This window comes from Sus scrofa, chromosome 14 (assembly GCF_054392235.1).
Source record: "Sus scrofa isolate SSC_HxYL_T2T_F1_AM1 chromosome 14, Sscrofa_HxYL_maternal_Yorkshire_Landrace_v2.0, whole genome shotgun sequence".
Classification (NCBI taxonomy): Eukaryota; Metazoa; Chordata; class Mammalia; order Artiodactyla; family Suidae; genus Sus; species Sus scrofa.
Genome location: NC_139396.1, coordinates 101,390,565 through 102,466,936, shown reverse-complemented (window position 1 = coordinate 102,466,936; position 1,076,372 = coordinate 101,390,565). Strand labels below are relative to the sequence as shown.

The 1,076,372-nt window shown below is 43.8% G+C and overlaps 2 protein-coding genes and 4 long non-coding RNA genes across 43 annotated transcripts; 3 read left to right on the top strand and 3 right to left on the bottom strand.

The window, feature by feature from the left end:
• The first annotated feature begins 137,328 nt into the window (after positions 1 to 137,328).
• Positions 137,329 to 890,822, top strand: KCNMA1 (potassium calcium-activated channel subfamily M alpha 1). 38 transcript variants are annotated; one of them, XM_021072123.2, is made up of 32 exons: positions 137,329 to 137,866; positions 368,212 to 368,373; positions 525,267 to 525,328; positions 587,901 to 587,994; positions 589,110 to 589,221; positions 647,645 to 647,720; positions 657,559 to 657,634; positions 660,151 to 660,321; positions 661,913 to 662,004; positions 680,699 to 680,809; positions 683,419 to 683,524; positions 685,227 to 685,309; positions 688,938 to 689,007; positions 695,098 to 695,253; positions 727,818 to 727,927; positions 743,624 to 743,692; positions 746,051 to 746,062; positions 753,389 to 753,475; positions 759,854 to 759,930; positions 770,637 to 770,810; positions 801,243 to 801,336; positions 814,522 to 814,645; positions 819,187 to 819,411; positions 822,990 to 823,182; positions 854,277 to 854,390; positions 855,166 to 855,246; positions 859,379 to 859,509; positions 876,698 to 876,892; positions 878,621 to 878,739; positions 880,475 to 880,699; positions 883,055 to 883,083; positions 890,061 to 890,822. In XM_021072123.2, the coding sequence occupies exons 1-32, from the start codon at positions 137,489 to 137,491 to the stop codon at positions 890,210 to 890,212; spliced, it is 3,960 nt and encodes a 1,319-aa protein (XP_020927782.1). In that variant the 5' UTR covers positions 137,329 to 137,488; the 3' UTR covers positions 890,213 to 890,822.
• On the top strand, positions 575,702 to 581,033 carry LOC146396901 (uncharacterized). Its single transcript, XR_014828182.1, has 2 exons — positions 575,702 to 575,931; positions 578,392 to 581,033. It is a non-coding gene; the product is annotated as an uncharacterized LOC146396901 (long non-coding RNA).
• Positions 687,945 to 695,301, bottom strand: LOC146396900 (uncharacterized). The gene is made up of 2 exons (XR_014828181.1): positions 695,080 to 695,301; positions 687,945 to 690,247 (listed from the first exon to the last, which is right to left on the bottom strand). It is a non-coding gene; the product is annotated as an uncharacterized LOC146396900 (long non-coding RNA).
• Positions 805,369 to 810,726, top strand: LOC146396899 (uncharacterized). Its single transcript, XR_014828183.1, has 2 exons — positions 805,369 to 807,487; positions 807,742 to 810,726. It is a non-coding gene; the product is annotated as an uncharacterized LOC146396899 (long non-coding RNA).
• A 54,408-nt stretch (positions 890,823 to 945,230) lies between the features above and the next one.
• LOC146396898 (uncharacterized) lies at positions 945,231 to 1,003,414 on the bottom strand. Its single transcript, XM_084997400.1, has 4 exons — positions 1,003,213 to 1,003,414; positions 999,679 to 999,736; positions 950,655 to 950,905; positions 945,231 to 947,248 (listed from the first exon to the last, which is right to left on the bottom strand). The coding sequence occupies exons 1-4, from the start codon at positions 1,003,322 to 1,003,324 to the stop codon at positions 947,172 to 947,174; spliced, it is 498 nt and encodes a 165-aa protein (XP_084853526.1). The 5' UTR covers positions 1,003,325 to 1,003,414; the 3' UTR covers positions 945,231 to 947,171.
• A 20,631-nt stretch (positions 1,003,415 to 1,024,045) lies between these two features.
• LOC106506047 (uncharacterized) lies at positions 1,024,046 to 1,076,073 on the bottom strand. The gene is made up of 3 exons (XR_002338517.2): positions 1,075,942 to 1,076,073; positions 1,049,355 to 1,049,431; positions 1,024,046 to 1,024,082 (listed from the first exon to the last, which is right to left on the bottom strand). It is a non-coding gene; the product is annotated as an uncharacterized LOC106506047 (long non-coding RNA).
• Positions 1,076,074 to 1,076,372: the final 299 nt, after the last annotated feature.

Here is a 1,076,372-nt window from a genome sequence, read left to right as displayed (position 1 = left end):
CTTTCTGAAGGGTTTTTATCAGAAATGGGTGTTGGATTTTGTCAAAGGCTTTTTCTGCGTCTATTGGAGGATCATATGGTTTTTATTCTTCCATTTGTTAATGTGGTGTATCACACTGATGGAGCAGATAATGAAGAACCCTTACATCCCTGGGATAAATCCCACTTGATCATGATGTACAATCCTTTTAATGGATTGTTGGATGCATTTTGCTAGTATTTTGTTGAGGATTTTTGCATCCATGTTCAGTGAAATTGGCCTGTAGTTTTCTTTTTTTTGTGGTATCTTTGTTTGGTTTTGGTACTAGGGTGATGGTGGCCTCATAGAATGAGTTTGGGGGTATCCCTTCCTCTGCAATTTTTTGAAATAGTTTCAGAAGGATAGTTGTTAGCTCTTCTCTAAATGTTTGATAGAATTAGCCTGTGAAGCTATCTGGTCCTGGGCTTTTGTTGGAAGTTTTTTAATCACAGTTTCAATTTCAGTTCTTATGATGGGTCCATTCATCTTTTCTATTTCATCTTGGTTTAGTCTTGGAAGATTGTACTTTTCTAAGAAGTTGTCCATTTCTTCTAGGTTTTCCGTTTATTGGCATGTAGTTGCATATAGTAGTCTCTTATGATCCTTTGTATTTCTGTGATGTCCGTTGTTACTTCTCCTTTTTCATTTCTATTTTTATTGATTTGAGTCCTCTCTCTTTTTTTCTTGATAAGTCTGGCTAGGGGTTTATCAATTTTTTTGATCTTTTCAAAGAACCAGCTTTTCGTTTCATTGATCTTTTCTATGGTTTTCTTTGTTTCTATTTCATTGATTTCTGCTCTGATCTTTATGATTTCTTTCCTTCTACTAACTTTAGGTCTTGTCTGTTCTTCTCTCTCGAGCTGCTTTAGATGTAAAGTTAGATTGTTTATTTGAGCTTTTTCTTGTTTCCTGAGGTGGGCTTGTATTGGTATAAACTTTCCTCTTAGAATGGATTTTTCTGCATCCCATAGGTTTTGGAGTGTCGTATCTTTGTTGTCATTTGCTGCTAAGTATTTTTTAATTTCCTCTTTGATTTCTTCAGTGATCCATTGGTTGTTTAGGAGCATGTTGTTTAGTCTCCACATGTTTGTGTTTTTTGCAGTTTTTTTCTTGTTGTTGATTTCCAGTCATATAGCGTTGTGGTCGGAAATGATGCTTGATGTGATTTAAATTTTCTTAGTTACTGAGGTTTGATTGTAGCCCAGGATATGATCAGTCTTAGAGGATGTTCCATGTGCACTTGAGAAGAATGTGTATTCTGTTGCTTTTGCTATAAATATCTATTAAATCCATCTGGTTTAATGCATCATTCAGGGCCCGTGTTTCCTTATTGCTTTTCTGTCTGGTTGATCTGTCCATTGCTGTAAGTGGGGTGTTAAAGTCCCCGACTGTGATTGTGTTATTGTTGATTTGTCCTCTTAAGGTTGTTAGCAGTTGCCTTATACATTGTGGTGAACCTCTGCTGAGTGCGTAGATATTTAAAATTGTTATATCTTCTTCTTGGATTGATCCTTTGATCATTATGTAATGTCCTTCCTTGTCCCTTAAAATATTCTTCATTTTAAAGTCTATTTTATCTGTTAAGAGTTTTGCTACTCCAGCTTTCTTTTGATCCCCGTTTGCGTGAAGTATTTTCTTCCATCCTCTCACTTGCAATTTTTATGTGTCCCTAGAAGTGAAGTGGGTCTCTTGAAGACAGCATATATATGGGTCTTGTTTTTGTATCCATTCAGCTAGTCTATGTCTTTTGGTTGGGGCATTTAATCCATTCACATTTAAGGTAATTATTGATATGTATGTTCTCATTGCCATTTTATTAATTGCTTTGGATTTGCTTTTGCTGCTCTTTTTTCTTTCCTTCTCTGTTCTTTTCTGCCTATAGAAGTTCCTTTAGTATTTGTTGTAAGGCTGGTTTATTGTTGCTGAATTCTCTTAGCTTTTGCTTATCTGTGAAACTTTTGATTTCTCCTTCAAATCTGAATGAGAGCCTTGCTGGGTAGAGTAATCTTGGTTGGAGGTTCTTTCCTTTCATCATGTTAAGTATATCATGCCACTCCCTTCTGGCCTGCAGAGTTTCTGTTGAAAAATCTGCCGATAACCTTATTGGGGTTCCCTTGTATGTTATTTGTTTCTTTTCCCTAGCTGCTTTCAAGATTTTCTCTTTGTCTTTAATTTTGGTCAGTTTGATTAATATGTGCCTCTGGGTGTTCCTCCTTGGGTTTATTTTATATGGTACTCATTGTGCTTCCTGGATTTGAGTGAGTGGTTCCTTCCCCATGTTAGGGAAGTTTTCGGCTATTATCTCTTCAAGTATTTTTTCTGTCTCCTTCTCTCTCTCTTCTCCCTCTGGCACCCCTATAATACGGATGTTGGTGTGTTTAATGTTGTCCCAGAGTTCTCTGAGACTCTTTTCATTTCTTTTCAGTCTTTTTTCTCTTTTCTGTTCTGCATCCGTAATTTCCACTAATCTGTCCTCCACCTCGCTTATTCGTTCTTCTGCCTCCTCTATTCTGCTGTTGGCTGCTTCTGATTAATTTTTTATTTCAGTTATTGTATTTTGCATTTCTACTTGCTTAAGTTTTAAATCTTGTATTTCTTTGTTCAGTGTTTCCTGTAAATTTTCAGTCTTTGCCTCCAGTTTGTTTCCAATGTCTGGCATCATCTTCAGCATTGACAGTCTGCAGTCTTTTTCCTGGAGGCTGATGATGTCCAGATCGCTTAGCTATTTTTCTGGAGTTTTTTCTTTCTCCCTCATCTGAGTTATAGTTCTGTGTCTTTTCATTTTTATAGGTTTTTGGTGTGGTGAACTTTTTGCAGACAATAGAGTTGTAGCCTCTCTTAATTCTGGTGTCTTGTCTTCCCCCCTTGTGACTGAAGTTGGTATGGGGGCTTGCTGTAGGCTTCCTGATGTGAGGGGCTGATGCCTGCCCACTGGCAGGTGGAGCTGATTCTAATCCCTCTGGTGGGTGGCGCTTAGTCTCTGGATGGGATTAGAGGCAGCTGTGTGCCTGAGGGGTCTTTAGGTAGCCTGTTTACTGAGGGGTGGGGCTGTGATCCCACCTGGGTTGTTGTTTGCCCTGGAGCTTCTCAGCTGGGACTGAAAGGTGTGGTCAGATTTTCCCAAAATGGCCATCTCCAGAGAAAGGCATGGCTGCTGAGTATTCCTGAGAGCTTTGCTTTCAATGTCCTTCCCTCACAACAAGCCACGTTCACCCCTGTTTTCCCAGGATGTCCTCCAAGAACTGTGGTCAGGTTTGACCCAGATTCCCATGGAGACCTTACTCTGCCCTGGGACCAGTGCACATGAAAGTCTGTGTGTGCCTTTCAAGAATGGGGTCTCAGTTTCCCCCAGTCCTGTGGATCTCCTGCACACAAGCGCCACTGGCCTTCAATGCCAGATGCCCTGGGGGCTCTTTCTCCCAGTGCCAGATCCCCACACGTGAGAGTTTGATGTGTGGCTCAGAGCTCTCACTCCTGTAGGTGAGTCTCTGTGAACCAGTTAGTTTTCAGTCTGTGGAGCTTCCCACCCAGGAGGTATGGGTTTGTTTATATGGTGAAATTGCCCCTCCTACCTCTTGATGTGGCCTCCTCTTTTTCTTCTGGAGTAGGATATCTTTTTTAAGGTTTCCGATCCATTTGGGTGAAGAGTGCTCAGTCTTTAGTTGTGAATTTTATTGTTTTTAAGAGAGAAGTTGAGCTCCAGTCCTTCTATTCCACCTTTTTAATCCCTATGTCCTAACATTTTGTAATTTCTAAACAACTCATTTGTTCTTAAAAACCAGTATACTTTTAGAGTTAGCTTTCCTGACATTCTAAGTCATCTACTCTTTCTACATGTTTCAGGGTCTAGACTAAGCAGGTGATTCTCTGGGACGCTGCTGCTTGAAGTCAGCTTCATTTATGGAAAATACAATTGTTTGTTTAAAACCAAAAATCTCAGAGTTGAATCTGAAAGGTGCATGTACATATCCTGGAAGATTGGAAGGTAGATTCCTTGTTTTGGGTCAAAGCTCAGTTAATTGGCCCTTAAAAATTCAGCAATGGGCAGTGTCTCCAAATATGGAAGAACATGGGAGGGAGGCCCACCAGAAGAACTTCTCTGGGCCCCTCCTAGGCTGCGTACTTATTTCCCTGATGGTCCAAGGTCACAGGGCCAGGGGTTGGGGAACAGACAACTGGCTTCTGTGCCAGAGCATTGTTTCATCCTTCTCTCCTGTAAGAGCAGGCTTGATCTGCACTGTGTGGTAGATGGGTTATATGGCGCCCTTGACACCACTGGTATTCCCAAGAAGTCAGGTTACTGCTTACCATCCAACTACCCAGTCAGCAGAAGGTGGTGCAATAGCCACTCTGCGTAAAATGGGAGCTCAGCATGACAGGCACTCAAGGTTGCATCACTGTGTCCACGTGTTCCTGATATGCTCTTCGGCATCATTGTCAGGTCTGCAGAGGAGGTAATTTCCAGTACTGATCACCTTCTAAGAGGTTGAAGGCCTTTACTGTGTCTGTCCACAAGCAGCACTATTGACTGAGTCAGCAATCTGGTGACTTAGCTCTGCCCCCATTTGTTGACTGGGTCAGTGTGGAGCCCTGTGTCATCCTTGTAGTGGCTGCCATCACGAAGTCATTCCAGTCCCTGGGGAGGTTTACTAGCTAGGCAAGTTGAGATATGGCTGTGTTACCCAGCTGACAGCAGCTAACACAGGGGGTCCCAAAACCACTATAGGTTTGGGACAATTGCAGCCCCCCGAGTGGCAGTGGTGATCAAGCCATTCTTGGCTGCAGAAGACGTAAGCAGGCCCATGAGCAGATAGTATCAGGAGCCCTGCGGGGTTTAAACTCTCATCCAAGAGGCTTCTGATCTCTCCATGGCAGCCAATGGGTGAGACTAGAAGCACCATCTCATGCCAAATTCACAGCCTTGGAAGAGACACCAGAAGCTAGAGTCATGACACCCAGGCTTGTCACTGCATCAGCTGCAGGATCGAGCATGTGGGCTCTGAGGGTGAAGACACCTCACCTCCCACCACCCCGAGAGGCACTCAGTGCCTCAAGCTGGTTGAGATAGTAGGTTAGGACAACTGAACCAATCTGGGGGGGTGGGGGGGGAATGCACAGATGAAAAGAAGCTGGAGACCCACAGTGGGGAAGGTATGTGTCCCCTTGCCCTGAGCACCTCCTATCCAAGACTTCTCTATTGTGGTTTTGCCCCTGCAGGCTTCAGATGACCCTGAAGGACCAGGTAGAGGCCTGTCTTCCCTATGGCATGAAAGGGCATGGCATGAAACACCTGGGGGATGGGTGGATAAAGGATTTCAGGATTCCAGTGGGTGGGACTGAAAGTGCCTCCTTGGCTTAGAAGACCTCTCTCTGGAAGGATTTGGTGATAAGATCTTCCTGGAATTTTTGTTTTTTGTTTTCTCTTTTTATTCCAGAAGTAGAAAAGTTATAAAAGTGTATACACTGAGATGTCTCATTCCACTCATCATTCCAGGAAGAGAACACATTTTTATCAGTTTCTCTACTGCTTCTTGATGTAGATGGCAGCTAAATCAAATATGAACTCTCCCCTTTCTCACCCTGGAGGAGTGTACAGTGCTATCTTGTCTTCACGTAACCCAGAGTGCCAGTGGAGCCTTTTGCCTGCTATTGCAGTCACTACTGTGGTGCCAAATGGAGCTTTTATAGTTGTGACCAGAAATTCAGAGAGCCACCAGGTGATGAGCCTAGAAATAGGGCACAAGGAATCAGTCCCATCACATGGAGCCTGTTAATGTGACAAAGGAGGTGCTGCTGAAATGCTCTACAGCTCTTCAGAGAAGGCCAGGGATTGGGATATGTGGGGTTTTTTTTGCGGGGGGTGGGGGAGTGAAGGTGGGTATGGAGGGAGGGAGCACCACTGGGTCTATGTGAGTTGCTATGATTTTCTGTTTTTCTTAGGCAGTTGAAAACAGAGAATGTAGTTTTTAAAAAAGGAAACTTTTTTTTTTTTTAAAAAGATTTTTATGGGAGTTCCTGTTGTGGTGCAGTGGAAACGAATCTGACTAGTGTCCATCAGGATGCAGGTTCGATCCCTGACCTTGCTCAGCGGGTTAAGGATCCGTCGTTGCCATGACCTGTGGTGTAGGTTGCAGACGTGGTCTCAGATCTGCTATTGCTGTGGCTTTGGTGTAGGCCAGCAGCTGATTCAGCCTCTAGCCTGGGAATTTCCATATGCTGCAGATGCAGTCCTAAAAAGCAAAAAAATAAATATAAATTTTTTTTATGTTGAGCCATCCTGGAAGCCTGGCTTTGTGCTTACTCTGTGGGGTGAGGGGCAAAAAAGACTCAGCCCTGCTTTAGAGTTAGTGGGCAGTAATTTCTGTGTATACCCTGGAGATTTTGCCTCACCCCCTTGATCCTCACATAATTACCTAAGCTTCGTGTGTTGGCTGGAATCTTGAGGCATGAAGGGAGGAGCTTGGAGAAACCAAGTGTTATTCTTCAGGGGTCTTGAGAAGCTTGGGGAGAGGGTGTAATGACTGCCCACATGGAAAGTGGTGGTGCACTTTCCTCTAGGCACTACAAGAGGTCGTTGGTCCTCTGGCAATGCCACTGTGTATGGGCGTGGCAAGGCTGTTACTAGGATGTGCTGCTGATCATGACTGAACACAACCTGAAGGGAAGAAAGGTGTCTTCCAGTGGTCTTGAACCCTCTGCTGCCATGCAAATGGGCCCTGATGTTTTGCACAACACCCTCTATGTGCCATATGTTATACTGGCTGACTTTCACGTGCTCTATACTTTACATTTTCCTAGAGTTAAAATTCTTATTATTTTTAATGATCAGTATTGGATTGTAGCATTCTTTTATTCAAATAAAATTCATTTTTATGAGATCAATTTAAAACTAGATGTCTGATGAAAAGAGAGCCAAACCCTGGCATCTTAAAACAACAAAATGTTATTTTGTTCTATTGAGCCAGAAATGCAAAGCTTGACTAAAAATTGCATACTTGGAAGCATTTATTTGAGATCAAAACAAATTTTAGGTGAAAAATCAAACCATCTTTTCCTTGCAAATATTATAGTAGACACGTGGATATACTGGCAAATGTTATAGCAAAGTATGAATTGAAAGTCAGATTCTGTTCTCTCTTGACAATGTGACAGGTCTGGCTGCCACTTTAACTGTGATCACAAGGCGCTGATAATAATTGTGGAGATAAATAGAGAACGTGCAGAAGGGAACAAGCAAAGGCCATTTATCCCCAGCTTGTTATAACAAGGGAGTCAGTCACCATTGCTTGCCTTTGGCAGACACTCAAGAGGTTGGCAAGGGAGTGAGAAAGCTTTCTAGTAGAAAAAGAAAAGCTTCAGGTCTGCCCTGACCAGGGTCTGATAGCCTAGGGGGGCTGTGGGCAGGCTGACCAACAGTGGGGCATCCTACGTGATTGGATAGGAGTGGATGTAGGCTTTCTCTGGTGTATCCTACTAAACTGGAAGCTGGGGCAAAAATTAGGGAAGCTGGCAGCTATTAATCAAGTCTTGGCCATTTAGGGCCATGTGTTACAGGGGTTGTTTGTCTTCTTGAACTAGCCATTTTATCCAGCTGCTGGTTTAGAGGATGTTTAGGGAATGAAGAAGCAATCAGGGAGATCTACACTGAGAAATATTCTTTAAGGCCCCAATGTCTTCAATCCTATATATGAAAAAAAGGTATGTGTTAGAATAGATGGGTGGGGTTGGGGGGCGGCTGCTGTAGATTAAAGGAATCTTAAAGAGACTTCATAACCAAATGCAAGAAAAAAACTGTAAGAGACAATTTGGAAACACTTGAGATTTGAATATGGATTCAGAATTAAATGCTCTTGGGGAATTGTGTATAATGTTAAGGTGCAATGGCATTGTGTAGGGGCTGTGTGTGACAGTGCAAGCTTAACTCTTTGGAGATGCAGTGTCTCATTTCCTTTGAAATGGTTCAGCAAAATGTAGATGCAATATGGCAAAATGTGATTTTAGATCTGGACGGTGAGTAAATACATGGGTCTTCATCATGGAAAAGCAGACTAGTTTGTTTCTTAATGCTTAGAAAGGAGTCTGTTTTGATTTAGCCTCAGTTCTTTGCTTAAAGTAACCACCATTACAATTTATGCCAACATGAGCAAAAAATAGACTTGTGTTTCCTTTCATATTTTTACCTAGACAAAATCATAACCTGACTACTGGGTTTTTCCCCCACCAAATGCCATGCAGTTTTCCCCCTATCAGAGCATGTGGATCTGCCTTTCTTTTTATAACTATGCACAGAGTGTGTATTTATTTGGTTGAGTACACCATTTTAAAAACACACTTAGATAAGAAGCAGACTTAGTCTTTGTAGTTTTTCTGTTAAAAGCATTATAGATCTAATTCTACTCTCAAAGAAACTGTGAAGGAGCCGTTAATGGAAACAGGCTGGTTACTTGACCAAGTAAGAGAGAACCAGGCTCTGAAGCCAAGTTTGTGTCATTTCCAGAGCCCTAGGAATGGGTCTCATAAAACCAGGGCTTCTTCTAACACCCCCCTTTTGGGACTGATCTATCTTTGGCCTCTCAGTGACTGACCTGTCACCTGGTACGTAATTTGGGGGCACTTACAAGAGTTAAAATACCTCAACTACTGTTTTGGATCTAACAATGGATGGGTCACTTTAAACAAGTATCTCTGATTTTTAGTTTCCTTTTCTATAAATGGGGCTGCTGCTTCCTTACAGCCACTAAGAGAATGTCTTTCAAGGATGAAGAACAACCAGAAACCACTGCCACCAGTAGAAACCATGTCCCGCACAGTGCACGGCTCTCGTCTGACTCAAGTTTCCTGCAAGTGTGTCTGGCAGAGGCATCTGTCTGCACCCTGGCTTCAGGAGTGCATGAGGAAGCAAATTTTGGTGTCTAGCTTGGGGAGGCAGGACCCACTAATGTGGGGAATTTCCCAAATGGAGGAAGAATATTCAAAAGACGTGGACCAGCTTCAAACACAACAAATGTACACCGTGAATCTAAATGTCTTCAAATAAATAATGGTGCATTCATACCAGAGTATCGTGCAGCCATTTTATAAATCTGATTTAAAGAACATTTAACAGCATGGAAAATGGTCAAAATATATTATAAGAAAAGATATGCAAAGCCATGCATTAAGGATGGTTTCAATTTTTAAAAGGATGCATAAGGGAAAGTCTTATAACACAGGTTTCTATTTGCGTCCCCTGAGAAGCAGATGCCAACGTGGGATTAGATATTTGTAAACATGGGATTAGGCTTATGGCATGGGGGGCACCTGTGAGGATGAGGGGAAGGGAGGTGGGTGTGCAGAAAAGCCTTCAACTAGAGGTAGGTCTGACTCCCATGAAAGGAAAGGGAAGGAAGGGCTGAGTAGGAAGAGCTTCAAACCACAGTGCAGTTCTGAGAGAATTTCCGCCAGGCCAAAGGCCTTTAACAAAAGCCGCTGGTAGAAGCATCCCGCCTTTGGAAGGAGTGAGCCAGCACTTGAACCTCTGCCTGCTGTCCCTGCCTGGGAGTCGCCCTGGGGAAGCGTGGCCTCGAGGCCCTGGGGCCAGAGGTTGAAAAATGTCAGTCTGGGGAACTCTGTACATGGCAGGATCTTTTGAAGGAGATTGAGAGGCTCACCTCCCTGGCTACCGTGACATGTTGATAAAGTGAGAGTGACTCTTGAGCTGTGCTGCTTTGCACAAGAGAGGCCTCGTATAGCAAACGACAGTTACTAAAACTGCCCTGAGTAACCCATTTGCTACTCTTTTGAATCCCTTCTTGCTGGGAAATATCACACATGTACACAATGTACATAGATTATAAGTATGTGGACAACAGTCACCCAACAAGCATGCGTGTAACCAGCATCAAGTGGAGAGCAGAGCACTGCCAGCCTTGTGCCTGGGGCCCACGCTCTCCCCTTCTGTGGTGACCTCCAGCCTGACTTTAGAACAGTTGCTTCTGTGCTTTCCTTAATAGCTTTACCACCTGAGTTTCCTCTCTTCCTTCATGTACCACTTTTTAAAATTCAGTTTGTAATTTGGTTTTTCTGAAAATTTGCCTTAAAAGAGAATTAGAAGATTTCTGAAAACGCTAAATATTAGCCTTTCTACCGTTTTGCAGCTTTGAGCTTTAGAAAGGTGAGGGTAAGTCACCTGGAAAACCAGAGCATTTGTTTGGAGCACATCATTTGATGACTCTGACTTTAATCAGTTCAGATTTCAAATCCTCATATCTGCTGAGGGTTTCTTCTTCTTTCAGGCAGATTCCACCATCCCTAAGTTCAGGTTCTGTGGACTCTAAAGATCCACAGGTGACTCAGGGACCTTTTAGAATAAGCCAGATCCTAAAATGTATGTATTTAAAGGAAACTGGAGATTACCTAGTCCCACATCCTTACAAATCAGAAATAAGGAAGCAGAGTTAGGGAGAGACTTGTGGACTTGCCCAAGGTCTCACAGCCCCCAACAGCATCTGCAGCTGCTCTGAGGCGTGACTCCCTGACATCAGTGTCAGGGGTTAGCAGGGTTGACCGGGCTGCCTTTGAGGGCAGGTGCAGGTTCCCCATCCCTTGTCAGTGCCTCTACCCTGAGACAGGAAGAAGTGTTTAAGAGAGGCGATGTCCTTGGTAAGGGCAGGTGAGTGCCTCTGTTCTCTAGAGGTCCAATCAGAGATTCTCATAGCTGTGTGGCACAGCCGTGGGCAACTAGAGGGGCAAAAGGCTAGGATGTCCTGAGGAAGTGGTAATAATAGCAATGATGGCAGTTATGTGGCCCTGTGCCAGGTGCTTCCTCCCTAAATAGTTCATTTATATTAACTTGTGACCCTATTTGGTAGGTACTATTATCCCCATTTACAGATGAGGAAACTGAGGCACAGAGAAGCTGAGAAACTTCCTTAAGTTCATTCAGCTAATCAGTGGCAATGCCAGAGCCTGCTCTCCACTACTTAGCGTGCCTGTCAGGCAGTTTAGAAGGTGTCATCCCCAATCCAGCCTTTGACAAATGGACCAAGGCTGGGAGGAGGTCTGGAGAAGTGGGTGGTCATGCTAATGCAGTGAAAGATAAAGCTTTGCCAATGTAAGTGCAAACCAGCAGAAAGGGGAACCAAGCAGGAGTTGGAGCCTGTCCTCAAACTCAGCTAGTCCTGCTGAGGACTGTGGACTCTGAAGTCATGCTTAGCAGTGGGGCATGTGAGCCCTTGGGGAAGTTCTCTACTGGCTGGCAGATGCCATGGCTGGAGGCCTGCAAGAGCCAGCCCTGCAGGCATCCACAAACAACATGGAGACAGGGTTGGCATCAGTCATTTGGAAAGGGCTGGAGAGTAAATGTGGAACACTTTACCATACTGTGACCTTGTGCACTGGTGTTCCCTTCCACTCCTCTGGCCCTTGCCCACCATGGGTGTTTAGGAGGTGGAGATGATCCATTTTCAGAGTGGACACCATTGACTCTGAGAGAGGTAGGCTCCTTAAAAATCCTTTTAAGGAATTATTTTTCAAGAGAATTTTAAAAAATTAATTTAACTGTAAGTGACTGCTAGAAATATATAGGCAATTGCCTAGTGGGGTAGATGTATTTTTAAAATATTTTTTACCAACAATGCTGCAATTTTCAAGTGTCCTGCTACTGCTGTGTAGAGATGGGAGCCCAGGTCAGGAACTTTGCTAACTTCCTGAGAGGCCCCTCTTAACTGTATCTATGTGAGATGAGTGGCAGCCTTGCCTGTGTGGGTAAAAGTCTAGAACAAAACTCTAAGCTTCTAGGGCTGGAAAAGAAAGATACCTTGAATTTGCTCTTAGCCTTTGGCCTCTGCGGCAGAAAGCCACTGTGAAGATAGGCTCTCCAGGGAGATGTCATAGTGAGGGTTCTGGCTGGTCCCATGTCGTGGTGTGAGCCCTGCAGACAAGTCAGAGTAGCTGAGGGTAACATGGTATCCTGTGACCTTGGTGGGGATCTGAACCATCAAGAACACCATCCTATTTGTGGGCAACAGTGTGTCTTACTATTCGGGGTCAGTGGTCAATGACAATACTGCATAGAAGCAGAAATCATGGAAGCTAAAAACTGCAGCTGGTTCCTGATTCTTGTGCTGGGAGGCCTGGGCAAATAGACGGAGCAACCTCTGAGGGTGCTGGGGCAACTTAAGGGCAATAGTTGAGAGAGATCCTGGGCTGGCCTACTAATATGGAAAGCAGAAGGTCAGGCATGAAAATGCTACAATGCAATGCATTTGTACCCTGACTCATAGAGCAGGCCATGTGCTTACACAGATGTAGGGGGTGGACAGTCAGGTTCCCCAAATCCCTGGGCTATCCTCTGAAGACCCAGAGGACACACAGTTCAGCCCTATAGCAAATGATGATGATTACTCCAGGACTTTTTAGGGGGATATGATGCTGGGCTTCAACTATCACAAGGACCATCAGAACCAGGCCCAAGGGGAGAAGTTCCCAGAGGGAGATTTCCGCTCAATATGGAGAAGAGCTTCTCAGCCACTGAACCTGTTTCACCATGTGACTAAGTGCTGAGACCCCACGCAGGGTGATGGCTGGCCCATGAATCAGCTAGGCCACATGTCCCCAGTACTACCTTCCTCACCCCAGGGCCAATTCCTGGCTGGGTTTTCAGGTTGCTGCTCCCAACCTACACGTAGAACTAGTCTGGGGAATCACAAAATGTCCCTGGATCCCTTCCCCACATGTTCTTCCTTGGCTCTTTTCAAGTGTAAGGGCCCCTTGTCCAGGATGACATAGGACCCCTTCTGTCTGCTCTCTGGGCTTCCCAGTCCCCAGGGCAAGGACTGCTTCCATCAGAGTGAACCCAAGATGAATGAGGCAGTGTTCGAGTTCTAACCTACACTGACTCTTGGGAATGTATGTTGGGTCCCTGAAGATGAGCCCTGTTGGGAGCATTGTGAGAACACAGCCTAAAGATGACCAATTAAAGCCTACTTCTTAAAACTGACAACTAAGATGACTTCTTAAGTCTTAATGGCATTACTCGAAGTAGGAGAAACCACAGCAAAAGGGATTGTTGGTGCCTTTCCATCTGAGGCTGTGTTCTTGAGAGACTCATGGAATGGCACCTGCTGTCCTGGCTTCCCTAATAAGCCTGACTAAACTATTTATATGAATTAGTGGGAATTTTGACCTCACTTAGGGGATGTGTATTGAGTAAACGATTTGGATTTTCAGTTTTGTAGGAATCATTGAAGTATTGCTGAATACAGAAATCCCTCCCAGATGCCAGAATTTATTCTTTCAAGCCGGGGGAGTTGGTATTAAAATTGAGCTCTGCCTTTGAATCAATGTGACCTTGAAAAAAGTTACCCAAGTTCTTTGGGTCTCAGTGTTTCCATCTGTAAAAATAGGATTTGGACAAAGGAAATATGGAAGACTTCCCCTAGGTCAGCAGTCAGCCTCGTGAGGAATTCTTGACCAAACTGATACAAATGGCCCACCAGGTCGGGGCTGCTCATCCTTTGGATAGGGTGGCTGGCACTCTAGGTGATGGTAGTAATGCCTCCTGGCCTGACCTGGGATGGGTTGAGTTGGAATCATAGGGAATGTTGCTCAGGGGTTGAGCTGGGTCTCAGAGTGGGGCCTGCCTGCAGCAGCTGCACTCTGACTGGGGCTGGGCCTCCCTCCTGCATCCCTATATTTGGCTCCAGAGCTTTAGAGCAGGGCCAACAGTCCACTTCCCACCTCTTGAGACCTTATGGTGGTAGGGGCGAGTCTTCTACTTCATTGGCCTAGTTTTCTCCTAAGGTCCAATAGGCTGAATGACAGTCTGATTATGACTCCTATACTTTTTTATGACTTAAGACAAAACTTCGTAAATACTAAAGCATTCCCCTGCCCAAATTATACCAGTTGGTAGAAAATCATTTCTATTCCATGATACATCTTACCTTAAACATCTCTCTCTGGACTTATAACAGTATGGCCTTAGTGAGCTTCAACTTCTGTTTCTTTTTTTGAAATCGAATTTTTAAATCATAGAGATAATATAGACTTATTGTGGAGCATTCAAATAACATAGAATATAGTGTGAAGAAGGAAAGGCCATTTTGTTTTCAGAACCTTCCACACACTCCTTTCCTAGTATGATTGCTGTGAGAGTTTGGTGGGTACCTGCACAGATTTTCCCAATGCTTTTACAGGTATATAGTCTTTTTACACATATGTGGGATCATACGTTAGATTACTTGCTCTTTTAAAGAAATGATAAAGCAAACTAAGTTTATGTGAACTCACTGCAGTAAGAGAGACCATCACTTGGACAGTCTTAGCAGTGTCTCAGAAGGGGAAAATCAGTAGCTGGATAATTGTAAACCTTTGGCTCTAGGCTTAAGTGGTTTCAGGCAGACAGGCACAGATCGTGGTACAATAGTTTAGGATTGGTAACAGTGAGGAGAGAATCTTGGAGTGAGTCTTGACAAATTGTAAATTAGTTTGCAACTGACTTGAATAAATAAAATAATAGTAGGAATTTCCTTCATTTTCACCATTTTTAGCACTTTTTGTTTCTTTGTGTAGATCCAAGTTTCCATCTGGTATCATACTCCTTCTGCCTGAAGAATTGCCTTTCTATTTCTTGTAGTCTAGGTCTAATGACAGTAACTTTTCTCAGATTTTTGGTGGTATAAAAAAAGTTTTAATCTTTTTCAAAAAACACATTCAAGTGAATTTTATTGTCAGCCACTGTGTGGTAATTTTAAAGTCAGCCACTGTTTATGAAGCTACTTCTGAGTGTAACTTATCTGTTAATGACCTAGCTATATCTTTAAACAGTATTCCACACCATACAGCTTAAGTAACTGCATAGTTATTTTAAAGCAAGGAATTATTTTTTATCTGTGATTTTCTTTCTTTTTAAAAAATTACTCAATAAATTTATTACATTTATAGTCGTGCAATGATGATCACAACCCAATTTTTAGCATTTCCATTCCAACCCCCCAGCCCATCCCCCACCCCCTAACCTGTCTCCTTTGGAAACCATAAGCTTTTCAAAGTCTGCAAATCAGTATCTGTTCTGCAAAGAATTCATTGTGTCCTTTTTTTAGATTCCACGTGTAAGTGATAGCATATGATGTTGGTGTCTCACTGTCTGACTGACTTGACTTCACATGATAATTTCTAGGTCCATCATGTTGCTGCAAATGCCATAATTTCTTCCTTTTAATGGCTGAGTAATATTCCGTTGTGTATATGTACTACATCTTCTTTAACCACTCACTCCTCTGTTGATGGACATTTAGGTTGTTTCCATGTCTTGGCTATTGTATATAGCGCTGCAATGAACATTGGAGTACATGTATCTTTTCAAATCATGGTTTTCTCTGGATAGGTGCCCAGGAGTGGGATTGCTGGATCAAATGGTAGTTCTATTTTTAGTTTTTTGAGGAATTTCCATACTGTTTTCCATAGTGGTTGCACCAATTTACATTCCCACTGCCAGTGTAATAGGGTTCCCTTTTCTTCCTACCCTCTCCAGCACTATTGTTTGTGGACTTTTGGGTGAGGATGGCTGTTATGGTTGGTGTAAGGTGGTACTTCAGAGTGGTTTTGATTTGAATTTTTCTAATTAGTGATGCTGAATATCTTTCTATGTGTTTTTTGGCCATCTGTATGTCTTCTTTGGAGAATTGTCTGTTTAGATCTTCTGCCCATTTTTTGATGGGATTGTTTGTTTTTTTGATATTGAGCTGCAGGCAGTGTTTATAAATTTTGGAGATTAATCACTTGTCAGTCACCTCATTTGCAAATGTTTTCTCCCATTCTGTGGGTTGTCTTTGTTTTGTTTAGGATTTCCTTTGCTGTGCAAAGACTTAAATTTAATTAAGTACCATTTGTTTATTTTTGTTTTATTATCATTATTCTGGGTGGTGGATCTGAGAAGATATTGCTATGGTTTATGTTGGAGAGTGTTTGGGCTGTTTTCCTCTAAGACTTTTATAGTATCTGGTCTTATATTTATGTCTTTCATCCATTTGGAGTTTATTTTTGTGTATGGTGTTAGGAAGTGTTCTAATATCATTCTTTTGCATGTGGCTGACCAGTTTTCCCAGCACCACTTATTGAACAAGCTGTCCTTTCTCCATTGTATATTCTTGCCTCCTTTGTCATAGATGAGTTGGCTGTAGGTGCGTGGGTTTAATTCTGGGCTTTCTATCCTGTTCCACTGATCTATATTTCTGTCTTTGTGCCAGTACAATATGGTTTTGATGACTGTAGGTTTATAGTATAGTCTGAAGTCCAGGAGCCTGATTCCTCCAGCTCCATTTGTCTTTCTCAGGATGGCTTTGGCTATTCTGGGTCTTTTTTGCTTCCAAACAAACTTTTTTTTTTTTTTTTAATCTTTTTGTCTTTTTAGGGCCGCACCTGCAGCATATGGAGGTTCCCAAGTTAGGGGTCTAATCAGAACTGTAACCGCCGGCCTACACCACAGCCACAGCAACACAGAATCTGAGCTGCGTCTTTGACCTACACCACAGCTCATGGCAACACTGGATCCTTAATCCATTGAGTGAGGCCAGGGATCGAACCCACAACCTCTTGGTTCCTAGTTGGATTCGTTAACCACTGAGCCACAATGGGAACTCCCCAAACAAATTTTTAAGATTTTTTTTCTAGTTCTGTGAAAAATGTCCTTGGTACTTTGATAGGGATTGCATTGAATCTGTAGATTGCCTTGGGTAGTATAGTTGTCTGTTATTTTCTGTGTCTTTTATTTTTTTTAATTTAATGATTTTTTTCATTATAGCTGTTTTACAGTGTTCTGTCAGTTTTCTACTGTACAGAGAGTTGACCCAGTCACACATACATGTATACATTTTTTTTCTCACATTATCATGCTCCATCATAAGTGACTAGATAGAGTTCTTGGTGCCATATGGCAGGATCTCATTGCCTATCCAGTTTTTCTATGTCTTTTAAAAAATGGAGTTGAAATTCACCTAACATAAAACTTAACCATTTAGAGTTGCAATTCAGTGACATTTTGCATATTTATAATGTGTACCTCTGTCTAGTTCCAAAACATTTTCATCATCCCCAGACAGTCATTCCCCATCCTCCCCACCCTCCAGCCCCTAGCAACCACTAATCTGCTTTATATCTCTATGGATTTACCTAATTGGGATATTTCATATAAATGGAACCACACAACATATGGCATTTCTGATTTCTTTCATTTACCATAATGTTTTTGAGGTTCATCCACATTGTAGCGTCTATCATACCTCATTCCTTTTATAGCTGAATAATATCTATTGTATGGATGGACCAGGTTTTATTTACCCATTCATCTGTTGGTGGACATTTGGGTTGTTTCCACTTTTTGGCTAGTCTGAATAGTGCTGCTTTGAATATTCTTTTACAGGAATTTTTTGAATACCAGTTTTCCATTCTTTTGGGTATATAAGAGTGAAATTTCTGATCATGTGATAATTCTGTGTTTAACTTTTTGATGAACCTCAGCTTCATTTTTTTTAAATAAAACAAAAAATTTTATTTGAGCCAAATTGAGGATTTATAACCACAGAACCACATCTCAGAAAGCCCTGAGAACTGTTCCGCCTGTTAGAAGTCAAGGTACCATTATGTAAGTTTTTTGATGCATTATTTATAGTTTACACAATCCAGATCTAAGCATTGTCATGGCCCTTGCAAGATCAAGAAGGAATGTTATCTTTGAAGGAGCAGCGTTGTTGATGCTGGGAGAATGTTGCTCTTCATGGTTAAGCAGGTCCTCACCTTCATTTCTGAAAGCTATTTTCATTGTTATAAAATTCTGGGTTGATAGTTTGGGAATTTTTTTCCCTTTTTACTTTAAAGATACCATTCTATTGTCTTCTGAGTTCTGGGTTTCTCAGGTGTATGGTGTGTTGCCTTTTAGAACATTTTTGACTATTTCAAATATTTCTTATGTTCTTTTCCTTTTTTTTTTTTTTTTTTTTTTGTCTTTTTGCTATTTATTGGGCCGTTCCCAGGCTAGGGGTCCAATTGAAGCTGTAGCTGCCAGCCTACGCCAGAGCCACAGCAACCCTGGATCCAAGCCGCGTCTGCAACCCAAACCACAACTCACTGCAACGCTGGATCGTTAACCCACTGAGCAAGGGCAGGGACCGAACCTGCAACCTCATGGTTCCTAGTCGGATTGGTTAACCACTGCGCTACAACGGGAACTCCTCTTTTCCTTTTATAACTCTGATTATGCTAGACTAACATGATCCCACAATTTTTTTTTTTCTTTTTACAGTTGCACCTGCAGCATATGGAAGTTCCCCAACTAGGAATCAGATCAGAGCTTCAGCCTCCAGCTTATGCCACAGCCATGGCAACACTGGATCTGAGCTGCATCTGTGAACTACTCTGAAGCTTGTGGCAACGCCAGATCCTTAACCCACTGAGTGAGGCCAGGGATTGAACCTGCATCCTATAGATACTATGTCAGATTCTTAACCTGCTGAGCCACAATAGGAACTCCCTGACCCCACAACATTTTTTTTTTTTTTTTTGGTCTTTTTAGGGCCGCACCTGTGGCATATACAAGTTCCCAGGCTAGGGGTTGAATCAGAGCAGCAGCTGCTGGCCTACACCACAGCCACAGCAAGGTAGGATCCAAGCCACATCTGCGACCTACACCACAGTTCACGGCAGTGCCGGATTGTTAACCCACTGAATGAGGCCAGGGATTGAACCTGCATCCTCACGGATACTAGTCAGATTCATTTCGGCTGAGCCATTACGGAAACTTCTGATTCCACAACTTTTGAGTATTCTTTTCTGGGTATTATTTTTTCTCGTTCTCTTTTTTCTGTGTTTCAATTTAGATCATTTTTATTGACCTATTCTTTGAGTACAGTGATTCTTTCTTTTCTCAACTGTGTTTACTTTGCTGATGAGCCTGTCAAAAATAATTCTTCACTTCTGACATTGTTTCTTATATCTAGCATTTCCATTTGACTATTTTATAATTTAATATCTCTGATAAAATACCCATCTGTTCATGCGGGTTTTCTACCTTTTCCACTGGATTATTTAACACATTAATCATAAGTTATTTTAAATTCTCTGATAGTTCTAAGGTGCAGGTAATTTCTGAGTACAGTTCTGGTAATTGCTTTATTTTTGATAAGTTGTTTTATCTTCCTTTTAAAATGTATCTTGACATTTTAAATTTAATGCTAAACGTCATTTTAAAAGAATAGGAGAGACTAGATAAATAGTGCTTGTGCTCAGAAATGGGCATGCCTCTTCTGTCAGGTTGTTAGTATGGAGGATAGGGTCAGTCTAATCATGAGGTGAGCTAGGTGTTCATTTCTTTGGTGATGTCATTTACCCTGGTGTATCAGAATTCGGATTCCTTTAGCAGTGGGTTCTCTCAACTCCTGCTTAGAGTTGTGTCTGGAGTTGCCAGAGGGCTTTTCTGAGAGTTCCTGCTGTACCATCAGCTTTCAGATGTCCCCCAACATCCATGCCATGGAGAGGCTCTTTCTCCACGCGTTGCCTCTCCTGCAGCAGTAGACTGCTGTTACTTATTACTTGGTGCCGGATTCATGTTGGAAGTGTTAGGGGGATTTCTGTTGCCCTTAGTCTTATGTAGGGTCTGAGTGTGTGGATTTGAGGACTGGGTTTTTTCAGCATAGGAATGCCTCTTCATGGCAGCCAAACCCTTCTTTGTATCCGCCGTCAGTCATAGGTGGAAAAGAGTTTCCTGCTGTTCTCCAAGTGGGAACAGATCTGTGCTTGCTATAAGCATACGATCTGGAGTTCAAAAGGTTTTGCTTTTTCATTGCTGCTAGTGTTCTAATAGTTTGGATGTGTCCTAATCTGGGTAATTATTTCCCTACCATTATAGACATTTTTGTCATAAAATTCCATTAAAATGATGCGAGTTACTTTATCTACTGTGAGTGTTTCCCTAGAATAGATGCCCAGAAGTGGAATTCCCAGGTTGAATGGTACACAGTTTAAAATACTGATAAAAAGTGAATTCTTTGATTTTTTTTTCACTTACAATATTTTTCAAATTAGTTAAGAAAAGCATTTGTTGTGAAGGGTTCAAACAACAAAATGAACTCTGGTTAAAAAAAATGATAGGTGCCTCTGATGTAGAAAATAGAAGAAACTGTCATTTAATGGATTTTTTTTTTTTTTTTTTTTTTTTTTTTTTTGGTGACATTGCCATTCCATGTCATAAAGCACTAAGTGATGTTCTTACCATCCCTCGTGAAGTGCCATCCTGATGTCTCCTCTATATACCTTCCTGGTCTAGTACAGAGCCTTCAGGTGGTGTTCTCTGATGGCCTCCACCCTTACTGAGAGCACCCACCCTTCATACTGTTTCCAGAGCACTCCCTTTGTCTCTGTGATGGTTAGTGACAAGTTCAGATCTGTCCAAAAATTTCTACACCATCATTTTAGTTTAAGTAAGCTTAGAATCCCTAACTTACAGTTGAGAACATTTAGCAACACTTCATTTGTGTGAAGATTTTACTTAGTAACTTCAGTTGTCTGAAACAGGCAAAAAGGAAAAGGAGAGTAATACATTACAACAGTGACAACAGATGCCCCAAAGCATATGCGCTAAACTTCATGACACTGCATTAAAAAAACCAAACCCTTCCAGGCAAAGGTGCATTTGAAAGAGGCCTTGACCTATGGACATAGCCTCTAGTAAGAGGACGGGAAGTGAGGCCAGTCTCTGGCGTGGCGCTCAAAAGCCCCATTCTCTGCTGAGTCTCTTAGCGAGCTGTCTTCGTGCTGGGCTGGGTGCACCGGGTGGTTATTAATCGGCTAACCCCCTTTGCCTCTTCAGTCCAGAGACCCAGCTGAGTCCTGGTTGACAGTGGAGGCTTGGATTAGAGGATGCTCCCTTCTCCTGTCCTGCCGTGCCTGGTTCCTAACTGGCCCTTCCACGTGCCAGAACGTTGCTCTTATTCATTGAACACCTGCATGTGCTGGGCACAGGGGAACAAAGGTGAATAAGACATGGTCCCTGTGCTGAGGAGCTCACAGTCCTGTGGGAGACGGGTGTGCCACGTGGCTATGCATGGATGCCTGGGCACTGTGGTAGAGCTCTGTTGAGGCAACACCCTGCCCTGTGCCTTCTCCATGTGACAGGGTCCTGGTGTGTGGCCACCACTCCCTGGGTTGAGAAGGCTTTTCCCCTATCCTCTGCTGATCATGGAGGATCCTTCTAATTCCGGGATTTCCCTGCTGTCCTGCTTATGCTGGACTTGGGACAAGGACCCCAGGGCAGTGGTGGCTCAGAAGTCAGGATCCCTGAGTGCTTCAGGGCAAAAGTTCTGTCACAAGATGAGCTGACAAGCAGGAGATGGGGTGGGCAGCCCTGGAACTGGGGGCCTGTGAGCCAGTGGGCAAGTGTTTAGGCCATCTCTGCAGAGAGAGCCCCTCCTTGTCAGCATCCTTTGAAGTGGGGGAACTATGGTAATTGAAGTAGGCAGGTATGGTAGTTGAAGGACACAGACTTGGGGCAAGGTGGTAAATTGCTTGGCTGGGGAAAGGGAGCCCTGTGACTTAGGTGAGTTTTGGTTAAATGTAATCAGCCATCCTTAACATGAATCACTTAAATATGTATTTAATACAGTGTCTTTTCTTTAAGGTAAGAAAAGTAAGAACTCAAGAGCTGAAAAGCCCAAGGGCCCATACTTAACTCCAACAGACATTCTCTACAGAAAGATGAGGTCATATTTCTTCCTCAAAATGTACTGGTGAATTTTCAGAGATCATCTGTGAGCTTTGGAACACAAAGCCACATGCATACCACCTCCCCACAAAGCAGGAAGCTAGTTTAGATGCCAACATTTGGGGTTGACTCTTTGTTTTGTTTTGTTGGTTTTTTTTTTTTTTTTTTTTTTGGTTGGCAAACAGTATTCTAAGGACAAAAAATTGGATTGGCTGTAAAGAAAAGGTTTCTAAGAGAAATGTTTGAAAATGGGGCAGGATTGCTTGAGAGGTATTGAATTTTCTATCCCTGTAGGGATTTAGATGGAGTTCAAACACCAGATGGGAAGAATAGGGCAGTTAATAAGTTTGAGCTTCCCCACCAAACTTAGATCTAAAACTAAAATATGATATACAGACTCAAGAGGACAATCTAATTTCCTCACTATTTAAAAGGGTTCCTTTTCAGGATTATCCATTGGAAGCCAACACATCAATGGCTGTCCATAGAGGTAGTAAAGTGTTCTCTGACACACAGGAGTGTTCTTGTTCTAGGAGTTACTTCCTAAAGTAACCAACCTGGAATGTTTGTCCGTCCAGTAAAGTGTTATCTTTAGCAAATAATATTTGTAAATAAAAAGTGCTACACTTATTGTTGTACAGAAAGGAAGATTTGCCTTCTAGAAGCTTGTGCTTTAAAACAAACTCTTTTGGAGACTGTAAAAGTTTTTTCCTCACATTAAAATATATACCAGAAAACTAATTTTGGACTCAGTCTTCTGAAAGATTGAGCATTCTCTGGTGGCTGTGGGTGGAGGGTTCAGAGCCTCCCCCATCTCAGGTCTCTCTCTTCTTCTCCCACCTGCCTTGAACATGGACTTGCAGAGTTGGGGAACTGAAGCTTATACTGGACCAGGGGAATGGGTGTTTCTCCATTGCCTCTGGTTGACCCTGCTGTGTTGCCTGTGTAACACATGCTTCAGCTGACCCTTTAATAGAATGCTGACAGTGTGCCAGGCTCTCTTTTGAATGCTCAGGAGGCAAGGGTCCTGCCTTTAACATCCTGACAGCTAACTGGGGCTGGTGATGCTGGGAGGATCTGTCACCACACACAGCATCATAGGGGACACTCAGCCAGTCCATGGCATTTTTCTCTTGACGCTGGGGAAGAGTAGCTTCAGATAAACTTCAGTTTAGGTTGTCCAATCAGGAGATTGGGAGAAATGTAAGAGAACAACCAGATGCATAGTTGGCTGCATCAGCTTTTTTCCTCTAGGTCTGAGACATGCATCAGGAACTAACTGGGTCCTTGGTCCAGATCTAAGTCCTGGGGCAGGATACAGAGCCACTGAATTTGTGTAAAAGGAGCTGAGATCCTATCTGGGCAAGATCCATCAAGGAGGAGGAGAATTGTAAGGGCAAGGGGTCGTCTTTCATGGATATCCATGGCAGTGGCCTGGACCCTAAAGAGTGAGTGGCACATACATCAATCAGCAAAGGTGTTGTTGGGTACCACTGTGAATAGCAATGTCTGTGAAACTGAGATCCATGGATGGAAGAGACTCTACGACAGGTAGAGCGTCTTGGGGGCAGAGGGGCGATTAGCTCTCTTTTGCTTTCTATAAAAATACCACTTGAGGCACTCAATGAACCTTCACTGAGGGGAGTCCAGGCAGCAGGCTCTGTGCTGGGAGTGGGAGGAGCTAGGATACAAAGATGAACAAGGCAAAGGCCCCTGGTGAGGCAGGCATTACAGAACTTGTAAAAATGGCTACACTAGAGCCCTGTGAGAGAGAAACTTCCAGAGAGAGTCTAGCAAAGCTTCACAAAGTAACACGTGAGCTCAAACTTAAAGATGATCAAACAGGCCAAGCACAGAGTGGGATGTGCTAGTGGAACAACTGTTCTGCAGATCTGTTGGTTGGAGAAGCTGGGAGCTTTGAAGAATTTTGTTTAGAGAGCTGGAATCAAGGGCCCAGGAGAAGGTGAGAGAAGAGGAGACACAGGATGAGATTCACAAGTGCATTCCACAGGCTACCATTTGGAAAACGAAGGCAGCTTTTAAATTAGCATGGCAGGATCAGATTTTGGGGGTAATTCCCAATGGGTTGGAGGAGAGTGACACTGGGTCAGAAAAAGGAATCAGTTAGAAAGCTCCTGGCAAGACAAGAATAAATTAAGTATTTCTAATGATGACACTTCTGAGATGAATTTTAGAAATAAAACTTCTGGTGAATGCAGGGTGGCTGGCAAATTTTTCCTCCCTCCCTATATAGTTTCCTGGCCATTTTTCTTTTTTAATTTTCTCTTAGAATTTCTTGCTACGTAATTATTAAAAACCACTTTTTCTCTGAGAAATTCTGCTTTCAACCCATTTAAACATTGTGGTTTTACTTTCAAAATCATTGCTCATTATAGTCTGGGTCTCGTTTGTTGCTTTAGGAGAGACTTTTAGACTTCTAACGTCCTTTATCATGTTTTGGTATTGTTGAAACTTCACTTATTTATGACTAGGTCTGTGACTACGGCCTGGAAAAATTGCTGCATTTTGGAATAAGCAAATTTCTGTTATTAATACTCAGTTTTTGAGTCTTCGCATGCATATGGTTAAAACCCAAATACTGAAGAACATCCAGTTGGGCTTCCCTCACTTGGGACTTAGCGCCCCATCCTAGCCCCTTCCCCAGAGACAATCATGGCTCAGTGGGAGCTGATTATGTTTCCAGGGAATCCTTCAAGAGAGCATGCATACAAAGAGCAACAAGCAGTCCTGTGACCAGACTGATTCCCTGGTTACTTGTTACTGCTTTTGTTTTGTTTCCTGACATCTGTCCTGTCCTCAGACCTGAGTGGTTTCATCTGGAGTGTAGGGCTCCAGGAGGTCAGACAAAGGCAAGCTCCTTCTGAGAGGTAGAGAGTGGTGGTCAGAGAAGCTCAAGTGGACTTCCCATCCAAAGGTGCATTTGAAAGAGGCCTTGACCTATGGACATAGCCTCTAGTAAGAGGACGGGAAGTGAGGCCAGTCTCTGGCGTGGCGCTCAAAAGCCCCATTCTCTGCTGAGTCTCTTAGCGAGCTGTCTTCGTGCTGGGCTGGGTGCACCGGGTGGTTATTAATCGGCTAACCCCCTTTGCCTCTTCAGTCCAGAGACCCAGCTGAGTCCTGGTTGACAGTGGAGGCTTGGATTAGAGGATGCTCCCTTCTCCTGTCCTGCCGTGCCTGGTTCCTAACTGGCCCTTCCACGTGCCAGAACGTTGCTCTTATTCATTGAACACCTGCATGTGCTGGGCACAGGGGAACAAAGGTGAATAAGACATGGTCCCTGTGCTGAGGAGCTCACAGTCCTGTGGGAGACGGGTGTGCCACGTGGCTATGCATGGATGCCTGGGCACTGTGGTAGAGCTCTGTTGAGGCAACACCCTGCCCTGTGCCTTCTCCATGTGACAGGGTCCTGGTGTGTGGCCACCACTCCCTGGGTTGAGAAGGCTTTTCCCCTATCCTCTGCTGATCATGGAGGATCCTTCTAATTCCGGGATTTCCCTGCTGTCCTGCTTATGCTGGACTTGGGACAAGGACCCCAGGGCAGTGGTGGCTCAGAAGTCAGGATCCCTGAGTGCTTCAGGGCAAAAGTTCTGTCACAAGATGAGCTGACAAGCAGGAGATGGGGTGGGCAGCCCTGGAACTGGGGGCCTGTGAGCCAGTGGGCAAGTGTTTAGGCCATCTCTGCAGAGAGAGCCCCTCCTTGTCAGCATCCTTTGAAGTGGAGGGACTATGGTAATTGAAAGAAGACAGAAACAGAGCAATGCTTTGAATTGATTGGCTGAGGAAAGAGGGTCCTGTGAGCTGCATGTGTTTTGGTCAAAGGCACCCCTCTGACACAGGTCTGTCTGCTTTGATGCCCTAGTGGGTGGGTGGGTGGGTGTCTCCCAAGAGCTCACAAGCCTTATTAGTTTGTGTCTTTTCTTTTTTTTAAAGTCACTTTTGAGACCCCAATGGACAAGGGCCATCAAAAGGGGATGCTGATTGTGGTGACAGAAAATTACCTCTGTCTGTCTGAACCAATTTTAGAAGTTTTCACAAGGAAGCACAACTTCCTGGCTGACAAATGGGACAGATGAGAAGGGTTTGCTGCACACACAAGGGAGACTGCCTGATTAGGGGAGGGCTGAGGGGAGGGCAGTGTGCTAGAAAGGCCAGGAGGCCAGGACATGGATGGAGCCAGGAAGGAGCCCAACTCTTAGGGATGGTGAACAAGATGAACTGACAAGCAGGAGATGGGGTGGGGAGCCCTGGAACCAGGGGCCTGTGAGCCAGTGGCTGTAGAAGGGAGAAAGTGAGAGGGGAAATGTGGCTTTTTCCCTAGAAGTGAGTCTAAGGGTTTCAGAGTGATGGAGGGACTTATATGATCAAATTTGTGTTTCAGAAGAGCTCCTTCCAGGTTAGAGCTAATGCTTATCTATTTTGAAACTCAGAACACCCCTTCTCCCCTCCTACATTCCTCCCTTCTCTCTCTGGCCTCCACATCAGTAAACATTGTTTTGAAAAGCCACACATAGAGTGTGGTTCGGGGTCAAGGGGCCTAGTCCAACGGCAGAAGAATCACCTTAGAGAGACCCATTAGTAGAAAAGCTATGATGATAGCAAAAGAGATGGAGTTGGTGGTGCCTCCCCCATGTTGGGGCAGCAGCCAGGACAGCCACTTTGCTATTAGCATTTAGAGTAGGAAGAGGCCTTGTACCCAAGGCCATACTGCCTAACTGCATTTCAGTTCCTAGAGGCCTTCATCTTCCAGAGACCCTGTGCTCTGGGCTCTGCTTTCCAAGCACATAGCATCATCAGCTCAGTCATGGCAAAAACCTTCATGGAAACCACAGTAGATCAGGGTGGGCAAAAATGCTGCCTGAGAAGAGCAGTTGGGATCCTCCAGCAGGGGTCACTTGTAACTGACAAGCGTGAGGAGAAAACATAAGCCGAGGGGTAGCAGGGTGTGAGCCACCAGAAGGAGCACTGCCATCAGTGCCCATTCCAGGGTCCCCACTTGGACTACCAGCCCTGGTGGATATGGGTGGAGGGTTTAGAGCCTCTCCCATCTTAGGCCTCTCCTTTCTCCTTTTCCTATCTGTCTGCCTTGAACATGGACTTGCAGAGTTGGGGATTTGTAGGTTATACTGGGCTGAGAGAACAGGTGTCACTCCATTGCCTCTGGACAGACCCTGCCGTGTTGCCCAGGTAATGCATCCTCCAGTTGGCCTTTTGATGGAGCACTGACAGTGTGCCAGGCTCTTTTCTTAGTGCTCATAATACGAGGGGATTGAATCAGACATGAGCCCTGCCCTTAAGATGCTGACAGCTACCTGATGATCCTGATGCTAGGACAATTCATCACCTTCACAAGAGAGTCATGGAGAACACTCAGCCTCTGCCAAGACTGTGGAATGTGCACTTCTAAGATGAGTTCCCAGCAAAAACAGACTTTGTACTGAGCATCATTTTCGTTTTCCATAGGCTTGAGATTGCAAACAAATGTGTATGCTATTTCTGGAATCGCTCAGTACAGTTTAAAACCATGCATGGAAATTAGCCTGGATTTAGTGGTTGTGTCTAGGGGAGGGAAGGAATAGGGGAATGGCATACAGTTCTTAGGGCCTAATTCTGCTCTATGACAGGAGCAGTTGGTGTCACACAGAGGGGTATCTTGTAGCTGGAAAGAGTGAGGGGAAATATAAGCCAGGGTGTGGATGGTTGACGTCTGTGGCCCCCGCGGATTTCATCTGCGGAAGCCTCAGGAGGCTTGGCCTGTGGGTGAGTCCTGTACAGAGATATTTCATTTGCTTCTGCCAGGCAACCTAGGGATATCATCAGTTCAGTGTCAATTTTTTGAGTTCCCCAAATATGAGGAGAGTATGTAAACTCCATAGCCTCTGAATCCCAGACCTTGGTTAAGAATTCTCTGGGACTGTCTTCCTGTGTGAACTTTTCTAATTTTATCTGGGAGTGAGTATAGCTTTTAGAGAGTCCCAGTTTTATGTGTCTGTGTGAGGAGTGTCTTGGTTCCAACTCCCCAGCAAGGCCAGAGGCCCTGTCTCCTGTCTCTGTTTGGGCACTGAAGGCCAAGTTCCTAAAACATAGCCCTTCCTCCAACACTCTCCAGCCTTAGGCAGCTACAGCAGCTACTTAGGCTCAGAGCTCTGGACTTCTTTGTTCCCTTCATGTTCCAGCCCCTGGGGGTTCCCCTTAATTTCTTGCAAGCTCCACTATGCATTAAAATTATGTTTTATAAGTTGTGCCCAACACTTTCAGGGTGTCTTGTTGCAGGAAGCTCTTCTGGCTATCCTGCTTGCCCACATGCCAGAACAGAAGCTTCGTGGGCACCAGCAGTATTTTACTTAAAAAAAAGATCTGAACCCCAAGAGTAAAATAATTGGGTCTGCTAGAGTTAGGGAGGGGTGTGTGGGCATTCATCCTAATTTTTTTTCAGTTTGTTGAAATATTTCCTAAACTATAAACGGAGGGATTCTGCTTCATAAAGGAGCCCTCATATGTTTCCAATCAGGAGCAGCTTTGTGTGAGCAAGTTTCTCTGCAGCAGGAAGGTCAGGATTCTTTGGTGGGAGAACTTTTCAGGGGTCAGGACAAGAAGCCTGGCTTTGTGGATAGTGGGCACCAGAAGTTCCAGGCAAAGCTCCTGGAGCCTTAGCCCCTCATCTCGGGCTGAATGAGTAGGAGCTGATTCAGCACTTGGCATGGGGCGTCCCATTCCATTGACCAAGAAGTAACCAGCTCTTCCTGTCAGACGGGCTATATCTGTCACTGTGGGGTGTGACTCTTTAGGGAAAGGGCTGCAACCCTCATCCTACTTGCAGCCTCAGCATCATACTGAACCCTGGTGGCCGGGTGGGAAAAAGTGGCAAAATTAGTTTGCTACTTTTTCTACTAATCCTTCTTGTCTTCACTTTAGTCATGGTAGGTAAGTAAAACTCCTAAAGAGACAAAAGGCAGCCAAGGAGACACTAAGAGTCAGGATAATTAGACGCAGCATCTATGGGAATGCATTCAAGGATTTAGAAGGTCTGCAGTGAATCGCTTTTTTTCTTAAAAGTGTGAGGACACCTGCTTGATTGGCAATTAAGAGGAAAATCAAGCCAGAGGGATTTCAGATTGCCCTCTGGATTGGATATTTTTAAATGTCTGTATTTTACACATTCACATAAAAAGTTCAGGAAAAGGTATTATGAACCACATAATTGTTCACACACTTTGAACAAATTGAAACACACACTTTAGCGACAGATGTTAAAAAAACACCTGGCGCGTGAGATCACCTCTGTTCATTTTAAGGTGCTGCAAGAACAGCTCTACTCAGCTCGCTGCTAAGAAAACGTCTTCACAGTTGGATTTGGGAGTTATCCAAATTCACTGGATTATCTTGGAAGTGTTGCCCATTCTTCCCTTGACCCTGTTGTTCCTATCTGCCCACCTCTGCTCAACCTCGTTCCCTTGCCTGTTCTTGCTTCTTGGTGAAGCCCTTTCAGACAGAGGGAGCCGCAAGAGGAAAGTCGGGGAGCTTCCCCATGGCCTCATGTCACCTTCCCTGGGGACAACCTCCCTGTTTTAACACAGCTGCCACTGGGAAGGCTGCTTCCTCCTCCTGGTAGCTGAGATCTCCACGTTGAAGAGGATTTGCTTTCTAGGAGATGACGTTCGGCTCTTGTCTCTCAGGACCAAGCCTGCCCTCCCTTCCCATTCCCCCTCAGCTGACTCCTCGGTTATTTAGGATTCAGGTCCAGTGCCACCTCCTCCAAGGGTCTGCAAGCATCACCCCACCTGCCCCTCCTCTCATTCTGAGAAGGGGCATTGCTTATTGTCTGTACCACTCATTTTATTCAAAGACCCTTTACTAGAGGAGAGTTGTGGCCTCTGGGAACACTGTTCTCTTCAGACAAACCTGCTGTGCGGGGAGGAACGTGAGCGGGGTGGGGGAGAAGTAAAGGGATAGCCACATGAAGGCGAGGCATGTAAGTGGAGTACTTTCTGGAGAACAACACAGGTGACAAATGTCATGGCGACACCACCATCTCTGGGTTGCTCATCCGTTGACCCAGCAGACCCTGCCTTACTCAACTGGTTTCATCTCTGTCTCTTCTCTTTTGAGATCCTAAATTTCCTGAGAGGGCGGAAACACTTCATCTTTTACCTTCCTTTGACATCAACACAGGGCTGGGTGTGCCAGAGGTTACCAACAAATGCGTGTTGAACGAATGAATGAATGAATGCTCTGGGCACCAAATAAGACTTCTCTGTTCCTAAATTCCCAGGCATCAGATGACCATCTCAACAATGATAGTTTTATTTATTTATTTTTAAATCACCTCAAATCCAAAATATCTAGAATTATTTTCTCTTTGAAATCTGCCCTCCTTCCTGAACTTCCCAGCAGAAATCTCAGTAGTTTTGGAATCCTTCCTCTCTCATTACCTAAATCACCAAAGCCCATTGAGTTGGTTACTGTCTGTTACTTCTACCCAGCTACAAGCTAGGTTCAGGATCTTATCATCTAAGCCTGGGCTCTTGTAAAAAAAACTTCTGCTTCATTGCCTTGTCCAATACAACTGGGCTAATCTTCCTAAAACATTTCTTTATTCAAGTCACTCAGCCACATTTAAAAAATAAAAATATCCATGGCTCCTATAACCAGCAAAATACCATTCAGATGCCTTAGCCTGCATTCAAGTCTCCTCCACCTGACTGGTTCCTAGCCTGCCTCTCTCCACCTATACTTTGTGAAGTTCCTATCCAGCTGGACTGGTTTGCTCCCTGGCTCCCTGGCAGGTCTCTGGCATTCTTACATCTCTTTCTAACTTCTCATCCTGCCACATAGCCCTTTTTGTTGGATCTTTCTAAATTCTGCCTGGTCAAGGCCCAACAAATTCAGGTTCCATCGCTTTAACCCCTTTAGTGCCAGCCATTTGCAAAGACCACAGGCTATTTGCCCTTGAAGTTCTTGAAGCTTAACCTTCAGGGCCCCACACTCCCAAGCTGTGGGGCTTATTTAATATTCGTAATCTTGCGTTATTTTTCTTAGAGAAGATCTTCCAATTTTGAAAACTTCCGACTCACATAAAACCTGCCCTGGTCTCTGCTTCTAAGCATTGGTAACTAGTTTGCCATTTAACTGATCTGTGGGGCTGAATTTGCTTACAAGTGTCTTGGTACAATAGAACTGGAACTTCTGGAAGCTCAGAGCTCACACTCAGTTTCCTACTTCTGTTTGGATCAAATTCCCAAGAATGTGTTAACATGTATTTTGTGCAAAATTTAAGAGTTCCTGGATAGTGCAGAGAAGATTTTTGCCTTTCACATTAAGGGACATACTGTTGGGACTAAGCACAAATGGCTGTGAAAAGAGGAGGGTAAGTACCATAGGAGAAATACAAACAGTATGCTCCTGGGCCTGATGTGGTACCCACACTATCCCCACATCCCAGCAGGGCATCCTGGATGTGCTGAGAGAGGACGGATCAGCTGCCAGGCCTCAAGACTGAAAGTGGGGTGGCGCGGGGGTGGCTGAACTTCTTCCTGGTGCTGAGCTCACCACCCACAGCAGCTGAGGAGGCCCTGGTCGCCATCCAGCTCTTTCCTGGCTTCCCTAGCAACTCATGGTCTGAAAAGAGGTTGAAGTTCTTCCCAGGCTAACTTTCCAATGAGTGAGGCTTTTAGGAGAGTGCTCTTGCTTTTGCTTTTTTTTCTGGATCCCTTTCTGTGCCCATGAATCAATTTGAGTTTATAAAATCAATGAAAGCAAAAAAACCGAATCTATACAATTTGTGTTGGATAGGCAAAAAAGGGAAAATAAACTCAGGGAAAGGTCCTCTGTGTGTGGGGTCTTAAAGTTAAGCTTCATTAACTTCAAGGCAATAGCCTCTGGTCAACCTCGTGGTTCCTTTTGAGCTAAACTATTCCTCATTTTCCTTGGTTTGGAACTCCTCCCGCTCATCTTTGAAGAGTTCCCTTTGTTACAGATACTGAATCCCTCTTTCAAGTGTAAAGAAATAGGAGAAGCTGTGCCTTGCTGTCTTGCTTGGGAGTCAGGAAATTGATTTCCTTTCCTGAAAAATTGGTACTGATGCTTCCTTCTACTAGGCAAAGAGTCTAATGTCACCCATCTGTTCTTTCTCTGCTTTCACTGCCAAGAAGCCCAGAGCTACTTGTACAAGTTAGTGACTCCTGCCTCCTGAGACTAATTCTTTGGGATTTTATTTCTCTACTTCCCCTCTCCACTATCTGTCTCCCCCCCCCCGCCCCTTTTTGTTAGCAAGCTTTGGTCCTATTATATTTTAATAGATTTATATAGGTCAGTTGGAAGCTTTTGCTGAACTCTCATTTCATATTTCCCATGCCTTTCAGTCTACTGCCTTCATGAGAAAGCTAGACCCACCCCCAGCCGGGGGCCCATGGTGGCATAGGTTTCTTCCCTTCACGACTTAGCAGAAGGGTTTTCTCCTCCACAGAGGGCTCTGACGGTGGCTCCTCCCAGGCCCAGTAACAGCTCTGAGGCCTCCTAGGCTTGTGGAAAACAGCGTTAAGAGGCTTTTGCGTTTATGGGACCCTTGTTAGGTCCTGGCACCCTACACCCTTGAAAGGACTAGCAGTTTCCCTTTCTTCCCATCTCCCAGCGTCTTTCCTGCCTCAGGGAGGGGACAAGCGCGCCTGCGGGCTTCTTTGTAAGCTCTCCCTCCTTGCCTCCTCTCCCTACTGGACCCACTGGGCTTGGAAGGCGGGGCCAGTCTCAGCAGACCTGGTTGCCCCGGCAACATGGGTGTGGCTAAACCCACCAACGGATGGCCGTTATTCAAGAATTTTCAGATTGGTTCTCACCTGCTAGAAAGGTTAACAGGGCAGCAACTCCTTAAGTGCATTTCAGAAGTGAGGGGCGTGGCTTGATTAGATTCAAACCCAGGTCTCCTCTTTCTGCCACGATAGCTCCAGTGTCACCTTGTGTTGTAAATTGGAAATACTGGGCCTGAGTGCTTACAAGATGTCCAAACATGACCTGATTCTGATTCAGGAGAAAAATCTAATGCCACAGTTCACTTAGGACATATTTTTCAAGGTGTGGCCTGAGGATGCCTGATTCAGAATTGTCTAGTATGCTTGTTTCAAAAGTCAAGTCCAGGCCCACTTACCTATTCCTGGGGATGGATCTGGGAAGATGAGTTTTTTTAAACAAGCCTCCCAGTGACTGATGTTTTAAGGACCACAGATGTGGAGGAATGATATACCTGCATGTTTAGATATGCAGGAATATGCAGGAAGTTGTAATATTTAGTTTTTAAATCAACTTTATTGAAGTATAATTTAATACAATAAAAATGCCTATTTAAAATGCACAGTTTGAAGGGCTTTGACATATGTTTATGCTTTTGTAACCATCATCACAATCTAGATAAAGAACGTTTTCTTCATGCAGTCCATCTCCACCATTCACCCCAGCCCCACAACCACTAATCTGCTTTCTGGTACAACAAATTATCTTTACCCTTTTCTAGAGCTTCATATAAATAGAATTATGCAGTGTGTTCTTATTTGTGTCTGACTTTTTTGCTTAGCATGATTTTTTTTTTTTTAGCTTTTTAAGGCCACACCTGCGGCACATGGAAGTTCCCATGCTAGGGGTTGAATTGGAGCTACAACCACTGGCCTACGCCACAGCCATAGCAGGGATGGATCCGAGCTGTGTCTACAACATACGCTGTGGCCCACAGCATCGCCAGATCCCCAACCCCACTGAGTGAGGCCAGGGATTGAACTCACATCCTCACGGATATCCTAGTCAGTCTTATTAACCCCTGAGCTACAAAGGGAACTCCCAGCATGATGTTTTTGAGTCATACATGTTGCTGAATTTATCAACAGTTCATTTCTTTTTAAGACTCAGTGATAGTCTATTATTTGAATATGTAAGACTTTTTTTATCCATTCATTTGATTTGGTTTGGGTTGTTTCCAAATTTTGACTGTTTTGCATAAAGTTTTTATAAATGTTCTGCAATCCATCCGAAGTTAACTCTTGTATAGCATCAGATAAGGGTTGAACCCACTCCCCCACTCCCCAGCTATAAAGGTATATAGTTGTTCCAACACCATTTATTGAAAAGGTTCTCCTTTCCTCCATTGAAAAGCAACTGACCATATTTGTTTGGAGTCCATTTCTGAACTTTATGTTCCATCAATCTACATGGATTACTCTTTTTTTTTTTAATTTTTTTTTTTTTTTTTTTTTTTTTTTTTGTCTTTTTGCTATTTCTTTGGGCCGATCCCGCGGCATATGGAGGTTCCCAGGCTAGGGGTCCAATCAGAGCTGTAGCCACTGGCCTACATCAGAGCCACAGCAACGCGGGATCCGAGCCACGTCTGCAACCTACACCACAGCTCACGGCAACGCCGGATCGTTAACCCACTGAGCAAGGGCAGGGACCGAACCCGCAACCTCATGGTTCCTAGTTGGATTCGTTAACCACTGCGCCATGACGGGAACTCCTACATGGATTACTCTTAAGCTAATTTTCCACACTGCTAATTACTACAGCTTTATAATAAAACAAAATCAGGTAGTGTGAGTCCTTAAAATTCTCTTATAGTTTCTTTACATTTCCATGTAAATTTTAGGGAGTTCCCATCGTGACTCAGTGGTTAGTGAACCCAACTATCATCCATGAGAACATGGGTTCGATCCCAGTCCTTGCACAGTGGGTTAAGGATCCAAGATCTGTACACTGAAAACCGAAAGAGCATTCCTAAAATTTAAAAAAGACTTGAATAAATAGGTATTCACTTTTATTGACTGAAAGACTTGGTATTGTCAAATGTCAATTTTCCCCAAATTGATTGACAAATTCAATGTAATCCTTATCAATATCCCAGTAGCCTTTCTGTAGAAATTGATAAACTGACTCTAAAATTTACAGGGACTTTTTGCCTTTTTTGGGCTGCACCCTTGGCATATGGAGGTTTCTGGGTTAGGGGTCCAATCGGAGCTGCAGCTGCCGGCCTATGCCACAGCCACAGCAATGCAGGATCCATGCGGCATCTGTGACCTACACTACAGCTCATGGCTATGCTGGATCCTTAATCCATTGAGTGAGGCCAGGGATGGAACCCCCAACCTCATGGTTCTAAGTCAGATCCATTGCCATTGTACCATGACAGGAATTCCAATAAGGAGAATTTTATTCTTCCTTTCCAATCTGTGTATCTTTTTATTTCTCTTTTCTTGCCTTATTGTAATGGATGGGGTCCTCAGTAAAATACTAAATGAAACTGGTAAGGGTATTCTCCCAATCTTAGGGGAGGAAGCATTTGATCTTTCATCATTCTGTGTGATGGTGGCTGTGGGATTTTTGTAACATCTCCCATAACCACAGTACAATGATCCGAACCAGGAAATTGACATACATTCAATGTTAGTGAATCTATGTACTTTGAGTTTCACCAACTGCTCCTTTAATGTTTTTCTGGCCCAAATCCAATCCAGGACCCCACTTTGCATTTCATTGTCATGTTTCCTTGGTCTCCTCCAGTTTGAGAGAGCTCATGACTTTGGCACTTTTGCAAAGTGTTATTTTGCCCAGTGTTCCTCAGTTTGGCTTTGTCTGATATCTTTTCATGATCAGCTTGAGGTTATGCAATTTTGGTAAGAACACTGCAGAAGTCATGTTGTGCCTCTCAGTGCATTTTATCAAGAGGAACAAGATGTCAGTATGTCCTATTACTTGTGTTGCTAAATTTTAGCATTTGCTTTACCTTGTTGTCTGCCAGGTTTGCCCTTAGAAAAGTTACTATTTCCCTTTTATAATAAGTATATGCTGGGGACATATTTTGAGATCAGTCAATTATCTCCTTTTTATCATACATTTTGCCCACTAATTTTAGCCTCCAGTGAAGTCCTTTGCCAGTGATAATTTATCACTATGATTTTTCCCAAATGACTTTCTGTTTTTATTTCTTTTTCATATTTAAACTGAAATTTTGCTGAGAGGAAGAAGATATCCCTTTTCCTCTATTTATTCATTATATATAACAGTATGTACTCATGCATATTTATTCTATGGGTTATAATCCATTACTGTTACTATGTTTTCTTTTTTAAATTGTTCTTGATGTGGCCTTTGGGTGTTCCTTTAAGTTGGCTCCTGACAGCTTGACATCTTCCCATGTATATATGATTCGGAATTTTTTTTATTAACTGATCTCCCATCTGGTTATGGGTAGCACTTTCTTCTTCATATGCCTATTTTTTTTTTTAAATTGTGCATGGCATTTTAAATCTTGTGTTTAGTAGTGCCGTATTGTGTGGAATTACTTTAAAGAATGATTTTGTTGTAGCAGGCAGTTAAGATACTCACGATCCATCTCAACCTTTTCAAGCTTATTTTTAGGTTTTAAAGGGCAGGTCTAGATTATCTTGTAGTCTAGGGTTTTTCCAGCCATGCTATTAAGACATGACACTTTGGATTCTCCACCTGGCTTGTAGGAACTAAGTGATTTTCAGCGCTTCTGTGAGCTCTAAGAATCTCCCTGGATAATTTTCTTTCCCTGTTAGTTGTTCCTGACCAGCCTCATTGAGTTTTACCCTGCACATGCTTAGAGTTATATTCAGCCAAAGCTTCAGACCCCTATGCAGATTTTTGGAGCTCTTTCTCTGCAAAGCTCCTTCCTCTCTGGTACTCTGACTTGCAAATTCTAACAGCTTCAGCCTTTGAATGTAGTAAAAGGTTATCATGGTCTTAATTTGCATTTCTTTGATGGCTACTGATGTTGAACATCTTTTCATGTGCTTTTTTGTCATCTTTATATACTCTTTTCTACAACATGTCTTCATGTCTCTTGCTCATTTTCTCATGGGATTATTTGGATTTTTTTAAATTGTCGAATTTGAACATTCTGTATGTATTCTAGAGGTGAGTCCTTTGTCAGATATGTGATTTGCAAAAATTTCTCCTGGTCTGTGGCTTGCCTTTTCATTCCTTTAACTAGGTCTTTTGCAGAGCAAAAGTTTTTCATTTTAATGAAATCTTTTTATTTTTGTTTGTTTGTTTTTTGTCTTTTTAGGGATGCACCCACAGCATATGGAGATTCTCAGGCTAGGAGTTGAATTGGAGCTGTAGCCCCTGGCCTATGTCACAGCCACAGCCACAGCCATGCAGGATCTGAGCTGCATCTGTGACCTACACGACAGCTCACAGCAATGTTGGATCCTTAATCCACTGAGCAAGGCCAGGGATTGAACCTGTGTTGTCATGGATGCTAGTCAGATTCTTTTCCACTGAGCCATGACAGAAACTTATTTTAATGAAATCTTATCATTTTATTTTCTTTTGTGTATTGTTATGTCTAAGGACTCTTCACAAGCCCCAAGTGCTGAAGATTTTCTCCTGTTTTCTTCTAGAAGTCTTATACTTGTTTTACATTTAAATCTATGACCCACTTGCGTTAATTTTCATATAAAGTGTGAGGTTTAGGTCAAGATTCATTCCCCACTCCCCCCCCGCCATGGATGTCATAGTTGCTCAAGCACTATTTGTTGAAAATTCCATCCTTCCTGCATTGGATTGCTTTTGAACATTGAAAAAATCATTTGGCTATACTTGTATGGGGCTATTTCTGGGTGTTCCATTCTGTTTCATTGATCTATGTGTCTTTTACTTCTTCATTATCACGCAGTCTTGATTATTGTAGGTATGTAGTAGTCAGTCTTGAAATTGGTTAGAGTTATTTCTCCCACTTTATTCCTTATTTCCACACACACATATATATACTCTACTAACCCATCAACATGCTATGTCTATTTATTTAGAACTTAGTTTTTATTTTTTTAGGGTTGCACCTGTAACGTATGGAAATTCCCAGGCTAGGGGTTGAATTGGAGCTACAGCCACAGGCCTGCGACCTACACCGTAGCTCAGGATAATGCCCAATCCTTAACCCACTGAGTGAGGCCAGGGATCAAAGCTGCGTCCTCATGGAAAATAGATTTGTTCCACTGAGCCACAATGGGAACTCCCTAGAACATTCTTAAATTTTTTTTTTTTTTTGTCTTTTTGCCATTTCTTAGGCCGCTTCCCAGGCATATGGAGGTTCCCAGGCTAGGGGTCGAATCAGACCTGTAGCCACTGGCCTACATCAGAGCCACAGCAACGCGGGATCCGAGCCGAGTCTGCAACCTACACCACAGCTCATGGCAACGCCGGATCCCCAACCCACTAAGCAAGGCCAGGGATCGAACCCTCAACCTCACGGTTCCTAGTTGGATTTGTTAACCACTGAGCCACGACGGGGACTCCAGAACATTCTTAATTTTTTCATCAACATTTTTCTAATGTTTTACATTCGATTTACACCTAAGTATTTTAAAAATTTTTTAGCAACTAGGAGTTCCCGTCGTGGCGCAGTGGTTAACGAATCCGACTAGGAACCATGAGGTTGCGGGTTCGGTCCCTGCCCTTGCTCAGTGGGTTAACGATCCGGCGTTGCCGTGAGCTGTGGTGTAGGTTGCAGACGTGGCTCGGATCCCGCGTTGCTGTGGCTCTGGCGTAGGCCGGTGGCTACAGCTCCGATTGGACCCCTAGCCTGGGAACCTCCATATGCCGCGGGAACGGCCCAAGAAATAGCAACAACAACAACAACAACAACAAAAAAAAAAAAAAAAAAATTTTAGCAACTATAAATCGTATGATTTTTTTTTAATCTCAGCTTCCATGGCTGAATAATAATATAATTGACTTTTGTATCTTGAACTTGTATCTTACAAGCTTATTATTAGCTTTAAGAGCTGGGTGTTATTTTTTGTTTATTTTGTTTTATTTCCTAGGTTTTCTATGTAGATTATTATGCCATCTTCAAATGGCACAATCTTATGTCTTCCTTTTTTATCTTGATTCCTTTTATTTCCTTTTCTTGTGTCATTGCAATGGCTAGCACTTTTAGCATCATGTTACTACCATCCTTGTCTTATAACTGATATTGGGGGGAAATATTCTGTCACCATTAAGTATGATGTTAGCTATAGAGTTTTTTGGTAGATGTTCTTTTCTTTCAGCTTTATTGAGGTATAACTGACAAATAAAATCACGTTTTTGAAAAGTGTATGATGTGACAAATTTGACATACTTTGTGGAGTGATTATCACAGTGATTCATTGGTTATTTAGTAGCATGTTGTTTAGTCTCCATGTGTTTGTGTTTTTTGCAGTTTTTTTTTTTTTGACTTTTTTTTTTTTTTTTTGCTATTTCTTGGGCCACTCCTGCGGCATATGGAGGTTCCCAGGCTAGGGGTCGAATCAGAGCTGTAGCCACCAGCCTAGGCCAGAGCCACAGCAACACTGGATCCGAGCCACGTCTGCAACCTACACCACAGCTCACGGCAACGCCGAATCGTTAACCCACTGAGCAAGGGCAGGGACCGAACCCGCAACCTCATGGTTCCTAGTCGGATTCGTTAACCACTGCGCCATGACGGGAACTCCTGCAGTTTTTTTCTTGTTGATTTCGAGTCGTGTAGCATTGTGGTCAGAAAAGATGCTTGATATGATTTCAATTTTTTTAAAGTTACCGAGGCTTGATTTGTAGCCCAGGATGTGATCAATCTTAGAGAATGTACTGTGTGCACTTGAGAAGATTGTGTATTCTGTTGCTTTTTGGATGAAATGTCCTATAAATATCTATTAAGTCCATCTGGTCTAATGCTTCATTCAGGGCTTGTGTTTTCTTATTGATTTTCTCTCTGGATGATCTGTCCAGGCTGTAAGTGGGGTGTTAAAGTCCCCCACTATTATTGTGTTATCATTGATTTCTCCTTTTAAGTTTGTTAGCAGTTGCCTTATATATTGTGGTGATCCTATGTTGGGTGCATAAATATTTAAAATTGTTGTATCTTCTTCTTGGATTGATCCTTTGATCATTATGTAATGTCCTACCTTGTCTCTTAAAATATTCTTCATTTTAAGGTTGATTTTGTCTGATATGAGTATTGCTACTCCAGCTTTCTTTTGATGCCTGTTTTCTTCCATCCTCTCACTTTCAATTTGTAAGTGCCCCTAGAAGTGAAGTGGGTCTCCCGAAGACAGCATATACATGGGTCTTGTTTTTGTATCCATTCAGCCAGGCTATGTCTTTTGTTTGGGGCATTTAGTCCATTAACATTTAAGGTAATTATTCATATGCATGTTCTTATTGCCATTTTATTAACTGTTTTGGATTTGTTTTTGTTGCTTCTTTTTTCCCCTTCTTCTCTTGGTCTCTCCTCTCATGGTTTGATGACTATCTTTAGTGTTGTATTTGAGTTGATTTTTCTTATTTGTTTGTGTACCAATTATAGATTTTTGGTTTGCAGTCATCCTGAAATTTTAATATAGGAGGCTATATATATATATGAGATTGTTTTAAGTTGTTGGTCTCTTAACTGCAATGCATCTCCTGTGTCCTGCATTACTACCCTCCTCTTCTCACGATTTCTGATTTTCGTGGCATAATTGTGTGTGGATGATTTCATATCTTTACTGTATATACACCATTTCTGGTGAACCTTGTCATTTGTGGTATTTTTGTTTCTGGTTGCAGCCTTTTCTTTTCTGCCTAGAGAAGTTCCTTTAATATTTGTTGTAAGGCTGGTTTATTGTTGCTGAATTCTCTTAGCTTTTGCTTATCTGTGAAACTTTTGATTTCTCCTTCAAATCTGAATGAGAGCCTTGCTGGGTAGAGTAATCTTGGTTGGAGGTTCTTTCCTTTCATCATGTTAAGTATATCATGCCACTCCCTTCTGGCCTGCAGAGTTTCTGTTGAAAAATCTGCCGATAACCTTATTGGGGTTCCCTTGTATGTTATTTGTTTCTTTTCCCTAGCTGCTTTCAAGATTTTCTCTTTGTCTTTAATTTTGGTCAGTTTGATTAATATGTGCCTCTGGGTATTCCTCCTTGGGTTTATTTTATATGGTACTCATTGTGCTTCCTGGATTTGAGTGAGTGGTTCCTTCCCCATGTTAGGGAAGTTTTCGGCTATTATCTCTTCAAGTATTTTTTCTGTCTCCTTCTCTCTCTCTTCTCCCTCTGGCACCCCTGTAATATGGATGTTGATATGTTTAATGTTGTCCCAGAGTTCTCTGAGACTCTCTTCATTTCTTTTCAGTCTTTTTTCTCTTTTCTGTTCTGCATCCGTAATTTCCACTAATCTGTCCTCCACCTTGCTTATTTGTTCTTCTGCCTCCTCTATTCTGCTGTTGGCTGCTTCTGATTAATTTTTTATTTCAGTTATTGTATTTTGCATTTCTACTTGCTTAAGTTTTAAATCTTGTATTTCTTTGTTCAGTGTTTCCTGTAAATTTTCAGTCTTTGCCTCCAGTTTGTTTCCAATGTCTGGCATCATCTTCAGCATTGACAGTCTGCAGTCTTTTTCCTGGAGGCTGATGATGTCCAGATCACTTAGCTATTTTTCTGGAGTTTTTTCTTTCTCCCTCATCTGAGTTATAGTTCTGTGTCTTTTCATTTTTATAGGTTTTTGGTGTGGTGAACTTTTTGCAGACAATAGAGTTGTAGCCTCTCTTAATTCTGGTGTCTTCCCCCCTTGTGGCTGAAGTTGGTATGGGGGCTTGCTGTAGGCTTCCTGATGAGAGGGGCTGATGCCTGCCCACTGGCAGGTGGAGCTGATTCTAATCCCTCTGGTGGGTGGCGCTTAGTCTCTGGATGGGATTAGAGGCAGCTGTGTGCCTGAGGGGTCTTTAGGTAGCCTGTTTACTGAGGGGTGGGGCTGTGATCCCACCTGGGTTGTTGTTTGCCCTGGAGCTTCTCAGCTGGAACTGAAAGGTGTGGTCAGATTTTCCCAAAATGGCCACCTCCAGAGAAAGGCATGGCTGCTGAGTATTCCTGAGAGCTTTGCTTTCAATGTCCTTCCCTCACAACAAGCCACGTTCACCCCTGTTTTCCCAGGATGTCCTCCAAGAACTGTAGTCAGGTTTGACCCAGATTCCCATGGAGACCTTACTCTGCCCTGGGGCCCAGTGCACATGAAAGTCTGTGTGTGCCTTTTAAGAATGGGGTCTCAGTTTCCCCCAGTCCTGTGGATCTCCTGCACACAAGCGCCACTGGCCTTCAATGCCAGATGCTCTGGGGGCTCTTTCTCCTGATGCCAGATCCTAGGCATGGGGCTTTGAAGTGGGGCTCAGAGCTCTCACTCCTGTAGGTGAGTCTTTGTGATACAGTTGCTTTCTAGTCTGTGGGCTTCCCTGGGAGGTATGGGGCTGCTTATGTCATGTCATCACCCCTCCTACCTCTTGGTGTGGCCTCCTCTTTGTGTTGGGGAGTAGAATATCTTTTTGAAAGTTTCCAGTCCATTTGGTTGAAGGTTGTTCCTGGAATGAACAATCAAGTTAACACAACCATTACCTCATTTATTTACCTTTGTTGTTGTGAGAATGCTAAAAGTTCACTCTCAGCAAATTTTAAGTATACAACACAGTATTGTTAAGTCACCATGCTATACACTAGATCCCTAGAGCTTGTTCATCAAAGGCTTGTATCCTTTGAGTGGCATTTCCCCTTCTGCTCCACTCCCTAGTTCTTTGTAACCACCATTCTACTCTATGAGAGCAACTTTTTTTTTAAGATTCCACATATAAGAGAAATCATATGGTATTTGTCTTTATCTTATTTCATGTAGCATAATGCCATTGCAGTTCATCCATGTTGTCTAAAATATATTTCATTTTTTATGGCTGAGTAATATTCCATTGTATATGTATACCACAGTTTTTAAATTCATTTGTCCATTGATATAGACACTTAATGTTGTTTGCATGCCTTAGCTATTATAAATAATGCTTCAATGAACATGGGGGTACATGTATCTTTTCAAATTAGCGATTTTGTATTTGGACACATACTCAGAAGTGGAATTGCTGGATTATATGGTAGTTCTATTTTAAATTTTTTGAGAATGTTCCCTACTGGTTTTTGTAGTGGCTGTACCAGTTTACTTTCCCACCAACAGTGCACAAGTTTTCCCTTTTCTCCACTTCCTCACCAACTCTTATTTCATGTCTTTTTGATGAGAGTTGTCCTAACAGGTGTGAAACAATATCTCATTGTGGTTTTGATTTGCATTTCCCCATGATTAATGATGTTGAGAATCTTTTCATGTACTTGTTGGCCATCTTAAGTTTTTTATTTTTGGAAAAATGCCTATTCATATCTTCTGCCCATTTTAAAATTGGTTTATTTGGTTTTTTATTATTGAATTGTAAGAGCTCTTTATATATTTTAGATATTAGCCTCTTACTGGATATATGATTTTCCCCCATATTTTCTCCCATTCAGTAGGTTGCCTTTTCACTTTGTTAATGATTTCCTTTGCTGTGCAGAAGCTTTTTAGCTTGATGTAGTCCACTTGTTTATTTTTGCTTTAATTGCTCATGCTTTTGGTATGATATCCAAAATCCATTGCCAAACTGATGTCAAGAAGTTTTCTTATGCTTTGGTTTCAGTCTTAACGTTTAAATATTTAATTGATTTTGAATTAACTTTTGTGAGTGATGCAAGAAAGGGGTCCAGTTTCAATCTTCTGCATGGGGTTATCTAGTTTTCTCAATACCATTGATTGAAGAGAGTCTCCTTTCCCCATTGAGTGTTCTTGGCTCCTTTGTCAAATATTAATTGACCATATATGCAAGACTTTATTTCTGGGCTCTTGATTTTGTTGCATTTGTCTGTGTATCTATTGCAATGCCAGTGCCACACTGTTTTGGTTACTATAGCTATGTAATATAGTTTGAAATTAGAAAGTATGCTGCCTCCAGGTTTGTTCTTTTTTTATCAAGATTATTTTGGATATTTGGGGTCTCTCATGATCCCACACAAATTTTTTGATTTTTTTTTCCATTTCTGTGAAAAATGCCATTGAAATTTTGATAGGGATAGCATTGAATCTATTATAGATAACTTTGTGTAGCTGGGACATTTTAAGAGTATTAATTCTTCTGATTAATAGACATGGGATATCTTTCTTTTTTTTTTTCTTTCTGCTTTTAGGACTACACCCATGGCATATGGAAATTCCCAGGCTTGGGGTTGAATTGGAGCTGTAGCTGCTCACCTATCCACAGCCACAGCAAAGCAGGATCTGAGCTATGTCTGCACCACAGCTCATGGCAATGCCAGATTCCCAACCCATTGAATGAGACCAGGGATCGAACCTGTATCCTCATGGATACTAGTCAGATTAATTTCTGCTGAGCCACAATGGGAACTCATGTTGTTTTCCATGTAGAGGTCTTTTACCTCCTTGGTTTAATTTATTCCTAAGTATTTTATTGATTTCGATGCTAGTTTGAAAGGGATTATTTTCTTTGTTCTTTCTCAGATATTTAATTGTTAGCGTACAGAAATGATGTTAATTTCTATATGCTGCTTTTGTATTTTTCAATTTTACTGAATTCACATATCAGTTCTGAGAGTTTTTTGGTGGCATCTTTTGGGTTTTTTTACATATAAAATTATATCACCTGTAAACAGAAACAATTTTACCTCCTCATTTACAATTTGGATATATTTTATTTCTTTTTCTTGCCTAATTGTTCTGACTCAGACTTCCCCTACTATTTTGAATAGGAGTGGTGATAGGGGGTATCCTTATTGTGTTCCTGATCTTGAAGGAAAATCAGTTTTTCACCATTTGATGTTAGATGTGGACTTGTGATATATGGCCTTCCTTATAGTGAGGTATGTTCTTTCTGTATCCAATTTGTTGAAGTTTTTTTTTTTTAACCTTGAAAAGATATTGAATTTTGTCAAATATTTTTTCTGTATCTGTTGAGATGATCATATGGTTTCACATGTCGTTCTATTAATTGGTGTATCACATTTATTGATTTACATATGTTGAACTATATTTGCATCCTAGGGATAAATCTAGCTTTATCATAGTGTATGGTCCTTTTTAATGTGCTATTGAATTTGATTTATCAATATTTTGTTGAGAACTTTTGCTCCTATATCTATCAGGGATGTTGATCTATGGTTTTTGTTGTTTTTTTTTTTTCTTTTTTCATCATACTATCCTTATCTGGCTTTGGTATTGGATTAATTTTGGTTTCATAAAATGAGTTTGGGAGTGTTCCATCCTCTTCAATTTTCTTGGAAGTGTTTGAGAAGGATTGGCATTATTTCATCTTTAAATGTTTGGTAGAGGAATTCCTGTTATGGTGCAATGGGATCAGCAGTGTCTTTGCAGTTCCAGGATGAAGGTTCCATCCCCAGCCCAGAATAATGGGTTAAATGATCCTATGTTGCTGCAGCTGCAGTGTAGGTCACAACTGTGGCTTGGGTCTGATCCCTTGTCCAGGAACTCAGTGAGCTGTGGGGCAACCAAAAAATAAAAAATAAAATAAAATAAATAGTTGGTAGAATTCACCAGTGAAACCATCTGGTCGTGGGCTTTTTTTGGTTACCGATTCAATCTCCTTACTCATTAATGGTCTGTTCACATACTCAACAAACACTTGGTTTCACATGTCATTCTACTAATTGGTGTATCACATTTATTGATTTACATATGTTGAACTATATTTGCATCCTAGGGATAAATCTAGCTTTATCATAGTGTATGATCCTTTTTATAATTTAGTCTTACAAGTTGCATATTTTTCTGGAAATTGTTTCATTTTTCTAGGCTTTCCAATTTATTGGTATATAATTGTCCATAGTAGTCTTAGAAAAATTTGCATTTGCATGGTATCAGTTGTAATGATTTATTTATGTGTATCTTTTCTCATTTTTTTTTAGTCTAGCTAAACATTTGTCAATTTTACAATTTCTCCCCCAAAAACCTTGTTCTTTATTAAGCTGAATAAGCTCTCCTCTGTTTTGAGCATTCTGAGAATTTTTAAAATCATGAGTAGATGTTAAATTTTGTCAAATGCTTTTTCTGCATCAATAGGTATGATCATGTAATTTTTCTTCTTTCACCTGTCAATATGATAGAGTACACTGACTTTCAAATATTGAGCCAGCTTTGCATCCCTTGAATAAACCCTACTTGGTCTTGGTATATAGTTCTTTTATAATATTATTGAATTCTCTTTGTAAATATTTTGATAAGGTGTTTTGAAGGATATTGGGGTTTTTTTTGGTAATATACTTGTTTGGTTTTGGCAACAGAGTAATACTGGCTTTGCAAAATGATTTGGATTGTGAAGACCTACACACACCCCTCTGTTCACTGCAGTATTAATCACAATAACCAAGATATGGAAACATATTGTCCATTGATGGATGAATGGATAAAAATTCTATTATATACATACAATGGAATGTTATTTGGCTATAAAAAAAGAAAGACATCCTGCTATTTGCAACAACATGGATCGAACTGGAAGACATTATGCTAAGTGAAATTATCTAGACACAAAAAGACAAATACTGCATGATCTTATTTATATGTGGTAGAACTCATAAAATCTGAGTGCGTACTGATAGTTGCCATGGGTGGAGGGCTGAAGGAAATGGGGAAATGCTGGTCAAATGGTACAAACTTTCAGTTATTAGATGAGATAGGTTTTGGGGATATAATATACAACATGGTTGCTGTAGTTAATAATACTGTATTTTATACTTGAAATATACTAAGAGAATGGATTTTATCTGTTCTTACCACACACACACAAAGGGTAACTATGTAAATTGGTGCATTTGTTAATTGATTGTTGTAATCATCTCATAGTGTGTGCATTTATCAAGTTATCACATTGTGCACTTTGAATATATACAATTTTCATTTGTCAACTATACCTTAGTAAAGCTGGAAAAAATGAATTGGCAAGTTACCCTCATCTTCTCTTTTCTAGAAGAGGTTGTGCAGAAATCTTGTTAATTCTCAAGTGTTTGGTAGAATTCAGTGGTGAAGCCATCTGTGCCTGAAAGTTTCTTTTCTTTTTTTTTTTTTTGAGTTTTAAAATTATGAGTTCAATTTCCTTAATAGTTATAGGGCTATTCAAATTACCTATACTGTACTGGATGACTTGTGGTATGTTGTGCTTTTCAAGGAATTGGCTCATTTCATCTTAGTTGTCAAAGTCATGTGTGTGGAGTAGTTCGTAGTGTTCTCTCATTATCTTGATGTCTGCTAGGTCTGTAGTGATATTGTCTGTATCATTTCTGATATTGACAATATGTACCTTCTTTCTTTTTCTCTTTGTGAGTATTGCTAGACTTTTTTCTTTTTGAAGAGCCAGTTTTTATTTCATCGATTTCCTATATTTTTCTGTTTCAAATTTCATTTATTTCTGCTATTATCATTATTATTTTCTTCCTTCTGCCTGCTTTTGGTTTAGTTTGCTCTTCTTTTCTAATTTCTTGTTATGGAACATCAGACTATTAATTTGAGGGTTTTCCTAAATGTAAACATTTTCTTTAGTGCTATTCTTATCAGCACTACTTTAGCTGTGTTACACAAATTTGGTTAAAGTATTTCCACTGTCATTTGGTCTAGTGCTCATCCTTTAGACCAAGTGTCAGTGAACCTCAGTATTGGGACAGATGGCAAATACCTTAGGCTTTGTGGGACTATGATCTATGTCACTCCTCCACTCCTCCTCTTCTTTTTTTTTTCCTTCCTTATAACATTAAAATAAACTTACTCTTTAGAGGAGTTGTAGGATCACAGCAAAGTTAAGAGGAAGGTACAGAGATTTCCCATATATTTCCTGCCCACATTATCAACATCCTCAGCCAGAGTGGCACATTTGCTACAACTGATGAACCCACATTGACACATCATTATCATCCAGAGTTCATAGTTTACATGAGAGTTCAGTCTTGGTTTTGTACATTCTATGGGCTTGGACAAATGTATAAGGACATGCATTACAGTATCATACAGAGTAGTTTCACTGCCCTGGAAATCCCCTGTGCTCTACCTACTCTTCCATCTCTCCCCCAACCCTGGCAACAATGGATACTTTCATTGTCTCCAGAGCATTTCTTCTTCTGGAATATTACATAGTTAGGGCCATAGAGTATATAACTTTTTCAGATTGGCTTCTTTCATGTAGCAATATGTATTTAAGATTCCTCTTTTTTTTTTTTTTTTTACAGCTTGATAGTTCATGTCTTTTGGGCACAGACTAACATTCTGATTCTCTGGATGTACGACCAGTTTATCTATTCACCTACTCAGGGACATTTTGTTTGCTTCTAGGTTTTAGCAATTATGAACAAAGCTTCTATAAACATCTGTGTGCAGGTTTCTATGTGGATATAAGTTTCCCAGTCCTTTAAGTAGGAACATGGTTGTTGGATCACATGGTAAATGTATAATTAGTTTTATTAGAAACTGCCAAACTGTCTTCCAAAGTGACTGTACCATCCTACATTCCCAGCAGTGAATGAGAGTTCCTGTCGCTCCACATCCTCCAGCATTTGGTGTTGTCAAAGCTCTTAATTCTGGCCATTCTAATAGGGTATATAACATTTTACACATGTAAAACTATTCTTAGCTTGCATGCTACACAAAACTAACTTGTGGATCTATGGTTTACTAACCCCTCCTTTACTCCCATCTCCCGCTGTTCACCTTTTTTTTTTTGTTACATTTGGAATATATTTTTTATGATTTTTATTTTTTCCATTATAGTTGATTTATAGTTTCTATTATAGTTGATACTGTACAGCAAAGTGACCCAGTCATATGTATAAATCATTCTTTTTCTCACATTATCGTCCATCATGTTCCATCACAAGTGACTGGATATAGTTCTCAGTGCTATACAGGAGGATCTCACTTCTTACCCACTCCAAATGCAAGAGTGCATCTATTAACCCTAGACTCCCAGTCCATCCCACTCCTTCCCCCTCCTCCTTGGCAACCGCAAATCTCTTCTCCAAGTCCATGAGTTTTTTTCCTGTGGAAAGTTTCATTTGTGCCATATATTAGATTCTAGATATCATATGGTATTTGTCTTTGTCTTTCTGACTTAATAAATCTCTAATTCCATCCATGTTGCTGCAAATGGTATTATTTGGTTCTTTCTTATGGCTGAGTAGTATTCCACTGTGTATATATACCACATCTTCTTAATCCATTCATCTGTTGATGGACATTTAGGTTGTTTCCATGTCTTGGCTATTGTGTATAGTGCTGCAGTAAACATATGGGTACATGTATCTTTTTCAAGGAAAGTTTTGTCTGGATATATGCCCAAGAATGGGATTGCTGGGTCATATGGTAGTTCTATATTTAGTTTTCTGAGGTACCTCCATACTGTTTTCCATAGTGGTTGTGCCACACTGTTCACTTCTGAGTTTGAGTCTATAGCCCAGAATGGTACATGTCCTGGTTGAGCTTTTGTTTGACACACACACACACACACACACACACACACACACACACACACAATGCCTTACTTCCTCCAAGTTCTCTACAACCTTCTCTTTTTCCTGAACTCATTTCAACTCTTCCCATGACTTCAATGAAATTTGTTCTACCAGATTCATTCTCCACATGACTCTTTCAGAAAACTTACTGCATGATAATTTTGCTAACACTATTTTATGCTAAGTGTACACTGCTGTGATTTAGCACTTTACTCTTCCAGGTATTGGAATTTATTTCTGCAACTAGATTGAAGGTCCCTGGAGAGCTAAGATTTATCTTAACAACTACAATGATAAAAATGCTTTGTTTTAAAACAACCCTTTCTGGTTCTTAAAGTGTTCTCATGGTCTTTTTAGTTCTTCAGGAGAAACTTGTAAAGAAGTCTGGGCAAAGAATTTTATCTTTAGTTGACAAATGAGCAAACCGAGGCTCAGCCAGATGACAGACGAAGACTCATGACTACTAACTGAGAGATCAGAACTAGACCCCCCAGTGCTGGCCATTTGCTGCATTGGCATCCTGACCCCCCAACAGTGGATGGGCACCCTGAAGGCCCTTGGCCCAGCCAGTGGAATGAATGCCTAATGCCATGTTCTTGTCCTTGGCCATGTTGCCCACCCCTCGATGTCATTATTTCTACTTTCTCCTCCTTCCCTTGCTCTGTTTTCTGTTGCATGCTACTGTCATTTTAGGGAGAACCTAGGTTGTCATTCTCTAGGAACCTCGATCTTTTCATATTTGAAAAATCTTTCTCCAGAGAAAGAGGACTCTGCCTGAAACATGCTCATTACCTGGAGAGGTTCTTGGCCAGGAGGGCCACATTCCAGGTGAGTTTTACAGCTGTCCCAAGGAGAGACCTTCCCCACCATTACCAGGTCCTCCACGGGAGTGTGCTGAGAGTGGGGGGCCTGGGCCCATTGGAGTCTGGCACAGGAAACTGCCTCTTTTTCAGAGTGGTCTCTGCATTAGCAGAGGAAATGTTGATGGAAAAACTAGGAATGGAGTTTTCATAGCCTCAACAAGTGACTGGCAAACATGGGAGTGAACGTAGGCCCTCTCAACTCTGCTATGCAGCAAAGACCCTGCACCTCTCCCCACAGTGAACCCAGTGCCTTACACTTAGAGGAGGGTCTTCAGCCTGCACTTGGGATTTCAGAATGACCACTGCCCCTCTGCACACCCTGAGCCCCAGCCTGGATCTGCCCCGTGTGGGGCCAGTGGCTTTACTCTCTCCATGTAGGTGTAGCTCCCACAGGCTTGCCCATCTCTACTCCTATTCTAGAGCTGGAGGGCAATCTGGGCAAGATACCAGGCCATGCTGGCCACAAGTCAGCTCCCAAAGATGGGACTTGAAAAGGAGAGGCTTCTTTGGACTCAGGAGAGGAAGCTCCCTGAAGCGTGGGACAGACATACTCAGGTCCCAGAGGGCCCTTTCTGTGGGTCTCAACTCAGCACTTATTAATTCAAAGATAACATAGCATCCTGCCTGGTGAAACTTATTTTCCTTTAGAGTCCATTTCTCTCTTTAATTAAAAACATTTTAAAGTATAGTCAATTTACACTGCTGTAAATTTCTGGTGATTAGCAAAGTTATTTGGTTATATATCTGTACATACATATATAGATATAATCTTTTATATATACTCTTTTTCATATTCTTTTCCATTGTGGTTTATTATAAGATATTGAATATAGTTCCCTGTGCTACACAGTAGAGCCTTGTTGTTTATTAATTTTGTATGTAATAATATGATCTGCTAATCCCAAACTCTCAATTCACCCCCGCCCCCCGTGTCTGTCTCCGGCTTTGCAACCACAAGTCTGTTATCTGTGTCTGTAAGTCTGTTTCTGTTTTGTAGATAGGTTCATTTTTGTGTTATATTTTAGATTCTACATATAAGCGATATATGGTATTTGTCTTTCTGACTTACTTTGCTTAGTATGATAATTTCAAGGTGAATACATGTCGTTACTAAGGACACTATTCAATTCTTTATTATGATTAATATTCCATTGTGTACATATATGTACACACACACACACACACACACACACACACACATATATACCACATCTTTATCCATTCATCTGTCGATGGACATTTAGGTTGTTTGCATGTCTTGGCTACTGTAAACGGTGCTGCTGTGAACTTAAGGGTGCATGCTTCTTTTCAAATAGGGTTTTCGTCTTTTTTAACATATGCCCAGGAGTGGGATTGCTGGGTCATATGGAAACTCTATTTTTAGTTTTTTGAGGAACTTCCATGCTGTTCTCCATAGTGGTTCTGCCAATTTACATTCTCACCAACAATGTCAGAGGGTTCTAAGGACCTTTTTTTTTGTTCAGCACTCCACAATCCATTTTCTCACTCAAGCTTTCCTGAGTACCTCCACCTGGATGTCTCTGAGGGTGGGAGACTTTGGGGAGAGTACCAGATAACACTATTGAGTGCTGAGTGCAGGTCGGGCACTGTTCTAGGCACCTACCTCACATTAACTTACATAACTCTCACAACAACTTCCTGAGGTAGATGTCCATTTAAATCTGGGATTTTTGGAGGAGTCCTGATTGCTTCCCAAAGCACACAGTGGGGCAAGAGCCTGGAGTGGGGCCCAGGTCTGTGCTCTTTCCCCTACATTCTACTGTGTCTCCAAGTGGCATATCAATCAGGGAGGTTAGGTGCAGGTCTAGAAACCAACTCTGGCTGGGATAATCATAAAATGGATTTTTGAGGGGTCAAAGGGGTGGATTCTGGCTGGATGTTCCCATCCCGGTTCTGTCCCTAAACACTCAATAAGACCGTTTCTTAGCCTAGCTTTCAGCTGGCCAGTGGAACATGGTGGAAAATGATGTATAGCACTTCCAAGCCTGGCCCTGAAAGTTCTCCCTGATCCTTGGCTTTCACTGTCCTGTGAGAGGGCGTCTGGGAAGTGGAGCCACACAACTGGAGCAGCCGGTCTGAGTCACCACCTGGAGGAATGCCACTCCACCCAACTGCCCAACATGCCTGGACCTGCATGGGGTTGGAAAATAAACCTCGCTTTGTGAGTTGCTGAGACGTCAGGGTTTGTGTGTTTTGTGGACTGGCCAAGCCTATTCTGACCAGGAAAGCCAGCAAACTAAGTTTGGTTGCATCACACTCAGGCCCAAAGCATGAAATCACATTCCCAAACTGCTTCCATGGAGAAGTGTGTTGCTACCACTGACAGTATAGATGCAGCTACTTAACACGACCATCACTGCGATGCAGACAGCTGTGGATGGAGCCTCTGCTGGGCGGCATCTGGAGGGTGGGAGCTGGCCCACCCCTACTCAAGGAGTGGAGTCTGTACAGCCTAGATGACTAAGGTGTCCAGTTGGAGGAATGAAAACTGGTAAAAGACCACTGTAAGGGAAGAAAAGGCGGTGAGTCTGTGAGAGAAGAAAGATGCTGGACTCTGATTCCTGGAAGGGGAGAGTCTTTTAGGCCAGGACAAGCAGGCATGTGGGTTCCTGGGTTTCTGTGATATTGTCTACATCTGTGTCAAATTAATCACTATCTTTTGCAATTCAAGAACCTAAGTAAAATTATTGAAGATAAAAATGGGCACAGAATTTATATTTATTAATAACAATAAAAAAACCCTCCAACCCCAAACCCAGTGTATGTATAAAGATATACATAGTTGTACCCCACTCTCTACCATTAGTTCATAGTTATTTTTCACCCCTTCCAAAAGGCCTTATTTAGCGGTGTGAAGGGAAAGGTGGCTTTTTGTTTGTTTGTTTGGACTCTTACATTTCCAGGTCTTTTATTAATTAACCTGAAGTCCTACTCTTTTTTAGTCAGTACTTTCATTAATGACACAGCAATAACAGCATCATCAATGGCTGTACTACTACTCTTGATCATTGCTTATTGAGTTCAGTATCTGAAAGAGTTCTGAAAAAAAATCCAATTGTGTTAAAATGATTTTTCAGACGGGTTTAATGGTTAAGACAGAGAAGGCTGTTAACCTTGACCTCCTCACACACATTCCTGTTTTTTCATACCCACCAATCATTTATTCTCAAGTCTGTTTTCCTGGTTAATTAAAAACAACCATTTAATTCATTAGTAACCATTTAAAATATAATCCCTAACAAAATTATCACCACATTAATATCATACTTTTGTTATATACTTGTGTTCCCAAATCCTCCTGGGTCCCTTGAAGGTTGCTATTCTGAAGATCTTAATAAAGGGTGGCAAAAGATTGGAAATGAGCCAAATATCCATAAATGTAACCTAAATACATTATGGTACATCTCCTAGTGGAATACTGCCCAGTTGAAAATACTAATGAGAAGGTTCATGTGCTGTTAGGGAATGATCTTCAAGACATATTAAGAAAGAGCCAAGTACAGAACAGGGTGTAGAGAATATTCTCATTTTTTGGTATAAAGGAGATGTTAGAACATGAATTAGCTTACAAAAGCATGAAATACCTCTGGGTAGATATATGCAAGAATGAGAACATTTGTTGCCTGTTGGGGCAGGGGGAAATTGTATGACTGAGTTGAGGGAGAAATTTTCAAGGTATGTGCTTTATTTTTTATTTTTGTCTTTTTGCCTTTTTTGGGGCCGCTCCCACGGCATATGGAGGTTCCCAGGCTAGGGGTCGAATCGGAGCTGTAGCCACCGGCCTACGCCAGAGCCACAGCAACGCGGGATCCAAGCCATGTCTGCAACCTACACTACAGCTCACGGCAACACCGGATCCCTAACCCACTGAGCAGGGCCAGGGATCAAACCCGCAACCTCATGGTTCCTAGTCGGATTCGTTAACCACTGAGCCACGATGGGAACTCCCGGTATATGCTTTATTTTTATACCCTAAGTACTTTATTTTGTATTTCCTAAGTTTGAGGACCTTCTCCTATGTAACCACCATGCAATGATAAAAATTTGGAAATTTAACATTAATATACAATCAGCTAATCCACAGAGTCCATATTGTAATTCAGCTGTCTCAGTAATGATTTAGTCTACAACCCAACTCAAGAGCACATGTTGCATTTCATTGTCATATATTTTTGTTTCCTTGAGTTTGGAATGCTTCCCATGCCTTTGTTTTTGTCAATAGCAGCAGAGATTAAGCCTCTTTTTTTTTTAATAATAATTTTTATTTTTTCCATTATAGCTGGTTTACAGTGTTCTGTCAATTTTCTACTGTACAGCAAATTTACCCAGTCACACATACATATATACATTCTTTTTCTCACTTTATCCTCCATCGTGCTCCATCATAAGTGACAGGATACAATTCCCAGTGCTCTACAGCAGGATTTCATTGCTTATCCATTCCAAAGGCAATAGTTTGCCTCTATTAACCCCAGACTCCCAGTCCATCCCGTTCCCTCCCCCTCCTCCTTGGCAACCACAAGTCTCTTCTCCAAGTCCATGACTTCCTTTTCTGTGGAAAGTTTCATTTGTGCCATATATTAGATTCCAGATATAAGTGATATCATATGGTATTTTTCTCTTTCTGACTTACTTCACTTAGTATGAGAGTCTCTAGTTCCATCCATGTTGCTGCAAATGGCATTATTTTGTTCTTTTTTATGGCTGAGTAGTATTCCATTGTGTATATGTACCACATCTTCTTAAACCATTCATCTGTCGATGGATATTTAGGTTGTTTCCATGTTTTGGCTACTGTGAATAATGCTTAAATGAACATATGGGTTACATGTGTCTTTTTTTAAGGAAAGTTTTGTCCAGATATATGCCTAAAAGTGGGATTGCTGGGTCATATGATAGTTCTATAGTTTTCTGAGGTATCTCCATACTGTTTCCCATAGTGGTTGTACCAATTTACATTCCCACCAATAGTGCAGGAGGGTTCCCCTTTCTACATACCCTCTCCAGCATTTGTTATTTGTGGACTTATTAATGATGGCCATTCTGACTGGTGTGAGGTGGTCCCTCATAGTAGTTTTGGTTTGCTTTTATCTAATAATCAGTGATGTTGAGCATTTTTTCATGTGCTTGTTGGCCATCTGTATATCTTCTTTGGAGAAATGTCTATTCAGTCTTTTGTCCATTTTTCAATTGGGTTGTTGGCTTTTTTTTTTTGCTGTTAGAGATTAAGCCTCTTTAAGCTGCTTCTTAGGCAGTAGATGCAGGCAAGTGGGAACTAGAAGAGCCTGAGTATGGGAGGCTCAGGATGGCTCTAGGCTTTAGCCTAGTTTGGGGTCTAATATGTGGAAGTTATTAGTCTTTTGAGGACTTCTTGGAATAATGGAGTTCTTCTGGAGAGGGTGAGAATATGTTCCTGGGGCACTGGGAAGGGTGAGTGGGCTTACTGTCATCATAATTTGGACCCAAATAGAAATTTGACCTTATTTTGAGGGTACAGACTGGTGAGGATAGGTGACATTTAAATTACATTCTTGGGCACATTTGTAAGGGGAGGTTGTCTATAGCTTTCAGAGGATTTTTTTTAAGGCTCTTTATTATGTGATGTTTTAAACATGTGTAAAAGCAGAGAAAAGAGTTTCACAAATCCTCATGTACTCTTTACCCACCTTCAACAATTATTGTTCTTCCATTGAGCTATCCTTCTAATTTTTTCCCATGAAAAATTTTAAGTAAAATCCCCCATGCATTTCACCTTTTTTTTTTTTTTTTTTTGTCTTTTTAGGGCCGCACCCGTGGCATATGTAGACTCCCAGTCTAGGGGTCTAATCGGAGCTGTACCTGCCGGCCTATGCCATAGCCACAGTAATGGCAGATCCGAGCCACATCTGTGACCTACACTATAGCTCACAGCAATACCCAACTCACTGAGCAAGGCCAGGGATTGAACCCGCTACCTCATGATTCCTAGTCAGATTCATTTCCGCTGTGCCATGATGGGAACTCCCATTTTACCGTTTTACTTTCAAATACTTCAGAATGTATTTCCAACAGATAAGAATTTTTTATAAAAAACAAGACATGCAGACCTCCCACTGTGGTTCAGTGGTAATGAACCCGACTAGGATCCATGATGATGTGGGTTCGATCCCTGGCCTCATTCAGTGGGTGAAGGATCCAGCGTTGCTGTGAGCTGTGGCATAGGTCACAGATATGGCTTGGGTTTTGCTTTGCTGTGGCTGTGGTGTAGGCTGGCAGCTGTAGCTCCAATTTGACCCCAAGCCTGGGAAATTCCATATACTGTGTGTGAGGCCCTAAAAAGCAAAAATAAATAAATAAAAATGAGACATGCTACCACTTCATTATCACATCTAATGAATTAATAACAACTTAATACAATCTAGTATCAATACACATTCCATTTACAATCTCTCATGAATGTCTTTTTGCAGTTGGTTTACTTATAAGGAGATCTGAACAAGAAGCCATTCTGGTGTGGTCCTGAAGGACAGTAGTGGAAGAAAATATTCCCACTGGGCAGAGCTTCACACAGGGCAACTGACTGTTCATTTGCCCAAAGTTAGAGATGACCAGAGGTATGGATCTACATTGATTTGTGGGCCGTGGCTGATGTTTGGCTGGCTGGAAAGGTCACAATTAAATGATCACAGTAGGAAGGTTCTGGGAAAGAGCTGTGTGGATTGATCTCTTTGAATGACCATAGAATGTGAAGATCTGTATCCCAATAGACACTTAAGAGTAATTATACCAGAGAACTATTTTGATAATCAGATGGATAAAATGATCGGTTCTCTGGATGACAGTTACTTTCCCCGGCTACCTCTGTCCTTGCCCAAAGCCCTCATGATCCAAGAGGCCAAGACAGCAGTGATGAAGACTATGCATAGGTTCAACAACATGTACTGTCCACCTCCTAAAGCCTCTTTGTCTCTAGTCACTGCTGAGTGGCCATCCTGCCCACAGCAGAGACCAGTACTGTGTTCCTAACAGAGCACCATTCTTTGGGAGAATCGGTGAGACTACCTCCAACATGTAAAGGGTCCTATTTAGATTTCACAGACACAGACGCTTACTCTTGACATGGATTTGCTTTTCCTGCCTGTGGCACTTTCCCCCCCAAACTAGAATCCATACACTGACAGAAGATGTTATTCTACCTTGCATTACTTCTGACCAAGGAACTTATTTTATAGCAAATGGAGTACAGCAGTGAGCTCGCGCTCATGGGAATCACATCATCTTGATTACTGCAGCTTTCTTGGAAGTCTTGAAATCAGGTAAAGTCCTCCTGCTTTGTTCCTCTCTTAAAATTTTTTCTGGCTACTCTAGATTCTTTGCGTTTTCTTACAACTTTTAAAATAAGCTTGTCAATTTCTATTAAAATACCTGTGGGGATTTGAATGGGATCATTTTGAATCTGCAGATGAATTTAAAGCAAACTGATATCTTAACAATATTGAGTTTTTCAACCCGTGCACATGGCATATCCCTCCGTTTATTTAAGCCTTCTTTACTTTTTCTTAGCAATGGCTTGCTGTTTTTTGGGTATACCGGTCTTGTGAACCTGTTTTGTTAAGCACATTCCTAATTATGATGTGGTTTGTGATTCTGTTGCTACTGCGGCTTTAGACTTGACTTCCACAAGGGCTATGACTTCCATTTGGACTGACATTGGTGTTGCTTTGGCTCTGGCTCCTGCTAAACCTCTCTGGCTGACTGTGCTGTGTCCTGCTCTTTTGCTTCTTCCATCACTTTATTGTTCGGTTCTTTAGATATTTTTCCTGAAATTTCCCCTTTTCTTACAGATGTGTTACTTTCACTATCAACTTCATTGTAGTCTGGTTCAAAAGCAGCTTCATCAGTCTCTCTAGTTAAGTAGGAGAAAGGTTAAGAGGAGTGGCTTATCTACAGTTTAGGCTGGATAGTATTCCTGCCCATTTGCCCATTAATCTGCACTTTTTCAGTGTGTGTGTGTCTGGTGAGTTAAGATTATGTGTCATGTAATTTATTGCCACTTGATTCTTTGCTGTTCTTTGCTTCTTAGGTGCTCTTCTTATGGTCCTTACAAGGTTTTTTTTTTTTTTGTCTTTTGTCTGTTGTTGTTGCTATTTCTTGGGCCGCTCCCGCGGCATATGGAGATTCCCAGGCTAGGGGTTGAATCGGAGCTGTAGCCACCGGCCTACGCCAGAGCCATAGCAACTTGGGATCCGAGCCGCGTCTGCAACCTACACCACAGCTCACGGCAACGCCGGATCGTTAACCCACTGAGCAAGGGCAGGGACCGAACCCGCAACCTTATGGTTCCTAGTCGGATTCGTTAACCACTGCGCCACGAGGGGAACTCCAAGGTTTTTTTTTTTTTAATCTAGAAATTTTATCTCTTCACTTGAGCATTTAGTGTCATAAGTGGCTTGGAGATCATATTTTTTTTGTGTGTGTCTCCTGTGGGACTAGAATTACTTTTTTTGGAATATACTTTTTTTTTTTTTTTTTTATGGCAACTCTCCTCCCTCACTTTGTTTTTCCCATGAAGAAGCTACAGGATTTTTTTTTTTTTTCTTTCTAGTTCCCTTTTATTAGGTTGAGAAAGTCTCCTTCTATTCCAGTATTTTGCTGAGAGCATTGTCTTTGTTTTGGCCATGCCTATAGCATGCGGAAGTTCCTGGGCCATAGCAGCAACCCTAGTGGCTGCAATGGCAACACCAGATCCTCAACCTGCTGCACCACAAGGGAGTTCCTGTAGTATTCTTTTTATATTTTGCTAGATTCAATTTGCTAATGTTTTGTTAAGGATTTATGTTCATGAGAGATATTGGCCTGTAGTTTATTTTTCTTATGGTAACTTTTTTCTTATCAGGATAAAGTTTGCCTCACAAGATGATGTGGGAAGTGCTCCCTTTACCTCTATGATGAAAGTGTTAGTATAAGATTGGTGTTATTTCCTCAAATGTTTGATAGATTTCACTAGTGAAGCCACTTGGACTATTGATTTCTCTCTCTCTCTTTTTTAGCAAAAGAATTCATTTTTTTCATAGGTATAGTACTATCTAGATATCTCTCATATCAATTTTTATAATTTACCCCTTTTAAGGAGTAGTTAATTTCATTATGTTGATGAATTTGGAAGCATAAATTTATTTGTATTATTCCTTTTTCATGGTAAAGGAAAATATCATGTTATATATATATACCATTATCATGTTAACGTTCGTAGAACCTGTAGTTATGACTCCTCTTTAGTTTCTGATTTTGGTAGTATGTGTTTTGCTTGGTGAGTCTAGAGGTTTATCAATTTTATCACTTTCTAAAAAGACTGTTTTTGGTTTATTTGGTTTATTGCTACTGATTGTCCATTTTATATTTAATTATTATTTTTTCAATAAATTTTATTGGTGTATAGTTGACTTACAAAGTTTTGTTACCTTCAGGTATAAAGCAAAGTAAATCACATATACATATTTATATGTGTGTTCCTTTTCAGATTCTTTTCCTATGTAAGTTATTACACAGTATTGAGTAGATTACCCTGAGCTGTACAGTAGGTCTTTGTTAATTATTCTTATTCTTGCCTTCATTTTTCACTTTCCTCTATTTATTTTGGATTTAAGTTACTCTTTTCTTTTTACTTTCTTACTTTGGAAGCTTAGATAATTGCTTTTAGACCTTCTTCCTTTGAAGCACTGCTTCACCTATTCCACCTTAAAAAAAAAAAAACAAAACCAAACAATTCTAATTGTGTCTGTTCCTAGAGGGCACTGGGGAATTTCTAAACCAAATCAGCTGTTAGCCCCCTCCATCGTGCCTGCTTATTAGATTTTTTAAAAAATGATTTGTATTTTTTCCATTATAGTTGGTTTACAGTGTTCTGTCAAACATCAGATATTTAAAACTGTTTTGTGACATAAAGTTATGGAATAGTTAAATCCAATTAAATGTGGGTTTTTAGGTGATTTCTTACTGAATCTACAAATTGCATCCTTCTATGTGATGAGACCTAGAGCAGTTGATTGAGTGTTCTGAGTGGAAGAAAGTTTGTGCTTCAGATTTTGTATTCTCTCTCCTGCTTCAGAGAAGTTGTTACTACAAATGGCCTCTCATGTCAGTCTCATTTTTCTCTTCTGTTTTTCTTCATGTGAAATAGCATAAACTCTAATTATACCCAAGTTTTTTGGTGTGCATTAAGTTAAATTATCTCTTCATACTCAGCAGGTTTGTTAGAGAAAAGGGCCCCTGGATTTGGTCCCAACTCAGCAGGATTAAGTGGAAATGTACTGAAATGAGGTAAAGGGCATTTTAAATGGTATAAAAATTATATTTGGTGAAATAAAAGCAAATTAGTTTTTACTCCACTTCCCTCACATTCCATTTTAAAACAGGTGGCCTTGTTAAAACTCCAGATGTTTTTGGAGTTCACTGGTGGCCTCATGGGTTAAAGATCTGGCATTGCCATTGCTATGACTTAGGGTCTATGCCTGGCCCAGGAATGTCTGCATGCCATGGGTGTGGCCAAAAAACAAAAAAAAAACCATAAAATGAAGACAGATGTTTTCGTGGCAGTGGGCACTGGGTAGATTAGCCCTCCTGGGCTTTCTCAGCAGGGATATAGACCTGGCAACAGGACTTGGGGGTGCTTTCCCTGAATCAATTTAGCAATTTAACATGGAGAGGAAATGGATAATCTTACAGTCTACAGATGTCAGAGGCTCCTTTCTCATCCTTTCTCTCTAAATTTTCAATTTATAAGTCTTTTTGAAAATGTTTGGACTTCTACTTCCAGGATACAGAAATTTGCAAGAGATCATTACCCTCATTGTAGCAATGCAAGTACGCTAGATGAACTACAAAATCATAGTCATTAAAAACTCCATCAGAATTTAAAAAGAACTAAATTCCAGAGTAGAAAGAGCCCTTACTAGGAGAGTAAGACATAAGGTTACTTTCACCAAAGGGATAGAAGAGCAGACCCATCATAGAAGGTATTTTTGAAGATGCATTGAGAAACTAGCTGAACAAGCTAAAACTTCCATGATTTGGCACGATGTATTAAAATCCACCCCCAAACTTAAATGCTAAGTGGCACCTACCTGCCAGTTCTTATCTCTAGGACTTCACCAACTGCATGACCCTGTCCTGGTGAAGGTGAAGGGTGGGGGATGAGGGTGGAGAGAGATTTCCCTTGGAACCCTCACCCATCATTTCCTTCTAAGTCTTTACTGAGTACCTAACAGAAGCAGGGACAGGAAGGAGGAGAGAGAGAGGACCCCTTAAGGCACACATGCCCATCAATTCTTTACCAATGAGCACACAGTGAAAGGTAGATGGAGTGTCAAAAAGCAGAAGGATGTGACCGATGCTCAAGGAGAAAAAACAGGCAATAGAAACAGAACCAGGAGTGACTGAGATGTTGGAATGAGCAGACAAAAACTTTAAGTATTAGAACTCTGTTAAAGTGTTCAGTGGAAAAAATGGGCAACATGAATGAAAAGATGGGAAATTTCTGCAGAGAATCTGAAACTTGATAAAAGAAGAAAATGAAAATTCTAGAACTGAAATGAAAATTTTATTTAAAAGATTTAACAGTAAATACAACAGAGAAAAAACATGTTAATAAAATGTATCCAAACTAATGCATAAGGAGAGAAAATCAAACTGAATTTAAATTTTAAAAGTTACAACAGAGTTTCAGAGAACTGTAGTACAATATAAAACACTGTAGTATATACATATCGAAGTCCCTTGAAGAGAGGAGAGAGAAGACAGGGCAGAGGGAAGATCTGAGGGACTGTGAGAATTTTCCAAAATTAATGAAGAATACTAATATATTATTTTGCAGATCCTAGCAGCTCAGGAAAACCCAAGTAGAATGAATATAAGGAAAAACATACCGAGGTCCATCCTAGTCAAATTGCCAAAAACCAAAATTAAAGAGAATATCCTAAACATTGTGAGAAAGTATATATACATTTAATAATACAATAATAAGAACCATGACTAATAGCTAATCAAAAATAGTAGAATCCAGAACACATTGGAATGGCTTCTTTAAAATGCTGAAAGAAAAAAAAATCATTCAAAATACATACTTCAAAAATGAAAAAAAAAAAAAAAAGGATTTCCTGTTATAACACAGTGGGTTAAGAATCTGACTGCAGTGGCTCAGCTTGCTTAGGAAGCTCAGGTTCCATCCGTGGCCCAGTGCAGTAGATTAAAAAGATCAAGCATCGAAAGCCTTCCCACTAAGATCTGGAACAAGACAAGGATGCCCACTCTCACCACTGTTATTCAACATAGTACTAGAAGTCCTAGCCACAGCAATCAGACAAACAAAAGAAATAAAAGGCATCAAAATAGGAAGAGAAGAGGTAAAACTGTCACTGTGTGCAGACTACATGATACTATATATAGAAAACCCCAAGGACTCAACCCAAAAACTACTTGAACTGATCAACAAATTCAGCAAAGTAGCAGGATATAAGATTAACATTCAGAAATCAGTCACATTTCTGTATACTAACAATGAAATATTAGAAAAGGAATACACAAATACAATACCTTTTAAAATTGCACCCCCCAAAAATAAAATACTTGGGAATACACCTGAGATTTATATGCTGAGAACTATAGAATATTAATCAAGGAAATTAAAGAATACGTAAAGAAATGGAAAGTTATTTCATGCTCCTGGACTGGAAAAATTAATATTTTAAAAATGGCCATACTACCCAGAACAATCTACAAATTCAATACGATCCCTATCCAATTACCCATGACATTTTTCACAGAACTAAAACAAACAATCCAAAAATTTATATGGAACCACAAAAGACAAAAGCAATCCTGAGAAACAAAAACCAAGCAGGAGGCATCACTCTTCCAGATTTCAGGCAATATTACAAAGCCACAGTAATCAAGACAGTGTAGAAGTGGTACCAAAACAGACATACAGACCAGTGGAACAGAATAGAGAACCCAGAAATAAACCCAGACACCTATGGTCAATTAATCTCTGACAAAGAAGGCAAGAACATAAAATGGGAATGACAGTCTTTTCAGCAAGTATTGCTGGGAAACCTGGACAACTACATGCAAATCGATGAAACTAGAACACACCCTTACACCATGCACCAAAATAAACTCAAAATGGCTGAAAGACATAAATATAAGACAAGACACCATCAAACTCCTAGAAGAGAACATAGGCAAAACATTCTCTGACATAAACCTTATGAATATTTTCTCAGTCTCCCAAAGCAACAGAAATAAAAGCAAAAAGAAACCAATGGGACCTAATCAAACTGACAAGATATTGCACAGCAAGGGAAACCAAAAAGACAACAAAAAGACAACTTACAGAATGGGAGAAAATAGTTTCAAATGATGCAACTGACAAGGGCTTAATCTCTAGAATATACAAGCAATTTATACAACTCAACAGCAAAAAAGCCAACAACCCAATTGAAAAATGGGCAAAAGACCTGAATAGACATTTCTCCAAGGAAGATGAACAGATGGCTAACAAGCACATGAAAAAATGCTCAACATCCCTGATTATCAAAAAAATGCACATCAAAACTACCACAAGATACCACCTCACACTAGTCAGAATGGCCATCATTAATAAGTCCACAAATAACAAATGCTGGAGAGGGTGTGGAGAAAAGGGAGCCCTTTTGCTCTATTGGTGGGAATGTAAGCTGATACCACTATGGAGAATAGTATGGAGGTACCTTAGAAATATATACATAGAACTACCATATGACCCCACAATCCCACTCTTGGGCATATATCCGGACAAAACTTTCCTTAAAATAGATACATGCACCTACATGTTCATGGCAGCACTATTCACAATAGCCAAGACAAGGAAACAACCTAATGTCCATCGACAAATGATTGGATTAGGATGATGTGGTATATATAGACCATGGAATACTACTCAGCCATAAAAAAGAATGAAATAATGCCACTTGCAGCAACATGGATGGAACTAGAGGCTCTCATGCTGAGTGAAGTAAGTCAGAAAGAAAAAGACAAATACCATATGATATCACATATCTGGAATCTAATATATGGCACAAATGAACCTTTCCACAGAAAAGAAAATCATGGACTTGGAGAATAGTCTTGTGGTTGCCAAGGGGGAGGGGCAGGGAGTGGGGTGGGTTGGGAGCTTGGGGTTAATGGATGCAAACTCTTGCCTTTGGAATGGATTAGCAATAAGATCCTGCTGTGTAGCACTGGGAACTATGTCTGGTAACTTACAACAGAGCATGATAATGTGAGAAAATAGAATGTAACTGGGTCACAATGCTGTACAGTCAAAAAAAAAATTGTATTGGGGAAATAACAATAAAAAAAAAAAAAAAGATCCAGCATCGCCACAGCTGCAGCGTAGTTCTCAGCTGTGGCTCAGATTCATTCCCTGGCCCAGGGACTTCCATATGCCATGGATTCAGCTATAAAATTTTAAAAAAGGAAAACAAAATTAAAGATATTTTCCTACAGAAAAAAGCTGAGAGAACTTGACTCTAGTAGACTTTCATTGCGAGAAATCATAAAAGAAGTTCTCAGGCTAAAGGGAAATGATTTTACAGGAAGCACAATTTTTCCAATTATAGTATGGTTAGCATCTTTGCATATAATTATTTGTCTGGACTTTTGACAAATAATTTTTGTCTTTCCCTAGGATTTATTCTCTAAAGTAGAATTTCTAGGACAAAGAACATGGTTAGAAGTGCTTATTATAGCAACAGGAAGTAACAGTAAGCTGATGTATCTCTGCCAATTTTTCCTCAGTAAATTCAGAGCTGTTGTTAGTGTTAACCCACTGTAGGTTTTGAGTTTAAGGAAGTTTATATTTGCGAATTAAGTGCATCAGTCTTATTTCCTTCACTTCAGAAAAGTGTCCTGCTCAGTAGGCAGGTACAATCAACACTTCACCTGAAGGCATTCATCCTTAACTACCTTTGCATTTCTTTTTCATAGGAATGTTATTAATTCTTAAAATATGAATTATTAATTTTTTATGCAAATTAACATGAATTCAGCTTAATATGAATTCTCAAGGACAGACACAGGCATCTATATCTGTATTTAAAAAAATTCTCAGCTAATTCCAATGTGTAGCCATCTTTTTTTTTTTTTTTTAATGGCAGCACCCTTGGCATATGGAGATTCCCAGGGTAGCGGCTGAATCGGAGCTACACCTGCTGGCCTTCACCATAGCCACAGCAACACCAGATTTGAGCCACATCTGCAGCTTACGCCACAGCTCACAGCAATGCTGGATCCTTAACCCACTAAGCGAGGCCAGGGTTTGAACTTACAACCTCATGGTTCCTAGTTGGATTCATTTCTGCTGCACTATTATGGGAACTTCCAATGTGTAGCCAGCTTAAAGAACCACTGTTTTAAAAATTTTTAAAGTTTGTCAGCATTTAGTAGCCAAATGAATTTTAAATGTTGACCTGTTAAGCACTTTTGCCTTTGCTTTCTTAGGACTTGGATTTACTCCTGATCATGGTTATACCTCAGAGCTAGGTTTGATGGATGAAGTATAAGATGCTCAGTTGAATTTGAATTTCAGATAAACAACCAATAATTTCTTTTAGAGAAAATGTGTCCCAATTATTGCAGGCACACACTTATCCTAAAAATTATTGGTTGTTTTTTTCTGAAATTCAAATTTAATTGGTATTTTATGTTTTTAATTTGCTAAATCTGGCTGCACTCATCATGGCTGTACCTCCTGATATTTCTGATTTTCTGTGGTATTCCCTTGCTCTTGCTGAGGATTGGTGTTGGGACTTTCTGTTTTATGGAAGGGTTTGTAGTTATAACAGATTTCAGCCTCAGGCTCTCTCTGCCTAGGACAGAAAGCTACCTTCTGAAATCAGTCCACAAAAAACTTTTCAACACACTCCATAAGGTCTTGGAGGCCCCTTGGCTCATCCTGTTGTGGGAAGATTTTACATGGTATAGGAGAGGGTTTCTAACAGCCATAAAGTACGTAATCTCCTCTTTAGACATAGAGAAGGAATCTTCTAGCACTTCTGCCTGTCTGGGAACAGAACATATGGAGTGGGGTTTTATTCCGACAGAACTCCCTGGATGAGAACTACAGAAGTGAATTCTCAGAGCCCAAGCACCAGCATTGGACCCAGCATTGGACCCAGTGTAGCTTGAGCCAGAGAAGCACGCCTTCAACACATCACCTGATCGGCCTGATAGGATCGGCTTTCAATCGCGCCACCTGGTGGTGGCATCTAGAAATGGCAGCGGAGGGCTGAGCTTTTTCTTTGTCCACCTGGTGCAGGAAGCAGGATTCAAAGAGTAGGATTCTTAGACAGTTCAGGAGAGGAGGGAGGGCTGCAGAGGGAGAGCCTGGAATTCCTGTACAGAAGGGTAGTTGGATAGCTAGTAAGTTATGGCAAGTGTCTCTTGTTCTGCCACTATGAGGAGTTGGCAAGTTACTGCATCTCTTTCTGCCTCAGTTTCTTTATCTGGAGGATGATAATAGTAGTACCTGTCTCCTGAGGTTGTTATGAGGATTAAATGAGTTAATGCATGCTTTAATAGTGCCTGGAACAAGTGGGTGCTCAGGAAATTGTGCAGGCTGCTGTTATTGCTGGTAAGAAAGGTAAAAAGAGATGAGACAGTTTGGTGCCCAAGTGAGCTGATGCTATAACAAACTAGAGTCAGAAGCCTTGATTCTCACTTTGCAAATGATGTGACTGAGTTTCAGAGAATGAAAGTGACTTGCTCAAGAGCATGTGACATGACTTGATGGACAAGAATTGAACTCTGGTCCTCTGATCTGACTTGTATTTCCCAGAAGCTTGAAATTATCTAACCAAATACCCAGGTGTCTGTGATTCTTCAGCCATAACCAAAATAGAATCCAAAGTTATTTTTATGGTAAATGAACTTGAGGCTGAAGTTAATCCCCCAGGAGAAAGAGCCCTATTTTTATCACCTCTGACTTTTCTCCTTGATCCATTGTTTCTTTTCCACCTTCAGTGCCTCTGCCTTAGTGTAACCCTCATCACTCACCTGAATTCTGCAGTCATCTCCAAAATGGTTTTCCTCCTCCTGGCCTTCTCACTCTGGTCCCCTCCATGCATCTAGAAGGGTGGTCTTTCTAAACTGTACCCTCATCTCAAGCCTTCCAGTGTCTCCTCACCTCCTATGAGACTGTCCAGACTGTTTAGCTGTGTACAGTCAAATCCGAGTCTCCTCAGATTTATTTTCCTGCTACTCTCCCAACAGTGAGGTTCGTTTCCCTTCTGTAACCAGAGCAGTTGGACCCTTCTACAGAACCCTTCACTGTGTTGTTTTGTACCTGTTGTTTGCACTCAGTGGTTCGAGGAGACTGCAAATTCATTGAAGGTAGACATCTTATCTGACCTGCTGGTGACTGGCACAGCACAAGGAAATGTTGATGAATCGGATACACATCATCCTCTGGGCTCATTTAGGAGACAGAGGTGGCTACTCCTTGGTGGATTCAACTGCAGCTCCTTGGTGGATCATGGGTAGTATGAAATGGATGGGAAGAAAATAAATGGCCCCTATACACTGTATACTGTATTGATGTGCCAGTTCTGTATCTTTTAAGAAATGTAAAACATTACAGTTTGGCTGTAAATAAGAGCTCTCTAATCAATAAGCAAAACAAACAAACAAATTATTATTGCCAGAATTTATTGGGGTGTTTTGTGGTGACATTAGCAACAGTTCAACTTGCAAAGCTTAGGTAAGTCTCAAATGGCAGTGAGAAGCCAGAGCCCTGCAGAATTTCTAGGGGCATGCTGGGGCCTCTGCCGTAACTCTCCATTGCTGCTCCTGACCAGACTTCCTGGTGTCAGTCCCAGCTTAGTTTCTCTGGCTTTGTGACCTTGGACAACCTCCTCAGCTTCTCTGTGACTGTGTACTCAACTGTACAATGCGGATAGTTGGAGTTCCCTTCATGGCACAGCAGAAACAAATCTGACTAGGGACCATGAAGTAGCGGGTTCAACCCCTGGCCCCACTCAGTGGGTTGGGATCCCGAGTTGCAGTGAGCTGTGGTGTGGGTCGCAGACATAGCTTGGATCCAGCATGTCTGTGGTGTAGGCCAGCAGCTGTAGTTCCAATTAGAATCCCGGCCTAGGAACCTCCATATGCCACAGGTGTGGCCCTAAAAAAAAAAAAAAAAAAAAGACAAAAGACCAAAAAATGGGGATAGTCACGGCACCCCTCATGGTGCTACTTTGAGGCCTTGCTATCTAGTGCTCAGAACAATGGCTGGCAAGTAGTAACACACGTTACCTCTTATTGTTACCAGCCCAGAGAGCTCAGTGCTGTCCTTCTGAAAACTGGGCATAATAAGATCAGGTGCTCAGGAGCCAAAGTGTCATCCACCCTTCCATTCACCCCAATGCTCCACACGCGTGCACACACTATCTCTATACTCCTTTGTGCTTTAGATGGAGCTCTCCCTTGGAAAAAGTCTGTTCCTATTTCCTTTCTCACACAGACCTGGTTAACGAGCCTCCTTCCCTCCCAGATTAACTGCGTCGGGACCACTGGACCGATGGATCACCTTAATGCATTTGGCTCCAGTGCCTGGTCTCTCTAAAAATTGCTCCCTGTCTCACTCCCTTGGCATTGCAAGTTTAAAAACAAAAGCTTTCTGAGCTTTGAGTTATGTTTGCCCACTATTTTTGTTGCCTGACCATTTGGACAAATGCTTTCTTAGGCTCTTCCATTATGGGCACTGAAGGTTTCCTCCTGATATATTGCTTAATTGCATCTATTGCTTAATGATATATAGAGTGCATTTTCTAGCACTTTTCCATTCCCATCTTGTGAGTGGACCAGTTCATGAGTAGATGTGTCCCCTTTGTTTCTGTCTTTCCCTAGCTTCACCACCTCTGCTTCTCATGGGGTAGCAGAGAGAGCATTGGATTGATTTTTTTTTTTTTTTTTTTTTGGCCATGCCTGCAGCATGTGAAAGTCCTGGGGCCAGGGATGGAACCTTCACCACAGCAGTAACAATCCTTAACTGCTAGACCACCAGGGAACCCCTGAGCATTGAATTTTAAAGCAGGAGGTCCTGAATTTTATATCAGGACCTGGGTTCTGGATTCTGGATCCTGATTGTCCTCTATTAACTGTGTGAACTTGAGCCACCCTGTCACCTTGTGGGGCCAGGGTCTTCTGTTCACTGAGATAGTTGGATGAAGGTGACTGCTAAGGCTCTCCAACTCAGCATTCTTTGATGCTTCAGCTCTCCCCGCTCCCCACTCCTGATTCAGAGCTGACTATCCATAAACCTCTTAAAGAGAGTATCAGGGGGAGCTCCATCTGCTGTGGTTGATCGAGACTCAGGAGCGCCAGGCTCCATAAACACCATAGAGACAAGATGCTAGATTGCTCAGCCTGTAGGTCCTGTCTCCCAGCCTGAGCTCTGTTGATGCAAAGGGTCTAAATGTTCCTAGAGGGATAAGTGATGATCACTGCTTGGGTGTCCAGTTTGGGATCTGGGAATCTTGTCTGGTTGCCAGTTAATCAACATTTCAGTGAGACTAATGGCATCCCATAAGAGACTGGCCTCTTGCTTCTCTTGTACTTCTCTTGCTCGGGGCTGGATGCACTGTCAATGTTCACTAAATATTTTTGAATTATGGTAATAAGTCAGTGGTAGGATGTGGCTGCTGAGAAACCTAATGACATATCAGGCTGTATTAATAGAAGCATGTTTAGTAGAACAAGGGAGGTGATGACCTCACTGTTGCGTGCTGTAGAGACCTTATCAGCAGAACTAAGTTTCATTTTGATTACCCACTAAATCTCTGTGAGAGCTGGCATTTGACTTTTTGCTACTGCATTGTCAACAAAAACATTGGGCCTGTTAGATACAGGCTTGAAATAAACCTGTTGCCTGCCTGACAGGAGATCTTGTTCTTCAGACTTGCAAGGAAGAGGTAGTTCCCTTGTGACTCAGCGCATTAAGAATCCAGCATTGTCACCGCTGTGGCTCTCATTGCCGCCATGGTATGGCTTTGACCCCTGATCTAGGAGCTTTTGCATGCTGCAGGTGCAGCCAAAAAAGAAAAAAGATTGTTAAGGAGGGTCATCAACCTCATGAACAGCAGCAGAAGTAATTGGTGGATACTTAACCTGCCAAGGAGCAGAGCCTGAGAGTCTTCCCCAAGTATTTGAATAATGCATGTCTGTGTTTTCTCCTGCCTAGCCAACACCCATTCCCTGCTTAGTCACAGTATCCAGGCTTTATTTTAGAAATCCTATTGAGCACAGCCTTAGTGGGACTATTTCTCAAGGAGCCCTGAGCTCCCTCTCTCAAAGTGACACGCCACTCAGGCTAGGTTTCCCTAGGGCAGTGGCTCTCACAGGATGGTCTCCAAACTAGTAGCACAAGCCTTGTCTAGGAGCCTGTTGGAAACACAAGATCCTGCAGTCCTACCTCAGAATCAGAAACTTTGGTGGAGGGCCCAGCCATCTGTGTTTTAGCAAGCCCTACAGGGCATTCTGATGCCCAGGTAGGGTCTCAGCATTATTTTAGGGTTGACTCCTCATTTCACCAAAAACACTGACAACAATCAGCACCTAATTTTCCACCGGGGAGAATGGAGTGCAGGGATGGGATGCTGGACCCTCAGGACACTGCCCAGGAGCTCCTGCTCCTAAGGTCCCTGGAACCTGTCCTCTCAGGGACATAAGTCTTCAGCTCTTTTTCAATTCTGTGAGCTTCCCTATCTCCAAATAAGTTCGTTCGTTCTTTTTTCTTTCTTTTTCTTTTTTCTTTTTTTTGCTTCAGTTAGCTAGAGTCAATTTCGTTTCCTAGAATCAAAGAGCTCATGGATGCTGGATAGGAGGATTTGGTCAGATGACCCAGTGCTCCCTTCCAGCCCAGTACACCTTGAATGAATGAGTCAGTCAATGACAGATTGATGGAATTAAACCACATCTCTAGTTTGACCTCTGAAAGGAAACTTAGGGTTGGTGGGGGGAGGGTTGGAAAAAGGTGGGGAGTGTGACTCGGTTCTGATCCCAGCCAAAAATGACAAAAGTGCTGCTTGGACTGGAATCAGCAGGAGCCCCAGGAAGCCTGCCCCAGTGAGCGCTTCTTTGTTGACAGGCCAGGGACCTTAGGGAAGTTGTGTGACTTCCCTAGGTCCCATTTTTCTCTCTCTAAGGGAGAGGATTACTCGGCACTCTTTGCTCATCCCTCTTCTGTAGCTAAATTAAAATGCATGCGTGACTAACAGCAGCTTTGGGCGGGCTGCGTGGAGTGCCGCCTGTTGGATCGTGAGCGATGCCATGGACCCATCTCCATCTTGGTAATCTGGGCCGGCTGCGTCAGCACACACCCTGCTGGCTCATCAACAGCCCTGCCTTCCCAAGGGCTGGGCTGGGGTCAGCTCTGAGCTAGGACCATCTGCCTTCCCAGAAGCCCCTGCCGGGCTGGTGCAGCAGAGAGCGGGGCAAGAGGAACGATATTTAGGGAGAGCACACAGGGGTTCTGAAGGATGCAGGGGGGGAGGTTTCTCTCTAGTGTGAAGATTTATTGGAAGTATGCCTCTTCTAAGGGGAAATTGAATAAGTGAATGTCTACACATAGAATTCAGAAAGGCTGTGAAGCTCACATACATTTGGAACAGGAACTCTTCAAAAGCTCCAGTTCACGATGTTTTCATGGCTGTTTCGGGCAGTCTGGGGGCTGAAGAATCCAGCTCGGGAACCGGACAGCAGTGGGGTTTGGGAAGATGGGCTAACGGCCCTTCTGGCTTTGTGCTCTTTGGTGCTCTGACTGCCTCTTTTGTGTTCTCTATGCCTCTGTCATTCGTCCTGGTCCCCCAGTCTTCTGGTTTCGGCCTCTTGTTTCTGCATTCTGCCTTTTCTGCCAGAACCCACTTTGGTTGCAAATGACTGACACCCAGCTTATAACAACCTGGAGACACAGAGAAGCTTTATTGGCTCTTGGAATCAAGTCCTAAATTTGAACAACCAAATCTTCGAAATGGGGAGGGTGCAGCTGGATTTTAGGAATGGCTGGAACAAGGGCTTCAATCTGCTGGCAGAGTCTCATCTTTGCTTCTGTCTATGTGGTGCTTTCACTGTCTCTCACCATAGACCAGCTTCTGCCACATCGTGCATAGGAAATGTGGCTGCTAACAGGGCCCTCAGCTCACCTTTTACAGTTCCTATTACTGGAGAGGGGCTGGCTTTTGCTTTCTGGATCCCAAGTTGAATTAAATAGGAAACTTAGAGTTTCTGCCATGGCTCAGCAGGTTAAGAATCTGACTGCAGCATCTTGGATTGTTGCAGAGGTGTGGGTTCAATCCACAGTCCAGCACAGTGGGTTAAAGGATCTGGCACTGCAGGAGTTCCCATAGTGGCACTGCAGAAAGGAATCCGACTAGGAACCATGAGGTTGCGGGTTCCATCCCTGGCCTTGCTCAGTAGGTTAAGGATCCGGCGTTGCGGTGAACTTTGGTGTAGGTCGCAGATGCATCTCTGATCTGGCATTGCTGTGGCTCTGGTGTAGGTCATTGGCTACAGCTCTGATTCAACTCCTACCCTGGGAACCTCCATATGCCTTGGGTGTGACCCTAAAAAGACAAAAGGCAAAAAAATAATTAAAAAATAGGATCCGGCATTGCCACAGCTGCAGCTTGGATTGCAGTTGCAGCTTGGATTCATTCCCTGGCCCAGAAACTTTTGTATGCCTCAGGTGCATCCATTAAAAAAAAAAAGAATTAAATAGGAAACTCAATTGACTAAAAATCACAGCTAAAACCATGACCATCCTAGCTCTGCCAATGACTACTGTGTGACCTTGCAAAAGCCCTCAATGTCTCTGAACAGCAGTTTTCTTATTTGAGGAATGGGGATCAACATAGTTCCCAGATCATAGGCAGCTCGTGGCTAGTGGTTGGGAGTAGAGAGGTTCTGGGGCCAGAGTGCCCGGCTGCAGTCCCAGGTTGGCTACATAGAAGCAGTGTAAGCTTGGGCTGGCCCCCCAACTTCTGGGTGCCCTCTCTTCCTCATCTCTAAGATAGGGACAATTATAGCACCTGCTCATGGGGGGTGCTGTGAGGATTAAGGAGTTAGAGCACCTGAAGAACATAGAACAGTGAGTGCATCTCCCAAGCCATCAGCACTAACATCTATTCCTTGCTGCCTCTGCAGCTCCTGAGGACATTTTGCAGGGTCTCTCCATGGCTGAAGCTTAAGTAAAATCAATGGTGAAAGACACTGAGTCTCCTCCTCAGCTGGTGGCCACTCTACTCTTTTCTCCACTACTCAAGAAAATGAGTAAGAACCCAAGAGGGATGTTCTTATTGGATAAACTTGAATCTGTTCTAACTTATATTTTTTAAAGTAATCACTCTTGAACCTTGGTTTCCTATTATTAACAGATTGCTTCTCAAGACAGATTCTAGTCTGAGCACTGTGTCAGGCGCTCCACATCCATTATTTAGTTTAATTGTAATAACAGCAGAGCAGTGCAAGTGTTCTTAACCCTCTTTTGCAGATTTAGGAATTGCACTCAGAGAAGAACAGTAACTTGCCAGAGGTCACTTGCCTGGCTTATGGAGAAGCTGAGATTCAGACCTAGCTTGTCCAGCCCCCGAAGCCCATGCATACACTAACCTCCTGTCTTAGAGGCACCCTTCTGCTGGAGGCTGAGCCAGGCCCTCCCATCTGCCTCTCCCTGCCTCCTCCCTGGGTCAGCAAGCTAGTTTGCACATAAGCTGATCCTTTGCTGGCTGGTGTTTCATCTTGTTCACCTTTGTGCTCCTTTGCCTGACAGCTTTCCCCAACTACTAGGTGATAGATTCTGTGGTGGACATTGTGCCTCAAATCTCTGTCACTCTCACATCCCTCCCAGAGGTCAGGGAACACCGCAAGGGCTCTGGAGACTTGGGTGGAGGAGGCAGATGGAAAGGAGCATGCCAGTCCTGCTCCCCACCAGGTGGTGGCGCCAGTCTGCTGGCCAGGCCAGGGTCCTCGAGCAGCCATCTGGTTTAGAGTTGGCAGCTCAGCCTCAGCCCTCCTCACGGCCCCCATCTGGAGAAGCACCACTTATTGGCATTATTCATGGAGTGAGTGGCGAGGAGGGAAACCCAGAAGCAGCAAGGGAGTGTGGCCACTTTTTGGCATTATTCATGGAGTGAGTGGCGAGGAGGGAAACCCAGAGGCAGCAAGGGAGTGTGGCCACTCTTGAGCCCCACACTAAAGTGCCCTGTGGGCTCAGGTACCTGCTTTCCTTGGGGTAGCCAGTTGGCCATGCAGCCTCAGCCCTGCAGTCCTCAGGAAGCTGGGCCACCTCGAGCTAGGCGTCAGAACTCTTCTGAGCTTGAGATGCTCTGAGCACGGCCTGCACCTTGCACGTGGATGGTAAAAAGGAATAACCCAGCAGTATCCCAGCTCGGGGCTGGTGATGATGTGCAGGGCATGTATGGAGAAGGTCGTAGGCCCCAGGTCCCAAATCACAAAGGGCCACACATTTAGACTTTGGACATAACCTCCAAATCAGATCACATGTACAATGAGGGAGTCTCCCTGACAAGGTACATGACAGACCCAGACACCTCTGGTTATTAAAGGTGGGTGTTTAGGATGGACCATCATTTTTGTAAGGCCATTGTCACATTTCTTCATTTCTGTGCATGCCAGGGGCCTCAGAAAACAGAAGAGTCCTGGGCCTCCCTCCACCTCTCAGAGCCCCTTGTGGTCATTGTCCCCTGCCCTTTCTTTATTCTGCAGAAGGAATCTCGAGGTCCTGGGCCCTTGCCCTGTTTGTTTCCCCTGGGGATTCTGGCTTCTTCCCTCACCTTGCTGGAGGGAACATGTAACTCCAAGTTTCCTTCTATCTCTGGTTCCTTAAAAAATAAAATGTAGAACCTCCTCAGATGTGGGCCTTTTGAGAGCCACCTAATTTAGGACTATGATTATCCTTTCAATCATTCACTCATTTGGGAACGACTGGTTGCCACCATGTGCCAGGTCCCCGGCAAGGGGCTGAACCTGACAGATAGAGCCCATTGCTTCAGTGGGATCTGAGGTCTAGTGGGGGAAACAGACAATTGAGAAGGCAACTGCTACACAGTGTGACTCAATGGGGGGAAGTACTCATGGAGAGCTTCCTGGAGAAAGAGGCACCCAAGATGAGGAGGAGTTAGACAGGCTTGAGAAGTAAGAAGTGGACATGGACATAGGCCTTTGGAGCCTCCTTATTTATCGGGGGCAAAGCCTAGCTCTCTCTCCTCCCTCCATTCTCATCACAGGGACGCGGGACCTGGGAAGGCATGGAAAGAGTTCCATGTGTCCATGTCATTGCCGTATCGTGGGCCGAGGAATAAGAATATTGTAAAAGCTAGCAACTCTCTCCACAGGAAAAATACAGCCATATGAGTCCACCCCCAAATCTGCCCACATTGCAGGGCTCTGGGGGTGCATGAGGAGCCTGGGTGAGAACCCACAGAAAGATGCAGAAGAGATGGTGCCTCTTTACTTTGGGAAGTGCTTCTCTTCCTGAGCTGCCCACCCACCAGCTCTGGCGCCTTGGACCCCGAGGGTCCTTTCTGCTGCCTCCCATGTCTGGACAGGTAGGGAGGGGGTGGAGGTGCCTGGCTTCTTTCCTTGCTGCCCTGCAGAGGCTCTGTTGGACGGGCTCCTCCACAGGGATACCCTTGTTTTTGGTGCAGACAGGCCCCCTTCTTGGCCCCCAGTAAGCACCCAGGATGCCTGGCGAAACACTATTTGCAAAATGCAGTGGCCCCTCCCGTGATGGCATGACTGATTTTCCCTGCTAGCTGGGGTGAGCTGGGCCTGGCTGGGCCGCCTCCCTGCCTCTTCATTTGGGGACCCAACAGAACAGGTTCTGCACGCACATCTCCAGGCCACCACTGGACAGGGCTTGCTCTCTTTGTCCTGCTGTCCGTTTAAGGGCTTGGCAGTAGGTTTTGGCAGAGTGCTGAGGATGATGACAGGTCTTAGCAAAGATTCACAATCATCACTGCCAGGCCAGCATCTCATGTTCTGAGACTCTGTGTCAGAGGGCGGTGGGAGGCGGCACCTTGGAGAGGGACTTTCAGAGTGCAGAGAAGGTGCAGTGCTATGGTGCTGGTCTTTCTGTGCTGCTACTATCTGCAGGATTTGGAAAAAATCCTTTAAGCACCATATGAGTTTTATTTTCCCATTGTAAACAAAATGCTGATACCTACCATGACTAGGGGATGGGATGGATAGGAGATATGACCACAGTAATGGTAATAACAATAGCTACCACTTATTAATTCTTGCCACGCCAGTTTCTGTGCTCCAGACTTTACATAAGAACCATACACGTGCAGTTCCCGTTGTGGCGCAGTGGTTAACGAATCCGACTAGGAACCATGAGGTTGTGGGTTCGGTCCCTGCCCTTGCTCAGTGGGTTAACGATCCGGCGTTGCCGTGAGCTGTGGTGTAGGTTGCAGACGCGGCTCGGATCCTGCATTGCTGTGGCTCTGTCGTAGGCCGGTGGCTACAGCTCTGATTCAACCCCTAGCCTGGGAACCTCCATATGCCGCGGGAGCGGCCCAAGAAATAGCAACAACAACAACAACAACAAAAGACAAAAAGACAAAAGACAAAAAAAAAAAAAAAAAAAAGAACCATACACGTACATTATATGTGTGAGCCTTTGTGAGTCATCTACATGTGAAGGAACATGTGGTCACTGAGGGGAGGGGACAAATGCTGTTCTGGGCTCCCCAGACCTGGGTGGGCCCCAAAGCGACCCTTGTGCAAACCTGGACAGACTCCGTGTATTCTCTGGTCCTCAGTGTTAGTCAGGGAGGAGGTTGGGCCAGACCATCCCCAACAGTCCATCTAATGAAGCAGTCTGCAGAGATGCAGAGGGCAGACCAAAAAAAGAGGAGAGCAAGGTTAGGGATGAGGGGGAAGATGGGGACCCGGTGGGACCAAGATCTGAGTCCCTAAGGGGCTCAAATCCCACTGATCCTCTTCAGCAGTGATTCTCAGCCCCAAGGAGAATGTGGTCCTTAGCGGTGGTGACTCAGAATCACCGAGGGGCTTCTGCAAATGCACCCACTCTCCCCCACTCTATGGTGGGGATGCTCTCCTCTGGGAAATCAGACACAGGTATCAGAAACAGTAAAGGTAGACTCTGGCCCCAGGCTCTGTGAAAGTCCTGGAAGGACTCTTAGGTTCAATTGGAAAGCCTTATTAAACACCTCGCCTGCCTAAACCTAGCTCAGCATGTGCCATGTTATTAATGTCCACCAAAGACCTATGGCATCCTCCCCAACCACAGTGCTGTCTTCCTTCTCTTTATGGTTTTTCTTGTCTCCCACCCTTCTCCCCAACCCAAGACAAGTAAAAATAAGGGCTGCCATTTAAGGAGCATCCACTGTGTGCCAGGGGCTGTGTTAGGTGCTTTATGCGCATCAGCTCATTGAACAACTCTGAGGGGCAGTGTTGTCATCAGCACCTCTTCTCTGTAGAGGAGGAGTCTGAAACACAGGAAGTTTTAATAACTGGTCTGAGGTCACACTTAGGGAGCGGTGGAGCCTGGATGCAAAGCCAGGACTGTAAGACACTACCGGAGAGATTTTTTCAGTTTTTCGGTCTCTTGTATTGATCTTACATGGCCAGTATTCTGCACCCAGCTTCAGGTTGACAGTGATGTTCCCCCCTCAAGTGTCCCCAAGTGGGCTACAGGCAAGTCAACTGCCAGTGGCCTCCTTCTTTGGCTCAGGGCCAGCCCCTCCCAGTCACAGCAGGACTCAGACTTTGGAATGAAAGAGCCTAAGAACCGTGGGTGGCAATAGACACATTTCTTCCTGTTGGCATTTTTCCTGGGTGGTGGGGGAGGACTGCAGACAAGGTGGGAGAAAGGAGTGGGTCCTGTGAGCATTGGCTTAGCTCAGCTAGCTTGTCTGCTGTTTCTCCAGGCCCGTGGTGATGACCCTGGACCAGTCAGACAGGGAGGAGGCCCAGGGAGACCTAGAGAGCAGGTGTTCCTAGGGCAGTGGGGACATTCCCCTTTGGGAATCTTTCCCGTCTTGCCCAAGACTCACCCTGCCTGTCTTTCAGGAAAGGAGTGACAACCCAGTCACAATACAGAACAAATAATGGTCAATGCGTAACAGCTCACTGCTTGCCAGGGGTGGTGAGGGGCCAGGTGGGAGCCACCTTCAACTCTAAAGTTAAGGGAATTACCTCCATGGGTGGAATTTCCAAATGTCAGCAAGTGACTTGCGGGGTGGTTATTCTGAAACTGAATGCTGATGCTGCTGGCATTCTCTCTCTCTCTCTTTTTTTTTTTTTTTTTTTTTTTTTTTTTTGCTTTTTAGGGCCGCACCCATGGCATATGGAGGTTCCCAGGTTACAGGTCGAATTACAGCTGCTGGCCTATGCCACAGTCACAGCAATGCCAGATCCAAGCCGTGTCTGTGACCTACACCATAGCTCGCAGCAACACCAGATCCTTAGCCCACTGAGCGAGGCCAGGGATCGAACCTGTGTCCTCATGGATGCTAGTCAGATTCATTTCCAATGAGCCATGATGGCATTCTCTAAATATGTTTATTTAGCTTTTAGGTTTAATTTACAAATGCCTATTTTCAAGATCATACTCAATGGATTCTCACAAGACTCTCCCAGTTTCCTTTATCTCTGTCCTCTCAGATCCCTGTGCTCCAGAAACACCTCCTTAGCTCCTCCAGGGGTCTCTCCATTAGCAAGTAGGTGCCCCATCCAAATCCCCACTGGTGGGGGCTTAGTTCTAAGGCCACCCTGTCTGAGATCCCAGACCTGATGGAGGCAGGGTGGGGTGGCTTGGGGTGACCCTGGCCACTGGCCTCTTCAATGTCAGCCCCAAAGCCTTGGCTGAATCCCTGGTGTGTCATCTATGGTGTAGACCACCCCTCTGAGTCATCAGAACACCTTCTGCTTGGCAGTCCACACAGGCAGTGTGCTCCAGCGGGAAAAGCACTGAATTTGGAGTAAATAAGGGAACCTGGCTTTGAGTCCCCTGTCCAACATCTTTCCATCATGCGACCTGGAGCAAGTCATTTTACATTCCCTGCTCTCAATTTCCTCACTTACCACTTTGAGAGGATCAAATGAGATAATGAAAGTAAAAGTACTTTCTAACTGTGTAAGGGTTGTATCAGCTAGGATGCTTTCAGTGACCAAGTCAAAGAAAGTAACATTCACACTGGCTTAAATATGAAAGAAGATACATTGGCTTCTATAATTGGAAAGTCCAAAGTCTGGGCAGGCACTGGCACTATGGCTTCTGTGGGCTTCTCTAAGTTCTGCCCTCTTTCCGGAGCTGGCTTCATTCTGAGGCTTGGGCTGAGGTGGCTGCAGGATGTCCTGTCCTCATGACAACCATAGAAAAAGAGAGATCCTTGAGGAGGGAAAAGTTTCCCTAAACCATCCACCACCTGCCCTGGTATGTCCCAGGTCTGAATTGTCTGGTGTATCTGTAATGGTCTCTGAGAAGGCCCCCCAGAAAGTAGCAGGCCTTGTTTCTACCTGAGTCATACAAATTTTGATATAAAACAAAAGATTGAAATATTACCCTTAGTCCTGTATTGGAGGTCGGAGGCGATAACCAAGTATAAGAACATAGGGGACCTGCTTCTTGAACCTTCAAATTAGGCCAACCTACTCACCCAACTGAGGTCTCCAATATGGGAAACCTGGCCCGTAAGTCAGTCTCCCGGCATGGAGAAACAGAGCGGACCATGTACAGTCCTTGGGCAGCTCACTCCAAAGAGGAAGAGGAGATCAGCTGGGTGGTGGGTGAGCATGCCAGGTATAATTTCCCCTGGTTTCCATTTTTTTAAATTTATTTTTATTTTTATTTTTGTCTTTTGTCCTTTTAGGGCTGCACCCGAGGCATATGGAGGTTTCCAGGCTAGGGGTCTAATCGGAACTTCTACCGCTGGCCTACGCCAGAGCCACAGCAACGCCAGATCCAAGCCACATCTGTGACCTACACCACAGCTCACAGCAACGCCAGATCCTTAACCCAATAAGTGAGGCCAGGGAACAAACCTGCAACCTCATGATTCTTACTCACATTCATTTCTGTTGCGCCATGATGGGAACTCCTGGTTTCCATTTAGATAGGTTACTTTGCCTCTCCTGGAGCAAAATGAGTAAAGGGATAGAGAGAGGTCAGAAACCACATTAATGGATTTTTCTTCAAGGGAGGGAAACATTAGGAGAGGGGAAGATATGTTTCCCTCCTCCTTCCCCCCTGGAAATTCCCATTCCAGAGCCACAGGGCCAGGAGAATATCATGCATTAATTAGCTTAGGTCTGGTTTAACTGAGCTAATCACAGTCAGTATGGCAAAGGAGATGACATCACAGCAACTGGACTAGAACACTATGGGGCCAGACTGAAGCTGTAATTGAGATAACTTCTTCCTTCCACTCAATTCTGTGACTACTCGACAACGGGGGGATGGTAGGAGAGATACTGAAGAGATAACTACATTGTCCCCTTTAGTAACGTATAAAAAAGTAAGCTAGTAACAAATGTGATTTGTTCAGAGTTTGTTATAGCCAAGCACCATGACAAGCTGGTTTAATCTCAAAAATTAAATAAATCAAGTTTCCCACTTTTGGCCATGATGGAATAATCACAAAACTGGAAAAGATATATGAAACAAAACTGGAAAAGATATATGAAACAAGTGTTTTCAGACATTGGACAACAGACCATGGAGGACTGTGATCCCTCAGAGAGGAGCTGTGATAGCCTGGCTCTCTGCCTGGAGGCATTTGCCAGAACCCAGCAAAGGCAAAGCGGTCCACGCAGAGCACAGCTGTGGAAACAGTTTTGAACTCAAGGAGGCTGAAGTGTCTGCAATTTGGGGGGCAGGATATTGGAGAGGAGAGAGCTCTGTAGAGCTCCAGAAATCTGCTGTCAGATCCCCTTGAGCTGATGAAAATGTTCTGGAATTGGATAGGGATGATGGGTGCACAACCTTGTGAGTATATTAGAAAATACTGAATTATACTTTTTTTTCCCCCTTTTTCAGGACCACACCTGTGGCATATGGAAGTTCCCAGGCTAGGGGTAGAATTGGAGCTGCAGCTGCTGGCCTAGGCCATAGCCACAGCAATGTGGGATCTGAGCCACATCTGTGACCTACCCTATAGTTCATGGCAATGCCAGATCCTTGACTCACTGAGCAAGGCCAGGAATCGAACACTCACCCTCATGGATACGAGTTGGGTTCATAACCCACTGAGCCACAATGGGAGCTACCTGAATTGTACAATTTTAAAGGGTGGATTTAGTCTCTTGGGATACACCATAATAGAAGATAACATAAGAAAGGGAATGTATATGTATGTATGACTGGGTCACTTTGCTCTACAGCAGAAATTGACACAACATTGTAAATCAACTATACACTAATAAAAAAATTAAAAAAAAGAAATCACCATTAAAAAAGAAGACAAGAAAGCACTAGAGTCTGTTGACATGGGTAATCACACTAATTAAGCTGGTGGAAATTTCCTTGCCTGAGAGATAAGATTTATATATCTAAGGAAGCTACATTAAATCTTCACTTAAAGTGGATTTTACAGAATGTGAATTACACATCAATAAAAAATAAGCGGGGTAGGGGAGGAGTTCCCATCATGATGCAGCAGAAACGAATCCAACCAGGAACTATGAGGTTAAGAGTTCGATCCCTGACCTTGCTCAGTGGGTTAAGGATCTGGCATTGCTGTCAGCTGTGATGTAGGTCGCAGGATCTGGCTTGGATCTGGTGTTGCTGTGGCTCTAGTGTAGGCTGTCAGCTGTAGCTCTGATTCAACCCCTAGCCTGGGAACCTCCATATGCCATGGGTACAGCCCTGAAAAGACAAAAGACAAAAAAAAAAAAAAAAAAAAAAAAAAAAGCGGGCAACAAAAAGGATCTCCTTACATCTTTGGTAGAACACTAAATTGCACATATGCAGGGTTAGGCCCCAGAAGGCCAGACAAATAAATGCTGGGAAATGAACAACAAACAGAGGACTGAATAGCCACCAGAGCACTTACACAGCTGGAGGATTGTTGGGTTCTGACCAACCAAAGTAGTGAACACTGGGAGCATTTAGTAGTGACTTCAGAAAGACCATATCTTAGAAGAGGGAGTAAACTATCTCCATAGTAAAGGCTCTTCTACATATACTTTAGCAAAACTTACAAAGCAATTTCCTTGGAAGTAGCAGGCAGATCCACAAGTAATTTAACTGTCTGGCAGAACAAAATAATATTTTCAAAGGAAGGCAAAAAATTCCAATACTCAAAAACATATCATTCACAGTGCTCAGCATGTAATAATTTTTTTAAATAAAAAAGAAAAAAATCAGGTAGTAGAAATAGACCTAGAAATGTCAGAGATAATAGAATCAGCAGACAGAGACTTTGCAATAGCTTTAAAAAAATGTGTTCAAGGACTTAAAGGAAAACATGAACATGATAGGAAGACAAACTATAAAAACAACAAAGATAAAAGTTGTAGAGTGAAAAATAGAATATCTGAAATGAGAATTTTCTTGGATAGACTAACAGTAGATTGATTGGAATAGAAATTGTAGAAGGAAAGATCAGTGACTTTTAAGACAGAGAATATCAACCACACAAATGGAAGCATAGAGTGAAAAAACTTTGAAAAACTTGGCAGAGCCTTACTTACCCATGGAACAGTATCATCTTGTCTAACACATATGTACTTAGTTTACCAGAAAGATTATGGGGGGGCAGAAAAAACATTTGAAGAAATCATGACTGACTTTTTTCTAAATGAAAAACATAAATACACAGCTTTTAGAATCTTAACAAACTACACACAGAATAAACAAAGAAAACCACACTAGATACATCAGAGAATTGTTGAAAATGGAAGATAAAGAGGAAAATCTTAAAGCAGCCAGAGCAAAAGAAATTATATACAGCAAATGAAAATGAGAATGATCATGGACTTCTCATCAGAAACAATGCAAGCCAGAAGACGATGGAAAAATTTAAGCATTCTTCCTTTTGTAGACAAGGAAATTTTAGCTCATAGAGACTAAGATATATGCCTGAGTCATACTGCAGAGTGGAATTTGAACTCAGATCTATTGGATCTAAAGTCTCTGATTTTATTTCTTTCTTCCATTTTGCCCCCTTTTAACATGAGAATATATGTAGTGTTTTTGTAAGCATTGCAATATTTATTGTAAAAATTGAGTGTATGAAAATGCTGAGAAGTAAGCAAAAATAACCTTGAAATCCCACCATGTAGTGAAGGCCATTGATATACTGGTTAATACCCTTCCAGTCAGAAAATGCATAAATACACATGTGTATGTAGAATTTAATGGGTATAGGGTCAGACTCCACATAACTAAGACAGCTAAATTGCCTGCCAACCATGTATTCTTATCTTCTCCCTTTGTAACTGGACTCTGGGCAATATGCCCAGATGAAAAATTCCTGAATTTCCAGGATGCCTGGTGGATAGGGAGCATCTATGGCCAGTGGATGTGGCTTGGTAGGGCTCCTGGGAAGGCTGCTGTGGCTCTTCCCTGGGATTCCCAGGTCATGGATGAAGCTCCAGTAGCTTGGGAGGAGAAGCCACCTTTCAAGGACAGCAGAGCAGAAGGACCAAAGGATCCTGAGCCTCTGATGATTTCAAGGAACTGCCACATTAGCTTGGGCTGTCTGTCTCTAACTGCTTTAATAAGAGAGTAAATCATTAGTCTGTTTAAACCATTGGGCTTAAAAAAACTATGTACCCCTGTGCACATGTTTAAGTAAACATCTAAAATTTTTGATCAGTTTAAATATTTGCAAAGGATGTAATTCTGACTTATTGAAACATTAGCATTCTAAAACTGTCACATCACTTTAAAATATATTTAAAGAAATTAAATTTCATAGTAGTCTGACACCATCATGTATTTAAAAATATATGAACATGGAGTTCCTGTTGTGGCTCAGCAGTTAATGAACCTGACTAGTATCCATGAGGACAAGGGTTTGATCTCTGGCCTTGTTCAGTGGGTTAAGGATCCAGTGTTGCTATGAGCTGAGGTGTAGGTAGCAGATGCGGCTTGGATCCTGAGTTGCTGTGGCTGTGGTGTAGGCTGGTGGCTATAGCTCCAATTCAACCCCTAGCCGTGGAGGCTCCATATGCTGCGGGTGTGGCCCTAAAAAAAATGTGTATGTATGTATATATATATGAAATCTTTAGCAATCTATTCTATGCATCTTACAGAATTTCATTCTAACATACTTTTTTTATGCTTGGAAAGTCTTTTATAGTTACTTTATCTTGTGTTTCTGCAATAAAATTAAACATATACAAATTAAATTTTTTTTATTTCTTGTGAACATATATCTCCAAAGATTTGATATGAGTCCTGAATTGAGCTATATTTCAATTTTAATGAATATACAATTGAACAAAAATAAATTAAAATTTTATAAATAATAAGAATAAAAGTAAAAAATGGAAATTCATTTCTTAATAATATGAACTGAGCATTTAAAAATTAATTGGCTCATTTATCCTTAGTTGACTACTAGTAATAGCTAGAATGAGACAGAGTTCAGCTAATTTCTCTTCCTATTGATTATTTTTACAGAGCTAAGCACTAGGAAACTTTGCATAAAAAAGTAAATAGGAATAGACTTATTAAAACGTTGTCATATAATTCTTTTGAACTTTTTATGAGTTACATGCTTAACAATCAATCACATAATGATATATCACCAAAACCCATTTTTAGCATTATATGAACTAATAGTTTAAGTCCTTCAGTTTTTTTGAAAGCAAAGAATTAGAAATCATAGATTGGCAGAGGATTTGCAACCCAATCATTAGAGTAATTCACGTTCTCAGTTTCTGGGAAGTATATCAAACCTACCAAAGGGTTATTAATTGCCCTCTATTCCTTTACAGAGGGACATTCATTTAAATTGATATTTAGCCAAAAAAAAGCTGGGGAAAATGCAAACAAATTTCACTTTACCCTTTTCTTTTACTTTTTCTTTTTCTTTTTTTTTGTCTATCTTTTTATGGCCACACCCGTGGCATATAGAGGTTCCCAGGCTGGGGGTTGAATTGGAGCTGTAGCTACCAGCCTACATCACAGTCACATCAACACCAGATCTGAGCTGCGTCTGAGACTTATATCACAGCTCGTGGCAAAGCTGGATCCTTAACCTAGTGAGTGAGGCCAGGGATGGACCCCACGTCCTCATGGATACTAGTTGGGTTCGCTATAACCACAGAGCCATGACGGGAACTCCTTGCTTTACCCTTATTGACATATTTTTGATGAAAAGCTTTCATCTCAGTGAAAGCTTTTCATCTAAACTTTGGCAAGTGTCCACCAAATATCCTAGGTAGCAAAGCTAGTTCTCATTACCAAACCACTTAACCAAGTCAAGTTTACTTATTTTGAAATATGACACACATTCAGAAAATTTCACTGTGTAAAACTTTGTGGGTCAGTAAATAACAAAAAGCAAGCACACATATAATGATTGCTTTTTGCTCGTATCCCAGAAGCCCCACTTCCTACTTCTCCCCACTCACACCACCCTCCTTTGTCTTAGAGGATACCACTCTCCTCACATCACGGTAATCATGCTTTTATTCTATATATTTTTGCCATATATGTGCTCACTCCTGAATAATACATTATTTCTTAACTCTGACATTTTGAAAATAGAAATTTACCGGGTATGTGTTTTTAAAATGTGTGTCTTAACATTTCGTTTGAGGAATTCATGCATATATTTTTATGCACCAGTGGGTCTTCTACATTTTCATTTTGGTATAGTTGTCCACTGTATAAAGCTACCACAATATATTTATTCATTCTGCTATTAACAGACATTTGAATAATTTACATTTTTGAACTATACCATTCATGTTTCTGTGAATATACATTTTGTTCCACTTAGAAGTGGAATTGCTGAATTTTAGGGTATGTCTAGCTTCAATTTTAGTATGTAGGGCCAACCTGTTTTCCAAAGTGGTCATTCCAAAGTTAAACTCCACTCTCAGTATGAGCGTTCCTACTGTGTCACATCCTCACCCACACTTGGGTTCATCAGTTCATCAGTATACATTTGTACACTTTTGTTAACTCCTGCATATCTGTCATTTTCTGTACTTTTGTACTTTTTGCACATTCTGGTGGCTATATAATGATATCTCACAGTGATTTAAATTTGAATTTCTCAGATACTGAATGGGGCTGAGCTCCTCCTGTGAATTGCTTGTTCAAGACTCTTGCCATTTTTCTATTGGAAAGCTTGTTTCCTGCTGTTTTGTAGGAGTTCTCTTTATGATTTGGATATGATCCCATCATCAGTTATATGTGTTGCAAAGGTCTCTTTCTCTGTGGTTTGCCTTTCTAACCTTTAAATGCTTGTTTTTGATGAAAATGTCCTTAATTTAATGGGGTTGGGTCCAAATAGCAGTATTTTTTCTTATTGGTTAGTGCTTTTTTTGAGTTGGGACTCAAAAAAGGAAATTTTTTCCTATTGTGGAGCTATGAAGATAGTTTCCCATATTATCTTCTAGAAGATTTATTGTGTTTTATTCAGGTTTAGAATACACCTGGGGTTGATTTTTGTACAAAGTGTGAAGTGGGTGTTGTTTCTCCACCCACCCCCCCGCCACTGCCCCAGTACAGATATCCAATATCCTAGTTTTATTTATTAAAATACTGTCTCTTTCCCACTCTCTTGTAGAGCCAAATTTGTTAAATTATATGTGTGTGTGTGTGTATGTGCGTTGCAAATTTTCTTAACTGTGTGTCAAAACATGGTGTCAAATCACTGTTTTAATTACTGTGCTTTTGTAACAAATTTTGATATTAAGTTGAAAGTGTTCTCCCAACTTCCTCTTGAACATCTTGGCTATTGTTTTAGTCTGAGTCCTCCGAGCAGACACCAAGATGGCATTAAAAATTAATAAATACATTTTATTAAGGGAAATGCTTATATGATAGAAAAAGGGAGGAGGCTTGCTAAGGCCGCAAGAAATGTCAGTCTATAACAAAAGTCTGATTCCAAGTAAAGGGGAGAAGAGAAGATTGGGTGGAATCTTTCTATGCTACTGTGCAGTCAAAGAAAAATTTGACAAAATTACTGGGAATTCCTAGAGTCAAAGCTAGCCATCAGAAGAGTCTTGTGTCTCCCTAGAACAGGTCTGCTTCAGCATTCCTCAATGCATTCAGTCATTGGCTGAGAGCAGCCCATTTGAGGTGTGGCCTCAGCTCAAATTTGGTGATGAATTTCAAAGCAGTAGCTGGGACCCTTTGTTAATTACTCTCCCTACAGTTGGAGGTCTGCAGGATACACTCATGGCTAGGACAATTTACCTTTGGGGTGGACATATCTGCTTCTCCACACAGATTTGGGAAAAAACTCCTATAAGTTTCCCTAGTAGGATTTTATCAAGATAACATAAATCCACAGATCAGTTCAGGAAGAAATAATGTTAAAATATATCTCCTAAATCATAAACCTGATATATAGCTTTGCTTATTTATAAGCATCTTCTTTTATTTATCTTTATAGTGTTTCGCTGTTTTCTGCAAGGTCTTATAGTTTGTTAGATTAATTCCTAGATATTTGATATTTTTTCTCTTTGTTGCTAGTATATACAAATTGAATTGATTCTTATTAAATCAATTCTTATTAAATTGATTCTTGCTAAACATTATTAATTCTGACAATTTATATGCGCATTACTTTGTATTTTCTCTGTATACAATCAAATAGCCTGTTCCTGATTGTTTTATTTCTTCCCTTTTGATCCTTATGCCTTTTATTTCTTCTTCTTGCCTTATTGCACTGGCTACTTCTGGTATGATGTTGAAGAGAAGTGGACATACTTCTCTTGTTCCAAATAGCAAAAGGCACAGTTTTTATATTTTACTAGCAAATTACATTATGCCTTATACCTTTTTGTTTACTTCCCCCGGTTCGTTCTCCACACATTTCCATCTGCACTGTGCTCCTGGAAGCAACTTGCAGAGAATCAATAAGCTTCATTGCCTTTTTGCTTTAGATTGGTTGTGGCAAACTAAAGACACTAATGTGAGGAGTTCTTTTGTGGCTCAGTGGGTTAAGGATCTGGTGTTGTGATGGCAGCAGCTTGGGTCACAGCCGTGGTGTGGGTTTGATCCCTGGCCTGGGAACTTCTACATGCCTCAAGCACAGCCAAAAAAAAAAAAAAAAAATAACCACATTGATGTGATATAAGGGAGGGAGAGAGACTAAACTGTGGTGCTTATGTCCTATAGCCTCTATGTACACCCACTCTTTCCATTTTATAGACATTGTTCTCTTCTCTTGCCTCTTCAGGTCCCTTCTCCCTGGATTACCTAGCCCAGAGAACTACATTATCTACTGTTAGTTTTTTAACTTCTACCCCACTTTTGTAAACAGTTGCTGTATAAAACTCTCTTCATATCATCCCATTTGAGAATGCTGTTTGCTTTCTGCTGGGTTTTTAGGACAACTGAAGTTTACTGTACATTTTTATGTAGGGTGCTTTAATTAGATAAGGAAGTTTCCTTCTTTCTGGCCAAGTTTTTTTAAAAAGTGTAACTTGATGTTGAATTTTCTTAAATGCTTCTTATGAATCATTGAGAGGATAACATGATTTTTATCCTTCATTTTCTTAATGGAGTATGTGGTGCAATATTAAATCATCTTTGAATTCTTGGAATAAACTCAATGTAGTTATGGTATATTATCCTCTTTATAGACTGTTGAAATTAACTTGCTAATATTTTATTAATGCATTTTACATTAATAAAATATTAAATCTCAAGAACAAGATTTGGCCTGTAGTTTTCCTTTCTCATACTATTTTCTGGTTAGTTTTGGTATCATTTTGTAGGCCTCATAATCTGAGTTGGATTATGTTTCTTTTTTTCTAATATTTGGAAAAATTGGTAGAGATCAGTGTTCTTTCTTGCTTGCTTTTTTTTTTTTTTGCTAGTTAGGGCCACACTTGTGGCATATGGAAGTTCCCAAGCTAGGGGTCAAATCAGAGCTGCAGCTGAAGGCCTATTACACAGCCACAGCAATGCCAGATACAAGCCATGTCTGCAATCTACACCACAGCTCACAGCAACACCAGACCCTTAACCCACTGAGTGAGGCCAAGGATGGAACCTGTGTCCTTATGGATACTAGCCAGGTTTGTTTTCACTGAGGCACAATGCAATGGGAACACCTATTTCTTTTCTTTTCTTTTCTTTTCTTTCTTTCTTTCTTTTTTTTTTTTTTTTTTGCTTTTTAGGGCTACACCTGTGGCATATGGAAGTTTCCAACCTAGGGGTCAAATTGGAGCTATAGCTGCCAGCCTACACCACAGCCACAGCAACACGGGATTCAAGATGCCTCTGCAACTTACACCACAGTGCGTGGCAACCGTGGATCCTTAACCCACTGAGCAAGGTCAGGGATTGAATCCTCATCTTCTTGGATCCTAGCTGGGTTCATAAGCCACTGAGTCATGAGGGGAACTCTCCCTACTTCTTCTTAAATGTTTAGTTAAACTCCCATGTAGAAGGCAAACGAGCCAGAAAACTGAAGCAGTTTAAATTTATATGCACTTAACAACATAGCCTCAAATATATAAAATAAAAACAGACAATTCAAAGACATTACTATATTTCTGTAGTAGATTATAGACTTTTTAAAAAAAGCATAGCCATGAAATCATCATACCCATCTATATTAACACTAATTCCTTAATGTCATCTATGTAAAGACCTTGTCCAATTCAAGCTAAATGTGGTTTGTTTTGGTTTTATCATCATCTGTCTGAAGTTTTCACTGGGTTGGTGGACTCAGTAAGAAAGTGAACATGAAATCTTACTCTGAAATGCTGCAGTGTGTGCAAAGGACCCCTACGGTTCCATCTTAATACCAATTGGCTAAATCGGCTAAGATGCCCCTTCACAGTCTGGTCTCAACCCCTTTTCTTGCCTCTAGACTGTTCACGTGATCAACACTCCCCCACAAAACACAGCTCTCATTAGACATAGTAATTGTCCCTGGGGGAAGACAAGCATGGCCTAAAAGGGGTAGGGGTGGAGGGGAAGCTGGAAGAATCTGCAAGCCTCTCTGCTAGAGCCAGGTGCCTCCCCCACTCCCACCCCCAGGAAAGACCATGTGACCCAGCCTTTATCAGAGTGAGGGCTGAGTGACACAGAGTACACAGGATGGCTCTAGATGGGACCCAGAAATGGCTGTGATAACAGTGTCTCAGGGAGACAGTTATAACCCTTTCAATTCTCCTCCTTACTTGTGACCACATTAAAAAGAAAGGCTCCTTTGGTGTTGATAAGTTTTCAAAACATCTCTAACCTTTGTTCATCTGTATCTTTGACCAAGAGAAAACTAGGCTTCAGGCAGTGTCTGGTTAATATTTAATAAATTGTTTGCTTTCCTTCGTGTTTGTTTTTGCAGTGATCTCCTAAGTAGTAGCTAACACTTACCAAGTTCCAAGAATTAGTTCTCATCAACATCCCTATGAGAGAAGTCCTAGAACCCTCATTTTTTAGATACAGAAACTGAGGTTCAGGGAATTTTAGTAAATACCCAGAGAGTCACAGGGAGGAAAGGGCCAAGCTTGGATTCAATCCAGAGCCTATTTTCTTAGCAGCTACTCCATACTGTCCCCTTTAAAAATTATTTAAATTAAAGGGAATGAATTTAAATATAATTTTTAAGTAAAGAATTAAACAGAGGTACTAGGCAAGTGAGGTGGAAATTGAGACAGTCATTCTCAGAAGACCCAGTTTGGGAAGCTTAGTCTGGGTGCACCATCCTGCCCTCAGGACTGCAAGTCTCCAGCTCTGGCCTGGGCCACTGCCCAGAGTCAGTGCAGAGCTGGCCTGGCTGCAGGAAGAAAGCAGGGGCCCATTCTGGTTCCCATTTAAAAGCCGTAGCAGAGTAGCTCATCTTGGATATGGGCTGTTGACTTACCTCCTCTTATCTCTTTTGTATTTTTTACCATGCAGTTGTTTTACCGACTCTATAACATGATGGGCTGTATGATTGTATGTTAATATACATGTCATATTGTGATAATATAAACTAGGGTTTTTCCAAGCTAACCTATCAGAGTGGTCAAGTGTAGTTGTGAGGATGAATGAGTAAATGTATGTCAAGTGTTTAGAACAGGGCCTGGCACTACATACATGTGCTTACAAGGCTGTTTGGGGTGAGGATGCCTAAAGGAGGCTGAGAATGGGCCGAGAGCTAAGGAGAGGGGGCTCTCCAAGTTGTGGAGGAAGCAAATCCTTAAGGAGCTCCTATCAGCAGCAGCTCAACAATCAATCTGTCTGATATATTTCGGGACATGCTTGGTTTTGGGCCTGCCAGAGCCAGCTGGGGAATGCCCAAACATTCTGCTGTGGTGCCTGGAGAAGCAGTGTCTGATGGGGCTGCCAGCACCACCAGTGGTTGGATTCCACCGCCACAGGAGGGGCACATCAATGGGTCCCATATTAATATTCTTCAGACACCTACCCTTTGAGGACTGCACAAAGCTGGCTGCCGAATTGGGGAGTATGCATGTTTCCAGAGATGGGTACCATCAGGCAGAAGTGGGCTCTCAAAGCTGGAAGAGATGGATTCTTCTATATTCTGGAGTAGTCAGCCTAAGATCAAGAGGACAGGATTAGGCAGGAACCCAGGCTGCCCAATGAGACCAGGTGCTGGGAGCTGGGACATGTTTCCATTCGCCTACTGGGCCTTTACCTTCTGCAGAGCTTGCAGGACGCCCGTAGAATGGACATGGGCATGCCACTTGCTACTTATTTCTATGTCTGCACAATCATCTCTTCCTCTGGGCCTCAGCTTCCTCAACTGTAAAATGCAGTTTGTGATAGTACCTGCCTTCCAGGGTTGTTGTGTGGATCAATTTAGATAAGGCAGGAAGTACCTGGCACTTAGCGGGTGATCAGTCGATGATAGTGTTATCTGTTATCAGATCAATGTTATCAGCAGTGGCATCTCTGCTGCACTGAGGGCAGGGCAGGTTCTAGAGTTTATCTGACAGATGAGCCCAGGCTGCAGGAAGGTGAAGTGATTACCAGAAGACACAGGTTGCTAAAGGAAAAAGTCCTATTTTCAAGCCCTAGTGTCCCCTTTACACCAGGTAATGTGTTCAGGACATGGCATGATGTCTAGCCTAGAGGACCTCTGAGATGGCCATGAAATGGAACAATGACATTAAGGACCCAGAGGGCAGCCTGGGACCCCTGTATGCTCAGATAGGAAAGGATTTGTTTTGTTTGATTTATGTCATCCCTAGGGACAAAATGTGGCCAAAATGTTCATGTGGGCACTGGCAGAGAATTAGCACACTAATGATGTTGAACTTCATTTACACCTGTGTGGCTAAAGCAAGTCATATAATTTACATGAGATGTTCCTTGAATTTCTATATGCCTGTCAGATGTGTACAGGCCCACAGAAATGTCTTTTATACTGTGAGGTCTACACTGACAGTTCCATGTGTGAGGCTCTGGAATCGCACTGCTTGGGTTCCAACCCCGGCTCCACCTCTGAGCTGAGCAGGGCGGCTTTCTGGCAGGCATCAGCTTCCCCATGTGTAAGATGGTGATAATAGCGGTGTCTGTTTCACAGGGTTCTGTCAATTTAGATGAGGCTTAATTGAGGCTGTGCTATATAAAGCCCTTAGCACAGGGTCTGGCAAACAGGAGGTGCTCCATAATGATAGCTGTTACCATAATTAAGACACAAGCTCTCACTGAAACTTACAAAGCAGTCTGAATATCAACAAATTGTTCTCCCCAGTTGTGGACATGAATGATAACTCAGTCTGGAGCCCTGGTGTCTGAGCTCCTAGATGCCTATTATCTTCTGGAAGCCAGCCCCTGCATCAGGTGCATCTTTATACCCACATCCCCACCCCCTCCCACTCTGCCCCCAGCGCAGGGCTTAGCGCAGTGGGGGGCTCTCCAGAACATCGCCCCACCCCCCTCCGGCTCCGGCTGTTGACTGGGGGCATTGTTCCAGAGGAAGGGTGCAACGGCAGTGCCTTGGTCTGGAGCCAAGGAAAATGAAGCCAGGAGGACCCTGTGGACAGACACCTGGCGGTGACTTTAGCTATGCCCTTTCTGATTAAAAGTGTACTTCCAGAGACCTTTCCAGGCATGTCCTAATTGATGGGATGCTAATAGCACACAGCAAGATTTAATACAGCTGATCCTAGGTAAGTCATTTACCCCTTCTGACTCAATTCTCATCTCAAAAATACCCACCCTTTTAGGGTTTTATAAGGATTGGATTAGCTCTTAAGTATGATATAAAGACTTTCGCTCTCCCTCTCCCTCTCCCTCTCCCTCTCCCTCTCCCTCTCCCTCCCCCGCTCCCGCTCCCGCTCCCGCGCTCGCTCGCGCTCTCGCGCTCTCTCTCTCTCTCTCTCTCTCTCTCTCGCTCTCTCTCTCACACACACACACACACACACACACACACACACACACACAGAACAGTTTACTAGGGATTGTTTTTTGATCTTCCCACTCTGACAGGCTGGTGGAAGGTAGGAGGGGCTTTGCATTAATTCCATCCTGTAATATTCCCATCTTGACTGCAGCCTCCAGAAAGAAGGGGCTGGAGTGCTGCTTGCTGGGCAGCAGGAGATGGATCATTAAATACAATGGTGATGATCCCAGTGATTCATCATCCCAGTCAGCTCAGGAAGGAGACCTTCAGGTGAGGGATTCATGAGCTCAAGGTAATCCCAATCTAAGGGCAGACACTTGAGGGACGAGTGCAGACCGAAGCCCTTGCTCTGAGAGGGAAGAGCCCACTGACAAGTCCATCCTGCCTGTCCTATGGAGTCTGGGCAGCTCTGGGAGCTCTGATTCCCAAGACTCTGCCATCCTCCAGGCTTCTGAACTGGCCATGGCCAAACTCCAGTTCCAGCATTGTCATTTACAAAGCTGTGTCACGGAGTCATATGCTCGATAAATCAGAATCCAACGCTGGCAATCTGACTCCAGAGTCTACATCTTATTTGCTGTCACCACTTGGTTGGAGGGAGGGAGGAAAGGATGGAAGGGAAGGAGGGAGGGAAGAAGGAAGGATGGCTATCTTCCAGCTTATGAGGCTGGAATGAGAGACCGATGCGTGAAAACCCTTTTATACATTTAAAGTGTCAGAATGAACGACACTATCGTTAGACCAAAGATTGTCCGCTTCAGAAAGAAGGGTGTCCTCTCTAAGCTGGGCCTTCTGCACATCTAACATCTTACAGAGACTCCCAGAGCTTTTCTATTCCCAAGGTCTGTCCTTACCTCCAGCTTTCAGGCTTTTCTCTCCCTCTGGGATGTGAGGGTAACAGGCGTACACTTCAGAATCAGCAGATTTCAGAGCTTTCTGCCCTTGGCTGCCTCACTGACCTGTGTGACGTTGGGTGAATCCCTTAACCACTCTATATCCACAGCAATCTTTGTCTCTGGTGAGAATGTTGCCCTGCCCCGCCTGCCACAGGGCTGGGAGGATCTGCGAGAGCCTGTGTGTCACAGCACCTAATTCAGTCGCCCAAGGTCAGGGGCTCCATAACCACGCTCACTGATGAGGGTCGTACACAGATGCAGAATGTTCTGCGAATCCTTCACCTAGAATATTCTGCTGGGCAGTGCTGCTTCAGGGCTTAGTATTTCTTGACAGTTTACTTTTTCTTTTGAGCTAAAACACGTACAATGACTCTTAGTACTCCAGAAAGTTCCCTCATGCCCCATGTGACCCCACCTGCAACCCCAGAGGTCTTCGCTGTTTTGATCGCATATTTTAACCATAAGTTAGTCTTGCCTGTTTATGAAAGACTTAGATTGGTATTTCCGAGGGTCTCCTGAAAGGTTGCACTATTTTTGAATCCCCCTCAGGAGAACGAGAGGGTCTTGGGGCTAAAGATTTCCGCTTTCTCTCCTCACTTCTCAGCTCTGCCTACATCTGACAAGCAGCACAGACTAGAGCAGGTCTTGGGAATTTGAAGATGGCCTCCCTTTAGGGGGCCTGGACCATTCTGCTTGCCTCTGAGACTGGGCTGAACCTAGTTCCTGCTGGGCCCCTTTCTAGGAGTGTCTGATTGGCATCCCAAGGACAAGCTTTCTGGCACCACTGGTGGGACTGCCAGGTAGATGGGAGTGGGCAAGGAGGGCAGTGACTGTCACCTTCTAAGAACTGTCGGACAGGTTAGGGTTCCAGGTCCCATCAGCTTGTTGGTCACAAGTGGCTCTGATGCTATAGTGGAGGGTACAAGAAATTTGAATCAAGTTTGAGATGGAAAGTGGGAGCTATTAATTACTTTTGGCTTAAAGTTCTGCACAGGAGCCACATTTTGCCTTTTTGCTTTAGGTCAGTTGAAAAAAGCTCAAGAAGGAAAAAATATATCTCTTTGCATGGATGGTATCCCCAAGGCATGGAAAATTACCAGGTGTTTGTAGTGTGCCATGCCAGCTCTCCAGGTGTCTACCATCTCCGAGGGTGGCCTGAGAAGGTGACCATATGCTGAAAGCCAGCTGGGAGGAAAGGAACTGTGATTCCAGGGACTCCTGAGCTGCGCAGAATAACATGACTTATCTTAATTGACTTTTCCTTGGTGAGGGAAAGGACCCAGCAGGAGGTGAGAGGCGAGTGCAGGGGTGAATGTCACAGCATGGTGCTGTAGAGATCTGGAGCCATCAGAGAGGATGAGGGATGGCTCCAGCACCCAGCAAGCAGGACCTCGATGCAACGCCTGGAAATGATCACTTCCTGCTGTCTGCTGGTTGCACTCTCTTGGGTGTATGCTTATTGGCAGCTAGGTCAGGATGAAAGAAAACAGCCTTGTGAGCGGGATCACAGGAGGGGAAGAGAGGGCAGCTGAGGACGCTGGGGCCAGGGAGGAAGTCAGGAAGTTTGCATCTGGGAGCTGCCCTGAGGAGTTCCTGGAGTTGGCAGATCCCTGAAGCTGATGGGAAAGAAGCAGGCTTAGGATGGGGAGGGGCCTAGGGACTCACAGGGCAGAGGGAAGATCACAGGTTATCCCTGAAAAGGCATGGGGCTAGGCTAGAAAATGATGCGCCAGGAGTTAGATGTGGAAATAGAGAACTTTTTGTTCCTGCGTTGGGCCCCATGAGTGAATATGACTCTCTCTCTCTCTCTCTCTCTCTCTCTCTCTCTCTCTGTGTGTCAGGGGTGGGGGGAGGGGTGTGCGCATTGAGAACTCTGGTGGCCAACCCAAGAGCTTTAAGCTTCCTCTGTATCAGAGGCTTCCACAGAAATTTAGGAGGTTCTAGAAGTGTGTGCTCAGGATGGTCACAGCCCCTCTGCAGCCCCAGAACTCATAGCACACAGTCAAATTGCCACCTGTGAGGTCGGCCTATGCATGAGGCCACCTGGCCTGCCTGACTTTTCCCCTCCCCCACCCAATCAGAAACTCAGAGAGAGAAACCTCTTTTCCTCCAGCTTGCACCTCACAGTTATTATCAAGCACCTGTCACCCAACTCAGGTTGCCCTGTTTGGGGTACCAGTGACCTACAGAGCTCGGCCCTAGACATGCCGGGCAGATGGCCAAATCTTATCCATTTAACAAGGGGTGGAATAGGGCCACTGAGGGGGAGGGATTGTTGTTGCTGAGAAGCATTAAATAAACACTTTATTTTGAATAGCTGGAGCTCTCCAACCATAGATTTTAGAAACTCATTAAAAAGCCAGTAAACACTCTGTCACTGGAGATAGCCAAGCTGAGACTGGATAAACACCTGGCAGGGATCGCGTGTGTGTGTGTGTGTGTGTGTGTGTGTGTGTTTCAGAGGAGGAATGCTGTTCACACAACAATGTAGGTTTGCCCTAGATTAATGTTTCCCATCCATGTGTCATCTTCTGGATTTGTGACTTATCTGAGACATATTTCAATAGTTATATATTACCTTTTCTTTAAATAATTCACTCTTTTGGATATATATATATATATATATATATATATATATATATTTATTTATTTATATATTTAAAGATGATTTGAAATCAGTTACCATAAAAGAAAGCCAGAATCATGTGGTATAAATAGAGAAAAGCACTTATAATCACCACCACCACAAGCTAAAACAGTATCAAATCCTAGCTGTGTACTGTCGCCTGCCTGGTTGTCCAGGTCAGAATGGAGATAGCAAGTTAGAGAAATGCTAAAGAGAGATCCACTCCCCAAGAAGACTTCTTAGGATCATTAGGATTGTCGGGGTTCCCGATGTGGCATAGCGGGATAAAAATCTGACTGCAGCAGTTCCGGTCACTGCGGTGGCTCGGGGTCAATCCCTGGCCCAGCACAGCGGGTTAAAGGACCCAGTGTTGCTGCAGCTGCTGTGTAAGTCCCAGCTGCAGCTCAGATTCAATCCCAGACCTGGACACTTCCATATGCTATGTGTGTGGCCATTAAAAAAAAAAGATCATTAGGATTGGGGATGAACTGAAAAGTGAATGGGCTACTCCGAGTGGTTCTATCCAGTGCCCACTTGCTGGAGCCTCATTCCAAGTCACCCTGCAGTCACCATTCCTCCACCTCACATGGCCGGGGGCCAATGCCACATGAGGTGCAACGAGGTTCTTGGCTGGAGAACCATTGCTAGGGTCTTTATAGTTCTAACCTTCCTACCACCCTCACTTGTACAGGATTCTTCAAATCCTGTATGATTTCTCGGGGACAAGGACTTTCAACAGCCATTGTCCAGGGAAAGAGATGGGTTCCACTGTCAGCACCTGCTGGCCCTGCAGGAAAAGCCTGCTCTGCTCTTGGGCATCCGTCTTGTCTCCAAACTCCCAAGCCTCCCCTTACCCCACCCCCATATCCTCCGCACTTCTGAGTCTGGTTTCACATAAGCTAAATGTCGGTTTGAAAAATAGGATTCCATTAAAAGATTATTGTCTGCCTCCTTACTCAGGCCTCTGAGATGGAGCCTGTCCTTATGTGATTTCGTCCTTATGTGATTTGGTCCAGAGATGATGGTGGGGAGTGGGTGGGGGCAGCCAATTTATCATGTGGAGTGAGACAGTCAGAGAAGCAGATTTCACTGGGGACTTTGTTTATAACTTGGAAAAGTGCTTTGAAATATTTTCACCAGCACATGGTTGGCAGGGGGATGCCCTGTTAAGGATAGCGCCTATGCCAGAGTACAGTGGGCACCTGGCTTGAAGCAAGTTCACGATGTGAAAACTTGGCCAGAGGAAGGCAAGATAAATTAGTAGGCAATTATGCACTTTATGCAGGAAGGATTTCTATAGGGAATCTTTAAAACAGGCAATCCCTGGTGACTTTCAAGTAAAATTTTCGTTCTTTCCAATGTGTGGCAAGGACTTAATAAGATGACCGTGTTTCAACCAGATGCATTTCAGGGGTGGATTTCCTCCTGGAAACCACTAATCTCCTTTCTGTCTCTATGGATTTGCCCATTCTGAGCATGTCACAGAAATGGAACCATATGCTATGTGGTCTTCTAAGTCTGGCTTCTTTAATTTGGCATCATGTTTTCAAGGGCTATCTATATTGTAGCATGTATCCGCACTTCATTCCTTTCTATGGCTGAATAATAATACTCCGTGGTATTCATCCATTCATGAATTGATCAGTATTTGGATGGTTTCTGCTTTTTGGGTATTGTGAACAATGCTGCTTTGGACATTTGTGTATGAGTTTCTGCGTGGACATATGTTTTCATTTCCCTTACACACCTAGGAGTGGAATTGCCGAGTCATATGATAAGTCTGTGTTTAACTTTTTGAGGAGTGGGGAGACTGTTTTCCACAGCAACTTCACTGTTTTATATTCCCATGAACAATGTATGAGTGCCAGCTTCCCAATATCCTTGCCAACACTTATCATTGTTTGTCTTTTTATTTTGATTTCGGAGAGACAGCAGTGAGTGATGGCTTGAATTGAGATCTTAATTCGCTGTTCAGGAATAGAACCTGACAGCCTGGATGAAAACCAGGAATCCTAGCCACTAGAGTAGCTAGAGGCTGAAAGCAGAATTGCCCTGAGTCTTGCCCCCTGTTGAAAGCAAGAATGTTTCAAGGAGGCAAAGACTTTAAAAATAGGTATAAATTTTATTGTTAGAAACATAGTGCAACAAGTGGTAGAGCACAGAAATAGAGTATTGGTCTGTTTATCTAAGGCAGAAGTAAAGCAGTAATACATACCCAAAGGAGAAGTGAGGGTGTGGGTGTCCCCCTGAATGAGGAGTGTGCCAGAGAGGTGATTTAAATTACTTATATAGGAGTTCCCGTCGTGGCGCAGTGGTTAACGAATCCGACTAGGAACCATGAGGTTGCGGGTTCGGTCCCTGCCCTTGCTCAGTGGGTTAACGATCCGGCGTTGCCGTGAGTTGTGGTGTAGTTTGCAGACACGGCTTGGATCCCGCGTTGCTGTGGCTCTGGTGTAGGCTGGTGGCTACAGCTCTGATTCGACCCCTAGCCTGGGAACCTCCATATGGCACGGGAGCGGCCCAAGAAATAGCAAAAAAAAAGACCAAAAAAAATTACTTATATAGGACGGTTCTTTTGGATCTTTGTCTTCCTTTGGCCAAGCATCTTATTTTATCTTCCACACCTGACCAGATCTAGGACACTCCCCTGATTTGCATGCACATCTTTTGGCCAAGATGAATTCCAAAGCAAAGCATGGCAGGAAATTTGTCCAGACTTACCAGCACCCCCTCCATTCCTGACCCAGAGGGGTCTAGAGTGAGCACATGTTTGCTTGGGTCTCCCTGATCCTGAGGATGGGGAGTATCTGACCTCTGTTTTCTCCAAGCAGGGCTCAGCCCCTCTTTTGATCCTGTCATTACAATTGCTTAACAAGTTCACAGCAGACAAGTACCAGTTATTTGCCTTGTGTCTGTTATTTCTATCTCGTAGCACAGATAGGTGGCTGGTTGTAAATGTTTATCCTGGAGCCCACCTATCTCCTTCCTCAGGAAGTGCAACTAAGAGAATAGTTGTACCTATCTTCTGCTTCAAGAAGTGCAAATAAGAGGCTAGTTGCAAATGTCTATCCTGGAGCCCATCTCCCTCCTGCCTCAGTTTTAGTTATCATGGTGAGCGGGAAGTGGTATCTCCTTGTGGCTTTGATTTGTAGTTCCCTAATGCACACCTGGGATTTAACCTCATGTTTCTTAGTTCCCAAATTGCTGCTTTATCCACAATACCAAGGACAGAGATGAGGAGTGATGACTTGCAGGGAGAAAGGCACCTTCTTCCACCATTCCCTCCTACTGTGTCTAAGGGAAGTGGATTTGTTCAGCCCGCTCTATGAAAACTACATTGAACATATCAAGAAGGGGGGAGAGGAGCTCCCATTGTGGCTCAGTGGATTAAGAACCTAACTAGTATCCCTGATGGTGCAGGTTTGATGCTGGGCCTTGTTCAGTGGGTTAAGGATCTGGCTTTGCCACAAGCTGCAGTGTAGGTCATAGATGCAGCTCAGATCTGGCTTTGCTGTGGCTGTGGTGTAGGCCTGCAGCTGCAGCTCTGATTTGACCCTTAGCTGGGGAATATCCATATGCCCTAAGTGTGGCCCTAAAAAGAAAATCCTAAAAAGAAAAAAAAAGGTAGGAGACAGTCTGTTTTATTTTTTTTATTATTTTTATTTAATGGCCACCCCCGTGGCACATGGAAGTTCCCAGACTAGGGGTTGAATCAGGGCTGCAGCTCAGGCCTGCACCACAGCTACAGCAATGCTGGATCTGAGTCACATTTGTGACCTATGCTGCAGCTTATGGCAATGCCAGATCCTTAAGCCAATGAGCAAGTTCAGGTATTGAACCTGCGTCCTCACAAACCAAAATAAACCTAAGAAAGCAAAGACGGAGAGAACTGCATGGAAATGTGGAACCAGGTCATTTAAGACATAATAGTAAAAACACAAAGCCACAATAGTACCCAATAGAAGTAGACATTTATGTTGCCAGCAGAGTAACTGGGCACAGTGTATGCCAACCACCCCCTCCCCTCAACCCTTTCCCGGAGGCTCCTGAGCTGTAGAGCCATTATCTCTGTTTGGGATGGATCTGGTCCCTCAAGGATGCTGGAGCAAAATCAGCCCTGGGGACCACCTCACAAGGCTAATATTCATAGAGTCATGCATTCCACCACTTTACAAGTGAATTACCAATTTAAGCCTTTTTCAAAAGGCCATAAAACCATAGTTTTAGCCTTTGAATCCTCAGTGCCTGGCATATAATAGACTTTCGAGAAATGTTTATTGAGCTCATCCATTCATTCAGCAAATATTTATTCAGCCTCTACCTTGGGTCAGGCACTGTTCTAGTCTTCGAGGATACAGCAATGAATAAAACAATCAAAAATCCCCCACATCTCAGTGGATGAATGAATATTTACAAATTTGGGTTTGAGAAAATGACTATGAATGGAATTTATAAGATTTAAGTGTCACATAAAGGATTATATTTACAAAGAAATAATAACAGTACTAGCAATATGTGGTGGAATGACTATGTTCCAGTCACTGTTGTAAATGATACAATATGAGGAATATATATACATACATACATATTCTCATGTAATTATCTAATATATTGTATATTGGATGATTATGAGAATTAAATGGAATTTTACACACATACACACACACAATGTAGACATCTATTTTGTCCTCACAACAACCTTATGAAATGGAAGTTACTACCATCTCCACTTTATGGATGAGAAAACTGAAGCACAGAAAGGTCAAGTAACTTGCCCAAGATCACACAGCAAGTAGGTAGCAAAGCCAGAATATGAGCCCAGGCCTGTGGCTGCAGAGCTTGTGTGCTTTCCCACTATGCCATGGCCCCTCTCAGTGGTCAAGAAGAAGACATGCATTTGGCTTGAGCTAGCTTCCTGTGCTTTGAGGTCTGGCTGCCACAGTTTTCACTCATTAGGTCTACTATGCTTGGAGTAGGCCTGGGATATTTGCAGTGGCAGCAAGCTAGCTCAGCCATTAGTGCAGAGGCAAGAATGGACCCACTCTATCATCTCTCTATCCCCAAGGGCTGTACTTAGTTTGCATGGCCTGTGACCTTGTGCCCTTGGAGTTGACTTTCCCAGAGGATGCTCCTTCCTGCCCTCTTGCTGCCCTTTTTCTAGGTGACTGTGGGAGCTCGCATCCTTTCCTGGAAGCTAGTGAGTAACCTCACGGCTGTGGCGAGGGCTTGGGAGCCAAGAAACTTGCTATGTGTGCCTGGCCCAGTCAGCATCGCCAGGCAGGGCCGAGAGCTTCCAGAAGCTGCAAAAGGGAGGCAGGTAGGAAGCTGGGTACTAAGCGGGGTCTGGTCCCACTTTCTCCCAGAACAGGGTGAGATGTGAGTTCCCTCTGGGTTTCTCCCTGTAGAGTGTGGGTGGCCAGTCAACAGGTGTCTCAGCACCTTTCATTCTTCCATTTAAGAACAGACGCTGGGAGCTCCCATTGTGGTGCAGTGGTTAATGAATCCAACTAGGAACCATGAGGTTGTGGGTTTGATCCCTGGCCTTGCTCAGTGGGTTAAGGATCTGGCGTTGCCATGAGCTGTGGTGTAGGTCACAGATGTGGCTCGGATCCCGCGTTGCTGTGGCTGTGGCTGTGGCTGGCAGCTACAACTCCAATTAGACCCCTAGCCTGGGAACCTCCATATGCCATGGGTGCAGCCCTAGAAAAGGCAAGAAGACAAAAAAAAAAAAAAAAAAAAAAGAACAGACGCTAAAGATGCTTCTGGGCAGGAGTCAGGGGACGGAGCCTCCCCTGGACCCTCAGACATGCCAAGGACCCTCACACTCCAGGAACCCGGATGCTAGATCTTCCCGCTAAGCAGCCATCATACTGCCTGCTGGGTCTTGTTCATGCTGTGCCCCACTGCCTAGGCGGGGCTGGCATACAGTAGGCATTCAGGGAATACCTCTTGAAGGAAAAGCCTAAAAAGGAAAGTAAATGCTATCTAGTCCAATTCTTTTATTTTATAGATAGGAAACTGAGTCCTACCTAAGCCAAGATTTTTGGCTTAACAAATGAGAGAAGCAGAGATGCCGGCCAGGCCTCTGGCTGTGCCCTTGAGAAGAGGTGTTTTTACCATAGCCCCAGGTGGCTGGGGCCTGCGGGCCGCATCTCCTGGAGGAAGTCCCTGCCTCCTCTCTCTCCCATCTCTCTGATCTCCAAGAACATCTGCTCATTAGCAGCCCAAATTGGATAGCTGAGAGGCAGGAGGAGCCAGTTAACCTTTGCAGTTTGATATACTTTCATGGGAGGAGGGGAAGAGAGAGGAGTGGGAAAAAAGGGAATAATGACAATTATGTTAATAGCCCTGACTTATTAAAGATGTACAAAGGGCCAGGCACTGTGAATGGGCCTCTTTACATATTTTATTTTTACTTCAACATTCCTAAAATATATCATTGCCCCCCAGTTAGATGGTCCTGGTTGCTGCTTCAAACAAAGCAGACGATGGAAACTTTCTAAATAGAAACTGAAAAAAATATATAGGTGGGCCCAGGTACCCCAGACAGTTGCTCAGCCCAGCAGAGGGGCCGGCAAAACTCCCACTGCCTGAACTGTGGGCTGCCCGCCGTCCTGGGCACCTACAAGGTCTTGGGTCCCCAACTGAGCCCCACCACATGCAACCACATACAACCCTTTCACATCTATAAGTAAGTGGGTAAGAATACCTCCCTCCCACCTCAAAGAGAGGATGAAATATTTGTGATGAAAAGGATCTCAAGTCCACAGCAGGGCACATAGTAGGTGTTTGGCAACTGTTAGTTGTCTTTCTTCTCCCACCTGCAAACCAATGTCTACTTCCAATAAAGATGATGGCCTCACATCCTCTTCCCCCAAGAAAGCAGCCTTTTAACCAACGACCCCTAGAAATCAGTCTGGAGCTTCAAAAAGTGCATTTCAAAAGGTAATAGGAACCCAATAAAAACCACCGACCTGTCTTAAGAAAAATGGAAATGCCCTGCCATGTTTCAGCTCATAAAGGAAAGAACCTTGATAGAGGATTTCCCAAAGTTGGTAACTATTCTAAAGATGTATATGACATTACCAGTAATAAATTGAGAAGTTGAAAGGAATTTTCTAAACTATCAATGATAAAAAAACAAAATTTGGTGAAAAAAAAAGTAATTGGGAGAGACAGGTAGGGGCAGAGGGGCCTCCCCCAGATGGACCCCGAAGGGCCTTCCAGACCAGTTGAAGACCCGGACGTTTGTAATTGCTGCATCTTTTTCTTGGCTGCCTCTCTCAGTCGCCTGAGCAGGGAGAGCGAGGTCTGGGACACATCTATGCAGCAGCTGAACAGGAAGTTCGTCAACCTGCCAGGGCTCAGGACATCCCTGCAGGTGCTCTGCATGAAGGTGGGGGACAGGCAAAGTGGGCAGTGGAGGTTGCTATTTGGGGGTTTGAATTGAGGAAAGACGCTGGTGATCTCAGGCACTGGGAGAAACAGGTGGGGTCTGCTGCTGTGAGGGTGCTGCGGTGTCTTATCACCATGTGGATGACATGTGGAGGGGAGAGCAATGATGATTTCCTTCACTGCAAGTCCACCAGATGGGCGAGAAGTCCCAGAATGCCTGAGATTTACCTTCTCACCCTTGCTGCATGGGCACTCAGAACAGATTAAATTTTGTTTCAGAATAGTACTAAAGCAATGTTTCTTGTGCCTGAGGGTTGGGGTAAAATTTAAATATACCATAGATGTGTATTCCTAGCATATTAGGCGCAATATAATAATACTGGATTTGGAGTTCCCATCATGGCTCATCAGGTTAAGGACCTGACGATGTCTCTGTGAAGACGCAGGTCCGATCCCTGGCCTCGCTCTGTGGGTTAAGAATCTGGTATTGCTGCAAGCTGTGGTGTAGGCAGCAGATCTGGCATTGCTGTGGCTGTGGCATAGGCTGGCAGCTGCAGCTCTGATTCGACCTCTAGCCTGGGAACTTCCATATGCCACAGGTTTGCCAGTTAAAACAAAAAAGATAGAAAAAGAAAAAGAAAATAATACTGGATCTATATCCTTTTATTTTTCCTTTAATGATGTAACTGTTCCTGGCTAAAGAGAAAGTTAGGAGGGCCATTATAAAAATTTTATATACATACTTTAAATGTTTTATTAATTTATAATACATGAACATATATTAACTTGGCCTTTTAAAAAAACTTTTCATTTAAACAGAAAAATTTAAACATATACAAAATGGGTAGAATGGTAAAGTGAACCCTCACATGTCCATCATCCAGTTCCAAAAATTATCAAATCATAGCCAGGATTGTTCCTTTTGTATCTGTCCCCCCAAACCTGCTATTATTTTGAAGCAAATCCCAGATGTGGTTTTACTTAATCCCTAATATTTCAGTCTACATCTCTGCTATGGACTGAGCTGAGTTCTTCCAAAATTCATATGGTGAAGCCTTAGTCCCATTGTGGTGGCTTTTGGAGATGAGTCCTTTGGGAGTAGTTGGGGAAGATGAGGTCATGAGGGTGGGACTCTCATGATGGGATTAGCACCCTTATAAGAAGGGACACCAAAGAGCTTGCTTCTCTCTCCATTGATAATAGGCAAGGAAGGAAAGGCCACGTGAGGACACTGAGAAGGTGGCCATCTGTAACCCAAGGTGAGAGCTCTCACCAGGCACTGACCTTGCTAGCACCTTGATCTCTCAAACTTCCAGTCTCTCAAATGATGAGAGATGACTTCCTGCTCTTTAAGCTATCCAGTCCATAGCATTTTGGTTATGTCAGCCCATGCTAACTAATACTGCATCTCTAAACGGTAATTGTTCTTTAAAACAAACATAACAACAGTAATGTTATCATACTTACCAAATGTATCATTGAATCCTTCATTTCATCAGATATCAGCAGATGGACTTAGGGTGGAGGGCTAAGGCTCTTCCCTTGAACGTGCATTGGCTAATTGGAGTCCTATATCAACTTTCAGCAAAAACCAAATCCATAACACATGATCTACAATTTGCAGTTTCAGTTTTTTAAAGCAGAAGGAAAATGTAAAGATATTTTGAAAGAGGTGATGGCAGAATCTTCCCAGGTAGTTATTACTCTCCCCCACCATCTTCTAGCAATTTTCTCACTCACACCTATTTTGACATAATTTTTTTTGAGACTCATTTTTATTGAGCATTTCCAAAGCATTCACTTTCATAGAAATGACTCTCTCTTTTTTAAACTCATACTTAATTAGTATTGTGTAGTACATAGTTATGAATGAACAAGTACAATTAGTAACAAGTACAGCTGGCATACATAAGTATGGGAACAAACACAAGTGATTCCTTCTAAGCATCTTATTCAATTTGTTGGGGAAGAGCCTTGGAATATGGGACAGTGGGCTGTGGTCATCATAAGATGGGTTTACAGAGGAACTAAGAACATCAGGAGATTTGTTAAGTTTGTTAGGAAAACACTGATTGTGTATCCTCTGGGCGCTTTTTTATATTAGCACAAATCATTCTACATCATTTTTTTTACATACTGTATAGTATCCATTGTACAGTATGTCTTAACCCATGTATTTCTTACTGGCAGCCATAGAAATTGCTTCTGGCTTTTGTCTGTTCATTTTTCTTTTTTGCTAATATACAAAGTGTTTCCATGAGCCTCCTAACTCACGTACCTTGATATACTTTAATCATTATATCTACAGGATACATGTCTTAGTTTGGAATTTTCGGGTCAAACAAAAGATAGATGTATTTACAATTTTTATTGATATTGCAAATTGTTCTCCAAAATTTTGCACTAATTTATACTTCTATCAACAGTATCTAAGAGTGTGTATTGCAGACCCACTATTACCAAACTTTTTCATCATTCCTAGTCTGATAAATAAAAAATGGTATCTTATTTTTATTTCAATTTCTTTCATATTGAGTGAACTTTAGCATTTTTCATGTGTCTAATGATTATTGGCACTTATTTTTCGATGAACAGTTAGTCCAAACCCTTGCTTGCCTTTTAAAATAGCTTTATAAAATTATTTAAGTAAACAGTTAAATTTAATTGTTCAAAGCAGTTACCTTTGCTTTTCTATGTGTGACATTAATTCGCAGTGAGGCTAAGATGGTTGGGTGTTCATCAAAGAAAAGTGTGCTCTTGGAGTTCCCATCCTGGCTCAGTGGAAACGAACCTGATTAGCATCCATGAAGATGCAGGTATGATCCCTGACTTCACTCAGTGGGTTAAGAGTCTGGGTTTCTGTGAGCTGTGGTAATGGTTGCAGACACAGCCTGGATCCCGAGTTGCTGTGTCTGTGGCATAGGCCAGCGGCTACAGCTCCTATTTGACCCCTAGCCTGGGAACCTCCATATGCTACGAGAGTGGCCCAAGAAATGCCAAAAAGACAAAAAAAAAAAAAAAAAGAAAAGAAAAAGAAAAAAGAAAAAAGAAAAAGAAATTATGTTGTTACTTTAATTGGAATTGTGTTGAATGAGGAAAATTGAAATTTTTACAACACTGAGATTCTGTATTTAAGAATATGTGTCTTTCAATTTATTCTAATATTATTAAAATTCCTCAGTGGAGGGTGAAAGTTTTTTTGAATAAGTCCTGCACTGTTCTTATGAAATTTATTCCTAAGTGGTTTTTTTTTTTAAATCATTTTTTCTTCTTATTATAAATGGGATTTCTTCTCCCAGTATATTCTCTAACTGGCTATTGTTTTTTAAGAAGACACCACCCAGCTCAATTCTCCTTTTGGTTCTAAAGTTTTTCAGTTGATTAGATATATAATCATATCATCTGCAAATCGTATTACATCTGCTTCCTCCTTTTTAATATATTTACCTCCCATTTTTCTTCTTATCTAATCGCTCTGGCTTGTACATCATGAATGACGTTCAACAGTGATGTTGGTGGTGAGAATCTGCCAACCAGTAGGAGGGGGTCTTTTGTCCTCTGTCCTCCATTGGGTGCCATCAGACTCACTCAGATAAGGGAGAGGGGTTTGCTATGGGAGGCGTCTGAGGACAAGCAGTTCTGCTGGAAGGGCCCTCCCTGACCACACTCTATGCAACGACAATGCCAGTCTCCTCAGCAAACTAACCCCTCACAGCACTGATGGCAGAGGATATATTCATTATCCATCTCCTCCAAAAGAATGGAAGCTCTTCCAGGGTAGAAACAGGTGCTTCTGTTTTTCTCCAACCTGAGGCCCTGCCTGTCACCTAGGAAACACACAATCAATAAGTGGTCATTGAAATGACAACATGGCAGAGAACCTTAGGCTGTCTCCTATAAAACACATCCTTCTTAACAACCACTTTTTACAGCCCTTTTTTTACAGCCCTTTCTGGTTTCAAAGCCCTTTCATATACACTATCTTGCTTTATCCTCTCACTGAAAACTCTGCCAATTTTTCCTTCTCTCTCTCTTTTTTTTTTTAAATGACTGCACTTAAGGGGTATGGACGTTCCCTGGCCAGGGATTGAATCTGAGCCTCAGCTGTGATCTACACCACAGCCATGGCAACACCAAATCCTCTAACCCACTGTGCTGGGCTGGGGATCGAACCCATTCCTCCGCAGTGATCCGAGCTGCTACAGTTGGGTTCTTGACCAATTGTGCTGTGGCCAAACTCCTACATTTTCCTTCTTCCTTCTCTTTTTGCAGATGTGGAAAAAGAGGCTCAGAGAAGTTAAGCAACTGGCTCAAGATTGCTCAGCTCATAAACAGCCGAGTGGGATTTCATCATAGCCTTCTGGTTCTTTCCATTGAGCTGTGCTGCTTAGTTAGCCATTCCTTGGAAAGCAGCTCTGGAGATTTTCCATCTTGATAATTAAAAGAGACTTGGAAGAAAGCCCTCAGTGAGGGGAACGAAAGGGGGTAAGTGAGGGAAGTTGTGTCCCCAGAATAAGCTGCTGCTGATCTTGCCCATGACAGTGAAGGTAGGTCTGTGTGAGGGCCTGGCAATGCGGGGTAGGGCTGGAGGTGGTGGGTGTGGCGGGTGAGAGGGGTGGCAGCCTGGACAGTTCTCAACTCATTATCCAGATGAATGGGCCTGACCTGCCATGTCTTGGAGCCTGGACAGTGAAGGCAACTGGGCCCCCTGGGTTGGCCGTTGTGTGGAGGGTCATGCAGACATTTGGGCACTGGCCACCGACCCTCCCTGGACACACAGTCCTGTTCTAGCCACTTTGGGTGGTGCAAAGGAGAGAGGAAGAGTACTCCATCCTTACCCACATTCTGAAGGGTGAGGAAGAATTTAGCACCTACTGTGTGCCAGGCCAGAGGCTGGCCACCTCGCATATATCAAATTTCACCTAGTCTTCATCACAACTCAGGAGTGAGCTATGAAGATGTCCACAAAGAGTCTCAGAGCGCGAGGGTCACAAGGTCCCCCTGCTCACCAGTGTCAGAGCTGGAACTCCAGCCCAGGGCTGTGGCGTCTATGCTCTTTCAATGCACCTTGCTGCGTGGTCTAATGCAAACGGTGAATCCATGGTGGCAGCACTAGGTCCCGCCAGGGGACAGAAGCAGGGAGGCTGCCCAGAAGGCAAGTTGGAGGAGTGTGTGTGGCCCGGAGGGAGACAGAAAGGAGGCCACACAGGGTCTGAACAAGCTCTGAGCGAGATGGGTAAGCAGTTTGGTCTGGCAAGTAAAGAGAGCCCAGAGGAATTAAACCCAGGCTCTGTGTTCGAGCCTGAGTCAGCAATCCTGAAGGCCACATGCCCCGAATGCTGACCTTGGCGACAGTGATAAAGTTTAGCTACTTTTTTATCCCCCTCCTGAGCCTACATGGGCTTCTGATCCCACAAGGATTTTCAATCAACCACGAGTCACCTCTGCTTCCCACCACCCCCATGTCAAGCTCCCTTCCTGGGCCTCTGTGGATATTCACAACACTGAAGGGGCCTCAGAGGCTGAAAACCTTCCAGGTTGTTTGTGGAGAAGGAATTGCTCATGTGGGTGTCCAGGTGGTGGACAAGCTGGCAGGAGGGTCTCCCGGCACCCCTTACTGTCTACTCCACCAGGAGTCCACAGACTCAGGAAGTTGCGGAGCTCAGTGGATGACTTCCTTTCCCACACTGAGACACTGCTGTTGATGGCCCTTCCCTTCACTGGCCCTAGCACAAGGCCTTCTGGTGTCATTGACTCCCCTCTAACTAAGCAGGAGATCCCAAGCGGTGGCCTGCCGCTGGGCGACTCGATTTCACTCTCAGAATGGAAAAATCTTCTGGGGTTATTATTTTCCAAAGGGCTGGCCACCTCCCATCCCCAGCTCCATTAGTGGCTCCTTAAAACGCAATCCAATATCCTGGTGAAGATTGCTTTGAAACCAAATCTGGTACCCACTGTCTTGCCTTAATCCCTGTAAGCCTCCTGCCCATCCCTGAGAGCTGACCCAGCACTGGCCCCCTGGGGCTTGATCCCAAAATGATGTGCCTGGGGAGGTGGGGTGGAGTGAAAATGGAGGCTCCTACTTGCTGGACAGACCGAGGGACAAAATCTGAGGCCCCTGCCCTTAGGAATTTGGCCCCTTTAGGCAGTAGGTAACATGTGATCCCCAAATGCGCACACCCATAGCAAGCATGACAAATCCCTAGTCGAGGATAGTGTTGACATGGAAAGATCCTGCCAAATCGGAAGATGGGGTCCTATGTGATAAAACAAGATTGTGGGAGCCAGTTCCCCCTAAACTTTCCTGAGGCCAAAGGCATCATTATCTTCCTAACCCATGTTTCTCCCCCAGCTCTTTAATCCACCCCAAAGAAGAATATCAGACTGGCACTGGGAAGACCTATCACATTTCTCACCAGGATTTACACTCACGTCCTCTCCCTTTCCCTCTCCCTCTCTCTCTCTCTCTCTGTCATCCCTTCACTTTTCTTCTGCTCGGAGAAGACCAGCCTCTGCTTCTGCCCCTGCCTGTGCAATCTGACCTGATCCTCCAGGATAAACCCAATTTCTACTTCTCCCCTGGGCCTCTCTCCTATTGGTTTAGGATACAATTATACCCTCCTTCCCTGCTGCTGCCACACTTTTTGTTCCTTGTTCTGTGGGCACTGAGCCCATCTCGCTAACTAGATTACAGTCTCCATGAGGCCACGTGTTCCTCTTCTCTGTTTACCCCTGTGCCATGACAGACTTGGCATGCAGTAGGCCCTCAGAAAATATTGAGTACTTGATTGAGAATTTTGGTTTCCAGAATTCCCGTCGTGGATCAGTGGAAATGAATCTGACTAGCATCCATAAGGACCACAGCTTCGATCCCTGGCTTGGCTCAGTGGGTTAAGGATCTGGCGTTGCCTTGAGCTGTGGTGTAGGTTGAAGACGTGGCTTGGATCCTGCTTTGCTGTGGCTGTGGAGTAGGCCAATGGCTACAGCTCCGATTCAACTCCTAGGCTAAAAACCCTGGAAATGCAATGGTTGCGGCCCTAAAAAGGTAAAGGAAAAAAAAAAAGAATTTTGGTTTTCTATCTCAAGGAATCATGGCTAGTTTCTTAAAAAAAAAAATTAAAGAAAGTGATTTTTTTTTAGGGCCGCATTCGTAGCATATGGAGGTTCCCAGGCTAGGGGTCGAATCGGAGCTGCCGCTGCTGGCCTATGCCACAGCCACTGCAACTCAGGATCTGAACCGCGTCTGTGACCTACACCACAGCTCACGGCAATGCTGTATCCCTGACCCACTGAGCGAGGCCAGGGATCAAACCTGCATGTTCATGGATACGAGTCAGGTTCGTTTCCGTTTCGCCACAACGGGGACTCCCACAAGATGTTCTAAGAATGCCTGCCTCTACGTGTGTGTGGGCATGCTTGCCATCATAGGTATACATGTGGTCCTGTGGATCCAAGGAAAAATTGGGCTCATTAAGAAGATGCTTTCTGACCACCTATGACTATGTCCTCACAATCCTGAAATTGTCCTTCTTTGAGACACCTTTTTCTTTGCGCATTGTAATAAGCCTGCAGTAAGGACAGGGAGCTGAGGCTAGAATGCCTAATGAGCTGTGGATTAAGAAATGATGTGATAGCATCTCACAGATTGTAATTAACACGCAGCTTCTATTATGTTCTATCAGAGCTGTGTCTATGGGTCTATGTTCTGTCAGAGCTGACAAATAATTCCCCCCAATAATCACTTGTCTTTCAACATCTTGATGCGGGGACTAGTTGTGAAGAGCTCCTGCCTAGAAAGACCACTGGAGCCATGTGGGGACAATTACACAGGATCCTGTGGTGGCTGGGCGCAATTACCTGGACTTGAGTATGTGGTGAGTGAGACCAGGTGAGGGGAACGAGGCCTTGGCCAGGCATTTAGATGGCACCTGCCCACAGCTGCTGGCTTCCTAGGGGGTTTTCTACAGAACTAACGTGTTGCCCTAGAGTAGAATAGAACCCTCATCAGGAGTGTTTAAAAGGACTTGAATCATTTTCTTCCTTAAATGATACTAGTCGTGCTTATCTGTAGAGAAATTTGAAAATGCAGATAAACAACAAATCCACTACCAATATCCTCATTAGTATAATCACTATCATCACCGATACCACCACCATCCTCTTCGTCGTCCTCAGAATTGTTACTGCCTAGGAGCTAATACTCCATTCCACATACTTTGAGAGCCACTTCCAGTATGTTATCTCTAGGTCCAACAAAAATCTTGCAAGATGGGTAGTTACATTCCCATTTTATAGATGGGAAAACTGAGACGCCCACTTGTCCCAGCTCACACAAAGCAATAGCTCTCAGAGGTGAAATTTCAGCTTGTCTAAAATGTGTGTTGCCGTGCCTATTTCTGTCCTCATCTCTAAGGTGGGGCAATGACCCTGTCTCTCCTGGCTTCTACAAATAGCTGTGAGCATTGAAGAAGATACTGGATGTGAAAGCTTTGCGAACTGGAAGGTTTTGATTTAGGGCTCGTTAGGCAGTGCCTGGCATCCATCCAGGTACCATACTCAGCTGCCAAGTAAATGACCAATAGGCATGGAGTGGTGTTTAATTGGGTCTCATTAAGAAGCTGAGCCTGGGAAGGTCTGTGCAGTGTTCTTCCGGGGAAGGAAAGGAGTGAAGTTAGGTATGTGGTATGGACATCATGAGTTGATTAGGAAAAGAGAATGACTCAACCAATTGGAGTGGAGATGGCTGGGCAGTGGGAATACCCTCATCATGCCCACCAGTCACCCCAAAGAAGCGTTTATTCAAAATCAAAATAGTGTGCAACTGTAGCCTCAAAATAGGTTCCCTAGTCCTTCTTCCAACCAGCATGTCAGCTTCTTATATAAAAATTATAGCTCCACCATGGGTGCTGAGGAACAGGAAGGGCATGTGTTTGAAGATGTGGGGTGAGCAAAGTTAAGGTCTAAGTGGAAGAGATGGACCAGAGCCAGACTTGAAGTGAGGTTTTCTCTGCCCCTACATTTGGCTTTGCCCAGCTTTCTCTCTGCTTCTGTCCCTGCCTTCCTCACTGCCTCTCTTGCTTTCCTTTCATTCTGCCTCTTGACTTTAGGAAATTTGTGGAATTCAAAGGCTTTGTCCCCCTTGTGTGTGTGTGTGTGCATGCTGGACTCAGGAATCGGCTCTCACATAGAAAGGGCAGGGGTAAGGAGGTCCCGATATCCTAAATGTCTACCCAGGTCGCCAGCCAAGTGCCCAGACAGGGTTGGACACTGAGTTCTGCTCCCATGTTGGAGGTCCTGATGGCAACTCGAGAAATTAATTGAAGTTCTGTTGGGCAGTTCTGCACAGGGGCATCTCTCCAGCCTCCTGTGGCTTCTGCATTTGTCTTGGAAGATCACCAAGTCAGGAGTGGAGTTTGACCAAAAGTAGGTGGAATTGACTCATAAGAGCCAACTCAGGCATCCGCTACCAACCAAAAAAGAAAAGAGAAGGTGGATGGGAAGAAAAATTGAGCAGCATCAATAAAGACGGTATTCTTCTGGGAAGAACTTGACAGCTACAGACTGGGAGGGGGCAAGGCTGGCTATATGCAGCCACACATACCCTCCATGTGGGGACATGGTGAGGAACAGAACCTGAAGTGACTTCCACATTCATACACTGTGAAGGAAAATCTTCCTTGGCTCCAGTGCCGATCCTCTTCCTGGATCTGTCCTGGCATGCAGAAGTAACCAGGCTGGTGATATTCTACTGATGTTCACACTCACCAGGCATCTTGCAACTGGCTGCATGACCCTGTGGTCAGTGAACTGGAGGAAGCAGAGAGTCAGTGATGGCCATTCTGCTCACGGTTGTGTGGTTCATATCCTTAGAGGGGTCTCTAGTGGCCATGAATGTCCTTTCTTGGTGCTATATTCTGTATATCAAAGGCCACTTCTGTCTTCATTCTTGAAATTGTTGCCAGGCTTAATAGAGAAGAGGGTGATTATGTGGTGTTTGCTCTGGGGAGGTTTTGAGAAGTAAAGAGCGATGTGAGGAGGGAGGCTAATGGATGGAGGAGATTTTTCTGCATGGAAAGGAGTGAAGGAAGGTTTAGGGAGTTAAGCTGCTGAATTGCAGCAGTGAACACACACTAGGATAAATTGAACTGAAAAGTCACGTAGGACTGAAAAAAACGTGCATAGACATATATTCTCATTGGAGTTCAGTGCCAGGGATCTGCTAACCTATTAACCACAATTGATCTTGGTGCTGGGCTGTCACTGGCCCACCAGCTGTGGGGTCTACAGGGATTTCCTGTGAAAGAGAGGAAAGCTGTAGTCATGGTTCCTCCCTGCTCTAGGGCACATTCCTCCTCTCCTCTGTCCTGTCCTGGAACCCGGTTATCATAGGGAGGCAAGAGAGCACTCTTCTGGCCAGCTGGGACTTGGTCCTGGAACGTGGAGTTCCAAGTTGTCATATTCCAGCTGAGTTCTCTACCTAAAGAAAGAGAAGGTGACTTTGAGAGGGTATCGTGTGCCTCCCTAAGATCCTACTTAGATGGGCTCGCAAGTGGTGAGCCTCAGAAGTAACTTACTTCAATAACACAATCTCCAGGGATTCAGCCATGGAACCCTAGCACATCTGGCAACCCTTGGTCCAGGGCTGACCCAGCCAAGAGTCCAGTATTGGTGCCATCATAGATCTCCACTCTGGAGCCAGATTTGAGAACTATTTTTTGAACCTCTGACTGAAGGGGTCCCTCACGTTTCATCCCATTCTCTCAGTCTCTGGGGCGGTCAAGTTCTACCCCTTAGCTTCGTTCCATCTATTTGTTTCACAAGACAGCACCATTCTCTCTTTGCCTTCCTTCTTTCAGTCTCTCGAAATACTTGATGAGGCTGTAAAAACAAAGTTTTATGAAAGTTTGAAGAATGGTGGGATGTTCCACTTGGAGAAGAGGAGATGCCAGAGAGAACTGTCATCACTCTTCAGCCCACTGATAGGTAGTGTGTTTATCTGGAAGGATAATCAGTTTGGGGTGGCCCAAGAGGTAGAACTAGGGTCCATGGGTAGAAGCTGGAGGGGGACAGGATCCAGGTCAGAATAAGGAAGTTGGCATCTGCAATAGTTAGAAGCTGAGCCACCATTCAAGCAGCTGATTCTAGAGGAAGCTTGTCTATTATTTACACTATTATTCATTTGTGGCATCATCATCACCTTTTACTGGGCGCTTACTGGGCACCAAAGCCCTCTGCTAAGCCCTTCACCTGCATGATCTCACTTAGTGCCCCTTCTCCTTACTGTCACCTCCCTTTATCCCCCTATTTCTTAGGCCCTCTGGCTTGTGGTTCGGGGGAGGTTTGGAGCTTGGAACAAGGAATCTTGACGAGGCTGGAGAGTCAGGGGAGAAAAAAGTCTCTGTAGGCAGGTGCCTGCAGAATTGCAGGGCTTAGGAAACAAAGTACTTTCCAATGCAGACGTAAACTCTGCTTCTGTATCTCATTGTATCTGAGCCTTGTAGCTCCACATGCCATGAGATAAAACATTACACTCCCTTTTCCAGCATCCTCCCCACCCCCCAACCCCTGCCAACCTGCATGGAAAGCTGCATATAGAAATGATTTATGCATAAGTTTATGTGTAATTTTAAGATTTGGATTTCTTCTTTCAGGGCAATTTTTTCTACCAGGTTGATTTCTCATAGTACAATGAAAGTCTTTGTTCCCTTGTTATTGAAGGAATGTTATGGTTTTGAGAGCAAGTGGGAGTATTTGCTCTCAAAGGGGGCTTGGTTCCCTTCAAACCACAATATGTGGGTAAGTGGCAGGATGGATGAGGATGGATAGAAAGAGGAATGGGGAGTCATTGCTTAGTGGGTACAGAGCTTCAGTGTGTGATGATGAAAGAATTCTGGAGATGGATAGTGATCATTGCACGACATTGTGAATGTACTTAATGCTACTGAATTGTATATTTAAAAGTGGTTAAAATAGAACACTGTAAACCAGCTATAATGAAAAAAAATAAAAACACTATATATTTTTAAAAAGTGGTTAAAATGGTAAAAGTAGCAGTTTCCATCATGATGTAGGGGAAACGAATCCGACTCAGAACCATGAGGTTATGGGTTTGATCCTTGGCCTTGCTCAGTGGATTAAGGGTCTGGCATTGCCATGAGCTGTGGTGTCGGTTGCAGACATGGCTCAGATCCCGTGTTGCTGTGCCTGTGATGTAGGCCAGCAGCTGTAGCTCCAATACGACCCCCTAGTCTGGGAATCTCCATCTCCATATGCCAGGGATGCAGCCCTAAAAAGCAAAAAAAAAAAAAAAAAAAAAAAAAAAACAAAAAAAACAGTGGCTAGATAACATTTCGAGCCACGGGAGAGGGTAGCTAGCAGAAGAAACTGTGGAAAGTATTCAAAGGGATTGTCCCTTTGTCAAAACCTTGTCCACTCTCAGAGGGGGTGCAAAATGGTACAGTCCTAATGGGAAGCCATTGGCAGCCTTGATCAGAATCACAGATGCTCTTGCCCGTTGATCTCACTGCTATTTATTCTATTCATTCTAAGAGTGTGCCTGCTCCTGTACAAAATGACCACGGACAAGGGTCTTCACTGCAGTGGTGTAAGGAATAATGGAATGCTGGCCTTGGGAACAGCCCAAGTGTCCACCCGGAGGGGGCTGGTTAAAGAAACTAGGAGCAAGCCACATCATGGAATGCAGGCCAATTGTAGGATCTGTCCATAGTGAAGATTTATTATTAGGTGAAAACACCAAAGAATAGAATAGTGTAAATAGAATGCGGCCCTTGGGTAAGAGAAGGGGAAACATCTGAAAACATGCACATTGTATGTGCATAAAGGAACACTGGAGGGTAGGTAAGAAGCCAAAGAAAGTGGTTGCATGGGAGTTCTCATTGTGCTGCGGCAGAAACTAATCTGACTAATAACCATGAGGTTGTGGGTTCAATTCCAGCCCTCGCTCAGTGGGTTAAGGGTCTGGTGTTGCCATGAGCTGTGGTGTAGGTCACAAACTTGGCTCAGATCCCATGTTGCTGTGGCTGTAGCATAGGCCAGTGGCTACAGCTTCTCTTCGACCCCTAGCCTGAAAACCTCCATATGCCGCAGGTGCGGCCCTAAAAAAAATAAAAAATAAAAAATAGAAGAAAGGAAAAAAGTGGTTGCCTGAAGGGGGAGCAGTAAGGTAGGGAGTGGGTGAACAGATGCAGAGATGGGTGCTGGACTATTATTGTATATTTGTATGGGTTTTGGTTTTTTTTTTTTTGATTTTTCGATTGCAAGAAAAAAGAATAAATTATGTAATTAGCTTTTCTTTAAAAAAAAAAAGATGATTAAGAAGGCCCTTTGCAAACTCTGAAACACTCTACAGATATAAGGAGTTCATAATGAGAAAACAATTATGATAATAATGCTTTAACTGCTACCATTTCTCAAGTGTTTATACCTGCTATGCTAAATACTTTATATCTACAATCATCTTTGTTCCTTACACAATGATCCTCATTTTTATAGATGGGAAAACTGGCAATCAGGGAAGTTAAATAGATTGTCCCAGGCTGCACGTCTAGAAAAGCACGGGACTGGGGTTTGAACCCAGATCTCTCTGGAGCCACACATGGCTCTTGACTCTGCCACCCATCACTCCATTGCCCCATGGGAGGGCTTTATTCTCCACCTTGCCAGTGCTTCTCCTGGCATTGGCAGGGCCATTTTCCAAGAAAAGCTCAATCCTTAGAGTTTTCTTCCCTGTGCCATTCTTGGAAAAACCCAACACCTTGACACCGCCAGTCGGCCCCAGGCCGTGCGGTCATTCTGTCTTCAGGAGGTATTTTTGGTCGCAATTTTCCTGTAATATCCGGACGAGTGCCATGATTAGGCACAACGGTTCTTTGCGGTTGCTCCTTGCCTTCCTGAAATATCCATCCAGGACCATGCTGGCTCCACTGTCTTGGATGGAGACCAGAAGAAGGTTTTTATGGAACACGTCTTTACAGTGGTTAACGATTTAGGAATGACTTGGCAATGGAGGCATTATGCACACGTACGCACAACAAGACCGTTTCCTGTGTTCAGACGACCTTGGAGCCAAGCACTTAACCCTGCAAATAGGGCCAGGTAATTACATAGTCCCAGAGGAGGCCCAACAGTCAAAATGAAAATTTGGTTGTAAAAATAATTAGATCACAGTATATTTAAAAATAGGGTCCAGAGGTAGAACTGCAAGGCTCCATCCTCAAATGACTTCATGGAAGGGACCCCAAGTCGAGAGTAAGTTGAGATGCAAAAGCACTGGTTTTTGGCAGATGGAAATTCCAGGCTCCGTTTCCCAGGGCACATGTCTGCTGCTGGTGGGATTGCCAGATGGAAGGAGAAGCCTTTTCAAAAGATTCCACTGGGGAGGTTGACAGCCTGCAAGTGCCTGGTGTGTTTCCATAAATGGAGCCCAAACCACCCTTTCCCCGGCACCATGCTTGATGACCTGTCTCTGCCGCAACAGTTTATACATTTTTTAAGTTAATGGTGCTCTGTGCCCAGAGAGCGAGGCAACTGACGTGCAAGTGCTTCCCCGGAGGGGTGAGTGATGGGATGTCTTGTAGAAACTGAAGGACCCGTTTGTTTCAGGATAAATGGCCTTATTCTGTTTTCTTTTTCTTATCTCAGCTGGTTTACCACAGCCAACATAGCACATCTGGCTGTAGCATTGGGGTAGGGAGAAGAAAGAGTAGTGGGTTTGTGTGTGTATGTGTGTGTGTGTGTGTGTGTGTGTGTGTGTGTGTGTGTGTGTGTTTTAATTTTATGGCTGCACTAGCGGCATATGGAAGTTTCTGGGCCAGGGATTGAATCCAAGCCACAGCTATGACCTACATCATAGCTGCGGCAATGTTGGATCCTTTAACCCACTGCACTGGGCCAGGGATCGAACCTGCACCTCTGCAGTGACCCAAGCTGCTATAGTCAGATTTTAACCTACTGCACCAGGACCAAAGTATCTCAGAATATCATCTCCCCTCAGGCCATCCCTTCCACCCAGATTCCCAGCACCAGCTGACAGTTCAAGTCTCCCTGGCTAAACCAGAGTTTCTAGACCTCTTCCTGGGAAAGTTTGTTAGTGGAAATGTGGCTTTTTCTTTCAGTGATGGGTGTATTGAGAACCCATGACACTTTCTACAAAGGTGTCTAGGGTGGCCGGTGCCAGGATGGGGAGAGAGAACTCTGTTGAACAAGTCCCTGAAAGCAGATACTCTGACCATCTCAGTGGTTGGCAGGGGTGGAGGTCGGAGGTCGGAGGCAGGGCGTGTTTACATCAGGAGCTTGGGAAGCACTGGCTCCTGTGTTGCTCTCGGCCACAGCTGTGGGCTGTCAGGCCCATGAAGTCTTTTCTGGTTGATGACATTTGGCAAGGGTGGCTCCCACTGGCCTCTGCTGGGGTAGTTTCTCTTCACGTAGCCACTGTCAGTAAACCCCTCAGTAAGATGCTACTCCTGCGATTTTGTGGATTTTGTGAAGCTTTCTTAGTTCCTAGCTTGTTTCCTGGCAGCTCTCCTTTTTTTTTTTTTTTAATTGAAGTATAGTTGATTTACAACATTGTGTTAGTTCCAGGTGTCCAACATAGTGATTCAGTTATTTTTTTCAGATTATATTCCATTATATTTTATCATGAGATATCGAGTATAATTCCCTGTGCTATACAGTAAATCCTCTCTGTGTATCTGTTTTATGTATAATAGTTTGTATCTGTTAATCTCATACTCCTAATTTGTCCCTTCCCTTCCCCTCTTCCCTTCGGCAACCATAAGTTTGTTTTATATGTCTGTGAGTCTGTTTCTGTTTTATATATAGATTCGTTTGTATTATTTTTTAGATTCCACATATAAGTGAAATCATATAGTGTGATTTCTCTGACTTACTTTGCTTAGTATGGCAATCTCTAGGCCCATCCATGCTGTTGCAAATGGCATTATGTCATTCTTTTTCATGGCTGAGTAATAGTCATTGTATGTATGTACCACATCTTCTTTGTTCATTCTTCTGTTGATGGGCATTTAGGTTGCTTCCATGTCTTGGCTACTATAAATAGTGCTGCTATGAACATTGGGGTGCATGTATATTTTTGAATTACAGGTTTAGTTTTTTTTTTTCTTCCAGATAGATGCCCAGGAGTTGTCATACGGCAACTCTATTTTTAGTTTTTTAGGGAACTTCCATACTGTTTCCATAGTGGCTCCAATTTACATTCCCACCACCTGAAAACAAGGGTTCCCTTTTCTCCACACCCTCTCCAGCATTTATTGTTTGTAGGTTATTTGATGATGGCCATTCCGACCTGTGTGAGGTGATGCCTCACTATGGTTTTGATTTTTATTTCCTGGCAGCTCTTTAGGGAACGTGTTCCCATGTTCCTAGAGTTGGGAACTCACTGTGGAGATAGCTACACCTGGAGATTCTTATTCCCCAAGGAAAGAATTTAGAAGGAAAGTAAGAGCTTCTTATGCCCTTGGGGTTGCAGAGAGGGTTTTCCAGTCCTTGGTAATCATGTCTGATCCCAGGTGGCCCTTGGGAACAGCTCCACTTCTCCTTCCTCTGCCCACTGTAGACTGACCCTGGCGAACCAAATCCAAATTCCACGGATAAACTGGGGGACCTGCAGCTCCCTGAGATGGGCATACCAATCCTCGCCAGCATAACCCCCAGGGTACTCTCCGATGGTCCAGCAGAGTCTTGTCCAACAAACACAACTGAGGTATGAGTCCAAACGTCAAGCTGGCTCCAAGAATTCACTTTTACCATCACTCTTCGGAATAGACGTCTCCTACTCTTCCTCCACTGAAGCAGTGCAGGTCTCATATGCCTGCTTTAGGGAAGGCAGGGCCTGATGACAGCAGCTCTCCACATGGTTTCCCACAGAGGTGACCATGCCTCCTTTCACACTCCATCCTCCCAGGCAGGCTTCTCAACACCGTTGACATTGTGGACCAGATAATCCTCTGTTGTTCTGTGCATCGAAGTATGCTGAGCAGCTGTCCTGGGTTCTGCCTGCTAGAGGCCAGTAGCAACATGCCTCCCCACCAGATGTGACAACCAGAAATGTCTCCAGACATTGCCAGATGTCCCTAGTAGGGGGTGGGGAGTGGAGTGGCAAAATCACCCTAGTTGAACCACTGCTCTAATGATGCCAGGCTGCTCAGAGTTGCTGGCACCTGTCACTCTGTCTTTGCTCGATCCTCTCATCTGGGATGCTTCTCTCCTCCCTGGAGAAGACATGTGATCCTCTTTCTACTGAAACTTTTCTCCCAGGAATCCTCCCCTGACTTCACCCTCCTGCCAATGTTCCCATAGGACCTCTGCACGGTTCTACTGTAGCTTTGGCCATGTTAGAGTGGTTACTGTTTAAGCATCTGTCTTGAGCTCCTGGGGATCCAGGATGGGGCTCCTAGTCTAGTTTGAGGCTGCCACGGCCAATGGAGGACCTGGCACATGGCAGGCACCTGGCAAGCAGGAGCCATGGAGCTGACGGCAGACTGTGGGGTGTCCCCCTCACTTGAGGGATGGCACATTCTGGCCACTTTAGATGGTCACACATGAATTGACCCCAGTCTTTGCAAGTTGATTAAGTAGCATGCAGTACTATTTCTTAGGGGTAGTAAAGTTCTCTTCTACTCTCGCTTGAGGCAATTCTTAACCCCCTTAATTCATGAAGTGCATTCTTCATGAATGCATTTTAGCAGAACTGCGGCGTTGCTGAAAGTTTTGTGTATATGTGCAAACAGGCATTGATTTTTTTTTCCTCCCCTAGGGGGTGGGATCCCATTGGTTTCATCAATTTTCCAGATGTATCCATGAGTTAAAAACTGTTAAGAGGGAGTTCCCATTGTGGCTCAGTGGTTAACGAATCCAACTAGGAACCATGAGGCTGTGGGTTCGATCCCTGGCCTTGCTCAGTGGGTTAAGGATCTGGTGTTGCCGTGAGCTGTGGTGTAGGTCACAGATGCAGCTTGGATCCCACGTTGCTGTGGCTCTGGCGTAAGCCAGCAGCTACAGCTCCGATTCGACCCCTAGCCTGGGAACCTCCATATGCCACGGAAGTGGCAGTAGAAAAATACGGAAACAAAACAAAGCAAAAAAGCCGTTAAGAACAATGGCTTTAGCTGAATAACCCAGAGCTAAGAGTCTAAATACTTACTACTGGCTCAGCTGAGTGCTGTGGGGGACACAGGGAGGTACCTGACTCCGACTAGCTATGGAACAAAGATGACTTCAGGGCTGAACTGCACATTACAAGTGACCAGTGCACAGGGGTTCTAGACAGGAGCATCAGTTATGATGCCAAGTTCACTGGTATCTGTGGAAGATCCTGCATAAAGTGATGACCATAAAATCTACTCCTGTGGCGCCCATCCTTTCGTCAGTCCTCTTCTGTTGGCGAGACACTCCTTTCCTACATCAGTCATGAGGTTTTAAACTGAGGGTTTGATTGTAATACCCCTGCCCCTGGCTAGGCAGACACGAGACCCATGCTTGTCCAACCACAGCGGCCTGTCCTCCTGAGCGCACTGGTGGGCTGGGAGTGGGGCTGTGACTCAAACTTAGCCAGTCCCAGTCCTTCCATGGGGTTTTTCCAATGGGAGATCCATCTCTGTCCTTACTTTCCACTTAGACTGACTTAAATTGAGGTTGTTTTCCGTGACCCAAATGGTACTAGCAAAGACCTACATTGTGCGATTTATCGAAGAAGTAGACATAATGTATATAGACTAGTAAGGTGCCTGGCACCTAGATACTAAAAATATCTATTAAAAAATAACAGAGTATAATGTTACAATTAGGAAGGATCTCTGTTTACACACCCTGTTTGATTTTGGGCACCTGAGATTTGTTAGGCATGCCCTTGCTTTGTGGTTTGGTTCATGCAGTTTTCTCTGCTTGCAAGGCTCCCCCTCTTTTCTCACTCTTACACTTATGTCAGTTCTACTTATTCTTATCTTAAAGTCTATTTTGTTTGGTAATGAAAGAGCTACACTGTTTTCTTTCAGTTAGACTTTGCCTGCTGCATCTTTCCCCAGTCCTTTACTTTCATCTTTTCTGGATCTTCAAATTACACGTGTTTCTTGGAAATAGCACATTTCTAAATAACTGAAATCAGGTGCTTATTTAATTTAATTGTTAAGCCCAGTCTATTTACACTTACTGTAATTTTAGATCTGTTTGAACACATGCTAGCATTTTCTTTTATTATTTCCGTTTACGATGCTTCATGCTGTTCCCCCCTCCCCCTCACCCCCCCAGCCCCGCCTGACACCTCGCCTCTCCTTTGGGTTTGTTTTCCCCTTCAGCCCTGTTTGATTCAGGAGCTAGCCATTCCATTTTTATTCTTTCAGTGTTTACTTCTAAAATTTCAACATGTTCACTTGACTTAATCTCAAGTAAGTTCACACCTCTAACCCTTTTACAAGCAATCTAAAAATCTTGATATGCCTTTTCTTTTTTTCTTTGTTTTTCCTTGGTTTCTTTTTAGGGCTGCACCTGCGGCATATGGAGATTCCCAGCCTAGGGGTCTAATCGGAGCTGTAGCTGCCGGCCTACACCACAGCCACAGCAACACCAGATCCTTAACCCACTGATCAAGGCCAGGGATCGAACCCACAACCTCATGGTTCCTAGTCAGATTCGTTCTGCTGCGCCAGGATTGGGAACACCTATTTTCTTTTTGTTTCCATAGGTATGCAATTTATTTTTGTTTTATAACTAGATAAAATGTACTTTAAAAATCCTCTATCAATTTCACTGATGATGATATAGGTTTAACATATTTTCCTGGCTTCTGCCATGGATGATGAAAGTCATTTTGTAACTAAAATAAAGTACACTGCAATATATCTAGTTACAAGTTGTTGCAAGTCCTCCCAGATCTATTTTTATTTGCCTAATTCTTATAGCCCAGCTAAATCTAATCTGCTTTTTGTCCTCATGGAGTTTTAAAATTTTAGTGACTATTAAATTTTTTTCCATAGTTTATTTTTGGTTCTTTTCCAAACCTACTTTGTTGTTGTTGTTGTTCATTGTGTCCCCCCCATTTTTCTATTTTCTTCCTTTATATTGTTAATAGTTTAATGTTATTAACTTTATATTCTCTCTCCTATTATTCATTTACCAGAAGTTCTTGGCAGACTGAGCCCATCTCTCTTTCCTTTTATCTATTGACATTTGTTCCTGATGTGATTGTTTCTTCATGGGTTTTGAAATTTTAGATTGTGAGTTCCTATTTAGGAAAGCTTTATTTTGGGAGGGCTTCCCTTCTTGAGTCGAGGGTGTTTATCTTCTTTTACAAATTTTTAAAATTTTTGTCAGCCAATATGCTTTAATGTGCCTATTAGATGCCCAACAAACTCTTGTCTTTTGGATGATATGGACAGTTTGCAAAAAGATAATGAAATCTCCTTGCCCCCCTTTGATTGGAAGGGGACCTGTTTCTCTATCACATTCCCTCTGAGCAATTTTGCTTGTGAGTCTGAGATTGTCACTATCGTTGAGACATACATTCTTGGGGCAACAGGATGTAGCTGGCCTCAGGAGAAGAGAAACAAGCAAAGGTTCTGGAAAGGGGGGAAGAGATGGAGCCGTCCTTCAATCACAGGAGGAGAGACAACAACGAGCAGTAAACAGAAAGGAGTAAACAAGACCCGCATCACTCGTGGGCTGAGCGAGGGGCCAAAGACAAGAGTAACATGGCCAGGAACCCAAGGCGTTGGGGGGTTATCCCAGTGTGTGGTGGATGGTGACTTGGAGAAAGTGAGGAGAGGTGTATAGACGCACCGTGCTGCTTTTGTTAATGATGACAGAGGACAGGGAAGGACAAGACTCCGCTAGGAGCATTATCTGGATTCTTGCCTTGATCCTCAGAATACGTCTTCTAGGAGGCACTTTTATTCTCAACAATATACAGATGAGGAAATTAAGACAAGAAGCTAGGAAATATGACTCACACCCCATGGCCAGAGAGAGGAGCAGAGCTGAACTTTGAACCCAGCTCCGTCCAACTCCAGAGCAGGAGCATGTAAGCGTGTCAGGGCTGAATTAGCGCTTCCACTGGGTTATGAGGGGAAGCACTTTACTGTGTGCGGTATTCTTCCAGGGACCCGGCACACAGTGGTGGGGAGAGCTGCTGAGGATGAGGAGTCCCCTTTATGAACCTTGTTAATAACATAAAGCATATGGTACATGGTGGGGGCTTAATAAATATTTGCCTAGTATACAATGCTTTTTCCTTTGTAGAGTTGAGGAGCTGAGCCCAGGGGCAATGGAATAGGACATATTGGTTGAGATGCTCTCCCTCCAGGCCTCTTTGCTTGGTTTCAGAGTCTTCTGTGGTCAGCTGGAGAGACCGTGTCCTGGTCACTTTTCCTGGCAAGGAAGCTGGGCTGGGTGGGATTTTCGAGAAGCATGCCCTGCTTTAGGCTGATACGGTGACAGGGAGTTTCTCCCTGACTGTTTGGACACTTCCCTGGCTGGGTGACAATTTCTGGATATTGATCCAATTTCTGGATATTGATCCTATTATCATCAGCGCCCATCTTGGTGATGAGAAGAGACCACATAATGAAGAGACTCCTCCCTTGTCCCCTTCTCCTGCACACACAGCCATGGCTCACCCCAATCAGTGCAGATCTGAGACTTTATAGGGTTGGAATGTCCATGCTGTAGGGTCTCCCCAGATCTGTGCTCTACAGGTAGACCCAGCATCTCAAGCATTTATTCTCCTGGGAAAGGAGAAAACCCAGAATGATGGGAATTGGGAGGGTGGGGAGGTTCACCTGCCAGGAATGTGCCACCATTTCTGTTTCCTTCATAACAGAAATGACTTATTTCATAGTATGGAAGCTTTGGAGCTCCTCGTTCTGCAGCCGCAAGCCATCTGTGCTCTGCCAGGAAACTGGAGCACCCAGAAGAGGCCACCAACTGGGTGGTTCTGTGTCCCTTTATCTTCCTTATGTCTCTGGTCTCCTTATCTTCCTCCCTCTGCTCTCCTCCTCTCCCTCCCTCCCATCTTTCCTTCCTCGCTCCCTCCCTCTCTCTCTGTTCCTGTCTCTGTCCTTCTCCTTCCTTTAACTTTTCACGTCTCTTCTCCTCTCCCCTTCTCTGAGTTCGCAATCCCTGTCCCAGGCCACACACTTGGCTTTCTGTGAACTTTTCCATAGCTCCATCCACATCCCAACACCTTCTTTCTCTCCAAAAGCAGAGCGCGTCACCCAGCCCTGCCTCTGCCCTCACCCCTGCATTCCCTGAGAAGGTCCTAGCTTGCCAGCAGCTCCAGAGCTCATCCCACAGATGTTCTTCAAAGCTCCCATGTTGGCTTCAGGCTGCATCCGGGTTCCAGGGAAAGGCCGAGGTACTGGGCTGCCAGATGCACCTGCTGAGTTTAAAGTCCCCACCTGGGAGCAGTTCCTGGGCTACCAGGGATTCTGGCCCCTGCAGGGTGCGCAGAGGCCCTGAAGCAGTGGAGCTGAACTCCCTGGGTGCCTGGCAGCAACCCAGGGGACTTCTGAGGTCCTCTGTGCTGACCCACTGCAGGGGCTTTCCTGGCAGAGGGTTTGCAGTGGAACAAAAGACTCCATGGGGCTCAGAGACCCAGATCAGCATTTTAAAGAAAGGTCAGCCAGAAGGGATGTCTGAGACCTGCTGGGAGCTGAGGGGATGGTGGCCAGAGAAGTTTACCACCCCCCAGCCCCCAGCAGGCCCATCTGCTGCCCAGGTGGCATTTAAGAGGTCAGGAAAGGCACAGATAGGAATGGGGGAGAGCTAGTAAGTGAAGATTTGGGCAAGTTACATAATATTTCCAAGCCTCACTTTCCTCCCTTTCAAAAGGAAAAGACAAAATAATCTCAGAGTTCCCTGGTCACCTAGCAGTTAGAGATTTGGTGTTGTCGCTGCTGTAGCTTGGGTTTGATCCCTGGCCTGGGAAATTCTGCATTCTGTGGGCCATGGCCAAAAAAAAAAATACAGGTATTACAAAATGGGGGGGGTGGGGAGAAAAGAATTTCCAAACTCCTTCTAGCTCTAGAGTTATGACAGTCCAAGGAAGGGGCTGAGGGCTGGTGACCACTGAGGTTGCTGTTATCCACTGACTTCAGGAAGGCCTCAGGACAAACACCAGCTCTCAGTGTGACTTCGCATGAAGCAGGCATATAACCTATGTGAGCCTCAGTTTCTCCACCTGTTAGTGAGGTAATACCTACTTATGGGATCCTGTAAGGGTTAAACTGAGAAGCAAAGCATAGCCCTTCTCAAAGGATGAGCTGTGTGGCCCTAGGTGGTGCATTGCCTGACTTTAGTTCATCCTCATCCTGCATTCAATGAGAAAGCCAGGCCCTGTTCAATCTTTTCTCAAACCCAGGTGCCATGGAGACAGCAGGCGTGACCTGCGGCACCTTTTTTATTTATTTAATAATGATTTTTATTTTTTCCATCATAGCTGGTTTACAATGTTCTGTCAATTTTCTACTATACGGCAAGGTGATCCAGTCACACATACATGTACAGATTCTTTGTTCTCACATTATCATGCTCCATCATAAGTGACTAGACATAGTTCCCTGTGCTACACAGCAGGATCTCATTGCTCATCCGTTCCTGTAGCATCTTTATAACATTCATCAATTTTTCCTGTTAGCAAAAGGAGTCCAGGCCTCAGGGTGAGGACTGTCCTTTGACAATATCAAGTTCTGATTTAGTAACATTGTTACTTATTATGTCTATTTTTATACTCACTTTTTAGTTATTATTTCTATGTTTGTATGTTATTTATTTTAAATGAATTTCTTATCATTTATTTGCCTCCTATGCATAGCAATCCTGGTTTTCCATGAAGGTCATGCTATGGAATACCACCTTGATATAAATTTGAGTAAGTAAAAGGAATCAGTTGGAGACAAATGTTAAGTAACAGTAAAGGTAGCATGATGATGGAGTTCCCGTCATGGCCCAGTGGTTAACGAATCCGACTAGGAACCATGAGGTTTTGAGTTTGATCCCTGGCCTTGCTCAGTGGGTTAAGGATCTGGCATTGCCGTGAGTTGTGGTGTAGGTTGCAGACTCGGCTCGGATCCCACGTTGCTGTGGCTATGGTGTAGGCCGGCGGCTACAGCTCCAATTTGACCCCTAGCCTGGGAACCTCCATATGCCATGGGAGTGGCCCAAGAAATGGCAAAAAAGACAAAACAAAACAAAACAAAACAAAACAAAAGATATCATGATGATATGGTAAACATTGTGAAGGCAGTCTAAGAACTGGGGGAAATGATTGCATTAAATCTGTGGACAGGTAAAGTGCCCCGTATGGTCCCTGACCTCTTCAGTGGGTAGTCATGACTATTACTGCCCTTAGAGGCAGGACGTGTACTGCCACATGGCTGTCACCTCAGCTCCCCGGTAGGGCTGATGACACCAGCCTCCTGGGAAGACCCATGGATGGGAGCAGAGCAAGCTCTCTGGGTGGTGCAATGTGCAGATACATTCTGTTCCATCTTTAGATTGGTTCTGACTCAAATGGTCTCTCCCATTGAGTTTAATGGAAAGTCATTTCAATGGGCCACCGGATTATGAACAATTGAATTTCTACACTAAAGATAAAGGGGCTAGAATTCCCATCTGAGCTATTGTACTTTAAACAGAATACTTTAAACATATTACCTTCTGAAATAAAAGCCACTTATGAATACCAACCAGGGTGTTTCACCAAGACAGATCTTGACAGAAAAGTCAAGAGCAGGTGAAATAAAAGCAGTTTAGGTCCATGACTATTGGTTACCCATAGAGTTCCCAGGATGGTTAGGGCAGCTTGTGCATTACTTTGTTCAATTCAACAGCTTTCAATTTTGTTACTAGGAGGGATAATCAAAATGAGAGATATAGGTAAGCAAAGGGCTGTTTCTGTAAGCCTCCAATCCAGCACAGTGCCTTGCAGAAAATGCATTGAACCCATCGTCCAGGGCCTCCCCAGGGCTTTCTGAAAGCCAAGACTCAGCCATGCGCCCAGCACTCTCTGCCTCCAACAGCCTGCTCTGTCCCAGCTGCATAGCGCAAGATGTCTTCCTAGGAGAATCTAAAATAACCCCCCACACACCAAAAAAGGAGTTCCCACTGTGGCTCAGTGGTAACAAACCTGACTAGGATCCATGAGGACATGGGTTCAATCCCCAGCCCCGCTCAGTGGGTTAAGAAGCTGGCACTGCCTGGCTGGGGCACAGGCTGGAGGCTACCGCTCCCTAGCCCGGGAACTTCCATATGCCACGGGTGTGGCCTAAAAAGGTAAAAAGACCAAAAAAAAGTAAAGTATCCCAAGTTTGTGCTCATGTCAGCCCATGTCAGAGGTCCCCAGGGAGGAAAAACTGGTGAGGCGCTCAGTGGAGGGTCCCCAGCAGCTTTAGCACCTGGAGAAACCAGAGGTTACATCTCTCTGTGTTTGGACCTGTAGGCAATTGGCTCAGCTCTCTTTCTGGATTAGTAGGACAACTGTGCAGAATTCCCCTTGGTGGCAGAGTCAAGGACTCAGATCCTGGTCAATGGTGGGGTTCTACCTCTCCTCATCCTCAGGAACTATTCCTAGGACAGTGTTTCATATACTCTGGAAATCTCACAGTGTTCTGTGGAATCACGGCAAGCTCCTTCCATAAAGCCTTTTTTTTCCCCTCTGTTTTTCAGGGCCGCACCCTTGGCATATGGAAGATCCCAAGCTAGGGGTTGAACTGGAGCTGCAGCTGCTGGCTTATGCCACAGCCACGGCAATGCAGGATCAGAGCCAATTCTGTGACCTACACCACAGCTCATGGCAACACCGGATTCCCAACCCACTGAGTGAGGCCAGGGAGCGGAACCCCCCCCCCCATAGTTACTAGTCGGATTTGTTTCCACTTCACCACAACAGAACCCCCCATAAAGACTTTTAATGAATTTTCCTCTTGACCTTGGTAGTTTATTGAGCTGTGTTTCCTTGATGGCTTGTTCTTCTGCAACTCCCAGAATGTTGCTGGGTTGGGTTTTTGTCTTATTTTGTTTGTTTTTGCAAAAATATTGCCAAAGCAGAATTTCTTGGTTTCACACAGATAGCCCTACCTCTCATTAAAATACCATGGTTTATAATTTGTTAAGCCATTAAATTATTATCTCATCTCTGGGAAGCAGGAAGCTTGGCAACTGTGGGGTAAGATGCTAAAGTTGATGAAGGGATGTGACTTCAAGTGAGGGGGTAACTGTCAGTGTGAGACAAAGGAATCTTGCTTTGGATAATGTTATGCCAAAAGCAGACACCAACCATGTAAGTCAAAATTAGAAGTCGATGAAACCCACAGATATGTCTGACTTTTGACTCATCTCTCCTTATTCTAAAGAGGGTTTATAAGTGGGAAGGTTGGTCTCAGCATTGTCTCTTTTGCAAAAGTGGGAAGAACTCCTGGGCAGAGGCAGGATTAAGCCCATTGACTCATCCACACTATCCCTCCCTCCCCCCTTTTTGGGGGCTTTTCAGGGCTGCATCCATGGCATATGGAAGTTCCCAGGCCAGGGGTCAAATTGGAGCTGCAGCTGAGGGCCTGTACCACAGCAATACCAGATCTGCGCTTTGTCTTGGACTTACGCCACAACTCACAGCTATGCTGGATCCTTAACCCACTGAGCAAGGCCAGGGATCCAACCTGCACCCTCATGGATACTAGTTGGGTTCATCACCACTGAGCCACAACGGGAACTCCCATCCATCTCTTTTTTTGATGGGAGCACGTTGGAGCCCAAGAAATGAGGAGTTGAGTCCTAGGCTGCCCAGATCTTGAACCAGGGCTTTTGCAAAGATTGAATCAGAGACCCTCTAAGAAAAGGGTGAGAAGGTCTACTGGTATGGGAGTCAGAAGAACAAGTAGGGAGCACTGGGAACTTGTTTCTTTTGGTGACTTCTTTTCCAACTGTGAAAATGGGTGGATGAATTTTGGCCTTGCCTTCCTCCTAGAGCCAAGGTCCATGGTGGTGGTGTTCCGGTGGGGTGACATTGCTCAGAGAGGTGAAATAGAGGTAGGGATTTGCAGAAGTCTAGTGGGTTGGAAGCGGAAGACGGATTCCAAGCAGGGCATGGTCCATGAGGGTGGCCTACTTTGACCCATTAAGGCAATGAAGGCTCCATCCTTTCAGTTTATATCTTGGCTGGCACAGCAGACAATGACTGGGGAAAATGTGGGGGGACCACAGACAATATTTTCCCCAGAGGCATTGGCTTGGATGTGTTAGAAAAGGGGAGAATATTTTTGTATGGGTGCGATGTCTCTTGACCCCCAGATTCTTCATTTGGAACTGGTTGATATGAGGCCCCTGATGTGGGCAGGGCTGGGAAGTAGCCCACAGGCAGGTTGGCTTGGACATGCACCCTCTCTGGAAGACAGGCACTAGGGCTAGGATGTAAGAATATATGTGGAAATCTTCAAGGCATCTTTTTGATTAGAAGGAATCACTGACACATGTTTAAGACTTATTTAAAAAGATGTTAAATTTTGGAAAGACCTAAATGTTAGCAGTATGCCATCTAGTAGAACAGTATTCAATTATTTTTTTTAAAAAGTGTTTTCTCTGATATTTAATGACTTGGAGAAAAATGCTTGCAATTTAAAGTTAAGGGAAAATAGAATAAAAACTAAATGTTCAATCTAACCTTAATTTTGCAAAAATACACAATCTAAGAAAACATGTGAAACAAATATATAAAAATATTAATAATGGTTATCTGTTGATTGTGAGATTCTAGGTGATTTCTGTATTCTTTCATGAAACTTTATGAGTCTGAATTATTCTTATAAGTAGAAAAAGATATTTATAAACTTGCTCTCTGTGTCCATCTCTCCATTCTGGGAACAAGAGCTTCCTTCTGGTACTCAGAGGCCCTTGAACATGGTTTCAAGGGATATGCTTCAATGGTCTTCTTCCTTTGTTGTAAATCACCAAGAGGTAAACTTCTGCAAAGGTACATGCTCTCTTGTGATTAACAGATCTAAGCCTCAGAAACTCAGAAACTTGGCTGTAAAATGGGAAAATAGCTACCACTCTTTATTTCACTACAAAGAGAGGGAGTTCCCGTCGTGGCTCAGTGGTTAACAAATCCGAGTAGGAACCATGAGGTTGTGGGTTCGATCCCTGGCCTTGCTCAGTGGGTTGGGGATCCGGGATTGCCGTGAGCTGTGGTGTAGGTCACAGACATAGCTTGGATCTGGCATTGCTGTGGCTGTGGTGTAGGCCAGAGGCTACAGCTCTGATTAGACCCCTAGCCTGGGAACCTCCATATGCCCCAGGTGTGGCCCTAAAGGGACAAAAGACAAAACAAACAAACAAACAAAAAAACAAAGATAGTGTAAAGACTAACATAAGGAAGGTAAGAATCCTATTAGCCATTTAGAAGGTAACACAATGGCAATTTAAGGAGTGGTAGGTTAGCAATACTGGTTATAGCTTAGAAGATATGACATCAAATCATGGAAGCAATGGGAACCCTTTATCACAATGTCAGTGCATTTATCACAGCAGTGTATATGCTAGGGGACTGATAACTGGATAATTACTGTGGTTGTATATTTTTACAGCAAAACTTTTCTCTTTGGAATTTTCACACCTCAAATTTCTGTTTTAATAAATAACCAAATAATATCATATGCCAGGAAGAGCCACCAGAGGGCGCTAAATCACTTACAGAGTCCACTTGGCTTCTCTAGCAGACTCACCCAGATTTATGACCAGTGTATCTGGAGGTGGGTCCAGACCTGAAATCTGGGATGTATTTATTATGACGTTGTGCCAATATTTAAGTAAAGAAGCTTCTTTGTTCTCCTTGGCTATTACTTTAGTGGCTCTGCTTTTTTAGTTTGCATGTTAATACACTTTTATTTATTTCTTTTAAATCAGTTGAGATAGATTAGAATATTTTGGAAACTTGAAACCCTGGTTTGCTATGAAAGCTGCCATAGACACATGTTCACATGATAAAGACGCTGCCATCCTCAATGAGGAGCTTATAAATGTGATTAGCAATAAATAAATGGCTTGTGTTGTTTTCAGAACAGAGAAATTTGAAATTTCTACTTTTGTGGAGGCTTTCAGCTCTTGTGCAATAGCCCGCAATTCCCAGCCTGCAGAGACACTTACAAGAGGTGAAATGCACTGGGACTATTTGTGGATACTTCTCCATGCCTATCACATTCCCAAGGCTCTACCAGAGAGTGGGAAGGCAAGGAGTGGGCATGCATGTCAGAGTGCAGAGGGTCCACTCAGCATGGATCTGTCCATGCCCGGCTATCTGTGGAGCCCAATGAGCTACTGTGTAATGGCCGCAGCAGAGAGCAAAGGCACTGCACCTCAGTTCCCATCCCAACAGAGATGCCTTGTGGGGTGCAGAACAGCAAAGTGGGTCAGGGAGCAACAATCCTGCCTGCACACATTTCCCCCATGGTACACACACACACACACACACACACACACACACTGGGTATGGCTTGGGGGTCAGAAGCTCTAGTCTGAGTTTGGCTCTTTTGGGGTCATGGTAGCTACAAACAAGATCTATATGTTTTCTTTTTCATCCTTCCAAAAATCCTTTGTGGAGTTCCTGTTGTGGTGCAGCGGGTTTAATCCTTGGCCTTGCTCAGTGGGTTAAGGATCGGCGCTGCAGCGAGCTATGGTGTACGTCACAGATGCGGCTCTGATCCTGTGTTGCTGTGGTTGAGGCTTATGCCAGCCGCTGTAGCTGTAATTCGACACCTAGCCTGGGAACCTCCATGTGCCACAAGTGTGGCCCTAAAAAGCAAAAACAAAAAACAAAAAACCCCAAAATCCTTTGAGATGGGCAGAGCAGTTCCTGTTTTTATTCTAATTTACAAATAAGTTCCTAAATTGGTGAGGCTAAGTTTTCTGGAGTTTGTGCTTGGTAAGGAAGGAGCAGAGAGCTGGACCATGGCCTGCTGAGTTCTGTGTCTGGTGGCTGGCAGCACTCTCGTTTATTTCATGCCTACCAGTCAGGAGGTGGTGAGGACTAGGGATTGCAGCAGTGGTATGATCTTGACTTTGATGGTGAGGGTCTCTGAGAATCTGACTAAGCCTAGGTTTTGCATAGCCCAGAAGCTGCCAAAAGCTTCAACCAGTAGAGGGATGAGTGATGAAGAGAGCAGAAGAGAGGCTGTCTCAGGGGCTCCAGCCCTCTCTGGAAGGATGAAGAGATGATGGTGATAATGGAGGAGAAACACAGCTGGTGATTCCACAGATGAGGCAACAGAAGTCACAGCAACCAGTGGCCCCCTGCAACTAGACCTCGGCTGCTGTCTGAAGGGAACCCAGGCTGTGGGGAAAGTCCAGGAAGGCCTGGAGGGGATTCCTTGGTTTGTGGAAGTTTAGTTATGTAGAGGATGGAATGTACTCAGGGGGTTTCATATTCCACCGGGGAGACACTTCTAGGCTCTTCTGCTCTTTTCATGTTATGAGTGTTTTGTTTTTAAATTTCAAATCTTGGACTTGATTGAAGGAAAGTCCTTAACTTTCCTGGCACATGCTGAGGCCCAAAGACAGCAAAGTATAGCCATTCTTCAGAAGGGTAATAAATCAAGGAACCTTGGGGCCGCAGCCAACCTTCTTGCACATCCCAACAGCACTTCTAGGGCTGACCCCTCTCCCCACCAACCAAGTGCTGTAAAGGACCCAAGGCCTCTGTACACACGGGACTGATGTGGCAGTGATGTGTTCAGAGTGGTCTCTGAACATGGAGGACCAGGCTGTAGGTACCATGTAGGTGACAGACAACTTCACTGTCCAGAGAGTACTGTCTGGAACTCCCTTTTACATACTGCTTTTGAGGACCAAACACTCAAGCACTCTTACTTCATTTCATTACCCCTTAAACCTTGGCCTTGGCTCTGCTAATGGATGTGTATCCTGAGCTCAAGGAATGTACTCTGAATCAAGCAGGACAAGGAGTGTCAAACATCCCCTTGAGCTGCTCTGCCCAGTTTGGCTTCCTTGCCCCATCCTCCTCTGCATCCTAGGGCCTCCAAGGGCAAGGGGAGGGGCTGAAGTCTGGTTCAGACAGAAGCAGCACAGGCTTCTACAGTGATGGATGCTAACTTGGCCTTCACCACAGGAAGAGCTGAAAGGAACCTGAGAATTCCAATTAGGCTTAAACTAATGAGCTGGAAACTTTGGGGAAACCACTGTGGGCAAGGAGGGGAGAGTGTGATGCTCTTCCTTTTAATTAGTGCTGGAAAAAACTTGTGGTCCAACTGGTAGCACGGGGAAGGATAGTGTCCAGAGGGAGCAAAGTTTGAGATAATCAGAAGGAGGATTCCCCTGGTGGTGAGGGACAGAAGCTGCTGAACAAACTCAGGCTCCTCATTCTCCTCTAAGTGGGGAGGAGGGAAGACCTTAAACGGGGAAAGATGGGCTTGAGTGGAACCTGGAACTGCCTTCCCAACACGATGGAGTCTGAGGCTGAATAAGTTGGGGGGTGACTTTAAGGAACCCTTGTCTATAGGATAGGAGCTTGCATGGTCCCTGAGGCTACTCCCCTTGCCCATCTCTGTATACGTTCTTAGGCAGCTTCTGTCACTTAATAAGGAAAAGACAGAAAACAAACAAACAAACAAACAAAACACCTGCTGCTGTCAAAGGCCACAGACCACCCAGATGGCCCTGCCTTCCAGCACGCACGGGGTACTGGGGAACCTAGTAAGGCGACAGAGAAGAGGGAACCTAGTAGGGGTCGAAGGAGGGTGCGTATCCTGGAGAAGGGTCCTCCTTACTCCTGAAGCCCGAAGGTTTTGGGGTGTCAGACTTGTGCAATCAACAGCTGGTCACTCTTCCCTTTTTCACTGGGGACTACTTTGGAAAAAAACGGCCTGCCAAGGGCGCCCGGCCATCCTGGGGTCCCCCAGGGCTCTCGACTGGGGCAGCACCTTGGAGAGAGGTGTCGGGTCCCGCGCCAGGATTCGGGGCTCTCTATCTTGCGCCCAGGGGCTTAGGGGTGCGTGACAGGCTGCCGCCAAGGGGTCTGCGGGTCCCCCGCCTAGCCCGAAGCCGAGGCGAACCAGTGCAGCGAGCCTCCTCCCCTCCCGCCTCGGGGGCCTGAGCCCGAGCCCGCTCCAGTTGCTGCAGCTGCTGTTGCTGGCGGCTGCGGGGAGCGCGCAGAAGAGGCTCGGGTGGCGAGGACGGGGACGAGGAGGAGCCTGAGGAAGCGGGAGGAAGATTGAGGGAAGGCCAAGGTGGCTCAGTGGCGTGGCGACGCGGCCTCAGGATCCCGGGAGCATGGGCTAGCGGCGGCGGCAGCCGGTCGGGCGCGGTGAACCTGCGGCGGCCCGGCGCATACCCGGGCGGCAAGCGGGAGCCGAGCGCAGCCGGGAGAGGAGAGCTGGCGCGGGGGCGCCCGGGAAGGGGCTGATGAGACATTATTGAGTTGCCACCTAATAAGCCCAGAGCGGCGGGCCAGCGGCACGGGCGGCGCGTGCGGCGCGCGGGGAGGGGTCCCGGTCCGGAGCGCTGCGCACACGAGTGGCGCACGGCGGGTGGCGCGGCGCCGAGGGCAGCCGGGCCGGCGCGCAAAGCCTGGGCGGGCCGGGGGGCTACGCAGACCCCGGAGCGTGGGCGGCCGGCGGCGCCCCCTTGCTCTCCACGCTTCGGGCCGGCGTAGCGGGGGTTGAGCCGAGAGCGGGCCGGGGAGGGGAGCTGCCCGCGCACTCCGTCCCCCTCCCCCCAAGGCGGGCGGGCCGGCGGCCGGGGGGAGGGCGGGCGGCGGCGGCCCGCTGTATATATCTCCGCGCACCCCGCCAGGTCGCGCACAGCGCCCCGAGCCCAGGCACTTCCCCGCCCCCTCCTCGCGCTCCGCGGCGGCGGCGGCAGCAGTAGCGGCAATATGGCTGTTGATGGGTGTTCGGGGTGGCGCTGGCGGCGGGAGGAGCTCCCCCGAGCCCCTGCGCCGGCTGCCCGTTGCTAGCTATGGCAAATGGTGGCGGCGGCGGCGGCGGCAGCAGCAGCGGCGGCGGCGGCGGCGGCGGCGGAGGCAGCAGTCTTAGAATGAGTAGCAATATCCACGCGAACCATCTCAGCCTAGACGCGTCCTCCTCCTCCTCTTCCTCCTCTTCTTCTTCCTCCTCCTCCTCTTCCTCCTCGTCCTCGGTCCACGAGCCCAAGATGGATGCGCTCATCATCCCGGTGACCATGGAGGTGCCGTGCGACAGCCGGGGCCAACGCATGTGGTGGGCTTTCCTGGCCTCCTCCATGGTGACTTTCTTCGGGGGCCTCTTCATCATCCTGCTCTGGCGGACGCTCAAGTACCTGTGGACCGTTTGCTGCCACTGCGGGGGCAAGACGAAGGTAAAGCGCGCCCCGGGCGCCTCCCCCCTGCGCCAGCCCCGCCGCTCCTCGGCGTCCCCTGCAGCCCACCTTCTCGCTCCTCATAGAGCCGTGCCCCCCTCCATCCCTGCCTGCCTTCCTTTCGCCGCCTTTCCTTCCCTCCGCTGTCCCGACGCCCTCCGATTAGGGCAGCGGGCAGCGCTCCGGGGGTGAGGGGTTGCCCCCAGCCAGTGCGCTCCGGGGCGCGGACGCCCAGTCCCGTCCCCTTGTTTATTGTTGGGTTGTTTGCGGCTGTGGCTGAGGCCGGGGCGGGGGTACGCGCTCTGCTCGGGGACCGTGGTGGGGGGTAGGGAGAGCCCACCCCGCGGGCACCTAGCAAGCTGGGGGCCTCTGGGTGCGCATTCCGTGAGATTCACCTGCTGGACTCGGCTCCTTGTGGTGGGCAAGAGAGAGCACGTCAGCCCGCACTTTAGAAACCTGTTGGGGAGATGTGTTCGTGGAATCAAAAAGAAAGGGAAATTTCTTGGGGGGACAAGGGAGAACATCTTTTGGACTAGGGACTCCCGAGGGAGGAACATGTCCTTAAGTTGGGGGAGATCTGGAGGGGCAGGAGAAAGTTGGGGAGATGTATCCCAGTTTTGGAGGTAACCCATGAAGGCTGCCACTTTAGGAATGTGGCGAGGTCGCAAACCTGATGTCCCCTCCCTCTCCGACTCTTAGATATTTTCGTGGAACCCACTTCCCCCACCCCATGTTCTTCAGCATATGTATTCTCGCCCCCACGCCACCGCCTTTAGGTCCCCAGAAATGCCGCGGGCAGCGTGGAGTTGGAGCAGGAGGTCGGCCTGAGAGCCAGGAGCGGGCCGAGGACGCGGTTTTCCCGCGAGCCTCCTCCCCGACGCTTTTGAGGTGGCTGGATGTTGGCTTAAGCTATTCCTGGCTCAGAGACGCCCACCAGCACCGAGGCTCACTACACCTTGCTAGGCTGACTGCCTGGTCTGTCGCCGCCGTGTCCCTAGAGATGTCCTATTTCCCCCCCCCCCCCCCACTGGCTGAAGGTGACACTTGGGGGGCAGTTTTTCATAGAAAATTGTGGAATAAAAAAGAAAGAACTGGAAAAAAAGAGTGACCGAGTTACTTCCTGTGCTTGACTAATTTTTAACGTAGGGGACTTCTCAGCCCCAGCATTTTCAGAGGGAGGGGAGATCAAGGGGAATAGGGACCAGTGGGAGGTAGAGGCAGACATCCCTGGGAAAGCTCACATCTTTTCTAATAAAGTTAATCCCAGGACCCTTCAAACTTCCACAGGGCACAGCAACTTGTAGCAGCCTCCTTAATTGCTCCAGAGAAGGAGTGGGTAACAGGGGCTGTGGGTGACACACAAGGGTGAACCGAAGCACACACTCTCTCTTGATCATTAATTATACATCGTGTTGGGTGCCGGAGCTCAGCTGTGTTTTGTGGTAGCACATTTGTGTTTTGGAAAATACTGATGTGTTGGAAATAAGGGAGAAAAATAAAAGCCATCATTCTCTTCTTCCTCCGCCTCCTTCCCTGGAGGCCTCCAGGTGTTAGCCAGCCAGCTTCCTCTGAAGTTACCTTCTTGGCCATAGAGGTTTCTCCTTACTTGTCAAAGTGGAAAACCTCCCGCATTCCAGAGAAGCCTCAGGTTAAGCAAAGTCCTAACCCTGAGACCCCACCCAGGCACAGACCCTGCGCCCTAGCCAAACCCTCCTTCCTACAAGCACTTATTCATAGAAGCTTCTTATTCGCACATTCCCTCTCCTCCGCTGCCCCCCCATTTAGTCCTGGAGTTTTTTCTTCCCTTTACTGAGATTCAGAGACTATCCTTAGGGGAAAGAGCTCACAGTTGTACCCATCTCAAATGCTCTCTAGACTGAGAGATTTTGGTGAACTTTTAAACAACCTCCTCATCCTTCAGGAACTGGGCAGTCTTGATCCTAATGAAAATTTTTTTTTCAATGACTCAAAATAAGTTTTGGTGTTTTTTGTGATCCTGGGGTTTTAAACACAGCTTCTGAAGTCTTTTTACTGTGCATTGGCGATGTATCAGTGCAGCGCAGTGCCTGTGCTGACATGCTGATTGGAGTGTTCACATAAAGAATCTCTTTCCTAAATGATGACCAAGCATAACTTCTATAAGTTTTCTCAAGAAAATAGGATTTTTTGTTTGTTTGCTTTTGTTTTTGGCAACGATCATTAGAAAAAACAATCTGTATATATTAGGCTGTTTTGTAGCTCTGAGACATGCTGAGTAGACATAACTGGAAGTTTCTACAAAGAATCAACCTTGAACAAGAAGATGCTTGCAGTTGGTTGGGAAGATGTGAGGCTGGTATAGAATGAGATCAGGTCGTTTTGATATCATTAGAGTCCTTTTTAAAACATGCCCCAAATCTCTTAATACCTGCCCCTTGGTTTGTTCCTTTAAATCAGGTGTAGCCAGGTCATTATGCCCAGTAATAGTAACTTAGGCCTTTTATAAGCTTTTCTTTCTGCCCTTGAGGTCTGTGTTTTTACTGCATTCATTTTTTCTTTTTTCTTTTTCTTTTTTTTTTTTTTTTTTTTGCTTTCCAAGTATTTGGTAGCTGTGGAGACAGTGTTCAGAAGAATGCATTTGGCTTGTTTGGAATAATTTTTTTTTTAGTGCTGGGTTTCCCAAGCAAACTGAGGCTGCTTTTCTTCACAATTCTACCACTCCTCAGATATGTTCACCCTCATCCTTATTTGGCCCCAGGATGGTTTGAACAGGAGCTAGGGTCCAGAGGAAGTCTAGATTTTTTAACATCTGTGATTCCAGGGAAGGTAAGTTTCAGCAAAAGCTCTGGAATCACAAGCATTTGGTCCCTGGGACTGCACCATCCTTTTAGATTAAAGGAACCCAAACTAGATGTGCATCGGGAGGCATCGCATCTTAGTCCCGCTGGCCTCCAAATCTCAAGTCGTGAATGACTTTACTGTTTTGAAAAGAATGGTATCCACATACCATTTCTTTAGGAAATGAAGGAAAAGTGTCACATTTTCCCTCTGTGGGGAACTTGGTGACAGTCATTCCGCTACTCTGTTCTTTGCTGTTCTTTTCCCACTTTTTTTTTTCTTCTCTGTTGGGTTTCATCAGAGCCCCCTCTTCACTCGGCTGTGGTGTTTTGAGGTCCAAGCCAGTCACAGGCTGGAGTGAATATAAAAAGCTGCTCTGGCAGCCTGACTAAGGTCATGACCTTGAAGAAGTCTTTGAACCTCTCTGGTCCCTTGCCTGGTATATAAAAGGTGGGGATTGAATTCCGTGAACGCTAATGCCTCGTCCTGCACTGGGACTTGGAGGACAGTGGAAAGAGTTGGTGAACGATGGGTAAAATTTCCAGCTCAGAATGTGTCTTGTAATTCTCCAGGCTCAGAGCACTTGTGTGTTTTCATTCCCATCTTCCTTCAGCACACAGTCTGCTTCTCTTTCAATGTCTTGGGAAACTGAGGCCCACTTCCTAGGGAGCTGTGGTTTGCTGGGGGGTCTGATGGGCTGGGCTTAGTCTTTCGGTTTGAGCTGTCCTCCCTGCAGAAGTTTGGCCTTGATCAAGGCTGGTCTGCATGTAATGAATTTTGGAGGGATTGTCTCCATAGCTCTGTCGGAGAAAACAACGCATTTTCCCTGTCAGGCTCGTGACTGATATAAATATCAGATCCCATTATGGCTTGGTAATTACCCAGGGTCTGGCCTGACGCATCCAGTGAGGGCTGGAGCTTCAGGGCCTCAGAATTCTTGATTCCAGATTGGCCTTGGTGCCTCGTTTCATTCTGGAGATCGGCTACATCGGATGACCTTCAGATGCTCCTTTTTGTTCAGATCACTTAGGTGCCCTTGGAGAAATGCTCAGGTCCCTGTCACAGGGGTGCTCTGGGTGACCTTGGACAGCCACACCTGCCCACCAAACCTTCCACTTCTGCTAGGGCTGTGGCCAGTGCTTTGACGGTGGGGTGGTCCGTGGATGAGCACCGTCTAAGAAGTTCCTGGCTCTCTCTGTGGAAATGCACACGTCCATAGAGGCTCTGCAGTCAGACCCAAGGGTACATCATGGATCCCATACTTGTTAGACTGACATCTGTGGCTGGCAGCCATGTTGAGCTCGGTTTCTTCACCTGTAAGCAGAGTGTCATGATGCTTGCTTTGTTGGATTCTTGTAAGGAATGACCATACTGAGTATGCAGTGCCCAGAACATGCCTGGTACTGAGCAGGCCTGTAAATGGGAGCTATCTTAGCTCCACAAAGTGGCAAGTTTAAAATTTTCTCTTTGATTCCTTGAACTTTTGGTCCTGGAAGAGCACAGACTACAACAAATAGAACTTTTGAACCAAAAGGGACCTTAGATCCTGAGGTCGGTTGTCTTTGGGTCAACTCATCAGTTGGGGTCAGGTTGAGATTTGGGTTCAGGGCTCTTGGCTATTGCAAGGCTGGCAGGTGGGGGAGAGGCAGCCTAGGAAGGCTCCATGGATGCGGCTTGGCAGGATAGCTAGTGCTTTGGTGGCAGGGAAGTCAGTGGATGAGCATTGCCGTCATGGAGCTCCAGACCTGGCAGACCTGGCAGAAGTGGAAGGTTGGGTGGGCAGGTGTAGCTGTCCAGTGTCCCTTGAGAAGGGATGAATTCCACCCCTGTTATCCCCAGTCCCAAGCTCACAGTCCTTCCCCTGACAATGTAACAGTTCCCCAGCTGGGGTGCTCTCTACCCACACCAGCTCTGCCCTGATGGCCTCCCGAGCAATGTTTCTCCAAGTGTGTTCTGTGGAGTACCTGCCCTTGAAGTTACCTTGTGAAGCAAAATTGTGAGTCAGAGCATACCTGCACTCTGCAGGCTCTGGGAAGTCTCGCAGTAGAGGCATTGGCTAAACTGCTCTTGACCCTGCTTGCTTTGAGCCCAAGATGTCAAGTCCGCCGCCATGTAGTACCCAAGAGTCAGCCTGTGACCTTGAGTGAGGAATTCACTGCTTTATGCTTCAGTCTCCTCATCTGTAAATTGGGGATTGCAGCAGAGCACAGCCCTTTGGGTACGGACTTTCATGGACCCCACTTTATGGCCTTTCCTAGGAGGATATTGGTGACTAAGAGCTATGTGTTGGCACTGCTTCCAGGTCCCCAGGGACCTTGCGCAAACAGGTATCATGAAGAAAGCAAGAGCTGCCCTGGGGTTTGGGCTGGTGGAAAAAAGGATTCAAAGGGCCAGGCCACGTGGAGCTCCTCTTTGGCTCACCATTGTCTTCTTCCCTGGATGGGGACATGCACTGTGTGCCTGGTACAGGGAGTGCTAGCTTGGATCCCCCCCTCTCTCTCTGACCAGGGCAACAGGAGCCTGGTGCCGAAGCAGTCAGGTTGGCATCGGATTGCAGTGCCAGGACCTCCTTCCCACTGTGGACAGCAGAGGTGTCCCAGCTCACAGTGGCAGTGGCCCTGCTAGCCTGAAAATTGCAGCAGCCAGTACCACCTTTCTGGGACTTCAGAGCTGTGGAGCCCCTGGAGGGATAGCTCTGTGGTTGTGGTGAAAAGGGCTGTCTGTGCCATGATGCCACAGCTTCCAGAGCCCTGCCTGGGGTCAGGCAAGGTCAGCCCCCCATAGCACCTCTGAAATTGCACTGCCTCTCTGTGCTGGGAGCAGATGGAGTGAATCCCCATTTTTGAAAAGCTGCTGAGCAGGTGGAATGCTGGCCCTTAGCACACAGAGCAGGGAACTCGGGGCCCCACTGTGAGAGGCAGGGGTGTTCTAACACTCTGGGTAGAAGGCTCAAAGGATGTTCGTTTGGGGTATCAGATCTCCACCTCCAGTAGCTGGAGGGAGCATCGAGTCCATACTCCTGGGGCTTTCCCCGCCTTAATACATCTGTCCACAGATCACCTGGGGAAGCTATTAAAATGCAGATTCTGGACTTCCTGTTGTGGCCCAGCAGGTTAAGAACCTGACTAGTATCATGAGGATGCTGGTTTGATCCCTGGCCTCACTCAGTCAGTTAAGGATCTGGCGTTGCCATGAGCTGTGGTGTAGGTCACAGAAGTGGCTTGGATCCCGAGTTGCTCTACCTGTGGTGTAGGCTGGAAGCTATAGCCCCGATTCCACCCCTAGCCTGGGAACTTCCATATGCCACACCTGAGGCCATAATAAGAGAAAAAACTTTAAAGACTGTTAATAAAACGCAGGTTCAGATCCAGAGGGTTCAGGGTGGAGCCTCAGAATCTGCATTTCTGCCAAGACACAGGTGATGCCCATGCTGGGCAGACCATGCTTTGAGAAGCAAGGATCTGGTCCATTCCCCAGTGCCCAGGCAGTCCCTCTCTGAAGACATGCCTACTTTTAAATATGGAAATTCCCAGCTCTTCGGAAGTGGGAAGGGATGAGAAGAGGGAGGTTCAGTGTGCCAGGACAGCCAGGTCGAGAATACTCAGAGTTGCTCAGGTTCAGTCTGGGTTCTCGTTGCTCAAGCTGATTGATTGTTCTGGTGTCTGCTCCCCAGGAACCCACAAGTGCTGTTGGTTTGGGGTGGGGATGTGGCGGCCAGAGCAGCGTCGTCCTGCCGATGTATGGGGTATGGTCTGTGTGTTGCCCGCCAGCGTGTGGGCTGGCCCTCAAGCCAGTCAGTCACGCCGTACGGGGTGAGGCTTTCCGGAGTCCAGGATGGCAACTCAGCCAAACCGCCTTCTTGCAAAATTAGAGGCTCGTGGTGGAGCCAGGGCTGCACTGTGGTGATGCTCCAGGAAGCAGGCTGCTGGCTCCTCCCTCCTGACTGTTTGAAGTCAGCAGGCAGCAAAACTGCCAGCCTGACTTTCCATAGAGAGCTGGGTGGGCCTTCCCCAGAGGAGGGTGCAGCTTCAGAGGGTTGGATTCAAGATCCGATCACTGAGTCTGGAGAGACGTGTGTCACTGCGCTACCCTCCAGTGGTCCTTCTCAAGAATTCCAGCTGATGAAATAGGAAGTAGCTCCTTTTCTCGCCCTACTGTCAGGTTTTTCACAGTTCAGACTGTCCAGAACTTTTTTCTTGCGATGTGCTTTTTGTCTTCTTCCATCGTCAAAGGGGAGAGTCAGGAATAAACATTTATCATGAGCATCTTCAGCCTAAATGAAGGGCTTCCCATGCTGCCCAGCACACAGTAGGACCTCAAATATGTCTTCTGGTTATTATTGTTGTTGTTTTCACTTTTATTGCATAGTAAGTGCATCCTATGTTCCAGGAACCAAGTTAGGTGCTAGGGGAAAATTAAGACCCAGTTTGTCTGATGGAGGGGAGAGAAAAATTCAGTTATCTTCTCATAGGGCACACACATGTCGGTCTCTGATGGCGTTGCCTGCAAACCCCCTGAGGGCAGGAACCAAGTCATATAAAAACAGGCGCGTGCGCGCGCGCGCACGCACACACACACACACACACACACACACACACACACACACTTTGGGAGCATGCTTTCCATGGTAGTTTTCAGGGGGCAGGGTGCTGCGTAGGAATGTTGTAGGTGTAAGTACATTTTGCTGCGTTTCGGGGGCAATTTGTTAGAAGCTATGGAGAAACTCTGGGGGAAGGGGTGGGTTTGATTTGGTGACAAAAGGACATTTGAGTCATCTCTGGATTTTAATTATTTATGCCACCCCGCTCTCCCCTGACCAGTGGATAACAAGAATTTGTTCATGATGAGCATTTGTTTTCGAGATGGATGAGTCAGGCAGGAGATAGAAGGACAGCTTCGAAAGAATGGCCGTTTAAAGATGGAACATGCTTTGTTTTTGGCATTTTTTGGTGATTGTCTTTGGGGCATTATGTCTAATTGCCAGTTTGGAAATGTAATTGGCACTCCAGGTCCAGAATGGCAGTACTTAACGTCGTCAAGCCAAGCCTCCGGATTGTCCCTCTATAAGATCTCATTACTTGTATGACTAATGCTTCTTTACATGGCCCAGAGCGAAATTATTTAAAACATCTCATTTACTTTGTATTCTTTATGCTGTTTCATTGGCCTCCCTACCAGGTTTTACTGGGACCAGATCCGGTTGATGCTGGGCAGAGATGCCCGTATTCCTTCCTTGTCCCCTTCTGGTCTCCATTCTTTCCTCAACCTCCCTTCTTGCCTAGTGATTCCTGCCGAGTCCAAGAGCAGGAGGACTGAAATTTGCAGGTTAGTGGACAACACACAGGGGCTTGATCTTGCAAGTCTAGAAGGGCATGGAATGGCAGAGTCATAGTGGTGGAAAGGTGCTTTGGGGCTGGAATCCTATTTCCTCCCCAGTGCCGTCTGCCCTTTCTCCAGAGGGGACAGGGGTGTTCATGATTGTCTGAGGTCACCATTCCATGGGGTTTAACCCATCTTCGAAGAAACAGAGAGGGATTTCTCCTCACACTAGGCCCTCCTTACTTCTGGGCTGTTTCTGGGACACACAGAGCATGCCTTGGGGGGTGAGAGACTTCAAATTCTAAATCCTGCTGAGAAGGCTCAGAGCTGGGTGGGGTTGAGTGTCAGCAGTGTTCTTGAGGCTGCCCTTAACTTGGGTCTCTCCCATGCAAGCCACCTTCTTTGTCTCTCTCGTGACTCCCTATTGTCCTTCTTCCCCAGAGGCGGTGAGGTTTCCCCGTCCCCCAGAATTTGCACAATGGCCCATCCTGGCTCTTGGTTCTGGTGGTCTGCCCTCTGTGATGTGTTGGGTCTTGTTAGAAGCTGCAGATGAGGGTGTGGCTGTCTGAGCTGTCAGGGACGTGTGTGCAGTATTTCCAAAGATTAGCTTCTTTCAGAGTTTAGTGCTTGGCTTGGCTGAGAGCAGATGTGATTTTGGGGCCATGCCAGGGATCCAGATGTAGAGTGAGGATGCTTTGTTAAGAAGCCCAAGTGGGACTCTGCTTTCTAGGTTTTGGCTCTCCCCAAAGGAGAGAGATCAGACAGTGATTCCTGAGCATCTTTTTGGATCATGGAAATACACCTGCTCCTAGAATCGAAGATTATTCCTCTCCAACTGCTCATCTTCTCTCTTTTCCTCTGCCTTCTGGAAACTACTGCTGCCATTTCCCCTCTTTTGCTGAGCAGAAAGAAACCCAAAAGGAGAACATACAAGAAGGGAGAGTGGTGAGGAGAGGGAGATGTTCCCACAAAGAAGAGTAGAATTTCTCTGCAGGGAGCCAGAGGTTGGATACATATATAATTGGATGGGGTTTGTTTTCAGTCCCTTCACTTTTGTCTTAATGAATAAATCATGACAAGTGACCTCACCCCAAAGGAGGGCAGCGTTATATAAAGACCAGTGGAAAGAGTGATTTCCCTTTTGGAAGATGTAAGCTTTTCAAGCGAGAAGTTCCCCCTCATTAACGGCTAGCGTGGGACCTGTGGACCCGTGGCTGGGTGCCAGGGGTTATAAGGTTTCTTGGGGCTCTTCTATGTGTGTCTGTCCTGCAGGAGTGGGATTCTCCTGTTTGGGAGAACTTGCTGCATGAACTTATTTTCCCTTTACATGACTTCAGAAGATTTTTTATGGCTCTGGAAAGGGAAAAAGTGGACGTACAATGATTAGCAAATGGAGAACTCGGAGATAAGAGCCCCAAGGCCCAGAGGAAAGATTTGGAAGGTGAAGGGGTTTATACAAGTGCTAGGGATTTTCATGACCGACATCAACTGGCAGCTGCTTAGGACATTACTTTTTTTCGTTGTGCATTTGGGAGCGCCTTCCTCCCAGAGCTTAGAGGAATTGCTTTAGCTACCCTTGAATTATGGCCATTTCTCCCATAGATTGTGGCAGTCACAGGTGACCAGGTGGTAAGATGCTTGAAGACTTAGGAATGATGTCTTGAGCTGAACCCGTAAGAGAAGTCAGTAATTTTCCTGTCTTAAAAAAGAAATCCATCTCTTATGTTCGCGTGCAACTTTATTTTCCCCATAAGATTTCTCTTTCAATTTGTATTTTACACTTCTGTCCTTAATCCTAAATGTATATATATCCATTGTAGAAAATGTAGGCAGGACAGAGAGGCATTTTAAAAAAGAAGAAAAAAAAAAAGGACACCTCACACCCACCAGGATGACTATTATATAAAAAAACCCCAGAAAACAGCAAGTGTTGGTGAGGATGTGGAGACATTGGAACCTGGTGCGCCGTGTGTGGGAATGCAGAATGATGCAGCTACTAGGGAAGATGGTATGGAGGTTCCTCCAAAAAACTAAAAATAGAACTGCCATATGATCCAATAATTCCACTTCTGGGTACATTTCCAAAAGAAGATATTTGCACATCCATGTTCGTAGAAGCATTATTCATAATAGACAAAACGTGGAAGCAACCCAAATGTCTATGGATGGATACATGGATAAACAAATGTGGTGTATATATGCTATGGACTAGTATTCAGCTTGAAAAAGGAAGAAAATTCTAATGCATGCGACAGCATGGCTGAGCCTCGAGGACATTATGCTAGGTGAAATAAGCTAGTCACAGAAGGACAAATACTGTGTGATTCTGCTTATGGGAGGCACCTGGGTTCACAGAGACAGAAGTAGAATGGTGGTTATCAGGGACTGGGGTGGAGGGAGTCATCGTTTAATGGACATAGAATTTCAGTTTTGCAGGATGGAAAGGCTCTGTATGATGATGCGGATGTACTTAGTACTAGTGAACTGTATGCTTAAAGATGGTTAAGATGGTAAGTTTTGTGTTATGTATCTTTTACCACAATATAAATTTTTTAAAAGAGGAAAAAATTTCCCTCCAAAGCCCATTTCCCAGAGATGACCAGCATTGTCTTTGGGAACATTTGTCACCATAGCCCTCATGTTTGTTGGTGGGGTAGCTGATACTCTTCCTCTGCGGACTGATAAATGGCAGTCCCAGGAGAAGTGCCGTGGCTGGCCTTGTTTGGTTGTTTGATTGATTGATTGATTGATTTTTGTCTTTTTAGAGTTGCACCTGTGGCATATGGAGGTTCCCAGTCTAGGGGTTTTATTGGAGCTACTGGCCTACACCACACAGGATCTGAGCTGCGTCTGTGACCTACACTGCAGCTCATAGCAACGCCAGATCCCCAACCCACTGAGTGAGGCCAGGGATCAAACCTGCATCCTCATGGATACTAGTCGGATTCATTTCCACTGCACCACAACGGGAACTCCTGGGCTTGCTTGCTTTAGATGGTGCCCACAGGGAGAGCATAAGAACAGACCGAACAACCCTCCTTCTGCCAATTGAGTCTGATGGCAGATAAAGTTAAAGGACCACTATATTTTTGATTGTGACATATGAGTAGCTGTGGTATCTTCAGCAAGTCATTGTCTCTGAGCCCCAGTTTTCTTCCATGTAACATGCTTTGTGATTCAGTGGTTTCCTTTTCTTTTTTATTTTATTGGAATACTGTTAGCAATGCTGTGTTTGTTTCAGGTGTACAGCAAAGTGAATCAGTTATACATATATCTATATCCATTCTTCCTCAGATTATTTTCCCATTTAGGTTATTACAGAATACTGAGTAGAGTTCTCTGTGCTCTATAGTAGGTCCTTGTTGGTTATCTGTTTTATTTATTTTTTATTTATTTGTTTTTGTCTTTTTAGGGCCGCACCCAGGGCATATGGAGTTCCCAGGCTAGGGGTCTAATCGGAGCTTCAGCTGCTGGCCTACACCACAGCCACAGCAACGCAGGATCCAAGCTGTGCCCGTGACCTACACCATAGTTCACAGTGACGCCGGATGCTTAACCCACTGAGTGGGGCCAAGGATCAACCTTGTCCTTGTGGATACTAGTCGGGTTTGTTACCACTGAGTCATGACAGGAGCTCCCGTATTTTATATACAGTAGTGTGTATATGTTAATCCCAAACTCCTAATTTTCCCCTCGCCTCTGTGTTTCTCCTTTGGTAACCATACGTTTGATTTCAAAATCTGAGTCTGTTTCTGTTTTGTAAATAAGTTCATTAGTATCATTTTAAAATTAGATTCCACATCTAAGGATATCATATGATATTTGTCCTTGTCTGACTTACTTCATTTAGTATGATAATCTCTAGGTCCTTTTATGTTGCTGCAAATAGCATTATTTCATTCTTTTTTAAAGCTGAGTAACAGTCCATTGTGTATATGTATCACATCTTCTTTATTCATTCCTCTGTTGATAGACATTTGGCTATTGTAAATAGTGCTGTACTGAACATTGGGTGCATATATTTTTTCAAGTTAAGGTTTCTCAAGTTATATGCATAGGAATGGGATTGTTGGATCATTCAGCAGTTTCAGTATACAGTCATTTCTCAAATCAGATTTCAAAGCTATCATTTTAACCTGTTGGTAAAGAACCCAAGACTAACTTATCCAAGGCAGTGGACACAGGGTTCTGGTTCCTCTGTGAATCCTGAGAGTGAAATTTGATTGACATGTCCCCAGAAGTTCAATATTAACTTGGATGAAGTGTTGCAGTTAAGAATTACAGTGTGGAGACACAAGCCCCATTGGAAATACCATCAAACTTGTCATTAAAAAAAGTCTCAGAAATAGGTTTTTTGTGACTGTGCTATTACTTCTAATGACACAACCGCACCACTGTTGAGGTTTTCATTTTAATTTCTGATGTGGGGAAAGGTTCAGACCATCTTAGATTATAGACTAGACTATAAACAGTGCACTATGATGGGCTGGCTCTATTGAGATTGGGAATAAAAAGAAACATCTGATTAAAGAGGAGGTCATGCAAATCTACTTACTTTCGTGTTTTTCCTTAACTCGCCCCAGAAGGCAGCCCAGGAGTGAGAAATGGTCATCCCAGCCCTGTTCCAGGGAGCATTCCAGATGCCAAAAGCAGGAATAAGATGACCATAACCTCTGTGGCAAAGGAGAGAGTGTCTGATGGGGTCAATAACTTCTGAAGTAAAACCCCCCTCACTCCCAGATCATAAGCAGCCAGTACATCAGAACCAGCTGAATAGTCTCTTAGATTATATAACATCAATCAGATTATGCCACTGGGGTCATGTATTAAATTTTAACTTGTCACAGATATGTTACATTAACATTCACAGATCCACAGAGTGCAGGGTAGCTTTGGGGTGTTCTTGAGTGAGTTGGTGATTGTGTAGGACTTGACAAAGCCCAGGCAAAAATACTTCCTTAGATTTTCTATATTGTAGTTGAACTCTTACCGGAGGTTGCAGATATCCTGCAAGTACTTCTTAGAAAATAAACGAAAAATTTAGACCCTGGTTTTGTATCTGCAGTACAGAAGTTGATTTATGGCCATGAACCAGATAGGAAAGAGATTTTGAAAACTCTGAGAAGCTTTTCATCTTCCAGTGACAGACAGTGCGAGCACTATATTTTTAATTGGTTTCTTCTTTAAGTCAGGAGCTGAAATGTTATCATGCAGATCTCTCCTGAGTTGCATGGAAACTAATAAAATCACGAAGGTTTCTATTTGGATGCTGTGAACACAGACTGTAATGAAACTGAAACAGCTATCTCCGGGGATGATGCTATTTCAATGCTAGGCAAGGCTTTACAACGATTTTAATGGTGAGAAGAGAGGCCAGCAGGTGCGACGTTCCGTTTTTTCCTCCCTGCCTGACCAGTGCCTGTTCACCTCTGCTCTCCTTTACTTTCCCACCTCAAAGAATTTACTTAAAACAGAGACCTGTAGTCGCTAACCTGTCCTGTCTACCGCCTATTTTAGAAAACAACACTCGATCCTCAGACCTTCTGTCTTAACCTTTTTCTCTTCCTCCTCAGACACTGCATTGTCCCACACTTTTGTTTTGGGAAGTCCTTCTTTTTTTTAAAAAAAATTTATTTATTTATTTATTTTGCTTTTTAGGGCTGCACCCTCGGCATGTGGATGATCCCAGGCTAGGGGTCTAATTGGAGCTACAGCTGCTGCCCTATGCCACAGCCATAGCAATGCAGGATCCAAGCCTCATCTTCAGCCTATACCGCAGCTCACGGCAATGCCGGATCCTTGATCCACTGAGCGAGGCCAGGGATCGAACCCGAAACCTCCTGGTTCCTAGTCAGATTTGTTTCCGCTGCACCACGACGGGAACTCCTGTTCGGTAAGTCTTTCTTTGTGACCTGGAGTAGTTGGCTTTTTAGGGAAAAAATTAAGAACAAACTTTTCCCAGGAGTTAGTATGCATCAAGCACTCTTTTAAACTCCTTCTGTCTATTATGTTATTTCAACCTCAAAGCAGTCCTGCGGAATAAACACTTTTAAAATTTCCAGTTTACAGATCAGAGGACTGAAGCAAACAGAATAATTTTTATTTTGGGGGGGAGTAACAAACTTCGAGTGTTCACTGTGTGTCTGGTAGTTTCTGAGCTCTTTATCTATGTCATTTAATCCTCACAACAATCCAGAGATATAGGAGCTGTATCACTCTCCCTTTACAGGTTAGGAAACGGAGGCAGGACAAGTTGAGTGATGTGCTCGGGAGGGGAACCCATATATCTAGCCCCTGCACTATCCACCTGCAGTCAGACCTCCCGTGGTGGTAGGTTGGCTCTGCTTAGCTCATCCCTGCCATGGGGTGAAGGAAACTGTGAAGATGTAGGACTGAGAAGAGGTGCCAGTGTCTGGAGACTCTGGCATCCCCTAGGTGAGGTCCCTTGGATGGGTTCAAAGACCTCTCTGCTTTAGAAATGGACCTTAAGTCTTATCTAGTCCTTTTATTCTAAGTCTTAGTTTTCCTTGCCAGAAAATGGGTTAATCAACTTTATCTGGTAGGCAGGTGTGCTTTGTGCAGTTGTGCAGGTTGTTCACTGCATCACTGTAGGGCTGCAGTGAGAGTCACATCAAATCATATGTAATTGTACTTTATGAACTAGGGGACATGTACCATTTCTTGTGCTGGGGGTTATATGGAGAATACATATCAGGACATTTTTCTGAGTATTGGTCTTCAAGTTTTGGATAAAAACACTTGTTTTAACACTAAAACATACATGAAAGATATTAGAAATAGGATACAGAATTCAAGCATATTTTTAAAAACATGAGGGGTGTTTTGGGGGGGCACTCACATGAAGAAGAGCCGAGAGGTGTGAAAAAGTTTGACACCCACCAGGGAAGGCTTATCGTTAAGCTCTGGACTTGAGCATCTTGATGTGGGATGATGCCTTATTCTTCCCACATGCTATTTGCTCATATCTCAGACTCTGAAACTGTGTTATTAAAAGAATGGAAATTCTATGAAAAGCAAATAAATATCTTTGAATTCCCTGGTTTGCTATAAATAACGTTCATTTCCAATGTTGGCGGGACAGAGAATTTAATCTGCACACTCAGAAGGAGGTAGTGGTAACTTCTTCAATGGTTATGAATCTTCTCCTTACCTTAGAAGGATTGATTCCTTGCCCCCCTCCACCTCCATGGCCTGGAAATACGTTATTGTATCATGTTATGGATTGCTTTCTAGACCATTGGGCATTGCGGCCTTGTTCCTGCCAAACCCGACACACAGAATATTTGTAAATAGAGACGAATCTTTATTAGTGTGGCTGTTCTTTCTCCAGGAACATAGGCTTGTATAAGACATCATTTCCTCCCTGGTAATGCTGGTAGCCATATTGCATGATTTCCAGGGGTACCATTCACATCACAGTCATGAAGGATGCCCCTGGAATTGTGCAGTGCACAGCCCACATGTCCATACATGTGACTTTTCTAGGCATCTGGCTCGGTTGTAATATACTCACATGAGAAATTATAAATATAGTGGAAGACCCATTGTTCTCAATGGCCAGTCAAGTAAGAGACACATCAAGGACCTGCGATTCAGAAGAGGTGGAGAACGCAGAATTGGTCAGACTAGGGGTGCCCAGAGAGCACCCACTGTGGATGTAGGGGTTTGAAAATGGACCCAGGGTGGCCATCCCTAGGCCCAGTCCCCAGGGCAGTCTGTTTCTGTGACTTCTGGCCACTGTGACACAGGAAGCCTCCCAGGCCCCATGCTTCTTTTTAGCATGAGCCTTTGGGAAAGGTGAAAGCTCAGGTGCCAGTCTGTATGTGTCACTGAGGCCCTTGGTGGCTGAGGGCCCCCTGGAACTTGGAAGAGTCCTCCATTGTTAGCTGTGCTATTTTTAGGTCCCTCCCAGGGTCCCTGCTGTCTCCAGGTGTTTTTCAGCAGAGCATCCTATGACTGTAGGGAACATGGGCGCCTGTTAGGCCGCAGCCGTCCCACTCCCAGGCCTGGCTGTCCGGCTGGGTCTCGAGGCTGGCAGACTGCTATGAGGGTGGTTGCATAACTGGCCTTTCTGCTGGTCGTGGTGCCTGCTGGTTCTGGGTGAGGAGCTTGAGCCAGAGTAAACAGGTCCACAGTCCACTGTTCCTCCCCGAGCCCTGGCGTGCTGGACAGGCTCATGGGCCTGGTGACAAGCTGGCACAGGCAGGAGCTGATTTTGCTCTAGAGTTGCCTGACCGTGGCTGCAGAGTGCTCAGGCCTGAGCAGCATGCCTCTACTGGGAGACCTGGAAATGTCTGGGCCTGGTCCTCGGCTGGTCCAGATGTGATAGAAGGCTGGGCAGTGACCTCAGGGATGGCCTGCTTCTTACTTTACAACCTCCTTCCCCACTCTGCCCCCTGCATCCTTTAAGGTCACCTTCCTGGGAAGCTTTCTCTGCTCACCTAAGTCAGGTCTCGTTCTCTCCTCTGATGCCCCCACCCTGTCCTCTCCATGCTGGGTGAGCATCACTTATCCAATGCTGCTTGTGGGAGGGGCATCATTTATCCAATGCTCCTTGTGGGCAGGGCTGGTGCTTTTCCTTTTTTGAGCCCTTGTGCCTCCTCTAGGTGGTCCCGGGCAGTGGGCAGTGGATATTGGCTGATTAGTAACAGTGTGGCAGCTTGTCTTAGAGAGGTCCCCCAGTGAACCATGGGTCCTGGCATTGCTGCTCTTGGGTAGTGCCCTCCTTCTGAATCAGAACTGGCTCCTGGTTACTTGCTTGTAACCATTAGAATGTGGGGACAATGACCCGGCCACTTCCAAGACTAGGTCAGAAGAACACTTGCAGCTTCCCTCTCGGCCTCTGGGAGCACTGGCTTGGGAGAAGCCAGTCACCATGTACAGAAGTCTGATTGCCCTGAGAGCATGTGCTGTGGGAAGTCCGGGTCACATGGCAAGGCCTGAAGGGTGAGTTGCCACTTTGGGAAGAGCGAGACGGATTCTGCAAGGAGCACCAAAGCCTGGACATGGTGGGAAGAATCCATGCTGGAGGTGGCTCGCCCAGCCCCTGCTGATATGAATCAGAGATGAACCAGCTTGCTTGTCCCTCCCTGAATTCCTGACTTAACATTCTGAACAAAATAAAATGATCGTTTAAGCCACTGGATCTTGAGGTGATTTGTTATGCAGCAATGGAGACTTGAACAAATAACTGCTCATAAAGGCTGGTCCTTCCACAAGATCTGGCTCTGACCCCCTCTCTGGGTCCCTTTTAGACTTTCTTCCAGGCTTTCTGCACCCATCCATGTAGGACTTTCTTCACGACATTAAACTTTCTTCCGTATTTATATCTCTGGGCCTTCCCAGATGCCATCCACTCTACCTGCAATTCTTTTTCCTTGTCCCCCCTCTTCTGTTCACTTAGCTGACTCCTGTTTATCTGGTGATGTTCTGGTAAGTGTTTAATCTCTCGGAGAGAAGCCCCTAGTTGTAGCATTTGTAAATTCCTGTGGTGTAAATACTCCCTCCATGGCTGATGTCAGGATACCACCAGGATGTCACAAAACACAGCAGGTGATGTCCACATTATGTGGAAAGTGAAGCTCAGAGAGGTTTACTTTCCTTGGTAAATCACAGACAGGTATGGATTCTGGTCTACTTGGCTTCAAAGTATACCATGCTCTTCCCACTGCCCTCCACTGATTTTGTGGAGAACCTGGAGCCCACTGAAAGCACAGGTGACACTGCGGGACTGTCCTGTTTTTTGTAGACTGGTGGTCCTTCCATTGCTTCATTTGAGTAGCTACTGGCTCTTCCTCATGCTTTCCACGTAACCAGTCACAGCTGCTTATTTCTCTTTTGGACCGTGTTATGGTAACTAGATCTGTGGGGCATGCAGTGGTCGTGGAAGCAGTGAGCTAGGAGGGGCTTGTGAGTCTCTTGAGTATTGAGTGTGTGTATTCTTCAGGCTAGCTCAGCTGCTGTAACAAGCAATTCCAGCATGCCAAGGACCAATACAGAAGTTTATGTGTTGCTCATGTAAAATAATGTTAGTGCTGTGTGTAGGGTAGGGGGTGGGATGGGCACTTGCTTCATGCAGTCATTCAGGGTTGGCTCCTTACACCTGTGGACCTGCCATTTCCAGGGGGCCCTGAAGGTCTGGGCTGAATCCTCTGCATCCATCTGACAGATGCAGAATGAGAAGTAACGATCACGGGGTGTGGTTTTGTGAAAGTAGTCCTGGAAATCACTTTTGCCTGCACAGCCCGTTGGCCAGAACTGTCACATGGTACCTTAACTGCAAAGCACTGGGAGATGTGATAGTGTACCCAGGAGAGGTAGGAAGTAGATGTGGAGAACACTCAGATGGCAGGAGGGTCTGCAGAGTGCCGCACTGGTGGGGAACTGGGGTGAAGGTCTTTGCCATCCATACATAGCTGGTCCTGCCATACTTAGTGATGACCATGATCCAGTAATAACACTGGATGTTCACACTGAATATTAATATTCAGTGTTCAGATCGAACATTCAGGATGTCATAATATTAACATGGGGTGCTACGAGGCATCACCCATGCTATTAAGCACTCTGCATGCTTTATCTCACTTAATCCTCTCGAAAAGCCTACTTGTAGGTATTATTAGCATTATCCTCATTGTATAGCTGAGCAAACGCACACTGTGGCCTGCGGTGGATATAGCTGGATATAGCATTTGCCCAACAGGCGTCACTTAGTAAGTGGCAGAACTCATTCAAACTCAGAGTTTCTGGCTTCAGAGTGTTAAAGCTTAGCCACTTCTGCTGCTCTGGGGTTCCCTCAGCTTTCCCCATTCTTGTCCCTGCCTTCTACTTGTTAAGTCATTCCGCTTCTTCCACACCTTCGGGAACAATAGGACCAAGGGGCTGAACTGCCTCCTCCCTTTGCATTCCAAAGAGAACAAATAGAAAAGCATCTTGGCTGTCATCAGATGATGTTGCCTCTCCTCCGTGGTAAGGGGTGGTGAATTGAGGGCGGGGTTGCCTGCATTCCTCCCCATAGTGCTAAACCATCATCTTCCCCTTGCTGTCTCCCCGCTTAAAGGATTACCTTGAGTGGCTCTTTGCCTGCACCTTTAAAAGCAGAAGGGGGATGGATGGCAGAGGCTGATTCCCAGGTCCCTTGCCTTCCCCCCTCTTCCACTCCCTGTGCTGAAGTGCTTTGCCCTTGGAAATGTTACTTCCTTTTAGCCCATTCCATCCAGTTCAGATGTCATGTTTTAGCAGAGTGAGTTCAAGAGTTCACTGTTGAGACAACAAGGGATAGAACATGAGTAATTATGTGAGTGATGTGGCTGTTCTTTTGAAACCCAGTGGAGCAGAACGTGCGTGTCCAAATGAGCATCTCCCATTCCAGCGAGTGTGGTGTGGTTAGCAAGAGCGTGCCCTCTGGAGCCAGACCTCATGGGCTCAAGTATGTTCTCCACTTGCTGACTTTTAGATCTTTGATAAATCGCTTAAACTCTCAGTGCCTCAGTTACTTACCTGGAAAGTGGGACTAGTAGTAAGAGTCACTTCATGGAGTTGTTGGGAGGGAGTCACATGTGTTAATGACTTAGAGTAGCATTAGTACATCACAGATGGTGTGTAATTTAGAATGGATAAGCAACGAGGTCCTGCTGTATAGCACAGGGCACTGTATCTGGTCACTTGTGATAGAATATGATAGGAGATAATATGAGAAAAAGAATGCATATATTTGTATGAATGGGTCACTGTGCTGTACAACAGAAATTGACATGCATTGTAAATCAACTGAAATAAAAAAATGCAAAAACCTTTTAAAATATTCATTCAATAAATAAATGTAATCTTGATGATTAAAAAAAAATAGGTGCTATGTAAGTGTTCGTTATTATGGTTATTTCACTTTGGTTGCCTTTGGGAGACTGAATCTTCCTAATAACATGGACCATGACAGTCCCCTCCTAGGTGGTCACTCTGTCCCCCTGCTTGGCTGTTATCTTCTTGGAGTCTGAGACCATTTGCTGTCCATCTTTGCACCTGTAGTGCTTGGGGCTGCAGATCGTGTGCAGAAGTTGCCTGAAATATCATTACCATGTTGAGGGCTCCAAGAGGACCAGGACCTTTTTATGTTTATCTCTGTTTTCTTAGCAATCTACAACAGTGTCCAGCCTCACAGAATTCTTCTCAAATAAATGCAGGATGAAAGAATCAATGGTTTCATCCTTACCTGGAAAATGAAGGTTTTTCTTTGGGGATGGCCTTGTGATAGCATCAGTGCATTCTCTTGAATGTTGCTGGGGTGGCATCTCTCAGCATGTGAAAGTCAGTGTGATTTTAAACAAATGTCCGAGGGAGTTTGCAGGCAAGTATAATGAAAAGAGAGGAAGCCACAGTGGGTAAGGTATTTCTGGTCCCCCAATTGTATAATTATGATGACACATAAGAATCTGAAAGTTCTGGATGGCGGGCAGATTACCTCTGTAGGTGATTTCCAAAGAAAAGTTCTTGAAATGCTTTGAGTTTTGGCAGTGTTGGAGCAAATGTGTCATTTCCCCCTCCCCATCCCCACCGCAGAGGGGCAGCAGTTTTGAATGTTTACCTAGGTCTCTTAAATTCAGGATTGTGAACTTTGTAGCCTAGCCTTGGTCTTGGACAAAGGTAGGCTGGAAGCACTACCTAGTATTAGCTCGGTAGCTGTGGACAAGTCATTGAACCTCGGCAAGCTCACTTTCTTCATTGGGTAAATGCAAATACTGAAAATACCTGCCACATAGCATTTTTTTTTCCTTCCCATTTTTGACCACATCCGTGGGATGCAGAAATTTCCCAGTCAGGGATTGAACCCTTGTGAGAGCAGTGACCTGAGCTGCAGCAGTGACAATGCCAGATCCTTAATCGCTAGGGCTCCAGGGAACTCCCACATGGGATTTTTGTGCAGGTTAAATGAGACGATCACCTTGAGCGCTTCGCACCTCTTAGGTGCTTAATGGATGGCTCCTGTTATGATGAGGCTGAGTGTTATTTTGACCCCTCTCCTCCATCAATAGCTGTGGGTGAGGATGCAGCTGAGAGGAGGAGAAGAGGCCACTTAAGAGAGCGTGGTAGCCAGGGGCCAGTGTTGAGTACCGAATGAGGTTTGGATGCGACAGTTCCAAGGGTCCCCAGTGTTTTTGTAAGAATTTTGACGTTGCTTCTGTGTGTTCTGTCCTGCACCTCCTCCCCCGCCCCCCCCCAAAACCTCAGGCAGATGGAGACAACAGCAGAGCAGATAAAAGGGATGGGCAGTCTGGTGGACCCATCTGTCTTCTGTCCTGGGCAGCCTTCCCATCCTGTGAACACCCACAGGGACCTGGTGAGCTCTGAATGGACCAGGGGACCTTCTGAGCTGTAGGGCCAAGAAGATGGCCCTTCTCGAGCCTTAGCTTTTCCACCTGGGTCACTTCTCATTGGAGTTTCCCCCATGTAGGAGCTCTTGCTACTCTGATACACAGAGATGGGCCAGGTCCCTGTTTAAAGGTTTACATGATATCTAGTATTTGTCCCCAGACTTTTTCCTCCACTGGGGATTATGTGTTCTGAGGCACCAAAAACATCTTTCTGTACATGGAGTGCTCCAGGAAGACTTCCGGATTGTCATTCTCTACCCCACCCCTCTTCTTATCTTAAGTTTATTCTGCCACAATCACTCAGTTACGCAAACATTTTGCTTTTTGGCAACTTGTCCCACATGGGGCTGGGCTATCGGGAGGGCCCAAGGGCATCGATTATAGTGGTGCTTCCTGGGGGGACCCCGCAGCTGATTTGGGGCTGAGAGAGGGACGGTCACGGTGCTCTTTCCTCCACTTGTGTGTGGAGGTGGGAAGGGTGTGGGGCTTGGGCACCAGGACCTCAGCTCAGCATTTGCCTTCTCCACTGATGGGCTGTGTGGTCCTTTTGTTGTTGTCGTTGTTGTCTTTTTAGGGCTGCACTCACAGCATATGGAGGTTCCCAGGCTAGGGGTCCAATCGGAGCTACAGCCTATGCCAGAGCCACAGCAACACCAGATCTGAGCAGCATCTGTGACCTACACCACAGCTCATGGCAGTGCCTGATCCTTAACCCACTGAGCAAGGCCAGGGATTGAACCTGTGTCCTCATGGATACTAGTCAGATTCGTTTTCGCTGAGCCACAAGGAGAACTCCGGATTTGCGGTCTTGTGTTGCCTTGTAAGATGAAGCCCACAGACAGAGTTCTACCTAGCGCATGAGAAATTGTCAGTAGATAGTGGCCACCATGTTTATTATGGATTCAGGTGGGGTGATGTCATTTAGTATAAGCAGAAGTGTTCAACCCACTGTCGAGTCACCATCCTCCAAGCACTGCAAGAGGTGTGTGGGGGGTGACAGCCCTGGAAAATTCCACATTGTTTCACTTGCACAGCTCTCTGGCTAGATTGTAAGCTCCTAACTCTGGATCCTTGGGGATTTGGCGCATGCCGGGCTGTGGGCTTCATTTACCTGTGTATCCCCAGAACCAAGCGTGCAGCCTGATGCAAAGTGGGCCCTTGGCGAATGAATGAACAGATGGGCATTCAACAAGCTCTTGCTGATGAATTGACTAATAGCCCACACTGGTTACAGCTGTATTTTGGGCACTGAGTCTCTTTCTTGTCTGTGGCTTCTTGAGCACTGAGGGTATTTAATTACCTCTTGAAGCTGAGGTTGACCTTTCAGGACACCTTCACCAGGACGAGACAGATGCCCATCCAGGTCTGGGCGGGGCAGGGTGTGAGTGCCCGGGGGGGCCTGCGGAGGTGGCCTCTCCCCTCTCCACTGGCCTGTGGCTTGGCCCGGGGTCCCGAAGTGTCTCATGCCCAGCTTCCCCAAAAGAAAGGATGTTTTGTGTGCTCTGTATGTCAGTGTCAGAAAGCAGTGTCTCTCCCAGTCTTTGCCTGTGTTTGATAGAGTGACAAATTTGTCATTTTCTCCCCCCTTCTCACTGCCCCCCCATCTCCTTCTTTCATTCCTTGTGTGAAGGGGCCTCTGTCAGGCCAACCACAGCTATGGTGAGAGAAGCCAAGTTCCTCATCACACTTGCTGAACAGAATTACCGCAAATTTGGACAGAGAAGACAATTTTAGCTCATATGCAAACATCCTGTCAGGGAACAGAGGGATGACAGTTTTTGTTGCACACGGAGAGTGAGGGCACAGAGATGAATTGAGGCATCTGTTTAGGCCAGTGAACCTGTAAGTGTGCACTTCGGTTGCTGCATGAGCTGGCTTGCGGCCTCCTCCCCTAAAGAAGGCCCCTTGGAACCCAAACTCAGTTGGCCCAAATGCCTCCGTGGGCCTCTGGATTTACTTGTTACCTCCATTGGGTCTGATTGTATTGTTTTGCATTGTATTATATTTTTTGCCTTTTTGTATTTTCTAGGGCTGCACCTGCGGCATGTGGAGATTCCCAGGCTAGGGGTCTGATTGGAGCTGTAGCCGCTGGCCTACACCACAGCCACAGCCACGCTGGATCTGAGCCGCATCTGTGACCTACATACACCACAGCTCAGGGCAATACTGGATCCTTAACCCACTGAGCGAGGCCAGGGATCGAACCCGAAACCTCAAGGTTCCTAGTCGGATTCATTAACCACTGAGCCACGACGGCAACTCCATGTATTGTATTTTTATTTAATTTAAGTTTTGGCTGCCCTGCGGCATATGGAGTCCAGGGATCAGTTGTAGTTGCGTCCTAAGCTGCAGCTGCAGCAACACCAGATCCTTAACCTTCTGCACTGGGCTGGGGATTGAACCTGCATCTTGGTGCTCCAAGGACACTGCTGATTCTGTTGTGCCACAGTGGGAACTATAGGATCAATTTTAGACAAAAGCAGCAATTGGGGGTCTGATCGGCTCTGAGTTCTTTGAGGAGGCACCGGTCAGTTCCAATCAACCAGAATTTATTGGGCACCTGGGAAGTTTTAAACCCTGTCCTGTGACGGGGAAAGGTTGGGGCAGGGGTGTTGCCATTTCTTGAGCTGGCCGCCTTGCATCTGGTAAAATTCTCACAGTGACCCTGAAGGACAGGTGCTGTTCAGGAGCTGAGACTCAGAGAGGATCAGTCATCACGCTAGGATCCCACAGACATCTCAGGAGGTAGAAGACACAGACCTTGCGAACTTCTAGTCCTACCATGAGGGAGAGAGTTCCAGAGCCTTTGTAATTTATTCCCACAATAAATGATTATTGTATGCCTCTGCCTGGCACAGGGGATTCCGAAATGAATCAGCCCCAGCTCTACCTTCCTGGGACCAAACAGTCTCTAGAGAACTCTTGACTTTTGGTATTTTGTTTGGGGCTGGGAGCTGTGGCAGGAAAGTGTGTCAGGCATGGCGAGGGGTTAGGGCTTCCCAAGATTGTCACATTTGATGCATGCCTCGAAGGATGAGAAGGAGCCTGTCCATCTGCTATTTTTAAAATTAAGGTTTCAGGAGTTCCCTGGTGGCCTAGTGGTTAAGGATCCCGTGTTGTCACTGTGGTGGCTTGGGTCACTCATGAGGTGTGGGTTTGATTCCTGGCCTGGAAACTTTTGCATTCTATATGTGCAGCAAAAAAAAAAAAAAAAAAAAAAAAAATGCGGTCTAAATACACACAGGGCATGCACGCATCTTAAATATCGAGGTGGATGAATTTTCAGGTATATGTGAACCTGTGTAGCTACCAATTCTTAGAGGCAAGAACCCCACATTGTGTTCTGTGTTCAGGCGGCATGATGAATGCCACCATGAATTCCTCTGAGGAATTCAGGGAAATGGAGCTCTTTGATCCTCCACAAATCTGGTTTCCATCATAGGGAAAGGAAGATGAATATTCATGGCTCTTGATCTCTTTTTTGCATCATTTACATTTTGCTTTCTCTGGATTCGAGGTTCCCCACCTGCTCCTGGGTTCTGAAGAAGAATTGTCTCATGCATCACATTCTTACTGCACTGGGAGGAAAAGAGAAGAGAAGAAAAGAAATTAGGGGGAGGAGAAATGGACTGGACTCCTTAGAGAGTTGAGCCAGCTTTGTGCATGTCTTAGGATGTGCTGGGTCTCTGGCCACATACATGGAGTGTGTACATTGTCTTTGGGGTTTGTGAGGGCAAGGCCTGGTGCTGGTCCCTGACGTGCTGTTTCCTCCATATGTTCTTGGATGGGAGTGTTTGCATCTGGCCCTTATGTGGGAGCAGAGGGAGCCAAGAGAAACCAGAAAGCCACCAGCCCTGTCATTTTTTCCTTTCTTTTAGCGTTCACTGCAGAATTGCTTAAATCATGTCAGAGGCAAGTATAGGCTTGACTATTTTGCAGACTTTGATCTCCTCCATCGCATGCCTTGTTCTTCTCTTACCCTCCTCTCCCTGCTCACCTGATCCTGTCTGAGCACGTGGTACGTCACCCCAGGAGTGCTTGTTGCATGCACTGAATTTAGTGTCTTTGGTGAAGTTGTCTTTGGCTTGCCATCACAGGGGCGTGGAATTGGATTATAAGGTAGTAAGCCGATATGTAGTTATAAGCCAGTCATATTCATTTCTAGACATCTGGGTGAACAGAGACCCTGGTGAATAGCATAGGATAAGTTTGGGGGGAAAAAATCACAATAGCTTACACTTTTGAGAACTCATTCTGTACCAAGCCCAGAGTAAAGGCATTTATGTAGCTGAATCAGTTATGATGCCTTCGAATGCTGACTTTAATTGGATTAAATATTTAAGGGACTTCATTGGTTCATATAATTAAAAAGGTGCTGACTTCAGGTGAACTTGAGCCAATGGCTCAATGATGTCTCCGAGGACCCTGTTTCTTTCTGTCTCTCCCATCTATGTTCCTTCCAGGGAGCCTCATCACGAGGCTGCTTTGCCTCTGGGTTCCAAAACGGCTGCCACAGCTCTGGGGGGCACATGCTGTTATGTTTCCATGGGGCAGGAAATAAAACTCTTTTGTTCCAGGGTACTTTACACAGGTCCTGAGGGTGACTCTAATTGGATAGGCTGAGGCTAGGGGGTATGGTCAGAGTCCTCAGAACTTCAAAGATCCCTGAATGGAAAACAGAGTTTGCAAGGACGGGGGAAGATAGACATTTGGAAAGCAGTCAACAAAGTCACCTAGACATCATGGTTAAATTTAATCTTCACAGCCCTCGAGGTTGGCGTAGTTATTACCCTCATTTACAGGTAGCGAAACTGAGGTACAGAGAGGCCAAGTAATTTGCCTGGGTTTATACAGCTTGTGGCTCAAGCCAGGAATTGAGCCTGGACAGTCTGACTCCAAGCCTGCAATTCTAATGACTCCATGGTATTATACAATGAGGCTTTTCTTTTTTTTTTTTTTTTAACTGAGATAAAATTTAGCCTTTTAAAGGGTGCAATTCAGTTGTTCTTAGTATGTTTACAAAGTTGTGCAACCATCACTACCATCTAATTCCAGAACATGTTCATCACTCTGAAAGGAAGCCTCGTACCCATTAGGCAGTCAGTCCCCATTCCGCCTCCTCCCAGCCTCTGGCTCATCTACTTTCTGTCTCTGTGGATGGGCCTAATCTGGACTTTCATAGAAATGGAATCATATAATACGTGGCCTTTTGGGTCTGGCTTCTTTCACTTAACCACTGAGCTGGGGTTGTTTGTTTGTTTTTTAATTTTATTGGAGTATAGTTGACTTAGAATGTTGTGTTAGTTGCAGGTATATAGCAGAGTGAACCAGTGAATGAGTATCTATATCTATATCTGTATCTATATTTGTGTCTCTCCACACACACATGTGTATACACATATGCAGATATATGTATGTCCATTCTTTTTCAGATTCTTTCCTCATATAGGCTATCACAGCGTATGGAATAGATCTCCCTGTGTTATACAGTAGGTCCCTGCTACTTGATATCGGTTTTGTATATCTTAGTGTGTATATGCCAGTCCCAACCTCCCCGTTTATCCCTCCCCGCAACGTTTAGCCAGTGAGCTCTTTTCAACTGGGATCTGTTGGCCTTGACCTCAAGATTCCCCATTCCCCTCCTACTCATCATGAAATGGACAGTGCTGCTGGCCATCTGGGGGGGAAAGAGATTCTATGCTAGTGAGAGAGAGGGGCTCCACCGATGCGTTCTGTATTTACTTTTTTGGGGAGCCACCGCCGGGGTCTGTGAGAACAGGGGTCTCTGTTCCCCAGTGTCTTCCAGATGTACACAGTGTGGGGTCGTTTTGCATTCTCCAGCTCCCCCGTGTACCAGGCACTGTTTGAAGCCCTGGCAGAATGGGAAGGAAAAGGGCTGGGGTGGAGGTAGGGAATGGGGTAGATCATCAACAAGCAATACGTGAGTAATTTCCATTTGCACAGTGGAGAAAATGGATGAGATAGAGGGTGCTTGAGGGGCCCCCCTTGGTGGGTGACCCGAAAAGGCCTTCTGAGGAGGTGACATTGAGCTGAGACCTGCTTGAGGAGAGAGGTGGCTGGGCAGAATGGGGGGCCGACATGCTCCAGGCTGAGGAGCGGCCAGTGTGGGGCCTGAGGCTGGGGACTGGGTGGCGTCCGCTGATGGGAGGTGATGGTGACTGTCACCTTCCTTCTGCTTTTCCCAAGTGGTTCCTCCCTCACCTGGACCTTCTTTCACCTGCATCCTGTGCTCTGAAGGCTTTGACCACTGCCTGAAGGGTGTGATGAGATTCCTCTGTTTGGAGTCTGTCTGGGGCTTTATCTCCTTCTGTGACCTGAAACTCGATTTCCTTGTGTTTCTGATGCAGGCCTGAGGATGCCATTTGGTGTGGCTCTAAAAAGACACAAAGAAAAATTTATTATTTAAGCTCTTTCTCTTTGAATGTGTTGTCAGCCAAATTCCAGGGACCGTTGGGCTCGTCTAGATGACACCCCATGTCACTTGCCCCTGGGAGCTCCGTAGGCGGGTCTTAAGTCTGCTTGGTGGGTGGGTGCCGATGGAGAGGAAGATGAGGTTCCGACCTTCAGCCCATCTGTCTGGTCGAGAGGAAAGACCTCAACATAGCGTAGAATCCACAGCATAGCAGCCCTGGAGTGGCTTGTGCTGGCAGAGATGAGAGAGAAAGCGGTTCTGGGCAGCCGGCACCCAGAATGCACCTACCTCGGGTGGGGGTGGATTCAGGAGTGAACAGACATCCACCATCCCTCAGTCAGGCCCTGATGGAACAGATAATATCCCTGTTGCACACACTCATGTGCACACGCATACACGGATGTCTAGGGTGGGATGAAGGACCGTGGAGTATGGCTGGGGTCCATCCTCATCTGCTGCAGGGCTCCAGGGCTGCTTCTCTGCAGAAGTGAGTCCTAAGAAGAGGGGGTGTTGCCCCAGCTAGGTGGGCAAAGAACATGCAGAGGGAGGGGCGCCTTTGACGTCTCCAAGGTCCCAGTGATGCTTGATGGAGGGAGTGGGCTGGAAGCTGCGAGGATGGGGAGGGCTTAGGGAGGCAGATGGCAGCACATTCCAGGGCCTAGGGACCCAGGAGAGGGGATGGAGGAGCAGTGAGGACAACCAGAAGCTCTAGGAGTGGAATGCAAGGATGGGTCTCTCTTGCTCAACCTCTTGTGGCTAACACGGTGCTGAGCCTGGAGAAGGCGCCTTCACTCAGGTGGACCGAGTGTGTGTGATTAGTTTCCTGTCACTGCTGTGACAAACTACCATCACCGTGAATTATTCTCATGCAGTTCTGAGGATCAGAAGTCTAATTGGTTTCTCTGGGCTGCAATCAAAGCATCTGCAGGGCTGGTTCCTCCTGGAGGCTCCAGGGTGGTGGTGGTAGTGGTGGGTGGTGGCAGCGGCAGTGGTGGGGAGAATCCTTCCTTTGCCTTTTGCAGCTGCCGGCAGCCACCTGTGGTCCTTGTCCTGTGGCCTCAGCTCCCAAGTGCATCACTTCGGTCTCTCTCCACCGTCACAGCTCGCATGCTCTCTACTATAGTCAGCTCGCCCTCTGCCTCCCTCTTATCGGGACCCTTGGGAGCACATTTAGGGATAATCCCGGGTACTCTCCCCATCCCAGCTGCCTTTGCTTTGTCACATGGCAGAGCCCCCTTTGCCATGTAAGAAACTTTGCAGATTCTGGGGATTAGGACGTGGACATGGCGGGGAGGGGGGTGTCATGCCAACCACAGCATGATGTAAAGGAACAATGTTTTAAGGGGGAGGGGAGTCTAGGAAGTGCATGCAGCAGGGGAACAGCACCTTGAAGACAGAGGTAAGAGGAGCAGCCCTCCCCTCTGCAGCAGCATGGTCTTTCTCTCCCGTAGCTGCCCCTCCTCTCCCCCTTCTCACTGCTGAGGGAGACCAGGTCGCTTCCTCAACCTTGGAAGCATCCTGCTCACACCCTTTCCTGATATATTCAGCTCCTCCCCTAACCCACAGCTCTTCCCATCATGTTTACCTTTCTAACTGATAAATCCCTGTAAATATTTGCTGAAAGTTTGCCCAAAGATCCTGCCCTGGAGGCATCCCAAGTCCAGGGTCATGTGCGCTGTTAGGTCAGGTGAGTCACACTCCAAGCTGGCCAGGGTGATTTATTAGAGACAAACAGTCATGAGGAGGGAGAAGGGAGCAAGGCCACTGCCATCCGTGCCTGCAGGCGGGGGCGAGCGTCTTTGGGAAAGTCAGCTTTCCCAAAGTTCTCGTAGGGTCTTTGTAGGGTCAAGGTGTCCAAGATGGCACTGGGACCACCAGGATGGCTCTTAGCAAGAGTTGCTTGGCTGAACTTGGTAAATCCAGATGGCTCTGCCTGCTTCAGGAAGGGAAAGCTCCAGGTCACCAAGCGGGGCCCAGTGATGGAGTGGTAGGACCCAGATAGGACTTAGGGAGAAGGGAACTGCCAGTTGCAAACTTGTCTTTCTTTTTTTTTTTTTTTTTTTTTTTTTTTTTGTCTTTTTGCTGTTTCTTTGGGCCGCTCCCATGGCATGTGGAGGTTCCCAGGCTAGGGGTCCAATCGGAGCTGTAGCCACTGGCCTACACCACAGCCACAGCAACGCAGAATCCGAGTCGCGTCTGCAACCTACACCACAGCTCTTGGCAACGCCGGATCATTAACCCACTGAGCAAGGGCAGGGACCGAACCAGCAACCTCATGGTTCCTAGTCGGATTCGTTAACCACTGCGCCACGACGGGAACTCCACAAACTTGTCTTTCTTGACGCTAAGGAGCGGAAGCCGTGTCAAGGACCTTTGGGGTCTGGGTGTTTCTCTGGAGGAGGCTCTGGTATCTGACTGTCCTATTCTCTTTCCTGACTGTGGGAGTGGGACATGGGGCAGGCTGGGTGACCCTAAACTTAGAGTCAGCCTGGCTCTTTTTTAAGCAGTTTCAGCTGCAAAGGGATGAAGGCAGAGGGGCTGGGGAGGCCAGGGGGTCTGGCGAAGGGTGGAAGGTGGGTTGTGAGGAGGAGACCCAGGCTGCAACCAGTACAGTGCGGCCAGAAGATGGTTCAAGTGGACACATCTGTGGCTGTGTCCCCAGAGGTGGGGTGGGGTTGCAGGGAGCATGGATTCAGCCCTGACTCTACCACTTACAGCTGCATGACCTCGGACAAGCTGCATACCCATCCGTCTCAGTTCTCTGTAAAATGGGCCTCTCCCTCCTAGTGTGCGCCCCTGCAGTGAGCTAATATGGGTTAAATGAGAGACATTTAAGAAGCACCCTAAGTACAAGCTGTTTTTGTTAACATTGCCACGTATTGGCGGTCCCAGGGCCCTGTGGAGCCTGGCGTGGGATGCGAAAGTGGAGCGGTATAGAGTTCCCATTGTGGCTCAGTGGGTTAAGAACTGGACATGGTGCCAGTGAGGATACGGGTTTGATCCCTGGCCTCCTCAGTGTGGGTTAAGGATCTGTAGGTTGCGGATATAGCTTGGATCCCACATTGCCATGGCAACTTCAACTCTGATTCGACCTCTAGCCTGGGAACTTCCAGATGCTGCAAGTACAGCACCAAAAAGCAAGCAAGCAAGCCAGCAAAGGGTGTGGGAGTTGGTGCCCAGCTCCTTCCCCAGCCATGACAGTGTGGGGGAGCTGCCTGGGGCTCCCTCTCCTGAGACAATGCTGGGGACTCTTCCAGCAAAATCCACATGTTGCCCCAGAAGCCTTATGTGTGCCACTTAGCAGAGGGCTGCCAGGCAGCTGGACCCTGTCACTGGGCCTCTCCAGGGGCATTCAAGGAAGAAGGAAGTGGGCAAAGCCTATTTGGAGACAGACAGGTCTGGCTCGAAGCCCATTGCAGTCTCTTCCTAGATGTGTAACTTCCCAGGGCCTCGGTTTTCCCATCTGGAAAGTAGGAATCCCGCCCAACTTGCTGGGGCGCTTTTAGGCTTAGGAGAGCTGAGGCTGCCATTCATGGAGTTCTTCCCGGCTGTGGCAGGTGCCAGCTCTTTGCTGCGTTTTCTGCTTGACCTTCCAGGAAGGCCTCCGGTGCAGCCCTGGTAGCTAGTGAGCACTCGGCGAAGAGCTTCTCCTTCCAGGTGGCCTCAGAGGACCTTGCAGTCCCATGTCCCCGGGCTGTGGCTGGGTGGGGTCCTGGTGAGGGAACATCCCTCTGCGGCTTCTTTGCTCCAGACGCTGGGGTAGCTGCTGTTAGAACTGCCTGTTTTTTATGGCTCTTCCCTTGTGCTCAGCCTCCAGGCTGTTTTATGGGTCACTGTGTTCTTGGAGCCACACCTTGGATGGGGCCAGGCCTCTGGGATGTTCCAGAGTCTCTATGGGCCACAGTGATACTTGGTGGCCACCCTGAGTGCCTGAGAAAGGAAGGGGCTGGGGAAGGACCAAGGCAGTCAAGCCAGGACCTAGGGTTTCCAGTGACCCTGAGCCCCTCAGAAAAAAGCATTGGGTTTCCAGGTGCCCACCTCTATTGAGAGCTGTCTGTGAATCTTTAGGAAGGGCGTGGCAGCCCACTTTCTTTGCTCCTACATCCAGTAATCTCAAAGGATTGGAAAAGGAGAATTTGATACCTTTTACAAACTAATAAATGCCATGCCTGCCAATTGTTTTTTTGAAGAGGCTAATTTTATTTTCAGTTTCTATTTCTCTGTTCCTCACTGTCTTTGATAAGAAAGGCTGTGTGTGTGTGTGTGTGTGTGTGTGTGTGTGTGTGTGTGTATCCACTAGGTTTTTTACAGGAGGCCGTTTGGAGGAGGTGGTTGAAGGCATGGGCTTAGGGTCAGACAAAAATCTTGGTTTGAATCCTGTCCCCCCACTCAGCTGTTTTGACGGTCACGTGGCCTAAATTAAACTGTGAGTGTTCACTTCCCAGGGGCCAGGGAGAGCCAGCATCCTGCCACGTAGCAGGGCAGCCCTGACAAACACTTCCTTAAGAGACATTGTTAGTGGGTCCCCATAACATCTGGCATTTATGGCACACTTTTATGTGTCAGGTGCTTTTGTAAGGGCTTCAGGTTAACCCTGTGAGGTAGGAAGCATTTTTATCCTCCTTTTGGAGATGAAGAGCTGAGGTTCAGTGACTCGTCCAAGGTCACAGCGCTGGGAAGTGGTAGAGGTGAGACTGGAAGCCAGGCAGTCTGATGCAAGTTTTATGCTCACAGTCAGCAAGCTGTGTTGCTCTGAGGCGGTGCAGAAGATCACAGCTCTGCAGCCCCTGCGGTGGGGGGTCTGTGGAAGGGGCAAGAGGTGGCACTTCCTGCTTTTCGACCGGAGCAGGTGGGTATGATGCTGTCCCAGCTGTTCTCCCCCCACCCACTTTTCTTTTTTCTTTTTTGCCACATCTGTGGCATGCAGAAGTTCCCAGGCCAGGTATCAAACCCTTGCCATAGCAATGACCTGAGCCACTGCAGTGACAATACCAGACCCTTAACCCCCTGAGCCACTAGGGAACTCCCCCACTTTTGACTCCTTCTCCTAAACAGTGGCTTGGACCCCGAAGGTTAGGGATGGGGTGTCCAGTCACTGAATGGCTCTGCATCCCCCATTCCTGCTAATGTAGATGCTTAATTGCCTGCATGTTAGGTTCTCAAGCTCTGGACCACATCCTTGCAGGGGGACACCAGAAGGACAGCTGTCCCGGCCTCATGATCAGTGGTAATGTTTTTCTCAGTCCTGGCCGCCCAGCTGCCTGCCTTGTGCTGTGGAAATCCATGCTGAAGTGGTGGAGAAAGGGAGTCCTGGACGATGGGAGGAAGCCCAGGGGAGGCTGGCCCTGCAGGGACTCCTGAGAACTCGGGCAACACCAATACCAGGGCCCGTTGCTTTATTTTTAGCCATATGAGGGGCCCCGAGGGCAACGGGGGGATGTGGGAAGCCTATTTTTTGCTCTGTCTTGCTAATGGAACCTCTAGCGTTTTTATGCCCGATTTGCTGGCTTCTGAAGTCTGTCAGGCCTGCAGCCCCATGCTGTCCTTTTCCTTCGACGCAGCTCAGAGGAACATGGATATTGGCGTCAGCTGTCACGTTCGCTGTCTCCTTCTAGGAGGAGGGTGGCTGGCTGTCTAGTTTCATCCTCTCCCCCATCCTGGGCTTGGGGAAAAGCAGCCAGCTGTTCTGCCAGATGAATGAATATTCCCAGAGGTGTTTCCTGGAACTGTTTGAGAATGTTCCCATGCGTGCCTTGCTTGCTTAGAACTCTTGAGTCCACGGGAGGGATGAGAAGGGGTTGCCTGGCAGGCGGTGCCTGCCGAGGGCTGGACGAGTGGAGGTCAGCTGCAGGATGCTGATCCCACAGCTATAGGGGTTCACAGAGTGCTGAGGAGATGGGGACCCGGTGCAACTCTAAAATGTGAGGCTGGGAAGCACTTCCTGGCTTGGTAAACTTATTTTTTTCCCTCTCCACCATCAACATAAAAACAAACCCAAACAGCGGCTTTATTGAAACATCGCTTTTATCCCATAAAGTTTACCCATTAAAATGATTTTTAGGAAGTTCCCATTGTGGCTTAATAGGTTAAGAACCTGACTAGTATCCATGAGGATGCGGGTTCGATCTCTGGCCTCACTCAGTGGATTAAGGATGTGGGCTCAGATGCGGCTCAGATCTGGCATCGCTGTGGCTGTGGCGTAGGCTGTCAGCTGCAGCGATGATTTGACCCCCAGCCTGGGAACTTCCATGTGCCACAGGTGTGGCCCTAAACAAACAAAAAAACCAGCAAAAAGAAAAAACAAACTTTTTTTTTTTTTTTTTTTTTTTTAGTATGTTTACAGAGTTATGCAACCATCGCCACTGTGTAATTCCAAACCATTTTTATCACTCCTAAAAGAAACCCCTGGGCACTCAGTCCCCATTACCTGCATTTGCCCAGCCTGGCAGCCACCAGACTGCTTTTGGTCCCTATGATTTGCCTGTTCTGGCCATTTCACATGAGTGGGGTCGTGTAGTGTGTGACCTCTCTGACCTCCATGTCATGCTCCAAGAATGAGCCTCTGTCCATTTCTCTGTGCACGTCTGCCTACCACAGACACAAGAGTCATCAGAACCTGGAAAGTTCCTATCACAGGGCATTTTTCTCTCCTAATCCAGGCTGTAGTGCCCTGGTGGTGATGGGAGATGCCATCAGATTTTGCTGTAAGCGTTGGTGGGTTTCACGTGCCTCTCTAGTTGGAGTCAATTCACAAGGCCACTCCTCGGTGTGGTGAAATGTATCAAGGATGGTCCCAGTCTCTCAGAGCTCCTTAGCATGGTATCGTTTTGGTGAAAAGCAGTGTTAGCTTTGGAAATAAAGGAACAAGGGCTGGGCATCTCCTATTCCTTGTGCAGAATTCAGCACTGCCTGGACATCAACATTAGTCTTGTCTGTGCCATGTGCTTTGGTTCTTGGTCCAAATAATTTGCCACAATCCTTGACCAGCTTGGTTTTGGCCATGTCCATGAGGGCCGAGGGGATTCCTTGAGGTCCATATGGTTGCTGGTTGAGCCACTAGCAAATAAAGTGGCCTTGATACTTAGCATGGTCTGTGGGGAGGGGAGGCACCATGGTGATGACCTTTGACAATAAATAGACCTTTGGAACTAGACTGTGGCCTCCAGATGCAGGAGCGGCTTCATCCTGGGGCTGGTGGGAATGAGCTACCAATAGATACTTTGGTTCCTGGATTATGAAGCAGGTGCAATTGTGTACTCCAAGGGTTTAAAGGTTATAGGATCCAAGTTTAAGGTGATGGCATTATTTGTGCTTGATTGACCCAGTCACAGGGAACTGTTTCCTCATCCATGTCACCAGACAGTTATGGAGTGTATATCACCTACCAGTCAACAGCACATATTTGACTTTGGCCATAGGTTTAATTGTAGCTGCTTTGATGAAATTTGGGAGAGGGTCCTTTCTTTTCACCCGTGTAGCCTTGGTTGGGAAGCAGATCATGATGGTCGTGGTGTCGGGGGATGGGAACATGTTGGTGTAGCCGTGGGACCCTTCACATGTGGCTTGGTGACCCTTGCTGTCATGTCCTTGCCTCTCAGAGGTGTGAAGCTCAGGTGAGATCCCGTTTCTGGATGTATTTTGGAACGGCGGGGAGGGCTGGCCACAAAATCCACAGGGTCAGACCCTCCTGTGCATGAAGGGCCAGGACGAAGTCTCTCCTTTGCCTGGCAAGTAAGAAAATTGCCTTTGCTCAGCGGGAGGGACCTTTAACCATCTCAGTTTGGGAAGAGTCATTAAGTGCCCATTAGGTGGCTGTCACTGTGTTAGGCAGCTTAACAAGAGGTTTTCTGCCCTGTAGCGGGAGTCAGGCAGAGTGACGGAGTGGACGGGGTGTAGGGACCAGAACATAGGCCCTTGGTGCATACTTTGGTTCTTGGTCTAAACCTAGAACAAGGGGTGTGTGTGTGTGTGGGGGTGTGTGTGTGTGTGTGTGTGGGTGTGGGTGTGTGTGGGTGTGTGTATCGTAGTAACTTCTTTCTGTATCCTAATGCCTAAGAGGGCGTTTGTCAGGACCAAGTGAGGAAATGTGCATAAAGTACTTGGCAATGCTCCATAAATCCTACCAACTGTGCCTCCTTTTCCTTTTGATTCATCTGTTACTCTCACTTCACAGGTGGGGAGACCCTGGGCCACTCTTCATGTCATGTAACAATGCCATGAGGGCCTTGTCCCCTCTGTCCACATACCTCTGGGAGTGGGGAGCTTACTACACCCCCTGCCCCCCAGGTGTCGTGTTCCACTTTGGAATAGCTCTACATGACTCTTGGAATATGTCCAGGTGGATGGTGAGGCCCGCTTCCCAAAAAGTACAGGCGTGGGGTGATTTTTCATGCCGTGGAGATGGGCTGGCTGTCCACTTGGCCTTGGCCTAATATCCCCTTCATACAGATGAAGGAAGGCCCATGGCATTTTAAGGACTGGTAAGCCTTTGGGATGGAGGTGGAGGAGCTTAGCTTAGGGAGTCATAGGGTCAAGGATAGAAGGCGGCCATCAGGAGAGCCCAGGAGCTGAGGTAGGATGTCATCATGCCCAGGGTCACAGGCCTTGTTGCACCTGACCGTGAAAGTCATCGTTGGGTTGGGTTGGGTGTCCAGGGCTATACAGTCCTCTGTTAAAACACACTAAGTAGGACACTACCATGTGATGATCTCTTTATTTGCTGAAAAAGCCTTTGGTATAATCCACTTTGCACTTCAGGAGTAAACATCTCTAACTCGGCACAGAGGGGAGCTTTCTTAATTTGGTGACTTAATTCATAGAATCTCTAGCCAGTGTTGTTATTCTTAATAGATGAGCATGGGATACATTCCCCTTAAGTTAAGAATAAGACAGGGATGCCCCTGTTACCTCTCTTGTTCAGCATTGAACTGTAGTTCCAAACCGGTGCAGTAAGACGAGAGAATGAAGAGAGAGACATGAGCAATGGACAGGAGGAGATGGCAGGGTCATTGTTTGCTGGTGATCTGACCGTCTGGCTAGAGGAAATCCTAGATTCTGAATCTATAACATGTGAGAAGCAATGGAGGAGGCCGAAGGTCAAGTACAAAAATGCATGGCTTTCTAATAGACCAATGACAGATAACTGCAAAACGAAGTTGAGAAAACCAGGGCTCTGTGTGGTGAGGGGTTTTGACATTGTCCACCTGGCATCCATGGTGGTGATTGTCCACTTGTATGTTTACAGTGTGATAAAGGACAGATATCTTTTTTCTTTTTTTCTTTTTCCACCGCCCAAAGCATATGGAAGTTCCTGAACCAGGGATTGAATCCAAGCCTGAGCTGCGACCTCCACCACAGCTGTGGCCATGCCGGATCCTTTACCCACTGTCCCGGGCTGGGGAGCCAACCCGCACCGCTGAAAAGACAACACTGGATCTTTAACCTGCTGTGCCTCAGGGGGAGCTCCAAGGACAGATATCTTTATTTTGATTTTCACAGAGCAGGAAGCTTTGGCTCAGAGAGGTCAAAGTGACCTTGCTGAAGGTCACACTGTGCACGGGAGGCAGAAGTGGGACCAGGTCTCCAGGGTAGAACAGTGCTCCTTTCTCGTGGCTACTCTCCACTGCCCTCTTCAGACCTCACCGTCCCGACCAGGTGGTCTCGTCCTCTGTCACCCATCTCCAGTAGAGGCGAGCTGGTGGGAGCGATGGTTTGGAAGCACTTCTATCTGGGTTAGAATGTTCTTCTTTGCTTCCTTTATGAGCAACAGCTTGTCCTTTCTAATTCTCTTGTGTGTGAGATGCTGGGTGGGGTTAGCTTTCTTCTGAGGGTACCTGGCCTGAGCTGGGAGGAGGGAGGGGAGAGGCAAGGGTTGTTGGGTGTGCTCTGGTTCTCTCCCACCCCTTCCTCTTAGTCTGATTCACATTTTTGCCTCTTTATTTTGTTAAATGCCTCTTCAACAATTATAACAATAACGTACTTCACTGCAACTTGTGGAATAATAACACAGAAGAAAAGGTGGTCTTATTTCTTCTTTGACAGCTGTCTGCTGCCCCACACATCTCTCCTGCAGCTTCACCGAACCGGTGATGAGAGCCTCGTATAGATTTTCCCAGTCATTTCTCCAGGTACTAACAGGTTTTCCATTGGTTTAGTGGGAATCATGCTGGATGATGGAGATACTGCAGTGAGCAAGAGACAAAAATCCCTGCCTGGACAGTTCCTTTGTGGCTCAGTGGTAACGAACCCAACTAGAGTCCATGAGGTTGCAGGTTGGATCCCTGACCTTGCTCAGGGGGTTCAGGATCCAGCATTGCTGTGAGCTGTGGTGTACTTTGCAGACATGGCTTGGATCTGGTGCTGCTGTGGCTGTGGCATAGGCCAGCAGCTGCAGCTCCAATTTGACCTCTAGCCTGGGCATTTCTGTATGCAGTGGGTATGGCCCTAAAAAGATAAGGAAAAAAAAAAAAAAATCCCTGCCCTCATGGAGCTTACCATCTAGAAGGTGGGAATATCTAATAGTGAAGTGTCTAAAGGCCCAGCCAATGACAAATTCTATGGAGAAAAAATAAAGCAGGAAAAAGTCCCCCACTCCTCTTTTGTCACTTGGGATGAGGGGGTCAGGCTAGAATTTACTGAGAAGGCAGTTTTTATAAGAGACCTAAAGGATGTGTAGGAGACTGGAAGATCTCTGGGGAGGAGCATCGAGGCTGAGGGTGAGTGCGAAGGCCCTGTGGTAGGATTGTGCTGTGTCAGTGGGAGCAGAGTTGTGACAGGAAGGAGGTAGGCAGTGAAGTTAAGGGGTGTTGGGGGGGTGGGGAGGAGAGGAATCAGGGGACAGAAAGATTGTGCAGGGCCTTATGTGCAAAAAGGGCATCTGATCACACTTTTCCCTCATAACTTGCTTTTCTTATTTAATAATGTCTCATAGACATCCCTCCAGGTCCACAGAATAAAGATCTCATTTTTAAAAACAATTGATGGCATTCCCGTCGTGGCTCAGTGGTTAACGAATCCGACTAGGAACCATAAGGTTGCGGGTTCGATCCCTGGCCTTGCTCAGTGGGTTAAGGATCCGGTGTTGCCGTGAGCTGTGGTGTAGGTTGAAGACGCGCTCGGATCCAGCATTGCTGTGGCTGTGGTGTAGGCCAGCGGCTACAGCTCCAATTAGACCCCTAGCCTGGGAACCTCCATATGCCACAGAACAACCCTAGAAAGGCAAAAAGACAAAAAAAGACAAAAAAAAAAAAAACTGTCAAATATTCATGTGCCATAATTGATTTAGCCAGTATCTTTAAAATTTTTTATTAATGTTAATTTTTTAAAATGTTATCTTATTTTTTATTGAGGTGTAGTTGATTGATGATATATTAGATTCAGGCGTACAACATAGTGATTCAAAACTTTTGTTGCTGATACTCCATTTAAATTTATTATAAATTGTTGGCTACATTCCCTGTGCTGTACAGTATATCCTTGTAGCTAATTTATTTTATACCCAGTATTTTGTAATTCCCCTCCCCCGTCTCGCCCTCCTCCTAATTTACCCCTCCCCCTCTTTTGTCCCTCCCCCCTTCCCTCTCCCTGCTGTTGGCAGTTCTCTTCTGATGAATTTTCAGGTTGTTTCTTTCCTGTTAGGGCGGTGCTGTAATATTCTTGTACATGTTGCTTTCCCTTCTGATACTTTTATCACTCTACATGTTGGAGTGTGGGATTTCTAGGTCAGGGGGCACATGTACATTTAACTTTAATAGATAGTGTTAGATTTCTCTCCATTCAGGTTGTGGCTGCCTTCTCCGACCGAACTGTGCCTAAGTCTCAGACGGCTGGCTTTGTATGCAAATCACTAAATAGCTAGGCTGAAAAGAGGAGAAATCACACCTACAAAAAAAGGACAGCTCCGGAATCCTTCCTCTGGTGGGAAGGTGTGTGGCCTTTTGGAGTGCGCTACTGGGAACACTGTCATTTGCTCTTTTGGGGAGCTTGTATTTGATGGTTGTGACGTCAAGATACAAAGAAGATGGAAACACAGCTGTTGCTGTGTTGTTTGCATTATGGCTTATTTTCCACATCCTGAAAATAAGCACCAAAGTGAGGAGCAGCACGGACTGAGATTCACACCTTGTCAGATACCAGCCCACGTTCCCGTAGCGTCTTGAGGACAAGGCTTCATCCTCGTGTCCCATCTTGAGTGCTGGTAGAGCGGTGGTGGGCGTATGCTTGCTTGCCCCCCATCCCCTCCCCCATCCCCCTTGACGTTCTCACTGGGATCTGGGATCTTGTAATCTTTGAGGCCAACTTGTCATCTGGTTTATAGCCTTATGTACTTGGGTGATTTGTACTGTTGGACGTGTAGGCCTGTTTCCTTTCTATTGCAATTCAAACAAAGAATAATTCTGTGTATGTTTTTTTGGCACCTGTCTCAGGATACCTGTTGGGTAGGTTTCTGGAACCAGAACCTCTGAATCGAAAGGGATTTGCCACTTACGTGTTGATAGATGTTATGAAATTGACTTTCGTCTGAAGAGGGACAGTGTCCCCATCCACTGGCCCTGCAGGAGAGGCCCTTCTCCCCAAGCCATCTGCCGCACAGGGTCTTGTCACGTGTCTTGATTTTTGGCCCATCTGATGGGTCAGATGTTGTCTCTCACTGCTTTTTATTTTGTATCTTTATTTTGTATCTATGTCTCAGGAGTCAGGACAAACACCTTATCAGATGGCAAAGAACTCTTTGTTTCTTATTTGTCTTTTAGATGCTTTGCTCCTTTTTATTTTCCTGGTGGACTATTTTTATTTCCCCCCGGCCCCTTCCAGCATGGTGTGTCCACATTATAAGGACATTCGACACTGTGATTAGATAACTAGTCTGTCTAACTAGTTAGAGGTTGATCCACGTCACCTTTATTGCCGGGAGTGAAAATCTAGGCTTTGGAGAAAAGGAAGTATGTCTCAACAACAAAGTTGATCACGGTTGCATTTGGACAAGTGTGTTGTACTGACTGTTCCTGGAACGGCTTAAATTGCAGCCATAACAGAGAACTGTTGGACTCTGGTGTCCATCAGCCTGGCAACATCTTTTATACAGTCTCATTTTTATCCCATCACGGGTTTGAGGGAATATGAGGAAACTTGGCTGTTTGCTACTATAGTTTTTTTTCCTCCACTTGCTTGAATTTACAACTAACTCTGTTGCTGGGCTAGCGCCCTCCACTAGTCCAGATGGCGTGCTATGCAAACGATCCTCAATTTCAGTAACTTAACACAATCAAGGGCGTTTCCCACCTCCATGGCATTTATTGTTAACACGTACATGGGTGTTCCTGGTGGGGCAGCCCTCCAAAAGCATCTGGTCACAGATCCAGGCTCCTTCCGCCTGTGGCTGTCCTGTTCTAGGCCACCTCTGGGTCCCCAGCTGCCAGAGGGGACAACAGAGAAGAGGATGGTGAGAGGGAAGGTCTCATGGACCAGATGCTCTGCCCGCACTCCACTGGCCAGAACTCAGTCTTGTCTCCCGACTAACTGGAGGGAGGCTGGACAGTGGAGGCCAGCGCCTGTCCCACCCAGGTGGTTGATCCTGACTCCAGGTGCCTGGTGTGCCCTGATATCTGGGCGCCACGTAGACTTGTAAGTTTCCTAAGTGTCTTCTCAGGTGTGATCACACTCTGTCCTTAGATGGCTGTGCAAAGGAGAGGTAAGGTGAATGTTTTTAACCCCTATTTGGAACCAAGGAGGTAGGCCCAGGGAGGTAAATATCCTATGCAGGGTGAGGCACTTAGGTTTGGACGGGTGCGGAGAGAGTGGGCTCGAGGACAAAGCTTCCATCTGCCTGGCCCTTTCTGACATGACATAGAGCATCATCCATTCCAGGCAGGCCTGGGCCAGCCTCTGTGCATAGGAGAACGGGCCTTGGGGTAAGAAGACAGTGGAGGCTGGCCTGGTGCATCCTCCACCCTGGTGTGTGGCAAGAAGGCAAGGTGTCTTTTCCCCTCTGAACATACCAGCCACACAGTGAGGGGGACAGCACTGCTGCTGGTGAGAAGGCTTGGCCAGAACTGCAGTGAACCCGGCACCAGCATGGGAGCCGTCCCTCACCTTGGCCCATCGCCCCTTTCTCCCTGTTGGCCTGGGATGGTATCACGGAAATTGGGGCTTTCTTCTTCTCACTCCCGTTTCCCTTTATTTAATTATTTTGAAACATCTGCTGCTGCAGTGAGATCAGCATGTGAGCCGTGATATCTCGTCTGTTCTATTTCGAGCAGCAGGGAACCAAATGTGGGATGGTGCTGTCACCTCCTCTCTGGGTAAGGACTGTGTCTCCAAGAACCCACTGGGCCGACTGAGCCAAGTGGCTTTGGGCACACTCGGGATATTTTCTTCTCCAGGGTGGATGCCTGGGTTTCTTTGTAGGGTGAGTGCCTTGAACCAACCTGGTCAAAGCTTGTGGGGAAGCCTGACAGAATCCTAAGTGGATGCATGGATGGTCAAGGTTGCAAAGACAGCACCAAGCTGCAGAAGGAAGACAAGGCAGGGCTCAGAGGGACATGTGAGTCCATCTTGAGGCTTAATTAATTATGCGTATAAGGCTGGACCAACTGCTGCAACAAGTAAGTGCAGGGCTTGACACTGTCACTCCTAGTTGAATGGCCATTGAACTTGATGTTCTCATCTGTGCCAAAGAAATAATAGCTTCCTCATCGTTCTCATCACTCTCTGGGTTCCTATGAGGATCACGCGGGATAATGTGTATAAAAGTGCTTTGTAAATGGAAAAGCATGCTGCAATATAAGGTATTATATTAATAGTAACAACTGTCGTTTCTGATCCCGATGATTCATTTGGGGTCGGAGCTCTCAGCGCTGCTACCGTTACTGCCCCACGTCGTGCTTCAAAGCTGCAATTACCATGTGCAGTTTCATTTGATACTTAATGATCATGGAATGTTAGTGCTGGAAAGAATCTTGGAGGTGAACTAATCCAGCCTAGTCACTTGGTATGTGGTGAGACACCCATGGAGAGGGGAGGCTGGATCTGAGGTTCCCTGGGGCCTGAGACTTTAGCCCTTCAGTGCTCCAGAGTGGGCTGTTTGACTTTTTGGATTAGGATGCCCTGTACTTTCTGAAAAGTCTAGAGACCAGGAAGTTTGGGTGGGACACTTACCCTTAGTCATTAGGTGGAGTTGCCACTCTGACTCACGTCTGCTTGCTCACGCCGACCCCACTCGGAGCTCCACTGCTTGAGGTTCTGGGCAGATTTGGACAGTGCTCAGGGGTAGGTCAGATGTTCAGAGGGTTGGGCATAGGGTCCAGGAAAGAAGGGAGTGGGAACTGAAGTGTGCGGCCAACAAGGAAAGGAGACCAGAGCAATTTCAGAACAAAGCAGGCCGAGCTACCTCTATTTCTGACCTCGGTCCTTGTCAGACCCACCCTCCTTGGACTCTCTTGATCTGTCCAAGACGCCAGCCACCAGGACACTCTCAGAAGGTACAGCTAGAGGACAGGGGGGGGGCCCCTTCTGTAGAGAAGACTGAGGGAACCAGAGATGCTTTAAGATTCAGAGGGCAGTCAGGCTTACTCTAGATAGAAGAGTAAGGACCACTGGGAGGACGTTCTGGCAAAACTGACTCTGGCCTTCTGTTCACTTTTCATTCATGCTGTGATTGAACCCTTTACTGCCTCCAGGTCTTGCTTATGTGTCCCCTTATAGATGAGGCCTAGGAACCCCTCTATTTCAACATGCGCTTGCACCCCCCACACTTTGACTACTCTGTCTGAACTGGATTCACCATCCTAAACATACTGAAGAATTGCTCGTTAGCATGGAGAGTGTCTGTCTACCCTCCACCCAACTTCGCCTGACATTCACATCTGAATAACCATACAGTGGAGCAAAGCTGGAGCCCAAGCATTGAACATTGGTGTGAAGCTGCTCCCTAAACCATAGCGCTCTGTTGAAGGTCACTGGTTTTTCTACTCACGCCTTTTTCCTTTGCAGAGTCTAATCCAGGATCCCACCTGTCACATCTCCTTAGTCTCCTCCAACCTGTGACAAGACTTTGTCTTTCGTGACTTAGACATTGGGAAGAGCCCTGCTTGGTTATTCGGGTAGAACGTCCCCCAATTTGGGTTTGTCTGGTGTTTTCTTATGTTTAATATATCATGATTTTATTTACTCTTTATTGGGTCTCTCCCTGAACTGGATGGTCAGCTCCCCCTGAATAAGCTTTCTGGTCACTGATGTACCCCAGCCCCCAGTGGAGCTCCTGGCCCATGTGTTTCGTTGATACTTGCTGAGTGACGGAGGAGGTGGTGAACTCCCCAGCATCAGCTGAGCATCTGACCGGGAGTGAGAGAAACCCAGTGCAGCTGGGTGCTGGCAGAGCCTTGGTGGGCGAATGGGTTGGCTGGGCCTTGAGGCCTCTTTCAGCATTCAGATTCTGTGATTTATAATCTGATGGTGATGTGTGGGTTCAAGTTCACTGAATTCCACAGGTGTGAGCTGGCCATGTGCTGGCTGTGGAACCCTGTGTTGGGCACCTAGGATCCACACCCTAAAGTGAATTTATATGCCTTGTGGGCCAAGGACCCAGGGAAATGCATGAGAGGGGCCCTTGGTGATGCTGCAGGCAGCTGGTGGTCTAGAGCCTGGACTTTACGTCAGTGGTTCCCAAGGTCCAGCCTGCTTCAGAATCACCCAGAAGACTCTGTTAAAACTCAAATGGCTGGGTCTCACCCCCAGAGGTTTTAGTTTGCTTGGTCTTGGGGGGGGCCTGAGAACTTGCATTTCTGACAGGTCCCCAGGTGATGCTATTGTTGCTGGTCCAGGGAAACCCCCGCTTTGAGAACCACTGCTCTAGATGTTCAGAGGATAAATAGATCACTGCCAACGAGCAGGAACCAGGAAGGCTTCATGGAGGAGGAGGTCAGGTTTGAGTGGGTGGGATTTATACCTGTGAGAGTGGGGCTTGAGTCACACATAGCTGCCACATGCAGTCTGCAGGTGCCTTTTGTCTGCCTTTGCCCTGTTGGCCTCTGGCCTCATCGTGGCCTTGCCTGGCCTTCTCGGTACCATGAGCAGTCTTGGCCGGGGCAGTCTAAGCCCCCAGAAGGGGAGTCTGACTAAGCCTTTGACAAGAGTTGACCTTGGCTGGCTTGGATGGAGTCACTCTGAGGCCTGGACACAGCCCGTATTGCACAGGCTGTCTGGATGTGTTTATTTGCCTGGGCCGTGCCCGCTGCCTCCTGGCACTGTTGGAGGTGTTGCTGTTGGGCTCCAAGGCTCTATTTCTGTTTTCCCGTCTGGCACCAGCTCAGCGGAGGCAGATGAGGTGTGTGGCCACCCTTGCTTTCTTCCTGGCTCCATGTTCTTCTTGAGGCTGGTACTTGATCAGGTAGAACATTTTAATCTCACTAGATTTTCTGTTCTGGAAGCAGACGGCTTCTTTCTGGGGGAAGAGAGATGCTGAAGGAGGAAGAAAGCTTTTAGGGAGGCAAATAATTAAATTATGTTTGGATTTAACACACAGTGATGGTAAGAATGTTTACATACACGTGTGTGTGTGGGGGGGGTTGTTTGTTTGTCTTTTGTCTTTTCTAGGGCTGCAGCCGTGACATATGGAGGTTCCCAGGCTAGGGGTCTAATCAGAGCTATCGCCTCTGGCCTACATCAGAGCCACAGCAACGCCAGATCTGAGCCGTGTCTGTGATCTACACCACAGCTCACGGCAACGCTGGATCCTTAACCCATCGAGCGAGGCCAGGGATGGAACCCGAAACCTCATGGTTCCTCAGTCAGATTTGTTTCTGCTGTGCCACAACGGGAACTACAACATGTGTGTGTTTGAAGTTCCAGAATCACTTAGGGATTTTAATTCCTTTAAGTGACATTCAGAAATTGATGTTAGAGGTGACAGCAAGCATCAGGAAGCTTGGGAGAGGCCATATCGCTTGTGCAGTCGGAGCCCGCTGGGCAGGAAGGCGGTGTGTCATCCAAATCACAGAACCACAGTTGGGACAAGAGGAACCTCAGGGTGCTTCTGGTCCTACCCCATCGTTTTAATCAGGACCTCACAAGGCTAATGCCGCTCAAATGTTACCTCCTCAACTATCCCTGGGCAGACCAAACAGCTCCCTCTTTCCTCTGTGCACCAAAGTTGCTTTATAACAGACCTCTCTTGTGAGTAGTCATGTGTGGGATCAGGGATCAGCAAGTGACAGCCTGCAAGTCCACTGCCTGTTTTGGTCAGTAAAGTTTTATTGAAACACAGGTGTGCCCATTTGTTCCTTGACACTGTAGTGGCAGAGGTGAGTAGTTGCTGCAGAGACTCAGTAGCTTGCACAGCCCAAAGCAGACTATCTGGCCCTTTATAGAGAACGTTTGCCAGCTCTGACACTAGAAAGTGAAGGCAGGACTGGAGTTTCATTGACCTTGGGGTCTTCCATGCCTCGCTCATGGTAGACACTCAATGAATATATGTTGACTAGGCTTGAAAGGCAGTGGATCCCTTTGTCAAAGGCTGAGTGTGCAGTGCTGGAGACACCACCAGGCTGTCCTGGCTTCCCAAGCTTTCACTCTGTCGGACCAGTCTGTGCCCCAGTTTTTTCTCTGTGGAAAAAAGATAATATTGTTTTCCTTGCTGAGTTCATCAATTTATAGTGAGGATAGAGCAGGATATAGAAATCTTACTAGAACCATGGGTCTTGCCCCTGGTCTCTCTGACGAGTCTGCCCTCGCTCAGCACTGGATTTCTCTTTCTTAAAGTCTTGCTCCCCTGGTACCACCGTCTCAGCAGCTCCCTTTGCTTATAGGCCAAAGGACGCACTGGGCCTTTCATTCATGACCCTCCTTATTTTGGCCCTGACCTACCTGCCTGTCTTGATCTGTCATTCCTCCAGTGCTGTCTGGTGCATGTTGATTGCACCTTTGCTTGAGACCCTGTCCCCCTCTTCCTGCTTCTCTGCTCTCTGCTCTTGCAGGTCCCCCTTGTGCTGGCCCTGCTGGCATCCTTGACCTGGACCAGCATGAATGACTCTCATTTGCTACCTGGTGGAGTATCTTTCATTGCCATTTTTTAATCCTTGTGGACGATTGTTAAAAAAACAGAAGCCCATACCCCACACCCATGGAGGTCAATCTCTAAGGGTGGGATCCAGGCCTCTGTTTTTAATGAGCTCCTAGTATGATTATGATGGTGACCACAGTCTGAGGACCACTGAGTGAACAGTGAGTACTTTCCAGTAGCATTTATCTCGTTGTTGGGATCTTTGTTGTCTCTTCAAGGAAGCTGGAAACATCTTGAGGGCAGAGCTGGGTCTTATTTTTTTTCAGAGCAGTATATTTATAGGAAGATTGGAGCTGGGAGATTTGTTCATGAGATTATCTCCTGCATCAGGCCCTCTGTCAGGGAGACGCTCTGTAAATGTTTGCTTGTTGATCGATACAAGGTATGAAAGTGCTCGGGAAAGCAAAACAGGCTCTGCAGCGCGGAGATTAGCTTTGAGAGCAGGCCTGATGTATGCCTTCTACTGGTTCTGCAAAAGACGACCTCAGAGCCCTGGATGCTTGGTGGCCCAGATGCAGAAACTCAGCCCCCTGAGAACGCTCACCCAGCAGAATCCTGTCTGTCTCCCTAGCTCTGTCTTGGCTTTGATCTCCCCTGGTTGATGTGGAAAGGCTCCTTTTCCCCCTCCCCTTTGACTTAGCCTTATAATGCAAAGCCATAGAAATGCATGCTGCAAGGGAGAAGTTTGGACACCTAGGAATGTAGAAGAGGGTTTAGCTTGTGTAATGAGTTTTCTTTCTCATTTAAAATGCTCAGAGAGAAGTGCAGATGTTTCATCTCTGCTCAGCGAGTTCCACCACCTGTTTACACAAGCCTGTCCTCTGCAGCCTCAGAAAGGGCTTCTTGCCTTCTTCAGAGTGTGACGGCACAACCTTGGCGCTGGCTTTCCAAGCAGACACAGTGTTCAGGCCTCATGCCTCCTTTCCACTTATGTGGCAGGAGGGTGATAGTTCAGAACAAATAATTTCAGACAATGCTTTGCTTAGAACCATTGCGTGAGGCTGTTTAGAACACCAACATGCCATCACACTCTGAAAAGATAGTGGTGCAGAGGCCACCCATCGGGGTTGTAAACCTGGTCCCTGTCAGGGCTCTCTTTCACTGGAGTAAACAATTCCTTTTCTTTTCTTTTCTTTTTTAATGGCTGCAGCCTCAGCATGTGGAAGTTCCTGGGCCAGGGATTGAATCTGAGCTGCAGCTGTGACCTGTGCCACAGCTGCGGCAACGCTGGATCCTTAACCCACTGCACCTGGCTGGGGATCCATCTCACGCCTTCCCAGCAACCCAAGCTGCTGAAGTTGGATTATCAACCCACTGCACCTCAGTGGACCTCCTGGAGTAGATAATTCTTAGTCTGCGGAAAGAGATAAAACAATGAAAGCCAGTAAAAGGAAAACAGAACCAGGAGTCAACAGTTAACCAGAGGGCCGATTTAGGAGAATTCTCTGTATTTCCTTAGACTTTTACAGCCATCTAAGCATATATGTGAACCTTGGCTTTGGCCAGTAAGTGTTCCAATGGCATGTGAATAAAAACTTCTTTCTCCTGTTGTTTCACTATCAGCGTGTTTTATGTGGGGAAAAATGTATGTTCTAGAACTTGCTCCCCTCCTCACTTACGATCTCACTCCATTAATATTAAGCTTCATTATTCCCATTTATTATATTAGAGGCTTATTGCTTAATTAAAAAAACTGAATTGTATTTGAACTTTAATTGGACTATTAGCTTTTTTTTTTTTTTTTTTTTTTTTGGTCTTTTTGCCTTTTCTAGGGCCATTTCCCGCAGCATATGGAGGTTCCCAGGCTTGGGGTCTAATCGGAGCTGTAGCTGCCGGCCAGAGCCACAGCCACAGCAACGCAGGATCCTTAACCCACTGAGCAAGGCCAGAGATCGAACCCGAAACCTCATGGTTCCTAGTCAGATTCATTAACCACTGCACCACGATGGCAGCAGCTCCATGGACTATTAGCTTTTTAATAAGTTACATTTAGGAGTTCTCCTGTGGCTCAGCAGGTTAAGGATCAGGCATTGTCACTGCAGTGGTTTAGGTCACTGCTGTGGTGTAGGTTCGATCCCTGGCCTAGGAACTTCTGCATGCCAAGAATGCCACCAAAAAAAAAAAAAAAAAAAAAAAAAAGAGAGAGAGAGAGAAAATAAACAATACCATTTACTGTCTACTGGTGAGGGCTCAAACCGTTTAATTTATTACTGCATCTGTTTGTCCATTGAAAGGAACAAAAAACTGACCCAGCAGAGACTGAACTTGGTGGCTATGCTCTTCTGAGTGTGGGTGGGGGGATGGCCCCGTGGGATCCAAGGTATGTTTCATGGGGAGCACAGGAAGAGACCATCAAACATGGGACACTACAGTCTGTGTCTAAATGCTAGAATCGGTTTTCCTCCATGGTCCCTGGAACCGGCAGCATGGGTGGGAATAGCTTAGCGACCACGTGGTCCTGTGTTGCAGCGAAAGCAGGTCTGGCATGGATTTTCTCCGGTGATGCCTGTGAACCGGCCGGTGAAGACTTCCAAGTGGAGAACATTACATACTGATTCAGAGAAATGTTGCATATGAAAATTAGGGCCCTTTCCTATATGGAGGGGGCAGAAAGTGTGTGTTGATAAACAGTGTGTTTGATGTGGATGACACTTGGTTTCCTGGTGATAATAAAGTGTGCTTGGTCAAATTGGCTTCTGTTTTTGATAAAAATGAGCTTCCAAAAGGCCATTCTGGCTCATGCGCCATGGGAAAGAGGTTTCAGCAAGGAGTTTCTGTGTGTTTCCCCACAGCACTAGCTCTGCTCTGGTCATTCCATCCCTGGGGGCTTGGCACTGAAGAATGAAAGCGTGAGTGAACTCAGTCTTTGTCCTCAAGGAGCGTGTGGTCTGACGGGACATCCAGGACAGCTGCTTAGAAGGGTGGGACTAAAGGTGGTGGGGACCTCTGGTCTTGGAGCCAAAGACCTCAGAAAACAGGGCAGGAAAACCATTCATCTGGGGACTCACGAACATGTGAGCTGACTTACGTAGGTGGCATCTGAGCTCATCCCTGAAGAATACATATTTTATAAACAGAGATGGAAGAGGTAGAGGGTACAAGAAAAGTGATGATGTGCAGAGCATGTTCAAGGCAGGTTAATGAATGTTTTTGGAGAGCCTGGTCTGTGCACGGAGCTCCATTTGAGTGAAAGGAATGAGGTTGGAGCTTGGTACAGCACCAGGCAGCATTCCCAGTACTAGTCTTCACTCCTTACGAAATTATGGCAAATAATAAACCTTGTTTTTAATTGCGTTACTTTATTTGATCAGGACAACAACCCGATGAAGTAAGAATCATTATTGTTCTCAAGTTACAGAAGAGGAAACCGAGATGCTTGCAGTGAAGTGACTTGCTTAGATTTACACAGCAGGTGTGTCAGACTCTGGAGCTTGTGTTTGTCGCTGGGCCTACGTGCTGCCACTTCTCACCCTGAGGTGCAGTGGTTCACCTGTCTGCTCATCTCTCCAGTAGGGTGTGAGCAGCTTGTGAGCAGGGATGTGGCTTAGTCCTCTTGGTCCCCCTGTCATCGAGCAAACTGTCCCGCATGTGGTCTGAGGTCGGTAAATATAGGCTGAGTCCAAATATGTGCTATGGAGATTGGAAGGAGGGAGTGAGCACATCTTCTGGGTTTAGAGGGACAGCTCAGGGAAGGTTAGGGAGGGCACTTCTGGGTGAGAGAAGAACACAAGATGGCCGGAGTGGGTCCGAGCGAGGGCTGTGCAGGGAATGAAGGATGCCACCATCCCTTGGGCACGAGCGTGGGATGTGGATAGGGATCTGGAGGTGATGCTGAGGAGATAGGTGTGGCCAGTGGTCACGGATCCTTAACCCACTGAGAGAGGCCATGAATCCTCATGGGTACTAGTTAGGTTTGTTACCACTGAGCCATGATGGGAACTCCTACCAACATTTATTGAGCAACTTAAGTGTACCACATTCTGTAGCTAGAGAGGCAAATAAGGATTGCTCACAGACTAATGCTCTCATCTGTATGTTGCGTTGTTGGTGTCCATTGCTGGGGGAAGACTCACGGGGTGATGGGGACCCAGGCCAGCCCTTGGCATTCAGGGGCTATGCAAGGACCAGCCCATGGACTGACAGTGATTCTCTGATCCCGAGTTGCTGACTGGTATGGTACCAAAGATCTGCTCTCTGGGTGTTTGCAACTGAGCTAAGCAACTGAAAAATCCAGTTTTTTGGTAAAGGTAAAGGAAGATAAAGCATGACAGACAGAAGAGGAAACAGGTTAATCATCCTATAAATCAAACCCCTGCCATCTGTGTCATTTGTGAATGTGACCTAACTTTTCAGAAATGGAAAATTTGGGAGTTCCCATTGTGGCTCAGCAGGTTAAGAACCAGACATAGTCTCCATGGGGATGCTGTTTGATCCCTGGCCTTGCTCAATGGGTTAAGGATCTGGTGTTGCCACATGCTGCATGTAGGTCACAGATGTGGCTCGGATCTGGTGTTGCTGTGGCTGGGGAGTAGATTGGCAGCTGCAGCTCTGCTTCGACCCCTAGCCTGAGAACTTCCATATGCTGCAGGAAATGGAATGGAAAAAAGAAATGGAAAATTCCTTCTAAATCTTCATAGGATTACACCTCCTCAATGTCTCCTACCTGGGCATGGTCAGGAGTGAGGTCTGGAGACCAGGCGTTTAGGAGGTGGGCTTGGATGTATTGGCCTTTCCTGTTCAGCCAGTGCTGAGGCTGAGCTTTGAAGGTAGGTGTTAGGATGGGCCGTCTCTGAGAGGACCCCAGAGAATAAAGAGGCAACACCACTTTCTTTCGCACAGAGTCAAGAAGGTTACCCTAAAACTCAGGACTCACCTTGACCCTGCTCTGCCTATGTGAAAAGTTGTCATTGATCAGAGAATGGTGGACCAGTTTCCCTCAGAGATGGGCTTTTGTCATGAAGCTGATTATTATTGTTGTATTACTCAGAGTTCAGCTCTTAGAAAATTAGAGCAAGTGGGCTCCAAGGCCAAACCTTTGCTAATCATTTCTTTTTGGGATTAGACTCTCTAGGTGTTAACCAGTCCCCAGGGAACCTGCCTTCTGCACTGGCATCCCTGTGTGAGGAATGGTACCCACCCAGGCTCTGTTAAGCCTGAGTTTGCCAGGATCTGGATTCCAGGGGCCATTTGTGTCCCCATTCATCTTTCTGTGAGACTTGGCCAGTGATACACTGACCTGATTTCTGATGATCTTCAGCTGCTCAGAGTGGAATCCGTTGTGGTCAGGCAAGGATGGAGCTGACAGGAAGAAACCCAGCCTGGGCATCCAGGGAGCAGAAGTAAAGGGTCAGGACCAAGGAGGAGTGGGCAGAACCATGAAGGCCAGGCTCTGAGTGGTCCTAGGTCCGCACACACGGCCCTGCTCATGAGTCTGGCACAGAGATGCCTATTAACCATGACAGTCCTGGAGCCATATTGGAAGCCAAAGGAAGGTTGGAGGCCCACCCTGCTGCTGACTGGAGCAGAGGATACTGGAGATGCTGGAATTATCTGACCTTGTGAGAATCAACTTTGTCCTGAAAATTGGCAGATGGGGCTGGTGGCCAGGCCTGGGTGCAGACAAAACACACAAAGTGGGGTCTCCCAGGTTGGCTGCCTGCCCCATGCTTTGGGGCCATGCCTAAAGCTAAGTAGTCACAGCTCTGTTAAATGAAGTCGGCTGAACGTCTTGTCTTAGCCAGATGGAACCGAACACCTGGGTGTCTGCCAAGACCTCACCTGCTCAGGTCAAGAAGCTCCCCCCAACCCCCCAAGGGGCATGGCTCTGTGAGATGCCCCCATGGGTGTCCTGATGGGGGTAGGCGCTTCCTTGCATTTGGTCGAGAGAGGGCAGTTCTGCTTGTTGGTCCTCAGGATTCCAGATAGGAGCGATTCAGGGTATGGCAAAGCAAAGGCTGCTTTCTGGTGTGTTTGCATTACTTCCAGTTTCTAAATTTCAGCTTGAAGATAATGATATTAATACTCACCACTAGCAAATGTTAGGCTCTTATTCCCTGTATATTTACACGTTTATGCTTCCTAACAACTTGTGTGGCGGACCTGGTCGGTTGTTTTGGCAGAGAAAGGAAGAGGAGGAAGCTGAAGTACCAGGAGGCAAAGTGACTTGCTAAGGACAATCGGTTAGTGAGTGTCCAGGCCAGGATTCACCCCCAGGCCCACTAGCTCCAGAGCTGAACCCCAGCTCAATGTCACCAATGGTGTCAACCACCTTGAGGATGGGGCTGGGTTGACACCTGTTGATTTTGCTGGTGAAATTGCCAACCTTCTCAACCCTTGAAAAGTCTGAGAAGTGCAACCTTATCCCAAGGGCATGTCTTCTAGTTTGCTGAATTTTTAAGAGGAGGTTGTACTTTCTCTTTTACAACAGGCTTTCTTGCCTGGATGTGGGAGACGGTGAGGGCTCGTAGAACTGGTCTCTCTCCCAAACCCTCCTGAGACTCAGATGCTCTGCCATGTTCCCCCTTCACCTGTCAAGCGGTGTGTGTCTCTGTAGCCAGAGCCAGAGAGCAGGGCCAGACTGGACAGGGCAGGTGGTTGTTCTGAGGCCACTCCCCAGGTGGCCCCCATGCAGCCTTCCCAGTCACCAGCCCAAGGTCACTGTGGAGATGGCCATGTGAGGAGGGAAGGAGAAAGTAGGGGAGGAGGTGATGTGGGCTCAGGGCTGACTGGCCCAGGCCGCCAAGCCTTCGTCCTGCTTGGTTTAAAAGTCTAGACTTGGGTGTCACATGGATCCTGGTGTCCATCTTGGCTTTGCCTTTTAGAAGCCTGGGATCAAGTAGATCCTTCACAAATGTAGTTTCTAACTGTGTCGTGGTCAGGCAGGCAGATGTTAGGGTCCGATGCCTGGGGTCACTAGTGAGCCATGTCGCCTGAGACACTTGCCTCTCAGCAGGACCAGCTGTATAACTTGCAAGGGCCAGTGCAAAGTGAAAATGCAAGCCCCTTGTTCAAAAACTAAGAATTTTAAAATGGTGACTTAAACCAAGTGTAGGGCCTTTCTGAGTGCAGGGACTATGCAGATGGTACTCAGGTTTCTTCATCTATAAAAGGGGATCATTGTATATTCCTCACAGGTTGTTGTGAGGTTTAAAAAAGATAATAGAGGAGTTCCCATTGTGGCACAGCAGTAATGAATCTGACTAGTAACCATGAGGTTGCGGGTTTGATCCCTGGCCTCGCTTAGTGGGTTAAGGATCCAGTGTTGCTGCGAGCTGTGGTGTGGGTCACAGATTTGGCTTGGATCCTGAGTTGCTGTGGCTCTGGTGTAGGCCGGCAGCTACAGCTCTAATTTGACCCCTAGCCTGGGAACCTCCATATGCTGCAGGTATGGTCCTAAAAGAAAAAAAAAAAGATAATAGAGCATGAAAAACATTAGGCTGCAGGTAAAGGGCTGGGTAGGTGTTAGTGTACTTTAATCTGTGCAGTATCAGAAATGCACAGCCTCTTTTTGAGCCATTGGCAAAGGACTGTGGACAGAGAAGGGAGCCTTAGTAATGACACCTGAAAATTATGAGAAATTTGAATTTTAGTGTCTATGAAGTTTTATTGGAGCAGAGCCATGCACACTCATTTCTGTAGCTTCTATGGCAGAGTTGAGTAATCGCATATATGGTTACAAAAAAGTTTGCTGACCTCTAAGCTGTAGAATAAAATTAGGCTTCTGGGCATGGCAGCTAAGGCCCCTATCCCCGTCGTCAGCCTGCCTCCCTGCCCCCTTCACTTCTTCTCCCTTTATGCTCTTAAGAACCCACAACTGCTTCAAGGTCCCCTGCACAGACAGTTTTCACCTCCGTGCTGATCCCTTCTCTTTATCTTTTTCCTTTCCTTGGCTGGACATCACTGACCCAACCCTGCAGAAATCACCTCCTCCAGGAGGCCTTGCCAACCTATGTCTCTGGTTTAGAAGCTCTCCTCTCTGGGACTTAACTGTTTCAATAGGAAAAATACAGAGAAGCTCAACAGCTTGGGGGCAGGGAGCTCAGCACAAGGGAAGCAGGGCCTGGGGCGGCAGTGGCTCACCCAGTCAGCAGATGTGGATGGGGTGGCTGGGACTCACCACGCACTCTGGATGTGGAGACGCAGACTCACAGACATGGGTTCTGTCCCCAGGGGCTTCCATTCCAGCGGAGGAGGCAATGAACACGTGCACGAACACACATATGAAAAAGAGTGTCCAGCCCTCGTTAGTGCTCTGCTAAAGGGGTAGGATTGGTGAAGGGGAGGGGTGGGTGATCTGGATGAAGAGGCCAGGAGGGCCTCCAGGAGGTGGCATCTAAGTCCTGAATGAGGCAGAGCTCGGCAGAGCCAGACGCTCTGGAGCAAGAAGGGAAGAGAAGTTCTCTTCTAATGCTATCTCTGCATTTGTGCTCTTCAGCCGCAGGAGATGGGGAGAGGGAACAGGTGCTTCTTCCCAGAAGCCCTGAAAGTCACACCAGGCTCTCAAGTCAGGGCCCTCCCTTGTGGCCGGGCTGCACCTTCCTTTAGGCCCCTCTCTAGAGCCTCCTGGCATTTATTTCAGCCACAGCACTTAAGCAGCAGCCCCTTCTGAGATCCGTGAAATGGCTGGAGGGACTTCAGCTGCAGATTTGGTACCTCTCCATTTTGAGAGGCCAAACTGAAACCCAGAGAAGTCGGGTCCCTTGGTTACTGGGCTCATCAAGGGGCAGAGCCAGGACCAGAATCCTGGTCTCCTGACTCCCAGAGATCCCTCATCTTTTGACTTTGCTGGGAGATACCAGGAGAAACCAGTCCTCAGGATTGAGATAAGGCCAGTAGAGGCCATTGGGAAACCTTTGGGTCCACACACCACCCAAGAGAAAGGCTCTCTGGCCAAGACGGGCTTCTTCCTTGAAGAGGGTCCTCCTGTGTATCACCGTGCTCTTTCCAGAGGAGGCCAGAGGCACTGTCCGGAGCTGCTGGCCCCTCATCCCACCAGTTTAATTTAGCTCCAGTCCTTCTGGAGGCTGTGCTAATTATAGCCCACTGGCCATGCTGGGAGCTATAAATAGGGTGGGAAGCACCTGTTTGGTTATTAGTAGGCATTTATCAAGGTACCTACAAAGGATTTGGCCTTTAGGGTGTGCCTCCGGTGGGCATAGAAAGCACCTAGAAACCTTGAACTTCCCTCTTCATTAATAGGTTAGAGAAAGCCAGCCTGAATGGTGGAGGGCAGGGTCAAGAGCATGATTTGGGAAATAGGCTGTGAAAGTTCAAATCTTGGCTTTCACAACTGTGAGACCTTGCAAACGCTACTCAAACTCTCTGTCCTTCAGTTTTTCTTCTTTATAAATCAAGGTCTCAGTAATATGTATATAATGAGGATGTTATACTATTAAGTGAGTGTATACGTAATATATTAAATGTATGCAGATTCATATAAGCATAGAATCATCATAACACATTCTATTATATAATTATATATTTATATGTAAATAATCTGCCTATAATGGATATATTATGTGTGTGTGTGTATATATATATTTCTTATACCTGGTATCTTAGGTGTAAGAAAATTATTTATTGTTTATTATTGTATGAAATGGCATGAGGGCAGTCCGTACACCATCTGCCCAGGAGTGACGGTCTTTTGTGGAAACCTTGATCTTGGACGAGCACTGAGCCTAGGGCCCTCCCAGCCTTTGTTGACACAGTGCTGTGTGGCAGTTGAGTGGAGGTTAAATTTCACTTCTGATACGTCCCATCTATAATTCATCTGTGATTCTCCATTCTTTATCAGTAAAGGGGGCACCAGAATAAGGAGCATTTCATGTGGCTTTGGCAGGCTTCAATGAGCTAATGCCTGTAGAGCGCTTAACACAGTCTCTATTAACGGAATTAGTCATTGTTAATACTCCTCTTCTCAGATGACTTTGGCTATGAGGCAGCATCTCCAGGCTAATGTAGTTATGTCCCCTGGGGAATGGGGCTGGTGCCTTAGTGGGCAGAGGGCAGCCGTCCCGAGACGCCCCAGCCTGAAGCTGGGAGGCCAGTTGTCTTCCTTGGCTGGCCTCTGGTCCAGCTGTTAGCACCCTCCTTCTGGGCCCCAGGGTTCCTTCTCTTAACAATGCTGTTTGCTTCCTGTGTCTCTGTCCTTGTGTCCCAGCTGAGTTCTGAGTGTCTAACCCTGGGCATAGCACTTAGTGGGCCCCCGGGAGGGAGGACAAGATACCTGGGAGCTTTCCCAGAGAGGAGCTATATTTGCTTTATCCTATGCCGCAAAGCAAGGAGGTCAGTGGGAGTGTCAAGGAGGCTGATCTCTGTTAGGGAAAGGGTGAGTTGCCTGTCCCTGAGCCTGCTTGAAGGGAGAGGCTTGGGCAGAACGCTGGCCTGGGAGTTAGGCATGCTAGTCCAGACCTGCAGCATGGGTGCCCGTTCAGACCTACTGAATTCCTGTCTGATTTTAGCAAGACGCCCTGCTGTGCACGTGGAAGTCGGAGGAGCCCTCTGTAGACCAGTGAGTGGTCCTTAAGCCAGGCATCACTCTTCCCAATCCCCAACTGAGAAAACTCAGGCTATTATGGGCTTTGAGCCTTGGTTTTCAAAGTTCTGCTTCTCTCCCTGGGTCACCGGGCAGCACTGATATTTTCCTGGACCAGCAGCATCGTCCTCACCTGTTAGAAATGGAAATCCTCAGGCCCCGCCCCAGAGCCAGGGAATGAGAACCTCTGGGATGGAACCAGGGTGCCGGGTTAACCAACCCTTTAGGCTGCTTGGAAGCCCTAACTAGATTGATAGCCAGGAATACTGGCTGTCAGCCCCGACTACACTCTGGAATCACTTGGGAAGATAAACCAAGGAAATGCCTAGGTCATGAAGAGCATTGTGACAGGGTGTGACAAGGATGTTGGGAAAGTCAGAGACACAGTGATTCTCCTGTGCAGCCAGGATTGAGACCAGTTCTTTAGGCCCATGGGATGAGCCTCAGTTTTCTCTGCTGTAAATTGGGTAGAATCGGGTAGACTAACCTGTTTGCCTGGGACAAACAGGGAAGCTGAAAGGGCCAGGGACCTGGAAAAGCACATGGGAGACAGGCTTCCGTCTGTCAGGAAGGGTGCACCTGGGATTCCGGTGCTGAGCGAGGCTGGATTGGGTGCCCACTCATGACTTCAGGGGTAGAAGAGTAACGTGGTGCCTGGCTGATCCAAGTACTAAGTGCTATAAAGAGGGTACCCTGCTTGCTGCAGTATCTCTGCTTGGGGAGTGAGATTGCTGGTTAATTGGGAGCCCAGTGCAAGCTGCCCACTGGCTGCCCCCAGTGCCTAATCCTGGAGCTCGCTTTTGGTGGAGTCCTTTGCACAGTTTTGGGGAGACGATGGGCTGCTCCATCCCAGGTTCCCTTGGATTAGAATGGTGGGGCTGTTGGGGAACTGGGCCCCCTTGCTCTGAGCATTGGTGGTGGCAAGAATGAGGTTTAGAGAAATATTTACCCAAAGTAATCCCTCTGCTATGCCACTGCCCGTCTCCCAGGAAGCTGGGTAACAAACACAGAGTTCTGGTCTAATTTATGAAGGGAATGAGCTGGGTCTTCCAAGGTCTGGGACGAGGCAGGGAAAAGGGTGGTGGTTATTGGCCCTGAAGCGGCCAGCATCTCAGGCTCATGAGAAAATAGCCCTTAGTTCCAACTACAAAAGCTGCATGTATACCACACACTGCATTCAAAAGCATCCTGAAACACCAGACGTGGGATTCGATCATAATCTAATGTTAAAACCGGGGTTCATGACGCTCCATGTGCTTGGAGGGGCTGCTCTAAGGGGTACCTTGTGGGATCTTCAGTGACCCCCCCCCCCCCATGAGCCATGTGTCATGATCCCTCCTGTTTAACATGAGCAGTTGCTTCTCAGGGGTCTGTGAGGGTCAACCTTTGCATCTCATGATGGGAAAACCAAGACCCAGAGGTTAGGTCTGTACCCAGGGGTCTTAGTGTGAAAGCTGCCGAGACCAAATTAGAAGCCAGGTCCTAATCGTTAACGCACATTTTGAAAAACAAAGGGTTTTTAGCAAAACCCCTTGATTCCCAGTTGGGAATGACTTAAGACAGAGTGCCTGGATTATATAACACCGGAAAGATAATTCACAGGGCATTTGTTCTGAAAAGTTTGACAGGAAATCATCTAACAGCATATGCTTAGGCTTCCAGGAGAGCTGTTCTCTGGCTCTCTCTGCCTCACTTGCGTCATCAGGGCCTGCTTCACCTCCATGGCACTCACCTGACTGGCCTTCCTATGTGCTTGACCCAGGCCCAGCTAATAATTGTTCTAACTTTAGCTACCATGGTACTTTATCAAAGGGGTGTGGCTCTCACTGGTTTCCCTGGTAACTGATGAGCCAACCTGATGTCAGTTCCCCATATAAGGGGCAGTTCTCCCCGTCCGTGGGAGTGAAGACTGCCGCCATGTTCTGTCTCCACCCTTTGTCGCAGGTGTTGCGCTGCGCCCTTGCTTCAGACGTGTAAGCTTCCCTATTCACGAAACCGTTGATGTCTCTGTCGCTGACTCTGGGGTCTTTAGTCTTAAAGCTGGACAAGTACAGACCTTGCAGACCTGCAGCAGTTTGGGGAGCGCCACGATGTTGGGAAATACAGGGTGGGGAATGGAAAGTTTTGGAGGCTGTCCATTGGCATGTGGGGCCCAAAAGTTGTGGGGGTAACCTAGGGGTGGCTGTCCACTGACACGTGGGGCCCAAAAGTTGGAGGAGAAATCCTCTGGTGGCTGCCTTGATGAATGGGGGCCGCCAAGAGATCTGGAGAACAGTGGCCCTTGATGGCTCTGCTATTGTGTCCAGGTGAACCTAAGTTGGTTAAGCGAACTTGCTAGAAGGAATTGGTATTTCTCTTCTTGCGCCTTTGAGATGTAAATGATTCACCTGGGCTCTAAAATCATTTGTGATCTCTAAGAATGGAGGGAAAAAAGGGAGGCCTTTTAAAACTCTAGGAATAATCAGGTTTTGCAAATGTCTATTTATAATCTCCAGATTTCACTAATCTGAAGCTAAACTAAATGAAATGAATTCTGTGACTATCTGGTCGTTTCAAATGATAAAATAGTACAACATTAATTGTTGGGTGGGTCTGAGTTTACCTACCTTTGCCCTCAAAGGAGAAGACGACTGAAGTGCGAGTTTTTCAACAGGACATGCTGGTGTGACAAACATTTCACAGTTACCGGCTCCTGGGTTTTTGCCAGAGATTAAGGTTTCTAATCAGCCATAATTCCAAGGTGTTGGGTTTTTTTTTTTTTTTTTTTTTTAAATGACTTGTGGTCAGGTGTTGATGCTTTGAAGACTTTTGTTATTTATGGATAGTTACTGTTGTACTCTGATGCTTTTGCAAAAGTGCTTCATCTTGAATAAGATTGTTAAGACGGACTTTTTGATAAATACAGATCTCTGATAAATTTCAGGTTTTACTGCTAAACAGGGTAAGAAATTAAAGACTCTTAATGGAAAATGTGATGGCCTCCTAAAAAGTTAACCAAAGGATTGGTTACTGAATAAACTGGTGAATGTGCTTATAGCTTTTATGTTTTTTTTTCCTGGAATATTACCGGTTTTGATCTCTGTTTTCTAGATTTAAGGAAGGCTTTCCCCTTAAGTTAGTTAAGATTTACATAATTGGGTAAATGACACCTGTGGGTAGAATTGAAACACTTTTTTCTCTCTGCCTGGTCCCGGCAGAAATTGGAAACTCCTGGGTTCCAAACAGCCTCATCAAGTGAATAGGAAAGACTGTCTCCTGGCCTGTGCAGGAATCTTGATATTTTGGGGGAGCCTCAAATCCATTGAGGCAGAGTCTGATGGCAGGCCTTTGGAATGGCTTTTCCTGCCTTGAGTGGCCCTTTGGGAATGTAGCCTGGCCTCCTCCTGAGGCATTCCACCACAGCTGGTTTGGAGGAGACTCTGATCAATTGACCAGACTTAATTTACAGACAAATTAGTCTTGATTTGGCTGTGTTTGGTGAAGAGGAGGGTACTTGGTAGAAAAAGCCTGTGTTTCAGTGGACATTAAATTCTAGGTTTGCTACTTGAGGGCTGTATTCATGAAAGTTCCTATGCTGGCCATACTTGTTCCCTGATGTTCGGGAGGGACGAAGTCTCTAGTGAAGTTGTCATTGAATATGCATGATCTCTAACACTGCTTTAAGTCTGTTTTCACATCAGCATACCTCTGAGCTTGCTCATGATCATGGATCCGTTTCCCCACCCGTACCCCCATGGATAACTAGGCAAATATAAAGGAGGCCTTGCAGTGAGGGACAGGATCTGGACCCGGGACAGGCAGGCAGCCTTCACCCTCACTTCCAGGGACATATACTTGGTCTGTCAAAAGATTTGCACTCAAAAGGGGAAGTAATGGAAAAATCTTCACAAGTGGAGGTATGAGGAAGTCGTTCTGGCTTATAGATGGTTTAACTTAAACTTTACTGACCACAGTCAGTACTATGGTTTAACTTAAACTTGACTGGCCTGTGTTGTGGCCCGTTGAACACGTGTTTGACATCTGCTTGGCATGGAGCAAGGGAACGCATTGGAAAGTCAGAATGGAGTAGCTAAGGTTCAGATGTCCAAGGTAAAACTAGGAGGCCATTGTGGATGTGATTATAGACTCATTCCTCTATTCCTGAAAACTTATTTTCTGAACTGTATTGCAGGCCAGGACAAAAACTGCAGGTAGATGTGGCATTATCTCAGAATGTGGTTGCTGCTTGTATTTGGCTTAATGGTCATGGTCTCCTCTGTGTCGTGCCTGTCAGAGGTCTTAAACTTCGTCCCTAGTCTGAGCCGAGGCTTGGGAAGCAACCATGGCCTCACTGTGACAGGAGTCTAATTGCTGGTTCTACAGAGAGATGCTGTTGTCATCCTCCTCTGGACTGCCATGAAAAATTGACCTGGCTGCTGTGATTGTGTGGGGATGATTGACAGGGTGGGGGAAAGACTATCTTCCTGTCCCACATGCCCTTATATAAGAAGGACCCCCATTGGAAAATGTACAACAGGCTGCCGAAGAGCCCCGGGGCTATGCTGTGTGGAATAGAACAGGCTGGCTTCTGCACACACCTGTCCAGGTAGTGGGATTCACTGTTTTTTGTTTGTAAAGACCTAATGAAGCCATGCTTAATGGCGCCGAACATAACATGGAGTGGATACTTAGCAATGCGATCAGATTTTTAATGTGACCGTTGATGCCTGGCTAGGCCACCAGAATGTTTGAGAGCCAGGGCCTTTCCCTCCCCATGGGGGAGTCTCTGGGTTTGTGTAGCCTTACCTTCCTTATACCTGGATGGGAAAGTATTGCTCTTGACTCCCTCTCCATTGACCCGGTAAGCCCTTGGCTCCAAAATTTGCCCACATCCTGGTGAAGGACTGTTTAGCAGCCCACCAGGTAGCTGGCTCTTAATACTCTTGGGCTGCTGTTGCCCATACTGCACATGTGGTGTCTGGCTGCAGTGCCCTTCTACACATCTGATCCTAGGGCCCTTACAGAAGAGAGGTGCATTAAGATGATCAGGGTTGTGCAGGGTGTGTAGAGGTGGAAGGTGTGCTCAGGCCCCCCGGGATGGTCATTCCTCTCTGCATCCCTGGCTTGACAAGTGCCTCTTTCACCTCCATCCTACTCACTTGACTGACCTTCCTACGTGCTTGACCCAGCTAATAATTGTTCTAACTTTATCTGCCATGGTAGGTTAGTAAAGAGATGGTGAGAGATGTGGCTCTCACTGGTTTCCCTGGTAACTGATGAGCCAACCTGATGTCAATTCCCCTTAAAATGGGCAATTTCCCCCTCTCCCTGGGAGTGAAGATGCCACTGCATCCTGCCCATGGTGTGGGCCACAGACAGTGTGGTGTTGCTCCAGGACCTTGCTTCAGACATGCAAGCTCCCTCATCCATTAAAACACTGAAATGACTCTGTCTCTGTCTTTCTTGGGTCTTGATGCTGGGCTGGTACAGACCTTACAGGCCTGCAGGGTGCAAGCCCACAGACAGTAAATTGGAAAAATTTTAGACTATGTCCCAGAGTAGAAAATAGATTTTTTGTGTGTAATGTGTGTATCCTATACGTATGTATATACTGAGATTGTGTTTATGTGTGTATGTATATATCCATATCTGTACATAATGTCTTTCTACCTGTTTATATTTCTCTCAGAAAGAAAAGGGAATAATGACTGTTCTTACCACCTGGACCACCTTCATTCTATTCCAAAAGACAGTGCTCACAATCCATTTAAGTAGATTTCATGATCAACCAGTGGGCTAAGTCCTGCCATTTGGGAATGACTGGTGTGGCCCAGCTCCCACCTTGAACCAGAGGAGGCCAAACCTGCTTCAACATCACATATTGCTTCTTCACAAATCTGAGATGAGGATCCAGCTTTACTGAGAGCCAGCCTGTGCCGGGCCTGCCGTCGTACCTGAGAGAGACTCTGTTAGGAACCTTCTGGAGCCACTGGTGGACTTGTTCTGTGGTTTTATGCCCACTCCTTCCCTCCTTGTATGGACACACTGCAAACCTGAGGCTCCCAGGTCTGGCCAGGCTCTCTCTCGCCATCGCCTGTCCCAGTGCTTTTGTGCCTCTCTGGTCAATGTTCTTTTCTGCCCCTCTGAGAACCAGATCACAGATGTTGAAACAGTCCTGAGGATTTCGGGGATGGTCGATCTCGGTGGTATTAGGAAAGAGAACTCCTTGATCTGGGTCTACAACTCCTCACTCACCCCTCACTCACAATTCCAAAATCTCCAAAGCTCTGAAAAGTCGGGGTTTCCATAATTCACATGGAGGCAAACCTGCCCTGAACCGATGTAGGGCTGGTAATGGTCCTTGTTCATCCCAATTCAGTCTGGAGAGCCACATGTCTCCCTGCAGAAATGGGAGCATGTGGGCCACAGGTACACCTGGTTAATTTTCTAAAACCTGAAATAGTCAGAATTGTAAAACATATCGGGCCTTGGGTTTGGGTAAGGGATGGTGGACCTGTAGATGTATTCAGTGTGTGTGAGTGTTACTGATTAATCAGTAAATGTTAATGGAAAGGAAGTGGTAGATGATTGAAAGTGCAGAGGCCCAGTTATCAGAAAGCTGCCTGTTAATAGCTGTGCAGTGAATGTCGGAGGGTTTTGTGGGGGTGAAGAGTGACGGCTCTCAAAGCGCTTGGGAAACTAGACTGGTCTATAACATACTGTATAAGATGTTTGGTGTGGTCTGGGTTCTTCAGGAAACTGAATTGTAATCTCCAACCAGGCACTTATTTCCAGCTTTAACAAAGGCTCACATTATATGTGTGTGTTTGTGTAGGCTAAAAGCCTTTATTTTGCTGTGCCACAGATGAGGATTAACCAAACAAAAAGACAAAGGAATGTCTTTGCATTTGTTGTAGATTCTTCTCATATTTACTCTGCGCTGTTTTACTACTTCCTTTGTTCTTCCCTCTCGATAATATTCAGAGGCCCATTAATAGAAACTGCTGACTACAGACTGGAATGCACTTGACTTCCTTACTATTAGTCTTGTAGGTCAGTAAAACCTCACTGCTACTGCCTTTTTTTTTTTCTTTGCCAGGAAAGGCTTCAAAACTTCTAAGTTTGGGGAGTTCCCACTGTTGCACAGTAAGTTAAGACTGACTACAGCAGCTCTGGTCACTGCAGAAGTATGGGTGTGATCCCCAGTGCAGTGGGTTAAACAGTCTGTCATTACCACAACTGCAGCATGGGTTGCAGTTGCTGCTCAGATTCAATCCCAGGCAGGAAACTTCCATGTGTCATGGGTACAGCAAACCGCCCCCCCCCCCCAAAAAAAACAACTTTAAAGCTTCTGCCTTAGAGGGTCCCAGTAACTCTGGGCTCCTGAGACCAGAGGATGTTGTATCCAGTGTTCAGTTAGCCACAGGAAGGGGCACAGATGCAGGCTCTGAGAAGTACTTGGATATGTCTAAAAGAAGTCAGGCTGAGCATGCATCAGACTTTGAGCCAGGATTGAAAGTGTGGCCTTTATGATGGCCCAGGAGATCAAACTTAGGGCTCTTGCCAGGTGGGAAGTTAGAACTGAGACTCCTGCATGAAACCAGCCCCTCTGGAGGGAGGGGGGTTCATCCTCAGGAGCAGGTAGTCAGCTAACACCTGTGGAGGACAAAGGGCATGGACACGGGGACTTATTTTCTGGGTTGCTGGTGGTAGGATGAAAAGTCTTCCTGTGAGAATTTGTAATCATAGGTCTCGCTCCATCCAGTTCAGGTTTGAATTGGTATTACATGTGTGGACCAGGAAACCCCAAGCTGCCAAATTCACCTGATATAATTTGGGTTTGTTAGCCCCCCCATCGTAGTTGTCAAAACCAAGTGAGAATGATCTCTGGAGGGCTATATTCATAGCTCAAGCACTGAAAGATTCCTGTAAGTAAAACCCAGACATTCCCACACAAGTTTTTACCCGTAGTTACAGAACAGATGAAGCAAGTCACCATGAATGAAGGTCAGCAGAAACAACAAATAGAAGAATCAAACCCCAGGGTTTCAGATATAAGACAAATTGGGTGTATAATGTCTTTAGAATGTTAATAAAGTAAAACAAATTGTTAAAAAAAATGAGCAAGAAACACTAGTTTATAAACTATATAGATATTTGGAGTTCTCATTGTGGCTCAGAGGTCATGAACCCGACTAGAATCCATGAGGATGTGGGTTTGATCCTTGGCCTTGCTCAGTGGGTTAAGGATCTGGTATTGCTGTGAACTGTGGTGTAGGTCACAGAACACAGCTTGGATCTGGCATTGCTGTGGCTCCCAATTCGACCCCTAGCCAGGGAACTTCCATGTGCCATAGCTGTGGCCCTGAAAAGCAGCGTGCAAAACAAAAATAAAAAACAAAAACAAAAACAAAAAAAATGTCCAGACATGTATAATAATTGAAAGTGAACAGACCGTATTTAGCATTGGGCATGTGCTTTCACAGCTTCTTTTTATCAAAAATCTCAAGGTAGCCGTTCTGAGTAAGGATACATCAAAGACAACATTATAAAAGAGGATTGAATGCACTATAATGTATTAGAAAACAGATGTGGGACCCAGGCAGGCTTTCATTTCCTGGCTATGTGACCTTGGGTTACTTTTCAACCTCTCGGATTCTTGGTTTCCTCTTGTGTACTCTGACCCCACAGGTTTGTACTGAGGGTTCAGTTAGTTTTTGTAAGGGTCTTGATTGCCCTTTTCCTTAGGCCTCCCTTGATTCTGGAGACTACCTCATCTCCCCCACCTCCTTCTCCCTGGGGAAGGGTCCTGCAGTTTCCTGTTTAATTACATTAGCTCCTCAGCTGACTGAGGGCGCTGTGTTCATAATTGCTAAGAGTTTCTCCTGGGACTTGAATGTGTTGAGCCAAATACATTCATCTGGAATCCAGTGGTGGAGCCTGGAGCCTCTGGGAGGAGGGGGCTGGGGTGGCTGAAAGGCAGGGCGCCAGCCAGAGGGGTCAGTTTCAGGTAGTGAGGCTCGGGCCGGGCCTCCCATCCACGGATGGTGATGGATGGCAGGGTGACTTTGTGAAGCCTGAGTGTGGTTAATATGGTGACAGATATGGATTTTGGTCAGATACAGCCTGCAAATCCTATCCCCAATTAACCTAATCCCAGCCCTTGGGAAATCTGAATTTTGCCTTGAACTTGAACTCTACTTCAGGGCTCAGGCCCAATCTGTTACAGTGGCCTGCAGGCATCCTGTGTCCTGTCCTCTTGGTCAGCTCTCCCAGAGGACAGGACCTGCCAGGACTGTCCCAGGGCCTGCGGGCCTCAAACTGTGGGGAAGGAGGATGGGAGGCACCTGGGTGGCGGGGTCCAGCTCTTCTTCCTTCCTTTTCTTTCTTGCCCTTTCCCTGCTGTCTCCTCTTTCACTTTGTTCTCCTCCATTCTTCTTCTACTTTCTTTATCCCCTCCCCCGCCCCCCGCTGCTTTTTTTTGGTCTTTTTCTAGGGCTGTACTCGCGGCGTATAGAGGTTCCCAGGCTAGGGGTTGAATCAGACCTGTAGCCTCTGTCCTACACCACAGCAATACTGGATCCAAGCCACGTCTGTGACCTACACCACAGCTCACGGCAATGCCAGATCCTTAACCCACTGAGGGAGGCCAGGGATCGAACCCGCAACCTTATGGTTCCTAGTTGGATTTGTTAACCACTGAACCGCAACGGGAACTCCTCTTTCCCCCTTATCTCCTTTTTCTTCTCTTTCTGATTGGCAGAGGAATACAGGAATATTTATATAATTTTTTTTTTCTGGGAAATGAGTATAGGGAGAATTTGGGGTTAGGTCTCATCTGGGCTTGCTTGGACCCAGGACAATGCTTGGCACACAGTAAGATTTTCAAAGCTGTCAAATGGGGTTGTCCTGGGCCTTGGAAAAGCTGCTGGATCTTCCCTGGTAGGAGTCCAAGTCATGACAAAGGAATTCTACCCAGGAAAGGCAGCAACAGTGAACCTGAGCAGCACTGGTTCTGGGAGGAAATGGCAGGTCCCCCCTCCCCAGTGACATGGGCCCAGCCCAACCTTGGAACTCGGCATGGTCAGGCCTGTGGATGATGTCACCTGCCTTCTGTGGGACAGCTGCAGCCAGCAGCAGGACACTCCAGAAATGCCAGCTGTAACTGGAAACTTAATTCTCAAATGCTTCCTATAGCATTCATGCGTGGCGAAAAATGCTTCTGCTGTGGGGCTTTTCAGGGGCTGCCCTGAATACTGGAGGACGTGAAGCCCCCATCTTCCCTGGGACAGGGCTTCTGGGGGTGGGATGCACGAACATTACCCAGGGGGCTTCAGCTTTGTGTCTGTGGGATTCCACTTCAACAAGCCTTCAGAACCCATGGGACCATTCGTAGGTAATACTTTTCAAGGCTTTTTTTTTTTTTTTTTTTTTTTTTTTGCTATTCCATAAAAAAAAATATTTCCTTACTTATCTGCCTCTGCTGCCTAATCTTCTCTGGGCAGCAGGTGAACATAAGAGAAACAACACAAGAGAGGAAACAGACTTTAGAGAAGAGACTATTTTGTGGAGACACAGCAGCAGCCTTGCTCTATATGAGAAGGTCCGAAGTGGGGATGAGGCATCAGCTAGTTCTGTGTGTCCCCTGAGAAGAGAATGAGGGCTGGGAGGAGACCATGTCATCTTGAGATTCCAGTGGGGTTGGGGGCTCACATCTTCGCAGTTGCTGTGGCATAGCTGTGGTGCAGGGGACTTGCTCATAGCCCTCAGGTGTTAGAGTTTAGGTTCCAGCAGATGACTGTTAGCACGGTACCCCGAGAGTCACCTGTTACTGGCCCCGTGTCAGTCAAGCCCATTGCTAAATGCTCAACCAGTCAGCTCATGTCATTCTCACCACTGTTCCGCTGGGTGGGAATGCTGATGGTTTAACATCACTTTATAGGTGGGGGGAGATTGACTCACAAAGTGTCCAGTGACCCAAGTGTACAGATTGGTAAGGGGGGTGCTGAATGGCACCAAGGTTTTGTGACATCTGAGCCCCCACCCCCAGCCCTTAGCCACCAGGATTTACTTACCTGCATGGTTTTAGTGTTTCTTGAACCCACTGGCCCCTCTTCCACACTTTTTTTTTTACCTTCTTTTTATTGTAGTCTTCACTGTCACATTAACCTATTAGCTTATTTAATTGTTGGGAAGATAACACTTTGGGAAAACGTGCTCAGCAGGGAGATCTGTCCCTGCCTCCTCAGTGTTGATGTCCTTTAAGGGAGAGCCCACTGTGGGACTTGTCATCTAAAAATGGACTGGCTCAGCACTGCAGGGATTCAGGGGGGAGGAGACCACGTGCAGGAAGCTGGTGCCGCGGGTAGGGCAGGAGAACTAGAGGACATCTGAGGTCCTGTCCAGTGAGGATAGTCACTGAGTGTGGCCCTCGATGGAGTCCCACTGTTGTAGCGACAGAGCTGCCAGAAGCGTGACTCGTCTGGGGAGGTGGTGGCATCCTGGCCCCTCTCGCCACCTGCCTGAGTTACTGCCGTTGCCTCCTGGCTGCTCTGCCGGGTTTGCTTCACCCCCTTCCCTGGGCCGCCCTGTGCACAGCTGCCAAATTAGTCTCCGAATGCTGATTTCATGATGTCACTCTGAACTCCCTCCCCTCCCCTCTGTGCTCAGAAGCCACAACTCCCCTGATCCAAAAATCAAGGCCTTGCCTTTTCAACCTCCCCTTCCTCCTCTGTCCCCCGCAAACCCCACTCCGGCCTCGTCTACAGCATGCCCTGAGCAAGCCCTCACAGCATCCTTGCTCTTCTCTGGGGTTCCCTCCTCCTTCCCCAGGCATCCAAGTTCCTGTTCATTTGTTCTTTCACTCACTCAACTCTCCTGTGGTATGAGGTGGCGTGGTGCCAGGAAGAGGCTGGGAAAAGAGAGACATACAAGACTGCTCTCCTGCCCTTGAAGAGCTCTTGGTCTAGGGTCGGGGCATGTATGAAGGCGCCTTTGATCACTGTGGTAAGAGCTATTCCAGGCTGTACACAAAGCCTTCTCTTCCAGGAAGCCTTCACTGATTGGTCTGGCACAGTGAGCTTGTCCTTATTGGAGCACTAGGGATCCTAGTCTCTGTTGTTTGTCAGTGCCTTGTTTTGTGCCCTGAAGAATTCACTTTCTCTTATTGCCAGTACGTCTTGGACTTGATCTTAAAGGAAGAGACCACATTGTGCTGCGCACCATGTGCCTATTAAGAGGAGTGTGTGTGTGTTTATACTGGGATTCAATTACGAAGCACTTTCAAATTTGTGATACCTCCTGATTCTCATAATAACTGTATGTGGAAGGCAGGACGGATGTGATCAGCCTGGGTGTGCAGCATGGTAAGCTACTTGCTCACAGGCACACAGCTCATAAGTGGCAGAGCCAGGACAAAGGCCTGGGGTCTTAGCAGATATGTGCCACACAGCCCCACAAAGGATGGATGGATGGAGGGAGGGAGGGAGGGAGGGAGTGGACTCTCCCCTGGGCCTGCAGTGGGGTGTGGTTAGGGTAGGATGAGAGAGGGGAAAGGAGAGTTTTGCAGCTGAAATCCACGGCATCCATTAAGGAGTAGGGAGGTATGTGGGGTGAGTGGGGCTGGTCAGAGAAAGGGTGTTCTCCTAATTCTTAACCAGGCACTCCACTTTTTCTCTTTCACCATGGAGACTGAGAATAGCTGATAGAGCTGGAGTAGAAGGATTAGAAGGCTAGGGGGTGGGACTAAGTTTGGATTGGATGGGTGAGCAAAGAGCCGGTGAGCAAGGCCTGGGGACAGAGGCAGTCAGGGGACCTGTTGCCTTTCCCTGGAGTTGGATGAGTCCTTGGGTTTCCTTAGCACCCAAGGAGGAGGAAAAGCTTCAGGCCCAACCACCCAGCTTAAAATTTTCAGAATTCTGAGACTTCCCATTGGGGCTCAGTGATTAACTCAACTAGTATCCATGAGGATGCGAATTCAATCCTTGGCCTTGCTCAGTGGGTTAAGGATCCAGTGTTGGATGAGCTGTGGTGTAGGTTGCAGACACAGCTCAGAATCCATGTGGTGTAGGCCGGCATCTGCAGCTCCGTTGTGACCCCTAACCTGGGAACTTGCATATGCTGTGGGTGTGGCCCTAAAAAACAAAGCAGACAAACAAAAAATTCAGAATTCCATGCTGTTCTTTGTGGAACTGGAGATAGGTGTATAGAAAATGGAATCCCAGCTCCTTCTCACCTTGGCTATTGACTTTTGATTTTGCAGTTAGATCAGAGGTGCTGCGGCTGTGAACACTAGCTAGTTGGGATGCTTGGGCTTTTGAAGCTCAGCTGTTTGAGCTACCTACGTGTTAAAAAAAAAATTCTTACCTCGCTTTAACAAGAACAAAGTGTGTTTCTTTAGCCTAGGCTTGAATCAAAAATAGTTGAATTTTTTTTTTTCTTTTTTTGCTCAAGTTTAAAAATAAAAAAGTCACCTCTGGGCTGAGATCAAGAATGGAAATTTTCAGTGCATAGGAGTAATTTTTTTTCCATCTGTTCTGGCAAGGGATGATAAGGCATTTTAATGGAAGGCTATGTGTAAACGTCAATTGTGAGTCCTGCTCTGTTACTGTTTTGCAGTGTCTGCTTGGTTAAGCTGTCTTCAACGAAAGCCCCCTCCCTTCCTCCCGCTACAACTGACTTTCAGAGTGTAGCGGAGACATGCGTAATTGAATATATAAGCAACTAATTGGAACAGGTAAAGGAGGTGGTGATTAAAATTAATAGAAACTTCAGCTTCTACAAAGGTGGTTTTACCCCATCAAGTGGAGGTTGGTACCCTAAAAGATGTGTGACTAAAAGCTTTAGATTGGGTAGTGACAAGTGTCTCATGTTAACTGCTAGGTCCAGGGAGTTGGCACTGGCAAGTGAGAATAAGGATGGGGACATTTCTGAGTTTTCATTATAAAAAAAAAAAACCAAAACCTGGATAGTCCATGCCTACTGTGATTAATTTTGTAGCGTATTACACTTAAAGCTTTGTTTGCTTGAAAGGCTGTTTCTACAGTTCATATTAATAAGGTATGAAGAAACTCTTTTATGTATGTCAACTTTACCGTTCGTGACATCTCCTGAGGAAGTAGACTTTTGTGCAACAGACTGCCTTGGATGTTAATTCTAAATTTAGAAGCCTCCTCCAATGGATGCTGAAATCAGTCACACAAAATTCAGGTGCTTATTTAAAAAATCTGAATACCCAGGAGGCTGGCACAGTCTCCGGTGGAAACTTGGGCAGCTGAGCCTCTTAGGATCTCAGGATTGTGAGGGTGTGGCATATCAGCTGTGGACCAGACTCTAGACATACACATCAACACATACTAACTTTGCAGAATCGGCACAGATGGAGAAAAGACAGATCAAGATGGGCAGACCGTGAAAGCACCACTGCAGACCTTCTGGGTTTTCATCTAAACTGTCACTCAACTGGTGTGGGACCTGGGGCGTGATGATTCACACAGCAGCCTTGGTTTCCTCATCCGTACAATGAGGGCATTGGCTTTGGTGTCCTTTCTAGATCCCCAACTCTGTAATTAAGCCCAAACTCAAAAGATTCAAGTCAGAGCTTTAGTTTGTTCTTTTCTGGGCTGTTTGTAGTGGTAAAAATGGATAACCCATTAAGAATTCCCGGAGTTCCCTGGTGGCCTAGGACTCAGCATTGTCACTGCTGTGGCTTGGGTTACTGATGTGGCTTTGGTTTGATCCCTGGCCTGGGAACTTCCACAAGCTCAGCCAACATCTGCCGCCCCCCCAAAAAACCCCAAAACAAAAACTCTCCTTTGGGTTAAAAATAGCCATAGCCCTAAGCTCTGTGAATGCCTTCATCCCTCTGGCTCCTTCTGACTGCCTGTAGACTTACCCATAGAGCAGACACTATAGGCTCAAGGTCTGGCACTGCAGGGGGTCTTCAGCCTAGGCTTGTGTCCACCCTGATTGTCGTGGCCTTGCCTCACCCAGTGTTAAGTGTGTTGACCATCCCCCTGGTTTACAAGTACAGTCTCTGGGTGGACTCAGCACAAAAGGATTGGACGTTTCTGGGTCTTTGTTTCTGCACCTGAACATGGAGCCAACCACAAGCAGTAGAGTGGAGGGAGTTGGGAGGGTGGGTTCTGAGGTGGGACCATCTGGGGTTCACATCTTGGCCTCACCACCTATTAGCTGTGTGACCTGGGGCAAGTCATATAACCTTTCTTACCTCCATTCACAGACAAAGGGTGAGACAGGCAGGTTGGCTCAAGAGCTCTAGTTCCTTTACTGGAGCCCCTGCCTTGAGAAAGGCCCTGGGCCCACCAGCCCATGGTTTGCTGGTGTCTTTAGGGACTTTGGAAGTGCAGTGGTAGGTGCTCAACGTGGAGGTGGGGATGATACTGCACCACTGTCAGCCCGACTGTGGGCATGGAGGCCCTAAGTACATCTTTCTCAGTCTCCTGGTCAAGGTCAGAAGGGGTTCTAAGGTCTAGTCTGCTGGTGAAAGTCATAACTGCACTAGAGACCACTTGAGTGCAGCTCTTGGGGACTGAAGAGCCAGCTGATTAGCCTCCAGGAAACCTGATGCCTGTGTCCAGACCGCTTAGAAGAGAAGTGAGGTCCGCAGGCCACATGGACCAGAAGCCACCTCCATGTGCCATGTTTTCATGTGACCTGATTCAGGTCAGGCTGCTTCTCTGGTCTGGGTTTCCTCAGCCTTGATAGGGTGGGATTAGCTTGATTAGGGGCTTCTAACTCCCCCCCTTGGGATCCACAAGGAGAGATCCATTTCATGTTTCAACCCAACAACCCATCTGTGCATATGAGTTTCCTGCAGCAGCGCTTTCTATATGTTGTACTTTCTGTTTCCTATGCTGCTGGGTGGTTTTCTGTTTCAGCTGAAAAATGCTGATTGTGAACTGTTAAACTGATGCTGTGACCTGCTCATGGGTTATAACCTGCAGGTTGAAAATAGGAGACTAAATGAGAATTGAGGGCCCTTGAGCGCTCGCTGTGTGCTGTGGTTCTGCTGGGACCTCAGTGGAAGGAGCAGTGGCTTCTCGCTGTTGGGCCACAAACTCTGTGAAATGTCTGATAGATCTGATACAAACCAGAGTTTTTAAAAAATTGAGGTATGGTTGATGTACAATGTTGGGTTTTAGGTGTATAGCATAGTAATTGAAATATGTGTACTTTTTTGCTTTCTTTTCCATTATGGGTTATTACAAGATACTGGGTGTAGTTCCCTGTACTATACAGTAGGTCTCTGTTCATCTATTTTATATACATTGTTATGTATTTGGATACCAACAAGATATTTAATTCCATATGTATAGCCAGGAGCTACTGCTTCTGTTTTGAGCCTTTCCTTGAAAACAAGTATGTAGTTACACAGACTCCAGGGTAGGGTTACAATACATGTAGTGTCATAGTTCCTTCTCCAGTATTCCCAGTCTCAGTGGGAAAGACGGGAAGATGCCTGGGTGAAGAGGGGAGCTGGGGGTGACCCCCCTCCCCTCTAGTAGATAATGTGGTCCCAAGTAGCTCTCAGCAAAGCAGGGGCCTCTGGCCTTTCCACTTGGAGAGCTGTGTGGGTCCAGCTGCAGCACCGTGGACGAGCCCAGGCAGGGAGGGGATTCTCATCCTTTCTCAGCTACACAGCCTGGGCACAGTTCCATCTTGGAGCAGCAACCACCTACCCCACCAGGTGCTGACTCTTAAGTTGGTGGATCTCTGGGAGGTCTGGAATTGCAGGGGAGGGGTCAGGGTGATGGTGGTGGGCATGTTTTTGGGACAGGAAGCTACTTTGTAACACTTAATAATTACAAAAAGGTTGTAATATTTTAACACTGGTGGTACTGTCAATTTCAAACCTGGGTGTAGGCCCTGTTGCTTTAGGTTGTTCCAAAGAGACCACCGTTAGACTCCACCTCTTATGGACCAGCTGAGGGTGGTCTGGATGCCTACTGAGTGTTGACAGGGGCTGGGGTGACCGAGGGCATAGAGAGTGACTAGCCTTTAGGCAAAATAGCCATCAGGTCTTTTCAGACATGGCCAGAAGTGAGTCACTCATGCTCCCAGTGTATCATTGTAGCCTAACTGTCCACTGCTATGTTATGATGAAGTTGTTAACAGCAGCCCTCCACCTGATAGGTCACAACCATCCTAAAGGTAGAAAGACTCATTAGAAAGTGTATTTCTTGGGGAGGCCCCGAGGCCCAACAAATGCGGACTGTGCCAGGGGTTCTACCAAGATGCCTGGTTTGACCTGACTTCAAAGCCTCTGTTTCTTGGGTTTCCCTTGTTCCTCTGCCCTTTTCCATCTGGAAGGGCAGAGATCTTAATTGGAGCTCCAGGACCTCTGGTGAGATGTGGCAGTATTCCCCACTGGTAGAGGCAGGTCTAAGGATAAAAGGTCTGCAGTATTACCAGCTGTGTTGTAGGAATCTATCTTCTTGGAACTGGCTGGAAGCCTGGCCTTTTTGCCTTAGGACACCTGTCATCTAAGGCACTTTCTGGCACCTCATTGAAACTGGTGAACCTTGGGTCAGAGATCTCTGTTGCTCTCTTCCGGGGCTTTGATGATTCCCGTCCCCCCTGGCATCATCATGAGCAAATGGATCTAATGAAATAGCCATATCTCCACAGCTGGGAGGAAGTGGCGCTCAGCGGCCCCTGCCTCTGTAAGCCTGCACGCTGAGGGAGGTGCCTCCGGGCATCGCCCGACTCCTGGCACCTGTCCTACCATTTGAATGTTTGTAATACCAGAATGATGAGCTTTCCAGGAGTTTACCTGCCACCTGGAGAAGTAACAACCCTTCCTGAACCTTTTCCTTATCCTTGCCAAGAATACCCACTTCCCGGGTTTGTTGTGATGATCCAGTGAGATAGTGAAAGCTTTGCAGTTTCTTCAGCCTAAGAGGAAAGAATAAAGCTTATTATTCATTGCTGTTGTGATTATGTAGCATTTCTTATGTGAACACCTAAATGTCTCCTTTGACTGGTGCAGTCTTTCTATCATTGCATTCTGGGATGTTAGCTTACTTGTTTAAAGAATGGTGTAAAGAGAGAAATCACTTCTGGGGCAGGTTGAATTACTTGAGCTGGCCGGATGCTGACTTTTTTTTTTTTTTGGAAAACATGGGGGAGGGGGATCCAGAATCTCCCATCCCTTCTTCTAGTAGTACATGATTACTGTTATTTTTCCTGCATTTTTTGCTGATCTCTGGAAACCCTAAAGAGGATGAGAATTACATTCTCTGTCACTGCCCAAGAGTCTCCCATGAACCATATAAACAGGGCTGAAGTGCACGCTTGTTTCTCATAAACCCAGTTGGGCTAATATTATAGACCTGTTTCTGTCACCTCCGGCTGTCTGGGTATTTGTGTTTATCTACACATCCTTCATACCCAAGGCACATGCCATAGAGAAGCGTGTGCCCTCCCAGCTGGTGAATGCCCATAACTCATGAGGTCAACGTTGAAGGGCTAATTGTGGGCCTTGATTCATAGTGCCTCTGAAAGCTTTGGGGCAGGATTAAACTGCTTTTTGGCAGTGACTGACATCTGCCAAGATTGAAATAATGAGCCGGGAGCCCCTGATTCCCTGCAATCCGCTCTGGAGTTAATTTCCCTGCACAGCTCTCCCTACCTTCCAGAAACCTGCCTATTGTACTGCTCTTTGCTCAGTGTGTGTCACATCCATCTCCTCCTCTTTTGCCAGACTGAATTGCCAGAATTTTCAGAGTAAATTAGTCATCTCCAGCTAGCTATTCCAACTAAGGGACCATCAAATAGAACGTTTGCTTGATTGCCTCTGTGGCTTTCCATCTTGGCCCTGGCAGGGCTCATCGGAGATGGGTTGGAGGTGCTGGGGTATGACTCTGCCTGAGGTTGATGGGCTGGAGCTGGGGAAATGCCCCGCCAGTTGTGTTTCTGGCTCATAGATGTGCGTCCCAGCAGCGTAACCACGGGGTGCTGATGGAAGATGGTCCCTGGTGTTGGGTATGAGGCACTTGGTGGGTGTGTCTCTGCTCAAGTCTGCTCAAGTTCTGGGTGGATCTGGTCCACATTTCAAGAGTGCTGGGTTCTACTGGACGCTGCATGGTCATGGCCTTGAGAGGAGAGAGGAGTGGAGGCCCTGCCCTGTTTTGTCACCGTCTTCCTCATCAACAACACAGCTACTTCTGTTGGAGCACCTTAGAGGTGACAGATGTGTCACCTGAATTAGGACTTTAATTCTTCCCAATCATCTTGAAGAATCTCATCCCAGTTTGAGTCTCCATCTTGTACAGGCTCCGTGAGGCTGGGTGATTGGCCCAAAGTTCCCCAGATTGTAGGTGGTAGAAAGGGGCTTAGAACTGCATCTGAAACACAAGCTCTTCTCCTGGCCACGCTGAGTGTTCTCTCTGGACTCTCATCCAGTCCTCTTTGAGAGGAGCTCAAAATGCTTTTGAAAAGCTGAATTTGTCTTTGGATCCTTTATAGAATTACAGTGTTGGCCTAAGTTATTTCTTGGGTAGTGATAATCAGGAATGTCATAGTTCATTGGGATTGACCTGATTGATTGAAGCAGAGAGTTGGGGGCCTGGAACCCAGTCCCCATTTCTGGCTTCTTGGGTACCATCTGCATTTCTGGATGCCACCCTTGTGGGGCATAGCTGTGTATGAAGGGTATAGGGGAGCTAAGTTTGGCTCTGTATACTGTTCCTTTTTCATCTGTTTAGTTTAACCGCCAAGCCTTGTTCATGCTCCTGGTGCCAAATGGAAAATGATGTTTTCCTATTGCTTCATACATCATTCTTAACTCCAGCCTGGAGGTTGGGACCTTGGAACAATTCAAGACATTCAGCACAGGGCTCTGCTTACAGCTATGGGAAGCTCTTGGATTTTTTTTTTTTTTTTTTTTTTTTTTTTTTTTGTTAACTTGGCTGAACCAGTTCAGGAAGACAAATCATGAAAAAAAAAAAAAAAAAACAGGTGACACTGAAGTGTCATTTTAGTAAAATTTTTTGTTTATTAAGAGGGAGGTTGACTTCCTTGATTCTCATTTTCAGGTTATTTCTTCAAGGTCTGTATTTCTGGGTTTCTTCTTGGGGTGTTTTCTGTTCTGGATACTCACTTTTAAAAGAGTCAGAAAGGACTCTTGATCCATGGTTTGCTGTAGGCTCAGATGAAGTGCCCAGAAGCACCAAAGGCCTGGGACTCTGCCATACAGTCACCCTGGCCTGTGAAGAAGGGTCCTGTTCATCATTTCCCTGAAGTGTATCAGTAACTCACAGGCCAGACACCCAGCTCACTTCCCTGGAATGAGTGCCCTCCCCTTCCAGGCAGGGGAATTCTTCATAGATACACAGGTGTGCACCATAGAAACAGGTATGTATATGTGTGTGCCAGTGTGTGTGTCAGAGGAAAAAGGATGGTGAAGCAAGAGAGACTAAAGGTCGAGTTCTCCTTGGGGAATGGTTTTTCTTGGAAGAGAAGTGACTTTCACGCGATGGGAAAAGTTAGTAAGATGTCACCCCCTCTGATTGCTTCTGCATCTTCATTTGCTACCTTCCCAAGTTCCTTAGGACCCGCTTCATGCAAGGGGATGTGCAGTGACAGTTGACGGTGGGCTTGGCCCCAGGACCACGTCCAAATGCAAGGAGTGTTTAGAGATGGCGCCGTTTCCAGGAACAGGAATGACTTGGAGAGGGTGTGGGCTCCTTAGCAGGAGGCAAAGGTTCTTTGGGATGCAGCCTTGGTTGTCTTCATTTCCAAATTGCAGAAGTGATTTCTGGGGACTCTTCCTCACCTCATCAGAGAGGACTTTGTTTTTGGGGAGCATTTTCAGGGAGCATTTGACAGTTTCTTTGCTGGGTTCCTGTGGCATAACCTGGACTTTTGGAGGGTTAAAGAAACAGCACACTTGGCCCAGCTGTGGAAAATCTGGCTCCAATCCAGTACCAGGAAAGCTGTCAGATCTGCACTGAAGAGCTGTGTGCCTCCACCCCAACCCCGGAAGGCACCCTCTGGGCTGGGTGCTTCTCCTCCTCTTGTCTAGAACCAGTGGACTAGGTCAGTGCTTCCCCTGATAGTCACCTACTGGAACCAACTCCCCACAAACCCCCACCCCCACTGAATTTGGGTATCGAGAACTGGAATATGAAATCTGTATGACTTAATGTCCTTCCAGACTTGAGCGACTGGGCAGGAGGAGCAGGTAGAAGGGGCGAGGTGACCCTCAGGTGGGCATCTGTGTCCCTTTTGGTTGCCTTGAGCTCAGTTCCAGGCCATCTGTCTTCATGTTACTGGAAACAGCCTGCTACTGGCCTTGAGCCTGGGTGGGGTCAGCAGGACATTTGGGCCCCTACAGGGTGCTTTCTCTGAGATACAAGCTGCATTTGGGGTCGCAGGTGGGGTCAGTGCAGAAAGACTTAGCGGCTCCGCCTGGCCCACAGGGGTGCCAGGCCCTGGCTGGATGTGCACCATGGATGTGCTGCCCGGTGCAGGCACAGTGGGCCTGGTGGCTGCCTAGGAGGAGACAGGAGGCACCCTCTGGGCCCCTGGGAGTGGGAGGAGTCTCCTTTCCCAGAGGAGTGCCACCTGGGCCCTGGGAGAGCAAAGCTCGGGTGATGGTGAAGCACCATTTATTCATGAGGGCCAGGTCAGGAACATTGCAAAGAGGGATGGGCCAGATTTTCAAACATTCAAAACGGTAGTGTCATGGGGTAAAAAAATGAAAGAAAAATTGAGATTTCATATTTCAATCAACAGAACACTTTTGAGACAATTGACCCTTGCCTCTTCATCACTAGAATAGCAGCATCTGTACTGTGGGGGAACAGTGAGGAAGGGGCATCTGCCTCTCTGGGAGTGTGGCTGTGTCAGGAAGCTGGCCCCTGTGGTGTCCAGGGTGCGAGTACCACATACATCCATGGCAGAGGCAGGAAGAGCACAGCTGTGCCCTCTGGACTGTTAAATCCCAGCACTTCTTGAGGGAATCCTCACAATATATACATACATCAGATCACTGCAGCGTGCACTTCAAATAAAGCTGAAAACAATTATTATATCATATACATCATGCACGATAAAGTAGATATCATACAGAGTATATATGCTATATCAGATATGATACATCATATATTATATGACTTATATGACATGTATATGACTTATATATCAAGACCCCAGTTCTTGAAATCCCTTGTAGAAGAGGGGGAGCAGCAGCATGTACATGCTGGGGTTGCCCACCCACCTGTCACCCAGTGCCCCCTTGGGTGTTTGATGGCTATAGCCTAGAGGGTGTAAGTGCTTGACCTGTCTTAAAAGCCCTTTTAGGCCTCCCCTGACCCCAACCCCCACAACATATGTACACAGTGATTGTCCCTGTGTTCAGGTGAGGAGACAAACTCAGAGAATGGAACCCCCATATTAAGGTCACGCAGCTGGTGAATGGAGGAGTTAGCATTCACACCCAGGCAGAACCTGGGGAGGTCTCAGGTCACATCCCCCCCCCCCACTCCTTCTACTTTCCTGGCACCAGTGGTATGGGCAGGCCCTCTGGTTCCAGGACTTTGCTCATCTCTGCATATCATCTTCCTAACCTTTGTCTGATCCCTTTCCCTACCCTTGCATATTTTAGAAAAACCTGGAAATTGCAAACTGCAAATAAGTCCAGAGACTGTTTGCCCATGTGGCTCAGGGAGGCCTCTGTTCCTGACACTTGACCTCCTTGCCACTTCTGGCCTTTCACTGGGGCTGGGCTGTGCAGGCGTCTGTAAGCATGTAACTGTAGTCTCCTCTTGGTGGAAATCAACTTTCCACAGCCATCCCTGGTGGGAGAGGGTGACTTCTGAATACATGTCTGCTGTCTTGGTGGTGGCTGGAGGGGTTGAGCCGGTCAGGCTGGATGGTAAGGTCCTGATCCCTCACCACACTCACGCCATCCTCAAGGGCAAGTATTCTTCCCTGAAGATCGAGGCTGCAGCATCCGCAGAACCCTGGTTGGGATCTTAGCGCATCACTGTACTCAGCAGAATCCGAAGGGTGTATCTTGGTGGTGTGCTGTCCCAGTCACTAGGCAGGACAAGTTAAATTGGAAACAGTTGCTGGCCGTTTGAGGGCAGAGGCTCCTAAATTTGAAGGGTACTTTTATGAGAAAAGCATTGACCATGGGGCTCAAGGTCTTGGGATCTGGTCGGCTTCTGCTCTTTGCTTTGTCTGGGTCTCGGTTTTCTCATCTATGAAATGGGCCATTGGAAACCTGGTGCACATGACCCTTAAGCTTACAGTGTTATAGGTCAATTGCATCTCAGTAAAGCTGGAGAAAAAATTGGTGTTGCTGGGAATTTGCTACTGAAGTCCTTAAAGGGGAGGGAAGGATAAAGGTGAATGCCCCCCCCCCCATCTGTTTCCTCGAATACAGCAGCAGAATACTGGTCACTTACACCATGCAAAACGTTTACTTGATAAACTTGTGCAGGATTTCCCATCCCAGCACAATGTGTTGTATTCAGTATAAAAACGACCTTCCCTTACATGGTGGTTTGTCTTCCTTTCGTCCTATCCAGTTATGTGGGGATTTTTCTTTGCTGCTTTGCTTCTATAAGATATCCTCTTTCAGTTGATATTCTTTGAGAATTATTCTACATGTAGTTGTATTTCTGATGTATTTGGTGAAGGAGGTGAGTTCTGCTTGCCATTTTGGTCTCCGTCCCTTCCTCTATCTTCGAATCCATTTTATACTCCATGAGTTGGTTCCCAGCATGGCTATGTTGGCCCATGACACCACAATCTTGGGGCCTTGGCTCTGGAGGGCAAAGCTTGGGCGGCAGGGCCTGGGATGGGCTTAGGTGAAAGGGGCCAGCATGTCGAAGGTGGACCCCTTACCTATTTCACACTCTTTCTTAATCTATTTCTTACTCTTTTTCTTGTCTTTTAGGGCTGCACCTGCAGTATATGGAGGTTCCTAGGCTAGGGGTCCAATCAGCTGTAGCTGCCAGCCTATGGCACTGTAACTTGGGATCCAAGCCGCATCTGCAACCTACACCACACAGCTCATGGCAACGCTGGATCCTTAACCCACTGAGCGAGGCGGGGGATTGAACCCACATCCTCATGGATCCTAGTTGGGTTTGCTAACCACTGTGCCACGATGGGAACTCCATCAGGATCTTATTCTCATACTGCTTGAGTAGCTTTTCTCCACAGACTTAGTGATTGTCAACTTCTTGCCTTAAAAATGCTGTATTTGGGGACAGTGTGCTCAGAAGGAGCCACTGCCCAGCCTTGCTTCTCCTTCAGCACAGCCTGGGCTCCTGGGGAGAGGCATGCCCGCGTCTCAGATGCTTGTGTAGGAATGTTTTCCAAGGCCCCTTTCAGCTCTTCTGTTCTGTGGTACTGCACGAGGCCACAGCATGAAGACAGGCATGCTGACAACTGTGTCGATGGCACAAGAGTGTGTTCATATGAGACAGAAAAGAGAGTGAGGCAGGAGAGAGAGTGAAATCCCAGAGGAGTCTGAGGAGCCCCAATGCTTCCAGCAGCAGAATGAAGACAGTGCTGGTGCTTTGGCACCCCTGGGGTTCAAGCATGCTCAGGTCTACAATGCCGGCACTGAGAGGCAGCTCTAGACAGAACCCATATGGGACCCTCTGGGGAGAGAAGATCCGATTCCGCCTGGGAGATGAGGCAGTCTTGCATCTTCTCCAACCACCCCCTCTCCCCACCGGTGCACCCGGACTTCTCCCAGAAGTGGTTCTGTTTCTGCCTTTGCCTTTCTGCTTCCCTCTACCCTGGCCCTGGTGGTGAGCACACCAGCCATGAGCATCCCTGGCCGGCTCAGGAGACTCTCTTAGATGACTGGGGTCAGGGCCCCTGCATCTTAGACCATTACCTCTTCGTTCTCTCTCCTCTCTTAGCATCAAACTCTTTTGAAAGAGACACTGTTATCTCCCTGGATTAAACTAGCACTTCTGTCCTTCAACATTGGCAGTGGAGAAAAATACATCACGTGGGCAGCTGAATGTACCTGCCTCTCTCTAGTTGTATCTTTCTCTTGAGGAGTTTCTCACTTCTTTCTGCTACTACCAAGATACCAGTTACAAAGGGTCCCCAGTTTCCTTTAACCATGGTGGCCCAAGCTTGGGTGCATGGCTCTCCCACCTTTGCCTAATTCTTTATGCGCCATCACATCTTTGGGTCACCTCCCCAAAGGTGGTATACAGGTCATTCTTCTGTAAATAGGACATCTGTCATCTAAGGCACCAAGAGGCCCTTGGTCCCTTTTTTTAGCTTCCTCTGGTGCTAGAAGGACCCTCTGGGGACATTTTTTCCATCCTTTTTCCTCCATAACAAGACCATACCAAGTATATTCTAGAGATGCTATTTTCTCTTAAAATGTCTCAAGAAATAGGCCCAAGCCCTTTGGAAAGTTTTTCTAAATTGAAGCTTGCAAAACTCCTTTTCTGTAAAGGACCAGATAGTAAATATCGTAGGCTTTGTGGGCTGTTACTCAAACGTGCCTTTGTAGCATGGAGTCAGCTGTAGACAATGCATAACAGATGAGCATGGCTGTGTTCCCATAAAACTTTATTTACAAAAACAAATGCTGGGCCGTATTTGGCCCTTGGGTTGTCAGTTCGTTGACACTTGTTCTAGCTGATCATCTTTGGAGTCAGCCCATGTCTTGTGGTCCCATGGGTCCCAGTACTGCCTGAGTTGGATAATCCAGGGGGAGGGCACTCCCACACTGACCTCCCAGTCTTTGCTTCAAATCCCTTCTCAGAGTATTACCTGCTCAGGAGAGGGCCTGGGAGGTTCTGGAAACATGTGCCTTCCATACAAAAAGCTTACTGTGGGTGGAAAGACTGGCCCTCACCCCAAATTCCAGTTGATCTGGAAAAGCCATGCAGAGGTGGGCCTGGATGGGGGTGCCCAGGCTTGGGCGAGGCTGAATTACTGTAAACGCTCAGACACTTGGGTTTTTGGCTCCATACCCCCTCCCTGCCTTCTTAAAGCCAAGAAAAACGAAAGGCCAGGGCTGTCTGAACTTGGGCATAATATTGAAGGTTTAGTGGGTAGAGGGAAATATAATTGACCAGTACTGTTCGTTTAGCCAAGCCTGCATGATTACTTAATAATTCATGGTGGGAGCTGCAGGTCTGGGAGGAGGGGGAAGCCGGGAGGCTGTGGTGTGAACCTGGGATAGACATCCACGTGCCAAGAGGTACTGGCTTCTAAGAGGCAGATTCAACGTGATTATTATTATTTTTTTTTTTCAGCTCATTTCTGCACAAGGAGATTTTTTATGGAAACTTGAACACTCCCAGCTCAACACCCTTGCTATTAGTAGCATCTTTCATTTTGACAGAGTTTTCTTCCTCTGATGGATTATCCAGGCTGGGCTGGGCTCCTGTGTGGAGTTACGGGCACTCATTAGGAAAAACGTTTTGTGGAGGGAAGATGGTGATTTCTGGGGCTAGATTTGTGTCCTGTCCCTGAGCCATTACTTGTCATGGCCTCCGGCAAGATCCTTAACCTCTCTGAGCTTCAGACCTCACCCACCCAAGAAGGTGGGGGTTCTCTCCTCTGCCGCTGGAGGATTGACTGGGAGTGGTACGTGTGAACAGTAGGTGCCTCATCAAGGAAAACACAAATTCAGTTGTAAGATTCAGGTTTGGCTCAACATCTTTGAGGTTGTCTGTGTGCTTCCCTGACGAGTAACCACCCAGCAGTAATGTTTCAAAATGTGAAGGAAGCCTGAAAGGGCCGGCTACTGTGTGGTGAACGGGCCTTTCTGAGAGCCAGCTTCTCCCTTGCTCTTTCCAGTGGAAATCTGTAGCCAGTGTGGGAGCCAGGCACCAGGGGGAGGGGCATGCGTCTGAGAATCTTGAACAATAACCTTCCTGTGTGAACTTTGCCAGAAGCAGGGGACTGGAGTGGCCTGGGATTCTGGATATTTTGGGTTTCCTGCTTTAATGAGCTAATATTGCCCCTCTCCTTGGGCTGGTGGTGTTTATAGGTTCTTGGAGGCTGAGACGTTCCTTTTATACTTTCCTGAATGAGGCATCTTCTGTCCAAACACCCATCTATTTCCCCTGCTTCCCGTGTGCTGTGTATCTGCGCTGGGTGCGGGCAGTGCTAGCCTTTTCTGGCTGGTGGACCAGGGCTTTCTGCAGCCTCTCAGTGGAGCTAATGGGAGGCAGTAAGCTGGGGATTTGGTGCAGGAGGGAGCCCTTGAAGACCTGGGGAGGAGACAGGACTAGGAGAAGAAAGAGGCGGCAGTCGAGATCATTCTCTCACTTGCACGGAGGGTGTATGATCACAGCCAGCCTCACACAGACTTCCCCCCAAATGAGAAGGGAGTGAGAAAATGTAATTTTAGCGTCTGGCTTTTGACTGACTCCTTGCAGAGTTTCCTTCTGGGCTGTGGCAATGAGCGTCTCCCCTCCCCTGCAAAGGACAGGTATCTCCTGGGGAAAAGCCACCGGGAGGAGGCGAAGAGCTCTGTGTGTGCCTGAGAAGCCCGGGCGCTGGGATTTCAGGACCCAGAGGTGACATCAAGGACACTGTGAGAGAGGATTTAGGGACAGGGTATGGGGTCAGCAGCCCAGCTCAGTCTGGGCCGAGCTATATTGGGTCTCTGTTCCTCCGCCGAGGCATGGGGCGATGTTTTCCAGGCCCTGTTCCATGGCTCTGCTGCCAACACAGGTGTGCGTTTGGTGGAGGCCTGCTGGCCTCTGTGCTCGACCAAGGCAGTGGAATCTTTCCCTGGAACGGAACCCTGCTGGGAAGTGCGCAGTCCTGGGAGAATGTGTTCCGGGCAAGGCCTGGGGGGCCCCTGTGCCCAGCTGCCTTGTGGCTCCCGGCACAGGAGATGCCAGGCAGTATATACTGCCCGCTGGATGGCCTGTTGCATCTGTGTCTGAAAATCAGACTTGGGAAGACTATAAACCAAAGAGAGCCTCCCCTCAAAACCTGCAGCCCCCACCTAGCCCCGAGAGCTCTCCGTGGTGGTGTAGGGAGGGGTCACACTGAGTGGAAAATCTCCTTAACGTTTTCATCTGACTTTCCCTCCTCTCACTGCCAGCCAATGTCTGTGAGGGGAGTAGAAACTCATTTAAATAGGAATCTGCAGAAAAATAGAATCAGGGAGACCAATTAACAATGCATATAATCCATGTCTGTGCCAGATATAAATTACTTGATCCACATCACTGCACCCATCCATGAACCTGGAGAGCTGGGAATTGGCTCCGGCCTGAAACTGTTGGGAGATCTTCTCAGGGAACCCAACCAACAGGAATTGTTAAAAGCGGAACTTAAATGGTAGCCTATAGATAAGAGTATCTCAGAAACGTTTAAATTCATCATTCAACGAGTTCATCACACAGGTCAGAAAAATGCAGTCTTTTTTTCTGTATCTTTTTTTTTCTTTTTTTCTTCGTATCTTTTGCTCCTGGTGTGGGATGGCTTGGAGATGAAGCTCAGGTGATTTTTGTTTGCTATATTGGAGGCAGTGCCATTTGGAAAGGGGTTGGACTTTTTCGATGTATCCCCAGAGAAGACAGTAAGTACCACTGGTTAAAAGTTAGAGAAGTTGTATCAATACAAGGCATTACTTTCTAGTAAAGCATTTTAACTTAAAAACATGGACTTTAGAGTCAACTGTACTGTGACTTTTTTTTCATCCCCCTCCCCCTCCAGTCAGAGAAAGGTGCAGCTGTGGCAACAACTGTACTGTTAGGAGACAGGGTATCTGATTTATAAGTGTCTAAGAGGTTTGAATATGAAAAGAAGAAGCTTGTATACCAGGGCAGGCAATTTTTCATTTAGTGGGAAACTATTCTTATATGTAGATTAGTTTTGTCTTCAAAAATCTGTATGTAAGTTTAACTATTTCATTTTTACTAACTTAACTGGAATTATTCTGGAGTCCAGATTTAGAGCTACCTGGGACCAAGTTGCTTTAGCCATCTGGGGACCTAGGATTCAACCCTTTCTAGCCCACAGGTTACATGTGGGCCTGTGATGGAAAATACCTGAAATGTTCTTCTCAGTGAGTGTTAGTTGCACCCTTGTTGTCTCCCGTGGAAAACTTGCCAGGGGTCCAAGCCAATATTTAAGCTATTGACATTAATTCTGTCCATCTCCTTCTCTAAGGTGGTATATAGTAACTTCCAAGATGAAATTGTTAGATAAGCAGATTTTCAGATTTCTGATAATTTTATCTTTCATTTTATGCCAGATATAAATTGACATCCAGCATTTGCTGCAGTCACATGGCTCTCCACAGCTACCCAAGCAAGCAGCCAGTAGAAACAGAAAGTGTAATAAAACCCTATACTTCCATAAAGTGTAATAAAACTCTGTTAGTAAAATTAGTAAAAATGAAGTCTTTAAACTTACATACAGATTTTTGAAGACAAACTATATAAGAATAGTTTTCCACTAAATGAAATGTGTCGTGAACCTGAGCCTCCTCCTATTGAACTGATAAATCTTCAAAAAATAAATCTTAGTTTATCTTTATTGATGTATAGTTGATTTACAAAGCTGTATTAGTTTCATGTGTACAGCAAAGTAAATCAGTCATACATGTAAATATACCCATTCTTTTTTCCCATATAGGTTATTAGAAAGTATGGAGTACATGTTCCTGGGCTGTACAATAGTTGCTCATTAATCATCTATTTTATAGTGTGTATGGTAATCCCATTCTCCCAATCCTTCTGTCCCCACAATGGTTTCAACTATGTTAACTATAAGGTTGGTTTTGAAATCTGTAAATTTGTCTTGTTTTGTTTTGCTTTTTAGGGCCATACCTGCTGCATATAGAAAGTTCCCAGACTAGGAGTTGAATTGGAGCTGCAGCTGTCAGCCTACACCACAGTCACAGCAATGCCAGATCTGAGCTGTGGTCTGCAACCTACACTGCAGCTTGCGGCAATGCTGGACCTTTAACCCGCTGAGTGAGGCCAGGGATTAAACCCATGTCCTCATGGATACTAGTTGGTTTCTTAACCTGCTGAACTACAATGGCAACTCCTGTCTCTGTTTTTTAAAAATGTTCTTTGGAGTGTGACTTGAAGGCCAGATCTACCAGCCATTAGCTAGGGAGCCACAGGAAAATTCACTTCTGTTGGTCTTGGCCTTTTGAGCAGGAAAATGGGGAGGACTATAATGCAACCTTGTAACCTCATACTCTGAGGATGAAAGAAGAAAATAATGGAAGAAGATGATTAGCTCATAGTCGGGCAGTTCAGTAAGAGTAGGTATTATTACTGCATCATATGGTAGCAAGTGTAGAAATAGTAAGGAAATGAGCTGTACTATGAAATTAAATTTGCTCTGCAGAGGGATGGGGCAGTCGGGTGGTAGTGCGGGCCTTGCCATCCCTGGAGATGTGGCAGTAGCCAGGTGGCTGGATTCTTCCCAGGAAGATTGAGGAAGTCGATACCTGGGTGGATTCAGTGGTCCTCAAACGTGGCTGTATCCATCTCAACACTTGGGAGTTTTTTCCTTTAAAAATCCTAGCAATTGTTTATGAAGCCATTACTACAAATAATTCAAGCAACACCGATGTACGGAGAGATTTTAAACATAATTCAGTATCTCACCACCTCTTGAACATAACCATCTTGAACAGTAGGATAAAAGCCACTACAGACTCTGCTTATGGATATATACAGCTGGAAGGATATATCTTCATACATTGGCAGGAATAATTTTAGAATAATAGAATCACACTCTACATTCTAATTTTAATGAAGAATATTAACTGCCTAGGCTTAATTTTCTAAGAGGACAGATCTGAAGGAAGTGCTGAGCTCTGGATGAATGTTGCATCATCAAAACATTTTCTAAAAGATTCTCACTAAAGTCATGAAAGATATTAAGAGGTCGGAGTTATGACTTGCTGTTAACGACTCCTCTCAATTTTAGACTTTTGAGTCCATGCTATAAAAGATGAAGAAATTAGCACTCACAGACTTCCTCCTCCCTCTGCCTTATTTTAATAATAGTATTGTTTTTACTTTAGGGTTGATAATGTTAAGTCCCAGAGTTTAGTCTCAAGCCTCTCCCTTATGCAGGAATTCAATTTTCACTTGAACTCTGTCTCCCAGTTTATTCAGCAATCTGAAAAGGTGTTATTTTGGTCTTCAGTTTGTTTTCTTTAACTTCTTCACAATTGAACTTTCCTTGTCTCATTGAATATATATTCTGAATAACTTCTTCTGTAGCCTTAAGCACTGGTTGGAAATGTCATCTATTTCTTTGGTTCAGTTCCTTTCGACATAAGTTCCTTTATTTGGCCACACCCGAGGCATGTAAAAGTTCCTGGGCCAGGGATCATGCCCATGCCACAACAGCAGCCTGACCTGAGCCCCTGCAGTGACAACATGAGATCCTTAATCCACTGCCACAGGGGAACTCCAAGACAAGGTTCTTTGTCTTCTGTATGCTGTGCACCATATTTTTTCCCCTGTAGTGCTGTGATATTTAACTTGCTTAGGCTGAACTTAGGTAGCTTTGTTTGGTCCTTCTGATAGCTCTGAAACTCTGGGCAAATGTTTTGTGACTCCTCTTGTAACTTACCTAAAACCTCTGCCTTGGTATCTGAGCTGTAGTCTCAGATGATTTCTCATGTCTGATGTGGGGAACAGGGGGATCTGGGAGGGAGGGTCAGGGTTCAGAGCTGTGTGTGCCTTGCTGTAGGACTGCATGTTGCTCTTCTGAGACTGTTCAGTGTCCTGTTCCAAGGTTCGCATCACCCATGGGAGATGTGCCGCCATAAGGGGATGCCCTTGACATTTAGATGATCCCCTCAATTAAGCCTTGAGCCCTGGAGTCTCTGCTTGTGTGCGTGTGGAGAGAGAGAGGGATCACTAACTGCTCCCTGTATCAGAGCCCTCTACCTAGTGGTTTTCCATTTGTCCCCTCAACTTCTGCCCCATCATGTCGGAAAAGGGAAAAACAGCAGTGTCACCAGTCTGCTTTTTTCCAAGTGTGTAGTGATTATTGAAAAGTCTCATGATTTTAGACTCACCAGTGATGCTCCTGGGGAGGGGGGTGGTTGGGGTAGGAACAGGAACCCCCCCAAGTCATGCCAATCCTGTTCCCCACCCCTCACCCCAGATTTCCCCCTTTTAGAGGTTGACGCAATTGATTATAGCTTCCTCCCGTCTCTTTTTCTGCTTTTGTTTTTGCTTTTGTTTTTCTTTTGCTTAATTATATAATGGGACAGGGAATTATTGTGATCTGGCTCCACTCTGCCACCTTTCTCCAAAAGCCTGAGTGTTTTTTGAAAAATACTGTTTCTCATGCTTAAACCGGATACATAGACTCAGAGTCCCCTAAGGGTGGGACACAGAAATCTATATTTTAACAAAGTTTCCAAGGCCTTTCTAACAATTAGCCAAATGTAGGATCCGTTTTAAGTTTCCTATATGATTTTTCCACCCCTAAGATTCTGTGATTCATTCTGTTCCCCTGAAGAAGCAGGGAGGGGGCGTTAGCAGCAGGATTCTGTCTTTCCCAGATATCCCCAGACGTGGTTTCTTCCCTTTGCAGAGGAAGTGGTCACATCTCTCTTCTTAACTCAAACGTTCTTTTTTGAACTGTAGGTGGAAGGGATGAGTTTGGAGGGTCTCCTCATTTCTGCTTTCCCCCACAACCGAAAAATACCTTTGTCTAGGAGACTTGCCCTTGAGTTTGTGTACAGATAGCTGTTCTCAACTCTACCTGTACTTGATTGAGGATCATTTTGGTAGCTTTAAGAAAACAAAAGAAAACAAAAAACAAAACAAAACGGATGCTTGGATCTCAGTCCTAGAGATGCTGTGTTAATGGGTCTGGGATGGGCCCTGCATCACTGGCCTTTGCTTAGTGACCTCCCCTGGGTGTGCTAGCTAACTAACCTGCTTCCAGGATTGAGAACCAATAGACTGGTATTTCTTGTTTTTTTTAGTGTCTCCGTTTCCTTTACTTACACTCCAAGCCTTGGTTATGGAACATGTGTTTTCCACCCACTTAAATACTTCAAATCTACCTTGTACCATTTTGAGGGTCGTTTTGAGGACTCAAATTAGTTTCGAATGACATTAACTACATGTTACACCAGTTTTCTTTTGGTTAGTGTTTGCCTGGTATAGTCTTTTTCTCTTTATTCTCAGCCTTTAAGCTTTGTTTTAAATATGTTTCTTGTAACCATCTCCTAGTTAAATTTTGTTAAAACTTTGTTTTTCGGCTTTTGAGGGCTGCACTTGAGGCATATGGAGGTTTCCAGGCTAGGGGTTGAATCAGAGCTGCACCTGCTGGCCTACACCATAGCAGTGTAGGATCTGAGCCACGTCTGTGACCTACACCATAGCTCACAGCAACACTGCATCCTTAACCCCCTGAGTGAGGCCGGGGATCAGATCCGCATCCTTGTGGATTTTAATCAGATTCATTTCCACTTCACCAAAACAGAAACTCCCGAATTTTGTTCAACTTTTTAATCAGTCTGATAATTTGTCTCTTAATGGATAAATTTAATCCATTTATGTTTGTTTCAACTACTGATACAATATCTGAGTTTTTTCCTGTTTTATTTTAGGTGTCTGTTGACCAGTTTTTTTTTTCTTTGCTCTCATTTCCTTTTTCCTGTTTTACATTGATGGAGAGTTCCACATCCATTCCTTGTTTCCTTTGTGGGTTCATGAGCTAGAGATCATATTCTATTCTTAATGATGCCTCTTACACTTTTATATTTAAGACTTTTTTCTAGGAACATTGAAAGTGAGACAGTGTTGTTAATAAATACCATATATGAAGGATCCAGCACAGGGCCTGGTAGTCATTTAAATGTGTAATAATTTCCAGTTACTACTCTGACTACTGCCAACACTACAGTAAACATTAATGCCATCATTTTACCCAAAGAGCAGCTAAGAATCATTTTTATCCGTGAGGACATTAACAAGAAGCTGAACATGTCGAAAATTATTCAGAAGCATTTCTAGGCTGAATAGTGGCAGTTTTTCCTAAAGGAGGGCTCGTAAGGAAGGAACACTGTGTCTTGTGTCTGGGCTCCTGACAATGTCTTTGTGCAAGAGTCTTCTCATTTATTTATTTTTTTGGCTTTTTTTTGGGGGCGGGGGCTTTTTGTCTTTCAGGGCCATACCCGCGGCATATGGAGGTTCCAAGGTTAGGGGTCAAATCGGAACTGCAGCCACTAGCCTACAGCAACACGAGACCTGAGCCACGTCTGTGACCTACACCACAGCTCACAGCAATGCTGGATCCTTAACCCATGGAGCAAGGCCAGGGATCGAACCCTTGTCCTCATGGATGCTGCTCGGGTTTGCTAACCACTGAACCATGAAAGGAACTCCAAGTCTTCTCATGTATAAAATGTTACACTGAGTATTCCATGAAGTAAATGTCTTCAAGTGCTTAGCTCATAGTAGGTGTTCAATAGTTGGCCACCGTTTTATGGATACCAGGCTGATCTTCTTTCGCAAGGAAGGCATCCCAGCCTTAACTCATTAATTCCTTGTTCCCCCGAAAGTGAGTTCTCGCTGATTCCCTGGCCCAAAGCTCCTGTGAGCTCAGCATGGATGTGATTGGCTGGTGCCGCCTGGTTGGGGCACAGCTAGGCAGGAGGCCACCCAGCACTGGGAAATCAATCGTGGTGCTTCCGGGAGGAATTATTGGTGAATTAGCAGAGTGCTGCGAGGGCTGGTCCAGATGGAGGTAGGTGTAAAGTAGAGCTTTGCTAGATAGAGTTGTTTTTGCACAACATATTGATCTCCTTGGGGTGGGAGAAAAAAGAAACAGCAGCTCCTCACCACTCTCCCGGAGTGCCAGGTGGGAGAGGACAGGTGGGAGTCTGTGAGCCCCCTCAGCTGGCTTTTTTTAGATGCACCATCAGGTATTGCAGCTGTATTCCTGCGGCAATGCAAAGGGCAGATTACTAAGCAGGGCTGGCTTGGCAGCAGGCTTTGCTCTGTTTTCTCTCAGCTGCAGCGTTCCCAGAGGTAGGTGGTGCAGACACTCAGGACGATGCCCAGTCTGGTGTCCACAGACTGAGCTCAGAACAGAGAAGTACGGCTAGGAACCCAGTCTGTGGCTCCCCAGTTACGTAGGTCACCTGCCTCTGATGGACCCTGGAAATTGTAAGAGCCTGTCATAGGGTGACTAGATGTTGGGGATGAGGGACTTTGCCAGAGGCTGGTCTCATCCCTGAAGCTGTCACCCAGATTGTTCCGTGAGAGGACAATGGTCAGGTCCCCAGGCCTCAGTTCTGCTTTATCTCCACAATATGTTGTCTGGGAAGTCTTAGACCACTCACTTATCCCACCTGGGGTGTCAGTTCCCTGACCTATAAAACGAGGATTGCAGGTACTTTGAGTTGATTAGAGGTACGGTGAGACTTAGATTTTAATTCCATCTCCATCACTATGTCTTTTTTTTTTTTTTTTTGAATAAGCCATTTCAGTTGGGTACCTCACTATGTGTAAAGTGCAAAGTAACAATACCTGATCTTGCTCCCAGGCTAGGGAAGTTGGAAAGGGCAGAGGAGAGAGTGGCCTTGCAGAAGGTGGAGAGAGTTAAAGAGAAGAAGGTTTCTTGGGCTCATCTGTTACTTATCTGGGGTGGGGGGAGCTGGGATATGTATGGTTGAGTCTCTGAGTTCCCCTCTTCCCAGGGGCCCTTCTGGACTAGCCAGCCTGTATTCAAATCTGTTCAGCCCCAAACGTGGATGCAGGACCACGGCTGGAGACACAAGGGAGACGGGCCACTGCTCTGCAGGAGGAGGGATCTGCCAGCCGAGCAGCCCAGCCTTGGAGGTAACTCATGTTAATCAGGGACTCCATGCTAGGCCTTGTGCTAACCACTCCTCATGCAGTGTCCAAAATCCCGCTGAATCAGGAAGGCATGGACAGTCAGAGTGGATGCCGCTTGTGGAGCTGGAACAGGATCCCAGAAGCCCCTCTGTTGGATCAACCCTTACTATGTTGTGGAAGACCGGGACGGGGTGTGGGGGGGTCCATGGAGGAGGGACCAGGGTTGGGGGCCCATAGACTGGGGACTCATGATCTGGCTGGGTTGAGAACTGGCTTCATATTAGCCTTGAAGTTTGGTACTGGCATGCTCCCAGATACACGTGAGGAAACTGAGGGTCAGAGAGGGTAAGTCGCTTTGCCAAGGCCACACAGCTACCAGTCTGGGATTTGAACTCAGGCCTGGTTAACTAAAGAGGAAGACCAGGATAATGATACACGGAAGGCCCTAGGGTTGAAAGGGCCAGAGAAAAGGGCTCCTTGGGCCGCTTCAGTGGCCAAATAGCTTGGCGGGGAATCCTTGCCCTTAAGACCATAGTGGGAGTTTCTGGGTGCTGGTGGCCAAGGGTGAGAGTCTGAGTGGGCATAGGGTATAGCATATGTATAGAGTGCATGTGGGTGTATGTGAGTAGGCCATACAGTGTGGCTTACGTTTAGAGTGTTATGTGTAGGGTGTAGAGTGAACGTGGTGCCGTTGTGTGTGTGTATGAATGTCTGTGTAGAGTACTCCCCAAGGGCCCCGTTCTGCCAACAGCCTGCTCATCCTTCATCATAACAGAAGCCCATTCCATTCCCACAGAGCCCAGCCAAAAAATTAGAGTGAAGGAGAGCCGTAAAGAATGTTCACACCCGAGGAGGATCAGGCAGCGTTTTACCATCTGAATGGCCCATTGTGATGATTTGGGTGACAGTGGAGCCAGGGTTGCCACCAAAACTCTTAATGCCTCCTTAGGAGCTGTTACATTCTGAGTTAACAGATCACTTCCAGTTGCTCTGTGCTAGGTAGGTTTTTCAAAAAGTATATATTTCCTCTTTTAAAAGAAAAATGGAAGGAGGAAGAGGGTGAAATGGCAAATAAGGGAGATCGAGAGATTTCAGGTGTCACTGAGTAAGTTCTAAAGCTCTCGGAAGAAAGGATTCTGAGTGATATTTATTTTTATTTTTGCGGTCATGAGAGGAGCTTCGCCTGGAAGACTCTAAGCAAGCTCGTGTGTCTCAGACAGTGGAAGAGCCCTTCTTTATGATTTGGGGATGTGGACCAAGGGGGAGCTGGTGAGGGCGAGGTTTCTCCTGTGGCATGGCTTGGGCACTGCAGAGTCACCTTGACTGCTGAGCGAGTGGCCCTTGAGGCAGATGAGTCTCCACGCCTTGAGTTGGCAACTGGTGAGGCGTGGTGTGTGCACCCGGAAAAGGGCATTTCTTGTCTCTGAAATGCAAAACGAAGAGGGAAGGGCATAGGGAAAAGAAGCTCGGTCCTGGAGAGAATCCGCAGCCCTTGGGAGTGTCAGAGAGAGGTGACATGCTTCTTTCCAGCTCTGGGGTTCTGTGTGTTCCGTTCGAGTCGTTGCTGCTGGATATTTAGGACTGTCTCTGGGAAATTAACATGAACACAAAATAATAAGGGGCACCTCGGAAGGAAATGAACGAAGGTCAGTAAGCTTTTTTGATGTCCCGCTCTGGGCCAGGCATTACACTTGATTGTCCTGATTGCTCAGGAATGAATGAGACACAGCCTTTGGCCCTGGGACTCCCCACTCAGCTCCTAGGACTCAGAGTAAACTTTGAGTTTTCTCTCTTTTAGTCATTGGCTCTGAATTATGCGAACTTGCTGTAGTCAATAAGAGGCGTCGTCAAGATGGCTGTGGAGAGAATGGTGAGGAGTTTGGCTGTGTTGGTTGTGTTAATTGAGGAACTACTGTGATGTTGTAGAGAGTTGGCTTTCAAAGTCCAGATGGTGACCTTGTCAAGTGGGCATTTCCCTGCCTTCACTTGACAGACACCTCATAGTGTAATGGTGAGAACATGGGGGATAGACTGGGTTTCAGTCCCCCACTTCTGCCAACCAGCTGTGTAGGACCCTAAGCAAGTGACTTAGCTCTCCACGCCTCCACTTTGTCATCTCTAAAGTGGGGATGATAGTACCTCTGGCTATTCTCATCATACTGCTGTTGGCAAAGAACAGATGTAAGACCTTGAGCTTTAGTATCTAGTACATTCTAAGAGCTAAAAAAAAAAAAAAAAAAAAAAAAAAAAAAAAAAAAAAAGTATTGGTATTACTGTTACCAGCGAGGAGACCGAAGTTTGCTGAAGTGAGGAACTTGCCCATGGTCACTTACTGGTACCTGCAGGAGCTAGAAATCAGATCCAACTTCAGAGAGGGATAGATGATAGGGGTTGCCCTCCAGCCTTGGCCTCAGCTGCTTGTGCTCTTAACTGCTGGATGGGAGGAAAGAGGAGGGATCTAGACTTTTGAGTTGACACCCGATGGAGAAAGAAGAGGCCCTTTGTCTTAGGGGACTCAGTCTTGGTGGATGAGTGGGCGAGTCCTCAGTGCATTCCAAACACTTGGAAGAAAGCCTGTGGCAGGATGTAAGCCCTCTGCTTTCTAACTTTAATGAGAAGAGGGGCTGGTTTCCTTCTGATCTTGGAAGCCAGCTCCCTTGCCCTTACCTGTGGGAAAATTCTAGACCATTATCTCTAGATAAAGAGTAGTCACCAAATTGAAATATTACACAAAATGCACCTGCCATTGTGTATGTCTTCCTTTCTTTGCCTTGAAAAAAGTGTGGAATTCAAGCTTCTTCTATATTTCCAAAAAGAGAGTGGTAAAGTTCTTGAATCAACCTGATAGGTCCTAGAAAGTGATGTATAGGTGACAAGAGTGGTGACCATTTTGACTGTTGAGTCCTGATGGGAATTTTCCAGTATGTTACTCTTTCCTTCTGGAATCAAGATTCACTTAGGGAACTGAAATGTTGTTGATGTTAGAGTATGCGTGTGTGTGTGTGTGTGTGTGTGTGTGTAGATCTCAAATTATAATAGGCCATTCTCTTCTGAGATGGCCCTTACTTTGTCTACCTCTCAATAAATCTACTTCTTACTGGAAAAAAAAAAGAAATTAGAATAACTTCATGCCCTTTGTATACAACTTCATGTAAAGGCGGGTACACTTGGATGATGCTCACAAGCCTAACAGCAGCCTTCATAAGTTGTAGGTTGTAGATTTAGGCTGTAAGTATAAGCATAGGTTGTGGTTGTAGGTTATAGGTACAGGTGTAGATTATAATTAGTTTGTAGTTAGAGGTTGTAGCTATAGATTTTAGGTGTAGGTTGTAGGAATGGGTTGTATGTGTGGGTTGTAGGCATAGGTTATAGATGATAGATATGGTTTGTATGTTTTAGGTGTAGATGGTAGCTATCGTTTATAGAATGTAGATGTAGGTTGTAGGTAAATATTAAAGATTGTAAGAGTAGGTTATAGGTTATAAGTATAGGTTGTAGGTGAGAAATGGAACAAAGGGCTTGTCACTTGTCAAAGTCTTAAGCCTTTGCGAATAGACACAGCTGAACCTAGAACCCAGATCTTCTGAGTCTAGGATCCCTCATCTTTCTGAGTGTATATTTCTCCATGAGAAATGAGAGGTTTCAAAGGTAGTGTCTACATATTGCTGTTAGAAACACACACAAATGTGGATAGAGGAAGGACCTTGTCTCTGCTTGGTTGTCTTTTGATGTGTTTCCTTCAAGTCTCTTTACTTTGTACAGATTTTCAAATTATTTCTAATTCCTTAGCTATGACTGTACTCCTTATCCCATTTTGTATGTTGTCACCCCTTCCCCCGTTACTGTAACAAACATTTTCTGTGCTGTTATAAGTCTGTAAATGCTTGATGACTACATGCTCTTCAGTATGGCCGTACCACCATTTCTTAGGCTTTCTCTTGAGTGGGATATTTAGGCTGTTAGTACTGTTTGTTGTTTCTTTTGTTCTAAAGCCAATCACATTTGAGCTAAGTTTTCCTGAAGATGATATATTTAGTTTTCCAAGGGGGATCATGGGCCTGGGGGTTGATCAGGCCTAGAAGAAGCTGGGGAAAGCTGGTAACTCCCTGATGGGAAATCTGGCTCGGGGTTACACTGCCTCCTGGCTCAAGTGTTCCCTTGGCAGGGGTTGCCGCCCACCGCCAGCCCTGAGCAGTGTTGTGGGGCAGCCCTGGGGCAGAGGGAACGGGAGAAAGGGTCTTTCTTCTTTAGTCAGGAAGAGGATTTTCAGGCACAGAGCTAGGGAAAGTGGCTGCCTCTCAAGAGACTTGGTTTTATAGAACCTGTAAGGTGGGCATAGGGTAGGCAGGAGCAATCTCACATTTATGACCTCCCCACACTCATCCATCCCTCTGGCATTTCTGCTCAGAGTTGTCAACAGTGAGAGGCAGTTCTTTCCCACAAGCACAGCCTAAGCGACTGATCCCTGCACTCAAAGATGAAAGATCCTCAGTGGTCCTTCCTCCAGCCCTGGATGTCCCCAGTCCTAGGGTGCCTTTTCCTCCTTTGGTTTGTTTTTGCAAATGAAGCTGCCAAGTCCAAGCAGGGTCAAATTATTTGTCCAAAACCATAGAACCATTGTCTGGGGTTGGGGCGTGAGATTCAAGAGCTCCAACTTCCCAGTGTCCTCCTCCCCACTGTGTCCCGCAGCCTTGTCTTCCCTTTGGCCTCTGCTCCTTGGGGATCAGGGTTGTTGCACACATATCTTGTTGAATCCCCCACATGGGTGACATGACCTAGTTAGGACACAGTGGGCGTGTTAACAGCCCTGAGTAATTGCCTAGGGTGAAAAGGCAAGGACCTATCATGGTGTGATGTCAGCTCATGTTTAGTGGACGTGTAAGTTTTTATCCCTCAGAAACACACTTGCATTCATTCTTTTTTTTTTGATTTTGCTTTTTAGGGCCGCACCCATAGTATACGGAAATTCCTAGGCTAGGGGTCGAATTGGAGCTGCAGCTGCCAGCCCCAGCAACACCAGATCCGAGCCGTGTCTGTGACCTACACTGCAGCTCACAGCAATGCTAGAACCTTAACCCAATGGTGGGGCCAGGGATCAAACCCGCATTCTTATAGATACTAGTTGGGTTTATTGCTGCTGAGCTACAATGGGCACTCCCTCACATGCATTCATTCTGCAGATATATTTAAGTACTTCGGGATAGTCCATCTTGAGCATCAACCATTGGGCTTCTATTCCTGTGGAGGAGAAAGTTGTCAACCAGAGCTGTGGAATTAATTACAGGCAGTAGAAGAGCCAAGAAAGTGATTATTTCAGATTGCCAAGAGAACATAAGCAGAGGGGCACAGCAGAGTTGGGGAGTACCTTTCAGGATCACTCAGATGCCCTGGACTCACAAGTCAAGGGCTTACAGTGCCAGAGGAAAGGTTCCATTATATTAACTGGCATTTTCCTGTTGGACTCTGTTTTTGACTCAACTAGGAACCAGCCAGGTTACTTTCAAAGGCAGTTGCTTCTTCATGTTTGTTTTCTCTATAAGCAAGAGATTATAAGAATGACAAGACTGTAAAATCCTTCTATAAATAGTTTAACAACCCGTCACCACCACCACTACCACCACCACAATGTAAACATGCAAGGAAATGCTAATCCTGCCTTAAAAATATTCAGTCCATGCAATATTTGAGTGTGGGTGCTTTCTCTTTTGAGGGGCGTTTGGTCACGGGCTGGTTCCTGATGGGAAAGACTTAGAGGAGGAGGTGTTTCCAAGTTTCAATGAATAATAAAAAATCTGGGAAGAAACATACTAACCCCAATTCCCTCCCACAAGATGGGAGCATGCTTCGTTTTGGGTGCATCTCTCTTTCCATTTGTTGGTCAGTCCCTCATCTGCTGCCAGCCTCTTACCCGCCTCACCTGGGCAGATGGTCCAGAGCGCCTGCTGTGCTGAGGGGAAGGATCTGCCCCTTTTGACCCATCCCGGGGAGGCTCAAAGGCATCTTGATGGAGACAAATGACATGTTAGCACATGCCTGCTTGGGAGGTCTTTCAGCAGTTGACCTATTGTATGGCACACAGCAGGGTCTGCATCCTGCTGAAGTGAATGGCAAACCTCTCCTCTTTACCCAGCATGGTTGAGTGCATTCCTCGTGCCACCCTCCCCCACCCCCCTACCCCGCAACTGCTGCCTTTTGTAGGTGATTATTTCTGATGCATATTGACTTGTTGCTGAAAAATGCTTCAGAGAGATAATGAGCTGGGTAGTTTTCCTCTTCATTTTTCTTTGTTATTGTTGTTGAATTCATATGGGTAGTTGCACTTTCCACTTCCACTTCATTGATTACTGGATTTAGGGGATGGCTCTATAATTGACAATTTCCTCCACCCATTGTGGGCTGAAAAAAGACCTATACTTGTGGATGCTGACTCTTCTGACTCTTCTGGAAGCCTTGCGATACTGAGACCAAGGTTCTTGCTTGAGACGGGGGACACTTCTTTCCAGCTCTGGCTTGGCACAGCTAAGTGCCTGTGGCCAAGCCCCTTGCTGCCTCTTGCCTGGCTCCAATTTTCCCTTTCTTTTCTATGGGGGTCAGACCAGATGACACTGGGCACTGGCCCTCCCAGTTCTTACACTTGCCAGGCTGGAGTGGAAGCCCTTTTCTTTGGTGGCTTGGTGTGTGAAGACTGGGGCATTTCTGCTTTCATGGATGACACCGCCAACCCTGTGTGCTCTTGACATTGTTTTCCCAGGAGGCCTGATGGAGCCTCCTGCTGAGTCACACACACACTCATCCAGAGTCCCTTGTGACTAAGCTCTGTGTTTTCTGGAGGGCTGGCAGGGCTGGCAGTGCAGTGTTTGGACTGGGACAGCCTGAACCCAGTGTCACCTGGGTGGGGAATAAACCGTGACCTTGCCGGTGTGGGTGAGGGGCTACCCATGCGGCGTTCTCCTCCTCTCCATTCCTGTGCTCTTGGCTGTCAGCTTTGCTTATGCGGAGCTGAATTGCTCTTGTTTCAGATTATCATGGAAAATCTTACTGTCAAGTTCTTAGGACAGGATTAAGTGGAATAGGTGATAAAGGTCTTCAGCATTATTTACAATCTCTTGACTTTTTATTCACCCCTGTAGGCTGGATGCTTAGGAGAGTGGCACAGACTTGGCATTTGGAGTCAGGCACAGATGAGTTGGAAACCCAACAGTGTGGTGCTTTGGGCTGTGTCACCTTAAAACACGAGACTCCTGAGGCTCCGTTTACTTTCTCTAAATGGTAGCAAACAAAATGGACCCAAGAAGTTTGCTGTGGAAGACTAAGGGAGTGGATGCTGTGTTTTGCAGCATCCCGACACTGGTGGGATGCTTTTAGGCGGGACCCAGACGGGTTTCTTATTATAGTTGTGTATTTGAGTACACTTGTGAAAAAATAGAACTTGCGCATCAGAGCTCGTGATTTCACAGATATTATTGCTTAGGACAATGTTCATTTTACAAAAAGTGAGACGATTTCAAGTAGGTTTAAAAACTGATGTGCAGTGAATTTCAGTGCAGGGCAAGCAGACGGGAATAGGGAAGGTGGGCGAGTAGGACAGAATTTGGGGCACTGCTGAGCTCTGTTAGACTAAGCATCTCATAGAAAATGCATAGCAGGGGGCAGAATCTGTATGTCTTTGCTTTCGAGTCTGATCCTGTACAGGGAAGTGTGGGGTGCAAAGCTAAGAAAGAAAAGCTGCTGGTGGTCCCACTGTGTGCATTGCATTTCCCTGAGCAGGGATGCTGTCCACTTCTAGCTGTGAGTTCCCCTGAGTATGGACAAGATGGCCACTTTTCTAGGTCTTTCCAGGACAGATGTTAGTCATTATAGAATTAGCACCCTCGAGCTAGAAGAGATCTTGGAGACACCCTATTCTATGTTATAGTTGACTTTGGTGATTTGAAAAAGTTATTTCACAAAAATAAAGAGGACCCGGAGAGCTCTGGACTTACTCAAAGACACACAGATCATTAGTGGAATGGCTGGGACAAATCTGCAGGTGTTTTCCCTGAACATCTACTTCCTCTGTGCTGCTTCCATCATGGGCAATAGCTTTCCTGTTTGAAGTGTTCTTAGAACAGGATTCACCTGGACTTAGATGTGGGGTTTGAAAAATGTCGCCTGCCGCCTCTGCGAATAAAGGATGCTGCGGCCATTAAGCCACTACTGCCATCCCTGACGGTGAGCCTGAAGAAACACAGGATAGGAAAGAAGAGGATTCTGGACCTAGGTAGCTGAGGTGCTTATCAAAGGAATGATTTCAGTGAGTTCAGACTCTTGCATCTTCCCATACACAGAAAAGTGCTATGGAGTTTCCATTGTGGCTCAGCAGTAAGAAGCTTGACTAGCATCCATGAAGACATGGGTTCAGTCCTTGGCCTTGCTCATTGGGTTAAGGCTCCAGTGTTGCCATGAGCTATGGTGTAGGTTACAGACATGGCTGGAATCTGGCATTTCCTCTGGCTGTGGGGTAGGCTGGAAGCTGTAGCTCTGATTCCACCCCTCGCCTGAGAACCTCCATATGACGCAGGTGCAGCCCTAAAAAGACAAAAAGGGGGGGTAGCACCAAATTTATTAACTTGAGGTGTCTGATTTTCTTTAGTGAACAGTGATCTTTTGATGTTCTGACCACCCCTATATATCCTGGCTCATTCCTTTCCTCTTTGAGCCGCCCTTCAGAGCTGTCCCTCAGCTGCCTGAGAGGCTGTCTCCTGGGTTTGAGTCCTCAGAAAGTCTGCCAAATAAAACTAATTCTCAAATTGCGTGTTGTGTATTTTCTTCACTTGACATGGGTAAGTCCAGTTAGGAGGATCTTCAGCCTTGCCTGTGTTTCTGTGTTGCTCTTATCGATGGGAAGATTGGAGAGCCAACTGTTGAGACCCTGTGGGAAGAGGAGGAAATGAATTTTAAAATGAGGAAATGAATTTTAAAATCACCAGTGTTGGCTTTTTGAGCCTGCAGTGTTGCATACTTAGTTGTGCGATGCGGGCCTGCTCTGACCTCCGGAGCCTAAGTTTCCTCCTCTGGAAGGTGGATTGACCTGTGCAGGTTTGAATGACAGAAGTTGGGAGAAAGCCTTGTGTCTGGCTTCCTTGGTCAGTGGAGTTGAGACTGAGCCCCTACTGTTCACTCTAAACTGAGTTCAGGACCTCAGGTTCCCCAGCCCATGGCTTTGCTGATAAAAGGCTCATTCTGGTATCTCGGATTGGCCCGGCCACTGTCAGCTTGGGGAATTGTGGCCCTTTTGACTGGGAAGGTTCTGGCATGGCGGGTGAGGGTGGGTTTGGTTATCTAGGGATTGAATGTACCTTCCTTACTTCTCATTTCCTTTCTCATGATTTCTACATGATAGCATATACTTGTAACTCAGTCATTCATTTGTGTGATTATTCAGGGCTAAGTTCTAGGGATGCAGCGATGAATTAGATAGAGCCCTTGCTTGGAACAAACGAACAACAGTCGGGTGGGGGAGCTCTGTCAAACGTACAGAACATGTTTTTTTTTTTTTTTTTTTTTTTTTTAATAGTCACACCGTTGACACATGGAAGTGTCAAGGGATGGAATCTGAGGTACAGCTGTGACCTGTGCCACAGGTGTAGCGGCACTAGATCCTTTTAATCCACTGCACCAGGCTGGGGATCAAACCCGTACCTTTGCAGCAACCCCAGACTCTGCAGTTGGATTCTTGACCCTCTGCACCCCTTGGGAACTCCAGAACATGGTGCTTTGATGTGCAGGAATGCCAAAGTAGGGTCCCAGAAGGGAAGGCTGCCTTACCTAGTCTGGGAGAAGGCGTCTGGAGGGAAAGGCTCATGAAGGAGGCTGTGCCTGAGCTGGGTCCTGGGGCAGCAGTGACACTAGGAAGGATGCTGGTGGTGGCAGGGGTGCCCTCCTAGTGGAGGGAATGGCACCAGAAAGGTCTAGGGAAATAGACAGCAGGTGGGAAGCCCAGGCAGTGTAATGCAGGGAGTGAGGCAGGCAGGAGCCCCGGAATAGAGCCAACATGTAGCAGAGCCCAACCCTGCTCCCTCTCTTTTCCCAGCCCCCCATTAGGTAAGAGGTCTCAGGGAAGAAGGGTCTGTATGCTGCGCCTTTACTGGCTTATTTGTGTGTGTGTGTGTGTGTGTGTGTGTGTGTTTTTGAAGAAGTGAGATTATTATTTTTTTTATATGATTTTTTTGTTTTTCCATTATAGCTAGTATACAGTGTTCTGTCAGTTTTCTACTGTACGGCAAGGTGACCCAGTCACACATACATGTACACATTTTATTTTCGCACATGATCATGCTCCATCATAAGTGACCAGACATAGTTCCCAGTGCTACACAGCAGGATCTCATGGCTAATCCATTTCAAAGGCAATAGTCTGCATCTATTAACCCCAAGCACCGCATCCATCCCACTCCCTCCCCCTCCCCCTTGGAAACCACAAGTCTATTCTCCAAGTCCATGACTTTCTTTTCTGTAGAAAGATTTATTTGTGCTGTATATTAATTCCAGATATAAGTGATATCATACGGTATTTGTCTTTCTTTCTAACTGACTTCTCTCAGTATGAGAGTCTCTCATTCCATCCATGTTGCTGCAAATGGTATTATTTCGTTCTTTTTTATGGCCAAGTAGTATTCCATTGTGTATATATATCTGGCTTCTTATTTTTAATGTGTGGTAAAATATACATGCACACTGTAAAATTGACCATTTAAACTGTTTGAAAATACACACAATGTTATGCAACCAAAACTTCCGTCAAGTTGCAGAACTTTCTCATCACCCTGAGTGGAAACCATAGCCTTTAGCAGCCACTCCCCATTTCCTCCTTCCTTTAGTCCATGGAGCCATGGGTCTACTTCTTGCTTCTATGACTTGGCCTCTTTGGGGTATTTTGTATAAGTAGAATTATATAGTATCCAGCCCTGGTATTTGGCTGCTTCTTCTTAGTGTGATGTTTTCAAGGTTCATTCATGTTGCAGCATGTGTCAGAATTTCCTTTCTTTTTATGGCTAAGTATTACTCCATTGAATGAATTACTCCACTGAATGTTTTGTTGATCTGTTGATGGACATTTGGGTTGTTTCCACCTTTGGCTTACTGTGAATAGTACTGCTATAACCATTTGTGTGCCTGTTTTTGTTGGAACACCTGTTTTTAATTCTTCTGGGTACATGCCTAGTAGTGAAATGACCGTCTTACAGTGGTAATTCTGTGTTTAACATATTGAGGAAATGGCAGAATTCTCTGAGGGTACATTTTAGCTCCACCCTCTGCTGAGGGCCATGCCCTTTGCACCTGCACTGTTAGGTATAAGTGCTGAGAAATACACTGAAAAATTACTGTGTGCCAGGCAGGGTTTTGCATCCTCACTAGGGACCCCAGGGGGTGGGTGCTATTCCTGTTCCCAGTTTTCAGATGAGGAGACTGAGGCTCAGATCTACCACTTGGTTAGGGTAAGGTCACTCAAGATCATGCAGCTGGTCAGTAGCAGATCTGAGATTTGAATAAAGACCAGTCTCCAGAGCCCAGTCTTCACCTGATGCAGCACATGATGGCTCAGGACAAGAGTGTCCACAGGCCAGATCCACAGGGGAGGTTACAGGTGGAGCCCAGAGACCTCCTGATGTGCGGTGAGAGGATGTGGTACAGTGTGGAGCCCAAAGAGGCACTAGGTTTGAGGGTGGCCTGGGGCCCACTCAGCTGTACCCCCATCCTTTGGGCCTTTTCACTTGGCTTCTCCTCCCCTACCTGCTCCCTTTACCACCCCTCCCCCAGCCTCACCTCTTCCTTTTATTAAGTGGAAATGGCTAATCAGCCATCCTAGGAAATAATACCATAGAAAGCCCCTGCCTTCTGGTTCCATAGGGGTGGGGATGGGGGCGGGGGGGGGGGGAGGGAAGGAGAGAAAGAAAACTCCTTCAGCAGATCTGAGGAGACCAGACCACCCAGCCCAGGGGTTTTCAAGGTGCCTGCAGGTCTGCTGCAGAGGTGGACCTGAGCTGGGCTTGGGCTCTGGTGTCTGAGCTTCCCGCCTTCCCTGTGACTGTCCCCAGGACAGCCTGCTCAGCTCATCTGCTGTGGTGTAAGCAGCTCCCACAGAGGACACCCCATGCTGGGGCTGTTAACTGCCTGTTGGAGAGGCTGTTGGTGTGTCCCTGGCTCAGGCTGCAGGTGGAGAACTCTGGGGAAGGGGTGGCCTGGGCTTGGAGAGGGGGAAACCCTCCTGGTAAGTGAAGAGGGAGCCCCAGACCAGTTGGTCGTGTGAGAACTGGCCCGAATTATGGTTGATAACGTAAATCTGGGAGGATGCCAGGGCCATATTAATACTGCATGAGGCAGTAAGGGGACCGCAGGCTTGAAACCAGAGCTCTGGCCTAGAATGGAACTGAACAGTGGGCCTTGTCTTAAAGAGACATGACGTGCTCCCAGAAGTATGTGCGGCATTATTTCCCTCTCATGCTGTTTACTATATTTGCACACAATGCCCCTGAAGGGTTTAAAAAGGAAATAGCAGTGTAAGATGGGAGGTGTTTTTTATTGCACGGGGTAGCACCACTGAATGCTCAATGACTTAATTGTTTCTTTTGTTACCTTGGCGAGAGGTTGAGGGAGGTGCAGGGTCGGGGCGGGAGACAGGAGAGAGAGAGGAAAAGAAAGCCTATGTCCTGTCTCTCCTCTCCCTGATATTTTGCTGAAATCTAGTTCAGCTAGTAAGCAGACTGAGAAATTTGGGACCCACTCATTGGGCAGAGAACACTTTGAAACCTTGAACCACCAGTACCACATAGAATTCTTTGTTCAGGTGTCAGTTTTGACTCTTCCACTCTTGGGATGGAGTTCATGGCTGTGCCCATTGTTTGCATGGGCCAGTCAATGCTGTTTCTTGTTGGACTGTTGGAGCCACTCGCATGGGTCTAGAAACCAAGCAGCTCGAGAGTGGAAATGTCTGGCTGCTATTGGCTGATGAGGAAGAAAAGGAAGGGATGTCAGGGAATTTACTCAAAAGCAAACCTCCATCCAGATGGTGTCCTAGAGCATTTGTCTAGTTACTGGGAAAGATTCAGCTGTGTCTAGGACAGCTTCAGTATGTTTAGTAAGTGTGTTTCAGAATGCTTCCTTCCTTTTTAAATTGGTGGTCGGCTATGGTAGTTAGGGTGCTTTTGGCTGCAAATAAAGGCAAACATTGACTCAAATCATCTTCAACAGTAAGGAAGTATATCTCCCATAAGTTGAACAGAAGTGGTGGGGGTGGGGGTGCTCCAGTGTGGATGGCTTGGGGGATGAGTGTTGTCTGAGGCCCTACCTCCTCCTGTGCCTTTGCTCTACTGTCTTTAGGGACAACCTCACCCTAACTCTGGTTCCTCCCATGGCCACAGAATGGCTGCAGGAGTTCCATGTATCACATCTGGACATGGCAAAGGGAGGATGGAGACCATTCCTTCTGGGGTGGGCTTTAGGGATAGAAGAAACTTTTCCAGGAAGCCCCTCCAGCTAGTTCTCCATCTGTGTTTGGCCAGAACTAGGCCAGCTGCCTGCCTGTGAGTCAGTCAATGGGAGGGGAATGGGAGCATCCACTGCTGCAGACGACACAGGACCTAGGACCTGGTGAGGGAATAGGCTCAGCTTGTCCTGGGGCTCAGGACAAGGTGAAGGAAGGGGTAGGAACCTGCCAAAACAGGGCCTTGCTAAAAAAGAGGAAGGGGGTGATGTCTAGCTGTCCCTTACGTCTGTAAGTAGCAGATTCCTGAATGTGCAAAGCATCAGGGAATACTAGAATTGAGAAGGAAGATGAGACCATCCATCCCCATCTATCCCTTTGTTACCAGAAAGATGTTACTTGAATCTGGGTTCTTGTTCACAGAACTGAAGAATGAATATCAAGAATACACAGGCAGCAAGCAAGCCCAAGTCTTTATTACAGGAAGGCAAACAGCTCCCAGGACAGACTGCGAGGGAGAAGAAGAATCCCCCTTTTTATTGTTCTATGGATGTTTTTATGTCTTAAGGACGGGGGTACCAACGTGGGGTTCAGATACCAGTTCTTTTTCCCATTGGCCTTGCCCAGTTGATGTATATCGGGCCTTGTCCAATAGGGACTTTAGAGTTAGGGGATGCTCCATAAGTTTTATGGTCCTTGTGCTCTTCTTTCCCCTAGACTTGGAGTCGCCACTCTTTATATGCTTTTGCTGACAGTCAAATGTATAGGTCAGGGGTTAATTCCCACCTTGACGTAAATCAAATGTACTTTCAATATTTAAGCTTCCCGCAAGCAAGGCCTGTTGGTCTTGATTAGTTTTTATAAATCTTAAACCACGGACATTAATCAGGGAGTATATTGATGCCCATGATCCTACTACACTAAGAACCTGAGTTATTATTCTGCCTCACCTTTATTTGACAGATGAAGAAGCTGAGCCCCAAGAGTTGGAGAGACTTGCCCAAGATCATGCAATCCACCATGGAAACCGGGCTCCAACTGTGTGGGCTCAGCGGGCTCAGCAGGCAGGTGGCTGATGAGGAAGAAGATTGGGACCCTGGGTGGGGGAATGTTGGCAGACCTTCTAGAAACTAAGTGTCAGGCCAGTCCTTTTCATTCTGTGAGTGTATTGATCATCACTGAGTCTCTGACCCTGTCAGGAGGAAAAGTACAGTGAGGGAGCCTCCAGGTGTTCACACGAGAATAAGACCAACCCACAGGGGCACAGCCTGAGCTGGTGTGTGTTCTCGTAGTCTCACTTCCTGATGCCAAGGACTTGCAACCAATTCTGGAATACAACTGGCATATCAAATTGCATCAATTAAAACTGCATGAGGCCCTGAAAATGTTGATTTTTATCTTATTTTAACCTGCACAAGATGGGTATAAAATTAAGTTGTGGTAGCAATTCTCTCAATAAGACTGTCGTAAGAAAAATATTAAACTACACTCTTTGCAGGGCATGAACCTGCCTGGCCTCATTTGGGGATGGAGGTCTTGATGGTTGGGTATTGGCCTGGCTAGAGAATTGGGCCATGATGGTGGGTGCCGCCTGCTGGTGCTGAGAAAGGCTGGCTGTCCAGGGTTGCCTTTGACCCCTGTGTTTAAAGGAAGTATATTCTCTTAGCTCCTGCATTGCCCTTGGGGCATTCCTCAGAGCCTTCTTTCATTGTCAAGGTGGCTCTGGTTATCTATTACCATCTGATTTCAATCACAGAAGATGTAGGTGGGGAGTAGCTGGTGGAAAGAGACCCAGATCCTTAATCCCTACGTGATATCCTAAATAAAGCAAAAAAGCCACCCACAGCTGCCTCAGTGTGCCTGGCATTTTCATTTTCTTCTCTAGAACCAAGCCACCAGGCTTATAAATCATTCAGAACTCAGAACATCACCCCCCTGCCCCGCCCCCCCACACACGCGCGCGCACGCACACGCACACACACACACACACACACACACACACACTATGCTGAGGTTTCTGAAATCAGGCTCTGGTTTCTCTGTGATCTTGAGAGTGTCAGAAACTCAAATACTTGAAGGCTCCCAGAGGAGAAAGGAGTAGCCTTCTTATTATTCGAGAGTGTAGTTTGCACATTCTCAGCTTCTCAACATTTGGATTCTTGAGCCTGGTTGGTCTGCAGGAGAGCAGACTCCATCAAAGCTTCTCCTCTTGTCAGGCCACTGAAAAGTTCTCTGTTTTATTACTTAGTCATTCCATGTTCCCTTCCGACATCTCACGGAGTCCTGCCGTTTTTGCCTTCGTGCTGTGAGACCCAGCTTACTTCGTAGGTGCTAGCAACCGAGCTCTCTGTACAGTGAATTTCTGCACAACAAACCCTGTTTTCTCAGTGACTTCAATTCGACAGTGACAATAATAGTGGCTTAATCTTTTTCACTCTTTTAATTGAACTATAACGTGATAGTGGAAAGTGAACATAATGTAAAATCCATCAAGCTGGCCACACTCCTGTAACCACCAAGATCAAGAAACAGAACACCTTTAGAATTCCTTGGAATAAACAGTTAATTGCAGCTTACATTTACACAAGGCCTGTGCGTGTTCTCTCAGGAGTTTTCTGCACTGAATCCCCCTCTGACACCATGGTACCCACACATCACCGGATTGTGGCAATTTCCCTCCCATATGAGGGTTACCTGGCTTGCATTTCTGTGTCGTAGCTTCTGTCTTTGTCTTTTTGTAGGTGCATTCGTATACCTCCATTTTAAGGAAACCCAACGTATGACAAGCCATATTTATCAGTGAGATCAACTGCCAGCCATCTTATTTAACACGTGTTGCTTTCTTCTTCACTTTTCAAGTGGGTGAACTCTTCTCTTGCACTTACAAAATGATTCACCCTAACAGTTCATAGCTATTAAGTACCTACTATACACCAGGCATTTTGGCAGATACTGTGCATTTATCTGCAATGTGAGTGCAGTGGACACAGGATCCAAGTAAGACATGGCTGCTCTTCTCAAGGATGTGTCAGTCTAGGGAGAGTCAATATGCTTGACCATGAACTTGCTACAAAAGTGAGACATCAGAGAGTTGGTGAGAGAGATGGGGGAGTAAAAACCCACCCCCATCTGAGGGAGGCGAAGGGGATTCAAAAGGGCTGGTGATGGAGGGCCCGTGCCTCTGCCCACGGATGGAATACGTAGATCTCTGATGTGAACAACAGGGAAAGGAGTCTTACTATGCTTTGAGGCTAAGTGCTGCTATTTAATGCATGAAGCTGACTCAAAGGGAAGATTGGGGGTTTATTACAGGAAATTAGAACTCTGTGGTAGCAATTCTAGAAGTTCCAGATGTGGTACAACGGGTTTATTTAAGCACTGTGTTGCCCTGAGACCCATTTCTCCTGCACTTGGCCACGTGGCAGAGTTTGGACCTGTGGAGATTGTCCTCTGAGGGTCGAAGCTGGAAGCAGGTCCTCAGCTAGGCTCCTCACCCTCTGCTCCCTATGCTTCTGGTCGCCTGCTGGCCTCCTCCTGCCCTGCCCAGGGGCAGCAGCTGGTGTGAGGGGTGAGTGAGGGGCTGTTGCTAAGAAAACTGTTGCAGCTTACTTTGTTTGACGTGTGTGTTTAAATTAGTATCTTTAAATGCCATTCCTCCACATTTACTCAATTTTGAAACTACCGGGGATTGGGGGTGTTGAGAGGGAGGAGAGGTGATTTGAAAAGGCAAAATATTTGGGAGTGTTTATTTTATTTATTTTGCTTACTTTTTATTTTTCTAGTGTACAGCATGGTGACCCAGTTTCACATACATGTGTACATTCTTTTTTCTCACATGATCATGCTCCATCATAAGTGACCAGACATAGTTCCCAGTGTTACACAGCAGGATCTCATGGCTAATCCATTTCAAAGGCAATAGTCTGCATCTATTACCCCAAGCTCCCAATCCATCCCCCTCCCTTGCCCTCCCCCTTGGAAACCACAAGTCTATTCTCCAAGTCCATGACTTTCTTTTCTGTAGAAAAGTTCATTTGTGCTGTGTATTAGATTCCAGATATAAGTGATATCATACAGTATTTGTCTTTCTTTCTAACTGACTTCTCTCAGTATGAGAGTCTCTCATTCCATCCATGTTGCTGCAAATGGCATTAGTTTGTTCTTTTTATGGCTGAGTAGTATTGCGCTGTATATATACATCACATCTTCCTAATTGATTCATATGTCGATGGACACTTGGGTTGTTTTCATGTTTTGGCTATTGTGAATTGTGCTGCAATGAACATGCGGGTGCATGTGTCATTTTTAAGGAAAGTTTTGTCCAGATATATGCCCAAGAGTGGGATTGCTCGGTCATATGGTAGTTCTATGTATAGATTTCTAAGGTACCTCCATACTGTTCGCTATAGTGGTTGTACCAGCTTACCTTCCCACCAGCAGTGCAGAAGGGTTCCCTTTCCTCCACACCCTCTCCAGCATTTGCTTTGTGGACTTATGAATGATGGCCATTCTGACTGGTGTGAGGTGGTATCTCATGGTAGTTTGGATTTGCATTTCTCTAATAATCAATGATGTTGAGCATTTTTTCATGTGCTTATTGGCCATCTGAACATCTCTTTGGAAAAATATCTCTTTAGGTCTTTTGCCCATTTTTCCATTGGGTTTGTTGGCTTTTTTGCTGTTGAGTTGTATAAGTTGTTTGTATATTTTAGAGATTAAGCCCTTGTCAGTTGCATCATTTGAAACTATATTCTCCCATTTTGTAAGTTGTCTTTTTGTTGTCTTTTTGGTTTCCTTTGCTGTGCAAAAGCTTGTCAGTTTGATTAGGTCCCATTGGTTTCTTTTTGCTTTTATTTCTGTTGCTTTGGGAGATGGACCTGACAAAACATTTGTAAAGTTGATGTCAGAGTATGTTTTGCTTATGTTCTCTTCCAAAAGTTTGATGGTATCTTGTCTTATATTTAAGACTGTCAGCCATTTTGAGTTTATTTTGGTGCATGGTGTAAGGGTGTGTTCTAGTTTCATTGATTTGCATGCAGCTGTTCAGGTTTCCCAGCAATGCTTGCTGAAAAGACTGTCTTTTCCCCATTTTATGTTCTTGCCTCCTTTGTCAAAGATTAACTGACTGTAGGTGTCTGACCAAGGAGGTGAAAGACTTATATGCTGAGAACTATAAAACATTAATCAAAGAAATTAAAAATATGTGAAGAAATGGAAAGATATTCCATGCTCCTGGGTTGGAAAAATTAATATTGTAAAAATGGCCATACTACCCAAAGCAATCTACAGATTCAATGCAATCCCTGTCAAATTGCTCATGACATTTTTCACAGAACTAGAACAAACAATCCAAAAATTTATATGGAACCACAGAAGACTCAGAATTGCCAATGCAATTCTGAGGAACAAAAACCAAGCAGGAGGCATAACTCTCCCAGACTTCAGGCACTATTACAAAGCCACGGTCATCAGGACAGTGTGGTACTGGTACCAAAACAGACATGCAGACCAATGGAACAGAAGGGAGTGTTTATTTTTATTTATTTTTTTATTGCTGCATCCACAGCATATGGAGGTTCCTAGGCTAGGGATTGAATCAGAGCTGCCGGCCTGCACCACAGCAATGTGGGATCCTTAACCCAGTGAGCAAGGCCAGGGATTGAACCCATTTCCTCATGGATACTAACCAGGTTCTTAACTTGCTGAGCTACAGTGGGAACTCCTGGGGGTGTTTTTTTAAAGAAGGTGAATAAAAAATGTCAGGGGAACTGCAAGTGTTAGGCATGGTTGCAGATCCCTTCAGTAGGATCACAGAATCCCCCTACTGTGGCCGCAAGGAGCCAGTTGGAAATGGGTTGTGGGGACACCTGGGAAATCCTGAGTTCTCTTGGGGTCCTCAGAAATGAAGATATTAAGGGAGAATTTGGGATGCACATATCTGATAACCACCCCCAAGGCAAGAGGGGTGGGGTGTTTGGGAATCTGGATGTGGTACCGGGTGAGTGTCAGTCATTTATCTGGTTGTCGCTCCCAAGGGGCTGGGGCGAGAAGGGAGGAGGATCTAATAATGAAAGGGATGATGCTTAAAATAAGCGTCATGACAATGCTCGCGTTTATTGGACACCTCCTTTGTGTCAGGGACGGAGGCGAAAGCTTCACATCTTTTAACTTGTCTTATCCTTATAACAGCTCTCAGAACTGGCTCTGTTATCTGTGGTTTATGAATGAGGAAATAGCCAGAGAGGTTAGGTAACCTGTCCCAGATCACCACAGCAGTAAGTGGCAGAACTGGACTTGCAATCCTGGCTGCCTGGCAATAGGATGCATACCTTTAAGCTTGTAGCTTGCTATCACCAGGAATTAGGTACCGGAATGGAAATTGAGGAAACCAGATGAGAACAGGAACGTGGAAGCGCAAGACAGGAGATTGGGTTCAGAGACCTTTGCTGAGCTGAGGATGGTGTCTTTTGTGGGTCTTTAAAGGTTGCTTTTGGATGAAGGTAACACAAAGGGATCAGTCTGTCCTGGACATGATCTGCTTCTAGAATCCAGTCCACAAGGAATGTGCCGGGCTATTGTATACCTGAGGGCCTTTGCATGTGCTGTTCTCTGTGGCTGGAATTACTGTTCTGCCTGCGTTTTTGTATGCTGGTTCCTTTTCATCACATCTTAGTTTAAAGCCACTGGGATAGAGAATCCTTCCCTGACCATCCAGCAATACTCATTCAACAAGTAGGTATTGTGTATCCAGGGTGCGTTATGCTAGGTACATGGTATGTAGTAATGAACAGAAACAGATCAGTGCCCTTGAGGAGCTTAATCTGTTGAGGGGAGACAGAAAATACATGATAAACACACATAGAAGGAAGATTTTGAAGTGTGTGAGATTTTGTTATTCTGTTTCAAAGCCTTTATCATGATTTGTAATTATTTCCGCTGTTGATATGATCCTTCTCTGCTAAACTCCCATGGTCAGTGCATTGAGAATAGGGACCTTGGCTGTCTGGGTCACCACTTTGTCCAAATGTCCAGCCCAGAGCCTGAGACATAGAAGATCATGTTTGTTGAGAAAATGTATGGGGAATACCTATACTGAGAAATTTGGAAGAATTTCCTGCACCAGAGCCTTCTGGGACTTTGTCTTCCAAGGCCAGGGTTGTTGGCATAATTGATGCTCACACCAACAGGTGACCTCATCTGAGCTCTGGTCCATACCTTTCCTTCAGGGTGTCCTTGAGAAAGTGTCTTAGATGCCCCATAGGCTGCCTCTTTAAAATGGGGATGATGGTGCCTGTTCTTCTCAGTCAAGGCTGGGAGGGAGGGAGAGGGAGCAGGCTTGGGGTGAGCTGGCTCCCGGGAGCAGAGAGTGTGTGGTGTGGGATGACCACACCTTCCCTGGCCTGAGTGTTGCACTGAGGGTCGGCAGGTGACACACCATCCTCGTCTCCACCCCTGGGTTGGCGTGGGGACAAAAGAGATCACATCATTGTGTTCGAGATGGTATTAATTCATATTAACTCTTATGATAGGGGCTCCTGTTTAAAGAGTGCTGCCATGTGCTGGATGCCACACCAAGTCCCGAATGGGCATCCTCTTGCTGAGCTCTCACTGGCTCCCGTGTGATATGGGAACCTGCCAGGTGAAGGGACTTGTGCAAAGCTCACAGCTGGCGGAACTGGGAGCCCCACTCAAGCCAGCCTCAGACCTCATACCATACAACCCCTAATATAAGTCCCTTTACTAATTTTTAGTGTCACCAAGCAGAAGGCACTTAGGTTGTCAGAAGATTCCTAGCTGAACCTTGGGGAAAAAAATGTTCCCATTCTGTGTTTCACCAAGAAAAAAGGCCTTAACTATTGATATACTAGTAGAATCACTTGGCTTTCTAAGTACTCATGTTATTGTTCTTGGGGTTGCTAATAAAAGCCCTAATAATTCAGTCTTGGGGTTAGAGAAGCAGCAGGAGGGAGCTGGATAACCTTGGTGGGGATGTTTTACTCTTTTGCAGTGTCCTCTTCATTATCCAGGCTAATGGGATGAGAACCAGTGGCCACAAATACTCATACAACCCAAACAATCGATTATCTGCTCACTGAGGTGTTGACTGACAAGGAGGGACTAAGCCTTTTATGAGGCTGCCCTTCCAAGTCTCCTTGTCTCTGGTGATCTTTAGCAAGTGCGAGGTGGGAGTTAATCCCTGCTCTGCAAGTCAGGGAAAACCGGAGAAGCAGGTTTCACTCTGGCCTTGCATCTCGGGTACAGATGGTGTGTGGATCTCATCTGCAGCCAAGGTGGGGCTAGCTAGTGCTGTTTTTCCCTTTCTGAAAGCATCCTGGGTGATGGAGCACATCGTCTTAATCCTCCGCGAGCGTTTTGCTGGCTGCTCTGCTGCGTGGAAAATCTCAGCGGGCTGCTCCAGGCCAGGCACAGGCCTGTGTGTCTTCGAGCCCTGCGGGACTGACGTGGCGTGCAGCTTGAAGGGAATGGAAAGGTCATAAAGGCCTGGGACAAGGGAGCGAACGGAGCCAATGGCACCATCCGGTAACGTTAGATGGAAGATGAAATTGTAGCGTGGAGTCGTGAGATGCCGGGCGGGGGAAAGAGACCTCAGCATTTTCCATGATTAACTTTCTAATAGTAACTGTGTGTGTACAGCCGGTGCCTAGCAACTGGGAGATGATCTCCGTGGAGTGTGCATTAATACAAGTGCATGTAGCTTCCCACTATTGTTGGGTTTTCCCCATTTTGTTTCTATCTCTGTCCCGATGTGAGGATGGGGGAAATCGGACCACAAACCTGCCATGTCCCTGATGGCAAAGTGGGGAGGCAGCTGAACTCATCACCTCTCCTAATCGATTCACCCCTCCCCCTGGAATCCCCAAGCCTTAGGTGACCACGGAGCTCCCTCTTAGCAGTAAGGCATGAAGAAAAGGATGCTGAGCGAGGTGACCCAGAGGCTGCGATTTGTTAGGTGTGTGGCTTATAATAAAGTGTCCATATACTGCAATCATGCCTCTTTGCTTCCTGAAATCTCCAGGGATCCAGATGCATATGTTAGGCCTGGTGCAGAATCACTAGGAGCCTGGGCTGCTTCTGAAGGACACCAGGGACTCCAGGCGCAAGGCACCCATGCTTGGCATTGGACTGCATTGTCTCCCCAGGGGCTGTTTTGATTGCCCAGTTACTGCTGTGTAATTGCCTTCTGGTCCTTTAATAAAGGAGGCCTGGGTTCCGGTTACATTATTTTCTTCCGATACAGCAGATAGAGGTCTGGCAGCAGGAAGCCAGGGGGAATTCTTGTTGAGGACCCAGGGCAGAACCCTTTTTGTCCTCCCTATCTCTTTCTCTAGCAGGAGTTTGCACCAGGGGGAGAAAGAAGCAGCCCCTCCTCCCACCAACACACTTTGCCTGCATTCACGCTCGTGTGCACATCCACACAAGCCTGCCTACCTGCCTCTTAAACCCCCCTCCCACCTTTTTTTTTGGCCACTCCTGTGACATTCAAAAGCTCCCTGGGCCGGGGATCCAACCTGCACTATAGCATTGACAATGCTGAGTCCTTAACCACTAGACCAACAGGGAACTCCTCCCTCGCCTTTTTTTTTAACCCACATCCCCATATCCACAAACACCCTCGCCCCTCCCCAGTTCCCTTGTGCCCACACACTTCCACTCCTGCACACTTGGTCATGCACCTTCATGGTGGGCCCTGTCCTCCTTGGCCCACCTCACACCTGCTCCCTGCACATGGGCATGCCCCCTATATCCTCCTATACTAACACAGAGGGGTTCTTGACCTGCATTGCAGCACCTGAGCCACAGATGAGGCATGAGAAATGGAAAGTTGGAGGTGTCCTGCCCACTGAGAGCCAAGGGAGTGGAGGAAGAGGCAGGGGTCCCAGCTGCTTCTTGGGCAGACTGGGGGCTCGGAGGCCTTGGCTTCAAGCAGTGCTTGCTGGGAGGATCCTCTTTCCTCCTTCTTAAACATGTCCATTTAGCCACTGTCTGTTGTGCCCCACTGTGTGTCAGGAACTGTCCTAGGCCCTGGGGACACTGCAGAAAACAAAGCAGATGCAGGCCCTGCTCTCAGGGGTTTGCATTCTAGTGATGGAGACACATTCTAGTGATGGAGACAGACTATAAACAGGGTAAGTCAGACGGTGGTCCATGCAAGAGGACAGATAAAGGAGGGAAAGGGGAAACATAGTGATGAGGAGGGTGCTCTTTTACCCAGGGCCGGGAGAAAGGCTCTTTGGTAAGGTGAGTTTTGAGCAGCTACTGGCGAAAAGCATTGTGGGAAGAAGGAACGGCAAGTATGGAAGTGTGGTGGGCTGGAGCTCAGAGAACATTTTCTCTTTGACACTTGGCTTACCTCAGCTCTCCATGGGGCTGCTTCTGTGTTCTGAGCTACCGATGCTGGCTGTGGGGATGACAGGATGGAAAGACCCAGCCCTGGCTAGGGAAGCAGGCAGCAGGATGCCAGAATATTGTGCTTGCCCCAGAGGGATATGACTGGGCTGGTGGACCCAGGGGCTGGTTGGGAGGTGCACTACAAAGGGGGCAGCTCTTTTTCAGGAGCTGATACTTGTGCAGAATCTTCAGGAAGGTGAAGAAATAGTCTTGAATGAGAGGAAAGAAGACAGACATTACAGGCAGAAGGGTCACCCACAAAGATTTGGGAGATGCCACCTGCATGGTGTCTGGGGACGGTTCCCAACAGGTGGGGGCTCCAGGAGTGTTGTTTACGTTCCTGTTGTGCTTGTGTCAGGCGAAGAAGGAAGCAAGACGGGTCTTAGAGACTTACCCTGACAAGTGTGCTGGTGGTGTCACGGGGCGAGTCCTGGGGCACCCTGTCTCCCCTCCCTAGTGCCCATGACGGGAATACCTGACTAATGCGGGTCCCCTTCCTGGCCCTCTTTATCCTGGTTCCCTCCTCAAAGTAATGTGAGTCAAATTTCCTGTTCACATCAGATCTCACCCACTGACTGGTGCTGCTCTTCAAGAGGCAGGCTGGGGGGCGTTTCTGGGGAGCAGCAGAGAAGGATGGAGACCTTGAACACGTTTCCCGGAATCCAGTCACCTCCCTTCCCTTACATAGGGGACAGACTGGTGGTCTGCAGCAGTTACAGTTTGTGGGTTTTTTTGTTTGTTTGTTTCTTTGTTTGCATTAATTGCCTACATTTAAAAATAGTTTTTTAGGAGTTCCCATCATGGCTCAGCGGATACAGATCTGACTGACATCCGTGAAGGCCACAGGTTCGATCCCTGGCCTCGCTCAGTGAGTTAAGGGTATGGCATTGCTGTGAGCTCTGGTGTAGGTCTCAAAAGAGGCTTGGATCTGGCGTTGCTGTGGCCATGGTGTCGGCTGGCAGCTGTAGCTCTGATTCAACCCCTAACCTGGGAACCTCAGTATGCTGTGGGTGTAGTCCTAAAAAGACAGAAAATTAGTTTTTCAGATAAAAAATGTGGTTCTAGATTTCCTTGGGGAAAAAAAAAAAAAAAAAAAAAAAAAAGGAAGGTGGACCCTTAGGGGCCTGTGTTATTGTGATGATGCTTGGTTGGGGAAAACAGCTGTAGCTCCTCCCATGGAGGGCCCCTTTCTTGCTGTTATAGCAGCTTCATTCCCAGGGGCATGTGGCCAAGCTTGGACCCCTTTTTTGCATTAAGGAAATAAGTATGAGACTGTGCTTCTCCAGTTCTCAGCGACTGGGCCTTCAGATTCTTCCTGGTGTTGTTGTTGGCCACACCTGTGGCATGCACAAGTTCTCAGGTTGGGGATCAAACCCCGCAACAGGAGTGGCAATGCTGGATCCTTAACTTCTAGGCTACCAGGGAACTCCATGTTCATTTTTTTTTTCGGGGGGGGGGGAATCTTTTTAGGGCCACACCCGTGACATATGGAGATTTCCAGGCTAGAGGTCCAATCAGAGCTGTAGCCACCGGCCTGTACCAGAGCCACAGCAATGTGGGATCCAAGCCGTGTCTTCAACCTGTACCACAGCTCATGGCAATGCTGGATCCCTAACCCACTGAGTGAGGCCAGGGATTGAACTTGCATTCTCATGGATGCTAGTCGGGTTCGTTAACCACTGAGCCACAGTGGGAACTCCTCCCTGGGTCATTATTATTTCTCAGCTAGAAGCCAGTGGGTGGGAGCCCCTTCTTTGCTTTGACCCTCCTCAGGTCAGCTGGATGTCACTGTATATCAGGAATAATGGGGAGAGGTAGGAGTGGGCAGGGCTGTAGGCTGCATTGTGGAAAGACACAGATCGCATCTCCTGACATCTGTAAAAATGGTGTCTCGGTGCGGGTAAAGAGGTGAAGGTCAGAGCTCCCATCGCAAAGGCTTAGCAGAGAGAGCTCTTGGGTGAGGAGGGTGGGTTGACCAGGGCCTCTTAGCCGGCTCTACTCATCAAGCCAGGTCATCCGTGAATCTTTCTAGAAAGGAAGAAGCCATGATTGTTATGGTCAGGGTCTAACCAAGTGGCCCCCCACCCTCCAGAGCACGGGTTTCCCTTTGGCTTCTGGGATTCACATGTGGTCCTTTGCAAATTGGGCAGCCTGGGGGTGGGCTAGGTGGAGACGCTGCACTGGGAACTTGTCTCTTAGTGTTTATGGATGTGGGGAGTCATGCTGTGTCCTCTGGTCCATGTTCTGAGAAGGAAATGCAACTTGTAGCACCTGCGAAAACTGCTTTGATGTCACTACATGTGCATTAGGTGTCAGATGACCACTTGGGGAGAGTGCCAGTTGAGCAGCCAGGACCCAGAGTGATTGTGCTTCCTCCTTGCCAGGGCTTTCCAAGCTCTGGTGTGTGCCTGCAGTTTTTAGCATGACCTGGCCTGACTTTGAGGGAAGACCAGCATGTCTCTGGAAGAAGGTGGCACTTCTAGGCTTCTCTGGACTTTGAACAAAGTCTGATGCACCAGGGTGGGTGGAAGCCACATGCTGCCTGCCACTGATATGAGCAGGGAGGCTCCAGGCCCGGGTGCCAGGTGGGTAAATTGATTTTTCAGCCTGCGGAACTTCTAAAGATAGGCTCGGGTGGTGCTCTGTTGGCACTGGGAGTGATGGGCCATCTGTGAAGCATAGGCCTGCCTGCTGTGGGGGTGCAGGCCCTGGGCAGGCAATGCCGCCCTGAGATGGGCCCAGATGCAGGAAGGGAGGGCTAATGCAATGAGGATGAGTCAGCCTTACTCCCTGGGCCAGGATCCCCTCCCTGGGCCACCCAAGGGGGGTTCGTTCTGGTTCTAGGAGGACTGCGGTCGCCTGTAATTTATGTGGTTCCTGTGGCTGAGTGGTGCAGGTAAATCCTGACTAGAATAAATGAATCGTCAGGATGGTGGTTTGTTCTTCTCTGGCCCACAAGTCTCATATATTTAAGAAAATGGGTTGCTTGGTTTCTTCCTGTTTTTTGGTCTTTTTAGGGCTGCATCTGTGGCATATGAAGGTTCCCAGGCTAGAGGTCAAATCAGAGCTGCAGCTGCCGGCCTACACCACAGCCACAGCAAGGTGAGATCCAAGCTGCATCTGCAACCTACACTGCAGCTCATGGCAATGCCAGATCCTTAACCCACTGAGTGAGGTCAGGGTTGAACCTGCCTCCTCATGGATACTAGATGGGTTCATTTCTGCAGAGCCACAGTGGGAACTCCCACTTGGTTTATTTCTTAAATCACTGTTTGAATTCCTCCACACTCACCTTGAATCATCCGTTCTCCCTTTCCTTTCCCACCCTGTTTTCGTCAAATTACTTTTGGGTGCTTGTGATACATTTATGCAGCACTTTACAGTTTGCAAAGCACTTTTAGGCCAACGTGTTTCCTGAGCTCCCCTCGGCACTGGACGAGTGCTGGGGAGGCAGCACTGAACAGACACAGTGCTTGCTCTCAGGAGGTGTTGATAACCTACTGCTGACATCTATGGAGAGAACAGCATGAAATGATAGCTTGTGTTTTTAGGATCGGTGGGAAAGGTCTGTCTGAAGAGGACCAAGAAGGAAGCCAACAGGGTGGCCATGTAGCAAAAAGCATTCCAACCAGTGGGACTAGATAGTGCAAAGGCCCTGAGGTAGGAATGACCTGGCTTGTTTCAGAAACAGCAAAAAAGCCACTCTGGGGTTATGGGTATTGGGGGAGGGAAAAATGCAATGAAGAAGGTTGGCAGGGGCTTTTTCTTGTAGGGCTTTGCAGACAGTGGTGTGGAGTCTGCAATTCCTGCACAGTGTGATGGGGCATTATTGCAGGGGTTTAAGTAGCTGTGCCTGTGGTCCGATGATCATTTTTCAAAGCTTGCTCTTGCAGTAGTGAGGGCAGGAGTAGAAGCAGAAGAACCTGTCAGGAGGCTACTGCATGTAGCTTGGTGTGTTAATGGTGCAACCATGGATTGGACTCTAAGGCTCATTTCAGATAATCCATCTCTATTCTCACAGCAGCCCCAGTGGAGAGTGAAAGGAGACTTTCAAAACGTATCAGTGACTTGTTCCATGGCCAGTAAGCAGCAGGGCTGAAAATTGCAACTAGAGCCCCTGTTTGAGGACTTCAGACTCTCCTCCCTTCAGCTGTGGTGTCTCAGGAGGCCTCCAGTCTCTCTTGCAAGAGGCTAAGAAAGGCTGATCTTTCCCCATTGGACACTGGGTCGTGAGCAGGAGTGGGGAGTGTCTCTGCAGCCCCGGTCTTAGTTTGCTACAGCTGCCATGAAATGCCACTGACTGGCTATTGGTTTGCAAACCAGCCCCTGCACATGTGGGGTGAAGAGAGATGAAAGAGGCAGGCCACTCCAGATTGGAAGGTGACGGGTCTAATACACAAGGGAACTTACAAACCAGGCTTGTCTTGGGCATCCTCAAGCCAAGTAGCTCTCCATACCCACCCACCAGAATCTTAAAGGTTCTGTAGACACCCTAACTGGGTTGAGTCAAGTACACCATCCAGATGGTCTCAACAACACCTTGCTCTCTCAAGGCTGTGTCCTTGGAACTGCTCCCACTATGGGAACAGTGGGCAGAACGTACATCCCAAGGACAGAGGAGGCAGGGAGGAGCCTCTGATTGCCTGGGTGTAGCTCACAGGTCTACTGGCGGTCACGTCTTCTTGATGACCTCCCCCAGCAGTGGCTTACACAACAGAATTTGATTTTCTCACAATGCTGGAGGCTGGAAGTCTGAGATGAAGGTGTCGGCAGGGTAGGTTCCTTCCAAAGCCACTCTCCTTGGCTTGCAGATGGTGTCCTCATATGGTCCTCCCTCTGAGAGTCTTTGTGCTCACATGGTCCTCCCTCTGAGAGTCTGTGTGCTCATCACTACTGAGGACACCTGTCCAGAGAGTTAGGGCTTACTATTGTGAACTCATTCTCACTTCACTACCTTTTCCAAGACCCTTTCTGCATATACAGTCCCATTCTGAGGTCCCAGGGGTGTTAGACTCCAACGTGTAGATTTTGGGAGGGGGGAGCTACGAATCAGCCCTGAACAGCCCCCATCTCTATAGAGCTAGCCGGATAGACAGCATGGCATTTACACATAGAGCTGCTCTCCTTTGAACACTTGGGGCCCATGTAGTTTGTCTCGAGGATGATGACCAGCCAGTGCTAGGATAATTGTAGGTGTCCATGTGCAGCAGTCCAGCTTTAGTGCCACAGGCAAGGGAGGGCACGTGGGGTCCCCAGAGAGAGCAGGTGCCCTTTGTTGGTGTGAGGTGGTGGGTGGGAGCACACATGAACTGCAGCATCTCTCATAGCCACCTGGCAGCACACAGATGGCGAGCTGTTTTGTAGGTCAGGTGGTTGAAGAACAAAGTTATCACAAAGAGTAATGGGTGTTTACTGAGCACTTACTAAGTGCTGGACACTTTCCAGTCATCCCACATGCTTGATTTTGATGTGACAGAAATTCTCTGAGCTAGATGTTGTCATTAATTATCATCCCCATTATAGAGATGAGGAAGCTGCACCTTGGCAAATTTGAGTAGCTTGTCTGTGCTCTTTTGGCCAGGTGGGGTGGAACTGGCATTGGCACATGAGCTCTTTTTGGATTCCAAACTCTATTTATCGAACTCTTATGAAATACTTCCTCCCAGAACTTGTCCCAGAAGAGAATGGATGTTTTGAGTTTTGAATTAGACTTGATTTCTTTGGTATTGCAGATAGTAGACAGCTTTTATCTATGTCTAGTGTTGACCTTGTACATGAGGAATTTTTTTACTGTCAGTTTTTTTTTTAAGCGATCTTATGTTTTTATTTATTTATTTATTTATTTTGTCTTTTTGCCATTTCTTGGGCTGTTCCCGCAGCATATGGAGGTTCCCAGACTAGGGGTCGCATAGCTGTAGCCACTGGCCTGCGCCAGAGCCACAGCAACATGGGATCTGAGCTGCATCTGCAGCATACACCACAGCTCACAGCAATGCCGGATCCTTAACCCACTGAGCAAGGCCAGGGATCGAACCCGAAACCTCATGCTTCCTAGTCGGATTCGTTAACCATTGAGCCACGATGGGAACTCCTCAGTTTTTCTCAACATGGGGTCCTGGGAGCAGCAGATGAGCATCATCTGAGAATGTGTTAGAAATCCAAATTCTCAGGCCCTACTCTGGGTCTCCTGAGTTAAGATCTGAGGCTGGAATCTAGCCAGACCCTGTGGTTTAACAAACCTTGCAGGTGATTGTCATGCTTGCTCAAACCACTAGTCCACGTCGATCCCAGCATACTAACAGAAGTTGGCATTTGGAAACCAAGGCTGGTTGTCTTCCAGGGGCCAGATCTGAAGCCTTGAGGTGGGACGAGGACTAGAGCATCATCTCTCAAAGTCATTTCCATGTGATGTCAGTGGGTGTTAGGCCAAAAGGTTGTCTGTGGTCAATATGGTTAAGAGCTAGAAGTTTCATTCTCTTTCTCTCTCTCTCTCTCTCTCTTTTTTTTTTAAGCCGCTCTTGTTGCAATTCCCAGGCCAGAGATTGAACCCATGCCACATTTGTGGCCTGTGCCATGGCTGCAGCAGTGCTGGATCCTGAACCTGCTGTGCCACAAGGGAAATTCTAAGAACTGGGGTTTCTTTATTGCAGAGTTTTAATTGTTGATTACTCATTTGCTCTTTTTGGAGATAGGGATGCTTGTGTTTCCCAAACCTATTCGACCATGAACTCTTTTGTGATCCATTGCACTCCCTAGAGGATTCCAGGGGCGATAGAAGCGATTGAATTGGGATCTTCACAATGAGCTTCAGTTAATTAAGCTGTATTTATTAGCAAGTGTGCTGTGTTCCTTCCTATGGCAGAAGCTAGAAACAATTCCAAAGATGAAAGAGGGATCATCGTTTATCAGAAACCTACTGTATGGCAGGTGGCGTGCAAGGCCCTACAGCCTTAAGGGGTTGATACCATCAGTCCTAATGAGCAGATGAGCAAAATGTGGCACAGAAAGCTGGCATTGCTTATCTTTTGGCTGGTAGGTGGTGGAGCTGGGACTGCACTCCAGGACCATGTGAACTCCAGGTCACATCTCTTTTTTATCACCTCAGGAAGCCTAGGGAGAGAGGCAGGACCCACTCTGGGAGCAGAACAGATCCCCAGATGTTTGCTGAGAGAGGCTCTGGGCTGTACTTAGGGCAGGAGGCTTGAGTTAGCCTGTCAGAGCATTGATAATAGATGAGGTGGGCTGCATTTATGAGCCCTTCTTCAACAGAGTTTTAAAAAAAGACATGAATTATTTTTCTAACTTAAACATTGCACATGCTCCTGGTGGAAAACTCTGAAAATACATAAAGTATAAAAATGTATACCCATTAAGATGACTTCTATTAAAAAAATAAAATGGAAAATAACAAGTTGACAGGGGTGTAGAGAAATTGGAACTTTTGTGTCTTGCTGGTGGGAATTTAAAATGGTACAGCTGGAGTTCCCTTCGTGGCGCAGTGGTTAACGAATCTGACTAGGAACCATGAGGTTGCGGGTTCGGTCCCTGCCCTTGCTCAGAGGGTTAACGATCCGGCGTTGCCGTGAGCTGTGGTGTAGGTTGCAGACGCGGCTTGGATCCCGCATTGCTGTGGCTCTGGCGTAGGCCGGTGGCTACAGCTCCGATTCGACCCCTAGCCTGGGAACCTCCATATGCCGCGGGAGCGGCCCAAGATATAGCAGCAACAACAACAACAAAAAGACAAAAAGACAAAAGACAAAAAAAAAAATGGTACAGCTGCTATGGCAGGTGCTCAGAAGATGTCGAATTTACCATATCCTGCATTTCCACCACTAGGTATATACTCCAAAGAAATGCAGACAAGGACTCAAATGGATATTTGTATGCCTAAGTTCATAGCAGCATTATTCACCAAAGCCAAAAGGTGGAAGCAACCCAAGTGGGATAGATAAAGATGTGGGGAGTTCCTGTCTTGGCTCAGTGGAAACGAATCCGATTAGGAACCATGAGGTTGTAGGTTCAATCCCTGACCTTTCTCAGTGGGCTAAGGATCCGGCATTGCCATGAGCTGTGGTGTAGGTCACATAAGTGGCTTGGATCCTGTGTGGCTGTGGCCGCAGTGTAGGCTGGCAGCTGTAGCTCTGATTCGACCCCTAGCCTGGGAACCTCCATATGCCACAGGTGTGGCCTTAAAAAGCAAAAATAATAAAAAAGTGGTATATACATGTACACTGGAATATTACTCAGTTTTAAAAAGAAAGGACGTTTTCTCCCTAACACCATACACAAAAATAAACGCTAAATGGATTAAAGACCTAGATATAAGACCAGACACTATAAAACTCTTAGAGGAAAACATAAGCCAAACACCCTCTGACATAAATGACAGCAACATCTCAGATCCACCTCTTAGAGTAATGACAGTAAAAACAAAAATAAACAAATGGGACCTAATTAAACTTAAAAGGTTCTGCACAGCAAAGGAAACCCTAAACAAAATGAAAAGACAACCCACAGAATGGGAGAAAATCTTTGCAAATGAAGCAACTGACAAGGAATTAATCTCCAAAATTTATAAACACCTTCTGCAGCTCTATACCAAAAAAAAAAAAACAACCCCATCCAAAAATGGGCAGAAGATCTGAACAGACAATTCTCCAAAGAAGACATACAGATGGCCAAGAAACACATGAAAAGATGTTCATCATCACTCATTGTTAGAGAAGTGCAACTCTAAACCATTCTGAGGTACCACCTTACACCAGCCAGAATGGCCATCATCCAAAAGTCTATAAACAATAAGTGCTGGAGAGGGTGTGGAGAAAAAGGAACCCTAGTACTCTGTTGGTGGGATTGTAAATTGGTGCAACCACTGTGGAAAGCAGTATGGAGATTCCTCAGAAAACTAAACATAGAACTACCATTTGATCCAGCAATCCCACTCTTGGGTATCTATCCAGAAAAAACCACCACTCGCAAAGACTCATGTACTCCGATGTTCGTTGCAACATTCTTTGCAATAGCCAAGACATGGAAACAACCTAAATGTCCATCGACAGAGGAGTGGATCAAGAAGATGTACATATACACAATGGAATATTACTCAGCCATTAAAAGGAATGAAATACCTGGTATTTTTAGCAACATGGATGGACCTAGAAACTATCATGCTAAGTGAAGTCAGCCATACAATGAGACACCAACATCCAGTGCTTTCACTGACACGTGGAATCTGAAAAAAGGACAGACTGAACTTCTTTGCAGAACAGATGCTGACTCACAGACTTTGAAAAACTTACGGTTTGCAAAGGAGACAGTTTGGGGGGTGGGGAGATGCTCTGGAGTTGTGGGATGGAAATCCTATAAAATTGGATTGTAATGATCATTATACAACTACAAATGTAATAAATTCATTGAGTAATAAAAAAGACATTTTGATACATGCCACAACACGGATGAACCTTGAAGATATTGAGCCAAGTGAAATAAGACAGTTGGAAAAGCGTAAATATTGTGTGCTTCAGCTTTTAGGAGATACCTAGAGTAGTCCACATTCATGGAGACAGAAAGTTAGAGACTAGGCTACCTGGAGTGAGGATATGGAGGGGTGGAGTTATTGTTTAATGCGTATAGCATGTCAGTTGGGGAAGCTACCTACAATGAGGATATGGGGGTGGAGCTGCTGTTTAATGGGTATAGCATGTCAATTAGGGAAGATGAAAAAATTCTTGAGTTGGGTACTGGTGATATTTGCACAACAGTGTAAATATACTTAATGCCACAGAACTATTCAAGATCATTAAAATGGTAAATTTTATGTGTATTTGACCATAATTTTTAAAAAAGTATAAAAACAAAAGCAACTTTTATATCCCAGAGATAACTTAAAAAATTTCGATGTTTCATACATTTTCTCTGAATTTAGTTGCATGTGGAAATCATTTCCCATTTCATCAACAATTCTCTGAAAATGTTACTTAGTGATGCATATTACTTTTTCTAATAGGTGTACTGCATTCTACTGAAACAGTTAACCTATGTAAACCATCTCCCTGTTGGTGGTCCTGTAAGTTAGTTTCAGTTTTCCACTGTTAGAGGCTGTGCTGAAGTTAAGGTCTGTGTGTGTCCATTTTTATTCACATCATAGATTGTTTCTTTAGGACAGACTCCAAGAAGTGGAATTATGCAGTTTTTAAAATTCTCTGTACATGTTGCCAAGTTGCTTTCCTGAAGGGTCAGGCAGCTTTCACGCAATCTCACCAGTGTGTGAGAAGGAGCATTTTTTTTTTCTCATTAGCTTCCCCTCACTGCTGCCCGCCCCAAGAGGATGCAGAGAGGTAGAGAGAGGCAGTCTGGTTCCCACAGACCTCAGAGCTGGGTCTCAGCCTGTGCATGTTTGTCCTGGCCAGTGAGTGGGCACCTGGTAAGTGAGCCAGAACAGGGCTGGTTAGTACTCCGAATGGCCAGGAGTTCGGAGCCTGCCTGCGGGGAAAGAACAGCCAGTTCAGGGATAATCCCTTGATATTGGTGCTCTGGTTCCAGACTAGAGATTTTTATCAGCCTGATTGCCAGGCCAGCTCTGGGCTGGGGTGTTGGGGGCCGTCTGCTGAGCCGGTCAGGTGGGATTCACTGAGCCTTCTGATTTGGCCCTCTAATCTTATTTCAGGGAGGAGAATCCTAAAGCCATCTCCGTGTTGCTTTTTCCAGTTTACCCTGGTATTTTAAGGAGGGAGAAAATTGTGCCTGCTTTTTTTCAATAGGGAACTAAACTAAGTTGTAAGAACATGTATTTTCCTATGGTGTTCCATACTTTTTTTTTGGGGGGGGGGCTTCCCTGCAGCATATGGAGTTCCTGGGCCAGGGATCAAGCCACATTTGTAACCTAGGCCAAAGTTGCTGTAACGCTGGAACCTTTAACCCACTGTGTAGGGCCAGGGATCAAACCTGTGTCCTGGAATGGCAGAGATGCCACTGATTCTGTTGCACCACAGTGGGAACTCCTGTTCCATACCTTTTGAATGGGGGTGGAGAGGCTGCAGAGCATTTTGTTCTTCAATTTTAGAAGTTTCTCTGTGGACTGTAGAAAGAAGTGTTTGCTTGCCCCAGCCCATTTGGGAAATTGTGTGCTGTTCTTTATTCTGAGCTGACAGTGTACACATGGGCCTGGAATGAATGGCCTCTTCTCTGGAATTAAGCTCTGTGCTCTGGAATTAAGCTCTGTGACGGGTGGTGGCAAGGGCTTGGAACTCTGGTCCTGGGAGCTGAAGGCTTTAGAGGAAGAGCTGTATCTCCATCTCTCATCTCTCTCCTCCTCCCTTGTTCTCTCTCCTCCTCCCTTGTTCTCTCTCCTCCTCCCTTGTTCTCTCTCCTCCTCCCTTGTTCTCTCTCCTCCTCCCTTGTTCTCTCTCCTCCTCCCTTGTTCTCTCTCCTCCTCCCTTGTTCTCTCTCCTCCTCCCTTGTTCTCTCTCCTCTTCCCTTTTTTTCTCTCTCTCCACATTTAACACCCCCGCCCTCCAAAGCACAATACTCAGGGACATCAGCTCTGTGTCCTTGGTTTCTCTCTGGGTGTAGAAAGCCCCAACAAGGCTCTCTAAAACATGCTTTTGATTGGGAATTATTCTTGACATATTTCCTGGCTCTAATCAGACTCAGGGTGGGGAGTGGGGCTTCTATGGACTGCATCTCTTGGGTGTGGAGATAAGGGGAGGAAACAGGATGACTCATGGGCTTGACAATCAGGTCTGTCCAAGGAGGCTGCCTATTGGTAGTATCAGAACTTTCGGAAGAAGGCCTGATAAGCTTTCTGACCATATGAGCCAGTGGGTTGAATTCACCAAAGAGGGATGGTGGTCATGCCACAGTTTCCTAAGAGGAAATCAGAAAAAGAGTATGTCTCTGCCAGGCAGGCAGGATGGTTTTCAGGGACCAGCTTCCTCTATGCCTTTTCTAGTCCATCATCAAATCCCAACAGTTCTCCTTTAGTTATTCCCTGATTACATCCTCCTCTCCATTGCCTAGTTCAGACTGCGATTGCTGCTTGCTTGGACTATTGCAGTAGTCCAGCTGGCTTCATGATGCTCTCGTTTCTAAGTGATCTGACTACCCAATTAAACTTTCTAAATGTTCGCTAATTATTTCATGTTCCTCATCGAATACTCTTTCCTGGCTCCTCATTAGCCGAAGGAAAACAAAAAGTCAGAACATATTGGAGTTCCTCTGTGGTGGCGTGGGTTAAGGATCTGGCATTGTCACTACAGTGGCTTGGGTTGCTGTCGTGGCATGGATTCAATCCTTGGCATAGGAACATCCACGTGCTGGTGGCATGGCCAAAAAATGACCAAACATCTTTTCTTGATGTCCAAATAGCTCCATTCATCCTCCCTGTCTTCTCTCCCCTTTGTGTCCTTGTCTGTGCACCTCTGTTTCCTGCTTCTCTCTGTCTTTTCTGCTTCCTTGCTTATGTACCCCTAAGTCCCACTGAGTCTTCGTAGCCTGGGGCCCAAGCCAGCTCTTGCAGGATGCTTCAGCTTTTGATGACTTCAAGCTAGAAGTCATCTCTTTTTTCCTCTAACCAGCACCCTCCTCCCCCATTCCCTCTCCTAGAACACCAAACTTAAGGACCTTCTGTTAGTATTTTCCGATTACTAGTCTTCTTGAACTTGGTAAAGCTCTGATTCACATTGCAGAGGGCAGTGTCTTGTGCATGGCAAATACTCCATGGTGGGTAATGATAAATAGATGACTGAGGGTGTCTGGTGTCTGGCTCAGCCTTTACCTTCACCCTGCTCTACTCTTGGCCCTGCCCTCTTTTGGGTTGGTTTCTGCTGGTGACAACTTGCTGCCCAGGTACCACTTCACTTGAGCACTGTTATGTATTTCTAGGCACGTATCAAGGGGCAGCGGGTTAGTGATTCATGAGTAGGTGGAAGAGGTGATCGCCTTGAGAGCTGCTGACTCAGCCACCTGCCACTAACCTGGGGCTTCTCTGGGCTGTGAATCAGTGAGCAGATAGCATGAATGAACAGATGGTCATGGAATCTCAGGGGGCCCAGATCTCCTGGATCCGTCCTTCCCAGCTTTAGAAGTGCACAGCCTGGGGCCTCACGGGGAGTGCTGGAAGCCTCGGTATAAACATGGCACATTTTCCTGGAGAACCAGTTCCTCTTGAGGGCTTGGGAATACATATTCTTTTAATATTCAATCATCGTTACAGGAAGGAAGGCAAATATTCAGGTATTTTAAAAGAGAAAAAGTAACACTTTAGAGAAGCTTTTTGCCTGCACAAGGCTTGGTTCAGTTTCCAGCCCTGGTTCCCTGAGGTGGGTGTTCATTCTTCTTAGTGGCAGGGTCTGTGATGGAAATGTTTGGAGGGATCTGGCTTGTTGAACCATTTGTGTACCTTGTGTACTCCATCCTGCCTGCCTCCCCACCCCATGGCCAGTCTTTGGCAGAGTGTAGATTATAAGGTCAGACGTGGGGAGTGCATAGAACTGCACCCTAGTGTCTAGGGTTCAAATCCCTCCAACCGTACACACCCCAGAGCCAGAGTTCAGTGGGGGAAGGGACCCGTGTGCTCCATGTTTCTGAAGGAGAGACATGAATGCTGTTACCCCTGGAAACAGGGTAAGCCCGTGAAAAGTACATGTGGAATAAATTACAGAGATAGTGAAGTGTAAGCCCATGGGGACTGGTGTGAGAAACACACTCTCTTAAGACGGGACTATAACCCCAAAAAGGGAAAGTTGGGAGCACTTCACTGATGATGCTACTCAGCTGTATCCCCTTGCGGAAAGACCCTCCAGGGCCACATCCCAGCAGCCTGTGCTCCTGCCCTCCCTAAGCCCCACCCACCTTTCAGGTGTGCTGAAAGTTACCTGGCTGTGTGACCTTGGGCAAGTCACGTGTTTTAGCCCTCTGTGCCTCACCTGTTAAATGAAGACTGTGTAGCAAAGCTTTTTGGTGCTGGATACCTTGGCACTGTCTCTCTCTGCACTGGAGAATTCCACAGCACCTTCAGCAGTTCAAGTGTGGGAATGGACCAGTCGGTTGCTCCTTTGGGTTTTCTGAGCAATGGTTTAAAGAATACTGGCTGCCATGCAGTCAGGGTCTTCCCTGATTCACTCTCACAGCCTTACCTGCTGGAGCAGTGCCTGGTGTGTAGTAGGTGCTGGGTGATATCCGATGGCCAGATAGAGATGGTAGGTTGGTTAACACAGGAAAATAGCCAGGGCCCAGAGGATGTGCTCAGAACCTCTTGAGAAAGTTACTGGCTAAAATGTTGTGAATTTCATAACCTCTTCAATTTGAAATAAAGCAACCCAGGCTCTTCTGGATCTGTCTTTAGGAGCCTAAACTAAACTGTGGGTTTCATGGATTGCTCCAGCTGGATGCCTGGGTGGCAGTTCTTCTGTCTAGCTGTGTCTAGAGTGTACATGAAATGACCTTTGTCTCCAGGCCACTGGTATTGTGGGGAGAGGTGAGTGTGATCACTCTTCAGGGGATTGAACTAGCTTTCTGAGCCTTGGAAGAAAGAAGAAATCTTGACTTGGATTGAAACAGTGTTTGAGGGGATCAAGAATCAATCTTTGGGAAGGTTGACATGTAGATTGCTTTACCTGGACCAGTCATTACTTTTGATGATGAGGCCGTCAGCTATTAACTAGTGAATCACTGCCACTCTGATTTATATATTATTTTGATATATTTTGCTCATATGAGTTTGGCCTCCTCCAACTTTTTTTGAAGTATGATTAGTTTATAGTAATATATTGGTTTCAGGTGTACAACGTAGTGATTCAATATTTTTATAACTACACACTATACAAAGTTACTACAATATTATAGACTATATTCCTAATGTTGTACATTACAACACTGTGATTGACTGACTTTATAACTGATAGTCAGTACCTCTTAATTCCCTTTACCTATTTTGCCCAAATCTCTACCCCCTCCTCTTTGGCAGTTATTAGTGGGTTCTCTGTATCTGTGAGTCTGTTTCCATTTTGTTATATTTTTTGTTTTTTAGATTCACAAAAGTGAAAACATATGGTATTTATCTTCCTCTGTCTGAATTTACTGAGCATAATACCCTCTAGGTCTATCCATGTTGTCATAAATAGCAAGATGTCATGCTTTTTTATGGCTGAGTAATATTCTATTGTATATATATACCACATCTTCTTTATCCATTCATCTGCTGATGGACACTTAGGTTGCTTCCACATCTTGGCTATTGTAAATAATGCTGCAGTGGACATAGGGGTGCATATATCTTTTCAAATCAGTGCTTTCATTTTCTTTGGATAAATGCCCAGAACTGGAATTACTGGGTCATATGGTAGTTCTATTTTAAATTTTTTGAGGAACCTCCATACTGTTTTCCATAGTAATTGTACCAGTTTACATTCCTACCAACGGTACATGAGGGTTGCCTTTTTTTTCCCCCACATCCTCACTGACATTTATTTCTTGTCTTTTTGATTATAGTTCTTTTGACAGATAGGAGGTAGTAATGTCCCTGATGTGATGTGATATCCCCAGTTGTGATATATTTCTTGTGCCTTTGTGTACCTTTATGTATTCATTACTAAAAAAAAAAAAGAAATTGCTTCCTAAGATGAAGAGGCCATAGTTTGCCCTTTGAACTATACTTTGTATACGTTCCTGAGATTCTTGAGATGGCTAATGTAGTTTTTATTTGGAAGATGGATTTTATTATTACCTTTTAAATCAAGAAGTCTGTTATTACCTCATCTTGTTCCTTGACCTAAAAGGTTTGGAGTTGATGTATCTGCATCACTTTAGCCAGAAAGGGTCTTCTCCTGTCTGTGCTTCTTTGTTAGAGCTCCCAAGTCTTCTTGGACAAACAAACCAGGTTGAAAAGTATGTATTATATTGTAAGGATATTTACCTTCATCATAATCATTGTCACTTTTATGATAGTGACTTATAATCAGTATCCATTGGGAGGGGTGGGGGTTCCTTGGAGCTTTACACATGTGATCTCATCTAATCCTCACACCAGCCTGGAAAGAAAGCATTGTTATTGCTGGTGTCTGGGGAAAACTGAGCCCCAGAGGGTGTGACTGACCCGCTCATTTACTCAGGGAGATGAAATTTGAACTTGGTCAGGTGAGTTTAGGCTTTGCCATTAGACAGATCTGATCCTTCTCCTAAGGTCTATGGGGTGCCAGAGAAGTAGGGGCCGTGCTTTCTCCTTGCAGATCAGATGCACCTGCAAGTCTGAGGGTGAGCCAGATGGTGGGGGGTTGCATCTGAGTCTGGACTCCTCTAGGAGATCCTGGTGGAAAAGGTCAAAGTCAGGCAGAGTTGCAGAGAAGGGTTCCCAGAAGAGAGGGCTCTTTAAGGGCCTGAATGTGGGAGCTTTGGGGCAGGTAGGGGAGGGGCAGGCATTTTGCCTGGAGGAAATAACCCGGAGGATTTAGAAACAGCTTGCTCTGCATTCCTGGCCTCAGTCTTCCCATTTCCTAGGCAAGTTTAAGAAGGAATGAAACGATGTGGGAGGCATTTTCTCCGTGCGACAGAAGCGCTACAAAGAAGAGGGTTTCCAGTGTCAGGAACATGATTATCAGTGGGAGTGTCAAGTAGAAACTTCTTCTGTGACGTTTTCTCCCTCTTTTCAGGTGCTGCCGCTGTTGCGTTTCATGGCAACCTGCTGGAGCAGAAAGCAGCTTTTTGTGTCCTTAGATGTGTGTTTCATACCTGGCTGTAGATTTTTGTGCTTTGTGATGCTGGGTGGCCCCGGAGCTTCATGGGCCTCATGTGGTGGATAAGGGGTTATTCTGGTTATCTCCTTGGGCACTTGGAGCGATAAGATGCTTGAGTGTATGATCTGATTATGATGATACATAGCAATACTGAAATCCCTGCCACATCTCAAATTGGAATTATATCTTTATGAGTAGAAAAATTGCCTCCTGGGACATTTTCATTTAACATTAGGACATACCCAACCCTGGTCTGTTCAGACACAGAGAATTTGCCATGTGGCCTGTGGCTTCTGCCTGCCACTGCTCCCTCCCCTCTGGATGGTAGTGCCTGTGTGCTACTTGAAGGCAGGGTCCTGGGACATGCCTGAGGCTCCCCTCTGTGTTGGCTTTCTTTCCACTACAGAGACCAGCACAGGGGTCTGGGGCTGCCTCTGCCCAGCTCTGTAGATGTACCAGGGAGAGAAAGATGGAGGCTGGGAGGCAGGGGTGGGGGGCAGTGTGGGTGGGGGAAGGAGGCCCAGAAATGACAAGCTCAGTGAGTCACTGAGCATCTGCTCCAGCTGGAGAGAGTCAGGGAGGGGTTTCTGTCAGTGCCTCACGCAGCAGGCGAGGGACCAACCATGAGATGGCATCGACTTAGTGTCAGGGGGTGGCTCATCCTCCCAGGATGTAGGCTCGGAGGAGAAGGGTACAGAAGGTTCACTGAACTGGGAGGCAGAGGAGCAGCAGGGTTCAAGAGGAGGGGGGCTGTGTATCCCTGAATGAGAGTGAGGGTGATCAATGAGTGATCACATTGCAGGCACCATGAGTGCTTTACAGAAATGACCTCATCCCATCCTCATAGCCATCCCAAGAGGGAGGCGGTCTTATTCTTCTCAGTTGGTGGATGATGAATCTGAGGCACAGAGAGGTTAAGCATCTTGTCAGAAGTCACCCAGCAAAAATTAAATGGGGCTGGATGTTCCTGGCCCTGGGAACCTATGGGCTTCATCACTGCATCTGTGAATCAGCTTTAAGCTTGTATCGGAACCACCTAGAGGTCTAGGTCCCATCCTCTAGTTTCTGATTCTGATTGGTTCTGGGATGAAACCAATAATGGGATTTCTATTAAGTTCCCAGGTGATGCTCATGCAGTGGGCCAGGGGCCACACTTTGAGAACCCCACTTTATACTCACCTTTCCCATCCCAGTCTCCTTGCTGGTGAAACTAGAGGGTTGGAGTCTCCTGTGGTGAATGCCATCCTCCAATCATTCATAATTATGTTTAGTTTTGGCCAATTTAATTTTTGACAGAGCAATAGCAGTTTGATCAACTCGCCTATTGCTACTGTGTTTCTGTCACTTGTCTTTTATTTTTGACATTTTGCTGTTACATGTTTTGATGCTTTCTTACTCAGTGCATGAAGTCCTTGACTTCTAACCATTCACTGTGGATTATACTCTTTCTCAATATAAAACCCTTTGCATTGTCTAATAACTTTTTTTCTTGAAAATGTCCTTATTGGGATAGCAATGCCTCCAATGTGGCATCATTTCTTTTACCTGATTTTTGCTAACATATTTTGGTCCATGGTTAGAATTTCACCCTTATTTTATCACTTTGTTTAGGGTATATTTCTTTTAAAAGTATATAATTCTATTTATTCACTATTACACTGCATGTTTTACAGTATATAGTATATATGTGTTGTGTGTTTTTAAGAGTATAGCTGATTTACAGTGTTGTGTCAATTTCTGCTGTATAACATAGTGACCCAGTCATATATACACACATACACACACATGTATACACACGTATATATATACACACACACATTCTTTTTCTCATATTATCATCTATCATATTCTATCTTATAACATGGATGTGTAGATTGGATATAGTTCCCTGTGCTATACAATAGGATATCATTGCTTATCCATTCTAAGTGTCATAGTTTGCATCTACCAACCTCAGTTGACTATATCTTGGCCTTCTTGCTTTCTTTTCTTTTCAATGGCGAAATATGTGGCATATGGAATTTCCCAGGGCAAGGACTGAATCCAAGCTTTGGCTGCAGCAACACCGGATCCTTTAACCCACTGTGCTAGGCTGGAGATTGAACCCACACCTCCTCAGTGATTTGAGCCACTGCAGTTGTGTTCTTAACCCACCGTGCCACAGCGGGAACTCCAACTTCTGTTTTGCTTTTATGTTTCTTTGCAGACACCTTTGTCTTGCTAAAGTGAACGATTTAAATTTTTGTGTTATATACTCTTTTCAATGACTTGCAATGTTAGCTCTACCCTTGTTTCTCAGATACTTAAAATTATTCTTCAGCCATATTTTGCTAATGATTAATGTTCAGAATGAAACAGCATCTCTTGACTCCCTACCATGTAAGGTAAATAACAGTGAGATTTTATCCCCCACCCCATAATGTTACCTTTGTGCTTTTATTCTGTAGTCTGATATTTTAAATCTCTATTATTATTACATCTTTTTTACATTGTTATCTTCTCTTTAAAGAAGTCTTATTTTTAACTTTCATTTTGGTTGTGATACATCACAGTTATAACAATTATTTAGACCTAATGGATTTGAGTGTTTGTTGCCAGATCTTTATTATCATGGGCATCCCCTACATTGCATTCCTAATTTCTTTTATTTTTTTCTTTTTTTTGTCTTTTTAGGGCCGTACCTGCTGCATACGGAGGTTCCTAGGCTAGGGGTCCAATCAGAGCTATAGCCGCCTGCCTAAGCCACAGCCACAGCCACACAGGATCCAAGCCGTGTCTGTGGCCTATACCACAGCTCATGGCAACGCGGGATCCTTAACCCACTGAGCAAGGCCAGGGATTGTACTCGCATCCACATGGATTCTAGTCGAGTTTGTTAACTGCTGAGCCATAATAGGAACTCCCAAATTCCTTACTTGGATTAACATGTTTGTCATAAATATGAAAAGGTTAACACCTATAGAGCTTTCCTGAAAACTTTATTCCGATTCATTATACTTTGTTTCGTCCAGTATGAGTGACAGCTTGGCCCTGCTGTTGAGTTTTGCAGAAGTCAGATAGATACCCTCCTTGGTTTTCTTCCATTTGTAGACAATCTGCTGTCTTCTGTTTTCATGTCTTCATTATGAAATAAATATATACGTAGTTATCAGTGAGCATTTTTACCTTCAGACCTGGGTCTACCTTTACTATTAGAAAGTTGTTTTTGTGTGTGTGTGTTTTCATAGTTTGCAATTCAGTTCATTCCGAATTGGCTGCCTGTCTTCTATATCTGTCATCTTTTTGTATTACCTGCTGTCTTAGACTTCATAGTATTTCTGCTCACATCTTTCTTCTTTTTCATTTTGGCAGTGCTTTTTAAATGTGTCCTGCACAACACATCTTGTTTCAGAGATAAGTTCTCTTGATTTCTATTATAGACATAGAATAGATGGATACTTGATGCTTCCATTATCATGGGAGCCCTCATGTACTGAGAACTGTGCTCTAGGCTCCATGCTAAGCATGTGCATGCTTTACTCCATATAATCCTTAGAGCGAGTCTGGGAGGCATGTGCTTGGGTGTCCTCACTCACTGTATAGAGTGGGGAAACAGGTGCTCAGAGAGGTTGAACTCTGCCCAGCCTCCCACGGTAGGGAGTGCTGGGGCCAGGATGTAGGGTCATTCAGTTTCACAGCAGTGTCCATGCTCTTGGCCATGCTGATAGGGTGCCTTCTGGACAGTGACTCTTTTCCAGATCTCTTTGTCTTCATTTTGAGTGATACATTCTCTGCTTTTTGTGTTGAACGCTTTCACAGGTCTGGTGGGAGTTTTTGGTGGTGTTCAGCCATGAATGTGGACAGTGTTTGCCTATAAGGAGAGAGGACCAGTTCCCCTGGGTCCCTTTTACTGTCCACCTCACTGCTGATAGAAATGCTTTTCTTGGCTTTTCTACCAGGGCACTGACGTCTCACGTGATCCAGTGGATTGTAAGGCCGAGCGAATGAGCTTGATCTGTGAGTTGTTCCAGAAGGGAAACTTAATCCCTGTGATATTTCTTCCCCAAGTTTGGTGAGCCCATTGCACCATGAGCCAAATGTTTGCATCTGGCTCTCTGTTTGACCTGGCCACCGTGCCAGGTACAAACTGTGCTTGGACTTGTGCTCCTTCCTGGAGCTGCCACCTGCCATGTCAGGGACAAGCCCCTGCCCCCAGCCAGTTCTCCTCTTGGTGTACCTGCCATGTGATTCCTGGGGCTTCCCAGGGCTGTGCTGACACACGCCACCGAGGCTCCTCCATTGACGAGAGGGACCTGGTGTGTGTGGCTTCTCTGCCCTGCTCCTGGCTTACCTTCCCTTGGCAGCTCTGCTGTGTGGGTGTTTGGCGGCCCCCACCTCTGCCTCCGCAGCCGGGCCGCCCCAGGGGCCAACTGCCTTCTCTCTTTGCTCATCATTCTTTTCCTTCTGAGATTCTTTGCGCCTTCTGGCACAGTGATGGCCCCTATTCCAAGCAAGTATCCTGAGCTCTGTAAGTTCCCCAGGCTTGCTGTACTCATTTGGTTATGTCAACAGGAATCTGGACAGGAGAGCATGGCAAGCCTGTGCCAAGTTACCATGGTGACTCGTAAATGGACAGTTCCCTCTGAGGCCAGTTGAAGGGCCTTTCTTTATATCCACTGCCCTTGTTCCTGAGTGTGGGAGTGGGTGCGGGGCACCACTGCCTCCTGACTTGTCATCTCCTTACCTTCTACTTGTGTCTTTCACTTTCTCCCATTTTCCCCACCTCAGATCTTAAGTGTTAGCAGGACTGGGGGCCTCTGGATTTGACAATGAATTGGATGAGCCCATTGCAGCCTCAGCTCCTGTGACTCAGTGGCAGCATTGGTCCCAGTGGGCGAAGTCTAGCAAAACTAAACTTTCTTTTAGATCAGGAGACTTTATGATAAAGGGGTAGGTCCTCTGCCAGCTCTCCTTACACATCACAGGCTCTCAATCTAGGAACTCGGGGTAGAGAAGCCTGACTGGGGGTTTCTAGAACCCAGAGGTAGATGCTCTCATGCAGGGTTGATTCATTGTCAGGAAGCGAGAGCAGCAGTGTCGGGAGTGGACTGCGTGTGTGCTCACTCTCACAGGGCGTGAACTTGGTGTACCATTTCCAAATCTGGATCTGGTGCTCGGAACACTCACATCCTTGAGGTGTGGTTGATTGACAGTTGTTTCTACTGAGGTACCTGATACTCCAGAGGCATCAAATGTGATATGCAGACAGCCTCCCAGGCTAAGAAAGGCGGCTCTTTCCCCACTGGACGTTGATTATTCATAAATGACAGTCGATGATAAAGTACTGGCTGTTTCAGAAAATTCATTAAGCAAACAGGGCAGGGTTTTTCTAAGAAACACTAGGACAGAAAACTGAGAGGGGACATGTTCAGGTCAGTGGTTACCTCCTCAGGCAGGTTTGAGGTTTGTTCTCTGAGATGAGGCTTGTACTTGCTGGTGAGAGAGAGACAGTGGAATGTGGGAGAGGCTGAGTTTCAGGGACACAGGTACCCATGGAACACCAGGTAAAGACAGTCACTAGCTGGAAGGAGTGGGGAAAATACGTCCATGGGGGGTGTGGTGGGTGCCACCAGCCTCCTGTTGTGCCCTCTTTTGGGAAACTGACTTAAATTTTTGAATGTCTCGTAGCTTCCCTACAAAATGGGGGGGTGTTCATAGCTCCCTCAAAGGGCTGTTGTGAAACAAGTGAGCCTATAGGTATGCTGTTCTCTGGGTGCCGGATGGTCTGGCAGGGTGCTCAGAATCTCTCTCCCATCAAGAGTGCTTTTTCTAGAACGTTCTTTGTAACAGTCATGAGGTGTTTGTTTTTTTTTTTTTTTTTTTGGCTGTACCCATGATGTGATGATGTGTGGAAGTTTGGAGCCAGGATGGAACCCAAGCCATAGCAATGATAACAATGTATCCTTAACCACTAGGCTACCAGGGAACTCCCTGTGCTCTTTTATCTGAAAGGCTGAAAGGCCTGTCCTAGATGAGGGTTTTTTTTTTTTTTTTTTTTTTTTTTTAAATTTAGGGCTGCAGCCATGGCATATGGAAGTTCCCAGGCTAGGGGTCCAATCAGAGCTGTAGCTTCTGGCCTATGCCACAGCCCTAGCAATGTGGGATCTGAGTCACGTCTGTGACCTACACCACAGCTCACGGCAACACTGGATCCTTAACCCATTGAGCAAGGCCAGGTATAGAACCCGGCTCCTCATGGATACTAACCAGTTGGATTTGTTACTGCTGAGCTATGACAGGAACTCCCTAGGTGAGTGTTTTGATTAGAAGGGCAACAGATAGATGGGATTTTGCCATCGGTAAGCTGGTAGGGAAGGGTCTGGAGTCCAGGGACAGAACTGAGGGCCAGCCAGTCTGTGGTTCAAGGATGACTTAGGGACCCCTGGCTGGGGAAGAGGAGGTGGGCCAGACTCATCAAGGCTACCTCGTAAGAGACGCTGTGCCATCCAAGGCTGTCTAGACCCAGTGGGCCTTCTTCCAAGGCCTCTAAGAGGGGCTCTACTTTAACAGACTGAGCTTGCTGAGAATCTCTGGTGGATGGTCTCAGCCAGACTTGGAGCCAGCAAGCTTCCCAGGGAGGCAGAAGTCCAGAGACTGGCAGCCTTCTGGGAGCAGCCCAGGAGCCAGTGCTCTGCTTCCTCCTTGGGGAGACAAGATGTCTGTTTCTGGCCTGAGGTCTCTTCCCATTGGGGCTGTTTCCTTCCTTTGCCTGCCCCTTGGGCTGGAGCCAGCACACAGCTATATGTGTCCACATGCACCAGCCTCCAGGGTTGGCACCCTTGGCTTTGGCTTCCTTGCTGGCGTCTCAGGGGAACATTCTAGGCGTGGGTGCATGACAAGTTTTCTTTGACAAATGAGAAGAAAGGGCCTGAGAAGTCTAAGGCCCTAGGTGGTGAGTGTTCTTGGCGCATTCACCAGCGGTGCAGAAGGTAATGGGCAGGCCACGTTATGTCCTCTGAGTGGTGAACAGGGATCAGGGGCTGTGGAGAGGGACAGTGGTGTGATAGAGATGGGACTCGATGGTAAGATCCAAGATTGGGCAGCCTGGTGCCAGAGGGCATAGAAGGGAGACAGACCACAAGTCAGGGCCACCACTGGCAAGGAGTCTGACTAGTGATGCAGGTGTGAGCCCACAAACGTCTGGGCTGGGGCAGAGCCAGGAAGTTTCTTCAGCTGTCTAGCTTACTTTTCAGGATTCTGTCCCAGTACATTAATAATGTCAGGAAATCCAACTTGGCTTTTTTAAAAAAACCAGTTTTTCCTTTGAGGAACCCAAGTATTGTAGGTTGAAATACATGCCCCCAAAAGATACTGAATTCCTAGCCTCAGCACCGATAAATGTGACCTTTGGACATAGGCTCTTTGCAGATGATCATGGTCATTAGGGTGGATCCTAATCCGTATGACTGGTGTCCTTATAGGAAAGGGAAATGTGAGCACAGAAGACAGACACCTGGGGAGAGGGCCGGGGGAAGATGAAGGCAGAGATCAGGGTAATGAATCTACAAGCCAAGGAAGGCAAAGATAGCCAGCAAGTCCCCAGAAGTTTTGGGGGAAACCTGGAGCAGATTCTCCTTCTCAGCCCTCAGAAGGATCCAACCCTGCCGCCACCTTGATTTCAGACATCTGGCCTCCAGAACTAAGAGGCAATAAATCTCTATTGTTTAAGCCACCCAGTTGGTGGTACTTTGTGAGGGCAGCCCTTGGCAGGTGAATACATTAAGCTTTCCAGATCCCATTTTTCCCTGCCCTGGAAAACTGCTTCCACTGATGTCAAAGGATCATGGGTGTGACCTCTTGACCTTGAATTCGCCACTGATAAGCCCTCCTCATCTGGGTGGCAGGATCTGCTCTCTGAGCCACAGGGAATCCAGGCAGCTTCTACAAGCAGAGGTTGCCAGTTCATAGTCTGCCCTTGGCCTTGAGCTCAAGAGGGGCTGGGGAATGAAAGCTTTGACTTTGATGTTGGAAGCTCATGGTCTAGTTAGTGAGACACTCAGACTAAAACAGAGGTCACCTTTTACTTTTTGCCTTTTTTGCTTTTTAGGGCTACCCCCGTGGTATATGGAGGTTCCCAGGCTAGGGGTCTAATCGGAGCTAATCGTGGCCAGCCTGCACCACGGCCATAGCAATTTTGGATCTGAGCCGAGTCTGCAACCTGCACCACAGCTCATGGCAAGGCTGGATCCTTAACCCACTGAGTGAGGCCAGGGATCAAACCCGCAACCTCATGGTTCCTAGTTGGATTCACTTCCGCTGCGCCACGATGGGAACTCCAAGGTCACCTTTTAAAGTCAAGTGCAATGTAGTGAGTTTCTTTGGCATTTACAAGTCTTTGGCCATGTTTATCCCATTCTAGTGAGTGACGTGGTCAGTTGTGTGTGTTTAGCCCTCCAGCCTTGTATCGATTTTTCAGTGTTCGATTCCATCCCCTTGATATTAGTTACAAGTTCCCGGAGGGCAAAGATCTCCTGTGTCTTGTTCACTCGTGCACAGGGGAAGCCAGCATTTGCAGGGCTTGCCTCCTTCAGCCTCATTCATCAGGTCTGCGTTGGGATGTTTTATCAGGATCATCCTCATTGTGCAGACAAGGAGACTGAGACTCTAGGGTGGAGTGATTTGCTTAATGTTTCACAAGCAGAGCTAGACACAGGGGTCCCCTGGCACGTAGTAGGCTCACAGGAACGTGTAACTTGATTGGCACCCTCTCAGGGTTACGCGTTTAATGGCGCCTTAGTGTTCCATAGGTGCCAAGCTGGTGTCCTTGGCTAGGACCATGAACCTTGGGGACAGAGCAAACCTCTTTGCTGCAGCCCCTGGGCTCCCAGCCCCACTTGGGCACACACTCCCCTCCTGTGCTGATTGACGGGCATGATGTCAACATGTGGCCTTTTGCAGGCAACTCTAGGAGGGCGATGAGCTTTACAAATCTGCCTGGTGCCGAAAACTGAACCACACACATAATTCACTCTGCGTACTTGCTCAGCCGGGCCCGCATTCTCTCTGCCATCCTGCCTCCAGCTCACGCTTGACGCCTTAGAATTCTGGACTTCTTCAGCATACGGTGGCATGGCCGGCTTGTCCCAAATTCCTGACCTTTGGGCCTTGGGTCCCCATGGACAGCCTGTTGCCATCTGAACGGCAGGCCCTGGCCCATGGTGAGGCTTCTCCAGTGTTCAGTCTCTCCTCTGCTTTCGAAGTACTGTGCCCGCCTGGGGCGGATGGAGAAGAGGGTGAGAAGCCCGGGCCCCCTGGAAGGCAGCAGGGCTCCTGATCTGCAGTCAGGGTCCCCCGCTCAGAAAGCCTTGCCAGAAAGCGAGAGTTGTCATTGTGCCCTGTTTAAAGGGCCCGACCCAGTGCCAGGAACTCTGGTGAATTGAAAACATGACTAGTTTCCAGAGAGCCAAGATGACCAGCTGTGAAGACTCTAGTTAAAATCCAGGCTTGGGAGTTCCCACTGTGGCTCAGCAGTAATGAACCTGGCTAGGATCCATGAGGACGTGGGTTCCATTCCTGGCCTCGCTCAGTGGGTTAAGGATCCAGTGTTGCCATGAGCTGCAGTGTAGGTCGCAGATTCAGCTCAGATCTAGTGGCTGTGGATGTGGCTGGCAGCTGTAGCTCCGATTCGACCCCTAGCCTGGGAACTTCCATATGTCATGGGTGCAGGGTAAAAAAGCAAACAAAAAAACCCAGGCTTGTGTTCAAGTACCAATTATGATCCCTACTTACTAGACTTGAGGTCAATGATTTTGTTTCTTTTAACATAATTTCTTTGTAAACCTTTACGAGGTTTTTGTGAGCAGTCACTTAGCTCACGGTGCCACTGTAGGTACCCAGTAAATATTAGCCGCAGGTACTCTGGCCCCTCTACCTCCTGCAGTGAGGGGAGATGACCCATAGACAGTGCCTGCTGTATACCAGGTCTCTTTAAAGGGGCTTTATTTATGAGTGTTAACTCATTTCATCCCCACAGGAGTTCGGGGAAAGAACAAGGGTACAGACTGGTTGTAAGGAACTGTCTGAGGGTCCAAGGTGCAAAGCTGGGGTTTAGTGCAGACAGTCTGGCCCCTGATCTATACTTTTAACCACTATACTCCGTGGTCTTACTTGGTCCAACTTACAAGACCTTGGATGAGTTCTTGACACCTCAGTTTCCTCATCTTTAAAATGGGAATGATGGCATTCCTGTTGTGGCTCAGTGGTAACGAACACTGCTAGTATCCATGAAGATAACAGGTTCAATCTCTGACTTCGCTCAGTGGGTTAAGGATCTGGCATTGCCGTGAGCTGTGGTTTAGGTCACAGACATGGTTCATACCCCATCTTGCTGTGGCTGTGGCATAGGCCAGCAGCTATAGCTCCAGAACTTCCATATGCCTTGGGTACAGCCCTAAAAAGACCAATAACAGAAAAATAATAATAAAATGGGATGATGAGGGTACCAATTGGGACCTTTAGGAGAGTGTTTGGAGCTTTATAGAGGGTTTAGGAGGATGTCTGGCTTGTCATAGGCACTCAGTAAATGGTAGCTTGTCACAGGCACTCAGTAAATGGTAGTATGAAACATGTGCACAAGTGACCAGAAATGCAAGCTATCACCTGCAGGATGCCCACGGGTGTTTTTCTAGTATCTACCTTTTATTATAAGTTGAGAGTGTGGAACTCAGTGTGGCTGGATTAGGAGAGATGGGGAGGGGATGTTGCAGGGGAGGAGTTAGCTTGGGCAACGAGGAGGAGGTGGGAAAGCAGAGAGCCCGGAGGCCAGGGCACCCCGAGCAGAGTCTTTGTGGAAACACTGGGGCTGGGAACTTTGGGGGTGAATTTTGACCTGTGAGCTGTAGGGAGGCTCTGAGGGGTGTCCTGCTCATAGCAGATCATTTCAGAATCAGCTGGCCCGTGATTCAGGAGGAACGTGTCATTCATTTGAGTCCTCGCCCATCCCTGGGACAGTGGTATTCGCAAAGGGAGGGACCAGCAGGGCACACGGGACTCTTGCCCAGTCCCTCCATCTGCTGTCCCAAGGGGCTGGCCCCGGATCTCGGACGCATTGAAGACTACTCGTTTACTGCCTTTCAGCTGCTGTTTGTGTCACAAATGCCTGTTCCACAAGGGGCATTAAAAATAACCCAGTGGCTAATAGCATTTCTCAAAATAACTGCTTGCAAAGTGCTTTGCTGGGGCGAATGGCTACTAAAATTAGACTCCCTGAAGTGCGTGTGTGTGTGTGTGTGTGTGTGTGTGTGAGAGAGAGAGAGAGTGAATCTTAAATGTGTTTCCCCCAGGTGAGGCCCACAGTTTGTGCCCCTTTGTTCCATGGTTCTTCCTGTTTGTCCCTGGGTGTCCCAGAGCCCTGGTTACCGCCTCACCCCAAGATGCCCTCTTGCTACCCCCAGTCCTCGGCAAAGTGGAGCGGTAGCTGCCCTACATTGCCTGGCTGTCCTGCCCCGAGGATCAGAATTTTGAAGAATCTTGGGGGGTGGGGTGGCCTCGTTGTAGCAGCGGCCTCATTCCTCGGTGTGCCAGGTAATAATAGCGCGCCGTGGGGGGATCTCACTCAGCTCACCGTCCAAGGTGGAAACTGGGCCATGGAACAGCCAGGCGGCCCCACTCAAGGTGCCCTAGTAACTGAGGGCATGGACACAATTTTCCAGGCCCTTGTTCCAGGCCGAGGCTCTAGAATACTTCAGTGGTCTCCAGGGCCAGTCCTGGGGGCCATCAGGTGATTGGGTCACTCAAGGCCAGTCACTTCTCTATTCTCTAATAATACAGAGGGTTGAGGGTGTCCTTAGAGCAGTTACAAAAACAAAATGAATCAGCACCTGAGGGGAATTTGGATGCAGGACAAATAGAATTTGAGAGCCAGAGGCTGGTTTTCCCTTGCATATTAACTACATTGAATGAGGTGGGCCTCAGTGTCCCCATCTTTGAAATGGAGGAACATTCAGTGACTTTAGTAAGCATCAGGTTTTTTTTTGTTTGTTTGTTTGTTTGTTTTTTTCAGCCAAGCCCAAGTCATGCAAATGTTCCTGGGCTAAGGATTAAACCGTGCCACAGCATCGACCTGTGCCACAGCAGTGACAATGCCAGGTCCTTAACCCACTGAGCCACCAGGGAACTCCTTAATCAACCTCTTTTAAATGGCTATTGTGGATATGCAGTAGGCACTGGATATGCAGTAGGCACTGGTGTTTAAACGGGTGGTTCAAGGCGAAAGCCAGGTTGGAAAACATTCACAAGCCAGTGTGCCGGTGTGCTGTGTGTGTGTGTGGTAGGTCCAGAGGCCTGGGGTTCTTTGTGGTCCGAGGTGAGAAATGCACCCTGGACATGCTGGCTGCATCGCTATATCTACTGTTCTATATCAACCCTAGACTTGGGTCCTGGAGATGAGTGTTTTATCGGGAATAGAGGACCAGGGAGGAGTAAATTTCCCTCCTTGGTGGGAACTGTATGTGATGGAATGTTTATATAGTGGAAGGAGCACAGGGTCTGGAGTTATGTGGACTCTGTGACCTTATGCTAATTACTTAAGCTCTCTGAAGGTGTTTTTTTTTGTTTGTTTGTTTGTTTTTGTTTTGTTTTTTGCCTTTTCTAGGGCCGCTTCTTGTGGCATATGGAGGTTCCCAGGCTAGGGGTCTAATCAGAGCTGTAGCCACTGGCCTGTGCCAGAGCCATAACAACATAGGATCTGAGCTACATCTGCAACCAACACCACAGCTCACGGCAATGCCGGATCCTTAACCCACTGAGCAAGGCCAGGGATCGAACCTGCAACCTCATGGTTCCTAGTCAGATTCGTTAACCACTACGCCATGACGGAACTCCCTGAACCTGTTTTTTTCCACTACCAAATGTGAATCAGCATGGCACCGACCTGCAAAAGTTGTGAGGGTTAAATGATGGACACCTCCAAGATGCCTCATGGTCCTGGAGTATAGTACCACCCCACACTGTGATAGATACTGATAGTGGCAGTTATGTTAGTATTACACGAATAAAAACTGTGTCTGCCGAAGAAGTTCTTATAATTGCCATCTTCAGTCAGAGGGATGGTAATTGTTCTCTTTTGGCTGCCTTGGAGTTCCCATGCCAGGGATCAGATCTGAGCTACAGTTGCGGCAACTCTGGATCCTTAGTCCACTGTGCTGGGCTGGGAATCGAACCTGTGTCCCGGCACTCCCAAGATGCCGCCGATCCTGTTGTGCCACAGTGGGAACTCTTACATGTTTGAGTATTATCAAGTCATTGTTATCTGTAAGGGCATCAATCTGGAAATTTTGGAAATTTCTATCAAAATCATGGAAACCAGTTGGACCATATTCCGAATGCAAGTTTAGGTGGAGGTAGCAGTACATTTTTAAAAGGTTACACGTAATCAAACCTTGGTGAATTGCATCCTCTGCTAAATTCATTGTGGGAGTAGCATATTTGGGAATGTGAAGCCCCAAATTGTTGACTGTTAAAGTTGGCAGTGGCCCTAGACCTCAGGATATATAAACTTCTAACCAGGGATTCTTTACTAGGAGTGATTTTGGCCCCCCCGCCCCATGGGATACTGGGCACAATTGGAGTGTAACATTATTGGTACTTAGTGGGCAGAGGCTAAGGATGTTTCCAAGCATCCTATAGTGCACAGCATAGAGTCCCCCACATGAGCTATTAGCCATCCCAAAATGTCAGGAGTGTCAGGGTTGAAACATTGTGCCCTAATCTGAAGATGAAGAAGCTGACCCCTGGCAGGGGTCAAGTGACTTGCCAAGGTCATGCCTGAGGTGGACCTGGGACCCAGAACTGAGTTGGTTGACCAAAAGCCATATCTTTTTCCTATTGTACCTTGGTGCTTTGATCTCATTGTATGAAGTAAATCATCAAATTTTCTTACACTCCTGCCATCTTACTCTGCTTTCAAGTCACTTTCTCTTGTGTTTTCCTAAGTTCTGCTTTGGGAAAGTGAGACTTCCCTCTCCTGGGCCTGCTGATGGGGAAGGGCCTCTAGATTTAGCAAATAAAGATACAGGATGCCCAGTTACATTTGAATTTCAGATAAATAAGTTTTTGGTTTAAGTATGTCTTCTGCAGTATTGGGGACACACTATTTTAATACATTATTTCTACTTTACCTGAAATTAAAACATAAGTGGTCATCCTGTCTTTGACCTGCAGACCCTATGATTTCCACCCACAGCCTCAAGACCACACACAGGCTGAGGGACCTCTCTGCCTCTACCTAAGGCTTCTGGCATTGCTTAGGCTCCTTTGCCTGGAAGAGAAGTGGAGAGGGGAGACTGGCTCTGAGCACTGAGCAGGCATCCCCTTAACTTCTCATCCACAAGTGTTTGGGAGGGGCTGGCTGTCCACACTGGGCTCAAGGAAAAAGGCCTATAGGCTGAGAGAGTGGCCGAGCTGTCCGTTTTTATAACTGGCAAATAGTCTTAAGTGTCAGCAAGTGAGCTGTGTCCCTGGGATGCCAGGCCTGGGGAAGTCCTGGCAACTTTGCTCCTGAACCAAGAAGTGTCCTCTCCCTTCCATTGGTTCTCAGAGAACACTACCACCTGGGCCCGAGGGGCACCTGGGCTTTGGCACTGGCTCTGCAGCTGGGCCATGGCACCTTCCAGGACTGAGATGCTATCCCTGCATGGTCCTTAGGCACTTGCTCTGCCCCCTGGGCTTGGAGCTGGGCAGCTGCAGTCAGCTCGGGGAGAGGACAGGGAGCAGGGTTCTGCCCCTGCCCCTAGAGCCACCTCTGAACCACGGAGCCCTGCTGCTGCCAGCTCCTGTGACCTCAGCCCCTGTGTTTAGAAGAGGCTTAGAGGTGGAGGCTGTTAACAGGCTAGGTGACAAGGGGGTGTTGGCCCGGCTGCTCCCCCGTCTTAGCCTTACCCTGTCCTGCCATTTCTCTCGGCCCTGCATCTTGGTCGTGGCCAGCCCAGGCACGGGTTTCCATAGTGGTGAGAGGTCAGCTGCTACCCTGCCCCATCTCCTCCACCTGTCCACCCAAGGTCCAGACTTGCTGCTCCTGGACGGTCTCCTCTCCCTGGAGCAGCTTCCTGCTGCGGAGTATATCCGCATAGCCATTCCCAAAGGGGAATCAGTTGGCCATGACCTTGATGGTGGGTTTTCTTCATGTTGACCTGGCACAGCCTTTGAGGGTCACTAGGGGTAACTGGTTAGGGGATTTACCACATTGCCTGCCATCTTGTGGACATCCATGGGCCACCTGAGGACCGATGGATACACCTGGCCTTTGTTATGTAGGTGCATATTGAACCAATAAGTGAAAGAGAAGAGCACAGTAACTCCATATTGTAGAAAGTGTCTGATGATAAAGGTTGAAGTCACTGGTTCTTAAACTTGAGCACACATTAGCATGGCTGGGTGACCAGCACCGAATCAGGATTCCTGGCTCCATAGCTGTTGGGGTGGGGACCAGGACTTTGTATCTCTGACAAATTCCCGGGTGACGCAGCTGGTCCAGGGCCACACACTGAGAATCACCAGCTTAAATGATTGCTGAGCCTTGCATTTCAATTTTACTTTTATTAAAATGTTCATTAAATAACTAAACAGAATACTTACTATGTCCCATGTACCAGGTTCAGGGGATGAAACAATAAAAACGGCCTCAAGGAACCCACAGTACAACAAGGCAGCTGCACAATGAAAATAACTAATCTGATTGCCTTTACTGGGGCATTGTGTTAGAAGTACAATGGGAGTGTGGGAGGAGGGGCAATTGGGAGGGATCCCCTTGAAGTCCAGTGTGATAGTATTTTTCTCTGTGTATTGCACTTCTGTGTGGTTTGTCTCCCTAGGTGAATCTTAATCTTCCCTTTAAATGTGTTCTAGTTCTGGGGACACAGTAGGCAACCAAAAAATACATATGTGTGTGTGTGTATGTATTTGCCTAAAGAAGATATGTCGGTATCAAAGAAGTGAATGCATAATGGTGGAATCCTAGGCCTAGGTGTTTGTGGGAGCTTATGGGATTTGGTTTCTATTATATGTACCTATTTGTAGGGCTGACCTGGATAGAGACCAGCTTAAGCAGGAGGGCACCCTCCCCGGTCCCCAGCGTCAAGTCACTGCCTGAGATCATAGGGAATGTTGCTGACATTTCAAGTGCAGGATTCTTGAAACCTGCCATGTTCTTAGAAGGCTCATTTCCAAGAAGCCTAAGTGGTTCTGAGCTGATGCTTAGGTGGAACTTGTCTTGGCCTGAGGGGACACACCCTTGCAGCAGGGGGAAGGGTTCCAGGTAACTCTTCACACCCTGGGGGCTCTGAGGAGGGAGGAAAGCCCCTCCATGGTGGCTGCTCAGAGATAGGAGCTCCATTTGGAAAGTGTGCTTCTTGTTCTGAACATGATCTGGAGAACTCTTGGGCTTTGCTCGGGGCCCAGGCCACCTTCCCTGTGACCTTGCTCTGCACTCTCTTACTGTGTCCTCTGGCTTCAGGAGTGGCAGACAGCTTGCTTTCCCCAACCATTCATCACAACAGTGGTCATAATAGCTCTTACCGTGTGCAGTGCATTGTTCTTTAAATTTACCTTGGATTCATAATAGATTGAAAAAGGGTCAAGAGTTAAGAACAGTCAATGTTGACAGAGCACACGCCCTCAAACACAGTTCTGAAGCATGCTGCCTGTGTTCATTCTTTAAAACAACCCTCGGAAGTGGGGGTGCATTCAGCCCCCCTTTAAAGAAAAGGATACTGGAGTTCCCGTTGTGGCGCAGTGGTTAACGTATCCGACTAGGAACCATGAGGTTGCGGGTTTGGTCCCTGCCCTTGCTCAGTGGGTTAACGATCTGGCGTTGCCATGAGCTGTGGTGTAGGTTGCAGACGCGGCTCGGATCCCGAGTTGCTGTGGCTCTGGCGTAGGCCGGTGGCTACAGCTCCAATTCGACCCCTAGCCTGGGAACCTCTATATGCCGCGGGAGCGGCCCAAGAAATAGCAACAATAACAACAACAACAACAACAAAAAGACAAAAGACAAAAAAAAAAAAAAAAAAAAAAAAAAAAGAAAAGGATACTGAGGCCGTGGAAACTTGAGCAACTGACCCAAGATCTTTTTGAAAATGGCAGCCTCGGGTTTGGATCCTGTGAGGATCTAGAGTCTCAGTTGATGGCTCTGCTGTCCTGCTCCAGAGGAGTGTGGTGAGGCCTGGGAGAAGATGAAGGTGAAGACGAGGGAAGAGCAGAGTTTGATTTGTTTTCTCTCTGCTGCTCCTGGACCCTGGTTTCCTGCACAGAGACCGTCCTGGCGTCTGCAGCCTCCATGAGCCCCTCTTTGCAACCTCTGTTTGCACTTGCTGTGGATGTTTAATTTGGCTTGGATTATGATTATGACTATTACTATTACTGCTACTATTACTCTACCTCTCTCAGTAGGATTGCAAAGCCCTTGAGAAGAGGCGTTACCCTCAGGCTCCCTCCTCCTCTCTTAGGAGGACACCTTATACAGTAGGGGTCAGGCTCCCTCAGAACCAGTACCTGGTCCACAGCTAGGGTGACTAGCCACCTAGTTTGCTTGGAGCTGTGCTGGTTTCAGCACTGCAAGTCTGACGTCCTGGGAAACCCCTCACTCAGTCCTGGATGGGTGGTCATTGTGTACCTTGCTGGATAGGTGAGGACACTGGTGCCCAGAAGGGGTGAGGGCAGGGCAAGCCTCACCCCAAGCCTTGCCGTGGTTCTTGGCAGAGGCTGACTCCAGGGCGGCTCTCTGACCTCCTTCCTCAGCCTCTAGAAGTGAGGCAGGGTCTCCTGCTCTGTACTTTTCAGACACAGCTTGTATAGGCAGCTGTGGTCTTCTCTCTAGATTCCTCGATGCTTCTCATTCTCTTGGAGAAGCAACCCTCACCGTCAAGAAGCTTTGGCCAAAAGCTCCTTGTGGAGCATTTGTGATGTCCTGGAGGCTTATTGGGGTAACTCTTGAGGGGGCAGAATATGTGCGCTAGGGGCTTATATTTAGTGAGACAGAGCTCATTTTCCCCAAACTACAGACACAGTGATTCAGCAGGGGGCAGTTGACAAATTATACAGAAGAGCCGTTTTAGTGATAATGAAATCTTCTTGACTGAAGGGTAGATGTTAGACTCTCTTGCAGCAAAGGGAGGTCCAGATGAAGAACGGAGTGAGTTTTGGTGTAAATTGGCTCAGAAAAATCCCTCCATTGATGTTTAATTGATGCAGATGGGGCTGGAGTGTCTTTGTGGATGGTGTGTAGCCTATTGATGGTAACAAGTCTCAAGAGAGCATTTCTGTACATCCCAGAGGTAACTTCCTGCAGTCGTGCTTTGCGTACCATGTTTCATCACATCTCTAACAGGGTGAAGGTGTTAGTTGATGGGTGCTAGGAGGCAGTGTTTGATAGAGCCGTGGTTTTCAAAGTGGCGTTCCCAGACCAGCAGCATGAGCATCACCTGGGAACTTGCTGGAAATACAAACTCTCCGGCTTCACTCCAGACCCTTAGAATGGGAAACTGGGGCTGAGGGGCCCGCATACCTTGTTGCAGCTGGCCCTTCAGGTGGTTCTGATGCTTGGGCAAAATTGAGAACCACTGAGATACTGAGCAGAAACATGGAGTTTGAGTCCTCTCTCTGCCCCTGCTGGTTCTGTGGCCTTGGGCAAGTTACTAATGGCCTTTACGGAGGCTTGGTTTTCCCATCCAACTCATGAGGGTTGTAACACCTCTTGAGGAACTTTAGTACGAGGATGGAAACAAGAGAAAATTGATGGAAAGTGCTTAGCACTGTGCAGAGTGAATTGCTACTGTTTTTCCCATGAATTGGATGCAGTGGGGGTGGTGACAGCTACTGTAAGAAGGAGGCCCAGAAACACCTGGTTCCCAGTTCCTTCCCTCACAACTCTGTGACCTTGGGCAGGTGGGTCTCCTCCTCTGTAAAATGTGCCCAGCAGCACCTGTCTCACAGGATCAAGTGGCATAAGTGCTTTGTAATTTATAAAATAGCATGCCCATTGGAAAAATTTCTAGAGAGTTACTTACTGAGGTGGTTCGTACTTTGTCCTCTTGGAAAATATGTTCCTTTCCCCCAACTAATACATCAGAAATCCTACCATGCAGGACCTGCAGCCTGGGTCACAGAAGGCTTTTTTTTTTGGCCCCAGAACCACTTTATTTTTTCCTTTATGCCGTTTCTGTTTCCTCCCATCTTGATGCTACCGGCCAAATCCTGTCCTCAGCTTGCTTCCCCTTGTGCTCTGATTTTGATCCTCTATTAAAATATCAGGAGTTCCCTGGTGGCCTAGTGATTAAGGATCCAGTGTTGTGGCATCGGTTTGATTCCTGGCCTGGGAGATTCTGCATGCTATGGGCACAGCCAAGAAAAAAAGATATTGGTTGCAAATCATGAAAACTCTTTCTGGCTTCGTGGAGGAGGGGAGGGTGGAGGTGATGGTCCAGCATGTCCTTCTGCCATTACGATAATTGCTCGGGTGGCGGTGCCAAGACATCAAAGAAATGGCCGCCTCCTCTCAAATGTCTCGGTGCTGGTTTTTTTGGCAACACGACTTGTCCCAGTGTGGAGATAAGCTTTGCTTGTAATTTCACCAGATTCTTAAATGAGGAAAATGGGCAACAGCTTTCCCTTCCGCACATGCTTCCATTTCTTTTCCGTGACAGTGGCCAATGACAACACAGCCATCACCAGGAAAGTCTGGAGCCGGCCAGCAGGGCTTCTGGAAGATTCCTATCTTTTCCTGAGAGTGCTAAGGGCCCTGGGGGTGTCTGCAGAGCAGAGATGGAGCCCAGGGTCTTGGGGAAGAGCGCCCTCTACCCTGGGATTTAGCATCAGGAGGCAGGAGAGGCTTGTCACTGTCCTCCTGGTCGCCTGCCTCAGTGAGCCACGCGTTGATGAAGTGAGGGGGCTTCTGTCACAGCCACAACCCCACTTTAGGCTGATAATGAATAAGAATAGCAGGAAAAATGAGTTGGGCTCTGCGGTGGCTTTTTTCTACTTTCCCAGCAGACTGCCGCCACGTTCTTGCCCTGTAAGACTGGAGGGGAGGAGGGTCAGGACAGAGAAACTTCTGATACACTGTTCGTGGTGCAGCCAATTAAAAAGAAATTAAAGCAGAAATATCCACTGCCTGCTGGAAGGCAGGCATCTCCTCTCCTGGCCCCTCTAAACCCCTTGCACAAATTAATTGGATGGGTGTGGACTGGGGGACCAGCTGAACACTTAGATGCCAGTTCTCTCTGTGGTGGGCAGAGAGGGGGGTGGTGGTGTGGGGGTGAGTTGGGGCAGTTCAGGAATTGAAAGGAGATAGGAGAGTTTGGGGATTGAAGAGACAAAGCCTGCTGGAATTTCATCTTGAAGATAATTCAGGCACTGGGAGGAGACCCTCTCTCGCCCTGGAGAAATCAGTTTGAGGATGTGAAACACTCTGGCCTTCAAATTCTTTGTTTTCTCTCTAGACTGAATAAGGAGCTGTTAGGGAGGAAGCCCTTTGTGACTGAAGTGTGCTGCTGGGGGAGGGGGAGGGTCCACCGTGGTCCATGGTGCTTGTCAGTTGGCAGGGAGATGGATGGGATGACTTTGCCCTTTTGCCGTGTTGCACGTTTGTCTGCAAGCTTTCTCTGCAGTGCAGTCAGGTGATGGGGGAAAGAGGCAGAAGGAGGAGGTTGCCCCCACTTCCTGGGACCTGGGCATTTCAGGTCACCTGGGTTCCTCCCGGAGCTTGTCAGGTCTTCAGCCTGCCTTCGCCACAACCTTTCTTTGCTCTTCTAGATTCTCTTTAAGTAGAAAAGAGTGGCTGTGGCCCTTTGACCCAGGGATCCAGAATGAGCATCTTTTCATGGTCAGGGCAGATGAGCAGGCACAGAGCAGAGCCCTGCTGTGTCTCTGCTTCAGGCTTTTGCTCTGGCCCAGGGACAGAGGTGGCCTCCCTGGGAACACCTCCCATCCCGTACTGAGCCCTAAAAAATTCAACTGCAGGGTTATCAAATATTTATCTGCCTGATGAATGAATGCTGGCAGATTCTTATGAATTCTTTGCTTTGATTAAATAAAATTGAAGGATGGGAATTGTCTTCTTAGCACTTTAGCAAAAGGCAAGTTAGGGCAATTACTTTCTGCCTGGTATCTGCCCCGGAAACAGTTGGTGTCCTGTGGGAACCCACCTGCTTCATCGTGCCATCACCGACTCTGTACTCCAGAGTTTTGGACTTTGCCCAGGTTGAGGTCAAGAAGGGCAGCGCTAAGCCCAGCAGCCCTTTACAGTTGCTAAAGCATTATCCCAACAGATCCTGATACCCAATATCCTCAGCATTGGATCTTCTGATCTTCACTTTTCTTACCTCTAAAATGGGAATAATAATAATGGTATCTTAAAAGATTATTATGTGATACATATCAAATACCTCATACTTAGCACCTAGTAGGTTCTGAGAAATTTTTGCTGTCAATCATGACTTTTATTTCTACAATACCATAATGGAATTGAGTATCTCCTTATATTTGGAAAGTTATGGTTTTGGAGAAGGAACCTATACAGGGAAACTATATACCTATATAGGGCTGCTACCTAAAGTTCCTTGGAGTTATCAATTGATGAGTCCATTAACAAGCCCGCTTTTTGTGCATTTATTCATTATTTCAAGGCTGTTGGGTCCGTTGTTTAGATACAGGAAGTATAAGCAATCAGACCTCTGCTCTTAAGGAAAATATTCCTTTACTGGGGAAATATGTATACACTATGTATGTACATGTGTGCATCTTAATACATTCATCATGCAAGGAGAGAAAGGGTTCGTGACAGTTGGGGTTACTAGAAGTGGGGTTATTGGAAGGCTTGACTCGGGGGGAAGGGCAAGGTGTGGGGCCAGGACTCAGGAGAAGCCTACAGCAGTCCCTGTAGTTTCTTTTTTCTTTTTCTGCTTTTTAGGGCCGAACCTGAGGCATATGGAAGTTCCCAGGCTAGGGGTCTAGTTGTAGCTGCAGCTGCCAGCCTACACTACAGCCACAGCGATGCGGGATCGGAGCTGCATCTGTGGCCTATACCCCTGCTCAGGGCAATGCGGATCCTTAACCCACTGAACAAGGTCAGGGATCAAACCCACATCCTCATGGATACTAGTTGGATTTATTTCCCCTGTGCCCCAATGAGAGCTCCTGAGTCCCTATAGTTTCAAAAGAATTGAAGGCAGGGAGCCGTGGTTCACAGTCAGCAAATGGGCAGCACCTTTGAGGCAGGCTTAGGCTTAAGAGAGAAAACTGCAGATGCAGTTGTCTGTCCCAGGCCTGTGTTGGCTGAACGCCCTGCCCCTGGAGAGGGGGGGCTGTTTCCTTATTGGCCTTGGGTTCTTTGCTATAACAGCCAAAGTAAACCCACCCCTGTTGGAGCGCCTCTGGCTCAGCTGAAAGAAGATCCTCTCTGCTGTAATTTAGGAGGGGGCCTTCTGGGTGGGATGGAATCACACCGGTGTTTTTACGACTGGGATTTGCCTGCTGGAGCCCTGGGTCAGGGTGCCAGACCCAACCGCAGATCAGAAACTGGAAAGGGAGCCAGAGGCCAGATGGAAGGCGGCAGGGCCAGCCCTTCCCTGTCCCTGGCCTGTAGCCAGCAGGCCTCCTGGGGAGTGAGGGATGCATCCTCATGTCTGAGCATCCCTGATTTCTGATGCTCCCTGACTGGTCAGTGGCTCAGTCCCACTGGGGGCAAATGCCAGCATCACAGTTGATACACATTGGCGTCCTGGTTGGTGAGGTCAGTGGGTCCTGAGGGGGGTGCGTTCAGCTTCTGTCTTGGTTGGAGGCCAACATGCCCCCTGGGACCATCCTCCTTGTTCACCTATTGAGTCAGTCAGTGGATGAGCAAGTATTTCCTGAGACTTGAGGGGTCATGTATTGAAAAGCTCTCCAGGCTTGGCTCTGTGGGGGGCACAGGAATTATCAGGCAGGGACAGTCTCCTGTGCCCAAGGAGCCGCAATTCATGCTGGCCTCAAAGACAAGATGTGTGGGCGGCAGTTCATGCTCTGTCCTGAGGCAGTACCTACTTGGTGCGACAAACATCCAGAGCGGAAGTGACCAGGTGGCCATGGCCTTGAGTGTGGAAGGGAGCCTGCCTCCTTGCTCAACGTCTATGTCTGTTTCCTTAGCTGCTTTTTGTGAGAACAGAGACGTTCTCTTTCTAAATCCCAACAAGGATAAATAGTGTCTGAGGATGTTCTTTTCTATTTCTTAGTACCCCCCCACCCCACTGCTTTCAGAAGTCCTGTGGGCACAAAATATTTGCAAAGAAGCAGAAATAGGATCACTCCTAATCATCTCAGAAACATTTACTACTGTTCGCATTATGCTTTATTTTCTTCGAACAATGTTATCATGCATTTTTCTTTATAGTGCCGAGATCACAGAGGACGTGCAATTTCGTGTTCTGCTTTTATCCTTAACATCATCTTATTATCGGCATTTCCACATGTCACTGAGACTCTATAAATATATTTTTCAATGACTTATATCCCACGATTTGGATATGTGCCTCTTTTCTTCATATTTCTCCTTTCCTTTTTCCTTTTTTTTCGCTATTATAATAGAATTATGCTGAGTATCCTTCTAGAGAATTATATCCATTACTTCATTTGCTCATTTATTTTAAAAAACTTTGAATGTCTGTAGTGTGCAAGGCAATGTACTTTTTAGCCTTGAGAGGAAAAGCCTCTGCTTTTAGGCAGAGTTGGACATTAGGGATGTTCTAGGAGGACTTAGGAGAATACCATCTGAAATAGTAAAAAGGCAGTATATGCAGTACTTACAAATGTGCAGTTTTGTGATGCTGGTATCTGTGTAGTCACTAGCCCTGGCTTATAGTAGGACCATGAGCAGCTTAATTGTTCTGGGCCTCAGTTTCCACACCTGTAGTCACAGGATGGGTTCAAAGCTGCTTCCCACCTCCAGCAGCCTATAGTTCTAACTGGAAATTAAGATCACCTAGGGGTCTCTCTTTCCCAAGAACTCACTGCAGTTTGGAGCATCCCTGGTGCATGGATGCTGCTGTCCTCTTCCCCTCTCGGCCATGATCACAGTGTTCATTCGCTCAGTTCTCTTTTTGTATAAGGCTTGACTGCAGCCCAGCTCTGTTTGGAATTAGCACATAGAAGAGTTTTATAAAAATCGTGAGCAGAGCAACCTAGGAAAGAAGACCCTTCATCAAAAGCTGACATGCCAAGAGAGAGGTTCCCTTTAAAACTGGAGTGGGGCATATCTTGGACATAGGGGAGGAATTGCTACCATGTCAAGCCCATGATAAACTTGGAGAGGTCATGGCCCTGAGAAGTGTTGAAGACAGAAAGTTGCAAAGACTTTTATAAGATGCCATAGAATTAAAGGCCTGAGGGTGCCTGTTACCTGCAGGGTATGTTAGTTGGGTGGTTTTGTGTCCAAGTTCCAGAGACCTCAGAAAATGGCATCCAAATTTATGAAATCTTGTTCTCAGTTTATAAATAGCATGATTGAGACAAGCTCACACGTTTATTTATTCATTTTTGTCTTTTTAGGGCTGCACCTGTGGCATATGGAAGCTTCCAGACTAGGGGTCGAATCAGAGCTGCAGCTGCCATAGCAACGAGGGATCCGAGCCATGTCTTCGACCTACACCACAGCTCACAGCAACACTGGATCCTTTAACCCACTGAGTGAGGCTAGAGATCAAACCTGCATCCTCATGGATGCTAGTCAAGTTTGTTACCACTGAGCCATGATGGGAACTCCCAAGGACTGAGAGACCAGTGAATTTCCTAAGGACAGCAGTTTCTCCATGGGGTCATGCTGTTAACTTTGCTAGCTCAAAGAACTTAATTTTAACAATTCACATGGAAGAATCTGGTTCAGGGGATTGACCAATACTCTGCTAACTCTTGAATGACTGGGGGAGCCAACTAACTCTAAATGCATGCAACAAAAAGTGTGATTGGTCCAGGTATCTAAGTTGTAAGTGGCAAAGTGCCACCTCCTATCTTTTAGTCATAATATATGTCCTTAATCTAGCAGGATGCTTTTTCCAGCTATGCCAAGATGCAAAGTCAGAATCCTTAACACAGTGTTCTAAGCAGCCACTACCAAATAGAGTTTACTTGCTCCTAGAGTAAAACTTTGTTACTCCTGGGCATAGAGGTATTCTTTCTCCTATGGGCAACACCATATGGGAAAATAGACCAATATCTAGAAGGTTCCTTGATGAGCACAGACATGTGCTGATAAATTGCCTTTCCCTGGGGATATTTGTCCAAAGAACTGAGTGCCACCTTGAGAGAGACCAGTGAGTGTGGAGAAACCAGATACCTTTTTGTTATCAGTCACGAATGAAGATTGGTTCATGTTATGATAATGAGTTTTGCAGGCACATCCCAAAGGGCTTATCCCTGTGTTTTATCATGTGTTCTCCATAGAAACACTTGTGGGATAAGCAGGGTTGGTACTATCTCCATGGAGCAGGTGATGGAGGCTCCAGGCAGATAAACGAACCACATGCATGAAGCAAGGCACCCAGCCAGGATCTTTCCCTGGAAACCAGGTGTCCTTGCCTTCAGTTGCCAGTTATCTTGGTATGCCTTGAATTTTTTTTTTTAACCTGTTGAGTGTATGCTAATGTGAATTTCTCTAGGGTAGGCTCATGCCTTATTTATTCTGTATTTTTGACTATTTTCCCACCCTGATCTCAAGTACTAGGACTAACACACAGGACAAGCTCACGAAAATATGTATGGTGTCTAAGTCAGCAGATGATTCATTCATTCATTCATGTAAGAAACAGAGAGGTGCCCTTTCCTGTCCATATTGGCCTGTCCCAGTCCCTTCGGGGGGAGCGGGGGCGCCCTGAGCTTCAATCACAAGAGCAGCTGTGGCTGGGAGGCTGCCCTGGCTCTTGCACTTGTGCAGCCCATGATTTCATCAGTCCACTGGAGCCTTTCTTCCCCACAAAGAGGCTAGTCATCAAGTCCTTATTTGCAGCCCCTGACAGCAGGAGCCACAAGCCTCTAACCAGCTCAAGACATGGGGTTAGATCTGCTTGGGTCCTGAATAGAGGGCTCGCTGTACGGAACGACTTCCAGAAGAGCAGCAGCGCTTCTGCCACCAAGGGTCGAGGATGGGGGCAGGGGTCCCCACATCTGGCAAGGCAGCAGGGAGAGAGGCTAGTACCAGGAGGTGTGAAGCAGGAAAGGTAGATGGGATTTAGGGCTGGAAGGAAGGGCAGGAGGCCAAATAGCTGAGCTCCCCAATCCCTCTCTGGACCATCTTTGCTTTCTGAGTTAAAATGCATCCCTTTTGGGGATGGCCTTTTGACACGTGCTAATTATAAATTGTCCTTCAGTGCATTCCGAGAGTTCTAATAATTAGAATTTCTAATTCCAGTCCTCTGAGCTGCTCCCAGCAGCCCTATCCTGGGCGAGGAACACTTGACACATTTGTTCTCATGCTGAAAGTCACTGCAGGAGGCCAGCAGCATGCGGCCTGGAGGAAGGTCCAGATTTGGGGAGAAGGCCTGGATACCTGTCTCCAGAACCCAACTCAGATGTCCCGGAAGCTCTTCTCTTTGTGGTCTGTTCATTTTCAAAGAGGACTATTTTCAACGCAAATAGACAGGGCAGGGTGGTGTAAGGAATAAACCCCTGGGCTCTGCTCCCAGGCTGGTTGGAGCCCTACTGTGGGACCTGGGCCATGAACTCTTTGGACCTCAGTTTGCTTTCCTGTAGACCAAGGGAATCCCAACTTTGGTTGCCTAGAGCCCTGCCAGCTGTGAGATGATTTGAATCCATGACTTGTGGCAACAATGAATTCTGAGTTGGAGCCCTCAGATCATGTAGTGACTCTGCCTGGGCCAGCCCTGGGACTTCATTTACAAGATGTTAGGTAACTTTGTTCAAGGTCAAGACAAGAGGCCAAGCCTGTGGGGTTTTTAAATTTTTTTGTCATCCCCCCGCCCCTACCCCGCTCTACCTAGTTGTCTTGCTTAACCTCCGCTGGCCTTGGTTTCCTCATCTATAAAATGGGAATGATAATAGAGGTAATACTGGGAGAAATCCAAACGGCAAAGCACTAGGCATGCATGTGGGCTCCTCGTACTGTCACTGCAGCCTTGCACGGCTGCTTTGGAAGAGGCTCATTATAGTTTCTTCACTGCCTTATCACTCGCAGGGCTCCTCTCCTACAGCATCTGTATGGCCTTATAGCTGTTGTTGGGTGTCCAGGATTGTGGTGAAGAGAAGATGGGCACCAACTCCAATGCTGACCGAAGACCCACGCCTTGCTGGGGGTGGGGGTGTTGCCTCATGGGGGCTCAGATAGATGGGGATGTTAGTCCCGAGATACCCCTAGGAGTGTGCCCTTCCTTCTCATCCACTAGTAGTGATGAGTGTGCTTGGCGAGCTAGAATGTTTTACTGGTACGCAGCACCAATGAAAGTGACGGCACTTAAGACGTGAGCCCAGCCAGAACCCAGATTGGGACTTGAACCCATGTTTTTTAAATTAGAATCACTCACCTAGTGTCTGGACTTACTGAGGTTCAGGGTCTTTGTGCCTCAGCACAGAAGGAATTCAGGAGACAAGTGATAGGCCACTAATAGATTTATTAAAATAAGATGCTGCTGAGAGATGCAAGGGGGCCAGGCAAGGAGGCCCTGCCCCAGGATAAGGTGGGCTATGATTTTATAAACAAAGGGGAGGAGTGGGAAGTAGGAAAATACAGCCTCTTCCTCTTTCTTGGAATAGTAGTGCCTTGGTGTTTGGTAAGAGAATATTTGACCCTATAAATTCAGACTAGGACTGTCAAGGTGCTTACTCAAATCAGCAGAAGGGCCATCCTTAAACTCCTGCTCATGGTCCTAAGGGTCATTGTCTTGCTGAACTTGAATGCAGACCTCATTTTAATGACCTGAGGCATATCTCGTGGTTTTATTTGTGGTTTTGTAGCCTGCTTCGTTCTGATGGCTTTCTTGAGCAATTATTAATTTACAGTGATCTCCCGAAGTTCCTAGGTTTCCCTTTCTATCTGTGGCCCCCTTTTGGGACTTCTACCCCCTACCCGTGTAACTCTCCCACGCCATCCCCATCACCTGCACTCTTGTTATTGTACTTACAAACGGGGCTGGGGATGGGAGGGAGGCGCCCAAGCCTCTGAAGTCAGTAAACCGAGGACTCAGACAGAGACAGGTCAGGAACAGAAGCTTCCAGCTCCAAGAAACAGCCCCATCACATCCCTCCCAACCTCTATGTGCTTCTTTTGCTGTCCTTCCACTCTGCCCTCCAGACTGCTCCCTCATAAAGCTGCCCTTGCTAGCTGTGACCTCAAGCCATAGAACTGGAGAGAGCGGTTAGTGCTGGAGGGACCCTTAGATGTCATTTGGCCCAGCTGTTGCAGTTAACCTCGGCTGGAAGGGAGCTAAGACTACAGAGTGGCTCCCTGAAGCATGGTGGTTGAAAGAGCCTGGGACCACCTGCTCTCCTGACCCTTCTCTTACACCCCATTGCCCATCTTTCCTTGAAATTCCGTCAGGGATCATACACTGGTGCAAGCGAGGTGCAGGACTCTGTTTTGTTCAGTTGATCTTTGAGAGAAAAGAGGGAAAAAAGAATTTAAAGCCTCTGGACTGGGCATGGGCCACACTTCCGGTATTAGTCAGCTTGAGCTGTGACAACAAATGCTGCAGGCTGGGTGGCCAGACAACAGACATTTATTTTCTCACATTCTGGAGTCTGGAAGTCTGAGATCAAGGTGCCAGTAGAGTTGGTTTCTTTGGAGGCCTCTCTCCTGACTTGGACACAGTTGTCTTCCTCCTCTGTCTTTACCAGGCTTCCATGTGCCTGTGACCTTACTTCTTCCCATCAGGGCACCAGTCACATGGGCTCAGGGCTTGCCCAGTGATCTGTTTGAACTACGCACCCTTTGAAAGACCCCACCTCTAAATACAGTCACGTTCTGAGGCTGGGGATTAGAACTTACGGATCAGGGGTGGGCAGTCCAGCCCCTACACTCCTGTTATCGTATGTCTGACTGACACCTTTTGGGCATTTCATCCAACCCCGTTTTAATGGGGGTCTTGGTGAATGATCAGGAGAGTTCCCAGAATGGAATGCTAGGGGAAAGCAGAAGGGGCTGCCCATGACCACCCCCACTTTTATCCCATGGCCACTGCGAGGGCCCGCTCAGTGAGGACTGGAGGACCCAGCCTGCTCAGGACGCCCGCTCTTGGGGCCAACGAGAGAGCCTGTAGTGTTCCTAGGGAGTGTGCCGATTAAAATAATCATATTAACTGATCCTCAAAGAGATGTATTTATAGCTATGGTGACATTATTAAGGATCTAATTTGGATCAGGACTCTGGGAATCTTATTTTTAGGCCTGGAGGAGAGCCCTGCAGGCAGGTGACCAGGAGGCCCTCTGGGGGCTTTGTGTTCATTCTGTCCAATTGGAGACTCTCAACGTTGGAAGAAATTCAAAAGGTCCTGTCAACCACCCCCTTCCAGCTGATGCTTCAGTGTCCCCATGGAGGGGCTATCCGCTCTCCTCTTGGTTGCCTCCCACACTCCAAGATGCCCATCCTGTTCTAGCAAAGTGAGAAGGAACTTTTCTTCTTTCTAAATTGTCCATCTGCTGGTCTGGGTCCCCCCTCTGCCCGGGAACAGACAGACTACGTCTTTCCACTTGGCAGCTCTTCAGTGGTCTCAGGGACAGGGCTGAAGGTCTGCTGGCCGCCACTGCTCCAGGCTGAGGGCCTGGTTCATCCTTCTGTGGATCTTCTCAGCATAGACCTCCACCTTGGTTTTCTGAAGACTGGGAATGTTCATTTCTGTGGGCCAGGACCTTCTCTAGTGCCTGGACCATTCTAATGCTGGGTCCAGGTAAAACGTGGCTGAATGTAGTCAACTGGCCTTTGTGGAGGAATTTAGGAGAAAACAGGCTACTTCTGAAAAGAAATCACTCAGTGGGCACCTTTGGTAATTGTTTTGGTGAGGAGAGAGATGGAGGCTGGGTGTTGATAGGGGAGGTCTGGCCCATGTGAGAGGCAGCACCATGACCTTGTGGGGACCCATGCAAGCCCTGGGTCAGAGGGGATGTGCCAGGGCACCCAGAGGTGTGGTCCTTCTGGGAGATGAGCACCCAGGCAGCTCTGGTTTGCATGTTCCATAATACCCACACTGAGAATGGTGGAGTCCCTTTAGCCCCATGTAGGTGCCTGCAGTGGGGGAGCATCTTATGCAAGGCTGTGTCCCCTGGCTCACAGCGGGCCCATGCAGTGTCACACAGTGCGCTTGAGACCTGGCTCTGCAACTGACCCACCCTTCGTTGAGCCCTTGAATAAGTGTCCTCACTTCCTTGCTCTCCAGCTTCTACTTGCTTCTTTTGTTGTTTTGAGGCTAAAATAAGGGAAAAAAGGTGATGCCTGAGAATACTCTCGAGCTCCAAAGTCCTCTGCAAATGTCACTGATGAGAGACTGGGAAACTGCCTTTAGGTGCACAGATATTTATATTTTCATGATTACTGGTAATGGAACAAAAAGAAATCGTTTTCAGATGAGGGAAAATCAGACTTTAGAAGATATTTCATAAAATCTCCCTTGTTAGGATCAGGCTGATTGTCCATATATTTTTCTCTGCTTCATTTTTTCTTTCCTTTTTTTTTTTTTGTTGGGGAGGGAGTATGGGCTGTGCCCGTGGCATGTGGGAGTTCCTGGCAGGGAACGAACCCTTACCACAGCAGTGACCTGAGCTGCTGTAGTGATAACACTGGATCCTTAACTCACTGAGCCACTGAGGAACTCCTGTTTTCTTTTTAAAGCTCTGTTTTCTACTGAAGGGAAGAAAACTGGGTTTGTGTGGTGTGTAGGTAGTGTATACATGTACGTATATGTAGTACATGCATGCATGTGTGTGTGGGTGTGTTTATTCCTGAACAACCCAGGGGTGTCCCTCTCTGAGCAGAAACGCCCTCTCACCCACGCTCACTCCCCGCCCCAGTTTCCTCCTCTCTCATCACCTCAGCTGGCACAGTTATGCTCCTGTTACTGGAAGGAACACAACAGAAGAGTTCAAGTTTCGGGACAAACAAATGGCTAGAAATTGCACTTTTCTACGGAATGGCTTTTGGTGGCTCTTCTAGAGGAACTCTTGTTCTTTAAGATAAGAGTTTCCCAAGTTAGACATCAGTGAGATGGCAATTCCTGTGGGCAGGCTTTTAAAAACCTGAAATTGACCCATTCTGTATGATCAGGGTTAGAGTCAAGTGGCTTCTTTCTATGCATCTGCCTGGCTTGCAGCTGAAAGTAAGATTCAGGAGTGAGGTTATTTTCTTTTCTGTCCTCACCGCAGAGCCACCCCATGTGCACTGGTGGTGTTCCCGAGGAGAGTCCCTGCCTGGACTTCTCAGGTGGTGACTGGGTCTCTCAGCAGCTCTGGGCACTCAGGACGAGGTGTGTGGTCTGTGGTTTATGTTTCTGGGTGGAGCTCTTCTCCTGACTCTTACTTCCTCCACATGGAGTTGCCATCCAGATGCTACCCTAGGTCTGTCCTTTGCAGCATTTAGTGAGGGCCTTTAGTGACATGGTTCTCTGGCATCACTGCCTTGGTTTGCTCAATCAAATGCATGGCTGGACCCTCAAGTCCACGAGCCCAGGGACTGGACCCATCTGAGTCGTCATTGTAGCCGTGACACGGTAGAGGCCATCCAGAATCCTTGGTAGGACAAGTGAACACATTGCCATTTCTTATATCCTCTCCCCTGTGTGAACAGGGAACAAAGAATTCCACCTGATTCTCTTCTCTGTTTCCTCCAAACAGCTGGTGAATAGTGGGGAAGCAGGCCCCTGGGCTGTCCGCCCCAGCCACCAAATCCTGCAGCGCTCCGACTGGGGCACAAGTGGGCACTTGCCCTTGTTTCCTGTGACTGATGGGATTAAAAGAATTTTGGCAGCATCGTTAGGTGTTCATCTGCTATTAGCTGATTAAAATGAAGGAAAAAATCTGCATCCTGGGACAGCCTGTTCTTGATGCAGTTGAAGAAAGAGTAAGGAGCTATCCTTGCCTTACTGGCTGGCGTGGCCCTATTTTTGGCCACAAACCCATTGTGAATTGCTATCTTTCCCCCTCAACCATCAGCTGCAAAATCCATTAACAAATTAAAATTCCCTTCAGATTTGGAACGGCTTTCTTTTCTGGGTTTCTGAATGACCTTAATTTTCATCACCAAGGCCATATAGGTTTGGAAGTCTCTTGCTACTTGCTGAGGCAGCAAAGTTCTGGGATGTTATCATGGGGCCAGGCTTCCACGTTCATGGGTGATCCTTCTGGAAGCCTTATTGGCCTGGTTTCCCAATCAGCTTTAGGTAAGTTCACACCTCCTGGGAAGTTAGCCATCACTGCCAGTCAACTTGTTCTAGGCCCTCAGGAGTCCCCACCAGGGACTGTTAGGTTTGAGGGCCCTTTGCAAGATAAATTGCAAGATAAAATTCAGAACAGTTCTCACACTGCCACCAACAGCTTATGTCATCCTTGGGTGGCTGGAGAGCTGTCCAGAGGGTCAGCCCTCCAGCTCATCTCAGAATAGACCATCTTGATCAGATCTCCTCTCTCCCCAGTAAACTAGAAGGGCAGGCCTCTGATTCCCATAACTTGGGGGTTCGAATGTGGTTTTTCTATCACTGTTATTTTCTGGAGCTGCCACCTGTGTAGTCAGACTTTGATAAACTGGGGGAGAATCAGGCTTCTTATTGGGGCCTCCACAGGTGTTGGGGGTGGAGCCTGGGGTTGACAGATGGCTCCTAAAACAGAGTTGGGCACAATGGCTGGAGTGGGAGGAGCAGAAGGCGAGTCCTGAGAGACCAGGTCTGGGAATTCAGACTGCTTTGCTTTGAGGTTCTTGGGGGGAAGGGGTTGTTGGGAGAGAGAGGGAATTGGGAAGACTCTGGGCTCGCCTGCAGAATTTATCCTTCTGCTTTCATGGTAGGCTTCTGCTCACACAGAAGAGTGAAGTACAAAAGTTGGCTAAGACCAGGTTGGGCCAAAGGTCCATGTGAATAATAAGTATAAGCAATATTTATTGGGCACCTACTAAGTGCCAGGAGGGGGTACTCAGCACAGCTCTGAGGATGGCGCTCAGAGTATTATTAGCCGCATTTTCCCAATGAGCTCGTAACTTGTTATAACAAATTCCACGGACTGGGTATCTTGCACAGAAATTAATTTTCTTGTGGTTGTGGGGCTTGAAGTCTGAGGTCTGGGTGTCGGCTGGCCTGATTGCTTCTGAGGGCCGTGAGGGAAGGGTCTGTTCCAGGCCTCTCTCCTCTGCTTGTAGATGGCCTCATCTCCCTGTGTCTTCACGTTGTCTTCCCTTTACACGTGTCTGTGTCCAAATTTCTTCTTAGGAGGACATCAGTCATGTTGGACTGGAACCCCCCCCCCACAACAGACTCATTTTAATTTAATCACCTCTTCAGAGAGCTTATCTCCAAATATAGTCACATTCTGAGATATGGAGGTTAAGGTTTCAACATGATTTTTTTTTTTTTTTTTTTTTTTGAGTGGGACACAAATGGGCCCATTACAGGCACAGAGAGGTTCATTAACTCACCTGAGGTCATGCAGCTGCAGGATTAGCGTTCAGGCAGTCTGATGCTGGAAACACCTGATTCTATCCATATTGAAAAAATTAACAATTGAAGAAATGCAAAAGCGGGGCTGTGCAAACTGGGCTCCATTTCAAATGTTCACAGGAATTAAAGAGAGCTTTTAAAAAAGTCAAATACTGATCGTGATATTCCCAGGACAATTACTAATATGTAAACTCAATAGTAATTCCTAGCATATTACCAGGGGTGAGATCTGGTAACAGGATAAAGTCTCAACTTGATAGGCAATGGTGTCCCTCCTCTGTGAGTTCATCTCCCTGGCTGTGTACATAGGTGCATCAAGGATAGGTTTGAGGTCTAAATTCCAGGTCCCTGTGACTGTAGCACTTAGCTAGTGGCTTTCTGTTGGGCAGCCTTTTTGAAACTCTGGGAATCCCCAGCCTCTGGTCTTTGACCACCCTGGTGCTCTGCTTCCTCCCAAGACTGGAAACTTGGGTTCTGGTCTTGATTCTGCCAGGAAATGAACTTGGGAAGGTCAGATGCCTCGAGCTTATCTTTCCCATCTGTGAATGGAGACGTTGGAGGCAAAGGTGACCTTCATGGGCTTTGCCAGCTCCAGACATCCCTGAGACTCTGATGCTGTGACTAAGAGCTCTGTCACCCGATGCTATGGCTGAATATTAAGCAAAACCAAACTGCAGTGTCTGGAACTCTGTTGGATCATCCTCAGTGTTACTTAGAACCCCCTGGATCTTCTGGTTGCCCAGCATTATGTCCACTGAACACAGTTCAGCCGGCATCATTGTGGATAATGGCATGGGAGACTATCTTCTGTAGTGAAAAAAATGTACTCCGTCAGGCAGGGTTGATTAAGTATTAAGTTTACTTACTTGGTGTGGAGCCTGTCCTACCAACAGTGGAGCAGTAGCCTTTGCCATATAAGATTTATTCTAACAGGTGGATATATAAAGCCAGGAGCCGTGGGAGGTGACGATGCCTGTCAGATAGAGGTGGCAATAGCTTTATCACACGGTGTCCTTCACAGTCTGGCCCAGAGGTCACCCTGAGAGCTTGGGAGAGGCTCTGAGTTCTTCTTCCACCTGGGCTTTTCCCATGCAAATTTCTCTCATTTTTCCTTTTCTCAATTTTTATTTACTTTAATCTTCCTCTTCCTTTTCCTTTCTCTCTCCTCCATCCCCCTCCTCTTGATTCTTCCCTTTTTTCTTGCAAGTACTGTTTATGTGATTTAGGCTCCGCTTTCTCCAGGGCTTCCTCTGAATTAAACATGATGACTCGCCTCCCTGGGGGGCATCGCCTTTCCACATGCGGCGATATGCACGCCCTCTTCTGTGCAGGGGCAGTGCAGCACACAGAACTCGATTGTGTGTGTGGGTTCTTGGCTCACATCCTCCCCTCTCTCTCTTACCTTACTGTTCCCTTACTCTCTTGCTGGGGCCAGATTCATCCTGTCTCGTGCACCCACTCTCTCTCTCTCTGACTGTTGAAGCCTTGAGCAATTGATGACAAAGCACGGTAACTCCTTTCTGGAAAGCTGCTGCCAGTGAACACACGCATGATCTATGTATTTGTGTACCTGATGGATCTTTGTTTCTCACTGGAGTGTAGGCTCTTTGAGGACAGGGATCCCGACTGCCTTTGCTGCACTTACATTCCTGGAGCTTGGCACTATGTATGGCTAAGGCTCTGTTCTGAATGAGTGTGTTTATTGAATGAGTGAGTGAGATCATTTGGGCTTTCTCACCACCCTAGGAGGGAGGTGGGTGGGTGTGTCAGTGTCTTTGGGAGCAGAAGAAAGGTCAGATAGCTGGGTGGCTTGCCCAAGGCATCCCCACTAGCCAGAGATGACACAGATCTGGGCTTGCTTTGTTCAAGGGGACCTCGGTTACTCCCCATCCCATGGGGAGCTTCCTGTCTAGTTGAGGATACCAGATAAAGGAAGAGCCCGTGCCTGGTAGTTTGAGGGAAGAGGCACAGGCAGATGGGTGTCAGAGGGGCAAGGGCTCTAGACCAGGGACGGGTGGGTCAGGCTGGAGCCACTTGGCCCATCTTTGCCTCCTGCTTTGGCAGCTGTGGTCAGCTGCTTTTGCCAAGGCTGTGCTTTTGCTGGGCTCTCCGCCTCCTGCTAGTTGAGCCTCTGCCAGAGCACTTGCTGGGGTGGGGGTGGGGGGGTCTCCTTTCCCCAGGAGGGTGGGTTTGTGTCCATCCTTTCCCTTCTAGCATCCCACGGACATCTCCATAGGTATGCACTGCCCAGCCCCAGGTAGGGAGCACCATGCCTTGAAATCGCAGTGTGGGCAGTGCCCCACACAGTTGCCAGTGGTTGAGGGATGGAACTGTGAATGTGGCAGGGGCTGGCCCACTCTCTTAATAGAATCTATGCGGAAAGAGATGATTCCCAGGGAGGGCCTGCCCCTGAGAAGGTTTTGTTTCACATGGGAGGAGGGAACCAGTGTTCATTAGATGCCTGTTGTTTGCCAGGCGTCAACAAGATGATTTGTATATGGTATCTTACTTAATCCTCTCCTAGCCTTCTGAGGCTGGCACTGTTAGCCCCATTTTACAGTCGAGGGAGCCGAGGTTCAGTGTGTTTAAGTGGCTCACGCAAGGTTGGCACAGCTCATAAGTAGCAGAGTCCAGACTCAAAACTCAAGTTCCTCCACCCCCCCACCACCCTGTTATCCCGATGCCTCCTAAGACCTGCGAAAAGCAGGCAGCCCCAGAGACAGCACTTGCCATCCTGAAGCCAGACGGGAGGGGCTGGCCAGGATGCCTTCCTTTCCATTTGCATTCAGATGTGCTTGTAGTGGCAGACAACTTGGTGCTCCTGGATGGGGGCTGCCAGCGAGGCTCTTAGCTGACTCTCCAGCCTGTAAGCCCTTTCTGCAGCCCATGAAGACCAAGCAGTTTTCTCCCAGTGCTCTTGAAAACCAGCTGTGGGTGAAAAGCCCGACTTCTCTCGAAGTCTCCCAGCTCCTCCCAGCCGCATCAGAGGCTGGTCAGAGCCCAGAAGGACCAGGCTGGCCTCCTCAGAGTTTAACTCTGGATCGCTCGTGTGTGTGTGTGTTCCCTTTTGGGTCTGGTTTTAGAGTTTGTGCCATAACCCTTTGTTCCCTCCCCTGTGGGTTTACACACAGCCACAGGCCTGTGTACAGGCAGGTGCTTTGCCATCACAGCCCCTGGAGCTAATGGAAGGAAGCAATGAATTTAATGAAACCCAGATAAGCAGTAATTCAGAGACTTTCTATCTAAGGCCTGTGATGTAATTTCCTCCCGTGGCAGATTTATCTTCTCAATTCTGTTCAACTCAGACCAATATTAGAATGGCTTTCCCCTTCCTGTTTGCACACCAGTCTGGGTTGGCTGCCAAGGACACACGTACCCTAATGTCCTGAAGGGAGTTTGCCTTAGAAGGCAGGGAGCCCAGCTCTTTCCTTTGGCCCTGCTTCTCGCTGGCTGTGTGACTTTGACTCACTCACTTAACCTCTCTGAGCCTGTGAAATCTCATTTCTTAAATGGTAATTTGGTAGTGATACCTGAATTTTGTGAAGGCAAGGGACAGTGCCAGAGCCGAGATTTCTAGATGGAACAGTCTAGCTCACTTAGCATGCCTCAGATTTTTTCGCTTTCCCATTAGTGAGAGGCTGTGTCTTTTTTCTTTGTCTTTTTCTTTTTTTTTAACCTTTCCCTCTTCCTTTTTTGAACTGGGAGGCATTAAGGTTTGAAATGAAATGAGGAGGCTATCTTCCTGGCCTCAGTGATCATCTCCCTACCTTCCTCTTTGTGCACTAATGACATCAAGCAGGGGAAGGGAGCAGCCTGATGGGAGTGGAATCATTTATTGGTACAGGTCCTCCCACTTCTCCAGGGGCTTGAAGGTGGAGGTAGAACCCAGGAGAGAGAAATAAGGCGTATTTGCCCCCAGCCCAGACACTCCAGTACCCAGAGAGGTGAAGCAGTTCCCACAAAGTCACACAGCAGTCTGATGGCCACGGCTGGGCTTGAATCAGGGGTTTTAACTCCAGATATGGTGCTTTTCAAACTTTAATGCATCTAAGGATCTCCTGGGGATCTTGTGAAAAGGCAGATCGGGAGATCCTGAGTCTGAGTGGGGCTTGCGTTTCTGGATTTCTGACAGCCCCAGGCCATGCTGTTGCTAGTGGTCTGTGGACATGGCTTGGTGTAGTCAGGGGCTCCATAATCCATGAGGCTGGGGTCTTCGCAGCCAATCCAGGGAGAGCAAGCCCTCTTCTTGTGTGAAACCTCCCCTGCCTCCTTCCTGAGTTTTCTGCCCCCTGTGCTGTGAGGGCCTGGGCTGCTCTCCCAGTGCATCCCAGCCCATTTTCTCTGGTTTCCTCTTTCTCGGGGCTGGAGGGAGCATTGTGTCTTAGCCGGTTTCAGTGGGTCCCCCGGCTCACAGGCCTGCTGCCCTGGGTTCACAGTGCCCATTCCACAGAGATTCGATGCCTGAATTAACTCCCTCTTGGAGCGAGCCACACACCACCCTGCGTGCTAACCTAGTTTGTATTTTTAGCGTGAGCTCCATCAATTACTTCACTCACAGAGCAGCTCCTCGGCTCAGTGGGGAGGTGCCGGCAGAGAATGCTCTTCCTTGGGCTTTTGCAAGCGGCCCCTTCTTCGTCCTGTCTCTGCAGAGGGGTCAGAGTTCTTTTTCCTCGGTGCTACATCCTTAACACTAAGGATGAAGAGATTACCCAGCCCATTCGGTAGATGTGGCATAAACACTGAGGCCCAGAGTAGGTGCTGGTCAGCCTTGACGGTGCCCTGTGATGGTGCCAAGAAGCAGGGCTCCTCAGACTTCTGCTTCTTTGCCAGGGAGAGGTCACGAAAAGGGGGCATCTTCGCAGGCTGAGCAGAGCGAGGCTTTCTCTGAGTTGCTGTTTGCAGGCGGGGTCTGAAGGGAGGCCTGGTAGGGCCATGTCCTGTGCCCCCTTCAGGTAGAGTGAGCTCTTGGCTCTGATTTTATTTATAAAGTTCAGCTGGAAAATCCACATGCTGGGTGAAGGAGGCCACTCTTAAGCCGGTGGTTTCTGCTACACCCTCCCCCGGGATCTTTGATTCCAGCCCCAGACAGGTTGCCAAATGACTTGGTTAGAGTTTCATTAGGTTTCTGCCACCTCTGGCAGAGGCCATAATGAGCAGTGCTCTGCCAGAAGACCAGCAAGAGGCACACTGGTGCCCAAGCTGGCTGGGCTGGGTTGGGGGCAGAGAGCTGCTCAGAAGCTCAGGGGTGACATGGTTAACAGCTGGAGACCTCTTAGCGAAGCTCTGCCCCTGGTCCCCAGGCTCTTGGAGGTGACAACCTCACCAATTCTTCCACCTGTTAAACATGAGTGCCCATTGTGTTCACAGCAGGAGCAGGATGCTAAGCGTGTTAAAGGCTTGAAGAGAGGGAGGGGAATGAACAGGGCATCATCCCCTTTCTCCAGGGCCTTCGACATCTTCCTGAGAAAGCACACTCTGTGTATCTGTAAAAGTAAAAGCTAAAAGCATCAGGCTGTGTTTGCATGTGTGTGTGTGTGCACACTGTGTGTATGGCTCTTTGTGAGGATTTGGGCATGGATATGTGTGAGCATGTATATGTCTACATGTGTATGGTTTATGTGTCTTTTTGAGTGTACTTATGTGTATAAATATGTCTGTTAGTGTTCATGTTTGTGTGCCTGCGTGTAGGTATGTGTTTGTATGTCAGTGTATACAGGTACCTGCGTGCTCGTGTATTATGTGTCAGGGTCTGTGTTTGTGTTTATATGTGTGCCTATGTCATCTTGATGAATATTTGAGCCTATGTGTGTCTGTGCTCATGTGTGCATATGTCTCCATGTGTGTGTTATAAGTGGCAGTGTGTGTGCAAGTGTGTGCCTATGGGTCTGAATTTGTGCATGAGTCCACTTTGGGCTGTGACACTTTGAAGCCCACTTTCAGCAGGGTCATCCAAGCAGCCCCAGATCCGGGCAGCTCTGGAGTCTGCCCTTGGTACTGTGGGTAGTGGATGAGACAGGGACCTGCTCCCTGTGGAATGTCCCTGTTTGGGTCTGTCCTGGATGCTCCCCACCCTGCAAGAAGACACTGGGCAGTGCTCGCAGGTGAAGTGAGAGGAAGAAAGCACACACTGGATATACAGCCGACCGAGAGGGCACCTGACTTGTCTAGCATGGGGGACCAGCCTAGTGTGTGTTCTGCTTGGGTTACTTGGGTGGTGGTGGAGGGGGCAGGGAGCAGCCCAGCCCTAAGGCGAGTCTAGAAAACCCCTGGAAATGGACTGTAGGTGGCTGGCAGTGGAGCTTCCACTGCTGAGAAATCTATACCCCCTCCCATCCAGTGCTGCAGCTTCCCTAAGCCTAAGACCCAGTGTCTGATCCTGACCCTCACTGTATGACCTTGAGAAAGTCACTTGGCCTCTCTGGGTCTCACCTCCCCATACTTGTAAAAAGTCGATCACTGGATTACAGGCACCATTAAATTCTGCAACTGAACAAATTACTCCACAAATGGCAGTCTGGGACAAGTGTCCCAACAGCAAGCGCAGTGCTCTGGGGGGTAGGACTGAGAAGAGAGGGAAGGCCTGGGGAGGCTTCTTGAGCTTGGGCTTGAAAGATGATGGAGGGGGAGGCAGAGGAAACAATGCAACAAATATCTGAGAGATAGGAAGGCATAGCATATACTTTATTCATTTGACAAACATTAACATAGCACTTACTATAGAGCAGGCATTGTTCTAAGATAAAGCTTGTGGGGCAATCTGGCCCACTCCCTGACTTTATAAATAAAGTTTTATTGGAACATCCATGGCCATTTATTTACATACTGCCTATGGCTGAACTGGGCTCCAGGGCAGAGTTGAGACATTGTAGCAGAAACCATGTGGTTGAAAGCCTTAAAATACTTCTTGCCTCTTAGCAGAAAAAGTTTGCCACCCTATTCTAAATCCTTCATAAATGTGGACTCATTTAATCTGCATAATTTGAGAGGGTACTCTTGTACCCACTTTACAGATGGAAATTTGAACTCAGAGATGTGAAGTAGTGTGCCTCACTCCATGTAGATAGGAAGCAGATGGGATGTGAATCCAGGTGGTTGGCTCCAGAGGGTCTGTGCCCTGGCCCCTGTGCTGTGCTAAGAGCTGCCCCCGGGGGAAGGAGAATTGGCTTTTGAGATTTTGAGTGCCAGTCTTCAGAGTACGACCTTGACCTTGCCAGGCTTTGGACCAGGGAAATGATGTCTCAGAGCTCTGCATTGTAAATTGCCATAACATGGGTATTCAGACCAGCCTGCTTAATGGGGGTTCAGTCTCCAAACTCCTTTTTTTGTTGTTGTTGTCATTTTAGGGCCACACCTGCGGCATGTGGAGATTCCCAGGTTAGGGGTCCAATCGGAGCTGTAGCTGCTGGCCTACACCACAGCCACAGCAACACCAGATCTGAGCTGTGTCTGCAACCTACACCACAGCTCGCGGCAACCCTGGATCCTTAACCTACTGATTGAGGCCAGGGATCGAACCCACATCCTAAAGGATAATAGTCAGGTTTGTTAACCACTGAGCCACGATGGGAACTCCCAGTCTCCAAACTCTTATCTCTTAAGTTCTAGATGGTTCTTGGAGACAGCACCTGCACGCTATTAGCCGGGCACTGCTCACAAGGTTTTCTCCATAAAACTTCCTAATTTAGTTTATTGGTCAGTGTTTGTACGGTTGCCATGAGCTGTGGTCTGTCTCCTATTTGCCTGTCATAGATCATAAATGCTTGTAAGGCCTGGATTGTGTCTGTCCTGGTGTGCTGTCCAGAGGAGAATGACTTCGCATGAGGCCGGAGGAGTCCAGGCCACAGTCCTCTCAGGAAGGAGCTGTTAAAATGTCTGAATTCGAGGCCCTTGCAGAAGAGCTGAGAGTCATGTGCAGGAGGGACCAGTGATGGTGGCACATGCTGTCAGTGCCCTGCCTGTGTCACCCAGCACTTTCCCTTCCTATCCAGCCCAGTTGCTCCTACTGTCAGCGCCTCCCACAGCCTTACTCTTGCTTCCTGGAGCCAGAGTGAGCCAGGACAGCTGGAAGTGCCCAGGGTCAAAGCCCCCTAGGAGCATCCCCAATCATAGACCCTGATGGGAGTATTAATACCCCAGGTGGCACAGCTGAGGCATGCTCTGTACCAGCATTGCCCACGGAACTTCCTGTGGTGATAGAGATGTTCTCCATCCGTGCTGTCCAACATGGCAGCCATTGGCCCCATGTGGCTATGAGCTCTTGAAATATGGGTAGTAAGACTGAGGAACTGAAGTTTTACTTTTTCTTTTCTTTCTTTTTTTTTTTTTGTCTTTTTGCCATTTCTTGGGCCGTTCCTGCGGCATATGGAGGTTCCCAGGCTAGGGGTCCATTCGGAGCTGCAGCCACTGGCATACGCCAGAGCCACAGCAAGGCAGGATCCGAGCCGCGTCAGCAATGCAGGATCCAGCTCACGGCAACCCTGGATCCTTAACCCATTGAGCAAGGCCAGGGACCGAACCCACAACCTCATGGTTCCTAGTCAGATTTGTTAACCACTGCACCACGATGGGAACTCCTGAAATTTTACTTTTAAGAAATTTAAAAAAAATTTACTGAATTATAGTTTATTTACAGTGGCGTATTTCTGCTGTACAGCCAGGTCACTCAGTTATATACATGTGTACTTTGTAAATATTCTTTTCCTTTATGGTTTATCTGAGGATACTGAATATAATTCCTTGTGCTATACCATAAGGCCTTGTTACTTATCCATTTCATATGTAATAGTTTGCATCTACTAATCCCAAACTCCCAATCCCACCCCTCTTCTACCTTCTCTTCCCCTTAGCAACCACAAGTCTGTTCTCTGTGTCTGTGAGTCTGTTTCTGTTTCAGAGATAGGTTCATTTGTGCCATATTTTAGATCCCATGTATAAATGATATCATACAGTATTTATTTTGTGGGCAAGAAATAGATTTATTAAGTAAGATTAGACCTTTGTGAGGGATGTAAGTGGGCAGGTAAGGAGGCTCTCTGTTAATTTTAAATATTTTTAAGTAGCCAGACGTGGCTGGTGCTTGCCATTGAGCAGGGCAGTTCTGCCGTGCTGCCCAGAGGCCCCCAGCAGGACTGAGCTGCTGTTGTCCGTAGCAGTGCCCTGTCATCACACTCTTCACTGATTCTCACTTTCCCCACCCCTTGATTGGTCCTTCCCTGGAATTGCCACCCAAATAAACTATAGGCCTTCCTCAACTTGTGGTATGGTTACATCTCGATTAACTCATTGTGAGAAGAAAACATCCTAAGTCGAAAATGTATTTAATAGACCTAATCAACCAGACACATGTGCGCAGAACATTTACATTGGCCTACGGTTGGGGAAGATCATCTAATACAAGGCTGGTTTCATGATGAAGTATTGAATTTCTCATGGAACTTAACTGGATGTTGCACTGAAAATGAGAAAGAGTGGTGGTCTGGGTGTAGCATGGTAGGTGTATCAGCTGTTTACTTTAAATAACTGGGTGGCTCACTAGGAGCTGTGGTTTCTTGCCGCTGCCCAGTGTCACCAAGTATTGTGCTGAACACTCCTTGCTTGGGAAAAGATGAAAATTCACGATCTGAAGTGTGGTTTCTACCAAACATCTATAGCTTTTGTCCATTGAAAACTCAAAAAATTCCAAGTTGCACTTTTGTAAGTCAGGGACCAGCTCCATTCCTCCAAACCATATGAAACTGCCTCTTTTTAGGTGAAAAAATGATTGTGTGTCAGTGCTTTCATGGCTCAGCTTGGTGGAAATACCCTGTTGGGATCTGCGTCTGGGGGAAACCAGCCTCACACAGGGTGTGGGGTTTATGTCAGTTCCTATGTGCAAGCTGTGGGAGGAGGTGTTTGAAGCCACTGTGCTCTGGGTTCCACTCCCAGCTTTGCCTCAAAGTAGCTGTGTGGCCTTGGGCAAGCTACCGACCCTCTCTGTGCCTCCGTCCTCAGTGAGGCTAGTCCTGCCTACATGCTTGCCCTGCCTGCCTTGCAGAATGGTTGGAAGGAACAAGGAGCTCATAGATAGGGCTGTTTGTGGAAAGAAGTGAGCCTGGTGAGACTCCCAGGCTGTCCCAAAGTGCTATTATCCCAGTGGCATTCTCTCCGGGTAGAAGGGTGCCTGCCCACAGGTGACAGAATCCAGACTGTTTGTGTCTTTTATGCTACAGCACTGGCATTCCTGGCTGCCCCAGGTCCCATGGACGGGAGTGCCTGCACCTGTCTTTGCACACGTGGGTCTTTCTGGCAGGGAGCACTTAGCAGCTAGCCTGAGCCCCTGCGCAGGAATGCTGGGGAAGGTCAGAGCAGAGCATGATTTAACAGGTGGCTGCTCACCTCTCACATTTGTTTCCCTTGTCCACACAAAGGCTGTAAACAGTTTAACTAGGTGGTGATTGTGAGGCTTTTAAGTTTTAGCTTTTGTCTGAACTGGCCCTGGGCAGGATAGGGGTATGATAGGGTGAGGCTCCCAAGGTGCCCTCCCATGTGGGCTGTCCCAAAGTGCTATATCCCAGATGCATTCTCTCCAGGTAGAAGGGTGCCTGCTCACAGGTGACAGAATCTAGACTGTGTGTGTCTTTTATGCTACAACCCTCTTTACCTTCTTGAACCTCCCAGGGGTTTTGTTCCTTCAGCTCAGACTGGCCTTTCTCAAAGCTCAGAAACTTCCAGAATGCTCATGGTGGAGAGAGGATGATCTATCAGGGACCATTCAGGAAACCTTTGCTCATGCCAGTTAGTATAGTTGAAGGCGTTTATATGGGGAGCCAGGTATGAAGGTGTTGGAAGTGATCAAAAGTCAAGCAGGAAATAGAGAGGCAACTGGGAATCAGGAGTAGTAGGAAGCTGCCAGCTTCCCTAGGGCTGGAGAGACAGGGCGGAGCTGGTTGCCTGGAGTCCAGGATCCAGCAGCACCTGGGATGCTGGACCTTTGGAAGGCCTGCTGGGCGAGGCAGGACCACACAGGGAGAGCGCAAAAGACCCAGGGGTGGCGGAGCCACTGCGCAGACACTGCTCAAAGCAGTGGGAGGGGGAGAAGTACACTGGCTCATCATCATCTTCCTATAGGCAGAATGCAGTCTTCTGCCTGGATTCCATTTGGGTGGATCTACCAGAAGGCAGAGGAAGGGAGCCAGGAGGTGTAGAGGAGGGGTCGGGGCTGCGTCTGAGGGTCAGGAGACAAATGGGCCCTGAGAAAGAGCCTGAGGATGAGATGTTCTCCTCCTGGGGCCTGTGGATGAGCTCCAGAGAGTCTCTGCACCTCTAGGAAATGTAGGCACTATTTTGTCTTCTGTTTGCATTTCACTAGAAAAGGAGTCAGTAACTTTCTTCGGATTTTCATGTTGCTCTAAAACCATCAAAACATTCAGCATAATCAGTAATCCAATCATCTTGTCTTAGGCATGGGAAATACCAAGGCACAGATAAACACTCATGGGTTTCTGTTCTCTTGGTACCTATATGTATGTATATGTGCATGAATATGTGTATCTGTTATATATACTCTGTTAACTGGCTGTGTCCTTCAATTATCTCAGCTGAGAGAGCCTGTTAAGGATAGCTCTCCACTCTACTCTGTGCCCCTCCCAAACCAACTGTGTGTCTCGTTGGCCTTCCTGGCCTCAAGCTCACAGACATGCTCTGCAGCCTGTGGTAGCCATGCATTGGTCTGCATCCTGGTCTGGGTGCACCACAGTGTGTGTGAGGCAGGCAATGTTGGCACTGGAAATAGAACCATCCAGTTCTCCTTCATTCCATCTTCCTCCTTAAATAAACGTGTGCCTTGCATCTACCAGTGCCAATCAAGATAGACGATGTCCCTGCCGTTATGGAAGCAGAGAAAGAGCCAGGAAATGGAGAGGACAGATATTCAAGCAAGATAATTTCTGATCTCGATAAAGGCCAAGAAGATAACAGAATAGGGTGATGGGATAAAATATTGAGAGTGGAGTATGGGAGCTACTTTTGATGGGGGAGGCCTCTTCCAGGAGATTGGAAGGATAAGAGGGAGTAGGTTTTCCAAAATCTGGAGAGAAAGCATGTCAGATGGGGATAAGAGCCAGTGCAAAGGCCCTGCGGTGGGAATGAGGGAAAATAGCAGCAACAACAAATGGGCCAAATGAGAGCCCCCAAGAGTCTTTTTGACTCTTCTGTTGGGCCCTTCCCTGCCTCAGGTAGAATCTTCTTGCTTTAATGGGTGAATGAGTAACAAAGCACCTCTTCCTTGGCCAAGTCCCATTCTTAGCAGGGTGTCTGGCAGGTAGCTTGAAGCTGGCTTTCTGCTTCTTGAGACAGGGGCTGAATTTTTCTGGTGTCTTTGAGCTGCCAAGAGGATGGAGGATTGTTTCTCTTCAGGCCATCAGATGCACAAAAGCCCTGAGATCAAAGAGCACAGGCTTAATTTATTTTGTTTATTTTGCAGAGGAAATCACGCTTCCTTGGACTGAAAGCTCTGCAGACTAAAAGCTGAATGGAGAGGGGGAGTTTGGATTAAATGAATGGGCTGGCCAGCTCTGACCCAGTTTCCATCCAGCACAGCAGTGATGGGGGAGGGAATCGCATTTCTGCTCTCTCGGTGCTGCCCACAGGGCTGGTCACTTCTCCAGCCTGCCCTTTCATGGGGGACAGCCCTTCTGTGCAAGTCAGGCTTGATGGAAGTGTCCTTGGAGGGAGCTCATGAGGAGGGGGGCAGGCAGTGGTCTCACGCTCTGCCTGAGTTCATCTTGGATCCTTCAGGCCTGCCTGATGTTACCTTGTCTTTTAGCAGGGAGGGCAGATGAAGATTTCGGTGAAGTGCACTTTAATGTTTTTTTAAATGAACCCACAAAATGTGAATGAACTGGGAGGAAAAAATTACTCATCCCCTCCCTGCAAAATAGCATCAAAGTGGGGAATTCCTAGGAGGCCTGGAATAGGAAGAACAGGGGGCATTCTGACCCATTGCCATGACCAGCTTCATGTCGCAATTGCAGTGAGTGGGCAGGATGTGTCCCCAAGAGGCTTGGTTCCAGAGGTCCTGGGTCAGCTCCATGTTTCATTAGCTGTGGGACCTGGAGGAACTGACTTGGTCTCTTTCAGAGGCCTCAGCTTCCTTGTGTCTAAAAAGGGGGTAAAGATACCTGTTTGTCCTTCTCAGGAGTGATATGAGGCTCCAAAGGGATACAGGGCTTGAAAGTGCTGCGGGGCACATAGTAGCTCCTATCTATTTGCTTAAATGAAAGAATGCACCAATCACTGAAAGAGATCAGAGCTGGTATATTATTCTAGAACGCTGACTATAAGGAACCAGGATTGATAGGACAGTGACAGGGAGGAAGTTAAAGTGGCCGGCTGCAAGGTACCCGTGGAGATCCCCCATCCATCCCAGGGCTTGGCCAACTCTGACCCCCTCCTTGCCGGATCATCCATCTCTGGAAAAATTGCAGATTGTTCTCAGGCAGGATGGATACCTGTGAGGCACAGCTCTCGGGTGCTGGGCCTGGTGCTGAATTTGTTGCTCCTCTAGGTTGCTTTAGACAGCTGTTCAGAGGAAGAGGACCTTAGAGCAGAGCCAAGAGTGATGGAAAGCTCTAAACATGGCATTTTGAGTCTGCTCTGCGAATTAACTAATGACATCGTTCATCCCTAAGTGGAGATGGAAATGATGAAGGCATCAAGAGTGTTGTACGTGTGCAGAGATCACTAACAAACCCTGCTTTTAACATAACCCTTGTGAACGAGGGATGGAGGACCATCTAAGGGCCGGCTGAAAGAGGTTCAGCAAGGCTGAAACACAGAATGAACTAAAACTGGTAAAAACAGCGAAAGATAGCGACAGTCCTCTGTAAAATAATAGGCCCAGGGTTAGAAGAGGAACAGGATGGGAGAGTATCACTACTCAGAGAGGTGACACTGTTCACAGAGAAACAAAAGAGAAAGTGAGCATTTCTGTGTTTTCTCTCTGTCTTCACCTAGAATGACCCTCTTTAGCATGAAGAAGAGCAAATCTCTTGCAGGGAACTGGAGATTCATTTTAAAGTGCATTTCTGGGACCAGGCGGGTTCTGTGGCAGGGTCTTGAAATATACACTAAGGATGTGAAGGTAGAATTGCTGGTGGCGAGGCAGGGGGGTGTCTTGATTTCTTTTTTATTATGGGTTATATTTCCTAGCTTCTTTGCATGCCATGTCATTTCCTTTTCTTTTCTTTTTTTTTCTTTTTTCTTTTTTTTTTTTGACCTTTCCAAGGTGTATGGAGTTCCTAGGCCAGGGTTCAAATCAGAGACACAGTCGCAACCCACACTGTGAACTCCAGTGGTAACACTGGATCCTTCAACCCACTGTGCCAGGCCAGGGATTGAACATGCATCCTGGTGCTGCAGAGATGCCACTGATCTCATTGCGCCACAGTGGGAATTCCTTTGCGTGGTCATTTTCAAGGAGATGCCTGATACAGTAAATTTAATCTTGGTGGATGCTGGATATGTTAGTATTCCTGTAAACTTTTTTTTTTTTTTAATTTTAATGGATGCACCCACGGCATATGGAAGTTTCCAGGCCACAACCAGATAGGATCCAAGCCGTGTCTTTGACCTATACCACAGCTCACAGCAACACCAGATCCTTAACCCACTGAGCGAGGCCAGGGATCGAACCCACATCCCCATGGATACTAATAGGGCTTCTTACTGCTGAGCCGCAACAGCAACTTCCTATAAATATTCTTGAGCTTTGTTCTGGGACATGATTAAATTACATGGAAACAGTTTGCTCCTTTTCTTGTGTTTAAGCTTTACTGTGTGTCTTAATCTAGGACTAATCCTTTTCACCACTGCAGAGGCAATGCTAGTCTAAGTACCTGCATTATTTTATGGCAGTTCTGGTAGCAAACTCACAGATGGGGTGGCTTAACAATGGAAATCTATTTTCTCACAGTTAGTTGTAGACCAGAAGTCTGAGATCAAGGTGTTGGCAGCCTTGTTTCTTCTGAGCCCTCTCCTTGGCTTACAGGTGGCTGTGCCCCTTTGTGTCCTCATGTAGCATCCCTCCATCAGGGCTCTTCTCCTGATCTCCAGAGTGTTCTCTGGGCACCTGTCCCCTCTTTGCTACCCTGTCCTGTGAATTCTAGGTGCCTGGGCCTCCCTGGAATCCAGGCTCTGTCTCAACTCCATGAGACCCCCCGAGCTCTGCCTGGGCCCCCTGCTCTGCGAGGTGGCCCAGACACCCTCTAGGCTAGAAGCTGGGTATTCGTGGACTCAACCTTCTTGCTTCGCAGGGATCACCTTCCTGCCCTGTCTGAGCTCCAGTATCTGCAAACTCTTGTTTCAAGTGTCAGGTCTGATTTTTTTTTTTTTTTTTTTGGCCCCCCTTGGCATATGGGATTCCTGGGCTGGGGATTGAACCCGTGTCCCTGCCACTGCAGAGACACTGTTGCTCCATTGCAGGAACAGTGGGAACAGCCATGCCCGACTTTTTTAATTGTTTTGGGAGAGGCAGTAAATCTGGTCCCTGCTACTTCCTTCGGGAAGTCTTTGAATTATGGGGAAGCACCTCTAGTTTTCGCTGGTACTTCTCACTGGGTATTAGAAAATGGATTCTGGAATTTTCATTCTAGTGATGTTGTGGTTTATCCCTGGGGATAAATTATTTTCTTTTTCTTTTTAGGGCTGTACCTGCAGCATATGGAAGTTCCCAGGCTAGGAGTTGAATCAGAACTTCAGCTGCCAGCCTGCACCACAGCCACAGCAACTCAGGATCCAAACTGCATCTGTGACCTACACCACAGCTCACAGCAATGCCAGATCCTTAAGCAATTGAGTGAGGCCAGGGATGGAACCGCATCCTCACAGATACTCTTCAGGTTCATAACCCTCTGAGCCACGATGGGAACTCTAAGCTGGGAATAATTTGTGATTGGATTGTTTAACTCAGTACTTGGGAGCCCTTGGAAGTGCAGGTGGTGGTCACGGGAGCCAAGCTGGTCTCTCTACAATCAGGTCAAGCCGGACCCACCAGTTGTTAAGGAACCAGTGTTAACCTGTGGGCCTTCCTTCACCATAGTCCTGACCATAGTTTTTACCAAGTACCAGGATTTGCTTTGTGCCAGGTTTTGTCTTTACAGCAACCCAGTCAAGCAGGTGACAGCATTCCTGTTTTCCAGATGAGGATATTGCAGAGAGATTAAGGACGTTGCGCAAATCTAAGGTTTGAAATCACTTCTCCCTGCCCTTAAAGGGATGCTCTGTCATCTAACATCTTCATCTGCGTCTTGACCAGGGAGGATCCAAGAGCTGGAACTTAAAATCAGCAAAACAAAAATAACAGATTGGATGCAGGATGAAATATCCTTCTTTGCCCCTGCACTGAAATAAGAAAACATCCCTAGAAGCTGTTGGAGACTAAATACTTATTCTTGGAAAGGGCTTCATTTAAAGAAGGGAACTTAGGAGTTCCCATGTGGCTCAGTGGGTTAAGGATCATTGTCACTGCAGCGGGTCTCATTGCTTCTGTAGTGAGGGTTTGATCCCTGGCCTGGGAACTTCCACATGCTGTGGGTGTGGCCAGAAAAAGAAGGAACTTAGACATTATTCAGTCCCCAACTTTTTTTTTTTTCTTTTTTTTTTGTTGTCTTTTTGCTATTTCTTGGGCCGCTCCCACGGCATATGGAGGTTCCCAGGCTAGGGGTCGAATCGGAGCTGTAGCCACTGGCCTACGCCAGAGCCACAGCAACACGGGATCTGAGCCGTGTCTGCAACCTACACCACAGCTCACGGCAACGCCAGATCCTTAACCCACTGAGCAAGGGCAGGGATCGAACCTGCAACCTCCTGGTTCCTAGTCAGATTCGTTAACCACTGCGCCACGGTGGGAACTCCTCAGTCTCCAACTTATAGCTGGGGATAGTGGTGGCCGGTGACCCATAGCTCTTGTGACAGTGTCACTCTCATGCTGTGGTGGTGTCCTACCAGCTTCCCTGGCAAGACTTGCCCTTAATGGCCCCAGTCTTCACTAGGAAGGGGCTTTGGGTTCAATGAGTATGCATTTCTAAAGTGTATAATTATCCCAGTAGCGGGATGGATGCACCCTTGTTGATTATAAATAAATCATCACTTCGCCTCCTCACCACCATCAAAATGTCTTTCACACTCCAATTAAATTAGCCCACTTACTTTATTCTCTAATAAACTTTGCCAGAAGTCACCCTCCCCCCCACCCCCCAGTCCGTCTAGACAAGCACGCCAATTTATGCGTCAACCTCTTTCCTCTCCTGGGTGCCCGCCTCCCTCTCCCCTGCGACTGTGACTCCCTCCACGTGATCATGGCACCTGATGTGGGGTTCCCCAACTCCCCCCGTGGTCTGGCTGACAGCACACGAGGCATGACCAGCCTCATGCTACTGTGCAGGGGACCCAGACTGAACGGGGTGGGGATGCGAGGGGAAGATCTGAGTCTGACAACCTCCCCCTTCCAGCAGCCAGGTAGCAGGTGAAGGGGGCAGGGAGAATCTTGCTGAATTTTGTTAAGAGCCCTTTGCCCTCTCTGAATGCCACTTCCTGTCCAGCTCACCAGGCAAATCTGGGATCAGTGCTTGTATTTTCACTGCACTTAGCAAAGTTTTGGTGGAAGGAGGCATTAAATGAGGAGTTTTGTCAAAGCCAGAGGTATTGCTTAGAAAACACTTGCTAGGCCTAATTTCCTGTGGTGTAAAGATTTTTGAGTTTCAAAAGCATTTTGTGAATTACACTAACTTTTTTTTTTTTTTTTTTTTTGTCTTTTTGCTATTTCTTGGGCCGCTCCCACGGCATATGGAGGTTCCCAGGCTAGGGGTTGAATCGGAGCTGTAGCCACCGGCCTACGCCAGAGCCACAGCAACTCGGGATCTGAGCCGCGTCTGCAACCTACACCACAGCTCACGGCAACACCAGATTGTTAACCCACTGAGCAAGGGCAGGGACCGAACCTGCAACCTCATGGTTCCTAGTCGGATTCGTTAACCACTGCGCCACAACGGGAACTCCCTACACCAACTTTTTGTTTAACTGTGTGTTTGTGGTTGAGCTCCATGCGCTGGGGAGAACTAAAGCAGGCACACTGGGCTATGGAAATCTAGCTGCCCTGGCATGGTCATGGCTGGCAGCCCCAGGCAGGAGGAACAGTCACTAGAACATGTGGTTCACATGCTGCAGAGACTGCCCACACCTGGGCAGGTGAGCACCTGACCTCCATCTGAATACACCCAGAATATAACCTAGTTCTCATGCTGTCTTCTGACGCCATCTGCGTACAGGCTGGAAGAGTGCTTCCTTCCTCTAAACTCTGATCATCCTGCATCCATATCTCTGCTGTTCAAACCTTCTTCCCCCTTATCTGGTTCTCATCTTCCTTTGAGGACCAGGTCCTTGTCTGGGTTATCTTGGTAACCCCTTCCTGCTTTGCATAAAACAGATGCCACCTTTCTCTGGTGGACAGATGACCTTCAGAGTCCAGTGGTTTCTCTTTCACTCAGCCTAATGGTATGCAGCCAGTGCATTGCTCAGGGTGAAAATTAGAGGATGATTCTTCCCTGTTTGACGCTGGGGCACCTCTAGGTCGGGCAGCCCTTGCACTTCAGGACTCCAGGGCTGATGTGGAGTGGCTTTAGCTGAGATTGGAGGCTAAGCCAGTAAGGGTTTGGGCCCTCTGCATTAGCTAACTACTTGTAACTGGTCTCCTGTGCACTCAGGATAGTGTGGCCCTTTGGGTGGGTCTGAGACAAGACATGACTGGTGAAACTCTGAAATTTCTAAGAGCTACTGGAGGTGGTACATCCTCTTACTAATAAGATGCCTTAAAGTTGTTTAAAAAAAAAGGCTTTTTATGATAAAATTACATGTTTCATGTAAAACTCAGAAACTAAAACAGAGAAACCAATCTCATCTGTAATTCAGCAATGCAGCCATCATATTTGGGTATATTTTATTATTACAAAGAAATGTCCTGAAAGCATGATTGGATCCTAATATGCATAAAGCTTTAAAGCATTTTTATTTTATTTTATTTTTATTTTTTTGATAATGCTCATGTATTACTTTTTTTTTTTTTTTTTTGTCTTTTTGCCTTTTCTAGGGCCGCTCCCACGGCATATGGAGGTTCCCAGGCTAGGGGTCGAATTGGAGCTGTAGCCTCCGGCCTACGCCAGAGTCACAGCAACTCGGGATCCGAGCCGCGTCTGCAACCTACACCACAGCTCACGGCAACGCCGGATCCTTAACCCACTGAGCAAGGGCAGGGACCAAACTCGCAACCTCATGGTTCCTAGTCGGATTCGTTAACCACTGCACCACGATGGGAACTCTGCATTTTTATTTTTAAATATATAAGTAGCATATATAGTAAACATTCAAATGTTTCATGAAAATATAAAATGAAAAATTAAAGTTTTCTGACTATGCATCCACCCTAATGTCTGAAAGTTCTCTCCAGAGATACCTGCTTTTCAAAGATTATTTTGCATCTTTCTGTGGGGTCGGGGGAGGGAGTACGGAGAGGGAAGTGCATATACTAGCTTTCATAATCACTGGTAGTTAAGTCTTATTTGTTACTTTCTAAACCCAGAAATACATAATAAGAATTTCCTCCTGTTGCTATTGATATTTCAAAAATATTTTAAATGGCATCACCAGAGTTCATCACGAAGATGTCCCATCTCTATTCTCTGTTGGACATTTAGTTTGTTTTCCAGTTTATTTGTTATTAAAAGCAGCACTTGCACATAAAAACATCTTTACATATGATTTTGCCACCCCCCCCCCCCCCGCAAGGCCTCTGCTTATTTTTTTCAGGACAGATTTCCAGAAATGGAATTATCATAGCAAAGGACAGAAACCTTTGAAAGTGTTATTTGAAAGTTAATGTACAAGGCTGTGATCATTGCTGCTGTACAACAAAGAGTGACATATACACATATCCAGTCTCTCTCAGATTCTTTTCTTATAGATTATCGCAGAATATTGGGTAGAGTTCTCTGTGCTATGCAGGAGGTTGGCTGATCATTCCATGTACCTCAGCCTGCATATGCGAGTCCCAAACCCCCAGTCCATCCCTTCCCACCTTCCGCCTGTCCCCTTTGGGAACCATACGTTTTTTAAAGTCTATGAGTCTGTTTCTGCAAAGGACAGACATTTTTATGGCTATTGATGGATACTATCAAATTATGATTCTTTTTTTCCCCTATAGAAATAGGACCATTTTTCTTGGCTATAAATTCCTTTTGTTTTGTTTTGTTTTTAACATTTTTGAAGATTAAACAAGCGACAATTGAAGACCTGATCTTTACAAAAAAATCTGAACACCACAGAAGTACTTGGAAGTGAAAAGTAAAAGGTACTCCTCCCTCCTCACCCTTCTAGAAATAAGCCCTGATGGAGCCAAACCAGAAACTGGACAAACCTGAGTTTGAATTCAGATGTTGCTGCAAATTGGCTGTGTGACTGTGGGTTAGTTAAGCAGCCACTGGGCCTTGGCTTCCTCATCTGTAAAATGGGTGTAGCACCAGTTGCAATGTTGGGTTGTGTGAGGAAGAAATGGGTGTGTAGAGCAGGCTAGTGGCCAGTGATAGCCACTATTGCAATTCTTGTCTTTCTCGAATGACTGATTGCTAGTCTCCGTGAGAGGTGTCATCTGCAGACTCAGCCTGAAATCATACTAAACAGCAGTCTGCTCATCCTGATGAGTACTGGCCCTTCTCTGCAAGAATGCATTCAATCTTAAGCTGATGGAGTCACAATGCTGTGAGCTCCCCAAGCAGGAGACCATGTTTCCAGTATCTTGGGGAGCTGCAGCCATTCCACTGAGCTTCGGTTTGTGTCCTTGTGTGGTTGTCCAGGCCCTTTGAGTAGCAGGAAATCATCACCCCGTTATTAGGATGAACACACCCTGGAATACAATTCCTGGGAAATCCTGACATTAGGAAGAGCCAGTCAAGAGAAGTCCCAGCTTGGATGGGCTCTCACTGAGCGTCCCCTTAAAACGTCAGCCTGCTCAAAACTGTCGGCATGACACCATAAACTCTGCTATTTATACGGTACTAAACTCTGCAAATATCTTTAGTAACACTAAGCCTTGGGTTGTTTTAACAGCATCTCTAATTATAACCCGTTTAACATTTACCGCGCTGTCACGCCATCCTGATTAAAGTGTTGTGGGGAGCAAGATGGTTTGCACCCAGTGGCAGCACTGCCGATGAGAAGTGCCACTAAAGCTGACCTTCCAGGAAGAAAAAAAGGCTGAACTATCTTTCGGAGGGCTGAGGACCCAAGGGACCACTCTCCTGGATCCCAGGATCCAAAACATACTGTGTGGTCTTCAGGCTGCCCATGTGGGATGAAAGAGGTGGGATGCAGTGTGCTTCTGGGGGAGCCTGAGAAAGGCATCTTCTTCTAACAGTGTTTCCTTTTCAATGGCCTAAGCAATATTTTGTCAGCCTGATCAACTGCTACTCTGAGCAACCCTGTCAGAGGGATGGGCTCTGTGAGAGCCGTATCACTCCATCAATAGGTGGAAACATTACATCATTCCACTTGGTTGTCGGGCATTTATTGAGGATCTTCTATAGGAGAAACCAGGGTTGTGGTATGAATGGCCAACTGCTGAGTACTGAGAGGGCAAGGGCACTGGTGCAGACTGGCTTCTCTGGAAACAGACCTGAGTTGGGCACAGGATGCGTAGTGGGGATTAATACCTGTGAAAGGAGGAGCAGAGACAGGAGTAGCCAGAGGGACAAGAAGAGGTCAGACAGAGGCTCCACCAGCCTCAGCCAGGCCAACAGGGTACTTGGAGTAAGTATTGCCCAGTAGGGTTGGTTTCTTTGGGCCAGAGGGGTGGACCTCTATCTTCCCACCTCACCAGATGCTGATGGTCCCAGGAAGGGTGTGATCTTGGGTGAAGCTGCTCCACTGAGCTTGACCCAAGATGGAGCTTAGGCTGACCCTGATGGAGCCCACAGCAGAGGGCATCCTGCTAACACCCCCTCCCTGAAGATGGGCAATGCACCCTTCCTTGAAGGGAGATCGGGCCAAGGTAACCCCAGGCAGGCATAGCTGAGGACGGAGCTGGTACCCTGAAGGATACCACGGACTTTGGCTGTCACCAAGGAACAGGGATGGCTTCCAGGGGAGCAGAACAGTGTGGGCGAAGGCATGGAGGGAGGAAAACAGCACATCTTGAGTTAGAGCCAGTATTGAAAGTCATCACAGCCTAGGTGTCTAGGCAGAGCCCTGTCATTATTGAGAAATGGCCCGGGGGGCCACCTCTTGTGTGTGACCTTCCCAGTCATTTGCTTGCTAGCTGTGAAGCCTGTTGTTTCTATCACCTCTGTGGGCTGTGTCTTTCCAAGTGCCCTGAAATGGCCTTTGCTCTGTGTCCTCCAGCCTGTTCTCCTTGGGTGACTCGGGAGATTATCTGCTCCTTCCTGTGCAGAGCCTGGGTTTCAGGGCTCATCCTTGATGACAGTGGAGGGGTGGCTGCTAGGGCAGCAGCCAGGGCCTTGAGAATCTCCTTGACCTGGCCGCCTATTTTGGTTCCAGGATGGTGGGAGGGATCCCATAGAGGGTCCCACCTTCCCAATGTGGAGGAGCTGCCCTTGCCCTCTGACCAGCATCTGGGAGAAGCTGCCAGCCTAGTGACCATAGTTGTGGGGCATCTTATAGCCCCTCAGATGAAGAAAGATGGTTCTTGGCTTGATGGCTTGGTCACTTGGATTCCTGGGACAGCTCTGGAGCTGAAGGGGTTTTGGTGGGCAGTGACTCCATTCAGCTTCACTGGTGGTCTGGGGGTCTCCGTAGCCACCTGACGCATCAAGGGCTGTAAGGAAGGAGCACGGGGACAGACATGTCATCCCTTGAGACAGCGTCCCTGGGCCCAGCCGGCTCCCCCTGGCACCTGCCTTCCTGCTCAGCATCCTCCTTTCCATGCGCCCTGGTCCTCTTCCAGCCCTGCCTTCCTCTCATTATCCAGCCCATCCTTCCACTTGGCTGATGAAGGCCACACCTTGAGTCCCTGTCACATGTAGTTGGATGTCCTCAGAGGCCCTAGCTTGGGTGCCATTGTGGTATTTTGGGATTTGATGAAGGAGGGGAGAGAGAGTGACTGGGTGGCCTGTTGATGGCTGACTTCCCTGGGCCTTGACTGATGACTCTGGTGACATGTGTGGACAGCAAGCAGGTCCCCAGTGTAGCCCCATGGGATTGAGTTTCCTGAGTTATTCCATATCAGCAGTCAGGAAGCCAAACTGCTGGCTGCTAATTGTGCCAGCTTGTACCTGATGTGGGGTTTGAGTTTCAGCCCCTCCCTCACTCCCTTCCGCTCACTGCTGAGTTTTCAGAGGAAATACTGCACAGCTAAAATAACCATTATTCTACAGGTATAGTGATAGAAACCTCTGAAGGTAAAGTTAATTAGAAAGTTTCATTACAAGATATTGTTGAAATTGGTCATTCATTGATATTTTTTTCTGATCTACAAATCAACCCATAGGGACCTTGATCGGTTTTTATTTTCCGTATGTGCTTGCATCAGTTTGTTGGGGGGGAGGGGAGAGAACAGGAGTGAGAGCCAGAGCCTGAGAATCTTTCTATGGAAGATCTGAATGGGTTGTTTCCTTTTAAACTCCCAGCACAGCTCAGCTTAACCTGTGGGGCCTGCATCAGCTTGGCACATGAGATATTCTTGGAGCTTGCTTTAATGGACTTCTGAGATACTTCCCCCCCGCCCCCGGGTTTTTCTGAACCTGAAGAAAGCTTGTTTTCTGCCTCTAAATGCTGCTAGGTGGTTTTTACTTTGGGGACTCCACATTCTGCGTCTGCCTGGGACCAGCCTTGGGCATCTCATAGGTGCTCTTGCAGCTGCAGTTTGGTTGCTGTGGTAACCGAATCTCACAATGTGGCAAGGGGCCTGTTTAGTTCCGCATGTGCTGCCCCTGACTTGCAAAAAATGGTAATGGTGACCTCTTTCCTTGTGGCCTGAGTTGGGAATTTCCTGTGCCAACCAGCAAGGCTTTTCAAGGCGTCATCCACAGTGACCACTACAAAGAGTGCAGAACCCCTGGGGGTGCTTTTCCCCTTGCTTAGCGGCCGCCTTCACCTTTGGACAGACTGCCCAACTGCTCCTCCAGGCTCAACAGCACTTCGTGGGGCAGGGAGTCTTTGTGCCTTTGGGACAGCCTGAAAACCCCCCAGGATGACTTCTGATGCTCTCCAGGGTGGTGGGGCACAGGGACTGATAACCACCCTGGGGACCGCCTTTTCCTCATAGCATGGAGACGACCAAGGCATATCATACGGCTTTTTATATCTCATGAAGCAGCTGAGAGGATAGTGACTATTATTGCCATGTGGCAAATTAAGGTGGTTCCCAGTTGGCTAGCAGGTGCCGTTTTATCAGTAATTCTAATCAAAGACATTACTTACTATTTAAGGATCTGGTGGCTTGGCCTCCTACACCACACTTCATCTGGCTGCTTGCAGCTTTTGAAGAAGAGAGGGAAAAGGTCTCTCTCTGCTCTGTTTCTCATCCTTGGAGACTTTACTTCAGCCAGATATTGGGTGATTCTCAGGACAGTCTTTTCCCAGAACAGAAGGAGTCTGGACAAGTCACCATAGTAATTCGGCAGGCAAGAGAGTCTCAGGCCCATTAAGCAAGCTGCTCCTATGTGTTTGTCGCCTTTCTAAATGGTACCCTTATATTCTCTAAACAGCCTATTGCAGAAGTTATTTCTTGGTCCTGCTTTTCAGATGAGGAGATTGAGGTTCAGAGAGGTTAACTGGATCCCCATTTTCACCTGGCTAGGAAGTGGCACAGCTAAGATTTGAAGCTGGTCTCTGATTCCCAGCCCCGATCCCTTCATGTTCCACCTTGGAGCCAATGCAAGGCCAGGCAGACCTGATCCTTCTCGACCGGGGGGTCTCTGCACTTCCCGAGGGCTTTCCTTCTCTCTGATGGACAGGCATCTCACCCTGTGCTCTGTGGCCTTTATGAGGCCCAGCCTAGATGAACTCCTTGAAGAATTTTCCGAACCACAACCATGACTCCTAAGTGGCTTTGAAAATGCCCACCAGGAGTTTAGCGATGAGTCTGAAGGAAGTAGGTGTCTTTGATGGATGCTGTGGATGCAAAGGCTGTGAGATCAGGAGAAATAAAACCCCTGCCAGCAGGAGCATCAGGAGCCTGCTGACATGACTGAGAAGACCTCACCTTTCGGAAAACGTGCATATGGAGGTGGCCTGGTCGCAGGTGTGAGGGTGGGAGGGAATGGAGAGAGTACTGGTCTCCAGGGCTCTTCCTCTTGCCTGCCTGTCTGTGTGTACCCATCCACTCCTGGATCCTGGGTGACCCTGGGGCCATCACCATGGCATCTGTGTTGCTGGGCAAACACGGTCAGTGAAAACCAGATACCTGCTAGGAAAGACAATCCTCCCGACACGTGGCCACCTGTGCAGACCCAGGGCTCCTGAGGCAGGACAGGAGGAAGGACAATGATGGGGAAACAGCAGGTGTCAGACATGTAGGGAAATATATTCAGAGTCACACTGGGCAGGATCTGGAGTCCCAAGTACAGAGATCAAATGTGCAGACTCCTGTTGCTGCCTGTCCTGCGCCTGGGTTGTGGAAGGGGAGGGAACCAGCCACTTGGGTGCTGAGTCAGTGCATGGGGGCGGGGGTTGGGTGGGGGAGGGCAGATGTAGATAAAAAGTTGCCAGTGACACTCCTTAGGGAGTGAGGCCATGTGCCAGGCTCCAGGATGAACCCTTTATTTGTTCTCTGTTGCTGATCCTCTTAAGCAACCCTGGGAGGTCAGTACCTTGGGCCCAGTTGAGGAAATAGGCACCGAGCAATTAGGCCACGTGCCCAAGGTCTTACAACTAGTAAAGTAGCAGATCCAGAAGGCCATGCCAGGCTCATTTCACTTCAAACCTGGGTCCCCACTAGGGTTCTGGGGGTTAGGAGGTGGGGCAAGAGAGGGCTACAGTGTAGAGCACAAAAAGCCTGGCTGGGAGGGTGAGGGACCAGTGGGCCTGGAGTGACAGCTGGTGATGGAGCTGGGGAGATGCAAGGTCCAGGTGGGGAGAAGGGGGGTCCTGGGGACCAGGCTTCCTTGTTTTCCTGGACAGGTGTTCTTGCCCTTAAATATTCCCTTGGCTCACCTCCCAGTTCTGAGTCTGGAGTTGGGAGAATTCACTCCTTGGTGCAGCTGCTGCAGCCTGAGAGTGGGCGGGGCCCAGAGGGATGGTGAGGAGGAAAGGCCTTGGGTGACTGGAGCTGGAACTGGACCCTGTGGGCAAGGAGACGCCTCAAAGCAGATGGACTTTCTAGTCTCCTGGGTGATTTCTTTACTAATCCCCTGGCCTCCTCTAAGAACCATGAGCAGCCAAGGCACCTCCACTGCTGGCTCCTCTCACAGAGCCTGGACTGTTCTGAAGCTGCCTTATGCTGTTGTGGCCTTGATGGGGTGAGTGAGCTCCCACATTCTGCACTCTGCCAACCGGGGCTCCTCTACTTGTATGCAAGACAGAAAACAATCTTAGTCTATTGTCCAACCCTTCTATTTATAGGCACCAAATAATTAAGCAGATCCACCTGTCCTGGATCAGAAGGGGCCACCTGGCTGGTGGGCCATGTGGTGAGTCTGCAGGGCTGCCGCGTGGCTAATAGGAGGGAGAGAGAGTTTGGAAGGCCTCTGGTTGATGTTCACGCTTCATTTCTTCCCAGTGTGTTTTTGGTCAACAGAAGGATTAAAAATAGCATTTAGGAAAAAAAAATCTGTTCACTGGATGTGGCCCTGGAGGGCTCTTTGGATCATATTTGCTTGCTTTCCTGATGACACTAAATTCTAAGCAGCCCTAGGAAGAAGCCCAACAGAGGACTTCAGGTATCCCCTCTCTAGATGGTTCAAGGTATATGACCTTAACCTCTTGCTTTGCTTTGTCAAGACCCAAGGGCTCCTTGGCCAAAGCCTGTGATAATTCATAGGGTTCCCCCCTTACCACCCCAGTTTATCCAGGGTATCAACGACAGACATTCTGGTTATGATAGTTCTCTATCCTCACTCTAACGCCTCCATGGCTCCCGATTACCTGCAGGGTGAAGTTCAGACTTGTAGTCTGGCATCCAAGGCCTGGCCTCAGCCCACCTTGCCAGCTTTGTACCCTGCTCTCCTAATCCATCTTCAGTCCTTCAAGGCTCCCCATCTCTCTGATTAAGGGGCTCTGTCTCTTTGAATTTTGACTTCTGCTGCAATGCTCTCTCAGTTTCTCTTTGCCTCTTCCCATCCCGCCCGCCCTGCAAAGCCAGTTCACATTCAGTCTCCTGGGATGCCTCCAACCTCAGAATGATCTCAGAGTTTTTTCCTGGACCTTTAGAGCAATTCTGTCTGAATGCTTTCATTTGGGAATTAATCACGTTCTGCCTGGCAGTATCTTCCCCACTATTATCTCAAAGAGTTAGTTAAATATTTCATCAGCATTTAAATCTTCGTATTTGCCCTGCCACCGCCTCAACTGTACTGAGTCTTATTGGAGGGTGGAGAAAGGGTCATAGGCTCCTCCAGCAGGCAGCAGGGGGTGGTCGCCCATGCCAGTGCCACAGCCTGTGTTTCATCCTCATGCTGTCTCTCTCCAACCATATGACTGTAGGAAAGTTTTCACTTGCCCATGCCTCAGGTTCCCCACCTATGAAACGTGGATAAAAATTGCACCTCCCTTGTAAGGATTCAGTGACTTAATATAATAATGTGCAAAAACAGGCTTGGAACAGGGTGTGGCAGTGTCTGCTGAGATCTTTCCTATGTTTGCTTCCCCTCCACCCAGCCCCAGCCCACTGCCACGGACATAGTAGAGAGACCAGATTTGCTTCTCCGTTTCATTTGGTGTAGTGTCATTTGTACAGGTGAGAAAGCTCTGGCCCAGAGACAGTAGGAGGATTTCTTAAGGTCACACAGCAGGATGTGGTAGAGACCCTAAGGTGGCAGGACCGAGGCTCCAGTGTTTTCGGGGCTCCAGAGCCTGTCTTTTCATTTGCTGCCCCTTGAGGGTCTTTACTTCACAAGGGACACTGAGAAAAAGCTGTTATTTTATGCTTGAACACCTTTTCCATGGAGCAGATGGACTGAGGTTGGCAGAGATGCCACCACTCTGCAGGCCTCCAGGGGGATGGTTTACATTGTATTCTGTGGACTTGGCCTCCCCTCTAGGTGTGCGAAGAGGCCCTGGGGTGGGAAGTTTCTGACAGCCCTCCCTGCCCTCCTGGGCCTGGTGGTGGAGCGTGAGGCCTTCTGCAGCTGGAAAACAAAAGCATCAGATCCAAAGGGTGCTGTTAATCCTGCTTGAATAGGGTAGAGCCCTCTGAAAGTAGGCATGGCTGCCCTCTCCTGTGTTCTGCCCATCCTGCTGTCTCCTGGCCACTTTCTAGAAGACCCCGCAGGGCTTGAGGAGGCTTCTCAAGGTGGGCTATTCCCAAAGGCCTTCCCTCCCTGCTTTGTGCTGGAGGCTGGCGGGGATGTACAATGAGGCTCACAGGTGTTCCAAGATCAGTAGCCCCCTTTCCTGCCTGTCCTGGCCCCACCTCTGGCCTGGGAGCAGATGAAGTGAGGGGTTCAGAAAGGGCAACATCAGAGCTAAGCCTTGAAAGTATTTTCCAGGCTACTTTGCAAATGGAACTAAAGGCAACAACCTTCAGATAGATTTGCGATAAAGCAGTCCAGTAACATAATGAAGTTCACGGTAGAATCTGTTACTGAGTAGGTCCGGCTGCTCACCGCTGAAAAATCAATACATGGGAGAGACAAATATTGGGAGAAAGCTGCTTTGAATCAGAATATTGGCATTCTGGGGAGAAAGTGGACTCAGGGTCCCCCCAAAACTGTTGCCGAAGATTCTGCTGGGCCATGAAAGTTCTTAAAGGGAAACAAGGACATGATCACAGTTAATCATTGAGATAGAGAGTCAAGAGTCATTGCTGTCCCCCACTGCGTTGCAGGCTTGTATGCAAGCTTGTCGACTTTCTGTAGTTTTTCTTTAGGTACCATCTGGTTCACATAGTTTGTTCATGAGATTACTGAAGGGGAGGCTGCAGAAGAGATCTGGTCATCTGTTAATCACTTATTCTTCAGGGCTACTTCTTAGGTCTGTGGAAGGAACTGACAAGTGAGGCCAGATATCGTGTGATCGAGATTTGAAAGGTGTGCTAGGGCCAGAGATGAGTGGAACATGGCGTTGCCTGGTTTAAGCTTAGTGTCGAGACAAAAGGGGCTTCTACAGAGAGCTCTTTCCTGCCAAAAGCTGCTTACAAATTGCCGTTCGTCAGGACATCATTCTACTTCCATGGGGTCATGGCTGGAGGTCCGCCTTCTGCTGACAAAGGGTGCCATGTTCTTAGATGGGAATATGCCGACACGGGTCAGGAGCATGTCTTTGTTGGTGGTTGTAGTTGCCCATTTACGTATACGGGCAGAACAAGCTGTAATTATTTTGATGCCCATGAGGATACAGATGATTATGTGCAGTAGTGTTAATCGAGTTTTCTTAAGGTCAGGTCTTGGAACTGTGCTGGCCATAGAGTCTGTACGGCTCAGGGTGGAACCACTGGTGTCATGGCTGCAGTCTGGTCAACATGCAGGTAGCTTTTTCCCCGAGTGGGAGTTACAGTGTCTATAAAACAACTCGGGAATGTGCATCAGACACCGAGTCTGTGGCTCTTTTGTCCTAATCTCTTTCCTCTCGAGCCTGCTCTTTTGTGACTCAGGGAGGCCTGGGAGACTTCAGCTTTTTATAAACAAGAGGCAGAAGACATGGAGAGGTCTTTGTACTTGGTGGGAGGAAGAGAGGCAGGCAGGCAGGGTTCTGCTTGGCTCCAAATTTAGGTGGTGAGTATTCAGGTATTCTCTGTGAAATTCTTTCAACCTTGTTGTATGTTTGAAATTTTTGATAGTAAAGTGTTGGGAGGAGAAGGAGTGATGACGTTGTAGCCAACTGTCCAAGCAGCTGGCCTCCGCTCTGCTCCTTTCTAGCTGCGTGACGTCGGACGGGTTACTTAACCTCTTTGGGGCTGTTTGCTTTCATCCTCTGACCCCAGACTATCTCTCTAAAGTATTTGAGTTTGGTGTCATGCAGCCTCTTACCTTAAGGAAGTGGCTAGTGGGCAGCCAGGTTAAGGGACTCGCCTGAGGTCATCCATTTGGTCCACAGAGCACAGTCCTGGCTCCTGGTCCCAGTCTCCCACCCTCAGTGGGTACCTAGGCCCTCCCACCAGAAGCCTCATTCAATCTTCACGAAATCCCACAAGCCTGCCACACTGGGCCTTGGTTCTGGCTCTCAGAGGGCTCAAGCAGAGGCATTAGGAGCTGTAAGTACAACTGTTTAGGAAATTATCACAAACCAAGTTCCCCTTGGTGAATTGCTCCGAATTTTCTATCCACAAATATTCCTAGATCTTTTCACTCCAAAATCTTACCTGTTGAAAAAAAAAAAACTATATAATAGAAACTTTAAAAGACCTTCTAAAACCCAGCCACAATCCCACCAGCATGGCATAGCAGCTGTCCTTATCTTTGACTTTAAAAACTGCTTTCAATCACTGTAAAAGCTATTCTTATTTTTATTCTGTGCCACCGACAATGTATTTTAACCCAGCATCCCGCCTTCCACCCGCCTTTCCCTCCCCTTCCTGTCTTTTTCTTTTCCTTTCCTTCTGTCCTCCCCTACCTGATAATGGCTGGATGACACAATGCTTCCATCCTGCATTCAGAGTTTATCTCCTGAAGGGAGGATACAGTTGCTCGATCCCACTCGGAAGGCATCCCAGGCCCACCCTTGTTAACAGAACTTTCTGTTCTGCCGCCGCAGGCCAGGGCCAGATAAGTTCCAGATCCTGAGAGGCGGGTGGGGTGGAGGAGAGCTCGGCCTCATGGCTGAGCTGGAAATACCCCTCTAGCCCTTGCTTTTCCGTCTACTGAGGTGTTATATTTTGACTGCAGGAGTGTGTGTGTGTGTGTGTATACACTGGACAGGACTGGAATGGTAGGGTTTTAGGCACCAGGGACCCCCTTTCTTTCTAGCCTAGATTATTCAGATGATTTCCTTTTGATGCCTCTGGCCCATGGGAGGTTTTATACTCTACACAGACATCTTTACTATGGGAGTCCCTGTTGTGGCACAGAGGTAATGAACCCAACGGGTGTCCACGAAGTTGTGGGTTCGATCCCTGGCCTCGCTCAGTGGGTTAAGGATCTGGCGTTGCTGTGAGCTGTGATGTAGATCACAGACGTGGCTCAGATCCTGCGCTACTATGGCCGTGGTGGAGGCTGGCAGCTGCAGCATGGATTGGACCCCTAGCCTGGGAACTTCCATGTGCAGCACCTAAAAAAGCAAACCAAAACAAAAGTCATCTTACTGTGTGTTGAATTAAAAAAAAAAAAAAGCACAACCTGAAAGTTGAGCGTTAAATTTTCTTTGAAGCAAAATTAGAACTTAAGCCTGGAAGACTGGAAGACAGCATCTCAGGTGGCCCTGAGAAAGCGCTCCAAGGAGACAGTGGGGGGCCTAGGATATATAGGAGTTTTTGTAAGAAAAGGCAGATGGCAGGAACCAAAGAATTCTGGGCTCAGTGAAATCATTGCTTTGATATGCACCTGGGTTTTCACAGCCTGCAGGCCAACAGGCTCTCACCCTTGGAGGTGGCTGCATTCCTAGATGATGGTGAAATACCTCCCCAAAGAGCAGGGGAAAATACTATCAGTGTATGTGATAAGGTGAGGGGGACGTGCATGCAGCCATGCACACATTTTACAAAAGTTTGTTGCTGGTCTCATGAAGGGTTACTGCTGGTCAGAAAGAGCAGACGTCACCGGGAAGGAATTTAGTGTTTTTCTAGATATGGGGAGATGCAAGAATTGGGCATGTAAAATTTTCTCCTAAAGATATCTGACCATCCCATGATCTGTTCTTCCAGTTTCCCAGAGCACAGTGCCTCACTCCTGATTTTCACCCTGAGCTCTCTTCGGGGTGCTGCAGTTTGGCAGCTGCAGAGGCTCAAGATTTCATCCATGCAGAGGCTGATGGCAATTCCAAACTTCAGTTCACATGTGTATGGCGTTCTCAGCATTTATGTATGTTCATTTCAACCAGTCACTGAAGTGTGTGCCAGAAGGCATATTTCAGTACACAGTCCTAGCAAAATGCAACTGGTACTTGCCTGGGAAGGCCGTGCTGTGTGCTGCTAGAAACAGCCTGTGGTGTTGGTGCTGGAGTAGCTTGGTGACCTCGGATGGGTTGCTTGCCTTCTCTGGGCTCAGTTTTCTTTTCCATAACATGGAGATGGTCATTTCTAACCTTGCTGGGAGGGTTAATTAAATAAGATGCTCTATGTAAAGCATTTATCAGAAAGCCTGGCAAACAAACAGAGCAGCAATTCCAGGCCCTTCCTCTTTCTCTTCCCTACAAGTTTTCTTTAGAGCTTGAGAACCTGCCAAGGAGTTAATAATCTGTTACCAAACACTTAAGTGTCCTGGGGAAGCTTTGGGCTACAAAGGATTGCTTTTGGAGAAGGAAGAACCTTCTTGTAAGTAGTCAACTCCATTGTAAGGTTTTACTAAAGGTTTGGTAAGCTTCTCATTTCACCTGTTAAATTGGCTTGGCTGGGGTCTTCCTGATGTCTTTAGGGCTGGGCTGAGCTTTGCGCTATTAGGGGCAACTGGGGACCCAGTTCTGTATTCCTATCTGTTTCTGCCCAAGACTGACCCACTGCCTCCATTTTTTTGAGGGGGGGGGTCCATTGAATTCCACTCATGGTCTAAAATTGGGAATGATTTTTAAAAGCATTTGAAAAGGCCTCGCTTTCTTCAGGATTCTGTATCCCAAACAGTTGAAGACTAAGGATTCTGCACTCTTGTCATAGCCAGCTGGGTGTCCTGGGTACCTTCTCCTCCATCTGGTCTTTTGTGTCCTCATTTGTAACCCAAAGCCTCGTAGAGTAGATTTAACCTGAGGGGGTGGGGGTGGCGGTGGCGGGCAATTTGGAAACCTAATTCAGCCAGCCACCCACTGGTATTTGAGCATCACCTGCTGTCCTTGTGCCTGATTTTTTTTGGATATTAAGCCATATACCTGTGATGTTAAAGGATCTGTTGTTGATGGAAACATTACTTTATTCAGACTTCAGGGCCTCTCCAAGTGCAGGGAGCAGACTGTGGTTGGTGCCAACACTGTCAGGTGATTGGTGGACAAGCCCTTGAGTCACCGGGAAGAAAAGAGTCCCTTTTTGGTTTTCTTCCAGTCCCTTTGATGATCTTGGGGAAAGTGTCTCAGTCTGGTGTTTTGAACACCTCTCAACGCTCCGCCACGTCCCCTTGGAACAAAGGCACAGCCAGCCTCAGGCTGTGAGCCTTTGCTCTGGCATCTGGCTGGAATTTTGTGACCTGGTTTTATTTCGCACTGTGTTTATTTCGAAAGCCATCTTCTGGTTTTTCACAAGCAATACTAGTGCTTCCCATACGGCCATGTTACAAGGTTTCATAAAAATGTATTTCATTTAAAAATCTGAGTTCCCCCTAAAGGAAAGGCCTAAGAAGTTAACCTTGCAGGTGGCATGCAGGTGGGGCAGAGGTGGTGACAGGCGGGTGTGAGTAGTTGAGGAGGCACCCAGTCCTTGTTCTGGATTAGCACCAAAACTGCTGACCCGGCCTCCATTTCTGACCGCACCATTGACAACTAATGTCAATCGTTCCCTCAGCCAAATAGTTCTTAGAGGAGGAGGAACCATCTTTTTCATCCTTGTCATCCCGTACATGAGAAACTCATGCAGAGGACAGAGAGGAGTGGGGAGGCTTTGTTTATATCCTGTTATTGGTGGTCTGTGAATTGTAATCAACGCACGCTGATGGTCTAGGCCTTGACCTTTGTCAGCTAACATACTCCTTCTGAAACTGACAGCACTCACGCCCTGAACCTATCCAGAACCCCGACTGGGACTTGAACCCATGTGCCGGGACTCAAACCCAGCCCAAACCCAGATTGGGACGTAAACCCACGGTTTTAAAGTAGAATCACTCACTCTGTGTCTGGACTCACTGACCTTCAGGCTCTTCATGTCTTTGTGCAGAAGGAATTCAGCGAGAGACAAAGCGATAGGCAAGAAGTAGATTTATTAAGATAGGATGCTTGTGAGAGATGCCAAGCGGGCAGGCACAGAAGCTCTGCCCGGAGGATCCGGTGGGCTACAGTTTTGTCATCCAGGAGTGGGGTTGGAAAAGCCTGCCTCTTCCTTTCTGGGAGCAGTAGCTCCTCCTTGGTATCCGGTAAGGTATGTATTCAAATCAGCAGAAGGGCGGTCCTCAAACTCCTGCCCTGGGTCTGAACCTGAATGCAGGCCTCATCCCATCCCCCACCCAACCACCTGAGGCAGTTCTTGCATTTCCACTGGTCAGGCAAGCCTGCCTTGTTCTGATGGCTTTTTTGAGCAATTTATTAACTTACAGTGATCTTCCAAGCCCTCTAGATTTCCCTCTCTATCTATGATCCTCTGTTGGGACTTGTACAACTACTGTGCCTACTCCTTCCCTATCACTTCCACCAAACTTAATTGAGGCCCATTCTGGGTCAGCCCCAAAATGAAGGTGCATTGCCTGAGACAAAAATGAGGTAGGCTGAGTGCCTCTGGTGGCAATTGCACTGAGATGGGCTGGTGGCATGTGTTGAGGTGATGCTGAGTGGATGGTGCCTCCCTGCATCCCTCATGGTTCTGGGGATCCCCTTTGTGAGGTCCTCCTTGACTCTGCCTGCAGAAAGTGCCTGCTTTGTTAGTCCTCTTGGGGAGTATCATGCTGACACTTCAATGGCTTCAGCTTTCCAGGTGCATGTTCCTAGTGGTGTTGCAGCATCAAATTGTGTGACATGGTTGTGAGAAGATGGACTTGTGTCCCGTTGTGGATAACATCCACATCATTAGTTCTGGAGGCAGTAGGCTGGGAATCAGGGCGCTAGACTTCTAGACATGGTGCTGCCACTTATCTGTTAATGGGACATAGGACTGGCTTATTGCTTCATTTCATTTAGTCAGTAGGAGGAAGGTTGCTTGGTATGTTGTGCCCACAAACACACATGGATAAAAACCTCACAATCTATTCTTAACTCTGAAAGATGTAAATAAATAATAAAACATCAGCTCTGCAATATATAAATAGATAATAAAAGCATTTTGTTTGAGAAAGTTTGCAAAATACTAAGTTAAGCAGTTATTAAACAGTGGAACAAACTTACTGTGGAATGTTTCAGGGCTTTTAATATCCTAATGTGGGAAACACCTGGAGTGGGGTGCAGCATGCTGTGGTTCCCAAACTTAGTGGATATGGAATACGCATGTTAGAGAAGAGCTTACTGAACTAATGTTCCTTGGAATCTACTTGGGGAACTTCTAGACTAGATCAGGGATTCTCAATGGTGATTTTTGCCTCCTAGGGGATATTTGGCCATGTCTGGAGACATTCGAGTTGTCTCAACTGGAGAGGGAGGGAGAGCATACTAGCATCTGGGAGATGGAAGCTGGGGATGCTGCTAAACATTCTAAAACACACAGGACAGATGCCCACAATGGTTTATCCCGCCAGAGTGTCACTAGTGCCCAGGTGGAGAGACCCTGGAGGAGATGGTCCCTAAAGCAGCCACGCCCTCCCAGCGCTAACACTTGGGGGAGTGGGTCATTGGGTGACACTCCCTGACCTGGGATTCCTGAGGGATGTCTGGCCCCTGAGCATCGTTGCTCTCTGGAAGGCAGGAGCGTTAAGTTGTTCTGCTTTATCCTTTTTGATACTTGTACACTCTTGGTTCAAAGCCATATGTATCAATATCTATATATCGATCTGTCTCCATATGTTCAGAACCATGGTCCGCATTTCTGACAGCTCAAGGACTGGTGGCCAGGTGAGCAGAACACAAAGTCTCCCTTCCCTGGATCTTGTTTCCACTCCCAGTGGCTACCCTGGGGGAGCTCACTTTGCTCTGTTGCCTGAGAAACTTGGATTGCAGAGCCCACACTGCCTGCCAGGAGCCATTCCTGCAGATGGAGCTGAGATTCCAAGAAGAATCTTCAGCTCACAGATTCATCATCTTTATGAAGTTTGAAAGTCACAGATGGTTTTTATGGATACTCCAGATATTCCCCCTTCTCGTGCTTCCTCTTGACCACACCCCCTCTCTTCTCTAAGCACCCATTTTGCTCCAGTGACCAAAACACAATAGGTAATGGGAATTCCATCACAGACTGACCTGCAGAGACCCAAAGGGGATCAGGGCAGTTATCTCTGAAGTATGGTGCTGTCATGACTAATTAGGGTCTCTCACAAGAATGAATTCTCCTACGTACAACTTGAAGGCAATCAGCCTCTGGGTAGACTCTTCACAGCATCCCTTTCTCTTCTGAGGCTTCGGAGGTACAGGTTCTCTAAGGATTCTCTACCACCCCTGTGCCAAGTGAGCAGTCCAACCCAAGGTGGGAATACACTTCCTGCCTGCCTCTCCCTCATCAATCCTGTGCTTATTCCCATCACAGGGGGCCTCATTATCCTTAGGGGTATGCACCATTTAGGGAGAAATTTGCTCCTCCTTGTGGGGGAGGAAGTGCAGGCAAGATCAGCCAGCTTTGAGAGGCCCGCTCTGCCACCAGCAGTTACTTAGGAGCGCTGGCCACTGGCCCCAGCGGGAGTTGTATGAAATAACCATTTTTTTAAAAATGCTCAGTGATGGATGACTTCTTGGATGGAAACCCCAGGCCCTTGCTTAATTGGTTCAGACATTTATTGAGTTTTAATGATGTGCTACAAAGTGCTGCTATTTCTTCTGAAGGTTGCAGAGTCTGCAGATATGGAGACACAAAGCGGGGGACGGAAGGTCTTCCTGAGGTTTTGGGGCAGGCTTAAGGTGGGCAGGAAAGATCTGCCATCACCAGCAGTCAGCACCAACTGAGCGTTAAAGGCCTGGCATTTTGCCGAGGGCTTTCAGTATCCCAGCTAACCCTCCCAGCCAACCTCTGCAGTGGACTTTACAGACCCCCATTTCCGGGTGAGGAAACTGATGCTCAAGGGAGGTTTAGAACCCACCCAGGTTATAACCAGATTCTGAACTCATTTCCAGCAGACTCTAAAGCCATGCTTTTAATGCTGTGCCTTCCATGAGTGATGACTTAAATCTGAGTCCTTAGCTCCCAGCTTATACCTGGTGTCTGCAGCCTCAGTGCTCCAGCCAGGCTTGGGGCTCTGCAGAAGGTGTGAGTGACTGCGCCGGCTGTGACAGTGCCATGGGTCTCACATGCAGTAGACAGGGCTTTCCAGCTCCAGGAAGAATTGCTGTGTGCTGCATTCAGAAATTGCATGTGATCACGTTAGAACTGAACTCTCCTAAGAAGAATTTTTTAAACCATGTCCACAACCCATAAAGTGGATCATGAAATCAATTTAGCGGGTCACAACCAATGCTTTAAAAAAAAAGAGGCAGGTATGAAAGTACATTCCCGTTTAATAAGGTTAGGTGGTGTTTCATGGGTCCTTTGTCGCAAATTACTTATATACTAGATGTGTATGGGTCACGAAGTAAAACCAATTTCTTACTTTGGGTGGAGGTTACAAATTTGAAAGCACCACCCTGGAGGGCAGTCGGGCATGCAGCCAACACTCCAGAGAGAGAGAGGCATGTGGTATTTGTTCTTTGAGTCTCTGTTGGGGGGATGGGTTGAAGGGGAAAAGGGCTCAGCAGGTCTTGGCAGGTCGGTCAGCAAGGGTTGGCTGAAAGCCCACTCTGAGCTGAGCTCTGTTGGTATTTTGGGGGCTTCAGAGATATTAGAAAGGAGGCCCCTGCTGGTCCTTGAGCTTTTCTTTTCCAGTCAGAGAGCTGCTCTGCCCAATAATACAAGAGGCTTTAACAGGCAACATCTATAAGAATGATAATAGGTGCAGCATAGAGGTCGAGAGCCTCAACTCCAGGGCAGTCTGCTTGGGTTTAAACCCAGCTTAAGTCTACTTCTTACAGTGTCATGGCCTTGGGTAGATCACCTCTCCTCTCTGTGCCTCAGTTTTCTCATCTGTAAAATGGACACAAGAACATTCCATATTGTGTAAGGTTCTTATGAGGATTGAGTTACGGTATTTATAGAATACTCAGAACAATGCCTGGCCCAGGGCCATATGTGTATGTGTTTTTTATATACAATGAGCAAATGAGCTTTATTTGAATGCCTGACAGAAAGCTTTGTCAAGACAAGGCTTAGAGCAGCCCCTGAAGATTGCTTTTGATTCTTCTTCTTCTCATCGTGATTATCCATGACTATTGTTTTCTTGTCATTTATATTCTAGACACTGTGCAGAGTCTTCCATGTTTGTTCTACAATCCAGGGAAGTGGGGCTTGCTATGCCCATTTTACAGATGGGGCTATGGAGTGTTTAAAGAGGGGTCAAGCGAGGCCCCAGATCCAGGTTGCTCTAGCTCTGAAGCCTGTGCTCTTTGAACCAGAAGATGTATTCTGTCCTTGGCCTGCCTTTGAAGATGTGGCTGCTTTAGTCCTTTTCTGGTCCTAAGAAAGGGTACTCTTCTTCCCACAGGACAGAGGGAGGGTTTTGAAGCACATGGGCTCTGTGGGGCACCCTAGGCTCACTCTAATATATGACTCAGACATCCCCTGGGAGACCTGGCTTCCTGATAGCCCTCATAGCTGCTCCCCTGCACGCCCCCCTCCCCACCACCAGACGGCCTTGTCTGGTTCGATTAAGGTCTGAGGTGTGTCAGCAGCCTGCCCTGCCCCATGCCTGGCCCATCCTCTCTCTCTTAGTCTCAGAAGCAAGGCCCTGCCTGGACTGGGAGCCCATGACAGATGCTGGCCCCTCTTTGAAGTGCCGTGCCGAGGAGACTTCCAAGCAGGAAGCGTGGCCCAGCAGAGACCCATGCATTTTTAAACACTCTCCTGCCTTTGGAGGAAGGTCTTCGAGGACAGACAGAATCATTAGGGCTCTTAGTCATCTGGCCCAACTCCAGGGAACCAGGGATCTCGGCTCTGTTCTCAGCAGAAACCCTGCCACCTGGGCAAGGCTGGAGGGCAGCCCACCTGCCCCACCAGGGTGCTAGGCCTGCATCCTCTTGGTGCCTGACTTATTAATGAGCTCTGATTGCTTGTTATACACTTAATGCATATTCATTAGACCCAGTGCTGGATGTAGAGATGTATTTATATCTCTATGTATAGAAATATACTAGATAAATGTAAATATATGTACATCTATATAATATAAATATATGTAGTTACATATATACATATAGATATACATATATACACACACACATACATACATACATACACTTATTAATTCTTACATGCTGGAAGGAGAGGCTGCGTTTTATTGCCTGAGAACCTCCTGTGAGTGTTCCTTCTGTGAGTGGCGCACAGGTAAATTGTTGAATGAAGAAATGAATATAGGCCTTCATTTCTAAGAGACCCCTTATGGGGATTTGGCAGATCCCTGTAATGAGATGACACACCCCAGAGCCAGCCTGCCTGGGCTCAGCTCGACTGCTCACTGGCTGTGTGACCATGGGCAAGTGCCTTGACTTCTCTATGCCTCTGAGTCCTCATCTGCAGACCGGGAGATGTTAGTAGCAGTTGTAAGAATGAAAAGGATTGGTGCATGTGCATTGCTTAGATTAGACCTTGGCCATAGTAAGTGTTTTATGTGTTAGTAGTAATGTACCAGACACATCCAGCATCTCACACAATCCTCAGAAACCCCCTGCAGAGCATTTCTTATCATTTTTATCTTACAGCTCAGAAACTTGAGGTTTGAGGGTTTACTAACCTACTACAAATTTCAATTTTAATAAAAACGAAACAAACAAAAAATGAGGCAACTCTCTAAACCCAGACCGTTTGTCCTCCAGGATAGAATGCCATTGCTCTGCCAATCTAAGTCAGAGGCGGAGACGTGGAGGGACCAGAAGGTCACTCTTCTGGCCAAAGACTAATGTGCTGTTGATGGGCTGACCGGATGTTTGAAACTAGATGCTGGCCTTGGATGGGCTGAGGGAAGGGACACTTAAGTTCACATTCAGGGAGGGTGGGGGGACTCTGCACATCTCAAAGCATCACACCCCTCCCTTATTTTTCAAGGGCCTTGAGGTGGGAGACAGCATCCTAAGACTCTCATGATCTGCTGCAACAGAAAACATGGCCTTGGCCCACCTATATAATACCCATGGTTTTCCCAAGTTCAGTCTGTGTGAGCAGCCAGCCCTGGGCTTGGTTTTGAGAGGCAAGGAAGGCATTTGGTTGGTTCTGATTTTTTTTTTTTTTTAATTCTGTGGCCTCTGGGCCTGAGACTACAGAGTCCCCATCCCCTGGCATCCCCTTGTTCTCTATCCACAGTGACAAGCTGTGTCCACATTCCTTTCCTGGCACCTTCCTGAGGTATCAGGTACATAACTGTGTCTGCCTCTTTTGAGAATAAAAATTATACCCCTTATTTTTCCAAAAGAAGAGGGGTATAATTTGTGACTAAACCCAAGGTGCTCAGACTGCGAAAATACCTACCACTTAGCTGTTTCCATGTCGATTAGAGAAGGCATTTCTAGCCCAGACCCAGAGGAGAAGAACTACTTTGTCAGTGAGAAGCCCTTTGTGAGTGTCTCCCAGTGAGAAACGGGACCAGAGGAGTCAGGAGCCTTAATGTATCTATTGAGTCTTTTTTTTTTTTTTTTTTTTTTTTTAAGATGAGCAAACAATCACTCACTTTTGGCCAAAAGCAGTCCTGGGGCATGAATCTAAGTATCATACTAATTAGATAATCTGATTTCCAAAGAGAGGTCCCAGCTCCAACTCCCACCAGCTAGCAGAGATGCAGAGGTGCCAAAAGGATCAGAGCACAGAGGCCCATTGTTCCCTTGAAGTTCATATGGACATCCACCAAGGTTAGGACCTGGCCAGAGCTTCATCTGGGTGTGTGTGTGGGTGTGTGTGTGTGTCATATCTTTGATGGTTCCTATTTGGGGAAAGGGTGCTATAAACTGGGTGGCTTAAAAAACTCAAAATGCATTCTTTCATGGTTCTGGAGGCTGGAAGTCCAAAAGCAAAGATTTGAAGGGCTGGGCTCCTTCTGAGACCTCTAGGGGAGAAGCCCTCCTTGCCTCTTCCTAGCTTCCGGGTTGCTCACATCCCTGGCCTTCCTTGCCTTGCTGCTGCACCAGTGCCAGCCCAGTCTCCACCTCTGCCCACACTTGGCCTTCTTCCTGGGTCTCTGCCTTCAGGCGGCACCCCCTTCCCTGTTCTTTCTCTTTCATAAGGACACAGGTGATACTGAATTAAGGGTTCACATGGTTGATCTCCAAAGAACTTATTTCCAAATAATGTCATGTTCACAGGTACTGGGAGGTAGGACTTAAACACATTTTGAGGAGGAAGCACAGTGCAACCCATTATAGGTGCCTTTGCCCAAACACCCGAGAGATGAGCTGGGGTTTTTTCTGCCAGTGTGAAGATGTGAACATGTTGGGCTTCTCCTGCAAATTAGGTCCCTGGGAGGAGGAAAAAACTTCAGGACTTCAGCTCTGAAGGTCTTTTTCTTCAGATCTATGTTTTCCCAAAGTGAGGTTCCAAGCTCAACATCAGCTGAGAACTTGGAAGAAATCTAAATCTTAGGCCCCACCCCAGACATATTGAAACAGAAACTCTAGGATGGGGCCCTGCCACCTCTGTTTTAACAAGCCTTCCAGCTGGTCCTGATGCTATAGTTCGAGAACTATTCTAAGTTCTTGCCTTTTGTCCTCATTGCAGTACTTTCTAATGGGGTTACCTATGGATGCTGGTTAATGTTTTGGGTTAAAAGTAGACAGCTCTTTGATCCAATGAGTTTGTAGTGGTCTAAGTCAGACAAGTTCCTTGACTAGTTTTGAATGTTTTGTTTTGCTTTTTAGGGCCATACCAGTGGCATACGGAGGTTCCCAGGCTAGGGGTCGAATTGGAGCTACAGCTGCCGGCCTACACCACAGCCACAGCAATGCCAGATCTGAGTCGTGTCTGCAAACCACACTACAGCTCATGGCAATGCCGGATCCTTATCCCACTGAGCGAGGCCAGGGATCAAACCCGCATCCTCATGGATGCTAGTCAGATTTCTTTCTGCTGCGCCACAACGGGAACACCAGTTCTGAACTTTTGATATGCTTTATCCTCTAAACATGGGACATTTCCAGGAAGGGGAACAGTAGCCTTTCCAAGTTTCATTGATAAAAGAACTGTCCTTTTTGTATGGAGTGTCCCATTGGACTGGTATTCCATGGAGTACACGCTGGAAAGCACTGCTCTCGTCCACTATCCACAGATTTTTGTGAATCACCTTCTAAGAACTGGGCCCTATGCTGGGGGGATAATACAGCAGTGAAGACAGAGTTCCTCTCTTCATGGAACTGAGAACTTTTTCCGGAGATGGCAAACTGCAGGCCACGGGCCAAGTCTGCCTTGCCATCTGTTTTTTTATGGCCTGCTAGCTCAGAAGGGTTTTTACATTTTTTTTAAAGAGATGAAAAAATTTTAAGTGAACGAGATTTTATGGAATGTGAGAGTTTTATGAAACTCAAATTTCAGCATCCATAAATAAAATTGTATTGGAACACAACCACCCTCATTTGTTTACGCTCTATGACCACTTTGGTTCTATGATGACAGAGCTGAGGAGCTGCCAAAGAGATTTTAGTCTCCTACAAGGGCCTAAAATATTCACTGTCTGACCCTTTACAGATGCAGTCTGCTGACTCTTGGTCTGCTGAAGCAAAGAGGCTGTGAACAAGTATTTGCCGGTATATTTACCTTGAGTGTTCTGGAGGAGGAGGAGTGCAGGGACCGTGTGACCGAAGAGCTGGCTTCCCTGGTGGCGGAGGGGGCATTAGGGAAGCTTTCTGCAGAGGGGTCTTAAGGGTGGTAGGAAATGACTGGGTGGAGAACAGAGTTAGAGGAAATAGTACATGAAAAACCATGAGTCAGAAAAAGGAACCACTCCTTGAGGGAATGGAAGCAAGTCCAGTATGGCTGGAGAATCAGGAAGGTGAGGCCAGGAGGGGTTTCATAGGTGATCGGATGCCAAGCAAAAGCCAGATATCCCAGAGCATCTTTGAAGGCCATGCTGAGGATTTTGAACTTGACCTGGAGAGCCATAGGGAGTCAAGAAAGAATCTGAGCACAGGAATGATGTGAGTGATATGACCTTTGCGAGTTTCTCTCTGGCTTCGTTGTGGAGGATGGATGGGGCACTGGAGCAAGAGCAGACACTGTGCAAATGATGATGAAGCTTAGCCGTCAGTCAGGGGCAGGAAGGTGGGGGTGGAGACAAGTGCGTGGATCGGAGATGCAAAGGCTTCCTCGAAGGCTCACCCCCTCCTGCCAGGCCCTGTGTGCTCTGTGACAGCTTAAAGAACCTTCTTTCCTATGTGCTGGGCCTGCATCCTCTTGGACTCTTACTTATTAATGAACATTGATCACTTGTTGCACACCTACTGCATGTTCATTAGGCACAGTGCTAGACATAGATATGTATTCATATTAATCTAGAATATAAATTTATTTTCTATAGATATAAGAACATATATTATTGTTATATTTAATTATGTAGAGGTAGATATATATACTTATCTAGAATATGTATTTCTATTCTATAGATACATGAATTTGTAAGAATATATATTCTATAGAATATATATTCTCTAGATGTGAAAATTAATATGACCAGGTTTCTGACCTCAGGATTCTCAGCTGGGGGGAGTGATAGATGCTTGAATGTAGTGAGGGACAAGTAATAGAATATAGGAACAAGTTATACTCTAAGGGGAGAGAGAATAAGGGTTTAGTGAACACCTTTGGGAGGTGTTCATTCTAATAGATCTGGAAAGACTTTATGGTGGGAGGTGTCTTCTAAACAGAATCTTGAAGAATGTGTCAGGTTTGGAAAGGAGGGCAGAAGTAACTAATCCAACAGGAGTGAAGCAATGGATTTGGACAGTGTGAGGAATGCACAGGGAAGGGCTCGGGGAGCAGCGTGGCTGGAATGAGTGATGAGTGGGGGCTTACGGAGGGCGGAAAGGTGCTCCTGTGGCTCCTGATCATGCTTGGAACTTGACCTAGACTCTGGATTGGTGAATGTTCTTGCATCTCAGTCCAGGCTGTGCTGAGGCCATGCTCTCAGGAGCGAATCGGCAGAGCAGGGAAGCCTTCTCTTTCTCTCATTGGCAGGGCCCTGCCTACCTCATTTTATGACCCCCCCCCCTCCGTTGGCAGGTATAAATGATAAGACACACTCCCTCCGTGTGACCTTGTTTATAAGTTCAGCCCCTTAACCCGAGCCAATAGCAAACTGTTGTATCAACAAGTCCTCAGGGTGTTCCTAGCCCCTTGCTCCTATGTTTGTTTGTGTCTAATTGTCCTGACCTCTGCTTGGGCTTCCTTCTCCTGGGAGGTGCCTGGCCCCTGGTTTTGCCCCAAGACCAAGGACGGATTGACTTTTTCTTTCTTTCTTTCTTTCCTTCCTTCCTTTTCTTCTTTCTTTTCTTCCTTCTTTCTTTCCTTCTTTCCTTCCTTCTTTCTTTCCTTCTTTCTCTCTTTCTCTCTTTCCCTCTCTCCCTCTTTCCTTCCTTTCTTTTTGTTCCAAAACAAACAGCTTTTTATTTAAGTGTAGTTGTAATGTATTAATTTCATGTGTATAGCAAAGTGATTTAATTATATACATGTATATCTATTCTCTTTCAGATTCTTTTCCATTATAGTTTATTTTTTAATGTATTTTTTGGCCACACCCATTGCATGTGGAAGTTCCCAGGCTAGGGGTCGAGTTGGAGCTATGACCTGCAACACAGCCACAGTAACGCCAGATTCAAGCTGCGTCAGCCACCTACACCAGAGCATATGGCAATATCAGATACTTAACCCACTGAGAAAGGCCAGGGATCAAACCCGCATCCTCATGGTTACTAGTTGGGTTTGTTACTGCTGAGCCACAATGGGAACTCCCTATAGTTTATTATTGAATGTTGTTCCCATACAATAGGTCCTTGTTGCTTATCTATCTTATACATAGTAGTGTATATTTATTAACCCTAAACTCCTAATCTACCCCCTCTTCCCTTTTGGTAACTATAATTTGTTTTCTATGTAAGTCTATTTCTATTTTGTAAATAAATTCATTTGCATCATTTTTTTAAGATTCTACATATAAATTATATCATCAATATTTGTCTTTGTCTTCACTTAGTATGTTAAGCTCTAAGTCCATTCATGTCACTGCAAATGGCATTATTTCCTTCTTTTTTTTTTTTTTTTTTTTTTTTGTCTTTTGTTGTTGTTGTTGCTATTTCTTGGGCCGCTCCCGCGGCATATGGAGGTTCCCAGGCTAGGGGTTGAATCGGAGCTGTAGCCACCGGCCTACACCAGAACCACAGCAACGTGGGATCCGAGCCACATCTGCAACCTACACCACAGCTCACGGCAACGCTGGATCGTTAACCCACTGAGCAAGGGCAGGGACCGAACCCGCAACCTCATGGTTCCTAGTCGGATTCGTTAACCACTGCGCCACGACGGGAACTCCTATTTCCTTCTTTTTAATGGCTAAGTAATATTCTATTGTGTATATGTGTGTGAGAGAGTATATATATACACACATACAGGACCACATCTTCTTTATCCATTTCTCTGTCGATTGACATTTAAGTTGCTTCCGTGTCTTGGCTATTGTAAATAGTGCTGCGGTGAACATTGGGGTTCATGTATCTTTTAGAATTAGAGTTTTCATCTTTTCCAGATATGTGCCCAGGAGTGAGATTGCTGAATCATAAGGAACCTCCATACCGTTCTCCCATAGTGGCTGTACCAGTTTATATTCCTGCCAACAGTGTGGGAGGGTTCCCTTTTCTCCACAGCCTCTCCAGCATTTATTATTTGTAGACCTTTTGATGATGACCATGCTGACCAGTGAGAGGTGATACTTCATTGTGGTTTAGATTTGCCTTTCTTTAATAATTAGTGATGTTCAGCATCTTTTCTTGTGCCTGTTGTTCAACTCTATGTCTTTGTAGAAATGTCTATTTCGGTCTTCTGTTCATTTTTTAATCAGGTGGTTTTTTTTTTTTGATATGGAGCTATATGAGCTCTTTGTATATTTTGGGAATTAATCCCCTCTCAATCTCATCATTTGCAAATATTTTCTCAAATGATTTGACCGACAGGGTCTTTCAGTGACTTTCAATGAAAATCTTTCTCATTCTTGGTCCTGTTGTTCATGGTTGTGACATAGGGTTATTTGTAGTCTGAATCTTCTGCCCTGTACCAGAAAATAATACATGTGGGTGATGATGGGTGCTTTAAAAATAGTTTGGCTGATTTATTTTAAAATAGTGAAATAAAACACACAGAAAAGGATATAAAAGTACAAAATAGTGAATAACCTTGAGAAAATCCATGTAACCAACTAGATAAAAAACTACACTATTGCCCGTGTCCCCAGAAGCTTCTCCCTGTGACCCTTCTCCTTGGCTGGCTTCTCACCTTTGGTGCATCAGCATTAAGAAATCTCAGTAAGAGCTCTCTCTCTCTCTAGCTTCTGGTCAGAAAAGCAGCCACAGAAGGAGAAGAAAAACAGACTTGGGTTTCAGGCAACAATCTGACCTTTCTTCCAGAGCTGCCCACACAGAGGCGGTCCCATCTCCATGACTTTTAGGGGCCAGACTGTCAGTTGTTATGGAAACATGGGGCTCACAGGATGCTGGCTCAGGTGATGGCCACAGCTCTCAGACAGGGGCTCCCCTGCTGTAGGGCTCTTCTCTCATTGCAGTTGTTACATCCTTATAATGATAGCGCTGGGATTTAAAAGAAGCTTCCCTCTTGTGTTACCTTCTTCCCGGTGCCTACCAGGTGCGGCCACACCTCAGCGTGGTAAATGGAGCACTAAAGGAGGGAGAGAATGTATCTTTTGATCCAGGAGAGAGTGTGGCAGAAGTAACAGTTCAGTAATAATGCACTAGCCAACTTGACACGCAGATTTCAGACATTTTTGCAAACAGCATTTTCTAACAATTATCTTGCCCCTCCCATTAGAGTTTCTATTTGTGGAAGGAGGTCCATCTGAACAGGTACGAGGGGAAAAACAATCTCCATCGGAAGAGAAGGCTGACAAGTTTTGCCCTGTCTTTCAGGAGAAAGGTGTGTGCCTTTCATGATATCAATTCTCGAATCACCTCCCTGGTAGCTCTTCAGTATCTCTACTAGGTGCATCGCAGCTGGGCAGACTTACAAATTCAGAAAATGAGGGCAAGGGAGGGCTGCTATGGGGAGAGAGGCCCCGGTGTTAGCAAGTATGTGGGTTACACATACTTTCTTTTGGCCTCCTGTGGGCTCTAATTCTGATTTCTTCGTCTTTGAGCCAGACCTGCTGTTTGTCAAGTGCGCCCCCCTGACCATGGTCTAGAGACCGGTCAAGGGTGCGGGTGCCGCCGGAGGTAGTGAGCTGCTGTGTCCAGACACTTGGTGTGCTCTGTCTGGGTGGAAAACCTCCTCTGAAGCCAGACTGCCTCACACCCGTTTCTAAGACATTCTTCAACCATGTTAGGCAAAAGAGTCCCCTGCTGACAAGCTGGGGTAGAAGGAAATCTGATATAATTTTGGAAGAACCCTCTTTGAGCAAGAAGGTTCTCACAGCTGCTCAGCCTCTCCCCGACATCCAGGCTGGAGGGGTCCCAGGCCACGGGGAGCAGATTGATGGGTCCTGGGGTGCCAAGTGCAGCACTGCAGCTCTGCTGTGTCGGATGCTCACCATTCCTAACTCCCAGCAGCAGGAGGAGGAGAAGTAGTCGTCAGAACCCCAGAGAAATAGAAACCCTCCCCCCTCCCCAGGCTGTTGAATTATTGTTATTATTTCACATTAACAACAAGTCCAGACTTTCTTGTATTTGGCTGCTGTGTTGGAAACCCAGATCCAGACTAGGGTTGTGGGAACCCAGAAGTGAAGGAGCTCAGCCAGGCCTCTGAGGTGGTGCAGGATCAGAATACAGGGAGACAGGCTGCTCTGCAGAGCCCTGGCGGTCTGAGCCTGGGTCCCCAAGCTCAGATGTTACCATTGCTGGCTCCTGAGTGCATCTGTATGGCCGGTTACCTGGCCATCTTCTGGCCTCCCATGGTCTCTCTGACTTGCTGGGCTTTGGTTTCCTGAATGGGGGTCATGTTGCCCATTGGGAAAGGCAGTGGGGGGCAACCTCATTGCAACAACTCTTTGGACCTGAAGCCAAACCCTAGTTCAGCCACAGACAAAGTAGATAAACATTCTGTGGGTAAGGTCTATAGGCACATACTGGATTGGGTCCTAAATCATGGTGGAACTTTTCCTGGACCAGGACAAATCCTTTTGTAAACAAGAACATCCGTCTTTTTTTTTCCCTTTCTTTCTTTCTTTTTTTTTTTTTTTTTGACTGATGTGCCTGGTGAGGCATGTGCCTCTCAGAAGCGCCATGACATCTGATCTTGTTTGGGATTTGGTGTTTGTCTTTGAAAACGTAGCTGCTCTGGGGAACAGCAATTTGGGAGCCAGCTCTCCTGTTGAAGCTTCAAGTCATGGAAACTGGCTTGGTTGAGCCAGGCTGTCAGTGGTGCCCGGGAAAGGGCTTGCTTTTCCAGTACCTCCTGAACAGAGTTTTAATTTATTCAATCGGTACGGATCTATTAATCACTTGCTGTATGCCAAACACTCCAGATACTTTAAAAAAAAATGGACCTGACTTCAGGAGCTTTCAGGCTAATTGGGTCCATCTGGCATGCCTGGATGAAAAGACAATGAAGGCCTCCAGCCAGGGCCTGTGCAGTGGTGAGAGAGAGGAGATTATGGGAACCGGGGTTGGGACAGGGATTGCAGCAGGGGGCTGTCATTAGGGGGAGGGCTTCACGGGGCCTGGGGGATTTGATGGAGCAGGATGAAGATGGTGGAGAGAAATGGACAGGGCATCCTGAGGGGTGGGGACGGCTGGCTCAAAGGTGTGGAGGCAGGAGGACCATGTCCTCTCTGAGACACCTGCTGGGGGAGCAGGCTTAGTGAGGAGTGGGGGTAGGGCTGCCGGCAGGCTGAAGGCCAGGCCTTGAGGAGTTTGCTTTTCTCCCCAGGGACTGGGGAGGGCTTTGAGATTCCAGGAAACAGAAAACAAATGAATGAAACTAAACCCAGAATTCTTTCAGTCACTTTTTTTTTTTTTAACATGCTATTAAGTCTCCACTACATGCTGAACACCATCCGAGGTTCTGAGGATACGGAATGAGCAAATCTGGCCATGACCCTGCCCTCCTGGAGCTTACCCTCTAGTGGAGGTTGTTGGGCAGTAGTCACGGTTATGAGGAAGAATACAACAAGCTAAGGGGAGGGGGAAGGGATCTTGTCCAGAGGGGGGCCTTGGGTGGGACTCGGTTCACCCGTCACTCACTTTTTTTGTTCCATGTTGCTTCTGTCCATGGACTTGGAGGGCAGTGTTCAACTAACCACAAGCAGCTCATTACCGGCAGTCTGCTGGTAAATGCTTTCTCCCCACATGGCCCCGAATGATGGTTGGGGGCCATGGTGACAGTGGCACTCTTTCCACCGGGATTGTTTAGGTTCTGTGCATTTCCTGCTGTGAGAGCTATGAGGCTGGGAACTCAGGACCCTGTGGTATGACCCTGAACCCTGAAAAGAGATGCATGCCCTCTCCCCTGCTTTCTTTCTTTTTTAAATTACTCAATGAATTTTATTACATTTATGGTTGTACAACAATCATCCCAACCAAATTTTAAAGCATTACCATTCCAAACCCTCAGTGCATCCCACTACCCCCCCAACCTCTCTCCTTTGGAAACCGTAAGTTTTTCAAAGTCTGTGAGTCAGTATCTGGTCTTCAAAGAAGTTCATTGTGTCCTTTTTTTAGATTCCACATGTAAGTGATAGCATTTGATGTTGATGTCTCATTGTCTGACTGACTTCACTTAGCATGATAATTTCTATGTCCCTCCATATTGCTAAAAATGCTGTTATTTCTTTCATTTTAATGGCTGAGTAATATTCAATTGTGTGTATGTATGTACCACATCTTCTTTATCCACTTTTCTGTCAATGGACATTTAGGTTGTTTCCATGTCTTGGCTATTATTGTATATAGTGCTGCAATGAGCATTGGAGTACATGTATCTTTTTGAGTCATGGTTTTTCCCAGGAGTGGGATTGCTGGATCAAATGGTAATTCTATTTTTAGTTTTCTGAGGAATTTCCATATTGCTTTCCACAGTGGTTGCACCCATTTACATTCCCAACAACAGTGTAAAAGTCACCCTCTGCAGCACTTAGTGTTTATAGACTTTTGGATGGTGGCCATTCTGGCCAGTGTAAGGTAGTAACCTCATAGTGGTTTTGATTTGCATTTCTCTAATAATGAATGATGTTGAACATCCCTTCATGTGTTTTTTTGCCATCTGTATGTCTTCTTTGGAGAATTGTCTGTTCAGATCTTCTGCCCATTTTTTGTTGTTTGTTTTTTTTCGGTATTGAGCTGCAGAAGGTGTTTATAAATTTTGGAGATGAATCCCTTGTTAGTCGATTCATTTGCAAAGATTTTCTTCCATTCTCTGGGTTATCTTTTGTTTTGTTTAGGGTTCCCTCTTCCCTGCTTTCTGGGCCTGCACTAGCTGACCTGTTAGAATCCTGAGGGACCTCATAACTGCCCCTTGGGTCCTGCCTTTCCTGGCCCTTATTTGGTGCGACAGACAGACCCTGGGTTCTGTGGAGGGGGTGCCTGGCCATTATGGTTATGGCCCTCCCTGGGCCTTAATTTCCCACCTGTAGAATGAGGACAAGGTGAGTGGTCCCTAGACTTCCCAGGGATACTCAATTAAACTTTAAAGATCATAGAGACTATCACAGGGTTGGCAACTTTTTATTTTGACAAGCAAGGACAGGAAGAAACTGTCAAATGCCAGCACTACTATCATTGTCATTTCATTCAAAGGGCATATTAATACCCAACCAAGGAAGGGTGACATAATGTCAAAGAAAAGAACAGTTCTTCCCCAGAGAGGAGTGTTGGCTGTCTTTCACTGACATACGCACATTACATTGTGCTGCTGCTTTCCACTTCCAAACTCTGTCCTGGCGTCGCACTGATCTGTGACCCAGGGTGCGGGGACCACGGGATCAGAGCACCAGCAAGCCCACCTCCCAGGATGCCTTGCTGTGGAGAGCCACATCTTCTTCCAGGTCCGCAGGTGGCTATGGGCTCCCTTTCTTTTGCTTCTCCCCCTTGACCCACTGTCTCTCTCTCTCAGTGACTCCTCTCTAGAAATGGGGACACTCCAAACTGTTCTGGGCTGCTTTGCAAGAGGTGGGAGAAGCTGGGAGAGAGGAGGAGTCTATAACCTCACTTGCCAGATAAGCTGATCCTACCAACATCTCAACTCCTCTTTTTGGGTGGTATTGACTTGTTCCCCAACCCTGTTCACATCTTTGTTTTGATTCCATTTGCCTTTGCTCCACTAACTGGAGTCATGCAAGTGAACTGGACTGTGACTAACTGTGGAGATTTCTGTCTTCTATGAAAATGAGGGGCTTGGATGTCCTGTGGGTCTTAGTTATCCATATGCAATCTGTCTTGACTAGAAATAAATCGGGCCTTCACCTGGGTGAAGAGGATAGAGATGGGGTTTTCCGTCTGGAAAATCTGGACTCCCATCCTGGTGAGCTCTCTTTGCTGTAGGATCTTGGGCAGATTGTTGTCCAAGAGCCCACACGTGCACATGCTGGCACTTAGCGTGTAAGTGTTAACAGAGTGCTCACCACCTGCTCAGCATTCATCGTCACGGTCCGTCCTCACAGGTGTTCTCTAAGGAAGGTATTTGTAAGCCTGTGGTTCCAGTGAGGACAGAGGCTGGATGGGCTAGAGTGACTTGCGCCAGGTGGCATTGCTGGTATAAGGGGAAGCTAGGAGTTGTACTCTGGGGACAATGATACCTGTGCTTCCCACACTTCTTGTGTCTCTCAGCCTTGTGGGGGTCTAGCTAGTCTCTTGGATGTACAAGCTGTGTTTCCTTGAAAAGACCCCCCACCCTTCCACGGCCCTAGGCTCCTTTCTGAAGGCAGAGAATCAGCCCACACTAAGGTCCCTCACAGGTCTGATCTCCACAGATGGATGACTCTGAGGTGCTTTTCATTAAAACAAAACAAAACACATTTTTTTTTTGTCTTTTTGCTATTTCTTGGGCCGCTCCCGCGGCATATGGAGGTTCCCAGGCTAGGGGTCTAATCAGAGCTGTAGCTGCCAGCCTACGCCAGAGCCACAGCAACGCGGGATCCGAGCCACATCTGCAACCTACACCACAGCTCACGGCAACGCCGGATCGTCAACCCACTGAGCAAGGGCAGGGACCGAACCCACAACCTCATGGTTCCTAGTCGGATTCGTTAACCTGTGCCACGATGGGAACTCCAAAACACATTTTTAAAAGAGGTTTGTGTGCTCTCCTTGAAATAAGAACTCATGTTGGTTTGCCTTCTGATACAATGCCGGATTCTTCCTGCAAGGAGAAGGGATTTGTATTGAGTGTATGGGCCTGAATAGGATTTATAAGGCCGGTGTGCTAACCGTAGACCTTCAGAGAGTCTTAGCACTTCAGTTGCCCATCTTTAAAATGGGGATAACCTGCCTAATTTGCAATACTGTTAACAGGATTAACCAGGAGAATATAAAGCATTCAGAAAATGACATCCATTATCTTTCTGAATTTCTGGCTCTGCCTCAGACTTGCCTGGTGTGGTTACAAGTGAAAAACAGATGTGATTGTTGTCTTCTGACTTTGGCCTCTGTGATAGTTTTCTTGTCTCTGTGGTTCTTGAGCCATTCTCCCAGGACAGAGCCTGCAGCTCAGCCAACATGTCTCTATAGGTGAGCAGGTTGACCAGGACCTGGCCCAGTCCCTCTGGCTGAGGGATCAGAGCTGAGGTCTCTGCTAATCCAGTTCCAAGTCTCAGAGGCCCAGCTGCTGAACTCAGGGCCATCACTTATATGGTCCCATTTTATTAATCCAGTTGTTTGCAAATGAGATCATTATTTTGCAAGTGTGGTGTATTGGCTGAGATGGGTGTATTAGTCCTGAAAGTTTGGGGTTGGCGTATTAATTTTATTTTTTAGGGCTTTTCCTGCAGCATATGGAGATTTCAGGCTAGGGGTCTAATTGGAACAGCTGCTGGCCTACACCTCAGCCACAGCAACGCCGGATCCCACTGAGCAAGGCCAGGGATCCAACCTGCAACCTCATGGTTCCTAGTCTGATTCGTTTCTGCTGTGCCATGACGAGAACTCCGACTTGTTCATTTTAAGCAGCAAATGTGGCCACTTGAGAACAAAACATCTGACCATGGGAAGGGTGTCTAATGGGTCATTCAGTTACCAGATAATCTCCCCTCCCCTAGGCCATTTCTCCAACTCCCTATCCATACATGGCTGATTATACAGATGTCTGCTATATGAAATTTTATTATTTAGAAGCATAGGGCATACGATGATTGTTTCAGCAGTAGTAATAAACAGCATTTCGTAAGAAGATTCCATCTCTGTGGTCATTTTGCCTATCTTGAGACAGCAAGGAATAGAAGAAAAGCATGGCCCTTGGTCCTAGAATAGACTGGATTTAAATTTCAGCTCTGCCACTTACGAGACGAATGATCTTGGAAATTACCCAACCTCTCTGAGCCTCGTAACATTCCTACCTTGCAGGCTTGTTGTGAGGATTAAATAAGACGGTGTAAAACTGCCAAGGAGAGAACATGGCCTGTAGAGGCAAGAAGAAATCAAGTGTTTCCTGAGAGCCAGCTGACCTCCTCCGTCCCCAGGGGACTGGTGAGCAGCTTAGAGTGTGGCCCTGAGAAGGGCCAGCAGGGACCCCATCTTCTCCAGCATCTCACATTGCCAGGACCCGGGCCAGTATGGGATTCCCAGTCCAGACCTCAAGGTCAGGTGGCTTCAGAGCTGGACAGAACCTTGGGGAGCAGTTACACTCCCCCTTTGAATTTGAGGCTGGGAAACCCGAGGCACAAAGATGGACTTGTTAAAGGGTGCCTGGCCTTTTTCTGTTGTCACATTTTTCCTCCCGTCAAGACCTGTATCTTCACACACAGTGCAGGGGAACTCCCAGGAGTGGGAATCAGGACTGTGCACCCAGGAAGCCACAGCTAAACATGTTCATGATGATGAGGTATCTTAGCACCAGCAGAGAGATGGTTTTCTGCCACCCCAGAGCAATTGGCTTTGTCCGAGCTGCTTTTTATGCTCCTGCAGCCTAATCTGTGGACCTTGTGCCCCTTCCCTGGATGTGTAGCCTGTAGTTCAGAAACACCATAGCTACTGGATGGGATCATCTGGCACAAGCGTGGTGCCCCCCTGTGCCTTTGGGGTCCCAGGGGGTGGATGGGGAGGCTGCATTGTGCAGGGGGGCCTCTGTCCTGACAGGGAGAGATTGGATAGTCCAAGCTTCCCCGGGGCAGAGACCAATTCCACCACCCCTGATGCCAGCTCCTGCTGGAGGCCCCTGTCTGCTGCCCTGCTTCTCCTGCCCCTAGTGTCTGGGCACCCACCTCCCCTCTCCTCTCCCTTTGCAGAACTCTCACTATGAAAATCCCAGCTGGTGGTGCCACATTATGCTTGATTTGTTTGAGCTGCTTGAGGTAATCGGCCTAATCCCTAATACATAGGATTATTGGTACCTGGGAGGATCCCACAGCTGGGCCACTCTTCCAGGATGTGAAAGAGGCTGCTCAGGGTAGGGGTGGGGCGGATTTCCTCTCTGCCTAGTTGGAGGGAGTGGGGATAGCAGAAGGACCATTCCCCAACATGTAGGCCTGGTAAAGAGGGACCAGGAGGGTGGCCTGGGCAGAGGTTGCTGGAGGCCTTGTGGGTTTCTAGATGTTGATGGTCAGGCATTTCTGGGTCTTGGGCCAAACTGTGCCACAGGATGGCATAATCATTGCCATGACGTAAAAAGCATTTTTTAAAGCTAAGATGGACCTGTGGATTTTTACTCAGTGGATTGCAAACTTTCTTTCCACAGAAGACCCCTTCACTCAGGTGTAGTCTAGCACAGAACTTTAATAGGTGAAAACTGTTCAGCATAGCGGTGCTGTGATTTTTGTGTGGGTACAGAGGCCTGGCCCTCTCTTTCCTCTCTTGCTTAACCCTCTAAGGCACCTCATGGAACACACAATGCTGGTCTCTAAGGAAGAGAAAACTATGGGTTTAACCCACTGTTCCCCATCATCTCCTGGATGGGAACTCTGCTCACTCTACTCTGAGAGGTTAGGTGACCACACAGCCTGTTCCTGGCAAAGCCGGGTCTAGCATGCAGGCTTCCTAACTTGCATCCCAGAGCTCCTGGCCCTGCTGCTGTCCTTCTAGCAGGAGACTTCTGGATTTCTGGATCCGTGCTTTGGACTCAGCTGAGGGCAACCGCGTGCCGGGATGCTGGATCAGTTTTGCTGGGTGAGAGAGGCAGAGAGAGCTGCTCCTGGGGACCGGTGAGGGTAGGGGTTCCAGGCAGATGGAAGGAATTCCTCAGAATTGGGATCCATCCATGCAGACTCAGGGGAAATGGCTTTCTGATGTCGACCAGGGAAATTTGAGAATGAGGTGGGAACGGTGAAACCCAAGAGGACAGTTTCCAGGGGCTTCCTTCCCCCACAGCCCTCTGAAAGTTGAGCACCCAGGAAGTGCCCCATAGCAGCAAAGCCCTAGGCAGAGAGAGGTCCAGGCACACGGCTTCTGGAAATGCAAGGTGGCCCTGGCCCTGTTCTGGTCCCTGTCAGTTCCCCAGCCCGCGGTTGCCCTGGGCCCTGCAGTGCTCAGAGGCACCAGGGATGCCAGCTCCTCCTTCGCTGGCATCCGCATTGAGAACCTCAGGGCTTTGCAGGAGGGTTCACAGCCTGTCAACCCCGTCACGTTTATTTCCGACCCGATGCTCTGTTCCATGGAAGATGATTTATGGTTCCAAGTTAGTTTTTGGCTGAGAAAACAACCACGTCCCTCTGTCCTTGATTTAACCACCCTCTCAAGGCAGAGGGACCTTGAAGGAGGGGTCTCTGCGGAACATGCAGTACCCAGACTTGGCATGAATCGAGGGCTTCTGGTGGAAACCAGCCTTTCTAGACACTTTGCAACAGCCCGGAACCCTCCCGCACGCTTTATCCCACATGCTCCCCATGCCTCCCTGGGAGGAAGCCGGCTCAGGTATTGTCTCTTTTTGGTGCCAGACAGCTGGGTTTAAATTCCGACTGTGTCTTCCTGGGCCAGCTGCCTGCCCCGTGTCTGCAGATGAATGCATTTAAGCCTCCCTTATAAAATGACTATGATGATGCCTAGAAATGTGGCTGGTACTGTCGTCGTCCCTGCTTATTAGCAATACGGTCTGTTGTACATACTGTGCTTGCCGACATTGACTTCCCATCTGCTACCACGCTCCTCCCCTTCCCCGCGTTCCTTTTCTCCTCCTTCCTTCCCTCCCTCCATCCTTCAACCTCCTTGCCTTCTGATCTGTCACCAAAACCTGTCAATTGCTCACTGAACTCTGAGCTCATAATGTTACATTGTTGAGGATACAGCCGTGAACAAAGGAGCTGAAAATTCTTCCCTCATGGAGCTTACAGACAATCGAAGATGATTAAAGTATACCAGATGGCGGTGTAGACGCTCTGGGGAGGCTAGAGCACAGAGGGGCAGGGATGGGGGTGGGGGAGTGGTGGAGGGGTGGGCGTTCTGTTCAGCGGGATGGGCAGGGACATGCTCACCAGTATGGTGAGAATTTGAACAAAGAGTGAGGCGAGGGAGCTGCTATGGCTCTCTGGGGCAGGGGGAGCAGCCAGCGCATTCAGCCCCAGCTGGGAGTGGGCCTGGAATATTCTGGCAGCACGGGGAGGCCAGTGCATCTGGAGCAAGCTTGGGGGTGAGTGGGAGACCTGCGGGATGATGGCAGGAGTGGGCCAGATCGGGTGGGTTGGACTGTGTGAAGGCTATGACTTGTCCTCTGAGTGGGATGAGAAGCCGCAGGAGGGTGATCGGCTTACATTTTTAAGAGGAGTTTTCCTCCCAGATGATCAGTGCTTAAACAACTTCCCAGATCCAACTGAGATGTAACTAAACCTGAGACAGATTTGGAGCTTTGTGGGGGGTGAGTGGCCTCAGCCTGGCAGCTGCCCTTTCCTCCATCCCTGCTGCAGTCACCCAGCAGGTATGGGGCCGGGGTGGCCTTGGCACTTGGCACCTGGGGGTGAGTGAGCCCAGCCAGGCAGGAGCAGGTGTGGCAGAGGCTCACAGGGAGGGTGTAGCCAGCACAGTGGGCCACCTGGGAGGACTTAGCAGTTCCAATATCCTGTTGGGGCCCAAGGTGATGACTGTAACATGCCCGGCAAAGTGCAGCTGGGTGGGGATCTGAGAGTTGAGCCACGATGCCATCCTTGCCCGCACTTCATCGAGGAGTTGGTACTTTCAGAAAGTGCTACACTCCCCCTTACCAGATTACAAGACAGGGCGTAGCCCTGTTCACAGAAGAGGCTTCCAGAAGCGAAGTGACTTGTCCAGGGCCATCAAAGAAAAGCTGGGCTTTGACACGGGTATCTTTCAATCCTCAGAGCTCTTCCTACCCCACCCCAGACTTGAGGGTCCTGGTATATGGGGTCCAGTTCAGAAAGGATAAGAGGTAGAGACAGTCTGGATCTGAGGACCGGAAGTGGTGAGCTCCTGGGATTACACCTCACCTCTCCAGCGCGGGGCCAGGGCAGCTCCCGCTGCTGTGGACAGCTGAGCCTTTTGAAGATAAGAAACTTGGCCCTGTGGGGTCTCCACACCCAAACCCCCCATCCAGGCCAGGCGGAGGCTTCTATTGTCCTAGGAACGGCAGGAGCTGCTGGGAGTGATGGGTTCCCTCGGGTTAGATGTGGAGGAATTACTTTGGGGAGGCAGCAAGAGGCCATTGATGGGAGGGGGCTGCCAGCCACTCTGCCTCCAAGTGCTCCCCCAGCCTCCAGGCTGTACCTGCACTCTCACCCTGTAGCTCCCCATCCTCCAGTCTGGGCACTGAGATTAGATACTGTCCCATGTTGTCCCCAGGAGGCAGCTGTGACTTCTTTTGCACAAGAGTCTGGTGGGAGAGAAGGTGAGGCTGAAGGACAAAATGGGCCCTTTCCTCAGGGGGAGGGTGGCTGTGAGCAGACCTCCACCTTCCAGGACCCCCCCAGGGACTGCCCAATCTCATCTTTTCCCTGCTCCTCCCTCTTGTTCTCTCTTTCTTCCAGGGCATCCTTTTCTTCATTTCAGAAAATCTCTGATGGTCAGTCTGAGGCCAGGGTAGCTGGAGCCTGTAGCTGGTGGTGTTCCCTCTCTCTGCCCCACCCCCGCCTTCTTTCTGTCTTTCACCCACCCCCCACCCCCACGCAGTAATTTCCTGGATGGTGATCAGGGCCAACTCACTCCTGACACCAGGGGGAGCCTGTTGGGCCCCCGCTCAGCAGTCCTCCCTGGCCGACTGGCTGGCTCCGTCTCTGCAGAGGGAAGTAGAAGGTTTGGGGATGGAGGGATGCCCACTGTGCCACTCAGAGCTAAGCCCCATTCCACCTTCTGGGGCACAGGAGAGAGCAGCGTACGGGGACTTTGGGGGCAGCCTCTCTGCTCCTGAATCTCCTAATCACCATGGGAAATTGATTAATGGAGCTTGGAGTCAGAAGGGGTTCTGAGAGGTCACTGGTCTAAGGCTGAGTCCGTGTAGGGATCCTGGCCCCAGCTGTCCTGGGGGAGTGCCACAGATCTCCTGCTGGAACCCTTCCAGAAATCGGGTGCCTTACCTCCTGGGGGCCCATTTCCTACTTAAAGCCCAAGGGCTGTTAGAGCCTATACTCACTTATCCTCCATTCTATAGTTATTTATTAAGGTTTCGCTCTGGGCCTGTCCGCCAGGGCCTGCAATCGATGCTGCAGCTTTAACTGAATATCCCTGGGGCCAACCCACCCTGTCAGTAGTGCTTGGCCATGGCGGCTGTAGCCACCATGCACACCTGTCCCCATTGTACATGGAGGAGGTTGAGGCTCGGGAGCTAACATCCCCAAGGTACCCAGCTTATGAGTGGTGGAACAGACCTATGCCCAGGTGGGCTCACTGCCTCAGTCTGAGTTCCCAGACTCTGCTTTCCCGTGAGAAATACCTGCTTTCAGCTGTCCTGTGAAAGATGTGGTAATTCCACCTGCATCTTGGACTTACTATAAAGTCTAAGCAAGATAATGCAGAAAAGGCACTTCATTTTGAATTGCTGATACCCAGTTCTGGCTTGATAAATGGTGCTCCATTACTGTTATATTGGGTTCTGCCACTTGCCACTTGTCCCCCCAACCCCACCCCTCTGTGTCCCCAGATAGGCCACTTAACTCTCTCTGAGCCTCCCCTCCCTTTCTCGGGAGCAGGGGTTACACCTGCTCCCCAAGAGGGATGCTTTGGTGACAGTGGGGTCCAAGGCACGGAGGGGCTTTCCCTTCAGGCCACCCAGCATCAGACTTTGCCGTGCTCCTGCCTCCCCACTCGCTCCCCCAGCCACCCACCCCAGTCCTACCTCCCACATGTAATTATGCTCACAACATCTAGTGTAAGCAAATAATGAGAGCAGTATCTCCCTTTCATCTGTGTTTTTCCTTGCCTATCATAAAGTAATTAAAATAATGAATGCCTTGTAAAACAATAGGTGAGAGGGCTGGCAGGAGAGCGATATCTGCCATATACCTCTTGTGCTCTGAATTATTGATGCGTTGGAAGCACTGGGACTGGAGAGGGCTCTCTGCATCCCAGCCCTTTACGTTCCGCTCCCCTTCTCCAGGGCTGGCCAGGTAGCTGGGGAGCCTGTGCCCCCAGGATTGAGGAGCAGAGAGTTGGCCCTCCAGGACAGCAGGCTGTGGCCCTGGATCAGCTCAGAAATGTTCCTGGGAGGCATGGCTCAAAAGGAATCACAAGAGCCTCTGATTTGAGGGTCTTCTCCTTGCCCTGGCCTCCTCCCTGTCTGGGTGAAGGGAGAGGCCTGGGTTGGGCTGGGGGTTAAGATTCCTGTCCCATTTCATATCAGGGCAGCAGTGATCAAGCCAGGCCAGAATGGTTAGAAGCAGTGGTTTTCAAACTGGGGTTCCCCACCCAGAAGCATCAGCATTACCTGGGAACTGGTTAGAAGTGGGGGTTCAGGAGTGGGGTCCAGTATTCTGTTTTAACAAGCCATCTAGTTGGTTCTGATGCCACTGAAGTTTGGGAACCAGTGCTAGTATGTCTGTGGCTCCAGGAGAGGCAAGAGGTGAGACTAATTAATGAAATGTGTATTATGCGTCATTGGGTGATATTTAATCCTTCTGACATCTTTGGGCAGGCAGTATTGCCCCTGTCTTACTGGGGAAGCCCTAGGGGGCAGGAGAGCTGGATCTGTATCTTCACTTACTAAGGATGCCCCTGGATCAGGGTCTCTGTCTCTTCCAGGACACACACCTGTGCAGACTCCACATGACTGAGACTCGAGATCCTAACGGGCCATGGAGACTGGCCTTAGGTGACTTGGGCGGTTGGCTCCACAGACGTCAGCAAGCAGTGCCCAGATCAGCCCACTCTGCGCCCCCCACCCTGCCCCAGGCCTTTTCTTGGATTATTCCAGCACCGGGGGTGGGTGGGTGGGGAATGGGGGGTGCAGTATACTCGTAAATGAAATATGAGCGCCAGGGGTTGCTAATGCCCCATCCGTCTTCCCAGCGTCCCTGAGTCAGAGGTGGCTGGCGGGGGAGGACCAGGCATGGGGGCAGCTTCCTGCCTGCCTGCCTGCCTGCAAGTCCCCAAGAAGATGACTCATTCAGTGCCTCCCAGATCTCCTGGCCTCACTCCACCCCACCCCCACCCACTGCAGATGGAGGTTTTCACCTCTGCCGTTGGGTGTTCCTCCTCACTCCAGTTCACAGTGATCCACAGTGTCTGTTTGTTTTGTTAATTAATTCTAGCCTTTTAAATGAACAGAATTTTGCTGCCATCATAAACACTTATATCTGCAGGAACAATCTCATTGGTTATTAGAGTAGGGGGCCTGGTTAAATTTAAATTTTAGACCATGAATATGTTTAAAGTATGTCTCATGTAGTATTTGGGACATAGAGTAAAAAATTATTCGTTGTTTGTTTGAAATTCAAATTTCTCTGGGCATCCTGTGTTTTATTTGGCAACCTCTAAGCTCTGTAGTCAGTGGGAGGCTGACACTCATAACTCTTTGATTCTTTCATTCATGATTATTGAGCAGCTATATGCCAGGCTCTCTTTTAGGCACTCAGGAGTCAGCAGTTGGGGGAAGCAAAGAGTAAATGAATAAGGCAGTGAATTGTTGAGTATATTAAGTTTTAAGTGCTATGGAGAAAAATAACACAGAAAAGTTGTGTCATCATAAGGCAGTTGGAACTTTAAAAAGGTAGCCAGTGGTTAATGAACCTGACTAGCTCAGTGGTTAACAAACCCGACTAGCATCCATGAGGATGCGGGTTCGATCCCTGGCCTTGTTCAGTGGGTTAATGATCTGGCATTGCCATGAGCTGTGGTATAGGTTGAAGATGCAGCTTGGATCCCACATTACTGTGGAACAGGCCAGCGGCTTCAGCTCTGATTGGACCCCTAGCCTGGGAACATCCATATGCCATGGGTGCAGCCCTAAAAAGACAAAAAAGAAAAAAAAAGTGGTCAGAAAAGGTTTATTGAAAAGATGATATTTGAACAGACTTGAGGGCAGTGAGGGACTAAGCCATGACCTTCTGTAGGAGAAGAGTATTCTAGGCAGAGGGCATAGTACATACAAAAGCATCCAATTGAAGGCCCCATGTGGGGCTCAGCTATCTGCTGAGGTCAGCCTTGTTTCCTCAAGACCCTTTTTATCCACGAAGGAGAATTCATTGTCTCCTATAATCAAGAAGGTCTGGTGTGGACTTCAGGCACAGCTGGATCCAGGTGTTCAATTGATGACAGCAGTGTTCTGTTACTTCTCATTTCCTCTACAGTGGCTTCATTCTCAGTGGCTTTCTTACTCCTTCCAGCAAAAGCCCCAGGCTTGAATTGTATTAGCTTGGGCATGGATCATATAACCATCCTTGGCCCAATCAGTATTGCCTGAAGAGTGGACTGGTCTGATTGACTAGTCTCCATTCCTGGAGATCAGTGTGGACCTTCAGTCCCTTTTGAACCACACAGCCCAGGATGAGGAGGTGGAGATTTTCTCAGGAAGGAAGGGTGCACCCATGAGAAGGGTGTGACGGCTGAGCAGGTGGAGTGTACAAGAAAGCTGACCTCACTTCCTTCCTAGCCAGTCTGTGACCCTAGACAGGATGGTTCCCCTCCTGGATTTTGTGATTTTTTTTTCTTTTAAAATGGAAAGAGAATAATTTCATTCTTTCTTTCACAAAGATATTTGAAGAGGAAACAAAGGACAGATTCTCTTTAAAAAGATTTTTGAAAAATCAAAGCCACAGTCCCTCCCTTCTTCCCAGCCCCTGTACCTTCAAGCCAGTTCCCACCTCGGCAGGGGCCTATGTGGCTTTGATTCTTTGGGGGTAGGTTGTGTTTTTAAAATCCACTCGGTGCCTGTGTCTCAACTCTTGTTTCTCTGTTACCAGGAGGCCCAGAAGATTAACAATGGCGCAAGCCAGGCGGATGGCACTCTCAAGCCAGTGGACGAAAAGGAGGAGGTGGTGGCAGCCGAGGTCGGCTGGATGACCTCCGTGAAAGACTGGGCAGGGGTGATGATATCTGCCCAGACACTGACTGGCAGAGTCCTGGTGAGTCCCTGACTCCCTCCTCACATGAGGAGGTCTACTGTCTGGTCTCTGTTCATGGGGACATGAGGTTTCGATGGCTCTTCTCCAGGCCCCTGGCTATTGGGAGGTGAGGGTGAAGAGTGAGTGCTTACAGGTGGTCAGGGAAGAGGGGCTGGGTTCTTGGTGCACATTGGAGCCAGTGGCTTGTGGGGGGATTTGCAAAGTGGGCCAGGGTCTGGGGTCTGTTGGGGAAGCTGGTCTATTGGGGAACATTTCTTCTGCCAGCAGAATAAGTATGCTCGTGTGTGTGTGTGTGTGCATGTGCGTGCACGCGCACGCACACACACACACACACACACACACACACAGCTTGACAGTCTTGGAAACGAGAGAGGGTCAAAGAAATGTGTGCTCAGAATTCCATGGAGGCCCCACAAATGCTGGAATCTAGGGTGCTCTGAATGTGCATGTGTGTGTGCGTGTGAGTGTGCCTTTTGAGGATGTCACTGTGGTCCCTGGCTGCCATAGTTTTTTGATTTCCCACCGTGTGTGATCAGGATCCTGCTGGTGGTAGAAATGTTCATGAGTGGTGAAACTCATCAGGTCAGCAGCCCACCTGAGACTACAGGCCCTGTGTTTGGTGTGTTGTCCATACACCCTTATTTCTCAGGAGGCTGTCTTCCAGCCCCACCTGCAGCCCGGGCTCATTCTGTGTCTTCTCTCTGATCTTCTTGTGTGGAACTTGGCTTCACTGACTGGCCTTGTGAGCTGGTTCTTAGAAAGGACTGTGGGTGGGACAATCCTGTAGTGACCAACCAGGCCTGTTTGCTGGAGGGACCTGGGACATGGTTCTGGAAAAGACTGGAAAAGTTGAGGGCAAAGAAGCATGAGTCAGTCACCACATCTAGACCAGGCTTCTTGCCTGGGTAACCCTGTCTGCCAGCTTCCTTGGGTCTGCTCAGAGTCCAGAGTTTCCCCGAGGAGTTCCCGTTGAGGCTGGGTGGGTTAAGAACCCAGCTGGTATCCATGAAGATGTCAGTTCGATCCCTGGGTTTGTTCAGTGGATTGAGGATCCCATGTTGCCATGAGCTGTGGTGTAGGTTGCAGACATGGCTTGGATCCCGAGTTGCTGTGACTGTGGCGTAGGCTGTAGCTCTGATTCGACCCCTAGCCTGGGAACTTCCATAGGCCGTGGGTACAGCCCTAAAAAGAAAATTAAAAAAAGAATTTCCCTGAGAAGGATGTTGCATTCCAAATGACCTCCTGTGATTCTGGAAGCTCTTTTATGTGGGCTGCCCTTCTTGGACCGAATGCTGGGGCTCAGTCAAGAGTCATTTGACTCAGAGATTGGGTGGGATGTATTGGTGCCTGGGGTTGGGGTGGATCAGAAATCAGGCAGGAAAGCTGGAAAATAGATGTCATCACTCTTGATGTTTCATGGCAAAAGCTCAGTGAGGAGGTGACTGTAGACATTGGGAGGTGGTGAAATTTCACCCCTCAGAATTCTCCTTGGGGAGAAAGCTCTACATGATGTTCAGGATAAATAGCTCTCAAACTGCATGAGAGAAGGAGTAAGACACTGAATGTCATGCTTGAGTCATAAAGGTGGTGGCCAAACAGCCTTCAAGGAGGACAGGATTCTGCGAATTGAGGGCCCTCCAGGAGCTGAGCCTTCTGGAGAATCTGGTTGTGAAGCCCTGGCTGATGTCACTTGGTGGCATAATAGAAAGGGGAGAAACTTAAAGTTGGGATTTGGGAAAGGAGAAGAGAGAAACTAAGGCCAGTTGTATGGAGGACGATGGGGCAGGTGGACAGTCTATGTCCATGGGACTTAACTCTCCTGGGCAGCCCTCAGTGTCTCAGGATGAATTGACAGTGGCTTGTTGTGGGCTGGGCTGCATGACCACCATCTTTGTCTCCTCTCCAGAGTCCTCGGTAAGATCTCTGTTGCCTTGCGTGTGAGTGGATTCTGTGTGGGAAATTTCAGGTTGATCCTTGATGTGGGATGAAGGGAGACAATGCAGAAGTCCTCATTGTGGCTCAGTGGGTTAAGAACCCAGCTAGCATCTATGTGGACATGGGTTTGATCCCTGGCCTCGCTCAGAGGGTTAAAGATCTGGCATTGCCCCAAGCTGCAGCATAGGTCAAAGATGAGGCTCAGATCTGGTGTGGCTGTGGCTGTAAAGTAGGCCAGCAGCTGCAGCTCCAGTTTGACCCCTAGCCCAGGAACTTACATAAGCCTCAGGTGTGGCCCTTAAAAAAAAAAAGACTGTGCATTCTACACATACGGTGGAGATGGTGTGCATTCTACACATATGGTGGAGATGGTGTATAGGGAACAACAGATAGTTTGGTTGCACAAATGTGATGCCTGTTGCTTCCATGTGGCCACTGAGGACAGTTCTAACTATCTTCATCAGCATCAGCTAAGAGTTACTGAGCATAATTCTGGGCCAGATGTTTATTTTTTTATCCTCGTGGAAAATATGGAATGCTCCTCATTCCATTCACCATGGATGGAAGCTATTGAAGGAATGCTTGGAGGAGGAATGCTTTGAGTACATTGTGTGAGTGTGTGTGGTGGGGAGGCTGAGTGTAGGGGAGGAGGGGGTCAAGAAAGCCTTCACAAGCCTTCATAGGGAGGAAAGCCTTGCATTTCAAGATGAACCGAGCACATTTGATGATGGAGATGATATCAAAGATAAAAACATAGCCGAGCTTGAAAATAAGGGACTACTTATTGGGCCACAGGTTGAGAAAACTACCTAATAAGACAGCAAACATCTGAGTTGAGTTTGGCAATGTGAGTTAGGATCCTGAAAGTCAAAAGAGAGGAAATTATTCCAGAACGAGGGAGCAGTGGGGACAGAGCAATGGCATGGTGTGAAGGGGGCATGAGGCTGGCACCGCAAGCACAAAGCCACCTGAGGGGAAGTGAGACTGGGAAAGTGGGCTGGAGACCGCTTGTCACATCTAAGCTGTCATGCTGAGCTAAGACTCTGGACTGAATTTTGTAGGAAAAGGAGATTTTGAGGGAGACACCATGATTGGTGGTTGTACCAAGGGAAACACAGATGGACAAGTGGAGGTATAATTGGTGAGGCAAGAACTCAGGGATGCTAGGGTGGTAGGGAGTGAGCTGTCCTCGCCTGTGTCAGGACAGGAGGAGAGGATTGTTGCCATGGACCCGATGAGGCAAGGCCAAACTAGCACCACACAGTGGAGGCATGGCGGCCATGTGTGTGATCCTTGGAAGTAGAATCCACAGGTCAAGTGCACTGGTAGTCACCTTGGATACTGCTGATGATGACAATGTCATTGGGCATCTCTTGGGAGCCAGCATGGTGCCAGGCACTATGTTTACATTATGGTCGTGTTGAAGGGCAAGGACCACATGGTATTCCTTGCTTAGCTCCTAATTTGGTGTCATGTGATAGGAGTTGAGGAAGCCATGAAGCCAGGGTTAGCAACTAAGTCACGCCCATTTTACAGTTGAGAAAACTGAGGCCTAGGAATGGCAATGAGGCAACAGAACCAGGCTAATACCCATCTCCAGCCTCCCTATTGAGTGCTCTTCCTGTGTCATGACTTCCCAGTTGAAGATAATGCCTCTTCTTTTTGAAGCCACTGTCAGCTGCTGCTTTGGCTGTGACATTTTGACCTTACTGCCTCTGAGCTAATTAGGTCCTGGGGCTGCTCGGCCTGATTCTCTTAACATTTGCATGGACAAGTGTGATGTACCCAGGCCTCCTTGCCTGACACTGCTGTGTGATGCCAGCTGCTTGCTGAAGGTCTCCATGGAGAATATGCTGCCTGGCTTGCTCTGGTGCGCAGAGGGCAGGCAGCTCAGAGTGACAGGTGGGGCCTTCAGGACAGGCCTCTCCTTTAGGAAAGGCAGGTCCTTATTCCAAGCAAGGAGCCAATTTCCTATTGCAGCCTCCGTGTGCGAGAGAAAGCAGCTCTGCCTGTTCAGAACCCAAAGCTGTGTTTGTCTTGAACTGTCCAAATGTTTATCCTTGCACCAGTGCGACTCGAGCGAGACTAGACACCCCGGCCATGCAGTTTCCCTTTTCAATTTTTAATTCATTTTCCTTGACGCACAGCTCAGAAGCTTGGCCTCCACATCTGGGCCCCTTTCTCACCTGTCTCATTGTCACAGGTGAGTCTCAAAGCCAGGGCATGGTGGGTAAGGCCCAGCCAGGGAAGGGTTCAACAAGACAACCTCAGCATGTCTGTAGATTCATGGGTTCTCCAGAACTTCTCAGACGAGCACATTGTGCATTCAGGAAGTCCTTACTTCTCACCTGCACCAGGCGCTCTTCCAGGCACTGGGCATAAGGCAGTGAGTGCCAGAGACCCAGGGCGTGAATTATTTACGTTGATATAAAGTTGTAGAGCTCAGTGTAAACAATGACAAATGAGAATCACCATTCGCCAGTGCTTTTTATAGCTACCACCTGGAGCTTCACCACCAAAGTGATAAACATGCTTTGACCAGGGCTCAGAATAGCCCGTCTTGCATTGTCTCTCCCCTTGGCACTCAGGCTTAGCTTCACAAAAACAGCAGATCTGGACAGGGCCCCCTCTTGGAGCAATGGCTGAGGTTTCTGTATTACAGTCTCCTAGGCTGTCAAGGATTACTGCTTCCCTTATCTTTTTTAACATTAAAGTATTTCTTTTTGTTTTCTGTTTGGCTGTGCCCATGGCACATGGAAGTCCCCAGGCCGGGATCCAACCCGTGCCATAGCAGTGACCCAAGCTACTGGAGTGACACCAGATCCGTTATCCACTGTGCCGTAGGAGAACTCTGTGGTTTCTGATGTAAAGTTGGTACATGCTTAATTCAAAATTTGGGAATTTACTGGGAGAATGGATGCTCAGTTCCACTTTGGAGGTGGCCCCGCACTAAGGGATATATCAGTGTTGCAGTGAATTCCACTGAGACACCCCCAGGCTGTGGATGTAGTCGGGGTCCTGGCTCACTACATCTCACGTTCTCTGCTTCTGCAGACTTGGGGTAGAAATTTCTTCCTGCCAGGATTGCCATGGTCCTCCTGGTGGACCGCCAGTGAATACTCTAAAGTGGAAAAGAGATCCTGGCCCCTTGTTGCAGTGGCTCCTTGGAGCCTGGTTGGTGGGCCATTGACAATACACAGCGCCTCAGGGTTTGCATTCTGTGTTTTCACATCCTCCCAGCTTCACCCGTGTCTTCCCTCATTTCCCTTTTGCCTCATGTGTGTGGTTGTGTGCTCTGTACAGTTTTGTGAGCCAAGCGAAATCTTTCTATGAGTCAGGCAGTCCAGGCAGACCTCAGAGATATTGCAGGTTCATTTCCCGACCACTGAACTAAGCGAATATTGTGATAGAGTGCGTCATACAAATATCTTGGTTTCCCAGTGCATATATAAATTGTGTTTACACTGTACTGTGGTCTGTTAAGTGTGCAATAGCATTATGGGTTTTTTTTAATTAACTTTTATTTCAATAGGAAATTCTTATGCATTCCTGAACCCAGAGTGACACTAACTTATGGCAACATCATATTCCATTGAGATGGATAAGTTACTTTAATGAGCAACATTAGCTGTCATAACATAACCTAATAAGTCATATGACCTTCAATTACTTGATAATACAATCATTTTGCCATTGAATGGTTTTAAAAGACAATGTACATACCTTAAAAGTCATGTATTACTAAAAGATACTAATCATCATCGGAGCCTTCAGCAAGTCATTCACTAACATCAAAGGTCACTTTAACAAATGATAAAGTTTGAATTACCAAATTACCAAAATGGGACACAATGACACGAAGTGAACAAATGCTGTTGAAAAAAATGGCTCCTATAGACTTGCCTGACAGTGTTGCCACGAACCTTCGATTTGTCAAAAAAAAAAAAAACCCCAAAAAACAAAATACAAAAAACAAAAACAGTATCTTCAAAGAGCAATAAAGCAAGGTGTGTCTGGATACATAAATAAAAAGGGCAGGAAGCACACAGAGTAGGCCTTTATTCTTTGGTTGTACTTTATTGAATCATAAACCAAAATCAATATGAGATAGTCTAGTTCAGGGTTAAGTTTTTCTGTAAAGGGCCATATAATAAATATTTTAGGCTTTGCAGATCATAGAAACTCTCTCACAACTACTCCACTCTGCCATTGTGATTTGAAGGCGGCACAGAAAATACATGGATGAGGCTGTGTTCCAATAAAACTTTAATTACAAAAACAGGTGGTGGGCCAGACTTTGCTTCTGGGGCCATAGTTTACTGATATTTGGTCTAGTTCAACTCCTTATTTTATAAATTAAGATATCGAGAAGTTCCCCATTGTGGTTCAGTGTGTTAAGAAGCTGACTAGTGTCTGTGAGGATGAGGGTTCGATCCCTGGCCTTGCTCAGTGGGTTAAGGATCCACTGTTGCCGTGAGCTGCAGTGTAGGTTACAGATGTGGCTCAGATCTGGTGTGGCTGTGCTGTAGGCCAGTAGCTGCTGCTCCGATTCAACCGCTGGTCCAGGAATGTACATATGCTGCAGGTATGATCCTAAAAAGAAAGAAAAAAATGGAGAGGCAGAAATTAAAGAAATTCTTCAGGCAATTTTCTGAGATAATACAAGAGTGACAGTACTGGTGAACCCATTTATAGTGGGGAAATTTATAGACGTGCAGATACATACAGATAAATGTGGGCCCACACATGTTTACACCATCTCCATTAGCACCTTGTTTCTGAGTATTTGTATTTATTTCTACACCAATCTCTGAGTGACTGTTTTCCTGAAAAAACTATGTATTATAGCCACGCATGGCCTCAATTCAAGGTATAAGCAGAGTCTACACTTGCTGGGCTGTGTAGCTGCTCAGCTCCTTCACAGATTTGTTTTTTGTTCCCCCCCCCCCCCACTTCAAAGACTGGTCTTGCCAATACCAAGAGAGCCTTTAGAGTTACTCTTTCTGATTATTTTTGTCATAGTCCCATGCCACTACATTTAAATATTGCTCCAGGAAACATACACATCTAATCCATGAACTGGAAATATATGCTGCTTGCTTTACACTAGGGGATGGTTCATTGAAATAAGGAGAAAGAAAAATGCCAGTCTTGCCCTTTATCTTCCTAACTATATTGCATGTGTGGCATTTTCCATTAACATTAAATACATAGTCTGGTCCATTCTATCCTTATCTCCTAGGGCCCCAAAGAAAATAGGTATGAAACAAGCCTTTCAAGGAGAAAGAATCCTGTTGGTTTGACAGAGTTAAACAGATGCCTTGACTGCTATGCTGTTTGCACCTGAAATTGGACCAGTTAAACAAAGTGGAGGGCAGGTGGGCATAGCTTAATCACATGGATGATGTCATTGTCTTCATTTCCCCCTTTAGGTGGTGGTGACATTCCCCATCAGCATCCTCTGCTTTACCTTTTCAGTGGTGCCTGGTGGCAAATTCACACATACCTCACATTTTCATCTCTCTCTTCATCTCTGCTCCCTTCCCCCTTTTATTTTTTACATTTTAGGAAGATCTGCACAAGATTTTTATATCATTGATAGATGTTCTTTTTATATCATTGATAGATGCTCTGTGTAGCAGAAAGATCATAGGCTGCACAGGCCTATATTTTTTTAGTAAGAATGTCCCCATAGTGAAGCGGTAGATCCTGCTTTCTGTGCAATGGGGAGTAAATGGAGATTTTGTTAGTTTTTTTTAACTCCCCTAAGTGAGGCTTTTAAAGGAACCTAGTGGTATTCCACCCCTCTCCCTCCTCAGGACTTAATAGATCTTTATTTTATCCTGTGCATAAATAGAGTTTATATCTTGGATGTGAATCAGTAAATAAAAGAAGGTATGCTTTCTTTATATTATTTAACATGAAAGTTTGTCTGATGAAGATATGCTAGATTACACTAGATTTTTAACCTGGAGGCCAGCATCATTGGGTGGGAAAATGCATCAGAGAAGTCCCTGAATTCAACAGGAACACACAGTAGGTAGTGATCTGCCTGTCACTGGAGGTGTTCAAAGAGAGAATCACATTTGAAGGCTTTGTTGCTGACGGTTGGTCAAACTTCATTCTCATCGCCTGGATTAGGTTCTGCAGAGAACTGGATCTAGGAGATGCTCAAATAAAATGCTTCCCTGGGAATTTCTGCTGTGGTGCAATGGAATCGGTAGCATCTCTGGAGCCATGGGACATAGGTTTGATCCCCAGCCTGGCTTAGTGGGTTAAGGATTCGGCATTGTCACAGCTGCAGCGTAGGTTGCAACTGTGGCTCCAATCTGATCCCTGGCCCGGCAATGCCGTATGCTGTGGGGTGGCCAAAAAATAAAAAATAAAAATAAAAAAAAGAAAGAAAGGAAAAGAAGATTCCCTGGAAGTTGAACAGAATATGTTTCTCATTCCCTTTTTGAGATTGTCCAGCATGTATCACTGTGTAAGGCTGGAAGCAGAAAGCAGGAAGACTTTGGCCAAGCATTTCCCACTCCTGTTTCGGCGTGGAACCCTTTCCCCATGAAATGCCTATGGGCATTGCAAAGAACACATTTTGGGAAACACTGAACTCACTCAGGGATTGGGAAATTAACCCATAAGCTGAATCTGGCCCTCTGCCTGTTTTGTGCAGCTCACAATCTCAGAATGGTTTTTACATTTTAAAGTAGTTTTTAGGAGTTTCCTTTGTGGCTCAAGGAAAACAAATCTGACTAGTATCCATGAGGTTGCAGGTTCGATCCCTGGCCTCACTCAGTGGGTTAAGGATCCGGCGTTGCCGCGAGCTGTGGTGTAGGTCGCAGATGCGGCTTGGATCTGGTGTTGCTGTGGTGTAGGCCAGCAGCTATAGCTACGATTTGACCCCAGCCTGGGAACCTCCATATGCCTTGGGAGTGGCCCTAAAAAGACAAAAAATAATAATAATAATAATAATTTTTGAAAAATAAAGACTGTTTTGTGACGTGAAAATTACGTGAAATCAAATTTCAGTATTCATAAAGTTTTATTGGGATGTAGTCACACTCTCATTTACATGTTGTATTAGCTGTTATGGCAATACACGACAATAGCAGAATTGAGTAGTATCCAGAGTCCAAAGTATGCCAATGTAAACTGGTTATTGCTTGGTCCTGAAGCAATGCATTTGTCAAGGCCCAGACCAGATCATCGAGCTCCCCTTCTGCTCTGTGACTGGCCACTCTTAAGTGGCCAACAGGACTTGTTTCCACGGCACAAGGTAATAGATAAGATGTACCATCCAGCCCGTTCTTGTAGAGACCTTCTGCATTATTTCCACAAACTCAAATAAGTGATTCGGGAGAGATGGGGATACAAAGACGAGAGCAAGGTGAGTCCCCAGTTTCCACAGCTGGCTCTGCATGGGAATGTCCCCTTCCCCAGGTCAGTGAACTGTGTCTGGGAATTCTGTGGCAGGGTTTCTTTCTGTCTCACCCTCCACTGCCTGCATCCCCCACAGTCAGTGTACCTCAGGCCCCGCCCAGCAGCCCAGTGTCTAGTCCCTTCCATGGAGGAAACCCCTAGTCCAGACGTGCAGGCCAGAGTCTCAGCCGTGCTGGCTGCCGGTCCACCGGCCCTGCGATCTGTGTGCCAGCATCTCCACCACGTTCTGTAAAGAGCAGCTGTCTGGTGTGTTGGCGCCTCTGACCTCCTGGTGAAAATGAAGGAAAGTTTCAGAAATCAATCCTCAGACAGCTCTGGAGAGAAGTGCCTCCTGGCCCGGGAGCAGTGCACTTCATCCTTGGTCCCCTGGCCTCTGGGCTCCAGTGGCAGTACTTCTGCAGCTGCTGCCTCTCTCCTCTGGGGATTCTGGGGGAGTGGGTGCCTGTTTGTTCTTCTGCCTCATCCGTCTATCTGTATACTCATCTACACCCACTCATCCGTGCGTTCAACCCACATCCCTCGGTTGGCGTTTCCGGGCACACAGAATTGAAGGCAGCACCCACTCAGAGGGTATCCAATAAATAAGGCAGGACGCACAGGGCCTTCCGTGGCCTCAGTTTGCTCTGTTTTGGCTTCTGTGTCTGGGCTGGGAGATGGGAGCCCAGCCCCTTGGCTGACCCAGCATTGTCTGAACCGGGCTCCTATTTTCTTTTGCTCTCCATCTGGCTCCTAGTGTCTCTTATTGGATTGGAGCTGACAAGGAGAGGAGGCGGAGCATGAGCATCACCAGCTCCTGCCCTTCCTCTCTCTGTGGGTCGTGTATCCTTGGGAAGGGAGGCTGAGCCCCTTGGCGTGTGGGGAGGGGGGGCACGGTGGTTCGACAGCGTGGTTAAGAACCCCACCTCTGCGGTCATTCTGCTGAGTCTCAGCCCACCCCTCTCTAGGCCTCTTACCCTGGGCTAGTTGCTTCACCTTTTGGTGCCTGTTTTCTCATCTGTTCAATAAGCATAATTAATAGCAGTCTCTGCTTCTTCATGCTGTCTGGAGGACTTGATGCACCAATCTATGTAAAATGTTTAGAATAGTGCCCGTTATGTGATTGGTGCTTAATAGGCATTAGCTTTTATTACTTTTATTATTGTCATATGAGTCTATTTGACAAGTCATGGAGGAAATGTGCTGGGATGATGAAACAGAGAGGGTAGGGAGTGGAGGATTAATCCTCTCCTGTGACGGGGAGGGGAACAGTCTCAGACCCACCAAACTCAGATATGGTTTCAGAGGGCTGAGCCAGCTCTGGGCATGGCCGTCTGAAAGGGGCCTGAAAGCACCCCAGGAACCAGGTCAGGGTGCAGCCTGCTGCAGGTTCGGTCCATGCACACAATTCTGGCCCTGGCATTTCTGAAGCTAGCCCAGGCTAGCCTGACTCATCCTTGTCAAGTTGGCCAGGAAATTCTCACTCCATAAAGCTGTCCTGAGCTGGCTGGGGACCAGAGGGCCAGTGGGCTGGCTGGGTGCTCCCTGGGAGCTGTGCATTGTCGGTGTATGTGTCACAGGAAACAGCCTGGCAGGATGACAGATGAGTCTGGTGGAAGGAGGGTCAAGTGTACTCACTGTGGTCCCCGTATCCAGTCCTCCTTGGATGTGGGGTGAGGCCAGCACAAGGCTGGTTTCAGAGGGCATGTCAGCGCCCTCTGACATAGGGCAGTGTCTTTACTGTCCATTTCAGTGGACAGCAAGCACAAATCCATCAGAAGGATGCAGGAGAGTGTGTTGAGTCACCAAAGATAAGGACACAGGTTCTCCTGTGCATGCCAGGCCTCTCCTCTGAGCCATTAACCCACTCCTGCAAACATTCTGGGAGTACCTGTGAGGTGTCAGATGAGGCACTGGACACATCTGGTTTTTCTAGTGAAATCTGCAAAGTGAAATCATCCCAAGTGTTGAAAGTGAAGTGTTAGGTTGCATTTTGCTACAGTCCTTTTGGGTTGCAAGGTTTTTGAAGCAGTTTGGTGGTAAATCAGAGCCTGTGACTTCTCCATCAGTGTTTGGACAGGTCTCGGAGCCCAGTTCTTCTAATCCCGATCTCACATCCCGTGTCTTCCTGCTGCTGGACGCAAGGGGCCTAAACAAATGCATTTATATGACCAGTGTTGCCCTACCTCCCTCCGTTTTTCCTTCCTCTTTACCTCTCTCCTTCCCTTTCCCCCTCCTCCTTTCCTTTCCCCTCTCCTCCTCCTCCTCCCCTTCTTCTCTCCTTTCCTTTTCTCCCTTCCTCCCTGCCAATAAAAGCTGCCCCCCCCCCAACTCCCGGGCTTTGTGGGAAACAGAACATCTGTATTTGGAGCCCATCATCCTGGGCTGTGGGACAGGGGTCTCACCTAGCTTATCCCCCAGGGCCTTTGGGGACTGCTGATGGTTTGGCAGCCCCCTATTAGCCAGAAAAATAGCCTGGTGGACTGAGACTCTTTTTGGAGCCTCCATTTCAGCTGCGAGGAAGTTTGTTTAGCAGAGAGACTCAAAAATAGAGAGGATGATGAGAACAGAATCGCCAGCCATTGGTCGGTGCCAGGGAGCACGTGCCTGGAAAGGCACCCTGGGGACCACACGCGAGCTGATGCTTCCAAGTTTCGTGTACTTGGCTATGTTTAGGAGGAGGCAGACTGACTCGTGCCTCCAAGCCCCACACCTCCCAAAGTGGTGCATTAAGAGCCCCATTTTTAGGGTCTGGGTCCAGAATGAGGCTTTTTCCAGAAAAACAACTCCTTCAGATGAATATCAACAACAGAAATCTGCCATTTGCCCTAAATTTTTTTTTTATTGCTGAAAACATTCCCTCGTGTTTGAGTAGTGAGGGAACTAGGGCAGGACAGTGCTCCTCAGTCTGAAGGAAATTAGGGCACTTGAAAACTCAATTAAATGCACCCAGGCCTCTTAAGTACCAGGGCTGTCTTTTTGCTCATTTAGTTAATTGTGGTTCATCAAATTGACCCGGTGCTGACACGGAAGGTAGCTTGGAGCTGGGGAGCCAGGGGCCCATTGGAATGGAAGTGTGATTCCTGGTACACAAGCCTCTGGAAATGCAGACCTTTCCCGAGGACATCCAGGTGACCCGTAAGCTGTACCTGTACTGTGCCTCCTCTCTGGGCAAGCAGACCTCTGGGCCTTCCTTGTTGGCTGGAGGTGGGTTAATCCAGAAAGTAAATGGACTGGGTGTACTGGTTTCTTGCACCTGTGGAGAAGCCAGGATCCAGTTCCTTAGTCTGAAAGGTTGAGAAACCATCACCTTCGGAGTGTGCTTTAGTGAAGAGGCTGAATTTTGACCTTTCCCCAGTTTTTTTTTTTTTTTTCTTTTCTTTTTGGCATTTTATTTTCTTTTACTCCTTGGTGGCTGTTGGTGGAGCAGCTGTCCTGAGGGAAACAGGGAGCAGCGTGTTGAAGGAGAGAGAGGAAGACAAGGCCTTGTTCCCACACCACCCTCCCTCAAATCCGGGCTTCGCTTACACTAAAAATAGCTTGAAACAGGCTGAATCACAAAACGGTGGCATTTCAGAGGGCACAGGCTGCTGGCTCTCTGGCTGCCACACGAGCCTGCTGGGTGTATTGGCCTCTGAGCCTCAATGTGCACAGGAAGGCGTGGGGTGGAGTCCTGTTGGGAGGGGTCCAGACCTTCCTCCTCTGTGTCAGGCTAGATCTGTCTGGAGTTAGCTCTGTCAGCTGGGCACTCACAGAGCCTCCTGCCTGGGCTTATGCCCCAGGGGGACAGATAACTTATTGCAGAAGAGATCTGCCATGTCCAGGAGCCCATTACCCACCCCAGGCACCTGCGTGGCCTCCTGGAGAAGCTTCTATGAGCCAGGAGGTAGGCAACTTGGTTGCTTGGCCACCTTTGACCTCTTCAGGAAAAAAGCTTAGATCAGAGAGCAGGCAAACAGCTTACTCACCTAGCCTTGTGCAGTGTGTCGATCTGGGCCTTGGGGATATAAGAATAGAGGTGACAGAAGTTCCCACTGTGGCTTAGTGGGTTAATGGTCTGCTGTTGCCGCAGCTGTGGTGTAGGTTGAAGCTGCGGCTCAGATGTGATCCCTGGCCCAGGGACTTCCATGTGCCACAGTTGTGGCGGAAAAAGAGGTAACAATCACGTCCTCTCATCTGAGGAACTGTGATCAGTGGAAAACTGGGTTCTTAATACAGGCTCTGCCATAACCTCTCCAGTGACCTCGGACACGATAAATCCCTTTCAAGGTCTTGGTGTCTCTGTGGATAATTGAGGGAGTAGCAATGGTTTGTTCTCTTGCAGCCCCAAATGTTTCTTTGTTTTCTCATTCCCTTTGCTGTCCTTCAGTCAGCAAAGGAAGGAGGAGTTTACCTTAGACCTGTTGTGCAATTGGCAATGTGCTAGGCACCAGCAGACCTGCAGAAGGAGACAGAGCAGTCCTTTCTCAGCTGCAGGAGTGACTGGAGAGATGCAGGAAATAGTCAAGGAGTGTGCCTGCCTGGCGATCCCCTGGCTTTGCATTTCATTTAAAACAGAAACAAAGTCTCCCTGTGTCATCAGGCCTCTGCCTCTCGCTCATCTCCTACAAGTCTTTTCCTTCTGACTCCTTTCCAGGTGCAGAGAAAGGAAGCATCTGGCAGAAGGAGCAGGGCCTATGGGCAGGAGGAAGGATGCCTTAGGAGGAGGGACCACATCCCAAGCTCACATCTTTGGTCGTCCCTGGAGAAGTTGGTTTCTTTGAAACTACTTTAGTCCTGGGTGCCCCTCCTTGAGCCATAGCCCAATGCTCGAAAACCTCTGGGGGGGATCACATTCTGACTAGGGAACCCCACTGGCACCAAAATTGACTTGAGCTTTCTTTCCACTTGAGCAGCCTCTGCCTCGGGAGACAGTGGGTGAGATACAGCCCCTGTCCTTTGCTGTTTGTGTTGCTTTGACAGAACTGCTGCTGAAGCAAGTCACCGAGTTCCTGAAAGTCTGTTCCTCTTCTGGGCAAGAAGCAGCCCTGTCTCTTTGTACCTGTAAACATTTCAAAAGAGGCACATTTATTTGAAGTAATGGCCAGCAGAGGCACCCAGGAGGGGCTGAGGAGTGACAAAAGTTGCTTTTTATTTTGGGATCAAGGTAACTAACGTATCCAGGGGGTTGGTGGGAGCTGTCAGGCTAACCCCTAAAGGTACAGCAAGGGCGCAAATGCTGTGGGTACTAGTGGGTTTGACATTGTAGAGGTTCCCCCAGTGAAGCTTTATTTCAGGTGAACTTCTTAGATGACTTTGAAAAACCACCACCACAAACTGTCCATTGACTGATTATTTCAAGTGCTTCTAATTTAAATAACACAATTGTAGCAAAAACCATCTATATCTTTGGGAGTAAGGACTGAGCCCTTCCTTGGATGCTAAATGACAAAAACATCCCTGTTCTTCTGACCTGTGCCCACTTTGCAAACCAGTGGATTTTTCTCTGTTTTTTCCTAGAAAGTTTCAGCACTGAGGCAGCGTTTCATGGCTCCCTGGCCCAGAGAGAGTTGCTCTATTGGGGGCTTACAGTTCTCTTCAACAAACCAGCGTTGTAGAAGCATTGCAGTAAACTACCCTTCCAGCCCCCCAAGATACAATTTCCCTTCCCTGGATTATGATGGAGAGGTCCAGATAGAACAGAAAGAAATAACCTGATTCTCTTGCATTTAGCTCTCTTTCAGACACAGCCTCTGGTGCTAATTATTTCTGCTGGAGATTTTGTCAGACCTTGAATCCCAATCCTTTTGCCATAGGTGGTATATTTTAGAGATGCAACATGACATGAAAAACAGTCTGCTTTCCTGAAAGATAATTTTGTGTACATTAAACAGACACATTAAGCCATTTACAAGTGAGATGTTTGTTCCCAGGGATGTGGAATAAATCTGAATTTCTAATTCTGGGCTCTTTAATAATTTTCAAAAGAACCGAGGGCAGTAATTAAATGTCTTTGAACTTCCCCAGGCTGTCCTCTCTTCCATGGTCTCAAAGCATTTGAAAAAGAGCAGAACTCTCTACCTCAATGAAATCCTTAAGAGGGTAGAGGGGATATTGGCCCCAGGAGAAGCTTTTTAGCAGAATGAGGGAATCTAACTTAAAGAGACCCAAGAAAAACACCCAAGGTCACTTTTGGAGCTTCGGATAGAGATTTGAGGGAAGGGCCTTCTGTCCAATTTTTTCCTTCACTGCTTTGGCTGCTGGAGCTTGGAAATAAGGTCCAGGAAAGGAGGAGAGAGAGAGAGACCTTAGTTAAGAACATCGGTAATAAGAGTACATGTGACACGCAGTGCTTTCTAGCTCTGGTGTTCAAGGATGAGAAAAGATCTAGTCCAGGGATGTTGAACAGGTTTCATCTCCGGGGCCCATTCTGATCCATCAGTAGTGGTTACTGAGAATGCTTTGCTGAAGCTTCAGGGCTCAGCAGCAGAATAATTGGAGCTTCGGGTCTACAGAATGCTGTGATTGATTAGTGATGTCTGCCATGAGTGGTGGCTTGAAGTGGGGCAGTACTAGTGTTATTTATGCCTTACGATACCTTAGCTATCTCTGTTCTGGATCATTTTTCTCTAAAGTTTACTTTATGAGTGATTTAAGTGAGGCTTGTCCAGAGTCACACAGTCACTCTCAAGCAGCAAGTGGATACTAACCCATGTTTCTGACTGTCTAGTATATGATACCCATCTCCACTAGTTAGTTCTCAGAGGATCAGAAAATTGTCAGCTTCCTGGATAAGCTTTCTTTTTCTTTTCTTTCCTTTTCTTTCTTTCTTTTTTTTTTTTTTTCATATTGCAGTCTGACTTCAGATTTTTCCATCTGGAGAGTTTCTTTAGTGTTTGGAGAAGTGGAGGGGGTGGATTCCAGATCCACAGCTATTCTACAGACAAACAGAAATGCGAACTCAATTTTCCCATTTATTAGGTCTATACTCAAAACTCTTTGAACACAGAGCACACATTGACCACAGCCTATCAGTGCAAAGCTTTCCCCTGGGCCCACTCCCGGGGTTCCATTCTCCCAGTCTCTGCAGATGCCTTGCCCTATGCACCCCCATCCCCGCCCCCCACATCCTGAAGAGCTTTCAGTGGGGGTTGATGTGTCATCATTTCCTTTGTTGCTTCAGAAGCCTCACCTTCTGTATCTTCCTGTTTTCTCCCTTTATGCTCTATCTCTTCAGGTATTCATGCTCACATCTTAATGGCTATGCTTACAAAGATAAATACATTTTGCCTCTGACCAAAAGCAATTTCTGCTTGGGCTTGAATGGAAAAGTCTGCAAGCCTTGCAGGGTGGGAACAGAGGTAGAGTCCTCAGCTTTATCCTGGGGGCTATAAAAGTTTGCTAAGCTTTTACTGCCTCCATCAAGATGAAAATGGGATTCCAAGGCTTCAAATATAATAGATCAATAATAAGGAAGATGGCAGTTTCTGTCAAAGCAGACTTCTCTGTACCAGTTTTATGATTCTCCCTATTATTCTGTTCTCTGGCATCAATTTCATTCTGATGTCAGAGAGAATCTTCTCCAGGAATTCAGGAAACAGTGGGGCTGGATAGTGGATTTCAGACAATTGGTAGAGCTTGGAAGAAGGCTGACAACTTGTGTTCTTGAGCCATAACTCACCCTCACACTCCTCACGCATCCCTCGATTCTTGTTCCTCTGCTTCCAGTGTGATGGGAATTGGAACAGAAGGCTCCATGAGCCGTAGGACCCAGGCTGGGTTTAGGTTCTGGGGTGGTGATTGAATAGGGCACTGTAACAGGCAGAACCGCAGTTTAATCTAAAAGGCTATCTTTCACATTGAGGTGACCGGGTCTTTGTCATGATTGGATTTACCATCTTGGCTTCAGTAGCCAGGTGCATACAAATGGCAAGAGCTCAGCCTGCATTTCCAGGCACTGCTCAAGAGAGCCCTGAATGTCACCTCTGGAAACCAGTGCTGCAAGGAGCCCACCTGCTAGTCTGGATGGCCAGGAAAGTGTCCACTGAGTGCTTCCTGGAACTTGTTTCTAATTTGAATGATTTTGTCGGAAACAGATAAAGACATCTCACATCAAGGTGGGAGCTGGGCCCTGTGGTTTTGCCCTCCATGCTTCTGCTTCCATCGTCTTGGTCTAAACCCTGTTATTCTTCCTTCACCCATTGTAACAGCTGTGGTGTCACTATCTCCATGTGCCTCCTCTTCCTCCCTTTTGTCCACCTTGGGTACCATTGAGGGATGAATTTTCCTTCAAGCTAGCTTTGCTTAGATTCCCCTATGGCCTCAAGCCCAAACTGCTTAATGTATTCTGTCATCTGGCCCTTCCCTTCTCCCCAGCCAGCCCTGCCCCTCTTCTCCAGTGTTCCTACATTTCAAATCCTACTCCTCTTTAAGATGCAGTGTGGGGCCTACCCCCCTTCTGTAACCCAGCACTTCTGTGCACCATTCATGTACACTTGTGTAGGAGGCCTATGCTGCCCAGCTAATCATCCAAGTGGTTAAGAACACTGACCACAGAGCCAGGCTAGCCAGCTCTACCATGTACTAGTGTAACCTTGGGCCAGTGACAGTCTTGTAACTGTATCCATCTTGTAGGATTATTATGAAGATTCAGTGAGCTAATATTTATAAAGTGGTTACAGCAGTAGCTGGCACAGACGAAATATTATATAAATTGTTTGTTAAATAAATGGTAAATTCCTTGAAAATAGGGAACATGTATTTTAATATTATGTTCCCCTTTGTCCTGCATTGGGATAAAATAATCCTGAACCAGATTGCTGGGAGAATGAAATTGAAAGAGATGGAAAGCACTTTGTCACTTCTTCATTTAGCTGATGTTATTGCGTATCTAGTACCAGGCTCTCTGCTAGGTAGTTGTTGATGATCCAAATGGAAATGAGATATGATTTTAATATTCAAGGAGCTCACTGTCTAGGACCAAAGACAAAGCTGTAAGTCAAGATCTAACCACATTGACTATGGCCACATGGATGGCAAGTGGCACATATTATTCTCATCTCACTCTCATTTTACAGATGAGAAAACCAAGGCACAGAGGTTTTTCTAAATGACTTAGGTAATACCATACATACAATAATCATCAGAATTGGAATTTAAAGCCAATTTCCTATGATTTGGTGGCCCAGACTCTGTCCGCTGTACCGTGGTACTTCTCATTCAAGTACGATTGAAGGAATGAATGAATGTATGAAAGAATTCAGTAGACAGTCCCAAAGAATGTGGTTCTGGGAAGAGATTAAATAAAGGATTTGCCTTGTAGGCTGAGTTCTCAATCAGGCTAGGTAGGTAGTAAAGCCCTGGAGCCTTAACCTTTTGTCCCGGCAAGCATTTCCTATGGTGGACAGTTGGGGTGGTTTATTGCGTCTATGTGTGGGAGCCACCTCACCCCTTTTGTCAAACCCCGATGCCCTCCAGGCATTTCTCTCTGAGGCAAAGATGGTTTTATTTTCTGCTCCTTTGGGTAATACCCAGAACAAAAGGTGGATATGACGATGGAGAGAAAGGGTCTGTAACCATTCCCTCTTTAATCTGCTTTCATCATAATGGGCCCATTTGGAAGGTTTCCATAGGTACAGGGACAGTGCTTCTCCACAGGGCTTCATCAGCTGCTGAACGGTGAAGGCGTCAGGGAAAAGTCTGGAGTGAGGCTGGTTGGTTTCCATGACAACCACTGCTTGCCTCAATCCTGCTCACTTACTTCCCTCTTTCCACGCAGGCATGTGTTTGTTTATTATTGGCTTAACCTGTCAGGGCCCAAGTGGCTACATAAGTGCCATCTCCGCCCCCACTGCTGAGGTCACTCTATCATTGGGAGGTGGACCTGCAGGTGGATTGGTTGCTGGAGGCACAAGGTTTGCCCCACTAGAGGAAGCGCTCCTTTAGGCTCCAGATCTTGTGCTGATGTCATCGTGATGACGGGGATCAGAGGGTGGGGGGACTTGGAAATGCCCATCTAGAACCGTTAGAGTCAGATACCACGTCACATCCTGCAGTGAATCACAGACTGCCCTGGAGAGCTGATGGTGATGTGCGCGTTTCATACACAATTGCTTGTTGTCCTCCCCTGGGGATGCCCGTGGGTGGGCCAAGCATGCCTGGACTGGAAAAGCTGTCCACCTGGGCTGTCCACCTCGGGAGCCACTAACCCCAGGTGGCTGTTGAGCATTTCTAATGTGGCCAGGCCAACTTGAAATGTGCTGTAAGTGTAAACTTTGTATAAAAATCTAGACTGCAACATGTTATTGATACTTACTGATACTTTTTATATTGATTATCTTGATGGGATAATACTTAGAATAGTCTAACCAGAACTTAATTTAGGTTAAATAAACTATCATTAAAATTCATTTCAGGAGTTCCCGTCGTGGCTCAGTGGTTAACGAATCCGACTAGGAACCATGAGGTTGCGGGTTCAATCCCTGACCTTGCTCAGTGGGTTAAGGACCTGGCGTTGCTGTGAGCTATGGTGTAGGTCACAGATGAGGCATGGATCCTGAGTTGCTGTGGCTCTGGCATAGGCTGGCAGCTATAGCTCCGATTTGACCCTTAGCCTGGGAATCTCCACATGCCACGGGTGCGGCCCTAGAAATGGCAAAAAATAAAATAAAATTAAAAAGAATAAAGTTAAAAGTATTAAAAAAAATAAAATTCACTTCACCTTTTTTTTTTTTAAATGTGTTCCTAGATGAGTAGTGGTGATGATTGTGTAATAATGTGAATGTACTTAATGCCATTGAACTGTTACTTAAAAATGATTAACATGGTAAATCTTACATTACATGTTTTATCATGATTAAAGAAAAGCAAAGAGCAAAAGTCCAGTGGGAAAGGAGCCATCTCTTCAGGCCTCTTTCTTAGGAGTCTGGAACATTTTTCTGAAAGCGCCCAGCATACCTCCCCATTTATCTTTTGTCTTATGCTTGGTCCTAAAGCAATTACTGGCAAAGGAATGAGACCGGTTGGCTGGCTGAGACTGACTAGGGCCACCAAGGGTGAGGCCAGGGTCTCTGGTGGTGTGGCACCTACCTTGCTGAAGGAAGAGGGAGTGAAATGGCAGCCATCACTGCAGCCTTAAAGGACAGTGCACAAGAAAATCAATGCTGGTGTTCCCTTTATGGCTCAGCGGGTTAAGAACCCGACTAGCATCCTTGAGCATGTGGGTTCAGTACTTGGCCTTGCTCAGTGGGTTAACAATCTGGCATTGCTGTAAGCTGTGGCATGGGTCGTGGATGTGGCTTGAATCTGGCGTTGCTGTAGCTGTGGCATAGGCTGGCTGGTGGCTGCGGCTCCAATTTCACCCCTAGCCAGGGAACTTGAATATGCCGTGATGAATATGCCATGAGTGATCAGGGCCTTAAAAAGATGAAAAAGACAAAAAACGAAAAAGAAAAAGAAAAAGAAAATCAATGCATGTAAGCTTCAAGTGCAAGCAATTTAAAAACTCCTCTCACTTGGAATATCACTGTCTTTAAATCTGTCTACAGTTGTAAAGAAATCACTTGTGTCCCCACAATGGGCCTCCTAGAGAATTTAAACTTACTCAAGGGGCTTGTATTCTATTTCTTTCAATAGGGCTGCTTTGAGTGTTTGTGGTTAAATGCAGGGTCAGGGCTCTTCTCTCCTGTTTATAAACTTTGTGACCTCTTTCAAAGAGGTCATATGTTTGGGGACTTTGTACTCTTTTGAGAATAGGCTGCTTTCCTGGGTCTCATTTGTTTCATCTGTAAAAAAGCAGTAATGTCAACTTCCCAGGGTTTTGAGCTGAGTTAATATATGTAGAGCACTTAGAACCATGTCTGGCCCTTAGGAAGACCCTGAGAAACTCAGCTCTCGTTAGATGGCACGGGGACCAGTTGCCGTCCCAAAGCTTCCAGCTTTTCCTAACCAGCAGGCAGAGTGCTGACTCTGAGAAGCAGAAGAATCACCCCAAAGGGAGCTTTTAATCAGACGTGGCTGATGAGTGCTTGATGGATGTGTTTCCTTCTCTGGATGGTCCCAAGATGACTTTTCCTGGATGAGAGGCCTCCTCCTGAGCCTTGCATCAGCTTGGAGGAAAATAAAAGGTCCAGAAGAGGAAACTCGTCATTGAATGCCAGCTTGCCTGGGCAGGTCTGAATTAATTGAACTCAATCCTACTGAGCTCACTCACATGGCTCCAGAGTAAGCTGCCGCTTGAGGCTGGGTGACCCAGCATCCTTGCCCTCAGAGTCCACATTCTGACCCATTTTGGGAGTCACTCCTATCAGGAGGGTGTCTGAGAGGAAGGACCTGCATTTAAAGATGTTTCTGAGTTAGCAATTGAAGAAAATAAAATCACAGTGAATTTGTGATTGCCCTCACAATTGTTTGGGGCCAAGAGCAATCATGATGGATTTCGGGGGACCTCCAGGGATTGAGGGGTGTACTTGGTGCCATTGAACCTTATATCCAAGTCATTAAGATCTCAACAAACTAGTCTCAATTCAAATTGCTACCTACTGCTTAGAGAAATAGAATTCCAGGACTAGAAGGTGCCATACAGGGTACTGCACAGAAGGAAACTGAGGCTTGAGGGGAGCAGGGTATGTGCCTGTGTTTATATGTCAAATTAGTATAATTTTTCTGAAGGCATTTTCCTTGTATTTTCTGTAACCCAATCATTTTAAAGTAAATTACCACTGTTTTAAATGATTCCTATCTCCTGTTCTCGGTATCTTTCATTTTCTTTACAAATGTTTAATTCTCTAATATAGTATATACTTTGCTTATTTTATTTATCATCTGTCTTCTCCAATCACCAATGGAATCTGCCCTAGCTCTATGAAAACAGAAATTTTTGTCTGTTTGCCTCACTGCTGTATCATTAATATCTAGCTCCCAGAATATGGTAGGTGCTGAATGAATGGATCGGTTGAAATGAAGGGGTGAGAGCTCGTGGACCTTAAAGATGGATCTAATTCAGAGGCCCTGGAGAGAAACAGGAAAATCACTGCCACCCCAAATGGGACTCAAAGGTCAAAAAGGCATGGAGCTTCCCAGGAGTGTTATAAATTATAACTTTCAAAGAGGTCTTATGCTGGGGGACTTTGTACTCTTTTGAAGTAGGAAAGTCATTTCTCATCATCGTACCCATGACACTGCTTGATGCAAATGGCAGACAGAGTGGATGCTTGCAGCATCATTCCTTCGAAACAGAAGGCATCTTTCCTATGCTGTTCCAGTGGGCTGTCACTGGGTTAGGGGGAAAGGAGCAGATGTTCTAAATGAAGAGACACCAGAAAAAGCTGTGAATGCAGATTCTTACTGTGTGCTAGCTCTGAGCTGGATGTGGATTTGTGGCTTGCTTATGAGTGCATTTGAGGGAGTAAGGCTTTGCATGTAGGACACTGAGGGAAAGAGGCATTAACATTTTTTGACAGGTTCCTAAAACGTGCCTTCGTTCTTTGGAAAGGTAGGCTGAGTAAGGAAGTATTAGAAGAAAAGAGTCTTTTCAGAGTTCCCACTGTGACGCGGTGGGTTAAGAGTCTGACTACAGTGGCTCGGATGGCTGTGGAGGCAATTTCCCCGGCAGCCTGGCACAGTAGGTTAAAGGATCTGGTGTTGCCATAGCTGTAGTTTAGTTTGAAGCTGCGGCTCTGACTCAGTCCTCTGGCCTAGCAACTTCCATATGCCATAGGTGCTGGGGGGAAAAAAAAAGTCTTTTCATGAACAAATGAAGGAATCAGAAGAGATTCTATGGTTGAACCATGGGCTGAATATAGACCTGGAATAAGAAATGCTTCTCAAAACCAGAGTCCAGGCTATGCTTTCTAAGAAAACTGGTGGGGAGGGGGCTGACCAAACTGGAGGGCCAGGTGTGGAAGCCAGAGGCAGGAAGGAGACGCGAGGTAGAAAATGTGGAATGTTCATGTGAGGCATGAGCAGAGGATGCTCTGAGTAGGATGCCTTCAACCTAATAAAGAAAGAACTTTCAGATGATAGAGAATTTCCAAAATAGTTAAAATCTATACACACATACTCCTTTTCACCATCTGAGATGAACTGTGACTGCAGCTAAGAACAGATGCTAGTATTGATAAAATTTCAGCAAGTGCTACATCTGGTGCCAGGTGCTTTCCCTATGTTCTCTCCTTCGCCCTCACATCCCTGCCAGGAAGTGGGTACCACGTTCATCCTCATGCTCTGGACCTACAGATGAGGACACTATGGCATGGGGAAGCTAAATTATGTGCCTTAATAAGTAGCAGCCCTGATAAAAATGCTGGCCCATGTAGACATCAAACGCTTTATACGAAAAGCAATATAGTGTGGCACCGTGGAACAGTAATGAGGAGCCACTGGCCCCTAAGCTGGAAGTAGTCTTGATATGATTTTATCTCATTAAGAAAGTAGTTACCTGGAGTTCCTGTCGTGGCTCAGTGGAAACAGTCCGACGAGGCACCATGAGGTTGTGGGTTCGATCCCTGGGCCTCACTCGGTGGGTTAAGGATCTGGCGTTGCCTAGACCCTTAGCCTGGGACCCTCTGTGTGCTGCAGGTATGGTCCTAAAAAAAAGAGACAAAAAGATAAAAAAAAAAAAAAAGTAATTACCAAGAGGTTATATACCCTTGAGCTCCTGTACTTCTAAATTTGTAAGATAGCTTTAAAAGTTTTCAGTGGTAATCTTTAAAATTAGAGGTCCATTTATGAGTTTCTCTTTCTCATTTTACTTTTGTTGTTTTGGGGGGTGATTATTTTCTGCTTACTTTTGTCTGATTTTTCTTTCTGTCTGTATCCTTAGAGGACTTTCTCAATCATTTCTATTTCTTTTGTATCACTCTTGTTTTCTCCTCTTATGTGTTTATCTAGCTGTTTTCATTACTTTCTCCTTTTCTCCCTGTACCTATTATTATCTCTTAAATGCCCATGAAAAAGAATTCAAGGGTTGTTCTTATTGCTTATTGAGTAGAAGAGTTTTATGCTGTAATTTTAAAATTGTTGGTGATTTAATACCTCTCTCTTTTAAATATAATAACAAGAACTTACTTTTAACTTAATTAGTATCAGAAGAACATTCTGATTCCCTATTGGACAGTGGTCCTTGATTGTGGTACGAAGGAAGGCTCACAATTTCTCTTCGGTCCATTGTCTGTCTCGGTTATTTATTATTCAATTTAACATAGAAATCATTAAATAGACACTGTTTTTTTACAGTGTCAGGGGAAGGCCTTGTCATTCCCCAAACATCAAATGAAACAGTGCTCGTGAACCAAGAACTTCTGAATAGAAACCAGACAGTTACCAAGGGTCTCATCAGCATCTCATCTTGGTGTTTGTAATTGAACAATGAAAACAAATGTACGTGTGAGGGAGAAGGAATGAGGCTTTTAATTTGAATCAGAGGATGGGGTGAAGAGCTGTCATTTACAATGTTACACAAATAGTCCTACAATGAATAATAATTTGGTCTTGAAATTGCTTCCTTCCATCCTTCCTTCCAAATGATCACCATAGATTAGTTGGTTTATAATGCAGATAAGAGTGCTGTATATTTGCATACAGTGACAGTCTCTTGTCAAGGTGTTCTCTCTTGCCATCTTACTTGGAATTTGAACATCTCAAATATCCTGGAACTCAGATCTTTCTTTACAATGTGGAAGTTGAGGCTCAGAAAGGTCTGGAGTTCACTTTCCTTATGACATAGAGCAAATCAGCAGTGACCTAATCCAGATCTCCTGACTCCAGAGCCAGAACTTTTTCCTAAATGCACATGGTGGAAGGAAGACCTCATCCCATCCACTGTGCTGAAAGTGGGAAACGGAGAACTTGGCAGCGTCAGCTCACCAGCTCTGTGACCCTCATCTTGGCAAGAGAGATGCTCCCTCTTCTCCCTGAAGAGAAAAGACAGGAGCAAATCTTCACTGATTCTTTAGCCCAAAGCTCAGGGTCTTGTGAGATGGAGGTAGGGAGATGAGGGGGTGCAAACATGGGAACCACAGAAAGGCAGCTCCTCACCACCTCACTGGGTCCCTCTAGAGCGCTTCCACCTAGAGGGCAGAGTTGATGCATCTTGTTTTCATGGCTTGTTGACCCCAGGGCACCCTGAGGCTGTGGTGACCAGTGTTGCTTCCAGTGAATGAGGACAGCGCCCTCTCAGAACCATGCCTTCTTTTCTCAGATTTGAAGCAATTTAAATCCTGGGGACTTTCTTGAACTCCCTCTCTTCCTCACCTTGCTGCCAAAAAAGAGCTTTTAGGCATTTTATTTTTATTAAAAAATTTTTTAAAATTAGAGTTTGACTTACAACATTCTGTCAATTTCTGCTGTACACCAAAGTGACCCAGTTTTATATATATATATATTCTTTTTCATACATGTTCCTCTCTCATGTTCCATCACAAGTGATTAGATATAGTTCCCTGTGCTATAGAGCAGGACCTCATTGCTTATCCACTCCAAATGCTGTGTTTTTGTATCTACTAACCCTGAACTCCCAGTCCATCCCACTCCCTCCCCCCCCCCCCCTTGGCAACCACAAGTCTTTTTACCATGGCATTTAAAAATTTTATTTGTTTGTTTATTTATTTATTTATTTATTTATTTATTTATCTTTTTGCCTTTTCTAGGGCTGCTCCCACAGCATATGGAGGTTCCCAGGCTTAGGGGTCTAATCGGAGCTGTAGCCATCGGCCTACGCCAGAGCCACAGCAATGCGGCATCCGAGCCGCGTCTGCCACCTACACCACAGCTCACTGCAGCACTGGGTCCTTAACCCACTGAGCAAGGCCAGGGATCAAACCAGCAACCTCATGGTTCCTAGTGGGATTCGTTAACCACTGTGTCACGACGGGGACTCCTTACCATGGCATTTTAAATCTAAATGTTCCAGTGCTTCCTTTAAAAATTGAGCATTTCATTCAAAAATTAAAGAAAATGTATACAGCAGTCAATAAAATAATTATTTTGGAATTAGCCATTTACCTTCTAGGGGGGAAAATGTTTCTGGCTCTTCTGATATTGGTGGAAACTTCCTTCTATCAGGGTTGACTTTCCAAAGAAGGCCCCCAGGGGACCAGCCTCATCATTGCAGTGTACCATTGCAATGGTCCTCTGTGGCTCCTGTGATGATAAAGTGGGTGCCGTCCCATCACAGGGTTCCCCCTTAGGTTTTCTATTGCTTTGTTCATCTCCCCACCCCGGCCTGGCTCTCTCAGCTACATGGGAAATTGAACGTGGTGGCTATTGTGGTGGTGGAGGTCTACAGAGCCCAGCGTCTACCTGAAAATTCCCGGCCCTTGCTGAAAGACAACAGGGGCCTGATTTCCCGTGATGGGGGCTTTGCTCCTGTGGAAGTACGGCCCTCGGGGTATCAACAGACCCTTCCACATGCCTTTACACTTCCCTGGGACTCGTGGCCATACCAGCAGCAAGAGTGTCCCAGACCTAGAGAACCAGGACTGTGTCCTGTCTGGGCACACTCTGGATTCAGCAAGAAAGGTGTCTGGTTTCTGACATGTATTCAGTCCACAAATTTAGGGTTTGTGGCAAGCAGGGTTCTTGGGAAGCAGACTCTGAGGCTGAGCTGAGTGTGCTTATCAGGGATATTTATCAGGGAGTGGCCAGAGGACCAGCGCCCCTGGGGGGAGGGGAAAGGGAGGCAGGACTGTGCAGAGGTTGAGCTGTGATGCAGGCCTGGTACAGCCTCAGCCAGCGCCGTGTGGAAAGCTGGAACTGAGATGGTCTGCTGGCATCGCTCTGGGATGAGCCAAAATGGGCTTCAATTCCCTCGTCCCAGTCAGTCATGGCAGTAGGGCGGCCCCCAGAGGCCTTGACCTTGGGCCAGGTAGCTTTCTGCAGCTGAGCAAACCCTGAAAAGGCTCCTGGCAGCTGAGCAGCAAGTCTGTCCTGGAAGGGGGTCTGTGTCACCGTCACAGTTTTCTTGTTGCTGAGGTGCTGGGTCGAGGTGCTGGGTCAAGTCGCTGTCATAGAGTGGAAAGGCTTGTTGTCTGTCTTTAAAGCGCTTGCAGTCTTGTGGCTGAGACTCCAGTGTGATGGGTACTGCTCGGTGACCCCGGGCTTGCACCTGGTCCTCCACGGCCCTGGACTCTGCTCAGCACCTCTGTGAGGTGAGTGCTAGCACCCCATTTTGCCAATAAGGAAAATGAGGCTCTGACATGTGGAGTAACTTGCAAGGGTCACAGAGCCAGTTAGGGAAGGCGCCCCAGTTCAGACTCGGGCCCAACTCTGAAGGCTGTCGGCTTCCCTTTCTTGCAAATTCCTTCTGAAATTGGAGCCAACAGGAGAGCTGTGATTGTAGGAATTCAGTACCCACCCTCTGCCAGGCCTGCCCACGCCCAGTCTCATCTCTCTCACTCTTTCTCTTCGTTTTTAATGGCTGTACCTGCGGCATATGAAAGTTCCCAGAGTTCAGATCAGAGCTGCAGCTGTTGGCCTACACCACAGCCACAGCAACACAGCATCCTTAACCTACTGAGTGAGGCCAGGAATTGAACCTGCATCCTTACGGACACTATATCGGGTTCTGAACCTGCTGAGCCATGACGGGAACTCCTGCTTCGCCTTTTGCCTTTACTCTAGCTGTTTCCCTTGCCTGTGATGCCATTTCCATACCTTCTCTATGAAACGTTCCCCACTTCCCCAACTTCTGTTAGCTGGCCATAATTACATTCTCTAGTCCCTGCACTGTGGCTTCCTCCTTGCCCCAACTTCTGTTAGCTGGCCATAATTACATTCTTTAGTCCCTGCACTGGAAATGTCCCACTAGTCCCAGGAGACTACTCACTTGCCAAGGGTGGAGCTGTTGGACGTGTGCTAGTATAGGCCTGTGTGAGGTTGCCATGCTCATAGCCCAAGATGTTTGGTGTGGGAAGCTTCCTTCCACCTAAGAGAGCCTCTCTAATGCTCCTCTCTGGGAATCAGGGTGTTGAGTCCCTCTCAGCCCTGGGGGAGCCCTCCAGCTGACCCATTAGAAGCCCACCTGGTAGAATGTCCTCATGGCTTCTTGAGCATCTGCACGCCCCCTACCTCACGGACCTATGAAAGCAGATGTGGGGCAGAGCAAGGCATCAGCAAGTCTGAAGGACACCAGTGATCCCCATGTTTATTGAGGGGGGAGGTCAGCTTTAAAGCCTTTGGAGAGCAAGTATGGACAAAACCCAAAGGCTCCAAGGCCTTGACGTCCAGCCTGGTGACCAACTACTTAATCAAATGGCCCAGGACATGTTAAGAGGGAGAAATGTGTAAATGTTTAGAGAGCAGTAAGTTGTGAGCTGTAAATGGCCCTGGCATGTTTATAAGAAATGAGCAGGCCAGAAAAGAAACCCCAATAGTTTTCTTTTCTCCCTTGGATGGAATTACCAAATTGATGGATGGAGGGAGTGTTCTGGTTGTTAAATATTTGGGCCTTGGGAGCCTTTTGATGTAGCGCCTTGTGACAACTGCTTGCACAGTGAGCTCAGGCTAGCTGAAATTAGCTCAGGGCCACATGTTCAGAAAGGGAGGCTAGGGATTGGAGTAGATTCCCTTTGTGGTTGTTTTTGCAATCCTGCCATCCAAGGGTTCAGAGCTCTGGTAGTTAGAGTACCCAGCCTTGGCACTGGAGGAGGGTTTGTCTCTGCTCATTTCCCACTACGCGTGGTACTCCAGGTCTGAATGATTGTGGAGAAGCATCAGATGAAGGGCACTTCTCATGATGCTCACTAAGACACTGACTTACATCAAGACCAGTCAGTCTCCCTTGCCTTCTTCATCTGCCGCCATCCACCCTTCCTGCAGCTGTCTCAGCAGCCTGCCACCACACTCTCTGGTCACTGTGCATGACCCCCCTCCTCCCACTTCTGGTCCTTTCTCCCACCAGTGGTTCCCCTGGCCAAGGACGCTACTGTGACCTCTCCCTAAGCAGTCCCGCCTGAACCTTCAGGGACATGCTCAAAATGGCCTCTCTTCCATGAAGGCTTCTTGGACCCATCAGCTAGTAGTAGTCACTGCCTCTCTAAATGCCATTTCTGTCAACTCAGTAGATCCAGAGTGAAAGCGGGAACCATCTTTGTTTTGTATCTGCTGGCTGGGTGAGTAGACAGGTGAAGAGATGAATGAAAGGAAGCATAGATTGAAGGATGACTGTGGCATTTCCTGATTAAAAACCACAATGTTTTGGCTTTCTTAACCTCATCTGTAAATGGGATTAGTTATCGCTAGCACCTATCTCATTAGTTGAGAATTTAAAGGGAGAGTGCTTGATAGCTGGGGCTAGGTAAGTGTCAGCTATTGCTGCTGCTGTTATTTTGGGAAATGACTCCATAGATGTTCAACCCTCTGAGAAAGTTGTTCATTTTATTTTATTAATTTATTTTGTCTTTTAGGGCCATACCTGCAGCATATGGAGGTTCCCAAGCTAGGGGTCCAATTGGAGCTGTAGCTGCCGGCCTATGCCACAGCCATAGCAATGCCAGATCCGAGCCATGTCTGTGACCTACACCACAGCTCATGGCAACACTGGATCCTTAACGCACTGAGTGAGGCCAGGGATGGAACCCCCCCCTCCTTATGGATACTAGTTGGGTTTGTTAACTGCTGAGCCATGATGGAACTCCATTCTTTTTAAAATTCTGTATGAAAATTCAAAAAAGTTTAGGGTTTGTATTTCCCCATCTAGACTCACTCCCTTAGGTTACTGCTGAGGAAACTGAGTCCAAAAGAGGGAAGGGAGAGACTTTCCCACACTCTCAGAGTTGGTGGCAGGCTTAGCATCAAAATAGAATTTTCAGAAGATAAAAATGTGACTCATTCAAATATAGAATGTGCACATGTCAAAAATTGCATTTAGCTCCGTAATGAGGGAGTCAACAGAAGAGCAGAATGGAGTTACATAGGCGCTGGAGAAAGAACATTGGAATTAGATTGCTAGATTTGATATAAAACTAGATAATGTTTTACAGGGCCCTGAAATCATAAACTTTGGGAATATCTCTTCTACTGAAGAGAAATCGTTTGTATTTCTACTTGGCAAAACTTCGCACATGAACATGCAGCTTTGCAGACTGGGAGCTTTTAATTGAAAGTAAACAACAAATCAAACACAAGTGCTTTCCTCTAGAGAATTAAATATTCCCTGGGCAGCTGTCAAATAGTGCCCCAAACATGACATTGAAAGGGTGTGCTGTCCTTCTTGTGCTTTAATCCTGATGATAGGACCAAGTCTTCTCACCACCCCACTCCTCTTTCTCCCTCTTTCTGCTCTCCCCATACATAAATGGAGTCTGGGTCCTTACAACTGTTTCCTCATTGGCAGAGTGAAGATTGTAACACGTCCCTTGTGAGCTGCTTCTGTTCATAGATGGCTTGGCATCAGGGCAGATGGAAGGAAGAAGGTCACGTAGTCCCAGCACTAGAGGAACTTGACATCCACAGGAGAGGCAGACTTGTGCAAATAATTGCCCTGCCATTTATCAGTGGCTGGGTCAGGCAAGAGAACAGTGTTGCATGAGCCTAGAGAGAGAAGTGAGTTGGCTGAGGAAGGGGAGAGAAAAACAGGAACATCAGATATGGAATTTCCAAGCCCTATAGATCTGATGGTTGGTGAACAAAAGAAAGGCATGCCTGAGCAGGTAAACTGCATATGCAAAGGTGTAGGGAATAAAAGGTAAGGAGCTTTTCATTGAATGGGCCTTTGTTGAGCTTACGTCTTATGTCGAGTTCTGTGTTTGACCCCGGGGTGTGTGTAGGGAGTGGAGGAGATGGGAGAACTCACTGATGACCTAGAAAACAAGACCTCGTCCTTTTGGAGTGCTTCCAGGAGACTGGGTCTTGGGTACACTTGGGAGGAGAGGAGAGAGGTGGGAGTGGTGTGCAGACAGGTGAGGCTGGTGAGATGGGAGAGCATGGCCTTTGGCTTAACGGTGATAGGGATGATAACCCTTGAGCAAACAGTTCATTTTTGGCCAGAAACTTCTCTATGCAGAGCCCACAGCTGCCCTCTGGGAAAGGTGATGAACCAGTGTAACTGCTGCTGAACTCCTCAAGAAGTTGACAGTTTAGCTGGGAAATAGGATACACTCACAGGAAAAACCAACAATGTGCAATGTTGGGTAAGATGGTTCTTCTTCAGGGCTCTGTGGGGGGAGGAGAGCTCTTTGTGGCTTGGGTGGTCAGGAAGAATTTCCAGAGAGGAGACCCTCTGGACTGGGTTGGATAAACAAAATAGCAGGGAGGCTGCTGGGCAGGGGAATGGCTCCAAGCAGAGGCCTGGAAACAGGGAGCTTTTCCAGGGTTCCTGGGAGAAGAGTTTGAACAGGTGCGATGGGCCAGGTGGTGAAATAGTGTGAGTATCCAGCTGAGGAACCAGAGTCCATATTGTATTGGGTTGAGAATTCAGATGCTGTTGGGGGCTGGGAAGGTCATGCAATGAGGGAAGGGGGCCTGGTGGGGGCCTGGATCAGAGGAGCAAGAGTCTTCCCTGGGGAGGGAGGAGCTGCCTCAGCGCTCTGACTGATGTGGCCGTGTGGCCAGTTTGTGATTTTTCAGGGGAACTCTGAAATCTGCCTTTTTGTTAAGTTGGTTGGTGTTTTACATGTCAACTAAGTGGCAAAGATTTAGAGTCACTCCATGGATCAACATATAGCCATGTGACCCATGGGGCTCCAGCCTGTCACTTATCTGCAGGCAGTGTGGTCACTGAAGGTCCTTACGGGCTTCAGTGCCACAGGGCAGATGGTAGAGAGAAGAGGAGGTGCTGACGTGGAGAAGTGAGCAAGGATCAGGCAGCTTCGGGGTCAGGGCCACATGCAGATGTGGCAGGGGTCACACTTAATACTGAGCAGGGCTCAGCCCCACCAGGAACCACAGCCCCAGGACAGAAGGGAGACTGAAGGAAATGAGGAAACAAGTCTGGTTCAGGGTTTGGTGAACAGAGCAAATCCAATTTCTTTTCCTTGTTGTCTTTAAAGAAGCCTGGATGGTTCTGGCCTGGGCAGGCAGAGGATCAAATCCTTAACACATGTGGGCTTATTGGAATGGTCCAGGGTCTTCATATAGTGGGACTGTGAAAAGAGCTGGATTGGGAGTCAGGAGGTCAAGATTATGGAATTTATGACCATGTACTGAGTATCCACCTTGGATCAGCCACTTCATGTACATTCTCACTAATTCTCCAAGCTTCCCTGCAAAATAGAGAACACTGTGACTCTACTTGTTCAAGGTCAAGGTTATGTAGCTGAGCAGTGGCAAGGCTGGCCCTGGAACCAAAATGAGTCAATTTCATAGACCAAGTCCTTTCCCATGGACCCCACCACTGCTCTGGGCAATACTGAATTCCTTGCTGTGCTCTGTATCTTATCTGCTGTGTGACCTTAGATAGGTCACTTTCACCACACTGAAGAGCAAGAGAGGAGACTTCTGAGCCTGCCTGGTCCAACCTTGATGTGCTGTGGTTTTGCAATTGAAGTGTTCATACATTAGGGCTTTATAATCCTAAGGGTCTCTGAACGTTTAGCTTCAAACAAAGAACTGGAAATCAGAGATGTGTCAGATAGGCAGTAGCAGCAGTATTTAGAATGAACCTGGCAGCCCCACAGGAAAAAATGTGTTCTTATCATTCTTGGAAGGGCTTTTTTTTGGGTAGGAAATAGGTACATGGGTGTCCAAAAAACAGACATTCCCGCATGGCTATCACTAAGGCCCCAACCTGGGGGCCTAACGTGCAGCTTCTACTGTTTTCATCTTTCTGCCCTTCTGTCTTCTATGAATGTTCACAACCCCCCAAAAGACCTGCAGCTTCAAAGAGAAATATTATTGATGTGTTCAGCCTATTTTTGGCTGGCTGGGGTTGGTGCACATCCAAAACAGAAGTGTTAAGTTTTATATCTATTTTATCTACATCAGCTCCTCTCTCCCCCAAATCCATTAAAAGATAACAGAAACAGAGCTCTCTTCAGATAACATCCAATTGGTTCACATTTGGGGGACCAACATGTCATGCCCTGCCTTGCCGAAGCAGAGGCACACATTTAATCTTTCCAAGGAACCACAGAAAAAGACACCAGAAAACTTCCAGTTGCCCTTAGAGATGAGAGGAGGGTTTTACTCTCAAATATGGAGCTGTTTCTCTGACTCAGCAGGGGAAGGAGGTGGATATGAAAGCAAAGATGTTCCCTTGCCTCGAAGCAAGTATTTTGGGTCACGGATCTTATTGATCAGACTTACGCAATTGGACATTTCTCTTGTGCCCACACACGTTCTCTCTCTCCTCTGTCTCCTGCTGCCTCAGTAACTTTTAGAGATTTGTGGAGTCAGGAGGCATCCATAAGATGGGCTGCTGGAATCTTGCTCCACTTTCTGGGTTGGGTAGGGAAAGGCAATTTCCAAGTATAGGAAATATGTTGGACCAACAGAGGGAATTGGGTCAGTCTGTCAATCAGAATTCCTCCTTAAAGCATGATAGAGGGTAATGTGAGAAAAAGAATATATGTGTGTGTGTGAGACTGGGTCACTTTGCTGTATAGTAGAAACTTGCGAGAGAATACTATAAACCAACTATAGTAGAAAAAATAAAAATCACTATTAAAAAAAAATTGCTCCTTGAACATTCTCAGTAACCCCTGTCCTCAGGTGATTCTAATGTGCAACAAGGCTGAGAAGCAGTGAACCCATAGCCTCAGTCAAACTGACTGAATGTGCATCAGCCAGACCCATCGGAACCCAGATTCTCATAAGCCCTCATCAGAGACTTGGTTAGAGGTTCACACCTGTCTGCCGCTTGGAATCACCTGGAGAACTTAGACAAATTTCAGTGTCTAGACCCATCTTTAGAGATTCTTATTCGGTCAGTCTAGGCAGGACCCAGGCAGCCATATTTTGTTAAATCTTCTCAGATGACTTTGTCATGATTTCCATTTTAGAGGAGTGTGCTTCTCAGACTCTGATTTGCAGAGTTTACCTGGGTCAACAAGAGGGTCTTGTTAAATGGGGATCTTACCTGGGGATCTTGTTAAAATGAGGACTCTGAAACACCTAAATAAATGATAAGACATAGCATGTTCATAGACTGGAAGACTCATCAGTAAAGATGTCAGTTCTCCTTTAATTTCTCTATAGATGTAATGCAGTTTCAATCAAAGTATAAGCTGGGCTTTTGTAGATAAAAATAAACCAGTTTCTAAAATCTATCTAAATCTATCTAAAATAAATCAGTTTCTAAAAGCAAAGAAGCTGGAAGAACTAAAATTTTGATAAAGTATATTTGGAAGAATCATATGACCCGATTTTAAGATTTATAATCAACTATCGCAATCAAAACAATGTGGTATTGGCAAAGGACTAGACATGTAGGTCAACAGAGCAGACTAGAGAGTCCATTTGTTTTTTGACAAAGGTGCCAAGACAATTTGATGAAGAAAGGATATTTTCTACAAATGAAGTTGAAACAATGGGACATTCAAAAGCAAGTAAACCTCAACCTAAACTTTGCACTTGTACAAAAATTTACTCAAAATGGACCCCATGTATAAATGTAAAACTATAAATCTTTTGGAAGAAAACAGAATACCTTTGTAGCCTGTGACTAGGCAGAGTTTTTAGACATGACACCAAAAAAGACAATCCATACAAGAAAAATGGATCGATTGGGCTTCATCAGAATTAAAAACTTGTTCTGTGAAAGACACTATTTTGAGAATGAAAAGACAGGTTACCTACTGTGAAAAATACTTGAAAATTACATAGCTCACAAAGGACTTTACATAGCCAGGAATATGAAGAACTCTCAAAGTTTGACAGCACGAAGACATGGGCAAACATGTAAAACATGGGCAAAAGACTTGAACAAACACTTCGTCAATTATTAGTGACTAGCAATTTGTCAAATGCTTCCTTGGAATTAGCTCCAGAGGTTGGGAGGGAATGAGGAAGACAAATTGTGTTATTCACCACAGGACAGAATTTTCTACTTTTCTCAAAGTTCTTATGTATTATTCTCTTTCTATACCCTATATTTTTGTGGGATCCAAGGCAGGGTTTCATATCCCCATCTTGCAGGTAATAATCACTGAGATCCCAGAAGGTTAAGGTCATAAAGCTTGCTAGTGGAAGAGGAAGGAGGAAGCTGGTTTCTCACCCACCAGAGTACTTTGGATCCCTGTGCAAAGCACATCGAGTGGCCTGAACCATCACAGAGCACAAAATTCAGTGAAAAGGTTCTTAGGCCTCTTCTGGGGAGTTGGATGGAAGCTCCCACACTAGGGTGAATATAGCAGTATCAAAGCCTGGATGGAGGTAGGGTAAAGAGCAACGGAAGGGGAAAGAAGAGAGGAAACCAAACGTGACTGCCAGGTGTAGGTTCAAGGACATGGTGGCTCTCTTTCAAATGCTGAATCTGTGGGAAAAACACTACTATCACCTACTCCTAAATTATCTCTCCTCTGCCCCCAACCAGAGGAGGTCCTGCATGAAACTCCCAGTGTTGAATGAGAGGCTTTTTTTATCCAGCCTTCAGTCCTGCTTCAGCTCACAGCCACTTTGATGAGGGATCTTGAACAAGTCAATTAAAGCCTCATCTCTGGAAGGTGCCTGGAAAGGGAATCTGGGTTGCTCAAGGTTTGGGAGTGGAAGACGTCCAGTAATTGCCATTGTTTGGCATGGGGTGGTAATGAAAAGAGCCAGGGAACAAGGGGGACCCATCTCCTAGCAAGCTGAGATGTTGGGGGCTGGGAGTGACATTTCATGCCCCTATCATTTGCTCCAAGTATCATTGCCTTCAGCTGTGCTTTGGTTGATAACCTCTTGTTCTATGCAGATGGCTCTTGCACCTCAATTTTCTTGGCAGTTACTCAGCAGTAGCTTCCTTGCAGCATACAACCTCAATTAATCCTTAGTTAAAGCACCACAGAGATGAAAGGCTTTTCCCCCTTGTTCCCCCTTTTTTCCCCTGAGAAGATTGGATTTTGTGCAGCTCTCTTGGAAAAGGAGTCAGCTTTGAAAGCAGGTTCAGATTCTAGCACAGTTCCTATTTATTTATAGCCCAACTTATTTCAGCAACTGCTGTCAAGTAAAAACTCCAGTTAATCAGAGGCAGGTAAACATGCCAATTCCATTTATTTGCCCAAGAAGCCCTCTCTGCTGTGGTGGAAGAACGATGCCACTCTGGGGCTGATCCTGACTCCTGAAGGGCTGGAGACCAACACAGTTAAGACGTGCTCCACATTCAGTCCCAGACACCCAAGTTATTGTCACTTATGTTATTTGGTGAAAAAGGCAAGAAGTTTTGAGCCAGATGTTCCAGTTCTGGTTTGGCCACTTGCTGTCCATGACTTGTAAAAGTTACTTAGCTTCTTGGAGTCAGGATTTTCCCATTTAAAAATGGCTGCATCACTAACTACAAATGCAAATGAGCTCATGTCAGCCTCTGGGACAGTGCTCGGTAGATTGGTTTCTTAATTCATGGTTCATTGAAACTCTTTGAATGAGTGAAGTCAGACTTTGGAGTATTGGATGAATAAATACACAAATTTGTCCATCAGAGATCGTTGAGAATCTGCTAGGTATCAGACATTACGTGGGCCAGTGGAGAAAATTAGACACTGTCATTGGCTTCTCAGAGCTCACATGGTAGGGACGAAGAGGACAATGAACTGTAAATGATAATCATACCTATTGATACGTCCATTTTTAAAGGACCTGGAAGAGAGAAGAGGGTGGGGAGAAGTTTTATTGGGGAGTGGTTAGGGAAATTGAGGTGAGACCAGAAACTGGGGTGAGAATTAACTGGACGAAAAGGAGGAAGAACAGGTGTCCAGTCCTGAGCTGCACATATTTCAAGGAAGGAAAAACAAGGCCAGGGGGACCCAAGTGTGGTGAGCAAGGAGGGGCCTGGCTGAAAGGAGGTTGAAGAGAAGGGTTAAGAGCCACAGGCCTTAAATCTTATCATGGACGCTACATAAAGGGGTGGAAGGGTTTTAAGCAAGGAAGTAATGTAATTCTGTTTATTAGGTTCAGTTGGATTGAATCAAAGGTTACTAAGACTATAATGCCTTTCTATGGGAAGAGCTCATGCACTTAGCACAGAGGGCTGGCAGAAGGTGAGGGTGGTGGCTATTGATGATTATATGTGGTTCTCCCTACTTTAGTACTTTATGGAGCTGGGGATGAGCTCCAAGATGCTGCAGCCTTTTGGGTCCAAGGCATTCTGCCTATCTGAAGCCATAGAATTTCTCATGTCTTAGGAATTCCTAGGAGTACAAATCCAGAAGATGTCAGCTGTGTGGCCTGAAATGGAATTCCAGCTTGTTGATTTGATTCCACTGTTGATTGGAAGAACAACAGTAAAGATGTAGTGTCAATTGGAGTAAACTTGATTGAGGATGCTCACGTTGTATTTTTCAGAAAAAAAAATTCTTTAGAAACATGAACAACTTTCAGTATTGTGAGTCATCAGATAGCACATGGTTAGAATCCTCTGCCTTTTGGCCTAGTGATCTTGACGCTCCTGTCTGCACTGGGAAATCAGTGAAGCTAAGTCAGCTGTGCTTCTCTCCTCCCACTGACAGGAGAACCCTAAACACTTTGAAAGGGGCTATAGGTCCCTGGAACCCACTTCAGCTTGATCTGTAGAGTGGCTTGGCCAGAGAGAAGCAGGGACTCTTTTCCCAGTGTTCCTCCTCTATGTCAGTGAGGAGTCCAGGGAGAGATTCACCAAAGGCCATGGGACAGATGCTTATTGTTTCATAAGCATCCAGGGGAGAGTCCCTTCTGACTAAGAAGAAGGGGAGGATGGCAGAGCAAGATAGGGAAACTTAAAGAGACAGACAGTGGCTTCCAGGTTCTGCAAGGCTGCAGCTGCCCTGTGAGCTGGGTGCCCAGGTCTGAGGTAGGACATTGGGAGAGGTTCATCCAAAGAGGACCACACATTTATGCAAAGCCTGCTGTCTTTTGGGCCTTGGCCTTTCCTCATGCCATCATATTTGTCCTTCCCAGTGATGCTGCATTTTTTAGATGGATCAGTTGAGGCTCAGAGTGGGTACATGAAGTGCCCACATTCACATGGGCAGAGGTGGTGGATAGAGACTTGAATGTTTATGTCCCTCTCCACCTCCCAAATTCACATGTTGAAACCTAGTTCCCAGTGTGATTTTATTTGGAGGTGTGGCTTTTGGGAAGTGATTAGGGAATAAGAATAGAGGCCTCATGGGATCAGTATCCTTATAAGAGAGACACCAGGGGGCTCCCCTACCTTTCCACATGTAAGGTCACAAAGAGAAGATGACCATCTATGAACCCGGAGGCAGGCCCTCACCAGACACCAAATCTGCCAATGCCTTGATCTTGGACTTTCCAGCCTCCAGAACTGTGAGAAATAGATGTGTGTTATTTAAACCTCCAGTCTATGGTACTTTTGTCATAGCTCCCTGGACAGACTAAGAGTTGGGTAGAACTGGATTTGAGTGCATGTCTTTTGGCTCTTTCCACTTGGTTTCACAGAGTTTTCCCAGCTTCCCATGTGTGTGCATGTGGGGGATGGTTCAATGAGGCTGCCCTCCCAAGCATGTCCGGATGCTAAGGCATTGTTCTGGGCAACGGGGTGGAGGGTGTGTGTGTGGCTACAATGAAGGGCCTCTGGATTGGGAGGGTCCGAACATTGCCTCTGACCTGTCCTCTTCTCTGTGAAGCAAGGTCAGCATGCCCACCTGGCTGGCCTTCCCTCTGCCAGCCTGTGGGAGCCTGTGTGAGATAATGGATGCAAATGTCTTGAGGGCGGAGGGAGTGCAAGAGAGGAGACTGAGGTGCTAATGGACAGCCGAGACTGCCAGCGGCCTGCTGAGGGAGACCCTGGGCTTGGCTCAGCTCCGAGCAAACACAGAATGGGGTCACAGTTTGCCCAGACTGGGCCAGAAACGGTGTTTCCTGAGCCCGTGTCACCAACTTCCATTTGCCTGGTCGAGGGGGTGCCTGGGCATGTGGCTCCCTGCCTGGCTTGAACACATAGACCCCCTTGTCTCTGCTTCCTAGAGCCTAGAATTAGCCGGGGGCAGCTCTTGGCTGATAAGATGGACCACGTGGGCTAGCCATGAGCAGCAGTGGTCACCATCCTGCCAGGCCACAGGAAGTCATTTGATGCGCTCCCAGCTGAAGCCAGGACCCCTGTTGGTAGCTGTGACCTGGACCACCGGCCCTTCCAGCTCTCTTCCTGCTCCAACTTCCTCTTTGTAGTTTCTCTGTGGTTGTAGTGGAAAGTGGAGGAACAATTAGATGACAACACCCTTTCAATTGCCTTGAATCTTCAAACTCTTAAACTCTCATCAGTTCCTGCAGTGGTCTGCTCTGCCCTTCCTGTTCTTTGCTACAAGCAAATCCAGAGGCGGGCCAGTAACCTTGTTCTGGGGAAAGATGGAACACGAGGCATGTGGCTCGTAGCCTCCCTAGGAAAGAGGTCTTGTGTTTGGGAGGGCACACCGGGACTCCTATTCCATTTCAGAGCCACCTTCTCCTTGTCTGCCAGAACAGAGGGTTCTACATTCAGAAGTGGGCAGCCTGGGCTCTGGACTGAGATTATGCCTCAACTCGATGATGGTGATGATGATAGTAATACCAGGAACAGTTAAAATTGCTGTCATTTACCACGTGTTTACTTATTTATTTATTTTTTCTTTTGTCTTTTTGCCTTTTCTAGGGCCACTTCCTGCGGCATATGGAGGTTCCCAGGCTAGGGGTCGAATCGGAGCTGTAGCCACTGGTCTACACCAAAGCCACAGCAACGTGGGATCCAAGCTGCGTCTGCAACCTACACCACAGCTCACGGCAACGCCAGATCTTTAACACACTGAGCAAGGGCAGGGACCAAACCCTCAACCTCATGGTTCCTAGTCGGATTCGTTAACCACTGCACCACGACGGGAACTCCCCACATGTTTATTTTTAAAAGATTTTATCGGGGTATAGTTGATTTTCAATACTGTATTCGTGTCATGTTTACAGCAGAGTGGATCAGTCATATGTATGTGTGGATCCATTCTTGCCCTGCCACAGAATATTACAGAACCTTGAGTAAACCTCCCTGCATTATTACCACATGCCTACTTTGTGCCAATTTAGACCTCATGATGTTGAATTTTAACAATATCCCTGCAAGGCAGGTGTTATATTCACTTTGCAGATGACAAAGTTAATGCTCAGAGAGGTTGAATGACTGCCCAAAGTCGAACAGCGGAAGGTTACTGAGATAGGGTTTGTGGCCACATCTTGATGGCCCCAAGCCCAGCTCTGTCTACTGGGGCACCCTGACATTTGACTTCACAGAGCCCTGGGGTCACTCACTCAGAAGTCCCTCAAAGCTGGCAGGGCTCCACATCATTCCAGCTCCCTCCCTCTGGCAGTGAGAAGACTCAGCCACGTGCCCCCCCTCCACCAAGTGTCTTGGCTCCTTAGCTCCTCCCTCACTCTCTGTGGGTCTGCAGAGAGCCCCATTCTGAGATTGCCTGAGCTGGGCTGCCAGCTTTGCAAGTTCTAGACATGAAGGAAACTCCAAGCAGCCTCAGCTTCTCCTGCGTTTCCCTTTGGAGGCCTGAGAAACACATCTGGGAAGTGGATGGGAAGGTGAGCAAAAGTAAGAAAAACAGGAAAAAGTAGACTTAAAGACCTTAGACGTGCAGAAGGTGCCCATCTCCCCAGGGGCTCAGGGATGTATTCATCCTAGAGTGGCCTGAGGGGTAGGGGGGCAGAGTGAGATCCTGCTAGCCCTGACTCCCTGCTTCCTGAGACCCTCAGAGACCCAAACCAGAGGGGCTACCTTGGCCTGGACAAAGCATCATGCTCTACCTGGGGCTGGGCCCTCCATCCCTGGGAGGGCGGGGAGGCTCAGCAGCTGTCTGGGCTCCAGGCCCTCAGAGGAGACAGTTCTTGGAAGCTGCTCTCTTTGTCTGCCATGGCTATCCTGCTTCTCCCCCAGGCGCCCATCCTTTCTCTAAGACCCATATACCATCACCTCCTCCGGGAGGTCTTCCCTGCCTGCCTCATAATCATGGCTCCAGACCTTATTCTAGAACATCTATTGAATTGCAGTCTACCTACTACTTTTTCTGTGTTTCTTCCTTTTTTTTCTCTAAGACAAGATTGATCTCTTAAGTCTGGGATAGTCTGTCTCTTTTATGTTTAGTCATGAAATCTTTAAAATACCAGTGGCATAATTCAGCACACACAATAAATTTGTACTCTTGTGTATTTATCTATTTTATTTATTTATTTAGTCTTTTTAGGGCCATACCTGTGGCACATGGAGATTCCCAGGCTAGGGGTCAAATGGGAGTTATAGCTGCCAGCCTATACCACAGTCATAGCAATGCTGGATCCTTAACCCACTGAGCAAGGCCAGGAAACAAACCTGCATCCTCAAGGATGCTAGTCAGATTCATTTCTGCTGAGCCACGATGGGAACTCCACTCTTGCGTATTCAGATCAGAGTAGTGTCCTTTCCTTATAGTAGGTACATTGATCTTATCATTTTGCTCTCAGGTTTTGTTTGTTTGCTTTGTTTTATTTTTAACAGCTTTGTTTCCCACTGCTTTCCCCTCCTTGACATTCACTTGTTTACACAACATATAGTCACTGAGCAACTACTACGTGTCGGGCACTGTTCTAGGTCCTGGCTTGCAGAAGTGAACAAATTTGTTATTGTCTTAGGCAGTGGAAAAGCCCAGAATGAGGCTGATTTAGGGTGAGGCTCGATTCATGGGCTTAATGAGGTCACCCCTGGAGCTGAGATCCCCATGGGAGCTCCCTTGTGGGTTGAGTATGTGAGGGGCCTTTTCCTGGACACACCTCGGGTCTTTCTCTTGAATGAGTGGTTCAGTTGGTAATGAATGAGGCCACCCAGGCTCATACACACTTGTTCTTGGAGTTGGAGCCTCCTTCTAAGGTTTCATACTGAGAACACGCTTTTTTTTTTTTTTTTTTAATAGGGAGCAGGTGTGTGGTAGATTCTGGATTCCTACACGGCTGTCTTCTGATTATTCTCAGAGAATCGCACCTTTCCAGTCTGGTTTGGCTGAGGCTGTTTTTGTCACCCCCCCACCTCCAGGGCTCTGTTGTTTGTTCCTGGAGCAGAGAGACATCTGTCATCCTCACTGAGCCTTGACAGATGCTACATTCACAGAAGTAACACCCATTTAAACACACACACAGCAGCTGCAGCTTTTTCATTGCCTCCCTGGCTCAGACACTGCACCTTCATTTACCTGCCCTTTCTCCTGCTGGTGGCACCTTCTTGCACCTCCCTGCCAGCCCATGCTCCCACCCTGCAGGCACAGAACCAATGGTACCTGTGTGTGCTCTGACGCCCAGTAGACTTGAACAAGAGTCTTTGTGCCTACAAGAGGTGAAGGAGGGTCTCACTGCAGAATCACAGGTTGTAAGCACCTGCTGTGCAGTGAGCACATCTCCACCTCTCTGGATTGGAACAGAGCTTGGATGGTTGCACTTGAGCCTAGTGAGAAAAGCAGGCAGACCATCACCTCCTCTGGGAAATGAATGAGTCTTCCTGTTGGGGATGCACCTCACTTGACCCCTGTTACCTTCAGAAATGAGAGCTCAGGGAAATGGTGCAGGCACACACCAAAAATGGGGCTTACTTGTAGTATCATGAGGGAATTGAGGATGCTCTGCTCATCTTATAAAAGAGGGAAGGCTTGACTGAGGATGGCTTCTTAAACTAGACTTAGAAGAAACTCTTAGATGAAGAGAAGGCTCAGCATGGTAGGATAAGAGAAGAAGAAGCAGGCATACATTTGTGGACAGTTGTATGAAGGTCTTACAAATATTTTATAATGATGTAGAACATTTCCTTGTTCTTTGTAAAATCATCCTAGTTTTCTGTACTTTTTCACTGCCTCCCTGTGGGCGAGCACGAATAATTCTGAAAGGTGTTTGTGGACTTGATTTAGAGAAGGCTGGTTTGGGTGTAGGGGTAGTAGAGAGTATCGTCCTCCTTGGCGGCTCCTGGGGGGAGAGCAGCCTGGGGAAAGATGATGGAGGGCCAGGTCCCTGGACCTAAGGAAAAGGGAGAGGTGAGTCTATAGCTGGCAGGAGTGGGTGGGGACACAGACATTTGTAGGTCCTAGGCAGTGTCCTGGTGCTTTGTCCCAGATGGGAGGGTGGGGGAGATACGGGTTCATAGATAATATATGGCTCTGGTGGTTGGGAAAGTGGGGAAGGAGGCCGTTAACTGTATTCAACTAGATCTACTCCAGAAGGTCAATAAGTCCTACTCTACCATGTAAGCTCATGGAAGAACCTAGTTGAAGAAGACTGATCTCGATCTGAATGCTTCCTGACAGGACTTCCCGTTAGTGTAGTTACATCTCAGCTGGAGTTGGGTACCTTTGGGATGATGGAGAACAGGATGGAGGGAGCATCGGTTCTGTGGCTGTTAGCTGGGCTGCAGGGAGTCCTGGGGGCTGGTTCTCAGCTGATCCTCAACGCTCTTTAGACCCCCACGCCACCCTTTTGAAAGAGTTCTTCTACTTAAGTATTTGTCTTATATGGTGCTTGTGCTTAAATATTTTATTTGAAAAAGGAATGGGGAACTAAAACATTTCTTTGTATCTTGAGTCAGATCACTCACAAACTCCCTCTGATTCTAAGCTGATTTGTGAGTTGGTATTTCAGAGACCCCAGCCCACTTCACTTGATCTTTTTATCTTTAGGCTCTTCTTTCTTACGCTGACATTTGAATTCCTAGGTGGTTCTTTTCACATTTTCCCAGATTATATTTGTGACTAATCCTTCTCATGCTATTTCAAGTAATGGAGAGAACCTGAACCCAGTAGTAAAGCCAAGGCCCTTCTTCATAGTTATGGAAGTTTCTGGAATCTGTAAAACATTACTTTGTATACCGGAAACCAAAGTTTAAGAAATGCTAGCTTTTCTCTTAATTTAAATGACTGCATCCCATGGGGAATTTATTTTTTTTAAAGGAAATCGCATATTCCAATAAAGAAGAAAGCTCTGCTGGATAAACAATGAGGGTGTTTACTTAAAAAATGATTCTACATTCAGCTAGAGAGACAGAGAGGAAGAGAAGAAGCGCTGAATGGAATTTGCATGACCAGACTTTAAAATCAAGTCTGCATTTTTCATCTCTCCTTTTCTGTGTGCTCCACCTAAGCAGAGCCAAGCAGACCTTCTTCTGGCCCCTCCCTAAGCCCAAGGATGTCAGGTTGCAAAGCCATGATCTGAGAAGGGATGGAAAGTCTCACCAGTGGGAATGCAACTACCATCTGGAATTTTTTTTTGTATGCAAATAAGAGAAATCTGGTTCAAGATGCTTGAACACAAAAATCAAATTAAAACACAGGAAACAAAAGGAAAGAGTGGGGAGGGATTGGATGACTCTGATAACTGAAAAGTCTTGAGGGTTGGCTTCCCATTTAGCTGACTCTAGGCGCTTGAATGATGTGTCAAGACCCTTGTTCTCACTGGTTCACTCCATTTCTCGGGCCATCTCACACCTCTGCCTCTGCATTGGTTTATACTTTCTCCGTGTGGGTCCCACAACAAAATCGAATGTGTTTCATATCCTTTTCCTACTCTTTTTTTTTTTTTTTTTTTTTTTTTTGGTCTTTTTAGGGCCACATCCATGGCATATGGAAGTTCCTAGGCTAGGGGTTAAATGGGAGCTGCAGATGCCAGCCTATGCCGCAGCCACAGAAAGGTCGGATCTGAGCCACGTCTGCAACCCACACCCCAGTTCACAGCAATGCCAGATGCTTAACCCACTGAGCAAGGCCAGGAATTGAACCCACATCCTCATGGATACTAGTTGGGTTTGTTACTGCTGAGCCATAATGGGAGCTCCCCGTTTCTTACCTTCTCAGTGGAAAGATAACTTCTCTTTTACATACAGGATTTCCAGCAAAATCCCAGAATTGATTCTCATTGGAATAGGTTGATTTACATGCTTGCTCTTGAACTAATCACCATGTCCAGGAAGATGGATCTGCTCTCTCACTGGATAAAACTGGTGGACACCTACTCCTGGAACTGAAAGGTGGATGTGGGGCCCTTATTGAACCACATGGATTGACAGTGAGGAATAATTTGTTGTCAGACAGGCAATGGATGCTAGGCATGTAAAGCTGCTATCCACTCTGATGTGGTTCGGTCAGATCGATCTGAGGGGCCAGCCCTGGGCCAAACCATTTTGCCAGATGATCTTGTTAGGCAATGTCTCCGTGTTTGGTTACCTGCAAAGTATTTCAGTTGTTGGCATGGTCCTCCTGTCATCTTGCTCCTAGATATTGGAAATCAGGCATAATCAGCCTAATGTACCAACTTGGATCTGGCATTATGTAAGGGAAGGCGAGCTCTGTGCCCACACTTCCTACCAACTACAGAGTTAACAAATCATTTCCACCCAATGTGATTAATATTACTTTTTGGCTATTTATTGAGAGCTGATAATTATTGGAGATTTAAGAAATTATCTACCTATTCATCCAGTTTTACCATTGAAACTATTTAATTGTATTAATTGAACCAGTTTTTATGAAATAGCTATACCTGTCTGTTACGATTACTTACTATGTCCCAGGCAGTTGCATATGTGTTCTAGAAACATGAAGTCAGGTCTTCCCAACAACTCTATGAGATGTACACTTAGCTCTGTTTTGCAGGAGAGGAAACAGTGTTATGTGACTTGTCAAAGGCCATGCAGCCTGGAGCATGCAACACGCTTATAGGCTTGTGCTGGGCTTGATGCATATAGGAAGGATGCATAAGACATGTTCTCTGCCCTTGAGTAGTATGTAATTGCTGTGTGTTTATAGTTACATAAAAGAATGAGTAATATGCTTCTATGGGAATAAAAAACAAAACAGAAGGAAGTGATTAATTTTGCCCGAGTGTAGTCTCAGAGGCAGGAAGGGACATTTGAGCTAGGCCTTGATGAGTGAGTAGGAGTTTCTCATGGGGGTATGGTGCAGAGAGAATTCATTCTTTAACTGAGTAATGCATGAGTTTTGTCTGAGATGGAGCTGCCAGTTTTAGTGGGTGTACTATCACCTTAAGCTCTACCTTCTCATTTGACTGCACTGGCCACAGTGATAGACATTTGTATTCGTTTAGATGCTTGCATTTGCAAAGAAGAGAAATCCCAACACAAGCTGGCATAAACCATAAAGGGGATTTCATGTCCATCTCTTGAAAATCACAGAATTAGGGCTGGCATAGGGTGAGGTTGATCAGTTGGCTCAACACTACCACCAAAGGTCTGGTTTCTCTCCATCTCTCTGCTGTCTTATGCAATGGTGTTTTCATCAAAGATTCCCAAATGGGATTTGGGGGGATGGATGGAAGGAGGAAGGGGCCAGTGAGTGCTGGGAAAGCTTTAAAGTTGTTCACTACAGCACTCACGTCTGAATATTCTCTTTCTTTTGAGCAATGCACGTGGCTTATACCGACTGCTCATAACCTTGGGTGCTCAAACTCTGGGCTTAACCTTAGGCAGTCCAGTCATTGAACTTTCACCTCTCTGTTGTTTTTTCCTAGTTTGTCCTCTGGACCAGCTTGTTTTGACTGGGTCTGAGGACAGCTACTCTATTAGAATACAATAAATTTTGTGGACAGATCAGCATTCTCTGGGCACAAAGGCCACACAGAAGGGTCTAGAACTTCATAGCAGCTTTTGTCTGAGCTCTCTTGCAGAGTGACTTTCTCAAAGATGGTAAAAAGATTGGACATGGCATTTTCCAGAACTCTCCCCACCTTCCAAGACCACTGCTATCTCCTTCCTAGATGGGTAGCTCAGTTGCTTCTCGGTCATGGAATGGCAGAAACGGGGGATTCCCAGGATGTTCTGCACTGACAGGAGGGAGACGTGTCCAAGGCCATTATCCAGAAGTAGCAGATCCTGGATTGTAACCAAAAGCAGGATGGCTCCAGAAAGACTGAGTAGTTGGAGGTAGACAGGCCCAGTTTCACATCATGGTGCTGTCACTTTTTAAGAGGCAGTATGTGTGTGGCTTGCGGGTGGACAGTACCCAGACTGCCCAAGTCTGAGCTAGTTTCCAGGCTGTTCCTGGCTTTGAGTCCTGGTGCTTCCCTTGACTCAGCCTGGACCAGGAATAGTTATCAAGTCCTAATCTTGCCTTCAGAGATTGTTTTCTGATGTGTCCTCTTGGGAAGGTGACATCTGTCATCTTACCTCTTTGGCCTCAGTTGTTTCATCTGTAAGATATGGGTGAGACTACTATCCACACTGTAAGGTAATTATGAGGATTAAATGAGATATTGTGTGGAAAACACTCGGAGCAGCCACTGGTAAGTACCAGCGATGAGAATAATTAGGTATGTCTTGCATGGCTGCTGTGAGCCTTCGTCATTGCATATATATTGTCTGGCCTATAGCAGACACCTGATAAATGTTAGCCATTATTAATAATAATTATGTTGACAGAAGTGTTTAATAATAACGTGAGTCATCTGAGTAGAACATGATAATTTCTGAGATGCTTACTGCTAGTGTTGTCCCCTTGGACCTCACAGCTACTCAATGATGGGGTTCCTAACTCTATCCAGGGCTCCCAGGAGAGGGTTGAATGCCTTCCCAGGGTGTTCTGGCCAGGTGGTCACCTGTGGGACTAGGAAAGACCCCATGGACAGGAGCTTCCCAGTCCCAATTTTGTCCCCTTCCTGTCCCCACCCAGCCCGGAGGCTTCAAAGCCGTTTGTCACAGCCTCTTTTGAAATGCATGTGGTTCTCATCTGTAATATCCTGATCGTCCCATTAATCTCCTTTAAGCTTCATGAAAAATACAAAGGGCCGGATCGGGAAATAGTCACCAAGTTCTAATTTTGCATTCAGGGGATTGTTTTCCGTGGACGTGAAGAGACTGATTTTTTCCCATTTGGCGTTTGGCGTTCCAGTGAAGTCTGGGAGAGCTGTCGCCTTCTGAATTATCTACCACTTTATAAGGTTGCATCTATATTTTGCCTCTAATGTGTCTGTTCCTTTTGTTACTGCTCTATCTGCATGTGCTTCCCTTCCTAATGAACATCGAACTGTACTACCCAGAAGGAACACTGAGAAATTTCTTTTCTGGGGGAGTTCCTGTTGTGGCTCAGTGGGTTAAGAACCTGGCTAGTATCCATGAGGATTCGGGTTTTATCTCTGGCCTCGTTCAGTGTGTTAAAGGATCTGTCATTGCCATGAGCTGCAGCATAGGTCACGGATACACCTTGGATCTGACGTGGCCGTGACCATGTTGTAGGCCAGTGGCTATGGCTCCAATTTGACCCCTAACCTGGGAACTTCCATATGCCATGGAAAGACCAAAAACCCCAAATTATTTTCTTTTTGGTTTTTTGGCTGCACCCGCAACATATGGAAATTCTTGGGTCAGAGGTTGAATCCAAGCTACAGCTGCAACCTACACCACAGCTGCGGCAATGCCAGATCCTTAACCCACTGAGCTGGGCTGGGAATTGTATCTGTGCCTCTGTAGCAACCCGAGCTGCTGCAGTTAGATTGTGAACCCACTGTACCAAGCAGGAACTCCTTCAGAAATCTCTTTTGATAAGACCGTAGAGCAGCAGGAAGCCAGGAACCTCAGTCACCCACTTGTGCTTATTTCTAGACCCTGATCACAGAGCAGTGTCCACGACAGAAAGAACAGTGTTCTCTCGCCAAAGTCCTGAATTCTAGATCAGTTCACTATTTCATATGGTAGCTTCTAGCCATGTATGGCTGTTTAAGTTGAAATGAAATCACAAGCTCAGCTAACCAGTCACATTATCCCCACTTCAAATACTCAGTAGCCCCAGGTGGCGAGTGACGGCTGTCTTGGACAGCACAGAGAAAGAACATTTCCATCGATACAAAACGCTGTGCTGGACAGCTTTTAGGGTAAAGGAGGACAGGAGAGGGAACTGACACACAGGAGAGGGTGTGAGTCTTTAGCTACAAAGTTCCACAGACAAATATTAAATATTCCTCCTTTTTAACACTCTACATGTATTTTTCCAGTAATTTTCAAGCACCTGTATACCAGGAGAAATGAGATACTATTGTTCCCTGATCTAACAAAACATTCCATGAAAATAGGATATTGTTTTCTCTTAGAAATACAAATCCATACTTTGTTACCTAATAGGAACAATAAATTTGGACAGCATATTGCATGCGTTTCAACCCACTGGTGACTGGTATGGGTATGGCCAGAAAGCCAATATAAAACCTTGCTTCTACTAGCAAGAGAAATGGATTCAGAAAAATTGTTAGACTCTTACATACTCCTGTCAAACCTGGACTTCACCATTTTTGGCTCTTGACTCCTCTGGTGGGCAAGTCTACTTGTGGACAGCCCCATCTACTAATGCATCTCAAAAAGCATACAGACATGTTTGATGGGGTTTGCTGTTTGGCGCTATCAATAGATTATTCAATCATACCAGATCAAAGAGATGAACATCATTGCATGAATATTGCAAAAATTCTGTGGATCTCTTGGGGACCCACCAGACCTATTTTTGAGAATGACTGATTTAATCAGTTTGCAGAATTTAATACACATCCTCCAACCAGGGTTCTGAATCCTTTTGTCTTTGGGAGGAAGGAAAAGCAGAGGTTGACGCTGGCTGTCTAGGCTAACAAGAAAGCACAGGTGGTCCAGGGCTGCCTCTGAGATCTGAGGTCAGAGCCCATGCAGGGAAAGGCTGATGTCCTGCCTGAGGTGGGCTTATCCAGCGGTGCCCAGAGCCTCTGGTGAGTATGAGGTTCATTGTGTTCCACATCGTCTGTGGCCAGCTTACTAAATAGAATGGTGTTGGATTATTGGTGGAATTGTCCAGAAATCTCAGGACAAGAGGATAATCTCACCTAGTTTCTTCATAGTCAGGAGTTAATTGTGGTATCCTAGGAATTTCAACCCATGTCAGGGATCATCTTTGTGGTACATTTTGACCTTTGGTCTCCTCACTGTTGACTGGTGACATTAAGATGAGAATTTCTTGATTCTTGTCACTGATATAGCTTTTGAAAGACTGACAATAGTCTAAAAGTATTACCATAACAAACATCATACTATCCCTGGGTTTTTGCAGCCTTTGAATAAAGCCCCCCAGAGGCATTATCTTAGTGGTTTTCAAACTCTTTCAGTGGAAGGCGTCCTTTAAAAATCTTTGCTCAAATGACACTATCGCTGAAACCCAATGTTTAGTGCAGATAAAAGTGGAGTGTGCTGATGGGGGAGAAAGGGTAGAGCCCAGCTCACAGAACCTCCCCCCGCCACCCACCAAACCCTCCCCTGGCCTTTGAATCAGCACATGTCGCCAATGAGTGGCCCAGAGTGTCACCAAGTCCTCACAGTCACAGGGAGGTGTTGTGTCCTCTGGTCACCCCAGTAATTTGGTGCTGCCCCTGGATTAAGGGAGGCAGTTGAAGAAGAGAGAGTGGCTCTGATACTGCTTTACACAATTCGAGGACAGTCTGTAGGAGTGCCAGGGACGGGACTCGTCCAAGGTCACTGGTGGCAATAGGATCTAGATTCTTTATAGGCCGTGTTCTAGAGCAGAGCATATCCTTATAGAACTTGGCTCATGGTTTCCCAGGCAAGTTAGGATTTTGGGGCATTGGCCTCCATGTAGCCTGGCTCCACGCAGGGATTCTGCAGTGAAGACCCTCAGGGGATTTCCAGCCTATGTTGAACTTCGTCCAGACTGTTGCAGTTCCTCTTGCTTTGCAGACTCAGACATGGGCACCTAAAAGCCCCTGCTGTGGTCTCCACCATGGCTCAGGAAGTCCATCGTCCTCTTTCAGCCTCTCACACTCTCACCAGAAATAAAACCCCTGCAGTAATGGTGTTGGCGGGTGCACTGGGCTCTGTACAAGGATGAATGAACGTTGCCCTCCAAGGCCTGTTGTCTCTCTAACCTGTCATGTGCCAGTGCCTCAGTATTCTTGCCTGGGAGATGGGCATATGAATAAATCTATGTAAGTTTCACTGGAAGGTTAAACTCTTTGAAAATGTTGACTGTAGGTCCAGAGAGTTGGAATGGCTGGCCTCTAACTTAGAGCCAGTTACTGCCACACTCCATAAAATATTGCTCTGTTTGTTCTGAACCTGAAAAAAAGAAACCAAAGCTGTGACCTCTTGTCTAAACTTTGCTGATGATTTTAGGATTGACTCTTTATGCCAAACAACTGCTGATCAGTTTCTTATAGGGGAAAGCAGGTGTTGGGGAGGAAAGGAAATGAGTTTATTAACTCAGTTTCTCCGCTGACTCACCCAGTGGGTTGGAAACAGCATCTGAGCCTTGGTATCCACCATAGAGACGGGAGGATGTTACCCTTTTGTCCAGCCAGTGGGGGGAGGGAGAGAATGTCAATGATTGCATTAAGAAAGTGATTTGCAAAGCAAGGGAACGCCTCCTCAAAGGCCAATACAATCTTAGTAATCTTAGGAAGGACCTTCCCAGTTTAGAATTGGCTCTGAGAAGTTTGGCAGTGGAATTTAGATTTGCTCAGAGCAAGAAGGAAGGAGATGCAGCTTTTGTCTGGAACTCCAGGATCTTCCTTTTCCAGGCCAGCAATGTGGAGATATACCATAAAGAACAGAGAATGGCTGCCTCTGCTTGGAACGGAAGCAGTTAATTTGGTCTAATTGTGGCAATTTCTCGGAGTTGTTGGGAAATTCAGCAGCTAATGAACGTGCCCCTGTTCTGTCAGCTCCCTACTGGAATATTAGTATTCTCTTTTTCATACTTTGCAGCTAAGGGAAGTACAGAAATACATTTCTGGAGTCTGCTGGGGATCAGAGCAGGGATATAAAAACTTCCCTCTTTCCCACCAGAGATGAGTCCCAACCGTGCAGGTGAATGTCACATGCGTGTTTAAAAGGCCACTGCTTCCCAGGACTGTGCCAGGCTGACCTCTGTTCCTTGGTGCCCCCCACCCCCTTGCTGTGGGGCCTCTGTGAACATTCCATTCAGTGTGGGGCTTGTGGGTGTCCAGGTCTGCAGGCAGATACCCTTCTGCAGATCTGGACCAGAGGACAAAAGACAGGATGAAGGATATTGGGCTGTTCATTTCCCCTTCCTTCTCTTTTTGTCTTATGCTTAGTGTTTCCAAGAGCTGATGGGAGACAGCTTTATCTGGAGTAAATGACTCGGGTGTGGTACTTCTGAAATTATATTTCAAGGCATTCTGCTGCGCCTCCAATTCTGCGAAGGCTGCGTACTCTCTTTTCTTCTTGATGACCTCCACGCACACTGACATCTTAAAGGCCATGCAAGTCTTGGTAAAGAGACTTGGACTAGCATGCCTCTGCCTCTGTTATCCCAGTAGTTCTCCGCAGAGGTCCTGAGGTTCCTGTACTGGACTGACTCATCCTTTGAATAAAGTTCAGATGCAGCCAGGTGACTAGCTAGCTGTGAGTTTTCAGCATCTAATTTTGTACCCTTGCAAAAGTTACCCAACCATGACAGGCCTCAGTTTCCTCATCTGTAAAAAGGGGTAATGAAAAGTACCTCCTTTACAAGTGTCATGAGGATTAAGTGCTTAATTAGGCTCTGAGCACATTTCCTAAAATATAATATGGCCTGTATTTGTTAGCTCTTATTATTCATTTCATTAATTGTTATTTTCCAACGGCTTTTAACCTGTGCTGGGTCTTGTTATTGCCTTCTCTTTGTTTCTCAGAGCAAGACATAGTGTGAGAATCCTACCTTGGGTGAAAGATGGCAAAATACCATTGTTTGATTAAGGAAATTGCAGTTGTCGCATCTTATGGCAGAGGAAGCAAAACACCCCTGGGTGGTAGAGATACTGGTCCTGAGTCGCCACACTTGTGGGGGACTCAAGTCCATGATCCCCAGCATCTCTGCAGAGCTGCCTGTCAACTGGTTCTTGATGGAGAGCCAGATGCAGGGGCCAGTGCCAGCTCTGGTAGGGTGTGCCCTCCCCATGGATCCTCCTCATGTGGTGAGGGAGCCCCGGGTTCAGATCTGGATTCTTCCCCTTCCTAGCTCCTTGACTTTGTGCAGCTTACGTGACTTCTCTGATCTCCAGTCTCCTCTGCTGTAAAGCAGGGAAAGTAATACCCCTATCTTATGTGCATAGTGAGGCTAAGGACCATGGTGTATGTGAAGGTCAGATACAAAGCCCAGCGTATCACGGGTGTTCAGTAAATCTCAGCTCATAGTGATGCTCTGCCCTGGTTTTGTACCAGGCTGCTTTACTTGCATATCTCATGCATATCTCATCCTCATGGCACCACCTCGAGATCTGTACTCTTTATTTTTCAGATGGGGAAACTGAGGCTTTGTGCCATTAAGTGACTTGTTCAAGGCCATAATGCCACAGACGATGAAGTTGAGATTGAAACCCCAGCAGCCTTACTCCATGGAAACACCTTTCCCATTCCTCTTCTTTTTTTTGTCTTTTGTCTTTTTTAGGGCTGCACCTTCTCACGTCGAGGTTCCCAGGCTAGGGGTTGAATCGAAGCTACAGCTGCCGGCCTGTACCACAGCCACAACAATGCCAGATCCAAGCTGCATCTGTGACCTACACCACAGTTCATGGTAATGCCAGATCCTTAACCCACTGAGTGAGGCCAGGGATCGAACCTGCAACCTTGTGGTTCCTAGTCGGATTTGTTTCTGTTGTGCCACGATGGGAACTCCTGCCCATTCCTCTTCTTTAGAGCCATGTGCTAGGATGCTTGCAGGGCTGGTGCACGACCATGTTCCTTGGTCAGGAGGACAGACTGGCAGTGGACATTTTAATCATGACTGTACAGGGAGATACTGTCATTTGAGGTTGAGGACAGTGTTGCTGAGCCAGGAGACTAAGGCAGAAGTTTAATGCTGTTTCTGCAGGAAGGATGCACCAAGTCTGGTCTTGGATCTAGCAGTTTTGTCGGACAGAGATGGTGTCCCATTCATATGGACATGCTTGGTTGGGGTAGAGTCTGTGACCAGACCCAGAAACTCCAATGAGCCCATTTACCTCTTTAATAGTCCAGGTGATGAGAAGGGACACCTTCCTGCAAGATGAACTGAGGAAACCCCCAGTCCGTCCCCCAGATGATTGGGGAAGAATCCAGAGCAATGCAGGACCGTGAGAGAGAGATGATACAACTTCCCAATCTGAAGTCTCTAGATAAACTCTAGTTAATGATTTCAAAAACATGGATGTCCTTCAGCCTGAGGGACAAGAGCAAAACAAATGACCAGAGGCACAGATGCAGGACATTAGAACAGGAGGAGGGACAGAAAGAAAGGGAGAGATCTCTAGCAGGCTCCAACTCAACTGGCTTTCAGAGTCCGGGAGAGAATGCAAGTTGGGTTATTAAGGGAGTATTGACTTGAATGGACTGAGCAGTGGGAATGTTTTTGTTTCCTGGACACGAAAGCACACTTGGCTTTGCATGACTGGGTTTTAAATTGCTCAGTGGAGCATCACTTGGTGTTGCCCTGAGTCTATAAAGACCCACAATTTGGAAAGAATATTTGCTGCAATAGTCTCACATTTCGGGGATGGTGATAGAGAATAGCAATTCCCATTGCTCAATTAAAGCTAGTTTTTCTAGGATATCCCTACTCTGTTTTCCTTGGCTCTGGGTCCTGTAAGCATCTCTGGGAGGGAGGGGTGTACATACCCAAGGGTGCTCAGTACATGAATATACCCAAGGTTTGGGTCCAGGGGGATTGAGCCAGGTGCAGCCTTGCAGTCTTGGGGGCGAGGCATGAAGGCAGAGCCAAGGCAGGAAGGGGATGCGGCTGCCTCCCTAGGTCATCCAGTTGGCATTATCCTAGCACCCGCTGCATGCCAGCTGTATTCAAGGCATGGGCATAAAGTCATGATGGATAGGAATGATGTTTGGTGATGGATGCTCCCAGCAGGACCACACCCAGTCACTCAACTAGTCAGTGGGGTATGGCGGTGGGGTTAGCATGAGGGAGAGGAGGGCTGCTGCATGGGTAGTCAAAGACCTGAGTTGCAGCACACTGCTTCCTTAATAACCCACCTTGACTCTTTTCCACTGTCAGAGCCAATTTAGTAGGAAAAGCATTTGACTTCCCTCCCTCTCATCCTAGGATCTAGCAATTGGTATTTATTTTGCCTTAGTTCCCCAGGCTGAAGGATGGACACAGGCATAAAACCCATAACTTCTCTCTGGATTCAGTTTCTGGACAGAGAGTGGGGGGTCTTCTGGACCATATACTCCTCAGAAGAGGTACTTCTCCCTGAATCTTTGGTTTGGTTTTTCTTTCTGAAGGAACTGAGTCCATGATTTCAGATCAGGGCGGCACCACTGGGTGAAGGGGGAGCCTGGCCACCTGAGCTGGACATTGAGGTGCAGGTCTACGTGCCAGACGTGGGACCAGGGCCAGGGAGCACAGTGTAGCTGTGAGGGTTCAACTCTATGACACATGTAGGGAATTTAGAGCCATGCCAGGCATGTACAGGGTCCTGTAAAGGTTGAAAACAGATGATGCTAGAAATCGGGAAACCCAAGGCAGCCATTTATTCAATATTCATTCATTCAATCAAGAATTATTTCTTGGAGTTCCCATAGTGGCACAGTAGAAAAGAATCTGCCTAGGAACCATGAGGTTGCAGGTTCGATCCCTGGCCTCGCTCAGTGGGTTAGGATCTAGCGTTGCTGTGAGCTGTGGTGTAGGTGGCAGATGTGGCTCAGATCCCATGTTTCTGTGGCTGTGGAGTAGCCAGCACCTGTAGATCTGATTAGACCCCTAGCCTGGGAACTTCCATATGCAGCAGGTGTGGCTCTGAAAAGCAGGAAAAAAAAAAATAATTATTTCTTGAGCACCTAAGTTAAAAGAGCATGGGTTCTGGAGCCTGAGGGACAAGAGCAAATCCTGGCTGTTTTGCTTAATATCTTTGTAACCTTGAGCAAGTTACTTCATTACTCTCTGTACCTCAGTTTTCTGATTTGGGAAATGGGAATAATCAGTAATAAATTGAAGTTATAATAAGGACTAAAAGAGATCGCAGACTACATGCGTTTGTTAGGATCTTTTTGTTCCTTTGTTCCATGGCTGTTGATTGGTGTGGTGGTATGTTCTAGCCAGTGGAGACAGGCAAGGTCCATGCTTTTACCCACCTTAGGTTCCAGTGGAAGAGCCAGATTGTCAAAAAAGCAAATAAGCTGATAATGTATTTTAAGATAGTGGTAAGTGCTCCAAGAAACAAGATGATGCTGGGAAGCAGGTGATCAGGAGTAAGGACACACAGAGGAGACGGGGGAGAGGGAGAGAACCACTCAAAGACCATTCTGTTGAAAAACATGAAATAAGCAACTTTCTGGAATTTACCAGAGAGAAAGACAGAGAGGGAAAGCACTCCTTGAGTTTCCAAGAGAGGGAAGCAGGGTGAGCAGCCAAAAATAAATACAGTTAAATAAAGACTGATTCTGGGGCCAAACAAGCTTTAAGATAATTATTTCTCCCGGTAGTGAATCATCATGGCTCACAAACGAATTCATCTTTTCATGTTTTTAGTACCAAAGGTCCTTGGTAGATGGATTAATCCTCCTTTTCACCTGGCTCCCTTCACCTGATCCCCTCACCTCCTTGAATTGGAATGAAGGGCCATTCATTCCAAAAAACCTATTAACTCCTAGCTCCTAGACTGCTGGCTCACCACTCAGCCTGGCTTGGGTACCGCCTCTCAGTGCTTGAGTCCTCAGGCCTTCTCTGTTGTCTCCATTTGTGTCCCCTTTGGGCCTGTGCTGATGCAGGAAGGCTCACCAGACACTCCAGTGGCTCCTGTACATTTTCCAGCCCCCACAGGTAAGAGGGACGTGGGAACCTAGGAGCCGGGCAGGGCATCACTTCTGGGTGGATAGGGGAGGCCTACGTGGTCCAGGGCAAGATGGCAGAGCTTCCGTCAGCCTGGGCCCCAGAGTGGGTGGCTGGAGCTGACCCCTGTCCCTTTGTTTTCATGGGTCTCTAACTTCCTGGCTTCTCTAAGCCTCAAGGATTATTACTCCTTGTGTTTTGTTGCTCTGCAAAAACCTCTGCCAATGAACTCTTCAGCCTCAGATAGGCCTGCTTCTTTTCCCCTCTTAAAATCTGATCATGCCCTCTGACATCCCTGCTCTATTTTCTTTATTGTATTTGCCATTCTTTGACATGAACTTTTTTCTGTGTTTATATGTATTTTCCGTGTCCTCTTACTATAGTCTCCCATCTGTTGATACATCACAGTCTCCTCGGTGCCTAGAACAGCGTCTGGTACAAAGAAGATGCTTAGTAAGAATGTAAATGAATAAAACAGAAAAAAAGTGAACTCACAGATATAGAGAATGAGTGGTGAGGAGAGGGAAAAGGGGGTGGGGAAAGACAGGGGCAGGGGAAAGAGAAGGGTTTTTAGGAAACTGTATGAAGAGCACATGTGTGAAAACTGAAAATTGTGAAGCACTATAGAATTTAAGGAATCTTCATTTTTAAGAAGTGAAAAAAAAAAAAAAGAAGAAGAAAAAATCTGAATGAAGAGCCAGTTGCCAGGGAGGCATCTCCCGTCCCCTGTCCCCTTCTTGAGGACTTGGCCGTGTTGACTCATGAGGCGGTAGGATGTATGGTCAGGATAATATACTTCAGAGCCAGGCTGCTGGGGCTTCAATACAACATGCCAGCTGAATGACCTCGGCAAGTTCATCTGTGCCACAGTTTCCCCATCTGTACAATCTGAGAGGAGCAGCACCTCATGCCAAGGATTGTTTTTCAGGTTAAGTGAGTTACTAGATGTAAACCACTCAGAAAAGTGCCTTACTCATAGAAAGGGGCAGGTATGTTTTATCATTGTTACCAGTTGTGTGGGGGGAGATGAGAGGGGCCTGTCCCCTCTCCTGTGCCTTTTACTGAAGCAACCTCTTCAGTAACCTAGGGGCCTGGCTTCACTGCTCACTTGGGGGCCCTTGGGGTCCATTCAGCAAGAACATACTGCCACACTGAACCCCAGTCCTTAGGCCCTGCCCAGTCTAGGAAAAAGTCCCAGAGGAAAGTGTCTTTTCTCAAGGTCGAAGCTCTCCAAGGCTCACTGAGGCTCCCCCCACAAGGCTCTGTCCTTTTCCCTGTCCTTCAGCAGTATTTCCATAATGTTATTAAAAAGAGAGGTATGCTGGCCAGATGAGTGACACTTCCCAGTAATGGGGCTCCGCTGTGCCCCTCCGGGCGTGGAGAACTTGTTCAATCACGTGCCACCCCTGTGATGGGCCCAGGCACAGGTGCACACATTAGCTTCTGATTACACCCTTGTTGAGTCTTTCTTGACAGAAAGGAAATGAATTTACCTCATGTCACCTCTGTAGTTTGCAAGTGGCCTTGGCTTCTGTGATAATGGCACCTTTCCTGTTTTGTCAGATGGAGCAGGAAAAGCTCATATGGTGGCCAGCCCTTTGTGGTCTGTGTGTTCAAGCCTGGGGGTGGCTTCAGCTGATTCCTCAAGTTACTGAGGAATTGATGAGTTAGTGCATGGAAAGCGCTTAGAACCAACAGTGCCAGCGCAGAGGACGTGCTTAGGAAGGTTAGCCATTTGTTATTATGAATAAGTTGCTTCCCTCACCAAAAGTGGAAGTTGGGGTGCTGTGGGGGCCCAGAGAGGAAGGTGGGGAAGGAGGGGGTCTCTGCAGGGTAGGTTAGTTTATGTATGTAGGTTTTTATTTTTTTAATTTTTAATTTTTTTTAGGGCTGCACCCGCGGCATATGGAGGTTCCCAGGCTAGGGGTCATTTCAGAGCTGTAGCTGCTGGCCTACACCACAGCCACAGCAACACCAGATCCGAGCCGTGTCTGCGACCTACTACACCACAGCTATGGCAACACCAGATCCTTAACCCACTGAGTGAGGCCAGGGATCGAACCTGAGTTCTCATGGATACTAGTCAGATTCGTGTCTGCTGAACCATGACAGGAACTCCTTTGTATGTAGGTTTTGATTTTCACTTGGAACGCTGTTCTGAATTCTGCTAAGGAATCCTCTTGCAGTCCAGAAAGGGAGATGGGAGTGGAGTCCGTGGATGTTCTGGTTCCTTCCAGAGCTCTCAGACTGAGCTGCTAAATCCAGCCTCAAAGAGGGTGTGATTCCTGATGAAGAGCAGCAGACTCCTCTCTCACCAGCCTGTCACCTCTCCACTAAAAGCCCTCATCCTTTAGCAACCTGTCTTCATGGGAAGCCACCCCTGACCCTCCCATCCCCCTCATAAGCATTTAGGAACCCCAGGGGTCTCAGTGACTTACAGCCAAGAACTGTGCCTGAGAACCTGGGAAGGGCTTTCGCCTGACCTGGGAGAGCACAGGATTCCATCAGCAACTTCTTCTGGAAAATTACTGAACCAACCTGTCCCCAGCCGTCTCCTTGGAATTGTTTGCTATTTGACTCTTAAAGTGGACACATGTTCTGTCCCAGATGCATTCCCAGGAGCAGTCAGCTTGTCCCTGTGTGGGCAGGGCCGTGAGGTTCTGGAACGCACTAGCAGTTTGGTCTGATCTAGGTTCAGAGGCTGAGCAGGGCCTTACCTTGGAGCCCTTTCCTGCCCCTTCACGCTGCCCTTGCTGGGGCACATCTGGGAAGGAGGAGGAACAGGAGGCACATCTGGGAAGCTCTACCCTCAAGGGGGGTCACTCTAGCCTCCTGGAGGTTTGGGCCCAAGATCCACGGGTTCTGCTCGCCCCCCCCACCCCCATCCCAGAGTTCACAGCCTCAGCCAAACCCAGTAGCTGCATTGGGAGCCTGGGCCTGGCCTGTGTGGTGCTCTGACTGCAAGGAGGGCGAGATTCAGAAATTGGGAAAACCAGGCATATGGCCATGTCCTTGTGCTGGGAGGAGGAATGGGAGCTGGGAATAAGGGAGGAAAATGTAAGATAGAGATGATGACACCTGCAGAGAGATGCAGTAGGGGGGATCTAGAGAGAGACCAGGCACCCAGAAACTCTTGGAAAAAGAGTCAGACAATGGGTCAGACGGACCCACAGGAAGGAAGGTAGAAGATGGTCACGGTCGCTGTCAAGTGCATCCCGAGTGGGTACCAGGTGCCAAGACGAGCACCTTGCATAGTCTATCTCATTTAATCTTAGTAATAGTACTATGATATAAGTACTGTTCTCTGAATGTCCCAAACAATGGACATTCAGAAAGGTCAGATATCTTCTCTAAGGTCCCACAGCTTTTGGTGGAAAATCAGGACTAGAACTCGGCTCCCCTTTTTTGCAAAGCCCATATGCTGCCCCCTTGCAGAGAGGCCATGACCTTGGGAGTGTGGCCAGTGGGGCGGAGCGCCCCTGAGCCTCCTGCATGCCTGGAGGCATGAAGCCCTCTCTTTTGTAGTCAAGATGTGCTCATAAAGAGACTGCAGAGAAAGGAGTTCCCATCGTGGATCAGAGGATCAGTGGAAGCGAAACCAACTAGGAAGCATGAGGTTGCAGGTTCGATCCTTGGCCTCGCTCTGTGGGTTGAGGATCCAGTGTTGCCATGAGCTGTGGTGTAGGTCGCAGATGCGGCTCGGGTTTGGCTTTGCTGTGGCTCTGGTCTCAGCTCCCATTAGACCCCAAGCCTGGGAACCTCCATATGCTGCAGGTGTGGCCCTCAAAAGACAAAAAAAAAAAAGAGACTGCAGAGAAAGCAGATGGAAGGGAGTTGTGCATCTCACTCTCAACCCCAGAGTTACCTATAATGCCTTTGGGAACCAATAGAAGCATTTTGTTGTTCTTCTACACAAAAAGAAGTCTAGCCTAGATGGCTGCTGCAGCAAGCTCCGCTGCTATATCATGTCAAGGTTGACCTCTCGAGGATGTCAGCATTCTCTTGGCTTTTGCCTCAAGATGCATGGCCAGCATTAGGTTTTGTGTGTATTTTAGGAAGAAGAGTAGAAGGTCAGCATCAGGTTAAGCTGTTTCCCACTTCTTATCTGCCTTCCTCCCATGCAGAGTGTACACCTTGGCCACCCATATCGGCAGGAAAGGTGATTAGGCAGCTTTTAAGCCTCCAGGACAGGCAGGAATCCACTGTGAGTGAACCTAACCACCGTGTCCGCAGCATCCTGACAACCCATGAAGCCGCCTCCCCCAGGAAGCCTCACCCTTGGGGCCTCCTTTAGTGTCTGTGGAAGTTGCAGGCGAGCCTGGACTGGAGGCCTCGTTCTGGGTGCAGCTGAGTGATGGGGGTGGGCAAGGCAGGGGTGCTCACTGGGCTCCCTCCTGCTCTGCCTCTACTGGAGGTGGGGCTGAAACCATCCTGTCTGTCGTGTTTGGAAAACCAAGACTGGAGTCTCTCAGCTCTCCACCACCCGCCTGCTCGACAGCCAGCTGCACAGCTCACGTCCCAGGAGAGGCAGCAGATTAGATCAGTGAAGGAGCAGAGAGGCCAGTGGGAAGGGAGCGGAGGAGGAATGAATGCGGATTTGACAGAAGTTTCGAAAATATCATATTATTGATTTGGAAGAGACACGGGAGCGGAAGTGTAAGAGGCGGGTGGTGAGAGGCTCAGCTGAGATGGGCGTGAGAGAGGCTGCCTGTTTTATTGATGGGAGGTAACATCAGACCACCATTTCTCAACCAATTTTTCATTGCTGCCTGCCTAGGGAATTTTTTTTTTTTTGGCATTTTTTTTCCTAATCATCAGCTTTACCTCCCAATGAAATTTTATTTTTATTTTAATGATTTTTATTTTTTTCATTATAGCTGGTTTACAGTGTTCTGTCAATTTTCTACTATACGGCGAGATGACCCAGTCACACATACATATATACATTCTTTTTTCTCACATTATCATACTCCCTCATAAGTGACCAGACATAGTTCCCAGTGCTACACAGCAGGACCAATGAAAATTTAATATCACAGATGCACAGTATAGCGGTTTAGGTACTATATCTATATCTGAACTTATCCCCAAGAGGAGTAAGCCTTTTATGCCAGATTTAACCCCCTTAGAGGAGATACTCTCCATTGAGAGTGTGAGCATTAGACACATCCTGGGGGCACATACGGGCTTCCCTGAGAGGGGAAAAGCACGCTCCACCTTCTATGCTCAGACCTTGTGCAGGAAGGGAGCTGGGAGGAGCACCTGTTATGGGCCAGGCACCGAGAAAGGTGTTTTCTAGACATCCTCTCACTGAGCAGGTCAGAGCTGTGACCCCATTTCACAAATGGAGGCATCAAGGTTCAGAGGTTCCCCCCTCTGAAGAGACCAGCCTTGCCCAGATGAATGAGGTAACACTGCCTGTGACAGGTATGGGTGAGTGTCAGATGGGGCTCAGAGCTGGTGGGGTGAGAAGAACAGAAAGGGCCAGAGTCCGTGGTGATACTTTCTGGAGGAGGTGGATGGGGATAGGCTTTGAAGACCCAGAAATGAGAAAGGAGTCAGGCCTGGCAGTGGGGGAAGCTGGCAGGGAGGAGGCTTAGGGCCTGGGAGGGACCCTGGTTGACACTGAGGCTTCCTCCAGGTGATTGAAGAAGCCCCTGCAGACCTGTTTATTCTCTGGAGTCTGGTTAGAATGTAATCTCGAGCCAGGAATCCAGCCCTGATACTGAGCCCTGTTGGCACAAGGCACATACTCTTCACAGGTTAGGGCAGGAGATGGAGATATAAAAAGGCAGGAATCCAGGGTTCTTAACTCGGATGGTTTTAGGGTGACCTGGTGGAAGAAATCTCTGAAAGGAAGTGTGTGTGATCCAGAGCGTGTGACCCAAGAGAGCTAGAGTCTCATTTCCTTTTCTCTCACCTTCCCTGACAGGTACTCTGATGTACCTCTGCAGCAGACAGGTAGTTACATGGGCTCTCGTGGACCTGACGGTCAGGGAGCTTAGGCTCCTGTAACCTACACCCCCTAAATCTCCGTAGGGCGGCGCCCTGGACGTGTGTTTCCTGCCCTGGCTCTCTCTATGCTTTCTACTGGAACCTCTCTTGTTCTCCCCCAGAACCTTAATTTTACACATGGTTCTGCTGTTGCTATGGCAGGGGTAGAGAGCATAGCGAGTTGTACACAAACATCTGGAAGTTTCTGCCAAGATGTGACTCCCGCTACTTCTGTTGACATTTCATTGGCCATCGTAGGTTACCTAGTCTAGCCTCACTTCCAAGGGAAATGTAAGCCTGTGAGGGCCCTGGGTGTGAGGAGCAGAAGGTATCTGGGAAAAGCACCAAGGATGATCACAATGAAGGGTGAAGATACTGATTTTTCAAGATCAAATAGAATTGTTCCTTTTCTACGCATAGAAAACGTGTGATGCATTTGTTCACAGTGCTTTGCTTTTGACAGTGGTTCATTCATCCCCTTATTCCACCTGTTCCTTTAGGTAAGGCAGATAGTATTTGTCCTGTTGCATGTGGCTGAGCAGTCTCAGAGTTGGCCCATCAACCTGGTCAGCTTGGTTCCTTAAGGAAGGGAGCCCCTCTCTAGCTGTGTCAGCTGAGCAGGCCTTGTCGATCCCGTCACTCAGCTCCCACCGCCATCAATCACAGGTTCTCAAATTGGTGGAGCTTAAAAATGACAGCCATTTGAAACTGAGTAGAATTCAGTATTATTAAAATAGCATTCTAAATTTTAATCTTGTGCACAGACTCTTTAATAGCTTCTACTTCTGCTAAAAATGATGGGCCATGCTCAGACATTCAATTTAAATACTGTCAGGCAAGACTGATTTCTCTTCCCGTATCACCAGATTCTTTCTTTGTTCCTCCCTCCTTCCTTTCTTCTCCTCCCACCCCTGGCTTTTTTTTTTTTTTTTTTTTAAGTACTGAGTGAGTTTTTCACTGCTTGGCTATTTGATAGGGTAAGAACTTTAAGAAAGAGAGCATGTCTTTATTAGTGTCCTGTTTATTCTTTCTCTTCTAGTGTTTGGTCTTCTTTCCCAGCTATCAATTAATGAGGGGAGGCAGGTCCGTAGAAGCCTGATAGGATTATTTTTTTCTGGAGCATCTTTTCTCACTGTCATGTTGCCAGACAAGTTGCGTTGATTGGTACGGGTGCTCTCCTGCACCTGCTCTTTCCGTGTGCAGGCTCTTCAGTACTTGCAAAGTCCCCCAGGAAATGCTGGCCCCTTTATCAAAGATGCCTCTCCCTCCCCAGTCCATCCACTACTCTTTTTCTTTCCTGTCAACCCCCTCCAACCCCTTCCTGCCTGGTTATCTTCATTCTCTCATTCCCATCTCAGTTTCTTACCCTGAACCAAGATTGGGGTGGGGGGGTGGGGGGGCGGGATTGATCCCGAGGGATGGACAAGGGCTGAGACAGAGGGATGAGCATGAATTTGGGGGTCAGACCTGGTTTGAATTTCTTGGCTGATTGCTAACTGTGTGACCCTGGAAAAGTCACTTTGCTTCTCAGAGCCTCAGTTTTCTCACCTATAAAGTGGGGTTAGTAGCAATGCCGAGTAGTTATGCTGCGAGCCACACAGGAAGTCCAGGGTGTGTTGCCTCCCCATCGGGGAATCGAACCCTGGTCTCCTGCGTGACAGGTGGGGATACTCACCACTGTACTACTAGTGAGGATGGCAAGCAGTGAGATCCTGCTGTGTAGCACTGGGAACTATGTCTAGGCACTTATGATGGGGCATGATAATGTGAGAGACAAGAATCTATACATGTATGTATAACTGGGTCACCATGCTGTAAGATAGACAATTGACAGAACACTGTAAACCAGCTAGAGTGAAAAAAATAAAAATTATTGTACATAATAAAAATAAACGAAATGGAATTAGTGATACCTATCGCATAGGGCTATATATCTTATATGGGTCAGGTAGAGAATGTACACAAAGTGCAGTTCTCAGCACTGTGGATAACAGCAGCTATAGTGAACAGGCCATTCTTCCCTCTCCTCTACCCTGTGGTTCCAACACCCCAGCCCAGCAGGACTCAGCCCTAGACACCATTAAAATCATCCAGGAACCTTTAAAGGGTGCCCAAATTCCTAAGCTTCACCCTAGACCAGTTAAAGTGGAACCTGGATATGTATGCTTGTGGCATCAACACTTTAAGACATCCTTTCAGGTACGTCTGATGCATGCAAGTGTTGAGAGCAACGCTAAGTCCCTAGGGTCGCTTGAAGCCTGAATATACTTTTCTTTGGAGATCGGAGGAATCTTATTTTAGTGCTTGTGGGCAAAGACTCAGATCTCTCATTAGTGCTGGGATGGGATTTTACCTTTTCTGACTGTGCCTAAGAAAACAAAGATAAGAGATGGGGTGGAGCCAGAGTTCCTAGTGGGTAGGACCAGGAGCTCCTTGTTCCTTGTTTTCTTGGGGTGCCCATGCAACCCTGCAGCATGGGCACCTTTGCTTCCAAGGGGTGAGTGGAGTGGGATATGGGTGGAAGGAAAGAGGAGGAAGGAAGGAGGGAAGAGGAAGTCCCTCATGGGGCCTTCTCCAGATGTTCCTACCCGCTAAGATAGTCCTCACCTTTATACTCTGAAAACCCTTTCGTCTAACTGAAGTTGTCCAGTATGGTACCACCAGGCACATTGAGATGTGCCGTCATATACACATTCAAAGACTAAGTACGGAAAAGAGAATATAAAACATCTCACTGACAAAATTAACATATTGGATACATGTTGAAGTGATAATATCTATTGAGATATATAAAATATTACTAAAATTATTTTCACCAGTTTTCTTTTTACTTGTTAATGTGGCTACTAGAAACATTTAAGCTAACTGATGTAGCTCACATTATTTCTATCAGATAGCACTGGTTTAAGCCCTCATTTGACAGTATATATATGTGTGTGTCTTTGTGCTTCCTCCAGACAAACATTTTTGAGGACGGGAACCTCAGCATCTTGTCATTTTTTGTCTGCCAAATACCTATTTTCAAAACTCATTGTACTCAGCAGGCTGTAGTAGAATGTTTTCTGATAATGGAGATAATGATGATATAATAAAGCTCAAATGTTATATTGGGGCCATAATGGAAAGGTTGGAAAACTCTTGCAAGATGAGACAGTTACATTTCTTAGAATAATGGTCCTCAAGTACATCTTAATTGCTTGGTTAATTTATACATATGAAGATCCTTGGTACATGGAGCAGAAATATCTTCAGTCATTTCTATTTAGAGATGGAGCAATTTTTAAAACATCTTATGATTAAAACTCTTCTAAAATGCTTTGTGAACTGCTGCTGTGGGCCTGCACTAGATAATGGGGTTATAGCGGCGAAGGAATGAGATAAAAATCCCTGTTCTTTGGACCTTATACAATGTGCGAAAATAAACACATTTCCAAGTAAAATGTGTGCAGGTCAGATGGCATAAGAAGAAACCTGGGGGGAAGAAGACCAGGCAACGGAGAGGAGGTGCAGTTAGGTCAGGTGGGTGATTTATGAATCTTCTGTGGGGCATCATCGAGTAAATAACAATTGGTCAATGCCTGATGAAGGTGAGCCAGTCCCTTGGGGCTCCCTTGATCTTCTTGTTTCAGTAATTCATCTAATACCACCTGCCTTTCATTCATTTATTCATTCCTTCGATACGTGTGTTGAAATCCTTTTATGTGCTTCAGGAGGAAGTGGGTTCTGCCTCCCAAGGAGCTCACAGCTTAGTCTCAGAAGCATGAAAAATGTGCCAATTATACATCACACTCACATCCTCTTTAAAGTAGGTCCTCAATTAGGCAACACTTCAGCAGCTGCAGAGTGACTCTGTAGTATTCTCAGGTAACACAAGTGCTTCTCCTCTGAAATATCCTCTAATGCAGGATGTACTGGAGCTGTTGCCTGGAGGATTCTTTTCAAGAAGCCTGGGTCCTGCAAACAAATGCTGTGAGGTGGCTTTTATCATTTTGAGTCCCAAATGAGTTGAGGGCTAAAAATGGTGCCATTTCGTTACAGTGTGCTAGTTGGAATTTAGGCACAAAGTTTATTTTTGACTGTAAGCATCAGACTGGTTTGGAGTGATATGGTTTGAAGGGTCTGTGGATTATCTGCTAGACTGTTCTTAGTAGAAGTTGTGTCTCATCCATTTAGTCCATTAAAAGACGAACCAACAGACCCTCTGCCCAGAGCAGTCTTAGGTATTAAGAATCCCATCCTTCATTCTATCACCTAGGCCTTTACCATTTTACTTTCTGGAATTGGATGGCAGAGTTGAGAGCCACCTTGACCATGGGAAGCCATCCTAGAACTCCGGGCAGGAGGCAGAATAAAAACACTGTGTTTCTTTTACTCATAGCTGATGATTTGCATTTTCTATGTGAGGTCCCCAGTTGGTTAAAGAGGAGAATCTCTTTTTGGTTGTCGTCACCTTTGAAACTAGAAAAGTTGTTTTTAAGTAGGTTAACACAGAGACTTATCACTAAATGAAGCCAGTATCTGAGTTTACCTGAAATTTGGAAGCTGGGATGAGGCTGACTAAATAACTCCCTTCTGAGAGTGCCATGCTTCTCTTGTTTCTCTCCTTTCAATCACTCACCTGTCTTTTCCAGCTTCCTGGCTGCTATTCCACAGATGTGTTCGTAGTTCCCAGACTCTCCTAGTTTTGCTTGGTGACCCTGCAAATCCCCAGTGTTCCTTATCTGGTGCTCTGGGGAGGGAAGCAGATGGTGTGGCTGTCCATTCTGCCACCTAGGGAGGCAGGTGGAGGGGCCACTGGGGTTACAGCGGCAGGTGGGGAGGTGGGATTTCAAGGCTGAGCCAGAAGGAGATGCCAAATCATCCATGACCCTGGGGCAGAACAGCTCACCTGGAACCAGCCCTGCTGGCAGAACGTGGCAGCAGCTGGGGGCTGTTTCAGCTTTTGAGCAAGCAAAGAACAACGCTGGGCGTTGCTCTATTTATGGATTATCACTTGTTGCCCACCAGCTCATGTCTTTGCAGTGGCTGCCCTGAAGTCCTCGAGCTCTGTGACAAATGGGGCCGTGCCCAAGTGTTTCTTTGGTCGAGGTAAACTTCCTCTCATTTTCCCCCACTTCTCCCTTGGCCCACTCCTGTATCCTGTTTAGGTTTCAGCATTGAGCCAAACACCTAGAGTACAGGTGTCCCTTTGTATTCTTGGGGGCCTTGAAATGTAGACCTGATGCTGTGAGTGTTTTGCAGCCTTGAGTAGATCCCGTCTGTGTTCACAATGTCATTGAATTAATTGCAGACTTCATTTGGTGATCCACTAAATGGAAGGAAGTAGAAGCCTGGAAAAGCCAAAAGAACAGATAACCTCAAATTTATTTCTTTAAGACTTTGCAGTGCTCCTTTGGGCAATTTGGGGGGAGGGGGCAGGTTACCTATCTGCTTGATCATTGCCATCTATATTCAATAAAAATGAGGAATTTGGGTGATATGTGAATATCGGTAATTATAAAATGTCTTTCACTGCCACCATCTTTAGCATTGTTTCATCCTTAATGGTTCCAGTCCAGACAAAAATGTTTATTTGTGGAAATGGATATGTTTCATTGACCCATGGTTGCCATAATGCCATGTATCATAAAGCACATTGTATAAAATGAGCATAAAGATGATGAGGATTATCTGATATTTCTTGTGTTCAGACTTGCCACTAGTCAATGTTAGGAGCCTGGGAATATGCCAAGTAGGGTGAGCCAGACCAGTATGGGTTTTGAAAGGTTTCCAGGTAAGTCACATGTGATCACTGAGCTCTCTGCCATTCAAGCAAGTGACTGGCAGGTACAACAGAGAGGATGGAGGGGGAGGGGACAGTAGGACACCAGCACTTGTTTGAAGCTGGTGTATGTTGCTGTCTCCTTTAGTCTAGATTCCATGTGGTGTTGAACACTGAAAGAGAACTGGGCTAGCCTGGCAGTGTCTTCCTACTTAATGCTATCTTTGTTCTGCATTATTGTTCATTTGCCAACATCCTAAATGGAAGATACTATTTCTATTTTACAGATGAGAAAAACTGAGTTCTTATGAGTTGAGTCACTTTTCCTAAGTAATGCAGCTAGTAAAAGGTGGAACTGGGATTCAGAGTTCTCCCTGGCTACCTTATGATGCTTTTCCCACTAAACCTGGCTGCCTGAAGAGCCATCCTGGGCTGAATTTGCTGTCCACTGGTAGCTTTTTGACATTCAGAAAGTCATCAATCACTGGACCTCAGCTACCTTTTCTGTATAATAAGGATAACACTAATTGTCTGCTTTGGTGGGATGCTAAGAAGATTGAAGAAAGTAAGGTGCGTGGCAGTGTTTAGCAAAGTATTTTGAGTTCAGAATTAGATGGGGTCATTATCATTGCTTGTCTTCCATCCTGACTGCTAGACTTTCTGGATCATGTCCTGGGAACATTGAGCTAATGCTGAACATTCTTCATAGGCGCCAAGCTGTTGGAGCCTGGGCTTTGGTGATCCGCACAGCTTGTGTCAGCCTTGTGAACCTGCAGGGTTCCTCTGAAAATTGACAGAGTGATGGAGAAGTGATGGGGGTGGTCTCAAGCATGGCTGAGCAAGGAATGGAGAGTGGCTTTGTTGTCATATGGACTGAGAACACTTAAGCTCTCCATGGTTTTTAGGGGAATTGTTGCTTTCTTAGTCTTACAGTCTTTTCATTTCAAGAAATTTTTGAGTTTTTTTTTTTTTATGTTGTGCTCAGTGGGTGGGTCAGTAAACAAACTTTCCTATCTCTCACTTCGTCTGTCTCCATGGTTGTCTCAGGAAGTGGATAGAATGGAGCCTCTAATAGGAGCAGAGAGAAGGAAGGGTGTTTGTGCAAGCCAGGATGCAGGAAGAAAACGAAGTTTTTATGTTTAAGTGAGTTGGAACAATAATAACAATGAAGGCCATTATTAATAATAATAAAATTTATGCTTATTGAGTTCTTATAATGATACATGCACTTCTAAGTGATTTAGGTGCATTATCTTATTTAATTTTTAAATAGCCTTAGAAGCTGAGTACTGTTTTAATGACCACTTTTATAGATGAATGAACTGAGATATGAAAAAGTGGTGGAAATTGGCCAAAATTGCCTCCTGATAACTGAGGAGTTAAGGTTGGAATCCAGGCAGTTTGGTTCCAGAGCTTCATTCTTAATAAATATTCTCTGCCATTTCTTTGCAGTAGGTAAATTAGAGAATAGAAGAATTAACTCATTTCAGGGTGGGAGATTCATGTTGTTCAATTTCTTATTATCCAGGCCAACAGAGGGGAGCCAATGATTCCCCAAGTAATTTATGTTAGCTCTGCTATGCATTATGAGGTTCTTTTTGATGATACATTTAGAATCAGGAGCACAATAGGTAGGGAAGCCCAATTACAAAGCCAAAACACATTTATTCTCAACAGTTGCATTTATTTGAACATGATTCTAATGAATCTCCCTCTTTCCTCCTTGGCAATCTCTCAGAAGTCATGATTTGCTACCAGCCTTTGTGTGCTAATCTTTTTCAGGACCATGGACAGGAGCCTGGGTGTTGGTTTTGGTTAAGTTATACCCATATCCTTGGCTCAGGTTCTCTTCCATGGGACATTTTTTCTAAGCCTTGTGGGAAGTCACCCTAGCATTATCTGAGTATGCACATGCTAACATCAGAGTGTATAATACTTTATACATTTTCCAAGAATAATTTGCAGAATGGGTAATGGACCCTTTTCTTCTTTATCTGGCCTTATTGGGACTTGATATGCTTGATTCTTTGGCTTGTATTGTGGCTTGTCCTTCAGTATGATTGCTTCTAAAATCAAAGAAAGAAGTACGCATTTACCCATTCTTCAGTATCATTAAATGATATCATGGCAATGGCAATACACATTTATTGAGTACTTATTGTAAACCAGGCTATGTTTTGAGTACTTTGCATATTTTATTTTATTTAATCCCCACAACTGTCCTAGGCACTGTGGATATCTATTGCACTTTTATAGATGAGGAAAATGAGACACAGACTAAATAAATTGCTCAAGATAAACCAGTTAGGGTGTAAGCAGTGGAGTGGAACCGGCACTCTGAAACTTGAGGTCATCTTCTATTTACTGCCATGAGGAACTCATAGTGGAGGGTAGCAGTAACCTCTTCTGAAAGGAAATGTAGGATATGTGGTTGTATTGTATAGAATTTGGCATTCTGTCCCTTGTTATGCTTATGATCCAAGCTTGTCAAGATGTGAGGGGAGTGATACTCTAGAAGCCAGGGTGGCAGGTGAAGTTGTCTTAGGAGTCATAAGGCATGGGCCCAGAAGCAAACATGGGTGTGTCACCCAGAAGGGCTAACAAGCACCTCCAGTTTGGATCATTTTGCTGTAACATCTGTTGCTAACCCACTGCTGGGAGAGGGCACATCAACCCTGATGCTGCCTGGAGTAACCTTTAAAACAGAGAACATTTGCGAGGACCAGTGTTCTGTTGGTTGGCTGACATAAATCCCAGTTTTTGCCTTTTCTCCGCTGGTATGTTTGCCTTTGTGTCAAGCCATACTGGGTGGGGATGGCCCTTATGGATGGAGGGCCAGCCCACTTTTGTGTCAACTAGTCTCATGAATAACCACCAACTTGTAATATAATCCCTAGAGGGAACCTCAGATTTTTCTAGAAAACTCATTTTTATACTTGAGAGGATGCTTATTCCCAGAGTGGGGAAAAAAGGATGACAATTCAGTGATTTACCTATAGTGCAGTGCTCTCTCTATGACTCTCTGCTGTCAAGCCTGCCAACATGAGTAATGTCAATAAGAAAATATTATCAATAGTATTCATATTATAAATAAAGCTTCTACCAAGGGTATAGCATTGGGCTCTATGCTTTGAAGTTTGTGAAGACAATGAAAGCAGTGGTTCTTCTGTCAAAGAAGGGATTGACAATCTGAAGTTTGAGATATAAATAAGAGATATCACCATCATCATCGCCACCACCAAGGAAACCTATTTTGAGCATTTATTATGTGCCAGGCACTGTGCTACACGCTTTATTTATACTGTGTCTTAATTTAAAACTTACGGCAAACCTATTATTAACCATGCTTACAGATTAGTTTCAGAGGCGTTAAGTAACTATTTAAAAACCTTCCATTATGAAGCTCCACATGGGGGATGTGGTTAATCAGGTACAATGGATACTTAGAAAAACACAGAGCAGTGAAGAGGCTTCACAGAGAAGGTGAGACTTGCAGGGGACCTTAAGCTGCAAAGATTGATTAAGGTGGTGAAAATGAAGAAGGTGAACAGGAGACTCTAGAGAATGAGAAGTACCTGAATGGATTTTGGAGTGAAGAAGGTGGAGGGTAAACAAGGGAACTTTGTGTAGTGTGGTCTGGAGTGATGAATGAATGAATGGCTTTCCAGTTGCTACTGAACACATCCCTCGTTCCAGGCCCCAGGCAAGTGCAAGGTAGCACTGGGCAGACAGAGGTGAGAGATAAAGACCCTGCACTAAAGAATGGGGGAGAAGACCCTGAAATAGCCATCATCCTGATGATAAGGGCTAGGCAAGGGGCCAAGTGAAGGGACCATGTAAGTTCTGAGGAATGGGGTCAACTTCAATCCTCAATGGCTTGCCAAGGATTTGGGTTTTATTTTGAAAGCCAGAGGGAGCCAGAGAAGGATTCTGAGAGAGAGAGTGACCTGGGCAGGTCATCCATCTGGGGAGATTCTGCTGATCCTGTGGAGGATTGTCTGGAGACCTTTGGGGCAGTAAAGGCAAGCACAAGGTCTCAAGTGCTAATTGGCCTTGAAGGTCACCTTCTCTCCTTGTCTATCCATTATTCCCTGCCTGTGAGCAGGGCAGGGAAAACTTCTGTGAGTGCCACTCCTTGGCATGGTCAGCTGCCAGAGCTGCAGCCCAAAGCCTGGAGTGCCCCATAGCCAGAGCTCGAGGCCAACAGGAGATATCACTCTGCACAAAAATCTTCCTTCCCATCTGTGGCTGAGCTGGGACATGTGTGTTTACTGTGCCAGCCACTCCTGCCCTCCTCAAGTCCCAGTGCTGAGACTGGGCGGCTGCCAAAGGGCGGGCTTCCGGGAGGCCAGGCTCACTGTGTAGGGAAGGTGGGGAGGGAAACAGCTGGTGCCAAGAGAAATATTAACCTGACATTTAGCAAAAGAGTGGATCCATTTATTATGCTGCGACAATGAGGTGTTTGCATCCTGAGTTACCTTATGTTTTCTTATTGCCTTTCTCCTCAGTGGTCTGACCTGAGGTCTTGACAGGTTAAATGAGCATGATGATGAAGAGAAGGCTTCTGGTCAGTTCATAGTTATTGTTTCTCTCTCTGTCTCTCTTTCAAACATACAGACACAGTCCCTAGAGCTCTAGTGATTTTTTCAAAATTCTGGTTCTCCCCAGTTCCTTCTTTGATAATCCTAAAGTTGTAGTTCCAGCCCTGGCAACTTGGATGCTTTGAAATGCTTCCACCTTGACCTGGCTTTCCAGCTACTAATAAAACTCATTTCTGGGCAGGATGGTGCATTGGTTGAATTTTTGCTATGTGCATTCAGGAAGGCTTAGAACATAACAAAAGTCACTTATGTAGCCAAACAAGGATTTTAGTATTTACAGTGCTTTTGCCCTTTTATCATCTCCCAGTGGTTTGGTGAGATGGGCAGAGTGGGTGCCATTCTAGCTTGTGGAAACTAAGTCTTAGGCTCTTGGATACTAATTATATGCCAGACCCAGTACTGGGTTCTTTAATTGCATTGCTTTATTTGTCACCAGGACCCAATAGGGGTGAGTCTAGTCATCCCATTTAATAGATGCAGAAACTGGAAGAGTTTGAGAATTTTCTCAGCTGGGAGGCCCAGAGCTGGGAAGGATGTCATGTGTACCTGATTCTGAAGCTGCCATCTTACTGCTGCAGGGAGCATGGGTAAATCTGGAGAGCGAGCAGTGATTTGTGGGTGACACACTCTCTGCCCATCCATTGCAGTAGCCTTCAGTGGTCCATGGTAGAGTCCTGGGTGTTAGGCAGAAAGAACACTCCTTTTGCTTCAGTGCTCACCCTGACCCCAAATCCCTGGAGGAGACCTTGCTTCTTTGCTTCTTGTCTTGCCCAAACTGGATCGTGGCTAGCATCTGAATATTTACCCAAGGGCCAGTCAGAAGCTCATAGGATATTCTCTCCAGACATTGCCTATTCCAGCCTGAGTCAGTGAAAATCCCCTGCCTGCTTCCCTGTTCTCTCTCTTGCCCTGCCGTGGCAATCACAGAAGCTATGTGTTGAGATGGTAGCATCACATGATAAAATCAGCCTGAATCCCTGGGTTGTCTTTTTAAAAGAAACTACCTTGAAGAGCTACCCCACCCAAAGTGACTTTGTATGAGTGAGAAAGAAATGATGAAGAGTTAAGTCTTTGGAAGTTTAGAGTTTCTTTGTTACCGCAGCATAACCTTACATATCCTGGTTAATGGACTTGATACTGTCCCGAAGCCGACTTCCTTGTGGATGAAGCCTGTAGTTCTTGGCATTTGTAGGTTGCTTCTCCTCCTAAAAACTGAATGGAATCAGAACTTTCTAGGAACCCTTTCAAGCTGCAGTAATGATTTACTGAAGCAGAAAGAACATGGTTATTCTGAGCCACAGAAGGAAAAAGCAAACTTAGGAGTTTTATCTTCCTCCCAGAAAAGAATTAAAAATAGAGGTGTATGAACAGGGGCAAAAAACAAAAACATTACCTGATCTGGTGTAGATATTTTCTTTGGAAGTATTAATTATGCACTCATAATATTAAAAAATATTAATTTTAATGCACACAGCTTGTAAATATCTTCTTATTCTGTCTGCTGGATGACTTGGGTCAAAGCTAGCTGAGAATTAATTGAAGAATACCAAGCCATGGCTTGTGTGTGTTTTCACTGACAATATGCTCACAACTTGGGTTTCTTTGAGCTGCTTTTCTATCTGTGGGAGAAGAGTTTTCCTAATTAGAGGAATTTTACCATGTAGCAGAGTTATCTAATTCTCTTCTGACAGGATAAAAGTCACATGTTCAAGAGTGGATACTCATGTGGTACTCATTCTTGAAGTTGTGTACAAGAGACTTACCTAGCATATATGATAGAATGACATACAGGGTGAGGGACTTAAGAAGAGGTCTTTTGTGCATCATGATATCACGATGGTCTTCTGTTCATGGTGATCACATAGCAAAAATTTTCATTGATTAATGCATTTATTTACATGAAAGATGTATCATTCCCAGAAGTGGTTTGATTGGATATCACTGCCTTCCTAGAGAGTGCAAAATAAGTCATTAGCAGCATAAATTTGAAACTTCTTTAGAAAATATCCCTGAGAGAATGGCACAGTCAGATCTGTTTTTCTCTTCAAATATTTTATCAGGCTTTTTCTCAATCTCTTCTCCTTCTGTGACCCTTATAAGGTGACTATTAGTGCTCTTGATGTTATCCCAGAGGTCTCTTAAACTGTCCTCCTTTCTTTTCTTTCTTTGTTTTTTTCTTTTTACAGCTGTACCTGTTATGCAGCAAATGGAAGTTCCTGGTCCGGGGATTGAATCAAATCTGTAGCTGTGGTTTACTTTACCTCACAGACGGGGCAATACTGGATCCTAGCTGCATCTGTGACCTTAAGGCAATGCCAGATCCTTAATCCACTGAGCAAAGCTAGGGATCAAACCCGCATCCTCATGGAGATGACATTGGTTCTTTAACCTACTGAACCACAATGGGAACTCCAAACTGTCCTCATTTCATTTCTTTTTCTTTTTTGTTCAGCAGCAGTGATTTCCACTACTCTGTCTTTCAGCTCACTGATCCAATCTTTTCTATCAGTTAGTCTACTGTCAATTGTTTCCAGAAGGCTTTTCATTCCGTTATTGTATTCTTTATCTCTGTTTGGTTGTTCTTTATATTTTCTAACTCTTTTTGGAAAACTTTTTACTTTTCTCTCTGTGTATCCATTTTCCTCCCAAGTTCTTTTATCGTCTTAATGACCATTACTCTGGATTCTTTCTTGGGTAGATTGCCTATCTCCACTTGACTTAGTTGTTCTTCTGAGGTTTTATCTTGTTCTTTATCTGGAACATATTCCTCTGCTGCCTCATTTTGTCTAAGTGGTTACTTGTATTTTTATGTTTGTGGTAGTTTAGGTGTGTCTCTTAACCTTGGAGAAGTGACCCTGTGTAGGTGGCATCCTGTGTGTCTCGGTAGTTCACTTCCCTCTTATCACCCAAGCTGTATGCTCTAGGGATTCCCCTTAAGAGGGCTGAATGGGGGTCTTTTGTTGTAGTGAGCTGACTATGAGGGTGGTCTTATAGGTTTGTTTGGCTCTTAGTCTGGTTGGTTGCCAGGCCCTGCATTGTGTGGTGCTGGCTGCTATTTAGTGGGGTCTTGTCATGAAGTGGCTGGTTGCAGAACTCTAAGGTGTCATGGGGCTAGTGCTGGCTCACTGGTGGGTAGAGTCAGCATCCCAGAGACTCTGGGGCTGTTGCCAGCCCACTGGCAGGTGAAGCCAGATCCTGGAGTTGGTGCCTGACTCCTGGAAGGCAGAATTAGTTCCTGGAGTCTGACTGTAGGGCCTAAGGATTCCAGAGCTGGTGTCAAATCACTGCTGGGAGTGGGGGGTTGGTTTCTATCACAGTTGCATCTTGGACCCAAGGTGTCCTGAAGATTACATTGGCCTGTTAGGGGGTAAGTCCAGAGCACAGCTGGTCCTAGGATAGAGTCTGTCTTGTGTTGGCAGACTCAGTCTACAGGCTGTGAGATCATAGTTCTTACTTCTGGAGTCTGTTCCTTTTTGAAGCTGGTCTAGAGTCTTATGCCTACCCACTGGTGAGCAGAGCTAGGTCTTGGCCCTTTGGTGGGCTGGGCCATATCCAGCAGTGTGTCCAGAGGCAGGTGTGGGTTCTTTAGTCTTTAGGGAGCCTATCTGGTGATGGTGGGACTGTTTCCCCTCCCAGTTGGTTGTTTGGCCTGAGGTATACCAGTACTGGCACCTGTAGGCTATTGGGCAGGGCTGGGTCTTGGCACTAATGATCTAATAGCGCAGCCAGCACTGGCTTTCATATTGTGGTAAAACAAGCTCCCAGATGTGGCTGCCACCACTCTCTATGTCCCCAGGCTGAGCTGAAGCTGCCCCCTGGGCCCACCTCTCCAGGAGACTATTCTAGACTAACAGGTAAGTCTGGCCCAGGCTCCCAGCAAATCATTGCTTTTGCCCTGGTTTCTGGTATGCATGATATTTTGTGTGTGCCCTTTAAGAGTAGAGTCTCTATTTTGTGTACCCATTGTATTGATGCCCAGTTTCCCATGGCACTTCCTAGACCATATTTCTTTTGCGCCAGTTCGAAGCTCCTTCTTTGAAATTCCTTTGGGATTCTCTGCCATTTTGTTTGGAAAAAAATACATTGATGAATCTCTTGACAATGAGGGGTGAAACCTCAATGAGAATGCTCAAAAGGTGCCATCACCTGCCTTTTGTAGACTGTGGATTCTGTTACCTAGAGGGTCATTTTTTGTTTAGTGAGTGCCAGAATTAGTTTAGTATGACCGTTGGCCTATAGATCAGGGCAGAGCTGAATTGGTCTGCATCAAAGAGGCTGTATCCGTCAGGTTAGGCCATGCTATGCTACAGTAACCAGCAATCCCTACGGTGACATAACACAAGAAAGGTTTATTTCCTGCTCAGTCACAGAGGGCACAGGGGAAGAGAGAGGGGCATCTCTTCATTAAAATCATTCAGTGAACCAAGCTCAGTGAATGAAGCTACATATTGACATTTGCTTCCCTCATCATCCTGGCCTGAGACAGTGGTGCATCACTGGATGGAAAGTTTGCACCTAGAAATGGCCCACATCACTTTGCTTATGATTCATTGGTCAGGGGGAACCACACGGCTACATTTGACTTCAAAGGAGAGACTAGAAGGTTAAAAGAAGAAGAAGAAGAAGAATACTAGAGGAAAGAATTGCAGTAGTTGTTAACATCCCTAATAATATCTATGGGGTGAAGTCTGCTCTAGTGAGAGGTTGAGCATCAAGGGGCTTTTAAAGGGGGAATGAGGGAGTTGGGCTTGTCAGGGCCTGTTTCTACCTTAGGGGCTGTGCAGAGAAGGGTCAGGAAAGGAATCCTTGGTTGAACCATGGCCTAGAAGGAACTGGGTGACCTCAGAATCTCTTGTTAGACCCACTAGTCTTGAGGTGCTTGATTTAAATCCCTTCTCCACCTTACCTGTGAAATCTTGGGCAGTCTGTGCTGTTCCCTATTGCCTGTGTCTGGGAACTTGGGTTGAAGGGCAGAGCAGGATGGAAGCTCTCAAACAGGTGTTACATCCAATATGGAAGTTATTCAGAGACTCTCCCATGGGCCTGCGGAACTGGATAAACCAGAGATAGATGAGATCTGAGTTAATGTACCTGTTATTTTCCCTCTTAGAGCATAAATTCCTCAAGGTCAGGGACCATTTCTTATTTATATGCATGTCCCCTGCAGAGCACAGAACCACTCTGGACTCTGTAGGTGCTCAGTTGCTTGAGGCTTTTTTGTGGGTAACTGAGTAAATGAGTGAGTGCATTTCCGCCCCTTTCCCTGTGCTCTGCAGACTGGCTGTGGGCTGGCAGCCAGCAAAGGATGTGAGTGGACCAGAGAAGCTGTTCACTCAAAAGCAGCTCCCCCCACTCTACATCCAGCCTTGACTTCTAAGCCCGGTAAAGGAATGAAGCCTCCCACTGCTCTTGAAGTGGGATACAGAAAGCTTCCTCCACTGTTCTTGCCTGTGCTGATGGACGTTTGGCTGTGCAGAGTGTTCCGTGGATATGCTGCGAGGTGGATGGCAGTGTGGGGGCCTTGGACCAGGATGTGGGTGGGGGATGGGAGGCAGCAGAGTGGGACACCTTGGTGTTGAGGGTAATAGGCAGGAGGCCATCCTTGAAATTCCTTCCTTCACTTGCCTACTCATTCATTCATTTACTCCTTTGCTCATTTATTAATGACTTCATTCATTCCCTCTATATCATCCACAATGATAGCATATGAGAGTATAGACAGAACTCCTCATACAGTGCCCAGCACATGTGGAGTGGAAGTAAATTTGTTTGCTCATTCAGTCATCAGTGATATTTTTAGAGTATCTGTTTTGTACCAAGCATTCTCCCAGACCCTGGGAATAGAGCAGAGAACAAATAGACAAACAATGGCTTCTGCTCTCATGGAGCTTGCATTCATGCAGATGAATGGAGTTATTATGATTACTTTGAAGTATTTATGATCTCAGAATCCATAGAAATTGACAGTGTGGTCTCGCTCTTGAGGGAGATTAAAAACTAGTGGGAGACCAAACACTGGCAGGGGGCATGTAAAACACAACGAGGTGGCCTAGTTGGGGCCCCAGGGACTGCGCTGGTGGGCTGTCAGAAGCAGGCTTCAGGCTCTGGCAGAACAGAGAGGCAGGGTGGACTCTGCTGGGGGGCGGGGGTGGGGGTGAAGGTGAGGGGTGCAGGGGGAGGGATCATGACTGCAGACTCCTGGCTACCCCTTCCTGGCTTTGTGTCTGTGGGCAAGTTATCTAACCTCTCTGAGCCCCTTTTCCTTTGTAAAACCTCCAAAGGCTGGTGTGAGTTAATGCCTTCTGAAGCTTCTGCAGCACTCTCAGTCACGGAAAACCATTCCATACAGGTTTATTAACCTAAGACATGAATAAAATTGGGGTTGGAGGATCCATATTGGAAGGTGAGGCTGGCCACTTACAGAAGAGCCCTGAATAGCACTGAAAGATTAGGGTAGACAAAAGCCTGCTCAGATGCCCTTCCCCAAGGGGATTTTTTTTTTTTTTTTTTTTTTTGTCTTTTTAGCAAATGGAGGTTCCCAAGCTAGGGGTTGAATCGGAGCTGCAGCTGCCGGCTTACACCACAGCCACAGCCACGCCAGATCTAGGCCACATCTGTGACCTATACCACAGCTCACGGTAATGCCGGATCCTTAACCCACTGAGCAAGGCTGCGGATCGAACCTGCTTCCTCATGGATGCTAGTCAGATTCATTTCAGCTGAACCATGATGGGAACTCCTCCCAGGGGACATTTAGTGTCCTTCATCTATCCCTGTTCCCCTCCGTGCTCCTCCCTTTTCACACCCTCCCTGCTCTGGCCAGTATCTGATTCACCTCTGCCCCCTGAGTGCCTAGCACAGTGCCCAAAAGGCAGATGATATGGTACACACTGTTCAGTGAAACAATGAATATCATTTCCTCAGTGTCACTGGGCTTCAGGTTGTTTTATTTGGGAATGAACCTCTGTCTTCCAGGTCTCCAAACTCTCACATGGGGCTCAAGCCTAGAAATCCTTGTGTTCCTCCAACTTCCCTGTCTTCTGAATGTCATTCTATCACTGACCTTTGGCTGTTGGTCTTTCCTCTGAGCCTCCCCCAGGGCACAGAGGGGAGGCAGGTCTGCCCTCCGCCCCTCTATTCATGGCAAGTGATGGGTGGGAGGTGGGGCTGGACGAGTGGGAGAGGAGGGGAACATCCCTTCTGCTGTTGTCTTCACTGTCCTTGGATGGGTTGTTTTCTTTCTTATCCCCCTGAGGCCAGTAGTACCAGCAGTTACCATCATTGTCATCATGACAGCAAAGAGCACAGGATGGAGCATTCCCTCCATACCAAGCACTATTCCCAGTACTTTACCTGCTTCAAAGCACCTGTTCCTAGTGCCCTACCCACATGCCCAGGGCCAGTCCCACAGGTCTGTGGAGGGTGGATCCTGAAGGTGGACCTCGCCCACACAGGTGGCTCCCTCCATCCCCCACCTGTGGCAGGGAGGCAGGCCCTAGGTGCCAGAGGGTTAACCCCCTAGCGGTGACCCTCTACCAGTGATGGGTGGGTTAGTGGAATAGATAACCCAACTTTCACCCTCAGTGGGATGCCCCTGGAGGAACCGAGCCCCAGTCGCCCACCGTGGGAATAACCAACTCATCAATGCACCCATCACTGGTACCGTCCCTTGCCTGTCTCACTTCCTACACCTCATGCTGTTTCCCTGGATCATCTTCCAAATAAATCACTTGGACCAGCTCTTGGACTTCAGGGCTGCTTTGAGGAGGAATTCGGCTGATGACTCATATTATTATCCCCATGTTAGATACATGCAGTAGAAGTAGTGACATGCCAAGGTGACACATGGTAAGAGGTGCAGCCAGGCCCAAACCTGGCCCAGATCCAGAGTCTCTGTCTTTCATAACCATGCCTTCCCACCTGTCCCTCTGGTTTTTAAGTCAGGCGCTGCAGGCTGTCGGCTCCAAGTCTTGGGGTCCCCAAAGCAGACCCAAATTGCCCCCATCCCCCCAGCTCAGTTTCCTTGAACACAGTCTGAGTAGTAAGGCTCTGCCTGCTCTGTTTCCTCCTTTTTGGGTCAAGGAGCTGGCAGCCCCTCCTTCACTCAGTATTTGCTGGCAAGATGCAGTGAAAGTGTTCCTGAAGTAAAGGCACAGTGAAATGACACTTGAATTCTCTTGGGAACAATTCTGCTATGATGGATAAACATGTTAATTACTCAGAATTTAACCTCCAGCTGCTGCCTTTGCAGAGCTTTCTCTTCTCAGCCTGAGCCTGAGGCCTGGTGGCATGGACTCCCAAGGAGCTCTCTCTGGCCACGAGAGCCTTTTGCACACAGCCAACACCCAAGGGTGGTAAGGGGAAGATCCAGAGTGTGGGTGCTGGTACTAGATGGCTTGAGTTCGAATCCCAGCTCTACCACTCATACCTCATGGACCCATGAGCAAGTCCTTCAGCCTTGCTGTGCCTCACTTTTTCTATCTGCAAAATGGGTTGCTGTGAAGATTAACTACATTAACATTGGTAAAGGACTTAAGGACTTTGATGCATCCGAGCTGTGAAAAGAAGTGTTTGCTGTGCCAGTGGCCACTTGGGTGCCCAGCTCTCCCTCTGCAGGATTTGCTGGGTTCTTTTTCTTTTAATACCTTCAGGTCCTTGCTCCACGCTTAGTGAACTTTGCAGTTTACTTCTTTCGGAGCCTAATTTCACCCCTTCCAAAGGAGAATAGAGGGAGGCACATTTGCAAGGTCTTGTAAGATGTGAGTAAGGACTGCCCATTTTTTTACTTATCTATCAAACATTTAAAGAGTGCCTACTAGGTGCCAGGCCCTGCAATAGCAGATGGGGCTGCATCCCCAGGTAGGAGTGGCCTGTGACCACACGCGCCTTCCTTACAGGAAGGCGGAAGCACAGGTGAATCATTTGGTACAACTTGGAACAGAGGGTCATGTGACAGAGGCCAAAGCATCCCCTCTGGTGGTATCCCCTGCAGCACCTCTGTGATGAGGGCAGCACATGGCAGTGTTGGCTTTGACCTGATACCCACTAAGTAAGCATCTTCACTGTGTGACCTCAAGCCATGCATTTAAGCTCTCGCTCTGTCAAGTTCTTGCTCCAAAATGGGGAGAGTAATAGTGCTGAGCTGATTGGCTTGTTGTGAAAATTCAGACCAAATCCTAAGCCCAGCCACCCAGAAAGCACTTAGTAAGTGTCAGCCAGTACAATGACGTTGATACTGCTAAGGAAGACCTCTCCAAGCCAGAGTGCCCTCACCTAAAAATAGCTCCTCCCTCACTGAGCTTATGATAATTAAATAGGAAGATGGTTATAAAACACTCAGCACTTTCTGGGTGCAAAACAATGCCGGGTAACAATCACTCAGGGCTGTTTTTGGTCAGTGCTCCTCCTCCCTCAGCCCTTGCCTCACCCAGGAACCCTGGGGGAGTAAACTCCCTCCCCAGTTGGAGGCCCAGTTGGGCTCCAGATTCTGCAAGGAGCCAGGCAGGGAGACTCCAGCCTTCAGGTTGCCTTGCACAGAAGCGTTAACTTTGGGGCTCCCTAGGCTGGAAATGGCTTGCTGCTGATGGGATTATCAGCAGTGCCAACCAGATCTGATCTCTGCATTTGGAGGTTTATTAATATCACCTCGAATTTATCTTCCTTGGTGGGGAAATTTTGTCAGCATCTGATAAAAGGGAAATGCACAGTGGCCTGGTGCCAACAAGAGCCCTTTCCCTGTCATCAGTCGTTGGCAGAAAGCTAGTGCAGCAGGCTGCTATGGGGCTAATGAAAATGTAGAGGAGGAGGGAAACTTGGACTTCAGAGCGCCTTCAGGGGTTCCCTCCCCCAACCTGGGCTGTGAAAATAAATTTCAGAGCTGCATCACTCTCGAGAGTGCGTGCCTCACCCTCCAACACCCATCTGAACACAGCGCTCCCGATGAAGCCATGCTTATCCCCTCTGAACACTTCCGTGAATCTGCTTATTTCCCAGTCTAGAATGCAACCACAGGAGAATATCAATGCATGGAGCTGCCTGCAGATGAGAGGGAGAAAAAACCTCTTGGAGGAGTGGAGTAAGGCTGCAGCAAGAAGGAGACCAGGTGGAGCTGCTGAGGAAGTGGGCCGGTTAGCCTGTGTTAGTCGAGTCAGATGGGGTATAGCTAAGTGGAAGGAGGACTCTCTAGGGCAGAGGAATCAGGTCGTGATTCCAAGGCAGTCTTGAGGTGTCTCGCTGGAGACCTGGCAGTGGGAAGCCTGAGGTGAGAGGGAGTGTTTGGGGGAAGCTGAACTGATGTATGGTGCTGAATGGAGGGAGCAAAGTGCTTGGGAAGTCTCAAAGGCATCCTCAGTCTGTTATAAAATGTCCTATGCACTCATTTTGCTGATGAGAGCATGAAGCCCAGAGAGGGCTTCGTGCCCCAGATCACACAGTAAGTCATTGGTGGTAAGGCTAGAACTAGAATGGGGGTCTGGTTTCCCTATCAAACAGTCTTTCCACCAGACCCTATTCCTACCTTTCTTTGTTATGTGGTTAACTTTAATTGAGTCCTTTCTACGTGCCAGGCACCTGTTAAGCAAGGAATGTTCATTGACCTTTACAGCAGCCTTGGGAGAAAGATGCTCTTGGTTGCCTTCTTTTGATACTTGATATCATGGGGCTGGGAGAATTTAAATGAATTGCCTAAAGCCACAGGCTAGAAAGTGGTAGAAGCAGGGCTCCAATCTAGCCAGCAGGCTCCAGAGTGTATGTTTGTAATCAGCAGTCTAAACCAGTGCTTCTCTCTTGAAGTAGGCTGCCTGGAGGAGTGGCTTCAACCTGGGAACTTATTAGAGGTGCACATTCCTGAATCAGAAACTCGCAGAGGGGGGCTAGCCCTCTGTGTTTGAATATGTTTGAGTTGATCTAAACTGTTTAAGCCATAAATCTTCCAGTTTTAGAGTGAGTCTCCCTCCCATGCTCTGTAAACCAAATAGCTGACTTCTCACACTGGAAGAAATTTACAAGGTCATTGCTATTTCTCAGCCGCCCAGCTTCTGGCTCCTAACAGTGCGATTGTTCCGGAATCCTGGGATTGGCAAAATTTCTCTGCCACCAGAGGGGTTAAGTGTGCCTCTAAGCTTGAAGACAGCAAAATTGACTTTGCTGAACCTTCTGTTGGCCAGAGGGGATTCTGGGAGTACCCCCTGCTTTCACGCAAACTTGGACAATTTGGTCTAGTCAAGTGGAAAATTAACAAACCAGAAAGGAGAGACATGATTGGAGACCAAATGTTCATTGCAACCAGGGTGCTGCCAGACTTCTAAGCATCGCTCTTGTGAAGCCATTAGGAATCACATACTGGAGATGTTTTCTTCTTGATTCAGCAGAGGCTTATCTTGTACCCACCAAATGCCAGGCACTTTGCTTAGGACTGGGAATAGAAAGATGAAAGGATGTGGTCCCTGCCCACAGGGAGCCCGTGGTCTAGCATGATTATCTAGTAATGGGATTCTCCCCTGGGGACAGTACAATGGCTTTTAGTTGATGCAGTTGATGATGTCTAGTTAATAGAGTGTCATAAAAATAAATTCCCTGACTACCCCATCGGTGATTGGTGACACTGAGTACTAATGAAGACAGGAGTGTTTTGGTGGTGTGGGGTAAAAACATTGCAGCCCAGTGAAGGAGAGTCTGATGAAGACTTCATTATTTAATGAACCATGTCCTTGTGAACAGCTGTGGTATAAACCAGCCAGGACAATTATGCAAGTTGGATTATGTCTCCAGTAAATTGATTCTACTTTATTTGATTAGATCAGTTCTCCAAAGACAAATTCTTCCAAGTTGGGTTGGGGGAAAAAAAAATCACCATTCAGACTTTGTTTCAAACTTTGTATCTTTAAAAATCTTTTACCCTCAAATCTTAAGAGGAAACATATGATGGCTACTATGTTGTTATCAGCAAGAGAACCAAGAATAATTATGTGTTTGTAGTAGCTATTGGCATGCAGTGTATAAGACTCACACAGTCTTTTCTCAATGAGCTTGCCCACAGGGGCAGTAAGAAACAGTCGGGAGACTGTGACCTATGCTTTGTGAGCCCTCAGAGAAGCCAGGCTCCAGCTCACCAGGCAGTAATCTTCTTTTATACACACACAGAGGGACACAGCTGAACATAATGAAGAGAAATGCAGTTGATGTGAAATTCTTCCCCCAGCCCCATCCTGCCAGTTTCAGAGTATTAGACACTGTTGAGTCCATGGTGCATTAGTAGCTTATAAAATCTATTTAATGGTCATCACTACCATCATTAAAAAATGAAAAAGAATAAAATATTAGAGTTCCTCTCAATGTATTACCCAGAGTAAGTATCATGTCATGATGCTGTTTTGGTTGGTGTGTGGATGGGCATGGGTGTGTCTCTGTGATGTGGTGTGTTCTGAACCATGCTGTAATTCCCACTGCCAGACTGTCTGTAAGTGGAACAGGTGGCTTCTGGATGAAATTCCTTTACTATAATATGAGGAGCCCAGAAAGGCTAGAAAATTACTTGTCCCAGATGTGGTCTCTCAGGTAGTGAAATCACTGGATGGATGTTGGATTCATTAGTGGCTTTTGGACTTGTTAACACAAGATATACCCTGTACACTTCCTCTTACTACATGTGATGCATTCTGATCTATTCTACTCTGTTCTGTATTCTACTGAAATTTATTTCTATTCTGTCTGTGCCATTTCATTTTGTTTATAAAACGTGTGTCAGGACGCACTAGGTAGATCAATTTCATGATCCACCAATGGGTTACAGTTTTAAAAACCACCAGATTAGGTTACATTTAAATTCCCTTTCAACACCCAATTCTGTAAATCCAATGTAAATTACCACTGTATTGTGTGTAAAATTCTCTGTGCAGCAGGCTCCCAGATAAAGTTGTTAACCTCCTTGCTAGTTTTGTGTGTGGATGATTTCCTACCTTTTCTGTGTGTTTGCCTTTACTAGAGAGCTTTTTCCTTCTGAAAGTTTCTTATTTCTGGTTGTGACCTTGTCTATTTTGCCTAGTCTGGTTGGTGGCCAGGCTGTCTTACGCAGATGCTGCTAGCTGCTGTTTAGTGGGACCTGGTCCTGAGCTGGCTGGTTGCTGGATCCTAGGGGGCCTTGAGGCTAGTGTTGGCTCATGGGTGGGTAGAGTCAGGGTCCTCAAGATTCAGGGACTGTTGCCTCTCCATTGGCAAGTGAAGCCATATCACATTGTTAGTGCAAGAGTCTGGCTGCAGGGCCCAGGGATCCTAGAGCTTGTTTTAGATTGTTACTGGGGGGTGGAGTTCCTGATGTAGTTTGGGGTCTAGGGTTTCTGGAAGGTTGCATTGGCTTGCTGGTGGATAGGGCTAGGGCCCAGCTGGTCCCAGGCAAGAGTCTGGCCTGTGTTGTGGGATTGTAGTTTTCTTGCTTCTGGAGTCTACCCCATGGTGAGGCTGGTCTAGAGGCTTGTGCAGGCTTCCTGGCAGGAGGGGCCCATACTGGTCCACTGGTGAGTAGAGCTGGGTCTTGGCCCTCTGGTGGGTGGGCTAAGTATCAGGCTGTGTCCAGGAGTGGGTGTGGGCCCTTTAGTCTTTAGGCAGCCCATCTGCTGGCAGGTGAGACTGTGTCCTCATCCAGTTAGTCATTTGGCCTGAGGAGTCCCAGCACTGGCACCTGAAGGCTATTGGACAGGGCCAGGTCTTGGTGCTCATGAGCTAATGGCACCACCAGCACCAGTTTTGGTGGTAGGAGCTCCCGAATGTGGCTGCCGCCGGTGTCTATGCACCAGGGTAAGCTGTAGACATCCTCATCTCTCTAGGAGATTCTCCAAGACCAGTAGGTAGGTCTGGCCCAGGCTTTTGTCAAATCACTGCTTTTGCACTGGGTCCCAGTACACATGAGGTTTTGTGTGTGCCCCTTGTTTTGGGGGCCACCCCTGTAGCATATGGAAGTTCCTGAGGCTAAGGATCAAACCTATGCCACAATAGTGACCCCAGCCACTGCAGGGATCATACCAAATCCTTAACCCACTAAGCCGCACAGGAACACCTGTATGTGCTCTTTTAAAGTGGAGTCTCTATTTCCCCTAGCCCTGTGGGTCTCCTGCAATAAAGCCCCACTGGCCCCCAAAGCCACATGCTCTGTGGGCTTGTCTTTTCAGTGCTGGGGAGCTGGATGTGGGGCTCAGGACTCTCACTCCTGTGGGAGAACCTCTGCACTATACTTCTTCTCTACTTTGTGGATTGCCCACCCAGGGGTGTGGGATTTGATTATACTGAGTCCATACCTCCTGCCTGTCTCATTGTGGTTCCTTCGTTATGTTTTTCATTATAGAAGATCTTTTCTGGTAGTGAAACTGACAGCACTAACGGCCTGAACCTAGCCAGAACACAGATTCGGACTTGAACCCATGTGCCAGCACTTGAACCCAGCCAAAACCCAGACTGGGACTTGAACCCACAGTGTTAAATTAGAATTACTCACCCTGTGTCTGGATGCACTAAGGTTCAGGTTCTTTATGCCTCCATGCAGAAGGAATTGAGCGAGAGACAAAGTGATAGGTAAGAAACAGATTTATTAGGATAGGATGCTTGTAAGAGATGCAAGCAGGTAGGTAAGGAAGCTCTGCCAGAGGATCCGGTGGGCCACAGTTTTATCATTCAAGGGGCTTGGGGTTGGAAAGGCCCGCCTCTTCCTTTCTGGGAGCAGTAGCTCCTCCTTAATACCTGCTAAGATGTGTCTTCAAATCAGCTGACGGGCGGTCTTCAAACTCTTGCCCTTGGTCTGAAGCTAGATGCAGGCCTCATCCCATTCCCCACCCAATGACTTGAGGCAATTCTTGCACCTCCACTAGTTAAGCAAGTCTGCCTTGTTCTGATGGTTTTCCTAAACTTCTGGTCTCCTGGCATCTCCCAGATTTCCCTCTTTATCTATGATCCCCTATTGGGACTTCCACAACCTCCTGTGCCTACTCTATCCCTATCTGTAGACTCCAGTCTTTTTTTCTTCAGTGGTGGTTCTGCAGATAGCTGGGATATTGACGTGTTTGAGAGAGGAGATGAATTCGGGGCCTTTCTACTCGGCCATCCCGGCTGCTCTCCCTAAGATGCTGACTTATTAAAAATGATTTGTGATTAATCATTGATTCCCTTGCTCCTTCATTACTCGCCACATACCATGTACTATGCTAGGCCATGGTCAAGCAAAGTAAAGTAAATGTGGCCTCTGCCCTGTTTCATAGTTATAGGGAGGCTGAGTCGGTTTCCTGGCGTCGTGAGGGTCCCTGCAGCTGCTTTCCCTGGGTTCCCCTTTGGAGGAAGGGCTCTCGAACTTTATCTCCAGCACGTGCTCCTCAGTGTTTCTGGGTGAACTGTTTGACCCTAGGGTCTTGGCCCAATAGCAGAGAGTTTAACATGCTGCTGTTAATAAAAACTAAAGTCAAGATGAACATAGGTTAGAAAACAAATGCTGGCTGTGGAGGCCCTGTACCCTCCTGGGCCCTCTCAAAGGTCTCAGAGCCCTAATTACTTGTGTATTGACGAGCTTCCCACGTAGACCACTGATCCTGTGGAGCAACTTGCAAGGACTGAGGAAATCAGATGGTGCCGTGTCAGGAGCTCATCAGATTTCTTACATCTAGACCATCTTTCTACTAGGGTTTGAGGAAGGACTCCTGACTGGAGTCCTGGAAATGCCCTGTTTTGCCATTTCCCAGATGCTTTGAGGTGAACTGGCCCAGGAGGGTGGGGGGCATTGGATATTCCTTAGGGCTCCCCCTGATGAGAATCCCACCCTCAGATGTCCCCATCAGTGTTAATCCTTCCTGAGCTCTGGACTTCTAAGGGTGGTTGTGAGGGTGGCCACCTGTTAGTTTAGCATCATGTGCTTATTTTTTAATGATGATTTTATTGCCCTGTAAGATGATATACTCCTGGAAAGGAGCAGCTGTCTGACATAGGTTCAGCCACTCCATGGCTCTGAGTTGCTCCTCCTTCATATAAGAAGCAGGAACAAGTACCCCCCCCCCCCGCCCCCACCAGCAGGCATGAGGGGATGGCTGAGTGATACCCTGGTCCCTAGAAAGGGGTATTCCCCTCTCCCTCCAGCTCTGCCACCCTGCAGAAAGCCGGCACTGGGCACATGGCTTCTACCTCCACCCCAAGGACTCATTTTTCTCCCCTCAGTCCAGCCCTGGAAACACCACCGTGTCATTAAACCTCCTAACATCTTTCATTCATGTTTCTGCTTTTTCCTTCCACCCTCATCACCTGTTGTGCTCTCATTCCACTTTAAGCCAATCAGCCAGGATTACAAACACTCCCAGCTCCCTGCTTCTGCTGGTGGTTTACCCCTTGCCTGGGGAGTTTCCCTCACACTGTCTACGAGCAGCTCAGCTCAGTACTCTCCACACTGAATCCAAGGACTTCTTTTCATCCTGAGTTCCTTCTAACTGGGGCCATCCCCCAGGCAGCTGTGCACACTCGAATTGGAGGGTTGAACCTGATGATGTCATAGAGGTGGGATGCCTGTGGCTGGCGGATGACATTTGACATTTGGTCCACCTGTCGTAGCATGGCCTGAGTGAGCCCCAGGAGACCCAGGCACCCCCAGGGACATACGAAGTGGGCCTACCGAGATGATCTCTCTTAGATGGTTGTCAGGGAGGCAGAGTGACTGGGGGAATGAATAAGACTTGGGCCTCTGAGCAAGGCTTTTAGATTCTCATCCCACAGAGTGTCATGCTCAGTTCTGTCTTTTACACCAAGGCACGGCCATTTCCAGTGACTGGCCTGGATAGATAAGCTATTGGATTCTGGTACACTAAAGCTGGAAAGGTTTTGCTGGATCATCTCTGGTCCAGCCCTCTTGGCTTACAGAGGAGCAGGCTGAGGTCCAGAGCTGGGACATGACGTCCCCAAGATCAGTGAGAGCTGTCCCTGCCAACATGTGGGGTCCAGCTGCGGGGAATGGGGGCCTGGCGCTACTTCTCCTCCCCAAGTTGCCACTGTCTTCTCTTGGGTGTCCTTGTCTTTCCCTGGAGCCAAGAGACAGGGAGGAAGGAGCATCCATTGCCATGGAAACCAGCCTACAGCACAAGCAGGCTGCTCTCCCACCAACTGTATAGTTCCTTTAATGAGTGCCGATGCTGGTTCTGCTGCTGGGCCTTGATGGGGGCACTGGGACCAGTCACCCTATTTTCTAGGAGAGAAAGCTGGAGGAACAACATACCTAACATAAATTGCACAGTCCTCACAAAGTGGGCCACAGTGCCCTGTGCCATTTTTTTCTTTCATACACCAGCTTCTCCTCTGTCGGAGACTCCTAACAGGATTTAAGAATCTTTTTAAGAAAGAGATCAGCCTTGAGCAGAGTTTGGCCTTCACATGCCAGAACTAAACTTTTGAACTGACAGCGGCTCGGGCTGGAAAGTTCTGTTTGTCAAACCTGCCAGAGATAATCTAAAGTGAAGAGTTGGAGTTGGGGAAAAGAGGGAAAAAAGAAACAAAATTATTTTGGTTTCAGACATAGATAAGTCTCCTAAATGTTCCAGAAGTGAAATTGGGGCTTACGAAATTGATAGGCAGGAAACCGTTCACGTGGGCATGAAGAGTCCAGGGATTAGGAAGAGCCTTATTAGGTCATCTCATCCTTTCCTCTGCCTCCAGGCCTATTCTCATCCCTCTTGTGTATAACCCTGGAGAAAAGGTGGCTGCGTAAGCTCCCACAATAATTTGTTCCACTGCCTAACTGTTCTTGATCTTAAAACCATCTTCCTTATAGTGGCCAAATTCCTCCTGCTGCCTCCGAGGCTTCTCTGTCTGTGGTCCAGCGCTGCTCAGAGGCAGCTGGGATTTTATGAAATGAGTGTGGACTTGGGCCTGTTGGATTGGGCCTGTCTTCAATGTCTAAGTCTTGTCATTTCCAGCCACAGGCACAATAACCTTGGCCAAACCACTCTACTGTTCCAAGACTCAGTTGCTTACTGTAAAGAGGTCCATGTGAAGGTTTTAGGAAGAAATACCTGCAAATACCTGTGCTTCACACAGCACCTGACATTTAGTGATGCTCAGCTAAGGTGCTATGGGATGGGCCCCTTTGGGATCAAGACCTCAGGTATTAACCTTTTGGTAATGGGATCGTAGTGTCCTCAGCAGGATGGGGAACTGGAGCAGTGGGGCAGCTGAGGGGACACTCATGGTGCTTGACTGTTGGCCATTTGCCAGTAGCACAAAAGCTCTCAAAATTTTAGAGGGCTGTTTGGCTGTGCCAGTGCATCCTGCCTCAAGTATCAGCCCTGGTGCCAGGAAAATCCCTGCCTCTACATCTTGGGGCCTCTGGTACCCTCGCCCATGCCTTCACTGCCCTTTTGAATCCCACCCATCAAGGAAGACCCAGCTCAAATTCAACCTCATACCTGAATATGATTGAGCAATAAACCTATAAACCGCACGCCCTGCGTTCTTTCTCCAGGAAGGAAGAAAGAGAACAGAAGGTTGTTGCTGCATGATCACTTGAGCCACTGGCTGGCAGAGTCAGGTGATCACAGAGCATTCAGCCCGAGAATCAGATGAGGAACCCGGGTCATAGCAGGACAGGGACTTATCCCCAGGCCATGCCAGTCATCAGGAACAGGTCTAGAACCTCTGTCTCCTGACTCACTGCCTAGGTTTCTGGTCTAGTACCCCATGAGTGAGGCTGTTCCTTAGGCCTGGAATTAGAACTCTCAGCCCCTCCTACCCCTGCACATGCTTGCTGAGGCACTCAGAGGGCAGGCAGATAAGGGAAAAACAAACCTTTTTTTTTTTTTTTGAGATGGCACACACCAGCTGGGAAAACTGAAGCCACTGGGCAGTGACTGTGGGTGAGGTCTCCCATCCAGGCCACCTCCTATGCACCCACACCAGAGCTGGAGTGCTGGGGAAATGTAGAGCCCTGCTGTCTTTCTTACCCATTTGGGCAAGGGGCAGACTTTCAGCCACATGATGGGGGTGTGAAGTTTTACTGTTGATTAGATGCCTGCTTGGCTTAGCTTTACTAGAACCCATTTCAAATGGAAATTCTTTAGACTGGCGTGTTCTGCTGTCAGAGAGGTGCTGACCAGTCTCCAAAGCACCTGGATTGCAGAAACATCTGGAGGGGGCTCTTCAGGCCAAGAGGCTATGGGATAAATGGATTGTGTGTGCTTGTATGTCTCAGATCCCTTTTGCTGGCTGCAAATTGCATCACTGCACCATGGAAGAATCCTCCCAAAGGAAAGTAGCAGGTGCAAAGATGCTGATGTAGGACCCATTGAGGAAATACAGTTTTGGTCACAAAAATGATATTTATGTACTGGGTTGGCACATGATTGGCCCAGATGGGGAAAATGCTCTTGAGATGGTCAGGCTCTTTTGGGTAAGGGACACAGAGTGGCTCCTGGAACAGTAGGGGACAGTGTAGGATAGGGAAGCAGGTCGCTTTGGAGCACAGAAGGTTGCCGTTCAAGTCCTGCCTTTGCCACCCTCCAGCTGAGTGGCCCTTGGCAATTCTAACAACACTTGAGGCTGCTTTGTGGGTAGGGGCTCAGTGTAAATTCCATGTTCCTTCTCATGGGACTTTCAGGGATAAACAGATCTGGGTACTTCAGGGAAAATGACCCATAGTTTCCAACCTTTCACTGAGTGGACTCAGAGCAGGAAAAGATATGCATGGTGGCAGAGAGACCTGCACATAAAGTGACCCCTTGAACTGCCATTTTGGCCACATCTCAGTACTAGGAAACTGCCAGCTGGCCTGCTTCATCCTGAGCTCTGACAAGGTGGCAGCCGGAATCTTCTCCTTTGCTGCTGTCTGGAACAGCTGCTGGGATTTAATAGTGCACTTAGAGGAATTACCTGGAATCACAGCAGGCATTAAGAAATGGGAATGCATTTTTGTAAGCCAAGCAAATGTTGAAGCGTAAGAGAGCAAGGTCTTTCCTTCCATGGTGGATGAAACATGAAAAGGACTTGCCTGGGATTATACTCTAAATAATGAAAGCAGTGATATCACCTGGGTGCTGCTCAACAGGGAACTCTGGCCGGACAGTGTGTGCAAATGAATGACTGGATCTGGTTGGGGGACCTCCTTTTAGATAGTAGCTTAAGGAAGCCATCATCTCTGGGCACCTAGGGAGTGACAACTGCTTGGCTAGTCCCTGGGGACAACTGTGGACAGCACAGGGCTCTGAGCCCATTCCCCTACTTGCTCTTCCTGGTTTATGAGGCATCACAATGCCCCATTGACACCTTCTGTTTTAATTCCATCCCCTGATGTTTAGTTGGCACTCCCCTGTGACATCACACTGCTGGGTGTACTGTACCTGCCTGCTAGTGGCTTAATCTTTATGGGAAATGTGATTAATGAATGTGCAAATATTAGACAACAATAAAGACAGTATAGATTATGGTTGTAAATTAAATCTAAATGGGATAGATATGTATGGCATTGATATAAATGTCCTTGGAGCTTAGAAGAGGGAGGAACTCCTGAAATCCAGATGACACTGGTTTTGGATGAGTCATATAAAACCAGAGCCCTGCAGAGCTGATTGGGAAGTGCACCCACTGCAGGGGGCCATGCTCCTCTGCTGACTCCACATTTGATGGACTTTGAGCCTGAGGCAATAAGAGAGCCTGGGCTAAATAGTAGAGGGGTTTTGCCTCTTCCTTTTGCAAGCTGAGAGTTCTGTCTGGCTTGGAGACTGCTTGGATTTGCTACACAAGTGCCATGGTGGCCTGGATAGTGGTCACTTGACTTAGTGCCGGAACTGGCTGCTGAGTGGTTTCCAGCTGTGGCCCAGGCTAATGAGATCGGATTCAAAGTGTGTTGCAAATCATCGAATGTCAGTGAAATGATAGCCATTTAGCTCTTGTGCACCTCCTGGGACCCCTACCCTGTGTTGAGCTGAGCACCAGTGGAGCCCAAGCCAAGGCTGACACCCAGTCACCTCCATGACTAGGTGTCCCTGTGGTCCATTTGCTTCTGTCCTCATTCAGGCCACCATCACTTCTAATGCAGACCTGCAATCATGCCTTAGAAATTTGCTGTCCTCCCCTTCTTGTCAATACCCACCCCATCCAATCCATTCTTCCAACAGTGGTCAGGGGACCCCTCTAAAATGGTTTTCTGATCATGCTAAATTCCCCTTGGAGACCCTTCCTTTGTCCCCATTGTATTTAGAGGAAAATCCAGTCTCCATATCATGTGTTGTCTGCCTCTGACCTTTCCTCATTCCCCCTGTGCTTCTCATAATGTAACTCAAGACAAATCACTAGCCTTGACCATGTAGATCCCTCTACCAGGAATGTCTCCTGCTCCACTGCCATCCCGCCCCTCTTGCCTGGCTCCCTCTATCCATCCTTCACAAGCTTCATCCCTTATCAGACCCAGGTGGCTGTTCCCACTTCCTACCTCGTACCTCACAGCTTGCTGAACTTTTCCATTGCAGCACCTCATGAATTCCTGTATGTTATCTGTGCACTTTTGTTTACTTGTTATTTATTTTACTTGTTTACTTGTCCATTTTTCCTCTCCTTTAGTCCTTCCAACCACTCACAAGGTCACTGAGGGCAGGAGCTACCCCCCTTTTGTTGGCAACTGCCCAGGACCTAGCTCCCAGTCTGCTGCTCAGCAGAACTCAGCGCACATTTACAGAGGCAGTGGATCCTTTTGTTGTCAGAGCTTCCTCCTAAGTTCCCATCATGTGTCCTGCCAACCAGGGAGCCATTGGAGGTGAAACAAATTCCAGGAAACTCAACCAGATGTTTCTGCCTTTAGATGAGCTTTATGCCCAGGCACAGAGCAGAGGAAACTATGTCGACTCATAAACTGAGCAAATTTATAGTGGAAATTGGTGGGAGAGAATAAATACAAATCCCCATGATGTCATTTTATGGGCTGCTTTATAGATTGTAATCACCCATTTAGAGTTTGCAGGCTATTAATTTTGTTTGCAGAGAGCCAGGATTCTTGGGGACAGAATTTACAGGGCTGTGTGTGGTGTCAACTCAGGCCCTCAGCCCTTGAAAGGTCTTGGAAAGAGGAGGAAAAGCTGTCTTTCAGTGGTTGGGCCTCAGGGCCCTTTTCTCTAGCTCTCCTCCTTGCCATAATTTTTTAAACATTAAAAAAAATTGTTTGCTGTTTTATTGTTTTAATTTTACCCCAGTCTTCAAAGGCCCTCCTTCCTGCAAGCTAAGTGGCTGTGTGGAATTTTGCATTCAACCCTTGGTAGAGAGCACGTCCCTTCTGAGAGCTTGAGGAGGCCTAAGGAGAAGCAGCACTGGGTTGCATAGAACTGGGTAGAATCCATCTCTACCCTTGAACTTGTGCTCTTGAGCCAATTTTTGTGGTTGTTGCTAATTTAAAAAAAATTTTTTTCTTTTTAGGGCCACACTCTCTGCATATGGAAATTCCCAGGCTAGGGGTCAAATCAGAGCTTCAGCTGCAGGCCTACTCCACAGCCACAGCAATGCCCAGATCCTACACCGCAGTTCAAGGCAATGCCGGATCCTTAACCCACTGAGTGAGGCTGGGGATCTAACCCACACCCTCATGGATATTAGTCAGCATCATTTCCGGCATTGAAAGAGATGAAAGAGGAAAAGCACTTGGTACTCAGAGAGAACTACAGGTCATAAAATGATTATGATGATTGCCATTTCAAAATAAGCTTGGTTCAATGATAACAAAGTATAAACTAAGCATTAAGACACTTGATCACAACTCTGTCACTGACATGCTGGGTGATCTTGGGAAAATTAGTCAGCTTTCCTGGTCACAGATTCTGCAACAGTGAAATGAGAGATTTGATCTCACAGGTGGCGCTAACTCCAAGTGTGGTCTGTGGACTGGTATCGCTTGAGTTGTTAGAAATGCAGATTCACCTGCTCAGCCCCAGACCCCAAACTCAGAATCCCTGGGGGAGGGGCCCAACTATTTGCATTTTAACAAGTGGTCCAGCTGGTTGGTGGGGCACCGTGAAGTCTGGGAAGCCTTGTGCTATGATAACTTCTGGCTGTAATACACCATGTCCCCAGCCCTGATTTCACATCCACTGTTGGTGCCCCAACAGTAGTCATCACTGGGACCTTCCTTCCCAGGATCTTGAATCACCGTGACCTTTGGCAGGAGGAGAACAGAGTGGAGTAGGAGAATGAGTACAGGATCCTACATCAAGACTCAGGTGGGGTTTGAACCCAGGCCGCCTGATGCATCATCTGTCTGTAGAGCCGCTGCTTGGTTGCCTCTCAGCAGTATGACCTCTGCCTCTTCCTTGCCTAGTGATCTTGGCCAACTTATTTGAATTCACCAGACCACATTTTCATCATTTGTAAATGGGGAAGATACCAGGACCTTTTTTTTTTTTTTTTTTTTTTTTTTAGTGCCACACCTGTGACATACGGAAGTTCCCCAGCTAGGGGTTGAATTGGAGCTATGGCTGCAGGCCTGTGCTACAGCCACAGCAATGCCAGATCTGAGCCGTGTCTGTGACCTACACCACAGCCATGGCAAACGCCGGATCCTTAACACACTGATTGAGGCCAGGGATTGAACCTGCATCCTCACTGACACTATGTCAGGTTCTTCACCCACTGAACCACAATGGGAACTCCCCAGGACCTATTTTCTAAGGTCGTAGTGGGAATTACCTGAGTTACATGAGAAAAATGCTTCTAGGACCAGGACATCACCAGCACTGGGTGTGTTCACTGGTAATAGTAACCTTCAGTCTCCTCCTTCTCCTCCTTTTCCTCCTCTTCCTCTTCCTCCTCCTCCTCATCATCGCTGCTTCCAGAACATAACTGCATAGGCCTTTGAGTATAATGGAAGGTAAGGGATTGGAACTCAAGTTTCCTAATTTGCTCTGTGACCTTGGACAAGTCATTTAAACTTAGAAGGTAAAATGTCCTCATCTCTAAAATGGGGACATTTATTTTTTCTGCTGACATTTATTGAGTGTCTATCAAGTGTTGACAGGCCCTACAATGCAGTGTGGGGTGGGCAGATATGGCTTCTGCCCTCTGTCTGATGCTTTCAGACTCTGGGATGACGGAGGGATTTGATGAGATCACATACATGAGAAAGTCTATCGTGGTTGTTATTCATCATCATTTTACCAACACAGACTCAGAGTATGTCTCAGAGTTAAACAATGTTGACTGTTCTTGTACAGATAGACCCATTAGAAGGAGGAGGAGGCCTTGCCTGGACATGACTAGGTATTCCTGCCTCCCAGGAGCCTGACTAACTCCTATAACCTCCACCTAGAGGGCTCTCCCGCTCAATGTTGTGGGCAGTCATTGCAGGTATCCCTCAAAAAGCTGATGTGGAGATGAACCAGTATCTGCCTTTACTAGATCTTCTTTGAAGTCTTTATTCTCTGTCTGCACATGTTCTATCTTGGAGGTTTCTTTGGAGACCCACTAAGGTGCATCAGTGCATTAGGTGACTCTGGAGTCTTCACATCAGATGGGAGGTTGGAACTGCAGAGGGGGAAGGAATGGGATGAGGGGTAAATCCTTTAGGTACTGTTGGTTGGAATTGTCTTTGAGAAGGTTCTTCCAATAGTTTCTGTGGAATTGCACTTGGCCTTGGCCTTTCCCTCAGCCTGCCTGTGTTTAGGTGTGGTCTGCCTATGGTTAACTCTTTGGGCAATTAGAAGAGGAAGGCAATAACGTTTCCCCTGATGCTGCATTTGAGATGCAGTGATCCTGCCAGTCTCTGGGATCTGCAAGAGCCCCGCTTCTTAAGGGAAAAGGACCCTATCTGTCAGGGCCACTGTGCCCCAGCTCACTTCCAAAGAGCACCTTCTGAGTTCAAGTTTGGACTCTGTGCTTTGAGCAGGGATCTGTTCCTTCCATCAGTCTAGGGCTTAGTGTGTGCCTGCTGCAGGCCCAGCCCTCTCCTAGGCAGAGGGGAATAAAAAATGATGTCATGGGCTCTGCCTTCCAGGAATTTACTCTTGCATTGTTGAGGTGAATCAAAGTCACAGGAATAATGCCACCACTTACACAAGATGGAATATAGTTTATGATTTGAGCAGCCGAGGAAGAAGGAGAGAACCTTGAGGTCTGGGAAAAAGGGAGGGCTATGTGGAAACTGTGACACTATAGCTGGACCTTGTGGATGGAAACACAAATGGGTGGGCTTTTCCAGGAGGAAAGCTGGCAGTTCCAGGCAGAAGGGGCAGTTGGTTAATCCATGACTGTAGTGGGTGGCTCAGTTCATCAGTGTAGGTATGCAGACAAAATCATCATCAACTGAAATCTGACTCCAAGTTTTCATCTACATGTTTAAAGGGGAGGTTTCCCCCTACCCAGGATTGTGCAAAGCTGTTGGGTCTAAGAACACATCCAGTCACAGGCTTCTGGTCACTAATATGTGTGCACCATGTCCTTGCTGAACTTACTGTTGTGACATCCAAGTCTTTTTGGATTCGAGGCTCCAGTGCATCTGTGCTTCCCATGGGCAGACCAGAAACCTGTATCAGTGGTATGTCCTATCAAGGGTACCATGAAGTCACCCTCTCTGAGGTCTTGTCCTGTCACTACCACCAGGAGGATGTGGATCTCTTGCTCACAAGCCCTTACCTCCTACTTCTCCTTAGTCTGGAGAAAATCTCTCCCTCTCTTCCGTGGTACTCCCAAAGGTCCTCTCCGCCACCAGCTCTTCCATGAACCCCATTGTGTGATCCAGAAGAAGAGCCTTTATCATTAAGCCACCTGTATTTTCCTGTTTGCAAAATCCTCCCATTAAGACCACCTGCTAGATGTGAGCAACCCAAAGGGAACACACGTATAAATTGGTATATCTGGAAATTATCCCATCATACATTTCAGAGCCAGAAGAGCAGAATAATATCAAGTTGCTGAAGTCGATCCTGTCCTTTGGGCAAGTGTTAATTGCATGGGGCTGCACTGGCTTCAAGTACTGAGTTTTTCAGGGGCCACGAAGCATCAAGATCAGGCACTGGCAACCAGTAATTCACTTACAGGTGACTTAAGACAAAAGCATATACTTCTTTGACCATTTACCCTAAATGTCCTCCCCAAGTCATTTTACCATCACAACATGCATTGGCCTGGAAAGTCCATTCTCCAGGACCAAGCAAAGAAGAAGAGAGATGTTTTCTAGTTGGCTCTTAGTGTTCCCTGCTCCTGGCCTCAAGGGCTGACTGCTGAGATCTGAAGGACCAGGGAAGGAAGTGTATACTCAGAGTCCTTCTCTTGTGGAGGTGAAGACAGGTGGTATGACTCACAGCAGATGGGGGACTTGAGTGGGGTCATCTACAGAGACCTCAGAGCCTCTAAGACAAACTTGTTAGCTATTGCCAAGCAATAACAGATGGCACAATAACATTATTTTACCACTGCCTTGTTTGTAACACTCAGTCATTCTCAGAGACATCCCTAATTGAGGAAGATGCTTGTAGGGTGAAGATGGTGGCCTCATTCTGTTTGTTTCCTACTTTCCCTTCTACCATTTTTCTTTGTTAGAGTTCTAGACGGTGAGGTAGTCCACCTCCATGAGTGGGGAAACTGGGCAGCTGAGGTGAGATTTGATGGAGCCTCAATGGTCCTGGGCCCAGGAACATGTCCCACTGATTCCTTAGCGTTGACCTGAAATGTCCAAGGTGGTTGCTCCATTGGGCCAAGATATGAAGACATCTGTCAAACTGCCAGACTTCTCTCCAATATGGAATATAGGAAAGGATGACTGACTAAAATGAAAAATTAATAATATTTTGCAGTAAGTAGAGCTGGAAATAAGTAGATTGAGTGTTATTCTGACTTTTATTGCTGATAAGAAAAAAGTATAGCTTGTTGCTGAGGGTGGAGGGAGTGGGATGGATTGGAGGTTTGGGTTAGTAGATACAAACTATTACATTTAGAACGGATAAGCAATGAGGTCCTACTGTATAGCCCAGGGAACTATATTGCTAAAATTGTATTGCCCAAGATTACACTTGTTTTTGAAGACCTGAAATTAGAACTGTATTTTCCCAGGACCACATAGATTTTTAGGAGCCAGTCCTTTATATCCCTTTAACTGTAAAGAAATGTGGCCAAGACATTTTGATGGGGTGGTGAGGACTAAGGAGGGCTGGTCTGAAAGCTCTTTTTCAGAGCACATTAGAACACCTAGGGAATTTTGGTGAATCTCACAGATATCCCATATAAATTAAATCAGAATTGCTAGGATTCTGCTCCTTAGTACGTTTATTTATTTATTTATTTTTAAAAATTTTAAGATTTAAAAAAATTTTTTGACCTAAATCTGCACCACAGTTTGTTTGTTTGTTTTATTTATTTATTTATTTATTTATTTATTTTTAAATTACTCAAATGACTTTTTCACATCTGTAGTTGTATAATGATCATAACAATCTGATTTCACAGGATTTCCATCCCATAGCCCAAGCATATCCCTCCACCCCCCCAGCTGTCTCCTCCAGAGACCGTAAGTGTTTCAATGTCTGTGAGTCACTATCTGTTCTGCAAAGAAGTTCAGTCTGTCCTTTTTTCAGAGTCCTTTTTTCAGATTCCACATGTCAGTGAAAGCATTTGATGTTGGTGTCTCATTGTATGGCTGACTTCACTTAGCATGATAGTTTCTAGGTCCATCCGTGTTGCTAAAAATGCCGGTATTTCATTCTTTTTAATGGCTGAGTAATATTCCATTGTGTATATGTACCACATCTTCTTGATCCACTCCTCTGTCGATGGACATTTAGGTTGTTTCCATGTCTTGGCTTTTGTAAATAGTGATGTAATGAACATCGGAGTACATGTATCTTTTCGAGTCATGGTTTTGTCTGGATAGATGCCCAGGAGTGGGATTGCTGGATCAAATGGTAGTTTTATGTTTAGTTTTCTGAGGAATCTCCATACTGCTTTCCACAGTAGTTGCACCAATTTACAATTCCACCAACAGTGTACTAGGGTTCCTTTTTCTCCACACCCTCTCCAGCACTTATTGTTTGTAGACTTTTGGATGATGGCCATTCTGGCTGGTGTAAGGTGGTACCTCAGAATGGTTTTGAGTTGCACTTCTCTAACAATGAGTGATGATGAACATCTTTTCATGTGTTTTTTGGCCATCTGTATGTCTTCTTTGGAGAATTGTCTGTTCAGATCTTCTGCCCATTTTTTGATGGGGTTGTTTGTTTTTTTGGTATGGAGCTGCAAAAGGTGTTTATAAATTTTGGAGATGAATCCCTTGTCAGTCGATTCACTTGCAAAGATTTTCTCCCATTCTGTGGGTTGTCTTTTCGTATTGTTTAGGATTTCCTTTGCTGTGCAGAACCTTTTAAGTTTAATTAGGTCCCATTTGTTTATTTTTGTTTTTACTGTCATTACTCTAAGAGGTGGATCTGAGAAGATGTTGTTGTCGTTTATGTCAGAGGGTGTTTGGCTTATGTTTTCCTCTAAGAGTTTTATAGTGTCTGGTCTTATATCTAGGTCTTTAATCCGTCTGGAGTTTATTTTTGTGTATGGTGTTCAGAGTGTTCTAATTTCATTCTTTTCCATGTGGCTGTCCAGTTTTCCCAGCACCATTTATTGAACTAGCTGTCCTTTCTCCATTGTATATCCTTGCCTCCTTTGTCATAGATGAGTTGTCTGTAGGTGTGTGGGTTTAATTCTGGGCTTTCTATCCTGTTCCACTGATCTCTATTTCTGTCTTTGTGCCAGTACCATACGGTTTTGATGACTGTTGCTTTGTGGTATAGTCTGAAGTCCGGGAGCCTGATTTCTCCAGCTCCATTTTTCTTTTTCAGGATGTCTTTGGCTATTCTGGGTGTTTTGTGCTTCCAAACAAACTTTAAAATATTTTGTTTGAGTTCTGTGAAAAATGTCCTTGGTAATTTGATAGGGATTGCATTGAATCTGTAGATTGCCTTAGGCAGTATAGTCATTTTGATAATATTAACTCTTCCAATCCATGACCATGGTATATCTTTCCATCTATTTGTGTCATCTTTGATTTCTTTCATCAGTGTCTTATAGTTTTCAGAGTACAGGTCTTTTGTCTCTTTAGGTAGGTTTACTCCTAGGTATTTTATTCTTTTCGATGTGATGGTAAACGGGATTGCTTCCCTAATTTCTTTTTCTGCTCTTTCATTGTTAGTGTATAGAAATGCTGTCGATTTCTGTGTATTAATTTTGTATCCTGCGACTTTGCCAAATTTGTGGATGAGCTCTAACAGTTTTCTGGTAGATTCTTTAGGTATAGTATCATGTCATCAGTAAATAGTGATAGTTTTACTTCTTCCTTTCCAATTTGGATTCCTTTTGTTTCTTTTACTTCTCTAATTGCTGTGGCTAGGACTCCCAAAACTATGTTGAAGAGTGGTGGCAAGAGCACACATCCTTGTCTTGTTCCTGATCTCAGCGGGAATTTTTTCAGCTTTTCAGCATTGTGAATGATGTTGGCTGTGGGTTTGTCATATATGGCCTTTATCATGTTGAGGTAGGTTCCCGTTATGCCTACTTTCTGAAGGTTTTTTTTTTTTTATCAGAAATGGGTGTTGGATTTCGTCAAAGGCTTTTTCCATGTCTATTGAGAGGATCATATGGTTTTTATCCTTCAGTTTGTTAATGTGGTGTATCACACTGATGGATGTGCAGATATTGAAGAACCCTTACATCCCTGGGATAAATTGCACTTGATCATGATGTACAATCCTTTTAATGGATTTTTGGATGCGTTTTGCTAGTATTTTGTTGAGGATTTTTGCATCAATGTTCATCAGTGACATTGGCCTGTAGTTTTCTTTTTTTGTGGTATCTTTGTTTGGTTTTGGTACTAGGGTGATGGTGGCCTCATAGAATGAGTTTGGGAGTATCCCTTTCTCTGCAATTTTTTGAAATAGTTTCAGAAGGATAGTTGTTAACTCTTCTCTAAATGTTTGATAGAATTCGCCTGTGAAGCCATCTGGTCCTGGGCTTTTGTTTGTTGGAAATTTTGTAGTCACAATTTCAATTTCAGTTTTTGTGATGGGTCCATTCATCTTTTCTATTTCATCTTGGTTTAGTCTTGGAAGATTGTACTTTTCTAAGAATTTGTCCATTTCTTGTAGGTTTTCAATTTTATTGGCATGTAGTTTCATATAGTAGTTTCTTATGATCCTTTGTATTTTTGTGATGTCTGTTTTTACTTCTCCTTTTTCATTTCTAATTTTATTGATTTGAGTCCTCTCTCTTTTTTTCTTGATAAGTCTGGCTAGGGGTTTATCAATTTTTTTGATCTTTTCAAAGAACCAGCTTTTCGTTTCATTGATCTTTTCTATGGTTTTCTTTGTTTCTATTTCATTGATTTCTGCTCTGATCTTTATGATTTCTTTCCTTCTACTAACTTTAGATCTTGTCTGTTCTTCTCTCTTGAGCTGCGTTAGATGTAAAGTTAGGTTGTTTATTTGAGGTTTTTCTTGTTTCCTGAGGTGGGCTTGTATTGCTATAAACTTTCCTCTTGGAACAGCTTTTGCTGCATCCCGTAGGTATCTTCATTGTCATTTGCTGCCAGGTATTTTTTAATTTCCTCTTTGATTTCTTCAGTGATCCATTGGTTGTTTAGGAGCATGTTGTTTAGTCTCCCCGTGTTTGTGTTTTTTGCAGTTTTTTTCATGTTGTTGATTTCCAATCGTATAGCATTGTGGCTGGAAAAGATGCTTGATATTATTTCAGTTTTGTTAAAGTTAGCGAGGTTGGATTTGTAGCCCAGGATATGATCAATCTTAGAGGATGTTCCCTGTGCACTTGAGAAGAATGTGTATTCTGTTGCTTTTGGATGAAATGTCCTATAAATACCTATTAGGTCCATCTGGTTTAATGCATCATTCAGGGCCTGTGTTTCCTTATTGATTTTCTGTCTGGTTGATCTGTCCATTACTGTAAGTGGGGTGTTAAATTCCCCCACTATGGTTGTGTTTTTGTTGATTTCTCCTCTTAAGGTTGTTAGCAGTTGCCTTATATATTGTGGTGAACCTGTGTTGGGTACATAGATATTTAAAATTGTTATATCATCTTCTTGGATTGATCCTTTGATCATTATGTAATGTCCTTCCTTGTCCCTTAAAATATTCTTCATTTTAAAGTCTATTTTGTCTGATATGAGTATTACTACTCCAGCTTTCTTTTGATCCCCGTTTGCATGAAATACTTTCTTCCATCCTCTCACTTTCAATTTGTATGTGTCCCTAGAAGTGAAGTGGGTCTCTTGAAGACAGCATATATATGGGTCGTTTTTGTATCCATTCAGCCAGTCTGTGTCTTTTGGTTGGGGCATTTAGTCCATTAACATTTAAGGTAATTATTGATATGTATGTTCTTATTGCCATTTTATTAATTGCTTTGGATTTGCTTTTGCTGCTCTTTTTTCTTTCCTTCTTCTCTTGTTCTTTTCTGCCTAGAGAAGTTCCTTTAGTATTTGTTGTAAGGCTGGTTTAGTGTTGCTGGATTCTCTTAGCTTTTGCTTCTCCGTAAAGCTTTTGATTTCTCCTTCAAGTCTGAATGAGAACATTGCTGGGTAGAGTAATCTTGGTTGGAGGTTCTTTCCTTTCATCACATTAAGTATATCGTGCCACTCCCTCTGGCATGAAGAGTTTCTGCTGAAAAAATTGCAGATAACCTTATTGGGGTTCTCTTGAATATTATTTGTTTCTTTTCCCTAGCTGCTTTCAAGATTTTCTCTTTGTCTTTAATTTTGGTCAGTTTGATTAATATGTGTCTCTAGGTGTTCCTCCTTGGGTTTTTTTAATATGGTACTCGTTGTGCTTCCTGGATTTGAGTGAGGGATTCCTTCCTCATGTTAGGGAAGTTTTGGACTATTACCTCTTGGAATATTTTTTTCTGTCTCCTCTCTCTCTTCTCCTTCTGGCGCCCCTATGATACAGATGTTGATGCGTTTAACGTTGTCCCAGAGTTCTCTGAGACTCTCTTCATTTCTTTTCAATCTTTTTTCTCTTTTCTGTTCTGCATCTGTCATTTCCACTAATCTGTTCTCCACCTCACTTATTCATTCTTCTGCCTCCTGTATTCTGCTGTTAGCTGCTTCTAGTGAATTTTTTAATTTCAGTTATTGTATTTTGCATCTCTTCTTGTTTAAGTCTTATATCTTGTATCTCTTTGGTCAGCATGTCCTGTAAGTTATCCATCTTTGCCCCCAGTTTCTTTCCAATGTCTTGCATCATCTTCAGCATCAACAGTCTAAAGTCTTTTTCCTGGAGGCTGAGAATCTCCTCATCCCTTAGCTTATTTTCTGGGGTTTTACCTTTCTCCCTCATCTGAGTTATAGTCCTCTGTCTTTTCATTTTTATAGGTTTTTGGTGTGGTGACCTTTTGACAGATAATAGAGTTGTAGCCTTTCTTACTTCTGGTGTCTGCACTCCTTGTGGCTGAAGTCAGTATGGGGGCTTGCTGTAGGCTTCCTGATGAGAGGGGCTGATGCCTGCCCACTGGTAGGTGGAGCTGATTCTAATCCCTCTGGTGGGTGGGGCTTAGTGCCTGGATGGGATTAGAGGCAGCTGTGTGCCTGAGGGGTCTTTAGGTAGCCTGTTTACTGAGGGGCAGGGCTGTGATCCCACTTGGGTTGTTGTTTGTCCTGGGGCTATTCAGCCACCTCCAGAGAAAGGCAGCTGCTGAATATTCCCAAGAGCTTTGCTTTCAATGTCCTTCCCTCACAACAAGCCATGTTCACCCCTGTTTTCCCAGGATGTCCTCCAAGAACTGCAGTCAGGTTTGACCCAGATTCCCATGGAGACTTTGTTTTGCTCTGGGACCCAGTGCATGTGAAAGTCTGTGTGTGCCTTTTAAGAATGGGCTTTCCATTTCCCCCAGTCCTGTGGAGCTCCTGCACACAAGCCCCACTGGCCTTCAATGCCAGATGCTCCAGGGGCTCTTTCTCTCCATGCCAGATCTCCACACGTGAGAGTTTGATGTGGGGCTCAGAGTTCTTACTCCTGTAGGTGAGTCTCTGTGAACCAGTTAGTTTCTAGTCTGTGGAGCTTCCCACCCAGGAGGTATGGGGTTGTTTACATCATGAAATCGCCCCTCCTACCTCTTAATGTGTCGTTCTCTTTTTCTTCTGGAGTAAGATATCTTTTTTAAGGTTTCTGGTCCATTTGGGTGAAGAATCCTTAGTGTTTTGTTCTGAATTTTGTTGTTTTTAGGAGAGAAGTTGAGCTGCAGTCCTTCTATTCTGCCATCTTAATCCCGTCCTTTGCTCCTTAGTATCTTTAAAATCTCCCCCTTTCTTGCTGGTCTGATGGGTAGGAATTGGTGCTCTCTCATAATGTCTCTTCCAGATGACTCTGATGTGTAATCAGAGTGGCAAACTAGGGTTCTGCAGTTTCACACATCTTAGAAAAGTTGCCTTGTAATTTTGTCAGAATAGATTCTGTTCTTCCATACCAGCTTTTCTGATTCCATAGTGTGGAGCCCAAGAACTGGCATTTCTAACCGACTCACAGTGGGAGCTGATGGTTCTGGTCTGGAGGCCACACTATGTGGCAAGTTTAGAGCCTAGTATAGGAGGGCATATGGCTTCTTTGGTCCCCAGTGGAAAGTTGTGTGGTCCCAGGGACAACATAGGATTTAGTCTTACTTATATCCCTTGTGGGTTTTCCTGGAATGGGGGTTACAGGTGGGGAAATGGAGAGCTGGCTTTAGTAGTGGGAGTTAGAAGTCTCTTCAGTTTAGGAAAATGACCTCAGTAGACTTCAGAATCTATTATGAGACAGTGATTATTAAGTACCTATAGTGAGCTAGGCCCTAAGGGGAATAAAAAAAAAAAAAAAAAAACAAGCCTTGCCCTGGAGGGATTTACATGACACATACCCTTGCAAAGGCAGATAATAGAGCTTTGTGAGACAGAGCTGCTGAAGATATTATCAGTTATGGTGAGAAGAAACTGCCAATTCTGGTTCACTGTTCTATCCTCCATCATAAATGAGCTCATTTAATGTTCATAGCATCGTAGTGGGTATTATTATTTTCATCCCAAAGATGAAGAAACTGAGGCCAAAGAGGTTAGATAATTTGTCCAAGACCTCACAGCATTTAAGTGGTCAAATGGGGGTTTGAACATGAGATCAAACATAGGACATCATTAATTAATTGCTTCTGGTGTGGTGTAGGCAGGGAACAAAACAAAGACCAAAGCCAGAATTCTCAACCAGGAGCTTCTGGAATTCATAGAAGCACCCTGTCCCCTTGGTCTGGATCTGTGGGTTGGGTGCAAGCCACTCCACGTTTTTCTAAAGAGAGGCTTAGAAATCAGAAAGACAGGGCTAAATCCAGTTCTGACTATGAGAAAGAATTGAAATGGGACAGTGCTATATAAAGGACCCAACCCAACTCTTCATACACAGTGTGCCTTCAATATTTAGTAGCTCTTCTCTACTTCTCCACTTGGCCCGTTACACCTCTGCTCCCAGGCTGTGGAGTCTGAGATGAGAGGTCACCCTGCCTTGCTTTAATTGGCTTTGATTTGCCACCAAGCTCCCCCGGCTTGCTGGGCCTCTGCTTTCGGATGGGTTGAAATCATTAAGCTGCTGTGAGATGTTCCCATTATCGTGATTTAAAAGCATCTCAGATGCCTCATGTAGCTTTTGCCAATTTCTCAGAGAATTAAACATTTAGTGCCCGATCACATAGTTTCTCATGCTGGATACACGTAGAAGTGTATGCACAGCCCCTCTGGGAGGTCAATTAAAGTGCAGCTGAAGCTAGCTCATACTAATTCTCCAATGTGGGGTGGTATCTTTGTGGTCGGCGAAATGAGTAATGTTTATAATTTGCTGGAGTGTAGCTCCGAGAGGAGAAGATGGAGAGGGAACAAAGTCTGTGATAAAAAGAAAAGCTTACATGGATACAAAGAAGAAAAAGAAAAGAGAGAGAAGAAAAAACAAAATCCCTCAAAAGTGGATCTAGTTTACCTAGAAACAGATTTACCTAAAATATCAGAAGACATTTCCTTCTAGTGATTATCTGTACCATTCGCCATTTCTTATGGTGTCCAGCCAGCATCCAAGTTACTTTGCATTCTCAGTATGGTCGGTTTCAGAATTAGATTGTAAGTCAAAAGATTTCTACGAAATTGGGAGTTCCCTTCGTGGCTCATGGTTAATGAACCTGACTAGGATTCATGAGGATGCGGGCTCGATCCCTGGCCTCACTCGGTGGGTTAAGGATTCAGCGTTGCTCTGAGCTCTGGTGTAGGTTGCAGATGCGGCTTGGATCCCAAGTTGCTGTGGCTGTGGTGTAGGCAGGCAGCCATAGCTCCAGTTGGGCCCCTAGCCTGGGAAATTCCATGTGCTGTGGGTATGGCCCTAAAAGGCAAAAAAAAAAAAATTTCTACAAAATTCAAAATAGGTTACTATTCAGGTATCTCAGCTTAGCTGACAAGGAAGAATGGATCTTTTTTTAACGGTAGGTTTCCTCATTTCTCAACTTAAAATTGCCTTCAAAGTCTTAACCTCCTCTTGAAACAACAAAGGCTCTGCCTGAGGAAGAACCTCTCCATTTTTTGCAGGGCTCTGTGACCTCAGCCAGTGAGGGCTGCCAATCTCCTGGAATTCAGGAGAAGGCTGCCAGCTATTGTTAATTGCCAGGCTGGGGGCGAATCCAGACATCAGATGTCCATGAGACTGACTAGAGAGCCATCATGCTCAATCCTGGCTGCAAGTTCTAATCCTCTGGGGAGTTTTAAAGAATCCCGATGCTCAGGCCCCATTTCCATTCATGAAATCAGAATCTCTGGGTGGCCCAGCTCCCTATGGTCCCAGGGAACAACCAGGGCTGAGAAGTGCTGGACCTACGTTCTCCCTCTCGTCCTCCTGCAAGACTCCTCGGAGTTTGGATTTGCAAGCTTTGGAGGGGTCTGAAGGAGCTGGGGAAGGAATGAGATGCCAGCTGGGGTGGCACCTGTTTCCCTAGGGGCCTTGGACTAAGCTGCAAAATCCCCCAAGAAGAAAGGAGTCTTGAACAAACGTTGCATCTGTTGCTATGTATGAAAAAGTCATTAAAAGATTATATTTCCTTGCTTCTAAAATGTAACGCTTCGTAAGATGTACCACTGATTTAACAACTGCTTTTTTGAACAAAAGGGATAAGAGAAAATGCTATGTTACGTTCGTGTTAAAATATGCATTGATGGTAAGATGTATCTCGACTTCACATTTCTGTGTTGGAAAATGTGAGTCTTGGATTTGACCTAATAACATGATGAAATAGTGATTTGCATGCATGTGCTTATTTAATCTTCAGGACAGTCCTGAAAATAAGTGCTACTGTTGCCTGGTTTTATGGGTGGTGGGGGAGTTAAGGCACAGAAAGGTTAAATAATCTGATCCAAGTCACAGAACTGATCAGTGATGGACCTGGGATTTAAATGGAATTTTGGTTTTCAGAGGTAAATGTGGGGAGAGCCACAGCTATAATTTCTCAGGTTTCTTTTCCTTCTCCTGGGGCCAGGGAGATGGCTTTCCCTTCCTGGGGCAGGACTGTACTGTACAGTTGCTCCTGGTGTGCACTGTACAAGGGTCCCTGGTGGAGGGAATAAGAGGTCATGAAATCCAGCTTGAGTCCCTCACCAGGCCCTGAGCTCAAGGGGTTGTTTCTTCTAATTCCGCAGAGGCTCAGTGTGAGCTGGTGGAGCCCTGCCCTAGGAGAGGAGCTAGTGAGCAGGGCGCTCTTTCACCCCTTGCCCAGCTTTGTGGAAAATCAGTTTAGTGGACCTGCTTGATGGAAGAGGACAAGGGACAAGGGATTTGAGGTCCTTGTGGCTCTGGGGTGTTTGTTGCTGTGCTTTCAGGACAAAGGTCTCAGCTTTCATGGGCACTTTGCTCCAACAAGCATGGCGGAAATGGAGGAGGGCTGCGGGCTGACCAGGAACCACAGGAATCAGCAGCTCTGAGTTCCCGACCCCAGGGCCTCTGGCACAGGTTTGCCCTGCTTTGTTTTTCCTTTTTCTTGAGCTCCTTGACGGGAAGGCAGACTGCACCTCTTAGGAGCTGCATTCCAGAACAACCCCGGTAATGGAAAGTACAAAAACAGCTTCAACTTGTTCCCAAAGCTTGATGGGTTGCACTGACTTCTCAGAAAGCGTCCATTTGGACCCAGAATGTGAAATAACATTCTGTGGCTCCCTGGAGGAGGGCCAGAGGGTTACGCAGCCCAGGCATGGGCCAGATGGGAAATCCAGACACTGGTCTGGGGAGGGACATCTTTTGCTGCTCATTTGGGCTGTCAAAGCAGCAGCTCCTTAAGACCCTCACGGAACGCCTTCAAATGTCACTCTGTGGGGAGAATTTCAGATGAGGGGGAAGGTTTAATCAACTCATGCGGCATTTAGCTGGCATCACAATGATGGTTGTTTAAAAGAGGTGGCAGCAGTAAGTGGGGTGGGTGGGGTTGGATGGTATGCTCCCTATGACATTGTCCAAAGCATGCAAACCCAATTGTCACAGTCGGTGGACCCTGCAGATGCTTGTTGAGAAACCCCCGAGGAGTTCCTGTTGTGGCTCAGTGGTAACGAACCCAGCCAGTACCCATGAGAATTTGGGTTCGATCCCTGGCCTCGCTCAGTGGGCTAAGTATCCAGTGTTGCCGTGAGCTGTGGTATAGGTCACAGACGTGGTTTTGATCCTTTGTTGTCATGGCTGGCAGCTGCAGCTCTGATACTAGCCTGATATCTGCAGCTCTGATACTAGCTCTGATACCTAGCCTGGAAACTTCCATATGCTGCAGGTACCGCCCTAAAAAGAAAAGAAAAAAAAAAAAAGAAAAAGAAAAAGCCCCTGAACTCCCCTGTGTGACAAGCCGATAAACCTGCGTGACCATAGAGCCAGCACTGTACAGCAATATACATGTGGGGAAGGGGCTACAGCAACAAAATTGTTTGTTCCAAAGACTGGTTGAGTTTTCCTTAAATGGGGAGGCCCACCTGATGCTCTGGGGTGCAGATTCTTTGGGCGCTTGGAGGGTGGGGGGTGATGAGGATCACCTCTGCCCAGCTGCCCACAGAGAAGACCCCCTAGAGACTGTCCTCCTGGCCCCACACACAGCGGGAGGCCAGAGCAGCTGTGGGTTTGGTGGCCATCACTCCAGTGGGCCCTGAGTGCTGAGGCCTATCCCTCTCTAGACTTGCTGGCTCTCAGGCAGAGTGGCAGGGAGCCTTAGAGAGGGGACCTTTGGCAGGTCATTTGATGTGGTAGGGCCTGAACTCAGCTGGGTATTCGAAATGTTTGAGGTTTTTTTCAGTTGAGTTAACACTCTTTTTCCTCATTATGGGAGGTCTGCAGTGGAGCCCAAATATCTATTTTTAATACACAGCTTGTTTATTTCTGGTAGTTCAGGTGGCCCCTCTGAGAGCTCCTTCCTCCCTTAGATGGGCATTTGTGACTGCTTAGTTCTCCCTGTTGACAAGCTTTTGCTGGTTTGCAGAGTGTGCTAGGTTACAATTATTGTTGAATTCTTATGATACAATTTGTAAAGCTGGTTTGGATTCACAAATACAGGTTGCTAGTTTTTTCTGACAGCCTCAAAGCCCTGCCTTGTGAGGAAGTAGTGAGCAGAAGCCTTTGAGATAGATTCCAACTGCTGCCCTGAGGGTGAGTCAGCATTGTTTGGTGTCCATGCTGAGACCACTGTGTGCATTCATTTGGGGGCCAATAAATGCACCTGTCTGGTTTCTTCATTAGGATTTCCCTCTCAGAATCCAGACTGGAGGAATTAACCAGAGAAGGAAGTGTATCTTCTTTATCCATGCCCATGATGTTCAGATCCTGGGGATAAAGAAGCTGAGGAGGAGTTCTCTTTGTGGCTCAGTGGGTTAAGAAACTGACTAGTATCCATGAGGATGTGAATTCCATCCATTGCTTTACTCAGTGGGTTAAGGATATGGTGTTGGGTGATCTGTGGTGTAGGTTGCAGACGTTGCTCAGATCTGGTGTTGCTGTGGCTGTGGTGTAAGCTGGCAGCTGTAGCTCCAATTGGACCCCTACCCTGGGAACTTCCATATGCTGTACCTGTGGCCCTAAAAAGCAAAGCAGAACAAAAAAGTTGGGGAATAGGAGATCAGCTATAATCTGATTGAACAAGAATGTGGTTTTTATTTACGTTCTCCCTTTTCCCTCATAGGTATAGACTTTCTCTTTTATACCATCTGTCTTAGAACACACCCGAATTAATTACATGTGTATTTAGAGTTTTACTAGTCTTGCCACCAGACATGTGCATAGTGCCTTACAGTTTACAAAATGGGTTCACATACTAATCTCCTTTGACTTAATAAGATGATGATTCAATGGGTTATAAATCACCAGAGCAGCAACCATGCACCATGCATGACAATCCCAGAGCTTGGGTGAAGCTGTCACTTGAATGAAAGAAAATGAATAAAGGCTTGTATTCCCCAAGCAGAGAAAAAAAAAAAAAAAGCTAGAACATTTCCACTGAGATTCTTGCTATTATATATTTAGCTCTTTAATAATCTCATGTTTTAAGATACCTAAGAATTTTGGTGAAAATGTCCTGTAGATGAAATGTGGGTTGAGACAGTTGATGGGGCTCCATGTTGCATTATGATGGATGTGATTGGGCTACCTGGCTTGGCTCTGTTCTTGGGACAAGAGACAGAAGGACTTTGTCTTGGGTTTTGTGGTTCTCTGGAATCCAGAAGGCTCTGATTATCCACTTTACCTGCCACAGTTTCCTCTGCATACCAGCAAAGCCTTCTTCACAGCAACTAGGTCCTCAGTCATATCACAGGGGGTGGTCTTAACTTCTGAGGCAATGAGACAAGTCTCCATCCTCCTTAGATGTCTTGGGTGACATCAGATGAATTGTTGAAAGGCAGAGTGAAGTTCAGGTTCATGGTGGGCTTTTCTAGAACCCAGAAGGAAAAAAGGTTCGTTTCTCTCTATATGAGACCCCCAGACATTCCTCTTAACTTTTATAACCCCCATGAAGCATGTTGGCAGGTAGGATGTCTCATCAGTCTGCTCCTTATCTCCACGTCACCTGCCTGACAAATGGGACTGACACATGCTAGGGTGGAGATGCCATTCTGTTCAGAGAGTAGCAATTAGGCCATAAGGAAGTCACCCCAGTGTGGAGCTGGGGCTGGTGGCTCCATTAGGCTAAGGGAGATGTGAATCATTCATCAGATCTTACTGCAACTGACAGTTAAGGAAAACTTGTCATGTCTCCAGCAGAAGGATCAGCCAGGGCTTATGAGCCACCCACTTGGGGCAAGCCTGTCCAATTGTCCCTTTTGTGACACTTCAATTAGACTGCTTCCAAGGTGGACTTCTGTACTAGTTTCCTTGCCTTTCCCAGCTCTGAGAAGTGCCCACATTTCTCGACTCATGGCCCCTTTCTCACATCCCTCTGACCTCTGCTCCCATTGTCACCTCTCTAGCTCTGACTCTGACCCTCCTGCTTACCTTTTTATAAGAACCCTGTCATTACATAGAGTGCCCACCTGGATAAGCCAGGCTAATCTCTCCATCTCAAGAGCCTTAACTTAATCACACCAGTAAAGTCCCTTTGGCCATGTAAGGTAACATCTACAGGTGCTGGGGATTAAGATGTGGACAACTTTGGGGGACCATTATCCTGTCTACCCCAACTTCCAATCAGTGATTTCTTGGTTTTATTTGCCAAAGTCTCAGGGAGTATTTCATGTACTCTTTAAAAGAAATTATTTTTAAGAGATAATTGCAAAAAAAAAAAAAAAAGAAAAAAAGAAAGAAACCATACTCATATGGAGGTTCCTCAGAAAACTACATATAGAACTAACATATGAGGCAGCAATCCCACTCCTGGGCATATATCCAGACAAAACTATACTTCAAAAAGATACATGCACCCCTATGTTCATAGCAGTGCTATTCACAATTACCAAGACATGGAAATAACCTAAATGTCCAGAAACAGGTGAATTGATTAAGAGATGGTACACATACACACCGGAATACCACCCAGCCATAAAAAAGAATGAAAAAATGCCATTTGCAGCAATACGGATGGACCTAGAGATTATCATACTAAGTGAAGTAAGTCAGAAAGAGAAGGACAGATACCATATGATACCACTTATATGTGGACTCTAAAATATGGCACAGATGAACCTATCTACAAAATAGAAAGACTCACAGACATAGAGAACAGATTTGTGGTTGCCGAGGGGGAGGGGAAGGGAGTGGGATGGACTGGGAGCTTGGGGTTAGTAGATGAAACTATTCATTTAGAATGGATAAGCGATGAGGTCCTACTGTATAGCACAGGAAACTATAACTCGTTTCTTGGGACAGACCATGGTGGAAGGCAATATATGACTGGGTCGCTTAGCTGTACAGCAGCAATTGGCACAACATTGTAAATCAACTCTAATTAAAAAAAAAAAAAAAAGAAAATGTACACACACATAAAGACCTCCTTAAAAATATATCTTCAGAGTTCCCATTGTGGCGCAACGGAAACGAATCTGACTGATATCCATGAGGATGCAGGTTCGATCCCTGGCCTTGCGGTTGGGGATCCAGCATTGCCATGCTCTGTGGTGTAGGCTGCAGAGGAGGCTTGGGTCCCATGTTGTTGTGGCTGTGGCATAGGCCAGCAGCTGTGGCTCCAATTCCACCCCAGCCTAGAAACTTCCATGTGCCAAGTGCGTGGTCCTAAAAAAGCAAAAAAAAAAAAGTCTTCATCTCTGGTTTCTAGTAATCCATTTCCCCATTTCTTCTTCCCAAAGGTGAGAACTGTGTTCATGAATATTTTCTAGTGTATTCTTCTAGTAAGAATCCATGCATGTGCAAGCATATATGCATACATACATCTGTGTTCGTGTATGTAAATATGACACTCCCATTTAAAAAAAAGCAAATGATAGCTCATTTTCACTCTACTACATTTCTTAATGATCTGTTCATAACAGGATTTCTCTGCTTTTAAATAGTGACATAGTTTTCAATTGCATTAATATATTAGAATATATGCAACCAGCCACCCCCTTGTTCAGAGATCTTATGATTATTTCTAATCTTTTACTATAACAGTGTTGCAGCAAGTATCTTATTTATTTTTTTTGCATACCAGTACCAATATATTTGATGGCGCAAAATCCTGTGAGTGGAATTGTCCGGTGCCAGGTTATGTGCATCTTAAATTTAGTTATTGACACATTGCCTTCTAAGAGGAGTACATCACAATGCACTTGGAGACCCCTGGCTGTGGCCCGAAGCTGTGCTAAGCAGGGCCCTGCTGTGTCACTTACTGGCCACCCCTGGGGCACCTCATTATAGCCCTGTCTCTGATCATGTCCACCCTCACTATGTAGGGGTTCAATCCAGGACTTATGAGTTCCCCCACTGGGTTAAGCCAGTGTAGATCTAGACTGAGTTGCAACCAGGAGAAACGTGTGTATTCAAAAGGCTATTCACAAAGAACCATGTCAGATCCTGGGGACATGACACTGTCTCCCTGAAAACCACCCTTTGCTTTTGTCTCTCCAAATTGCCAGAGCCAGACAGTGTTGGGAGTTTGACCTGGACCCTAGCAGAGGGCCATCCTGGAAGGAAAAGATGTGAAAGACCCACTGCCTTTGCCTGACGTTACAGCCCTGCTGGCTGGCTGGGGACAGAGTGCTTGGAAGCGACACAGCTATTGTTTGTGGAAGAGATTTGATGCTTCATTAGAGAAAAACTGTGTACAGAAACCCGGCCGAGCTTCCGTAATGGCATTCTGATTAAAGGAGCAAACAACCTAAATGCCAGATTAGTAGCATTTCGGGGAAGAAGGCGCGATGGGGACTGCCTTTCTATTTTTCTCCCTTCCCTCAGCCTTGCTTGGCAACCTACATTTGTCACTTTGAGGAAATGAGAAAAGAGGCCGGCTAATGTAGCAGGGAAGGAACTGGGAAGCAGAGCAAAGCAGGCAAATGTGCAGCTCTCTACTAGTTCAGGGGGGCAGTGGAGGGAGTCTGACTCCAGAGTCTGGACAGTTGGCAGGCAGGGGTATGCTGGTGTGCACCAGTCTTTCCACCAGGAAGCTTCCAGAATGGTTGGGGGCAGGGAGGTGGGCATTAGGGCCTTTGAGTGACAGGCTATCACATTCACATAATGGTTACCTCTCTTCCCTTTAGCCTCACAACACGCTGGAGCTGTGATCAAGGGGACCAGCCACCTTGCTGCAGGAGCTGTGCTTGTCCCTTCTTTCCCCCTTTGTGCAAGTTGATGAGAGGTGGTTAGTTGTGTCTTGAAAGGGGTGATCTATCTGGATAGGGAAGTGATGTGGGGTGGGAGGGCTTGCTCATCTCTCTATGGGCAGGCAATAAAGGACATTCTCTACCTTGGCTAGAACGATTTTGGCTCTTTGAACACACCAGGCCAGTTGTTGCATCATGACCTTTGTCGTGCAGTCTCCTCTGCTCGAGTGCGCTTCCCCTGACCTTTCAGAGATGGATTCCACTGCGTTCTTCAGATCTCAGGAGATGTCCCCTTGCCATCTGATGTAGCCTGTGCCCCTTTGCTGCTGATTTCCTTCATAACTCTCAATACACGAGTTCCCTGGTGGCACAGCAGCTCAAAGATCTGGTGTTGCTACTGCTGTGGGGTGGGTTCGATCCTTGGTCGGAAACTTCTGCATGCTACAGGCGTGGCCAAAAAAAAGAAAAAAAAAAAACACCTTAATACAACCAGGAGCTATTATTTATTCATTTATTTGCTTTCTTGCCCTTTGGGTTTCTCTGCACTGGCATGTAAGTTCTCAGAGGGCAGGCATCTGGTTAGTCTTTAATGCCTGTAGGGGTCAGAGTCCCGTTGGGGAGATGGCATGGTTTGAGGGAGGGTATTTAACGTGGGGAACTGGATATCCAGGTTTAAGAAGTGTGGAAAGGCCAACTAGGGCCACCCAGACGTTAGGAAGAGAACCTGGGCCTGGAGGGACCAAGGGCCAAGGTGGAGATTTGGAGAAGACCCCATCACTGCTGGAGGCACCACCTGAGAGAGGGGGAGAGAGCCGAGGAGCAGCCCCTCCTCCCCTCAAGTTCCCCTGGTGCTCCCACTGGCTGAAGCCAGCCATGAACCAGTTGGCAAGGGAAACCAGTTGGAAGCCTGTGGAGGTGAGCCCCTGTTGCCAAAGACAGTTTTGGGGGTGAGGGGGGATGAGGAAAGGAAAGGCAGGGAATAGACCTGAGGACAAGCACATGATGGACGCCTTGCATCATCCCCAGCATCTCTGGAGTTCTTGGCACTTAATAGATCCCCAGTAAATTGTTGTGGAGCAGATGAATGGATGGCAAAAACTGGTCCCCACAGGTTACTCCCAACATCGGCTCTAATAGGGCCGATCCCCTTGAAATGCCAGGAGCTGAGAGGGAGCAGCTCTGAGGCCTGGCCTTGACGGTCACTCTTGCAGCCCCATGGGTTCTGCGTCTACTATGTGTCTTCTCTCTCTGCTGCCCTAGCCCCTGGGTATGGGAGCAGGGTAGAAGAATTCTTATTTCTGAAAATAACACTCTTCATGAGTCCTTTCATCTGAGCCTGCAGATACTTTTCTATGTGCAGAATTATGTTACTTGAGGAATTTCTTTGAAGACTGTTTGAAACTTTCATCCATTTGTTCCATTTTAAAATTTGTAACCCTTCCCAGAGTCCTGGAGTTATTCCTCATCTCAGAGTGTCGAGGGACCAGAGCTGAATTCCACATTCCCCTGTGATCTCTACCTGGTGACCTTGGGGAATAGATGCAATGTACTGGGGCCTCTCTTTGTCTGGGGGCTTGAATACCTTGGGGGGAGCATGAAGCAGTGAAGTAAGCACTCCCAGTAGAGTACCAGCACATGTGAGGCTTGATAATATTGGTTCCTTTCCTTTTCCTCTCCCCCAAACTAGGAGGTGGCCCCAGTGTCCCCTGTCCCAGGTCCCACTCTTGGCTCCTTTAGCCTCTGACTTGATTGTCAGGTTTCCTCCTGCTGATTATCCTCCATGGAAGAATTTGTTTGGGCACAGGCAGTGGTTCACCACTTATTAACATGTCTCCTTGTTATTATGACATTTCACCCTCCTAAAGCAGCAATTGTGGCTTTTTCCTGAATCTGTCTTTAAGGGTTTTCTGCCTTAAAACATTGCAGTCTGCGTAAATTGATTTATGTGGGTAATTTATGGAGTGCATGCTTTTCCTTTTTCTTGGTTTCCCCTTCCACTCCTTTTTGCTGAGGTGGTGCCTTTGGCTGCCTGGTCCTCAGAGTTTTGCACAAGGGTTGAATTTTGAGCTGCAACGGTTTTGCCCATTTACATGTTCGGGTTGACTGGTGCTCTATCAAAGCTCCCTTAGTCCCTTTTATTACTGGAAATCTCTGCAGGTTCAAATCCGGGATTTTATATAAACCTCTACCTTAACAGTGTGGCCCACCTGTAATTAAGACATTTCTGGAAGTGGCTTCAATTGAATCGCAGGCAGGAGGGTGACAGCCTGTGGAGGCTGGCACTAAATTCTTGGGAAGGAAATGCACGGGAAGCTGTGAGGTGAGGAGAGTGGGGGAGGGTGTATGTGTGTAACTTTCCACGATTTCTGTCTAAGTCGCTAATATGATGGTAGGCGAAGGGTGTCTTTGAAAAACGCTGCCTGTCTGATGAACATCCTGTGTGTTGAATCTCCTGATTAGCTTTCCCCAGCCTCTCCTAGGCAGCCTCATGAGACACTGCTGAAAAATCGACTGCAGCTTTCCAAACCCTGCATCTCTCCCCCTGTCGATTCACAGAAGGGGGCTTAGTCAAGCTGGTGGTGACGTAGACTTTTCCTGGCTTTGAAAGCTACTGGTTGAGTCGTCGTATCCCCTGCTCTTCAGAAGCAGAGTCATTGTGTTTTCCTTTGTCAGAGGCACCGTCGGGGCTGTCGGAAAGTGGAGTTTCCCACAAGACTAGAATTTCCTCAGCTTTCATTCATGACCTTAGTAGTTTCAGTTTTAAAGGACAGACTTGCTCTGTTTTGAGTGTTGAAGAAACATAGCTCACTCCCAATCATGGGTCTGTGCCCTTAAGTAATTGTGAAATAACATTTAGAGCCTGAAGAAACAATTTCCCTTTATGTGCGCTTTCCTTTCATGAGGGAGATGAAGTTCTAAGGGAAGTGGCCATAGGCTGTGGGGGTTGGGGGCGCCCGGTCCCTCAGACCCACATTTAGTAGGAAGCTGTAAAGCCTAATTTGACTTCTTTCTTCAGGCTCTACCACTTCTATTACTTCTTCCGTGTCCTTTTTATTTTAAAAGCACTTTACGCTGGTATTTCATTTAATCTCGGAGTTCCTGTCGTGGCTCAGTGGTTAACGAATCCAACTATTATCCATGAGGATGAGGGTTCGACCCCTGACCTTTTCAGTGGATTAAGGATCTGGCACTGCCGTGTGCTGTGGTATAGGTTGCAGATGTGGCTTGGATCCTGTGTTTCTGTGGCAGTGGTGTAGGCCGGCTGCTACAGCTCTGATTGGACCCCTAGCCTGGGAACATCCATATGCCGCAGGCGTGGCCCTAAAAAGACAAAAACAAAAACATTTAATCTTTCCTGCAGTTATATCCATTTAAAGTTATTATGAGCTGATCAGAAGTATTATCAATAGATCCAATTTGGAAAAAAATATGAAAAGTCATCTGGAGAAAACCTGTTCACGGGCCTTTTACACATTTTTATTGTTTACATTATCATACAGTAAATAGGACTTTCTTCCCCTTTGGATTGTTCTAAGAATTTTAGCATGTATTAGCTGTGTGCAATCACCATTACAATCAGGATGCTGAGGGATTTCCCGTTGTGGCTCAGTTGAAATGAACCGAACTAGGATCCATGAGGCTGTGGGTTCGATCCCTGGCTTCGAGCAGTGGATTAAGGATATGGTGTTGCTGTGAGCTGTGGCGTAGGCTGGCAGCTACAGCTCCCATTGGACTCCTGGCCTGAGAACTTCCATATGCCAAACCTGTGACCCTAAAAAAAAAAAAAAAGATGCAGAATTGTACCTCTAACCGATAAAGCTCCTGCCATGCACCCATCACCCCTGGCAACCCCTGGTCTGTTTCCTGTCGCTATACTTTTGTCTTTTTAAGAATGTCAGATGAGTTGAATCCACAGCAGGTGACTTTATGAGGTTGCCCTCTCTCATGGGCCTTTTTTCATGGAAGCATCCCCATCCTTTGGGGTCATCTGTATTATCTCCTTGTTTTCTCCTTTATGATAAGTTTGGAAGAGCTTGAGTGTTTCTTAAAGGAGAACTTATTCAGGAAATTGGTGATAGGACCTAATGGCCAGCTCCGAGACCTTGACTTGTGTCCCAGACACTGACACCTAATGGGCTTTTGGTAACTTCCAGCTGCTTGTTCAGTTCTCTTTCATAAGTGCAGGTGTAGGTTGTGTACCAGGAGGGAGGCTAGTTGCAATTCCAGGTGCCTGCTGATAATGAGAATATTATCCACTTTGCCTAGCGTTCTGGAGCCACGGGGTTGCTCAGACACAGCCCACACATGGTTGTGGCAGCAGCAGGAAAAACATTCATGCCCTTGGGAGCCCCACGCCTCTGGAGCTGGGCCCTGCCAGGAGAACAGTGCTGAATGCACAGGGACAAGGGTCTGCTCTGTTTAGGGTGGCAAAGGCACTGCTGCTGTGGTTGCCTGCCAAGGAGGTAATTGAGAGAATTGGTTTGGTGATGTCCATCTGACAGCCAACAGGAGACATCCTGGGAGCTGGAGGAGATAAGCCTGTCAAGATCCTCCCAGCTGTTTTAGGCCCAGGATTGTAACTGCTGTGAGGAGGCAGGGCTTGGTTCTGCCAGAAGGGAAGCAGGCACACTGCAGAGGGTTTTCCCAAAGCACCAAGGAATCATGGCCAAGCTGGATGGAACTGTCCGATCAGCAGATGCCCATCAACCTGTCTTCCTGTCTAGCCAGTGGGTGGCATTCACTTTTGTGACATGGGTGTTGTGTTATATAATCACGTCTCTTGGCCTCAAAAAACAAAAAGTACATTGGCGTGTTGAAATTGGAGTGAGGATAACCTTTTATCTTAAGCCTAAGATCTTTGATAATCAATAGTCAGTTGATTGGCTATAGTGATAGCTGTTATTAACCACCATTGAGAGGCATATAGTAGAATTTTTCAGAGCAAGTCTCTGGAGCCAGACCACCTGGGTTCCAAGTCCCACCTTGGCTTCTGGCTGGCTCGGTGACCCTTGGGCAAGTTGTTGACTTTTCTGAGCCTTGGCTTCCCCATCTGTAAAGTAGGGATGGTGATAAGGCCTCCTTCACTATCAATGCCTATAAAGCAATGAACAAATATCAGCCTTTCGTTTTCAGTTAATTTTGAGGACTCATTTCTGGACTAATCACCAGTATATTGCCACATTCAGATTGAAAATGGTTCATCTCAGAGTTCCCACTGTGGCTCAGTGGTAACGAACCCTGACTGGTATCCATGAGGATGTGGGTTCGATCCCTGGCCTTGCTCAGTGGGTTAAGGATCCGGTATTGCCATGAGCTGTGGTGTGGGTTGCAGACACAGTTTGGATCTGGCATGGCTGTGGCTGTGGTGAAGGCTGGCAGCTACAGCTCCAATTCGATCCCTGGGAACTTCCATATGCCATGGGTTCGGCCCTAAAAAGACAAAAACAAAAAATGGTGCATCAGTGGGATAGCCTTGCTTTTTTATGGAAGGTCAAGGTCTGTGAAGGCTCAGGGGTGGTCCACTGGTGGACCCAGGACTAAAGATGTCCCTTGCCTCTTCATCCCTTTCTTCACAATGCAAAGCTGAAAACTCATGATCTGTGTGTATTGGGCCCTTGGTTAACTGGAAGTCTATTAACTTGGCCTCTCATGCTTTGTCAAGGCAAGAGTAATTAATTTTCAGATCAGCAAACCCAATACACTGGAGAAAGATGCCCCTTATTCCAGTAGAGGTTTCACATTCAGGGTATTTTTATGGTGTTTCTTCATCTGCATAATGACCGCCCTATATGGTACAGGGAGGCGTTCACAGTGAACCAGAATGTTTGCTTAGCAAGAACTTTGTGTTCGCTGATTAGGTGAGATAACAGAGTTTATTGCCACTTGATCCCCTCGGCCAGCCCATCTGGGTCAACTTGTTTCTCCCTGGGGTTCGTTCTTTCCATCAAATTGTTCCAGTGACTAACAACCTGGTTGAGTGATGACAAGGTTGTTAATAGTGGAGCTCAAGATAAGGCCGCGTTAACTCCCTTCACCCTGAGAGTTTGCTGCCTGCCTGTTGAGTGATCAGGGACCTGTCAGCCCTCTGAGCTGACATGTGAGGCTCTGGGAGTGGGGAAAAGCACTTGGTGTGCTTTCAGCTTGTACACACGTCCCCGTCCGTGCTCAGCACTCAGCCCGCCAGCGCACCACCCCCTTCCGGGAAACCTCCCTCTCTCCTCGCAGATGAGACTCCTGCCAGCCTCCATCTAAAAAATAGTTGCCTTTGACTTAGAAATGTGTTTTCTTAGATGCACAGAAGGCGTTTGGAGTTTTGGCTTTTGCTCAGTCCACAAATCAGATAACTCCCTTGGTACATCTGAATGATCTGTAGTCAAATTTAGAATCCCAGAGTGGGATTTCCTGTCGCTGACAGAGCTTCTGGGTGCAGCAGCGTCCTCTAAAATTGCTAAAGCGAATGTGACAGGCGGGAGAGGAGGAACTGACGTCATGTCAGAGCCTCTCTGTGCTCGTGTGGAGTCTGCGCTTTCCTGGGGCAGGCTCCTGGAATTCGAGGATTGTCTGTGGGGTGCTTCTGAATTTTGCGTGTTCTCAAGAAGTGGCAGACATTGGTCGTATGCACAGTCAAGGGACTCCCTCCACATGTAGGCCTTGGCTTTTTCATTCATCTGATGAGAGCGGTGTATACCCGGAAGTGTGAATTAACTGGGTCTGTGACTGAATGAGTTCAGATTTGCTGAGCAGGCCGATTCGGGAAACCATCCTTGATTCCCTGCTGTTTACAGTGTACAGACACGCTTCCTAAGTGAAGGTGGCATTTGTATTGGATGAAGCCCGTCGCTCAGGATGAAACGTGATTACATGTCCACTTTAATCCTCAACCGGCAGTGCTTTTCACTTAGGGTGTTTTAAAGGACATGTGTGCTGGTGGGCACGCACCGTATCTGGGTCAAAGGCATTTATAGACAGAGATGGAAAGTATGAACCATCAGCTTAGAAATCTAACCTCAGGAGAGGTGAGGGTCTGTCTGATTGAGGATGCATAAAATTTAAGTAGCCTACCGCCCCATATATATGTGTATATACAAACATGCACACAGTCTCTAGGCAAATGTGCACAGGCTTACTGATAAGTAATGACATTGCTGTTTGCCAGGGGAATTCACAGGTCTGTAAATTTCATGAATTCTAATGTCTCACTCTGCAATTTTAGAAATGAATGCGCTTGAATTAATTTGGGAGCCTTCCTTCCAAGGGAATATTGGAGTCATTCTTAGCTGCCGGGCGACGCTGCCTGTTGATCCATAAAACCTCACAAATGGCAACAGAAGTCACTTTCGATGACCTTGTGAGAGATGGATGTTCCCAGGATTTTAGATGAAGGGCTGACCCAGCATCAGGTGATACAGACTCACGAGTTGAGAGGGTTAAGTTTCCTTTTCCATTCTGTTGCCACAAGCAGGAAGGCTCTGCTTTGGTTCTGTCATATCTTTAATGCCTCTCTCAATTGTAGTCATCGCCCTCAAGCAGATGAATCTTTGCTGGGGTAACAGTGTCAAGAGAGAGTCTAAATGATCTGGGCTTTCTTTTCTTTTCTTTTTTTTTTTTTTTTTTTGCTGTTTTTTTTACCAGTCACTTTCTAGTTATGGCAAGTGAGATGGGTTTTCCATTTCTGGTAATAATATAAAATTCCATTTAAGAAATGAATTTAGAAAGATGCAGCTTTAAGAAAAATACATAAGTAATGGTGCCAGTGGAGCCCAGTTATGACACATTCTTTGTTGGGACAAGACGTGAGTGGTGGAGACCCTGGTGTTGCGGATGATGAGTACTTTGATTTGGGGAGGTGAGGGGACAGTAGGAATAGGTTCCTCCCTCTCCTTGTAAACACCACCACCCTTTCCAGCAGAGGAACACTGATCACTGACTGTGACAGAACCTAAGCAAGTAGCTCTCATGCATCTCATTTAATCATCTATACAACCCCATGAGGTATGGTTTATTACAAGTCCTTTGTTTCAAAGATGTGGAAGCTGGCATTTAGAGGTAGTGACTTTTCTAAAGGCACATGACTGGGAAGGGGCAGAGCTGGTATTCAAAGCCAGGTGACTGGACTCTAGATGCTGGCGCTTCACGCTTATGCCACATTTCAAGTCACACCTAATAAGGCCCCCAGGCAAGTGACCAAAGAAATGGAATAAGAAAATGCGAGTCATTCCAGTTTGCTACCTGTTGGCAAACTGAGTTCATAGGGAGGGAAAAAAAAAAAAAAAAAAAAGCATATTTAAAAAGAGAGAAAGAGACAAAATACCAACCCGAAGTTAGTCACTTGAAACCTGTGTGTAATCCCCATGCGGCATCTTAATTTTCACCTCTGTTGTGCTGTCCCTTCCCTGTTTGCCTCATGCCTATGATTGTTAAAGATCGGTGGATGTTCTTGAAATCCCTACTTTGCTTATTCGTGATTAGACTTTCTTATTCTTTCTCTCAAAATCTGGATGGCAAAAGCCTTTGGATTTGAAACGCTTGGTTTGGCTATCTGCCAATATTTATACATCGAAATAAGGCTTTTTTTTTTTTAAACTTTAAAAGAGGGATCTTTTTGCAACTTAAGAGTCTATCAGTAGTATTCTCATGTATTTAGCAGGGCCATTGTAGGAGAGTATGTTCTGTCTATAAATACGTAGGATGTTCAGCTCAGCTGAATGCATTTTCTCCTTTTTATAAGTCTTGTGGGTACACTTCAAGACCATCAGGATATTACTTAAGTTGGTAGATTTTATTAAACCTCCAAGAACATAATTAACTCATTTTACAAAGTGTTAATGTTTATTGAAACCCATGATAAGTGAGATCACTTAAGACCATTTCATGAGAAAACAGGAAAAGGCAGCTTGTAAATCCTCCCATTCTCTGATATTGTGAGAAATAAAGAATGCTTATCACTGGCTGCTATACCCTTCATTTGAGAGTTCTTTAAAAGGCAATTACATATATTTACAGAAAAATGACGCTGCCATTTAGTTCAATGTTTTCAGCTTAACAGTCTCCCCTGAAAGTATTACAAAACTGTGCCTTGTCAGTGGAAGATATGTTTCAGTTGGTTCTGCTCTAATCGTAACATTTTAATATGCCTGTATCACAATCTTGCCCCCTTTAAGAAATTTTTAAAAAAATTGTCAAAGGTCAGTCTAACTTCTTTTCAATTGTGGTTTCCAGAGGCCCGAAGGATTTTGGTCCGGGTCCTTCAGTTCTAGTTGCTGATGTGGGGGCTGTATTTTCAGCAGAGGGTGTTAGGGTGCACCCCTTGGTTACTTCTCCTGAACCTTCAGGAACCATCCTTCTCTCCCCAAGCCCCAGGTTTCACTCTTTTCCTTGGTGCTTGCTCCATTGTCATGTTGGCTTGGTCCGATGTGCCAAGGTACCACACTCTTTCTCATCACTGGGCTTTGCACCTGCTGCTCCCTCTAATTGGAGAATTCTTTCTCTTCTTCTCATCTCCTCCTTCAACACATGTCTTTCACCTGGGTAGCACCCACTTCTCCTTCAGATGTCAACTCAAGTTCAACTTTCTAGGAACCTCCCTTCACCCTGTCCCTTTGTTAGCAGCTCTTCTAGGATTGTGCTCTTTTATGTTCTTATCTCCGTTTGGGCTCACTTGTTCCTTGAGGGTGACTATTAGATGAGTGTCTACCTCCCTTGATACGGTAAGTTCCCCAAGAGCAGCCACAGTCTAGTTATTGCTACAGCTGTATCTTTCCTCAGCATCTAACTGTGCCCAGCACATAATAGGCACTCAATTAAGTGGTTGCGGAATACGTTAAGTGGACAGAGTGTTCGACAGCTGCCATGTTCTGCCCCCTTGACCTCGGTGCCAAGGAATCCAGTTTTCTTTCTTTTTTCTTTTTTTGTCTTTTTGCTATTTCTTGGGCCACTCCTGCGGCATATGGAGTTTCCCAGGCTAGGGGTCTAATCGGAGCTGTAGCTGCCAGCCTATGCCAGAGCCACAGCAACTTGGGATCCGAGCCGCGTCTGCAACCTACACCACAACTCACGGCAACGCCGGATCCTTAACCCACTGAGCAAGGGCAGGGATTGAACCCGCAATCTCATGGTTCCTAGTCGGATTCGTTAACCACTGCGCCACGACGGGAACTCCAGGAATCCAGTTTTCTACTATTCTTCTTCACTTCTAACATGGCCTCTGATTTTACCTTAACACAACAGGTATGTGAAGGGACCAGAGAATTCCTGGCATTTGCTGGAATTTATCAAGAACTTGACGAGGAGAGTGTCCTTCCCTGTCAGTCTGTACCCAGGTTATCACTGTCCTGATCACCATCCTGGCTTCCCGGGGGACCACTTGGGTCTCTTCCAGGGCAATAGAGCCACCAGGATGCAGTGGACTGGCTGATGGGGAAGTGAAACCCTGCTTCTTCTACCTTCTTTTTCAAAGCCAGAGTGTGGTGGTTTTTATTTCTGTCCAATCTCCTGGTGAGTGGCAGAAGAGGAAATAAATATAAAGTCTTATTAAAATATTGAGAAAGAAGGTGGTGCAAATGAAGAAAGGAAATGGACATTTACAGGCTACTCACCATGTTGCAGGTGCTGTGCTAGGACACACACCTATTGTTTCCTCTCATTCATCCATCATCAAAGCTGGACCAGCGACAAAGAGGGGAAGGGCTGCTCTTTAAACCAAGGTCTGTTTGGCCTCAAAACATATGTGTTTACCACCCAACATGGTTCTCAAAAGAAACTCCTGCCCTTCTTGGTTTGATTCCAAAGTTAGAGACGCTCATCCTGCCCAAGGTGGGAAGGTATTTGGCCCCGGGGCCACTTGTGTTTCTGATTTGTCTGTTGTTGTAGACTGGAGGCTGGGAGGTGGTGGAGAAAGACAAAATGGGCAAAAGCTATTCCACAGAGGGCATCTCTACTCCCCCAGTTCCCTGGCATCAACTAGTCAACAGAGTCTGATGATATGTGAGTTTAGAATTCACATACACCCGCCCTGCATGTGCGTGTGCACAAACACACACAAGTGAGACGTGCTGCGCCGAGTGCCCATGGATTAAAGATCAGGAAAGACCTCTCAGAGCAGCACTTGGTTTGAGATCTGAAGGGCGAATCAGTCATCTGATGAGAGAGGGGTAGGATGAAGAGGGTCGGAAAGAATGTTCTAGACAGTGAATCCATTGACCCAAGCCTGGTGTGGGGTGGAGGAAGGCACACCTGAGTCACTGAGGAAAGGCCGGTGTGGCTGGAGCTGTAGAGGGGGACGGAGGCTGACCAGGTATCAGGGCAATGACAGGGACCCAGTCTGTGCAGATTCTGTGCTGCCATGTGCCAGGCAAAGAATAAAGGAGGTGAGATATAGGATCTAAGGCATGGGAGGAAAGTGGGGGATGAAGGCTATGATAGTAATTGAAAATCAGAGTTTCTAAGAGCTTTTTTAAGGGTAGAGGCAGAACTAGACACTAATAAGGGTTGGGAGAATGAAGTCTCTCCTGGTAACCTGCTCTGCAGTCTCCCTTCCCTGAATGCCAGGTTTATTATCATCATCAATGTGACAACAACCAGCCACACAGCTTGGGGTGTCTTGAGGAAACTTTGATTCCCCGTACCAACTCCCAGCCCTGGGCAATCATGAATCTATTATTTGTTTCTATAGATTCGCCTGTTCTGGACATTTGCTAGAAATTGCTCCTATAACATGCGATCTTTTGTGTCTGGCTTCTTTTATTTAGAGGAATAATTTTAGGTTTTATCCATGTTGCAGCATGTATCAGTGCCTCATTCCTCTTCACTGCTGCTCCACTGCCTCTTGATTCTCTAAGGAAAACATCCAGTCATGGGACAGTCATCCGTTCCTGTGGGTGTTTGGGGCATGGTGCCACAGAGTGAGTGATTGTCTGCAGTGCCATGGGACATCAGTGGTCTAGATCAGGTCAGCCTGGATGCAGGTCTCTCAGTTTCTCTCTTATTCTGCTAAGAGTAGTCATTCTCTTGCTGTACATTCCTGTTAATGGTTCTGGGTCTTAGGCTATGAGTGTTCCTTCTATCTGGACTGCCATGTACAGTTGTATAGGTTGAGCACTGCCCAAGGGTATCCAGCTGGAGGCACAAGAAAAGGCTCAAATAAAATCTGTATCCACATGCCAAGCCAGGGGTTCCAAAATGAGGCTGTGTTTCATCCAGAGGAGGAGGGGGCCTTTTCCTAACCCCCAGTCCCCATAAAACTTTGTCAGGGCTTCCAGTATTGTGTCATTGGCACTTGTCAGAACTGAGGTCTTGGGCCTAGTTAATATGTCTTATATTTCATTTAGGTAGTGATATTTAGGTAGTGATAAGATAGAGAATGGATTTATAGATATTTTCTAATCTATGGATTTATTCCCCTAAGAAAAATGTCACTTACTTTGGGTTTAGCGACCTCCAGCTCTACCAGGAGCAAGAGGAATTTTTAACCTATTTTCTCCACTAGTTCTTATCTGAGTTCTGACATCTCTCACTGTTCCCATCTGTGTTTCTAACTTTGGGGTAGATCATTTTTGTGGTTGAATTGGCGCTAAGAAATAATTTTCCCAACAAGTGTAAAATCATGACTGTCAGATATCAAAATGAATATGTGGTAAAGATTTTATTCTACTTCCTCATCAATGAGGGAATCAGGCAGATGTTATAACCGGTTGAGAAGAACAGACACATTTGTAGATCAGAAATATTAGAATGACTGTGCAGATGCAGGCAACACTGTTTTTCCCATAGGGGGAGGGAGAAGTCAGCTGAACCTCCCTTGGATAGGACAGAATTTGCATGTCTGTAGACAAGAATGATTTGCATTGCTATCGTTTGTCTACAATTTACAGAAGTGCCAAGTGCATGTTCTCTAGGGTCTGACAGTGCGTCTTTGTCTATGGAAGCACACGTTTTCCCCTCCACTGGTGATTTGTGGCATCTCTGACACGTTGGTGAATGTAGATAAGCTGTTATTGTTCCAGTTGAGATTTGAAGATGAGGACAAGGTTTCCTTCACGTTCAAGGTAGCCCTTAGTGTATGGTGTCCTTTGTTGGAGGAACAAGAATCTGGACGTTTTCACAGACACGGTGATTGGGTGAAAGAGAAAGAGTGACATGCACGGAGGGTGGGGGGTGTTTGGAGGGAGGAACTATTATTAGACCAGAGATTGGGGCATAAGATCTGGATTTTATTCTTTTTTCTTGTTTTGCTTTCTAGGGCTGCAGGTGCAGCCTATGGAAGTTCACGGGCTGGGGGTTGAATAGCAGCTACAGCTGCCAGCCTGCACCATAGCCACAGTGACACAGGATCCGAGCTGCATCTGCAACCTACCTTATAGCAACTCTGGATCCCTGGCTCACTGAGCAAGGCCAAGGATTGAATCTGCATCCTCATGGATACTAGTTGGATTCATTTGCACTTCACCACAATGGGAACTCCAAGCTGAATTTTATTCTTAAAATGATTACACACTTCTGGCATGACCTTTGGACTTACCATTTGTCTGCCTGCCTCTTTGAGATAGGAAAATAAGTATCATTTGTAAAATACGCTGAGGTTCCCTGATGAAAGGTACCAGTTCGCTGGGAAGCGGTGGTATTAACTGGTTCAACCTTGCCCTTTGTATTCTGGCTGGGTGGATTTCTCTTCCATCTCCTCTTTCTTCCCACCATTAGTTTCTGCTGTAGCAAGTCAGGCCCCAGCCATGGAATTAAGTATTTTCAGTGGCTGCTTTGGGATTTTTCTATTTACCCTCAAAAAATTTGTTATTAACAAAGCCTAAAGAATCCACCCTGGTTTCTTTACTTTCCTTTAAAATGTTTAAGAAAATAGCGATGGAAGAATTATTCTAAATGTCGTCGAGTGTCATGCTGTCTCAGAAAACTTGCTCTATTGAAAATGTCTTGTCACAGCTTAATGGAATTCCTCAGCTCTGCCAGGCACAGTTCTCCTGCCCCAGTTGCTGCAGGTGTTAGGAAGGTAAATATTGGAGCTTCCAAAAAAAAAAAAAATTGTAGATACACTTTTGAGACTTATGAGCCTGGAAATGACTCTCTTCCTATTGATGACAAGGGGGTCTTCAGGTAGATCTCTTACTCTATGAGTGAAAGCCATTGATTTAGGAATGCCTAGAACATTTGTGGTGGAATATGCTCTGTGTCTATTCAGCTTCCCTTCCCAAAGTTGACTAGCAGTGAGATGGCTAATATTGGCTGGAAGACTTTTTTTTTTTTTTTTTTTTTTTTTTGGTCTTTTTGCCTTTTCTTGAGCCGCTCCCACAGCATATGGAGGTTCCCAGGCTAGGGGTCGAATCGGAGCTGTAGCCGCCAGCCTATGCCAGAGCCACAGCAACACAAGATCCGAGCCACGTCTGTGACCCACACCACAGCTCATGACAACGCCAGATCCTCAACCCACTGAGCAAGGCCAGGGATCGAACCTGCAACCTCATGGTTCCTAGTCGGATTCATTAATCACTGCGCCATGATGGGAACTCCTTTTTCCTTTTTTTTTTTTTCCCGGTCTTTTTGTCTTTTCTTGAGCCGTGGAAGACTTTTTTTCCTTTTAGCTGTGCTGCTTTGATAACTTTGCTGTCCCTCAGTTTTCTCCCTGGGCCAAGGCCATATTCTTTTACAGATTGAGTCCAGGGATTCCTAATTTCTAGCCCATCAAATCCCCTGTACCTGCTTCAGTTGTTGAGTTGCTTTGAGTGACCCAGTATGGCAGAAAAAATGATTTTTGTCTTTCCCACCATGACAAGCTTCCAGAATACTCTGATGAGGGTGGATTTTGGAGACTGCTTTGTGGTTTCCAGACAAATGCAGGAGTGAGGAACAGAAACAGCATTTTAGTCCAGTGCACTGAATATTCTTTGCTTTATGGGACTTACAATGGCACTCCCCACATTTATCACTCTCCTTACTTCTTGAGCGACCATCCCCCCCCCAGCCATTCTAGCCACACTGATCATCTGCTTCTCATTTCCTAAGGTTTTTATTATCTCTCTTATTCTAGTTCCACTTAGTCATACACAATCTGATACGATTGTCAGGCCATTTGTTGGGTGTTCCTTTTGTCAGCCCATGGGACATGTTTGTTAAAAGAGAGAATCACCGTATTTCACATTTCTCTTTTGCCCTCTGCTGCACCTAGCAGGTGGCTGAAGTCATGGCAAGTGCTGAGCAGATTCTTTCTAAGTTCTTCAATGCAAATGGTATTGGCTAGACTTGCGCTAAGTTAAGTAGACTGTCAACAGAGGTCAGAGAACATTGATCATATACATATAATCAGCCAAGACTGACTTGAAGAATAAGCCACAGTCTTTTTTTATTAGAGTAGAGTTGATTTATAATATTGCATCAGTTTCTGCTGACAACAAAGTGACCCATTCATATACGTGTGTGTGTGTGTGTGTGTGTGTATTCTTTTTCTCATATTATCTTCCATCATATTCTAGCCCCAGAGATTGGATATAGTTCCTTATGCTATACCACAGGACCTCATTGCTTATCCATTCCACATGTAATACTTTGCATCTAGTAACCCCAAACTCCCAGTCCATCCCACTCCCTACCCCCTTCCCCTTGGCAACCATGAGTCTGTTCTCCATCTTTGAAGCCACACTTATTTTTGAATAGTGGTGGGATCCATGTGATTGAGCCAAATGGGCACTTCTTGGCATTGATTAATGGAAGGGTATAACCCTTTAAATGTTTAGCTGGAAAGGAAACATTTCCAACAATCTTGTCCCTTAAATGAAAAAACCAAAAGGTCTCGGCCTTATTTCCATGGAGATAACTGTAGATTTCTCAGGCAGCTCTGAAAATCAGTACCTGCCTGGCAAGTCACAGTGCTTGAGGTCAAGTGTAGAAGCAGGGTGACCAGGGAGGAGGAGAGTGAAAGAGTCTGGTGCCTCGGACTTGGTTTGCTGCAATGGGAGTGGGGAGAAATGTGATGTGCTGAATCATTTTTGAAGGTAGAGACAGTTCCATGGATAAATGACCAGGGCCTTTGTAATGATTCCTGAAGTCCAAGAAATGAGCCTCAGGAGGAAAGTCACCTTGTTTGGGGACACTCTCTGTCCCTAGAGGTGAGTTGTTGGGGACAGACTGGGCCTTGGTGTCCATATTGTGGTCAGTGCCAGCTTCTCTGTCGGGTTGGCATAGTGACTGTGTCATCCTCTACCTGGGGAGACAGCATCAGTCATTCAGAAGTTTTGAAAATGCATCAGCATGAACTGTGGCAGAGTGGGTTAAGAATCTGACTGCAAAAAAAAAAAAAAAAAAAAAAGGAGTTCCCGTTGTGGCACAGTGGTTAACGAATCCGACTAGGAACCATGAGGTTGCGGGTTCGACCCCTGCCCTTGCTCAGTGGGTTAACGATCCAGCGTTGCCGTGAGCTGTAGTGTAGGTTGCAGACGCGGCTCAGATCCCGCGTTGCTGTGGCTCTGGTGTAGGCCGGTGGCTACAGCTCCGATTCGACCCCTGGCCTGGGAACCTCCATATGCCACGGGTGCGGCCCAAGAAATAGCAACAACAACAACAACAACAACAAAAGAATCTGACTGCAGCAGCTCAGGTCGCTTCAGAGGCTTGGGTTCAATCCCCAGTCCGATGTGGCGCATTAAGGATCCCACATTGCCACAGCTGTGGTATAGGTCACAGCTACGGCTCTGATTCAGTCCCTGGCCCCGGAACTTCCCACATACCACAGGTGCAGCCAAATAAATAAATAAAAATACAGTAGTTAACTGGACAGTCCCTTCATCCTGAACTCATGGAAAAGGTAGCAGGGTTCCACCACTAATGCGTTTTGCATTTGTCGGCTTCTGTATCGCATGAGGCCAGGCATCCTGAGCCCCAGGCGTAGAGGTCCAGGGGCCGCTCTTTCCTGTTAAGATCTGGCCTGGAGCACAGCCCTGCAAACACTGCCAGTGGATATAGGGGGCCGAGCTAGAAGCTCCTCACAGCCTCACTTCCCCTGGGGGAGGGGCAGAGGTTGTTTTCTAAGAGAAGACAAAGCTCTCTGTGCTGCAATGACAGCTTTGCTGAGACTATCTCTGCGGATCCCAGGGCAGAGACCCCAAAGAGAAAGGATCAACCACGCAGCTGGCAGACATCTCAGGAAGAAGTGGCAGTTAGAGGAGTGTCAGCTCTGTGCCATTTTATGCAGTGGAATGTTAAGCCAGTGACCCAACAGCCATGGGTCCCCATTTCCTCAGCTTATAAAGTGGGTGTGATAGTAATAGTACTTATTTCCTAAAATGTTTTTTAGGGATTACATGGGTTAATTTAAGTAAAATATTTAGAAGAGTGCCTAGCACAAAAATATATCATATGCATGTTGGTTGCTCTTCATGGTATAGTATTCATTTATGTTATATATTTATTATATGAAATTATTATAGAGTTATTATGTTGTTAGTATATCCCTAAGTCAGGCTCAGTCACTCGCCTTTTGTTCCACCTTTGGTTCAAGGTAGTTCCTGGATCAGTCTGTGTGAGTCTTGCCCGACACCTCGAACTGAGTGTGTTTGACCTGGATCTGTGCAGCGAACTGCACTTCCAGGAACCACACATCTGCAGCGACTGTGATAGTGGTAAAGGAACCGAAGCCCAGAGGGTTAAGAAATGACCAGGGCCACACAGGCAGGGTTAAAACCAGGTCTCCTAACTCCAAGCCCAGCCCCTCTCCATGGTCAGCATGGATCATGCCAGGACAGTGGGTGTTTGCTTGTGTCCTCTGGACGCCCATTGCCATGGGAGGCCCTCCGAGGCAGTTATTCCTCACCTGGACCCAAATTCTGCATTTGCGAATCAGAGGTTAGGCCTGGGCATCTGCATGTTCACCTCAGAGCACAGTCCAGGTGTGCAGGTGGGAGGTATATGAAGAGCAACCTCAGCCCCTGAGTGGGCTCTTCACGGAAGTGATCGTCTACTTGAATCGAAGTGCGTAGCAGGCATTGAGTCTGTGCACGTCTCCTGAGCCCCCTCTAAGAAGCAGCCCAGTTAACTGGTGAGGTCATGATACCCACGTTGTCCATGTTCAGGAAAGGACGATGGGAGTGGCTAGAGGAAACTTCAAGAATAGAGCTGCAGAGACTGGTTGGATTTGTGAATGTGGAGGAGAGCAGCCAGGGCAGTGTACGTGGGGACACTGCTGGAGGAAAGGGTCGGAGGTGAAAGGAACATGGCAGGTGACAGGGGTGGTTAGGACCCCTACTGGCATTTCCCTACTCCCTCTGGGGAGTTGAAGACCATCTCTGCAAAATCAGTGGCTGGGTCACATTGCCTTCCTGTGCTCTCACCACGGGGGACTCTTGGAAGAGAGGTGGAAGCCATCATGACCTCACTGTTTAGTAAGACGAGAGGATGCACGAATGGGTTGGACCTCCTGAGTACTGGGCCTCCCTTGGCATTTTCTTTTTCCTGGTGACAGTGTTACAGGTGTCTCTCTTTCCTCTCTGCCCTTCTGCTGAATGATGATGGCACCAGTATAGACTGCTGAGAACTTCCCCTAGAAGGGGATGCTGCCATTTGTTTTGTGGGCTTTGTTGCAGTTTTATGTCTTTTTAGGCCTGCAGCTGTGGCATATGGAAGTTCCCAGGCTAGGGGTTGATTCGGAGCTGCAGCTGGGATCCGAGGCACATCTGAAACCTACACCACAGCTCATGGCAATGCTGGATCCTTAACCCACTGAGCGAGGCCAGGGATCAAACCCACATCCTTATGGATACTAGTTGGATTTGTTTCTGCTGTGCCACAATGGGAACTCCCTTTAGGTCTTTTACTTGGGAGTAGCTTGGCCGGGTGTGCCTTCTCTGGGGCAGGAACCACTGGGATGATGTTGAGTTGAAGGCAGGCCCTTTGGGCATTCCCCATCCTTCTTTGTCATCCAATTTCCTAATTTTGCCTCTGTCTCTGACTCACGTCAGGGCCTTGGAAGAGTCAATTCTTTACTAGGTACCAGTTTTCACTCCTAAAATTCGGGCCCAGGACAAGATAATCAGAGTAATAGCTAGAGTAATACTGATGACCTTTTTGAATCCTTGGAACTCTCGTTGGGGCTCAGTTCTCTTGGCTTTAAAACTTCCTCCTTCCCTATTAGGTTCCTCAGCAAGGCCCACATTTCCTGGGCTCATTCTCCTTGGAAACATTCTTCTAGACTGGCACTAGTTAAGAAGTCAGGAAGGGAATCCTGACACCTGCGGCCAGTCCCTAAATCTTTTTATTTAAAGTTTTAAAAATTAGAAAAAAAATTTGTGTAGTCGATTTACAATTATTTCTTGAATTTTTCTTGTATAGCGAAGTAACCCAGTCATACGTATATGTACATTCTTTTTTTATACTAGCTTTTATTCCCTAAACCTTAATTGATAAACTTTCAGTTGGTAAAGGCTTTCTGAGGTCAAAGCCTTCAACCACTGCCATCCATGTGGTTGACCATCCTTGACCATCTTAGTGACCATCCATGAAAGAGATTCTCAGATGCTAAGCCCTGCCGTACACAAGATCATCATTACCCAGGTTTTGCACTGAAGCAACCCTCTGAACAGGGTCCTCATGATCAGTCACTTCATCTTAACTGCAAAGCAAGTAACAAGCATCACATTGATCTACAGGAGGATCTCCTCGAATGGCTGCCACCTTGGCAAGCCGAGTTCCACTCCCAGCTCCGTCTTTATGACTTCGCTTCTCAGCTTCTCTCCCATCAGAGCTCACCACGAGATTGCCTGTGGCAGTGAGGTTTACCATTCAATAGAAAAGAAACCCAACAGCACTTGGCTGACAAACCAAGCTTACTCCATTTCCTCTGACAATCGATAATTATTCATCACCTGCCTTCTCCCCACAGCTGTACACTTGCCTCCCTTTGTGTCTCTGGGAGAGCAAATGGAGCCAGGATTAATCAGCCAGGGTTCGTGATGCCCAGTGCGATTTTGTTTGTGCCTTTGGCTCGTGGGCTGTCTTTGTAGGATGAAATAGTGGGCCTTCCACTAGGCATGGCTCAGCAGCTCTGCTGGTGTCTGTGCTTTATTGAGCAATAAATTAATACAGAGCACTGCCAAGGAAACAGATAAATGGATAGGACAGCAAACACATTTTTAACAAGGAAAATGGCTTTGTTTCTCACTAGCGTCATTTAAATGATTAGCTCAGTAATTGTGTGTTCCTTGATTGGGGGTGGAGGAGGGGATCCTGATTAAGCACATGTCTGGGAGGAACTGTGTGGGCATCCTCCTGAGACTTGGGGAAGAGAAGATTTGTTTTGGATCCTGAGAGAGGCTTGCATTTGCAACATGTATGATACAAATTCGGCCTGGGTTTTAAGCCTATACATAGCATGTGGTTCAGGCTGGCTGTACCTGAAAGCTCCCATCAGGATGGTCACACTTGAAGAGGTGAGGAGAAATCTTTGATGATTTGTCATGGTCATTAACTGCATCCCCCAGTGCATATGGCAAGAAGGAAGGAGAAAAGGAAAAGGTAGACTCTGGGAGAGGAAGCTCCTTGTTGGCAATGCAAACCTCCCAAAGCCCAGAGAAGTTCTGGATGTCATAGTAAAGGAAAACCTTCAAGACTCAAGAGAATGGCAAAAGGGAAAAAAAAAAAAATCCTTCCCTGTCCTGTAGGTACATGTAAACCTCACATCGTACTTTTCTTGTCATAACTAATTTATAAAAAGGGTGCTCCCCTCCCCACCAGAATATCAGCTGCATAAAGGGCTTTTGTCCGCTCTTCTCTGCAGTGTTGCTTACACTGGGAATGTTGCCCAGAATGTAATAGGAGATCAATACGTAGGTGTGGATAAATGAAATTTTAAGTGGACTGTTTCCCACCCTCCAAATTCTACCCATTATTCCTTAATAGCTTAACTAGACCCCCACTAGCTCTTTCCCTGACAGCTCCCATCTGAATGACCATTCCCTCCTCTGCTCACCTGATTAACTTTTTTTCTTTAAATTAGAAATTGAGCCCTTGCTTATAGACTAGCTTTTCTGTGGTCTCAATTTGACATTAAAATCTTACGGTATTGATCTTTTTTATATCCATTTCACAAACCTTTTCAGATTGCTATAAAATTTTTATCTGCGTTTCTCTAGAAATAGATGAGTTGCATAAATGTGAGTTCAATTCATCTTGCAAGCATAATAGCTTATCATAATAGACCTTTCATGTAATAAGTACATCAGAAAATAATTTAGCCTTTATGGGATTTTTTTTTCTGCTTCAGATGATTGGTCCGTATGCTTAATCATTCAAAAACACATGTGACCAACCTCCTGATTTTAGTTTTAGAAAGACAGTAAGAGAAGAGTTGGAGGGAGGCAAAAAGAAAAAGAGAGAAAGCAAATATGGATGTATATTGATGATATCCGTCACTTTATTATAAATTCTGAAGACTTATAGCTATCGAATAGGAAATATTTACAAAAAGTAAGTGCCATGGGATTGGAAATTGAAGTGGGTAAATAAATTGATGCTTCTTCTGTTAAAAAAGAGTGTATCTGGTGATTTCCGATAAAGGGAAATTTTCAAGCTTTCTCATCTCTGGTGCTTAAAATATTTCCATGTATCTCTTCTTGGTAAGGGGTTTAGAAGAAATGGCAACTCTTTGCCAAGGATTTGCTTTATTGGAACAAATCATTTGCCATAGAAATGCGTTTACTAAGATAAGTGCCATCTTAAATGTAGCATGCTGTACCCCTGGCGAAGAATCTTAAAGATGACTCAAAGCCTTTTTTGAAACACTGCCATATAATTAAAGAGAGCCGACTTGATGATCTAAGATTTAACATTATTCTTTACAGTTTTACTCTTGGACCGGAAAATAGTTGCAAAAATAGCTTAATTGGTATGTGAACCAACACACACATATAGATGTATGTATATATATTTACTTCATTTTATAAATTATTATTTGTAGAAATAGTCCACTATGTGTGACTAAAAAAATTAATTTAGGGACTGTGCTTTCTCCTTCCCATTCATTCATCAACAAGTATTCATTGAGTGTATGCCCTATGCTGGGCATTAGGAGGGTTGTGACATTCAGAACACAGCCTCAAGGGTCATGTTTTCTAGTTGGAAAGACAAGACAAATACACAAAGATAGTTAACCATCTATAACTACTGATATCAGTAGTTACCTTCTACATCAATAGAGTGTCCTCAAAATGTGAAAAATGCTATGTGCTTTGGAACCATCAAGCAAGGAGAAGTGGGGACATTTATACGTCAAGGAGGAAATTCATTTACTATATAAATTCATTCTATATAAAGCACCTACCATGTTCCAGCCACTAGTATGGGCATTGGGGAGTATCACAAGTACAAAACAGACCAGACCTGTGTCCTTACAGACTTTATCTTCTCTTGAGATTAGATGAGCAGTGAACAAGTAAAGAAGTAAATAGACAAAGTGATTTCAGGGAATGATATACCAACAAGGAAATGAAACAGTGTGAGGGGACAGACCAGTGCTGTGTGCACCTGTGTGCATGGACAGAGTTGCTCAGATGCCCATGACCCAGCTTTACGAAGGATAATCAGGAAAGGCTTCTATTCCTTGAGTGGTGAGGGTTCGAGTCCCAGCTTAGAACATTGGGTTAAGGATCTGGCATTGCTCCAGTTGTGGCATAGGTCACAGCTGCAGCTTGAGTTCTGTCCCTGGCCTGGGAACTTTCATATGCCACAAGTGAGGCTGAAAAAGAAAAAAAGTGTCAGGATTACAGAGGATGGAGGCATGTGTGATTATTAAAAATGCAGATTTCAGAGCCTTTCCTCAAACTTTAGAATCAGATTTGGAAGTGTGTTTTTAACAAACAGCTTCAGTAGATCACAGGCACACTATGATTTTGGAATCACTATATTATATCACTATATATATCATATTATATATATATATAATATCACAAAGGAAATAATCTCTCATGGTAAAATTTCAGAAACTTTAATGGGAAAATATTGGGGGTTGTGGTGAGGGGCTCTTCCAAAAGACTCTGAAGTGATAATGTGGAGGTGACCACTATTCCTCAAGCCAGAACTGAGGCAGTGTTTCTATGAATCATTTGGGGTGCCTCCATGCAGTGGGAAAGCAGTTTATGTTGTGGCTTGGCCAGACCTCCTTGGTTCATTCTCCTCCTCACAAGCTGAGGATTCCTAGGAGCTTCTGCCATGAAATGCTCGGGTTATGTTTCTCTGCATTGGTGCAGTGTTCCCTGGGCATTGCTTTATATTCAGTTATTCTTGGGGCTTGTATTCAGTGAATCTATACTTACATGGCAGCAGTTCAGAGCTACCCTCTCTACCAAAATTGAGCCAGTTATGTATGGCATTTTGTTCCAGCCCCTCTGTCCAGTCTGGCAATATGCTTAGAAATAATAGGTCCTGGTAAATCTAGTTTGCTAGTATTTTGTTGAGGATTTTTGCATAATGTTCATTAGAGATTCTGGCCTATAATTTTCTTTTCTTGCAGTCTCCTTATCTGATTTAGGTATCAGGGTAATGTTGATCTCGTAAAAAGAGTTTGGAAGTGTTGCCTCCCCTTCAGTGTCTTGGACGAGTTTGAGAAGGACTGGTGTTCATTCCGTAAGTGTTTGGTGGAATCCACCATTGAAATTGTCTGGTCCTGGGGTTTTCTGTGTTGGGAGATTTTTGATTACTACTCTGTCTCCTTACTCATTATTGGTCTGTGCAGACTTTCCGTCACTTCATTATTCAGTTTTGGGATGTGTATATTTCTAGGAATTTTCCATCTTTTCTAGATTATTAATCAGATCTTGATTATCAGTCTCTTCTGATCCTATGTATTTCTATAGTATCAGTTGTAATGGCCCTGCTTTCATTTATAATTTTACTTATGTGAGTCCTCCATATTTTGGTTTTTTGGTTACTCTAGCTAAAAAATTGTTGGTTTTGTTTATCTTTTCCAAAAAACCCAAACTCTTGGTTTTGTTGCTATTTCTATTGCCTAGTCTCTATTTCATTGTTTTCTGTTCTAATATTTATTATTTCCTATTTTCTACTAACTTGGGGATTAGTTTGCCCTTTTTTCTATTTCCTTGATATATAAAGTTAGTTGCTTATTTGAGATTTTTCTTTTTTCTTAATGTCGGTATTTATTGCTCCAAACTTTCTTCTTAGGCCGTTTTCTGTATCCCTTACATTTGGGGATGTTGTATTTCCACTCTCATTTCTCTCCAGAGGCTTTTTGATTTCCCTTTTGATTTCTTCTCTGACTCCTTGGTTGTTCAAGAGTGTGTGGTGGCGTTTACACGTATTTGTGAGTTTTCCAACTCTCCTCTTACTGATTTCTAGCTTACAGCCTTGTGATAGGAAAAAGATGCTTGATGTGATTTTGGTCTCCTTGGATTGGCTTAGCTTTGTTTTGTGAGCCAATATATGATCTGTCCTGTAGAATGTTTTGTGTGAGTTTGAGAAAGAATCTCTGTTCTGCTGCTGTTGGATGGAATGTTCTATATATGTCTATTAGGTCCACTTAGTCTATAGTTTATTCAGATATACTGTTTCCTTATTGATTTTCTTCTGGATTATCTCTCCATTATTAAAAATGGGATATTGATGTGCCTTACTATTATTTTTTTATTATGGGATAAAATAGCCCAGAAATAAATTCACCCATATATGGTCAACTAGTTTTTGACAAGCGTCCCAAGAATGCTAAATGGGGAAAGAATAGTTTATTAAAGAATAGTTTTCCCAGTAAATAAACTGGGAAAACTAGATATCCACATAAAAAAATTAAATTGGACCCTTATCTTATATCATACATATAAATTAACTCAATATGGATTAAAGACTTAAATGTAAGACTTGAAACTGTAAAACTCCTAGGAGAAAGCTGCCTGACATTGATCTTGACACTTACTTTTTTGAATATGACACCAAAGCACAGGTCCAAAACCAAAAATAAACTAGTAGGAATCCATCAAACTGAAAAGCTTCTGCATGGCAAAGTAAACAGTGAACAAAATGAAAGGCAAACTACACAGAATGGATGAAAATGTTTGTAAACCATCTCTCTGATGAGGGATTAATATCCCATTATTTATATATATATGGAGCCTACAATCCAATGACAAAAAAGAAAAATGACACAATTAAAAAATGAACAAAGGACCTGATAGACATTTTCCCCAAAAAGACATACAAATGGCCAACAAGTAGGTGAAAAGCTGTTTAACATCACTAATCATCAGGGAATTGCAAATCAAAATTACAACGAGATATCATCTCGCATCTGTTAAAATGGCTGTCATCAAAAAGGCAAGATAATGAGTGTTATTAAGACTGTGAAGAAAAGGGAATCCTCATGTGCTGTTGATGACAGTGTAAATGGGTATAGACACTATGGGAAACAGCGTGGAGTTTCCTCAACAAATGAAAAATAGAACTACCGTGTGCTCCAGAAAATGAAATCACAAGGCGATCTCTGCACTTCCACATTCATTACAGCATTATTCACAATAGCCGAGATAAGGAAACAACCCAAGTGTGTATTGATGGTTGAATGGATAGGGAAATTGTCATGTATATCTGTATCTCCCTATATCTGTCTACAATCAAATATTATTCAGCATTAATAAAGAAATACATCCTGGAGTTCCCATCGTGGCTCAGTGGTTAACAAATCCGACTAGGAACCATGAGGTTGCGGGTTTGATCCCCGGCCTCATTAAGTGGGTTAAGGATCTTGCATTGCTGTGAACTGTGGTGTAGGTCGAAGTCACAGCTCGGATCTGGTGTGGCTGTGGCTCTGGCGTAGGCCGGTAGCCACCACTCCAATTAGACCTCTAGCCTGGGAACCTCCATATGCCACAGGAGTGGCCCTAGAAAAGGCAAAAAAATAAAAAATAAAGTAAAAAATAAAAAAGAAATACATCCTGCCATCTTTGATCAGCATAGATGAACCTGGAGGACCCTGTGCTAATTGAAATAAACCAGACACATGAACACAGATATTATATGATCTCACTTATAGGTGGAATCTAAACAAATCAAACTCACAGAAGCAGGGAGAGTAGAATGGTGGTTTCTAGGGGCCTGGTGGTGGTGGGGTGTTGGGGAAATATTGGAGTGGAGCTTGAACAGTGGGCATTTGATCAGTCCTTCCTCTGTCTTAGATGCCTCTGTGGAATATGGACAGAGGCAGAGCTTTTTGTTCTTTTGTTGTTGGAGTCCATGTAGGCAGCTATTCTTTCACACTGTATCTTTCTAACAGTAAAGGAAATAGTTTATTGACAAGCTCCCATTTTCCATTTGTGATACTGACTTTGGAAACCAATGTCTCCTCAGCCTTTACAAGTCTGTAATCTCAGGTGAAAGTAGGACTTGAGAAGTCTAAGCCTACATATTGGAAATGAGGGTTTTAATCATTTAACTAGCAGTGGTGACACCATATCTGAATTCATGAGGTAGCTTTCTATGGGTGAAGATTTATCAACTTAATTAAAAATAAAAATAAAGTGTCTCACTAGCATTATCTAGCCCACTGAACTAAATCATGAAAATGGTTTTGGATAATGTTCAAGATAAAAAGTCCTAGCCAATTTTTTCCCTTCCAGGAACCTTTGAAGTAACTTTTTATAGACATTTTATTTTTTATAATTTTTATTTTTTCCATTATAGCTGATTTACAGTGTTCTGTCAATTTTCTGCTGCACAGCGAGGTGACCCAGTCACACATACATGTATACATTCTTTTTTCTCACATTTTCATGCTCTATCATAAGTGACCAGACATAGTTCCCAGTGCTATAGAGCAGGATCCCATTGCTTATCCATTCCAAAGGCAATCACATGCATCTATTAACCCCAAATTCCCAGTCCCTCCTACTCCCTCCTCCTCCCTCTTGGCAGCCACAAGTCTGTTCTCCAAGTCCATGATTTTCTTTTCTGTGGAAATGTTCATTTGTGCCCTATGTTAGATTCCAGATATAAGTGATATTATAGGGTATTTTTCTTTCTCTTTCTGACTTACTTCACTCAGTATGAGAGTCTCTTGTTCCATCCACGTTGCTGCAAATGCCATTATTGTGTTCCTTTTTATGGCTGAGCAGTATTCCATTGTGTGTATATGCCACGTCTTCTTAATCAAATCATCTATTTTTGCACATTTAGGTTGTTTCCATGTCTTGTCTATTGTGAATAGTGCTGCAAAGAACATGTGGGTGCATGTATCTTTTTCAAGGAAAGTTTTGTCCGGATATATGCACAAGAGTGGGATTGCTGGGTCATATGGTAGTTCTAGGTATAGTTTTCTAAGGTACCTCCATATTATTTTCCATAGTGGTCGTACCAATTTACATTCCCACCAACAGTGCAGGAGGGTTCCCTTTTCTCCACACCCTCTCCAACATTTGTCATTTGTGGACTTATTAATGATGGCCATTCTGACTGGTGTGAGGTGGTACCTCATCGTAGTTTTGATTTGCATTTCTCTAGTAATCAGTGATGTTGAGCATTTTTTCATGTATTTTGTCCAAATAGCACATACCTAAAATAACCAATTTGGGAGTTCCCGTTGAGGAACAATGGAAATGAACCCAACTAGGAACCACGAGGTTGAGGGTTTGATCCCTGGCCTTGCTCAGTGGGTTAAGGATCCAGCATTGGCATGAGCTCTGGTGTGGGTCACAGATGAGGCTCGGATCTGGTGTGGCTGTGGCTGTGGTATAGGCCGGCGGCTACAGCTCCAATTGGACCCCTAGCCTGGGAACCTCCATATACTGTGGGTGCAGCCCTAAAAAGCCAAAAAAAAAGAAAGAAAGAAAGAAAAACGAAAGTAAAATAACCAATTTAAGATGTCTTTACACCCATATTCAAAAAAAGAATGTCTTCAAAAGATAAACTTTTTATTTTTTTATTTTTTGAGCGTTTTTAAGAAGAGGTTCTCAAAATACGGTACTTGAAATGGCAGTATCAGCGTCACTCGGAACTCGTTAAAGATATAAATTCTTCGGCTCCTCCACACCCATAGAATCACAGTCTCTGGGGTGGGTCTGGCCTTCTTTGTTTTAACAAGGCCTGTGGATAAAGCTGAGGTGCACACAAGGTTGAGAACCCCTCCTAGGCTGGGGCATAAAGGTCTCGAAAGGCTTTTGATCCTAGGAACCTCACCTTGGCATCTGTCATCTGCCTTGCACAGGAATGGAAGCTAGAGTTCAAATTTTGTAAAGCAGGGACCTTCTTCTCCAGCTCAGTATCTTCTTCCAGCTCAAGCCTAGTCCATAGGGGACACTCAGCAGCTGTGTGCAATGACTGAAGGAATGGAGAAGGGAGCAGGGGTTCAGAGGAGTGAACAGAGTAGGTAAAGAGGGGACACTGTTGAACAGGCTGGGGCTGACGTGGATCACCAGATGATGACAGCAGAGCCCCCAAACCCTGAGAAGGTGCTGGTTTTCCCCATGTAGACCTCGAAAACTTGGATGGAGTCCCCTGGTGGCTCAGTGGGTTAAGGATACGGTGTTGTCACTGCTGTGGCTCTGGTTACTGCTGTGTCAAGGGTTCCATCCCTGGCCCAGGAACTTCAGCATACCATGAGCATGCCCCCCTCCCCCGCGCCCCAATAGAAAAATTGGAAAACCCACACAAAAGGCTGAAGGACATGCACCCCAGTTCCGATTTCTCCTTTGCGACTGTGTCGAAGCTCTTCAAAATAGGGATTAAATCATTCTTCCCACATTTTCTGGCCCCTGACTTGCTGAAGTGCTGTGTGCCCAGTGTCAAGGAGCCCTGAACATTAGATGCATGGCCTTCCTCATTGTAAATGGCCTTGAAAGGACAGGTGGCATTCCACTGCCCTCTTGTTTCCAAAGTAGTTTTGCTCCAAGCTGAGAGAGGCAGTCCGGCTTGTGTTACCTGTCCATGCTCCCATCCCCCGACCCCCTAATACATGCCCTGGGAAAGTGGAGCTTGTGGTTTTCTGACTTTTGGTCTCTAGTAAAGCCCAAGTTGCCATTACCCAGTGTGGCATATGGCATTATAAGCACCTGATCCTCTCAAGGTGACAGGGAGATCCATGCAGGAAGTCGAGTGGCAGCCGGGGCTGTGGTCCAGCCTCCTGCACTAGTGGTGCAGTGTTGGGTGGATGTCCAGCCATCGCTCAGGGCAACCGTAGTTATATTGAGGTTTATGCCCCATTCCTGATTTTCCAGACTGTAGGAGCGGCGATTTGTGAGCATGAAGAATGCTATGTTGTGAAAGTTTTTGCTTCCCTCAGGAAGGGTGGATTGTCTGTAAGAATTCAGTAGTAAATACAAAAAAATTTTTTTTTTCTCTGAGTGTGGGAAGGAAGGAGAGATATCAGAAGTAGACAGTGTTCCCAGTATGGCACAACGGGATTGGTGGTGTCTCTGTAATACCAGGATGGAGGTTCAATCCCCAGTCCTGCACAGGGGATTAAAGGATCCAGCATTGCTGCAGCTGCAGCTCTGATCTGATCCCTGGCCCAGGAACTCCATGTGCCACAGGGACCCCCCCCCCAACCACCAGGAAAAAAAAAAGGTGGGCAATCTAGTGCCTTCTTTTTGGGAACCTGGCTTTTCCCCTGCTGTAGACCTTAATAAAAGTGCTTGCTGATTTCATTTTTAGCCCAGACAGTGATTGCCATGGCCAGTCCATTTGTTAACAGTCAGGAATCAGTGCTGCAAAGGAGAAAGTGCAGTGTGACACTTTCAGGACCATGCATGTGATTGTGCACCTCCAGCACAATTGGGCAGCACCCAGAAGGGCTGGGTGATAGATTCTGGAGTTTGGTCAGTGTTGGTGTCAGTGTCTTATTTCATCCCATGTCAGTTTATCATCTTTAGCCAACTCCCTTGCTGTTGAGGGGCTCTGATGGCACTGCTTTCTAATGTGCATGCCAATCCTTTTTAAAAGCAATGCCTTTGGTGGCAAAATTATTACTTTAGAAGAAGAAAATTTTAGGTTGTTTCTAGGCGTGACAGTAGGCTCCCGCTAACACACTGAGGGGCCGTGACCAAGTCATTTTTGCAACTTGGCCTTGAGGTTGAGTCTTGGAGACCCAGCGCCCTGTGTCTATTCCATTACCTTTTAGAGGAGATTGTTATGTGCTTTTAAAGCGGTTATACGCCAAGGGCACAGTCTTTTTATTTCTTTTTTTTTTTTTTATTGTGGTCAAGGGCACATTCTTTTAAAACTCTCAATCATATCTGGGACTTTAGCTGTAGTTACCGAAACACAAAGTAGGTTCTGGCTGTAGGCAGCTCCCCGGATCCTAAGAAAGTCATATTCTGCTTAGTGCATCAGACACAGATGGGGATGGGAACAGGGTGAGAAGTTGGGGACCCAGGTAAGGTCTGTATGGCTAAGTGGGGAGAGATTCTGGAAACTAAAGGAGAAATTTGAGTTAACTAAGGGATAAGTCCAAATATCCCAGAGAGGCAAGAATCACCTATATGTCAGGCAAGTTTCTTAGAACCACTGCTCTTGAAAGGAGCGATATCTGTATACCTCAGAGAAGGTGATTATGTTTGAGTTTTGAAATGTAAATATATGGCTGGATTCCACTTTCAAGTTGTCCCAATTTTTTCTTCCATTTTATTAGTTGTTATTCATGCACATAAGATTTACCATGTTGGCCATTTTTAAATGTCCAATTCCATGGCTTAAGTACTTTCACAATGTTTACAATCATCACCACTCAGTTTCTTTTTCATCAACACAAACAGAAATGCCATACACACAACATCTCTGTCCCTACCCCCTCCAGGTCCTGACAAACACCTTCTACTTCTGTCTCCAGGAGTCCAAACGCTCTAGGTACCTCATAAGTGGAATCACATGGCATTTGTCCTTTTATGTTTGACTTACTTCACTTAGTATAATGTCCTCAAAATTCATCCATGCTGTAGCATGTGACAGGATTTCCTTCCCTTTTTAAGGCGGAGTAATATTCCATTATATGTATAAACCCCATTCATCAGAGGATACCTGGATGCTTCTACCTTCATCTGCTATGAACTTGAGGGCACAGGCACATTTTAGGGTCCCTGTTTCAATTCTGTTCTTGCCTTTAATATGGTATAAGAACTAGAAAAATTTGTAAAGTAGGACAAAGATGGCCATAAGTTAAGTCCTTGGTGACACTAAATGGCAACTGATGACCTGACAGTGCCGCACTTTCTTATCCTATAAACCCAATTAAATTAAAAATCCAGTTGGCCAAACTCACATGCACTTAAGCCACACATCTTCTGGAAAAGCTCATTAGCTGCAAACTTGGGAGCTCCACCAGCAGATGGAACGTTTTCCCCTGGATTTTTCAATAATTAGACAGGAAAGGTCTTTCAGATTTTAGACCTCGATTGGAAGATTTTTGTCTTGTTTGCCAAGGCATCCTTTTGAATGCCATTGGTAAGATTATGCAGAAATCAACCTTTTAAATTCCATGATGCAATGACATAAGATTTTGTGTCCTTATACCTCAACTCTCAGGAAGGATGCAGGTTTTAGGGAAAATTTTCTGTCTTAAGGTTACCATTGCTTTCCATCATTTCAGTTTCTCATTTCAGTTGTAATATATTTAGACCTTAGAGGAACACATTGAAATCTTCTGTATTTTTAAGTTGTGCAGAAAGAGATGAGCATGGTCAGTGAAATCCAGAATTTAAGACAGATGACACTCCTATGACAGCTGAGGAACAGTAACTTGGAGAAGTTCACACAACTTGCACTTAGCCTGGATCCTCAGAGGGGAAGAGATTAGGCAATTGGCTTTTAACTTACAGTCCAGATTCTTCTTTGAGACACATTAAAAAAAAAAAAAGAGTTGAGACCCTCTCTATCTACCTGTATTAGTTATCTCCTCTACCCTCTCAAAAAAGCCCATTATTATGCTTACTCTGTCTTGTGTGGTCTGAATTGCAGATGTTTGATTTATAATAAACTTGTTCTTCACTTACACGGAGAAGGAGCCTTATTATTTTCCAGGGCTTCCTCTGTATCTATAGGCATTTTGAAATTACTACCTAATTTGAAAATGGACAGAGACACATTTCTGGGAATGTAGTTGGTTAATAAGTATTAGTAGAGATCCAGCATTTGTGATTAATTAGTGGAGTATCGGTTTATCTCTGTGTTCTTTGGAGCTTGTGTGTCTGTGTGTGTGTACGTATGTACATATATTTTCATGTCCCATTTGTACCCTTACATTATTTTTTAATCTCACCTCCTCAGGACATGGGCTTCCCTTTGTTCCTATAGATTCCCCACCCTAACCCTAATCTAAATCCTCAGCCTTTTCATGTGACACTCTGGACCTCTGCCATCTCAGTTGAACCTGTTTTGCCTGGAGATGTATTTTCACTCCTTTCTCTGTGTGGAGCTGGCTTATTTCTTCATGGTCTGGGGCTCACTGGACACTCTGGTTCTCCATTGCCTCATCCATCTTCATGCAAAACCTTTTCTCTTGAGCCTCCTGCCATCTGACTAGGTCCTTGTTCTGTCTGCTGTCCGTCATGCTGTCACCTCCCTACATTGACACCCCTCCGCTCCTCAGCGATGGCCTCCAGCATTGGCTCTTTCCATTCTCAACCTAACCTCTGGCCACCACCTTCCTGTCTGCATACATGAACGTGCTAGCCTGGCCCCTGTGCACCCCAGATCTGGACCTCCTCACGGCGTGCTGTCCAGCCCCACTCCACGTCAGCAGGAACTGCTCCTCTCCTCTGCTTGAGGATTTACACTCAGGGAGGGTCCATATCCTTCCAGCGCTCTTTCACTTTCCCTGCACCCCCGTCTCCAGACTCATTCTCGTCTTTTCTCCATATGCTCCTTTATTTAACAAATATTGATCAAAACACTGTGTTAGCTCCTGGGAATTCAGTGATGAGTAAGAATGGATACACAGCCTGTCTTCACAGAGGAGTGAATCTGGTGATCACACAAAGAAATGTAAGACTGCTTATGTGTAAGGGCCACAAGTACAGTTTGTGCTCACAGGGGCCCTTCCCACATTATGTGGGCAGGGAACTCACAGTGGAGCTGGGATCTGAAGGATGAATAGTCTATGAGGAGAGGGAAGTCATCTGGGAGGAAGGAAGTGCTCGTGCAAGGGCCCCACAGTTAGAGGTGGGTGTGTGTGCACTTTGGTGAAAAAGAAGAACTGAGTTCCCATCCTGGCTCAGCGGAAATGAACCTGACTAGGATCCATGAGGACACAAGTTCAATCCCCTGGCCTCGCTCAGTGAATTGAGGATCCGGCACTGCCATGAGCTGTGGTATAGGTTGCAGATCTGGCTTGTGTCTGGCGTTGCTGTGGCTGCGGTGTATGCCAGCGGCCGCAGCTCCAATTTGACTTCTAGCCTGGGAACCTCCGTAAGCTGCGGGTGTGGCTCTAAAAAAACAAAAAAACAAAAACAAAAATTTCCATTAACTGGAGTCTAGAGAGGGAGAGAGTGTGAGATAAAGCCAGAGAGGAGGAAAAGGGCCAGAGTTTTCAGGGTCCCATCGGTTGGGTCAGGGATATTTTTCTTTGTACCAAAAGCCGTGGAAATCACTTACAGCAACTGAAGGGCGGGGAGCTCACCATTCTCTATCACATGTCCTGAAAATCCAGTCTACACTAAGTATGGCTTTATAGTATTGCACTTTGGGAAATACCAGATTTGAATGCCCAGAAGATCACAGGCATTTTTTGCTAGGCTTCCTTACATTTGAATAAAGACACGAGGACTTCTTATCTGGAAGTGCAGTGTATTTATTTTAATACTATAATTCTAAATACTGATTACTGAAAGCTCTTTTTTCCCCTTCCTTTCTTTCATCTGGAATACATCTATACTTCAACCATTGTCTGGAGTCTCTGTTGCCGGTGGATCTGTTTACAGCACTTTTGTGTAAGCACTTACATAAGTCAAATGTAATGGGCTGAAATGTTAGATTGGAAACGTAGGGGACCTTCGGCAGTCTAAATGGCACTGTCAAAATATTGGTTTTGTACTTTACAAATCTTTTGTTATTTAGGATCACCAAAATACCTTTTTTGGTAGCAAGATGATATCTTCTTTCTATTGAGAACCACTCCTAGTTCAGGGATGAGAAAAACATACCACTAATCTGGCCAGATAGTGAAGAAAAAGAAATCTTTCTGCTTTTCTTTTAAGAAAACACTGAAGCTCAGAGTGAGCTGCTCAGGGGAAAACTGACAGAAATACGGGGTTTTCAGAGAGTCACAGAGGCAGGAGGAGAGGGGGGCTGGGGCAGACCACCACTCAACGCTCTGGAGCATTGGCGGAGTTGAGGTGTGGGTCCAAGAGACAGGTCCGTAGCACCTCTGGGTATTCAGTTTTTTGGGATCATGTGCTGTGTGAGCAACTCGCCATGCTGCTGGAAACACAGACTCTGCATCTGAGTGCCCATGGTGTCCCCACTGGGGATTTTATGAAGGGAACAAGCCTCTGACGCAGAGCAGTGCCACACATTATTGCCATCATCCTGAATTATAATTGTGCACAAATGACATACGGTTGGCATAAAAGAGCTCTGCCTTTTCCAGTCCAACAATTTTCAGTCTTTCACCATAGGCAGTCACCCATCAAGGTCCCCATGGGATAATCATTTGTTCCAGGGGTGTTCCACCATTTCACAGACTGGGAAACTGAGTCTCAGAGGCATTAAGTGACATGCTCAAGAGCATGCTTGTATTGCAGCAGAGCTGAGATTCAAATGCAGGCAGACCTGCGAACTGGAATTCTGAGCCCTCCCGCCATGGGCCAGCCATCCCATGTACCTGGTGTCTGCCTGGCCCTGGGCCACTAGGTGGGCCTGGAGCATCAGGAGTCCTTCCTCCTCCTTGGTTCTCCATTCTCCCCTCCCCCTTCCACTTTGGGAGCTTGCAGTGGCGGTCGTGTCACTTCTAGGCCCCTTCCTTCCTTGGCCTGGACAGAAGTGTCTATTTATGTGTGTAACATTTACAAAACTCACAGGGATTCCTGAATCATTTAAACTTCTGGATTTCGTGCTCACCGAGGGCAAAGATCAGGCCTGACTTGGCGATTTTGGTTTTCTATTTCCCTCTCTCTCCCTGTGGGCCTCGTGCACAGGAGTTCAATGAAGGTTGATTGTAGAGGTGTTAAATTGGCCAGACCAAAGCTTGTAATTTGAATACAGAATGATGTTCTCTCTCATAAACAAAATGTCCCAATATTGTTTTGCCTTGGAAGTCTCTGTTTTTTTTTTTTTTCTCATATAGTGAATTTTATTTTACCTAAATTATACCTCAATTAAAAAAAGTAATGTGCCTTTGGGATCCTATATTGAAAATTGTCCATTTTCTGAGGGGTTGCTGCTCCCAGGAGTTGGCTAGGCCCTGATCAAATAAGCAGAATCATTAATTAGGGTTATTTGTTCTGCTGCGCGCTAAGTAGCATGTGTAAAACCTGCTCAGGAGAGAATTAATTCATCCTTCTCTCCGTACTTTTTAGAGTACTCTTAGCACGATGCTCAGAGCCTGCAGGCCTAGTACATGTGTTCTAATGGGCTAATTGTTAAGGTGACATTTGTGAATTAATCTCTGACTTGAGCTAAGTGGTTCCCCCTAATGGGTTTAATTCAGTGACTCCCATTCTTGGCCACACATCAGATTCACTGGAGGAGCTTGTTAAAAATAGACACCAAGCCACCCCCTCCACCCAGCTCCCAGTGCTCTGGTCCCCAGTGAGGGGGGAGGGCATCTCTGACTTTTGAGAAAGCTCCTTAGGTGATAGGATTCTGGAGGCAGCCAACTGCGGGAGCGTCTACTCCAGATCCGTGTCTGAAGGCCCATGTGGGTTGAAAGCACTTGGACCTGAGTCTGACATCTTGAAACCAGGTTTTAGAACAGACAACATCTCTGAAGAGCCAACTTTTTCAGATTCGTTGGCCTCTGTATTCATATCAATGAACCTGTCTTTGGGGAGCTCCAGTGACCTGAGGCAGGATAGTCTGTGCTTTGCAATACTGTTTTCCACTTTTATGAACTTTCTGAGACATTTGGAAGCCCTTTAGGACCTGTTAGAATTTCCATCATGAAGATGGCTGTGGCTTTCTCTTCTCTGTTCACCATGTATCATCAGACTCCTGACGTCCAGTGTTAGGGACAGACTTTCTCTTAGTACACCATGTATGTGTGTTCTCAGCATTCTACTCTGGCAACACACATCATGTTTGATCTCAGTTATGAAAATAGATGACTCACAGGCACCATTGTTCCAATGAGATTTATCAAACCACTTTTGTTTTTACGTATCTGGCACTCTGTAAATATCACTCAGGATGTAGCACCGCCACGCAGCATGTGGATGTTTGCCATAAACCCTAGAATGTGGTGTGTAGCATCACGTAGCGTAGCCAAGGTGACCTGGTGAAACCAGACTGTACAGGCATGGGATGTGCTGAGAGGGACTGCTCGTGTCATCCCTTGGGTCAGACCGTGTCCATACACTCTTGTTTGTGACAGTGCTTTGTGAAGGGCTTGGTCACTGTAAGGGGGGTTCAGGCACTCAGCTGCTGGAGGGCAAGGGTCTCCCTGTCTCTCCCTGGAGAGCTTAGATGCTGATGCATTTCTTGGCCTCATCTTACTCCATCCCTGGGCTGCAGTGCCCCTGGTCCCTGGAGCCATGGAAGCTCATGGAAGGATTTCCAGTGGCCCTCCCTCTTCCTGAAAGGATAGTAGAGTAGCTATGACATGTAGGAAGAAGGGACACTTGGAAAAAGAATTGGTTATTGAGACAATAACCCCTGTGGGTAGTTCCTTGGTTCCTTTTATGTAATGACTTACTGTATAGCCACTCGACCTATACTGTACAATTGAGCACTGACTGCATAATAGCCTAGGATTCATCGAGGTAAGGATGACTCTATCAAAGAGCATATTTTATGACTTCAAGTGAACTCCTTTCCTTTGTTTTCCTAGGGCCTTATGCGTAGAGAATGTGAAATAAATACTTAGACAATTATTTGAGGATGCACTGTAACATAACTGTCACCGCTTAGCTAAAATCGAATCATTTTTTGGTAATTGGTCTGAATTTGTTTTCATATTTGGAGTAGGGTTCCCAGATAATGGGGTATTTGTCAGAGTCAAAGATGAGAGACATGGAGGTGGGGAGAGAGAGAGAGAGAAAAGAAGAGAGAACAAGCAGAGAGAACAGAGAGAGAAGGCGAGAGAGAGCGGGAAGGAAGCTAGCCCTTTCCTAGGGTCCTTTAGAAGATGAATGTCTGTTGGGTTCCTATTTTCATGGCCAAATCCAAAGGGTTGATTCATTTTCCGCAGCATCCGGATCTGGGTTAAAGATGTAATCAAGCCTGACATGATAGAGAACCATTTAGCAAGTTTAAAAATCACATGCAGTACACGTTTACCTCAGTGCTGAGAAGCAGATCCACCTCCCCCCACATTGGTCATTTCATGCGTGGGGGCAGGTGGGTGGGAGAGTTTTGGACACCCTGTACCTCATTGAGAGAAAGCCTCCGGCTGAACCTGTGGACCCAAGATCAGGTCCACTCCTTAGAATCTCCAGCTCCTGGGAGCTTTGGAATCATCCAAAGGCACCATTGTTCTGGATTTCCCTCCCTCCCTCCCCCTCTTGTAGAGATGCCCATATTGGAGTTTGCATCTAAAGAGGAGAGCGGGAGTCCTCCCCTCTTGTCCCTGGCTGATGTGCTTCAGTAACTGCACGCTATTCCCCATCACAGAGCCAAGCTGATGCTGCTGGGACACGTTAGTGTCAGTTCCTTTGTGCCCTCAGTGCTGGGAGATCATCACCATTGCTGGAGAGCTTAGATGCTGAGCTCATTTCAGAATGATGTAGGTACCATTTACAAGAACTTTTTTCCTTTCTGTTTCCTTTTCTCTTTCCTCTGTCCTCTCCTCTGCCCCCTTCTCTTCTCCAGCTTAATGGCCTAGGCCCATCCAGCCCCCTCTGACAGAGGCTAAGTGGTCACAGACAGACACACACTCACCCACACAGACACACAGCCAAACTGACAGGGATCAGTCTTATACTGGCTATTTATGAATGAAGAAGAGGTCCTTCCCCTCTGGGCTGGCCACACCTCTTTCTCTTTGCAGCATTTTTGAGAATGAGGTCAGGGCCCGGATCTAACTGCTTATTTCTCAGAAATAGCAGCACAGATCAAAATTAATCTTAAGCTATTTGATTTACTGCCTCATTCAGATAATAGAGGGAAAAGCAGAGCCCAGTTTATGTTTTCGTTTGTTTTTGCATATAACTTTGCAAGGAGTGAATGAATGCATGCATGTGTATGTGAGAGAGAGACGGAGGGGTGAGGGGAGAGACCGAGTAGAGGCTGCTGGGGGATTGGTCCTGGGCTGAGGATAATTACCAACAGACTACAAGAACTTTGGGGGGATTCAACTGGAGCCTGTTTTAGTTTTTTGAAACAAAATGGAAGAATAAAATCAGCCTCAGTGGTGCAGTAACACTTCCTTTCACAGGAAAATTCATCAGATGCTATGAAATGACACATTCCTTTTCTAGTGTCCAGTTCTTCCAGCTGCCAGTTGTCTGCTTTGGAGCCCACCATCCATGGAATGAATGTAGCTCCTTGTAGCTCCTTGGAATTTCGTAACGTTCTAGATTTTATTTTCTATCTGCCAATTTGGTGTGTGCACACATGTGCACATGACTTGATCATGCCTGTCTTCACATAATGCAGGCTTCACCTCCATCCATCAGCCGATGCCACAGGGGTGTCAGTATGTAGATACACTGAGGAAACTGACACCGCTGACACTCTTCACCCTGCAATCCCTTTAGGATATTAGTGTGACTACTAGGAATTTCTTGCCCCTGGGCATCATGTGTGGTGGTGCTATTTCTTTATGTACTATATATATATGCATACACTTACACATATTTGGACATTTACATAGACAACAAATTTGTGCTTTTTTTTTTTTTTTTTTTGCTTTTTAGGGCCCCACCTGAGGCATATGGAGTTTTCCAGGCTAGGGGTCCAATTGGAGCTACAGCTGCCGGCCTACACCACAGCCACAGCAATGCCAGATCCGAGCCACGTCTACAACCTACACCACAGCTCACAGCAACGCCAGATCCTTAACCCATTGAGCAGGGCCAGGGATTGAACCTGAAACCTCATTGTTCCTAGTCGAATTCGTTTCCGCTGCGCTGCCAGGGGAACTCCACATTTGTGCTTTTTAATATTTCTTGTATAGAAACAAAGTAAATTGGTGAATTGGTGTTCTCCAGGGATGGGGGGAGAAGGAGGGATTAGCTCTTTCACGGGCATGGAGGATCTAACTGGGCTGCTGAAAATGTTCTAAACCTCGATCAGGGGGCCAGTTGCTCACGTTGTTAAGTTTTCCTGAAGTCATTGAATTGGACACATAAAATGAGTGAATTTATGGTATGTACATGATACCTCAGCAAAGCTGTTAAAAATGGATGTTCCTGGGGAGTTGCGATTGTGACTCAGTAGAAATGAACCTGACTAGTACCTGTGAGGATGCAGGTTCGATCCCTGGCCTCGCTCAGTGGGTTAAGTATCCGGTGTTGGCTATGAGTGGTGGTGTAGGACGCAGACGCAGCTCGGGTCCTGCGTTGCTATGGCTGTGGTGTAGGCCTGCAGCTGCAGTTCCAGTTCGATCCCTAGCCTAGGAACTTCCAGATGCCCCAGATGCAGCCCTAAAAAGCAAAAAAAAAAGGGGGGGGAGGGGAAATCCCTGTATTTGAGTTCATTTGGGGCCTAGTTTACATATAATAGGAAAGATTGTATCACTGCTGTTTTTTACCTGCTCTTTTCCCACTGACGTGTGTTGACTTCAGATGAGAAGCTGGACCCCAAGATAAAAGGACCAGATAAAAGCCCAGTGCCGGGGGATAAACCCATGTCTGCCCTGACCCCTGTTGGCCAGCAATGAGGTTGCTGTCCACTGGGCGATGAGGAACCAAGAGCAGGGTAGTATGTGAGTGCAGCAAGGGGATGACATTGCTAAGCAGACCCCTTTTCAAGCACCACGTTTCCAAGCTGCAGCCACATGTATCCAAAAAACAAATAAGCCAAGATCCCAGTGTTCAGCCCTTAAATGACAGTATTTTTCTTTTCTTTTGCAGGTTGTCTTAGTCTTTGCTCTCAGCATTGGTGCACTTGTAATATACTTCATAGATTCGTCAAAGTGAGTATTCAAATACGTTGTCTTGCCCTCTTTTCCACAACAACTGTGAGCCTTTACATTGATGAATTGATTTGCTCTAATGCCAGCCTTTGCAAGAGCCTCCTAGGGGTGGAAGACTTTTAGAGGAAGGCAGGGCTGCCTGTGCTGATTTTCTGAATGGGAAAGCAAGCTCTCACAAGGAGGGCCACATTGATTACTGGCTTGCCAGGGAGGGAGAGGGATCTGAGATCAAGCTTCTTTGCTGGGTCTTACTGATTTTTAAATAGGTATTTCCTGGTGCATAATTTGCACTGAAGAGGTCAAGAGGTCTCTGATGTGAATCCGCAACCTCTGGGAGGGTCACAGTGTCCAGCCGGTGAGGGTATGAGCCACTCTTGCCGAGGCAGTAGGGTCTTTTTCTTATTAGGATTTCCACTGCGTTGCTCTTACTAGAGGTCATCTTAGAAAGCATGACGATGTCCTTTGCATCTGCCAACTGAATACTTGGCTGAAGCATCACTGGCTGGTGCTTCCTGACTTGTCAAGGTAAGGAGATGGGATGGAGGAGTTCGTGATGACTCCCAGAGGTGCAGGCCCATGGCCACCTGAGAATTCCTGTAGTGGACACTCATGTAGACCCCTGAGGTGCCAACTGAGTGGACCTGTGCCACAGATAGAAAAGGCTTTGTAGGAGGCAGAAGAAGGCACTGAATAGGTGACAGCCAGCTCTGCCCTGGTTTCTGCAGGTGTCACCCCTCGGTACATCATTTGTTCTAACTATTCTATCTCAAGCTTGAAGATGACAGTGTCTGAAAAACTGGAGCTGAGCTGGTCTGACTCCTTTCTGTGGTGACATGAACTTGACACTTGGACAGTGGCCTTGAGATCTTGGCCTGCATTGTCCAGAGTGTTTTTGATTCCTTGAACTCTCTCCGTGGTATACCTGGATGCTGGAATTTGATTGGAGGAAACCCACTTGGTGTCCTTGTTGGCTGAGAGCCCGGTGTGCCTGAATTCTGAGCCTAGCACTCTTTTTCTGTGGCTCAAGATGAGAGTAATTTCAGGCATGCCCAGACTCTAAATTTCTCAGTTACTGGTCACCAGCCAAAGGATTTTGTGCGTTTGGGTGCCTAGCCAAAATCCTGTTAGGGGAAATAAAGAAAACATCTCCTGTCATCACCTGTCTCCGGGAATCAGCCACGTTGGAGAAGATCAGAAGCCCTTCAGCCCATCCGCACGCATGAGGCTGGGCTGCCCTCACCCACCTCAGGTGGAAGGGCCTTTCTTTGAAAAATCCTCCAGAAGTCAAGATTCCACATGATCTTCTATCAGCTCTTACTGGCCAAGAAAGAGAGGAGCTTTTTAAATTTGGAAAACTCTAGTTGGTATGTCATTGAAGGTAAGCCCCATTTAAATATCTCCTCTTCATCCTTCTGGATCATATTTGAATTGAACCAAAACTCTTCTAAAGCCCCTGGTCTCATTTCTCCCTTCTCTCCCCAGGAGTGAGGCGTTTTTCTCACAAGTCACAGGGTGCATGCCCTGCTGGCTTCCATCCTGGGGCTCAGGAGGTAGGTTCTGGCAGGTAGTCTGTGAGCCCCAGAGAGACTCTTACAGAGGTGAGTGTGGTGATCACTTAGAAGGACAGATACCTCAACAGCTTCTTGCCTTGTCTCTCCCTTCTTGTTCCTCTGTATCTCTCAGAAATAAAGTTCCCTTTTTAGATGCATTTGAGTTGTGTCTTTTTTTTTTTTATAGTGTCTACTATGGGATGGGTGGTCTTGCTCTGTGGGTTTTGCTGTTCTCGGCTCCATGTGGGAGGATGGAAAGGAATAGAACTCCCCATCCTCTTCCCTGATGCCCTGTACCACGTCAGTGCAGGTGGATTTAGGTATGATTCCGCTGAGCCTGGAGAAACTGGCACCAGGAACCCTCTCTGGTTCTGGTTTCTTTGGTGGACTTGCAAGGATCCTATTCCAAGGATGGACCTTTGGACCTCTTCTCAGCTTTTCCAAGCAAAAAATGCTAAGACTCTCCTCACTTAGCCTGGGGACTGTTTGAACTCCATCCTAGACTCAGTCTTTCTAGTCTGTCACTAAACTGTGCGATTTGGCTGAGTGAGGCATTGTTTAATAGGAAGACCTTATGTTTATGTATGTAGCCCTTTCCACTTGTCATTGGAATGGCTACATTTGGTTCTGAAGTCAAACCCCGAGAGGCTGTCCTGTGGGTAACCTCATCAGCATAGTGGATACCAAGTGTGCACCATCTTCCTGGGGAAAGCCAGCAGGATGCTCCCCACAGGTAAGGGGAAGAATTAAAGTAGAATCTATAAAGTAACCTTTACAAAAAGCCATAGATTCATCCCCAAGAATAAACAAAAGAGCCCATTGGACAAATTATTTTAATCAAGCATAGTAAATCAGATAAAAGTTTTATCTCTGTATAAGTTGCAACTGAACAGAGGGTAAGCAAGCAGGATGTAAATTCTTAAAATTCATCCCTTTCATTCAAAACTGTCACCAGTTTTCTACACTCGTGGTTTGGTTGGCCATCTGGGCATCTTGGAAAGAGAGCTTTAAACCTCTCTTGGAAGTTACACTGTTCATCACCCTGGAAACAAGTAACTAGTAGTCTTCAGATGAATTTTAGCTAGTACTTACATCCTTCAAATAAATAAATCAGAAGGCTTTGTAGGCTTTTCTTTGTGTGAACCTAATTGGACAGATATGGTCCATAAAATAGCATGTGTCAGTAAGTTTTAATCAAATTATTGTGGAATGCCCCAGCAGCACAAATTCAAGATGTGAGGCTCTCTGCACCCAGCCCTTTAAATGGTGCAAGTAATACACATTAATACAGAAAATGGGCTCTGCTGGTCTGCTCTGCTGGCTCAAGGTCAAGGCACCTGGTGCAGGTTGTGTGAGTGGACAGGGAGTTGAGATAAATATTGTTATTGGTGGGTTTATGATCTTTCAAAACCTTCACAGCTCATTTCACCCTCAAGAGGCAGTGGGTGAGTCATTTCCAAAGACATCCTCCCCTACATGTCTTTCCTTTTCCATTGTTAGGCCAGGATGGATCCCTGAGCTGGTCTTGTTCATTCGAGAGTTTGAGAAGCCCTTCTTTGGGTCTCATTTTCTTAGGGTGGTTGCCACGGAAGAATCACTTGTATGGCCTCAAGTGATTATTCTCTGGCTGAGACAGATTGTGCTCAGAGCTCCTGGACTCGAAAGCGGAAGAGAATTACGTTAAACTGTGTTAACATTATGCTCATCATCCCAGCTGGAGACTCTCTAGAAACACCCTAGCAGAGGCAGACTTCTGCCCAGACTTTGGAGAGACCCAGATGGCAATTCCTTAGCAGACACAGAGCATCAAGCCCACCATACACAGTAGTTCCATCCCTGCAAAGATATTAAAGATATTAAATTGGCCACACAAAGCAGGTACCATGTCCCAGAGAGCTCCATTTCTTTGTCCTCTTGTTTTCCCTTCCACTTTTACTGAGATATAGTTGACTCTCAGCGCTGTGTAAGTTAAGGTGTACAGCACCTTACGTACACCCTGAAATGATCACCCGAAGAAGTCTAGTGAACATCCATCATCTCATATATAGATACAAAATTAAAGAAAAAGAAAAAAATTTTTCCTTGCCACGAGCACTCTTAGGATTTACTCCCTTAACAACTTTCTTTTTTAAAGGTGCCCCATTTAAAGCACTCCAGCTCCTAGTTCTGCTGTCTCACCATACTGACATGCCCCCTCCCATTCCCTCCCACATGCTCTGATCCTCTGTGAAGCAAAGATTTTTGAAAAATTGTACAATGAAGTCAAAAGTGCCCCTAGACGCCCTGTGGGTGATAATGTCACCGTTGCTGGTTCCATCTCTGTCTATTTCTTCCCTTTGACATAGGAACAGTAATTCTTCTCTAATAGATAAGGTGAAAAAAAAAAGACCCAGAGATGTCAGTGTGAGGGCAGGATTCATGGATTGCATAATGTAGCGGTACCTGCTGCTTCCAGAATTTCAAGATAAAGTTGGAAAAGATTGAAGCTCAGGGCCCTGGGTATTTGGGGTTTTTTTCCAGGGGCACTCTTGGAAAGGATGGCTCTCCTGTGTGAAAATATTTATTCCCTTGATTTATGGTTAAAGTCCACCACTTCCTATACTGTAGTTACGTGGACTATGAATATTTAACGCTGCCCATACTGAAAATGAAGGTCAAGTCCTGCTCACTGGTGACTTCAGTGCTGGCTTTTGTCTCTCAAAGGCAGGCTGCCTGCTAGGAGCAGAGTAAAGCTGAAAGGTTATACATTGTTCAAATTTTCCTTAATGACTTTATCTGCTCCAGAATGGCTGGTACACAGTGGGGGCACCTGCTAATTTCACCAGTCTTTGCTGTAGGCTTCTGGTATCAGTGGTTCTGTTTTGGAGGCTAAGGACACTAGGAAGGAGGAGGAAATAGCACAAATTTTGGAGAGCATCTGATCTGAGGGCCATATTCCTGGCTGAGAGTGGTGTTATGATGTGAAAATGGCCTTTCCTTACCATTTTATGTTTGTATCTATTGATTCATTTCATACTCCTTCATTCACAGCAGCTTCAGTGTGATCATGCTGAATATTTTCCACACAGTCAAATTGCTATGGTTAGGTTAAGGAAAACTGTCTCCAGGATTGCAGTAGAAACTTACCAGGTTGTTTTCAGAGTCTCAAAAAAAAAAAAAATAGCACTGGCATCACTGATATAATGGGAATACCCAGAGCTTTTGCACACCTAGTCAGTTACCTGCCGTTTTGCCTGTCCAAGTCCTCCCGCAGCCAGGTCTCTAATCCCTAGAGGGCCTAGAAATTCTTGAAAAGGAGGAGAGGCCTGGGTGGTGGAGGCCAGTCGTGTGCTGGGTCGAGGTGCAGTGCCAAGCACTTTAAAATGAGAAATGTATTCAGTCTCATTAAATTCTCCTAACAAACTTCATAGGGTAGGTACCAAGATCTTTCCCACTTTACAGATGAGATGGCAACATCTGCCCCAAACCACCTAGCTAGTAAGTCATGGAGCCAAGATTTAAATGCACACTGCTAAAGGCATCTCTGCCAGGTGTCAGGAAGTAAAATTCCAAGTGTGGAAGTGTCCATCTAGGTTCAGTGGGATGTTGCAGAAGAAGTCATGTAACCTCACCCTGCCGTTCACCTGTCTTGTTTTCTCACTTATTCTCCATCTCCCCATTTCACACCTTTGGGGCCAAGGCTGCAAGGCTGCCGTGCTTAAGAGGGTCTATAGCTTTCTCACTGGGACATGGGACATGTGGGCCACGTCCATGGGCCAAGTGCTGAGTGATGTCTGTTTGAGTTTTGATTCATCTCTTCCTAAACTTTGACTCAATAAAGACCGTCTTTTTCATCTCAGTAGAGTGGCAGTCTTTTGCAATGGAATCAAGACAAGTTAGCAAAGAACAGGAAAAGTTGGTCGTTTCCCAAGCGCTCCTCCCACCTAAGGGATTTTTTTCCTGGTAGAAAGCCTCTTTGCCCGCCCATCCTTACCTAGTTCTCTGTGCCCCTTATTGGGCAGACTAAAGTAGGTAACCAGAGAGGTCCTGCTTCCCCATTAGTTTCTGTTATCTCTTTAGAGAACTGTAGAATGCAGTTAGTTTGGTACAGTTTTGCATTGTGTGCTTACAAAGTTAGTGCATTGTGGGCATATCAAACCAGTGGACTTTAGGAAAATCTGATGCCAAGGAGGTTTCTATGGAGGTCTCTGAAACCATGCAAGATATCCAGCCTCTGCCTCCAGTCTTGTTATTACCCACTGCACACACAGGTGTTGACCTCATAGTACGCACCTGGCTGAGCTAGAGGTGTAGATCACCTCCATGACAGTGCGTTGTAACCTGTGAAGGACTGAGAATCTACTTTCACTATCACTGTATAGGTACACTCCCTGCCCCACAGTAGGCACAGCTGGGCAACCTGAGGCATAGAAGAGGAAGCCTACCATTTTATTCTGGACCCAGCTCCTTTATGGAACCTGGGCTTTCTAAGCAGAGTTCTGAGAAGTTTGTTCCAGCTCGCTGCCTTTGTGCCCTTATCAAGAAGTCATGGCATGCATTTAACCTTTGTTGAGGAAGTCAGCACATGTTATTGTGTGTGTAAAGCCTCTCTCTATTCTTCCTTTTTCCTTTTTTAATACTCCCCCCAATTTTCTTCATCCCTCGCTGACATTTTTATTGCCAGGCTTTGGTTTGGAAAATTATGGGTAGGGAAAGTTCAAGGGCAGGATGTTCAGAACAGCACTGCACATCTGTGAAGGGAGCACAACAGGAGAGCCAGCAGCTGTTGAAAGAATGGCTTGTCAGATGGTGGAGGAGGAGAGCACTGGGGGAAGAAGAGACGCCTTCGGGGCAAAGAGGCTGTAAATAACTCCCAATGGGAAGTCCTGTCCCCTTTCAGAATTTTACCTTTAATGCAACCCTTGATTTTTGTACGTGGGAGCAACCAAACTCAATCATCCTACATCATCTAGTTTTGCAAATAGCCCTTCTTTCCTCAAGGAGGTATAAACCAGGTAGAGAATATGCCGAAAGGGTAAGCCATCTTCTTCCTTCTATCTCCCATGTTGTGCGGTGGCCTTGGCTTCCTCACTTATCACCAAGTGGGAGACACAGAGGTACCACATGTCACAGCACCTAGAAACATCAAGAGAACTGCTCATCTTTGGCATTGCCTGAGGAAAAAAATCAAGGACCATTAGGAGTGGGAGGGAGGATGGAACTAGACCTTCCTTCCAGGTTTGCTGCAAAAGACAACTTTGGAGTAAGATGCCAGAATTTAAAGATACTTCAAAGTCCACTTGGTAACCCTGTTCCCTCTGCCTCAGCATCCTCGCCTGCCAAGGGAGGGCTCAGTGATATTCTCAAGGTCACCCAGCTAGCTGGGGACTGAACTAGAGCCAGAAGCCATAGTTCTTCCCTCCCAGTCCAGGCCCTTTTCTACTTGATCCCTTTAGTTTTTTCTACTAAATGAAAAATGAGAAAAGATAGAGCAAATAGTTTCCATCAAGTAGTAAAGCAAATAATGACTTTAAAACGCAATCCTAGAGTTTTAGGCTATCATCTTGGGGGAGACTTTAGGACCAAGGAAAAGGACAAAGATAATTCCAGGTGGAAAAGACCAAACCTAGCCGAGTGGGTGTCTGGGATTATTTTATTTCATCCTTATTGGTAGAAGGCTTTGAATTACTTGATTTTATGATCCTGCTCCTCTGGGTTTTTTGTATTTTGTTTTTTTTTTTTTTAAATGTACTATTTCAGAGGGGAGGTAAGAGTTCATTTCTGTTGTGGAAGGTTGACAAGGCTGAATGCATGGTTCTGGCCTGTTTGGAATTTGTTACACATAACTTTTGAGGACATTTTGCCCCATTGTTCATTTGTTTCTCTTATGAAAACATTATCTGATCACTGTGTCTATAAATCCATATCTGCTCTACCCTCCAAAATTAGAATGAATTATTCTCTCCATCACTCTCTAGAATTTAAAAAGAAAAAATCTTGGATTATCTGACCCTCTGCTAGCCCTCTGATTTTTTATTATTATTATTTAGAATGATTGTTTCAGATTAAATGAAGAAGATGCATTCCCTTGCAGGCCCAGTTAGTTCTTTGTGTCTTCTGCAATTAGCATGTGTTTATACCACCAGAGGGCTGGATCTTCTTCCCATTGCCTGCCTCTGGTCCTTTACCTAAAGCCACAGCCAGACAGGCCTTCAGAAACTGCCGAGAGATCAGGGTGGAAGCCAACTGGAGGGAAAGGTTAGAGCCAGCTGGAGGGAAAGGTTAGAGCTCAAACACAGGGGCAGAGATCATGCTCAGGGCATAGCCATGGTTGTGCTGAAGTATGGTGTCGACTGGTATTGCTTCATTGTAGGGTTTATGGACTGCAGACAGGAATGGAGATGTGACCTCTGTTTCCACTTCTGTTCCTCTTGTCCTTACTGACAGCCTGACAAATTGTAGCTTTGGGGAGACCCTGGCCAGTGATGAGTCATTGGTGGTACAAAAATAGAAGCCCTTTCAGCAAGGATGCCCTTGGGACTTTTTGGATGTTGATGTCACTGCTCCCAGAATTTGGAAGAAGGGAGTGTGTGTGGACATGCATTTGTGTGTATGTGCATGCACATGTGTATGTAGGGGACAATCCTGCCCCACCTATACATGGATGGGAAGATCGGCCCTCAGTCTCATCGTAATACCAGAGATGGGGCTGAGAGCCATATATTTCAAAGGTCTCAATCAAATAATAGATTAAGTATGGACTGTGTGCCAGACTTTTTTCTAGGTATTGGGGGATTTTGAAACCTATGTATAAGATTAGATCTTTCCCATCAAGATGTTTATATTATATTTTAACAAGAATCCCTAAATCTAGCCATAAGTAGAGGAAAATGAGCTAACAAAACAAGAAACAAGATAACAGACGAGATATCACTAGGCTATAGATCATCAATTTCTAGTATGAGCTTTGCTAACAATAAATGCTGAAGGTTCATAAGCTGAAACGATAGCTGGATCTTATGGAGTGTTTTGGCTCTGGGGAGACGAGTTGAGGAGATAGAAAACCCAGTCTCCCTGCCAGCTCTAGGAACCCATAAGAGGGGCTCTCGTTATGGCCTATGCTTTGGCTTCTTGGCTTTTGTTTTCAGTATATGCTGAGTCCAGCGAAACCTGGCTTGAAATTGGCCACTGAGATTAAGGATTGAGAATGCTTTCAGGGATGGTGTAACAGAATCGGAAAAGCAAACTGTCTCTGATAGTAGTAATGCCTATTCTCCAAATGCATATGATGAAAATCTTTGGATGCTTCCATTTGGAAATGTCCAGAAGTGGCTGACTGAAAAGCATCTTCTCCATCTTTTTGAGACTGAGGTCAGGGTGTAATGCGCCTTCAGGGGCCTCCACATGCAGAGCATCCAGAGATGGGGTTGGGGTGAAGGTCATGGCTAAATGAGTCTGTGCCATTGGCAGACCCACCATGGCCTCGACCCGAGATGTCAGTCTGGAGACCAGCATTTGTCTGGAGGGCTGTGCTGTGATTTTCATGGGATCCTAGGTACGTTTGCCTTCTTCTTATATTCTCCATAAAGAATATTAAAAGTTATATTTTACTACTATCTTCATATAAAGATGAATATAATTCAGGCTAAATTCATTATTACTACTTTCTCCTGATTTTAAAGCAATTGAAATTCAGCCATTTTCAGGGGTCACTAGAAGTAGAGTGGGCTCTCGGCACTGTTTCCTTGGGACCTGATGGAAAAGTTGGCTCTGTTTTCCCCCTTCCTGCCAGCTCCATCCATGTGGAAATTTTCTCAGATAAGGAAACATGCTCAGAGACAGATGCCTTCTACCACAGCCCTCCTGGTGTTGTCTAATTGTTTCAGAGGAGAAAATAAACATAAACATTCCACTTCCAACCATGTCTTATGACATGGCTTGGGGAAATATTAACTTTAGCTACCCCTCATTTAATACAAAAATGACACCTGTAGATATGTCAAATTTTAAAAGAAAACCTAATAATCTTGCTTTTCTGATGAGTTTTGGAGACACATGGGCTTTGTCAATATCCTTGTATCTGAAAATGAGCCTTGCTGGTGGAAGAGGTCTATTCAGTGAAAGTACTACTAGTAAAAAAGAACATTTCCTGCACTGAGGTTTGCAAGCTCAAGGAGAAAGGGCTGGGCAGGTGTTAGAAGTGAGGGATATATACACAATGGAATACTACTCAGCCATAAAAAAGAATGACATAATGCCATTTGCAGCAACATGGATGGAACTAGAGAATCTCATACTGAGTGAAATGAGCCAGAAAGACAAAGACAAATACCATATGATATCACTTATAACTGGAATCTAATATCCAGCACAAATGAACATCTCCTCAGAAAAGAAAATCATGGACTTGGAGAAAAGACTTGTGGCTGCCTGATGGGAAGGGGAGGGAGTGGGAGGGATCAGGAGCTTGAGCTTATCAGACACAACTTAGAATAGATTTACAAGGAGATCCTGCTGAGTAGCATTGAGAACTTTGTCTAGATACTCATGTTGCAACAGAAGAAAGGGTGGGGGAAGAAAATGTAATTGTAATGTACACATGTAAGGATAACTTGATCCCCTTGCTGTACATTGGGAAAATTAAAAAAAAATAAGTGAGGGGTGCAGGAGTTCCTGTTGTGGTGCAGCAGAAATGAATCTGACTAGTATCCATGAGGATGTGGGTCCTATCCCTGGCCTTGCTCAATGGGTCAGGGATCCGGCGTTGCCATGAGCTGTGGTGTAGGTCACAGATGTGGCTCGGATCTGGTGTGGCTGTGGTACAGGCTAGCAGCTACAGCTCAGATTTGACCCCTAACCTGGAAACTTCCATATGTCATGGGTGCAACTCTAAAAAAAAAAAAAAAGAAAAGAAAAGAAAAAAAAGAAGGATGCAGATGTGTAAAAACCTGGGAGCTGAGAACCTGAACCTTCCCTGAGGGACTTCCCAATTCCAGTTGATTGTCCCCAAGCAAAAATGCAGGCCTCTGCATGAACACCTCCCCATGTTTCCAAGAGAAGAAACTGGGCTTCCATGTTGCATCTCCAGTTTTAAAATGTTGACCATGACTCCACCACTTTCAAAAGTGCTCTATAGGCCAAACAAAACACCTCTGTAGGCCAGATTTGGGCCTCCCGTCTTCAGTCTCTATTCTAAACTGTCTCTCTTTCTGGTCTTGAATTAGCTCTGCTCCCTGAGTGCCAGCAAATGTTCTGAACTCTTGGTCCTCTGTCTCCCAAAAAGGGGGCCCTTCTCTCTTCATGGTGAGGAGTCTTTGGTCTCCACATTCTGGCTTGTTTCCCATGTAACACATTTTCAAACGCTGCTTAAGTGAAAGTCCACTTTTCTCTCGGCAAATACTGTATGTCCCTGCAATAAATCACCCACAACTTACTGTAAATCCGCAAAGCTCCATATCACTACCTCTACGTCATCCCTGAAAATAACGTTGTTAAGACCTCATAAACATACACTCTGTTTATTTAAGAATGGCAAGAGCTTTTTAAACATGGTTGCTAAGTCACAAGAGTGTATTTTCCAGGACTTAAATGGAAGTGAACATAACCCCCTTTAATTGTCAGATCCTTTATAAGAAAAGAGGCCCAAATCTGTCTGTTCTACTAGTACATTAACTTGGCCAAAACAGAGTTGCTTATACAAGAGTGTCAGTGTTGATAATTGCATGAGACTATTTTCTGACTTACTTGGCTAATGAACACATTGTATGAAACTTGGTTTAATTTCTCACGTATGTGGGTATAAAAGCATGCCTTAACATAGATAAACCCTAGCTGGAGTTTTCATCAATCTTCAGGTTCTCAATTTGCTGAGCATTAGGGTCAACTAATGGAATTCTTATGCTATGGCCCCTCCAAAATAAAAAAAAAAAAAAATGAAAGTATCTCTGGACCTTTCTTCCCAGATATGGTCTCAAGCCTGTTCTATGTCCATCTCCTGACCTTTCACGTTTTAGATGGAAACTTGGCAGTTAATCTTAGGGTAGCATGAGGTTCTGCATGAATCCAGGGCCCAGAGCTCAGATATTTTCAGAGCTGGGAAAGAGATGGATTTCAGGCTGTTGCATTATGATATCCCCGATTCCATTAAAGCTGCTTCAGTAGTCTGGTGTCCAAATGGAAAATAGTCATACTACCTTTCACCTGTCTAATTCATTCAGGAGGAAACTATAGGTAGGGCTCCAGAGTCTACCTGTTAGGCGTTGCAATCTATGGTAAGGTACTTGTCCTTCTTAACAAAGATGCTCTACCCTTGTTTCTATTCATGCAGACATCCTATTCAGACAGAGTCCCCATCTCTTCCTGTGAGAGCTAATGCTTTTACCTTGCCTTTCCAGCCCCCCAGAAAATCTACCCATAGCTCAGTCTGAGATACACTTGATCTTGATGCCCTTGAGGGAACTGCAGGGACAGTATGTAGAGAAAGGTGAAGAACATGATGCTATTAGATGACTCTGCCTGGCACACGCTTTTTCCTCTAACAGCAGGAGGGAGTGGGCGTAGAGTGCATTAAGGATTTTGCCCTCTTCATGTTAGCATGGACAGAAATAAGGCAAGGTCTGTAAAGAGCAGCATTAATAATTGAGCTGTGCTCTGGGCAGCCATGCAGCCTGTCTGTGCCTTCGAGCGCATTCTGTTATCAAGTACATGGTGAGGCTGGGGAGTAGGCAAGGAGGGGGCATTTGGTACCTGCGTGCTTGTGCATCCCTGTACATGTGCTTGGATGAGGCACAAATGAGTAACAGTTGGGAGCTGCAGCAAGTAAAATTATAGAAGGCACTGCAAGTAGATTATCATTGTGATGGCAGTGGTTCTTTCTGGATCAAGAATCCCTTCGGGGATTTGATGAGTGATAAGAGAATTTTGCTTGCTTCGGACCCTTAAGTTGGTTTAGGGACCCCAAGATAAGTATTTCTGGTCTGTTGGGCTGGCCCAGCTGCTCACTCACTCCTGGTTCTTCTGCATTTAAGATCATGGCACAGACAGAGAGCAATCTTCATACCCAAAGGTTAAACAGAGATTGAGTGGGAACCCTCCTGCTCCAGGAATACAGAACATGTCTCAATGGGTTTCTCTTCTTGAGCCATCAAATCCCTTCCCCTTGAAATCTTGAAAATTCAGGGACCACGTTAGTGAGACTGTCTCTAGACTTCCCAGCTATTCCTTTAATACCAGGCAATGCAGAAAGCAATATATACAGTGAGATGGACCCACAGGGCAGAGCCTAAACACTCTTTGTTTTCTGCTTCTCTCGTATATTTGGTTAGTACCTATTCTTCGGGGAAATATTCCTTCTTGAGCTGTGATTCAGAGGTGCAAACCATCTCCAGTCAAAACCATTCCTTCTGAGACCCACCTCTGGAGCACCAGAACCTGGGCACCCAAACAGATGCGAAAAGCACCTGCCACTTCTTTACAAGGCTGTGACTCTTCCCCACTGCTTGAGAGTCACTGGGGACCTCTGTGGGCACATCTGACCCATCTTAAGACCAGTTTGACAGAAAATAGAAAAGAGCAACTTCTGAGAGAAGCCCCAACTCCCCTGAATTCCCTGCTTCCTTTGGATTTCTTGTTGCCCTCATCTGTCTCTAAGCCATTCGACTGTGACAGTTTAATTGGTGTGGGGAAGGCAAGGTAGGGAGAAGCAGACAGGGGTGACTGGCATCCTGGAAGAAGGAGATTCCCTGGAAATGAGTGAGGGGGTTGTGACAGACAGGCCTGAGAGGGCTGTGTGCAGGCAGAAGGTCACTGACCCTTGGTTGAAAAAGGGAGCTGGCTGAAGATGAAAATTTTGTCAGCTCCCTCCTCCCTGAGCAGCCTGGGCCAGGATTGTGCATTTAGGGGTGTTGTCGATGCCCTGTCTACTGATGCCCTGTCTGCTTGGGAATGAGCATGGGTGGAAAGGAAAGGCAGTGGTGTCTAGTGGTTAGCAGCAGGCTCTGGAATCAGACCTTCCTAGTGCTGTGTGTTCTTGGGCAAGCTGATTGGCCTCTCCAGGCTTTGTGAAATGGGGTGAAAATGGTGATGAGGGGTGATGGTGATGCCTTCTGTAGTAGTGACTAGAAAAAATTAGTCAGTACCATGTCAAAGCTCTTAGTAGAGTGACCAGCATGAGCGTGGCCAAAAAAGTATTACATGTTACTGTTGTCCTTTTGAGGTTTGTCTTGAAAGTTTTCACTAGGTCTTTAAAGAGACAAGATGTGAACACATTAAAATTAATGAAAAAAAAAACCCAAAATGTATTGCAAAGCAGTGATGTGATTCATTATTGAGGTGGTGGGCAAGACCTGAGCTGCTTAAAACTGCACGTCTTAACTCATTACTGGTTTGTGAAAGCAATAGAGTGGGTCACAGCAAGCATTTTAAAAAGAGGAGTTTGAACAGCTGTAGATAAAAATACTGCTTTGGAAGGTCAGTGTAATTATATGAAACTTGTCTTTCAGTTATATACACAGATCTATATATACTGTATCAACATATGTGTGTATTGGTTTGTGATATAAAATATCTCTCTTCCTGTGGGTTTTTGCTAAAAAGTAGCTTGAGAAACACTCTTTTTGAGTCCAGAAGAAGGCGTGCTCTCTGGGCTGCTGTAATTTAGGGCCCTTTGTGGAGGAAGGGAGACTAGGGTTAAGTCCCCAGGCATGGGTGGAGCTTAGATAATACAGAAGAAGGGGAGAGGGTGAGCAGTCCACAAGACCACTCACTTCTTTTTTTTTTTTTTTTTTTTTTGCTATTTCTTTGGGCCGCTCCCGCGGCATATGGAGGTTCCCAGGCTAGGGGTCGAATCGGAGCTGTAGCCACCAGCCTACGCCAGAGCCACAGCAACGCGGGATCCGAGCCGCGTCTGCAACCTACACCACAGCTCACGGCAACGCCGGATCGTTAACCCACTGAGCAAGGGCAGGGACCGAACCCGCAATCTCATGGTTCCTAGTCGGATTCGTTAACCACTGCGCCACGACGGGAACTCCCAAGACCACTCACTTCTGATATCGACTGCAAGTTCAGGGAGCTCCCCAAACCACCCTCAGCTTTGATAATTGGCTAGAAGGACCACAGAACTCATTGAAAGCTGTTAAACTCACAGCCAGCTTACTCCAAGGGGTTTAGATTAAAGTCAGCCAAGGGAAGGAAGACATGCACTGGGCAGGCCCAGGGAAGTGCCAAACTCAGAGCTTCCACTGTTTCCTCCCTTTGGAGTGATGACAGTGTTACTTTTCCAGCATTGAGGTATGACAATGTACAAGGTATTTTGCAAACCAGGGAAACTGCCTGAGCCTCAGTGCTCAGAGTTTTATTGAGACTCAATCACAAAAACTTAGATGACTGCTCATGTGGCTGACCTTAGTCTTCAGCCTCACTGGAGGTTGACGGACACCACAATGACCCAAAGCCGCCACAATATATCACATCAGGCTTTCCTGTGTGGTTAACCACCCTCCCCTGCTCCCAATGGTATTGTTACTACCTGGCTGGTCTAAGATCCCCAGCCAAAGACTTTGTTCAGACGTGACATCCCCAGGGCTTAGACATTACCTCCTAGCATCTGAGGGCTAAGGGCAAACTTCTCTTTGGACGAAGTTAGCAACTTTACAGCAGGGTCAGTGGGGGAGCGGGCTGGGGAACGGACTGGATGGAGGGGTCTCTCTTAGAGAAGACGAAGAGTAAGTCCTTTGATCACATGCATGAATAGCAGAGGAGAGGGAGATACTCCTTTACAATATGTGTTCCACGGTCTGTTAATAGCAGCAAAATCACTGTTGGACATGATTGTCCACCCCCTTGTCCCCCTGTGTACAACCAAGCTGAGTAACTTGTCAGGTGAGCCTGCATCTGGTAAAATGAGCCTGAGCGCAGGAGACAGGAAGGGGGCTGCTGGATGCATGCTCCCCACGTGACTGAGCTGCCCTGAGTACAGTGGGGCTCAGGTTTGACCCCATTTGCTGCCATCTCAAAGTGACCAGGACTCTTCCTGTGTCCCGTTTCTTTGCAGACCCAATGGATGGGCGTCCAGGTGCCCTCGGCAGCTTTAGCAAGGAGAACATCTGTCTCTCTGCTCCAATTTCACTCCCCTACTGTAAGGCTTGATGAGGTCACAACCAGAAAACACTGAGATCTCAAGCTGGGTATAAAGTGCAGATCCGGCATATCATCAGGCCCTGCTGCCCCATCGCCACCTGACAAATGAGACAATCTCCAGCCAGGGACAGTTTGTAATTGTGCAATCAAATTAACTTGGATTTCAGCTTAATGAAGTGCTTAATGTCCCAAATGAGGCCGAGCCCTAATATTTAGAGAAGCAAACTGAACCCCAGGAAAGCAAAGAACAGACTTCAGTTAATGCCTATTAGTATTAATTGTGCTTGCAAAAGAAACCTTTTTAGAAATTTATCCCCTCATGTGAGGCAATCTGTTAGCACCTAGTTTTGCTGTGTTTTTGCTACGGGGTTTTTCTGCAGTGACTCATAAATGGGATGGTGGAAAGAACATTTTACTGGAAATTTCTGCTGAACTCTATATCCTAGGGCATATTTCTTCATATCATCTCAGCTTTCTTTTTTTCTTTTTAGGGCCACACCCACAGCATATGGAGGGTCCCAGGCTAGGGGTCTAATCCAAGCTACGGCTGCTGGCCTACGCCACAGCCACAGCAATGCCAGATCCGAGCCACATCTGCAGCCTACACCACAGCTCATAGCAATGCCAAATCCTCAACCCACTGAGTGAGGCCAGGGATCAAACCTCCAACCTCATGGATCCTAGTTGAATGCGTTTCCGCTGTGCCACGATGAGAACTCCGATCTCAGCTTTCTTAATTGGACAATCAGAAAAACCCTCCTCTCTTGCTCTGAAATTCCTCTTTTTCCCCACAGAAGTGTTTTGTTGTAGTAAAAAACTGCTACTCTGGAGGCAAGTAGACCTGGTTACAAATCCTGATTCTGTGACTTACTAGCTGTGTGACCTTGGGAAGAAATTAACCTCTCTGAGTCTTAGTTTCCACAACTGTAAATATGGATAATAATTACTCCTGCTCTTAAGTACCAAGATCAGTAACTGAGATACTGCTCATAAAATACTTGCTGTAGGACGTACAACATATTGGCACTTGTTAAATCTGATGATAATATGTATGTGAAATTATCTTCGGTATGAATTATACATAACTAACTTAGTATCAGTAATTTTTATTTTCATTGAGATGATGATTTTGTTCTTGTTTAGAAAACGATTGATGAATCAGTAATTTAACTCAATAAATATTTATTGAATGGCTATTATGTGCCAGGCAGTATTTTAAGCACTTGGCACGTACAGTTTTAGAGTCAGAGGGAGACAAGCAATACACATGTTGACAAATAAATAAGGTAATTTAAGTTGATGATCATTGCTGGGAAGAAAATAAACCTGGTAATAGGAAAAGCAGTGTTTAACTTTTTTTGTGCTGAAGACACCTTTGGTGGTCTCGTGAAGATTGTGACTCCGCTTTTCAGAATATTTATAAATGTGTAACATAAAAGCATTGGATTACAAGAAACTGATTATGTTGAAATACAGTTATCAGAATATAAAAATCAAATTCCTTACAGAGGATGTGTGTTTCTTGATTAGTGCATTATCATCAAGATCAAGTGTGCCTGTTCTAATACACCCCTATAATTTTAAAGTAGGATTAATGTAAATGACATTTAGAGATAGCTACATCAGTGGTAATCCTGAAAGGACGTATCTGGGGGGTTATTGCTAACAGAGTCAGAAGTATCATTAGTACTAGTCTAGTTTGTTGCTCGCATTCAAAATGAAAGGAAATGTCAAATTTGAGTTAGAGGTTAACAAAAGTAAAGATGAAATTTTTCTGATTCAAGTTCATGGATTTCCTGAATATCAGCCAAGGATCTCTTGGGTGTCTGTGGCCCCTGGGTAAAAACCTTTAGAGTAGAGAAAGACTTGTGATGGGGGTTGAGCTGTTTCACTGAGAGGTGAATCATGTGATTTCTGATTTTATTTTACTTTATTTATTTTATTTTATTTTTTGTCTTCTTTAGGGCCGCACCCGCAGCATATGGAGGTTCCCAGGCTAGGAGTCTAATCGGAGCTGAAGCCGCTGGCCCACGCCACAGCCACAGCAATGCTAGATCTGAGCCGAGTCTCCAACGCCAGATCTGTAACCCACTGAGTGAGGCCAGGGGTCAAACCTGCAACCTCATGGTTCCTAGTTGGATTCGTTTCCGCTGCGCCATGGTGGGAACTCCCTGATTTCTGCTTTTAAAGAGCCATTCTATTCAGAAATCGGAGAAATATTGTAAATCAACTGTACTTCAACTAAAAAAATGTACTATTTTAATAGGGAGATTATGTCATTACAGTTTTAGCTGACATTTGACTACTAGTGAGCTTGAATAATCTCTTCACAATTTTTGCCAGTTGCATTTTTTTCTTAAAAAACTGTCTATTCCTATGTGTTACCTAGTTTTGGCTTAGTGATTTTCTTATCATTTTGAATGATGTATTTATGTAATCATGTCATATTTACCAAAAGTTTCATACATATATATGAAACTTCTGGACTTCCTGTGTGGCTTACAATATATGCATACATATGAAACTTCTGTCCATATGAATGTAGAGAAGTTACTAGTCAACCTAATCATTCTTATCTTTTCTGATTTGTATTATTATTTCTGGACTTAGAAGGTCTCACCCAGTACCCCTATGCTCCTCCTTCCATCAACCTGAGTCCAATAGGGAAGAAACAAGGAAACAATGTCATGTTTTGAGGCTCTGATTTATATGCCTGTGTTTTTTAATATGTATTATTTCCTAGACAATACAAATAGTATAACAATAATTTTAAAAAAGCCATTCTGGACATATCAATTAATGGAATAGAATTGAGAGTTCAGAAATAAACCCATACCTCTACAGTTGATTTTTTGATAGAGGTGCCAAGATCACTCAATGGGGAAAGAGTATTTTTTAAAGGTGCTGGGACAACTGGATAGCGACATGTAAAAGAATGAAGTTTGACCCTTTCCTCACATCATATATAAAATTAAATCAAAATGAATCAAAGACCAAATGTAAGAGCAGAAATTATTAAATCTTTAGGATGAGACATAGGGGTAAACCTTTGTGACAGTGGATTTGGCAATTAATTCTTAAACATGATACCAAAAGCATAAGCAACAAAAGAAAAAATAAATTGAACCTGATCAAAATATAAAACTTTTGTGTTTCAAAAGACACTACCAAGAAGTGAAAAGACAATACACAGAATGGGAGCATATATTTGCATGTCTTACATCTGAAAGGTGACTTGTATCTAGAATATATAAAGAGCTCTTACAACTTAGTAATAAGAAGACAACCCAGAGTTCCCGTTGTGGCACAGCAGAAACGAATCCGACTGGGAACCATGAGGTTTCGGGTTTGCTCCCTGGCCTTGGGAACCTCCATATGCCGCGGGTGCAGCCCTAAAAAGCAAATAAATAATTAATTAAATAAATAAATAAGAAGATAAACCAACAAAGGAAAGAACAAAGGATAGCTGTTCATCAGCACCTTTATCATCAGGGAATTGCAAATGAAAACCGCAGTGAAAAACCACTTCACACTTGCTAGTATGGCTATAATAAAAAAGAGAGCTCATATCAACTGTTGGCAAGGGTGAAGATGTGGACAAACTGCAACCCTTGTACACTGCCGCTGGGATATAAAATGATGCAGTAACTTTGGAAGGCAGTCTGACAGTTCTTCAAAAGGTTAAACATGAAGTTGCCATAAAACACAGCTATTCCACTCCTAGGTACATGCCCAAAAGAAATGAAAATGTATGTCTATGTAAAACTAATGCCCAAATGTTTATAGCAGCATTATTCATAACAGCCAGACCATGAGAACAACTTAAATACCCATCAATGGACAATTGAATTAACAAAATGTGATATAACTGTGCAATAGAATTTTATTTGGCCCTAAAAAGGAATGAATTACTGATACATGCCATAACATGGATAGACCTTGAAAACATGATGCTAAATGAAAGAAGCCAGTTGCAAAAGACTGCTTATTATATGACTTCGTTTGTATGTGTGTCCAGAATAGGCAAATAGAGACAGAGAATAGATGAGTGCTTGCCGGGTGGGGATTGATAGCTAGAGAGTCAGGGTTTCTTTTTTTCTCTCTCTTTCTTTGTCTCTCTTTCTCTCTTTCTCCTCCCTTCCTTCCTTCCTTCCTAGTTCCTGGGCCAGGGATTGAATGAGAGCCACAGCTCCTACAATGCCAGATCCTTTAACCTACTGCACCAGGCTGGGGACTGCACCTTCCACAGTCACCTGAGCAGTCAGATTCTTAACCTTCTGCACCACAATGGAAACTCCCAGGATTTCTTTTTTGCTGTGATAAAAATATTCTAAAATTGATTGTGATGATGGTTGCACAACTCCGTGAATATACTAAAAACCACACACTTTAATGGATGAGTTGTATGGTATATATGGATTGACTCCATAAAGCTATTACCAAAAATAGTCATTGTGACTATGCTTCGGAGAATCGAGTGTGAGGAACAAGATGAAAGCGAAGAGAGTATTTGGGAGGCTGATCGATCAGTCCTTTTTGGGAGGATGATGTCAGCTAGGAGGGAGGCAGTGGAGGTGGTGAGTACATGCTGGGGCCATATCACAGCCAGAACATGCTGTTTAGTTGAAAACAGAAATGAAATGTGACTTCTGGATAGCAGACCTTAATACCTGGTATTTTCCTCCTAGAATACCTGAGTTTCAGCTCTAGTTTATAGAAATGTTGAGAGGATTCATGGTAGACCTGAATACTACACACTCTTAAAAGAGCTGGATGGCAAGGTGTTATCATCATCAGCTACATTGTACTTTTTTATAGTTTCTTTTCCAGTTTATTATTATTTTTTAATAGTTATTTCCCCAATACAATTTTTTTTCTATGGTACAACATGGTGACCCAGTTACACATACATGTACACATTCTATTTTCTCAGATTATCATGCTCCATCATAAGTGACTAGATATAGTTCCCAGTGCTACACAGCAGGATCTCATTGCTAATCCATTCTAAAGGCAAGAGTTTGTATCTATTAACCCCAAGCACCCATTCATCCCACTCCCTCCCCCTCCCCCTTGGCAACCACAAGTCTATTCTGAAAGTCCATGATTTTCTTTTCTGTGGAAAGGTTCTTCTGTGCCTTATATTAGATTCCAGATATAAATGATATCATATGGTATTTGTCTTTCTCTTTCTGACTTACTTCACTTAGTATGAGAGTCTCTAGTTCCATCCATGTTGCTGCAAATGGCATTATTGTGTTCTTTTTTAAGGTTTAGTAGTATTCCATTGTGTATACATACCACATTTTCCTAATCCAGTCCTCTGTCGATGGACATTTGGGTTGTTTCCATGTCTTGGCTATTGTGAATAGAGCTGCAATGAACATGTCTTTTTTAAGGAAAGTTTTGCCCAGATATATGCCCAAGAGTGGGACTGCTGGGTCATACGGTAGTTCTAAGTATAGATTTCTGAGGTATCCACATACTGATCTCCATAGTGGTTGTACCAGCTTACATTCCCACCAACAGTGCAGGAGGGTTCCCTTTTCTCCACACACCCTCCAGCATTTGTTATTTGTACTTTTTAACAGGGAGAAATATTCATTGTACACCTGCTCATACTTGTGGATCTTTCCATGCATACTCCAGCATTCAAGGCAGCAATGTAAAACCATGCACTTTAGAAAGGTAAGGCAGGGCAGAAAGAATGAACCCCATGCCTCATGACTTCTCATGCCAATACAAATTTGTTCAACAGAAAGAGATCAGAGCAAGTAGGAAATAATCCATTGAAAAATTTCTGTATCTGAAACATGTCCATGAAGCATAATTTTCTCATAGTTGTATATACAAATAGTAAAGGAGAGAGAGGAAAATGTCCTTTCAGGGTCTGGGGTATTATGGGTTTTTGATTATGTCAGTAAAACATTGGATACAATAACCATGGTTTCTCCAGTCACTTGGTCCCAACTAAAGCCCGGGCTAAGTAAATGATCAGCCCAGGTGTGTTAAAATCCAAGTTACTTAGGGTTCTTCTCTTGAGACAGTGTGGTGTCAGTAATGAAGGAGAGCTCTGAACATTAAAGAAGTAAACAGATTGTTAATTGAGGTTATCTGCTTTATCTCAAGCAGAAGCAAATGAAACCAAACTCTCTTGGAGGATGGAAATCACTCTGTTGAGGGGAGTCAAGGGTGTTCCATGATGCTTAATTTTCCATGGCTCGTACTCACATAGAAATTAATGGCCGTTTCCCCTGGGGTGGGTGCTGAGGAACCATATCAAGGGACCTTAGCCTTAAGCCAGAGGGGCAGGAGGTGGGATGGACTCAGTTATACTTGAAGAAGACCCATTTCCCTCAGTACTTTTCTCCTTTGTCTCTAGTGCCCCTTGGGAGTAAGAATGTCCAACTACATTAAATTAATTAAGAGAGGGGGAGTTCCCATCGTGGCGTAGTGGTTAACGAATCCGACTAGGAACCATGAGGTTGCGGGTTCTGTCCCTGCCCTTGCTCAGTGGGTTAATGATCCAGCGTTGCCGTGAGCTGTGGTGTAGGTTGCAGACGCGGCTCGGATCCCGCGTTGCTGTGGCTCTGGCGTAGGCCTGTGGCTACAGCTCCGATTGGACCCCTAGCCTGGGAACCTCCATATGCCGCGGGAGCGGCCCAAGAAATAGCAAAAAGACAAAAAAAAAAATTAAGAGATGGCTCATTTCTAAGCCTGACTCTGCCAATGGAACTTTACCACATAACTGTAGGTTAGGCAGTTCTACCTGGCTCATTTTCCACATCCACAAAGGATAGAATGGGATAGAAGGAAAGAACTTGAAAAATCATCTTCTAGACTTTACCACTCTTGGTTGTTGTTGTTATTATTGTTTTAATTGAGGTAAAATTCAGAGAGCGTCATAATATTTACCATTAACCATACGAGAGTGTATAATTCAGTGGCATCGAGTACATTCACCATGTTGTGTAACCATCCCCTTTATCTAGTTTCAAGACATTTTCACCACCCAAAAAGGAAACCCCATACCCATTAAGCAATCATCTCCCATTTCGGTTTCCCTGCACCTGGCAACCACTGATCTACTTTTTCTCTCCACAGATTTACCTCTTCTGGATATTTCATATAAATAGAATCATACATTTGTGACTTTTTGTATCTGGCTTCTTTCACTGAGCATAATATTTTCAATAGGTTCATCTGTGTTGCATGTGTCAGTACTTCATTCCTTTTTATGGCTGAATAATATTCCATTGTATGGTATACACATTTTGTTTTCAATCCTTATATACCTTGGAGTGGAATTCCTGGCTTATCTAACAATTCTAAGTTTAACTCTTCGAGAAATCACTAAACTATTTTCCACAGTAGTTGTGCCATTTTGCATTCCCACCAACAATGTGTGGGGTTTGCAGTTTACAGTTTGTCTGCAGCTTCATCAGCACTTGCTTTTCTCTATTTTGTTGTTTTGTTTTTGTTTGCCTATAGCCACTACTGTTTATCTTTGATGTCTAGAGTAAAGAGAGCTCTCACACTTAGCATTTGATTCTCAACCTAGTTCATGTGAGAGGGTTTGCTGCAGCTTAACCATAACAGTTTCAGAGGTGGGTCATCAGGGCAATGTGGGAAGAGCAGGTCTGCCTTTTTCTAGGAGTTTATCCTTGGGTAAGTTATAATCTCTTTGAGTCTTAGTCATTCCACGTGTACAGTGGCCATGATACTACCAGTCTTAACACTGGAGTGGAAATCATGAATAACTTCATAGAATAACATGCCTAGAAGAGAGTATCCTGAATAAATGACCTTCTTTCTCAATGATGAATACCAGTAGAGGGAAAGAGATGGGTTTTAAATAATATGCTCTTAAATTCTATTTATTTTTGGTATTGGACTCTATCATTGAATGTCTTCTTTGCAGTGTGTTTCCTGCCAAATCATGCTTGATATATATATATATTAGGGCTGCATCCCTAGCATATGGAAGTTTCCAGGTTAGGGGTTGAATTGAAGCTATAGCTGCTGGCCTGCAACACAGGATCCGAGCCACATCTGCAAGCTACAACACAGCTCATGACAACATTGGATGCCTAATCCACTGAGCAAGGCCAGGGACTAAACATGCATCCTCATGGATACTAATCAGATTCATTTCTGCTGTGCCACAATGGAATTTTAATGTATTTATCCTCTATGTGTATAGGTATTGATGAGGGTGAAAGAGCTGAATCTGCCTGACAAAATCGGGAAGATAAATGGGACTGGTACTTGATCTTGGGATTCATTGGCAGGGGGTGGCGCGTGAGGAGGGGGGGTGGTGACCCACCTTTGTTTACTTTCCAGTGTCCATGGTTCAGGGTGGACATGGAGTGGTTATTGGTAAGAACATAGCCTTCTTATCATTTGCAAAATGAAAAACCATGGGCCACAGACTGCTTTATTCACTTTGGAAAAACCAGCAACTCTTTCTCTTACTCATTGGTGTAAACCTGCATTCCTTCCTAAACATTTCAGCCGTCTCTTCCAAAATAACACTCACTGAAATGGCCCAGTGATGCGGTTCTCAGGGTGGATTTTTCTTTTCTTGGTCTCAAGCCCTGTAGGTCTTTCCCCACACAGAGAGCACTGAGGGCCATTCCTCCCTTGGGGTTTGGCTCCGCTGGTGGTGAGGGTGTCCACTGGTGCCTTGTGAGGAGGAAGGTGCCGAGAGAATACAGGTGGTTTGAGCTGGCCTTTCTGATCCCTGGTGGTGATGAACTAATGGGAGAGAGTGAGAATAGCAGGTAGAGTGATTAGGCTTGATGCCCAATTAGCTCAGAGCATGGCAAGCCAGGGAGCTGCCTGGACAGCCTAAAAGTTTTGCATGCCTTCAAACTGATATTCCTGACATATTTATTAAGTATTTATTTAGTTAAGAGACTGAGCTTCACATTGAGGAAGAGGAGGAGGATGAGGAAGAAAATTAGTACAGAGGTGCCCTTGAGGCCCTGGTCAGCCACCTCCCCAGTTCAGAGAACTTCTGTTGGTCTTTGAATTTGTCCTTAAAGCCTTAACTTCCTCACAAGAGGCCTGTCCACGTCTTCTTCCTAATCATGTGTAGCCAGTATTCTTGCTGCAAATCTGTCTTTCAATCTTGTCACTTTTCCAGTGATCTCTTAGGAACCTATACATTGACCCCCAGGAAACTGACCAGTTTGCCCAACTCCTAATTCATCTCTGGCTGAGAGTTATCCAAGAAAATTTTAATGAAATGCTTACTCTGTGGCAAGCATTATGCTAAGCCCCTTGTAAGTGTCACCTCGTTTCATCCTCATAGCATCCTGTAATGTTGGTAACACTCTTATCCCCTTTACAAGTGAGGAAACCAGGGCACAGAGAAGTTAAAGCAGCAGCTAGGGAGGTGGCAGAAGGGAGAATTTGAATCCACATCTTCAACTTTAATCCCTACATTTTTCTTGGGCAAAATCACATATTATTTCTTTCAAAGTCAAGATTTCAGACCCTCCCGTAAATGATAGCAAGTGAAAACAGTTTAGGACATTTTCATCCTAAAATACCAATGTATGCCAACCCTAGTGATTTATCTCAGATTCAAAATTGTTAAAATCATAAAGCATAAGTATCCATAATGTTAATCTTTCTGAGAACTGGTGGGAGTAACCCATCTGTAAAGGTGGTTCTGTTTTAATTTGGTTCCTAGGAAGTGTAGCATTTATTTCATAATTTGCACTTGGCAGTACTTTTCAATTTACTGACCTACTGCATCTTTAGATGATGGAACTCTGAAGTTCACAGGCATCTTGAAGGGCCTGGTGAACCTCAGAACCAGAACCTGGGTTTAGTCAGATGCTCAGCAAGGAAAGTGATTGATCACTTTTCCTATCTGCAGCTAATCACCACAAAAAAATGCCAGGAACTTAACAGGGAAAATTTTCCATCTTCTGCTTTTCTCCACAGACCTCAAATTGCTTGATATTCTGTCTGTTTCCAGGGTGTTGACGTCAGTGGAAACAGCACGCACAGAATAATTATCTAATATGCCATAAACCATGCTATGCTATGGTCTGGCAAAGGAAATATCGCCCCAGGCATAGGGGAAGTTGGATTATATAAAAAAGCAATAAGATTTTCCTTAATTACTCTCTAAGAAGGAGAATTCTGACTTTTAAGATGAACTAAAAGTACAAGAAGAGCAAGCAATTTTGCAACAAGGGAGGTACACCTCTCTCCTAGAATGCTAAAAATGTTTTCTGGACATTAGCTCTTAGTAAAATGGAAACCATAAAAAATCTCCAGTTATGCATCCAAGGGTGTATGGCTGTCCCAATACCCTCCCCTTTTATCTGCATCCCCTCCTTATGGGGTAAGGAGGTTTCCTTGGAGCTGATATGATTTATTCCCTTTCTCTCCTAAAAGCATCAAGTCCCGGGCCGGGTGAGGGAAAGATAAATGGCTCCCAATGGCCATGTTGTAGATTACTTAGTGCTAGTTGTCAGTTCTTTTCGCCCTGGGAAGGGTTTGAAATGAGATTGTTTTCGACAGACTGTCCATGATAAATGATTTTCCAAGTAAGAAATTGCTTTCAGTGCTGAACCTCACCAAATCACCCTGACAAATGTTTGTGGCTGTGGGGGACCTTCTGTTGCCATCTCATGCTTTGGTGGGGGAGGGGAGCCAGAGGCTGGGATCTCCAGGCAGGTTGGATCCAAGAAGGGCGTCTCCTGGGTGAAGACAAAAGAAGGGCAGGGGTCTTTGTTTCTGGACTGTGCAGTTTGGTCTGCTCCTTTCTGCTGATGCGAACAACCTTTTAGTGCTTGCTGAAAATCCAGAATATTCAAGATCTGAGAGAAAAAGTAGATGGGTGAAAGAGATGGAAATGTGAATTTTGGATTATGATATTGTTTCCATGTTAGGAGTGAGGCCACTGATAGTGGTTATAAATAGACCTGTGATGTGTGCACACAGCAGGGGCACAAACCCTCCAGGCCATGTTCTCAACCTCTTATTAGTCCATGACCCTTCCTGAAAAATCATAAAAATAGCTCCTCCAATATTATTTGGCATTTCAAAGGAGATTAACTACCATGTCTAAACCCACAAAGGGCTGGTAGAGCACGCCTGTAGCAGCTGTTCAGAGCCCTCCTTCCTCCCCTTAATTCTGGGAGAGCAGGGTCCTCCTGCATGATAGTCGCATATCTCTTGGCAACAGAGGCCCCATGGGATTGGCAGGAAGATCCCTCTAGGGACAGAATCTGGGTTCTTGGCCTGCAGCATCACAGGGTTGTTTACTCAGGGGCCAGGTGAGATAACAACACTCCAGGAGGGGCCAGAGTGCCCTCTGAGCTGCGGAAGGTTTCAAAGGGGGTTGTTTTCTTCCTCCATGTGGCTGTGTGGCTGCCATAGCTCCTTGGCTGCCTGCTAGCTCCTGGTCCCTGCCTCCTGCCATCACAGGAGGAAGCCACAGTTGCCTCTCCAGTGATGGTTACATGGTGGCCAACAGCCCGGGCCAGCCCCATGAGCTGCCCGTGGTCAGCTTCAGGAGTGTCACAAGCTTTCTCCTGCTTGGGTTCAGAGGGGAGATACAGTGCTCCTCGGACCGATGCTAGGGCAAGACTGGCTCCCAGCTTGGGGTGGGGGGGCAATAGCACATCCCAGAAAATTACTGGGGATACCAGTTGTCTGCTTTGTGACTTCAGAGACAGGGCCTATTGGTAGCTTCCTGGTCAGGGTGGTCTCCTGGGGCAGGTGGAGGAAGATGGACCATGCTCTCCTTCTCCACCCTGTTCTTCCTGAAATAACACCCTACCTTCCGAACAGGTGCAGCCTCTTCCTACACACATGGGTGGACTGAGGCCTGAGTAGAAACGTACATGCCAAGACCACTCAGTTGGTCAACTCCAAGGTCAGCCTGTTTGCTGCAACATCCATTCTCCTCTTAACTACCGTCACCCTGCTCAGATCCCCTCTGCCAGGTGTGCCCAGTGACATTCTCCCCGCTCAGGATACAGCAAGGCAGGACTTGTTAAGCCAGCCAACGCCTCGTAAATCTGTGTTCATTAGCCGAGCACCGCCTACTGGATTGACTTCTTTCATTCATCCATCAAACATTTACTGAAACTTATTATGCACCATGCTCTGTGCTGAGCACTGGGGCCACAGAAGGGAAAAGAAAAAGTTTTTTGCCCTCTGCCCTTGAGGGGCTCATAGTCTCAAATGGAATCCGACAGGTGGTAGTAGCAGTAATAGCAACAGAAGCATATTGGGTGTTTATGTGTGCTAGTCCACATCCTAAGCATTTTCTTCTTACCAGCTCATCTTAAGCCTTATTGCTCTCATAATCCTCACTTCATAGATGAGGAAGCTGGGGTTCAGAGAAGCTAAGGAACTCCCCCAGCATCACATAAGTAATTGGTAGCACCACCAACACCTAATCCTGGAAGCTCTACCTCTAGGGATAGAGGTGCTACAGTGGACGTGGGTCTAGGGCAGCGTGGATGGAAGGGGAGGAGGAGCGGTCGGCACCTCGATGAGGAAGAGCTGCTCTAGGGAGCTGATGCTTGAGCTGAGTCCTGCATCTTCCCAGGGCGTCCTGGTCTTCAGTGCCGTCCTCTGGGCTCAGGCTCCTGGTGCTGGCATTGTCCCACAGCCCTTTCTTGTAGTGTGAGGGCCCTGCAAGGGAGACAGGGAAATAGTTCCCACTGTTCTCCCTTTGGCTCCAGGGAGCTGGATGCTGTATGCATAGAGGAGATGTGCACATCCATGTGCGCAGCTCCATCTTTAGAACTTGCCTTTCAAAGTTACCACTGTGTGGGATCAAAAGCCTTTAAGGAACCTTTCAGGAGGAATGTGGCTCCTCTCCCAATCTGGGGTTAAGAGTCAGGGGCCTAGACCATGCCTCGTTGGTTAGAACAGATATTAGGATAATTGAATCTATTTTGGGAGCAGACACATCTAGCGCTAATTAGATGAGCTGAACTCCAGGTGTGTCTGGGTTCAGGGAACTATCCCAAACATATAACAAATATGCCAAAAGGGGAGAGAGAGAGAGGCAGCGATGGAGGTATACTGACTCATGGAAATCTCCCCTTTATCTGTGCCCTGGCTTTAGCAGTAACAGAAGCGTGGCAGGGGGAAGCAGTCCACACCCTTCTGTAGGCACCAGGTTTGAGCTGGGAGAGGCAGTTGTTTTGTGTAAGGACTGCCGTGCTCTAGAGCTTGTCTGGGTGTCAGGTGGACAGACCAGTAGTGAAAACCCCCATACACTCACCGCCCTGGATCTCGGACTCACTCAGCTGTTTGGTTCAGCAGGTGAACCAGGGCCACCAAGGTGCTCCTCTTCATTTTGCCCATGACCTCTGCCTCCGTTCATCCTCCTTAAAACTGTGCTGCCCAGGGAAGTGATCTTTGGTCGCGGGACACCCCTTCAGCACTGAGGAATGAAAGGAGGCAAGACAACCAGTCAGGGCCAGGAGAGAGGGCAAAGCACCCAGTTTGAGAAAAATGGGCTTCTGGCCTAGTGAGCTTCCTTTGCCCTGGCAGTGGCACTTAGGACCTTTGACCTGTCCCTCCTGCCTTTCGGGTTTCCTGCCACCATGTCTGTGTGTTCCAGTAATAAGGTATCCCAGGAGGTCACCACTGTCATGTGGTTCCCATTCCTAGAATGAACCATCCTAGGCACATTCCAACTCCCCTGCATTCTCTTTTTCAATTTTCTCGGGGATAGGCAGCTTCTTTAATTGGAGAGCGAGGCTGATGACCAGGACTTTAAAGATGACAGTACGGATGGGAAGGGGTCACCTGAGCAGTGCCAAGATAAGCAGGTGGCTGGGTCAGTGTCATCCAGAAAACCCAGCATGGTCTCTGTCTTGATGTGGTCTAATGAGAAAAACTGTGACCACTATAGATGGCTTCCAAATTATAGTTCTTTATACCCCAAGAGTAGTGGCATAATTATAGAAATGGCATTCAGCTCTGGAGTAGCACACAACAAATCCAACTCATAATGTAAAACCATATATCCAGAGGATGGCGGTCAGTCCCCTAGTCTCAGACCTAGTCTCAGCTAATTAGGCTAAAGGTTGTTTGTTTGTTTTTTTCTGGGGGTTAGGCATCCTCTTGTTCTCAGTAATTTCCTGGCCCTATCTCCATGAAATCTGGCCAATAAAACAGGAGCCATAGAATCAGGATGTTTCTGGAATCATTGCTGCTGTCCTAGAAGCCCTAGCAGCCAAAGAAGCTAGAATTAGCCTGTTGGTATTTACTCCAGGGACCCAACTGGTCCAGGTAGGACCAGGCTGCCTTGGAGATGGAGAAGATGTGAATCTTGCAGCAGGACCCCTGGTGGCTGACTGTGTGGGCTCACTTGGGTCACTTTAGTACCTTCACAGTGATACAACTTCATATTTTACATGATTGAAATATTCAGACCTCACTTATGATTATTACAGATGGGGAAGGGGCCGCAGGTTAGAGTAGAGGTGAAGCAGAAGGTTGGAGGTTTATTTTAATTCGGATCAGGCATTGCTCTAGGAGATCCATAAAAGGGATTATAATCTAATATGCTGCTCAGAAAAGAGGGCTCCTACTATCTAATTCTCTTGGATTTCCAAGAGACCATCCTGGCCTGTTGTCTTTGTAGAACAGTGACCTTCATCTGCAACAAAGATGCACCTCCCAGAGATAGGAGAACAAGTTCATGGCTAAAGAGGCTTTTTTTCTGCTGTTGAGAGGATTTTCATTTTGCTTCTTCTGTAGGTAAATGCTACATGCTTTTGTATTACTTTGTTTAATCTATCAACAATCCTGTGAAGTTATGATCATTTTACAGATGAGGAAGTGGAGGCTCAGGGAAGTTAAGATATTTGTCTAAATTCATACAACTTGTAAGCGACAGAGCTGAATTTGAACCTGAGTCTGTCTGACTCCAAAGTCCAGACACTGACACTCTGCATCGTAAATGTCCTTGTGGAGTTCCCATTGTGGCTCAGCAGTAACAAACCCAATTAGTATCCATGAGGATGCAGGTTTGATCCTTGGTCTCGCTCAGTGGGTTAAGGATCCAGCGTTGCTGTGAGCGGCAGTGTAGGTCGCAGATGCGACTCAGATCTGGCGTTGCTATGGCTGTGCCGCAGCTGGCAGCTGTAGCTCCAGTTCCACCCCTAGTCGGGAACCTCCATGTGCCGTAGGTGTGGACCTAAAAAGACTAAATAAATAAATAAATAAATATCCTTGTGATGCAGTGGTTAGGTAGGTATGGAGTAGTTCCTTACTGCTTAATGCTCTTTTCTGGAGGGTGGCAGAGGACATAGACCTTCTTAAGAATTCTGTGGAAACTGTGGAACTCTGGGTGGATATTCAGGAAGCACCAGGGCCCCACAGTTTGCACTCAATTTCCAGGAGTCCACGGGGCTATGGACCTCGTCTGTGTATAACTTACACCTAAGGGAGTCCCGGGATCTCGGATTTAAGCGAACTAGGGTTTGGGAAGGTTCATTAAAAGTCAAAGATTCATTAACAACTTTTAAAGAAGAAGGTTGGGTGATTGGAGACCATTTCCAGAAATTTCCTTTTGGTTCTTAAGGAATACAGAGCAGAAGAGGAGAGAGGAGGGTGGAGAGGGCATGAGCGAAGGGAAGAGGAGACAGGATGGATGGCATTACAGAATTCTCCAGCAAGCAGAAAAGCAATTTGCATTGTGAATAATTAAGGTTGTTCAGACCCTACGGACTTGGCTGAAGCACCATTCACAAGCACTTTCTTTTCAGGTTAAAATTAATTGGAGTGTTGGTTTATTTATCTTTTCCCTTGGTGAACCCAATGATTCATCCTGATTTATAAACTTTCCACCTATCCACTCTCTACTAAGGTCAGTGGGGGTGAGCGATTGATGATTGTGTTGTGCTCCCCAGGGCTCCTTTTTGTAGCACATAGACGCGGGTGGCTGGGTCACTGACTGACGGGGACTTCTCAGAGCTCCGGAATCCCTAGTTTCTTTGCAAAGGGAAAACAAGTGGCCTCTGAGTGTGTGTGTCTTGTATGTCTTGGGCATACTTCTTGGCAGAAACTGGAATAGTTAAAAGGGGGAATGGAGGCTTAGACCCAAGAATTTGGGGATTTTAAGATTTCAAAACTGGATAGAATTTCAAACTCACCGAGGAGAATGTTTAATACAGTGCCTGCTTCTTGTGTTTAGAGAAGATAACTTGAGAGGGTCTCCCTACTCTTAGAGAGGCCCCTTTACATGCACCACAGCAACACAGGATTCTTTCATATGGCAACTCTTCTCTGTAGGAAGCTTTTAATCTCCCAAGACTTCAGAGATAAATAAGACCAGGCACATTTTTTCAGACCTAGGCTGAAGAGGAGCCATGACTCCACAGGGATCTTCAGAGGCTGCAGATTACCTAGCTGCTGCTGTGGCTCTAGATTCTGACCATGTCAGGTAGACCCTTTGCCCTAGCCTTGACCAGTAGTAGGACCTTGACATGTCAGCCTGGACATGAAAGCACAGCTTTGGTGGCTGACTGCCTGAGTTCACATCCTTCCTGATCACTCGCTGGCTTGGTGAACTTGGGTGTATTACCTAGCCTCCTCTCCGTGCATCAGTTTCCTCCTTTTTAATAGGACGGTAATAACATAAATTGTAACACAGATAAGGTTGTTATGAGAATTAATTGAATCAGCATATGACGGCACCAAGAACAGTGCCTGCTGTGGTTAGAGGGTTAGAACAGTACTCTTAAGGAGTTTTAGTTATTATTATCAGCAAACCCTCCTAAGTTTCAGGTTCTTCACTTGCAGAAGGTGCTGATGGTGACAGGGTTGTCCTAAGGATGATGAGATGATGCAGCAAATGTGCTGAGAACAGTGTTGAGAAGAGCCTTTGTGCCCAGTCAGTGTTTGCGGCAGTGGTCCTAATTCTGGTGACAAGAAGCAGGTCAGCATCTTGACAGTTTGCACATGGAGTAAGACTTGAGGTTGCTGAGAAACCTTGTAGCAGGTCAGAGCCCTCATAATGCTGATCTTGACCTCCCATGTCCTAGGAGGCTTCAGTCAGTGCCAAAGCACATGAAGCCTGAGGCAGCACACTTCTTGACATGTAAGATTCTAGGCCTGCCTGGGTGTGGGATTTATATCACTATCCACTGCCCCTCCCCAGTTTGGTCACAGTAAGCCCGAGGACCTGTGTTCTTTGTGTATTAAGTTTCTGGTCATAGTGCTGATTAAGAAAACTTACTGGTAACAGTGCAAGTGAAACAAAAAATTCACTGGTCATAGTGCTTTGAGAAATGAATGTGTTAGGGATTCTTCTTTTTAGAAGAATGATTTCAAGATTCTATTATGCTGGTGTAAAGCAGGAAAAAAATCAATGCTCCTCTCAGGCCCTGTGCTCTAAAGGGTAACATTAATTTATGGAACCTGTCTGTGAAGTGAAAGCTCAAGAGACGGGGCTCCATTGCTAAATCTGGTAATAGCAGTGATGTAGAGGTATGATGGTCACTGGATAAAGAGGATGTGCAAGATTTGGGGATGGATCTAAAAAATGAAAATACATTTAAGAAAAGAAAAGAAAAAGGAGCAGTCTTATAAGCACTGAAAACTCACCCATAGTAGAGCAAGGACCTTCTTGAGAATCAAGAAGTGGGCTGTTGGTGGGATTGGGTGAAGCTGAGTTACCGCTCTCAGTGCTGTGGTTGAACCACAAAGTGGGGCTGAGCTTTGAAAGGCCTTCTTCCTTCTTCCAGGGTTAAGGTGAAAATGCCCACCTTTAGTTAGGTTGGGTATAGTGCAATAGGGCATAGTGGGGACTTGGGCCACTTGTCTGCAGGGGCCACTTAGTCAGCTCTAGTGAATTATTCCCCTGTAGGAACATGGAGCAAGTCTTTCAGATCTTCTTTTCATTCAACTGATTCTGGAAATCCAGTTGCTTGTTTTTTTTCTTTTCTTTTTTTTTTTTTTTGTTTGTTTTTAATGCAGTACTTTAAACATTTTTCTTCTTGTTTTTGTTAAAATATAATTGATTTATAATATTGTGCCAATTTCTGCTGCACATCAAAGTGACCCAGTCATATATATATGTATGTATGTGTGTGTGTGTGTATATATATACACACACACATTCCCTTTCTTATATTGTCTTCCATCATGTTCTGTCCCAAGAGATTGGATATAGTTCCCCTTGCTATACAGAAGGACCTCACTGCTTATCTATTATAAATGCAATAGTTTGCATTTACTAACTCCAAACTCCAAATCCAACACACTCCATCCCCCTCCCCCTTGGCAACCACAAGTCTGTTCTCTATGTCTCTGAGTCTGTTACTGTTTGTAGATAGGTTCATCTGTGCCATATATATATATATGTCTTTTTAGGGCCGCACACATGGCATATGGAGGTTCCCAGGCTAGGGGTCTAATCAGAGCTATAGCTGCTGGCTTATGCCACAGCCACAGCCATGCCAGATCTAAGCCGTGTCTGCAACCCTCACCACAGCTCACCATAACGCCGATCCTTAACCCACTGAGTGAGGCCAGGAACTGAACCCGCAACCTCATGGTTCCTAGTCGGATTCATTTCTGCTGCATCATGACAGGAACCCCTGTGCCATATTTTAGATTCCACATATAAGTGACACCATATGGCATTTGTCTACTGTTTCTGACTTAGACTTCACTTAGTATGAGAATCTCTAGTTGCATCCATGTTACTGCAAATGGCATTATTTCATTCTTCTTTATGGCTGAGTAGCATTCCATGGTGTATGTGAGCTGCATCTTCTGTTGATGGATATTTAAGTTGTTTCCATGTTTTGCCTATTATGAATAGGGCTGCTATGAACATACAGGTACATGTATCTTTATGAATTATAGCTTTGTCTGGATATATGCCCATATGGTGCTAGATCATATGGTGGTTCTATATTCAGTTTTCTGAGGAATCTCCATACTGTTCCCCATAGTAGTTCCAGCTTATATTCCCACCAACAGTGTAGGAGGGTTCCCTTTTCTCCACACCCTCTCCAGCATTTGTTATTTGTAGACTTATTAATGATAGCCGTTCAGACTGGTGTGAGGTGGTAATGTAATACCTTTGATTTGATGGCCGTTTTGCAAACTTTGACTCTAGGGGAAGACCAGGGAGCTATTGGCCATTCTTGGGCTCCCTACCTTCAGTATGTAGACTTGGGATGAAGTCCCCAGGAGCTGCTTTGTATGTGCAGGGTGGACATAGGGGTCATCTGGGAACAGAGGGCTGTACTTTTTCAGCTTTGCCCCCCCCCTCCAACCTCAGCTGTCAAGAGTGAAGGGCTCACAGCTTTGGGGGAACCTAAAGAAGTTCTCTTAACCTTCCAAGCCTTCCCACCACAGAACTTCTAGTGGTGGTCCAAGAATTCCATTCTAGGGCTTATACTTCCTCATCCTCTTCCAGAAAGCATCCCAGCAGCCCTCCCATTAAAACATTACGGAAATTACTATTATCAATAGGGTGGATAGGCACATGTTAAAAGTCTTTTAAAAGTCATAAAAATCTTACGGTCTTGTGACATTTCTGTCCACAAAGGATCCAAGAGAGTTATGGGATGTTTATATCAAGGTGGGCCCCCCTTGAAAAGAAAAAAAGAAAACTGAATTTAAAACAGTGATATTGGGAATTGACTATTTTCAACACAAAATGATTTTTCTCATTATAAAAATTTTCCATCACAAAGTTTCACTGTGTTCTTGTTGAATTTATGATAGGATTTAGTTTATAAATCAATTTGATCTACACATATTTTTTAGCAGAACACCTGCAGCATAAATTGAGGTGCATTGGCACTTCATGCCACCTTTTTCTCATTTGGTTTTTTCTTTTCCACTGTGTTTTGTCTCTATCATCTTTAAGTATCTCTGTGTTTTCATTCTTGCAGCTCTTGTGGACTTCATAGCAAATCTTATTGAAGGCAGAGAGCCCCCAAATGGCCAGAAGCACTCACCACAAATGGATCATAATTCTCCTTCCTTCCTCCCTCTCTCCCTCCCTCCCTTCTTTCATTGCTAAATTTTTTGCCTCACCCATGGCCAGAGTTTGAATCCCCAAAAGAACAGTGACCCAAGTCATGGCAGTTGGCAGCATCAGATCCTTAACCTGCAGAGTCACTAGGGAAATTCAGTTACATACCAGTTACTGGGGAGAGATGATCAAGGAAGAAATGGAGGATGAGATGATAGAGGTTGATCTGGCCACACAACTCTACAGCTAGTCCTTTTAGTTGTGTGGTTTTATTCAAGAGATTTCAGCTGCCCAAGGGCCTGTGAAGAGCAGAGGAAGAGTTAAGACCATCACAGGGAGGACTTTTGTTAGGGATGGAGGGTGTATCTAGAGAGGGGAAGATAAGGCTGGAGTGTGGAAATTAGGCAGGACTAGGAGGGTCGTGAGGTGAGGCAGGAGCAAATGACTGGCCGGGGGTTGCCGATTTGGAGATTTCCCTGTGCTGAAGAATGTTGTCAGTGGGAAGATTTGGGCAGGTGAGCCCAAGGCCTAAGAGGCTGTGGTTGAAGAATGCGCTGTTTGGGGTCGAGATATCAAGTGTGCTGCAGTTGCTGTTGCTGTCAGTGTCTAGGTCTTGTCCATGGAAGTGGATGAAGGGTCTGGCATGCAGTGAAGGGAGAGGTCACAGGTTCGAGCACGATCAGGAACTGAGAGGCCAGCCTTTCTGATGGTTCACCTGTGTCACAATGATCAATAAAATGAGAGGAGGTCGTGGGTGGGGAGGACCGTGAGTCAGGAACTGGGTCCCCAGTCATACCCTTTAGGCCTGCTTGTAATTGTGTGTGTCATCAGGATACATTTTGCCACCCTGTTTCCTGTGCCTTGAATACAGTTTCAAATTTAAATTTGATGTGCAGGATTGAAAGGTTCAGAAATTCAAGTCTATCCTTGCAGCTCCTGTTTTATGTTTTAAGGATGGTTGTGTTTGGGTGACCTGTCCTTGGAGATGTGGGTGTTTCTGCCCTCCAAGTGCCTTCTTCAGGCCTCTTCTGCTGCTGCCTTTGTAGCTGTAAAGAGCATGAACATAGAGGATTCAATTAATGAGAAAGAAATGAATAGAAAGTCCAAATCTAGATGCTGAAAGCTACTTTCCAGATTTCCACCCTCAGCTGCTGAAAGCTACTTTCCAGATCTCCAACCCCACACATGCAGGGCTAGAACTGTTTTTGCTCCTTCTCAGGGTACCCTGCGCATTAGACCACATTGTTACACATCATAATTGTATCATTGCACGTCATAACAATGAGACTTCAACAGTTATTATTGTACATTCTAATTATGTGATTACTCAGGCTTTCACCAATTATGTAATTAGATTTAATTACACCAATTGCACAAATAAACGAGAGTCAACTACAAATTACTTAAAAATAAAATCCAGAACTGTGCATACGTTGGCAATTGCCCCAAAAACAAGAAAACAAGAAAAGGAAGAAGGCTTACGAAACCCATTAGGAAAGAAATGATGTGGTCTGGACAGATCTTTAAGGCTCATGGCAGGGAATCACCTCATCTAGAAGTGTCCTGTCACCTTTTTTTTTCCTTCCACAGAGTGTGATGGTAGGAATTGCAGATGTCAAAGACAAGAATACTCACTGGCCTTTGCAGTGCCTTGAAGAGCAGATTGCTTTTATTTCCTTCATAAGGAAAGGGGGGGAGGGGAGAAAATAAGAGAGAACAAAGACAAAGAGAGATTGATGAGAGAGGACAGACAGAGAGAAACTAGTAAGTTTGATCTTTGGTAATTAAAAACAGCACAGTATAGTTTAGTGTGGAGCCCAGAATCTGTGCTAAGACAATTCACATGTATTACTGGAAGCTTCATCCTTACCTACCCCATGCTGGAATTTCTATTTTTTCTTTCCTTCACCCTTGGTTTTGTTCCCCTGACCTCTTCTGAGGTTATTATCCAAAGACTAAACTTTGGCAATAGAGCCTGTGGTCATCTTTTCAAGACTAAATTTGTGAGACCAAAAATTAACAGGAGAGACACCCAGTATTTGGAAGAAGGAATAAATGTGTACTTGTCATTATTTTTCATTTGTCTCACCTCGGGGTGTCGGGTAGTTTTGAACTGGGGTGCCAAGACAAACTTGAAAACTGGGGTCTGTATCACAGGTGACTGGTTTTTTTTTTGTTTTGTTTTGTTTTGTTTTTTCACCTCCTATGGAGACAGCCCTGAGTGTGGCCATGTCTGAAGGTAGGTTTTCTTTGGCTGAAGTCTCACAGTCAGAATGGAGAGTAGTGACAAACACCACTGTGTTCACAGCTTTTTCTGTGCCTATGAAAAGGACTACCCTGGAACTTCTAGAAAGAAGAGGCAGAGAGTGCTCTGGAGGTGGGAACTGTGCCTGTCTAGGAGGCTGGGCCCTCTGCCTCTATGCACGACAAAGAGATATAATTGGTAGGTGCTGCTTACGCACATATATACTTAGGGAAAATTACCCACTGGGCTTAGCTGAGTACTGCATAACCGCTGAGCACCAGGCTGGCTCAGCATCTGCTCCAGGATCTCACAGAGGTTGACAGGACGAGGATGACTTCAAAAGTACACATAATGGCTGGTGCATGTACTTGACACTGCTATAAAAATAAGTCTCGGTGCTATTGAGGGTCACATTGGGGGATTGGTGTTCTGGGTTAGATCTTGCCTATGCCTTAAAATGAGCAAACCACACAGCTACAGAAGCACAAAGGGGAAATGTGCATTTAAATCTAAAATGAAAGCCCATTATTGCATTCTCTTCTCCTGTGGGTTCTTCTTTGAAAGCCCCCATATAGACAGTGGAAGCTGAGGGACCTTAATCTAGACATATTCATTCATCCTTTGGTTTTTCCAGGGTCCCAGATTGTGTTTCACTTTTTGTGTGGCTATAATGGGCTTTCATCTCTGCGTGGAGTTTTAATGCCTGTTGAGTTCAACCCACAGCTCTGCAAAGTGGCACCCAGGATAGGACCGTACAGCTATGTTGGAAATTTGAGCAAGGGAATCTTGTGGAATTGGAACTAAGCACTAAGTGAGAGGAGTCAGGCTAGGGCTTTGGAGCCCAAATATCTCTTTCTGCATCTCCCCAAAGCCCTCAGATCCAGTAAGGTTAAGCTGATACTAATCAGCAGGTTTGCAACAGGATGGTGTCTCACTCTCCATTTCCCTTCTCAGAAACGTGGAGTGTGTAAAATGGAAGATATGCTGATATTAAGCAGGCAAGGCTGTTTTCCAAATGAGATCGAAAGAAGCATAAGCAGTTTACCTAAGTCAACTTGCTGAGCTGTTCCAATCTGCCTTCCAGATTCTCAGCCTGGTGTTGGCCACTCCTGGTTCATTCTTCTACACAGAAATGCCAGTGCAGAGATTAAAGTGTAGTATGCTGATGGGTAAAGGCAGGAACAGGAGCCAATGTCAGAGTCTTACAGAGGCACTTCCCTACCTAAGCATCTGCTGTGTGTCTGTAATTCTAGCCATAATAGCTCAAGGAAAGAGATTGTACAAAATGTATCTCATAAGCATAGGAAGCACCATGCAACCTGAACAGGTATCAGCAAAGAAGGGTGGGGAGGGGCCCCATGTGGCCAGTCACCAGGAAGCAGCTGTTCATTCAGCCAATACTGATGGTCATGGGGTCAGGCTATTGAGCTATTGTAAAGGGATTCTGATTTCAGTCCCTATTTCCTCTCTCTAGGTCTAGAAGCAGTTTCTATATTTACTGAGAACTTACTGTATGCAAAGATAAGCCCTTGACAAACTGATCATGCTATTCTACTCAGTAGCTCTACTGTGACTTTCTCTATCTAATTGATGAAAAAAGGAGTCTTGGAAACGTTAAATAATTTGACTGAGGCCACAGGGTTACTAATCAGGACCAGAGTTCAAGCCCCCGGTCTGAATCCAGAATCTTTTTTCTTGACTCCAAAATGATACATCCCATTATATGTGGCTATCTATGGAACCCTGGGCAATTCAGTAAGTGTACTTACAAGACTTGTAAGTACACTTTTAAGTGTGGGAGATTTGCATAGATGGGTTCACATTTATTTAAGGGCGCTCTTTTAGTGATATACATACTAAGAAGAGCTTTGGATTAAGATGGGGCAAGGAGTCAATTTCTTCTTCACATAACCTAGAAAAGCAATTGACAAAGAAATGTCCTGTTTTGCCTTCAAGAAAGATTGGAAATATGTGGTTAAGTGTAAGTCAGAAATTAGATGTTAAACATCTTTCCAGGTGCGTATATTATAGACTATTAAATTGTCAGGGGACTCCTTATGTTAGAATAGGAGAGATGAAAATCCTTTGACATGGGTACCAAAGTCATATGTATGTAGGAACTGAGGTGAGAGCGACCTCATGCTAGTAATCTTGGTTTGACAAGGAGAACACTGTTATTAACCAGAGACTTAATCTTAGTGAGGTTGAGTTGAGCCTTCAGTTCTCCTTCCCTCCTTCTTCCCTGTCTCTTACCTCCCTTTGCTCTTCCTCTTTCCTCCTTCCCTCCCTCTCTTCCTTCCTTTAATTCCTTCCTTTGGCTCTGTATTTATTTGTTCATTCATTTAGCAAAGTTTATTGAGTTCTGCCATGTACTGTATTCCAGGCATGAGTTTAGGCTCTGTTGGAGCAATACATAAAAAAGTTTTCTGCGTTCATGAAGCTTGCTTTCCATTGGCAATGGGGAAATACATGGGGATTTGGAGGAACAGAAAGAAGATGAGTGTGGTTGGGTCTTAGTGGGCAAGAGAGATGCTGGTGTGTGGTGTGGGAAACTTATGAAGAAGCAGAGGGGGTTCAGTGGTGCTGAGACCTACCCAGGACTGGGGGAAGCTTGTTCCTGGCTTCACATTTACCATCATCAACAGGAAATGAGCTAATGAGCCCTTACTAGGTGCCAATGACTAAGCACTTGTCATATTTTAACTCATTTAAACTTCACAACTCCACTCAACAGTTTTAAAACATCTCTACCAAGTTGAAAACAATGAAAACTAAATTCAATGTCAGGTTAATGATTCTAAAAATGCTTTTATTGAATTTGCAATGAGTTAGGACATAATGACATTTTTTTTCCAGTTTTAAACAATGGTGATGCTATTCTAATGTAATGGACTAACAGATACTTGTTTTTTTTTAAACTGAGGAAGATTATTTTATATTTAATGAAAAAAATTTTTTAAGTTTAAATTAAATTAGCCTTCTCCCTCCTTATGGTGAAACTGGCTCATTTGCAAATGGGTTCACCGAATGGATCCATTTATTTTGCTCTGTTCACACTACGATATCGTGCTGTTCATAGTTTCATCTGACTAAAGTGGAGTTTTGATTCGTAGAATGTTGTTGCTGCTCATAATAAATGGATATTATTACATCTTTGCTCATCTATTGTTGGTAACTCACACATAACCATGGTTAGTCTTTTTAGAACTGCTTTCACAGAGCACGGTATTTCAGAAGCTACTGACAACTTTAAAATTTTTTATAATTTCATGCAATTTTAGGAAATAATCCTGACTTTTAAAAATCCATTTACTATTTAGGGAAAGTGACAGCTAGGAGCTGTCCATCAAAATAGATGCTGATTTGAGAGAACAAATTAAAGGGAAAGCCAATGTTAAATGATTTAAATGCTTGGTTCAGAGACAGTCCCTCAGGGAACCTTCACCACATGTGGAGCATGGAATAATAGCTGTGATAGGACCCATCCTCATCTTGGTAAGACTGTATTAAACATTACCGTTTTTTTCAAAGGTTGGAATGCATTATATTCAGCATTATTTGAACAGGAGAGCATGCTGGCCCATATCCAGTAAGACTTGTGTATTTGTAAGTACACATGTCATTTGGGTTCAAATCCTCATCTGAACTTCTGCCTCCTGTGTTTTTACTGGGACCCTTTAATTTGTCTCTGTTGTTACTTCAACACTTGATTCTTTGAATTGGATTCCTGGAGAAGTGGATCCACAAGAGTAACCCGAGTTGACATCTCTAGATGTTCAGTTTTTGCTGCTAATATACTTAATGTCAAATTTGGATCAACCTTCCTGATCTAGAGCACAACAAATAGATAGCATTTGAAGAAAAGAGAGAAGAGTGAATTGAGACATGAGTCATGTCTATGTATTATTTTCATCTTGGCCTCCCTGGGATTCAAGATAAGCCTCCTGTAAAGAGAAAAAATACATTAGTTTAAGAGAATTGAGTTTTAATTTGGTTTTAAGCATTTAGCTTTGTGATGCTTAATGACACAGAGAAATCAGATGCCCTGATGGAGATCCTCCTATTGCAGGATTCTGAATGTCTGGACACCCTCTTGGGCCTTAGGCTTTTCACAGCTACTGGCTTAGTTGGCTCACTGAGTGGTGAAGCTTCCCATCTCCAAAATCATTGCCATTTTAAGGCTTAGTTGGAACCTTCTTGCACATCTTAGGTGAGCTAACCTGTAACTCTCCTGGGACATGGGAGGAGTCCATAGATTAGTCTTTTGAGGACACTGCATCTACTAGGCATTGTAGTAACATCATGGCTGATGTAGTAATTGTCATACTATTTAAGTTCTCAATCCATACATGATTATGTGTCTCCTCTTAAGTATTTGTAGAGGGCCTATTACTTGGGCACTGTGCTTGCAGGAACACAGATGGAAAAAATAACCCCCTCAGCCCATTTTAGGGAGCTCACATTCTCTAGAAGAGAAGGGAGAGAGATGAGCAAACAAATAAAATGATCACTGCTGCAGTGGAAGAAAGGGAAAATCCACAAAAAGTCTCAGTTACCTCCAGGTGGGGGGAGGATCAGGGAGGGCTTCCTGGAGGAGGTAGCCATTGAGCTGGGTGTTCCAAGGGGAATGAGTAAGACTGTGCAAGTGAATAGCATGAGTGTAAAACAGAAGGGTGAGTTTAGCAGCCCATTCTTTCTTAACTGGTATTCATTCTTACAGATGCCAGATAGTTCTGTGAGTCTTCTGTCTTCCATTGGTTAAGAAATTCCTAAAAATAATATATATATATATTGCAATTATGATACAACCCTTCTTCATAATAGGAGCTTCCAGCTCCTCAGGGAATGATTTATTTTCTTCCAGTCCTGAACTGTTCTGGTTGTTTGTTCTTTAAGCAGCGAGGGAAAGATGGAAGTTCCAGATTCCTTATAAGCCCAATCCACCTGCAGGTAACAACAGTGTTAGGTTAACATCAGTGCCCCATCTCCTATTTCAGGAAGGACTGAATTGGCTCTTCTGGATATTCACTTGTGAGGCTTCAGTTCCAGGAGATTTTATTCTTTGTACATTTCTCCATTTTTCTTTTATTCCTACTCAAGAAAGTTTCTCGGAAGAGTAAAACAGCTGATGTGTTTCTTGTAAAGTTGTTGGCATTCTAAGGATCTATCTCTACTGCCTTATTTTGGCCTTGACTTCCAATAGAATGGCCTAGGACAAGCATCATTTTAGTAAGCAGAGCAAATAGCTACTACCTTTGGGGGTGTGCCGAAACCTCTAGACTCCAAAATATCTCTCCTTCTAACTCCCAGTTTACTTGAAGTTCTGCAATTATAAATTCATTATTAAAGCCTTTTGGTTATTTTTAAAGATCCAAGCAGCTCTTAGTGTCACTTGGTGTATCCTGACTAACCAGGTCTCAGTTATTGGCTCCTTAGTATGGCAAGCACTGAGCTCCAGGAAGCCAAAAGAAGCTAAAAAAAAAAAATAAGCAAAAGGATACTTTTTTCCAGGACCAGCCTCATGCTAAGGTGGGAGATCAGGAGAACATCGGTAGCATTACTCAGTAACACAGCTTGTTCCCCAAGGTCTGCTTATCTGAGGAGATTCCTATGGGTTCATTCTAAGAGTTTCCCTTATCACATTAACAGCCTATACATATTGACAGTTGATTCTGTCTTGAGAGGTTGTCTGTGAGAATTTGCATAGTAGATAAATGACATCTCTGCCACAATTAGTGTTCCTCTGAGAAAGGGAAGAAGATAGTTCATATTGATTGGCATTGCCAGCTGCTCTCGTATCTCTTTTGTATCTTTTGGAATGGAACACATTGCTGCAATGTGTAGCAAAGACAACAGGTGCCAAAGAAATGCTCTTTAAAGAAATCAGTTAATATGTTTTGTTGAGGCTGGTATCACCACAAATAGAGTACTAGCCTGATACCTAAGACAAAAGGAATCAGGCAAAAAATAACTGATTATTTTGTTATTATAACTTGGTTTTTCAATAGTTTCAAGAAGTCCCCCAAACAAGAGAGTTTCTGTTTACCTTGCCTCCAGTGAGAGTACCTTATGTTTCACAGCCATAGTGTGTTGCTAAAACCAGAAAATTGACATTGGCACAATATTGTGAACTCACATCCAGACCATTTTTGGATTTCTACCGGTTTTTAGAGGCACTTTTCTTTTTATGTAGTTCAAAGACATTTTACCGCATGTTTTTGTGTTTTTAACCTCTGCAGTAAGAATACGTGACTCTTCCATCAGCCCCAAGAAACTTCCTTGTGAGAAACTAAATTTTAAAAAAGAACAGTAGATTGAAACATACACACCAACATTTTTGTAAAATCACATGCAAGAATTTAAAAATAGCACTGATTTCAAAATGACAGATCAAGGTTTAAAATACATGAAAAAACTATCGTAATTCATTTGACTAATAAATACAGTATATGTGGGTTTTTTAAAAAAATCTTTAGCTTCTCCAAATAAAAGCATCTACAAATCTTGGTCAAGGTGGAAACTTGGCATCTACCGAGAGGTTTTTCTTACTGTGTCATGTTCATCTGAAACCACAGGTGGATGGCTACATATGGGGGTGGGGCACCCAGTCATCATTGCTTCTTGGCAGGAGCACAAGTTTGGGGAGGAACAGGTGAAGCAGACCAACTTCCTGAGTTGCTGGGGGAGATGCTGGGGAACATGGGGTGGGACTCTTGGCTCTCATGATTTCTCAGTTGATTTCCATCTGCTAAGTCACAGAAAGGTAACCTGGGGAAGAGCATGAGGCCTGGATGCTACTTTGAATTGCAACCCACTTGGAGTTCTATGCATGTGTGTTCACCTACTGGGGCAGCAGTGGGGAGAAAACTTCTTTTTTGCATTTCCATCTTTTAGAAACTTTTTAAAATTAAAGTATAATTGATTTATAATACGCCAATTTCTGCTGAACAGCGAAGTGACTCAGTTATGCATATATATCCCAGGAGATTGTCGTATCTAGTTCCCTATGCTATACAGTAGGATCTCATTGCTTATCCATTCTAAATGTAATCATTTGCATCTACTAATCCCAAACTCCCAGTCCATTCCACACCCTCTCCCCTCCCTTTTGGCAACCACATATCTGTTCTCTGGGTCTTTGAGTCTGTTTCTGTTTTGTAGGAAGGTTCATTTGTGCCATATTTTAGATTCCATATATAATGATATCACATGGTGTTTGTCTTTCTCTGTGTGACTTGTTTCACTTAGTTTGATAATCTCTAGTTGCATTCATGTTGCTGTAAATGGCATTATTTCATTCTTTTTCATGGCTGAGTAGTATTTCATTGTATATATATATACTTCTTCTGAATCCATTCATCAACTGATGGGCATTTAGGTTGTTTCCATGTAACTATCCATCTTTTTTACCCAGTTGGGAGGGGAAAAGACAGGTATTAGGTAGCTAAGAATAATTCACATCCTCCCCAGACCAAGATAAACTATTCCCTTCCTCTGTTCTTCAGATATCACAGCCTCTGGGTTGGATCTTTCCTTTTCACTTTTGGTTAAGACCTATTTTACTCTTTTGACATGAAGCCATGCTGCTGCAGCTGCCCCACAAAGATGCCTTCCCAGCTGACCCTGACCATTTCCTTGAGTGTCTGCTAAGAACACAGTAGTAGTCACTTTTGAGAACATCAGTCTGAGTTCCTCCTGTGAGTTCAGTTCATCATGTTTTCTTCTGCATGAGTCTGAGAACAGAGGGTTCATTTTCCCCATGTCAGCATTTATACTCTTGTTCCGGCTCCACGGAAACTTCAAATTAGAATGGATTTGGAACAAATGAAAATCCACTGAGCAAGTATGATCGCAAGGTTTATAAATAAAATTTTCCTGTTGCTGCTTCATCAGGTGAGGGTGCAGATCTTTCCTCTCAAAAGTGAGCATCAAACCTACTTGATAAATAAATAGGGTGCAACCCTACTTCTAAAGGGAAAATATACCACCAAAAGTAGTATTTTCCCTCTTGCTGTCTTGACTCCAACCGAAAAAAAGTTACATCCCCTCTAGACTTCATATTCTTGGGCAGCCCTCTGGGATCTGAAAATATCTAAACCCCTAAAGACTCTGAATGAAAACCAGTTCGTCATGGTCATAGAAGCCTGGATGTACCTAGGATTAGCTGGGTACTTAAAAGACAGTTGAGTATGAAGCCTTGCTGGCATTGCTAACCAAGTTCTTTGGAAAATGAGCAGAGAAAGTGGAGGCAGAGAAAGTGTTAGCTCTTTCTCTTCTACCTGCCTCTGTGTATTCACTTATAATTTGTCATAATTGTTGGCATGTGTCTAAAATGTACAGGTGCCCCCATTCAAGGTACTGAAATTTGCCTGTTGTATATTGATTCTAACTCTGATTTAGAGACTATTCTCCAAATAGCAGAGAGACTAGCTTTTTTTTTTTTTTTTCTTTTTTCTTTTTAGGGCCACAGGTGCAGCATATGAAAGTTCCTAGGCTAGGGGTTGAATTGGAGCTGAAGCTGCCGGCCTATACCACAACCACAGCCATGCAGGATCCAAGCCATGTCTGCAACCTATACCACAGCTCGCAGCGATGCCGGATACTCAACCCCCACTAAGCGAGGCCAAGGATTGAACCCACATCCTCATGGTTACTAGTCGGGTTCATTGCCGCTGAGCCACAACAGGAACTCCAAGACAATAGCTTCTTAATAGTGTGGGTCCTTTCACAAGATAAAGAGACATGTACTTTGTGACACAAAGGCTGCACTAGATGAGGTGGACCGTGGGAGGAGAAATAACAGAGTAGTTATTAAAAACTGCTATGGGCCTAGTCCCCCTCCCTGAAGAACCCCGGGCAGCATCCTGCCCCAAAGAAGGCTATTAGGATACTTTAATTGTGCTGCAGCAGCAGTTTTCCTCTTAGTATTTGCATAGGTGAATTTCTCCCTGCAGAATTTGACTAATTGACCTCCTTTCTTCTGTCCAATTCCTGTTCTGTGTCATCACCAAAGTTACTTCCCTGCAAAAGAAAGATAATGGCATCTCTGGCATCTAAACTTCCATCAGTTCTCTGTTTCCTGTAGGATAAAGACTGGACAGTGCCACGGAGGCACATAGATGCCCCTGTCTCCTGCTGGGCCTCTTTCCTCTCCAGGCCCATGGTCTCCTTGGGCTGCAGCCACGTGTTGCCTCCATCCCTTCCCAGAAGGCACTGTGTCCTCTTGAGCCCCCAGGTCTCTCCTCACACTCACCCCTCTGCTTCTTACCTTATCCTGCCTTCTTCGAACTCTGAAAGATTTCTACTCATCATGCAAACCTACCTCAAAAGTTAGGCAGAGGCCATCTTCTGCTTCCAGAGCCTTTGGTTCTTACCTGTGTCTGCGTTATGATGATCCTAATGGCTAAAAATGACATAGCATGTACCGTGTGCCTATGACCCAGTTAACATTACTAACTCACTTATTCCTCTCCGCAATCTAAGGAGGTAGGTACTACTTACATTTTATATGTGAGGAGACTGAGGTACAGAGAATCAGTAAATTGTCTGAGGTCACATGGGGGAGTTAGAACTATAAAGGAAAGCACTCGTGCACATATGCTCCCAGAAACTAAAATCTGGGTAGACTCTTCTACTAAATGGAAAACTACAAGAGCAGGAACCATGTTTGAATTTTATGTCCCTAAAACTAGCAGAGTGCCTATCAAAGAAGAACCTCGGGAAACTTTGTTGACTAAATGGACAGACTGTTACGTTTTCGTTCAAAACTGTAGAATGGTTTTGATTCAACTTAAACTTTTAAGTTTTTAATCAATAAAAGGGCATGAATGGTGATCAAGTGGAAATAGCTGCCTCTTGAGGCATGAGAAAGGTGGTGGTGGGAGGAATCTGGTGTTATTTCTATTGACACCTATCCACATGTTCCAGGGGCCCCGGTGGCTGTTCAGTTCTACTGAGCAAAAGGTTGAGAGAGTGCGCTGCTCATTCACAGGGGCCTGAGCCCTTGCTCAAGGCTGTGATCACACGTAGAGGCAAGGCAAAGCCTGAGCTCCAGGAGAAACATTTTAAGAGGCGTACTATTTCCGGTCAGAACCAGGAGGGAGAAACTTGTGAGTTAGGGCTAGATCACACCATCCTATGAGTTGTATTCAATGTGGCAGGGATCACAAGAGGCAACGTGGGAGGAAAAAAGAAAACAGATGTTATATAAGGTAGGCAGTTCCCAGGAAAAGCAGTTCTCAGCAGTCCCGCATGGCCTTGATATCAGAGAGGAGTGTAACAGGCCCCTGCTGAATCAGTAGTACTTTTATTTCTTTAAGAAGAACTTTAGGAGTTTCCTTTGTGGCCAGCAGAAATGAATCTGACTGGCATCCATGAGGATGCAGGTTTGATCCCTGACTTCATTCAGTGGGTTAAGGATCCAGCATTGCTGTGGCTGTGGTGCAGGCCGGCAGCTAGAGCTACAGCTACAATTCAACCCCTAGCCTGGGAACTTCCATATGCTGCAGGTGCAGCCCTAAAAAAGAAAAAAAGAAAAAAAAAAAAAAGAACTTTGAACTTTATTTATTTTTGCTGTTCAGTTGATTTTGATAAAAAAACACCTTTGGGGAATCTCACCTGTAACTAAGTTTCTGTGAAATGGTCCAGGTTTACAGGGTATAGTCATTGAGATGAAGAAAAGGTGGCTCTACTTGGAAGTGGGTTGAAATTCAAGGTCAAAGGTGGCTTTCAGGGGTCATAGCAGCATAGAGTTACCTTACCCTTGCACTACCCCGAGCTTTTCATGACTGGTGTGTCCCTTTAACGCCATGTGACACCTCGGGAGTCACCCTGAGCTCTGTAACCTGTGTGTTAAGGATGTTGGCTCTAAACTGTCTGTTATTTACCTGACCAGCTCGGCTCTGCTTCTATAATGAACTGTAACCACAGGAAATCATGGTGTGTATCTTCATGTAACTGATGCATTGCTTCTCCTGAGTTTTCAAAACATCTCAACAATTCTGGTTGATGTTAAAGACTCTAATGAGGTTATTTGTTGAAGCAACATGCATTATCACAAGACAGTAATATAAAAGGATGGCCAGGGAGACCATCTCCTCAGAGTAACGACCAGTTCTGCCCTCACCTTCCCTCCTCTGTCTCTCCCCTGCCTCTTCTCTCGTGTAATGCCAGCGCTCTGTACAGTGTTCTGTTTATAGTGGTTTGAACATTTTTCTGCCCGTGTCTTTCATTGCTAAAGTAACTCACCTCTCTCATATCGACTCTTACCCAGGAGCCGCACTGCAGACTCTTTGATGTAGGTCTTTTCTGCATGGCAGCTAAGGCCAAGCTGTGATTTTCATTGCATGATGCAACCTCACCCTTTCGGTTGTCGCCTCCAGGTTAACCAGATTCTTTCCCTGCATTGCTAGTGCATGCCATGTGCTCCCCGCCACCTCCCGCCCCCGCCCCAGGACCTGAATGTAGTGAGCCCCAGGTGTGTGCATGGAATCGGTGCGGCGAGCATTCTGATACACTGAAGCCCTAGGATTTCAGGTTGTCTTTGGAGATCCTTGAAGGCCCCCAGTTTGCTGGGATATGACAAAGGCCACTTAGTCCTTTGCAACATCAAGCCTAGAACCTTGGGACAGTGAGAAATGTGTCTCCCCTTTTTAGGGGTATGCTGAGCAAAGCTATTAGAAGTGAGGATCAGTTTTCCAAGTAGAAATTTATCTGCAGTCCCATGGAGTCCCAACTCTGCAATGATGTGTTCAAAGTGGCGGGAGTTATGATACCTTATCACATCTTTCTGGACACTGTTGCCTACTTTGGTTTTGCTTAGATCTGATAAATATCTAAATGTGTATACTAAAAACAAAACAATCCCCCAAAACAAAACAAAAAACCAAAACTGCCCCTCTTAAGTAAATGTTCTGGGGAAATACAATTATTGTCTTTTCTCTTAGAATACTTTGTAAACAGAAATGCCACTAATTCAACTTTAAAAGACCTGAAATGGTAGCGCTGAAAAGGAATATCATATTCATTGAAGCATGTTGACTTTGCGTTTATATTCTTGATTAGTAATTGTGATCATTTTCTCTCTTTGAAGTGTATCCTTGCCTTAGGGCTTATGACTTTCTCTAGAAGAGTTTTTTTTAAAAACATGTTTTTGTCTCCTGTTTTATTTTACTCTCCTTTATTCTCAGAATGGACTTTTATAAAACATACTTGTCAGGATCTGTTTTCTTACTGGAATTTTTTGTTATTTCATAAAGATAGAAACACTTTAGTTGCATATTGGTGGTAAACCAAGAAAGATGACAGGTGGGCACGATCAAGCTTTGATAACCCTAGAGTCAGAATAGGGGCTCCTAGAGATTCCTGGTGGCACACAATTCCTGGTGGCATTACCAGAGCCCCTTAGATTAAAACTATGCACTAAGCAGTCACAATGAGAACAAAATCAAAGGCTTTTTTTTTTTTTTTTTTTTTTTTTTTTTTTTTTTTTTTTGTCTTTTTGCCTTATCTAGGGATGCTCCTGTGGCATATGGAGGTTCCCAGGCTAGGGGTCCAATTGGAGCTGTAGCCTCCGGCCTACACCACAGCCACAGCAACGCAGGATCCGAGCCATATCTGCAACCTACACCACAGCTCATGGCAACGCTGGATCCTTAACCCACTGAGCGAGGCCAAGGATCAAACCTGCAACCTCATGGTTCCTAGTCAGATTCATTAACCACTGAGCCATGAGGGGAACTCCAGAATCAAAGGCTTTTAATCTTGTTTTTATTTTTCCCTCATAAATCGTGATTTCTTCATTTCTGGGAGATTTAGTAGATTGAAGCTCTTGCCACGCTGCCCCCCGCTCCCATTCTATTAAACATATGCTATTCATTCTATACAAATAGGCTTTGCTGAGAATTTCACAACATGTCCTTTCAATAACCAGCATAAAGGTCCTTTGAATGCAAGCATTTCCCTTTTTGAAAGGAGCTTCGATGGAATGACAATGCAGACCTGCACAGGGGAGGTGATCCTGACTGGCATGCTGAAATGCTCTCACTTCCCCAGAGCTTTCATCTGGTGGGTTGGTAAAGGAAGCAGCTGATCCTTCTTGTGAGGTTCTTCTGCAAAGAGACCCATTCCTCAGTCTCTGAAAAAATGCAGTGCTTTTGGGTCAAATGAAAGGGTTTTCTGAAACCCAACATCAAGTGGGGATAAGTGGATCCATTTGTGGAGACCAAGGAGAAAAATCATAAGAAGTCAGCTTTCTAAGGGCTTCCTGGGTCCTTCCCAGAGATGGTTTTACACTGAGAGGGAAAACAACTCTAGAAAAACAAAGACATGGCAACAGAATTAAAAAGAGGACCACAGAAGGAAGGAAGGAAAAAGAAACTTCACTCTGGTGAGCATGTGATTCATTATGTTCCTTTCTAAATTTGAATTCAGAAGTCAAGTGAACACTGTTGATGTGGTGGAAAGACGCATTTTTTTTCGGAGGCATGAGCAGCATGGTTTTGATCAATAAGTGATTTCCAGTGATAACTGGAAGCAAGCGGGAAAGAAAAAAGGGAAGGAAAAGAAATGTTCCAAGAGATAAGAAGTTGTTTTCATGAAGTAGTTAAGAAGGATAGTAAAAGATGATATGGCTGTAAAATCATCAGATTGAACAAGTCATTACTGTTTTCCTTGTTAGTGATGATGGTTGGTTTCCAGGGGTAACTTGATGCTCTGTGGTGCTGCTGATCTCCCCAGCCCAGGTCACTTTATGGCATTCCTATGGAGTGAGTCTTGCCTTGTACTCAGAAACTCAGGATTCCTAATCAGCAGCATCTCAGACACTCCTTTTTGGCTGTGAGGCTGCTGGGCTCTCAACAAAACTCCTAAATAGGAATACATGCAAAACTTTCATGCCTCTGCTGTCAGCCAAAGACAGCTCTAAGACATGGCTCTTTTCGTTCCCTGTGCAATAAAGGTATAATTGTTTTCTGTGCCAGATGTCAGAGAGACTTGTACCAGGTCTTTCTCCATGTCTTTTTAAAAAATGAAAACCAAAAAAACAAAACAACAACAACAACAACAAAAGCCTCAGAATGTCAGTAACAAAGGGATCGTAATTATCCTTTAGTGTCATGCATAAATTCATGTGTAATTTTTAGCAAATGGCAGTGTCCTGGTGCTCAGGATATATGTTATGTGACAGTGTTTTCTTTAAAATGAAGTGGCAGGTAAACAGGACAGCTGTTTCTTTGCATAATTATTTTTTCCTGAAGGGTCTCAGGCCTCCTGCAGTTGGTACCAGACGAGTCCTTAATGTTGACATTCTGTCAGTGTAGCCTTTGGATAAGACCATTGAGGGACTGTGTGCCGTTCCACTGGGGTCCCAAAGTGGCTGGTGGATAAAGAACAGGTTTGAAACTGTAGTAGGTCTCTTAGGCTGCTGAAAGAATAATGGAGTTCACCCAAGAAAATTGCAAAGGGAGCTGTCTCAGGCATCCTCTTTCACCCATCTGATGAGACTGCCAGTCTGGGACTTCAAACAGCATGGGCCTGGCTGCAGAATCAGGAGTTTGGCCTCCCCACTCTGTATCCTGGCAGGTGGACCCATAGCAAGGAGGCCCGTCCATGTATTTCAGGATTATGTCAGGGAGAAAGACAAGGATGCCACATACGGCATCAGCTTAGTAGGAGACTAAAGAGTGACCAGGAAATGCCCAGAGGAGTCCAAGACAAACATCTGGAGAAGAAGTCTCAGAGAGAAGAATTTTGAATTCTGAACCCCATAACAGCCTAAAGAGGTCCCATGAGGCCTTGAAAACCTGTTAGGCTGTGGAAATCCCAGCCCTTCTCCCCACCCTTGCCCTGATGGGCCAGCCTTTGTAAATGGAGGGCTCATACTTTTTCTTAGGAGCCTCCCTGCAATCAGGAGAGCTGCTGTGGGAAGCCTTGAAGCCCAAGTGCCTTGGAGCTATGCCTGGCTGTTTCTCATGATCTCTCCTTAAGGCAAAGGGCACCAGATAATGATTCCCCAATGTCTAGGAGCTGACTATTGCTTATTACTGGTCAGAGATGGTTGTTTGTAGGCCTCTTAAAACATAGATGATGACATTAAACATCCAGAAAAAAAGGCATCGGGGGGGAAAAAAAAAAAAAAGGAGTTGCTGTCATGGCTCAGTGGTTAATGTATCCAACTAGGAACCATGAGGTTGCTGGTTTGATCCCTGGCCTCATTCAGTGGCTGTGGTGTAGGCCGCAGACATGGCTCAGATCTGACGTTGCTGTGGCTGTGGTGTAGGCCAGCGGCTACAGCTCCAATTGGACCCCCAGACTGGGAACCTCCATATGCCCTGGGTACAGCCCGAGAAAAAAGACAAAAAAAAAAAAAAAAAAAAAAAAAAAAAAAGGCATTGGAGGCAGAAAGCAGTGGTGGGATGAATGTTCACTTCTTCCTTCCCCAGGTCTAATCTTTTGTAGGTGTGAGAGGAGTGGGGCTCCAAGGGTCGCCCCTGTCCCCCACCCCCCGCCCCCAGACCAGGCACTATGTCTGGGTTCCTTCTCCATTCAGACCTGAGACTTCTATTTCTCCTTCTCCTCATTTCTAATTGCCTCACCCAAGCTATCCTGTTTTGCGGATGGTCCCAGAGTGAGGTTGGAGTTGGAAAGAGGTCATATGTTTGTGCTGGAAGGACTTGCCTATGTGCCTGAGTGTGTGCCCACACACATGAAACCCCCTCTCCTCCACCTCATGCCCAGGTTCACCAGTGCTTTCCTTGAAGAACTCTCAGTCTGGTTTGCAGTATTTGTGCATGAGCCTGTGTGCACCAGGGGCTGTTTGAGTCATCAACTCTATCACATCCCTCTAGAGAAACACGAATTCACCACAGAAGAGATGGCTGGAGTCAGTGGAGGCAGGGGGATGAGCGAGTAAGAATCAGTCATCAGGACTCCTTAGGCAGTTTAGTGAAAACTAAAGTAGTGCTCATTTGGCAAGACTCTATTTTATGTAGTAGCCTAACTCTGATTTATTGCATAAAGGTTTCTGGCAAATATGAGCACTAATTCTACTCTGGTAACAACTGTGATTGAAATAATTGTAGTCTATAGAGAAGCCAGAGAAAACAAACATTAGTGGGTCGGTTGTCTTGGACATCATTCCAAGAGTCCAACAGTGAAGAAATACATAATCTTACAGACGTAGAATTGGAAGAGATATTTGGAAGACATGTGGCTGGTTCATCCCCTGCTTCTCCTCCAGATCCATGCTAAACCGACCAGGCAAATGAAACTCTTTCCTCTGCTAAAGACCCAGAAAAAGAACACATAACCTCCTGTGGCCCCTCATTAAAGTGACTCATGGCTTTCTCTGCCAGGAAACCTTGGTTAATTATTTAGTATTTATGAGACTTCTATGGCTGCCTTTATGGAAATAAAAATTTCCCAGCATTTCTTTTTTAATATTACCTAATGTAAATGGCATAATATATAGAATCACACCAGATGTCAGCTTGCTGTAAATCCTATTGGGCATTTGATATATCACAACACATCATAAGGAGGCAATAAAGCAAATACAGATGGAAAAATAAAGTGTGAACTAATTGATTCTATCAAGTTTTGTTCTTTTGGATGAGTGCCCTTCTTGGGAGGCATTTTTCTATGAACAGTTCTTCTTATCACTATTGTTATTACCTTATTTTTTAAGATAACCATCACTTGTTTAGAAACTAATCTTTACCCAATTTCATTCTACAATAGCCTTTGAGGTTTGATCCTTACCTCCAGTTTACAGTTGAGAAAATCAAGGCTTGGAAAGGTCAGATGATGTGCCCACGATCGTATAGCTAGTAAGTGATAGAGCTGGGATCTTACCTCTTCCATTGAGCTCCATAACTACGTAACTGCTCACCACTCTTGAGGTCAACTTGTAATGCCCACATTTTGCTTTTGATTTACTTAACTTGGGTACATTAGTGAAGGAAAAGATATGAGTTGAAGATGCCAAGAAGAACCTAAGCTCAGATTGCATATTAAAATCTGGTAAAAACATTTACAAGGGCTCTTGTAAGACAGTGACAGAGATTTCATAAATCCCAATGGTCTGTGTGTTTCATTGAGAAATCCGCTGTGTAAGGAACTGACATCTTTTGTTCTCTCCACTGGCGATCTGTGTCACTTTCTTTGCCTCAAAAGAATGCTTAGTTGTTAGAACTAATCATTCAGGTAGACACCGTGGGCCATACAATTGCTGTGATGTCTACTGCTCTCATTGTCCCAGGGTTCCCTATATCACTCAAAGCTCAAGAAGACAGAGCACAGAGGATTGCAAAGAGTCATGAAGGTTTTTATACTACTTCCCCATTTGTTCCCATTCATTTCAACATGACCCTAATGAGGCATATGCTTGTGGCTGTTGGATCACATCTTGTCAATTGAACAGAGGCATAATTAAAAGCCTGCTGCTGTCAGAAAGATTAATAGGCCTATTGATACAAACCCATAACCAAAGATTTCCCAAAAAAGCTGTTTAGCCAGCTGGCTCGAGATCATGATATTGCAATACTGCAAGTAAAAAAAGGGTTTTCTCTTTACCTTAAGATCATTGCAAGGTCTAAAAAAAGTGTTTTATAATAAAACAAAGGGCGTATGTTGATGTTGTAACCATTAGTACTGATTAATGATTGAACACAAACTTACATATCAATAGTAACAGCATCTTAGAAGGCAACAACTTCAAGATGCTCTGTGATAAACTTACAGTGATGGTGAACAAAAGAAGCCTGCTTCTGTTTGGTAAAACTAAAAAAACAAAAAACAAAACAACCCCAAAGCAAACAAAAAACTACACAACTTATTGAATACATACCCCACCCAGTATAAACACCAAAGTGTCAAAATTGGAGAGATTAGCTCTTAAGTACATAGATAGCTCTGACAAGGTAATTAAAATGAGGCCACTGAGAAAAACAAACAGAAAACTTTCAACTTGGTTCAAGACCTGGACAGTTCTAAAGTGCTGTTGAGTTGAGAAGACAGTGCTCTGTATAATGATCCTTGCTTTCTTGGTGACTACTTAGTATCACATCATTCACACCAAAACCACTATTGTTATTAGCTTGCAAGATATTTTTCTGAATTCAACAATTATAGGAGTAGTAACATTGATTTCTAATTTGGAATACATTGTAAAGTCTTGTCTCCCTCTCTTTTCAAATTCCTTGGTCTCAAATATGCTGATTAGCTAGGTGCTTATATTTCTATTTTGTAGGCAGGAACATTGAGCTACTTTGCTTACCCAATATATCCTACCATTACTAGGGAAACCGCAGATCTCTTAGATTTACTTCCACTTATTGCAGGTTGGTTTCATAGTATCCATGACTATATGATATCACCACTTTTAAAGTGAATGAAATGGGATGCAGAGCTTATTAACTGTTTTGCCCATGATTAAAAGTGTTCAGAGTATCTAAATATTATCGTCCATTACTATATTCATTCTTTTTCTTCTAGAATAGGAGTGGGTGAGAGAAAATTGAGGCATCTGTCTTTATTGGATGGATAACTAGGAGTTATTTCTCTAAAAGCAGAGAAACTTACCCTCAGCAGATAAGGTCAAAATCCATGGCACCACTACTCCTTAGGGTCCCAGAAAGGACTTTTGAGGATTAGTAATGCCCCGCATGACAGCCTTTATAAAGGAGGGTTTAATACAAGTTGGACAGTTTAGCTTCCTCTGAATTTTCCCAGACCGTTGGACAAACATATACATTTTTTTCCCTAGGGCAGTTTTACCCCCTTCATAAATCAGGCACCCCCTATTGTTTTTTGGCTGCATCCTTGGCAGGTGAAAGTTCCTGGACCAGGGATCGAACCTGCACCACAGCAGTGACTTGAGCCTCAGCAGTGACAATGCTGGATCCTTAACCCACTGGGCCACCAGGGATCTGTGACCCCTACTGTTTTTATATAAGCCCCGTGCCAGGCCCTGTGGAGAGCAGATACCATGTCTTCCTTTTCTCTCTCCAAGGATATTGCAGTTTTTCTGAATCAGTAGGGTGGTATGGCAGAAAGGATATTGGGTCTCTGTCCTGACTCCACCACTTAGCTACATGACCTTGGGTAGGTTTCTGAGCCTCTGCTTCTCTGTCTGCCAAATGGGGATTTTAACAAAATATCCACTCCCTTATTTCGCCAGGTTGTGAGGACCAAATGTAATAGTATGCAACTTCCAGGTGTTACTATGTTGAATAAGGATCAACATTCTGAGGCTCTTTAGAATTCCTTGCTCCTGGTGCTCTGGAATTCAGAGATGGGAGGGTCAGTGAGGAGGCAGGAATAATTCACAGAGCCACACCCTTCAAGTGACCTTGAAGGCTGCCTGTGGGAGGAGCATTTGAAGAGGCCACCTCAAAAGCAGAGAGAACTAGGCATATGGAGGTCCCATGCATGGAATAATGAGGGCGCCAGCTTGTGGCAGCCAGAGGCTTTGACCTGGAGGATGGTAGAAAATAAAATGGGAGGGGTAGGGTAAGGCTGGGTTTTAGAGGTTTTTCTCAGCCCAGACTTGGAGTTGATGGCCCCCTCTCAGCCCAGGAGGGAGCCACGATGGCGGGTGAATGGCATCTTTTAATTAAATTAATCTGGCAGCACTGCAAAGGTGAGACAGGAAGAAGAGTCTAGAATCATTAAGCGTATTGTATTGATTCATCTCTGCAGCACTGTGGGCCTGAACTCCGGTGGTCCATAATCCTGGCGGGAATTGAGAAGGCTCCATCCAATTTAAAAAGGGACCAGCTACATGAGTGAGGCGAATTTAAATGTTGGAAATTATTTCACAAAGTGCCATTTTGTTCCTCAGCTAGTCCCTTCTCTTTTGTGTAGTTATTTATTATATCATTTTGGATGTTTGCTGCCGTTGTTGTTGTTCCTAAGTGCTTAATGTTTCTTTATCTCTTACAAATGATGGTCTCCATAGCCTCTCCCCACCTAGCCTTCCTCATTTTTCCTTTTAATCTTAAATGAAAAACGTGCTCCTCAGGCACTCTCTGGTTGTTAATTGGAATGTCGTTGGTGAAGCTTGCATCGTAATTACCTCCCTGTATCATCTTAATTTTTTCCTCCCTCGTTCACATCTGAAACTGAAAATATCTGTTCAACCCCTTGATCTCAGCAATTAGTTAAGTGGTCAGCAGCTGGTTGTCCGGGGGCAGACTTGAATGCTTAATCATCTTTGTTCAGGTCTGAATGGGAATGTTCTCGAGCAGCAACACCTATAACTAGTGTGTAGTTGCAAGAAAGTTCTTCAGGAGCTGTGGTTCTCAGTGTGGTCTGGATGGGCAGCAGCCTCGGAAATGCAGATTCTCACGACCCTGTCCCAGCCCTACTAAGTCAGGAGCTCTGGGAGGAGGGGTCCACCAGTGTTTTCACAATCCCTCCAAATGCATCCTAAAGTTTGAGGAACACCGTTCTGGAGAAGTATTTTTGAAAGGGTTGGGCAGTCAGGCTCAGAGATTTAGGAAAACAGACTTAAGAAAACACCAGGGAAATTTAGAGGCTGAGAAGAGAGGCAAGTACTTTCTTCTTGGAGATGATACAGAAATCACAATGGCTAGAAGTGAGATTTTTGTCCTTACCCCCTGCCCTTGAAGGAAAATCTGGGCAGTCATCATCTGCCTCCTGCTCTGGAAAGACAAATTCTTCCTTCGAGAAGGACTGTTGGATCTTGCTGCTCAAAGACCCTTGTCGGACACTATGTTGCTAAACAGGTGAAGAAAGAGATGTATTTCTCACTTTGAAAGCATCTCGTTTTCCTTTACAGAGACCTCTAAATACTGAGGTTATGCTATTTAAGAGGAAATAGGAGTTTGTACTTGGACCTCTCTTCCACACTGAGCATTTATCCCATCAGGAGTAGCTTTTTATTGAGCTTCTTTTAAAGGTGCCCCAGTCATAGAGTCCTAATCAAAACACTAAATTTGCCTAAGGTTTTACTGTCATGTTTGATCCATGGACTGCAGGAGCCTAGGAATGAACAGTCCATCAGTTTACCAAGTATCTAGTGTCCTCTAATTAGTAAGTCATCACTTAACCAAGAGCAATTTAGAGAACGTCCATTTTCTACTCCCAGGACTGGTGTTTTTATTTCAGTTCCAAAACTCTATTTTTTTCCTATTGGCAACATATGGCCGTAGAAAGCCTATTCTGATGTGGGCATCCCTCATCAGAGTGGTGATCCAAATTCAAGTTTGGAATTCAGAGTCACTTTCCTTTGTAAAAAAAAAAAAAAAAAAAAAGGCAATTTCTAGGTCTTAAAGCTTCTAGACAAGGAACTCTTCTATTTTACACAAGAAGGAAGAGGAGTTAGTATTTTGTCCTCCATCATACAATGAGCATTAATCATTAAGATAAAGTCTCTTTGGGAGGAAAATAAATCCTGGCTGATAGGGCCAACTCTTGTTGAATTCTGTATTTTCTTTTTATAAGATCAGTGAACTTCTCCATGGGTTGTTTCCATTTGGGGAATGAAATGATGGTGCTTTAGAATGTCTGCTCTGTAGTCTTCGATGGTGTGAGTCCACAGACCAAAGGCACTGGGAGCATTTATCTCGGAAGGGATCCTTATAAACAGTTCTGATGCCACTTGAGAAAACTCAGCAGGACATTTCTCCTTGGGCTTTTGTGGCAAGTAGGAAAGACCTGAAAGGGACAGAAAACTCTGATTACTCTGGTCCTACCAGGGGCTGGCCCCTTTCTGTCCCAGAGTTTCCTGCTTCTCTCTTCCTTCTTCATCTTAGTGGAGAGGCTCATGTTATCCATGAGCTTCAGCCAGAGGGAAAGCTTCCAACACCAGCAGCATAATTTACTCCCTTTATTATTTCACCTCCAAGTCTAAGACTCAAGGAATGATATAAAACAGTGATTAAATACACTCTAAATTTTTTAAAGACTAGAGTAAGGGTCTCTTATGGTTTCAGTGTTGGTCTCTGCAAATAAGAGGTACTGTTGAGGTGTATTTAGCATCAAGCCATGTCATGGGCAACACAGGAGGGAGCAGCAAAAATGACAAGGCAAATAACAGTGGAAAGAATTTGCTACTGCCTAATGCCTTAGACTCTTTTAAAATATCTCCTTCCATTTAGGTTGAACCAAAAGATCCTCCATGACAATTGAGTCAACATCTCTTCTCCCACTGTTCCATTCTCTTCCACAGCCCAGCAAATATTTTCCTTACTAGAGGGATTCTAAGCTTACTACTAATTTAACCACAGAAGTCATGGAATTTATTAATAGGAAACTCACAGTATCCCCAGTATGCCACCAATAACTATTGTGGGGGCAATAGTAAGGTTATTGTAAGGTCTCAATGAAGTGATAATGGGTTTTCCATAATACACTTGGAAACCAAAACTTTCTCTCTGTCCCTTTGATCATGTGCACATCAGTCTTGAACACAATGAATTTATAATGTGCAGCTAAGTCACCGCTGGCACAAGTGAAGACTTGAGTGTAATATAGTATTTACCAGCAGAGCCCCCCATCCTGAACTCTTGTTCTTTCTCTTACACACACACACACACCATTTACTCTTCAGTAGCATATTATACTTTTGGTCAACCTACCCCTTATACTTCTTTTCACTGCAACTAGAGTAGCCAAGCATTCTGACACCTGTGAGCCTTGTGGGTCTTGTTCTTGAAACAAAACAAAATGCTGTCATGGCTTGGTAATTGCAGAAGTGTCACTCGTTAACTCCAGGTCTGGAATCTCCTTTTTTTTTTTTTTTTTTTTTTTTTTGCTTTTTAGGGCCGCACCTGTGGCATACGGAAGTTCCCAAGCTACAGGTCTAATCTGATAATTGGAACTACAACTGGGACCTGCGTTACAGCTACAGCAATGCCAGTTCTGAACCTCATCTGCAACCTACACCATAGCTCATGGGAAGGCAGGATTTTTAACCCATTGAGCGAGGCCAGGGATCAAACCCACATCCTCGTGGATACTAGTTAAGTTCATAACCCACTAAGCCATGATGGGAACTCCCTTGGATTCTTTTTTTTTTTTTTTTTTTTTTTTTTTTTTGTTCATTGAATCAATACCTGGGTAGAAGAGCAGGCAAGAGCAGAGGCAGGCTGTGGTGTTTAGTTTCTTTTGCTCCTGCCTCCTTTCAGCATCGGCCTAAGAAAATTCCATACTGTCTTACCTTCCACTTCGCCTCAGTGAAAAGCTAGTATTGTCCTTTCCTTTATGCAAGAACTACTTTTCAGCATTTGATTTTGGTTCAGTTCTCTTAGTTTATAAATGCAAATGTAGATTGCTCTTACTGCTCTTTGGAGATTTTCATGTGTATTTGTGATTTGGAAGATGACAAAGGGCATGTCATACAGATAAAGAATGGATAAACCTGGTGCATGTAATATGATTGGAGAGTTCCACAGACTGACCCACCCTGCCTTTAAGTGGGCCCTGCATTCCCGTAGTGCACAGATTCCTGCCTGTTGAACAGCCAAGCATTGTCGTTACAGAAGTACAACTATACTAACTGGTATTGTGAGCAGTGATTTCCGAAGTGGAGATACTGGGAAATCCTCCATCCTGCCCTTCTCAAGCCAGCCTCACTTGGCCTGGAGGCCCATGTTGCTTCCCATCCAGGGGGAAGTATTTTACTTCTTCCCATCCTGCCTTCTTTCCACTACCTCACCTTCTAGATGTTCCTGTCCTGAGTGTTACCATTCGCTTACTGATACCAGCATACTTTGAATTTTCATTCACAGCTTTGAGATGCTTATGAGGCTTTCCTGCTTCCCATCTAGCCCAAACCTTGGGAATTTTCACACTCTGATCCTCTGATCAGTTTGATGTGGGAAAGCACATGGAAGACATATACCAAGTTTGTATAGTTGTACCCTTTTGAACTGCCTACTCTTGAACAAAGTAGACTGTGCTGGAGGTTCGCATCAGCTGCTTGACACACACAAAGCCAATTAACCTGCATGCCAAAAAAAAAAAAAAAAAAAATTAACCCTTAGAGTACTGCTTCAATATTGGTTTAACGGTCTTGGATTTTACCAGTTGGGCAATGCTTCTTTCCCCAGATAGGAGTGCTTCATATACGTCCATATTTAGCCTAGCCAGAACATCAACCAGGATCCTCTCTTCCACAGCTTTCCTGAGATGCTCCTGGGTCCTTTATTAAAAATCAACTGATTTTTTCAAGGGCCAAAACACTGCCACTGTGTTTAATTGAAATGGGCTTCACTTCCAATGTCACGGGAGGGGTGGTGTGAGGGACTGCTTTTACCTTAGGTTTGTGTCTCTAAAAGAAAGAAGTCAGTTCTTTAAGGGTTAATGTGAAATTCAGGAATTTGGTGGTCTCCTCTGCTTGTCCTTCCTCCAAGGTGCCTGCATGATCCTCTTTAGATTCTTAGCTCAACTGTTGAATGATGATGAAAATAATACATGTATAAAATGACAAAAACAAGCAAAAGAACAAAAGACTGTATGGTTGAATGGAAAGACCCCTTGGCAATGCTTGCTTGATGATCACAGAGGGTAGAAAGACCAAATGTTTTATTTTATGAGCATTCATTTTGTCCTCTACCCCAAGCAGCAGCACCGCACAGCAATGTGGAAGCTCTGATGATGCTTTTCATTTACCTTTTGCCTTTTCTTCTTCCTGTCTAATAGCCCAATAGAATCCTGCCAGAATTTCTACAAAGATTTCACATTACAGATCGACATGGCTTTCAACGTGTTCTTCCTTCTCTACTTTGGCTTGCGGGTAAGTTTGAACAACACTGCTCAGTATCACGATGGGGCAGGCAAGTCTTGTATCCAGGGACCATTCCCCATCAGCGGCTGCTCTTGCAGGCAAGACAAAGCCCAGTGTTTCCATGGGAGACAATAAACCGGCATTCTGATTTTCAGTCTGTGAGAGAGCCCTTTCCTTAGCTCAGCCTTTCCTGAAGTGCCTGTTAATTTTGTACCAAAGGAGAGAAATAAGGATCGAAGTAACTCTTAGACTTACTGGTCCACTGTTTCTCATCTCTCTCTTCAAACATGAATGCACTGTTGCCTTAAACAGGAGGGGAAAAGCCCTTCCACTCTTAAAATTGCATTTGTTAGTACCCACTTAGCTGAATCCTAAGAGAAGAATGAGTTGTGAGTGTTGAATCAAGGGGGTAGATTGGCAGAATTGAGGGCTTGGAGAACTTATACTAGACCCTTTTTATAAAGGGAGCTGTACAGAAGGTGGGTTATAGAGATCGTATCTGTGAATGAATGCACATGTAGACCCTTTCTTTATAGTCCTGTTTATACTAGTGACTTTAAGAAATGTGAGATCACCCAAACTTCCCTATGATGCTATTGAAAACCACAGAAAACTGTTCTACCCGATCTTTCTCCAAGGCTAACATAGAATATAGTCACTCTCTAGAAAAGACTATGTATCTAAATTCTAAGACAAAAATGGCATGTGATTATTGTTAGATATAAGAGGAACATTGGAGTTCCCATTGTGGCTCAGTGGGTTAAGAAACCAACTAGTATCCATGAGGATGCAGGTTTGATTCCTGGCCTTGCTCAGTGGGTTAAGGATCTGGCATTGCTGCAAGCTGTGGTGTAGGTTGCAGGTATGGCTTGAATCTCATGTGGCTGTGGCATAGGCTGGCAGCTGCAGCTCCAAATCAACCCCTAGCCCTGGAACTTCCATATGCCACAGATGCGGCTGCAAAAAAAAAAAAAAAAGAGAGAGAGAGAGAGAGAAACATAATATCTTCTCTCAGGCCCCCATGAAAAATCAGAATATACCCTTTGGTAAAAGAGTATAGTTTGAATGTTGACACCATGCTTCTCATTTTTTTTTTTTTGTCTCTTTTTTTTTCTTTCACCCAGTTCATTGCAGCCAACGATAAGCTGTGGTTCTGGCTGGAAGTGAACTCTGTAGTAGATTTCTTCACGGTCCCTCCCGTATTTGTGTCTGTGTACTTAAACAGAAGTTGGCTTGGTAAGTCAATCTTTTCTCCTTCCTTCTTACTGGTTCCTGAGCCATGGTTGAAATACAGACTCCAGGGTTCATCCGGAGGGCTGGGCTGTCCCCACAGAGAGAAAGACTTGTGTATGCATGTGAACAACTCTCAAAGTTTTAGAGGTCAGTGGTGATAGTTCTCTTTGAAGCAAGTGCCAGCTCAGAAGGATGTGCACAGGGAGTGCTTTAGAGAATGTGGTTTTATCGTTGTTTGAAGACCAGTGGTCATCACTGTCATAGCCAGGACCTCTACATTCGTGGTTCTGTCACTTTTCATTCAAATGGGAGTTGAGACTGGGCAAAGAAGCTTAGAAGGACAAGGCCACCTTTCCAAGTAGCTGGTTCAGGTGCCCCCAAAAGCCTGCCTGCCAAAGTTAGCTTCTGTCTGCTTCTTGATTTGTGAAGAGTGGGTCCTGCCTGGTTTTACGTAGGGGGTCAGTGTAAGATCAAGTGTCTGGGGTCACCCTTGCTTTCAGTCTCCATTCCTGGGTAGAAGGAAGAGCTTTTGTGTTTACAGCTCACCGCCTGTCTCTGTTTGGCAGGTCCCTTCCTGCCTCAGGATGAGGACAGTCGGGTGGGGAAAGTAACTACCTCAGAGGACAGTCATTGCAGCCAAAGGCTTCGAGGTTCTCTTTGCCGCACTGAATGATTTCCTCAGAATGTCCCTGCTGTCATGGGTCTAGAGGGGACGAGGAGAGGCTGAAACAGAACTCAGGAGACTCTTTGTGGGTTCCTTCTCTCCTTATTTTCAGGAATTTTTGGTCTTAACCTAATTTTTTTTCAAAGTAATAGATGCATATTTTAGCTAGCGTAGACATTCAAAGGTGCATAAAGAAAATCTCAATCATCTCCTCTGCCCGCATCCATCACTGCCTTCTCCTTGGGCGGCTCAGTGTTAGAAACGTCCACATCTTTCCTTCATGCCAAGTACCCCACCAACAAACATGGCTAGAGTGTTTTAGAGGTGGGGGGGGTCTTTGTACAAAAATATAGTGTCTATCACATGGCATTGCAGTTTGGCTTTCTTACTAATAAAGGGTGGCCATTCCCTCAGCTCTGTAGTGATCTGGCTTAGGACAAAATCTCATGCATTTTTTCAGCCACAATCCAAATGAAGCCCCACCTGATTGTTTTCTTTTCTACTAAAAGGAATGGTTTAGTAAACACTCTGTCTGTACAATTCTATCTCTATAGATAGTTCCAGGTTCCTGGAAGAGGACTTGCTGGATCAAAGAGTATGTGTATTTTAGTTTGTACAGATATTAATGGATAACTTTTCAAAAATCTTGTACCAAGATATGCTTTTGTTAGCAATATGTTTTGATGTCCTTACTAGCACTGAGTATGTTATATACCTCGTATCAAGTATTTAAAAAAATAAGCATCTTTTATATACAATGTATGCAGTAATCACTATGTGTTTGTTGCGTGCCTTTATGTGTGTTAGACTGTACATGGATTCTATTTTCTATTAGTTTTTTCATTAGAATTGTATTCACTTGCTCACTAGAAATGTTTTCCTTCTGGATCTGAAAATGTATTTGCTGAGATAGGGTTTTCTTGCCAGAGTGATGAGACCATTAGAGCAACACACCAGGCTAAGAAGCATCCAGAGTGTTTCTTCATATGCTCTGGTGCCCAGGGTCCCAGCCGTATCAGCTTAGCTGTTAATTGGCTTTGTGACTGGGGAACTCACTTTTCTTTCCTCAGCCTGTTGTTTTTCATCTATAACATGGAGGTTGGGCTGGATGATTTCTATGGTTGTTTTGGTTCATAAAGCCACCAAGCTTCTTGCCTCCTTCATGGGAAATTTGAGAAAATATGTGATCTTGGTTGTTGTGGATGACTGGGAGGTTAGAGAAATTCAATCCCCAATGTACCTGGGTCAGAATTATGTTTGGAGCGCTAACTGGGGCTCTTTCCAAACCATCTTGGTGTAAAGAGTTTGCACATACACCACACACACACACACACACACACACACACACACACACACACACACACAAATTGAGAAGGGACAAAGGAAGGGAGAGAAGAAAGAAAGGAGGAAGGAAGTGGGAGGGAGGAAAGAAGAAGGAAGGAAGGAAGAAAAGGAATCTGCCTTCTCTTCCTGGCTGTGCTCTAATGCCTCTGTGCCCTTGAACAACTGCTTTGCTTTTCCGGACCCTTAATTCTCCCATCAGAAAAATGAGAAGTTTGGACTAATTACCTTCTGGTCCTCATTCTTCCTGAATCTGAATTTTATGTTAGGGTCCCTTGAGGTCCTAGAAGATGGAGGGGACCCTTTCTGACTGTGACACAGACATCCTTCCTCTGCAGCCAGCAGGTCTCATCCCCACTCCTGGGTCAGCAGGTGGAGCCTGGTTTCTTTGCTGTGAGAGAATTGCTCCCTGCAGAGTCTTAGTGTCATGAGGACTCAGATGTTGTAAAAACCCATGCCTTTTTGTGGATGATGTCATCTTGATTTTTGGAGGTTCTGATCTAGTGAAAATCTATCTGAGCAAACAGAAAAATGAAAGAAAGACAAAAGGGGGGTGGGGAGGAATAAATTAGGAGTTTGGAATTAGCAGATACAAACTACTGTATATACATAGATAAACAACAAGGTCCTACTGCATAACATAGGATATATTCACTATCTTGTGATAAGCCATAATGGGGAAGAATATGAAAAAGATGATATATATGTGCAACAGAATCACTTTGCTGTGCACCTGAAACTAATATACCATTGTAAATCAACTATACTTCAGTTAAAAAAGAAGAGAGAAAAAAAGGAAGAGTCATGAGAAATACTTTGCCTCAGTTGTGGTTGCTCTTCAAAAAAATACACTCTAAAATGGGCTTTAGTTTGTTCATGAATTGAACAACATTTATGAAGCAACTACTATGTGCCAGGTACTTTTCCAGATGCTTAGAAAACAATAGCGAATAAAATAGACAACATCCCACCCCCTGACTTCACAGTGGGGGAAAAACAGGAAAAATAAGCCTAATAAATAAGTAAATTATTACTTACTGTTAGGAGGCATAAGTGCTGTTAAAACTGGAAACAGATCAACAACCTTGTCGGCTATGAAATAATAATAACAGCTAAGAACCTTTCTCCCCTTGTAGGAGAAAACACCTCTAATGACATACTTTTGGTTCTTTGATAACTAAGCCCCTTGAGTAAAATCCAAAACTGGTCCACCTCTTATGGAAGAGAATTCAGTATAATAATATTTCAAGGAGGTTCCCGTGTCTGATTTAATAGATAGGTTATTACACCGTGAAACAATTATGTGCTGATGAGCTGCCTGAGATAAAATGAACACTCCCGTGAAGTATGACTTATACAGGAAAAGGACTAATCCCATTAAATAGAGCATTTCAAGAAGTACGGCCCTCCTCTTGGAAAATGAAAAGTACTGCCTTTTCTGGCCTAGGTTTGGGATCACATGCAGGAAACTGAAGTCTATCCCAGATCTGCATACACACTTCTCAAGCCTGGCCAAGAGCAATAGCTGGCACCATGGGGTTTATTAAAGGTAGGAGGAACCCCAAGCCCCCCCCCCCTTAACTTTTCTGGAGCATAACCCACATCACGTTTGATTTCCCATTGTTAATATATGGGTGCACATTATAGAATAAAATATTAATGTACTTTTTTACATGCATCATCTTCGTGCACTGGACAGTTTATTAATAAAAACAACTAGTATTTATTCTAGTTGTGCTATGTGCCCTAACCCTAACCCCTAACCCTAACCCTAACCCTATGCACTCTGATAAACCATTGCATTCGTGAACTCCCTCAATCCATAGAGCAAACCTATGAGGTAGGAATTATTTCCCCCATGTTACACATAAGAAGGATGCTCAGAGAGGTTTAAGTGTCTTCCCCAGGGTCCCTGGAGGTGGGGAAGGGGGTGATTTACCCAAGATCTGGCCTGAATTTTCATCCATGTTCTTATGCTTCTCTTATGCCTCTGTCCTTGCCCCTGAGGGACCTGGGGTTTTGGGGGGTGGGTTGGGAATAACAGAGCGGCTTTGGCTGTTCCATGTTGACCTCCTTCCATCCACTCATAGAAGCTTCACTTCAGGCAGGCAGAGCAAGGGAAGCTCTTAGGTGAAAACACACAGCTGATGTCTCCTCTTCTTCTCACTTTTCCTCATCTACCTCCAGTTTCTAGAATTGCCATTAGGGTCAGAGACACACATAGAGCTAGGATGGAGTCCGTTGAGTCCCAGGGTGTCACAGCAATGAGCAACGTGGGGGTCAGACCTTCCTCCCGCCCACTCCAACAGAGATGGGGGGGGTGGCGCTTCTGCAGGTCCTTGGTGCATAGAGCTGAGTGGGTCAGAGCCACGTTCTGGGCTGCTCCACCTCAGTTTCCACATGCTCAGCCACTTGCTTGTGGGTGGCTTTGAGCAAGGTCATCTTCCCTGTCTTAGACTTCTCACCTGTACAGTGGGAATACTGCTAGCACTCACCTCATGGAGCTGGAGTTGGGGATTTAGTGAGGTGCTGAGTCAATGACTACATTCACAGGATGAGCTTCATGAACAGAAGCCCTGATTATCCGCTGCTTCTCTTTCTAACCTCCCGAGCATATTTTGAAGCCCCGGCAAAGAAAACAAACCAGAATGGAACCAAAAATAAGGCAGTGGGATGTGAGGACATCCACGTCGGCAGGCGGCAAGTCGCAGCTTATTTTAATTCCTGTTCCCACACACCAGCTTATTCACAAACTCCCTATCCTACCTCACTAAAATAAATGTACCTTGAAACGAGAGATGGATCTTATTTTGAGACTCGAATAACATGCTCTGGGGAGAACTCTATTTGTCTCATTCTTGTGGGAACTTTGTCCCTAAGGTAGGTCAAGAGGCTGTGACTCTCTCGTTTGTTTATGTTTTTCTTGAGGATCATCTTGCGTTGTTAAGAGAATAGAGGAAAAAATGATCATGGACCCACTGGCCAGTCATCTAACTGGCTGTGATCGCGCACCTACTGCGTGCTCAGCCCTGGGGTAAGAGGAACCTATGCTTGGCCACATTTTTCTTAGCTATACTATGATTTCCAGCATTGAACTCTCTTCTTTGATGAAATCAGGGTGTGGTAAGGAGACCCGTCATTGAACTGCGAGGGAGAACTAAACCTGCTTCTCTAGCCTTTGTTAGACCTGGCTTAGACCCTTTAGCAAACTCTGCTAGCAAATTGAAAACTTGCTAAAAAAAAAAAAAAAGATAGAAAAATAGCAAAATGAGTTAGTGCCCAGTTATAGAGCAATTAAAATGATTTAGACTATCTGGTTATAAATATATACCTGGGCAGTCTCTTTTGGTGATAAAAACAGGACTATAAAAAAAATAATAAAAGTACAAGTCCTTAAAAACAACAGCAACAACAGGACAAAACATAGTTTCTGTTGGCGACTAAGGTTTCAATTTAGTTGGGGAACCAAAATAAACACACACGCAGCAACAGCAGGTAGTACGACCCGCTATATAATTATGGCCAAAATTGCGAGGTCCAGGCTGTAAGGGCTGCGGGAGTTCAGAGGAGAAAGAACTCACGTGGGCGAAGGAAATCGAGGCAGCTTCTGCAAGGGACTGGGCTGAGGCTTGTGTTGGTGGGTGAGGCAGGCAGAGTGGGAAGCGGCGAGCATTCTGTGGGGAGAGGGGTTACTATGCCTGGAGAGTGGCAGGTGCCCACAGGTGATATTATCATCCATGATAAGACGGTATTTTTACAGCATGCCAGGCATCAGCCTCACAACCCTGCCAGATGGATGTATCAGTGTCCTCTGGCTGCAGTAACAAATTGCCACAAATGTAGCACCTCGACATAACATGCATCTGGTATCTTACAGTTGTGTAGGTTGGAAGTCTCCCCCCGCTAAAATAAAAGTGTCTTTGGGGATTTGTTCCCTTCTAGAAGCACTAGGGAGGATTCTCTTTCCTTGCTTTTCTCATTTTCCAGAGGCAACCCACATTCCTTGGCTGGGGGCCGCTTCCTCTGTCTTCAAACCTGGCCACTTTGGCCTGAGTCCTTCTCACATCACACCTCTCTGATCTTGCTTTCTGTAATCACCTCGCTCTGCCCCTCTTTTCTGCCTTCTCCTTCTATGTCTAAGGACCCTTGTGATTACATTGGATCCACCTGGATAATCTAGGATGCCTTCTCTGTCTCAAGGTCAGCTGATGGGCAACCTTAATCCCCCAGCTCCCTTAGCTGCCTTTTGCATCTAAATTGTCATATTCCTAGGTTCTGAGGATTATTCTGCCTGCTGCAAGGGGTAGTATTATTATTTCCATTTAATCCAGAGAAGAAACTGAGGTTCATAGTGGGTGGGGTGACTTGTCCAAAGTCACAGAGAGCCAGGAAAACTTAGACCCAGGGCCCATGCCCCGTTCAGACCTGCTGGTGCCTCTACATAGCCCTTTGACTCTCCATGCTTTTCCAGCCTATCATGGGGGTAGACTCTTGGGACAAAGGTGATCCTATTTGGAGACTGAGACCTTGCCTCTCCATGCATTTCTATGTAGCAATTTTTTGTTCATTTGTTTGTTTTTATTTTCTGGGTTTTTTTTTCTTCCACAGTGAGCTCTAGGTATCCCTTCCTGAGAGGCTGTACTGTAGTAATTGAAAAGGACCTGTTCAATTGGAGTTCCCGTCGTGGCTCAGTGGTTAACGAATCTGACTAGGAACCATGAGGTTGTGGTTCAATCCCTGGCCTTGCTCAGTGGGTTAAGGATCCGGCGTTGCCATGAGCTGTGGTGTAGGTCGCAGACACGGCTCGGATCCCGAGTTGCTATGGCTCTGGTGTAGGCCGGCAGCTACAGCTTTGTTTAGACCCCTAGCCTGGGAACCTCCATGTGCCGTAGGAGCGGCCCTAGAAAAAGCAAAAACACAAAAAGACAAAAAAAAAAAAAAAAAAAAAGAACCTGTTCAGTCTACATATCCTTTGTTTAAAAGCCCTCTTTCCTTAGATCTCATGCTGTCTTGCCTTTTTTGAGTTTACTTAAGAGTGGAGAGAAAGGGAATTTGAGAGTGCTGTGATGGCATGTCACCCTTTTCCCGAGGAAAGCCATGGGCGGGGTCTGTCTTTCAGGGGCTCAGCTGAAGTGCCAGGAGTCTCAGTGTCATCCACCCATTTCATAGGGCGTTGGCCCCAAGGTCCCTCCTTTGCTTGAAGAACCCCGGTACAGATGAGGGGAGGTTCATATCAGGACTGTCACGGACTAACCTCCACACTGGGGCAGGGTATTCAAGTGTGAAAGCCTTTGGCTGGTTTCACTTTTTGGACATCGGTAATTTTTAGTACATTGAGATTCAAAAAAGCAGAACAGGGAGTTCCCGTCTTGGCGCAGTGGTTAACGAATCCGACTAGGAACCATGAGGTCGCGGGTTGGGTCCCTGCCCTTGCTCAGTGGGTTAACGATCCGGCGTTGCCGTGAGCTGTGGTGTAGGTTGCAGATGCGGCTCAGATCCTGCGTTGCTGTGGCTCTGGCATAGGCCGGTGGCTACAGCTCCAATTCGACCCCTAGCCTGGGAACCTCCATATGCCGCGGAAGCGGCCCAAGAGATAGCAACAACAACAACAACAACAAAAGACAAAAGACAAAAAGACAAAAAAAAAAAAAAAAAAAAAGCAGAACAAAAGGACCAAGAATGTTGTGTGATGTGGGCCCAGCATGGAGGCAGCACCAGGCACCCAGCCCCACCTGCCTGCCTCCCTTTCTCTTCAGACTTCCTGTCCCAGCCCCACCAGGCTGCATCTGCCTGGCTGTCCCCTGCTGTGGCTGCCTCAGGAGTGAGTGTCCCCCCCTCCCCTACCACTCTGAATGTCATCTCTCTCCCCATCAAGGCACAGCTCTAACCCCACCTCCCTTGGGAAGCTTTCCCATTCTCCCAGTTGGAATGAATTCTTCTCTGACCTTAATTTCCTTTGCTCTTGTGATTAGTGTGGTAAATACAATCAGCCTGTTTTCTTTTTTCAGAATTCACATTCTACAGGTAGTATGGCAGAGACCTTGACCATCTTATTTTTTGGCTGTGTCCTCCGTGTCTGGAATGGTGCCTGACACATAGCTTATGCTTGTTGAATGAATGAATGAGTGTCTTCTTAGAATCATGATAATAATGAACAATTATTGATTGCTTGATAAGAGCAGACATTGGGCTCAGCATTTAACAGGCATTATCTCAGTTAGCATTCATAGCCACCCAATGAGTAGTTCAATTTTACAGTTTAGGAAGCTGCGGTTTGTGGGTTAGGTAGCTTCTCCAGGTAATAAATAGTGGGATCCAGGAGTTGGCCCAGGTCAGTCTGATTCTTGAACCTGTGCTTTTAAAATTGCTAAGTCAGTGGTTCCCAGAGGGTGGTTCCCAGACCAGTAGTATCAGCATCACCTGAAAACTTGTTAGAAATGCAGATTCTTAGCACCTAACCTAGAACCATCAAACCAGAAACTCTGAGAGCTTGATCTAGCAACCTCTGTTTTACAATCCCCCCCCCCCCCCATCCTGATGTCCACCCTATTTTGAGAACCACTCTCCTAGCCTATGTTGGGATGGTTCTCGGACTTGACTGTTCATTAGAATCCTCGGAGAGCTTTCACAACTCATGATGTTCAGACCAAACCTCCAGCCAATTAAATGGGAGCATCTGGGTTGGGAGAGGGGAGCAGTGACCAGTCTCAGCATTTTAACACTCCCCAGTTGCATCTAAAGACACTGAGAATGAGAATTGCTTTGTATATATCTTCCTAGAAGAGTGCTTCCTGGATGTTGATGTGTACCAGGAGATCTTGCTAGAATGCAATATCTGATTCAGGTGGAACAGAGTGGGCTCAGACTCTGCATTTCTATGAGCTCCAGGTGATGCTGATGCTTCTGGTCTGGGGACCAGACTTTACATAGCAAGGCTTTCCAGTCCAGACCATATTGTCCAATATGGTAGCCACCAACCACATCTGACTAGCCAAATGTAGATTAACCAAATTTAAATACAGTAAAAACTCAATTGTTCAGTCACACTGGCCACATTTCAAGTCCTCAGTTGCTTCATGTGACTAGTGGCTAAGATACTGAACTTTTAGTGTTTGTGCATTTGGGACAGTCTTGCATGCAATGGAAGCTTAACAAATGTTTATTGAAGTTATTTTTAGTGAACGGACCCATGGTACAAAGTCTGTATCTGAAAGAAGTAAATAACTTTCTTGGACAGATGCTAGGGAATTCCTTAGTATGGGGTCAAAATGAAGCCATGGCACCCAAATTGAATTAAATAGACTTAAGACCCTGGGTAGGCAAAAAAGCATAGTAGAGGCCTTGGGCCTGGCTCCAGCCCCGACTCCATCCCCAGCACTGTCTTACTGCTGCTGAAATGGCCTTGGGGCCTCTGAAAAGAAAGGACTTTGGTTCCCCCTACAGGACTGTCCCAGGGTTTTCCAGATTAGAGTGAGATCAAGTTAGATGGAAGGGGAAGAGGGACAGAGGAGCTCAGATTCAAGCTGGCACTTTGTGGTTAACAGAGGGGTGGCAGGCTGCCTCTGCACTCCATCAGGCACCTGGCATCTGATAACTCGGCTCAGCCGTACTGACCAAGAGAGTTCCAGGTCCCAGTGCCCAAGGTCTGGGAGGAAGGCCCTTGGAGGGTCCTCTACCTACCCAGTAACTGGGATGCCTAGACTTGCAACTCCTACATAGAGATGCTCGAAAGCCCAAAGCCTTCTAAGTAAACCCCTCCCTGTCATCAGTGGTTTTATTTAAAATAATAATAAAGAAACTTAGAAGTGCAGCTTCTCTGGTGGGGGCCAGATGTCTTTTGGGGGGCAGGGAGAGAGGTGGAAAGAGAGGGAGAGAGTTCTAAAAGATAAAGTCTTCTGTGACCAGAGTAGCGTGGCTGTGTTCGTATTATACATTTCTGTGCGTGTACATGTATGTATGTGCATATACATATACAGTGTACCATTGTCTCAGGTTATCTTCCAAACAATACTATGGAATAGGTGTCATTTTACAGATGGGGAAACTGAGGCACAGAGAAGTTCAGTAACTTGCCGAGAGTCACGATGTGGGTAAGTGACAGAGCCAGGCTTTGGACCTGGCCATCTACCTCCAAGGTCCATGTTTCTCAGTACTATGATATTCTCAAGCTCTAAACTCATCTAGCCATAATAGTTACACTTAAAAAAAAAAAATCAGTGCAACAGTCTTGACTAATCAGATGAAGATGCAGTGCAGCATCCTCCTTGCCTCAGTCCCCTGACAGAAGGCAGAGACGCCCTAATGGAATTTCCCTGGTTCTCCCAGGTCAGAAAGGAAACTGAGAAGAAAAGTAACTCATTCCACTTTTTTTGGAAAAAATTGAGTTAGCAATTTCTATAACTTACTGGCTTCCCAACAACTTTTTTTTTTTTTTTTTTTTTTTTTTTTTACCAGCCCCTCTTCTGAGTTTCCTGGTTTGATTTAAACAAGTAACCAAATAAATAGAAATCATTTCATAATGATTATGATCATAAATACTACCTTCTGGGTTAAGGAAATTTCATCCCACTAATATCCATGTAACTGCAGCTAGACCATCTTGAGTGGGCTTCATGTTAGAGGTTATAGGCTCTACTTTTTGCCTGAGCTTTATATTTTTTTGAAGGGATGGCAGCAGGAAGCCTCCCTTCTTGGAAGGAGCACTGGGAGTGAATTACTATAGTGGGGCAAGAGAAACGAACACATTAAGTTCTACCCCTGTGATTGGGCTCTGACGAAGGGAGCCTCAGAAACATGGAAAGCTAAAAGTTTTTTCAGGAAGCTGATTGCCGTTCCGGTACCTTCTGTAGCTGAAAGGGCTTCTAGAGAAATTATTCCCCTGTAAGACGTTTCCAGTTGTGTTCCCTTGATATTGCTTTGTCAGGGAACGGCTTTAAATAAGATGCCCTCTGTAGGTAGCAGAGATTCTAAATCCTCTCTGCCTGGCACGGCTCTGTGATGTGCCAAATTGGAAATAACATTCTAAAATGAATGTCTTCAAGGAACAAATTCAGCAGCAGGTTTTCATCGATGCCAAACCCTCTCCAGATGGCTGTACTTCATCAGGGGTATTATTGGAACAGCCTCCCAAGCAACCTAAATCTCTAGGACTGGACGGCCATTTACCTTCCCATCATCTTCAAAAAATAGATGCCTCGATTCTTCTCGATGAGATCAAGGCCTTGATGGACGGGGGCCTGGCCAGCTGGTCCAGTAGGGAGAAAATGAACACTGGGAAGCAGCTCCAAGACACAAACATGGAGTTCCTGTGGTGGCACAGTGGAAACGAATCCAACTGGGAACCATGAGGTTGCAGATTCGATCCCTGGCCTTGCTCAGTGGGTTAGGGATCTGGTGTTGCCGTGAGCTGTGGTGTAGGCCCGCAGCTGTAGCTCCGATTTGACCCCTAGCCTGGGAACCTCCATATGCCATGGGTGCAGCCCTAAAAGACAAAACAAAAACAGAAGCAAAAACAAAACACACAAATGCATGTACTCAACTCAGCACCTACTGTGCACCACCCACTGGTTCTGGGAGTGGCTCACAGATGGGGCAACACAGCTCTGTCTTTAAGATGTTGGTAATCACGTTGGCACTTTATAAGGAAGAATGAACAATAAATGTCTGGGAATTCAGAAGAGGGATAGAGGAAGGGAAATAGGCCATCCTAGCCTAAAGTAGACTTCACATATCTAAAAAACAAGCATTTTCTCCCTAGAGCAGTGTTGGCCAGCATATCACTTGGGAGCTCATCAGAAGTGAAAGTTCTTTGGGGGATGGGGCTGAGGAATTTCGTTTAATAAATTATCCGGTTGATTTTAATACATGCTGAACTGTGTATTAGGTAGACTACTGCATAAGTGTACATGAGTGTGTATTATAATATGCTTGGCAGTATGTCTGAGTCACCTGGGGAGGTATTCCCATTGTGGCTCAGCAGAAATGAATCTGACTAGCATCCAGGAGGATGCAGGTTCGATCCCTGACTTCGTTCAGTGGGTTAAGGATCCAGCATTGCCATGAGCTGTGGTGTAGTTCACAGAGGCAGCTCAGATCTGGCGTTGCTGTGGTTGTGGTGTAGGCTGGTAGCTGTAGCTCCACTTTGACCCCTAGCCTGGAAACCTTCACATGCCACAGGTGTGGGCCTAAAAACCAAAAAAATAAGAAAAATGGCTGAAGACCTGAACAGACATTTCTGTTCATTTTCCCTAGCCTGGGAACTTCCATATGCCATGGGTATGGCCCTAAGAATACAAAAAGCAAACAAACAAAAGAATCACCTGTGGAGCATTGTGACTCCCCACCCCCAGCCCAGCTGTACTTCACATCAAGTACATCAGAATCTCTGGGGTGGGACTCAGCCATCAGAAAGTCTGAGTTTCCCAGGTACTACCAACGTGCAGCCAAGGTTGAGAAGCCCTGCACAGGAGTGGTCCTTAAATCAGGAACATACCTGAATGCCTGGGAAACTTAAAAATCAAGGGGAAAAACATGTAAGCCCCTTTGCAGATCCATTGAGTCAGCCCCTCTGATCGCCATTAGGGATTAGATGCTTTAGAACATGGATAGGACATATTCTAGATAGACCAGTGGCTCTCACACTTCAGGCTGGGTCAGAATCACCTGGTTAAAACCCAGATTACTGGCCCCATTTCCAGAGGTTCTGATTCAGTGTATCTGGGGTGAGGCCTGAGACTTTGCATTGCTAACAAGTTACCAAGCCTTGTGTCATCTTAAAAAAAAAAAAATGCATAACCTGAAAGTTGAGAATTAAGTTTTATTGGGGCACAATTAGGACTTAAGCCCAGGAGGGGAGACCTGCTCAAGGAGGTGAGGGGGAGCTGGGATATCTGAGTTTTTGCAACAAAGGGCAGGTAGCGGGAACAAAAGAGGCCTGGGATCACTGAAACTATAGTTTTCACAGCCTGCAGGACTCCCTGGCTCTTGCCCTTGGAGGTGACTGCCTTCACAGATGACTGTGACATTCGTTGTTTTATCCTTAATAAGCCTGGGCAGTGGTATTTCCAAAGCTCCGAAATACTGCCCAAAGAAGAAAGGGGGAGGCTATCAGGATATGATAAAGTTGGAGAGGGAGGTGCATTTTACAAAAGTTTGTTGCTGATCTCCTGAAGGTCCCAAGGGCTACTAGTCCCAAGGAGCGGGCATCACCATGGAGGATTTTAGTGTTTTTCTAGCTACAAGGAGATGTAAGAATTGGGCACATAAAACCGCACTTCACACTTGGCTGAGGCTGCTGGTGTGGGGCCCAGCATGAGGCTGAACTTGAACTCTAGTGGTGGCTGCTGTGCCAGTTTCCAGGAGTCTCATATTCTAGTAAACCTTACTATTCTTATATACCAAACTATCAGTATCTTTATAGATATAATCCCTCATTTCACTATGTTTTTGAAATTAAAATCTGAATCGTTTCCATCTCAAGGTATACCCAGCGTATTATAGGCCACATAATGGTTTCGACTGGAGCAGAGGGGCCCTCTTTAGAAAGACCTCTGACCTTTCATATGTAACTCTGTTCTAAGGTATTCGCAGTCCTGGGTTATCAGTGGAGGAAGGATCTTTGTTTGTGTTCATTAGTCCCGCCTGTTTGCTCCAGAGCCAGTTTGGGTTGAAATCTCTAACTAAACTTCCTGGAATTGGGATAGAATTGGCTCATTAAGAAAAACAGGAAGAGGATATGTTGGAGATTTGGAAAGAAAAGGGGAGGAGAGAGTGTCCGGCCCCATTCCTGCCCCTTCCCCCTGAGCCCGCCCTTCCCCTCCTCCTCTGGGATGGAGCCCATCAGCTCCCTTCTCCAGGCAAGGATTCTGTCGAGGCCTGACCCCTCTCCACCCATAGGATAGCTTAACATTCTTCCCCAATCGTCCTGCCTAGAGACACCCAGATGCCAGGCCTGGAGCCGAGCCTGCTGGCAAAAAAAGTAAGAGCAGATGATGGGTGATGAGCGGAGCTCCATTTTAAATGAAACGCATTGTATTACTCGAAATAAATACCAAATACTAGTGCCATACCACATCTCTCCCTGAAGACAATCACTAAATTCAACTTCTCTAAGGCCAAATGAAAATTTAGCAACTCACTCATTATTTCCATGGGTGGATTGTGAAACATCCTTCAGGCCAGACTGGGGGCGTCCAGCAAATTGTTCCTTTTTGTAAAAAACCAGTCTGACAGTCTTTGACCTTTATATGCTCATCCAGCCTCCCTTTCCACTCCTGTTGTCTGCCTCTCTGTGAATTCCTCCCCTTTTCCCTTCAACCAGTCTGCTTCCAGCCACTCTCACTGCAATGGCAGACGGACCCCCTCCACACCCCCCTTCCTCTCTAAACACTTACCTGAGCTCAGCCAGTAGATCCGGCCTCTCCTAACACCATTATCATTGGAATCTCAGATGGGTGGTCTTCTGATGTTGTCTGTGTGGCCCTAAGGAATACACATAAGTCCTGACTCATCAGCTGGATCGGGATTTGGCAAATCTGGCTCATTGCCTGCTTTTGTACCCAAAGTTTTCTTAACACACAGCCACACCCACTTATTTACATATTGTCTTTGGCAAGGAGACTTAGGGCTCACAAAGCCTAAAAGATTTACTACTGGGCTCTTTGCAGAAAGTTTGTGATCAGACCACTGCTCTGAATTGGAGCTGCGTTATATATTCTTGTATGTTCCCATAAAGGTCTGCACACGGTTGCTATTAATCCGTGTTGATAAGCTGGGCATGGACTTTTCGCTAACATTGGTTAGAAAGTTTCTAGTAATAACGTAAAATCTTATTTTTGCTGTTGTCAATGTTGTTATTATTAGAGCTACCCTGTATTACGTAGCAGGTATTGACCCAAGCTTGTTATTTGCCTGTCTCATTTCATCCTCTTAACAGCCCTATAAGACAGATCTCCTTGGCTGTGTGACTTCTGTAAGTGATGCAGCAAGGATGGAATGCAGGGCTCTGTCCTGTCAGAGCCTGAACTTTTAATTCCTACGCCTAGGTGCTCACTGGTCAGTACCAGCCCTTAAATGTGCTAAGAGATGGAAATCTTCAAAGCCCCTCTGGAGTAGATAAGGCCCATAAACAAGACTGGCATATGGTATAAAGGGAACTAGGAGGAGGCTATGGCCCTGCAAGCGTGCACCTCTTTAGATTTTGTTCCCTGGGCACCTGGCCCACTTTACCCTAATCTCACTCCTAGTTAAGAAACTCTGTTAAATACTGCCATTGTTATTATCATCTTCCTCATTTATTTACTCAGCAAACCTTAAAACAACTGTAATGTGTTAGATGCCGTGCTGGGCTTGGAGTTTAAGCTGTAAATAAGATTTCTTTCTTTGGAGTTCCCATCGTGGGTCAGTGGTTAACAAACCCTACTAGGATCCATGAGGATGAGGGTTCGATCCCTGGCTTTGCTCCGTGGCTTAAAGATCTGGCATTGCCATGAACTGTGGTGTAGGTTGCAGATGTGGCTCAGATCCTGCTTGGTTGTGGCTGTGGCGTAGGCCGGCAGCTGTAGCTCTGATTCAACCCCTAGCCTGGGAATCCCCCTATGCTGCAAGTGTGGTCCTAAAAAGCAAAAAAAAAAAAAAAAAAAAAAAAGAGAGAGAGAGGTATCTTTCCCCTATGGTGGAAGACAAGTCTGTAAACCCAAGTGTTTATAGAGACGAGAAGATAACCAAAGAATGAGGCTGCCAGGTAAAGACTGTCTCTAGCTGGGGAGTGAAAAACAAGAGTAGCTGTTGATTACCTGTGGCTGATTCTAGCCATACTGACACCTTCTCAGTGTCCAGTAGCACCTCCTACTCCCCTCCCCTTTCTTCCTCCTTCCTTCCTTCCTTCCCACTTGCCCTCCTTTCCTCCCCCTCCCCCCTCCCCCTGCTCCCTTCCCTCCTCCTCTTCCCCTTCCCCCTCCCTCCCACCATCCTCCTCCCTCTCTTCCTTCCCCCTCCCCCTTCCTCCTCCCCAACTCCTCCTCCTTCTTCTGGTCAATTATTTTTGGCCACAGTGACTTGCCTTTTAGAAACTGGTATATGCTATTGCTCTGTTTGTGATACAAGAAATCCTGGTGTCTTTTCTATTGAAAATGATCATCTTAGACTGTTTTCCCTGTTACTACATCTGGTATCCAGTATCATTACAAAGCCTAGGACTTGGCCTCTGTGAAGACCAAACAGCTTACAGCAGATTAACAAATATTCTTAATGTGGTACATGAATATATTAGGTAACTTAAGACACTATAACTTGAATTTGCAAACTGAGTCAAAAATCTTTTTTCCAAATGTTTTGGCCACTGGAGCAAAGTGCATGTTGTCTGAGGACCTCTTATTCCCAATTAAAAAAAAAAAAATTCATTTTAGGAATTGGGCCTTTCCTTCCCTCTTGTTAGTCAAAGTGCCTCTAGTCTGGTGGAGAGGAAGGACCAGGCTCAAAAGCAAGCATCAAGGGACCTGTGGGGAATGCAGATGTCACAGGCTTTCCGCTGCACTCACCTGCCCCAAGTGTCTGTCCTTTTCCAGTAAATCAGGCTCTCCCCAGCCCCTCACTTCAGCACCTTTGCATTTTCCAGGCCACCGCTTTGCAAAGATTTGCTGTGAAGTGCTGCCACCTAGTGAGAGAAAGTAGGAATGGAAACCATAGGAGCTGCGGTGCTCAGAATTCTCTCTTCTAGAATCCTGGTTAATTAACCTTGGCTAAAATTAGGTCTAAGTTTTTGATACTGAGAAGATAACCCTTCCCTCACAGGGTGCGCAGACTATGTGGAGAAGCCCTAAAAAGGCGAATGGCAGTCCAATAGCTAAGATTTTGAGGAGGAGGCCTATGTATTCAGGCTCAATGTGTGCTGGCACCACTCCCCTTGCAAAACTAGATCTCCGTGGGCATTTGATCAGGTCAAAGTGAGGAGTGAAGATATTTACCTGTTTCACTAAAGGGAAGGGCCAACTTCAGTTGTTAATATCATCTTTTCAAGTCCAGGAGGATATTTTCTTCCAGTCTTTTGACTGAATTGGTTTTGGATTTGAAAGAAATAGGGAAGTGATCTGTCACTTTCCTTTTTGCATGTCAAGCTGTCAGCTTCCCAACGTGAGAGAATGCACAGATTCTGAATAGACATGTTTGTCAAGCCTAAACAGAAATAGGAACTTTATTAATAAACTTGAGTGTAGTCATAATACATGGTCCTCAATATAGCAGCACTGATTTTTGAACCAGAACTATGGTGCTGAAATGAGATTCCATTGTGTTAGTAAGTATTATCATGTCACGCTTTCCTGCCGGGAGGTGAGTTAGCCGAATATTACCATTGATTACCACTGGGGGGGTTTCAAAGGTCAGCATCATGGAAGATAACAGAGCCTTTCATATGATATGCTTTCAGTTCCCTAACAGATGCAGAATAATTGGAAAAGAGGCTGAAAAAAAAAGCCATGAATTTTTTTTTTTTTTTTTACCCTGAGTGGTCATTCCTTGGATCAACTCATTTTTAGGGAAGAGAAAGCCTCATGGTTTTTGTTTTTTGTTTTTCCTGTTGTGACATTTCTCTTCTTTCCTTTGATACGCTGGCTGCACTTTTCCTCTCAGCAAAGTTGAAAAAATATATATTTTAGATGGAAAAAAAAAAAAAAAAGATGGGAAGAAACCAGAAGAGAAGTGAGCGCCATGACACAAAGATAAACAGAACTCTGGATACTTTTTTTTGCCCTAGGGAAAGTTGAGTTTTCAAGGAGGAGAGGCGGGTGTGGGCTCAGCTGGCCCCATCATTCCTGGGCTAACCAGAATCCTGGTGGGTCCGGGGGCACTGCAGCTGCCTGGCTGTGGCTGCTGCAGGAGGAGGCCATTAACAGGGCAAGGAAAGCAAACACCGGTGAATTCTGATCTCCTTTTGTCCAAACCACTTCCATGGGATGTAGGCAGCAAGGGAGAAGACTTGCTTCCAGAGCAGAAAGAACTTGGGAGTAATCCTGGAACTAGGTTCCAGGATATTGAAAAAGTGATCAGTAGTGTGTGTGTGTGTGTGTGTGTGTCTCCAGGAGGACAAGCAGGGTGATTTGTGTGTATTTGTGTGTTTTAAAATAGCCACCCATGTTGAAGTCACAATCAAAAACTGTGTGGAAAGAAAATCTTCATGAATATCAGCTCTCATGGAGCTAAGATGGGCCAGTTTATGGAACCAGTGTTATCTCTTTCCTCTGTGGGTGTGGGCTTAGGCTGGCCACCCTTTATGCCAAAGACCTTGAGCAGACCTTGGCTAAATCCCCAAGGTATATACTCCCTGTTTACTGTCAGCAGTGATCTGTGGAATGAAGTGGTGTGGGCTGCGTTGCCTTAGGCAGAGTTCATGTGTCATTCAGGAGACAGCGCATCAGGCCGCAGAGGCAGAAGGAGGCTGCCTTCTGTCCACGGAAATGAGTGAATCAGAAAGCCAGATGGGGGCCAGCTCTCAGGACTGAGGGATTGCAGAGCTCGAAACTGGAAGGACTTGGGAACGGTGTGTCCTTTAGTGTACTGATGAGAGAACTGAAGCCCAGGGAGGCCAAGGAATTTGCCCACATTTCTTCTACTAATTAATTGATTTTTCCAGGTATTCTACCCTGATGCCTGAGTGCCTCTCATGGGCCAGGCTCTTTCTCAGTGCCGGAGTTGGGAAGAGGACACGTGTGGCACAGGGAGCAGAAGCTTATCACAAGTCAATCTGAAAGTGAAGCCTGATCTAGAACCAGGAATCTCAGGGCAGGAAAAGGGGGGAAGTAGAGAAAGAGATCCAGCTTGGTGCTCTAGTTTGGACACTGATTTGTTAGTCTGCAGTAATGATAATAACTATCCCTGTAGAATGGAAAGTTCCCCCATGTACCATTTCTTAGCATCCATCAGACTTGTCATTGAAGTGGTACTTGTAAGATGATATTTTAGTCTCTTTCTCCTGCTCCTGATCTAGACTGCAAGTCACACCGTGCAGATACCTTTCTTGGGTCTACGTTTCGTCCCCAGAACCTGGCAGAACACTTGGCCCATGGTAGTTACTCAGCAAATATCCATCAAGTGAACAGTGGAGTGAATGATAAAATGATAAGGGAGCCCAAGTTCTGTTCTATAGGATAAAGCTCAGCAAATGTCTGTAAGAGCCAGGGGGCAAATGTTTTAGGCTTTGGGGGCCCACGCAGACTCTGTTACAATTATTCAATTCTGCTTTGCAGCAGGAAAGCAGCCATAGACAGTATATGAAAAAGTGGGCATGGCTCTATCCCACTAAAACTTTGTTCATGAACAGTGAAATTTTAATTTCATCCAATTTTACATCCAGGAAATATTATTATAGTATTTTTCCAACCTATTTAAAAATATAAAAAAAAATCTTAGCTTGAGAGTTTTGCAGAAAGAGGTTCAAGGTCAGACTTGGCCCACAGGCTATACAGCTTACCATCCCCTGCTATAGGAGAAGATGAAGGGTGAAAGGTCTTAGGAGGTTTTTCCCTGCGTGATTGGTTCATCCATTTAAGCATTTATTGAATACCTGCTCTATGCCAGGCTCTGTACTGGGGAATGTACATATGACAGCAATAAGACACAGTGTCTGTCTTCAGAAAGTTTAACATCAAATTGAAGAAGTTACATGTTTAATATAAAAGTGTGATAAACAGGAGTTCCTGTCATGGCTCAGTGGAAATGAGTCTGACTAGCACCCATGAGGATGCAGTTTCGATCCCTGGCCTCGCTCAGTGGCTCCGTGGGTTAAGGATCCAACGTTGCCATGAACTGTGGTGTAGGGAGCAGATGTGGCTCAGATCCCACGTTGCTGTGACTGTGGCATAGGCTGGTGGCTACAGCTCCGATTCGACTCCTAGCCTGGGAACCTCCATATGTCCCCTGTGTGGCCCTAAACAGACAAAAGATAAAAAAAAAAAAAAAGTGTGATAAACATATAGCAAAGTGAACGAAGCCTAGCACAGGGAAGGAGTGGTCAGTTCTATTGTATTTATGCAGACCGAATTGCTTAAATCAAAGCCAGAACAATGAATGCCTAGGAATAGACAGAGAAGTAGCCTCATGAGGAAAGGCTCAGGAGCTGTTTCTTTTTTTTTTTTTAATTGAAGTATAGTTGGTTTACAATGGTGTATAAATTTCTGATAGACAGCACAGTGACTCAGCACAGTGACTTATACGTACCCATCCTTATATGCCTATTATTTTTTAAAATATTCTTTTCCATAGGATGTTGAGTATATTTCTCTGTTCTGTATGGTAGGACCTTGTTGTTTATCCCCTCCATGTATAATAACTTAACATCTGCCAACCCCCAACTCCCATTTCATCCCTCTCCCAATGCCCTCCCTGTTGGCAACCACGAGTATGTTCTCCTTGTTTGTGAGTCTGTTTTGTGGATGTTCATTTGTATCATATTTTAGGTTCCACATATAAGTATCGTCTGATATGGTATTTATCCTTCTCTTTCTGATGTCATGTAGTATGATAATATCTAGGTCCATCTATGTTGCTGCAAATGGGCTTATTTCATTCTTTTTTATAGCTGAGTAGTATTCCATTGTATATTTATAGCATATCTTTATCCAGTCATCTGTTACCAGACATTTAGATTTTTTTTGTGTCTTGGCTATTGTGAATAGTGCTGCTATGAAAATAGGGGTGCCTGTATCTTTTCGAATTATAATTTGGTCTGGATATATGCCCAAGAGTGGGATTGCTGGATCACGTAATTTTATCCTTAGTTTTCTGAGGAACCTCTCTACTGTTTTTCATAATGGCTGCACCAACTTACGTTCCCACCAACAGTGTAGGAGAGTTCCCTTTTCCTCACACCCTCTCCAGCATTTGTTATTAACTTACTGACTGTGGCCATTCTGACTGGTATGAGGTTATACCTCATCGCAGTTTTTTATTTTGCTTTTTAGGGCCACACCCACAGCATATGGAGGTTCCCAGGATAGGGGTCAAGTCACAGCTGTAGCTGCTAGCTTACGCCACAGCAACAGCATCACTGGATTTGAGCAGCATCTGTGACCTACACCACAGCTCATGGCAACGCCGGATTCCTAACCCACTGAGCGAGGCCAGGGATCCAACCCGCAATCTCATGGTTCCTAGTCGGATTCGTTTCCGATGCACCACAATGGGAACTCCCTCATTGTAGTTTTGATTTGCACTTCTCTAATAATTCGCAATGTTGAGCATTTGTTCATGTGGCCGTTTGTATTTCTTCTTCGGAGAAATGTCTATTTAGGTTGTCTGCTTCTTTTTTCATTAGGTTGTTTCGTTTGTGTGTGTGTGTATGTGTGTGTGTGTGTGTGTGTGTGTGTATGTGTGTGTGTGTGTGTGGTTGGCTTGTATGAGCTGTTTGTCTAAGAAGCAGTTTCTTTTATGGAACCTGACTCCCTCTCCTGTAGGTAGATGTGATGACAGAGACCCAAAAGGCAGCCCTGGGGGAGGCAGGGGCTGTATCTGCCAGGACTTTGAGTCATGTGTGAGGGAGTTGGCGATTTTGGAACTGTCTGTCTCAAAATGTTTTAGAATCCAATGGTCTACAGGAAAGCTTGTGGAGAACTCCGTGTGGGGAGAAATCAGGAAGGAGTTAGGTTGGAGGCAGGGCACTGCCTGGGACCACTTCACACTCTAGGGTTGAAGGCAGAAGGGCCTGTGTACATTCACGCAGAAGCTGGAGTTATGGAGGGATTAGGGGATCAAGAGAAACATTAAGGAGGAAAACCCAAATAGGCTTTATGGCTGATGGATGTGTGGAGAATGAAGGAATAGGAAGAGTCTAGAATGACTGGTTTTAGGCTTGGGTGTTTCCTCTGAAAGGTACCTTCATCTTCACAGAGGAGAGTGAAGGAGGGAATGTTTTAGGAGAAGGTAATTGGATTTCTGGTGCTTCCTTCTTTGGAGATTTTTTTTTAATTTTTATTTTTTTACAGAGTTCTCCTCATAAGGTTTAATTCCTATATCTCTAAAACAGGAATCATTATTTCTTCTTCTTTTGGGAAGCAGAATTGGTATGACCAGCCTCTCTTGGCAGTCAGAGTAGTGATTAGTCACTGGTGTCAAGACGAGATCACTATCCTCAGCAGGTCAGATCTTTAGAGGATGAGTCATGACTGTGTAGTAAATAAGAACCACACAGTCCATTGAATTAACGTATGTGAGGGACTCTGATATTAATTGGGGATTTCCAGCCTACACCTTGCAAATGTCACTAGCATCTTTTCAACGCTCCCTCTTGACAGATTGGAAGGTCATTGTCTGTGGAGTGATATTCCTATCGTCTCTCAGTCAGTCTGCCTGTCTCACGCTCGGAAACTTTCTGCCGGTTCTCCCTCTCATTCTTTGCCCACTGGAGAGTGTCAGGAGATTTTTAGATAATTTCCTTAGAGATGATGACAAAGATTTAGAACAAACATTCCTCCCTCCTCTCATTTGTCTTGGATTTTCCCAGTCTCCATCTTGATCAAAACTAGAGGCAAAGATACTACCTCTAGAGTGTAGTCAGAAAACAATAAAACTCCCTGTCTATTTGATTTCCTGACAATGGAAAAGTGGTCCAGGAAAATATTAGTAACAATGCAAGTAACGTAAGGTTAGATCCTAAAAGGCTTGGCATAATACTTTTCTTGTTTTGTCTGTTTCTGGCCAGTCTTAATTCAATTATCTATTATACTCCAGCTAATGGTTTATTTCTCCATCACCAACAATTTTACAGTCGTTCAGAACACTTTTGGGGGTTCCAGAGCAAATGGCCTTAAACACCAACTTCATGTCTGAGAGATTTTATTTGCTTATTAGAACTGTAGGGTCCACAGCACTATCTGCATGGGGGAGTCATTCCCCTAGCTGCAGTCACTTTTACAGTTCCTTGCTTATAGGAGTATAGTTCTTTTTATATAAAAGGATGCTTGGAACAAGGCAGCTCAGTGTGCCAATTTTGGGTGCTTTAAACTGGGCCGAAAGTAATAACAATTTGAGTAGAATCAGTGTATCTCTTGAAGCCAGAAAAAGGCAGAGGAAGAAAAGAGCTGGATTTTGGGATGCAATTTGAGATTAATAAATGATTCATTCAACAGATAATGTATTGATCATAGCTCTGTGCTTGTCATGCGTGGGATATTGTGAAGCATGAGTTTCAGCCTAGAGTAGCTTATTTTAGTTATGGATGTGGGCATTCACAGTACTTTGTCTACAATAGGAGTGTAAAATCTTTGATGAGTATAATAGATAGAACAAGATATATAACAGATGAGTATATAATTTAATGTATAGATAGATTTATATAAATTGTATATAAGTATATGCTTATATTTATGTATAAATATGTACACCTTTGCATATAGGTATGTAAATGTGTAAATTTCTATAGAAGTATGTAAATATGTAAAATTTACATGTAACTGTAAATATGAATAGGTAAACATAACAGAAATGGAGAAACAGTTAAATAATAACACTGAAGAGTAATCTTGGGAAGATGGGCATTGAAATACATGCAGATGCACTTTTTACTTTGGATATAATTCACACTTTGTCCAGGTGTTGATTCCATGAGACACGCATATCTGTACACACACATAATTGAGTTCAGCTTATTAGTAGGAGAGTAACTGAATGATAGAATCTCGGGTGCCTGACTTTCTCAGATCAGGTGTCTTGTTGTCATAAGTCAGTGACTAATATTAAAACCAGTGGAATATACCAGTGGCTCCAAATGGAAAATTCTCCCTGTCCTGCTCACCTTGCCCTGAGTGAATGAATACAGCATCAGCAAAACAGCTGTTATTTATTTCCCGACCCCACATCTGTCCTCGAAGGCCATCACGTGGGCCAGGAGCGAGGAACAGGCCATGTTTCCATCAGCGGTGGCACCAGCCAAGCCTGTGACTGACCTCATAGAGTGGACGAAAGAACCTTGGGGGGCACTGGGCCTCCTAGAAAAATAGGCTTGTAAGTCACAAGCAGGGTGTCAGCTCCTTGTGGAATTTCATGGTGGAAGTGAAGGCAGACTCACATTATGAGTTGCTGAGTCTCCTGCTTGGATACTTGAAATGTTTGAAAGGAATCCCATTGCCATTGAAGTATATATACATAGAGGTGTGGCCTCCATGATGAACCAGAAACATGTATTCCTAAGACACACAACATTTGAGTGTATTCATAAGATACGCAACATTTACATGTATTCATGACACATTTACATGTGTTCATAACACACCTGACATGTATTCATAAGATACACAACATTTATGGGTATTCATGACACAACATTTCTACAGCTGTCCCATTGCATGAAAGCATTTTGTGACTGCTGCTGTATTTCGTGAACTCTAGAGTAGGGTTTCTTTTTCTCCCCAGTTTGGCAGATGTGGATAAGGCTGTTCCAAGAGGTCTGTGACTGGTCCCATGTCCCACACCTGGGAGGTGGCATGGCCAGGGCTAGAATTAAGGGTCTTTTCGGCAGTCATATCCCCACTATGACATAAGGGCAATAGCATGGCCCCGCCTTCTCAGTGCTGACCAGTTAGTCCAGGTGTGTATTAAGATGGGATGAATTATTAATGTGGTTAGGGAGAGATGTGTGTGTGAATTGAAAGCAGGGAGATGTGCCTTGGGGACTTGGTGGAACAATGGGCCTTGAGTTGAGCCTTCAAGCATGGATGGAATTTGGCTAAATGGAATGAAGGGGGAAGGGTGCTCCAGACAAGAGAAAAGGGGAAGCAGGGGGAGGAATTTGCATGTCCCTTTGGGGAGCCAGTAAATAGACTAGTCAGGATATTTCCCATTGTATGTGTGTGTGTGTCTGATGGATCTGCATGGGTGGTGAAAGTAACTCGAATGGGAGTTCCCATTGTGTCTCAGTGGGTTAAGACCCTGACATATTGTCTATGAGGATGCGGGTTCAATCTTGGGCCTCGCTCAAGCTGTAGGTATATGTCACAGATGCGGCTTGGATCCAGTGTTGCTGTGCTGTGGTGTAGGCCTCAGCTGTAGCTCCCATTTGACCCCTAGCCTGGGAACTGCCGTGTGTCACAGGTGCAATCCTAAAAAGAGAAAAAAAAAAGTAAGTAACTTGAGTGAATTTATTGGATTTACTGGTTGAAGCCCCCTTTGGGGAAGAGGAGGGACCTGGAGGACAGCTGTCCTTATTACCCTTTTATGCCCCTTCTCTTTGACTGCCTCCCACAGATACACAGTAGATGGAATTGATCCACTTATTCATCCCCTCATTCCTTCTTTTCACTTCATCTTGTCTCATTCAACAGATATTTGTTGTATACCTGCTAGGCTCTAGGCACTGTGTTAAATTTTAGTGAAGTTACCTAAGGGAACCCTCACTCTTTGGTGAATTAATACATAAATGAGTGAACAAAAGAAATGGGACAGTAATTTAAGAAGAAAGTGAACAGGCAGTGATACGGTAGAAGAAAAGAAAGTGAGGAGATGGTGATATGGGATGATTTTTTTTTTTCCTAATACATAAACATCTCTTAATAACTGGCCTAGAATGACTTTCTGGGGGCTTAGGAAAAAACCCCCAATGCATTAGAGCTCTCTTCAGACCTTGGATGGCTTGTGGCAGCATCCAATACTGACAGTAAAATTATGACCTTGTGATTCACAGCTGTGTTGTATATTCTCTAGCACATGGTGTGATTTATATACCAAGCCAATTGTTTTAAAAAAAGAATGGGGAAAAACTAACACAACAGAGAGTTTATAAAGTAGGGTTATATTTAAAGTATAATGTCTTTTATCTAAGTCTGCATCGAAAGTAGGAGTGCTGTGCTGTGGGTCAAGGTTATTGGCAATGTTCTTGTAGGGCCAGGTGGGGGTGTTAGGATTACTAATTACGCTTAAAGCTTGAGGGCCAGGCTTCCACATCCAGAATAAGGAGTCCTGTCACCTCTCTTCCAGAAAGAGCCATCACCTTGAATCCCTTCTTCCCTTGAAATTCTACCTGGGCATCTACTAAATTTGACCTTGACATGCATTAAACTCAAGCAAGAAACTTAACTTCCTCTGGGAATCATTTCTCCCTAGGAAACAAATGGAGCTCTATAGGACAGTTTGCTAGGAAGCCATAAATGTGATTTTTACCGCATTTTTCACATCTGCATGTTTTGATCCCTGTTATGGAGCTAGGAAGGGAAGAAGCTAGGAGTAGACTAGGATCTGTGGAGGGTGGGTTGTGGGAAGTATCAGATTCAGACAAGTCTCAATTCTGTGAGAAGGTGGAGGGAGCCCAGTGATCAGGCACCAAAAAAACAAACAAACAAAAAAAACCTGCACGTGAGTCCAGAGACACAATCCTGGTGCCAGTTGGACCCCTGCCAGTCTGGTTGACCTTGAACAACTCACCTGAGCTCTTGCCTTTGCTACTTAAGGAGTTACTGTGAAGATCAAAGGACATGTTATCTCTTTAAATACTAAGCCAATGGCTAGAGACATTCTTTTTCCCTTGCTTGGCCTGCTTTTTTTCTTCTCATTGCACACAACCCTTTTTCCTCAATGAAGATGCTCAAGGACAGTAAGCTGACTCAGACTTCCTTCTCGATCAGTGTATTTTCTTTTGTTCAACCTCGTTTCTGTCTTTCTAGTTATTCCAGATTGTTTTTTTCTGAGCACTTCCCTGTATAGGACCTGTTCATACTCCTTCTTTGATGTGACCATATGCTTCTTTAGATCAGACTCCTAATTCTCCTGGCTCATTTCCTGCCTGCCCCAGACCCACAGGGCACCAAAAGCAAGGAGAATGGAGGCAGCTTATTGCCAAGCAGAAGGACCTTGCTGGGGCATCTGTGATGCAGGTAACCAAAGGTCATTGCTCACTGCACTGGTCCCAGAGAAGGTGCCAGGATGCTGATCCCATTAAAGGCAGTGGGGCTTGGAGGACACTGCGCATCCTGTTAAAAACCTCCAAGCTTTGGGCCATCACTGAGAAACTTGACCTGGGATGAGTCTTTGATTTTGGTTGGTATGTTGCTTCCCCAGAAAGCCTAAACGTGCTTCAAATCCCTCCAAGATAAGCGCTTATTTTATTCTAATATGAAGAACATTTTATTTTATGGGATCAAGTAAAAGACATTTTTGGTTTTTTTTGGCCACACTCATAGCATATGGAAATTCCTAGGCCAGGGATCGAATCTGAGATGCAGCTGAGACCTATGCCACAACTGCAGCAATATTAGATCCTTAACCCTCTGTGCCAGGCCAGGTATTGAACTCGTGTCTCAGCAGCAACCTGAGCCACTGCAGAGACAATACCAGATCCTTAACCCGCTGTGCCACAGCAGAAATTCCAAGAAGTCTGGATATCTTAGTTATATGTCTCCAAAGTAATTCTTTTATGATTTTTATAAAAATGACACATTTTAATTTGAAAGAAATGGAAGCAACACAGAAAATCTAAGGAAGAAGACGTAAAACAACACAAAACTTTTGATAACTTTAGGTGAAGATCATTTAGACATCTTCCTGTGCATTAAACAAATGACTGTTACTAAACAGAAATTTACATAATATGAATTCATTCTACACATGCCGTTTTAAAAATAAAAATGTTAAAGTTTATTTGTGCATAGCAGGAAAAAAATTGAAGGACACTAAATGCTGGTAACTTTTAGTTCCTAAGACATGGAGGCGATGAAGAGAAAACAATTAGGAAAAATAATGGAGGTGGTATCGTGTTTTAACTTTATTTTTTAATTTTTTATAGTAAGGATCAACTTTCCACTATGAAAGAGAAAATTGCCACATTTATATTCCTCCACATCCTTTCCCCTTACAAGTTCGTTATGGTATTATTTTTAATAACATAACATTTTTTGTCAGGGTTTTGTAATATTCTTCTCTGGAACTAGAGGTCCCATTTTCATTTAGTCTTAGTTAAGTATTTTAAAGTGTGAAGCAATCATGCCAAGTCCTGTTTTTTGCATAGCTTCTTCTTACTGTTTTAGAGCAGATGATAGTGGGGAAGGAGGGCCCTTGAGTTGGGGGTTGAGGTTGTAGGGGATGAAATCTCTGTGGTGGGGGGAGGCATGGCTTGGGGGAGAGGAGGCTTGAGCAGCCACTGATTGTAGACTTCCGGGATGTAGAACAGGGCAGGGCTGTTGTTTGCCTCTGGAGCCAGACTGCCCAGCCTTGAACTCCAGCTCCTTTACCTGATTGCTGGGTGAGCTTGGGCAGTCTATTTAACTTCTCTGTGCAATGGGGACAACTACCACTCCCTCGTATTGGGTTTTGTGGGGATGAGATGAGTTATTTAAAGATGCCTAGAAAGGTATCTGACCCATTGTAAGTGTTTGTTCTTATTGGAAAACCACACTTTTTGGAGACCAGTTAAGTAGCATGTGGAAGCCTGTTCTGAGAACATCACACCCCTTCTTTAATCATTTGTGGGCATTTAAAAAAGTCTCAAATAGTTTTCAATCCAATCATCGTTCACTTGCTTTAAACAGTTTTATACCTTTCCTTGTTCTTAGACTAAAACCCACTCTCCTGCCCACCGCCCACAGGGCCTGCAGTGGGGCCTCCTGCTCTTTCCCGGCCCTGCCCGCTGCACCTGCTGCTCCTCTTGCTGGATTCTGCGCTTCTCCCTGCCCCCTCCTCCCACTATGGCCCTTCTCACCCTCAGTTCCCACCCATCCCTCACCTCCTGAGAAAGACCTGATGTGTCCGACCACACAGTGGTGTAGTGTGCCCCCCACGGAGGTCTGTTTACTTAATGACCATGTGTAGCAATTTGTAATTGTTTGCTTATTTGGTTTTTTATTCCGTCTTCCCTTCTAGACTGTAATTTCTTGAGGGATCATACTTTCTTATTCAGTGCTATGCAACTCGTAGTACAAACTCTGGTACCAGCTGACACTCTGAACATTTTAATTGAAGAAAATATCTATGCACCTCTAGATAGGTGACTACACAGATGTAGATCTGTCTTCTATCTACTGATATCTATCTATCCTTATACATATGTATATATATATATATACATATATATATACACCTTACTTTACTATATGCTTATAAGTATACTATACTATTCTATACTATATACTTATACTATGTGTATATATGTGTGTGTGTGTATACACACACACACACACAGTTTTTAGACACCAGAAAAAAAAAGGCAGACGTTGTATATATATAGACACAGACGGTCACTAAGTAGCTTGGCTTATCCAGGCACCATTCCTACCTGCCAATCCTCTCATTTTCTCTTCACATGACAATTCTCTGCCTCAGTAAGAACTTGACTCAAGACCCTTGTGGGAGTGGTCAGAGCAGGAGATTAGAAATGCAGGTGACACTGAGTGTCAGCTGTATGCTGCACAGTGTTGGATGCTTTGTGTATTTTACTCAATCTTGATAGCAACCTGTGAACTGGAGTCATTTTCCCATTGCGCAGATGGCACTGGGAAGATTTTTAATCTCTCAGAGTTAATAAGTGGCAGAGCCCTGACTGGAGGCTCCTCTCAATTAGGTGAGGCTGCCAGTTAAAGAAGGATGAGATAGTAGCCACCAGCCAACTTCAGGCAGGTTGCAAAGAGCTTGCTCTTTAGAGAACATGAGCTGAGCATATGGGTGCCAGAAAGAGTGATTTCAAATTGCAAACCAATAAGAGCCTGAACCTGAAAAATGAAAAGTAAGGGAATCATTAGTGTGGGTTTGAGTTCACCAAAAAAGGAGATGAAATCAGAGGATTTGGTGGAACAAAGGAAACATATATATTTTTTTTTCCCCAGAATTTGGGGGTGGGGGTGAGCAGAAAATGATGGAATGCTTTCCTGGGTAAAATTCATCAGTTTCAGGCCTTCTTTTCCCAAAATGTGCTCATGGAATTTTGGAATACAGAGAAAGTTGGTACACACATAGACAAAGAACCCTACTGGAGTTTTCTATGGCATGGTGGGTTAAGGATCTGGTGTTGTCACCACTGTGGCTTGGGTTGCTCCTATAGCACGAGCTCAGGCCCTAGCCCAGGAACTTCCGCATGCTATGGGTGTGGCCAAAAATAAAGAAAAGAAAAGAAAAAAAGAAAAAGAGCACTTTTGTCAAATAAGTTTGTGAGTTCCTAGTTTAGAGAATTTCTTAACTGCAAGAATTCTCAGAGCCATTGTCAGTTTCCAAGGATGGTATATAGCATCTCTCTGGACTTTTTGGTGTCTTCAGATGCCCTGGGGACAGTGTTCTACCTGACGTGGCACTTTCCAGGGACGTTAGGGAAGAGTCTCACCCTCTCCTTGTGCTCTCAGAATAGTAATAGGCCCTCAGGAAGTGGAGGCACAGGGCAGAGCAGTGATAAGGCCAGGTCATTTTTCTGTGCTGTTTCATTTAAGCCTCACAACAACGCAAGAGGCAGGTCTTCCTATTCCTTGGGGGACAGGCCCTGCTGGAGCCCCACCCATATCCCCTTGCCCTCACCTATCCTGAAGGTGGAGGTAGCTGGATTTCGAATTGCCAGGATCAGCATTTCTTTGCCTGATGGTTTTCTGCAGTCCTGGCAGCCTACTTATGGGCCTGCCTCCAGGTCTTAAATGCTTGGAAATTAATGCTCCCCTAAACCAATGACCCAACAAAGGGGATGGTCAGTTCCCCAGCTGCTCACCCCTCGGCGGGAAAGCTCTGCACACACCTTCTACACAGGCTGGTGACTCCCCCAGCAGGACTCTGATCCAGGTGTCCACAGCGATACTTGCTTGACAAACCCATCATCTTTCCCATCCCTTTCTCATGCCCCCTCTCCCCTGCTCGTGTTTCCTGACATCACCTCCCTAAGAAGCTATTTGCTATCAGATTCCTTTCTCTGGTTTTGCTTCTGGGGAGCCCAAACAGATATACCGCTTTACAAAAAAATAAAAAGCAAAGCCACAACCCCAACAACAACGACAAATCCGAAGTTTACAAGAGGTTGCAGAAGATAGCTCAGCTCACAGCTTATAAATTACAATGCCAGGATTTAAATTTAATCATTACATTTATTGAGCACCCACTCTGTGCCTGGCACTATCCTCAATGCTGAGATGAAAAGATGAAGGGGAACCCTCTGACTTGAACAATGTACAGAAATAAATTAATACAGACCTGTCTGCAAAGTCTCTGCCCTTAACCAGGGTATTCTACAAACCTTCCAAGGATAGATGCTTGATGCCTTCTAAACTAGACCCATGGTGATCCCTGTGTCAGAAGCTGTAATATTCAGCTACTATACTGCCCTCTAGGCCACCCCAAAATATATCAGATCCAGGCTCTTGGTTCATGATAAATGCTGGAGAAAATCACAAGATTCACTGACTCAACAATATTCCTGCTCAGTGTAACATCTTTCTTAATTAGTGAACTGCAATTAGCATTTATAAAAAGAAATCATTCCACAAGGTGAGGTCACTGAGATGTAACATCTTGTTCCAAAGCTGTCCTCCTGGTGTGAGTGGGATCATTCGGAAATTAGGCATCTTAATAAACCTAGTGCCCCGGCATCAAATGCATCTGGTCCAGCTGGGTAGGCAGGGTCTGAGACAGAGCAGTCTCCAGGAGTGAGCCATCACTCCATAGGCAGTAGTGTTTGTTCATGGTTACAAAGGACCTGCAGAAGCTGCAGATTTATGAAAATTATTGTTTTTTACTTTTGGCTATTTTAAAAATATTATTTCTTTGTTTACGAGTGACCTTCAGAAGCACATAAACACGTAATTATAAACATTTTATGTGAAAGAGATTAAAGAATACCTGCTACTAATCCTCCAAATTCCTTCTTCCCTCCATCTCCCTTTCCTTCCATCCTTCCTCCCTACCTCTCTTCCTTCTCCCTTTTCCTTCCCTCCCTACCTCCCTCTCTCCGTTCTTCCCATTTTTCCCTCCCTGGCTTCCTGAAACCTAAATCACAAAGAGGGAGAACACCTTGTCTAAGGTAACTGCATGTTGGAGCAATCCTGAAACCAGAACCTGCTTAATTCCTCAAACTGCCACACAGATGTTCATCCCATACCCAGCAGAAATCTTCAGTATGTGTGCTTTTTATCATCTTCTCAGTCTTTCTCGGCACTTACGACGTAAGAACGCTAATGAAAGGAAATCTAAACTGACAACCGGTGTAAGGTTTTTGCATTACTCGTGGATTTCTGCCCTGTGGCTCATGCTCTCGACAGTCTTAAGATTTTCATAGTCTTTTCCAACAAATTCTTATTTATTTGCTGTTTGCTTTTATTTTTTGTCATTGATTGTGCTTCTTTATAGTTGGGGCAATGTACAGTGTTTCTGGCCCTAACAGCTCCCCCCAGAGGACGAAACATGTAATGGGGATGCGGTGAAGGATTGCTGATTAGTTCATTTCCTGCATCTGTATTCTTCCCTTTTGTTTGCTGGGTTTGAAAGTGATGCCCATCAATTTTCTCTCTGGTTCCCTCAGGCGGTCAGTGAAATGGCCACAAGGAAGGCATCTGATGGAAGAAAAGGCCTAGCCCCTTACACCCCTCACCTCAATTGAATGATCAGTCCAGAATAATGGTGGGTTGGTTTTATTTGTAAATCCACACCTCAGGCAGTTGGTAAAGAAAAACAGCATAAGTGATAACATGAGTGCATTGTTCGTTTACATCCTCAGCTTGTCTCTGGCAGGAAGAAAGAATCCGCTTATGGTTAATGATAAAGCAGTGACCCACCTTATTTATTTTCTCATAAATCACGCCTCAGCAGGCGTTTTCATAGTCCCAGATCAGCTTGCTGCTGTTTGTCTTATCTCTGAGGTTGTTCCTGTCATGGATGTAGAGATCAGGAATCACGGCTTACGTGTGATCCGTCTTCATCAGTGAAGTAATATAATGCAAGGGCTTTGCAGATGTTATCTGTGGCCACGTGACGATTAAGCAGATGGTTCTGTGCCTCCTGCCCTGGCTCTGTGAAAGGCTGGAGATTTCAGGACTCATCTCCTGTCACTCAGAGCTGGTCTCCAGAGATGGGTGAAGCCGGCGGAACTGGCGGGTCAGTGAAACCCTCAAAATCAGGGACCCTCTCGTGCTTAGGGACAAATCGGGATTAGGGATGCCGTCTGAGATTGGAGACAGATTATTTCACTCACCAACGCTAAATGTGGGCTTGAACTGGGCCACCCAGCATCACATGGTCTAACAAATACTGTAACTTCTCAAACCACTTGGCCAAGATTTTTAGCATAACCAAGGATTTCGGAGCTAAGCTCAATTTATACTCACTCCCTCATTTCTTCAGCATGTAGTGAATGTTACCATATGCTGGACCCTGAGGTTGTGAACAGAAAAAAAACAGAAGTTATGTAGCCACTTCTTTTTAGGAAAAATGTGCCACTGCAAGCACATGAGCCAAGGACTTTGGGATCACAAAGTGGGACTTGTTAACTTGCTTTTGGTCTGAACAAATTGATTTATGCCTTTAACATAGCTTTATTCCAGACTTATAAATAAAAACAGCATGCACATGGGGAGGAACATGACAATCTATCCATTGGCAGAAACTCTCTTCTTCGGTTAAAACGTTTTCCAAGTCCTCACATATCAAAACCCTAGATGTGACTCACCCTTGTTCAGCAAGGCAAAAATCACTTTAAGTGAGAGCAACGTACCCAGCTGTGCATTACAGGTTATATACAAAGAGGGACAGAGGCCCTGACCTCTGGAGTTCATAGTCTGAAATGACGTATAAGTACCTGAATTACTCAGAAGATAAAAACAGCATGAGACCAGGCACTAAAATGAGCATTACAGGGACCATAAGGAATTACCAAGTGTTACTAACTTGAAAAAGCACCTGTTGGCCAATTAACTATTCCTTCCTCCCTCCAAAATATTAATAAAAAAGAGGTTCTCAAGGTATGGCCTGCAGGCTAAATCTGGTCCTCCACCTCTCTTTGGAAATAAAGTTTTATCGGAATGTAGCCAAGCTCATTTTCTTAGTAATTGTCTGTGGCCAGTTTTCACATGATAGTGGCCAAGTTGAGTAGTTTCAGTGGAACCTATGTGGCTCCCAAAGCCTGAGATATTTATTATTGGCCCTTGATAGCAAACATGTTGCCAGCCCTGATTTTGATGATTCAGGTTTATCCAGTTAATGGAGAGCCTCAGAACCAAACAGAGCTCTTGGTAAATTAATACCTCCAAAATGAATGCTTCATTTTCCTCCTCCCAGTTCACCTTAAATTAATTTTGAGCAGCAGCATGAAACCTCGCCAAATCCCACGGCACCTGAGGCCCTTGCAAAAATGTTTTTACTGACCTGAGATTGGGTGTTCCGCGTTCTGCCTTTAGAGAGAGCTAAATCAGAGCACCCGTCTGGAAGGAGTGCCTGTGTTCTTTGCAAACTGTAATTGAAGATATAATTCACCATGTTCCTCAGTCTTTATTCAAAGCCTCTGGCACAAAAATTCTGCTTGAATTTAATTCTAGGATAACATTGATCTCTGCATTGACTGTATAGGTTTTCCCAGTTTGTAATCCTAACCCTTGTATGTTTCTCTCTTGCCATAGATGCCAGAAAATGCAGAGCCATTTTCAGGGAGGAACTCAGGACTCATTGAGGTGCCAGGGTTGGCACTAGGGTGAGGCAAGATAGGTACATAGGATGCAAAATTAAAGGAGGCACTCACTCTCAAGGCAGTGAAAGGCAGGGTTGGCCTTAAAAAGGGGTGCCTCCTTAAACTCTCTGAACTAGTACCTCTTCTGCCTCATTCTTGTCCTGTTACTGGCAGGTGCCTGGTAACATTCATCCCCATCCCCTCTGCTTCTAGAAAGCAGGAACCCTGTCCTAGTTTATCCCTGTTTATGAGTTTGGCTTTTTTTTTTTTGGTTTTGGACCTTGTGAACTGACTCCGTTCCTCCTTGCAGTAGATACGTAGATAGGGGTACAAATCTCAAAAATCAAACATGTGGGCACTTCAGTGACCGGGGACTGCCATCTGTCCCCTATGGATCCACATGTTGGGCAGGAGGGAAGCTCAGGGTCACGTGTCAGCTTCCCAATGGGGGCTCAGCATGGGAGGGAGGATTAGGGAGGATTAGGCGGATTCTCTTCACTGAGCTCAGGTTTTCATCCTGGGGAAGAGGAGGGGATGTTGACTGAGGCCGGATTCCTTGTCTCCAGCATCACACGTGGTGGTGTTGCAGGACAGACAGAACTGGGGCTTTGGCATTGGAGGAAACTACAGGGGCTAAGAAGTTGGTGACAGGCACTTCAAGGCTAGTGAGTGGTGAGCAGGAGCCTATGGACGGAAGAGTGGACTGAATTACAGACTGCTCTGATCCCTGAGATGGTTAGTTCTTGGAGGGAGGGAGAAAGAGAGAGGAAGAAGAAGGGAAGGAGGGAGGGAAAGGAGGAGGGATGGAGGAAGATGAGGGACAGTGTGGAGCGGCAGATGAACTGGAGATGAGGCAAAAATTTCTTGAATAGGAACCAGAGACCAAAGTAAAGCATCCTTTTCAGATAATTTGAGGCCTGTGTAAATGCCACAAGCTTCTGGTCTGCAATTGTTAAGAGAGTAGGAGTGTGAGGAAATGACCTGGAGAGATGTAATTCAAATGGTTTGGGGATTGGGGAATAGATTACAGTAGGGGTAATAAGTGCCTTGTCGTAGAGTCCCTCTTGCCAGTTTGAGATCACAGAGGTTGGATGGTTCTTTTGTCAGCGAAAAATAGAACCAGGACTTGTCAACAAGTAGATTTGGTTCTGGTCCACAGCTGGCTTCACAGTTTGCCCCTTTCTGCTCTGTCCTCTGCACTGCTTCCCCCCACCGGAACCTCTCCCGAGTGGTGCTCAGGTTTCCTCCCGCCCCATCAACCCCTTATCTCTAACAGAGAGATAACTGATTTCTGGACAGTTGTTGCATTTTAATAGGGTCACACTGCTAGACCCAAGAAAGAGGGGCCAAGTGTGGGGACTTCAGATGAGACCATGAGTGAGTACTTACGTAACACATTCTCTGTGTTAGGCATTTAAATACACACATTAAATCAGTTTATTTTGGAGTTCCCGTCGTGGCTCAGTGGTTAACGAATCCGACTAGGAACTATGAAGTTGTGGGTTCAATCCCTGGCCTTACTCAGTGCATTAAGGATCCAGCGATGCCATGAGCTATGGTGTTGGTCGCAGATGCAGCTCGGATCTGGCGTTGCTGTGGCTGTGGTGTAGGCCCATGTTTACAGCTCCGATTCGACCCCTAGCCTGGGAACCTCCATATGCCACAGGAAAAACAAACAAACAAAAAAAAATCATTTTATTATCTTTATTATCAGCATAATTATCTTTATATTTCACATGCAGTAAAAGGCTTGCAGGTTTCACATAACCAGCCCAGGTTCTCAGTGTATGAGGAAGCCAAGATTCAAACCCACATCTATCTGATACAAAGTCTTTCTTACTATGTGATATGCTGCTGCTCAGATGGTAAAATTTCAAGCATCAATGAACAAGAGGAAAGTATTTATTTGGTGGTCTTCTGCTAAAATATAATGATATGGGTAGTCATCTTTCCTATCTAGCTAAATGCAGTTATAGACCATAAACTGACCAACAAGAGTATACATTCCTTGAGGATGGGTTTATATTTTTATTTTTTTGTCTTTTTGCCATTTCTTGGGCCGCCCCTGCGGCATATGGAGGTTCCCAGTCTAGGGGTCGAATCGGAGCTGTAGCTGTCAGCCTACGCCAGAGCCACAGCAATGCAGGATCCGAGCTGTATCTGTGACCTACACCACAGCTCACAACCTCATTGTTCCTAGTCAGATTCGCTAACCACTGAGCCACGATGGGAACTCCAAGGATGGGTTTATAGCTAATTGTATATGTAGCCCAGGTATGCCTCGCTCAATATCTGACTCATGGTAATAGTAATGGCAAACAGTCATTACACTTACTATGTACCAAGGGCAAGTTTAACTGTTACAGATACATTGCCTTGTGCCTTACAATCACTCTAGGAGGTATGTTACTATGACTATACCCATTTTAAGGTTGGGGAAACTGAGACACTGAAATGAAGGAATTTGCAAGTACTTATTCCCAAGTAATGGCAGAGCTGGGACATGAATTGCATTGCCTGGAACACCCCCTCTCTTCTAAATAGGTGCTTAATTAAAAATTATAGGAGTCCCTCTTGTGGCTTAGTGGGTTATGAACCGGAATAGTACCCATGAAGATAAGGATTCAATCCCTGGCCTCACTCAGTGCGTTAAGGATCCGGCATTGCTGTGAGCTGTGGTGTAGGTTGCAGATGAGGCTCAGATCCCACGTTGCTGTGGCTGTGACATAGGCTGGCGGCTACAGCTCTGATTCGACCCCTAGCCTGGGAACCTCCATATGCTGTGGGTACAGCCCTAAAAATACACACACACATATACAAAATGTAGTTGGATAAATGGACTAGTGTATCAGTTTGTGCAGGATCTGGGGAATTGGATATTTGTTGATTTCACCAAGGAGGTCAAATGTGTCAGAGTTCATTGATTAGTCAGTATTTTTAAAAGAATGGGGTTAATATTTTTATGACTTTGTTTTGTTTTTTTACTGACCCCTCCCTCAACCTCTGCTGTTCTATGGATGAAGGATGATGTTCCATGTTAGCAACCCTGGGCCTTTAGGAACAAATAAAACCCTCATTGAATTCCTCAGGACAGACAACATAGGGGCAGTGGCCATGGGACACAGGAGGCGGTGGTGTAACATGTGGATGTCACATAGACCATTTTTCACAACACACACATGTCCAGAGAAATGAGCCCAAGTTCATTTGAGTGTATACATATGTTTGTAGAGAATTTTCTTTGCATTTTAAAAAATCGTTACAGGAAACCAATTTTGTGGTGGACAGGTTTATTTTGAGAAGTTTTTCCCATTGTAAGAGTCAGGGATTTGAGGCAGAGGTTAAGGATATTTCCCAAGACCATGTGGTTCATAAATGGCAATGCCCGGACCCAAATCCCAGCTGTCTGGCTCCAGAGGCCACACTGGTGAGGTCTTATGAAGCAGCTGGCAGACCTCTTCCATGGAGATTGGATGGGATTTTGCTATTGGCACTGGGAGGACAGGTTGCCAGTTAATGATGGGGTGTCTGAAGTGGGAGGTGGACCAGGCTGGCCAGGACATCGGACTACTGTAGGCCTTGGGTAGATTGATGGAGGAGAAGTTGCTGTGTTCAAATTTGTGTGAGTCCCTGTGTAGGGATAGCATTTAATCTAGACAGCCATCTATGAAGTGGATTATTAACATCTCTATTTGAGAGATAAGGAAACTGAGCCTTGGGGGTCCCAAAACTTGTCTAGCTACACAGCTGTCATAGCAGAGCCAGAATATGAGTCCTCTGCTTTCCGCTGAACCCAGTGTCCCTCTGAGTCATTGGGGTTTTATGACCATCCCAACCACTCGAAGTTGGGAGGGAATGTATAAGATTACAGGAGAGCACCTGTGTGTGAGATGTCAAGTTCAGTGATCCCCAAGCTGGTACTAGGAGGCTCTGTTTGAACATCTCTGGTGGCGTGTCAGCATTTTTTAGTGCAGTATATTAGGCATACAATAAAATGCATAGCTCTTGATGGTGCATTTCAGTGAATTTTAACCAGTGTATGTACTGGTGTGAAATATTCTATCTGCCGTATCAAGATACAGACTATTTCCATGATCCTGAAAAGTTTCCCTGTTCTAGTTGGTGTCTGCTCTCTTCACTCAAACATAGGTGATCATTGTCCTGATTTCTTCTACTGTAGATTAGTCTTGCCTGCTTTTCAACTTCATTAAATGGAATCACACTAGACATTCTCCTTGGTGTCTGGCTCCTTCCATTCCAAGTAAGGTTTTTGACATTCATACACATTGTTGTATTTATTGGTAGCATGTTCCTTTTATTGTTAACACTGTTCCATTACATGGACATGCCACACTTTGTTCATCTAATCGCATGAGGATGGACATTTAGGTTGTTTCTGACTTTTGGTTATTCTGAATAAAATGGCTATGAACAATTCTTGTAAAAGCAATTTTATGACATATGTTTTGATTTTTCTTAAATAAATACTTAGAATGTCTGGGCCATAGAATAGATGTATGTTTCTTTTAAAAGGAACTGCCAAATACTTTTCCAAAGCGGTCAGACCATTTTGCAGCCCCACCATTAATGTATGAGAGTGGCAGTTGCTTTGTTTCTCTGCCAACAATGGGTATTGTCAACTTTTAAATTTTAGCCATTTTAATGAATTTGTAGTGACATTTTATTGAGGTTTCAGTGTACACCTCAATAAAATGTCACTTTCAGTGTACTCCTTTCAGTGTACAACCTCCTTAAGTGTACACTGAAACCTCAATAAAATGTCACTACAAATTCATTAAAATGGCTAAAATTTAAAAGTTGACAATACCCATTGTGTATTGCAAAAATTTTCTTCCAGTCCGTGACTTAGCTTTTAATGATCTTGTGTCTTTCGATGTGAAATTTTACATTTTAATGATATTTATCAGTTTGTTAACAGCACCTTTTGTTTCCTAAAAAATCCTTACCTACCCCAAAAGTCCTTAAGATACTTTTCATTATTCCTTTTATATTTAACTTTTACATTTGGGTATGTCATCCATCTCTAATATTGTATGTGGCATTAGGAAAGTGTTGAGATTCACTTCTTTCACTTTATAGATATCCAGTTTTTCTAGCACCATTTGTTGAGAAGATGTTTCTTTCTTTCTTTTTTTTTTTTTTAAGGTCTTTTTTTTTTTTATTTTCCCACTGTACAGCAAGGGGGTCAGGTTATCCTTACATGTATATTGCAATTACATTTTTTCCCCCACCCTTTTCTGTTGCAACATGAGTATCTAGACAAAGTTCTCAATGCTATTCAGCAGGATCTCCTTGTAAATCTATTCTAAGTTGTGTCTGATAAGCCCAAGCTCCTGATCCCTCCCATTCCCTCCCCCTCCCATCAGGCAGCCACAAGTCTCTTCTCCAAGTCCATGATTTTCTTTTCTGAGGAGATGTTCATTTGTGCTGGATATTAGATTCCAGTTATAAGTGATATCATATGGTATTTGTCTTTGTCTTTCTGGCTCATTTAACTCAGTATGAGATTCTCTAGTTCCATCCATGTTGCTGCAAATGGCATTATGTCATTCTTTTTTATGGCTAGGTAGTATTCCATTGTGTATATATACCACCTCTTCCGAATCCAATCATCTGTCGATGGACATTTGGGTTGTTTCCATGCCCTGGCTATTGTGAATAGTGCTGCAATGAACATGCGGGTGCACGTGTCTCTTTTAAGTAGAGTTTTGTCTGGATAGATGCCCAAGAGTGGGATTGCGGGGTCATATGGAAGTTCTATGTATAGATTTCTAAGGTATCTCCAAACTGTTCTCCATAGTGGCTGTACCAGTTTCCATTCCCACCAGCAGTGCAGGAGGGTTCCCTTTTCTCCACAGCCCCTCCAGCGCTTGTTATTTGTGGATTTATTAATGATGGCCATTCTGATTGGTGTGAGGTGGTATCTCATGGTAGTTTTGATTTGCATTTCTCTTATAATCAGCGATGTTGAGCATTTTTTCATGTGTTTGCTGGCCATCTGTATATCTTCTTTGGAGTAATGTCTATTCAGGTCTTTTGCCCATTTTTCCATTGATTGATTGGTTTTTTTGCTGTTGGGTTGTATAAGTTGTTTATATATTCTAGAGATTAAGCCCTTGTCAGTTGCATCATTTGAAACTATTTTCTCCCATTCTGTAAGTTGTCTTTTTGTTTTCTTTTGGGTTTCTTTTGCTGTGCAAAAGCTTTTCAGTTTGATGAGGTCCCATGGGTTTATTTTTGCTCTAATTTCTATTGCTTTGGGAGACTGACCTGAGAAAATATTCATGATGTTGATGTCAGAGAGTGTTTTGCCTATGTTTTCTTCTAAGAGTTTGATGGTGTCCTGTCTTATACTTAAGTCTTTCAGCCATTTTGAGTTTATTTTTGTGCATGGTGTGAGGGTGTGTTCTAGTTTCATTGCTTTGCATGCATCTGTCCAGGTTTCCCAGCAATGCTTGCTGAATAGACTTTCTTTTTCCCATTTTATGTTCTTGCCTCCCTTGTCAAAGATTAATTGACCATAGGTGTCAGGGTTTATTTCCGGATTCTCTATTCTGTTCCATTGGTCTGTCTGTCTGTTTTGATACCAGCACCACACTGTGTTGATGACTGTGGCTTTGTAGTATTTCTTGAAGTCTGGGAGAGTTATGCCTCCTGCTTGGTTTTTGTTTCTCAGGATTGCTTTGGTGATTCTGGGTCTTTTGTTGTTCCATATAAATGTTTGGATTGTTTGTTCTAGTTCTGTGAAAAATGTCATGGGTCATTTGATAGGGATTGCATTGAATCTGTAGATTGCTTTGGGTAGGATGGCCATTTTTACAATATTGATTTTTCCAATCCAGGAACATGGAATATCTTTCTATTTCTTTACATCTTCTTTGATTTCTTTGATTAAAGTTTTATAGTTCTCGGCATATAGGTCCTTTACCTCCTTGGTCAGGTGTATTCCGAGGTATTTGATTTTGTGAGGTGCAATTTTAAAAGTATCGTATTTTTGTATTCCTTTTCTAATCTTTCCTTGCTGGTATACAGAAATGCAACTGACTTCTGAATGTTAATCTTATATCCTGCTGCTTTGCTGAATTTATTAATCAGTTCAAGCAGTTTTTGGGTTGAGTCCTTAGGGTTTTCTATGTATAGTATCATGTCATCTGCATACAGTGACAGTTTTATCTCTTCTCTTCCTATATGGATGCCTTTTAGTTCTTTTGTTTGTCTAATTGCTGTGGCTAGGACTTCCAAAACTATGTTGAAGAGCGATGTTTCTTTTTTAATGGCATTGTATTTGTACTTTTGTTGTAAATCAATTTCATATATATATATATATATATATATATATATGTTTATTTCTGGACTCTATTCTGTTTCATTAATCAGCTTCTCTTCTTTGTTTAGGCCATAAAACACTTTCTTAACATACTTATCACATGTAGCTTTATAGTTTTTAATTGTAAAACAGTGTTGTATTTTGTCAGATTTTTCCCTGACATCTATTAAAATGGTCATATGAGTTTTCTCTTTTAATTTGTCAATGTGGTGAATTACATTGTTGGTTTTCATTTGTCAAGCTAATCTTGTATTCTTTGCATAAACTCCACTTGGTCATGATGTGTGATCCTTTTTATATACTTTTAGATTAATTTTACCAGCATATATTTAAGGATGTATATACCTATGTTGATGAGGTATATTAGTCTGTATTATTATTACTATTATTTTTGCTAATGCGCTTGTAGGTTTTTGATGTCATCGTTATGTTAACATCACAAAACAATTGGGGAAGTGTTTCTTCTTCCTTTGTCCTCTAAAAGAGTTTTTTTAATAACAGTATTATTTTTTAAAATGCTGGTAGAATTCTATAATGGAAATTAGACTGAAATTTTCTTTGTGGAGATGTTTGTAATTGAAGTTTTGATTTCTTTAACAGATATATGGTTGTCTAGATTTTCCTTTTCTTCTTGTGTCATTTTGAAAAGTATTTTTTAAAATTGTCTATTTGGTTTAGGTTTTAAATTTATGGACATAATATTGTTCATAATAGCCCTTCATTATCCTCTTAAGGTCTGTAGGAACTGTAGTCAGGTCTACCATTTTCAGAGGAGTATGGGTGTTAATAAGTTAGTCTCCCATCAATTGTTTCATTTTCCACACATTGAATTCCTTTCAAGTGAGTAACAGACCATTTTCTTCCCTCTTTAGGGTGTTTGTTATGATGTTCCCACAGGCTAAAAAAATTCCCCTCACCACAAACTTTCTCTCTTTTCACCTCCTACTCAACTGTTAGGATTCAGAATAATGTGAACCTCCTTCTGATATACACAGCGTAACATGGTCCACACACAGAAATCTAGATACACATACATGTACCATACATGTACACACTTAGCCACTTAGTGCCTTTGCAGCTCTTCACCCAAATTATTAATTCATTGAATTCATGATAGAACCTTTACATTGCTTCTCATTCCTCCTAGTCTATAAACTCCATCAAGGCTGGACTTGTATTATTCCTGTTGGAAACTGAATATTCAGTACCATCACAATGCCTGGCACATAATAGATGTTTGAGATGTCATGACGGGGTGAATAAACTATTCTACACTGAAGATAAATAAGTTGTTCTCTTTGAAAAGTCTGCCTGATGATTTTAGTTTTGCCTAGAGGGAGTGTGAAGGCTGGAAAAATAGGTAGAGGCCAGATTACGGGGAGCCTTGACTAACAATTTATGGAATCTGGATACTTCTCTCTTCATATGTTTGATATTTTTTCTCTGTCTGCCTTTGCTCTATTTCTGTTTACATGCAGGCCCTGGCCTCAGTAATGTGGGTAGATGCTGAGAACTAAGGATGGAGAGTGTTGGGGGGCGAGGGGCTCTAACAAGAGCCCCCGTCTTCCTCTGCAAAGCCCAGAGTCCTGCTCTGCCTCAGTCCTGCCCATAGGATTAACAGAGGAATTGTGTATTTGGGTTATGTTGGTGGTAGAAGGTGGCACAGGAGGAGTGGGGCCTTTGGTTTTTCTTTCTAGTTGGGCCTCACAGCCTATAAAAGAGCCCTCCCTTTGAACCCTGCATCATCAGACAGGATCACTAAACTAAGGGAAATGGCCCAGGGGCCCCCAAACCGCAGCCTCTCCTATACTCTATTCCGTACTCCCTGCTTTAAGGAATTATAGCCTTTTCTCCTTCTATTCCCCTAAACCATGTCCAAAGGAGCTTATGTGGTAATTTCCAGAACGAAGCTGATAGATCAGCTTGTAGGACATCATGGATCAGAGTGCTTCCCCCTCCCCTCCCGGCCTCCTTTCTGACGTGCTTTGTGCTGCTGATGCCCAGAGCCTGCTGGGGTTCTTGCAAGTTGGCGGGTGGGGGAGGGAGGAGGGAGTCTTGATTTGCTCCACCAGGACATAGATGCTGGTGAGCCACTCTGTGTTGGACGGGAGGACCACACATGTCAGAGAAGCACGCAAGTCCATCTGGAGCATCACCTTGTGCAAGAAGTGAATTGTAGGGAGCCTGGAGCTCTGCTCTCTGCCCACACCATGATCTCCAGTAAGATTCTGGTCTACCATCACCCACCCAGCAGCTCCAGAACAGAGGTCTACAGACCCACCAGGCGCCGCAAAAAGTCCCTGGGGGATTTGTTCCATAACGGCTTCCGGGTGAGGTCTGGGCCGGGGGCTCCTGAGAAGGAGGAACCGCAGAGCTTCTGGCAGTCAATGGCATCTTGCTGCAGGGTTTGCTCTTCCTGGGGTAAGGTTCCTCCCAACCCCCACATTTATCCCCCGCCGCAAACCCCCCTGTGCTCCTGGAGGCTGCACAGCAAAGGCTGGTGCACAGGTGCTAGGCATGTCCACCCCTCTGTGCTTGGCATGCACCATGAATACCCAGAAATCCTGCCTTTCCTTTTTTAGAGGACTCTAACGGGTCTCCAGTGCTCCTGAGTGTTTGTGAGCTATTAAAGAGTATATTTCAGAAATGTTGGGAAATGCTTGGCAAATGATGGGAATGGCTTCCTTTTTATTTATTACGTGGTAATGATTTCCAGTGAGTCAGCTTTTTCAGGAGAGGCATTTGAAGCTATCGACAATATTTTTTTTTCAAGGACAACAATGCCATTTTGGTTTGCTTTCTTCTATTCTCACATTTGGCCACGGGACTGTTTTCTTGCCTGTCTTGGATGGTACTTCATTATTCTCACCCAGCAGAGATCATAAGAGATGTCCTCTGGGCAGATTTTCTTGTCTCAACTGCTTTCCAGTAGGGATTTGGTTTTATTTGGGCATCCATAATGCATGGGGGTTTGAAATAAATGGCTTAACTTTGCATTTCTGGATCTAAAAATCTCAGTCATAGGAAGAGATATCTTTTATTTTCAGAAAGGTTAGTGTTACAAGGAGCTTCTGTAAAATGAAGTATAGTCCCTTTGAAACCCAGCTTAAGATTCTGATATGGAGAGGCCCGGCTTGAACTCTCTCTGCATTATAGAACTAAGGAGAAAAAAATTCCAATTAGCAAGCAAGTGATAGGTGAATCCTAGTGCATCTTTTTCATTAAAACTGACATAGAAGGCCTCTTTGTGCGGAAACATCTGCATGGACTTCATTTGGAATCTAAATATTCAAGCCCACATGTCTGTGACCCTGTCTGCAGACCGGATTCTTCTATTGCCTCTTCCTTCACTTCAAGAAAGAACTGCTTTATGACATCCCGCATTGGCAGGGTCCAATATTAAAGCAGCTAGAGAGATGAGCATGAATGGTGGGGTTACTAAAAGTGAAGAGAAAAGCCCATTTCCTCAGAGTTGAGTGAGTAAAACCATAGTATTTCACTTAGTATTCAGTCTCCTTACTTTCCCTTTGAAAAGGGTTCTCATAAATTTTCAGTAGTGAGTGCTGACTATGTGCCCATCATCACTGTTCTGGAAGATGATGGACACAGTGGGAAACAGGTGAACGAGATGCCCCTGCAGTGGAACCGATGTTCTAAGAGGAAGATAGGCAATAAACAGGCAAATGCAATCATTGTAGATTGTGATGAATTAAAAAAAAAAAAAAAGTAGTGGGGACAGGGGTGTTCCAGATTGGGTGACTAGAAAAGACTTCTCTGAGGCAGTGTCACTTAGCCACCCTTGCAGTGATCTAGGGGAAGAACATGAAAGAATGGGAGGGAAAGCCCTGAGCTGCAAATGAACTGGAGGATATTCAAGGAGTGGAGGGTGTGAAGATGGGGAGAGTAGAGATGACATGAATACAGATGAGATCATGGAAAGCCTTCTGAGCAAGGTAAGGAATCCAGAGTTTATTTTCAGTGAGATGGAAGCCATCTGAGGGCCTTGAGCTGGGAGTGATGTGATCTGACTGATGTCTGCAAAGATCACGCTGGCTGCTTCTTGGAAGTAAATGGTGGGGCATGACGGGCTGAGCAAAAAAGGAAGTGAAGCCAGCTTGGGGGCTGCAGGACAAATTAATAACAATAGCTAGGACCATGATTCTGGCATTGGAAAGGGAAACAGTAGGTTATTTTTTTATATATTTAAGAAGTGAAATCAACAAGACATTGTTGACTTTAAAAATTGTATTTTTCGGAGTTCCTGTTGTGGCTCAGCAGGTTAAGAGCCTGATATAATAATGTCCATGAGGATGGGGGTTTGATCCCTGGGGCCTTGCTCAGTGGATTAAGGATCCAGTGTTGCTGCAGGGGCTGCGGTGTAGGTCGCAGATGCCACTCAGATCCAGTGTGGCTGTGGCTGTGGCAGCTGCAAGTCTAATTCGACCCCTAGCCAGGGAACTTCCGTATGCTGCAGGTATGGTCCCAAAAAAAAGAGAAAAAAGAAAATAAAAATTGAGTTTCTCTCCTTCTGGCTCCCCTATTCAAACAGAAAACTCTTGAAGTATTTGTGCCATATATTAGATTCCATATATAAGTGATATCATATGGTATTTGTCTTTCTCTTTCTGACTTACTATGGCACAAATGAACCTTTTCCACAGAAAAGAAAATCATGGACTTGGAGAACAGACTTGTGGCTACTGAGGGGGAGGGGGAGGAAGTGGGATAGACTGGGAATTTGGGGTTAATAGATGCAAACTACTGCCTTTGGAATGGATAATCAATGAGATCCTGCTCTATAGCACTGGGAACTTTATCTAGTCACTTATGGTGGAGCATGATAATGTGAGAAAAAGAATGTATATATGTATGTGTGACTGGGTCATCTTGCCGTATAGTAGAAAATTGACGGAACACTGTAAACCAGCTATAATGGAAAAAATAAAAATCATTTAAAATTTAAAAAAAAGAAAACTCTTGAAGCAGGAGCATCACTCCTGTCCTTTTAGGGTCTAGGACAGTGAGTGACTGGTGCCCAGAGGCACTCGTTGCACACCTAAGGCATGACTGAATGAATGCATAGGTGAGAATTTCAGTTTGAGTTTCAGCTAATGTTTAGTATCTGTCAGACGGGAAGCAGGAATGTGATAAGGATAAGGAGGGGGCACAGAACAGTCTGAGCAATTATTGAGGGAAAAGATTTGAAAAGGTCAAACAAGCACTGTTTATAAAATGCAAGTTCTAACTGGAGGAACTAAAGCCCAGGGGCATTTGAGAGCAAGCAAGACAGTCCTTTCCCTTCCACTGAGAAGGAGGGGCTCTGATTCTCTCTGGGGGTGGGTGGGGGTGAGAGCTCTGGTTTGGCGGTGATAGAGCTGGAGGTTGGGAGGTAGGACCTCGGGCTGGCAGCGCAGTGCAGGGATCAACCTGGAGACGCCACCCTGAGCTGCTATCTGCCCCTTTTTAGTCTGAAGGCTCCTGTCCTCAATTTGAGCTCTCGAGCTGCAAGGCCAGATGACTGTGACCTTGTCAGACATCACAAAAATAATTGCTCTTCAGGATTTATGTGGGGGCAGAGGGATTGGAAACGACAGAGGTTTATTTGAACCTTTCAGCTTTTTGGATTTAAAGATTAAGGAGTCAAAGGGAATGGAAAATAGCAAATTGGAAAACCCTGGCCAGCTTTCCATCCTGGGCTGGGATGTGTTTGCTTTTGTGATTTCTCTGTCTTGTGCTCCAGTGGAACTTTGCTTGCAGGATTCTCCCAAGTTCTTCCCTAGGATAATGGGGATACTGAACAGTGAATGATTTGTCATTTACCTCCATGTCCTTCAAATCTCTGTCGGTATAGCAGTTCTGCTTCCATCTGAGAAAAAGGTCCTCCATCCCTTGACTTGTCTGGTTGACCTGCACTAAAATTACATGTCACTAGTTCTCAGGATGACCTACCCTTGTTGTTCAGACCCCAGGGCGAGTGTGATCCTCTGAAGGGACAGGAGTGGCTGGGGTCCTCCCTGCCTACAGTCACTGGCCTCGGGATCCGGAATCTTTGTCTAGGGCACAGACTTAGAGCCAGAACATCCGTCCTTAGGCCTGACTTACCATTAACTGTATAAGAAGAGCAAAAATTATGAATTAAGGATAGGGATTTTCTATGCATATTATGGAAATTTTTAAAACTAGTGGAAATTAAAGAAACCTACCATCCTGCCTCTGTAACATAACCACTGTTGTCAGTTTATGCTTTTCCTAATTTTGAATGTTCGTATACCCACTGTTTTCACAGTTTTATTGGAAAGTGTACCATGCTATTTTTTTCAGTTTCTAGTTTGCTATTTTATTGTGGTAAAAACACTTAACAAATAACAAACACGTAACAAATTTTTCCATCTTAACCGTGTTGTAGTATACTGTTCATTTATGATAAGTATATTTGCATTGTTGTGAAACAGATCTCTGGAATGCCTTCCTCTTGCAAATTTGAAATTTAGTACCTATTAAACAACTGCATCCCCACCCAACCCCCGACCCCCAATCCTCAGCCCTTCATGACTGCCAATCCACTTTCGTTATCCTACTTCTGTAACTTAACCTCGTATCATAAGCATTCTTTCTTGTGACGTTATTTTTTGAATAATATCCCATAAAAAGATGGACTGTATTTAAGAAGACCTATTTTTAGATATTAAGCTGCTTTCTCTTTTTCTTATTTGATGAATAATTTTGCAATGAACATCTTTGTTTCCGTAGCATATTTCTCTATTTTGTTATAGTTTCTTAGGCTTCCTTCCCAGAAATGGAATTAGTTTGATTCATAATGTGTAATTACTTTCTGAACATCCTCTAACAATTTACAGTTCCACCATCAAATTGTTAAGACCATCTCATGGAGTCATCTCTAGTAGGTGAAATGGAAACATATTGCTAGTTAAGTAGAATAAACCAATGTTACGGTATTTTTAATTGGTATATCTTCCATTTCCGTGGAGTGTAATAATTTCTAATCATTGTTTACTAGTTATATTTTCTATTTCATGTGTCTGTCGACTGTTTTTTGCCTATTGATGAACAAGTGATATTTTATATGCTTTGACAGTATGAGGAATTTATCCTTAATATATCATGTTTGATTTCATTATTTTTCTAGTAGATTATAGTCTTATCTATATCACTTTTTTTGACATGAAGAATTTTGATAATTTTGTCATAGGTGATCTGATATTTAAAATTTTGGAGGGAGTTCCCATGTTGCTCAGCAGTAACAAGGCTGAGTGGTGTGTATGAGGATGCGAGTTTGATCCCCTGGCCTCGCTCAGTGGCTTAAGGATCCGGTGTGCCGTGTGCACTGTGGTGTAGGTCACAGATGAGACTCAGATCTGGCATTGCTGTAGTTGTGTTGTTGGCCAGCAGCTATAGCTCTGATTTGACCCCTAGCCTAGGAACTTCTATATGCTGCAGGTATGGCCCTAAAAAAGAAAAAAAAAAAATTGTGATTCTTTTTAATCTCAGTATAGAAATTCTTCCTCTCGTCAAAGGGCTAACAGATATGTAATTTTCTTCAGTTTTTCTATGGCTTATTATTTGTATTTAATTTTAATTCATCTCAGTTAAGTTTCAATTATGGTAGGGGGTGACTCCTCCTACCATAACAAGGAGGATCTTATTGGCAACCAACTTTTCCATTGTTAGTATGTAACGCTTGTCTCTCCTGTGAGTTGTGATGACTTCTTTATCACATACTGAATTCTTTTCTATGTAGTATAATCTATTCTGCCTATCTTTTTGTGACTTTTCTCATTCTATTGCTTTGTGATAAATTCGGCCTTTAGGATTTCTGCATTTGGGGATTTGATGGAGTTTTTTTGTACCCTAATGCACGAATAGTTTCGTGACTATTCAGTGGTTGTCATTGAAGAATGTGTCCCTAATTTGCTAAATGTAATATATATGTGTCTATCTGTCCATCCATTCAGATAGGTACACATGAATCTATCCCAAGGAATTAAATGTTATATGAACATTTTTTATTTATGCTCATGTTTTAACTAGTTTCTGAAAAATGAGGGTTGGGGTCTCACGCTGTGATGAGGCATTGTCATTTTGTGTTGTTTGATGCATTTTTGTCAGATTTTGTTGTATATGTATTTCAAACATGTAGTCTTTGGTGTGTAAAGTTTTTTCACTGTTACGTATTTTTGGTGGATTGTTACATTTATCAATATGAAGTATTACTCTTAATTTCTTTAATACATTTTTCACTTTGATAACATTATTGCTTTGTTTTCATTTTTTTTTTTTTTATTATCAGCATTTGCCCGGTGCATATTTTTCAACCTTTCATTTCTAACTTTCCTTTGCATTTTGTTTTCAATGACTCTTTTACAAATAGCATGCATCTGGAATGTGTTATCACTGTTTTTATGTTATCTGAATTGTGTCAATCAATAGCTTTTACTCATTCGATTTCGTTGTGATTACTAATGTAATTAGGCTCTTTTTGCTGTTGCAATAGTATTTTATTAAAATTAACATACTTTCTTTTCCTTTTTGGGAATTCTTTCCTTTAAATGGATTGATCAAATTCTTTTGTTCTTTTTTCCCTTTGCTATTTGGACCTTATACAATTTCAAATATATTCTTAAGTTTTGGATGCACATACTTAAAATTTTTCTTTTGAAATGTGTAATTGATAGGACTTTCTCCTGAAGCAAGATAAGAACCTTAGCACACCTTTTTTTTTTTTTTTGCCATTTCTTGGGCCACTCCCGCAGCATATGGAGGTTCCCAGGCTAGGGGTCTAATCGGAGCTGTAGCTGCCAGCCTATGCCAGAGCCACAGCAATGCAGGATCCGAGCCGCATCTGTGACCTACACCACAGCTCACAGCAATGCCGGATCGTTAGCCCACTGAGCAAGGGCAGGGACCAAACCCGCAACCTCATGGTTCTTAGTCGGATTCGTTAACCACTGCTCCACAACGGGAACTACCAGCACACCTTTCTTACCTTCACCACCCTCTCTCTTGCATGCTTCCATCTTCCATGTAGTATCAGCTAGAGATTTTATGTTTAAATTATTGTTTATTTGTTTTAATAACATTCAGTCAACACATAAACTAATGAGTTACTCTTTTCTCACATGACTTCTTGTATCTCACTTCTTTTTGGATTTATTTTTCTCTCAGCTAGGTAAATTTATCAATTATTTTCTCCTGAAAATTGCGATGATACATTTCTTTCCTTTGTTTCCTTGCATTCAGTGAAGCCAGGAGAATTTTAACAATAATTTGATTCTCTTTGCTTTGCGGAGTGTGTATCTTGACATTGATATTCTAAAATGTCACCATGATATGCCTTGATTTGGGTCCTTTAAGATTTAACCTGCTGGACACTTAACAGATCTTTCTAAATTCTAATGCTATTTTGAAATATTTCCTGCTTTCTGTTACCTTTATTTTCTCCTCTGGAAACTCAGTTACTTAAATGTTGAAGATTCTATACCAGTCTTCCATGTCTTTTAGCTTTTCTTTTGTACCCTAAATCTGTTTATTCCTTTGTATGAAGAGAATTCTGATAGTCTAGCCCTCTAGTTTGTATGGGGCTATATCCATTCTTCTAATAGTTAGCCTTTTAAAGTTTAGAATTATAAAATTTTTAATTTCTAAGATACCTGGTTGATCTTTGCAGGGTTTGAGTATTTTCTCATTACTCTGTGTTTCTCAGTCAAACTTTTCCTAAAATTGTTGATTTGTTAATGTTGTATCCTTAAGTGTAAATATACCAGACTGTATGCCTTTCTTCAAGAAATCTTGACTTTGCTCAAATACTTAGAGACTCTTGATTTGGTGCATCTCTTTGGATTTGATATTTTTGGTGAGCCTATCCTCAAATGCCATCTTTGCTTAAGGCACCTTTGTTTGGGGGGTGAAGGGGAATTTGGCAATGTATTTTGATCCAGTAACTGCTCTTATAGCTGGGGAGATAATTTCTTTCTTCTAAGAGTTACCAGTTCACTTGGGATGTTGATTTATCAGCTAAAATGCCCACACTTACTGCTTTATACTGGCTGTTTGGTACCTCTCTGGTACCCCAGTACATCAGTGAATTGTCCCAGCCTTCCTCTTCCCAGTGTCAGTCATCTCATTCCATCTTTTGAACAGTTGCTTTCTCCTTCACTATGATTTCTCCACCCCACTAGCCCAACAACCTCAGTCTTTGGGGAATACCTTATTATTATTATGTGTGTGTGTGTGTGTGTGTGTGTGTGTGTGTGTATAGTATATATAGTATGTCCTCTTACTATATATGTTGTACAAATGTGAAATTAGGTTCCTCAGTTCTGCCACGTTATTAATTCCAGCAGAATATCCACTTTTCATCTACCAATATTTTGTAATTTTTCTCTTATGTGCTAGTATCTCTTCCCTTCTTTTTGACCTCATGAGATTTTGCTATTCTTTCCCATTAGTATTATTTTAGTGAGGTTTTGAGAGGAGACAGAGGTAAATCCTTCTTTTCAATCTGTTATGTTTAACCAGAATGCTCTGGATTATTATTTTAATTCACTGATGAATTATGTAGGTTTTATGTAGAATTTCCTTTAGCATCACTGATCTTAGTGAGATTGGTTTACTTTTGTGCTTTGAGAGGCAATATTTGGTACCAGGTTTATGATTATTTTATAAAACAAGTTTAATAGCTTTGCATCCTTTTGTGTATTATGGAATAGTTTAGAATTTCAATAAAATGCAAATGCTTTAAAAATGTAGTAAATTATATGGGTACAAAGTCTTTGAGGGAAAGCTATTAATAAATTTTTCAGTTTATATCTCAATTACCATTCTGTAGTGGTTTTCTTTTTCTGTGTGTATAAATTTACAAAGTTTATGTTTTTTTGAAAATGGTCCCTCTCACTGAGGATTTTGTTTTATTAGTTTCTTTACTGGATCAGCCTGTATTTTTTTTTTTATTGCTAATATTTGCCCCCATAAAATGATTTAGAACTTTTTATTGCTTGTGATATTTATTAGCTCTCTATTATTCAAATATAAACACTAAAGTAGAAACCATCTTTTCTTCTAGTGTTGTTAAGATTCCTTTTTTTCCTAGGATCTTGAGCTGAACGCATTATTTTGTGAGTAATCTCTTATTATACTATTGGTTTCTTCTGATTGATAGTTAGCTAGTCTGATCTTTAAAAGTAGAGGCAGGATGCTTAATGGATATACTACTAGTTTTAGATTACTCAAGTGATTGCTCAGGGAAAAGAAAATTTGCTAACTGGGGCAAACAATAAAACTTGGTTCCCTTTGGCACACTGTTCCCAAAAATAAATAAATCATCAAGATGGATTAGCAAGTTAAAGATTAGAAGAAGAAAAGATACCCTAAATTGGTGGTTCCCACACTTGGCTCCCCATTAGAATCACCTGGGGAGTTATAAAAATTTCTACACCCGGGTTGTACCCCAAACCAGTTAAATCTGAATATTTGATGTTGGGATGGGAGGCAGGGAGTAGCGTTGTCATAAAATTCCCAGGTGACTTCAGTGGCCCTGCAGTCTTGTTTTCTCCTTAGAAATGCAGAGTATCAGGCCCCATCTCAGACCCGGGAATAGAATCTGAATGTTAACAAATCCTAGGTGATCCATATGCATGAGGCATTTGAACAGCAACTGGTCTCTAAAGTGGGGTTTTGCAAAGGTACTCTGTCACTTCTTTATTTGAATAACACTTGACTGGAAGACAGTCAGTTACACCCATTCATTTACATAACTTTTACGGAGAAGGGGTAGTTGTGATAGAACCTAAAATATTTACTATCTGCCCATTTATAGAAAAAGTTTGCAAGCTTCTTAACCTTGATGGCACATTAAAATCACCTTAGAGCTTGAAAACTCCCTCCACTCGGTTGTACCTCAGACATACACATTTTCATTCTCCTCACTTATAGCCATTTTCCTTCTCTTTTTTTTCTTCTTGTCTTTTGTCTTTTTAGGGCCATATCAGCTAATGGAAGTTCCCAGGCTAGGGGTCAAATCAGAGCTTTAGCTGCTGGCCTACACCACTGCCACAGCAATGCCAGATCTGAGCCACCACGTCTGAGACCTACACCGCAGCTCACAGCGACGCCAGATCCTTAACTCACTAAGCAAGGCCAGGGATCGGACCCAAGTCCTCATGGATCCTAGTTGGGTTTGTAAACCACTGAGCCATGACGGGAACTCCTATTTTCTATTTTTTTTTAAATAATTTTATTTCAGAGATTCTAAATTATGTAAAATAAATAATAAGAATATCATGTTACGAAGCAAAGCAAGTGAATAACTTGTCACATTGACATTGCCCATCCCATGGCCCCCTCTTCTTGGCCTCCTTATGGAATCCAAGGTTGCTGTCCATACTCCTTCAGGACTCACTGAGTGTAGCAGAGTGACCATTGGTCAAGCCTCTTTCTGCTTAGGCTTCTTTGTATTTCCTTAGAGTGTCAGCCCTGACCCCCATCATGTGAACCTTCAGAGTTCATGGCTTTTCCTTTTAGTAAGCAGGGTTGTAGGCTCAGAGTTCCAAATGCAGAGTATTTACCCTTAGCTCTCTGTCATCTGATATTTTCTCAGAAGTCCGACTCATTCAGTTGAATTCAAGCAAGTATTTACTGAGTGTGTACCTCATGCCAGCCACTATTTTAGGTACATGGGAGGCAGCCATGAACCAGGCAGACATCGGTCCCTCCCATCCTAGAGCAGAAGCTATGGATAAGGGGACATAAGGTAAATTACATAAATAAGTAAGATGCTAGTGCTTCCCCCTTGGGGAAGCAAGTAAAGTATGCAAATAGAATAAAGAGTTTTGGGGATGGGTGGGGCTGAGGTGGGGAGTTGCCCTTTTAATAGAGTAGCCAGAGAAGGTCTCACTGAGAAAATCACACTGATTAAACCTGAAGGAGGTGAGCCAGTGCATCATGTAGCCACTAGGAGAGGAACACTCCAGGCAGAGAGAACAGCATGTGCAAAGGCCCTGAGGCAGGAAAACAGCCAGATCAGAGGCTAAGTAATGTGAAAGGAGTGGAGGCCATGAGGTGCAAGAGGCAACCGAAGCTGGTGTTGCTTTAAGTTTTTTTTTTTTAGGGCTGTAGGTGTGGCATATGAAAGTTCCCAGGCTAAGGGTTGTATCGGAACTGCAGCTGCCAGCCTACACCACAGCCATAGCAACTCGGGATCTGAGCTGCATCTGTGACCTACACCATGGCTCATAGCCACACCAGGTCCTTTAACCCACAGAGCAAGACCAGGGATCAAACCCTCATCCTATGAATACTAGTCAGAATCATTTCCACTGCACCACAATGGAAACTCCAAGCTTTAGGTTCTTGAAAGACTTGGACTTCTACTCTGTGTGGGATGGAGGGTCTTGGAGGATTTTGAGCAGAGGGGCAGCCCTGATCCATGTTACCTGGTAACAGTGTCACTTTGGCTGCTGTACTGAGAACAGACCACAAGGGGTCCAGAGGAGAAAGCAGATGGGTACATCGTTAAACTGGGTCTGAAGGAGTCACTTCAGATCAAGCATTTCTTCAGAGCATCTGGCTTGATCTGAGGAGAAAGTGTAGACTGATTTTTTTAACCCTTGTAGAAGTTTGTTTCTCATTTGCATTAGTTAACTCCAGTGCCATGACAATGACCACAAGGCAGTCAAATAAACAGAGGCCCCCTCCGTTGTGCCGCTCACAAGAACATGGCCCCTGCATCGCTTCTTTAGCAGAGAGACATTTTTTTGGGCTCTCCATCCTGGGAAAGCCACAACTCCCGAGAACCATCTTGTTTTTCTCTTTTTTGCATTCACGTTATAGCGGTTACCCACTTTGCTTTGGGCAAGTGCTCAGACCTAGATCTGCAGTTTATCTCTAGCAAGAGAGTAGGACCTTATGGCTGCTGCATTCACTTTCCCCCTACCTTTATTTTCATATGCCTCATTTTTTAAAAAATGCTTTTATTTGGTTCTATTTTTATAAGTCACTTTAAATATGACAAGCAACAAATAATATAGGATGCAAAAGGCACCACTTCATGATAAAAAGAACGAAATCCTGTTCAAAATGTCATTTGTATTCTAATTTTATTTCCATAAATGAAAACACACACACATCCCACACAGATTTTCAGGATACAACTATTAGTGGCTAATAAATTACTAAAGCATTCCTCATATCCTGGACTGGTTTCTGTTGCTAACTGCCAGTCTTTTTCTATCTCAAGCTTCTTAATCTCCCAGCAGTCGGTGACCATGATGCGGGAGTCAGATCAGCCAGTCAGCTTGGACTGGAAGCTTAGGACCAACAAGACTGTTTAAAAGTCACTTTGCAGCCTGTGCTGGTCCCCCCACCCCCACTCGCCCCACTTCTGATTTAATAAGACTTCACAAACTTCTTTGCAAATGTTTTGTACAAACAGTATATTCTCTAGGAATTTGGATCTTTGAAAATGTTTTTTGTTGCTTTTATACTGTTGAACTACAACTTGAGTGGGTATAAAAAATCTCAGGTCCAACTCTCCTTGATTGAAAAGTCTGAGTGTTGCCCAGTCGTCATTTAACACTTCCTGTGATATAATGAGATCTTAGTTGCCTTAATGGTAACCCTCTCCCTACCCTGACACTTTTTGATTTTTATACTTTCATTTAGTGTAATACTTGAAATTTGAAGGAAAAAGAATAAGATACTTCTTGGCATCGGTCTTGCAGTGCTGATCATTCATTTTGCCTTTTCATCTCGAGTCATTTTTTTCTTACCCAGAAAGTTCACTGCTCTTACGTCGTAGCCATTACTTCTGATCTATTACTTCTGATCTACGTGTCATTTGCTCTTCGCTTTGGAGCACATTTTATTCATCAGTTGCGTCTCTGTGATCTCCACTCCATTTCTACTCTCTTAAGTTTCATCCTATTTCCTCCCTTGTCTTATGTTCTCTGCTTGGAGAGACACCCTCTGCATTTAGTCCTCTGCATCCTGTCCACCTGCAGCAGTGTTAAGTCCACCTTTCATCAGCCCAGTTAGGACTGTGTTTTTGGCTCCCGAGTCTTTGATTTCACCCACATCCCTTCTCATCGCTGCACTTTCTTGTTTAATAAAAGTAATAGGAATATTATTCTGAATAGAAGGTGGGTTTTTCTGAAAAAAAAAAAAAATCTTCCGTCCATGAAGGTAAATCCTTTTAGGTGAAAAATCTTCCTTTTGAGCCATATCCTTTGCTCCCCCTGGTGCCATGGAGTTTTGCCTTAGGTGGGCTTTAAGTCCGTTTCTCCTCGTCACCTTGTGCTTGAACGAGGACTAATCTAATGGGGCCCACGTGGAGCTTGGCCCATGTTCTTTCCTTGGTTCACCCTGGGGTCTTTAGAGCATCACCACCACTTCCTCTCACCACTCTGCAGGCATCCTCCCTTACCGCCTCACATATGGGGCAGAATAAAGTCTCACCCTCTGGCTTTGAGCTGCTCATCCTCGGCTTTGCCCAGTCTGTGCTCAGCTCTGCGCCTGGCACGAGGGGAAGCTTAATAAAATGCTTTCAGGAAATAGGCAAAAGAAAATCCCCTGAGGAGCGGGTATGATATTGAAAGTGTCTCAAAGCTGTGATAATCAGTAGTTTGTAAACAGTTCTCTTGCATGACTGCCAAGCTTTAAAGCCCCATGAATCACTCAGATGGCTTTTGACTCACGAATTAGATCTCAACAGAAATATATTCTACCCTTTGGCTATTAAAACACAACGCTCATTTGTAGTGTCTTTAATCCTCAATTGTGTCTTCCTTTCCATCTTCCTCTTTCTCCTGGCACCAAGAAACACTGGCTCTTCTTTTCTATTCAAGAGAGTTATTGATGCAGAAAGGAGAACCATTTATCTTGACGCTCAGTAAAAGTGGAATTGTGGAAGTTTTGAATCCTGAACTTAGGAGATCTTACTGATTTGACTTCTTTTGTTGTTGTTGATTGGGAGAAAAATAGAGAACTTTGTGGGAAACAGATAATGCTATGGGCTATACTCTTCACTGTATCAGAAATGAAGATAAAGATGAAAAACAAAGAACAAAAACCCAAAACCTTCCCAAAGAGGTGAGGTTATCCGATTTGTTCCTAATCTGCTCTGAGCACAAGAGTTGTCCTGAGCTATTCCCGGTATTTTTCAGAGACAGAATCCTCTCAAACAACCCTGTAACTTAGAAAGAGTGCTTGAAACCAGAGAGGGACTCCTGAGAAACCTTGGGAGACTGGGCTATCCAGACAGGCCTCCTTTAATGAGAAAGTCAGTTTACCAGCCGAGATTAAACCAGAAAAGGATCAGCATGAAGGACTATGTCCAAGGTACCGAACGATTCAATCTTCTGCAGGCATTTTATATCCCTTCAACCCTGGCAGCTGTAAATCCAGCAGCAGAGTGTGACCATTAAAACCACACATCGAAAATAATGCGTCTCTCTTTCATTTCTCTTTCCAGGTTTGAGGTTTTTAAGAGCTCTCAGACTGATCCAGTTTTCAGAAATTTTGCAGTTTCTGAATATCCTGAAAACAAGGTAAGAGGTTCCTTCTCATATTTTTCCCCCCTCCTTGTTGTCCCCCAGTGCCAAGTTGGGACTATCGGGTGTGTTTGCTTTCATCATAATGAAGTTAGAGTCCTTTTATTCGCAGAGTGATCTAACACAGAAATCCAGAGCAAGCCTGGAGTCAGGTCTTCTGCAGGGTTGGGAGACTATGGTAAAGAGAGAGAAGCAGCTGTGCCTGCGGGGAAGTAGAGATGGTTTGGGGGGACCGTGTGGGGTTGCTTGGGCACGGTGCCCAGTGGGGAGAGGCACACAGTTCTGCTCCTTAATTGGGAAGTCCTTGCTCCAAACCTTTTAAATCACCCCTTTATTACCTCACTAAATAAGAAATTGAACCTGGTTATAAAAGCCACGGAAGCAATGCTCTTTGAGAGGCAATCACGAACCTCATACGGCAAACAGAAAATCATTTCATTTCAAAGTACATTCTAGATGTTCACTTTATGGCGAGTATAGCCCCTGGGGCTTGCTCTGTGAATTGCCTTCTGGGGAATATCTAAAAACCTCCTGCCAAATGCACCATGACTACTTCCGTTAACCGTGTTTTGATCTGGAAAACACTACTGGGCCAGGAGAAAAAAAAAAATCCCCGGAGTCCCCTTTCCTGAGGACCTGCGGCTTCTCAGAGCTGGCCTGAAACCAGGGCCGCCTTGATGAATAAACTAATAAAAGAAGTTGGACGTCCTTTAATGGAGAATAAGTACAGGTCATAAATTTCTCTTATAGGAAATTACACTTTAAGACGCTCACTGCTAATGTTCCATTTCCTCTTTGGTTGGCCTTACTGGGTTTGATAAATGATGAAAAACAGGACACCTCTGTATTTGTGATTTATAATTAATACACCTGCCTCTGGGGACCTTGGCTGCAGCCTCGTTTTCCCAGTCACTGAGGCTGGGACTCAGCTGCCCGAATGTGTCACTTCCAACAAATGTGATGGGTTATTGGCTTTCCTCTTTGGGTCTTAGTGGGGTTTTTTCTTTGTTTGTTCGTTTATTTTAGTTTGTTTTGATTCCAAATTAGTTTTCACTAAGTATTCACCTTTGTGAATAGGGTTTGGGGGTGAATTTCCATTAGTCAAGTTAAAAAGAAATTGAGCACGTAAAGAAATCTACGTGTCCCAACACGTTTCACTTTGATTATCCCAGGGTCAGCCTTTGTTGGTGCTCCGTTCCATAGTGTGGGAGGTTATCGATATAGAATGAGTATTATTATTCTTCATGTTTCTTCTGAGTGACGATAACCTTCATTTCTATCTTCCTATGGCTCTTTGATGCAAGGGACTCTTTTTGCTCTTGAAAGTAAGATGTAAGCAAAGCTGGCTGTCCCCACAGTCTGCCTATATCACGTTTGCTCCACTACATGGTATTTTTAGAGGTAGACATGGTGAGTACCCAGTGGCGTATTTAAGAGACAGTTGGAGGAGTTCCCTTTGTGGCTCAGCGGGTTACGAACCCAGCTGGTATCCATGAGGAGGCAGTTCAGTCCCTGCACTGAGCTCGTTCAGTGCATTAAAGATCTGGCGTTGCCATGAGCTGTGGTGTAGGTTGCATATTTGGCTCAGATCTTAGGCAGGCAGCTGCAGCTCCAATTTGACCCCCTAGCCTGGGAACTTCTGTATGGTGCAGGTGTGGCCCTAAAAAAGAAACAAACAAAGGGACAGTTTTGGGGATGGTGTGATCCATACTCTCTGATATGGTGTAGTAAGTTTACTGGTTGAGGGGGATTTCAATCTTGACACCAGCACTTTAAGAAGGTGCCATTACTACAAGGACTAACTTGGAGGGCACCCTTTTCTCACCTTGCCTGTGCTTCATCTGGGTCTTTTGTGGACTTGGAAGGATGATAAGTCATCTGAGTAAAATGTCTTTGGGCTTTTGCCAAGAGACCCACCCATTTTCTGTTCCTTGGAAAAGACTCCATGCTTTTGGATGCAGAAAACAGCGTTTGCATCCTTGGTGACCAGTCCACCTGGCGATGTGTCCCTTACCGGGGGTTCATTCTCCCAGTGTAGAGGCAAGAAAGCCGAAGCAGCCAGTGAGGGAAAGAGATGTCTTTCTACATTGGGAGAGCCATGGGGTGGTAGGATCCTGGGGAACGTTTCCTCAGTCCCCCTCTTCCCACGGAATTCAACTCCTCCTGTTATTGGAAGGTGGTTCCATCACCACTGCACCCTTGGATTGTCCTGGTTCCTGTTGTGTATGGTCACAATTAGGTGACTGAGTCAATTTGAGCCTGAATTGAGCACCCATTTGTGCCAGCAGTGAGGTGGGTACAGGACTGAGCCCTGGCAAGGGAGAGCCAGGCTGATCTGTAGTGTGCTTGGTGCTGACATACAGGTACCCCCCAGGGATTTTGAGGTGCGAAGTAAAGTAATTATGAGGGGTTTAGTGTCAGGGTGGGGGCAGTCAACAATCTTTTTTTTTTTTTTTTTTTTTTTAAAGGGCTGCGCCTACGGCATATCGAAGTTCCCAGGCTAGGGGTAGAATTGGAGCTTCCAGCCTATGCCACAGCCACTGCATTTCTGATCCGTGCCACATCTATGACCTACACCACAGTCACAGTTCGTGGCAAAGTCAGATCCTTAACCTACTGAGCGAGGCCAGGGATTGAACCCACATCTTCATGGATACTTGTCAGGTTCTTAACCTGTTGAGCCACAATGGGAACTCCAAGGGTCTTTTCAAGGCAAAGTGGGTGTCTTAGGTAAGCCTTATGGAAAGCTCAGAGTCCTCCCTGTGTGGCTGGAGATTGGGCATGTGGCAGGGAGGGAGTGTGGGCTGACTTCCCATCACAGAATTTGCTGAAAGCACAGAAGGGAAAGAACCTAACCCCGGGAACCTTGAGTAATTCTCTGCTCTAGGAGACTAGGGATTGTGTGTTAGGAAAAGAAAACAATGAGATTGGGAGGGCAGGTGAGGGCCAGATCACAGGCACAGATTGAATCTTTACTAATATAGGAACTGACTCTACAGGCTTTTGAAAAACTCTCTGAGCTCCTGGCTGATCCTGGCTCATTCCTTCTGTGCCTCCCCACAGGTGCAGCTGCACCAAAGTAGAAGACTTGGTCTTTGTAGGGCTTCAGACCTTGAGGGATTTTCTGGTGATGCCTCTGTATTTGCTGCTTTCACGGTGACCTAAGAGGGTGGGTAGAGCCTCACAGTCATCTTCAGGGGGAATGCGTATGGCTTTATCAAGTGGCCAGTTCCCACCAATCTGGGGCATTAGGTAGGGATGGGGACGCTGAAATGTGATTTGAAACAATGATATAAAATTCTAGTTTTATGTTATATTCTTTGTCTCTCTTGGCCAAGAGTGGGAAGAAATAGGGAAGAGAAGTATATGGTGTGTGGGGGGGGGGCGAGGGAGGGAGAGACAGGGAGAGAAAGAGAGAGAAAGAGTATGGGGGAGAGAGAAAGAATTAAGACGTTATCAAAAAGATGACGTAGTGAATAGGATGACAGGGAAAATAGTGACAGTAATGGGACAGCACTCACCAAACTATCAGCCAACAGGAGGGTCTAAAATGCTCTGTATCCTGCAAATGGCATATTGAAAAGGCTACTGAGAGACCTCATGTCATTGTGTGAGCTTTTGGTGGTTCCTCGGTTGCTCTGAAAATTGCAAGCAGACTCACAGGTGGGAGAACACTTATTCTAAAGTCAGGGTAAAGCAGAGCTCTGTTTAAAGGGTGTCATTCCACATCTCATATAATGTACTAGATATTGATGATGGACATGTAGATACTGATGGCAGAGATGTTGCTGATGGAGATGAGGATGCTGGTGATGGGGAGGTAGATGCTGGTGATGGAGATGTAGATCTGGTAATGGAGATGGAGATGCTAGTAATGGAGAGGCTAGTGATGGAGTAGATACTGGTGATGGGGATGTAGATTTAGTAACGGATATGGAGATGCTAGTGATGGAGATGCTGGTGATGGAGATGGAGATGCCAGTCATAGAGACACTGGTGATGAGGGTGTAGATACTGATGATGGAGCTGTAGATACTGGTAGTGGAGATACTAGTGATGGAGATGTAGATACTGGTGATGGAGACAGGGAGCACCTGGAGATTTTTAACAAAATGGCAGTTGCCTTACTGTTTCCTCTCGTTATTAAAGTACAGTATGCTCATTGTAAACATTGCAATAATAGAGAAAAGCATAAAAGATAAAGCAGAATTTCCCCAACCACAGTGATGGTTGAGATAACCATCGCTAATAGTCTACCATGTCACTTTTATTTCCCATATAGCCTTCCATGCTATGTATATATACCATCATTTGTCCAAGCAACATATTCTTTTTCTGGACATTTTGGGAACTGAAATTACCATGCCACGTATATGACCTCAGAAATTGCTCCAAGGTTTAAGTTCTTAAAAAGAATATTCAGAGTTTTCAGTTGCTACAAAGAGTATAGAGACTGCAGGCAGAGGCCACAGTGTAAGGGCTCTCAGATGTCGTGGATTTGACTGGGGAAGCAAGAGAGAGAGTTGTTGAAGAGTTTGAGCAGGAGAGGAATGTGGTCAGATTTACATTTTATAAAAATCCACTATTTCACCAATTTTTTAGAGAATAGGTTTGAAATATCTAAGACCATTGCCCATAAGACTGGTCAGGGAACAATTGTCCAGGCAAATGGTATTAGAGACTGGTCTTAGGAGAAGAAGGAAAAGGATCAAGAGATATTTAAGGGGTAGAATTGACAGAACTTGATTTTGCTTCACTCCATGTCTTATAGTTCAGACCATTCAATGCCATGGGGTTCAGTCCAGTTGATTTTGAGAGTATTTCACATCTTTCCAGTGAAGGTAACAATATAACAAAATAGGGGTGTTGGCACCTGTCTGTCTGTATTCTTGGCTAGAAAGAAAGAAGAAAGTATTGGACAAGCAGAAGAGGTATAAATTCATGTTCCTTTTTGGAAAGTGGATGACATTTTCTTTCTTTTTTTAATAATGATTTTTATTTTTTCCATTATAGCTGTTTTACAGAGTTCTGTCAATTTTCTACTGTACAACGAGGTGACCCAGTCACACACGCATGTATACATTCTTTTTTCTCATATTATGCTCCATCACAAGTGACCAGACTAGTTCCCAGTGCTATACAGCAGGATCCCATTGTTTATCCATTCCAAAGGCAATAATTTGCATCTATTAACCCCAAATTCCCAGTCTGTCCCACTCCCTCCCCCTCCCTCTTGGCAGCCACAAGTCTGTTCTCAATGGGTTTACAGCTGTTATCTTGGAAAGAGACAGACATTCATTTTACCAGTATCTACAGAGACAGATTTTCTTTTTTCCCCAATTTCTGTGGAGTCCTGTCGAAGGTCTCTGATCTATAAGAACAGAAAGGTTTCTTTGCCTTCCCATGGATGATGATTCCCTATATCCACCGATATCAATTACTCTTAATGGCTAATGAGAACTCATGGACAAGGACCCAGAAATGATAATGGAAAACATTAAAATGAAGTTAAGTTCTCATGATAAGGTCACTATCCATCCCTTATCATGAGGGGGCTAGAATCTGAATGGATCCAATCATTCTAACCATGGGGAATGTCACATTTGGTCCAGATCCCTGGACTTAGTCATGAAGTCTGTGACTATCTCCAGTGGCCTCTTGTGCCAGGCAGAGCCTACAACCCTGCCTTCGAACCCCTTCCCTCTTTCCAAGGAGCCCTGTGCAGCCTGGACAGAATATGGGGATCGTCCTCCAAGAGTTAATCTCGCCTCTTTCAAGCAGAGCTATTAGGTGATTGCCTGGTCCTAGAGTTTAATTTGAAAAGCTAATTCCTAATAGTGGGCAATCTGTAATGATGCAGACACCATAAAAATAATCAGATTTCAGTGCTTAATAGGGACCTTTCAGCAACAATGATTAAATATTCTCTACACCACAGGAGCTCCCTCAAGCACTATTAATATCCCTGTAACAATCACTGAGAGATTAATAATCGCCATATTAGGTCATTTTTCCAAAGCTTCCCAAGGCTCAGAGACTCCAATCATTTAATGTCTCAAGAGAGCCCCACACGGTTGTTGGTGGGACCCTGCTCTGTCAGTCTCCAAGGATCTGGGAGTTTGTAAGTGGGTCACCTTGGTACTTAATTATCCTCTGAGAAGATGAACAGTAAAGCTACCCTGAGACCTCTCCCTTTATCCCTAGCTGCCTATTCCTCAACTGTCTCTCTCCAGCATCACTGCCCCTCGGAGAACTTGCATGTAGAGGCAGGAAGTGGTTGGCTCTATTTGGGCTTCCCCTTGAGAAACTAATTGGGAACAAGGTGTGGCCATAGCCTCTCTCCTCCCTAGAACAGGGCCCTCTGACCCTTTTCACATCCTATAGATGGGGTGTCAGCTTCACTTTCTCAACAAGGAAGACTTTCTGAGGGACCTCTCAGTCTGTGACTATTGTTCCACAGGGTAGTGGTCAAGAGGGTAGACTCTAGAGCCAAACTGCCTGGGTTCGGAGTCCAACTCTGCTGCTTGCTGTGTGAACTTGGGTCCATCTCTTAACCTTGGGATCACCTCATAGAATCTTTGTGAAGATTAGATGAGTTAATATACAGGAAGCACTTAAAATGGCAGTGTGCTGGTAAGCCCTGTGAGAGAACTGTGTTAGCCATTTTACTTTTTAATTTTTTCCTTGTTTTTCTTTTTTTTATTTCCCCAATACATTATTTTTTTTTCTACTGTGCAGCATGGTGACCCAGGTACACAAACATGTATACATTATTTTTTCTCACAGTATCATGCTCCATCATAAGTGACTAGAACTACATAGTTCTCAGTGCTACACAGCAGGATCTCATTGCTAATCCATTCCAAAGGCAATAGTCTGTTAACCCCAGACTCCCAGTCCATCCCACTCCCTCCTCCTCCCCCTTGGCAACCACAAGTCTATTCTGTAAGTCCATGATTTTCTTTTCTGTGGAAAAGTTCATTTGTATTTAGATATAAGTGATATCATATGGTATTTGTCTTTCTCTTTCTGACTTACTTCACTCATTATGAGAGTCTCTAGTTCCATCCATGTTGCTGCAAATGGCATTATGTTGTTCTTTTTTATGGCTGAGTAGTATTCCATTGTGTGCATATACTACATCTTCCTAATCCAATCATCTGTTGATGGACATTTGGGTTGTTTCCATGTCTTAGCTATTGTGAATAGTGCTGCAGTGAACATGTGGGTGCATGTGTCTTTTTCAAGGAAAGTTCTGTCCAGATATATGCCCAAGAGTGGGATTGCTGGGTCATATGGTAGTTCTATGTATAGTTTTCTAAGGTTCCTCCATACTGTCTTCCATAGTGGTTGTACCAGCTTACATTCCCACCAACAGTGAAGGAGGGTTCCCTTTTCTCCACACCCTTTTCTCCTCCAGCATTTGTTATTTGTGGACTTATTAATGATGGCCATTCTGACTGGTGTCAGGTGCTATCTCGTGGTAGTTTTGATTTGCATTTTCTAATAATCAGTGATGTTGAGCATTTTTTCATGTGTTTGCTGGCCATCTGTATATCTTCTTTGGAGAAATGTTTCTTCAGGTCTTTTGCCCATTTTTCCATTGGGTTGTTGGCTTTTTTTTGCTGTGGAGTTGTATAAGTTGTTTGTACATTTTAGAGATTAAGCCCTTGTCAGTTGCATTATTGAAACCGCGTTAGCCATTTAAATCAGTGGTTTCCCTTGGGAAAGAGGTGGGCGGGGGCAGAGATCAGTCAGTCAAGGGTGATGGTCTGAACCACACTGTGGGCAGGAGATTCAAAGAAGCAGACTTTAGGGAGGAAGTAGGGACCAAGCCAGGCTTTGAAGAAAGAGAACTCTTTGGATAGGTAGGGAGGGTTTTGTAACTGAGCAATTGCATGAACAAAGGCTTTGTGAATAAGTTGGGGTGTCTTGGAAGTTCCAAGGGTTTGTGTAGAAACAATAGTGATGGGAGAACCTGGAACTTCAGAGTGTGTTGAAGGTGGTGGAGGGAGTTTGTACGAAGGAATTCCTTCCACGGGAGCCTTTGGACAGGGAAGTGACAGGCCGGTAATTCTGGTTAAGGAGTTTATACCCAGTGGGGGCAAGCAGGGTGAAGATGAGTTGGGAGACCAGAGTGGAGACCTGTTCGCTCAGGACATATATTCTTAGAGGCCCTACTGTGCACCAGAGACTCACTGCTCCCAGGGTCCCAGCACAAAAAGATCTAAATATTCAGTGAGTTCCAGTTGATCTATTCAAGGAACACCTGTGGATGCTGAAGTTTGGGGGTATAAAGTTGTTGGGACAAAGGATATCCTTGTGGTCCCAGGCTCCCACTCCCTAGATGGCATATGGATGACAAAGGGAAACAGGCACGTCTCAGTGGTGCCATCTGACATGCCCACCTTAATCACGTAACTGGACCTAGTATAACGGAGCTGGAATTTCCTGATGCCATCTCCACAGATGTATTGAAACAGGATCTAATCCTGAGGGAACAATCAGACAAATCCAGAATAGGGGCCATTTTAGATAACAGCTGACCTGGGTGCACAGAAAATTAAGTTGTCACTAAAATTAAAAAGAGGGTGTGTGGGGTATATTACTGACAGAGTAAAGGAGGCTAAAGCAGAGAATGGCAAATTAGGTTGTTCATGGGCCAATCAGCCTGCTGTCTGTATTTGTAAATAAAGTTTTACTGGAACACAGCCACACCCACTCCTTTACAGGTGCTTTTCTGCAACCACAGCAGAGTTGAGTAGTTGCAACAGAGACTTCATGGTCCAGCAAAGCCTAAATATTTACTATATGCCCCTTTACAGAAAAGTTTCCTGACCCCACAATTAAAACCACATAATAATCAAATGCAATATCAGAACTTCAATTACTTCAAAAAGTGAAACAGGATGAAAATAGAAAAGCATCAGTAAACCTAATTTTGGAGCAGCTGGAGAAATCCAGAGTAGAGGAGCTTATTAGTTGATGTTACTTGAATCCATGTTAATTTTCTTAGGCAGAACAATTGTATTATTATTATTTATTTATTTATTTTTTAGGGCTGCACCTGTGACATATGGAGGTTCCCAGGCTAGGGGTCCAATCGGAGCTGTAGCTGCTGGCCTATACCACAGCCACGGCATGCCATATTTGAGCCACATCTTCGACCTACACCACAACCCACGGCAACACCAGATCCTCAATCCAATGAGTGAGGCCAGGAATCGAACCTGTACACTCATGGATCCTAGTTGGGTTCGTTAACTGCTGAACCATGACAGGAACGCCATAATTGTATTATTATTGTCTTGCACAGTGACCTTCTTAGGTGTTGAATGCTGGAGGACTTAGCGGGTTGTGTCAAGATGTCTACAATGAGCTTGTACATGGTTCAGCCAAAAAAAAAAAAAAAAAAAAAAAAGGCAAACAAAGAAGAGAAAATATGTATAGAGAAAAGCAATTGTGGAAAATGTGAATTGCTTAATCTTGATGAGAGGCATACAAAGTGTTCACTGTACCCTTCTTTTAAAATTTCTGTAGGTCTAAGTAAAAATTCTGTAAATCCAAATTTTCAAAATAAAAATTAAAAAATCTTAACACGATCAGAGGGGGGTTAATTTAGGGATCACTTCTGGTAGCTCAGATGTCATCTTCCTCTTGGCTCTGGAATGAACTACTTATACCACTTTTCGGGGTCCTTCCATTAAGGTGGAGGAACAAGTGGGGGTTGGAGGGGACTGCCTCCTCCTGAAAGTGGAGCTGTTACCGTGGAAGACAGCCCCAACAGGGTCTTCTTTTGTAACTCCCAGTTTTGCTTGTTGTCTCTTTTGCACAGTAATTCCATCAAGCTGGTGAATCTGCTCTCCATATTTATCAGCACATGGCTGACAGCAGCCGGGTTCATCCATTTGGTAAGTATCCCTGAAGATGCATCAGTTCTGGCTTTTCCGGAACAAGCCCCTCTTGGAGTCATTTTATTACCTGGGAGACAAACTTCAACCCAGCTGTAGAATGCAGGGAAAGGAGAAGCAACTGCACAATTGTCTGGGTTTCCAACACTTTCACTCCAAACTAGTTCCAAATGGTGAGTAATGTTCACACTATGAACCTGCGTTTTTGAGCTCACTGGTATTGCTGTGGGGCTTTCGTAGATTTTTTTTTTTTTTTTAACTCTGTCTGCAATAACCCATCTAACCACAAGATGGCAGTGCTTCCTCAGCAAACACCTGAAAAGGTTGGTGACCAAGCTCGAAGTTTGACCCCATCTCTTAGTAAACAACACATTCAGATTCCTCCATTTCTCTCCACTCCCCCGCCCCTTACAAAAAGCCCCCTTTGATTCTTTTGCCTGATTACTTGTCAAGTTATTTCGAATTTCAAAAATGGTAATTCTTTTTAAATTAACGACTCCTTGAAAGCCAAGCTAGTCTCACCTCCCCAGGGCAGATTTCCCGCCTGCCTTAGGGAGCGTAGTTATTGTGGGAAGTGTGTTTCATACAAACATAAACACTTACAACTGGAAGGAGTCTCATTCAAATCTGAAGCTTTGAGTAAAGGTGCCCTTCCCTTGCTGAGCCTCTCACTGCATAAGGGGTGAGAAGAAGGGTTTCATTACCTCCCATTGGGATCTTTCGTAATTATTGGCCAAAAAAAGACTGCTGGGGAGCTTGCTTGTGGTGGTGCAGCTGTTAAGGATCTGGCCTTGTCATTGCAGTGGCATGGGTTACTGCTCTGATGTGCATTTCATCCCTAGCCCTAGAACTTCCACATGCGGAGGGTGTGGCCAAAAAAAAAAAAAAAAAGGGCCACAGGAAAAGCAATGGAAATCTGTGCAGCTATCTCCCAGTCACTGGATCTGACATTACCTCACACACCCCTTTATGCTAATGGGACTTCTGGTTGAAATCACCCTTAGATAAGCATTCTCAATTCTGCCAAATGCCAAAAATCCCAGATATGGAGGGCTAATTGGTTGTTTTCAATAAACAATGACCTCACCTAACTATTGTATGAAGTACCTTCTGCTTCACCAGGAAACTGCCATGCAAAGGGTGTGTTGAGGACAGGCCTTGACGTGTGAGAGACCAGGTCTTGGAAACTTCCTGCAGAGGCAGAGCTGAGGCCTGGGGCGGGTAGTGGTGGGGATCCACAGAGATCACCCTGGCAGGTCACAGGCGTTGGCCATCTGGTGTATTGTAGGGCTGGGATAGAACTGTGGGGTAGAACTGGAAACCCTGGCCTGTCTCTCCCTCTCTCCTCTAAAGCATTTGTGTGGCCTGCCTCATAGCTTTGTTGGCAGATCATATGGGAGGACAGAGTGTTTGGTGAGTCTAAAGGCTAGATGGGCCAATTGCAACCCTGGGGCAGAAGCCCTCACACCCCTTGCCTGTGGGTGATTTCCTGCTACTGCTGTAAAGTTGAGTGGTCCCTACACAGAACAGAAACCCTGTGGGCCTCAAAACTGAAGATACTATCCGGCCTCTTAGAAACAAAGCTTGCTAGCCCTTGGTCTAAAGGGTATGCAAAGGCGGAGCTCACTTTTTGTGCCCCCAGGGGAGAGTCCTGCAGTTTGCAGGGCAGAATCATCATGGGCCTTCTGCAAAGCAGGGACAGCCTGGTCAGGCTCCAGGAGATGTTGTTTGGGGTTCAGATGTACTGTTTGAAGGAAGAAGATTCCCCAGGTATCTCCTTGGTCAAAATGAAGAGGGAGTTCTGTTGTGGCTCAGAGGGTTATGAACCAGACTAGTATTCATGAGAGTGGGGTTAGATCTCTGGCTTCATTCAGCAGGTTAAGGATCTGGTGTTCAGCATAGGTTGTAGATGTGACTCAGATCTGGTGTTGCTGTGGCTGGGATGTAGGCCAGCAGCTCCAGCTCTGATTTGTCCCCTAGCCTGGGAACTTCCAAGTGCCGCAGGTGCAGCCCTAAAAAAAAAAAAAAAAAAATAGATAAAAGGAGGAGCCTCCCTGTGGGGAGAGGGGGGTCCAGCATTTCTTTGGACCCCAGCAGGGACTCAAGAGAAGAGCCAGGGCTGGACTCTCTGGCTCTTTCCTAGAAGAAGATGCTCTAAAATGTAGCCAGAGGCAATGCCCTAAAATTTTTCTGGTGATGATGATGGTTGTACAACTATAAATCTAATAAAATTCATTGAGTAAAAAAAATAAATGAAATTCTTCTGGCCTGAGAAGAAAATGAGCTCTGGATTAGTTTGTTACTTCATTCCCCTTTCTGTCCCATCTGTCAGGTAGACGCCTTGCCCTCCACTCTCTTCACTAGCTGCTCAGAGGTTGTGCTCAGATTGGGGCAGCCAACTGCCCAGGTTGAGGATGCTGGGCATCCAGAAGCAGCCTAGATGCTGGAGCTTTTGTGTTTCTGGTTTATTACATAGATAATGTTTTTCCTTTCTCTCTTCTGTCCCTTTGCTTTAGGTGGAGAATTCAGGGGACCCATGGGAAAATTTCCAAAACAACCAGGCTCTCACCTACTGGGAATGTGTCTACTTGCTCATGGTGACCATGTCCACTGTGGGTTATGGAGATGTTTATGCAAAAACCACACTCGGGCGCCTCTTCATGGTCTTCTTCATCCTCGGGGGACTGGTAAAAAAAAAAACTTTCTTATGATGTTGATTTTTGTGGTCATTAGTATCTTCTATTATCCATGTTCTTAAAGCTGTGTATTTGCGACTGTGTTTCTGCATTAGAAGCAGGTGGCTGCCTTAGTGTTACAATCCAGTGAAGCCATGGTGACTCTTCCACCTATTTCTTTGGTATATTGAACTTGTTTCCTGGATACCCAGGCAGGGTGTCCTTGTCAGGGACAGCCATTTAGCCCAGAGCACACCTAATTGTCTTAAGAAAGTGATGCTCACTTATCAAGTGAGCGTGTCTGTGCCTTGTAATGTAATTCAGCATCTGATATTCTGCAAGGACAGTTGCTGTCGCCTGACCTGGGAGATACCGTGGATACTCTGTAGACAGATTGCGGTTTCAAGAGCTCCCCGCCCCCTTCCCGGTCCTCCCCGAACTTCCAACAAACACTGTGGCTGGGGCCTTACCCTAAAGAGGAGGGTCCCCCCGACTGGAGGGCAGAGAGCCCACTGGTCTCGCCCCAATGGACATCACCGCGTGAGCTGAGTATTGCTTTATCAACAGCCCACCGACCCCAGTACGCTCGGGGTAGTCCCCTCTCCCTCTGTAAGTCAGAAAGTGGCCCTTTTTGCTTTTCTGGTCTACGCAGACCATTGAAGTGGGTTATCCTGTACTTTCCAAGGGTTATTTTTGGCACCCCATCGGCGGTGGCTGCATTTTGTCTTTCAAAGCAGCTCATGGGAAGTTTAGATTTTTGCTGTGTGAGGTAAGTGGTTAAAATCCTCATGCACACGCAGCGCTCACCTATGTGCACTGCACACGCATTTCCTTAATGCATACACTTCTCTCTGTTTTGTATGCATACGGCATATACATTTGAAAAAATGTATATAAATGTACGTGTGGCGTGTACATGCGCGCAGCGTTCCCACAGCGTCCCCGAGGTCCCAGCGGATAACGAGACCCGGTTATCAGCCACAAGCACAATGTTTGTTGGACAAAACATGGCAGATTTGTGTTTCTCCCTGCTATCCTTTCCTCCTATGTGATTTCCTAAATTTACCTTTTGTGCTTTTTTCAGTGATTTTTTTTTTTTAATGGAAAAGTTTAGGTATTTTAAAATCTTCTTGTGGTATTTACTGTCTTTAATCACTCATAAAGGCATGGATTCTCATTTGAATTTTAAATAGAAAGGTCTCCTTGTGAAATAGTGTGTGTGTGTGTGTGTGTGTGTGTGTGTGTGAGAGAGAGAGAGAGAGAGAGAGAGAGATTTCTCCAGCATGCATTCCTTTAATTCCCTTCAGGAAGAAAAGCTAGATGTCAGCTTGCTTATTCCTGTCTCCTTTACATTTTTCTCAACTATGATTTTTTTTTTCATTTGTCCAGGTTGGCTCATGTTTGTTTTGTCCTGTGTATTTTCAGGAGCTTTCCGTTTTGGTGTTCGTATTTTATTTTACAGTCCAACATATTAATATGTACCTTTGCAGTTCTAATCCCTTTTGTGTTTTCAGATCTTAGCCCCCCCCCCCTTCTGAAAAGGTCACCCCCTTTCTTTGGCCTGTCTTTTTAGTCTCTCTTCTGTCTCCTATCTTCTCCTCAGGCCATGTTTGCCAGCTACGTCCCTGAAATCATAGAGTTAATAGGAAACCGCAAGAAATACGGGGGCTCCTATAGTGCGGTTAGTGGAAGAAAGTAAGTATGCCAAGAGGTTTTGCTGCTTCCGCTGCGGTCGAATCCTCTCTGCATGCCATTTTTTTTTTGGCTCTTGTTTCTTTGTCTCATGCATGTAGGCAATGTTTGCCCGCTACGTGCCCGAAATTGCTGCTCTCATCCTGAATCGGAATAAATTCGGCGGGACTTTTAACAAACATGGAGGCAGAAAGTAAGTCAGTTGCATCAGACAAGATGTGGTTGAGTGACTTTCAGAGCCCCTATGATGGTGGCACCAAAATCCTGCCCCCTCTCCCACCCCACCCAAAAGGCCACATTCTGGGTGGAGTGTGATGTCAGATTTACCCCCGAGAGTTCTCACACGTGGACCAACTCCTGAGGCTGTTGCCATTCACACCTCCCCCTCACCACCCATTTTTCCAAGAGGCATTGTGGATTTATCCCAAAAGAGGGCCATATGGAGCAGGGCCCACCCACCTTGTCTGTTCTGATCCCCAGCACTTAAACCCAGCTCACTCATTCTTTCTATCGACTAGGTGAGTGATTACATTCAGGTCCCTCTGACTCAAGCAATGCATCCTTTAGTTTTGGGTAGCAATAGCATGGGCTCACCCTCCAGAAGGCAGATCCTAGGGAAGGCAAGATCAAGGTCACCTTGGCACTGTGGCCACCAGAGATCCAGTTCTCTTTAGCTGGGAGGCACCAAGCATGTTCTCAAAGGAACTCGTTACTCAATTGAAACAACACCTTCTGGGCAAGAAATACCCTATTTATGGTGTGTCGGGCACGGCATGCTATTTCTGATGCGTCCTTTCAGTTTGTGCTTACAACCTTTTGTCAATATCAGTGTCATCAGTGTCAACGTGAGGGTCCATTGTCAATCGGAAGTTTTACTCCCAAGTAGGTAAATGCCTAATAGGGCCTGGGTGCTCCATTGTTCCCCCATCTCCAGAGGAGAAGGCGGCAGGAGGCAGGGCTGGAAGGGACCACTCTATCCTGTCTTCTTTTTAAGGCTTTCTCTTGGGCACCCGGCTTTGTTCACTTTGGGGTTGTGTTTTCCATTTTAACTTCCGTAAGACATACACATCTTTACCGCACAGCTCAGGGGTTTTGTACCTGTGAACACACCCAGTAAGGACCCACTGCAGGATCCATACAAGACGCATGATATTTTCACTCCCAGGCCTCTTCCCAGTCACGGAAGTTCCCATCACGGAGCTAGGTTATTTCTTCTTTTTTTCATCTCATACATTTTTTAAGTGAACCCTTGAAGAGCTCATTTTGTTTTATAAGAGAAAAAGGAAGGAGGAAGCCTCACCTTCCCATCCGTCACCTCCTCCCTGCCTGACGGTCACGTTGGACAGAGCCAGCCTCCTCTCCCGGCAGTGACCCCACTGCCCCTGAGCGCAGGTGTCCAGGCCGCCATTCAGAAAATGAGGAGGTGGCAAAAAGGACTCATTTTCTCCAACTACCCACAGGATGCCCGTTTGCTTTCTGAGGCACGGAGGACCACGGGCCAGAGGAGGCCAGTTGGCGTCCTTTCCGAGGAGGCAGTGCGTTCCTCCACCTTCCTGCTAATGGAGCCCACCTCCTCCTATTATCCTAACAGCCCTGGATGAGATGAGGACCAAGCTGTTCCGATTTCTGGGCCATTGGTTAGATCCAAAAGGCCAAATACATCCAGAGATTTCCACTGGTCATTTATTCCGTGCCAAGAGGAAAAGAGCTTCTCCGTCCGCTTTGCCTTGAAGGTGCGGACAGGTCACCATAAAGCAGAAGGCATCCTGGGCCTCCGGCTCCCTTTATGGCCTCCCCACCCCCTGGTCTCTGCCAGCATTTCCCTATTACTCACTGCACCCGAAGAAGACAATAAAATCAATTGCCCTGAAGTCTATGTGGAAAACATTTCTTGACTCTCACTCCAGGTGATTTTTTTTTTTTTTTTTTCCCTCCAAAATAACTCCCCTGGCCCAGTGAGGGTGAGCCTGGTGGCTGGCGGCTTTTGTTGACAGGTGACCCAGATAAGGTTCTGAGACCCACAGTGACTCACCTGCCCCAGTCCCCTCCAGTGGTCCCTGTGCCTCAGCACGTCCACCCAGACCCCTGTGGGCCGACGACTTCAGATCAGAGGCTTCCCGAGGCTTTTGTTCTGGCTCCATCTCCAGCGTCTTTTATCACCGCTTTTAGTCTGATTCCCTCTCTCTCTCTCTCCCTTTTCTTCTCTCTTTATGAAAATGCACACTTTGCTTTTAATGTTCACTTTGGGTCTCCGATGTCCCCCGACCCCGAGGACAGAAAGTAGGTTCTGTCATCAGCCCTGAGACTTATCACTTTACTTTACGCATTGTTTCCTGGTTCAAAAAGCTAATTACTAAGTAGTTTAAAGAAGCCCTTTGGTCACTTAGATCTTTCATCAGAAAATATAAGCTTGGGAAAGGAACGGTAATAAAGGGCCATTAGCACCCTTTGTTTGATGTTGTTTTTCCAGTCAGTAGAACAAGATTGATGAAATGTTATGTTTGGCCAAAATTTGAGTTTTCATTTGGAATTCAGTGTTGAGAGAATGGGCTGTCAGAATCAATAAGTTTCCTTTCGCTTGGGATATGGGCATGTGGTAGTAATTAGCAATATAAGGTCTTTAGTTGAGCAACCAAGCATGGATTCTGGCAGCAAACATAATGAGAAACTACAGTTGTTCTATTTCTAACGTCAAAAAGTTTCCAGATAAAATTAAATGCATTTGCAAAAGGAAAGCAGCTAAACTTTGTTGAAAGATAGAGTTCAGCCTCTTAAAATAGCACACTTCACCCCGTGTTTTTTTGTGTAGCATAAATATATGCGCTTTACCCGTGGACACAAGTTCATGTAACTGTTCTTCGTAGGATTTCATCAGCTAGATGCCCAAGAATTAATTAAAACGTATACATAGTTAAGGGGTTTGTTTATGTGTGCATAGTTTACTCAGAAATAACTTCTCTCACAATGCATTAACTTTGTTAGAGAAGGCAGGGTAATGGGATGACCCAAAGCTATGGAGACACACAACTCGGAGATTCCAAGATTATTTAAAGTAAAATAAAAATTGGGTAGAGAACTGCCGGGTTTTGTTTATGCAATACCTAATTTTAAGATATCGGATACTATGTAGATTTCATTGGCACCTCATTTTCAGTTCTCATCTGTGTGTTTGGTATAATGCAAACACTGCACATAGCATCCCCAGGACATCCTCACCAGCCACACAGCATCAAGGGCCACAGGGGCTTACTCCAGCTTTCTCATTAGCATTCCTCACCTGCCCTCTCATAGGACCTCCAGAGCCCAGGTTAGATATAAGCCTGTGCATGTGTGTGAAGGACCACCATTCTCCAGTTTATCTATTATGATGTGTGTGTCGGGGTTCCTAAGATTAGGAGCTTAGGAGTTGTTAGGCACAAGTTTGACCAGTGTCCAGGCAGGTGGTCCCTTTGAGTTGGAGGTCTTGGGGGCAATTAGCCTGTTGGGCTGAGACCCCACATCTTATTCCAAAAGGCAGTCCTCCTGCAGCCCGGCCTGCCTCCTCCTTCTTCGCTTTATGGAAGCTCAAAGCTGCTCAGAGATGGGGAAGCAGAGGGGTGAGGTTCCCATGGCCTTGGGATCCCAGCTTGCTCTCCTTCCTCCCACCATCCCTGCCTTTTCCCCCAGTGGTTTCCCCTCTGCTTGTGGCTCAGCCCATTCGTGGTTAGTTTATGAGCAATGACAAGATCCTGGTCTGAGGTCACATGGCCAAGGGCCATGGAAAATACTAGGCCACAGAGAAGAATCCATCTGCCATAACCCCTTGTCAGAGGCTGGGGAGTCGTCCAGATGTCGTATTTCCCATGGCGGGCACCTGGGGCCCGAAACTGAGGCTGTCCCAGGCCAGGTGTTTAATGGGAGCTGGGAGGATGGATGGGTTTGGATTAGTCTACTGATTCCTGGTAGCCAGATGCTGAGAGGACACAGGGATGGACAGTTGAGGAGAATGAGTAGGGAAAGGGAGCCAGGAAACTGAATGAAATTTACTTGGAGGAAGGTCCCCTGGCTGGATGAGGAGTTGCATCCCCTTCTGGTTTGGGAGCAGTTGTCACAGGCTAACTGGGCTCTAGCTCCAATTCAGGAAAGCTGTCTGAGAGATAGAGATGCTGGGGCCTCTCTAGCCCCCCTCCTTATACAGACAGGAGAGTGTCACGTGCTTCCGGAAATGAGAACTTGGATTAATCCAGCCCCCGCCCTGGGCTTGCATCCTATGACCTACAGACACTTGTGTATTTCCTTAGCCTCATGACAACCATGTGAAGAAGGTATGACCATCGTTCCCCTTTGCAGTGACGTACCTGACATCACACATCACAGCTAGTGAAGGGTCCATCGGGTATTCGAACCTGGGGACAGTCGGCTCCACTGGGCCACGCTGCTTCTCAAGATTGTCTCTTGAGACCCCTTTCTTCTCTAATCTCAGTGATCCCACATGTTATATGTTTTCTTCCATCTCTACCCACGTAGGGCCAGAATGCACTACACATGATGACAAGGAAGAGAAATCATGGGCATTGTGCCAGGCCTGTCTCCTCCTCCTGTTCACCTAGTGCCTCTAAGGAGCTTGGTCTCAGGGTCAAGGACAGAAAGGTGGGGAGGGGACAAAACTCTTCTTCATTGACATTCTTCATTTGGTGAGCTGGGAAAGGTGTTTACCTCTCGAACATGTCTAGGGGCTCTCAAGGATGGACAGATGCAGCATTGACCATAAGTGAGATGCCTGCCTTATCTGTGGGTTTCAACATAGTCATCTCCTTCTTAGCTCCATCGTTTCTGGCGAGGTCATTCCCTAGGGACCAGCCATGGTGGATCAGCGTGAGCTGTTGGACTTGGCCTCCCCCCTGGGCAGAGCCTACCTGCTTATCATGTAAAGAGGAGCAGCCTGTGGCCTGGCAGACACCCCCACCCACCTGGCCCTTCACTTCCCCAGTGGGTCTGCAGAACAGCTCAGAGCATTCTTGGTGGTGGTTTCTTAACTGTCACTGAGAACTCCTGGAAAGTCCTAGACAAGCTCCCTGGGTTTATTTCACAGCTTTGGGTGGGAGTCTTAGCAAGGAGGCTGTGTCCTCCTGGAGGGTGTTAGGACAGGCTACCTTCAACCTCAGGTGTGGCCTCCACATTGTAAGAAGCAGCCTTAAATCTGTAGAGGTGGGCAGACTTTATTCTGCTTTCCCATTTAAAAGTGAAACAGGATGCTTTCGTATGTCCTTTTATGTCAGTGCTCATATTTTGAGGAGAATTCGGTAATTTGGAACAAAATTTCAAGAACTGAGAACACACAGCCCTATCGGTTACCTGCCTCACTCTCCATTCCTGTCAACACCTTCACAGGGTCACTCGCTCAGGCTGCAGATACTCACTCATTGACCTCCCTGTTGGGCGTGATGCTGGGTGGTGTTGGGTGTCAAGGATCCGGGGTGAGTTGGTTCCTCGTGGAACCTGTCACCTGGAGGTTACAGTCTCTGAGAGGTGATAGGCAGTGGCAAAGGTATGACTATAGAAAATGCCAAGTACAGATTTTAATACGTGCAGCAAAAATGAGAGCAAGAAAGACTTAAGATTCTATTATAGAGCAAAACAAGGATTATTAATGGGGATAAAGTGGTCCTGGGAGGCGAGCCCTCAGAGGAAGGGGCTGTGACAGCCAGTTCCACAACTACCTAAACCAGCTTCAGTTGCTGCCTCAGTGGAGGGGAGCTAAGACCCTAGGTTTTAAAATTCCTATTATGGGAACCCCTCCTGCCAGCATCAGTCTTTAGTTCTGCCCCCAGGGAACTATCTTAAAATCTCATTTCTGTCTCAGGACTGGGTGTGCGGGCAGTAGTGCTGTCTGCTGCCAATCGGGGAGGCCATCCTGCATCCCTCTCCTGGTTCCTGATTATCAGTCACTTAATTTTCTGTCTCTCCTCTTATCAGAAATAATCCCTTCATCTCTCTCCCCATTCTTTGTTCCTAATACCACGTTCTCTTTCCTCCTGAGCCACCTATCAATATGACATTCTATTTCTCCACCACTCAGGTTTTACCCACCTGGTTCTAGACTATTATTTTTTTTTTCCCCAAGAGTTAGAATCTTAAATGGTCTGCTGTGCAAGAAAAAGGATTATTTCTTTCCAAAGACTCATTTAATCTCCACGCCCTCCCCCTGCACCATGGTCCATTTCTTCCCCCCAAAGAGAATTAACGTGTCATGCCTTCATCTTCGTCTCTTCCATGTGTGTTTATTGAGTGCCTGCTGCAGGCCAGACTCTGGGGATACATGTACTTCTACACATCCATAAAAATCTCAAAAAATGCCATGTATCTTGAGCTGCACATTGCATTATTGGGCCACCAAAGTGGTCAGGGAGTTCCAGCTCAGAGCTTATGTAAACCTCCCCTCTGGGTTCCCAGAGGTCACAGTCTTCCTTCAGTAACATTTCCTTCTCTGCTCTTTGTGAGGAGCCCTGACCCCAGTGCTTGGGAATAGGATGTGGGGTTGATTCACAGGGTGTTGTCTTGGGCTGGGAACCCTGTCCTTCCCCTCCTCATCCATGCGTAGCTCAGGCCACACCCCTCTCCTCCCTCTTCAGCCTGTAGGGGGACCCCTCCGGTGAGAGGTGTCCCCTGGAAGATGCCATTGGTGATTTCTGCACCACAGATATTGCCCTGGTTGAGATGGGACTGAAGTGCTGCATATTACACAAACATCGACTCCTCTCCGTGCGGGACCCACGTGATCCCCAGCCTGAGCTCCCAGCCATGTTTTCAGATGCCTCGATTTTAAAAGCCATAAATTAGCAAATCATCAACATGTCACCAGGATGGATCATCTGGTAGCCATTCTAGTCAGAAGGAAACACAGGCCCCCATAACTGATCTTCACAGAGATATGAAGAACTGTAGACAGACAGATACAGTAAATAGGAAGACAAACAGATAATTCAAGTTGACAGACCATCTTGGACTGATTAGGCATTCTGCTTTGATTAGCATTAAACTTGGGGGGAAGGAAAAAAAATTGATGGCCCTAATACTTTGGAAAAATGACCTCTTGACTGCTTCTGAAATTCAGTACTGAGGGGCAGATACCAAACGCAAGTGTCGTTAGGTCTGTACCATATAATGTAAAGTGCCAGGTATCCCTTCCCCACAGAGGGGTCTTGGTGGGTGTGGATGTGGGTGCTTCTTTCTCTGCATCTGCTTTGGATTCTTATAAGCCACATCTTCAGTCCCTTTCAAACTTGAAGCTCTATTTAAGGAGACTTGGATGCATATTAAATCAATTTCCTGATAATGCTAATGGAATGAAGGCTTGTCTCTCCCCCCGCCCCCCCCCACCACTTTTCTGCTGTCTCTCTTCACTTCCACACACTTATCAAAATGTTCTAGCAATTGTTCTGAAAACAAGAATAGAAAAGTAGGTGGGAGATGAACTGTGTACCTTAAAAAATAAAGTCATGTTCAAACTTAGCCTTTTTGCTCTCAAATATTCTTTTTTTCCATTAAAGAAAAAGAATTCTGAATATGACTTTTCTAATTATAAGCCCTGAAGCCTTTCTGCTTAACCTCACAATTGATTGGGTGAATCCTTCCTGGGTAGATTCTGAATCTAACGAACAAACACAATCAGCTGAGACTTAAGTTGCACTGTGTTTTCTGACTTCCCGCTCTGTCATTTATTCTCAAAGAAGTCTTTCCAGAGTTGGGCAAGGCACTTCCTTGTCGATTTGGGGTTCATGCCACTGATGCTGCCATCTTACACTGACAGTAAACTAGGAAACTTTCTAACTGGCCAAGCCCGATGTCTCTTTTTATTAAAATACCTTGGAGGCTGATGCAAAGTGAAACTCACGGAAACTCAATTCTGTGCCTCTTAGGGTTTGAGCTTCCACATCTAGTATGAGTGTTGCATAACAGTCACCTTTTCCCACTCCCAAAACCACAGGGGCTGCTCCAAATGTGGGTACCAGTTGTAAAAGCAATCTTACTTCCCCTCTTTGCGTTTCTCAGTAAGGGGGCCCATTCAGAGATAGATGCATGTACATCTCTGCGAAGGGTTTTCTGACCTTAGCCACTGGTCTCAAAGGCAAATGGCCAGCCAGTATAGAGAACAGATTTAGGAAAGCTTCCCATCCCAACATATTTGCTCAACTAACAGTTATTAGCGGCTTGTTATATTCCAGGCACTGTGCTAGTTGCTGTGGTTAAAAGTGTAAGCCAGAAAATGTGACTTACCTGGGACTTTGACCAATCAGAATCACCCAAGGAGCCAGTGGCAGCTAAACAGAAGCTTGATTACAGAGGAGCATCTTCTCAGGGAAATATGCTCTTCTGGCAGGAATTTTGTTCAATAAAGTCATGAAGGTATAAAATTATCATGAAGGCCACAGGCCTCTTAAAGGGAATGCTCCTAAAAGCATTTGATAATTCACATTGTAAGTGTCCCCATTGGAGTAGTTGAGGGCAAAGGTAACAGTGGGATGACTTGTGCACCTGAAAACCTATGGATCTAATGATGGAACCAGCAGAATAGGGGTGCAGAGAGATTTGGGAGGGTAGGGAAGCTGCTGATGCTACCCTGAATTCCGATCCTTTCTGTATCTTACAAACATCCCACTGGGGCATCTTATGCCCTAGCAAGCCCTGGAACTTGTGGACCCCTCCTAGTTCTTCTGTGTGTAAGATGTGGGAGGCTCAGTGTGTTGGGTCTACTCAAAGTGGATGGCAAGGAGCATGTGCTCACTGGAGCAACACCCTTGGGTGTGGCTGGGGAATGAGGCCAGCCTGTGTCAACTCAATGGGAGGGCCGACTCCAGCAGCATATGTTCTAGGGCTATGATGCCTGATTTACCGAGGGTGTTCGAGAAAGAGGAGGGGCTCACACTGCACATCAAAGCTAAAAGCCTCCCCTCTACAAGGCAAAATTAAGCAAATTAAGCAAAATTAGGAAAATCAAGTTTCTTTGGACTCATTCTCCCTCAATTCCACCTTCATCCCCAAAGGCTGTAGTTGACCGTTGCCTTCACCTTCTTTTCTCTTGGGGCCTTCTGCTCAGAAGCAGTATTACCAAGTGGAGACAGGCACATCTGATGTGATCAGAATAGAGGAACATGCTGTTGTTCAGTGCCTGGATTTCTCTGTAAGGGCAGAGAGCCATCTAATATTGGAAGAATCAGGTCACAGGAAGATTGGCTTACCTACAAAGGGCCAAAGGCCACCAAACCTTGCAGTAATGAGTGAATAAAATGCAGAGGGGTGAGGGTGTTGGGGAGAGATGCAAGGAAGAATCTGTTCAGTTTGTGAGAGTCGGGCAGTTGTGGAATTGCTTCCTGAAAAAGGAAGGCGAAGTCCTCTTCAGGGAAGGAAGGAAAGAGGGAGGGGAGGGTGTTGCCAAAACTTGACCTCTGTCCACCAGTGCCTAATAGAAATGTGGAGACAGAGTTTGGGGTGAATGAGAAAAACAATAGCTTTAGTGCTTTGCCAGGCAAAGGAAGCCACAGCAAGCTAATGCTTTAAAGACTGTACCCTCCTTTGGCAGAGGATAGGAAGTAGTTTTATAGTTGGGGAGTGGAAAATAGAGCCACTGATAAGGATCAGGGTAGACTGCAAGCTTGTATTCATCATCAAAGCTGGTGTTTAGGGGCCCTGGGACTAGTTGTGGTGGTCCTGGAATGCTTCATCAAGTAGTTAACGTCTTCCATTTGTTAGGGGTTTTAGTTCTGCAGAAGAGCTCAAAGATGTTGTTATGTGTATTTCTTGAGGGGGAAGCACGACCCTGCTCCAAGGCTGTACTATGGTTTCTTGACTGTTCCTGCTTGGTCTCTGCATCCCCTCCCTTTCTGATTCGTAGCTGTTAGAATATGCCCTTAGGAACTCAGGTAAGGATAAGGAGGCCGAATGAGGCCTATTTCCTAAAAGCAAGAAATGAGAGACACAGAAAGGCTTGTGCCCAGGAGCCCCACAAAGCTGTGCTTGATTTCAAGAGAAAGAAACTAAAATTATGGTTGCTGGTACCTGCATACTGGATTATTGTGAGAATTTAATGAGAAGCTCAAGGGAATCAAATCTACAGTTAGAATTCTTTGGTAACAGGCAATGGAAACTGATTCTTGCTGACTTCAGCAGGAAAGGGATTTCTTTTTGCAAGGTTAGAGTACCTGCGGCATTCAGGGGAAAGCCGAAGATCCCAGAAAGGACAGAAATGAGCCAGAGAAGCAGCGCTGGGGTCCAGGCGGCAGGAATTCAGGGAAAGTTGGGTTTCCTGGGTTTCATCATGAGGATCAATCAGCTCCCACAAGATCAAAAAGCACTGATTGGTCTAGTTCAGGCCGGGAACCATGAGGAAAGGGGCCAAGACTATATCTGATTGGTGAGGGGCGTTTCCCCCACATAAAAATGAGGTGCTATTCCTTGGGCTGGATGGAGCCCATGGTCCAGATGAGGGGGCAGCTTTGGAAGCAGGGCTTACCTGTGGCTCCATTTCTTGCCCGACGCCATCCTTTCCCCAGGCCAAGGCTTAGGTTTTCATTTTATCCCAAATGTAGTTCTGAAGGAATGTGCCTTTCTAACCAGTGGCTCTCTCCAATGAAACTCTGCATCCCAACCAGAACCCTGGGCCAACCCATGGTAAGCCGTGGGCTCTTCGCTAGGTCTGGATCATTGCATTTTTCCTTCTAAGTACTTTGATGTTGTCCCCTAAAATATGTATATGTGTGTATGTCCCCAGAACATATCTAACACCCAATTTTAAGAACCTGTTGGAGTTTCCCTGGTGGCACAGGGGATTAAGGATCCAGCATTTTCACTGCTGTGGCTTGGGTTGCTGCTGCGGCGCGAGTTTGATCCCTGGCCCCAGAAACTTCCCTATGCTGTGGGTATGGCCAAACAGAAAAAAAAAAAAAAGAATCTGTACATTCAGGTAATTGCAGTTTCATCCTATAGCCAAATTCAAGAAGTAATGATCAAAAATTAACTCATAAACCCTAAACTCTCTTTAATTTGATGTCATTTTAAAATTTAAACGTGGGGAGTTCCTGCTAGGGCACATCATAGGTTAAGGACCCTGCATTGCTGCAGCTATAGCGTAGGTTGCATCTCTGACTTGGATTTTATCTGAGCCTGGGAACTTTCATATGCTGTGAGTGTGGCCAAAAATTAAATAAAATTTATATGTAAACTCTCTTAATATGTTCAGAAAAATGAGGTGCTCTTGAAAGGAGGGTGCATGCTAGACTAGGAAATACAGTCCATGTCCGTATTTGCTCTCAGTATTTATTTCTAAGACTTGGACTGAGGCTTCTTCCAGGCAACAAGCTATGGAAGGTGTGTGATCCTTCCCCATTCGTGGTGTAACTATGGATGTCTAACTGTGACTTGGGAAGTGAGGATACTGAGCCCTCGAGGCAGTTTAGATCCTGACCGTCTGCACAGGATGAGATGTACCCTCTTCATGCAGGAAGTTCTGGTCTGGTCAGGACATCCCAGTGTTCTCTGTTGGGGCTACCCGTAGTCTATCCTCTGACCTTGGCGCTCTGATGACAGAGGTGCCTTTGCTGCCCTGTTGGGATCTATTCGCTCAGCCTTTTGCCCCCATTTAGAGAAACAACCAAACAGCCTGTCTCCTCTAGAATAGCTCTGTTGACAGCAGGATGAGATAATGACTTTATTCTCTTCCTCACCAGGAGGGAGAAGACATTGCCTTCCTTTGTGATTAGCAAAGTACTAGACATGGGCCCTGGGTGGATAGTTATCTTCTCTCTGAACCTCCTTGGGTTTTTTGGTTGGCTTGGTTTTGTGTTTTCATTAATTTTAAGGGAAATGGTTAAAGCCAGGATTTGGGATTGGGAGCTCCATATGGGCTCACAGTTATTTCTGTTTCTGTCCTCTTTCCATGTACTGTTCTCTTATGAACGTGAGACGTGGTGGATGACTTGAAGTGGTAGAATCAGCCAGTGAACGGAAGGCTGTGGTTAATTAACTGTAACATTGCTTGTATGCTTTTGATGACATAGGGTGTCCAAGCCAAGCACATTTGGCCAACCAGTCCATTGGCCAGCAGAGAGTTCTCAAGCCCAGCAAGCTTTGAGGGTCTTGGGCTGCGTCTTAGGATGGCGTGGAAGGATGGGGTCCACATAGTCTGGAGCTGGCTTCCGTTTGCTAAAGCTGATCGCCCCTGCATGGAAAGCAGTGCCTTTGGGATGGGCTCTTGGTGCCAGAGGCAATAGAAAGGTAGGATTAGGATCAGCCTCCTTCCTTTTGGGCAGTGCGGTCATGAACTTTAAGGAAAAACCCGGGTAATATTTGCTCTGAACGACGTGACCCAGAGCAGGGGGAGCTGCCTGATGAGGCAGCCGCAGAATGCAGGATCAGGTGAGACAGAATGTAAAGCCCAGAATCGTCCTCAGTCTCAGCTTGCATGGGAGAGTCTTGGAGAGGCAGTTAGGTAGCCCTGAATGGTTCCAATTCAACCTAGGAGGGACAGACTGAACTTGGGGTACTGACCGCTGTGTGATTTGGGTTGTGGGTTCTCTCGCCACTGCTGGCCCTGCTTTCTAAGTGATACCATGCGGCTGGATTCCCTTGACAGGACCGTCTTAAAATGCATTCCCATCAGATGCAGTTTCCAATGGTGGGAGGTGTTGGTTGAGGGCGAGGGGTAGGACGAGGAAAGCATGATTAGAAGGCTCAGCAGAAAGCCAGAAAAGAGTCTAGCATATGTATTTGATATAAATATTATAGTTTTACAGAGACATCTAGATCAATATATGCCACATTTCATCTCCCTCTTTGACAAAGTGAGCACAATGTATTCAGGGAAAGCTGTATAGGATTTTCAATTTACTCTGTATGATTTATTGTGACAGGATAGCTATGGGTTTTCTAAGTTCTTTATATATGTTCCAGTAAAAATGGATATAGTATCTTTAAAAATAAACAGCCCAGAGCTGTGCATTTTACATTGTCTTCCTAGAGTGAGGCTCTGGCAGCTAAAGAGAGATCAGAGACCTCCCTGTCCTTGTGGGACGTGATGTAGTCAGATTTGCCTCAGTCCTCACTCTTCAGGTTTTTTTTGTTTTTTTTTTGCAATGGAGGGAGGAAACAGGAAACTGAATTAGGAAGCTATCACAGACGTCTAGACAAGATAGGATGGCTAGACGGGGCAGAGAGCAGGAACGCTGATGGAGGCTTCATTAGTATCTGCTTCAGTGGGTGCAGCCCCATCAGCCTGAGCCTCTTCATTTTCCAGTGACTGGCCCCAGGTCACACAAGACAGGCCCCCCACCCCCACCAACCCCAGTCTCCTGATTCTTGGCCCAGCTCTGCACCAGATGCTTCGGGTCAGAAGGCATCAAACCAAGGGGGTAGTCTGCCCTTGCTCTGACATTCCCCTTGCCCTGATCTCTGGACCTCAGTCTAAGTTTCTGTATCCAAAGAATGCAGACACTAGACTAAATATTCAACAAGTACCATTCTGATACCAAAATAGACATGAGAACATGGAAGGGAGCCTGTCATTGTCACAGATCTCTTTTTCAAAGTCCATCGGCTTTAAGAAGCATTACCTGAGTCTTTTTAAAAGTGTGTAGATATTAGTTCTCATTGAGCTGAACTGAACCTCAGTGGATCTCTGGGTGCCTCATTCACTGGAACCTTGGGGAACTTTGTCTGGAGACCTCCTGTCTGTCTTCCTCTCATGCCTCCTACCATAAGTCAGCTCCCTAGGCGATCCATTCTGAAAGACACCAGTGGACCTGTGCTCTGAACCTCAAGTTCCAGCTCACCTGGGACGTTCCCATGTTCATGACCCACCTCCAGGAAGGGAGTTGAAGGATTGAGAATAGTGTGTGTGGGATTTCATTCTGGAAGCAGAGATGGTTGATAATGGGAGGGGCACTCCAGTATATGCTTAAAGAAGAGGTACCCATGAAATAAGCAATTGGCAGCTTTCTTCTCAACCCTGATAGAGCTCCTAATAGTCAAGCATTAATCCTATTAAGTCACCCTCCACCCCTTGATGCCATGCCTGATCCATGACACACGCGTGTTACCCACTCCTAATTCAACCCATCCCATGTTTACAGAGCCCTTACCCAAACCAGGCATGCTTGCTTATACTAGATGACTAGCTCTTTTCCATAAAATGCCATTGGCTACTATTTTGGCATTTAAGATGCTTCCTCATGCATCTGAGATGGATCTTTTAGTCCAAGCCTTTAAAATTAGTTTATCCCAGTAAAGAGTTGTTCCTAAGACTTGACAGAACTTCAAAAACCAAAAAGGACATCACAGCAGGAATAGTTATTGATGTAGGTTTGTTGGCCACCTTTATAAACTGAGAGGCCAGGCCCTGTAGACATCAGTCGTTAAGACCACCAGTAGTTTAAAGCCAGAGCCACAGAGGGGATGAGGGTTAGTGCCCTTCATAGCTAACTTTCCTGAATAGTCTCTGTTGTCAGTGGGTCATTTAGATTTTTGTCATCTTCTGGATTCATGAGCTGGTCATAGCATGTAATGTCTAAAATGGACATTCACATCACCTGCAGCCCTCTGGCTTGCCAAATTGTGTGACTTCAGTTAAAAACTTGGTTTAGGGTTTCTGTTGTCTTTTAGCCTTTGCTGTCTTGAGCTTGCTGGCCTTGCTGACTAGAGGCGGCAAGAAGGTAGTGATACTACAGTGTGGTGATGCTTGAAGTGAGCTTCGTCCCTGTCTACCCCAGGCCTCAGGATAAACTTCTTTCTTGGCCCAGGGAGGACCTTTTACCAGCCCCTCCACCATGTGTCCAGGAAGACCTCCTGTTGGCCCAGCCCAGTCTGTTGTGAAGGAGCAGAAGCTGAAATATCCAAGCCTCTGCCCTCTCCACATCATCACCTTTGTCTTCATCAGAATTAGAGTCAGAGATCTGGACCACATCCTGGGCAAATCACTTTACCTGCTGTGGGATATCAGGCACATGACTTAAGGAAACTGAGGTTCAGAGAGGTTATTTGAAAAGAGACGGATAATGGGAACACAGGGTTGTTTGAGGGTGAGGTGAGACTCCAGGAGCCCTAGAGCATTTCGTATCTGTTATATCCTGATTTAGAGATATCACATAACTCCAACCATTTAACCATGCTTACGATGGCCCAGACTTGTTAGTAGACCCCTCACATGTATCATCTATTTAAATAAATCCTCAAGATAATCTCATGAATCAGGTAACTAGCTCCAGCCCCTCAGAGACTCTGACTTGATAGTTGTGAAATGCAGAATTGGTACCTTGCCCATGACTATTGGATTATTTAGTGTCTGAGCTGAGCTCACACAGGGCTATCAAAGGATGAATCTCACATGGTAGATTTGTAGGTGTCAAGGAAACCAACAGAGATAACTTTGGATGAGGATCTTTGGGCCATTCTTCAAATCAGGCACCGTGAACCAGCCATCACTCTGTTTCCAAAGAGGGCACACCCTGCTCTTCAATCTTAGAATATTTTCAATTATATTTTCAACCACCAAAGATGCAAGAAATTCTGCTTCTGCTCCCAGCAATAACATCCTTCCTCAAACAAATGCCCCTGGGGCGTGAGAGTCCCCAAAATATTTCTGGAAAATAAAACTCCCCCTTTCACCATCCACCCCTTGCACTCCTGCAGGGCCCCTAGGGCTCCCTCAGTTACAGGGCAGTGGGAGCAGATCTGCTAATGCAGATGCTGAGTTAGAGAAGCAGCTTCTCCCCATCCATCAATTCTAACTGCATTCAAACATTTTCAATATGTGGGCTCCTTGATAACTTCCACTGTATGGAAAACAAAATGGAGGGAAATGATTATTGGCACAAAAGGAGGAAGCTGTAAATCTTCAAATCAGATAGAGGACAGATTGGAACAATATGGGTTCTCCAAGGTTGCCATGATAATGTACCTAATAACTCTTCTTGGGCAAAAAGGCAATCTGCTTTCAATCAATCTCGCTTTTTCTGAGCAAAAATACCAATTCTGTTGAAGGAAGATTTTTTTCCCCCCTTCCTTTTTGATAGAGACTGCTCTCCACCCCAGAAATCATGCTGTGGCTTAAAGATATATATTTTCAATTGTCTAGAATGGTATTGGACAGCTAGCACCAAAGGAGAAAAGTCAATTCGTTTTTTCTCCCCTCTCCTGCCAACATTTGTCTACTTCTTAAGAGAAGTGAAAGCTAATTAAAGGCTTAAGGGATAATATTGATTGCATTGGAATATATTTTATATGTACCCAGCACATTTTCAACTAAGAGAACCCTGGCTCTTTGTAAGGCAGAATAAATCAGCTGGCTGAGTCTTTGATTCAAGGGTGAGAGGGTGAACTCATCTCCTTCCCTTCCACTTCTCACACATCTGTCCTAGAGATAAATGATCTCAGAAGAGGAAGAGCGAATGCTGGCAGATGTTCATTCAGTTCTTTGCGTACAGGCTGGGAAGGATGAATGTTCCGACACTTCCCTGGACTTGTCATTGATTTGACTCCAGCTCTGAATGATAACCAGACTTCTGCTGGGATAGAACTTTGAGCTTTGCAGTGCCTGGTGCAGGAGGCTGGCTGGGTGGGATTAACCTTTCAGCTCCCTTATCTGTTGAGTGGGGATGAGAGCTTGCTCAGAATCACACACATCCTTGGTATCAGAGCAGGGAATCAAACCTGGCTTCCTTTCAGGAAGAGCCCTCGACACATATCTATCCCATATGGGTGGAGGTACCGTACAGTGGATTCATGCTGGCATTATTCTCAATCATGGAAGTTTGTGGGCAGAAAGCATTAGAATTCCCCACCCCCACCCTCCAACAGCCTCACTGTCATTTGTAGAGAGGTCAGATCAAGAGGGAGATACCATTTCTCGGTCACTTTCTGAGCACACTTGGCAAATTCAAAATCAGAAACCTTATTCAGAACATGCATCTTCCTTTACAGCCTGTTTTGTCTATGTAAAGGCCCTTTTCTCACAAAAAAATTTTAAGATATGACCTGATAAAAATGTCTATAATCCAGTTGACATCGAGCATTCAGACTAACTGTGTGTTTCAGGAAAGAGTTAGTCATGTGGGTTTGGGGGCATAGAATTTGGGTGGGTGGCCAAAGGACCAGCCTTAACCTACTAGGTCATGACCAGAGAGCAAAGAGATTATATTAAAGCCTTTCTTCTAAGGAGCCAGTTGACATCCTTCCTTTGCCACGAGGGCCTCCGCTTGCCGGATTGCTCAGTGCAGCACTGTAACAATAACAGTCCATAATGGCGATATTATTAACTGCCTTGTACGTATTATTGATTTACTCTTTGTTCTGCATCATTATCCTTTCACCAATGAGTTTACTGCATTATTCTCACATACTTAGTCAAGCACCAAATTACAACGAAAGGGCAGCTCCTGTAATGGCATCTAATGGAACATTGCATAAGCGATCATCACTGCCTCCTCTTAGGAGCTGCCTCCAGCCAATGAGCCTTCTGCCTTCTTGGAAAGTGCTCAGAGCAATTACCAAGTGCACGGGACCTGGCCATTCTAAATTTTTCCTACCAAATGACTGTTTTGCCACCTGCCCATGCTGCAAAGCCCAGCCAGGGAGTCAGCCTCTGTCACTACCAGCTGGAGGGGCACAGGGACCTGGGCTGAGCCTTTTGCTACAGGCCCTTTACTGGAAGCCAGCGGGTTCCCTCGCCACATCCAGTCATGGGGTTAACTCTTGCACAAGGGAGCTTACTCCTGATTGAACGTCATATATATGAATATAAGTGGCCAAAGTATAGCCCAGTGTCAAAATTGGCCCAGGAGCCCAAAGGTGGTGGGAGGCTCTGTTGTTCAGTAGTTCTGGAAGATGGACTCTTCTCCTCGGGGTAAGCCATCGTCTCCAGAAACAGAACTGCCATGACACAGGCAAATTTCATTCCCACCCCTTCCTGCTTTTCTCCCCATCTTGAGGTAAATTTCTTTGTCTCTTGTGGAAATCTCACAACCCCTAAGGAAGCAGCTGTCTGGGGAGGCACAGCCTGCGGCATGATCTCAGATTCCATAGGAGTCCCAGCCCCATTTAGCCCTGAGTGATGCTCACTTACTGTAAAGTGTTACATGCCCCCATTGTCGGAGGAGTTATGGCGGAAAAATGCAAAATTTCCTTTTTACTGCTTATGGCCAGCAGAGCCCATAACGTGTCAAGCTGCACATTAGCCACCCTGATAAAAGTCCGCTTTCTTACACACAAAATCATCGTTTCAGCAAGATTTGTTATCTCATTACCTGATAAGCTCTATGTCATAAACCAAGACTCATTCGGTAAATCTCCCGGGAGGACGCTTTGTGGGCAAAAAGGGAGAGATATGAATCTGCAGGGGACCTGATAATGCAGCATTTAAGCACAAGCATAATGTCACTTATTGTTAAATGCATAAAACCACTTGGCCAAACGGTTGGGCTTTTAATAGGATTTTGTGCAGCATCAGGTGAGAAGCCATATGCTTTTCTGTTGAGGAGGCTCTGAGCGCCTTCCGGCCCTGCTGCTATGCCTCGCCGCCCTCTGGGGAAGGGAGCTGGGCTTTAACAAGGCCTCTTTGGAGACCGTGATGCTTCTCTGCAGCTGTGCGCTTCCTCTGTCTCGCAGGGGTTGGGGGGTGGCGGTGCCGGCTCACCCCTGGGCTGACCTCACTTAACTGGCCTCTCTCATTCAGGCACATTGTGGTCTGTGGACACATCACTCTGGAGAGCGTTTCCAACTTCCTAAAGGACTTTCTTCACAAGGACCGGGACGACGTCAACGTGGAGATCGTCTTTCTTCACAAGTAAGAGGTCCCTGTTCTTTCAAGACCCTCCTCCCAACCAGGCCCAGTGAGGGAGGGGGACTCCTGGGGTGTCTGTAGGAGCAGTGATGTAGGGGAGGTCTCAGGGTGCAGTGATGTAGGGGAGGACAGGGTGGAGATGGATCAGCTCCCATTTGCACTGGCCTCACTGAGAGGATGACATGGAACTGACGGAAAGAGAAGCAACACCCTCCTTCAGAGATGAGAGCAGCACCTGTTCCTGTGGAGGCGATTCTGGAAGATGACAGCGGGATCCGTTATGGGTCAAACATGTCATTACTCGCCCCCCAGCTATTTGGATCTGTGTGGTCCAGATGTGTCCAGTGTCTGATATGGATGACTAGCTGCATGGCGTGGGTTCTTAATGACTGCAGGACTGACATAGGGACAAAGCAAGGCACAGACATAAGAGGAAGCAAGGTGCAAGGTAATAATAATAGAAACAACAACTGACGTTCCTGGAAACCTTCAGTGTAGGACATGGTCCTGGTCCCCACGCATGCCATCTCTCCTTAAATCAATAGAGGGAGGAAAAAGTATGGGCTCCATTCACAGTACATTCTAAATCCCGACTCAACCAGTTACTGAACAAGCTCCTCAACCTCCCTAGGCCTCAGTTTCCACATAAGATGGGGAGATCAAAGTGGTTTCTATCTACCTTCTTGGGCTATTGTAAGAATGAAAAGAAGTAACCCATTCAAAGCACACAGAGCAGAATCAGGCACACAGTAAGTGTTCAATAAATGTTAGCTATTATCGTGAGAGAGAAAATACCTTAGGATGTACAGTGAACTTAAGAGGTAGATTTTACCATGTTTGTTTTATGGGTGAGGAAAGCAAGGTATCTCTCTCTACTCAGTGCCGTTGAGATTCTTTGCCCGATCCCCTTTTAGGTAAAAGGTAGTTCGCCACAGGGATGGGGAGTTGGGGGGCTCTGCCATGATGACCTGGGTGGCACTATCTTCTTGTATGGACATGGGGCCATCATGGGGCCAGTCTTAGCCTCACCTTGCCAAGGCACAAAGCTCACATGTTGCTGTTGGTTCCATACAAGGTTGACACCCAGGACTCAATTCTGCTCTGAGATCCCACTGAGGCTGGCTCCCCTGTAGCTGTTCTGTGTGTCTCCTTCCTTTCCTGAATAAGATACTGGCCACCATGTTGGAGCACCAGCATTTTTGTTCTTAGCAGTGACTTCTGCAAGTTCTGAAAAGACCAGTCAGGCCATGGGCACCGGAGCAGAAGCCGTAGATCCAATTCATCCCTTAGCTATTGATGACCAGCTGTGGGGCGCATCCTATGCTGGGTGTTTGGAAGGTTCAAGACAAATATGGTGTATAGAATGGCATATGGGTCCTGCCCTCATATTGTGTGAGCATTTTAAGACAGGCATGTGTGCAACAATTGGAGCACAGCATGGGTCCTGTGTTAACTGACTCAAGTCAGTTTCATCAAGTGGCAGAATAACATAGGGGATCTGTACTGGGGAGAGACCACCACTTCTTGTGTTACCAGGATGGGGGGGCTTCCTGAAGGAGGCCTGACTTGTAATGGATCTGGAGGACGGGTTGGATTTGTACAAGCAGCTGCTTTGCTCTTGCCCATTGCTTTAATCTGAATCGACAAGCTGGCTGCTAATTCTTCATTTGCTGGGATTCACCTCTGGATCCCCAGCACCTACCAGTGCCAGCCTTGTAGTAGGTGGCCCAGGTAATTAACTTCCCAAAGACTTGGATTAATAACACACCTTCCTCTAGAGTTGTTTTGAGGTTTAAATAAGTTACTAGTCATTAAGGGCTTAGAATGGTGTCTGTCACATAGTAAATGCTCAAGAACATTAGCAGTTATTATTACTAAAGACTACCTGGATGTTAGGCAAGGGTTGATTAACTCAGTCCTTAGCACCTAGTAGGTTCTAACTAAATGTCATCATCTCCCAGTACCTAACAGAGTACTTAGCACAGTACCTAACAGAGCATAGGTATTTTTCATCTCTGAAAGAATAGGTCAACCAGTGTTTTAATCCTTGTCCTGCAAAGGGAACGATGGCCGTGTAGCCCAGAACTAAGAATGTTGAGTAGTGTACATATGCGTGAATCAAGAACAGTTTCAGGAGTGAATGACCTCGGCGTGTGACTGCCCACAGGCGACTTTTTTGATCCGGGCCCTGGGGGTTAAAAGTCCAGGAGGTGGAGAAGCAGGGAAAAGCCTTTTGACAAAGGGGCCAGCAGGAGACTCTGCCGGGAAGAACTTTGGCTCATCCCTGACATCACAGCCTCAGTTCCTCTATTCCTAAAATAGGGATTCTGTTTGTAATGAGATGATGTTTTGAAGATGTTTTGCCCCATAGGCTTTGTGAAGACTTTGTAAAGTTTATGAACCTCTTTATTTTAACATGGTACTGGTTGTGGTTTTCAGTTGAGCATGAGCCTTTTATTCTCTAAGTGCAAGCCTGTTATTTATGGCAGGAAAGGGGACTGCCTTGAAGGTGAAAGCCTTTTTTTCCAGGTCTCTCTCTTTGGAAGTGGATGGGAGGAAGCTGAGAACCTGAGGCTATTATATTAATGGTCGTTTCTTCTCTCCTTGCACAGCATTTCCCCTAACCTGGAGCTTGAAGCTCTGTTCAAACGACATTTTACTCAGGTGGAATTTTATCAGGGTTCAGTCCTTAATCCACATGATCTTGCAAGAGTCAAGGTAAGAAGGAAGAAGTAACGTCTGCTTTTACTCCACTTGGGGTGAAATGATATGTCTCCAAGGGTAGCCAAGAGTCACCTCCAAACCCCTAATGCAATAAACCAGATACTGTCAACCTCAACATCACCCTTGCACTGGTCTAGGACTTTGTTCCACTGGCACATGGCTGATGACCCATAAGTACTCCACACTTGAACTAGCCATAACATGCTAGACATTGCTAGTTCCCTCAGTATCAGCGCTGCTAAATGAGGTAGACCAGTTGTATGGACTCAATAGTCTCATGCATAACATAATAATCAAATAGTTTCCATCCTGAATACTTAAATTGGACTCAGCATAGCTCTGAAATCTGTTATTTACATCAGAAAAGAACATTAAGGGTAAAGTATAAAATAAAGTTTAACCAAGCCGTAAAACATTTCGAGCTTCCTTTTATTCCTTGCCAAGGATTAAAGGTGTAAAACTAAACATGGAAGCATCTGTTAGCACTTGGTAATGGGCTAATCTCTCTTTCTAGAACATGCTAAATTAGAGTCTTCTTATAAAGCACACCTAAGGCTTATAGGGGGAAGGGTTACAGCACAATGGCATCTTCTACTTTGTTCATTTTATGTAGATTTTGCATGCACACTCAGTATTTGCATGCCAGTGGATATGGGTTTGTATTATGAATCCACTGACATCTAAATACTTACTGTGGTCATCACATAATTTGGTTAATAATGTAATTGGCAAATAGGAATATGCCAAAAGGATTTGGGTAAATTCTGTGCTTTATGAAAGGAAACTGGAGACAATTTGTGACATACCATAGCTGGAATTATGCCCTCCCACCAAATGTAGGAATGGTCTATTAAGTACAGCATCCCCAAGCAGGGCAGACCTGAGCCAGCATGGGAATTCTTATGCTTACTGAGGCCAGTTCATCTTAATATTATCCAGACATGATCCAAGTTATGTCTAATGTGAAATCCTATGAGAACTTGGGAAAAATAGTTGTTGTTCATGGGCCTAATTTAGATGCGAGCAATTCTTAGCACAACTCATGGTCCTCTCAAAGGAATAAGTCTCTCTTGGCACATATGTTTAGATAAGTCAGTAGGTTGTATCTTGAGGTCATCTGTAACACATCATTTCAAACACATACATTTGTTGTCTTTTGAATAGCTGAATGCTAATTGAATGCTAAATAGTACTGAGCTGTCATCCGAGTTAGGGGTCTGAAAGGTGTGAGAATGGTTAGATGAAGGATGTTGGAGTTTAAATTTCTGAATCCCCAATGACTCAGTTAACTTGGCAGCCTGAGAGAAGGGGTTTAACCCATCTAATGCCATTTCCCAAGTGGAAAAATTAGGGTGATGGTGCAGTGATGGGGAGAGGTGGAGAGGGGATTGAAAGGCTTCATTAATTGTTGTCTCAAGGAATCTGGAAAGCTTACATGTAAGAGGCTAGGCAAAATGAAAAGTATAATTATCAAGGTACATGTTGTCCCCTGCAGTAGCCACAAGATGAAATGTTTATGCCATAACAAGAGCTTAAAACCTACACTTGTGGCAAAAACTATAATCTCTCAGGATTATTATTTTTTTCTTTCCTTGCTGAGCACAAGGTTCCCCAAGAGCTATCAGCAGGGAGAGACTGCAACCAAGCATGGCTATTTATATGTTTGTGTTCTGTGATTTTCCTTTGGGTGTCTTAGATAGAGTCAGCAGATGCCTGCCTAATCCTTGCCAATAAGTACTGCGCAGACCCTGATGCTGAAGATGCCTCCAACATCATGAGGTAAGCTCAGAGAGGCAGGGAGGCTCTGGGCTGGCTACTTGCTGCCTGGTTGGGTCCTCTGCAGAGAACCGTTTCTTTGGGATCTTCTTTCCTCATTAGCCACCCTGCAACTTGCTACCTGCATAGGCCCAGGGTTGGGGAAAATTGAGGCTGTGGTGGGTGCAGAGAGTAGTGACACAAGGCATCATCATCAAAAGCGCATCCTTAGAAGATGGGAGCTCTGGGGCTCACGACCAATCTTGGGGGAGAGATGCTTTAGACAGGACCAGCAAGAAGAGACAGATTTCAATGACTGTAGGCCTGAAATAGGGTACCATGTTCCCTGAGGGGGAATGGGCCTGAGAGATCTGAACTGTAAATGATTTCATTCCTGGGGGGATTTTTGGAAATAGCTGAAGATGTTTTTGGGTGTCCTAACGAGGGGACACTGCTGCTCATGTCTGGCGGGTGGAGGCCAGGGATCCTGCTCAATATCCTCCAATGCACAGGGCTACCCCTGAGAGCTGGGCGTTATCCAGCCCCAGGTGTCATAGTGCCAGGTGTCCACAGAAGCCCCATGTAGGAGCTTTTGAAGCGTGTCTACAGCACATTCATTAACATCTCCCACAAAAGAGGAGTTTGTTGACCACTGAGCTTGTTTCAACCAGTTTCCCCAGAGGAAATTGTTTTCTTCACTGAACGCCTCCTTAGTGTTTTTGGTACTAATATGAATTTCTAAAATAATGTTCTGGAGAAAGTTTCTCAAACCTATTTGCCTACAGCCACCCCTGCCCCCAAAACATACTCACACAGTCTTTTTTTTTTTTTTTTTTTTTTTCCACAGAAGATCCCTTGAAGGAGGGCACTCTTTGGAAAATACTCCCTGGTGCCTTTCCTGCCAGTAGTCTATGCTCCTCTAAGGCCAGTCTCTGGCCAACTCCTGCTCCTCATTCTTTTCTCATTTCAGAAGAGAATTTTTCCATTTTGGTTCTTTCCATAGACCCATATTTGACATCTTGAGGCTATGAAATGTCTATAAAGTTAAGGTATTTTGCTCCAGAAAGTTAAAGCCCTTTTGGAGTCTTCTCTTCTGCAGCATAAATTGCAGAAGAGTTGAGAGCTGAGAGGGGATAATAAAGAGAACCTTCTGGAGAAGAGAGGAACTGAGAGAAAACATTTCACTCCCACTAGATTCCCAGGAACTCTTGCCTAATTGTGAACAGCCATCCCTTGGATGGAGACCAAGATTCCCCTCTCTCTGCAGCTTGGTTTTGCTTTGTCCTGGGGATTTACCTGAGGGGCAGGGCAGGGAATTTGTCTTTGCACCACTCCAGGGCCTGCCCCTCCTTGCTTTGCTTTTACTCAGTGGCCCCAAGTGACGTGAGCTTTCCCATCAGCAGGGTGGGGGAATTCCTCTGGAGCACATCCTCCCCTCAGCATCTGATCCCTGTGTCTGGCAAGCAACATCTGGCATAGTGTGCTCTCTTTCCACTCGCTTTCCTTTGGCACTGTGTTTAGTGTGGCCCTCTTAAGGAAGTCAATATGTGACCTCTTGTGACCACTGGGCTTGCCAGGCTGCAGGGAGATGGTGGAATGCAGACCTGCTTCCTCACCTGGGCCTGTCCCCTAACTCATTACAGCTGGGAAGGAACAACAGTGGCCCCAGCTTAAGGTGCATAAGTTGGCCCTTTCCTTGAACTAGGATTTCTAGCCTTTGCAATTGTGTGTCCTTTGAAATGATAAAAATGTAGCCTTTGAGAAACATGGTCTTCAACATTTCAAATAGAAATCTAAAAGAAGATGACGCCTAATGTTTAGACCACAAAGAGAAATTTGAGGCTGGCACTGCCTTTTTTTTTTTCCCCAGAAGTGAGTAATTAAAATGCTAATAGCTTTGAAGTGGGCATTACTCTTAATCACAATATTTTATTTAAGCCCTGATTGCAGTAGGGTTACCTTGAAGACATACAGGTTACCAGGGTGACTGGCATGATGCCAAGGCATACAAATGACTGAACAAAGGTCCCTTGAGAAATGTGGTTAAGCCCTCCATTAACCGGAACCAGAACTAAAGCCCAGGCAGCAAGAGGAAATGGGAAGCTCAGGGTTAAAAATGGGCTCTGTCTTTCCCTTATTTGTATAATTCTCCTTTCTTCTTAGTTTAATGAGACCAATCTGCCCCTTTTGAAATTAAAATGTCAAAGATCCATTTGAAATGAGCTAATGCAGAAAACTGGCTGATGCTGTGAACTGAATTCCTAGGGCTGACAGGACTCAAAGTCCTTGAGTTATAAGCATGGGCCGACACAACACTTTTTCAAAAATAAAATGAAATCCTTCAAGTGCAAAAGCCCAGGGTGAATTTGTGCCGGGAGAGCCTTCTGCGTGATCCATTTCCTAAATTTACAAGTGGTAGCTTTTCAGACAAAGCTGCTCCCTGGCCGCCTTCTCTCCATCTTTGCACAAAGGGGCTGGAAGCACAGAGTGTTTCCTGGTGGGAAGTTTGTGGGGGTGGCCGTGATAAATGCACTTGCATTTCTGATTAGGCTTAGGAGGTGGGCCTTTCTGTGGAATTCCATGCTTTCGCCTTCCTTGTCACAGAAGGAAATGTACAATGTCACCTTCTGACAGAGTCGGTAATGACAAAAACCATAACTTACACGTGGAGAGAGCTTTTAATGATTTCAAAGCATTTTCACATCTGGTTTTTCATTTGCTGCTCATACCAAGCCTGTGAAATACATAAAGCAGGTACTGTGGCCCCCAGTGTCCAGATGAGGGAACAGTCACAGAGGGCCCAGGGATTTCCTGAAGGTCACCCAGTTTGTTAGTAAAAGAGCTGGGACTGGAATGCAGGTGTTTTCTGTTTCCCTGCTCCAGGTCCCGCCCCTTTCAGCACAGTGATTGTCCTGGGGAACAGAAAGGAGGAGTGGGGGTGGGGGTGGGGCAGGCAGTGGTTAATGCTAAGTATGGACTGGGAGCAGTTTGGGGGAATTTTCCAGCAGACCATGACGTACATGGCAAGGCCTTGGCACTTATCTCTCGTCAGCATCAAAGTCATCATTTAGATGCTGTTTGCTCTTAAAGGCTGAGTCATGGACCCCCATCCTAAGAGCTCTGCTCAGAAATCATTTTTGTGAGAGAGGCCATGTGTATGTGACAATTAGAATCATTTGTCAGGCTGCTTGTGTGATTTGTCACTGTTGTCTCATGTTGTTAACTTGGAACTGGCATCAGAGCAAAATGGTTCTGGGCTCCTCCCTAGGGTACGTGAGATTACAAACCTCTGTTGGTCCCAGGAGTTGAGCTTGCTTTACTTAGATGCCTTTGTAGGCGATAAGTCCACGAGCACCCTGCTCTAGAACCCCCACCCCCAGTACACACATGCCATCACCAAGGTACCATCGGGCCTCTCTCTTCTTTCTTGCCCAGGACCCGTTCTGTGCCTGTTGTGTGATTTCCTTCTCCCACGACCATGGGGTACAGCAGTGGAAACACAGTTTAACTTGGCCCGGTGCCTGCAGCCCTTCTGAAGGCCCTGGCTGCTGGCCCCACATTCACTCCCTTTGGATGGAATCAAATTAATCTTCCCATCAGACTCCGTGGGTAAGGCAGATCCTGGCTCAGCTTTCGGTCTTTTCTTTTTCAGAGTCATCTCCATAAAGAACTACCATCCCAAGATAAGAATCATCACTCAGATGCTGCAGTATCACAACAAGGTAGGACAGGAAGAGCTGGTCCCAGACTCAGAGGTGCACATGGAGGTCCAGGCTCTTCCCCCTCACTTGACAGCTGCACACATGTGTGCACACACACGTGCACACACACCAATGCAATCCCAAGGCCTGGATAAAGAAGGGTGGTGGGTAAAAACCTCCCCAGGACATTTCTTTGGTCCAAACACCTTATTTGCCATTGGTCACCGGAGGGAAATTCCTTCACATACTAACTCATTCATTCTGGAAGCATCTCTTGGTCCCCTGGTTCCAGAAATATCCACGTCCCTAGGTCCCATTCCAACAACTTCCATTTGTATGTGCCACACTCATTTCTTCCATTGGTATTTATTGAACACCTACTATGTGTTCAACACTCAGCCCGACACCCCCCCATGGATATAGTGAAGTCCTGTTTTGTGCCCTCAGGGATTTTGCAGTCAAGGTGTGGAGTGTCCCAGGCAAGTGATGGCACTTTTCTATCTGAGATGAGATGAACTTAGGGGAACAGTCCACGTGTTGGGTGGAGAACCTGGGACATGGCACCCTCAAATACAAGATGAGAATTTGCATGGTTGAATTCAGGAAAATAATTGGCTATCCAGAGATTAAATATAAAGGAATTTTCCTAGTACTACATTTCACAGGGGGATCAGAAGGAAAAACGGACGTTGGAGTCCATGCTATTTCCCTTGCGATTGCTTCTTGGTAAACCAGAGTCCTGTCTCTCATTCAAAGGCAAAGCCCCCTCACTTGGCCTGTTGGTAAACTCCCAGGAAAACAGCTTTGGGGGAGGGAAGGTGCCACTTTTCTCTGTTTGATATGGAACCAGTTATGAGAAACCAGAGGCTGCTCAGTACCTGCAACCAGGTGTCTTGTCTGGACAGAATAACTCCCTGCTGGGTTGTGAGTGAGCGTATGTCCCATCTTATGGGCCATCTTTCCTGCGAAATAGGCAGTCAGATGACCCAGAGAAGACCCCGTTCTGCCAAATGCACCAGTGCCATGCCATTATTTCTTAATTGCTGGCAAGTGCCATCCCATTTTGCTGTACGGAAGCCCATCGGAGGCATTGCTGAGTGGAGCCTGCTGTCGGTGACTGGCCTACCGCTCAGGCTGCTGCCCATTGCTGACCGCTGCCCAGCCCTTCCAGGTGGTTGCATCGTGGACTGCGCTGTGCCCCATCCAGTGGGTTTGGTGGTGGGCACCCAAGGTCACGGGGTCCTGTTTGTCTCCGGAAAACCTGGGACACCGAAGAGATAAAGTGAGGCTATGGGTAGCTCACCAGCATCAATCTGGAGAAGTTTCTTTGACAGCAGTCCCTGCAGGTAGAGGTGAATTTTATTAGCAAGGCTGTGGCTGGTGACAGCTCCCGAGGCAATAAACTCTCCTTCTTTTCCTTTGTGATTTGAAACTTCATTTAGTGTGGGAGTGCTTTAAGCTGTTGTTTAGATTTTTGGCTGAATTTAGATTGAATAGAAAATTAATGTTGTATGTTTAGAAAGGGATGTCAGTTCCTTTTTTTCTCCTTCCAATGAGTGCTGATGCAGCATCTTCAAGGAATTAAGGAGGATTTCAGCTATGTGATTCTTGTCAAACTCAAAAGTAGTTCAATGGATCGAGGATCCAGATGGTACCTGGTCAGTATTCACGTGATCAGAGCAAGCTGACTATCTTTCCCAAGCCTCTGCCCTGTAATTATTCAGCAACAGTGATGAAGACATCAACTGACCAGTCGTAATTTGCTTACAACATAGTTTATTTAGAATCACCGCATTCAATTTGGGTTTCAGAGTGAGGAAAAGTCTCTTAGGTGACTCTGCCCTTGTAAGATGTGTGAGACTACAAGGGACCTAGTGACTTTGTTGCAGGGCTCTTTTCTCTATCATTTCTTTTCTTTTTTTTTTCTCTTGTAGAGAAAGAACAGAAAGTCTGCTGGTCATTATTTGTCATTTCATTCCTTGTAGAATTGCACATAGCCTTTCTTCACCTTGCTTTCCAGTTTTGCTGTTTTTTTAAGGTCTCCTTCCCTTACAGTATTTTTCTTCCTCTCTTGGAACTTTCTTTTCACCCACGACTAGATGCCCAGAGATCTCCATCCATTAAAACTTGCTTTTGGGAAAGAACCCAATACATGCATGTACACTTACATCACTGTCAACTGATTCCACATTCCATAAAGTTATGCCCAGACTTAAGCTTTAAAAAAATTTCAATCCCCTGTGACCTAATGATAGCGGTATTCTAGAACCTAAAGGGAGGTAGGAAAGCTGTCTTCTTTCTTTCCATCCAAAACTCATGCCGTTTGTTATCTCAGACATATGTGTCATATTTTTATGGTTTTAAGCTTTGACATCCATTATCTCATTTAGTCCTTATCTGTCCATCTGTGCATTTTAGCATTCCATTGTGACTTCAATCAGTGGATCAAAGCTCTGTCTTGAAGCATCTCTGGTGGGTAGAACTCATGGTCACTTGGCAGCCAGTGAGCTAAGAGGCAGAACTGCCAACTGCCCTTTTCTTGTTATATAGAGCCACAGCCTGGGGAACCAAACTGTGGGTCCTCTGTGTGGGACTTACAGAAGGATGGATATTCTCCAAAGTGGATCTGTTTACTCTGAGTAGAATTCGTATTCAGCCTCACCATCTCCCAACATGGAAAGGATTAGAAAAAAAAACATGGCACATGTTCTGATTTGAGTGCAAATGGTTTAAACCTCTTAGGGAAAGAATGGTTTATGACATCTTGGAAAAGTGTCAACTCCTGATGATTTAGCTATTAATGGACTTTAAAAATTTTCCCAGCAGACCCTAGAGAAAGAGGTCTTTGTCTCTGACCTAAAGCCAAGTCCCAGTGCCCCGATGGAGATGCAAGCTCTTTGAGGTTTCTCACTGTGAACCCTCGCACTTGAGCAGAAGTGTTGAAGTGTTTTCTCTGAGATTTTCTTTCTTCATCATGGTGGCTTCCTCAAAGTTGCATGTGTAGTGAGAGATGGAACTGGGGCTGGAATTCATCTCTCCTGGCTTCCCAGGACAGCCAATTTTCACCTTCCTTTCATCTCAAACAGAGGGAATCCCCAGTCCTGCTCATCCTGCTGATCTTCTGTATTAGAGAGGATGAGTCTCTAGAATTCTGTGTAGTGATGCTGGCATCATCCAGTGGACCCAATTTCCCCTCAAATAAAAAAGACCAGAGTTGCCAGAAACAGACACGTTGAGTTGCTGGCTCAGTCTCCCTCTTTGTTTTGTGCACACAGAATCTCTCCCAGCCTCGGGCATGCCCTTCCCCATGATTGAAGATCTGGTGGCCAAAAAGGGAGGCTGAGAAATGAAACCAACTTGACTTTTCCATGTAATACTGTGTAGTATATGTCTAGGGAACTCCATACTAGATGGGGATGCTAGAGACCCTAGACCTAAAATCCTGGACTTCATGCCCTGCATGGCACAGGGGGATGTGAAAGAACATCTTGAAAGGTCTTGTTTGTTTGTTTGAAGGTGCTGTGAAGGTTACGTGGTGTCTGTCTGGGGCTCGGACCACCCACATTTCCTTTCTCACTGGATGATTTACTTGTTGATGACTTGGATTTCATTCCTCTTCATTCTTCTCAGCTGATGTTCATGTAAATGAGTATTTCACCACTTAGCCCGGTGTATTCTCTACGATGCCAGGGAGGTAAAGGTGGAAAGTGGCCTCCTTGAGCCAGTGAGGGGTAGGGAGAGAAGTGGGATAAAGAGCTGGGCTCATTGCTGGAATGCCGTCTGATGTGGGAAGGTCTCTGATACTCAGCTTGACAGAAATTCCCATCTGCTCTAGCCCACACATGGGATTTTAACTGCTTTTGTCAGAGAGGATGGAGTCTGCTCTCCCAGGAGGAAACACTGCCAGGCTAAGACGCTCAAGATTCTTAGAGAACTGAATTTCGCAAGAGGGGATTCACAAGAGTGGTGTTTCTGAAAGCCGAGTAGGGAGCCAGTGGACTTGCCCTTGAGTGCACAGTGGAGTCTTCCATTCCTTTCTAGTAGCACACCTACTGTATACAGTCCTGCACGTGAAGGGGGGCCTGCTTGGTGCCCTTTGCTTTTGCTGATACTGGGAGAGAAATAGTATTTCAGGGCCATAGACTCTTGGTGTTAGCAGGAGCCTTGAAGGCTTCTGACTCACCCTTTTGTGCAAAGCAAGAGTCTGTCCACTGAGACCTGGAGAAGCACATATTGAGTTCTAGGGACAAACATTTTGTATTTTTGGAGGCAGCTTTTTCCATTTATTAGATAAACCACATCCTTAGAAAAGTCCTTAAAAAAAAAAAAAAACAAGCCAAAAAAACTCCTTTCTTGTAATATATACCAGTCAGTCCTAATTCTGGCCCCTGGAACAAGGCAAGACAAGCCTAATCTCCCCTCATCACAGCAGGACCTGAGGCCACACGGGTGACCATCCTTTCTCTCTGGAAGCGTGGCCCTTCTTCAGGCCAAATGCTGCTGTTTCCTTGAAAGATGTTTTTTACAACCCACGTCTCCTCTTGTGCTTGTCATTTTTCTGTGGGAGTTATTCAGTTATCAACGTCCCTTTTTAAATCTGATTGTTACAACTGGATCAAGTGCTGGGAACTGGCCTGACCACTTCGCAACGGGGGGAAACATTCATCTTTCCTATGATCTAGAGACCATTTCTAACAAGCTAGCATTGGCTTTCTTTCTCATCTGTCCCATGGTTGGCCTCCTTTTTTTTTTTTTCCCTATACCTTCATGTCTGCTGCCAAGTTTAGGACTTCTCATTTTGAATTAATATAATTGATTTTTTTTTAACCTAAATGCAGTGCTTGACAAGAAGCTCTTTAAAATCTTGTTTGGTTTGTTTTTTGAGTTTTTTTGGTTTGTTTTTGCACATTTTTCCAACTCTGGAGAACTTTTGAATCTTTTTTTTTTTTAAACCATAATTTATTTATTTATTTACTTTAAAATCTTTATTATTGTTGATTTACAATGTCCTGTCAGTTTCTGCTGTACAGCTAAGTGACCCAATTTTATATATATGTAATGATATATATAAAATTTTTATATATAAAATATATATACAGCTAATTGACCCAGTTTTATATATATATATATTTTTTCTTTTTCTCACATTATCCTCCATCATGTTCCATCACAAGTGATTGGATATAGTTCCCTGTGCTATACAGCAGGACCTAATTGTTTATCCACTCCAAATACAATAGTTTGCATCTACTAACCCCAAACTCCCAGTCCATCCCGTTCCCTCTCCCTCGGCAACCACAAGTCTATTCTCTAGGTCCATGAGTTTGCTTCTGTTCTGTAAATAGGAGAACTTTTGAATCTTGATTCTTTCAGCCTGTGTATCATCTATGACTTTGCTTCATGCCACTTAAAAATAATTGGATGAGCATGCCTCTGGGTCCTTATCTCCAGGTCTGAGCTCATTGTTGAATAGCATCAGTCCATCTGCAAGAGATTGTAACATGTCTGCACTATGATATGCCCAGTGATTTAGGGCAGTGCTTCTTGAAATGTGCTTCCTAGCTCAGCAGCTCCACATCACCACCAACTTCTTAGAAGTGCAAATTCTCCAGCCTTACCCTACCTCCAAAGAACCAGAAACCATGGAAGGGGCTGACAATTTGTGTTGGTGTAAACCCTTCAGCTGATTTTGATGCCCAAGCTTCGGAGCCACTAACTGGGCATTTGGGGAAGGCAGATGAAAAACTAAACTATCCAGGTGCCTGACAGTCTTGGAGTTTTTTCAAGGAGCCAATTTAGAACAACCTGGCCAGACCTCCTCATAGCATGGGCTGATATGTCTGTCACAAGAGGAGAGTCCCTCTGGACTCTCTTTGGCTAAATGACAAAGCCAAGGGGAGGACACGGGCTTGGGGGTACAGAAGCTGTGTTCCAGAGAGACTCAAGTCTGATGAACAGAAGAGCTGAATAAAGCAGGAAATGCCAGACCTAGGCAAGGGAAGGAAAGGCTAAGTCTGGGTGACCCTGAGCAATGCTGCATTTCCCAGAGGAGATTTTAAACAATTGAACGCTTCACAAAGGAAGGCCTCATACCTGTTTTTGTTTCCACAGGCCCATCTGCTAAACATCCCAAGCTGGAACTGGAAAGAGGGAGATGATGCAATCTGCCTCGCCGAGCTGAAGCTGGGGTTCATCGCCCAGAGCTGCCTGGCTCAAGGCCTCTCCACCATGCTCGCCAACCTCTTCTCCATGAGGTCATTCATAAAGGTAACGTCTTGTCCTATTAGAGCGCATTAGCCCCAGATTCAATTTGTCGTGGGGTTGAGTAGAGAGCACGGCTTAAACTCAAAACAGATCGACGGGCTTTAACCACTTTGGTTAAGGAGGAATTCCTTGTTCCAGATTTAGGCATGAGGCCAACTTCTTTCAAAATTATGTTTTTATTTTTATTTGGCACATCCACGGCCATTAAATGATTGTTCAAAGCCCAATCCTCTCTTTTTTTAGATAAACCACATGTTTATCTATCAACAAAGCCTCCGCTGTTAAAACAAAAATATGATTTATATACATTCCATATGGTACCGGAGTGCCTAAAGAAAAGAATTATCATTTTGCTCCTTTACATCAAGTGGCTGGTGGACCTCTCACTGTGCAGATAAATGCAGACCATGTGTTTGTGCTGAAGCCCAAACCCCAACAACATAATTCATTTATTTATTTCTGCACAATCAAGGAGGCCAGCAGGCTGACATGCCATGGTTGTTTGAATGGAGAGTGAAAGGGGGAACTGAGTCCTTGGCAGTGGAGCCCTTTACACTGTGAGACGGGTAGTCTGGACACGCTCATCGCCCGGCCGGCAAGTCACCCACAGGGCTGACTGTGCAGCTGCTCCAAAGTCCCCAAAGTGGCCCCTGCCTGCTGGACCAACTCAGACAAAGAAAGACCCAGCTCTGTCTTCACAGGCCAGGCCAGGAGGGTTTCTGGGACATTAGGGTGAGGTTCCACTCAGGGGGCTTTTGGGGCTCTTGAGGATGACACCAGCCCTCATCCTTGCATTGCTCTTGGCGTAGGCAGTCAAGGTGACAAACAAGTGAAGTAAATCTTGTCTAGTTTGGGCCTCCCTGGTTTGGCTTTGGTGGCAATTAGCTCAAGGTCTGAACTTGTATTCCCCTCCCTGTTACTCATCTATTTTATTTTACTTTTGCTGTACCTGCAGCATATGGAAGTTCCCATCTAGGGGTCAAATTGAAGCTACAGCTGCCGGCCTACACCACAGCCACAGCAACGTGGGATCCAAGCCACATCTGCCACCTATACCACAGCTCATGGCAACGCCAGATCCCTGACCCACTGAGCCAGGCCAGGAATCAAACCTGCATCCTCATGAATACTAGTCAGATGCATTTCCGCTGTGCCTCAGTGGGAACTCCTGTTAGTCATTTATTGACATTCTCCTTCTGGAATTACCGGTGGTTGAGATGGGAAATTAGAGAGTACCAGGAGATCCTGCAAAGGGGCCAGAAACTCTGAAATGGAAGGTGTGAGATCACCGACCTCTTGCTACCATGAGCACTGTGTCTGCCACCAGCAGTTGGGTATTCAGTGGAGTGGGGACATGGCCCTGGATGCAGGCAGAGGGATGGCCGTGAAGGATAGAGATGCAGGTGTTGGACTGACTCCATGGCAGGGCTCAGCCTTGCTGTTCACAAATTGGGGGACTTAGAGCATAGTTTTTCCCAGGGTCCTTGCCCTCTGGACCCACCCCTTTTACATCATTTAGCCAATTGATAGTTAACATCACACAAAAGAACAAATTGTTTTGGAGCCCCTTCAATCACTTTAGCAACGGATGCCTTGATTAAAAAGTCCTTTACTTACTATGTGCTCAGAGACCTCAGCTCCGCAGACCTCCCGGCTCAGACCCGGCTCACAGATAGGGACATGGCTTCCCTTTAAATGGCTTCTTTAATCCAGGCTGCCAGTCCCTTGCCTGGATACAGCCGAAGGCAGGCAAAGTGGAGGCAGCAGGGAGGGCTTTGTGGTTGGACTTAGAGAGGAGACTAAAGGCCAGATGTAGCCTCGTGTCTTTCAGGCTCTTACATTCAACACAAGGAGCCCAGACCCGGATAAAGGACTGTTGCCAAGAGAGCACCTCTGGTTCATCCAACCAAACTCTGGTGGTTTCTTCCTGCAGGGAGCTGCCCACAAGACCAGGCATGTGGTCTGAGGACCTGGGCTCTGCTTCCTTGCGTTGATGTAACATGTCCTTGGCAGGACCCCACCACACATGGGGCCCTTGACAAGCGTATGTTTTGATTTTGTGGTCCCTGCCTGGAAACTAGAGCTGCCTGTCAAGAAAATTAATCGAATGGATGTGACGCTGATTCTTCAGTGTTATTACCAGCAGGGAGGAAGAACTTCTGTCCAACTTTCCTCAAGACCCAGAAGGGCCTCACCTCTGCAGCCCAGGATGTCCCCTCCAGCCCAGCTAACCCCACTGCCAAGTTCTTATTTGGGAAGGGCCTGTGGGAGAGGTCCGACCTGGCCCTGGTGTAACTGAAAACACATTTCCTTTCCAGGGTTATGTTACTGTGTTATTTCTGTCTGGGGCCAACTCCTCTATGTTTGGAGGTAGCGCTCTGAATATGGCCTCTTGACATTCAGGTGATCTTTGTGTCAGAATTTGCAAAAGAACATGACCTGGAAATAATAAAGTCTCTTCCCTTCATATATATATATGTATATATATATATACATATATATACATATATATATACATATATACATATATATATTTTATTTTAAATAGAGACAGCCTCAGGAGTTCCCTGGTAGCCTATGGGGTTAAGAACCTGGCCTTATCACTGCTGTGGTACACATTCGATCCCTGGTCTAGGAACTTTCACATGCTGGGGGCATGGCCAAAGTAAAAAATAAAAGAAATAAATAAATAGGGACACCGTAGTGATGCTCTCCTTGGCAGGTTTTATATATTAGCTCTTGTTCCAGGGGTCACAAAGCCTTTACTTATTCTTAAGAGGGGCGTCGGACAGAAGAGAGAATCCATACGTGGATTATAGTTTGTAGAAAGGGCTCCCTTCCCTGATGTCCTCTGTGCCCTTTGGCAAAGAATCCTTTAGCCCTTCCTGGGGACAGGCAGGCCTATTTGGATGGCAGGAGGTGAGATGAGGCTTCAGCAGCATCTGATCCCATGAGAACTTAGCGTTCCTGGAAGCCAAAGATGGAGGGTGAGCTCACCCTCTCCCTGGCCCTGGGCAGGCTTGGTGCCTATTTCTTACATCTGCATAATACATTGTACTCTGCTCCTGCTGCAAGAAGAAAGAACAAGACTGAAACAGGGGTGACATATCACAGTGACTGGCCATCTGGGCTTTTCGAAAGCGTGAGGCTAAAGGCCAAGACTGACTGTGAGGGTGGTGAAGTTCAGTGAAAGAGGCACTACTGGTTTGTAGGGGTTACAACAGAGACCCAGCCCAGGGGCACCAGGAAGTATGGGAGAGCACCTTGTTTATCCCTTCAGCAAGGGCACTTTCAAAGACCATTGGCTCCAGGGTGCCACGTCATTGTCCCTGAAAGCCTAGCTCTGAATTGGTCTAAAGTTTTTAGGAATCTATTTATATTTTCAGCCCGCATTATTGAGGGGTAATGAATTCCTTAAGTTTCCTTAAGAATTCCTAACTACTGCTAAAGGCTTTTTCTGGCTATTTGTCCTCAATTTGTTCCACTTACCCTTCAAGATCTGACCTCTGCAGTTTCTGGTATGCTGGGGTTTGAACAAATCCATGCTAACCTTACAGTCAATACCTTTATGAAAGAGGCTCAGGTTGGCAGCTCAGGGGTCCTCCGGCCCAGCAGCTTGTTGCTAATGACAGTAGCAGCTTGTTGCTAATGACAGGTTAAGCATTTAGTCCGTCAGCATCTGGTTCTTGCCCTTGAACGCCTTGAAGGAGTGCTGGCAAGTGTCCTGATTCCTGTGACTTATCTAATCTACATGGTCAACCAGGCCCGGGACATCCCCATCACTCGCCACCATCCGATCCCCACCCACCTGTCAGGTTCAAGTGAGTCTTCTCCCCGGTGTCTTCTGTAAAGCTAAGACAACTTGCTTAGCTTCTCTGCCATTGCCTCATCCCTGAATAAATGGCCACACTTATCCTCTCCCTGGCATCCTCACTTGAATGTAACTTAAGATCCACTGATTTAAATTTTTTTTTGTTTGTTTTAGAGTTTACCATGTAATATTTAACTTCGTCTGTAACCTAACTGGTTTCAAGTTGAGGCTTGACCTGCCATCTTTGTGAATTGTGCTATTATTTTTCCTAGGGTTAGCTATCCTTGAACATATTAAATTGTGTGTGTGGGTGTTATGTGTTTTAGAGGGTGATCCACTCTCAGAATTTCTTTTTGGGAGTTCCCATTGTGGCTCAGCAGAAACAAACCCATGGACTGGGATCCATGGGGGTGCGGCTTTGATCCCTGAACCCCACTCAGTGGGTTGAGGATCTGGTGTTGCCATGAGCTGCGGGTGTAGGTTGCAGAAGTGGCTCGGATCTGTGTTGTTGTGGCTGTGGTGTAGGCCAGTGGCTGTAGCTCCGATTCTAGCCCTAGCCTGGGAACTTTCACTGCTGTGGGTATGGCCCTAAAAAAAAAAAAAAAAAAAAGAAAGAAAAATTCTTTTCAGTCTACACTGAGTCTTCAAATTGTTCTCAGGATTGCCAACTATTTTGACTCTGATAATCTACCAATTTACACACACACGCTCACACAGTCTAGAACATGGTCTGTATGCCATAGGTATTTCTCGGTTGAATAAATAAATTATGAAATTAGAGAAAGTCCATTATATACTTCCTGTGTTTTTTTTTTAACCTATTAATTTTTTTTTTTTTTTTTTTTTTTTTTTACTCTTCAGGTCTTGAAGGGTAAGTGGAATGTCCTGTGGCATATGGAGGTTCCCAGGCCAGGAGTCAAATTGGAGCTGTAGCTCCCGGCCTACGCCACAGCCACTGCCACACCATGCCAGATCCAACCGCATCTGTGAGCTATACCACAGCTCATAGCAATGCCAGATCCTTAACCCACTGAGTGAGGCCAGGAATCGAGCCTTCCTCTTCAGGGATACTAGTCAGATTCATTTCCACTGAGCCATGACAGGAACTCTAGTTTTTTTTCCCCTATTTTATAAGATTTGGAATTTGCAGGTGAAATTTACTTAATATTGATCACAGCTCAGTCCCCTCCATTACATTTTCTATTTCTGAATGAGGAAGCACTAGGGAAATCAGACTGTGTTATTCAGATTGTCTCCTGGCTGAGGTGGACTTTGATGGATATGAGAAGCATTTGCTCATTACTGCTATCACCATGTTGAGATAAATTTTCAGCCATGCAGAGTCCTAGCCTAATTTTAGCCAAGGGGATTGTTTTTAGTACCTTTGTTTTGGATTATGTTTGCTTGCATATGTGTTTGTATATATGCATGTATTAAAACATTATGGTTTGAGAGCTTGACCTATAAATCAAGAATCTTTAATAACAGCTGGACTATACTGGGTTCGAACGATGTGCCAAGCCCAATGCTAAGTGCTGTACAGGCATCATCTCATTTAATTCTCACAGTGACCCTACCCAAACTTGGCATTATTATCATCACTGCTTTTCTGTGGCAGACACTGTGGGTTAAGGGAAGTTCAGCAACGTTGGGGAGGGTATAAAGCATGGGATTGACAAACTCACATGTCAAATCAGGTAAACTAGTTCCAAATAGGTCCATGAGTATACCAAGAGGAAATAAGATACAGGCTGAGAGAGAACTTTAGCTAGTGTTATCATCTTAGTTTTTCTGCCATATATTTTATGGAAACCATTGATTTAGTAGCCATTCATCAGGCACCTACCATGTTTCCAACCAGTGTGCCAGTCACACTGTCAGCCTTCTGGCTGGGAGGCACTCACAAGCTTCAGGAAGCCTCTGTTCTGACTGTGATGTGTGAGCACATATTTGCACAGCCCCATCCTGTGGGTTTTGTTGACCTTTCTCTCAGACCAGCACTTATAAAGACAGAGTCACTGCATCAGGACAGGTGAAGGGTTAGCCTGGGCTGGGATGAACTAGGCTCTCAGGAAGGAAATGACATTACACACTGCTGTATTCGGAAAGCGAGGCTCATTGGCTTTGGCGGATGCTTCTGGAAGCTAACAAGCAATTCTTATTGGCTGATGGGTGAAAGCTCTGGAGGCCAGAGGCATTCATCTAGACAAGGGAAGCCTGTGTGCAGTGGGAGAGAGGTGTGTGACAGGATCTCTGAAGTGGGACCAGGATTCCACATGATAAGCCTGGGGTTCAGGTGGCTTTCTGCTTCTAGGAGAAAACAGTGATGGTGCCAGAGGACAAGGTTTGTCTGGCAAAATAAATTCACATGTGGTATAGATTAGATAGTGGGGTGTAAACTGTTGCTTATTCCACACCCAGGGCGATGTCGCTCAGATCACAAATGGTATCATGACAGTGGACTCTTGCAGATCTTCCTCGCCAGTGGAGAGTGTCTCCTAAGACAAGTATATTCATCTCTTTGGTAATCTCATTTATTCTTCTAAGTCCTAGATACATAGTTGACTCTAAGATTTATGTCTCCATCCAGAACCTGATTCCAGCGTCATTTATTTAATTGCTACGCAACATCTTTATTTGAATGTTTGATCTCATATCCAGAATTGAATTCCTGTTCTTTTTGAATAGACCTGATCTTCTATTGCACTGTTGGCAAGATCATCCTTCTCATTGCTCAGACCAAAACCTTTGTTGTCTCCATTAGCTCCTTTCCTCCTCTCCTGAACCATATTCAATTCAGCAGGAAATCCATTTGGCTTGACTTTGAATATATGCCCAGAATCTGAGCAGTTCTCACTACGTCCACTTTACTATCAGATCAAACCACCCTCATCTATCTCCTAGGGTATTATACCAGCCTCCTGACTGGCCTCCATGCTCTGCCTTTATCCCTTCCCCATCCTATCTATTCTCAATTCAGCATCCAGAACCATCCTTCTCAAGCACGAGTCAGATCCCATCACTTCTCACAAATCTCCACATGGTATCCCCTTTCATTCGAATAAAGTTCTTGCAAACATCTCTAGGTCCCAAGCGGTCGGGTTCCTGTGACCTCACTGGCCTCATCTCCTAAGGGCTCTTGGGTGCTTAATGTCAGCCATATTCCATTTGGCTAGTCTAGGAGCTTTGCTTTTGCTGTTCCCTCTGTCTGAAATGCTCTTCCCCTAGGCAGCTCCATGGCTTCCCTCCATCAAAAATCCTTCATGTTTTTGCTCAGTGCTAATTTGTTGTGTTGGGGGTGGGGCCTTTTTCTAAAACATTAGAATTGCAATTTTATTTATTTATTTTGCTTTTTAGGACTGCACCCGCAGTGTATGGAGGGTCCCAGCCTAGGGGTCTAATCGGATCACAGCTGCCGGCCTTCACCACAGCCACAGCAATGTTAGATCCGAGCCGAGTCTACCACAGCGCACGGCAACACCGGATCCTTAACCCACTGAGCGAGGCCAGGGATCGAACACGCAACCTTATGGTTCCTAGTTGGATTTGTTTCCACTGCGCCATGATGGGAACTCCTAGAATTGCAATTTTAAAGTGGGATTACAAACAAACATTTAGTCAAAGTGTAATATATGAACCACAGTATGCATCTGATAAATGGACAGCTTGTTAAATATTTGCAGACTTACACTTCCATGTAACCAGCACCCAGATTAAGAAACAATTCGTTATTAGTGGCATCACCCTTCCCTCTACACCCCATACCTCAACATCCTTGTCTACTCTCTAGGCTTTGTTTTTCTCCATGGCATTTATTGTTTGTTGCCTCTTTTCTCTGAGATAGTAGAAGTGCTGTGAAGCGTAGAGCTACTTCCCATATCCCCAGTGCCTAGCACAGCACCTGACTCGTAATAGGTACTCAGCAGAGGCATGTTGAATAAATGAATGCCTGGCCTGAGCCAGACAGCTGGGTAGGGCCAGAACCAGCAAGGACTTACAATTTGGGGTGATTTGGGTGCTGAAAACTTCTTCCTTTGCTACTGCACGTGGTTCTCTTGCCAAATTAAAGAGCTTTGACTTGACGTAGAAACTTGAAATGTAAAGCTCCATAATCCTTGGCCAAGATGCACAGAGGCTGGCTAGAGTTGGTTATAAACCATTTCGACTGCCAGAAAATCCAGTCAGTGTGTTGTTTAAATTCGCAAATCAAAATAAACACTCATGAGTGGAAATGAATTTGCTAAACTTGAGTACCCCATTGGGGTCCACGGCATTGTATGTCTCTTTTTCTTCCTCCTTGAACCTCATTCCATCAGTGGCTCTGCCTGCCTACTCCATCACTGTAGACGCTGCCATGATGACTAACGCCCGCCTGAAGATAGAGTAACGTCCCTGAAAACGATGGCAAATGAAGAGAGAATTAATCCATGAACTATTAACAGGGATTCTGTTCCCCTCTGGCCCCAGTAATTTCTGGAACATTGAATTAAAGAGTTCTCAGACCTTTACAAATTCTCTAGGCAAACATTATTAGCAAAGGGAAGCTCATACAGCATGTTAGAAGATTGCCAGAAAATGTCAATGGAATTTCTGAATAAAATAAAAAAAAGGTTGAAACTCCCCTTCCCCATCTTTTCCCCTTCTCCCTCCCTTCCTCCCCTTAACATGATTAGAAAGTCATTTCATGTGTCTTACATGTTTGGTCAATCACAGGCAGACGTACATGATCGATGGTGACAGGGAACACATTTAATTCATTATTCTTTACTTTGCAGCAAAATGATTTGTGTAAACTGTCTGCCTAGCATTAAAGGTAAAACAAACTTAGAAACCCCAAAATGTTATATTTTTGTCTAATATTTTCCTTTTGGTTTTATAGCTGTAATCACATATGGATTCTTTTATTTGGCTTTTGGCAAGGACTGAACAAAGGCGAAGCAATGCAGAAAGATTACATAATGTACAGAGCCCTGTGCATGTTGAGATGGAGCCCCAGAAACTGCAGTGGCCAGGACTCAATGTGAAACCTAGGAGTAGCTACTACTCCCCTGGCCCTTATCAGCTGGCAGGATATTGTCACTAACGGGAAGTAAGGCCCTCTTGATCAAGCTCCTGGTCAAACATCAGTGTGAGCTCTCTCAGAAATTATTGGCATTTAATGAATTGAGTGCATTTCTGAGTACACCTGGGCATTCTCCTGCCCCCTCCCCTTAGAATTGCTAACTTACATTTTATGGTTGCTGCCCATCATTGGTGATTTTGCAAGCAAAAACCCAAACAAACAAAAAAACCCCTCAAAATGCTATTAAGCTATTAGGAATAAAATATCAGATTCTCTTCTTCAATCTGTTATCTCTGCCCTAAAGTGATACCAAATAGAAATCCATGCCCGGAATAATGACGAGGGACCTGGAACTTTGAGGTGACTATTCTACCTCCCTAGGAGGTACAGAGCAAGAAACCACCATTGATTAGATAGGGGGATATTTTGTCAAGATGTTTAAACTTATTAAAGCACCCTAAGTTTGGAGGGCACTTTAGAGTTTATAAGATATACCTTTCGCTGAAGTTATTTTTATTTGATGCATGGGTATTTTATTGAGGATCATTTCAGAAATGTGCCTAAGGTAATAGGAGAAGAGAAAATAGGAAATGATGTTGGAAATGGTAGAGCAAGCGCCAGATTTCTGCTGGATTGTTGGGTTCAGAGCTCATGGCTTTCCCCACTCCTACACGTTGCTTCCCTTGGAAAAGTGTCTGAAATATATAAACACTACTTGGTTTTATATTCAAATCAGTAGCTTCTCCGAACAGAGAAGAACAGAACAGAAATCACTTTACAATATTTGTAAAAGCAGTATCCTAGGTTTCCCCAACCATGCCAAACTACATGATATAAACATTAAGATATTTTCCTCTCCTCTCCCCTCCTCTCCCCTTCCCTTCCCTTCTCTTCTCTTTTTCCTCCCTCCCTTTCTTTTTTTCATTTTGCTTTTTAGGGCCACATGTGTGGTATATGGAGGGTCCCAGGCTAGGGGTCCAATTGGAGCTGCACCTGCTGGCCTACACCACAGCCACAGCAATGCCAGCTCTGAGCCAAGTCTTCGACATTACACCACAGCTCCACAGCTCACAGCAATGCCGGACCCTTAACCCACTGAGTGAGGCCACAGATCAAACCTGCATCATCATGGAACTAGTTGGGTTCATTACTGCTGAACCACAATGGGAATGCTTGAAGATATTTTTCAAAACTAGGAAATCCTTATGTCTGACCCCCTTCCATCCATGGCTCCTTAGTCTGGTAAAGACCAAGGCACTGCTCTTTTCCCTAGATCATAATGCCTTGTCATGTGGGAGAATTTGTTGTTCATGTTAAGCGCTGCTGTGGATCTGGAGAAGGAGATGATGACCTATTTGCTGAGGGGAATGTCAGAAAGCTAAGAAGCATAGTCCCACCCCACTGAAGGAGGGCGCCAGGGGGTCAGAATGAAGTATGGTAAATTTCCAACAGTGGGGTCTTATCACTTAGAGGGAATGAGATCCAGAAGGGTTAAACAGTGATGAGAAGAGGAAGCATGGAAAAATTTCTAACACTGTCTTTCCCAGATAACATTTTTAGTTTTAAAAATTTGGGGGTTTTCTCCAAATGTGAAATATAGAGTTTCTATATGACCTGACAGTTCTACAATTCCACTCTTAGGCATCTACCCACGAGAAATGCAGTCATATGTGTTAATTTCCTCTGGCTGCTATAATAAATTACCACAAACATGGTTGCTTACAACATATTTTTTTTTTCCCTCTTCCTTTTCTGGAGGCCTAAAGCCCAGGGAACTCAGTTTCACTGGACTAAGGTGTTGAGAGGGCATCTGTGTTCTGTAAAACTAGAAAACAAGTATTCTGCCTCTAAAAATACAGTGGCCGGACAGCCGTCAGGGAGCAGTTATAGGCATTCCCATTCCAAAGGGGAGAAACTGGAAGGAAGAAAGGAGCTACCAGCCCCAAGGACCTTCAAAATCCAACCAGACAGATTCCATTGGATTTTGAGATCTGGGAATTATCCTCTGTGGCTTAAAATTGGCATTAGGTAATGTGATTCCTCCAAATGTGTTCTCTCTCAAAATTGCTGGGGCTCTTCCAGTGTTTTGCCTTTCTATAGAAATTTTAGGATCAGCTTTTCTATAGCTATGAAAAATCCTACTGGTATTTTGATTGAAATTGTGTTCAACCTGTACTCTAATTTGGGGGAGCACTGACGCCAATGAACTTGGTTCCAGTTTGCTAACATGATCTCTCCATTTACTGAGATGATCTTTAACTTCTTTCATCAGTGTTTTGTGGTTTTCAGCAAGCAAATTCTGTACTTTTTAAAATTAGATTTATACCTAAGTATCACATTTTGGGGGAGATATTCTAAATGGCATCTTTAAAAAATTCTGTTTCCATCTGTTCATAGAAATACACTTTTTTTTTCGTTATGTTGACCGCGTCTCCTTCTACTATATTGCACTGGATGGTGCTTCTTTGTAGGATATTAAACAGGAGGAGTGAGAGTGCACATCTTTGATTTATTCCTATTCTTAGGGAAAAAAATATTTTTTTTAACCACTTAGTATAGCATTAGTTGTGTTTTATAGATGTTCTTTTGAAGTTGAGGAAGTTATTTCCTATTAATAATTTGATGAGAGTTTTTATTGTGAAGTGATTTTGAATTTTGAGAAATGCTTTTTTTGCCTGATTTGATATAATCATGTTGTTTATCTTCTTCAGACTGTTAATATGGTGGGTTACATTGACTGATTTGAGACTATTAAACCAGCCGCTATGCATTCCAAGATAAACCCAACATGGTCATAGTGTGACTTATTTATATCTATATATCATCTATATCTATAAGTTGATTTGATTTGTTGATACTTTGTGAAGTTTTTATGTTTGTAGGTGGATATCATTCTATAGATTTCTTGTATTGTCTTTGACTTTAGTATTAGGGTAATGTCAGCTTTGTAAAATGAGTTGGGAAGTTTTTCCCTTCTCTTTTCTGGAAGTAGTTGTGTAGAATTCTTTTTTTTTTTTCTTTAAAATATTACTAGAATTCACTAGTGAAGCCATCTGGACTTGAATTTCTTTTTCCAAAGGTTTTTAAAGACTAATTTCTTTAATAGTTATAGGTCTATTTAGGTTATTTATTTAATCTTGGGTGAGTTGTGGCAGTTTGGGGTTTTTGAGGAATTAGTCTGGTTTATCTGATTTGCTCAATTTATGTGCGAAAGTTGTTCATCGTTTTGCGTTATTTTCCAGTTAATGTTTGCAGAATTGGTAATGATAACCACTCTCATTCTTGATTTTTAAATTCGTGTCTTCCTTCCTTCCTTCCTTCATTTTTTTCTTTTTTTTTGGCTCTGTCTGTGGCAGGAGAAAGTTCCCGAGCTAGGGCTTGCCCCAGTAATGACAGTGCCAGATCCTTAACTTGCTAGGGCACCTCTCCGTCCCATCCTCCCTTTCTTCCTTCCTTTTATTGCCTCCTTCCTGTTTTTTTTCCAACCTTACTATGTGAAAATTTTCCTGATATTTTCAATTAATCAGCTTTTGTTTGCATTATTTTCTTTGGTTTCATTCTTTTTTTTTGTTTTGTTTTGTTTTCTTTTTGCTTGCTTTGGGTTTATTTTTCTCTTCTAGTTTTTTAATATGAAGCTTAGTTTATTTATTTGAGACTTCTCTTTTTTAATATAAGCACTTAATGCTATATATTCTTTCTAAGCACTGCTTTAGCTGCATTCCACAATTTTTGATATGTTATACTTTCACTTTTCACTCAGTTAAAATATTCTGTAATTTCATTTGAGACTTTCTTTGACTTGTGGATTATTTAAATGTCTCTTGCTTAATTTCCAAGTATTTAGGGGTATTCCTCTATTTTTCTATTATTAATTTGTAGTCTGAATCCATTATGGTTAGAGAACCTACTTTGCATGATTTCAATTATTTTGAATTTGTTAAAGTGTGTTTTATGTGATTTAGTTTGGTGAATGTTCCATGTGAGCCTAAAAATAATGTATATTTTGCCATTGCTGGGCAGTGTTCTATAATGTCAGTTAGAGCCAGTTGGTTGATGGTGGAGTTCAGTTTTTCAATACCCTTGCTGATTTTAATTCTACTAGTTCTTCCCATTACAATGAGAAGAGTGCTAAAGTCTCCAGCTATAATTGCGAATTTATTTTAGTTCTTCAAGTTTTGCTTTGTGAGTTTTGAAGCTCTGCTAAGGTTATATACATTTGGACTGTTGCTTTTTCTTGATGAATTGACCTTTTATCATTATATACTAATCCTGATATCCTTAATGATGGTCTTTGTTAATAGACCCACTCAAGCTTTCTTTTTGATTGGTGATTTCATGAAAAATATATCTTTTTTCATGATGAGTTGTTTGAACCAAACTATGTCTTTACATTCTAAGTAATTTTCTTCCAGACAGGTTATAGCTGGTTTTTGTTTTTACTCTTTGACTCTCCATTTGTTAAAGGTATGTTAGACCATCTATCTGTGATGTAATTATGGATATGTTTGAAGTATATCTAGTGTTTTGTATTTTATTTTCTATTTCTTCTCTTTTAGTTCTCCTCTTTCCTCTTTATTTTCTTCTTTTATGTTATTTTGAACATTTTTAGTATTTCATTTTATTTATTATAGTGTTTCTTTATTATATAACTTTATGTAGTCTTTTAATTCATCATCCTTGGGATTATAATGTACATATTTAACTTTCCAATTCTACTTATATTTAATTATTTACCTGTTTAAGTGTAATGTGGAGACCTTACCAACCTATAGGTCTCTTTACCCTCCCTAGTTTTATTCTAGTTGTGTCACTGAAAGTCCCATCAGACAATTCTATGATTTTTTTTCTCTTCAGCCATCAAACATACTTTAAAGAACTCAATAGAAGTATAGTCTTTTATATTTATTCTAATATTTCCTATTTCTCATGTTCTTTCTTCCTTCCTGATGTTCCAACTTTCCCCTTGGAGTCATTTCTCTTCTATCTGAACAGCTTCCTTTAGCAGTTCCTTTAGAGCTGTGGGCAGCAAATACTATTTTCCTTCATCTGAGAATGTCTTTATTTCACCTTCATTCCTGAAGGACGTTTTTTGGTGGGTATGGGATTCTAGGTTGACTAATCTTTTCCTTTAGTACTTTAAATATGTTTTTTCACTTCATTGTCGCATCCTTTGTTTCTGGAGAAATCTATAGTTATTTGAGTTGTCATTAACCTATAAGAATGAGTCATTTTTCTCCAGTTACTTTAAAAATTTTCTTCTTGCCTTTAGTTTTCTCTCATCTGATTGATTACACAGTGTTAAAACATTATTTCTTTGCATTTATTCTGTTTAGTCTCACTAAGATTCTTAAGTCTCTAGGCTTGTCTTTGGTGGAATTTGAGAATTTTTCATTCATTATTTCCTCAATTTTTTGTTTCCTGCACCATACTCCTTCTGAAATTCCTATGACACAAATATTGGACCTTTTGAATACATCATCGAACCCTAAGGCTCTATCTACTTTTTTTCAATCTTTTTAAAAATCTCTGTTGTTCAAATTGCACAACTTATGTTGATCTAACTTCAAGTTTACTGATTGTTCCCTTGTTCATCTCCATTCTGCTATTGACCCATCTAATGAGTGGGTAGTTATATTTTTCAATCCTAGAATTTCCATATGATTTTTATTTTTACTGTGTTTCTTTGCTAAGGCTTTCTATCTTTCAGTTCTTTATAAATGTGTCCTCTCTTAGTTAATGGAACATTTTATAATAGCTATGCTAAGGCTCTTGTTAGATAATTCTAAGACCTGTGCCATCTAGGCATTGGAGGGGAGACGAGATCTTTTTTTGTTTATTCATATGCCAAGTAATTTTTTATTGTATCCTGGACATTCTGGTTATTTTATTATGAAACTCTGAGTTTTGTTTAAATCTTGCAAGCATGTTGGTAATTTTATTTTGGCATGTAATTGACCTGTTTGGTTTTAGCCTGCAAATTCTGATCAAGCATCTATGGGTTGTAATTTCAATGTCATTAAGTTTTCAAAGCATTGGCAGTGCTGTTTGAATCTATCCCACCTCAATCTCAGACTGGATGGTATTATAATTTAGTTTTCAAAATCTGTATATGCTGTGGACGGTCAGTTTCATCCTTGCACAGATCAAGGTGAGCCCAGTAGTTCATAAGCAACTGTAAAGGGCTACTTTCTTAAATTCTCTTTTTCCGTGATTTTTGGGGGGACTTTCGGTTTCCATGGGGTCTTCCTTTTTATCTTCTGACCAGAGATCTGGGACTTTGGCTTCCCTGGTTTGAGCTACTGTGATCAGTGGAGGACAAAGAGAGATAAAAAGCAACAGGGCTTGGCTTCACTCTATTGAGACCTCAGATTCTCTAGCTAGAAAAGCCCTCCTGCCTCCTTTGATCTCCTTTTAGCTTCCATTGCCATCACTGCCACTGGATGTCCTAGGGGTGAGGGTGCAATAAAAGAGAAGAAAAGAAAAAATACTTAAAGCCACGATTCCCCCCATTGTCTCTAAGCAGAGGAATTCCCTCTGCTGGACTTCAAGCCGCAACAAGAGCTTCTCTTGGTGCTTTCTCTGTCCACATTCTTGTCCTCACTTACAAGAAGGTTCTGGGCTTCTTGGAAGTCAGGCTAGAGGATACTAGAGCAAAAGAAATAGTAAAATCACTGCTTTTTGGGTGCTATTTCCAATTCTGGGCATTTCCTCTAATCTGATTGCTACTGTTTACTTCTCACAGTATTTAAATAGCTGTTCAATGCCTTGTGTTCAGGTCTCATAGACACATTCACTGAAAAACACAAGGTAGAGTGTGAGTATTCCATTTTATCTGGAGCCAGAGACCCAGACATAGCTTTAGAAACAATATTTTATGTTTGTCCTTTATAGCTGGACCAGGGAGAATATTGCCTCTAAGGCATTATCATCATCATGTCCTTTTAGCATATTCAGTAATCATTCTCTTTGGGGTGAATTTGAGGTAATCCACCTTTTCATCAGAGGCTATGAATAACATAACATGGCAAGCTTCATGACAGTGGAATCCTGCACATCTCCTGATAGAACAATGTGAGGTGGCTGTTTCAACTTCAGACTCATTTGGCTGATTTAGAGAAACTTGGGACACCTGTAAAATGATGCCGAGATCAATTTAGGCATCCATCTGCCATCTTGAAAAATGGCGTGCAATAAAACCTTTCAACTGGGTACAATTTTTGTAGTTTCTATCATTAGCTGCCACATGTATCCCAGGGTAACAAGAGCGATGCGGGACCACTGATTAGAGTTTCAAGTTCAAAGAAATACAGGTGTCCTGTCTCAATGGTACTTTTTTTTTTTTTTTTTTTTTGGCTGTGCCCATAGCATGTGGAAGTTCCTGGACCAAGAATTGAACCTGTGCCACAGCAGTAACCTGAGCCACAGCAGTGACAATGCCAGATCCTTGACCTATTGAGCCACCAGGGAACTCCTCAATGTTATGCTTTGTGAACGCTAGGAAATGGGGAGTAGGATAGGAAATAGATGGAATTAATTGATATACATATCAGTGAGAGATACTGCGTCCTTACTTTTCCATACCGTGTTGGTAGGTAGAATGTCTCTGCTCACCGAGAACTAACATACAACTCTGACCACTGACCTTGTTGTGCAGAAGCTCTTTGTTGTGTTCAGTCTGCCAAGAGAAGCCTGTGTTTATTCCTAGCCTCCATATTTATGGTGTTGCTTTTTAGGACAATGGATGTAATCAGTTTCTCTCTCTTTTTTTTTTTTTTCCTAGACTGTGACAAAATAAATATCATTTCTCAAGGAGCTTCTATTGGTTTCTTTTTTCAGCTAAAGTTTGGCAGCAAGAAGGCCATTTATTTTCATGGTTGGGCTTTTTTTTTTTTTTTTTTCCCTTCTCCTTGAATTGACTAGTAAGGAAAGAACCTGTGAAAGAGGACTCCTTGGTACTTCTTTCAGAATTTACATTGCATATTAGGTTTGATCCTCTAAAGATCTAGGATAGTATCCCTCTTTCCAGATCTATCCATGGAATACTGTGTTGTCCAAATGTGCCAGCACAGCCTTATCCTTCCTGTTCTTCCTCACCTGTGAGATGTGGAGGGTGTTGTGAAGCCGTGCAAGGGGAGGGCTGGGGTAGGGGGGGCTTTGATTTAGGACAGGATTTGCTATAAGACCTTGAACTGCTTACTCAAGCTTTCTGAGCTTCATATTCACCCACCATAAAAAGTAGAAGAGCCTAGGAGATTGTTGGAAAGATGACCAGTATATGACAGCAACTAACCCCCAGCTTCCTACGTAGGAGTGGGTTGTGCTGTTTGAGTCCGTATTTGCACTGAGACCTGGATTAGGACTGAGCCACTGATGGGAGAAGATAGAGAGATGAACTTAATCTAAAACTATCCTCTAGGGTGGTATAAAGGCAGCCCTCTCTAGATCGCTTACCATTTTGTGTTGCCAGCATCTTTGCAAATGACTGATAATGGGGGAGGGCCCTGGAACTCCTTGTGGTGAGATGCAGAATTAGCAGAATTTTCTGCCCGAATGCATTTTCTAGGGCAGCAGCATTGTTCATCAGCCTAAGTGACACTAGTTCCCTTAACCCCCTCAATGTTTCTGTCAACAACCCACCCTCAGGAGTTCCTGTTGTGGCTCAGAGGGTTAAGAACCCGATATGGAGGAGTTCCTACTGTAGTGCAGTGGAAATGAATCCGACTAGGAACCATGAGGTTACGGTTTTGATCCCTGGCCTCGCTCAGTGGGTTGAGGATCAGGCATTGCTGTGAGCTATGGTGTAGGTAGCAGATGCAGCTCGGATCCTGCATTGCTATGGCTGTGGTGTAGGCTGGCAGCTGTAGCTACGATTTGACCCCTAGCCTGGGAACCTCCATATGCCAAGGGTGCGGCTCTAAAAAGACAAAAGACAAAAAAAGAAAGGAACCTGACATGGTGTCCATGAGGATGTGGGTTTGATCCCTGGCCTGGCTCAATGGGTAGAGGATCTGGCATTGCTGCAAGCTTCAGTGTGGGTTGCAGGTGTAGCTCGGATCCAGTGTGGCTATGGCTGTGGCTGTGGTATGGGCCAGCAGCTGCAGCTCTGATTTGACCACCTAGTCCAGGAATTTCCATATATAGCAGGCATGGCTCTAAAATGAAACAAACAAACAACCAAATAAACCACAACCCACCCTCTGCCCCCAAAGCTAGATTTTATCTGCATGTACCTGTGAAACCGGGGTGCACTTGCCTGGATTTGCGGCAAATATCAGTGAATGGAGATTTGTTGGCTCTTCTTCTCCACACATAATCAAAGTCCAACCAGCAAGGTGGCCCTGCCCAGGACAGCCCCGCAGTGGCAGTGTCTGGAAGGGGAACAATTGTGTGTTGAGCTGTGGGGAACTCAGAGAGTGAAGCAACTTCCCAGGTGCTGCTTGGAAGATTGAACTGTAATTGGACTTGAACTTGCCCATGGGACCAGTGAGCACAGGGACAGAGACCTCTCCCTGACCAAACATGATCATCATGAGTCCTTTCTTCTTGTCTTATACCAACTTGAAAATTCCATCCTGAGAGTTTTCTGGGAATACTGAACTATAATGAGTTGCATCTGAGAAATGCAATAAGAAGGAGGAAAATGTGCCTTCCAGAACTTTCCCTGGGAGGCATACAGTTTATAGTTGGAAGAGATACTTTGGTAAACTATTTGCAGTAGGAGGGATGACTTCTCTTGAACATGTTAGTGCATGTTCAAGTAACAACAGGTATTTTCTAACTTTCCTTCTAAAAAGGATGAATCCACTTAACTGCAAGGCTTTTTTTTTTTTGGCTGAAGGGAGTGTGCAGAATTGGGGCCAGGATTGAATTGCTGAGGGCAGTAGAGGCTGAGGGCTCTGACCAGTGGTCATTCTCTCTTACATCCTGGCTCTTCTTCAAATATAAGTTCAATGAGTATTTTTTACAAAGATGAACAAACATCAGTGTATTAGCATGCCTACCCAGTGGACCAAGGACGGGCCACGTATCAGTTCAGAATCAATCTGGGTGGCAAACAAAGAGGAAAGCCATTTGCTATGAAGGAGGACGAGAGGTCAGAGTAGAATCTTGTGAGTCTCTATGGCAGCAATGTGGGCAACAGTCAAGTCCAGAAACCAGAAGTAGCTAATCCAATCTACCTGTGAGGGTCTTTCTGGCTCAGGGCTCCTTTCTGAAGGCCAGGCTGGGTCTTTCAACAACAGATTAAAGGCACTGTCCACATATGGCCTTTCTCCTATTTGGGGAACAGATGGATCAGTTCCTCCAAATACCCAACTTCTTTCCTACTATCCTATCTATTCAGAGTGAATTTGGTGGCCACTAGGAAAGGGGAGGGTTAGGGAACACCACTATGTTTTGGAGACAAATTCAGGCTGTTTAGTTTTTCCCCTTAGTCCAGAGGATCAGTTGAGGATCAGTGATATTGCAGGATTTTCCAGCAGGAGCTAAGCAATAGGGAGCCATGAATCATAGGCCCAGCATCTCATTGACCCATGTTCCTTTGAGCAAGTAATAGAGATGTCTTCATAATTGCCATCATCGTTACCATCACCAGCACCAGCATCTGTACCAGCACCAGCACCACTGTCACCATCCCCATCAATCACCATATTCAACATTCATTATTTATAATGATTACTGATATTTATAGAAAATCTACAGGATACATATTCAATAAATGGCCTCTTGTAGTACAATTAAAACACCAAACAAGCTGTCACATAGGAAGTGCTCTGCAAACATTAGCTATTTGCCAGGCACTATGTTAAGTGCTTTACATGGGTCACCTCATTTCACCTGCTTTTCTAGGAGGTGGGTACTATTGTTGCCCTCATTTTGCAGCTGAAGGGATTGAAGCTTGGAGAGGTAATGCAGCTTGGCCCAAGGGCATTCGGTGAAGCTAGGATTTGAACCCAGAGGTGGCAAGTGCTTTGGTACTTTCTATGTTACCGCTATGCTCAGGATCATGGCCCTTCTTAAAAAGAAACTGCTAAGCCCAGCTAAATACCTCAGCAGTTTATAAGCTGTCTACTTTCAATCTCTGAACCAAATCTCTTTTTGATGAGGTCTAAAATCCACTCTAGGAAGCCGCAGAGGGGAATTTCTGAAGTCATTTCTAACTTCCTGTGAAAATATTCTCTAGCTGGCAAGAGATTTTCTAGATAACAATGAATACACAATAAAGCGGGTGCCTCTGCCTTGGATACCTGCCTCACAAATAACCCATTTGGCTTCCCAATCATCCTGATACCTAAAACTAGCAGAATTTATGCTCGCAGCTTGAATGGCTCTGTTCAGCCAGAAAGCAAAAGTTTATGGCTGCAACCCTTTGCTCTGAAATGAAATCTAGTCTCTTTGGCTCGACTTTATTAGGCCGTATTGTACAGCGATAGGAGACATAAGTATCCGGAATCTGCTGTCACTAAAACGGGACCGAGTTGGCAAGTGTTTTTGTCCTCCCACTCAACACTGTGTCCTACAATGGAAAAGTTGAATAGAAATTAGGGATTACAAATCAGGGCCATTTTTTGAGACTTTATTTTTAATTGAATTAAATATAGCCATGTCATTGTTTTCTCTTTATACAACCCCCATCGCAATGGTGACTACACCATCATTGGGGTCACTGGATCAATGGAGAGAGATGAAGTAGATAAATCTGGATCTCTGAAATATTGTTTAGACTAATTAACACAACAACCCAAACACTGGGATACCCATCTTGTGCTTAATTATCTACAAGCTTTCTCCATAACTGGAGCCAATATTTAGTGATACTCGGGAGTTCCTGTCATGGCTCCATGGTTAATGAATCTGACTAGGAACCATAAGGTTGCAGGTTTGATCCCTGGCCTTGCTCAGTGGGTTAAGGATCCGGCGTTGACGTGAGCTGTGATGTAGGCTGCAGACTCAGCTTGGATCCTGCTTTGCTGTGGCTCTGGCATAGGAGGGGCAGCTACAGCTCTGATTAGACCCCTAGCCTGGGAACCTCCCTATTCTGCAGGAGCGGCCATAGAAAAGGCGAAAAGAAAAAAAAAGACAAAAATAAAATTTAGTGATACTCATGGAAAGCATTCCTTTTCATCTGTAACTCAAATCCTTTGGGCCATGACTGCTTTTCTGGTCCTCAAAGGCGTGAAGGGGAATACCAGTTCCCTATTCTTCCCTCTCTTTGGGAAGTACCTTCCCTACTCTAAGCTTGGTCCATGTCTGGGGAGCATCCTTGTAGTCTGGGAGCTTGTTAGAAATGCAGATTCTTGGACCCTACCCCAAGACCACAGAAACCCACATTTGACTAACATCCTTGGGTGATTCACATGCTTAGCAGAATTGGAGAAACACAGGACTCAGGTCCTTGGATGTGCCCACTGTTAAGAAATGGTCCTGTGTTAACATCTGTGGACATAGTGGCCTTCTCCCCGAACCGTCTAAAGTACTGAAGATTTTGCAAAAGCGTAGGTAATTCTCTAGAGGTCTGTTTCATCTGAAGCAAGCTCATGATTCCTATGCTGATTCAAATGCTTTTCTTTTTAAATCTTTCCTTTTCTCTTAATTATTAATAGCCAACAGTTGGTCTCCCTTTAAGAACTTAGGGAAGGGAAGTAATGGAATTGCTAAATACAGCCTTTGCTGGGCCCGGTCTATTTCCTATGGAATTGTGGTTTGACCTACACTGGAGTCCAGAGAGTGCAGTGGAAGAGACAGAGGGCTAAGTCACATGGGGAGGACTGCATAGTCATGAGATGGAGCAAAGGGGGCTCCTTTCTGCAGGGATGGTGGTGGGACCCCTCACTTGTAGGAGGTAGGACTTCCGTTGCTTTGGTGACAGATACACTCATTGCTGAGAGGCTGTTCTGTCCAAGTCAAGCCTCTCATATTTTTGATTTGGAATTTAGAAAACCATAAGCCACTTGCTAAGTAGCCCAAGATGTGCTGGGATGACTAAATTTCTCAGAAACATATTGCTCAGTGAGAAGTGTTCTGGGAAGTTTAAAAACCAGCCAATGGCATATGTTCCCAAGGACATACCAAGAATGTAGAACTTTTTCAGCATTTGGACGCAGAAATTGGTTCATTTTGTGGTCAACTCTAAAGGCTGTGACGTGATCAATGCTCACTTGCAATTGGATGCCTGGAAAAATTGTGCTTGTTTCTTTGTGTCTCTTTCTCCAGATCATTTTGCTTAGTTCAGTTCGCCAGCTATTAATTGCTTATGAGGTGTCTTGTAGACACCTCATAAGGTAGAATGCTGCTTGTTTTAGAAGATACAAAGTTGAATGCAGAAGGGAGGGGGTCATGTTCCAAATTCCAGTTTATTATAATTCTTATGAGATCTCAAAAGACTCAGATGCAGTGATGGTAGCTAATGATAAGTAACAAGTCCGGAATGCTTACTGTGAGCCAGGGAGTGTTCTAAGCATTCTTTTTTTTTTTTTTTTTTTTTTTTTTTTTGTTGTTGTTGTTGCTATTTCTTGGGCCGCTCCCGCAGCATATGGAGTTTCCCAGGCTAGGGGTTGTATCGGAGCTGTAGCCACCGGCCTACGCCAGAGCCACAGCAACGCGGGATCCGAGCCGCGTCTGCAACCTACACCACAGCTCACGGCAACGCCGGATCATTAACCCACTGAGCAAGGGCGGGGACCGAACCCGCAACCTCATGGTTCCTAGTCGGATTCGTTAACCACTGCGCCACGACGGGAACTCCCATTCTTTTATTTTTTAAAATTTTTTTCAAGTTTAATTTATATTTTGTATTAGATTATAGTCGATTTACAATGTTGTATTAGTTTCAAGTGTACAGCAAAGTTGCAAAGTTATACATGTACATATATCCATTCTTTTTCAGATTGTTTTCCCATGTAGATTATTATAGAACATTGAGTAGTGTTCTGTGTGCTATACAGTAGGTCCTTATTATATTTATCTGTTTTATATGTAGTAGGATGTATGTGCTAGTCCCAGACTCCTAATTTGTCCCTCCCCCACATTTCCCCTTTGGTAACCATAGTTTGATTTTGAAATTTGTGGGCATTCTTTAACCATCATCTCATTTAGCCCTCCCAGGCTCCCCAGAGGTGTCATGATTCATGTTCCCTAAATTAAGGCAAGGTAGTTCAAGACGGGGAAGTGAGCAAAAGCCTCACAGATGAGGTGTGTGTGATGGGAGCGTTATAGGAAGAATTGGATTTTGACAACTGAGAACAGCCACAGAGAGATCTATTTCTGACAGTAGGACCAATCAGGGAAACAAAGTGGTGGGGAGATCAGGAGAAGGAGTTTTTAGAACAGCATTGCTTGTCTCTATGAGCTGCTTCTTGAAATAAAGGATTCTGTGATTAGGTGTCATGTTTCACCTTCGGAGATTTAGAACTCACAGTAACATGTACAATACTCTAAGAGCTACACGTAAAAAAATTTACCTAGGCATTTTCCTGTCATGGCTCAGCAGTTAATGAACCCCACTAGTATCCATGAGACGTGGGTTCGATCCCTGGCCCTGCTCAGTAGGTTAAGAATCCAGCATTGCCATGAGCTGTGGTGTAGGTCACAGATGCCACTCATATTCCATGTTGCTGTGACCGTGGCGTAGGCTGGCGGCTGCAGCTCTGATTCAACCATTAGCCTGGGAACCTCCATGTGTCATGGGTGTGGCCCTAAAGAGACAAAAAAAAATTACCTAGTTTGGTTTTGTTAAACCTGGTGCCTCCCAAAGTTGTTTCATTCACTTGTTCAACAAATATTGAGCTTCTGCTATGTCCCATGCACTGTTCCAGGCACTGGATGAATTTTTTGCCTCTTTCAAAGTAAGCTACATTTTAATGAGAGTACCCTTGAATTCCTTCTCCACTCTTTTATGTTCAGGGTGACACCTGTTAGTAAGTTCTGTCAAGCTTATTTTGGGACATCTGAGTTGAGATTAATCCTACTTCACTGGAATTTGGGGGAAATTGTGGGAAGTAAGTTTTGTAAGATAGAATGGGACCAGCACAACTGCAAGTTCAGCCCATGGATGGGAGCTATGACCTATTGGCTACTCATCCACGAAGAGGTGAACACAGAAAAAAAGAGGAAGTGCTTAGGAACTTTTAGAGAAATTTGACAGATTAATTTTTTATTTTTATTTTATAATGATTTTTATTTTTTCCATTATAGCTGGTTTACAGTGTTCTGTCAATTTTCTGCTGCATAGCAAGGTGACCCAGTTACACATACATGTATACATCCTTTTTTCTCACGTTATCATTCTCCATCATAAGTGACTAGATATAGTTCCCAGTGCTATACAGCAGGTGTGTATGTGTGTGTGTCTATATATATATATATATAGACACACACATATATAGACACACACACACACAATGAATACTATTCAACCATAAAAAAGAAGAAAGTATTGCCATTTGCAGCAACATGGATGGAACCAGAGACTTTCATCCTGAGTGAAGTAAGTCAGAAAGAGAAAGATAAATACCACTTATATCTGGAATATAATATATGGCACAAATGAACCTTTCCACAGAAAAGAAAATCATGGACATGGAGAACAGACCTTTGGTTGCCAAGAGGGAGGGAGTGAGATGGATTAGGAATTTGGGATTAATAGATGCAAACTATTGCCTTTGGAATGGACAGATTAATTTTATATTGGATGGATCTAATGATAAAATTTTTGGACTTGGTACTTTGCGTGTCTTTGTACTTTGTATTCATTTTTTTATAATTCATTTCAGTTAGATTTTGCAGAAGCTTGAGTTTTCAAAACAATGGATATTAGAACTAAGACAATAAATAAAGATAAAACCCTGACCCTTTATCCCGAATAAGTTGAGAAGGTCTGTTCTGGAAAATCCTGCATGCCAGGGGACACATTGTCCTCATGTGGATTACTTGGCAGGCATCTGCTTGAGAACATTTACTTGCCCTACCCAGATTGGAGTTATTTTTAGTAGTATTTTAAGCACCTTATTATTTGAAGCATGAATGAGAATGTTTTAAACTGTTATCCAGATTTCAAAACCAGGGATTCTCACTGTGGCTCAGCAGGTTAAGAATCTGATTAATATTTTTGAGGATGCAGTTTCGATCCCTGGCTTCGCTCAATGGGTTAAGGATCTGGCATTGTTGTGGTGTAGGCTGGCAGCTGGAGCTCCGATTTGACCCCTAGCCTGGGAATTTCCATATGCCATGGGTGCAGCCCCCCCCGCCCCAAAAAATTGCAAAACCAAAGCTCTCTATGGACAGATAGTGAATAGGTCCATCTTTAAAATGGTCTGACTTCATTTGAGCATAAATCCCTTTCCTAGATGGGAGAGGAAAAAATAGAGAAACCTACATATTGAAAAAATTACCGATTTCTTGCCACATAGGCAACACTTTCTTAAATAATTTCTAAAAAACAATTCTTTTAAAAAGTTCTTATATCACACTTTCAGCTAGCCCCTCCTCTAACTTCACTCCCTGGGGCATTCTGTCTTTTCAGAAATAATCTGGACTGGGGGAGCAGAACAAGGAGGGAAAATGCCTTAACTCTGTGGCCTGTGGTGCAGTGTGTTAATCTCTGAACACCTCTTGTGGGGTGATGTTTTCTGTTGATGCCTGATGGAAGAGATCTTATTTAATAGTCTGCCGCCCTCTAGTCTGGGAATAAGAGATTTGGCTCAAGTCCACCCACAAATTAATCTTTGGAGTTGTTTGTTTATCTGTGTCGTGCTGAAGCAACCAGTTATCTGGCATTCCATCAAATCTTAAATAATGTGTTTTAATTGATATTGTCTTGAAGCCTTTGGAAAAATCTGAGGTCCTTTCGTCCTCTTCTCACATTCTAGAAAATGCAATCTGGTAGGCCATAACTGTGGAATGCCAAATCGTTATGGGGTCCCTGAGATCCCATGCTGCTCTCGGAAGGGCAGCTGACCTGAGTCCACTTCCAGGAAGGACAGCGTTGATAGGCCATTTGGCACAGAGAAGGGAGATATTCTGAAAAGGTGCAAATCACCATTGGTTTCCCTTCTCTCCTGCTTCTTTCCTTTGGTTTTCACTTTATCACCAGTTTCCTCCACCTCCAGAAAGCTGTGCAATGGAGCATTCTCTGTTCTGGCACCTGTGTGGTCCTAAGCTTGCAAGACTCAATTGTTTTGTTGTTCAGTTCTCTGAAATGATTTTAGGATTTGTAATTATATTGAACAGTGTTGAGGGTGGGAAGGGAAGGATAAAGTGTCATATGCCCATTGGTAAAAACTGGAACAAGTCTGTTAATTGGAACATAGAGGGAAATAAAGGAGGAGAGAGAGGTAGGTTATAGACATCTTTTTTTAAAAAAAAATCTTTTTATTGGTATTTCCCCAATAAAATATTTTTCTAATCCATTCCAAAAGCAATAGTTTGCATCTATTAACCCAAAGTTTCCAATCCATCCCACTCCCTCCCCCTCTCCCTTGGCAACCACAAGTCTATTCTCCAAGCCCATGATTTTCTTTTCTGTGGAAAGGTTCATTTGTGCCATATATTATATTCCAGATATAAGTGGTATCATATGGTATTTGTCTTTCTCTTTCTGACTTACTTCACTCAGGATGAAAGTCTCTGGTTCCATCCATGTTGCTGCAATTGGCATTATTTTGTTCTTTTTTATGGCTGAGTAGTATTCCATTGTATGTATATACCACATCTTCCTAATCCAGTCATCTGTCAATGGACATTTGGGTTGTTTCCTTGCCTTGGCTATTGTGAATAGTGCTGCAATGAACATGTGGGTGCACAGGTGATAGACTTCTTAACATTCAGTTGTCGTTAACATTGTTCCTTCCAGCAAGAAATGATTAGATGTGACATTGAACCTGATTTTTCCCAGTGGCAGAGGGATAGGGATCAAGAGAGGCATCCTCTCATTTTAGTGACCAACCCACACACTCATCAGCCTAGAGCCCATCTATACTGACTCCATGTTTGTTATTGTAGTTGAGAGCTTGACACATTCTGTGGATGTTCTCTTTCTCTTTTTTGGTAGGAATAAATATGTTTTTGTGGGATCTAAGGTACATTGGCCAATTTCTGTCACTGCACTCTCTTTTAAAGTGTCGCATTCTCAAGGACAGTGACAATGTATTATGTAATTTTATGTACAAATATTCAGATGTGGCCAATTCTTTTTAATGAAGGACTTTTCTGATGCAAAATTATGCATCCTTTAAAGGAAGAATATAAAAAATTTGGATAGATTTAAAAAAAATCATAAATGCAATAAATACCTGCCAATATACCAGGCTTCTACTACCTGCTTTGGGCAAGGCTGGTGTGTATGTTCCAGCTCACCTCTTCTTATTGCAGTCATTAACATAATGGTCATTGGTTTTCATAATTTCCTTTTCATTACTTTTGATGTGCACAGCATAACATATATTTGGATTAAAACAATGCACTTGTTTTCAATTAAATAAGGATTGGTATATGATAATGGTATATGGTAATCTTTGGAATTATTTACATGACTCCAGAGGTAGGAATGGAATTTTACAAAATTATTTGGCTGTAATCAAACACCGGTATTCAGACTCTTTGCTGGGAACAGAAATCACAGTGATCATAACACACCCCAGCTGGGATGGTTGATTTTTCACATTCACTGGGCTGTTAGCATTAGAGAAACACAGTTTCCCTCTAATCAGAGAAGGCATAAAATATAAAAGGTGTCATTACCGACCTGCCGTTAGTAACACATGCAGAATCTGGGATCAAGAAGGTGTTACTTGCCCCAGAGCCAAGCCTGATGTTTCCAGTTGGACAGTTCCTTTGATGGTGGAGCCTTTGCCCATGGATTGGTGTACAACCATTTACTTAAGGGGTTGACTAGACTGGTTGAAAAATTAGGTAATGAAGGACAGATAAATGAGACTGTGAGAAGTGTAGATGAGCTAGCCCCACGGCTTGGTTCCCTGTTCTCGCTGAAGATCTGCGAGTGTTTGATGACTAAGGACCTGGAGCACATCACCTGCTCATCTTTGCTAGATGCTCTTCTGAAGCAGCTGGGGTTGGATGTGACAACCACAGGAGAAATTGCTGCCTTAGGAAATGCTTTGCCTTTGACAGATTGCTCAATAGCTGGCAGATTAATTTTGGCAACTTTCCCTAAGTCGTTTTGGTCCCATTCCTTCATTTTTCTGCTGGGAAGTGTGTATTCACATTACAGTTAAAAATATGTTGACAACACAAATGTGCAGAACAGCATGTACTATTTTAGGAAAGAAGTTGTAGGCTGGGATGGTTTCATTTTATAGACTAGAAATGATGGAGTTCCCGCTGTGGTGCAGTGGGTTAAGGATCTGGTGTTGCTGCAGATGCAGCTGTGGTGTAGGTTGTAGCCCTGGATCAGATTTGATTCCTGGCCCAGGAACTTACATATGCCGCAGGTGTGGCCGAAAAAGGAAAAAACAAAGATTAGAAATGAATAATGCCATCATACTCTGAGAGGAGGTCTGAACTCTCCTTCCAGCTCAACTTTAAATTGATGCTACTTCTCACTGACTTCTCACAAAGTCGTGGACTCCAGGGTTAAGATATTGTGTCCTTAAAGAGCTTCTGTTCTGGCATTTCCCTCTTAGGTGCTTATATTCAGCAAAATCTCCCTGCACCCCCCCCCCAAAAAAAATCTAGAACCATCACTTGTATATATCTACCCTGTTATTGTCTAGCAAGAGATATTATGGTGGGTGGTTAACAGCTTGAATTTTTCATCCTGTTTGTATAGCTGTTCAGCTTTGTGGGTTACCTAACCTCTCTGTGCATCTGTTTTTATCATATACTAAAGGAGAATGGGAATGACAGTCACTTGCTCTACCTTCTCTAGATCTCTTTGTTCACTGTTATTGAACAGTGTCAAGTGTTTTAAACTCTACATATTTTACACTAATTTTTCCTTTTCTAAGAATACATTTCATTACTGCTGACCAATATAAGAGGAACGTGCACTTTTGCTTTTTTCAAAATGAGTCAAAGATGCCATGCTTGAGACTTAAGGTCAACTTGTATGATAAGGGGTAATTGAAGCCCTTGCCTTGGGATGAAGATTGACATTTTGATGTTTGAGTTTGTGACTTTACAGTGTCACAAGCCTGGGTGCTGGCTCCCTGACCCTCCTGATATGATTGGCCCTTTCCTGTCATTGTTCTGTCACCAGTTGCCATTCTTGCCCTTAAAGGGTCTAAGTGTTCATTATAATTATTGGTTTTTCTTATGTTGTATGTGTTGTCTTTTTTAATTGTGGTAAAATACATATAACATAAAATCTATCATTTTGAGTGGGTTTTTTTGGTGGGAATCTTTATCAGAAACTGAAAAACTTGTTAACTTATCAGTAAGGAAATTGTGTTACAAATGTGTACATCTTAAAGGGTTATAATAATGAATTTGAACTCCTCAGCTTTCAGACAGTTCATTCAATGCTATTCCATCTTGCACTGTAGATACCATCTGAGAACCTGCATATGTACATGGAAGAGGCATTTTGCTTTCCAGAAAAGTTCTGTACATCTTTTCTTGTTTTTTGACTTTTAGCCCTCAAACATTTCAGGTTAGCCACAAAAGCAAACTTCCAGGAAAAGAAATGTGGAAAAAATCAACAGAAGTCAGATGCCTATATCTTGGCCATGTATATCTGATGCTTTTTTCTGGCAAAGAGAAAAATATGAGAACATGAGTAACACTTTAAATAAAATTCAATCAGTAAATAGAATGGCTCCTATGATACAGAATACGCTCAAAAATATTTGTGGAAGAAATGCATCAGTGAAACAGTTTATCCTCAGTTCAAAAGAAACAAGAATAATTTGTTATTATCCCACAAAGAATTTGTTTCTACTTAAATTTTAAAAGTTTAATGATGAAACTACAGTAAAATTTGGTCTCAAGAAGTAGTTTCATTAGGCATAGAGGCATGAAAATACCAAGTATAACTAAAAGAACCAAATTAAAACCACATTGAGGAACAGCACCAACAATCAATAAAAATTGATAGGATTTCATATTTTCATTATTTTTGAAAATCAAGTGGAATATTTAAATTAGCAACATAAGCAGCATTTTGTAAAAGAAATGTCTCTGTCCAAAGAATGGGCTGAAATTCTTGTACTTCAAGGAACATATTTGCCCATAGCGTTCTATTCTGGGAGTTCCCACTCTGGCACAGTGGGTTACGAATCTGTCTGCAGTGGCTGGGATCCCTGTGGAGATGAGGGTTTGATCTCTGGGCCGGTACAGTAGATTAAAGTATCTGGCGTTGCTGCAGCTGTAGTTTGGATTTAATTCCCCGGCCCAGTGGGTGTGACCATTAAAAAAAAAAAAAAAAAAAACAAACTCTGAGGATTTATAATTGCCAATCACTTAGATAATAACCTATTTACCAATAGTTATAATACAGTGCCCAAAATATTATATATTTCAAACTATTTGCTAATACAGACCAAGCTTCTTCAAAGTAGTTAGAATTAATGACTTTTGCTTAAGAAATCAAGAATATCTTTTACTTGAAAAAAAATGTTGAAATCTTATAATTGGGGGAAACATAAAAGCTTGTGTTTGGCTCAACACATAGAAGTTTTTTTTTTGTTTGTTTGTTTTGTCTTTTTGCCTTTTCTAGGGCTACTCCCGCAGCATATGGGCAAATGGAGGTTCCCAGGCTAGGGGTCTAATGGGCACTGTAGCCGCCAGCCTGCATCAGGGCCACAGCTCTGTGAGATTCGAGCTGCATCTGTGACCTACACCACAGCTCATGACAATGCCGGATCCTTAACCCACTGAGCAAGGCCAGGGATTGAGCCCGCAACCTCATGGTTCCTAGTCAGATTCATTAGCCACTGAGCTATGACAGGAACTCCAGAAGTTAATTTTTAAAATCATAAAGTTTAGTGATAGAAAAGTCGAGCCCTGTATTTTGTTTTAAGATGTCGCTCTGGGGAAGAGGAATTGGTAGATGAGCAGTATTGCACGGCACAGGTCTAAGCTGTGGGAGTAGGTTAGAAGAAGCTCAAACTAATGATGTTAACCCACAAAATCTAATCGCCCAGACTGAGCACAAAGCAGACAAATTGCATAGAAGCAGGGAGTGCTCGTTTCATTTCTAAAATAAGCCTGGCTTTTGTATTCCAACACGCCACCTAGTAGATGGTTAGCATGCATTTCCCACTAGTTCCCAGTCTATTTCAACTTCAAGCATTGTGTTTCCCCCAGTTAACTGATTATTGAGCCTAAGCAAGATACCCGTGACTTTAGTACCTGCATAGGACAGTGTTAGGAGCTGGGAAGCTCCCATTCCTCCTCCCCTTTATCCAACCTTCAGTAGAAGAGAATTTGAGAGGCAGCAGCTTACAGCTACCCCAGGACACACAGCCTGCCTTCCTTGGGAATCTGTGACATCCCCAGGCTCCCAGAAGGGCTCAATGTTCTCATTGTTATTCACGTTCTACTTTTTAAAGATTGATTCCGAGATAAAATCCTTCTAGAAATGCCCAACATGAAGAGGGCTGTTGAGAAAACCAGTTGAACTTGATTAATTAGAAAAAAGTTTTAAAATGAAGTTTGAGTTAGGACCTCTCTGAAACTAATTTTACTTTTTGTGATATTCAAGATGGGGTTGGAAAAATTTCCTCTTTTCCCCCCAATGTATTATTTTATTTTATATATATGCTCCTTGCAAAAGCCTTTAGATAATACAGAAATCCATAGAGAAAAAGTGCCATTCTTCATCTCAGAAATAACAACTATTACTGTTTTGATATAAAGCTTTCTAGATTTTTATATAGCTTTATGAACATTCACATAATTCCAGGGCATTTTAAAAAGTAGGATCGGACTGGGAGTTCCCATTATGGCTCAGCAGAAACTAATCCAACTAGTATCCATGAGGATGTGGGGTTTGATTCCTGGCCTCACTCAGTGGGTTGGGGATCCGGCTTTGGTGTAAGCTGTAGTGTGGGTTCCCATGTTGCTATGGCTGTGATGTAGGCCTGCAGCTGTAGCTCTGATTGGATCCCTAGCCTGGGAACTTCCATAGGGTGCAGCCCTAAAAAGCAAAAAAGAAAAAATAGGATTGGACTGTATATACACTATTTAGTAATGTAATGGGCCTTTTATGTAGTTTCTCTATGTGAAAAGGTATACATTTTCATCATAATTTTTAATTGCTTCTCTGTACTCCATGGTAGAAACCTACCATTTGTGGTTACTTCTAATTTTTCAGAGTGGAAGGATGTTCTTGTGTATATATGTGTATATTTGCCTACTTGTTTTTCTTTTCTATGAATACTTAGAATTGTTGTGGAAAAAAGTATGTGTGTTTGTAGATTTTGATAACAATTTAAAAATTGCTCTCAAAACATTGTATCAAAACATTGTATCAATTTTGAGTGAGTTCCTATGCCTCCACAGTCTTGGAAACCATAGAGGTTTGAGAAGAAGTGGCACTTAGAGGAGACACCCATCTTTTCTGAGTTTGTGGTCATAGAAAGCTTCACACGGCTGTATGGTTGTGTTTGTGGTTGTTGAAGATGCTAACCATTACATAGCCAATGCATTCATTTGTCTGCCCAGTGGTATCACCCCATCTTCCTTTTCTCAGCCTGCGGTCCTATGTTAAACCCTCCTCCTGTGCTCTTCTCCCCTTAGATTGAGGAAGACACGTGGCAGAAATACTACTTGGAAGGAGTCTCAAATGAAATGTACACAGAATATCTCTCCAGTGCCTTCGTGGGTCTGTCCTTCCCTACTGTTTGTGAGTAAGTGACCACTAACCATATGCTCTTTGACTTTCAGGAACATTGAAGGTGACCCTGGCAGGAAAGACACCCCACCTATGGCTAGCACAGTGGGGACACTCGGCAGTTACCAAGTGCCTTGTGATCAGCCTTCGGCAGTGAAGGGGAAGGTGGGGGGTGGTTATATGGCCCCTGCCTTGGGGATTTCTACTGATTTTCCTCTCCCTCCGATCCTGAGACTCTCAGGCTGGAACCCATCACTTGCACTAAAACATGAACTGCAATTTTCCTGTGTGTCTTCGATTATGCCCCTGTGATGCAGGCACACTTATGAAGGGAGGCATGAACCCGGGCCTCTGATGTTCCCAGGGCAAAAACAGATCTTGCCAGTCCCTTGATGAAAGAGATTTTAATCTCTCTTTCAGTCAAGTCAGATCACAAAGACATCAGAGAAGCCACTGTTCAAAGTGCTTTTCACTATTTTCTGAGGAAATGTGGAACCCAATGTACAGAGAGAAGCCTTGAAATAGTCCTGAGCAATTTCTCTTCAACACAGATAACTGTCATGTTGTGAGAGTAGAAAGGCTTAGCATCTCCTTGTACTGGCTCAGCAAGATGAATCTGAGCAAAGGGTAGCCCCAGCCTGCATGTTTTCTCAAGATAGAACAAGTGAAGACCTCAGACGAAGACCTCAGGAGCTCCAGGTGTTCCAGACCCCAAGAAACTGCCACTGGGACGAGGCTTCCGACTTCCCACTTAGAAGCTCAGCTATTGAGTGTGAGCCAAATAGGGCCTTTGTCCCCTAGGGAAACACAGACTCCCTGGGAATGCTGAAATAGCAAGCCCCATCCATTTTCACTGTAGCAAGGAGTTTGATGAACTCACTGATGAAAACCAGGAGGAATCTGGGAGCCCACTGGACTGAGGAAGGAGAGCTATTCCCTTGTGCTATTAGCCTGCAAACCAAACCCGCCTTCTGGAAAGGGCAGCCCCGAAGAGGACAGTCCTGGAGGCTCCCAGGGCTCCTCTGCCTCATGGTTTTCTGTTCTGTCCCCAACAGAGAGGGCACAGAGTGCTTGGCTTGGTGTTTACCAGTCAGTGACCTCTGTCCTTGAGCCCAGCAGATACCACCTGCCTGTCTCTGGGCCCAGACACTAAGCAATCCGAAACGGTTGGACTGTTTACTGAAATTCCTCACCCTGTCTCCAAGGGAAAGTTTAAATGCTAAATGGACTGGAAAAGTGAATAGGTAATTGATTCCGAAGGAGTTATTTTCTGAAAATGGATGCCCTGGTATAACTCCCATGTGTTCCTTTCCTGGAGACCTGCTACTTTTTCTGCCATAGAAAGGAGTTAGCCACTCAGAGGCACCCAGTCCTGAGACACTGAGTCTATCCTAGGGGCTGTTCACTGTCATGGAGCTCAGCCTGCTTAGGATAGAAAAACCCATGAGAATTCAGGACTTAGCAGCTGGTTCTATAAAAAGGCCATTGAGGCCTCTTATATCTAATGTAGGGGTGGTCTGAACACATGACAGAATTGCCAGCGCCTGGAGGGGTGCTGTGGCCCTGTGGGGACTAGCAGGGGAGGATGCAAAGCCCTCTTCTTTGACTGTCGCTCCCTGGCTTGACTGGTGTCAACATGAGTGCTGCCTTGCAAGTTCCTTCCCCTGTGCCTTCCAGCCCCCTCTCCTTGCTTTCCACTGCCTCTCTTATTTTGCTTCTGGGAACCAAGTCCATTCATTTTAAGAGCGTTGACCTGGAGGGTTAGGCTTGCTCCTTCTAGAAGTTGCAGCTGGGATACCAGTGGGGTCAGTGTGACTCACATGTTTGTCCTACACAGTGTTCAATTTCTTACAGGTTAGTTACCAGTGTTTCCAAATGCTGCATTTTCACATACATACTAGATTCCCAACCTCTTTTAAACATCTGATGAACCGACACAATGCTAAATACCAAATGCTAACTGGCTCCAGTTTGGTGCAAGAATGGGGTTAGTGAAGGTCCTCCCCTGCCTGGCATCCTTTTTTGGGGGAATATAGTTGCAATATTGTGTTAGTTTCAGGTGTACAGCAAAGTGATTCAGTTATACATACACTCATTCTTTTGCAGAGTCTTTCCCCATATAGGTTATTACAGAATATTGAGTAGCATTCCTTGTGCTGTAGAGCAGGTCCTTGTTGGTTATCTATTTTAAACCAGGCCAGATCTGCATTTGCATGAGAGGCCTGGACCCGTTGACTCATGAGTTTGCCAAATATGGCCCATTGAGTACGTGAAACTTCCTCTGCCCTTTGAAGCAGGCTCAACCGCTGCACCAGTCTGTAAATATTTTCCTTGATAGATGTTCATGTTTACAACATGTCCCAAGAAGAAGAAAAGCCCTCAGACATACCTTGCTGTCAGAGAATTTAGTATTTGTTTGGTACAGCTTCTGAGAATACAAAAAGAAAAAAAAAAAAAAAAACCCTACAAAAAAACTTCTGATGTGAGTGAAAATGTGTTCAACTTACTGCTATTATTCGTTTAACACAATGATACAGCTGAGGTAGAAATAATCAATAAAGGAAGGACATTTAATGAGATTTAGGAACATCCCAAAACATTGAAGCTCTCCTCAAGCATTTGATTATCTGGAGGCTTAATTATCTGTGTTTTCTCCTTTAAATTAAAGAAAAGCCATAACTCAAAGTTACCAGCAGTTTAATGATAACACTCTTCAATTCAGGTTAATTAAAGCACAGCCGTAATTAGAGTGTGGTGTTGTATATCACTGGGCTGGCGCATAAGTATTTTCATTACAGTAAGAATTGGCTATTCAATTTCAAGATGACATAAAGGACGCCAAAATATATTTTAAGCTGGTTCATGTAGAAGAAAAAGAATTGGGGAATATTCTGGGTATAATAAAGCACAGATAAAATATACAGATTTTCAGAGCAGTTTCTGTAATTATGCACGGCATTAAAACAATATGCAGCCAATAACGTCTTGAAGCATGAAAAGAAATAAATTTGCTCTTCCCTGGGGCTGGCAGAATGCCCCTTGCAGGGTAGGATCACCACACCGAAAAGCCTGGAGTTATCCTCAGAAGCTCTGAGAGTCATTCAGAGAAAAGATAAGGGGGCAGGATTAATGGGTGAAATTTGAGATTGGTTTATCAAGAGAACAGAATGTGGGGGGAAGGGAGGGGGAAGAAGGCCCCCAAGGCAAGCTTTTTTTTTTTTGAAGTAATAATTTTAAGTGGAGGGATGCTTTCTTCTGCTCAGGTGAGATTTGCATCAGCTTCTCTGCACCAGCCTCTGGCTTCATGTGTGTATCACCAGAAGACACAGCTTTGTCCCCAAACAGTAACTAAAGTAGACAAAATGCAGTGTCAATTCTAAGTATTTCACTTTTATCTTCTCATGGAATCTGCACAATGATCCTGTGGCATTTATATGAGTATCCCCATCCCTTGTTTATCAGGGAGGACACTGAGATCAGAAGACATCGGTGTCTCCTTCCATAGCCACCAAGCAGACAAGTTACAGGACCAGGATTCTGATGCTGGGGCTTCGTGAAGTTGGAAACAGCTTTGGGGGAATGGCGAGCAGAAGCCTGGCCAATTAAGAATCCCCTGGTGGACTTTGAGGTGCAGTGGAAATGAATCCTGCTAGGAACCATGAGGTTGTAGGTTCGATCCCTGGCCTTGCTCAGTGGGTTTAGGATCCTGTGTTGCCATGAGCTATGGTGTAGGTCACAGACTAGGCTTGGATCTGGCGTGGCTGTGGCTGTGGTGTAGGCTGGCAGCCACAGCTCTGATTAGACCCCTGGCCTGGGAACCTCCATATGCTGTGGGGGTGGCGATAAACAGACAAAAGACAAAAAAAAAAAAAAAGAATCTTCTGGGGGCCTTATTAAATGGAGAGGATTTTAATATTTAGGGCAAGTTCCCCTGAAGTTGTGATTTTTTGCAAGTAAGGTGATTTTGATTCAACGTCTCATGGCTGGAACCCCCACTAACTCTGTTAGAGGCTGGAGGAACCTCTTATTCCCATTTTGAGCTCACTCAGTCACTGGAATCTTTCTTTCTTTCTTTCTTTCTTTTTTTTTTTTTTTTTTTTTTTTTTGTCTTTTTAGGGCCGCACTCATGGCATATGGAGGTTCCCAGGCTAGGGGTCATATTGTAGCTGAAGCTGCTGGCCTACACCACAGCCACAGCGACATGGGATCCAAGCAGCATCTGTGACCTACACCACAGTGTATGGCACACCAGATCCTGAAGCCACTGAGTAAGGCCAGGGATTGAACCTGTATCCTCAGGGTTGCTAGTCGGGTTTGTTAACCACTGAGCCATGACGGGAACTCCCTGGAATGTTTCTTTCTGATTGGAGCCAAATCACAGAATTGTTGGTGGACCATGTCTTATCAGCTAATGTCGAGATTGGGGCCTTTAAATCAGCTATACTTTAATAACAACAACAACAAAAAGATTAAAAAAAAAAAGATTGGGGCATTTGTGTGAGCTTCCTCTTCATCACTCCTTCTTCACAAAGCGTTTTCTGCAGTCTCCAGGGATGTGGGAGTGAGTCTGCTCTCCCTGCTCCCCACACCTCATCTAAGTCAGAGTAGGAAAAAGACAGGGGGTACTGAGCCCTTTCCTGCTCTTGGCCAGGTTTCCACTGGGGTCATAAAAGCAGTTTCAGGAAGTTCCCTTTGTGGCTAAGCGGTTAACGAAAGGACGAGTATCAATGAAGATTTGGGTTTGATCCCTGGCCTCGCTCAGTGGGTAAAGGATATGGCATTGCCATGAGCTGTGGTGTAGGTCGCAGATGTGGCTCGTATCCTGCCTTGTTGTGGCTGTGGTGTAGGCCAGTGGCTATAGCTCCGAATGGACCCCTAGCCTGGGAACTTCCATATACCGCAGGTACAGCCCTAAAAGGCAAAAATTAAAATAAAATAAAAATATAAAAAAATGAAATCAGTTTCAGGCTGAGGGAAACAGATAAGCACCAGATAAGCACTCCTGCTTTTGAGTGGTTCAGTGGAGAAGGACAGTTCAGGATGCAACGGGCCAAAATGCCTCTTGGGCCTGATGGACATCGTGGTGGGTACATCCTGGACCTTCCCTAGACTGCCCTTAGGTGTGCCTTTTAAGGACTGGCAGCTCCTGAGCATCTTCTCTTGGTTTTGCATAGCTGGCTTGCCCCTGGGTCTGCGCGACAGTGAGATCCAGGCAAAGGAGCTTTAGGATCTGAAAGAGAGGGTGCCATCCATTGTTCTCCAAACATCAGAAAACCACCTATTCCCCTGTCCCTCCCGCTCCCTGTCTTCCTCAGCGGGGGACTTTGGAGTATGCAGATGGCCAGTACCAAGCCTGCAGGAAGCAAGGGGCTGGGGTATGAGGCCATGTTTGCCACTAAGGGATCCTGCAGAGTATGAGCTATAGAGTCACAAAGGCCTGGGGTCAAACCTCCAGATCCTCCACTTGCTGGAAATGTGATTTGGGACAAGATGTTTGGTGTCTGCCTACCACCTTCTTTTGATAGTTACCCGCTGCCTAAACCTAGGCTTGGCGCTCACTCCCCGTTTCCTCATCTCTGAGATCATTATGATAGAACTTATGTCTCAGTACCAGCTAATGTCCTTTTCCTCTCTTCCTCGTCTCTTCCCTCCCTCTTCTATTCTGCCCACTGAATTTAATATAAGCACCAAGAAAGGGAGAAATAGACCATGGCATTTCCAGGTTTTATTTACTCTTACCCTTTAGAAAGTTCTGTCATCAGTCACCAGCCAGTTAATAGGCAAGACAGTTAATGAGCTTGGGATATTTGTGCCAGTGTGCCAGGCAGAGTGCCATCTCTAGAGGAACCTGCAATTAGATTTGATCAAATATGGCTCATTAAAAGATTCATAATTCATACTTTCAAATGCAGAGAAAAGGATTCTGTTTCCCTACCATGGCTGCCTTTTGAGAGTTTGCAATTTGGTAAAGGAAAATAATACTCATCCTCAGGGACAGATAGGCACCCATTGATGAGTGTCTGATGGATACGCACAACTGGGGGCTAGCTGCTGACAGCCACAGGGAGAGAGAGCTCCCTGTAGACTGGGGGTGACCAGGAGAGGCTTCCTGGAAGAGATGACACTTGAGCTGTGCCTTGCATGGAGGGAGGTTGGATTTAGAGAGGGACTAGGGGGAAGAAGACATCCTAAGTAGGAGGGAATCTGGAGGCTGGGGGCCACCGGGTACCACTCAGAGCTCTCTCAACACCCAGGTCCCCTAGATTTTCCGAGAGCAAACTGATTTCCCCCTTAGGTGAAAGGAGGAGAGAAATCAGAGTTCTTTTGACATGTGATGTTTTCAGGGGGAAACAGTAATAGTGTTTTTATCATGGGAAGTAAATACCCCCTGCCTCCAGGTAGGAAAGTGAGGGCAGAGCACAGAGGTGGGGAAGGAGGAGCAGAAGAAATCACTGGTTCAAAGGTTTGGCTACTGCAGAAACACTACGTTCCAAGTCCCGAATCTCATGGTGAGCATATTAGTCATTCATCACTTGCAAAATATAAAAGCTTAATTGTATCAGGTTTTACAGCTCAGAGGGGATTAGAACAAAAGATGTATTTAAAAGCATGTGTGTCTCTCTGTGTCCCCATCAGCTGATGGAACAGTTAAAATTCAGATTTGATGTGGAATATTTAATGAGTAACTTGAGGAACTCTGACCAGATCGTCACTGGGCTAAAGGGCAGGGGTTCTTCCCTCCAGTCCAGGTGCAAGCCTGGATGCTTCTATGCTGGTTTAGACAGTGTGGGGCCTGGGGAATTTTGGGGGGGGGACATTGTAATGAGGATGGAGCATATATGAAACGCAGACAGGAATACAGTTCATGATTATTTCTGCGGCAGGGACCCAGAAGGTGACCAGTAATCCTTCTACATGCTAGTGAATAAACTGATGACTGTAGTCTCTACTAAAGCCCTTAATTGAAGGCAACAGAGGCAGCGGGAGGTCTAGAATTCTTTATAGGAGGGGTCCCGGAGGCAATCCAGTAGAAATTCTGGGGCTTGACTTGATGCTGGGTACACATAGCAAACACATTTTACATTTTGCATTTCTGATTAATCATAGTAGCAAACCTTTCTAAAATACATTTATTGCCATTTTAGACAAACAATTGTCTGTATCAAAGAATGTAATCACATTTAAATTCAAGTGTCTTAGATGTGCTGGTGGAGACATTGTGTGTGTGGTTGTGTGTGTGTGTGTGTGTGTGTGTGTGTGTGTGTGTTTGAGGGTCGAGCTGTTCTAAAGCCTTCTCTCTCCACCTCTGTTGAAACTGTTGGGAAACCTGAACTGCTATTTTCATGAGCAGTTTAAATCACTTCCGTTTTCCTGGTGCTGAGTCTTGCAAATCCCACTGTTTCAAATTTTCTTTAACTAGATGTTTTCATTTCGAGAGCGTCTCATCTTAAATCAAAGTTCCTAAATGTGAGCCTTTTTTCATTCTAGCCCCTGGATCCTAAAGATCTGGTTTCCCAATGCACAGTGTTTACATCCACATCTACTCTATTTCCATGTGTCAGCCCGATATTCCCAGGGTCTCTCTGGGTAACTGAAGAGAGGTTGGCACTTCCAGGTGGAGCTGGGTTTGGAGGGCATAGTGAAAGCTGCCTCTTCCGTCCTCACCCACTTCACTCCTGGGTGAGTCATCTTTAGCAACCCCTCAAACCACATCTTTGCATACCCTTCCCGAGTCCATTAGAAGGTGCAAACTCTATGACAGGTTTCTATGCTTAATTCACACCAGCAAGCAATCTTTCTAGTCAAGGGGGCTGATTTAATGGCAAGAACAATTTATTTCCCCTTGGGTAGGTGGAAACAGTTGGACTCTAATTCTTAAGAGCCTTTGTTCAGGAACATCTGGGTTGAAACTACTGTAGTTAACAGATGATGCTGGCAGTAAAAAAAAAAAAAAAAAAGGCTTTGTATAATGCCATTGTCAAATTTGGTAGACCTCTGCTTAATAATTATCAAGAAAGCAATCTAACTTGTTATTACAACAGTTTTATTGCAGATTGCTGGTTTAAGACCTTTTTGTGACAAGTGGCATTTTTTTTTTCTTGGGGAAGAAAAAAAGTCGTTTCTATTCTCCTGTAATTATTTTTGCAACCAGTGGCAACATCTTGCCTTGGACACATCGGGACATTTTATTTTAGAAACCAAGGATTAAATTCTCACTAACTTATGGCTGATTTCATCCTGTTTATCACATCATGAAAGCGATCTTGCTTCTTTCTTCTCTCCTACCTCACACTAAGCCTCCTTTCTCGTCCCACCCCCATTCTGTGTGTGCTTAAATTAGCCAAAAGAATGACTCTAAGAATTGGATGAGCAAAACCCATTTTGCTTTCCCCCCAAAAAAGTATCAAACGATGCAAATAAATATTTAATTTCAGGACATCAATTCTGAGTAGTCTGAAGGCCATCCTTTGTAACAGGGTCTATGGAGGGTTCTGAGGAGAAATTGCTGCCTGTATCTTAGCTTTGTACTTACCTTGGGTCATAGAAATGAAGGCAACCATTGGATTGCCAGAGCCTATCACTGCTATTGTTTCCTCCTATGTCCTTCTTTGCCTCTCTGTCTGCTTCTAACTAGCAAGTTAAGAAGCTTCTTGCTTCATGAATCTATCCTCACTTCCAGGCCTTCTCTGCCTAAATTAGGCTTTCCTAGTTAACCACTTGATCTGTTTTGGATCATTCCAGAGACCCATGGGATTCTGCTCCACATTCTTTCATACATTTATTTAATCGACATTTACTGCAAGTTTATTCTTTGCACTTTGCAAAATGCCGGGGAAACAAAGCATCTGTTCTGCACTGAAGAAGCTCAGTTTGGAGGGCAGAGACAGGTGAACAGGTGATTACCACACCCACTGCCCCATTTATTCACTGTGGTCTGCTCTTCCCCCTGGACCCACAACAGAGGCTGTGCCCCAGCTGCAGCCTTAAGCCCAGCACCCTAGTGAATTGACATTCACCAATTCTCTGTGGCAAAAACTAATGAAAAACTGATTTTTAAGTAGGGAGAGATGAGTGCTGTTTCCAGTGTAAATCGTAAATTACTCAAGATTTATATTTTGCAAATATCCAGAGTATACTCATTAGAGCTGGGATTAATAGCTCAGATGCCTATGGGGGTAGGCAATTAGCAACAAAGAATTAGAGTGAAGAGGTCTGAGACTACTGGGAGTGGTGGGGACTGTGGCACATTGGAGAATACATGTCCCATTCTGAGGGGTGGAGGTAAACAATAAAATTTAATTTTATGGGAGTATAGTTGACTTGAAGCCCCAGTCCCTTGTAGCCGATGGAATGTGGCTCCAGTATGACCATATCTGATTTACCAAGGAAAGCTGAAAAGCTGTTTTTTTATATGAAATTACCTATTTGTATCTAATAATTCTGGTTTGTTTTTTTTTTTAAAACACTATGCTGACCAAACAGAACGCGTCTGTATGTTGGGCTTCCGGCAATCACTTCATTTCCATTGCTTTTATAAGAAGCATCTGTGTAACACACTACACTGAGACTTGATTTTCACTTTTGACATTTCCACATGTAAGTTGTTTAACCTTGAACAAGTTGTTTGATTGCCACTTTTGGTTTTTATACATAAAGTCCATTTGACCTTGAACAAGTCAGTTTTCCTTTTTTGGACCTCAATTTGTCATCTAAAAAGGCTGGGCCAGCCAATTTTAAATTGTCTCAGCCTGAAAAACTATGGTTGTGGCACTGTTTTGCATATACAGGCAGACCTCATTTCATTGCACCTGGCTTTATCACACTCTGCAAATAATTTTTTTTTTTACTTTTAATTTTTTAATTTTTAATTTTTATTTTTTTACAAATTGAAGGTTTATGGTAACATTGCATCGAACAGGTCTATTGGTGCCATTTTTTCCCATAGTATTTGCTCACCTTGTATCTCTGTGTCACATTTTGGCAATTTTCATAGTATTTCAAACCTTTCCATTATTATTATATCTTATGTTGATCTGCGATCAGTGGTCTTTGATGTTACTATAGTAATTCATTTTTAAATTTAAATTATTTAAAATTTAATTTGAGGGGAGTATAGTTGACTTACAATGTTGCTTTACTTTCAGGTGTACAACAACGTGAATCAGTTATACATATGTCTATATCCATTCTTCTTTCCTATATAGGTTATTACAGATTATTGAATAGATTTTCCTGTGCTTGGTCCTTGTTGATTGTCTGTTTTTGTGTACAGTAGTATGTATATGTTGTTCCTGTTCTCCTTATTCCTCTGCATCATGGTTTTGCTTATGGTAACTGTAAGTTTGATTTTGAAATCTGTGAGTTTGTTTCTGTTTTATAAATAAGTTCTTTTGTGTTATTTTTATTCAATTTTACATATAAGTGATATCATATGATATTTGTCTTTCTCTACCTGACTTACTTCACTTCATATGGTAATCTCTAGGTCCACCCCTGTTGCTATAAAGGATTATTTTGTTTTTTATGGCTGAGTAATTGTCCATGGTGTATATGTTCTATATCTTCTTTATCCATTCATCTGTTGGTAGACATTTAGTTTGCTTCCATGTCTTGGCTATTGTAAATGGTGCTGCAGTGAACATTAGGGTGCATATATCTTTTTGAATTATTGTTTTCTCCAAATATATACCCAGGAATAGACTTGCTGGATCATATGGTAGTTCTATTTTTAGTTTTTGAAGGAACCTCCATACTGTTCTCCATAGTGGTTGTAGTAATTTACATTTCCACCAACAGTGTAGGAGAGTTCCCTTTTCTCCACACCCTCTCCAGCACTTATAGTCTGTAGATATTTTCTCTTTTTATGGCTGCACACGTGTAGCATATGGAAGTTCCTAGGCACTCTCAGCTGCAGCTGCCGGCATGTGCCACAACCATGACAACAGTAACATTAGATCCAAGCCGCTTCTGTGACCTATGTGACAGCTTGTGGCAATGCCAGAGCCTTAACCCTCTGAGCAAGGCAAAGGATCAAACTTGCATCTTCATGGATACTATGTCAGGTTCTTAAACGACTGAGCCACCATGGAAATTCTCTATTTTGTAGACTTTTTGAAGATGGCCATTCTGATGGTGTGAGATGATACCTCATTGTAGTTTTGATTTGCATTTTTCTAATAATTAATGATGTTGAGCATCTTTTCATGTGCTTTTTGGCCATCTGTCTGTCTTTGGAGAAATGCCTATGTATATTTTCTGCTCAATTTTTGATTGGATTATTTGTTTGTTTGTTTTTTAATATAAGGCTGCATGAAATGTTTGTATGTTTTGGAGATCCCAAGTTGGTTGCTTCATTTGCAAAGATTTTCTCCCATTCTGTGGGTTGTCTTTTCATTTTTTTTAATGGTTTCCTTTGCTGTGCAAAAACTTTTAAGTTTAATTAGATCCCATTTACTCTAGGAGGTGGATCAAGAAAGATACTGCTGCGATTTATGTCAGAGTGTTCTGCCTATGATTACTCTAGGAGTTTTTATTGTAGCTGGCCTTACATTAGGTCTTTAATCCATTTTGTGTTTATTTTTATGTATAGTGTTAGAGAATGTCCTAATTTCGTTCTTTTACATGTAGCTGTCCAGTTTTCCCAGCACCACTTATTGAAGAGACTATATTTCCTCCTTTATATGTGCTTACCTCCTTAATTATAAATTAGTTTGTTTTTTAATCTTTTTCTTTAATCTGGGAACTATGGAGGTTCCCAGGCTAGGTGGTCAAATTGGAGCTGTAGCTGCCAGCCTACGCCACAACCACAGAAACATAGGATCTGAGCTGTATCTGTGATCTGCACCACAGCTCATGGCAGCACCTGATCCTTAACCCACTGAGTAAGGCCAGGGATCGAACCTGCATCCTCATAGATACTAGATAGATTCATTTCCACAAACCACAATGGGAACTCCATAAATTAGTTGACCATAGGTGCTTGGGTTTATTCCTGGGCTTTCTATCCTGTTCCATTGATTTATATTTCTAGTGTTGTGCCATTTCCATACTGTTTTAATGACAATAGCTTTTTAATATAGTCTGAAGTCTGGGGCTTGATTCCTCTAGCTCCGTTTTCCTTTCTCAAGAGATTGCTTTGGCTATTGTCTGTTCTAGCTCTGTGCTATCATAATTGTTTTGATATCTTTAAGCAATAAAGTAGTCTTAAAAATTAAGGTATATACATTGTTTTTTTAGACATAATGCTATTTCACACTCAATAGACTATGCTATAGTATAAACATAACTTTTATATACAATAGAAAACTGAAAATTTTGTGTGATTTGCTTTATTGGGATATCTGCTTTACTGTGGTCATCTGGAACTAAACCCACAATATCTCCAATATCTACCCATAATCACTGTTTATGTCATTCTGTCTGTCTTTTTTTAGTCCCTTTTGCCAGTGAACAATGACTTATCTTAGGTCAAAGTTTCTTCAGAAGAGGCCTCTGTAAGGCTGTGTATAGGATTCAGGTCTACCGGTCTACCCCATGCAGGCAAGGAATATGCACAAGACCATGTAGATTTTATTGACTTTTCTGAGTTGGAAAGCTCATTTCTTTTTATATCTATGTGGTAAATGGTATAGTGGTAGCTAGGAAAACATAATTCACCCTTACTATGAACTTTTCTTTCCTTCTCACCAATAGGATCAGGTCATTGAGCAATTAAGCATCACTTTGCTGTATGGCAGAAATTGGCACAACATTGTAAATCAACTAGACTTTAATAAATTTTTTTATAAAAGGAAAAAAAGAAAGACCCTTAATTCTATGAAACAGCAGAATCCCAGAGTGGCCATTGTTCATAGGGTTTCAGCAAAATGGTCTCTCCATGATAGGTGCTAAGTTAAGATCAGCCTTCTCCTTGTTGGCACTTAGTTGCTATTTACATTAGAAAGTGGTTACTTAATTTGGTAGTTTGTTTCAACAAATATTGCATAAGCCATCTGGTATTTTAAACAATTTAAGCTCCGGAAGTAACAGCCCCATAAAGGGTACATGTTAGCTGTGCTCTATGGAACATAAATTAAGAGAAGCTTTTCCAGCTATAGTTGGATATGTGGGTTGGTGTCTCAGCAAACTGCATAATCAGCACAAAGCCCAGGTCATTAGAGTCTGCTGGCAGGAATCAGAAAACCTGCAAATCACCGGGAGAGACCAAATAACCCTGGATGAAAGTGGTCCTTTGAAATCAGACTGTCTGTTGAAAGCGATATGGGGGCCATGACCTCCCAGGAGGAATAAACAATTGGTCTTCATTGCCACTGGAGAGTTTGAGGTCTTCCCCAGCACCTTCCTCACCAGCAACACATCCCCAGGTCTAGCACATCTGATTATGTCACTTCTCTGTTTAGCGCCAACTCCATACCTCCTATTTCACTTAGAATAAACTGCAGATTCCTTGCTGTGGCTGGCAAAGTCTCTGTGATCTTGTTCCCACTTCGCTCCTTGTCCCAATCACCATCACACTTGACCTTGCTCACTGAGCTGCAGCCTTGCTGGCCTTAATGCTGGTCCTCAAATACCCTGACTTCCTTCCTACCCCAGGGCCCTTGTACTTGCTGTTTCCACTCCCTAGAAAGTTCTTTCTCCAGATCCCCTCCTGCCCACTTCTTCTCATCATGCTCTAGTGCTCTGTGCCCCAGTGCTACTTTTTCAGGATGGTCCTCCTGGATCTTGGCAGATAACACACCTTCCCAGTTACTTTGTATCCTCTTAGGTATTTTATTTTCTGCACAGTAGTTATACTCATCTGGGAATTTATTATGTAATCACTGGCATATTTGCTTATTGTATATCTCCCCCAATATAAAATGGGCTTCGATGTTGGATATCCAGCCAGGTACTAACTAGCTGGGGACCCTGGGCAAGTCACATGGACTTTCTTGGCCTTAGTTTTATCCCTGTAAAATAGAGATACCAATCAAAGTCTAAATGACTGGGGTAATATCTCCCCCTTAGGGATATTGTGGGAATGAAATGAGAACACCAAGGCTCTGACCTGTGACCCAGCACCCCTCTCCACCCCATTACAGTGCTGGAGCTGAATAACCATTAGCTCATTTCTCAATCTATCAATCGACCAGTGTTTTACTATCCAGAAGCTCTGAAAACATAAGCAATTTTAGAAACTCGTGATACATAATATATATATATGTGTGTGTGTGTATGTTTATCTGAGTTCTATTTCTATGAGTTTATAAATACATTTTCAACTAACTTTATCAGATTGTTTACCAATTTGTACCTATATAATATATTGATCTCATGCCTTAAAATATTCTTCAGAAAGTCACTTTGGGAGTTCCTGTGTTAGTTCAGTGGGAACAAATCCAACTAGTAGCCATGAGGATGTGAGTTCTATCCCTGGCCCTATTCAGTGGGTTAAGGATTGGCATTGCCATGAGCTGAAGTATAGGTCACAGGCATGCTTGAATCCTGCATTGCTATGGCTGTGGCATAGGCAGGCAGCTCTAGCTCCAAGTTGACCCCTGGCCTGGAAACTTCCATATGCCACACCTTAGGGCCATAAAATAAAATAAAATGTCCACTTTGAATGCTAATACTACATTGTACCCTACTTTCTCTAACGATTGCCTTTTTATTGGACATTTAGGTAAATTTCAGTTTTTTTACTCTGTATCAATATTATTTCCTTGAACATCTTTATGTGTAAATATTTTACCAAATCTTTATTTTGTTTTCTTAGAACCAAACTCCAGTAAGTGGATATTATTCATTTCTTGAGTTTCTCTGTACCAAGGGTTCTATGTACAGCCCTCTGGGAATTCAAACAAGTCCAAAAGTCTTGAAGAAGTTGCACTGGTTGAGGAGAAAAAGTTAAGACACGTCAAACAGTAGGATGCAATCATAGTCAGCATAAAATCAACTCAAAGCTAAACATTGAGGTTGCAGAGAAGGTGCTGGAGGAGTTATCAGAATAGAAAATGAGAGGTTGGCAGTGGCTGGAGAAAGGAGACCTGGAAGGTTTGATTTGACGTGGGCCTGGAGGATGGTTTGGGAGGAGAGGAGAAGGCATTCCAGGGTAGGGACCATGTGAGTGAAGGCCTGGAGGTGGGAACCAGCCAGCCCCAAAGCAGTCTGGGCTGCAGGCAAGAGCACTGGGCAGATGCGGTCAGACAGCTTGGATGGAGCCAGGAGTAAGGATGCTGCCGTCATGTGCTGGGCACTTACACAGAGGCTAAGGATTATTACCATCATTCTGAGCACACAGGGGTCTGCTTGGAACAACAATATGAGCCATTTGTACAAAAGACGAAATGGCATCCAAAGAACGGGTCCAGCTGCTCCAAATGCCTCCCTCCTCCTGCAGTTAACATTTTACTACCCGACTGAGTAACTAATGAATCTGGCCCAGCACAAATCCCCAGGCACAAATCCCTGCTTGGGGTCTGTGTCTAGACATCCAGACCTGAGTGCAATTTGCACTTTGAACATTTAGCGCCTTATCACTTGCAAGAAATCAAGTGAAATGGGGAAGATGGGGAGGTGGAGCTCACACCCCCCTCCTTTGGCACAGTGACTGTAGAATGAGGGTCCCTTGGATAATGACTGCGTCAGGAGATGGAAAGGTCATTACAGTGTTTGTTATGTGGCTCTGGTCATTCCGCAGCACTGACTGGCAGGTTTCTCCATCTTGTTGCAGGCTGTGCTTTGTGAAGCTCAAGCTTCTCATGATAGCCATTGAATACAAGTCCGCCAACCGAGAGAGTCGGTAAGTTTGCCGTGACACAGTGGCCGCTGCCAATTGTGATGTTGAGCGTGTGCCCTGGGATCTTTCAGTCCACTTCTTCCTGGCGCATTATTTATTTGTGTGGACCCTAACGCGCCACCTCTCTGACTTGAAGGCACGTTTCAAGGCTCTACCACTTCCATCCCAGACGTTGCCTGGCATCGCAAGCCCCACCCAGGCACTCAGAGAAGTATTTCTCCAAGGGAAAGGGATCAGGCATCCAGATCTCCACCTGATCATGCCAGCTTGCCCTTTTTACCCTCTGTGCATAAAACCAGGGACAAACCCTGTTCTTACACCAGTTTTCACTGCTGTGAGCAAAATGCAGGTGGACTCTGGCCTCCTTCATAGCAGGCACAGGGCAGGGCTGTGATGGGAGACACCAGCTCTCTTGATGGCCAAATTACAAGCAGCCTATTGTGTACCATATGTGTTTCTCCCGGTACATCTGAAATCCAGAAGGCAGAATATTAGCTTCATGTAAATTAGCCAGGAGAGCAGGGCCGGGAGGCAGGAGCCCTCTTTATTTATTTATTTTGCACTTAATTATGTGCAAGCCAGACTGATGGGGGACGGAGTCTGGTTAAATAGATAACATCCCAGTCAATACATGAGTTTGCACTGGAAGAAGGAAGCGTTGCGCTAACAAGGATTTTTGTTGCTGGAGTACTGTATACTTTATGGAGAAAAGATGATTTTTTGCTCCCCACATCTTCTTAATAGTTTTGGAAGAAAGAGGGGCTCCCTGAGAAATTCTCAGGCTTGTGTCCTCTGAAATGACATCCATGGTCTGTTCCTAGTTATGCCAAATAAGTCTTCCTATAGATGCTCAAGGGAAGGGTGCAGATCTCTTCCAGCCCATGCCTTCATAGCTGAGAAGAGTGCAGGGAGAGTCTAGAAGGATCCTCCTCCTGTAAGGAGTTTGCACTATCAGGGCGACTGAGTCAATAAAGCCAGGCTCCCAAATGTGCAGTCCACGTCTCTATGACCAAACAGACTACCAAACACTGGATTGTAAGCAAGTCAATCCAGTGTTCTCTCTTACCTTGACCCCCAGATCAGATTCCTCACAAAGTCAATCTGATCCCATGTAAAACTATTTGGAAAATCCAAATCGACCAAAAGGAAGACGAAATGGTCGATTTGGTGGCCACATAGTAGACCATGGCCATAGCAGTGAACAGCTATCTATGTAGGTATACATTTTCCTTCTCTGTGTTGGCAAAGTGAAGAATATTATTTGCAAAATGAAACAAAACCAAAAAAACCCCTGAGAGTCCTTGCCTCTTTGCTATCCAGCAGATCAGGTGGGTGCTTCTTGGATGGCTGCTTTTACCCATGTTGTTGCTGGTACGCACATGTACCTTTGTGGGGAAGATGGGTATCCTGAGGTTTTGCACACGATATTCTTTATGTTGCCAAGTCAGTACATCCTTGTGTAATTTAATGTTCTTTATCACTATTGTGCATCTCTAAAAAAAAAAAAAAAATCAGGATATCAGTGATGCTGAATAGTGCTTTTCGACCATCCTGGAATAATTTCATGGCAGGAGACTGCACCCTGAACCCTGACCAGCCACCTCCCACCTGCCATCTTTGGGTCCCAAGGAGGGAGAAAGAAGGGCTACGAATGGTTGGGTGTGAGTCCAGTCACCACTCTAAGAAAAATAACTCAGCGCTGTCCCTGAAGAAATCTTTGCGTTGATGGATGTTCCAATTAATTCACAAATCTGAGATGTTTTCAACAAAGCCATATGTATACAGATAGTTTTTTTTAGAATTTATTTTTATTTTTCAGAAAAGGGAGAAAAGAACTTGTTTGGCTTGGTTTTGGCTTTCTGTGTGCAGTTGCCAGCTTGAATCCTCAAATGTGGCTTGGTCTCAGTGTGGAAGCACATGGGTTCTTGTGGAAAAAAGGTGTGTTGGAGGGAATGTGGATCATGCCTCCGAGAACACACAGGACTTCAACACAATATCCGTGTTAAAAAGAACCGAGTTCCTGACCCTTCCTGAGAAAATAAATTTTTGATTTTGTTCCTCATTTAAAAATGTCCCATTTCCCTTCCTGTCACATTTCCTAAGTGACCAGGTGTTAAAAGGCAGAGAACCCTGCTTCTCTCTTCCACCCCCGCCGTCCCCCTGCCTCTGACCTGTGTGAACTACCTTCTTTGCTGCCCTTTCACTCCATGATACTGTTTCCATGCTTTGCTGAAAACCCTTGTTTTCACATGCATCCTTCAAATAATTTGAAACAAAGGTTTTATTCCTTCTTTCCTTCTGGTGTGAGTCAATTTATGATCCAATTGTTTGATTTTCAATTCTTTTCTTGTCGTTTTGCAGAAGCCGAAAGCGGTATGCTCTCTTCGTTAACTTTCCTCCCAACCTCCACCCTCTGTCTTCACTTCTAACCGCAGGACTAACCCTTTGCCAAGACTTCAGGAAGATAGAGATTATATATATGTGTCTGTGTATATATAATCTCATTCCCTTGTCTAGTATATACATATATATATATAAATATATATGTATTTTTATATACAAATCTCTCTCCGACCGGAATACATAAAAATTGAAAGTAGCATATTGCTTTTCGTGTTTGATTTGTTGAGTCTTTTGGATGACGCACTAACTTCTTTGCAGGAAATTTACAAAAAAAAACAAAAAAACAAAGACCAGATCTCATTTTCAGCCATGGCACCCATGATGGGAACAAATGCTATTAAAGTTGAAAAAGGGGGACGCTTCTCTCCAGCCCTTGGTGTCTGTTTCTGTTCTGTCCTGATGTGTCTTGGTGTCCACCAGACTCTGTGGTGCCATTTGTCTGCCTACCACATCCACATTCCTGGTGACCTTCTCCTCCCCATGTCTGGTTTCCAGTTTGTAGAGCTGAATTCGTGTCCTTTTATCCACAAAACAGAGACCAAGCCCTTACACTTAACTCTTTTTCCTGATGTTAATTTTGATGATAACATCTGTGTACTTTCTTTCTGGGCCAGTACTCAGTACACACTTAGAACACTGCTACTAAATTGCCAGCTCATCACCTTTGATTTCCTGAATGAGTACTGTTTATTGAAATGAACTCATGGCTTTTTTTTTTTCTCAGTGTGTTTGGGCATATTTCTTAATATGAAGTATCTCAACTTTTACCATGTGACCTCACCCTGTTTTGCTGCTGTTTTGTGTTGCGGGAAGCATGACCAAATTTCTCACTGACAGTTTTCTTTTTTTTAACTTTTTGGCTTAATATTTTCCATGTAGTTTTTAAATAATATATTCTCTAAGACAAGGTTGTTGAAAACATACTATTGAGATGCATACTTGTTCATCTTCTCAAAAGTTGTTTGGCTCTGTAGTTGTAATCACTGTCCTGTGTTTGTGTTTGTAATTGTGTGTGTGTGTGTGTGTGTGTGTGTGTGTGTGTGTATTTGTTTGGAACTCTTTCCAAAGTCAGATTCTTCTGTGATTTTTTTTTTTTGAGTAGAGGTGGCTTCCTGTCAGTTTGGTATTATTGATATGATCCAACTGCGAGAAGTTACTGCAACACTTTGCATCTTCAAAGGTCCACAGTGGTTGCACCTCTGCTGTTGGCTTTTGGTTTTTGAGTCCTTTGAACCTGTGGTGAAGGCATGTTGTGATGTAGGCATGACTTGTCCTGAAGTGAATCAGAAAGTGACAAGGCTTGCTCCCAGAACCCAATATCCAGCATGGTCCTTCCCAAATGAACTCTCTCCCTACCCCATATGGCTACGATTTTCCTTATGTCCAAAATAGATTTTCAAATGCCATTGCTAAAATTACTGAGATGGATTCAGGCTAAACAAGCCCTTGCCCATGTCATTGACAGACCACAGTGGCAGTCATTTGAGTGTGACCAACTGGGAGCAATCTTTATTATGCTGTCTCTGTGTAAGTGAATTGGGTTCAAATAGATTGCAGCATGGACTACACACTGTGCTCGATGTATAATTCTAAAAGGAAAAGTGGGTGTGTCTAGTTGTGTGGGACTCCAGCAGAATACATTTTAAAGCCTGGAAGAAATGAAAAGTTCTAGAAAGGCAATAAGTTTTGAGATTTTGGGTTTCTGTAGGTTATGACCTAACAGCTCATAAACGGCAGGACAACCATCAGGTCAAATTCCCACCAATGGCAATGTATGACCTTGCATGGTCAAAAGGCCACTTTCCAGTGGCCTGGTTCATCTGGATACAGCATGAACTGAAGTCCTAGATGGTTCTTCTTGCTCTCGTTAGTGAAGTCCCACTAGCTTGCTAGACACAGATATAATTACCATCTTATCAAGTACAAACTATCTTCTCATGTGGGTGATGTTTTTGTAACCACTCAGGGAATGGTACAATACATCTGCCAAAATTGAGGCGGGGGGTGGGGTGGGGAGAAATACACACCTGTCACATTTATCTATAGTGGATAAAAGTTTCCTTAAAAAATTACCTGTTTCTGTTAAATTACTGATCCTTGGTTGTCTCCCAAAGCAGCAAACCACTCAAGTTCAGGATGATAGAAGAAGGAATAATTGGATGTTTCCCACTTGTTATGCATAAGTGGTAGAAAAAGAAGAATACATTATTTTTTTCACCATCAAGTCCCAAATCTCCAGCCTGACCAAAGTTCAGCGAGAGATATACCATAAAATGAGCTGCAGCTTGAGGAGCTTCCCTCTTGGAGGAAGCTGACAGGGTCATTTCCCTTTGGACTGAGCCCCGCTAGCAGTTTCATGTGCATGTATTTCATGTTTAGGAACACATATTTCAGTTCTAAGTGACTGGCGTTTCAATACTGAAATCAATTGTCCCAACTCCCCAAGTGACTAGGCATTTGGATATCTGTACATTTACATATTTCTACTTAATGCATCCGGGAGATTGTTAGCTCAGTTGCCAATCCCCTAGAAGAGAAGCGATCACTGATTTGATAGGCCTGACTGATAAGAATTGCAGCTTGGTCTGTGAAAGAACAGCTGTGATCACCTTTCTCTTTATCAGAGAGGAAAAGAGAGATTTTTGGAACTGACATCCATTCATTCAACATAAAGTCGAAATGCGCCTATTGCATGCAGGGCTCTAAGCTGGCAACCATGAGAAACTTATTGTTGAAAGTAAATAAATAGGATTGTGCTTTTCACTCCTTTTTGAACTATGGATTCCCTGCAGAAAATATATCTTTGCTTCATAAAGTGGATGAAGAACCAAAGAATAAATCTAGATTCAAAACTAGTTTGAGAGCAAAGGATAGAGAGAGAGAGAAAACATGAATCCTTGGAGAAGGGACCACACCAACCCTTTTCCTCTAGCTGTTACTGAATGTTTTCAGTAGACATTAGCAAGGTCATAGAAGAAAAAGGATAATTTATAGTTCCTTGAAATGAGAGAAAGTTCACCACTGCCAAGAAGCTGTCCCTGTTGGAATTCTGCTAATTGATATATGGACTTTTTTTTTTCTTAGAGACCTTCTTGATTCTTCACATGACACGTCTTGAAGTTTATCTCTGATAAGCTAGTGAATTAGACAAAATTGGAGCAAGAGACTGATTTAAACTGATAGACAGGGAGGGAGACTTTTGGCAGTGTCATAAGGACAAAACAAACTTAACACTGGAGATTCTTTTAAGAGATCAAAGATCTTTGGAAAGATTTACATATTCCCATTAGAAGGTCAATAACACAGTCTATGGGTGGCAGGCACTTGGCAGGAAAAAAAGTTACTTCTGTCAAGGATCCTTATCTTTTTATATTTCCAAAGAGAGGAGGGTTTACTCCATTTAAACTTTCTCGATTTGGAATGCGGATAGAAGGCTCACTGTCTAAAATTCAAAAAGAGTAATATATTTCCTCAAAGAGACTTTGACACTTTGTACCCTTACACAGGAAGAATTTTTCCTTGAAATCAGGGGCACCTGCTTCTTTAGCAAACCCTTCAATCTATGGGTGGAATCCAGCACCATGAGCTTCTTTATGTCTCTAGGTTTCTTTCTTTCATTATTCCCAAGAGTGGCGCTCAGGTTTTTGATCGCTGCCGGGAAGGCTGCCTTAGCCTGATTGGGGTAGCGCCCAGCGCTGCTGCCTCACGTCGTACACAGAGGTGATAGAACGCCTCTCCCCATCCAAGAGAGAACAAGAGAGCACACGATCAGTCATGTTCTTGGAAGTGCTTATGGTGTCTTTTACACAATTAGCCGCAAGCTTTAATGAATGGAGAGATGCTTCACACTGCAGACAAAAGCCAGTCCAAGTGAGCCCATCTCCAGATATTGTGGGGGAATAAAATGTTTCAGATCCTGCATCTAGTACAAAGGTATTTCAAGGCCAGTAGGGTGCCTCCTGGGTAGTTAATTAGCACCAAAGACAAAGTGGAGAGCTGTGATGTGGTGAAAGATGACCTATCTGTCTTTAGTCACTGTATTTACATTGTTTACCATTAACAGTGGTCATGTATTGAGGACCTCCTATGTGGCTCTCAGCACATAATGCGTACTTTATTTCTCCTAGTGACACTGCAAGCTGGTGACTGTTCATCCCATTTAATGGATGAGGAGAGTGAGGCTGAGTGGCAGGTCCAAGCCCAAGTCCAGGACCTGAGCCCATCGGCCTGACACATGCACCCTCACTCAGCCAACATTGGTAGCGAAACTGAGATTTGAATACAAACCTGCCTTACAGTAGGGCCCCAAATCTTTCCTCTCCACCATGCACACTTGATTAAAGCAAGCTTGAAAGCTGCAATAAATTATCACAACCTGGCGTCTCTGGAATGACAGTCCCAGATTCTCACTGTATGCCAATTCTTATTCACCGTTGCTAAAGAACAAAGGAAATGAAAAGGAACTTTCCATTGATGGGAACCTTGCTATCACCATATTCCCACCATGACACAATGGGCTTGATCACTGGAGTGCAGTTAATGAAGCATATGATGTAAAGGAGGAAAACAGGGTTCTGTGCGAGGCTTGTTTTGCGCATATATGTCACCCAGACATTGATGAGTGTCAAATTTCCCCTTTTGAATTGCATTGTTAGAATCACGATAGGATTTTTTTTTCCACTCAGAAGCTTTTTTTACCCTTTCAGATGAATATGCATCAAAATGTAGGCTTATTCAACTTTAAGGAATTAGCTCCTTTAAACTCCAGAAGGACCCAGAACTTTCCATGTATGTCCTTGTATATTATTCTGGAGTGTACAGTTCTTTACCCTGTAACTTTATCTCATTGTAGGCAGGACATTTCAATAAGAAGTCCTGTGTTCCATTCCGTGGGGCCAGCTAGAATGATAATTTCATTAAAAATGAAATACACTTTTGGCTTTTTTTTCACCATAATAGATAATAAAAATAATGATAGCCAGTAAGCATTGAGCTTTTTGTGCCTTGTCTCTCTTAATCCTCTGAAGAAAGACAATGCTTACCTTCACTGTGATCTTGTAGGTGAGGCACTGAGTTCTAGGGAAACTTGGTAACTTGCCCCAAGTCAGGTAGATACTGAATGACAGGCTGGAAATTGGACCCAATTTCTGATTGCAAAGCCAGGACACAGAAGAATTGCCATGCAGTCATGAGGGTAAGAAAGGGTACAAAAGCCACCATTCTGCCTATTCTCCTATTCTGCCTTTTTTTTTTTTTTTTTTTTTTTTTTTGCTGTGCCTGTGGTATGTAGAAGGTCTCTGGCCAGGGAGCAAACCTGCACCACAGTAACAACCCGGGCCACTGCAGTGATGATGCTGGAGCCAACCTGCTGCAGCTCAAGGGAAATACTGCCTTTCGAAAGCATCCCGTTTAATTGCCTTTGAAAAAAGAATTCATCTAGGAGTTCCCATCATGGCTCAATGGGTTAAGAACCTCACTAGTATCCATGAGGATGTGGGTTCAATCCCTGGCCTCTCTCAGTGGGTTAAGGCTCCAGCATTGCTGTGAACTGTGGTGTAGGTCACAGATGTGGCTCAGATCTGGCTTTGCTGTGGCTGTGGTGTAGGCTGGCAGCTACAGCTCTCATTTGACCCCTAGCCTGGGAACCTCCATATGCCACAGATGCAGCTGTTTAAAAAAAAAAAAAAAGGGGGAATCCATTTAAACTGTATAAGCTTTGCCCCTTTTCCCTTTTCCCCTCACAGTCCTGAAAAGTCAGAGGGCTGTTAAATCAAGGTGAATGGTTGTTGGAGAGGTAATTGGGAGGTGTCTGTACAGCACCCCTGCCCACTGCACGCTGTGCTGTTAGTGTGACCTGCTGCTTCCTGACTGGAGAGGAGGCTCACTGTAGCCTGTGGTTCTAGGACAGAACGCTCAAATCTTCATGGACTCTTGCTCTCATTTAGTGTTAATCACGACATTTTCACAGGATGGTTCTCCTCCTCTCAGGTCTCATTATGGGTAATAATGGCTGTTCTTGTGATCACAAACATTTACAGTAATGATCCACCCTAAGTTCCCTGAACAGAACACAAGTTCACTTGGGTCCTTCCTGCCTTGCTACAGACACAGTGCTTTGTTGGCCACAGCACGTTTCTGGAATGGCTTTGCCAGCAGTAAGAGGTCACATGTTAAATACTACCCTCTTTTTGGATTGTTTTGGACAGTTGAGGACTTCCTTTACCCTGATTCCAAACATCTCTTCCCTTAAACATCCACGTTTCAGATCAAAGAATAGCTCTGTGGAATCTACTGCTGCACTTAGAATGCCTGAATTCCATATCCGTTAAACCCCAAGCCTCATCTCAGTCTCTGTGGAAGATATTCCTGTATTCTGCTTCTGATCTGAAGAGAATTAAACTTGTTTGTTTCACCCATTTATTAGATTAGGATACATTTATCTCTCCTGTCACTCCAAATGCAACTTAGTCCGTTAATCTACTTATATTACTACTTTGAAACAGGACAGTGTATATTTAGATTCATACTTCCCTGCAGGGCAAGTTTTTGTAGGGATAATTTGCATTTGTTTTCTAATTACAGTTGGCCCCAATCAGGATACACCAGACACGTACCTTATGCAAACACTCCCGTACATTTTTGTAAATAGCAGACTGGAATCATTAAGTATTTCCAACTGCTGGCCCTTTTCTTTCTATTGTTAAGGTAGATCCAATTTTTTCTACATAAGCTGTCCATGGAATCCACTTCCATGTTCTTATCAGCATTATGCAGATGTACTGTTTGCTTCTGCATTGGTTACAGGTGTCTCGTACCATTCTCAGCAGTAATATGTGGGGTGTGTACATGTATGTTCTTATATGCATATAGGGGTCCCATTAATGCTTTGTCATCTAATAAAATTAGTGCAGGGGTGGCTCTCTTAGACCAGTAACACTCAGCATTGACCATCAATAGCAGTTTCCAAAGGGATGTGTTATTAGGAACTTGGCTTCACATCAAAAGCCCATGATGGCAATGCCATTGTACAAACCCAACCCTCAAACGTAGATTTGCTTTGCTATTTGCAACTGGGAGCATGCCAACCTGGGGACTGGGCAGCAGAGCTTTATGATGGCATTATCCAGTTAAATGCGTGGGGCAGTGGACCTCAGGCTCTAGGCACAATCTTTGGGGAAAGCATTAGACTAGTGGGCACCCTATAAAGTTAACAGTATATGATGTAGACTTCAAGGTTTTCTTCAGAACATGACCTCATAACTGTGTCTTCTTTGTTTGTTTTTGTTCACTGAGCAGTATATTAATTAATCCTGGAAACCATCTTAAGATCCAAGAAGGTACTTTAGGATTTTTCATCGCAAGTGATGCCAAAGAAGTTAAAAGGTAAGAGTTTATTTTCATTTGACATCCTTTTTGGCTCAGCCATAGACCTCTCCATCCATCGAGATGGGTCTGCTTTCAATGTATACTGAGACCCGAACTTTTTTTCATGTCTGTGGACATCAAATGGTGCTGAGTCTTAGGAAAAAAGATGACACTTTCAAGTGTTTCCATGGACTCCTCTTCACACAGTCAGTTCCACATCTTTGAATTAGAATAATAACATTTAGATCTATGAGGCCCTCGATACCTGTTCTTTCATTTTCCAAGAGAGGAAAGTCAGTCCCAGAGAATCTAAGTGATTGTTTAAGATCATCCGGATTCTTGGAGTTCCCGTCGTGGTGCAGTGGTTAACGAATCCGACTAGGAACCATGAGGTTGCGGGTTCGGTCCCTGCCCTTGCTCAGTGGGTTAACCATCCGGCGTTGCCGTGAGCTGTGGTGTAGGTTGCAGACACGGCTCGGATCCTGCGTTGCTGTGGCTCTGGTGTAGGCCAGTGGCTACAGCTCTGATTCAACCCCTAGCCTGGGAACCTCCATATGCCGCAGGAGCGCCCCAAGAAATAGCAAAAAGACAAAAAAAAAAAAAAGATCATCCGGATTCTTGATACCTCAGAACAACACAACATAAGACAACTGGCCTCTTGTCTAGTGCACTTAATATCATCCAGGCAAATTTACTCAGGAATTATCTGTTTTCTACTTTAGGTGCCAAAGGGAATCTCAAAAGGTTGGGATTAATTTCAGATGAAATACTAAACTGGCTGTATTTCTATTTGTGGCCTTCTAGGTTAAGTGGCTGAAGTGGTCAGCTTCAGTTCTTAAGCCTCTCTAGGTACAGCCCAGGATTTCATTGGCCTCAGTGTTTCAGGACACGTTCATTAGTATCCCCAAATCTGTTTCAACAGCCCAGGATGTCATAGGGCTTTTTGCAGAACATCATGGAAGATTGTTATATTGATTTTATGCTGTGAACGAGGACAAACTCACTAGCGGAAAATAGGACTCAGATGGTCTGACAGGTCACTCAGCTCAACAGTAATGTTACATAGAATATTTTAAATAAATCATGAGTTGTCAAGGTCGATAATTTTTTTTTTTTTTTTTAAATTTTATGGCTGAACTGCAGCCTGTGGAAGTTCCTAGGCCAAGGGCTTGGATCTGAGCTGCAACCGTGACCTACACCACAGGCATGGCAATGCTGGATCCTTAACCCATGGTGCTGGGATTGAACCCACACCTCTGCAGCAACCTGAGCCACTCCAGTTAGATTCTTAGCCCACTGAGCCACCGTGAGAACTCCAACGTCTGTAATTTTCATATGAGCCTCTTATCTTCATTAAATGAGTTCCTACTCAAGGCGAGGCCAGTGCTGGGTGTTCTCCATTCTTTGTTGGTACTTCTCAAAATAATCTGGTAAGACAGGTCTTCCAAAATTCTCTGGGCTTTGGTTTCCTCATCTGTCAAGTTGAGACAAATGATTTGTCCAAGGCTATGCAGCACATAAGCAAGTGGCATAAGCCTGACTGGATCTGGTCTTTGCTTTTCTAAAACTCGCATTTTCCACCACATGTAAAAATACCAGCAACTTCTCATGCAGAGTTCAGCATGTGCCAGCACTGTTCTGATTACCAGGTATGAGGCATGGATGAACTCAATGAATCCACTTGACAAACTATGGTACAGGTAGCATTACTCTTCCTATTTACCTGTGAAGAAGCTGAGGCACAGATTGCTTAAATGAGTCTCCCAAAGCCACACTGCTACTGAGTCATAAAGCCAGGATTTAAAACCAGGAAGTGGGGTTCCAGAGCTTATGTTCTCGTTTGCCAAGAGGTAAGCCTACCACACTGAGCACAGGACTATGAGATGTGACAACTTACACACTAGCCCTACTAGTTAGAAAAGCTTTTAGGAAACATATGGGGAGCAGAAGCAAAGAAAATAAAAATCTTTGAAATTGAGCTACCTACTGACTTAAATTTATTTCTGCAAATTGGGAAAGGATTGCCATTATTCAGATGTGGAAGAGGAAAACTTCCTTATTGAGTTCATAGATCCTCACCTTTTCCAGGGGGTAACCCCCAAACCGAGTTCACTCGAGAGAGGAAAGTGGGAGTAGAGACCAAAGTCCCTCCAGGACTCCTGAAAGAGAAGGTTGTGCCCCTGTCCACCATGCGAGGCACAAAAGCTGGAAACAGCATCTCAGCACCAGGCACAGGGGGCTGGGGCCCAGCGGTACCATCGATCACGTGTACCTCTCAGATAGCAAATATAACATGAAGCTCCCATTTGTGTAATTCTATTTTCTATTGCATCTCTCACTAATGAATGTCACAAATAGCAGGCAGTCCAAAAAACAAATTACCTCCTGTATTAAGGAGTGCAATATGTCTCATTTCAGTGTTTTATGGTATTCACAAATAAATGCTGACACAATCAGCCTCAACACCAGCCTATAATTTTCCATGGTGTGTGATGTGTCAAGAGCAAATGCTGTCAGTTAGGGGATTTCAGATAGATGAGGACTGCAGAAAACCACAGAAAGGACATTGGAGGTTTGAATGACACTAAACAAGTTTTGTAAAAATGGAAAAGTAGATTATGATGATCTAGTATTGGATCTGCACCCTCCGCTTCAAGAAAGCAATGGAAAAAGTTAATGGATTGTAGCTCATAGAAACTTTCAGATGTGTTTTAGGAAAAGAAGAGTGACCCCCCCCCCCACCCCAGGTTCTCACACCCCTTCATCAAATGTCTGTAGGTCACTCACTTTGGAGAACACTCTGTATTAGGTACCAGGGAGGCAGTGGTGGACAGTGGAGAGATGACACTGATCTCATAGGCTCACATTCTGGGGAGGAGAGAATTGCAGTTTTGTTTATTCTTGGTGCAAAGAATGAATGCAGCTGTCACTGATTTAGATTGTGGGTAAGTGAAGACTGCTCTGAAGGAGAGAGATTTGAGCAGAGATGGAGGTGATGGGGAAGAATCCATCATACAGAGATCAGAACGGAAGAGGAGACACAGTGGGAACAGTTTTCACATGTTCAGGGAGCCTAGGGAAGGGTGAGATGAGGTTAGTGAGAAAGGCAGGGGCTGGTTTCCATAGGACTTTATACAGAGACTGGACTTATTATAAAATGGAGTCATTGATGGTTTTAAGTGGGAGGGTGATGTAGCCAGATTTATGGTATTAAAAGGTGCTTCCATCTGCATTCTAGAGAATGGGATGTAGTTGGATAGGAAAGGAGAGGACAGACTCAGAAACAATTGCACAGTTTAGGTGGGAGAGGACCTAGATTGGTCCTGGGCTAGATGGGTGAGTGGAGATGGAGAGAAGTAAGACCAATTCAGAATATATTTTAGGGCGCATATGGAGCCCTTTGATTAACTGGATATAAGAAGTAGGGAAAAAGGGGACTCAAGAATGGAGCCTGGATTTGGAAGCTAGGCAGTTGGATAGATGATGGTTCTGTCTTACTGAGCTGGGGGAGGAGCAAGTTCTGGGTGGAAGAAACTCATGAATTCTATTTGGGCTGGGCCATGTGGGTAATACATACTAAGCATACACACGGAGTTGTCTTAAAGCCAGTTGGATCTAAGATTCTGGCATTTGGAGGAAGGTGAGGACCAGAGATGTAAGTGTGGGTGCTGTATCGGTGTGGGTCCTGGCAAGAAAGAGGTGACACACTTAGATGGGAAAAGGGAGGAGAGGTGTATAAAGGGACTATATAAAGTCATGGGCAGAGAGGTGAGGAAAAACAACAAGGCAGAGCAAAGCACCCCAAGAGCTAGCAAAGGGGGGAACCCCTCCCAGCCCCACCTCTGCAGGCCCCAGGGGAAGGAGGGCTCTCGGAACCGGGAGAGAGAGGTTATAGTGCAGGAAGGAGCTGTGTCCCTCAGTAGAGAAATGTCACCACTATCATCTCATGACCTCTTTTCAGCCTCTAGTCTCCTGCTGGCCCCTCCCATTGTCCAAACACAACCCTGAAACCTGTGGACAAGGGAATCCTAAGGGCCGTGGGTGTGGATCAAGTCTGATTGCAGATCTAGTCTTGAGGACACATGGGGCGAGGTCAGCAGCGGAAGGCTACTTGGAGAAGGGGTGGGGTGAGGAGAAGGGGTGGGGTGAGGAGGAGAGGGAGCAAGGAAGAGAGCAGAGGGTTGACATGAGGGGAGGAGGTATGGGGGGGTCCCAGGAGTGGGAAAAGGCCCCTGGAATCCTCAGCCCCTAATTTAAAGTGAGATCAGTTGGCACAGAGGCGTGTCGTTTTCCCAGCAAGCTCAGCTGCTGCTGTGCAGGTGTGCAATAAGGCGGGGCTTAGCCAGGCGAGCTCCAGAGGCAGAGGTAGGTGGGTGGGAGGAGATGGTGCTCCCAGAGAAGTGCCATTTGGCACACATCAGCTGGAGCCTGGGTACACTGTCCCCTTTAGTTGGGGGTGTGTGTCTCCAGGTCTCCACAGGACCCTTCCCACCCCCACCCACCTTCCCATCTCACTCATTGGCTTGAACTGTCTGGCCCTTTGGGGATTTCACTTTCAGAATCCAGCTTTAATTCACTAAGTAATCAGACTTTGTCTTTTCGGTACTCTATCAGACTCATCATCATCTCACCATCTCTTTAGTAAAGGAATGTTAAGACCTTGGCCTCTGGGACTAGGCTTTGTGGATTTGAATCCTGCCTCTGCCACTCTTAGCTATGTGACCTTGGGCAGGCTGATTAATGTCTCTGTGCTGCCATTTCCTTATGGTTTGAGGACCAAATATGTTAATACTTATAAGATGCTTAGAGAAGCTCCTGGCCTCTAATCTGTGCTCTATATATGTTAGCTATCATTTTTGTTACAGTTGTTATTATGTGTAGAAGTATTGAAAGGGGGAGAAAATGGCCAAAGGGAGTGGACGCAAAAAAAATCTCTTCCTCCTTTCCTGCCCTTCTCTTCCAGGGCAGGTTATCACTGATTGGGTTCCTAGCGACATTGCCACTCCGGCAAACCATTAGTTCTCTTTTCTTTTTTGCAACATGTATGCGAACTGGCATTTAAATGGTGGATGAACTGCTAGGGTGGAAAGAGCATTGGGCTTGGACTTAGAAGTCCCAGAGCCAGCCAAGGTCCAGACAGGATGACTTCAGGCAGGTCACGAAACCTCCTCAACTTACAGATGAGGATCCTGAGTCCCAGGGACTTTGGATGCGAAATTTGCAGGATCTCTTCCAGATCCCAGTCATAATGTTGGTTTCCAACCAGTGCCGGTCATAAATGGAGTCCTGTGGAAAACATAAAAAGGAACCAAGAATACAATGGTCAAGAATTGTGTTTCTTTATAGCCCAGGTCAAGGAAAGACCATGTTAATCCTTGGCATTCATTTGCATATTGGGAGTGGAGAAGGTGATAAGCCAGGGATTTTCTTAGCCTCCCTATGCAGAAGGCTGTTCCAATGAATTTTATCACAGTGCCCTCCAATATTGAAGGGACAGTCCCCCAGTGCTGTTCTTCTAGGCCCCGTGCATTTAAAATGGTGCGCCGGCGATCTTGTTTTGTCTCATCCAGAATATCTCTGACATAGCCAATGCACTTTGTCATCACGTATTGGCACTTGAGTCACATGATGGGATTTTCTTGTTGCTTACTTCCTCTGGGTCTCCTTCTATGCACCCCAATCCTAAAATACATTCTCTCTATGTCATCCCAGGAGTCAGCTAAGCTATGCTCCTTAATGAGAAGCAAACCTTCGCTGATGACATGTTGTCAGGCCCAGAGAGCATGGGCTTGGGTCCAGCCAGTGTGAGAGTAAATGTGGGCTGTGAAATCCCATAAGGAATTGACAGAGGATCCCTTTGACTTGCTTCTTCATGTTTCTCCTCGACCTCTTTCGCATTGGCTGACAGAGAGGAGGTGCTTTCAAAGTGACAACGCTAATATTTTTATTTGACTGAGGAATGTCACTCTCTGTCCCTTTAATACCTATCTGATTGGACCATGGGGATGTCAGAGATGTACTGAACTTCCCACCAAAGGCCCAGGGCTGATTGCCCATGCCTTCCGATGAACAAGATTGAGAGTTGGTCTCCAAAATGAAGGCAGAGCAAGCAGACGTGATGTGTCACGGCAGCGGTCTCTCTCCCCACTCCCTTTCAAATAAAAGTTTATGAAAAGAAGCACTAACTCAAATCTCAGAGTCCTGTGTTTGAAATAAATGGTCTCACAGACGCAAAAAACAATATTTCTGTCTGTAGACGTCTAAACCTTTCAGAAGATTAAAGGAAATTAGTGCTGGCATGTTTCATTAATTTGGCACCACGGTGGAGGAAATGTGGTCCTCATTTCACTTGGGTGGATTATGAAACATGTCAGTTTTTCCATTCTCTTTCTCCAGGGCATTTTTTTACTGCAAGGCCTGTCATGATGACATCACAGATCCCAAAAGAATAAAAAAATGTGGCTGCAAACGGCGTAAGTAGTGTTTTTCTCCCCCCTTCATTCCCCTTCTCCTTCCTTGTTTTCCCCAAACTCATTTCCCTTCTCCTTTTCCTTTTAAAGAAACACTAAACATCAAGAGGTTTCTTGAATATGTTTATGTTTCACCCTGCAGTTGAAAGAGACATGAAAGAAAATACCTGTCCTCACTTGATTAGAGCAGAGGCTGAAAAGTCACCACCATCAACACCTGGGTGTGAACCTCATGCCTAATCCCCAGTTCGTGACTCTAAAGGGATGCCTAGGTAGATGTGTCCAGTCAAACCCAGTGAATACGATGCATGGGAAGGAGGGTAGCCAAGGCCCTGGAGGAGGGAGTGTTTGTGCACAGTGATTTCCAGTGGACAGGGTCTGCCAAGTAGGAAGATGGCTGAGCTAGGGCCGGGAGGGAAACTGAGTCTTAGGACTCGGTCTCCCAAGTGGCAGCTTACTCTCTTGCCGTTTGGGATTCCTGCAGGTTTGGGTACCAAAGGCTAGAGTTTTCCATTGGATACCCTGAGACTAACCCAAGACACGATCTTGGCCATCACCAATGGGCTTTATGTGCCATTGCCCCAGGGACCGACTTCAGACACCATGCTCCTTGGGGCAGACTAGATCTGGCTCAACAGTCCTGTCTCAAACTCCTTACAAAGCAGCTGGCCAACAGGACCCCTTGGGAAAAACATAGGAAATCAGGAATGTGGGATGGTAAGCTCTTGAAAAACTAGGACTTAAGGTGAGCTTTGCAGTAATTATGTTACCCTGCCTAATAGAAATTGTTCCCAACCCTAGAGAAAATAGCAATAGTGATGCCTTGCTTCCTATGGCGATTGAAGGTTCGTAGCGCTCTTTATGATCATGATTTTATTTGAAGCTCACCATACCCCTGCATAAGGTGTTATTAATCCTATTTTACAGAGAGAGGAAACTGAGGCTCCAAGTTTAATGGGAGGATGAAATTGCTGAGGGCCACTCAGATCTGACAGGGGTTCAGGCTTGCCCAAAGGCCTCTCTTGATGCTGTGTCCTAGTCTTTTTTTTTGCAAGAGAGAAGGGCAAGGTGGGTGAGCTTGAGTCAGATGTCAGAACCGGATTATGAATGATCAGCTCATAAAATCCTTTTTCACAAGCACAAATCAGACAGTAGAGCACAAGCCAGACATTTCTGAGCTATGCTGACCGAAGCAAGGGTTTTTTCACGGCTCCCCTAAAAGGGGGCACAGTAAATGCAAAATGAGGTATAAACATCGCTCTGCTGGAGCACAGAGAAGACCCTCAATCTTGTGGGCAGCTTCCCATGGGAAGCATTCTTGGTCTAGAGCAGTTGCTGTAGAATTCCTCTCCGTCTGCTTCCCAGGCTTTGGGCAGCTTAGGTCCACTGTTTTGCTCTCCCTTCTCCACTGAGTTAACACAATGGCCCCCCTCTCCCAGCCCTGACACCTCAGCCAGGTGAGTATGCCTATCTCAGGATAAGAGCCTATAACTTTTCTTCTCTTCTCAGGGCCTAAGAATTCTCCAGTTCTGACCACTTACCAGGAAGAGCATCTGAGGGCGTATAGGGGCTCAGAACAAACTCATTCCCCAGCCAACCCCCCCAGACACCATAACTTAAAAGGCCCTTCTCAACGAGCAGTGCACCCAGCCCAGCTCGGTTGGTTGTAAACCCAGAAATATGGCTCAGCTGACCAGCCTCACCTGGATCGTTTCTATCAAAGGGAGTACAACATCCCAAGGCAGAAATACCCAAGAGAGGGTAACACATACAAGAGAGTGAACTCCTGTAGGAAAACACTTGTAGTGGAGGGGGTTGGGGAATGCAGGAGAGTATAGAAGCCAATCATCTTGACCAGGTAGTTGCCAGAGGACCTGACCCCATGGGGGTATCAGTGAAGTGGCAAGACTACTTTCACTTGATTGGTTATTCAGCTGTTTCTGAGTGCCTTCTTGGTGCAAGGTACTCTTCTTGGTGCTAGAGATGGAGCGGTGAATGAGATCGTCCCTGTCCTCCTGGAGGCTTCATTCTGGTGCATGGGGATGAGTGGCGATCATAGGAAAAATTAAATACCTTCTAATAAAGATAGTGCTCCGCAGAGAGAGGAGACTGCCTGAGGGTATGAGCAACCTAGGGATGCTGCTGTAGTCAGAAAGGTCTGGAAGGCCTCCTTCAGGAAGTGATATTGAAGCTGAGACCCCATCCAGGGAAGCAGAAGAGTAAGGGCAAAGGCACAGATATGTTCATGGTGTTTGAGGAAAGGAAGAAAAGCCAGTGGGGCTGGTGGCATTAGGGAGAGAGTGGTATGAGATGAGGTCAGAAAGGAGGGCAGAGGCCATAGGAAGAAACTTGCATTTCAGTCCTGTAGTAAATACAGCCATTGGAAGAGTTTAAGCAAGTTAATGACACTGTAGTTCTTATTTTAAGGCATCTTGCTGGTGACTGGACAGAGAACAGGCTCTAGGGAGGCAGGAGTAGAAATGGCAGGAGGAAGAGAGAAACTGTGATGCTGGAATGTTCCTTGCAGGGCACCGTAATGGAACCCTGCAGACAGTTTTTTGCATCCCTAGAAATGAGGATTTAGCCTCTAGGATATTTTTCCATCTTGGTTTCAGGCAAGCAAAGAGTTGCTAACTTTAACTTTATCCCAGATAGAGAGGCCCGTAATTGCTTGAAATAATCCTACCGTCTTCATTCCTTGAAAGTGGGTTCAGGAGTTCCCGTCGTGGCTTAGTGGTTAATGGATCCGACTAGGCACCATGAGGTTGCGGGTTAGATCCCTGACCTTGCTCAGTGGGTTAAGGATCCGGCATTGCCGTGAGCTGTGGTGTAGGTTGCAGACTTGGCTTGGATACCACTTTGCTGTGGTTCTGGTGTAGGCCGGCGGCTACCGCTCTGATTAGACCCCTAGCCTGGGAACCTCCATATGCCGTGGGAGTGGCCTAAGAAATGGCAATAAGACAAGAAAAAAAAAAAAAAGAAAGAAAGTGGGTTCAGCTAGTGAATGGCACGGTGTCACATCCTGCATGGCACAGACTGCTACACAAGGACTGTGTCTGCAAAGCCAAGCCAGTGTGACAAGCGTGTCTCTCTGTCTCTTGGCACCCCTTGACCCCCTTGAAGTCTTCACCCCTTAGAGGCCCTCAACGGTGAAGTTGATATTGGATAACAATAAGAGTTGTCCAAATAGTGTTCTTCCTAATTCAAAGGCCAGAGCAGCCTGTGTTACAGAGGGTGGGGTGCAGATGTGTGTGTGTAAAGGTGGTTGGCATAAAATGTGAATTATTAAATGTGAACCTCCCTGGGCATACTGGGCAAATTAGGAAATTGGGGAAGATAGGGTTGGCATGCAAAGAAACTTTTATTAGAGGGAGCTGGAATTATTAAAAATGCATGGGGTGGGGTTCCCCTGCCTTTGACTGCAGATTGCCTGGTGACCTAATAAGTTGGAGAGGGCAGCTGACCCACAAGGTCAATGGTTCAAACCTCTTAGGCCAGGTATTAGCAGTTCAACTAATATTGTAATGATGGATCTTCATCAGGGCAGGGCTGATGACATCACTGGTATTTGTCTACAGTTTTCTATCCCTCCCCTCTCCCAACCTAGCCTTTCCCTCTCCAGATTTCTCCTTCCAGCCCTCCCCCAACCTCCCCATGCACTTTCATTCGACCACCTTAAACATTTCGTGATATACTATCTGGAGAATTATTGAGGGTGGACATTCCATTTCTGGAAATTCTGTGTTAGTATAGTTTAACTTTTGCGTATTTTTTCCCCCATTCCTTCATAGTTCTCCATCAAGGAAGAGAATCCAATTCAGCTGTCTGGCCAAGAAGCAAGTTCTCAGAATCCACTATTTACCCATTGTCTTTTTTTTCTGTATAACAAATCTGGTCTAATGATTTACATTTTCTTCCCCAGCCTCTGAACGTTTGCTCAAGGGTGGACTCCTAGGGGACAAGTCGTGTCTAAATTGCTGTGTTGGAAGGAATCTTCTTTAACTTCTAATCATTGACATATTTTTGATTTATCTTTTTTCTCTTTGCTGCCCTGGAATACGGCCCCTACTCTATTTTAACTGCACACTGGTAGTGATATATTGTGAGTAAAACGGGTTCCCAGCAGCCCGGAGTCTAGTTCCCTCTGTCTTTCTCTAGAAGAGATACTTCTTTTATTTTCTGTACAGTTGCAGTTTCTTTTATTTCTTTTGGTCTTTATGTTGCATGTAGCAGTGACATCATGCCCCAACTCCGTCTGCAGAGTAGCCTGGAGCTGGAGAGCCCTGCGAGCGGGGAAGCCCTCTCTGTTCATCTACCTCCCCCCACCCCCCGTTCCCTGTCCCACCAGCCTCTTGCCAGCTTCTGGCGCCGTCTTATTTTTCCATCTGAAAATAAGACCTTGACGACAGTGTTTCTCTTGAAGGCCTTGTCTCAGGACCTTTGGGGGACACTGAGTGGGCTGAAGTAATTACCACTAGCTCTTGATGCCTCATCAATTGGGGGTCATTGTCATGCTTGCCTTTGATCAATTATACTTGGTCTCCTCCACTATTAAGCTTGAAGTCCTATCCTGAAGGAAACACATATGCTACATATATATTCCCGTGCTGTGATATATATATATGATATGTACCAGTACTTTATATGTAAAAGTGTACATTTTTATATATAAGCGTAGAGAAAGTTTATGGACAGAGTGATATATTCCTTCCAGTATATATGCCTCTCTATATGAGAAAGGGCTTGCGAGAGAATTAACAGGACACCCAACTTTGGGACTGTAAGTATCTAAATTGCCTTATTGGAGACAAGTATTTCCACAGTGGTAATTATTTCCTATAGTCTATGAAGTTCCCTTGCTTTAAAACAAAGTTTCTCCTTCAACAGTACCCAGGAGGACATACCCAATTCCTCGATGGGTGTTAGTCAGGCATCTTGCAAGATCCATTTACTTGTTTAAGGCAGAAAAAGATGACCTAAAGAGAGCATTCCATTCATTAATGAGCTATGTAGAAGCCTGAATGAGTAAATATAAGTCTTTAAGCCCTGAACTTACTCAGGGAGTAGGATCATCTCCCCCAGTAAGATGAAGCAATTGATGAGGTTTTAGGCCAGTATTTCTGTGTGTGACTTAGTGCAGTGCTGCCTTCAGTGGCACCGGCAATGAGCATCAGTCTTGACCCAGCCTGCAGCCCAGTTCAGTCCAATGGCCCTGGACTTTGGAGGGGATGTCTCCACACCTGCTTCTCTCCTACTCCTTTGCAGCAGAAGAGACAAGTTGGTCATCTGGTTTGGGTTAATCTTCAGGGTTTGAGGGCATGGAACACTCCAGGTCCAACAACAACAACAACAAAAAGCAAGGACCTTCTGCAGTGCTGAACAAAATTCTGCCCAAACTGACTTCATCGCTCCCTTTGTCTGAGAACTGAAAAAATGGCTTGAGGGCATGAACCACTTTCCTACCTGCAGAGCTGCCTACTGTAGCTAATGATCTTTCAGAATTGGAGGGGAATTGTGATGTCCATCAACAAACAACTCTAGTGCCAAATTCTTCTGTCTTCTCTAGCCACAGTATGGTGTTGAGGGTAGGATCAACTAGCTCCGTGTGCTCTTTGCTGCTGACATTAAGGAGCTCTTTCTTTCCCATCTTTCCATTCTTGGGAAATCACCTGGAAGATCCCTTTCCTCCCTCCAGAAGCTAATGGGAGGAATTTTGCTAAGTGAAGACATCATTCCCCATTTACAGGACTTGAAAGGACGCTCTCAGATTCCCGGTGTACCATCAAACAAACACCTCAGCCTTACACTTTGGTGGACTTTCTCTTCCACAGACATTTTTACTTAGAATTTTAGTTGCTACTGAGCATATTATAGAACAGCTCCAGAGTTTGGGCTTGGAAATAATCCTTCCTTCATTGGACTGATTTTAAACATGCAGTTGCAATCGGACACATGTCTCTGAATTGAGTGGCAGAGGTTTTTTTCCTTCCACACCAGTCTTCTCTTGAATTGCTCCATTTGAAACCTAAAATATTTTCCCCCCGGCATTTGGAAAACTCCACCTGAACCTTTCAGTCTAGTGCTGCTTTTCCTGCCCCTTCCAACCCACCCTGGAAATTAAGATTCTGCAATTGGAAATTGGCTGACAATTTGGTTGCTGATGCAGGAGGCAGATGGTGCTGAGAACAGGATGGAGTCCAACTCCCTCTTCCATTCCAGGCTTGGCTCCGAAGGGCTCACCAGCAGAGAACCTGAACTTGACAGCTGATTGTCAGTTTGATGCAAGGGAAAAGCAGTAACTAAGCTATATCTACAGCAGCCCCTTCTCCACACATTTCCTTTCTCCTGATCACGGCCTTTGAAGATATAAGGAAGCCGTCCAAGCATATGTCTGAGAAATCTTCCAGTTGTAAACCTTTAAGAGTAAACAGCTTTGATGATACCCATTAGGGAAATACTTTTATTTTGTCTCTACAAATAGCACTAGGAAGTCATAATGGAAATCTTGGATGAATATTCACTTCATTGTGGTGAAGGAAAGCACATAAAAGCTTTTTCTCAAATTGTAAAACTGCTAGGACGGAGTTCTTAGAGGAGAAAGGTGAGACTTGGGGTCTAATGCTTGGCAACCATAGAACCGCTCTGAATCTTTGGCACCTGTCCAAGACCAAGAACCTTCTGATGTGGACCAAAGAAGAAACGGAGTCTCCAGAGGCTTGTATTTTCCTTTCCCAGAGTTAAGCCGGCCGGTGGGGGCAATTAATTGATCATAAAGTTCCATGAGCCCTAAGATGGAATGACACGTAGCTGCAGTCTTCACACCTCCGGGAGACACTCTTATCTGTTCCCTTTCTCAGGAAGCTACAGCAGTGCTTTAAGGTCCCACTCTGCTGAGCCCCTATGCTTGCAAGTTGCCGCTTTTGCCCACTCTAGGACCATGTCCTAAAACCTCTTGCCCCTTCATCCCCGCTGTTCCCTAAACATCTGTGGTGGATTGGGAGAAACCATTTAATTGAAATGACACTGCGCATTTCAATTCTTAGAGGCACACCGCAGCCTCGCCCAGCTAGTTCAGGTGGCCTGTTAACTAGATGCAGCTCCACATAGATCCACTAGATGTCCTCACAGATCTATTTACCATTAGCATTGAGATCCTAGGGAGAAGTCCCTTCTCTGAGGGTTGGGATGGGGGAAGAGAGCATTGGGTGTCTGGGTTAAAAAAAAAAAAAAGAAAATTCAGCAAACACCAAAGGAGAGAGAGCACTTTATGTGGCCATGGAGTAGATAGGAAACTTCACTTCTGTTTTAAATAAATACCGAAACTTTCGAAATTGCCCTTTGAAACCTAACCTTGGGAGTTCTAAGTGGCACTCTGATATCTGAAATTAACCTCCGAACCTACATCAGCTCCAGACAAGGAAACAATCATGGAGACATGGAAATAAAATACCGGCGATTCTGAATACCCACGATTCGCTGAAACAAAACTGAAGGATTAGGAAGCAGAGAGAGGGTGAGATTTGAGGGGGGTGAGGGATGGTATTTTCTAAACTAGGAGGTCCACAACTTCGTGTTGATATGATTTTATTTTACAACTTGCAAGTATAATTTTACATAGAGTGTCCACATCTTCTGGAACAGCTGCCGCCAGGGAGGCCAGTCCTCACTCATTTTTGGTTAAAGAGCTTGTTCCTGACTCACGCAGTGGCCCCGAGGAGGGCTTTTCCTGGCTGGAACATACCTCCTTCAAGCCTGACGGATCACAACCACCAGATGGGAGGTCAGAAAGGGCCTTACCTTTTAGGAAAGTAGGCCCAGAAGAATCTGGGGAAGGCACCAGATCCGGGGTCAGTAAGAATGGACTCTTCCAGACATGGAGTGAAAGAGCCCACCTCCAGTCAGAGGCACCTGGGTCTCCACATTGTAATTCCCGCATTGTAATTCCTGATGCTCTGTCAGTGTGTGAGCTCAATCATTTTTAACTGTTTCAGTCTTGTCTTTGAGCCTCTCATTGATCATTCTTGCTGATTTTTTTTCTTTTTGTGTGTGGTGGTACTTGTTTGTCTTCTGAGATTTCTATTTTGGATTTGGTGTGAGTGTAAAACTGACGACTGGGAAGGAATGAGGAGAAATAGCATGTTTTCTTTTTTATGCATATGCTGCTTTGAATGTGAGTGCTTACAATTAACATTTAATCTTCTTATAGCAAATGGGTTTTTTTTGCTGCTTCGATGACCAGTTTCAGCCTGTTCCTGCATGCTAACACTATGAAATTTTAGAACAATGCATGGTCTCCAGGAGAGTCAACGATAACAATTGCAAACAGTTCCTGATAGGCACTGGTTTGAAGTTGTGTTTCCTCCTGAACCCTTAGCAAGTAGCAGGTTTCAATGACCCATTGTGAGGGGCTCACCTCTGACAAAATCATTTCGAAAGTTATTCTATCCCCAACCTCCCTCCCCTTGTCCTTAAAGACATTATGTATCTGTATATATCTATCTACATAGATATATACATATATATATGTAAGAACTTTCTTTCCCTATAAATGTGTCAGAGTCTATTATAGTATATGAACCCAAAAGGGCAGTATGGAAACAAAAACCAGGCACTGTTGCTAATGAGAAGCATAGCGTTTCAAAGGTTGACGGGCTTCTCTTCTGCTACAGCATTTGATTAAAAATTTTTTTTTTCAAAACAATTTATCTACAGCGAAACAAGAAATCATCTTCGTTTCCCTCCTCTGTATAAATAACACGTCAATATTTCCCGTAAAAGAGCTATAGAGAAAACAAGCAAGTGGTTTGCGAGTTGTACACCAGATCTGGATGCATTTAAATAACTTTATTTTCCTGTCTTCAGCTGAAGACTGTTTTCCTGTTCTTGACTTCAACAACTGCTGTTTGGGGTGTCATACCATGCCTTGTAAATTCTTCTGATTCAAATGCTATAGTGGAACTTTTTTTTTTTTTTTTTTTTTTTTGGTAAAAGCTAAGCTTGGGAATGATGTCCCTCGCATTGAACAGGGCTGGGGCTGCATGGTGATGATCGAAACACCTGACTAGCTAGGATGTGAAAAGAACATGTCACTAAAAGTGCGAGCCAACATCACAGGAATGGAGTTGCTACTGAAGAGATCTCTCATTCATCTCCCCCAGTGCCTGTTCCTCACTTTCATAACGTTCCCCCTGCTTGACAAATATATCGTATGGCACGTCATAAAGGTCTTAGAACAGGACTTGACCCATTTGAGAGATTTAAACCCCTCTTCCTGGTGACTGTAACATTCAAAGAGGCCAAAACCACTCGCCATATTTTAAAGGAAGAGTGTAACCATTCTCCACAAAGGGGGGGGGCGGGAAATGATGGGGAAAAAATGACTTTCAAAATGGAAGGTGTGGACACAGAGAATAACACCTCTCCAGCTGAGCTTACTGTTTGGTTGTGGTGCTTGGAATACACATGAATGCATCTCTCATCTTGTGTGACAAGCGGGCAGGTTCACGCTAAGGATAAGCAGAGATGCTTGCCTGCCGCAGCAGCAAAATGAGGTACAAAAAGCTTCTTATGCTGAAATATAAATTGGCTTGAAGGGTGAAGGTGAAGGGCCTTGAGAACTACTACGGTGATGCCCAGCGACTTCTATAGGTTAGCACTCAAATTGGATTCCCAGGCAGTGCCACATCTACAGCACTCACTTTAGACTAGCTAAATGTCTCATGCAAATCTCAATAAGCTATTTTACCTGGGATCTCGTCCCTTACTTCATGTTTTGTCATTTGGCATCGATTCTGGCTAATATTTTCTGTACAAGAAAAAATTCAAATCAACCAATAGCCTGACAGCTTTCTGAATTTTTGGTGGGTGGGGGAGAAAATCAGATGCGATTTTCATATTCTCTCAGCTTTAAAAATACAGCCCTGAGTAGCTCAGTGCCTTCCCGTAGACCAGCATCGCATACGCTTTTGGTGATTTCTTATTTGTGAACTGCCTTTAATGTCAAATACGCAGCATTAGCCTTGAGTAGCTGCATTTCTTATATGGACAGATTTGGATATTTGTTCTGTCAAGAGTAAATTTAAATTCCTGTAGGCATCATGTAAACTCACTCTGGGGAAGTTCAGCAGAGGCATCCTCAGATTCGATATTACCACGTACTCGTTTCACATCTAATTTGATGAAAGCTTGTCCCAGCCTCTGCCTAATGCCCAGACACAGATGGAAATTAGAAGCCGACCTATTAGATATTTTTGCATCTTGCAAAAACCTTTGATTGTACCAAAGAAGCAATTAATCGGCTGTGTGTATATTTTGTCCTCCTGTATTAATTGTGCCAGGGGAAAAAATGTTGGTTACGTTTTTGCCGTCTATAATGTGTGCTGCTTCTCATCCAGCCACCCGACTGTCATCAGCCATGCCCTTTCCTGGTGGTCACCCGCTGTATCTAGGGGAGAAAAATAATATGCAGCAGCCTTGGGGAGGGGTGGATGCTCTAAAGATAATGTATATTTTCTCTGCTTTTTTTGATGTACAACCAAACTGTTAGCAACAGTCACTCTGCATTTTTTTTTTTTCCCTGGGTCAAGACTGTTAACATGAACTAAGACCTGTGTTCAATCCCTTCAGCTCCCTTCCAGCCACCTTGCTGTGTGTGACCTTGCCATTAACTACCGCTCTTCCTCTCCTCCCATCCAACCACATGGTTATAGCCAAGATGTCCATCTACAAAAGAATGAGACGGGCATGTTGTTCTGATTGCGGACGTTCTGAGCGTGACTGCTCGTGCATGTCAGGCCGTGTGCGTGGTAACGTGGACACCCTTGGGAGAGCCTTCCCACTTTCTCCTGTCTCTGTTAATGATTGCGCCACCAGTTTCCGTGCCTGTAAGTTTAACCCCGACACCCGCAGTTCCGTGTCTGTCTGTGGTATCACCCCTGTCTTGTGTCGTGCTCCATGCTTCTGTGAGTCTGTCGGGCTGATGTTTTCTTCCCAGTGTGACTTTGTATGTGGTGCTGTGCTGCCCTCACTGCTTGTATCGCTGTGTACACGCTTGAGGAGGGTTGGGGCGGGGGGGCTCCCTCCCTGTTCTGTGAACTTGTGTTTCTTGTTAGAGCGTGCAGACTGTGATCTTATATATCTTATATATATATATGTAGTGATAGTATTCCTCTCTCTTTTAAATGAATGACAGCAAACCAAACAGTCTATTGATACAGAGATGCAGATGTATGGGAAAATATAGGTTGGCATTGGGCAAAGAGGTTAGCTATCCGGTTGGGTCGCAGGGAGAAAGGAAAATGGTGTAGAGAGAAGAAGCCAGCTCTGGCATGAAAGTGCTTTTAGGGAGCTTACATTGTTTTCAAAAGACAACAGGGTTTCCATGCAGAGGGTATTTTTTTCTTTTTTTAATTTTTAAAAATTTTGTGCTGTGTCTCCCTAACGTATCTCCTTCCCCCAGCACCAGATTGCCTCTTATGCTCTGAAAAGAACATTCTGAATCTGTGCCTCTGTACCGACTGGTGGATTTTAGAGCTTTCCCTCAAAAGATGACTTCAAAGGATGATGCCATTAATACCATTTGTGTTTCTAAGAATATAGCTCCATTTAACTAAGATCTCTCATAGCATCTGTGGTTCCAAATAACAACAAAAACCATAAGCCAAGAACCTGCATGGTTTCCTCGAATCTGTCTCATAGGCCGTGGGGTCAGTCTTTGCCCCCCACGAGCTCAGCTGGGGTGTTAAGGGGTCTCTCAGGGTCTTGCAGTGGTGGCTGGTGAGGCTGAGCTATGCCGATTCCTGAGACCCCCACCCACAACCCACCCATTTCATCCTTGTCCTCTGAATGGACTTTGCTAGTGATTTATTGACACAGTTCAAAAATGAGCACTGAAAACTCCAGCTTCTTCACTGAGGGTTCTTGTCTAAAAGCAGAAGAGGTTGTGTTTTGCATGAGGACCTGGTTGCCTTAAATTACGGTGGTTACCTTATTTTCATATTTTTGGTAGCAGGGGGTGGGTAGAAGAAAATCTTCCTTCTGTGTTCATCCCTTCCTCTTGAAAGCACCCCCTCCCCCATATTCATGGGTGACCATCTTATCCAGTCTCTTCCCTCTAAAGTGCCCAGAACTGATTGAACTAAATTTTCACCAGCAGCAGTTAATTCCCACTGGCAACCAGGAGGGGGAAGAGTGCTTCGCTCTTGAGAATTTATCCCCTTGACAAATTGGCTGGTGTTGAATGTGGTCCTAGCAGGATGTGCTTGTGGGCGGTGGTCCATGGGGCTCCCAGGGCTGAATGCGGTGGCGTAGGGTACCATATGGGGCACTGATATCTGGACCCACAGTTTGGATCTGAGAGGTTATTTGTGTGAGGAGCTGTCTCAGAGACATTTGGAAAAGTTGGATTGAGGACCATAGAATCATCATCCAGTCTGACATATGATTCGCTGCTCCTTCAGAACAGTGCCCAGGGGCAGGCTTCCCTCTTTAAAGTGATACCCAATAGATGTTCCTGTCATAGCTCATTGGAAACAAATCAGACTAGCATTCATGAGGACACAGGTTCAATCCCTGGCCTTGCTCAGTGGGTTAGAGATCTGACATTGCTGTGAGCTGTGGTGTAGGCCAGTGGCTACAGCTCTGATTTGACCCCTAACCTGGGAACCTCCATGTGCCATGGGTTTGGCCCTAGAAAAGATAAAAAATTTTTTAAAAAAAAAGTGATACCCAATAGATGTGTTGAGAGTGACTTTGTCCCAATCATATTGGCCTAGACTCCTAGGGAGGAAATTTCCTTTAAAATCTTTCTTATAGGAGTTCCCGTTGTGGCTCAATAGGTTAAGAACCCCACTAGTATCCATTAGGCCTTACTCACTGAGTTAAGGATCTGCGTTGCCTCAAGCCATGGTGTAGGTTACAGATGTGACTTGGATCTGGTGTTGCTGGGGCTGTGGTGTAGGCCTGCAGTTGCAGCTCTGATTTGACTCCTAGCCTGGGAACTTTGATATGCTTCAGGTATGGCCCTAAAAAGCAGGAAAAAAAAAAAGTGCGTTTCTTACAGATGCCATAGTATGTTCCCTTCCTCCTTGAATCTCATTTCTCTCTGGCTCAAATGACACCGTCAAGGTGAACTTGGTCACAGCCACACAGAGAATTTGTTTGTCTGTGATGCCTGGCAAGATATCAGGTTCAAAGACAGAAGCTGGGGAGGGGGTGAAGGGGGGAGCTCTGATGGCACAGTTTGTCTGCATCTCTTTGGTTGATGGTGTTCACTCTAACTGCCAGCCCCCTGGGTTACCCGTCTGCCTAAGGCACAACTCCTATTTTCAGACCACTACTAGGCTCTAAAACCTTGGCCAGAGATCCCATAGAGAAAAGGAAGGAGCCGCTCAGGCTCTAAACTAGGGCCTGCGGTCATGCCTTGGCACTGGCCACCCACACCAATCACAGCAAATTTTGTGTCCCCTGCAAGAGGCCCACGATACCCTGTGTGTGCAGCTGCCATTTGATCTGGGGGAAACCATAATTGGAGGTACTTCTCAGCCCTGCAACTTAATCCAAGTGTTGATGGAGGCCAGGGGAAGGAAACCTGGGGGTGGGGTCATCCCATCTTCTCCGAAACATTCTGGCCATGGGATTGGTGTCCTTCTACCCCTCCGGCATCAGCCCCACCATGGAAAATGTGGAGCTTTGGGCGGTATGTTGAAGGCTTAAGTGGTACTGACAGCTCGGGGGCGGTGTGGGGGGGTGTCTCCTCTGTTTCATCAGTCTCCCCACCTTTGTCACTCCATCAAACAAAAGCAGATTTCATCCATCCCTGTGTGCGTCCGCTCACCTTTGACCATTCGTAATAAGTTAGAAAAATCCATTCCAACGTGAGCCCCTTCGTGGGCCCACGCAAGCCCTTCTCCTCCAATTAAAAAAATGTCTACGTCTATGCAGAATTCCTCAGAGAACTCCAGTGGCGATCCCCGGGCTTCCCTCGCTGGGGGTGGGGTTGGGTGGTGCCTGTTGGGCTGAGCTGGTTGCCTCAAAGAGCCGTGGTGAGAGTGGGCTTTTCATTAAATATGAGCAGATGTGAAACGTAGAGGGTTTGACAATTAGAAATGGCAGGAGAAGGGCCCTTGAATCAAAGTGAGGTCAGATGGGCGGATCAGATTACTTCTCTTACATTCTTTAGTTGTTCTGAAAATCATTTTGAATTAGTGTCAGCAGAGCCATGATGGGTTTTGCCCTTTGTCTTTTATGCTAGGGCTGTATTGTTTCCCAAGACACTCATTAAAGGTCATTATATTATTATGGAGCTTGCTTTGGTCGCAGTTTCCCAGTTGAGCCCATGTACTTTGGAGACTGCCTAACTCGTTCGCTTTTTGCCTTTCGTCTACTCTTTACTACTTTTTTTTTTTTTTTTTTCTCATAAGGGGAAAGATTTCCGTTTTCAGGGGACGTTAAATGGAAACACAAAGTCCCATTATATGTTTTCTGAAGTGGGAAGAGAAGGAGCCAGTTCCCAGAGGAGTGGCAATATATTAAAAGTGTTCGCACAGTTTTAGAAATCAGCCTTTTTCGTAGCAGGGCCTGCCTGCCCTGTGTACCTCTCCTCGGAGGTGTGGCCTGTTACACGTCCTTGTCACGTTAAGTCACATATGTTTCTCTCAGTTGTCTCCTTCTGTTGAACTCATGGGGATGTAAGGCAACACTGGGTTGACAAAAAGATTTGCAGAGAAGGGGGACTCTTTTACAAAAGACTTAAAAAGCAGTGTCAGATAAATAAGGCAGAGAATGACCAGGTAGGTAGGATTCATCACAGGACTGCTTTTGGCAAGACTGAATCACTTAGCACAGTGGCTAGAATCGGTGTACATAGCCTCCTTTTCTGATCTTGCCAATTTTCTTTCTTTTTTTTTTTTTTTAGGGCCACACCCATGGCACATGGAGGTTCCCAGATCAGGAGTCGAACTGGAGCTGCAGCCCCTGATTTACACCACAGCCACAGAAACTCGGCATCTGAGCTGTGTCTGTGACTTATACCACAGCTCAAGGCAACGCCAGATTTTTAATCCACTGAACGAGGCCAGGGGTTGAACCTGTGTCCTCATGGATGCTGGTCAGATTCGTTTCCTCTGAGTCACAACAGGAACTCCCCAATTTTGTTTCTACTTCTAATGACCCTGAGCAAAAGTACCAGCTCTTTTAAAAGATGCTGAGATGGTGTAGGCCCCAGACTTTTCACAAGCAGCTATGTTCTAGGACCATCAAATATATATATATATATAATTTGTCCAGCAGCATAGGCAAACGCATATACAAAGACTGAGGTTCTAATCTGTTCCACTTCCCTTCCATATAATTTGGTAAATGAGTACCTTTTCTCTGTTCAGAATTTACTTTGGTTGTTTCAGTCTTGACTGGTATCTGATTGCTAAGTCTAATAGAAAGGGACAATTAAAATTATGATGCAGTGACAACGTAGGACCCTATTGATTCGAACCTGCTGAGACCTGCCTGATGTGATGCTGGCCACAAACCGTCAGTAAGCCTGGCATGAACAAATTAATCACGTGCTGGAAGAGAAACAGATCTTTAGACTTGCACTTGGAAATAGTTTTCGCTAAAGGACATGTGTGATCACTCACACCAACCTTTCAATTTACTAATAGTTTAAACCTGCACAATTACATACACCCTTTTGCAAACTACTGTAGCTAATTTTAAGTTGTGCAGGACTTCTATTTCGGGTATAGATATAATACAAGAGGGCATTCAGCTCCAGTGGTTTGGGCGAGGGCGAAGTCCAATATGATTAGGTTGAAGGGAACCATACCAAAATCAGTTCAGTGTGATCTTGAGTCTTGTCAGATAATAAACAAAAATCAGCTTATCCTGGGTAGCCTTTGGTTTGTACAGGCAGGGAATTAACATTGTCAATAGAACTAAAGTCACTCGACTGAACTAATGGCATTTTGAAGTACATAAAATCAGATATGAGGGCAGGGGCTGGAAATAGCTCTAGGAAAGTGTCTATAATCAGACACACCCTCTGCGGACAGTCCCTAGTGCCTGTTGCAGGGAGATTTAATTTCATAAGCTGTCTTTAAAAAGCAACAGCCTATAATTATCTTAGTCCTTTTCTGTATGTATACTTTGGGGGGACTTCCTCAGGCTCCCCAGTCCGAAATCTCATTTGTTGATTTTGTTCAGGATCCTGAAACCAAAGATTCTCTTTCCCTACCACCACCATCAGCGATAGATAAGATAGAGGACAGCCAGAGCAGACTCGGCCCAAACCAACTTCATCATAGTTTCCCATATATATATATATATATATATTTTTTTTTTTTTTTAAAGCCCCTTCATCTTGGGTCCGCAGTTTCTTCCATTTTCTGGTGCTTTGCTGGTATGGTGTCTCTCTCTCAACATCCGTGATAGCCAACACTGAGCAGCTTTTGGATTCTGCCCGAGTTCTTTAGCCTTGGCCCGTGTGCCCTGACTTAGCCATTCACCCTTCATTGCAGGATGTGAAAGCAGGAAGGCATTTAATCATTCCGTGAGGCGGATGATGGGCCAGGGAGGGCATGTTAAGGCACTTTGGTTGGTAGGAGACAAGGCTGCAGAAGCCAGTGCCCCTCCCTGGATTTTGTGGGGACCACACTGAGCAGGGGTTGATGCCAGGTTTTCCTTCCTGTGTGCTTCTCTGGTGGTCAGCACACTGTAAGGCAGCCATCGTGCTTAGGCAAGATTTCCCTTTGAAAAGCATCTTTTTAATTGCCCCTCTTTAAAGAGCTCCCAACAACCCACATTTTTATTTTGAAAAAATGTTTTTTGGGATCTCATGGTACTCTGCTCCCTGCCCCTCCCCCTCCAGCATAGTCCTGTGAATTCTTTAATATCCGTGCTCTATGAAGAGGTACCACATGTAGATGAATGAGAAGGGGACCAGTAGGCAAACCTCAGCCAAGTTTTCAAAAGAAGGCCTTTTGAAACAGAGCTGGGAAACAAAAAGTAGAAGGTAAGAAAGAGGAAAGGGGGCTTTGTGCAAACCCCCATCGCTTGAACACCTCCCTTCCCAGGGATCTGATACTTTAATAAGTGACTGAGCTCTTCAAGGACAAAGCAGAAAAGACGTTGGCGTGCCACAAGTAAGCTAAGCAGGAGCCCTTATGCAAGGTGACATGGAAATTATGTTTGCATTTTTATTTCAGGACAGTGGCCGGTTGTCATCCTACTCACCCTGACAGCTCCTACCACCGGGCAGTGGACTCTGCCTCTTACCTCCGTGGTGGAGGACAGATGTGGCCAGTTAGCGCTCCATCTCCCCCGCTCCTCCGCTATCTCGGGCGACAGATGCCAGGGCCAGCCTGCCTTTCACTTGAGCCTTCTTGTCAAGGCTGTGCCTTGAGCTCCAATCCTGACCTTTACTGTATGAAATAAAGTACTGATGAACAAGCAGAGGTTTGAATTAGAGCAGGCTGGGAGCAAATGTCAAGTCCATCTCTGCTTCCCTCCTCCACCTGCACTGGGAGCTTGGATTAGACCCAGGCTGGAGTTTGCAGCGCCTTAGGCTTTATGGGTCTGGGGAGACATCACTTATTAACAAAGAGTTATTAAATTTTTATCAATTTTACAACACAATGTAAATGCCTCCTATGAATCTACATTGTATTCATTATCATTTAAAACGTTAATTAAGTCAAAGTTGCATTTAATTTCTCTCTAAATGGGCCTCGGGGAGGAGGCTTTTAGAAACATCTGTGGGAGCGTGCAGCTCCTGGAGAACAGGGAATCCCCCAGCCCGTATTCAGGACAGCCCCCCGAGTTGATTGCTATCGCGTGTCTGTGGCTAATTTGTTGTGATGCGATTGGGCCTTGTCTTGAATTAGTATCAGACCAGGATGGTGTAAAGCTGCTGGAGTGAGCCTGGCGGAGCGAAGGCACAGGCTGTGTGCATCCTGCCTCCACATCCCATCCAGACAGAAATGAGCAGTTGATCCGCAGCACCTCTGGTCTCAATCAAGCCTTGGGACCCTCCCTTCTCATGTGGTGCCCATCATTTCAGTTGGATGCTTCCTTGATCTGAGATGGACATTTGTCATCTGGCCCAACAAGTGTAGGCTATTTGCCAGCATGCTCATAGGAACGTTCTCAGGATCTTTGATTCGCATTTAAACCTAGAATCAGTGGAGCACAGAACAGTGTAATGGGAACCATTTTCAGAATAGAGTGGATGTAGAGATTATAAACAAGTCCTCCTCAATGGAGAGAAGAGTGAGGCCTTCTTAGGTGTGCTGGAAAATTACTTCTCCCCTTTGAGGTGAGGTTGACACATCTGCTCTTATAAAAGCATTCCCTCACCCAGGACCAGAGTCTTGTTAATGTCGTGTGCTAGGAAATAGCCAATTGCTTGAATTCACATGAAGATGAGGTTTAGTGTCGTATCTACTCTTACTGTAGGCAATGGGCTCTGCCAACATGGCAAAGGTGTGTGTGCATGTGGATACACGTGTGTTTGTTATTGTTGCTGTTCAGCTGAATCCACAGGTAGCATTTGCTGCACTGCAGGCACTGCCCTGTGGCCCTTACAAATATTATCTTCATCTTTATCATGAGGTAGTCATTGTTAATTGCAGTTGAGGCATCTGGAAACTGGCATCTATAAACAGTGCATTGACAGATGAGGCTACCGAGGCACAGAGAGGTTAAGTGATTTGCCAAGGGTCACAGAGTGAGTCTGGTATGGCTGGCATTTGAGAATAGGCTGGTGCTACACAGCCTGTGGAGCAAGTTGAGTTACTCACATCCTTACACAGCTGAAGAAGATGGCTAAGTCTAGTCTGTCTCCAAAGAAGAAAGGCAAGGTTTCCAGTACTGAAAGCTGGAGGTAATGTAGGGGGTGTTATGAGAGAGAGGGGCCTAGTGCTTGGCAGTGCAAAGGCCCAGGGGTCACCTCCAAGGAAAGGTCCCACAGGATGTGACAGTTCACATGTGCTTTGCAGAATGGGAGGAAAAGGGCATCCTGCCTGACAAAGTGAGAAAGGGGGTGTCGGCAGGAGATGGGGGCTGGAGCCTCGAGCCTCCTGCCTTAGAACTGGTCACCCAGTTGGGCTGGAGCTTAAGACCTTTCCTGGGAGTGCAGGGAAGGGATCCTTGAAGGCTGAGTAGGGCTGAGTTATTGGCACTGTATTCTCGTGTTATGTAGTAGAAAGCCTTCAAGGTACTGGACCAAGGGAATGGCGACAAAGGCTTTGTTTGGGGAGGATTTCTGGCTGTGGGAAGAGGGTCTGGAGCTGGGAAGGTGCTTGGGACCCCTCCCCCCCATGAGGATGGCGAAGATGCTTGGGGGCACAGCTTTGCTAGGAGGAGGCAGGAGCGAGCTGCGCTGAGAAGCCTAAGGAAGGAGGATGTAATCGCATGGCTGTGAGGACATGCAGCTGAAGTACATTATCCAAATACAAATCCAAGAAATTAAACTTTTTCAGGGACATGTTAATTAATGGCACTGAAGCGGTTGAATTCCATCAGTTCAATTTCTTGGGCTTAATTCTCCCCAGCTGACCCAGCAGTCATTGTCTCTCCTATTTGGGCTCCATGGAGTTTCCTTCTCAATGGAGAATTTACTGAAAATCTTGGGCGAGACGGGAGACCATCAGGGCTGCTTCTGCTACCCCTGGCCCTGGGGGTCTGCTCCTATTTCCTTTTTCAAACCAGTATTTCTTCTTCCTCCCTTACCAGCCTCCCCGTTTCCAACAAAACCCACATCTTGGGTGATGACAGCGCTGAGCCACACAGCTCAGAATTGCTTGGCATGAATGGCCTTGGCCCAGGCTGGACGGCAGAAACAAAGCAAGTAGGGCCACCAATTGGGACATGTGACCAGCCCTGAGGGTCTTGGCTCAGGCTGCAGGCAATGGCTTCAGTGAGCACTGCTGGGCTTTCTTTTTTAAATCCCTGTTTATGGCAATGTGACTTTCTCCTTCCATCTTTCTCAGAGAAGACAGTGCGTTTTCTTACATCTCTGTAGGAAAAAAAACCAAGTGCTTCACATCCCGTTCACTGAAAACCCACTATAGTTTCCAACCACTTACCCTACTCTAGTGCAAATACAAAACACATTTCCTGTGAAGTTGTGCCACATAAAATCCGAGGAAGTCGGGTGGCATTTCTGAGAACCACAGTACAATTTTCTTTTGCTTTTTCGTTCTCTGTGCACAAGAACTTGGTCTGTGTTCATGGTGTCTGGGGATCAGCATCCATGACTGGAGGATTTATATACACCTTCAACCCTGAACGGTTGTTAAAACAGCACCGAAAAGCACAGACATCCTGGCCTCCCTGATGGGTGGAGTGTGCAAGCTGAGAATACCAGCTTCTGGAAGCGAAACGAGGTGAAATGCACTCACCCATCTGGTTATATGGTGTCCTTCCTCTCTCAGAGGTTTTCTCCTGAACCAACAGAAATGACCTAGATCGTCCAGGGATCCTCCATTCTCTCATTTGTTTATCAGAATTCTGTTCCCCTAGTCAGACCTTTTTCCCAAGGGGAATCTAAATGGACAGAAACAAGTTTAGCATTGACAGTCCCACGCATTTGAAATCTTGAAGAACATAGAAAAGACCTTTTTGTAAATAGTGCCTGGTTTGCAGACAGATTCTAAACACGTCCGTAGATTCTCCTTCTGAGGAAATGTTCTACGGATGTCCAGCTCAGATGAGGGGAGAAGGTCTAGAGATCCCAAAGTGGCCTTCTCTGACCATTTGGTTTGGTCAGCCAAGGGAGGGGCCCGTGGGGGTGAGTGCCACAGAGTATGCAGAGAACTACAGAGAAAACCCTATGCAGACTGAGAAATTGGAAGCTTTGGAGGCAGGTCTAAATCTGGGATGATCAACTCCACCGAGAGGCTTTTACATCAACTAATAAATACCGCCTCTTACCCCCAGAGCTGGAGCCACACAAGATAATGCAGACAGGGACATCTGCAGATGCCAGAACCCTGGCTGTCTCCTGGGAGGGGAGCTGACCATCTTAACGTGATCTCCATTTTGGCCCATGCCAGCTTTCTGGGTTGGAGCATATTGGATTGCACTCCGTCAAGAAAAGACCCAGGGGCTGCCTTCCTTCTCTCCAAGGCCAGAGATGTACTAGGCTAGCATCCTTGGCTGGGCTTTGTATGTTGGCAAGAATACCTGAGTAGGAAGTGGCCTGAAGGATTCCAGTTCAGTAAATATTTGATGAGTAAAGGAATGAATAAATGAAGGGATTCTCTAACTTATCAGTTAAAGGAATAGACGGTCTGCCAGAAGCACGATGGCCCCAGACCTGTGAAGTGCCTTAAACTTTCTAAGCCACTTACAATAGTGTGTGTGTGTGTGTGTGTGTGTATGTATGTATTGTGTGTGTATTGTATATATATAAATATATATACACACACACACACACACATACATTCTTCTTTCCCAGTTGTATGTGTAAACACACAGTGTACACAATTGGGAGACAAGGAGATTCAGAGGGGAAAATGTAGCAAGAAAAAGAACAACTAGGACATAATCTTGAAAATGATCAGTGGGAAGGTACAGTCTATATTCTTTGTGAAGGTTAAATATTAGGAGAGAAAATCTGGAAACAAAGGAGAAAAAACCTCAGTGGGCAAAAATCCAGTGATGTTTTGAACTCCACTGGACAAAGCGTATGCAGGGCATTTGTCCTAGAAAACCAAAAACTTGTGACATTTACCTTCAGTTTTCCTAATTTCAATGAGCCTGATCACTGTCCTGTGAGTCAGGGTGGCACACAAATATCAATGCATCAGGGAAGGGCCCACTGGTTCAGAGCTGTAACCATTTGCAAGGTAACCACGTTGGCCTGCCAACATGGGGAGAAACATTTTAAGACCACTCAGAACTCTTAAGCTTATTGACTCTGACTGGAGGTGGGCGCATCCAGTCCTGCAGCCCCCACATGACAACTCCCCCCATCTTGAGGTGTCTGCAGACCACAAGTCTCATGGGTATTTTCTATTGTGTCCTTATGCTGTGGGTTCTATATTTGAGACAAGGAGTGGGCAGGAGCTTTCTCAGTGGCTCACAGAGCTCTTTCAGGATGTACCAAGCATTTTCTTACTTTTGAGTGGCTTTGAATTGCTCTCTGCATTTTGTCAAGGTGAATCTGGCCATTTCTTCGGTGCAGAGGAGTAAATTTCCACATATGGCTGGTAACATATCCAGCTGAGAGAACACGTCCCGCAGGCGTGCTTCAAAGCCAAAGCCCTAAACAGGTGTTACTGAGAAAGGAGATACAATGACCTGTGGAGAAAAGAGACTCACAGCGAAGATGGCAGGTTGCAACTTGCTAAAAATGCAGACAGAGCGGAGGTAGAGAGGCTCAGGTCTCATGGCCTGGACATCTTGGGACATGGATGTGAAATGTGCAAGGCATTAGTTGCTGGCAGGACCACTCCTTGACAGATTCCTTCCACGATGATGAAGATGGGTTTCGGATGGGCAGACATCTCCTGCCTTTTCGCTGATTTAGCACAGGGGAGTCCCAAGCCAGTCCCTTTGCTGTGCTGTAACCTAAGTGAAGGCCTCGGCAGTTAAAGCCTGAGATTCTAGGGAGCTTTAGAGCAGGAAAAAGAGAGAAGGGGTGGAATTTGTGTTTTTTCTGGGGCTTGGGTATCAGTCCTGGTGCAGTCATGTTTTGATATCTTCACCAAATAGATGCTGATTGCTATAATAAGGGTAATTCCTTACACATATTTGAATCTTTATACCTCTCAAATAAGACTGACATCTTATTTTATCTAGGCAGTCCTAGAAAAGACAGCATCCCTTACTGTGATGGGGCTTTGGACCAGCTCCAGAGCTTCTCTATTCCTTAGTTTCCTCATCTGTTAAATGAAGGTAACAATAGAAGCATCTCATGGAGCAGCTGTGACTCTGTCCCTCGTCAGTCATCTCACTGAACCCACCCTGTGACTTTTCCATCTCTAAAATGCATGTGGAGATAGTGAATTCACTGTGTTCTCAAAAGAGGGAAGGAAGGTGGGAGAACAGGCAAGAGGGGAACGAATGGTGGAGAAAGAGAACATTTCCTTCTTTTTAAACTCCTATCTACATTACTTTTTTTTTTTTTGAAGAAAATGGATTTTATTATCGAAACTTCTTTGTTTTCCTTTGCAATTTCTTGGGCTGCTTCCGAGGCATATGGAGATTCCCAGGCTAGGGGTCCAATCGGAGCTGTAGCCACCAGCCTACGCCAGAGCCACAGCAACGCGGGATCTGAGCCGCGTCTGCAACCTACACCACAGCTCACAGCAACACCGGATCGTTAACCCACTGAGCAAGGGCAGGGACCGAACCCGCAACCTCATGGTTCCTAGTCGGATTCGTTAACCACTGCGCCACGACGGGAACTCCCTACATTACTTTTCTTAATGGTGGTCTAGATCTCAACCCCTCTTTGAAGTCTAGATGGTGTCAAGGCTTCACTTTGTTGCCTTTTCTAACTTTCTTTATGAGCAATTGGTCTCTACTTGTTGATTTTCCCATTAGTAAAATTAGAACAAGAATTGGGGTCAAGGTGGTGCCTGAATCCTTCACCCACACCCTGCCATTGCCTGTTTCTTTGAGCAGACCTGATGTGAGGGCAGGTTGCCTGAGTATTGACACACACTGGAAATCCTAAGGACTCCATGATCTTGTTCTCTCCTCCATCCTACTGATGGCTGAACCCTCTCATTTGACCTCTAGATTACATTTCAAACCTTCTCTTCTCATTCTCGGTGGCATTGCCAACTTCCAGCCTTTATTTTTCTCTCAGCTGGTCTTTCACACCAATTAATTAGCCTCCAATTAATTAGTCTCTCTTGCCTCTAAGCTACCACTAAGTCTATCAGGTTAAAGCACAGATTTGACCATGTAATTATAGCATTTGAAAGAGAAAAATATATATAAACTTTCGATGACTACTTGTTCCAATAGGATAACCTCCAGTCTTATAATGCTATTCAAAGACCTTCATGGCTTGGCTTTCACCTGTCTTTCTAGATCTATTCTCCACGTATCTTTCATCTAACCATTCTTTTAAAATGTCTTGTTTTGTCATATAACACATTTCTGTAACTTTTCCCTGTACCTGTGATTTTTTCCCTCTGCCTTTCTAGCTGATGGATACTTACCCATCCTTTAAAGCAGAGGTCAGCTGAGTATGGTCCTTCTGCTTGTTTTAGTAAATACGGTTTTATTGTAATGTAGTCACAGCCATTTATTTGCATATTGTCGGTGGCTGCTTTCAAGTCAAAGCGGCAAAGCTAAGTAGTTGCAAGGGTGAGCTCTCAACAAATATTTGCCGAATAACATACACTGTGTCAGGAAGATGGAAACTATGTTTCCATAGTTTATTAGGAGCATCTCAAGTAAAGAGGGTCTTGAGCCTTGCTTCTTATCCCCTCATGACATCCTGAACCAAACACTTGTTTCTGAGCACCTGCTTCCTTTGCCTCCTGGAGTGCTCTTGAGGAGCTGGATCTAGAATTGACCAGTGCTGCTTTTGAAGGAAAGGCACTTCTCCCACTGCTTCTGCTGGGTACAGTGTTTAGACTCTAGCGGGCCTGGGGATGCTGATGCATTCCCTTCCATGAGTCATCGGGCCCCTGAGTCCAGGTAGGTGAGTAACACGCTGGGAAGGTGTGGCAAACCCATCGTTTTACTCCTTCCCCGGGGACCTCACCTGCCCTCAGGTCTGCATAGCATTTCTAACCTAAACAAAGTTCTTTCATCCAACTCTGATTCCCCATTCATTGAATTTATCCCAGCTGCTCTGAAGGCAGGGTTCATGCCTTTTATCACTCAGACCCCAGCCAGCTGCAGGGAACTTCTCTCGGTGTGCTAAGATACTGGCTTATCGATCAGATTTTCATCAAGGGAGGGTAAGTCCCCAGCTCCACCAGAGTCTCCCCGCCACCCTCCACATCTGCCTGAAATTGCTTCTGGCAGCCCAGTCTCCACACAAGAGGGAACCAGGCGAGGTGGGACAGGAGATATTCTCTGCCCATGACTGAGACCCATTCCTTCAAGTCTTTGTGATCAATAACTGGAGACACTTTGGGCTCACAGGAAGCACTCTGACATTTGATTCTCTTTATGTATATGCCTTTTCCAAGAGACGGAAGAACAGAATGTAAAGGGGTTCCACAGTCCCCATCAGAAATAACAAAATTGAGTGTGTGTGTGTGTGTGTGTGTGTGTGTGTGTGTTTTAAGGAATACTGCATGAGCAATCTTTTTCACTGTAGCTGTTAGAGATTAAATCTTAATAACTTTCTAAAATTAGAGTGGACTTCCCACCAACTTCCCATAACAATCCAAGAACAGCCCTACCTTCTTAAGCTCTGGAATGTTATCAGCATGGTAGTTTTGCTTAAGATCAAATCAGGGCAACACAGGAACTGTCATTTTTCATTTCCTGGGGCCCTTTGATCCCATTTGGGGTTTATTTGTTTCAAGTGAACAATACAATTCCTATTGCAGACATCTATCCTGGGGAGTGCTTTTTTGTTTTATTTTTTTTTTTATCCTGTTAGAGATCAAATCAGAGTTGTAAGTAGTGTGGTCATTAGTTATCACCACCAGATTTCACAGCCTCCACTTTATTTCTGTTCTTACAAAATCACCAGCCTTCTCTGTTGCATAATGATCACTTACAGTGAAGCTACAATATGCCTTTCGTGGGTGCTTGGGTGTTAATTTATTTCACAGTTTCCTTTGCAGATGTAATCACAGTCACCTATCACATTCCTGCTTCTTCCTTTTATTGTGTTCCTTTGCTATCTCGTTTGTGTGATCTTTTTCTGAAAAAAAAAAAATGACAGGCACTGTTTCTCTGTTCACTCTATCAGTGACTTATATGCTTCGTGACTCTTCTATTGCCATTTTAAAAAATACAACATTTTACAGATGTAATCTTAGTTATTTATAACTCAGGTTTTTGTTATATGAGAAAATTCTCTAAATGACAGCCTGGTTTAAGTCCAATTTTTAAAGATGGGGGAAAATATTCTTTGCAAAAACATTTTCCTCTAGATTGTAAATGAAGGGGAAGCTCTCTGTTAGTAAGATGCTAATGTATTTTTCCTGATTTCTTAGTACTTCGAAATGTATGAACATTATTTTTATGTAAGTGATCAAGTTGTGGTGTTTAATAACATGTGGTTAGAGGAAAAAGAGCTATCCCTTTTGATTTATTTGGATATTTACTGGGTGACTTACAGTGCTTTACATATTAGAATTGGTTTGTCAACAATTAACATTCCAGGTTTTTATATAACCCATACTTCAGGTAATAGAGGATTATTAAACTGCAACCAGTGTGTTAGAAATCTGCCGACTGGTAATAAAATTCTTATGTGTAACAGCAGCCAAGAAATACTGCTGTGTATTTATGCATAGATTGCAAGATAGATGAAAGCCTCCAAATGCAGATCTACCAGCAGGTGGCGCTGCTCTTCTATAAATGAACCCCTCTGCCTCGATGCACTGTAGGTACTTACTACCCCCACGCCTCCACTCTTTGCTTTTTCTTTTCCAGACTCTCTCTCTTTTATTTCTCTATGATGAATGTCTAAAACTGTGTTGTTGGTTTGTTGAGGAGATATTCTCCTACTAAGACAACACCTTTTAATTGCTAAGATTTCCTTAAATCCAACTTACTTAATGCTCATTTGGAACAAGTCCTGGTTAAATAAATGTTACTATTTTTAAGAGGTTATGACACAATACCAGATTCTCCCCCCTAAGACTGGATTACCTCTGTCATTTGCGCATTGTTATGTGGCCAGTCCCATTTTTAACTAGTGTTTATTTATACAAAGTAATTCCCTAGGCTTCACTCCATGCCAGCATAATGAGGGACATTTTTTTAAAGGGGGCTTATGTACCAGATTAATGTGCTATGTAAAAATAATTTTAACATAATGCTCTTTCATCAAGAATTACCTTAGAATCCAAGTTAACCAAAGAAGGTTTCTTTTCTCATTGGGCCAGAACTAAATTTCTAACAAACAGGATCAGAAGGTTTTTGTTCTTTCCCCCCCGCAGTAAGGTTGTCCACACAAAGGCTGATCAGCTCATCAATTAGAGCAACAATGAGGCAAAACAACCTCAAATTTACCAGCAAAATTTTTATTCTTTTTAAACCACACACAATTTTTAAATCTTTTTAATTTCTTTAAAGACACAGCTACATCTTTTAACGAATTTTTTTTTCTTCTTTCTCTAACCTACACTATTCTTTTTACAGGGTGTTTGGTTTTAAACATGGCCTGTTTAGTAGACAATGGATTTATTGAGGTTATGTAAGGGGAGAAGGAAAATACATCCTAGGATGACTCATGTATTTGTTTTTCTTCACTGTTAAAGGCTACTTATCAGACTATATAGAAATTTGAATGCAAGGTTTTTTTTTTTTTTACTGTTTTCATAATTTAAAAATTTGAAACCATGAATTTGGGAATTCCAATAGGAATTTTCTATTTTTTTTAAATGTTTTCTAGGCATACTGGGCCAAGCGGTGCAGGTTAGGCGTCCATTCTTTATTGTTATTATTGTATTGCATTATTTGCATTCTTATTTAATTCTCTTATTTGCTTTTGGTCAGGTGTTATAATTAGGTGAAACCAAGGAGTAGAGGATTGGGTGGAGCATTTTCTTCTAGGGAATCTACTTGAAAGTACTGGTTTTGTTGAAAATGTTTTTCAGAGTATTGATTGCAATTGTCAATTGAAGCCTGTTAAAGCCAGACCGTGACAATTTTCTTCCAGTTCTCTTTATAGGGAGTGTGAAATCAACGTGAGTAGTGGAAGCCAGGGGACAGCCCTCCCAAAGTAAAGGTTGAATTCACCTGGTTGGGCTAGGAGGTGGCAGCCTTGTGAGTTTCGCAGGACCCCTTTCCAGGGCATTAAATAACTTGATTCTCTTGTCAAATACACTCTCTAGAAGAAAATCGAGACCTCCAATGGAGCTGGACCACTGCCAGGGGCCTCCTCTTTTCAGTTTCATGCGCATATGTGTGCATCTTATCTTGGACCCTTATTAACTTTCAAGTGGCTGGAGAGAAAGTAGACAGAGTTCAGGGGATTTCCGACAGACTTTTCCAAGTTGCAAACCACCCACTGCTGGCTCTGAATTTGAGTTTTGAAATTGGAGGAAAAAGAACTTTCAGAGGATTCAGACTATTACCAAGGATTATCCAAATTCTGCCATTTGAAGTTTAAAATTTTACACCATCTGCCCCTTATGTCCCCCCAGTTGTGCCCTCAAATAAACCTTCCTGATCCAGCCAGACTGATTTTCTTATACTTCCTGAGCCCAGTGCCTCCCCACCACCTTGGCTTTGCTCCAGCTGTACCCTCCACCCAGCATGCCCTTCCCACCCCTTGCTGCTCCCCAGCATCATGGCTCCAGGGCCCGCAGTGCACCAGCCCCATGTTTGGTTCTGGGGACATGCAAGTGAATAAGGCTGAGCTGCCATCTCCACCCATCCGACTCCTGTTTTAAGTCTTATTTCTCCTAATCCTACAGACCTTCTAGCACTGCTTATGTGGACATTGCATTCAGCCCTCTCCTGACACTATCATGCACCACTTTTCATACTAGTATTTCATACCACTTGTGAATTTTACATATCTATCTATCTATCTATCTATCTCTTTAATGCTGTTGTCTCATTTCCCCCCCGCAACTTGTGGTTCTCTCTTATTGTGCATCTTTAAAAAGATTTTTGAAAAAAAAAAAAAAAAAAAAAAGGAAAAAGAAAAAGCAATGCCTGGCCCCCAGGCCCTCAGGATTTGTGTTGAATCGGTTTGGTGTTCTATAGCATTATCCAATTCAGATTATTTAAAGGCAGGGTTGAAAACCACTGAGCTGAACCATACTTTCCCTGGACCAGTAACCCTGCTTTTCCTATTCTGGAGTGCTTTGGGGTTGAGTCTGATAGGAAGTTCTGGATAATCATTTGTGGCTGTAGGCTTATAAGGCCTTCAGTCCATGGCTGGCTCCTGGGATATCCATCAAGTAATAGAAGAGATCATTGAGCCCAGAACCATCACAGATCAGAGCCAAAATGAATGCCAATCTTTCAGAAGGGCAAGTGTCTTGCAAGGCCACATGGTTGATCTAGGTTGAGGCTTGAACCCAGGCTCCTCTCACCTCTAGGCTGTGCTTCTCCCCTCTGCAATGCCACCTCTTGGCAGCTAGTAGCTATTTCTTTGGCACTTTACTAGGAACTCAGAAATATGAGGGAGTCAGGATTTGTAGGTTACAAAAGAGAACTTCGAAGTCTAGTTGGGGAAGACACACTGAAGTGGAAAACAAATTGTAATGCAGAAACAGTATGATGTCAGAGGAATGTGAGATGAGAAGTGCGAAGGGATCTTTAGAGAAGGGAGGTATTCTGCCTTGATACAGTCATCTGGGAAGTCTTCCTGGAGGAAGCAGGTTAACCTGTTTCTTGAAGAATGGATAGAGTAGGGAGGTGAAAGGAAGAGCTGGTGGGAAGGAATAGAGAAGGAGGTAGCCTTATCCTCTGCCTTTCTCATCATCCTCAGTGTATGCCCCAATCCCATGCACTCCCACCAGAAATTCAAGGGAAGATGCCCCTCACAATCAGGCAGCCTGGGTTTCCTGTAATTTAGGGGAAACAGTAGGGTTTCTCCACGTTTCCATCTGACTTTCATTTGTTGTTGCTCTGAGCGGTCCCAGCCCTCTCCAATTGAAGCCCACTTAAACATTTTCTGGCTTTTCTTGCTTTTATGACACTTGGCATAGCCTAATTATTTTGACCTGAGCATTTCATTGGGGCCATATGAAATATGGGACAAAGGTGACAATGGAACAGGATGCAGAGAATGGGGGGGTGGGGTGGCGACTCTCACCCCATTCTAGTAGTTGGGAACCAGGTCAGTTGCTTGGGGCAGAGGAGAGATGGTGAACCCATTTGCGTAGACCAAAGTCAAAGGAAAGCAGATGGGCATTGCAGAGAAGACCCAATGGCAGAGAGCTCGAATTCCTTTGATTGCTCAAAGTCAAGGTGATACATTTATCAAGAGCCTACCAGGAACTCTTAGGCACTTTTCATGTTTTCAGTCTATTCTCACAACAACCATATGAGGAAAGGACACTGGGGTTATTCCCATCTTTTAGGTGAGGACAGTGAACTTAGGTTATTTACCAAATACCCAGGTTCAGACCTAACAGTGCATTTCAAGGCTTGCATATTTAACCATTACCCTCACTGCAGCTTAATATGAGTTGATATTTGAAGTTTCTATTGTGGCTCAGCGGGTTACAAACCCAACTAGTATCCATGAGAATGTGGGTTCCATCCCTGGCCTCGTTCAGTGGGTTAAGGATCCCACAGTGCTGCAAGCTGCAGCATAGGTCACAGATGCGGCTTAGATCCCACATTGCTGTGGCTGTGGTATAGGCCTGGCAGCTGTGGCTCCGATATGACCCCTAGCCCAGGAACTTCCATATGCTGCAGGTGCAGCCATAAAAAGGAAAGAGAGGAAAGAAGGAAAGAAGGGAGGAAGGAAAGAGAAAGAAAGAAAGAAAGAAAGAAAGAAAGAAAGAAAGAAAGAAAGAAAGAAAGAAAGAAAGAAAGAAAAAAGAGGAAAGAAAATATGAGTTGATATTTGTAAAAGGACATTTCCCACATTATGGTCCTTATCTCAGGAATAGCACCATTGTTGCAGGAGCCGCAGCCAGAGGTACTAACACAGAGTGCCTGCCATATGATGTGGGGTCCAGTGGGCAGCACAGGGGTATTTGAGCAACTGGAGAGCTCATGTCCCCTGAGATAGTTGCCCTTTTGGAATGGGAGAGACCAGGCTTCTGCAAGATTTAAAAACAGAATTTAGAAATCATGTTTTTATGGATAATCTTTGGACCTAAAAATCATGAGGTACATACAATCCAAGGGAGAAGACGGGTAGTGCCAAGCAGGTCACACCAAGGCATTATTTGTCCTCAGGCTGTCCGCATGCGGCCACTTGTTATCTCATGTAGCCCCACAGCATCTCCACATCTTGGCATCCTCATCTGTCCAGCAGGGATCTTGTGACATTGGGCTGTTGAGTAACTGATCTGAGATCAGAGCTCTAACGAGGACCAGACTTGGACTTGGACAGGTGGCTTGACTCTAGACACCTATATCCTCATGTTATTCTCACGGGCAGAATTCTGACAGCAAATGATCTAAATTAGAGGTCAGCAGACCTGGGTGCTGGCTGTGGTCTGCGTATTGAGCTGAAAGACGGTGAGGCTGCTCACCCCTAAACCCTGTTCTGCCAGCTTCTGTATTCCACACTGCAGTCTCTGTGTTGACCAGCAAGGGCCCACCATGCACTAGCATTTTTAAATGTTGCAGAGGTTATGTTGAAGATAAATTATAGTAGAATACAGATAATGATTTTATTGTTTAAGAACACCTTCAGAAGGTGACCATGCCCTTAAGAAATATACTAAATGCTCTGTTTAGTGTAAAATCACCATCCAGACTGGTCCTTACCTCCCAAGGTTAAAAGCATACAGTATTTCTAAAGTGTTCTGGCAGAACATTCCTCATCAGGCCATGCAGTGCACCTGGGTTGCACTAAAAGCCGATGCATTTTACCTTTATCTGAGTTTCAGAGAAAGTATCAATGCAACCATCTGGAATACATATTAGAATTCTAGGGGGCTCTTGATGAAACCGGCTCAATGGAAGATAGAGTATTTATGGATGAGCTGATAATAATAATGATATTAATAATAATAATGGTCCTTATCTGTATAATGTCGTATGGCTTAGGAAACAGTTTTACATACACACAATTAGATTCTAGGCTGGTCTTCAAATAGAGGCATTGAGGCAAGCATTAATTTTGAAAACATAAATAGCAAAGTGAACATGGAAATGAAAATATGATTGACATTTTCTGCCAGTCATGTTTACTGGAAGCTGTTTAGGGGAAGGAAAAACAAAAAGAGAAGGAAGGTAACATCGAGTCAAAATATATAAGCAAATAACAACATTCCCCCCCAAGTGGAAATGTAAATCAAAATTGTGCTCACCAGGAGAATTTGATGTGAGGTGTGAAATTAAGTCCGGAAGAGACCTGACCCTTTCTCTCTCTTCTGTTTCTCACCCTGGGCTGGTGGCAAATCTCAGATTCCTGAGGCATCATGATCTCCTCTCCACTCCTTCGGGTGTCTGACAGTTTGTAAATCCACAGGGAAACCTTTCTTGCAAGGGTTTTCCTGGACCCTCTCATGCAAACAACGTGAAGTGATCAAAAGAAGAACTCTTGGTTTATATTTGCCTTGTCCTAGCCATGCATGCAGATGCAAACCAAGAGAACTTCTTTGTCATGCCAGGCAGGCAGGATCAGCCCCTAGAACACCTTTGAGAAACGGACAGGGCAGGGCTGTGATGAGAGGAGAAGATGAGGCGCTTGCCTTGGGCGCCAGTTTTTTGGGGGCACCAAAAACATCAGTGATCAAGATAAATAATAGTTTAATGCAATATTGTTTTAGAAATTAAAATGCAAAAAAAAAATGCACAGGATTTTGAATAAAGACAGGATAAATAGCCATTTTAATGCTGGCCTTTAAGTTCTGAATTTCCTAAGTCAGTAGGGGTTATAATAAAAAACAACACAACAGCAATCTGCCATCTACGTGAACACTTGAAGTGTGCCAGGAACAGTGTTCAGTACCTTACAGGCATTTTCTCTCAATACATTTCAGGGGGGACTCAATTCACCCTACAGTAAATCCAAATCTACTTGGTAATAAACTATATTAGAAAAAGAGTTCCTTTACAGGCTCCATAAATTCCATTACAGTCCATTTTGTCTTTGTTAAACAGATGAGTTGAAAATTACACTTCCTTTATTCACAATGATCATTTTAGACATAGAGCTCAAAAAGATCAGCATTAACTTTAAAAAATATATTAGCATGCTCGTATCTATTAAGTCCCATTGCTTTGTAGGCTCCAGCTGATGATTTTATAAAGTATACCACAGGAGGGGAAAAAATCAAGGATAATTATAAATTCATAAATACATAATTCATTGGCATAAAGCTATTTGAAGGGGGTGGGTGCAGAATTATCTCTTTCCTCCAGAAAAATCACAGAGATGTTCTGATTAAGCCCATCATCTAGTCGATGTGAAATTCCAGCCAAACTGATGGGGCACATTTTCTTTTCTGAAACTACCTTTGATAAGAAATGCATTACAAACTCATCAGTTTGGCTTCCGGTGAACAAAAAGACAGCAGCCGTCTGGATCATTCTGGATTCACAGTGAAACTGCCACACCGTGTATCCTCCAACTAAAGCTGTGCCAGTTTGACAAGGGGCAGATGAATCCAGGAGTTATTGTGCAGGGCTTTAAATCTATGCGGCAGCTGACGGTTGAAATAATCATCTATATATCGCTCTGAGCTAGCTGGGGAAAGGTTGAAGCTGTATATTTTCAGCATATCTAGTCTAATGGGTAATCTGTTGTCTTGGATAGGCTCTTTCAGGGTGGACTTGCAGCCCACACTGACAGCTCCGAGGAATTGCTCGTGGTAGATGTGGTTTGCCTTGATTCTCAACCTGCACGGTGGGCGAATCTAACTTGGCTGGAGTTGGAAAATGGGAGGCTCACCTGACTAGTCCCCAGCAAGGCAACGGGACCTGCAGGATTAATAGCTAGCTGGGTGGGAGGGACCTCTCGGTTTATCCACATCTATGTACCTGAAGTGCGTTTCATGTGCATTACGTCTCCCGTCCAGCTATCCTGGCACATTGGGAAGAATATTGTCCTTTTTGGAAAAAGCTAGGAAAACGTACGATGATACACAAGAGCAGGAGTGAGCAGACCTTTTCTATCGAGGGCCAGCTACTAAATATGTTAGGTCTGGGGGCCATGCAATCTCAGTTGCAGTTACTCAACTCTGAGGTGTAGAGTGGAAACAGCCAGGATGCCAGGTGCGCAAATGGCTGTGGCCATGTTACGGTAAAGCTTATTTGTAGCCATTGAATTTCATATCATTTTGATGTGTTATGAAATAGCCGTCTTCCTAGATGTCCCCCAATCATTTAAAAGTGTAAAAACCATTTTTAGCTCATAAGCTCTCCAAAAATATGTCCCAGAGTATAGTTTGCTGATTCCATAACTTGAGAAATATAAAAAGAAAGCAGGCAGCCGTTGGTGCCAAGAATTTGGTGGAGACTCTCCCTGTCCTGAAACTTATTCCCACAAACACATGCTGCATGCATCAGGCCTACACAAAGGTACTGGGTACACTTCTTGATCTCAAAGCCTTTACTATCTTGTCAGGAGTTGGGAACAGGGAGAGGAGGAAAGGACATTTTGGTTGAACTCGTGTCCACTTTTTTTTCCCCCTCAGTTTGAGATGTAAAAATTCTCTTCTTCTTTTACCTCCAAACTCCAGAGTCCATAGTCTTAATTCAGCACAAGTGTTGCATCTCTCATTTCCATTGTGTATTTGCTTTTTGACTTCCTCTGTTCTTCTTTGCATCTCATCTCTGAGCAGAGAATGCCTAGTGATCTTTGCTTGAGCCTCTTCTTTGCCCTTGAGGTGATGAAAACAGTCTATTCCAAGACAGACAAAGAAAGAAAGGGAACTAGATCTCCAAATGGAATTTTCTACCAGATACTGAGTAGGGCAAGAGCACTGGGCAAGTTACAATGATAGGTCGGGTTTTGAATAAAGAGATTTGAGGTGAGATTCTAGATCCAGGGGACTTTGAGGAATGTTGGGCTCTAACCAGGATGCCCACAGAACGTGAGGCTCTGGTTTGAGATTGGTGTGTGGGCACAAGAGGTGCCTCTCATGCGCTGAATTCGATTCTGGTAGATCTGTTAAGCCACAGTATTTCCGTAGAGAACCTTGCGTTCCAGGTCATGCGGATTCTGTTAATATATTTATATAGTATTTCTTCTCTCTCCCATGTAGGAGCTAAATTCTTTCATTACAGTGTGTTGATGGACTCAAACTTGTACAATTCAGGTTTCCTAGGCAGTGAATAGAGCTAGAAACATACCCTGTGATTAACTTCTGCATATTCTATTGTTCCTTCAAGTCTCCCTCCCCATTCTCCTATTAGCTCCACAAAAGCCAGAAACGAAAAAGCTTCAACAAGCCTCCCCTTCCCTGCCCCCTCACCCTACAGTGGGGCACCGCTCCCTGTGCCTCGGTGTGGGATACTAGGAGTTACTTTCCATCCTCCTTTTACATAATAACGAGTCAAAGTTGTTTCCAGAGTACATTCCTTTAGACTTTCTGAATAAATGCATTTGCAATTTTTGGGCCAGAAGTGGTGAAATCATCCTGCCTGATAATATATGATAAGGTGATCGTTCAGTTATAGAGAGTTTATGTATCTATTCTGTGTTGGTGATATTAATGTTGGTATTCCTTTTGATGGGAACCAGCCTTCATCTTTTAATTATCTGTGTATTAATATTCACCATGATTTTTCCAGACAAATACATCTTGGGGGGATTGATCTTATCAATAATACCACAAAGTATTCACTGAACTTCTTGGTTTTATATGTTATTCCAAGGTTGTCAGACCTGATACTCTCGTTCCAAGGATAGCACCCATTTTAACTTCCCTATGTTCTGACGTGGAGCTGCCGCCCATCGACTCTCTCGGCATAGAACTTGGCTCTGATGCCCATCTTACCTGATCTTAGTCGCCCAGCCTCACTGATGGGCACATGGCAAAATGGAAACAAAAATCAAGTGCTTCTTTAGAGCAGTGACAGGACCAAACTCCCAGTATGGATTCTTTATCTGGCATTTGTTGTTCTTATTTTGCCTTCATGGCTTATGGCAACATCCATACCCTTTTAGCAGTCTGGTTTGAGTGACAGCCAGCCCCAGGGTTCTGGTAGTCTATGATTATGAGACAGGAAACGTCCCTCTATAAAACAGGCACCATTCTGTCCTGGGACTGTGCTTTCCTGGCCATGGTTAAGAACTTGAGTTAACCAGCCCAGATTTCCTCGTGAAAGCCATCAGCAGTCAAACCAGAGAAAGGTTGGATCAGCTTGGGAGTTTTGTCCTTTGTGAATTACTTTATTGCCAAATGACTGTATTACTGTGACTTACATGATTTTTCTTAGAGGGGAAGTTCAATAAACCCACAGGAACTAGGAAGCACACGGTTCCATGTCTAGTCCAGCAATTTCATAAATTGCCATTTTTAGTAAAATGACATTCACATCCTAAAAGGCTGAAAACACACACCCGATTTCCACTGATGTCACTCATGATACAAGAAGATGCTACACACCACTCCTTGCATAGGAGTGGCAAACCCCTGGCACTTAATGCAAGTTAGGCAGCAATACCACAGCCAAGAGGGCTGACCAAGCCAGTGCTTTGAGATGAAAACAATAGTTTTGCATTGAGTGTTGATGACGGGGACTATCATGATTATGCAATAGGATGCATTTTAGCAGCTTTCAGGAGATAACGGGTCTGGTCTTGCTGCAAAACTGAGTTTCCTGTGTCCGTGGATATTATTAGGGAGAAGGGAACTCAGTATATTTTGGGAAATGATGGCACAAACAAGATTATCTTGTGACATATTATCCCATTTGACATCAATGACAATAACACAGCAAAAAGATTTTTAAGACGTCATGGGGATAAAAGAAAAGACGACAAAAAAAAAAAATCAACCCAAAACCCCAAAACACTCAAGTTCAGCTGTGAGGGAGGAAACTTCCATTTTAATTTAAAACTATAATTCTTTTCAACGTTAAAATTGGTTTGGTACGTTTCTAATGAAAAATTTCACAAAGGATTAATTTCAATTTTCTTTTCTTATTGTTTGGCAGTCAAGGTTGGCGCTAGATCACGCTATCCCAAAGACCCATTTGCGTTCAGGAACACAACTCACAATTCTCGGCTTGTGACCGAGCCAGGTGAAGGATGTTCTGGAATCCACTCCAATGTTTAATAACTGTACCCCGCCCCCCTTCTACCTTAACATGCTGAGCCCAGTGGAAGAAGAAAGATGGACTGCTATGGATTTCAGCATGCACTTAGCTTGTGGGGCAGCAAAATACCAAAGAGAAAACCCATGCAAAAGGATCATAATCATTAAAACTACCCCCAAACTAGCAGCTTGCACAAGGCTTCAGTCGGAAGCCCTGTTAGCTAGATGCCTTTGTGTTCCAGCCACTTTGCATGCCTCTTACTCTGAGTGATTCCAGTGTGAATATGACATTACTAATGACCTGCTAAGTGTGTGCAGATGTGGGTTTCTCCAGATGTAGTGATTAATAACGTAATGGAGATAGCCGGTTGACTCATGTTTATGGGTTGTTGGCCTTTTACTACATTTCCCAGTTTATTTGCTTTGAACTATTTTTTCTTTTTTTTTTACAAACTCACCTTGAAGTCTAAAAGGGCATCATCCTCCTAAATCCTGTTGAGGAAACAGGAAAAGGATTGTGTGCAGGCTGGAGTTGAGCATCTAGCCCATCACGGGTCAGCACTGGACTACTTAGGAAAGCTGAAAGGCGGAATCCTTGTCCCATCTTACTTGAAGTGCCTGCAAAGAGGCATTGGTGAACCTTGACACAGGGTTTGAAAGCTAGCTAGGCCTGTAAAGGGAGAAAAAAAAATCCAGTAAGGTACATGATCATCTTGAAGTGAGCCCAGAGTTCTGGCCTGTGTTTCTAGAAGATGTTGCCTTGCTTTTTGCTTAAAAACAGAATGCCAGTGAAAAGTTGACTAAAATGTTGTTACAGATGTTCAACTCTGCATTAAGGCTGTCGGAATTACCACCACATCTTAAATCAATTCCCAGAACATTGTCTGGAGGTTATGTCATTGAAATAATGAATCCTCTTTAGTCAAGTATAAGCAAACATGTTAAAACATCGTTGTAACTTTAAATTAAACTCCAGCGCAAACCAAGGGATCTGAAGGCTCATTAGACTTGCCTGACATTTTTCTAGCACTGAGTCTTCCCAAACTGTAAAACTGTTAGATTCAGTGCCTATTAGACAAGCAAGCACTGGGAAGTTACAACGGCACATTAAGTGTTATACTTAGGGATGTGCAAAAACAAGCCCTTGAATTTTATGAGTACTCGGAGACTGGATGGAGTTCAACTCCTATAAAAATTCCACGTTGGATTCCTGAACTTGTTTGTGTGTGAAAGAAGCTGGTAAGTCAGGTCCCTTGGAAAGACCATATCTTCCTATGGCTTCCACAGCAGGACGACGCAAGTGGAAATGCCAGAGACAGAAATGTGTTGTAATTAGCCAGAAAGCGGGTGAATACGAACTGGAATTCCTTCAATACATTGGTCTTTCATGAAAGTAAATTTAAGTTTCCCTTTTAATTCCATTTTTATTCCTCTCGTGTCATCACAAAAGGCCGTGAAAAAATTACATTACCTAAAAGTTTTCCTCAATCTGCTTTCTTTACATATGCAGAAATTGATAGAATCCATATCCAGGATAATAATTAAATATGGTTTATATCCTACTTAGGAGAAAGAAGTTATCACTGCTCTTGAGGGATCTAAGCCATCTGTAATGGTCTCCATTACCTAACGTTCATATATTTAAGCTGGAGACATTTCCTCCCATCTCTTCAGGGAACAGATCTACATTTCCAAGCCTTGAGTGCAGGAGGAAACCTTTGAACATGCGTTTCATTTAAGAGAACAAGTCCCAGTTTAAATGCAGCATGATTATGATGGATGATCTTTCGGAGTTGCGATGAAAATAGTTTCCTTGCATAGAAGGAGGCTGGCTTTAGCATCAGAACAAGGTGTTTCCCTGGAGCTGGCGAACAGGTATTAACTTGCACGTCTCACATCTGAAGATCACTGCCGGTAAACAGACGGTGACAAGGTGCGAGGCTAATGGACATTTAACCAGAGAGGGCTCTATATTCTAGGCCCAGTGCAGATGCAGAAAGTTAAGGGAAAAAAAACCCAGAAGAAATACCAGTGGGTGTGGTTTCTTAACTAATACAGACTCATTGTATAATTGGACAAAACTATGGCAACATCTGCTGGCCTTGAATAAAGCTAGCCAAGTAGGCCAGGTGAGCCAAAAGACTTTTTTGGATATTTCATTCTAACTGTAAGAAGGCTCCTGTGATAGAGAAGAAAAGAACTTTCGCCCCCTACCAGACCCACTCACACGTACACATGTTATTTAGTTCCTCATGCTCCTCAACTAATCTAGGTTATCACATAGTGCAGTCATTAAAAGTGGTCCATATTAAAAGACAACCTTGTATTACATAGATAGTCAATGCAAGAATTTCTACTCTGTTCCAAGGTGGGGAAAGTGCAAAAACACTTACACAATTGTCTCTCTATCTCACTGCCTTTCTACCCCATTATTGCCTGTGATGCCCGGCCCCCATCCCATGAAAGGAAGATGAATGCAGGTCAGGCTCAGAGTGCCTTTTTGCTTGCCGAGAGATGCATATCACATCTAAGTGATTTTTTTCAATACCATTTATGTGGCTAGTATTTATTTCCTTTAATCTTTTAAGTGCTGTTTAGAGTCTGTGTGATTTGCCACGGATACTCATTTCTGATAAGATGTGATATCCTCCCAGCCATATAGTTCCTGCCTGGAGCTCTAAGTGACTGATAGGGTCGCCGTCTGAGTCTGGGCCTCTAGGGGGCCAGGGCAGGGGAAGCAGGTGGTAGGATGTGTGGGCTGGGGGTGTTTGCAGGTATTTTCTTGCCTTCATTTCTTCTGATCACGCTTTCACCTCCAGCCACATTCTTGTTCCCTTTTCCTGTGTTGGCCGGAAGTTAGACAACCTCATACTGACAGCAGAAAAAGGGAGTGTACCAAGGAGATACTTTGAAGCAGGTTTGGAGGGTAGTGGGATTGTTAGACTCACTTTGGGACCATATATCATAATGCAGAAAATTTATTTAGAGTTTTCAGGGAAGTACCCTATCTCGCATGTTCCGATAGGGGTCTTCCTGGCTAATATCAAGGAGCTGAAGTGGCATTTCCTTCCCCACTGGAGACTTGTACACCATTAATGTACATCAAGCTTCTTTTGATGTCATCACTGCTAATATTTCTCTTCTTGGCTTTAAGGTAACTGTATATTTTGAGTTTCAGGGGTGCTTCCTCCCAGTCAACTATAAGCATCCAAGGATCTTATTTTTCCTTCTTGACATTACAGCTATAGCCTGAATTGTGGGGGTGGGGAGAGGAAGACTAGGATTTGGCTGCCGATGCCCTTGGGAGACAGGCTGGGTACGCATCTGCTAATTATCAAGCAGCTCTCTTAAAAAGAAGCATGATGCAGGCTAATACAAAGCTTATTAGCGGGTGTCTTTGGGCAAAAGCAGTAGCGTGTGCTGTGTTGTTTGTGAGCAAAGCTTCACATTGCTTAGCGATCTGTGTGGTTGAGACATTTGGAAAACAGCCCTTGGTTTCCAGTTCCCTCTGCTGGCCTCCTTCCCCACCCCCACCGCATCATCAGAGACATCATTCAATGGCAACCTCCTTCTTCATTTGGGTGCTCTTCTCCAGCTTGGTCCTCCAACCTTGCAGCCTGGTCCTCCTGTCTTAATGAATTAAGAAAGGATCCCATGTGCACGTTTCCCCCCACGCCCCTTTTGGGAGGTGGAGCAACAAGAGCTGAGCTGGGCTGAGATTCTTGAGCCAGAACACACCAATGTTCCCAGTCCTCACTGATTGCAACATTGGCTGTTAAGGCTGCAAAATCTTTGCCTATCTCTCCAAGGCTCTTCCTCTGACTTGCAGGAATAAGGAACCAGTTCCGTTGGTTCATTTGCAGAAGCAGCCAGCTGGCAGCTCTTACATTGCTGCCCCAAAGACAACTTTATTTCTGATTTTGGTTACAAGAAAAACCAATTCGGTTACCCAGCAAAGCAAAGTAACCAAAATGAATTCTCAGCATAATGAGGGGATGTTTCCATAGATATATTTATACATAGACTTGTATGCAGATATTTTATGATTTCTTTCTTATGGCAGGGTGTTTACAAACTGTTTTAGTCTGTTTAAAGTGCATGCTCAATCACTGGAGTGTAAAGAGGTGATGCTTTCACCTTGCCTAAGCCCGCCTCTTTGACTAACGCCTTGGTCTTTGTCATTGGGTCTTAAGAGATGGCCATGAGTTCCTAGTGAGTGACTGAGCCATGAGTGTGTGTCCTTTGATATCTTGCCTGTATTGCACAGTCTGCCCTCAAACTGTTCATAATCTCATGAGCTGCCTGTATTTCCAGTTGAAGATGAGCAGCCGTCAACACTGTCACCCAAAAAAAAGCAGCGGAACGGAGGCATGCGGAATTCGCCCAGCTCCTCGCCCAAGCTGATGAGGTAAGGACCGGGCCCCCTCCAGCTTCGTCTCCACTCCTTGCACCCCCCTCCACCCCCCCACCCCCCACCCCCCACCCCCCCACCTCGCCGGGCCCAGAGGCGCCCCTCCCCACCAAGCTCAAGGCGGAGGAGGGGACGAGATCGTTAGAGGGCTTCTTAAAGGCTGGAGTATTTATTCTGTCAGCTTGTCAGCAGTTAATGATAGAGCTGAAAAAATTCTGTCATGAAAAACAGTTTGAAAAGCTGTTTGAAAAATACATAGGCTTTAAAGTCTTAGCTGTCACCATGTCCTGTCTATGTGTAGTTCCTAAACAGCCGTGGCACTAATGACGGAGGCAGCCAATCAGAGGCGCTCGGGTGGTTAGTTCGCCTCTGGCAAGTCTCTTTCTGCTGGAGCCCCTCCGAGGACTGTTTTCTGTACTTAAGGCCATATGTGCGATGTAGCATCACAATCAAAAATGAACCTGAAGATTACCTTCTCTTTATCCTGTCGATTGAAATGAAATTTCTGTTAATTGATTTTGACTGATAAAAAAGTCTAATAATCTGTGGATTTGCCAAAGCAAAGTTCAAAAGTAATCCAGTTCTGCTCAGGCTAAAAGCAATATTAATTATGGAATAGAGCTTGTGTGTACTCTTTTTCTCTCTTTTTCTCTCTTTCCTCCCTCCTTCCCTTTCCTCCCTCCCCCCCACCACTCCCTGCTTCCTTCTTTGCTTCCTTCCTTTGCTGCTTTCTCCCTCCCTCTCTCTTCTCTTTTGACCACAGCTTCCACTAGGAAATGGCAAGTGAAGCCAGTTTTCAGTAGAGTTTTGCTGGTTCCTCTTCTTGGCCTCTTCGTCTTTCATCTCCCTTTTTTGGTCCTCGATTCATCTGCCAGTCCTTGTGTTCATTTCCTTCAACAGCCTACCTCTCCAGCACCTCAATGAAATGGGAGTGATTTCAGATTTGCCCTGCTTTCCCTAAATGGTTCCCCCCAAGGAAACACCTGCCATCTTGACAATACTTTCTTCCATTACTTTCATTGCCACTGGCCATTGTCCCTACTTCGATTATTGATACAAAATAATGGCGATGGCCTCCTCCTTCCCCCCTTCTCTAAGCATCTGCTTCTTCTGGGCTCTCCATGACTCCCTTTGTAGGATGGAGACGGCTGTTAAGTGTTTCCTTAGCAGATCTCTGCCTCCCCCTCGCTCAGGCTTGCTTGGGTGTTGCTGATTTACATGCTTGTTTACAGTTTATGAGGAGGAATAAAATGTGCCAACTGCCAAGCTTCTCGGTTTTATGATGCCAGTTGTCCTGCTAACATCCGTTCTCTATTTACTCACCTTTAGGTAATCGCCTTATCTAATACTCATGGTTTTATTGATTTAAAGTAGAGAAAAAGCTCAGGCCCTTATCGTTTGCCTAAATTTAGAGACGCAAATAAATAAATAAAGAGAAGTCTGAAAAATCTGAAACCTTTGGAGCCAAATTCCCTGTCCCTGTTTGCTATGTAAAGTATGGCTCATTTCTTTGATCTTGAGTAATAATAATTCTGAGGAGTTATACTGTTTTCATATGCTTCAAAGCTGTGTCAAAGTTTTGCTGCTTAAGGGTACTTCTTTATTCTGTTGGCTCTTGGGTACCAAGATGACAGGTCTTCTGTACGAGGTGGAAGCTTTTTTAAGTCGTAGCCTTCAGCAAAACATCAAATTACCAAATCCAGGGTAACATACTTCTACACAAATGCCTTTCCTGTAGATATATTATACCATATATATTAAATACTTTAGTGTTACACGCTACATTTTATGTGCAATAGAAAGTGATGGTTTGAGGTAGCCTTGGGGGAACTTTTTTTTCCACAAGCAGAAAAAGCTAGTATATACCGTATCAAGTATGGTTTTTACAGGACTTTCTGCCCGAAGGCCTTTGTAAATAAGTAATGATCAACAGATTGGCTGTGGGTTTTTGAAAAGCATGCCTGTGTCAGTTTGCATGATGGGGGAGAATTTTCAAAGTGGGTCTTGCTTTCATTGCCTGTCGGTGAGGGGCTGAGGGAGGCAGTCATCCTGGGCTGGAGCTGTCTGCTCGGTGGTACATCAGAGTTGCTAAACGGGGGGCAGGCGGTGAGCTGCAACTTGCCAAGCTACAGAACTTGGGTTTCTGGTCCTGGTGCCTTGGGGCTGTGTAGCCACGCCCATGGCTACTGTCACCAGGCACTCGGCCCCACCAGCCTGCGACAATCTCGATTGGCGCTCAGCTGGAAGGGGCTACCCCTTGATGAGGCAGAAAGCCTTAGATCCCCCTTGTTTCCCGTGACTTTCTGTGTTTTGGGTCCTCTACAGACTCTTTCTGAGGTGGGAGCCAAGACGGAGTGTCGAGCCCTCTCTTTGTTTCGCTTCATTTCTGGGGTATGAATGAAGAGCCTGTGGGCAGTTTGATTTGGTTTGAAGCCCTGGTCCTGGTCATGAGGTTGCTGAGGCTTATTTTTTCCAGCTCCCCCCCCCCCCCCCGCCTTTTTTCTTTTTCTTTTAAGGACAGCACCTACAGCATATGGAAGTTCCCAGGGTAGGGCTCCAGTTAGAGCTGTGGTCGCCGGCCTACACCACAGCAACACCAGATCTGAGCCGCATCTGCGACCTCTGCAGCAGCTTGCGGCAATAATGGATTCTTAACCCACTGAGGGAGGCCAGGGATCAAACCCGCATCCTTGTGGATACCAGTTGGATTCTTAACCTGCTGAGCCACAAGGGGAACTCCTTGTCTAGCTCCTTCTTGCTGATTGACAGAAAACAGAGGGGCTCATGCACCGCCTTCCGGCTTCTCTAGGTTCCCCTGCCCCCCAATCTTCAAACATTCCCTTTCTACTCTACAAAATATAGGACTCGCAGGCCCTATTCCTTATGACCAGAAACATCCGTAAAGGAAGCTAATGACTCATTTGAAGTGGATGTTTCGACAGAGTTTGTGGCTCGCTGCTTGCGCGGAATCAATCATTCTGAATGCAGGCAGGTTTTAGTGGCCTATGGGCAGTGATAGGAACAGTTCCAGGAGAAACCAGGGAGCCCAGAATGGGCTGGGCTGGGCTTTAATTTACCACTGTGGCCTCTGTAAATAAAGCAGGCTCCTGCGTGAAGGGTCCTTGCCAGCCGTCCACCAGCATGAAATGCTATAGGCACCTGGCACTAATGACCTTGGTCTCCCCTTTGCTGTGGTATCGGGCCTACCTTGGTTTTTAAGTGTTACTTCCCTCTCTGCACAATCATTAGATGAACTGCCTCGTTTTGTGTGTCCGGATCCTGAGGCAGTACGTGTTTCAGTCATCCTGATGGACAACCACCTCACGTCCAGACGGAGCCAAGTGGCGACTATCTGTGCTCCAAGGCAGGGGACCAGGTGTCAGAAGAGATGCCTGTGGCCTGACACCCTGCCAAGCAGCAGGCCCAGGAGGTAGCCAGGGTCCTGGTATTTGTCTTCCTGTTGCTCTTAACACAGAATTATTAGGAACCTCTCCTAGTTTTCTTCTAAAATCACCAAGCACTGCTGTCCAGTTCTCCCTGCTCAGCAGGTTTGTGCCCCATAAAGAATGCTGTGTCTCCCTTCAGTCATAAACTCTCTAGTGGGTGAGAATTTGGTGTCTAAAAAACTAAGTCAAGGGTTCTTAACTGGGGGGGCCTCCCAGCCCCCTTTGACTATCTAGTGAAATCTCTCTAGAAAGCTCTCTCTAGGGAAAAAAAAAAAGTTCCTTTGACACCATTTTGACCACAGTTGAAGGAGATTCCCTGAATTCCTGCCCCGGTTACTATGACATTCAGTTCATTTCACAACCACCTCTGAGTAGTTGCCTTCACAAATGCTTTTTGGCTGCTGAGAAGTTGTCTTCGGTGGCTCGACAGTATGGAGGAAAGGCCTGGAATCCCACATGCAAATGCAACCCTAAAATGCAACCCTAAAAGGTGATGGATCTCAGCTGCCTGCTTCTATTTCTTTTCCCAGGTTAATTCTTCTCTGGGAAATGTTATGAGAGCCCACTGTTTTCAAGATGTTGTGGAAGGGCTTTGAGGATCTAAAGTAAGATGGATTGCAGTCTTCAGATGACATGGATCCCATGTCTTGGAGATGCTCACAGTTCAATGTGGGAGACAGACAAGCATACACAGCAGAATAGAATAAGAACTATTTTAAGATCTGCCAGCATGGGCCCTGAGACTAGAGCAGACCCTTGTTAATTCTGGTTTGAGAGTCTGAGCTTGGCATGTGAAGGATGTGTCCTTGAACTTGGCCCCACGTGATGAGAATTCTCTAACAGCGTTACCTTCCGGTTTCCGTTGTTTGCCAGATTCTAGGCATCATTCCCAGAGCATCCTTCCTGTTAATTCACTGAATCCTAACTATGGCTCCATGAGGAAGGGTTGCTCTTTCTTCCAGTCTGTAAACAAGGAGGCTGAGTCACAGACATATGAAGAGTAGTAAATCTAGTAAGTCTTGACTAATTAGGAAGAGCTGAATCCAGACACTTTTGTTTCCAAACTCACCTTATTAACTCCTTCACTCTTCTGCCCCATGGAGGGAATAGATGTGTCTGGATCAAGGAGTTCCTAGAATGGCATCACTGGTGTTGAAAATATGAGAGTGTTCTGGCACCCAGTCATGAAGGCCTTTTCTGTCAGAAGCAAAAGCCTTGCAGGTTTCTGAGGAGGCAGTGCCCTAACTTGTGTTTTGGGAGGGTCACTGATGGCAGTACAAGGAAGGAGTTAGAACCCTTCATGGCTTGCTGAAGACACAGTCACATGAATTCAGAGGTGTGAACAGAAGGCCCACCTCTGCCCCAGCCTCTGCCAAAGGCCTTTGGGTATCAACCATTCAGGGTCTGCTGTAGAACAGTGGACCAGATGTGAGCGAAGCAGTCTTCCCAAGAAGGACACACAGCATCCCTGACATTAGTTACACCTCTTTCTTCAGGTCCTAGGGGACTTGTGTTAGATGCCAGGGACAATAAGGATTTCCTCGGGATGTCCTGGGTGGGCATTTTATGGAAAGACATAGCCCCCAGCCAGGCTAGCAAGAATGACAATGCCAAAACCAGAAATCAAACACTGCCAAATGAGCATCATATCATAAGACCCAGGACACATTTAATATTTGTTTTCTGAATGAGAGTGGAAATAGGATTTGAGGACAACAGATTATCTTCTTGGGTAGTAACTGATCATTAAGTGTAATAAACTCATCTGCTAGTTAAGTCCCTTCTCTTTTTCCTCATACCTTTCCTGGGGTCTTTGTGTCAGGACCGCTAGCTTGAAAGGCTGTAGTCATGAAGAATGGCAAAGTGACCTGACCCACTCAGTGCTGGGGACAGAATGCCACTCTCACTGTTTCTTCCACTGGGCAGAAGAAAGAAGGAAGACTGGGACAGCTTAGCTAAGTAAATTCACCTCTTAATGCACAAACAAATAGCAAATGACAGGCCCCCACGGGACTGGAGAAGAAAGAAATAGTCGGTCTCATCCTACCAAGGCTCGATGGATTTGACACAGGTCCCTGGACACGTTGCATGTGCCGCAGAGGGTCATTATCCTGTTCCCTCATTTCAAGAGCATCGCATATGCTCTCCTCCAGGACTGAAGGACTGTCAGCTCTCCCAGCTTGTCTCCCAAACATAAAGGCAGTAATTTCCTTCTTCCTCGGAGAAGAGTGACTGCCTAGCAAGAGATGACATACAGGGTAGCAACAGTTCTTGATTGTTCACTTGTTGGGCAGGGAAAAAAAAAAATGTAAGTAGAGAGATACAGGAAGTTTGGCCAGGGTGGCCTGAAGGTTTTCTCAAGCTGGCTCCAAGGATGGCCGTCTGGTGGGAGATGCAGGCAGGGCAGTAAGCAGCCATGTCTCAGGAGTGCTGATCATTACACAGGATGGTGGGGGCCGTGTTGGAGGGTGAGTTAGGAGCCAGAATCCCAAAGTCAGGATCCTGGCAACATAGTGGGAAATAGAATTCACCTGGAGATAAAAGGCCTCTGAGAATGAGGCAGAAGCATTTATGGTGAGGCAAACCCAGTATGGGCCCTTTCAAGGAGACTACCTGAAACCCCCTACAGTCACCTGTGGCCAGAGCAGCCAGAGACCCACACACGTGACCTGCTGTTCTTGCATGTGACACTGAAAGACTTAGTTTCTCACAGCTGCATTGTCTTCTCTGGAGTGGAAGAAGCAATGGGGAGAAAGAATGGTAAAAAACTGAATTATAAGCATTGCACTTTATGAGAACAAATATTTCATTTGCTTCTTTTATGCTTATTTGCTGATGAGCTCTTAGAAATAGAGGTCAGCCAGAGAGTCATTTGTGTGGCCTCCCAGTGAGGAATCTCCATCACGGGTTGACACAGTCCCTCAAGTTCAAGAGCATCACAGAGAGAGAGAGTCAGAGTAGGCAACCTGGGTGTGCTTTTGTCATCAGATCTTCAGTCTCCATTTGAAGAGCAAGATCAGGACTAGAGTGAGGCATGTGAGGGCCTCCCTAAAAGTTGCTCCTAGGCCCCTCTCTGGCCCCACTCTAGTCCTGGCCTGGTTGGATAGAACCATAGCCTTCCAGTCTGGATGCTACAAATAGTTGCTGGCATTGGTAGAATTGAATCAAACCACAGAGATTCTCCATTTGGGCAAAACGTTATGGCAATGATCTTCCAGCTCTAATGGGCATTGGAATCTTCTAGAGTATTTTATTAAAATAGACCTTCATTCAGTAGGTTTGGGCTGGGCTGGAGAATTGCATTTGTCTGAAGCTCCCAGATGACGCTGTGGTGGCTGGTGTGGAGCCATGCTTTGAGAACCATTGCTTATGGGATTTGGAGTTTCATGTGTTGAGAGTCTTCTCGCAGAAATGCTCAGATCTGGAGTTGGAGCATTGACTTGTTGCTTAATTAAGAACATCTGTGTTGACTACCATGGGGCATCAGACATGAGTCCCCTCGGCTTATGGGTTACAGCAGCTGGCTCTGGGCATGCTCTAGACAGCCTGACTGGTTAAAGACATATTGCAGAGTCTGCCTTCCCATCATGATGCCCTGTTTCAAAGACTGTCCCTGTAAAGTGAAAAGCAGTGTAAGAGACTTGATTTTTATATCAAGATATCCAAGGTCAGTAGGCTTTCACTGGACACTTCTGGTCTCCATAGAAGGTCTGGTGAATAGGTTGAATAGTTTGAGATGTTCAGAGATTAGAGGTCATTCATCAGCATTTCTTGGTGGTTGGTTGTTTAGTGAGAATCTACTGAGATTTCTGTTAGCTTATGGAAATGCATGGAGGAGTAAAAGAGGAACTCCCTTGCCTTGAAGATCACCAACTAATGGATAAGACAGACAGGCAAATTCCTACCTCTGAAAGAGCATCTTGTTTCTGTAAGAGCTCCTGGGAAGGGAAAGCAAGCTCTGTCTCTGAGGTTATGGAGGAGGAAAGCTCAGGAGGAACACTGGAGGCAAACTGTGAGGCTTCAGAGTATCCTGAGACCCTTACAATGGTGCCTGATGTAATAGATACTCAGTAAGACCAGTATTTGCCCCTGGTACTGAAAGGCCTGCAGAGGCATGTGAAATTGCCCAATTTTATCAAGCCTCCCGTTTCCTAGGAAGACCACTGCAGGGTTAGCTTCTATCGAGATAGGACGCTTGTAATGATAGCAAAGGCCATTATCATGTGATGAGAAAAGAGGTCCTGAAAATCAAGCAGGAGAAAGGATGCAATTTTAAAACCATTTTGTAACTTTTCTCTTTCCTCCCTTTTTTGTTTTTGTTTTTGTTTTTGTTTTTTTTGCTTGGGTTTGGTTTCTTGTACTTTAAATATCTGAAACCCAGTGTTGAACCCACCGTCACAGAAAGAGACTTGGATTTTCCTCTAAGGGGAACTATGCTCTTTAAAATATAATGCCAGCTCCCTCACAGCAGGTTTGCTAGAAAAGGGATTTGTGGTTTTGCTTTAGGCTGTTGTCTTCAAGGCAAGCTTTCTGTGTGTCTGCTGTAGCTGGGCATTTAGTTCACTTCCTGGGATCAATTGATGGCAAGTGGCATTCCTTCCTTTGCAAACCCTCCAAACAATGATCTTTTATTCTTTTTTTGAAGTCAGGCATGCTTAATTTCTAGCTGTGGACTTTGGAGGTGTGAGCTGAGATTCAAGAAGCATAGCTATGAAAAATTTAACTCACTAGGGCCCCTCGGTTGTTATGAAAAGGTAGATATTCCTAAATAGAGCCTTCAGATATTAGGAAAAGACAAAAGCTCACCAAGTCTTAATTGATTGTTGAGGCTCTCCTTAGCATAGTTGTGGCAGGGGCTCATGGGGAAATTTCCTGCTGATTATTCGCACAAGCTATGCATTTCATAAATGCCTGCCATGCTGCTTTCCCACTCTTCGCAACATAGGGCACTGTGGCTGGGGCGCTGAAGGGGAGAGTGAGCAAGATCCTGCAAGTGGGAGTGGGTGAGATGCGGGCCAAGCAGCCCTGTGTCCAGTTGAGATGAACTCTCTGCTCAAAGCCTTGTATCTCCTCTTAATACCCATGCCACCCTGGCCATATTACGCATCCACTCTGTTTCCCATTCTTACTAATGGGGGATAATAACAGAAATTACCTTGAAGTGTTATCATGACAAGTAAATCATCGAATGTAGGTAAAAGTTTTACTACAGCAACATGTGTAAAGGCTCAGCCCAGCCTGGCTCTTCATCTCAGTAGCATCTGTAGTAGTAGCAGCAGTATAATCATAGAAATAATAATAGGAGGACCCTAGCTCTTTAGTAAAGACCCATTCTCTTTTCTGTCTCCTTTTACCATTGTAAGAGCTATAACATATGAGCGGGTTCTAAGCAAAGTATAAAAAAAATAATAATAATAATGGTCATTAACATTTATTGAGGACATGCTCTGTGTCAGGTTCAAGGCCAAGTGCATGCCATATTTTTACTCATATAATCCTCAAATTGAATCCATTAATTAATGGTGATGTTTAACATTCCCACTTTACAGATGAAGAAACTGAGGCAAGGCACAATATAACAAGTCGTTGATGAGCCAAGACTTGAAGATAGACATTTTGGCTCTGGAGCCAGTTAGTGAGGAACAGTTCTAGTCATCAATCTTCAGTCCTTCTAATTTCCCATCTTTGCTCCAACAACAACTTTTCTATACTTATTCCATGCCCTCCAACCTTTTAATACCCTTTTAACAGTATTTCCGAAATCCTTCCGGTCACGTCTCCTTCATTGAGAGAACAGTACTTCAAATCTTAAAGATCTTCTAGGCTCACCCAACATGTATAACAAAATCCCCTCTGAATCTACAGCTCTTCAGGTGTGTCTTAAATGATGTGCACTCTACTGCCTTGGGAAACAACTTGTGTCATTAAAAAAAAAAACAAACTTCAATTTGTATAACACTCTTCATTCTTGGAAACTTAACTTTGGCTCCATTGAAATCCCTAGTTTGCTTTCTACATCAGTTACTGATGGAGTCCTTCAGTCATACTCAGTCAGTTGAACTGACAGCCACTTGATGGCAGCCATCTCCCACGTGATGGCCATTGCACATCTGAGGGCAGCTGGTGTGCCTGGCCTGAGTCTTCTATACTTCAGGTCAGGCAGTACAACCTCTTCAGCCATGGTTTTTGGGTGCCTTTCTTTGGCTCTTTTCTTTTGTGTCTCAATTCTCTAAATGAGTCCCATGAGCGGGTCATTGCTAGACTGTGCCGAGATGCCTCCTCATCTTTCAGGGTTCAAGTCAAATGTTGCCTTCTTTGCAAAGGCTTCCTTGATGTTACGCAGATACCAGGCAATTAACGGCTTTCCTGATGTTCTCATACCACTTTGCACAGGACTTTACTATAGCACTTACCACAGTGTTTTGCGACCGTCAACTGACATCTACTCTCTCGCTTGCTGTTATCACAACCCTCTCTTCGACTAGGGACTGTACCTTCATCATTTCAGCATCCCTCATCCCTGGCACAAAAGGGGGGAATTCATGTTTATTGGTTGCTATGGCAATTCAAGAAACCAAAGTTCAAATTTCAGGTACCATGACTGGTCAGAAAAGGAAATACCTTTGTTCAGGTATCTCTTTGACAGTCTTCAGATCAGCGCCCTCCCCCCTTTTAATAATCCTGGGTGAATTACATTTAACTTATTGAGGGCAGGAGTTCCTGCTATGATGCAACAGGATTGGCAGTTTATCTGCAGCACTGGGACGAAAGTTCAGTCCCAATCCTGGCACAGTGGGTGAACGGATCCTGTGTTGCTACCACTTTGGCCTAGATCTCCAACTGTGGCTCAGGAATCCGATCCCTGGCCCAGGAACTCCATATGCCACGGAGCACCCAAAAAAGAAAAAAATTAGTATCCAGGACAAGCTGAGGCTTGCAGAAAGTACCAAGTGCAGCATGGCATACTGAGACTTCCCGGATGCTTCCAGCCCAAATCATGGCTTGCATGATTGTCAGATAACACCTGGTGCACCCAAATCCGCACCCTAGATAATGAGGCTTGACATTAAAAAGCTGTCTTTTTTCTTCTCGTTGAGGGTCAATTGGTCATCAGGTTTATTTATTTACTTTTCTAAGATGAGGGTTGGAGGCCAGTGTAACCAAGGGGATAAGTCCTTCCCAGAAAGATAGGGAATCAAAATGTATCTCCTCTCTCTCAAGGCACATGTTTTCTGAAAGCAATTTTGTCCAACCTACTACATCATTTACTTACTCGCTAATATTATATGAATATAAATCCTGAAGGTCTCAGACCTTCCTGAGACAATACTTCCACCACAACCAATAAACAACCTGGCTTTATATTATCAGGGCAAATTTATGAAGCTCCTCTTGCAACTAAAAGACGTTCTTCTAGGGCTGGGAAGGAAGAGTTCATTCTGTTGGCTTTCTCAAACCTCTTCTTTATGGTGGATAGTGGATGTGTAGAGAACGCTTAAAGATTCTTAAAGAACAACAACAACAACAAAAACCCTCAAAGTTTGCTCTTGCCCTGATCTGTGACCCGTTCTTAGCAGCGACTGCCTTTTTATTTTAGCGTTTTTGACTGAGCTCAGTATTTGAAAGGTGACCTGCTGGTTTACAACACCTCCAGGTTTTCCAGCAACCCAGCTACTGAGATGTTATTCCAAGCTGATAGTTCTTCTCCTTTAAAGATCAGATATAACAGTTCTTATAGGAATCTAGCATGTTCATTGCCTCATATGATATATGTGAGGCAATGAACATGTGAGGCAGGATTGCCTCACATGATATTTGTCATTTGGCATATAGCCTAAAAGAAAATTCTCAGGAATAAATAAATGTGGTGAGAGTCTTCCCATTTACATGGAATTAAAGCCTATTCAGAGGCCCACAGTAGAGATCCTGAAAGCTTAATTCTAGGTCTGTGGACTGGGTAGGGTGGGCTGCTATTCCACTCTGTGTCCTGAACATATAAATGGGAAGCATCAGAGAAATTTCAGAGGAAGAATACTAAGAATTGAGGACTAATAACTAAAGTTCACCCTTTAATGCTTTATAGAGATGGTTTAAAAGGTAAAATAAGGAGTTCCTGTTGTGGCTCAGTGGGTTAAGAACCCGACTAGTATTCATGAGGATGCAGGTTTGATCCCTGGCCTGGCTCAGTGGGTTGAGGATCCAGCACTGAGGCCGGCTGCAGTGTAGGTGACAGATGCGACTTGGCTCAATGTTGATATGACTGTGGCATAAGCCTCAGCTACAGCTTCAATTCAGCCCCTAGCTTGGGAACTTCCATATGCTGAAGATGCAGCCATAAAAAGAAAAAAAAAAAAAAAGATAAAATAGGAGTTCCCTGGTGGCCTAGTGGGTTAAGGATCCAGTGTTGTCACTGCTGTGTCTTGGGTTTCAACTGTGACATGGGTTCAATTCCTGGCCCAGGAACTTCTGCATGCCTTATGGTCATGGCCAAAAATTTAAAAAAAGGTAAAATAACTTTACAATAACTCTTTGGCATTTCAATTTATATTTTCTATCTTGAATTGACAAGATTATTAAGGAAAAATAGCTCCACTGCACAGATCGCTATGTCCTAATTTTTTGCGGTTATTGTTGCAGAAACCCAAATACCTCCCTCCAAACTGAAGAAAAAAATCACTATCAGAGAAAGAATCTAGGCAATGGCCACGGGCCAAGGTGCAGGATTATATTTCTTAGCTGTAAGCTTGTTAGAGCTGCCTGATTCGATTGTAATTCTTAAGGTTGTCGGTAGGGCTCTGCCAGTCCACTGGAGGGGAGGCCTCTGTAGAGGCATCTTTCTTCTCCACGAGTAAACAAGGCAAGAGAGGGTGAAGGTAGCCCTGAGAATTCAAGACAAGTTTATTAAGATGTGTCTGAGTTTGAGACTCTCGTCAAAAGAGTGTGGCAGTTGGGAGGTGAAGGTGGGGGTGGGGTGGGGGTAGCGTCATTAGACAGTTAGTGCAAATACAGTTGTCAAGGCAGGGAGCGGGGGTGTTGTTTAGTATTGAAATCGTGTATTCCAGATGTGGGCATTTGGTAGTCAATCTGCTCTGAAGTGACACGCTGCTGAATCTTTAAAGGGCTTCAGCCGGGGAGAGCAAAATCTGATTGGGCAAATTGCTAAAATATTTAAAGTGCAGCCTGTTAAAGCTTTTACTGCGAAGAGCATCACGTCAGAAGTTGTAGTCAGAACGAGCGAGTAATTGGCTTTCCATCCTCATGCCAGTCAGTCAGCATGAGGCTCTATTCGAGTTCCTTCCTCTTCATTGCCAATGCTAATAACAACCCTTTGGGGTGTTCGTGTGCATGTAAGCGCGTGTGTGTGTGTGTGTGTGTCTGTATTTGTGTGTCCTGGAGAGACTGGAGAGCTGGTAAAACGAGAATGGGAGGAGGGAGACGTCCATAGAAAGGGAGATTAAATCTACCGGATGATGTGAAGTCCATTTAAAAAAAAAGAGGAACAAGAGAGAGAGGCAGAATGATGACCTGACAGAAGTCACCTGCATGGCCAGGAAGTGGTGGTGGTTTAGGGCCAGTTATCTTTCAAAGGATGGGTTCTGCAAGCCAAAGAATGGCCTTCAGTGACAACTGCTTCCTCTGCATCTTTTTATCTCCTCTGAGATGTAACTAAGGGGGCACTTTCCATTTATAATTTACCACATTTTCCACTTAGGTTTTCCTGTCCTGTTCTCCCCAGGCATGACCCCTTGTTAATCCCTGGCAATGATCAGATTGACAACATGGACTCCAACGTGAAGAAGTACGACTCTACGGGGATGTTTCACTGGTGTGCACCCAAGGAGATAGAGAAAGTCATCCTGGTGAGTGACAGATTGCAGAATCGATGCCATCCGCTTCTGTCCCATATTATGCTTGCTAGGAATGAGGTTTTCTGAACTCCGTGGTACAGTGACAGTCCCTGGTCCTAATTATTTTTGATAGTTAATATTTAGGACATACATGGAAGCAGCTAGAACTCTCACCAGAACATGAGCTGAGGGTGGAATTTTCAATCTCTGAATATTTATTGGCTCATTACCGCAAGAGGTGACCACGTGCTGTGTGGCAGGCATCATGGGAGGCAGTGTGTACCCTAACACTTGTGGACGTGGCTCTGGGCCCAGAGCCTGCCTGTGCCATTGGTAACTGTGAGGCCTTGGATGAGTCACTTGATCTCTTCATATTTTATTTTTTATGTTTTACTTACATCTATTTTCATGATGCTATAAAATGGTGTTGATTGCATCATATATTGTCTTTCTAAAATTTTTAATTAAAGTAGATTTGATTTGTAATATTCCTTTAATTTCTGCTGTACAGCAAAGTGACCCAGTCATTCATATATATATACACACACACATTCTTTTTTTCTTTTTCATACTATCTTCCATCATGTTCTAACCCAAGCGATTGGACATAGTTTACAGCACAGGGGACTTCTTTGTACTTCAGTTCTCTTATGTATAAGAAGATGGGATGAGAATAACCCTAACTCATAGGGTTGCAGTGAAGATTAAAACCCATCATATGACTCAGTAAACTTTATGATTATTCTTGTTAATTATTATTATTATTGAATGCCAGGAAGGAATATGAATGCTACCTGTATTGTTACTTGTTTGTAATAGTGCATTGGGTCCTTGTAGGTAATAGCCTTGTATCTGTGGCCCTTTATAGCACATGACATAGGCAGGAAAATCACGTTTGCTGATGAAGACAAGGATGGCAATGCTCTACCTCAGGGAGTCTGGGGCTCAGAGCCCCATTTCATGCTTGGCTGTTCTCAGTAGCAGCAATAGGCTTCTTCTGGTCTGTCCCAGGAATGCCAGCCTAGATAACAATCCAGTCTACTCTTTAGACTTGTCCGATTAACAGCTTTAGATTTTAATGCCTGCATTGGCTTTCCTACGCTTGATTGTCTTGCTAATCCATGAAAAATGGATTAATAATCAGGAAGGTCAGTCGGAAAGGTTCTTTCTCTCTTGTGCCTTCTAATCCCTAGATTGCTGTGGCCTCCCCTTTATGTCAGCCAGGAAAATCCTATCATTTCTGATGTCATGGCCACCCTTCTTAAGAAAGGACTCTTCCAGTGCCTCAGAATGGCTTTGTCCTCTAATCCACTAGATTTTCCTTGTGTTTTATCTGGATGTCTCTGTGTTTTCTCAGTTTAATTATAATCGAGTATTAAAAGCCAATACAGCTTTGTGCTGGAGGCTGTCTGGGAGGTGTGAAAGTTGCAGGCAAAAGCACAGAAAGTCAGAATTCTCAGGACACAACCCCTGTCCAAGGAGTGTAAATGGTTCTCTTCACAAAGCTGCTCCATGGACTTATATTCTGTTGTTGTATTCACCTCTACTTTTGCTCCAGGGATAAAATGCTCAGCCTGGTGTTACTCACCTGGGGACAGGTCAGAGGCTGGGTTGTCATTTTGGGGTTCCAGGGTTTTAACGGCTTTCCTAGATAATCCTGAGGAGTGTATGGCTAACTGGCATTCAAAGGCCCCGACTGGCACCAAAGAGGCAAGTCACTCCTTTCTCATCTGAAAAACAACATCACTTAACAAATGTTTATAACATAACACTATTATGTGTTAGGAACTGTGCTCGTTGCAGGGGGTACAACCCCTGACAACGACTGCTTTCATAAAGCTGGTATCCTAGTAGAAGCACAGAGCAGATTGCCAGGTAGACATATGTCCATGTCATTATGCTCCAGGGACTGATACAGTACCAGGAAGAAAATAAAGCAGGGTCATGGATTAGAAAGAGACTGGGAGGCGCTATTTAGTATGTTCCAAAAACCCTTCTAAATTAACCCTGGCACAGAGAGGAGAATGCTTGAAAGAGCCAGCCACATGAAGATTTCTTCTGGGTGCAGGACACTAACTGCTTTGGGGGTTAGAAAATACAGCGGTGGAGTTCTCATCGTGGCTCGGTGGAAACGAATCTGACTAGCACTCATGAGGATGGGGTTTGATCCCTGGCCTCGCTCAGTGAGTTAAGGATCCGGCATTGCTGTGAGCTGTGGTGTAGGTTGCAGACAAGGCTCAGATCTAGTGTTGCTGTGGCTGTGGTGTAGGCTGGCAGCTGTGGCTCTGATTTCACCCCAGCCTGGAAACCTCCACATGCCATGGAGGTCCTAAAAAGACGAAAAAAAAAAAAAAAAAGAAAGAAAGAAAGAAAATACGGCAGTAATGATGAGGACATGACCATCTAATTAGAGGATATAAATGTACTATGAGACAATATGTTAAAAGCTAAATGTTACAAAGCACAAAGTGCTGTTTGAATCTAATATGTATCTAAATGGCCAGGGAAGTCTTGCTAGATACAAACAGGTTGAGCTTGCAAAGGGGATCATGGCCATTAAGGCCCCACTTGGACTAGGCCTTGAAGGATGTGCAGGGAATACCAGATCCACTCATGAGTGGTTTCTCTGTTGGGTCTTCAATCTGGCAGAATGAGTCTCCCCAGTGCTCAGTCCTGGGAATTGGGATCTTTACTAGGTCTTCCAGGAGATATTGCTGTGGCTGCTCTAAGAGTTGGTGTTTTGGTCCCCAGATCTAGCTCCTGGGGTCAGCACCGCATAGGCCACTCTGCTAACCTGTGTCTTCCCTGCCTCCCCTATTGTAGCTTTCCAGCCCCTCTTTTGGACCCAGTTTGTATTCTTCAGGCTTGCTGAAGAGAGCTAGGCTCCCAGATGACCTGGCCAATTCAAATTAACTAGGAGTCCCATCACAGCATGTTACAGACTGGTTGACCCTCTGCTGGTGGTACCCAGGCACTCACACTTCCATGCAGCCGAGATAACTAACTCCAGGTATTATTCATGAAGCAGTGATGTGGGGTGGGACTCCCCAGTGGGTGCCCCTTGGTCACCATTTATAAGACATGTTTTACAGCCCGTGTCTTAGATATCCCTGTACCATTGTGGAGAGAAACCAATAATGGTGACAGCCCCTGCTTTAGCCTAACGATCAGAGAGTGAAAGCTAGCTTCTTCCTCTCCTTGGGGGTTACTGTAATAACCCTGACATTGCCGTGAATTGCAATATTGGCATTTAAACAATCAATACACCGGTCAATTCCAGGGATTAAATTGAGCAGGGTTTGATATGTGCAGTGGACATTAATATGCCTTCCCCAAAGCATTGCAAGCCACATGGGGCCATCCGGATGCACAGTGGGTGGATGGGGAGGAAGAAAGGCAAGGTGGGAGGCATCAGACCAGAAAGAGAGGCAGAGAAAGGCCCACACTGGTCTCCCGTATTGCTCTCTGCACTAACACAATGAGCAGTGGACAACCATTTGCACTTCCTGGGTAGCTCTAATGGGGGTGATTTTATTCTTTGATTTGTCTCCTTGGTAAATACAGGCCAAGAGTTGCAGGAAGACATGGGCTCTTGCTTTTCTGTATCCAGATCCTTTTAGTGGTTGTTTGGGAGTCTTCTTCTGGTGACTTGCACAAGTGGCCACTCCAAACATGTCCCCAAGGCAGCAGTGGACAGTAAACGCTGTAAAGGGCCATCTAATAAATCATGCAGGTTTTGCTAGCCATCCTATCTCTGTCATAGCTAATCACCTCTGCTTTTGTAATGTCATAGCAGCCATAGACACTACCCAAATGAGTAAGATTGGCAGTATTGCAATAAAATTTTCTTGGAATTTGAATTTCATATAAGGTTCACATGTTGTGAAATATTCTTCTTTTGATTTATTTTCAACGATTTGAAAATGGGAAAACCAAGCTTAGATCACTGGCCATTCAAAAGCAGGCAGTGGGCCAGCTTTGACCTGTGAGTGATAGTTTGCCAGCCCCTGGCTTAAGAGAGCATGTTCTGCCTACTGATGTAAGGCTGTCCTGAGAGATCCTGTTGATGAGTCTAGAATTCAAAACACATTTCTTGAGCCGAGGCCAGCATGGGCCTTACTGCTTTATCATCTCAGCAAGAGACGCAGACAAGGCAGCCCATTTTATCAACAATTCCTGGAAAGTAAGACTTCCTTTTCCAAATCACAAAAATATTGCTGTTCTCTCTTATTTTCCCTCCTGAATATGAGTATGAAGGGTCTCTTATTCATATGCGTATAAGGTGGATCTCCCTTAAATCTTTTCTCAAAGACGGTCGTGATGAATCTATGTTTACCTATATGTATTATGCCAGTGTGATTTATACACCCATACTCAAATGATAAATGTATAGGGCATGTATATAACATTGAAGAAATAATTTTTTAAAAAGAATAGCACATAGTAGGCCCTCGACAAATGTTTACTCAGTATTTTACACAAGGGATTTTTTAGCACTTCCCACAGCCCTACGAGGTCTTCTCTCCAATGCTTGTGCTCTTCTCCTCCGACAGACGCGTAGCGAAGCCGCCATGACCGTCCTGAGCGGCCATGTGGTGGTCTGTATCTTTGGCGACGTCAGCTCAGCCCTGATTGGCCTCCGGAACCTGGTGATGCCCCTGCGTGCCAGCAACTTTCATTACCACGAGCTCAAGCACATCGTGTTTGTGGGTTCCATCGAGTACCTCAAGAGGGAATGGGAGACGCTTCATAACTTCCCCAAGGTGTCCATATTGCCGGTAAGTCCAAGCTTCCATTATTAATGCTCTTTGCTTCTTTTCATTCACGAAAGAAAATCCCAGATGGATATAGTACTTGTAGCTTTGATCATGTCTCTGCTTCTTCGTCTGGTTCTGGGCCTAAGGACTCAGCCCTTCTCCTCTGCTCTGTCTAGGAATAGCCAAACCCTGGGAGACCTTATTAAAAAAAATTTGCAGCCACGTTCAATTGCTCATCAGGCACAGAGTTTGGCTGGTATCAAATGTGTTAAGCATATCGGTGTCTAAACACTCTACTTTCCCTACCCAGACCCAGTGCTTTGCAACATTATGGTGCTTATAGCATAATTTACATGTGGAACTATTTATATCATTTTATTTATGACATTATGAATGCTTGGAGAAATCTTGGTTTACCATGTTCTGTTTTTAACTAAATGTATTTAGCAGAGTTCTTTATTTCTGCCCTACGAAAGGCCAACCCCCTTCTGCCTGCCAACCCCTACCTCCCAGTCATTTAGAGCCCAGAAATGTTTTCATGAGGTTGTGTGTATACATGCACATGTATGCTTGAGATGTACTTGATTATAAAATGCTGGGACCAAAATCTAAAAAGATCCATTTGAGATTCCATAATTTAGTGTGAGGGCTTGGGCTGCCTGATCTGGGAGTCATGTAACTAACTACTTCCTAATCGTTACTCAATATACTTTCTATAAACTTTAAAATAATTGTAGAGCAGTGTACATTTCAACATTGACAGAATTCTCAAGGTCACAGATCCATGCAAATATCACTTATCCTCCACATCTTCTTCTTGGAGGTTCACATGCCTAAAACTGAGGAACAGGCATCTGATTCTCTATTTCAAGAAGTTGGGGTTTTGTCTCACTTCCAGAAATGAAATCCACGATTTCTATTACTGGCTTCTATAACCTCAGACATGGAAAAAGAAGAGTCCAATAATATAAATCAATAAGGAAGACATAAGAATCTATGCACAAGTAATGCCCATTCATATCTACTATGTATCATAACAAATGCCTGGCACAATTAGACATTCAATAAATCAAGGAGTGAGAAAAATATGGACAGATAATTTTTGGATGCTGGGCCCAATCTCACTGACTTAATGAACACAAGCGGTTAAAAATAGTCACCAGCAGAAAAACAAATAGTTGTATTCTTAGAAGAACCTAAATAGATATATACGTTGTTAATTTCAGAAACTCAAAATATGCTTACATATTTCCATGATTCTCTTCCTCCATGTGCTCTTTTCCATGGTCCTTGGGAACAATGTACTGGAGTTAACAGTATCTTGCAAAGACCATGCTGTTTTTCTGAGACATAGGAGACTGTGTGTGTATGAATGCATGTGATGGGTATGTGTGGAACATTGGGTGTATGTGCAACATTTGCTCTGTATATATGCTTGCTGTATGTGTGTTTCCTTGTGCATGCCCTTGTACACATCCACTCATCTGCTTGCATCTGTATAAATTACTTCCCTATTTGCAGGGCCTTTCTGAGCCCTCCAAAATCTAGCATACTCAAGTACAACTTTTTTTCTACAAAATGGGCCTTCATCTATAACCTCACATATTTCATTGTTTAAACAGGGCCCCACACATAGGGCCAGCACAGAGAAGCACATGGAGTTTCTATGGATATCATTTGTATTTCTTGCATTTTGAAGTCATGTGTGTACAGCTGCACAGGGGTTACCTTCTATCACAATTACTGCTGGATTCCCTGCAAGGTGAAAATGAAAAGAATATGGACAGAGGCAGTTGAGGCTTATGCCAGGCGAAATGATTCAGGAATTTGGGCGGATTTATTTTGTACCCAGAGACCCCTGGAAAAGAGGGGAGACCTCTCCCTCCCTCAAAAGATCCTGCTCCTGAGCCTGGGCTAGTTGCTTCCCAGCCCCGTAGTGCTAAATGCCTCTCTGCCGTGATTGCACTTGGCAGCAGCATCTTGAAGGCTGAGAATAGACTCCCGGTCATAAAAGCCACCAGGTCAGAAAAGAGGGCTGATGGCTTTGACCTCTGCAGCCAAGTGCAGTCTTCCCAGATTCCCCATTATAGGGGGAAGAACCAGAGGAAGGAGGTTGGAAAACCATCTTCCTACAGACAGTGTGTGGAAAGTGACTCAGGCCTCCATGAAGGCAAATCAGAAGCTGGATTCAGGCTGGAGGATCAGGGAGGCTGGTGACTGGCCTTGAACCCCCACATGAGGCCCCTGGATCCCTCTGCCAAGGGATGAACGATTAATTCTGCCCTGGCCTCTCCTGAGGACACAGAGCATGTGGGGGTCATGCTTCTCTCCTCTAACCTCACCTTTCTGTCTTACCAGTATCTATATTCCCTGCCTTTCTGTCATTACCTCCTAGATCTGGGTGTATTTTTTTTTTTCCATTGTTTTTGGTCGTTATGGGATTTTTTAAAAAAAATCTGTTTACTAGCTTATTTATTTTTAATTACTCCAATAATATACAAATACATTCTTGTTATAAAATATTCAAACAAAACAGAAGTGTATAAAGTCAAAAACAAACTTTTCCTTCACCCCCAATCTTATTCCCCTCCCCAGGGGTAATTACGGTTATTAGTTTAGTGTGTACTTTTCTTGAACTTTCTCTCCGAGTGTATGAACATTTATTAATACATTTATACATATATAGCTTTATTTTGTGGGTCTCTTTTTCACATAAATGAAATCGTACTTTCTGAATTGTCTAGACCTTGGATTTTTGGTTTGTTTTCACTTGGCCCCTTTGTCTTTGAGATGCTTCCAAGGCAGAACCTGCATGGAGAACCTTTTCAGTCCTTTTTCCTGCTGCATAGATTTCCATTGTATGTATGATGTATATATGATGCTGTATTGAACTACGCCTAGCTTCTTAGACAATTACACAATTCCCTTTTTTTTTCTTTTTCTCTTTCTTTTTTTTTTTTTTTTTGCTTACTTAAAACATACGCTAAAATTACATGACCTGAGGCTTAACTCCTTTCCTTCTCCCTTTTGCAAGATGTGCATTAATTCTACTCTGTCCCACATCCTCCAAATTGAGCACTGCTTTCAGCCCCACCTCATCACACCATGCTCCTTGGCTATTTCCTCTTGGCTGCCTGGGAAATTCTAGTTGGAGCTGCCGTCTTTTTGCCTGAGACAGAATTGACCTGCTATTAAATAAACAGGCATTTGAAACCCACCCCCTGGTTCCATTCTGAAAGGCAGAGGTTGCCACAGGACAGTTACTTAAATCAAGACAATTTCCAGGCAGGAAGAAGATGTAGAACCCTGGCATTATTCCTTTCCCTCGTTAGTTAGTAATAGCTTGATTGAGTATTGAGAGCAAGCCTAAAATGCTGCCATCAGCACCAACTACCCTTTAGATTAGCACACATCTCCTATTCCCTGGAATGTAGTTAGGCCAGCTTAATGTCAAGGCATAAAAAAGATACTTGTTAAATAATTTCCCAAAGCTCCGGCTCAATCTTTAATTTGTTTTTATTTTTCCCCCCTCTTTCCCTCTCGTCCCTCAGTCTCATTTTTGCTTCTCCTTTTTTTTTTCTCTTCCCTCTATGCCAAAGGGTACGCCATTAAGTCGGGCTGATTTAAGGGCCGTCAACATCAACCTCTGTGACATGTGCGTTATCCTGTCAGCCAATCAGAATAATATTGATGATACTTCGCTGCAGGACAAGGAATGCATCTTGGCGTCACTCAACATCAAATCTATGCAGTTTGATGACAGCATCGGGGTCTTGCAGGCTAATTCCCAAGGTAAGAACAGCCTGTAATACTTCTCTGTTGTGCCTACGGGGGACAGGGGCTGGCAAGAGGGATATCCTTCACTCGGTAATTCAAAGAGGCTCACATCAGCCTGCCTGGTAGTGAAACCCACGGTGGCTGCCATGGCTTTCAAAGAGGCATCTGCTGTCTCTTCTTCCCAGTCTAGGAAGTGGGCTTGAGACCCTAAAATCCACCGTCCCAATAGGCTGCCTTCCCCGAGAATAATGCAGCCTTTAAAATGCCACCCCCTCCGTCTTCCCAATGAGTGGCTTTATGATCAGGGTCGCCAGCTAAATGTCAGAGCGCAGAAATGATGCTGGCTGAACAATTCCCAGTCTTTCTCCCCAGCATGGATTTTTGCTGTTGACCTGTGTTAAGCTTTGCCATTGTTATAGCGGCATAGGGGTGTTAGGCTTTGCGTTATTATGGGCTGACCGAGGGATGCTGGTCTCTGGAGAGTCGGGACTATCTGGACACTGAAAGTCATTGAGCAAGAGGTGAAACTTGTCAGCCCATGCATTTGCTATAAGAGGCACGTCAGTACTAAATGACACACATCTGCCATCTCTCCTCTGCCCTGATCTTCCCTGTCATTTGCTCTGGGATCCTGGGCAGATGGTTACATGACAATGTTGTGTAGGAGTCTCAGGCAGCACTGCAAAACCCCTGCAACACATAACCTCACTAATCAGGGCTGTAGCAGGATGGAAGGTGAAGCCTTTTCCTCTGAGTAACACTTGTGTATGGGCTTGCCAGGAACTGTAGGATCGTTGTCATATGTTGTCTATGGGATGGGTGGCACTGGGGGCCTGATGGGGACCTGAATGCCATCATTCAAGGAGCAGAAGGTAGAGTGTGCACCACTCATGAGAACTATAGCCCACTGGACTGTGAAGCAGCATCCTATTGATAGGATAAAGCTCACCTGGATCGTGCAGCCTAGACCTATGCACTGCATTATCTTTGGTCAAGTCAGCATCACCACCACCTCCTTCTAACATCCCCTCAACACTGCAGCAAAGCCAGGAAGAGTAGTTCTAAAAGCCCCTTCCTGTATGGTTTTAGTCTGGAGTCTTCCAATGAGAGAAGGGTACTAGGGTGAGATCTGAAAATGAGAGAAAAAGAGGCCTTGATTCTGGGGAGGCAGCTGCAGGCAGACCCTGAGTAGATGCAAAGTTCAAAGCAGCTCTCATGTGAGGATTTGAGAACCACTGGTTTTGCCATTGGAGATGGAGATGGGGGTGGGGGCTGCCCCAAGGGTCCTGAGCTTCACAGTACATTCTGGTGAAGTTCAGGAAAACCTTCTCCTTGATGTTGCAAGTGAAATGGCTAATAGTTGCCTCTTTGAATTTTGCTTTTCCAGCCCTTCCCATGGTTGTGTCAACTTCTAGTTTTCATCATACTTAGCATAGAGTGGTTTCTATTCTTGACATAACCCTGGCTGATATAGCCTGAAGCTTGGCTTTGACCTCTCCACTCTACCCTCCGCTGCTTCTCCCCCAAATCTAAATCTTGGTATTCATTTGTTCAGCCATGCCAGTGGCACAAGGCAGTGCTTTCCATGCCCCCCCTGCACAGCTTGCTCATGAAGCCAGAGTGATCAAGGATGTGAGGGGACCGCTGGTCTTCTAGGAGGTGGAAGAGGCAAGCTAGCTTTCAGTTCCTGCCTTTAAGTAGTTGGTCTTTAATGCGTGTCTTCCAACCCACACTCCAGCAAGACACCACTGGGGACCTTGTTAGAAAGGCAGAATTTCCTGCTACCCTAGACCCACCTCATCACAATCTGCATGCTAACAGAGTCCCCACATGACTCATATGCATTGCTTTAAGGCACAGTAAATCTTCACGCTGACAAAACCGGATCTGGTCAACACACTGACCAACCTGACTGGACCCTCCTCTTCTCCTGACAGAAACTCGTAGAGGGCACAGAAAGTAGAAGCAGGGGAAGGGACTCCCTTTGGGTGGAGATGGGAGCTGAGTGGGGGCTAGGGGAAGGTCAGGAAAACACTCCTTTCCCCAGCATGCCTATTTCCGCCCAATTGGATAATTGTGATTTTTGAGATCCTGAATTAGAATCTCAGTCAATCATTTAGATACACATGCATCTGATGTAGGTGTACCTTCCAGCTCTCAGAAACCTTATGCCAGCCCCTCAGATCCTGTATGATGGCCAGACAGGTCAAAGTGCTTCCCCTCCTTTCTCTGGATCTCCATTCAATTCTCAAAAGCCTTTTTTACTGCTTTTAACACAGGAATAAGCAAGAAAAGTAGGTCTTGGTGGGAGAGAAGAAAGGAAAGAGGAGGTCATTTTTCCTACAAAAAGGGCGGTGGTACACACACACACACACACACACACACTCACTCTCATATAAAGAGGCAGAGGATGTGATCTATGGCCAGCCATTGGTGGTTTTCAGAGACTCCTGGTCAGCATTGAATGGAGCACATGTCCCCCAGTAGCCAGAAAGCATTCCATTCAGCTCTCAGTGAGAAACTGTCAAAACTGTAGACCTTTGGGTATTCCCATTGTGGTTCAGTGGAAACAAATCTAACTCATATCCATGAGGATGTGGCTTCGACCCCTGGCCTCGCTTAGTGGGTTGGGGATCTGGCATTGCCATGAGCTGTGGTGTAGGTTGCAGACGTGGCTTGGATCCCCTGTTGCTGTGGCTGTGGTGTAGGCCAATAGCTGTAGCTCTGATTTGACCCCTAGCTTGGGAAATTCTGTACACTGCAGGTAACGTCCTAAAAAAAAAAAAAAAGGAAAGCAAAACCAAACCAAACCAAACCAAAACAAAAAACTGTAGAGCCACTGAGCCCATGTTTCCCCTCATTTTCTTAGTATGCTTGTTCCTGTCTTGCCCTTGGTTTCTAAAACTCCCCTCTGGTGACACTTTGATCTTCTGAAACACAGTGGTCCAGCAGTAGCAAACAACACCTCATCCGAGATGGATGAGCATTGTAAGTTCACCTCTGCATGCTCACCTTACAGCCCACCTGGAATGCCCTCTGGCCTCAGATATATGTGTTACCCTTCATCTGGGCATTTGGCACAACCAAGCTCCAAGTGGATTGGAATTAGAGTACAAAATGGGTTTTGTGTTGCTCTTTTTCATTTTGGGGAACAAATCTGATTTCCCCATGCATGGTAACTACAGAGATTTCTAGCCGCTGCCCCCCCACCTTCATCACTAATAATTCTGCAGTCCTTATGAAACCCATTCCTTTGTTTTGTCTTGAGAGCTATGTTAGCATCTCTCCAGAGCACAGCAGGACAGAAATGTGGACCCAGGGCAGATATGTGTGCTCTCCATCCAGAGAATTCATGCAACCTTATGGCAAGTTGTTCTAACATGAACTGAAACAAGAAAACATGTTTTCACATGGAGGAGGGAGAGTCTTCACTGGGATTTCTGTTCAAGCACTTGCCACGGCATGTTATTTGGTCGTCCAGACTCACAAAACCTCTTTTCCCTCTTCTCTTTTCACATGCCCTTTCAGTGTCACCGTTCTAGCCCACATGGTGTCAGGACCAGCCTAGTCTAGGGATTCTGGACCAGATACTTTCTGAAAAGATCTGAGATGTGATGGCTGGCTGTCAAAAACAATTACAGAGAAAGGTGGCATACCCCATGCTGGACGGTATATCCAATGTGACAGTTGGGTCTATGAGATGCAGTTTTAATATACAGCAGGCAGGACTGCAGTGACAATTATATAAAGCAGGTGAAGCTGCTTCTTGCTGGTCAGCAAACATCAGCTCAGAACCACTTTACAGCTCTTTACCAGCAACTAAGTGCCTTTATTTACAGAGCGCCTGTCACTTCCCTTTGGCTGGAGAGCTGGTGTATTATTTAGCACGCATTTATCTGGGGAAAACATTTCAATTTAAATCAGCTGGTACAACAGTGGCTCTTGCCAGACTCTCTCCCTGTGGTTCAAAAAGACAAGAACTGAGTCTGATCTTGAAAGGGAGGGTGAGTGGAGGGAGGAAGGGGCTATTTTCAGAGAGCCGCTCGACTCAATACCTGAAAGGAAAGATCATGCGATTGAGTTTCCCATTGTGCCCTTTTAAAAATTGAAGTATCGTTGATTTACAATGTTATATTAGTTTCAGGTGTACAAGATAGTGATTCAATACTCTTATGGATTATACTCCATTTAAAGTTATTATAAAATATTGGCTATATTCCCTGTGCTGTGCAATATATCTTTGTGGCTTGTTTATTTTTTACATAGAGTAGTTTGTGTCTCTTAATCCCCTATCCCTATCTTGCCCCTTCCCTTCCTTCTCCCCACTGGTAACCACTACTTTGTTCTCTATATCCATGAGTCTCTTTCTGTTTTGCTATATACATTCACTTATTTTATTTTTTAGATTCCACATATGAGTGGTAACATATAGCATTTGCCTTTCTCTGTCTTATTTCACTGAGCATGATACCTTCTAGGTCCATCTATATTGTTGCACATGGCAGAACTTCAATCTTTTTTGTAGCTGAGTAATATTCCAGTGTGTGTGTGTGTATGTATCACGTCTTCTCTATCCATTTATCTGTCAATGAACACTTAGGTTGCTTCCATATCTTGACATTGTAAATAATGCTGCTCTTGGAGTGCATATATCTTTGTGAATTAGTGTTTTCGTTTTCTTCAGATCTATACCCAGGAGTGGAATTTCTACATGCCATAGTTCTCTTTTTTAGTTTTTTACCATTATGCTTTTATACCAAGTTATGAAATGAACATTTATAGTTTCTTTCTGTGTCATCTTCCAGGGAAGATAAATCTAAAGGGAGAGAAAGAGAAATGAATAGGTGAGTGGTTACCATGTGTCAGGTACTCTAGCACCCAGGGCACAAAGTGGCTACCATATTGGAAAGTGCAGGTCTAGAGCATAGACTTATTGCCTTGCTAAGTGTTTGGAATTTTAGGAAGGTGATGATGATTAAACCCATATTTGAAAAAGATAACAGGCAAAAGTATGAACAGGGTTTAGAGGTAGAAAGAGATAGTGGTATGAGCTATGGAAGAAGACTCCTACAGTGGGATAGAAGGGATAGGACGAGGGCTGACAGAACAGGATAGCTTTAGCCATATTAGTAGTGAGGACTAGACAGAAATTCAGATAGGTTTGAAATAGAGAAGATAGCCCTTGAGGACTGGTTGAAGGGAGGAAGGGTGGATGCAAGGATGAGGAATTGGGAATGTGTTTTGAGGTTGCCCGCTGGGTGGATGTAAAAGTGACTAAGTAAGCAAAGGACCTAGGAGGAGAAACCAGGTCCTGGTTCATTTGAGTTGAAATTTTCTGGAGAATATCCAGCAAGAAGTAAGAACATATGGTTACAGGGATAAAGTTAGATTTAAAGCCATAGACTTGGAGGTCAGTGGTGATGAACTCTGTATAGGCCTTGAGAGTAAATATTTCCTAGGAAGACAAGGCAGGGCACCTAAGAGAAAAGGGCTCAATGTGGAACTTTAGGAAACATCAACATTAAAGGGACAAGCAGAGGAAGAAAATCCAGTGAGAGGGGCTGAGGACAAAGATTTAAGAGAGTAGGAAGTATGAAGCTAATGGTGAAAGGAAGAAGGTTGGATAAATTCCAGAGCAGTGATCCAGAATGTGTCCTAATTAGTTGTCACTATGGGTATTTTCTTGAGTTGACTCTCAGCTCCTCCGGAGGCAAGGACTCTTCCTCATCTTGCTCATCAACATATCTCCAGGCCTTCCAGCACAGGACCTGACTCAGGGTTGACATGAAGAATTTTTAAGACTGAACTGATTAGAAAGGAAACAGTGATGAACACTCTGATACTTTAGAAAAGTCAAGTAGGTGAGGGCCCCCCAAATGGCAGGGGTGCATTTGACCCTCAGGAAGCTCCAGATGATCTTAGCAAGAACAGCTGAGTCACTTGTTGCAGGTAGAAGCCAGCATTGAGGACACTGATGCATTAATGGGTGGTGAGGATTGCAGACCATATATTACTCTTGCAAATGCAGATAAGGAGAGAAATAGGGTATTTCTGAGGTACTCGTCAAAGAAAGGGTTTCCTTTTTGCTTTTAGAACTGGGAGAAATACATCGTATTTGTTGTCTCTGGACTAGGGTGAAGCCCCCTAGAGGGGAAAAGTTTGACGTCATAAGAGAGAGTTGTTAAATGATAGAGAGGGAGGAGTTCCCGTTGTGGCTCAGTGGTTAATGGATCCGACTGGGAGCCATGAGGTTGCAGGTTCAATCCCTGGCCTTGCTCAGTGGACTAAGGATCCGGCGTTGCCGTGAGCTGTGGTCTACGTCTTAGACAAGGCTTGGATCCCACGTTGCTGTGATTCTGGCTTAGGCTGGCGGCTATAGCTCCAATTAGACCCCTAGCCTGGGAACTTCCATATGCCGCTCCTTGGACCTAGAAGAGGCAAAAAAAAAAAAAAAAAAAAAAAAAAAAAGACGAAAATAAAAATATGATAGAGAGGGAGACAGAAAGAAGCAGGAGAGATGTGTCCTTAAAAAGGAAAAGGAATGACCCTTGTTCCTATGACTCGGAGAGCTGGATGGGGAAGATGCAGCTGGAGGAAACCTCAGTCTGATGGTTCTTCCTTTCTTCATGCAGCAACCAATTTGGCTTCCCTTGAGAAGTTAGGGGAGTGGGACATGGGGACAGGGAACTGATGGTGATGAAGGTTCAGAGCTGACATCATGGTACCTATGACTGAATCTAGATAAAAGCACCATGAGCTTAGCTGGGGACCATCTGAGGATGGAACTGAGAAGGTGTAATGAAACCTTGCAGTTTTCTCTGAAGTGCTTGGCAGAAAAAGCCCAGAACTAAGAAACTGGCTTTATCTTGGGATGGAGATTCAGAGGAGGCAAAGAATTCCATGGTGCTCTTGAGAGAATACTGAAATGAGTGCCCCAGGGTCTAAGATGACAGGTGGAGAAGTTAAACCACAGTTGGGCCTTATAGGCAGAGAGGCCAAAAATGAAGCAAGAAATAAATCTCTGTGAGGTCAAAGAACAGGAATGTGGAGTAAAGGGGAGGGAGATTCAAAGGATGTGAGGGTTTGATTAGAGAAGAACCTGTGATGAGCTCAGAGAATGAAATATTCTTTGTAGAGTCAGAACAGAGTTTGGCAGTGTTACACCAAAAACAGTTATTTTCCACAAGGACTCTAAGCCCAAAGCAAAGCCCATCTGATCACCACTATCACCACCGCCACCATGCTCACCATCACCACCACTGCCACCAACAGCAACCATAATAATAATGCTAATGCTTCATGAGCATTTCCTGCCACTGTGGGGTAGGCATTTTAACAGCTAAGACATTAGGGTTTCTTAGATCATTAGTTTTCACCCTTGGCTGCACATTGTAATCACTTGAGAAATGTTAAAAATATCAATGCCTGGGTTGCATCTTAGTAATTGTGATATAGATGGTGTGGGGTGGGGTACAACCTGGGCATCAGGAGTTTTCACAGCCCCCTGATGGTTTCCAAGTACAGCTAGGGTCGAGAAACATTGCTCAAGGTGGTCCTCAGGGGAGGTGGAGGAGGTAAGAAGGTGATCATTTTGATTGTAAGAGGAGGAAACTTGTCTACGGCCATACCTCCCTGAATGCGCCCAATCTCACCTAAAGAGGAGGAAACTGAGGCTTAGAGAAGTTAAGTGATCATTTTAACCTGGGTCTCTTGGCTTCTGGGGCATCCTAACCTTTACACCACTTTGCTCCTTTAGAACAATTATCTTAACCTTTTGGTCTGCTTCTTCCTTTCATGTTGTTTTGGATGGTCATTAGCTTTCCCAGTACCGAAAATCCATAAATAGAAAAAAAATGGTTTAGAGAACCAAGCTCTGCTTTCTACCCAGCTGGCTTTATTTGTCATTATGTTTCTATCATAGAAACATGTCTCAAGGTGATAACTAAAGGGTATTAGCTGCTCAGTGGACAGGCCTCCTTGACCAGTAGCTTTTGAAATATGGCAGGGCTGAGATCCAGCACTACAAAGCTATTAAACAACAATATTGCTCACCTCCAAAGCTAGCAGCATGCTCCTCGCGGTGTCTGGGTCTCTTCAAGAAGATGGAGCATATACCAATGCCTGGGCTAAATTTGGGTGATGGTGTTAAGGTTCCTCTCTTGTTACCCTTGCTCTTATATCTTCTGCATTCATCTGATTCATGCTACCTTTCTAGAAGGTGTCAACCCAGTTCCATGAACATTGTTCAGACTGTGCATGGCAGCACTGCTAGGGAGTCAGGGGTCATGAAGCACATTCCTGGTCTTTGCCACCCTAGGCAAGTATATAACTCTGCTTCAGAATGCTGGTTTATTACTGTGAGAGAATTACCATCCATGAAGGCTAACACTGGGGATGGGAAGAGAAAGAGTGGGTTTAAGAGACACTGGAAAAACTACATAGGATTTCAGCAGGTGGAAACGAATAGAACTGGCCACAGTCAGAAGAGCAGAAGTAAGGAGACAGGTAGCTGGGCATCTGTTGGAGGGACATCAAGAAATACAGTTGGGTAGGAATATGTTCCTCATGGGGAACATGAGGCTGAAGGGTTGGGCATTGAGGAACTTTTTTTTTTTTTTTAGTTAGGAAGCTGTAAATAATTTTTTTGAGTCTATGGGTTAGAAAGCTATAAATAATTCAGTAAGCACCAGGGAGCTACAGAGGTTTCAAAGCAAGAGAGTGATGCAGTTAGACCTGAGCTTTAGGAAGAAGGATCTGATGGCCCTATGAAGCATTGTTTGGAATGAGAGAGAGAGGACACATGGATACAAGGCAAGAACAATGCTTATCCAGGAGGAGATCAGGAACCTTGAACTGGGAAAAAAACAGGGAGAGCTAATGTGAGATGAGTCTATATAAAATAGATTGCCTGGAAGGGAGCTTCCTTCCTGGTGATGGAGGACAGTGGCTGGGCATGGGCAGAGGCTTATGGAGTAGAGAGAATGGCCACAGGGAAAAAAAGTGTTGACTGTGTTGGGTTTTAGTTATGATTCATTTCCTTGTGGACTTGGTGGAAAACCCAGATGGGCATGGGAAGCAGATGGATGGACATGAAATCTTGAATCCAGGAGAGAGTCACAGTTATGGATATGCCCCATTGCTCATGCTCTAGAAGCAGAGAAGGACCTCGTAGGAGAGGATGAGGAAAGAGGAAAGAGACTTGAAAGGCAGCAGCCCGAGGAGCATCTTAGAACAGAGGAAATCATTGGTAGAAGCTACAAAACTGCAAGCTGAGCTGGGTTCCCCATGTCCTTGGGAAGGGAGCATGTGTCTCAAACTCAGAACACATGTCCACTGCCTGGTTTTCCTTACCACCTCTAAATTTATTTTTCTACATTTTATACCTCTTTATGGCGACATGTTTAAAAAGAAAAACTGAGAGTGGACTTACAAAAACACACCAGCAGGCATGTGTGCACACACACACATATACACATACATATACTCCACAATTCCTCCAGCCCTCCATGACTCTCAGGCACAGTTACACTAAGTGATGTCCACATATAAGCAGCCACTCTCTCTGTCTGCATTTCCACAGAGGTTAAGAGCCTTAAGTAGGGAATGACATTTTTCTTTGGAAGCTGTAATCCTTAGAGAGACAGCATTAATTGGGAGCATAGGGTACATCCTAAACTCTGAGATTGCTTTCACTGTTCCAGAGAAGAAAATGTGCCTTCTGTTTTATATCTGTGGGAGATCATGTGGATTAAGATCGCTAAATTATGTTAGACAACAGGAGTCAGGATTCAAAAGGACCTTCCTAAACTGGAACTTTGGGATGAAACCAACAGGATGGAGTGGAATGAAGACCGCTGAGCATTAAGTTTCAGATAATTACTCAAGACAGGCTGGATAAACCTTGCTGATAGAAGCGTAATTTATTTGGAGCTGTGATTGTTTCATTCTGGTCAATCCGAGAGGGAGTGTGTCAAGACCTATGAAGATTTGAAGGAAGGCCTTGACAAACAGGGAATGCTGCCAAGGGGATGGCCAGAATGGGGAAGTGCTTAGACTCCATGTCACTTGTCCAGTGGTTAAGCGAAAGGGGTTAGGGGACTGAAAGAGCTATTTTATCTTCTACTCCACTGGATAAAACCAGGACCATTGGCTAATCATTAAGGAGAACCACATTTTCACCCAAAGTCAGAAAGGCAGGTCCAGCCCAGAATGGGCTGCCTAAAATTGCAGTGAGCGTCCTAGCACCACAAGACCGCCAAAGGAGAATTCCCGGCATGGTGATCTTTGTGATGGTGGGGAAATTGGATGAGTTCTGTGGTCCTTTATACCTGAGAGTCTCTGGTGCTTCCTTAATTTTGATGACGTGGAGCTCTGTGTTTTAGACGATCTGCATTCTTACTCCAGAGGGAGAGCTATACCGTTTGGTGGAATTGGGGTCATAACAGGCCTTTTAGTGGAAACTTCCAGGTCCTTCCAGAATGGCACTGTCTTTGTGTCTAAGATGGGGAGCGGCCTGCTTTGGGGTGAGCAGCTGCACATCTGGCTTTTCCATTACTTTGACAGACCACCCCCATCTTCAGCTCCCATGTCACCCCTCAACGCCTGCCCTTCCCAGTTTTCTCCCTCTTCCACTCGCCTCCCCCCACACACCCAGGCTGCTCTCACTTGCAAACGTATCCTCACACACATTCTCCCTCCCTGAAATCAGAGAAGCCTTTTTTCAGCTGCTCCCATATAACATTTCATTACCGCAGTCTTCTCTCTCAATTCTGAAACAGTGGTGGGGGAGAAGTCATTTCTCTTTATACCCACCAAACGAACAAAAGCTCAGCGCTAAAATATTTTTCTTCAGTTGTAACTGAAACGGCTGTTGGCTCCCGTCCCAAAAACCAGAAAGACAATTATACTTAACTGTTTAGAGATTTATAAATACCACACTGGAGTAGCCTCTAGGTAGTAACTTTAGATACCCAGCCCAATAATTTTCTTTTATTGGTTTGTGATTTAGATCTTATTTTGCGTCCTCTATAATAAGAGTAGTACATTTCATTAAAAGAGCTTACTAAACAATAAAGAAAATCTGGCTTAGGGCTCTGAGCGGGTCTCAAGTACAGAGAGGGGCCTGCCCTGTTCCATTTCTTCTGTGGACATCACAAGACAGATCTTAGCACAATGGTGCAGATGTATTTCAGCAAAGCAGCCATAGCAGCCACTTTCTAAATGACTTCAACTTGGGAGAATTTTTCCATCACAGCATATTTCACCGCATGAGGGATGAAGACCGCCATCCGCTATTCTGGCAATAGATTCCCAGTGAAGGAAACAAGGAAAAACAACCACCACCGCAACAATAACTGGAGCAGGAGGCTGAGGAACATGGCTAATTTCTGAATCTGTGAAGGCTTTCAGGCCCTCTGTGACTGGCAGTCTTAGCTAGGGGAGTGGATATGGGGAAGAAAAAGGAAAAAATGGACTGTATCACCTAGTCCTTGCAACGGCCTGCGGAGTGGCTTCAGTTCCCCGCTCAGGCTGTGCCCTTCTTGGGGCAACTGCAGTGAAAGGAAATCTGAGCTTCAGAGACAGAAAACAGATGTGGGGTGGTGTTGGGGTTGGGCTGACCTCATCGTCCCAGCGTCAGGCCTCCATGAGCTGCTTTGCTACTCAAAACTCATGTGCCTCATTAATGCTCCTTTTAAAAAAAAATCATAATTCCTTCTTTTTTCCCCCAAGTGAGTCATGCAACAGGTACCCTCATAGACCATCTCTCATTTCATCTCCCTGATAACCTGCTCAGGCAGAGGTAGTTTATCTCTACTTTACAGATGAGAAAATGGAGGTGTGGGAAAATTCAGCCACTCACCCTAAGCCTCAGAGAGCAGATCCCCAAACTGATTGCAAAGCCTGTGCTTCTCTCACCACATTCGTCTACCTTGTAAAAGGGAGCAAGTGTTGTTCTGATCAGAGCAGGCCTGAATCGCCATGTCTGCTTTTCACGGGTCATGGAAACACCCCCAGGGACAAAGCCTCAAGGAAATGAAAGCACTCAAGGCAGCCAGACTCCCAAACTGCTTCTGAAACTCATGGGTTGAGATTGTCTTACTGTTCTTGTCTCTGTGCATTCTTGACTTGTGGGTTCCTGACCCTCCTCACTCCAGCAATCAGAGACACTGGGATCCTCTTGGTCCCCGACTTCCTTGCTACAACAGCTCGACAAGCAAGAGCAGAGTTGGGAGAAGAGTTCTGCCTAGCTGCCTCCGTGAACAGTGTAATTGGTTGTGCTTTTATTCCCCTATTAATATGGATTGGATTTTGGAGCTGTCAGAAAGAAGCTTGGAAAGCTTGAGACCCAGATATTGCTTTCTTTTGTTCAGAAACTTATAAAACATTTTCAGGCTTAGGAGTTCCCATCAGGGCTTAGTGGTTAATGAATCCGACTAGGAACCATATGGTTGCGGGTTTGATCCCTGGCCTCGCTCAGTGGGTCAGGGATCCGGTGTTGCCGTGAACTGTGGTGTAGGTGCGGCTCGGATCCTGAGTTGTTGTGGCTATGGTGTAGGATGGTGGCTACAGCTCTGGTTAGACCCCTAGCCTGGGAACCTCCATATGCCACCAGTGCGGCCCTAGAAAAGACAAAAGGACAAATATATATATATTCCCAGGTTTAATCTACTCATCCCACTTTCCAGGTGGAATTTCCATAGAAGGCAGAGAATGAAAGGAGCACTCCAGTCTGCAGAGCTTAAAATTTCAGGCTGTATGTTATGCTCAGAAAAATGGTCCAGATAAATTGTACAGTGCGAGGAAAGGACGGTTGTCTAATCAGAAGAAGGTAAAAGAAGTCTTGTCATCCCACGGACTCTCTAAGGCTCCTGATGAAATTCCAGATAAGGATCAGTGGTTCTTCTCCTGAGAAGAATCCATGCGGTTTATACCCTATGCCTGAGGTTAATCCCTGCTCTTTTCATGGTCCAGGATGTCATGACACTAAGGGGATCTCTAGGCAGACAGATCATTGATGTATAAAGTAAGTTGTATGGCACAACTGGAATGCACAAATATAACAATGTGAGGTAGGGAACATTCCACACTACCGTGCAAATGCATGATGTGAGTCATTTGTTAGTTTCTGAGGCATGAATGTAATCCGTGCAGTGTGGAGATGGCGCACATGCCTCAAGCTTGCAAATGAGCCTCACCAACCATCCAATATACTTTTGTTTTTACCCAATCTTTTATAGGCAAAAAGTCATGCAAAGTCCTAAAACCTTTATTTCCTTTCTTAAAAATGGCCTTGCAAGGAGGCCAACTGATTTAGAAATGACTTTAGTTCTGGATCGGTGCAATATTTAAGGGTATGAATGGTTATACTTCACAGAATGTTCTGGAGGAAATTATTTCCCCAACTCTAGAAGAGCAGTATAGTCGTCAGTGAGGGTTTTGTTCCACATCTCCAGTAAAGAATTTCTGCCGGATACTCCCACCGGTGTCACCACACAGCCTGTTGTGAGAAGGCAGAAGTTGCTTTGGGCTGTGATGGTCCAGTGGTGGAAGTAGCTCTAGAGCAAGTGGAGTTGGAATTGAAAATAGGTATGATGATTGCAACTAAAGGGACTACAGGCAGATGTAAAGGACTGGGGCTGAGTGAGGAAAGGCACATAAGCAGGAAAGGCCGTGTTTCTTCATGACAGGGCACTTGGCTACATGTCTACTAATGACATAGCCCAGGGGCATAAAGATCTCAGGGTGTCAAAGGAAATGATTGTTGGTGAGGTCACGGTTAACCTGGATAGAGCCTCAAAGAATGGCCTTTTCTATCATTTAACTCACCTCCCCACTCCCACCAAATGCTAAGCATTTAAATGCTTAGCACAGCATCTCACACCTCATAGATGCTTAGTAGAGGTTTGTGGTGTGAGCAAATAAATGATTTAATCTCAATATCTATTGTTTGCAGTCTGCTCTGTCTTAGTTTGCCCTCCAAGGAGATAAAGCAGTTCGATCCCTTTATTAAATACCACATCCTCTCCTTCCAGGCTTCAGTCACTCTCCATTTATTTGATAGCTGGGCACCTGGCGAGGGTCACAGAGATCGAAGACGTTGAACTTGTCATTCGAAGCCCTGGTCAGACTTGTCTAAGCATTCTCTAGTACAGATCACCCCATTCCTTTAACCTTTGCTCAGAGCTCCTGATCTCCAAACGTTTACTGACCTCATCACAGATCTATTGCATAGGACCAGCCCAAGGACTGAGGAGGCTGTAGGGTTGAGACCTCCGAAGTTCAGTACATATCAAAAGCATCTCTACTTTCTGCCCCAGGGAGCTTGGAACGGTTCCTCAGAACTTCGCTGGCCCCTCTCAGCAAATCGTGCTCTTACCTAGGCAGGGGCACTTCAGCAGATGGGGTTTGTGGCTCTGCTTAATGATGGTGAATCACAAAAGGGGCTGTCAGAGGGATGGTGCTGTTGCATAGGGTCAAGGAACAAAGTTTTAAATATGACTTTTGTCAGTCATGTGGTATTTGACTTCAGATAAACCATCTGATATCATTTCTCCATCCCTGTAGTGGGGTTTGTTAGAGTCGAATCCCTCAGTTAAATATCCCGAGGGATATCATGACTCCAAGGGCATGATGGCTGCAGAGTGGTCTTAGAAAACATCAGGGGCTTTAGACATTGCATCTTGCAGTCAAGTTAACCATGACACGTGAAGGCTCTGGAACTGACAACTTGGGTTTGAATGCCAGCTCTGTTACTCACTAGGCCTGGGAAAATTATTTGACCTCTCTGTGCCTCACTTTTCTCACTGAGCATGCTAATGGCATCAGGCTCATCACATTTCTCTGAGAGATAACTGAGGTAGAGGGCTTTCTTTAGTTGGTACCTTTCTTTACATGAGTCAGAAAAAGTCATTCCTTTCTCAAGACACTTTACTTCCATCTGTTAAAAAAAATTCTCATAATATACTGATTATGTTTGAACAATGTGCTTTCCTACCACCTATGAAACCATATTGTAGTAAATATGCAAATATACTCTGTCCGTGTTAGAAGTGGTACCCACTTAAATGAGCTGTTATTCAGTGCCTGACCTTTGCCACCACACGTGGCAGCCCTGAGTGGATGCATGCAAAGCACTTAGTACCAGGGATGTAAAGATCAAGCAACATTAGCTATTTTTGTTATTATTATTAATATTGGAGAGTTTTACCATTGTCTTTCATTTGGCCCCCCAAAATAACAATTAGCAATTTTGTAGGGATATCCATTTGTACCCAGCAGCCAAAATTCCTGTTGATTCTGCTTGTCAGTTGATGTGCATGGGAAGTAGATAATGGTGGAACCTGGCCCCTTTTGGGGGGTGAACCATCCAGGTGAGGGAGACTTATAAAAGCCTACAGAGTTGTTGAGGGAGAATTGGGTCAGGCTGACAGTGACCACTGAGATTGGCCACTGAGGTACCACACAATGGAGCTTCTCCAGGAAGCAAGGAGGTGAGGCCTCAGACAGCTCGCTGACAGAAGACCTCACTCGCATCCACCTTGTGATGGTTGGTTATGGCAGGAGCCCTGCTGTTTGGGTAAAATGACACCAATCCAGAGTTGGTACTGACTGAGTGGGGCTCCTGCTGCTCCAGCTAGATGGTTGGTTGGCAACTAGCCTCCCTCCTTTTTCCCTGAAACATAGTCATTTGGGCCCTCAGCCAGGGGCCCTGGGGAATGATTTGTTCGTCATTGGGAAAGGGGCCTTGGATCCTTTTAAATACCTAATAAAAATGATGGCTCCTCTCTCAGCCCCTCCCGTGACTCCCCATAGGTGGTATAGGCAGAAATATTTACGTACACATTGCAGACATTTACCTGGCCCAGTGGCTTGCCGCCTTAGCTGCACATTATAACCAACAGGGGAACTTTTAAGCCCAGGCCATATCCCAAAGCAATTAAATCAGACTCTGGGCATAGAATGCAAGCCTCTGAGATGCCAAGGTGCAACCAAAGTTGAGAAGTACACCTTGGGCTGTACTTCTCCCCAAGGTGACTATCCTTGAGCCTCATATCAGGGCGGTGGATTCACTCAGCTTAAATCTCCATAGGGCTGGCCTCCTCCTAAGGGTGATTTCTGGGCATTTTGGAAATGAACTTTGACTCCTGAACTTCCAAATAGTTCCCAGCCTTACAACATCCAATCCAAAAAGAGCAGAGGAAATAAACCAGGAGAAGTATGCATAGGAAAGATCAAGACAGGTGGGGGCAGGTGGGTCTTTGGCACAGCAAATGGAAAAATTTTGAAAATCAATCAGACCCTGAGTCTAATGACAAAGAAGGACAGTAAATAATGAGAATGTCAGGGTTGAAGTTTCACACTTCATCTGTAAACCTACCTTTAATAGGCCCCTGGGTGATGATAAATTCATGGTGGCTTTCTTTTTATTGGATCATATGAGGCTGTTCCACATTTCTAAAGGAAGTCCAGGTGTGTCTCTTTATTTATATATTTATTTATTTACATTTAGGATACTGAGGAATTTTTTTTTCAAAAACCCTCCTTTTTTATGAACATTAATTATATACCGTGCAAGGAAGCAACTGCCTCTATGTTATGAAATATTAAATCAAAATGCTTCTCATTCCCAGATGTCCCAGAGATAAATACAGCAGTATTCTGAAGCCCCTCTTGGAGCTGTTTTGCCTGCAAATTTATTGTTTTGTCTCCATTTTCAGAAAGCCCTGTTTTCGGTGAAGTATAGCACTCTAGGTAGTTTTTAAGGCTCAAACTCCTCTGGAGTTGCCTGTGTGGGCAACAACTCTTATGTGGATGGCACACGAGGGATGGCGTGTTGATCGGCTCCTTTAAGATGACAAATGGGCAGAGAGTGTTATTGTCTTTGATTGCACGCCTTACATCATCTGTATGTAGGAATAAGAGGGCCATACTTTATCTTTAGCCATTTTATAAATATTTAAGTCCTTATAGTTGCCTAAAGATATTAAAGCATATTTTACAGTAGTCGGAATATAAATATTATATATAGCACAAAGATACCAAAGTAGTTTAATGAATTCATAATTTTCTGTTCACATTTATTGGAATGTGTTTTATGTTCCAAAAGTTCCATTTAAAGAATAAGATACCATTCTGCTTCCCGACAGCCCACCAAGTGTTGGCTGGCGTTTTGGGTGGGGTCTCGGTTCCAATGTCTAGAGAGGCTTTCATTAGGAAGCAGGCAGGCAGGAAGTCAGGGCCTGGGATGTATTTCCTCCATCTCTACCTTTAAAACTATATATAAATAACTTTTGGAATAAACAATTCTGGTGCTTATTTAAATCATTAAAGCGTTCCAGAGAGAAAACTTTTTATAGCCCCTTTCCTCTATTTCGAGGAGATTAATTCAGAGAACCTAAGAACAATAAAGATGGACTTTGTAATTGTCCCTTCCTCCCCACCCCCTTTTAGAAGCAGGAACACAGATCGGGTTTGCCTGTGTACAGCCCGACTCGGGGTACTGTTGATTCGGAGAGTGCCTTCCCAAGGTATTCCGAACATTTCTCCCTAGGTTCAGGAGTTTCTGCTCGCTCCTTCCTTTCCCTAAGTGCAAAGAAGTGACAGGGAGAATATTACTGCACCTCTTTTCAATTTTGCAGTGAAATAGAAAGACTTTCCTCTTTAATATTTCACAAAGTTTCTCCAGCTCCCAGCGGGAGTCCATGCTGGATAATGTTTGCTAATTACCAACAACAAAACTAGACATACGATGCTGGTAAATTACCTGACCCTTTCCATTTTAATGAGACAACAAGGATTTCACGAAGTGATGTTGTTTCACTGGTTAATGGTGTCAGCAATGTTGTAATTGTGGGTTGAGACACATTAGCTGAACAACCACATGTAGAAAGGGCTTTCTCTCGACAAGCCCTTTGGAGACTAGAACCATATTATCATTAAGCCTCTGTCATTTGCACGCTGCTAATCACTTACTTTATTATCCCGCATATCCATTGTCTTTCTTTAATTGCTCTTTAAATTAAAATTAAAAATAGTTCTAAAGCCCACAATGGCTGGGATAGCATCTTGATTATGAAGATAACTTCAAGAAAATGGAACAACGGATAACGTATTGCCAGGATTATGAGTGAGTCCCACTGTTACGTACCGTGCCTGCAGGCCCCAGGGGCCTAATTGTGGCAGTTTCTCTTCTTTCAGCCCATACTGTTTGTTTAATAAATGGTTATTTATGGCCTTTTCGGCCATTACAGCAACTTTGGAGAAAGTACATCCTTCTCATCGGTTTGGCACTGAAATTTCATTCTCCAAGCAAAGGTATAAAATTGAACTGAAGGGCAGGATCTGCACTAGAGCATGTGAGGGCCTTGAAATGATGTCCTCTTAATTCTCCTTGCTTGTTTATTCTGTCCAAGCTTATTTTTAAAATTCATGGTTGTGAAAGAGACTAAGACTTCAGAGCTGAAAAGAACTGTAGAGACATTCTCAGCTTACAGATGAAAAAACTGAGGACCAGTGCAGTTGCCATGATTGTGATCACAGGGCAGGAGATGAAACCGATTGTCTGGTAGTGAGTAGACTGGATGCAGGGCTCCTGGAGGGAGGATTATGGTTTATGGGCTACTTCTGAGACACAGGGTATTATCTCAAGCCTGGAGTTGTGAGGTGCATTCTGCATGATTGTCATGGTGCTGTGCATTTCATAAGTGTCTCTTGTATGCCTATATCGGTGTGTTTTTTGATGCCAACTATGTCCTGGAATACTGGAAAGGAGGGCTCCTGTCATTCACTTCTTAAAAGGATGACCCCAAGAATGACTCTGGGCATTTCTGAACTTGGAGTGAGCAAACCCAGCCTTATCATGGTTTCGATATTCTATATAGTGCCCCAGAATTAGGATGGTAGGCTTTCTAGAGCCGGGAGTGATTGGAGCATTGCCTTGTTTGCCTCAGTTTTATAGATGGGAAAACTGAGTTTGGATAAGACATTGAATCTATCTAAATTCTCACAGGCAGTTAGGGGGTGAGCTGGAGCTAAAACTCATGTCTTTTGATTCTCTGTTTTTCTGTCCGCACTACCCATCTGTCATTGACATCATCATCATCTTATAAAGTGCTTACTCTGTGCCAGGAACTGTTATAAGCAGTTTATCTGTAGTATTTAACTCATTTAATCTTCATTATATATTTATCTTCCATTTTATAGATGAGGAGACTGAGACACAGAATTTAAGTAAATTGCCTCAGATCGCAGAACTAGAAACTGAAAGAGACAGCACTCACACTCAGGCAGTCTAGCTGCTGCAGAATTCTTTTTTTTTTTTTTTTTTTTTTTTTTTTGGTCTTTTTGGTCTTTTTGCCATTTCTAGGGCCACTTCTGCAGCATATGGAGATTCCCAAGCTAGGGGTCGAATTGGAGCTCTAGCCTCTGGCCTACACCAGAGCCACAGCAACTCGGGATCCAAGCCACGTCTGTGACCTACACCACAGCTCACAGCAACGCCGGATCCTTAACCCACTGAGCAAGGCCAGGGATCGAACCCGCAACCTCATGGTTCTTAGATTCGTTAACCACTGAGCCACGACGGGAACTCCTGCTGCAGAATTCTTAACTACAGTTCCTAACCACAACTTTATGGCTCATTTGTGGGCAAAGGATGTTGGAAATCAAAGAGCACCAATCAGCCTCTTCCTTAGTGAAGATCTGTGAGTGTGTGTGGTGGGGGCGGGGAGATGCCTGACTCACATGATCCAAGATCCTAGTTATGTATTCATCTGCCAGCATCAATGCATATGCAGGAAAGTCTTTAAAACTTCAAAGAAAACATTTACAGTGCTTTTCATTTTTAAAGGACTATCAAATGTTTGGAACCTCAGCCGCTATCTCCGGTCGGCCAGGCGTCCTGTCTCTAGAACCTGTCAGAGACAGCTGGCTGAGAGTTGTCAGTGATGGGACTCTGTGTTCTTCCTGAACTGCATGGCAATGCCTTGGACCACTTGGCAAATCCATCTTTTACAGCTACTTAATTTTCTGTGTGCTTAAGATATGGGTGTTTTAGTTTGCTGGTGATTTCCTAGCTCTGGTTTTTGCTACGCTGGCCATCAGTTTATACTAAACCAAACAACTGGGGCCCATTTGGCATTTGGTGTTTTAAATGTAAAAGGACATTTGAACTACATGACAAATGCTGAGAAGCAAAGCCCATGGCACTGTGAACATAAAGAAACTGTTTATAATGTAAAGGTGGTTACATTTTCAGTCAATCTATCACTTTAATGAGCTCTTTGCATTTCTTTGATTAATGCTCACAAAAGGGGGAAAAAATGGATGTAATGGAAACAAAATGGTATATAGTCTTGGCAGCATGAGGGTTTCTGTGTGTTTTATTAGCATCCACTTCGTATCGCTGTCTTGCAACGTGTACGTCTACCTTTTCCCTGGCATAGTGTGCCTCTGGTTTACTAGAAATGGGATCCAGCATGGAAGAGGTAATTCTATATTAGTGGCCAAATAGCCTTTGTCTTCCTGTAGTAGCAGCAGAGAGGGAGGGTCTAGAACAGGAATTAATAATAATAATTAATAAAGGAAAGTAATAATAATAATGGAAAGTAATAATAATAATAAAGGAAAGATTGACATAGGTCTTGCCCTGTTGAAATGAAGAATCCAACAGGTATGGAGTTAAGAGAACGTTAAAGATGCTTAGAAAACATTTAGATTTTAGTATGTAGCAATTGGTATCTAATCAGTAGTAATTCTTACAGTTTAAAATAGTGAATAAAGGGAAAGGAAAAAGTACAGCAGCAAATATCTTCATAAAGTAAGATACAGGGGAGGAGAAAAGTTAGTCGAGGCAGGCTTCCAGGAGGAGGTGAAGGAGAGGCAGGAACTGAGTTGGGGGAGAAGTGAGGGCACAGCATTTCTGAAGTGGGTAAGACTTGATGGGAGCAGGGATGAGAATCAGCATGAGTCACTTTTCTGTGTTGGAAACCAGCTCTGTCTGCTCCTCCCCTCAGCTGTGGCACAGGGCATTTTAGGTTTCCATGGCCTCTTTGGACCCATGTAAGCTCTCAACATCCTTTGCTCTAAGATCAAGTGGCTCTTAGCAAATGGTAGGAAGTTGGGAACACTAAAATCTCTATTTTGACCCTGTTCTTCTAAAGCTCCTTAATCTGTAACCTTTGGTCACGTCTATGCTGGAACCTTGTTTCCCAAAATTATTTTTTCTTTCTATAACTTCACCGGCAGCATATGGAAGTTTCTGAGCCAGAGGTCAAGTTGGAGCTGCAGCTGGGGCCTATGCCATAGCCATGGCAACACTGGATCTGTGACCTGCACCACAGCTTGCAGCAATGCCAGATCTTTAACCCACTGAGTGAAGCCAGGGATTGAACACACATTCTCACAGAAACAACATCAAGTTCTTAACCTGCTGAGCCACAGTGGGAACTCCATTGGTTCCAACTTTTAAATCAACTAGGTCAAAATGACCTTTAGGGTGACTGCAGCCTAGCAGAGCGAGTCTATCCACCATGTCAACCAGCTGTTCTCAGCCCATGAGAATGACATGAAGTATTGAGGTTTCAGGCTTTTTTATCTTATTAATTTATAATTTTGTAATTTTTTCTCATTGCACAAATATATTTATTTTCAAAAATTTTGCAATTGCGTATAAACAAAAAGAGGACAAATATGCATTCCTTGTAATTTTAGCGCTGGAACATACAAAAGTTAGTCTTGTTTCTGTAGATGTATTTTCCCCCTCAAAAATGGATCATACAAAATAGTATATTGACCTGTTTTTCCCACAAATATTTTATCATGACCATTTTTCCATGCCATTATATATTTTTCTGCATTATTTTTAATGGATGCATACTTAACATAATCAGTTTCCTGAAACTGAACATTCACATTGTTTTCATTTTAATGCTGTTAAAATTAATAACTACAAATGAAGAGGGTTGAAACCAAATCTTTAACATAGAGAAATTGTGGCTGTGTGCATATTTTTAGAAGTGAAATTACTTAGGCCAGAAGTTTTGTCAAATTTTAAGTCATTTGATTTGTGTCCCCAAACGACGTCTTATTTTTAAGTTGTAAGATGAATTTGGAGGGGGTAAAAAAGTAATTGAGAACTTGTGGAAAATTCATCATGACACCGTGAGCTTTTATGCAAATGAAGACATTAGACCAGGTAATATTAGGTTTCTTTCCAAAGCTGTGGTCTTAGTTGAGTTTCAATTATAACTAGTTTCCTTCCCTTCCTCCCTTCCTTTCTTCTTTCTTTCTCCTTCCCTCCCTTCCTACCTTTTTTTCCACCAACCCATCTGAGAGACAGGAATTAGGAACAGTGAGCACTTTAAGGAAGGAGACTGAGTGAACTCTTGCAAATATATCTGTTTCATGTATGTGAGACTTGTCTAAGTGCTGACTATATCTAATGAAAATTAATGGGCAAATAGCTATAGAGAACTTTGGTTGGTTAATTTGTTGGTTGGTTGGTTGGTTGGTTGAGTTTGCTTTGGTTTAATTCAGACCCCAAACAGAAACTCTAAAAAAGATGAAGTACTTTATGTAGCTTCCCAAGGCTTTCATTAAATATAGTGTCTAGAAAAGAGTACTGTTAAAAATATCAATGTTACTTATTGTAAATAAAGAAATGGAAACAGGTATTAAGCCAAGTCAATGACCCTGGTCACCGGAAGTGAACGAGAAACCTTGAATGAAGATACAAATCACTTGCTTCAATAGATGCTCAGACATTCATGAGCTATTTTACCAAGAAAAGAACAGATTTTTCTTTGTGATTGTACTCTTTGGTCATTTTGGTTCCAAGTGATAGAAACCCAATCCCAAAAGACTTAAATAAAAAGGAAGTCATATAACCAGGGTGCCTCTGACTTTAGGCACATTTGAACCTAGGAGCCTGAACCATGTCAGAGCTCTGTCTCATTCTCTTCACCTCTTGATTTATTTGCCCTGTTTTCATTTGCCCCTGGGTGAGCTAAATGGTCACCAGCAGCCAAATACTTACGTACTTCCAGCTTTGCAAGCATCTTTAATATCTCTTCCATCAGGTCTTGGGGAGAACCCAGGCTGGCCCAAGCTTGGAGGACAGGTCTATCTTTTAACCAGCCATGTGTCCAGGATGATGAGAGTCTATTTTGCTGTCCCTATGGAGACTACTTGGTTTCATGTTGCCACTCCTGTGGGCAGGTTGGGGACAGGGTTGCCCCTCCTCCCAACACTGATAAATGGACTTCTCCTGTGGATAAAGGGTTAAAGAGGAGCAGGTAATAACCAAATCAGCTATCCTGGCTCTGCCACCAACTGGTTCCATGACCTTAGACACAGTAACTTCTCTGCTTTGAGCCTCTGTTTCTTTATCTATAAAATGGAAGTGATGCTTAGAGGATTTCCAAAGTTCTTACATCTCTAACAGAGTGATTGGTGAAGGGGCAAAAAGAGACCCAAATGGTATAGTTTAGGTTTTTCAGAGCTGCGTATTGATACAATTTCCACACTCTGTTTTTAGGCTCTGAGTAAGGAACAATTATCAGCTCCAAGCTCATGAGTTATTTGGAGTAAAGCAGATAACACAGTTGAAATTGGCAAAGGCGTTCCCTGCTCCCCTTCCCTGGCATTGACCTCCAGTTGCCTGTGGGGAGCTGGCACCACCTCCAGCTTCTAAGTCAAAAGTGGTCAGTAGCCTGTAGGCAGTGTCAGGAGAAACTGCTCCCTTGATAAATAATCATTTTCTGTGGAGTCCACAATGGTCAGTTTCTGGTTCTCATGATTCAGGTTTCCAACTTTGTGGAAAGCCACTGAAAACTACTATGAAAAAATATTACAAGGTTCAACTGAGCTGTTCCCTTGGCCAGATTTCTCTTGAACACTTTTCTAAGAATCTATTTCCCAAATCAATCTGTGCACATGGATCCTATCCCCCCACCCCATACCCCCACCCCCATAAGTTAGAAAGCAATCATGCTTCTATACATGGAATTTTCTTTACTTCAGCTGCTGAAGAATTTGTTGGAATACATACTGCAAAAATGACTGCTGTGGCTATTACTGTACTTGCTCAGGGGAGCTATTCAGATGCCTCATTTATTGGAGCTTAATAGATTAAAAGTCCAAATTGAGTCTCATGATATAAGCCTAATCAAGTTCTAATCTGCATAATTTTCCCATAAGCAGCAATGGGAAATTTGGATAATTTATGTTTCAGCAGTTGCCAATCATGTGTTAAATAGCATTGTTGCATTTACTTATCAAAATATTTTTATTGATCTTCACTTCATCTGACATTTGGCTTTGGGATTTTTTTTTCCTGGCGTTAACAGGAAATTTAATTCATCTCTTGGATGATGTAATATGAGATGTTTCTCTTGATTTTAACATGTCTTTATAGATCATTTTTAACGGTGATCTTTCCCTTTTACAACTTCATATTGAATACCTGTCTCAGCAAACCTAGATGACTCTGCCTAATTTATTTCCCTAGTTTAACGTAACATATGGATTTCTAACCATCATTTATATGCACACAATAAAAGATAATTTGCCCCACCATTTGAACCAATTCCTTTATGTTAAGTCTGTGGAGGGGGGGGAGGCACTTACCTTCATTTCTCCATCTATTTTAGGGGAGGTGATTTATAAGAATTTCCATCTCCCTCTCTCCCTGAAAAGGCTTGGGGATTTAACTAGGGAAGATTTAGAAAGTACTTTGTGTTTTCCCCCATGGAAAAGAACTGTAATAAAGCATTTATTATATGTACTGAGTTGTGCATGCTACCATACCAAAGCAAGTTGAGCATAACTACAATGGGTCCCAGCTGTTATCTGCTATTGTTTAAAAGTGAAAACAATAAAAGAATAAGACTGGCTCAGGCCTCAGACTTGCCTGCCAAGCTCAGCACAGGAGAGAGAGGCCATCACACAGAGAGAGAAGGCAGCGTGGAGCACAGTAATCCTTGGGCTCTGAAGTCAGACTGTCTGGCTATGGCCCCCAGATCTGCCACTTATCAACTGGGGATGCTGGAAGAAGTTATTTGACTGCTCTGAATCTTATTTTCCCCATCTCCAAATGGTAATATTAGCAATTCCTGCACTTGCAGTGTTATGATGAGGAACAAATGAGGCGGCCCGTGAAAAAACCCTGAGTGCAGCTTTGCACATAATAAGAAAGAATATGGCATGGTAACTTTGAGGAGACTAATTTACCTGGGTTCAGATGTGAGATCTGCTCATGCCTAGTTGTATGCCCTGGGACAAGTGGCTTAATTTCACTGTGCTTCAATTTCCTCATCTGAAGTACAGCAATATCTACATAGGATGGTGCAAGAACTAGTTATAACATGAACAGATTTTGGTACATACTGAGTACTCAGTAAATGTTGGATTTTACTATTTTTTGCTTAAGGTTCTATTTAAGCCTTTCTTCTTCATTCTCAATTATCTTAATCTGTCTAGATCTGGACCATTCTTGCCTTTGCTTTGAGTTCCACAAAGAACACACCAAGTCTTTCTCATTTTTGAATGTGCTCGTGACTACATTACCCTGGAACCATTATCTTGCCATTCGCTTTGGTAGATCTTATCTGAGTCACAGCTTCTCTTGTAACCATGGGTCCTCCCTGGATGCTGTGTCTATATGCATGTATGCAGCAGGTACACAAAACAGTTACTAATAATATAAAAAATGAATCCTTGATCATCTTGTTATTCTGAAGCCTCCTCTCCTTTGATTTCTTAGAAATAGGCCAAGGGTTTGTGTTAAAGTCTTTCATTTGAAGTCATCTGAACTGAAATGCCCTTGTCAAATTTAACTATAGGTCACTTAACCTTCCAATAACTTCCCTGACACAGGCCATGTGCTGCTCACCAGTGAATAACTAATATCATGAAAAGAACATTAGATACAACATGTTTTTTTTCAGCTGAACCTGTGATGAATATTGTTAAGAACACAAATGTTGGGAAAATAATGTAGAGAGTAGTGAAAACTATTTGAAAAATGCTGTTTTTTGTTTGTTTGTTTTTAGGGCCGTACCCATGACATATGGGAGTTTCCAAGCTAAGGGTTGAATCAGAGCTACAGCTGCTGGCCTACACCACAGCCACAGCAATACCAGATCTAAGCCGTGTCTGTAACCTATACCACAGCTCACGGCGACACCAGATCCTTGGCCCACTGAGCAGATCCAGAGAGCAAGCGTGCGTCCTCATGGATACTAGTCAGGTTTGTTGCCCCCGAAGCACAACAAGAATTCCCTATTTGAAAAGCTTAAGAAACAAAAGAGGAAAGTTTATGTCCTCAAATAATTAAAGGAAATAGGAAATTAGGTCTAAAAAACAAAAGATTCCAAAGAGTCTGTAGTTGGCTATAAGGGATTAAGAACCTTTCTTTCATGAAAACTGGATGCCAGTTTTTCCACACACCTGAAGAAAATCTTAGTCATCCCATATCCAAAATACTCCTTCTTTAAATATTTTGGGCTGTATTTTTATCACTGGGTTGATCTGATTATTTCTACCAAAATATATCTGCACTTCTAATGCCTTCCCATTAATTTTCTAGAATTTTCTCTATGTAAAAATTCTCCAAAAAATTATTCTCAAAAAACTACCAAAAGCTACCTCAGTTTTTTATCCATAGGGAAGGAGGGGACAACGAATGCTATTCGTGGCCCCAAATATTTATTGTGTACTTAGTAAAATGTTACCATTGGTAGTTGACATTTTTTAAGTATTTGCTTCACACAAGGCATTGTAGTCAATGTTTTGAATATACTGTTTCGTTTTATTCTCATGACTGCACTGTAGAGGAGGAACCTACACTTTATAGACAGAGAAATGGAGGTTTGGAGAGTCTGTACTATACTCATGGTTATGTGGCTAATGATTAGATGACCAAGAACTTGAACTTAAGGCATCTGACGCCAAAGCCATGGCCTTAACTATTCCACTCCATTTCTTCTCTGGGGGCCAAGCATTTTATAGACAATCTGGGATGTTTACAGAAATAAAAAACTGAGTCTTGGGCCTAAAGTTCTCCTGCCGCATTTGGAGTAAGCATGCTTGGCAGGGGTCAATGTTGAGCTTGTTTATGTCTGATGCCAAAGGAACAAAACAGGTAACATAAGCCCATCATATCTGCCCCTGAAGATTGGAATGGGGAGTAGGTTTCAATTTAAGAAGATGCAGTGGTCTTTAAAGTTCCCTTTAGCCCCCAAATCACCTCCCATATCCACGCTCAACAGAGAGGAATTAAGAACACATCTAAAGAACCAGGAGAGGAGTTCCCATTGTGGTTCAGTGGGTTAAGGACCCGATGATGTCTCTATGAGGATGTTGGTTCAATCCCTGGCCTGGCTCAGTGGGTTAAGGATCCAGCATTGCTGTAAGCTACAGCATAGGTTGCAGATGTGGCTCAGAGCCCAAGTTGCTACAGCTGTGGTACAGGCCTTCAGTTACAGCTCTGATTTGACCCCTGGCCTGGGAACTTCCATATGCCACAGGTACAGCCAGAAAAAGAAAAAAAAAAAAAAAAAGAAAGAAAGAAAGAAACAGGAGGCCATCTTGGTAAGAGCTTGGGCTGTTGTTAATTAAACTTGCATCTTCTCCTGATGGAGAACTTCTCCTTCCATCTCTTTAATGACAACATTCTTCATCATCCCTTCTGGCAAAATAAGTGGTTGTTTCTAAAATTAACTTCCCGAGTGTTAGTTTAACAGAAGGCATGTTTCCCAGTTTCACTATCCTCTAGTTGTAGATGAGAATCTAGAGAGTTCATTCCCTGTGCTGGTGCTTTCACATGCAGAACTGGAACACTGCTTTCTGTAGAGGGACTTAAAGTTTAACCAAACATGTATCTGCTACAGCAAACAATCATGGGATGAGGAGGGAGGAAGCCAGTTAGAGACCTGGACACAATTTAGTCTTGCCCCTTTATCAACCACCGCCATAATGAATGGGGTAATGGCACCAATGGCCAGACTACTTGGTCTCTTTGCAAGGATGGTGCCTGAATTTCTGTTCTTTCCAAGGTCACTTGGGAAATCTGGGTCAACCTGGTCATTTCAAACCAAGATTTTTCCCATATTAGGATCTTTAAGAAAGAAACAATGCTAATCAATTTTGCTCCTCTTAGCACAACTCTACAGGAAGGACAAAAAATATTAAATCTACTGTCTATGACTTTTGTTTCTAAAAATGTATGGCTGTAAAAGTAGCAAAATAAAGAGTGACATTATCCTTACTGAAGTTTTCTTTCCAACAAAAGGTTCTTGGGGTCACCTATAGGAGAGAGAAGGACCTTTAATGGAGAGATGTCTTCGGACATCCTCCGTAGTTTATCAATTGCAGATGCTAATGGAACCAGGCTTGGTGACTGAAGGGGAAAATGGAATATGAAAGCAAAATGAAAGAGGTCTATGAGGCAAGCATGTCATTTCTAAATGAAGGTTTCATGCAAAGGAATTGAGTCTTTTCACAGCTGAAAATGGAATCTTTAAATAAGATAAAATAAAAGGATGTTTTAGTTTGTTGCAGGTTCTATAATGAAATACAGTTTTCCTAATACTGTGTGACCTGCATTTCTCCCTGTTTTATGGGTGCTATTCCTTGACGTACAAACCCATATTTTCTCAAGTCAGCATTTGATGATGGATGTCAAAATACAGGCCATGTATTATGCATATAGCATTACCGATTTAAGGTGTTTACTTGTCAAGTTGAAGAAATTCAAAAACGTCACATCCACCGAATCTGCACAGCTGTCACTTGCAGTTTTTCATGCTTTTGAATGAAACTTCTGATGAAAACAGTTTAGTTTTCCCCTTCACTATTCTAGGGGAAGAAAAGAGCTAGCATTTCAAATGCATGTTCTTGGTTATGTGGTTCACTGAAAAACACTCATTCCAAAGTTTAGGAAGATGGACACCATACTGTCATTCAAAATTACTTATCCTGTGTGCACTATTCTTTATATGTCAATATAAAGAATAAAATTAAGTGCAATCAGGGAATGAATGGTAAATAATTTTTTTTCTTTCAAAAAGTATGACACTCAGTTGTATGATATTTATACACAGGAGAGAAAAAACATGGGAAAACTCTTTTACATTTTTTTTCTGGCATTTCAAGCATGATGCACCTCCGAAACAACATGCAATTATTATCATCTGGCATTTCACTCCTGGTAGAGATTCCTACAGACTTCAACGCAGGAATCAACCCAGTCTTGTTACATTATTAGAGTGAATCAGGAATCTGGTCATAGAATCTTTGGAATTTCATTCTTGGAAACTTAGCAAGTGACTCTGTATCTGTAATTCCCTATTCCATTGATAAGCTCAGGTAGCCATCCACCATGAGCAAAGAAGAGAAAACAAAGTGAATGTGAACTTCTGTCTGCCTTCTCTCTAAGTGGGGGAGCTACCTGGGCATGGCAGCCAGTGTGGAGCTGGTGGTGCCACGTGCCATGTGCTTCACTTGCTAAAATTAAATTTCACCAAATGAATGAATGAGGAACATAGATGTTTCATGTTTGTATGTCTTATGTACGTCCTTAAAGAGGCAGCCATTTGGCCTAGCTGGGATCACTTCTCACCCTCCATAAACTTGAAGATATGGGGTTGGGCCAAGCTCATTCTAGTATGTACTTGAGTTTTGGGTCTGAGACCTAAAGAAATCCACACTGCAAAAATCAGAAACCATGTAGGCTACTCTCCAGTTTACTGTGTTCGCATTTACCTTATGAAGTCTCTGTCGGGTACACTGGGAAGTTCAAGAGTCCACTGTAAGTGGGTGACATATACAGCAGTCAGGGTGATTTCAACTGCACTGTAAGTAAAAAAAAAAAAAAAAAAAAACACACACACAAAAACAAAAAAACCCCCTCAATTTGGCTTGAACAAAAAGGGAAAAATATAAATATGTAGTTGTTTATATATTGTATGTTTGTATATATATATCTATATGCCTATACACATAAAAATTTAATACAAAATACATAAATATATACATATACATTATATGTAATCTCATTATTATGTATATAATACTTTAAAATCTCATTATCATATTTTATATTAAAATCTCATTTGTAAATACATAAAATCTCATGCAGTAAGAAATCCTGAGATCAACTGGTTTTGGTTCTAGGGCTGGTTAATTCAGGAACTAAGGACAGTTCTTCCTATTGTTCAGTTTTTTTATCATTCACGTCAGCCAATTCATCAAGCTGACTCGTCCTCGGCTGGTGCCCATCCTTGTTATAAGAGAGCTTCTGCAGTTCCAGGCGCAAAGCCATGTCCAGTAGACTAAAAGAGAATTTCTTTCTATGTGATTCTTTTTAAGAGCAAGGAAACAGTTCCTAAAGCTCCCAGGCGGTTTTCCTCCCACTTTCCCTTGGCTGGAACTGGGTCAAAGACCCAGGTTGAAGTCACTCATTGTCAAGAAAATAAGTAATCAATCGGTTTAAGATAAGAGTCAGGATAGGTTAGGTTATGCTGTGGTAACAAGAACAACACAAACAGCAACAAAACAAATCTCAGTGGCTTAAAGCCACAGAGATTGATTTTTCACTCAGAATGCTTTGTGTATCTGGGCTCTTGTCCAGGGCTGCTGCCCAGCCTTCATCTCCATGGTAACCTATGTTGCCACAGCCTGGGAAGAGAGATGATGAGTACCAGAAGAGAGATACTTGTACCAGAAGTGATGATATGCATCTTTTGCTTGTTTTTCATGGGCCAGAGCATTTCCTATGTCATGTGTCATGTCTAACTTTAAAGATGCACAGAGATACAATCTTTGTGTGTGCCTAGAGAAAGAGGGGAACAGAAATCTGGGAGCAAGACCAATAATTGGTGTAGAGACTGGTTTTTAACGAACTATTGACGTGGGTTAGAATTATCATAATGGTCTCCTACTTTGTTCTTCTGAAAGCAACTCATCAGTGTTTATCCTGGGAGTGCTAATTTTTTACTTGTAAATAATGCACATGCTATTTTTTTATTGTGTATGTACGCTGTACTCTCATTATTTCCAAATTTGATACATTTATGATTTTTCTCCTTCCTCTTTTTCCTTCCCACTAGGATTCACACCTCCAGGAATGGACAGATCCTCTCCAGATAACAGCCCGGTGCACGGGATGTTACGCCAGCCATCCATCACGACTGGAGTCAACATCCCCATCATTACTGAACTAGGTAGGTGCAAATGTCAGCTTTGGGTGGATATTTTGGTCCTCTCTTCCAACCCTGCAGGATATGAGGAGGTTGGCCTGTTTCTTAGCTCTATCAGTGTGGTAGGCTCTAGTGGGATTTGTTTAGGGGGAGGTCGGAGAGAGGGATGGGCAGAAATAAGACAGATGACCAAAAGGAAAACTATCTGATTTATCTTTCCTCTGAGATGAATAGACAGTTTCTTTCATGCTGGTCACTGTTTTCAAGGGAGCGTGAGATGATGGATTTGAGGTTGGGACATGCCTTAGGGAACAGGGAAGAAGGGAGGAAAGGTATAGTCCAAGGATTTTTTTCTACTCATTCTCATTGAAATCATCTGAAGAAGTTCCCCCTCCCTGACGTACAAAACCTTAAGTCTAAGCCAACCCCATATTGAGAACTGCATGGAAACATTGGGCTGATATGTGATAATTCTACAATTAATCTATCCTCATTGAACTTTTCCACCAAATGCTATCTTCAGTGACTGCCACTCTGGGCCATCAAAGGACGGGGTTTTGAGGGCCATAATGATTGGTCTGTGGGATCCAGCTTTTAACCTGGCCATGGCCCTCCCCGCTGCTATTGGTGAATGTGCCAAACTGCTTCGTGGTCTCTTCACCTGAAGACAGTCACTAACCACCTCTGGTCCCGAGTCCCTTTACTTTAGGATATTTCCTCGGTTATTCCCTCACTCTTTTCTTTTTCTGTACTTTCCTCCACTCCCTTTCCCCAACCCCTAAATGCTGTATCCAATTAGCTAAACCTGGCAAGTTGCCTTTGGTATCAGTCAATCAGGAAAAAAACAGTGGGACGCACATTCTAATGATAACTGAACTGGGTAAGAAGCACTGTTTTCTTTCACATCAGTATCTCCTTTTGTTTTGTGGTTGGTGCTTCCAACTATCATCAGCTTGTTTTTATTTTATTTTTATTTTTTTATTTCACCGGCTGCAACAGAAAGGCTACCCCATGGCACTGCTTTGAATGTGTTTTATTTGTGGCTCTGGTTGGAATTGACTGTCTTGTTCTGGCCTTTCTTAATGATTTTTTTCCCCACACAGCATCAGTAAACCTTTGATCACACCCATCTGACCTGGCAGTTGTTTCCAAAGCATCTTTGCTCTAATTCATTTCCTTTGGCTTGGGTCTTTTTTTCCTCCTTGTTTCCCCCTGCTCCCCCTCCCACTTTCTCCCTTATAGTCCTCTTCCAACACGCTGTCAGTTTGACTGACATGTCGTCACAGCTCTCAGAGGAAGTCAAAGGAGAAATATAAAATTTTTAAGATAAGAAACCTAAGACGATGCCTTCCCTCCAGCTGTTTATTTTCCTTTATTCTGATTTTATTTGCCTTTTTTTCCTACTAGGCCCTTTCTCCGAAGCTCTGGTTCTGAAGCCATAAAAAAGCAGCCAGATCCTAGGGGACCCTTTCTTACTAAAACCATGGTTTTAAGCAAGGAGGCAAAGGGTGAGGTTAGCAGCCACCCCACCCCCCACATCCCCTGCACTCTGACCCCCACCCTGCTGGTCCAGAGCCCTCTCTGGGAGATTCAGAGTGGACTCATCTAGAAGATGAAGGGCTCTGGGCATGGTGGCTCTTGTCAGGCTCTTCCAGGATTCCCTATGACTTGATTCATAACTCTCTGAAAAGCACCCATTGGCAGCCAGTCTCAGAGCTGGGGATTGATCTTCTAAATAGAGACAGCCAGTGCTGCCCGGTGGTGGGTGGATAGAGAGGTGGGGAGCACCTGCCTTCAAATAACTCATAAATGAAACCAACATGCCAATTCCATGGCCCCCCAAAATGTTTCAAAATAAGAGAGCAGGCTTTTAACACAGGGATCGTGCTTGCCAGGTGTCTGAACACTAAGGAATAAATTGTCCACCATTCAGCACTGCCTTATTGTAGACGGAGCTATTTATCAGGAAAGATTTGCTCAGGACATGGGGTCTCACACTATTTTCTCTTTCCAACAAGAGGACAGGTGTCTTTTTCATGTTTAGCAAAGTTGGCTAAAAGCCTAGGCTTCTGAATTGCTCTCCTCAGAACCTTGGGGTTATAAGAAACCCAAGGAAGTGGTGTGGCCCAGACCTCTGGTTGGAAAATACATCCAAACATCTCTATCTCAGAAAACTTCAGCAGCACTTCAAGCTTATCACTGCCAGGAATTTCTTTATCTATTTTTTTTTTCCCCTTTTGGCCACATCCAAGGCATGTGGCGGTTCTCAGGCCAGGGATTAATTAAACCCACGCCACAGTAGCAACCTGAGCCATAGCAAAGACAATGCTGGATTCTTACCACGCTGAGCCACCAGGGTACTCTGTGTGCGTGTTTGGGGGTGGGGGGTAGATTATTTCATTAATTTTTTTTTCTCTCTTTGTTTGGAATCCATGTGCTACCAGCTAACTAGGATATCTTGATTTGTGATTAGTAGAAAAGAAAAAGCTTGATGCCCCCAATCTGGGGCAACAATTCAGATGTTCAGTTAACATAGTTGAGTCTCCTGAAGACTTTTCCCCTCTCCAGATCTCTTTTATGAGTTCAGCGAACCTTCCATGTGTTCATATCACCCTCACCTTCTGCCTTAAGCCCAATTTTCCTTTGGGTTCTGCCAGCCAGCTCTGGCACTCAGACCACCACCCTCCATCCACCTCCCCTCCCCTTATCTCCACAAGTATTTACCACCTACCTACATGTTCTGAGATGTCTTCCACGTTACCCAGGGCCACCAAAATGCCTTTGAAAAAGCAGAGACGGCACCAACATCAAATAAGTTTTTTAAGCTGTGTTGTATGTTCTTGTCTTCATTCACTTGGAGAGTCTTGGCTGATGTTAGCGGGTTAAAGTCTCCTAGAAGTTCTGCAAGAAGCAAACATCTTTGAAGCTGTTTTAACCTGTTTCCCAGGTGTATTTGATCACCAACAGTTTGGGGCGATTGTTTTCATCTCCTCTTAGCACCCATATAGTTCTGGGAAATAGGCTTTGGGTAATACTGGTTGTTCTCCCTCTGAGACTAGGTGGCCCAGAATGTTGCCGGGATTTTCACTGAACCCGGATTTGTACCTTGGGGTTCTTTCCCAATGGCTCACATCCCCAGCTTGCTGCACATCTCCAGTCATCTCTCATGTCTAGTACCCGCCCCCAGTGTCTTGAGAAGAGGTAACCCACACTGTTCCTTTGGGAGTGTTCACACCCACACCCTTCTCAGCTCTTGCAAGTAATGAAAAGCACATCCCTCTGCATCTTCAAGTTCATGTTTTCTCATTCGCAAGCAGGATGGCTCAACTGTGGCCCATGACATGCATCTGGGTAAATGGGGGAAAGAGAGGAAAAGCTACCGCTTGACCCTGCTAGGATCCCTGAGCAAGGCCTTAACTATGGGCTTGCGACAGGGGCGGAGGGGAGCCGGGCACTTTCATAATGTAGTGGGTGGACCGGACATGAGATCATGAGAGAAACTACCATTTATCAAGGTGCTGGGCCAGCTCACCAAGCAGAATCTCACAAGAGCCTCCTGACAGTCCCAGGAGAGCTGCTAAAATCTCCTCCATTTTACACAGAGAGAAACTAAGGTGTAGAATGAGAAAATGCTTTGCCCAAAGGAGTTAGGGACACAGCCTGGATTCAAAGCCCAACTGTCAGATCCTAGACCTTGTATTTTCACTAACTTGTAACTCAAGTGCTCCTAAGACAATGGGGACCCAGATGTGATAAACTTTGGAAGAAAGAGCCAAGATTTTCACCCATTAGGATCTTTCTCTAGGAAAACAAGATGGTGTCATTTAAAAATAATTCCCTGCCTAGCCTTTTATCCTATTATCATTTTTTCTGCTTTATATGATAAACAAACAAAAAAAAAGTTGTCCCAAAAGTTCCTTTCAGAAAAAAAAAATTAAAACAATAACTCTAGGAAAGCTGCTAATCCCTTTAGAGAGGCATCAGAAAAAAGGAAACCTCATCTATTCTTCACCTAAAAGCACAATAATTATTCCAGAAATCACAAGCCCTCGTCTCCTCCCCCACCGCACACTTCCCCCCACCACCACTTACTTGCTCTGCAAAACTGATAATTTCTGAAGCCAAGATGGGAATGGAAATTAATTTGTCATTTAATTTTTAATAAGTTAAAGACATCTCAGTGACACAACCAATCAGTCTGCACGTGCATGCCAGAAGAGTCCTTGAGGAATCCTCACATGGAAATGAAATACAGCATCAAATGCAGCATCTGCTGAGCTGAAGCACATAAAAGATTGAGCTGTTTAGAAGAGGGGAGGGAGAACGTGGGCGTCCCCAGGCATCTCAGAATGCAGAGCAAGTCTTTGTCAGCAAGCAGCCAAAGACAGCCCAGGGTACCTCTCCCTTGGGAACGTTTCCTCTGGGGTGGCCTTTGTATTGAAGGGGCTGGGTGTGGGCCTGGATTCAGGGCTGAACCCCAGGCACTCCCCAGACCCATTCTCTGGCAGGCTGTGGATTGTGCCTGAGGGTGGATTCCTTGCTACTTGCCTTTGCTATGCTCCCAGTCTAATGCTTTTCCCTCTCCATAAATTGCTCTTTTTCCCTTGTGGCTAAATGTCCCATCCCAGCATGGCTCCTCATCCTTGAAACATGTCCATCTCTCAAAGGACTTGGCTACCAAAAAATGCTTCAGGGTGTTTTTCGTCGTGATCCTAAAACTAGACCAGAGACTTGACCGGCGCTGTCCACCAGCTCTTTGCCAGCCTGCCGTGGAGCACGGCTGCTTGATGTCAGTGCTCTCCAGGCCAAGCAACCTTGAACAAGCACATCGGAGCAGTCCATTGAGTTCCCCTGACCCTGACCCCAACCCCGAGATTCATTGGCAGCTTCTCCCATGCTTTTCTTTCCTTTTCAGTGACTTCCGTGTTTCTGAACCAGTAGCCTGCTCTCTCTCTGATTTTGCTGCTCACATATGTTTTTGGGAGCTAATTCTTGTTTTATACTTCTTCTAGTGAATGATACTAATGTCCAGTTTTTGGACCAAGATGATGACGATGACCCGGACACAGAACTGTACCTCACGCAGCCCTTTGCATGTGGGACAGCGTTTGCCGTCAGCGTCCTGGATTCACTCATGAGCGCGGTGAGTAGGTGGGAGACACAGGGACAGAGCACCTCCAACCTCCACCAGGTGAGAGGCATGAGCTTGAGCCCCAGGGGAGAGCAAACCATGCCAAGCTGGCCATGTGGAAGGGGATGCTGATGTCAGTCAAACTAGCACACACCTAAACCTCTAATAATAAATTCTTGAAAGTGTGAGGAAGGCAAGGAAGGCGATGAGTGAATATAGGTGAGTACTTGACCTGGTCTCAGGATCAGAGAAAGATTTCCCCAAAGGAAGAATATGTATTTTGTGTCAAAATCTGAGCAATAACTAGGGGAGATTTTGTGAGGAAGTGTATCCACCGAAGAAGGACAGCAAAGGTGAAGGCTAAGTCCTGGCGTGGGGGAAGGGTACCTGGCAGGTTCAAAGAAGGCAAAGAAAGCCTGGATAGCTGGACCTCAGTGAGAGAGGGAAATGGGAGGACAAGGCAGAGTTGGATCCTCAAAACCCATTTCTTGTTTTTGGTCCTTTTCCAAAGAGCGATGGGGAAGCTTTGAAAGGTTTTTAGTCAGCACGTCATGTCATCAGGTTTACATTTTCTGAGGATGGGCTGGGCAGGTTTGTGGAGGATGGTCAGGGGGTAGGATGGCAGCAAGAAGTCTGAGTAAGAGGCTTTCAGTACGTGGACAGGGGTGGAGCTGGCAGAGCTGGAGGGGGTGGGTGGATTGAGTAGTACTGGCCAATAAAATCGATAGGGCTTGAATATGAGCAGAAGGCGGAAGATGACAGAGTATCAAGGCTGACTCCTAGGTCACTGCCTTTCACTGAAATGGAGTTCTGGGGGAGGCGTGGGTGTGAGGCAAGGCCTTGTTGGTCTCTACCTCAGGGAAGGAATGGAGAGGTGGCAGAGAGAGGAGGGTAGGTTGTCCCTTCGGTGTCTTTTATAACTTGATATACATCAGTCAAGGCATTTGCTTTTTTCACTTGTGAGACCAAAACTAAATAGCAATGACAAAGTAGGTCCCCTCTTAAAGGAGCCATCCTGAGCCACAAAAGGCAAAGCAGATAGTAGATTGGGGACTGTGAAGTATTCCCACTGAGTGTCTTTATTTATTATGTAGAAAATATTATGTTATTTTGAAATTCTCAACATCACCATTTGTAAAAATACAGACATAGTCTGGATAAAAACTGACCTCTGGAGAATCCACCAAAAAAAAAGGGTTTTATTGAGCACATGAAAACCATAAACAGAGTTCAGAGAGTTCTTATACCCATATTTTTCTTCAAGTGATTAAGACCGCTATTCTGCATGTGTTAAACAACTGATATGCTAATTATGCATTCTTCTCATCTATTCATTAAAGCTAATCCCAGAAGGAACGCTATTTGAGGAAAGAAAAAACATAGAGCTTTTTAGGACTAATTTAGGTTATTCTATATTCCTGAATGTGATCCAGCTACAAGCACATCTTAGTTAAAAATCAGAATTATAGATTTAAAAATAAATATGAGACAACATTCATTTGAATTAAGGTTAGCTGGGCTTCATGCCATCCAATTGCTTCCCAAGCCAAGGAGAGAAAATGGTCCCTAAAGAAGGTCATCTTGGTTTCCCAGGGCTCATAACCTTTCTGATGGCTTGAGGATACCGAGCCTAACCTTTCTACCTGCTGGTGATGTTGGGCTCATTTTGGGCAGACTCCTTAAAGAGGCCAGAGAGCTCAAGAGAAGCAACAGGATATGCTCATTATGGTACCATATTTTCTGTAATAGTCCTCACCCTCTCAAATCCACTTTCAAACAGACTTCACTAATTCATCTCCTCAGAAATTTCATTTTACTTCTGATCCCAGCTAGACAGATTACAGAAGACTGTTCTCATTAAAAGGTGATTAACCTGTTTGTAGTAGTGTTTTGTTTTCTTTTTTTCCAGAACTGTAAAATACTCTATCCCAATTTTCAAAAATCTAAATTTACAAAATTGTTTCTACACAGCAGATGTTTGGTATATTCCAGGCAGGATCAGCTACATAATTCGAAAGCCTGAATCCTCTCTTTATCTTTAACTTTTGCCATTTTTGTTATAATATGTCTTGATGTGGGCCTGTTTGGGTTCAGCTTGTTTGGGGCCCTCTGTGCTTCCTGTATCTTGGTATCTGTTTCCTTTAGAACTGGAAAGTTTTCAGCCATAATTTCTTCAAATATATTTTCAATCCCCTTTTCTTTTTCTTCTCCTTCTGGAATCCCTATTATGCATAGAGTGGCCTGCTTTGCATTACCCCATAGATCGCTTACATTGCTTTCACGTTTTTTTCATTTGGTTTTCTGTCTGTTGTCCTGATTGGGTGATTTCCATTATTCTATCTTCTATAATAAAAAAAAATTTAAATTAAAAAAAAGCCTGGTTTTTCATAAGTGACTAAGAATTTCAACATGGTGACAGCAGAGCCTTAAACCAAATGAGTGTGGGCTGTGGGTAACATCACAGGCCACACATCATAAAGCCAGTCTTGGTTGTAAGGAGTAAAACTGGTTTTAAGCACCAAAGAACTTTACCTCTACACAGTCAAGAGGGCATGAGGTGGCCGTGGGGTGGGGTGGGAGGCATGTCTATGTTTGAGCTGCACAGCATCGCTGGCTGTCTACAGCAGCCCTAAGGAGTCAATCCTTGGAAACTCAGCTGAGAAATCAAAGTGGGTTGGTTTCAAATTTTTTTTTTTAATCTTTCTCTAATCTCCTTTGAAATGCAAACTAAAAATGTTTGAGAGAGGGTGGCTAAGGCATGTGTGGATAAAGTAGTCTGCTAGTGAAGAAATGGCACTCCTGAATTCCAGCCTGGGAAGAAAGGGTGTCAGGAATCTAGTAACTGTTACTGTAATTATCATCAGCTGAGTAATTTCTTGATGGTCCAGGATGGTGCAAAGCACCTCATTATTATGATTTGGGACAGTATTATTTTGGACAATAATGTGAATAAGCCTGGTTGAAGTGTTGAAGCAAGACCTATTTAACCAATACACTGTTATGACTTCTCAAATCATTCATCAAAACGCCTGTCCAGGAGTTCCCATTATGGCGAGGCAGAAATGACTCTGACTAGGAACCATGAGGTTGCAGGTTCAATCCCTGGCCTCACTCAGTGGGTTAAGGATCTGGCATTGCCGTGAGCTGTGGTGTAGGTTGCAGATGTAGCTCAGATCCTGTGTGGCTGTGGCTGTGGTGTAGGCCAGTAGCTGTAGCTCTAATTAGACCCCTAGCCTGGGAACCTTCATATGCCAAGGGTGTGGCCCTAAAAAAACAAACAAAACAAAACAAATCAAAAATGCCTGTCCACTTACTCCAGTGATGTCTCAAATTGAATCTCGTTCAACAGACCCAAATGGATCTAGACCTTGTGATAAAATATTACTTGTGATTTCTTTGCATTCCACCCCAACCCTAATTTATGAAAAAAAAATAGATTATCTAGTACCGAGGCAGTAACTAGAAGAAACTAAAAGGGTTGGCAGGAATATAAATTGAGAAAGTAAGACTCTAAACAGCAGGAGGCAGAGGTAATCTTCCATCTCAGGCATCCGCGTCCAAGCGACATCACAACATGCACACACACATTTCTCTAGATGTGCATGATCTCCTTTTCCCAGCATTCCTCCCCAAATTGCCATTTAATCATGTGTCTAAACACTCCCTGAATATTGTCCTTCATAACTCAACTCCTGCTGCTTACTGCTTCATTTGTTAAAAAGAATAATGTTTCGATTCATCACATGCATTCCTGGAACAGATAGGGATGTTACAGACATGGCTTCATGGCTTTCTCCTGCATATCAACAGCAGAAACCCATGATGAGAGAGAATAATTACGTATATGGATATATCCCTTTAAGGAGAAGATCATAAGAAATGTATTTTCCAGAATGATCCAGCTTGATGCCCACACACACATGAAAAAGATGAAAGAAAGCCTCTCGATAAAACTGGCACCTGAGTATTTATAATTCTTTTTCACACAGCCTCCATTTTCCCCTACCCTCACCCCAAACTGATTTCCACCTGGAACCTCTCTGGAAAGAAAAAAATAAGTCAGGGACTCAAGAGCCATTCTGCTCGCATGTAGATCCTAGCACTGCCATTCACTGCTTGTATGACCTTCACCTCTTCAGGCCCTGGTTTTCCCATCTTTAAAATGGGGATAATAATGGTCCTAGGACCATTGAGATGAATGAGCTAAAGCTGTAAAGTGGTGAGTGCAGTGCTTAGCACAGAGCAAGCTCCATATGCATTTATTGTTATTAATCAATGCATTTATCGGGCCCTTAGTACATGTCAGGCACTATCTTCCATGCTGGGGATCCTGCACTGAAGAAGAAGGATTAAGACCCTGCCCTCATGTGGTTTGAATTGTCATTTGAGTGGGCAGTTAACTATCCAAGTAACGGTCACTATGTCAGTGGGTGCGTGAATAATATCAGTTAGGGGTAACTAATTTGAAGAACTTAAAATAGTTTGAATGGGTATGGAGACCTCTTTTAGCTACAGTGGTCAGAGTAAAACTGTCTCAGGAGGATAACTTTGAGGCTGACACTGAAAAATCAGGAGAATAGCTAGAGGGGATGGGGACTCGATTTCCCAGACAGAGAGCTGGGCTCCCTGTTTGCCAGAAATAACTCAGCTTATGTTGCTAAGACTGGAGGATACTACCCTATAGAAGATGGACCTGTATGATTGACTCTTAACTGGACTTGGATTAAGGGCTGAACCCTCGACGTATGTTGTGGAGAAGGCTGAGTTCGTGGTCAACCCAAGCTAACCCTGGGTGGTATGGTATGATGTCAGCTGCATAAACAAATCACTCCTCCATGGCTCTCCTCCTTACACGCTGCTCAGGAGCCACCACTTACACTGTTCACAAGGAGACAGCCCACGGGCCATCCTGCAGCAGATGAGATGACACTGGTGTCTGTGTGGCAAACGGTGGTACGTTTCGTTGGGCTCAACACACTGCCACTGTCACATCAGGCCAGGCGAGTCCAGGATTGAAAAAAAAAATCAAATAGTTCGCATCACTCACAAAAGAAAAATACTAAAAATAAAAATCTACACCATGAAAACTAGCAAATATAAAAAATGGCAGCTATGACATGGAAAATGACAATTTTAGAGCAATTATAAACGAAAGGCAAAGTGCCATTAAAGTTAAGGCAATGTTATTAAAAGATGTGTTAATTTTCAGTTAAATTTTCTATAAAAGACCAATTAGTTTAAAAGGCTTGACAGCATTAACTGTGAAACATAAGCTCTGGTAATTATACTTTAAAAAAATAAAAAGAGGAAGATGCAGGCGCAGAGGGGCCTCCACGGAGCAGGCTAGATGGCGCTGCGGGCTCAGGTTTCCCCGTTTTAATTGGCTGCTCCTTTCCCCAGCATTTCTAGGTTTCCTCACTGCCTGATACCCTCTCTACTTAAAGAATCTGAGAATGCCCAAAGCTTGGAGGAGGCTAAGGGACCACCCGTGTGATATGGGCCAGCTTTCTGATATTAGAGCTGGGAACAGGAAGAAAGGGATTTTCCAAGTTGGTTACATTCTTAGTCATTCTTTCTATAAACTACCATTTATTGAGTATTTGTTGTACATTAAAAGTTACACAAAGTATCTCATTTAACACTACCCTGCAACCCGTGTTTTTGTTTGTTTGTTTGTTTCTTCTTATCCCTGGCAAATGGATGAGGAATTTGAGACATAGAAATCAGGCAACTTTCCTATTGTCACAGAGATTGAAAGGCAAAGCAGGGATTTTAAACTATACTAGCTGATTTCTGAAGTCTGTACACAGAATCATGGTGCCCTGTTACCATACTTAAGATGAAAGGCTACTCTGACCTTGGCTCTGGGAAGAGGAACTCCCATATTCCTTAGACTACACAGGTCTCTGGATTCCAGGCACTTAGCAGCACCCTGGAGAATTCAGCTCTCATAAACTCCCCAACAAATATGCATACAGGAACAACCATAGCAAAGACCTCTGTCCACAGCATCCCTGGAGACTGATCCTGCCAGGTTGGAGGTGCTATGCAAGACAGGAGTTCTAGCACAGATATAGTGAACATGGGCCACGGTGAGGCACAGAAAAGACTAGCAGTGCAAAATTTAGGAGGCAAAGGGTCATACCTGCATATTACAGAATTTTGTTTTTTTTCAATCTAGTGTTTCTGTTACCCCAGAAAAGAATTGTGTCTTCTGGGCCAGGTGATTTGTAGAGAGGTTTGTTCTAGCTGTGACATCTTCCACAGGGGTAGTTTTCAGAAATTGGCATTTGAGGTCCTTATACCTGGTTTGTCCCCATGATGCTGAAACAGTCACTTCCTAGGCAGAGAGCCCTGGATGTGATGCTTCATTGCAGACCTCTCTATGCTCTGAGAGTGGTACTCTGGCCCCATCAAGAAACGCGTGCCCTCCAAAATGACCGACTAGACACCTTTTTTCAGGTAAAATATTATCTCTCCCCCAAGTTGCTCAGATCACAAAGAGACCTTGATACATGCCCAGAGCACACCCATAGGCAGTGCTCAAAATACTTCTCTTTGGCTGAATATTGAGGCATCAAAACTGGAGAAAGTGTGCTCTGCTGACAGACATCATTATTCTCCATCAGAGCAGATACTGTTGCCCATAGCACTGCTCCTTGATGCCTGCATGAAAAAAGTCAAAAAGAGAGATCTGGGATACAGTGCCGGCTTAGAGGGCAGAGAATTGCATATCGGTATAGTGGTTCCAGAATTGTTCGGGCACCTGTGAAACCCTCTGACCCAACCTGAAATTATATACCTTGATGGGCAGTTTTGAAAGTGACATACTCTTTGAATAACATACAATTTCAGTCCAAACCAAGAGCCAGGGATTAGTAGGTGCTCAATAAATGTCAGTGACTGATTGATCAAAAAGATTATGCTGTTTCAGTGTAACTGATTTCAACACAGAAGGGGAACTATGTTAAGGTCAAATCCTAAAGATTCAATGTAACAATCACCTTGCATGTTGACCTTCTAGACTTGTCGCTGCCAAGCAGAACTTAAAAGAATGTTCTTTGTTTAAAAATCATTGAATGTGTTTTCCTTAGAACATGTATTCATGCTGAGTTGGAAAATTTGCAAAGAGCAGAGATATATAAAGAAGAAAATTTAAATTAACCATATTCCCAACACTCACAGATAAGCATGGTTAGTATTTTGGTATACTTCTTTCCAGATGGGTAGATAAATATGGAATCATCCAATTTTATATCTTGGTTTTCTTTTCATAGTTAGTGTTTTTCCCAGAGTGTTTAATCATGTCATATCCTTGGGTATAACGGTTTGCAAAGCCTCCATAGGACTATCTGATAACTCAAACATACTCTGGGTGTTCTAGAATCTATTTAAACATTTTCTATTATCGGATTTTTCTGTTTCTTAAATTTTTATTATAACAATAATTAATCCTGTGATAAACATTATTGCATGTAAATCTTTAGACAAGAAACAACTTATTATCTGGAGGTTGCAGGTTTTTAACAAATGGGAACACATTTAAAGTTCTTAATGCATACTGCCAGATTATATCCCAGAACCAGGTGTATTACCATCACTGGTACATAAAGGCCAGTTCATGCACTTTGGTGGGCACAGATTCTCATTTGCCTTAGGGATCCTTTTAATTGTGTCTGTGAAAGCTTTTTTTTTTTTTTTGTCTTTTGTCCCTTTAGGGCTGCACCCATGGCATATGGAGTTTCCCAGGCTAGGGGTCTAATTGGAGCTGTAGCCACCAGCCTATGCCACAGCCACAGCAACACCAGATCCGAGCCATGTCTGCGACCTACACCACAGCTCATGGCAACACCAGATCCTTAACCCACTGAGTGAGGCCAGGGATTGAACCTGCAACCTCAAGGTTCCTATTCAGTTCGTTTCCACTGAGTCATGATGGGAACTCCTATGATAGCTTCGAAGTATATAAAATTTTAATTTGTGTATAACCATGTAAAGGCATATTTTCATTTGTGAATTCTATAGTTTTTATGCTTTCAAAGTGCTTGCTCAACAAGAGAACTCATCAGGTATCCTGAGCGCAGCTAAATACTGAACGATATTTTCATCAGGTTGTTTGTGGTTACATTTTTTTGCCTTCGACTATGTTATAGCATTTACTTCCTTTCCCCCCAACTTTATTGGGACATAATTGACTTGTAACATTATGCAAATGGAAGGTGTACAATCAAATGCATATATATTGTAAAATGATTACCACAATAAGGTTAACACATCTATCAATTTTTTGTTGTTGTTGAGAACTTTTAAAATCTACTCTCTTAGCAGTTTTAAAATATTATCACTATTTGTTACTGTATTTTCAACTGTAGTCACTTCACTTTAACACATTACATCCCCAGAATTTATTCATCAGATAACTGGAGTATGTATCTTATGACCACGTTCACTCATTTTTCCCACTCCCCACTTCCTGCCCCTGGCAACAACCAGTCTCTTCTCTGTTTCTATGAGACCAGTTTAGTTGGTTTGTTTTTTGCTTTTTTAGATTCCACATATAAGTGAGAGTATGTAGTATTTGTATTTCTCTCACTTATTTCACTTAGGTTAATGCTTTTGGGTTTTATCCATCTTGTTACAAATAGCAGAATTTCCATCTTTTTATGGCCAAATAATATTCCATTATGTATGTATGAATATAAACCACTTTTTTTTTAATCCATTCATTTGCCAATGGATTCTTCGGTTGTTTCCATGTCTTAGCTGTATTTGTAGTTTTTTGAGGAATCATCATACTGTTTTCCATAGTGACTGTACCAATTTACATTCCCACTAGCAGCATATAAAGGTTTCCGTCTCTCTGCTTACTCACCAGCACTTGTTATTTCTCATCTTTTTGACAGTAGTCATTCTAACAGGTGTAACAGGATATATCACTGTGGTTTTGATTTGCATTTTCCCTGGTGATTAGTGAATGATGTTGAGCATCCTTTAAAGTACCTATTGGCCGTTCGAATATCTTCTTTGAAAAAAATGTCTATTCAGGTCCTTTGCCCATTTTTAATCCAAATTATTTGGTGGGTTTTTTTTTTTTTTTTTTTTTTTTTGCTATTATGTTGCATGACTTGCATTTACTTCCTTTTTTTAGAAATTAAAGATATATTTACACAGTATATATATCTTTATATATCAAGAAGATATATAAATAAATTTATAGGAAAAAAAGAAAATCAGAATTCTATTACCAGGAATTACTTGCCAAATAAAATTTTGGGGTATTAAATAAGAGTTATTTTCATATTACTGTAACTATATTTATTGAGAGCCTGCACTTTTATGAGTTAGATCATGATTTTTTTGGATCCTACTTTTTGAGTATTTTAATGTTATGTTACATAATTATTAATATGACATTAAATATTCTCTGGAAGCATAACATTAATATCTGTACAATTTAGGGGGTTTCATTATGGCTCAGTGGTAATGAACCTAAGTAGTATCCATGAGGATGCAGTTCTAACCCTGGCCCCGCTCAGTGAGTTAAGGATCCGGTGCTGCTGTGAGCTGTGATGTAGGTCACAGATGCAGCTTAGATCCTGCCTTGTTGTGTCTGTGGTGTAGGCTGGCAGCTGCAGCTCCAATTCGACCCCTAGCCCAGGAACTTTCATATGCTGCAGGTGTGGCCTCAAAAAGCACACACACACACACAAAAAAGTACAATTTAAGTCATGTATCTTTTATTCACATTACCATATTGTTGAAATTTTTTCCAGATAGCCATTTCCCCTAAATCATTTGCTGAATAAATGTCTGTTTTCCATTGTGAGTGATGCATTCTTATCACATTAAGAAATGGAACTGTAGGAGTTCCCTTCGTGGCACAGTGGTTAACGAATCCGACTAGGAACCATGAGGTTGTGGGTTCGGTCCCTGGCCTTGCTCAGTGGGTTAAGGATCCAGCATTGCCGTGAGCTCTGGTGTAGGTTGCAGACGAGGCTTGGATCTCGAGTTGCTGTGGCTGTGGTGTAGGCCGGAGGTTACAGCTCCGATTCGACCCCTAGCCTGGGAACCTCCATATGCCACAGGAAGCAGCCCTAGAAAAGGCAAAAAAAAAAAAAAAGACAAAAGAAAAAAAAAAAAAGAAATGGAACTGTAAACGTTTTTTGTAAAGTGCTAGATGAAGATTTTAGGGTTTCAAGAGCCATACAAACTCTGTTGAAAATACTAAATTCTGCCGTTATAACACAAAAGCTGGTAGTAAGCAAATAGAAATGTCTGAGTCTCAATAAAACTTTATTAAAAACAAACGAAAACAAGTGACAGTCTGGATTTGGTCCAGGGCCCCGATTTGCCAAGTCCTGGATTAAGGTGTCATAACTACAAAACTGTGGTTCTCAATCCATTCTGTTTGATTAATCTAATTTTTAACATTGTGTACAAAGTTTAGTTATATTTTTACTATTTATTACAATACCTCAGAGGACAATTTTATTAACTGTTTCCAGAGAAAATTATCATAATTTTATCAAGTTTTAAAACATATCAATTCACTAAATATCCTCTTGCTATTTCATTAATTGATGCTTTATTATTTCATCCTTCTGTTTTCCTGATAAAAAGAACAGAAAATTATTTTAATGTTTACCATTATTTGTTGAAACTCTTTCATACTTAATAATAAAAGCGTAAGACTTGGAATTTGCTTCTGTAGCTTTGGCCTCAATCCATGAGAGTTTTATATGTCATTTTCAGATAGTTTTTAATTTTTAAATACCCTGTACTCTGAGTTTGATTTCCGTCTCGACCCAAAATTATTTAGGATACTTAAAAAAAAACAAAACAAAAAACCCTTGGAGGAGTTGAGATATTTACTTTTGTTTCCACTATTATATTTATTTTTAAAATATAGACCATACAGCTTATACTTCATTATTATACTGAGATTTTATACTTTGGGCCATTGATCATGCTTTGTAACTATTGTTTCGAAGCTATCTAAAAATGTTATGAAGTTTAGCATAGGTCTACTAAATACTCTTATTATATTCTTAGTTTCCCCATATTTTGTCTGTTTGAACTGTGAAAACAAGAAACAATGATATTTCACATATAACTTTTACAGATGACTCTCAGTCCTTATTTATTTTACTATAATTGCTAATCAGTTTTGCTGTCTATATTTTAGCTATAATATTTTTTCTATAAATAAGCTATATATTTATTATAAATTTTAGCTATGAACATAAAGTTAACTCACTTTATATAATTTTTTAAAAATTTTCCCTTTAAATATAGTTTTCTTTGCCTATTTTGTTTTTTTCCTCTTTGTCTCTGGAGATACCAGAGTTTGATTTTGATTTTGGTTTTTGAACAAGTTTAAGAATTGTTGCCATTTTACCAAGTCATTTAGCTCATTTATGTTTAGTTACATAATCTATAATGCTAAAATTTTGCATTATGCTTTGTTTTTATAATTGTGTCTTTTTTTATCTATCTTTGGGCATAAGGTCTGTATTTTGTATGCTTATATTCTCTAGTGATGTATAAATTGTACATTCTATTTTTAATTCTAGTTGGTGGTTACCAGACACTCTATCATTATCACTCTATCAAACTATATTTTCTAACTATTATTATCTAGAAAAACTTAGTAGCTTTTGATTCCTTCCTCTATAAGATCAGGGAATTTACGTGTCTTTACTTCCATCCTTCTTTCTCAAGGAAGTTCCCATTGTAGCATAGCAGAAACAAATCTGCTTAGCAGTGGGATCCTGCTGTGTAGCACTGGGAACTCTGTCTAGTTAATTATGATGGAACACGTAAAGTGAGAAAAAACAATGTATACATGTCTGTGTAACTGGGTCACCATGCTGTACAGTAGAAAAAATATAGATATAAAGAAATGATTAAAAAAAAAAAAAAGAAAAAAAGAAACGAATCTGACTAGTATCCATGAGGTTGTGGTTTGATCCCTGGCGTCACTTGGTAGGATCTGGCGTTGCCATGAGCTGTGACGTAGGTCACAGATGCAGCTTGGATCCCACATTGCCTTGGCTGTAGGCTGGCAGCTGTAGCTCTGATTTGACCACCTAGCCTGGGAACTTGCATATGCTGCGGGTGTGGGCCTAAAAAGAAAAAAAAAAAAATTAGTATTACTCTATTGATAGATAATAGTTTATCATGATTTTCTGTCATACTTTTTCTTTCAAGAATTACTTTTGACAGTTGCATTGTTTTATAATAATATATCCTTTTTAAAATTCCATGTTTTAATATATTTCACCAGTAGTTTCAAACCAAATTTACTTATTTTTTTAATTTTTAAAAGTTTAAAACGATCTTGAAGGAAGATGATATTTTTTCTGAGTTTTTATTTATTTATTTATTTGCTTTTTAGGGCTGCATCTGCGGCATATGGCATTTCCCAGGCTAGGGGTCAAATCCGAGCTACAACTGCCAGCCTATACCACAGCCACAACAACTCGGGGTCTGAGCTGCATCTGCAACCTACACCACACAGCTCATGGCAATGCTGGATCCCCGACCCACTGAGTGAGGCCAGGGATCAAATCTTCATCCTCATGGATACTAGTTGGATTTGTTTCCTCTGTATCACAACAGGAACCTCCTGAGTAGTTTTTAAAATGAAGTAAATCTGTAAATTCTTAGGTATCAGAGATTAAAAATATTTATATTGCCTTCACAAATGACGTAGAGTTTAGCTGCATGTAGCATTCTTGGGATAAATGTGTCCTTTCAAAATTCAGTTGATAGGACTCTTTTCTAGATAAGTCTCTGGCTAAGCTGATCTTATACTTTTTTTTTTCCTTACAGCGTTGTGTTAGGCCACTTTCTCTCTTCATTCACTATTTTAAATTCAAATGTTCATCTAGTACAAGTCTAGGTGTTGGCCATGTTCACTGGATAAACCATTTTCATTTTCATCCTCAGTTCATTCTTCAGCTTGGGACAGATTATATTCGTTTCCTTGCTTGTGTCCTCATTTTTACCTGTTTGAATTTTGTTTACAATGTTAATTTTTAACACTCGCTATTTACCAATTTGACCCCTGTTGTCTTTCCTCAGCCAGCATTCTCATAAAAGCTTTTTAAAAGGAAAGAAAATTTCTTTCTGTAGTTTAGGAGATCTTAGTTTTACTTCCACATATTTTGTCTGTGTATGTGTGATTTTCAGTTCTACAACTTACTGTTTTATTTTTTTATTGTCATAAGGACACTTCATGTGAGATTTACCCCGTTTAATATATTTTTCAGTGAACAATAAATTATTGTTAATTGCTGTTTACTAACAGATGAAAATCTGGTCATTACAAGTTTAGTTACTTTTAACTTTTTGTAAACATCTTTATAGGGATATCATTAATATTATGCAATTTATTTTTTTTGTCTTTCTTTTTAGGGCCGCATCCATGGCATATGGAGGTTCCCAGGCTAGGGGTCAAATCGGAGCTATAGTCTCTGGCCCACACCAGAGCCACAGCAACGTGGGATCTGAGCCGCGTGTCTGCAACTTACACCACAGCTCACAGCAATGCCGGATCCTTAGCCCACTGAGTAAGGCCAGGGATCAAACCCAAAACCTCACGGTTCCTAGTCGGATTAGTTAACCACTGAGCCACAACAGGAACTCCGATAAAGAATTCTCAGTTTTGACGAGGTTTAATTTATCTATTTTTTTTCCTTTTATTGCCTGTGCTTTGGATATTATAGTTAAGAATCAGTTTTCAAATCAAAGCCATAATGATTTACTTCTAAGTTTTCTTCTATGGTTTTTATAGTTTTACCTTTTATATTTAGGTCTTTGATCCATTTTGAATTAGTTTTTGTATATGGTGTGAGGTAGGGGTCCAAATTTATTCTGAATATAGATACCCTGTTGTGGTAACATTTGTTTAAGAGACTGTATTTTTTCTCTGTAGAATGGTCTTGGCACCTTTGTTGAAAATCAGTTGACACAAAGTGTATTAGTTTATTTCTGGACTCTCAATTTGATTCCAATGGTCTATAAGTCTGTCCTTATGGTGTACCATATGCTCTTGATTATAGTACCTTTATTGTATGTTTTAAAGCAGGAAGTGTGAGTCTTGCAAACTTATGTTTCTTTTTTAAGATGCTTTGGTTATTTGTGGATGCTTGCAATTTCACATGAGTTTTAACATCAGATTTCCCATTTCTGTATGATCGTGGGATTTTGAAAGAAATTGCATTGAATCTGTAGATTTTTGGGGGGAGTATTGCTATCTTAATAATACTAAGTCTTCCAGTCCATAAACTTGAGATCTCTTTCCATTTATTTATATTTTCTTTAATTCATCAAGATTTTGTAGTTTCCAGTGTACCAATCTTGCATCTCCTTGGTTAAATTTATTCCTAAGTATTTTATTCTTGGTGATTCATTGTAACAGAAATTGTTTTTTGGAACTTCATTCTTATAATGTTCATTGCAAGTGCACAGATACACAAATGACTTTTGTATATTGATTTTTGTATCCTGCTCCCTTGCTGAACTCATTCATTATCTAGAATAGCATTTTAGTAAGTTCTTTAGGATTTTCTATATCCAAGATCATATTCTCTTTGACTAGAGATAGTTTTACCCCTTCCTTTTTGATATGGTTACCTTTGTTTCTTTCTAGCCCTCACTAAGACCACCAGTGCTATGTTGAATGGAAGTGATGAGAGCTGTTTTCCTTGTCTTGCTCCTGATCTTAAGGGGAAGCATTCATTCTTTCACCAATAAGTTTGATGTTACTGTGGTTTTTTAATACATGCCTTTTTTCAGGTTGAGGAGATTCCTTTCCATTCCTAGTTTATCGAGTGTGTTTGTCACAAAAGGGCATTGCTTTTTTTTTTAACCATTTATCATCACATTCATTTTAATTTCAATATCTTACCTAAAAATAATTGCGTAAATTGTGTGAAGTCTAATTATTTCTTATCAGATCTCTTACTTATTAGAGATACTTCATATTTTTAAAAATTGATTTTGATTCTAAAACAAATGCTTCCTAAATTTTTCTTTTATGTCTTCCAGTAGCTATTTAACCAACTATAACCAATGCTCTTCCTTTGTATCTTAAACACTGTGGTTCCCCTTTAAAAAATATTCATACTGACTCTTTCTTTCTCTCTATACATTTGAGCAAGGAGAAGTCTATTTTTCAGTGTCCAAGGTCTTGAATGTTTTGCTTTCCATGTTTCATGCCAGTGGACACCTCCATTGGTGTTGATCTAGAAGGGAATTACAGCATAAAGCCCTTGTCAAGGTTGGATGTCTAGCACTCCCTCATTTTCTGTGCCTCAGGGCTGAGGAGGTGTATTCTGCTTCTGATGATGGACTGTTGGACTATAGAGAATGGTATTTACCTCTGAAGACTTTGGGAAGTCCTGTCCTACTGCTGTCAAAGCCCAGGATGCAGAGCCCTTTGACCCTTGCTGTGCTATTCCTGAGTCTAAATGGGGTCCGAGCATGGAGGCAGCCTGAGACCTGACAAGTGCAGATTCAAGGGTAAAATGAATGGCTTTGGTGTACAATATCCCCCTCCCTCCCCCAAAACCCCCCCAAAACAGAAAAGATTTTTTTCAAAGGGGAGATTAGGAATGGGTTGACTGGTCCTCTCATCAACAAAGGCCTGAATGTCTGATATGAGGCCATGAACTATTTATCAGTGTTTCCTGTGCACAAGGCACTTTTCTAAGTGCCTCACACATATTAGTTATATAGTCCTTACAACTGCTCTGTTACATTTTATGGATCATGCACTGAGGCACAGAAATGATAAATAACCTTCCAAAGTCACGCAGCTACTGAGTGGTGAGGTCAGCATTAAACCTTCAGCCTGACTCTCACCCCTTGACCCTGCCAGCAACATTTCCTTCTTTACTTGTTCTTGTTTGGCTTCTCTGCCCCGGGGCACATCTGAGCTCCAGGAGATGATAGATACATTCTCCTTAGGGTCTGACTGGTTCTGAATCACAGTCCTTGTTCCCTCTGCTGTTGGAATTTTGCATCGCTTTGGGTGTTTTTGTGAGGACTTCAATGAGGAAAGTGATTCCAGCCTCATGAGGAGCTATGATCTTAACTCAGAAGTCCTCGTGGAATTCTTTGCATATAAACTTGATCTTAATGATGGTGCTTATTTTACAGATGAGAAAATCAAAGCCCAGAACGATTAGGCAACCTCCCCCAAGACATAGAACTAGTGATGGCCAAGCAGGAGAGAACTCATTCTTACCTGGTTTGTTCCCCACTAGGTTTTGCCAGGTAAACTGTCCAAGAAACTGCTGGAATAAAAATGCAGCTGTCTTTCCTAATCTGCTCCCAAAGGTTCATCCATCCTCGAAAGCCACAGGCAAAATTTAGCTTGATATTATTTAGGTTGCTTGATTTCTTCTTACACTGGAAAATGGAAAACAGACCCTTAAGTGGGATTTTTCTCGAATTAGACTGTGTGACAAATGTCTTCTTGAGCTCTTTTATTTGACATCCTATTAATTTTTTAAAACTCCCATTGTTTTGTTCCTGGCAAATGTGTTATGCTTCAGGTGTGAGACAAATGTACATGCAGAGGGAGACTTCTTCCATAAGATACTGAGGTTACTTAAAAACACCAGGGTATCCACCTTGTCATAAATATATCTGGTGTATTGAATTGATAGAGGCTTCTGGTTTAGCCTCTTAGCAAAACATGTGATAAATTGTTGAAGGTGTGACTTTAATGATGCTCTGGACATCTCCCGACATAGAGAGAAGTGTTGCTATTGTTGGGGGGAGCCAGCCTCTTGGCATGTGTGTTACAGAAGCTCAGAGGCCATCCTCCCTGGGTTGGGCTGTCCTTGATTACACATGACCAAAATCTCTTAGCAAACAGGACAGGAAGCCTGTTTATATCCCTGCTAACACTGCTTATGGTAAACACCAGCCATTTTGACTTTAGCCCTTTAATCAAAATCCTCTGAATTGGTTTTTCGAAGTCAGGCTCTTGTGGCAGAACCAAGTAGGAGAAGAAAGAATGGAATAATTGGAGGCTGCTGTCTTTTCACTTCCCACATAAAATTATTTGAAGAGACAGGCCAGAACTTTAAACAGGAGATATCAAGAAAAGTTGTAATTTGAATGTCGGTTGTCCTGACTTTTTGGGGCATTTGCTTAAAAGGACTCTCCCCCCTTCTCCTCCCAGACATACTTCAATGACAACATCCTTACCCTGATACGGACCTTGGTGACCGGAGGAGCCACACCGGAGCTGGAGGCTCTGATTGCCGAGGAGAATGCGCTGCGCGGGGGCTACAGCACCCCCCAGACGCTGGCCAATCGGGACCGCTGCCGCGTGGCCCAGTTAGCACTGCTGGATGGGCCCTTTGCGGACCTGGGGGTAAGTTCCCCGGGTGGAGGGCCCCAGAGCCCGCTGTTTGGGAAGAGCCAGATCTGAATGTGTCCGGCAGTGATAAGCTAGGCCTCTGCCTTTGTTGCTTTCTGCAGGAAAAGAGCTGTAAGAGGTGATGTTTATGGTTTACTGTGTAACAGGCACTGTGCTTTACAAGTGATCATTCATTTAAATTCCCACGGTGACCCTCTGACTTAGCTTCTCTTATCAGACACTTGAAGGAAACCAGGCTCAGAGAGACTGAGGGTTGGCCCTGTCAGGAATATGCACTAGGGATCTTCCAGAGCCTGTGATTGCACTCCCTCCCCTCAGGGACCTGCTGCCACAGGATGGGAGGCATCTGGTGGTTCCAGATGCAGCCAAGGCTGGGAACACCTTCTACAGGTCTTAGCATGGCTCACAGCTTCTTAGCCCAGGCTACACATGAATAGGTCTGCCACAGTGCCTGAACCAGCCTGGTGCCTGCAACCCAAAGGGAGGCTTTTGTGGCCCCTGAAGCAGGGAGGGCGTGGGGGAGAGTGATTGGGTCCAGCCTCAGAATTAATAGTCCAGGAGGAAATTTAAAAACCACCGATGGCTATGGTCAGCCCCCAGGATTCTGGGCATGACCCCAGCAGTGGTGGTTTTTGCCACACCATAGAACACCATAATCAGGTGCACCTAGATCCACTGACCAAACAAACAGCAACTTGAATGTCTCTGAATTCCAGACCTAGGTTTCCTAATTCTGAGGCTAGACCCAGTCACTCTCCCCAACACCCTCTGTGATGCAGAGGCGACCCACACCTCCCTTTGGCTTTTTAAAAGTCCCTCTCTATGGCTAGTGACTCTTTTTATCTTTCATTTGCGTACTGATAGCACCTTAAAATTAAGGATAAAGCCTTGAAAGCCTGGTAAGATCTGGCTCTGTTTGTGTTCTCTAATGTGATGCCCACGTGGAATTATCAGCAACATGGAGGACACATGCAGTCACTCTATTCCCAATAAAGGCCGCCTTCGTCGCCCTTCCTATAATAATGGCCACCTGAAGCTCCCTGACTGCAGGAAGCCAGTGTTTCCAAGTGAATGAGTTTGCTTTCACATCCAGCATCAGGCCCCAGCCCCTTGGAAGGTGATTGTGAGCTGATTAGAACTGTGAATCCCAGTTATTCAGCCTGCAGACCTCCAGCTCCTGGGGAAACACATTCCCTTCCACCCTTGCCATCTCTGAGGTCTGCAAATTGTGCTTTTCACACAGTCCTTACCTGAAAGAGTCTGTCGCCATAGTACCTGGTGGGGTCTTTTCTCTTGGCAGTGATTTTAATTATCACTCAAGCAGTTTTGACAACACGGTCAGAGCACAGTGATTACAGCTGAGCTGGGGCTAAACATAATCACCATTTTGCAGACCTGGTTCCTTCTCGGTTGAACAGACGTCTGAGACCTTCAAGCTCACACCATCCCTTAAAGTGAGGGAGAGGTACCATCTCCTTCCAAATGGAAAAATAGAGAAAACCAGGGGAAAACTCATTATAGCTGATCCTGAAAAATCAATAGTATCGGGGTGTATGCTGTAAACCATGCTAACTTCTTCAGCCAGAATTCCTTGGCACAGACCCTCCAACTCAGGAGACACCCAAACAAGCTTTCACGAAAAAGGCCCTTTTCCCCTGGGACCTCTACATTCAGGCACATAAAAATGATTTTGTTTCTCTCTGTTCCTTTGTTGTCTCCCAGGATGGTGGTTGTTATGGTGATCTGTTCTGCAAAGCTCTGAAAACGTATAATATGCTTTGTTTTGGAATTTACCGGCTGAGAGATGCTCACCTCAGCACGCCCAGCCAGTGCACAAAGAGGTGAGTATGTTTCCACTCTGCTCTCCCACCCCCAGGGCAGAGACAAAAATGCTTGCTCCTGTTCCCCACGGTGAGGGCAAAGGTCTACATGCCAGCTCTCGACATGCAAATTACTTTGCCCACATGAACTCCAACCCCGGGTTTGGTGGTTATGGGAAGCTTTTTTTCCTTAATTACTAACAGCAGATATAAAGACACTGTGGGAAGAATTCAAGTTTTATAGGACAGTTCCATCACCTAATTACAAAAGTCTGAAGGTAAGCATATCCTCCAAACTCCCACTACTGGGATAATTCTGTTGGTAGCCATGTAGAAATCTTTCCTATTGCTAGTATTTATGGTAAATGATTCCTTAGCACCTAGATTTTTATTTAATGCAATTTTCAATTGACTCACACTTTTTTTTACTTTTATATATTTATTGTAAAGAAAACTGTAGATTATTTCCTGAAGCAGAAAAAAATAACAGTGCTAGTTATAATATACATTAAAGTAACGCCATAGCTGCCTAAAATTAAAAGTACATACTAGGGCTGCCAGAATCAGTGTGTTTGTATAATATATTCTAGGAAACAATGCCATAGAGATAAGTGTTTCTTAGACCTTCTTGCATATTAAAATTACTAGAGGTGCTTTTAAAAAGTACTCTGACTACTCTGATTTAACTGGTATAGAATGAAAATATGTAGTTTTAATGCCCTTAGATTACAGTATGGAGCCAGAGTTGAACATAACTGCTGTAGACCAGTGTGTTCTCAAAGTCAGGTGAGCATGAGAATCATCTATAAAGCCTGTTAAAACACAAACTGCTGGACCCCATGCCCAAAGTGTCTGACTCAGTATGTCTGAGGTGGGTGGAGTTGCTTAAGAATTTGCATTTTAATTAAAAAAAGACATGTATAGCAGAGAGACCTATATTCAATATCTTGTAATACCTATAGTGGAAAAGAATCTGAAAAAGAATACACACACACACACACACACACACATACACACAGGTATATAAGTGAATCACTTGGTCGTACTTCGGAAACTAATACAACATTGTAAATCAACTACACTTTGATGCAAAAAAAGAATTTGCATTTTGAAGAAGATCCCCAGTACTGCTGATGTGTCTGGCCTGAGGACTGCACTGTCAAACTCTGCTACTAGAAGTATGTTCCAGTTATGTTTGGTGTTGGAGAAAAACATGATCAAATTGAGGAGAACGATGGAAGCCCGAGAGACACGTACACAGGGACATGTTTTATATTCTTCCATTTAATGAAATCCTCCACCAGAGTCGATTTTTAAGAGGTGAAGTGGGAGGAAGGACTAAGATTTGGCTAGAGCACAGTAAATAAAGAACCTGTGAGGTATGTCTGGGATTGTCAGAATGTTCTAGAATGAGTGATGCAGTGCAATCCGGGAAACCTCCTGCGTGCCCTCTGGCTACTCCAAATCAGAAGGGAACTTGACATTGTCCTGAAAGGGGTGCACGGACCACGGGAAACACCTTTGGGTTCTCCCACAACTGGCACTCATTCAGCATCTCTGCCAGGGCCCGGTGGCTGGATTCCTCTGTCAAGCTAAACAGAGGAAGATGTTGTTGCACTTGGAAGATAATGTTTGAGGCCTTGGACCAGCTGGAAGTCCATCTTGCAGATCCTCTGCTAGACCGGGTTTGGCTCAGAGAGGGGAACCTTCCATCGAGCTGTCCTCATTCTGTGACCTCTTTGCTCTCCCCATCCAGGTATGTCATCACCAACCCCCCGTACGAGTTTGAGCTCGTGCCGACGGACCTGATCTTCTGCTTAATGCAGTTTGACCACAACGCCGGCCAGTCCCGGGCCAGCCTCTCCCATTCCTCCCACTCGTCCCAGTCCTCCAGCAAGAAGAGCTCCTCTGTTCACTCTATCCCATCCACAGCCAACCGGCAGAACCGGCCCAAGTCCCGGGAGTCCCGCGACAAACAGAAGTACGTGCAGGAAGAGCGGCTCTGATATGTGTATCCACTGCCTCCGTGTGTGAAACTGTATCTGCCACTCATTTCCCCAGTGGGTGTTTCCAACAGTAACTTTCCCATTTTCCCCTGTAGCCCCCCCCCGCCCTTTTTTACACATATTTGCATATGTATGATAGTGTGCATGTGGTTGTCATTTTTATTTCACCACCATAAAACCCTTGAGCACAATAGCAAATAAGCAGACGGACCAAAAGTTATTTATGATGCTAGGGGAAAAATAACCCAAAGGCCTGCTCCAGACATAAATAGCTCACTGCAGGAAGGAGTTCACAGGTTAGAAGGGAGCGCTTGTGATCTATGTCAGTTATGCAAAGCAAGTTCAGTTAATGTAGAAGAAAAGTTTATTCTGATTTACCAGGATTATCAGGGTGCTTTGGGTTTTGATTTTGTTGTTGTTTTCCTTTCTTTCTTTCCCTTGTTTGTTTATATATATAGATAGATATATATATATCTATCTATATATATATCTATATGAATGCACACAATAACATATACACACTTTTTTTTGAAACAAGAAACCCAAAAGCAATGAAAACATATCAATTGTTTCCACTCTCTGGGCTGACGCATTTGAAAGGCTTTTGCCATTTGTGTAGAATATTATTAAGTATCTGCTTGTTAGAGAACATTTTTTTTTTCTTTCTTTTTTTTTTTTTTTTTTAGTTACTCACCAAGGCCTTTGGTCCCAGAGCTAGCTTCCTTTGGGAGCTCATAGGAACATTGCTACTCTTACTATGGAGGAAACAGTAGTATTCCATTTGTGGACGTATCAAATTCTATCATTGAATTTAAGTGAAAAGAGGTTTGATTGCATATTAAATTGTTATTCTGTCTCCTTATGCTGCCATATGAATAGCTATTTTTTTTCTCTCACTTTTGACATTTGGGATGAAAAGCCATATGTATCATAAATATCAGATGTAAGTCATTAAAAACTGCCTTCCTGGGACTTTTACATCTTTTAAAAGGTGAATTACTTACCTTATGTACAGAATAAATAATGCTCAGGAAAGAGCAAGTATTTTTCCATGCATTCTCAGGGGACCTTTTTACTCCCCTTTGTTTGATTAGCTGGGGCCCCCGTGCCAGGGGGAAGCAAAGGCTGGGGCCGTGGTAGAGAGAGTGGAAGATAAACCCAGCGGCAGATCATGCTTTCCTAGGGGCCGACACATTAAATAAATGAGAATGCAGGAGGATCAAGCCACAGTTGACTCAACAAAGACAAAAGCCAGCTACCACCTTCAACTGCTGGCACAGCTGCATGAAGCTGGTTGTCCCAAAGCCAGAAGCTGGCGGGAAAAATTCCTCATCCTCAGCTTCTTATATGTAGCCAATCCTTTGAGGCAAGAGAGTGACAGCAATAGAGAACTACCCCTTGTCATTATCAGATGGGAGAGAAGAAGCGTGCAAGTGAGCCAAACACATTTTAGTGTAATTATTTTTTCTTTCATTTTCTTTCTTTCTTTCTTTCTTTCTTTCTTTCTTTCTTTCTTTCTTTCTTTCTGCAATTAGCAAGCATGAGCAGAAAGGTAGAAACATATCCTTTTTTCAATATACAGTTGTCAGATATTTTATGCATGCAAATCATGCTTTTGGCAGTGCAGTAGTTCTTAAAAGTCGGCCAACTCCACCATAACCAAATTCTTGTATGGATAGACTAGCCCTGGGCTGCTATATACATATTTGAAATGTTTGCTTGAAAACAAATTCCATCATACACACTAGGGGTGGAGGGGAGGAGAAAAATGTCACAGCTCTACCATCTCTAAAAAGGTGTTTTTATGGTGAATGTTTTGGGTTTAGATTTTGGATCCCCTGTCCCCCCCCAAGCATGATAGTTTTGGAGATTTGCTTGCTGTGTGAATTGACAAGCACTTTTACTGACAAAATGGTGAGGCTCAGTCAGAACCTCCGCCTCCCCACCAAAGACAGGGCAGTTCAGTGTTCAAATCAGTATTGGGGTGGGGAATAATTGTGTACCTGTATATGAAAATGCCCTATGAGTGGAAGATTTTTTTCAAATTATTTTTTGTCCCTATCTATATTGATTTATATATTACATATCACCATCTTTTTATATATAAAGATGCACATATAGACCTATATGTGTGTATATATACACACACACTCATATCCCCTAGTGTTGGATCATGAAGAGCTCTTCATGCATTCTTTGCAAAGGAGGTTATAAAGTTATGCCCTCAGAACATTTATAACTATAAGAATGTGCCAGTTAAAGTGCTCAACAGGAAATATGACAGTTTAAAAGCATTGTAAAACTCACATAGCTTACTTCTCTCTCTAAAGTGCAACAAGGATGAATAGAATGGGCCAAGGTATGACAATTAATGGTTCTGCATGACCTAGCCACTGCTGGGGGTTTCCTTCTATAACGTTGTCCTTGTGAAAACTTTGTGAAATTAAAAAAAAAAAAGGAGTTACAAATTTTATTCTGTTATTGGTTTGTTTATTTTTATTTATATTGTTCTGTTTGTGGTTTTATTTATTTTGTTTTGCTTTTTCTTTTTTCCCCTCCCCATCTCCCCTCCTCTTCCCTCCCTTCTTCTCCTTCCTTCACTTTCTAAATTGCTCAGCGCAATGAGGCTGTGCTGCTGCTACCGCTAGATCCCGTAGAGTTTGTTTTTGGTGTTCCTGGGTTTGGGGTTGGGTTATCTGGCGGGAACTTCTCTCCATCTGGCTTGCCTTTCGATCTGCACGTGGCCTCCCTGCCCACTTTGGTACCTTGCTCCAAGTTCAAAAGCATTTTCCCATCAAGAAATCCAGCTTCCTTCACTCCCTCCCATTACCACCCACCCCCCAACCCGGTCCCCCATCAGTCTGTCCACATCTCTGTGTTTATCTTGGCAAGACCGACTAAATCAAGTGATGATGCCAGGTGATATACTTTTCCAGAAAACATTTGCAGCTATTCCATTTGGCAAACCTGCTTCTTGGTGAATAGTTTACCCTCCTTTCGATTTAAACCAGGAGGGTTATTAATGGCAAAAAGCATTGGTCTCCTTTACATTTGATCAGTATGACCCTCAAATTAAAACTGTCAACTCAGTAGCCCACACCCAGTTATCTGGGGGCTGATGAGTCAGTCTGGATTTTACACAGGTCTCTTCTGCCACCTGCCTTTCAGACATTTGTGAAATCCCAACCAGAGATTGGGCAGATAGAAGTAAATCCAAAATGCATTTTATATACAATCTGTTAGCAGCTCTGATGAGACGATCTTGTGATGGGAATGGAGTGGTAACAGGCTGTGACTTGAAATGAAATTTGGGGGCTTTTCCCTGGATTTCAAGGCACACAATTGAGAGTTGATTGTACTTGGCTAATGATATGTTCAGTGATGAAAAAGGTATCAGTATTCTGTTTTTTTCTGAGCCCAAACTACTGTATTGTTCTTTCCTCAATTGAATGAAGAATCTCTTCCATATTTTTCCATGTGACCTCAAATTTCTCATCCTTTGTTCAGATTTTTTTAGGAAGGAAGGAGACATACAAGGTTTTCATATTATGTCTCTCTTCTTGCCCCTCCCCACCAAAAATAAATAAATAAATAAATAAACAGGAAGGTCAGGGTAGAAAGTGAAAGAGTGGTTGGAAGAGTATATGCACTTAAAAAGAAGAAAAGCTAGAGAATCAATTATTTGTACCATTCCAAAAGAGAAGCAATTTGTAAGCCATTCATTGCCTTAAGCTTTGAAAGGGGGTGAACCTTAAGTAAGTGGGTAGACCAGGAGGCTTAGTGAAACCCTCTCAGCCTCAGCACTATGATCATGACATCAGCATCCCTAATGACTGCTACCCAGGGTCCTTTCCTACCCAGTTCAGCTAAAGTGAAAGTTAAACCCTTATAGTTAGATTTCTACCACTCTTGGGAGAGGTTTAAAATTCTATTATGAATGTTATAGGTTTGACCCAGAACCTTACTTGCAATGGGGGCTCTCGATAGATATTTTTGAAGTATATTGAACTTCAAACATTGTTATACCTTTAATCATTTGATAAATAATCTTCACCTCCTTGGCTTATCTTTAAAAAAATTCAAGGCATGCCTGTAGGTGCTTCATGATGCTGCCATGCTGTTGGCACTTTCTCAAGCTGAGTTCACAGCTTCTGAGAAAGTGGAACAGCCCTGTAAGTTCAATGAGTGGAGAGACTGACTATGCCTCCTGACAGCATCGTCATGATCCCAGATGACCAGAAAAACCTTTTGACTGGCTCTTCTTCAGCATGGGAAAAGCTCAAAGGTGTCTGCATCCCAATAGAGACAATTAAGTCAACCTTCCATGTTCCTATAGCAACGGGTTCCGGAAGGAGAAAGGAGAGTGCAGAAACTTCAGGACCAGTGGAAGTTAAGACAGGGTAAAAAAAAAAATCAGTGTCTCAGTCAGCTTCTTTCAGCTCATCCCTGCTTTTGTCATAACATGATGAAGTAGCTATGGGCGCCTGTCACTAACCTGGTAGACCAACTGCCCCCTGGAGGTTGCACATTCATCACAGAGGGAGGTGAGATGGATGGTCCCCTGCCACTTGAAAGGGAAGAGTGAAAAGTCTGCCCTCAGGGTGTCAACTGGACTGAACCACAAAAGAGGGTTGGGAGGGGGGCAGTTGCTCTGCCCAGACAATGGCAGCATCAGCCTTAGCATTAAAAGGGGCAAATAGAGTCATAGAGGACAACTGCCAAGAAGCAAGACAGTTTTTAGAAATAAAAACTTCCCTGGTTCTGGTAGAAAGCATTTTCAGTCCTATGAAATAGCCATATTTCATAGGAGAGGAATGGAGGCAGTATGCTTGGTGAGGTCCACTGGGGCCTTGGACTTTTCCGGGCAGAAGGCGAAGGCCAGACTAGCTCTCAGAAGTGTGAGATGTGAGACCACACAGCATTGCCTTTGAAGGCATGAGCTCTATGTTAGGTCTTACTGTTCTCAACTGTTCTCTCTATCCAGATGGACCCCTTCACTTTTAAGCTCTTTCTAAACCTCAGCGTGTGGTCCAGCAAGAAAAGGCCCAATTATTCCAAGTTCCTGTGCTGTATCATCCTCTTCTCTTTCATGCTCTCTTCTATGAGTAGTTAAGTGAAAAGGCTAAATCCCACAGCACTGACAATGCCCAGAGCCAGCAAAGAGACTGTTTTCACAGTGCAGCCTGTTGATCTGTTTCTGGGTACCCACGTAGATATGTTAGCCCAGGTCTTGAAGCTTTCCCCACCATAGCCCACTCCTCTGGGATTTCTCATAGCTGGAGGAAGTCTTGACCCTTACTCTAGACCCTTGAATGCCAGTGATGAAAATAGCAATGGAAGACACAGATGGCTTGCAGGTAGGGTAGGGCACCTATTAAATGAAAGCCAATATTTCAGAGACACAACTACCACTATAGGGTGCCCCCCTTCCTCTCCTCGCCTTCCTAAGGACGTCTACCCAATCCAACTCTTATATATCATCTCTGCTGCCACAATTCTCCTTCTTCTGACCAGCACTCGGTTCTCCACCCCCAGAGTTATTTGCAACATCACCTATATCTTTATGCCATCCTTTAGTACTGAGAGGACTGATATTAATGCTGACCTTATACTAAAAGCTAACACACACCTGGTGTTTACTGTAAGCCAGACCCTCTTCTAAGCACTTTACATGTATTAACTCATTCCAATCTCAGGATTACCTCAAATGTAGATTCTGTTAGTATTTCCATTGGAAAGATGCAGCCAAGGGACAGGTTTCTTCAGAGTCACCTGGGCAGGAAAGACTTTAAAACTAAGGTCTGTGAATTTTGCTACTATGCTAATGCCCCATGCTATTACTAATAATAGTAATAGTCTTAACAGGTCACATTGACTTACCATGTGGGTAATGCTTCATGGGCACCAGCCCCTTTCATCCAAAAAACAGTAGGGGGCTGTTGTTAGCTCCATTTCATAGAAGAGAAACTGGAGCTAACATAAATTATGTAACAACCCGGTCAGGACCATGCAACTAGGATGTAAGAGAGCCAGATCCCTTTGGCCTTAATTTCTGCCCTATGACATCTCTGGTTGCAGTTGACAGCTCAGAGCATGGCTGGTCTTGATAGGGGACACCTCCCAATGACAGTGTCACTTCTTTTACCAGCATCTCTCTGCAGTTAACTTCTGAGTTTTATCTTGTTCTACTAGCCCACTTGCCACAGACTGTGAAATGCCGCTCCTTCCCCAACTTTGGGCACATCACACATTACTCACAGTGATGACACTGTGCCATCTTTGAGAAGCTTATTAACAAATGGATTTTTTTTCCCCTTTGGCAGTGAGGAGACCCTCAAAACCAGATCCACTGTCTGACTCATCCCAGGGATGAAAATAAAGCCTACAGAAATCTTCCTGGCTCCTGCAAGGAGGCAGGGAGCAAGACCAATTCAGGGATTTGGACTGACCCTGGGCCACCTCAGCACTCATGTGAATTCCTTCCCTGAGGATTCTTAGTAATGGCCAATTCTATAGGCACCCAGCGGTGCAGTTCCTTCTTTGGAAGTTAAGATTCAGAAAAACAGTGTCATTGTCATATCAAAACTCTCTTTACTGGAGCAGAATGACTGGCAATCATTAAAGCAAGGTTTTTCTGAAGCTCCCTTGGAGAAATGCTTCATAAAATACCATTTCCCCAGATATTTTAGTAAAATGCTCAGAGCACTCATATTTTTCCATTCCTCCATCATCCTATCTAACCAAGTCTCCAACAACACATATATTTATATCTTACAAGTCACCTGAATTAAAAAGCCTGTTTCTCAGGCATGGCGAAAAACCTCAACCTACCACCAGGATACACTTCAATACGACACCTTCGTGTATTGTATTAAAACACAGAGAATGGCCAAAACACAGGGATGACTCTGCTTTGATTATTTTTATGGCAAGAAATTTAAGAGGAAAGACAGAAGGAAGCTTAAATGGGGGAATAATGCTTTCTTTCTTACAGACAGAAGAAAGAAATTGATATTCTCTCTGCTGTGAAAGGTCAAAATGCCAACTTTGAATTGAACTGTAAAGACTAAATTCTGAACAATTATTCTCTGTAGCAGTTGTAAAAATTTCAGCAAATTGCAGCTGTCTTAGGTCTTTCACGCAAAAGACCTACTCGTTTCCATCAGCAGAGTTCACTCTCCCTTCCAACCTAGCATGTCCGACCCAGCTCTAAATTCCTTTGCAAAACCAGTCCACAGAATGACACCGCCAAAACCAAGGGCGGCTCAGGCAAACACCACAGACACTGGGTTCAGCTCTTCTGGAAATCATCTTTCCGCATAAACCACTGGAAAAAGTCGTAGTTTGAAATTGTTTCAGCGGCCTGGCAATGCTTTTAAAACATGATAACCATCACACTTTACTCTTCTCTGAAAGGTTAGTTTAATCGTAGATCACAAAAAAATTGGTTTCCACAAATGCATAATGGTTCATCTATGTCACACTTGAACTAAATGGTTTTTTAAATGGAGCTGAAATTATTTTGATGTGTACACAGTCCCGGATTTCTATACAACCTTTTTTAACCAGCCCATCAGGAACCTTGCCTCTAAAGCCTCATTAATAATTCAGATGTGCTGATGACTTTAAAAGATCTATGGAATTGAAGCTTAGGAAAAAAAAAAAAAAACTCTGCTTGACAAAAAGATAAATGAATGTAGAAAGAAGCTGTAGGAGTCTGGCAAGCTGTAGATCATCTCAGAACAGATTGTAACTTTATCATTCTGTCAGGGGGAATAATTTAAAGCACTTAATCAGTTAGCTTCACTGTGAGGATGTAGCATTATGAATTCCTATCGTCCAATCTGTTCAAATCAAAGTGAACTTAATTATAATAGGTGAGAGAGCCCGTGCAGGAAAGAGGGGGTGGGAGATTGATCCAAGAGGCAGGAAGTTTCCTGGGGGGTAAACCGAGCTGTTGAACAAAGGGTAGTGAGTGAGCTTTCACCAAGGCTGATCCCAGCTCCAATTCAAGTGTCTACACTGGGGGCTCAGGGCGCTGGACACAGCAAGAGGTAGCATGGACCAAGGAGAGATAAGTGGAATGGTCATGAGCTAATCATAGATGTTGGATTTATAAGTCATTAGCCAAACAAGGACACACACACACGCACACACACAAGGTCCTCTCTCAAGATCAAGCCAGGCGAGCGATTTTTGTAAGCATATCAATCCAGGACCACTGGCAATGCAGTTATGAAGTATTCTGAGAGGCAGAAAAAGGGGCTGGAGAAGCTATTGTCCCTATGAGTGGGTAACTTTTCTCTTTTCTCTTTGCTTTTCCTAAGCCACTAAAATGAGGCATATGATTCTCAAGTTAGAATGAGCTGTTTGCCCAGCTCCTTTGTATCTATCCACATGGCTGACTTCCCAGAAAATTCCAGTCCTAGAAAGAGGCGGGGATGATGGCAGGGTCTTGCAAAATAGCACTAAACTGCTAAGAGGATGCTAGGCCATTTCCATCCTCACCTCTGACTCAGCATGCTCTCTCTGCCATCTCTGGATTTAGGGTGGAAATGAAATGCCAAGACTCCATCAAGCTCCCTTGCTGACAGCTGGGGTTATTGGAGTCAGTCAAGATAGTGCCACCAGAAATTCTTTTCATAACTTTATACCAAGGCAGAGTTTTCTTTCTTGAAATAAAAGCCATCTCAAAATCCTCCTACACCATCAGTTGCTATTCTGATTTTTCACTCTCACTGGCCAACAAAGATCTGCGGGGTTACTATAAGATCCCCAAAACACGCTGCAAAGGAAAGAGACAAGTGGTAGAGTTGAGATATACCTTTAAGTATGCTTGTACACACAAAGCCCAGTAAAGGCTGGGAGGAGGAGAGCCAGCATAAGATTCTAGATCACCCAGTCTGCAGCAAGTACAATATCCCTCAGTTTCCACTCAAATCAGTGGATGCACAAATCTTTCGGTGCAATGCCCAGACCTAGCATTTGTTTTATCTGTCATCTTCTCACCACCAAAGCTTTTCAGTCCACCAAAGGAACCCCAGAGAACACTGCCAGAGTTTACCTTTCAACTCCTCTTTACTCTATGAAGTCTACCCCTGGTGCCTCCAAGTCCCCATAGCCCATTGGTTCATCACTTGCTATAGGCAGTAGAGGTATGTTTCAGGTTCTGGGGTTCTCCTTACACTGCTGTGACTCTCTTAGCAATTATTCACTGTCAGCTTCTCTCGATTACCTTTTTTGCATTTTTCAATGAACTTTCCAAAGTCTTTACCTTAGGACTAATCAAGCTTTTCATTTCTCCTTCTTGTTCTCTATCCATTTTGCCCTTAGCAGAAAAGAAATGGTTTACAGATGAACCGGATAATGCCTATCCCAGAAACATTCAAATCAAGCCCATGAGTACCCACATGGCTAACCAGATCAACCAATATAAATCCACAAGCAGCTTGATTCCACCAATCAGAGAAGTTGAAGATGAATGTTGACTCCCAGGAGACCAGGACTATTTTTTTAAAGCCTGACAAACTTCATAAATGGTGATGTGACTTTTCTTCCTCTTACATGCTGAATCACTGGTGGAAACGTTAGGCGAAGCAAGAATTGCAAGAAAAATAAAGTAGACAGATCTTTCTTTTTGTCTGCCTTGAATATTGCTTCCATGTATTTTGGAAAAGAAAATGATTTCATTTATAAATGAACATACTAAAATAGTCATGTATAGCCTCTAGCATTTTAAATTATTTTTATTTATTAGAAAGAAAATATATTTTTTCTTTTTTTTTTTTCATTGTCAAATATCTTCCCTATATCTAACAATGCAAAATCAAAATGAGTAAGTGGCCAGACTCCTTAATGCATATTTATCTTCTTTCTCTCTTTTTCTTTGAGGAGAATGATGGTCACCACCACAGTTAATCGTAATCAAGGGAAATGGATTATTTAAGCAATTTTAAAATGGTCCAATAATGTAAACATGTATTTTAATAAATTAAAAAAAAAGAAGACAAAAGGGGGCAGGTGAATTTCCTGGATGGGTGTGTATTTTGGCTGCATTGACACCAGCTCTTAATAAATGGAAATGTATTTATTTTCACAGTTGAAAGTCATATTTTTGTGGTTTTAGTTTTTATCCTGTATTTCTCATCCCTTTGTTCATATATTTAAAGGGAAGACCTTCTTGCAGCTTTTCTACAAATGCCAGATCAGGTTTACCCTGCCAACTAACAATACCAGAAATGTGAGCGTGCCTGAAACATGGAAGTTGAGGACCAGATATACACAAGACATTTCTGTTTGTTGTTCCGATGGTGGGGATTCCTACATGCTGCTATGCTTCTCACTTCCTATCTCCAAACCAACCAAACAAGTCATTTCAACTTTGGAAAGGTCTGATGTCGACCAGACCCACTCCCCAAGCCTAGGGCTGTTAACCTGCAAGTTTGTAAACACCAATGAATAGTTTTAATTGCTGATAGGATATGATAACATATTCATTCTATTCACTGAGTTTTTGTGTAAAAGCCAGAAAACTTCCATGATCGAGGAAACGATTTTAGCCCAGATCTTAATTTTGCAGGCTTTCCTTTAGTTGCTGGGACAAAATACACAGCAACATAAAAAAATAATCAGAAAAGGACAGTAATGACTGCTCTTAATACTGACTGTTAGAAAAGGCCTTTGAAAATTACCAGCAATGAAATCAAATGTATTGGTCACTTCAAACTGTGGTCAAAAAGATTTTTCTAGCCATCCTACACAATCCCGGTGTCTCCAAGCTCTGCTGTTGCTTGCATGCTCAGTGTAATGTCTTCCCAGCAACTGTTCCGTTCCAAATGACTTTCAACTTCAAAATTATCAATTTTTGATAGAATCATCAGGGTCTCTGGAGAAGCATGGATGTGACAGTGTTTTTTTTTTTTCTCAAAAATGTAAACTGTGGACACTTGAAGAAACTAAACTAACCAAAATGTCCCCCAAAGTCCCATGCTATCTATTCCATTAGGCCATGACCCTGTGGTACCTAGTATGTTAGTGCAAATCAGATCAGAGCCAAGCAATGAAATCACCATGAAAACATATGTCCACCAAGTACTCCAATTACCAACATAGGCAAAGTGAGCTACCACCTCTGCCCAGTCCTTGCAGAGCCAATATAGTCGTGTTTCCACCTTGTAGGTGCTGTCCTGAAGTGACTTGTCAGACCGTGGTTACCCTGTCGTCACATTCTGTAGAATTAGTTCTATAAAAGTATTGTGAATATAATGTACGTCCAATCGGATTGTTGAAAAACTACTTATAACCAATCACTAGTCTATTCAGCAGACTCAGATAACGTCAGCAGTCTATATTCAGGCTTATAAACATTTCTTGGTTTCCAACAGAAGTGCAGTGGGTTTGTGGTGGCGCGAATCCCTTGCTAAGATTATACAGCTTTCCTGAAAGCTAGGCCTTCTTCTACATGATGATTTTGCATTGGGTCACCTTAGTACATTCTTAATACATCCATCCACGCTCTTCTTTCCTTCATGAACCCTGGTGGATTCCCGATAACTTGGTAACCATTTCTGAATTTGTCATACTATTTGGTCTCCTCTGGCAGGCAGGGGTGGCCCCCACCTAAATGCTTTTCCATTAGAAGACATTAGGCCACAATTCCTCATGCCTGCTGCCCTCTCTGCCCCATCTCTCCACACCAAGGCAGACTGGAAACAGAAGTACAAACCCCATGCCCATTATGGCTAATATTTTAATTTAAACTTAAAAAAAATGGTTAAGATAGTCTCCTATAGCAAAGGGCTCACCTCAATACAAAGTAAAACAATATAAAACAAACAAACAAAATCTCCAACCATTTGCCAGGAATTCATTTTCTTGTAAGGTAGAGCAAAGTCATGCTGTTTTGCCTTTGTAATAATGAATTGTTTGGGGCTGGCTAGAAAATAAAATCAGGCATTTTTTAAAGGAAGTATATAAAATGACTGTTTGGTAGCTCTTTTGGCAAAAACTGGTACCTGGTAAATGGAAAGTGAAATGAAAAGAGAAACAGGATCGTGAGATGATATAAGGGCTTAAGAGAAAGCAAGAGCTTCCTGATTTGTTTCTATTTGTTGACCTCTCCGATCCTGGGGGAATCTTCCCTTCACCCTATTCTGACAGCCACTTCTTTCTGGCTGCATTCAGCACAGACCAATGACGTTATCATTGGTAATCATTGGTACAGTCCCTGTTATAGGCTCTGATGTCGCATCCCAATTTAGGATTCCAGAAAATCCATTTTCCTAAATTCATAACTTTTGGATGCTTTGGGAATCAGACTCACCAACAGACCATTTAAAAAGCAGAAATAACGTCCTCAGAAAAGCATCACCATTATATTTCTCATTAGGAAAACTTTTGCTGTTATCTGAGCAATTATATATTTTAAAATATCCCCTTGAACCAATATAAGATACTTTAAATAAAAGTGATTATGACTAAGGAACGTTAGAGAGCATCCAGAAGCTCTTTCCTTCCAAAGACTGAGACATCTTATGATGTATTTTGTACAGCATTTAATGGAGGACTCAAAATAAACAGGGAATTAGAACAGTTTGGTTAGGGTTGGGAAGGGGGAAAATGAAGAAAACACAAGAACACTGGGGATAGTTTCATGTCAAAAAGTGAGAATCCAACTTTCCTACTTATGGCTTAATATGAGGGTTCACAAGCCACACATGCAAATAACTAGCTTTGAAAATGTTCTTTAAACTCTGCGCAATGACCTCATCTGTAAATGAAAGTGATTCATCTAGATGACTATAAGGTCCCCCTCAGATCCAAGAGGACGTGATCTAAGTTAAAAGTGGGAACATTGAAACACGCCAAGCCCCTGGAGACAATCTTGTCCTGTGTTAGAATAATGGTCCTCCTTGCAGCATCAGCCAAGCAGTACTCCTGACGTTAGTGCTTTTTATGCTCTGGGCACAGGGTAGTTCAATTCACGCCTCTGTTTTACATTTTGGAGTCTCCTTGAGTTCAGAATGCAAATTTCAAAATTCAAATGCACCTGAATCGTGTTAATCAGATTTTTCAGTGTGTTCCTAGGGTTTTCTTTTCAGTCTCATCCCTGCCTGCTTTTTTCCCCCCCTTTTTTTTTTAATTGGTTCCAGGCTCAATGTCCATCCATCCCTTTATCTCTAACCTGTATCTCCTAATTCTAATATATGGTTAGATGTTCCCAGTCCCTGGATTCCTGCAGTTTTCCTCATTCCTACTTCCACATGTAGATCTGTAGGAAGTTACCAGTCTTCATTCTCACTTCATTTCCTGTCTTCTCTTTATTTGATTTTTTTTTCTTTTTTCTTTTTCTTTTTCTTTTTTGGCTGCTCCGAGTCATGCGGAGTTCTTGGGCCAGTGATCAGATTGGAGCTTCAGTTGTGACTCATGTTGCATGCTGGATCCTTAAGCCATTGTGTGCAGGACTGGGGACTGAACCTGCATCCTAGTGCCGCAGAGAAGCTGCCAATCCCATTGTGCAGCAGTGGGAACTCCGATTTTTTTCTTTCATTAGTACACCAACTCTTTCTTTGCTACTCACATTCATTTGTCTAACACTGATCAGTCATTTTTCTTTGTCAAAGAGAATCTCAGTAAAAAAGAAGGAAGGGACAAAAAGAAGAAAGGAAGTAGAAAGAAAAAAATAAGAATGTCAAACTAATTGACTGGGACATGAGTCATCTTACTTATAGAAGATGAAGAAATCCATTCAAATTGGACATGGAGTTCCAGTGAGGAATCTGTCCCCTTTCTATTCTGTCTCTATTGTCTGTTATCTATTCTGTTCCTATATGCAGCTTTTAGAATGGTGGTAAAATCACCAACTATTGTGGCTTTTGAAAGGACCTTCACTAATTATCTCTTGATTCATGCTCTTTAAAGAGCAAAAGGAACTGAGAATTCACGTATAATTTACCTGGGAAATTACCTTTCTGTCCCTCCTCTACTAACCTCTTATTCCCCAAGGACATTTTTTCCTATGTGGTGGAGATTATTCAACATTTAAATCCCTTGATTATTTGAGGAAGTCAGTGGCCCTTTGGATTTATTTATGAGAGAGTAGTAATTAGAAACTACTTCTAGTTTGTTCTAGTGTAGCTCTATCAGTTAAGTAAAACCTGTTCTGTTTGTTTGTTGACCATGCAATGTCAGTTATGAATATTTTCAAAATTGCCATAAGACCATTCAGAGAATACTTTTATCCATAATTTCATCTCCCAAGGAACTCCACAGCCTGACTTGCCATATCTTGCTTGGAACATGTACAGAGAGAAAGGAGCCTCTGTGCCCAAAGGCAGCAGTCCTTTAGCCCTGCAACAGTTGAAGATGCCATAATATCACAGCTCCACATGGTTAGACTCAGGAAGAAACTGTGTGTTAGACCATCTGTACCAACCTTTCCTTTTGGCCTTGGTTTTTAGCATAAAGATGGGCCATAGACTTCTACATCTAAAGATAAGCCAAACTCTGGACATATATCAAGATGCTAACAAGAAAGAACACAAATAAAGGATTAAACAGCATTTTCAAGTGCTGTCAGCCAGGGGCGTGAACATAATGTCAAGGGTTAGTGCTTTGGGTTGAAAGGAAAAAGGCATTGCGTTGGATTCTAATGGACTGGGAAGAATGTAGAGGAATAATGCTTGATGGGCTTTGGCAGTATTTCTATGACATAAACGACTGGAGAAATGTGGAGTGTGAGGGTTTTCCAGGGAAAGGAGGCTTCATGGGCCATGACTATTGCTAGGAATGTAATTTCAATATGTAGACCACTGTGTTTATGGTGACAAGTGCATGTAGAGGAGCAGAGGGAAACTAAGATGAAACCTCAGAGAAGGAGCTGCAAAGTAAATTGTCTTAAGGGTCAAGCTAAAAGGTTGAGGCTTGATTTAGAAAGTCATAGAAAGTCATTAGATGTTTTTAAACAGAGTGATAAACACCGATATCTATGCATTTTCAGGTTGAAAGTTTGGGGATGTAACTTCTTCCTGGAGGTCATTAGGAGAGCTGAACATTTTCTTCAAGAGCATGGAGTTCTCAAGGGTGCACACTCCAAGTCAAAAACTCAGCCTGTGAAGCACCTACTTTGCTCAAAGAACTCTTATAGGTCCTAAGAGTAGGTGAAGCTTACTTAGTTGGAGTTGTAGGGGCTGGTTTGTGGGCTGGGTGATGGGGCAATGGCTGTGGTTCTGGAAAATGTTCTTTGTGATAGGAACACTTAATCTGGACCTCAAGGGGAGAATCCTATGGAGGAATAGGAAAGAATGTGGGCAGCTACCAGAGAATGCAGGCAGCTGAGAACTATTGAATTTATTCAAAGTGGAATAAGCTGAGGGCTATCCATAAGAGAAGGCCTTCTGGGCAAAAGGAGTTGGGAGAGTGGAGCTGTGGAGAGGACTGTAGCAAGCCCTGAGGATTTGGAAGTCAGACTCACAGAGGTAGGTGAACAGTGGGGGTATGGTGAGTTCTGTGAAGGGGGAAGGATAGGTGTGGACGGTTTTTTGAAGGCCAAAGAGCTTTGGAGTTACAAATGTGTTTTTAAGGACTCAAAGCAACAAAATAAGTAGATCCTCCTGGGAAAGGAGATCTAGGGTACTCCAGAAACAGGAAAATGGGAACCAGAGAGGGAAGTTTTACAAAAGAGAGGATGGATTCTCTCTTGAGGTTGGAAATGAAGGGTCTTGCAGATGGTGGTTCAGAAGTAAAAGGACTCTCCCAAAGAAGGTAGGGACTCAGCTTGTTTGTCTTTATCCCCAGAGCCCATCAGGAGCCTGGCTCTGTGGGCAGTTGGTTGGTCGTTCTGTGTTACTCTGGATGCCGCGGGCGGTGGAGGTGGGACAGAAAGTCTAGGTCACTTGAACTCTTCCTGGAGAAAAGCTCAAAAGAAAGGGACTTTGAGGTGCGTCTTGAACCTCCCTGTTCCTGTCACTCCATTGTTCCTTACGTCCGCACTGGCAGCTTTGGTTTCAGCATTCTTAAAAACAAGTGCATTAACCACTTTGCTTTGGTGGCTTTTCTGGACGGTAGCATGAGGAGAGAGGGTTGCTTGGCTCCGTGAAAAACAACCTTAATTTCTAGGTAGATTTTATTTATTTATTTATTTATTTATTTATGTATTTATTTATTTTTGGCTGCCAGATCCTTAGCCCGCTGCATCACACAGGAACTTCCTCTAGGTAGATTTTAAATTTAAAAAGGCTTCCTTTGCTCTGTTTTCTTCCCTTGAGAACTTCTGTGTTTCTTTGCCTCCACCTTGCTATTCAGCAGAACAGGGATGGAAGTGACACAAGAGCTTTCCAGTGTGCCTGCCTTAGGCAGCATGCCTGGCCCCGCTGTTCAGAATCTTAGATGGAAATGTACACACAGCATTGCTGCACGTCTGCCAGGGCAGACCAGAGCGTCCCTCACGTGGGACTCAGGGTCAGTGTGAGAAAGCAGCCAGCAGGGAGGGAAGCCCTGACAACAAGGGTGACAGAGCCCCACTCCCACACTAAACCAGAGCCCCCACTGCCCTAGAGGGGCCTGCTCCGCTCCTTCCCCTCCCTTCCTTCCGCTGAGTACAGCCTGACACACAATCGACTAGAACTGCAACTTTTCAAACATAAACCAAGGTCTGCCTGGAAATCCTAATTAAAAAATGTTCCATTCCCAGGTGGCATGGTTACATCCTGCCTAAAACTTCTGGCCCCCATCCCACCACTTAGATGCTGAAAAGAAATCTTCCCCCACTTAACACCAAAACCTGCACTCAACATTTCTTCAGGGGACAAAGAAAAAAAAAGCATGCTCACACAGAGGTCAGCCTATGGGTTCATTAAGGAAAAAGAGCGTGGCTTATTCATCTGTCTTTCAAATGTTTGATTGTTGGCATTATGATTATGATTAATAACTATGACCTAACCGGATTGGAGGAGAGACTAAATGCTGGTGCTTTGAAATGATCTACTCAACTCTGTCATCTGTAACAACCAGTGATAACTCTCTTGTCTTGTAAAAAGGGTTTGTACATAACTTGTACATGGTTTCATTTTGTATTTTTCGCAGATTAAAAATTTATGTATTTGTGTTCTAAAACAGCGAGTGCTCCTCGTGTCTCTGTAGCCCCCACATGTGCCGGGGGTGGGGGTGGGGGTGTAGAGTCCCTGAGTGCCCCTCAGGCTGCTGTGGATCTCTGGTGACGGCAAAGTCGTAGACTGATAGGAGTCTTGGGCTTGCACTTCCATTGCCTTTCTAGCCCTGAGGGCAAACAGAGCCCTTCATCTCTCAGGAGACTATCAGCAGGTGCCAGCCCAAGACTTCAGTGGGTGGTGGGGGAGGCAGAGGGCTGCTGTCATTAGATGAGGTGTCTGGGAATCCCCCAAGGGTCACCCCAAGGCCAGAGGGCCCACATGCTTCAGAAACCTCCAGCATGCAGGTCACTAAAGACACACACACATAGCCTTAGGATAGTCCCCAGAAAGCAAGACTGTTTGTCTCTTCAACCTCCTGCACCCAAGCTAGTTTCTCTTTCCTGCCATCTGCACAGCAAAGCAATGTTCTTTTTTCTTACAGTTAGCTTATCAAGACCCAGGGCAATTTTCAGAAGTTTTGACTCATCCTGGCCCATGCTCACTCATTCCCACAGAGCAAGCACGAGGTGAAACTTCACCTTGAGGCAAAAGAAAAAAAAAAAAGAAACAGTAACACTTAAAAATTAGTGCTGTGGTTTCAGGGCCATGAATTAAATCATGTTTGGATTCTTGAGTTCAAACACTTTTAGGGAGGCTCGACACCCAAAGTTAAGGCTGGTTAGCCTGGAGGAAGGAAAGGAGCTGAAATGTGGAGAAAAAGCACCCAAGTTATATGCATGTAGTGTGTACAGTGATTGGCATTTAATTTATTTGCTCATCCGCCACATGTTTACCAAATAGCTACTATGTTCACATTCATCTCCTGGATGCTGAGGTTACAAACTTGAGGAACATCATGATCCTAGTTTCCAGCCTGGGGAGGGATGGAGCCAACAAACCAACAGGTAATAGGCATGTAGTAAAAGTTAAGCTGCAGGAAGTGAGAGGTGGGATGGAGTGGGGTGGACTGGAAGTTGGGGGTGAGTAGATACAAACTATTACATTTATTTATTTTAAATGGTAGTATAGTTTTTTAAATTACTCAATGAGTTTTATTACATTTATAGTTGTACAATGATCATCATAACTCGATTTTACAGCATTTCCATCCAAAACCCCCAGCCCATCCCCACCCTGCAACCTCTCTCATTTGAAAACCATAAGTTTTTCTAAGTCTGTGAATCAGTATCTGTTGTGCAAAGAAGTTAATTGTGTCCTTTTTTTAAGTTCTACATGTAAGTGATAGCCTTTGATGTTGGTGTCTGACTGACTTCACTTAGCATGATGGACCTTAATTTCTCGGTCCATCCATGTTGCTGCAAATGCCGTTATTCTTTCCTTTTGCAAACTATTCCATTTAGAATGGATAAGCAATGAGGTCCTACTCTATAGCATAGGGAACTATATCCAATCTCTTGTGATAGACCATGATGGAAGATAATACGAGAAAAAGACTATACCTCTCTGTGTGTGTGTGTGTGTGTGTGTGTATGTATATGTATACATATATATGTATATTTGAATGACTGGGTCAGTTTTCTGTCCAGCAGAGATTGACATGATGTTGTAACTCAACTATAATTAAAAAAAAAAAATTTTTTTTAAAAGTTAACCTGAAGTGGTAAGTACATTCGGGCACTGGGAAGACATGAGAAGAAGTTACTCATTTCAGGTACGATCTATCAATTGACTGATACTTTGAGAAACAAATCCCTGTTCTACATAAGCCAAAACCAGGCCAAACCAGTACTCATTCACAGGGGTCAGCAAAAGCAGGTTCACCTGTCAGAATGTGCCAATTCCTGACAGTCTTGGCAGTCTGGTTTCTCAACTTGCCTTCTCCAATATTTGCTAACAAATCTGAATGTTGTTGGGGAATGTAATTGCAGAGCATCTGGTCCCCATTACTTAGGCAAACTCCACTGCCAAACTCAGGTCCAAGGAAGGGGTTCGCGTAAAAGGATGAAGAATTAGGAAGAGATCGACAGTGACAGAGAAAGCAAATAAAAGAGATGAGACAGTGAGTTACAAAATAGCAGGCTTCAAGGACCCAGCACAATGAATGTGGAACCGATTTTTCTATTTGTTGAGAAAACAATATATGTGAATTTGTGCTAAAATCTCCCTGTAGCGAAAATCAAAGTCAACCATTCACCAGAATCAATGTTAACTGCTTTGCAACGTCAGATAAGATAGATTCTGCCTGGGAGAAAAACTGGGGGGAAACAGAATAGACAAGGTGCAAAGGAAATAAAGCATGAATGATATCAAAATGTAAATATGGGCTCAGGACTATTTTAAATGTTAATGAGCCAGGCCCTTGAGAGAAGAAACAGAATCTCATGCTTGCTAACCTTTCGCATTGAAAGGGTCTGAAAAGGTAGACTAAAAATCAGAGATAAGGGGTCCCTTGAGACCTGGAAAGAATGACTGGGTAAGGTGGGGCTGTGGGGGTATTGTCAGGCAGAAAGCAGCTCCCCCATCCAGTCCAGCTTCTGAAAATTGCTGAGGAAGCAGGGCAGCACCTACACCCACATGCCCCCTGCCTGCTTGGCCTGCTCTTTCCAAAGAGCTAAAGTGGGGACCTTCTTATTCCCTGCCCACCTCACACTCCTTGGTTTTCAGTTTGTTAGTGCACTCAGACCTAATTTGACAGGTTTTTTTTGTTTTTTTTTTTTGATAAGTCATCATTTCAATTTTTTAAAATTGAAGTATAGGCGTTCGTGCTGTGGCTCAGTGGTTAATGAACTCAACTAGTATCCATGAGGATGTGGGTTCGATCCCTGGCCCTGCTCAGTGGGTTAAGGATCTGGCATTGCCATGAGCTATGGTGTAGGTCACAGATGTGGGCTCAGATCCCCCGTGGCTGTGGCTATGGTGTAGGCCAGCTATGGTGTGGCTAATGGCTCTGATTCCACCCCTAGCCTGGGAACCTCCATGTGCCACAGGTGCATGTGGACAGAAAGACAAAAAAAAAAAAAAAACAGTGTCGTTGATTTACAATGTTTCGGCTAGTGACTCAGTATATGTGTATATCTTTTTTCAGATTCTTTTACATTATAGTTTATCACAAGATAGTGAATATAGTTCCCTATGCTATACAGTAGGTCCTTGTTTACCTATTTTATAAATAGTAGTGTGAATCTTTTAATCCCAAATTCCTAATTTATCCCTCTACCACCCTTTTCCCCCTTTGGCAACCATAAATTTGTTTTCTATGTCAGTGAGTCTATTTCTAATTTGACAGATTTTTTTTTTCTAAAGTGATTTACCTTGATTGGGTATTTCTAAAAAATAACCAACTTTGTTGTTGTAGACTCAATAATCTCTTCTTGTCCTTCTATTTCTTGGTTAAGATACTATTTAACTCAACTGCCTACCCCAGTATCAAGTACAGGTGTTTCAACTGGCTTGGGACTGCTGGTAAACTTAGATGGTGAAGGTGTGCAGAACAGCCCACAGGGCATACAATGCCAGTGCATCATAGACAGCAGCAAGCAGACTCACAGGAGAAGGAGCAGCAGTTGCCAAGTCAGCTGATAAGCAGTGCTTAGTTAAGAAGGCTTCTAACAGAAATGACTATAGGTATCTATCAACAAGAGATGAGTGCAATGAAGTTATTCATCCATTCAGTGGAGTACTAGACACTCAGTACAAAGGATGAAGAAGATTTATGTATATCAGGGGTTGGCAAATTATGTCTCATAGGCCCAGTGTGGCCTGATGCCTGCTTATAAATCAAGTTTTATTAGAACATAGCAATGCCCTTTTATTATGTGTCATCTCTAGCTGAATTCCTGCTGATTTTCTGCTATAACAGTAGAGGTAAGTAGGTCAGTGACTGTATGGCTTGTAAAGTCTGAAATATTTACCATCTTACCTTTTACAGGATAAGTGTGCTGATTCCTGACCTATACTACATACAAGCAGAAAATGTGATACATAGCAGGAGCCCATTATTGTTAACTGATTAGATATATTTACACATTCATTAAACATTGGAAGAAAATAAGGTTGAGTCATGACCAGTGATGGCGAAGGTAGGGAGAGAGGCAGAGGAGAAAATGAAAAGATCTAGAAAAGACTTTTGCTTTTTACTTTATACATTTCTGTTTTGTTATGCAGATTAAACACACATAATTATCATCCGGAAAAGTGCTTAAGACACATCCTTTTAGCAAAAATGAATGTACACGGGCCTAAGACCACAAAAGATATAAGTAACTTTATCAGAATGGGATTGAAGTTCTGCTCACTCCATAGACCCTTCTGCATCTCCTAGTTCCTTATTTCCAAGTGTCATATATACAGCAGGCAAGCATGAGACATAGTGACAATTTCTCCTCCCTTCGGAGTTTGCTGCGATTGTTCAGCTCTGGACCTGCCAGGCCAGTATTAAGCAAATGTCTTTTCCCAGCACAAACAGTCCCTCCTGTAATTGCACACCCAGCGAGCACACAACACTCTGCACACCCCTGGGAGGAGGCTGCAAGACTGAGTTGTCTAAATTCAAGCTCCAAGTCTACACTCTTCCATAGGCTTCAATTTGGCAACACCAGGCTGGGTCATGGCCTTATTCAGTTCTGCAGTCTTTTTTTAACAAGGCATCTTCCCATCAGGTCTTTGTATAGCAGTCTATATCCATACATAATTGTTTTAAGTTGATGCTCTCTTAGTTTCAAACGTCCCTGGCCCAGATGGTTGTTTTGTGTGGATGCTTCTGGCTGCTGGTTAGTAGGGACCTGGTCACAATGTGGCTGACTGCAGAACCCCAGGGACCCCCGGGGCTAGTGCTGGCTTATTGGTGGGCAGAGTAAGGGTCCAGAAGACTCTGGGGCTGTTGTCCCCCAGCTGGTGGGTAAAGCCAGGTCTTGGGATTAGTGCCTGAATATTGGCAGGCATTGTGGGGTCCTGGAGTCTGACTGCACAGCCCAGTGATACCAGAGCTGGTGTCACATTGCTGGGGGTGGGAGGAAAATTCTTGACATAGTTGGGTGTGGGTTTGGAGGTGTCCCAAAGCTTGTGCAGGCCTGCTGGTGGGCAGATCCAGGGCTCAGTTAGTCCCAGGACAGTCTGGCCTGCTGTGGATTATGGTTTTCTTCCTTCCTTTCTCTCTCTCCCTCTTTTCTTTTTGCTTTTTTTAATGGCCACACTTGAAGCATATGGAGGTTCCCAGGCTAGGGGTGGAATTGATGCTGTAGCTGCTGGCCTGAGCCACAGCCATGGCAACACCAGATTGGAGAGCAGAGTCTGCAACCTACACCCAGCTCACAGCAACACCACATCCTAAACCCACTGAGTGAGGCCAGGCATCGATCCCACATCCTCATGGATGCTAGATGGGTTCCCAACCTGCTGAACCACAACGGGAACTCCGGATTGCAATTTTTCTGGCATCTGGAGTCTGCCCCCTGCTGGGTGAGACTGGTCTAGAAGCTCCTGCAGGCCCCCGGGAGGGCAGTGCCAGTGCCCGCCCACTTGTGGGTGGAGCAGGGTCTTGGCCCACTAATGGGCTGGGTGGTCTCTAGGGAGGGGCTTGTCCAAAGGCAGCTGTGGGCTCTTAAGTCTTAAGGCAGCCTGCCTGATGATGGGTGGGGCTGTCCCCCCACGCCAGTCAGTAGATTGGTTTGGCTTGAGGCCCCAGCTCTGACACCTGAAGGCTGTTGGGCAGGGCCAGGTCTTGGCACTAATGAACTAATGAGACAGAAGCACCAGCTACTGTGTTAGAAGGAGCTCCGGAATATGGCTGCTGCCATTGTCTATAACCCCAGGCAGAGCTGCAGCGAGCCTCCGTCCCCGCCCCCCCACCTCTCCTGCAGACCTCCCAACACTAGCAGGTAGGTCTGGCCCAGGTTCCTACCAAATTATTGCTTTAGCCTTTGATCTCAGTGTTTGTGAGGTTTTGTGTAAGCTCTTTAAGAGTGAAGTTACTGTTTCCTCCAGTCCTGTGAGGTTCCCAAAACAAATGCTCTGGGAAGCATTTGACAAGCTGTCTTCCTGGTCCTGGGGAGGCTGAGGTGGGGCCCAGAACTCTCCTGTGGGAGAACCTCTACACTACAATTATTCTCCAGTTTGTGAGTCACCCATCTGAGGGTGTAGGAATCCTTTGTACCTTGAGCCTGCCCCTCTTACCGTGAAATTGGCCATTAGATAATGACTCTTGAAACTGGGTGATGGACATATAAGGTCTATAATACCTAAGGTCTGTTTTTGATATGCTTGACATTCTCCATAAAATACCCCTAAATTATTTGAAAACACCAAATTTTATTAAGGATTTGTAGTGACTAGTACTCATAGAAGTTGGTAAGTCAGGAAATTGGTACATTTTGGGGTAGAAAGGTAGCAATCTTGAGTATATTCAAAGGTGTGTGTTGCTTACAACCAACAAGTTCCTCTCCTGCATGTATGCCATAGAGGTACCCTCACAGATGTAGGCAAGGAGGCAGGCAAAATACTTTCAGAACAGCATATTTTTGCATGTGAGAAAAAAGCTGAAAGCAATGTAGACGTCTATCAACAGGAAAATAGATTGTTGTATATTCATCAAATGTGTTTCAATAGAGCAGTAAATGTTAATGAACTATAACTATAAATTCAATGACTAACAGACACACTTCTGAGGTGGAAAAAAAAGGAAAAGTAATAAAGCAAATTGTAGATGAACCCATATATTTCATATAAAGTTTTAAACATATTTTAAAATGTTATACTCTCATACATAAGACTAACTGCAGGTAGTATAAAATTATATTGAAATGCAAAAGAATGGCTTGTGCTGAATTTTGGATAGTGGCTACCTGTAGAACAGAGAGGAAATATGTTTTGGGAAAGGTACAAAAATGGACTTCAAATATATTGAGATTGCATTCATGGTTATGCTCATTTTACACCTTACACAAGTGTTTATCTTAATACTTTATATCATTTTTTGTCTGAAGTTTCACAATTTTAAAATGTCAAAATAAGAAATATGTGAAGAAATAAAATGAAGAAATGTACACCCAGCCAAGGCAGTCATAGGAAGGTCCATGATAAGGAGATATTTGTGCTGAGTCTTGAAGGATGAAGAAATGAGTGCTCTCTTCTGTGAGGCAGAAACAGAAAGAATGTTCAAAGTAAGATGTGTCATTTTCCCCTTGGATCTGCAGGCTAAATTGAGGCAGCTGGCTTTTCTTTTAATAGCCAAGGAGCTAAGAATGCTTTTACATTTTTTTTTGGGGGGGGGATGGTTACATTTTAAGTGACTGTATAAATATTTACATAATATCCTTGGTTCTGCCTCTTGGTCCACAAAGCCTAAAATATTTACTATTTTGTCTTTTAAGCAAAAGTTTGTTAATCCCTGGATTTTTTTTTGTAAAAATTGAAGTATAGTTGATTTGCAATATTGTATTAGTTTCAGGTGTATAGCATAGTGATTCAGTATTTTTGCAGATTATACTTCATTATAGGTCATTACAAGATAATGGCTCTAATTCCCTGTGTTATACAGTATATACTTGTTGCTTATCAAACTCAGGAATGTTACAAGTTTGTTTCCTAGTGATCCTGGGTGTATCTTCCTGATCCTGGGACAGAAACAGAAAAGGCTTTTAGTTGTAAAACTTCTTATGGTCTCAAGGGGGTAAAGGCAGATTTATATTAGTTGCAAAGTACAGAAATATAGCTAAAAATTACTTTTAGCAAAAGAGAGTAAACTATTTTCTTATGAGTCTGGAAGTCTGGGGTAATGGCTTCAAGTGCAGCATGATTTACATGCTCAAATGATGTTATAAGAATTTTGTCTCTGTGTCCCTGGACCCTGGATTGCCTTTATTATCAGATAAGCTCTCTTACTGTGATGGAAAAGATAGCCAGCAGCAACTCCAGGCTTATGATTGAGCAGCTGTGCAACTTGCCCTTCATAATTGTTCCAGGAAAAGTCTGAGGATATATATTCCTTATCCTGGATCAACTGTCCATACCAGGATCTGGCGATAATGGATAATGACCCAAAAGTGTAGGAAAATTATAAGATTGTTACACAAGAGGAATGGATTCAGATGTCTCCTAGGTACTCAATGGCAGGCATTGTTTTTGATGACCCCACAGCTGTTCCATCTTTATTCCCTCTTTTGCCTCAAGATCCCAAAGCTGACGAAAAACTGACTGTCCCTACTCTTTGGGTGTAAGACATTTATTCATATATGTTCTATTGAGTTTGATCACATTTTGGTGCACCAAGTATTTGGATTACCACTGTTTTAGTTTCACTGTGTAGCTTTGACTTCATATTTGCCATCTCCTTGTAACTCAGTGACTTTCTGTTGTTGTTGTTGTCATTTTGTCCTTTTAGAGCCGCACCTGTGGCATATAGAGGTTCCCAGTCTAGGGGTCTAATTGGAGCTATAGCCACCAGCCTACGCCACAGTCACAACACCAGATCCAAGCCGCGTCTGTGACCTACATACACCACAGCTGATGGCAATGCCGGATCCTTAAGCCACTGAGCAAGGCCAGAGATCGAACTTCATGGCTCCTACTTGGATTCTTAACCACTGAGCCATGACAAGAACTCCCTCAACCACTTCTTTGCTTTGATTTCCTAATGATACTTTTGAATATTCAATTTTTGCAATTGCTCCTTTTCTACCCATGTTAGAAATTAGAGGGGATTTTGATACATGCATAAAACCAACAATGAACTGATATTTGGGACACCTAAGAGAGGAATAAACCTTTGCCTTTCTCTCTTTTCAACATAATTAAAAGCTTCAGATGGTAATCCACTTCTTTAGCCAGTTTTACCAAAGCCCAGTTCCCAGCTTGGAGTAGAAACAGGAAAATGAAAGGAGGACCTGAGGAGGTAGAAATATTCTGACACATTTGTGGTAACTGGCTAAAGACTGTTGACCTAGGAGTTCCCATTGTGGCACAGAGGAAAAGAATCCGACTAGGAACAATGAGGTTGCAGGTTCGATTCCTGGCCTTGTTCAGTGGGTTAGGGATCCGGCATTGCCGTGAGCTGTGGTGTAGGTTGCAGACACAGCTCGGATCCTGCGTTGCTGTGGCTCTGGCATAGGCCGGCAGCTACAGCTCCGATTCGACCCCTAGCCTGGAAAACTCCATATGACGCAGGTGCGGCCCTAGAAAAGGCAAAAAGCACCCCCCCCCAAAAAAAAAAGACTGTTGACCTAAAACAGACAGACTGCCAATTATTTCTCCAGCAAATAGGCTATTCAGTATCAGCAATGTGTTGCAATTCAGGGTCTGCAGCCATGGCAAGTCATATACAAGTCTCCAGTGAAAATGAAGAGGAAAACTCTTTTTAACGAGGGGAAGAAGAAGTCAGGATAGCTCTAGTAAACAAAGAGTCTGTTGAAGGAATTGAGTATTCGAAGTATCTTGGCTTTGCCTTGACTGAGTAGTAACAGTCTCATTGGCTAATCTGTTGCCGGGCAAGAAAAGTGTCTTCTTTCTTTTGGGCTCTACATTCATAGGTTATGAGTTCCCCGTTCTGGCATTCTGACTCTTTTTGTTTGTTTGTTTGTTTTTGTAGGGCTGTACCCATGCATATGGAAGTTCCCAGCCTAGGGGTTGAATTGGACGCCACAGCCACAGTCACAGCAATGCTGGATCCAAGTTGTGTGTTTCACCTACACTGCAGCTCACGGCAACAGCTGATCCTTAACCCACAGAGCAAGGCCAGGTATCAAACCCGGGTCCTCATGGATACTAGTTGGATTGGTTACCGCTGATCCACGATGGGCACTCCCTGACTCTGTTTTAATTAAGTGTTCTGTTTATTAATTTTTACAAGACATGCTTCCTCAATTTTTGATAACAGAGTAAGAGTGTTTAGCCTTAGTTATTGTCATCAAAATTCCATCTGATTAGACCACATAGTCTTTACATCATGCCAGGGAATAGGTAGACATGGGCCAAATTGTCAGGTCCTGGCACTCTTACTTAAAGCACGAATGCTATTTAACCAATAAGTTTTGTAGAAAAGAAAAAAAATGCACACAAATATGGACCACCTCTTATACCAGATTTGGATGAGATGTAGGGATTTCAGAAAACTTTCCCCTCAGACTAAGCCAGACTAGTTGTGGGTACAGGACCAACCATTAGGTAGCCAACTCCAAAGAAAATCTGCCAGCAACTCTTTCCCAGCCCCTGACACAACCACCCCCAGCCTCAAACCATTGTGCTCAGCTTCTGAGTGTCTCTCAGTTGCATAGACTCACAGCATGTGGGGAATCACTCCGTGTCTGGAATTGGAAATACCTCCCATCAACAGGTGACTCTGGTCCTTCCCATGTGCAGAAGCTAGGTGTTCCAGTCCCAGCTGTAATGGCACCAGACACCGTGGTTCCTTTGTGATCAGAAATTGCTCTTCAAGCAGTCAAGGTCCTAGGGTCAGCCACTTAAATAACTATTCTTCCAAAACAAGCACTGAAGGATGAATCTCAGTGGAAATCACAGAAAGCCCAACTCCATCCCCTTTAACTCATCACCATGTACACTCTACCCCAACCTTCCCTTTTGATGCCAGGTCATGTGCTCCACAGAGCATAGCATATTCAGGAGCTAGGAAGGCAGCTGGGTAAAATAGAAACAAACTGTTGGGATTTGGATCACAAGTTGCTGTCCATGAGCTCTTGGTCTCTCTTTCACCTCCGTTCCTGTTTCCCTGTCCAAATAAATGGGGATGATAAGTACTTATTATTGTGGAGATTGTGTGAGTTAATATTGGTTGCTGTGTTTAAAACAATTCCCTGTACATAGTGCTATGTATGATGATCATTATAATAGCCCATCAAATCTCAGTCTTCTTTAGACATAGCTTTCAGTTTCTAAGCCCTCACATCTTCATTTCCAAAACCAGAAAAGGAATGCTGTCAAGGTTAATGACAGGCTGAGGAGGAACTGAGCAAAAAGGAAACCTAGAAAGGACCAGTCAAAGGCCACTACATAGCCCATCCCAGGAAATAGCTTGAACCCATGCTAGCTCCCATGAAGCAGGAACTGAAACCTTGATGCCTCATTCACAGAAATGGAGAAAGAACCAACACAGGAGGAAGCACAATGCTCCAGCTTCAGAATTAACAAGCTCTGTCCAGAAAGACAGAAATCAGGCAGAAGTCCCTAGCTGTAGTTACTTGGAGACACTTCCTGGAGGAAGGTGGCTGAGTTTTTATCAGATGTGTCACTTGGTGAAATAATTGCTGGCAATAATGGTGCAATAGCAGTCTGCTCAGAGTACTGTTTATCCATGTCTATTCTATCTTTCAACTTCAAAGCACCCACTGCCTCACAGAGCACATCAAAATGACACCACTGTTGTTAATGACAGTGGCCTAACGCAACACACAGAAGTCAAGTGATTTCTTTAGATAGGCAAAAGAAAATCTTTCACGGAGAGACAAGGCTCGTGCATGTGCACATCCTGAAGCTCCGTTTTCATTCGTGAGTTGGGAAGATGGAACTGGATTGCAACTTGATTCACCTTCAGGCAACATTGGAATCTGAGGAAAGGGAGGAGAGATGAGACATGGATAACTAAAACCAATAAAGAGATTTCAGAAAGGGGATGATTCTTCTGGATTTACTAGTAATTTACCTCCATATTGCTGGTGACCAGACCTCCTTGTTAGGTCAGAAAAAGAATGGAATTGCTTATGACTTGGATGACAAAGGCTTGCACTATCCTTTACCTCCATTCCACTTCATCAGCTTGTACCACCACACCTTTATCTGACTGTCTCCCTCCACCTCTCCTGTCATCCCTGCAGGAAAGCGATGTTGGGAAACCACACCATCCTTAACTGCCTTAACTTTGAATAAGACTCCCCATTAATCATCTCTATCCTGGGATTACATCTACCCTACTCTTGTGGTTAATATGGCTCAATCAAATCAACTATACTCTTTTAGACACTTCAGTTTTATCTTCTTTTTGCTCGTGTATATTCGCATAGTCTGGATCAACACATTCTCTCTTCCCTTTGATTCTGTCTCCACGTTCATGTTGAGAGTCTGCTAACCATGATGATGGACTACTTTCCATGCTTATGATTTCCAAACTCACCTGGGCCCATATTTATCCATAATCCATTTCATCTCTAGTCAGTTGCTTTTCATATTTATATAGCAACGCTTCATGGAGTTCCATGAACATAAAAGCCAATTGAGGGGCTTATTGAAATACACATTTCTGGGAGTTCCCATTGTGGCTCAGCAGGTTAAGAATATGACATTGTGTCCACGAGGAGGTGGATTCCATCCCTGACCTCACTCAGTGGATTAAGGATCCAGTGTTGCTGCAAGCTGTGGCATAGGTTGCAGATGCTGCTTGGGTGCAGCGTGGCTGTGACATAGGCTGGCAGCTATAGTTATGATTCGACCCCTAGCCTGGGAGCTTCCATGTACCACTGGTGCAGCCATAAAGAAACAAACAACAACAACAAACCCCCCTAACCCCCTAACAAACAAACAAACAAACAAACCCATAATTCTGAATGATCCTGATTCAATAGATTGGAGTAGAGCCTAAAAACTTGTAGGTCTGACAAGCTTCCAGGTGATATTAATGACATTGGCTCATGGGCTGTACTGTTTGAGTTGCTCTAATATACAGCTCTTGGCTTATTGTAAAATTTCATTATATAATTGCTTTAAATACCTCAATCATTTCCCTTCCTCAATTCAGCAGACCTCTTCTACTTGGAAAAAAAAACAGAAAAAGTTACTGTAAAATACAAACTCTTTTTAACTTACTTTCTTGTCCTCCTAAACTTATGTTTTTACCTGACTCTAATCCTTCCCTCATATGTTAAAGGAAGAAGTAGTGACAACATTGATAGCTTCTTGAAATAGAAGAGACAATGGGAGGTTTACACACAAAAACCCGGGTCTGGGCTTTAGCTGACTTATTCCTCAACCTGCCCCCAGCACTACAGCGACATAAAAGCTGGAAAGGTTAAGGGCCTCTTCCTGGCCAGGCTAGAATGTCTGACACAGCTAACCATTTTTCTTTTGAGTCCAGAAGATGGGAATGTGCATAACAAATGGAATAGCAGCAAGAACAAGCATTCTCGGGGCAGGCAAATCTAAGCTTATATACTGTCATTGTATACCTGCATGGCCTTTGGAAATCATTTTAACATATTCTCCTAAATGCCATTTTACTGATTATTGTGAGTATGAATCTTTGACCACAGACTTAGCAGTGCAAGAATAATAACTTTATTCTCAATGTTTAAAGCTCCATTTTTCTTTTTTTTTTTGGCCCTGCAGCATGTAGCAGCTTGGCGTGGGGGATATCTCAGTTCCTAGACTAGGGATTAAACTCAGGCTGCAGCATTGAAAGTGCGAAGTCCTAGCCAGTAAATGACCAGAAAACTTCCAAGTATTTCCCTTTTCTCTTCCCAGGGTTCTTTCTTTGTTCTTAGGGACACATACAGTTATAAGGTTCTTGGAGGATTTTTCATCCTGGAGTCGTCAAGATCCATCCACAGTGACGTCTGCTGAGATGCTCATTCCCATCCAGTCTTTTGTTGTCAGTTCATGCAGGATGCTCCTGAGTCATGCTTCATTCCTGAACCCAAGGCCTCATCACGGCTACTCCTATCTGCCCTTTGGAGGTATACGAGCCCTTTTGCTTATCCCTGGATTTCTCTGACTATGAGAAATTTGGTGGGGCTCATTAAGACCCTTCCCTACTTCCATGCCACTCTCAACTTGAATCCTGCTACTGCACTTGAATCCTATTAAAACACTAGGAACTCTGGGAGGCTGCCTGGAGGGCAGTCATCTTGGACATACTAGGGTGTCATTTCTACCTAGGCCTTCCTGCTCTCTGGGGCTCTAAATAAGAATCAGAGATATAACTCTCTTGGTTTTCAAATTCTTTATATCTGTTTATTTTTAAAAAATTAAAGATACAGCCTCTTTAAAATCAAAAACATTTTCCTCCTACTTTTGTAATAATCATTCTGTGGATCAATGAGTGCCACAAGGAAAAAGGCTAATGGGTACAAAGATATTGTAGGAAAAATGTCAATTAGTATTTCAAAACATCTCAAATGCATGTATAACATGGGAGATGATTCTTTTTAGGCTTGGTATGAGAATTCAATGCCATGACAGAGGTTAACTTCACAGCAGTGTCTGTTTTAAAACAGATACTAGATAAATATTATGTCCCTTCCCTTAGTTCCTCCTACCTTTCTGACCATTTGTCTTTTCCTCTATGGCTTTTTGTCCCCTACACTTTCCCTACCTTTTATTTAAAATCTAGTGGTTGCAATTATTGTGTATTCATTTCCCCAAACTTTCTACTTTTCTTTGTTCTCCTAAATACCCACAAACACCTCACATTCCCCTTGTTCAGAACTGCACCTGCTGTTTTTTCCCCAAAGTTCTCCTTCATCTTGGACTTCCTGTGTTAGTAATAGCACAACATTCATGACTCTGCTTAAGAGAGAAACCTAAGCATCAGTCTCCTTCTGTTCCAGCACCTCTCACATATAATCTTTTCTCAGTTAATGAATATTTCTCCATCCTGACCTTCCTGTCTGCTCTTATAGGCACTGGCATAGCTAAGGTCCTCAGCAATTCCTGTCTTACGTCTTCTCCTCCTAACTAGTTCCCCACCTACCTTCCTGTTTCTGGCCACCCTCTAGCCATCTTCTGACAATATTCTGCTTTTAACACTTAGATGTGATCATGTGATTCTCCCAGTTTAACTATTTAAGTGGTGCTTCCTTCTGTATAAGAAGGGGCATTTAAAGGTTTTGGTGACCTAGCATCAATTTTCACGCCTATCTTTAATCCTATCTTTTTTTCCTTCTGTTTTTTACCCACATTCCAAATCAGTGCTCATCAATGGTGTTATAAAAATAAATTTGAGGGGATGAGCAAGTGTGTTGTGATACAAGTACTACTAAAAATTAGAGGTTTTGAAATGTATGTGATATATACATAAATTATATATCATATGCATTTATTATATATGTATTATATAAATGTTATACATATATATGTATATGTATATATATACACGATTGCCTTTAAAAGACCTCAATCCTGGGGTTCACATTGTGGCTAAGTGGAAACAAACCTGACTAGGATCCACAAGGATGTGGGCTTGATCCCTGGCCTTGCTCAGTGGGTTAACTAATCTGGCATTGCCGTGAGCTGTGGTGTAAGTCTCAGACGTGGCTGGGATCTGGCATTGCTGTGGCTGTTGTGTAGGCAAGAAGCTGCAGCTCTGATTTGACCCCTATCCTGGGAACTTATATACCACAGGTGCAGCCCTGGAAAAAAAAAAAAAAAAGACCTCAATCCTTTTCTTTCCCCATGTCAGCAGACTTCTTCAGCAGCAACACAATTTACTATAAAATATAAGCTCTTTTAACTTTCTTGTAAGTTACTTTCTTATATGCATAATACTATACATTATATAATACAGTATAGTAGTGAGTTCCTATAATAGTGTCACTATAATTCATAAGAGAGGGAAAAAAAGAACAAAGAGAAAGGGAAACAAAAGACTTAAGTACCCTATCCACATCGTTGATCTAAATTAAATAGGCTTCAAGATATTTTACCAGCAAAGATGGGTTTATTTGGGATGAACAGAAAATTGCATTTCAAGGTCTGCAACCATGGCAAGCCACTTGCAAGTCCTTGCATGCTTTCACAGAGGGGAAAAGGAAGTTGGGAGGGCTTCCTGTGGCCAAGAGTCCATGGCTTTTCATTGGCTGTGTTCTTGTCAGGCACCTTTTTGCTTCCTGTTGGGCTCTGCTATATTCACAGGGTGTGAGAGCTCTCCCTTCTGGTCTCTCAATCTATTTAATTGAGGTTTCAGTTTATTATTATTATTATTATTTTTTTACATTTCCCCATTTGATAAAGGGGTATCTTTCTCCAAAAGCATCACTGATCACGTGTAAGTCTTTCCAGTTTCAGTGGCAGCAGGACCTTTCCTGGGTGTAGGGCCTTACATCAGAGGGAAAGTATACAGATTGGAAAACTATTGAGATCACATTTGAGTAACAAGGAGGTATAGGAGGGAGAACTCTGAAGGACTTTTTGTCGTAGACATTGGAGATCATTGAAACATTATGTCATCATCAGGGTTTTTGTGGCATGTGTTGGGGGAAATAACAATAAAAAATAAATTAAAAAAAAAAAGAAAAAAAAGTTTCTTGTGGCAAACTTCCAACAAGCCTGGTCAGGATATCTTGAGAAATCTGTCTCACCAGATGTCATCTGCTTCAATTCTGAGAAATATTTACTTTCATGTCACCAGATGATGTTCAGGCCGGTCAGGGTTTGGTGCTTTCTTTAAATGTGTTATGAATCTAAGTCTATTCCTTGGAGCTTGGTGGCATAAGGGTTGATTAACAGAACCTTATATGGACGTTTCCAGCAAGATTGAGAGGAGTTCCCCTGCAGTTATTTTTTCCAATAGATGGAATTTCGAGGTTGCAGTATGTATATGGTGCTTAAGGTCTCCTCCTAAGAGCACACTGTCAAAGCATGTTTTATTTTTTTATTTTTTTGTCTCTTTGTCTCTTCTAGGGCTTCTCCCACGGTATGTGGAGGCTCCCAGGCTAGGGGTCTAATTGGAGCTCTAGCCGCCAGCCTACGTCACAGCCACAGCAACACCAGATCCACACCTTGCCTGTGACCTACACCACAGCTCACGGCAATGCCGGATCCCCAACCCACTGAGCGAGGCCAGGGATTGAACCTGCAACCTCATGGTTCCTATCGGATTCATTAACCACTGTACCAAGACGGGAACGCTTTTTTTTTTTTTTTTTTAAGAGAAGCAATTAGGTCTTTACAATGCTGTAATACATCACTTTTTATAAGTTGTGGGTCAAAAGAAGAAAGAGCCAAGTGCATTGGGCATCCTATGACTTTTTTGAAGGGTGAGCATTTATGAGTTCCAAAAGAGATAAATCTGAGATTTAGAAAGACTGATGGAAATGCTTTTGGTTAAGGTATTTGGAAGGCCTCTAAGGTTTTTGCCAATATTGTCTTAATAATGCCTTCAGTGCAGTAGAATCAGATGAGTGAGGGTGTTAAGCACAGTAAAAATGCTGTAAAACCTAGCAAATAGCACATACTTGTCAAAGTACCTGGTCAATAAAATGGGCTCTTCACTTACTGTGGAGTTCAAGAGGAGTTTCCCAGTTAGGGGTAATCTTTTCCAAAAGGACTTTATCCACAGAGGAGACAGTAGCCTGTCTGCAAGGGAATTCTTCAATCTAGTGAAAAAATAAACAGTTAATAGAACATATTTATATCCCTGAGATTGAGGAAGTTGCATGCAATCAATTTGCCAGAACTCAAATGGTCTAGTAGGCAGTTAAAATGTCTGGGAGCAGTACCAAAAAGCTTTCCTGAGTTGTATTTTGGACAAGTGGGACAAGTGAGGTAGGTACAGTTTTTTGTTTTTTGTTTTTTTTTGCTTTTTAGGGCTAAATCTGTGGCATATAGAAGGTCCCAGGCTAGGGGTCAAATTGAAGCTGCAGTTGCCCTCCTGAGCCACAGCCACAGCAACGTGGCATCTGAGCCTCGTCTGTGACCTACACCACAGCTCACAGCAACTCTGGATCCTTAACCCACTGAGGTAGGACGGGATCGAACATGCATCCTCATGGATACTGGTCAGATTAATTTCTGCTGCTTCCACAACAGGAACTCCTTTTTTGTCCTTCTTAAGGTTTCCCCACCAATATTGATTGATGAATACTATCATTTTGTCAGTAAACCAATAGTTTACTATTGCACTGCATGTACAGTGGTGAGAAATAGGAATTTTAGAGTTTCCTACAGGACTGGGTTGTTATTTGTTCCAAACCAGAGCTTTCTCTTTCTATAAAACCAACAATTATTGAATTTCATCTTTTGTTTTTCCTCCTTTTTCTGGGACCAATTATTTGGCTTCTCTGGTCAGTTTTCTAAACTATCACATGGGGAAATATTCCTTTGGACCACGACAGATGTTTGGTTGCTGTTGTTCCCTCTATGGTCAGCATTCCTTGAGGAAATATCACCAAGGTGATTTCCTTTAGCTTATAGAGTCAAGTTGAGAATGCCCCAGAACCTTAATAATAGCTAAAGCAGCAGGAAAAATATTGCATCCAATGATTCCTGAACATAGGGGCCATGCTGTAAGAAGGACGCCCCATTGCTTCCACAACATTCCAAAATTACAAGCTACTTCAAAAGCATATTTACTGTCTATATAGATATTGGCAGTTTTGTCCTTGGTTAAAGCACATGCCCTTGAAAGAGTGGATCAATCAGCTTCTTGGGCTGAAGTATCTATAGGTAAGGATGCTGTCCCAACAGCATCAAAAGGGATTACAATAGCATACCCAGCACAGCATTTGGCATTGTCACCTTTTAAATAAGAACCATCAGTGAACCCAGAAGTAGGTTTACTTAGAGGAGCTTCCCGTAGATTGTCAGGAGGAGTCAGGTGATCTCTCATTGTTAATGAGTCATCAAGAACTTTGTCAGTGATGGAGGGGAGAAGAATAACCAGGTTAAGATTACTACAACATAAAAGGATTATGTGAGAAGCAATTAAAAAAAGGACTTCATGGAGTTTCCATTGTGGCTCAGTGGGTTAAGAATCTGATATAATATCCATGAGGAAGTGGGTTCGATCCCTGGCCTCGCTCAGTGGGTTAAGGATCTGGCATTGCCACCAACTTCAGGATAGATTTCAGATGTTGCTTGGATCTGGTGTGGCTGTGGCTGTGGCATAGGCCTGCAGTTGCAGCTCCAATTTGATTTCTAGCACAGGAATTTCCATATGCCATGGGTACTGCCCTAAAAAGAACGAAACAAAACAAGCAAAAAATAAAAGTAAAAACAAAACCAAAAGGACTTCATAGGAAGTGAGGTAGCTGAGTGAGAAATATTGATGTGTTGAAAATTTAGGACTTATACTCCCTGAAGTGCAAAAATGATTCAAGGGGAATAGCACAACAATTTTCTCAGTGGGCATAGCCAAAAGGACAGTGGTCATGGAGGCTCTATGGCAAGGGCAGTATCCAAGTGCCACGGAGACCAGTCACTGACTATAATACCTTATGGGTTGGATGGTGGTTCCCATGTTTTGGTGCGAGTACCCCAAGGGCATCACCTTCCTTTTCATATACAAAAGGAAAAAGGGAATCTGGTAATTGTGAGGCCCAAGGGCATATTTTTCCGATAAAATTGTTATTGTTTAGTAAAAATGGACCAAGTTCTGGACATAGGAGAGAAATTTGGAATCCAGTTTAAGCAATAACCAACTAGCCAAAGAAAACTTCGCAATTGAGACTAAGTTTTGGGTTTCGGGAAACAAGAAAGCATGAAGTGAGTCTGGGTCTAGATGTATCCTTAATCCTGATATCAGATGCCCTAAATATCAAACCTGGGTTTGGGCTAACTGAAAGTTTTCTTTTGCGACCTGATGTCCCTTTAAGGCTAAAAGCTTAGCAAGTGGACACTGTCCTCCTGTGAGGAGGCTTGAAAAGGAGAGAAGCAAATCATCCACATATTGCAAAAAATATCACCTCTAGGTTTTTTTTTTTTTAAATCCAGATCAATCTTCACAATTTGTGAGAAATAAGGACTCTCAGTAAAACCCTGAGGCATTACTATCCAGATGAATTTTGTTTCTTTAAATAAAAGTATTGGCTAGCTTCCTCATCTGGAATAGTAAAGAATACACTGCATAAGTCAGTTGTAGTAAAGAACTTACTTCCAGTGAGAATGGACTATTAGAAACAACTGGGTGTATGGGGATAACAATATTGCCTATTGCTCAGAGATCGTCCACAAACTTTCATCCTTGGCCATAGGTTTTCTCTTCAGTAAAATAGAGGTGTTAACAGGGACTAGTGCAAAGGATAATGAGGCCTCAAGACTTGTAATCTTCTATTATGGAGTTTATGTCTTAAAGGCTTCTTTACTCATTGGGTATGGATTAATTCTGAAACGAAGTTTTGAGGGCTTTGAATCTTGATGTAAGATGCACTGTGAATTTTGCCAATATCTGTTGGAGATTTTGCCCATAAGGAAAGTGGTAGCTGATTCTAGGGACAAATGGTCAGTGCTTTCAGAATCAGCTCTAGTACCATAAAAGATGAAACTAACAACAGATGTCAAAGGATCATTTAATTCATCCTCTTGGCTGATTTGATGACGGCTGCTACAATTCTAGAAATGTTTCCTCATTTTGAGAGAAAGAAATTCTGTCATGATGCTCCTTTAAGAAGTCTTAGTTTAATAAATGTATAGGAACTATAGAAATAGGTTGTCTCTGAAAGCGTCTAAACAAAATGGAATAGGCTCAGAGAGAGGACCCACTTGAGGTTCAATAGAGTCCCCACTATTTGGGTTGTTTTAATACTCCAAGGCAGGGAATATTTTATAGTAGGGGGGTTGAGCACCCACAGTGTGGCTCCGGCATCAGTTAGGACTGGAAGGGATTCATTATCAGTCTGGAGAAGTGTTTCCCCAAGCCAATTAAGAGGAAGGGTTGGGATGAGTCCCTGCATTTCCTCAGAATCCCATCATTAGAACTGGGAGGACGTTGGGAAGGCTGGCTAGAGCACTGAAATTGCTTAAAATGCTTACATTTTTAAAAGTCTCTTTTCCAATATCCTGGATTTTTGTAATAATAGCATAAAGTAGAAGAGTTTTGGTTTTATTAGGAACCTTCATCTGCTGAAGTTGAAGATGAAGAATTTAGGTGGTCTTCCATTTAGACTCATCTAGAGTGGTAGAGAGCTGGTTCATGAGATTAAATCTGGAATTGGAATAGTTTGCCATTCCATTCTGGTCTCTTTAATAGAAGGGAAAATTCTTTGTTCAGCCCATTAACAAACATAGGGTTAACAGCTATATAAATGAAACCAATATCTGAAGGAGGATCCTAATTTTCTTTAAAAAATAATCTGAAGTTGATTGTAATAGTCCTGAATAGGTCTGTAAGATTTTTATACACAAGCCTGAATTTTGTTCCAATCAACAGGGCTTAGAAAAACCCTAGCAGTGGCTCAATGAATTTGCCTAGTGACTGCCTGAGCCTGGTCATAGAAGTTAGCAAGTTTTTCTCCCAATTGTAATTCTAGAGACCTTCCAGGATTTTCCCATCCAGTGCTGATCCTGGCCTTTACCAATAGCCATATGAACTATCCAATATAAGTCAGAGAGACTAGGTTGATAAATTCCAATGACTACATTATGTTCTTCAGCAAACCTATGAAGATCTTCTTCGATTACTTTGAGAAAACCTTTGGCTGTGGCCCAGAGTTCAGCTTTAGTCCTGGGAATATAAGAAATAAAAGGTTTATCTCCTGCATTCTCAGAAGGCTTGTTTTTTAAAGGGATGGGTTCCAATAAGTTCAGAGGAAAAGAGAGTGGGGAAAGTTTCAGAGAAAAGGGGATGTTTTGGCCAGAAAATTAATACAGGAGAACATAGGGTATAGAGGAGGCATAGGCAGAGAAAATAAAGATGATGCCAGAGGCAGAGCCTGGCTAGGAGGAGCCAAAAAAATAGTAGAAGCAGAACCTGAGACAAAGAAGCCAAGGAAAAGAGCATGGCGCTTTGTGAGGAATTTTATATTTCTTTGTTTGTTTGCCTCAGTTAATCTTAAAATCTTATTTTTAATTTAATTTAATTTTTTTTGTCTTTTTGTCTTTTTAGGGCCACACCCGCAGCATATGGAGGTTCCCAGGATAGGGGTCTAATAGGAGCTGTAGCTGTCGGCCTACGCCATGGTCACAGCAACACCAGATCAGAGCCTTGCCTATGACCTATACCACAGCTCATGGCAACACTGGATCCTTAACCTACTGAACCAGGCCAGGGATCGAACCTGCAACCACATGGTTCCTAATCAGATTTGTTTCCACTGTGCCACGATGGGAACTCCATTAAAATCTTATTTTTTAGAAAGGCAATTTTAGGCTCCTGATAATATTTGGAAGCCTCAAACTACCAATCAAAATAGGCATACTACTCAGTTCTGGAAATTTTTGAGTTATTGTAATCCTGTTCAGTTTCAAGGAAATTAAGTTTGGAGATTTTGAAAGTTCCCCATAACATCCATTGATAATCTAAATTGCCTTTAGTCAGCTTGGTCCATTTAGTTGGAAATGCACATAAGGAAAAATTGCAGTGTTTAAAACATAAAATCAACCAGAATCCCTGTAGGAGGAGTGCCCTCAAAGGATTTAGATAACTGAAATCCCATTTCTCAAAAATTGTTCTCTAGAGTTAAAGAACAATTTTAAAACAGCTTTTACAGCTTATTGCACAACAGCTCAATTCAAACAGCTTGCAACTGAAACAGCCTGCAAGCTAGTACCAGCCAGTTCTAAGGAAATAGCTTGGTCCTGGTGAAGCCAGGTCAAAGACTTTTTCTGTCAGTTTCCAGAGAGTGGCCACAATTCCAAAGGAATGGGCCAACAGCTTCTCAGCCAGCTTTAGTTGAAATGGTCTAATTCAAAGTTAGAGTGAAGTGCCAAATGAATATTTGCATACATGGCAAGGCCTTAACCAGAAGACCAACTTTAAAATGGATCCTAAATAAAGTCTAGAGAGCTTCAAATGAAAAGAGGGAATTAATGTGGGTCCAAGAGAAAGATATGCCTTCAAGCTCCAGGGTTGTCAAGAAAAAGGAATGAGTTACAGTGAGATTATTTGTGGGTATCGCTCTGTTTGTTTGCCAGCCTCAGAATATCTGGAGGTCTTTTCTTGCCCCTGTATTGGCCACTAAACAAATAGACTGCCAGATAATTCTCCAGAAAAGATGGATATATTTGGGATCATCAAATAATTGCCATTCGGGATCTGAAATCATGGCAAGCCATGTCCTTGCATGACAAGGGAAAGAGGATGCTCTCTCTCTCTCTCTTTTTTTTTTGGAGGGAAGTAGGAAGTTGGGAGGTATGTAGTAGACCAAGAGTTCATGGCTTTTCACTGGCTGAGTCCTTGCCAGAAGAGAAGAGGAGTTTTTCTTCTTTCTGTTGGACTCCCCTTCTGGTCTTGACTCTATTTAATTGAGGTTTCTATTTATTATTTCTTCTAAAACATCATCCTAGTGTTTATTGCCTATTCCAATGCTTGGAACATAGTAGATTCTCAACAAGCAGTTCCTGAGTAAGTGAATGTGTCATCAGAAGCTTTATTGCCACTTTATTTTATGCCTTGTGGGGACACTCCTGATGGATGAAAATCCACCTGTTGGCAACCCTTTAGGCACACTGCTACTGGGAATTTCCCACTTTCCCATTTTGTTTTCAATCTGGCACAATCATATTCATTTTTCAAGCTCAACTTAAATATCAACTCCTGTTAAGCCTTTCTTGACTTTGTAGATCATCTCTCTCTCTTTCCAGAGAAGTTAACCCTTTCCTTCTTTGCACTTCCACACTTGGCAGATGCAGTTTCCAAGTGCTTTAGCACTAAAGATTCCTTATTTGGTATACATGTTCTATCTTACTCTTCCATTACAAAGTGAGTTCCTTGCTTATTTTGATTATAGCATCAGCATGCATAGGAGACACTGTGAATCTTTATTTGGTTTAGTTGGAAGAGATTTTGAAGGCAAGTGGATTAAGAAGTGGTAACTCAATCATACACATTGAACAGGTATGCCTGGATTTAATTTTTAAGCAAAAAAAAAAAAAAACAACAACAAACCAAAAAAAAAACAAACAAAAAAACCCCCCAAAAACCAATGGTTTGCCTTTCAAGGATGTTAGAATCATATTTAACTAATATTACTTATTCCCTCTTGTTGGCACATCCGTTCCAGACATAGGGAAAATCATGGTCCTTGTTCCAAAGGAGTGTCTGAGGGGGTAGCAGATTTCAAATCCATGGATTTCTTGTCTCCCAAACTCCCAGCATTCCAGTGAACAAACATGTACTCTGTCCAAACCAAAGCAGTGATTTAGAACAAGTTGCAGGAGAATGGAAGATCAGTTGTGGAAAGTAAAGGAAATTTTTTCCTCATGGCACACCCAGGGGGAACTGTGGGATGCCAGTTCTGCAACCTTTCCCATATATACCCATGTTGGAGTTCTGGAGACACAACATCTTCCTCTTCTCCCAGTGAATGGTAGAAATACATGGTCCAAAATTTGAAGGTAAATACATTTCCCCACCTGTTAGCACTAGTCTCTGCAAAGACAAAGGTAAACTCTTATTATTGGTAAATCTCCTACTTCTAGCTAGAGTTCATTCATCCTGTTACTTTATTGTAATTTTGCTTCCTTAGGAAAAAAAAAAAAAAAGACACTCAAGAAATTTTGGAAAACAGTTTTTCAAGTTGTTTGCCCCAAGAAACTCAACTGAAAAACTGCCTTATCATCCCCGCTGAGGTACACTAACTCCTAAAAGGACACTATCTGTAGCCTAGTTGGTCTCAATCCTCAAATGTGGAAGCTAATTATTGACGTAATATCCTTGTTGATTTGAGATCTTTTAATGGACAGCTAGAAGCTTGGCCATCATTTCACACCTGCCATGGTGTCAATCAGTTGAAGGAAAAAAAAAACATTTTTATGTCAATCAAGAAATCCTTGGGGATGTTGTTACCTGTTATGATGCATTACCCTTTGACCACTGTGATTTAAAAGGCTCTGGCATTAAAGAGCATGTGCCAGAAGTAATTAGAAGCTAATCTTAATTGTATTCGCATAGAAATGAAGCCTTTGGCAACGTAGTATTTATACTGTCTGGACCAGAAGTTTGAGGGGACCATCTTCCTTGGTGCCACATCAGCATCACTATTAATCAAATGTGGTGAGTTGAGATTCAAAGCTATTGCCCTCACACTGCACATATTTAACACCAGTGTGAGTACAGTTATCCTATATTAATGTCCTGCCACAGGTGTTAACAAGGGCAGTAGAGCAAACTGACTAATTCTCAATGCCCCTAGCACCCTGCAGTGAAAGAGATAGATTCTCCAGGAAACAGCCATTGTGGAAAACAGCGATATATAGGGCTGAGGCTGGCCTTACACATTTTAGTGGTTACAAAATTCCTCCCCCCGTACCCCTCGTGAGTTATAGCTCACGAAGGTATGACACTGAATCACCTTATCTTGCCCAGTAACTGCTCTGTTGTGCCTGGGCCCATGGGCATTCATCTGAATGACACCAACCTCAAAATCAGAATTTGGGCTTTAAATCTTGAGCGTGTGATGTTTTTCTTTATAGGCTAGATTCCAAAGATGAGAGAGAATCACCAACACACACACCTGACTTGCACTTGTTCACAACTCATCTTGGCCGTTGCAACATTCTGTCCTTAGAATGACCTTACAGAAAATGGAGAGCTAAAGGGAATAGCTACAAAAATGAGAATGGCCAAGGAGTAAATAAAACAACAGGAAGGCAGCCAGGGGCCGCGGTGCCCAGAATGAACCAGAATAAAACAAATTCATTATACTGTAAATTGCTTGCACTATATGGGAGTCTATTACAAGGAGTTTGTAAGAACTGGGAAGGGGAGGGGGCTGGATTCCGGCTGTACTCAGAGCCCATGGATCACTCTAACATCCCCAAAGCCAAAGAAATATAACTCCTGATAGATCGTTGATGGTGAAGTTGAGTAGAGAGTAGGTAAATTAAACCCCCAGATAGCCCTGTCTGTGGTGTGAAGTACATTACAGGTCTTTCTTCTGCATTTGGGCTGTGAATGCCTGAGGATAATTTGCCATCCTCAGGGCCCAATATAAGGCCAGCCAGGGTGTCTGGTGCTCAGTATATTTCTGTTGATTTTCAGAAGATTGTTCTGAAGTGTTAAAGCACTTAGCACATAGTAAGTACTCAATAAGTGCCAGTGATTCAGTAGCTGAACAACCACTACTCCATTTAAGCTTCCCCTCTCCACCATAGATGTATAATCCACATCACAAGATGTATGAACCTTCTCATTCTCACATGACTGCTTCGTTCATTCATTCGTTCACTCCATTCATTCCTTTAGCGAATGTCGGTAGAGCAGATCTTATGTGCTAGGCACTGTCATTCAGGTGTCCCAGAGTCTGGTAAATGCCTTTGCATCAGATGGATCTGGGTTCAAATCCCGGCTCTGTGATATTGAAGTTCTTAATGTCTCTGAGCTTTAGCTTCCTGATTGGCAAAAGTAGCATAGTAATAATTCCTCCCTTCAGATATTGCGAGGATTGAAAGAGTTTGTGTAATGAGATATTTAGCAGAGAGCATAACACTTGGTAAGCTTTATAAATGTAATGGCTTCAAGGCTCTGCCTAAATCCAGGCATCACTGTGACCATTATCCTGCTTTACAGAGCCCTTCTTAATTCAATTAGTACTTGTTATCTATTCTATCAAGTTTAGATCTTCACTTTTTAATTTACTTGGAAGTCTTTCTTCCTTGATCTATTATTCCATAAAGCTCTGCCTTTGATTTTTCCCATGGGGAAACACAATGGCAGAGGAGCCCAGACTATGAGAAAATTAGGAGCTGGAGACTGAGTCCAGATGAAGATTAATATAGGAAAAAAACTCATCTTCCTGAAGGTAGAATAAGGCTTGATGAAGGATGAATAGAATCCTTGTAGGGGAAAGCAAGATGAAGCTTGGAAAGGGCAGGAACTATGCATATCTGATGGCTATCCCAAAGAGACAGGGCATATACTGTAGTGTGGAGCATCCCCTAGAGCAGGGGGACTCTTTAGGAGGAAGTTGTGTGAAGATAGTGGTTCACAACATCTGGGGGGGAAGAGATTTCCCATGTGAGTTATGGAGCCCTCAGCATGGTTTGGGGCCATCAGCAGTCATGTTTCTTCATCTCTATCTTTAACTTTTACTGGATCTAAAAAACTCTAGTCTCATTGGTAGGAAAAGAGTGTCCCATAGTGACTATACCTCCGCCCTTCCTGAGACCCTTGGCGTCTGGATAGGCTGGCATCCAAGAACATAATCCTAAAGAATGGACAGATAAAAGTAACAGAAAGAGGAGTTCCCATTGTGGCTCAGCAGTAACGAACAAAACTAGTATCCATGAGGATGCAGGTTCAATCCCTGGCCTTGCTCAGTGGGTTAAGGATCTGGTATTTCTGTGAGCTGTGATGTAGGTCACAGACAGCTCAGATCCTGCATTGCTGTGGCTGTTGTGCAGACTGGCAGCTTCAGCTCTGATTCGACCCCCTAGCCAGGGAACTTCCATATGCCACAGGAAAATCCTGGATTGCAACCAAAAAAAAAAAAAAAAAAAAAAGGCAGAAAGAGGCAGTCCCTGAATTTCTGTGTTACTGTTTTTAGAGTGGTATTCTTAACTCTCTGAAATTGTGTGTAGTTTTATGGGAGCATTTTTTTCATCTAAGCAGAGAGTCAGTGGATTTCATCAGATTCTCAGAGGATTGTGAATTGCCCTGACCCTGCTTTGCTCAGAACAATGATGGGGGATGGTCTGTGATCCCTGGACATCCACTGATCATTCTCAAGGGCTGCCTTTGGGGGGCAGGAAGAGAAGGGCAGAGAATAGGACTAGTTCCATCCCCCCAACTCCCAACTTCAGTAAGAGCAATTTCTAAAATTTATTTTTTTACAAAGAAATAGTTGTACACTATGCAAATGTTGGAAAAATAATTAAGAAAAATGAATAGTAGGATTATCTAGCTGAAGAGGGTTGTTCAGTACTTTTGCATTCATCTCCACTATTGTAGCAGGCATCTTGTAACAGGGTGCCTATTGTCAACTCCATGTCCATGGCTTCATCCTGGATTGCAACCATACAACATACTTTATGCTTTATTGATATCCAAGCTGATGATTCCATTTCTTTTGCGTGTGTTTGCTGTTTTTTTTTTTTTTTAATGACCCCATTTGTTATTTCCTGTTTCATTCTTGCTATGTGGACAATTTAACTGACATTTATTTTTTTAATGATTTTTATTTTTTCTATTATAGTTGGTTTACAGTGTTCTGTCAATTTGCTTTTCTTTCTTTTTCCTTTTTTCTTTTTTAGGGCCACACCAGCAGTACATGGAGGTTCCCCAGGGTAGGGGTCCAATTGGAGCTGTAGATGCTGGCCTATGCCAGAGCCACAGCAATGCAAGATCCAAGCCACGTCGGCCACCTACACCACAGCTAACAGCAACACCACATCCTTAACCCACTGAGTGAGGCCAGGGATCGAACCCACGTCCTCATGGATGCTAGTCAGGTTCAATAACCGCTGAGCTACAATGGGAACTCCTGTGTGTGTGTGTGTGTTCTAGCAATTTTCTATTATACAGCAAAGTGATCAGTCACACATATATGTATACATTCTTTTTCTCACGTTTATCCTTCATCATGTTCCATCACAAGTGACTAGATAGAGTTCCCTCTGCTATACAGCAGGATCTCATTGCTTATCCACACCAGATGCTATAGTTTGCATCTGTTAACCCCAAGCTCCCAGTCCCCTTGTCAACCACAAGTTTGTTCTCCAGTTCCATGCATTTCTTTTTGGTAGAAAGTTTCATTTGTGCTGTATATTAGATTCCAGATATAAGTGATATCTTATGGTACTTGTCTTTCTCTTTCTGATTCACTTCACTTAGTATGAGAATCTTTTTTTTTTTTTTTTTTTTTTTGCTATTTCTTGGGCTGCTCCAGCGGCATATGGAGGTTCCCAGGCTAGGGGTTGAATCGGAGCTGTAGCCACTGGCCTACGCCAGAACCACAGCAACGCGGGATCCGAGCCGAGCCACATCTGCAACCTACACCACAGCTTACGGCAATACCGGATCGTTAACCCACTGAGCAAGGGCAGGGACCGAACCCGTAACCTCATGGTTCCTAGTCGGATTCGTTAACCACTGCGCCACGACGGGAACTCCCAGTATGAGAATCTTTAGTTCCATCCATGTTGCTGCAAATGGCATTATTTTGTTATTTTTTATGGCTGAGTAGTATTCCACTGTGTATGTATATCACATCTTCCTAATCCAGTAATCTGTTGATGTACCTTTGGGTTGTTTCCATGTCTTGGCTATTGTGAATAGTGCTGCAATGAACATACGGGTACATGAAAAACTTTTCAAGGAAAGTTTTTGCTGGATATACGCCCAAGAATGGGATTTCTGGATCACATGGTCGTTCTATATTTAATTTTCTGAGGTACTGTCATACTGTTTTCCATAGTGGTTGTACCAATTTACATTCCCACCAACAGTGTAGGAGGGTACCCTTTTCTCCACTTCCACTCCAGAATTTGTTATTTGTTGATTTTATTTGTTGACATTTATGAATACCATTTAAGAGAATATGATACATATTTATGATTAAATGAGGAAAAGTAAACCCCGATTATACAAAAGCTTCCAGAGAAATAATGAATAAAAGGAAAATTATTTGAGATGTGGCAGATATTTATGATTCTCCTGGTTACCTCAGCTGGTTATAAGACAGCCGCTGCTGCTTTAGCCATCAATTCTACATTCTGGCAGGAACAAAGTAGGAGGAATACAGAGAAAAAGATAATGCCTAAATCAAAAAGTAAAAACTTTCCCAGAAATCCCACAGCACAATTGAACATATGTCCCATTGGCTAGTACTTTGACACATGGCGAGATCTGGCTGGAAAATGGATAAAGAAAGGGAGGTTGGGCATGGAGATGGGGTCAGCCAGTCAGTGAGTACCCTGGATGGTAACTGAAAAGTCACAGTGACTTCTGGATTTGAAATAGTCTGCCACAGGAACTACCACAGTATTGAGTCAGGCTGGACTATAAAGAGAAATTTCCTTCCTTCCACCTGTCCTCTCTTTCCTCCTTTTCTCTTCTGTATTGTAAGACCTAAAATCCCAAGAGCTGACTTGATAGCTTTAGGCCTCTTAGGGCCCCAAATGCTGAGGTGTGAATTTCCCTGTTTATGCCAGATTTGTCCCCCCCCCCCGCCCCCCGCCTCCCCACACACACTCACCCAGCAGGAAAGCCTCCCTCCTGGCAAATTCCCCTATCAGCAGAATCAGCTGCGCCTTACCTGGTCCTCAGGCTAATGGGCTTCATCTCCCTGTCAAATCTTGAAATCATTCAAGTCAGCCAATGACATCCCTCCACGTGAAGGAAGGGTTATCTTCCTCTCCTCATCACAAAGCCTGACTCTCACAGTCCCTGCTGGTTGGTTCTCCTCCCAAGAGCAATCCTTGCGCACTCCTGCCTAGCCTGCAGGGTCCTCCTCTCCCACGCTGTGAGTATTTATGGTTAGTAACCAGTCTGGTGCATTCAGCCACTTTTTACTATTTAGGGTGAAAGAATATCCCTGCACCAATGGGGTGCACAGGAGGTGATCAGAATACCTTCACTGGCTTCACAGCAGTGAACAAGGTAGACTCAGGCCTTGCCCTTAGATGGCTTATCATCTCTTGGCAAAGACATTTGCTTGTATTCTGCGTTTGCTTCCCGCAGTATTGGTGTGAAGTGCTGTGGGGGTCCAAGTGGAAATGTGTGTGTGTGTGTGAGCACCTACATTAGAGACATCTTGGGTGAGGGTGAGTTACTTACGCAGAGGGATTAGAATAGTCAGAGGGGATTGTTAAGTTCATTGTGGCTGAAGCTGAGAGTTGGAAAAGCTGAGACGATCAGAGAGAAGGGGTTGTTCAAAAAATCTGGTTGAAGGAGAAGCTGGAGAAGGACACAAACGCCAAGTCAAGGAAAGCCCTCTCAGCAGAGTGAAGTTGAGGCTTTCATGAGGAGGCACTGACATGCTGCCTTCAGCAGGGATGTATGGATGGACATTTGTTTTGTGGCTTCAGCATGGAAGATGGGAGGGCACCACAATGAGGACCAGAAGAAAATTAGGCTGTGGCAGTGGTCTAAGCAGAGTGGCAAAGCTGTATGGGAGGGACTGTCAACGAAATCATGCACCAGTAGAGGCAGAGAAATTTGTGGCCTCTTAGTGTGACTTTACACTCAAGGGTTCTTGTTTGCACCATCCTCATAAGGGGCAGGGAAGTAAAAGTGACCTGCTCACATAGGACAAGGATTCAGTTGCCCATGGCACAAATTTTATGGTAGAACTTTCTGCATCTGCAAGTAAAAGTAAATAAAACTCCATGGCTTGCACAAATTGGACCAAGGTTTTTTACAGAGAAAGGGGGTGGATTCAAAGATACCAGAGCAGATACCACTTTTGGTATTGTTAAGTGGCAGCTACAGCTGCATTCGTTATGCATTCAATGCAGAAGAAAGAGTTAAGTGGGAAAGATTGTGCCCACTTCATGTGTCCTCTTAGCAGAAAAGAGAAAATATTTTATAAAAGACCTTTCCCAAAAGACTTCTGCTTATTCCTCATGGGCACTGGATACCTCTGACTGTATGAGAGCCTTGGATAGCCAGTGTTGGTTTCCAGGACTCTCTAAAAGGAGGCAGATAGGGAGAAGTGTACTGGGAATGGCTCTTCAGCCAATCAGCGGTGTTTGCCGCAAGTGCATCACAAGCCTGGGTTACGTTTGAGGGGAAAAGGGGAGCTGTGGAGGCAAGCATGTAGCAGAGGTCAGACACAGTCATGAATTTTATGAAAGGTTTGCTGGGAAACTACATTTAAGAAAATATATATGGTGACTGCGATTCCCCCGACAGCACGACCGAGTGATTTGCAATGTACTTGCATTTCATGGCCCTGGTTCCAAAGTACTGTCACTTGCTTTCATGTCAGACACTTGAGTTGTTTCAAAATCACCAGGCTGTCCTGCTATTAAATTACACACACGTGCACACATAGACCCTTTAGGAGCCCCCAGTGTATGATGAGAAGCTTGCTTGCTCTTCTGATGGCAGTGGCATTAGCATCATCGATTTGTTTGGGCAAATAGCCTTCTCAGTAAGACTGGAACTCTAAGAAGATTAAAACTACCCTCTGCTTCAGGTTCTTGCTATAGATTTGGAGTCTAAATTCCTTTATTTATTATTTTTTTTTGTCTTTTTGCTATTTCTTGGGCCGCTCCCGCGGCATATGGAGGTTCCCAGGCTAGGGGTTGAATCGGAGCTGTAGCCACCGGCCTACGCCAGAGCCACAGCAATGCGGGATCCGAGCTGCGTCTGCAACCTACACCACAGCTCACAGCAACGCCAGATCGTTAACCCACTGAGCAAGGGCAGGGACCGAACCCGCAACCTCATGGTTCCTAGTCGGATTCGTTAACCACTGCGCCATGACGGGAACTCCTAAATTCCTTTAAAGCAGTTTTATGCCCATGGTATCATCTGATTCTTATAGTCATCCTGCAAAGCAAGATTTGCTCACCATTTTAGAGGGTGAAACTGACCCAGAGAAATAAAATGATTTGTTTGTGTAGAGTGTGGGGGGTCGGCATCCCTGCTCCAGAGGAGGACTTCCCGGGTTCAAATCCCAGCTCCTTCTAATACTGTATGACTAAAAAAAACTTTCAGGATAGCAGCAAAGCAAGGCCATTGAGAATGAAGCTCAGCCTTGACAAAATGAACTATAATTCTAGTTTAGGACAACCTGGAAAGAAGGTGTTTTATTTGTCTATGTGCTAACAAAGCACCCTGAAATGTAGTCACAGAAAATACAAGTTATGTTCATGTATTCTGTGGTTTAAGAACTCAGACCATAGTGAGGATGGTTTGTCCCCTCCATGATGTGTGTGGCCCCAGCCAGGAAGAGTTAGATGTTTGCGGGTTACTCCAGGGATGGGAACTGAAGACTCTCAACTAACATGGCTGGCCTATGGACAGGGATGACTCCAAGGGTGGGCTCAGACGGGACTATTGGCTTAAGCACTTATGCGTGGCCGCCATGTGGCTTGGGCTTCCTTCTAACCTTGCAATTTCAGGGTAATTGGGCATTTTACACAGTGGTTCAGGGTTCTAAGAAATTGTGTTCCAGTGAACAAGGCAAAAGTTGAGTTGCCCATTGGAGGTTGTGTAGTATATCTTTCACCATACTCTGTTGGTTGAAGTAGCCTCAAATCCATCTAGATTCAAGAGGAGGGATTCCTCTTGATGAGAACTGTATCAGAGTGTTTACAGCCGTGTTTTAAAAGCTCTGCAGAAGCCAATCTATATTGGTGATCTTTAGTTTGAATTGATGTTAGGGAGGAAAAATGCATTATACTTCCTTTTCAGAGATTTTAATCTTTCTTTCTTCACCGCTCCCTCCCTCTCTTTCTTGCTTTCTTGCTTTTCAGGCCCACACCTGCAGCATATGGAAGTTCCCAGGATAGGGGTCAAATCGGAACTGCAGCTGCCAGCCTGCGTCATAGCAACACCAAATCCGAGCCGTGTCTGTGACCTTCACCACATCTCAAGGCAACTCCAGATCTTTAACCCACTGAGTGAGGCCAGGGGCCAAACCCCTCATCCTCATGGATACTAGTTGGGTTGATTACTGCTGAGCCACAGTGGGAACTATGCAGAAATTTTAATTTCTGAATATATTTATCTGGCCCCAATGCTGTGACCATGGAATCTTAACCTAGCATGTCTTAATTCCAATTTCTGTACCTTTAAAATGGGGATAATACTGAAACCTACCTGATTGAGCTTGTCTGAGAAGGAAATGTGACAGGGTATCAAAGTGCTCAACAAGAACCTATTCCATATTTATTCAAAACATACATCCAGCATTTATGTGCCAAGCTCTGTTCTAAATGTTTCAAAAAGATCACCTCATTTACCCCTATGATAGTGTTTGTTTTCTATAGACTTTTATTTATTTTTTAAAATGATTTTAATTTTTTCCACTATAGCTGATTTATGGTGTTCTGTCAATTTTCTACTGCATAGCGACGTGACCCAGTCACACATACATGTATACATTCTTTTTTCTCACATTATCATGCTCCATCACAAGTGACCAGGCATAGTTCCCAGTGCTATACTGCAGGATCCCATTGCTTATCCATTCCACATACAATATAGACTTTTAAATTTATTTGCTTTTATTGAAGTATAGTTGATTTATAATGTTGTGGCAATAATTAATACATATTCCTTATCTTCTCTCATGGTCTATCTCGAGAGACTGGATATAATCCCCTGTGCTGTACTGCAGGACCTCATTGCTTATCCATTCTAAATGTGATAGTTTATATCTACTCACCACAAATTTCCCATCCATCTCACTCCCTCCCACCTCATCCTTCGTAACCACACGTCTGTTCTCTATGCAGTGTTTTTATACCTATTTTAAGGATGAGGAAATGGAAGTGCAGAGAGAGTTGTGACCTATCCATGGTCACAAAAATGCATATACGAAGACCAGGACTTGAACAGAGCCATTCGGCTCTAGGGTCCATACTCTCAACCTCTCTGATGTGCTGTCTTCAGCAGATAGTAGAGATGTGAATATATATGTGCCTGTATCATTTCTTTTTTTAAAAAATTATTGACATATAGTTGATTTACAATGTTGTGTTAATTTCTGCTCTACAGCAAAGTGACTTAATTATACATATATATGTTCTTTTTTGTATTCTTTCCCATTATGGTTTATCACAGGATATTGAATATAGTTCCCTGTGCTATATAGTAGGACCTTGTTGTTTACCCATCCTAAATATAATAGTTTGCCTCTGCTGGCTCCACCCTCCCACTCCATCCTTCCCCCATCCCATTCCTTCTTGGCAACCACAAGTCTGTTCTGTATGTCTATGACTCTGTTTCTATTTTATAGATATGTTCACTTGTGTGCTATTTTAGATTCTATATATAAGTGATATCATATGGTATTTGTCTTTCTCTTTCTGACTTACTTCACTTAGTGTGAAAATATCTAGTTCTATCCGTGCTGTTGCAGATGGCATTATTTTATTCTTTTGTATGGCTGAGTAATAGTCCATTGTATGATATATATATACCATAGCTGCTTTATCCATTCATCTCTCAATGGACATTTAGGTTATTTCCATGTCTTGGCTATTGTAAATAGTGATACTATGAATGGATAGGTGCATTATACATGCATATATAATTTCTTGAGCACCAACAAGTAACACTGTGAGCCCAGAATCTTGGTTTGTACAAAGAATCTATTCATTTAGAACAGGGATCTACAAACTATGACTGTGATTGAACTCTAGATACTCCTAATCATTGTATATTACCCATAGCTGCTTTCATGATGTAATAGCAGAATGTAATAGTTGTGACAGAGACTATATGGCCTAGACAGCTAAAAAATATTTATTATTTAGTCCTTTATAGAATGAAGTTTGCTAAGCCTTGTTCTAGACCTTATCTGAAACAATACTTTATCCTGAATTTCTTGGAATTTCAAATATGTTGAACCTTGTCTTTAACCTTATTAATTCTTTATTTAACAATTATTTATTGACTACCTAATAGTCTAGCCATTGTTTTAGACCGTGGAATTACTTGGTGAATAGAGACATGGTGCTTGCCTTCAGGGTGTTTGTGTTCTGGTGGAGGGAAATTAAAAAAAAAAAAAAACTACCAAAAATCAGTAAGCAAAACCCAAATGATTGTGATTGTAGGTTATGATGACTGCAGATGACTGCAATGAAATAAATAAGACAACAAGTTGCTGGGGTTATTTAGAGAGGATTTCTCATAAATATAAGTCATAAATGATAACTCCACTACTGCAGCTAAAAGTACTCCGATGAGGATGATGTGAAGAAAAAATATGAAATTGTCATCTCTGAGAGAGGAGCAGAAAGCTTTCTAGGAAGGGTGGAAAGGTGGCTGCCTCAGGATGTGATTGTGAATTGAAAGCGAATGGTGAACCTGATTGTATGATTTTTCTCTTCTGCAATCTGAAGCAACTTCAATGCAGACATTGGGAAAGTGGAGAGTGAGTTCAACAAAAGTTGAGATTTTAGAGGAGAGCAATAAATGGAAATAAGGTGAGAGGTGAATGGGCAAATTTAGCCTGGAGGTAAATTTTTGTTTGGCTCGCACATTGTATTAAAACGATGCATTTGAATGCTTTTCAATGGAATACAATCAATTTGGTTCACCGATCTTTACACATTCTTGCTGTGTTCTGTCTTGCCTGTTTCACTTGTTTATGTTTTCTGCCTGACCCTGTAAACTTCTGGGATTGCAAACACTGAATTATAGTAATAGATGACAGATTCTTACCTGCATGAGGAGAGAATGCAAAGACAGAACTAAAAGATTGTAAAAGATGGTAGGATTAATGAACTGGAGACGGAAATTTTGATGAGGTCAGATGAGAGCTAAGGGATTATTAAAATAAGAACTGGAAATATAGAATGGTCTCTTGAGAATGGAATGTTAGAAATGAAGATTCTGAAGGTAGTAAACTAATGTTTACAAGCCAAAGAGTGTGACACTGGGAGTGGATAGCTGAAGTAGGGAGAAGCAAAGTATTATATGCACATACAAATATTATATATATATGAAAACATGTGCATGGAATATGAATATATGTACATACATAAATTAATACACACACATGCTTTGAAATGCTTTTAAGAGGCTATCTGGCATTCAATTTTAAGAAAATATCTCCACACAGTGAGGATGTACTCTTTTATGGTTTTTCTAGACACATGATGAAGAGAGTCATTAGGAAAGAGCCCAAATGTAATCAGCCAAGGGCAAGCCTAGGCTAGAATACAAGAAATCCTTTTTTGACAAAACAGCTTTTCTTTTTTCAACAGAAAAACTAAGGCAATTGAATTATTAAAAACATACCCAAGGCTTCCAGACAGCCAAAAACAATGACTGCTGCCTAGGCTGGTATCTCCCCATATATGTGTATACAGGTTTCCTCAATGATCTGTAATTAAAGCAATCATATGAAACTTTTCATAAGCCAAAATGATGTAAGGCAAAATAGCAATTACCTTAGGACACCTGTTGTTAACTAATGCACTAAATAAATGGAGATGAAGCACGATGCTTACAGACATAGTTCAAAGTATGGTGGCTTGATGTTGAGATGCCGAGTGTGGTTCCTGGAGGAGCATGGAAGTGCTACTCTCACTGCTTGGGGTGAGCACAGCCTCTAAAGGGCCTGCTGAAAAACAAATGGAGCTGTTATATGTTATATGTGTTTTTCGTCTTTTCTTTAAAAGCAAAAATTGTCAGTTTTCTTTCAGTTAGAAAAATGTTACTGATGTAGATCTTTCCTAAAAGTGAAGTGGCATAAAACAAGCTTTTGAAAAATGGGGAATACCTACATATAACAGCACTGATGCCTGCAGGCTGTTGGGTGGAGCCAGGTCTTGATGCTAATGAGCTAGAGGGAGGATCCTCAGATGGTGCCCACCAGCACTGTCTTCCTCCACGTGGTAGAATGAGCTCCCAAATATATCTGATGCCCTGGGTCCGCTCCCCTCTCTGGGAGACTCTCCAAGTCCAGCAGGTAGGTCTGGTCTAGGCTGCTATCAAATCACTGCTTTTGCCCTAGGTCCAAGTGTGCATGAAATTTTTATGTGTGCCCTTTAAGAGCGAAGTCTCTATTTCCTGCATTCCTTTGGGTCTCCTGAAATTATGCCCTGTTGGCCTTCAAAGCCAAATGCTCTAGGGGGGCTCATCTTTCTTGTGCAGAACTCCCAGTGATGGAGAGCCTGACATAGGGCTCAGAACTCTCAGTCCTGTGAGAGACCTATCGCAATGTAATTATTCTATAGTTTGTGGCTCTTCCACCCATGAAGTGTGGGATTTTTACTACATTGTAAATCTGCTCCTCCTACCCATCTCCTTGTGGTTCCTCTCTATGTTTTTAGTTGTAGAAGATCTTTCCTGGTAGGTTTCAGTCTTTTTCATATATGGTTGTTCTTCAGATAGTTGTGGTTTTTGTGTGCCTGCGGGAAGAGGTGAGCTCAGGGTCTTTCTATGCCATCTTAGTTCTGCACTCCAGAAGATTTGCTTTTAATATGTAGGGTAATATATTTTTAAAATTCCAGGATTGGTATGTAAACATATTTGTAGGAACATTATTCAGCCTACCATAATACCACAGATATAAAATTTTAAAGTAAGTTGACACACAAAAGTGCAAAATGTCAAGGCAAAGAACTGAGCTGATTTCATGACTCTTAAAACCTTCAACCACTTGCTGGGCATAAAATTGTCAAAAGTGGATTATGAGGATTTCTTTGGTGAAAGCTTCACTATGAGTCCTTCTAAGTAGGAAAGAAGAGGAATTATCTTCTCCATTACTTGAAGTTTTATGGGAAACTACTTGGGGAACTGATGTATGTCCGCTGGAGTTTGACCACTGTCAGACCCATATCTGAGGATCTAAGAGGAAAGGACTGTGGCTGCTTATCTGAGCATCAGGGCCAAGGGAAAGTAAAGGTCTGCATTTTAAAATAACCACAAGGCATCTCATGTTTCCTATGGGACACAGGTAGGCCATACAGAAAGAAAGTGAACTTGGGGCCATTTAAGAATTCTACCTTTGAGTACCACCTAGGGAGGTAATAGTATTTAATAGAGAGAGGTCTGAGAAGAGGAATTCTCCAACAAGATAAGGCTGGAGACATGCCTGGGATAAGATGTATACTTCTTACAACACAGGATTGCAATCAGAGAAACCTAGAAAACACCTGTAATATAAATCATCACTTTAAACCCCATGCTACCAGCTGGTGAAGGGAAAGGAATCTTTCTTTAGAAGAAGTTATTATCAGCTTGAATCTCTACATTTTTATTATATATTTTATTATATAAGATAAATAAACTAATGGAATTGAACATGAATATGTAACTATAAATGAACATGTAAAAGGTGCCTGATATCATTAGTCATCAGAGAGATGCAAAATAAAGCCACTATGAGATACTACTGTATACCATCAAGAATGGCTAAAATTAAAACAACTGATAATATCAGGTGTTAGAAAGGATGTTGAATAAATAGAATATCTTGGGGGATATTCTATTGGGGAATTCCTTGAAGGTCTGTGAATGAGAATTGAGCTGTAGTTGGACAAGATTACTTGAAAGTTTCCAAAGAGCAGGTTTTATGGTGATGAGGATAAAATATTTGGTAAGTTAATTGGAGCTGTTTTCTAAAGCCAAGGATCCATGTATACTATAAGCCAATAACTTTACTCTGTGATTTATACCCAATAGAAATGAGATCATATGTATATACACATTGTGCTATATAGATATATATAGGGGTGTGTGTGTATATATATATATATATGCATACCTCAAAAGTAATGTACAATAATAATAAGAGCAACTACAATCAACTACAACTAAATAACTCTACCTGGAAGCAACGATTGTGTCCATCAAGGATAGAAGAGTAAATAATGTGTGGTAAATTCAGACAATAGAATAATACAGTGAGAAAAAAACTAATATGGAAGCCAACATGGAAAATCTAAATACATCATATAGTGAACATATTAGACACAAAAAGAATACATAAAGTGTTATTTATATGAAGATTAAAAACTGATCTGTAGAGGTATTAAATCAGAATAATGGTTACCTCTAGGGGATTAGTGACTGAGAGGAAGCATAAGCACATTTCCTAGGATTCAGAAATATTCTATTATCCAGACTAAATGGTTGTTATATAGTCTTTTCGCATATTTGTCTAATTGAATATAATAATAATAATTCATCTAATTGTAAACAAGATTTTTGAATTTTTCTGTTATACGTCTATTGAAAAGAAGTCTAGTTAAAAAAAGAAGACAGAACTATCTAACCAAAAACTAAGAGAAAATAATACATAAAATAGAAACAGAACCATCATGATTTGGCTGACAAAGGCCTTAAAATCAATGTGATTAATTTATTTGAGACAATAGAGATGAATATGCATACAATAAATTAAAATATGGAGACTTTCATTAGAGTATCAGAATCTATAAGAAAATGTCAAATAAAACTTATAGAATTAAAAAATATATATCTGGATGTAGATTTTAGCTATGATGGAGAAACTGGTACTGAATTGGTCCTCCCATTACTAATAAAAATAAAATACCACAAAAGTTTATAAGGCATTAGACAACAGGGAACATAAGACTGTGATCCCAGAAGGAGAGAAACTGAAGAAGTAGGCCACACTTAAGGATGATCGTCCTAGATCTCTGCCTGAGGGCAATTTTTATTTTTATTTTTTTTTTGTCTTTTTAGATCCTCAACTGTGACATATGGAGGTTCCCAGGCTAGGGGTTGGATCAAAGCTCTAGCTGGTGGCCTCTGCCACAGCATCAGCAACTCCAGATCTAAGCCGTGTCCATGATCTACACCACAGCTCAGGGTAACACTGGATCCTTAACCCTCTAAGCAAGGCCAGGGATAGAACCTGTGTGCTCGTGGATACTGGTCAGATTCATTTCTTCTAAGCCACAACAGAACTCTGCCTGAGGGCAATTTTTAGATTATGGTGCAGCAAGCTAAGGGGCAAACAGAGGTCAGCAGTCTTGATGAACTGAGCAGGTGGAGATACGAGTTTGGGGCAGCCGAAGAGACGTGTCTGTGTGTGGGACATGAGGACGGAGGCGGTTGTGCAGAGAAGAGTCCCCAGGAGTATGCATAGCGACCTTCTGGAAGTCTGTGACTATGTGCTGGACAGGATAAGCTGTGGATTTCCAAAAAGCAAGAGTATTAGAGGTGAGAGTAGAACAGAGAAACTAGAGGTCAAGTAATTCTAGAGAACAAGCCAAGTCCAGCTGGAGTAAAGGGTTCTGATTAACATCTAGTTGACATCTCAAGCATCTGACTGAGATACCAAAAAGGTCAAACATTAAGAATAGGGGCCTTGTTTGTTTTCCTATTTATATTGTTCTGATGAATTAAATTTAAGGAGATATTGATGGTCCAAAAGAGACTCATTTAGGTTAAGGACGCAACCTCCGTCTCTGTACTTCCCTAACACCTGAGAAGCACTAAGTTCCTTCACTGAATCAAGGAAAATGCATTTGTTTTCTAGAATTGCATAGATAAAGGTAAAATTGGTCTGAAAAAAAAAAAGATTAGGGGCCTCCTCTAGGAAGCCTACTCTACAGATTCCCTATAAATTCTAAAACCAAGACCTGACAAAGTCTATGGAGAGGGCAGAGTTTGGAAGGTGAGTCCTTCCAAATCAAATTTTAATTAGGAAAAAGTTTAAGATCTTAGGTTTATCCTAAGAAAGTATAAAACACAGCCTATACAAATTCAAATTGATTAACCTATAATTGAACGGTATACTTGAATAATAAACAACTTTCTGCAGAGGCATGTAATAAAATCTAGAATCTCTCCCATGTATCATTGACAGTATCTAATAGAGAAGAAAAATCTACTAGATATGGAAAAATTAGACAAATATAGCCCCCAGTCAAAGAAAAATAGTCAAAAAACAGACCCAAGATCGTCCTTATGTTAGATTTAGCAGATAGAAACTTCAAAGCAACTATTACAAATATATTTGAAGAACTAAAGCTATATTCTATTCAAGGAATTGAAGGGAAACAAAACCAGTTTTCTTAAAGGAAAATCTATTCAGAGAACTGGAAACTATAGAGAAAAAAAATGGAAATTCTAGATGTGAAGGAAGAATACTGAAATGGGAAAAACAATGAATGTGCTTAGCAGCCAATTTGAGATAACAGAATAAAGAAGCAAAGCAGGTGGATGAATAGAAATCATCCAAACTTAAAAATAAGGAGAAAAGAATTGAGGAAAAGTGAACATTAAATCTGGAACCTGTGGGACAATATTACATAGTCCAAAATATGTGTGATAAGAATCTCAGAAGGAAGAAAAAGGGAAGATGAAGCAGAAAAACATTTTGAAGAAATAATAGCCAATATTTCCCAAATTTGATTAAAATTTTATTTTTTGAAATTCAAGAAACTGAGAAAACTCCAAGTGGTATAAACCTACACACACACACACACACACACACACGCACAATAGCACAACACAATAAAATATCAAGTTAAATACAAGAAAATAATAACATGAATTAACAATGACATCTTAACAATGAAGACCAAAAAATAGTAGAACGCCATCTTTAAAGTGCTGAAAACAAGAAACATATATATCTAGTAAAAGTATCCTTCAAAACCTTTAAAAATGGAATTCCTGCTGTGTGGTTCAGTGGGTTAAAGATATGGTGTTGCTTCAGCTGCAGCATAGGTTGCCACTGCAGCTTGGATTTGATACCTAGGAACTTCCATATGCTGTGAGTGTGGCAAAAAAAAAAAAAAAAAGAAGTAAACGTTGAATCATTGGACAAACAAAACCTGAAAGAATCTGTCAACAGCAGACCAGCACTATGACAAATTTAAAAAGGTGCTCAGATTGAAGGAAAATAATACCAGAGAGAAACTCAACTCCAAAAAAAAAAAAAAAAACTAAAAATGGGGTTACTGTATGATCCAGTGATTCCACTTCTGGGCATATATCCAAAGAAAACTCTCATTTGAAAACATCCCAGTGTTCACAACAGCACTATTTATAATAGCCAAGACATGGAAGCAACCTGTGTCCATCAACAAAGGAATGGAAAAATATGTGCTATGTATAAACAATGGAAAATTCTTCAGCCATAAAACTAATGAAATAATGCTATTTGCAGCAGCATGGATGGACCTGGAGATTACCATACTAAGGAAGTAAGTAAGACAGGCAAAGACAAATATTATATGATATTATTCATATGTGGAATCTAAAAAAAAGGTACCAATAAACTTATTTACAAAACAGAAATAGGTTCACAAAGAAAAACTTAAGGAGACCAAAAGGGAAAGTAGGGGGAGAGATAAATTAGGAATTCGGGATTAAATATGCACACTACTATGTATAAAATGGATAATAAGGACCTACTGTATAGGACAAGGAATTATACATAATATCCTCTAATAACCTATAATGGAAAATAATCTGAAAAGGAATATATACATAATCTGAATCACTTTGCTGTACCTGAATCTAACACAACATTGTAAATCAACTACACTTCATTAAAAGTACATAAATAAATAAAATACCATCTATGAAAAAAATAATGTGTGTTATATACCTCTTACAATGTTCTTTGCAAAAGCAAAAGATTGGAAATGTGATAAATATACAACAGAAAAGTCATTCAGTGTCATTGTGTATCTTTTTAAGAAAAACTAAAGGCATTGATAACAAAATTAAAAATCTAAAGGACACAACAAAATGTTCATTATATCTTAATTTTTTTTGTCTTCTATATCTGATACTTTCTGAGAAAGTTTTTTGAAATATTCCACTATGATTGTGTATGTGTGTTATTGTAGTTATATATGAGCTTATGGTTTTATTTAGTTTTGATAAAATACTGCTTTTCTCTGTAGTCTTGATATTTCCAATCATACTATTCATATTGTTATATGTTGTTGATATTGACAAAGCTATACTAGTTTTCTTGTGGTGATGTTTTCCTTATTTATCTTTTTTCCAAATTGTTGTATTTAACTTTTCTTCATCTTTTTTTCTTTTTTTTGTCTTTTTTCCATTTCTTGGGCTGCTCCCACGGCACATGGAGATTCCCAGGCTAGGGGTTGAATCAGAGCCATAGCTGCTGGCCTATGCCAGAGCCACAGCAACACGGGATCCGAGCCATGTCTGCAACCTACACCACAGCAAGGCCGGATCCTTAACCCACTGAGCAAGGCCAGGGATCGAACCTGCAACCTCATGGTTCCTAGTCAGATTAGTTAACCACTGAGCCATGACGGGAACTCCTTCTTCATCATTTTTTATGGCATTTGTTTATAACTGAGTGCTTTTTTTATTCAGTCAGATTCACTTATAATATTAAATTATTATGTGATTACCTTTTCTAACCATAGTAAAATAAAGTTAGAAATAAAAAGTTAGAATTTTAAAAGGTATCGTATTTTTGTATTCCTTTTCTAATGTTTCATTGCTGGTATACAGAAATGCAACTGACTTCTGAATGTTAATCTTATATCCTGCTACTTTGCTGAATTTATTAATCAGTTCAAGTAGTTTTTGGGTTGAGTCCTTAGGGTTTTCTATGTATAGTATCATGTCATCTGCATACAGTGACAGTTTGATCTCTTCTCTTCCTATATGGATGCCTTTGATTTCTTTTGTTTGTCTAATTGCTGTGGCCAGGACTTCCAAAACTATGTTGAAGAGCAGTGGTGAGAGTGGGCATCCCTGTCTTGTTCCAGATTTGAGTGAGAAGGCTTTCAGTTTTTCCCCATTGAGTATTATATTTGCCGTGGGTTTATCATAAATGGCTTTGATTATATTCAGGAATGTTCCCTCTATACCCACTTTGGCGAGGGTCTTGATCATGAATGGATGTTGAACTTTGTCAAATGCTTTTTCTGCGTCTATTGAGATGATCATATGATTTTTGACTTTTTTTTTGTTAATGTGGTGTATGATGCTGATTGATTTGCGTATGTTGAACCATCCTTGTGAACCTGGGATGAACCCAATGTGGTCATGGTGTATAATTTTTTTGGTATGTTGTTGGATTCGGTTGGCTAAGATTTTGTTGAGAATTCTTGCATCTATATTCATCAATGATATTGGCCGATAGTTTTCTTTTTTGGTGGTATCTCTGGTTTTGGAATGAGGGTGATGGTGGCATCATAGAATGTCTTTGGGAGTATTCCTTCTTCTTCAACCTTTTGAAAGAGTTTAAGGAGGATGGGCACCAATTCCTCTTTATATGTTTGATAAAATTCACCTGTGAAGCCATCTGGTCCTGGACTTTTATTTGTAGGGAGTGATTTTATGACCTCTTCAATTTCATTTGTAGTGATCGGTCTGTTCAGTTGGTCTGTTTCTACTTGATTCAATTCTGGCAGGCTGTAAGATTCTAGAAAATTGTCCATTTCTTCCAGATTGTCAAACTTGTTGCCATATAGTTGTTCATAGTATTCTCTTATGGTTTTTTGTATTTCTGCTGTATCCGTTGTGATTTCTCCTTTTTCATTTCTAATTTTGGTGATTTGGGTTCTTTCTCTCCTCTTTTTAGTGAGTCTGGCCAGGGGTTTGTCAATTTTGTTCACCTTTTCAAAGAACCAGCTCTTGGTTTTATTAATTTTCTCTATTGTTTTTTGAGTCTCTATTTTATTGATTTCTTCTTTGATCTTTATAATTTCCTTCCTTCTGCTGACTTTAGGACTTTTTTGTTCTTTTTCTAATTCATTTAGGTGGAGGGTTAAGTTGTCAATTTGGGACTTTTCTTCTTTTTTGAGAAAGGCCTGTATTGCTATAAATTTCCCTCTGAGCACTGCTTTCGCAGCATCCCATAGATGTTGAGAGGTTGTGTCTTCATTATCATTTGTTTCAAGGTAGTTTTTATTTCCTTCTTGATTTCCTCATTGACCCATTGGTTTTTTAGTAGCATGTTGTTGAGTCTCCATGGAGTAGGTTTTTTCTCTTTGCTTTTCCCATGGTTGATTTCTAATTTCATGGCATTGTGGTGAGAGAAGATACTTGAGATAATTTCTATGCTCCTAAATTTATTGAGATTCGCTTTGTGTCCCAATATGTGGTCGATTCTTGAGAATGTTCCATGAGCATTTGAGAAGAATGTGTATTCTGCTTTTTTTGGATGTAGTGTCCTGAAGATATCAATGAAGTCTAACTTTTCTATTGTTTCCTTTAGGATCTCTGTTGCTTTATTGGTTTTCTGTCTAGAGGATCTGTCCATTGATGTGAGGGGGGTATTAAGGTCTCCTACTATGATTGTATTCTCATCAGTATCTCCCTTTATGTCTGTTAATATTTGTTGTATGTATCTGGGTGCTCCTATATTTGGGGCATATATGTTGACGATAGTAATGTCCTCTCCTTGGATGGATCCCTTAATCATTAAATAGTGTCCTTCTTTGTCTTTCTTTATGTCTTTTGTTTTAAAGTCTATTTTGTCTGATATGAGTGTTGCGACTCCTGCTTTTCTGTCTTGTCTATTGGCGTGAAATATTTTTCCCCACCCTTTCACTTTCAATCTATATGTATCTTTTGTCCTAAGGTGAGTTTCTTGTAGGCAGCATATTGAAGGTTTTTGCCTTTTTATCCACTCAGTCACTCTGTGTCTTTTGATTGGGGCATTCAGTCCATTGACATTTAAGGTGATAATTGATAGATGATTATTTATTACCATTTGAACCTCGTGTTCCAGTTGATTCTATGGTTCTCCATTCTTCCTTTCTTTTTTTTTTTTTTTTTTTTTTTGGTTGGATGGTCTCCTGTTGTTATCTGCTTGAGTTTATTTTTTTTTCCATTTTTTGCAAATGCAATATTTGCTTTTGGCTTGTGGTTGCCCTGTTTTTTAAGCATGCTAACCCCTTCCCATAATTGTGTGTTTTAGCCTGATGGTCCTGTAAGTCCAAACACTTCATTACTATATTAAAATTAAGAAGAGAAACATACAAACAAACAAAAAGGGTTATTTACTTCCTAACATCCCTTGCCCACATTTTATGGTTTTGATGACTCTTTTTTATTTTTTTTCTTTTTAATTTTATTTTGTTTGAAGCATGTTCATGATTAAATCTGTATGCTGGCTTATTTGAGTGACTGCTCTCTGATTGCAGTTTCCTCAGTCCTAGTTCTTCCTCTTCTTCTTCTTTTTTTTTTTCTTTTCTTTTTTCTTCCCTTTCCTTCCTTTCTTTTTGGTTTAGAGAAGCCCTTTCAATATTTCCTTTAACCTGGGTTTTGTGTTGCTGTATTCTTTAAGTTTTTGTTTGTTGGAAAAAATTTTTATTTCCCCTTCTATTTTAAATGATATTCTTGCTGGATAGAGTATTCTAGGTTGCATATTTTTTCCTTTTAGCACTTTAAATGAAGAAAAAAACATAAGTTTTGAAATAAGCATTCTTGTCTTTAAGACCTGAACTAGGGAAGAAATCACAAAAAAAAATTTATGACAAATTTAGAATCTCAACAGGAGGAAGTTCCCATTGTGGCAGTGGTTAACAAACCCAACTAGTATCCACAAGGATGTGGGTTCGATACCTGGCTTCACTCAATGGGTAAAGGATCTGGCCTTGCCATAAACTGTGGTGTAGGTTGCAGATGCAGCTTGGATCTGGCATGGCTTTGGCTATGGCATAGGTTGGTGGCTATAGCTCTGATTGACTCCTAGCCTGGGAACCTCCATATGCCGTGGGGGTGGCCCTAAAAAGACAAAAAAAAAATAAAAAATGAATCTCAACAGGAATGTTGCATGTAAAATCTTGTGAGATACAGCTAAACTATCAGAGGTAAATTTATATCCATATGCAAAGGAATTTTAAAATAAAAAGACACTGAAAATGAAAGAGTTAATCCTGCAACTCTAGAAGAAAAGACAAAACAAATTATGAGTGTATATCAAAGTAAGTGAAATGAACAACAAAATAAAGTTTGAAGCAGAAAATAAAAATAAAGAATAAATGACAGTAAACACAAACTTTAAAGCTTTTTATTAAAAAATCAATAAAATAGAAAAATCCATGTTTCCATAGGTGAGAAAGACAAAAGTAAATAAAGGATAGTAGTAAAGGAAAAGAAAGCTGAAGTCTAGATACTCAGGAAATAAAACAATCATTTAAAGGTTTGATGAGAATTATGACAATAAATTTTAAAAATATAAATGAACTAGATAATAGACTAGGAAGTTACAGATTGCTATAATTAAGAAAAGTTGAAGACAAATAAATTAATAACCATCAAAAATTGAATCAATTCTTAAAACTTTTTCTCACCCAACTACAACAAAATAGTTATAGGAAATGTGCCATCCTTCAAGAAACACGTTCGTTTTCTTTGTTTTTCTTTTAAAAAATGATAGATTTATTGAGTGAATACTCACATACCATAAATTTACAAATTTAAAGAGTACAATCCAGTGGTTTTTGATATATTTGCAAGTTGTACAACCATCAATTTCAGAACATTTTCACCACCCCCAAAACACTCTTTATATATTAACTATTATCTCCAATTTTTCCATTTCCCCAGTCCTAAGCAACCATGTGTTTTGTAAATCATTTCAGGTAATAAAAGAGGTGGAAATGTCTTGCTCACTCTCTTAGGTTAGAATAATTTAGATAATATAACCCGATGAGAATAGATCAAGAAAATAAAATTGCATTGATGCAAGCATCCTATAGATAATATTACTCATTGTATATCAACATTGTATTAAGTATATAATGCCAAAGTATATTAAATCATAGGTATATATTTATATATAAGATCAATACATGTGATGTAGATGATTTACCTGCTTATTTACTTATGAAAACTATGCAAGCATAATTCATTATGAAGAAATATTCTACTATATTACCAATGAATATATTAAATATCTAAAATATATTTAGGAGCTAAACAGATAATAGATACTTTCATATATTTATTAAACAAAATCAATATGTATATTAAGAAATTTATATCTATATTAAACCAAGTAAGGATAATTTCATATTTGAAAATCTCTCTATATAAGTTATGAGATAAAAAGAGTAAAGGGAATGGTATGTGGTCATTGTAATAAACACAGAAAAGGAACTTTAATAAAATTTAATATTCATTGCAGATATTAAAATAGGGAATGAGCTTACCAAAATACAAAATAAAGAAATCATCCCTTAATAAAATATTATTTCTCAAAAACCTACTGAAAATAGCTTTCATTGTGGTAAAACTTTAGATAACCTTTAAAGTTAGAAGCAAATTTATGATTCCTGCTATTGATACTTTCATTTAACATGTTCCTGTAGTTCCTAATCAATACAATAAAAGAAGAAAAAGAAACAAAATGTGTAAATATTGGAAAGAAGGAAGGAAAACAGTTTTTATAATTTTTTTCAGCATTAAAAAATTCAAGAGAGTCTACAAAGTATTAGAAATATCAAGATTTTAAAATAGAAGATAAACATAAAAATTAGTAATATTTGTATGTGCTGGCAATGATCAATTCAAAAATAGAATTTAAGAAATATAGTTTCTAAAAGCAACAAAACTTTTAGAATTTGACAGATGAAAGAAATAAATTTTATTGATAGATGTGAAAAATACCTAATAGATGGAGTGATACACTGTGTTTATTCATGAAACTTTGAATCTTCACAATTCTAAAATTTTTTATAAATTTCTATATAAATTACATGCAACTTTAATCAAAACGTCTGAGAGAAAGTAAGTTCCATTAATGCTGGCAAGCAAATGGCAGTTAGAATGATCATGAATGCTTGTGTGAACCTGCCTTCAAATGTCAAGATATACCAGTGTCAACAAATACTGCCTTGGATGGAAGCCTTGAGTTTTCATGGCATGTGACAACATCTTCAAGTGCAGAGGAATCGTAGTGCAGCAAGAATTTAGTATTTTTTAAGATTTGGTAGCACCCACTGTTGCATACTTTCTCGGAGCCATTGAATTAGTGGTGGCTTTCTCAGGGTTGATACCTAACAAAAGCAAACAAAGAGTCATTAATGTGTGAGAAGTAAGAATATAAATTTCATAAATAGGAACAAATTTGTTTTTTTAAAGTCAAAAAATGATTTTAATATAGCATCAAAATACTGTAAACAAGAAAATCTTTCTTTGCATCTTGCTGTAAACTGTTCTACCTCAACTCAGTGTTTTTGTCATTCAGCACTCTCCGCAGAGGAAAGGAAAACAAATTCTGTTATTGGGCTGAAGTGGTTCAGACTCATTTAGAGAGTAAGTAAGTACCCAATTAGAGGTGATGATCAGTGACATCCCAAAAAGTGGTTTAAAACCTATGAGCTCTGACTCTGGTGTCTATATCTAAACTCTGATGGCTGAAATAGAGGTGATCCCACTTTGGGCAAGCCTTATTACTGTATAGGCTTGGAGAAAATTATCGTCCCTGACACCAAACTGCTGTGAAACATACCAGCTCTGTATACAAACATTGGAACAATAAAAGTTTCAATCTTTAGGAGGAAATCAGAGGTGGGAGGGCTTTTGATTTGATATTCCAGCCCCATCTATTGAAAATCCACCTCATCAGCAATTATTTTTTGAGTATAGATAGGTTGCAAATTGCTAGGCTTGGGGTATATTTATTGGCCCAGAGAAGACTGGGGGAAAATGCCACATGCATTCATGCAACCACCCTCAGCTGTCTTCCAGGATTATTAAGTACCCAGCACTGTAAACTCCTGCTTGTTTCTTTAAAAATTGTTAAAGCAGAAACACCAACATGTCAATAGTAATAATATCCAAATCACATACTATTCTTTTCAAGAGGCTGGATAGGGCAACATACATCCCCGGATGAAGACAAGACTAATCGTGGAGCTAGTGCTAAGCCTGTGGAGATTTCCCCAGGGAGCTCCGTCATTTTATTACATGTCACAGCTTTGCTCGGTCTCAACATGATTTCTGGAGCAGATTCTCTTTCTTCCATAGGCTCCAAAGGGTAAAGAACTTTCTATAAAATCTACTTGGGGATATGGCTGGCCAGGTTCAGGGATCCATTGCAGAAGCACACAGAGGCCCTCTCTCTGTTTGAGAAGAGTGATTTGACTCATACTAGCAGCTAGACCAGAAATTGGTAATTCATGGTCACTATATGATTTGGGAACTTAAGCAAAATAATACTGGCTGCCAACTGCCACCATGTCATTCCTCCTTACACTTTCGGTCTTCCTTCCTCCCTTTGTCCGCATGGCTTTGACAGGCCTTGGGAACGTGAGCATGCCTCCATGCATTTTTGCATACTCACATTCACACTTGGATATACCGGGACACACATTTAGATGGGAGATCGTCAATACACTTTGCTGCTCTGCTTCTGTACTCCCTGCTTAGCTTGATCAAGACATGCAAATCAAAGGCATAGAAGGCTGTGATATTGCATTACTGACTTTCTCCTACGCAGAGATGGTTCAAGAAGGGTTAACCGTCTTGCTTCCCCACCATTTGTAATACAGAATATTCTCTCAGCTTTAATCATTTTAACCCAGTTCTGAAAATCTGGAGAAATGCATTGCTTTACCCATTCAGATTAGGTACAATTAAACCTCATGATGGCAAGAACATCAGACGGTGCCAAACACAAACTGTTGAGGAATTAGGGTCACACATTGGTTGGTTTGGTCTGAGGTCACCAGAAATCAAAATTTTACACTAATAACTGAGCTCTCAGGTAGAAAGAGTGATGGAGAATAGACTCCATATAAAGCACAATGTTGGCCACAGGATCAAAGATTCCTGGCGTCCTCTGAGTTTCCTCAGGGGGTAGGTGGAACTTGTCCCAGCTCTAAAACTCAAAGGTTGTGATTCCAAGTTGGTTCTGTCCTGCTAGCCAAGGTGGGAAATATGTTCACTGACGTGTCATTGAATTGACCTGGTCAGAGATTAAAATGTTTTTTCTATCCTTGATTCTTCCAAGTTACACTGCAGTCCATGCTTCTGAGAGAGCAAGATGGACGACAAAGTGCTGTTAAATAACTTGCTGGCAATGTATAGAAATGAAAAGATTGTCAGCAAAAACTTCCGTGAAGGTTGCAGGGACTGGTGAGGGAAATTGTTTTCTGAAGTACAGTTGTCACTCTGTGTTAATAACTGCATCTGACCTTTTCCTGACAAAGGCTTTTTGCTGGGTTCCACGCTGAGTGGCCAGAATGATTTAAAATGTAGACCCTGACAACAGGGGACTGTCCATTTGAGTGAGCAAAGCACTGCACTTTGTTTTCTCCAAAGCCTTTGCCTGTCATGGAAGCTCTGCAGAAGGCAAGAAAGAAGGGTGAAAAATCACCCCAGGGCCACTCCGTAGAACATGTTATGCTCATAACTAAAGCACCTTATGCTTACTACAAGTACTTTTTAAAATATCAACTATGGCCCCATTTCTTCTCTTGCCTCAGGGAGAAGTAACTAAAAATAACTAATAAATATTTGTGAATTCCTTTCTACCACTAAGCCTGGCCTAAACTCCCACTAGAGACTCCACCTTCATTAAAACTCATCTTTCCATTCAACCCCAGCTCTTCAATCAGTGTCTTGGTCCAATTCTTGTTTCTTGTTCCATCTACCAGCTTTCCTGCAGCCTCCTGTGCTTTGATGGCCTGCTATTCCCTGAGCTATTGGCAATAATTATGAGCTCCCTTTGGAGCTTTATGGTATATTACCCTCAGCTGTTATTTCATGACAGTCTTCTCTTTTGCATCTGCTTGAACCTATCCAGCTCGCCTTGTCTTTAGAAGCAATACCAATTCAATAGCAAAATGTTGATTTGGAATGAGAACCTAGAAGTCAAAGACACTGTATTAGGTCCAAGGGCAAAGCAGAGAAGGGTCAACTGGTACTTCTGGTCCAGTGGTGCAGAGGCAGCCAAGGTGGGAGCTGACGGAAGAGGATATTCAAAGCTGAGGAGGTAGCTTTCAAACAGAGGTCAGCAGGAGTGCAGGACTCAAGATCAAGAGAGTTGTAATATGGAGACCCCTTCAATTTATGTATGCTCGAACTGGGGCCAAAGAGGTGATTTACTATTGGCAAGGATCTCCACAGCCAAGATGGTACAATACTAGTAGGAACGGATAATTATTACAAACATTTTATGTACTCTTGCCTTGTGCTAAGAGCTTTACATGCAGTCACTCATGCCATCCATTACCACAACCCAAGAGGCTGGTCCTGTCGTTTTTCTCCAGATTTACTAAGGCTGAAAAGGAACAATTGGGTGACTTTGCCAAGGTCACAGAGTTAGAGAACAGGTGAGCCAGACTGAGTTACCAGGGCTCTGTGACATAGTCTGTGCTACTCTGGCCCTCTATTCTTACTCCAGCTTCCTTCAAAGAAGAAGGAAAAATAAACTAAAAGGAAGTTAAGACTCCTTACCACTGCACATGGTTTCTTGATCTTTGTGGTTCTTGACCTTGCTCTCCTCTGGCACAGGGCTCCAGGTGTCGAAACAGGCATCAATCACAGGATCTTTCACTAAGAGGCCTTGGTTACGTAACTTGTAAAATGGGAGGGTCAGACCAGATAATCTCTGAGGTCCCCTCTGATTCTCACAGTCTACGATTCTCTGATTCCAAACAAAGGTTGCCATCCTCAAAGCCTGTAAATTTTTTCTCCTTTCACAAGCCCTAAAGAGGAAGGAAGGAAAGAGGAATTGATCGCATACTTGTGCAAATTTAAGTAATAGAGAACAGAGATGCTACCCCTGTGAATTCCTGGGTGATATGCATGACTTGGAAAAAGAAGAAAAGTATTTCATGCAATACCATAGGGCACCCTTAGCTCAGCCTTTCTTCCTGAAATAAAAATACAACTGAGTTTTTTAAGTTAGTTGGTTGATATATCACTCTGTTCCCCCTCATCATTCTCTTATGATTCAACAAACATTAGAGAAATTTTTCTGCTTAAATTCCTTCCTGCAACAGAAGTAAATATCTTACTTTTATAAAATACATTTCTTAAAGATAAAATACAGTTCTACAATGCTGTTTCAGATAGATTTGCCATAAGTCAGATACCCTTGTTCAAATAATGGACTATGAACATAATCCATCTTGGAGAGTCAGGAAATACAGAACTTGGTTTCATTAAGGTGCTATGTTATGAGGCCCAGTCACCGACACAATGAATTGTTTTTCAACTGGGCTATGGCTGCCACCATAAGTCTTAGGCTTGAATGAAAAGGCAATTAAGAAAGGAAGTTGGAACAAGAGACTCAAACGAGATACTCTTTTTTTTTTCCAGTGCTAACATAATTAAAATGGTGTTTTACTGCCAGTTGGCTAAAACAAAGTAAAAATGTGCAATTAAGGGCACCAGTGAGACCAACTATATTTCCTGGTGCCATTTGATTCTTACTTTGCTTTCTCGCAGAAGTTTCTTGGAAAGTGTGGTAAACTCTGCATGTGGGCAATGGAAAGGTGGCATATCCCCATTCTCCATTTCACAACCCTTAGCTACTCTATAGAGTGGTTGGCTCTGACAGATATAATGCACTTCCTGCTGCTTTGCACAGGGGCTATTAGCCTGACAGTGTTCAAAACCCATAGTCCAACTTCCTTTCTTATGTAACCATGTAAGAAAGCCTTAGTCTCAGAAAAGCAAAAAATTGCATTGTCATCATGGACTGTATTAGTAATCTACTGCTATGGAACAAAGTGTCCCAAAACTTAGTGGCTTAAAAAATATGGAATTATTCTGTCTCAGTTTTTGAGGGTCAGGAATTTAGATATGGCTTAGCAAGGTCATTGATCTGAGGGTCTCTCAAATGCTGTGATCTAGGTTTAACTAAAGCAGAATCTGTTTCTTAGCTTACTCATTGGTTGTTGTCAGTTGTCAGTGCCTTGAGGGATGTTGGATTGAGGGCCTCAGATCCTTGTTGGCTGGAGGCTACCCTCGATTCTTTGCCACATGGCCTCTCCAATATGGCAGCTTGTTTTGAACAGGCCAATAAGACAGAATCTACTAGCATGACAAGGTCACAATCTTTTTTTTTTTTTAATGGCCACATGCATGGCATGCAGAAGTTCCTGGGCCAGGGATTTCACCTGAGCCTCTGCAGTGACCCAGGCTGCTGCAGTCATGTTCTCAACCCACTGTGCTACAGTGGGAACTCCATCTTTTGTAACCTAATCATAGAATTGTTATGACATCACCTTTCCATGTCCTATTGGTTAGAAGGAAGTCACGAAGTCAGTTCAGTCCCCACTCAAGGGGAGAAGATTATACTAGGGTGTGCATACCAGGAAGGTAGGGGTTACTGGAGGTCATCCTAGCAGTCACCTACTACAAGGCTTGACCGATCTTCATACAATAATTAGAGCCCAGGGTGTAACCAATTAGCCCACTCCCCAGTTTTTAGCTCAAGGTCATCATTCTAGGAAGAATATAATAATCGGTTACAGGTGCTTCTTCTCATTTCCACTACTACCCACACATCCATGATCTTCCTCACTACTCCTGGGAAATGGAATCTTTTCCTGTATAGTATTTAAAATTATACCATTTCATTATTTCTCTCAGAATGTATAATAGTAACTCATATTTTAGTTGCTGTTGACACAGATGTGACCTAAGTGTGTAAAACTATTCTGAATCTACCAATAAATCCCTGTGGCAACCTTGAGCAAGTCACCTACCCATTTTGGTCCTAAATCTCCTTACCTAAAAAGCAAGACATTTACTTTAGAAGTTTACTTGAAGCTCCCTTGAGCTTTGTTGTTATGTGGTTTTTATTTGGGCCCATCAAAAGAAGTACTAATGAAAACCTTGCTAGATTTCTTTATGGTCAACATGGCCAGCTGATTGCATCTCGGAGACTGAAAGGAAGAATAGAATAAGTAGGCCACTGGAAGGGAAGCAGCCAAGGCACCTCCAGGGCTTGCAGAAGTAGGTCCATCTCTCTCTGAGGCCCCTCCATATTGAGGTATAGAACCAAAATACTTTATGTTCCTGTATGTGTCATCTGCTGAAACTGATATTTAAATCTATAAGAGAGAGATTCTGATTAGCTCTTCCTGGCTTATCATCCTACCCCTGCAGTCACGGGAAAGAGTTTTATGGTTGCTAGTCCCCCCAGAACCACAAGTGATGGAGGATGAGCATTTCCTGAAAAGAGGTGATGTTGGGTAGATTAAGCAGTTTATATCATTACTTTCAGCCAAAAGGGATGGCAGGGACAATGGACACTTGTGGAAAATAACTTAGAAATGTGTTATCCACAAAACTTTGTGACTTAAAAGACTACGGAATTATTATTTCACAGTTTTTGGGGGACAGGAGTCTGGACATGGCTTGGCTGGGTCTCCAGCCTTATTTAGGAGTCAAGTTAGGGTGAGTCAAATCAGCTTTGATCTAAGTATGCCCTCATTGAGCACTAGTACTTAATAGTAGCTACATCTTTTCCAGGGGAATGTAAGCCCCATGAGGTCAGGAAGCTTTGGTTTACTAATGCCTCTTAAGTGTCTAGAACAGGGCCTTGCTCATAGCTGACTTTCAGTAAATACTTATTGAATGAATATGTTGAATCTACAAGGCTGGCACAAATGCATGCTGGTACATATGAACCATATCTCACAACAGAAGTTAGAGTCTAACGTCAATTTGTAATGGGGAGCTGTGTGTCATAAAAATTACTGCATGGGAATTCCCATTGTGGCACAGTAGGTTAAGGATCCAGTGTTGTCTCTGCAGTGGCTTGGGTCACTGCTGAAGCACAGGTTTAATCCATAATCCAGGAATTTCCACATGTTATGGGTATGACAAAAAAAAAAATTACTGCATGATGAATATCATGGAGGCTTTGAAACCTCACTGAACTTTGACATTTTATGCAATTTTTCTATGTAATAACGCCAAAATGTTTTTCTTTCAGAAGTTTTTTTTGTTCGGCACCATAAAAATGACTTCTTTGCATTTATTGGCTGTGATATATAAAAATGTCTACCTTTAACCCTTTCATGATAGGCCCCAAGAACCAAGGCCTGGGCATAAGCAGGTTCATTTGTCCTATCTTGTCTTTCCTCCAGGATGTACACTTGCACCTATACTGCTACTTTGAACATATGAAGATCCTCAAAGATGTTCACACTATTAGACCTAGTGTGGTTACACTTTGGAAATTATCATAAAAAAATAGTCAGATCCCTACAAGGATGTATATTGCAGTGCTATATTTAATAGAAAAATTCAAAGCTATTAAAATGTAAAATAGAGAAAGGTTAAATAAGCACTTAATGTATATACAATTAAATACTCCACAGCCTTTGAAACTCTTGCTTGTTGGTAATAAAATGTTCCCAGGTCCATTTTACCAGTGGGGAAGCTAAAGATAGATTCAGTTCCTTGCACCGTGTTCAAGTGTCATCTAAACTCCATGCTAGAAAGTTGACCTCTGGTCATTTAGTCCAACTCTAATTTAATGTGAGAGTCTTGCTACCTTCCATCGATGGTGTGATAAGGAGAATAAGGCCCACCTCACCCCAAGGATGCCCAAGTCCCAATCCACAAACCTATAAACATTAACATTACATGGCAAAGAGGAATTAAGGTTGCAAGGTGGGCAGTTTGAGGTTGCTAAGCAGCTGACTTTAAAACAGAGAGATTTTCCTGGATTTATCTAGATGTGCTCAATGTAATTATAAGAGTCCTTAAAAGTGAAAGGGGTAAGTAGAACAGAGTCAGAGGGAGAGGTGACTCGGGAAGAATAGTCAGATGACAGGCAACACTGCTGGCTTTGAAGCTGGAGGAAAGGGGCCACATGCCAAGGAGGGCAGGCAGCCTGTAGATGCTAAAAGAGGCAAGGGGACAGATTTTACATTAGAGCCTCCTGGGCAATTCTCTCCTGCTACACTGTGACCTTAACCCAGTGAGACCCACTTTAGATTTCTGACCTCCAGAACCCTAAGATGATAGATTTAAGTCTCTAGGTTTGTGGTCACTGGTTAGAGCCACCAGAAGAAACTAATACAGATGGGTAGCCTGTCACTTCTCAAAACCTCTTGCACATGTCAGATCTTGCAAGGCGATGTGGAAAAATGGACTAAATATTTACTGACCAGGGTATGCCTGAAAGATGGGCTTTAAAAATACATTTCTGATGTCACATTTTAAATCTTAACATGAAATCACATTCCAATTCATTGGAATTATGTATCAGATTTTAGCATTTGGTCTTGCAATTATATGCTACTTTTGGCTCTCTTGGTTTGGATTAACTCTCAAACGTGGTGGTCCATAGTGCCTTGAATTCCTCTGCTTTCTAAAATTCTTAGATCTAGTGAGTAATTAAAATTTCTCTGTATAAGTGAATAGACTGTACTAACGGATGAAGTTAAAGACCTACTCAAAGGCTTATTCATAACCTGTAGCATGAGGTTCTCAGTAGGGATTTAGTAAAGAATGTTTTCCTCTCACACAGTTTACCAGCCTCGAATTGTAAGAGAGGAAATCAAGGAGTCATCAAGTTATATGGCTGCATATTAATCATTAGATTTTATAGTTGGTCACAGTTATTTTATTTATGACCATTTTATGCATCAAATGCAATATGCAGAAGCATATAGACAGTTACATATATTCAGGGGCTTATAACCCAGGAAAAAAGTGGACTTGATTTCTCTGTGTGCCCTTTGTTTACTTGCATGAACCAAAAAATGCATTTCTAATTATGTCAGGACATGGCCCGAAGATGTGACTGTGGTGAAAAGATGACAAATTAACCAGCAAGAATGGAAGGCCACCTGGAGTTTTTGAGAGCAATCTTAGAGTTTGGAGAATTCATAAACCAAGTAAACCTTCTGACATAACTATAAAATGTGGTATAAACCCTAGAAAAAAATGGCCATCTTGAAAGGGTAACAGCACTTTTATGAGAATTCCAGCCGCACCATGGCAACATCAACCCGTCAAAGCAAATGAAGGGTAGTAAAAGTAAAATTAAACATGATGAAGGGGACACCAGCTTGCTAACAGCTTTCCAAGCAGTAAAGCTTTCAAATGTTATCTCTTCATTGGTCTGTTCAATCACACATGCCTGCTACCAAGCTTTATCATATTATGTATCTTTCTCATCACTGCAGCCTGCCACGGGTTTGATGGACTTGTCTGTATATTCACAAAGGAGGGAAGAAGCTCTCTCTTCCCTTCCCCCTACTGCTGCCCCCTCCTTGTGAGCCCTCATCTCTCTCCTGTAATTCTTCTCTCCCTCTGTCCTCTCTTGCCCTTGTTCTGGTGTCCAACGCAAGTCTCTCCGGCATAACAAAAGTTGCCATGCAGCTCTGAGCTTTGGGGACTAAATATAGATCAAAGCCCCATCCTACCCTCCATTATCCAAAAGACAGATCCCATCATGCCTCTGACTTTGTCCTCTCTTTGCTTCTAAAAATCAGCATCCTTCTTTCCTCATGGTTCTTTTTCCTCCCAACTAATCCCTCTTCCCTACCCCTCTTTGACCTCCTGCCGGGGGAAAATTGTGAAGGCATTTTCATGTGTTAACTAACAGAATAGCTAATCCCCTGGACTGAATGCCTTTGCCCTGGTTTCAGGGACCCAGAAATCTTAAGGTTACATTTATTCTCCGACCTACTCAACCACCAGGGAGTCAGGACAAATTCTGGCCTTTTCAGTGCTTTAAACTTCTTCCCGACTTTTATTTCCCAGTTCTAAACAAATAAGGTTCCCATTCATTGTGTGTGGAGTGTTTGCAGTGCCAAATACCTAAGTCTGTAGACCATATGAGTTATTCAACTGTATGGGAAGGAAAAAGAAAAACAAATGACTAATCAGCCAACTGTAGGCTTCCCATAGCCCACACAGTGATGAGGAGATTCAGGGGGGGAAAAAAGCTGGGATACCATGCTGTGGTGCTTACAAATAGTCAGTAGGGGGTAGAAAGGGAAGGGAGAAAGCAAGAAAAGAAAGGCAAAGTTGCTGCAGCCAAGTGTCTCATAAAATTGCCATGTTTTAGCCTGTGTTTATTGTCTGTTAGTGTTGGTAATTGAATTGCTTTCTCTACTGTGGGCTAGTATGTAAAGCCACCTCCTTTTTCTATGATCAACATTAAAGTATGTTCCCAGTTAAATCAGTTCCTTTGATTCATTCATCCATTCAACACATACTTATTTAGACTCAACAGCATGCAGAGTAGGACTTAGGATGCTTCTGAGGTCTGAGAAAGGGCAGCAGGGAACGCAGCCTTGGGTGTGTTCAGAGGAGAAGGTCCTTAAATGTGCCATGTTGGTGCCCACCACTTCTGTATGTGAAGGTCTCTTTCTCTATGGATGCCTTGTGTGAGTCCAGGCTCAGGCATTTGATTGTCCTGGCCCTGGCTTCCAGCCAGGAACCCAGATATCTGCCTTTGCTGATTTGCCATCTCTTGTTCTACTCTGACAGGGTTATCATAGCCTCCCACACCTCCTGTCTACTGTTACAACTTTTAAACAGGTGTTTATTGGGGGGAAATATTAAAAGTACAAGTGACATAAGAGGTTATTCAAGGGCTATTGATAGGTGAAAACACAACATGGATGATGGAGTTCTATATTTGTTTAAAAAGGAAAAAAGTCACCACAAGTAAATGTTTAGAAAAATAAATATAAGGGAAATGTATATCAAACTATATTTAATGGTTATTAATACAATGGTTACAAATAGTTTCTTTTATGTTGATGTTTTGTAATGCTGGATTTTTTTTCTAAATAAAAAAATGTGTTTTACTGAAAAAAAAAAAAAAGTACAGGTGAGGTTGCAGTTCCAAAAAGAGCCTGTGAGGATTCTGATAAATTTAATCATGTTGTGTGGTTGTATGCATGCACATATACACACATACATTAGAGCCTGCTTGTAAGCATGCATGTGTGTGTGCAGACACACACACACACACACACACACACACTTTATTTCTGTTGCTTTTTGATCCTAATGTAATTAAATCAATCAGGCATCTTCTCTCAAAGTATAAGAAATTTTTTATGTAGCTTATGATTTCAAAGCCAACACATTGTACTTCTTGTAGGGTCCGCACATAAATTGACAATCACATAAATTGAATCATACCATCACAGAATCTTGGGATTGAAAAGAACATTGAGAACTAGATGAACAGAGGGCTGGTTTTCTAATCACAGTCTCTTATTAACTTCCTTATGGCCTTGGACAAGTCACTTTTATTTTAAAACACAGACATAAATATAAGTAAACTTATAAATACAGATATATCCCCACTTATATCTTATCACCAATTCTATGTGACTGCCTTGGACTAGCTGTATTAGTTTGCTAAGGCTGCCGTAACAAAATACCATATCTAGGTGGTAAAGGACAAAAATTTCTCAGTTCTGGAGGCCAGAGGTCCAAGAGCAAGGTGTTTTAGGTTTGGTTTTCTCTGAGGCCAATCTCCTTATAATATTGTTATGAGGATTAAGTGAGTTAATATTTGCAAAACACTTAAAACATGTACCTGGCATAATAGGTGTTATGTAAGTGTTAAATAAAATTTTCTGTAAATATAAAACCTGGAATGAAATCTTTATGCATACAGCTCTTACTTAACTATTAAAACAGTTTCAAAACTGTCAGCTATAAAGCAAAGTATTTAAAGATTAACTAAAAATTAAACTATAAAACCAATAAAATTCAAACTAACCATATTAATTCAGTGTGATAGATAATATTGTTTATGCTAAAACTAAATCATGTAAGTTACCATTAATTATGGAAAGATTTGGCTTCAGATCTAGTTCTACAGTGAAATTTTTTCCCTGTATTTTGAATTTTATGATATGAATGTACAGGACATCTGCATGCAATTAAGTTTTCTATTTTTTTGTTGTTGTTTTACATTAAATTTTTTTTAATAGTTATTTCCCCAATACAATTTTTTTTCTACTCCACAGCATGGTGACCCAGTTACACATACATGTATGCATTCTATTTTTGCACATTATCAGGCTCCATCATAAGTTTGACTAGACATAATTCCCAGTGCTACACAGCAGGATCTCATTGCTAATCCATTCCAAAGGCAATAGTTTGCATCCATTAACTCCAAGATCCCAATCCACCCCACACCCTCCCCCTCCCCCTTGGCAACCACAAGTATGTTCTGCATGTCTATGATTTTCTTTTCTGTGGAAAGGTTCATTTGTATCCTATATTAGATTCCAGATATAAATGATATCATATGGTATCTGTCTTTCTATTTCTGACTTCCTTCACTCAGGATGAGAGTCTCTAGTTCCATCCATGTTGCTGCAAATGGCATTATTTTGTTCTTTTTTATGGTTGAGTAGTATTCCATTGTCTATATATACACCACTTCTTCCAAATCCAATCATCTGTCGATGGACATTTGGGTTGTTTCTATGTCTTGGCTGTTATGAATAGTGCTGCAATAAACATGTGGTTGCATGTGTCTTTTTTAAGGAAAGTTGTGTCTGGATATGTGCCCAAGAGTGGGATTGCCTGGTCATATGGTGGTTCTATGTATAGATTCCTAAGGCACCTCCATACTGTTCTCGATAGTGGTTGTACCAGCTTACCTTCCCACCAACAGTGCAGGAGGGTTCCCTTTTCTCCACACCCCCTCCAGCATTTGTTATTTGTGGACTTATTAATGATGGCCATTCTGACTGGTGTGAGGTAGTATAGTAGCTTTGATTTTCATTTCTCTAATAATCAGGTATGTTGAGCATTGTTTCATATGCTTGTTGGCCATTTGCACATCTTCCTTGGAGAAATGTCTTTTCAGGTCTTTTGCCCATTTTTTTCAATTGGGTTGTTGTCTTTTTTGCTGTTGAGTTGTATAAGTTGCTTGTATATTCTAGAGATTAAGCCCTCAACCCAAAAACTACTTGAACTGATCAACAAATTCAGCAAAGTAGCAGGATATATAAGATTAACATGCAGAAATCAGTCACATTTCTGTATACTAACAATGAAATAGTAGAAAAGGAATACAAAAATACAATACCTTTTAAAATTGCACCCCAAAAAATCAAATATTTGGGACTACACCTGACCAAGGAGGTAAAGGGTTTATATGCCAAGAACTATTTAACATTAATCAAGGAAATTAAAGGAGATGTAAAGAAATAGAAAGATATTCCATGCTCCTGGGTTGAAAAAATTAATATTGTAAAAATGGCTATACTACCCAAAGCAATCTACAGATTCAGTGCAATCCCTATCCAATTACCCAGGACATTTTTCATAGAACTACAACAATCCAAAAACTTATATGGAACCACAAAAGACCCAGAACTGCCAGAGCAATTCTGAGGAACAAAACCCAAGCAAGGGGCATAACTCTCCCAGACTTCAGACAATATTCCAAAGCCACAGTCATCAAGACAGTGTGGTACTGGTACCAAAACAGACAGACAGACAGACCAATGAAACAGAATAGAGAACCCGGAAATAAACCCAGGCACCTATGGTCAATTAATCTTTGACAAAGGAGGGAAGAACATAAAATGGGAAAAAGAAAGTCTACTCAGCAAGCATTGCTGGAATCCTGGACAGCTACATGCAAATCAATGAAACTAGAACACAACCTCACACCATGCACCAAAATAAACCCTAAATGGCTGAAAGACTTAAATATAAGACAAGACACCATCAAACTCCTGGAAGAGAACATAGGAAAAACATTCTCTGACATCAACCTTATGAATATTTTCTCAGGTCAGTCTCCCAAAGCAACAGAAATAAGAGCAAAAAGAAACCAGTGGGACCTAATCCAACGGACAAGCTTTTGCCCAGCAAAGGAAACCAAAAAGAAAACAAATAGACAACTTACAGAATGGGAGAAAACCATTTCAAATGATGCAGCTGCAAATTAAGTTTTTCAGGGCATTCTGTGCTAGCACAGCAGGTTAAAAATCCAGCATTGTTACTGCAGTAGCCCTGCTTGGTGCTGTGGCATGGGTTTGATCCCTGGCCCAGGAACTTCCACACGCTGCAGGTGAGGCCATCTCCCCCCACCCCCCGCCGAAAACAAACAGAAATCTCAACCAAACAACCCAACAAACAAAAACAACAACAAAAAAGTAAAGTAAGCTTTTCAAAGTGAGACAAATATTACCCAGACTTTGTTGGCTAGGACAGGACAGTGAGACCTCATTCTTTGTCAATATTTTACTAGTTAGCAGTCCTGGAATGCCAATTTTAATTAAAGATAATGTCAACATTACATTCTTAGTGAAACCTGCATCAAACCATTCTCTAAATCACAAAGCTGATCATGTCAGGAATTTGGAGGCCATTCATGACTCCACCTCTTTATCCTCATGTTTTAACTGAGCAAATGTACCTCTAAAATATTCCCTGACTCTGTCTTCTTCTATTTAGCTTTTCTTAAACGTATGAACCCCTAAGAATATGTATTCAACCCATGGAGTTAGAGATCCTAGTTTGAGTATATGCTAATGATCTCTGTGAAAGCTATACAGGGGAATCATTGCATGGGAATGTTGCTATACAAATGGGGCTACAAGGTACTCACACATGCACCTCTTCTTGGTATTTCTCTTTTTAATTGAAGGGCAGTTAATTTACAATGTTGTGTTGATTTCAAATGTACAGCAAAGTGATTTAGTTATATATATATATATAAACACACATATGTATATCGTTTTTCAGATTCTTTTTCACTATAGGTTATTACAAGATATTGAGTATAATCCCCTGTGTTATACAGTAGGTCCTTGTTATTTACCTATTTTATATAAAGTAGTATGTAGGTTAACCCTAACCTCCCAATTAATTTCCTTCCTCTTCCCCCACTATCCCCTTTGGTAACCATAAGTTTGTTTTCTATGTCTGTGAGTCTATTTCTTCTTCATATTTCTGTTGGACAGAACTCTGTTCTAGAGTAACCCAGAATTACTCATTGGTATGATGAAGTCCTTCATAAGTGGAGATGCCAATTACCTTATGGCTCTCTGAGGCTCCAACTCTATATTGCAATCTAATTTATCCTAGAAACTTCTTTCCCATGGTATCTGTTATGATGCAGTCTGTCATGCCCTCCAGCCTAAATCAATACATTTCACTATTAAGGAGTTCAGTCTCTTTGTAAAGAGCTTTGCCTTTCTGGTGGATTGGGGTTGTGGCAGAAATGTTCTGCTCTGCTGGCCTGAGGACCATTGGTCCTTAATGGAACCATGCAGAATGTGTGTATGTTTAAAGCACAGACTCATGGAAGGCCAGCCTACAATTAGAAATGACTAAGTTCCACCTCCTTATTTTATATGTAGACTTCCCAATGTTAAACTTCCCAAAGAGAACAAAAACCTTAAAAAAATCATGCTTTTTGGAGCATCTCTGTTTATGTGAGGAGTAAACATGGAAAGTCTGTCCTATATTATTAAAAGTTCTGTAGTCTAGTTCAAGGTGCTCTGGGATGGTCCTGTTACTTCCATCATTTGGCTACATGACTTTGGCTCAAATGTGGGAGGCTTTCTTAACCTGTTGGTTAATGCAGAGAGACAGATCCATCTTCCCTGTCCTCTCTATTTTCAGTCCGCTCAGGCCACCAGGTTGTCACAGGCCACACATGTGTATATAGCTGTCCACTTCTACTACAGAATTCCCAAATAATGTGAATACCTATCTTCTTGGCAAAAAGATTCTGTGATCAAATAATTGTTGAAGTGCAAAGTTAAATTGTGAACTTTCCTAGGACTTCTTAGAACATTTAATGTGCATCATGAATCTCCACTAGGGGAATAAGAAGGATGTTGAAATTCATATATGTATATATTTTTTGAACCAAGGACTTAGAGAATATCTGGTGGGACCTAGAAAAATACTACCTAGATTTTAATCCCCTGTAGACAGTTATAACATCTTAGTCCTCTTTTTGTCTCAAACAGAGCACTATGCTGGGCACAATAGGTAATAAACGTGTTTAATGAAAGGAGTGAAGTTATATATTTTCCCTAAGTTCTCAATTTTCTCATCTGTAATATGTAGAGTTAAGATTACATCTTATTTTGCTTGGTGGTTTTAACATATTCAGAAGGAGAAGGATTTGAATGAATATATATTGTTAAAATAGAAAATACTTTGTGTATTTTGTGTTACCATCAATATCAGAACGGCCACTACTGGTCTATTACTATGTGCTTCACAGAAAATAGGTTCTTTTAACCTTTGCTCTACATGACATATGGAATAGCTCATAAGTTTTATTGCTGTAATATATGTAGCTTTTAAATAGATCAAGTAGAAGTAAATAAAATTTAACATGTAAATAGATCATTTACTGGATCTTGCTTCCGAAGTTGCCTGGCCTGAAAAAATGGATACTTATATATCCTGATAAATATTCACCTGCAACCTTCATTCATCTGGTTACAACTATAACTATATATGATAATTATTACTATAGCTATATGTGCATATATATTTATTTTTATATACATGTATATATATACACACACATATGTATATATACATATATATATGTATAAATATATGATTTAGGCACTTTATTGTTCTTATCCTCACCATAACTCTGCAGAAACTGGCATATGATCCCTGTTTTAACAAGAGAAAGCTAAGGCCTAGAAATGCTAAATAACCACTCAGAAATATAGGGGTCTTAGGCCTTAATTCTCTGAATCAAGATATACCTGCCCAGCCTAAAACAGACTTGCTCATAGCTTGCCTTTATACTGCTTAATGTGATAAGTATAGCCCATTCCTAGAACAAGAATATCCAACCTGAATGGAGGGCTGACATTAGCCAAGCAACAGAGAGTCCTATTTGAAACCTAACACTGTATTACTGTGACTCAAGACCACCCAAGGCCCAGAGGAAGGCCAGTTTGCCTCAAGTCACAATGAACATTTACATGATGCCATCACACACCTGGCACCCCTCTCAGCTTTTTTTTTTTTTTTTAAACCTTGTTCACAATCCTCACAACAGCCATACATGGGCTACACTTATTTAAGTCATTTTGCAGATAATGTAAAACAGAGGCCCAGAGAGTTGGAGCAATTTGCCTGTGGTCACAGAGCTAGTAAATGGCCAGCTGGGACTTGAACCCAGGCAAAGCTAAATTTAGCAGCTGCGTGCTTAACGCCTAAACCAGTACCAGCAGTTGCAACACACCTGCTGACTCCTTAAATCCTGCTCCACCTCACTTGCCAAGTCCTAATCGATCCACAGTTCTTTCTAACCATGTTATCTTGTAACTATTATTTTGTGATGCTTCATGACCATACTGTCTCCCCAGTGAGCCAGTGGTTCTCCCATATGTGCCTTCACAAACCTCCACTGAAGTCGATGGGCCACAGGCCTTCAGCTGCTCTTCCTCGCAAGCCAATTCTCCTCCTCCCCACTGCTCAAACTATACCCGGACTTTTGCCTTCGGATACAAGGTTTACAGGGGAGTCATCATCACACAATTACCCTCCACCATGCAGTGCCGACAATGCAATCATCTGTCAGCAAATGAGTGAAGCAGTTCCTGCATGAGGCTGTCTGGACCACATTTGGCAAAATCAGATTATTACCTGCATGCCTCCTAACCAAATGCAAATGGAGCTCTCTGTTACTCTGAATGGGAGCATGTTTTTTTTCTGGCTTTCCTGCTTGCATACTGAGATTCACATAGAAGCCACAAAGGTACGGGGAAAATTATCTCAAGACAAAATGCCTTTGTTCCATCTCTTTAATTAGAGTTGGACTTCTTTTATAGAAAGCTCTTGGAAACCATTTAGAATATTCCCTGCACATCTTTTCACTAAGGAGTGTGTTCCCAGTGTTACCTGGTAGATTTGTCTTCTGGATAGTCAAAATTTAATAATTCTATTTAGTCAAAGGATAGAATCAGGATTGATTTAGAGACTCATGGGACATTGAGACAAGGCACAAAGCCCCTGTGTGCTATTAATGCTGACAAGGTAAGGAAGACCCTCTTTTCTCACCTTTCTTTTTCCTTACAACATACTGTTATGAAAAATTTCCAACACACAGAAAGTTAAAAGGATTTTACAGTGAATAACCCCTTGCCCCTGCTTAGGTTTCCTTATGCTTGCTTTATGTGACATCTGTCTGTATGTCCCTCTATGCAGTTACCAGTCCATCTAATGTTAAAGTGAATTTTGGCTTTTTTTTTTTTTTTTTTCTTTTTAGAATCACAGGTGCGGCACATGGCAGTTCCCAGGCTAGGGATCGAATTGGAGCTACAGCTGCTGGCCTACACCACAGGCACAGCAACACCAGATCTGAGCCACATCTGTGATGTACACCATAGCTAAGGGCAAAATGGGATCCTTAACCCACTAAGCAAGGCCAGGGATCAAACCCAAGTCCTCATGGGTATTAGTTGGATTTGTTTCCGCTGAGCCACCACAGGCACTCTCTGTTAAAATGCCTTTTAACATAAGTTGCAGACTTTGGCACATTTCACTCCAAATACTTCAACACACATATTCTTTAATTATATTTAATATTTATTTATATTTTTCTCTTTTGGGTTTTGAGGCAAAATTTGCATACAATATAATGTAGAAATCTTAAGTGGACCCTTCACAGAATTTTAATATTTATATATACCTGTGTAATGAAAACCCCTGTCAAGGTATAAAAGATGACCATTACTCCAAAAATTTCCTCATGCCATATCCCAGTCAATCTACAACTCCACCTCCCTGGAGGCAACCAAGACTATAATTTTTTTCCCCACCATAGATTAGTTTGGTTTGCCTAGAATGTCATACATATGGAAACGTAGAGTAGGTACTCTTTGGGGTAAGTTTCCTTCCCCAGCGTCATGTTTTTGAGATTCACCCACACTGTTGTGTGTATCAGCAACTAACTCTTTTTCTATTGCTGAGTAGTAAGTATTCTCTATGGATAGTGATACCACACTATTTATCCATTCACCTGGTGATGAATACCTGGGCTGTTTCTAGATTTCTATTTTTCTTCCTTCCTGTCTATCTTTCTGTCTTTTTTAGGACCACACCCAAGGCATATGGAAGTTTCCAGGCTAGGGGTCCAATTGGAGCTGTAGCCACTGGCCTGTATCACAGCCACAGCAACACCAGGTCTGGGGTGTCTGTGACCTACACCACAGCTCATGGCAACACTGGATCCTTGACCCACGAACAAGGCCAGGGATCAAACCCACATTCTCGTCAATACTAGTAGGGCTAATAGAATTTGTTAGCCACAATGGGAACTCCTATTTCTAGATTTTGACTGTTGTGAGTAAATCTGCTGTGAATATCTGTATATAAGTCTTTGCACAAGTACACATATTCTTTTGTTCATCTTGGGTAAATAAGTAAAAGTAAAATTGCTGGTGATAGAATGTGTGTTAGTTTTATAAGAAACTGAAAACATTTCTTCTAAAGTAATCATATTTTACACTCAACAACCACGTTCAAAAGTTCAGTTTGCTCTATATCCTCACTGATGTTGGGTGTTGTCAGTCTTTTTCATATTAGCCATTCTGGTGGTAGATACTTCACCAAGGCATTAATTTACATTTCCAAGATGACAAATGATGTTGAGTTTTTTTCCATGTGCTATGGCCATCCATTTATCTTCTTTGTGAAATGTCCACTCAAAACTTCTGCCCATTGTTTTTAAAGGGAGGACCTTGTCAACTTGGCCCTAGTTCCAGAGAGACGAATGCACCATCCTTGTGCGTGTGTTTGCATTAGGGAGCCCCAATCCATTGCCCCTTCTCCACCCCCTGCCAAGGCTCCAAAGAACCTGAAGAGATAATTTTTGAATAAATGTTGGTGGCACTTCTCATTTGTTGGGTGCTGCCAACAGGCAGCAGGAATTGACGGCTTGTTAGCAAAACCTGGCCCCTTTGTGAGATGTTTTCAGAATGATTGATTTACAATAAAGTGGTTCCTGGTGGGTGCATGCAGGTGGAACTGATGCGGATCGATTCCAGTAGCGCTAACTAATCAGCTGTTTAAACTGGCAGGGAGAGAGTGCTCAGTGACAGACACGGCCATCATTTTCCTCCTAAGATTACAAATTAACTTGTTGGGGTTTGCTGGGGTGTGTGACAACCTGGAGCCTCAGAGGAAGGGAGGGTGGCTGTGCCTTCAGGGAGGCCTCTGTGGGATCTGCCTTCCTGTAAGGCTGGACCTGCAGGAGCTTCAGCACTTTGGGCTGGAGCAAGAGACAACTCATCTGATGAAGTGTGGTGATTTTCATCTGAATTTTAAAAGTGCCCATCCTGTTTTTCTTTTCTTTAGTCTGTTATCTATTTGCTTGACCTCATGGCAGGCCCAGTTCTCTTCATTTTTTTCACATAGAATAAACACTCAGGAAACCATCACGATCTCCCCTCAGGTCTTGAAGAAAACTCAGTATCCTCAAATCCAAGCTCTTCTGAGTTAAGGAGGGCCACTATTTTGTTTTTAAGTCTCTTTACTTTATAGCAGGTTTAAATTGTTGTATCATTTAAGCATTGATGTATTTGCCTTTATAATATTAATTACAATTAATAATTATTTGTGAGGTTTTCAGCTGAAGAGGCCAGGTTGGATGATGATGATGAAGTAGGCTGGTATAACCGTGGCCCAGTTATGGCCACCAATAGGAAAGATAGCTCCCCTCCCCCCGCCCCAGCCCAAAGGAAGGCTAGCCTATCTCCAGACTGCAGCACCTGGCTTATGCCTTGCCCCCAAAGCTTTTTCATACATTATCCTCAAAGATAGAGTCATGTAGGTGGATAGTGTTAACAAGGTCCACCATTTATATGTGAGAAAGCAGAAATCAAAAGGCATCCTTGAATAGATGCTGAAAGTGGTGAACCCTGACCTCAGAGACAGGTCTTTGGATTTTAGTATTTCCAATTACAGCTCTGCAAGCCTGAATTAACAGGCTAAATCATATATGTGCTATATGAAGTGTCTGGAGTGGCATTCCAATATAGGAAGGTGGACCTGTTAACACTATCCAAATTAACATTTCAAAAGGATTTGTTTCTTCAGAACTTGATACTGTTATTCTAAAGTGCTACCGGAGGAATAACCAGGTGAGAGCTGGCACAGGCTGCAACCAGTTATTAAAACAGTGTACAGCTCCAATAATTAAATCCACGTGGCCCCAGGGATAAACAGAAAAATAAAGTATAGGTGACTTTGTAACAGGCTCTAGTTAGTATCTGAAAAAGCAAAGTATGATAAAGGAGGCACCAAAAACTTGTAGAGAGAAGATAGGAAGATCAGTCAACTTATGACTCTGCAACAATTGAAAACTTATTAAGGGGGAAAAAGTAAATTTAGATCCTTAACAGATGACATGCTCCAAAATAAATATGAGATATTTGAAGATTTAAATATAGAAGTGCAAATTAGAAAAGTTTTTAAAATATTTAGGAGAGGGAGTTCCCTTCATGATTCAGAAGAAATGAATCTGGCTAGTATCCATGAGGACACAGGTTCAATCCCTGGCCTCACTCAGTGAGTTAAGGATCCGGTGTTGCCATGAGCTGTGGTGTAGGTCACAGATGCAGCTCGGATCCCACATTGCTGTGACTGTGGCCCAGGCAGGTGGCTACAGCTCCGATTTGACCCCTAGCCTGGGAACCTCCATATGCCACGGGTGCGGCCCTAAAAAGACAAAAAAATTTAAAAAATAAAATGTTTAGGAGATTAGCCAAGCCTTTGGGTTAAGAAAGACCCTATTAGCAGAAAAGTAAAAGAAAAATGACAAATGAAGATATTCATGAATGTAATGCGTGTAAACTATTTATAAAACAATACCAAGATTAATAATGGAATATTTTTCATATATAAAATTAGTTAAGATGAAAATATGGTAATGCTTAATGTTAGCAATGATAAAGGACACTCTCATACACTTATGGGTAGAGGGTAAATTGTACAACTTTTCTGGTCTATGTGCCAATATGTTGTTCCTATTGACCTCTCCAGTCTTACCTCATATCACCTTGTCCTTTGCTCTCTGTTCTAGGATGAGGGGAATGTTTTTTTTTAGTTGTCTTCCTTCAGATTTTCCATATGCCTAGAAAGCTGCATTTTTCCTTGCCCTTCTTTTTCTACCATATTTATCCCTTTTCTCTTCCATTCTTTCTCTTCCTCTACCCCTTCCTCTCCATCTTATCCTAGTTGAGACAAACTTTCCTTGAAATCTTACATCAAATATCATTCAATGCATTTGCCTTATTTTCCCTGAAAGTGTCCCATTTTATCTCATTATTTGCTCTTACACCTTATAACTTTCCCTTATAACACTCATCACAACTGAAATTTATATATTTGTGATTGTTTGACTAATATATTTTTCCCTCCCAGGATTACATGGGCTGTTGTCACCTTTAGTCAATGTTGAATCCCTCAGGTCTAGCCAAAAAACAGAGTTTATACATATTTGTTGGATGTATTGGTTGTGACGTTCCAAAACACCACTGGAATAAACAGAGGCTTATGCAAAGCTAACTTTATTAAACCTCCTGCAATAAGGGAGAATCTACTTTGACAGAGCCTTAGTCATGTCCCAAAAGAGGGTGGTCATGGGTAGAAATTTCCACAATTTGAGGATCTGGACTCAAGTGGTTTAAGGTGGGTTTTAGTGTAAAGATCTGATAGGAAATGGCAAAAGTATGACACACAAGTTTAAGATTGTTGAGCACTGCAAGATAAGGATCTTTAAGCAAGTCTTCTAAGTAAAATTAGTTTGATATGTGAGCTATTTGCCTCCCTGAAAAATATGTTGTTTTATTTTTATTTAAAAGTTAAAAAAAAGTGTAGTTTATTTACAATGTGGTGCCAACTTCTGCTGTCAGCATAGTGACTCATATACACACAGACACATTCTTTCTAATATCCTTTTCCATCAAGGTCTATCCCAGGAGATTGAATATAGTTCCCTGTGCTATACAGTAGGTTCTTGTTTATACATTCTAAATTTAATACGTTGTTTGCATTTGGAGTGGATAATCAATGCGATCCTGCTGTATAGCACAGGGAACTATATCTAGTCACTTGTGATGGAACATGATGGAGGATAATGTGAGAAAAAGAACGTGTATATGTATGTATGACTGGGTCACTTTGCTGTACAGCAGAAATTGACAGAACATTGTAAATCAGCTATAATAAAAAAAAATGTAATAGTTTGCATTTACTAAGTACAAACTCCCATCTATCCAACCCCCTCCCTCTACTCCCTTGGCAACCAAAAGTCTGTTCTCTATGTCCCTGGGTTTGTTTCTGTTTTATAGATAGATTCATTTGTGCCATATTTTAGATTCCACATATAAGTGATATCATATGTTGCCTTTTTCTTTCTGACTGACTTCACTTAGTATGAGAATCTCTAGTTGCATCCATATTGCTGCAAATGGTATTTCTTTCTTTCTTTTTTCTTTCTTTTTTGTCTTTTAGGGCCACACCTACGGCATATGGAGGTTCCCAGGCTAGGGGTCAAATCGTAGCTGTAGCCGCCAGCCTATGCCAGAGCCACAGCAACGCGGGATCTGAGCCGGGTCTGTGACCTACACCACAGCTCACAGCAATATCAGATCCTTAACCCACCAAGTGAGGCCAGGGATTGAACCCGCATCTTCATGGATGCTAGTCGGGTTTGTTAACCACTGAGCCATGATGAGAACTCCAGTATTCTTTTTATGGCTGGGTAGTGTTCCATTGTATATGTGTACCACATTTTTGTAGTCCATTCATCTATTGATAGACATTTTGGTTGCTTCCATGTCTTGGCTATTGTGAATAGTGCTGCCATGAACATAGAGGTGAAAGTAACTTTTCAAATTATAAATTTGCCTGAGTATATTCCCAGGAATAGGATTGCTGGATCATATGGTAATTCTGTTTTTTGGTTTTCTGCGGAACTTCCATACTGTTTTCCATAGTGGTTGCACAAACTTACATTCCCACCAAGAGGGTAGGAGAGTTCTCTTTTCTCCATACCTTCCTGAGCATTTGTTATTTGTAGACATTTTAACGATGGGCATTCTGACTGGTGTGAGGTGGTACCTCATTGTAGTTTTGATTTGCATTTCTCTAGTAATGAGTGATGTTGAACATTTTTTCATGTGCCTAGTAGCCATCTGTATGTCTTCTTTGGAGAAATGTATATTTAAGTCTTCTGTCCATTTTTCAATTGGGCTGTTGGTTTTTTTGTTGTTGAGTTTTATGAGTTGATTTGTATATTTTGGAGATTAAACCCTTGTTGTTTGCATCATTTGCAGATAAATTCTCCCATTCCTTAGGTTGGCTTTTCATTTTTTAATGGTTTTCCTTTGCTGTGCAAAAGCTTGTAAGTTTGATTAGGTTCCATTTATTTATTTTTGTTTTTATTTCTATTGCCTTGACAGACCTATTTAAATATTTTATGATTTATCACATAAATTGTAAAATCATCTATGCCTGAAAATCTCTTCTAGGAGTTTTCTGGGAGTCATGTCCTATGTTTAAGTGTTTAAGCCATTTTGAGTTTCTTTTTGTGCATGACATGAGGGTATTCTAATTTTGTTGACTTGCATGCAACTGTCTAACTTTCCCAGCACCACTTGTTGAAGACAGTGTCTTTCCCATTTTATATTCTTGCTTCTTTTGTTGAATGTTAATTGACTATAGATATATGGGTTTATTTCTGGGTGCTCTGTCTGTTTTGTACCAATACCACACTGTTCTGATTACTTTTGTCTGTTTTTGTACCAATACCACACTGTTCTGATTACTATAGCTTTGTAGTATTGTCTGAAGGCTGAGAGATTTATGCTTCCTGCTTTGTTTTTTCCCCCTCAGGATTTCTTTGACAATGCTGGGTCTCTTATTGTTCCATATAGATTTTTGGATTCTTTATTCTTGGTCTGTGAAAAATGTCATGGATAATTTAATAGAATCTCATTAAATTTGTAGATTGCTTTGGGTAGTATGGCCATTTTAACAAAATTAATTCTTCCAACTCAAGAGCATGAGATATCTATTTCTTTGAATCCTTTCTAATTTCCTTTATTAATGTTTCTTAAGTCTCAGTATATGTCTTTTACCTCCTTAGGTTTATTCCTAGATTTTTTTTTTTTTTTTGGTGAGATTTTAAAAGCTATTGCTTTTTTGCATTCACTTTCTGATATTTCATTGTAAGTATAAAGAAATGCAACTTATTTCTGAATGTTAATCTTGTATCCTGTTACTTTGCTGAATTTCTTTATCAGATCTGTTAGTTTCTGTGTAGAGTCCTGAGGGTTTCTACATATAGTATCATGTCATCTGCATATATTGACAATTTTATTTCTTCATTTCCAATTTGATACCTTTTTGTTTCTTGTCTGATCGCTGTGGCTAGGACTTCCAATACTATGTTGAGTAAAAATTTTGGGAGTGGGCATCCTTGTTCTAGATTTTAGTGGGAAGGCTTTCAGCTCTTCCCTGTTGCATATTATATCGAGTGGGTTTGTCATACATAGCTTTTATTATGTTGAGATATGTTCCTTCTATAACCACTTTAGTAAGAGTTTTTATCATGAATGGATATTAAATTTTGTTAAATGATTTTTTTTCTGGATCTATTGAGATGCTTATGTAGTTTTTGACTTTACTCTTGTTAATGTGGTGTATTACACTGATTTATTTGCATATGTTGAACCATCCTGTGAAATTTGGCTGATTCCCACTTAGTTGTGGTATATGACCTTTTTTATGTGTTGTTGGATTTGGTTTGCTAGAATTTTGTTAAGAATTTTTGTTAATCGAATATATTGGCCTATAAATTGCTTTTTTGGTGGTGTCTGTCTGTTTTTGGTATTAGGGTGATGGTGGATTCATAGAATGTCTTTGGGATTATCCCCTCCTCGTCACTATTTGGAAGAATTTGAGAAGCATCTGTATAAGTTCTTTGTATGTTTGGTAAAATTTGCCTATAAATCCATCTGCTCTGGAAATTTTTTGGTAGGGAGTTTTTTTTTTAAATTATAGATCCTATTTCAATTCTAGTGATCATTCTGTTCAAATGATCTATTCTTCTTGATTCAATTTTGGTGGGTTGTATGTTTCTAGAAAGTTTTCCATTTCTTATAGATTGTCAAGTTTGTTGGCATATATTTGTTCATAGTATTCTCTCTTTTTTATATTTCTATGGTATTGAGATTTTTCCTTCTTCACTTCTTATTTGGTTTATTTGGATTCTCTTTCTTTTCTTCTTGATGAGCCTGGTCAGAGGATTGTCAAATTTCTTTACCCTTTCAAAGAACCAGGTTTTATTCTATTGGTTTGTTTAATTTTAATTTTTTATTATAGTTGATTTTCAATATTCTGTCAATTTCTGCTATACAGCAAAGTGGCATATATATGTATGTATATGTGTATATATGTATATATATATTTATATTCTTTTTTTTCATACTATCTTCCATCATGTTCTAACCAAAGAGATTGAACATAGTTCCCTGTGCTGTATAGTAGGAGCCCGTTGCTTATTCACTCCAGATGCAACGATTTGCATCCACTAATCCAAAACTTCCAGTCCATCCAATTCCCTCCCTCTCCCCTCCTGGCAACCACAAGTCTGTTCTCCTTGTCCATGAGTTGTTTCTTTTCTGTGGATAGGTTCATTTGTGCCATATATTAGATTCCACATATAAGTGAAATTAGATTCCACAAATAAAATGGTATTTTTCTTTCTCTTTCTGACTGACTTAGTACGGGAATTTCTAGTTGCATCCATGTTGCTGCAAATGGCCTTATTTTATTTTATTTTTTATGGCTGAGTAGTGTTCCATTGTGTATATATACCACACCTTCTTAATCTGTTCATCTGTTGATGGACATTTTGTTTGTTTCCATGTCTTGGTTATTGTGAATAGTGTTGTGATGAACACAGGGATGCATGTATCATTTTGAATGAATGTTTTGTCCAGATATATGTCCAGGAGTAGGATTGCTGGATCACATGTTAGTTCTGTATTTAGTTTTCTGAGGAAACTTCATGATGTTTTACATAGTGCTTGTACCAATTTACATTCCTACCAACAGTGTAGGAAGAGAAAATAGTTGCAAAGGATGCAACCAACAAGAGCTTAATCTCTAAAATATACAAACAATGTATACAACTCAACAACATAAAAACAAACAACCCAATTGAAAAATGGGCAGAAGACCTAAATAGACATTTCTCCAAAGAAGACATATGGATAGCCAACAGGCACATGAAAAAATGCTCAACATCAATAATTTTTAGAGAAATGCAAATCAAAACTATAATGAGGTACCACCTCACACTAGTTGGAATGGCTATCATTAATAAGTTTATAAATAACAAATATAGAGAGGGTATTCATTTTTTTAACCACTATTTTATTAATTTCCTCTCTGATCTTTATTATTTCTTTCCTTCTCCTGATGTTAGGTTTTGTTTTTACTTCTGTTTTCTAATTCTTTTAGGTGTTAGGTTAGGTTAGGTTGTTTATTTGAGATATTTCTTTTTTGTTTTATTTTTTGTTTTTGTTTTTGTTTTTAGGGCTGCACCTGCAGTATATGGAAGTTTTCAGACTAGAGGTCCAATTGGAGCTGCAGCTGCGGGCCTATGCCACAGCCACAGCAATGCTAGATCTGAGCTGTGTCTGTGACCTACACCACAGCTCATGGCAATGCCAGATCCTTATCCCACTGAAAAGGGCCAGGGATTGAATCTGCATCCGCATGGATACTATTTGTTTTCAATGTCGTTTGTGTCAAGGTATTTTTAAATTTCATTTTGGGTTTCCTTGTTGATCCATTAGTTTTTTAGTAGCATGTTATTTAGTTTCCATGTAGTATTTCCCCCCCATATTTCTTTTCCTGTAGTTGATTTCTCATTTCATGATGTTGGGGTCAGAGAAGATGCTTAAAATAATTTCTCTACTCTTAAATTTGTTAAGGTTAGTTTTGTGTTGTAGTATGTAGTCAATCCTAGAAAATGCTATATATGTACATGAAAAGAATGTATACTCTGTTTTTTTTGGATATAATGTCCTCAAAACATCAATTAAGTCTAACTGTTCTCTTCTATCATTTAGGGTTTCTTTTGCCTCATTGATTTTCTAGCTACACATTCTTAAAAAAAAAGAGAGTCAAATTATCTTACTCTCCTTCCTCACATTTTATGATTTTTACAACTTTATGTTTATCCTTTTGCTATTCCTTGGTTTATCATAACTTTTACAAATAGTTTTTTTTTAATCTGTATACTGTCTTATTTAAGTGATTACTTTCCAATTGTGATTTCCTGCCTATGCCACCTTGCTTCTTTTAGCTTTAGAGGACAGCTTTCAATATTTCCTTTAGGTTAGGTTCATTATTGCTGTATTCTTTTGGTTTTTGCTTATCTGAGAACTTGTTATTTATCTTCCTATTCTAAATGATAATCTTGCTGGGTAGAATATTCTAGGTTGCAGATTTTTCCCTTTCAGAACTTTGAATGTATCTTGCCACTTCCTTCTGGCCTGCAGCATTTCTGTAGAGAAATCAGCTGATTGCCTTATGGCGGGAGTAGGGGGGATCCCTTGTAATTAACATTTAGTTTTTCTCTTGCTGTTTTTAGAAACCTCTCTTTATCTTTAATGTTTGTCATCCTTATTATAATATGTCTTGGTATAGGCCTGTTAGGGTTCATCTTATTTGGGACCTCTGTGCTTCCTGTATCTGGATATCTGTTTCCTTTAGATTTGGGATGTTTTCAGCCATAATTTCTTCAAATACATTTTCAATATCATTTGCTCCTTCTTCTTCTGGGATCCCTATTATGCATAGATTGGCATGTTTTATATTACTCCTTATATCTCTATGTTGCTTTCATTTTTTTTTTAATTTGGCTTTCTGTCTGCTGTCCTGATTGGGTGATTTCCATTCTTCCATCTTCCAAGTCACTTATTCATTTCTCTTTATTATTCATTGCCTTTAACTTAGCTTTCTTCTTGGAAAATGAATTTTCTATTTTTTCTTGGTCCCACCTTATAGTTTCTAGTTCCTTTTTACAGTAACCTGCAGTTGATAGCCTTTCTTAATTCATTATTTTCATTACCTCCTTTTTTGAACCCAGCATCTATTAGTCTGCTTCATTGTTTGCTCCTTTAGGGGAATTCCTGTTCTTTTAAATGGGAATGGTTTCTCTGCTTCTTCATTTTGCTTATATTTGTCTTACCCTGTGAGTTTAGGGGGAATAGTTATCTACTCAGCCTTGGAGGACTATTTATATGCTGGAGCATCCTTGGGTAACTTGTGTGGGTTTGCTTTTTTTTTTCTTTTTGTTTGGATGTTTGCTAACTCTTTTTTCAGCATGTGCAGGCCATTATTCCTTTTGATAGCTGTTGTACAGTTACATGGCCTATACAGACTCCAAGGGAGGTGGGGGAGGCAGATGATGCCTAGTTGTAGGGCCCTCATCCTGGGTGGTGGTAGAAGTGGGCCATACATACTCACCACATGGACATGTGGTGCCCAGTTGCAGGATCCTTGGTGGCAACGGACTGCACATACCTCTGAAGTCTGAAATGGCTGCTAAGGCTTCTGCCCACCCCTGTAGCCCACACAAGTGGTACCTGACCTGAGAGCCAATGTGCATGAAAAAAGAAGTTCCTATGGCAGTCCAACTCACCCCTCCTCTAGCTCTCTTCAGTGATGGCACCTTGCTTCTCTGGTGGGCGTAGTCTTCCACTTCCCTCAGCTGTGGAACACCACACCCTAGCCCCCTCAAGCTGTTTCCATGCTGCCAACCTTGGTCATTTATCTGAGTCTGACCTCTGAAGCCCGAGCCTCAGCAGCAAGTCCCCACCTGCCCAAGAAGACAAGCATCTGAGGCTGGGATGCACTGGGCAGTGGTGCTGATCACCTGTGCAGGTGTCTCTTCATTTACCCTCTCAGACTGTCTGCTGAAATTTTCTCTAAGGCTTTGAAGCTCCCCTTGTGCCCTAGCTGATATTCCCACCATTCAGGGAGCTTCTCATGTTGTAAAAACCTTTCCTCTTTCAAAGCTTCCTCCTAGGGGTGCTGGTCCTCTCTTGATTCATTTTTCCCTTTTCTGTTCTCTCTCTTTTTTTCCCACTTTTGTCCTACCCAGTTATGTGGAGATTTTTTTTTGGCATTTTGGATGTCTGAAGTCTTATGCAAGCTTTCAGTAGATGTTCTCTGAGAATCATTCTACATGTAGATTTTTTCAATGTATTTGTGGGAGAAGGTGAGCTCTACATTAGACTTCTCTGCCATCTTGATCTGATTCTCAATAATCTCTTATTTTGACTATGAGACTTATTAAGTATTCATATATCATAGTTTTAAGAAAAGTTCTGAAGCTAACACAGAAATGATTTATTGGTTTATAGCCTTATGTTAATGGGCAATAAGTTCCAGGAAGAAAGAGTAAAATCATGTTGATAGAGCTGTCTTGAGTTCTCAGTCCTGGGAATTAAACTATGCAACCACAGGATGTATCAATTTTTCTAAAATTTTTTAATAGTTATTTCCCCAATACAATTTTTTTCTACTGTACAGCATGGTGACTCAGCAACACATACATGTACGCATTCTATTTTTGCACATTATCATGCTCCATCATAAGTTTGACTAGACATAGTTCCCAGTGCTACACAGCAGGCTCTCATTGCTAATCCATTCCAAAGGCAAGAGTTTGTATCTATTATCCCAAGCTCCCCAACCACTGCACTCCCTCCCCGTCTCCCTTGGCAACCACAAGTCTATTCTGCAAGTCCATGATTTTCTTTTCTGTGGAAAGGTTCATTTGTGCCCTATATTAGATTCCAGATATAAGTGGTATCATATGGTAGTTGTCTTTTTCTTTGTTACTGACTTCACTCAGGATGAGAGGCTCTAGTTCCATCCATGTTGCTGCAAAGAGCATTATTTCATTATTTTTTATGGCTGAGTAGTATTCCATGGTCTATATATACAACTTCTTCCTAATCCAATCATCTGTTGATGGACATTTGGGTTGTTTCCTTGCCTTGGCTATTGTGACTAGTGCTGCAATGAACATGCAGGTGCATGTGTCTTTTTAAAGGAAAGTTGTGTCTGGATATATGCCCAAGAGTGGGATTTCTGGATCATATGGTAGTTCTATGTATAGATTTCTAAGGTACCTCCATACTGTTCCCTATACTGGTTGTACCAGCTTACATTCCCAACAGTGCAGGAAGGTTCCCTTTTCTCCACACTCCCTCCAGCATCTGTTATTTGTGGACTTATTAGTAATGGCCATTCTGACTGGTGTGAGGTGATATCTTGTGGTAGTTTAGATTCGCATTTCTCTAAAAATCAGGGATGTTGAGCATTTTTTCATGTGTTTGTTGGCCATTTGCACATCTTCCTTGGAGAAATGTCTATTCAGGTCTTTTGCCCATTTTTTTTCAATTGGGTTGTTGGCTTTTTTGCTGTTGAGTTGTATAAGTTGCGTGTATATTCTAGAGATTAAGCCCTTGTCAGGTGCCTCATTTGAAATGATATTCTCCCATTCTGTAAGTTGTCTATTTGTTTTCTTTTTGGTTTCCTTTGCTGGGCAAAAGCTTGTCCGTTGGATTAGGTCCCACTGGTTTCTTTTTGCTCTTATTTCTGTTGCTTTGGGAGACTGACCTGAGAAAATATTCATAAGGTTGATGTCAGAGAATGTTTTTCCTATGTTCTCTTCCAGGAGTTTGATGGTGTCTTGTCTTATATTTAAGTCTTTCAGCCATTTAGGGTTTATTTTGGTGCATGGTGTGAGGTTGTGTTCTAGTTTCATTGATTTGCATGTAGCTGTCCAGGATTCCAGCAATGCTTGCTGAGTAGACTTTCTTTTTCCCATTTTATGTTCTTCCCTCCTTTGTCAAAGATTAATTGACCATAGGTGCCTGGGTTTATTTCCGGGTTCTCTATTCTGTTTCATTGGTCTGTCTGTCTGTCTGTTTTGGTACCAGTACCACACTGTCTTGATGACTGTGGCTTTGGAATATTGTCTGAAGTCTGGGAGAGTTATGCCCCTTGCTTGGGTTTTGTTCCTCAGAATTGCTCTGGCAGTTCTGGGTCTTTTGTGGTTCCATATAAGTTTTTGGATTGTTGTAGTTCTATGAAAAATGTCCTGGGTAATTGGATAGGGATTGCACTGAATCTGTAGATTGCTTTGGGTAGTATAGCCATTTTTACAATATTAATTTTTTCAACCCAGGAGCATGGAATATCTTTCTATTTCTTTACATCTCCTTTAATTTCCTTGATTAATGTTAAATAGTTCTTGGCATATAAACCCTTTACCTCCTTGGTCAGGTGTAGTCCCAAATATTTGATTTTTTGGGGTGCAATTTTAAAAGGTATTGTATTTTTGTATTCCTTTTCTACTATTTCATTGTTAGTATACAGAAATGTGACTGATTTCTGCATGTTAATCTTATATATCCTGCTACTTTGCTGAATTTGTTGATCAGTTCAAGTAGTTTTTGGGTTGAGTCCTTAGGGTTTTCTATATAGTATCATCATGTCATCTGCATACAGTGACAGTTTTACCTCTTTTCCTATTTGGGTGCCTTTAATTTCTTTTGTTTGTCTGATTGCTGTGGCTAGGACTTCCAGTACTGTGTTGAATAACAGTGGTGAGAGTGCACACCTTTGTGTTGTTCCAGATTTTAGTGGAAAGGCTTTCAACTCTTCTCCTTTGAGTATTATATTTGCTGTGGGTTTGTCAGGATGTGGCAATTCTGAGATGAGAAAAATGGGATGATATTTTGGTGATATATAATGTCCTTTGGAATGATTTTTACATTTCATAGTCGCTCTTTTCTAAGAGTCTATCATTAAAAAAAGTAGGAATGCAAAGTTTTATGTGCAGAGTCTGGAAGTGTCTCTTTGGGAAACTGGGGCAACCGTTAAGGAACAAGATGACCCACCTCTCAGGAGAAAGGAAGAGCTAGAGCTCATTGAGGAGTTAAGGTGACATGAAAAGAATTGCCAAAGATTTTTCAGCTTCCCTCTGATCCACTTAAGAAAACTATTCAATATCTACTGAGGTATTTTCCTCTTTTCTGCCCCAAACTTGTATATTCATAAAAGATAGACATAGATGACTTGAACTCTAGCAATGTCTATTATTAAATCTCCATCTCTACAGTTAATCTGTGAGTGGTAGACACATTGCTCTCAGTTCATCTCAGAGAAGCAATCACCTGATGACACTCCATGGATGTCACTACAAATTTTATGCAGTGACAAGGCTAAGGTTTTTTTCTGAATAACTGAAGTGCAAAGATTTTTTTTTTTTGTCTATTCTTTATCATAAAACAAATATGTGCAAAATAAGCTCACATTTTCCTTGGTCTTTTTGGTCAAAGGAAATTTTCTTGGGGTACTGAAATCTGTGGTACAGATTGATGGGCAACTGAAACCCTAGATAATTAGCAAGATGGCAAGAGGTGGGTTGTGGTTCTACCTGAGTACCTAGCTATTTAATGGCTGGTCTTAGATCCTGAGATATGAAGACAGCTTCCAACTCAGATCCCTGATATTAAAAGAAGTGCTAGGTAATAAGAGAGAGTTGACATTTGGTTTTTCAAAAAGGAAAGGCATGAAAAATGATATATCTGGGAAAGTTTTGATCAGAATTGCAAGCTGCTTTATGAGTACTGAACAGAAAAAGCTGTTCCCACCAGGACCTAAGATGGAGTCATTAAGAAAAAAAAATTATGACAGACAAACCCCATTTTCTGTTTTTGATATTGTTTTTATATCAAGTATATGTACACATTGCACCTGGATATTTTTCAATGGCATTTGACTAAATCCTCAAAATGTCTTTGTGGACAAATATGGGGTCGACGTATTTGGTAAGGTGGCAAGTACTTGGCTAAGGATTGTAACCAAAGGGTATGGGTTTAAATATTATTTTAATCTGCATTGTTATATTCATTTCAACTTGTGGCTATTCAGAACAACTATGAACCAGCAATTAGTCATAGTGCAATAAAAGCTCTTTTATGTAGTGCTACCACCCTGCCAGACCAAGGTCATATCCATGGATTAAAACTCTATGTCCTACAACAGAAATCAGTAAATGCCTCTGTCTTAAACTCTTTTAAAAGTTGTGAGATTTGGAATTCCCATTGTGGCTCAGAGTGAACAAGTCTGACTAGCATTCATGAGGATGCAGGTTTGACCCCTGGCCTTGCTCAGTGGGTTAAGGATCAAGCATTGCCATGAACTGTGGTGTAGGTCACAGACGCAGCTTGGATCCCTTGTTGCTGTGGCTGTGGTGTAGGCTGGCAGCTGTAGGTCTGATTTGACCCCTAGCCTGGGAACCTCCATATGCCATGGGTGTTGCCCTAAAAAGATAAAAAAAAAAAAAGTTGTGAGACTTGATTATTTGATTGAGATGACAGTGATGATATTTTTTGTCTGAGTTTCCTGAAGTCAAAAGCTCTTGGGTGAAAATATGCAGCTTCATCGAATTATCTAAACTGAATATAGAGTCTTTTCTTTTCTTTCTTTCTTTTTTTTTTTTTTTTTTTTTTTTTTTGCTTTATATGGCCGCACCCATGGCATATGGAGGTTCCAGGCTAGGCATTCAATCGGAGCTACAGCTGCCAGCATACATCAGAGCCACTGCGACACAGAATCTGAGCTGTGTCTGCAACCTACACCACATCTCATGGCAGTGCCAGATCCTTAACCCACCTAGCAAGGCCAGGGATTGAACCTGTAACCTCATGGTTCCTAGATGGATTCATTTCTGCCATGCCACAACAGGAACTCCTAGAGTCTTATTTTCATAGTATACATCAGTGTCAAATTTACTTTAGCCAATGATTGTTAATTTCGACAAGCTTACAAACTTGTAAATGAGCTGTAGCTAATCATGAAACAATTAGTCAAAGTCTATGAAGATAAGAAATATATGAATATTGTATTGCTACATCTCATTAAAAGAGTCACTCACCTAGCATATATCATCATGTTCATATCACTTCAATCACTACCTAGACCATGTCTAAAAGTCAGGTTATTAACATGTGACAGTAAGTCATAAATAATAAGGTTATGGATGTCAATTACTTTCTAATTATACATAATGTAAATCTCATAATGCATGCGGTAACCAGATAGGAAGTAGAACATCACTTTTAATACCACAGCATAATATCTTCCATAAATGTTAAGGAAAAATTATATTTTATTCCTATGTAGAGGTAACCTTTGGATTGATTCCTGAATTACTAGGCAAAACCAGCCAGCCATGTGGAGTGGGTAACAAGAAGTTCTAGGTAGAAGGAAAGAGGGAAAAATTTATAAAGAGGGAATGAGCATGGTAAATTCTAGGAACCAAAGAAGTCTTTCATGGCTGGAGTGGGGCGAAGGGGCTACAGTCAATCTGTTGAACCTGAGAGATGGATAGGACTGATTCACACAGTGACTTGCAGTTCAAGGACAAGTTGATAAGGTTTCAGTATAAGCAAAGTGGGAAGGGATTGGAAGGTCTTAGGGAGGGAAGCAATATTACTCAATTTGCTTCTCAAAGTTCCCTCTTGGCTGTTGAAGGGGTTACAGAATGTAGATGAGTAAGAATAGAAGCATGGAGATGATTAGAAAACTAATGTATTTCTTTAGACAAGAAATGATGTTTGCACTAGAGAGGAAGGTGAAAGATGAAGAGAAGTAGAGGCGTTTGGGTATATTGGGAAGCTGAAGAGGATTTGAAGTTATGGATAAAGTAGAGTGTAAGGGGAAATGATGCTTCAAGGATTTCTCCCAGTTTGGGAGCTTGAGTGAATTTAGTGGACGGTTGTGCAGTTAGACATATAATAAAAATATGTAATGAGCATATACTGTGTGGAGGATACTTTTTGGGGCAGGATATATTTTTCTAACTTCTAAAATACTTTTATTACTAACAGATTGTGGATGCAAATTACATAAAAATTTAATTGTCATCAACATTTCTATTTTACCTCAAGCAAATAGTTTAAGTAAGCATTTTTTTCTGTCTCTCTCATTATCATTGTTACTGTAATGTAGATTCGGGGTCAGCAAACTTTTTCTGAAAAAAGCCAGAGAGTAAATATTTTAGGCTTTGCAGTGTGTATGAACTCTGTTGCCACTGTTCAACCCTGAGGTTGTAGTGCAAAAACAACCACAGGAAATACATTAAGAAATGAGTGAGGCTGTGTTTCAACAAAATTTTATGTACAAAACAAGCAATGGGCCAATTTGGTCTCTGGGTTGTAATTTTCTGACTCCTAACATAGACTACAGACCCCTAAACAAGACAGTCTAGAGTGAAAAAATCAGATTATGAGTACAGAAGCCAAATACTTATTTGTTGATGACAACAATGCACAGTGGAAGCTATAGTTTTTTTTTTAATTTATTTTTAGTTCTATTTTTTTCAATTTTTTAAAGTTTCACTGAAATATAGTTGATTTACAAGGTTGTGATGATTTTTGCTCTACAACAAAGTGATCCCATTATACATATGCACACATTCATTCTCTTTCAGATTCTTTTACCACATAGATTATCACAGAATATTGGGTAAATAGTCCTTTGGGTTTCTTCGGGATCCCTCACTCCATTTAATCCTAAGATAATAAACTTTGTTCTCTACCATGATGGTAGGTCCTTACCCTAGTTGGCCAAACTGAGTAGTCCCTCCCTATGGTCACAGCGATTGGGTTAGAGATAGGCACAGGTTTCAAGCAGGGCCAATTAGAATCTTGCCTGAAATTGATTTGTAAATGTCAGGGACATTGTTCTTCTCTGAGGGACTGTGTAGAGAGAGGACTGAACCTCTATAACTTATACTGGCTATTCTTCCAGTCATTTGGTCAGTTTTTGTCAGAGCCACTCTAAGCAGAGATAAACAGAATCAAGAGCATGGCAACATTGTTTGGGAAGCTTAATCCAGATCTATCTAAAGCCAGAGACATAACAGGACTTCCTGGTTAGGTAAATCAGTGAACTCCATTTTAGCTTAAGGTAGTCTTAAACTACCTTAGTTTCAATCAGTTGCAGATAGAATTATAGACAAAAATACTGCTTCATTGAATCTGGAGGGGGGAGACAATTAACATTTGAATTCCTTGAATGTGCCAAGCATAATACATGCTAATCTTAGTTAAACTTAAAATAGCTTTATGTTTAAGGTTGAGAGAACAGAGACTCAAAGATAAGCGAGTTGCCTGAAGTTATGTAAGTTTTTGGTAGAGTTATGATTTGACTGCTTATATTTCTGACTCTGAAGACCATGCTGTTTATACTGTACCATGTAATAAGGAAACAGAAATTAAATGAAAAAACAAAATATAATTTTGGATTTCTTTATATTTCTCTTAAACTAGTTTCTTCTGGGTTTCCAAAAGTGAGGGAGAGAATAAAGATGATCATTGAAGCATCAGAAAAATAGTTGAATGAGTTTATGTAGTAGATATAGTATTGCTGTTAAGTAATCAATCATGGATGGATTTTCAAAGCTGCTTTACTCTCAAAGTAGAATGTTTCTAGCCTAATTGTCCACAGGCTAAAGCTGGTAAATGTTCCTTTTTTTTTTTTTTTTTCCTCATGCTTAGGGAGACCAGATTTCATATGCATGCAGGAAATGCGGAGCCAGGCAAATCATTCATTTCCATATTTCTAACTGGGCTGTGTGAGCTTGACAAGGAAGGGCAAGTAAGGGATATAAAATCACCATCAAAGATTCATGCTGAGGAATCTTTTCTTGAGAGCTATATGGAGACAGAAGTACAAGAGGGGCTTCTTTCTACGTGGAAAGAGGTGATAATTAAACATAATTTGTAGAAGAAAATTAATAGTGATGGACTTGAATCCTTTATAGCAAATGTAAATTTCAAAGCAATTTTGTGTGGAGAAGTAAAAAGCTATAATATATGGCTGAGTGGTATATGCTGACAGTAATGGTCCTCTTGTGCAGTGAGTTATTAAAGACTTTCATCTCACGGTTTTCAATAATGAAAAGGGAGGTAGTTTGGGGGCATTTTCTGAGATATGTCCCTTGTGTTGATTTAGGTTGTTCAACCAGTAGGTTATCTCAACAGCTATATAGAAAAGGTTAAATTTTCTAAGGAGGGTAAAAGACTAAAATGTGAGAAGCATCCTATTTTAGAAAAATGTGTTATTTATTCTCAATGACTAACAAAACTATAACCTGAGGCAAATCATTTAATCTCTATGAGGCTTGATCTCTGTATCTTGTCCAAGGATCTTATCCATGGCTTTTTCCAACTCCAGTAATCTCTGATTCCCTCTTATGATAAAAATACTCTCTAGGGAATTAAGAAAACTCAGGGACATTTAGCTTGGAATCATTTTCTCTTTTCCCTTATTTTTGAAATGGATTCTAGAATCAGCTCCAGGACTGCACATCCTTCATTGAGCAAGGTACAGAGATAGTGAAGAATCAGAGCCATTCACAAAGCTTGATGCTCAAGCTTTCACAAACAACTTCAGAAGGAAAACTTGTATGGAAACCAATAGCTCATCTTAACTAGTCCACAATGCAAATGACTGTGGATTTGGAATGGGATTGAATAATCCTGGCTTGTGAGGACTGACCATGAGAAAATGAGAAATGAGATTCTGAAAGAAAAATGAGATAATATATTTTTTATGTTTTACTGCATTTATTAAACTTTTGAGGGGTTGAATATGAGGGTTAGTATTAATATATCATGTTTTACACACCTTACTAAATTATTCATATTCTAGAGTAGAACTATAACAGTTATCTTGTATTAGTATATTTGTCAAAATTGATTAACCAATATTGACTCATTATTGCCAAAGTCCAAACTTTATTCAGATTCACTTAGTTTTTACCTAATGTCCTTTTTCTTTTCTAGGATTCCATATGGAATAGAACATTACCTTTGGTCATAATGACTCTTTAGAGCTCTTTATACTATGACAATTTCTCAAATAGTTCTTGTATTTGATGACTGACATCTTAGAAGACTACTGGTCAGGTATTAAGTAGCTTGTTTCTCAATTTGAGTCTGATTATTTTTTCTCATGATTAAACTGGGCTTGCAGGTGCTTAGACAACAACAGTGTTTGTACTGCTAGGCTCATCATATCATAACATGTTAAACTTGATCATGTGGTTGAGGTAGTGTTTGTCAACTTTCTCCACTGTAAAATTACTTCCCCACCTTTCCTATACTTTATTAATCAGGGGGAAGTCAGTTCTTCCCACAACTAAGGGAGCAGGGAGTTACGACTCACCTATTTGATGAAAGAGTAACTATATATATTGTTGGAATTCTTCTATATGGGAGATTTATCTGTTATTATTTATTTACTTAAAAGAATTTTTTTTTTTTTTTTGCTTTTTAGGGCTACACCTGTGGTGTATGTAAGTTCCCAGGCTAGGAGTCAAATTGGAGCTATAGCTGCCGGCCTATGCCACAGCTACAGCAATGCAGGATCTGAGCCACATCTGCGAACTACACCACAGCTCACAGCAATGCCAGATCCTTAACCCACTGAGTGAGACCAGGGCTCAAACCCACTTTGGCAAACATCAGGTGACTATGGGTATGTCTTATCTTTATTCTCTTCCAATGATCTATGTGTTTATTCTTTCACCAAAATTATACTATCTGTAACGGAAGGGTAAGGGATATCATGTCTTGGAATTTGGTAATGTGATTTCTCCAACTCTGTTCTTCTGGATTCAGTACTGTGGAACTATTCTAGGCCTTTTGCTTTTCTCTATAAATTTTAGAATTAGTTACAAAAAAAGCTTACTTGGACTTTGAGATTGCTTTAACTATAGAACAAGCTGGAAAGAACTTACATCTTAATAATTAGGAAACTTCTAATGCATGAATATGTAATATCTCAATTTATTTAGATCTTTTGTGATTTATTTTGTCAGTGTTTTATATTTTTCTTTTTAAATTACTCAATGAATTTTATTACATTTATAGTTGTACAATGATCATCGCACCCCAATTTTATAGCATTTCTATCCCAAACCCCCCAGCCTATCCCCTACCCCCAACCTGTCTCATTTGGAAACCATAAGTTTTTCAAAGTCTGTGAGTCAGTATATGTTATGCAAAGGAATTCATTGTGTCCTTTTTTTAGATTCTACATGTAAGTGATAGCATATAATTTTGATGTCTCACAGTCTAACTTCAGTTATCATGATAATTTCTAGGTCCATCCATGTTGCTGCAAATGCCATTATTTCTTTCATTTTAACAGTTGAGTAATATTCCATTGTGTATATATATACACCACAAGGGAGATTAATCCCTTGTCAGTCACTTCATTTGCAAATATTTTCTCCCATTCTATGGGTTGTGTTTTTGTTTTGTTTAGCGTTTCTTTTGCTGTGCAGAAACTTTTACGTCCCATTTGTTTATTTTTGTTATTATTGTCATTACTCTAGGAGGTGGATCTGAGAAGATATGGCTTATGTCAGAGAGTGTTTGGCCTATGTTTTCCTCTAAGAGTCTTATAGTGTCCAGTCTTATATTTAGGTCTTTAATCCATTTTGAGTTTATTTTTGTGTGTGGTGATAGGAAGTTTTCTAATTTCATTCTTTTACATGTGGCTTTCCAATTTTCCCAGCACCACTTATTAAAGGGACTGTCTTTTCTCCATTGTATATTCCTGCTTCCTTTGTCATAGATTAGTTGAATGTGGGTGCATGGGTTTAATTCTGGGCTTTCTATCCTGTTCCACTGATCTATATTTCCATCTTTGTCCAGTACCATATGGTTTTGATGATTGTTGCTTTGTAGTATAGTCTGAAGTCAAGGATCCTGATTCCTCTGGCTCCATTTTTCTTTCTCAGGATGGTTTTGGCTATTCTGGGGCTCTAATTCTTCCAAACTTTAAGATATTTTGTTGTAGTTCTGTGAAAAATGTCCTTGGTGCTTTGATAGGGATTGCATTGAATCTGTAGATTGCCTTGGGTAGTATAGTCATTTTGATAATATCGATTCTTCCAATCCAAGAGCATGGTATGTCTTTCCATCTGTTTGTGTCATCTTTGATTTCTTTCATAAGGTCTTTTGTCTCTTTAGATAGGTTTATTCCTAAGTATTTTATTCTTTTTAATGCGATGGTAAATGGAATTGTTTCCATAATTTCTCTTTTGATTTTTTATTGTTAGTGTATAGAAATGCAGTTGATTTCTGTGTATTAATTTTGTATCCTGTGACTTTGCCAAATTCATTGATGAGCCAAATTCATTGATGAGCACTAACAATTTTCTGGTAGCATCTTTAGGATTTTCTATGTATAGTATCATGTCATCTGCAAATAGTGATAGTTTTACTTCTTCCTATTTCCTTTTCCAATTCCTTTTATTTTTCTTCTCTAATTGCCATGGCTAGGACTTTCAAAACTGTTGAATAGTAGCAGTGAGAGGGGACATCCTTGTCTTGTTCCTGATCTCAGTGGGAATTCATTCAGCTTTTCACCATTGAGAATGATGTTCACTGTGAGTTTGTCATATATGGCCTTTATTATGTTGAGGTAGATTCCTTCTATGCCCACTTTCTGAAGTGTTTTTATCAGAAATGAGTGTTGGATTTAGTCAAAGGCTTTTCTGCATCTATTAAGAGGATCATATGGTTTTTATCCTTCAGTTCGTTAATGTGGTGTATCACAGTGATTGATTTTCAGATATTGAACCCTTGCCTCTCTGGGATAAATCCCACTTCATCATGATGTAAAATTCTTTTAATGTGTTGTTGGATTCATTTTGCTAGTATTTTGTTGAGGATATTTGCATCTATGTTCATCAGTGATATTGGCCTGTAGTTTTCTTTTTTGGTGGTATCATTGTCTGGTTTTAGTATCAGAGTGATGGTGGCCTCATAAAATGAGTTTGGGAGTATTCCTTCCTCTGCAATTTTTTTGGAATATGTTCAGAAGGATAGGTGTTAGTGCTTCTCTAAATATTTGATAGAATTCACCTGTGAAGCCATCTGGTCTTGGACTTTTATTTATTGGAAGTTTTTTAATCACAGTTTCAATTTCAGTACTTGTGACTGGTCCATCCATCTTTTCTGTTTAATCTTGGTTTAGTCTTAGAAGATTGTACTTTTCTAAGAATTTGTTCATTTCTTATAGGTCATCCACTTTATTGGCATATAGCTGCATGTAGTAGTCTCTTATGATCTTTTGTATTTCTGTGATGTCCATTGTAACTTCTTATTTTTTCATTTCTAATTTTATTGATTTGAGTCCTCTCTCTTTTTTTCTTGATACGTCTAGCTAAGGGTATATCACTTTTGTTGATCTTTTCAAAGAACTAGCTTTTCATTTCATTGATCTTTTCTATGGTTTTCTTTGTTTCTATTTCATTGATTTCTGCTTGATTTCTTTCCTTCTGCTAAATTTTGGTCTTGTCTGTTCTCTCTCTAGCTGCTTTAGATGTAAAGTTAGATTGTTTTTTTGAGCTTTTTCTTGTTTCCTCAGGTAGACTTGTGTTGCTATAAACTTCCCTCTTAGAACTGCTTTTGCTGCATCTCTTAAGTTTTGGAGTATTGTATCTTTGTTGTTGTTTGCTTCTAGGTTTTTTTTTAATTTCCTCTTTGATTTATTCAGTGATCCATTGGTAGTTTAGTAGCATATTGTTTCATCTGCACGTGTTTGTGTTTTTTGCAGTTTTTTTCTTGTTGTTGATTTCCAGTTGTATAGCATTGTATTCAGAAGAGATGCTTGATATTATTTCAATTTTCTTAAAATAACCAAGCATTAATTTGTGGCCCAGAATATGATCAATCCTAGAGAATGTTCCATGTGCACTTGAGAAGAATGTATGTTCTGCTGCTTTTGGATGGAATGTCCTATAATTATTTATTAAATCCATCTGGTTTAATGCTTCATTTAGGGCCTGTGTTTCCTTGTTAATTTTCTGTCTGGTTGATCTGTCCATTGCTGTAAGTGGGGTCTTAAAGTCCCCTACTATTATTGTGTTGTTGTCAATTTCTCCTTTTAAGGTTATTTGCAGTTGCCTTATATATTGAGGTGATCCTATGTTGGGTACATATATATTTATAATTGTTATATCTTCTTCTTGGATTAATCCTTTGATCATTATGTAATATCTTTGTCTCATATAATATTCTTTATTTTAAGGTGTATTTTGTCTGATATGAGCATTGCTACTCCAGCTTTCTTTTGATTCCCATTTGCATGGGATAATTTCTTCCATCCTCTTACTTTCAATTTGTATGTGTCCCTAGAAGTGAAGTGGGTCTTTTGAAGACAGCATATATATGGTTCTTGTTTTTGTATCCATTCAACCAGTCTCTGTCTTTTGATTGGGTATTTAGTCCAATTTCATTTAAGTTAATTATTGATATGTATGTTCTTATTACTATTTTATTAATTGCTTTGGATTTGTTTTTGTTGCTCTTTTTTCTTCCCTTTTTCTCTTGTTCTCTCTTCTTCTGGTTTGATGACTATCTTTAGTGTTGTATTTGGGTTGATTTTTCTTATTTCTGTGTGTGCCTATTGCATATTTTTGCTTGCAGTTACCCCAATGTTTTGATATAAGAGTCTATATATATGAGATTGTTTTAAGTTGTTGGTCTCTTAATTGCAAGTGCATCTCCAGTGTCCTGCATTTTTACCCTCCTTTTCTCATGGTTTCTGGTTTTGGTAGCATATTTATGCATGGATGATTTCCTATATTTACTGTTTATACGCCTTTACTGGTGACCCTTGTCATTTGTAGTATTTTTGTTTCTAGTTGTGGACTTTTCTGCCTAGAAGAGTTCCTTTAGTATTTGTTGTAAAACTGGTTTAGTGTTGCTGAATTCTCTTAGTTTTTGCTAGTCTGTAAAGCTTTTTATTTCTCCTTCAAACCTGAATGAAAGCCTTGGTGGGTAAAGTAATCTCAGTTGGAGGTATTTTCCTTTCATCACTTTAAGTATATCGTTCTACTCCCTAATGGCCTGTAGAGGTTCTGCTGAAAAATCTGCCAATAACCTTATTGGGGTTCCCTTCTATGTTATTTGTTTCTTTTCCCTAGCTGCTTTCAAGATTTTATCTTTGACTTTAATTTAGGTCAGTTTGATTAATATGTGTGTCAGGGTGTTAATCCTTGGGTTTATTTTATATGGTACTCATTGTACTTTCTGGACTTGAGTGTGGTTTCTTTCCCATATTAGGGAGGTATTATCTCTTCAAATATTTTTTTCTGTCCCTTTCTCTCCTCCTCTGGCACCCCAATAACTTGGATGTTGGTGTGTTTAACATTGTCCCAGAGTTCTCTGAGACTGTCTTAATTTCTTTTCAATCTTTTTTCTCTTTTCTGTTCCACATAAGTGATTTCCACTAGTTTGTCCTCCACCTCACTTATTTGTTCTTCTTCCTCCTGTATTATGCTTTTGGTTGCTTATAATGATTTTTTTTTATTTCAGTTATTGTGTTTTGCCTCTCTGCTTGCTTAAATTTTAAATTTTGTATTTCTTTGCTCAATGTTTCCTGTAAATTATCAATCCTTTCCTCCAGTCTAATTCCAATGTCCTGCATCATCTTCACTATCATCAGTCTAAAGTCTTTTTTCCTGGAGGTTGATAGTCTCCAGATCACTTAGCTGTTTTTTGGGGGGGCTTTTTCTTTGCCCCTTATCTGAGTTATAGTTCTCTACCTTTTCATTTTTATAGGTTTTTGGTGTGGTGTCCTTTTTGCAGAAAATAGAGTTGTAGCCTCTCTTACTTCTGATGTTTGCCCCCCTTGTGGCTGAAGATGGTTTGGGGGCTTGCTGCAGTCTTCCTGATGGGAGGGACTGGTGACTGCCCACTGGTAGGTGGACCTGATTCTTATCCCTTTGGTGGGGGGGGGCTTTGTCTCTGGGTGAGATTAGAGGTGGCCATGTGCCTAGAGGGTCTTTAGGTAGCCTTTTTACTGATGGGTGGGGCTGTGATCCCACCTGGGCCTTCTTAGCACTGAAGGGTGGGGCCATATTTTCTCAAAATGGCCACCTATAGAGGAATACACATCAATGAACACTCCCGAGACCTTTGCCTCCAAGGTCTTCCCCCCACAACATGCCACAGTCAACCCCTATTTTCCCAGGATATCCTCCAAGAACTGCAGTCAGGTCCAACCCAGAGTCCTATGGAGTCTCTGCTTTCCTCTGTGACCCAGTGCACATGAAAGCCTGTGTGCACCTTTCAAGAACAGGGTCTCCATCTCCCTCAGTCCTGTGGAGCTTCTGCACACAAGCCCCCACTGGCCCTCAATACCACATGCTCTGGGGGCTTTCTCTCAATGCCATATCCCCAGGCATGGGGACCCAGTGTGGGGCTTAGAACTCTCACTCCTGTAGGTGAGTCTCTGTGATACATTTACTTTCCAGTCTGTGGGCTGCCCACCTGGATGATATGGGGTTGCTTATATCACATAACTGCCCCTTCTACCATCTTGATATGGTGTCCTCTTTGCCTTCAGGAGTAGGATATCATTTTTGAAAGTTTCCAGTCCATTTGGTTGAAGGTTGTTCAGCATTTGGTTGTAATTTTGTTGTTTTTATGAGAAAAGGCGAGTTCCAGTCCTTCTATTCCACCATCTTAATCCTGTCCCTATGGTCCTTTTTAAACACCTGGACTGATGGTCGAGAATGTCTGGAAGCAGAGGGGTAGAAGTGGCCTGCCTGGGACAGGGCCACCCCAAATCCCAACCCAAAATAAGTGCACCAACATGATAAGGGGAGAACAGGAGCAGCCAACAACAGTGGTTCATCCTTATCCCACTGAGGATTCCATCTATATTTTTCTTCATACAGCTCCTGTACATATTTTTTATTTATAAATATTTCTTTTTAAGGTGCTATTTTAATTATATTAATTTTTTAATTCCAATTTTTTGCTTATATAAAGCAAAACTACTTTTGTATACTGACCATGCATCCTGTAACTTGTCTATACTCATTTATTTTTACTTTATTTTTTTCTTTAGGATGCACCCATGGGATAGAAAGTTTCCAGGATAGGGATCCAATTGCAGCTGCAGTGGCTGGGCAATGCCACAGCAACACAGGATCTGTGCTATGTCTGTGACCTACACCAGAGCTCATGACAATGCCTGATCCTTAACCCACTGAGTAAAGCCAGGGATTGAACGTACATCCTCATGGATACTAGTTGGGTTCGTAACCTGCTGAGCCAAAATGGAACTCCCTATGCTCACTTATTAACTCCAAGAGTTTGTTTTTTTATATTAAGTTTTTCTACATAGACATGTCATCTGTGAATCAAGATAGTTTTGTTCCTTTCCAAGCTGTATAACTGTTGTTTATTTCTTCCTATTGCAACAGCTATGATTTCCATTTTAATGTTGAACATATATATGTATATACACACACATATTTACTAAGAGTAGGCATGTGTGATTTGTTCTAAAACTTAGGAAGAAAGTGTTCACTGTCTTATACTATTAACAATAGTGGTTCTTTAATATATCCTTTACTGATTAAGGAACTTTCCCTTCATTCTGTTTTTTTTTTTTTTAAATTCTAAATGGGCATTGAATTTTTTAAATTTCCACATCTGTAGATGAAGAAAATATGATTTTTATTAGTCTGGTAACAGTGAATTATATTGATTGATTTATGAGATCAACCCATCCTTGACTTTTTGGGAAGAATACCACTGAATAGCATTATATTATCCTTTTCATATGTTGCTAAAGTCAATTTACTCATATTTTGTTAAATCTTTTTGTCTGTGTTTTTGATATACAATGGCCTATAGTTTCCTTTCTTGTAGTGTCTTTACCAGGTTTTCTTACTAGGGTGATGCTGGCTTCATAAAATGAGCCACAATGTGTTCTCTTTTCTCTCATAAAGAAAAATTTGGGGAGATATCATGGTGAATTGGTATTTTTCTGTAATAGTAGGATTCACTAGTAAAACCACATGGACCTGGTCATATCATTTTTGGAAGGTTGTAAATGATGGAATAGTTATGGTACTATTCAAATGGTCTATTTCTCCTTAAGTGAGATATGGTAAATTTAAAAATTTAAGACATTAGTCCCTTTCATCTAAGTTATCAAATTTGTTGGCATAGATTTTTTCATAATACTTCCTTTTCATCCTTTTAGTGGGAGTAGCAATAATGACCCCTCCTTCATTCCTGATATTTGTGATTTGTATCTTCTTTTTCAGATTTAGCCAGTCTAGAGGCTTATCAGTTTTTATTAATCTTTTCAAAGAAGCACCTTTTGGTTTCATCATTTATTTTCTCTGTGTTTTCCTGGTTTAACTCTTGGTGATTCCTCCTCTAGTTTTTATAATTTCCTTCCTCTGCTTGCTTTAGGTTCTATTTGCTTTTCTTACTGTAGTGTTCTTATGTGGATAGTTAGCTTACCAACTTTAAATCTTTCTTCTTTTCCAATATATGAACTTAATGCCATAAATCTCCCTCTAAGTTTTGACATTATATTTTCATTTAGTTTGAAGTATTTTAAAATTTCTTTGAAACTTATTTGACTTAGTGATTATTTATAAATGTGATAATTTAGAAATGTGTTGTGATTATTTAGATATATGTTGTTTAATAGCCAAATATTAGGTCATTTCCAGCTATCTTTCCATTATTAATTTCTAGTTGAATTCTGTGGTAATCTGAGAACATTTTTTTGCATTTTTTCTATTATTTTAAAACTGTTTAGCCATATGTTATGATATAGTATGTAATATTTTGGTGACTATTCTGTGTGAGTTTGAGAAGAATGTGTATTCTACTGTTCTTTGATGCAGTATTCTATTTACATCAATTTGATTTATAGTGCCATTCAAGTCACTTATGTTTTATTGATTTTTGGCCTACCTAGTCTGTCAATTACTGACAGTGTTTTGTTGAAATCTCCAAATATAATAGTGGACTAATGTATTCACTTTTCCATTCTATTAATTATTGCCTTGTGTATTTTGATGCTATCTTGTTAGGTACTTACATGTTTATGATTTTTGTGTTCTTGGAGAACTGTCCTCCATCATTATATAACATTCTTCTTTATCCCTGATAATATTTCCTCTTATGAAGTCTGCTTTATCTGAAATTAAATAGTTACTTCAGCTTAATTTTAATAATGTTAGCATGTTGTTTCATTTACCATTCCTTTACTTTAGCCAGGGCCTTTATATTTAAAGTGGCTTTCTTACAGAGGCACATAATTATTTTTCTCTTTCTGATCTGACAATCATGGACTTAAATTGTTGTGTTTAGACCACTTATATTTAAAGTAATTATTGATAGAGTTGGATTAAAATCTGCTATTGCTGTAACTGTTTTCTAAACATCACATATGTTCTTTGCATGCTTTCATGTCCTATTTCTCTGTATTCCTTGGTTTTAATTGAGCATTTTATATGATTTTCTTTTATCAAATCTTGATATATCATTTCCATGTCCTTTTAATATGTTTTTATTGATTTACTTAGGATTTGACAATTCATAAATTAAAAAAATCTGAATCAACTTTCAAATAACACTATACCACGTCATGTATAGTGCAGAGACCTTATAACAGAGTATTCCTAATCCCTCCAACCGTCCCTTGTAAACTTTTGGTAAGACATTTCACTTACCCCTATGCTATAGTTACCAATACATTGGTACTTTATTGCTTTGAACATAAACATGTCTTTTAGATGAATAAAGAATAAAATAATTTTTATTTTATATCTGATTATAGTTGACTTACAATATTGTGCTAGTTTTAGGTATATAGCAAAGTGATTCAGTTATATATATGTATGTATCAGTTCTTTTTCAGATTCTTTTTCCATATAGGTTATCATAGACTATTAAGCAGAGTTCCCTGTACTATACAGTAGGTCCTGTTGATTATTTTTATATAGTAGTGTGTATCTGTTAATCCCCAAATCCTAACTTATCCATACTTCCTTTACCCCACTGGTAAATGTAAGTTTGTTTTCAAAGTGTGTATATATATTTCTGTAAGTTCATTTGTATCATTTTTAGATACCACATGTAAGTGATATCATAAAATATTTGTCTTTCCCTGTCTGACTTTCTTCTCTTAGTATGACAGTCTCTAGGTCCATCCATGTTGCTACAAATGGCATCATTTCATTCTTTTTAATGGCTGAGTAATATTCCATTGTATATATGTACTATATCTTCTTTATCTATTCCTCTGTCAATGAACATTAGGTTGCTTCCATGTCTTGGCTATTCTAAATAGTGTTGCTATGAACATTGTAGTTAACATATCTTTTCAAGTTGTGGTTTTCTCCAAATAGATGCTGAGGAATGGAACTGCTGAATGATGTGGTAACTCTACTTTCAGGTTTTTAAGAAAGCCCTATACTGTTTTCCATAGCAATTGTAACATTTACTTCCTCACCAACAGCATAGGAGGGTTCCCTATTCTCTGCACCTCTCCAGCATTTGTTGTTTGCAGACTTTGATTATGGCCATTCTGACTGGTGTGAAGCTATACCTCATAGTTTTGCATTTCTTTAATAATTAGCTATTATGAGCACCTTTTCATGCTTTTAGGCTATTTGTATGTCTTCTTTGGAGAAATGTCTATTTAGGTGTTCTCATTTTTTATTGGGTTGTTTGTAAAGTATAGGTATTAATCTCTTGCTGGTCCCTTCATTTGCAAATATTTTCTATGGAAATTCATTCTATGGATTGTCTTTTCATGTTGTATATCATTTCCTTTGCTATGTAAAAACTTTCAAGTTTAATTAGATCCCAGTTTATTTATTTTTGTTTTATTTTCATTACTCTAGGAGGAGAATCAAAAAAGATGTTGCTGTGATTTATGTCAGAGTGTCCTGCCTATGTTTTCCTCCAAGAGTTTTATAGTATCTAGTCTTACATTTAGGTATATAATCAATTTTGACTTTATGTGTATGATATTAGAGAGTATATTCTAATTTCATTACATGTAGCTGACCAATTTTCCCAGCACCATTTATTAAAAAGACAATTTTTTTTTCCATTGTATATTCTTGCCTCCTTTGTCATAGATTGGTTGACCATAGGTTTATTTCTGGGCTTTCTAACCTGTTCCATTGATATACATGTCTGTTTTTGTGCCAGTACCATCCAGTTTTCATTACTGTAGGTTTGTAGCATAGTCTGAGGTCAGCGAGCTTGATTCCTCCAGCTTCGTTTTTCTTTCTCATGATTGCTTTGACTATTTGGGTTCTTTTGTGTTTCCATACAAATTTTATTTTATTTTTTGTTCTAGTTCTGTGAAAAATGCCATTGGTAACGTAATAGGGATTGATTTGAATCTGTAGTTTGACTTGGGTAGTATAGTCATTTTGAAAATATTTTTTCTTCCTAATCAAGAATATGGTATATCTTTCCATCTGTTTATGACATCTCAGTTTCTTTCATCCATGTCTATTAGTTTTTGGAGTACAGGTCTTTTGCTTCCTTAGGTAGGTTTACTCCTAGGTGTTTTAGTCTTTGTGATGGTAAATGCAATTGTTTCCTTAATTTCTTTGTGATATTTCATTGTTAGTGTATAGAAATGGAATAGATTTCTTTGTATTAATTCTGTATCGTGCAACTTTAGTGAATTCATTGATGAGCTCTAGTAGTTTTCCAGTAGCATTTACAGATGCAAAATAACCTGTATAGCCAAAGCAATTCTGAGAAAGAAAAATAAGTTTGTGTGTTGTCCACCAGGGCTATGAGATTTAATTATGTCATGCAACTGCTCCTCCTACCATCTTACTGTATCTTCTTTGTCTTTGAATGTAAAATACCTTGTTTTTGGTAGGTTCCACTCATCTTTGTCAGTGGTTCTTCAGCTATTGTGATTTTCATGTTTTTAAGAGAGTAGTTGAGCTCAAGTCCTACTTCTCCATCTTGTTGCTTGTGTGGATTCTGATGAGGAGTTTTCTGTGTTATTAGCCTTGTTCCTATATTAGAAAGGGTTTTTTTTTCCCATCTTTAGTTTCTTTCAAGATTTCTCCAGTTGAATATAATACACTTGGGTGTGGTTGTTTGGATATTTTCTCTTCTTACATGGAATTCTTTGAGCTTCTGAAAACTGGTGTAGTATCTGTCAATAATTTTTGTAGTATTGCAGCAATTATTACTTCAAACATTTCTTCTTCTGCCCCAGTCTTTTCCTTCTATTTCAGGTACTTCAATTATGTATATTATACATAGTATATATGATCATATATTATGCACACATATGCATAATATATATATTTTTCCCCCAACAGTTCTTAGATTTTCTTCTGTTATTTTTTATCTTTGTGTTTCAATTGGGAAATTTTTATTGATCTATCTTGAAATTTATTGATTCTTTCCTTGACTATGTCAGGTGTACTTGGTGAGCCTGCTGAAGGCATTTAAAATTTCTTTTTTGATTTCTAATATTTTCTTTTGGATTTTAATTTCCACAACTCTTCTGACATTACCCACTTAAAAGCATGCAAGATTAAGATGCTTTGAATGGTAAGCATATTAATCATGTTTATTTAAAATGCCTTATCTGTTAATTCACTTAATCTAAATGTGGCTATGATGAGTGTATTATGGCCCCAAACTGTCTTTTCTTGCCTTTGGTGTGCCTTTTTAAAAAAATTTTTTTTTTTGTCTTTTTGCTATTTCTTGGGCTGCTCCCGCGGCATGTGGAGATTCCCAGGCTAGGGGTCCAATCGGAGCTGTAGCCACCAGCCTACGCCAGAGCCACAGCAACGCAGGATCCAAGCTGCGTCTGCAACCTACACCACAGCTCACGGCAATGCCGGATCCTTAACCCACTGAGCAAGGGCAGGGACCGAACCCGCAACCTCATGGTTCCTAGTCGGATTCGTTAACCACTGTGCCACGATGGGAACTCTGTACCTTTTTTTTTTTAAATTAAAAGTTGACGTTGTATCAATACTTGCTATTGAGGTAAATAGACCTTTTGGGGCAGAATTTAGGGTAATCTGGTTATAAATTGGGCTGCATTTAATGGTTGCTGTCGCTATAGATAGTAGAGAGTCCAAATTCCTCTAATGTGTTATTTTTCTCTCCTCTCTTGGTTTTAAGCCTTCTCCTTGCACAACGTCTCTGGTGGTGGGGGTCAATATTTTATAGCTTTTCAGTGTTGTCTCTGCTATACTGAAGGTTTGCTTGTTGGGTTTAAGGAGGGAAGAAATCTCAGTCTTTTAGTGGAGCCCTGTCACAGGTTGTGGCCTTCACAACTGTTTGTGTTCCTTTTCAGGGGATATAGCTCCCTCCATTTTCCCTGTGCTAAATTCCCAATATAGTTCCTCAAAGCTCTGTCTCCTGTTAACTTTTTCTTTCCCTCTTAGGTGAAATACAAATGTAGAAGGGACTACAAGGGGAGGAAAATAAGTTTCAGTATTTCTCTATGACAAATTATTTCCCCTTAGAGATAAAATAAGCCCTCATTACCTTGCCGCTTTCCCTTTTACCTTGTGAGAGCCACTGGAGGTTTTTCATGGATCCATACTGTGCAAAGCTGTGGGTTTCCTGGAAGGAAGGCCCAAGAAAGTTAAGGTCTCGCCTTTGAAGGCCCTAGGAATTTGTCATGGTCAAGCTAGTTAGCAGTCAGCTTATAGCAGTTTGTCACAATTACTAGCACAGGAAGTGCTTCAACAACTTAGGGCTTCCAGTGGCTTTGGTTCCAGGGAAGCACATTTCCAGTGCTGTATCTCTCTAGATTTTGGAGGGGCAGTTTGCCAGTGACCTGAGTTCTTTGGTAGGTTCAAGAATGGTTGATGATTTTCACTTTTCCTGGCTTTTTCTTGAAATGGCAACAGTAGTAACTTGCAAACACTTCACAGGGTGGAGCTGAAATGGATAAACCCTTGTCTATCAACTTTAATGGGAAAATTAGATGTGCACCATTTCAAGCCTAGAGACCTGCATAATTTGGACACATGGATATGTTTGTATATTGAAATTGAACAATTGAACAACTCTATATGAGATATAAGCAATAATTTAAAAATCAATAGATGCATAATGTAATACAGGTTTGTTGTATTCCCCCCGGAATGAAGAGAAAATTTCAGAGTAGGTTCTGTTTGGTGGAGAAGAAGAGCACAGGCTCACTCTTTGGAAGGTGCATTCATCATTCTGCACCTCCTTCTTACTTAACATTTACCTCATAGTCAAACTCTAATAAATAAAATGAAAGAACAGAAAAACATCAATCTAAGAAAATAAAGGTTAAGCCCAAAGGCACATTGAAACATATGGAAAAAGTGCACAGGCTGAAGAAGCAGCTCTTCTTTATCCTTCTCACTTGGCATAAATTCACAAATAAAAATGTTTTGGTTCATTGAACTATGACTTGAATTTTAAATCTGTTCCATATGATATTCTCTGACTAGAAGGTGTGTCTAGTAAGTTGGTGAATGTATCTTTGCTTGAAAATGTGTAACATCTTAGAAGGCATTTAGTGTGTTTTTAGGCAATAAGTCATATACCAAAAAAAGAAAAAGGACTTATATCCAAAAAATTATATAGTTTTGCAAGAGCTATATGGAAAAACATTGTTAACTGAGCAGTCCTTATATGAGATAATGCTGTAATTCATTATAATTTCTATTTCATTTAATATCTAGAATCAGTTAATTAGTAACTGTATTTCCTCCAGAGCAATGCAAAATTTTTGCATGCTTTAATTTTCCTCAGATTCACCAATGCCCATGTGGAAAATGCCTGGAATATTCATATTATTAAGATTCTTTTCATAACAAATACTTATTTAGATCTAGCAACAAGTAGTTCTCATTTGTTATATTCACACATACCCTGCTTCTTTCTGGATTAATTTCTTTCCTGATATAAGTCATTCTCTAATAAGTAGCTATTTTCAGACACAGCCTATAAACTATGGATTAACTTACTCTTAATGGACAAGATGTGTAGGTACAGAATTTCTAGAATGAAAGCATTTCCCACTTCACTTGCAAGTGTGCCACTGTCTTCTTGTTTCCAATGTTGTTGATAACAAAACTAGTGTAACTTGAATTTTTGAAATAGGTTCTAAGGCAAAGATATGAGAATAAGTAGATTTTCTCTTTACTGAAGCCATTGCTTTCCATTTAAGGATAGATATATGTCTGTGTTTAGTTGTCAGTAATTACCAGTTATGATTTGGAATATAGCTTTTCATTAATTCTATCCCTTTCTCCAAAATATCTATTACATATTATGTTGGGACATCTGTTCTCTCCATATCAAAGTCTAAGCATATTTAACATTTGATTATTTGTTTTTTATACTGAAATATTTGAAGTTCTTTATCAGATTAGTGATTATAAATATTTTCTCCCAATTTGTGGCCTATCTCTTCATTGTTAACAATATCTTTCAAAGAGCAGAACTCTTTAATTTAGATGAAGTCCAATTTATTATTTTTATGCCTCCTCTTTTTAATAAGAAAGCTTTTCTCCTATATTTTCTTCCAGAAATGTTATAGTTTTAGGTATTATACTTAGGTCCAGAGTTTGAGTTAATTTTGTACATATTGCAATATGTGAATTTATTTTTTTCAGAATCATTTGTTGAAAGGGCTATTCTCCATTAAATGATTTCTTCTTTTTTGTTGAATGTCAACTACCCATATCTGTGGGGATCTATTTCTTTTTTCTCTATGCTGTCTGTTCATCTAACTTGACTCAGTCACAGTTTTTTCATTACTGTAGCTTTATAATCTTGAAGTCAGAAAGTATAATCCTTCCAACTTTTCAAACGTTTCTAAAGCTGTTTTGGCATTTCTAGATCACTTACATTTCCATATGAATTTTAGAAATAGCTTTTCAATATCTACCAAAATGTTTGATCAGAACTGCATTGAACCTGTAGTACACTTTGGCAAGAACTGATATCTAAAAGATTGTGACTCTCCAGATCCATGGATATATTCCTCCAATTATGTCTTTTTCAATTTCTCTCAGTAGGAAGGAAAATTCCTCAATATGATGAAAAACCTACAGCTGACATCATCCATAAAGCTGATGCTTTATGTCTCTTGATAGGAAACGAGAGAATGTCTGCCCTCACCAACTCTACTTAATGTGGTGTAGGAGATCTTAACTAGGACAATAGGGCACGAAAAGAAGTAAAATGAACAGATTTAAAAGGAATAAAGAAAAATATACTTAGTTGCAGACAACATGGTCATCTAAGAAAATCCAAGGTATCCACTAAAACTGTGCAAACTATAAGGTAGAATGACAGAATGTTAACATATGAAACTGATTGCATTTCTATACACTAAATACACTACACAGATAAGTATAATTTGTATAAGAGGTGTGTGTTGAAAACTGCAAACTATTACTGACAATTATAGTGTTCATACAATCTAGAGGGTGAACATGTTATAATGCCAAAATTTACAAAATTATTTTAGAGATTCAATGAAATCTCAATCAAAATCCATGCAGGATTTTTAAAGAGGCTGATGATTTATTCTAAAGAGTTATGGAAATGCCAAGGCCAAAAAGTCAAGGCTATTTTGAAAGTGTAGAGTATGAAGATAGGTAGCACAACTTACCATTAAGCTATAGCAATTAATACAACATGATAGACATATAGTTGAACAGACTAGAATAAACAGTCCAGAAATAGTATTGCATCTCTATGGTTAATTGATTTTGAACAAATCTGCCAGGTAATTCAATGGGAGAAAGAAAATTCTTTTCAACAAATGGTGCAGAAACAATTGGACCTTATGTAGAAAAAATGCACCTCAACCCTAATCTCACACCATATACAGTAAATAACACATCATTGGATCATAGATCTAAAACTAATGACTAAAACTACATGATTTCTAAAAAAAATTAACAAAGAAAATCTTTTTGACTTTGATTTAAGCAAAGCTTTCTTGATAGAACACAAAATAGCATGAATCATTGGAAGAAAAAAAATGAAGTCATTTTGTCAAATTTTAAGAAATACAAGAATAAAATACCTAAGAATAAACTTACCTAAAGAGTATCCAGAAACTCTAAGACAGTGATGAAATGGATGAATTGATGAAACTGAAGACAAAACAAACAAATGGAATGATATCCTGTGTTTTTGGATTGGAAGAATCATATAAAATGATCATATTACCCAAGGCAATCTACAAATTAAATGCAATCCATATCAAATTACCAGTGACGTTTTTCACAAAACTAGGACAAAAATTCTTTTAAATTGTATGGAAACACAAAGATCATGAATAACAAAAAGAATCTTGAGGAAGAAAAATGCAGCTGGAGAAATCAGGCTCCCTGATTTCAGACTATATTACAAAGCTGCAGTCATCAAAACATGGTACTGGCACAAAAACAGAAATATAGATCAATGGAATAGGATAGGAAACCCAGAAATAAACTTATAGTCAATTAATCTACAACAAAGGATGTTATAGAATATAAAACAGAGAAAAGACAGTCTTTTCAATGTAGTGCTGGGAACACTGTTCAGTTTACATGTAAAAAACGTAATTAGAACATTCTCTAACAACCATATATAGAAAACATAGGAAGAACACTCTGACATAAATTGCAGCAATATATTTCTTTGGATTCATTTCCTAGAGTAATGGATATAAAAACAAAAACATACAAATAGGACCTAATCAAACTTAAAAGGTTTTGCACAGCAAAGGCAACCATCAACAAAATGAAAATCAATCTACGGAATGGGAGAAAATATTCACAAGGGATTAATTTCCAAAATACACAAACAACGCAATGAAAAACTAACCAAAAAATTATTAGAAGACCCAAATAGACATATCTCCAAAGAAGACAACAGATGGTACATGTAAAAATAATCAACATCACTAATTACTAGAGAAATGCAAATCGAAACCACAATGAGATGTCACCTCATACTAGTCAGAATGGCTATCATCAAAAACTCTACAAACAATAAATGTTGGAGAGGGTGTGGAGAAAAGGCAACCCTCCTACACTGTTGGTGGCAATATAAATTGGTACAGCCACTATGGATAAGAGTATGGAGTTCCTTAAGAAACTAAAAGTAGAGTTAACACATCATCCAGCAATCACATTCCTAGGCATATATCCAGAAAGGACAAAAACTCTTATTTGAAAAGATGCATGCACTCTGATGTTCACAGCAGCACTATTTATAATAGCTAAGATGTGGAAGCAGTCTAAGTGTCCATACACAGAGGAATGGACAAAGAAGATGTAATATTTATAAATAGTGGGTTTTTTTTTTTTTGTCTTTTTGTCTTTTCTAGGGCCTCACCCATGGCATATGGAGGTTCCCAGGCTAGGGGTCTAATCAGAGCTGCAGCTGCTAGCCTATGCCACAGCCATAGCAATTCAGGATCTGAGCTGCATCTGCAACCTACACCACAGCTCTCAGCAACGCTGGATCTTTAACCCACTGAGCGAGGCCAGGGATCGAACCCACAACCTCATGGTTCCTAGTTGGATTTGTTTCCACTGAGCCACGACGGGAACTCCAGTAATGGGATATTACTCAGACATAAAAATTATGAAATATTGCCATTTGCAGCAACAAGGATGGACCTAGAAATTATCATAATAAGTAAATTAAGCCAGAAAGAGAATCTATCATATGATGTTACTTAAGTGCAGTACCTAAAAAAAATGATACAAATGAACTTATTTATAAAGCAGAAATAGACTCAGAGACATACAAAACAAAGTATGGTTACCAAAGAGAAAATGGAGGCTAGGATAAATTTGGAATTTGAGATTAACAGATACATCCTACTGTATATAAAATTGATAAAAAAAATCTATAGTACAGGGAAACTGTATTCAAATCTTGTAATAATCTGTAAAAAAATCTGAAAAAGAATAGCTACACATATAATGCAGTCACTTTGCTGTACACCTTAAACAGTTTACATCAATAAAAATAATAAAGGGGATAGAAAACTTAAGAAATATATTGTTTCCAAAATGAAAAATCAGTCACACACTAGGAGAAGTTATCCAAAACATATCTGATAAACTGCTTGTAATCAGAATAAAAAATTCTTAAAACGGAATATTAAGGAAAAAAAAAAACCTTTTTAAAAAGGGCAAATGATTTGAACAGATAACTCACCAAAAACTGTGGATGACTAAATAAGGAATGAAAAGATGCTAAATATCTCCAAAGAAATGAAGGTTAAAACTTGATGAAAAACTATCACACATCCAGTAGAATGCCTCAAATGAAAAGAGCAACAACCTAAGTCTGGGTGAGGATATGAAGTAGTTAAGACTTCTCATACACTGCTGTGAAGACAAAGTTAAACAGCCACTTTAGACAACACCTCGGCAGTTTCTAAGAAAGTTAAACATAGCTTGATCATTTGATCCAACATTCCCACTTATAATTATTCAAGGCAAATGAAAACATAGGTCTGTTGAAAGATTTGTTTTCAAGTGGTCACATGAGCTTTAGTCTTAATAGCTAAATACTATTAAACTATTAATAGCTAAAAACCCCAAAGGTATATGAATTGGTGAATTGATAAATATATTGCAGCAAATCCATTCAAAGAATGCTACTCAGCAGGATGAAAGCACAAACTATTGAAATAATCAACAACATGATGAATCTTAAAAGCATTCTGCTAGGTAAAAGAAGCCTGACCCCAAAGACTATATCTTGTATGATTCCACTGGAATAAAATTCCAGAAAGGCAAAATTATGGAAATGGCAAGGGTGGTTGCCCGTGGCTGTCATGGGAAGAAACTAAATATAAAGGGGTAGGAGGGAATGGTAGGGGTGATGGAATCATTCTATACCTTGACTGCTATTAAATGACTTTTCATATTTGCCAAACTCATAAAGTTGTACATTTAAAATTCATGGTTTTTTTCATTTGTTAAGTTTACCTCAACAAAACTGATTCAAAAAGAAAGGCCCAGAAATGACAGAAAATAAAGAAACTGTTTTTCTTTGGGGTTTAAGAGCTGAGGGTACTAGAACAGGCCAGTTGGAATATTTTCATTACGTCAAATTCAAGTGACTCTTGAAGACTCTCCTAAAGAGTCTGCCTGTGTTCTCTGCTCCAGACCCAAGTTCTTAGTTCCAACCCCCCATCCTGGTTTCTTTTGTTTCCTTTTCCTTGAGATTAAAGATTGTTCTTTTTTTGGCAACGAAATTTTGAAATTTCAGTTTTGATAGGAAAAGGGTAAACAATGCCAGTATTCTCTTTCCCTTATTTCTGTGAGGAGATGGTTTGGGGGAGGAAGATTTTGTGATTGGCTTGTTAAAGCCCTCCCACTCCCCTGCCCAAACTCCACGACTGGTTATTCTGCCCCTAAGACTGGATTCAGACATGAGCCTACAGAATAAAGGGCAATGCACATCTTTCCCTTACTTGTCTTAACGGCTGCTCAGGCCTCAAACCTGTCTGGCTATAAAAGATTTGTAGCACAACAGGAATTGTGGACTCAAGATAATTTTAACTGCAGTGCAAGAAGCCCAGGGGTGAAGGTAATCATTTTCAGCCATTCTTGTTAGCTTGCCACACACGTTTCCATGGTTTCATTACCAATACAGACACACAGAAGTATTTAAAAGTTTACCTCGATTTGGAACAGCTTTATCCCACACCTTTTATGGATTTTTCATCTTCTGTGACTGTCATCTTCCGCATTTGCAGCCCTTCTCAAGAGAGAGGGAGAAAAATATGTTGTGGGTATAATATATGATGATTCAACTCTGTTGTTATCATCACTCATAGGAGAGATGGGGAATCATAAGGTATGAGTTATCCTCCACTCCCTCATTCACAGAGATAAAAACATAGAAATGCCATCCCAACATTTAGGCAAGATATACATACTAGGAATGGCGGAGGACAATAAATTGTCCCAGTAACTCCTATATTCTGTCCACAATAAAATGGTAGGATTGAGGGAAGCAGTGGAAGCCTGTAGAATAAAATCACGGTGCCACCATCTTCAATCTTTATTTGGATAAAAAGTTTCCCTGTGCTTTTGGTGTTCAGCAGCTACAGGGGTTCTATCTGTTCATGGAATGGGCAGATTCAGCAGATGGTTCTCTTGTTCCAGCATTAGATTTGCCTGTGGGATTTAGGAACCATGAGACACTGCAAACTTTGTGAGCAATGATCCTAACAAAGTGCTTCTACTGTGTAACCTTGGACCCCTTCTTCACCTTACTCAGCGCAACTGGACATCCATTCCCCAGTGCCCCCTGTGTTGCTGTATATGCACAATGGCCTGTTCCTGGTTTCACTTCAAGATCCTCATTTAAGGGTTTTCCCATATTGCAACTTTGTATAATTGGAGCCCTAGAATTCCTATCCATTAATTCTGGTCTTTGTATGAGATAATCACTGTCCCACCAAAATTCACCCCCCGAAATTGCAATCCTAGAGGAATCTGTGAAGCTCTGGTATTAAAATTCCATAAGATATGTGTAGAATACTCCAATAATATTTACAGTTCAATATATTTTTTCTCCCCAGAAGCATGTTCCTTAAAAAATATTAAACATATTTCAGACTTTCTTACATGTACAAGTCCTGTTATATGTCCTCCTTGCAAACTGGCATGAGAACTTAGGGGGAAAAAAAGACCATTCCAGAAAGGTTTCACATGTGGACTCTTGTTTGTGCCAAAATCATCTTTCATCCTTAGACTATTAGAACTGCATGGGAACCTTAAGGACTGTTAAGATGATTAAGAGCCACATTTAATAGTTGCTCCAGTAGCATCTTGACAAACATTTTAATTTTATATCTCTCAAGTAAGCCCATAAAACAGCATGATCTAAAAATTCTTAACAAATATATGAATAAAAATTTAAGCATGCATGTATTACTTATGCTGTTTTGAGTTAATTACATAATAATACTGCTTTGTATACACCTTAATTAGATTAAATATTGATCAGTGCACTTTCCCACTTTCCATTGATATTTCATTAACACACAATAACTGTCTTGTTATAGCTAGATGCAAGTTCAAATTAATTAAAGAATCTGACTGGAAATGAAAAGTTATGGAAGGATGTACAAAGCAACCCATTTTACACATAAAGAGGATTGGAAAACTCAGGCTATGAATTAAAGCAGGGAAGAGAAATTAAACTCTTACCTACTTTAAGAGTTTAAAGTAATTAGATCTGTGAACAATGATCCACAATTTTTTTTTCCATAGGGTTTCAGATGTAATATCATTTGGACTAGGTTCATCTATCAATCTGTATTAAGGAAGAGGTTATTAAATATTACAATTATTCCTGAGGATTATGGTCTTTGTTTATTTCAAAAAGAACCTAGATTTTCAACAGCATCGAAGATTTCTTAGCATGTGATTAAAGCTGTTTATTTTCATGCTGATGAGCTGAGAGCTATTTCAATGGGGAGATGCTGTAATTCTTCCATGATTTGGAAAATAATTCATGGTACTTTTTATGTTGTCATTAACTGTCACGTTCCTTGAGTTAAATATGAGCCCTGTCATTTGGAAGTCAGAAAGCGACTCCTAAATTTCTCAATTTCATTAGCAATTGATTCAAATCATTTCCCGAAAATAGTCTGAATTGACATATGAATTGTAGTGGTTCCTCAGCTTGGTGATTAATTAATCAAGCCATCAGGTTCACATTAAACTATTTATCAATCTTACGATTTCCTGCTTTTCAGAAAAAATTAAAAAGCACTCTAATGATATTTTATGAGTTTTGAGAAAAATTAAAATGGGACCAAAAAAGTAATCTGCCCTTCCTAATTCATGAAATTCCATGATGTCAATTTCTGTGAGCCAAGACACTGAGAGGAGAAGATGGGGCTGGAGTCTGAAGCCCAGGGAAGGGTCATTTCTACAGGCCTCTCTTTCTTCATCTGTAAAATAAGATAATTGAACTAAATAATGTTTTTTCCTCACATTCAACATTATGTTTGAATAAAAATATGACAGTTATTATTACCTTTTTAATTTCTAAAAAATTATTGAAGTACAGTTGATTTATAATATTATGTTTTAGGTATACAGCATAGTGATTCAGTATTTTTATGGCTTCTATTCCATGAAAAGTTATTACAAGATAATGACTGTAATTCCCTGTGCTATACAATGTATCCTTATTTCTCATCTTTTTTATGTATAATAGTTTGTGTCTCTTAATCCCGTACCTCCAATACAACTTTCCCCCTTCTCTCTCCTGCCGGTTCCCACTAGTTTGTTTCCTATGTCTGTGAGTCTGTTTCTGATTTGATATATATATATATAAATTTGTACTATTTATTTTAGATTCCACACATAAGTAATATAATATTTTCTTTCTCTGATTTAGGATTACTTTAAATTTTATTATTTTAATGTGTCATTGTCCTTACATGAAAAACAAACAACTTGGGATTGTTGATAGAGCCTCAGAAACTTCACATTAAAACTGTAATTGATGTTCTTGGAGCAGCTTATGGACACTGTTCTGCAATTTGCATTTGAAATACAATTTTCCACTCAAGGACACATTCACTTGGGTTTTATAGGCTTAATTATAACAAGAGATCACCGTCAGTTGCTTTAGCTCAGAATGACAGTATCAACCTTTCCAAGATTGGGCTGCACCAAAACTGTTGTTGGCTGAGAAAACTGCTGGCAAAATATCAAGTGTTTGGCTATTTAATTTCATTCAAACTTTGCTGAGTTCAGATAATAGCCAGTTCTTTTCATACTAAACCACTAGCCGACCAAATTCAGCCCCCTTTATTTCAGATTTGCTGTGTGTTTAACTATAAAATGAAAGTCTTATTCCACACAAATCCCTCTGGTATTATTTAGAGAAAACTGAAGATTTTCTGTTAAAGCTAACTGCATTTTAAGTGCTGGGCTGCCTGTGTCTCAGGGCAGAAACTGCAAGCCACACAGGAGGAACCCTCCATGTGAACGGAAGTTTGATTGGACTTCCGCCTTCTGCCCTCAGTGCCAGGACAAAGGCCAGAGGGGTGGTCTAAAATGACACAGGAGAAAACTCTAATTTGAAAAGATACATGCACCCCAGTGTTCACTGCAGCACTATTTACAATAGCCAAGACATGGAAGCAACCTAAATGTCCATTTACAGAGGAATGGATAAAGAAGATGTGTTACATATATACAATGGAATATTACTTAGTCATAAAAAAGAATGAAATCATGCCAGTTGCAGCAACATGGATGGATTAAGAGATTATTATCATACTAAGTGAAGTAAGCAGGACAAAAATAAATATCATATGATATCATTTATACTTGGAATCTAAAAAATGATATGAATGAACTTATTTACAAAGCAGATAGAGACTCACAGACATAGAAAACAAACTTATAGTTACCAAAGGGGAGATCTGGGTGAGGGATAAATTAGGAGTTTGGGATTAAGAGATACATACTACTATATATAAAATAATCAACAAGGGCCTACTGTATAGCACAGGGAACTGTACTCAATATCTTATAATCTACAAGGGAAAATAATCTGAAAAAGTATATATATAAATTATCTATACACACACACACATATATACACTCTTTTGCTGTACTCCTGAAACTGACACAATGTTGTAAATCAAGTATACATCAATAAAAATAAATGAAATAACTTCAGTGGTTTTCATGGCTTATCCCTCAGCCACTACCTTCTCAGGAAGGTCAGGGGAATTCATAGAAAGGAAATTATTTTTCCTCCATTTTTGTCTCATTCACAGGGCCAGCTGCGGCTGGTTCCACTTGCACAGAAAGAACCACAGAGAAGGGGCCTTGGATTGAGAGAGAACCACCAAGAAACCACCCCAACATGGGTTTCCCTGGAGGCTGAGTAAGCAGCCCTTCTCTTTGAAAGCAGGGAAAATGCCTCTTATCCTGAAATTTTGGGTCTTACCTTGGATCCATAATGGCACTGGGCATCCCCCACTTCTTCCTTTATTGATAAAGAGAGCAAGAACCAAAAAAATTAGTAACTTGCTCAAAAATGAAACGTTTTAGAAAAGCTATGGTCTAGAGGGAGGAAGGGATGGAAATGGAAAAGCAGAAAGGCTGTTTGACACACAAACCCACAAAGGATTAAGACTTTGTCTTCATACTAAGTGAATTAAGTCAGAGAAAAAAGACAAATACCATATGATATCACTTATATGTGGAATCTAAAAAATATATACAAATATACTTATTTATGAAACAAAAACAGATTCTTAGAAAACAAACTTGTGCTTACCAAAGGAGGAAGGGCAGGATAAATTAGGAATTTGAGATTCACAGATACACACTACTATATATAAAATAAACAAGGACCTACTGTATAGCACAGGGAACTATATTAAATATCTTGTAATAACCTATAATGGAAAAGAAGCTGAAAAAGAATAATGTGCGTGTGCTCGCTCTCTCTCTCTCTCTCTCTCTATATATATATATATATATATATATATATATTTAATCTGGCTAAGTCACTTTGCTGCACACCTGAAACCCAATAAATTGACTATAATTGACTATAATTCAATTAAAAAAACCCTAAAAATTATCTCCAAGTGAGGTCATTCACAATTGCTGAGATGAATGACAGAACTGGGGGAAAGAATAAAGCTCATCACACAACCAGAAACTTGTGTGCCATTGTGGAAAAATACTGTCCACAACCCCTATTTTATCAGTTCTTGATTATCTTATGTGTAGCACCATCATATTGCACTGCTTTAAGAGTTCGTCTGTTCAGCATAAGCATTTAAAAATATAACACAATTTTTATAACCCTGTTTCAGTTTGACTGCTTCCACCCTCCCCCTTCCCCCTCATATACCAGAAGCCTCAAGAAAATGGAGAAGCCCAGCCCTCTTTCGACCTCACATTTGTCCTGGGCATCCTTCGTTTTAGTCCCACCCTGTGGGAAGACAAAGCGATGCGTAAAAGGAAAATAATATGAGGGAGGACATTGCAAGTACCAAATGAACCACCTAAGCCCTATGACAGCCTTGGTCCTTCGCCAAAGGACACCTCCAATTATATTAATTAAGAGAGGGAAAAACTCCCTCACCACTAGATCATATCCTTCTCCTGCTCTTTTGTTATAATGCACTTATAATGCATAACTATCCCAAGCCCTCCCTGGAATACGCCATGCTTTCAGACTCCTGGGCTGGCACCGTGAGGATGGAAAGGAATTGCATTTGCAAATGTCAGCCTACCTCATCCATCTCCCCTCATTCAAACAATACGCATTTGAGGTTCAGCAATTGGAGTTATATATTTTTCCTTAATGTTGTTGTAAGGTAATGGTTCTCTTATCTGAAATTCATCAGCCTGCTATAAATTTAAACTCCATTACTGCCAATAGAGAAAAGCTAAGCACCAAACCACTTTCAATAAATTTGCACTTATGCAATTGAACTGATACGGCCTCAGAGGAAAAGGTGAAACTCGTCTTGAGATATTTAAGTTAGTCTGAGTCACTGCTTCGTCTGGTGTTAAATTGGATCCATCGAGAAATGTAGGGCAGCACTCATCAGCCCTGAGTTATAAGAAGAGATTTTTAGGCTGAAAAAAATTCCATCTCCAGCATTCATTATTAGACGGTGTGATTCTAAGAAACCGCTGGCTGGCTCTCTTATTTGGCACAACTAAATGCCTCAAATGCAAACCCTGATGGATGAATATTTTTATGAATAGCATTAATCCAGCCCAATGCCTAGAGATTTGTTATGCCCAGTTGTGAAGCGGAAAGGGAGGATGCCCATACACTCAAAGCAAGAGGGTAATTACAAACATTGGCACGAGACTTCAGGGTTTACGGATAACACCATTTTTAGTCTATACACCCACCTGGAGTACAACACTTATTATTTATCATCTTCCATTTATGATTAGGGAACTGAATCTAAGATACATGAAATGACCAGATTTATTGGGTGTGTGAAAGCAGTGACTTGACGTCACATCTTCTGGGTTCTGTGGTTTTGGCAGTGGAAGATCAAGGATGCACCCAAAACAGCAGCCTCAGAAGGCTGCCAGGATCTCTTGGAGAAGAAGGACATCTTGATCAGGAGCCAAAGGAATAAAACAAGCTACCCAAAGAGTCAGAGCTGTAGCTTCCTTGGAGGGGAGGCCTCCAGAAGTTGATCTTCTGGAGCATTTCAGCTTGGAGAGAGGGGTCTGCTGGCCAATTAGAGTTGATGGTCTTACAGGCAGAGGACAACATGGCCAGGCAGGATCTCTCAGGTTATTAAACCCTGGGGATTTAGAAATTTAAGATGAGTTCTATTTATGGCTGGAAAAAAAAAATATCTCTCTGTGGACTCAAGCATGGGAAGTTTAGCTCCCAGAATGTAATGAGCATGCTACAAGTTGTGGGGGCTTAGCTGTCAGACACACATGCACACAACCACCCCCACCAATCCCTTCTCCCATCCCCACCCTCAGTGCCCATTCTAAGGCCAGAGCTGGCATCACATACCACTTGCAGGAACTGAACAGCATTTGCACTTAATTGGACGATATACATTATTCATGAGCCTTGAGTCTGTGATGATTTTGGCATTCATTAGGGGGGAAAAATGGGGCATTAGTTTTCTTGGTACAAAACATTCCGTATTAAACTTCATTTGCAATCCACTTTTCAATGTGAGGAATTAGAAATGCTTTTAAGCAAAGTTAGGAACTATGAAATAGCTAGAAAACAAGCAGCAGCCACTTCTAAAGATGGCGAATAAAGGAGTAAAAGCTGGGGTTTTCAGATGTCTCAATATTCAGAGCTCTAAGTTTTGAGTAAAGGAGAGGGAGAGTCAGCCTAAAATTCAAGCAGGTTAACAAAAATTGCAACAATAATAATGATAAATGTTCATATGTATATATATTGACATATATGTATATACCATGTATATATATGAACCTCTATATTTTATATTTGAAAATATATCTATATATTCATACATACACACCTATTCAAAATTTATTTCAAAGCAGTAGATGAGTTGTGGAGTTTTTTTTCTCTGCTGTTCAATCTGCCTAGTTTCCCTTTCCACAAGTGTCTTGAGTCTCAGAACTGAGATCCACTAAGTCAATCCCTTTCTTGTGCAAATGAAGGAACTGAGGCCCAGTGAGGGTTTCAGGATCCCTAGTGCTCAGGGGATAAGAAGTGAAGAAAACTGGGCTTTCTTGGCAATTGCATGCACCCCTACCCCACGTGGTCACGGCCCCCTGGAGCCCCCCCCCCTTTTTTTTCTTTTTTCTTTTTTTTCAGGGCCGCACATGCCGCACATGGAAGTTTCCAGGCTAGGGGTTGAATTGGAGCGACTGCTGCCACAGCCACAGCAACTTGGGACCCAAGCCACACCTGCGACCTATACCACAGCTCATGGCAATGCCAGATCCTTAACCCACTGAGCGAGGCCAGAGATTGAAACTGCTTGCTCATGGATCATAGTCGGTCTCGTTACCACTGAGCCACTGGAGGGATTCCCTAGACAGAGCCTCCGAGGTTTAACAAATCTGGTCAGACACTGTAGGATCGTGGGCAACCCTCTTCATCTTAAGCCTCAATTCTTCAATTTTAAATGCAGATATATTTTGGAGGTTTATTAGAAGATTTAGAGAAGATAACTTTAGGTAAAGCCCTTAGGACAATGCCTGGCATACCCTAAACCTCCATCAAGATTCACTGTGATTGTCCTGCTTTTTTGTTGTTGTTGTTATAAAGTCTGAACACACAGCCTACCTGGACTCTCTAGCTATTGCTTGCTATGGTCCCACAGTGGTGACATTTGTCTCATTTTATCAGACACAGAGTTCCTCAAGATTACAGTCATCTTGTAGGCCTACTCAGTATTCTGCAGGCCTGGTCTTCATTCAGCTGGCAGGTGCTCAATAATGATAAGAACTGTGTTTTACATTGTGGGTCAGTTTATACTGTGCAGTCTTTTCACGTGCCCCTGAGATGGTGATGAACCTGCCATCAGAAATCAGCACTGACTCTGTGCTTTAATAGTGCAGGAAAATCCCATGTCCAAGACTTCTGGCAAGCAAAGTTCCCCTCTTGGTCTCAGTTAATGCTCACATAGGCCCAGGCAGGCAGATACCACTGCCCCCATTTAACAGAGAAGGATGCTGAGTTTGGGGGAAAAGGGACCTAAATGCCTGAAGCCAAGCAACAAAAGGGTGAGCCTGGAAAACACTCTTGTGGGTCTTATCCTATATCCAGCACAGATGCCATTCAACTATCTCAGTGGAGACTCGCTGGGGGTTGAACACAAGGTGAGGTCCCTATTAAGGATGGTGCTTTCAGAAGCGAAGGGTAAATAGGTTGGCTCCCTTCTGAAAGTCTTTTATTTGAGAGACCCCAAAGCCAGAGTAAAGTGATTGCTCTTCACTGAGGTCTGAAGCATAGCTCTAAGAGGCTCATCACAAGAGTGAAATTTCTTTGAAGCATCCCATTAAAATTCATGTCCATTTGAGTCAACCCCACTTTAAAATATGTGGGTTCATTTTAACATACATTTTACTCCTTAAATCTAAAGTAAAAAAGGCATTCCAAGAAAAGGCACCAGTTTTATCTTATAGTTCAGGGCATCTCTGGCCCACAGCTGTACACTTTTGAAGAATGGTTGGGGGGCCGTCAAACAGTAATTTCAGCTCCAGCCCAAGTGCGTGATGACCCCACAGTCTATAATCCTCAGGGCACAACTGATGGTCCTCAGTGAGGGTGAGGGCAAGCCTGTAGACAGCCACTGGACTGATCCTCCATCAGTTTCCCTTTAGGGGCCACCAAAGATGCCCACTTTCCCACACTAGCCCTGAGAGCAGCTGAACTCATTTCTCTTCTGTCCGTGTGTATTAATTCCCGTTTCTGTAATGAGATACAGAAGAGAAAAAAGGGGAAGAGGACTGATGTGGAATCAGATTGGGCCTGATGAGTTATGGAGCCTGCCTTCTCATCAGCGATGTAAAACAGCCCTGGCTCTATTTACTGCCGCTGTCAGCAGGATCGATAAATAACATTTTCAGTGACATGAAGAGGGAACGTGTGAGCTCAGTGAAATGAAGGGGAGACAGAGGTGGAAGCAGACAATGCCCTTTTTCTCCCCCTGCCCAGGCAGGAGTCACCTGTTTGACTGGAAGAGAGAAAGGGGGGACACATTTGGTTCGGATTTTAAAAAGGGAGTAGGAAAGAGCTTCTCTGTCAAGAGGGGCGGCCTGAAAGGGTATGGCCTGTTGTCAACATTGCTTCCCTCTATGTCGAGCTACATCTGCATCTGAGCCTATCAGCCATTATCAGCAGGCCTGGATGAGCAATGGCCCATCTCTTTGGCCACTTCAAAGGGTGGTATTTGGCTTATTGCTTATACTTGAGAAAGAGTTAAGGGCTAAGATGGAGTGCAGGGGAGACGTGTTTTGACTGCTGCCAGAGGGCTGAGTGGATGCTGACCATTAAGAAAGGTCTCTGTGGTGAGAGGTTAGGTGGGGTGATCTACAGTTCACAATTCCACTTCCCTACAACAAGAGTTTGGAGGTCAAGAATTGACATAATCACAGAATTTCCACTTTTCATCCTATCCAACCTCCCACCAAACAGAATCCTCTCCTCAGTGCTTGTGAGGGGCAGACCCAGCCTCTGAGCAGAGAGGGATCATGAACCCTTCCCATAACAGGCCCCCTTACAAGTACAGGAGTGGCTGAAACAACTGATGCAAAGCAACAGACACCACCAACTGCAGTCTGCTTTGCAAGCAGGGTGAGAATGGCATTCTGCTGGCAGGGCTGGGATACCAAGTATACCCCTGGCTAGCCCCTCTTGCCTTGCTCTGGGGACAGTTTGTAACAAGATGCTCTCAGTTAAAAGCATAGGAAAGAAGCTCAGTTTCAGATGCAGTGAAAAAAAAAAACAACTCTGAGGATTTCATTTGCATTATTGTTTCTTTTCCCTGGATACTTTGCTAGCATGTTCATTCAGGCTAAAAACCATGGATTGTTAAGAATCACTTATAATATCCCAGACTCTTTTTGGCATTTAAGAGTTTTGGCAGAAATCAGTTGTGATAGCTCCAGAAACATTTGGGGGAGAAAGAGGAAGAGAAAGGAGGAAGTCATTGGTGTGGGGGTTGAGGGAGGGTGGGCAGAGAGAGGAGAGAGATGGACAGAAGGACAACAAGAAAGAAAAAGGGGAAATAGGAATAGGAGGAAGAAGAGAGAGAAAAGAAACAGTAGGCTGATCAAAAGGAGAGGTAAGAAGGAAGGAGTGAGAGGGGCTCTCGAAAAATCCTTATTCTCCTCAACTCTGCTTCACATTAATAAACACTTAATTGAGTGGAAAACAACATCACCAAATAAAGCTCTTCTCCAGATACTGTGTTGAAGGTGCCAAGAAATAGAATCAGACTATGTATATATATAATATATATTACATATGACATTATATATATATATTTTATATGTATATTAATATATATACATATATAATATTTAACAGCTTTTTGTTGACTTATTATGTCCTGATAAATTCATGGCGAATCAAAAACATTATAAGTTGAAGTGCATTTAACATACCCAAACTACCGAACATCACAGCTTAGCCAAGCCCACCTTAAACATGTTCAGACTACCTTACATTAGCCTACAGATGGGAAAAATCATCTAACACAAAGCCTACTTTATAGTCAAGTGTTGACTCTTGTGTAATTTATTGAATACTGCAGTGAAAGTGAAAAGCAGAATGGCTGACTGGGTGCTGGATGGTTGTAAGTTTATCAGTTGTTAGTCGGGGCTGTGAGCTGTTAATGCATATTACTAGCCCAGGAAAATTAAAAATTCAATTTTTTCTATCATTTATTTGTATATATATTTTTTCTACTGCACAGCATGGTGATCCTGTTAAACATACATGTATACATTCTTTTTTTCTCACATTACGTGTTCCATCATAAGTGACTAGACAGAGTTCCCAGTGCTACATAGCAGGATCCCATTGCTAATCCATCCCAAAGGCAACAATCTGCATCTATTTACCCCAAGCTCCCAGTCCCTCCCACTCCTTGCCCTTCCCCCTTGGCAACCACAAGTCTATTCTCCAAGTCCATGATTTTCTTTTCTGTGGAAAGGTTTCTTTGTGCTGTATAGTTTCCATTGAATGTACATTGCTCTCATACTATCATTACATTGAAAAATTGTTATATCAAACCATCCTATGTCACAGACTGTTTGTATATGTATTTCAGATTCTAATTTCAAGTATACCTCAGGGAAATCCAATGAATTTCTTCTGGCAACAGGAATAAGTCAGAATTAAAGTCCTTTTTAATACTATAATAGTGGGTGCTTACTAGATGCCATGCAGTGTTCTAAGTACTTAACTGTTATTAATGTATCAAATCCACATGCCAAGCTTATGAAGTTGGGCCCATTTTACCATGCCTCTTTTACCAGCAAGCATAGAGACTGAGTAACTGTCTAAGGCTATACAATCAGGAAGGTAGGAGCCAGGATTTTCTCTGAGGCAGTCTAGCTACAGAGACTGGACATTGGACCACCTTATGATTCTGCCTCCCATTCATTTGTGAATTATTCACTCATTCAACAGGTACCTGTTTAGCTCCCCATCAGTAGGTCAGGCTCAGACCCTCCCTCCCCCAGTAACAACCCAAGGATATAAAAGAACAGGCACATGCTCAGCTCCAAGGAGAGTGGATCTGATGGGTGACTCACAATGAATGCTAACTGCATGGTTATTTGTCTCCATGCTCTCAAAGGGATAAGTGAGACAGACACACACAGATTTGCATTTCTAATATGCTCTCATTCTCACATGAAGTCAGGATTGCTGGCCTGGGGACACAGTTTGAGGACCACTGGATTAGAGACAGTGCAGAAAGCAGAAAGGACAGCAGTTGAGACCTAGAGTATCATTGAGAGGTTTCCAGGTGAAAAGGCAGGAGGGGTGAATGTTCATAGACTTGGAGGCAATTGGCATATTTTCCCCTATTGGGGAAATGGAAGTGATGTCTGGAACCTGATGTGTAAAGCTGATGAAGGCAAGGAGATTATGCTGAAGACGCAGCTTGAGGGCCAGGTAAATTAACAGAGTTCTCACTCAGTCCAGGAGGGGGTCACTCCCCACTAACAATCCCACTGAGTACCATACAGAGTTCGTTGTTCCCAAAGGATCATATGAAAGGTAAGTCAGATTTCCAATCACTTAGCTGTCCTTCCTCTATCTTCTCTTAGAGAAAGGCTGGACTGAATTTGTGTTTCTGTTGTTGCAAGAGCACAATGAATATGCTCAAATTGTTGCTGGGTTTTGTCTATAAAACCTGCCTCTTTATGGGGTCACGGGTGACTTCTCTCCAAATGATTTTAAGAGGAACTAGAAGGCTCCACTGGCCACTTAAAAGGTTCCAAATCCCACATTTGTAGTATTCTTACTGATCTATGGGATCACCATGTGACTTCTATTAACATGCAAATGTGTGTGCAGGGAAGGTAATTTATTACTATTAAATTTTCATAAACACGGTTGGAAACAGGAGTTCATCAGGATGTCTACTTAGCCATGGCCTGGGCTGGAGTTGGGGGCAGGGGCAGAGGGGTCTATCTCATCCCCTGATGTATATTCCACCTGCACAGAGGTCACCGGTCTTTATGCTCACCATACTAGGACAGACATGCATACACAGCTATGTCAAGGACCATTTAGATGTACACACGTTCAATTTGATATTCACTGACAGGTTCATTTCAGTCATGTCATAGTTGCCTTGGGGCCCATACAGGTAGATATATACATTCTCCATAATTGTTTTAGGACTCCAATCTCCAATGGACGACAACATTTTAGGAGGCATTTTAGGGGTAGAACATGCGGTTGGGTACCTCAGTGAGTGGTTACTACCAATAATTGAAAATATGCATGAAGAGAGAGTGAGTCTTGGAGACCACTCAGAGTGGGATGGGAGAGAGAGGGACAGGGAAGGAAACAGACGGGGCAGCAATGGGGCACTGAATGCAAATTCCTTTTTATCAGGCTCATGGCCTCAGGGTCTGTTTAGGAAGGGTTGGGTTGAATTTTCATGGGTCAGTGAGCTTGGTTGTGGCCTGGCAGAGGGACAAGGGTACTACCCTGCTCTCTGAATGAGAGCATTCTTGCCTGAAATGATGGAGTAGCACAAATCCTTCAAGATATAAACTAAAAAAAAAATCATTTAAGCTCTGAAACATGAATTACAGTTTAAATTTTCTTCTGCTAAGAGGTACACTTCATTGACTACCTTAAAGCATCTGGTAATTATGCTGAGATGGTATAGGTGGGGAGGCGGCATGAGGAGAGATATGGATAAGGAGGTCTGATCCCCCCCCATCGCTGCAACCACTGCTAATACGAAAAGTGACTCTTTCACTTAGGTATGGGGATAGCAAGTCCCCAATGAACTTTTTTTTTCTGTTTTTTTTTTTTTTTAAATCCCCATCAGATCATGATCAGCAGGACTATTAGTGTTTTCTCTCTGTCTCTTAAAACCTGATGTACGTCAGATCCCCAGGTTGTTAACTGCTGATTTGACTATCATTATTTCCTGCTTCAGATGACTCCCCCATTTATCTTAGCTTAATACATTACCATGCCAGCATAGGATGGTATATAGGTATTCTTTTATTATGCTCAATAGCGTATTGAAGCATGTGTCAATTTAAGGTGACATGCAAATTTAACTTTCTTCACCCTTTAATTTGACTCAATAGTAACAAAATATGGGCCTAACAGACAATGTCTTGTCTATTAGCAATTTTACAGTGCATCACTGTTAGAGTCTGTCATCTTAGTATTTATTTAACTGAGTTGCACATGATCTAGTTGAACATTTCATATGTGCCTGTATTTTGCTTCCTGACAACCTGTGTAGAGAGCACATCCAGCATGGCAAATGAAATATGCATGCAACCTCCCATGAAAATATTTACAAATACATGATGTTAATAGTGAAAAGCTTAAACAAGGGTGACAATTAATTCTGCTCCAATATGCATAGTTATTATTGAAATTTTAAACTCATTAAAGGAAACAATTTGAAGAAGGAGCTTTAAGAACTAGGGATACTGCATTAGCTTCTGTGCTTCTAAAGCTCTTTCTTGGGGAAGAGATGGGTAGAGTTTGCAGTTAGCCACTGGACTATAGCCAAAACCAAAATTCATTGACTTTTTCTGTGATTGGAGTGCGAACCTTTTTTTAATTTATTACTTTAGAAAATGATAAATAAGCCCTTAGAGAAAATTCAAATTTGTCTATAAGCACTATTAATTCAGTGAAAATATCTCTTAAATTGATCTGAAAAATAACAGTATATACACATACGCCTCCACATGCATGCATACATCCATGAAATAATATAGGGTATATATGTATATTAATGCATATGCATGTGTATATACAAGTGTATATATATATATATATATATACACACATATATAAATAATATCGCTATGTGAAAAAAAGTTATATCTCATCTTCCATGTTCTCAAACTCAATTCTGAGCCATTTTTCTCAACCTATTCCTTACTTGTCCTTCAAACAGTCTTGCATAACTGCCTTATTTTTATGTTTCTTTAAACTTTTTAGGTGGCTGAGCTTTGGCTTTATTTGGCAATGGTGCTTCATTCCTGGAACATTAGGAATCATTGTTATCAAAAGTGGTAGACTTTCCACTTAACATTAGCCAATGGGCTTTGTTGTTTCATTTAACCGAGTTTTAAATAGGTTGTAGGATATACACCTTTCGGCGATGCCAGATCCAGGTGTTCAAATGATGTTGTCAGGGCTCTGGCTATCTTGCCAGGTCTGGATTCACTTCCCACTGTACGACTGTGTTGTTCTCAGATAAGTTCTCTCCAGGCCCTGGTTGGTTTACACTGCCAAGCACTGGACAAGTCACTAGACTGGTTTACACTTTGGGTCTAGTCTGGTGACTTGAGCCCTGCTTAGGGCCAGGGGGCTAAATGGGATTCCGAGATGAACAGCGTCATCAGTGCCACATGTAATGGTTGTGTACTGTGGGGGTGGGGGGCAATGGGGAAGGTAGATTTTGCAGAAAAAGGGAATTAGAAGTAGAAACCACCTCTCTATCTTACCTATCTAGGTGCCTTGACTCAGATCACCTCAACCTTTTTTGCTTTTTAGGGCCACTCCTGCAGCATGTGGAGGTTCCCAGGCTAGGGGTCGAGTCAGAGTCACAGCTGCCAGCCTATGCCAGAGCCACAGCAACACCAGATCCAAGCTGCATCTGTCACCTACACCACAGCTCACAGCAATGCCGGATACTTAACCCACTGAGTGAGGCCAGGGATCGAACCCGCAATCTCATGGTTCCTAGTCAGATTGGTTTCCACTGCACCACAATGGGAACTCCACCCTAAACATCCTTTAAATCACAGCTGAAGTTGCTTAGAACATTCTAGGGAAGTCGGGAGTCAACAAGAGCCCACAAGATAAAACAGTTGCATGGCCAATAAGCCTTAAAATAAGCAATAAATGATGGTCAGGTGGCCTCCATTCAGGAGTCCTGGAAAAGCAGGCAGACATTCTATGCTCAGTGAATAAACACCAAACAAATCATACACATCCTTAAAATGGGTTCTGATCATAACCACTGGCTGTATCCCTGGAGGAAGAAGGAAAACATAATTTCATTCATGCTTCCTAGACCAGTTCCTCCCGCATTTTTCAAATTGTCTTGCCATTGAATATATGCCTTCTCTAGAATGACTTGTGGTTTAGGATACAGTGCCAAAATTCTAGGATAAGATAAACTTGTGACAATGAGGCCAAATTACTTAATCTCTTTAAATTTGGCTCCTTCTTTATCTGTAGTATGGGAATAAGAATATTCATTTCATGGGACAATTGTGAGGCTTTAATCACTTAACCTCTTTAAACTTCAATTTCATCATGCATACAATGGCATTTCAACATATCCAATGTTAATAGGATAGGTCAGCATTGCCTAGTCAAGATCTGTTCTACTATTCTTCCTAGGTAACATAATCCCAGTTTTGGTAGGGATGGCAACCTTCCTTGCAGGTTGGAGTAGTAGATGAGATATAAGTGAAAATGGTTAAGAGTAATAGAAAGGAATAGAAAGGAATTCATTTTAAAGGGGGCTGATGCAACTGAGAGCTATACTTTTTTGCCCTTATTTCTTATTTCTATCTGAATTTAGGATGTGATGTCTTCAGCTTCAGCAGCTATCTTGGGACCATGAAGAAAAGACAAAAAGAACTGCTGGGACCTTGGCTCTGACATCCTTGAGTTGCTGAAACAATGCCAATAAACTCTTACTTCTAGATTTCTTGTTATTTGAGAAAAAAAAATAAATCCTTTTGTGTTTCGTCCTTTGTAGATAGGTCTCTGTTACTTTCAGACAAATGCAATAAGAATTGTACAAGTTTTGTTAAGGACTGAAAGAAATAATCTGTATCAAGCACTAATTGCAAAAATCTGCAATACTGAATCAAATAATCTGTATCAAGCACTCATTGCAAAAATCTGCAATGCTGAATCTAAGACATTTTGATACTGCTGTTTTTTGTTCTTTCTAGAAAATGTCAATGAAATGTTTTCTCCCAACTGTGTCACAAGTACCGCTTGGCTGACAACAAATGTACATTGAGACTGATTTATAAGATGTACCTGATTTCAGGAATGTTAGGATGGATAAATCATATATCTCAGAATCAATGGAATTAAATAATAACAATAACTACCATTTATAGAGCAATTCTTATTCATAAATGTAAGTGTTGACACATTACCAGTTACATGGTAGGTGCTCAAACTGTTGTTTTCTTCCATCCTTATCCCGTCTTCTAAGGCAAGAGTGTATCTGTGAAGGAGGAAGCAACCTTCTTCAATCATATGTAAGTCATAATAATTTCTGGATGCACTCTGGAGGTAGCCCCCAGTGAACAGTGCCTTCTCACTAAAAGGAAATCCTAAACATGAATTTTGGGAAAATAATGAGTTTTGTAGGAAATTGTCTTTTACTGGTGACCTGACAAAGCTGGTCCCTAATTCCAGTTGGCTCTTCAGATTAGGTCTGATTAATGGGCTGAAATTAGCACTATTGGGACAGACCAGTTCATTGAAATATTCAGAGGCTCCTATCAATGTCACCCTCCACCCAGGCCTGATGGGGAGGCAGCCTCCACCATCAGCGTTTCCATGACGATGCAGTGCATTTAGTCAGTAGCACCTCCCGAGTAAACAGTAATCCTTCAGAAAAACAAGAAGGTCATTACAGCAACTTGTCAAATCAATGCAGAGGGTGTCGAGGCCGATTAAGGCATCTTCTCTCACTGCTGACACAGTGTCAATAGTACTGGGCCACTACTGCTCGGGCAGATGATTGAAGTGAAGTGCCCATCAGTCAGGGCGTTGGGGTGGACTAACGATTCCCCACGCTGCCTATTAGAGCTACATGACAACTCAATCCTGTTTGTTGGCAGAGAGAGAGGGGGAGAGAGAGAGAGAAGGGGAAAAAAATAGTGACCTTGTTGCTTTGTTTGAAGCTGAATTAAATTGACAAGAGCAGCTAATCTTTACCTAGGGCGATTAACAGAATTAAGGACCACAACAAAGGCGCCCAAGGTTTTACCATCTAGGCAGGGACTCAGGGATGTTTATGATGTATGAAGACCTCCTTTGGTATTCAGGTATGATCCAGATATGTATTCTGTGCCAAGTCTTTTCCAAATGAAGCGTGGGTAATCCCATTAACACCCTGCCAAAGCAACATGTAAGGACACAAGGCATTCACTGAATATGCCTCTTTCAGCATCAGCTGGGAAGCCTACTCTTCCCGGTGGCACTAGCTGATTATTTTAGACTTATGAATCTGGACTGAGGAAAGCCATAAATACACAGAGTTTTTACTATATTTCCCTGGAGAAACATTTTGCCTTCTTTTAAATCTTCTAAGCCCATGATTCCATGGTAATTTTTTCCCCAAACCATCCAATGGTTCAGCAAAATAAGAGAAGTGCCTCATGTCAAAACAGAACTCCTGAGGAAGGAAATGAGCAGTTTGAGAGATTCTTGGATAGAAATGATTATTTTTTTCCCCACTTATTGGAACATCCTATTCTTGATTCAATCAAAGTCATGGGCTCTATTGTGGGCAAATTACAACAGTGATATAAAGGATGAACATTCTACTTGTATGTATAAAATTACACTTATCATTTACAAAGGCTGCTCTTCAATGACCAAAAGCAAGGTCATATATATTTTTTTTTTTTTGTAAAGGGACAGACAGTACATATTTTAGGCATTATGGACCTTATTCTGTTGCAGCTATTGAAACTCTACTAGTATAGCATAAAAAGAGTCATGGACAATATGTAAATAAGTAGGAGTGGTTGTGTTCCAAGAAAATCTTTATATACAGTAACAGGCGGTGGACCAGATTGGTTTGCAGACCCTTGACCAAAAAGACTGTAGCATTTCCATTTAACCAACTAATATTCATAGAATCTTTCTATTTGCTAGGTAGAGGACTAGCTGTTAGACATAGTGCCTGCATTTAAAGAACGTGCAGTGTAATGGAGAAGATAGGTAACCAGGTGCATAAATATTATACAATACATTAGGTGCTATAGTTAAAAAGACAGAAGTGAAAGTGATAAATTCTTCCCAGGGCAAAAGATGTCAGAGAAAATGAAAGAAAACAGGAGGCATTAGAGCTATACATTCCAGAAACACTAGGTAGGTAAGAACATCATGAGTTCAGTGTCCCTAGAGTTTAAAGTGGTTGGGGGGAAGAAGCGGGAGAGAAACAGGTAAGACAGATGAAATGAGAGGGGCAAGGAATAGGGAAGAAGACTTGGGGAACAAATCAGTTGCAGCAAAGACTGGAAAGGTACTTGGTAACAAGATGAAGGGATTATATGGCAGGCTAAGGAATTCAGATTTATTCATCTATAGGCAATAGAGAAATTAAATAGGGGAATACTTCAATCAGATCATTGTGTGGACACAAGGAAAGACTAGGCAGAGACTATTATCATAATTCTAGGAAAAAAGAATAAAATCCTGGATTAGGGCTGGTCAGGGAATAAAGAGAAGAAAAAAATATGAGAAATGTTATATAAATAGATTCTGTCAAGTGTCTGCTCTTAGGGATGCAGCAGATATGGCTTAAGAGTTACCCCAGCATATGTCCCAAGAAGGTTGGTTTGGGGGGGGTGTAGGACCTTGAAGAGAATTTGCACAGGGCCAACTAAGGCAGCACAATCAAGGGAGAAATATAGTCTAAGAGGATAGCCAAGAAACCATAGAAACAGTTTTTAAAAGGCAAGTATGGAAGATGGTCCAAAGTGAAGAGTGGGGTTTTGGATCGCTGAGATGAGAGAAGCTCATGAGAACCAGTGAAGGTCAGGATGCAGAGCTGGAATACTGTTGGGACAAATTGTTCAGGATGAAGGTGAGTAGGAAATGACTGCTTATTTTGGTGACGTGGCGGTGTGAGGAGATTTAATAACATATGGGCCCACCTACAGTCAATAACACCAGTATTTCAAGATTTCTAGCCAGGCAATTCAAAGCAGGGTGCTGTTAACTAAAGGAGCAAGGAGAGAAGATGATGTAGGCAGAGAGATATTGAATTTACTTTAGGGTATGATGAATGGGAAACACCTACATGCTAACTGATAGCTTGTTGAAGGTAAGGATGCAGAGCTTAGAAATGGAGATATAATCTTGAGACATCAGATATAGCTGTTGTTGAAGCCATGGAAATAGATGAGAATACCCAAAAAGAATGCATCTAAGAAGAAGAGGGGGGAAACAGAATCCATGAAAAAAAAAACATTTATGGAGAGAATGAAGGAAGGAGCTGATTTACTAAAAGAGATAAAATGGTCAGAGAAGTAGGAGGAAAATCAAGGGAGGATATAATGTTTCTGGAGTGGAGTGGAGGGGGAGGTAATGGTTAATAGCAAAAGCTACATGGAAATATATGTAGTTAAAACCCATGAGAACAGAAGAGCCTTTGGGGCTAATTGTTGTCAATCCTTGGTCAAAAGAGTAGTATGGATAGAGGGCAGATTATCCTGGGTGAGGACTGAATGGGAGCCACTGTCAAGGCTTTTGAGGATAAAAAGAGATAAGAGATATGGCAGCAACTTTAGAAAGATATATAGCAGAGGGAAGATATTTAAGAATGAGGAATATTTAAAGATATATGAGCTCCAAAAAGGCAAGTATGAAGGGTGGTCTAAAGTTAAGAGTGAGGTGTTGGATCACTGAGATGAGAGAAGCTCCTGAGAGTTGGATAGAGTGCAAAGCTGATAGAGTGCAAAAATATTAGGAGCTACAGAAAATCCAGTATGTTTCCTGAATTAATCTATAAACAAGTATTACCTGTGGGTGTTTCTTCACTATATTGTTGGGCCCCAATCCAGACTTCCTGAGTTAGTATTTCCACTAGAGGAACCTGGGAATCTCAATGTATCATAGGTATCCCTGGAAATCTTTATAACCAGGTAGGTTTGAGAAGCTGCTCTAGGAATATCTGAGATTAGAGCAGTGGTCCACAAACTTGACTTACATTGGAATCAACTGCAGAGTCTTAAAAAATTATTAGTACCTGCCCCACCCCCAAGAGATGATGACTTATTTGGGCTAGAGTTCCACCTGGGTATTGGGAATTTAAAATTTTCTCATGTGATTCTAATGTGTAGCTAAGTTTGAAGTGTAGATGTGGGAAAATGAGGGTGAGTAAAAATAAGAAGGGGGAAAATATGCTGTTTCATATTTGATTATTTGGTGCAGGGGTTGAGTTGAGAGGGAGAATACAGTGATGTGATGAGTGAGAGGAGAAATTGAGAGAGAGTGAGGAGAGGAGGAAGATGAGGGAGAGTAGGAAGAAGAAGAGGAAGAAGACATGGTTACATGCGGACCATTGTGATTAGTAAGTCATAATTTTAGGTTATGATCTTGGAATCTCGAGTCCACAGAATATAGCTACAGAGATTACATACCCAAGTGGAGTGGAGTGAATATCTTTGGAGAAGAGTTGGTTAAGGAACTATGATGTTTGAGTTCAGGGATGTGAGATTGAGTAGGGTAAAGAACTTGAACCCTACATTTGTTAAACTTGAGTCTTTGGCTTACTAGCTCTGTAACTTTGGGCAAATTATTTGACACATGGAAGCCTTGACTTCTTCATCTGGGCAAAATGAAGATAATAACGCTTACTATAAAATTGTGTGAAAAAGGGAGTAGTCAACAGTGGGCTTGAGGAAATGTCCAACCAGGTAAGAAATAAAGAAAAGTTTTTTTTGAGTTGAACAAAAAGGTGATTATTGCTGATAAGTTTCAATAGAGTGGTGAGGGAAGGGGCCATATGTCAATGGGCTGCAAAAGAAATTCATGAAGTAGAAACTCTTTCAAGAAGTTTAGTGAAGAGAAAGAGATATTTTATAGTAAATTTAGGAAAAGGCATGGCCTGTGAAATACTTATGGGATTTTAATGATATTAAATTAAATAATGAATACAAGGCAGTTAGCTCAGTGGAAACATCATACTCAATAAAAACCACAGCTAAACAACACTACAATTGTGTGGATGATAATCACTGAGTTAGGGAAATAAAAATATGACATGCTTTATGGGTTTGGTGATTGTGTTGACTAAATGAAAATTTTATGACATGTGACCTGAACTGGTGAAAAATCAGAGCATTGTAACAGACATGATGGGTAAAATAGATACACAGGTAACAAATTTTTAGATAGTGTTCTATTTTGTTGTCATGTTTGCTGCTAAATTAAGGGTCCATGACAAATCTATTTATAACTATTTTTAGAACTTGGGGTCATTCTAAACTTGTTTGATGAAATCTGCCTTAATATTTGCATCATTTTTCTATGTAACAACATTTTCTATTACTTCCCTATTCAATCATATACAATAAAATGCTGCCAGGAGTGAAGAGAGTAAGAATAAGAGGGAGAGGATTCATTCTCCCCAAAAAAAGTCTAAATAAGAGAAAGCATCAGAGAAAATCAGAAGTGATAGCTTTTATTACTAGTCCTGAGCCCTACTGGGCACATGTTTATATCCTATAACTAGTTCATGCACTTGAGCATTCAGAAAAAATATCATTGCCATAGCTATTCCATATGAAGAACTGGATTCTAGAGAAAATCCAAAATGGGGATTTCTGAGAGGAGTCTGATACACTTAGTAAATAAGGAAAAAAAAATCCTGCAACCTATCTGTGTGATTATGCAGATGCCTAGTTATTTCTACAAATAGGGAAGAACCAACCACCAAAAAAAGTAAGGCTCCACAGTCTGGGGAAAAAGGCTTAAAGAAGCACTTGATTTCAAATAACAACTTCAGTGAAGCAGATCTATTTCTGAGACCCTCAGAGCACTGGAGAGTAAAATTATTATAGTGACTTTTAGATGTTAAGACTGGATTCAAGGGATGGAAGTTAAAGGGAAGGAGATATATGGTTAATAAAAAAAGACATGTGTAACCACAGATAAACAACAACAACAAAACGAAGGAAAAATAGGTTGCTTAGGAAATAGTGATTATTTTGTTTGCAATTGGAGACCCACAAGATGGGAACTGGTGGGTTTAATCTCCCATTACATTATTAAACCCCTCCATAGGATCCTTAGCATTTGGTTATTCATCTCATCTTGTGGGTCTCCAATTGCAAACAAAATATCATTATTTAATACTCACATGCTGCGATGAATTTAACTCTTTCTTGGAGTATTCCAAGACACAGGCTGCTCAAAGTACTTTCTGGCTATATAGGCAGCAGGAAACAAAACTCTGTGAAAAAGGTGTAACGATAACACTTTGGGGGAAGAAGGGCTTCCGTATCATGTTAGAGAATGTAGTACAGACTTTTAGATGTTTATCTCATTTAATTTTCACTAGAGAACATTGAGGTAAGTATTATAAGCTCTATTTGTTGGATGAGATATGGAAGAGTAGTTTTGAGTAGTTAAATAAGTCATGCATTACCACACAGTAGAAGCAAGTATTTAAAACCATATGTATCTTATCCTATTGTTTGGGGTCTTATTGGCACACTCTATTAATCTCAGTTTTTGTCACTGATGAGCTGTGTGATTTTGGGTCTTGTACCTATATGGCCTCAATTATTTTAAGTATTTGATTATGAAATTGAAATGTTTTTCTATGGTGACACATTGAGATCTTCTGGGGAATTGAAAATAATAGCAAATACGTATGTCTATACTTTTCATATATCCTGTAAAAAGAAGAGAGAAAAATAAGAAGAACAAATAAAATGATGCAAATCCCACAATTTCAGCATAATTAGAAAACAGAGAATTACCAAACTTCAAAATTAGTGGAGAAATAAAAATTACCAAATCCCAGTGATCTATCACTCATACTCCTGCCAAAAGCTGTTTAAGATGAACATGTTTGAAAAAAACCTACAGGAAGATGAGAAGATGGAAGCTAAACATGGACTATTTTTCAAAACCACAGCTAGAAAGAGAAAGTTCACCTTAGGTGTGAAAGTACTAAACAAAATCTGTTGACAAATCTGATTACTGACGACAAGAAAGATACTTAAAAGCACACATGATCTGAAATGGCAGTTTTCTTTGAAAGGCATGGCTTCAGGGAGAGGAACAGGTAAAAAGAAAGGGAGAGGACCCCTGGTAAGTGAGAAAAGAAAATTTGTATTTGAACAATAGATTCTGTAAGAAAAGAGGCAAAAACAAAACAAAACAAAACAAAACATAAAAAGAGAGGAGATATGGTATCTTTGCCACACATCTCCCCCTCTTACACACATGCTCCACTAAACAACTGGACTTTAGAACTGGCAGAAGATGGCAGCATTGAATTAGAAATCTCAATAATCATTAAAAGATTGATGGAAAATAAAAGTGTATTCAAAATTATTATAAAAATCAGAAAATGAGTCAACACATCTTAGATGATGTAAATTCTCCTTCAAAAATAGTCATGAAGTAGAAATAACTTGAAACACAGCACTTCAAAGTTAATGACATATACACAAGCATTTTGAAATATGAAAAATTATCTTGATTGGGAGTGCAAAAAGCAAAAACACATAAAAGACAAGAAAGAATGAAAGTGTTTATCAAACCACAGAAAGGAAAGTATATAAACAATAAAAATCACTTCAGAAACTAAGGGTAAATTGAAAAATTCCCATGGGAAAATAGATTCAAATGAAAATTTAATAAATGGTATTGAATGAAGGTAGAAATAGCCAAGATAATGAAAATGAGGAAAAGCCAGAAGGGAGAAAGGCAGAGAAACAGTTAGAGATGGGAAACAGGCAAAGAAGAAACAATGCATATATAATTGGAGGCCCAGAACAAGAAAACTAAAATAATTGATCATATACAACATTTAAAATTTGAATTCAATACAGTTTTTTAAGAAACAAAAGAAAACTTGAATCTACACATCAAAAGGGCCTATATAGGGATTAAGATGGCAGAATAGAAGGACTGGAGCTCAACTTCTCTCATAAAAACAACAAAATTCACAACTAAAGACTGAGCCCTCTTCATCCAAATGGACCAGAAACCTTAAAAAGATATCCTACTCCACAAGAAAAAGAGGAGGACACATCAAGAGGTAGGAGGGGTGATTTCATGATATAAACAACCCCATACCTCCTGGGTGGGAAGCTCCACAGACTGGAAACTAACTGGTTCACAGAGACTCACCTACAGGAGTGAGAGTTCTGAGCCACACATCAAACTCTCACATGTGGGGATCTGGCATGGGGAGAAAGAGCCTTGGAGCATCTGGCATTGAAGGCCAGTGGGACTTGTGCACAGGAGCTCCATGGGACTGGGGGAAATGGAGACCCCATCCTTAAAAAGGCACACACAGACATTCAGGTGCACTGGGTCCCAAGGCAAAGCAAAGTCTCCATGGGAATATGGGTCTAACCTGACCACAGTTCTTGTAGGACATCCTGGGAAAACAGGGGTGAACGTGGCTTGTGAGGGAAGGACATTGAAAGCAAAGCTCTCAGGAATATTCAGCAGCTGTCCCTTTCTCTGGAGGCAGCCATTTTGGGAAAATCTGGCCCCACCCGTCAGTCAGCTTCTGAGAAGCCCCAGAGGAAATAACAATCCAGGTGGGATCACAGGCCCACCCCTCAGTAAACAGGCTACCTAAAGACCCCTCAGGCACATAGCTGCCTCTAATCCCATCCAGAGACAAGCCCCACCCACCAGAGAGATTAGAATCAGCTCCACCTACCAGGGGGCAGGCATCAGCCCCTCCCATCAGGAAGCCTACAGCAAGCCCCCCATACCAACTTCAGCCACAAGGGGGCAGACATCAGAAGTAAGAGAGGCTAAAACTCCACCATCTGTAAAAAGGTCACCACACCAAAAACCTATAAAAATGAAAAGACAGAGGACTATAACTCAGATGAGGGAGAAAGGAAAAACACCAGAAAATCAGCTAAGTGCAAAGGAGGTTCTTAGCCTCCAGGAAAAAGACTTTAGACTGCTGATGCTGAAGATGATGCAAAACATTGGAAATAAACTGGAGGCAAAGATGGATAACTTACAGGACATGCTGACCAAAGAGATACAAGATATAAAACTTAAACAAGAAGAGATGCAAAATACAATAACTGAAATAAAAAATTTGCTAGAAGCAGTCAACAGCAGAATACGGGAGGCAGAAGAATGAATAAGCGAGGTGGAGGACAGATTAGTGGAAATTACTGATGTGGAACAATAAAGAGAAAAAATACTGAAAAGAAATGAAGAGAGACTCAGAGAACTCTGGGACAACATTAAATGCACCAACATCCTTATTATAGGGGTGCCAGAAGGAGAATAGAGAGAGAAGGAGACAGAAAAAATATTCCAAGAGATAATAACTGAAAACTTCCCTAACATGGGGAAGGAATCACTCACTCAAATCCAGGAAGCACAACGTGTACCATATAAAATAAACCCAAGGAGGAACACCCCAAGACACATATTAATCAAACTGACCAAAATTAAAGACAAAGAGAAAATCCTGAAAGCAGCTAGGGAAAAGAAACAAATAATATACAAGGGAACCCCAATAAGGTTATCAGCAGATTTGTCAACAGAAACTCTGCAGGCCAGAAGGGAGTGGCATGATATACTTAACGTGATGAAAGGAAAAAACCTCCAACCAAGATTACTCTACCCAGCAAGGCTCTCAATTCAGATTTGAAGGAGAAATCAAAAACTTCCCAGATAAGCAAAAGCTGAGAGAATTCAGAAACACTAAACCAGCCTTACAATAAATCATAAAGGAACTTCTCTAGGCAGAAAAGGACAAGAGAAGAAGGAAAGAAAAAAAGAGCAGCAAAAACAAATCCAAAACAATTAATAAAATTGCAATAAGAACATACATATCAATAATTACCTTAAATGTTAATGTACTAGAAATTCCCGTCATGGCTAGTGGTTAACGAATCCGACTAAGAACTACGAGGGTGCGGGTTTGAATTCTGGCCTTTCTCAGTGGGTTAAGGATCTGGCATTGCCATGAGCTGTGGTGTAGGTTGCAGACATGGCTTGGATCCCACGTTGCTGTGCTATGGCATAGGCCAGCAGCTACAGCTCCGATTAGACCCATAGCCTGGGAATCTCCATATGCTGCTTGGTGCAGCTGTAGAAAAGGCAAAAAGACAAAAAAAAAAATGTTAATGGACTATAAGCCCCAACCAAAAGACATAGACTGGCTGAATGGATACAAAAATAAGACCAATCTATATGCTGTCTTCAATAGACCCACTTCACTTCTAGGGACACATACAAATTGAAAGTGAGAGGATGGAAGAATATATTTCATGCAAATGGGAATAAAAAGAAAGCTGGAGTAGCGATACTCTTATCAGACAAAATAGACTTTAAAATGAAGACTATTTATGGGACAAGGAAGGACATTACATAATGATCAAAGGATCAATCCAAGAAGATGATATAACAATTTTAAATATCCATGCACCCAACACAGTTTCACCACTATATATAAGGAAACGGCTAACAACTTTAAAAGGACAAATTGACAATAATAGTGGGGGAATTTAACACCCCACTTACAGCAATGGACAGATCAACCAGACAAAAATCAATAAGGAAACACAGGTCCTGAATGATGCATTAAACCAGATGGACTTAATAGATATTTATAGGACATTCCATCCAAAAGCAACAGAATACACATTCTCCTCAAATGCATATGGAACATTCTCTAAGACTGATCACATCCTGGGCTACAAATCCAACCTCGGTAACTTTAGAGAAAATTGAAATTATATTAAGCATCTTTTCTGACCAAAATGCTATATGACGAGAAATCAACAAAAAGAAAAAAACTGCAAAAAAAAAAAAAAAACAAATACGTGGAGAGTAAACAACATGCTCTAAACAACCAATGGATCACTGAAGAAATCAAAGAGGAAATTAAAAAAAACGTAGGAGCAAATGACAATGAAGATACGACACTATAAAACCTATGGGATGCAACAAAAGCCGTTCTAAGAGGAAAGTTTTTAGCAATACAAGCCCACCTCAGGAAACAAGAAAAAGCTCAAATAAACAATCTAACTTTACATCTAAAACAGCTTGAGAGAGAAGAACAGACAAGATCTAAAGTTAGTACACGGGAAGAAATCATAAAGATCAGAGCAGAAATCAATGAAATAGAAACAAAGAAAACCATAGAAAAGATCAATGAAATGAAAAGCTGGTTCTTTGAAAAGATCAACAAAATTGATAAACCCTTAGCTAGGCTTATCAAGAAAAAAAGAGAGAGGACTCACATCAATAAAATTAGAAATGAAAAAGGAGAAGTAACAACGGACATCACAGAAATACAAAGGAGTATGAGAGACTACTATATGCAAATATACGCCAATAAAATGGAAAACCTAGAAGAAATGGACAAATTCTTAGAAAAGTACAACTTTCCAAGACTAAATCAAGAAGAAATAGAAAAGATGAATGGACCAATCACAAGAACTGAAATTGAAACTGTGATTAAAAAACTTCCAACAAACAAAAGGCCAGGACCAGATGGCTTCACAGGCGAATTCTATCAAACATTTAGAGAAGAGCTAACACCTATCCTTCTGAAACTATTTCAAAAAATTGCAGAGGAAGGGATACTCCCAAATTCATTCTATGAGGCCACCATCACCCTGATGCCAAAACCAGACAAAGATTCCACAAAAAAAGAAAACTACAGGCCAATGTCACTGATGAACATTGATGCAAAAATCCTCAACAAAATCCCAGCAAACCGCATCCAACAATCCATTAAAAGGATTGTACATCATGGTGAAGTAGGATTTATCCCAGGGATGCAAGGGTTCTTCAATATCTGCAAATCCATCAGTGTGACACACCACATTAACAAACTGAAGAATAAAAGACATATGATCCTCTCAATAGACGTGGAAAAAGCCTTTGACAAAATCCAACATTCATTTCTGGTAAAAACACTTCAGAAATTGGGCATAGAGGGAACCTATCTCAATATGATAAACCATATACAACAAAACCCATAGTGAACATCATTTGCAATGGTGAAAAGCTGAAAGAATTCCTGCTGAGATTAGGAACAAGACAACGATGTCTGCTCTCGCCATTGCTCTTAAACATAGTTCTGGAAGTCCTAGCCACAGCAATCAGAGAAATAAAAGAAATAAAAGGAATCCAAATTGGAAAGGAAGAAGTAAAACTATCCCTATTTTCAGACAACATGATACTCTACCTAGAGAAACCTAAAGACTCTACCAGAAAATTGTTAGAGCTCATCCATGAATTTGGCAAAGTCACAGGATAAAAAATAAATACACAGAAATCAATGGCATTTCTATACACTAACAATGAAAGGGCAGAAACAGAAATTAGGGAAGCAATCCCGTTTACCATCACATCCAAAAGAATAAAATACCTAGGAGGAAACCTACCTAAAGAGACAAAAGACCTGTATTCTCGAAACTATAAGACACTGATGGAAGAATTCAAAGATGACACAAATAGATGGAATGATATACCATGCTCGTGGATAGGAAGAGTTAATATTATCAAAATGACTATACTACCTAAGGCAATCTACAGATTCAATGCAATCCCTATCAAATTACCAAGGACATTTTTCACATAAGTCAAACAAAATATTTTGAAGTTTGTTTGGAAGCATGAAAGACCCAGAATAGCCCAAGACATCCTGAATAAGAAAAATGGAGCTGGAGGAATCAGGCTCCTGGACTTCAGACTATACTACAAAGCAACAGTCATCAAAACTGCATGGGACTGGCACAAAGACAGACATATAGACCAGTGGAACAGGATAGAAAGCCCAGAATTAAACCCATGCACCTACAGCTAACTAATCTATGACAAAGGAGGTAAGGATATACAATGGAGAAAGGACAGCTTGTTCAATAAGTGGTGCTGGGAAAACTGGTCAGCCACATGGAAAAGAATGAAATTAGAACACTCCCTAACACCATACACAAAAATAAACTCCAAATGGATTGAAGACCTAGATATAAGACCAGACACTATAAAACTCTTGGAGGAAAACATAGGCCAGACACTCTCTGACATAAACGACAGCAACATCTTCTCAGATCCACCCCTCAGAGTATTGACAATAAAAACAAAAATAAACAAATGGGACCTAATCAAACTTTAAAGTTTCTGCACAGCAAAGGAAACCCTAGACAACACGAAAAGACAACCCACAGAATGGGAGAAGATCTTTGCAAGTGAATTGACGGACAAGGGATTAATCTCCAAAATTTATAAACACCTTCTGCAGCTCAACAACAAAAAACAAATAACGCCATCAAAAAATGGGCAGAAGATCTAAACAGACAGTTCTCCAAAGAAGACATACAGGTGGCCGAGAAACATGAAAATATGTTCAACATCACTCATTATTAGAGAAACACAAATCAAAACCACGATGAGGTACCACCTTACACCAGCCAGAATGGCCATCATCCAAAGGGCTAGAAATAATAAGTTTTGGAGAGGTTGTGGAGAAAAAGGAACCCTATTACCCTGTTGGTGGGATTGTAAATTGGTGCAACCTCTGTGGAAAGCAGTATGGAGCTTCCTCAGAAAACTAAAAAGAGAGCTACCATTTGATCCAGCAATCCCACTCCTGGGCATCTATCCAGAGAAAACAATGACTCGCAGACACATGTACTCTGATATTCATCGCAGCACTCTGCAATAGCCAAGACATGGGAACAACGTAAATGTCCATTGACAGAGGAGTGGATCAAGAAGATGTGGTACATATACACCATGGAATATTACTCAGCCATTAAAAGGAATGAAATACCGGCATTTTTAGCAACATGGATGGACCTAGAAATTATCATGCTGAGTGAAGTCAGCCATACAATGAGACACCAACATCAAATGCTTTCACTGACATGTGGAATCTGAAAAAAACAGCAGACTGAACTTCTTTGCAGAAGAGATGCTGACTCACGAACACTGAAAAACTTACGGTCTCCAGAGGAGACAGTTTGTGGGGTGGGAGGATGTGCTTGGGTTATGGGATGGAAATCCTGTGAAATCAGATTGTTATGATCATTATGCAACTACAGATGTGATAAATTCATTTGAGTAAAAAAAAACAAAAACAAAAACAAAAACAAAACAAAAAACAAACCCAAAAGGGCCTATATATTATTGGGGAATTAAATCATGATTATCAACACTGAGATAACAATATAAAATTATTATACTTCAAAGGCTTAACTCTAGAATAAATGGAAAAAAATCCTACGAAGGTACAGCCTTCCAAGAGTGACCCAAGAAGAATAAGAAAGTATGAATAAAACAATCACAAGCACTGAAATTGAAACTGTGACTAAAAACTTTCAAAATACAAAAGTTCAGGAAATGACTTCATTGGAAAATTCTATCAAACATTTAAAGAATTAAGACTTATTTTTCTGAAAATAGTCCAAAAAATTGTAGAAGGAGGAACACTCCCAAGCTCATTCTATGAAGCCATGATCACTCTGATACCAAAACCAGACAAAGACATCTCAAAAAAAGGGGAAATACAGGCCAATATCACTGATGAACAGAGATGAAAAATTCTCATCAAAATACTAGCAAACCAAATCCAACAATACATTAAAGGGATCATATACCATGATCAATGGGGATTTATCTTGGGATGCAAGGATTCTTCAATATTCAGAAATCAATCAGTGTGATACGCCACATTAACAAACAGAAGAATAAAAACTATATGATCATCTCAATAGATGCAGAAGACGCTTTTGATTACAATTCAACCCCCATTTATGATAAAAAATCTCCAGAAACTGGGCATAGAGGGAAACTACCTTAGCATAATAAAGGGCATATGTGATAAATCCATAGCTAACATCATTCTCAATGTGAAAAGCTGAAAGAACTTCTTCAAAGATCAGGAACAAGGCAAGGATGTCCACTCTCACAAATTTTATTCAATGTAGTTTTGGAGGTCCTACCTACAGCAATCAGAGAATAAAAAGAAATAAAAGGAATCCAAACTGGAAAAGAAGTAAAACTGTTGCTGTTTGCAGATGACATTATACTTAATGTAGAAAATTCTAAAGATGCTACCAGAAAACTACTTGAGCTTATCAATGAATTTAGTAAAGTTTCAGGATACAAAATTAATATACAAAATCTCTTGCTTTCCTATACACTAACAATGAAAGATCAGAGTGGAAATTAAGAAAACAATACTATTTACCATTGCATCAAAAATAGCTAGGAATAAACCTACCTAAAGAGGCAACCCCTCCAAAACAAAAACAAACAACCTGGTACTCTAAAAACTGTAAGACACTGATGAAGGAAACTGAAGATGACACAAATAAATGCAAAGATGTACCATACTCTTGGATTGGAAGAATAAATATTGTCAAAATGCCTATACTACCCAATGAAATCTACAGATTCAGTGCAACCTCTATTAAATTACCAATTGCATTTTTTTCGAAGTACTAGGACAAATCTTTTTTTTTTTAACTTTTTATGGAAACACAAAAGAGCCCAAATAGCTTAATCTTGAGAAAGAAAAATGGAGCTGGAGGAATCAGGCTCCCTGACTTCAGACTATACTACAAAGCTACAGTATAATACTGCAAAACAAAATAAACCAGATATATAGGTCAATGGAACAGGATAGAGAGCCCAGGGATAAATACACATACCTATGGTCAACTAATCTAAAGGAGGCAAGAATATATAATGGAGAAAAGACAGTCTCTTCAATAAGTGGTGCTGGTAAAAGCGGACAGCTATGTGTAAAAGAAATAAGTAGAACATTCCCTAACATCATACACAAAAATAAACTTAAAATGGATCCTAAACTTAAGGCCAGATACTATAAAACATTTAGAGGAAAATATAGGCAGAGCACACTTTGACATAAATCATGGCAATATCTTTTTTGATACACCTCCTAGAGTAATGAAAATAAAAATAAAGAAATGAGATCTAATTAAACTTGACAGATTTTTTTCACAGCAAAGGTAATCATGAAAGAAAAAAAGTTGGAAAAGACAACCTAGAGTGGGAGAAAATCTGCAAATGAAGTAGCCAGCAAGAGATTAATCTCCAAAATGTACATATATCTCATACATCTCTATATCAAACAAAAGAAACAACCACATAAAAAATGGGCAAAAGATCTAAATAGTTATTTCTCCAAAGAAGAGAGAGATGGACAAAAAGGACATGAAAAGATGATCAACATTGGTAATTATTAGAGAAATGCAAATCAAAACTACAATGAGGTATCACCTTACCCCAGTCAGAATGGTCATCATCAAAACGTCTACACATAGTGAGTTCCCATTCTGGCACAGAAATGAATCTGACTAGTACCCATGAGGATGTGGGTTCAATCCCTGCCCTTGCTCAGTGGGTTAAGTATCCGGCATTGCTGTGAGCTCTGGTATAGGTTGCGGAAATGGCTTGGATCCTGCATTGCTGAGGCTGTGGTGTAGGTCAGCAGGTATAGCTATAGCTCTGTTTCAACCCCTAGCCTGGCAACTTCCATATGTCATGGGTGTGACCCAAAAAAAGCAAACAAACAAACAAACAAACAAAACCTACATATAATAAATGCTAGAGAGGGCACAGAGAAAGGGGAATCCTCCTACAGCCAATGTGCAATGGTGCAACTGCTATGGAGAATGGTATGGAGGTTCCTTAAAAAAACTAAATATAGTACTACTATATGATCCCGCAATTTCACTCCTGGGCATATATCCAGACAAAATTCAAAAAGATAAATGGGAGAGAGCTTGCAAGATGGCGGAAGAGTAAGAGGCCATGCTCACCCTCTCCCACAAACACATTAAAAAAAACCACATCTACTTGTAAAATGATTCACACAGAACATCAACTGAATGCTGGCAGAAGAACTTAAACCTCCAAAAGTGTCAAGAAACTCTTGACAGAACTGCACAGAACAAAAGAAAAAGAGAGAGAGAGAAAGAAAAGGAATCAGGATGGGTCTAACACTCCCATGAGGAAGCTGTGAAGGAGAAAGGGAACCTACACCCTAGGAAGCCACCTAACCAATGGAAAGATCACCTGAATCAGAGGGAATTCCAAGAAGCCTAGAAAAGCACAGCAGCAGGTCTGAGATACAAAAAGCAGAGTGAGAGATGCACAGACCATCTGAACCACTGGCAGACACCACAGACTGAGATGCTCAGTGGGGGCTGGGCACTGATACTTAGGCTCTGGAGGTCATTCCCGGGGAGCAGGCTGGGGTGGAGACAGCCTAAGGGACTAGGGAGTGGTGGTGTGGAGACAGCCTAAGGGATTAAGGAGTGGTGCACTGCTGGTGGGGGCAGTGGTATGCTAAGGGCTGGGGAGTGGAAAGCCATGGCAGAGGGAACACAGGAGAAAGTCTGGACCCACAGGAGAGGCAAGGCACAACTGTTGGGAAGGGGAGAGGAGGAGGGGTAGGCCACCATAGAAAACTTCTTGGGTCCCAGTGTGCAGTCTTGCCCACTGGATCTCAGAGAGCTGAGCTCTCCTTCCAGGCACCAGCACCTATGCCCAGTCCACATGGATCCAGCCTGCCAGCACCCTTGTGCACTCCCGGCACCTGCACCCTGCCCTCACAAAGCCGGCCCTGCAAGACCACCCTGGAGTGTGCCAAACTAAAGTTTGGCTTCCCCAAATTCACAGAAAAACACAAGTACAATGAAGAAGCTCAGAAACCATTCCCAGTTAAAGCAAGAGGAGAATTCACCTAAAGCAATCAACAATGAATCAGACCTCTGCAGTCTGACAGACTTTGAGTTCAAATGGGACATAGTGAAAATACTGAAGGAATTAATAGAGGATATGAACGGTAATGCAGATTCCCTCAGAAAGGAGCTAGAAAATATAAGGAGGAGCCAACATAAATTAGAAAATTCATTTGCAGAGATACAAACTGAGCTAAAGGCAATAAAGACCAGAATGAATAATGCAGAGGAACAAATTAGTGACTTGGAAGATAGAATAATGGAAATCACCCAATCAGGACAGCAGACAGAAAACCAAATGAAAAAAAAAAAAGCAATATAAGAGACCTATGGGATAATATAAAGCAGGCCAATCTATGCATAATAGGAATTCCAGAAGGAGAAGAAAAAGAAAAGGGGATTGAAAATATATGTGAAGAAATTATGGCTGAAAACTTCCCAAATCTAAAGGATACTGTTATCAAGATATAGGAAGCACAGAGGGCCCCAAACAAGTTGAACCCAAACAGGTCCACAGCAAGACATTTTACAATAAAAATAGTAAAACTTAAAGAGAAGATTCTAAAGGCAGCAAGAGAAAGGCAAAGTGTTAATTATAAGGGAACTCCAATAAGGCTATCATCTGATTTCTTTAGAGAAACACTACAGGGCAGAAGGGAGTGGCAAGACATATTTAAAAGAAAAAAATCTGCAACCTAGAATACTCTATCCAGCAAGAATATCATTTAAAATAGAAGGGGAAATAAAGAATTCCTCCAACAAACAAAAGCTGAAAGAGTACAGTAATACAAAACCCATTCTAAAAGAAATACTGAAAGGATTTCTCTAAATTAAAAAAAAAAAGGAAGAACTAGGATGGAGGAAACCACAATTGGAAAGCAGTCACTCAAACAAGCCAGCATACAGATCCAAACATGAAGATGTTAAAAAAAAAAGGCATCAAAATCACACAGTGTGGGTTAGGGAAGTAAGAAAAAAAATATATATATTTTTTTTACTTTAATGATGTGTTTGAGCCTATATGATTATCAGACTAAAGTAAGCAGATATAGGGAGGGATTACCATACTTAAAAAACAGGGCAACCACAAATCAAAGACAAACATTACATTCACAAAAACTGAAAAGTACTCAAGTATAGAATAAATGGAAATCATCCAACCAAAAAAAGAAGAAAAGAGAAACACAGAGTCAACTGGAAAACAATGGCAATAAATAAATATCTATCAATAATCACCTTAAATGTCAATGGGCTGAATGCTCCAATCAAAAGACACAGAGTGGCAGATTTGATAAAAAAGCAAAAACCTTCAATTTACTGTGTCTACAAGAAACTCACCTTAGGGCAAAAGATACACATATATTGAAAGTGAGGGGATGGGAATAGATATTTCATGCCAATGGACAAGACAGGAAAGCAGGAGTTACAATCCTCGTATCAGACAAAATAGACTTTAAAACAAAGGCCATAAAGAAAGACAAAGAAGGACACAATTTAATGGTTAAAGGATCCATTCAAGAAGAGGATATTACAATCATCAATATATATGACCCTAATATCGGAGCACCCAGATACCTACAACAAATACTAACAGACAGAAAAGGAGAAATCAATGGGAATACAATCATAGTAGGAGACTTTAATACCCCGTGCACATCAATGGACAGATACTCTAGAAAGAAAATCAATAAAGCAACAGAGATCCTAAAGGAAACAATAGAAAATTTAGACTTGACATTTTCAGGATACTACATCCAAAAAAATCAGAATACACATTCTTCTCAAGTGCACATGGAACATTCTCAAGAATTGATCACATGTTGGGGCACAAAGCTAACCTCATAAATTTAAGAGTATAGAAATTATTTCAATTATCTTCTCTGACCACAATGGCATAAAACTAGAAATCAACCACAGAGAAAGAAGTGAGAAAAAACTGACTACATGGAGACTAAACAACATGCTATTAAAACCAATGTGTCAAGGAGGAAATCAAGAAGGAAATTAAAAAATACCTCAAGAGAAATGATAATGAAGACACAACCACTCAAAATCCATGGGACGTGACAAAAGCAGTGCTCAGAGGGAAGTTTGTAGCAATACAGGCCTTCCTCAAAAAAGAAGAAAAATCTCAGGTTGACAACTTAACCCACCACCTAAATGAATTAGAAAAAGAAGAACAAGAAAAACCTAAAGTCAGCAGAAGGTAGGAAATCATAAAGATCAAAGAGGAAATCAATAAAATAGAGATTCAAAAAAAACAATAGGCAAAAATCAGTCAAACCAAGAGCTGGTTCTTTGAAAAGGTAAGAAAAATTGACACACCTCTACCTAGACTCACCAAGAAGAGGAGATAAAAAACCAAAATAAACAAAATCAGAAATGAAAAAGGAGAAATCACAATGGATACCACAGAAATAGAAAAAACCATATGAGAATACTATAAACAATTATAGGCCAACAAATTTGACAACCTAGAAGAAATGGACAACTTTCTAGAGACTTACAGCCTGCCAAAACTAAATCAAGAAGAAATAAATCAACTGAACAGACCAATTACTAGAAATGAAATTAAATATGTCATAAAAACACTCCCTACAAATAAAAGTCCAGGACCAGATGGCTTCACAGGCGAATTCTACCTGACATTCAAAGAGGAAATTAAACACAACCTCAAACTTTTTCAAAAGGTTGAAGAAGAAGAAAAACTCCCAAAGACATTCTATGACACCATCATCCCCCTAATGCCAAAATCAGACAAAGATACCACCAAAAAAGAAAACTATTGGCCAATATCTTTGACGAATATAGATGTAAAAATTCTCAACAAAATTTTAGATAACCGAATCCAACAACATATCAAAAAGATAGTACACCACGACCAAGTGGGATTCATCCAAGGTTCACAAGGATGGTTCAACATATGCAAATAAATTAATCTCATATACCACATTAAAAACAGAAAGTCAAAAACCACATGATCATCTCAATAGATGCAGAAAAAGCGTTTAACAAAGTACAACATCCATTCATGATCAAAACTCTAATCAAAGTGGCTATAGAGGGAACATACCTTAACATAATCAAAGCCATTTATGACAAAGCCAGGGCAAATATAATACTCAATGGAAAAAAGTTGAAAGCCTTCCCACTAAAAGCTGGAGCAAGACAAGGATGCTCACTCTCACCACGGTTATTCAACATAGTACTGGAAGTCCTAGCCACAGCAATCAAACAAAAGAAATTAAAGGCATCCAAATAGGAAGAGAAGAGGTAAAACTGTCAATGTAGGCAGATGACATGATGATTATATAGAAAACCCTAAGGATTCAAACCAATAATTATGTGAACTGATCAACAAATTCAGCAAAGTAGCAGGATATAAGATTAACATTCAGAAATCAGTCACATTTCTGTATAATAACAATGAAATAGTAGAAAAGGAATACAAAAATACAATACCTTTTAAAATTGCACACCCAAAAAATCAAATACTTGGGAATACACCTGACCAAGGAGGTAAAGGACTTATATGCCAAGAACTATAAAACATTAACCAAGGAAATTAAAGAAAACATAAAGAAATGGAAAGATATTCCATGCTCCTGGGTTGGAAAAATTAGTATTGTAAAAATGGCCATACTACCCAAAGCAATCTTCAGATTCAATACAATCCCTATCCAATGACCCAGGATATTTTTCACAGAACTACAACAAACCATCTAAAAACTTATATGGAACCACGAAAGACCCAGAATTGCCAAAGCAATTCTGAGGAAGAAAAACCAAGCAGGAGGCATCACTCTCCCAGACTTCAGACAATATTGAAAAGCCACAGTCATCAAGACAGTGTGGTACTGGTACCAAAACAGACAGACAGACCAATGAAACAGAACAGAGAACCCAGAAATAAACCCAGATACCTATCTATGGTCAATTAATCTTTGAGAAAGGAGGCAAGAACATAAAATGGGAAAAAGAAAGTCTACTCAGCAAGCATTGCTGAGACACCTGGACAGCTGCATGCAAATCAGTGAAACTAGAACACACCCTCACACGATGCACCAAAATAAATTCTAAATGGCTGGAAGACTTAAATGTAAGATGAGACACCATCAAACTCCTGGAAGAGAACATAGGCAAAACATTCTCTGACATCAACCTTGTGAATATTTTCTCAGGTCAGTCTCCCAAAGCAACAGAAATAAGAGCAAAAAGAAACCAATGGGACCTAATCAAACGGACAAGCTTTTGCACAGCAAAGGAAACAAAAAAGACAACTTGCAGAATTTGATAAAACTTTCAAATGATGCAATGGACAAGGGCTGAATCTCTAGAATATACAAGCAACTTATACAACTCAACAGCAAAAAAGACAACAACCCAATTGAAAAAATGGGCAAAATACCTGAATAGGTATTTCTCCAAGGAAGATGCACATATGGCCAACAAGCACATGAAAATATGCTCAACATCCCTGATTATTAGAGAAATGCAAATCAAAACTACCATGAGATACCACCTCACACCAGTCACAATGGCCATCATTCATAAGTTCACAAATAACAAATGCTGGAGAGGGTGTGGAGAAAGGGAACCCTCCTGCACTGTTGGTGGGAAGGTAAGCTGGTACAACCACTATGGAGGACAGTATGGAGTTACCTTAGAAAACTATACATAGAACTACCATATGACCAGGCAATCCCACTCTTGGGCATATATCCAGACAAAACTCTCCTTAAAAAAGACACATGCACCTGCATGTTCATTGCAGCACCATTCACAATAGCCAAGACATGGAAACAACCCAAATGTCCATTGACAGATGATTGGATTAGGATGAAGTGGTACATATACACAATGGGATACTACTCAGCCATAAAAAAGAACAAAATAATGCCATTTGCAGCAACATGGATGGAACGAGAGACTCTCATCCTGAGTGAAGGAAGTCAGAAAGAGAAAGACAAATACCATAGGATACCACTTATATCTGGAATCTAATATAGGGCACAAATGAACCTTTCCACAGAAAAGAAAATCATGGACTTATGGAATAGACTTGTGGTTGCCAAGGGGGAGGGGGAGGGAGTGGGGTGTATTGGGAGCTTGGGGTTAATGGATGCAAACTATTGCCTTTGGAATGGATTAGCAATGAGATCCTGCTGTGTAGCACTGGGAACTATGTCTAGTCACTTATGATGGAGCATGACAATGTGAGAAACTGGAATATGCACATGTATGTGTTACTGGGTTACCATGCTATACAGTAGAAAAAAAATTGTATTGGGGAAATAATTAAAGAAATAAAATAAAGTTAAAAAAATAAATGTACCCAAATATTCATTGCAGCACTGTTTACAATAGCCAAGGCATAGATACAACCTAAATATCCATCACAGAGTAATGGATGAAGAAGATATGGCATATATATATATGTGTGTGTGTGTGTGTGTGTGTTGCATATATTACATTATATATATAATGCATATATTACATTATATGTGTGTTTGTATATATATTTATATATATACACAATGTAATATCACCCAGCCATAAAATGAATGAAATAATGCCATTTGCCATGACATGGATGGATGTACAAATTATACTAAATGGAGTCAGACAGGAAAAGACATATCATGTGAGATCACTAATATGTAGAATCTAAGAAAAATGATACAAAAAGAACTTATTCACCCAACAGAATTGACTCAAATATTTTGAAAACAAACTTTGATTACCAAAGGGGAAACTCTAGGAGAATGGATAAATTAGGATGTTAGGATTAATATATACATGCTACTATACATAAAATAGATAAGTATTAGGGACCTACCTAGCACAGAGAAATCTACTCAAAATGTGTAATAACCAATACTGGAAAATAATATGAAAAAGAATGATATATGTATAACTGATTCACTTTGCTGTACACCTAAAACTAACACTATATTGTAAGTCAACTATACAACAATAAAGTTTAAAAAAAGAAAGAAAGCAAGCCTAGAGCTTTGACTAATTGAGGCCAAAAGTAGGATTCAATTTGGACAAAAAACGGACATTTTGAGAGAAAAAAACCATAAAAAATATATATATCTGATCCCATCATGCTCTACTTAATTTTGAGCAAAATAAATTTTATTTTGACACATAAAATAAAATCTAAACTCCTCAAAAAAATACATACATATACACACACATACATCCCACTCTGATAACAGAGAATATATCTTCCTTTAAACAACTTGTGCATCATCACAAAATTAATCCTATGTTAAATTAAATTATGAAGAAATTAGAAATAAGTTCCATAAAATGAAAATACAAATACTGTATTATCACTAGGCAAAAACAAGTGAACACTTAGATATAACTACTAAAAAAAAAAATCCCAAATTCCCTTGTACCACTCAAAAACCACCTCAAATAAAGGGAAAGAACACATTGAAAATACAGAATTTTTTAAAATTAATGATACTGAAAACAGTGATTATCAGAATTTCTGGCTATATATATATATATGATCTTTTTAGGGCTGCAACCACAGCGTATGTAAGTTCCCAGGCTAGGGGTTGAGTCAGAGCTGGAGCTGCTAGCCTATGCTGCAGGCAGATCTGAGCCTAAGTCAGCAATGCCAGATCTGAGCTGCATCTATAACCTACACCACAGCTCATGGCAACGCCAGATCCTTAACCCACTGAATAAGTCCAGGGATCGAACCTACATCCTTCTGGATACTATTCAGGTTCATTACCACTGAGCCATGAGGGGAACTCCATATGGATATATTTAAAGCAAAAATTGTTGGAAACTGCATAGCCATGTAGATTCTTATAATAAAAATGAAACAATGAAAGTAAAAAATAAATACCAGCTCAACAAAAATAAAAAAATTGCACAAGCAAATAAACTAAAAGAGAGTGCAAGGAAGAAAATAACAGAATTAGAAGTGACTAAAGTACAGAATGGCTAAGAGCATGGAGAGAAACCACTCTGTGGCACAGCTGCATAGGGAAGGCTGACAGCTGAAGGTGGAACAGGAGCACTGAGAAATGCTACTCCTTGCCAGAGCCCCCAATCTAAACATAAAGTAATGTGAAAAAATTTAAAGCTAGAATACATTATAGGTAACACTAGAAACAATAAAACCTAAGCCTAGTTCAAGTTCTAACCAGAGTGACTAACCTCCCTCACCAATGGCCCAACAGAAGTGTGCCTTGACAAAATACTATTTATCTCTGCCACTATTGATCTATAAAGAAGTGTCTGACACTGAATCAAAAATGACAAGATGCTAAAAATGAAGAATATGCACCCACGTCCAAGAGACAAAGCAAAACGCAGAATCATGCTCAAAGGTAAAACATGTTGAAAACATGAGAGAGAGGATTAAACATAAATATAATTAATATATTAAAAGCTCCATAAAATATTAAACAGCATTAATGGACAATAAACTAGGAGGTAGTTTTTGAAGAAATAAAGAAAGTACAGGAAAATTTTATGTATGAATCCTAGAAATAAAAATGCATGGTAACAGATATGAATAGTGCTCTTGACAAGCTTATTAGTAAATTGATACACTGAGGAAAGAATCAGTGAACTTAAAGACAGGTCATCAGACATTACAAATTGAAACACAAGAAGAAACATGAGTGGAAGTTTGGAGACACAGAAAAGAGCTTCCTAGATCTATGAGACAATATCAAATGATCTAATGTCAGGAATAGGAAAAAAGAGACCTAATTAATATATTCAAATTCTGTTTTTTTCCTAAAAATCAAAATATATATGCTTTTACTTACCTTGAACAAGAAGAAAACTTGGGGGACATGTTACAAAGACGTGTGAGTCAACATAAAGAGGCTTTCAGTGGCCAAACCTGAGAAATTTTAAGATACAAAATAAATAATGACAGTAATCAGTTATAAACCATAGATTAAAATAAGAATCCATGGCTTTACACTGATACATACTTATATACTGATACTTATCTAAATGTACATTTACACATTTATGTGTTGATATAGATGAACAAATGACAGCTTTGCCTTACAGCACAATTCCAATTGAAACATGTAGAATAAATTGTGGAAATAGAAAATCATCATTGAGAAACATCACAGTAAAAATTGTTTCAGGTGGGAATGGTTAGTGGATGCTAAATTTAGTGGATGGAAGTACGATGAGAAAAGGGATACTTGTATGGTCTCAAAATATTTCCACACAATATACTTCTTAATGACAAATGGAAAAAAATCATTAGCACAGTGAAGAAACCTAGCCTGTATCCCCTAACAAAGTGACGTTAACCTTATCAGTAATGTCACAAGTCAACAAATGCTTCCTGATATATATTTAGAGAAGACATAATATAAATTTTTCAGTATTTCTGCCAAAATTTAAAATGAGACACTAGACAAACTCAATTTTTGTCTACTTATGTTTTAGTCAACAACATAAATTGCCAGTGCTCTTCCAAAGTGCTGAGGTCATGAAAAACAAAGCAAGATTAATAAACTGTGCAAGACTAGGAGTTCCTGTTGTGGCTAAGTGGTTAACAAACGCGACTAGTATCCATGAGGACAAGGGCCTTGCTCAGTGTGTTAAGGATCCAGCATTGGTGTGAGCTGTGGTGTAGGTCACAGACACAGCTTGGATCCTGCATTGCTGTGGCTATGGCTGTGGCTGTGGCTGATGGCTACAGCTTTGATTTGGACCCCTATCCTGGGAACTTCCATATGTTGTGGATGTGGCCCTAAAAAAAAAGACAAACACACACACACACACACACACACACACACACACACACACACACGAACTGTCCAATAGCATTGTGGTTGCCAAGGGGGAGGGGGAGGGAGTGGGATGGATTCGGAGCTTGGGGTTAATAGATACAAACTATTGCCTTTGGAATGGATTAGCAATGAGATCCTGCTGTGTACCACTGGGAACTATGTCTTGTCACTTATGATGGAGCATGATAATGTGCGAAAATAGAATGTGTACTTGTATGTGTAACTGTGTCACCATGCTGTACAGTAGAAAAAAAATGTATTGGGAAAATAACTATTAAAACAAAACAAAACAACAAACAAACAAAAAACAACTGTCCAAGACTGGAAGAGATACTAAGTTAAAGCACAAGAACTAAATGCAGTATGGTATCTTGCTTTGAATCCCAGCCCAAAAGACAGGGTGTTAGTGGGAAACTGGTGATATTCAAATAAGGTGTCTAGATTATAGTAGTGTATCTAAAGTATTATATCAATTCTGCTTAAATATAGCTGTTGTGGATTCTGGGCAAAGGATATTTGAAAAGTCTTTTTGCAACTGTTCTGCAAGCCTGAAGTTAATTTAAAATGACAAGTTGTTAAAAATTTTTAAGTGGAAAAAAATAAAATGACATAAAACAACAGCCTGCTGCCTGTGGTCATACTTCTTGTCAATGGACTCTCCAGTGCACAATTTAACCATTTATCTCCTCTTCAAAGCCTTCTAAACCTCTGGCCCTCCTTACCCGGTCCCTGCTGGCCTCATCAAACTCAGTTCTTGTAACTCCCAACACATATCCTAGAATCCCACCATCCTGAGCTCTTTGAATGTATCAGGCTCTCTCAAGTTTATAGGTGTTGGAGACCTCCTCTGAGCCCCCAGGACCAGTGCTGGACTCAGTGTATCAAATATTCAGAACAGATTTTTTTAAAAACATCTTTCTCTTATAAATGGTAAAATTATGTTCAGTTGAAATCACATAATGATTCCTAATAATCATTATTTCTTAATGTGTTCACTAGTTTAAAAACAATTGACAGTTTTAAAAGAATACGTGCCAATTTAAGATATTTACAAAATCTGTACTATATTTCATGTATGAATTAATATCTCTTCTGACCTGTAACAAAGGCATCGCAACTCATCATTTGTACTGTTTCCCTGTTTTCAATTTTAAGTCAAATAAGTGGTCACTTAGTATGAAGCAACTATAGTCCTATCACTTTCCAACCATGTGTTTCCATTGCTTACTTGGAATCTCCTGTTTAAACTCAGGAATGTAGTAGTACAGAGGTTGGAGATAAGGAGATAAGGAACATCAAAAGTGAGCTCATCTGTACCATTAGGAATTGACTCTGGAGATAAGTGTAGTCTGGTCTGTGTTGGGGGCTGGAGGTGTGTTGGGTGGTGGTGAGTTGATAGTTTAACCCGGAGGCTCTCTGAATTAATTTCCAACTAGAGTAAATGTTTCCTAAAGGAAAGGTGGCCCAAATGTGCCAATTTCCTCTTTATGTATATATTATTCAAATATGCAAGTAACAGCAACACCAGGAATTATTTAGAATTTAGATTAAGAGAGTATTTTGGGAAGAAGGAGAATTTTATTGCTGACAATACATGGTGATATTTAAGTTCCATCTCTGGCCAGGTGCAGTGGGTGAAAGGATCCGGTATTGCTGCAGCTGAGTAATAGGGGCATAGGTCACAACTGCAGCTTGGATTCAGTCCCTGGCCCAGAAGTATTGTTATGGATACAGCCATTAAAACAAACAAACAAACAAAACAAAACAAAAAAAGAAGCAGCAGCAACCTAACTATTGGTTGCTTCTGTTACAATTTTTAACTTCTCTACAATGCATCCCCTTGCTGCCTGCTCCTGGCTGCTCCTCTCACCATCCTACCTGTGGAATCCCACTACACGGCACCTTATCTGTCGTTTTCTCATTATAACTGTCACCCTGCTTTGTAATAGTTTATTTACATATCTATCTCATCTAGGGTTTTGTGAGCTCTTTGAAGGTAGAATTCATGATTTATCCTTCTCTATATCCCCATCATCTGATGCATAATAGATTCTTAATTGTTTGCTGGAAGAGGAATGATCCGATGAATATATGCACCCAAGAAGTGGGCCCAGATCCTTTCATATATACTCCTGACAAAAGCAAAATCTTCCCACTTTAATACTGCCTAAGTTCCTAGAACTTCCCAACTGGAGACTTGCGGACTTCTGATGAAGTGGAGGGGATTTTTCCCAGCCAAAGACAATGCTTTCTTATCTGTTTGGCAAGTACTGCTGGAGTTTAAGGTGGAAAACTTGAAATTGGTGTCAAACAATGATGGGTTTATGTCCCACCTCTACCACTTAACGGCAACCTTTGAAATGTTTGTGAAATTGCTTGACCTCACTAAGCCTCAGTTTCCTTACTGGTAACAATGGGTTATAACTCCTACATGACAGAGTTCTTGTATTTAAATGGGCAGTTTTTGTGTGAAATCTCTGTCACAGTCTGGTCATAGGAAAGGTACAGTAAAAAGTGGTTGTCATCCCATTCCCTTTTCTCCCTGCAAATTGATGCTTAAAAACACTCAACATTCATCTCCAGGGCATTTATAAAACTCAGAACATCTTCTATGTGCCATGAAAATTCCTTTAAGAAACATACAATACAATTTGGGGATGTGGCACTCATAAATATATTTCAACAGTAATAAGATTCATTCCTGGAACTCTAGGCTTCCCCTGAGGCTGTCAGGACCATCCAGGGTGCCTGGTGGTGGCTGACAGAGGAATTGGAGAATTGTATTCTAAACCCTGCTGGAGGTCTGCATAAGACCAATAGAGGGTCATGGAGCCCCAAAGCCAGAATAAACCAACATCATGTTCTCTCCTTTCAATAGATGCTTAATTGTTATCTGTTAATCAAACTGACTAGCTTCCTATAATTACAACTTATTTTCTAACTTGACAGGACATGTTTAGAGGAAGAGAAAAAGAGTACACAGGGGAATGGGTGTAGCAATGGATAGATAATCAACATTTTTAATTGAATTTCAGGTTTGAGCTTAAGCTTCTCTTTGGAGATTCTATATTGGATCTATCATTAGCAGAATAATTCTACTCTATTTTTCTCATTATTTTAAATTGGCCAGAAAACTAAAGGTTGATATCTGAGCACATATGTTTCTTGGGAAAATTAACTGAAATGATGGAAGCAATAGTTTAATCCAATGCATTCTATTAGAACATTCTGCAATACTGAAAATGTTCTCTTCTGTGTTATGTAATATGGTAGCTATTAGCCACATGTGGTTACTGGGCACTTGAAATGTGGATAGTACAAGTGGGGAACTGAATTTCTTAAATTTATTTTATTTAATTTTACATAATTTGAATAGAAATAGCCACGTACGGCTAGTGACTTCTGTAATGGACAGTGAAGATAAGAGACCACATGAAAGCAAAGTCCATTGAATGTCATCATACTCTCAGAATATTGGTGTCAGGGCTGCATTTATATAAAGGCTGCCTGACTCCATGCTATAAACTCTCCAGCAGGCTTCTCTCCAGCTTGTATTCTTTCAAGATATCTAAATTGCTTCTACAAACTCCTAGCTATTATTTACTGATGTCTATTTCATAAGCTCTGCCTAGTTTTCTAAGGCCTCCATAAGTGGTTTCTCTCATTTTTTTATATTCTGCATGCATTTCCCTTAGGTAATAGCTTCTCAGTTTTCTTTGGAGTACTCTCTTTTCCCCTACACAAAATTCAAGTGGTTTGGGTACAGCTGATTCCATCCTGGGATTCTAGAAATGAACATTGTGAGCAAGTCAAGCAAAGCACTTTGACACTCTGACCTCAGTACCTGGTGTAGAGATTGACATGTGGCACAAGTCTATCCAAAGAGACAGTCATAGAATTTGCTAGGGTCATTACAAAAATGAAGCTCCCTTTCTATTGGGATAGCTGACTTAATAGAATGGAAATGTGGAGGACTGATGGCCACTTGCCATCATGAGAGATGAATTCAATATAGAGGAGGATGCAATTAAAATTGGAGAACGACATTTCTGATGCTCCTAACTTTGAATACCTAGATCCAGGCTCACCTTAAGATACATACACTAATAAATTCTTTTTCTTTTATTTACTCTCTCCTTCTCTTCCTTCCTATCTCCCTTCATCCCTCTCTTTCTTCCTTCCTATCTCCCTCAACCCCACAATTCCTCCCTCCCTCCCTTCCTTCCTCTCTTTCTTTCTTCCTTTCTTTGCCACCCATGTGGCATATGGAAGTTCCCAGATGATGGTTCTACACAGAGCCTCAGCTATTGGCCTATGCCACCATCACAGCCATGGCAACATGGAATCCAAGCTGCATCTGTGACATACACCACAGTGAATCCTTAACCTATGAGCATGGCCAGGGATTGAACTCACTTCCTCATGGATACTAAAGGGGTTCTTAGCCCACTGAGCCACAATGGGAAGTCCCTTCCTTTTCTTTTTCTTTCTTTCTCTATCCCTTCCTTTCTCCTTCCTTCCTCCCTTCCTTTCCCTGACTCTTTCTCCCTCTATCACTCTCTCTGGCTCTCTCCCAAGCCCCCTTCCTGCTCCTTCTTTGCTTAAGCAAGTTTGAGTTGGGGTCCCAGAACTTTCAAATAAAAAAAATTCTAATACATAGCTTCTCTATTGAACTTTCTATAAACTTGACCCCTTCCCATAGCTCATTTATTTGCACAGCTCTACCATAAAGTACGCTCTAGGGGAATCATCTAGCACATCTCTCCACTCCCTTTCACCATGTCTTTGATTTTGCTATCTTTTCCATGTTATGTATAACATACTTTCTTTTATTCTTTCCAAGTAAACTTCTGGGTTCATAATGCAGGTCAAAGCCCCTATCCCTCTGATTCTCTAGCTCCTCTCCATATCCTCTGCGCTCTTACACATCACTTCATTATCTCTCCTGTGCTTACTGGATTCTATGAGTTTATTTTTATGCACCAATAAGAGTTTGAGCCTCTGTGAGGGCAGATACCATACTGAATCCATTTTTATCTCTTGCATATAACTTTTCTCAGGACCCAGTACAGAAAGGGTACATGTGTCTATGTATGTGTATGTAGCCTTGATAAGAAAACCACCAAAACTCCAAAACTCAGTAAAAAAAATATATGAACCACCTTTTGTTTACCTTTACATTTTTGTGGAAATTTCATTAACACTCTCAGTCTAGGGTAGTACTTTTTGTTCAGAATTGGCTATGTCTTTGTACAGGTGTAAAGTTGCAAAAAATGGAGAGGATTAATTATAGCTGAGACCCAGGAAGTCAACCATCAAAGAGCAAGGCCACAAAAGTTTAGGAGAACCTACAATCCACTTGTCTCCTAAGGATACCATCACCCCAACAGAATGTGTTTTCGAAAAGACCAGTCAGTGCCCCCAAATCAATGCACTGGGGGAACATAAGAAAAGCTAAAAGCGTTTTATTTTTATTTTTTTTAGTCTTTTTGCCATTTCTTGGGCCGCTTCCATGGCATATGGAGGTTCCAAGGCTAGGGGTCTAATCGGAGCTGTAGTTGCCAGCCTATGCCAGAGCCACAGCAACACAGGATCCGAGCCGCATCTGCAACCTACACCACAGCTCACGGCAACGCCAGATCGTTAACCCATTGAGCAAGGGCAGGGATTGAACCCGCAACCTCATGGTTCCTAGTCAGATTCGTTAACCACTGCGCCATGACAGGAACTCCTAAAAGCGTTTTCTCTCTGCTCAGGGCATCTCAGTCTCCTCAGATTGAAAAGCTAAAATTTCTGAGATAAGAGTGAACAAGACATAGCAATATATAATGAAGTCTATGGGGGGTAGATCAGTGGTATATTTTTATGAAATGTGGGAGATCACTCAGGTTTGCAAGAGTTAACTGAAATGAAGACTTAGGCTGGGTTTTGAGGAACAGATAATAGTCAAAGAAAGGGAGAAGAAATATAACTGAGCAAAGAGAAAATTTAAAGAAATAAAATGTTGGCTTTTAAATGTAATAAGGGGGATTCAGAAGTCTGCTTTTTTATGGTTCTTTTTTTAATGTTTTTTATTTTTTCCATTATAGTTGGTTTACAGTGTTGTGTCAATTTTCTACTGTCAGCAAAGTGACCCAGTCACTCACACACACACAAACACATATACATTCTTTTTCTCACATTATCCTCCATCATGCTGCATCACAAATGACTAGATATAGTGCCCAGTTCTATACAGCAGGATCTCATTGTTTATCCACTCCAAAGGCAACAGTTTGCATCTATTAACCCCAGGCTCCCAGTCCATCCCACTTCTTCCCTGTCCCCCTTGGCAACCACAACTCTGTTTATGGTTCTGACTGAGAATCCCATTTAAATGTCTTAAGCTATCAGAAGCAGGGCTTCCCAGTTTGGATGTATAGATATTTCATGCATGTCCAAGAGGGCTCCATTCACACTGTAAGCATCATAGATGTGCATGTATTTCAACACTTCCTTGCAGATGGTAGTAAAGTAGTTTGCTATCACAAAATGACTATGCTAATGAATGAGAGCATGAAGTAGAGTTCTTAAAGGAAGAATGCCTTTTTCTTATTCTTATAAAGACAGCCTGTAGGTGACTAAAAGTTTGGGATTCAGGGGTGGGAGGACATTCCCTTTATAGTTAGCATACATGAATTCTCTGGTCTTTGAATTCATCCTGCAAGATCTCAGGAGACCCTCAGGGAGAAAGGAATCACATCAACTCTCAGGCTAGTTTAGTTCACTCTATGGATTTTACATGGTCTTTCTTGAAAGATTAAGCCACAAAATGATCAGAAAAAGTCAGAGCAAGACAAAAGTTTAGGTATGCTGGATGGTAGAGGGAATAGGTACCATAAATGTTTTGTATGTAAAGAGAATCCACTGTTCATTGGTCTGGCCAAGGGACAATTGAGGGGAAGCTTGAATGAGCCATACAGTGTTTACCATTATTTATAGGTTGGAAGAGAATTTCTAGTTGAAGAAAAGGCACAGAAGCAGGAAAAAATAATCCAAACAGATAGCCAGTGGAGCATGGGAAGTGAATCTCTTCAAAAAGCATATGAAATTGACTTCTACATTGTGGTGTGACATGGAAAGAAAGTGGAAGTTGTCACTCTCAACCTCATAACAAGAAAGAAGCTACTAAAGTGAAAATCAACAATCCTTGGGTCATCAGAGAATTGAGATCATAGGATGAACCTCTGCCCTGAAAGCTGGACAGAGAGGTGGAAACAGAGGATTACAGTTTACTTAGAGCAGAAGGCCAGAAGCAGAGGTTTCCACTGAAGCCAGTTCTCATAGGAACACAAAGTGTAATTGCAGAGGCTCAGGGTAGACTGGTCTGAGAGACAAAGTCTTGCAGGGGAGTTTGGGAGGGGGGAACATGCATTTTTGTGAGCTTTACCTCCAGGAGCTCTACTAGGTTCTCAGGATGTATATTGGAGAAAAATCCTCATGTGTTTCTGGTGTGGGTGGGTGGGTAAGAGGAGTAAGCAAACAACCATTTTGAAATACTCATAGAATGTTCCATTCTGCTTAATAAAGGACTTCCCTGAAAAAAGACCACCCTTTGCGGATCACTGATAAGGGTGGTACATAGAAATCAGTATGTATGGGGGTGGATGTTAACTTAGACTTAACACAGTGATTATTTTACAATTTGTGCAAGTAATAAATCATTATGTTGTGCGCCAAAACTAATATAATTTATATGTCAGTTATACCTTAATATAAATAAATAAACAAGCATACAAATTTGGGTAAAAAAGAAATGATTTATCAGAGCCTAATGACTTGGCTTCACTTTGCCAGAGATGAATTGACAGGAAGGAAGGAAAATGCCCAACTCTAGGCCCCTCTATCCTTCATCACAGGAGAAGGGAAATGTCTAGGATGGCCCGCTCTAGACTTCCCACATCACTTAAGGGGGAATAAAGCTGAGAGCTCTTCTTAAGGTCACAGTTCAGGTCACAGTCTCCCTAAAATAATAAGACTACAGAACAGTTTTCCAGGACTATAGAGTGCTTCCACTGCACCCACCACATTTATCAGACTCCTGTATTGTTAATAGTACTTTATAGGTAAAAGAACCTCAAGGTTTAGAATTTATTTAAGAAGTCTCTAGGGAAACCCAAGGAGACCAGAGGAGGCAAAAACAAGAATAGTAGAGGAGAATTTAGTCTTTGATACCTACAGCTACAGCTAACAGCAAATGTCACCTAAATTCTAGCCTTTTAAACATAGAAGTTCACAGTAAAGGCATAGTTACCTTGGTTTCTTTAACCCATTTCATCATATCTAATTTTAAACAAAAAACTACAAGGCGTGCTAAGAGACAGAAACACAATTTTAAGATACAAAGCAGGCACTGGAACTATTCTCAGCTATAGCAGAGAATTAGAATTATCAGACCAGGAATGTAAAATACCTTTGATTAATATGCTAAGGTTCTAATGGAACAGGTGGATTGCAGAGCAAGTGGGTAATATAAACAAAGATGGAAACCCTAAGAAAGTATCAAAAGGAAACATGGGAATTCAAGAACACTGTAACAAAAATTAAGAATGACTTGGAGGGCTCATCTGTAGACTGGGCAGGGCTGAGAAAAGAATCAGTGAAGTTAAGATACGGCCACAGAAATTTCCCAAATTGAATGTAAAGAGAAAAATGAAGGAAATTTAGAAGGAACAAAATATACAAACACTGTAGGACAATTACAAAAGATGTAACATGTGCCTAATGGAAAGATCAGAGAAGAAATGACTGGAAAAGGAGTGAGAGAATTATTTGAAGTGATAATGGCAGATAAATTTCCAAAATTAATGACAGACAACAAACTTCAGGTCCAGAAAACTTAGAGAACATGAAAAAAATATATATATACACTAAAAAACCTACACCTAGGCATATTATATTCAAACTTCAGAAAATGTTTTTAAAAAGGGGAAAATGTTGAGAGGAACCAGAAAATGAGAGCACTTTACATTTGATTAAAAATTATAGAAATCATGCAAGAAAAGTAGGTGAGAAAAATAATGTATATATGTGTAGGACTCTATCACTTTGCTGTACAGCAGAAATTGACAGAACATTGTAAATCAACTATAATTTAAAAATTTTTTTAAAAAGGATGGCAAGAATGGGGGAAAAGAATGGAGTAAAATATTTAAAGTGTTGTATATCAAAAACTAATATAATAAGGTAACCAACTATAATAAAAAACACACAAATATACAACCCAAAAAGGAAAACTGCTAGATAAGGTATAAGAGTAAAATTAAACATTTAGATTTACTTATTTTTAATTGATCGAATAGATGACAATTTGCTCAAAATAATAATAGCAACAATGTGTTCAGTGATTGTCATTTGGATAAATGAAATGAAAGACAGTGGTATTATAAGGGATATGAGGGAGGAAATGGGAAAAGTCCATTATAAAGTACCTTCCCTAGCTATAAAGTAGTAAAATGTAATTGGAAAGTGGATTTGGGTAAGTTGTAAATTTATATTGAAGACTATTGTGAAAGCACTGTTTTAAAAATTACAATTGATATGCTAAGAGAGGAGAGCAAATGGAATCAAATAAACTGTTCAGTTAAAAACAAAGAATAGAAGTTCCCTGGTGGCCTAGCAGTCAAGGATCCTGCTTTTTCACTGCTGTGGTTCAGGTTTGATCCCTGGCCTGGATCTTCCACATGCTGTGGGTGCAGCCAAAAAGAAAACCAAACACAGAGCATAGAAGAAAAGTGGAAGACAAAAAAACAAAAAACAAAAAACAAAAAAAAAAAAACAGGGGACAAGAGAACTGGATTGAAAATAGATACAAATACAATTGATATTAAACCAGTCACTTTAAATGTACCTGGTCTAAATATACCAATTAAAAGATTGTCTGTGAGAATGGATAATAAGCACAAAACCCAACAAATACTAGTTAGTATTTGTCCATGTTAGTATTTGTCCTTGTTAGTATTTGTCCTTATATTTTAGTATTAAAATATAGTATTTGTCCTTATATTTTGTCCATAAGAAACCCACTCTAAATAGGAAGATAATGACATATTAATGGTAAGGGGATGAAGGAGGACTTAAATTATGCTAAAACTAATAAAAAATAGGGTAGCTATATTAATTTTAGACAAAGCAGATTTCATATCAAGGAAAATTATGCAGGATAAATAGAGGTTTTATATAATGATAAAGGGGTCAGTTCTCCAAGAAGACATAATAACCCTTAATGTGTGTGTGTTTAACAACAGAGTGTGAAAATGTATGACAATACCTAGTAGACCTACAAGAAGAACTAGACAAATTCACTTCTCTAGTTGGATATTTCAACACCTTTCTAACAGTAATGGAAAGATGTAATTGTCCATTATATATGCATATAGCTGAGCACATAGTACCATCAATTTACTGAATCCAGCTGACATTTATAGAATATTTCATTGAACAATGAAAAAATGAAAAAGGCAGAATACCTGCTTTTCTCAAGCACACATGGAATATTTACCAAGAAAAAACATTCTGAGGCATAAAGTCGACCCTCAGATATTTAAAAGAATAGATATAATAGAAAGTAGTCTCTCAGATCCCAGTGAAATTAAACTAGAAGTAACAGAAAAACAGATGGAAAATCTCTAAGTACTTGAAAATTGAACAATGCATTTTTAAAGAACACATGGATCAAAGAAGTGTCAAACGAAATTTTAAAATATCTTGATAATATATGATCTATAAAATTAGAATTGGCAGGTGTGAACAATGTATGATGCATTTATTGTGTATGATTTTCCTTGTTACTATGATATTAAATCCTTAGAAAATTAAAAAATTCTTGAACCACATCAAAGTGAAAATGAAACTTATCAAAATGGGTGGGATGCAGCAGAAGGAGTGCTTGGTGGGAAACTTACAGCATTGAATGTACACATTAGAAAAGAGGAAAAATCAAAATCAATAACCAAAGCTTCCACCTCAGGAAACTAGACAAAGAAAAGCAAATAAGATCCATTTAAGAAGAGAAGAAAAAAATAAAAGTTAGAATATAAATAGGAGTTCCCATTGTAGCTCAGTGGAAATGAATCTGACTGTATCCATGAGGATGCAGTTTTGATCCTTGGCCTTGCTCAGTGGGTTAAGGATCTGGCATTGTCATGAGCTGTGGTGTGGTTTGTAGATGCGGCTCAGATCTGGCATTGTCATGGCAGTGGCTACAGCTCTGATTTGACCCCTAACCTGGGAACCCCCATGTGCCAAGAGTGTGGCCCTAAGAAGACAAAAGACAAAAAAACAAAACAAAAACAATGAAATTGAAATAAGGAAATCAGTAGGGAAAATCAATGAAAAAAAAAAGCTGGTTGGTTGTGAGTGTCAGTAAAACTGGTAAACATCTACCAACACTAACCAAGAAGATAAGAGGAGAAGACCCAATTACTAATATCAGAAATCAAAAAGGTGCTGTCACTACTAACCCTGTGGACAGTAAGAAGATAATGAAAGAATATTAGTAAAAATTCTATGCCCACAGATCTAACAACTAAGATGAAATGGATCGAGCCCTTGAATTACACAGAACTCAGAGAAAGATAAATAACATGAATAAGCTTTATTTACTAGAGAAATTGAAACAATGGATAAAGGGAAGTGTGAATAAAAACCACAAATACATATCACCTCAAACCTGCAAGAATGGCTATGATACAAAGGACAAAAAATAAATATTGGTAAGGATGTGGAGAAAAAGAAATCCATTTGCACTATTGGTGGGAATGTAAATTGGTATAGTCACTATGGAAGACAGTATTGAGTTTTCTCAAAAAATTAAAACTAGAACTATCATATGGCTTGGTAATTCTACTTCTGGGTATTTATTTGGAGGAAATGAAATAATTGTCTCAAAAAGATATCTGCATCTCATGTTTACTGCAGCATTACTTACAATAGCCAAGACATGGAAACAAGCTAAACAATCTAAGTGTACATACACAGATGAGTGAATAAAAGAAATGTGAGATAGATTTTTCTTCCATATAAAGATTTTTCTTCCAGATAAAGATTTTTCTTCCAGAAAAAGATGTAAATCCTGCCATTTACAATGACAGATGCACTTTGAAAGCATTATGCTAAATAAAATTAATACAGAAAAAGACAAATACTATATGATCTCATTTACATGTAGATTGAACAGATTAGTGATTGCCAGAGGCAGGGTGGATGAAGTGGTTGGTTGTGGTATAAATAAATAAATAAATACCCTTCTAAAATGAAAAGCACCTGGCCCACATTGTTTCACTGGTGAAGCCGAAATGGTTTCACTGGGTGAATTCTACCAAATATTTAAGGAAGAAATTATGCCATTTCCCCACTATCTTAAGCAGAAATATAACATTAAGGGAAACATTTCTTATCACTTCTTCATGATGACAGTGTTACCCTAATACACAAACCAAGCAAAGACATTATAAAAAATAAAAACCAGATGAATATATCTTATAAAACACAGATGCAAAAATCTTCAACAAATTAGCCAATTAAGTCTATATATGAAAAGAATTACAAAGCACAACAAAGTGAGAGTTATCCAGTTTTGCAAGGCTAGTCTGACACTAAAAAATCAATTATTGTAACCCACCACATCAACAAGAAGAAAAGTCTGATGATCATATCAATGGATGCAGAAACAGTATTTGACAAATTCAACATGCCTTCATGATAAAATATCTCAGCTAAATAGGAATGGAAGAGAACTTCTACAATTACACATCACAGAAAACCTACAGCTAACATCATACTTAATGGTGAGAAACTAGAAGCTTTCCTCATAATATTGGAAACAAGGCAAGGATGTCTCCTCTAAACATCCATATTCAACATGATTCTGGAATTCTTAAGTAATGGAATGAGACAAGGGGAAATGAAATAAAATGTATACAATTGGGAAGGAAGAAATAAGACTGTCCTTGTCTTCAGCTGATAACATGCTTTATAAAGAAACTTGCAAAAATTTACCACTGTCCCCCTTTCTGGAACACATAAGTGATTATAGCAAGGTTACAAGATATGAGGTTAATATAAAAAGTCAATTGCTTTCTTATATACCAACAATGAACAACTGAAATTGAAACTTTAATTTATAAACACAACATCATTTATACTGGGACCAAAAAGAGAAAGATACTTACGTACAAATCTAGTAAAATATATACTGCATATATACACACATACGTATATACATATATGTATGTACACACATATATATACAGAAATAATATACATACAAAATATATAAGAAAAACTAAGAAACTGATGAAAAATCATAAAAATATAAATATGAATGGAGAGATATTCTATGTTCATGGATAAGAGGTCTCAATATTGTAAAGCTGTCATTTCCTCCAACTTGCTGTTAGATTCAAAGCAATCCCAATCGAAATCACCACAACTTATTTTGTGGATATCTACAAACTGGAATTGCAGATATCCAATTGGTATAGAAAAGAAATAGGCTAGAATAGCCTATGCAGCTTTGAAGAAGCAGCAGAAATTTCAAAGATTCATACTACCCAATTTCAGGACTTGATGTAAAGCTGCAATAACCAAAGTGTGATATTGATGAAATAATGGGCTGATCAATGCAATAGAATAAAGAGCCCAGGAATAAACCCACACAAATAAAGTCAACTGATCACTGCCAAAGAAGCAAAGGTAATTTCAAGTAAAAAGGACAATATTTTTAACAAATGGTGCTGGAACAAATGGATATTCATATGAAAAAAAATCTACACATAGATATTACAGCTTTCACAAAAAGTAACTCAAAATGGATCATATGACTAAATGTAAAATGCAAAAATATAAGATTGCTATAAGATAATATAGGAGAAATGTAGGTGAACTTGGGTTTGTCAGTGATCTTTTAAAAATGACATTAAAACCATAATCCATAAAAGTAAAATTAAGCTGAACTCATTAAAATAAAAAAATTTCTTATATATGAAAGAAATTATTAAGAGAATGTAAAGGCAAGCCACAGACTGAGAAAAAATATTTTCAAAACATATATCTGATAAAGGACTTGTATCCAAAATATACGAAGAACTCTTAAAACTCAATAAGAAAGTTCAATTTAAAAATGGCAAAAGATACCTGGGAATACACCTGACCAAGGAGGTAAAGGACCTATACGCCAAGAACTATAAAACATTAATCAAGGAAATTAAAGAAGACGTAAAGAAATGGAAAGATATTCCATGCTCCTGGGTTGGAAAAATTAGTATTGTAAAAATGGCCATACTACAAAGAAATCTACAGATTCAGTGTAATCCTTATCCAATTACCCAGGATATTTTTCACAGAACTAGAACAAACCATCAAAAATTTATATGGAACCACGAAAGACCCAGAATTGCCAAAGCAATTCTGAGGAAGAAAAACCAAGCAGGAGGCATCACTCTCCCAGACTTCAGACAACATTGAAAAGCCACAGTCATCAAGACAGTGTGGTACTGGTACCAAAGCAGACAGACAGACCAATGGAACAGAACAGAGAACCCAGAAATAAACCCAGACACCTATCTATGGTCAATTAATCTTTGGCAAAGGAGGGAAGAACATAAAATGGGGAAAAGACAGCAAGCATTGCTGAGACACCTGGACAGCTGCATGCAAATCAGTGAAACTAGAACACACCCTCACACGATGCACCAAAATAAATTCTAAATGGCTGGAAGACTTAAATGTAAGATGAGACACCATCAAACTCCTGGAAGAGAACATAGGCAAAACATTCTCTGACATCAACCTTGTGAATATTTTCTCAGGTCAGTCTCCCAAAGCAACAGAAATAAGAGCAAAAAGAAACCAATGGGACCTAATCAAACGGACAAGCTTTTGCACAGCAAAGGAAACAAAAAAGACAACTTACAGAATGGGAGAAAATAGTTTCAAATGATGCAATGGACAAGGGCTGAATCTCTAGAATATACAAGCAACTTATACAACTCAACAGCAAAAAAGACAACAACCCAATTGAAAAAATGGGCAAAATACCTGAATAGGTATTTCTCCAAGGAAGATGCACATATGGCCAACAAGCACATGAAAATATGCTCAACATCCCTGATTATTAGAGAAATGCAAATCAAAACTACCATGAGATACCACCTCACACCAGTCACAATGGCCATCATTCATAAGTTCACAAATAACAAATGCTGGAGAGGGTGTGGAGAAAGGGAACCCTCCTGCACTGTTGGTGGGAAGGTAAGCTGGTACAACCACTATGGAGGACAGTATGGAGTTACCTTAGAAAACTATACATAGAACTACCATATGACCAGGCAATCCCACTCTTGGGCACATATCCAGACAAAACTCTCCTTAAAAAAGACACATGCACCTGCATGTTCATTGCAGCACCATTCACAATAGCCAAGACATGGAAACAACCCAAATGTCCACCAACAGATGATTGGATTAGGATGAAGTGGTACATATACACAATGGGATACTACTCAGCCATAAAAAAGAATGAAATAATGCTATCTGCAGCAACATGGATGGAACGAGAGACTCTCATCCTGAGTGAAGGAAGTCAGAAAGAGAAAGACAAATACCATAGGATACCACTTATATCTGGAATCTAATATAGGGCACAAATGAACCTTTACACAGAAAAGAAAATCATGGACTTGCAGGACAGACTTGTGGTTGCCAAGGGGGAGGGGGAGGAAGTGGGGGTGTATTTGGAGCTTGGGGTTAATGGATGCAAACTATTGCTTTTGGAATGGATTAGCAATGAGATCCTGCTGTGTAGCACTGGGAACTATGTCTAGTCACTTATGATGGAGCATTATAATGTGAGAAAATAGAATGTGTACATGTATGTGCAACTGGGTCACCATGCTGTACAGTAGAAAAAAAATGTATTAGGTAAATAATTAAAAAATAAAATAAAATTTAAAAAAGTTAAAACATCAAAAAAAAATAAAAGGTAAGAGATCTAAATAGGCGTCACCAAAGAAGATATGCAGATGGAAAATAAGCACATAAAAATATGTTCAACATCATATGTCAGTAGGAACTGCATATTAAAACAATGAGATTTTACTACACACCTTTTAGAATAGCTAAAATCTAAAACACAACATCAAATACTGGCAAGGATGTGGAACCACAGGAACTCTCATTCATTGCTGCGGGAAATGCAAAAATAGCACAGTCACTTTGGAAGACAGCCTGGCAGTTTTTTTATAAATCTAAATATACTCATTTTATATGATCCAGTAGTCACACTGCCAGTTATTTACCCAAATGAGTTGAAAAGTTACATCTGCAGAAAAACCTAGGCATGGATGTTTATAGCAGCTATACTCATAACTGACAATACTTGGAAGCATAAAGATGTCCTTCTAAAAGTGAATGGATCAATTATCTGTGGTAATTCATACAATGGAATATTACTCAATAAGAAATGAACTATCATGTTATGAAAGACGTGAAGAGATCTTAAATTTATATCGCCAGGTGAAAGACAACAATCTGCAAAGGCTACACACTATAACACTCCAACTACATGACACTGTGGAAAAGGTAGTTACCATGGATTTGAATCTAGGGAGAGAGGGGTTAATCATTGGAACACCGGAGACTTTTATGACAGTGAAACTGTTCTGAATGATAGTGTAATGATACATGTAATGGGCACATGACATTATGTATTTGTTAAAACCCACATTACACAAAAAGTGAACCCTAATGTAAATTATGGCTTTTAATTAATAGTAATATATCAATATTGGTTCAGCAATTGAAACACATGTACAGCAGTAAAGCAGGATGTTAATAGTAGGAAAAACTGGTTCTGGGATGGGAAGAAGGGGGGTGCATGGGAACTAAGTAATTTTGCTTTATTTTTCTGTAATCCTAAAGATATTAAAAAAAAATGTCTGTTAACTTTTTAAAAGAACGTGAAATTTTAAAATATAATTTAAGAACATTTTCAAGCAACAGGAAAGCCTAAGTATCCATTTTCTAAGATCAAGAAGGAGCCACCAGATACTGTGCCCCATGATTCACAATGCCTTCCCATATGTCATACTTAAGGACATAATACAAATGGGAGAAGCTACTGTCATTAGAAAAAGTCAGGAATATGATTATCACATGAAAAGGTACTGTTGTATTTCCATCAGATTCTCTCCTTGAAACATGCTGTAAAACCACTTTCTTCTTCTTCTTTTTATGGCCACATCTGCAGCATTTGGAAGTTCCCAGGCTAAGAGTGGAATCATATTTGCATCTGCAACCTATACCACAGCTTGCAGCAATGCTGGATCCTTAATCCACTGAGTGAGGCCAGAGATCGAACCTGCATCCTCATGGATGCTGTGTTGGATTCTTAACCTGCTGAGCCACAATGGGAACTCCTATAAAACCACTTTAAGGGCAATGCCATTTCATTTCCCTGAAATTTCTCCCATGGTACATTCAAACTTTCCACAGTAGTTATCAAGTCAGTAGGGTACAGTGGGTCAGAGCAATAGCTCTGCAGTTGGATGGTCTGGGTTTAATTTCTGATTCTACTACATATTTGCTAGTTGACTGGGCAAGAAATGTCTTATATGTGTGCCTCACCTTTCCTATTTGTAAAATGAGGGTAATGATATTACCTGGTTCATGGAATTGTGAGGATTAAAATAAATCGATGCATGCGAAAAGTCTACAACATTTTCTTTTTTGGATTATCTCCTTTTGGAGATGCACAAACACATTAATGGAAGAAGGGCTACACTAAGTTCTGTACTAAAAACATTCCTAATGGTAGTTTTTCTAAATTCATCTCACTGAACAAACTTTTTCTTTTTCAACAGGTAACTAATCATGTTCTTCAGAATGGATATTAATTAGAAAATAGTTTGAGCAATGCTGGCTCAAACACCCACCTTCTCTACCCATTGTTTCCTTCCTTGCCCTTTTGTCTTCCTATCACCCACATGATCCAAACAAGAATCACAATCTCTTTTCTAATGACCTCCCTATTACTGGGCTGAATTTTCTCTTAAAGAGAGAGAGAGAGAGATTTGGAACAGAATAACACTTTTGTGTCATCTGGAGGGTAAGGTTTCTTCCTGCTGTTTGTGATATTCTCTCTACCAGAGACCCACAACAAAAGAAATGTAAATTGCTGGGTAAATGCTCTGTCCAAGTGAAGTCTGTTGCCTGTCATCTATGGAGTTCTGGCAGCCTGTAAATATTTGACATCCATAGGTACAAAATACCATGTGAAGCCATAGAGGAGTTGCCTGATAAGAAGGTGGGGGGTGGGGGGTAGCAAGCACCAGGGAACTTTCTTGAGAAATGAAAAAAGTTGAGGACAAGCCAACATTCTAGATTATTTTACTCCCCTTTCTGGTTAGAATAATCAAGCACAAAGGGCCAAGTTTCAAGCAAACTATAACTAAAGAAACACAACAAATGAGCATTAGCAAAGCAACATTGTTATGAAAGAGAAGTGAATATCCATTATTTGTTGGCTCACAGCATTGCCTTTAAAAGGAAGTCCTGGGTTTGAAGGATTAGATCCAGTTTCCAGAGCTAGGAAATATATACCAGACACAGAGCACCCATGAGACTGTCAAAAAGAATTAGAGCTCCTCTGACTTGGGAAAAGGCACTTCTCTTGGTGGCAGAAAGACTTGTCTTGCTCAATGGCATGTCAATGTTACCAAACACCATAGTCTCACATTCTGCAGATGAAAGACATTATCCCACCCAGGAAGATAGCAGTTAACTCCCCCAGATAAATCAGAAGATGTCATTTGCATGTGGATACCATTTGTGGAGTGTTTATATGAAAACTATGAAATTTAATAGGCTGGAGAAAATAACTTTAAAAACTTGCTTAAAAAAGCAAGTAAGAAAAAGAAAAGGTTTATAGTTGTCTCCGAAATCTTAGGGATGCCATCATTTCTCAAATTGTGTTCCTAGGAACACCAGAATTGAGCAAGAGGACCTTAGAAGAAAAGGAGAATTAGCTCAGAATAGTCTCTGCATTCCTGGTGGTGAATGACACATTAAGGACTTTGAAAGTCCTAGCCTGAAAATTAAAAAGAAACCTTCGTTTAATTTTGTTTTATCACAGCTTCCCCCAAATGTATATAGGTTCATAGCAATTTTATTTAGGACCTCTATTAAACTCATTACAGTCTACAACATATTATTACTATTTTCTCTCTAGCTATCAAGCTCAGTTAACCTTTAAACTGGGTCAGGTGAGTCAAAAATTAATACCACCTGCCCCTCCTTGTTGAATGGGCCAGGATATTTCTTGGGTATGAATGCGTTTTGAGAGGCTTAGAATGATTGCACAAACATATCTTTGGTGCCATGTTTTTTAAGGCTTGCAGAGTGAGCCTGCCTTGACTGGCAAAGCTAATTATCTGGATAAATCGATTTAGATGCCACTGTTGTTACGTTTTCTTACAACCCAAGATTCTTTTTTCTTCCCAAACAAAATGTGGATCAGAATAAAAGATGCTGAAAACTATGGTTTGAGTAAAGGGGAAAACAACAAACTTTGCTCAAAAGTTCTTGTGACACATAGCATTTTCCAGAAATGGCCACAGTTATATGTTTCCAGCCCCACATGCTCTTCGAGAACATTGCCTTTCCTTCCCCTCCTCTTGAACCTAAGTTGGCTTGTGAGTGCTCTAACAAGTCAAGATGGCAGAACTGGTGCTGAATGACTTTCCATGAAAAGGATGCAGTTTTTGCCTGTTTCTCTCTTTTATTGGGGTGGGAGTGGGATGTTCACTTGGGAAAAAGCTGCCACCATAATGTGAGGAAGCCCAGACTAGCCCATGAGGAAAAAACACAAGAAGAGACCCTCTTGCTAATTGCCAGTATCAACTATAAAGCCCCCAGATGGTTCCAGCCCCCTGCCTGTGGGACACCACCTTTGACACTTAATGGAGGGAGTTAGAGTTATTTCTGCTGAACCCTGCCCCAGTTGAAGATTCATGAGCAAAACACACTTTGTCATTGTCACTAAATTGAGGAGAAATTTTATGCAGCCATTGGCATACGAACAGGGTGCATAAAGGGAAACGTCTAAGAGTATTGCTGGCTCCTGGCATCGATTGATTGGGGCTCTAACAATGTCGTCCAGAATCCAGTTTCCTCCTTTCTATCTCTTGATCCAGCTCTTCTTCCCTATGCTTCTCAGATAATCTCCATCCTTCTGGAGGTGAGACAGCTGGAGCAGTGACTCGCATCTTTCTAGATTCAGTCCAGTGTGGAAAGGGCATTCTCCTTTGTCCCAGGAATCCCAACAAAGTCTCCCATTAATTTCCGGTCTATGATGAGGGTCAGTATCCATCTCTGACCCGTCACGGAACCAGGGAAATGACTGGCCAGACCTGATTCTCAAGTATGCTGCACTGGGGAAGGGAGGGGAAAATGGAGCCCTGAGAAAACCACAGAGGCTGAGCCTTAAGATTTAGGGTGAGATGAATTCCCAAACAAAAGTCAAAGTTTGCTGAAGATAAAAGACTACTTGAATATGAAACAACCAAAAGACAAGAACATTTAAGACAATAAATTAAAAGCAGATATTAACTCTAAGTATCACTGTAAATAAAAAAGTGAATATTTATTGAGTGCTTAATTTTCACAGAGTTATAAGTGCTTTTCGTGTATTAATTCGTTAAAGCCCCCATGACTTCCATGAGATAAATACTGTTAATATTACCATTTTACAAAAAGGAAAACAAAAGCATGAAGTGAGAAACTGGCCAAGACTGCATGGTTAGCAAATAGCAGAGCTGGAATTCAAACCAAAGTTTTCTGGCTCCAGAAGCAGCCTTTTAGTCACTGTGTTATAGTGACTGGTAATAATTTTAGTAGATGCTAAAGACACAGAAATGAAATGGGGTGTCTAATAGGAATTTTTTTTTTTTATTACTGGTGGAAGACAGAAATGTGTAACTACATAATTGGAACTTCATGCACCTGTTTCCCTACGAAAAGTGAGATGCATAAAGTGCTCTGAGATCTAGGAAGAAGTAGTAATACATACTCCTGGGATGGAGAGACTAGAAAATTAACCCAGAGGAGGTCACACTGTGCTAGACCTTAGAACAGAAATGAGACATTGGCTTAGGAAGGGTAGAAGAGGGAGGGGTATTCCAGGAAGTATATGAGAGGAGAGATTATGAGTTTTTCTAAAAACTATGCTGTTATTTATCCTTTCAAAAATGTATTTGCTAAGCGCCTACTAGGTACCAGGCACATGTGTAGGAAGTTTGGTTACATCAGTAAACCCAACAGTAAGGACCCCTGTTGTGGTGCTTATGTGCTGTCAGCACATCATGGATGCTGCCTGTGTTACAGCAAGAAAATGGAAGAACCATCTGTTTGGGTCCTTTCAGGAAGGCTGGGATGGCCCCCTCATCTATTGGATGGATTTCCCCATCCATCTAGGGAAATGGCACATTCTCCATTTCCCTAGATTCTCCAAAGAAGAGAAAGGCCAACTTTGATCTCAGCTGGTGCTCTCTGCAGAGAACCAGAAAACCACCCAGAAGTCCCTGTAAGGGGCAGTGAAACAAGTCTCTCCCTTTCCACTAAGCATGGAGCCAGAGCCGACTCCAGGGGGAGGGAAGGCAATGGAGTGCTATCTCTCACAGGTGGCTCAGAGGTCCAAGCTAGAAGAAGCTGGCCCGGCATGAATCAAGCAGGGAAGAGGACAGCATTTTAGTTTTTGGTAAATGACAAACTTTATTAGAGGAAAGGAAAGACGCTGACACATCCTGTTCTTTCCCATAGTTCTTCACAGGAAGGCAGAGCCCAATGAAAGATGGGTGGAGGGAAGAACAAACATCCCTTTTCCCAGGGATAATTGAAGTGGTCTATACCATTTTATTAGAAAAAAAAATTCCTCCCTCCCACTGGCATCCTCAAAATTGTGTGCTGAATATTTCCAAGGAAAAGTCACACTATACAATGTGAGTTTCAAAGATAATTATTTTTGTCATCTCTTCTGGAATCTGAGTTCTCAGATTTAATTCAAAATTTGAGTCCCCCCAAAAGGAAACTATGTCTATTGGCTCTCTCTCTCTCTAAACCCTGCACAGTTACAATCAACACTCTTTTTCTTTTCTTTTTAAATCCCACCCATCACACAGCAATCTCATCATTTATTCATTCAACGAACTTGTTTTTAGCCCCTGCTATTGTCAGGTACTGTGCTAGGCAAGGAAGCAATAGGACAGATGAGAATTAGCCCTTGTCCTTGCAGAGCTTAGACTAGCCCATGACTTGTGTCTATAATGGGAGTGAGGGAAGTGTGTTTGGGAGAAGAGGTAAGATACTAGAATATTTCAAATCTAGAATTTCCCATCCTGCCACATGGCAGAGGCTTCCACTAACTTCCTCCCTCAAGCTTGCAATTTGGTACCCATTCTTATTCCATCAAGTTGGCAAAACTACCCACTTAAATGTTATTTTATCAGAACCCATTGTATAGGGGATACATGAAAACCTATGAGGGAAGATGTCTGACGCCTTGTTAGCTAAGCCTCTAGACTCAAGATCCAGATTGCTGTGTTCAAGCCTTGGCTCATCATTTTTTAGCTATGTGACTTTGGACAAGTTACTTAACTCATAACATGTGACAATCTTATTCCTAATATTATGCCCATTTTACAGATGAGGAAACTGAGGTATGGAGAGGTTAATTTGTGTAAGGTATGCAGAGAGGTATGCAACATATAAGCTCTTTAGTGTTGGAAGATCACCTCTAGACACCTGAAAATCATGTGCTCAACAAATATTTACTGAATACTCACTACACCTGGTACTGAATGAGGCACTGTAAAAGCAATGCAAGGCAGGGATGATCCCTGTTCTCAGGGAACTCACATTATTCAAGTGGCCATGCAAAATTACAAAATGGGTAAAAGTCACTATTTTTTGGAGGGGTTTATTTCCTGGGTTTGGTGATGTCTTCTAAGTGATATTACTTTGCTATTCTGATTGGGCAGCGTTGTCATGACACCTGGGCACACAGTGGAGGCCCCAGCCCCAGGGTTTCATTAGAGAATGGGAGGGGCTTTCCAGTGATGAAGCCATAGACGACCCTTGGAAGGATAGGGTGTTTTCATGGCAATGCAGGGTCAGAGTTAGGAGAGCTGTCCTCTTTCTGAAAAGCCCTTCTCCCCAGCCCTTGCTATGAGCAAGGGAAACTCTATATCCAAGGAGGTATGAGTACACTGTTGTCTGAATTGAGACAAAGGGAGCCTGTGGGGTCTTCAGGGGAGATCTTCAGACAAACTCCCTCCCATCTAAATGACAAATATATTTCACGCAGAGAACCCTAGAGTCATAGAATATGTGAACTACTCTCAATCCAACAAACCTGGCTTTGCAGGGCAGGAGGCAGGGGGCTGCTATCTATCACCTTGATTGATACCAGGTGCTTTGTAAATGTGGAATAAATGAAGAATAGTACTGAATTCCTCTCTCTGAGCTCAAGATGACTTGAGAAAATATGATGGGCAACATGGAATACTAGACATCAAGAAATAGGATTAGAAGAGTGGGGAATATAGCTTTCTGGCACTGAATACCATCTGAGCTACTGCCCCCATCTCAAATATGGATGCACATTATAATTAGCAGCTGTCAGATTGTGAGCATTTATGAGCAAGGAACTCCTTATAATTCATCTAACTTAATCCAATTTAAAACATCATCCAATGTAGTCCCCACCCCCACCCCATGAACACAAATATTATTAGCTCCATTTTATAGACAAAGAAACCAGACTGAGAATAGCTTTATATCTTGCCTGAGGTCTCAGAGCTAAAATGTGAGTGTGGAATCCAGGCTGGCTTAATTCTAAAGCCCAAGATGTTGGCTACCAGCTGATACTGCCTGGGTATTAGAAACAAAGTGAAGGGGAGTGATAGGCTTGTAGGAAAGCAGTCAGAGAGGGAGACCAGGTTTTCAAGGCTGGCAAGTGTTAAGCTGTAATGGCAGCTGCACAGCTGAAATGAGGAGGTGTCTTAAGCAGCCTGGGCGGTGTTTGAATGGAAGGCAAACATGAAGGCATCATTGTAGAGGCCAAGTCCAACATCTCATCTCTAGCTCCATCTATGTTGCTGCAGATGGCATTAATTTGCTCTTTTTTACAGCTGAGTAGTAGTCCATTGTGTGTATATACCATATCTTCTTAATCCATTCATCTGTCGATAGACATGGAGGTATTTTCCTTGTCTTGGCTACTGTGAATAGTGCTGCAATGAACATACGTGTGCATGTATCTTTTTCAAGGAAAGTTTTGTCCGGATATATGCCCAAGAGTGGGATTGCTGGGTCATATGGTAGTTCTATATTTAGTTTTCTTTAAATATCTAGGAGTAAACCTGACCAAGGAGGTTAAAGACTTATATGCTGAGAACTATAAAACATTATTCAAGGAAATTAAAGAGGATTCAAAGAAATAGATATTCCATGCTCCTGGGTTGGAAGAATTAATATTATAAAATTGGCTATGCTACCCAAAGCAATCTACAGAGTCAATGCAATCCCTATCAAATTACCCATGACATTTTTTCACAGAACTACGACAAACAATCCAAAAATTTATATGGAATCATAAAAGACAGAATTGCCAAAGCAATCCTGAGGAACAAAAAACAAGAAGGAGGCAGACTTTTAGACATATTAAAAAGCTACGGTAATCAAGACAGTTTGGTACTGGTACCAAAACAGACATACAGACCAATGGAATAGATTAGAGAACCCTGAAATAAACTCAAACACCTACAGTCAATTAATCTTCCCCAAAGGAGCACGAATACAAAATGGGAAAAAGATTGTCTCTTCAGCAAGTTGTGCTGAGAAAACTGGACAGCCACATGTAAATCAAAGAAACTAGAACACACCCTCACACCGCGCACAAAAATGAACTCAAAATGGCTTAGAGACTTAAATGTAAGACAAGACACCAACAAACTCCTGGAAGAGAACATAGGGAAAACATTTTCTGACATCAACATTTACAAATGTTTTCTTAGGTCAGTCTCCCAAGGCAACAGAAATAAAAGCAAAAATAAACCAATCAGACCTAATTAAACTGATAAGCTTTTGCGCAGCAAAGGAAACCATTACGCACACACACACAAAAAGACAACCAACAGAATGGGAGAAAGTAGTTTCAAACGATGCAACTGACAAAGGCTTAATCTCTAAAATATATGAACAACTTATACATCTCAACAGCAAAAAAACAAAACAACTCAGTTGAAAAATGGGCAAAAGACTTGAATAGATATTACTCCAAAGAAGATAAACAGAAGGCCAACAGGCTCATGAAAAAATGCTCAGCATCACTAATTATTAGAGAAATGCGAATCAAATTTACCATGCGGCAACACCCACACCTGTCAGAATGGCCATAATTAACAAAGACCATACAATTTTACAGAGCCAATGCAAAATCTCATGCATACCAGGACCCAAAGCGAAGCAGTAATTTGAGAGAATCTTGAGCCAGACCTACCTGCTGGTCTACTGGAGAGGCAGGGGCTACTGCTATTCACTCTGGGGACAGAGGAAACATTCAGCCATGTGAATACCACTGCTCCCGACTGCTGATACCTTGGCTCCTTAGCTCTAAAACCTAGTACCATCCAACAGCCTTCAGGCACTAGTGCTGCAATGCTTCAGGCCAAATAACTAACTGGGCTGCTGGGCTGGGAAACAGCCTCACCTGCCGGTAGTCAGGCTACCTAAAGACTAAAGAGCCCACAGCTGCCTCTGAACACACCCCCTAGATAAGGCCCAGCCCACCAGAGATCAAGACCCAGCTCTGCCTACCAAGCATCACCCTGCCCTTTAGGAGGCCACAAAACCCACTAGGGGGCAGACTCAGAAGCAAGAAAACTATAATCCAGCAATGCAGGACAGACATTATCTGGAGATCAGTTGCGT

What these genes read in the sequence shown, in the direction of transcription:
- KCNMA1 (XM_021072122.2), top strand. Translation starts at nt 137,489, where the DNA reads ATGGCAAATGGTGGCGGCGGCGGCGGCGGCAGCAGCAGCGGCGGCGGC. An exon ending in CCAAGGTGTCCATATTGCCG is followed by an intron (nt 819,412 to 822,989) that starts GTAAGTCCAAGC and finishes TCTATGCCAAAG; the next exon opens with GGTACGCCATTAAGTCGGGC. An exon ending in TCTAATGATAACTGAACTGG is followed by an intron (nt 855,247 to 859,378) that starts GTAAGAAGCACT and finishes TACTTCTTCTAG; the next exon opens with TGAATGATACTAATGTCCAG.
- LOC146396898 (XM_084997400.1), bottom strand. Translation starts at nt 1,003,324, where the DNA reads ATGATTCTTCCAATCCAAAAACACAGGATATCATTCCATTTGTTTGTT. An exon ending in AGTTTCTGGATACTCTTTAG is followed by an intron (nt 999,737 to 1,003,212) that starts GTAAGTTTATTC and finishes CCTTCCTTCCAG; the next exon opens with GAAACCCACAGCTTTGCACA. An exon ending in TCAAGAAACCATGTGCAGTG is followed by an intron (nt 947,249 to 950,654) that starts GTAAGGAGTCTT and finishes TGCTTTTGTTAG; the next exon opens with GTATCAACCCTGAGAAAGCC.